Source organism: Diorhabda sublineata, chromosome 9 (genome assembly GCF_026230105.1).
Source record: "Diorhabda sublineata isolate icDioSubl1.1 chromosome 9, icDioSubl1.1, whole genome shotgun sequence".
In the NCBI taxonomy this organism is placed as follows: Eukaryota; Metazoa; Arthropoda; class Insecta; order Coleoptera; family Chrysomelidae; genus Diorhabda; species Diorhabda sublineata.
Window position 1 is genome coordinate 2,684,310 of NC_079482.1, and position 1,153,433 is coordinate 3,837,742.

A 1,153,433-nucleotide genomic window follows, 5' to 3' on the forward strand; every position below is an offset into this window, starting at 1 on the left:
TTGTACACCACCCATATCTAAAACTTTAGGAAATACTGTGAAAACTTAAAATTTCACACTTTTTTGATAATAATAGTCCATATTGGTTTTTTATTTTGTTTAATTTTGAAATAATTCGCTTTACAAAAGCTTCAATAACCATTTGAAACAAATCTATTGTCTGTACAACGATTAGTAGTTTGTTTTAGGCGGGCAATATATGATTGAATAACAAATCGTTTACTTTTGTATCAATTAAAATCAATATTTATTATTATAGTTATCAAAATCTTTAGATAAATAATTTATCTTTCTTTAAGAATACATAAGCTAAAAATTACATCGAATAATTGTGTTTGACGTCACCGGACATTTCGGTGGGGATGTAGTCCGCCATTTTGTACACCACCCATATCTAAAACTTTAGGAAATACTGTGAAAACTTAAAATTTCACACTTTTTTGATAATAATAGTCCATATTGGTTTTTTATTTTGTTTAATTTTGAATAATTCGCTTTACAAAAGCTTCAATAACCATTTGAAACAAATCTATTGTCTGTACAACGATTAGTAGTTTGTTTTAGGCGGGCAATATATGATTGAATAACAAATCGTTTACTTTTGTATCAATTAAAATCAATATTCATTATTATCATTATCAAAATCTTTAGATAAATAATTTATCTTTCATTAAGAATACATAACCTAAAAATTACATCGAATAATTGTGTTTGACGTCACCGGACATTTCGGTGGGGATGTAGTCCGCCATTTTGTACACCACCCATATCTAAAACTTTAGGAAATACTGTGAAAACTTAAAATTTCACACTTTTTTGATAATAATAGTCCATATTGGTTTTTTATTTTGTTTAATTTTGAAATAATTCGCTTTACAAAAGCTTCAATAACCATTTGAAACAAATCTATTGTCTGTACAACGATTAGTAGTTTGTTTTAGGCGGGCAATATATGATTGAATAACAAATCGTTTACTTTTGTATCAATTAAAATCAATATTTATTATTATAGTTATCAAAATCTTTAGATAAATAATTTATCTTTCTTTAAGAATACATAACCTAAAAATTACATCGAATAATTGTGTTTGACGTCACCGGACATTTCGGTGGGGATGTAGTCCGCCATTTTGTACACCACCCATATCTAAAACTTTAGGAAATACTGTGAAAACTTAAAATTTCACACTTTTTTGATAATAATAGTCCATATTGGTTTTTTATTTTGTTTAATTTTGAAATAATTCGCTTTACAAAAGCTTCAATAACCATTTGAAACAAATCTATTGTCTGTACAACGATTAGTAGTTTGTTTTAGGCGGGCAATATATGATTGAATAACAAATCGTTTACTTTTGTATCAATTAAAATCAATATTTATTATTATCATTATCAAAATCTTTAGATAAATAATTTATCTTTCTTTAAGAATACATAACCTAAAAATTACATCGAATAATTGTGTTTGACGTCACCGGACATTTCGGTGGGGATGTAGTCCGCCATTTTGTACACCACCCATATCTAAAACTTTAGGAAATACTGTGAAAACTTAAAATTTCACACTTTTTTGATAATAATAGTCCATATTGGTTTTTTATTTTGTTTAATTTTGAAATAATTCGCTTTACAAAAGCTTCAATAACCATTTGAAACAAATCTATTGTCTGTACAACGATTAGTAGTTTGTTTTAGGCGGGCAATATATGATTGAATAACAAATCGTTTACTTTTGTATCAATTAAAATCAATATTTATTATTATCATTATCAAAATCTTTAGATAAATAATTTATCTTTCTTTAAGAATACATAACCTAAAAATTACATCGAATAATTGTGTTTGACGTCACCGGACATTTCGGTGGGGATGTAGTCCGCCATTTTGTACACCACCCATATCTAAAACTTTAGGAAATACTGTGAAAACTTAAAATTTCACACTTTTTTGATAATAATAGTCCATATTGGTTTTTTATTTTGTTTAATTTTGAAATAATTCGCTTTACAAAAGCTTCAATAACCATTTGAAACAAATCTATTGTCTGTACAACGATTAGTAGTTTGTTTTAGGCGGGCAATATATGATTGAATAACAAATCGTTTACTTTTGTATCAATTAAAATCAATATTTATTATTATCATTATCAAAATCTTTAGATAAATAATTTATCTTTCTTTAAGAATACATAACCTAAAAATTACATCGAATAATTGTGTTTGACGTCACCGGACATTTCGGTGGGGATGTAGTCCGCCATTTTGTACACCACCCATATCTAAAACTTTAGGAAATACTGTGAAAACTTAAAATTTCACACTTTTTTGATAATAATAGTCCATATTGGTTTTTTATTTTGTTTAATTTTGAAATAATTCGCTTTACAAAAGCTTCAATAACCATTTGAAACAAATCTATTGTCTGTACAACGATTAGTAGTTTGTTTTAGGCGGGCAATATATGATTGAATAACAAATCGTTTACTTTTGTATCAATTAAAATCAATATTTATTATTATCATTATCAAAATCTTTAGATAAATAATTTATCTTTCTTTAAGAATACATAACCTAAAAATTACATCGAATAATTGTGTTTGACGTCACCGGACATTTCGGTGGGGATGTAGTCCGCCATTTTGTACACCACCCATATCTAAAACTTTAGGAAATACTGTGAAAACTTAAAATTTCACACTTTTTTGATAATAATAGTCCATATTGGTTTTTTATTTTGTTTAATTTTGAAATAATTCGCTTTACAAAAGCTTCAATAACCATTTGAAACAAATCTATTGTCTGTACAACGATTAGTAGTTTGTTTTAGGCGGGCAATATATGATTGAATAACAAATCGTTTACTTTTGTATCAATTAAAATCAATATTTATTATTATCGTTATCAAAATCTTTAGATAAATAATTTATCTTTCATTAAGAATACATAACCTAAAAATTACATCGAATAATTGTGTTTGACGTCACCGGACATTTCGGTGGGGATGTAGTCCGCCATTTTGTACACCACCCATATCTAAAACTTTAGGAAATACTGTGAAAACTTAAAATTTCACACTTTTTTGATAATAATAGTCCATATTGGTTTTTTATTTTGTTTAATTTTGAAATAATTCGCTTTACAAAAGCTTCAATAACCATTTGAAACAAATCTATTGTCTGTACAACGATTAGTAGTTTGTTTTAGGCGGGCAATATATGATTGAATAACAAATCGTTTACTTTTGTATCAATTAAAATCAATATTTATTATTATAGTTATCAAAATCTTTAGATAAATAATTTATCTTTCTTTAAGAATACATAACCTAAAAATTACATCGAATAATTGTGTTTGACGTCACCGGACATTTCGGTGGGGATGTAGTCCGCCATTTTGTACACCACCCATATCTAAAACTTTAGGAAATACTGTGAAAACTTAAAATTTCACACTTTTTTGATAATAATAGTCCATATTGGTTTTTTATTTTGTTTAATTTTGAAATAATTCGCTTTACAAAAGCTTCAATAACCATTTGAAACAAATCTATTGTCTGTACAACGATTAGTAGTTTGTTTTAGGCGGGCAATATATGATTGAATAACAAATCGTTTACTTTTGTATCAATTAAAATCAATATTTATTATTATCATTATCAAAATCTTTAGATAAATAATTTATCTTTCTTTAAGAATACATAACCTAAAAATTACATCGAATAATTGTGTTTGACGTCACCGGACATTTCGGTGGGGATGTAGTCCGCCATTTTGTACACCACCCATATCTAAAACTTTAGGAAATACTGTGAAAACTTAAAATTTCACACTTTTTTGATAATAATAGTCCATATTGGTTTTTTATTTTGTTTAATTTTGAAATAATTCGCTTTACAAAAGCTTCAATAACCATTTGAAACAAATCTATTGTCTGTACAACGATTAGTAGTTTGTTTTAGGCGGGCAATATATGATTGAATAACAAATCGTTTACTTTTGTATCAATTAAAATCAATATTTATTATTATCGTTATCAAAATCTTTAGATAAATAATTTATCTTTCATTAAGAATACATAACCTAAAAATTACATCGAATAATTGTGTTTGACGTCACCGGACATTTCGGTGGGGATGTAGTCCGCCATTTTGTACACCACCCATATCTAAAACTTTAGGAAATACTGTGAAAACTTAAAATTTCACACTTTTTTGATAATAATAGTCCATATTGGTTTTTTATTTTGTTTAATTTTGAAATAATTCGCTTTACAAAAGCTTCAATAACCATTTGAAACAAATCTATTGTCTGTACAACGATTAGTAGTTTGTTTTAGGCGGGCAATATATGATTGAATAACAAATCGTTTACTTTTGTATCAATTAAAATCAATATTTATTATTATAGTTATCAAAATCTTTAGATAAATAATTTATCTTTCTTTAAGAATACATAACCTAAAAATTACATCGAATAATTGTGTTTGACGTCACCGGACATTTCGGTGGGGATGTAGTCCGCCATTTTGTACACCACCCATATCTAAAACTTTAGGAAATACTGTGAAAACTTAAAATTTCACACTTTTTTGATAATAATAGTCCATATTGGTTTTTTATTTTGTTTAATTTTGAAATAATTCGCTTTACAAAAGCTTCAATAACCATTTGAAACAAATCTATTGTCTGTACAACGATTAGTAGTTTGTTTTAGGCGGGCAATATATGATTGAATAACAAATCGTTTACTTTTGTATCAATTAAAATCAATATTTATTATTATCATTATCAAAATCTTTAGATAAATAATTTATCTTTCTTTAAGAATACATAACCTAAAAATTACATCGAATAATTGTGTTTGACGTCACCGGACATTTCGGTGGGGATGTAGTCCGCCATTTTGTACACCACCCATATCTAAAACTTTAGGAAATACTGTGAAAACTTAAAATTTCACACTTTTTTGATAATAATAGTCCATATTGGTTTTTTATTTTGTTTAATTTTGAAATAATTCGCTTTACAAAAGCTTCAATAACCATTTGAAACAAATCTATTGTCTGTACAACGATTAGTAGTTTGTTTTAGGCGGGCAATATATGATTGAATAACAAATCGTTTACTTTTGTATCAATTAAAATCAATATTTATTATTATCGTTATCAAAATCTTTAGATAAATAATTTATCTTTCATTAAGAATACATAACCTAAAAATTACATCGAATAATTGTGTTTGACGTCACCGGACATTTCGGTGGGGATGTAGTCCGCCATTTTGTACACCACCCATATCTAAAACTTTAGGAAATACTGTGAAAACTTAAAATTTCACACTTTTTTGATAATAATAGTCCATATTGGTTTTTTATTTTGTTTAATTTTGAAATAATTCGCTTTACAAAAGCTTCAATAACCATTTGAAACAAATCTATTGTCTGTACAACGATTAGTAGTTTGTTTTAGGCGGGCAATATATGATTGAATAACAAATCGTTTACTTTTGTATCAATTAAAATCAATATTTATTATTATAGTTATCAAAATCTTTAGATAAATAATTTATCTTTCTTTAAGAATACATAACCTAAAAATTACATCGAATAATTGTGTTTGACGTCACCGGACATTTCGGTGGGGATGTAGTCCGCCATTTTGTACACCACCCATATCTAAAACTTTAGGAAATACTGTGAAAACTTAAAATTTCACACTTTTTTGATAATAATAGTCCATATTGGTTTTTTATTTTGTTTAATTTTGAAATAATTCGCTTTACAAAAGCTTCAATAACCATTTGAAACAAATCTATTGTCTGTACAACGATTAGTAGTTTGTTTTAGGCGGGCAATATATGATTGAATAACAAATCGTTTACTTTTGTATCAATTAAAATCAATATTTATTATTATCATTATCAAAATCTTTAGATAAATAATTTATCTTTCTTTAAGAATACATAACCTAAAAATTACATCGAATAATTGTGTTTGACGTCACCGGACATTTCGGTGGGGATGTAGTCCGCCATTTTGTACACCACCCATATCTAAAACTTTAGGAAATACTGTGAAAACTTAAAATTTCACACTTTTTTGATAATAATAGTCCATATTGGTTTTTTATTTTGTTTAATTTTGAAATAATTCGCTTTACAAAAGCTTCAATAACCATTTGAAACAAATCTATTGTCTGTACAACGATTAGTAGTTTGTTTTAGGCGGGCAATATATGATTGAATAACAAATCGTTTACTTTTGTATCAATTAAAATCAATATTTATTATTATCATTATCAAAATCTTTAGATAAATAATTTATCTTTCTTTAAGAATACATAACCTAAAAATTACATCGAATAATTGTGTTTGACGTCACCGGACATTTCGGTGGGGATGTAGTCCGCCATTTTGTACACCACCCGTATCTAAAACTTTAGGAAATACTGTGAAAACTTAAAATTTCACACTTTTTTGATAATAATAGTCCATATTGGTTTTTTATTTTGTTTAATTTTGAAATAATTCGCTTTACAAAAGCTTCAATAACCATTTGAAACAAATCTATTGTCTGTACAACGATTAGTAGTTTGTTTTAGGCGGGCAATATATGATTGAATAACAAATCGTTTACTTTTGTATCAATTAAAATCAATATTCATTATTATCATTATCAAAATCTTTAGATAAATAATTTATCTTTCATTAAGAATACATAACCTAAAAATTACATCGAATAATTGTGTTTAAATATGTTTGACGTCAACGGACATTTCGGTGGGGATGTAGTCCGCCATTTTGTACACCACCCATTTAACGGTTATGAAAGAAATATCGTACTTAAACGATCCAGTGACGACGTCATCATCATTGAGCATACCGAAGACTAGAATGACCCAGTAACCCCCTTTTCGTTACCATTCAAGTCAAAGTTTCGTATACTCCCTCTCTACCTCGGTGTTGCCGTTCTAAATATAGCTACAAAAGTCGACGACCCCGTAAAATTAGGCCGAAGCTCTCCCGATTTAGCCTAGCAGGATCCTGCAGGATCTGATCGATGCCGTAGAATAACAATCGCTGCTGTTGGCTCAAAATAGAAAAAGATATCCAAAATTTTTAATAAATATGCAATGTAAGTGCAATTTTATAGTTTTTCGAGTGTTTTTTTTTGAAATTGCAAACAAATCAAATAAAAATAACTGGAAAAAAGTATTTTTTTGTTATATGTTGTAAATTGTAGATTTTTGAGTCGAGACAATCTAATATTTATATAATTTTGAATGTACAGAAAAGGAGAAATATACAAAAACGGATGTAAAAATGTAAATAAAGAACTGGAAATACTCGAAGTAACATAAATATTTCATAGAAACAAACGCAACGAAATTGATGATTCGCATGAAACGTTTACTGAATAGTTGAGGTTATGAAAGGGACCGAACCTAAAATATGATAAACTGCGTTAAAAGCTCTCGATACATTCCTAAATTTATTCTTTTATTCAATCAAACCAACTAATAACTGTCCATTCATTTTTTTTTTTTTCAAAATACGACTCTGATTTTACGTCGAGTAAAAAAGTATAATAAAAATATCAATGAACTTTCGGCCTGGTGGCTGCCCTACTTCGAGCCTAGACTGACCCATTTTCCGATTCAGGCCGGTGACGTCATCGAACTGCTATTTACGTCATAATTTGAATTTATGTTCCCCTGGAGACCATTGTTTTGGACAGGATTTGATAGTTCTGAATATGAAATTAATATTTTCTAAATACTATCAATTTTGATGAAGACTCAAGATCGAAACGTCAACTTTTACACGTTTTTTGAAACTGATTTTCCATCAGAAGATACTTAAAGTCAAGACAAAACATATAAAAAGGTCTAAGAAGTAAAAATTTGGATTAATTAGACTGCTATGACATCAAACAGCATTAGTTATAAAAGGATTCTTGGAGTTATTCACGTAGGTACTTCCGTACCAACCGACAGGCCGAAAAGGCTCATTCTTCGACAAGCTCAAGGCTTGGAGTCTCTCTACAGCTTTCCTTCATTTATAGCTGCTTCACAGTTCTCTAATTCCTGTTCTTTCCAAATCGTCTTTAAACGCTTCTATCCATTTCTTCCGTGGACTCCCTCTTTTCCTTTTCAGTATTACTGTCCTTAACAAAGATCTTGCCACCCAAATATATTCGTTCTTTAATCTCTGCATCGGTTCTTCTCCGAAAATCCTCCTCAGTACATTTCTCTCCCATATTTTGTTGATTGTATAACTGTCTTATAAATGGCTAACTTTTCGGCTCTTGAGATATCTTCTGATCTCAATTTGCTTCCAAATGTTTCCTCTGGTCAAGCTTCGATTTCTCTGGTTTCTTGGTTCCTTGGTACCTTGGTTAGTCACTATCACTCCACTTTCAATTTTTTGAAATTATTTAGATCCTTTCCCATTTCCATATATGTGATTTTCTACTCTTAAAATCACACAATGTTGAAAGTTTGGTAATTATACACTTTCGCGGTCAGCTGGTTTTTTGGTTAGGTTAGGTTAGGTTAGGTTAGGTTAGATTGGCTCTAGAAAATCGAAAAATGGATGGATTTTAATGATCTTGGTTTCAAAATGTTCCATTTTATGGCGGATTTATAAAAAAAATTAGTAGAAATAGCTGGAATGAAAATTTCTCAAAGTTTTACTGTTTTAAATCGTAAAAAAAACGGTTTTGCAAAATAATCGTTTACAAAAAATTATGGTAATTATACACTTTCGCGGTCACCTGGTTTTTTGTTTAGGTTAGGTTGGCTCCAGAAAATCGAAAAATGGATGGATTTTAATAATCTTGGTCTCAAAATGTTCCATTTTACGGCGGATTTATAAAAAAAATACGAAAATTAAAGAAAATAAATATTTTTTACAGTTTCATGACTTTAAATGCAAAAAAAAATGACTTTCTACATATAATCCTTCGTAACTGTTTCTGACGTCGTGGAATCAAGTTCGTATATTTTTTTTCTCGCAATTTACATAAAAAAATGAATATTTTGATAAAAAAAGTTTTTCTACTATTTAAGGTTTAAAACTATTAAAAACCGCAAATCCAGCCACTACCCCCCGGGTTTTTCATAAATTCTTCGTAAAATGGAACATTTTGAGACCAAAATTATAAAATTTATCTATTTCTCGATTTTTAATGATCCAAAAACTATTAACATTGAAGAATATAGTACGAAACTATTCACGAAAATTGATTGTTTTTCATCGATTTCATATTAAGCTATAAAAACTGAAAAAATCATTCTTTTTTAATTTTTTTATTTTTAAATTGTTTATTAATTTATGTAGAATACAAAAAAAATATAAGAACTTTATCTGATAATGAGATAATTTTTTGTAAAGGATTATTTTGCAAAACCGTTTTTTTTTACGATTTAAAACAGTAAAACTATGAGAAATTTTCATTCCAGCTATTTCTACTAATTTTTTTTATAAATCCGCCGTAAAATGGAACATTTTAAGACCAAGATCATTAAAATCCATCCATTTTTTGATTTTCTAGAGCCAAAAAACCAGGTGACCGTGAAAGTGTATAATTACCGAAAGTTTTTCCAACAATGTCGGCAGCTATTATTATCGAAAATATAAAATAACCAAAATTTTTGTGTTTTCTGTGTCTAGGTGGAGACATCAGTTTTAAATTAAAAAAATCATCATATCAGTAAATCTCTCGATGAATCATTGTAAACAGTAAACAAAGATAATTAGTTGTATGGGATATGGAAGTGTAAACAGCTTTATTTACTTTCCGCGGAGTTTGAATAATTTGAAAAAAACATCGTTAAAATGAGATCTAGTAATTAGTAATAATAAAACTACTCTTTTTATACTACAAACAGATCTCGGCGACAAATAAAACACAGAGACAGATAGAGGTCAGTTCATTTCATTTGTTCTAAACGACGCTGTCATATTTTGAACGCATTACTGTCAATAATATCTCGATTATAGTTTGTTTACTACCACCACTACACCAACACTCGCAACTACACTATGTGATGCGCGTTCTGTTGAATCCACTTTCTTATTGTCGATTCTTGATGAGTTCTTAGCTTCATGTTTTTTGTGGTGAAGGAATTTAGGAGGTTAATTAAATTGTGTTGATTTACAGTAGCTAATCTAATTACGAGGCTTGTTCATAAAATTTTCACAATGAAAAACATCGTTAAAATGAGATCTAGTAATTAGTAATAATAAAACTACTGTTTTTATACTACAAACAGATCTCGGCGACAAATAACGCACAGAGACAGATAGAGGTCAGTTCATTTCATTTGTTCTAAACGACGCTGTCATATTTTGAACGCATTACTGTCAATAATATCTCGATTGTAGTTTGTTTACTACCACCACTACACCAACACTCGCAACTACACTATGTGATGCGCGTTCTGTTGAATCCACTTTCTTATTGTCGATTCTTGATGAGTTCTTAGCTTCATGTTTTTTGTGGTGAAGGAATTTAGGAGGTTAATTAAATTGTGTTGATTTACAGTAGCTAATCTAATTACGAGGCTTGTTCATAAAATTTTCACAATGAAAAACATCGTTAAAATGAGATCTAGTAATTAGTAATAATAAAACTACTGTTTTTATACTACAAACAGATCTCCGTGACAAATAACGCACAGAGACAGATAGAGGTCAGTTCATTTCATTTGTTCTAAACGACGCTGTCATATTTTGAACGCATTACTGTCAATAATATCTCGATTGTATTTTGTTTACTACCACCACTACACCAACACTCGCAACTACACTATGTGATGCGCGTTCTGTTGAATCCACTTTCTTATTGTCGATTCTTGATGAGTTCTTAGCTTCATGTTTTTTGTGGTGAAGGAATTTAGGAGGTTAATTAAATTGTGTTGATTTACAGTAGCTAATCTAATTACGAGGCTTGTTCACAAAATTTTCGAATTTTCACAATGAAAAACATGTTTTTTGGTATTGAATAATACACGTTTGGAAAGCTGAGACTTCTATCTGTTTTTCGAATTAATCGCCGTTTAGATGAATGCGTTTTTGCATCTTCTTTATGCCTGAATCGTAGAATCACTAGATCACAACCTACAAACCGCGTGCTGACGTGTTATTTGCTTGTTTCGATAACGACTTATTCATCTTCAGAGCCTGAAGGTAAAAAATCGCCAACGCTTCCAGTAATTCCAATTTGAATCATCTCTTGTTCAATATAAAGGATTTTCATGTTTTTTTTTCCATTTTCAGACACTAAATATTCCAAATTATTAGAATTTGAGATGCCTTTGAAGTATCCTACAGCTTTCCCACATATACAATTTCCCTCACAAAAAGATGATTCCAATATCGAAACTAATTATCTTTCTTCGGGTTCAATGAACTTTCGTTTGAATTCTGAGAATCCCAAACGACATGGTAATTTATGAAATAATTTATCCCATCTCAGCAATACGCTTTGAAGTTGTTAAAACGCCCGAAACGTTAATTAATCGCCGCTTAATCTTTGTTTAGGTAAAGGATGACGATTTCCTGTTAAATAAAATTATATCTATCAAAGTTTGTTGAACTCGAGTCTTTTAAAAACGTTGATGGATGACAGGTATCTGTTACATCCCCGAGTCGAGAATGGGGTGAAACCGCCTCCTCTTCTCAATTTTCAGGATATATTACGATACCAGTGCATAAATCATCTTTTCAGAGAGCTGTCGCCAAAAATTTCGCAACGTAAAACAAGTACACTTCATAAATTAACAGTTACACAATAACACCCCGTAATAGATGTCTATACTGAGTTTAATTTTTTATAATAAACTACATTCTTTGTTTTAAAGTAAAACTTCTACATTTTCGATTCTATCTGCCCTCGATATCCGCATTTCAAAGACTTCCGGTTTTTTTCATTATTGCTTTGTTTCCATTTTATAAAATGCGCTGCGTCAATTTCAATTTATCTCTTCAGTGTTGCCGCTTCTCGAATAAATCCAAATCCCTAGATATTTTTGTAATTTTTCAATTACATGTATCGAATTTGTAACTGTGCATACTGATTTTGCATCACTCTATGTTTTATATGTATTTCATCTGTTAGCTCTTCCTCTATATTCATCTTGACTAGGTATCTGTGATCTATTTGTTTTTCTTTCAGTACCTGTACCAATTCTTCATGTGGGACTCTGTCAAAAACCTTCTCGTAATCAATAAAACGGATGTTAACCAATCTGATGGGATAGTATCTGTGTTATAAATAGTATTTGTAATTGGTCTTCCTCAAACAGCTTAAGTATGTCCAGGTGCCTTGTTATTCTTCATATTTTTGAGTGCTGGTTTGATTTCTTCTATTGTTGTATCTAATCCACTTTCCAAATTCTTTTCAAAAAGTTGTTGTATATATTATATCAATCTTTCTAATTTCCTTTTATTCTCTATGATTATTTTCCCATCTTTATCTACTAATAAGCCGAAATTTTCATATTTTCGTTCTAATTCTTCCATCTCTTCACATAAATGATGTTTTTTCTTCCATCAGTGATAGTATTTCTTAAATCATTCATTCTATTTTCTTTTCTCCTTTTTTTTTGCAATATTTAATAGTGTTTTATAATTTTATAATTAAAATGTCGTTTATTTGTATAGTGTTTACGTGTTTCAAAATATCAAAGTTTGGAAATAACGTTTAAAGCCTATAAATGACCGTAATTTCAAATTTGCCGCCGAAGGTAAGATCAAAATGGCGGCTTACGTCATTAATTCGCTAGCGCGTGTTCCATATCTCTGTGGTCACACTCCGTACATAAACATTATCTATGATAGTTGTCGATGGTTTACTTCAGTTTTCAGATAAAAATTAGAAATTGATTGCTTTGTTATATCAATTATATAAACTTCAAGATGCATAATGTTTATTATTAATTTAAAGACTGGTATTATACATTTATATTCCTTTATGTGTATTTTCTTCATTAAAAATGTGGCTGCAGTTGTATACTGTCAATTTTTTGTGCTCTAAAAATAACATTCAAGTTTTTGTATTTATTAAAATAGACAACAAATGCCTGTATTTATTAAAGTGACACCCTATATATCTGTTTTTGCTGTTCAACCTTCTCAAGATGTTTCAATGTAGGCAATATTTTGTATTTAATTATTTACACTCCACATACTATCACTTCGTTTGGTTGATAATACACATTTTAACCTACAATTCATGATAATTTTGACAGGTATTGTTAATTCTACCTACGCTACACAGAAGTCGATGATATACCACTCCGACTATAAAGTTTATCTATGAAATTAGAGTACTTTTTCCACAGACCTAAGTATTGGTATGTTCTGTGACTTATTCTGTGATAAAACAAACAAAAAAAAGAAGAAGAACTAATCAGGAATTAGAAGAATCAGTTCATACATTATTTTAAAAAAATATTTCAATAAAAAGAATTCAATCGTAAATGTTATAATTTAAGAAAACAGAAATGATATTACTGATTTTATAGCGCTTTAATTCGTTTCTGAATCAAAAATTGCATGGTATTTTATCGTAGATTGAAAACTAGAAATAAATTGTTAACGTGACATTTCAATCACGTGCTTGAATTCACTTGTTCATAGTACAGGAAATTTCTTTAGTAACATTTAAGAAACTCGTATCAACGTCCGTATCAATTATTTTTTTAAACACTAGTCTAGCTACGATTTAATAAATAATATAACCACAAATTACGTTAGAACTGAGTTTTTATTAAATATTTCAATAAGACACAACAAAAATACTTATTTGTCACATTCATCAACTGATCAAATTTAACTGTACTATAAGAAATTAACGACAAACCTCGGAACTCTGCATTCCATCGCCTACCACAGAATATTAAATAGTGAACAATGAAGTCACGTTGTTTGATCTGTGATTGCGTAAGGATATTTTGGGTTTTCTAAACAGGTATTCTTGGAAATAATTTGTCACATTGGTAGTTATCGATTCTTGGAAAAGTTGGAAATTTAATCAACACAAATAGAAATACGTTATCATTTTGTGCGTGGTTTATGATTTTTGGTGAGAACCCCACGTATTGGCGGAACGTATTATATTCATTACATCAAAGAAAACGAATTAATCATTTTTTAAACGCAGTAAATATAAAAAAATCTCATCGGATTTTTGTGATTATTATCATATTTATTACCATTCTACGATGCAGACGATCTAAGTACCAAATTATACCATTCTCTCAGATCATCTAAAATATATTGACGAAGGATTATGTTGTTTGTTGGAAAATTTTGTTATTACGGTGATATTTTCGTATTGTCGCGCGCCGTGACCAGGGATAACTTTTATCCAAAATAAATCGGATAATAAAATGTAAACAGACATTTTCTAAAGCTCTATAAGAAGAGTAAACACGTCAATTATAATATATATGCCTAAATTTGATGTTATTGTACTGTAACGAAGCGATTGACTAGAAATTTCTGTTTAATTAGAACATGAATATGAATAGACGAAATTATGGCTTTTTGCCACCAACGGTGACGTAGAAAACACAATTCTAGGAAATTTTTGAGACAGTCATTATATTAAGTTGAGGGAAAAGACGTTAATTCTAATAAAATAATGTGTTTTTTTATACAACACAATACAATCACTGTAGCGAAAGCATCTTCTAGTTATGCAATCATCTATACTTCGGCATGTTTAAAGTATTGCCTAACTTTGCATTAAAAATATTTGTTATCTACTATTATTTTAGTATTAGATATACTTATGAGAGTTAGTAGTCAAAGATCATTAAACATTAGTGAGTCGAGGTAAACCTATTAAGAACTGATATAAAACTTTTTGAATCTACATTTAATTTAAACCCTACAAAATTTTCCTCGCAAGCTGTATTTATTCTTCAGAGTTAATATGAAAATATCTGATTTTTATGTGATTCTAGTACGTAAATATATCTCAAAATAATATTAAGTACACTATTTGTTCTTTAAAATCTAATAATAAATGACAAATATGTACAATAGAAATTTCAAAATAACATAGAAGTCAATTAAGCTTTCTGATCTGGAATATTTCATTCAACTCTTACATTGTGGACTCTTTTGGAATACAAATCATAGATATAAGTGATTGTTAGTTATTGCCGAAAAGAAACAAATCAAATTCAGTACTTTTTTATTAATAATGGTCATGCAGATTTCCAACACCTGTCAATTGTCAATAAAATCTAAGGTTTGTTCTTAGTAACTGCACTGGCAGAACTAGTTCAGGAAGTGTACACTAAAGCGTTCTTTGTAGCAGAACCAGCGCTAGTGTCACTGTTCTTTGTAGCAGAGCAAGGGAACTAGTTCACCCAGTTCACTGTACTGCTTGCATTAGGTCTTGAGTCGGTTCAGTCAGTGCAGTTCACGATAGTGCAATAAATGTAATCTGGAAACGGTGGCTTTACATTTTTTTCCATTTTTGTTAATATTACAAGGCCTGATTCACATCAAATAACTTCAAATACAACAAATACAACAATCAACAAATGCTCTATAATAATAAATAATTCTATACACTCATCAACTGGCCTGCACTAGTCCAGCTCAGTACAATTCCAGTGCAGCTACCAAGAACAAACCTCTAAGTACACTGACTAGAAGGTTACAGTTTCATTGATACCAATTGTATAAATATTTTTTCATTGTGTTTCTAAATCGTGATTTGAAACGTCGGCCATTTTATCGTTATGGACAAACAAAGATTTTATTTCATTGATGTATAGAGAATTGATTGTTTCAAGCGTTTTTTTATTGAAATAAATACGTTTGACCAAAAGAATGAGAATAAACCATAATTTTAAGGTAAATCACGCAATATTTGCTCCCCTAAACAATATGGCGGTTGCTTATGACGTCATCTATTCTAATATAGAAATCAAGAGAAAATTCTATAACTTTTCATATTTTTGTTTCTAAATCGTGATTTTAGGTCTGTTCTGATTGAAAATTAGTTCGTCTAGTTAATTGTTCAATTGAAGGTTCTTCTATCCATTGTAGCATGGCCTTTACCTCTATGATTTTACAGTTATATAATACTATAGGGATTCATTTAATGTTCTTGAACGAAAAGAAAGCAAGAAGAAGTCAGAAGTGATAAAAGTTCACACTTTTGATAAAAACAAAATGAAATCTAATCAATAGTGAGACAAAGACAGAAAGTAACATTTTTGTTGAGATTCATTGTTCACTATTGTACCCAGTCTAGTTAATTGTTCAATTGGAGGTTATCTTCAGTCCTTTGGAACATGGTCTTTACCTATATGATTATACAGTTATAGTTCTGGAGTACCCTCAAATCTTTGAAACCACCCTAAAGGATCTAGAAGAATAATGTAGAGGCTATGATTAGTTAGAAAAGCAAGAAGAAGTCAGAAGTGATAAAAGTTCAAACTTTTGATAAAAACAAAATGAAATCTAATCATTAGTGAGACAGAGACACAGAAAGTAACATTTTTGTTGAGACTCGTTGTTCAATATTGTACCCAGTCTAGTTAATTGTTCAATTGGAGGTTATCTTCAGTCCTTTGGAACATGGTCTTTACCTATATGATTATACAGTTATAGTTCTGGAGTACCCTCAAATCTTTGAAACCACCCTAAAGGATCTAGAAGAATAATGTAGAGGCTATGATTAGTTAGAAAAGCAAGAAGAAGTCAGAAGTGATAAAAGTTCAAACTTTTGATAAAAACAAAATGAAATCTAATCATTAGTGAGACAGAGACACAGAAAGTAACATTTTTGTTGAGACTCGTTGTTCAATATTGTACCCAGTTTAGTTAATTGTTCAATAGGAGGTTATCTTCTGTTCCTTGTCACATGGTCTTCACCTATACGATTATACAGTTATAGTTCTGGAGTACCCTAAAATTTTTTAAATCACCCTAACGGATTTAGAAGAATAATGTAGAGGCTATGATTAGTTAGAAAAGCAAGAAGAAGTCAGAAGTGATAAAAGTTCAAACTTTTAATAAAAACAAAATGAAATCTAATCATTAGTGAGACAGAGACACAGAAAGTAACATTTTTGTTGAGATTCATTGTTCACTATTGTACCCAGTCTAGTTAATTGTTCAATTGGAGGTTATCTTCAGTCCTTTGGAACATGGTCTTCACCTATACGATTATACAGTTATAGTTCTGGAGTACCCTAAAATTTTTGAAATCACCCTAACGGATTTAGAAGAATAATGTAGAGGCTATGATTAGTTAGAAAAGCAAGAAGAAGTCAGAAGTGATAAAAGTTCAAACTTTTGATAAAAACAAAATGAAATCTAATCATTAGTGAGACAGAGACACAGAAAGTAACATTTTTGTTGAGACTCGTTGTTCAATATTGTACCCAGTCTAGTTAATTGTTCAATTGGAGGTTATCTTCAGTCCTTTGGAACATGGTCTTTACCTATATGATTATACAGTTATAGTTCTGGAGTACCCTCAAATCTTTGAAACCACCCTAAAGGATCTAGAAGAATAATGTAGAGGCTATAATTAGTTAGAAAAGCAAGAAGAAGTCAGAAGTGATAAAAGTTCAAACTTTTGATAAAAACAAAATGAAATCTAATCATTAGTGAGACAGAGACACAGAAAGTAACATTTTTGTTGAGACTCGATGTTCAATATTGTACCCAGTTTAGTTAATTGTTCAATAGGAGGTTATCTTCTGTTCCTTGTCACATGGTCTTCACCTATACGATTATACAGTTATAGTTCTGGAGTACCCTAAAATTTTTTAAATCACCCTAACGGATTTAGAAGAATAATGTAGAGGCTATGATTAGTTAGAAAAGCAAGAAGAAGTCAGAAGTGATAAAAGTTCAAACTTTTAATAAAAACAAAATGAAATCTAATCATTAGTGAGACAGAGACACAGAAAGTAACATTTTTGTTGAGACTCGTTGTTCACTATTGTACCCAGTCTAGTTAATTGTTCAATTGGAGGTTATCTTCAGTCCTTTGGAACATGGTCTTCACCTATACGATTATACAGTTATAGTTCTGGAGTACCCTAAAATTTTTGAAATCACCCTAACGGATTTAGAAGAATAATGTAGAGGCTATGATTAGTTAGAAAAGCAAGAAGAAGTCAGAAGTGATAAAAGTTCAAACTTTTGATAAAAACAAAATGAAATCTAATCATTAGTGAGACAGAGACACAGAAAGTAACATTTTTGTTGAGATTCATTGTTCACTATTGTACCCAGTCTAGTTAATTGTTCAATTGGAGGTTATCTTCAGTCCTTTGGAACATGGTCTTCACCTATACGATTATACAGTTATAGTTCTGGAGTACCCTAAAATTTTTGAAATCACCCTAACGGATTTAGAAGAATAATGTAGAGGCTATGATTAGTTAGAAAAGCAAGAAGAAGTCAGAAGTGATAAAAGTTCAAACTTTTGATAAAAACAAAATGAAATCTAATCATTAGTGAGATAGAGACACAAAAAGTAACATTTTTGTTGAGACTCGTTGTTCACTATTGTACCCAGTCTAGTTAATTGTTCAATTGGAGGTTATCTTCAGTCCTTTGGAACATGGTCTTCACCTATACGATTATACAGTTATAGAATACTCTGAAGTTCCAAACAATTATCGTAGTATGTAGAATACCGTGGAACGTCCCTGAATGTGACATTTCAGTGCTTCACATTTTCTCTTTTCCTCCCAAACGATTTTCAAGAAATATCTCACAACCCCCCAAAATAAAATCACACACAGCAAACACTAAATTTATTAAAATTGCAAGAAAGGCACAATAAAAGATAAAATTTTCGATACAATATTATTTATTTCTAATTATAAAACTCAAAAAGTAGGACAGAATCCGATGGTAACGTTCCCGTTGATACCCATATCGTTGGATAAATCCCACGGTTCGTTATTGATTTCAATATTTTTGATGCATCCTATATACGGTGTTCTAGAATGTATACCTCGAACTTTCTTTATCAACCGATGTCCGCCGAGGAAGAGGGCGCTACCTGTATCTGTCGATAAAGCGTGCGGACCGATCCTCGGATCCGAATACAGATTATCCACCGATAAAGTAACAACATTCTTCGATTTAACGGCTAAAAAATAAAAAAATACAAACTTAACTTGTTCAAATAAATTACGTATTAATAATCACCTTGGATGTTGTGCCATTTTCCATCGCACAAATGGAACGTGTTGTTATTAGGAGGTATGAATACGGCGGTAATGGGCCCTTTTCCATTTTCCACGTGCAACCTCACCGTACCGTTCAACAATTCCAATACGTAATAATCTTTTTTACCGTGCGCCGCTATCAACACGCCGCTCTCCACCCTCGGTTTAATATCCAATTTGATATTAAACATTTGACCGACTTTAAATTTATCTTTCAGTTTAACGTAAGTCTCCATTCCGCCGCCGAAGTAAGTTCCCACTTCGACGTTATCGGTACAAGGAATTAATCCGTATCCGGCAGAAATATCCAACGGTTTGTTATTCATCGATATACTTCTGATACAACCGAAAAACGTCGCCGTCGTATTCAAATCGATCTGAGCGGAATTGTACAATTCGGGAGCTATACCGCCGATAAAGAACGGTAAACGCAAATTCAACATTAACGATTTACTACCGGCGGTGCTACCGGAAACCGTTTCCTCTTGATCTATAACCAATTTTCCGCTAGCTCCTTCCCGTTCGAATTCGACTAAATGCCATTTATCGTCGTTGTAAGTTCTATCGGATTTTAGTACGGCCGGTTCGCCGTCGGCTTTAAACACAAACATAACTTGACCTCCGGATAAATATACGGCGGCGTAATGTTTATGTTCTTGACTGGGCGCACGCGCGTCTATATCGGAAACGTAAAACATTACGCCCTCAGTTTCCCTAGTCCGAAATTCGAATCGAAAATCGAAAGCTTTCCTGTATTTTCCTCTGGCTACGTTAAATTCTAATCGACTACCGTTATGCGTTCCGAATCTATAACCGACGATTTTTATATCTTCCCGTTGAGGATTCGGCGATAAAGCGCATTGATCGGTACGAGGAGGCGGTACCGTAGTAGGCGGTAACGTTCCAATACGTCTAGTAGTTGTAGGTTCTTGTTCGATAACAGGCGGTTCGGCTTCGATTATAGGACCCTCGGTTTGAGGCGGATTTATCGGTCTGAAATCGTTACCGCCGTCTCCGCGTACGGTGACGTATTCTTCGTTTACGTTCACCGTTGTTATTTTCGATATTTCCGTCGTATAATAATCGTTAGTTTCTATAGGTTTCAATTCGGGTAACGGATGATTTATATCTTCGGGTTCGTCTAAAACGCATTTATCCAATATCTCCGTATGTCTATCGGTGGTGTTGGCGAAATTTTTAACTTTACCGTTTACCGTTAAATCGGCTATACAACCGTAAAACGCTCTATTAGACGCAACGGCGTTCGATTGAGGACGGATTTTATTCGGTAAACCCCCAACGTAAAGACTGGATATTAAAGCGTGTATAAAAGGCGGCGGCGCGTCGGTCACTTCGCTTTCTTCGTCGTCTATATCCATTCTTAAATAGGCGTTTTTATGTATTACCGAAACTACGTGCCATTTACTATCGTTGAAAGCTCCTTTTGAGGTTAGTTTGATTTTTTGATCGACCAATATTAAATAACCGTCTTTTAACGATAGAGAAATACTATTTTCTTGCGTTTGATCCGAAACGTAGAATATTAGACCGTCTTTATCGCTCGTTTTAAATTTAAGACTCATATTAAATTCGTTGGTTAAAGATAATTGATCCCAACCGACGTAATGATCGTTATCTTTACCGAACGAAACCATCGATGACCATTTATCCGGACAACCGGGTTCGACGTTGAAAGCTTTTATATTATTCCTCAAATCTATAGATTCCGCGTTTATCGTCACGTTAACGATACATCCGTCGAATCTAATTTCCGTCACTTCCGGATAATTATGTCTATTCGGATATCCGCCGAACGAAATTGTATCTATATATTCCAAGGTAGTACCGGTGATGTCTTTGGTCCGATCGATGACGTCCTCGGTATCGACGATTAATTTCCCTTTAGGACCGTCCCTTATCGCGGTTATTTTATGCCAATTACCGTCGTTGTATTTATTACTGGTTACCCATTTTTTAGTTTCGCCTCCTAAATTGTATTGAAACAATATTTTACCGTTTTGGATTTGAATCGATATGAAAGTTTTTTCTTTTCCGGCTAAAAATAATAATCCTGTAGGTGTGTACGTTTTGAAATTCAATTGGATCGTGGATTTCGTTCTGATTCGTAACGATCTCGATTCTAATATGGCGTAACCGTTACCGTTGAATCTATAACCGTTGCTCGGTGCTAGATTCACTAATTTGTTTCGTTCTACGGCTCCGTGATTGTTTTCGTAACCGTAATTGAAGTTCCACAGGGATACGGGGGTGTTACCGATGACCAAATCTTCCATTTCTCCATCGAACGATCGCGAATCTAAACCTTCGGGTACTTGGTAATTGTTCGGTATACTTCCGACGAATATTCTCGAATGTTTATCGTCCAAATTGAATACGGTGTAAGGGCCGGATAGGGATTTTTCGTTTGTCGTTACAACTTCGCTGCCGTTTTGTAGTTCTTCTCGAATAGAAAGCTTGGCGTTGAATCCGACCCTAAAAAAATAAAATTCACTATTACAATAAAAACTAACCTAAATTTAATGTCTAATTTTTCTCATCATACTTTTTTTATAGAAAATTTATAATTCAAAATAATTAATGCTAATTCAGACGATCAATAAAATTCAATTAATTCGAGAGTGATCAAAATGTTTAATTTCTAGGTTATGTCTCGTTTATTGCATGTCACAATACGTAATTTTGAATAGAAAAAAATGGACAAACAATTTTTTCTAATTCATATTTAAAAGCTGAGCTTGTTCCGTTTCTTTTGACATCTCGATAATGTTCAATAGTATAAGGTCTTTTATTAGAAACACTAAAATATTTACTATAAACACGAACATAAACGTCACAAAAATCACTTTGAAACCAAAAGCAACATTAATAAAGTAAATTTGGAAACAGAATTATGAAATTAAATCAACTTCTTTTTATTAAATTTCAGTTATAACCTTATATTAAATAACACGAGAGATAACCCAATCAACTGTATATTGCATCCTAAAGGCGGATTTTAGAATCAGCTGTTTAAAAATAATCAGTTGACCGACCATAGATTAACTGATAATCATTGAGGCCTGTAGTAATTCAGCTAACGACCAATATTGGTTAAGACCATTATTATAATAACGACAAGAAGAAGTATAACACTATTAATAATTGGAGCTCAAGTTTATTTATTTATAACCATTTAGTTTTCTTTATTTTTTAGGTAATTCCAAAAATTTTTCTAAATAAAATTACGAGTCCAATAAGACAATTTGAGAATCAGAATTTTATAAATAAGAGAATTATTTCATTTAAATTGTTATTATACATTTTGAATTTACTTCTAAGAAGATTGGTCAGTAGTTCAAATGAACCAAGCAGGAAAAATTTCATAAACGTAATAACTTTTGAAATATTTTTTTTGTTGAAATAAATTTAAAAAGAAAAAATAAATACCTTTCAATTATATATTGGTACCAATTGTTGTCGGCTACGTATTTTTGATTAATAATTTGTTCATTTCCATTGCCAATGTTAAAGTTTAGTACTGGATAACCATTTTGAATTATAAGTGCCATGTAATCTTCCTAAAAATAAGAGATAATTGATTTTTTCTCATGTCTTCTCTAAAGCATTGTCTTAGGATATTCTGGTAATACCCATTGCCATATCAACCATCTCATGTGAATACTTCAGTGAAATAAATAGATCTGCATTCTCTTGGTTACTGAAGAATATGATTCCATTTCAATCCAACTTAATACTTACTTATAAATATATTCCCAGTAGCTTTCATCTAGATCCATTGATTGCTAGATATTCTTGTTGTTGTTGAAATCCCAGAAAACTTAGTTTCTTTCAAAGCACTGCTTTGCAATGATTTTTTTCATTGTGTAGAAAAAAAGTGGAACTCGAATATTTTTTAAAATGTATACAATTCCATTTTTATTGTAGAAATTATACTTTCATTCCACCAATTCAACAAAATAGTTCAAATGATATTATAATTAAAATAATATTTTTACTCTACTTACTGTTTTTTGTTTGGGTATATTTGTCGCATTGGGATTTCCAATGTAAAATATAAGTCCTTGACTTTCTTGAGTCTTGAAATACCCAGAAAATTTGGAAGAAGTACTCAAAGCCTCAAGATTCTTAGGATTCCTTAGTTCCAATGTGGTATTAGTGAAAAATTTAACCCCTACTTTAATTCTATTAGCAATATCTCGTGCTAGATCGATCTGTTGAGTCAATTTTTTAACATTAGCCCTTATGGCATCGGATTTTTGTTTGTAAGTAGTCTGTAGTACCGGTAATTCATCAAGACTCTTCAAAACAGGTGGGAATTTCTCATTAACTGCATTTATTTGTCTTTCAGTTTGTTCCAAATTTCTATGCATATCATCTACTTCTTTTGGCAATAACTGAGCTTGTTCTGTTTCTTTTGGCAACTATAAAAATAAAAATAAATAAGTTATAAGATATTTAAATAAACAAATAAACTTACATCATTATAATTGCTTGACACAATCCCTTTAACTTCTCGAACAGACCACAAAGCATCTTCGGCATTTTTTGCAGCTACTTTATAGCCCTCCTCCAGATCCTGCACCTGCAGATTTTCCAATATATTCTGAATCTCTTTCAACATTTGACCAGCATCGTTTAACAGCTCCTCCACAGGCACATACTTCTCAGTGGCATTTTTCAGTTTTGGTTCTAATTGATCATTGGTAAACTGCTTTAATTCATAAGAATCATCTAAAGCTCTGTCAGAGTTAGTTTCTGCATCATTGGTACGTTCCTGTACGTTATTAAGAATTTCAGCTGCATGATTGGTATCATTTTTAGCGCTGTCCGCTGCTTCTTTGGCGCTTCTAACAGCTGCTACTATATCTTTATAAGCTCTAGCCGCTTTGACGGCATCTTGAGATCCAAATTGAGATTCTGACAAAATGTGTTCCAGCTGTTGAACTCTTTCAGATAAAGTAGAGGCATGTTCTTGTACTTGAGGTTTTAGAGCTTCTATAGTTTCCAGTTCTAATTTGTTATTGTCTAAGTTTGTACCGAAATCGTTATTCAAAGATTCTAAAGCATCGGGAGCGTCTAATAAATCTTTCAAATTTTTAACAGATACTTCAAGTAAATTGGATGCATTGGCTAAGAATTTATCGGAATCGTCTAAATTTACTTTAGATTGAGTTAATTTATCTTCAATATCATCTAATTTATTTTTCAATCTATCTTTCCTAGAATAGGATAAAATTCAAACAAATTAGTTCAATATTATTGTAATAAATCTTTTTGAAATATTAAATTGATCATTTATAGACCTACCCTCGTATACAAAAAATATAGATGTTCCTATTTATATGTAAATTTTCAACTATTCAGCTAAACGGAAACTGTATTCTAAAAATATAACAGTTTACGATAACTAACATCTGTTTAGCTGATAAAGCATTTTGGAAACTAACGACCTTAAATTATCTACGGAACATGTGTTTTATTTTTTTATTTAGATAATCATGGTTCATAAGCCACACCAGTGTCGGATATACTTGTGCATAAAAGGCCACGTGGAAAAGAAACGTTCGGTAAAATAAGAAGAATTAACGTCAAAGTCATTTACTTGTCATTAACTTTTGTAAATAAATAGGTTAAGTGATTGTTTCAACAGTACTAATGTTGCCCACTAAAGGGTATTTTCAGGATATTGAATGTCCTTATTATAATAGTTCGTGCGGTAGACCATACTGTCACTTTAGACATCGAAAAAAACAATCCGAACATGTCGAAGAAGTTGTTGCCGCATCGGAAAATGAAACAATTCCTGTGGTACCTACATATAAACCAACTCCAAAAAGTCAACTGGCAAACATTCAGAATATTAGAAGTCACATACCGATTAGTTACGTACCGGATCTAGCATTTAGATCAGACAAAAAATATAGGCCTACAACTAAAACAGAAAATCCAACTTATAAACCTACACCTTTGAGTATTCTTTCTAGTGTTAATAGGAATCAGTCCCTGCAAGATGGTAACAAGGAACATATAGAAGTTATAAACGAGATTAAACAAAATATAGCTAATGTCGAATATGACCCTACAGTATCATTTCAACCTGCTCAAGATATAAACTTTGAAGATTTATCTAGTGAATTTGATTTAATAGATGAGATAATTAATTGTACTGGCAAAACTTCCAATGTAAATAATACTAACAAACAAAAAGGATCAGTTAGTCAAAAGTCCACTAATGACTACAGAAAAGATGATTCTGAAAAAACTAAGACTGATAAAAGCAGTAATTCCACAACAGATGTTTCAAAGAAGAAAGTAGATGATTCATTCACAATTGAACATAATGAAAATGATAGAAAAAGTACATTCAAGGAAAATGTGATTAATAAAGAATCTAGTCATCATCAAAAAAATAAAGAAGGTAAAAGTCCGAGTCACGAAACAAATCAAAAAGATAAACATAAATTGAAAAACAAAGAGAAAGACTCTGGAAAAACAAATAAGGACACAAAAGAACATAAGGATAAAGATGCTTTAGAAACATCAAAGAAATCTAAAACAGAATCAACAGATGTGAAACATAAAAGCAAGGAAAAGGAAAAAAGTAGATCAGAAAGTAAATCGAAAGAAGAAAAATCACATTCTAGCAATAAGCAAGATGAAAAAGATCACCATAAGGCTAAGACAAAAGGGAGTAGTGAAAAAAACAGTCGAAATAAAAGTAAAGATAGCAGCAAAAAAGGAAAAACTGCTCCTAAAGAAAGAAGCAGGAGTAGAAGTGCAGAACACAAAAAGAATAAAGCAACAAATGATGACTCGAGGAGTAGTAGTAAAGAGCACAAAAAGAATAAATCTGCAAGTAAAGAAAGAAGTAGAAGCAGAAGTAAAGAACGCAAAAAGAATAAATCTGCAAGTAAAGAAAGAAGTAGAAGCAGAAGTAAAGAACCCAAAAAGAAAAAAGAAAAGGCGGCTAGCAAAGAAAGAAGTCGTAGTAGAAGTAAGGAGGGGAAACATAAGAAAGATAAGAAGAGAAGTAAAGATAAAAGTCCTAGTGTAAGCAAGGAACAAAAAAATAAGAGGGAAAGTGATAAGAAGTTAAAAAATAGTGGTAAAGGTGAAAAAGAAAAATCCAAGCATAGTAAGTCTGGTGAAAATAGTAAATCTAGCAATAACACAAAGTTAGATGATTTTAATTTGTTTGAAAATAATACTCTTGACTTTGACTCAGATATTGAACTCAATGAGGATGAAACAATGCTAGAATGTTACAGGATATTCAATGAATATAAACCTGAAGAAGTGAAACCACATCCTCAAGTTTCCCAAGAAGCAACACCTGCAATAAATGTGGAGAACGAATATCATGGCAAAAAACGAATAGCACATTCAAATGTTGATATTTTATTCAATGTACCAAAACATACACCAGTCAAACCAAATATTGTACAAACACCTGGTCAGATATTAGCCAATAGATACAAATTGGCTAAACAAATGCAAGCAAATAGAGAGCAAGAGTTGCTCATAAATGAAGTTCAACAAACAACAGTGGTGAAGAGACCTGCACCTTCCCTTCTAGAAGCAGCTAGGGAGAGGAAGAGAATGAGGGAAATGGAAAAGCCAAAAAGTACAAACTTAGTAGATGATATACTAAAAGGTACAAAAACAATTACCTACACACCAACACAAAAGTTGATGTCTAAAAAAATTACTCCTGTCCACAATGTTCTGGCAATAACTAAAGCAAAAGCAATGATACCGAAAATAAATCCAACAAAATCTATTAAAACGATTGCACAGACTCAAAAAAGTGGCAGAGTAGCTCATGTACCTGATGTGTCATTGAGTGATATTCCTGATGTTTTCAATGCAGATAAATCAAAACTTCCCATCAATGTTAGAACTCGATTTTTAACAATGATTGCAGACGAATGTGTTAAAATGTATATATCAAAAGAAGAAGCTTATTCGCGAGCACTAAAAGAAGAATTTAGTTGTTACGAAAAGTGTAAAGTATTAACATCATATAGAAACTCTGCAATGTTAGCAGTTAATAGGTTAAGGAAAGAAATTCAAGAAAGAAATAAAAACGGATTAGGTCTTATCGGTATCGGTGAGGATGAAGAAGGAAACACAGAAGAAAGTAAAGTGAAACAGTTTTATAACCAAATTAAAAAGTGGGTTTTAACTGAAGAAGAATTGGATATACATGGATATCCGAGGCAGACCAATGAATTTGGTGTTGCTATTATTAAAAATTTCAAGAGTACATTTCCATCTAACCTAGATGAAAATCAAAGGATATGTTCAAGATGTAACAAGATATATCAGGTATTTAATTCATGTTTATCCTTTGCGGTATATTTATTTAACTAAACTTATAATAATTGTAGAGTTATAAAGTTATGACTGTTATTTATTTCGTTGTAAAGTAAGTAAGGACTATGTAATTTATTTTAGATAATAAATATCACCAAATGAATTGAAAAATTTTATTTGAATTCCAATGGTATAAGAAAAATTTCATGAATCAAACCATGATTATAAAAAATATTTATTGCTTCTAATGAATTATAAAGTTTGATTTATTTCTTTAGGTTGATGATGATGGTTGGCCACTTTTTGATGAAGAATGCTGTTATCATCCTTTAAAAAAACGTACAATACGGGGTGAACAAACTTACCTTTGCTGTAGAACAAGTGACGAAATGGGTTGTGCCACATCAGATACCCACGTCTTCGATGGCTACACTTCAGCTAAATTAGAAGGATTTCAAACAACCATGGATTCTGACATTGAAGGAGATCCAAGAAGTCACAGTGTTTATGCGTTAGATTGCGAAATGTGCTATACCACAAAAGGTTTAGAATTGACTAGAGTGACAATAGTGGACATTGAATGTAAAACTGTTTATGAATCTCTAGTGAAACCCCTCAATCCAATCATAGATTATAATACCAGATTTTCCGGTATAACCAAAGAACAAATGGACAAAACTAGTACCAGTATTCTTCAAGTTCAAGCCAATATATTGCACTTGTGTAACTCTATGACTATTTTAGTAGGACACAGTTTGGAATCTGATATGAAAGCTTTGAAAATTGTACACGGCATGATCGTCGATACTTCGGTGTTGTTTCCACATAAAATGGGACTGCCTCATAAGAGAGCTTTAAGAGTTCTAGCTAGTGAGTATCTTCGCAAGATTATACAGAATGATATAAGTGGCCATGACAGTGCCGAGGATGCTGTGACTTGTATGGAACTATTGAAGTGGAAATTAAAATCAGACGCGAAAATTAAACATTCTTAGTTGTATTGCGAGTGTTTGTTAAAATTGATTTCGGCAAAACTTCTTTTCTCATTTAAAAGGTCTAATATATAAATTGAAATTAAAGGAACCTGAATGTTATTTCGATTGTGTTTCCTTCAATTAATGGATCAAATCTAGTAGTTGAATAACTATCGTTAATAAAATAATTTTATTTTCTGAATTTTGATTTCATTTTTCCAATTTATGTGTACGAGGGTATCGTTTTAATTTTCATAATGTGTTAAATGGTTTTAACTATTAGATTTGTGCAATTTTCAATCATTTTGAGAATTTTATAGTGTTTCTTTTTCATTCGGTTCTTTATTCGATTATTGTCTTCTTAGTCCTTTCTATTTCGATTGCTCTAAATGTTAAAAATGGTCTGTACATCAATTGAAATTTTTTTCAATTTATCTAAATCATTATAACTCTAATTATTTCATGTTTCGCTGTCTCTCTGCTTGAAATATTCTTTTAATTTTTCTATTCATCTGTATATTTGAATAAAAAAGGAGTGAAAAACAGATTTTTATCTAGAAAACAATTAGAAGATCTGTTTTAATACCAGTATTTCCTTTTCTAGGCATGTTTCGAATCTCATAGCTGTTTCCTATTTTTTGGTTTTGTTTTCCAGTCTTGAATTCCTCTCTCTGCGTACCATATTTCTCTTGGACCATTATTTGTTCTTTCTCAGCCATAATTTTCCTTTCTTTTTACCCCCTGAGTAATTTCCTTTCTCATATATATCTAATTTCTCTTCCTCTGTTTTGTTAAGATCCCACATAACTCACTATTGGTCTTATTATTGTTTTATAGAGATGTTTTTCTGGAGATTTTTTAGAACTTATTTAATTTAGTGTTATCCTTGCTTCTATGTTTCCTCAATCGTTACCGTAGTCCTTGATGTTTCTATGAAGACCTGGCAAAATTCCTTCAGCTCATTCTGTGGTTTCGAAAGGATTTCTACTATGCCAGTAGTTATGATGTTCTGCTTAAACCGATAAACTGTGTTAAATCAGTGGTGGCTTGAGTTGTGCTACAATATGTGTACATAGGTTGTGTGCAGTATTGCGGAAAGTTTTATTTCGATTTTCTATATATTGAGACACATGGATCATTGCCAAATAGACATACCTTCCACTGGTGATCTTATCAACCTATACTTTTGCTCTTCGATGTATTAGGTCCTGTTGCAGGCATTCTAAAAACCCTCTGTTACCATCACAATAATTGTGCACAACCTTTAGGGGGTAATATTATGGTTTTGGTTAACTTCGGGGGGAGTTTTGAAGTTTTAATTTTAAAATAAACAGTTTGATGTGTTTTAGTACATTCTAATATTAACACAGAAGGTGGAAATATCACGTGAAAATAAAATTAAAATAAAAAAACCAGTACTTAGTTCTTTTATTAAAAGTTTTAAGACGATTTTTTGTTGGGGAGTGTATGTGTTGTATTATTCTGTCATCTATCATTTTTTTTGCTATCTACATCTTATTTTGTATTTATAAATGTTTTTACAAACAAAATCGAATTCCAAGGTTATTGAATAAAATTACTATCAACCTAATATACTGGATGTCCCATTAGACAAAACGCAGAAAGACCTTTTAATAGAAAACGATACTTTTGTCGAAGATCCTTCTCTTCTTATTGTAAATATAAGATTTAATTTATTTTTTTTTATTAATATTCTTTTTTTCAGTGATAAATATTAATTTTATAAATTTTTATTCATTTATAATTAGTACATTGAAAATTTTTTCATGTTCAATTTTGAGTTTAATTTGTTAATTAAGATAATAAATACATTGACTAGCAAATATTGTAAAATGCCTCAATGTATAGTGATGTTTATGAAGAGTTACTATGTTTTTAATAAAAATGTGTAAAACTTGTGTATTTTCCAAAATTTTAAACATTCTTACCTTCATTAGAATTTGATTTACACTATCACACAAAAGCAATTATTTTAATATTCTTTAAATTCATCCTGTATGGAACTATTGAACCTTTTTATGGTGTTATTTAGAACAAATCCATACGATGTATCCCCCCACAAGATAAATTCTAATGAGACTTATCACAATTATAACATATGTACACAAACCCTGGTCTTAAATGGGGAGATTTACTTTGAAACGTTCTGGAATTTTTTAAAGCGACAATTTTTTAAAAGTTTCATTTTTTTATCACTTATTTAAGTACAATCCATTTTTTTCTTTCCAATTTTGTCTGAGAAAATTGGGGGGTTTAATTCTATTCATTTTAATTTTGTCACTAGGTGTGAAGAAATGACACTCCAAAAGTTAAATTTCAATACTTGATGCTTTCAAATGAAATTATCTTCTTTTTTTGTTCCAAAAGGTCCTGCATCTAAACATGGAGCAGAAAATCGTTCAGATAAGGATAATTATATGTGAAATAGTCCTTTATAAAAAATTTTGTCAATATGAGTGAAGAAATGACACTCCGGAAGTTGTTTTAAACATTTGATGCTTCCAAATGAAATTGTCTCCTTTACTTTTATTCTAAAAGGTCCTTCAGCTAAACATGAAGTAGAAAATCATTCAGATAAGGATAATTATATGTAAAATAGTCCTTTATGAGAAATTTTGTCAATCTGAATTAAGAAATGACACTCCGTAAGTTGGTTTTAAATATTTGATGCTTCCAAATGAAATTGTCTCCTTTACTTTTATTCTAAAAGGTCCTTTAGCTAAATACGGTGTAGAAAATCATTCAAATAAGGATAATTATATGTGAAATAGTCCTTTAGAAAAAATTTTGTCAATATGAGTGAAGAAATGAGATTCCTGAAGTTGGTTTTAAATATTTGATGCTTCCAAATGAAATTGTCTCCTTTACTTTTATCCTAAAAGGTCCTTTAGCTAAACATGAAGTAGAAAATCATTCAGATAAGGATAATTATATGTAAAATAGTCCTTTATGAGAAATTTTGTCAATCTGAATTAAGAAATGACACTCCGGAAGTTGGTTTTAAATATTTGATGCTTCCAAATGAAATTGTCTCCTTTACTTTTATTCTAAAAGGTCCTTCAGCTAAACATGAAGTAGAAAATCATTCAGATAAGGATAATTATATGTAAAATAGTCCTTTATGAGAAATTTTGTCAATCTGAATTAAGAAATGACACTCCGGAAGTTGGTTTTAAATATTTGATGCTTCCAAATGAAATTGTCTCCTTTACTTTTATTCTAAAAGGTCCTTTAGCTAAATACGGTGTAGAAAATCATTCAAATAAGGATAATTATATGTGAAATAGTCCTTTAGAAAAAATTTTGTCAATATGAGTGAAGAAATGAGATTCCTGAAGTTGGTTTTAAATATTTGATGCTTCCAAATGAAATTGTCTCCTTTACTTTTATCCTAAAAGGTCCTTTAACTAAACATGAAGTAGAAAATCATTCAGATAAGGATAATTATATGTAAAATAGTCCTTTATGAGAAATTTTGTCAATCTGAATTAAGAAATGACACTCCGGAAGTTGGTTTTAAATATTTGATGCTTCCAAATGAAATTGTCTCCTTTACTTTTATTCTAAAAGGTCCTTTAGCTAAATACGGTGTAGAAAATCATTCAAATAAGGATAATTATATGTGAAATAGTCCTTTAGAAAAAATTTTGTCAATATGAGTGAAGAAATGAGATTCCTGAAGTTGGTTTTAAATATTTGATGCTTCCAAATGAAATTGTCTCCTTTACTTTTATCCTAAAAGGTCCTTTAGCTAAACATGAAGTAGAAAATCATTCAGATAAGGATAATTATATGTAAAATAGTCCTTTATGAGAAATTTTGTCAATCTGAATTAAGAAATGACACTCCGGAAGTTGGTTTTAAATATTTGATGCTTCCAAATGAAATTGTCTCCTTTACTTTTATTCTAAAAGGTCCTTCAGCTAAACATGAAGTAGAAAATCATTCAGATAAGGATAATTATATGTAAAATAGTCCTTTATGAGAAATTTTGTCAATATAACACTTCAAAACACGGATTTTAATATTTGATACTCTTGAGGGAAATTGCATGTTAAATATTTATCCTTGAAGGTCATTTGGAGATACATATAAGTATATTTATATATTTAATAGTCCTTTATGACAAATTTTGTCAATATAGGTTAAAAAACGACCCTCAAATATAAACGGATACACATTCTAACCTAACCTAACATTCTGTATTATTTTTTTTTTGTTATAAATGTTTTTGGGCAAATTTTTCTTTATACTTTTTGAAATAATTTGATATTATGAATTATGATAAATCAGAATATTCAAACATTATTATGTTTTTTGTCCCCACTTTAATCTCAATAATAATATCGGTTCAATTTATTTTACTTACCCTATCTTACCAATAATGTCTTCAGCTTCTTTAGCCATGTTAAGTGAGAATTGTGTGTGATTATACAAATTATCCAGTTTTTTATTGAAATTCTTCAAGTTATCTTCGACTTCGTCGACTTGTTCCTTCAAATTTTCAACTGGAATTTTAAATTCGGTGACGTTTTTTAACAGATCAACAACTTTTTTCAACGAATTGTTAGCGATCGCATTAGGCTGGGTTAAATTATAAGTTTTCATGATATCTAAGATCGCTTCGCCTTCTTTAAGTGCCTTATCAACTTCGTTTCCTGGAAATAAAATAAAAACCTTAGCGTTGGGAACAAAAGCAGTTATGAACCAAATGACTAAAAATGCTCTGTTATAGCATTCTATATATTTTCTAAATTTTACATTTTTTGATATTTATGATTAAAGGAAATATTCACAACAATACTGATTCGAATTAAATTGAAATTTCATGAAATTTTTATTAATTAAAAATATTGTAAGTAAATAACGTCAGTTGGTTCATAATAGCTGTTGATTTTTTTCAATAAAATATATAAAAAAAATAATTTCACCTGCTTGTTCATGTAATTCGGTGAATATTTTATCTATATCCTCGGCGGTTTTAATAGCTTCTTCTTCAACTAATGATATTTCATCGAGCAATTCTTCTATTTTATTTTTTATAGTTTCGGATTTATTTTTATATTCTTCGCTATTTTCTAACGAATAATTAGACTGGAAAAAAAACAGTTAAACAATAAAAATCGATATTTCTAATCAATTAATACAATTTACCTTTCTATTTAAAGCCTTTGCGTCCTGTTCCAAACGTTCCACTTCTTCTAATGGATTATTCAAGCTAGTATCACTTGGATTAATCTCGTCCAATTTCGGTTTTAGATTTTCCAATTGTTCACGCATATTTTCCAATCTTCTTCTAGTAAAATATCCCGATTGGGTCGTCTGAAAAAACGATAATAAAAAAAATATATAATCGAGGATCATTTATATCATTAAACTTACATCAAAATCATTTATAATTGGATCTATAAGTTCGGCTAATAAATCCGTGTCGTTTAAGAGAGCATGGTGACAAGTATCGCATCTGTGGCAACCGAAGTTAGGCTCGAAAGCCCATCTGTGCGGACACTGATCGCATTTCTCGCCGATGACTCCTTCGAGACATTCGCATTGTCCCGTAAGGGCGTTACAACCGAGTCCTAATGAATATTCACTTTTACATCCGCAAGCTGGAAACAAAAATGAAATTAATCGAAAAGTATTACGGAATATTTGTACGCTTACATATGCATCCTTCGGAAGTGTAATTCCAAAATCCCGCGGCGCATCTATCGCAAGTCCTTCCAGTAACTCCCGGTTTACATTTACATTGTCCCGTTAGATCTTCGCATTGATTACTTTCCGATGCTTCGCCGCACTTGCACGGCTGGCAACCTCGACCGCTTTGGAAACCGTAATGTTCAAATTCGCATCTGTCGCATTTTTCGCCGATCACGTTGGATTTGCACACACATTTCCCCGTATAACTGTCGCACAGATCGGTTCCTTGATCGTCGCATATACAAGCTACGAAATGACAATTAAGACAAAAATAAAAGACACCGTAATATTCGCAACTCACGTTGACAGTCTTTTAAACCGACGGCATCTCCAAAGAAAGTCGGCGCACATTGAGCGCATTGTTCTCCGTAGGTGTTATTGAGACATTTCAAGCAGGCTCCCGTTACGGTATCGCAGGAAGATGGATCTCTCGGATTTATATTCCCGGAACATTGACAAGGTTTGCAATAATCGCCTAAAAACGATTTTTAATCATATACCAATTCGAACATAAGGATGACCTGTATCTCAAAAATTCTTCGGTTTGAGACAGTGTAATTGTGTGAAAACAGTGTGTTCAGAATGAATATCACCGACGGTTCCAAAAATTGAACTACTGAAAACGGAAGGAAAAGATTTTTGGACCTGTTGGCGAAAACGGTACACGGAGGATCCGGAGTAATGCCGAGCGGAGCCGGATTTGGTGGCGTTTATCCGGGGAGCGCTTCTGAAGTTGCTGGGACACGTGGAGAGGATACCTTCTGATCGATACCCGCGCAGAGTTACTGGAGGACGGCGACTGGGAGGAAGTCCGCGCCTTCTGCGCTTGGATGACGTCGAGGCGGACCTGATCCAGCTAGAGGTTCGACGTTGGAGGCACCATGCTCAGGACAGGAAGGATTATTGAGAAGACCACCAGTCATGGGTCAATAAAAATCTTCTACAAGCTCGAAATGTATTTCTTCGGTACAGAGACGGTTCAAAGTTAGCGCAAGAATCTAAATGGAGCATTAATGGACCAAAATGCAAGCTCTCCACCATCATATAGTTGCTGAAAGTTATTGAAAGCACGTCCAAACTAATGTGGAAATGCAAACAAACTCTAAAAGCATCCACGAAAAACGAAGTAACTCCAATGTGGCTACCAGGGTATACCAGGTAATGAGGAAGCAGACACAGTATTGCCAAAAGAGAAGCAATGACTCCCCACCTAGTACCAGAGCCGTACTGTGACCTCGTGAGATGTGAGATCTTACTGGAGGCACCCTCGAGGACTAAGACAATTAGAAAGTTTCTCAAAAAGCCCGAAGAACTTCACGAGATGACTAGAAACGAGATCAAACTGGTGGCCGATCTTCTGATGGGTCACTGGCCCGTGAAACAACATTTAAGACCATAGAGCATCTACTCTAAGAATGTCCTGCTCGTTTCACCAAGAGGTTTGAGTACCTTGAAGAAACAGCACTAAAAACTTGGGAATTGGGGCAGAAAAACCCCCAAAAACTAGTCTCCTTTGGAAGCAAAGCAAAAGACACAGATTCTTGCACAAAATATCTTCTAGGTATAAGTGTAGGAGCCAAAACAATCCACAAATAAAATAATGGCTCCATAACGCTGCCTTGTAGTACCCCAGATTTAATCGAGAGGCGCACAGTCTAGGCCTAAGACAATTAGAAAGCTTCTTAAGAAGCCTGCAGAACTTCTCGAGACGACTAGAAACGAGATCAAACTGGTGGCCGATCTTCTGATAGGTCACTGGCCCGTGAAACAACATTTAAGACCATAGAGCATCTACTCTAAGAATGTCCTGCTCGTTTCACCAAGAGGTTTGAGTACCTTGAAGAAACAGCACTAAAAACTTGGGAATTGGGGCAGAAAAACCCCCAAAAACTAGTATCCTTTGGAAGCAAAGCAAAAGACACAGATTCTTGCACAAAATATCTTCTAGGTATAAGTGTAGGAGCCAAAACAATCCACAAATAAAATAATGGCTCCATAACGCTGCCTTGTAGTACCCCAGATTTAATCGAGAGGCGCACAGTCTAGGCCTAAGACAATTAGAAAGCTTCTTAAAAAGCCCGAAGAACTTCTCGAGACGACTAGAAACGAGATCAAACTGGTGGTCGATCTTCTAATGGGTCACTGGCCCGTGAAACAACATTTAAGACCATAGAGCATCTACTCTAAGAATGTCCTGCTCGTTTCACCAAGAGGTTTGAGTACCTTGAAGAAACAGCACTAAAAACTTGGGAATTGGGGCAGAAAAACCCCCAAAAACTAGTCTCCTTTGGAAGCAAAGCAAAAGACACAGATTCTTGCACAAAATATCTTCTAGGTATAAGTGTAGGAGCCAAAACAATCCACAAATAAAATAATGGCTCCATAACGCTGCCTTGTAGTACCCCAGATTTAATCGAGAGGCGCACAGTCTAGGCCTAAGACAATTAGAAAGCTTCTTAAGAAGCCTGCAGAACTTCTCGAGACGACTAGAAACGAGATCAAACTGGTGGCCGATCTTCTGATAGGTCACTGGCCCGTGAAACAACATTTAAGACCATAGAGCATCTACTCTAAGAATGTCCTGCTCGTTTCACCAAGAGGTTTGAGTACCTTGAAGAAACAGCACTAAAAACTTGGGAATTGGGGCAGAAAAACCCCCAAAAACTAGTATCCTTTGGAAGCAAAGCAAAAGACACAGATTCTTGCACAAAATATCTTCTAGGTATAAGTGTAGGAGCCAAAACAATCCACAAATAAAATAATGGCTCCATAACGCTGCCTTGTAGTACCCCAGATTTAATCGAGAGGCGCACAGTCTAGGCCTAAGACAATTAGAAAGCTTCTTAAAAAGCCCGAAGAACTTCTCGAGACGACTAGAAACGAGATCAAACTGGTGGTCGATCTTCTAATGGGTCACTGGCCCGTGAAACAACATTTAAGACCATAGAGCATCTACTCTAAGAATGTCCTGCTCGTTTCACCAAGAGGTTTGAGTACCTTGAAGAAACAGCACTAAAAACTTGGGAATTGGGGCAGAAAAACCCCCAAAAACTAGTCTCCTTTGGAAGCAAAGCAAAAGACACAGATTCTTGCACAAAATATCTTCTAGGTATAAGTGTAGGAGCCAAAACAATCCACAAATAAAATAATGGCTCCATAACGCTGCCTTGTAGTACCCCAGATTTAATCGAGAGGCGCACAGTCTAGGCCTAAGACAATTAGAAAGCTTCTTAAGAAGCCTGCAGAACTTCTCGAGACGACTAGAAACGAGATCAAACTGGTGGCCGATCTTCTGATAGGTCACTGGCCCGTGAAACAACATTTAAGACCATAGAGCATCTACTCTAAGAATGTCCTGCTCGTTTCACCAAGAGGTTTGAGTACCTTGAAGAAACAGCACTAAAAACTTGGGAATTGGGGCAGAAAAACCCCCAAAAACTAGTATCCTTTGGAAGCAAAGCAAAAGACACAGATTCTTGCACAAAATATCTTCTAGGTATAAGTGTAGGAGCCAAAACAATCCACAAATAAAATAATGGCTCCATAACGCTGCCTTGTAGTACCCCAGATTTAATCGAGAGGCGCACAGTCTAGGCCTAAGACAATTAGAAAGCTTCTTAAAAAGCCCGAAGAACTTCTCGAGACGACTAGAAACGAGATCAAACTGGTGGTCGATCTTCTAATGGGTCACTGGCCCGTGAAACAACATTTAAGACCATAGAGCATCTACTCTAAGAATGTCCTGCTCGTTTCACCAAGAGGTTTGAGTACCTTGAAGAAACAGCACTAAAAACTTGGGAATTGGGGCAGAAAAACCCCCAAAAACTAGTCTCCTTTGGAAGCAGATCAAATAATGTTTCCAGAACGCTACCCTGCGGTACCCCAGACTTGATCGAGAATATGTCTGAAGCTTCTCCATTGTTCTGGCTCTGAACTGTCTGATTGTTAAGTAAGACTCGAATTGATTGATTAATATTGACATTATATGTCAATATTAATGATTACCTGGTTGATCCGGTCTTCCGAAATAGCCAGGTGCGCAGAAATGACATCTAGCTCCAATATAACCTTCCCGACATTGACAACTTATCTTTTCACCATCAGAACTTAGATCGCAAGCCGTTGCAAAACTAAAACAATGATAAATTCGTAGATTGGTTCAAAAACAAAATTTCTATCGTTATTTACTTGTTGCTGGTGATCGGTAGCGGGCAAGCACAAATCAAACAATCATTCGGAGTTCCAGCTAATGCGTTTCCGTGATATCCAGTTTCGCACAGTTCGCAATGATCTCCTTTAGTATTATGCATACAATTCTACAACAAAAATCAATATTAGTTAATCCATTTGTGATAAAAAAATAACATTTAATCGAGTATGGCCGAAGATCTAGCAATCGGCTTAAACGCGCCGCCAAATTTTTATTCAAAAACAGTAGTACTATGGTCCAGATCGTCGTTGACGGTAGTACGTTACATTATGGGCGCATTCCACTAACCACTCATGACAATCACGACCACGATCTTTCCCGTTCCAGTCTGCTACCTGATCTATTTACCGATTATGCAGATAAGTTTTTCCAACTTCGCATCCTGGTTTTTTAAATTTTAGGTTGGCAACCCTAACCTTAACAAAACACGAGCAAATATAATTACGCACAGATCGTTGTCACAAACGTCAATGGAAGAACGTTTTTTTGGCTTATTTCTTTCTCTATTCAATACATGGACGATTGTATATAGGCATCCTTCATAGTGTTACCAACAGTAGACTATTTATTGAATGCATAATAAAGTGACAAATGACTTATTAGTTAGTTCGGATTTAAACCAACTAGGGTGAAAAAACTGTAAACATTTATTCGACGATTAAAAGTTCCTACTAAAGTTATATGGTAAATAATTATTTGGCACTTTATTAGAACGCGAAGAAACCGGAATTTATTCCATCGAAGAGAAAAAACAATGTACAACAGTTTCGCCTTCATATAATCACCATTTTTTTATATCGTAAAATTTTTTGTGTTCCCTTACCGCCGCTATTAACTTTTCTTCTGTCATTTGTTCGTGAAAAAATTGAGAAAAGACTTGCTAGTCACCCACACGCGTGGCACAGCGAATTGTATCTGAACTACAGCGAGACGCGTCTGGGAGTTCGCGCGTGTCGTGTCAGGTCGCACTGCGTCGTCAATTTGCGTCATGTAGATTACAAAACTACGTGCTGTCCTGTGTCAGCTGGCACGTGCCCCAATTTTCTCTTATAATTTTATTCCTCATTTTGTCGTATCTCGATTTATTCTCAATTTTTTTCTAGAAATCTCATTTCTAAGTCTCTGATCCGTATGTCAATATGCGTGTGGCTACTATTTCATATAATTCTTCTTTTATATGTTTTGGTATCTCTCTTTTTAGCTATAAACTTTGTTTTCAATTACGTTGTAACAATCTTCCATCTTGCTCTAGTGTCATATCAAGTTATTTGAAGCTTTCGACTTGCTGTATATGCTCGATAAAAAAAGAAGAAGAAAAAATATGAAATACCTAACCATAATTAATAGTTTCACATTGATTTTCCTAATCTCATCGTTTTTCCCCATTCCTCTGATCAAACAACACATTCTATGGAGTATATATGCTTGTGAATTTTTTTTTCTTCGAAATTTATCAAAAATTGTAAACAATGCGTCAATTTTCTTCATGAAATGGCGGATAATGTGTTTAAAATACCGAAGGACGTAGATAGAATAAAAATTAATTATGATTCTTTAAATAAAACTATGATCAACAGTCCCCCCAGGCTTGTAAAGTGTTTAGTTTCAAAAAAAAATATTAATTTTATGTAAAATTCTTACCAGACATATACCGGTGTTGACGTCGCATTCTTCGGCGTGTCCGTGACATTCGCACGGCGCGCAATATCCTCCGTGGGGTCCTGAAAGGATCCTATAATATCCTGGTGCGCATTCTTCGCAAGATAAACCTTGATAATTGGGCGGACAATGACATTGTTCGACAGAGAAAGCGACGGGGGAATTTTCGTAGTAATCATCCGATAAGTAAGCTTCGTCAAGCAAAACGTTACTCAACCTGAAATTAATTTTGTATATTCAAAATTGAATTCGGCAATCCAAGAAAAACAGCTGATATTTACGTCAAAATGGCGACCGTGGGGTGAACAATTGATTTTCTCGTATGTGTCAGAGTTAGTTTTTCTTCGATTTTCCGGTGGTGAGAGTTGTTTTACATTGTTTTTTTATTACACTGTAGTCAAATGACTCTATAGATTTGTTTCAGTGGAACTAATACAGAAGAAACAGAGTATTTTTGCAGTTTGTGGCAACTACGCCATGTGCATCGTATTTAAAAATACACAATACAATTTCAGGATATTTTTCACCCTTTAAACGTATTCCTCAACAAACCAATATTCCTTCGACCCCATGTTTTCAATATACTTGCAGTCTAATAAATTCACAAACCACAAAAACTGACGGCAAAACCATTTGTTTACACCACGGCGGCCATTTTTAAATGGGCTTCAACTAATTTTGACAATTGGTTAGATTGTTCAATTGAGGTTGTAAATATTTAAAAAAGAAGAAATACGTCGTTGGATAAAATTTTTTAATGAAAAACAGTTAAAACAGCAAAAACAGTACTAATCGAAACGCTAAGAAATCAAATGACTAACAAAAATGTACTCAAAAGTTTAATAATAACATAATTAACCTTTTTTTTAAATAAATATAACCAGGTCTTATCAAGGTAGAGGCCAAAAAGTTGAACGATAAAAAAAGAAGAAAAATGTAAGATACCTAACCATAATTAATAGTTACACATTCGACGTTACTTAACTTATTCAAGTAGTGCTTCAGTGCGTTAAATCTCTTATTTAAAGTGAGTATTAGAAATTTTTTCAATTTTAAACAGCATCTGTTTGTTAATATGATTGAATATATACATTACCTTGTTGAAACCGTTGCTGTCCAATAAGTAGCTCTAAGATATATTCCTCTCAAGTCCCTCAATACTTCCATAAGGTGTTCCCTTCGTGCTGGTTCTCCTTCTATCTCGAAATTGCTTTCGATCAATTGTAATGAGGTTAAAAATTCTGTCTGAGCTGGGGGTTGTTCAAAGTTACTGTACGTCAAGTAAATGTCTCTTCCGAGTAGAATAATATCCGGAGCACTAACGGCAGTACCTAGAAAATGAAAAAATTCTGTATTTGAGATGAAATTTTACAAAAAACTACTCACCATTTTTGCCTATCTCGTAATAAATGGTGTAATTCAAAAAACCACCATAAGATACCAATTTTTTTCCTAGATAATCATCTGGGGCAGAGAAATAGGCAATAGATGTGTTCACATAGGAAAAATCTATGGCTACTTCATTGCTGTTCTCGTCTAAATTTTCCAAGTCTATGTTGAGAGATGTCACAATTAAATTTTCTTTGAGATCCAATGATACTACTTCCCAATCTCTCATTATATTCAAGGCTACTTTTAATAGTCTGGAACTTGTACATCTGAAAAAAATGTAGTTGCTTCTTGTTACTTCATTGAATTTTTATTGGAAAATTATATATAGATATTAATTTATACAAAGGAAAAACCCTTGATAGGATTAGTGAAAAAAATAAAAGTTTTTCGTGATGGTTTGTCTTGATTTAATCAAGATATTTTGATGAAAACCAAAATAAGTCAAAACATCAAATTTTTACAAGCTGGTTTTCTTAAAAAAGAAACTTAAAATCAAGAAAAATCATCACGGAAAACACAAAAAGGTCTAAGAAGTAAAAAAGGTTTATACAAACAATATTCAAATGCAAAATAAAGAATATATAGAATGATTCATATGAAAAAACTGTAACATATACGAGGTGTGATAAAAAAATTGGGTGAATTAATTTTTACTGCCTCAAATAGTTATGCTGCATTCATTTCAACCATTTATGTCTCAAATTCTCATGTAATAAGAGACGTTTAATCCAGTGAGATTGTATTAATAGGAGTTGTCTTGAACAGAAGTCTACAAAACGTTAAATTATGGTGACGATGTATGAACCAAGTGATTTGGGTAATTTACGAGTGGAAATAAATCAATTAAGGATAAGAAACAGTCAGGATGTACTTCGACCTCGAAAATAGATAAAAATGTGCAGAAAATGGACAACTAGTAAAGAGCTTTAGAAATTTTGATCTAATAGATCTATTCAGAATATTTTATAGATGATTTGAGTTTCAACTTTCAACATCAACATCGTTTTCTTCGATTGTGAGGCATAGATAAGTCAACAATGTGTACTAGAACATTTGTGGAACGATGTGCAATGAAATCAACCTGAAACATGGTCTTCTTCGTACTGATATGTGTCGTACAATAAGTCGATGTTAATTTACGAGTTTTTGGTCTTTAAAAGTCTTCTTAATTGTCAGATTTAGCAATAATAGACTTCCGGAAAAGAGAATGTGCTAATAGAGAAACGTTTTGAGACCATTATTGACTTTGAGAAAACCACGGCAGAGCTATCACCATAGAAGCCTCCAGAAATGCTTCCAGGCATGGATTCAACACCTTTGGAAAAGGGGGAAAAGAAGAGATGGGCGCTTAAGCATATAGCCATGGAAGGGCTCCTCGAAATCGCAGAGAAACCCATTATTTTTAAAGGATTTTGAACATTAACAAGCATATACAAGGTGATCCGTTTGAAATAATTGTTGTGGGTAATGTAATTTCACGAAAAACTTATACAGGGTGGTTCGTTTGAAATAACAAAGTGTATATCTATAATATTTAGTATATAATGTTTAAATACCTGGTGGTTTTACCGAAACAGAAACATTCCGTACATCCGTCTTCGTTGGAAGCTTCCAAATTGAAGGAACCTTCTCTGCAAAATTCACAATGAGGACCGACGACGTTTTTTTTACAAAAACATTCGGCGGTCGTATTGTCGCATATATCTGCGATGGTACCATCGACATTACATTCACAGGATTCGCAATACGGGAAGGAATGAGTGCCCGGTTTACATTTGTCGCAAGTTCGACCGAAAATATTTTCTTTACACCTGAGGAATACCAAAAAAAAAAAATAATTGAGTTGTTATTTATATTTTATTTGATAATACTTACGGGCAACTTCCGTTCACAACGTCACATTGTAGATTGTTACCGATAACTCCGAGGTAATCGCATTTGCATTCCTCGCAACCGATGCTACTGTGAAAACCGTATGTGAGAGGCTCGCATTGGTCACAGTTTTCGCCGATAACGTGGGGCGGACAAACACATTCTCCTGTAGTCGGTTCGCAATAGGCGGTCGATGGACAATTGCAAGGTTTGCAATCTGGGAATCCGTAATGACCCGTTTTACAAGCTTCGCATTTTCTACCGATGATATTTTCCTTACATTGACATTGCCCGCCGAATTTTTCGCATTCGAAACTCAAAGAACCCACGTAATCACATTGGCAGGGGAGAGCGCCCGTATTGTGACCTGCCGTTATGGAAAATACGGAATCTCTGCAGAATCCTGAAATATGCCCGGGAAAAATTTTTCAGATACATGTAATAACTTTAAAACAGAAGAAACCGCAAATAGGTACCGAATAAATTCAGTCATTTGTTATTTATTGGTTCTAATAATTTTTTATGATAAAATAAATCGGCTGCGAGATTTGTTTTTGTTAAAATTGTGTGTTTGATGACATCTCATTCGTTTTTGTTTGATCCTTTTCTTATGTAGTATTTTTTTTTCTTCCCTGGTACCAGGTACTTCTTGAACCTCAACTACAGTTTTGCTCTGAACCCATCTAAAAGGGTTTTTCTCGTAGGCAATGCATGTTAAATGTGCAGAATCAAAAGAAAGAGTAAAAAATCTGCACAAAAAATTATTTTTTCCGAGTTTTCTCCATTTAAACACCATCTTTGTCTAAGAATTATGGACTTGTGTGACCTAGTTATGTCCTGAATAATTAAATTCACAATTAATGCAGAAACTCATTTTTTTTGCAGCTTTTTTACTTTTCTAAAACAGGATTTAACCTTGTATAGGAAATCAAACCAAATCCTTCCTGTATAGGTGGACAACTGCTGTCACCAATGCCTAATAAGGGTGAGAAACGTGTCTGTAAGAATAACTGGAGCAACTCCACTGGAGATAGCTGAACGAACTCTCTACTGACTCCTTTTTTGGGGGAAACTCTCCCAGTGCAATTTATTCAATAACAATCGATACGTTTGTTGATGAATTTTTTATTGGTTAGAATTCCAACGTTAACAATTACTAACAATTATCAAACTCTTATGAAATTTGCTGGATCAGTTGTTCAAATAATCTTGTAGTTATAGGGCGTTTTATCTTCCGTGTTTATCACAATTTTAAAGTTGGAGGAACATCCAATTTCTCAACAACATACACAGCAGAAAATTTCTTAATGTGGCACTTAATTTTCCGCTTATTGTTTTTTCTGTCTGCTCATATTGCTCTGTTAACTTTGATGACATGTTAAGTGTCATGTAAACTTGACCAAATGTGAATATTGCGGAACCAATATCCGTCAATGTATTATTAATAAGATACAATCTGTTAAAAGTGCATTTTTCAACTGTATTTTGAAATTTTCGTTACCTTTCAATCTTTTTATAACATAATCTCGTCAAATTTTAATAACCCAATGATTCGTAAACTTTTATTGTACCATATTATTAAAACACCTTGTATACTTTCGATTTGAAATTTTTTATCTGCAATTTTTTATATTTTTTTCCACTTGTTTTGCAAAAAAATATTTTTTTGCAGTGTAATTTTCTTTGAATAATGTATTTGTAACAGTTTTTCATTTTTCTTTGAATATCATTCACTTTTTAATAGAAGTTTTTGTCAACAATATAATTTTAATAATAATTTCATCTGCTTTTCGTTCATTGTATAAAATTTAATTTGAATTTAACACAATATGAATAGAAAAACATTGTTGTTCTGTAATTATTAGCAACTACCACAAATTTATTTTTCAACATGCCTTTGGTTTAATATAATGCAACAAAATCGACATTATTGATGTATTTTGAAGAGACTGTAATCCATAAAAAATTTAATAACAATTTTTACCTCACAAACTTAAAATTTTTATTAAATTATTTTTAATAATGATCATCTCAATATACGGGACAGTCTGTACACATTTTTATTCTGTAATTATTAGCAACTACCACAAATTTATTTTTCATCACGACTTTCATTTAATATAATGCAACAAAATAGACATTATTGATGTATTTTGAAGAGACTGTAATCTTTAAAAAATTAAATATCAATCTTTATCTCACAAACTAAAAAAGTTTTATTAAATTAGTTTGAATAATGAACATCTTAATGTACGGGACACTCTGTATACTATACATAAACGTGAATCTGACATTTCGATTTAGTACTACACTAAATGGCCTCAGTATTACTGAGTATTACAGGTTTTACTCTTCACCAATGTTACTATTTATTCTAATAGAAAACGTTTCTTCTTCTCTTTTAAATTCCGAGCGCTTTTCTCAATTTAACCTAATTTGTTGTGAGTCATATAGTTGAAATATTATTGATGATTACTAAACATTTATATATTTAGTAATTGAAAACTCACCCTTAACGGACGTATCAATGTTGAAGTGATTATTTCCACATTGTGATATAAATTCCCCAGTTCGATCAACAGTTTCCGGTTCAAGATTTTGTTCGTTATATAGATCCGCAGGAACAACGAGCAAATAGTCCAAGTAGACCTCTTTATCGTTTTGTTGCTGGAAATTTGAAAAAAAAATGTTAGGTGAGTGTTGTATAATTATCAAAATTCATATTCACCTTCAAAGTAATCATGAAGTTTTCGGTTATGTTGAATATTTTCTTTCCGTCTAATTTATTTACGACAGCTCTGCATCCAGATTGAGAGGGGCAGTGTTCGATACTTACTTTGGCTTCGTAAAAAGCGCCATTTTGTATTATCACATCCAAATCGAACGCTGAAAGATTAATGAGAATTGTAAAGCCGTCGATTTCGATAAATGAAGGAAATTAAATATATATGTAGTGATTAAAAATTAATACGAAACCCACAATTTTGTCTAAAATTAGAAAAAAATTTCATTTATTGATAGAGTTGATATTAAAAGTAGAGAGAGCTCGTTCAAATGAGACCCGAACAGCTGATAGAGAGAGAAAAAACATCGAGTTCTATGAGTGGAAAATGTTCCGACTAAGTGAAATAGATAGTGTGTTATTCTTTTTCTCTTCCGAGTGCTTCAGTCAGTTTTGCGCATCTCTTTTTCCCACTATTGATATTTTAGGAAATTCTCAAGCATGTGCAGTATAGATAAAGTGTCCCGAAGGAGAGAGAAAATATTCTTTCCCATACCAATTGTCCATATAAAAGTATTACATGTTATATGGGTATCCTGTTTTCTCTCTACTATATTCTGATTGGATCGCCATGACGTTGAAGTTTCGAGTGGTGGAAACAAGCTTCGATTTTAATGGCGAGTAAAAAGAGATAGAGTATGGTAAACAGATGCTATTTCTATCTCGTTCACTAGTGAAATTTCACTCTATCTTCAATATTAACTCTATGATACAAACGAAGATAATGACATAGAGAAAATATTAAAGTTAGAGATAGTGATATATAAGTGAAATTTCTTTAGTGAACGAGAGAGAAAGAGCATCGGTTTACCACTGTCTATCACCCTCTACTCGCCAATAAATTCAAAATTGTTTTGCCATCTCAACTACTTGAAACTGCGACGTCATTTCGATCCAATTGGATGAGTAGAGAGCAGTTCGGGCACACTTGAATAAATTCCCATATCTCGCTCTCTCATTTTATTTTGTCTATGAATAATGGATGTAAAAATTTATATTTCAAGCCACGCAACTCATAAAAAAGAAGAAGACCTTGAAATAAGAATTTTTGCTTCAATTTTCTCCGTTTGTTTATACTCAAATGAAATAAAAATATAGTGATTAATCATAAAAAAAATTAGTGTAAATGAGAGAAATGTAGTGATTTGATAAAAATAGTGTACACAATGTGTTTATATATAAATTAAACCCATCATTAAAAGGAATTCGTATGTAATATACACTAACCTGGAGAATGGGGTTGATAGTAGTGTACGATAAAAGAATGATCACCGGGAAAAGGCACTTTTCCTCTAATATCAATAGACTTATCAGATGGATTCAACCATACGTATGAATTGTTGTACAGTTCCTTTATGGGAGGTTTGTTTTTGCCAATTTCTCCCATTATTTCTTGATCGAACGGAATTTTCTTGGTTTCCGGAGGATTGGGAAAAGTTGTCGGTATACATTCGCCGTTTTTCCTGATACACACCGGTTTCGGTGTTATAAAATCGAGAGACCAATCTTCGTAAGGTATTGCGATCACAGAATGGATACCTACGTTCGCATCAACGCCCTATAATTTCGAGCAGGACATTTATGGAATCATTTATATACAATCATCAGAATAATTAGTTATTTCAGTTTATTATGTCACTCGTGGATCAATTTAGTGCCAAAAATTTCATCTAGAGACTTATTAATGTTAAAAAAATAATTAAATAAAATTTGGTATTACAACAAGTGACAAAATTGTTTGTACTAGGTTAATAGTTCGTTCACAAAATAGACAACTTACCGTAATATTTATGGAAATATAATTTTCGTTAACGTTATAAATTGCAACTCCTCGATTTTCGTTTGTTATGACTTGTCGACACATAGTGGTATAGGGACAGGAATAAAGTATAACTCGACCTGTTTCTTTGCCTTCTTTCGATTGTTTCGTAACTTCAATTTCGTGCGTTCGAAGATCATCTAAAGGCGTTAGATAATCTATAACCAAAACATAATCTCCTGCTTTATGCACTGAAATGTTGAGTAATATTTGTGGTTGAACCGGATTCAACATGGGAACTTTGTTACTGATTTTTTTCAATTCGTACAAATGCTGAAATGAAATTTTTGGGTATAAATGAAGTTATCGATTTTTTTTTTTGGCGACTTACTGTCGTGTTTTTGAACCACTCCACTAGGGGTCGCCGATTCGGACCGACACCACCAACGCCCCAAGATTTGTCGTAGGAAGTAACGTTTGGATACGCATGGTGACGACATAAATCTTGCTCGCCTATCGTGCAGGCTTTTTCAACTTTTTGGTTCAAAATTGTTGCTAAATAGAAATCTTCCGGTAAAAGTACGAAATAATCCTAAAAAAAGATGGAAATTTATTGGTAATATTCCAAAAATGTGACAATTTTAATGAAAGATAGTTTCGAAGCTTTTTTCAATTAATACTCACCAAGAAAACAGTTTGATTTATATTTATAATAACTGTCCATCGTCCTGGGTTCATTACAAATGGTTTTGCAATATTTCCAGTATCGCCGGAAACTGTTACAAAAGCTGGTTGCGAACTATTTCTAAATTGAACCGGTATATACTGTTCAATATCGCTTGGATTTTCCGGAACTATTCTTATACCACCGATAACTGTGTAAGGATTGGGGTTAACGAATCTGAACACCATTCGGTATAAAGATGGTTTTATAATGTTGATTTCTTGTACTACCTAAAATTGTTTTTCTCATTTGTTGTATTACTCAATAAGTCGTGTGACTGATACACAGATGGCGCTGACATTGACATATCTATATGACGTTTACGAAGTACCAACTTTCGAAATACTATGCGTCAAATTTTATGACATTTCGATTAGTCGGAAAAAAGTGACAGTCATTTAAGTGAAGCTGCCCACTAAGTACCTACCACGCTAAGTAAAATTCAATTTTCAACTTTGATAAGTAGATTATTGATTCCACTAACCTCACTTTGTAGTAAATTCGTAAAAACTGCGTACCCCTTCCAAGAATAATTGGCAAATACATTCTCGTTATGTTCGTATCTAACTTTACTGTTTTCTGGTGTCCGTCCGTCTTCAACTTCGTACTGGTACTGATACAAAGTGGGAAAATAGTGAGCTTGCAGCGGTTCTTTACAAGTACGTCCTTCTACGCGCGGTTGGCATTGACATTGACCACTCAGTTTGTTACAGAAATTATTAACGGATCCGCCGACGTCGCAACCGCAATCTAACAATAATTTATTGAATATATTTTATTGAAAAAAATTTTTTTATACGTACCGGTACATCCGAATAAATTATCTTTGTTTAAACCATAAGTACCGTCGGCACATATCGAACAAGATCTTGATATTACAGACGGTTTACAAACGCACTGACCATCGTCTCCATCGCAAACTCCGATACCTCCAAGAACTCCGCTCGTGTTACATTTACAGTCCTCGCAACCGTTCGGATTGTTGAGATTCAAATTCCAAAATAGAGGTTTGCATTTATCACAAATTCTTCCTTCCACTCGTTCTTTACATTGGCAGAGTTCGCCTTCTGGCACTGAACCGCATCCGGCGAAACCTTCGACCACTCCAGCGGGATGACAGTTGCAATCTAATATCGAAATAAAAATTTTATTCTATTGCGGTTTTTTGAGTTTGGGAAATCAAAAAATCGTCCAATTTTTAATAACTTGTTTTTATGAATGAAAAAATTAGAGAAATATCTCACTTGGAGATTCCATGAGCAAAAGAGCCATGAGCCCCAAAGGAAAAAGTCGCAAGGTGTTAAATCACAAGATCTCTGTGGCCTCTTCGAGAGATAACACGATCCGGAAATTTTTCCCGTAAAAGATCGAGATGGTTTCGTTGCTTGTGTGGCACGTAGCGCCGTCTTGTTGAAAGTAAACGTTGTCCAAATCAATACCATCCAATTCCGGCCATAAAAAATCATTAATCATCTCTCGATAGCGCAATCCATTCACCGTAACTGTTGCTCCAGCCTCATTTTCGAAAAAGTAAAGTCCAATGAACCGCCAGACCATAAACCGCACCAAACAGTCACGCGTTGAGGATGGAAAGAATTTTCAACAATAACTCTCGGGTTTTCCGAGCCCCAGATTCGACAATTTTGTTTATTGACGTAACCACCAAGGTGGAAATGGGCCCAAGGACCCAATCAGCAAAGACACGAAGTTGTCTATGATCGGCCGGCTTGAGTTCTTGTGTTAACTGAACTTTATAGGCCTTAAGACCCAAGTCTTTATGCAAAATACGGTGTAATGACGTTTGTGGAATGGCTAATTCCAAAGAACGACGAGGAACGGACAAACCTGGGTTTTCTTCAACACTTTGGGCTTCACCAGCGATATTCTCAGTTGTTCTTGAGCGACGTGCACGGGTTTTTTTTTTCTTCACATCACTAACTTGTCCCAACAGCTCAAATATTTCCACCAATTTGTGTATTGCGGTCCGAGAAGGTGCTTCACGTCGACCCAAAAATGTTTTAGTTTTACGAACCGTCTCTGCCAAACTTTCACCGTTTTTATAGTGAATTTTAGTAATTTCAATGCGTTGTCGAACGCATTTTCATTAATGGCGTAGTTTCTACTTGTCAAATGTCAAAAAATGACAGCTTCAAAAGTGACATTTACCGAAATAGCGGGTTGTTCAAAATATATGAAATAGGAGGGAAAGCAGAAGAAAGGGCAAACCAATTAAAAACCAACAAATACAATTATGAAACAGGCAGGATAAAGGAAAGGATACAAAAAGTCTATTAAGCCTACGGAATAAACAAAAACCTATCAATGAGCCTGTACAAGCAAAAATTAAAAAAAAAAAGATTAAGTAATATTTTATTTTGATATTCATGATGAAGGTGATTTATCGATTAATATAATTACGCAAATTGTCAGTGTCAAATCATATTTTGATAAAGGAAGCGTTTTCGTAGTGGGATTGTGGCAAAATTAAACCCCAAAGTGTACTAATACTAACGTATTCATTATATGGGAGCGAAAGTCGCTAATTTTCATTGTTTAGATTATGTATGACATCACATTGTTATAAGTTAGATTAGATTAGATTGAATTTCATGGGTTATTTATACTTAATGAGTTTTTGATGGCGTTGAATCACTTTTATAGAATTTAAATCAGTTTTCTTATTAATCCATTGATCATTTTGGAAAAAATATGTTGTTTCTAAAAATAGACATTTCCTGTATTTTTTTTTCTCAGTTGTCAAAAATTTTGACAGATTCATAATTCATATTAAGTCCTTCATAGTTGCTAATGAACCTCTGTCAGGATACAATTTGCTATCGCTTCTGTGAGAGCGGTGAGTGACCTCTTCGACTCACCAATGTCCTTCTTGAAACAAGGAATTTCGTATACTCTGTCGGGCAATTTATTGGTTGGTGTTTTATCTTTTAGTCAAAATAGATTCAATATTAAGGATTTGACTGTGCGCTGTATTAATATTGTGTTGCTTAAAGATTCCAGAAAGTTTTGGGAGGAACCGATTTTATATAGAAATGTCGAAGTCAGTGTCAAATGTGTTATACAGAATTGCTTTCAAAACATATAAATAAAAAATTTTGTGAAATATTTCAACTTTTTTCGACGTTTTCGTTTAACTTGCCGCTAAATTCACTCCAACGCGGGTGCGCCTCCCCTTGAGGTCCTCAGCCTTTCGAAATTTCTCCTTTTTTTTTTTGAAAATTCTTTTGCTACGTCACCTAAGTTTGGTGAAATGATCGTTTAGTCTTATTTCCATTTCAGGGTTTATTACATTTGATATTATTTTATGGTTACAGGGTGTTTTAAAATTTTATTATTTTAAATTATTCCCTCTTAAATATAAGAAAATGTCAATTTCAAGGTTTTAAACTTTCCATCACATGAAAAATGAACATTTTTGTACAGAAAAAAATATATAAAAACTTCAATTGATTACTCGTAAGAAATTCATCGAGCCCCCGAACTAAAAATGAGTTTCACTTTTGTATTTCTGTAATTTTTTAAAAATTGGATAATTTTCCAAGCCAAAAAATGTCGAAACAATATTTTTATGTTTAACTTTTATTAAAAATAATTTTTTTTGAAATACCTTCGCATGCCGGGTAATTGTAATATCCCTCTTTGCACAAATCGCAATGTTGACCGTCGAAATTGGGTTTGCATTCGCATTTGCCGTTTTGATCACAGGAAATGCCGATCGAACCAGCGCCATCGCAATCGCAAGCTGAAACGATGAAAAAAAAAACATAAAAATATTTCTGATACGAAATATGTTTAGAAATGATCTTACGGTTGCAATCCGGGTAATTGAAGTACCCAGGACTACATTGATTGCAAGTTTTCCCGGCGTAATTCGATAGACAGGAACATTTTCCCGATGTGCTGCAACTCGAACCGTGAGATCCTTTTTTGCTACAATCGCACGGTTTACAATCCGGATACCCGTAGTACCCCAAAAGGCAAGTATCGCATCGAGCTCCCCCGTACCCAGGTTTACATATACAACTACCGTTGGTTTTATTACAAATTTCAGGTTCCGTACCGCTGCTGTCACAATCGCAATCTATAAATCAAAAAAAAATTAATTATCAAATCGAATTTTCACTTAATATGAATACTGGAATGGTACAGGGTTTGTTCAATAATGTTTTTTCGATGTTTAATTTTTATACTCACAGGTACAATCGTTGTCTTTATAGAAATAACCGTTTCTGCAATGCTCGCACTTGACACCATCGTATTTATTTTTACAAGTACATGCTCCAGTTTCTTGGTCGCAGGAATTCGATTCAGAACCCTGAGGATTACACTGACATTCTGAAAATGACGTTAACAAATTCAAAATGAAAAATATTGTACACCAACACTCAAAACACTTCCTCGAGCGCGTTTCGTTTACCAAATTATCATCTTCAGAGACTAAACCTTGTTTCGGTTTGTTTTTTTTTTCTACAAAAGTTACTTTTGACAACCACAAGATGTCACGGTTAATTACAAATGGTTGTCCTGCATACAGCCATTTATTCTGATAAATAATAATCATTTTACAAGTAATAATTGCAATTATGGTTTAATTGCATGAGTACAAGGTGTCTCAAAAAAAAGTTCACATTTGAAAAAACACTTACACTTACACTTACTATAATTTATTTAAATTCATCGGTTACAAACATCCACCCCATTCGCCAAACTTTAGACTCTTCTATCATAATAGGATAGGACCGGCTCCACGGTCCATGTCATGAACGAGTTCGTAACAATATATTACTTGAAAATAATATCGTCCAAATGTAAACAGTCGCGCTCACGGTATTCGTTTAATCGAGCACTAAAACTGTCTTTGCGGCATATGAAACGTGCCTTGGTGAAACGGAGAACTAAGTTAAGAAAGGGATTCAACAACGCAAAGAATACTGGTAATTGAGCGAACTATAAAACAGCCTTAGCAAACTATGGTGAGGAACTGAGGAAAGAAGGACTTGGATGAATTATCCCCAGCACAACGTGGTGGACTACTTCAGAAACCAAACGGAGAACGCAGCAACAATGAGCAGGAACCTTTCAAGGACTCACTTTCCCGGTTCCTAAAAATGCTGGGAACCAAAGAACGTACCGGATAAAAGGACCAATGGTCCTAACAAGAGGAGTTGGATTCTGAAACGAAAAAACTTTTCGATAAACATTATCAAATGGACGATTGAGACCTTCGATCCTTACAAATCACCTGGCAAACAGCATGCTACAGAAGTAATGAAGAAACATCTCCGGGAGCATTTTGAAGGTTCCTCCTCTCCTTTTTTCCTTTTTCTTAAAAACTATGGAAAAAGCCTTAGAACGATACTTCAGAAGTACGGATCTCGCAAAAAGTCACTTAACACCAAATACATTTGCTTATCAAAAAACCATAAGCGCTACAAGTTGGAATTTCCGGAACCGTTGCTATAAGTTATCCTTCAGTCTCTGAAGACGATAACTTTGTTATCGAAACACACACCAGACAGTGTAATTTTGAGTGTTGGTGTAATGGTGGTATAAACAGTCTTCAGTCTCGTCGAAACGCGCTTCAGACAGTGTAATTTTGAGTGTTGGTATAATGGTAGTATAAACAGACTCAGTCTCGTCGAATCGCGCGTCAAACAGTGTAATTTTGAGTGTTGGTGTAATGGTGGTATAAACAGTCTTCAGTCTCGTCGAAACGCGCTTCAGACAGTGTAATTTTGAGTGTTGGTATAATGGTAGTATAAACAGACTCAGTCTCGTCGAATCGCGCGTCAAACAGTGTAATTTTGAGTGTTGGTGTAATGGTGGTATAAACAGTCTTCAGTCTCCTCGAATCGCGCGTCAGACAGTGTAATTTTGAGTGTTGGTGTAATGGTTTTATAAACAGTCTTCAGTCTCGTCGAATCGCGCGTCAAACAGTGTAATTTTGAGTGTTGGTGTAATGGTGGTATAAACAGTCTTCAGTCTCGTCGAATCGCGCGTCAGACAGTGTAATTTTGAGTGTTGGTGTAATGGTGGTATAAACAGTCTTCAGTCTCGTCGAATCGCGCGTCAGACAGTGTAATTTTGAGTGTTGGTATAATGGTAGTATAAACAGTCTCAGTCTCGTCGAATCGCGCGTCAGACAGTGTAATTTTGAGTGTTGGTGTAATGGTGGTATAAACAGTCTTCAGTCTCGTCGAATCGCGCGTCAGACAGTGTAATTTTGAGTGTTGGTATAATGGTTTTATAAACAGTCTTCAGTCTCGTCGAATCGCGCGTCAGACAGTGTAATTTTGAGTGTTGGTATAATGGTAGTATAAACAGTCTCAGTCTCGTCGAATCGCGCGTCAGACAGTGTAATTTTGAGTGTTGGTGTAATGGTGGTATAAACAGTCTTCAGTCTCGTCGAATCGCGCGTCAGACAGTGTAATTTTGAGTGTTGGTATAATGGTTTTATAAACAGTCTTCAGTCTCGTCGAATCGCGCGTCAAACAGTGTAATTTTGAGTGTTGGTGTAATGGTGGTATAAACAGTCTTCAGTCTCGTCGAATCGCGCGTCAAACAGTGTAATTTTGAGTGTTGGTGTAATGGTGGTATAAACAGTCTTCAGTCTCGTCGAAACGCGCTTCAGACAGTGTAATTTTGAGTGTTGGTGTAATGGTGGTATAAACAGTCTCGTCGAATCGCGCGTCAGACAGTGTAATTTTGAGTGTTGGTATAATGGTAGTATAAACAGACTCAGTCTCGTCGAATCGCGCGTCAAACAGTGTAATTTTGAGTGTTGGTGTAATGGTGGTATAAACAGTCTTCAGTCTCCTCGAATCGCGCGTCAGACAGTGTAATTTTGAGTGTTGGTGTAATGGTTTTATAAACAGTCTTCAGTCTCGTCGAATCGCGCGTCAGACAGTGTAATTTTGAGTGTTGGTATAATGGTAGTATAAACAGTCTCAGTCTCGTCGAATCGCGCGTCAGACAGTGTAATTTTGAGTGTTGGTGTAATGGTGGTATAAACAGTCTTCAGTCTCGTCGAATCGCGCGTCAGACAGTGTAATTTTGAGTGTTGGTATAATGGTTTTATAAACAGTCTTCAGTCTCGTCGAATCGCGCGTCAAACAGTGTAATTTTGAGTGTTGGTGTAATGGTGGTATAAACAGTCTTCAGTCTCGTCGAATCGCGCGTCAAACAGTGTAATTTTGAGTGTTGGTGTAATGGTGGTATAAACAGTCTTCAGTCTCGTCGAAACGCGCTTCAGACAGTGTAATTTTGAGTGTTGGTGTAATGGTGGTATAAACAGTCTCGTCGAATCGCGCGTCAGACAGTGTAATTTTGAGTGTTGGTATAATGGTAGTATAAACAGACTCAGTCTCGTCGAATCGCGCGTCAAACAGTGTAATTTTGAGTGTTGGTGTAATGGTGGTATAAACAGTCTTCAGTCTCCTCGAATCGCGCGTCAGACAGTGTAATTTTGAGTGTTGGTGTAATGGTTTTATAAACAGTCTTCAGTCTCGTCGAATCGCGCGTCAAACAGTGTAATTTTGAGTGTTGGTGTAATGGTGGTATAAACAGTCTTCAGTCTCGTCGAATCGCGCGTCAGACAGTGTAATTTTGAGTGTTGGTGTAATGGTGGTATAAACAGTCTTCAGTCTCGTCGAATCGCGCGTCAGACAGTGTAATTTTGAGTGTTGGTATAATGGTAGTATAAACAGTCTCAGTCTCGTCGAATCGCGCGTCAGACAGTGTAATTTTGAGTGTTGGTGTAATGGTGGTATAAACAGTCTTCAGTCTCGTCGAATCGCGCGTCAGACAGTGTAATTTTGAGTGTTGGTATAATGGTTTTATAAACAGTCTTCAGTCTCGTCGAATCGCGCGTCAAACAGTGTAATTTTGAGTGTTGGTGTAATAGTGGTATAAACAGTCTTCAGTCTCGTCGAATCGCGCGTCAAACAGTGTAATTTTGAGTGTTGGTGTAATGGTGGTATAAACAGTATTCAGTCTCGTCGAAACGCGCGTCAGACAGTGTATTTTGAGTGTTGGTGTAATGGTGGTATAAACAGTCTTCAGTCTCGTCGAAACGCGCGTCAGACAGTGTATTTTGAGTGTTGGTGTAATGGTGGTATAAAGTCTTCGGTCTCGTCGAAACGCGCGTCATACAGTGTATTTTGAGTGTTGGTGTAATGGTGGTATAAACAGTCTTCAGTCTCGTCGAATCGCGCGTCAGACAGTGTAATTTTGAGTGTTGGTATAATGGTAGTATAAACAGTCTCAGTCTCGTCGAATCGCGCGTCAGACAGTGTAATTTTGAGTGTTGGTGTAATGGTGGTATAAACAGTATTCAGTCTCGTCGAAACGCGCGTCAGACATTGTATTTTGAGTGTTGGTGTAATGGTGGTATAAACAGTCTTCAGTCTCGTCGAAACGCGCGTCAGACAGTGTATTTTGAGTGTTGGTGTAATGGTGGTATAAAGTCTTCGGTCTCGTCGAAACGCGCGTCAGACAGTGTATTTTGAGTGTTGATGTAATGGTGGTATAAACAGTCTTCAGTCTCGTCGAAACGCGCGTCAGACAGTGTATTTTGAGTGTTGGTGTAATGGTGGTATAAAGTCTTCGGTCTCGTCGAAACGCGCGTCAAACAGTGTAATTTTGAGTGTTGGTGTAATGGTGGTATAAACAGTCTTCAGTCTCGTCGAAACGCGCGTCGGACGGTGTATTTTGAGTGTTGGTGTAATGGTGGTATAAACAGTCTTCAGTCTCGACGAAACGCGCTTCAGACAGTGTAATTTTGAGTGTTGATGTAATGGTGGTATAAACAGTCTTCGGTCTCGTCGAAACGCGCGTCAGACAGTGTATTTTGAGTGTTGGTGTAATGGTGGTATAAACAGTCTTCGGTCTCGTCGAAACGCGCGTCAGACAGTGTATTTTGAGTGTTGGTGTAATGGTGGTATAAACAGTCTTCAGTCTCGTCGAAACGCGCGTCAGACAGTGTATTTTGAGTGTTGGTGTAATGGTGGTATAAACAGTCTTCGGTCTCGTCGAAACGCGCGTCAGACAGTGTATTTTGAGTGTTGGTGTAATGGTGGTATAAACAGTCTTCGGTCTCGTCGAAACGCGCGTCAGACAGTGTATTTTGAGTGTTGGTGTAATGGTGGTATAAACAGTCTTCGGTCTCGTCGAAACGCGCGTCAGACAGTGTATTTTGAGTGTTGGTGTAATGGTGGTATAAACAGTCTTCAGTCTCGTCGAAACGCGCGTCGGACGGTGTATTTTGAGTGTTGGTGTAGTGGTAGTGTAAACAGTGTGTTCAATTCAATAGTTGAAGACACAGAAAAATCTTTTGACAGCAAAGATATTTCTCTGACAGTCTTCATCGATACAGAAGGATAGAGAAGGAGCCCCGCGCCTTTCCGAATAGCTGCGTTCACGCAATAAGCAATACGAAAGTGAACTTCCTTTCGAGACACTTTGTAATTGGGAAAGAATTAGCGATATTTATCTGTTTACCTGTACATTGAGGGAAATTGAAGTATCCAGAAGCACATTCTTTACAAAACGACCCGCCGAAATTATGTTTGCAAGTACATTCTCCTCGTAATGGAGCACATTGTAATTCCAAGGTTCCGTTGAGGTAACAATCGCAAGGTCTACAATTTGGGTAACCGTAATAACCGAAACTGCAACTGTCGCAGTTCGGTGGGACGTATTCCTTTCTACATTCGCATCGGCCAGATCCTTCTGCACAATTACCGGTAGAATAGAAAACGTCACATTGACAACCTGAAATATTCAAAAATACATATATCAAATCAAAAAACGGGAAATTTTTATCGGCGGTAGATATGATTTTAAAAGTTGGTAGTTTTCTAATAATACTTCTTTGAACAGTTGGTAACTTTACCACTTGATTTTTGAAAAATTGTTCATAGACCTCGTAATAGCAATTGAATTTTGATTTAGGTGAACAAAAATATTTATAAAAGAAAATTAGACGCATCAATATCGAGTAAAACACCGAAAGTTGGTAGAACTACCAAAAAGTAAATAAATTGGTAACACTGTTACAAGCTATGAATTAAAATAACGTTATTGACGTGATAAATACTTCCTGGATAATTGACAAGTGTCAAATATTGACCGATTATTATTTGATTCAATTATAGGTTATAAAATTGAATTTGGGGGTTATGTTTTTGACGTCACCGTACATTCTAATTGTTCTTATTATTTCACACAATAAAGTTAACAACTAAATTTATTAATCCTCGTATATTCCTGTCTAAATTTATTTCAAAAATTTCGAAATAAAACACTTTGACACCTTTGGAGATATTTTTTTATAGAAAACAAAACGTGATGAACATAACCTAGAAATGTTTTGATTTATGCTTTAGTGGATTCAATAAAAAATAAAAAATTTTTTTATATTCAGTGCAAGCTGTAAAATGTCTGAACCTTGCTGGTGTTAGTGCTGGGCACTCACTGATGACGTGGTTTGTAGTTTTATCCTCCTCCGTACACTGAAGTATCGTTCGTGATGCTCATGGTGTGGAGATGGCGTCTTAGATGTCTGTTGATTCGTAAGAGAGACCAGAAGGTCCATCTATGTATGTCTTCGTTAGTCCCATGCCAGGTGTGTCTATCTATCTCCGCCGAGCTCGCCTTGCAAGCAGGTAGTTCTCGGTTTTGAGCCAATTGGTCCCAATCTGGCGAGAGGGTCCCCTTCGTCGTTGCCCGGGCACCCAAACGAGCTGGATCTTGCAGCCATCACATATGGGACATATTCTTTTCTTAACCATCACTCACCAGTTCTTGTAGAACTTTTTTTCACCCTAGCAATAGCTAAAACATCCTCTTTCGATCGTTATGGCTTGTATTACAGCTCTATTATCTGAGCAAATAGAGATTACTGTGTTTTTATATTCAGTTATCATCAAATAACAAAAATAAATTCGAAATTTACTATTTGTTGACACAAGGCGGACGACAGATGACATATAGAATCATAGAAACACTTGACAGATAGCATATGACATGCAGAACAAGTGACACCACAAAATATAATATTATTGACAATTGACATTTCAATTAACAAGCGCAATGCCGACGTCTAAAACTGTTAATATTTATTTTGTTTGAAATATAAATATTTCGCATGAACTATGATTGAATTTACAATGATTCCCGTGAATTTATGGTTATGTTTTTGATTAAATGACACAGATGACACACACAATATATGACAAGTGACAGTTGACATTCGACTTAAAACTGCGACTGTTGATACCTCCATTACCCTAATGTAAAAATCCCGCGGGCGAACGCACATTTAGAGCGCTGTAGCATTACAAAATGGAGGCTTGGTAAAAACTTTTTCAAAAAATGAATAATAAATTAAGAATACTGTGTTGTAATGGCAATTTCGAGTTAAACTTGACTCATTTCGTCATTAGATCATGAATTTCCGCCTCGATTCGCTAATAGCTCGCTTCGAACCTTCGAACCATCAATTTCAAGGACTAAATAGACGCGTTTTAGATGAAACGTACCCACTGATAGCTTCTCAAAGTTCCGTCCCGCTAATTTCGACAGAACAAATATCAATTTCGCAAATGGCGGCTTAAGAATACGTGTTGATCCCATAGAGTTAAGATTAAAGATAGACGAAGCAACTTGTTATTTCCAATCCAATCGGAATATAGAGTAAAGAAAGATAGTGATTGGTATACCAATGTTCTTTCTCTCTCTATCAGCAGTTTGGTCCCAGTTTAACAATCTCCAATACCTAGCTCTTTCTTTCTCTTTCTATCTATATTTAATATCAACTCTATGGTTGATCTGAAACGTGTAGTTTCTTCTAGTGGTCTGTAGATGGCGCTCTGTGCATAAATTATCAAACGAGAACAATTAATTTTTCAGATTAATATTTAAAAACGTTTAACTGCGAATAAAAGTCAGATTAGCACATTTATATTATACGAGGTTTATACGAAAAGTTGAAATTCAGGCATACTCACGTTGACAAACGTCAGTTTCATTCCAATGTTTGTTGTAAGGTCTGAAAAATGTCGGTTTGCATTTATTACAATTTATTCCTTCGGTATTATCTCTACAGTTTTTGCAAACACCGCCGCCATCGTATTTTTCGTGTATATCGAGAGATAGATGCTTTTTATCTACCTCTTTGTCGTATTCGCATTCATCGCTATGACCGTAACAATTACAAGCTACAAAATATTGTCGATATATGGTTAAATTGTTATAAAACGCTATGTACGAGGCATTAACTTACGTTCACAACGGAAAAATGCGTCGTGTTTGGATTGTCTCCAAGCTTTTTGTTCGAAACCTGGACAACAAACGTCACATTTGGCACCGCAAGTATTATGCTTGCAGTTACATAGCAGTACTCTACTGTCTCGAGAATCGGGAATGTCGCAAGCGTCCGCGTGTCCGTTACACATACAACGACCTCCTATACTTATTTCTTTGATGGAATAGAAATACTAAAAAATAACATCAGTCATGAAATAAACTAATCAAAGTTACTTAGGTCTTGATAGACGCTTCCGAAGTAGATAACTTTTTTTATACAACCAAGTTTTTGCTTCAAAAGACACTAAAGATTCTTTGAGGCACATGTAAAAAGCAAACACAAGAATGTTAACTCGAGTAGTTCGAGTGGAGATGTCTGTCGTGTTTCGATAGCTGATTCCACAGGTTTGCACTTCTCCAAAGTCAGCAGTCGAATTCGATGTTCATGAGCCACGTCTGCCTGTCGATTAGATCGTACAAGTACTGCTCTAGATGGGATTATTTTGGACAGATCGGAAGAGCAACAGACATGGTCAGTTTCTATGTTCCAAACTATCCAAATTTCTGGTCAACTCTGGATGGCCTATAAGACGAATTGCTCTCTTTTGTGTTGAGTCTAGCACCCTTGGAGTATACTTGGGAGCCGAGCTCCAAAAGTGCTAGCAATACCCCAAAGATGGACGAATCTGGGCTTTGTAGAGGATTGTGATGCTGCCTTAGTTAACAAGCGAATTTGCGGTAATTGTGATATTTTATATCCAGACGGGACCAAATCCTGAAATGCAGTTTGTAAAAATACCAGCCAGGGTCTTTGTTGCATTAAACGTAATCATCCAACCCGTTCCAGAATGTTTTCAAGATCGATATAGATGGTGGTGATCTGTGTGCTATTATCAAGATATATATCAGGTTTGCAGTTTTGTCGAATAGATCGTTGATGTATAACGTTGACCTCGAAACCTTTCTGAGGTGTTTCCATCGATAACAACCTAAATGAGTCGGTCTTTGGGGAAGCTACTAAGCCAGTCAATAAGCGAAGACGACAAACCGAACGTTTCTAAATTTATTTGGGCACCAAACTCTGTCAAACATCTTAGATATGTCAGGGCGATTGCTCCGGATTCTTCATATATTTCTATAGCTTCAGTCCATACATTGGTAACATGGATAAGAGATCCCCGATGATCATGTTCATTAAATCGGGCGGTAGTTGTTGGGAACCGTCTTTTTCCCTATTTTTTTTGGTTTGGTTAACTTCAGCAAGCTTCCTTTTCCCAAGAGTTTGCATAGCATACTTGTTAGTTCAACTGCGCATTTCTCCAATGCGATTTCTAGTATTCCATTGCGACGAACAGCTTTTACAAAAGTTAATAAGAAGTTCCTAACCCGAGAAGTCCCCCTAAACCTTAGATTGAGGGTGATAAAATGTTATATTTGACCAATTTTTTGGTGTGGTGTGGAGACGTGGTCCCTGGAAGTGAGATCCTTAAACAGAATATCCTTAAATAGCAATGGAAATGTGGCTGTTGCGCAGACTTCTACGGATCCCACGGACCGAGCGGGTATGGAGAGAAAACTGATCGCGATAATTGAACAACGAAAACTATCTTATTCGGGACACATCCTTCGAGGACAGAGATATTCAACTCTAAAGCTCATACTGACGGGAAAGATCGACGGAAGGAGAGGACGTGCAGAAAAGGGGTGTCTTCAGATAATAGATTGGAAGTTTTAAACAAGAGAACACCTACACGCTCCAAAATGTGTGGTAATCGAAGAAGTATTCCATCGCTACCAGTGGCTTTATTGATGTCCAAGCCTTTGAGAAGTTTTGTCACACCTCTGTATCGAATTTACTGGAATCGGTGAACCAATTCCGGCAGAATCAAGAGTTGGATTTGAAGCAAACTCGCGGATCGACAAATCCGCCTTCTTATTTGCGGTCATCATCTCCAGCCAACGGTGGAATGTTTGACCTTGGCCGACGGCTTTTATTACAGACCAGAATGACCTTGACCCATTCGCGCAAAGGAGAAGTATCTATAGTATGCTTGCAGGTATTTCTTCTCTTTAAAACACTACAGATTATTTGAGGTACATCAATTCTATGACGTATCAATCATTTGTCATCCATGAACGAATTTTAATTTTTCTTTTCCTGCCGTCAGATCTATGGGTCGATTATCGTGAGTAAGTAGATAATGTTGAGCTTCCAGTTTTCTCAAAGATCGCGTCTGTAACAGGTTGGTTCCATTCACAAGCGGCACGATACAAGCGTCTCAAACCTGGTGGTGGTTATATTGAAAACTAACCGAAACGATGATAGCAAAACAAAAACAGTCACAAACTAAGATTAAATAACGATGATGGCGATCTGCGATGGTACTCACCCTTCTTGTAACCGTAGGATCTTGTCGAGCTACTGACATTAGATGTCCAAGTAAATTTTTCGTTCGGAGGAATCTCAATCTGACATTGGTCGCTCTTGTCCATTCTTGTAGTACGGACGAATTGAAATAATGATTTGCCGATGGTCTTTTATTCAACAGAGAAATCGGAATCTGAAATTATGTGATATTTTTTTTGTGTTTGAAATAATTATTGTAATTACAAACCTCCCCGCCTTCCAGTGGTACGATTTTCGAATATTCCGTTGTGCAAATTACGGAATTATCTTTGACGATCGGTTGTAAACTTTCTCTACCAAAAAAAGTTTCACAATCGTATGCCGAATCTGAAAAATATTGCCAAGGGGTGTAGGTTTTTCCGTAATCAGCAGATTTTTCTAAAATCCATAATCCTGGTCGAGGAGAATTCGCCATTTTTATATAAACATAAGCCACGTGAAATTCCTGTAAAAAAGGTTCGATTTCACGTTGTAATCGCACAGTCAATCCACAGAGAAAATATGTGAAAAACCAATAAATTTTTCATATTGTGTCCTACATTCTAACTTCTATTTTTAAATAAATTTTTCCGCTTTTTCAAATTGCAAATATTTATTGCTGAAAGCCCTTTGCGACGCCAATGGAACTATCTAGTGACCAGACGGAAGTTCACATTCTTGTAATTCAATAATTTATCCGGAGATGATAAAAAAGTGGTCCGTTTGATTATAAACGGAAACTGACGCCTACAACGATGTGAATCTTTATCCGTTAACTGTCGTGATAAGCACCAAAATATATTTAAATAATAATAGGGGTAACGCCTAACCTATAAAAACCCGTTTTTCAATTTAATTGCAGCAAATTCAGTTATAAAACTTTAAATAGTATACCCGAACTTTTTACTATCTAAATTCTATAATTTTACTCCACACTGTATAATAAACATCGTTAAAAAGCATAAAGTGATTTTCAATATTTTTTAATGGAATATTTCCTCCACATCAAATTTCTTATAACAAAGCTTATTTCTATAAAATTTAATCATTTCATTAAACTTTTCTGTAATACCTCTCAATAAATAATAATCAAAGATTTTATAACCTCCATTTTTTGTCAATACAATATCAGTAAATATTTCCATACATTCTATATTAACAAGCGCATCGGAAAATAACCTTAAAGGAGAGTACATTTAAAAACAATTTCCAATATGCTGTGAATTAGATGGAACATAAAATTTCCTATAAGATAGAATAGGTGCGTTCGAGATTCTACTTTCTGTACTCGCCACATCTCATTCGCTTTTATCTAGTTTTGTGATCATCGTTGTATGTCAGCAATTAATTCTTTTTAGGTTATATTATGCTAACAAAATTCGAATTGGATTGTGTCGGTTATTTTGTTTTAGGATCTTATTATTATAAGTGTAAATTGAAATAAAATCATCCTTTAAGTGAATCTTGTTATAGTGAAAGTAGAATATACGTTTGAAGTTTGAAATATAAAAAGGATTTTATTAAGGAATATCATATTTACGCAAAGGTATCTATAGCATTCAAATTATAAGTAACAATAACTTTTTACGTTTCTTAGAGATTTTTTTCGATTTAAAGTTCTTATTTGTGAAATAAAATTTATATTAAATGTACTTAAACATTTTTTCTTGTTGGATTTTAGTTGCAATAAAGATTAATATATTTTTAATACGATTTTTATTTATGCTTTTTAATTTAAACAATACTATGTATATTCTGTGGAATATCAACAGAAATAACGAGAGAAAACAGATAAAAGCATAGGCGTAGTTTCATTTTATAAATTTGAGTGACAGGGAAATCTATAATCAAAACATTTTTGAGAATTTCCTGAATTTAAATATAGTGTTATATCCACATCAAAAACACAAAGAAAACAAAACAAAAAAGTACACATTGCCTTCCTCGATCTATGAAAAGCTTTTGGCACTGTAAAACAAACTTGAATACAAAAGTTTCATAGTAAATAATGGACCGAGAGCTAATTTTACAACTTAGAGTAAAATTGGATATTAAACTATGGTTTAAACTCTAGCTTAAACCAATAGTAAACAAGAGTGATATTTGTTTTAGAATAATAATAAAGGACATTCTGCAATTGCAATTTGTGTAACAATGAAGCTGTGCTTTTGGTTAACATTTCATTCATTTTACCAAAACCCTTTATATTAATTATGTTGGAATCTTCCGTTTCACGTTAAACTGAAGTTTAAACTACCCCCTGATCGCCGGTAACGTTTAAACCGAAGTTTGTCGCTGTATCAGTGGTTTAAAGTGACGTTTGAGGTTAGGTTACCTCGTTTTACAGTCTATATACATATTTGCAACTTCTACATCTCTAATTTCTTGTTCTTTATGCAAATAAAGTTTCTGATTTCATTATAAACTTCAATATAATAAAAAAAAAATATTTTTCCTCCCCAAACTAAGACTTTTTTCAAAAAAAAAACGGATGTTTCTTGCTTATAAAAGCATTTTAGAAATATTCGTAGATAACCAAAGTGGAATTAAAAGAAAATGAATAGGGTAAGTATAAAATTCGTATTATCTATCAACCAGTGTAATGTGCTGACGCCAACTCTGTTCTCACATAAAATTCAGATAAAGAACAGTTTACTTTAGAACACATGGTCGCCAGATCTTCTTCGAGATGTAATTTTGAGAAATAGAACAATATCTTCAGTTTCGGTTAAAGACCTTTGAAATTATCAAAAGGTCAATACATATTGATTATTGTAGAATAGATAATTATTCTTTGAACTCGATTTGATAGTTTTAAATATTTATATATATATAAAAATTGCGTGATTCGAATATAGTAGGTTTAAAAGAAATACCTGTCCTAAATCGATGGTTAAATTAACCTCATTGTATTTCATTCCTCTGGAAAGTGGCGGGCTCTGCCACCAATTCTCTCTACCATCGACTGCGAATTCTGCAGGATGTTTTTTATCCGATCTAGCAGGGTCACAGACATCGCAGTACTGAAATAAATAAATAAAAAATGTTTTGTCGGTTTTATTGAAATAAATCATTTTTCGATGACTAGGTGTAAATATAAAGAAAAGTTCGACATACTATATGAAGTTATTAATAGCACAAAGTAACATAATCTTTTATTAGAAAATAAAATTGTCGGATTATTACTACGCCTAGTTGTAAAACGAATTTTACTATAAAGCAATAAACTCCAAACTACTGTGTTATTATTTATTTGCGAAAGTATTTTTGCTGAATGTTTGTAATTCCCGGAAATACTATGTATCGAATTTCAAAAACGGTTTAAAATGATTATCTAAACATTGGAAAATGAAATGTTAGGTTAGAATGTAAATGTGAAATGAGAATGAGAAAACTCCTTATTTGACATTTCAACGGATCTGTTTGTAATTAAAAAAGTGGACCAAAAAAGTAATTTAGTAAAGAAAAATGCATTGAATTATCTCTTGAACATTAAAAAGTAACATAAATACTGAAAATATAGCTATGAAAAATTAGGGTTTAATCGCCATTTTGGGATACGTCTTACTTAAATTTGACATTTGAAACGTTGCCAGATTTATAATTTTATAGAATTTGAGTTATTTCTTTTTCCGTGAAAATAAGCAAAATCATGCTGTCACGTGGTACTAAGACTTAAGTAATCAGTTTATATACAGAGTGTAATAAAAAAGTACGCAGTAAATAAAAACAAAATGGAAATATGAAATACTATGTTTTAGATAAAATTTATTTGGAGATATCAAATAATATGAAGTAATACTCATAGATACATACAGGGTGTGATAAGAAAGTTATAAATTGAACCACGTATGTGGTTAAAAATAATACGATAACTTACGTAAATGCAAATGTACACACAGAAAAAGTGACAGTCTATGGAAAGTCGAAAGATATGATTGGAATCGATAATATGAAATTAAATTAGTGTCAACAAGCTGAAGAATTAAACAAAAAAAACTTTCTGCTTTTTATATAATGAATCATCTTTACAGTCTTAAAAAAATATTTCTGGAAGCATCTATTTTTTGATTTACGAAAGTATTCAGAAATTTTGAAATTATTTTAGAATTACAGAATTTCAATTTGAATAATTGTATTGTTTAGATGGTCCCAATAAAATAACTAAAAGACGCTGTTTACATTTTGGCTCTACATCAATTTCGGAGTTCTGAAATCACCAAACGTGTGGGAGAACTCATAAAATTGTACTTGATGATCTAGAGCTAGTTTTTGGTGTCAAATGCTTACGTTTGGATGCTTTTATCGACATTCACAAAGTCCACAATATTTAATAGATGAAATTCTAAAATAATGTCACTGGGTACTAACCAGACATAGTATAAACGCAATTAATTATAGAATTAGGAGCCTCTGAAATCACCAAACGTGTAGGAGGACTCATAAAATTGCACTTGATGATCTAGAGCCAGTTTTTGGTATCAAATGCTTACGTTTGGATGCTTTTATCGACTTTCACAAAGTTCAAAGTATTTAATTGATGAAATTCTAAAAAAATGTCACTGGGTACTAACCAGACACAGTATAAACGCCATTAATTGTACAAATTGAAGCCTCTGAAATCAACAAACGTGCGGGAGGACTCATAAAATTGCACTTGATGATCTAGAGCTAGTTTTTGGTATCAAATGGTTACGTTTGGATGCTTTTATCGACTTTCACAAAGTCCACAGTATTTAATAGATGAAATTCTAAAATAATGTCACTGGGTACTAACCATACATAGTATAAACGCGATCAATTATAGAATTAGGAGCCTTTGAAATCACCAAACGTGTAGGAGGACTCATAAAATTGCACTTGAGGATCTAGAGCCAGTTTTTGGTATCAAATGCTTATGTTTGGATGCTTTTATCGACATTCACAAAGTCCACAGTATTTAATAGATGAAATTCTAAAATAATGTCACTGGGTACTAACCAGACACAGTATAAACGCCATTAATTGTACAAATTGAAGCCTCTGAAATCAACAAACGTGTGGGAGAACTCATAAAATTGTACTTGATGATCTAGAGCTAGTTTTTGGTGTCAAATGCTTACGTTTGGATGCTTTTATCGACATTCACAAAGTCCACAATATTTAATAGATGAAATTCTAAAATAATGTCACTGGGTACTAACCAGACATAGTATAAACGCAATTAATTATAGAATTAGGAGCCTCTGAAATCACCAAACGTGTAGGAGGACTCATAAAATTGCACTTGATGATCTAGAGCCAGTTTTTGGTATCAAATGCTTACGTTTGGATGCTTTTATCGACTTTCACAAAGTTCAAAGTATTTAATTGATGAAATTCTAAAAAAATGTCACTGGGTACTAACCAGACACAGTATAAACGCCATTAATTGTACAAATTGAAGCCTCTGAAATCAACAAACGTGCGGGAGGACTCATAAAATTGCACTTGATGATCTAGAGCTAGTTTTTGGTATCAAATGGTTACGTTTGGATGCTTTTATCGACTTTCACAAAGTCCACAGTATTTAATAGATGAAATTCTAAAATAATGTCACTGGGTACTAACCATACATAGTATAAACGCGATCAATTATAGAATTAGGAGCCTTTGAAATCACCAAACGTGTAGGAGGACTCATAAAATTGCACTTGAGGATCTAGAGCCAGTTTTTGGTATCAAATGCTTATGTTTGGATGCTTTTATCGACATTCACAAAGTCCACAGTATTTAATAGATGAAATTCTAAAATAATGTCACTGGGTACTAACCAGACACAGTATAAACGCCATTAATTGTACAAATTGAAGCCTCTGAAATCAACAAACGTGCGGGAGGACTCATAAAATTGCACTTGATGATCTAGAGCTAGTTTTTGGTGTCAAATGCTTACGTTTGGAAACTTTTTTGACTTTCACAAAGAACTTTCAGACGTCTAAATGCTTTCACCATCACGATGGTATGAAGAGGAGGCGGCAAATACCCTTATACATTCATACATACATAATACTAAAATATAAACTATAAATCCGACCCTGTCTTAAGTATTTTAAATATTTTTTTTTTCAGTTTTTAGTTCGTATAAAAATAAAAATCACATTGAATATTTTGTTTATTATTATACTTATTAAATTCCAATATGAGTAATAGACATTTTCACAAAATTCTAACCCAACATAATCATTTTTCACGAATTAAACAAAAAAGTAGAAAAAACGTTATTTGGAACATAAAAATGTGTACGAATGAATAAAATTTCTAATGAAAACACTTGTTACACATTTTTCCTACAAATATTGTCATATATTTTACGTCTTAAATCTGTTAAGTGATAATAATTTCTTTAAAGAAAAACCTACCTGCCCCTGTATAACATTCGCGGTGAGATCATTCTCGGAATTCGCACCAATCAGTTTACAATATAACTCCGGTCCTTGAATACCCTCGCCGCAAGTAGCCGTTGCAGTAATATGTTTACCTTCGGCTAAATTAAAATAGGGCGGCGTTAGCGATTCACCCCGTATACCGGTAAACAATGAAAATAAGAAAAACGTTGGGAAAGCGACGATGCTTCCCAAGGAAGTTGTTCTTAACATGGTTACGCGACTACTGATCACTGAATGAATCTTGTTGTTGGTAGCATGAAATTAGGAATAAAAGATGGTCGGGAATGGTCCTAATCGCTGCCGGCGTGGTTTGAATTATGTAGCGTCTGCAGATTAGTAAAACTGATGCAGGGCCGTCTTCATATCTATATAAAATATATTCACATTATCAAATATTTTAGTTTCTGTCATAAAAACATTTGTATAATAAACATTTTTTAGTATATACGTGAAGCTATCATTCATATTGTAGTTTTAATTGATAATTGAGAGTGAAATTAGTTTAATCAAAATATCTGGCAACAACGTGGAAGGTTAGAAATTTATATGACTATAAGAATGCTGGTTAAAATAATTATAATATTATTTATTTAATAAATCATAAATATTATATACAAATGAATTCATATAATAATTGTGACGTCATATAGGCGTTTTTAAAAGTTATTACTCCAAACAAAAGTCGAATGTATATCCTATTAAATTCTTTTAAAGTTGTGTGCATTAGATTATTAGTCAAAATAAATTTTTTTGAAAGCGTCTGGTTATTGAAGGACTTCTCGGAAATTATGGTTGACATATGTAAACATATGGTAAACAGTGTTGCCACAATTTAAAAGCTGAATGTAAAAATTGAACTAGAAAATGTACTAGATTGTACCAACTTCAAACAAATTTAAATTAAATTTTTTTTTTCCAAAAATGTTATAGACTGTGTCAATTATTATTTTAAGGATAAAAAATTTATATAAAGTTTACAGATAAAATTAGCAATGCAGTACAAAAATCTCACGATCTAAATATAAATCAACTTGGCTCTGTTTTCTAATTATTGCTACAATCTAGTACAATTTCTAGTTTATTTTATTAAACGAAAATATAAAATAACTTTATATTTGCGAACGCAGGGAAAATGTATTAGAAAAAAGGAAAAATGTACTAGCGTATAAAATACACTAAAATTATACAATTGTACTAGCTCTGGCAACACTGTAGGTAAATATAATCAGCTGACGGGTTGCTTCATTTGTCTATGGTTTTGGGAACATTGAAAATTTATTCCACTTAAATGGCTGTATATCATTAATTCTTATTAACAGCATCATAAATAGATTCTTGAGGCTCACGGTTTTTGTATCATTTAGATTTTAGTATGAAAATAGCTCATTAATATTGATTGATTGATTGATCAATAATATTTGATTAAACATCGAGAATCTACTACAATACAATGAAATTATTATCATGGAAGAATTAACGTACAAAAAAATAATAAAAATCAAAAGTTCTCGTACATCATGTTTTAAATTTGATATTTGAACGCGACGTTCGGAAACTATTATCTCTAAATTTCGTTCTGTGTTTGGATCATCAATCAGCTGATAGGTGATCTACCTGATCACGGGTTATAATGTCCGGAAAGTCCTAATATTGATATTTATGAATCAAGAAATTCGAGCTTCTACCTTGGGATTCTCGAAGCTTCTTCATATTATCGGTTTTTGAGTTAATGTATTAAAAAATTGTTAAGAGTTCGACGAATCTCTCATTTGATTTGACTCTTACAACATAGAGTACTACTCTATGATCTAACACAAATTTAGTTCTGCCACTTTCCAATCGTGGCGCTAGTCATATTGTCATTACTGTCAATTGTCAGATAAATAATCATCTGTTTAATTTTCCCAAACGTTTTCGTGGTGTGTGTTCTTGATTGGGAAGAATTTTATAAAATTCGATGCCAAACATCAAATTATCGCTTAAGTGAGAATCATTTTCGGGCAAGTGATTTTACAAATTTCAATAGAAAACATTTAAAATATGTTCTGAAACTTCTGTTGTCTTTTTGATGTAAGCTGGAGACTTGATATTGGATAGATACAAAATATAAGAATCTAGAAGTAGGTAAAAAGAGAAAAAAACATTTTTTATGGTTTTATTTATAAACATATTTATTAAACCTTCCCATACATTCATTAAATTTTATATCTTCTTAACTACATGTTAGTTTAAAGAGCAGATGTCGGCATTCACAGTTAATTACTATATTGGTTTCATCAGAATTTAATCATTTATGTACATATCAATAAATAAAGAGATCTAAAATGGACGTTTTATTTTCCCTTCTCGAAAAATATCTACTGGAAATTTTCACTTTTTTCATATTTAAAACTATAAGTATTTAATCAACATTTAAAAAATGGTAAAAAGTACAAATACAACATTTCTTTACAAACATCAAAACTATAACAAAAAATATCGTTGAATTAAAGGCATAAATACAGAAATTATTAATTCAAATCAATAGACTACAGTTGCCAGAAGTTATTTGCATCGTTTACCCCCAACCAGTTCAGAGACAAGTTGCTAGTGCATGACATTTACGGTTCTTTCATCTTTAAATAATCAACCTCACTCATTTCTTAGCTCATATGAGAAAGTATATATAAACAACCTATGTTTGATATAATAAAAATTATGTTTAAAGTAAAAACAGTGGAATTATAACTTGCCGATATTTATATGGATGCAATAGGTACTAGAGCAATTGGAATGTCCTTGAATATGACTCAAAGTACAGTGAGCTAATATTGATTTTTCCAATAGGCCCAGGCATAAAGGCGCAAACTCCCAGGAGACGCACAGCTAAGAGTAGAATATTATTTTAAAAAAATAGAGTTCATGTCTATGGGCCTTAAATTTAAAGCTAGGTTTTGTGCAGTTTGCCTGTAACTTGGTTGAACCGGTTCACAAGCTAAATGGCCGACGACAGATAATAATAAAGATACAGCCAAAAAGAACCAACGAACCTTTCCTTTTCTTTAGCTATGCTTTGTTGAAAGAATAATTTGCTGGGTGGATACTTTCTTTCAGTCCCACGTACTTAAGTTCACTATTTAATACATTAAGTTGCTAAGAGTGTTTTAAACATCATTTTTTTAAGCCGAGAACAAAGAAAATTCCTCAAAAAATGATATAACTGCACCCTGGAGTGGTGTACGAACAACTATAATATAAAACTGATATAAGGTTTTTAGAAAAGTAACTTTAACCAGACTAAGGGGTGGAAAAAATTATTGGGCGTAGGAGCGCCAAAATGCTAAATCTGGCCCTGATTAAATATGCAATTTTTTAAGAGTTTAAGAAACTTAAAGCCCACTGAGCTAATATTGAGTTGTTTCCAATACCATACAGTTGAACCCTGTATAATGAAAATTTGTTTTAAAGTGAAAATGTTTCAGGAACTTAAAACCCAGCGAGCTAATATTGAGAGAAATTTTCAATATCATACAGTTAAGCCCTGTATAATAAATATTAGTTCCGAAGTGACAATCTTATAAATATTAAAATTATGCCAAAGGTTAGGTTAGTTTTTCAAAATTTACTATATTAATTGGAACCTCGTTGGATATGCAGAGTTCTTTGAGAATTTTAACAACTCAAAGCCAAATGAGCAGATAGGGAAACATAATAAATGTTTATTTTAAAATTAAAATCATATAAACAGTAAAATCACAATAATAGCTGTGTCTTAGAACTGACAATATTTATATCTTCTACAAAAACAAATCACTGAAAATCAGAGAGTCTAGTATTTTTATAAGTACACTTCTTGTCTTTTTGCTGGTTTTTATGATTAGTAAATAGTATAAAGAGTAATAAAATTATATACAATATGTCTTGGTTCTAAATTGTCTTGATTTAGAAACATAAACATACATGAAAGGTCTAAGAAATTGAAGAAATTTAAAAGATTTGTACTGAAAATTTACTTGAAAATAAAATTTTGTAAAAAATATGGGTAACTAGTATATGGCACATTACCTATATTTATTTTTTTTTATTCCTGTTTATGATGTTTGTACCAATAGGCAGCTAACATCACAGAGCTACTCAAAAATGTATTAATGGTAAAATTTAAAAGTAATGTAAGATCCATGGATTCAATGCAAATTGTAAACACCCTAGCTGAAAAGAATAATAAACAATATTACTTATATTAAATAAAACTACTAGGTACTCACTAAAATTGGTAAAAGCTGAAATGAACCATGTAACAACACTCACTGATTCGGAATTTTTCATTTTTAAGATCTCATAGAGTTGTACAACTTTTGAAGAAGCTCCAATTGGAGTACAGAGAGGCTAAAAATAATTAAAATCACACTGAAAATTCTATACAAAATAATTAAAATCCCTTACAACTAGAAAGGATAAAAGTCCTAAAGGTACAATTCCTAGTAACAATGCAGCTGCTATCAACAAATAAATTATAGAGCCTATAATACTGGTTAAATTAATTATTTGTTTATAATGTAATACACATATGATAAGTATTATTTCTTGGAATAGGATTATAGGATATTCCAAATAGTTCAATAATGCATATCCACTCCTAAAATTATAGGACATCATAATAGTATAACTGAAACAAAAATAAATAATGTTATAAAGTTTATAATTAATTTATAATTATCGATTTACCTTGTAAGCTCCATTAACAAACCCATGATACTGATGCCTTTGGCACTCTTTACTTTCAATACTGTTAAAATTTGAGGGATTTTTAATATAAAGCATATTGAAATTGTAATTATACTTAAAAAATTCGAAAATGCTTGTAAATATGAGTTGTCAACGTGTAAGGACATTATTACTTAATTAAACAATATTTTTGGAAACTGTTTTGAATCCTGACAATTATCTAACCTTGAATTATCTGACATTCCATTTGATTGACAATCTGGTAATTTAACAAGCAACAATCATACTATTTTTCGGGTTTAATCATAACATTATATGGAGTAATTTTCTGCTTTTGATACAAAATTCTGATTAAAACAAATATTTATAACTAATAGAAGTAAAAAAGTCACTAGTCATAATGATCATATCACTAACCGCGCTTGGGATAGTTTACTAAAAACAACCTTTGATAGGTTCATTCGTAAAAAAATGACTTATAAGTTTTGTCAGCTGTTTAACTTAGCCGCCATCTTTCAGTTGCCGTTGTCGAAGGATAGTAAATGTCATTCATTAAAATTTGCTTCTAATAGAAAGCCAGTTTAATCATCGCCATCCTTGGATAAAATATTTTATACAAGATGACGACTGGAATGCCCGAGCTGGGCTCCAAAATTAGCCTAATATCGAAGGCAGATATTCGTTATGAAGGACGTTTATTTACAGTTGATCCTCAAGAATGTACAATAGCTTTGGCGTCCGGTAAGTTTGATAGAAATTACGTATACATTTTTAGTTATCTATTTATGAATAATTCATACGTTGAGATAATTTAAAAAATATCATTAATTGTTTAATATAAGTAGGAGCTTCATAAAACTTTTTATAAAAAAAATTTAATAAAGAGATATAGGTTTAATGAATATAAATTTAGCTATATGCATTTATGCTAATTTCGTTTTATGAATATGATGCACTATTGAGAAAACTAAATTTTAATCTACAAATTTATTCAAAATATGCTATAATTATCTCTGTATTTGTATTGTCAGTTAAATTTTTTGTTTGCGTTGTTTTTTCTTTACGTCTGATATCTGTTTTTTAATTGTCCAGCAATTTTTTGTATAATCAGAAAAATGAACTTTTTGATTAATCGGTTTTTTGAAAAATACAAAATTTGAATACCTTTGAACATTTTAAATTAGTTAATAATTTAAATTTCATTTTATAAAAATCAAAATTGCTAATGTTTTGAACTGGCATAATAAAAAGTTTTTAATAAAAACGATCCGTTTTTAGTAAGTTAATGAAACAGTATAATGTTCTTCTATATTTTTTTTTATATAAATGTATTGTGAAGTCTACATATTCTAGTAGATTTATAAAATTATTTATTAATTATTTACCCAGTGAATTTGGGGAAAATAAAAGTTATTTCAGGATTTTTCAAGATATTTATTTTAATTATCAAAATTAACATTTTAAATATAGATTTTTTTAATTATAACAAAAAGTATGAACCTATATGTATTTTAATAGTTAAAAAAAATATAATTTCTATTGGTATAACAAAAAGTTTCTTTTATTATAATTAAATAGTTGAATACTTGCAACTATTTTTTGTTTCTAGTTCGTTCTTTTGGTACAGAAGACAGAGAAACTCAATACCCTGTACCAGCACAAAACCAAGTGTATGACTACATCCTTTTCCGTGGTACAGATATAAAAGACATTCGTGTAATAAACAATGTCAGTCACCCACAGCCTCTTAATGATCCAGCTATCATGCAACTCTCTGTTCCTCCTACATTGGGTGGCCAGACATTTCAAAGTCATCCAGTTTTGGGTCCCATGGGACCTCAAATGGGACAGTTTGGTGGAGCTTATGGTGGTATGGGTGCAATAGGAACAATAGGTACTGGAGCAATTGGAACTTCACTGGGTATGCAGAGTTCTTCGAGAAGTTTGAGCAACTCGAAGCCAAGTGAGTTAATATTGGGTTCAAGTTCTCAATCCAATACAGTGAAACCTCCCGCTCATTCTCCTACCGGTATTGAACCAATCCAAACAAACAGCCATGGTAAAATGTTTTAATCAATTCATTTTTATTTGCTTTTTGCTTGCTTTGCTTAGTTTAGCTTCTAGAATAGAATCAGCTCCAAGGTTTGGTTAGATATAAAATATTGAATGAGTTCATTTAATAATTCTCATAACTTTCCATTATTTGAATAAAAGTATAGTTAGTTGTACCATGTAGACATTATCCTTTACTTATACCTTATTAAAAAAACAAAAGATGTTTTTTATTAATTGCCTTCATTAAGGAAATAACAATTTACCTTTTGGCACTACAGCTCCATGTGAGTCTTTGCCTCTTTGAAAATTTGCTTCCAAATTGGTGTGTTCTTCACCAACATTCCCCATCCTCTCACATTCATTGTAAATGAACTTGATCAGTTCATCTGAGACAGGGTATGCCTTTTTTTCTACTACTGTATATTTTGGCATTCATGATTCTTTTAGGCATCTGTTTGTCTTGTATTTATTTAACATAGTGGAATCATCTCAACATCTGGGCTTTAATAAATTGGATGTTTTCATTACCTAGTATTTCATCAATGTCTCTTATTATTTCAGGTTCTTCAGTCTGTTTCATTCGTTGTAATTCCTCCATATATGTTTCTGATAATTTTTCTCTCAAATATTCGTTTTTTTTTGTAATCACCCAACATTCACCATCATAAGTTATGATTCTATTAGATTCGTGTAGATTTTCTTTTTGTTAGTAGTTTCTTTTAAGGAGTTTCAGGTTCACAAAATAGGCTCTTTTACAAGTTTTTACTCTTTCATTTAGGTCAGTGCTCGGTTTGCCTTGGTTGTTTATATTTTCTCCAAAATATTTTAAATTCATTAATAACTAGACCAAGCTCTTTAAATTTTCTTTCTACGTATTTTAAAAGTTCTATCAATCTTTATTTCTGGCTGTTATTGTGATATCATCTACGTATGCACATATTTTGGTTGATTTATAAATTATAGTATCACTCTGATATATTTGGTTGATTCCTCTGTTGAGTAGTAATATAAAAAGTATACTTTGAAGATCATCTTAAAATAATTAACAATTTACTAATTTAGTTATCCTACATCCAACTAACTCACCTGCAAGTAGGATACATTCTTTAATCACAAACATAAACTATATTTTAGAATTTACAGTAATCCCTTATATAACATGGTAGATTGGTTCCGTGTTGTAGGAGTTTTTAGGACCCCATATAATTCATTGCGGATATATTATCCATGTTTAATTGCTTGTTGGAAGAAACTGTTCCAATTCCTTCAGAATCTAAAGGAATTTTTAATTTTCCATCATATAGAGTTTAGATGATTGAAAATGTTTTGGGCTTTTGTTTTTATAAAACAACCATTTATAGGAATATTATTTTGATTGCAATCTTTTATGAAACCAGGCCACCCTGGTTGACATGATTCCAGCCCTAGTGATCTGAAACAAAAAAATTTGTAAAGATGTCGCCATCGCATTGACCTTAGCCAAAAAAAAATTACAAAATGGCGTCAACATGAAATATCATTTTTTGTCTCCTTTTTTTGTTTTTCGATTTTTTAAAAAATACTTCCAATTGAATTTTTTTTTAAATGCAAGGCAGGCGTGATAGAGCTATATATAAAAAATATTTCCATTAAATCTAAATTTCAAAGGAATTGATCGGATAGACAAAGACATATTCTTAAGAGTCTAAACTTTGAAAATATGCCAAAAAAATAGATTTTTTCAAATTTCTATTCCAGAATACCCCCTTAAGGTCTGCAACGATCTATACATTACAACACTCCTAATTTGACTTTCATTCATCATCAAATAGTTCGTATTTACTCATGTGTTAACTCATTTAGCTTTCGATCCTTTGCTATTACTCTTGATTTTTTACCATTATTTAGCTGATCCAAAATATCAATTTCTTGTTGTAGAGAAATAAATTTCCTTATTAACTTCGGTTTTGTTTACTTTACACTCGTCGTGGTTTAAAACTAAATATTTTATACCTTTTAAACAACCCAAATTATACAACTACCATCTCTTTGTAATAATATCATAATGTTGCATGAATTTCATACTAATAATGTAGTTAGGTTAGGTTAGCATTGCTTTTTGCTTTAATCCGACATAGATCTTTTCTATAAGGCTCAGTGTTCAGCTTCTGTTCTAGATCTAATTGGTGGATCAAGAAGTACAACACCGGCTAGTTTGAGCTCTAGAAAATCACCGACCATCGATCAGGGTGTTCAAGCTGGTGGATCCAGTCATAATGAGAAGAAAGTCGTGAAACCAATCCAACCTCCAAATCAGAAAAACCAAAGGAGATCAAATGAAAATAGAGATACTAGGGGTGATAGAGGTGACCACCAGGTAGGTTAAAAATAATTAGTATGATTCTTGAAATATTTTACAGGGATATATATTTCAGCAACAATCTCGGCCGTCTGGAGGAAGACCTCAACAGTACAATGCCCAGCATAATTACCAACATCAACAATCTTATTCGAATCAGGGATACCAACAAAATCAGAATCACAGAGGCAATTGGGTGAATAATAGAGGTCCAATGAGAATGAGAGGTAGAACCAGGGGTACTGGATACAGAAATAATCCATCTGGTAATGCTACAAGACCTAGGAATACCTTGAAATTTGAGAATGATTATGATTTTGAACAAGCAAATACGGAATTTGAAGAATTAAGAAGTCAACTAGGAAAGGTAATTTGTAATTAATGATCTTTGGTTAATATTGGTAATTAATTTTGCTCTAAACAGGTAAAAATAGATGAAGCCGGAAGCGTTAGTGCGAAAAGCAGCGACGTTAACGGAGATGTGGACAAAAAAGACGATTCTGGAAATGAAACAGGCGCTGGAGAAGCCGAACAAGATGAAGAACATGAAGTTTATTATGACAAGAGTAAGTCTTTCTTTGACAAAATATCTTGCGAAGCTGTCGAAAGAGCCAAAGGCAAATCGCAAAGGACCGATTGGCGAGTTGAGCGCAAATTAAATTCTGAAACATTCGGAGTAGCAGCTGCAAGAAGAGGAAGGTGAGTTTATATATTTTCATCCAAAGCGGCAATTCTTGTCTTAATGTGTAGTGACAGTAAAAATTTCCTAATATATTTTATAGTTACAGGGGTCGTGGTGGATTTAGAGGAATGGGTTACCGAGGTGGTTACCGCCCTAATTACCGACAACAATCTCAACAGAATAATCAACAACGCCGCGCAGCCGGGCCAAGTAATGAGAACGTACAATCATCACAACAAATCTCACAACAACAACAAGGTAATCGATCAGATCAAATTGAAAAACCACAACCACAGGAGAATATTCATAATGATACAGATTCTGTCAAAAAGATCGTTATGCAGGCTATCGATTTGCCTCCGGAGTGTTCACAGGCTCAGGCTAAAAGTAGTGACAGTATCGGGAATGTACCCGAACCTGCCATGGCAGGTATATTATTAATAATTTCTAGATTAATGTGGGTTTTTTTTTATCCCAAACTTGATGTAAAACAACATATTTACTATGTTATTATGTAAATATGTGTCATCTTATTAGAAAATGCCTTCATACTTAATCAAATAAAGCAAAAAGTTGCATAATATTAAATCCAAAGTGGTGGTAGAGAGAGTGGAATTTTTCAAACTCAAACTAAACTTTTTGAAAAACAAAAGTATAAGAGAAATTGAACATTTATCACAGTCACTCGAAAATAACAGTTAATTGAATTGTTTTACATTAGTTTGGTTTCTGTTACTTTCAGTCCTTGCTTAATTTACTGAACTCCCCTGTTATTGACTCAAATCTGACTTGGAGTGCTCAGATCATTTCTGGGTAAAGGAAAATGATTCTATATGAGGTTCTGATGGACTGGATTACTCCAAAAAAGTCTATCAGCAATTTAATCCTGCCAAATCCAGAGAGAATTTGAATCAAAGCAAAAATAAGCTACACATCTCCAATGGCTTACTTAGAGAGCAGAGGTCGTTTCAGAAAGCAGAAACTGTTGATTCTGTAAGAGGATGGAGGAAACTTCCACAACCATTTCATTTCAGAATGCTTTGGAGAATACCTGTAGGAACAAGAGGTCTAATCCCCTTTAAACTCAGAGATTCTATTAAATAGCTTGTTATCTATAATTCCATACTACTGGTCAAAGAGCCTCTCTGATATTAAGTCAGCTTTTTCTGCAAGTATCTGTCGTCATTAAGCAAAATAACTATACAAGTAGGTACTGAAAATAATATAAGAAGTATAGGCCTGGCACAAAAAGCTTTTAAATCATTGTATAAAAAGGTCTCTCTAGAATAGAAAGATGTTCTGGGAAATTCAAATGTTTAATCAACAGATGCCTGCGAGTTTTTGGCTAAATAGAATAAGTAGTGAACACCTTTGAAACATAATGAAAGAAGAGAAAGTAGACAAAACGATTATAAAGAGAAAATTGAGATAGAAAGGTCATAAATTACGGAAACCAAACTTTAAATATAACCAAAAAAGAGTTTAATTATCATACAACAGGCAGACCTATATGAGCATGGAGAAGAGCCATCAAGAAAGAACTATAACAGATATAGCTATAACTTTATAAGTCGTGTGACCAACTTAACCTTCTAGGAACGTCCAAAAACACAATAGTCATCTGGGAAGGTTATGGCTTCAGTATTTTGGGATGTGAAAGGAATATTGTTCATTGACTATCTCCAAAAGGGAGAAACAATCAATAGCGAATACTACTTAGAATTTTTGGATCATTTAAATGCATAAATCAAGGGAAAAGGGCCGCATATGTCGGAGAAAAAACCACTGTTTCACCAAGACAATGCACCGATTCACAAGTCGATGGCAGTGATGATTAAATCTAACAAATTGCTTCCTCATCCACATTATCGTCCAGATCTAGCCCCTACTGACTTCAAAAAATGTTCGCTGGTAAGAAATTCAGCTCAAATGAAGTAGCAATTGCTGAAACTAAATCCTATTTCGAGGCACAAGACAAATCCTTCTACAAGCACGGCTTCAAGAACTTCGATAAACGTTGGTATGATTGTATTGCTCTTGAAGGACATTACATTGATGAATGAAATCGATTTTTTATTAAAAAAATGTGTTTTTCTTAGTCACATGACTTATTGAGTGATGTGTTAAGATGGAAAGAAGCTACAGAAATAGCCAAAACCAGAAGAAATTGGAGAATCCTTGTCAACAAAATTGGACAAAACCTACTTAATGACACTTGAGTAGTGACCACATCGTTGAAACATCAACATGTTACTTTTGCTGCACTGGGAGCTACATGATGATGATAATGATGTGTTGCATCGTTATTCTATTCATTATATTTTCTCTTTATATTTTTATGTTCTTTTTACTTCCATTTCATTGTATCTTTCAGGAGTCTGTGTTTCTATTGGTATATCCTTATGCTTCTCCAAGTATTTATTATTTCTTCCTCATTTTCATGTTTTAATTCTTTTTTATATTCCACTTTACCTTTAGTTCATTTATTATCAAACGAAATAGGGCTGCCATCTACCAAAATATTAATTTTGTTAATTAGGACTGAAAGTAACTTCTCTAATTGGGTAATTTTAAAGCGTTTTTGAAATATTATTTTTTTTTTAATACAAAAGGATAGACCTGCTTTTACAAAGCAATATTATTAAAAATGGACAGATTTGTTTCTTTTTAATATAAAAATGTTTCATTTTTAATATTGAATGCATGTTGAGTATTGTCCTTGGGTACTAATGTTGGGCTGTTGATATTTCTCATTTAATTAAAATTTTTCAACTGTTTTATCTTGCGGAAATAATGACAAATATAATGTCATTGTTATTATTGTCCTTCTAGTATGTAATTTCGAATGTTGTTGAGGACTCAAAATAAAACTGTTCCAAGAGTTTTTTAAAATGCCAACGTTTGTGTTATAATGTACCATATATTTTTAGCCTTGATAAAGATCAAAGAAAAAGTCGAAACGTTTGCATTTTAATAAACTCTTGGACAGTTTTATTTTGAGTCCTCAACCTGTGACACCATTCACACAGATATAATATTAACGGCTCATCATAATTATTCTCAGAATCTGTGGTATGTTTTTCAAATTTTATTTCTTATATTGAATTATCCAGTTCTTAAAATCTAGTTAATTTTTTCATTATTGTTAAATTTAATACTTTGAGTTGTAATTTGTTGGAAATGATTCTTTTCAAATACATACGGATTCAAAAATTCATCTTAATGGTGATCATTATAGATCTATGTTACATTGAATCTTTGCAATTATTCCAAGTTTCTAAATACTTTAAAACAAAAAATCTAAAATAGTTCCTAATCATTGATTTTGGTGGATGACTATTAGTAACAACTATCCACCATAAACTAGAATTGTCTGAATTATTAATCGTTTTATGTACATTCCAAATTGAAGAAATCGGCAATCATTTACCCCTATCCACTTACGGCATCGGAAATATCTCATCAAGATTTAAACAACCGGAATTTTACCCTGTAATTCCTGTTATATTTCCCATAGTAAATGCTCAAAAAGAATTTTATTCTAAATAATTTTCAGGAGAACCAAAGAAAACAATCCAAATGTTAGTAGTCATAAAATTATGTTTCAAACTAAACTCTTTGAGTATCGCTGCTGTGGGTTAAAGTAAAATTTTTCTTTGGTTGAAAAATTAATTTTAAGAATTGGATGGGGGTGAAAGTACTTTTAATCATTTCCATTTCATGTTTCAATTTCTCTAAGTTTTTATTTATTTTTCAGTGAAATAGAAGATCTGACAAGGCACACCTGACACTAGATTGAAAAAAAGTACACAATAAAAGTGTTTTAGTTATAAACAAAATACAACAATCTGTGATGGAGTGAGTTTGTAATATTAGAGAATGTTTTTGTTAGAATTACAAGTATTACCATGTTTTATTCTACAAAATTATCTCTCGGCTAAATTTTGTTAAGGTTGCGGGCACAGCCCTCCCGCATTATTTGTGTTTCCAACAAAAACTAGCTAAATGGAGAACTTTAGTCCTGGTGTCAGTATTATGATCTATAATTTTTGTCACGTTATAACTAAAACATATTTATATCAAAAGAATGGCTAAATAAGATGCGTTTTGATGTTGGCTCTAACAGTTATCGTGATTGAAATTAGGGATAGTTGTGAAAGAAAGAAAAATTAGGAGGAAACAAAAATTAATGGCACCAATTAAACCCTACCATATTTTGTGATGATTTTGGTCCATTTTATTTTTTTTTTCTTAAATTGTGAAAGAATTAAATATATATACTTATTATTGACACTATATTTACTTTTCACAGAAGGTCTCAAAAAATCTGTAGTTTGATTTAAGAAAATCCTGTAAAATTATACCCAAATCGAACATACTTTTTGGGATATTCTGTTTATTGCCAAAAAAAACTATGGTGAAGTGTGATTTTTTTAAAAAGCCTGAAATTATATATGCCGAAGGAATATCTTAAGTCTTGTATCTTTTTGCATTAGTTCAAATGTACTAATCATTATACATTATTCTGATTTATGACATTACAATCCATTTAAACCTGAAGATACATTTGAACTACTTGATAATTGTTTTAAATTCATTACAGACTTAAGATTCATTTTAGCATTTAGGCTGTTTAAAAATATTAATGACTCGTAGGATACTTCCATTTCTATTATATTTTTCTTTTTTTTTTTTAAAAAACTTAGGAAATTATATACTAATGAAGAGTTCGTGGTTTACATTAATGATTTTTTGTACTAATTTTGGGCCCTTTCCAATATAAATATTAACTGACTTTTAACGTTATTAATTATTCAAAAACAATGTGGTTGAGTACAAATTTATTCTAATTTCAGATCCTTTTTCAGCACCGACGTTCCTTAATAGTTCATATTTATTTAAAACACTATCATTTAAATACTTTTTTATAATCTTGTAGTCTGTTCCTTTGTCATAACATAACTTTCTGTTACTTTAGATCCATTAAATATGTTCGGTTCAAGAGTTGTTTCAAAATTCAATTTTTTATATCGTTAAATGAAACAAAAATTTCTAAATGCACTAATTTTCGCTGATATCAACCCATTAGTTTGTTCTGCATATTGTAGTGGTTGGTGCTAGATTGAATTTGACAGAAACTTAGCGAAATTAATAAAATTAAAGATTTCTTATATATTTTATATCGCTCTAAAAATGTAATAGAAATTACTTTTTTTGTACTCTAAGCTTTATATTGATTTAATATTTGTGTGAATAAAGTTTTAGTTTACGAAAATTTGAATATGTGGAAGTATATGGGGAAAAGGCATCCGGGTAATAGATTTTTGATTTTGAAAATTTTGATGTTTTTTCGCATAAATTTTTTTTTTTAATTATCGTGATCTGTTTGGGATAAATGTATTTCAAGTGTGGCCTTTTACCCTCTTTTAGAAATGTTATCTTATTTTGATAATTTGTTATATATAACCTGATAATTATTAGTATGGACTTTTGTTTTATTAAGGTCATTTTGAAATAAAAATATCTGGAATAAATATTTGTTTCAATTCAATCAAATCAAATTTCCGGAGTGATATCGACCATCAACATTGATATTTCGAGATTGAGATGCATCTTTTGAGATTTTAAATGTGGCTCAATGTCTTACTTTGTCAAAAAAATTTACACGATATCTTTTAATTATTGCATAGTTTATAGCATCAATTAGTAAATCATCAAAAAAAAAACAAGTTTTATCCATAAAAAAAGTTACCTTCAAAAGTGATACAATCAGTCCATAGTTCTTCCAATCTTTGTGAGATTTTTATGAATCCATTTTTCACTGGCTTCTAAATAAGCTTCTGTTCCAACTTTTCTTTGGCATTTTTCAATGTCTTAAAACAAGTGGTCTACAAGAGCCAGATCTGGACTTTTCTTGGGCATTTTTTAATGTCAAGTGGTCTACAAATGCCAGATCTGGAGAATATGATTGTGGAAGCAATCGTGGCCTCTGTCTAGGAGTGAACCAATGTATCACACAAGTAAAAGACTCAGTGAATAGTGAATTTCCAAAGACTTTAACCTTTTGATGAATTACGATATGATTCCTAACCAGCCGTGGAAGATACTACAGTGGTTTGGTTCGAATGGAGACCACATGATGAAATCCCGCAGCTGTTCTTTCATGAAGCCGATATCTGGTTGTCTCATTCGACTTACGGTCAGCTGCAGATTCAGTCGTCCCTGCGTAGCTAACACCTTTTGGAGCAAACTGTTAACAGGCTTTACTTGGACCTACAAGTTGAAGGAAGTCTTGGGTGGACGATTGGAGGTCGATGCAACCTTAGGCACCAGCGCCATCAAACTGTACCATCTCAGCAGACTTGGACTTTCTTTTCGTCGCGGCGTTTGAGCGCCAGGTCTTGTCAAAAGCACCGACCAGAGCCTCGAAATCAGCGGAAACCATGATCATCCCTGTTTGCTCAGATTCACCGGAAGGAAGATTTTGGAATTTTACAGACATTGTTCGCGACATTTGATTAAGGCTGAGGTATCATTCATCCCTACAGCTTCCTTTATGGGTCAATTCGTTGTTTTTCTTTAATTGTAACGAAATTCTACAATCAATTGGAAATTTGAAAACCAGTTTTCTGGTGTAACCATCTCTAGGAAGTGTTGGTCGTTCAGAATCATTGATGCTAGTTTCACCATTTGGATGATTTCCCTGGAAAATACTCACACACAATACGAAGTTTTATAAAAGGATGTATTGTTCTTTCAGCATTAAATTTTATTGGGCAGAATATGGTCAAAATTTGAATAAAGAACCTCTAGGGTAGAAAGTGATTTATGGAAATCTAGTTTCAAAAAATTATTACATAAAAATACAAAACCAAGGATTGAAAATAAAAATTTAATTCCAAATCATCAGTTTCACTCCAAGAGAGCCACTAAACTAATGACCAGATTCATGGGTTTAGAACTGTAATATAAAAATCATTAGAAGGACGAAAATATGTTTCCTTGATGTATCAAAGGCATTTGATGAGGTGTGACATGAAGGAGTACACTGCAAATTCAGTAAACTTCCTTTCAAACGCTTTTCAGAACTATTGAATCCCTATATACATGCAACAATACCGCAAGGCAGTGGTTTGGGGCACTTTATAAACACCAGTTATGGTGATCAGTCAGAACAGTGACTTACTGATCGATTGGTCAACTTTTATACCAACTAGGTACGTATTGGGTTCAAAAAAAAATGTTACGTTAAATATAAAATTTTTATTATCACCCTTCAATACAGTCTATCATAAAAACATTAAATTCATTGATCAAAATATTATTCCAACAACTAAAACGTCCATTAAACCTAATCAATGATATTGTGAACATTTTTTTAAGCTAACATGTGATATTAGACGAAAAAAAGGAGAAAAATTTTGAAATTGTAAATATATGTTTATAGTAATAGCAAAAACAGTACATTGAAAAATTTCCATCGGTAGTGTCAACCCCATATAGCCTATCCGAGATCATAGTTGGTGTATAAATTATCATATATGGTCGTCCCAGGAATTTTCAGGTCTGTTGTAGGATTCGTTTGAGGATTTTTGGATAGGAAAGTATATTATTAATAATTATTTATAATAATAATCAACATATGATGCAATAACACAAATCGCCAGTATTTTAAATTTTTTTATCTATGGCAAACGCCAAGTACTTGACATTATTGCCTTTAAAAATTTTTTTTACTATACATGAAGTAAGTTTTAGTTGCAGGAAAAATATTAAAATTTGTTTCCGAAACGCCAAAACTCAAAAATAATATTTCAATTAAGATACAAAAAAATGGCCAATAGAAATAGTTGACAATATAAACAGGATGAATGATTTCATCACAAGAAAAATATTTTTGATAAATACCAATTCTAATTACGAGGTGTGATAAAAAATTCTCATACATTCAGTTTAAACCCGTTTTGGTAAATCACTAAGTTACATCATATTTGCAGTACCTGTCCAGCAATTTACAAAAAAATGTCAAAACAAGCTCGCTAAATATTTAAATCTTCCTATAGGTATGATCCTAGTATAAAAATAACCGATGAATTATCTTGCTGTAGAAAGGCCTGCCCATCATATCTATTGTCATTACTTTTTTTATTGTAAAGGGTTGTACCAAGGGAACCAACAACTTTCTTCTTCTTCATTGAAACACTTTCTGCTTTTAATTTGAGATTTTTTGGTCACTAGAAGTCTTTTTGTTTCATCCGCAAAACTCACCAGATTTATCACCAAGTGATTGATGGTTTCTCGAAAGTAAAAACTTCTTTTCTGACATGCCATGAAATCCCATCTGTAAGAAACTTTCCAGAAATGTTTTCCGTCATGGATTCATAATTGAGACAAATGTTAGTTAGCTAAAGACAGTACTTTGAGGAGATTAATTTCAATTTTATTTTACTTGATATAAAAATTTATTTATAACGTAGTGGAAAGGTTTTCCACAAAAAGTGATTTTAATAAAATTTGAAGTGGGTTGTAAGTATCATTGGACACATGTTATGAGAAAATTTCAATAAAATCCTAATACAGGATACATAATCATTACGAATTTTTTTTAAATCAATATAATTCACTGTATTTTCGATCACACCTCGTATATATCATCATACACCATGTTTATATTATAAAAATAATCAAATTGATACGATTTTAGCTCAAAAATGTAAAGGTAATTCTCATGAAATCTTGAAACTCCTCTCCCAGCAGTTTTTAGATCAAACCTAACCTAACTTTTTTCGAAAGAACATCAAGGCTAAAAATGTTGGGATTGTACGGGCATTTGTGAGGAATATCTAGATCAGAACATTGTCTATTGTATTCCCATAACCCAAGCTACCAATCTTGGTATAACTTGTTTTACCAGTACTCGATAAATGGAATATATTTGCGTGGTGAAAAAGGCACCTTATATAACTATGGAAACACATACTCTTTAGCTCTTTCCTAGATAGACTATGTATAAACAGAAATAGTCCATAATAAGCAGTTCTAATTCTTTTGTCCATACTTTTCAAATTGATAAACTACATAAGAAACAGTAAGGTTGGTGCCGTGATTGCTTAATTCCCAGCAAAAGCTCGACCGTATCGAACATTCAAACGTGATCTAAGTGTATTATTCCATTGTTATGTAGCAATAGGGGAAAGTAGAGTACACTATTATACCACAGAAACAAAAATACAGTCCATGCAATGGACTGGGTTTTTTTGGTAAATAAGGTCACGTGGTGTTGAGATTTCAGACAAATGAAGAAGTTGTAGTAGACAGATTATTTTATTAACGGTTTGACAAAGTTGGAGAATTGCTGGACTTTCAAAATTTCTCTGGATTTAGTATCATATGTTAATGAATACTTGTCTAATGTTAACTCGACATTTGTCCAATGTAAAATAATCATTCCTTCACAGCATTACCAACAGTCGATAGGTAGGTATATTTTTGAAGACTTTGGTAATACTGGCATTAGTTTTTGACAGTTGGTAGTACAGTTACTTGTTCGGAATGGCGAATTGGCTTCAAGTTTGTTGGAGTAATTGTTGTAAAATGATTTAAAAATCACATTTTATTCAATCATTCCATCATAGTGAAAAATAAAAAAGGTTTTTATAATATTTTGATGGTGTAGTAAAGGATGTTTTTAGAGGGTTATATTGGAAGATTTTTTTAGGTTATGATTTATTTTGTCGTTTGAAGAAGAGTATTCTTTCAGTTCAAACTGCAATATTAGTTTTACTCATAATTTGTGATAACATAACATAACCTAGTCGAATTTTAAATATAATTAAGAAAATAAATAATACGATTTCATAAAAAATAAATATAATCATCATTCCCTCACATTTAAATCGTCAAAACTTATTTATTCTGGGGAGTACGATACTTTTCACTTCTAGTAATATAAATAATACAATTTCATGAGAATTACCTGTAAAAAAACTTACTTTTACTTTTTATAAGTTTGAATAGCTGTCTGGATGAATATAGTTTTTAAAATTTTCAAAAAAAAAAATATATTAAACTTAAAAAATTCAATTTTTATCACATTAATGCATCTCAGAAGTTAACGTTTCACAAGATTTGAATAAATTAAACATTTGATCACTTTTTAATAATGAAAATCATATTTACATTCATTTTCAAATATTCAGTGACTTTAGTGTACATGAAATTTTGTATATTCATACAAAATGTAGTACTTTCCATTCTTTTCTGCCCTCTTCGTCGATCTAGGTTGCAGAATTGACAATCTTCTACGAGTTCCTATCAAGTATCGAAACAAAAGAAAAAGAAAAGAACAAAATTCTAAACTTTCACGATATTAAAGATTTCTGTTTAGTTCCATGGCACAAATCCTGGCTGGCTCCTTCTAGGTATACTACAACGACTTCAAGTGGGTGTAATCAGGTGATTTAAGAATTACCCCAATTTTTATGGGACTTCATGGAGGTTTTACAAAATATTGCTGTTGGTGAGACAATCGTATAGTGAATGTGAATCGAATCAAGTCGAATTTCAACAGGAATCTCAAAATGTTGACTATGTGATCCTTGTAGACACAAAAAATATCCTTTTACATTAAGCTCAATGAAGATTATGAATCAAAAGGATGCAGGATTCAAAAACCAAGTGACAGCAATTTTAGTAGGACTTTGATAAGGTTTTACGAAATAATAATATAGGTGAGACAATCCTGCAGTGAACGTGAAGCAAATTAAGTTGAATTTCAACATGAATCTCAGTACGTTAACTAATTTCTCCTTGTAGACCGAAAAATATCCTTTTGCCATCGTTTTATGATGAAGTGTTCAAATACCCAAGTCCTGCTACAGTTAAATTACTATAGCTCGTAAATGAATGAGTTTATAACTTTAATAATACAATATCTGTCTGTCAGTCTCTCATTTTAATACCTTTAGTTAAATTATGAGAAAAATTTATATATAAACAACTGGCCAACCGATGAGGATATTAAAGATGTGGACTAGAAAAATTATTAACATCATCAATTTATTAATAATATTCAGATAAAGAAAGTATGTACTTTAAACTTCTAAAACACTGTGTATATTACAGTTTTATCACATTAGTCATTATTTTTTTAATAATATATATACCAAAATGTCCTTATAGCACTTTTTCTGTTTCGCGCTGGTTCAAAAGCACTAAATTTCCAGATAGCCATTCAATATAACTAAATAAATGTTTGAACTACTTTCAAGTAATAATCACATCAACAACATATTAATAAAAAAAAAACAAATAATTATATCTTGTTTTCTATTAGATTCTTCACATACAACCTTTTCCGCTACTTTAATGTGATTCTTCAGATCAGTTAGATTCAGTTTATAATAGATAAACTGATTTTTTGTGACTGAACGTGAACAATAGGAAGATTAAATAGATGGTAAAACCCTTTAAAGACCTTTTTTAACTTTATTGCGAAACATAAAAACTGAAGAGGAACTAAAAATGGGGTAGTGGGCTTATATGACAAGTTTGGAGAAGGTGTTCAAAACAGAACTGATAAACTGATTTTTTGTGACTGAACGTGAACAATAGGAAGATTAAATAAATGGTAAAACCCTTTAAAGACCTTTTTTCACTTTATCGCGAAACATAAAAACTGAAGAGGAACTAAAAATGGGGTAGTGGGCTTATATGACAAGATTGGTGAAGGTGTTTAAAAAAAACTTATAAGAAAACCCAAAAGAAATAACAGTGGATTGAACAAAACTGAGAAAAGTATATTTAACAATGAAATAGTAAATATTTGAAAGAAAAAATTATTAATAATTGTACCAAAATGAAAATTTCATCACTCCATAACTTATGATTTATAACAGTGAGAAAAAAACTGCAGATTTTAAAGAAAAACTTACAGGGGATATTAAGTAAACCATTGGATATAACAAATGGAAAAAAATGAGATAGTGGAAAATAAAAATGGTCAGATTAAACAGATAATGTAGGACCCAGTAGTTCATTTGTCACATTAGCAAATTTTAAAGGAGACCAAACACCACATTGGATTACACTATTAAAGGATATTTGTACCTTGTAAATTGCTGGAATTACAAAATTTTTGAAGATTTATATCCAAAATACCAAAGGACCACAACATGTGATTAACGAGGAGGTGCAAGATAATGTTCACTTTTTAAATGAACAAAAACCAAATCAGACATTTTTTGAAGATTAACAAAATTTTTATTTCGATACATCTAATCAATCCGATCCAATGGTTTTCATATAGATGACTCCAAAATGTCTTCAAAGCAAAGAACTACGACACCAGGAAAATGGGGAAATTCAATGTACAATGCAAGTAATTTTTCATTCGTCAGGTTGGGAGTAAAATGTGGAGACCTGATCCCACATTGGGATTGGGTTCTGATGTAACAAGTCACAGTTTAATTAAATTTCTGTTGATTTCAGTTTCTTGTTCTGTTGTCGGTGTGACCAATACAAAATATGCCAAATAAATATGAAATTTTTCAAAAATATGCACATCAAACGATTACCAACAAAAATATTCACATAAATATTATAGTATATAATCGAGCTTATCCTAAATCAATTTATTCAAGTGTACGGGAATATGTCAAATTGACAACTTACAGCAAGGGTAAAACTTATTGTAAGTTCTCAAGTCATATACAGAGTATTTGTTTAAATTTACCTTAATTGCTACAATAATTTGATTTTTTTTAATTGTAAGTATAAAGATATTAAGCTTGGAAACTTCCTAATATACAGAGTGAACAAAATTGACACGTTTTTGGGAAAACAACAATCAACTATTGATTGAAAAGTGTTAGAATTTGAGAGAAAGTTGTGAAAAAATATAATTTTGGCAATTAAAATGTGAAATTATGGAAAATATCAAGTTTTTTTAGATTATTTGTCACATCTAAACCATATTTGTTATAAATAATCATCCCATTGACAAAAATTGATCCGGTATCCAGATTTTCCATCGAACGTATTACTTCGGATACCCTGTTTTACATACTGATTAAGAATCAAGTATTTTTGTTGGAAAAATAAATGAATATTTGAGAAAATATTAAATGGGATGGGGGAAAAGAAGATGTTAAGCTTGGAAATTTTAAAATATACAGAGTGAACCATTTAACACGTTTTTGAAAAAACAACAAACTATTGATTGAAAAATGTTAGAATTTGGTATAAAATTATATAAAATATAATTTTTGCAAATTAAAATGGGGAATTATGGAAATATCAACTTCTTTTAGATTCTTTGTCACATCTAAAGCATTTTTGTTATAAATAATCATCCTATTGACCAAAATTGATCTGGTATCCAGACTTTCCATCGAACGTATTAATTTGGAGACCCTGTATCACGTACAGATTGAGAACCAAGTATTTTATGAGAATTTTTTGCACAATTAAATGAATACTTGAGAAATTATTAAATATGATAAAGGAAAACAAATAAAATTACATTTATCTCGAAGGTAGAACCATAAGGTACATAACCTAAAATAAACCAGAGGAAAATTTTATTACTTTTCTAGTTAAAATTGAAATTTCACTAGTTTTGGAGGTAAACAAGAATTTTAGCACTAAAATAAAATTGAGAAGGTAAGTTTATTTCGAACCAGCAATATTTTGGATTCTATAATTGTATAAACAGCGCGCGTTCATCGAAATTTAGCAACTATAACTTGGATTGCGTCTTACAATTTTTCTATCCTATTATATATTATGTAACATCACGGTTTTTTTACAAAACGCCATTTTTTCTTATAAATCACCTTCAATTTTTAAGACATATTCAAGGAATGTTTCATATAATCATCGGTGAAAGGTTACAAGTAATTTAAAGTTGCGGTATATATATATATATATATATATATATATATATATATATATATATATATATATAAGTTATAATTTTTGGTAAAATATACGGTGAAAGATAAAAAAATTCTGCTTTTGTAAGCTTATGTACTAAAAACTATATAATACACCTCAATTTAATAAGAATATCTGGATCCTTTTATATAATACATATATTACACTTTGGCTTTAAATTACTACCAACACACTAAACGGAATCCAGATATTTATATATATATAAATAAATGAAACTGTGAAGTTTTTATCTGCCTTACAAGAAAAGAAATTGAGATTTTATAATTCCGGAAAGTCCTCATTCATTATCAATTACTTTTGTCGATACCTGGTCCATAGATTGCAGGATCATGTCCTGTTTAAAGGACCAAATAATGTAATAGTTTGTTCGTTATTAATATATCACCAACTGTTCCAAAAATTTCAACTTAACCACCCCTCACCAACATTAAAAAGCATTTGGAAGATGGAGGAAATTAAGAGAAACCAACAAAAAAAAATATTCTAAAAACTTTAGTAAATTTCTTTAATTTCTCATATTTTTTGATATGTTTATGTTTCTAAGGTCTCTTCTGTTTCCAAAATTGGTGTTTTTAATAATTTTTGAAACAGAAGAGACCTAAAATCAAAAATATTTAGAAACATAAAAATCTAGTACAGATACCGAGTGAACAAATCGATTCAATGTGATTTTTTCTGTAAGGCAGATAAATAAATAAGTATGTTACTTAACAAATAATTCACATAGGTCCTTCTATGATACTAACTTTCATAGAAAGATAATAAACGGCGCGTATAAGTAAAATTAATGTTGTAAAGAATAAACAGACATATGCCACATAGATACCGCTATGGGTTATCGCCATATAAGCAGTACCCACCGTTACTCCTATGGATATGATCAATAATATAACGAAGAGACCGAGGAATATATTAGATCTTCCTCTTGCATAATCCGGTCCAACCGAAGATATCTTCCGACAATGGGGACAGCGAGCCAAGGCATTGTTCAAAGTGTTGAACTAAGTTATAGAAAATAATTAGTAAAAAAATAATGTAATGTCTAATATCAGTTATTTCTAATAGTCCGGTCGAACTAGATCAAAACGAATTAAAAAAAACAAGTTCAATTGGTGAAGTTTTCCTCCAACTTCAGTTGCTATCCTACAAACTGGGGTTGGAGGTGGTCAATAATATATTAAAACCCCTTCAAATTTTACTCATACTAAACACAATTTATTGCGACTGCAAAAAGGGAAGCATTGCTAAATGTGGTTGAAAAAAAGTCGGACTGTTTTGTTTTCTGGCACGTACACCGGTCGTACTCTAATATTGAATCACCGACAGAGGAGGATCTGTTTGATTTTGAATGTTCGAATCATACCAAGAATAAAGAGAGTTCTGAACAAGAATTAATTAAACAACATCCATTGAAAGGTGGAGCACCTCTAGAAAGTGTTCTTGAACCATGTACTGTATAAAACAGATCAACCATGAAGTACTGAAACTACCATAAGTACATTTGCATATTAGATTGTCATACTAGCGATTCGTTAATATCCAGCTACAACAAGGGCGTATAATTGTGAGTGTTGGTGTAAATCCAACCAAATCAATTCAAAATATTTCAAAAATAACTGATGCATCATGGTATGTAGCAATTCAAACACTACGTACTGAACTCAAGAAGCTATCCTGTACCAAAGTATGAAACACCCCTTGAAAAAGACGTTCATCCCTTTTTATGACCCCTAAACATAAGAAGACTGGAAAGGAAATCGCCAGATGACCTAAGACACGGTTGAAATAGATTTTTCCCTTACAATGTCAGGTATTTTAAACTAACTAACACACACAAACACACGTGGGTGTCCCTCTAAGCATCCAACACCAGGTAAATCCACGGATGGACATTCCACCGCCAGTCTTTTCGGCATGTCCTCGTCCTTATTCGCGTCGCAGTTTCTTCCTTGAGTTCTATGGGAGATTCTAGATCTTTTTGTTAAAAGAGAGATACACTCTTGTCTTCTACTAATTAACTGCGCTACATAATGTCCTTATATACCTAACACGAAAGAATTCTCTAGATTTAGAACGAAAAGAAAAGAAGCAAATAGATTTTCTTAGAAATTATTCGAAAGAATCAATATAAATAAACCGCCTGCTATAGAAAAATTGTTTACACATCAAACGAATCGACCTTCAGCAAATTTTGAAATTCCATTTTAGTTGGACAGGGCCGGCATACGGTCCCATTTCGCGAATTTGTTCATAACAATAATAATTAATAAAAAGATTTTTACTTACCAAAAAAGTATCGTGACAATGGCCACAAGTAACCCTACACATGCCTGGCATGGTAGGAACCGGTGGCGTAACAGGACTTGGAGCTAAATTAATAATCCTTTTACAATTCGGTCTTGGACAAGCGATCCTTTGAGATGAACTTTTGCATATAAGTAGACAATTGCAAGGACAACGGACGTATTTTTTACCAGGAGGCGCATTTCTTATAGGCTTAAAGAAAGAAACAAGCTAACTCACCAAACTTTTCAACAATTTTTTATTCAACTTACTGTCGCTTCATTACATTGGGAACATTTAACGACGTGTTGATCTCTTTTACCGGAAATATCTATCATAGCTTGGCAAACTCGACATGTAACCATCGGGACACCACCACCACCTTCAGATGGCTGATAAAAGGGAGGTGGTAGTTCGTCAGGTCCAATAGGTGAAACTGTAGTTTGTACAGTTTGGTATATATCTGAAAGTAAATTATATCTATATTTACTACTACAGTTTCAGTATCATGGATATCGAAAAACGGATAGTAGTGAATGGTGAATCTGCAAAAGCCTAATATGAAACTACCCATCTCATAATGTGTACACTGTATCGATCGACACGTTCGAATTTCGTCCTTTGCCAGTGCATGTGGACGTGTGAACCGTTAATCATCTCATAGTTTAGTAAATGATATTAATAATTTTAAAATTAAAACAATAAGTGATGAAGAACCGGCCCGTATCTATTTTTTTCTTCCTTTCCCTGCTAAATTGGCTTTGTAAATGTTTATCATATCTTTTATTTTGATAGTTCGAATCACTGAATGAATAGCGAGTTGTTGAAAAACCACTATTTGACCAAAACAATGCACCGATGCACGAGTCAATGGTAACGATGGTTAAATTGAACAAATTGCTTCCTCATCCACGGTATAGTCCAGATCTGAGCCACAGTGACTGCTGGCTATTCGCCGATCTCAAAAAAATGCTTGCCGGTAAGAAATTCAGCTCAAATGAAGAAGGAATTGTTGAAACTAAAGCCTATTTTGAGGCAAAAGTCAAATCCTTCATCAAGCACAGCATCGAGAAGTTAGAGAAGTGTCGGAATGATTGTAGTGCTCTTGAAGGTGAACTTCATAATAGTAAAAAAAAATTCTTTTTCTTTTTTGGGTCTTTGGGTTCAGAATCATAAAATTATGTAGCCTGTTATAATATCATTATATGTCTCCTCTATTGACATTTTTTCACAAAAGTTAGTGGTAGAAATCCATAGATAACTTCAGGAACAGTCAGAAACATATATAAATTATGATGACACTTTGATTACTAATAGTATGTTGAATCATCAATGAATTATGAGATATCAATACATGATTATAGACTTTTTTATAAAAACACACAAAAAATATATTTATTATTGAACAAAAATACAAATATTACAATTCAAAGGCCAAATAAAAAGTTAATTTCAAATATAAATGATTTTTATTAAAATCTATCTAATGACTATCATCTTTTGCCTAAGCGTGAAGTTTCTAGGGATGTAACTACATACATCTATTAACTATTAATTTATTTTTATACCAGGAACAAGTGTGTTAATAATTTAAGGCTAATAATAACTACATTGAGAAACATAATTTATCAAAACTTGTGTCCTCATTATAAAGTAAAAACAATTTAATCTCGACATAATTACTACGAAATTTATCAATCTGTAACGAAAATTTAACAAAATTATAATGCAATATTTTGTTTATAATGAAATTATTTTGTTTTCCTATCGAAACAACACAATTCTTCTTTATTTAATATCAAATGTTGAATTAATAAGATAATAAAGTTTAATGAATGACACAAACATTTATGTATATAGCAAACAAGTTATATCTATAGTTGTATGAAGTATTTTATTAAACTTTATACATTTACGAGAATCTAGTCTATCCTAACGTACATGATTTGTTTGGTTTAATCAACAATATTCAAATTTATTGTAACTAAAAGAGAAAATTTATTGATTGAAACTAGTTTGCTAATCAGTTTCTCAAAATGAATACTTTAGATGTTGAAGGCTTTTTCTATTTAAAAAAATATGTTTATATTAAAAAAATTTTTTAATTTGGACAAATTTATAAAATTAAATGTACATATGTTTCATTTATTAATTCTATTTGATGACCTTGTCATTGAAATTATGTATAGAAAACCATCCAGTGTAATTTAGAAAACGAATAATTAGTGTTGATTTTGATTTCTTTTATACCATGTTCATATCTAGCGAGTTAATCAAAACTAAATTATCAATTTATATAATAAACAAATTATATTTACTTCCTACGCTTATGAGAACAAAGACAGTATTAAAATTTGTATAATTCAATTAGGAACATTCAGTATTACTCATGAAATATTATCAGTTTGCATATAAATGTTCCAACTTACCCGATGAATCCTCATTGTAGGTGGTGATAGTAGTACTTCCATTATCAAGAAGGGGTTGTTTTTCTCCATCATTATTGTCTCCCATTTTATTCAACCAACAAATACCTTTCAAATGGTATTTAAATCCTCTTGTTTTATTATATGAATACTAGGAAGGGTAAAGAAATGTTAATCACCCAACTTAAAACAAAATTTGTTATGGATTTGTTCTTCAATGTTTTCCTCTTTCATCGGGAGTGTAGCTTTGTCATTAAGTGTCAAATAGATCAACTGACATGTGTCAACTAGAATACGAGTATATCTGTACAGTGATGCCAGATCTTACGATTTATCGTAACATCTCACGTTTTCATAATCGATTCCACGATATTCGTCCTTATTCTCACGATTTTTTGACTTTTGAAAATAGAAATTTTATATCTATAATATTCTAATATAACACAACTACACAACCGAAATATGTATGTCATCTACATTTGATGGTGTAAACTATTGATGATCATCGGAAATTGAGCTTTTTACCGCATTTTGGCGCTGATGCCGAAAAAGTGTTTTTGCAAGTAAAATTTAACAAAGCCCGGCTGATATATCGTTTTAAAACCACAATGTTCTTTTTAAACCTAAAGCTTAGATTCAAATAATTGCTACAAATTCTCTGTGTCTACAGATTTAACAAATAAATTGAATTTTGAAGTAATGTATCCTTAAAGAAGTGATTCAATTTTGAACTGATAAATTTATTTTATGAGATCTCTTTTTTAAATTATTTATATTTATATTCCCCTATTAAGTATTTGTAATTTTATTTTGTTTTAGAGTTTTAGTTAATATTACTTAGTAAATAAATAAAATATTAGTTATTTGTATTTTTTACTGTTATAATGAATCCAGGAGCTTTACGATTTTAGCCTCTAACCATCTGGCATCCCTGATCACTATATAATCCCCGAATACCACCGAAACACATACGATTATGAAAATAAATTGATTATTTTGGATAAACCTATGTGGAAGTGTTTGTTTATTTTCTCATATTAAACTTAATCTATGCAACCTATTAATGATAGTAATTCATTTAAATAATCAGTTTAATAGCTTCTATGTTCACTTTAATATAATTTTGCTTTTCGCGTTAACAACAGTAAAATCGTGATTTCTTATCGAGTTGAAGTAGTTACAATATGATGAAGCCTGTTAAAAGTTTCTTAGACATTCCAACCTTAAAAAGTTGGCCTTTGCTCGATCATACTTATTTATTTTTACCAGGCGGTAAGAACGTTTTTATTTATCTCAGGAAAACAGTTTACATTTTTATTTTAAGGAAAATACAAATCCGAGCGGTTAACAGAAGCTGTAAAAGACATTAGTAGTAAATTAGGTCCTATATTTCGTCTAAAATTAGGTGGTACTGACATGGTCATAACAACAAACGCCGATGATACTGAAACCCTTTTTCGAAATGAGGGTATCCGACCAGTAAGACCATCTTTTCCCGCTCTTTATCACTACAGACAAAAATGCTTTCACAGCGTAGGTGTAGTACCTGCCGTAGGTGAAGAATGGTACAAGTTTAGAACCGGTGTAAATCCGCTATTAAAAAATAGTATTACAGATTTTTATATAAAGGAGCATGAAGACGTGGCGAAAAATTTTGTCAGATACATTCACAACGAAATCGGGGATGATAATATGTTGAGGGATGTTGTCGAACATGTTTTAAAATTTGCTATAGAAGGTGCAATTTTTATGTTATTATACAAGTTCGTGAATTATTAAATAATTTTTAGCCATTTCTGTTGTTTGTCCTGGTTATCGACTGAGTTGTACTTCAGAGACTACTAGTGAACAAACTGAAAAAATTAAAAATGCTAGTAAGGATTTCATGGAAGGAATTTATAAGACCATGATAGGTCCTAGTTTATGGAAGTGGTTTGAAACTCCTGCTTATAAACAATTGAGATCTTCGCACGAACTTATTTATAGGTAAGTGTTTAAATTTTTATTAATTTATTTATCAGTAAAGCTTGTTTTATGCAGCCAAAATTAGAAATTAAGTTAACAAATTAAATTATTAGTTGAAATGGTACTAAGTTTAAATTAAACTAAGAGTTCATCATCTTTTAGCTTCTTAGTTTAATTCATTAATTTTGTGAGGTTATGAGCACAGAATACCTTAGGTATTGGTGGTATTGTTTTGTTTACAACTTCCTTGTTCCTTGGTTATGAAAATATTAATGTTATTGCGTCGATTTTCGCCGTGATGTTTTAATTTTAAAACTGCTATAAAAAAGAAACGTCTGAAAACCAGCAATGTCCTTTAGAAAATAGAACATTAAGGTCAGGAGCTTTCAACATTTGTATGACAAAAAGGACCCATACGGGGAATTTCTATTGGTTTACCAGTAACTTATAATTATCCTTAATTTACTGCATAAACTAAAAAATTACCACCAAGAAAGTTCAATTTAATGCCAATTTTAATTTAGGCTGCATAAACTAAGGTTAATACTTTGCCAAGTATAATTTTATAAATTTCGAAATTTATTTTTTTTTTCGTTTGAATAAATAAAATTTTGTTTTTATTAGCATTTCATATAAGAAGTACTCCTTATTAAATAGTTATCATCATAGATTTCTTTCTATAGTTATATATTTATTAAATTGCAATTACACTTTCATATATACTCATTTTTTACTCAAATTGATCATAATTTTTGAAAAATTGAACTAAATTTGCTAGGAAATGTATTTTGTTTCTTTTTATTCAAATCTATTGAATGGAATAAAGTGAAATGTTACAGTTTTTTTATTTGTTACTAAAATTTTTGTTAAAACTGTTAGTCGAGTCTTACATTGTTCACAGTACCCTGAAGATTTTCTTGAATGATTTAAAAAAGGTATATATCAACAACCCAGATCATTTGAAAGAGACACAGCCTTACATGTATACACTTTTCCATAACAAACATCTTTCTTCCGAAGATTGTAATATGTTAGCAATCGAGGTTTTTTTAGGTAGGTAAAGCAACTTGTTTTTTAAATAACATTCAATCTCTTATATCACCATTTACCCCTTCTTTAACTAACACAATTAGAGCATAATATGGGGATCGTAAGATATTCAATTAAAATATTTTGATAAAGACAATGTAGGTGGAAACGTAAATTTTTTAACCGTGTTTTAAAACCATTTTTCTATCAAAAGAGACCTAAAATCAATACAAATCATCATGAAATTATATAAAAAGATCTAAGGAGTAAAAAGTTGAAGAAAAATATTTATCAGTTGATTATTGTAGGAAATAAAGAGCTTATTTAAAAATCTAGTGGAGAATAGAAGTTGTTTTGCAAAAATCTCAATTTACACACATCTATTAAATAAATTGAAAGTATATTTATCCATTAAGCTCTTAGGGCGAAGACACGAAAAAGTTTTTCATTTTTTTCATATATTTTTTTCTGTAAAAAATTTATTTCATTGATTAAGGGATAAAATACCACTTCTTGGATCCTAAGTGCCAAGAGGGCTTGTAGATCTGCGCCCAGGGCATGAAATTTGTTTCAAAGGATAAAATATTTATTTTAGGAGGAATTGATACTACTGCTACAGTTACTGCACTTACACTTTTTTATCTAGCTCGAGATAAAGAGGTACAAGAAACAGCCAGAAAGTCAATTTGTAGAAATGAATATCTTAAAGCATGTATTAAGGAAACACTGCGTTTATCACCAACAGCTGGGGCTAATGGCAGAATTACAGCTAAGGATACTGTAATAGGAGGTTATTTAGTCCCGAAAAATGTATGTAATTTATTACATCCTTTGAATCAGTATCTAAAACTGTAAACAATATTATTTTTTGAGTATTCAATTGGATCTGACTAATTTTTAATTAAAACACTACATTTTAGAATGATTTTTTGTAAAAAACTAGTAATTATATTTTATTCTAGATTCTGGTATCTGCGTTTAGTTCTGTAACATCTTGTAGTGACCAATATTTTGAGAAAGCTAACGAATACAATCCGGATAGATGGTTGAGGTCCTCAAATCGATCATTCCATAAGTTCGCGTCTCTACCTTTTGGTTATGGTCCCAGGATGTGTCCCGGTAAAAAAATAGCTGAAAATGAGATTGCAGTGCTACTAAAAGAAGTGAGTTTTTCAAATATCCTTTTATTCCATTAGACCGAAGAAGTTACTAGTGAGAGCAAATTACAGATTTCGATTGTTGTTTAATCAACTATTTTGGTATTAATTTTGAAATTTTAGATACTGAATAATTTTACTTTGGATGTAGAAGACAAAAGTGATATAAGGATGGTATATCGAATGAATAGGATTCCTGATAGACCAATTGATATAAAGTTTTTGAAAAGAGAAAGATGAAAAACTTGGAGATTTTTTGATATAATAAGGACAAGACTCGAAGATCTTTAAAGATTTATAGTTAATATGGCAACAACGGTATGAAAATTAGGAAAAATTATGTTCATAAACGAAAGGAGTAAGTAGAAATCGCTAAATATTTATTACCTCATTGTACAACAATACATAATGTCTTAATTTACAATTTTTATATACAAATTCTTTAAATGTTTCACTAGCTTACAATATTTATATAAATTTTGTACAATAAAATTTGATTTTTAAAGCTTACAAGACGTTTTTTATTTATTCATCATATTTAATGATACACTTTTCCTTACTATTGTCATCTTAGAAGCGAAAACTTAAAAATTACCAATAAAATGTTTCTTCTAATACCCTTAATCGTAACATAAAAAAAAATATAAAGTGTTGTTACATAAAGTGCTAGAAATAACGTTGCAGGAATGTTTTTCTTTTCGATAAATAACGTGACACTAAATACTAGACAATGTCAATAGCATTTTTATTGTTTTCAACGAAATTTTGGGTTTTAGAAAGGTACAATTATTTTTTGAATTAGAGGGTACAAAAGAATTTAATTTTTAAAGAAGCATCGAACTGAAATTTGAAAAAAACTATCAGATATTTATTAATTTTGATGAATATTTACCTACCAAAGCATTGAGACCCCATTTCATGTCATCATAAGTGAGAATAATAGACTCCGGATTCTTGGATATCAATTCACAGAAAGGAAGTAAAAACGTCAATTATTATCCTGGAGCGTTTTTTATTGCATATAAAAGTGTATTAATAAGTTGGATCAATCTCAATAGAACCTTGGGGACTTTTGATAAACATTTAACCCATTATAGGGCACCTAATGAGATTAGATCTAGCAGAATTTAACAAGTGGGTAGGAGGATAAAACTAAGGTTTAAATAGTTGCATTAAATCATGACAAAAACCTTTTAGAGTTAAAAACTAATCTTCGTAAAGCCAGTATAGATATTGGAGTTCATTAGAATCCTAGAACTCGAGGGTAAGATAGAAAAATAGTTCTGATATAGGGTATAATAAACCTTAACAGTGCAAAATTGTCAAAAATAAGCAGGGTGACGATATGGAAGATGTGTAAATGGATTTTTTGCTACTACTGATCATTAAAAGGATTTAGAAAATTTAGCTGGAAAAAGTTATTAGGTGGTAAGATCAGTTTTATGTTTCTACGATGAATAATATGGTGAAAATCATAAAGAATGGTGCAATGGGTCATAAAAAACTGCATAAAGTATTAACAGACAAAGATGAATAAATTTATTTGATTTTTTGTGAATATTTTGAGAAAGTATTAACAAAAAAGGAGTTTGGTAAAAAAATTCTCAAAGAAGAGGAAAGTTTTAAGAAAAAGTTACCATATTCTATTTATATTATTTTATGATTATAATGTTTTAAAATTTGTCAATTAAATAAAATTTTTAAAAATATTTTGCAAAAATTGATGACCGGACACCTATTTTCAGGGTTAAATTAAAATTATTAACAATAGAGCTACAATTTTGGTAAAGGTGACTTTTTTATTGAAAATCCTTCCCCTTTGTAATCACCCTCCCTTTAATATCCTTTTTTTTTTCAATAGATTTTTAAATATTTACAAAAAATTAAGAACTTTTTCATCTTTATTTGTAACTTTTCTATGTTTACATCATTCTGGGATAAGTAACTTTCATATTTTCAACTGGAATATCCAAAAAAATTAAATACAACCCCCCAATTTCCTAATAATTAACCATTATTTTACATCCAACAATTAATTTGTAATAAAAAACTGAATCTAGTAAATTGTGTCACGTCCTTCATATTAATTTTGATAAATACAAATGCTAATGTCAAATATAAAAATTGCATTTTTTTTATCAGATTTATATAAAATTTGAAAACAATAAATAAATTACAATAAAGAAACAATATCCATTTATATTAAAACAATATATGTTATATTTGAGGAGTTAGCTTGAGATCGGTGCATTAAAATATATACGGTGTCACTCAAAACAAAACTTCCCATCCATATCGTCCTTTCCAGTAATAATAAAATTAATTTTATTTAAAGTTGATTACATTTCAGGGTAGTTCAATAATAACTAAATCTATATATCAGTTACTAAATCCACGAATATAAACAAGTAAATAAAGGGGGGACTTTAAAAGTTGCATATCGGTTACTAAATCCACGAATATGAATAAGTATATAAAGGGGGGACTTTACAAGTTTCGATTTTTCATTATTTACTGAAAAGAAGATATTGAAGGTGGGAAAATTTCAACCCAACCATGATTAAGAAAGACACCAAAGAGTAGATAGATTTAAAAAAATTATATTTATACGAATACTTTTTTGCTACCCCCTCAACTAATTCAATTAACCAAAAAGATTAATTTCAAATATGTCACATTATTTTAAATGTAACAGTGTATATATAATATTAGTAGCTTTAAACTTACAATTTGATACGATAAAGAGATTCTTAAATTAAGAAATTAGTTATAACCAACAAATATTAAAAAAAAAAAAATCACAGAACTTTAAAAATCGGTGCAGCTCGATATACACTTAATGTTCTAATTTTTGTTGTACAGGATTAACATCCAATGAAATTAAAAAAAAACTATCACAGTTTGGATTAGTTGGAATTTCTGGAACCATTGATGATATTCGTATTATCAATTTATCAACTCTTACTGCCTGTTTCATGTACTGGATATAAATTGGAGATATAAGAAACGCTTTAACACGTTAACTGCCAACTATGCCGAATAACTTCCCTGAAGAGATTTTTTTTTACATAAATCTACTAGGAAATAATTTGTAAACCTTGGCAGTCAACGTGTTAAAAAACCCCAAATAGGTAATAGCTGAAAATAATTTTAGCTTCTTGGTCTGGTATACAGAAAATTCAGTGGGACTAGCAATAAAATGCGTTCATTTTCAGTAACGAATATTGAGAAGTGATGTAGGTGTAGTAGTAGTAGATCGGAAAGCATATTTTTTAACACACCTAGTATATAAATGAACCGTTTTAATTACTGATAGTTTTATATCATGTAGAATTTTTTTTTAAAGGATAAATTATAGTTTCAAAAATTTTAAACGATTAGGTACTAAAAAGTTTTGATACAATCGATTCTATGCATTTTGTTTTTGATATATTTTTTTTTGATTCTATAAAAGAATTAATTTGGTCGATATAATTAATTTCTAGAGAGCGGTATATAAATATAGACTATATATATATATATATATATATATATATATATATATATATATATATATATATATATATATATATGTAATTTTTATAATTTTCACATTTTTTTTTTTAAATGATATGTCACATTCTTATTAAAACATATATAGCAAAAATACCGGGTGTAACATTATGTTTTTTTTAATAATTTTGGTTACGAATGGTATCAATTTAAAAAAAATGTTAATAAAATGTTAAAGGATCGATTTTTAACATGAATTAATCCTGTAATCCTGCAAATTAGAATCATTAATTAGATAAAATTCAATACTTGATTTATTACGGTGAAAAATAATATTTTATAATCAGAATCAAAGTAAATATTCAATAAAAATAATTTATCTACTGAAAGGGATGCCCAAGAGAGTTCCCAATAAAATTTTACACCCATTAAAAATACATGATCTGTTTGAGAGTTTAAAAAATCCAAAATTGATTTTATGAAAGACAGCAACAGCAGAAAGTTATTCACACCTCACAAAAAATGTTAAACGAAGCTTGACTTTTGTGAAATTAATTTTGAAAAATGGAAAAATTCTCTTTACAGGATGATTCAAATCAAATAGATGGATAAATATCATTTTTTTGAATAAGCAGAAAGTTTGTATCCTTTCCCTTTCTCCCCATACAAAACAATAAAAGCAACATCAGAGATGCTCCAAACAAGTTAAATAAAAAATAAAGTTAACTTCCAATGGGTTCCGGGACATACTGGAATGGAAGGAAATGAAAAAATAGCAGACAGACTTGTAGTAGGAGAATGGATAAATCCTTTATTGTATCTGAAACCTTTTGTTAAATCGGATACAGGACAATAGAGATAGCCTTAGAAGTGAAGGTAGATAATAAATGGGTTCCGGGACATACTGGAATGGAAGGAAATGAAAAAATAGCAGACATACTTGTAGTAGGGGGACGGATAAACACTTTTTCATTGTATCTGTATCTAGAAACATCTCCCAGTGTTGTATCTAGCAAAGGGGTACAATAAATCCTGAATGTTGCAGTCTACAAGACACATATACATATTGAGGAGGCTCTAAATTCTCATTTTCTGATTGAAAATAATTATTTTTATAATAGAAACTTTTTTTTTAAAAAAAAAGACGAATCCTTTTAACCCAATTTAACCCATTATTTGCATTAGTTGGATGGAGGAGAAAATTTAATACCAAAAATCTAGGAAATAAGGGAAAACAACGATATACCCAGAGACTACAATATGGGACTGATGATTCCAATTTTGGAAAAGAAAGACCCTAAACCGTGCGACAGTTATAGACCAATAACACTCCCTAAACGCAACTTATTAAATTCAGAGCAGCTCAAAGAGATAGACTAGTTGGATATATTGAAGAAAAACTCGGAGACTACGGAAAACGGAGAGAAATTGAAAAAGTACAGGGCCGTAATAGGGATGCATCTCGAATATTTTTACAGGAACCTGAAGGAGCCCAAATTTTAGATAAATTGACAAATCACCTCTCTCGAACAACCTTGGTTCTATAAATAAATCATTTTGAAATAAAATGGCACAAATGAATATGTTTGTACCAAAATATAATTCGAAATGGATTACTTTGATTCTTCAAATATTCCAACTCCGAATACCAAAGTCCGTCATCTAAATATATACACAGATTAATGTATCCTATATACACTCACTCACACACACACACACACATACGCATCTTTGGTAGATCTAATAACCTAAAACGGGATCTATAACCAAGGCGGTCTATTCATAGAATCGTAGGGTTGTCTCATACTCAATGCAGGATGATAACCGGGCGGATACGCCCCAGGAGGCGGTAACAACCCTTGATTCAACACACCCGCCTGCAGGTAATGCTGATACAAAGGCGAACTGGTATCCATCAGTTGAGCCTGCGCGTTAGGTAAGAACGGTCCCGCTATAGGATAAGTAGATCGGGCCTGCGGCGCTCCCAAAAACGGATAACTTTGTGGATTCGAATTCTGATGCGCCGGTCGAGTTTGTTTGTCCGCGTTTTCTGGCGTCGATCGATGATGAGCCGCCGCCGCGGCCGCCATGTAGTAATTCGGCGCCGATCGGAACTCTTCGAGGAAATTCGGATAGGCGTCTTTGTCGGCGTATAAACCGGAACCGATACCCAAACCCGTCGGGGTAGGACCGAAGTTGAAAGCACTGCCCGGCACTACACTGGACGTTTTCAAAGATATTGCACTGGGTTCGAGAGACGCGTTCCCCTTCAAACCGGCGTATGATTGGAAGCCCTGATTGGTGGAGGTTTGTTGATGCGATTCAGATGAACTGGTTGCCACTGAAAAAAATACATAGTTTGAACTAGATATTTAAACGTTTCTATATTGGTGATTTTGGATCTGGTAAGGAAATTTTTGCTTCATAAATTTCTTTGAAAACAAATTTATGTGAGTGTCAACAAATTTGGATACAAAAAGAAACTAAAAAAAGGAAAATTAGAAGAAAAAAAAAAATAAAAACATTGGCAGAAGTTTTCACAAATATAAAAACAGAATTAATGAGCATAAAGCAACAATATTTGGAAATCATTTGGAAAAATCTTTCAACCGCATGAAGATCAAGATTAGACCTGGTAGAACATCCACAGATTGATCGAGAAATGCAGTTTACCGAAACAAAAAAAAATATCAACCCGAAAAAAGCTTTTAACTTAATTACTGAAGAAATTTTGAAACAACTACCCAAAAAAGAAATCTATGCTGTTTTTAAGGTGAAGTATGCACCCAGCCTTTGGAAAATTGCGAAAGTTATGATGAAAAGTCAGGAAAATTACCACCATCTTACAAACCGATCTCATTTTGTCGAAACTACGCTTTTCCTCCCAAAACAATTTTCAGATATCCACAATTCATACAAATCGGAAAGATATTTTAGAATCAAACAAGAAGAAGCCTATTCCGATCTCAAATTAAGGATGGAGTGCCACAAGGAAGTGTTCTAGGACCTGAACACATTCCAGATTTAGAAAAAATACCATAGACACCTTCGACATTCTATCAAGAGAGAAGAATAATGAAGAAGCAACCAACAAGCTTCCAAAGTATGTCCACAGTATCTATGACTGAACGAAGACATGGAAAATTAAATTGATCAATTCATATTGACTCCACAAGCAAAAGGATAGATCACGTTCCAACTTGAACAAATAATAACCTGTTTCTATAGTCTATAGATGGAAAGTAAAAGACTTGGAGGAAACTCCATTTTGAACATAGTACATTCTTAATAGGGACCTGGAAACGAACAATGTTGACCAAACCTTCAAGTAATGAAGAAAGACTCCATCATCATGTCAATATAGAGGCTATTCAGCTCTTTAACAATATTGGAATAAAATTAATTTATCGAAGAAAAATAGTAAACCAAAACCTTGATCAGTACGTGATCAGCACGTGAACATCCCGGGCAAAACACGGCGCGGTTTAGTTATTGGTCCAAATAAGTAGGGGCCACGTGGGAGGGGCGTTATAAAAGCCGTTAAATCAGGTGAAGTACAGGAACGGCATCTTATTATCGTACTGCAGTGAGATTGTTTATATTTGTCTGTTATATAACTTGTTTGACACGGAAACACATGATGAAGTTGTTGACTTTTACTCCGGCTAAGAAGAGAACTTCATTTTAACGCTAGAGGAAAACAAATGATTGTAAATATTTTCAAAAAATGTAATGCGAGAAAATGATGACAATACCGTTGATGAAGTTATTTCTAAAACGGCAAAATTTTCGGGAGTAATATAATTAAACACAGTAATTAATTAAAAATATAAAACTATTGAATAATTACTATCGATACGTGGAAAAAGTGTATTCGATATATCCAGGAAAAGGTTGGAACCAAAATGCGGAATATAGACATTGTCATTGATGTGAAAGTTGAGCCCCCAAGTGGTTCGCAGTTGGAAATGAGGATGGCACTAGGTAGTGTTCACTGTTCATTGTTAAGACCCAAATATCAACGCTCTTTGACGTCGTCTTCTGTTTGGGTCTCCAGCTCGAACGAAAGTTTGTTATACCACCCCGATGAGACGTAATACTGACTAAAAGGTCAATTTACTTCACGCTCTTCAGAGGAGTTACAATTCAATATTAGTCGAGGCATTAGCCAGGAAAGTAGTTGTTTTCTCCTTTGAAGAACTGCAGAATAAATTTTCGAAATATCAAATTTCGAAATCATTTCAAAGGTGGATAGTAGAAATCATTTTTTTTGATAATGTGACCCACAACTCATTTACCATCGAAATTTGCATTATCAGAGACTACTGATTCGCAGTTACTGCGCCAAATAGCATCCTTTGGGAAATGTTTAACTACACGAACCAAATATCAACGCTCTTTGACGTTGTCTTCTGTTTGGGTCTCCAGCTGGAACGAAAGTTTGTTATACCGCCCCGATGAGACGTAATAACGTCGAAACTAACCGTGGTTACAAACCTCTCCTTGGAATTGCGAGCCAATGGGGATGTTAATATCGACTAAAAGGTCACGCTCTTCAGAGGAGTTACAATTCAATATTAGTCGAGGCATTAGCCAGGAAAGTAGTTGTTTTCTCCTTTGAAGAACTGCAGAATAAATTTTCGAAATATCAAATTTCGAAATCATTTCAAAGGTGGATAGTAGAAATCATTTATTTTGATATAAGTGACCCACAACTCAATTACCATCGAAATTTGCATTATCAGAGACTACTGGTTCGCAGTTATTGCGCGAAATAGCGTCCTATGGGAAATGTTTAACTACACGAACCAAATATCAACGCTCTTTGACGTTGTCTTCTGTTTGGGTCTCCAGCTCGAACGAAAGTTTGTTATACCACCCCGATGAGACGTAATAACGTCGAAACTAATCAGTGGTTACAAACCTTTTCTTTCAAATTGTGAGCCATTGGGGATGTTAATATCGACTAAAAGGTCAATTTACGTCACGCTCTTCAGAGGAGTTGCAATTCAATATTAGTCGAGGCATTAGCCAGGAAAGTAGTTGTTTTCTCCTTTGAAGAATTGCAGAATAAATTTTCGAAATATCAAATTTCGAAATCATTTCAAAGGTGGATAGTAGAAATCATTTTTTTTTTGATAATGTGACCCACAACTCATTTACCATCGAAATTTGCATTATCAGAGACTACTGGTTCGCAGTTACTGCGCCAAATAGCATCCTTTGGGAAATGTTTAACTACACGAACCAAATATCAACGCTCTTTGACGTTGTCTTCTGTTTGGGTCTCCAGCTGGAACGAAAGTTTTGTTATACCGCCCCGATGAGACGTAATAACGTCGAAACTAATCAGTGGTTACAAACCTCTCCTTGGAATTGCGAGCCAATGGGGATGTTAATATCGACTAAAAGGTCACGCTCTTCAGAGGAGTTACAATTCAATATTAGTCGAGGCATTAGCCAGGAAAGTAGTTGTTTTCTCCTTTGAAGAACTGCAGAATAAATTTTCGAAATATCAAATTTCGAAATCATTTCAAAGGTGGGTAGTAGAAATCATTTTTTTTTGATAATGTGACCCACAACTCATTTACCATCGAAATTTGCATTATCAGAGACTACTGGTTCGCAGTTACTGCGCCAAATAGCATCCTTTGGGAAATGTTTAACTACACGAACCAAATATCAACGCTCTTTGACGTTGTCTTCTGTTTGGGTCTCCAGCTGGAACGAAAGTTTTGTTATACCGCCCCGATGAGACGTAATAACGTCGAAACTAATCAGTGGTTACAAACCTCTCCTTGGAATTGCGAGCCAATGGGGATGTTAATATCGACTAAAAGGTCACGCTCTTCAGAGGAGTTACAATTCAATATTAGTCGAGGCATTAGCCAGGAAAGTAGTTGTTTTCTCCTTTGAAGAACTGCAGAATAAATTTTCGAAATATCAAATTTCGAAATCATTTCAAAGGTGGATAGTAGAAATCATTTATTTTGATATATGTGACCCACAACTCATTTACCATCGAAATTTGCATTATCAGAGACTACTGGTTCGCAGTTACTGCGCCAAATAGCATCCTTTGGGAAATGTTTAACTACACGAACCAAATATCAACGCTCTTTGACGTTGTCTTCTGTTTGGGTCTCCAACTGGAACGAAAGTTTGTTATACCACCCCGATGAGACGTAATAACGTCGAAACTATTCATAGTTTACAAACTTCTCCTTCAAATTGTGAGCCATTGGGTATGTTAATATTGATAAAAAGCTCTTGAGAGGAGATTTAATTCTGTACTTACCATTTTTGCTGGTTTTTCTTTTCTTCGATTTTTTCTCTTGTATTTGCATCTGTTGTTGGCTATTCTTCATTTCGCTCTGCATAACTCCCGAATTCTGCAAATCAGTCATCTGTCTATTATATAAAGAGGACGTCGTTGCTTGTAAATTCTGGTTATAAGACTGAATAGCCGCCATATTCGCTTGACTGAATATCGGTAAAGCGGACGCGTTATTTGATATGGGTTTATTCAAGATATGGGACGTGCCTAATGGTTTGTCGCTATAGAACGACGATGTGTTTTGTAAACCTACCATCATCCTATCGTCATTACTGAATCTATCGACAATATGGGATAGATTAGCCATAGTTCTACCGACGTCTACTGAAGATGTGTTATAGTTGGAGCGAGACATGCTGGCACTGGATACAGCTTGCATTTGGGACAGTCTATCGTTGATTGTTTCGGCCCTGGAATTAGACTGATCGGAAGTGTCATAGTTGTTACGAGACTGTTGCACATTGGCGGCATCTACAGCTAAAAAATTGACTGTTATTGTACATCAAAGAAATATATTCCAGTAAAAATTAATAGTAAGCGAAAAAATATGTTTGAAATTGACTTGAAAGATACTTTTTGTGGTTATATTATGACCATTTAAAAATGAACGCCGTGGGACAAACAACTGCTTTTGAAGTGAGTTTATGTGGATAATAGACTTTAACGCCTCGAAACCTCGAAAATAAGCAAATTTATTCGTTAATAAATAGACGTTGACGTTTGTTTACACTTCAAAAACTTTTGGAGGTTATATTCTGAAACAACCTATTGATAAATCTAGCGAATTGTCGAAATTGGCTGATGATCATTTAAAAATGACCGCCGTGGGGCAAATAAGCTTTTGAGGTAAGTTTCTAATTGGTTTGTGAGGTTATTTGTTGGATTTTAGACCTTGACGCCCGAAAACCTCGAAAATAAACAAAATTGTATACGGTTAAAATCTGCGTTGACGTTTGTTTACACTGGAAAAATTTTTTGAGGTTATATTCTGAAATAGCCTATCGAATTATCAAAATCAACTGATGCCCATTGAAAAATGACCGCCGTGGGGTAAACCAATCGCTTTACCGTCAGTTTATGTAAAGTTTGTGATGTAATTTGTTGGATTTCAAACCTCAAAACCTCGAAAATAAGCAAAATTGTAGGGTTATAAATATGTGTTAACGTTTGTTTAAACTGCAAAACTTTTTGAGGTTATATTCTGAAACGGCCTATCGAATTATCAAAATCCATTGATGCCCATTGAAAAATGACCGCCGTGGGGTAAACCAATCGCTCTACCGTCAGTTTATGTAAAGTTTGTGATGTAATTTGTTGGATTTCAAACCTCAAAACCTCGAAAATAAGCAAAATTGTAGAGTTATAAATATGTGTTAACAGCCTATGTAACAATCTAACGATTTGTCAAAATGACCTAATGCTGATTTAAAAATGACCGCTGTAGGACAAACAACTGCTTTTGACGTTAGTTTATGTGTGGTTCGTGAGGTTTTGTTGGATTTTAGACTTTATTATTATCAGTTTTATTGCAAAAGGACTTCTTAAAGAATTACTTCTTAAATAAGTGCGAAATTTCTTCCCAGAACGATTTTTTTCGACCATGCATTGCAAGTAACCGTGGAAAATGAATAAGATTCTTACTAAAGCTCGTTTCGTCTAATGGAAAGGCGTTAACTCCACATAAGTTTGTCCTTGTATATTTCACTTTGCAACAATTAGTTCTACTGAAACAGATCTTTGTAGTAGTATATACGAAGTCATCTTAACATTATTGTTTACCCCACAGCCGCCATTTTGACCTAGATCAACTGTTTACTTAGATAATAACAAGATCGAATAAATTGTTTAATTGGTTAAGTTAAGTCTTCTTTCCCTTGTAACTCAACCTATATAATAAAGCAGTTATTGAATATTATGGTTAGATGTAGGTTCTCAAATAATTAATAAACATTTTCAATGAATTGTAATTTTGTTTCTACGGGGGAAGTAAAATGATGATTTGGTAAATCGTCGTCTTACCTTTGTAACCAATTTGTTGTAACGCCAAATTCGGGTTCCCGTACCTCATGGATACCTCATTGGCGTTGACGCCGGAAGTGGTCATAGGAGAAGACGTTCGTTTTTGGGACAAAGTCGACGGTATGGAAGTAGTAGGAAAATTGAGTTGTTGTAATCTAGTATTGACATCCGGTCCTGTATATCCCATATTAGTATATTTCGACATATCGATTTTGTTCTGTTGCCCCACGTCTCTACTCGGTATATTCAATTGATAATTCGTTTCGGAATTATAATTGAAACTCGACGACGACGTTTGCGAAGAGATTTTGTTATTGAAAAATTCTTCGGCGGTCGGTATATTCAAACTTTTTGGATCCGGTATATTTTGGTGCACGTACCCTTTAGTAGTAACTTCGATTTTTTCTTTCGTCTGATGATTTTCCAAATTTTTCTTCATTTCTATTTGTTGCGTCAACCTCGGATCGATTTCGAATTTTTGATTACTTATTTGGGGTATTTCGCTTTCGTTGTACGCCCTCTTCTTCACTGGAAACACGGTTTTTTGTTCGTCTTGATTCGGATAATTTTCTACGTCGGGCGAATTCGCCGAAAGCGCGCTGGGGGGTCGTTGAGTACGAGCGCCGGGCGAATGTTGTTGGTGAATACCGGGCGAATGTTGCGGATGAACCACGGGGGATTGTTGGGGGTGTACGTTAGGGGAATGCTGGGGTAAGATAGTCGGCGAATGAGGGGAGTAAACCGGCGAATGTACCCCCGGTGATCTATCCGCATTCATATTCGGCGATTGATGGGGATGTGGGGAAGATTGATTGCTGGCCGGCGAATTGGCGGTGTAATTTTGAGATTTGTTATTATCGTAATAAGAATAATTACCTTCGGCGTTGTAGGGTGGCGTGGGGTTTGTACTGGAATAATTTGGTACGTGTGTGTAATAAGGGGAATTTGCGTACGAATAATACGTATTTTCAGTGGTATTCGGCGTATAAACGTGCTCGGAATAATGAGGATAAGGCGATTGAGAATTTTCTTTAGGACTACACGATTTATCCGGGCTGCTCTTATTCGATACAGTATCCTGATAAAATCCTACTCTGATCTGTCCGTTTATAGTGGAATAAGCGGTTTTCGGGGATATATCGGGACGAGGAGACGCCATTATTGGCGAAGCTCCCGATGGGGATCTGTGTAACGGTGAAGGATACGGTGCCGGGTAGGCTCCTCTTTCATCCATTCCGACTCGAGGAGAATCCATATCCTGACTAAAACTCGATCGTTCCGATATACTACTTCCGGTACTGATTCTTCTTTGTCTTGTTATTGGTTGGACGTGAACGTCCGTGTTCGGGGATGCTAGAGGCGCGATTATTTTCTTCGAATCGATTTTATCTTCTTTTTCTTCGGTTTTGGATTCGTTCTTTTTAGGCGCCGGTTGTATTTTCGGCGCACCGAAAGCTTTGAACCAAGCGCTAAGATTTGGGGTTGCGCCACCGCCTCCACCGTCGTCTGTATTGGAAGGTATATCGTGAGGTTTAATCGCTGGATCTTCTTCAGATTTTTTATCGATTATATTATCGGTATCTGTTTTTACGTCTTTATCGATGGGGTTTTCTTCTTTTTGCGCTTCCTCCGTCGGTTCTTCTTCTTTTTTTTGATCGTCGACGAATTTGTGTTTACCGAAACTGTCTAATACTGTTCCTAAGCTGAGTTTAGGCGCGTTTGTATTCGTTTTGACTATCAAGGAATTTTTGGTGTCTTTTAATTTAGAAAGGGGACCGAGAGGAAATATTTCGTCGGTTTTATTGGTACTTTGTACGTTGGTAATGAGGTTACCTTTACTTTTACCCGGTTGCAAACGATCGATGGTTCTTTGTATTTCTCTTCTTTTGAAAAATTTCGAAGGATCTCGGAACGGTTTCTTTTTAACGTCCTTGTTTACTTCTTTCTTTACTGTTAGGGTCGGCTTTTCTTTTTTATCGGGGATTTGATCTAATTTGGCCGTTATGGGATCTATTTCGTCTAAACCGGTGTATGTTGGGGAATTGCTCGCCGAACTGAATTCGGCAAATTTCGGCGTATCGTCCAACCATTTATTTATATCTTTTAGAGTTTGTTCGGTGGCTATACTTAGAGCGTCCATGTTAGAAGAAGGCGGTTTATTAAAAACGTTAGAACTACTTGTTGAGACGGACCGTTTTCTTTTTAAACCGTCAGAATGTATGCTGTCCGCGGTATTGTTACCTTCTTCGAATTCAAAATCGAATTCTTTGAATGATTTAGGCGGTTTCTCTTTGATTTTATTTTTTAATTTATCTTCCTTTTCGATTTTTTTAAATTTATCTTTGTTCTCTTTCGGATGATCCAGTTCGAATTCGAATTCGTTTTTTAATTTGATCTCGCTTTTCGCTTTCAATTTTTCTATGGTTTCTCTCAATTTGTTATGTTTGTCTTTCGGTTTAGGAGAAAGTGAAATGGAATCTTCTTTGATTTTCTTATCAAAATGGTAATCTAAGCCTTCCGGAACTTGGAATAGTTCGTTAAAATGAGACCGCTTACCTAAAAACGAAATAAAATAAATTGTAATAAATTTACAAATTTTCTTATTACCCCAAAACGATGTTTCAAGATACTTTTTTGATATTCAAAATAATTTATACTCAATTGAGAATATGGAAATTAATAGTATGAATAAAAAACTAAAAAATTATCATCAAACAAGAATTTTGGTGACAACTGTATAATAAAATATCAAAAAGAGGTTCATAATTAACAGAATTCATTTACCAGACCAAATAATTTAATTTAGTAGAGGAATACACGGATGTTTATGTGGATTTTCAAAAGGCTTTCGACTCATATGAAAGAAAAAAATAAGGAGAAACTAAAAATATGAAAATGAAAATTCAAGAAAAGCCACAAGAAGAAATAATGACTAGATGGAGACTAGACGATACAAATGTAACAAAGTACAACATAATTATGAAGAACTAGTGTAGGCAATTGGTAAATTAGAAGATGTAGCAAAACATTATCAGGAAGAAAATATTAAATATATGGAATTGGGAGAAAAAAACCAAGAAAAACAATTCCCCGGATATTTAAAATTGCAACGACATATTGCTGTGAACAGAAATGACCTAATACCAAAAATTACCAAAATAGGCAACTTTAGCGTTGAACAAATGTGAATAATAAATGAAATAGGGAGACAGCTTGGAGCCTTTTGTGGTGCACATAATATATTATGACTTTTTAAGTCCATAATGTATATCTTGATTCCCCCAAATTTTGGATTACGTCATTTTTCTTCTCAGTACTTGATAACTTTAAACAAACTTCATTGAACTATTTTAAAATAATGTTACGAACTCGTCCAGTGACGTATACCGTGAAGCCGGTCCTGTTCTTTTATATTAATAGAATCGAAAGTTTGGCGGATGCCAATATTTTCAGAATTATCATTAATAGTTTTTATATGGCGAAAATTTTGTATGAATAGGCACTTGTTTATCAGTCAGTAAATAATCTGATGTCATCTCGAACACATCGGGATAGATAAGTAAACAGTGTGTTTGAATAGATTGATATGAAAAGAGGAGGGAAAGAAAATCGCCGAGAAAAAGCGGCAAAGTGGAAAGTAGATCAAAGAGAACGAAAACTAGGATAAGAAAACATTAGACGGTAACTTAAAAACCCAAATACTCAATTGGGATATACAGATGATAAAAATATCAATAAACAAAGATCTTTAAATAACCAGTGATCACAAAAGAGAAGAGAAAGAAATAAAAATAGTAAAAAGAAGCATTATCGGGATCAAATTTGAAGACAGAAATGTTTAATCCTTTATAGCATCCGCCATAACCTCAAAGATTAAACGGTTCAATGATATCTTGGAATTTAAAATAAATGATTTGATTCATGAATACGGGGATTTTATCCCATTAATCATAGCTATAATTTTATTGTTCAATCAGCAATTTATATTTAAATACGTTTAATATTGTCCAGAGAATGTTGCTACGCTGGTATAGCCCCACGAAAAAAAAAAGCGTCCGCTATTGCGAAACTAAGAGTTTAGAATTTTCTTGATTCAATTCACCAGTGGCTTAAGTATACTGTTGACTCACCTTCCTGCATTGAGTTTTCTATATCAGAAAGAGCGTCTTGGTAAATTTTCTTTGTTGCAGTCTTTGGTAAATATTCAAACCTACTGTCCGGGCTAGAAGGAGGCGGGCTGTCACTACGTGGAGGGCTTAAACTTGGACTCCTACTAACCACATTTGTTTTCACCTTTTTCTTTTTATCTTTTTTACTGGATTTTTTCAATTTGTTTTTCATCGCTTTTTTAGAAATTGATTTTTCTTTCTTGGTTATATCAGTCTTACTTTTCTTATCGTGCACCTAAAATAGGAGATATTTCAAAATATATTCAATGGAATTCATAGAATTTACTAACCTTTATTTTTTTAGAATCTTCCTTATCTTTTTTTATTTTCGGATATTCTTTATCCTTATTCTTTATCTTCAATTCTTCATTTTCCTCCTTGATTTTACAATCATCTTTTTCTTTCTTCAATTTTGTATCTTCTTTATCTTTCTTGATCTTGGAAGTTTTGTTGGGCTTTTCAGGTATTTCTTCAACGGGTTCTATTTTTCTGTGTTTCGCTAATCTCGTATTAACTTCTCGATAAGGTGAATCATAAGAACGGCTTCTTAAACTTGTTAAAGAATCCTCAGAATCTGATCTCACTCTTTTTCTGTCAGTTTGTGCAACCAACATGGGTTTCCTTCGAGACGCCGAAGTTTGTTCTACTTCCATTTTTTTATTTTTGATCTTTTTGTCTTCATTGGAAAATTCAATGGCGATTTCATCATCTGATGAAGATATTTGATCCAAGTATTTTTCAGTTGCCTTTTCAAAGACGTGAAGAAGATTATCAACCATTTCAGTATATTCTACAAAACATAAAAAATTAGTTATTACATATAGTTTGATATAGATTTTTATTTACCGTTTTCAGCTCCATTATACAGTTTGCAATTATCCACTATTAATTGAAAATCTCCACGGAATTTATCGAATGACTTGTAATATCCTGATTCCAATCTTTCTTCCATCCTTTGTAGATCCATTGGTTTTCTTATAATTGAATAATAGTTGGGAGCATATTCTTCTTCTACGGGGTCAGTGAAAGGCCACGCATCTTCATGATTTTTTACAAAATCCAAAATTTTGTGCATTCCTGTTTGTAAATCTTCATCTGTTTGACGATATCTGAAAGAATTTATTCAAAAGTAGTTGGTAAAAATATCAAACTAGAATGGAAAATTACAAAAAAAAAAGTTGTTGATATTCAACATCAAACAGTTTCTGAGGCATTGTAGAATAGATCAGATGCTTAGAGAAATTATTAATTACAGAGAATATACTGAGAAAAATTAAATTTCTGGATATACAACAATTTTAACCACATGTGATGCCCCATTACAAAATATCATTTTTATCAGCTATCTCTCAAAGTACTATTAAAAAAAGAGTTTCATAGAGAGAAGTTTTATTTTAAAAAAGCTCTAAAAGATCATGTAATACTGAACACACTGTTTACACTACTCCTATACTACACTATATACTATACAGTATGAATATCACCAACAATTCTAGAAATTCTAACTTAGATCATGTAATAGTTCATTAATATGCTTGAGTTTGTTAGTTTTAAATGTTTTGGGAAATAGATAATCAAATTAATTAGACATGACAAGTTGATGTACTTACATTTGGGACGTTTTCAATTTTTTCTTGCTTGTATTTCTCACAGGTTGGATGAGAATTTGTCCTGTAGCTGCTGAAAGGGAGTTGTTAGTTTGACGGCCCACGGTTGTCGGTTTTGAAGGATGAATTTTTGTTTCTTCCTCGTTCTGTTTGTCACGTTTCTTGTTAGATTTTACATCTTTAACGGATGTTTCTTCTTCTGAAAGAAAAAAAAACAAACATTTCAAAACAAAATAATTAATAAAATAAGAATCTAACCTTTCACTATATTTTTTTCTCTATTTTTAGACTTCTTACTCCTAGTGCCAGCCATTTCGTCACCGGACTCTCTTAAATTTTCATTCTCACACCTTTCTTCCTTCAACTTATTCCTCCTTTCATAAGCTTCTTGTCTCCTATTCTCCAATTCTTTCTTTTTCTTTTTTTCCTCTTCCTCTTGCAGCTTTTGTTCAATCTTCAATTGATCTTCTCGTTGAGTTTCTTTTTCTAGAACCCCTTTTTCAGTTTCAATCTCCTAAAATAAAAAAAAGTACTGGCTAATTGGAAGGAACTCCACTATGTCTCTACATAATAAGCTTATAATTTATAAGATTCAAAACCAAAGCACTGAGGTACATAGTAGATGCCCCTTGGTACATTTGCAATAACTTAATAACATAAGAACCTGGAAATGGACAATGTTGACCAGACCATCAAGAAATTAGCTAAAAGTCATGAAGAAACACTCCATCATCATGTCAATGTCGAAGCTATTCAGCTTTAGGTTCTTTTTTGTCACACACTTCTCAAAACGACGAAAATTTTTGTTTATTCAAACAATTAGGAAATTCTGGTACAACCAAACAAAAAACCAAAAAAAAAAAAATTTCTAAAAGGGTTGATTCTAATTTTATGCTTGGCAGTGTATTTAAACAAAGTGAAACATGACTATCATCAAAGTAACTTGATTGAATCATATTTATTTATCACAAAATGTAATTTTCTGATGTTCACGTCTCTTCGACTCGGTGAGTTTTTGTTCACCCTCTACCCAGCAGTACACTGTCCTTAAAGTAAAACACTAAACTGGCAATCCACTTATCATAAATAAACAGAATAAATTCTCATCAATATAAATATTAAGTGATAATTACCAATTTCTTTAGCCTGCTGGAAGATCTTCTTGGTAAATTTTCTAATAACCTCTTCCTTGCAAGGTTCTCTTTCTCTTTGAACAACCTTGGTAACTCGGGCAGAAAATTTTCATTTAACGTATGATGCAGTTGCCTTTCCGCTTTATTAGCAGACTTCTTCAATTTTTTTGTCAGTTGAAACCAGTCTTCTTCTGTAAAACAAATAACCTGCCAAATGGCTTTTTTCTTATTATTTTTAGTTGTATAGTCCTCTCTATACAATCTAGTTCCATAAAAATACCAATATGCAGAATCATTACTGTCAAAACCTAAAGGTTCAACTCTAAGACTGTCGGCTTCCAAATTTTTCAATTGATCTAACACATCGTCGGCATCTAAACGAAAATCACACAGGGCATGTAGGATATCAACTTTAGTTCTAAGAGGTAATAACTGAAAGTCAATATCTGTGTTGAATGGGTTATAACGATCGTGTTCCTGGCATTTTTGTCGAAACAGTCGTCTTAAAAACATCTGATAATTAAATGTAGAGATTTCATTGTTGGGTAGACAACCACTTAGCAGCCTTACTATCAAATCTTGAAGCCAAGAAGATTCCTCTGTTCCGTCTGTAAGAAGAGCTTCTTCTAAATCCTTAAATAGAAATATTTACGTAAGCTAATATAATCAAAACATAAAACAATCGATTACAATTATTTAAACTTATTTTTTCTAATAGAAGACAATAATAATACAATTATGGCTTCACCTAATTATAGAAATTATCAATTATACTAGTTAGTATACTCTAACAAGAAAGTTTTTTTATAAAAAGAATTTTATTTTCAAATTATAATATTCAAATTTGAATAAAGTTAGCACTCACCTCAATATCAAAATCTAAAAGATTAAAAGCAGTACGAAATAGCGAACAAAAGTGAGCGATGCTTGGTACCTCCCACCATGATTGTATATCTTGAAAAGAAAAATAGAAATCCCAATAATTACAAACTAATCACATTTTATAAACAAATATCAATTAAGTAGTTTATAAACACACCTAGGATACTAATGAAAGTTGGAAACATAACCTATTCGTAGATCAGTACGTATAAGTACATAAGATAATACTATAAACATTAAGAATTTCATCAAAATAAATAGCCTGCCCACAGTTACTCAAAGATTTATATAAAATACACATTTAAATTATTTGTATATTCTTGAGTTGTCAAAAATGCCATTTGCAACAAGCTCTTGTAAGAGTAGCTTTGTTTGGAATTTCGTTCTCTATCAATCGCTTTTCTGCAATCTGAAAGTGTAAATGTCTTGATAAAGATGGATATATACTCTTTACAACTATAACGAGTGAAATATACTAAACAGTCAGATATCTTTTTTAGGAGAGTACATTCGTTTGATCTGATTGATCATATACTTTACGCTTGCGCCTTCAAGTACATCCAACCATAAGCGTATCAATTAAATACTATAATTTTTCGATGATATTAAAATTTAAAGTTTGAATAGTAATTGTTGTATATCAAAATAATTTTTTACTAAATAATTCTTCATATTGTTGATGTACTAGTAGGAAATATTTTTTAATATAAATTCAACGTTGAATTCATTTTATTTTGCACGACTATGGATAGTTCCTTTTTCGGTGTTTTGAATCACGTACATTCAGATGCTCCATCTATGTAATTATCCATTCAACTGACAGTAGAGAACTTTCAAGAACGAAAAATATTTAAGCTTTTCTACGATAGGTGAAGCAACAGTACTAAGTTCAAGAATTATTCCTTGTAATCTCTTTTATACATTTTTAATATTCTTTTGTTCACTTCCTTATCAATAAAAAATTAAAATACGTACGTCCATTAAAAATAGGTGATTTAATTTAAAAAAATAAGTTGTCATAATTGAAACTTGAAGGCACGATAAAGTCTTTAATAGTTTATTCAGCTGAAGCTGGGCGCGAAGTTTGAATTTATGATACACTTCGCTATAACGAAAACGTAGGTAGTATATAGGTAATTGTCGAGGCACTAAAGAAAAACTACGACATTAATATTCTTCCGTTTTCATTTAAAATAACTTCTCGTTTTTTTCGCCCTATTTTTCTTTGACTTTAATATATATCCACCAAACCGTAAAAGTTGCTTCGGCATCGACAAGTACTCTGTAAATATAATGTCTTTGGCTATGAAATTCATAGCTAAGCGTGGCTGGATTCGGGATGGAAAAGACAAATTTATTCCGGATTTTCGCATTCTCCGGTGTACTTGCGAGAATATCATTTCTGATATTAAAGAGAAACGTTTTCGTTGTTTTGGATTTTTGCCAGGTAATTCGAGTTTAAGTAAAAATTTCCTGCTGTTTATATCAAACGAAGCACTTTTTGCAGACTAAGAAATGAAAAAAAAAACATTTAAAAATGTAATATTAGAATTTGCTTTTTAAGGTATAAGTTATAACTTATAAATATATATAAATGAAATAGGTCACAGAATACACTTAACTTAACCTAACTTCTTGTCGGTTTCTTCTTACCGGTTTACACTGGTGGGAAATATATACGTTGTTAACATCTTGTTGAGTTCAAGAGTTTTTCTATCTTGGAAACTTTGTTTATATAAAATTAAACGGTTAACTCGATGTCTGAAACTATATAGAAAACCGTAGAAATATATCTGTGAAAAGATGGGGTATAGTTTATATAATATTTCGTCTAACTTTAACTAAACAACCAATATTATACTTAATTTATGAATATTGATGAGGTACTATTAACGTAAAGCTATATTTATTCAAAATTTGAATCTAATTGATATTCTATAATTAATATAAGTATTAATTTGAATATTCATTATTACGTTTCACTGTATATTTAAAATTTAATAATTATACCTCTCGGCTGAACTAATCATTCGACTTATTCCGATCGTCGATTCGTTGATTTACGTATAAATCCGAAAGAATTTATAAGGGACCTTGAAATGAGCCTGTCATGATTACAGGGGGATTTCCAAAAGTAATTATTTCAACATTTTTAATTTTGTAACAACAAAAGGTAGGGTCAAAGCGAAAGTCAAGTTTATGAATCGGTCATTATAGTAAAATGTTTTATACACACTTCGACTATTTGAATAGTCCTCCTAGTTTCCTTTTTGTTTGACACGAAACTTAATAGATAAATTAATGGTAGTCTGTGTTCTTGTTTCGTAACATCGTCAGTGTCTGGGCGACATCAAATGTATTCTATGGTGCTATTTAACAATTTGCCGATTACTGACAGTTACACACAGATTTGCTTTTAGTAGTGTTACATTATTTATAAAAGATTCACAGTGAATGTCAATCTGTCAGCGCCATTTCGAAATCTGAATTAATAATTGGGTATAGAAAGTGTGAATATGCGGCAAAAACTGTCGCTTTAATATTTTAAAAGCTTCTATTACGGTCGAACGTTATACATTTCTTTTTGAAGGGTTGCGCGAAATTTGCGCCAGACGACCCATATTTTATACAAAACAAGGTCAAGTTTTACCGATACGATTATTCTTATAGTAGTGTTTCATGTCTAGAATGAATATATATATGGATTACAAAGGGTTTATAGAGAAAATAAAAGTAGTTATAATTATCAAATACATTTTATACAAAACATCTTGTATTGTAGAATTATCGAAAGACTTAAATAAATAGTATTTCGCAGTGGCGGCTCGTTGGTAAAAAAATTATCTATAAAATCTATAGAACTGACAGAAATACTAAACACATATAATTTATAGTGAAGATAACTTAATAAGGATTGTTTTGGATTATTTAACTATATCGAGAGTGTGGAACGTTAATAAGTCATCAAATATATTTAATTCGATATGTATCTAAACAACGTAAAGTTATAAATACGTCGTAGTAATATCCCATCTCTACCTTGGTTGATGTAGATGTTTGTGGCTACTTTTCTAAGCGTTACGAACGCGACGCTGTTTATGTTTTACAAGAGCATTGTACGGGATAATGGATTTTGAATTATAAATGAAGTTTATTGCGGAAAGCCCAATAAATATTATACTGGTAACAAGTTGTCGTGTTCGTAGCGTGTCTGTGAGTGCAAAGTATATAAGAATGTGATTATTCACCAAAAGTACAACTTGTAATTACGAAGACCGTTTTTTTTTCAACCCCCAATTGGCTATAAATACAAAATAAGTTTTTCAATACCCTTTTGAAAGAAAGTTGCCGCCAATGAATTCAAGTAGACCACAAATCAGACCTTGAAACTTCTGGAAATTCCATAGACAAAGCAGTAATGGTGAAATTACGGTTTTCTTTGACCAACTCGTTGAACTAGGTCATCTGAAACGACAGATTTGTGTCCTTGGCCCCCTCAACACGCATATCATTACCATAACCATCTTTAAACTTTCGACATCATGATTCATGAAGTTTTTCCCATACACACGACTCATTCTTCGATGGGTTTCTGCAGCACTACGGCTTCAGCATATAGAAAAAGAATCATACATCGCAATTCACACTTTGCTGTAGCATCAATAATGGCGGACATGTTTACGTGGCTGTAGCACAACGCCGACTGTCAACAATGGCGGAGTGTGTGGTGCGAGAGCTTCGTAGTCGCTTACAGCGCATGCCCGCTTTCTTCTGCCCTCGTAGCATCTGCACGGAGCGACCGGAGGTTGAAAAAAGTCCTTCACGCAGTGACTTTCCAAAGTTTGCCTACACTTTGCTTACGATGATGACGAGACAGATATAAATAGTATCAAAAATTAGAGTTTCCTTTATGGGACTGTCCGATGGCTTTCTTAAGCCGGTACTACACGATGCGTCCAATGTTTGCGTCAAAATTAACGCTCCAACGTACGTCTAAATTACTCCAATCAAAAAAACCGACTTTCCATGGTCAACGTTTCAATACCAACGTTAGGAGTGAAACATATCAGCGTCCAGCGTTGGAAACATCGTGTGGTACCGGCTTTACATGACTGACTTAACATAACCTAAGAAATTTTTTTGAGCTTCTTCACCCACGTTTGACTTATTTAAAAGAGTTATGAATTACGATCGAGGAGGCTCTAAAGATTTAAGAGAAAACTACATTCAGTAGTTTTTTTTTAATCTATTATTGAGAATAAAATGAAAATTTCTCTTGTAAACGTGGTTATTGATATTAAAGTTCAATAAAAATGTGTGATTTCCTTTATTTTCAAAAATAACTAATTTTCAAGGAAGATTTTTATGATTTTTGAAGTGTACTCAACAGAGATTGGATAAGGGTCTGTGTAAACGTAGTCTCACTCGTCAATAATAATTATTTTGAAATAATATCGAGAAACTTGAGTTCAGATTCCACCAAATACTAATAACTAATTTCTGATGCACATTTCGACTCCAATTGCGTTTTTAGAGCGGCTTATCTAAACGTAGAAATTGTTAATTATTTTCAAAATTGTTAATAATATATGTAAACGTAGTCACTGATACGAGGTTCGTTCAAATATGAACCGGATTTTTGCTATAAAAATTCTTCCGTTTCGCCTTTTTCGGATTAACTCCCAGTTCGTTATTTTCCACTCATGTAAACGTAGAAATTGTTGATAATTTTCAAAATTGTTAATAATATATGTGAACGTAGTCACTGATACGAGGTTCGTTCAAATATGAACCGGACTTTTGCTATAAAAATTCTTCCGTTCCGACTTTTTCGGATTAACTCCCAGTTCGTTATTTTCCACTCATGTAAACGTAGAAATTGTTAATTATTTTCAAAATTGTTGATAATATATGTAAACGTAGTCACTGATACGAGGTTCGTTCAAATATGCACCGGATTTTTGCTATAAAAATTCTTCCGTTCCGCCTTTTTCGGATTAACTCCCAGTTCGTTATTTTCCACTCATGTAAACGTAGAAATTGTTGATAATTTTCAAAATTGTTAATAATATATGTGAACGTAGTCACTGATACGAGGTTCGTTCAAATATGAACCGGATTTTTGCTATAAAAATTCTTCCGTTTCGCCTTTTTCGGATTAACTCCCAGTTCGTTATTTTCCACTCATGTAAACGTAGAAATTGTTAATTATTTTCAAAATTGTTAATAATATATGTAAACGTAGTCACTGATACGAGGTTCGTTCAAATATGAACCGGATTTTTGCTATAAAAATTCTTCCGTTCCGACTTTTTCGGATTAACTCCCAGTTCGTTATTTTCCACTCATGTAAACGTAGAAATTGTTGATAATTTTCAAAATTGTTAATAATATATGTGAACGTAGTCACTGATACGAGGTTCGTTCAAATATGAACCGGATTTTTGCTATAAAAATTCTTCCGTTTCGCCTTTTTCGGATTAACTCCCAGTTCGTTATTTTCCACTCATGTAAACGTAGAAATTGTTAATTATTTTCAAAATTGTTAATAATATATGTAAACGTAGTCACTGATACGAGGTTCGTTCAAATATGAACCGGATTTTTGCTATAAAAATTCTTCCGTTCCGACTTTTTCGGATTAACTCCCAGTTCGTTATTTTCCACTCATGTAAACGTAGAAATTGTTAATTATTTTCAAAATTGTTGATAATATATGTAAACGTAGTCACTGATACGAGGTTCGTTCAAATATGAACCGGATTTTTGCTATAAAAATTCTTCCGTTCCGCCTTTTTCGGATTAACTCCTAGTTCGTTATTTTCCACTCATGTAAACGTAGAAATTGTTAATTATTTTCAAAATTGTTAATAATATATGTAAACGTAGTCACTGATACGAGGTTCGTTCAAATATGCACCGGATTTTTGCTATAAAAATTCTTCCGTTCCGCCTTTTTCGGATTAACTCCTAGTTCGTTATTTTCCACTCATGTAAACGTAGAAATTGTTAATTATTTTCAAAATTGTTAATAATATATGTAAACGTAGTCACTGATACGAGGTTCGTTCAAATATGCACCGGATTTTTGCTATAAAAATTCTTCCGTTTCGCCTTTTTCGGATTAACTCCCAGTTCGTTATTTTCCACTCATGTAAACGTAGAAATTGTTGATAATTTTCAAAATTGTTAATAATATATGTAAACGTAGTCACTGATACGAGGTTCGTTCAAATATGAATCGGACTTTTGCTATAAAAATTCTTATTATTAATTTCTAGAGCTGAAATTTTTTACAGTTTTTCCAGACAGTCTCCGTTTAAATTTTCGGAATTCTTCGGAATATAGTGGATTCCTCAAGTTTCGTATGCGGTGAATAATCCTACTCCTGTTCTGATTACCATCAATTCTCGGCCATTTTCAGAAAGCGAAACACCATTCATTCACTTGATTCTTGGAGAGACACCATCCGAACCAAAATAATACTCTGTGGTTAAAAATCAATGTTGTTTTATGAATCTAACCTCAAAAAAAGATAAGCATGTAAAATTCCTTTACTAAATGTTACTTGGTAGGTAGGCTTGAGAGGAATTTTTGATGGATGTCTTGTACTGTCGTCAACTCCATGCGACAGAAATCCTGAACTGTCAAAGTTGAATTCTTGATAACTTCAGCAAAAGCTTGTTTCACAATAGGTTGCACGGGTGGGTTACTGAAAAGAACGACATTTTGATTTAGTAGCAGGACATCAATTCTGTTACTCGGAACAAGCGAATGGAAATCGGGATTATCCCGGGAAATCCACTACAGTTGGCAACCGTGCTTGTACTGCTTATGTTATTTCTTCTTTTTTCCTTTTATGTCATCTTATGTTGTTTATATATTCTCTCATTTCATTATTTTCTGTGTAAACCCATCAATTTTTTATCAATCTTCAAAAAATTATTTAAAAAAAACTAATTTTAAAACAGAAGAGGTCTAAGAAATAAGAAATTAAAGGAACCCACCATTATATTGATAGCTTCCGCCATGTGTCTGTTGTCATATGTCATTTGTCACAAATAAATTTTACATATACATTTTATGATCTATCTAATGAAATAATTATGACTAACTCCGACAACACGGTAGAGATCGTTATACAGATAATCAGGAACACTATTGTCCCCGAATTTCAGAAATAAACTTATAACGTTTCGTTTTGTCGAGTTCTATTGATCATAGAATTATCCACATTAAGTATAATCCGTTACTCCAAGAATTCCTTTCGCGAATGTAATTGACTTAAATGGGCTTAGCACAATGTGGCACTACGAAATTAGAATAATCATAATTGGAAAATACAGGCTTTTAACGTCAACTTCAGAAATTGGTCGAGTTGCAACATACTGTTAAATATTGTTTCGTTTATATTCATGAATAGAAATCTTAGGCTGACACATAGATGGCGCTAATTTTGACAGCCGTCGTACTATTAGTTTGTGGGTTGTAGCATTTTAAATTCAACAAGTTTTATTAGAAAATTTCAAAGAGTGATTACCCATCAAATATTTTGTTTACTGAAAGATAATACAAATGTTTTAACATCGAAAGCTTTAATCACAACATAACCTTCAAAGTGCCATAATTTCAATTAGAATAGTCTTTGAAAACCTTATAAAAACATAAATCGCACTAAACTACCAATTACCTCCACTCACAACAACAAAATGGCGTTTGAAAGGCGACATGTGGCGACTACGTTTCAGTATTTACTTACTTTCTACGTCACAACCGCAGTAACCAATAGAAACATGTTCTCTATCTCAGAAACGATTCATCGTATGAAAAAATTTTTAATACAAAAGTTGTAGAGAATTTAATGCTCTACAATATTAAAAATCAATATAAATAGCGTAAAACCCATAGGAAACGAGTTATTTGCAAAAAATGTGCAAGAAAACAATTTTTTTGACTTTTGACCCCCCTCTATCTCAGAAACGATTCACCGTATGGAAAAATTTTTAATACAAAAGTTGTATAAAATTTAATGCCCTACAATATTGATGATAGACACAAATAGCGTATAACCCATAGGAAACGAGTTATTTGCAAAAAATGTGCAAAAAATCAATTTTTTTGACTTTTCACTCCCCTCTATCTCAGAAACGATTCACCGTATGAAAAAATTTTTAATACAAAAGTTGTAGAGAATTTAATGCTGTACAATATTGAGAATAAATAAAAATAGCGTAAAACCCATAGGAAACGAGTTATTTGCAAAAGATGTGCAGGAAAACAATTTTTTTGACTTTTGACCCCCTCTATCTCAGAAACGATTCACCGTATGAAAAAAATTTTGAATGCAAAAGTTGTAGAGAAAATAATGCTCTACAATATTGATGATAGACACAAAAAGCGTATAACCCATAGGAAACGAGTTATTTGCAAAAGATGTGCAAGAAAACAATTTTTTTGACTTTTGACCCCCCTCTATCTCAGAAACGATTCACCGTATGAAAAAATTTTTAATACAAAAGTTGTAGAGAATTTCATGCCCTACAATATTGATAATATATACAAATAGCGTATAACCCATAGGAAACGAGTTATTTGCAAAAGATGTGCAGGAAAACAATTTTTTTGACTTTTGACCCCCTCTATCTCAGAAACGATTCACCGTATGAAAAAAATTTTGAATGCAAAAGTTGTAGAGAAAATAATGCTCTACAATATTGATGATAGACACAAAAAGCGTATAACCCATAGGAAACGAGTTATTTGCAAAAGATGTGCAAGAAAACAATTTTTTTGACTTTTGACCCCCCTCTATCTCAGAAACGATTCACCGTATGAAAAAATTTTTAATACAAAAGTTGTAGAGAATTTTATGCCCTACAATATTGATAATATATACAAATAGCGTATAACCCATAGGAAACGAGTTATTTGCAAAAAATGTGCAAGAAAACAATTTTTTTGACTTTTGACCACCTCTATCTCAGAAACGATTCACCGTATGAAAAAATTTTAAATACAAAAGTTGTGAAAAATTTAATGCCCTACAATATTGATAATAGACACAAAAAGCGTATAACCCATAGGAAACGAGTTATTTGCAAAAGATGTGCAAGAAAACAATTTTTTTGACTTTTGACCCCCCTCTATCTCAGAAACGATTCACCGTATGAAAAAATTTTTAATACAAAAGTTGTAGAGAATTTCATGCCCTACAATATTGATAATATATACAAATAGCGTATAACCCATAGGAAACGAGTTATTTGCAAAAAATGTGCAAAAAATCAATTTTTTTGACTTTTGAGCCCCAATTTTTAAATTTGCTGACATCGAATTATATGTGAGTTTTGAGAGGAGTTTTGATATGTCAAATGAACAAGTTTGAACGACTTTATAATTGGGATATATTGGGAACCACCTTAAATGACTGGTCTACAACGAAAATGAGAAAATGTAAAAAGTAGCTATCATAGATAGAGTTTGTATTAATTAAAAAACGTAGCTCCATTCTCTTTATTCATACTAATGAAACTAGTCGTTTATTTTTTAAATATTGACTTCTGGTTTCGCTTTTAACTTAAATATTGAAACTAGGAATATACCATTTTGTTTTTAGAGGAAGTAATATAATGTTGACAGAGTGTCTGAACATAGCCGTTCTCCATGTTTCCCAATTATCCAATCGTCCATCTAAAAGCGTCGTTATCCTTTCCAGGACGAGCACTTCGCACACTTGGTCGATCAGAGTGGATTCCCTCGTTCAGTTTGAATATCCGCACCTCTCTCTTCATCCCCCGTTGCGCCCTACGTCACAGCGTAAAGACGGGAAGGTCAGGTTCTCCGCGATTATTTAATTTTTATACTTTAAAACGAGTATCGGTTTTTGTGTACAGTTATGTAAACAACAATCCAATATAGTGTGCTATCTGGTAAGTGTTTATTTCAAGTAGTACGTGCCATATGAAAAGATTTATCCTCTAAATGTATACACAATCGTAGTAGTCATATGTCGGAGAGCGGACTCGAACGAGAATCACATTCGGATTCATCGATCCGAATTTCCCAAAAGAAAAATCTCTTTTTATAATTACTTGAAAATATTTTTGGACATTTTAATGAATATTACGTGTGAGGTTGGTGCGTTTAATCAATTTTTCGTTGTGAAAAACTTTTTTTTTTTGGTTATCTTTGAGGTTATAATCTACACGAAGTGCATTATCGATGTTTTTGTTGGAGAGAGTGGAAAGAGAGAGGGGCGGTCTAAGTGTGGAATAGATTGTAGGCCATCTGATACAAAATCAATTTTATTTTAGATTGGTACGCGAATTACAAGGTGTAAAGACAAATCGTTGGTTTAGAAAGTTTTTCCAATTATTTCTATTGTTTAAACCCAAGTTATTAGTTTATGATTGTTTGAAATAAACCAAATTGGGAACTCTTGTTGGGGACGTAGAAAGAAAATTGCAATTTCAATATTGATTTTTTTCTTTTCCATCATCATTCATTGTTATTCATTAATTTAGGCAAAACAGATACAACAAATAAATTCAGAAAATTAAAAATAGAAATGAAACTGTCAACTGTCAATATTGAAGTCTACTCCAGAGCGTTCCGAAAGTGTTTTGCAGTACGGAACTGTCAATGTCACTACACGGAACACTCAAAACGCAACTTTGCGATAGCGTCGTCTAAAAAAATAGTTTAGAATACTTGTTTTTGGAAATACTACCAATTATGTCTAGCATCAAATAAAAACCAGAAGAATTAAAAACCGAAATGAAATTAATGTACACGGAGTACACTGGTCGTTGTAGTGTATAAACATTGTACTCTGTCTACTAATCAACGATGTGTCAAAGTAAGCACTCCAAATGAACAGATTCTACCGGAAACGAAAGGAAATTCTCTGAGTCATTTAGTTCTAGAATCGTATTTATACGAAAGAAGATATTTTCGAAAGTTTATTAAATAGACTAATGATATGCATATGTTGAAAAGCTTCTAAACTAAATTTCAAACAATTAATGAAATAAGTTGAATAATTAGTGACCGTAATGCACATAATTAGGTCATCCATGAATAATTTGCTTGTACTAAAAGCGGCTTGTCCTTCGAAATGGTTCGACAATACCGAACTAGATATTCAGACAGGTAAGAAGCAACACGTCCAACACAATCAATTTTCAAACGTGATTTTATTATTATTATTATTACAAGAAGAATTTATAATTATAATATCTCTTTACTCACCATTAAATATAGTTAACATGGTTGTCAAATTACTGAAAAAGTGACTATTCTCAAATTGATTTGTACTTTGGAAATTTCAACTAATCAATTGATAAATCTACTAATTAATCAACGAATGGATGAATAAATCAACGAATCGATTAACGCATCGATCAATGAATCAATCAAAGCATAAACAAATCAATCAACGAATCAATCAATGATTCAATCAACGGATCGATCAACGAATCGATCAACGAATTAATCAACGAATCAATCAACTAATCAATGAAAGAATCAATCAACGAATCGATCAACGAATCAATAAACGAATCAATCAACGAAACAATCAATGAACGAATTAATCAACGAATCAATCAACGAATCAATGAAAGAATCAATCAACGAATCGATCAACGAATCAATCAATGAACGAATTAATCAACGATTCAATCAACTAATCAATGAAGGAATCAATCAACGAATCGATCAACGAATTAATCAACGAATCAATCAACTAATCAATCAACTAATCAATCAATGAACGAATTAATCAACGAATCAATCAACAAATCAATGAAGGAATCAATCAACGAATCAATCAACGAATCAATAAACGAATCAATCAACTAATCAATCAATGAACGAATTAATCAACGAATCAACCAACGAATCAATGAAGGAATCAATCAACGAATCGATCAACGAATCAATCAACGAATCAATAAACGAATCAATCAACGAATCAATCAATGAACGAATTAATCAACGAATCAATCAACGAATCAATGAAAGAATCAATCAACGAATCGATCAACGAATCAATCAATGAACGAATTAATCAACGATTCAATCAACTAATCAATGGAGGAATCAATCAACGAATCGATCAACGAATTAATCAACGAATCAATCAACTAATCAATCAATGAACGAATTAATCAACGAATCAATCAACAAATCAATGAAGGAATCAATCAACGAATCAATCAACGAATCAATAAACGAATCAATCAACTAATCAATCAATGAACGAATTAATCAACGAATCAACCAACGAATCAATGAAGGAATCAATCAACGAATCGATCAACGAATCATTCAACGAATTAATCAACGAATTAATCAACGAATCAATCAACGAATCAATCAACGAATCAATCAACGAATCGATCAACGAAAAAATTAACGAATCAATCAACGAATTAATCAACGAATCAATTAACGAATCGATCAACGAATCGATCAACGAATCGATCAACGAATCGATCAACGAATTAATCAATGAACGAATCAATCAACGAATTAATCAACGAATCAATCAACAAATCAATCAAGAAATCAATCAACGAATTAATCAATGAATCAATCAACACATAGATGAATGGATCAGTGAATCGATCAACGCATAAACGAATTAATCAGTAATCAAAGATTTACAGCAGGTAGGTCATTTTTAGATCACAGTATGTGAAGAAATAACGTTTGCGAAAAACAAGAATCAAAGTTCGATGATCAATTCGTCTATGCGTTTGGCGATTCATTGATTGATTCGTTAAATAATTTGTCTATGCGGGAATTGATCATTTATTTGTCTATTGACCGATTGATTGAGCTGTTAAGCGATTCTGTGTTTCAATAGTTTATACGTTGATTGATTCGTTGATAAAATCGTCTATGTGTTGATCAATTCGATTATGTGTTAGTAAATTAACGTTTCTATGCGTGATTTGATTCGTTAATTAATTTGTCTATGCGTTAATTGATGCCTTGATTAATTTATTTATGCGTTGATTGACTCGTTGATAGATTCGTCTAAACGTTAATTGATCTGTTAATTAATTTGTCTATTCGTTTATTAATGCGTTGATTAATTATTCTATGCGCTGATTAATGCATCTATGCGTTGATCAATTTAGTTATGCGTTGATTGATTCCTTGATCGATACGTTGATTGATTAGTCTATGCGTTGATTGATTCGTTGATCAATTCGTTTATGCGTTAATAAACTAATTTGTCTATGCGTGAATTGATTCGTTAATTATTTTGTCAACGCGTTGATTAATTTATTTAAGCATTGATTGACTCGTTGATAGATTCGTCTAAAGGTTAATTGATCCGATAAATAATTTGTCCATTCGTTCATTAATTCTTCTATGCGCTGAATGATTCGTCTATGCATTGTTTAATTTATCTATGCGTTGATTGTTTCGATCATCGATACGTTAATTTATTGATTCGTTGATAATTTCGTCTGTGCGTTAATTGATTCTTTGATCAATTCGTTCGTGATTTGGTTAATTCATTGATCAATAAATCGATAAATATATAGACGAATCAATCAATGAACAAATTAAGGTATAAATCAACGAATCATTAAATGCATAGACGAATCGAGTCAATCAACAATTCAACTGATTTATCAACGAATCGCATAACGAAAAAAAGATTTTCTTATGTAGTTTTTATGCTTTTCTGCCTTTTGGAATCTACCTTTTGATATGGAGCTTTAGCACAAGATTAAGTTGATCTGATATACTGATTTGACATTTGACATTTGACAATGACAGCGTTATTTGTGTGTCAGTCACACGACGTATTGAGTGATGTAAACTTTCGATGAACGTCGTGTTTGTGGTGTCGAGTCGAGCTTTCTAATTTCAAATCTTTTTTGTAATTAATGTCGATAATATTTGACTATTGGATTTGCAGATTATTATAAAATACTTTACAGATTTAAGGATATAGATAGAGAAGCCTTGCGATAACGCCTTGTCATTAGTATCATTTTCTTATAAAACTTCTTCTTATATTAAATTAGTTCGCTGAACTCTTAATAATCTGGTTTTAATTCAGTTTCAAGCTTAATTCACCTTTAATAAGAGATAATTGAACGTTTTTTTTTCTAAGAGTTCAGCTTAAATTAATTAGAAAGAAAGAAAATTGTTTTTCTACAGACAAATAGTTAAAAGTAATAATTTTCAAAAATATTTCCTTCACCTTCTTTGTTCTTTATTATTCACAAAATCAGATAACGTTCATTTTCTATTTTTAAAAATATTTTCACTGAATTATGTTTTAGTTTTGGTGATTAACTTTCTCACTTTTTTGGGTATCCCCTACTTGAAGTTGCTTTTCATCGCATCCAATTCAAGCTACTCGATTCAGGGGTTCAAAAACATGTTCTGAGGTATAGAAAAGCCTTGTTGAATATGAAAAAATACAAATCTTCAAAAAAATTGAGCAATTTTTATTGAGAAACAACACACTAAAAGGTTTTGTGGGCCGTGTTTACTTTCCAAATCGTGGATTCTTTGTAAAAACTATATCACCGTTATTTTCGATTTTTTATTACGGATCAAGATGAAAAGTTTGCACTACAGAGTTTTTCAGGTAGTAGATAAACGCAATGACAAAAAAAAACGATTGCCATCACTTTTCCAGTCGATTAAACCACACACAACCGCAATCCACTGTCTTGAGAGTCAATAAGACCTGGAAAACATCCGGGATTGGTCCAAACGCACCACCCAACGCGTTGCTAGCTCATACAAGCATATTTTTTTAGTTCTTCCACTACCATTTGGTTATCGCATTGTCAAAATAGTTTACGAATTTTTCTGTATCCATCCTCAAATAATTTTTGTATGTTTTCTCGTCTAATTCTGAAGCTAAACTCACATTTTCCTTTGTTCTATGCATCAGTCTAATTTACTGGACCATATTCAATCACAAATAATTGCGTTACGTTCCTTGGAAATTATTCAAAAGAAACAATGTAAATAAACCGGCTGCTATGAAAAATTGTGTACAGACAAACATCAAAGGAAGCGCGATGATTGTCCAGGTATTTTGATCGTACAAGTTGCCGCCTTTGCCGAATTTTAGAATTTCCTTTGTTCCTCTGTATGTTTGTTCCAGAATTTTCGTCTCTATCTCACTCATCTTTCTATATCCTGTAATCCACTTTGCTGTTTGATATCTTCATTCCGTAGAGTTTTTCCTTGGTAAAATCCTCATCGTCCGCAGTGTTCCACTGATATCTTGGAGCCCCAGTAAACGCTAAATGGGACCAGGCATCAGAAATTCGATCAAGGATAGAAAAACGTCTAGCTGCGCTTAACAACATGAAAAAACTATATACCAGCAAAGATGTTTCTTCATAACTAATGTCGAGACCAAGCTGGTGCTAAGAATTTCTTATTTAGTTCTATAGTGTAGAGGCTTGGACCACAACCGAGACTGGAATCTTTCAAAAGATAAATATACAGACATATTTTGAAAGTGTCGTGGATGAAGCAGCCAACATGAAAGTTATGCAGAGACTAGGAGAAGAGAAAGAAGTCGTCTTAACAGTAACAAAACAGAGACCGGACCAAGATATGATAAATACCGTCTTCTGCAGTTAATTATTCAAGGCAAAGTGGTTAGTAAGAAGGAACCAGGGACAAGATAAGAATAATCTTGTTAATAGCCAATTTCGCAACTGATAAGGCAATCAATGTTGAAGAAGAAGATGTACTGATAGGTCTTACAGTTCTTTTATTAGTTATTGCTGCCTAACTTTATCGGAAGTATACATTACCTAGGAGGAAATTCGTAAATTACCTGTCATACCTTGGCCAAAAGTATGTACTTTCGCCCCTAATAACAGTCGATCAAAAACAAGAACGTGTCGATGATTCAGAGCTGTATTTGGCCGTGTTTACACGTAACCATCCAGAACATGGATCCATCACTTCCGGAATCAAAACGATCATTATCTGAGTGGACTGCAGACGTTGAACCACGTCCAAAGACATAACAGTCGTGTGGGAAGGTTATGGCTTCAGTATTTCGGGATGCGCATGGAATATCGTTCTCCAAAAAGGGAGAAACAATCAATAGCAATTGTAAAATTGTTGGATCGTTTGAAGGCGAAAATCAAGGAAAAAACTATTGGTTTCACCATGCACAATGCACCGATTCACAAATCGATGGTAACGATGATTAAATCGAACGAATTGGTTTCTCATCCACGGTATAGTCCAGATCTGACTCCCAGTGATTACTAGTTCAAAAAAATACTCGCCGTTCAGAAATTCGACTCAAATGAATAAACAATTGCTGAAACTGAAGCCTATTTTGGGACAAAAAGACAAATCCTTCTTCAAGTGCAGTATCAAGAAGTTAGAGAAGTTAGAGGGTACATACATCGATTTTTGGTAGCAAAAAATGTTTTTTTCTTAGTAAGTCACACGATTCATTGAGTGATGTACATATGAATCTGAGTATATCCAGTGGAACTATATAAAAATAAAAATGACGATTTTCTGCAGCTGGTGCTGCAGCAGCAATTGTTGGATACGGTGTTTACAATAGCTTATGATCATGATCAGATCATACTGATACAGTGAATAGTTGAAAAAATGAACAATTTAAGAATAAAATCAGTTTGAATCAAATTTAAATGCCGACAAGTGCATTAGGTAAATTGAGATCAGCGTAGTAGCATAATGTTGGTTCAAACTACATTTGTAATTGATTTAAGTAAATCATACCGAGTGTACACGTACCGGATCTTTAGATAATAGGATTATGTGTACTGTAGTTGATTAAAGCCCGGTATCCCACCTCCTGTTGAAAATCACCTCACAAGGGAGAAAATGGAATATTAAATATCAATTTGAATTAATTAAGAATGATTTGACTGCCTATGTGTTAATTGAATGTATAGTTGTGAAGTAAATACGGAAATTAGGGAGATTAGATAGTTGAAAATTCATATTTCCATACAATAATCTAAAACACATCTCCGGAGAGATAAAAAATTGTCCATTTCAATTTTTTTTCCAAGATGTTAAGCCCTGATTGTCGAAGTACCAAGTATGTCTCGTAATTTCTCTCCAAAAATTTTTTTTTATAACTTTTCCAATTTTTGATTTATCATTAGCTTTTCCACGTCTTTTCCTTCCATAACCTCAAAATAATTGAAATAGCAACGACAAATCCATGCTTTCCTCTATCAAGGAAGATTGAAGCTTCAACTGAATCAGATTATTCATACTTTTATTTGGATGGTGGATGAATAAATGAAGATTCTTCAATGGCTTAACGTACCAAACCACTTTTTGAGGTTATAATAGACTCGGGTTCGCTAGGTTTTAAGATTTATACCTCCATGGGTGGAATACCTTGTATTGGAAATAATGGTGACCAAATTCGGAGCGCATTCACCAGGTATTGAATGTTTTTTAATAAAAAAAAAGAATGGATCATATTTATCTTCTTTTTTCCAATATTTTTTGCATTAGAGACGACTATGAAGTCTCTTCTTCTTCTTTTTTTGGTACTATGCCTGTTCCCAAGCGAGGACTATCTCCCAAACAATTTTGTTGGAGAGGTTTCTATCTGTCGCCGTATCTGTTAGCCCGTTGGCTACACACTCTTGTCTTCTTGGTGTTTTTGAGGTTATAATAGACTCAGGTTCGCTAGGTTATAAGATTTATACCTCCATGGGTGGAATACCTTGTATTGGAAATAATGGTGACCAAATTCGGAGCGCATTCACCAGTTATTGAATGTTTTTGGAATAAGAGAAATCATGAATCATATTTAGTTTCTTTTTTTAAACATTTTTCGCATTAGAGACGACTATGAAGTCTCTTCTTCTTCTTTTTTTTGTGCCATGCCTGTTCCCAAGCGTGGACTATCTCCCAAACAATTTTGTTGAAGAGGTTTCTATCTGTCGCCGTATCTGTTAGCCCGTTGGCTACACACTCTTGTCTTCTTGGTGTTTTTAAGGTTATAATAGACTCGGGTTCGCTAGGTTATGAGATTTATATCTCCATGGGTGGAATACCTTGTATTGGAATAATGGTGACCAAATTCGGAGCGCATTCACCAGGTATTGAATGTTTTTTAATAAAAAAAAAGAATGGATCATATTTATCTTCTTTTTTCCAATATTTTTTGCATTAGAGACGACTATGAAGTCTCTTCTTCTTCTTTTTTTTGTGCCATGCCTGTTCCCAAGCGTGGACTATCTCCCAAACAATTTTGTTGAAGAGGTTTCTATCTGTCGCCGTATCTGTTAGCCCGTTGGCTACACACTCTTGTCTTCTTGGTGTTTTTAAGGTTATAATAGACTCGGGTTCGCTAGGTTATGAGATTTATATCTCCATGGGTGGAATACCTTGTATTGGAATAATGGTGACCAAATTCGGAGCGCATTCACCAGGTATTGAATGTTTTTTAATAAAAAAAAAGAATGGATCATATTTATCTTCTTTTTTCCAATATTTTTTGCATTAGAGACGACTATGAAGTCTCTTCTTCTTCTTTTTTTTGTGCCATGCCTGTTCCCAAGCGTGGACTATCTCCCAAACAATTTTGTTGGAGAGGTTTCTATCTGTCGCCGTATCTGTTAGCCCGTTGGCTACACACTCTTGTCTTCTTGGTGTTTTTGAGGTTATAATAGACTCAGGTTCGCTAGGTTATAAGATTTATACCTCCATGGGTGGAATACCTTGTATTGGAAATAATGGTGACCAAATTCGGAGCGCATTCACCAGTTATTGAATGTTTTTGGAATAAGAGAAATCATGAATCATATTTAGTTTCTTTTTTTAAACATTTTTTGCATTAGAGACGACTATAAAGTCTCTTCTTCTTCTTTTTTGGTACTATGCCTGTTCCCAAGCGAGGACTATCTCCCAAACAATTTTGTTGGAGAGGTTTCTATCTGTCGCCGTATCTGTTAGCCCGTTGGCTACACACTCTTGTCTTCTTGGAGTTTTTGAGGTTATAATAGACTCAGGTTCGTTAGGTTATAAGATTCATACCTCCATGGGTGGAATACCTTGTATTGGAAATAATGGTGACCAAATTCGGAGCGCATTCACCAGTTATTGAATGTTTTTGGAATAAGAGAAATCATGAATCATATTTAGTTTCTTTTTTTAAACATTTTTTGCATTAGAGACGACTATGAAGTCTCTTCTTCTTCTTTTTTTGGTGCCATGCCTGTTCCCAAGCGTGGACTATCTCCCAAACAATTTTGTTGAAGAGGTTTCTATCTGTCGCCGTATCTGTTAGCCCGTTGGCTACACACTCTTGTCTTCTTGGTGTTTTTGAGGTTATAATAGACTCGGGTTCGCTAGGTTACAAGATTCATACCTCCATGGGTGGAATACCTTGTATTGGAAATAATGGTAACCCTATTTGAAGCGCATTCACCAGATATTGAATGTTTTTGGAATAAGAGAAATCATGAATCATATTTAGTTACTTTTTTTAAACATTTTTCGCATTAGAGACGACTATGAAGTCTCTTCTTCTTCTTTTTTTGGTGCCATGCCTGTTCCCAAGCGTGGACTATCTCCCAAACAATTTTGTTGAAGAGGTTTCTATCTGTCGCCGTATCTGTTAGCCCGTTGGCTACACACTCTTGTCTTCTTGGTGTTTTTAAGGTTATAATAGACTCGGGTTCGCTAGGTTATGACATTTATATCTCCATGGGTGGAATACCTTGTATTGGAATAATGGTGACCAAATTCGGAGCGCATTCACCAGTTATTGAATGTTTTTGGAATAAGAGAAATCATGAATCATATTTAGTTTCTTTTTTTAAACATTTTTTGCATTAGAGACGACTATGAAGTCTCTTCTTCTTCTTTTTTTGGTGCCATGCCTGTTCCCAAGCGAGGACTATCTCCCAAACAATTTTGTTGGAGAGGTTTCTATCTGTCGCCGTATCTGTTAGCCCGTTGGCTACACACTCTTGTCTTCTTGGTGTTTTTGAGGTTATAATAGACTCGGGTTCGCTAGGTTAGAAGATTCATACCTCCATGGGTGGAATACCTTGTATTGGAAATAATGGTAACCCTATTTGAAGCGCATTCACCAGATATTGAATGTTTTTGGAATAAGAGAAATCATGAATCATATTTAGTTACTTTTTTTAAACATTTTTCGCATTAGAGACGACTATGAAGTCTCTTCTTCTTCTTTTTTTGGTGCCATGCCTGTTCCCAAGCGTGGACTATCTCCCAAACAATTTTGTTGAAGAGGTTTCTATCTGTCGCCGTATCTGTTAGCCCGTTGGCTACACACTCTTGTCTTCTTGGTGTTTTTGAGGTTATAATAGACTCGGGTTCGCTAGGTTACAAGATTCATACCTCCATGGGTGGAATACCTTGTATTGGAAATAATGGTAACCCTATTTGAAGCGCATTCACCAGTTATTGAATGTTTTTGGAATAAGAGAAATCATGAATCATATTTAGTTTCTTTTTTTAAACATTTTTTGCATTAGAGACGACTATGAAGTCTCTTCTTCTTCTTTTTTTTGTGCCATGCCTGTTCCCAAGCGTGGACTATCTCCCAAACAATTTTGTTGGAGAGGTTTCTATCTGTCGCCGTATCTGTTAGCCCGTTGGCTACACACTCTTGTCTTCTTGGTGTTTTTGAGGTTATAATAGACTCAGGTTCGCTAGGTTATAAGATTTATACCTCCATGGGTGGAATACCTTGTATTGGAAATAATGGTGACCAAATTCGGAGCGCATTCACCAGTTATTGAATGTTTTTGGAATAAGAGAAATCATGAATCATATTTAGTTTCTTTTTTTAAACATTTTTTGCATTAGAGACGACTATAAAGTCTCTTCTTCTTCTTTTTTTGGTACTATGCCTGTTCCCAAGCGAGGACTATCTCCCAAACAATTTTGTTGGAGAGGTTTCTATCTGTCGCCGTATCTGTTAGCCCGTTGGCTACACACTCTTGTCTTCTTGGTGTTTTTGAGGTTATAATAGACTCGGGTTCGCTAGGTTACAAGATTCATACCTCCATGGGTGGAATACCTTGTATTGGAAATAATGGTAACCCTATTTGAAGCGCATTCACCAGATATTGAATGTTTTTGGAATAAGAGAAATCATGAATCATATTTAGTTACTTTTTTTAAACATTTTTCGCATTAGAGACGACTATGAAGTCTCTTCTTCTTCTTTTTTTGGTGCCATGCCTGTTCCCAAGCGTGGACTATCTCCCAAACAATTTTGTTGAAGAGGTTTCTATCTGTCGCCGTATCTGTTAGCCCGTTGGCTACACACTCTTGTCTTCTTGGTGTTTTTGAGGTTATAATAGACTCAGGTTCGCTAGGTTATAAGATTTATACCTCCATGGGTGGAATACCTTGTATTGGAAATAATGGTGACCAAATTCGGAGCGCATTCACCAGTTATTGAATGTTTTTGGAATAAGAGAAATCATGAATCATATTTAGTTACTTTTTTTAAACATTTTTCGCATTAGAGACGACTATGAAGTCTCTTCTTCTTCTTTTTTTGGTGCCATGCCTGTTCCCAAGCGTGGACTATCTCCCAAACAATTTTGTTGGAGAGGTTTCTATCTGTCGCCGTATCTGTTAGCCCGTTGGCTATACACTCTTGTCTTCTTGGTGTTTTTGAGGTTATATTAGACTCGGGTTCGATAGGTTATAAGATTCATACCTCCATGGGTGGAATACCTTGTATTGGAAATAATGGTAACCCTATTTGAAGCGCATTCACCAGATATTGAATGTTTTTGGAATAAGAGAAATCATGAATCATATTTAGTTACTTTTTTTAAACATTTTTTGCATTAGAGACGACTATAAAGTCTCTTCTTCTTCTTTTTTTGGTACTATGCCTGTTCCCAAGCGAGGACTATCTCCCAAACAATTTTGTTGGAGAGGTTTCTATCTGTCGCCGTATCTGTTAGCCCGTTGGCTACACACTCTTGTCTTCTTGGTGTTTTTGAGGTTATAATAGACTCAGGTTCGCTAGGTTACAAGATTCATACCTCCATGGGTGGAATACCTTGTATTGGAAATAATGGTAACCCTATTTGAAGCGCATTCACCAGATATTGAATGTTTTTGGAATAAGAGAAATCATGAATCATATTTAGTTACTTTTTTTAAACATTTTTCGCATTAGAGACGACTATGAAGTCTCTTCTTCTTCTTTTTTTGGTGCCATGCCTGTTCCCAAGCGTGGACTATCTCCCAAACAATTTTGTTGGAGAGGTTTCTATCTGTCGCCGTATCTGTTAGCCCGTTGGCTACACACTCTTGTCTTCTTGGTGTTTTTGAGGTTATAATAGACTCAGGTTCGCTAGGTTATAAGATTTATACCTCCATGGGTGGAATACCTTGTATTGGAAATAATGGTGACCAAATTCGGAGCGCATTCACCAGTTATTGAATGTTTTTGGAATAAGAGAAATCATGAATCATATTTAGTTTCTTTTTTTAAACATTTTTTGCATTAGAGACGACTATGAAGTCTCTTCTTCTTCTTTTTTTGGTACTATGCCTGTTCCCAAGCGAGGACTATCTCCCAAACAATTTTGTTGGAGAGGTTTCTATCTGTCGCCGTATCTGTTAGCCCGTTGGCTACACACTCTTGTCTTCTTGGTGTTTTTGAGGTTATAATAGACTCAGGTTCGCTAGGTTATAAGATTTATACCTCCATGGGTGGAATACCTTGTATTGGAAATAATGGTGACCAAATTCGGAGCGCATTCACCAGGTATTGAATGTTTTTTAATAAAAAAAAAAGAATGGATCATATTTATCTTCTTTTTTCCAATATTTTTTGCATTAGAGACGACTATGAAGTCTCTTCTTCTTCTTTTTTTGGTACTATGCCTGTTCCCAAGCGAGGACTATCTCCCAAACAATTTTGTTGGAGAGGTTTCTATCTGTCGCCGTATCTGTTAGCCCGTTGGCTACACACTCTTGTCTTCTTGGTGTTTTTGAGGTTATAATAGACTCAGGTTCGCTAGGTTATAAGATTCATACCTCCATGGGTGGAATACCTTGTATTGGAAATAATGGTGACCAAATTCGGAGCGCATTCACCAGTTATTGAATGTTTTTGGAATAAGAGAAATCATGAATCATATTTAGTTACTTTTTTTAAACATTTTTCGCATTAGAGACGACTATGAAGTCTCTTCTTCTTCTTTTTTTGGTGCTATGCCTGTTCCCAAGCGAGGACTATCTCCCAAACAATTTTGTTGGAGAGGTTTCTATCTGTCGCCGTATCTGTTAGCCCGTTGGCTACACACTCTTGTCTTCTTGGTGTTTTTGAGGTTATAATAGACTCGGGTTCGCTAGGTTACAAGATTCATACCTCCATGGGTGGAATACCTTGTATTGGAAATAATGGTAACCCTATTTGAAGCGCATTCACCAGATATTGAATGTTTTTGGAATAAGAGAAATCATGAATCATATTTAGTTACTTTTTTTAAACATTTTTCGCATTAGAGACGACTATGAAGTCTCTTCTTCTTCTTTTTTTGGTGCCATGCCTGTTCCCAAGCGTGGACTATCTCCCAAACAATTTTGTTGAAGAGGTTTCTATCTGTCGCCGTATCTGTTAGCCCGTTGGCTACACACTCTTGTCTTCTTGGTGTTTTTGAGGTTATAATAGACTCAGGTTCGCTAGGTTATAAGATTCATACCTCCATGGGTGGAATACCTTGTATTGGAAATAATGGTGACCAAATTCGGAGCGCATTCACCAGTTATTGGATGTTTTTGGAATAAGAGAAATCATGAATCATATTTAGTTTCTTTTTTTAAACATTTTTTGCATTAGAGACGACTATGAAGTCTCTTCTTCTTCTTTTTTTGGTGCCATGCCTGTTCCCAAGCGTGGACTATCTCCCAAACAATTTTGTTGGAGAGGTTTCTATCTGTCGCCGTATCTGTTAGCCCGTTGGCTACACACTCTTGTCTTCTTGGTGTTTTTGAGGTTATAATAGACTCAGGTTCGCTAGGTTATAAGATTCATACCTCCATGGGTGGAATACCTTGTATTGGAAATAATGGTGACCAAATTCGGAGCGCATTCACCAGTTATTGGATGTTTTTGGAATAAGAGAAATCATGAATCATATTTAGTTTCTTTTTTTAAACATTTTTTGCATTAGAGACGACTATGAAGTCTCTTCTTCTTCTTTTTTTGGTTCCATGCCTGTTCCCAAGCGTGGACTATCTCCCAAACAATTTTGTTGAAGAGGTTTCTATCTGTCGCCGTATCTGTTAGCCCGTTGGCTACACACTCTTGTCTTCTTGGTGTTTTTGAGGTTATATTAGACTCGGGTTCGATAGGTTATAAGATTCATACCTCCATGGGTGGAATACCTTGTATTGGAAATAATGGTAACCCTATTTGAAGCGCATTCACCAGATATTGAATGTTTTTGGAATAAGAGAAATCATGAATCATATTTAGTTTCTTTTTTTAAACATTTTTTGCATTAGAGACGACTATGAAGTCTCTTCTTCTTCTTTTTTTGGTGCCATGCCTGTTCCCAAGCGTGGACTATCTCCCAAACAATTTTGTTGAAGAGGTTTCTATCTGTCACCGTATCTGTTAGCCCGTTGGCTACACACTCTTGTCTTCTTGGTGTTTTTGAGGTTATAATAGACTCGGGTTCGCTAGGTTATGAGATTCATACCTCCATGGGTGGAATACCTTGTATTGGAAATAATGGTGACCAAATTCGGAGCGCATTCACCAGTTATTGGATGTTTTTGGAATAAGAGAAATCATGAATCATATTTAGTTTCTTTTTTTAAACATTTTTTGCATTAGAGACAACTATTTCGTTGAATTGGTCTCTATCTGTAGCTACTCGAAATAGTTGTCTAACTCTTTCCAATATTTCGTACCCACGGTAGCTTTTGCAACCTGTCCATCCTCTGTCCTCCCTTTACAGTTTTCTTCGATCCTGAGCTGTCTGATTACATTTACGTTACTAGTATGTGCAGTCCACGAGGTTCAATCCTCCATTTTATCTCTTCGTTTCACGTTTTGTCATTTTTAGCCAGTCTCTACGTTACGGTGCAGACAGTATTAATTTTCTCTCTCGTTCGAGACACTTTATCTATACTGCGCATGCTCCAAGCGCGCAAAAGATGCGCAGAACTGAACTGAAGCGCTCGGAGGAGAGAGAGAACGATATACTATTTGTTTCACTTAGTCGGAACAACTTAGTTGCGTGATATGTTACAATGGATTATTTTGGGTTGGAGGTATTTAAAAATGCAGTGATGCCAGCTCTTATTTCGTGGTATTCTATGATTGTACTTTATTACATATATTTCTTTTCGTTTTTTTCTGTTTCCCGTGATAGAAATATTTAAGAGAATACATCTGAATTGAATAACTTGACGAATGGAAAATGACTAAATGTTTAATGTTGATTTTAACAAATGTAACGATTTTTTTGGAAATTTTATTATCTAAATAAACGTAAATATGACGATAAAAACGATATACCGGATAAAATAAATATCAAAACCACTGCAAATATGATAACGAACAAAATTGTTATAGCAATAAATTATTTTATCATCGAACGTATTATTGTGATTTTTATATTCATTTATTAACTTTTATATTGATAACTGTATTTTTGCCTAGCTATCGAACATTAATTTTCATTTTTAATTATGTAAACATATTGTTTTTCTATTGAAATCAACAACAATCAACTTCTTTTGCCGACAAGAGGCATGTAAAACCAGTAGCGTACTTCTTCATCTTTCATCGAGGTTAGAGAAATTGTACGGCGGGTTATATTCTTCTTCTTTTTTTCTGTATTTTGTCTTTAACTTATATAAATATGCAGTTATCAAAAATTCTGACTGTAGTCGAAGAAAAAACGAATCCGATATCAAATTGTTCAGTCGAAATTTATAAATTTTATCATTTGAAAGTATTTTACATATTTGCATAGATGAAAGATTTATGATCAGGAACTTACAAAATAAAAGAAGATCGAGTATGAAATGTACAGAAGAAATTAAGTTGGCAGCGGAAAATCGAGACATAAAACAGAAGAAACAGGAGTGACTCAAGCTCAATGGTTAACAATCCGTAACTATAACAAGGACAACCTGTACAATCTAAAGATAGCAGAAATGATTTTTTCAATCAATTTTCCAACAAAAAGATATTCTTTGTTCCGATAAAATTTATGATTTAGTAGATATGTAGATTTTTAAATCGTTGTACATATCAAAAAATCCGTTCGCCATAAAGAGACATTCTGAAGAAAATTATCATAAATTGTAATTATTTGTTGAAAATACTTACAGGAGACATTGAAACACAATCGAACATTCCATTTCTAATTGAACTGCATACTTTCGAACATCGTTTTATTCACGTAAGGAAATAATAGGATTGGAGAAATTTTTTTTACGCGTCACAGCATTATTTCCATGTCATCTACTCACTTCCGAACTATTTACATCAAGTCCCAGAACGCGTCTTATCAATCAATCGAGTTGAAAGGAGGCGTTTGTAACTACTGACTAGTTTCGACGTTATTACGTCTCATCAGAGTGGTTTAACAACCCGCGTTCGGGCTTGAGACCCTAATTGAAGACAATATCAATGAGCGTCGCTATTTAGTTCATGCAGCGAACGTCAGCTGGCGCCATCCTCATTTCTAACTACGAACCACTTCTTTTTCTTACGACGCCGTTTCCCTACGGATATTGGCGATTTAAATGGCTATTGTCGCACGAGAAACCGCAGCTCTAAAATTTCTGTCTGTCTGCGCAAGTCTTTCAGCCATGAATTTTGTCTACGGCCGACCGACCGTTTTCCTTCGATCTTCCCTTCTATTATCAGGCGGGGAATCTCTTGTACAACTTTCTCTCCTTGATTGTCATGAGAAGTTACCCGTTTGCCGTAGGACCTCTATGTTTGTCTTATGTTCCTTCCAAGATATCCGCAGCATTCGCCTGTAGCATCAATTTTCTTCTCTGTGGCCGCATCCATGGTCCGCATGGTCGAATCCGTACGGAAAATATGTAACAGTGAAGCATTCTGGTCAGGAGTTCCAGGCTGAGGTTGCGGTTTGCCAGAAGTGTCCAAATGTTGTTCAGAGTTTTCCGCGCTTGCTCAATTCTCTGATTTCGAGTTTTGGCTCGCGTTGCCGGTTGACGAGCATAGCCAGGTATCTTGGAGGGGAAACTTGCGAACCACTGGTCAGGTAGAAATCTAGCGTAGGCTCCGATAATATAGACTCCGATGGTAACTAGGTGTGTGAAGTGTATCTAAATAAAATATTCCTACTATTCCCTCCTGAAATAATTTCTAAATCTGTTCAGAGGAGATGGAATTCAATACTCGTCGAGGTATCAGCCAGGAAAGTAGTTGTTTTCTCCTTTGAGGAATACATTTTCGAAATATGAAATTTCGAAATTATTTCAGAGGTGGATGGAACGTGGCAATAAAACACCAAAGGCTTCGAAACAATTTATATTTATTATTAATATATATATTTATTTATTAACCTTGAAATTACCCTTAGATAGATTATCCCACCTCGTCTCAGTCAATTCGAAATGAAATCTTATTAAAAGCGGAGCACGCAAATAAGTAATCTTTCATGGATTAACCCAAACGCAAACACATAATTTATAGAAATCCGTCGAAAACTTTGGATTTATTTTTTCTCATTACAGAAGGATCCAATTCTTTTCAAACGTCCGTTCCTATTAATTATAACCGAGGATAAATGACATGATAATTAATATCCTCGATACAAACACCCAAAAAAAATACTTTAAAGAGGGTGTTATTTAATTGGGGAGCAAAGTATTTGTATTTTTATGAGCGATTAAATGAAATAGCTAGTTAACAAGCTACTTTAACGCAAGTTCGACCATATATTGATCTGAATTGATTCCGAAAAAAGTTTATACTGTAGGTGGTACATGTTTCAATTACCTCTATTATATATTAAGAATTGTTAACTCTGTAGCTATATTAGAACCTGAGATATAGATCTTTGAATGTAGAAAAATTGCTGAAAACCTACAAAAATCCATAACTCCACGTTGAATGTCCGCGCCTAGCTCCTCTCCAACTCAACCGATTTAAGTGTTCAAAAACACAAAAGAAAGAAGGTGTTTCAGCGAGTGTTCTTAAACTAAAACGAACTCTGTAGTTATATTAGAACCTGAGATATAGATCTTTGAATGTAGAAAAATTGCTGAAAACCTACAAAAATCCATAACTCCACGTTGAATGTCCGCGCCTAGTTCCTTGCCAACTCAACCGATTTAAGTGTTCAAAAACTCAAAAGAAAGAAGGTGTTTCAGCGAGTGTTCTTGAATCAGAACGAACTCTGTAGCTATATTAGAACCTGAGGTATCGATCTTTGAATGTAGAAAAATTGCCAAAAACCTACAAAAATCCATAACTCCACATTGAATGTCCGCGCCTAGCTCCTCTCCAACTCAACCGATTTAAGTGTTCAAAAACACAAAAGAAAGAAGGTGTTTCAGCGAGTGTTCTTAAACTAAAACGAACTCTGTAGCTATATTAGAACCTGAGATATAGATCTTTGAATGTAGAAAAATTGCTGAAAACCTACAAAAATCCATAACTCCACATTGAATGTCCGCGCCTAGCTCCTCTCCAATTCAACCGATTTAAATGGGCAACAACTCAAAAGAAAGAAGGTGTTTCAGCGAGTGTTCTTAAACTAAAACGAACTCTGTAGCTATATTAGAACCTGAGATATAGATCTTTGAATGTAGAAAAATTGCTGAAAACCTACAAAAATCCATAACTTCACGTTGAATGTCCGCGCCTAGCTCCTCTCCAATTCAACCGATTTAAGTGTTCAAAACACAAAAGAAAGAAGGTGTTTCAGCGAGTGTTCTTAAACTAAAACGAACTCTGTAGCTATATTAGAACCTGAGATATAGATCTTTGAATGTAGAAAAATTGCTGAAAACCTACAAAAATCCATAACTTCACGTTGAATGTCCGCGCCTAGCTCCTCTCCAATTCAACCGATTTAAGTGTTCAAAAACACAAAAGAAAGAAGGTGTATCAGCGAGTGTTCTTAAACTAAAACGAACTCTGTAGTTATATTAGAACCTGAGATATAGATCTTTGAATGTAGAAAAATTGCTGAAAACCTACAAAAATCCATAACTCCACGTTGAATGTCCGCGCCTAGTTCCTTGCCAACTCAACCGATTTAAGTGTTCAAAAACTCAAAAGAAAGAAGGTGTTTCAGTGAGTGTTCTTAAGCTAAAACGAACTCTGTAGCTATATTAGAACCTGAGATATAGATCTTTGAATGTAGAAAAATTGCCAAAAACCTACAAAAATCCATAACTCCACGTTGAATGTCCGCGCCTAGCTCCTCTCCAACTTAACCGATTTAAGTGTTCAAAAACACAAAAGAAAGAAGGTGTTTCAGCGAGTGTTCTTAAACTAAAACGAACTCTGTAGTTATATTAGAACCTGAGATATAGATCTTTGAATGTAGAAAAATTGCTGAAAACCTACAAAAATCCATAACTCCACATTGAATGTCCGCGCCTAGTTCCTTGCCAACTCAACCGATTTAAGTGTTCAAAAACTCAAAAGAAAGAAGGTGTTTCAGCGAGTGTTCTTGAATCAGAACGAACTCTGTAGCTATATTAGAACCTGAGGTATCGATCTTTGAATGTAGAAAAATTGCCAAAAACCTACAAAAATCCATAACTCCACATTGAATGTCCGCGCCTAGCTCCTCTCCAACTCAACCGATTTAAGTGTTCAAAAACACAAAAGAAAGAAGGTGTTTCAGCGAGTGTTCTTAAACTAAAACGAACTCTGTAGCTATATTAGAACCTGAGATATAGATCTTTGAATGTAGAAAAATTGCTGAAAACCTACAAAAATCCATAACTTCACGTTGAATGTCCGCGCCTAGCTCCTCTCCAATTCAACCGATTTAAGTGTTCAAAAACACAAAAGAAAGAAGGTGTTTCAGCGAGTGTTCTTAAACTAAAACGAACTCTGTAGCTATATTAGAACCTGAGATATAGATCTTTGAATGTAGAAAAATTGCTGAAAACCTACAAAAATCCATAACTTCACGTTGAATGTCCGCGCCTAGCTCCTCTCCAATTCAACCGATTTAAATGGGCAAAAACTCAAAAGAAAGAAGGTGTTTCAGCAAGTGTTCTTAAACTAAAACGAACTCTGTAGCTATATTAGAACCTGAGATATAGATCTTTGAATGTAGAAAAATTGCCAAAAACCTACAAAAATCCATAACTCCACGTTGAATGTCCGCGCCTAGCTCCTCTCCAACTCAACCGATTTAAGTGTTCAAAAACACAAAAGAAAGAAGGTGTTTCAGCGAGTGTTCTTAAACTAAAACGAACTCTGTAGTTATATTAGAACCTGAGATATAGATCTTTGAATGTAGAAAAATTGCTGAAAACCTACAAAAATCCATAACTCCACGTTGAATGTCCGCGCCTAGTTCCTTGCCAACTCAACCGATTTAAGTGTTCAAAAACTCAAAAGAAAGAAGGTGTTTCAGCAACTGTTCTTAAATCAAAACGAACTCTGTAGCTATATTAGAACCTGAGATATAGATCTTTGAATGTAGAAAAATTGCTGAAAACCTACAAAAATCCATAACTCCACGTTGAATGTCCGCGCCTAGTTCCTTGCCAACTCAACCGATTTAAGTGTTCAAAAACTCAAAAGAAAGAAGGTGTTTCAGCAAGTGTTCTTAAACTAAAACGAACTCTGTAGCTATATTAGAACCTGAGATATAGATCTTTGAATGTAGAAAAATTGCCAAAAACCTACAAAAATCCATAACTCCACGTTGAATGTCCGCGCCTAGCTCCTCTCCAACTCAACCGATTTAAGTGTTCAAAAACACAAAAGAAAGAAGGTGTTTCAGCGAGTGTTCTTAAACTAAAACGAACTCTGTAGCTATATTAGAACCTGAGATATAGATCTTTGAATGTAGAAAAATTGCTGAAAACCTACAAAAATCCATAACTTCACGTTGAATGTCCGCGCCTAGCTCCTCTCCAATTCAACCGATTTAAATGGGCAAAAACTCAAAAGAAAGAAGGTGTTTCAGCAAGTGTTCTTAAACTAAAATGAACTCTGTAGCTATATTAGAACCTGAGATATAGATCTTTGAATGTAGAAAAATTGCCAAAAACCTACAAAAATCCATAACTTCACGTTGAATGTCCGCGCCTAGCTCCTCTCCAATTCAACCGATTTAAATGGGCAAAAACTCAAAAGAAAGAAGGTGTTTCAGCAAGTGTTCTTAAACTAAAACGAACTATGTAGCTATATTAGAACCTGAGATATAGATCTTTGAATGTAGAAAAATTGCCAAAAACCTACAAAAATCCATAACTCCACGTTGAATGTCCGCGCCTAGCTCCTCTCCAACTCAACCGATTTAAGTGTTCAAAAACACAAAAGAAAGAAGGTGTTTCAGCAAGTGTTCTTAAACTAAAACGAACTCTGTAGCTATATTAGAACCTGAGATATAGATCTTTGAATGTAGAAAAATTGCCAAAAACCTACAAAAATCCATAACTCCACGTTGAATGTCCGCGCCTAGCTCCTCTCCAACTCAACCGATTTAAGTGTTCAAAAACACAAAAGAAAGAAGGTGTTTCAGCGAGTGTTCTTAAACTAAAACGAACTCTGTAGCTATATTAGAACCTGAGATATAGATCTTTGAATGTAGAAAAATTGCTGAAAACCTACAAAAATCCATAACTTCACGTTGAATGTCCGCGCCTAGTTCCTTGCCAACTCAACCGATTTAAGTGTTCAAAAACTCAAAAGAAAGAAGGTGTTTCAGCAACTGTTCTTAAATCAAAACGAACTCTGTAGCTATATTAGAACCTGAGATATAGATCTTTGAATGTAGAAAAATTGCTGAAAACCTACAAAAATCCATAACTCCACGTTGAATGTCCGCGCCTAGTTCCTTGCCAACTCAACCGATTTAAGTGTTCAAAAACTCAAAAGAAAGAAGGTGTTTCAGCAAGTGTTCTTAAACTAAAACGAACTCTGTAGTTATATTAGAACCTGAGATATAGATCTTTGAATGTAGAAAAATTGCTGAAAACCTACAAAAATCCATAACTCCACGTTGAATGTCCGCGCCTAGTTCCTTGCCAACTCAACCGATTTAAGTGTTCAAAAACTCAAAAGAAAGAAGGTGTTTCAGCAACTGTTCTTAAATCAAAACGAACTCTGTAGCTATATTAGAACCTGAGATATAGATCTTTGAATGTAGAAAAATTGCTGAAAACCTACAAAAATCCATAACTCCACGTTGAATGTCCGCGCCTAGTTCCTTGCCAACTCAACCGATTTAAGTGTTCAAAAACTCAAAAGAAAGAAGGTGTTTCAGCAAGTGTTCTTAAACTAAAACGAACTCTGTAGCTATATTAGAACCTGAGATATAGATCTTTGAATGTAGAAAAATTGCCAAAAACCTACAAAAATCCATAACTCCACGTTGAATGTCCGCGCCTAGCTCCTCTCCAACTCAACCGATTTAAGTGTTCAAAAACACAAAAGAAAGAAGGTGTTTCAGCGAGTGTTCTTAAACTAAAACGAACTCTGTAGCTATATTAGAACCTGAGATATAGATCTTTGAATGTAGAAAAATTGCTGAAAACCTACAAAAATCCATAACTTCACGTTGAATGTCCGCGCCTAGCTCCTCTCCAATTCAACCGATTTAAATGGGCAAAAACTCAAAAGAAAGAAGGTGTTTCAGCAAGTGTTCTTAAACTAAAATGAACTCTGTAGCTATATTAGAACCTGAGATATAGATCTTTGAATGTAGAAAAATTGCCAAAAACCTACAAAAATCCATAACTTCACGTTGAATGTCCGCGCCTAGCTCCTCTCCAATTCAACCGATTTAAATGGGCAAAAACTCAAAAGAAAGAAGGTGTTTCAGCAAGTGTTCTTAAACTAAAACGAACTATGTAGCTATATTAGAACCTGAGATATAGATCTTTGAATGTAGAAAAATTGCCAAAAACCTACAAAAATCCATAACTCCACGTTGAATGTCCGCGCCTAGCTCCTCTCCAACTCAACCGATTTAAGTGTTCAAAAACACAAAAGAAAGAAGGTGTTTCAGCAAGTGTTCTTAAACTAAAACGAACTCTGTAGCTATATTAGAACCTGAGATATAGATCTTTGAATGTAGAAAAATTGCCAAAAACCTACAAAAATCCATAACTCCACGTTGAATGTCCGCGCCTAGCTCCTCTCCAACTCAACCGATTTAAGTGTTCAAAAACACAAAAGAAAGAAGGTGTTTCAGCGAGTGTTCTTAAACTAAAACGAACTCTGTAGCTATATTAGAACCTGAGATATAGATCTTTGAATGTAGAAAAATTGCTGAAAACCTACAAAAATCCATAACTTCACGTTGAATGTCCGCGCCTAGTTCCTTGCCAACTCAACCGATTTAAGTGTTCAAAAACTCAAAAGAAAGAAGGTGTTTCAGCAACTGTTCTTAAATCAAAACGAACTCTGTAGCTATATTAGAACCTGAGATATAGATCTTTGAATGTAGAAAAATTGCTGAAAACCTACAAAAATCCATAACTCCACGTTGAATGTCCGCGCCTAGTTCCTTGCCAACTCAACCGATTTAAGTGTTCAAAAACTCAAAAGAAAGAAGGTGTTTCAGCAAGTGTTCTTAAACTAAAACGAACTCTGTAGCTATATTAGAACCTGAGATATAGATCTTTGAATGTAGAAAAATTGCCAAAAACCTACAAAAATCCATAACTCCACGTTGAATGTCCGCGCCTAGCTCCTCTCCAACTCAACCGATTTAAGTGTTCAAAAACACAAAAGAAAGAAGGTGTTTCAGCGAGTGTTCTTAAACTAAAACGAACTCTGTAGCTATATTAGAACCTGAGATATAGATCTTTGAATGTAGAAAAATTGCTGAAAACCTACAAAAATCCATAACTTCACGTTGAATGTCCGCGCCTAGCTCCTCTCCAATTCAACCGATTTAAATGGGCAAAAACTCAAAAGAAAGAAGGTGTTTCAGCAAGTGTTCTTAAACTAAAATGAACTCTGTAGCTATATTAGAACCTGAGATATAGATCTTTGAATGTAGAAAAATTGCCAAAAACCTACAAAAATCCATAACTTCACGTTGAATGTCCGCGCCTAGCTCCTCTCCAATTCAACCGATTTAAATGGGCAAAAACTCAAAAGAAAGAAGGTGTTTCAGCAAGTGTTCTTAAACTAAAACGAACTATGTAGCTATATTAGAACCTGAGATATAGATCTTTGAATGTAGAAAAATTGCCAAAAACCTACAAAAATCCATAACTCCACGTTGAATGTCCGCGCCTAGCTCCTCTCCAACTCAACCGATTTAAGTGTTCAAAAACACAAAAGAAAGAAGGTGTTTCAGCGAGTGTTCTTAAATCAAAACGAACTCTGTAGCTATATTAGAACCTGAGATATAGATCTTTGAATGTAGAAAAATTGCCAAAAACCTACAAAAATCCATAACTCCACGTTGAATGTCCGCGCCTAGCTCCTCTCCAACTCAACCGATTTAAGTGTTCAAAAACACAAAAGAAAGAAGGTGTTTCAGCGAGTGTTCTTAAACTAAAACGAACTCTGTAGCTATATTAGAACCTGAGATATAGATCTTTGAATGTAGAAAAATTGCTGAAAACCTACAAAAATCCATAACTTCACGTTGAATGTCCGCGCCTAGCTCCTCTCCAATTCAACCGATTTAAGTGTTCAAAAACACAAAAGAAAGAAGGTGTTTCAGCGAGTGTTCTTAAACTAAAACGAACTCTGTAGCTATATTAGAACCTGAGATATAGATCTTTGAATGTAGAAAAATTGCTGAAAACCTACAAAAATCCATAACTTCACGTTGAATGTCCGCGCCTAGCTCCTCTCCAATTCAACCGATTTAAATGGGCAAAAACTCAAAAGAAAGAAGGTGTTTCAGCAAGTGTTCTTAAACTAAAACGAACTCTGTAGCTATATTAGAACCTGAGATATAGATCTTTGAATGTAGAAAAATTGCCAAAAACCTACAAAAATCCATAACTCCACGTTGAATGTCCGCGCCTAGCTCCTCTCCAACTCAACCGATTTAAGTGTTCAAAAACACAAAAGAAAGAAGGTGTTTCAGCGAGTGTTCTTAAACTAAAACGAACTCTGTAGTTATATTAGAACCTGAGATATAGATCTTTGAATGTAGAAAAATTGCTGAAAACCTACAAAAATCCATAACTCCACGTTGAATGTCCGCGCCTAGTTCCTTGCCAACTCAACCGATTTAAGTGTTCAAAAACTCAAAAGAAAGAAGGTGTTTCAGCGAGTGTTCTTGAATCAGAACGAACTCTGTAGCTATATTAGAACCTGAGGTATCGATCTTTGAATGTAGAAAAATTGCCAAAAACCTACAAAAATCCATAACTCCACGTTGAATGTCCGCGCCTAGCTCCTCTCCAACTCAACCGATTTAAGTGTTCAAAAACACAAAAGAAAGAAGGTGTTTCAGCGAGTGTTCTTAAACTAAAACGAACTCTGTAGCTATATTAGAACCTGAGATATAGATCTTTGAATGTAGAAAAATTGCTGAAAACCTACAAAAATCCATAACTTCACGTTGAATGTCCGCGCCTAGCTCCTCTCCAATTCAACCGATTTAAATGGGCAAAAACTCAAAAGAAAGAAGGTGTTTCAGCAAGTGTTCTTAAACTAAAACGAACTCTGTAGCTATATTAGAACCTGAGGTATCGATCTTTGAATGTAGAAAAATTGTCAAAAACCTACAAAATCCATAACTCCACATTGAATGTCCGCGCCTAGCTCCTCTCCAATTCAACCGATTTAAATGGGCAACAACTCAAAAGAAAGAAGGTATTTCAGCGAGTGTTCATAAACCAAAACGAAGTCTCTATCTTGAATAGAACCTGAGATATTGAGGATAGAACGTGTGTATGTGAAAAACTCCCATAAGTAATGTACAGGGGGAAATCGTATTTGAGTATAACTTGAGAATGGTGAAAATTAGATGAAATCCGTTGCTTGATGGCTGATCTGTGCATCAATACCTTTTATTGAAAAAAAAATTGAGCAAATCGGTTGGGTAGAACGCCTGAACGGACTCGGAATGGAAATCATTAATTTTTTTAATATATATGATAATAATAACTGAAATAAAACATTGTAAGAGATAAATGAATGATTCTTTTTTGGAAATTCTGTACTTTTGCACTCAAGTTCGGTTCTACTCCTTTAATATCTGTCATAACTACATCCTTTGGTTAACATCTTCTTGTTGTACCTTATGACTTGAATTATCTTTTTTGCAAAAATATGTCCTAGAATTCTTTTAGTACACCCCAACCATCTTACTCTTTGGGTTTTTATGTATATGGTTATTGATGGGTATCTATACAAATAGTTCAGTGCTTCATGGGTTTTTTTCCTTCAAAAATTCTCCTCTACCTTTTCTTTCCCCATACAACCAGTTTTGTTTCGTCAGCCTTTGTTAAAATCATCGCCCCACGCGTTCAATTTTGATTGACCAATAATACCATCTGAAAGGTCAGTATCTGCAATAAAATTTGAAGAATCATTCCGAATTAAAAAAAAACTAAATGTATTAGAATAACCCCAATTATATGTGGTAATGAAACAACAATAAAATTGATCAAAACAATTGGAATTATCCAAATAAAATAACAAGACAGTTGATCTTTTAAATTTAGAAAAAACTATTACCAGAAGAGTTGATGCTAATTCAAAAACAGTAACCAGAAAGACATAGGAATTGAACTAATGAACAACTGTTGGGTGTTGAGATTCGTTCATCTTTAGAGCTCTATTTTCAATTAAGAGGCGATCGAGACATGACCAGAAACTTGGACAACTTAGCCCGTAGAAGAAAGGTCGTTGACCTGATTTCGTTTTACCGATACCACCACGACAGATGCTCTACGGAGCCGTCTAAAAGAATTCCACCTAGAGCAGTATTCGCAACACCTACTCAGCAGGTAGACTAGGCCCATGAAAACCGAATCAATTTGTTATCGGGACTTGTTTTGGAAAAGTGGTACCAAAACACATATTTCTCGATGTAAATGTAAATAACAATTTTCCACGTGGTGGTGCGTTAAAGTTTCTTGCAGCAAAGCCCTAGCGATCGAAGTGCGAGCACACTGAACACTGAACGAGTACGAACAAGTATTTTCTTTGATGTACCGCATTCCTCTCGATCTCTTTTGAACAAACGTACGCTCGTACTCATCAGAAGATTATTGACGTACAATGCTCGCGCGCTCTTGTTCGCTCGTGCTCGCTTTTATGGTGGATACGCACCTTTAGACGACCGATTATCGGCGAATGCTTCTCGATCGTGCACAGGTGGATTTTCTTATTTTTTTCTTCAACGAGGTGCCGAAATTTCTGAATTGTAGTTGAAAAAACCTTAAAACATGATAAAAATTTTTTTAACGTTGACCAACTGACTTTTTATACCACCACGACAGATGTTCTACGGAGCTGTCTAAAAGAATTCCACCTAGATCGAATCAATTTGTTATCGGGACTTGTTTTTTTGGAAAAGTGGTATCAAAACACATATTTCTCGATGTAAATAACAATTTTCCACTTGGTGGTTCGTTTAAGTTTTTTGCAGCAAAGCGCGAGCGATCGAAGTGCGAGCACTTTCGAAGATTGAAATCCCATTCACACTGAACGAGTACGAACAAGTATTTTCTTTGATGTACCGCCTTCCTCTCGATCTTTTTTGAACAAACGTTCGCTCGTACTCATCAGAAGATTATTGACGTAGAATGCTCGCTCGCTCTTGTTCGCTCGTGCTCGCTTTTATGGTGGATACGCACCTTTAGACGACCGATTATCGGCGAATGCTTCTCGATCGTGCACAGGTGGATTTTCTTATTTTTTTCTTCAACGAGGTGCCGAAATTTCTGAATTGAAGTTGAAAAAACCTTAAAACATGATAAAAAATTTTCTAACGTTGACCAACTGACTTAATTGGGTTGCTAAGATAGCGGAGATATTTTTTTCAACATTTTGGCTTTAGTTAATTTTGGCTCTGACGAATAAGACTTTTATTTTAATTATTATGAAGGTGATTCTGTTTGTGTTAATTTTGGTGTATTGTAGATGATAATCTGCATGTAAAGAAGGTCCGGTATGTAGGGCCGTCCTAAGCGTGAGCGCGAGTTCATCTAGTCCTCGATGCGCGATGCCGTGTTTCGTTCGACATTCTTGTCCAGGCCCACTGGATTTTGTAGTCAGTAGTAGCCGCGCTACAGCACGTTGAACGAGCACGCACCGCCTCAGCGGGCTATGTAGGACACGTGTGATCGTTTCGCTATATTTGGCAATTCTCATAGTAAAAACAAAACGGTTAGCGGGAAAAAAGTGTTGAGTTTTATATTTTTCCTTTCGGTTGGGATTGTGCTGTGATTTATTTTGTGCGTCTTGAAGTGGGAAAGCATCAAGTGGTTTTCAAGTGATTTCATTTCGCTTTTTTTTTATTTTTTTTGTGATATGGAAATTTGTTCGGATGATTGCGGAATTCGGAATTCATTTGGTATAATTTTCGATTCGTGAGTCTTATTTTTTTCTATATAATTTAACGTAATCAAAAATTGTTTCAAATCCTACAAAAAAATCCGTCTGTGTGATTATATTCGAGTGGTGATTAATCGTATTAAATTAGGATGGGTCTTTTCTATAACAAAATTTCTTTCGCCCACCCCTTTACGAGATATCACCCTTAAAAAAGTGGTGACTAAAATTGAGTTTTATTTTCTGATATTTCACTAATGCTAGAAACTTGAAATTTTGGTATTTTTTCAATATTCCAAATATATTATAAGGGGGTGAAATTGGCAACCCTTACTTTATTTTGTATCGAAACTTTTGATCAAGATAAAGTTCGATAAAATAAAATTATAACTTGAAATACTTGATTTATTTAAAAATATTTTTTATTCCATATTTTTTTCCTAAAATCAATAGATGCAGGGCAAAAAAATAAAAACCATATTGTAACGTTTTCCGTATTTATTTACAGTGTTCTTTACGTTCTTAATTTATTTACACACTATATAATTCACTTAATTTATAATAATTTATTTATATATATAAAAATTATTTTTACAAATTTAATCTTTTCACTGCGTTTACACAAATCATTTATATACCTAAACAAAATTCTATAAATAGACTTTCCTAGAAAATTTTTGTAAGAAATACTGTAAATAAACCGTTCGCTATAATAAAAAGACTCCACGTGAATTCGTCCAATTTTTAAAATTCGATAGTGTGACAAGGCTGGCCTAGGGAACCATTTTGCGACCTTGTAAAACAATAAATAAATATAATAAGATTAATAATAAATGCTGGACATTACCACCTCTAGCCAAAATAAAAAAAATAAGTAAAAACTCAATTCTAGTCGCCACCGTTGAAGGGTGATATCTCAGAAAGGGGTTGTCTGAGGAAATATAGATTACTTTCACTAATTTAATCTTTTCACTTCGACTATTCATTTAAAACTAACCAATTTCGTTTACACAAATCATTTATATACCTAAACAAAATTCTATAAAGCTCTTGAACAAAAATAAGCAAAAAAAAAATAATAAATAGACTTTCTTTGAAATTTTTTGTAAGAAGTACTGTAAATAAACCGTCCGCCATAATAAAAAGCTGTAAAATGAAACATCTAAAGCGCTTCCGCCATTTATAAAAAATTGGACATTACCACCTCTAGCCAGAATAGAAAAATAGGTAAAAACTCAATTCTAGTCGCCACCGTTGAAGGGTGATATTTCAGTAAGGGGTTGTCTGAAGGAATGTAGATTACTTTCACTAATTTAATCTTTTCACTTCGACTATTCATTTAAAACTAACCAATTTCGTTTACACAAATCATTTATATACCTAAACAAAATTCTATAAAGCTCTTGAACAAAAATAAGCAAAAAAAAAATAATAAATAGACTTTCTTTGGAATTATTTGTGAGAAATACTGTAAATAAACCGTCCGCCATAATAAAAAGCTGTAAAATGAAACATCAAATGCGCTTCCGCCATTTATAAAAAATTGGACATTACCACCTCTAGCCAGAATAGAAAAATAGGTAAAAACTCAATTCTAGTCGCCACCGTTGAAGGGTGATATTTCAGTAAGGGGTTGTCTGAAGGAATGTAGATTACTTTTACTATTTTAATCTTTTCGCTTCGACTATTCATTTAAAACTAACCAATTTCGTTTACACAAATCATTTATATACCTAAACAAAATTCTATAAAGCTCTTGAACAAAAATAAGCAAAAAAAAAATAATAAATAGACTTTCTTTGAAATTTTTTGTAAGAAGTACTGTAAATAAACCGTCCGCCATAATAAAAAGCTGTAAAATGAAACATCTAAAGCGCTTCCGCCATTTATAAAAAATTGGACATTACCACCTCTAGCCAGAATAGAAAAATAGGTAAAAACTCAATTCTAGTCGCCACCGTTGAAGGGTGATATTTCAGTAAGGGGTTGTCTGAAGGAATGTAGATTACTTTTACTATTTTAATCTTTTCGCTTCGACTATTCATTTAAAACTAACCAATTTCGTTTACACAAATCATTTATATACCTAAACAAAATTCTATAAAGCTCTTGAACAAAAATAAGCAAAAAAAAAATAATAAATAGACTTTCTTTGAAATTTTTTGTAAGAAGTACTGTAAATAAACCGTCCGCCATAATAAAAAGCTGTAAAATGAAACATCTAAAGCGCTTCCGCCATTTATAAAAAATTGGACATTACCACCTCTAGCCAGAATAGAAAAATAGGTAAAAACTCAATTCTAGTCGCCACCGTTGAAGGGTGATATTTCAGTAAGGGGTTGTCTGAAGGAATGTAGATTACTTTTACTATTTTAATCTTTTCACCTCGACTATTCATTTAAAACTAACCAATTTCGTTTACACAAATCATTTATATACCTAAACAAAATTCTATAAAGCTCTTGAACAAAAATAAGCAAAAAAAATAATAATAAATAGACTTTCTTTGGAATTATTTGTAAGAAATATTGTAAATAAACCGTCCTCTATAATAAAAATCTGTAAAATGAAACATCCAAGGCGCTTCCGCCATTTATAAAAAATTGGACATTACCACCTCTAGCCAGAATAGAAAAATAGGTAAAAACTCAATTCTAGTCGCCACCGTTGAAGGGTGATATTTCAGTAAGGGGTTGTCTGAAGGAATGTAGATTACTTTTACTATTTTAATCTTTTCACCTCGACTATTCATTTAAAACTAACCAATTTCGTTTACACAAATCATTTATATACCTAAACAAAATTCTATAAAGCTCTTGAACAAAAATAAGCAAAAAAAATAATAATAAATAGACTTTCTTTGGAATTATTTGTAAGAAATATTGTAAATAAACCGTCCTCTATAATAAAAATCTGTAAAATGAAACATCCAAGGCGCTTCCGCCATTTATAAAAAATTGGACATTACCACCTCTAGCCAGAATAGAAAAATAGGTAAAAACTTAATTCTAGTCGCCACCGTTGAAGGGTGATATCTCAGAAAGGGGTTGTCTGAGGAAATATAGATTACTTTTACTATTTTAATCTTTTCACTTCGACTATTCATTTAAAACTAACCAATTTCGTTTACACAAATCATTTATATCCCTAAACAAAATTCTATAAAGCTCTTGAACAAAAATAAGCAAAAAAAATAATAATAAATAGACTTTCTTTGGAATTATTTGTAAGAAATATTGTAAATAAACCGTCCGCCATAATAAAAAGCTGTAAAATGAAACATCCAAGGCGCTTCCGCCATTTATAAAAAATTGGATATTACCACCTCTAACCAAAATAAAAAAATAGGTAAAAACTTAATTCTAGTCGCCACCGTTGAAGGGTGATATCTCAGAAAGGGGTTGTCTGAGGAAATATAGATTACTTTCACTATTTTAATCTTTTCACTTCGACTATTCATTTAAAACTAACCAATTGCGTTTACACAAATCATTTATATACCTAAACAAAATTCTATAAAGCTCTTGAACAAAAATAAGCAAACAAAATAATAATAAATAGACTTTCTTTGGAATTATTTGTGAGAAATACTGTAAATAAACCGTCCGCCATAATAAAAAGCTGTAAAATGAAACATCAAATGCGCTTCCGCCATTTATAAAAAATTGGACATTACCACCTCTAGCCAGAATAGAAAAATAGGTAAAAACTCAATTCTAGTCGCCACCGTTTTAGGGTGATATCCCGGAAAGGGGTTGTCTATGGAAATTTAAGGTTAAAGGAAAGCGAGTCATCTTAATAAATTTAGAAACACCCTGTATAATAAATAAATAGATGAAATGAAATGAATATCTCAATTTTCAATGTCTGCTGATGAGCTCTATCAAATATAAACTGTACAAGATGGAAAACTAAACTTTTAGCGTTTCCATTTCAATTGCTAGAGATATAATTTATCTGTCATTTTATTATTACTTTTGTTTTCAATTTTCTCCGATGTTATGCTATTTAATTGTTATTCCAATTCGATTTCGTACAACTTCAGTCTACTAACTATGTTATAAGCTTGGTTCAAATTAATGGAGAGCTGTATATTGTATTCAAAACTAACATATTGTAGAGAAACCAGATGTGTGATACCACTCGCCAAAATTTCGCGATATGGCAACGCCGATATGGATGTGTCAAATCTGATATTGTCATCATAAAGTTTGACATTTTTCATGGTGCCAAATCGGTTGTTGTGCCAGAAAACATCGATGCCGTACGTCAACTGATATCTCAAGAACTTGTTGTGACATATCGTTAGATTTTGGCATACTTGGACGTTAGTTCTCTCGTTGTTAGGCTCCACATGTTTCAGTAGTTTCTTTAAACTTTGTACCATCTTCTTCTATCCACAGACCAATCATCTAAAATCAATCCCAATTCAAAAATCCACAAATTTTTCATTGCAAACGGTATTTTTTATGTGCTTGATTTTATAATTTCATTAATATCGTCATCAGTATTAAAATCTTCAATCAGTTGACTTCAAATTAATTGATTTCATCGGATTTCTACAGCGACATCTTCAGAATTTTCCAATGATTAAGGATACGAATTTGAAGTTGGCAAAGAAAACTTCTTAAAACTATTTTTATCAAATCACAAATCCATGTCAATTTTATAATATCGATAAAATGATTTAATTCCAAAGGAAACTCCATCGATAAAACAGACAAATTCAATAAAATTGGGATTGAAGGCTTTCGTTTGTTGTAATGTTCCACAAAAATCCATGGAAAAAACAATTTGAAAATCACGTATGGCGGTTCTGGGACTCAGCATCCACATCAACATCGAGTAGTAATACAATGCCTTAAGGCAGCTTGACATAATGCAATACAACGTGCAAGAAATTGCATGCAAGTCTCTGTAAACAAATTCCTAACCTCAAATTTTATCTAATATTTTGTACTTAGTTTAGCAATGCTAAGTTTTACTAAACTGATCCGTTAAGCCGAAGTAACTAGATTTCAGCTTGCATGCAATAAAAATGGCCTTAAACCGATAATTTGAAGAGCTTGTATGAAACAATCAGATTGACTTCATCCACAGATAACCTCACAAATCGATATTGGAGGATCAAAAACACACTTCCACTTGCAGAAACCTTCAAACCAATGAATTCAATACCAACAGAACGTTATCGATATATAATATTCCTTATCGAGCTATATTTGGAGTCCACCAAGTCATAATCCTGTTGAAATACATACTAGCACAATTTGTCAAGCTGGGTCACCAAGCTGTACCAGCGATGATAGTTTTTGTGGTGAAAATTGTTTACCGAGCATTCTCAAATATTTTTCTGTTTTCTATCTATCCCTGAGACCTTTTTTTGGAACACCCTGCATATTATTACAACGATAAATTTTGTATTAACAATTTTTTTGTCTATCCATATTTATCATTTCCTTTGTAAGTTAGACACATATTCAATTTGAGCTTTTCCAATCGCGAAATTATCAATAATAAACAAATTTATAATATAATAGTTTCATCTATTATATAATGTTTATAATTGGGACTACGTAATTACCAGAAAAACAATGATCAATACAAGTAATTATGTTGATGTCATATTCAATTGATAAATTGACGTGTCCTATTGCTCAAACGCGAATTAAACAATTTATTGGTAATAAATTTGATGATAATCAAGTCACGGTTTACATGACATTGAATATACGTTAGTCATAATGATTTTTTTTTTTATATAATTGCCATCATCATCGACATCATTTCTTTCAAATTATGGTTAATGCTAATCCCTAATTTTATATTTCCAATTATTTAAATCTTCTTCAATTGAATCGTTTTCTCGTTGTTCAGATCAGATCTGGAACTTTCATCAACTATGAAACATCGACAATTTTCAACATTCAGTCTTTAATAAAATCACCATCAGTGACAAGTTTTGATTTTTTCGCGATTTCCTTCTGTATTGGCTTTAGTACAACATCGATTGTTGACCTTGAAGTTTAGATTTCAAAGATGACATTGTACCAATTCTTATTTTTTTAATGTATCAATCAAATTTTGACTTATGATTCGTATCATAGTGTTTCTTCAAATTACAAACAGCAACTGTTCGATTACAAATCAAAACACAGTGATTCACCTTTCCATTCTATGAAAAAATATGCAATTTCCCATTCAGAATCACTATTAACTTTATTATACCAAAATTTTGGAACTCGATACAACAATTATGGATACGACACAAACAAATGCACAATACTTTAACAATCATTGCTTCGCAGTACGATTAAACTCATTCTCCAACCGTATCGCTTCGATTACTCGACTCAACTGACTCACGTCGCGATATTTCCGCTTGCTGCTAAGAGGTGGCGATACTGTCTTTTTCTCTCGCTTGTCTAGTCCTTGAGTTGAGAGTACGACGAGTGTTTGAAACATTCGTAGAGGAATCGAATGAAGTTTAAAAGCTCTAAAAAACATGATTCTTTTTTTTGTTACACATTGCGATCACGGGCCTTATTGATACGGCCCGCGGGCTACTTCCGGCCCTTGACTTGACAGCCCTATACATTAATATCTTTTATGTTCCTTATAATGTTTTCGCTTTAAAGTTTTTCAAATAATTTTGCAAATTATGGTGAATAGGCAATTTAAATGAAAAAATCATGATTTTCAAATATTTATTCGTGCTTAATCGTTTCGATTTTTGATCTATTTTTATGGAAAATACTTTGATAAAGACCAAAATAGTTCGAAATGTCAATTTTTGTCTTTGATTTTGAGTTGATTTTCTATCAAGAAATCTAAAATCAAGATGAATCAAAGACAAAAACATAATTGTCAAAAAATAAGGAATTTTTTTATATTTATACATAGAACTATTAATTTTTTTTTTGACAACTCAAATATTCAAAAAATTCGATTTATCCTATATCAAAATATCTGTTTTGAATCGCTTTTCCGATTGGTAGGAATTCTTCAATTTATTTTCAAATTATCTACGGATATACAAAAAAGGCACAAGCAGCATAGTTTTTGATTTTAACTATATGTTGTCTTTCGGTATAAATAGGAGGAAAATGATGAAATTTTCGAAAAGTGAATTTATATAAATTTGTACCAAAGCATTTTACATCCCAATGGCAGTTCAAGTGTTTCAGATTTGATTGTAGAGGCTGCGATTTCAAGTTATTTTTGGTCCATATGTTGAAAATACCGAAGGATATGTCCAATTAGAGTATCTAACGTTTTTCGTATTTATTTACACTTTTTTCATTCGTGGGATGAATTGAAAACACAGTTTCTTACGTTCTTAATTCATTTACGCACTATAAAATACACTTAACTTATATTAATTTACTTATAAATATCACTTGAATAATTTCTTCGATTATTTCCACTAATTCGCTTTTTTCGCTACGATTATTCCTTAGAAATAAAAGAGATAAATCAATAGACTTTCTAAGAAATTGTATAGAAGAAATACTGTAAAAAAACCGCTCGCTATAATCAAAAGTTCATCAAAGACGCTTCCGCTATTTATGAAAAATGTGAAAGACGCTGCGCGAATTCGCCGAATTTTAAAATTCCATTGTAGCTGGACAGGGCTGGCCTAAGGACCCATTTCGTAGGCTAGTTCGTAACAGTACGTTGACTTTTTTCTTAAATTAATCTCTAGCTTTAATGTAATATAATTTTTTATAAAATATAAATGTTCTTTGATACAAAATTCCTTAATTATCCTTTATTTAAATCATTATTTTAGTAAAAATAGAAATGCAATTGGTCCTCTCAAAATTGTAAGTGAAAATAAGAAAATACGGGGATTTTTGTTTTGAGATATGGCAGCACTGATATGAATAAGTCAAATCTGACATTGACGTCAAAAAGTTTGACATTTTTAATGGCGAACGTACTCAGAACGTGCTGTAATACTAGTGCTATTTGAGTTGTTTGAAACTTGAAACATTCATCTTGATGATGATGATGATGATTTTATAGAACGGTGCTTCAATAGACATCTATGAGACATGCGACGAATCATGGCACAAAATGGCACACGAAGCACTTCGAAACACACGTTTTTTCGGAATAACTGGACAGAAACGTTTTCGAATAGTCAAAACATCGAATTGATGAGTTATCCCTTGTTGTTGTTGTTCTTTCTGATCAAAAATAGGAATGGAAAAAAATACTTCGGCAGAACTTGAAAAGCAAGCCTCGTACAACAGTAATATCAAGGAATTTTTTATCATGTTTACAAAAAAACTAATTTTCTATGAAAAAAATCTGTTTTTCACCTTCAGTAGTCTTTGAAAATAACAGCGGAAATTGGGAGAATACTTTCTTGTTCTACATTTCTCTTGTACCAATCAGTCTCTAAAAGATATTTCTGTTGCTGTTTTTCAGTTTTATTAAAAGAGGTTTTTCCCCTGGCAAAAACCAATTTCGTTACAAATTTCACTCCTCAAGCAAAACAATTTCAGTGAAAGTACACGGTTTATTTATAAAAATAAAGGAAGAGAAAAATAAAAACAAGAATTGATTTTTTGTGTTTCCGTGGAGATCGATGAAAAAACTCAAAAATTTAAATATACCCATTCCAGTTTGTCAGTCTGCAGCTACAGCTCCTTTAGTAAGATAAAGTTTGCATTGTCTGTCTTGTGATACGGGTATAGTTGAACTCAAAAACGATGTAAAACTCCACGAAAGCTCATGAAATATTAAAATATGTCTATGATAATAATGCCATAACTAGAAGTACTGTTTATAAGTTTAAATAAAAAATAAATTAGTGTTTAGTGGTTGAGAGCAATAAAGAGTATTGGTAGTTGTTGAATGGGGATATCTAGAATGAGAAAACCACACCATATGACGTTTTAGGACTCGTTTTTCAAATTCCTTGAATATTTTAACGTGAAATATACCGCAGACACTTTTCCAATTCTAAAAAGCAACTTTTTCTCTATCAAGAATGAATATTTGGTGTGTCGTGACCGTATTGCTAATTAAACGTATCCTCTTCGTTTAGTGAGCTTCTTGGTGTTTCAAATTTGGTATCAATATCGAGCTTGGTATCAAACATGCAATCATCAGTGTTTTAAGGGTCCTGAATGATTATCAAAAAGCTGTACGAGATGTAATTATGGAATGGAGAGAGAAAGACGAATGGAACCAGATTGCTTGGGAAAAAGGCCAGATTTTTTCAGATTTGGCAGATTTTCAACTGAAAAATTTCTTACAAAGATTGTAGATCTTCAACATAACGTACTACTGCGGTCTTTTGGATCAAATTAGGCTTCAATATCGATGCAATAGGGATTGTACCAGCCGCTACTACTACGCAGCAGCTGTGATGCTGCAGAAACTGGTAGAAATGACGACGATGATGATCATCCTTTTTAATACCCCACAGCAGTACTATTAGATCTTGTCGGGGTAGAAAGGCATCCAAAAGTTATACTTACCTAACCAATTGGGGCTCGAAATCCTCGAAGAACCTTGATCTCCAGGATAACTGTCGATGTCTGCAGCTTTTCGGCTTTTCCTGGTATGCAAGTTTGACTCCTTGATCCTCCGACTAGGCGTAAATCTCAGCGTTAGTACGGATGCGCGATTGGTCTTGAATTGTGTCATAGATTAGCCTAAATACTTTCCTCTCCCACGAATTGAGTCCTAGTGCGTCTCTAGTAGTTATTGCTCTGGTTTTAGAAGCATTCTTGACAATTAGCCTTAGTACTGTACAGTAGATCCACTCTTTTGTACGCCTATTGAAAAGGCGGGATATCGGCATCTTCTAGGCACTATAATTCACCTTGTTTCCAGTTTTCACTCTCTCCTGTATCTCCAGTGCAGTCTCGAAGTTGTCAACAGCTCGAAGATGTAGTTATCTACCGTAAACGCTGTCGTGTTTGCGCAACATGAACATGTACTTCGTTTTAGCTTCGTTCACACTGAGCTAGATTGAATTCTTCATTGAATGTCGGGAAGTCCTCACTGAACTCCATTTTCCTTTTGCTTAATTGGTCAATATCATCTCCGTAGGTCACTTTTGCCTTAATCGGTTAAGTGGGGCTCTCTCCAGGTTGATTTGCAGCCTCTCAAATGTTGTACCGACTACCTTCAGCTTGCAGTCATGACCACGTCTACCTAACCTAACCTAACCCAAGCTTGCTGGTAGTCTATGAAGAGTTGATACACTTTTATGTGTATTCGTAGCAGGTATACAGCGAATGGTGAATATGTAGTATGTGAGCTTTCCCTTGCTTGAAACCACATTGTTGGTGTCCAATCTCTCGCTCTGCGTACACCTCCAACCTTCTAGACAGTACCCTGGCAATTACTACTTACTTTGTAGGTTACTGTTACTCGCTAAATGGGTCCTTACGCCGACCATGTCCAGCTACAATGGAATTTTAGATTTCGGCGAATTCGCGCGGCGCCTTTCTTCTGTTTTTTATAAACGGCGGTTTATAGAATATCTATATTATAGAAGGCGGTATATTCACAGTATTTCTTTTCGATAATTTCTACGAAATTGTATTTAATCATTTATTTCTTTCTGTTTTAGATCTTTGTAGGATTGTATTTGTGGTATATAAATAATTTTATGTTTACTTTTAAATAAATAGTCGTAGTGAAAAGAATTGATTAATAAAAGTAATAGTAAAAATTACGCAGAAACTGTTATCTGTAAGTAAATTATTATAAGTTAAGTGTATTGTATAGTGTGTGAATAAATTAAAAATGTAAAGGACACTGTTTATTCATTCATTTCACGAATAGATAGAGTGTAAATAAATAAGAAAAACGTTACATTATCTACGTTCAATGAGGAAATGCCTCTACAGTTCAATATAGTTTCGAAACCTTTTTATACATAGAGCAGATGAGTGCTGTGTTCCATTCTTCTGGCATGGTCTTCTCTGTCCACTTTTTCTTGATGAGTCCGTGGATCTTTGCCTTAAGTTGTTCGTTTCCTCACTCAAGAAGCTCTGCCAATAAGAGATCTTCACTTGGGGACTTGTGGTTATTCATTGTTTTGATGGTGTCCTCTTCTTCTTTCCTGTTGGATATTGGATGTTCTGGTTGAGCGGATTTTCGACATACTCGGATCAACGTTTTGCTACTTTCCCCAAAGCTATGAGATTATTAATAAGCATTAATTTAAACTACGTATGTCGGATTCCGTGTTTTTGTTTTTGCAAAAAAATCAAGTAAAACGTATTGTATCTATCTTATGTTTTTCCTGATTTAGATCACCTCCTCGTAGCATTTCCAGTTACAAAACTAATAGGAATGTTGAGAATAGAAATGAACATTTATGACGCTGAAGTAATTATGGAAAAAATCGTTAAAAATCGCCTTTTTAAATAGAGTTCGACGTGCTAAAAACAGACTTGCGTGTCTGTAAACCGTAAAAGAACCCCACGTCAATTGTAGCAGGGCTAACTTCAAGCGCGATCTTCCTACGAATATTGTTTTAGCATGTGGTTGTTTTATTGGCGAAAAAATGAGAATGCGGACTGTGTATCCGTAGAACATAAAGTTTTTCTGTCATCGAAAGCGGTAATTATAGAACACGAAGTTTTAACTTTGTTAAAAGGCTCTAATACTTTTAACTACATAAACTTGGAGCAACTAACATCGGATATTCATGATTCATACACGTTACAATTTTAATTTAAATATTGTTATACTAACGAGCACTTTACTGTACCTTTGTTTAACGACAAACAACTTGAAACAACAATCACTAAATAACTGCATTATAAACACATGGTGAAAACCAGAGTCATGGAACGAGAGATTCTGAGGAGAAGCAGGTTATGAATCGTAAATATTTATGTGCGGTTCGAATGGCGTATTTGATATCGTTCAATCACTTCAATATTACAATCATCCGTTCGCTTTGTGTAATCTAGAATGGATCTGAACTGTTCGTTCGTAATATTTAGTTCATTATTTGATTGAGTATCTTTTTGTAAAACTGTCATTAACAATGACATTTGCGTTGTAGTGCAATAGTTAATATTATTTACATTATTCATTTAAACTTCATTAATTGAATTAAACAAAAGCAAATGAATGTTTTGTAGTTTGTTTTTTCATGAAAACAAATACATACTGCATAATATTTATGACAATTAACATAACCTAACTGTTTAATATTTTATCAATATACAATTTTTATAAGTGGAAGCTGTTCAGACTAAGGAACACATAATGATAGCGCTGTCTCTATCCTCCGAGGTTCCAGCTCGGTTCTGCACATTATCAAGCATGCGCAGTATAGATAAAGTGTCTCGAACGACAGAGAAAATGAATACTGTCTGCACCGTAACGTAGAGACGTTTTTTCCCATAAGAACTGTACATATAGAAGTATTACATATTTGATTTTATCAGTATATAAATAATTTTAAAGTCATGTAGTTCCACCGCCATTTTTTTGACCTAATTGGCATGCAGGACCAGAGAACATACTCTAAGCAAACTTAGTTGTTATTCGATGGAAACAACATGGCGGATTTTAGATGTTAGTGCCCTCGATGACAGGTGACAGAACTAATCCATTTTCGCGGTTCATTTAAATTTATAACAAAGAATATCTACTATATATTAATTTCTATACAATCCTGATTTCACAATTTCCCGAATTCATGATGAAAAAAGACCTAAAAACTGGGATACAACAAATGCAAGTTTAGTTGTTATTCGATGGAAACAACATGGCGGATTTTAGATGCTAGTGCCCTCGATGACAGGTGACAGAACTAATCCATTTTCGCGGTTCATTTAAATTTATAACAAAGAATATCTACTATATATTAAGTTATTCATTTCCATCCAGACCTGATTTCACAATTTCCCGAATTCATGATGAAAAAAGACCTAAAAACTGGGATACAACAAATGCAAGTTTAGTTGTTATTCGATGGAAACAACATGGCGGATTTTAGATGCTAGTGCCCTCGATGACAGGTGACAGAACTAATCCATTTTCGCGGTTCATTTAAATTTATAACAAAGAATATCTACTGTATTTCAAGTTATTCATTTCCATCCAGACCTGATTTCACAATTTCCCGAATTCATGATGAAAAAAGACCTAAAAACTGGGATACAACAAATGCAAGTTTAGTTGTTATTCGATGGAAACAAAATGGCGAATTTTAGATGCTAGTCCCCTCGATGACAGGTGACAGAACTAATCCATTTTCGCGGTTCATTTAAATTTATAACAAAGAATATCTACTATATATTAAGTTATTCATTTCCATCCAGACCTGATTTCACAATTTCCCGAATTCATGATGAAAAAAGACCTAAAAACTGGGATACAACAAATGCAAGTTTAGTTGTTATTCGATGGAAACAACATGGCGGATTTTAGATGCTAGTGCCCTCGATGACAGGTGACAGAACTAATCCATTTTCGCGGCTCATTTAAATTTATAACAAAGACTATCTACTGTATTTCAAGTTATTCATTTCCATCCAGACCTGATTTCCCAATGTCCCGAATTCATGATGAAAAAAGACCTAAAAACTGGGATACAACAAATGCAAGTTTAGTTGTTATTCGATGGAAACAAAATGGCGAATTTTAGATGCTAGTGCCCTCGATGACAGGTGACAGAACTAATCCATTTTCGCGGCTCATTTAAATTTATAACAAAGACTATCTACTGTATTTCAAGTTATTCATTTCCATCCAGACCTGATTTCCCAATGTCCCGAATTCATGATGAAAAAAGACCTAAAAACTGGGATACAACAAATGCAAGTTTCGTTGTTATTCGATGGAAACAAAATGGCGAATTTTAGATGCTAGTGCCCTCGATGACAGGTGACAGAACTAATCCATTTTCGCGGCTCATTTAAATTTATAACAAAGACTATCTACTGTATTTCAAGTTATTCATTTCCATCCAGACCTGATTTCCCAATGTCCCGAATTCATGATGAAAAAAGACCTAAAAACTGGGATACAACAAATGCAAGTTTAGTTGTTATTCGATGGAAACAAAATGGCGAATTTTAGATGCTAGTGCCCTCGATGACAGGTGACAGAACTAATCCATTTTCGCGGCTCATTTAAATTTATAACAAAGACTATCTACTGTATTTCAAGTTATTCATTTCCATCCAGACCTGATTTCCCAATTTCCCGAATTCATGATGAAAAAAGACCTAAAAACTGGGATACAACAAATGCAAGTTTCGTTGTTATTCGATGGAAACAAAATGGCGAATTTTAGATGCTAGTGCCCTCGATGACAGGTGGCAGAACTAATCCATTTTCGCGGCTCATTTAAATTTATAACAAAGACTATCTACTGTATTTCAAGTTATTCATTTCCATCCAGACCTGATTTCACAATTTCCCGAATTCATGATGAAAAAAGACCTAAAAACTGGGATACAACAAATGCAAGTTTAGTTGTTATTCGATGGAAACAACATGGCGGATTTTAGATGCTAGTGCCCTCGATGACAGGTGACAGAACTAATCCATTTTCGCGGCTCATTTAAATTTATAACAAAGACTATCTACTGTATTTCAAGTTATTCATTTCCATCCAGACCTGATTTCCCAATTTCCCGAATTCATGATGAAAAAAGACCTAAAAACTGGGATACAACAAATGCAAGTTTCGTTGTTATTCGATGGAAACAAAATGGCGAATTTTAGATGCTAGTGCCCTCGATGACAGGTGGCAGAACTAATCCATTTTCGCGGCTCATTTAAATTTATAACAAAGACTATCTACTGTATTTCAAGTTATTCATTTCCATCCAGACCTGATTTCACAATTTCCCGAATTCATGATGAAAAAAGACCTAAAAACTGGGATACAACAAATGCAAGTTTAGTTGTTATTCGATGGAAACAAAATGGCGAATTTTAGATGCTAGTCCCCTCGATGACAGGTGACAGAACTAATCCATTTTCGCGGTTCATTTAAATTTATAACAAAGAATATCTACTATATATTAAGTTATTCATTTCCATCCAGACCTGATTTCACAATTTCCCGAATTCATGATGAAAAAAGACCTAAAAACTGGGATACAACAAATGCAAGTTTAGTTGTTATTCGATGGAAACAACATGGCGGATTTTAGATGCTAGTGCCCTCGATGACAGGTGACAGAACTAATCCATTTTCGCGGCTCATTTAAATTTATAACAAAGACTATCTACTGTATTTCAAGTTATTCATTTCCATCCAGACCTGATTTCCCAATGTCCCGAATTCATGATGAAAAAAGACCTAAAAACTGGGATACAACAAATGCAAGTTTAGTTGTTATTCGATGGAAACAAAATGGCGAATTTTAGATGCTAGTGCCCTCGATGACAGGTGACAGAACTAATCCATTTTCGCGGCTCATTTAAATTTATAACAAAGACTATCTACTGTATTTCAAGTTATTCATTTCCATCCAGACCTGATTTCCCAATGTCCCGAATTCATGATGAAAAAAGACCTAAAAACTGGGATACAACAAATGCAAGTTTCGTTGTTATTCGATGGAAACAAAATGGCGAATTTTAGATGCTAGTGCCCTCGATGACAGGTGACAGAACTAATCCATTTTCGCGGCTCATTTAAATTTATAACAAAGACTATCTACTGTATTTCAAGTTATTCATTTCCATCCAGACCTGATTTCCCAATGTCCCGAATTCATGATGAAAAAAGACCTAAAAACTGGGATACAACAAATGCAAGTTTAGTTGTTATTCGATGGAAACAAAATGGCGAATTTTAGATGCTAGTGCCCTCGATGACAGGTGACAGAACTAATCCATTTTCGCGGCTCATTTAAATTTATAACAAAGACTATCTACTGTATTTCAAGTTATTCATTTCCATCCAGACCTGATTTCCCAATTTCCCGAATTCATGATGAAAAAAGACCTAAAAACTGGGATACAACAAATGCAAGTTTCGTTGTTATTCGATGGAAACAAAATGGCGAATTTTAGATGCTAGTGCCCTCGATGACAGGTGGCAGAACTAATCCATTTTCGCGGCTCATTTAAATTTATAACAAAGACTATCTACTGTATTTCAAGTTATTCATTTCCATCCAGACCTGATTTCACAATTTCCCGAATTCATGATGAAAAAAGACCTAAAAACTGGGATACAACAAATGCAAGTTTAGTTGTTATTCGATGGAAACAACATGGCGGATTTTAGATGCTAGTGCCCTCGATGACAGGTGACAGAACTAATCCATTTTCGCGGCTCATTTAAATTTATAACAAAGACTATCTACTGTATTTCAAGTTATTCATTTCCATCCAGACCTGATTTCCCAATTTCCCGAATTCATGATGAAAAAAGACCTAAAAACTGGGATACAACAAATGCAAGTTTCGTTGTTATTCGATGGAAACAAAATGGCGAATTTTAGATGCTAGTGCCCTCGATGACAGGTGGCAGAACTAATCCATTTTCGCGGCTCATTTAAATTTATAACAAAGACTATCTACTGTATTTCAAGTTATTCATTTCCATCCAGACCTGATTTCACAATTTCCCGAATTCATGATGAAAAAAGACCTAAAAACTGGGATACAACAAATGCAAGTTTAGTTGTTATTCGATGGAAACAACATGGCGGATTTTAGATGCTAGTGCCCTCGATGACAGGTGACAGAACTAATCCATTTTCGCGGCTCATTTAAATTTATAACAAAGACTATCTACTGTATTTCAAGTTATTCATTTCCATCCAGACCTGATTTCCCAATGTCCCGAATTCATGATGAAAAAAGACCTAAAAACTGGGATACAACAAATGCAAGTTTAGTTGTTATTTGATGGAAACAACATGGCGGATTTTAGATGCTAGTGCCCTCGATGACAGGTGACAGAACTAATCCATTTTCGCGGCTCATTTAAATTTATAACAAAGACTATCTACTGTATTTCAAGTTATTCATTTCCATCCAGACCTGATTTCCCAATGTCCCGAATTCATGATGAAAAAAGACCTAAAAACTGGGATACAACAAATGCAAGTTTAGTTGTTATTCGATGGAAACAACATGGCGGATTTTAGATGCTAGTGCCCTCGATGACAGGTGACAGAACTAATCCATTTTCGCGGCTCATTTAAATTTATAACAAAGACTATCTACTGTATTTCAAGTTATTCATTTCCATCCAGACCTGATTTCCCAATGTCCCGAATTCATGATGAAAAAAGACCTAAAAACTGGGATACAACAAATGCAAGTTTCGTTGTTATTCGATGGAAACAAAATGGCGAATTTTAGATGCTAGTGCCCTCGATGACAGGTGACAGAACTAATCCATTTTCGCGGCTCATTTAAATTTATAACAAAGACTATCTACTGTATTTCAAGTTATTCATTTCCATCCAGACCTGATTTCCCAATTTCCCGAATTCATGATGAAAAAAGACCTAAAAACTGGGATACAACAAATGCAAGTTTCGTTGTTATTCGATGGAAACAAAATGGCGAATTTTAGATGCTAGTGCCCTCGATGACAGGTGACAGAACTAATCCATTTTCGCGGTTCGTTTAAATTTACAACAAAGACTATCTACTGTATTTCAAGTTATTCATTTCTATACAATCCTGATTTCACAATTTCCCGAATTCATGATGAAAAAAGACCTAAAAACTGGGATACAACAAATGCAAGTTTAGTTGTTATTCGATGGAAACAACATGGCGGATTTTAGATGCTAGTGCCCTCGATGACAGGTGACAGAACTAATCCATTTTCGCGGCTCATTTAAATTTATAACAAAGACTATCTACTGTATTTCAAGTTATTCATTTCCATCCAGTCGTGGTTTCACAATTGGGACACGTTTATTTGTAAAATAATTTTTACGTACATTTTCAATTAAACCAAGGAAAATTGGTAGATATGATCAGTTTTAGAATGAAAACAGATTTTTATAGCGAACAAATTGACAAGAGTGATATGTAAATAAAAAATAACCAGGAATTAAACAGTAAAATGATATTATTTTGGGATTTAGTGAAAAAAATATTCTATATAAAGTTTCGAAAATTCATAAACAATAAACGTGTCTCAAAATGAAAACAATTCAAAACAAGGAAATGAACAAATTACATATGATACAGCCTTTTAAACAAAATTGAAGATAAACATTTTGAAAAACAAAAATAAATATTCTCTTTGTAAACATAAACTTTCGTATATAGAAAGATCAGAAGTTTTATCCTCTATAGTCGACTTTTTTCCTGTACCTTGTATACGAATATTTCTTAACTGTGAATAAATGAATTCTTTCGTAAGATTATTTATTATTTCTTCAATACACTCAATTTCTTCAATATCTTTGACTACTTTTTGTTATTTTTCAAACTGTTTTCCAATTTTGACATTTTGGCTAATTTGACTATCAACTTGATGTTCTTCAACATAAAAGCAACAATAACAGCGCGCCACTGGTTTAATTTTTCCAAAGTTTGTTTTTGTCAAAATATTACTTTATTAAGGAGAATATTGGTCACCAAATTTGAAAAAAAATTCGAATGCGTTCTTGATTCATGGCAGATTCTTTTTTTAAAATTTTGAACACCTTATATCTCAGCAACTAGGCTCCGTAAGGGTTCGTATTCCTATATCAAAATGAATCATTTATTGAGATCTCTCTGTGGTAAAACATTGTCGGTCGAATATTGAAACACCCTGTATATTTACAGCATGAATGTTCTGTGTTTAATAACAGTTTTCTTTTTTTAATTTGTAAAATCACTTTCTAGAAAATGATTTTCACATAACCGATAATTTGGTGTTGGGTATTGAATTTTACAAAATTTTCTCCATCTAGAGCAGCCATCAGGAAAGCATTTGGGAATTAGAGAAAAATGTTTATTTATCTTTTCTTCAAGTCCATCTTGAAATATTCAATGGAAAATCACAGAAAAAATACTTGGCTGTTGATTTTTCAGTTGTTTCCAATAAGATCTTTCGTCTTCTCGGGCTATGCCCTCTACCTGGCTCTAAAATCAATTTTCATCAATAAAAAATTATAAGCTGACTGTTCATTCAAAAAATCATAATCATAAATTACGTTTCGGATAAAATCACCTACGTGTACATCAAAATCTGAAGAAAATGTGGCGGGAATTCAGAAATTGATGACAAATGACATATTGACATTGACAGTAATGACATATTTTACATTTCCATGCAAATCGATAAAACCAAATACATATTTGCCAGTGTTTTAGGCGAAAAAATGATATAAAAATAAGCATTTTAGAAATCAAATGATTGAAAATACTTTTTTCTCGGTGTATGACAAACGAATTCAATAGAAAAAAGTTTCTCCGATCAACTTGCGTGTTGATAGCTGTCATATGTCTTGCGCACCTTTCAGAACGTGACCGACATGAAAGGAATTTGGAACATGAAAGCATTCTTTCAATTTCCTGTCTCGTTCGTTTTTCCGTTTCATTTCTACCTTTACGATCAGCTATACTTACATTTATTATGCATTATAATATAAATTAGTATATAAACTACTGAAAATTAATATATGTGTACAAAATAACGTTTATTTTCCATGATTTTCGACGTATTTTTCCATTATACCGAAGCAGTATTTGATCTTGTTAAAAAAAGCCTGCTCAAAAATTAGATTTTATTCAATTCAAGGAATAAAAAACTATTTTAACTCATTTTTCAACATAATCCCCAATAAATCAACTACAAAACTTTCGCGAAATCGAATTATATCCGATTTACCCTTGTCTTCTATAACCGAAAGAAAATTTTAAAAGTTAGCAAAAAAAAAAGACTTTCCGATACAGTCTGTGAAGAGTTTCGTTGCGACAGGATCATCGAATTGAGTTCAATCTGATTCGATTTGAATCTGAAACGGGAGATTAATTGAATTATACTTCTACCGTGCTCTAAAAGAATTTGTTATTAATTTTTGATTCCGATGGGTTGTAGTAATTACACACTCAAATGAAAAAAAAAAAAACGTTTATTTGAGAGAAAAATAACATCTTGTGTACTCCATCTATTATTCTATGTATCAATACTGTTTCGAGTGTTTAATATCATGAAAATGAGTCGTATGACAACACCAAATGTCAAACTTCACTATGTCAATGTCAGATTTGACATATTCATATCAGTGTTGCCATATCTTAAAACATAAGTAGCAACCGGTGATCTATACCAAGGTTACTAGACAAACAATGGTTTAATAAATATTTTTAGACGACGCCACCTGAAAGTTATTCGTTCTGTATTTATTTACATACCGAAAGTTGCGTTTTGAGTGTGCCGTGTAGTGAAAGTGACAGTTTTGTACTGCAAAACACTTCCGGGACGTTCTGGAGTAGACAATTTTATGTGACTCCATCCACTTCAATGTTGACAGTTGACAGTTTCACTTCGATGATTTCGCATAACCTTAAATTTTTAATTTTCTGAAATTATTTGTTTTATTCGAAGTTTTGTCTAAATTAAATAAAATTTGGAAAAGAAAATACAGCAATGAAGATTTACTCGAATCCACGCCACCTGATTTCACCGAAGAAAGCAATGCGGACGTTCTTAATTCGTTGCGGGATAAATCTTGTACAAGTTACTTTTTGAAGTGGTGTCACCAAAAAAAAGGGAAAAAACCCAACGTAGTGCTCGCTTATTTTTTGAAAAAGTTTTGAAAAGTTCTACTGTATGGTCTACATTCTTGATGATTAAAAGTACTCTTGCAATAAAACAAGATGTTCACATCAACAAATATCCAAAATCAATTTCCTGACACAAAACAAAGGGTACACTGCAAACAAATCAAAAACTCTAACCAGAGAAAATATAATAGAATTCTTGTTACATTCTTATGCGTCGTTTAAAAAATGTTGTGTACACCTCGCTTTGCTCGTCTCGCAATTTTCAGTCTCGTCCAACAAAGTAGCACTTTCAGTCCTTTGAATACAAATAACTATTATTCTGAAATTAAATTGGACCAATACTGAACAGAGGAAAACCCATGGGTTACGTTAAACTCTTTAGGTTTTTGGTTATTGTATCAAAAATCAAAATCATTATTCAAGTTATTTTGAAAGCAGGATTTTTCTACACTCTACATCTAATCAAGGCAACCTGTTGTTCAAGCAAAGACAAATATTCTAACAAACGATTTACTGATATCGGTATCGATTTTTTGCGATCGATTCTCGAGAATATCGAGAATCGATCGCAGAAAATCGATACCGATACGAATGTCCAAGAATCGATCGTATCGAGAATCGATTCATCCCTACTTTTTTCTATTAATAATTGACTTCTTGATCTCTATTTTGTTGAATCATTTATATAAACGTCTCGGGAGGCTTATTAGTTTATTTTTTAAGTAAAAAGCACACTCGAGTATTTTGAGTTTTCCCTTCTGTTTGGATATGCCTGTGGGTATAGATCTTGAACTTCTGTAGGTTGTTGTGTTCATGAAAGACGTGCCTTGGTAGCTGTCCAAGTGTCTGGGCGACTCTAGATCGCCTCTAAGTCAAATTGCATTCTTTTGTATTGAGCGAGCATCATTAGGGTAGGCCGAGCTCTAATTTTGCGAGCTAAAGATGGACGAATCTTGTAGAGAATTACAAGATGTGTACAGCTCTTTGGTTTTGAAGAGGACTCCAAGTTTTTCTAAACCTTCCTCAGCTAATTGGGCCGGACAGGATGAAATCCTGAGCAGAAGTATCATATTTTTTGGTAAAAACAGCTGCCTGGGTCTTTGTTATTGCTTGGAGGAGCTCAATTCCTTCAATCTTTGTTATTGCTTGGAGGAGCTCAATTCCTCCAATCTACTCATTTAGGTCTAAAGAATCTTTACCAGCAACAATTAAAAATAGAGATTATGAGTTTTCAGAACTTGAAACTTCCTCAAAGAAAACAGTCATTAGGGTAGTTTGAGTTTGACTTAAGTACTTTTTAATAAGAATTTATCAATAAGAACAATTCCAAGTTTATTACAAAATGGATATTTCCTGTATATCGAGGCGAGTCGTAAAATAGCACTAAGGCCTTAATAACACGAAGCAGTAACCAGTTTGATGGATATATATGCTGAAACCTTGTTGGAATCAAAGTTTCTAAGTCTGTTATCAAAGTTCGTACCTGATAATTCGCCAAACTTTACTTTTACATCACTTCATTTTACATTATTTCCGATGTATGTTCATTATCGTATCCGCTTGAAATTAATTCCGTTATTCGGACTCGAATAAAAATTATTTTATAGTGAGATTCCATCACTAAAAGGTAAAATTTACTACTCGAAACATTTTTAGAACATACAATGCAACTACGAGTTTCCCTTGGAAATTAATCATTCACTTCTTGAATGAATAAGTAATTTTTATTTTCCACAGTTTCAAAATAGCTCTCTCCAGTTCGGTATTTGATAATTCAAAAAGGGCATTCAACTACAATAATTATTTTCGCTAAGCTTCAAGTCGAATCTAGGATTTGAAACGGTTATTCAGAATTTTACCTCCGTAATTTTTATTTTGCGTTTGTCACTTGGAGGAATTGAAATGCACCGACGAGACGACGAAGTGTTAAAAGTTTTTTTAAGAACTTGAGAACATTCATAAAATATTGGATGTAAAAGAGACAAGAAGAATTTGCAAAACCTGTGGGCTGTTACTTACAAAGACTGTTACAAAGACTGTACAAAGACCGTACAAAGACCGTACAAAGACTGTACAAAGACCATACAAAGACTGTACAAAGACCATACAAAGACTGTACAAAGACTGTACAAAGACTGTACAAAGACAGTACAAAGACTGTACAAAGACCGTACAAAGACTGTACAAAGACCATACAAAGACTGTACAAAGACTGTACAAAGACCGTACAAAGACTGTACAAAGACCGTACAAAGACTGTACAAAGACTGTACAAAGACTGTACAAAGACTGTACAAAGACTGTTACAAAGACTGTACAATGTTTAGACTGTTCAAAAACGTTTGCGATTGGTTTCACTGATTTTTTTTGGCAAACAAATGCTGATGTACCATTCAGAATAGACCGTTCTAAGTTGTAATAAAATTGGGACGACATGTTCAGTTATTCTGAAGCAACAGCTTCGAAATGCTTCGTGCGCGATTTTATTGGTTTTTGGTTCTTTTTCAAAGGACTTACACAGTCGATTGTTGTTTAATTTCTCATTCTCATGCGAATATCCATGATTCTTCACCTGTTACGATCTTATACACGTCTTTTGAAGCACCGCGATTGAATCAACATGAACAGCCAAAAGTTCATGCAACATCCAATGTATTTATCGATATTTTCTGGTACAAATTTCGATTTTGGATGATCCTGTAGCTAAATGTGACCACGATTAACCACGTATCTATTAACAACTCAAATATCTCAAAACTTAAGTGGCAACCTTGGTATTAAATTTGGTTTTAAACCATTTGATGAGATCAATTCTGAACTAACACAAAAAATTATATCGTCCACATTAATTGATAAATCAATCTTTTTGTCGATATTAACATCCCCATTGGCTCGCAATTGCAAGGAGAGGGTGTAACTACTGACCAGTTTTAACGTTATTACGTCTCATCAGAGCAGTTTACTTAACGAAGGTGTTTGGCGATGCTATCGTGCAGGGTCTTAGGCACGACGCGAGTTGCTGTCCTGGTGGGAGGACTGAATTGACTCTTCTTTCAACCACCACGATGTCAGATCAGTCTTCTAAAATGTCATTTGTTGTTATTGTATTAGCTAACACACTACAAGCAGATGTTATATGCTGAATGGTCTCTTATGTTTGTTGGAACTTTCTGCATTCGTGTTAATAACTTGATCTTCGATAGCCATAACGAAGCGTTCGGTCTCTGGAAAGAGATTGCCGCTGGTAAGCCATCTGTTTGAAGCTTCCTTGTCAACATGCGGTTGGTTGAGATCACCACGAGATTGAGAGGTGAATAATCCTTATCTTCTTTGGATATAATCCGGTGTAGAGCTGAGAGCTCCAATTTAGTATGAAAGAATTCACGTAGTTTTATTACCTGTCGAAAGTGCAGGTTAAGAAGGTCAATCAAGCCTCTTCCATCCTCTTTTCGGGGTTATGTTGTTCTAATAGTGGATGACTTCGAGTGGTGGTTGCTCTGAATACCCTCTAGGTCTGTTTTCGTCCACTTTATGATTCCAAAAGAGTACGTTAAAACAGGTGTGTTGTTGCTGCCTGCACTTAATTCTGATTCCATGAATAACTTCATTCTTTTGGTGTATTGATCCTGGTAGCTTTTGCCTGCTTGTGGTCCAGCAACTTAGTCTGCTGAAATCCTACGTATTTGTAGGTTTCTACGTTTTCAATCGCCTGTACGATATCCTTGTTAGGAAGCTGGACATTTGCGTTCATGCTAATGCCTTTCTCGGTATGTAGAGTCTTGTACTTGGACAGTTCAAACATCTTGTGAAGGTGAAGGTGATTGATGTGACGTTTATTTGCTGCGTATAGTTTGATATCGTCGATATAAAGAAGATGAGTGATGGTATAGTTGGTTAAGGGATTCATTGCAAGGCAGAACCACAACGGACTCCCCTACGAATGGGTATTTCGTCAGTACCGAGAGAGTTTGGACCGATTTGAGGATGTAGGTTCGTCCGCCATCTCTTCATCGTTGTTGAAAGGAAGCTTACAATAGTTGGGTGAACTTTGTAAATCTGCAAGACTTCCACAAGCCAGGAATGAGGTACACTATCCACGAAAACAGTGTGTATATTCCGGTGATCTCTCTGTGCTTGTCGCAGTATTACAGAGTCTTTGATAAGTTGTTGTTTGTACCCTCGGTGGTCTCTTCTACAACCTTTCTGTTCATCTGCTAAGATGTTATTTTCTTCGACGTGTCTATAAATTCTGTTAGTGATACAAGCTGTAAGTATCTTATATAAAGTGGGTAGGCACGTGCTGAATGGGGTCATCCGTCTGGGAGCTCTTTGGAAGTAAATGAGTGGAACCCAGTACTGAAAACGTTGGAATATCTTCCGGATTCTGTAGGAGATGAAAAAATTGCTTTGCTAATTCCCCTAATTTGTTATACCAGAAGTTTTAGGTATTATCAACGCTCGGTGCTTTCTAGTTGTTGGTATTTTGGATTACGTCAGTGATTTCTTTCAGTTTCTTTCTTTGCTGTATCGGCTACTGGCAATTTCTTTGTCATTTTTTCCTACTGCTGTTGCTTATAACTCGACAAATCCTTGTTGTTTTGAAGAAATATTCCGGGTTTTCTCCCTCAATTCCGTTCTATGATTTCTGAGATTGAATCCTCAGTTGTAATAAAGCTTCCAATTTTGTCTGTTTATCTTGTTTTTTATGAAAAGTACAGCTTTACCTGTTGAACTTAATTGTGAGAACTTCAGTTGCATCCTGAAAGGATTAAAGTTTACTTTCATCACTATTAAATTCATTCGGTAGCAATTTGCTAGTAGAGTTAAGAAATTTGTTCATTCGTTATCCAGATTAGGTAACACCCCTCCGATTTCGTTAAAATTTTAGTATGTTGTAAAGAAAATTACGATGAACAAGAATATTTATAAATATAGGGCGCGGAAATCATCCGTTCAGATGCTTTTTTGCGTTTAAATAATCAAATAATGATTTTTCAGTGATTGTAATATTTAAATTAATCGTTGAAACCTAACCTAACCTAATCTAACCTAACCTAACCTAACCTAATCTAACCTAACCTAACCTACATACTTCTCTACAAAATGAAATCCAATCACAAGCAGGGGTTGCTGTTATCGCTTATTTTATTTATTGTCGACCACCTCATCTAGAAAAAATCATGGAAGAGTTTTCGATAACAGCTTGTGATTGGATTTGATTTTGTAGAGAAGTATGTAGGTTAGGTTAGGTTAGATTAGGTTAGGTTAGGTTTCAACGATTAATTTAAATATTACAATCACTGAAAAATCATTATTTGATTGTTTAAACGCAAAAAAGTACCTTAAGGGATGATTTCCGCGCTCTATATTTATATATATTCTTGTTCATCGTAATTTTCTTTACAACTTACTAAAAATTTTAACGAAATCGGAGGGGTGTAACCTAATCTAGATAATTATCCTAATTTTTATTCAAATGAATGTGGATATTTCCATATATGACAATAATATAACAACTCGTGTATATGTCGTAGGTCAATAGACAAGTTGGGATTTTAGCTAATATTCCAGGATAATAGTCAGTCGACTGAATATTATCCCGGAATATTAGCTAAATGCCGGACAAAGGATTATTCGTCGAAAAATGACCAAGCGTTTGTCTATTCTCATGGGACTTTAGCTAAAATTCGGATAACAGATTTTTGGGTTTACAGAAGAATATAAAAAAAAAAAAATAAGATGAAAGAAATCTCATATCCATCAATCATTTATTGCAATACGTCGAGGCTTGGTTAGTTTAGGTTAGGTTTATTGCAACACGTGGAGGCTTGGTTAGGTTAGATTAGGTTTATTGCAACACGTGGAGGCTTGGTTAGGTCAGGTTTGGTTAGGTTACGTTTATTGCAACACGTGGAGGCTTGGTTAGGTCAGGTTTGGTTAGGTTAGATTTATTGCAACACGTAGAGGCTTGGTTAGTTTAGGTTAGGTTTATTGCAACACGTGGAGGCTTGGTTAGGTCAGGTTTGGTTAGGTTAGGTTTATTGCAACACGTGGAGGCTTGGTTAGGTTAGGTTAGGTTTATTGCAACACGTGGAGGCTTGGTTAGGTCAGGTTTCGTTAGGTTAGGTTTATTGCAACATGTGGAGGCTTGGTGATATTGTGATTTACATTTTATTTGTAAAACAAGAACACCGGTTTGTTATAGATTGATTATTTGCGAGACTGACTGCATAAAAGATGTTTTCCGTAATGATATTAATTTTTTTTATCGACATCCGAATCTTAGCTAATCTATTGTCCGACATTTAGCTAATACTCCGGGAGAATAGGCATACGTGGCCGACTATTATCCTGGGATATTAGATAAAATCCCAACTTGTCTATCGACCTACGACATATACATTTGAAACGAATTACATTAAATATCTTATTATGTACAGCAACTTTCTTTGGTTATACACCGAAATCTGGACCATATTGAGCTCTTGAACATAATATCTTGTAACATGAACATTACCATGATTCCGTTTTTGAAAAATTCTTTCAATTGCACACATTAAAAAAAATATTAGCAGCGGAAATGCACGTAGTCGTTCAGTACGTAATTAGCTCATCCTACGATTCATATATTCCCACACAAATATAGCGACGTTATTTTTAGGTTAAATGCATAATTCGCAGTTATATTTAAAGTAGAGACTAAATTCGAATCTATCAGACCTTGAGATTAAATGTTTATGTGTCGGGTCAGGTCAGGCGCGTCCCCTCATACTTTCTAGTCGTTTGCAAAAAATATTTTGATATCGAAAAACTGTTGCAACGTATTTTCGAAAGTCAATCGTATCTATCATAAGCGATTTAATCAAAATGGTTGATGTGTTCCGTTGAAATTTTATGGTAGAATCACCACAAATCTAGCAAAACGTGTCAGGAGAATTAGGTTAGCTTAGGTTTACTGCAACACTTGGATGCTTGGTTAGGTTAGGTTAGGTTTATTGCAACACGTGGAGGCTTGGTTAGGTTAGATTAAGTTAGGTTAGGTTTATTGCAACACGTGGAGGCTTGGTTAGGTTAGGTTAGGTTTATTGCAACACGTGGAGGCTTGGTTAGGTTAGGTTAGGTTTATTGCAACACGTGGAGGCTTGGTTAGGTTAGGTTAGGTTTATTGCAACACGTGGAGGCTTGGTTAGGTTAGATTAAGTTAGGTTAGGTTTATTGCAACACGTGGAGGCTTGGTTAGGTTAGATTAAGTTAGGTTAGGTTTATTGCAACACGTGGAGGCTTGGTTAGGTTAGATTAAGTTAGATTAGGTTTATTGCAACACGTGGAGGCTTGGTTAGGTTAGGTTAGGTTTATTGCAACACGTGGAGGCTTGGTTAGGTTAGGTTAGGTTTATTGCAACACGTGGAGGCTTGGTTATGTTAGGTTAGGTTAGTTAGGTCAGGTTAGGTTAGGTTTATTGCAACACGTGGAAGAATCAAAACATATCTTTGGCAGATATTTGAAGTGAAAATAATTCTGTATATTCTTCTATATATTCTGATTAAATACGATCGTTTTTCCGGACAAATTTCCAGTGCAAATTTCCGCATCACTTTCTACTTCTAATTCGTTTTCCTTCAGGAGGTACATAATAATGATCTGGAACTTTTTTTTCCAACGTAGTGAAAATGCTTTTATGGCGGTCCTTTTTATAGGACGACCGACATATAAAAAACGGAGTTTCATGTCGATTCCATTGATATAGTCGAAATAGAATCCTACCTAACTGTGAACGTCATGGTTTTGCATTAAATACACTGAGAAAACTAGTAGTCCAGTCAATAATCATTTTCTGGGGTACGTGTGGTACGGCTCAATTTGAGCCAATATTCAAACTACAAAATAGAGCTTCTAGATATTTACTCGGACTAAACAGCAACTATCACTGCAGGGAATTCTTTAAAATATTCTGACTCTTCCTTCCTTATTCATCTTTGAATTCGTTTGTCTAATTCGTAAGAACGAGTTTCTAATTTCAGAAAGATCCTAGCAAGGCTTAGGAACTCCACGTTCAGAATTAGTTAAGGGCTCAATAATTTACAATGCAAAAAAATGCACAATCACTTGTAAATTATATTCTAATAATTGATTATTTCCGGATATGTTGCATACTGGTTTAGTTTTTGCTATGGACTTATATACTAATTATTACCTATTAAGAGTGACTATAATTTTGTTACTAATTGCTGTTTTCTGCTGTTTATTGAAATTTTATTTTATTTGTATCTTTATTTAGTTTATTTTTATATCTGTTTTCCCTCTCTGTCTCTCCCAATTTTCAGGCAAAAAAAAACTTGTTTTCGGACGGTTTTTCGCGAATAACTGGAGAAGCACGCGTTTAATCGGAAAATATTTCTGGAGGAAGATTAAAGCTTGTGAAAAAACAAATAAAAATTAGAATTTATGATATCTGCAGATCCAATACAAACGGAATTATTGCTTGTTAAAAGTGTATTGGTATTTTCAAACGCCAAAACGGAAAGTTTCTACGTACAATAACTAATAATCAACGAATTTTTCGGGAAAACTCATGAAACCTTTTTTAAAACACTTTAAAATAACTTTTTTTTCATATTTTGCAAAAGTTCTCAGCATCAAAATTAAGCGAGCTTTGAAGAGAGTCGATTTCTAGTTTTTCAGTGGAAAACGTTTTAAAAAATTTCACAATTTGACTGAATTAAAATATTTATATAATATAAATTCCGTAATTCATCAAAAAATCGCTTTTTTTTTTCAAAATAACTCAAAAACTATTAATGATACGTAAAATTTTGCGGAGTACAAAATTGTTGGTTTTTCTTTTCGAAAGATTTTAGTTTGAAGTGCGTTTGTAAAATTTCACAATTTGACTGAATTAAAATATTTATATAATATAAATTCCGTAATTCATCAAAAAATCGCTTTTTTTTCAAAATAACTCAAAAACTATTAATGATACGTAAAATTTTGCGGAGTACAAAATTGTAGGTTTTTTTTTCGAAAGATTTTAGTTTGAAGTGCGTTTGTAAAATTTCACAATTTGACTGAATTAAAATATTTATATAATATAAATTCCGTAATTCATCAAAAAATCGCTTTTTTTTTCAAAATAACTCAAAAACTATTAATGATACGTAAAATTTTGCGGAGTACAAAATTTTAGGTTTTTTTTTCGAAAGGTTTAGTTTGAAGTGCGTTTGTAAAATTTCACAATTTGACTGAATTAAAATATTTATATAATATAAATTCCGTAATTCATCAAAAAATCGCTTTTTTTTTCAAAATAACTCAAAAACTATTAATGATACGTAAAATTTTGCGGAGTACAAAATTGTAGGTTTTTCTTTTCGAAAGATTTTAGTTTAAAGTGCGTTTGTAAAATTTCACAATTTGACTGAATTAAAATATTTATATAATATAAATTCCGTAATTCATCAAAAAATCGCTTTTTTTTTCAAAATAACTCAAAAACTATTAATGATACGTAAAATTTTGCGGAGTACAAAATTTTAGGTTTTTTTTTCGAAAGATTTTAGTTTGAAGTGCGTTTGTAAAATTTCACAATTTGACTGAATTAAAATATTTATATAATATAAATTCCGTAATTCATCAAAAAATCGCTTTTTTTTTCAAAATAACTCAAAAACTATTAATGATACGTAAAATTTTGCGGAGTACAAAATTGTAGGTTTTTCTTTTCGAAAGATTTTAGTTTAAAGTGCGTTTGTAAAATTTCACAATTTGACTGAATTAAAATATTTATATAATATAAATTCCGTAATTCATCAAAAAATCGCTTTTTTTTTCAAAATAACTCAAAAACTATTAATGATACGTAAAATTTTGCGGAGTACAAAATTGTTGGTTTTTCTTTTCGAAAGATTTTAGTTTGAAGTGCGTTTGTAAAATTTCACAATTTGACTGAATTAAAATATTTATATAATATAAATTCCGTAATTCATCAAAAAATCGCTTTTTTTTTCAAAATAACTCAAAAACTATTAATGATACGTAAAATTTTGCGGAGTACAAAATTGTAGGTTTTTCTTTTCGAAAGATTTTAGTTTAAAGTGCGTTTGTAAAATTTCACAATTTGACTGAATTAAAATATTTATATAATATAAATTCCGTAATTCATCAAAAAATCGCTTTTTTCTTCAAAATAACTCAAAAACTATTAATGATACGTAAAATTTTGCGGAGTACAAAATTGTAGGTTCTTTTTTTCGAAAGATTTTAGTTTAAAGTGCGTTTGTAAAATTTCACAATTTGACTGAATTAAAATATTTATATAATATAAATTCCGTAATTCATCAAAAAATCGCTTTTTTTTTCAAAATAACTCAAAAACTATTAATGATACGTAAAATTTTATGGAGTACAAAATTGTAGGTTCTTTTTTTCGAAAGATTTTAGTTTAAAGTGCGTTTGTAAAATTTCACAATTTGACTGAATTAAAATATTTATATAATATAAATTCTGTAATTCATCAAAAAATCGCTTTTTTTTTCAAAATAACTCAAAAACTATTAATGATACGTAAAATTTTGCGGAGTACAAAATTGTAGGTTCTTTTTTTCGAAAGATTTTAGTTTAAAGTGCGTTTGTAAAATTTCACAATTTGACTGAATTAAAATATTTATATAATATAAATTCTGTAATTCATCAAAAAATCGCTTTTTTTTTCAAAATAACTCAAAAACTATTAATGATACGTAAAATTTTGCGGAGTACAAAATTGTAGGTTCTTTTTTTCGAAAGATTTTAGTTTAAAGTGCGTTTGTAAAATTTCACAATTTGACTGAATTAAAATATTTATATAATATAAATTCTGTAATTCATCAAAAAATCGCTTTTTTTTTCAAAATAACTCAAAAACTATTAATGATACGTAAAATTTTGCGGAGTACAAAATTGTAGGTTCTTTTTTTCGAAAGATTTTAGTTTAAAGTGCGTTTGTAAAATTTCACAATTTGACTGAATTAAAATATTTATATAATATAAATTCCGTAATTCATCAAAAAATCGCTTTTTTCTTCAAAATAACTCAAAAACTATTAATGATACGTAAAATTTTATGGAGTACAAAATTGTAGGTTCTTTTTTTCGAAAGATTTTAGTTTAAAGTGCGTTTGTAAAATTTCACAATTTGACTGAATTAAAATATTTATATAATATAAATTCCGTAATTCATCAAAAAATCGCTTTTTTCTTCAAAATAACTCAAAAACTATTAATGATACGTAAAATTTTGCGGAGTACAAAATTGTAGGTTTTTTTTTCGAAAGATTTTAGTTTAAAGTGCGTTTGTAAAATTTCACAATTTGACTGAATTAAAATATTTATATAATATAAATTCCGTAATTCATCAAAAAATCGCTTTTTTTTTCAAAATAACTCAAAAACTATTAATGATACGTAAAATTTTATGGAGTTCAAAATTGTAGGTTCTTTTTTTCGAAAGATTTTAGTTTAAAGTGCGTTTGTAAAATTTCACAATTTGACTGAATTAAAATATTTATATAATATAAATTCCGTAATTCATCAAAAAATCGCTTTTTTTTTTCAAAATAACTCAAAAACTATTAATGATACGTAAAATTTTGCGGAATACAAAATTGTAGGTTCTTTTTTTCGAAAGATTTTAGTTTAAAGTGCGTTTGTAAAATTTCACAATTTGACTGAATTAAAATATTTATATAATATAAATTCCGTAATTCATCAAAAAATCGCTTTTTTTTTTCAAAATAACTCAAAAACTATTAATGATACGTAAAATTTTGCGGAATACAAAATTGTAGGTTCTTTTTTTCGAAAGATTTTAGTTTAAAGTGCGTTTGTAAAATTTCACAATTTGACTGAATTAAAATATTTATATAATATAAATTCCGTAATTCATCAAAAAATCGCTTTTTTTTTCAAAATAACTCAAAAACTATTAATGATACGTAAAATTTTGCGGAATACAAAATTGTAGGTTCTTTTTTTCGAAAGATTTTAGTTTAAAGTGCGTTTGTAAAATTTCACAATTTGACTGAATTATATTTATATAATATTTATATAATATAAATTCCGTAATTCATCAAAAAATCGCTTTTTTCTTCAAAATAACTCAAAAACTATTAATGATACGTAAAATTTTGTGGAGTACAAAATTGTAGGTTTTTCTTTTCGAAAGATTTTTGCGTTTTATTCGTTTTCGTAGATTGAAAATTGAGTGACATATGGCCGTTTAAAATGCGTTTGTGCAGAGTACCTTTTTGAGCCTTTTTAGCATGTACATTTTTAAAAATAAGATGCGAAAAAACTTTCATTTAGATTAGCTTATAGCTTCAAAAAACTTAAGAAATACTAAGGACTCGATTGCTTGAAAACTAAGCGAGTTATGGGGAAAAAAACCAAAAGCACCGTTTTTTAGAAATTTGAACATTCATATTAGCATATTGATGAATAATAATAATGACAAAATCTTAAAGTATCTAGAGCCTAAATCTAAATGTTTTCCGGGATACTTATTAATAATTTTTCAATGATAACTGTTTAATAAATCAGAAATTGTTTATCGACGTTAAATTCAAAGTATTTACGCATAATTACACGCTCGGAACTAGTATTTTATGAATTTTTTCAAATGGGGGTAGTTTTCACACCTAATAAATAAAAACCAACCCCATAAAAACACTTAACTTCAAAGGGGAAGTTAAATAGAACTCAAATCCCAATTTTATGCAAATCGATACTTTTTAATCAGTTTAGTAACTGCTTAATAATACGTTCATTATCATTTTTTTTATATCTGTTATAAGGGGTGGTTATTAAGGGACGAAATTCGTGAATAAATCATGAATTATATATAAAAATTGTCAATTGACATTCATTTGAATGATATAAATATGATTTCAGTTAATTACATGTTCAAAACTAAATTGTTTTCGAATAGGGGTGGTTTTTACCCTTTAAAAAAACCAATTTTCAGTATAGGGTAAATATATTTGGGTGAGCAATACAAGTTTTCATACGAATTTACCGTCATTGACTGGACAATAATGAAATAACAAAAAAAAAACAATGAAATCCCGACTTGTTTTATTTATTATATTGTTTATTATAATATTTATTTAAATCAGTTATATCAATATTAACAATTGCACTGTTTGATGTACGTTTCTATAACAAAGTCATCATCTTCAGAGACCGAAGATACACTATACACTAAGTTTATTTTAATGCTTTTGATTTTTATTATTTAAATTGCCAGTCATTCTACAGAGTGTTTTATCGATAAATATTAAGTATAAATATGAATATTTCAACCGGAACACGTACGAAATCCTTTTTGCCCTTTTCGAAGTCCTTGTCAAGAAACCGTTCGTCTTAAAGAAACATTCTGAAGAAAATAATCATAAAATGTAACTATTTATTTAGGAGGTATCAAATAACAATCAAAAATTTCTAATTGAACTGCATACTGTCGAAATTCCTTTATTCGCATAAGGAAAACACAACTACAAAACGCTTTCAAAGTCCACGGAAGATATTTGAATGTTTACTGTTGAAACTGCTTTCACACGAGACGGTTTTGACGGCAGATGAAAATCCTCACGGTACAATTCAAACAAAGACATCGATTTTGAGTTTACGTCTTTTTCTTAGAGCCAAAATTTTTTAGTGCATTAAACAAAGACAAGTCACAGGTTTGGTCATTATTTAGGGACAGTTTTTCTTTCCAATAATAAATGGAGAGGTGCTAGATTTAGAATTCACTTCTTGAGTAGCTATAGCCTCGGCTGCACATATGCAAGCAAATTTTGTACCTTTGAGAGATTATTTCTCATAGTATTTAAACTAGTTCTAGTACCCCAAATCAAACCACAACTATTGCCCTATTTATGATTCCAATTTCTTCTTTTATATTTGCTACAATCATATCCTTGGTTTTCGTTCATTTCCGATCTGTTTTCCGTCAATATTTGGTTCCAGTTAGTTAAATTTTAGTGTAGATCTTCGTGATTTTCTGTTTTGATCATTATATCATCTGCAGGTTTAACATCTATTAGTTCGCTTCAGCTGTAGCTATCCAATATAGAGTTGCTTAGTTACTTCTAATAAAATCATTCTTCAAAGCTATAAATAGTGATGGAAAATTACCTTTTTGCACTTCTTCTTATACTATAAACGTTTCTGATTCTTTGTGTACAGGCATTTAGTGATTTTCGTTGATTTGCTGTTAACATTTCCCGCGTTTGCAGGTTCTTCCATATTTTCCATGGTGGAACTTGATCCGTAGCTTTTATAATGGTTTGTGTTCATGTTTATTCCTCTTGAGTAACTGGAGGAAGTTAGATTGTTACGACATTAGTTCTTTTAAATATTTCTTCCACAGACAAAGTAGCAGTCGATGTGATTGTATGATCTAAAAATGAGTGTACGTGAAATATAATTTTCAATTACCAATAATATATTGCTAACACTATTTACGTACGTTCCGGCATCAATAATCTTCAAATATTAATCCTGACGGTATGCTGCGAGTTAATCTTCATCCATCAGGATAAATCCATGTAATGTCATAGTATATTCGTTGTGATATTACCGTTGCAGTCAATTACAACCGACAAACCAAAAGACCTGTCGGATCAAATTAACGAACAAAACATAAACCGGACTGTGGGAATTAAGATAATTTGCTGGAACGTGCATTTATACAGAATGTCTTTGTTGTATAAATACTCAAAATACCGTTAGTTTCAAACATTGTTGTAATACTAACTTTCTCGTATATAATTTTCACAAATTTTCGAAATTAACCTAACGAACTTCGTTTCGTATTAGAAGCAATTAATAAGCGGATTTTGGATTCAATTATTTTATATTTAATCAAATTATTAGCGTTTTCGTAGTAAAATTCAACACCAAAGTGTACTAACTTTAATATATTTCCAAGCTTTCGGACACGAACAACAATTCTAATCTTCGGGGTCTCAACGTTTCTAAAACTAAAGTTTTATCATATAAAAATAAATAGCAGCTTTTTTATTAATTAAAACCACCATTGGGTGGGATTGTGGTGGACAATTTCTTGAAATGCGAGTCACTTTATCTAAAAAATATCTTCAAACTACAAAATAGAGCTGACTCTTCCTTCCTTATTCATCTTATCCACTTAGGAACGCGTAACTCGACCTTTACCTACCTAATCTACGTTCCGAATTAGTTAAGGGCTCAATATTTTACAACGCAATAAAAATGCACAATCATTTGCCAATTGAAATCAAATCTATAACATCTTTTCCGCAATTTTGTCATTCATTCAGGTTTCCTTTTGTAAATTGACATTTTATTTCATTTGTATCTTCATTTAGTTATTTTTATGTTTGTTTTTTATTGTTTTCTTTTCATATAAAATTTACTACTACAAAATAGTGCTGTTAGATATTTACCCATTGCAGAGACTTCTTTAAAAGATTAAAAATTCTGGCTCTTCCTTCCTTATTCATCTTATCCACTCAGGAACGCGTAACTCGACCTTTACCTACCTACTCTACGTTCCGAATTAGTTAAGGGCTCAATATTTTACAACGCAATAAAAATGCACAATCATTTGCCAATTGAAATCAAATCTATAACATCTTTTCCGCAATTTTGTCATTCATTCAGGTTTCCTTTTGTAAATTGACATTTTATTTCATTTGTATCTTCATTTAGTTATTTTTAAGTTTGTTTTTTATTGTTTTCTTTTCATATAAAATTTACTACTACAAAATAGTGCTGTTAGATATTTACCCACTGCAGAGACTTCTTTAAAAGATTAAAAATTCTGGCTCTTCCTTCCTTATTCATCTTATCCACTTAGGAACGCGTAACTCGACCTTTACCTACCTACTCCACGTTCCGAATTAGTTAAGGGCTCAATATTTTACAACGCAATAAAAATGCACAATCATTTGCCAATTGAAATCAAATCTATAACATCTTTTCCGCAATTTTGTCATTCATTCAGGTTTCCTTTTGTAAATTGACATTTTATTTCATTTGTATCTTCATTTAGTTATTTTTATGTTTGTTTTTTATTGTTTTCTTTTCATATAAAATTTACTACTACAAAATAGTGCTGTTAGATATTTACCCATTGCAGAGACTTCTTTAAAAGATTAAAAATTCTGGCTCTTCCTTCCTTATTCATCTTATCCACTTAGGAACGCGTAACTCGACCTTTACCTACCTACTCCACGTTCCGAATTAGTTAAGGGCTCATTATTTTACAACGCAATAAAAATGCACAATCATTTGCCAATTGAAATCAAATCTATAACATCTTTTCCGCAATTTTGTCATTCATTCAGGTTTCCTTTTGTAAATTGACATTTTATTTCATTTGTATCTTCATTTAGTTATTTTTATGTTTGTTTTTTATTGTTTTCTTTTCATATAAAATTTACTACTACAAAATAGTGCTGTTAGATATTTACCCATTGCAGAGACTTCTTTAAAAGATTAAAAATTCTGGCTCTTCCTTCCTTATTCATCTTATCCACTTAGGAACGCGTAACTCGACCTTTACCTACCTACTCCACGTTCCGAATTAGTTAAGGGCTCATTATTTTACAACGCAATAAAAATGCACAATCATTTGCCAATTGAAATCAAATCTATAACATCTTTTTCCGCAATTTTGGCATACATTTAGATTTTCTTTTGTAAATTGACATTTTATTTCATTTGTATCTTCATTTAGTTATTTTTAAGTTTGTTTTTTATTGTTTTCTTTTCATATAAAATTTACTACTACAAAATAGTGCTGTTAGATATTTACCCACTGCAGAGACTTCTTTAAAAGATTAAAAATTCTGGCTCTTCCTTCCTTATTCATCTTATCCACTTAGGAACGCGTAACTCGACCTTTACCTACCTACTCCATGTTCCGAATTAGTTAAGGGCTCAATATTTTACAACGCAATAAAAATGCACAATCATTTGCCAATTGAAATCAAATCTATAACATCTTTTCCGCAATTTTGTCATTCATTCAGGTTTCCTTTTGTAAATTGACATTTTATTTCATTTGTACCTTCATTTAGTTATTTTTATGTTTGTTTTTTATTGTTTTCTTTTCATATAAAATTTACTACTACAAAATAGTGCTGTTAGATATTTATCCACTGCAGAGACTTCTTTAAAAGATTAAAAATTCTGGCTCTTCCTTCCTTATTCATCTTATCCACTTAGGAACGCGTAACTCGACCTTTACCTACCTACTCCACGTTCCGAATTAGTTAAGGGCTCAATATTTTACAACGCAATAAAAATGCACAATCATTTGCCAATTGAAATCAAATCTATAACATCTTTTCCGCAATTTTGTCATTCATTCAGGTTTCCTTTTGTAAATTGACATTTTATTTCATTTGTATCTTCATTTAGTTATTTTTAAGTTTGTTTTTTATTGTTTTCTTTTCATATAAAGTTTACTAATGAGATACCCGATTGCATTCAAAATAATATAAAAAATTTGAACCAGTTTTTGATACGTACGTTTTTCTTAAATCCAAATTTTCATATCAGTTTTAATTTAATTTGAATAAGTGTTGAATCAAAATGTGAATCGACATAAACCAACGATATGAAGAATTTTCAACCAACAACTTCCGGCCGAAGCCACTTAATCATCTCCAGCTGTGATTCTACGAATGTGTATATCATCTGCCGATATGGAAAACCTTCTAAAAGGGTTTGATTATTTCTATATATCAATGTAAATATGTGTTTGTTCTTCCTGTAGGTTATTTATGAAGATGTTGGCACCTGGTGTTTTTGCCACTATCATGGTGCTGGTTGTTACGGGTCAAGTTTTCTCCAACGGTAAGTTTTTCGATTTTATTCTATTCGGAGTAATCGTTCAATAAAACAAACAAGTAATGTGTTAAGCAAACTAATTATAAAGAAATTGAAAAATATTTTCCTGGTTTATAATGTGCCTTATCATTAAGAAATCCTACAGCGTTATAACCTTAAATTCTTCAACAGAAAACTCTTCCTCAGGAAGTGGTATTCGACCTCGGTTAAAGTATATAATTAACTGGTACACAGTTAATTATATACATCAACAATAAAATTAATAAAAAAATCTCATTAATTAGATTAAAAATAAAAATTTAACGATCTAAAACTATCCCCGGACATTGCGTATCCAGAAGACCACAACGAATAAAAGCAGTTGTGAATTAAAAACAACTCAGACTCATTTATATAATAAAGATAAGGTTGGGGCTTGGAAATCCTAGATGGTTGCAGCCCTCAACTGATTTCCCAATTGCTGGAGTTGAGTTGAATTCGTTTGTTGTGGTGTACCGATTGAGTCCTTTGAGTGTGGTTGAAACACCAACCTGGCAGCTGTAGTTCTGCGGGAAACAAATAAAATTAGGGAGGTAACTGGAACAGAGATGGAAATTACTGTAGAAGGAACGAGTAGATAGAATAGATTTGAACAAAAGGAGCTCTAACATATAAGTAAAATCATTTTATTCTGTGAACACAATGAAAAAACAAGGAATATAAAGGATAAAATTTACCTTGATCCGAAATGCTGATAGATGGAGGAAAAATTCGATTCAATTCTTCAAAAACTGTGCCACAATATGTGAACAAAGAAATATTGTTATCGTCAATTCGAAAAAACCTAGAATTACGACTATAGTATCATTTAGAAGGGTCCAAATGTAACAAAGTTTCTGTATCTTCCAGGTCGTTACACATAACAAAGAAACCACCGTTTTTATTATCAAAAAATAACCTCATTTCAAGTCTATCCACTTAGTTTACCGATGCTTACACTTTTTGGCCTTTCCAACAAATAACTGCCGTTTTTTTCCTTAAAACAGGCATTTACGTTTGCAATAACATCCTCTTCTGATGAGAATCTCTTCACTGTAAGTGAAATGTTAGAATAAGGAAACAGGTAAAAGTCGCTGAGGGCCAGATCCAGACCAATCCGAAGTGTAATTTTAGCTAAGAGCTTAACTGAAGTGTGAGATGTTTTAGTCTGATGATAAACGTCCTGTTATTGTTTTACCTTTATGAACGTAGAAGACGAACACAACCCCATGAAATACCCAAAAAACAATCGCCATCGCGTGGTGTTGTATCCATATTTCATATAGATGCACAAAATCCGAATCATTTTGCTTAAACAACGTCAATAAGCGTTTTTGGACATGGAATACCACCAATCGTATTGAATAAATGCATAACTGAACTAGCAACTTCGCTATATACAATAGGCAGAAAAAAAAAGTTAGACCAGTTCGAACATGGGGAAGACTTATCGAGAAATAACTACAGCATATAAACTAAGATGTAAAGACTAGAAAAATAGCCAAAAGCAAAGAAACTGTTAACAAAATTAGACACAACTTACAAAACGACGAACATATCTGGACTATCACTATCTAAGTATCATTTTAGTTTGGAGAAGAGGGTGATAATCGCTGGAGGTTAAGTCTGGACTGTACAGTCCACCCAAATATCTTCTGCGTTTGACGAGGAACGACTACTCCCTCTGTCAGTCGTTTGTATGAAATCGATGGGGCGAGATTTCTTCCCATTCTAAAACACAATCGCCATAACCTTTCCAGCCCACTAAGGGTGAACCTGGCCAGATAATTACTTTGTTTCGGGGATGTAATGAAATGTTGTGACGATAGATAGAGTCCAGCAAACGTGCTGCTCCTTGTATCCCTCAGCCTTGTATCCAACATATAAACTAAGATGTAAAGACTAGAAAAATAGTCAAAAACAAAGAAACTGTTAACAAAATTAGACACAACTTACAAAACGACGAACATATCTGGACTATCAGTATCTAAGTGTCATTTTAGCTTGGAGAAGAGGGTGATAATCGCTGGAGGTTAAGTCTGGACTGTACAGTCCACCCAAATATCTTCTGCGTTTGACGAGGAACGACTATTCCCTCTGTCAGTCGTTTCTATGTAATCGATGGGACGAGATTTCTTCCCATTCCAAAACACAATCGCCATAACCTTTCCAGCCCACTAAGGGTGAACCTGGCCAGATAATTACTTTGTTTCGGGGATGTAATGAAATGTTGTGACGATAGATAGAGTCCAGCAAACGTGCTGCTCCTTGTATCCCTCAGCCTTGTATCCAACATATAAACTAAGATGTAAAGACTAGAAAAATAGTCAAAAACAAAGAAACTGTTGACAAAATTAGACACAACTTACAAAACGACGAACATATCTGGACTATCAGTATCTAAGTGTCATTTTAGCTTGGAGAAGAGGGTGATAATCGCTGGAGGTTAAGTCTGGACTGTACAGTCCACCCAAATATCTTCTGCGTTTGACGAGGAACGACTATTCCCTCTGTCAGTCGTTTCTATGTAATCGATGGGACGAGATTTCTTCCCATTCCAAAACACAATCGCCATAACCTTTCCAGCCCACTAAGGGTGAACCTGGCCAGATAATTACTTTGTTTCGGGGATGTAATGAAATGTTGTGACGATAGATAGAGTCCAGCAAACGTGCTGCTCCTTGTATCCCTCAGCCTTGTATCCAACATATAAACTAAGATGTAAAGACTAGAAAAATAGTCAAAAACAAAGAAACTGTTGACAAAATTAGACACAACTTACAAAACGACGAACATATCTGGACTATCACTATCTAAGTGTCATTTTGGTTTGGAGAAGAGGGTGATAATCGCTGGAGCTTAAGTCTGGACTGTACAGTCCACCCAAATATCTTCTGCGTTTGACGAGGAACGACTACTCCCTCTGTCAGTCGTTTGTATGAAATCGATGGGGCGAGATTTCTTCCCATTCCAAAACACAATCGCCATAACCTTTCCAGCCCACTAAGGGTGAACCTGGCGAGATAATTACTTTGTTTCGGGGATGTAATGAAATGTTGTGACGATAGATAGAGTCCAGCAAACGTGCTGCTCCTTGTATCCCTCAGCCTTGTATCCAACATATAAACTAAGATGTAAAGACTAGAAAAATAGTCAAAAACAAAGAAACTGTTAACAAAATTAGACACAACTTACAAAACGACGAACATATCTGGACTATCACTATCTAAGTGTCATTTTGGTTTGGAGAAGAGGGTGATAATCGCTGGAGGTTAAGTCTGGACTGTACAGTCCACCCAAATATCTTCTGCGTTTGACGAGGAACGACTACTCCCTCTGTCAGTCGTTTGTATGAAATCGATGGGGCGAGATTTCTTCCCATTCCAAAACACAATCGCCATAACCTTTCCAGCCCACTAAGGGTGAACCTGGCGAGATAATTACTTTGTTTCGGGGATGTAATGAAATGTTGTGACGATAGATAGAGTCCAGCAAACGTGCTGCTCCTTGTATCCCTCAGCCTTGTATCCAACATATAAACTAAGATGTAAAGACTAGAAAAATAGTCAAAAACAAAGAAACTGTTGACAAAATTAGACACAACTTACAAAACGACGAACATATTGAGGAACCGTGTAACCTCTTCCTGGACTATCACTATCTAAGTGTCATTTTAGTGAAGGGTGAACCTGGCGAGATGATTGCTTTGTTTCGGGGATGTAATGAAATGTTGTGACGATAGATAGAGCCAAGCAAACGTGCTGCTCCTTGTAACCCTCAGTCAGGGGGACCTAATGAGTATAAACAACAAGTTCGCGCCAAACCGACGGTTTTCCACTCTGATCTTCATCGTGAACTTCCATGCAACTCTCAGTAGAGTACCATAAACCATGGGACCGGAGCTGTGATGGATGCCAAAGCGTCTGTCTGAACCAGTGTTGTCGGATTTAACTTGGCACCTTTCCTCGAGGTTGTAGCTCATCGAGAACCTAATTTTTTCTGTACAACCCTCGTATTTTTAATACGAAAAAAAGGTGCACGCAACGCCGTGTTTCCCATGGAATATTTTTCAATACATGTCAATTTTTTTATATTAGGTCGACGTCGTATGGAGTTACATCATCGAAAGACGTTAATACGATCACAGACTGGGGGAATAATTATTTTTTTTTATCCGTCAACAGTGTCAAAAGCACGTGATACAGCTCGGCGTCGAAGTCATGACACCTTTCAGTTTCGTGCATGATGCGGAAGTCAATACATCAAACTGTTAATCTATTTTCAACGATCGGGAAATCAAAAGACTTGCCTATTGACCATATTTCATGGTTGATGTATATTTAAAGAAAGGATTTTAGCAAGATTAGTTTCTTAATATGCATTACGGGCTCCATCTTTGAATAATAGATGAAAATAGATTCGATTATTAAGAGTTTAAGCAGAATGTAATTAGTAAAAAAAATTCGTTTGCGTGTTTTATTTTGTTTTTAGGCGGTTACATCTTTGGAAATCGAACACGTATGGTCGATTACGCCATATATAATTATTTTATGTTAAATAAATAAGAGATTCCATCTAAATGGATATCAAACAGGTACACAAGTTGATCAGATATATATTTTGCAGCTAGAAAACTTTTTTATTATTGTGTGTTAAGTCACGCGATATTTCAGGAAATAATTTTTAACTTGACATTACATCGTAGAAGTGCAAAATATTTCGAAATTATGCACGGGAGTTTTTATTTCAAGCGTATTGTTACAGTTACTCGTTTAATTAGTTTTTCAATTTTTAAAAATATGAGAAAATTGAATAGTTAATCTTCAAATTAAATGTTGTTCTACGAGGGTTGCCAATTAAGTTTTGAGGTAGACAAATAAAAACAAATATCCATAATTCCATATGTATGTATATATATATAGATTTGGGGTCTCAATACATTGCGAATCAAAGGATCCATTCCTTTTAAACGTCCAGAATTTGGGATGGCTTCAATTGCCCGAGATCTTCGTCTTCTATTTTACTACTTCCAGGTGTAATGGAAGAGAGAATTTGGTTAGAGGTTTCGTCCTCTGTGTAACAAAACCTGCACGCCGCATTATCTGCTAGATCTAGCGTCTTCAGGTGTTTATTGAGGCGACAGTGCTCCGATAGAACTCCTGTTAGTATTTGTAGATTGTTCTTACTTCATCAGATCTATAATGGTCATAGTTTTCCAGAAAAGTCTTTGCTTGTGTCAGCCCCTGTAGTTTGTCCCAATAGTTTTGGTCCTAATAATTAGATATTCGCCATAGACATCAATACACGCTTCAACCGCTTCTTCAGGTGTTGAAAAGCGTTGATAACACAATTTATTTTTGGTCTGCGGGATTAAGAAGAACAAAAACGGATCAATTCGATGTTTTGACCGTTTAAAAACATTTTTGTTTGATCTGATGTTTGAGAGCAGGCATTGTCGTGGTGGAGAATGATTCGTCTTCTGCGATTGGCTCCACTGATTTTTTAGAACACTTCTGGCAAACAAATGCTGGTGTATTATCCAGAATTGACAGTTCTATGTCGCTCTAAAAGGAAAAATAGGCGACCATTTGCTTTTCTTGGATTTGGCTGGTCTTGATTGACCCATACAGTCGATTGTTATTTAGTTTCGGGTCGTCACGTCTTTTGAAGTACCACGATTTTATTTCTTCGGCATTTCTTTGCACCAATCGACACGATTGTCAAATTATGCAGTATCCAATGCGAACAAATCACTTTGACAGCCAAATGTTCATGCAATTTCGAATGTATACGAATGAAACTTACGCCCAAGTATCTCACAATTACATAACGGTTTTGCAACATTAGTTTACGTCGAGTTTGTTCCGTCGTTTGGTAGATGAGGTACGAGTGTGGAATAGTTTACTTCTATAGATCTCATGGTGATTATTTGGAATTGAATCCACCTCAAACTTACTCCAAAAATTTTTTCGCGCATATAGGTTTGTTTTATAGTGCTACGAAAGTATTTTAAGGGTGGTGGAGACACATATTTTCCATCATAACACTCATTATCTTTTGCATATTGAATATCAATAATTATCCAATCATATCGGAATACGCGGTCATTTAGAGCAATAGCACATGATGTTAAGTTAGGTTAGGTTAGGTTAGGTTAAGTTGGGTTAAGTTAGGTTATTTCATTTCATCAAGATCTATTTGTATGTGAAAAGTCATGATGATTCACGCATACGCAGAAGATTTTCCGTGTAAAAAGTATGCAAATGCATTATTTTCACGAAAAATCAATAGATAAGATGAAAATTTGTGTGCAGTGCAGCAAAAAATTTATAGAGTTAGCAAAATCTGCGTTTTCTGGTATCCCCCACTAAAGTTCTGCATTTTTTTCATCTTCTTTTACCAATTACGTTGCAATCATTGCAACATCAAAGTTACAAATTTTTTCAAACTCAAAAGAGCACAATTTTCAAAAATTTTGTCAGTACTATAAACTCAACTGTCGCTTTCCGGATCGGTAGCGCCTCCGTGGCTGTTTATTTTGGTTCTGTAATACCAATTACCCGATCTAAAGACACATACGGTTATCAAAAGAAATTGAGTGGAAATTAAGTTTCAACAGCTCTAGAAAAAAAGTCTGTCTAGAGATTTTTGTAATTTTTTGTTTGGCACAAGTATGATACGCCGCCCCACAACAATCATCATGAAACTCTGTACGTGATAAAACAAGAAATCGATTTATTATATCTATTTGCTAGATAGATCTAATCGAGATCAATCTGTGTGTGAAAAGTCATGATGTTAGGTTAGGTTAGTTGAGGTTAGGTTAGGTTAGATTAAGTTAGGTTAATCGTAGATCTCGAGGAGATCTATCGAACAAAGTTATCCATGGTTCGATATCTGGTGGTCTTCCTGACATAATGGCGACTTCCGGTATCTCCGGAAGTAAATGTTTCCGCTTTAAATAGTTATCATAAATTGATTATTGACTATTATCAATAGTCTTGTGATTTGCGAAATTCTGTATAAACCCTGTAGTTTTTGCGACTGCACGATTTTTTTGGGCCTTGCAGTGGCTTTTTAGCGATCTGAAATTGCTTATTCAAATTCACGAAATTACTTTTCCTCCTAACAAACATTGAAAATATTTCCTAGTCCTAGACAAAATTCCAATATTTATGATTCTGCATATATTTCATAATACGTGTCATATTTTCCGGTCCAGGATTTACATATTCCTATTTTTATTGCAACAAAATGCAAAACTAATAAAATTTGTGTTTGTATGAAGCACTCTGTCTGCTTGTTTTCCAATATGGGATATAAAAAACAACAAACTAACGCGAGGTTATTGATTCTAATGAAAAAATATTGATCGCTTGTTGAAGTGCAAATGTGCAGTAAGATCATCGAAATTGAAATTATTCACCAACATATCTGAAAGGTCATCGACCTCCTACCCATTGTTTACGTCATATTTGAGTTGATTTATGTTACTTCAGTGTTAATTCTGCGTAAAAATTAATTTATAATGGGTTAGTAGCTAATACAAATTTTTTTGTATAGAAATATCGTCCAGTGTCAATAGATCAATATCAAAACGAACAAAAATTTCATTCATTGATAATATAAAAGGGGAAAAAATATAAATTGAGGTTATATTTCCATAAAGGAGCTACGTTACTTTCATATTACGAGGTCCGGCTATTAAATAACGAGGGTGGTTACGAAAAAAGGTTTTATTATGAAAATTATTCTACATTCGAATACTCCCCTCCCCTAGCCACACATCTTTCCAAACGTTTTTCAAAAAAAGTGCTGTAAAAATATGTAGAGTATAAAATTCTCTATAAAAAAGTGCCCCAGGTAATTGTTCCTAACCTCAAAATGGGTTTATATACTCAAAAATATTTTGATTTACGAATAATTCGAAAATTACGAAGAATTCCAAAAAAGTGCTGTAACAAAAAATGTAGAGTACAAAATTCTGTACAGAAAAGTGTCCCAAATATTTGTTCCTAACCTCAAAATTTTTACCTCAAAATGGGTTTATACACTCAAAAATGTTTTAAATCGCGATTAACTCGAAAACTATGAGAAATTCGAAAAAACTGCCCGAATAAAAAATGTAGACCACAAAATTTTCTATAAAAAACTATCCCAGGTATTTGTTCCTAGCCTCAAAATTTTTACCTCAAAATGGGTTTATACACTCAAAAATGTTTTAAATCGCAGATAACTCGAAAACTATGAGAAATTCGAAAAAACTGCCTCAACAAAAAATGTAGAGCAGAAAATTTTCTATAAAAAACTATTCCAGGTATTTGTTCCTAGCCTCAAAATTTTTACCTCAAAATGGGTTTATACACTCAAAAATGTTTTAAATCGCGAATAAATCGAAAACTATGAGAAATTCGAAAAAACTGCCTCAACAAAAAATGTAGAGCAGAAAATTTTCTATAAAAAACTATTCTAGGTATTTGTTCCTAGCCTCAAAATTTTTAACTCAAAATGGGTTTATACACTCAAAAATGTTTTAAATCGCGAATAACTCGAAAACTATGAGAAATTCGAAAAAACTGCCCGAATAAAAAATGTAGACCACAAAATTTTCTATAAAAAACTATCCCAGGTATTTGTTTCTAACCTCAAAATTTTCACCTCAAAATGGGTTTATACACTCAAAAATGTTTTAAATCGTGAATAACTCAAAAACTATGAGAAATTCGAAAAAACTGCCTGAACAAAAAATGTAGAGCAGAAAATTTTCTATAAAAAACTATTCTAGGTATTTGTTCCTAGCCTCAAAATTTTTACCTCAAAATGGGTTCATACACTCAAAAATGTTTCAAATCGCGATTAACTCGAAAACTATGAGAAATTCGAAAAAACTGCCCGAATAAAAAATGTAGACCACAAAATTTTCTATAAAAAACTAGCCCAGGTATTTGTTCCTAGCCTCAAAATTTTTACCTCAAAATGGGTTTATACACTCAAAAATGTTTTAAATCGCGATTAACTCGAAAACTATGAGAAATTCGAAAAAACTGCCCGAATAAAAAATGTAGACCACAAAATTTTCTATAAAAAACTATCCCAGGTATTTGTTCCTAGCCTCAAAATTTTTACCTCAAAATGGGTTTATACACTCAAAAATGTTTTAAATCGTGAATAACTCAAAAACTATGAGAAATTCGAAAAAACTGCCTGAACAAAAAATGTAGAGCAGAAAATTTTCTATAAAAAACTATTCTAGGTATTTGTTCCTAGCCACAAAATTTTTACCTCAAAATGGGTTTATACACTCAAAAATGTTTTAAATCGCGAATAACTCGAAAACTATGAGAAATTCGAAAAAACTGCCCGAATAAAAAATGTAGACCACAAAATTTTCTATAAAAAACTATTCCAGGTATTTGTTACTAACCTCAAAATGGGTTTATACACTCAAAAATATTTTCAATCGTGAATAATTTGAAAACTACAAGGAATTCGAAAAAAGTGCTGTAACAAAAATGTAGAATACAAAATTCTGTACAAAAAAGTGTCCCAGATATTTGTTCCTAACCTCAAAATGGGTTTATTTACTCAAAAATATTTTGAATCGTGAATAATTCGAAAACTACGAGGAATTCGAAAAAAGTGCTGAAACAAAAAAATGTACAGCACAAAATTTTCTACAGATTAGTCTTGACTAACTTTTTCCTGGCCTCGAAATTTTCACTATAAAATGGGTTCATGTACTCAAAATCATATTGAATTGTGGATAATTCGATAATTATGATGATTTCGACAAAATCTGTCGGGACAAAAAATGTAGAATACAAAATTTTGTACATTTTTTGTTCGAACCAAATTTTTTCGAAATCTCCTTAGTTTTCGAGTTATTTGTGTTTTAAATTTTTTTTTAATTAAGTTAAAAAATTTCAAAAACCCATTCCCGTAATTTTGTTGCCAGGTTTATTCAGTAACCGAAAACCTCTGAGAATCTCGAAAATCAGAAGCGCCCAATTTAATTTCAGGTTCAACCCTATTTTACCTGTACTATTTATAACAATTATATACGAAACAATATCAAACAAATTCTTTTAAATATTTCACTCAAAATATTTTTAATGCTATTTTTTTTGGAAAAATCTAATTGATTATAACCAATTGAGTAATTGAGAAGTAAACTCAAAACAGGCGTAGAAAATTCAATAAAGTTTGCAAATTAACACATTATTTTTGAAGATTGTTTTATTGAACGATTGAACCAGCACATGCGAGAGCAATTCAGTTGTTCAATATACCCAGGATGTTACGAATATCACGGAGTTACTTTTAATTGAAAAGGATCAATATGGTAACTTTAATTCTTTGTTACAGTTATAGAAAATATTGGTATTCATGCCACATTTTGTGCTATAGAAAAGTTTATTGTGATTGTTTTTTCAAGGTACAATGTTGTTTTCGTGTTTCAACACATAAAAATATTATTTTGAGATTCTGTTTATGAATTATTCGTCGTAATTAAAAATATCAACGTACATATCAACCTTTATTTATAATTTTTTCAATACAAGTATTAATGCAATTCTATTATCAGTGCTTGAAGCTCTGATTTAATTTGCTCTAATTGCAATATTATGTCCAGCTTTGGGATCTATAATTCTCTTTTTGAAAAATTTTATTTTAAATAATTTCGATCGAAATGGAATTTTATATGTACTCAATATCGACAGCAAATAATTTTTTGATCAAAATGGAACTTAATATGACCAATGAATAAACAGTTTTTGTCAAAATAAAACTTGAAAAAATCAACTTTTGACTTACTTGATTAAACTATCTTTATTTGACTTTACTATGGTAAAAACCAATTTTGACTAGCTTTAAACCAACTAAAACTATGGATAACTGACTTTTGACCAAATAGAAATTGAGAAAATCAATTTTTGATTTGATTGAACTATCTTCATCTGAATTTACCATAGTGAAGTAAATTTTTGAATAGCTACTTCCCAAATGAAACAAAGGATAACCTAGAATCAATTTTTGACTTGATTGAACTATCATTATTTGACTTTACAATGGTGAAATCAATTTTTGACTAGTTTTGTACTAAATGAAACAATAGATAACCAATTTTTGACGATATACAATTTGGGAGAATCAATTTTGGACTTGATTGAACTATTTTCATCAATCTTTAACATAATCGAGTAAATTTTTGACTAGCTTCTTACCAAATGAAACAAAGTATGACCAATTTTTGACCAAATAGAAATTGAGAAAATCAATTTTTGTTTTGGTTGAACTATCTTCATCTGAATTTACCATAGTGAAGTAAATTTTTGAATAGCTACTTACCAAATGAAACAAACGATAACCTAGAATCAATTTTTGACTTGATTGAACTATCTTTATTTGACTTTACTATGGTGAATTCAATTTTTGACTAGCTTTATACTAAATGAAACAATAGATAACCAATTTTTGACGATATACAATTTGGGAGAATCAATTTTGGACTTGATTGAACTATTTTCATCAATCTTTAACATAATCGAGTAAATTTTTGACTAGCTTCTTACCAAATGAAACAAAGGATGACCAATTTTTGACCAAATAGAAATTGAGAAAATCAATTTTTGTTTTGGTTGAACTCTCTTCATCTGAATTTACCATAGTGAAGTAAATTTTTGAATAGCTACTTACCAAATGAAACAAACGATAACCTAGAATCAATTTTTGACTTGATTGAACTATCTTTATTTGACTTTACTATGGTGAATTCAATTTTTGACTAGCTTTATACTAAATGAAACAATAGATAACCAATTTTTGACGATATACAATTTGGGAGAATCAATTTTTGACTTGATTGAACTATCTTCATCTGAATTTATCATAGTGAAGTAAATTTTTGAATAGCTTCTTACCAAATGAAACAAAGGATGACCAATTTTTGAGCAAATAGAACTTAAGAAAATCAATTTTTGACTTGATTGAACTATCCTTATTTGACTTTACTATGGTAAAACCCATTTTTGACTAGCTTTAAACCAACTAAAACTATGGATAACTGACTTTTGACCAAATAGAACTTGAGAAAATCAATTTTTGATTTGATTGAACTATCTTCATCTGAATTTACCATAATGAAGTATATTTTTGAATAGCCACTTACCAAATGAAACAATGGATAACCTAGAACCAATTTTTGACTTGATTGAACTATCTTATTTGACTTTACAATGGTGAAATCAATTTTTGACTAGCTTTATACTAAATGAAACAATAGATAACCAATTTTTGACGATATACAATTTGAGAGAATCAATTTTGGACTTGATTGAACTATCTTCATCAATCTTTAACATAATCGAGTAAATTTTTGACTAGCTTCTTACCAAATGAAACAAAGTATGACCAATTTTTGAGCAAATAGAAATTGAGAAAATCAATTTTTGTTTTGGTTGAACTATCTTCATCTGAATTTACCATAGTGAAGTAAATTTTTGAATAGCTACTTACCAAATGAAACAAACGATAACCTAGAATCAATTTTTGACTTGATTGAACTATCTTTATTTGACTTTACTATGGTGAATTCAATTTTTGACTAGCTTTATACTAAATGAAACAATAGATAACCAATTTTTGACGATATACAATTTGGGAGAATTAATTTTGGACTTGATTGAACTATTTTCATCAATCTTTAACATAATCGAGTAAATTTTTGACTAGCTTCTTACCAAATGAAACAAAGGATGACCAATTTTTGACCAAATAGAAATTGAGAAAATCAATTTTTGTTTTGGTTGAACTATCTTCATCTGAATTTACCATAGTGAAGTAAATTTTTGAATAGCTACTTACCAAATGAAACAAACGATAACCTAGAATCAATTTTTGACTTGATTGAACTATCTTTATTTGACTTTACTATGGTGAATTCAATTTTTGACTAGCTTTATACTAAATGAAACAATAGATAACCAATTTTTGACGATATACAATTTGAGAGAATCAATTTTGGACTTGATTGAACTATCTTCATCAATCTTTAACATAATCGAGTAAATTTTTGACTAGCTTCTTACCAAATGAAACAAAGTATGACCAATTTTTGAGCAAATAGAAATTGAGAAAATCAATTTTTGTTTTGGTTGAACTATCTTCATCTGAATTTACCATAGTGAAGTAAATTTTTGAATAGCTACTTACCAAATGAAACAAACGATAACCTAGAATCAATTTTTGACTTGATTGAACTATCTTTATTTGACTTTACTATGGTGAATTCAATTTTTGACTAGCTTTATACTAAATGAAACAATAGATAACCAATTTTTGACGATATACAATTTGGGAGAATTAATTTTGGACTTGATTGAACTATTTTCATCAATCTTTAACATAATCGAGTAAATTTTTGACTAGCTTCTTACCAAATGAAACAAAGGATGACCAATTTTTGACCAAATAGAAATTGAGAAAATCAATTTTTGTTTTGGTTGAACTATCTTCATCTGAATTTACCATAGTGAAGTAAATTTTTGAATAGCTACTTACCAAATGAAACAAACGATAACCTAGAATCAATTTTTGACTTGATTGAACTATCTTTATTTGACTTTACTATGGTGAATTCAATTTTTGACTAGCTTTATACTAAATGAAACAATAGATAACCAATTTTTGACGATATACAATTTGGGAGAATCAATTTTGGACTTGATTGAACTATTTTCATCAATCTTTAACATAATCGAGTAAATTTTTGACTAGCTTCTTACCAAATGAAACAAAGGATGACCAATTTTTGACCAAATGGAACTTCAGAAAATCAATTTTTGACTTGATTGAATTATCTTCTTCCAACTTCACGAAGGCAAAGTCATTTTGACGAAGTGAAACTATGAAAAACCAACTGGAATTAAAACCAAATAGAATCTGTTACCAAAAAAAAATTGATGAATATTTTCAACTTCTGCAAAATTTGCTTAAAGAATTCAACAATCGTTTTGAAGACTTCACAAAATGAATAAAATGGAATTTCCTATTTTCAACCATCCATTCAATTTCGAAGCTTCACATCCACCAGTTCATTTGCAAATGGACTTGATACAGCTTCAATTGGACTGTATTTTGTAAGAAAAATTTATTGAGATTAACGATCTTACATATTTCAAGAGTTTGGGTAATTACCGGAATTACCCAATCAATTCTTAAAATAACTACAACGAATATGATACCTGAGCTTGTCAAAAACAAGAGAAGTCAGGTATCTGGATCCCTCGAGCTCAACATAATTACCTACCATCTTTTACAACTTTGATATGGCTTTTAACAACCGTAGATTATATATTTATATTATTTAATAAATAAAAAATAATAATTATTAAGTTTATTCTGTTTTTTATTTTCTATCTATTCAAAGTTTGATATATGGCCCTCAGCAAAATTAAGTTTGACACCTCTCGAAGCTGTTTATAAATCGATTCGCATCGAATTAAATCGATGAAAATCGAAGAATAAACAATATTAAATCCAATATACTTTACGGGATTACGTGAATTTTACGTTTCTTGAAGGATAAATAATAAATCTGCCCTCAGTTTTTTCATGTAAAAGCATGTACAAGACAACCACATACGCTTAATATCCACTTTTGGCATCTCATCACAGCCCGACTGATTACTTAACGCGAACAGCGTTCATCCACCTGAAATGGCGTCGTGTTATCAAATATGAAAGTTGCGTCTACTCATATATACACTTTATTCCAGACTTCGCATTTTCGTATTAACAGTAAAAAGTTTGATGGCTCCAGCAGGTGCGTGTTAGACAGCTATCGATTGACAAAAAAACATGTTGCCTTAACTAGTCACGCTACACGCCACACTGTTTCTTATTTTGTACGTTAGTCCGTTGGAACTAAAATTACACGGATTCGATTAATCCAGAAGTTGAGTACTTGCGTTTCCATGTATCAGTACTGCGATCATCGATAAATATATCAAAACTGCCGCCATATTGTACTGGAGAGGAAATTCAAACGTAGTAACCATAGATAAAGTTTACGTACTATCATTTTCACCGCAAATAAGTTTTCATTTGAATTGAGAATTGTTTTAAATGGTACGACGCATATTGTGATTTATAACAACTAACCAAATAACTTTTTACGATAATTACGAAAAGTTATAATCGATATTTGACATTATCACTAGTGTAAATTTCGGGAAACTAGTATTATAATCATAGACATACAAATTCGTGACTACTGATTATATATTAAATTTCTATAATGAAAAGTTTCGACAATTTTTGAAAGAAACAACAGATAAGGCCAAAATACAGCGGTGGAAGAAGAAATCTTTCTGTCATCTCATTCTAATATTGAACTTTTACTGAAAGCGCAGTCTATAATTATAATGTTCTTCTTCTTTTTTTATGGTTGGGAAGGCCTCAGATACCGAGGCTATTCGGCTTGTTTTTTGGCTTTATTTACACTACAGAATAGTTAATACGATGTCTGGCTATTAAATAACGAGGTTATGGTTACGAATAAGGATTTTATTATAAAAATTATTCTACATTCTATATACAAGCAATGCTGAAAGGCTTCTTTGGTGAGCTCCTTTAGGAACTCTGCCGTGTTTTGCTTTTCTAACCTTTCAAGGAAATCTGTGCAGACCCGTTGACGAAAGAGCTTTTGGTCAGGAGTCAGACTTTTGGGCACTTTTGTCTTGTGTAATTCCTAGTGTACAATTTTTCTTTATCAGCGTTTACAGCCTTCGTAATCATCCGGATGCTCATTCGACGATCTACACACACAATTTGGTTGATTTTGGTCACTGTTTCTGCAGTTGAAACAGTCACAGGGCGACCTGGACGCTGGTCATCTTCAATGCTCTCTAAAGCGCTTACACTACTCAAAAACACGACCACGAGATAGAGAATTGTCCCCATAAGCCTCTTGCACCAATTTATAGCACTCAGTCGGTGTTTTTTCCAATTTAACGAGAAATTTGAGACGTTTGCATTGAGAATGAACCTCAAGTTCTATTCATATTCTTCAGAGAGCAGTGGAGAGAGTAAATTTTAGAGTTATTCAAGGAATAGTTATAAAAATGTGGGATTGGTCTTGCTTGTCACCACAGGAGCATGTTAATTTTATGCTAGAAAGTCAATGCAGCACAATGGCTTTTAACTTATTCTTGAGATGAGCCCAGTAAAAAAAATCTGATGATTCTTCCTAGGTTAACGAGATCGTTTGCTCTGGCAATCCCTTTAATATGAGAGTGTCCTGGGATCCAGTCGATTCAAATGTCTTTTCCTTGCTGATACAACTCATAAATCAAGTCCCCAATTTCGAGAATAACGGGATTGGAGGACGAATAGAAGAATGTTTTAGATATAGAATTAATTGTGCTCTGGGAATCAGAGAATATTACACCGTTGGAGATGTTGGAATTTGAGATTTTTTGTGAAGCAATCATAACATTCTATAATGTTAAATTCTGACAGATGACTGTTGAATTCTGACAGATGACTGTTGAATTATGACAGATGACTGTTGACATTCTGTTCGCCTATTTTGTACGATAATCAAATAACTTTTTATTTAACACCATATTGTGTCTGACACATTTTGTGAAATTATTTCTATATTATTGGGAAAGTTAGAGAAAAGTTTTGGTCAATAAGTTTGAATCGCTCAAACTGAAGGAGCCTATGTCTTTGTATCTAATAAGGTTGGGTTCTCTGTCTCTATATTTACAAAAAAACTTTTCATGTTATGCTGGAGTCTTAAAACTATGCTCAATTCACTCAGAAATAATTTTACAAAGTTGAAACACAAAAAATAGTCGCAAAATATCTCTCGATAATAAACAAAATTGAACAGATATGACGTTTGCTTATACTACAAGAATTTTTTGAGGTTACGTTTTGAAATAACGAACGAATTATTGTAGTATCGCCGCTATATTGTGGGTAGGGTCAATTGAACACTTGTTGTATCTAAATCACGTGGTTGCATACCAAATTCGTAGTTTCATCAAAATGTGTTGGCAGCTCAACGATGATGACGAAGCAAGACACTTTTATAATCTTTAAAGGTTTATTGGAGTTGAAGTAGAGTTAGTTTTGTCAAAAATATAACCTTTAAATCAATGGAAATCAGATTGTATCTTAATTTATGTCAAATATTCATACTAAACTGGTTTTCATCGATCCCTTATAGTGTCTACAGTTGAATTGATATCACTCGCCCCGTTATTAATAAGATTTTGGTATTTTGAACAAAAAGTATGTCATTTTCAATATAAAGCACCCAATGGGCATTTTATCACATCACAATCTAGTTAAAATAGACCAATGAGTACTTTTGTTTTACGTAAATTAAAACTAAACGATATTAAGTAAGTTTTGACTAGTAAGGTAACATGTAAAAATACACTATGCTCTGTTGTTAACTCGAATGGTTTGGTATTTTTGAGCTTTCTTTTTATTCTTGTGATATCTAGCAGACGAATTTCTTCTGGAACCGTTCGTGATATTCATACTGAATACACCGTGTACACTACACCAACACTCAAGATTGCACTGTCTGACGCGAGTTTTGATAACCAAGAGACTGAAAGTGAGCTAAAATTTAATGAATTGACTTACCTGTCTTACACTAAATTTTCCCATCAATAAACCTTCTCCCGCGAAAATTATTTCCAGCGTTTACTCCTTATTAAACTATAGAGTGGGCTGAAAGGAATTAGCCATTCGCCCCTATTTGAGCTACTCTTTTATTTAGCAATTTAAATGCTTTCAAATGCATCAATTATTGGATACATTTTTTAACAATTTTACATTTTCCGGTCCGTCTATATTTCAAATGAGGTGTGTGCTCTTTAAACCGGACAACAACGGATCTCTTAGTCTGCCCAATATAATGTGCGTCACAGCTAATTTCATATATATCATTCTTTTCCAAAATTTTGTTTTCTAGTTGTGGAGTATCACGTTTTTTGTATGAGAGGTACAGGTCTGGACTCAATACACTTCCAAATGCCCCACCAGGTTTAATTGGTTCCGGTTCTGAATATGTTTAATTTGTTTTTCGTTCTAAAATAACTATCAGAGATGTGTGAGTGTTAAATTTGAAAGTACTATATCGGTAACTAGTTTATAGTTTATACGATCGTGCTATAAATTGTCAAATACTTATACCACAAACAAAAAAATATAATAAAATGATATAATATACTTTGGACATACTGTATATATAAATTCGTGGTACATATATGATTTAAATTAATAAAATCAACGAAATATATAATTTTGACGAAATATAAAAATGATTATATTGATTTTGTGTTATTATTGATCAAAATAATTCGTATGTGGCATGTAGAGAATTGAATTTATTCCTGTTAACGTTAACTATACACGCCAAAAACGTTAATTAGGCCAAAAGAAGACTTCTAACGAATAAGGTAATAGTGAATATTCTCACCTTATGTATTATTAAATGGAAAAAATTGTCGGCATATTTTGGAATAAATTACCTTCCATGCCAAATACCTATTTCGGCAAATTGTTTTCATCACGCGAGTTGCTCTAATCAAGCTCGAAACGTCTAGCGAATTTTTTATAAATTAAAAGTAATCCTGATAATTTTTTCATTCAAAAACGACATTATTTGTATTGGGTGTTCAAATGTTTCCCGACCCAATTCGTTCAACGTTTCCATTATAAGCCGACTGATGTTGTCTTGTAGTTAAATCGCTCTACGGATTGGAATTTTCATCTGTCATCTGTCTCTTGTCATTTCCAAGAAACACGATACACAACACCTTTCTTCTCCAGTCCATAGTCGCCATTTTGCTCAATACTACCTACGCTGTTGCCCAATTTGGTGACAGTACTGCGTCGGTCTCTAGTTCTCTAAGTTTTTCTACAGCTCTGACGTTCGCATCGGTTGTTCTAGGGCACAAATCATATGGAAATTCACGGCCTCTTCGGAAAGCGGAAAACCATTCATACAAATACATTAACAAACGAGATTACGCGGTTTTCTTTGCTTCATAACATACCAGTTTAACATCCAGAGCAGCGACGCAAGTTTTATCCAAAAATTGCGGTTTATGTTTGAGCCACCCTCGTATATGAGTCGCCAGCGCTGCCAACAGACGAAAACAAAAATCACTACTTCAATATTAGTCTAATAGGCGCTCCACTAGTTGTTTTTATTGGTTTTAAATGGAACTAAATCACTTACGATAACCAATAGAAAATAAATGAATATTATTGATTAAATTCTAATACCGAATAATAATAGAAACTGTGATTAACACAAAAAAGCTTTTACTAAAACTAGAATTGTAAATTACCCGATTGATTCAGCCTAATGTATTTTTTGTTTCGTGTAACAGATGGCGCTACATTATGCGCCTTCTAACACAATTTGTTGTTAATTATAGTTAAATTATTCGATTTAATTAACAATATTATCTTTTTTAATGAAATTATAAGCTTTTTAATGAATTTTTGTACTCCTATTCATTAATATAATGATTATTTTCAGCAAGAAATAATGTAATTGATAAAAGTTTCATAAAATAACTTTTCTTTGTATTTGGACTCTTTCTTGAGGTGTAACCAATGTGATTTTTTGTTCCTCGGCTGTCTGTCTTCCTCCAAGAAGATTTTCTGTGGCTAATTCTCATGTTGGAATATTCCTTTTTAGCCACTTGCAAGGAGGGTTGCTTTTTGTATACTATTTTTTGCCCTACCTTCCTTTTCATTTCTAATTACTGGGCTTTGGGCGGTTGGCCTTTTTAGTGCTCCTCAGAACAAATATTCTTTATTATTGTCAAATCTTTTATCTTCGTTTTCAACTGCTGAGTGAATCTTTTGGAAGTAGAATTTCTAGTTTTAAACGTTTTCGGAATAGGAGATCTAAGTCAGAGCTTTTGGCTAGAAAAAACTGACATTTCAAGTAAAATATAGAGTCTGGCAAAAAAGAACGTCCAAAATTCATTAGTAGCTCGTGTCAAAATTACATTTGCCAGAAATTTCCATTCCACGTGGTGTATGGTTACATTGAAGGATAATGCTGTAAGTTTTATGTCGAGTTTGATGATTAATGCTGTTAAAAACTTACTCCAATCGGAAAAACAGGCTGAAAATGAACATCTTCTGGATCACCGGGTATATAATTACACAATAAATAACAATTTAGGGTCAAGCTCAATGTGTATAAACTATATGCGTTACGCTTTGTTTAATTATACTAACTAGCTTTTATACGCGGCTTCGCTCGCATCGAATCCATTAAATAAGTATCAGAAATCATTATAATAGAGGAGAACGAACTCTGTAGCTATATCAGAACCTGAGATATAGATCTTTGAATGTAGAAAAATTCTCAAAAACCTACAAAAATCCATAACTCCACATTGAATGTCCGCGCATAGCTCCTCTCCAACTAAAGCGAATTAAGTGTTCAAAAACTCAAAAGAAAGAAGATGTTTCAGCGAGTGTTCTTAAACCAAAACGAACTCTGTAGCTATATTAAAACCTGAGATATAGATCTTTGAATGTAGAAAAATTGCCAAAAACCTACAAAAATCCATAATTTCACATTGAATGTCCGCGCCTAGCTCCTCTCCAACTCAACCGATTTAAGTGTTCAGGAACTCAAAAGAAAGAAGGTGTTTTAGCGAGTGCTCTTAAACCAAAACGAACTCTGTAGCTATATTAGAACCTGAGATATAGATCTTTGACTGTAGAAAAATTGCCAAAAACCTACAAAAATCCATAACTCCACATTGAATGTCCGCGCCTAGCTCCTCTCCAACTCAACCGATTTAAGTGTTCAAAAACTAAAAAAAAGAAGGTATTTCAGCGAGTGTTCTTAAACCAAAACGAACTCTGTAGCTATATTAAAACCTGAGATATAGATCTTTGAATGTAGAAAAATTCTCAAAAACCTACAAAAATCCATAACTCCACATTGAATGTCCGCGCATAGCTCCTCTCCAACTAAAGCGAATTAAGTGTTCAAAAACTCAAAAGAAAGAAGATGTTTCAGCGAGTGTTCTTAAACCAAAACGAACTCTGTAGCTATATTAAAACCTGAGATATAGATCTTTGAATGTAGAAAAATTGCCAAAAACCTACAAAAATCCATAATTTCACATTGAATGTCCGCGCCTAGCTCCTCTCCAACTCAACCGATTTAAGTGTTCAAAAACTAAAAAGAAAGAAGGTGTTTCAGCGAGTGTTCTTAAACCAAAACGAACTCTGTAGCTATATTAGAACATGAGATATAGATCTTTGACTGTAGAAAAATTGCCAAAAACCTACAAAAATCCATAACTCCACATTGAATGTCCGCGCCTAGCTCCTCTCCAACTCAACCGATTTAAGTGTTCAAGAACTAAAAAGAAAGAAGGTATTTCAGCGAGTGTTCTTAAACCAAAACGAACTCTGTAGCTATATTAAAACCTGAGATATAGATCTTTGAATGTAGAAAAATTGCCAAAAACCTACAAAAATCCATAATTTCACATTGAATGTCCACGCCTAGCTCCTCTCCAACTCAACCGATTTAAGTGTTCAAAAACTAAAAAGAAAGAAGGTGTTTCAGCGAGTGTTCTTAAACCAAAACGAACTCTGTAGCTATATTAAAACCTGAGATATAGATCTTTGAATGTAGAAAAATTGCCAAAAACCTACAAAAATCCATAATTTCACATTGAATGTCCGCGCCTAGCTCCTCTCCAACTCAACCGATTTAAGTGTTCAAGAACTAAAAAGAAAGAAGGTATTTCAGCGAGTGTTCTTAAACCAAAACGAACTCTGTAGCTATATTAGAACATGAGATATAGATCTTTGACTGTAGAAAAATTGCCAAAAACCTACAAAAATCCATAACTCCACATTGAATGTCCGCGCCTAGCTCCTCTCCAACTCAACCGATTTGATTGTTCAAAAACTCAAAAGAAAGAAGATGTTTCAGCGAGTGTTCTTAAACCAAAACGAACTCTGTAGCTATATCAGAACTTGAGATATAGATCTTTCACTGTAGAAAAATTGCCAAAAACCTACAAAAATCCATAACTCCACATTGAATGTCCGCGCCTAGCTCCTCTCCAACTCAACCGATTTGATTGTTCAAAAACTCAAAAGAAAGAAGATGTTTCAGCGAGTGTTCTTAAACCAAAACGAACTCTGTAGCTATATCAGAACTTGAGATATAGATCTTTCACTGTAGAAAAATTGCCAAAAACCTACAAAAATCCATAACTCCACATTGAATGTCCGCGCCTAGCTCCTCTCCAACTCAACCGATTTAAGTGTTCAGAAACTCAAAAGAAAGAAGGTATTTCAGCGAGTGTTCTTAAACCAAAACGAACTCTGTAGCTATATTAGAACCTGAGATATAGATCTTTGACTGTAGAAAAATTGCCAAAAACCTACAAAAATCCATAACTCCACATTGAATGTCCGCGCATAGCTCCTCTCCAACTAAACCGAATTAAGTGTTCAAAAACTCAAAAGAAAGAAGATATTTTAGCGAGTGTTCTTAAACTAAAACGAACTCTGTAGCTATATTAGAACCTGAGATATAGATCTTTGAATGTAGAAAAATTGTCAAAAACCTACAAAAATCCATAACTCCACATTGAATGTCCGCGCATAGCTCCTCTCCAACTAAACCGAATTAAGTGTTCAAAAACTCAAAAGAAAGAAGATATTTTAGCGAGTGTTCTTAAACTAAAACGATTTCTGTAGCTATATTAGAACCTGAGATATAGATCTTTGAATGTAGAAAAATTGTCAAAAACCTACAAAAATCCATAACTCCACATTGAATGTCCGCGCATAGCTCCTCTCCAACTAAACCGAATTAAGTGTTCAAAAACTCAAAAGAAAGAAGGTGTTTCGGCGAGTGTTCTTGAACCAAAACGAATTCTGTAGCTATATTAGAACCTGAGATATAGATCTTTGAATGTAGAAAAATTGTCAAAAACCTACAAAAATCCATAACTCCACATTGAATGTCCGCGCCTAGCTCCTCTCCAACTCAACCGATTTGATTGTTCAAAAACTCAAAAGAAAGAAGATGTTTCAGCGAGTGTTCTTAAACCAAAACGAACTCTGTAGCTATATCAGAACTTGAGATATAGATCTTTCACTGTAGAAAAATTGCCAAAAACCTACAAAAATCCATAACTCCACATTGAATGTCCGCGCCTAGCTCCTCTCCAACTCAACCGATTTAAGTGTTCAGAAACTCAAAAGAAAGAAGGTATTTCAGCGAGTGTTCTTAAACCAAAACGAACTCTGTAGCTATATTAGAACCTGAGATATAGATCTTTGACTGTAGAAAAATTGCCAAAAACCTACAAAAATCCATAACTCCACATTGAATGTCCGCGCATAGCTCCTCTCCAACTAAACCGAATTAAGTGTTCAAAAACTCAAAAGAAAGAAGATATTTTAGCGAGTGTTCTTAAACTAAAACGAACTCTGTAGCTATATTAGAACCTGAGATATAGATCTTTGAATGTAGAAAAATTGTCAAAAACCTACAAAAATCCATAACTCCACATTGAATGTCCGCGCATAGCTCCTCTCCAACTAAACCGAATTAAGTGTTCAAAAACTCAAAAGAAAGAAGATATTTTAGCGAGTGTTCTTAAACTAAAACGATTTCTGTAGCTATATTAGAACCTGAGATATAGATCTTTGAATGTAGAAAAATTGTCAAAAACCTACAAAAATCCATAACTCCACATTGAATGTCCGCGCATAGCTCCTCTCCAACTAAACCGAATTAAGTGTTCAAAAACTCAAAAGAAAGAATATATTTTAGTGAGTGTTCTTAAACCAAAACGAAGTCTCTATCTTGAATATAACCTGAGATATTGAGGATAGAACTTGTGTATGTGAAAAACTCCCATAAGTAATGTACAGAAGGGAATCGCATTTGAGTATAACTTGAGCTAGAGCTGAGAGCTGGGACAGCTTTTTTCGGAAAAAAATTTTTGCTAAACTTTTAGAAGAATTGTTATAATTTGGACAGATTTCGTGAAAATTTAGAAGATACGAACCAAGAGCAGGTAAAGAGTATGCATCAGGACTTGGGCGTCAAAAAAGAGTCAAAGCATCAGAGAAGAACAGTAAAACGAAGTTTTTTCGAAATAAAATGATAATTAATAGTTTCTTTCTGTTTTATACCGACTTATAACCAAACTAAATTCAAATTCGTCTTAAATGTCACTGCTACAACTCTATTGAAAAATCCTATTTCAGTACTTCTCTTTTTGCTCCCGCTTCATCCAATTCGCATCTTAGGTTGGTTTATTAAATTTCGTGTCAGATTTCTTCATTCTGAAGTATAAAAATAAAGTCATTGATCATATATGATCCTTTTTGTCCTGTGGATACGAGATATTTGTTTTATTCCATAAATTTATCACGCAATAAATCGTTTCATAACTTCATGTCAAACAAAACATAAGTTTTAAGTCCTTAATATTGTGTATTCGATATTTTAATAATAGATAAAAAACATGAAATGACACAGGTGCTAAAGTTGATGATGGCTTACGAATTCTGATCCTCTAACTGATTATGTTCCTTAAAACATTTTCGATAATAAAATAATACAAAAGAATTGGTTCTATTGAATATTTTGTTTTCGGAAAAATTTCGAGTTCTTTGGGTTGATTTTTTTTAATAAACACACCTTCACATTATTTTATGAACTACCCTTAGGGAACGTGAGAAATTAAACCCCTTAATGCTTTATCAAAGGCATTGGAAAGTATTTGAAGATTGTTTCATTAAAATTTTATACTTTAAAACTTTGAAACGAAATAAATTAGATTATAATTATTTTTAAAAATCTAGGCATACAAGGGTTGTTGCTTTTTTTGTTTTGTAACGAAAACATTTATATTCGAATATTGTTTTCCAAAATATTCTCCATTAAGATCAATACATCAATCATCAACCGCTTCTTCGGGTGTAGAAAAACGAACCCGCAATTCATTTTTGAACTTTTGATAAGAAGAAATCATTTGGTGTCAAACGAAGATTGTTCAAAAACGTTTTCTGTTTGAACTGATGTGTGAGGGAATGATTCGTCTTCTGAGAATCAGTTTCACTGATTTTTTTCGAACATTTCTTACAAACAAATGCTTGTGTATCGTTTAGAAAGTCTATTTCGAAAAAAACAAGCAACAATTTTTGCGTGCGCGGACAATTCTTGTTGGATTTGGCTGGCCTTGAAGAACCCATACAGTCGAAGAAGTTCCTCCTGTAGCGAAGTTTGACCGCTAAGTCGAAGAGAGTTGATCGACAAAAAACAGTTGGTTTAATCCACGTGAAGAGTCATACAAAACGAAAAAGTTTGTGACTAAACTCCAGTTTTTGACCTAGATAAATGTTTCAAATATCTGCAAACGACACGTTCTGAGTACGTACTCCATTAAAAATGTCAAACTTTATTAGAGAAATGTCAAATTTGACATATTTACATCGGTTTTGCTGTATTTGAAAATTTAAGTAGCCACCCTCGTATAAATTCCTACTTTTCTTCTAAGGCCCTCCGCACACGGGTCGACTCATTTGCAATTCGAGTTGTCAACGGGAGTCGCACGCAACCTTGTCACAGTGGGAGTCCTCACAGGTGCCAACTGCCAGTCGTCAACTCAAATCCAGTTGGCAACGTGAATCGCATGAGTTGCAGCAACGCTAACTCCCGGTTGCCTGCAATCTCAGTCGCGTAGTTGCGTACCGTACACCACAGGTGCGCAGGACATTTAAATTGAGTTTTATTTCTTTTGTTGAAGACGTGGAGAAGCATGAATTCTTCAAAGCTTTTTTTGTCATCCTATAGAATGCTACAAACTTTGTATCTGTTTGTTTAAGTTCTTCGGCAGCAACAAACAGCCTGCATCTTAGGTTTTTTTATAATTTCACTCGTCCGAGCTCTGTTACCGACTGAAACCGACTATCAGCCTAGAGTTGCGGATGAAGTTGCTTACATGGTCCTCCTATGTGTGGACTCCAGGTCGCACAACTCCGATTGCGTATTGCGCAGTAAAGTTGCAAACTCAAATTGCAAATGAATCGACCCGTGTGCGGATGGCCTAAGAGTTTTAGTCAGCAGTTTCTCAGTAATACCAGGAAAATAGTGAACATCATACAGTGATGAGAAAGAGACGGATATTGAATTAAATACAATAATTTTTATGAAATAGTTCATTTGAAAGAGTAAATAGAAGGTGAAGGTGTGGCAGTTTCATATCTTTAGAAAAAAATAATAAGAATGTTAGTATTTTTGATATAGAAAACTGAATCAAAAGATTAATACGAGGGGCGACTATTGAATAACAAGATTGGTGATATAAAATATTTTATTTTCTTTAATTACTTTCAATATATAACCCTATTCTATCCCTACATCTCTCTATAAGAATCTTCCATTGTTCTAAACAGTACAGAAAGTCGTTTTTTGTGAATTCCTTGAGCACTCCTGTCATTTTTACCTTCTCAGCTCCAACAGACTCTAATCTAGTTTCTTTTAATCCAGATTTTACATTAGGAAAGATGTAGAAGTCGCTCGGTACAAAATCTGGCGAATAAGGTGGGTAGTTCCACACTGGAATGTTGTACTTGGTTAAGAAACTCTTGACGGACACTTCCTTTAGATCCCTGTTTGCTGCATTTTTGTTTCATATCCCACGGAAATGGGATGAAAAGTATCCTTCTCCTGATTCTAGAACCAGGTTCTTTTAAACGGACTTATTTTAGTACCATCAACAAATGACAGTGGGTAATGGATTCTATTTTGAGATCATTCATTAATGATCCTTTTAGCATTAATGGGTTGAATTTTGAACAATTATTGCTTGAACGGAGTATTTCCAACCTAAATGATCGAAACAACGCTCCAACAGAATCAAATCTAGTTCCTTTTGATCCAGATTTGACATTAGGAGACACGTAGAAGTCACACGGTGCAAGATCCGGCGAATAAGGTGGGCAGTTCCACACTGGAATGTTGTACTTGGTTAAAAACATCTTGACGGACACTTCCTTTAGATCTCTGTTTGCTGCATTGCATTATACCACGTTCCACTTTCCATGGAAATGGGATAAAACGTATCCAAGTCTTTCTCCAGGTTCTAGAACCACGATCTTCTGAACTGACTTACTTTTAGTACCATCGACAAATGACAGTGGGTGATGGATTCTATTTTGAGATCAGTAATGATCCTTTTAGCATTAATGGGTTGAATTTTGAACAATTATTGCTTGAACGGAGTATTTCCAACCTAAATGATCGAAACAACGCTCCAACAGAATCAAATCTAGTTCCTTTTGATCCAGATTTGACATTAGGAGACACGTAGAAGTCACACGGTGCAAGATCCGGCGAATAAGGTGGGCAGTTCCACACTGGAATGTTGTACTTGGTTAAAAACATCTTGACGGACACTTCCTTTAGATCTCTGTTTGCTGCATTGCATTATACCACGTTCCACTTTCCATGGAAATGGGATAAAACGTATCCAAGTCTTTCTCCAGGTTCTAGAACCACGATCTTCTGAACTGACTTACTTTTAGTACCATCGACAAATGACAGTGGGTGATGGATTCTATTTTGAGATCAGTAATGATCCTTTTAGCATTAATGGGTTGAATTTTGAACAATTATTGCTTGAACGGAGTATTTCCAACCTAAATGATCGAAACAACGCTCCAACAGAATCAAATCTAGTTCCTTTTGATCCAGATTTGACATTAGGAGACACGTAGAAGTCACACGGTGCAAGATCCGGCGAATAAGGTGGGCAGTTCCACACTGGAATGATGTACTTGGTTAAAAACATCTTGACGGACACTTCCTTTAGATCTCTGTTTGCTGCATTGCATTATACCACGTTCCACTTTCCATGGAAATGGGATAAAACGTATCCAAGTCTTTCTCCAGGTTCTAGAACCACGATCTTCTGAACTGACTTACTTTTAGTACCATCGACAAATGACAGTGGGTGATGGATTCTATTTTGAGATCAGTAATGATCCTTTTAGCATTAATGGGTTGAATTTTGAACAATTATTGCTTGAACGGAGTATTTCCAACCTAAATGATCGAAACAACGCTCCAACAGAATCAAATCTAGTTCCTTTTGATCCAGATTTGACATTAGGAGACACGTAGAAGTCACACGGTGCAAGATCCGGCGAATAAGGTGGGCAGTTCCACACTGGAATGTTGTACTTGGTTAAAAACATCTTGACGGACACTTCCTTTAGATCTCTGTTTGCTGCATTGCATTATACCACGTTCCACGTTCCATGGAAATGGGATAAAACGTATCCAAGTCTTTCTCCAGGTTCTAGAACCACGATCTTCTGAACTGACTTACTTTTAGTACCATCGACAAATGACAGTGGGTGATGGATTCTATTTTGAGATCATTAATGATCCTTTTAGCATTAATGGGTTGAACAATTATTGCTTGAACGGTGTATTTCATTGATATAGAAAATTGAATCAAGAGATTAATACGAGTGGTGGATATTAAATAACAAAATTGGTGATTTCCATTGTTCAAAACAGTACAGAAAGTCGTTTTTTGTCGGTTCCTTGAGTGCGCCTGTCAGTTTTACCTTCACAGGTCCAACAGACTCAAATCTAGTTACTTTTAATCGAGATTTGACATTAGGAGACACGTAGAAGTCACACGGTGCAAGATCCGGCGAATAAGGTGGGCAGTTCCACACTGGAATGTTGTACTTGGTTAAAAACATCTTGACGGACACTTCCTTTAGATCTCTGTTTGCTGCATTGCATTATACCACGTTCCACGTCCCATGGAAATGGGATAAAATGTATCAAAGTCTTTCTCCAGGTTCTAGAACCACGATCTTCTGAACTGACTTACTTTTAGTACCATCGACAAATGACAGTGGGTGATGGATTCTATTTTGAGATCATTAATGATCCTTTTAGCATTAATGGGTTGAACAATTATTGCTTGAACGGTGTATTTTTATTCAAAATTATCAAAACAAAGTGAAATAAAACTTTTAAATTCGTTTTAGGTTATTTAAATTGTAGATTTTCATATTAACATCTACTACACCGCCATAATTGTTCAAAAAAACACATTGTTTCCAAAAGACACAATTTTGAAGTTCTTTGAATTGAATTGAATAAAATTCGTCGCGACTTTATAGATTGAATCGATTTGAACAGATAAATTGCGAACAAATGCGATGTTAAGAATATGTGCTTTTGCTATAAAATAATAAATAAAAAAAAATTCATAACACCAAGACCGTGCGCTAATTACCGCATGCTGCAGCAGCTCCAAACTATAAAAATTACAAATCTCACGAGCTTTTCGTTATGATTTCATGTTATATAATTTTACTTTGAAATTAAATTTTACTTTGCCACTGTTCTCATGAGCACTATGGTTAAGAACACGATGAAGTTTCCTCTTTTAATATGTTGGATAATTCAATAAAGCCCAAAATTTTGAGCGAGCAACTTTGATGGATCCATTATAAGTGAATAATTTACATAGGAATGTTTGTGTAAGTACAAATATACACTTGATATCATGTGGGACAGGACAGTAATTAGTTTTATAGTATTTTCTATGTGGAATGCTGTAAATACTGATATAGAGTTATTAAAAAAAATATATCCCCTTTGATCTATGTGAGGATAGTGCTGGAAACATTCCAAGTGATTCTAATAATTCAAGGATGGAGTGAAAAAATGTAAATGTGAACTTTTACATGAACCTTTTCACCAAAAAAATGGAAGAGAACTTTTCCATTAATGAAAATTGGAAAGCTTGTATTAATTAACCATGTAGGGATGTCGTGGATTAATAAAACTACAGTTTCATTCAAAATTTCCTGGACTATAAACAATTTGTTAACGTAGGTAATATCAATATAGACATTTAATTACACATTTGAATATTATGAATATGAGTTTGACGATATAAATAATTCTAAACTACTATCTGAAGGCCAGGAGTGACTCAAGCCCAATGGTTAACAATCCGCAACTTTTACAACGACCTGTACAATCCAAAACGAATTTTTTAATCGATTTTCTAACTAAAAAAGTTACTTTCAATTTGACTCGATTAAAATTATGGCTTAGGAGATATTTTTAGATCGTTCTACATGCCAAAGAAACCGTCCTGATTATTTTCCAAAATCAATTCCAGATTATAAAAAACTTTACATAAAATATTGATTGATCCTCGTATAATTGTCTTCAGCCAATTGCATCTAATATACTTACAAAAGGAATAAATGCAAATTTAGTTAGTTAGCCGACAACTTATCAAATGAAAACAAAAAAAAACTATAATAAATGTTCGAATTGTGCACTTTGCACTTGTGCACACAATGAGTTGAAAATTGTAATTGATAAGGACGATGAATTAAACACCGACGAGAATGGAATAGGACCAGTTCTTAAATCAATTTCCATTCAATGTATCCATATTTTGAGGTATTTCTTGAACATTCTAGTTGATTAAAGTTAAACGCCACTCAGTTCAGAGATATCCCGATATAAACATTGAAAGGGTTGCATTTTATCTATAAAAGTAAATTCTAGAAAGTTTCCCGTTACAAAATATTCCCAAAAGGGAAGGTACTAGTGTTTATACACGTTTTATGAGGAAGTGAATAACCTTGGTAGTTCTAGCAAACCATAATCTACAGATATTAATCCCATAATAAACTTATGGGACATTATCAAGGGAATAAAAACAACTAATTTCACAATAAATAGACTCAAAATAGAAAAAAAAATGTGACTTGTTATGATAAACTCTTATTATCATGTTATTGTACCTGTTAATATTTTTTAAATTTCTCAATTACATTTTTTTTCTTTTTTAATAACTTATGAAATATTTCCTAATATAATTTATTGTTATTATAACTTAAAATGTTGTTATGAACCCATATTTCACAAAATATCTCTCATAATTCATCAACTCATTTAATTTTATATACGAGGGTTGCTGATAAAGTTTATAAATGTGGCAACACAGATGTGAAGATGTCAAATCCGATATTACCATTACCATAAATCGTGTGATGAATTTCTATGATTTTCGACGTGGATTAAACCATCTCGAGCCATTATATTTCGCCGGTATGCCGGACCCGGTCAATTCTGAATGATACACCAGGATTTGTTTGCCACAAGTGTTCGTAAAAATCACTGGAACCAATCGCAGAAGACGAATCATTCTCCACCACGACACGTCAAAGTCAAAACATCGAATTGATGGGTTTGACTGGACTGGAACCCTTCTTAGTCCCCCAGATCAAAAAGAAATTATGAGATCAACGTTTTTCAACACCCGAATTGGAAAACAATGAAATCATATCCAATTTTAAATATTTGTTTTAATTTGTCTCAAAATTTGAGTAGCGAAAAACTTTATTTACACCAACGTTGCTAATAAAACTTTTTGAAATTCGAGGTTAATCTCAGATTGAACGTTTCGAATAAACGTATTTAAATTTCCTCTTGTTTCTATCAAACTTTAATCGGTGGGTGGGTTTCTGGTTTACTTTAACAGTCCTTTTTTCTAAGTACGATCCTGAACGCGTGTAATTTCCTTTACCTGAGTAAACTATGCTAAGAAGAGGTAAAATTCGTTAGGTACACTAACTTAGTTAATACCCAGTTCTAGTATGCCTCTAAGAAAATGCGGTGATGATAAATTACAAAGGATGATTGAATTTAAAACGGAAAATTATTTTTTAAAAAAATGAAACGTTTCATGTACATACGTAGTGAAAAACTATGACTCTACCAATCAGATCTATGATGAAATCTCTTCGTTATTTGCTAGAAGAATCAAGGTGAACAATGCATCAAAAATCACTACAGCAAAAACGGGATATACAGTGTGAGCCAAGTCAGGTATAATCCTATTTTCCAATAAATCTAAATACGCCTAAAATGGAAAAAAGGATCAATTATTTTGTCGCCTATTATTCCAGTTCATACATTCAGTTTTTCGGGATATTGGGTGTGGGATTCACGCATCGAACGAGGATTGTTACGTGACCAGTATCTACAATCATTTCGATTTACGTTTCCATTATTTGGATCGTTTTGATTGTAACATTTTTCCTCCATTAGGTCCACAAACTCTTCTCGTCTATCAAAATCGTTATCTGACAACTCTTGAACCAACGTTACTTTGTATGGATTAAATTTATTATCAAATGAAATTTTCATTATGGATTTTTGCGAAATATTAAGTTCCCTGGATATTTGTCTAGTATTCAAATGTGAATCGTCTTCCAACGGGACACAAATATCTAGAGATTTTTTTGAATCATGGTGCAGAAAAACTGCATCAACTGTAAGTCAGGGCGCAGAAAAACAGCATCAACTGTAAATCTGGTGCAGAAAAACTGCATCAACTGTAAATCAGGGCGCAGAAAAACTGCATCAACTGTAATTCATGGGGCAGAAAAACTGCATTAACTGTTAATCTGGTGCAGAAAAACTGCATCAACTGTAAATCATGGTGCAGAAAAACTGCATCAACTGTAAATCCGGGCGCAGAAAAACTGCATTAACTGTAAATCTGGTGCAGAAAAACTGCATTAACTGTAAATCAGGGCGCAGAAAAACTGCGTCAACTGTAAATCAGGGCGCAGAAAAACTGCATCAACTGTAAATCATGGTGCAGAAAAACTGCATCAACTGTAAATTCAGGGCGCAGAAAAACTGCATCAACTGTAAATCAGGGCTCAGAAAAACTGCATGAACTGTAAATCAGGGTGCAGAAAAACTGCATCAACTGTAAATCATGGTGCAGAAAAACTGCATCAACTGTAAATTCAGGGCGCAGAAAAACTGCATCAACTGTAAATCATGGTGCAGAAAAACTGCATCAACTGTAAATCAGGGCTCAGAAAAACTGCATGAACTGTAAATCAGGGTGCAGAAAAACTGCATCAACTGTAAATCATGGTGCAGAAAAACTGCATCAACTGTAAATTCAGGGCGCAGAAAAACTGCATTAACTGTAAATCATGGGGCAGAAAAACTGTATCAACTGTAAGTCAGGGCGCAGAAAAACTGCATCAACTGTAAATCAGGGCGCAGAAAAACTGCATCAACTGTAAATCAGGGCGCAGAAAAACTGCGTCAACTGTAAATCAGAACGCAGAAAAACTGCATTAACTGTAAATCTGGTGCAGAAAAACTGCATCAACTGTAAATCAGGGCGCAGAAAAACTGCATCAACTGTAAATCAGGGCGCAGAAAAACTGCATCAACTGTAAATCGGGGCGCAGAAAAACTGCGTCAACTGTAAATCAGAACGCAGAAAAACTGCATTAACTGTAAATCTGGTGCAGAAAAACTGCATCAAATGTAAATCAGGGCGCAGAAAAACTGCGTCAACTGTAAATCTGGTGCAGAAAAACTGCATCAACTGTAAATCAGGGCGCAGAAAAACTGCATTAACTGTAAATCAGGGCGCAGAAAAACTGCATCAACTGTAAATCCGGGCGCAGAAAAACTGCATTAACTGCAAATCTGGTGCAGAAAAACTGCGTCAACTGTAAATCAGAACGCAGAAAAACTGCATCAACTGTAAATCAGGGCGCAGAAAAACTGCGTCAACTGTAAATCAGAACGCAGAAAAACTGCATTAACTGTAAATCTGGTGCAGAAAAACTGCATCAAATGTAAATCAGGGCGCAGAAAAACTGCGTCAACTGTAAATCTGGTGCAGAAAAACTGCATCAACTGTAAATCAGGGCGCAGAAAAACTGCATTAACTGTAAATCAGGGCGCAGAAAAACTGCATCAACTGTAAATCCGGGCGCAGAAAAACTGCATTAACTGTAAATCTGGTGCAGAAAAACTGCGTCAACTGTAAATCAGAACGCAGAAAAACTGCATCAACTGTAGATAAATCGTTTACTGAACCAGTTTCGTTAAAGTTTGTTATTAATTTACTGACTTAAAGATTATTAGAAAAGACGAATTTTATAACAAAAGAGACCTAAAATAAAGAATATAGGAAGAATAAACAAAATGAAAAATTGGAAAATAGTGAATGCCATTATGTTACAATGTTGGCAATCAAAAAGATCCTTCCGATTCATATCTACAATCCGTTCATCCCGTATTATAGAAAGTTTTTTGTACGATGTAGCCAAAGAATTATCAAGTGGCGATGCTGTAGATAATACTGATGATGCAGCAACTAGAACTATTGGTAAATTCAGAGAATATGATTATTGAAATTGATTATTAAATGCCAAAAAGGAGAGAATGTTTTTTGAAATATAACTTGGACTATTCTACTATCCGCCTAACATAATTAATAATAAAAAATGTTATTTATTGTAAATCTGTTTATTGTTTAATACTAGACGTATTTCAAATTTCCAGTCTCTAATTACAAACATTATTTTGAATAAACTTCGATATAATAAAGTCGGAAATTGTATAGAACCTTAATTTTCCGTTGGTGATTATTCAAACCATCAGTAATGGTGAGGTGGCATCGCAACGGATTTTCAATTTGACAGCTTATTTTCTCTTAAATGAACGCTACCTTATCGCTTTAGTCTATGAGCTAACCAGAATGAATACAAAATTTATTTCAGTTAATTCAGCGAGCAACAAAATTGTTCCGGTAAAGATAAGGATTTCAGGAAAAGCATTTTCAGGTTTGGTGAGTTTCATCCCTCTTCCTTTTATATGGAGTCTGCTGGATCCATCTTGCCGGGAAGTTGTTAAAGGAAATGTCTTAGTTAGATTTATGTCTTGGCACTATATGCTGAAGATAAATTGAGAATAGTACACTGAAAAATGTTGGTACATTATTCTTACTGTTTATGATAAATATTGGGGATAATCGCGAAATTTTAGATAAAGATATTTCAGCTAAACTTTAGATTATGGACCGTCGATTTTTCATGACAAACACTCCTTAAGGTTACGAGTCAATATACGAGGTTTTAAATTGCAGGGATGATCATCCAGTGTACCAAGGTTTGAAAACCTTGATAAAAACCACGTTTCTAATCGATCTTTCATGAAAAACCCAAATACTTCCAAACAGGATTGAAAATAAAATAAAGCTTATAAAAAAACACAGAGATTGCTTTTCTTAAATTTGATTTAAACATAATACAAACCGAATTATGATTTATTGAAGGTTGAATATTTTTATCGAACGAAAATTTTTCAAAATTCAACGTCGAGTAATAGAAAAACGGTCAACTTTTTGATATAATTGTATTTAACCTTTTTCACAAAGTACTTTCAAAAAGTTTTAAAATGAGAGTTGGTGGAACTTTTTAGCATTAAAACTAAGAAAGTTATGATTGAAATAAAATTGATTTATATTTTTTGAATAAAATGATGATGATTTATTTTATTCACGTACTAATAATGATTTCTGAAAGTTTGAACGATTTAAAATGTAGAATTTCGAAAAAAATTACGTGTAAAGTCGGAAAATTCTAAAAAATTTCTCCTTTTTTCAAAATTTCTGAAAAACTATAGGATATACATAAAAATTGACGGGAAACAAAACGTCAGTATTTTTTTTAACAAATATTTTGCTTTCCACAAATTTTTTGTAACTTCTAAAACAACTGACAAATCGTACCCTAACTTATAACTGATACCATATTCAAACCCTTTGTACGTTGCCCTTTGAAAAATACAGGACTTAAGAGAATTCAAACGTTTATAAGCTAACAGTTTATAAAATTTTTTATAAATTTTAGGTTTTTAGCATCTAATTTTTTGAAAATTAACGGACATATGGCCAAGAAACTTAATAAACTTTTTTCAAATTTTGGAGTTTGTAGTTTTTGGAGTATAAATGAAAGTGTGTATCGGAAATGTGAATAATTTTTGCATTTTCTCGTCATAAGGGATGATTTATAGGGGTTGAGGATTTTAAATACATATTATTCCAGTTAAGAGAGATAAAAAATGCCAATTTGAAAGACCTAACCTAACTTAACCTAACTAAAAAATTGTATTTGTGCGTCTATGAATATTTTTTAAAACTTTTTTCCCAAAATAAGGGATGATTTATAAGGATTGAACATTTGGGCTTCAAAATATTTGAGTTGAACACAAACAAAAAGAGTCAATTAAATATAAATAAGTTACTTCAAAGCTATTTAATTTTTTTACTTTTATATTAACCGGGGGTGCTTTATAAGGGATGAAATAAATCAAGAACGGTAGAAAAATCATGAATACTATATTACAACTTTTATTTAACCCTTAAAACAATTTTTCTACTCATTAAATGCTTTTATTTATAATTTTATTGATTTTTTGCAATAAGGGGTAGTTTTCACCCCTAATAGTGATTAGCACATAACGGCATAAAGTAGATTTTGAAGATAAGGGTAAGTCAAGCTTAATTCCAAATTTTCATGCATATCGATGTGAGTTCATGGAAATCAGAGGTAATACTTCATTTCTGCATGGGAACCTGGACTTTTGAGAAATTATTTTTCAAAAATGTGTTTTTAGCTTTATGTGAAACTGAACGTAACTCGTTTAACACGTCAGCTTGTGTCCAATGTTGCCATTAATCATTTAGGGGATGGATTATGTTATTTTTTGATCCGTTACGTTATTTTCTCAATAATACTTTCAGAGGCCATGTTTCGATTTAGTTTCAAATTTTTATTTTACAAATTTGACTAACTGGTTTTTTGTTTTGAACTGGTTTATCTGTCACCATATAAGTGGAGACCATTCTGTTGGTAAGTTAGGTTAGGTCAGGTTGGACATGCGTAGATTAAACATGGCTGCTAGGTTAGGTTGTTTGTAAGGTAGGTTAGATCAGGGCTCCGCAACTAACCCCACCTTCCTTCAGAGGGATTATTTCGATTAGAAATAAATGTATTCGGTGACACTGCTATTCAAAGGTATCTTTTGGCTTGTTTCCCTTTTAGGATACGCAAATTCTACTCTTTCGAATGCGATGTTTACCGAGTTTGTATACAAATCAGTATAGCCGTTACTTATTCGGGTGGGAGCTGCTTGTTTATTGTTTTGACTCAAAAATTGAGCAACGGATTTTTATCTATATTAAAACTACAACTCCAACTTATAATTTATTGGAAAAAGTTTATGGCAATGGAAGTTAGCCGTGTCCACGTGTTTCTGACTGGCTTAGGCGTTTTCAAGATGGCCGAGATGGAAAAAGAAATCTTAATTTTTCATCAAGACAATGCTCCAGTTCATTCTGCATTATATGTTAAGTACAACATCCACCTTATTCGTCGGATCTCGCACCGTGCGACTTCCATCTTTTTCCTAGGGTCAAATCTGTGTTAAAAGAAACATATTTTGAGTTTTTGAAGTTGTGAGAGAAAAAACTGATAGAAAAAAGTCTTCATGCGATGTTTCCAACAATGCAAAATTGGTACGAAGGATAGAGGTGACCAAAATAGAAGTCTCGTTATTTAATAACTACACCTCGTAATTTAATCCCAGTTTAAGGTTCGTGCTGCAAATATTATTTATAAATAATTCATATGATAGTTTATAAAGTGTAAATTACGAATTAGTTTTATTAGTTTTCATATTATATACCAGGCATGTAATAAAAGTCAATTTTTACTTTAAGCGAGTTACGTTAAACAAAGTTCAATTTAACTTTCCGAAGACGTGTTTTATTTGGAACGCTTTCATCTTGTGTATTAATATTCAGTGGTTCAAACGAGCTTTAAGTTGTATATAGTGCTTAGAAAATTCCAATCTCTATCGGGTACAGGCATAATAAAAAATATTTAAAAGTAATTTTCGCGTTTTCTTGAATCATATCCGGCTTCATATTTAGTTTTTGCTCTGTTTTTTCGAAGAAGACGGAAAACTTAAAAAGATAATTATATAAATAACTATTTAATTTAATTTTAAAAGAAAGATTTTCAGTACATTAATTGCGGCGTAGGTAAAAATTGATGCCATAATTGTTAATGTAGTTATTTGAATAATAGTGTCAAAGATCGTTTTTTATTCATATTTCTCTGTGGATTTAGTTCCATGATATACACTTTACGTCAAAAGTCAAAAATAATAATAAATTGACACACGAAGGCACTGAAGTTAGCCTCTACTGGGTAACTGAAGATGATGAAAGTATTTGATTGCAAAAATTTAGATGAGAGAAGAAGAGACAGTTATAATGCATCTGTCAATTCTTCTGTGATTCAAAATAATATACAAGGCGTTCATAGAAGTAGTTGACACATTAAAACGCATTCTGACAGAACTACAATTAAGAACAAGTCTGAAATACGAAGAAAACGAAGAAGTCAAAACTATATCAGTGGAAAATTAGACAAACTGTAATCTGTGGCAGTGGAACGCGGTTTCCTAATAAAGCAGGGGATATTTGAGAAAGTGAAATACCAAGGGGAAAATATATAAAAAATTATTGTTGAGAACTCAATTTATTTGTAGAACTAGAACTTATAAATATCGTAAATCCAAAACATATCGAAGAGATTACTTCAAATTCCGTTTTATTTCAAATGTTGTTACTACAATTTTATTATTTAGAATTATTTTCAAAATTAACAATATCTCATTCCAAAAAAAGTGAAAAAGACTTGAAAATTTTGTAATAAATCCATTATCTATGGTGATATGTAAACTTAATGTATCTAAATACAGGATAAAACAAAAATATGAATCTATTTTTAGTAATTCAACGTTTATAATACCAAGGAACTTGTTGAACGTTTCTTTATAAGATGGTGGATAAGATATGATCGAGACACACGGTGTAGATGGCGCGCCTGTATGTTTAGAAGGTCGCGACTCGATTATGTGTTAGCTGGATCCCTGGATGAACATGAGTGAACGTGAAGTTCCGATCGTATTTGCGCAACCTATTGTCATTCGTTTTTTGTTGTGGGAAGGCATTAAAAACACAGAAATTCTTCGGCGTTTCCAAAATCCAATTGATAATGAGTACTTGAGCAGGTCTGATGTGCCTAAACGGGAAAAGATTGCCACGAAACCGTCTAGAATGAGCAAGGTCGTCGACCGTGAACCAGCCTTACACCAGAAAAGTTTGATCGCGTAAAACACCTTCGTGGAGTTTATCACCGATTGCTGACGCAATACGAGGTGAAGGGGGGCGGTTTTTCAACGCGAATCTTCACTATAGAAGAAACACGGATACACTATTACACTCCCAAAAGTAAGGTAGAGGAAGAAGGAAGAAGAGGTGCGAGTCAAAGTGAAGACAACCAAATCCGCTTTGTAATTATGTGTACTGCATTCTAGGACCGATAGGAAGCGCTGTACGTTAACTTCCTATTCACACAATGATCTATGAATGCTCTAAATTCCTGAAAACTGCTTATTGTTCTAATTTGTGCACTTACGCTTGATACAATATCAGAATGGGGATGGGAGATTTCATAATATCCCTATCACATTTGCAAACTGGGAAAAAGTACTCGGAGGTCAAACAGTTGATGAAAATACTTCTTGTGAATGCTTTCTAGTTAATCCATTATAGTAAATAGGTGATAAAATTGAGAAAAAAGAAGCCCAATGAGCTTCGCGCGCGCCAAAACCTCTATACTCCTAGAATTACAAGGTCAAGGCGACTAGCTGCTCAGTTAGCTCAAAACCAGCAGTGAGTTTGTTACTGTCAACGGTGTTAATGATGGTAAGCATGATATTTTTATTTTCTATTCTAATCATTCCATATTTTGTTTTGTTCGAGCTTTTAATTTCATCGGTGGGATTCCAAGGAGTAGGCAGATTGAGGCCTCGGAATCAGCCAAAAAAGGAGTGATTCGTTGCGTGAAGTAGGCAGATTGAGACCACTAAATCGGATCACTTCTTACCAATGAAGGAATAACCGCTCTATCCCCACCCTTCTCCTTATAATAGCTCCAAAGTAGGAGCCGAAGCGCGGTTCAACCCGTGAACGTAGTCCTGTAAAGTCCTAGATCTATCAGTGGTTTCTTATTGAGAATGTGGCAATGAAACACCAAAGTGGACAAACTTTAATATATTTTCCGAGTTTTCGAATACTTAGGGAAATTATTGAGATTTGTGGTGGCTTCAAGTTGTATAAATTGTAGAATTCTTGTAAAACTCAAATACAACTTGAAACCACCACAAATCTCAAATGAAAAATTCTAATATCTAAAATATACGAATTTTTAATGATAATAATCATTTTCACTTGGAAAAAACAACAAAGCAATCAAAAATAGATGGTAAATAATGAGAATGATAACTTCTAAAGTACTATTTTGATCAACTTAGTTCATGATTAAATAATTTGATCAAATTGAAATGATTTAATTGATAAACAAGTCCATCTAAAATTGATACATTCCTTCACTAGTTACTGCATTAATTACAAAAAAAACTCTCATCAGCTAACGACTAATTAGAAATATGTTATTAATATCAACCTATCATAAATTTGGTATGCAATTTGTTGATTAAGGCATATGTTTATTTTCGTATAATCACGATACTGCGATTAGCGATTCGATTTTTAATTAACTAGATTTATTCCACACACTGTATGTAGCTGCGGTTTAGACATCTGATACTATTAACATTGCTTATCATAGAAAATCATTTAAATTAGTAATGATAATTGTAGTTCGAGTGTAATTGTACCAGAAACGTTTTACTTAATGTGCTATCGTTGCGAGTATTGGCGTTAAGTCCAGATGACGTTAACTGAACGCAGGTGTACAGCGATTATTGACACTCGTTACGAAATAATAAACGTTTTGGTGGAAGTTACTTTGATGTTAGAGCACTAATTTACACCGTTTTTATGCTCAAACTAAAAATTGTTCAAACTTTGTCATTTAGTTTACGATATTATTGGCTATAACAAATTTTTATGCATTTTTTATAGTTTTTTTTCGGTTATTGTTTCTTATTATTGACAGACAGTAATCCCTCAACATATGTTCAACACAAATTACCTTTTATAATAACAACTTTTTCATTAACAGTAACGAAACTTTCGAAATAAACATCTTCTATAACTTTACTTTCAATTTTCGGTGTGAAAATTTTGGAAATATTGTTCGTTTAGAGCCTGCATAAAGTTAAAAACTTATTCATTCATATTTGTTCCAAAAATTTTGCAATAAGTTAGCCACAACATCTTATCATTCAGTATTTTCCAAAAATTCTACGACTACCTTTTTTAATGACAACTTTTTCATTAACAGTAACGAAACTTTCGAAATAAACATCTTCTACAACTTTACTTTCAATTTTCGGTGTGAAATTTTTGGAAATATTGTTCGTTTAGAGCCTGCATAAAGTTAAAAACTTATTCATTCATATTTGTTCCAAAAATTTTGCAATAAGTTAGCCACAACATCTTATCATTCAGTATTTTCCAAAAATTCTACGACTACCTTTTTTAATGACAACTTTTTCATTAACAGTAACGAAACTTTCGAAATAAACATCTTCTACAACTTTACTTTCAATTTTCGGTGTGAAATTTTTGGAAATATTGTTCGTTTAGAGCCTGCATAAAGTTAAAAACTTATTCATTCATATTTGTTCCAAAAATTTTGCAATAAGTTAGCCACAACATCTTATCATTCAGTATTTTCCAAAAATTCTACGACTACCTTTTTTAATGACAACTTTTTCATTAACAGTAACGAAACTTTCGAAATAAACATCTTCTACAACTTTACTTTCAATTTTCGGTGTGAAATTTTTGGAAATATTGTTCGTTTAGAGCCTGCATAAAGTTAAAAACTTATTCATTCATATTTGTTCCAAAAATTTTGCAATAAGTTAGCCACAACATCTTATCATTCAGTATTTTCCAAAAATTCTACGACTACCTTTTTTAATGACAACTTTTTCATTAACAGTAACGAAACTTTCGAAATAAACATCTTCTACAACTTTACTTTCAATTTTCGGTGTGAAATTTTTGGAAATATTGTTCGTTTAGAGCCTGCATAAAGTTAAAAACTTATTCATTCATATTTGTTCCAAAAATTTTGCAATAAGTTAGCCACAACATCTTATCATTCAGTATTTTCCAAAAATTCTACGACTACCTTTTTTAATGACAACTTTTTCATTAACAGTAACGAAACTTTCGAAATAAACATCTTCTACAACTTTACTTTCAATTTTCGGTGTGAAATTTTTGGAAATATTGTTCGTTTAGAGCCTGCATAAAGTTAAAAACTTATTCATTCATATTTGTTCCAAAAATTTTGCAATAAGTTAGCCACAACATCTTATCATTCAGTATTTTCCAAAAATTCTACGACTACCTTTTTTAATGACAACTTTTTCATTAACAGTAACGAAACTTTCGAAATAAACATCTTCTATAACTTTACTTTCAATTTTCGGTGTGAAATTTTTGGAAATATTGTTCGTTTAGAGCCTGCATAAAGTTAAAAACTTATTCATTCATATTTTTTCCAAAAATTTTGCAATAAGTTAGCCACAACATCTTATCATTCAGTATTTTCCAAAAATTCTACGACTACCTTTTTTAATGACAACTTTTTCATTAACAGTAACGAAACTTTCGAAATAAACATCTTCTACAACTTTACTTTCAATTTTCGGTGTGAAATTTTTGGAAATATTGTTCGTTTAGAGCCTGCATAAAGTTAAAAACTTATTCATTCATATTTGTTCCAAAAATTTTGCAATAAGTTAGCCACAACATCTTATCATTCAGTATTTTCCAAAAATTCTACGACTACCTTTTTTAATGACAACTTTTTCATTAACAGTAACGAAACTTTCGAAATAAACATCTTCTACAACTTTACTTTCAATTTTCGGTGTGAAATTTTTGGAAATATTGTTCGTTTAGAGCCTGCATAAAGTTAAAAACTTATTCATTCATATTTGTTCCAAAAATTTTGCAATAAGTTAGCCACAACATCTTATCATTCAGTATTTTCCAAAAATTCTACGACTACCTTTTTTAATGACAACTTTTTCATTAACAGTAACGAAACTTTCGAAATAAACATCTTCTATAACTTTACTTTCAATTTTCGGTGTGAAATTTTTGGAAATATTGTTCGTTTAGAGCCTGCATAAAGTTAAAAACTTATTCATTCATATTTGTTCCAAAAATTTTGCAATAAGTTAGCCACAACATCTTATCATTCAGTATTTTCCAAAAATTCTACGACTACCTTTTTTAATGACAACTTTTTCATTAACAGTAACGAAACTTTCGAAATAAACATCTTCTATAACTTTACTTTCAATTTTCGGTGTGAAATTTTTGGAAATATTGTTCGTTTAGAGCCTGCATAAAGTTAAAAACTTATTCATTCATATTTGTTCCAAAAATTTTGCAATAAGTTAGCCACAACATCTTATCATTCAGTATTTTCCAAAAATTCTACGACTACCTTTTTTAATGACAACTTTTTCATTAACAGTAACGAAACTTTCGAAATAAACATCTTCTATAACTTTACTTTCAATTTTCGGTGTGAAATTTTTGGAAATATTGTTCGTTTAGAGCCTGCATAAAGTTAAAAACTTATTCATTCATATTTGTTCCAAAAATTTTGCAATAAGTTAGCCACAACATCTTATCATTCAGTATTTTCCAAAAATTCTACGACTACCTTTTTTAATGACAACTTTTTCATTAACAGTAACGAAACTTTCGAAATAAACATCTTCTACAACTTTACTTTCAATTTTCGGTGTGAAATTCTTGAAAATATTGTTCGTTTACAGTCTGCATAAAGTTAAAGACTTATTCATTCTTATTTGTTAAAAAAATTTTGCAATAAGTTAGCCACAACATCTTATCATTCAGTATTTTCCAAAAATTCTACGACTACCTTTTTTAATGACAACTTTTTCATTAACAGTAACGAAACTTTCGAAATAAACATCTTCTACAACTTTACTTTCAATTTTCGGTGTGAAAATTTTGGAAATATTGTTCGTTTAGAGCCTGCATAAAGTTAAAAACTTATTCATTCATATTTGTTCCAAAAATTTTGCAATAAGTTAGCCACAACATCTTATCATTCAGTATTTTCCAAAAATTCTACGACTACCTTTTTTAATGACAACTTTTTCATTAACAGTAACGAAACTTTCGAAATAAACATCTTCTACAACTTTACTTTCAATTTTCGGTGTGAAATTTTTGGAAATATTGTTCGTTTAGAGCCTGCATAAAGTTAAAGACTTATTCATTCTTATTTGTTAAAAAAATTTTGCAATAAGTTAGCCACAACATCTTATCATTCAGTATTTTCCAAAAATTCTACGACTACCTTTTTTAATGACAACTTTTTCATTAACAGTAACGAAACTTTCGAAATAAACATCTTCTACAACTTTACTTTCAATTTTCGGTGTGAAATTTTTGGAAATATTGTTCGTATACAGTCTGCATAAAGTTAAAGACTTATTCATTCATATTTGTTCCAAAAATTCTGCAATAAGTTAGCCACAACATCTTATCATTCAGTATTTTCCAAAAATTCTACGACTACCTTTTTTAATGACAACTTTTTCATTAACAGTAACGAAACTTTCGAAATAAACATCTTCTACAACTTTACTTTCAATTTTCGGTGTGAAATTCTTGAAAATATTGTTCGTATACAGTCTGCATAAAGTTAAAGACTTATTCATTCTTATTTGTTAAAAAAATTTTGCAATAAGTTAGCCACAACATCTTATCATTCAGTATTTTCCAAAAATTCTACGACTACCTTTTTTAATGACAACTTTTTCATTAACAGTAACGAAACTTTCGAAATAAACATCTTCTATAACTTTACTTTCAATTTTCGGTGTGAAATTTTTGGAAATATTGTTCGTTTAGAGCCTGCATAAAGTTAAAAACTTATTCATTCATATTTGTTCCAAAAATTTTGCAATAAGTTAGCCACAACATCTTATCATTCAGTATTTTCCAAAAATTCTACGACTACCTTTTTTAATGACAACTTTTTCATTAACAGTAACGAAACTTTCGAAATAAACATCTTCTATAACTTTACTTTCAATTTTCGGTGTGAAATTTTTGGAAATATTGTTCGTTTAGAGCCTGCATAAAGTTAAAAACTTATTCATTCATATTTGTTCCAAAAATTTTGCAATAAGTTAGCCACAACATCTTATCATTCAGTATTTTCCAAAAATTCTACGACTACCTTTTTTAATGACAACTTTTTCATTAACAGTAACGAAACTTTCGAAATAAACATCTTCTATAACTTTACTTTCAATTTTCGGTGTGAAATTTTTGGAAATATTGTTCGTTTAGAGCCTGCATAAAGTTAAAAACTTATTCATTCATATTTGTTCCAAAAATTTTGCAATAAGTTAGCCACAACATCTTATCATTCAGTATTTTCCAAAAATTCTACGACTACCTTTTTTAATGACAACTTTTTCATTAACAGTAACGAAACTTTCGAAATAAACATCTTCTATAACTTTACTTTCAATTTTCGGTGTGAAATTTTTGGAAATATTGTTCGTTTAGAGCCTGCATAAAGTAAAAACTTATTCATTCATATTTGTTCCAAAAATTTTGCAATAAGTTAGCCACAACATCTTATCATTCAGTATTTTCCAAAAATTCTACGACTACCTTTTTTAATGACAACTTTTTCATTAACAGTAACGAAACTTTCGAAATAAACATCTTCTACAACTTTACTTTCAATTTTCGGTGTGAAATTTTTGGAAATATTGTTCGTTTAGAGCCTGCATAAAGTTAAAAACTTATTCATTCATATTTGTTCCAAAAATTTTGCAATAAGTTAGCCACAACATCTTATCATTCAGTATTTTCCAAAAATTCTACGACTACCTTTTTTAATGACAACTTTTTCATTAACAGTAACGAAACTTTCGAAATAAACATCTTCTATAACTTTACTTTCAATTTTCGGTGTGAAATTTTTGGAAATATTGTTCGTTTAGAGCCTGCATAAAGTTAAAAACTTATTCATTCATATTTGTTCCAAAAATTTTGCAATAAGTTAGCCACAACATCTTATCATTCAGTATTTTCCAAAAATTCTACGACTACCTTTTTTAATGACAACTTTTTCATTAACAGTAACGAAACTTTCGAAATAAACATCTTCTACAACTTTACTTTCAATTTTCGGTGTGAAATTTTTGGAAATATTGTTCGTTTAGAGCCTGCATAAAGTTAAAAACTTATTCATTCATATTTGTTCCAAAAATTTTGCAATAAGTTAGCCACAACATCTTATCATTCAGTATTTTCCAAAAATTCTACGACTACCTTTTTTAATGACAACTTTTTCATTAACAGTAACGAAACTTTCGAAATAAACATCTTCTACAACTTTACTTTCAATTTTCGGTGTGAAATTCTTGAAAATATTGTTCGTATACAGTCTGCATAAAGTTAAAGACTTATTCATTCTTATTTGTTAAAAAAATTTTGCAATAAGTTAGCCACAACATCTTATCATTCAGTATTTTCCAAAAATTCTACGACTACCTTTTTTAATGACAACTTTTTCATTAACAGTAACGAAACTTTCGAAATAAACATCTTCTATAACTTTACTTTCAATTTTCGGTGTGAAATTTTTGGAAATATTGTTCGTTTAGAGCCTGCATAAAGTTAAAAACTTATTCATTCATATTTGTTCCAAAAATTTTGCAATAAGTTAGCCACAACATCTTATCATTCAGTATTTTCCAAAAATTCTACGACTACCTTTTTTAATGACAACTTTTTCATTAACAGTAACGAAACTTTCGAAATAAACATCTTCTATAACTTTACTTTCAATTTTCGGTGTGAAATTTTTGGAAATATTGTTCGTTTAGAGCCTGCATAAAGTTAAAAACTTATTCATTCATATTTGTTCCAAAAATTTTGCAATAAGTTAGCCACAACATCTTATCATTCAGTATTTTCCAAAAATTCTACGACTACCTTTTTTAATGACAACTTTTTCATTAACAGTAACGAAACTTTCGAAATAAACATCTTCTATAACTTTACTTTCAATTTTCGGTGTGAAATTTTTGGAAATATTGTTCGTTTAGAGCCTGCATAAAGTTAAAAACTTATTCATTCATATTTGTTCCAAAAATTTTGCAATAAGTTAGCCACAACATCTTATCATTCAGTATTTTCCAAAAATTCTACGACTACCTTTTTTAATGACAACTTTTTCATTAACAGTAACGAAACTTTCGAAATAAACATCTTCTATAACTTTACTTTCAATTTTCGGTGTGAAATTTTTGGAAATATTGTTCGTTTAGAGCCTGCATAAAGTAAAAACTTATTCATTCATATTTGTTCCAAAAATTTTGCAATAAGTTAGCCACAACATCTTATCATTCAGTATTTTCCAAAAATTCTACGACTACCTTTTTTAATGACAACTTTTTCATTAACAGTAACGAAACTTTCGAAATAAACATCTTCTACAACTTTACTTTCAATTTTCGGTGTGAAATTTTTGGAAATATTGTTCGTTTAGAGCCTGCATAAAGTTAAAAACTTATTCATTCATATTTGTTCCAAAAATTTTGCAATAAGTTAGCCACAACATCTTATCATTCAGTATTTTCCAAAAATTCTACGACTACCTTTTTTAATGACAACTTTTTCATTAACAGTAACGAAACTTTCGAAATAAACATCTTCTATAACTTTACTTTCAATTTTCGGTGTGAAATTTTTGGAAATATTGTTCGTTTAGAGCCTGCATAAAGTTAAAAACTTATTCATTCATATTTGTTCCAAAAATTTTGCAATAAGTTAGCCACAACATCTTATCATTCAGTATTTTCCAAAAATTCTACGACTACCTTTTTTAATGACAACTTTTTCATTAACAGTAACGAAACTTTCGAAATAAACATCTTCTATAACTTTACTTTCAATTTTCGGTGTGAAATTTTTGGAAATATTGTTCGTTTAGAGCCTGCATAAAGTAAAAACTTATTCATTCATATTTGTTCCAAAAATTTTGCAATAAGTTAGCCACAACATCTTATCATTCAGTATTTTCCAAAAATTCTACGACTACCTTTTTTAATGACAACTTTTTCATTAACAGTAACGAAACTTTCGAAATAAACATCTTCTACAACTTTACTTTCAATTTTCGGTGTGAAATTTTTGGAAATATTGTTCGTTTAGAGCCTGCATAAAGTTAAAAACTTATTCATTCATATTTGTTCCAAAAATTTTGCAATAAGTTAGCCACAACATCTTATCATTCAGTATTTTCCAAAAATTCTACGACTACCTTTTTTAATGACAACTTTTTCATTAACAGTAACGAAACTTTCGAAATAAACATCTTCTACAACTTTACTTTCAATTTTCGGTGTGAAATTTTTGGAAATATTGTTCGTTTAGAGCCTGCATAAAGTTAAAAACTTATTCATTCATATTTGTTCCAAAAATTTTGCAATAAGTTAGCCACAACATCTTATCATTCAGTATTTTCCAAAAATCTTCGAAATAAGCATCTTCTATAACAAATAAGGACTGTTTTCAACAAGATAAGATACGCTGAAGACTTGTTATATTATAAAATTTTATCCTTATAGTTAACCTTCTCATTCGAATATAAATCTCATCGATTATCGATTTTTAGTTCATCTCTTGTCTACAACATGCCTCAAATACGCCATTGCAATTTATAAATGAAAATATGAAAGAGAATTATTTTGAAAGGACTCGACAAGTAAACACAAATCGTTCACTAACTTTATGTTCTCGTTTAATTTATTTTCTTTTTCTTTCATATCGTCTTCTTTCAGGTTATGATCTGATCTATCGGAATCCAAAGAATTTCGCTTTATTAAAGGTGTTCTCGTTTGATTATCGATCTCATTCAATTAAAATTCGAAATATCATCATTTATTTGCTTCGAAATGGAGATACAAATCGTAAAATATGAATTTACCGTATTGTATACTATGAAATGTATTCATAGTTTGTGCTCGAAAATTTTGTTATCTCAATGTTCATTATTACTGTTTTAAAATGTTCAGGTTGTTTGTCCGATATATATTCTTGAAGGAAATCGCAATTCACTCTCTATCAATCATATTCTTATTGTTTATTTTTTATTGTTCACGCCCACCTGCTTAGGATAGTTATTTTATAAAAAAAGCAGAAAAAAACAAACCAAGTACCAGAGGTTCCCAATATAATCGGAAATAAGAAATCAGTGGTTAGACGAAGAGCAATTACCCAATCACCTTCGCCCTTCGACAACCTTACCAACTAAACTTTTTGGTTCGATATAAGTTTCGACGAGATGTAGGTATATAAGCAGCGAAGTCATTATACGAACTAAAAACACGCTTTCTTAGCACAAAAGATACTAGTACGAGATGTTATTTTTTAGTTTTATGTCCTTTGAAAGCGTGTTTTTTAGTTTTAATTTTTTTTTAAACCATATTTATAACGGATAAATATCTAGGTTCAGTTTACATTTACGAAAGTTACAGAGAAGAAAGTTGAGGAGCTCCTATCAATCCAGTATTTAATCCGGATCTTGTACCATTGGATTTCTATTCAAATCCGTGGCGAAATTGTCGTGTGGGAAATTTTTACGTCTAAGATCAAAGAATAGTTTTACCAAGGTCTCAAAGAGCTTGCTGAATGCTTGATTAAAACCATAGATTATGAAGGTTTTCGTTTCGTATGGGTATTTGATTAATGAAGTGAACTTTGGAAGTTTATTAACAAGCTACGTCACAATATAAACTACACAAACGAGTTTGTTAGTCACTACTTTAGTCAAAGTCTTTTTCTCCAAGACAAATATGATATAATAAAGGGAAGTTTTTTGTTTGTTGTACATCCGCATGCTATAAAATGTGTTTTATCAAAAGAGACATTCCGACGAAAGTCTTGAAGGTCATATTCCATTAGATATTTCACAAGAAAAAAAACAGTCAAAAAGATTATTTCCGTTTTATAAACTCGGAAACATAAAGGTCCTTTTACGTAACCCGATGACATCGCTATCGTTTTTTTTTAAAAATCAACTGGAAATAACAAATGATTGTATATGTGTTAAAATGTCAACGGATTTCGCGACAGAATTGGATTCGAGCGCATTATTTATATCATTTAGAATGTGTGTTACATTCCACAACAAGAACATAAAAACAAATGATAGTTGTCGCCGTTTTCTTCAAAGTTAGGTTAGGAAACAGCAAAAGTCTTTCGCATGCGCAAACATATTTCCCAACTTGGCATATTAAGGTGGGAAACTTTGCAGACAATCCTCGTATAGTTAATAAAATCCTTATATTCCATTTCGAAATTGAACAATTCCAAATTATCTTTATATTAACGGTGAATGTTTGCGATAGTTCGTTAATTAAATAAATTTGCACAACTTCTATTCGGTATTTCAATTTGTTCCATTAACATTATGATAATTAAATGTTTTAACGGTGTTTCGCGTAAATCAGTTCCTTCTACGAAATGTCTGATCATGAATCTCGACAAAAAGCTCACCCGACCCTGTCTTCAACGTATCACAGTCACGTGAAAGGAATGTAAGCTATTCATTTCATGCACCGTCGATTCGCAATGCGCCCTCTGTTGCGAGAATTTTCCATTCACCCCAAAGGCGGGAAACTCGGACTTTGCATTCGGGGCCGTTGTTAGGCCAGTCGAGACTTTTGCACCATTATAGAAAACGTTTCCTTTGACAAAACCGGAAACTTTTAATACGAAGTTGAAATAAACTTTTTACATACAACTTTATCCCCTTCAAAATACATTACAAGTAACAAATTTGAAACCAGTGGTGCTTCCACTGTTCGAAACATTGTTTGAACTCATCTTTAGAGATGGCTGCAAGCTCCTGTCTCGTTCTTTTCTTGATGTCTTCAAATCGTCGTCCTGTAATGCTTCTTTTCATGCGTGGAAACAAAAAAAAAGTCGCACGGAGCCAGGTCAGGCGAGTAAGGTGTGTGTGGCAGCGGAACCATGTTATTTTTAACCGAAAACTGGCTAACAGTGAGTTTGCCGATTCGTTGTCATGGTGGAAGAACCAGTCCCAGAGTCCCAAATCGGGTTTTTTTTTGACGAACACTGTTGCGGAATCTTCTTAACACTTCCAAATAAAAGGTTTGATTGATTGACCTGGGGTAACAAACTCTTTCACATCGAAGAAACAAATCAACATTGTTTCGATATTTGACTTGAGTTGGCGACATTTGTTTGAACGGGGTGACGATGGCGTTTTCCACTGGCTTGATTGTTTTCTCTTAATCTGGGTCATAACCATAGCACCACGATTCATCACCAGTAATTACCTTTGAAAGAAAATCTGGATCAGTTCCAAGCTGTTCTTTCAGTTCACGCAATGTCTCCACTCGACGTTCTTTTTGATTGTCAGTCGGAGCCCGAGGAACAGATTTGACAGCAACGCGTTTCATTCCTATATCTTCTGTTAAAATTCGCTGAACCGAGCTCCAAGATATTCCACTGGTTTTAGACAGTTGATCAATTGTCTGTGCACACAAATTCTTTCAACATTTTCATTGATTCGGGCAGTTGATGAACGTCCAGAACGAGGTTTGTCATCGATGGACATGTCGCCATTGTTAAATCGAGAAAACTACTCAAACACTTGAGTTTTCTCCATGGTATTGTTGCAATTTTAGTAATTGAATGAACTGATATAAATAAAATTGAATTCAGAAGCATTTTGGTCGTTTCGTCAATTAGAGATGCGCTAAAAATCATGATTAACAAAATATATGACACAATAGAGGCGCCAGAAGTTTGGTAATTAGAAATAATTACACCAATAAACAGAAACACAAGCAACTGCAAGAGTTTTAGAAGGATCATATTACTAAGTACAGTTATCAAGATATGAGCAGGAAACAGACTGAAAGACGAGCTGAAAAAAACTGAATAAGCAATGAAAGAAGACAAATGAGTTTTATGGATCTCAAAAAAGCATCATGGAAAAACCTAGGATACAAAGGAGTCTTAGAAAAACTGAAAATAACGTCAGAGCTAGACATAAGATCAAATATCAAGAAAGATATTTACTTAGCCCTTTATTATTCACTATGATGATAGAAGAAGCAATAAAAAGAACAGAAAGACAAAAGAACCTGTAGACGATACAGTAATTATTGATGAAGACGAATGAAGAAGATGAAAAGAGAAATATATAAAAAGTGATTATCGTTTAATCAAAGAAACAATAAAGCAAATTACAGATTACAGAAACAGACTTAAATCTGACACGATAAAGTAATAAATAACGATAATACGATTAATACAGAAAATATAACAAGCAGAAATTTACCAAACCAAGAAAAGAATACCCAGGAGCAGCTAGACAGAAATAATGAAGATCGTTAGAGAACTCAACTCAATAACTCAACTCCAACAAGATTTGTAAATAAAATTGATCAAGATTGAGCTAAGCTTGATCACTTTTCCATACGAATAGAGGCTCTAATGATATTTCTATAACAAGTTATGAATAAAGAAGAGTCAGACATGGATACGCGTTTTTTATGTCTATTCTTGATTGCATCAGTCACTTTACAAGCTAGAGTAGTAGACAGATAGAATGGATTCAATGCTAGTGACTGTCCTATTTCCTCAACGTACTTTGTACGTCTTTGAGTTCATACCAGTCTCAACAAGTTTCACGCAAAGTTACAACTTGCTGCTTCGATGACCACACTAGAAAACATTAACAGAAAAAATTGCAGCACACATTGGCAGTTCTAAGGATCCAACATGCACAGCGCAGTGCGAAATCAGTGTCGAGTAGAATGTTGTGAAATATTTTTAGTGTTTCCGCGAGGACCAAGAAAGTGTAGCCTGATCTAGTGAAACTATGGACTTTTATTATGATCAGACATTCTAAAGAGTTTCCGTGGAGTAAAAATGGAAAGAAGAGTCCGAAGAGGTCACGAGAAATATAAAAAAAGTGATGCTACAATTATTTTTGGTACTGCGAGTCGATACAGGACGCAGCACTTTCCAAGACTGCTTTGCGGGAATTTGGTTGTCCCCTTGGTTATATTTTCGTTGTTTTGGGAAGTTACTTCCTGTCCCCGTTCAATGAAAAATATATAAATCAAAAAGTTGAAATAAATAGCGAAAAATCCAGAATACATATCAGTGGATCAGTTAACTTAAAGGATCATGGCCTACATGTGAAAGCCCTAAAATCCCACGTGGCAAACAACTTCGAGTCTCGCATTCAAACCTCTTTTATCGGAGTAACATCACGTGGATTTTCTTGCGATATTTATTACCCGGGGAAAGGAACTTCCATGCAAGACAAAAAAAAATAGAAATACTTTTAGGGCGATAGTGATAAAGCTACCTTTAGTCTTTCAGACCCGATTTTATCAGTCTATTTAACATGGAAAATATCGGCTTTTGAATGTTTGGCGCGTACCTCGAAATCCCTACGAGAAAGCGTAACTCTTGTTAATTGGTTTTAGTTGAACGCGACTCTTTTTGTTTGAGAAACAAGTAAATCAATTGCTTCTTAAGTAGATAAAAGATTTTATTGGACTTTTATTTCAGTCGAATTAACAAATACGTGGAAAGTTTAATGGAAATCGTGGCTCTACAATATCAAAATTTAAAGTACAAGAACGTTACTATCTAGTATCTAGTATGTTCAATAGACACAATAGAATGTAAGGATAACCTCAATTCCTTTGTTATTTCTATCCGCCTCTTATGTGTCACATATAATGGAAACTTTTTGCTCTAGTAGGAATCCAATCAATTAATTTGATTGGAGACAATTGATCACTACAACATTACACTGAAAACTGATTTCATTTCATTTCAAAATATTGTTTATAGTAAAAAATTTGTATGGAAAGCATTCATGGACTTGAACATGAAAGAAACTACGGTCAAAATCATGTTGAAGCTATTACAAGAAAAATATATAGAAAGGAAACCGTTTGAACCAATTGAATCATTCAAAAATGTAGTTTGGCGATGTGGGGAAGCTGCTGCTTGCTAAACTGATTTTTTAATGTATCGAATCACACAACAAAAGTTCTGTTACATATCGAGTTGAATATAAGACTAAGACTTGCCAAGCTGGTTCAAGAATGTGTACTGAAAGTTTATTTTTGATAGAAAGGAACCACCACAACGTTTTTTGTGTCAAATCTTCATCAGTTATAGAAACGAACACGTCTGGATCTTTCTTCAACTTTTCTAATTATTTTTTTGTTATTCTTTCAACTGGATCTAAGATTTCAAAGACTGATGACAATTGTCTAGGTTAAGAGAGGTTTATGTCCAGCAGGCTGCTGAATGATGATGATAATGATGATGATGATGATAAACATATGTTTTTTCAAAATAAATAGACAGAAATGTTTCACGATGTAAATTATTGACAATATCAATGATGACTAATGTTATTTGTGCAACAATTTAGTGGAGAATTATATATTGGAGAAGGGGGTGAGTTTTTAAGGGTAAAAAACGGTTTATCTCGATTTCTGGCAAAATTACAACTCCTATGGAAAAAAATCAATAGCAAAGTTGTAGGTAATAAGAAGATCTACAACTTTTGTATTCACACTTTTTCCAGATAACCTCAAAATTTATGTGAAAAATCGAGTTTTTCGTTTTTAATTTTTATCTTTTACAAAAAACATTCTTTTTCACGAAATTTTGTGAGAAGTTACCTTTAGAGGTCCCATATACTATCTAATTTATTAAATTTGGAAAATTCATTTTTTCCATGTTATTTTGACGTAAGATCGAAAAATCACCCTAATTTTCGAACGAGAATTCTCCCGTCAAAATATCAACTTTTTTAAAAAAGTCGGCGAGATTCTCATTAGTTGAAATTCCTACTTCTTGATGGTGTAAAAAATATTACCATCACCTTGTTAATTTCCCTCAGAAAAGGTGAAAATAAGACGAAAAAATTTTTTTTTACAATTTTTAGATATTTATCAAAATTCTATCTAATCATATCTATCAATATAACATGGAGTTTTTTATTTTTCGTGTAATTAGAGCGGAAAAATTGATTGTACACCTAAAAATTGTACGTAATGATTGAAAAAATTTTGGATGCTAGTTTTTTCGTCTTATTGCCTATTCTGAGAAAATTTACCATGGCGATTGTAATATTTTTTTACACCATCAAGAAGTAGAGATTTCAACGAATAAAAATCTCATCAACTTTTTCAAAAAAGCTGATATTTTGAAGGAAGAATCTTCGTTCAAAAGTTTGGGTGCATTTTCGATATTAATATGTCAAAATAACGTGAGAAAATAATGTTTTTTGTAGAAGATAAAAATTAAAAACGAAAAACTCGATTTTTCTAATTTTTCACATAAATTTTGAGGTTATGTAAAAAAAGTGTGGATACAAAAGTTGTAGATCTTCTTATTACCTACAACTTTGCTATTCAACTTTTTTCCATAAGACTTGTAGTTTTGCCAGAAACCGTTTTTTACCCTTAAAAACTCACCCTCTTCACTTTCCCGACCTCAGATCTCTAGTAAATTATTTCTCCTCCAATTTTTTTCATTATATTATCCTCCTTTTTTAATACGTTTAATTCTACTATATTTTTTTTGTTTTTTATTATTTTGAAAGGCTTTTACCTTGGTCTATAACATCAAGTTACTCATGCGGGTATATTCAAAAGACAGATTCCACTGGACCAATAATTATTGTAGGATAATATCCAGTTATTAACGAAGTACTTTCGACTTTCAATTCTCTACTCTGTACATTGTAATAATAAATTCAAAATGAATAAAATGATCCACCTCACCCGGTATTAAGTAAAATGAAGAAACATTAATAATTATAAAGCGACTGTTCAGTTTTAGTGAACAATTTATAAGCTGTAATTATATAATAAATAATTCTTCGACTGTCTGAAACGAAATACCTCGAATTTAACAATTTTGGAAAGTGTCTTGGAACTGACCCGAAGACAAAGTCTTTTAATTAAAATAGAACGTCGAAATGATTTGTCATTCAGCAGATTTACAAAAGGGTGATATTAGAAGGTTCTATATACATACTTTCTGCTATCTATTGATTTTTTTCCTATTTATCAATATTATTCGATAAATTATAGTCTATTCTTAGGAATGAGAGAGTATTAAATTATTAAAACATTACGTATGTTACGAATATTGAGTCATACTGGTATAGTCCAGTCATTATAGTAAGTTCACCTCGGAATTCGAGATACCCAGCTGTAAGTCTGTAAATACTTGTAAATTGACACCCTAAAAGTTGTCTCAAAATCTACATATGGTAGGGTGTGAGCAACTATTAAATTTCAAGGTCAAAGGTCACAAAAATCGGTTTTTTGCTCTTTTTTTGGAAATATCTCATTTCCTATGGGTTTTTTGCTATTTGTATATCTCATCAATATTGTAGAATAGAAAATTCTCTACAAATTATGATTGAAAAAATTTTTTATACGGCGAACCGTTTTCGAGATAGAGGGCGGAGAGCGCGCGGTCACAGGACCACTTCAGGTCAACCGGTACCTCCGGTCGAAAACGTGCCATATATAGTTGATTACCTATCGATAAATCAATGATTATAAATATTTGTCAATTTTTATTAACTATTATATTTTATTTTATCATTTTTTTCCTAACTTTTTATTCAGTATTAATTGTTAATGAAAATATAGGAATTATATTTGAATTTTAACCTAATTAATATTAATAACTTCTTACACGATGAAAAAAAAAACAAATGAATTATGAATTAATCTTTTTATCAAAGAAATGGATTAAAGGGTACAAAAAATACAATTTATAATTTTAATCATCTTCTTCCTCTTCATCGTCGTCTTCCGGCTGCTGGGAAATTTCAAAATCGTCATCATTATCGTCTTCAACGACATTTTTCTCAATCTCTTCCATGATTTCGGGGTCAAAGGCTCCATCTTCGTTAATGTCGCTCTGATATGGTAGAGCATCCAGACAAGCTTGCTCATTACATTGGCCACAAGCTAAAGACTATTTCAAGCCCGCTTTTCTGCATCCGCATCGCGAACCACAACCACTCTTGCAGCTACAGAAAATTGTATTTAGCAAATCTTCTGAAGCAGGTGGTAAAATTGTCATGATGGGATCCAGAAAATCGTTTCGCATTGCCCAACCCCATACCTGGGGTTCCAAATCATGTCCACTCTCTAATAATCTCTGAACCGAACAATTTTCTTCCTCAAATGCTGCAGCTAATTCATCCAAATTTGCCAGTTTCTCAAAGCAACTTTTGAAAATGATTTTTTTCCCTTTTTAAAAAGTTGTGTCACAGCCATTTAATGCGTGCAGAAATAAAATATGAATGAGGATAATTATCAAAACTTATAGTCGAGTATATATAATAGTTAATAAAAATTGACAAATATTTATAATCCTTGATTTATCGATAGGTCAGCAACTATATATGGCGCGTTTTCGACCGGAGACACCGGTTGACCTGAAGTGCTCCAGTGACCGCGCGCTCTCCGCCCTCTATCTCGAAAACGGTTCGCCGTATAAAAAATTTTTTTAAACAAAATTTGTAGAGAATTTTGTATTCTACAATATTGATGAGAAATACAAATAGCAAAAAACCCATAGGAAATGAGATATTTCCAAAAAAAGCGCAAAAAACCGATTTTTGTGACCTTTGACCTTGAAATTTAATAGTTGCTTACACCCTACCATATGTAGATTTTGAGAAAATTTTTGGGATGTCAATTTACAAGTATTTACAGACTTACAGATGGGTATCTCGAATTCCGAGATTCTTACCTAATTTAAGCTTAAATGACTGGACTAGTAAGCGTTGCATATACTTTAAAAAAATTACAAAAAACTAATTTTATTGTGAAAAAAACGTCGGGCTTTTCAATGTACCAGAAATATGGAACAAAGCGCCCCACGCTTTTTCTAACAATAATTGTTTTAAGCTGATCTATATAAAATAATTACATCAATAAGTTTGGTGTGATTTGAAAGCGTTGTTTTTAGTTTTTCAAACTTAATTTTGCACTTTTTAGTTTTCCAAGGTAGTAGGACCTCGTATAATGTCTTCGCTGCTTATATACTCTCATCTCGTCGAAACTTGCATCGAGCTGTAACGATGCAGTTGGTAAGGTTGGGCTTAATTTCCAACACGAAGATCGGAGGTTCGAATCTTCTGTCGAACGAAATTTTCATTAAATAAGCAACTTGCTATTAGTCCAAACAAACTGATATACAGGTGAAGCCAATATAAACGTGTTAAAAATCACAGGTGTTAAAAATCGAATCGAAATCGCAAATCGAGCCACAAAAAGTGGCTCGATCATATCATTAGTAATATTTCCCACATTTTTTATCGTATGATTCAGGGTGTTTCCCAAAAATAACTGTTCAGCATCACTCATTCGGACAAAATTATTTTTGTGATAATTTTCCTTTTATCCTTTTAACTGTGCGTTCAGTTCGCTATTCTGAGAAAGAAGATCTTCCATTTGTTCAAACCATTCTTTAAAATCATCAGCATCCACATCAACACCATCACGAGCAGGGCCGGATTAAGATTTATAAGGCCCGGGGCTAACATAATGACGGGGCCCCTTTAAGGAATTCGAAAACCCGGAAAAATTCACAGAATAATATCAATACGTTAGATTTGTGGTATCAACACATCAAAAAGTACAAAATGATTTCCAAATGATGGGGGCCCGGGGCTGTAGAGCCCCCCCCAAGCCACTAACTTAATTCGATTACGAGTAGATTCAAAACTATATAATCCACGTCCTATTATAAACCTGGGCCCTTTTTCTGTCGATGGATTTAAAACAGTAGATGAATTATTCGAAAAAGATTGTCTTCGGCTTGTAACAGTTTTATCTGGTCAAAATTTTTTTGGTGTATGTCATTTTTAACTGTGTTTTCGGTCGGAAATTCTAAGAAGAATGTATGTACTTTCCTTTGAAGTCATAAAAAGATAGTTTGTATATTGTGGAGACTATTAATATTGATCGATCACCAAGATTATTTCGCAAGCTTGACCTAACCTCAAAATGAGGATGATTTTTCGTTTTTGACGCTTATTAGCAAGGTGTCAAAAATCAAATCAAGCACAATCATCTACGGGCTTTCTCTTTGGTACTAATATTGAATTATTTTGCTTAGTAAATTCCCTAGTTTGTTTTTCCAAGGAAATTTCCACCAGTGTAGATTGATTTTTCCCGTAAATACTATAACATAGAGTGATATTGAACCCTTAAAACGTTATATAGGAATAATTCAAGTTCCAGAACATCATTTTTAATTACATTATCCTTGTCGGCTAGTATAATTTGAGAAACATCAAATTCATTAAATTATTTATCATCCTTTTCAGACCCTAAAATTTAGAGGTACGCTGTAAATACGGTCTTTTCTGAATAATTCATAATAATTAAGACTATTTAAATATTCATGTACTACGAAATATATATTTTCGTTTAGTTAAATTTAATAAACACCTGAAGTAATATGGAGTAAGCTGTTGGTTTCAGATATTATGGTAAATGTCGAAATTATTAAATTTTCTGTGTAATATAATCTCCGTCAAATATGGCAGTTTTTCAAAATGCTGTTTACTATTCTAACCTAACGTTTTTCGTATTTATTCACACTCTTTCTAGTTGCGAAGTGTCTCTTACGTTCTTAGTTTATTTACACATTGTACAATACACTTAACTTATAATAATTTACTTATAAATTTCACCTGAAACAATTCTTTCCACTACGACTATTTGTTTAAAACTAACTAAACTGCTTTTACAAAAATCATTTATGTACTTAGATAAATCCTATAAAATTATAGAACAAAAAGAAATAAATAAATAGACTTTCCTAGAAATTATTTAGAAGAAGTACTGTAAATACACCGCCTGATACTAAAAAAATTACGTACAAATAAACATCAAACGAGTTCCGCCATTTAGAAAAAACGTGGAAGACGCCTTCACTTGAACCAATTTCTGAGATAACTTTTACTAATCAATTCTTTTCACTACGACTATTTGTTTAAAACTAACTAAACTGCTTTTACAAAAATCATTTATGTACTTAGATAAATCCTATAAAGTTATAGAACAAAAAGAAATAAATAAATAGACTTTCCTAGAAATTATTTAGAAGAAGTACTGTAAATACACCGCCTGATACTAAAAAAATTACGTACAAATAAACATCAAACGAGTTCCGCCATTTAGAAAAAACGTGGAAGACGCCTTCACTTGAACCAATTTCTGAAATAACTTTTACTAATTGATTCTTTTCACTACGACTATTTGTTTAAAACTAACTAAACTGCTTTTACAAAAATCATTTATGTACTTAGATAAATCCTATAAAGTTATAGAACAAAAAGAAATAAATAAATAGACTTTCCTAGAAATTATTTAGAAGAAGTACTGTAAATACACCGCCTGATACTAAAAAAATTACGTACAAATAAACATCAAACGAGTTCCGCCATTTAGAAAAAACGTGGAAGACGCCTTCACTTGAACCAATTTCTGAAATAACTTTTACTAATCAATTCTTTTCACTACGACTATTTGTTTAAAACTAACTAAACTGCTTTTACAAAAATCATTTATGTACTTAGATAAATCCTATAAAGTTATAGAACAAAAAGAAATAAATAAATAGACTTTCCTAGAAATTATTTAGAAGAAGTACTGTAAATACACCGCCTGATACTAAAAAAATTACGTACAAATAAACATCAAACGAGTTCCGCCATTTAGAAAAAACGTGGAAGACGCCTTCACTTGAACCAATTTCTGAAATAACTTTTACTAATTGATTCTTTTCACTACGACTATTTGTTTAAAACTAACTAAACTGCTTTTACAAAAATCATTTATGTACTTAGATAAATCCTATAAAGTTATAGAACAAAAAGAAATAAATAAATAGACTTTCCTAGAAATTATTTAGAAGAAGTACTGTAAATACACCGCCTGATACTAAAAAAATTACGTACAAATAAACATCAAACGAGTTCCGCCATTTAGAAAAAACGTGGAAGACGCCTTCACTTGAACCAATTTCTGAAATAACTTTTACTAATCAATTCTTTTCACTACGACTATTTGTTTAAAACTAACTAAACTGCTTTTACAAAAATCATTTATGTACTTAGATAAATCCTATAAAGTTATAGAACAAAAAGAAATAAATAAATAGACTTTCCTAGAAATTATTTAGAAGAAGTACTGTAAATACACCGCCTGATACTAAAAAAATTACGTACAAATAAACATCAAACGAGTTCCGCCATTTAGAAAAAACGTGGAAGACGCCTTCACTTGAACCAATTTCTGAGATAACTTTTACTAATCAATTCTTTTCACTACGACTATTTGTTTAAAACTAACTAAACTGCTTTTACAAAAATCATTTATGTACTTAGATAAATCCTATAAAGTTATAGAACAAAAAGAAATAAATAAATAGACTTTCCTAGAAATTATTTAGAAGAAGTACTGTAAATACACCGCCTGATACTAAAAAAATTACGTACAAATAAACATCAAACGAGTTCCGCCATTTAGAAAAAACGTGGAAGACGCCTTCACTTGAAACAATTTCTGAGATAACTTTTACTAATTAATTCTTTTCACTACGACTATTTGTTTAAAACTAACTAAACTGCTTTTACAAAAATCATTTATGTACTTAGATAAATCCTATAAAGTTATAGACCAAAAAGAAATAAATAAATAGACTTTCCTAGAAATTATTTAGAAGAAGTACTGTAAATACACCGCCTGATACTAAAAAAATTACGTACAAATAAACATCAAACGAGTTCCGCCATTTAGAAAAAACGTGGAAGACGCCTTCACTTGAACCAATTTCTGAAATAACTTTTACTAATCAATTCTTTTCACTACGACTATTTGTTTAAAACTAACTAAACTGCTTTTACAAAAATCATTTATGTACTTAGATAAATCCTATAAAGTTATAGAACAAAAAGAAATAAATAAATAGACTTTCCTAGAAATTATTTAGAAGAAGTACTGTAAATACACCGCCTGATACTAAAAAAATTACGTACAAATAAACATCAAACGAGTTCCGCCATTTAGAAAAAACGTGGAAGACGCCTTCACTTGAACCAATTTCTGAGATAACTTTTACTAATCAATTCTTTTCACTACGACTATTTGTTTAAAACTAACTAAACTGCTTTTACAAAAATCATTTATGTACTTAGATAAATCCTATAAAGTTATAGAACAAAAAGAAATAAATAAATAGACTTTCCTAGAAATTATTTAGAAGAAGTACTGTAAATACACCGCCTGATACTAAAAAAATTACGTACAAATAAACATCAAACGAGTTCCGCCATTTAGAAAAAACGTGGAAGACGCCTTCACTTGAACCAATTTCTGAAATAACTTTTACTAATCAATTCTTTTCACTACGACTATTTGTTTAAAACTAACTAAACTGCTTTTACAAAAATCATTTATGTACTTAGATAAATCCTATAAAGTTATAGAACAAAAAGAAATAAATAAATAGACTTTCCTAGAAATTATTTAGAAGAAGTACTGTAAATACACCGCCTGATACTAAAAAAATTACGTACAAATAAACATCAAACGAGTTCCGCCATTTAGAAAAAACGTGGAAGACGCCTTCACTTGAAACAATTTCTGAAATAACTTTTACTAATTAATTCTTTTCACTACGACTATTTGTTTAAAACTAACTAAACTGCTTTTACAAAAATCATTTATGTACTTAGATAAATCCTATAAAGTTATAGAACAAAAAAAAATAAATAAATAGACTTTCCTAGAAATTATTTAGAAGAAGTACTGTAAATACACCGCCTGATACTAAAAAAATTACGTACAAATAAACATCAAACGAGTTCCGCCATTTAGAAAAAACGTGGAAGACGCCTTCACTTGAACCAATTTCTGAAATAACTTTTACTAATCAATTCTTTTCACTACGACTATTTGTTTAAAACTAACTAAACTGCTTTTACAAAAATCATTTATGTACTTAGATAAATCCTATAAAGTTATAGAACAAAAAGAAATAAATAAATAGACTTTCCTAGAAATTATTTAGAAGAAGTACTGTAAATACACCGCCTGATACTAAAAAAATTACGTACAAATAAACATCAAACGAGTTCCGCCATTTAGAAAAAACGTGGAAGACGCCTTCACTTGAACCAATTTCTGAAATAACTTTTACTAATCAATTCTTTTCACTACGACTATTTGTTTAAAACTAACTAAACTGCTTTTACAAAAATCATTTATGTACTTAGATAAATCCTATAAAGTTATAGAACAAAAAGAAATAAATAAATAGACTTTCCTAGAAATTATTTAGAAGAAGTACTGTAAATACACCGCCTGATACTAAAAAAATTACGTACAAATAAACATCAAACGAGTTCCGCCATTTAGAAAAAACGTGGAAGACGCCTTCACTTGAACCAATTTCTGAGATAACTTTTACTAATCAATTCTTTTCACTACGACTATTTGTTTAAAACTAACTAAACTGCTTTTACAAAAATCATTTATGTACTTAGATAAATCCTATAAAGTTATAGAACAAAAAGAAATAAATAAATAGACTTTCCTAGAAATTATTTAGAAGAAGTACTGTAAATACACCGCCTGATACTAAAAAAATTACGTACAAATAAACATCAAACGAGTTCCGCCATTTAGAAAAAACGTGGAAGACGCCTTCACTTGAACCAATTTCTGAGATAACTTTTACTAATTAATTCTTTTCACTACGACTATTTGTTTAAAACTAACTAAACTGCTTTTACAAAAATCATTTATGTACTTAGATAAATCCTATAAAGTTATAGACCAAAAAGAAATAAATAAATAGACTTTCCTAGAAATTATTTAGAAGAAGTACTGTAAATACACCGCCTGATACTAAAAAAATTACGTACAAATAAACATCAAACGAGTTCCGCCATTTAGAAAAAACGTGGAAGACGCCTTCACTTGAACCAATTTCTGAAATAACTTTTACTAATCAATTCTTTTCACTACGACTATTTGTTTAAAACTAACTAAACTGCTTTTACAAAAATCATTTATGTACTTAGATAAATCCTATAAAGTTATAGAACAAAAAGAAATAAATAAATAGACTTTCCTAGAAATTATTTAGAAGAAGTACTGTAAATACACCGCCTGATACTAAAAAAATTACGTACAAATAAACATCAAACGAGTTCCGCCATTTAGAAAAAACGTGGAAGACGCCTTCACTTGAAACAATTTCTGAAATAACTTTTACTAATTAATTCTTTTCACTACGACTATTTGTTTAAAACTAACTAAACTGCTTTTACAAAAATCATTTATGTACTTAGATAAATCCTATAAAGTTATAGAACAAAAAAAAATAAATAAATAGACTTTCCTAGAAATTATTTAGAAGAAGTACTGTAAATACACCGCCTGATACTAAAAAAATTACGTACAAATAAACATCAAACGAGTTCCGCCATTTAGAAAAAACGTGGAAGACGCCTTCACTTGAACCAATTTCTGAAATAACTTTTACTAATCAATTCTTTTCACTACGACTATTTGTTTAAAACTAACTAAACTGCTTTTACAAAAATCATTTATGTACTTAGATAAATCCTATAAAGTTATAGAACAAAAAGAAATAAATAAATAGACTTTCCTAGAAATTATTTAGAAGAAGTACTGTAAATACACCGCCTGATACTAAAAAAATTACGTACAAATAAACATCAAACGAGTTCCGCCATTTAGAAAAAACGTGGAAGACGCCTTCACTTGAACCAATTTCTGAAATAACTTTTACTAATCAATTCTTTTCACTACGACTATTTGTTTAAAACTAACTAAACTGCTTTTACAAAAATCATTTATGTACTTAGATAAATCCTATAAAGTTATAGAACAAAAAGAAATAAATAAATAGACTTTCCTAGAAATTATTTAGAAGAAGTACTGTAAATACACCGCCTGATACTAAAAAAATTACGTACAAATAAACATCAAACGAGTTCCGCCATTTAGAAAAAACGTGGAAGACGCCTTCACTTGAACCAATTTCTGAGATAACTTTTACTAATCAATTCTTTTCACTACGACTATTTGTTTAAAACTAACTAAACTGCTTTTACAAAAATCATTTATGTACTTAGATAAATCCTATAAAGTTATAGAACAAAAAGAAATAAATAAATAGACTTTCCTAGAAATTATTTAGAAGAAGTACTGTAAATACACCGCCTGATACTAAAAAAATTACGTACAAATAAACATCAAACGAGTTCCGCCATTTAGAAAAAACGTGGAAGACGCCTTCACTTGAACCAATTTCTGAGATAACTTTTACTAATTAATTCTTTTCACTACGACTATTTGTTTAAAACTAACTAAACTGCTTTTACAAAAATCATTTATGTACTTAGATAAATCCTATAAAGTTATAGACCAAAAAGAAATAAATAAATAGACTTTCCTAGAAATTATTTAGAAGAAGTACTGTAAATACACCGCCTGATACTAAAAAAATTACGTACAAATAAACATCAAACGAGTTCCGCCATTTAGAAAAAACGTGGAAGACGCCTTCACTTGAACCAATTTCTGAAATAACTTTTACTAATCAATTCTTTTCACTACGACTATTTGTTTAAAACTAACTAAACTGCTTTTACAAAAATCATTTATGTACTTAGATAAATCCTATAAAGTTATAGAACAAAAAGAAATAAATAAATAGACTTTCCTAGAAATTATTTAGAAGAAGTACTGTAAATACACCGCATAATACTAAAAAAATTACGTACAAATAAACATCAAACGAGTTCCGCCATTTAGAAAAAACGTGGAAGACGCCACCCGAAAAGCGACGCGTGAATTCAACGAATTTTAAAAATCCCATACTAGCTGGCTCATATACAGGTTTATGATAAAGTTGTATAATATTGTGAACCGTTTCCGGGACGGTCTTATCAATAATTGGTTGTAACAAGAACCGTGCATAGCCGGAGATTGCGCAAAAACATCTATAAAAGCTTCTACAAACTGTTCTGGAAACGATCCAGATTAGCAGGTTGGAACCGACCTTTTCTTTTAATATAGAATAATGGTGGATTGAATCCTCCACTCTCCACTTAGGAACGTGGAGCACGACCTTTACCTACCTACTCTACGTTCAGAATTAGTTAAGGGCTCAATACTTTACAATGCAAAAAAATGCACAATCACTTGCCAATTGAAATCAAATCCATATAATCTTTTCTCGAATTCCGCAATAATTTGAGGGTATATTCACTGGAAAGCGCCTTCCACCCTGTAAACGACTTCTATTCTAATAATAATATTTAATTACGGTTATATATAAAACGACAAATTTGTGAATATTGTTTCCAATAGTAAACTAGGTTTTAAATTATTTGATGGAGCTTGTTTTTTGCATTATAAAAAAATAATTCAAATATCAATTTTCGTAATAACTTTTGAATCAACTCAAAAGTCTATTGAACCAAAATTACTTCTTACAAGGGGTGTTTAATTTATACGCCGCACACTATTTGATACAAGTCAAGATGGTGATGGACCTGATTTGGAGTATTTTCCATCTAGACGAATCAATTCATGTCTAATTCGTTTCGTGAAGTCTTTTAAATTGCCTGGTAGGTTAAAGTAGCCCCGATTTTCTAAATACACCCGCAAAAAATCAAGGGGGGTAAGATTATGTAACCTAGGTGTGAATGCTACATTAAAATATGTACAATGGAAACTCGATTAACCGGACTAATTGTTGTCGTTAGTGATCCGGATAATCGAAAGTCCGGATATTCGAAAGTACGGATAATCGAAAGTACGGATAATCGAAAGTACGGATAATCGAAAGTACGGATAATCGAAAGTCCGAATAATCGAAACTCCGGATAATACGAAAGTCCGGATAATCGAAAATCCGGATAATCGAAAGTCCGGATAATCGAAAGTACGGATAATCGAAAGTCCGGATAATCAAAAGTCCGGAAAATCGAAAGTACGGATAATCGAATGTATGCAGAAAAGCGGGTTTTGTGAAATAAAATAAGTTTAATGATAGTAATATCTATTAACAAATAATGATATTATTAAACGAATATAATAATAATTTGATAAGAAGTTTAATTTGGCTCAAAATATTTGGTAACAGGTATTTGAACTAAACTATTTTTTCTCTTCATTGCTGCAGCATGGCAGCTGTAGTAATTTCACAGTATCAGTTTCTGTTTGTTTTTCAAACCATTTGAGGGATGTTTCCATAACCTGAAGTGCTTCATGCTGAGATCATTTTCCACGTCTAGATTTTCTTGATCGACACTGTCACAAGTGATCCACTCTTTGATGTCTTATATTTTATAATTTGACTCAATATTACTTAATTATTCAAATGGTCGCAGTTGATAGTCCGGATAATCGCGAATCCGTATAACTGAGGACCGGATAATCGAGTTTCTACTGTATTAAGTGCGACTTGAACCTGGGACCTTCCGCATTTGAGCCTTAAACTCTATCCACTAGGCCACGGAGACTTTAATTATAATTTTCTTTACGTGCTGCTGCAAGTAAAACTTCACTTAATGGACTAGTGCGTTAAATAATGTGTGTCAAATAGTGTGCGGCGTATAATTTAAACATACCCTGTAAGAACTATTTTTAGACCAATAGACTGTTGAGTTGATTCATTGATTGTTATTACGAAAATTGATATTTAATTTATTAATTTTATAATGCAAAAAACAATCTCCATCAAATAATCTGAAACCTAGTTTTTCCTACTGGAAACAATATTCACAAATTTGTCGTTTTATATATATCCGTAATTAAATATTATTATTAGAATAGAAGTCGTTTACAGGGTAGAAGGCGCTTTCCGGTAAATATCAGTTTATTGGTTTGGTTTCAATTGGCAAGTGATTGTGCATTTTTTTGCATTGTAAAGTATTGAGCCCGTAACTAATTCTGAACGTAAAGTAGATAGGTTAAGGTCGCGCTCTACGTTCCTAAGTGGAGAGTGGAGGATTCAATCCACCCTTGTTCTATATTACAAGAAAAGGTCGGTTCCAACCTGCTAATCTGGATCGTTTCCAGAACAGTTTGTAGAAGCTTTTATAGATGTTTTTGCGCAATCTCCGGCTATGCATTGAATTGAATTTTAAAAATTCTTTGAATTCTTTAACATTTTTTATGATAGGCGGAACTCGTTTGATGTTTATTTGTATATAATTGTTCCAGAAGCAGGCGGTGTATTTACAGTATTTCTTCTAAATAATTTCCAGAAGATTTTATTTATTTGTTTTATAATTTCATAGAATTTATTTAGGTATATAAATGAGGTATGTGAACGCATTTTCGCATAATCGAGTTTCTACTGTATTAAGCGCGATTTGAACCTGGGACCTTCCGCATGTGAACCTTGTACTTTAGCCACTATACTACGGAGACCTTAATAATACGTTTTTTATGCACTACTGCTTTAAGTATGTTTCTTGTGCCTAAAGTTTGAGGTACTCGAAAGTGTGTCTAAAGTACGTAATTTATACACGGTAGTAGAAAAAAGTCTTTTCGTAAATAAAATGTGAATTTATGTAACATATTAGTTCCCATTGTTTATCTCTCTACTGTAAATATGATATAATGAATATTCATTATACCGCTAAGGGCGGTTGGTGTTGGTTCTATATAATTATAACGATACTACTAGAACTACCAACGATGGTAATGCTAGTGGCGTAGTATGGAAGGTGTTCGTATACGTGGTCCGCATCCAGAAGCCCTCAAATGTAAATTTAATCAATATCAGTAATCAAATACCTCCTATTTATAGGTGCATATTGTAGGCCAGTATACGCTCGGCATACCCCCACTAACTCGCCTTCATCGTACGGTTTTTATATGAGCACGCAATCACGAAATATTCATATTAATGCAAGAGATTTTAATTGGGTTTCCAGGGTATTTTAAAAAGAAATATATTTTGTGACAGTCAAAATAAAAACTTATAACGTTATAGTTTGAATATTTTTATTCAGGAAAGAAAATTACATACAAGATCTTGTTAAAAGTATTCCAAACCAATTTTGGAACTGTAAATCTTCACATACGAGGATAAATGGAGAAGGACGCGAAGATAAGTAAGAGTAGAGGGGAAAAAATCAGTATATGAATATACAATGTGTCTGAGAAAGTTTATATTGTTGTTTTTCGCCATTTTTCTTTTGAAATCTAACATAAAAATGACTGATGAATAAACATTGACCTTATGCTGAAATAATGTCGAAATAATGACCTTTAACCGAAGAATATACTACCAAGGAAGTAAAAACTGTATTTAGGTAATGGTCTCACTGTTTGAATTCCAAATTATTTACAAAAAAAAAACATTTATTCACATGTTTTAAGACAAAAACGATCGCATTTGTTTAAGAAAATAATTTCCCAGAAGAATCGGCCAAATTGCATTAGAATCTATTGCCCAATCAGTCATATCCACCAAATCAGCTTCCTACGATTACTTTATGTTTCACATTCCAAAAAACAAACACGGTGTGAAGCAATTCCACACAAATAGATACGAAATGACAAGGAAAAACTCATATTTTTCTATCCATAGATTCCTATTGATTTTGATTAAGCCAGGCGCTTACTAAACCAACTGTTGTGAACCAAGAAGGACAATTTAATAGCTGTAGATCAAATTAAGGAGGTCCTATCTTTTTCTTCTTCTTCTTCCGCGCAATTTCCTAGGTTGCGCATTCCAACAATCTTTTCTGATCGAAGAGAAACGTGGTTTCGGCCCCGTTCCTCAAATTTTCTTATAAGGTCCAGATCTATCATTCCATCTGACAGATCTGATCTGTCACGGACAAAAATCGTCATTACCCACTATCATAAACATCTAGTCGTACTTTGGACAGCCAGATCTGACGTGTAGGATGGCTATTAAGTCAGTTAATAATAAAATCTGTCGAATTTTGACAGGTCTGGATGGCAGATCAGATATTATGCTTAGAATCCTGACGGACAAAGCTAAACTGCAGTGATGTCAAAATCTTGAAGATAGAGAAGAAAAAACAGTGTCATTACTGGGGTTGGGTATAATAGAAACACTTGAAATGGATGAAAAAATGAGCACAAGAAAGCAATTGACACATATCCTTACTTAAAGATCTTCGCGAAGATGAAAGAGAGTATTTCATGAATTACTTACAGTTCAATCACGTTAGTTATTATTTATTTTGGCCCCGCCATACTAATATCTGCATCTGTAATGAAAACAACACCAAGCACGCTAAGAAACACGTGGTTACTCACTAACGGCACTAAAAAGTACAGAACCCAAATCAACAACATCCTGTAGAGAGGACAGATCTAGAGGAAATACCTCAGTATTTGAAAGAACTGATCGGTGCGAGACCAGATTATTTGAAAATCCCTTTCGTGAATGCCTAGCCACCCACAGTTCATTGTCGTGAAGACATTGGTTTTTTATCTCAAGACGTTTTAACCAAATTTATGGCATTCCCACTGCCACAGCTTGCAATTGGGTTATTCGATCAACTACATCCTGAAGAGAGGACAGATCTAGAGGAAATACCTCAGTATTTGAAGGAACTGATCGGTGCGAGACCAGATTATTTGAAAATCCCTTCCGTGAATGCCTAGCCATCCACAGTTCATTGTCGTGAAGACCTTGGTTTTTTATCTTAAGACGTTTTAACCAAATTTATGGCATTCCCACTGCCACAGCTTGCAATTGGGTTATTCGATCAACTACATCCTGAAGAGAGGACAGATCTAGAGGAAATACCTCAGTATTTGAAGGAACTGATCGGTGCGAGACCAGATTATTTGAAAATCCCTTCCGTGAATGCCTAGCCACCCACAGTTCATTGTCGTGAAGACATTGGTTTTTTATCTCAAGACGTTTTAACCAAATTTATGGCATTCCCACTGCCACATCTTGCAATTGGGTTATTCGATCAACTACATCCTGAAGAGAGGACAGATCTAGAGGAAATACCTCAGTATTTGAAGGAACTGATCGGCGCGAGACCAGGTTGTTTGAATATCCCTTTCGTGAATGCCTAGCCACCCACAGTTCATTGTCGTGAAGACATTGGTTTTTTATCTCAAGACGTTTTAACCAAATTTATGGCATTCCCACTGCCACAGCTTGCAATTGGGTTATTCGATCAACTACATCCTGAAGAGAGGACAGATCTAGAGGAAATACCTCAGTATTTGAAGGAACTGATCGGTGCGAGACCAGATTATTTGAAAATCCCTTCCGTGAATGCCTAGCCACCCACAGTTCATTGTCGTGAAGACATTGGTTTTTTATCTTAAGACGTTGTAACCAAATTTATGGTATTCCCACTGCCCCAGCTTGCAATTGGGTTATTCAATTAACCACATCCTGATGCGAGGACAGATCTAGAGGAAATACCTCAGTATTTGAAGGAACTGATCGGCGCGAGACCAGGTTGTTTGAAAATCCCTTTCGTGAATGCCTAGCCACCCACAGTTCATTGTCGTGAAGACCTTGGTTTTTTATCTTAAGACGTTGTAACCAAATTTATGGTATTTTGGTTTGAGTTGGTTTGGTTTGATTGCTTTCAAAAGGTTCGAAGGCCTGGAGTCATAATTTGTTTTCCAGTTTATTGTTGTCGCCGAAATTTTGAGGTAGAGTTTATGTATATCCAAAGTATTCGTCCGAAGTAGCATGGTTGAGGTTATGTAACACTAAAATTTTGGAACAGTTTTTTATTATAAATCGAAAAAGGCAAATGCGAGCTGCATAAAATTTATCGAGTTTTCTTAGTATCATTAGACTATCATTGGAAGGTTTTGAAATATTCAAACAATTCACGTTTTGTGTATACGATTTAGGCAGACGTTCTACCAAAAAATAATAAGTTAAAACTGAGACTCAGGAGTAAGTTTTAGCGAAATATGATATTGGCATTCAATAGGAATGAATGAATACGAAACAAACCTAAAGAATGAAGCAAAATTGGAATAATGAATGATAAACGGTAGACAAAAACAAGAGACAAAATGGATACCGACTAAATTGTTTTTGTGTTTGGACGTTAAACGATGATTTTTATGTATATGTCGAGAATGAAATTACCTTGTTTTTGTCGTACTAACTAGATTGAGCTACATTATTTTCCACCGTAGACCCAACTAGTTCACTAGGTTTTAAGAGAACCGCAGTAAACCTTTGACGAGTGCTTTTTGTATAATTTAAGACGTATTTACGTAACCCAAGTTCGAACCAAACCATCTGGACTATTATTTACAGCATGATGTAAAGTCATATCGCGTCGTTTGCTTTCGATGTTGCCTCTAAACATAAATCGTTAGAGCGTAAGATAACTTGTTTCTATTTCATTAAGAACTATTTATTATGCTAGGGGTATATAGACAACGTGATCCTTAATAATATCGGGAAGGTTTTAATTTGAGAATATAGAATAGGAGCTGGGAATACGAAGGGGCTAACTACATATTTGAAATATAAATCGTCGTGTTTCTTCTGATTTAAAATTAGTTTCTTTCAAACGTTTCGAATACTTTCAGTCTTAATGAAATTTTGATTAAGTCTTAGAAATAAGAAATTTTTTATACTACGCCATCTGAAAGTTGTTCGTTCTGTATTCATTTTTTGAATGTTCCATGTAGTGACATTGACAGTTCCGTACTGCAAAACACTTTCGGGACGCTCTGGAGTAGATAATTTTATGTGACTCTAGCCACTTCAATGTTCACAGTTGACAGTTTCACTTCGATGATTTTATCGATTTTTTAGACGACGCTGAAAGTTGTTCGTTCTGTATTCATTTTTTAAATGTTCCATGTAGTGACATTGACAGTTCCGTACTGCAAAACACTTTCGGGACGTTCTGGAGTACACAACTTTATGTGACTCTAGCCACTTCAATGTTGACAGTTGACAGTTTCACTTCGATGATTTTATCGATTTTTTAGACGACGCTGAAAGTTGTTCGTTCTGTATTCATTTTTTGAATGTTCCATGTAGTGACTTTGACAGTTCCGTACTGCAAAACACTTTCGGGACGCTCTGGAGTAGACAATTTTATGTGACTCTAGCCACTTCAATGTTGACAGCTGACAGTTTCACTTCGATGATTTTATCGATTTTTTAGACGACGCTGAAAGTTGTTCGTTCTGTATTCATTTTTTGAATGTTCCATGTAGTGACATTGACAGTTCCGTACTGCAAAACACTTTCGGGACGCTCTGGAGTAGACTATTTTATGTGACTCTAGCCACTTCAATGTTGACAGTTGACAGTTTCACTTCGATGATTTCGCATAACCTCAAAGCAATAACAAACAAGGTTGAAATTACTAATACAGAATACTTCCACCACAAATACGAATCAATCCAATAAATATTATTAATTGTTCTGGATAAATAATTGATAAATTAATATTGACATTGCAAATATCATTAAGTACATTATATTATTCAATATAATTCTCTATTATTTATTTTCTTTTCTCGGTGTAATTGAAAAAGCTTTGGATCTTATGCGTCGTCTAAAAAATGTTGTGTATACCGCGGCTGAAATACTACTTTGTTAGTAGTAACACTTTCAGTCTTTGGCATACAAATAACGATTAAAGCATTGTCCTGATTAACTTGAAAACAGCAAGTAAATATTTTGTGTTTTACCAATTTGCCGGTTTGTTTTTAATAGATGAGAGAGTAATAAAATGATTAAACAATATATCATATCACTTCTTTTAGTAGTTTTTCAAATATTGTCATATAATTTTATATTATTTACAGCCCCCACAAATATCTACTCAATTTTGGAAGAATAATGTTTTTCAGAAAACTTCTTCTTTTATCTGTTCCTATACCATTACAATTGGGTTTAGTTCGTGATTATATTGTGGACATTTAATCGTAACTTTATGAAGAAAACAGAAATGATACAGTTCTTTTCCGCAGAACCGGAATGGAACTCAATATTCTTTCAATTTAGCCAATTCTGTAAATTTTTCTTTAACTACTTGGTCGTGGGCTTTTTTCTTGTTGGCGGTTCCAACCAGTAGATAAATTATTTGAAAAAGATCGCCTTCGATACTAAAATGTCATTTCTGCAATGTTTTTTTCGAGCGAAAATGTATTTTTCACTGTTTTTCTTATAATGAGAAAAATTGTTACAATTTGTAGAACTAAAAAACAAACATTAAAATAACTAAATAATGAAACACATAAAATAAATTCAATATAGAGAAGAAAACCACAATAAGTAATAAAATTATAGGTAATAGGTAATAATTAGTGTATAAATCCATAGCATACCCGGAAATAATAATTATAATTAGAATAGAAGGCACTTTCCAGTAACTACGCCCTCAAATTATTACGGAATGCGTGAAGAGATAATATCGATTTGATTTTAATTGGCAAGTGATTGTGCATTTTTTTGGATTGTAAAATATTGAGCTCTTAAGTAATTTTGAGCGTGGAGTAGATAGGTATAGGTCGTGCTCGTAGTACTGCCATTTTTTAATTAAAATATTATGATTAACACAATCAAAAGCCTTAGAAAGCTCACAAAAAGTTGTTGCAGTGCAGTGATAGCTGTTTTGGCTCGAGTAAACATTATTAAGGAGGGAGAATAAAGTATACTTGGTGTATTTATTACTTAAAAACCCAAGTTGATTGGTAGTGAGTGTTTTATATTTAAACAAAAATGATAAAAGCCTCTTTTCGACCAATCATTCTATGATCTTCGATAACGTGGGAAGGAGTGCGATTGGGCGGTAATTCCTTTATTTGATTTTCATCTCCTCCTTTATTTTATTAATTTAGAATAGTGAATAACGGATTCGTTGAAGTTTTATTATCTCAAAACGTGGTCCAATAAATAAACGACTTATTTAGAATTAACTTTTCTTAACTTAACACTGATTTGAACCAAATGCGAATCAACCGACAACATACAGTGCTTTTGACCAATCCAAACCTTTTTTTATTGTTCTCAACAGCTTATTATTATAAAAAAACAAATAAAAACCTAGTTATGTTTATAAAAATCTTAGAAACTATATAGAAAATGACTGTACCAAGTTTTAGATTAGTAAGTTTGTTTTAGTACTCTCTCGTCCATAAAAACAGACTATAGAACAATAGTTCGAAAGAAAACTCACTATTATTGTATTTGGAAGGATAATCTTCAATATTTTCCAATAAATTCTCATTAGTCTTTATTTTGAGGCAATAGAGATGACTCTATGTTTAATTGTCACAAGAACCTTCACGTTTATATCCTTAAATTGTACATATAGACCCTAAAATGTCCTCGATGTTCTGTGATATCAACATTTGTTCAGACTGTTCTCTCGTTGACTTCTGCTTGTCCTTCATCTATAGTGACCCTTCGAATTAGCATATGAAAACAAACTGGACACGGTTTCATCTACAATTCAAATAGTTTCTTAATTAATTCCGTTGAAGGGAATGTTTCAATTTTTCCCCGTTGAACTGAGTATTTTCTGGAACGTTATTTTGTTTTTACTAGCTCTATATTTCGGTATATTATTATTGAAAGCAAATTTAGTGAGTAACTTCAAATTTCCGGCTCGCATTATTGCCGGATATATTAGAAATCATAATCGTAGCTATCCATCCAATAAATGGATATTGGATTTTGCTTGTGTGGGAAAGCTTCTGCAAATTAAATTTAGGTATCTATTTATGAATTATTTCAGAAACTACATGAATTTTAAGGCATTGTTTCTACAAAAAAACTGGTCCAACAAAGAAAACACGAAAATTTTGGACAAAATAAAAAATAATCGTAAATAAATTAAAGAATATTAGTGCAAATTGTGCAGTGGCAATGTTATAAATTTGTTTTTGGGTTTACCAGGTGGGTTTTTTCAAATATTCTTCGTTCCTTCGTCTGTGGAACATCAGGGCCGAAGATCATCATTGTGTAAGACAAGAATTGTTGCAAAATTAATGTTGCGAGTTGCATATGCGATTGAAGTGTTTTGCACTATCCCTTAACATGAAACTATTATTTTTAGTAGAACTGGAGACGATTATTAGCAACAGGCAATATAGAAATGATAGTAGATACGAGGATGATCCCAGAAGTACCTGTCCCAACAAAGAAAACATAAAACATTTGGAAAAAATATATTTTTCAACGTAATCTCCTTTCAGCTCCATACACTTTACACAGCGATGTTCAATTAGTTCGATGCCCTAAGAATCGTCAAAATCTTTGACCATCGAACCATTTTTTCAAGTCTAGGAACAGAAAATAATCCGAGAGAGCTAAATCTAGCGAATGGGGTGGATAAGTTAGCAATTCAAGTTTAGTTTATTAAATTTGGCCATTGCAATAACGAATTTGTGAGTTGATGCGTTTTCTAGATGAAAAAACACTTTCTTTTCATCTAAACGCGGCCACTTTAACAGTTTTTCCTTTTTCAAGATAGTCATTGGAAATTATTCCACGCGTATCCCAAAAAACCTTACCTGCAGATGGAACGGTCATTGCCTTGTTTGGAACCAGATCCTCCCTTTTCGGTTCGTTGTTTTGATTCTTCTTTTGTATCAGATGTGAAGTGATGGATCCACGTTTCATTCATGTTTAAAACGAAGGATCAGTTTAACCCAGTTCAGCTTTTATATTGGTTTGGATAAGGCTTTTTTTCCATGTTTACAATTTCACCGAAGACGTTCATTATTGATGGCTGCCAAACAAATACTAAACAACGTCGTATCTTCAAATTTTATAGATTGTGCACCCTTTGAAACAGTGGTATTTTTCAAGCACCTACCCCAATCTCTAGATCAGGCCGGGTACTTATATAGTATGAGTATATAAAATAATCAAATAATGATGTCTGTCACTCAAAAGAATGATTTTTGCAGCACCAGAGCAGCGGTAGTAAAATTAAGTAAATAATATTGGTGGGTAAGACCGAGAAAAAAGAAAAACATACTAGGGTGGAATCATATGAGTTACAGAATATAAAAGGGAAAAAATAGAATGTTTTTAGCATACGGAACGGCCGAGGATGAGGAAACTAAATGAAGATATCGAATTTTGTATGCGAAAACAAGAAATAATAAACTTATACAAAAGATGAACTTATAATTACAAATACACAATTCCAATACAATCCAATAATAAAACTAATTCATTCATAAATATAAAAGACGAATTAAAATAAAAAATTACAAACAAAGTTAATATAATGGAAAGATGAAGATGATATTTTGATAAAAAGAGATGCAAATGAAGTGGAAAACGAAGATACTGGAGGGTAAATAAAAGTAGCAGAAACTCAAACAACGAAAGATGAAAGTACAAACAAAATACAGATACTGAAAGACAGCGAACTGTGAATACTAAAGAGAAGAATAAACAGGATACAGAAGAGAGAGAAAAGTGCCAGATAATTGGATATAATTATACACAATACACAAGAAAGAAGACAAAATAAATGGTGAGAATAACACTAATGAGTACAGATTAAGAGACGAACGAATTGAAGATGACTTTAATGAAATAAAAAATGTTTTTTATAATGCAGCAATATTTATCAAGACTGAAATTATTCGACGAATGATTGATGAAAAAGTTTTATTTAATGATGCAAAATAGGTTCTGTTAGCAGAACAATCAAATACTGATAGGAATCAGAAAGAATCTAACGAGGAAATAATAGCGGAGCAATTCTAGAAAGTGACGTTTCTACGTCGATTCGTAACACAAAACGTTTTGCTTTCCACACGATTCTTAGAAAAAAAATTTAACCTAGAAAAATCCATTCCGTTTTCCTCATAATTGATTTCAGTATGTAGAAACTTTATTTTAAGGAATAATTATTGGAATTGATAAGTGAACATGAAGATTAGAGGACGAAAGATAAAATTAGGATTTACAAATCCACGGTACCACTTCACTGGTTCCTTGGATTACCATAAACTGAATATTGTTAGTCTCTTCTGACAACAACTACAATTTATACAAGATACAAACAAGAAGTGCAATGGACAAACAATTTTTATTTATTTTACATTTTTTCATAATTTACAATGACATTTGTTTTTATAAAAGACCGTGTCTAAAATCAAATGATGATGTTTATCCATAAAAGACAGTCTTTAAAAACAAATTACGGTCTTTCCTTCGGAAAAACAACTTACAAAGACAAATTCCGGTCCAAACACAAATGTTGATGGTGATTATTCATGAAAGACAGTCTCTAAAGGTAAATGACAGTTTGTTTTTATAAAAGGCAGTCTCTGGAAACAAATTACGGTTTTTTCTTCGTAAAAACAGTCTCCGAAGACAAATGACAGTTTTTTCATGAAAGACAATCTCTAAAGTCAAATGACCACTTGTTTTTATAAAAGAGTGTGTCTAAAATCAAGTGATGGTGTTTTTTCATGAAAAAGAATCTCTAAAGACAGTTTATAACAACAAATTACAGTTCCAGCCTCCAAAGTCGAGGGATGGTGTTTTTTTATGTACCTCTAAACGCAAATGACGGTTTTTTCATAAAAGACAGTTTCTAAAGAAAAATTAAGGTTTTTTTCCATGAAAGAGCCAATAAAGTTAAATGGCGATTTTTTTTTATAAGATCAAATGATATTTCTCTTCGTAAAAAAAGCCTCCAAAGACAAATGACGCCTTTTTCATGAAAGAAAATCTCCAAAGACAAATGACGATGGTGTTTTTTTATAAAAGACAGACAAATGACGTTTTTCGTTTTATGGATTTTTTCACAAAAGTCAGTCTTTTAAGACAAATGACAATTTGTTTTTATAAAAGACAGTATTCAAAGTCAAATGATGGCGCCCCCTACAGGTTTGTATTTATAAAAGAGAATCTCTAAAGACAAATGACAGTGTTTTCATGAAAGACAATCTCTAAAGATATATGACGATTAGCATTTATAAAAGACTGTGTCTAAAATCAAATGATGGTGATTATTCATTAAAGACAGTCTCTAAAGGTAAATGACAGTTTGTTTTTATAAAAGGCAGTCTCTGGAAACAAATTACGGTTTTTTCTTCGTAAAAACAGTCCCCGAAGACAAATGACAGTTTTTTCATGAAAGACAATCTCTAAAGTCAAATGACCACTTGTTTTTATAAAAGAGTGTGTCTAAAATCAAGTGATGGTGTTTTTTCATGAAAAAGAATCTCTAAAGACAGTTTATAACAACAAATTACAGTTCCAGCCTCCAAAGTCGAGGGATGGTGTTTTTTTATGTACCTCTAAACGCAAATGACGGTTTTTTCATAAAAGACAGTTTCTAAAGAAAAATTAAGGTTTTTTTCCTTGAAAGAGCCAATAAAGTTAAATGGCGATTTTTTTTTTATAAGATCAAATGATATTTCTCTTCGTAAAAAAAGCCTCCAAAGACAAATGACGCCTTTTTCATGAAAGAAAATCTCCAAAAACAAATGACGATGGTGTTTTTTTATAAAAGACAGACAAATGACGTTTTTCGTTTTATGGATTTTTTCACAAAAGTCAGTCTTTTAAGACAAATGACAATTTGTTTTTATAAAAGACAGTATTCAAAGTCAAATGATGGCGCCCCCTACAGGTTTGTATTTATAAAAGAGAATCTCTAAAGACAAATGACAGTGTTTTCATGAAAGACAATCTCTAAAGATATATGACGATTTGCATTTATAAAAGACTGTGTCTAAAATCAAATGATGGTGATTATTCATTAAAGACAGTCTCTAAAGGTAAATGACAGTTTGTTTTTATAAAAGGCAGTCTCTGGAAACAAATTACGGTTTTTTCTTCGTAAAAACAGTCCCCGAAGACAAATGACAGTTTTTTCATGAAAGACAATCTCTAAAGTCAAATGACCACTTGTTTTTATAAAAGACAGACGGTTTTTTCTTTGTAAAAACAGCCTCCAAAGACAAATGACAGCTTTTTCAAGAAAGATAATCTCCAAAGACAAAAGACGATGGTGATTAGTCATGAAAGACAGTCTCCAAAGGTAAATGACAGTTTGTTTTTATAAAAGGCAGTCTCTGGAAACAAATTACGGTTTTTTCTTCGTAAAAACAGTCTCCGAAGACAACTGACAGTTTTTTCATGAAAGACAATCTCTAAAGACCAATGACGATATGTTTTCATAAAAGACAGACGGTTTTTTCTTTGTAAAAACAGCCTCCAAAGACAAATGACAGCTTTTTCAAAAAAGATAATCTCCAAAGACAAATGACGATGGTGATTAGTCATGAAAGACAGTCTCCAAAGGTAAATGACAGTTTGTTTTTATAAAAGGCAGTCTCTGGAAACAAATTACGGTTTTTTCTTCGTAAAAACAGTCTCCGAAGACAACTGACAGTTTTTTCATGAAAGACAATCTCTAAAGACCAATGACGATGGTGATTAGTCATGAAAGACAGTCTCCAAAGGTAAATGACAGTTTGTTTTTATAAAAGGCAGTCTCTGGAAACAAATTACGGTTTTTTCTTCGTAAAAACAGTCTCCGAAGACAACTGACAGCTTTTTCAAGAAAGATAATCTCCAAAGACAAATGACGATGGTGATTAGTCATGAAAGACAGTCTCCAAAGGTAAATGACAGTTTGTTTTTATAAAAGGCAGTCTCTGGAAACAAATTACGGTTTTTTCTTCGTAAAAACAGTCTCCGAAAACAAATGACAGTTTTTTCATGAAAGACAATCTCTAAAGACCAATGACGATATGTTTTCATAAAAGACAGACGGTTTTTTCTTTGTAAAAACAGCCTCCAAAGACAAATGACAGCTTTTTCAAGAAAGATAATCTCCAAAGACAAATGACGATGGTGATTAGTCATGAAAGACAGTCTCCAAAGGTAAATGACAGTTTGTTTTTATAAAAGGCAGTCTCTGGAAACAAATTACGGTTTTTTCTTCGTAAAAACAGTCTCCGAAGACAACTGACAGCTTTTTCAAGAAAGATAATCTCCAAAGACAAATGACGATGGTGATTAGTCATGAAAGACAGTCTCCAAAGGTAAATGACAGTTTGTTTTTATAAAAGGCAGTCTCTGGAAACAAATTACGGTTTTTTCTTCGTAAAAACAGTCTCCGAAAACAAATGACAGTTTTTTCATGAAAGACAATCTCTAAAGACCAATGACGATATGTTTTCATAAAAGACAGACGGTTTTTTCTTTGTAAAAACAGCCTCCAAAGACAAATGACAGCTTTTTCAAGAAAGATAATCTCCAAAGACAAATGACGATGGTGATTAGTCATGAAAGACAGTCTCCAAAGGTAAATGACAGTTTGTTTTTATAAAAGGCAGTCTCTGGAAACAAATTACGGTTTTTTCTTCGTAAAAACAGTCTCCGAAGACAACTGACAGCTTTTTCAAGAAAGATAATCTCCAAAGACAAATGACGATGGTGATTAGTCATGAAAGACAGTCTCCAAAGGTAAATGACAGTTTGTTTTTATAAAAGGCAGTCTCTGGAAACAAATTACGGTTTTTTCTTCGTAAAAACAGTCTCCGAAAACAAATGACAGTTTTTTCATGAAAGACAATCTCTAAAGACCAATGACGATATGTTTTCATAAAAGACAGACGGTTTTTTCTTTGTAAAAACAGCCTCCAAAGACAAATGACAGCTTTTTCAAGAAAGATAATCTCCAAAGACAAATGACGATGGTGTTTATTCATGAAACGCAGTCTCTAAAGTAAATGACAGTTTGTTTTTACAAAAGGCAGTCTCTGGAAACAAATGACGGTTTTTTCTTCGTAAAAACAGTCCCCGAAGACAAATGACAGTTTTTTCATGAAAGACAATCTCTAAAGTCAAATGACCACTTGTTTTTATAAAAGAGTGTGTCTAAAATCAAATGATGGTGTTTTTTCATGAAAAAGAATCTCTAAAGACAAATGACGATGGTGTTTTTTTATAAAAGACAGACAAATGTCGTTTTTCGTTTTATGGATTTTTTCACAAAAGTCAGTCTTTTAAGACAAATGACGATTTGTTTTTATAAAAGACAGTATTCAAAGTCAAATGATGGCGCCCCCTACAGGTTTGTATTTATAAAAGAGAATCTCTAAAGACAAATGACAGTGTTTTCATGAAAGACAATCTCTAAAGATATATGACGATTAGCATTTATAAAAGACTGTGTCTAAAATCAAATGATGGTGATTATTCATTAAAGACAGTCTCTAAAGGTAAATGACAGTTTGTTTTTATAAAAGGCAGTCTCTGGAAACAAATTACGGTTTTTTCTTCGTAAAAACAGTCCCCGAAGACAAATGACAGTTTTTTCATGGAAGACAATCTCTAAAGTCAAATGACCACTTGTTTTTATAAAAGACAGACGGTTTTTTCTTTGTAAAAACAGCCTCCAAAGACAAATGACAGCTTTTTCAAGAAAGATAATCTCCAAAGACAAAAGACGATGGTGATTAGTCATGAAAGACAGTCTCCAAAGGTAAATGACAGTTTATTTTTATAAAAGGCAGTCTCTGGAAACAAATTACGGTTTTTTCTTCGTAAAAACAGTCTCCGAAGACAACTGACAGTTTTTTCATGAAAGACAATCTCTAAAGACCAATGACGATATGTTTTCATAAAAGACAGACGGTTTTTTCTTTGTAAAAACAGCCTCCAAAGACAAATGACAGCTTTTTCAAGAAAGATAATCTCCAAAGACAAATGACGATGGTGTTTATTCATGAAACGCAGTCTCTAAAGTAAATGACAGTTTGTTTTTACAAAAGGCAGTCTCTGGAAACAAATGACGGTTTTTTCTTCGTAAAAACAGTCCCCGAAGACAAATGACAGTTTTTTCATGAAAGACAATCTCTAAAGTCAAATGACCACTTGTTTTTATAAAAGAGTGTGTCCAAAATCAAATGATGGTGTTTTTTCATGAAAAAGAATCTCTAAAGACAAATGACGATGGTGTTTTTTTATAAAAGACAGACAAATGTCGTTTTTCGTTTTACGGATTTTTTCACAAAAGTCAGTCTTTTAAGACAAATGACGATTTGTTTTTATAAAAGACAGTGTTCAAAGTCAAATGATGCCGCCCCCTACAGGTTTGTATTTATAAAAGAGAATCTCTAAAGACAAATGACAGTGTTTTCATGAAAGACAATCTCTAAAGATAAATGACGATTAGCATTTATAAAAGACTGTGTCTAAAATCAAATGATGGTGATTATTCATTAAAGACAGTCTCTAAAGGTAAATGACAGTTTGTTTTTATAAAAGGCAGTCTCTGGAAACAAATTACGGTTTTTTCTTCGTAAAAACAGTCTCCGAAGACAAATGACAGTTTTTTCATGAAAGACAATCTCTAAAGTCAAATGACCACTTGTTTTTATAAAAGACAGACGGTTTTTTCTTTGTAAAAACAGCCTCCAAAGACAAATGACAGCTTTTTCAAGAAAGATAATCTCCAAAGACAAAAGACGATGGTGATTAGTCATGAAAGACAGTCTCCAAAGGTAAATGACAGTTTGTTTTTATAAAAGGCAGTCTCTGGAAACAAATTACGGTTTTTTCTTCGTAAAAACAGTCTCCGAAGACAACTGACAGTTTTTTCATGAAAGACAATCTCTAAAGACCAATGACGATATGTTTTCATAAAAGACAGACGGTTTTTTCTTCATAAAAACAGCTTCTAAAGACAAATAACGTCTTTTCCATGAAAGAAAATCTCCAAAGACAAATTTCGATGGTGTTTATTCATGAAACGCAGTCTCTAAAGTAAATGACAGTTTGTTTTTACAAAAGGCACTCTCTGGAAACAAATGACGGTTTTTTCTTCGTAAAAACAGTCCCCGAAGACAAATGACAGTTTTTTCATGAAAGACAATCTCTAAAGTCAAATGACCACTTGTTTTTATAAAAGAGTGTGTCTAAAATCAAATGATGGTGTTTTTTCATGAAAAAGAATCTCTAAAGACAAATGACGATGGTGTTTTTTTATAAAAGACAGACAAATGTCGTTTTTCGTTTTATGGATTTTTTCACAAAAGTCAGTCTTTTAAGACAAATGACGATTTGTTTTTATAAAAGACAGTGTTCAAAGTCAAATGATGCCGCCCCCTACAGGTTTGTATTTATAAAAGAGAATCTCTAAAGACAAATGACAGTGTTTTCATGAAAGACAATCTCTAAAGATAAATGACGATTAGCATTTATAAAAGACTGTATCTAAAATCAAATGATGGTGATTATTCATTAAAGACAGTCTCTAAAGGTAAATGACAGTTTGTTTTTATAAAAGGCAGTCTTTGGAAACAAATTACGGTTTTTTCTTCGTAAAAACAGTCTCCGAAGACAACTGACAGTTTTTTCATGAAAGACAATCTCTAAAGACCAATGACGATATGTTTTCATAAAAGACAGACGGTCTTTCCTTCGGAAAAACAGCTTACAAAGACAAATGATAGTTTTTCCATGAAAGACAATCTCTAAAGTCAAATGACCACTTGTTTCTATAAAAGAGTGTGTCTAAAATCAAGTGATGGTGCTGTTTCATGAAAGAGAATCTCTAAAGACAGTCTATAACAACAAATTACGGTTCCAGCCTCCAAAGTCGAAAAATGACGGTTTTTTCATAAAAGAGAGTTTCTAAAGAAAAATGAAAGTTTTTTTCCATGAAAGAGCCAATAAAGTCAAATGGCGGTTTTTTGTTATAAAGTCAAATGATATTTTTTCTTAGTAAAAACAGTCTCTAAAGGTAAATGACGATCTGTTTTTATAAAAGACAGTGACAGTGACTACTGAAAAATTACGTCGTTTTTTTTCATATAGCCAACCTCTAAAGACTAAGACGATTTATAAAAGACAGCCTCTGAAAACAAACCTTCATTTGTTTTTGCAAAAGATAATCGCTAAAGACAAATGACAGTTTTTTTTGTCAAATGACTCTTAAGACTCGCACGATCTTTGCTTACAATACTGTATTGATTCTTAGATAAGATTCGTCGATAAAATTGTACGAGTTAATTTCATTCTTAAAACATTTCCGCTAATCAATCATTATACTAATTAGGATACTAACAAAAATTAGAACTATCACTTCAATCCATTATTTGTCGGATTGCTTGTATTATCATTATTTAATACCTCCAGAGCATAGTAGAAACTACTGCCAAGTAACGGAGTCCGGAAACATATAGAACAATAGTTGGAGGCAATTACCACGTTTTATAGTTTCCAATATATTAAGCTATGAACGGCGCGGCGCCGTTAACTAGCGTGCGACTGTGTACCCATCACAATAATTTTCTGAAACATGTAATCCAAGCACTAGAAAGGTAAAATTCGGATATTTCTAAATATTCTCCTGTCCCTTCAATTCCATGTTAAATACATAAATAATTCAGAACTTGACCACTTCCGAACCTCGATGTTCCAATAAAATATTTCTGATACACAATAAATACCCTTAAACGTACGAAAAAAAATCAAATAATTTTCTTTTACAGCCACCTTCGATACACTTTATCCGTATATAAAGGACGCCATTTTAGCTCCCTTTTCCCATAAAGACAAATTTTCCATATCATGAATGGACATTTTGAAATAAAAATATTCCTGCGGGAAAAAAAAACCTTCACGCAAGCTAGAGATTTATCACGGATGGGGATTTTCGGTGTTGAAATTAGGTTTTTGATAAATATTTGCATTTTTTTTTCTGGAATTGTTATTGTATTAGGTTATACCAGGCAAAATTAATTTCCCTGGAATTTCATTCCGAATCAACATTCAAATTAACAAACATATATTATATATATATATCTGGAAATGTATGAGGAAATGTGAAATAATGAGGTTATGTTGATAAATTGGTATACTTAATAATTTTCTGTGGTGGTATTGATTTTAAACGCAAATTATTCTCGTTTCTACATTGTATCAAAATGGCTGTGCAAATCTAAAGCTTCTTATTGAATGTCCAAACTGGAATTAGAATTTTCGCAATGATTTGCTTTATTAATTTCTTTCTTAATCTGCCAACTGGTCCTAAAAGTTTCTTCCATTGAGCTAAGAGAAGCTGGGAAGAATTATTAGTATGCTCACTGGATATTTTCCAGTGAATTATCATCCGAAGAATAGGTGTCCATTGACAAAGGTCATTGCTATCTGGTAAACAGCCCAGAGTACACCATAGACAAATACGTTAGCGAAGTTGATTCACGGCCATGACGCTCTGGCTCTTCTAATCTAAGTAGAATGAAAAATTTTGGATCTATATTTTGTGTCATAAATTGGAATAGTAGGTAATATCACTTACCTCGGAAAATACTTTTAATGAAACTGAATTTTAGCCAACTTATAATTCGGGGATTGAAAATTTCACAATTCTATGGACGAAGCGACACAACGGCTTGACCGATTCTTATGAAATTTTGTGTGCACATCGAGTAGGTCTGAGAAACGAACAACATCTATTTTTGGTGGTTTTAGACATTATATCTTGTTTCAGTGCCCCGAAAACCTGAAAATAAGTTTTGTTTTGGACGTAAGCTACGACGAAGGAAATCTGCAGAGATTTTTTAAGACGTTTTCTTGAATGGGCCACTCTATATATATTATATGAATGGGTAAAGTGAAGGCGCCCAAATCGACGTTACGATTTTTTTTCTTTCTTAGAAACTTAACACCAACTTAATTATTTTCTTTTAGTAGAACAAACCCCAAACTTTTAACCAACGCGTCTTGACGTTTTTATCAAATTGTTACTTTATCCAACTGAAAGCCTTTTATGTCAGAACGGTTGCCGTCTGATCCCTTTACTGTGACAAATCTCCAATGCCGAAAGATTTTTCTCACAAGAAATATATTTTTTGAAAGTATTATATTTAATAGGATGCAGCGTACGATACGACTTAATTATAATATACTGATGTAAATTTATTTTCGATGTAATAAATTGTATTTAAATTACAAAATAAAATAAGAAAAAATTGTATCGAAAACAAAACTAATCATAAATTTCTTTCTGTCATACTTAAGTTTTGAGATAAACAAATAAAAACCACGCGGTGGTTCGCTTAATCACCAAAAGCCGAAGGGACACAAAATAGTTGGTTCAATCTACGTCGAAAGTCATCGCACAACGATTCAATTTCATATTTCGACCAAGACGAATGTTTTAAGTATCTGTAAACAACTCAAATGGCACAACACTTTATGAATACGTTCACATGTCAAATGTCAAACTCAAATGTCAAACTGACTTTGCTGGCTAGTAAACATAACCTTAAAAGTGCAAGTATATAAATAAATTTGAACAGTAATCAACAATTTTGAAATAAATACACGGCGTTGGTGACTGAGACCTCTGAATTTAAGTAGAATTATTTACAGTTACTTATTAGGGAACGTTTACAAGGTAAGGCTCTTTTGGGGGTGAGTGGAGTTAAACATTCCTTATGAAACTGTTGTGACTGTCAGGTCCACTCCACGGGCTTGTGGAAAATCACCAGCAGAGCTTAACCTTGGATGCCAACTGGATGTACTTAGTCCAATCAATCACAAGCCAAACGTCGATCATGGTCTCCAGAGCTGGGGAAATCGCGTGTTGTCGAGGTACCACTCTGAAGAAGCTTGTAAGACTTCACAACATCGTTCAGCTCGACGATCAACAAGTGGAAATAAAGCGCCAAACAGTTGATAGAAAATCTCTTACATAATGTTATTTATAACAAATATCCGATAAGACCACTCGAAAAAACGAAGCCCAAGGGGATAAAAAATAAGTTTTTAGAGTAAAATATGAGAAAATTATACGTTAAAATAAGTATATATTGCTGTTTAGAACACTGAAGTTTGAATCCATACTGCATAATCCATCAAGTTTGAATATTTGTTAATATTTGTCTATGGTTATAATGTAGCAGTTCTAGTTGATCGAACCACCCGGTATATCTAGTTATCATGCGATTGTCCCCTCCAGTGGAGGTATTGGTATCATTGTATTTTGTTAATGATGCAATTTGTATTGAATTATCTAAAAACGTATCTGTCAAACATAAACTGGAACAACGATTAGAGGGATCCATAAAAAATCCTTGCTATTTAATACTGAGTTTGAATTTACTGGTGGCTATCAGAATGGTATTATAGACAGGACCGAACTGGACAGAAAAAAGTTTATGTCTTGTATGTCATTTTTATAACTTTGGATTGATGTTTGAGCCCACGACAAGTACAAATTTCATAAAATCTTTAGTCTCTGATCAAGGATGAAAACCAGGTAGATCAATGTTTCAAATTTGAAAGCTGGTTTTCATGTCTTTTGATCCACTAGATTTGTTTCCGGTTACTTTCGCTGTTTCTAGCTATTTGCAAAGTAAAACCATTAACAATGCTTTAGATTTTAACTCCAGCAAGTTATGGACAAAAGGAATAACGCTAATCTAAAAAACGTAATCAAGTGCAGTTACAAGCTACACGAAAATGACATTGATGTCGATTTGACGCTCTATGTTGACTTTAAATGGGGTCACGTGGTGTATTTTCAACTGAAGCGCCATCTTCAATAAATGCAGCGTCCAGTTTCAAAACGCGGGAAAAATATTCTGTCAACTGTCATTAAATATTAATGAACCTTATTAAATTGAAAATCAGTGAAAACAAGACATGTTCGGAGCTTAAAAATATGATATGTGGGTTTATAAAAGTAATTCGACAAGCTGGTTTCTGCTTGTCGATTTAGGAAGAAAAACAATGCTTTGTTTTGACGATGCATTAAGTTGACACTTGAAATTGTACCACATAACCTATTTGACGTTCTAGTGTCAAATGTCAATATGAAATTCCGCCTATACCAATAATTTTGACATAAATCATTAATACTTTACATCATATGTTTTGTAGCGTGCATTTTTTTATTCAAATAAATACTAACGTCAACAAAAGTCTAAAAACGCAATATTTTATCGTATAAACTTGCTAAATTGTGCAAAAATCGCGTTCTGAGAGAGAGATTTCCCCGTTTTTGGGAGTATTCCATACCCCCAGACCTCACAGTTGATAACCCACCCCGTCACAGGTTTCAGCTGAGGGCCCTAAATATTTAAATAGATAGGATTAAGAAGCCTCGAGGACAAGTTTAGTTAGTTTTGATTTAAAAATAAGAAAATGAATAATTTGCGGATAGCGATTTATCAATTTATTATTCAAGAGCGTTGGGAGAAGTTAAAAATCTCGTACGGGTCGGTGAAAAGTATTTGAACATTCGATTCGCAAATAAAATGTGTGAGTGTCAAATTTCTTTCGAGACTTTTGACTGATGAACAAAAAGAAAATCGTGTTCCAATTTCATGCAAATCGTCTCTACGTAAATCCGATTTCATTTTCCGACATCGAGTAGTTTTCAAAGCGTTTCTTCATCAACATTCAGATATATTCAGAAAAAATTTAGCGTGGACTACTGAAAAATGAAAACCTCTTACGAAAATAATAAATTTCTCTATGGAATGGAATACAAACTACTTTATCATTCAGTTCCAGCTTCTAAGCAGATTTTTATCATTTAATAAAAAAAATTAAGGTCACAAAACAAGCTCGGTGAAATAATTTTGAAATTGTTAACGTCTAGCGGGCCTAATTAAATGTTATCTACATTTTTTTCTACTACTCTAAAGCCTTATAATTACGTTTCTCTATTATAAAGTTTATGATAGCGAGATTAATGGTGCTTGTTTGAAACTAAGTTTGCTCATTTCGAAAGTAGATACATAGACGGAGACATCCGTTTGCAAAAAATCGTCGAGATTACATAGATCTGCAAGTAAAAAAACTGCATAAGATTTTTATATATTTTCTTGTAGATTTTGATGTCGTTAAACCGAAAAAAAATATTCAAAAAATTCCATCTCATCAATTTTTTCTATAATACTGAATTTCATATTTGGAATTCGTGCAAAATTCTTGTTTAGTAAAAATTTTGGTCAAATTTGATTGATATCAAAATTTCTCACCCTAATTTTAATAGTATATGTACCTGGGTATGAAGAAAAAAATGATGGATGCAATTAGTTGATTTAATGAAACGGGGGGATACGGAATTTCTGGTGTTGTCTAAAGAGGTTAGGTTTGATTGAACAGTACGATTAAACATGTTTCAGCGTGTTGCTGAAGAAATATTGGCGATTTAGTGAAGAAGGTTGGTGATCAAGACAAAGCATGGACTCCTCATGAGGTGTGTGGAAGATATGGAGAAGATCTACATTTCGTTTTGGCATTTTTATAATATGAAAAATCACACAACCAACTGCTATTTCTGTTCCATAGAGGTGCAATGATTTAATAGGAAAAATAAGAAAATATGTCACCCTAACCTTAATTCAACTATTCGTCCAGTGTCCCGTAGCTCTAAAATACCAGTTCTGCACCTATATCCTAATTTAAATGACATCCTGAACGATGCAGATGACTCAGAAACGTTTGTTTTCAAGAACGGATCTAGTTCAGATTTTTCAGTTGACCAGATTGAGCTCAATGACCAAGTGAGTGACTTGGGGTTTCAAAAGATGCAACCAAATTCCTTGGTTTAAGGCAAAATAAAGACTTGTTATCCTCTGGTATCTTGGTACAGATATCTGGAAAGAGAATTGACTCAGTATTTCACTAACTATCACTAGCTATGATTCTTGAGAAAAGTAAACATCATGGTTTGTAGGAATTTTAAATTGCTAAGAATGTCTTTGGATCAATAGACAGATTATACGAAATCTGCTTATTTCCTTTGTTTGTGGGATGGTAGAGCTAGTGAGCTGCACTGGACAATAACAATCGATTGGCCAGCACGACTCAGTTCAGTTCCTGACGAGAAAAACTTTATCAATTTGTTCAGTTTGTGAAATCATTGGGAAAAAATGGAGATATATGTTACAGGTTCCCAATATTGTTTGAAGCGAAGTTATAAAAATGAGTTATGAGTGGCTCCGTCTTAAGAAAACTTTTGTCTGATCCCTTTTCTCCTAAATGAATGGGAGAAATCGTAAAAGAAGAATGGGACTCGTTCAAAAATGTGGTGCAGAAGTTTTTGGGGCAATAGCAAAGATCCTGAATACAAAACAGCGTATAAAGCTTATGTACTACCCACTTTTGAGTAAAATTAATAGTTTTAATCTACAAATTTGAATGCTAAAAGTAAATCAATTGATGGTCGTTATATAGTTTCGGTTGCAAGAGATTTTCATTGTCGTAGTTGATGTATTGATATAAATCCAAGAGAATTTATCAAGAAAAGCATTATCGTAATTTTGTTTCTCATGAAAAAGGTTTCAATAGTACTCTATTTTCTTGTTTGTAACACAAATTGTATCAAAATCTTCAAATTGTTGCTACTTAGGTGATGTTAAGATTTATCTTTGTACCTTACCTTTTTGTAGATCTTGTTACTGAAAGGCATTCCGCCATTTTCTTAACAACTCTCACGGGGGAACGGTGCATTTTATCCTCTTGTTCAGTAACAACGGTTTACATTAACGTATCGCATTTTCTACGCTCTTCTATTCTCTATATTCCACACGTACTTGAAAAGAGCGATACTGATGGCTTAAAATAATGACGAACTTATCTCAAGTTTTCACGGAGTTTCAAGGGGTAGTAAATGACAATATAAGAATGTAGAGTCGTTTTTCTTCCATCCGATACTTTTAGTGTAATGAAAAATTTTATGAAGGTACCTTTTATACATGTATTAAGTTCTATTTCTACTTTAACTCACGTTGACTTGAAAACTGTTATTTATCATTATTCTAGAGGCGTATGCATATGGAAAATCTAAGTGAACTATTAGCGTCTAAAGTTGAAGTCACATAAATTCTTATCTGAAATGAAATATATGAGCTTTTGATCAAATTATACGGAATTCAAAAGCTGCTTTTCTGTTATAATTCAAGGTAATCATCAGAAAATGTTGAATAAGTAGTTTTGGGTGTTTAAATGATGATAAATCACACTCATATGAGGTAAAATTGATCACAAAGTTGTCAAATGACATATTTGTATCGAAGTTTCTGATTTTGATCAAATTATACGGAATTCAAAAGGTGCTTTTCTGTTATATTTCAAGGTAATCATCAGAAAATGTTGAATAAGTAGTTTTGGGTGTTTAAATGATGATAAATCACACTCATATGAGGTAAACTTGAACCCACAGTTGTCAAATGACATATTTGTATCGAAGTTTCTGATTTTGATCAAATTATACGGAATTCAAAAGGTGCTTTTCTGTTATAATTCAAGGTAATCATCAGAAAATGTTAAATAAGAAGTTTTGAGTTCTTAAATGATGATAAATCACACTCATATGAGGTAAAATTGATCACAAAGTTGTCAAATGACATATTTGTATCGAAGTTTCTGATTTTGATCAAATTATACGGAATTCAAAAGGTGCTTTTCTGTTATATTTCAAGGTAATCATCAGAAAATGTTGAATAAGTAGTTTTGGGTGTTTAAATGATGATAAATCACACTTATATGAGGTAAACTTGAACCCACAGTTGTCAAATGACATATTTGTATCGAAGTTTCTGATTTTGATCAAATTATACGGAATTCAAAAGGTGCTTTTCTGTTATAATTCAAGGTAATCATCAGAAAATGTTGAATAAGTAGTTTTGGGTGTTTAAATGATGATAAATCACACTTATATGAGGTAAACTTGAACCCACAGTTGTCAAATGACATATTTGTATCGAAGTTTCTGATTTTGATCAAATTATACGGAATTCAAAAGGTGCTTTTCTGTTATAATTCAAGGTAATCATCAGAAAATGTTAAATAAGAAGTTTTGAGTTCTTAAATGATGATAAATCACACTCATATGAGGTAAAATTGATCACAAAGTTGTCAAATGACATATTTGTATCAAAGTTTCTGATTTTGATCAAATTATACGGAATTCAAAAGGTGCTTTTCTGTTATATTTCAAGGTAATCATCAGAAAATGTTGAATAAGTAGTTTTGGGTGTTTAAATGATGATAAATCACACTTATATGAGGTAAACTTGAACCCACAGTTGTCAAATGACATATTTGTATCGAAGTTTCTGATTTTGATCAAATTATACGGAATTCAAAAGGTGCTTTTCTGTTATAATTCAAGGTAATCATCAGAAAATGTTAAATAAGAAGTTTTGAGTTCTTAAATGATGATAAATCACACTCATATGAGGTAAAATTGATCACAAAGTTGTCAAATGACATATTTGTATCGAAGTTTCTGATTTTGATCAAATTATACGAAATTCAAAAGGTGCTTTTCTGTTATAATTCAAGGTAATCATCAGAAAATGTTAAATAAGAAGTTTTGAGTTCTTAAATGATGATAAATCACACTCATATGAGGTAAAATTGATCACAAAGTTGTCAAATGACATATTTGTATCAAAGTTTCTGATTTTGATCAAATTATACGGAATTCAAAAGGTGCTTTTCTGTTATATTTCAAGGTAATCATCAGAAAATGTTGAATAAGTAGTTTTGGGTGTTTAAATGATGATAAATCACACTTATATGAGGTAAACTTGAACCCACAGTTGTCAAATGACATATTTGTATCGAAGTTTCTGATTTTGATCAAATTATACGGAATTCAAAAGGTGCTTTTCTGTTATAATTCAAGGTAATCATCAGAAAATGTTAAATAAGAAGTTTTGAGTTCTTAAATGATGATAAATCACACTCATATGAGGTAAAATTGATCACAAAGTTGTCAAATGACATATTTGTATTGAAGTTTCTGATTTTGATCAAATTATACGGAATTCAAAAGGTGCTTTTCTGTTATAATTCAAGGTAATTATCAGAAAATGTTAAATAAGAAGTTTTGAGTTCTTAGATGATGATAAATCACACTCATATGAGGTAAAATTGATCACAAAGTTGTCAAATGACATATTTGTATCGAAGTTTCTGATTTTGATCAAATTATACGGAATTCAAAAGCTGCTTTTCTGTTATAATTCAAGGTAATCATCAGAAAATGTTGAATAAGTAGTTTTGGGTGTTTAAATGATGATAAATCACACTCATATGAGGTAAAATTGATCACAAAGTTGTCAAATGACATATTTGTATCGAAGTTTCTGATTTTGATCAAATTATACGGAATTCAAAAGGTGCTTTTCTGTTATATTTCAAGGTAATCATCAGAAAATGTTGAATAAGTAGTTTTGGGTGTTTAAATGATGATAAATCACACTTATATGAGGTAAACTTGAACCCACAGTTGTCAAATGACATATTTGTATCGAAGTTTCTGATTTTGATCAAATTATACGGAATTCAAAAGGTGCTTTTCTGTTATAATTCAAGGTAATCATCAGAAAATGTTGAATAAGAAGTTTTGAGTTCTTAAATGATGATAAATCACACTCATATGAGGTAAAATTGATCACAAAGTTGTCAAATGACATATTTGTATCGAAGTTTCTGATTTTGATCAAATTATACGGAATTCAAAAGGTGCTTTTCTGTTATAATTCAAGGTAATTATCAGAAAATGTTAAATAAGAAGTTTTGAGTTCTTAGATGATGATAAATCACACTCATATGAGGTAAAATTGATCACAAAGTTGTCAAATGACATATTTGTATCGAAGTTTCTGATTTTGATCAAATTATACGGAATTCAAAAGGTGCTTTTCTGTTATATTTCAAGGTAATCATCAGAAAATGTTGAATAAGTAGTTTTGGGTGTTTAAATGATGATAAATCACACTCATATGAGGTAAAATTGATCACAAAGTTATCAAATGACATATTTGTATCGAAGTTTCTGATTTTGATCAAATTATACGAAATTCAAAAGGTGCTTTTCTGTTATATTTCAAGGTAATCATCAGAAAATGTTGAATAAGTAGTTTTGGGTGTTTAAATGATGATAAATCACACTCATATGAGGTAAAATTGATCACAAAGTTGTCAAATGACATATTTGTATCGAAGTTTCTGATTTTGATCAAATTATACGGAATTCAAAAGGTGCTTTTCTGTTATATTTCAAGGTAATCATCAGAAAATGTTGAATAAGTAGTTTTGGGTGTTTAAATGATGATAAATCACACTCATATGAGGTAAACTTGAACCCACAGTTGTCAAATGACATATTTGTATCGAAGTTTCTGATTTTGATCAAATTATACGGAATTCAAAAGGTGCTTTTCTGTTATATTTCAAGGTAATCATCAGAAAATGTTGAATAAGTAGTTTTGGGTGTTTAAATGATGATAAATCACACTTATATGAGGTAAACTTGAACCCACAGTTGTCAAATGACATATTTGTATCGAAGTTTCTGATTTTGATCAAATTATACGGAATTCAAAAGGTGCTTTTCTGTTATAATTCAAAGTAATCATCAGAAAATGTTAAATAAGAAGTTTTGAGTTCTTAAATGATGATAAATCACACTCATATGAGGTAAAATTGATCACAAAGTTGTCAAATGACATATTTGTATCGAAGTTTCTGATTTTGATCAAATTATACGGAATTCAAAAGGTGCTTTTCTGTTATAATTCAAGGTAATTATCAGAAAATGTTAAATAAGAAGTTTTGAGTTCTTAGATGATGATAAATCACACTCATATGAGGTAAAATTGATCACAAAGTTGTCAAATGACATATTTGTATCGAAGTTTCTGATTTTGATCAAATTATACGGAATTCAAAAGGTGCTTTTCTGTTATATTTCAAGGTAATCATCAGAAAATGTTAAATAAGAAGTTTTGAGTTCTTAAATGATGATAAATCACACTCATATGAGGTAAAATTGATCACAAAGTTGTCAAATGACATATTTGTATCGAAGTTTCTGATTTTGATCAAATTATACGAAATTCAAAAGGTGCTTTTCTGTTATATTTCAAGGTAATCATCAGAAAATGTTAAATAAGAAGTTTTGAGTTCTTAAATGATGATAAATCACACTCATATGAGGTAAAATTGATCACAAAGTTGTCAAATGACATATTTGTATCGAAGTTTCTGATTTTGATCAAATTATACGAAATTCAAAAGGTGCTTTTCTGTTATATTTCAAGGTAATCATCAGAAAATGTTGAATAAGTAGTTTTGGGTGTTTAAATGATGATAAATCACACTCATATGAGGTAAAATTGATCACAAAGTTGTCAAATGACATATTTGTATCGAAGTTTCTGATTTTGATCAAATTATACGGAATTCAAAAGGTGCTTTTCTGTTATATTTCAAGGTAATCATCAGAAAATGTTGAATAAGTAGTTTTGGGTGTTTAAATGATGATAAATCACACTTATATGAGGTAAACTTGAACCCACAGTTGTCAAATGACATATTTGTATCGAAGTTTCTGATTTTGATCAAATTATACGGAATTCAAAAGGTGCTTTTCTGTTATAATTCAAGGTAATCATCAGAAAATGTTAAATAAGAAGTTTTGAGTTCTTAAATGATGATAAATCACACTCATATGAGGTAAAATTGATCACAAAGTTGTCAAATGACATATTTGTATCGAAGTTTCTGATTTTGATCAAATTATACGGAATTCAAAAGGTGCTTTTCTGTTATAATTCAAGGTAATTATCAGAAAATGTTAAATAAGAAGTTTTGAGTTCTTAGATGATGATAAATCACACTCATATGAGGTAAAATTGATCACAAAGTTGTCAAATGACATATTTGTATCGAAGTTTCTGATTTTGATCAAATTATACGGAATTCAAAAGGTGCTTTTCTGTTATATTTCAAGGTAATCATCAGAAAATGTTAAATAAGAAGTTTTGAGTTCTTAAATGATGATAAATCACACTCATATGAGGTAAAATTGATCACAAAGTTGTCAAATGACATATTTGTATCGAAGTTTCTGATTTTGATCAAATTATACGGAATTCAAAAGGTGCTTTTCTGTTATATTTCAAGGTAATCATCAGAAAATGTTGAATAAGTAGTTTTGGGTGTTTAAATGATGATAAATCACACTCATATGAGGTAAAATTGATCACAAAGTTGTCAAATGACATATTTGTATCGAAGTTTCTGATTTTGATCAAATTATACGAAATTCAAAAGGTGCTTTTCTGTTATATTTCAAGGTAATCATCAGAAAATGTTGAATAAGTAGTTTTGGGTGTTTAAATGATGATAAATCACACTCATATGAGGTAAAATTGATCACAAAGTTGTCAAATGACATATTTGTATCGAAGTTTCTGATTTTGATCAAATTATACGGAATTCAAAAGGTGCTTTTCTGTTATATTTCAAGGTAATCATCAGAAAATGTTGAATAAGTAGTTTTGGGTGTTTAAATGATGATAAATCACACTCATATGAGGTAAAATTGATCACAAAGTTGTCAAATGACATATTTGTATCGAAGTTTCTGATTTTGATCAAATTATACGGAATTCAAAAGCCGCTTTTCTGTTATAATTCAAGATAATCATCAGAAAATGTTAAATAAGAAGTTTTAAGCTCTTAAATGATGATAAATCACACTCATATGAGGTAAAATTGATCACAAAGTTGTCAAATGACATATTTGTATCGAAGTTTCTGATTTTCAATGTAGTTTACATACATCCAATAGTTGCCGTGATACACCACAAACAGAAAAAAAAACGATCGATTCTGATATCTATATATTTTAAAAAACATAGACAATAATATAGTATTTTATTCATCGATGTAATCCCTTTTGCTGTTAATATTCTCGTGGACAATTTTGGCTCTGTCTCTATAATAATTTCGACAAGTAATCGTCGTCTATTGAGGTCCAATCGTTTTTCAGGATATTCCAAAGATGGGAAGTGGAACTAGGACACTACTTTCTGATTTCTCTGTCCAATTTGTCCCACAATAACTCAATTGGGTGGATATATAGGTTCTGACGTGTTTCAAGAAACTTTCCAAAGCGATTAAATATCGGCGTCCATTATTTTTTGTTACTCACTGTGTATACTTCGATTTTCGTAGAATATTCCGTTTTCTTTTGTCATATTTTGATTGATCTCTGTCATAATATCGAGATAATGCTGATATAAAGCGAAACCCTCTTGGGGATCCATTGTTATATTTTCATTTTCAAAAAAAAAAAAAATGAAAATCATCAGCTGCGACAAATGAAACAATACCCTACAATACCTCATGCTAAAAGCATTCCGAAGTCGGCAATAAAAGAATAATCCATTTCAAATATTCCAATTTCCCATTGATTCAAAACGAATAATTTGTTTTCTATACAATACAAAAAATCTTAATCGTTTACTTCTATTCATTATTTCAATAGATTATGGAAAATAATGGAAATGAATATAACGACAAACAAGAAAAATTTGTATTAAGTAAAACGGTGGAATTCCAATGGAAAACTATCACAAAAATGAAAAAAACCTTTTTATATTACAATATATATATAATCCCAGAAGTAATTGGCCCAGAAAGTACACAATCTATACAGAAAATGTTGTAAGTTTGAAGACGTTGTTTAGTATTTGTTTGGCAGCCATCAATAATGAACGTCTTCGGTGAATTTGTAAACCTGGAAAAAATTGTGCCGCGTTTTCTCACAATGGAACAAAAACAGCGTCATGAAGATGTTGCCATCGAGTTTCTGGCACTGTTTCACAGACGCAAAACCGAATTTTTGCACCTGAAACAGAAGAGAACCGGCTCCAAAGAAGCCAAAAACCGTTTCGTCTGCAGGCAAGAATGGGGCGTCTGTTTTTGGGGATGCACATGGGATAATTTTCATGTCTCCAATAATACTAATCTGTCATATTCTATCTCTAGATTACATCGCTCAAGAGTTACTTTTATTGTTACCATTCCTCCTAGGATAGAATCTACAAACTCTTTTATTTGTAGAGCGAAACTTCCTACTAAACTATAAACCCACTCGTTTCAACTCAACTCACACCATTTGCTTTGATTTTAGTAACTATTCCCTTCATATTATCGTTGTTGAGTTGCATCGATCCCTTCAGATTAGAAAACTACATATAAAAGTACTTGATCACAAATCTAACAAATGGAGTTGATGCAAAAAGTGAAATTAATAGAATAGAAATTAGAATCGAAGAAAGATATAAACAAGAAAGAACGGTTCGATGAGGTGGGTAAAGCTTTCTGGTCTTGAAAAGGGCTCCACGTTTTTGATCAGCCACGTGGCTATGCCTTCCAACCTCAACACCCAATAAGCGAATTTGCTGTGATGCAGACAGGACCAAATCCTGAGCTGCAGTGCCAAACTTTGTAAAATTTGTAAAAATAACTGCCCGGGGTGTTTGCTGCATTACACTCAATCAAATTGCTACCATCCTACCCCAGAACATGACTCGGTATTGATGGTGGTGGTATGTAACGGATCTGGGTGTTAGACGATCTTACATGAAGCGTAAGATTTGATTGATGATACCAGTCGTCGACGATATAGAGTTTGGGCTCGCAGTTTTGTCTAATGCAAAAAGATGCATCCCTGAGGAGCACCAGCGTTGACTTCAAATCCTTCTCAGGCGTGTCTATCGATTGGGACCTGGATGTACGTGTCTTTAAGAAAGCTACTAAACCAATCGATAATTGAGGACGACAAATCGTAAGATCTTAATTTATTTAGAAGGTTACCATGTCAAATCCTGTTTGATATGTCCAGTGCGATTGCTCTGGGTTGCAGTGATATGAGAAAACTTCTTCCATGCAAGGCTAGAATTGTGGCGGATTACAGGAGAAGGGGAAGGTGTCAAAAAAAAGACTTGACGAACCAAACAGCTTCTTGGAGGATGTAATAGATTTTGTTCTGTAATATTCTCTATGTTTTCGGCCATTTGGTTGATAAATGGTTCCACCAGGTTACAGATAAAGAGTAGGAACGTCGATCAATGACTTCACTAGGAAATTTTCCGGGAGATCTTTCAAAACCGTCGCTAGCAACCGAAGCGGAGGATAAAGAATCTTTCTAAGAGAAAAGGGCCCATTTAGTGGCGATCCACGGGTTTAAAAGAGTGTAATGAGCAATGGAATTGTTCGAGTCAACAATCGCGATTGGAGGTTATTGAAACGGCTCGGATTTGGGGTTATGTCAATATGTCAATGTTAATGGTGTTTCTGGGACTGAAACAGTTTGTGAATTGGCAATACCTGAGTATCAACTGCTCGTAGGACGGTGCAGATTTCATTAGATGAATCATTCAAACGAAAATAAAGTAACTTTGTATCTTTGTATAAAGTAACAATATGAATGAAAGTTTTTAGTTTCTATTTCCGCTTCTTATTGTCGTATAAATCGTCAAATTCTACAGTCTGTATAATGAAACTAGTGGATACAAATATATTCGTTTTTACACCAGATAAAATTATTAGATTCACTTTATACTTCCCATCAACTTGTATATGTCCTTTAATATCAAGGGATTTTGTATCCATTAAATCGAAATATTCAATGCATGGAAAATCCTGTCCTCGGGGAAATTATTTCGCTCTTCAAACTACGTATGAATGACAGTAAACGCTTAAAATTATATAAAATAGATTTATTACTGTTGTACGTTTCGTTGGTTGACTATGCGAAATACGCATATTTAATTGTTTCGCTTAATTGTCAGCAAAAGTTTAGATGAAGGGGCTTCGAATGTATTAAAAAGCGAATTGACATTTTTCGTATGACTCAGGAAGAAATTAACCGAATTTGTTTTAATAATCAAACTTCATCTGAAAGTGATTTGAAGACGGAATGAATTGAATTTTCAACATGAATATTGATTCAATTAGTCTTCAAGATAATCGTCGTTTTTCAAAAATCGCTTTACTACTTGAAGTAGACTCCTCGAGACCTTGGTGGAACAAAATTTTTTGGACTTAGATACAAAATATTCCTACCCTCAACATCTTCTCCTCGCGCAAGAATCTGGATTCGAATAAGTAGTGATCTAATGGTGCAAGGTCCGAACTAAACGCTGGATGAAGTAAAAGTTCAATACCGAATTTCCTTTAGCATTGTTTTGTTGTAAAAGAACCCGTTTCTTGTAAACTAAACATAATATATTATTTTTTTAGACACAGAGGATGTTTTAAAAGTAGCTAAGCAAATAAAACGCACTATGTTTGTTTTTAGTTTTGAATTTTATATCGAAAATTAGATCAATAATGTATATAATTGGTTTTGCTGTTCTTTAGATATTCCGGTTTCTAGAATAAAAGATAAATACTTCACATATCATATTCATATGAATCAATATTTACTTTTTCACCAATCTGTACCAATGAGTAAGTTTTTAGACCTTCCATGGTGCCGCAAAGGAGAAAAACTTCCTTAAATTTGTTTTATTCATTCTACTTTCCACAACTATATCTAGGAAATAGTTGGAGTTTCATTTTATGAAACTGAAAAAACGCTTTTTGTTCAATCACCAAAATTTTAGAGGATAAAAGAGTTTGACGGGACTCGAGTCGCCTTTTTTATCACTTGAATTGACAAAAACTTGAAAACAGCGTTTTGGGATTTCTTGAAGCACATTCTTCTCAATATTATACCAAAGATGTAGCTGCAGTTAAATGACGCATCCTCATTTAGTTGATTCAGCTATTAAAAATTATCTAAATGGAAAAATTCCAAATAGATAGATAGGAATATCACCAGTTCTGGCTTTGATCCAATCCTTTTAATCAGGACACGTGGAAATTATTCTGTATAGTACACCACCAATTACTGTCGATGTATATGGAGACAGAAAATGGTATTCACATCGAGCAACTATTGTAATTTATTTTTGATTCAACTGTTATAGTATTTAATTTTCCTATAGTGCTAAGTTTCTAATTGTTTTTCCACCAATAGACACGATATTTTCAAATTAAACTTTATCCAACGCTAGCAGCCAGATGTTCGTACAATATTGAATGTATGCCAGTGAAATTAATGCCCAAATATGCCTCGAACTGATAGTATGTCACATAAGGATCTTGCTAAATCAGTTTAGAGACAGCATCGATGTTTTCTGGCTCAACAGCTCATTATGGTTGACCTCCACGATATTCATCCTGTAGCGAAGTGCTCTAGATAATGCTTCATCACCAAAAGTCTAAGCGAGTCGATCGGCAGAATGCTGTTGGTTTAATCCACATCGAATGTCATAAAAAATCATCGCACCAAAATGTTCTGAATACGTTCACACAGAAAGCTTAGCAACCTTCGTATGTACGTCTCTAAATATAAATCTAAAATGTGGAGGAGATCATGGTTTGCCTAATTTGCCTGGTTGATTATTCTTTTGGTTTCTGTGTCTTCGTTCCCATCCTTGGTAAACTCTATATCCAAGTTTGCGAAATATGTAACTCTTTTTAGATCATCATCTCCTATTGAATAATTCTGGATTATCCTTGCCTCTATAGACCATTACCCTGCTTAAAACCCTGGAATACTAAATCTTCGTCGGTTCGACTAACTGTGCCGATCAATTTATGGTATAACCTTTGTGGGTAAGGTTAGGAAATTCAGGCTATAGCAGTGCTTTCCCCAGCTCAGTGCCCTTTGAACCAAGTAGGTGCAAGGACCGTTGAACTTACATCGTCTATTCGACAGATTGACTTGAAACTCAGGAAGCTGCTAAACTAATCGAGGAAATTGAAATCGAAGAGGAAAATAAAGAAGATTCTGGAAAGAAGAGAAAGCGAAAGCTTCCAAGAACATCACTTGATGAAGATAAGAGCTGCTCGGAAGTACAAAAGAGAGGTTCAAGTAAATATATCCTTCAAACAGGTCTTGAACAATTAGAGAGTAAAAATTGAAAGAAATGGAAGACGTCTTGAGATCTGGAGTATTGATGTTGTCCACATAAGACAAGGCCCTACACCTCAAACTGGAAACAGTGACGACATCCTTGGAGAGTCTCAAACTATTTTTACGGATTCATTTATGGAAGTAGTTTCACCAATATATAGATATTAATTCAGGAGAATTAAATTCATCAAATACTGCCATAATTTTTAGAAAAATAAGCGGAAAGGAAAGCCATTCACAAGGATTGATTACATGTGTGAATTGTCGGACAAACTGACTGATGCTTGGTTGAGAAAAAGAAGGGATCTACCTGGACAACACCAAAGTGTCAAGGATAGGATTGACGCAGCAATTGGGCCTACAACTTCAGTTCCTCGGGTAGCACCTGCAGCAGAAATACATGAGAAAAAACGACGCATATGCTCTAAAAGCGACTACAAACTCCGAAGAATGAGAAAAACGTCTTGTAGGAGTTGTTCCTTAGCAATATGCGGCGAAAGTCGAGTGATATTGTGTAAAAATGATATATAATACTTTTACATAATTTTTGTGTTCTCTAAGCCATTTTTATTCGAATTTTTTATGTAACAGTCTGTGTTAGCAATTATTCACATCTTTACTTTTGTAATATTCGGCACAAAATGTGCATACTTTTAATATCACATCAATAAAAATGGTTAAAGGGTAATTATTTGTTCTTCTTGTTTCCTTTACAATTTTCTTAATTGATTTTTGGATACTGTCAGTCACAATGACGAAGGTTTAGTAATAAGGTACCTAAATTGAGATTTAGCACTCCAGGGTAGGTCTCTGATTACCACAAATTCAATTTAATTATCACATTTGTAAACTTTTTCTAAATTAACAAATGTTTTCTTATATTGGGAGTCTTATTTGAAAAATCGTATATTTGATTGGTTTCCAAAACTCATAGTCCACTGATCACAGCGTCTGACTTTCGAAAATTAGTTATGTCGCTGATTTTCTGAAAGTTAACATCAAAATTTTGGCCGGTAAGCAGTTAGAGTTATTTTGCAAATAACTCGAAATATATGCCAAATTTCGGAAAAAGTGAATGGATCAAAAATGTAGTTCAAGAAATTTTCTACAAAAAAGATTCCCTGTTCTCTTCTTATACATTTTTATTGGTTGCGATACAACTTTTTGTTTTTTCAAGAAAGGAAAGAAAGGTGTCTTTAAGTTGTTTGAACAAAAATTTAAAGTTGAATCTAATCTCGGAGCAGCGTTTCGAAGATTTGACACTACAGAAGAGTGTATAGCTGAAAATTCGTACTGTCTCTGACCTCGATTTGTGTTTTTTAAAGGCTGTTGTTAAGAGAAATGTGGTCAATCTAGGTTCTCTTCCTCTAACCTCACATGCAGCCAAATTGCATTGCTTAAGAGTGTATTTCCAGGTTCGACAATGGCTCTCCAATACCAGGTTGGATCCAGTGAAGTGGGGATAGGAGTTTCGTGATATTTTGTCACCAAAAGCAATGAAGCAACCACCAGCGTCCTCAGAGATCTTAAAAATGATTTTGTGTAGCTGCCAAAAAGGTTGTAGTAAGTTGTGTACTTGCTGGAAAGCTGGACTGCTATGGAAAATTCATGCACGAATTTGATTCCTGCTGACTTCGCGGAAGAAGAATTTCTTGACGGAGATACCAGTCCTGCAGGAGAAGACAGTGAAGACATTCTGTGGAGCACGGAATTCCTCTTGGAAGAAATGCTCGAGAGTGATGATGATGAAATCGATTAGATTGCAATTGATTTCTTATATTCGATTTTTAATATTTTCTCTATTTTTGATAAATGCTTAAATAAAGTTCTCACAAGAATAGCGTTTTCGAGAATTGAGTTTAGAGTACTTACAACAATCAAGAGTTTTTTGTAGGTTAGGAAAAATCATATTTGAGCTTCTTCGAATCCAGTAAATTCGCTTTTTGTAAGAGTAATTTTGAGATTAGGAAAAAATCGCGAAGAACGTTTTTTATAGGAAATTTTTTGAACTACATTTTGAATCTTGTCACTTTTTTCGAAATTTGGCATAGATTTCGAGTTATTTGCAAAATTCTTTTGATGTTAACTTTTACTGTCCAGAAAATCGGCGACATAACTAATTTTCGTGGATTTTGGTTCTAATTGGACTGTACTCACTGGACTATCATGTATGTTCAAAAGTTTATTTTTATCGTTTGTTCAGTAGACACCGAATAAATAAAGATGACTCAAACTAAATTTTACAAAATTATACGCCATATGAACCCAAAATTATTCCACACACGCACATTTCTACCCAAAACCTATAAGAAACACAAAAAGATGATGGAAAAGTTTGTTTTTGGTCTAGTTTGACTATTATTATTCGAGAAATTTCCATTTCTGGATCCGGTAAGAAAAAAATACTATACACAAAATCAATAAGTCATTTCGAAATATTGAAATTTAGTCCCGAAAACTGTGTCATTTTATTTATGGAGCTTATCCATTATCTCTGAAATGAATTCATCAATCAAATGACAGAAAATACCAAAGGGTTGATTGAATAATATCCGAGCAATTAGTAAAATTCGATTTAACTAGTATTTAATACCGAAATATATCAGAAATAATCGAAAATAATCAAGAAAAGTACGCACTTAAAGGCTTTTAGAAGTTTCCTTAGCAAAGCAACTTTAATTGATACTAAAAAATTACAGCACGAGTCGTTTCGACGAGAAGTTTCGACTCAACAAATAACAAAAGCAATCTCGCAATCCACAAAAAATACTTGAGCGTCAATATTGAGACAATTTATGGAGTTTCGACAAGCACGAATATTAAAAAGAGGAATGGAGAAGATTATAAAGGATATGCAGTTAAATCAATTTGTGATTCAACTGCGAAGATGATTCAAAAAAATATTTCAATGAATACAATATTAATTTTGATCCTTTCGCCTTCTTATGAATTAGGGCAGCAGGAGCTGCAAACTGTGAAATTTACCATTTTAAAGAAGAAAAAAAATCAAGATGGAACTTCAACAAAAAGATTAGAACAAAATATTTTCAAAGACGACACAGGGTGGGTCGAGAAAATTGGCAGCTAATGGATAACAAAAAATGAAATGGATGAAGGTATTTGCCCCATTGCATTGTTAAAACTACTGTTACAAAAAATAAATGAAAACATAACATCTGAACGACTTTTTAAACCCCTAATTCCTTTTGGAAAAATTCTAAAGGCTGGCACAAAAATGTTTTAATACGATTTCTACTTGGATGAAAAGTTTTTGCAACTAAAATTGGACTCGACATTACAAATAATAAAATTACCAATCATTCGAACCATGTTAAGGCCCCCATACACACGACAATCTTAATAAAAAGCAATGAAGCAACCACCAGCGTCCTCAGAGATCTTAAAAATGATTTTATGTAGCTGCCAAAAAGGTTGTGTACTTGCTAGAAGACCGGACTGCTATGCAAAATTCATGCACGAATTTGATTCCTGCTGACTTGGCGGAAGAAGAATTTCTTGACGGAGATACCAGTCCTGCAGGAGAAGACACTGAGGAGCACGGAATTCCTCTCGGAAGAAATGCTCGAGAGTGTTGATGATGAAATCGATTAGATTGCAATTGATTTCTTATATTCGATTTTCAATATTTTGATAAATGTTTAAATAAAGTTCTCACAAGAATAGCGTTTTCGAGGATTGAGTGTAGAGTACTTACAACAATCAAGATTTTAGAGTTTTTTGTAGGTTAGGAAAAATCATATTTGTTAACCGACGTTCTTCATCTCCTACATGATTTTACCCGCAAATCTGCTAGTGTATGTGGTATTCATTCAAATCCGTCATGAAAAAACATAGTCGTTCTACAAAATGGCCGATACAAGATTGTGGAATAAAGATTTCACTATTGAATTTTTGAAGTTATATAAATCGTTGCCAAAGTTATGGAAATTAAAATCTTCAGACTATTCCTGTAACAAGATATCGTAATGTTGCTTTCTGTTGGTAATCTTGTTTTTTTATCAAAGTTGTGACACTGCTTAACAATTCTAGATAAGTATCTTCATCCGTTCTTAAATAATTACACCAGTCACTTATTTCAAGTTTGAACTCTTTTGATAGATTAACAATGGAAAATCCGTTTCTTTTTAATAACCAATCTCTTGCCCATTTCGAACCAACGCCACTGCAATTATGTCCTTGCGGTTCATCGTGAAACACACAATTGTAGACGTTCTTTTCCGACAGTGTATGTGTGTTTAAAAGCGGAAATTCTGCACATACAATTTTAACTGTTCGGTTAAGATTGTCTTAGTGCATGAGTATCTAGGGTCTCTTCCTCTAACCTCAGATGCAGCCAAATTGCTTTGCTTAAGAGTGTATTTCCAGGTTCAACAATGGGTCTCCAATACCAGCTTGGATCCAGTAAAGTGGTGATGGCAGTTTCGAGATATTTTGTCGCCGAAAGCAATGAAGCAACCACCAGCGTCCTTAGAGATCTTAAAAATGATTTTATGTAACTGCCAAAAAAGTTGTAGTAAGTTGTGTACTTGCTAGAAGGCTGGACTACTATGCGGGTCGTGTTTACAAAATTCATGTACGAATTTGATTCCTGCTGACTTGGGGGAAGAAGAATTTCTTGACGGAGATACCAGTCCTGCAGGAGAAGACAGTGAAGACACTCTGAGGAGCACGGAATTCCTCTTGGAAGAAATGCTCGAGAGTGATGATGATGAAATCGATTAGATTGCAATTGTATAAATATAGATAATTATTGTTGTTGTACATTTATCTTAGGAAAAAACACTCGAGCTTCTCTTTAAAGGATAAATTTCTTTCAAACTTAAAATTTTGCTCGAAAAACTAACCCTTGACAAAATCACTCGACTCGGTCAGTTTTTCTTGTAAAATAACTGATTGGCAAGATTATTTCGTTAAAATCCGATAAAAAAAATTCTTGTCTTTTCACTGTTCGATGATTTTCTGACTTAAATATTGTAATAATACAAATTATTTCCAAAAAAATACTAGATTCCAGCTTGAGGTTCTATACATAAACCTTGTATAATAAACTAACTATTTTTTTCTACGTACGTTATAATATTCACGCTTTTTTTCATTCATTTGCATTCATAAAGAATGTAATTTCTGAATCGGTCAAGAAGCGTGAAAAAAAGTACCGTAGCGTTTAATTTTTTCACGCTTTTGCAGTAAAAGAAGTGCCGTAACGTGTAATTTTTTAAAGCAACTCGTTTCTCCGATAAATATCATGTCTCAATAAATTAGTGTAGTATTATAATTAGTGATGGGGAGTGATAGTGAAGAAATTTTGAACTGCACCCCAGAAGATGTTGAATCAGCAGCTGCAGCGACTGATTTAAAGGAATAGAATTTTTTTATTTAGTGGTGCACTAAAAAAGGTAAAAACAACTTTACAGAAAAAGTGTTACTAGCTTACTTTGAAACTGAATCCAAAATGTAGAAGTTTTTAACACTTTAGTCGACTTATTCAAAACTGAAAGGCATCCTAATGGTAAATAACGACGTAAATACTTGAAACTCATTGTATATTTTAAAAATAAATCATTTTCTCGTGAAGAAATTAATAAGTTTCTGTTGCAAGCTCCAGACGATCATTATCTCATACAAAAGGTATGACAGTAAAAAATTTTAATGTAAGCTTGGATATTATTTCATATTTCAGGTTGCTTTCAGCTTTTTTGCTTTTTTTTTGGTCGCTCCAGACAACCGACAATTAAAAAAAATTCAGTTTTTTAAAGTTTCTACAAAAACCGTTAATTTTAGATCCAATGGTAAAGAGAAAAATGGGGGTTGCTATTTGAAAAAATTAAGTTTTCCAAGTTTTCAGATAGCGAAATTCGGCACCATTTTCTGAACACCCTATATAAATTTTTGTCAAGGTTTTAACAGATTTTGAAAGCTGTAAGTGTTATTTGTCCAAATCCCAAAAATCTTAAACGTGACTCACTTAAATCTAGAAATATAATTATTTTAGTGGAGGGCTGCATGTGTCCGAAAATTTCGAAAATGTAAAATAAATAAAAATTGGTGGACTTTAGGCATACTATGCCTTACATAAAGTTTTTGCATAGATTTCAAAAATTAAATAAAAACCATAACATTCCGTTTAAAATAACGAAGTTTGGGTCCACTTCTGGTGTAACCGGAAATTTGAGAAAACTGAAATTACTTTAAATAAAACCAGCATTTCGGAAAAGCCCTGCAAGCTAATTTTCAGAACACTAGTCGCAGTCCTGTACTAATACAACTATAGACGATGTTATTTCTTTGAACTCGTTAAATGTTGACAATTCAAGAACCAATAGTGATGTAACTTCTTCTTTACTTCAAATTAATAATGCCCACAGTTGTATTTTTAATATTACTATTACAAAATAAAAATTGATAAAAGTTTTGTCGATTTTTTTCGAGTTTACGGACGTAGAAAAATTTTTGTATGAAACTCGTGAGTGAACTAACTTTTTTTCACTTGTAGGAATTGATCGAAGCAACCTACTCGTGAAAAAAACTATTACTTTACCAACTTGTTGCATAAATAACTATTATAAGCGTTTCCTTAAATGTCGTTGGTATATTAGTTTAGTGGTTAATACTTTTTATAGTAATTCGACGAAAAAAATATATACTTTGACCAACTATATCTCAAATATCGGTGGTCAAAGTGCCATTACCATTTTTCAACTCATCAAATTGTTTTTTTTTTTTCGAATCTGATCGATTTATTAAAAATAACCCCCCTTGGCCGCAATGAGTTTCCTAATTTAGTCCTGATTTGTCCTCCATTTGGACGAAGCTTTCTATAATATTTTATTGAAATTTATTTTGTTAGAGCAGAGGCTCCCAAAGTTTTTTTTCCAGTACAAACATGGCATGAATAATTTACCTATTTGGAATCGCATTAAATTATATTTTTAATATCTCTCGTAATTAATTGTCAATATATTGTTATATAACATATTAAATAAGATTGTTACAGCACACAATTCTGGATTTTAAACTTGTCCCGCAGATTTTTCAGTTTGCTGACAAAGTTTACCTTGTTCTTACAGAGGTCAAAAAAAAAAATTGTGTGTGTCAGCTCCGACGCACGACTGAGTTTACTCCTTAAGTTCGATAGTCTAACCAGACGCCAAAAAAAGAGTTTATTTAACTCAAAAAAGATTGGTTGATTGCCAGAATATTTTGGGCTTCCTTCATTAATTTTTTTTTAATCTGTAAGCTCGCTGTCTCTCGGCTGGAATTTTTGGAGATTTAGATTTTTTCCTAGTCAAAAAATAAAAAAAAAACATTAGAAAATTTATAAATGCATAATTAAAAAAAATTTAACCAACTTTAAGAAAATTGATAAAAAAAGGTTTTTATAAACATTTTTTTAAAATTATTATAATTAATTTTTTATTTAAAATATAATATTATCTTGATAATTAACAAAAATGGTTATAAAAAGATAATTATGTCACCAAATCTATTAAGTAGAATAATAAATAGTACATGAAAATTATTTAAATAAGCTAAAAAATAACTTTTCGAAAGATAATTATATAAAAACATTATTATAATGAAAAAATATTGTCGATTTTTCTGATAATATTATCGAATTATTGACTACAGTTGTTGATATTTAAAAATTATTTATAAAATAAATCATAATAACGTGGAAGAATTTATAGACATCGACAAAAAAATTAATTTTTGGTTAGGTTAGAAATTTTCTATTTTATGTGGATGCGCTCGATAATTCATATTGGGTTGATTATCTAATTTTATGTGTTGTTTTCAAATATATATTTATATGAACTACATCGATAATTATTAAAATATTTAATAAATACAAATTGCACATGCTCATACATATAATACATGAATTATAACGTACCTTGCAACCACGTGTTTGTTAGATGTTCCGGCAATATTACTACACCTTTTTCTGCCATCATAGGATGCGCACCAAAAACGTAACGAGGTCATTCATCGATAGATTTTACTCCTCACATTTTTCTCATACCGGGCCCCTTATATATGCAAATCGATTCTTAAGGAGTAAACTCCAATAATATTTACTTCCAAAATCAATTGGATGTGATTAAGCAGAAAACGTTCAACCTACAAATGATAAATTTTGATAATTTGAACTTAAAGTTTATTGATGTGTCCTTAAAACTTAAAATAATTAAATGTCACATTGATTTTCTTATGTAGCTGCAGCTGTTATGGTATAATAACATGATAATTTACTTTAAATGCCAAAAATTTTGGAATAATTTACAAATTTGTTTTAGAGAAAAATGTTAAGTAAGTAAACATTTTTGAAAAAGATAGTTATGTGGGTTGGCACGTTTCAGGTAAATAAAACATTTATAAAATATTTTTTTGTACTAAACAAAAATCCAAGAAATTTGAAACATCCATCTAAATACATTATTATTTGGCCGCTACAGTCAGTGTCATCATTCTTCGTGAGATCCGATAAAGGAGATTTCTATAACAGTGAGAAATGTTTATTTAAACTTCAAACAATCTGATGAAAATAAGTAAACAATAAACAACTATAAAAACGAAATGAAGTTAATTGATTTACCTCAAAACTTGTGCCCATCTCCTCGGCTGCATTTCGGCATACATCAATTCACTAACTACTTGACACATTATTAAAAAATTTGCGACAACTTCTATTATGCTGATCTCTACCTGACTTACATCCTAATGTGCAAACATCAAATTTATTTAAGAGGTTTGGATTCTTTCCGAAAAATTAATGATTATAAAAGTTACGCGTAAAATTGTAAGGAAGAAAACCCTCTCAACGTAAAAAATAACAGTAGAATTTTTCACGTAATTTATTTAGTAAAATGAATCCAACCCACTAAAGATGTTTCAACAATTTATTGTGGTAGAAAATCAAAACCAAATTTGTTCTGATAGAATACACCCAAACCAATTGTGAACATGAAAATCTCATTTTGTAATTATATAGGTTAGAATTTCACAGAATATCGTTACAGAAACATTTGATTCGACTTGGACGATTCCTGCAATTTATTAAAACGACATTTTCAAAGTTTGTTAAAGCAAAAACTCATTTTTTATAATTTGTGGGTTGCTTAACAACGTCCAATTGCATAAAACAGTTATGCTAGGAGCTATCAATATTTCATAAATAATGTTTACTCCCCGTATAAAATTCTAACAAACCGTCAGTCCACCTGGACTCATCATCTCCACTGTTTACCAATAAAAACATCGAATCGTAAACATAAGTAGTAGTCACGAAAGAAGTTGCTGTGGATCATGTAAAGAAAAACTTGAAAAAGTTGTCAAATTCACTAAAGATTTTATATGTATGACAATTTATAAAACGGAATAAACTGGTGGCAATAACCGAATCGTCAAGGATAGTTCGATGGTGGCAAGATCAGATAAGAGACTACCGAAGTTCCAATAGACGAATGGGGTACAAAAAGGGATCAGTTCACGTCTGGTACCCCGTTTAAACCAAACTTCCTCACAGGCAGGTACATTTTACTCGTCCACGAGGTATAATAATGATTTTTTTCCAAGTAGTACTACAATTAAGTACATTTATCTAAATAACGTCATACTATGCCGTTCAATTTATGATGATTCAATTGCCTTTTAACGAATACTTTCTCACATAAAATGTAAAAATAATAAATTTATAAAATGAGGTATCTACGCCTATGGTAGAGCAAACAAAATTGTCGGCGGGGGTTTTTATACAAGTTTTTATAATCTGCAATTGATATTGATACAAATTTGAAGCAAACGAATCCCTTTTTTAAAAAAAATTCAACCTGCAAAAAATTATACAGAAATTAACAAAGTTCTATTTCAATGGGAGGGATGAGCTTGTTTGCCTCTTATAAGTTTATTGCATGTGGGAGTAAATCTTGATAGAGTCACTGAAATTTCTCTTTCAATGTTGAGCTTTGCTCTATACTTGGATTTCATCACTGCAACAGCAGAAAAACCACACTCGCAACGGTAAGAACTGGCAAACGAAATAACAGCAAGCAAAGCCTTTTTCGTTTTCAGTACCACTCGTAAACTCAAACAGGGATTGTTGGGAAGTACGTTGAAATGTCAAAAACCCACGAAAATTAGCCAAATTTTATATTATAACCGAGCAGGATCGGCTTCGCGGTTCATGTCGTGGTCGAGTTCGTAACAATACTAAATAGGTTATAGTCAATTATAGTTTCTGGGTATTCTCATTACTCAATACTGGAATTATAACAGTGTAAAATTATATAAATACTAAATGAATTATATATCAAATATTAAAATTGATTTGAGTATTAGATACGGTGAGGTATATTTACACGGCGATTTAATATAATTCAGGAGCCCAATGTATGAATTTAGAAGCTTCCAATGTACATATTTAAACAGAAATATGAATGATGAATTTAGTTGGGTAAATATTCATTTCATTACAAGAAATTTCTCCATAAGGTAAATAACTCAGGTAGTATAAAATCCCAGTTTACAATATCGGAACATTCGTTCAAGTTATATTTGATAGAATTTGAATAAACTGATTAATTGATCAAACCAACAATTTTCCAAGTTCTTTTGGATTCGTTTTCTAAATCTAAATGTACCGTCACTTTATTTGAAATCTGTAAATTCTTTTCAAATTCACGGGTGGATTTTTCGCTAATTGGGTGGTACCAATGGGGTTCTTTGCCAGATTGTTAGGATAGTTACCAAGTTTCTTTCACACATTTAAATTGTATGTCTTGAGCAATTAAATTATTAGTCTTAAACCAAGAAGCGTTCACAATACTAATAAAAACTTTGTACTGAAACATCTCTAGAATATCGATGTTGAAGTTGGACGTTACGCCCCAGAGTACAGTCATTTAATTCCAGGTTATATACCATCAGACACTGATATTTCTGGTACCAGAACACCTCAAAACATCCAAATAGTTTGCATTTTTCCACAAGTGAAAACCAATTGATTATGGAACTTTCCAGATCATTCGGGAAATTTCTAGAATGTTCTCGAATATTTGAAATCGATTTTAATAAATTGCACTCATTTTGGGAACATTCCATATCATTTTAGAAAGTTTTAGAACTTTTTAGATCATTCTAAATCGATTATGATAGTTGAACACATTTTAGAACTGTTTTTTGTAACTATTCACTCTTGATTCCAATTGATCGACTGGAAACACGATTGAACTGATGAACAGTCATTGTATTTCGGTTTATATATCATCAGACACCGAAATTTCCAGTACCAAGACACTCTAGAATATTGAGATGTACATCGATTCGATTTGGTTGTTTTAGATCGATAATAACAATTCGGGAAATTTCTAGAATGTTCTCGAATATTTGAAATCGATTTTAATAAATTGCACTCATTTTGGGAACTTTCCATATCATTTTAGAAAGTTTTAGAACTTTTTAGATCATTCTAAATCGATTATGATAGTTGAACGCATTTTAGAACTGTTTTTTGTAACTATTCACTCTTGATTCCAATTGATCGACTGGAAACACGATTGAACTGATGAACAGTCATTGTATTTCGGTTTGTATATCATTAGATACCGAAATTTCCAGTACCAAAACACTCTAAAATATTTAGATGTACATCGATTCGATTTGGTTGTTTTAGATCGATAATAACAATTCGGGAAATTTCTAGAATGTTCTCGAATATTTGAAATCGATTTTAATAAATTGCACTCATTTTGGGAACTTTCCATATCATTTTAGAAAGTTTTAGAACTTTTTAGATCATTCTAAATCGATTATGATAGTTGAACACATTTTAGAACTGTTTTTTGTAACTATTCACTCTTGATTCCAATTGATCGATTGGAAACACGATTAAACTGATGAACAGTCATTGTATTTCGGTTTATATATCATCAGACACCGAAATTTCCAGTACCAAGACACTCTAGAATATTGAGATGTACATCGATTCGATTTGGTTGTTTTAGATCGATAATAACAATTCGGGAAATTTCTAGAATGTTCTCGAATATTTGAAATCGATTTTAATAAATTGCACTCATTTTGGGAACTTTCCATATCATTTTAGAAAGTTTTAGAACTTTTTAGATCATTCTAAATCGATTATGATAGTTGAACACATTTTAGAACTGTTTTTTGTAACTATTCACTCTTGATTCCAATTGATCGATTGGAAACACGATTGAACTGATGAACAGTCATTGAATTTCGGTTTATATATCATCAGATACCGAAATTTCCAGTACCAAAACACTCTAGAATATTTAGATGTACATCGATTCGATTTGGTTGTTTTAGATCGATAATAACAATTCGGGAAATTTCTAGAATGTTCTCGAATATTTGAAATCGATTTTAATAAATTGCACTCATTTTGGGAACTTTCCATATCATTTTAGAAAGTTTTAGAACTTTTTAGATCATTCTAAATCGATTATGATAGTTGAACACATTTTAGAACTGGTTTTTGTAACTATTCACTCTTGATTCCAATTGATCGACTGGAAACACGATTGAACTGATGAACAGTCATTGAATTTCGGTTTATATATCATCACATACCGAAATTTCCAGTACCAAAACACTCTAGAATATTTAGATGTACATCGATTCGATTTGGTTGTTTTAGATCGATAATAACAATTCGGGAAATTTCTAGAATGTTCTCGAATATTTGAAATCGATTTTAATAAATTGCACTCATTTTGGGAACTTTCCATATCATTTTAGAAAGTTTTAGAACTTTTTAGATCATTCTAAATCGATTATGATAGTTGAACACATTTTAGAACTGGTTTTTGTAACTATTCACTCTTGATTCCAATTGATCGACTGGAAACACGATTGAACTGATGAACAGTCATTGAATTTCGGTTTATATATCATCAGATACCGAAATTTCCAGTACCAAAACACTCTAGAATATTTAGATGTACATCGATTCGATTTGGTTGTTTTAGATCGATAATAACAATTCGGGAAATTTCTAGAATGTTCTCGAATATTTGAAATCGATTTTAATAAATTGCACTCATTTTGGGAACTTTCCATATCATTTTAGAAAGTTTTAGAACTTTTTAGATCATTCTAAATCGATTATGATAGTTGAACACATTTTAGAACTGGTTTTTGTAACTATTCACTCTTGATTCCAATTGATCGATTGGAAACACGATTGAACTGATGAACAGTCATTGAATTTCGGTTTATATATCATCAGATACCGAAATTTCCAGTACCAAAACACTCTAGAATATTTAGATGTACATCGATTCGATTTGGTTGTTTTAGATCGATAATAACAATTCGGGAAATTTCTAGAATGTTCTCGAATATTTGAAATCGATTTTAATAAATTGCACTCATTTTGGGAACTTTCCATATCATTTTAGAAAGTTTTAGAACTTTTTAGATCATTCTAAATCGATTATGATAGTTGAACACATTTTAGAACTGGTTTTTGTAACTATTCACTCTTGATTCCAATTGATCGACTGGAAACACGATTGAACTGATGAACAGTCATTGAATTTCGGTTTATATATCATCACATACCGAAATTTCCAGTACCAAAACACTCTAGAATATTTAGATGTACATCGATTCGATTTGGTTGTTTTAGATCGATAATAACAATTCGGGAAATTTCTAGAATGTTCTCGAATATTTGAAATCGATTTTAATAAATTGCACTCATTTTGGGAACTTTCCATATCATTTTAGAAAGTTTTAGAACTTTTTAGATCATTCTAAATCGATTATGATAGTTGAACACATTTTAGAACTGGTTTTTGTAACTATTCACTCTTGATTCCAATTGATCGACTGGAAACACGATTGAACTGATGAACAGTCATTGAATTTCGGTTTATATATCATCAGATACCGAAATTTCCAGTACCAAAACACTCTAGAATATTTAGATGTACATCGATTCGATTTGGTTGTTTTAGATCGATAATAACAATTCGGGAAATTTCTAGAATGTTCTCGAATATTTGAAATCGATTTTAATAAATTGCACTCATTTTGGGAACTTTCCATATCATTTTAGAAAGTTTTAGAACTTTTTAGATCATTCTAAATCGATTATGATAGTTGAACACATTTTGGAACTGTTTTTTGTAACTATTCACTCTTGATTCCAATTGATCGATTGGAAACACGATTGAACTGATGAACAGTCATTGAATTTCGGTTTATATATCATCAGATACCGAAATTTCCAGTACCAAAACACTCTAGAATATTTAGATGTACATCGATTCGATTTGGTTGTTTCAGATCGATAATAACAATTCGGGAAATTTCTAGAATGTTCTCGAATATTTGAAATCGATTTTAATAAATTGCACTCATTTTGGGAACTTTCCATATCATTTTAGAAAGTTTTAGAACTTTTTAGATCATTCTAAATCGATTATGATAGTTGAACACATTTTAGAACTGTTTTTTGTAACTATTCACTCTTGATTCCAATTGATCGATTGGAAACACGATTGAACTGATGAACAGTCATTGAATTTCGGTTTATATATCATCAGATACCGAAATTTCCAGTACCAAAACACTCTAGAATATTTAGATGTACATCGATTCGATTTGGTTGTTTTAGATCGATAATAACAATTCGGGAAATTTCTAGAATGTTCTCGAATATTTGAAATCGATTTTAATAAATTGCACTCATTTTGGGAACTTTCCATATCATTTTAGAAAGTTTTAGAACTTTTTAGATCATTCTAAATCGATTATGATAGTTGAACACATTTTAGAACTGGTTTTTGTAACTATTCACTCTTGATTCCAATTGATCGATTGGAAACACGATTGAACTGATGAACAGTCATTGTATTTCGGTTTGTATATCATCACATACCGAAATTTCCAGTACCAAAACACTCTAAAATATTTAGATGTACATCGATTCGATTTGGTTGTTTCAGATCGATAATAACAATTCGGGAAATTTCTAGAATGTTCTCGTATATTTGAAATCGATTTTAATAAATTGCACTCATTTTGGGAACTTTCCATATCATTTTAGAAAGTTTTAGAACTTTTTAGATCATTCTAAATCGATTATGATAGTTGAACACATTTTGGAACTGTTTTTTGTAACTATTCACTCTTGATTCCAATTGATCGATTGGAAACACGATTGAACTGATGAACAGTCATTGAATTTCGGTTTATATATCATCAGATACCGAAATTTCCAGTACCAAAACACTCTAAAATATTTAGATGTACATCGATTCGATTTGGTTGTTTCAGATCGATAATAACAATTCGGGAAATTTCTAGAATGTTCTCGAATATTTGAAATCGATTTTAATAAATTGCACTCATTTTGGGAACTTTCCATATCATTTTAGAAAGTTTTAGAACTTTTTAGATCATTCTAAATCGATTATGATAGTTGAACACATTTTAGAACTGTTTTTTGTAACTATTCACTCTTGATTCCAATTGATCGACTGGAAACACGATTGAACTGATGAACAGTCATTGTATTTTGGTTTATATATCATCACATACCGAAATTTCCAGTACCAAAACACTCTAAAATATTTAGATGTACATCGATTCGATTTGGTTGTTTCAGATCGATAATAACAATTCGGGAAATTTCTAGAATGTTCTCGAATATTTGAAATCGATTTTAATAAATTGCACTCATTTTGGGAACTTTCCATATCATTTTAGAAAGTTTTAGAACTTTTTACATCATTCTAAATCGATTATAATAGCTGAACGCATTTTGGAACTGTTTTTTGTAACTATTCACTCTTGATTCCAATTGATCGACTGGAAACACGATTGAACTGATGAACAGTCATTGTATTTCGGTTTATATATCATCACATACCGAAATTTCCAGTACCAAAACACTCTAAAATATTTAGATGTACATCGATTCGATTTGGTTGTTTTAGATCGATAATAACAATTCGGGAAATTTCTAGAATGTTCTCGAATATTTGAAATCGATTTTAATAAATTGCACTCATTTTGGGAACTTTCCATATCATTTTAGAAAGTTTTAGAACTTTTTACATCATTCTAAATCGATTATAATAGCTGAACGCATTTTGGAACTGTTTTTTGTAACTATTCACTCTTGATTCCAATTGATCGATTGGAAACACGATTGAACTGATGAACAGTCATTGTATTTCGGTTTATATATCATTAGATACCGAAATTTCCAGTACCAAAACACTCTAAAATATTTAGATGTACATCGATTCGATTTGGTTGTTTCAGATCGATAATAACAATTCGGGAAATTTCTAGAATGTTCTCGAATATTTGAAATCGATTTTAATAAATTGCACTCATTTTGGGAACTTTCCATATCATTTTAGAAAGTTTTAGAACTTTTTAGATCATTCTAAATCGATTATGATAGTTGAACACATTTTGGAACTGTTTTTTGTAACTATTCACTCTTGATTCCAATTGATCGATTGGAAACACGATTGAACTGATGAACAGTCATTGTATTTCGGTTTATATATCATCACATACCGAAATTTCCAGTACCAAAAAACTCTAAAATATTTAGATGTACATCGATTCGATTTGGTTGTTTTAGATCGATAATAACAATTCGGGAAATTTCTAGAATGTTCTCGAATATTTGAAATCGATTTTAATAAATTGCACTCATTTTGGGAACTTTCCATATCATTTTAGAAAGTTTTAGAACTTTTTAGATCATTCTAAATCGATTATGATAGTTGAACACATTTTGGAACTGTTTTTTGTAACTATTCACTCTTGATTCCAATTGATCGATTGGAAACACGATTGAACTGATGAACAGTCATTGTATTTCGGTTTATATATCATTAGATACCGAAATTTCCAGTACCAAAACACTCTAAAATATTTAGATGTACATCGATTCGATTTGGTTGTTTCAGATCGATAATAACAATTCGGGAAATTTCTAGAATGTTCTCGAATATTTGAAATCGATTTTAATAAATTGCACTCATTTTGGGAACTTTCCATATCATTTTAGAAAGTTTTAGAACTTTTTAGATCATTCTAAATCGATTATGATAGTTGAACACATTTTGGAACTGTTTTTTGTAACTATTCACTCTTGATTCCAATTGATCGATTGGAAACACGATTGAACTGATGAACAGTCATTGTATTTCGGTTTATATATCATCACATTTCGAAATTTCCAGTACCAAAAAACTCTAAAATATTTAGATGTACATCGATTCGATTTGGTTGTTTTAGATCGATAATAACAATTCGGGAAATTTCTAGAATGTTCTCGAATATTTGAAATCGATTTTAATAAATTGCACTCATTTTGGGAACTTTTCATATCATTTTAGAAAGTTTTAGAACTTTTTAGATCATTCTAAATCGATTATGATAGTTGAACACATTTTAGAACTGTTTTTTGTAACTATTCACTCTTGATTCCAATTGATCGATTGGAAACACGATTGAACTGATGAACAGTCATTGTATTTCGGTTTATATATCATCACATACCGAAATTTCCAGTACCAAAACACTCTAAAATATTTAGATGTACATCGATTCGATTTGGTTGTTTTAGATCGATAATAACAATTCGGGAAATTTCTAGAATGTTCTCGTATATTTGAAATCGATTTTAATAAATTGCACTCATTTTGGGAACTTTCCATATCATTTTAGAAAGTTTTAGAACTTTTTAGATCATTCTAAATCGATTATGATAGTTGAACACATTTTAGAACTGTTTTTTGTAACTATTCACTCTTGATTCCAATTCATCGATTGGAAACACGATTGAACTGATGAACAGTCATTGTATTTTGGTTTATATATCATCACATACCGAAATTTCCAGTACCAAAACACTCTAAAATATTTAGATGTACATCGATTCGATTTGGTTGTTTCAGATCGATAATAACAATTCGGGAAATTTCTAGAATGTTCTCGAATATTTGAAATCGATTTTAATAAATTGCACTCATTTTGGGAACTTTCCATATCATTTTAGAAAGTTTTAGAACTTTTTAGATCATTCTAAATCGATTATGATAGTTGAACACATTTTGGAACTGTTTTTTGTAACTATTCACTCTTGATTCCAATTGATCGATTGGAAACACGATTGAACTGATGAACAGTCATTGTATTTCGGTTTATATATCATTAGATACCGAAATTTCCAGTACCAAAACACTCTAAAATATTTAGATGTACATCGATTCGATTTGGTTGTTTTAGATCGATAATAACAATTCGGGAAATTTCTAGAATGTTCTCGAATATTTGAAATCGATTTTAATAAATTGCACTCATTTTGGGAACTTTCCATATCATTTTAGAAAGTTTTAGAACTTTTTAGATCATTCTAAATCGATTATGATAGTTGAACACATTTTGGAACTGTTTTTTGTAACTATTCACTCTTGATTCCAATTGATCGATTGGAAACACGATTGAACTGATGAACAGTCATTGTATTTCGGTTTATATATCATCACATACCGAAATTTCCAGTACCAAAAAACTCTAAAATATTTAGATGTACATCGATTCGATTTGGTTGTTTTAGATCGATAATAACAATTCGGGAAATTTCTAGAATGTTCTCGAATATTTGAAATCGATTTTAATAAATTGCACTCATTTTGGGAACTTTCCATATCATTTTAGAAAGTTTTAGAACTTTTTAGATCATTCTAAATCGATTATGATAGTTGAACACATTTTAGAACTGTTTTTTGTAACTATTCACTCTTGATTCCAATTGATCGATTGGAAACACGATTGAACTGATGAACAGTCATTGTATTTTGGTTTATATATCATCACATACCGAAATTTCCAGTACCAAAACACTCTAAAATATTTAGATGTACATCGATTCGATTTGGTTGTTTCAGATCGATAATAACAATTCGGGAAATTTCTAGAATGTTCTCGAATATTTGAAATCGATTTTAATAAATTGCACTCATTTTGGGAACTTTCCATATCATTTTAGAAAGTTTTAGAACTTTTTACATCATTCTAAATCGATTATAATAGCTGAACGCATTTTGGAACTGTTTTTTGTAACTATTCACTCTTGATTCCAATTGATCGACTGGAAACACGATTGAACTGATGAACAGTCATTGTATTTCGGTTTATATATCATCACATACCGAAATTTCCAGTACCAAAACACTCTAAAATATTTAGATGTACATCGATTCGATTTGGTTGTTTTAGATCGATAATAACAATTCGGGAAATTTCTAGAATGTTCTCGAATATTTGAAATCGATTTTAATAAATTGCACTCATTTTGGGAACTTTCCATATCATTTTAGAAAGTTTTAGAACTTTTTACATCATTCTAAATCGATTATAATAGCTGAACGCATTTTGGAACTGTTTTTTGTAACTATTCACTCTTGATTCCAATTGATCGATTGGAAACACGATTGAACTGATGAACAGTCATTGTATTTCGGTTTATATATCATTAGATACCGAAATTTCCAGTACCAAAACACTCTAAAATATTTAGATGTACATCGATTCGATTTGGTTGTTTCAGATCGATAATAACAATTCGGGAAATTTCTAGAATGTTCTCGAATATTTGAAATCGATTTTAATAAATTGCACTCATTTTGGGAACTTTCCATATCATTTTAGAAAGTTTTAGAACTTTTTAGATCATTCTAAATCGATTATGATAGTTGAACACATTTTGGAACTGTTTTTTGTAACTATTCACTCTTGATTCCAATTGATCGATTGGAAACACGATTGAACTGATGAACAGTCATTGTATTTCGGTTTATATATCATCACATACCGAAATTTCCAGTACCAAAAAACTCTAAAATATTTAGATGTACATCGATTCGATTTGGTTGTTTTAGATCGATAATAACAATTCGGGAAATTTCTAGAATGTTCTCGAATATTTGAAATCGATTTTAATAAATTGCACTCATTTTGGGAACTTTCCATATCATTTTAGAAAGTTTTAGAACTTTTTAGATCATTCTAAATCGATTATGATAGTTGAACACATTTTGGAACTGTTTTTTGTAACTATTCACTCTTGATTCCAATTGATCGATTGGAAACACGATTGAACTGATGAACAGTCATTGTATTTCGGTTTATATATCATTAGATACCGAAATTTCCAGTACCAAAACACTCTAAAATATTTAGATGTACATCGATTCGATTTGGTTGTTTCAGATCGATAATAACAATTCGGGAAATTTCTAGAATGTTCTCGAATATTTGAAATCGATTTTAATAAATTGCACTCATTTTGGGAACTTTCCATATCATTTTAGAAAGTTTTAGAACTTTTTAGATCATTCTAAATCGATTATGATAGTTGAACACATTTTGGAACTGTTTTTTGTAACTATTCACTCTTGATTCCAATTGATCGATTGGAAACACGATTGAACTGATGAACAGTCATTGTATTTCGGTTTATATATCATCACATTTCGAAATTTCCAGTACCAAAAAACTCTAAAATATTTAGATGTACATCGATTCGATTTGGTTGTTTTAGATCGATAATAACAATTCGGGAAATTTCTAGAATGTTCTCGAATATTTGAAATCGATTTTAATAAATTGCACTCATTTTGGGAACTTTTCATATCATTTTAGAAAGTTTTAGAACTTTTTAGATCATTCTAAATCGATTATGATAGTTGAACACATTTTAGAACTGTTTTTTGTAACTATTCACTCTTGATTCCAATTGATCGATTGGAAACACGATTGAACTGATGAACAGTCATTGTATTTCGGTTTATATATCATCACATACCGAAATTTCCAGTACCAAAACACTCTAAAATATTTAGATGTACATCGATTCGATTTGGTTGTTTTAGATCGATAATAACAATTCGGGAAATTTCTAGAATGTTCTCGTATATTTGAAATCGATTTTAATAAATTGCACTCATTTTGGGAACTTTCCATATCATTTTAGAAAGTTTTAGAACTTTTTAGATCATTCTAAATCGATTATGATAGTTGAACACATTTTAGAACTGTTTTTTGTAACTATTCACTCTTGATTCCAATTCATCGATTGGAAACACGATTGAACTGATGAACAGTCATTGTATTTTGGTTTATATATCATCACATACCGAAATTTCCAGTACCAAAACACTCTAAAATATTTAGATGTACATCGATTCGATTTGGTTGTTTCAGATCGATAATAACAATTCGGGAAATTTCTAGAATGTTCTCGAATATTTGAAATCGATTTTAATAAATTGCACTCATTTTGGGAACTTTCCATATCATTTTAGAAAGTTTTAGAACTTTTTAGATCATTCTAAATCGATTATGATAGTTGAACACATTTTGGAACTGTTTTTTGTAACTATTCACTCTTGATTCCAATTGATCGATTGGAAACACGATTGAACTGATGAACAGTCATTGTATTTCGGTTTATATATCATTAGATACCGAAATTTCCAGTACCAAAACACTCTAAAATATTTAGATGTACATCGATTCGATTTGGTTGTTTTAGATCGATAATAACAATTCGGGAAATTTCTAGAATGTTCTCGAATATTTGAAATCGATTTTAATAAATTGCACTCATTTTGGGAACTTTCCATATCATTTTAGAAAGTTTTAGAACTTTTTAGATCATTCTAAATCGATTATAATAGCTGAATGCATTTTGGAACTGTTTTTTGTAACTATTCACTCTTGATTCCAATTGATCGATTGGAAACACGATTGAACTGATGAACAGTCATTGTATTTCGGTTTATATATCATTAGATACCGAAATTTCCAGTACCAAAACACTCTAAAATATTTAGATGTACATCGATTCGATTTGGTTGTTTTAGATCGATAATAACAATTCGGGAAATTTCTAGAATGTTCTCGAATATTTGAAATCGATTTTAATAAATTGCACTCATTTTGGGAACTTTCCATATCATTTTAGAAAGTTTTAGAACTTTTTAGATCATTCTAAATCGATTATAATAGCTGAATGCATTTTGGAACTGTTTTTTGTAACTATTCACTCTTGATTCCAATTGATCGATTGGAAACACGATTGAACTGATGAACAGTCATTGTATTTCGGTTTATATATCATTAGATACCGAAATTTCCAGTACCAAAACACTCTAAAATATTTAGATGTACATCGATTCGATTTGGTTGTTTTAGATCGATAATAACAATTCGGGAAATTTCTAGAATGTTCTCGAATATTTGAAATCGATTTTAATAAATTGCACTCATTTTGGGAACTTTCCATATCATTTTAGAAAGTTTTAGAACTTTTTAGATCATTCTAAATCGATTATAATAGCTGAATGCATTTTGGAACTGTTTTTTGTAACTATTCACTCTTGATTCCAATTGATCGATTGGAAACACGATTGAACTGATGAACAGTCATTGTATTTCGGTTTATATATCATCAGACACCGAAATTTCCAGTACCAAGACACTCTAGAATATTGAGATGTACATCGATTCGATTTGGTTGTTTTAGATCGATAATAACAATTCGAGAAATTTCTAGAATGTTCTCGTATATTTGAAATCGATTTTAATAAATTGCACTCATTTTGGGAACTTTTCATATCATTTTAGAAAGTTTTAGAACTTTTTAGATCATTCTAAATCGATTATAATAGCTGAATGCATTTTGGAACTGTTTTTTGTAACTATTCACTCTTGATTCCAATTGATCGATTGGAAACACGATTGAACTGATGAACAGTCATTGTATTTCGGTTTATATATCATCAGACACCGAAATTTCCAGTACCAAGACACTCTAGAATATTGAGATGTACATCGATTCGATTTGGTTGTTTTAGATCGATAATAACAATTCGGGAAATTTCTAGAATGTTCTCGAATATTTGAAATCGATTTTAATAAATTGCACTCATTTTGGGAACTTTCCATATCATTTTAGAAAGTTTTAGAACTTTTTAGATCATTCTAAATCGATTATGATAGTTGAACGCATTTTGGAACTGTATTTTGTAACTATTCACTCTTGATTCCAATTGATCGATTGGAAACACGATTGAACTGATGAACAGTCATTGTATTTCGGTTTATATATCATTAGATACCGAAATTTCCAGTACCAAAAAACTCTAAAATATTTAGATGTACATCGATTCGATTTGGTTGTTTCAGATCGATAATAACAATTCGGGAAATTTCTAGAATGTTCTCGAATATTTGAAATCGATTTTAATAAATTGCACTCATTTTGGGAACTTTCCATATCATTTTAGAAAGTTTTAGAACTTTTTAGATCATTCTAAATCGATTATAATAGCTGAATGCATTTTGGAACTGTTTTTTGTAACTATTCACTCTTGATTCCAATTGATCGATTGGAAACACGATTGAACTGATGAACAGTCATTGTATTTCGGTTTATATATCATTAGATACCGAAATTTCCAGTACCAAAACACTCTAAAATATTTAGATGTACATCGATTCGATTTGGTTGTTTTAGATCGATAATAACAATTCGGGAAATTTCTAGAATGTTCTCGAATATTTGAAATCGATTTTAATAAATTGCACTCATTTTGGGAACTTTCCATATCATTTTAGAAAGTTTCTTACTGTGACTTGGACACCAAGGGGTATTTACCAAGTTGATTGGGGTTGGTGGTGATAGAGAAAACCGTGTCTCTAGCTAAGTCTGCTATCTGTATACGTATCTCTAAGTATTTGACGTGTTTTTGTTTTTCTCGATTCATTTCTTTCTTGTCAATCTACTTAATAATAACTTTCAAATGTTATAAATTTTCTTGTAATCAGATTATTGAAATTATTAGAATATTTCCATTGAAAACAATATGAGTTTCCACGAAAAATAATATTTATTTTCTTTGTCACAAATTGCGTGACAATTAGCTGTTAAAAATTTTTTTAGCTGCTCGTAATAAGGCAATTTGAACAGTAGTCGTCATTAAGTGGAATAAACTGGTTTTTCTAAACAGGGACGGACCAAATTAACACAAAATATGTACTATTAGTTCACTATTTAAGCTAAAATATATATAATAATAAATATTCAGATAGATCCAACTTTATTTCGAATTAAATCTTAATATTATCAGTCTGCTTTCTTATTATCGCCTGCTGAAGAATGTACCTTCAGTTTATCGTTGATTGTGGGATGTTTTTATTGTAGAAAAAAGAAAATTGAACGAAAAATTCTTTCATCAAGTGTGAAAAACATTTGAGGTGTTTAGATATGTCAAAATTCAAACGAAAATTATGTAACAATCAACGAATTATTTATTATTTCTGTAATTTTGTATTTCTTAGATCTTTTGATATATTAATGCATCTGAATGTTTTTGATTTCAGGTCTCTTTTGTTTTAAAATTAGTTTTTTTAATAATTTTTGAATGAAAGGTGAATTTTAAAATAGAAGAGGGCTAAAATGAATAACATTTAGATGCATTACTTATTATTCTACTGCTAGAGTAGATTATTTATTAATAAAAAATATTATTATCAACTTTCCCATTTTGTATTTTGTATGAAGTTTATTACAAACATTCACATCAACCGGACGATGTTAATCCTGATTTATGTGTTCCCCCTTAACTTGGTAAGTTTGTTTGATGGGGAAAAATGAAATTTCCTCTCAGCACATAAATTTCTTGCGATCCGTCCCTGGAGGAAGTAAGTCTCTCCCCTATCGCCATGAGAAGTTCGAAACTATGACCTCCTCTCATACCGGTAATTATGGCGGAAGATAGGATCTTAGTTTTGATAAAACTGCCATGATTTAGCGCATAAACTTCTCTTAATGATATATTTAATAAGTGTCGGCAGAGAGTGAAATTGCTGCCAAAAATTATGCTAAACTCTATGTAGATCAGGAGGAAATTTGTCAAAAGATAAGAAGTTTTAACACCACACGCTTGTTGTTTTTCCATGCCTTCTTGTCTCTGGTTCCATATCTTTAATTTTAAAAGTTACTTTTTACGAACATTCCTCGTTTCGTGTTTCTCGCTTCTTCTCTATAAAGGTCACGAGGTAAACACATCTCGTAGTATCTCAAACCTGATAAGAAATTTACATTTACTTACCACGGTTTTTACTATATTGAAATTAACAAAATTACCCAAAAAAAAAAACAAAATTCAAATAACTATGAGATAAGAAAATCGTAGTCAAATCAATTATTCACCGAAATGGAAATATAATTATTGCTAACACTCTAGAAAAACTGGATTAAACTGGATTAGAAATGGATATAAGATGGTTTCATCGACAAAATGGACGACGAAAGAATAGAAATGATTACGCGAGATGAACTCCTATTAATTCTTGGTACAGAATAACAGAAAAGAAAAAAGGTAATGAACTATTCAATAAAAGCGAGTACAGAACTAAAAAAAATGAGTAGAATAAAATGATTTTTGAAAGGGAAACAAATACAGTGGAGATGAAAAAAGTAGAAGTACAGCAAAAGATGATAATTTTGAGGAAACGATTAATGACAGAAGGATAATCATTCGAGGAGTTTGAAATGAATAATAGGGTGACTTTAGCTTCGAAATAACAAGACTAAGAAAGAAAACCAGTAATTACAGATGAGGAGGAAAGTATAAGACAAATAAATATGGACGAAGTGCAACTAACTTAAATGGAAAAGATTACGGTGACATGGATAAATAAATAGGAAAGAAAAGTTACAGAGGATAGGAAAGATCACAGAATGGAGACCGAACAAGAACAGAATAGAGATGGGAAGAAATTGTAGATGGATAGCGATGCAATGTGGGCCGGCATCACATGAAATACTTGGTCAAAATAATTCCTAAACTATAGTCCATAGATAGATTAACTGTTTGATATACCACGAGTCGATGCAACAACTTATATTGATTCAAAAAAGCAATTGGAACTAGGAATATATCAATTTTGAGTATTTTGTTAATTAATAAAATGTTTCGTCGCTTTATGAACTTTTTTTATTTAAAATAATGTAGAAAAAATTTTTTAAGTGCAAAATTCGGCAACAGACTTCCATTAACTTATGAATTACCTCATATAATCCAATAACTCGTGAAAAAAAACCTAAAATTTTGTTCTCTACATAATTTACCTCAATATTAAGAGTTTTTGAGTTATTTTGGAGTCAAGGCGATTTTTCGCTGATTTGCGAAAATTATTGGTAATTGTACACTTTCACGGTCACCTGGTTTTTTGGCTCTAGAAAATCGAAAAATGGATGGATTTCAATGATCTTGGTCTCAAAATGTTCGATTTTACGGCGGATTTATAAAAAAAATACGGAAATTGAAAAAAAAAATAAATATTTTTTACAGTTTCATGACTTTAAATGCAATAAAAATGACTTTCTACATATAATCCTTCGTAACTGTTTCTGACGTCGTGGAATCAAGTTCGTATATTTTTTTTCACAACTTACATAAAAAAATGAATATTTTGAAAAAAAAAGTTTTTCTACTATTTAAGGTTTGAAACTATTAAAAACCGCAAATTCAGCCACTACCCCCGTGTTTTTCATAAATTCGTCGTAAAATGGAACATTTTGAGACCAAGATCATTAAAATCCATCCATTTTTCGATTTTCTAGGGCCAACCTAACCTAACCTAACCTAACCTAACCTAACCTAACCAATTAACCAGCTGACCGTAAAAGTTTATAATTTCCAAATTATTTTCTCATTTCAAACTTGATTTTTCTCAAAATTGAGTATTTTGAACTGAATAGAGTGAATAGCGAATTTTTGATGAATTTTTCAAATAGAAAAATACATATTTACACTTTTTTTCTTCATTACTCGCTTGGTTTTTGCGAAGGACTTGATGAATTTTCTCCAAAAATGCATTAATTTTTGGTTATTATACATAGAAACCTTCCTATTTTGGCAATTGAAAATACCAACCAACTTTCAACAAGCAATAATTCCATTCATATTGAGTCCGTATGAATCATGAGCACACAAAGTTTTTGTTCCCTTATAAGCTATAATTATGGATGTTTTCCGAGTTATTCGCGAAAAACCGTCTGAAATCGAGATTTTTTTTATTTAAATAACGAATAAATCGAAATGTAATTACCTCTAGAAAGAACCCAAATCCAAATTTTCGCAAAAACCCGTACGGTAAAATGACTAACAATAATCTTTATAATGAACTTTTTAATTCACGACATACAAAATTTATTTTTCTCCGATTTGTTCAAGAGAAAATTTCTTTTGGACTAGTTAAATTGTCACTTCCACATTCAGTAATTCCGATACCTTTCAACTCGATGTGCAGTTTGGTTTATAAAGTTTTTTAACAGATAAGAAACTTCACCGGTGTGCATTTTCGTAGAATTTACTCAACTTTGTCAAAACTTGTTCAAGTACAAATGCATCTATCAAACTCAGAGATACGCTGAAATATTGACTTCATTCCTTAAGAATATTTCTGAACGTTTGATCAAATACTGTGCAGTGTTGTTGACACAAAGTTTCAAACATATTCGCAAACAGACCTTTCCTTATCAAAAAAAGTTATATGGAAGCAATTAGTATTATAAGAGAAGTTATTTTACGTGTACCGAAATTTTCGGCGCATTTTTTACAAAAAAACCAGCGATGTCTCCTGAAGGGAAGCTTAGGTGTGCCGAAACCAAAGAAACTTTGGGCATTATCAAGATAGAATCAAATAAATCACCCAAAACGTAATTCTATTAGTTGAATGACCTCAAGTGACATGAATTGACGTTAATCGATATCAATCGACGTCTATAAACATCATAAGTCATCGATTAGTCAATATCAACTCTCCGAGAAGAAACCCCTAGTTTTCCGCGGGAGTATCATCTCAAGAATCCGCTCGAAGCGCTGAACTACATTAGCCTTCTTGAATAACCTCAACCAAGTGTCCTCTGGAAACTACAAATACAGCTTACAATCCATTCTAAATGCAACACATAGTATTTAAATAAGACCTATATCGAAATTTTTAAGTGTTTCAAACATTAGAATAGAGTCTACAGTGTTCAAAAATGAACCATAAGTAGATAGAAAGTTACTAAAAAATATGCCGAATAGCCCTGGTAATTGAGGCCTTTCCAGCCTCGAAAAGAAGAAGAATCATAGACATCAAATAACAATAGACGTAAATTGGCTTGAATTGACGTCTAACGGTTGTTCTGTTCTAAGAAAAAATTTCCAATATGGGATATTGAAACCATGTACTCACACAAAATAAACTAATTATGTAAATTTGGGATACTACGATCCTGTATACCTTTGACTTAGCATGTACACACTAAAATCAAACACAATATACACCTACGTATTTAGAGATATTGAACCGAGGACACGGTCTATTAGTGCGTGATTGAGCGTAGGTTGATACACTATGAAATACTCAATATATATACCGGAAGTACGAAACGACACTTTTGGAAAGTAATAATGAAAGTTATAATGAAGTCCTTCGGCACCTATGGATCTAGTTCACTAATTTCATCATGTTTACTCGTAGTTCCTTATCATTATTTTTCATTGAAAGCATTAAATAGCATCGTCCTTTGGGTTACTATAACTAGAAGCTTTTAAGCATGAAATTTCACTAATTAAATGTTAACATTAATCAGAGAAATATTTTTGACAATAATTATCGTTGGACTTTATTCCTACTAAATTGAAAATAAATTTGTTCAAATGAACTTACTCATGTATGACAATTACAAATTTTATTAATATCCAATTCCCTGGATATAATTTGTACAAATATATGTAAATATACGAGGTGTTGGTATTAAATAACGGGACTGGTAACTGTAGGTTCCTTCAGGACGCGCGCCGCTTCAACAGACTCAAATCTTTTTACTTTTGAGGGAGTCCTCTAGTTTCACGCTGTTTTTTTACTTATCCATTCTTTATTAATATTTAAATAAGCTTCCAAAATTTTTGATATTTGTAATAGAACAAAAGTTGATATCGTGGTCAACGTTTCGAAAAATGGTGTTTCCAGAAAAACGCGTTTCAAAGTTTCGATATTCGAAAATGTCTTTCAACAGTCTCGTTCCTCTTTACTTGTGCCCTTTTTTACACATTTTGTAACATGTTTACACTTTTTCCACCCGGGAAACTCGGGGATCCAATTCAGATTTGACTTTAAAGAAGAAGTAGAATTTACACCGTCCAAGATCCGGCGATAAAGGTGGATTGTCTAGCAATAAAAAGATTTTTGATCTATCAAAACTTCTTCCGTGTATTAGGCTGTTTTATCTTCTATATCCTTGCCTCCTGTCCTGCTTCAAGGATGTCCCGCTCCACCTTCTCATGGGTCGGCCCAATGGGGATGTATCGGTCATTATGGGTCTTCTAGATTTGGCTTCTATTCTTCATGGTTTCGTTCAAACATGCTGCTATATTTTTAAGGCTTTGATTGTTTGCCCTCTTACTACGTCTCCAAATCCTGAAATCTCGATTCCTAGGTATTCGAATTTCATTACTTGGTGAATTATCTGGTAGTCCACGACTAGCTTACATCTTATCGAAGTTCTGGATGTGGTCACTTTATTTTGGACGCAGATATTATCATATTGAAAGATTTAGCTGTGCAGTTGAACACATGTAAAAGTCTTTGAAGATCATCCTCATTTTTTTGCGACTAGAACAGCACCATCTATCAAAACCTTGTTTAAAATCTGTTACTAGTATATCTGGATCAATATCATGTTCGTAGCATCTTTCCGTACTATAAATAATCGAAATTATCTTAATTATTTGATTGATTGTAGTAGTCAGGATTTTGTGAGTAGTGTCCAATGAAGTTAGTCTTCTATAACTGGCGCAGTCGGCTTTATCTCCAATCTTAAGTAACAGACAAGCGCCTCCTATCCTAAAAGAACATCAGGGATGCACCTTGGTACATCCAAAACAGTAGTCTCCACATGGATCTGTACATAAACAGTATTATCAAACTGTAGAGTGTGTAGTACACAATTGTTGGGGTAATTTAGCTCCTCGGCCTTGAAGATTCAAAAAGATTGAACCTTTCGAGAGGGTGACGTGAATTTATTGAAAGCGTAGTGTTTAGATGTATGTTAATTAGTGTAGAAAATATATGAGAATTGTGAGGATGCAGTTAAGTAAAACCTTGTCTAGTTACAAAGTAGCAATTCAAGTGAGATGTTAATTGCTGATTGACACAATGCCGCGCGGGTATGTACATGATTTTTATATTTTTTCCTTAAGTCGTGCATTGTATATAATTGCGTGGAAGAAAAATACCAAATTTCGTACAAATTTTGTATAAAACATTTTTCTTATCGCTATAACTAACAAAATTAACACGAAAGTTGAATAATGTTCAATAATTCATTTTGTCGTTGCATCATTTAAAGTCATTTTGATCAACACGGTATCTGCGAACGTTAAAAATGATGTTTTTCCACGAATTGATTCGTTATATCTTTCACCGAAGACTTTTTATTCGAGTTCCGATTATAATGTGGTACAATTTTTCTTCTTCCCAATACTTTTAGTGTAATGAAAAATTTTATGGCGTCATAGTATATTGCCATCGCTATTTCTATATGGAAGTTTACCGCTTACTAAATCCCTTTTCATATCAAAAGGTGCGATAAAACTGAATTTAGGGAGTTGATTGCTTTTAAACCATTTATGGCCGACTTAAAATTTGAATTAGTGACAAAATTACTTTCTATCATTTGTAAATGAGAGATGAATTGATTTGTCCATTTCACACTTCAATTTGACTTTGGTTAATTTAGGTTAGGTTAAGTTGGCATTTGGCAATTTATCGGACTTAAGATGTCTATGATGTCTCCAAATTGTTAAATAAACTGTTGGTTGTATATCTGGATCAATATCATGTTCGTTCGTGAAATTATCTAAATTATTTGATTGATTATAGCAGTCACGATTGTGTAAATAGTGTCCAATAAAGTTAGTCTTCTATAACTGGCGCAGTCGGCTTTATCTCCTATTTTAAGTAACTGGTATATTCAAAACAGTAGTCTCTGTCGATTGGTATTCACATGCAGCAGCGGCTTCATAGAATCCGTAGCGTGACTGTTAATCATTCAGAAAATTATAGAAACTTCTTCAAGGAACATTAGGTCAATTGAATAATTTACTGTTACTTGCCAGATGAACAGAAATAAGCCAATCCAATGCTTCTAGGATACTTCACAAATACCATCTGCAAAATACCTCTAGGAACCTAACTTGCCGTTTTTCAGGTAGAGATGCTAACAATAACCAATTGTCCTAAGGAGTGTTTGGTTAGAAACTTCACTAAAAAGCACATATAGATATCCAAGCGTCCTTGAAGGTCCTGAAAGCTATTGAGTGTAGACAGAATAAACCTGATGCGGTTTCCAGGTCACCAAGTGTATACCAGGAAATGAGAAGGTATACTACCTTGCCAAAAAGGGGCGACCGCTCCATACCTTAGATCAGAACTCTATTGTGGCTTTACGATACGCCACATTAATGAGGATCTGAAGGAAAAGCTGAAAAATCAGATGGAGAAACATTCCAGTCCTAAGACAATCCAAAAATTTATAACCATATCAGCTAAGAAGTCTTGATGACCACAAACGACATGAAACTGTTTATCGGTCTTCTGAAAGGTCACTGCTCCGTCAAATACTACTTTAAGATCATGGCCATGGCAGAGAATGACAACTGTTGATTTTTCTTGCTCATTTCGCTGAAAGACTTAAGTGTCTTGAAGAAGTAGTACTAACACCTAGATAAGTGGGACACAAGAATCCCAAAAAAATAGCTTCATTTGGGAGGAGTCCATGTATTTTGGAGATATAGGATGGAGGATTATAGGTGTAGGTGCAGAATGGCTGGAAAGCCCAAACGACAAAACAATCTACAAGCTACCGATGTAATTGTTAAAAGGAGCTAGTGACACAGAAGTCAAATGTATGGTCAAACGGAAGTAACTGCATAATATCCAGAGCAATTTGTCCAAGGACCAAGGAAGGGAGAAAAAAGATTTAAGAAACGCTCAATCCAGAAGACCATTGAAGGGATCAGTTGACATTGTTCTGCTGGCACAAGACTTAAGGAATGGCTAGTGACAACGAACAACTATTGCGAAAAGTGTAAATGGGAAGAAGAGACTGAATCAGTTACACATAATTCTAAGATAAGCTTCCCAAAATATTTGCGAAAATTCATTTTTCTCGAAGACGCAACAGTTAATTTTGTATTAAATGAAAAAATCGAAAGTTTAGTTTGAAAAAAGTTACCAAAAATGTAAGTAATATTCTATAAATATATTCTTAAGGATCTCACGGATTTCAACCGATAAATTTATTAATAAATGTTCATTTATTCATAATGAATTTCAAAGAACCCTGTATAGTATTGCGGTTTACTACAGATTATTCTGCGATTGTCATTTTGAACTACTGGAACAAATTAGATAGTGGTAAAAACTTAACTAATTGAACTGAGGATGAGTTGTTCGAAACATTGAAACTGTCAAAATAAAAACTTGAATTTCTCCATTTCCATCGTATTTTAGTTGTACATTTGGTCATTAGGCGTGATCCTGTTCTGTTTTGTGGACATGAAGTGCGATGAAAAAGTATCAATTCATTTTTTTAACGTAATTCATTATAGCTACAATATTTGATCAGATTAATATCTTATGGAAACTACACATCACTCAATAAGTCGTGTAACTTACTAAGAAAACATATATTTTCCCAAAAATCGATTTTATTCATCAATTCCAACGATTCTCTAACTTCTCGATGTCGTGCTTCAGTTTCAGAAACTGCTTTTTCATTTGAGCTGAATTTCTTACCGGCCAGCATTTTTTTTTATGATCAGCGAATAGCCAGTAGTCACCGTGGCTCAGAACTGGACTATACAGTGGATAATTAAGCAATTCGAAGTGTAATTTGTGCAATTTAACCATCGTTGCCATCGAATTGTGAACCGGTGCATTGTCTTGGTGAAACAGTGGTTTTTTCTTCGACATATGACGCCGATTTTCCTTGATTTTTGAATTCAAATGATCAAACTACAATATTACATGCGCGTCCCAAAATACTGATGCCTCAATCTTCCCAGCTCACAATCGTGTCTTTAGACATTTCGGACGTGGTTCACCGGTTGCAGTACACTCAGATCATGATTAACAGTGACAGTTCACTACCTCCTCATATCGTTATGGCCTCGACTATCTCACGTAAGTCCAAATTATGACTAGATACAACCAATTTTTCGACTTTTTCAATGTTTTCTAGACGACCAGGACGTTCACCATCATTGGTGTCCGTACGACCACATTTAAATTCAGCAAATGGTTCTTTTCGATGGAGCAGAGTCCGGATAAGACTTTTGAAGCCATTGCTGATCTTGTTCAGTATTTTTTTTATCAAAAAACAATGTTAAATTAACACACGGAATTGTTTTGAATCCATAGTTACAAAAATAACGAAACTTAAATGACTGTCACTTTTTTCAGACTAATCGAAATGTCATAAAATTTGACGCATAGTCTTTTGAAAGTTGCTCCAAATTATGACTAGATAGAACCGATTTTTCGACTTTTTCAATGTTTTCTAGACGACCAGGACGTTCACCATCATTGGTGTCCGTACGACCACATTTAAATTCAGCGAATGGTTCTTTTCGATGGAGCAGAGTCCGGATAAGACTTTTGGAGCAATTGCTGATCTTGTACAGTATTTTTTTTATCAAAAAACAATGTTAAATTAACACACGGAATTGTTTTGAATCCATAGTTACAAAAATAACGAAACTTAAACGACTGTCACTTTTTTCAGACTAATCGAAATGTCATAAAATTTGACACATAGTCTTTTGAAAGTTGCTCCAAATTATGACTAGATAGAACCGATTTTTCGACTTTTTCAATGTTTTCTAGACGACCAGGACGTTCACCATCATTGGTGCCCGTACGACCACATTTAAATTCAGCAAATGGTTCTTTTCGATGGAGCAGAGTCGGGATAAGACTTTTGAAGCCATTGCTGATCTTGTACAGTATTTTTTCCACCAAAAAACAATGTTAAATTAACACACGGAATTGTTTTGAATCCATAGTTACAAAAATAACGAAACTTAAATGACTGTCACTTTTTTCAGACTAATCGAAATGTCATAAAATTTGACACAAAGCTTCATAAACGTCATATGGATTTGACAATGGCAGCGCCATCTGCGTGTCAGTCACACGAGTTATTGAGTGATGTAATCACGATGTAAGTTCTAAAACGGCAATTGGTTATTTCCTTTTCATCTGAGTTGAATAAAAATCACTTTCACCTTTTCAAAATTCAATTAAACACTTTATTCAAGACAAATAAATTTGTAATATTTTTTTCTCTATTCAAAAGTCACGGTTGATCCACACTTTGATTTTTTCACGATCAAATACATCACGAAAAATTTCCCGATATCGCACCTTCGCCCTCGCTTTGATCCAAAGTGAATTAAATTGAAAGGGATTTCTTGTCATGTGTCAGAATGAGAAAGCCCCTCTGCTATCAAATAATATTCCATTTTTTTCATTCTATTGATATTTTTTCAATGCCATTAATAACAGGGCATGTCATGCAAAGGCTTCCATCACTCAAATTCAGTCTCTCGTTATTATTTACACTTTTTAATCAGTTATTAAGAATTAAATACGGATCGCGCATCCTTGGAAACGAGAAATAGTCAGTAAGTGTCAAATCTGGGCTTTAAAGAGGCATTACTCTAAATTTCCTACATCAATCGTACCTTATGGAGTCTGACATTATCAATCACCTTAATTTAAGAAGCTCCAGGTGAATAATCAGCACCAAGATTGGTGTTTTTGATTAGGAAATGATGTGGAGGTGTGATGGATGAAGTTTTGATCATTTCTTCATACAAATTCGCTTCGTTAAACAGCTTGGTTATTGTCTAACTACTTCTTAACCATAAAATTTAATAACGACCCGAATTTCGGAGGAAGACTAATTTTTTAGGCATCTTGCCAAATGTATAAATTGAAGGTGGGATTTGTATATGTACAATATGTCGTCGTACGATGCCGACTATCGAAATTTACTTTCTAAACGTGATAAATTTGAAAATCTGTGTAATAAAAGTAAAAATGGAACGGTTGACTTTCGAATACGGACATGTGAATAATGATTGCGACGTCGGAATGAAATGAATATACGTTCCGAATGGGAGACATGTTGAGTTTAAAATATAGAACCGTCGTGAAATTCTAATGTATTTTAGAAGTAATTACGGATATACAATTCCGACGTGAAACGTTTATTTCCTGAAAGGAATATTCGCTCGGGGAAGTTTCGTTTCCAGATTGTATTATTTTTATTTTCGAACATTTTTTCATCTACGAAAGAGATGCAATTAGAAGGGAAGGCAACTAGTCTGACTAGGTTTGTTTTACCATCAATTTCAACTAGTATAACTGAAAACTTTGTGTATAAAGACGAGCGATCGAGTTCGAGCATCTGTAAGAATCATCGTGATATTCATACACCACTACAACTCGGTTTTGTATACAGGTTTGGAAACCAAGCATAATTTCTATATAGGATGTCCCACGACGAGTTAAAACTGTTTATGGCAAAATACTTATAGTAAAATCATGGAAATTTCTACGTTTGGGTTTTCGGATACGATCTTTTTAACTAAACATTCAAATAAAACACCCTTTATATCAATACATTTTTGAAATCCACGTAAAATTTTGGTATACTTTTGTCTAAAAACTTTTTTCGAAAAATGTATACTCTCTGAGTTAGTAATTTTTTGTTTTGATTGATGATTATGTAAATTTGATTTTAATACATGGTGAATGTGATAATTTTGTTGACTAATGACTGTCATTCATTACAAAGCCTACTAAAAGTATACTTAAAAAAATAAAACTTGTTGAAAAAATACAATAATTTAAAACCTCAAATATCTCGAAAACGACTTAAAGATGCTATGGGATTAGTAAACACAATTTGATTCGATTATTTTTACAAACTTTCACAATATGAAGAAAAATACTTTTTTTCTTAGTGCTTGTATAAATAAAATTTAGTCCACACCTGCATCTCTAACAATTTACAGAAAACATTCAATATCTGGAGAACAGTGAGGTTTAGGTATAGGCATATACATGAATTTGCCTTATTTTTTACCCCTGAATGGGTTAAAATAGAAAAAACCGGGTGGTTCTATTTAAAAAAATTGAGAAATTTGATATTTATGAAGTTAAACTTTGAACACTTTTTATACGCACCCTGTATAGAATAAAAAAGTTTTCAATATAGATTCAAATACTTCAGACCTTGCTTAAATAGACCGAATAGAAACCGTTTTCATATCTTCAAGGGTATCCTCGTAAAAAAATAATTTATAAGGATCTGCAACTGTCAAATTTCTTATAAAAAAATCAATTAATCAAAAAATATGGATTTTTTCGAAAAAAGTATACTAAAATTTTACGTTTACTTCAAAAATGGATTAATATACAGGGTGTTTTATCTAAAATAACAAAATTACAGTCGATTTCCGGTATAAACGTATCCGAAAACTCCAACGTTACAATTTTTAGGATTTTACTACAAGTATTTTGCCATATACAGATAGTTTTCGTGGGACGAATAGTCGTTCCAGTCATAACTTTTGGCGGAATTGTTTATATCGCTATTTTTGATAACTATAAACTGATAAAAACTACATACTTCTTAAGGATCAATTTTTTAAGAAGAGAATAAACATTACCCCGTGTTGATATGACCTCCTATCTCAAAAATAATTAATTAGAAAACATGTTATTAGTTATAACATATATACAATTCCACCAAAAGTTATTAAACAAGAAAAAAAGTTTAATTTGACTGGACTAAATTGGTAAATGAAGAGTGTAGACGTATTTTGCTTTATACAGATAGTTTTAACTCGTCCTGTATAGCGCACAGTGGGCGGAAACGCCAAAAAGCTAGCCAAAATTCGAAACATAGTTCTAGTTTAGAACCTTTATGTCCTGCAATGTTTAGTAGGCTACTCTAGCAATAATAATAAAACAGTTTCGGGAAGTCTCCGGCCTTCCAAACTTTCTAAATGTAATCGTCTTAAGTAGCGTTACGGACAACTTCAGTGCTATACCAAGCCACCTGTATTGAAATGGGTTAAGAGGTTAGCAGATTTATGAAGATATGTTTAATACCCTTGGTGATCAATGTCCTTCGTATGCGACCGTGAAAAATTGGACTGCAAGTTTCAAAAGAGGTAAATTTTCGGGATGGCCAGTTTCTGTGTCTATCCCCGAAAATATCGATGCAGTTCATGACATGATTTGGTCAGATCGTTGAATTGGGCTAAAACGGATATCTGAAGCTCTGAATATTTTAGAAGAACGCGTTCATCATATAGTTCACGTCAATTTGGACATGAGAAAACTTGCTGCAAAATGGATTCCCAAATGTTTGAATGTTGACCAAAAATGCGCAAGGGTAGAAAACGATTTAGACTTCTTAAACCAAATTGTTACTATGGATGAGACTTGGGTACATTTCTAGGATCCAGAAACGAAGAAACAATCGATGGAAAGGCGATTCTCTGGTTCTCAAAGACCTCGTGTCCAAAAATCTGCTGGAAAAGTTCTTGCTTCAGTTTTTTGGGATTGCCAAGGAGTAATCATGATTGGATAAGGGTAGAACAATAACTGGAGATTACTATTCGACATTACTGACCACTCTACCAACTCTACACCAACTGAAAAAAAGTTTAAAAGGTCGTAAATTTTCTTCAAACGAGGAGGTAATAATAGCTGTGGAAGTCTGGTTTGCAGAGCAAGAAGAAAATTTTTTTTAAAGGTCTAGGGACGTTGCAGGTTCTCTGTAATAAGTGTATCCAATTAAGAGGAGAATATGTTGAGTAATAATAGTCACACGTGAACTGCTCTGGAGTTCCTTAGTGATTATTTGTATAGAGGTTTCCTCCTCTGTGCCACAAAATCTGCACGTCGCATTATCTTCTAGGTCTAGCGTCTCCAGGTGTTTTGTTTGTTGAGGCGACAGCGTTCCAAACAATTAGTATTCGTAGATTTTTCTTAAGGTTGATATATTCATCAGATCTACTCTGGTTATACTTTCCAAAAGGGTCTTTGCCTGTTTCAGCCCTGTACCATGAAGGGCTTGTCTGCCCCCGTTTCAGCGAGCTTATCAGCTTCGCTCCGGTGTATCCCGGAATCCCAAACGAGTTTGGATTTCATGAACCTAGAACTGTAATAATCGAATATGTTGAGTAATAAAATGTTTTGACTTCGAAATTTTGTTTGGTTCTCTAGTAAGCTAAGAATTTTTCAATATATCCTCGTAATTTGCTCAAGTCGCGGAAATAATATTTCCAAATTTAGAACGAACGCATGGGAGACTGCATCTGGGAATGGGATACTTCTATGGCTCCGAGATCATTGCTTCGGCATTGGACAAACGTCTGAGAAAAGCGCGAATCGTGTTATAAATTCATTAAAAAATTTTCAGCGATTTTTCACTAAAAAGTAGTCGCAAATTATTTATTTAGAATAAGTTCTCGAAGACAGGTAAAATATGTCCCACGATGCGCCAAAATTGATTACGATCGGTAGAGATACAAACAGTGAATTTATTAACATAATCCGGAAAAAAACTATATTTTAATAAGTACTATTCCATTCGTTCCTTAGTATACTTTTTATATCCTATTTTCAAAGCTAATAATAAATTTCGTTATTGTCGCCATTTTTGATTAATTCGAAATCAGCGTCTCCGTAAACCTCCGACTCCCGATTTTCAAAAAGATTATGCGATTTTGACCAACTTTTCGGTATTTTCGTCCACTGTATTTGGAATAGTCACACGTGAACTGCTCTGGAGAATTTCTATAGAGGTTACCTCCTCTGTGCAACAAAATCTGCACGTCGCATTATCTTCTAGGTCTAGCGTCTCCAGGTGTTTTGTTTGTTGAGGCGACCGCGTCCCAAACAATTAGTATTCGTAGATTTTTCTTAAGGTTGATATATTCATCAGATCTACTCTGGTTATACTTTCCATAATGGTCTTTGCCCGTTTCAGCGAGCTTATCAGCTTCGCTCCGGTGTATCCCGGAATCCAAAACGAGTTTGGATTTCATGAACCTAGAGCTGTAATAACTGCTGGACTATCAGACAGGATGATGATTTCCTGTTTGCAATAATTCCTCTCTTAATTGAACTGAATACATTTTTGCATAGGTTTCTATTTGAAAAATGCTTCGTGCGCCACCTAGGCTTTCAGAATATTTGGTTCTGGATCCGTACTGTTTTTGATCCATCCGTATACCATTTCATGACATTTCTATAAACTTTTTGTATGGTGTTTTGATCCCAGTTGCATTTAGAGTTTATAATTGAGGTTAAGTTTTTCTCGAAGCTAGACTTATTGGTCATACTCGACTGAAACATGGTTAGCCATGGTGTCCACTTTATGTCGCGAAACGTCATCGATTTAGTATAAAGTAGAATGTGGAAGATAATTTAAATTCATGGAGTCAAGTGAATGAAGTGATTCAGTTCCTGAAAGTGAAAACAGCCCAAGCAAGAAATGAACAGATTTTGGATCTTATCAAGTTCAATTTTTCATCAGGATAGGATTAACTATTTCCAGACCACAAACTTTCAAAGCTTGTAATTTGTTAATGGTGATGGCGGAAATTGAAGTGATTGTGCTCAGGTGAGCTGAAAAGTCAGCTCTTGGTCCTTGTAGTATAATTCACGCGCGTACTTCTCACAGAAAGTGAATGTTGAACTTTCGTGGCTGCATGAAATCACCTCCTTTCGACCGACTATGAAAAAACGAAAAGTCCTGCGCGGAAAAGTTTTTTATGTTTATAATTAATAGATCTTATTCATCCCTTTCTCTCGATTTACATATTCTGAAGATTACGTTGATCAAATAATAAAATTGAGTTGTTAGAACAGCAAAACGTTGTTGCACTCTATTCAAATTTATAGAGTCTGTTTTCTTCTTTTTATGAAAGAAGTCGGGAAACTCCTCAATGTAAGCATGAAGTTTACATATCCATTTAATCAAAGACCGGAGCGTTCGTCTTACAGTAATTTTCTTAAAAAAAGAAATAACAATTCTCCAGGCATGTCCCTAGTAACAATGGCGGGTTTCTAAAAATAAATTTCTCCAGAACGAAACACGACACCTCAGTTGATTTAGACGTTCGGAAATATCCATTTCCATTTCACCCTTTCCGAGTCCGGGAGTGATTTTTTTGTTGTTTTGAGCATAAATATTTAAGGGTTACCCGACAGATAAAGTTCAACAGTGACCCGGTCTCCGTACGCTTTGTTCTTTTAAGAGATAAATATCAGATAGGACGGAAGTAAATAGCCTTTGGTCTTGAATTTTTCGGTATTAGAATTCCTTGACAGATTTTATTTAAGTCATAGTTTGATAAGATGAAAATGTCCGTCATAATTAGAAGTATAACAAAATGTAGATCCTTTCGGAATTTCGTCATTAAATTTTTTTTGGATAAAATATGACTAAAAGTGAATGTACTAAGTTGGAATTTCTTCAACCGATTACACTGTATGACACCACGTTTCGATAACCAAGTTATCGTCTTCAGAAACTAAAAGTAAACGACTTGTTTTATACTAAATTTTCTCACCAATAAACCTTCTCCCGCGAAAATTAATTCCAGCGGCAAAAAAACTCCTTGGCGGGAATATTCACATTCATTCTTTGACTAGTAAACTAAAGAGTGGGCTGTTTGTCATCTAGCAATTACAATGCATCCGACAATTTATTATTGAATACATTTTTTAACAATTTTACATTATTAATATTTATGTTATGATCGGCAATAACTGATTTTCCGGTCAGTTCATATTTCAAACGAGCTGTGTGCTCTTTAAACCGGACAATAACGGATCTCTTAGTCTGCCCAATATACTTTTCATAACAATAACCACGGCTAACATCATATATAACACTATTTTCCAAATTTGGTATTTTATCCTTGGGATTGTCTAAAAATTGTTGGATTTATAAACCAATTTAAAACCCACTCTGCTAAATATTCCTACCAAATATTTTGAATAAAGAAGATTGAAAGGTATCAGAGCAAATTTTTCTTGTTTTTCACTTTGGGTTTGGTAAAAACTGGTTCCACACTTGGATTTTATAGAGGAAATTCATAAGAATGTCGGGCACTAAATAAGATATTTCAAAGAAGAGTTTTTATTTGGAAAATTGGAATATGAAATGGATCAGGTTCTACAGATGATTATAGACGCAATTATTGATCCCAAACTATTTGTTTTAACTATTATCAAGCTTTATTACTTCTACAGATGCTAGATGATCTCTGTAGCTTAATCTGTTCATTATAAATACTTGATTGCTGATAAGGTTCGATGATAGGTCCAAGGTAGTTGTTCACTCATCCATTTCACCAATAACGATATTAACAATGAATCGTGGACCCACAAAATACACGAAGAGCCGCTGACTATTTAGGTTAACCAAATAATAATCCCTCTGTTGACATATGGATCATAAACTTTGATGTTTATGAAGGATATGGAGCAAAAAAATTCCTAAAATAATTTTGAGGAGAATATATGTAAATAGGATAATGATAGAAGGATACGTCGTAATTTAGATCTTACTACATCGTGCATATGTAGTACATAAAACGTTATGTCGAAGATACGAGGTCTGGCTATTAAATAACAAGACTACATGCCTAGAGGGCGCCCTAGACGGATGCGGTAATCTAGATCTAAACTAGATATCTTGTCCATGCACGTACCAAAACACGTTTTCGTCTCTATTATAGTATTTGTGCAGTAGCGTTTCGAAACAAACGTGTTTTTCTCTTGTACTGAAAACCATGTGTGTCCAAAAACAGGATCAACGTTTTAATCTCAAATTTCTCGTTATAAATTAAAGAAAAAAACTCCCATTGAGTGCTATAAATTATTGCAAGAGGTCTACGGGGACAATTCTCTATCTCGTGAGCGTATTTTTGAGTGGTGTAAGCGCTTTGGTGATGGCCTAAAGAGCACTGAAGATGACCAGCGCCCAGGCTACCCTGTGACTGTTTCAGCCCCGGAAACAATGACCAAAACCAACCAAATTGTGCCTGCAGATCGTCGATGAGTATCCGGATGATTGCCAAAGCTGTAAACGCCGATAAAGAAACGGTTAAAAAAATTTTACACGAAAAATTACACAAGACAAAACTTGGTGCCAAAAAATCTGATTCTTGATCAAAAGCTCTTGAGTCAACGGGTCTACTCAGATTTCCTTGAAAGGTTAGTAAGATTAGGAATAGATCTGCTTTGAAACTGACCCGATTTGAGTCGGGATTTGAGCGGTAAACCAGAGCTCCTGAAGGCTTTTACCAAAGAAGACTTCCAGCACTGCTTAGATCAATGGAAAAACGTATAAAAAGGTGTGTGGCGAGAAAAGGGAAGTATATTGAAGGGGAGCATTCGAATCTAGAATGATTTTCATACTAAAACCATTTTCCGTAACCAGTCTCGTTATTTAATAGCCAGATCTCGTAAAACATGACAGATAAGCTACCAGAATGAAAGAAATTCCAATCAGCTCTAGTATATACTTAAAAAAATAGTATTTCTTCAGTTTTAATATGGTTTACTTTATTTATCTGTGGTTTATGATGTCTATGATAGATCTGTCAAATATGTCACAAATGTCACTGTCATCAGTGTCAATATTGATTGATTAGAATAAGGTGATAGAGGTTAATCAATTTATGACAAATGCACTACATAAGTGATATAAATAAACTGTTTGATATTACATAACTAAATCTCGCCTAAAAAACAAAAAAACGACATTTAATGTTTATTTCTTCAGCTCTTTTTTGAATAAGCAATATTTCTTGACGTACATTAATTAACCTCTTTCATATTATTCTAATCAATCAAAATTGACATTAGTGACAGTGACATTTGTGACATCTATGACAGATCTATCGTAGACATCATAACCTACAGATAAATAAAACTAAATAAATACTATTTCTTCACATATATTTCAGATAAATTATAAAGTTATGTGAATTATATGAAAAAATACCTAAAATTTCGTAAAAACAACTCGATAATGGACCCAAGCTCTTGATTTTCGGAAAATTATGTGGAAATAGTGACATCTTATATATGAATTATATTATTTGTTGTCCGAAGCGATTTAAACTCACAAAGATCCAATGGAGATCCGACATATTTTGGTAATCTTGAAGTCCGACTACAAGTCAATAATTTTGAAACTGAAACAGTTTTTGGCATTTCAATTCAGTCCATAATACGAGACGTTGCTAAAGTAATATCAGTTGCATTGAAATCTGTTTTATGTAAACGATAAATAAATTTGAAGCCAACAATAATATTTGTACTCTTCTGAATAGCGCGAATAAAATTTTATTGGACTATTCCTGGTTGAAATGTGATATTATTCAGACGAATTTCAATAATGATATCAGATCTATTGAGTCTCTGAATGTACATTTCCAGCTCCTAACATGTTTGTAAAAAGGACTGGTGTTCGAATACAATAATTTCTATGTTGATAGAGGTATTGTTGAATAAATAAAACTTTTTGAGGTTATTTTGTATATCTTCGTGTTGTTTTCTGTCTTTCTGTTTAGTGACTAAATTAAATTAGCGCTTCGACGGTTAAATTCGATATAAACTGCTACAAAATGTTAGTTAAGTTAAGATATTTTGTAAAAAACCATTAGCTTGTAAGAATCAATGTTAAAATATTCAAAAAATATCAAATAGACTCTATATATCTGATCTAGTATCATTAAGATATTGTACTTTAGTTCCAGTTACTTGTTAAGTATATTATTCAGATTTCTGGAGTATATAGTCTCGTAAACAAGCAATTTGGAATGTTGATGGTGAATGAGTTCTATAGTACAGGTAAATTGGGATTAAATCCGGAATTAAATTGAGCGTTTCTGATTTTCTAGATTCTCAGAGTTTTTCGGTTACTGAATTAGCTTCTTAACAAAATCACGGACACAGGTTTTTGAAATATTTAAACGCGGAAAGCTCGGTAAATAAGAGGAATTCGAAAAAAACTGCTTGAACAAATAATGTAGAGCACAAAATTTTCTACAAAAAAGGTCTTAAGTAATTTTTTAGGTGGAGTTACTATTTTTGAGTAAATTACATTCTAAACGCACATGGAAACTGCTCTAACTTTTGGAAAACTACTTTGTTTTTAAAAAATCAAAATGAATTAATTTTCTCCTCGGGTTAGCATACTTTTCGACGTAGGAAATTTTCGAAAATCTTGCAGGGATGGACTTGCAGTTTCAATGGATAAATTTCATAACTCGCCATATAAATAAGAAAATCCAATGAGAAATTTATCGTTAGTGTATCAATATTTTCACGTGAATAACACACTTGAACTATTTCTTGGTTTCAAATGACTAACTTTTAAAAAACATGATCATATACACTATCTTCGTTCTCGATTGATTATTATTTCAATATTCAAAGACTTCTTAATAGTTTTTTTTTTTCACAAAAATGTACTCATTTTGTGCTCAACAATTTTGACTTTTTAGAATTCTACGTAGTTTTTGAGTTATTCGCGATTCTAAATATTTTTGTGCGTTCAAACCCATTTGATAATGGAAATTTTGAGGTTGGGTAAAAATTTAACCTTTTCTGTACAGAATATTGTGCTCCACATTTTTTGTCCCGGCAGATTTTGTCGAAATCATCTTAGCTATCGAGTTATCCGCAATTCAAAATGTTTTTGAGTACAAGAACCCATTTTACAGTGAAAATTTTGAGGTTAGGAAAAAATGTTTGAAGACCAATCTGTAGATAGTTTTGTGTTGTACATTTTTTGATCTAACACGTTTTTTCAAATTCTACGTAGTTTTTGAGCTATTCGCGATTCAAAATATTTTTGAGCTTTCAAACTCATTTTATAATAGAAATTTTGAGATTAAGACAAAATTCCTGGAGACCAATCTATAGAGAATTTTGTGCTGTATAATTTTTATTCCAACACTTTTTTTTTTAATTCTACGTAGTTTTTGAGCTATTCGCGATTCAAAATATTTTTGAGCTTTCAAACTCATTTTATAATAGAAATTTTGAAGTTAGGAAAAAATTCCTGGAAACCAATCTGTAGAGATTTTGTGCTGTATAATTTTTATTCCAACACTTTTTTTTTAAATTCTACGTAGTTTTTGAGCTATTCGCGATTCAAAATATTTTTGAGCTTTCAAACTCATTTTATAATAGAAATTTTGAGATTAAGACAAAATTCCTGGAGACCAATCTATAGAGAATTTTGTGCTGTATAATTTTTATTCCAACACTTTTTTTTCAAATTCTACGTAGTTTTTGAGCTATTCGCGATTCAAAATATTTTTGAGCTTTCAAACTCATTTTATAATAGAAATTTTGAGATTAAGACAAAATTCCTGGAGACCAATCTATAGAGAATTTTGTGCTGTATAATTTTTATTCCAACACTTTTTTTTCAAATTCTACGTAGTTTTTGAGCTATTCGCGATTCAAAATATTTTTGAGCTTTCAAACTCATTTTATAATAGAAATTTTGAGATTAAGACAAAATTCCTGGAAACCAATCTATAGAGATTTTGTGCTGTATAATTTTTAAACCAACACTTTTTTTCAAATTCTACGTAGTTTTTGAGCTATTCGCGATTCAAAATATTTTTGAGCTTTCAAACTCATTTTATAATAGAAATTTTGAAGTTAGGAAAAAATTCCTGGAAGCCAATCTGTAGAGAATTTTGTGCTGTATATTTTTTAAACCAACACTTTTTTTCAAATTCTACGTAGTTTTTGAGCTATTCGCGATTCAAAATATTTTTGAGCTTTCAAACTCATTTTATAATAGAAATTTTGAGATTAAGACAAAATTCCTGGAGACCAATCTATAGAGAATTTTGTGCTGTATAATTTTTATTCCAACACTTTTTTTTCAAATTCTACGTAGTTTTTGAGCTATTCGCGATTCAAAATATTTTTGAGCTTTCAAACTCATTTTATAATAGAAATTTTGAGATTAAGACAAAATTCCTGGAGACCAATCTATAGAGATTTTGTGCTGTATAATGTTTACTCCAACACTTTTTTTTTTAAATTCTACGTAGTTTTTGAGCTATTCGCGATTCAAAATATTTTTGAGCTTTCAAACTCATTTTATAATAGAAATTTTGAGATTAAGACAAAATTCCTGGAGACCAATCTATAGAGATTTTGTGCTGTATAATTTTTATTCCAACACTTTTTTTTTAAATTCTACGTAGTTTTTGAGCTATTCGCGATTCAAAATATTTTTGAGCTTTCAAACTCATTTTATAATAGAAATTTTGAGATTAAGACAAAATTCCTGGAGACCAATCTATAGAGAATTTTGTGCTGTATAATTTTTATTCCAACACTTTTTTTTTAAATTCTACGTAGTTTTTGAGCTATTCGCGATTCAAAATATTTTTGAGCTTTCAAACTCATTTTATAATAGAAATTTTGAGATTAAGACAAAATTCCTGGAGACCAATCTATAGAGAATTTTGTGCTGTATAATTTTTATTCCAACACTTTTTTTTTAAATTCTACGTAGTTTTTGAGCTATTCGCGATTCAAAATATTTTTGAGCTTTCAAACTCATTTTATAATAGAAATTTTGAGATTAAGACAAAATTCCTGGAGACCAATCTATAGAGAAGTTTTGCTCTGTATAATTTTTATTCCAACACTTTTTTTTCAAATTCTACGTAGTTTTTGAGCTATTCGCGATTCAAAATATTTTTGAGCTTTCAAACTCATTTTATAATAGAAATTTTGAGATTAAGACAAAATTCCTGGAGACCAATCTATAGAGAATTTTGTGCTGTATAATTTTTATTCCAACATTTTTTTTTCAAATTCTACGTAGTTTTTGAGCTATTCGCGATTCAAAATATTTTTGAGCTTTCAAACTCATTTTATAATAGAAATTTTGAGATTAAGACAAAATTCCTGGAGACCAATCTATAGAGATTTTGTGCTGTATAATTTTTATTCCAACACTTTTTTTTCAAATTCTACGTAGTTTTTGAGCTATTCGCGATTCAAAATATTTTTGAGCTTTCAAACTCATTTTATAATAGAAATTTTGAAGTTAGGAAAAAATTCCTGGAGACCAATCTATAGAGAATTTTGTGCTGTATAATTTTTATTCCAACACTTTTTTTTTTAAATTCTACTTAGTTTTTGAGCTATTCGCGATTCAAAATATTTTTGAGCTTTCAAACTCATTTTATAATAGAAATTTTGAGATTAAGACAAAATTCCTGGAGACCAATCTATAGAGAATTTTGTGCTGTATAATTTTTATTCCAACACTTTTTTTTCAAATTCTACGTAGTTTTTGAGCTATTCGCGATTCAAAATATTTTTGAGCTTTCAAACTCATTTTATAATAGAAATTTTGAGATTAAGACAAAATTCCTGGAGACCAATCTATAGAGAATTTTGTGCTGTATAATTTTTATTCCAACATTTTTTTTTCAAATTCTACGTAGTTTTTGAGCTATTCGCGATTCAAAATATTTTTGAGCTTTCAAACTCATTTTATAATAGAAATTTTGAGATTAAGACAAAATTCCTGGAGACCAATCTATAGAGAATTTTGTGCTGTATAATTTTTATTCCAACACTTTTTTTTCAAATTCTACGTAGTTTTTGAGCTATTCGCGATTCAAAATATTTTTGAGCTTTCAAACTCATTTTATAATAGAAATTTTGAGATTAAGACAAAATTCCTGGAGACCAATCTATAGAGAATTTTGTGCTGTATAATTTTTATTCCAACACTTTTTTTTCAAATTCTACGTAGTTTTTGAGCTATTCGCGATTCAAAATATTTTTGAGCTTTCAAACTCATTTTATAATAGAAATTTTGAGATTAAGACAAAATTCCTGGAGACCAATCTATAGAGAATTTTGTGCTGTATAATTTTTATTCCAACATTTTTTTTTCAAATTCTACGTAGTTTTTGAGCTATTCGCGATTCAAAATATTTTTGAGCTTTCAAACTCATTTTATAATAGAAATTTTGAGATTAAGACAAAATTCCTGGAGACCAATCTATAGAGAATTTTGTGCTGTATAATTTTTATTCCAACACTTTTTTTTCAAATTCTACGTAGTTTTTGAGCTATTCGCGATTCAAAATATTTTTGAGCTTTCAAACTCATTTTATAATAGAAATTTTGAGATTAAGACAAAATTCCTGGAGACCAATCTATAGAGAATTTTGTGCTGTATAATTTTTATTCCAACACTTTTTTTTCAAATTCTACGTAGTTTTTGAGCTATTCGCGATTCAAAATATTTTTGAGCTTTCAAACTCATTTTATAATAGAAATTTTGAAGTTAGGAAAAAATTCCTGGAAGCCAATCTGTAGAGAATTTTGTGCTGTATATTTTTTAAACCAACACTTTTTTTCAAATTCTACGTAGTTTTTGAGCTATTCGCGATTCAAAATATTTTTGAGCTTTCAAACTCATTTTATAATAGAAATTTTGAGATTAAGACAAAATTCCTGGAGACCAATCTATAGAGAATTTTGTGCTGTATAATTTTTATTCCAACACTTTTTTTCAAATTCTACGTAGTTTTTGAGCTATTCGCGATTCAAAATATTTTTGAGCTTTCAAACTCATTTTATAATAGAAATTTTGAAATTAAGACAAAATTCCTGGAGACCAATCTATAGAGATTTTGTGCTGTATAATGTTTACTCCAACACTTTTTTTTTTAAATTCTACGTAGTTTTTGAGCTATTCGCGATTCAAAATATTTTTGAGCTTTCAAACTCATTTTATAATAGAAATTTTGAGATTAAGACAAAATTCCTGGAGACCAATCTATAGAGATTTTGTGCTGTATAATTTTTAAACCAACACTTTTTTTCAAATTCTACGTAGTTTTTGAGCTATTCGCGATTCAAAATATTTTTGAGCTTTCAAACTCATTTTATAATAGAAATTTTGAAGTTAGGAAAAAATTCCTGGAAGCCAATCTGTAGAGAATTTTGTGCTGTATATTTTTTAAACCAACACTTTTTTTCAAATTCTACGTAGTTTTTGAGCTATTCGCGATTCAAAATATTTTTGAGCTTTCAAACTCATTTTATAATAGAAATTTTGAGATTAAGACAAAATTCCTGGAGACCAATCTATAGAGAATTTTGTGCTGTATAATTTTTATTCCAACACTTTTTTTCAAATTCTACGTAGTTTTTGAGCTATTCGCGATTCAAAATATTTTTGAGCTTTCAAACTCATTTTATAATAGAAATTTTGAAATTAAGACAAAATTCCTGGAGACCAATCTATAGAGATTTTGTGCTGTATAATGTTTACTCCAACACTTTTTTTTTTAAATTCTACGTAGTTTTTGAGCTATTCGCGATTCAAAATATTTTTGAGCTTTCAAACTCATTTTATAATAGAAATTTTGAGATTAAGACAAAATTCCTGGAGACCAATCTATAGAGATTTTGTGCTGTATAATTTTTATTCCAACACTTTTTTTTTAAATTCTACGTAGTTTTTGAGCTATTCGCGATTCAAAATATTTTTGAGCTTTCAAACTCATTTTATAATAGAAATTTTGAGATTAAGACAAAATTCCTGGAGACCAATCTATAGAGAATTTTGTGCTGTATAATTTTTATTCCAACACTTTTTTTTTAAATTCTACGTAGTTTTTGAGCTATTCGCGATTCAAAATATTTTTGAGCTTTCAAACTCATTTTATTATAGAAATTTTGAGATTAAGACAAAATTCCTGGAGACCAATCTATAGAGAATTTTGTGCTGTATAATTTTTATTCCAACACTTTTTTTTTAAATTCTACGTAGTTTTTGAGCTATTCGCGATTCAAAATATTTTTGAGCTTTCAAACTCATTTTATAATAGAAATTTTGAGATTAAGACAAAATTCCTGGAGACCAATCTATAGAGAAGTTTTGCTCTGTATAATTTTTATTCCAACACTTTTTTTTCAAATTCTACGTAGTTTTTGAGCTATTCGCGATTCAAAATATTTTTGAGCTTTCAAACTCATTTTATAATAGAAATTTTGAGATTAAGACAAAATTCCTGGAGACCAATCTATAGAGATTTTGTGCTGTATAATTTTTAAACCAACACTTTTTTTCAAATTCTACGTAGTTTTTGAGCTATTCGCGATTCAAAATATTTTTGAGCTTTCAAACTCATTTTATAATAGAAATTTTGAAGTTAGGAAAAAATTCCTGGAGACCAATCTATAGAGAATTTTGTGCTGTATAATTTTTATTCCAACACTTTTTTTTTTAAATTCTACTTAGTTTTTGAGCTATTCGCGATTCAAAATATTTTTGAGCTTTCAAACTCATTTTATAATAGAAATTTTGAGATTAAGACAAAATTCCTGGAGACCAATCTATAGAGAATTTTGTGCTGTATAATTTTTATTCCAACACTTTTTTTTCAAATTCTACGTAGTTTTTGAGCTATTCGCGATTCAAAATATTTTTGAGCTTTCAAACTCATTTTATAATAGAAATTTTGAGATTAAGACAAAATTCCTGGAGACCAATCTATAGAGAATTTTGTGCTGTATAATTTTTATTCCAACATTTTTTTTTCAAATTCTACGTAGTTTTTGAGCTATTCGCGATTCAAAATATTTTTGAGCTTTCAAACTCATTTTATAATAGAAATTTTGAGATTAAGACAAAATTCCTGGAGACCAATCTATAGAGAATTTTGTGCTGTATAATTTTTATTCCAACACTTTTTTTTCAAATTCTACGTAGTTTTTGAGCTATTCGCGATTCAAAATATTTTTGAGCTTTCAAACTCATTTTATAATAGAAATTTTGAGATTAAGACAAAATTCCTGGAGACCAATCTATAGAGAATTTTGTGCTGTATAATTTTTATTCCAACACTTTTTTTCAAATTCTACGTAGTTTTTGAGCTATTCGCGATTCAAAATATTTTTGAGCTTTCAAACTCATTTTATAATAGAAATTTTGAGATTAAGACAAAATTCCTGGAGACCAATCTATAGAGAATTTTGTGCTGTATAATTTTTATTCCAACACTTTTTTTCAAATTCTACGTAGTTTTTGAGCTATTCGCGATTCAAAATATTTTTGAGCTTTCAAACTCATTTTATAATAGAAATTTTGAAATTAAGACAAAATTCCTGGAGACCAATCTATAGAGAATTTTGTGCTGTATAATTTTTATTCCAACACTTTTTTTTCAAATTCTACGTAGTTTTTGAGCTATTCGCGATTCAAAATATTTTTGAGCTTTCAAACTCATTTTATAATAGAAATTTTGAGATTAAGACAAAATTCCTGGAGACCAATCTATAGAGAATTTTGTGCTGTATAATTTTTATTCCAACACTTTTTTTCAAATTCTACGTAGTTTTTGAGCTATTCGCGATTCAAAATATTTTTGAGCTTTCAAACTCATTTTATAATAGAAATTTTGAAATTAAGACAAAATTCCTGGAGACCAATCTATAGAGAATTTTGTGCTGTATAATTTTTATTCCAACACTTTTTTTTCAAATTCTACGTAGTTTTTGAGCTATTCGCGATTCAAAATATTTTTGAGCTTTCAAACTCATTTTATAATAGAAATTTTGAGATTAAGACAAAATTCCTGGAGACCAATCTATAGAGAATTTTGTGCTGTATAATTTTTATTCCAACACTTTTTTTTCAAATTCTACGTAGTTTTTGAGCTATTCGCGATTCAAAATATTTTTGAGCTTTCAAACTCATTTTATAATAGAAATTTTGAAATTAAGACAAAATTCCTGGAGACCAATCTATAGAGAATTTTGTGCTGTATAATTTTTATTCCAACACTTTTTTTTCAAATTCTACGTAGTTTTTGAGCTATTCGCGATTCAAAATATTTTTGAGCTTTCAAACTCATTTTATAATAGAAATTTTGAAATTAAGACAAAATTCCTGGAGACCAATCTATAGAGAATTTTGTGCTGTATAATTTTTATTCCAACACTTTTTTTTCAAATTCTACGTAGTTTTTGAGCTATTCGCGATTCAAAATATTTTTGAGCTTTCAAACTCATTTTATAATAGAAATTTTGAAATTAAGACAAAATTCCTGGAGACCAATCTATAGAGAATTTTGTGCTGTATAATTTTTATTCCAACACTTTTTTTTCAAATTCTACGTAGTTTTTGAGCTATTCGCGATTCAAAATATTTTTGAGCTTTCAAACTCATTTTATAATAGAAATTTTGAAATTAAGACAAAATTCCTGGAGACCAATCTATAGAGAATTTTGTGCTGTATAATTTTTATTCCAACACTTTTTTTTCAAATTCTACGTAGTTTTTGAGCTATTCGCGATTCAAAATATTTTTGAGCTTTCAAACTCATTTTATAATAGAAATTTTGAAATTAAGACAAAATTCCTGGAGACCAATCTATAGAGAATTTTGTGCTGTATAATTTTTATTCCAACACTTTTTTTTCAAATTCTACGTAGTTTTTGAGCTATTCGCGATTCAAAATATTTTTGAGCTTTCAAACTCATTTTATAATAGAAATTTTGAAATTAAGACAAAATTCCTGGAGACCAATCTATAGAGAATTTTGTGCTGTATAATTTTTATTCCAACACTTTTTTTTCAAATTCTACGTAGTTTTTGAGCTATTCGCGATTCAAAATATTTTTGAGCTTTCAAACTCATTTTATAATAGAAATTTTGAAATTAAGACAAAATTCCTGGAGACCAATCTATAGAGAATTTTGTGCTGTATAATTTTTATTCCAACACTTTTTTTTCAAATTCTACGTAGTTTTTGAGCTATTCGCGATTCAAAATATTTTTGAGCTTTCAAACTCATTTTATAATAGAAATTTTGAGATTAAGACAAAATTCCTGGAGACCAATCTATAGAGAATTTTGTGCTGTATAATTTTTATTCCAACACTTTTTTTTCAAATTCTACGTAGTTTTTGAGCTATTCGCGATTCAAAATATTTTTGAGCTTTCAAACTCATTTTATAATAGAAATTTTGAGATTAAGACAAAATTCCTGGAGACCAATCTATAGAGATTTTGTGCTGTATAATTTTTAAACCAACACTTTTTTTCAAATTCTACGTAGTTTTTGAGCTATTCGCGATTCAAAATATTTTTGAGCTTTCAAACTCATTTTATAATAGAAATTTTGAGATTAAGACAAAATTCCTGGAGACCAATCTATAGAGATTTTGTGCTGTATAATTTTTAAACCAACACTTTTTTTCAAATTCTACGTAGTTTTTGAGCTATTCGCGATTCAAAATATTTTTGAGCTTTCAAACTCATTTTATAATAGAAATTTTGAAGTTAGGAAAAAATTCCTGGAGACCAATCTATAGAGAATTTTGTGCTGTATAATTTTTATTCCAACACTTTTTTTTTTAAATTCTACTTAGTTTTTGAGCTATTCGCGATTCAAAATATTTTTGAGCTTTCAAACTCATTTTATAATAGAAATTTTGAGATTAAGACAAAATTCCTGGAGACCAATCTATAGAGAATTTTGTGCTGTATAATTTTTATTCCAACACTTTTTTTTCAAATTCTACGTAGTTTTTGAGCTATTCGCGATTCAAAATATTTTTGAGCTTTCAAACTCATTTTATAATAGAAATTTTGAGATTAAGACAAAATTCCTGGAGACCAATCTATAGAGAATTTTGTGCTGTATAATTTTTATTCCAACATTTTTTTTTCAAATTCTACGTAGTTTTTGAGCTATTCGCGATTCAAAATATTTTTGAGCTTTCAAACTCATTTTATAATAGAAATTTTGAGATTAAGACAAAATTCCTGGAGACCAATCTATAGAGAATTTTGTGCTGTATAATTTTTATTCCAACACTTTTTTTCAAATTCTACGTAGTTTTTGAGCTATTCGCGATTCAAAATATTTTTGAGCTTTCAAACTCATTTTATAATAGAAATTTTGAAATTAAGACAAAATTCCTGGAGACCAATCTATAGAGATTTTGTGCTGTATAATGTTTACTCCAACACTTTTTTTTTTAAATTCTACGTAGTTTTTGAGCTATTCGCGATTCAAAATATTTTTGAGCTTTCAAACTCATTTTATAATAGAAATTTTGAGATTAAGACAAAATTCCTGGAGACCAATCTATAGAGATTTTGTGCTGTATAATTTTTAAACCAACACTTTTTTTCAAATTCTACGTAGTTTTTGAGCTATTCGCGATTCAAAATATTTTTGAGCTTTCAAACTCATTTTATAATAGAAATTTTGAAGTTAGGAAAAAATTCCTGGAAGCCAATCTGTAGAGAATTTTGTGCTGTATATTTTTTAAACCAACACTTTTTTTCAAATTCTACGTAGTTTTTGAGCTATTCGCGATTCAAAATATTTTTGAGCTTTCAAACTCATTTTATAATAGAAATTTTGAGATTAAGACAAAATTCCTGGAGACCAATCTATAGAGAATTTTGTGCTGTATAATTTTTATTCCAACACTTTTTTTCAAATTCTACGTAGTTTTTGAGCTATTCGCGATTCAAAATATTTTTGAGCTTTCAAACTCATTTTATAATAGAAATTTTGAAATTAAGACAAAATTCCTGGAGACCAATCTATAGAGATTTTGTGCTGTATAATGTTTACTCCAACACTTTTTTTTTTAAATTCTACGTAGTTTTTGAGCTATTCGCGATTCAAAATATTTTTGAGCTTTCAAACTCATTTTATAATAGAAATTTTGAGATTAAGACAAAATTCCTGGAGACCAATCTATAGAGATTTTGTGCTGTATAATTTTTATTCCAACACTTTTTTTTTAAATTCTACGTAGTTTTTGAGCTATTCGCGATTCAAAATATTTTTGAGCTTTCAAACTCATTTTATAATAGAAATTTTGAGATTAAGACAAAATTCCTGGAGACCAATCTATAGAGAATTTTGTGCTGTATAATTTTTATTCCAACACTTTTTTTTTAAATTCTACGTAGTTTTTGAGCTATTCGCGATTCAAAATATTTTTGAGCTTTCAAACTCATTTTATTATAGAAATTTTGAGATTAAGACAAAATTCCTGGAGACCAATCTATAGAGAATTTTGTGCTGTATAATTTTTATTCCAACACTTTTTTTTTAAATTCTACGTAGTTTTTGAGCTATTCGCGATTCAAAATATTTTTGAGCTTTCAAACTCATTTTATAATAGAAATTTTGAGATTAAGACAAAATTCCTGGAGACCAATCTATAGAGAAGTTTTGCTCTGTATAATTTTTATTCCAACACTTTTTTTTCAAATTCTACGTAGTTTTTGAGCTATTCGCGATTCAAAATATTTTTGAGCTTTCAAACTCATTTTATAATAGAAATTTTGAGATTAAGACAAAATTCCTGGAGACCAATCTATAGAGATTTTGTGCTGTATAATTTTTAAACCAACACTTTTTTTCAAATTCTACGTAGTTTTTGAGCTATTCGCGATTCAAAATATTTTTGAGCTTTCAAACTCATTTTATAATAGAAATTTTGAAGTTAGGAAAAAATTCCTGGAGACCAATCTATAGAGAATTTTGTGCTGTATAATTTTTATTCCAACACTTTTTTTTTTAAATTCTACTTAGTTTTTGAGCTATTCGCGATTCAAAATATTTTTGAGCTTTCAAACTCATTTTATAATAGAAATTTTGAGATTAAGACAAAATTCCTGGAGACCAATCTATAGAGAATTTTGTGCTGTATAATTTTTATTCCAACACTTTTTTTTCAAATTCTACGTAGTTTTTGAGCTATTCGCGATTCAAAATATTTTTGAGCTTTCAAACTCATTTTATAATAGAAATTTTGAGATTAAGACAAAATTCCTGGAGACCAATCTATAGAGAATTTTGTGCTGTATAATTTTTATTCCAACATTTTTTTTTCAAATTCTACGTAGTTTTTGAGCTATTCGCGATTCAAAATATTTTTGAGCTTTCAAACTCATTTTATAATAGAAATTTTGAGATTAAGACAAAATTCCTGGAGACCAATCTATAGAGAATTTTGTGCTGTATAATTTTTATTCCAACACTTTTTTTTCAAATTCTACGTAGTTTTTGAGCTATTCGCGATTCAAAATATTTTTGAGCTTTCAAACTCATTTTATAATAGAAATTTTGAGATTAAGACAAAATTCCTGGAGACCAATCTATAGAGAATTTTGTGCTGTATAATTTTTATTCCAACACTTTTTTTCAAATTCTACGTAGTTTTTGAGCTATTCGCGATTCAAAATATTTTTGAGCTTTCAAACTCATTTTATAATAGAAATTTTGAGATTAAGACAAAATTCCTGGAGACCAATCTATAGAGAATTTTGTGCTGTATAATTTTTATTCCAACACTTTTTTTCAAATTCTACGTAGTTTTTGAGCTATTCGCGATTCAAAATATTTTTGAGCTTTCAAACTCATTTTATAATAGAAATTTTGAAATTAAGACAAAATTCCTGGAGACCAATCTATAGAGAATTTTGTGCTGTATAATTTTTATTCCAACACTTTTTTTTCAAATTCTACGTAGTTTTTGAGCTATTCGCGATTCAAAATATTTTTGAGCTTTCAAACTCATTTTATAATAGAAATTTTGAGATTAAGACAAAATTCCTGGAGACCAATCTATAGAGAATTTTGTGCTGTATAATTTTTATTCCAACACTTTTTTTCAAATTCTACGTAGTTTTTGAGCTATTCGCGATTCAAAATATTTTTGAGCTTTCAAACTCATTTTATAATAGAAATTTTGAAATTAAGACAAAATTCCTGGAGACCAATCTATAGAGAATTTTGTGCTGTATAATTTTTATTCCAACACTTTTTTTTCAAATTCTACGTAGTTTTTGAGCTATTCGCGATTCAAAATATTTTTGAGCTTTCAAACTCATTTTATAATAGAAATTTTGAGATTAAGACAAAATTCCTGGAGACCAATCTATAGAGAATTTTGTGCTGTATAATTTTTATTCCAACACTTTTTTTTCAAATTCTACGTAGTTTTTGAGCTATTCGCGATTCAAAATATTTTTGAGCTTTCAAACTCATTTTATAATAGAAATTTTGAAATTAAGACAAAATTCCTGGAGACCAATCTATAGAGAATTTTGTGCTGTATAATTTTTATTCCAACACTTTTTTTTCAAATTCTACGTAGTTTTTGAGCTATTCGCGATTCAAAATATTTTTGAGCTTTCAAACTCATTTTATAATAGAAATTTTGAAATTAAGACAAAATTCCTGGAGACCAATCTATAGAGAATTTTGTGCTGTATAATTTTTATTCCAACACTTTTTTTTCAAATTCTACGTAGTTTTTGAGCTATTCGCGATTCAAAATATTTTTGAGCTTTCAAACTCATTTTATAATAGAAATTTTGAAATTAAGACAAAATTCCTGGAGACCAATCTATAGAGAATTTTGTGCTGTATAATTTTTATTCCAACACTTTTTTTTCAAATTCTACGTAGTTTTTGAGCTATTCGCGATTCAAAATATTTTTGAGCTTTCAAACTCATTTTATAATAGAAATTTTGAAATTAAGACAAAATTCCTGGAGACCAATCTATAGAGAATTTTGTGCTGTATAATTTTTATTCCAACACTTTTTTTTCAAATTCTACGTAGTTTTTGAGCTATTCGCGATTCAAAATATTTTTGAGCTTTCAAACTCATTTTATAATAGAAATTTTGAAATTAAGACAAAATTCCTGGAGACCAATCTATAGAGAATTTTGTGCTGTATAATTTTTATTCCAACACTTTTTTTTCAAATTCTACGTAGTTTTTGAGCTATTCGCGATTCAAAATATTTTTGAGCTTTCAAACTCATTTTATAATAGAAATTTTGAAATTAAGACAAAATTCCTGGAGACCAATCTATAGAGAATTTTGTGCTGTATAATTTTTATTCCAACACTTTTTTTTCAAATTCTACGTAGTTTTTGAGCTATTCGCGATTCAAAATATTTTTGAGCTTTCAAACTCATTTTATAATAGAAATTTTGAAATTAAGACAAAATTCCTGGAGACCAATCTATAGAGAATTTTGTGCTGTATAATTTTTATTCCAACACTTTTTTTTCAAATTCTACGTAGTTTTTGAGCTATTCGCGATTCAAAATATTTTTGAGCTTTCAAACTCATTTTATAATAGAAATTTTGAGATTAAGACAAAATTCCTGGAGACCAATCTATAGAGAATTTTGTGCTGTATAATTTTTATTCCAACACTTTTTTTTCAAATTCTACGTAGTTTTTGAGCTATTCGCGATTCAAAATATTTTTGAGCTTTCAAACTCATTTTATAATAGAAATTTTGAGATTAAGACAAAATTCCTGGAGACCAATCTATAGAGATTTTGTGCTGTATAATTTTTAAACCAACACTTTTTTTCAAATTCTACGTAGTTTTTGAGCTATTCGCGATTCAAAATATTTTTGAGCTTTCAAACTCATTTTATAATAGAAATTTTGAGATTAAGACAAAATTCCTGGAGACCAATCTATAGAGAATTTTGTGCTGTATAATTTTTATTCCAACACTTTTTTTTCAAATTCTACGTAGTTTTTGAGCTATTCGCGATTCAAAATATTTTTGAGCTTTCAAACTCATTTTATAATAGAAATTTTGAGATTAAGACAAAATTCCTGGAGACCAATCTATAGAGATTTTGTGCTGTATAATGTTTACTCCAACACTTTTTTTTTTAAATTCTACGTAGTTTTTGAGCTATTCGCGATTCAAAATATTTTTGAGCTTTCAAACTCATTTTATAATAGAAATTTTGAGATTAAGACAAAATTCCTGGAGACCAATCTATAGAGAATTTTGTGCTGTATAATTTTTATTCCAACACTTTTTTTTCAAATTCTACGTAGTTTTTGAGCTATTCGCGATTCAAAATATTTTTGAGCTTTCAAACTCATTTTATAATAGAAATTTTGAGATTAAGACAAAATTCCTGGAGACCAATCTATAGAGAATTTTGTGCTGTATAATTTTTATTCCAACACTTTTTTTTCAAATTCTACGTAGTTTTTGAGCTATTCGCGATTCAAAATATTTTTGAGCTTTCAAACTCATTTTATAATAGAAATTTTGAGATTAAGACAAAATTCCTGGAGACCAATCTATAGAGAATTTTGTGCTGTATAATTTTTATTCCAACACTTTTTTTTCAAATTCTACGTAGTTTTTGAGCTATTCGCGATTCAAAATATTTTTGAGCTTTCAAACTCATTTTATAATAGAAATTTTGAAATTAAGACAAAATTCCTGGAGACCAATCTATAGAGAATTTTGTGCTGTATAATTTTTATTCCAACACTTTTTTTTCAAATTCTACGTAGTTTTTGAGCTATTCGCGATTCAAAATATTTTTGAGCTTTCAAACTCATTTTATAATACAAATTTTGAGATTAAGACAAAATTCCTGGAGACCAATCTATAGAGAATTTTGTGCTGTATAATTTTTATTCCAACACTTTTTTTTCAAATTCTACGTAGTTTTTGAGCTATTCGCGATTCAAAATATTTTTGAGCTTTCAAACTCATTTTATAATACAAATTTTGAGATTAAGACAAAATTCCTGGAGACCAATCTATAGAGAATTTTGTGCTGTATAATTTTTATTCCAACACTTTTTTTTCAAATTCTACGTAGTTTTTGAGCTATTCGCGATTCAAAATATTTTTGAGCTTTCAAACTCATTTTATAATAGAAATTTTGAAATTAAGACAAAATTCCTGGAGACCAATCTATAGAGAATTTTGTGCTGTATAATTTTTATTCCAACACTTTTTTTTCAAATTCTACGTAGTTTTTGAGCTATTCGCGATTCAAAATATTTTTGAGCTTTCAAACTCATTTTATAATAGAAATTTTGAAATTAAGACAAAATTCCTGGAGACCAATCTATAGAGAATTTTGTGCTGTATAATTTTTATTCCAACACTTTTTTTTCAAATTCTACGTAGTTTTTGAGCTATTCGCGATTCAAAATATTTTTGAGCTTTCAAACTCATTTTATAATAGAAATTTTGAAATTAAGACAAAATTCCTGGAGACCAATCTATAGAGAATTTTGTGCTGTATAATTTTTATTCCAACACTTTTTTTTCAAATTCTACGTAGTTTTTGAGCTATTCGCGATTCAAAATATTTTTGAGCTTTCAAACTCATTTTATAATAGAAATTTTGAGATTAAGACAAAATTCCTGGAGACCAATCTATAGAGAATTTTGTGCTGTATAATTTTTATTCCAACACTTTTTTTTTCAAATTCTACGTAGTTTTTGAGCTATTCGCGATTCAAAATATTTTTGAGCTTTCAAACTCATTTTATAATAGAAATTTTGAGATTAAGACAAAATTCCTGGAGACCAATCTATAGAGAATTTTGTGCTGTATAATTTTTATTCCAATACTTTTTTTTAAATTCCACGTAGTTTTTGAGCTATTCGCAATTCAAAATATTTTTGAGTCTATAGTTTCAAGTCTAAAAATTTCACAAATCCGTGCTAATAATTTTGTTAAGACTTACTAGACTTATTCAGTATCCGAAAACCTCCCAGAATCTACAAAATCAAAACCGCCCAAATTGATTTAAAGCTTTAGCTCAAAATCGCCAAATTTGCTTGTACTACTTAGTGTATGATAATAACAATGAATAAAATTCAATCTATTCTATAATAATTTTATATCATTTTCGTTTGAAAAACAAATTAAAACAGTAGATTGTTTGTTCTTTCTTGACCATTAATGACAGCAATCAATATTGTATGAGGACGCGATTCTTTGAAAGAAATTGGATCAAATTTAAAAGATATTGAAGGAACTTTAGTGCCATTCTATATTTAAAGTTGTTGAAACATTTTTATACGTATAAACAAATAAATAAAACTTAAAACTTCAACATAAGTCATAGACAAGCTTTGGTTAAAGCTGCCACCAATTCACGAAGTATCTGTATAAAAATGAGAGTGTGTATTGATGTTTCATCAACATCGCATGACATGAGGTATAAAATTTTACATTACCTACTCATACTTCTTGATGGGTGGTAATTAAAAATGTATGCACATAAAAAAGTATGTAAAAACTTCTAATGGAATGAGTTATTTCCGTGCCTATTTCCATAGACGAAAGGCTAGTCAATTTCGTATTCAGTAGACTTCCATTAAATATTTTAATTTTTAATCAAACATGCTACTTGATGTTTTTTCGTATTTTCAATAACATTGTCATCTGAAACTACGGATATTATCGAGAAATAATTTTCCAGAACTCACTCTATCTCTGAACGAATGAAGATAAATTAAAGCAGATTGGAAACTGAATATTGAGGGTTGTAAGATTATTTATTAGTAATTATAGATTATTTCTATGTTGAATATCAATCATAAATTTAAAAATATACTATAATTATTGTTTAAAGTGAGTTTCATCAACTTTTTGACAGTAGAATATCTCGTTATATTTTTACAAATTTTTCTATGGAAATATCTCACATTCTGTAACCGTTGTGTTATTTTGAAAAATTGAGGAGGATATGAAGGAGCATTATCCTGTTAGAACATTATTTTTGAATAACTGATTAATTATCTTGTACTGAAACACGTCAGTAATGTCAAAAAATAGTAATTCATTTATATCCAAAGTTTTTCCTTTTTCGAAATGCTATAAAGTTCCAAAACGTGGCTATGTTTACATCATTTTCGAGCTTATGATCTGATTTTTGTGATAAATAAGACCAAATAACTTTAAATCCGTTCATTTCGTGAATAAATTATAAATACTTTCATATCCCGACTTTGATTTTTCGAGTTGTGATTATGTATTGCGTAAGGCACATTTTCAATCTCGCTTTCACCGCTGCTTTCCATTATTTTTTGCAATAATCGCAACCAAAACTTTTAAATTGGTAAGTTGGTATGTCTTTACTATAGTAATGATGCATTCTTCTAATGCCCATCTAGATTTTCATAATACTTGATGCATACAGTGAAAACAATGTATTTCACTTCCCGACCCTCCCGACTAGGTCGAAAAAGCTGAGTTTCTCAAAGAAAAGTAGATACTTTCCGGCCGGTTGCTCAAAAAGGATATTTTAATAAAAGGACAGTTAAATATCAAGGAAATCAGGTAGGAAATAGAATACTAAATACTATACCATGAGTTACTAAACTATTTTTCTCTTTCAAGTTAGTTAAAACCATAAAATTAAACTTTTACATTGTCTCTACGAATGATTCGAAATATTTGGCATGATATAGTTTAGACACACATAGCTACGGCTTCTGTCTGACTCACCAATCTACTATTTTCCCCAACATACGACTAGAAATCGGTTTTTGATCCAGCCATGATCATCTACGATGTCATTTCCACACTGAAAGGCATCTAGAATGATCTGCAAGTCCTTGGAGGAAAATATCTTGTGTATTTCTTCACTATTCCTCTCTTTAAAGTTAGTTAAAACCATAAAATTGAACTTTTACATTGTCTCTACGAATGATTCGAAATATTTGGCATGATATAGCTTAGACACACATAGCTACGGCTTCTGTCTGACTCACCAATCTACTATTTTCCCCAAAATACGACTAAAATCGGTTTTTGATCAAGCCATGATCATCTAAGATGTCATTTCCACACTAAAAGGCATCTAGAATGATCTGCAAGTCCTTGGAGGAAAATATCTTGTGTATTTCTTCACTATTCCTCTCTTTAAAGTTAGTTAAAACCATAAAATTGAACTTTTACATTGTCTCTACGAATGATTCGAAATATTTGGCATGATATAGCTTAGACACACATAGCTACGGCTTCTGTCTGACTCACCAATCTACTATTTTCCCCAAAATACGACTAAAATCGGTTTTTGATCAAGCCATGATCATCTAAGATGTCATTTCCACACTGAAAGGCATCTAGAATGATCTGCAAGTCCTTGGAGGAAAATATCTTGTGTATTTCTTCACTATTCCCCTCTTTAAAGTTAGTTATAACCATAAAATTAAACTTTTACATTGTCTCTACGAATGATTCGAAATATTTGGCATGATATAGCTTAGACACACATAGCTACGGCTTCTGTCTGACTTACCAATCTACTATTTTCCCCAAAATACGACTAAAATCGGTTTTTGATCAAGCCATGATCATCTAAGATGTCATTTCCACACTGAAAGGCATCTAGAATGATCTGCAAGTCCTTGGAGGAAAATATCTTGTGTATTTCTTCACTATTCCTCTCTTTAAAGTTAGTTAAAACCATAAAATTGAACTTTTACATTGTCTCTACGAATGATTCGAAATATTTGGCATGATATAGCTTAGACACACATAGCTACGGCTTCTGTCTGACTCACCAATCTACTATTTTCCCCAAAATACGACTAAAATCGGTTTTTGATCAAGCCATGATCATCTAAGATGTCATTTCCACACTGAAAGGCATCTAGAATGATCTGCAAGTCCTTGGAGGAAAATATCTTGTGTATTTCTTCACTATTCCTCTCTTTAAAGTTAGTTAAAACCATAAAATTGAACTTTTACATTGTCTCTACGAATGATTTGAAATATTTAGCATGATATAGTTTAGATACACATAGCTGGGGCTTCTGTCTGACTCACCAATCTACTATTTTCCCCAAAATACGACTAAAATCGGTTTTTGATCCAGCCATGATCATCTAAGATGTCATTTCCACACTGAAAGGCATCTAGAATGATCTGCAAGTCCTTGGAGGAAAATATCTTGTGTATTTCTTCACTATTCCTCTCTTTAAAGTTAGTTAAAACCATAAAATTGAACTTTTACATTGTCTCTACGAATGATTCGAAATATTTGGCATGATATAGCTTAGACACACATAGCTACGGCTTCTGTCTGACTCACCAATCTACTATTTTCCCCAAAATACGACTAAAATCGGTTTTTGATCAAGCCATGATCATCTAAGATGTCATTTCCACACTGAAAGGCATCTAGAATGATCTGCAAGTCCTTGGAGGAAAATATCTTGTGTATTTCTTCACTATTCCTCTCTTTAAAGTTAGTTAAAACCATAAAATTGAACTTTTACATTGTCTCTACGAATGATTTGAAATATTTAGCATGATATAGTTTAGATACACATAGCTGGGGCTTCTGTCTGACTCACCAATCTACTATTTTCCCCAAAATACGACTAAAATCGGTTTTTGATCCAGCCATGATCATCTAAGATGTCATTTCCACACTGAAAGGCATCTAGAATGATCTGCAAGTCCTTGGAGGAAAATATCTTGTGTATTTCTTCACTATTCCTCTCTTTAAAGTTAGTTAAAACCATAAAATTGAACTTTTACATTGTCTCTACGAATGATTCGAAATATTTGGCATGATATAGCTTAGACACACATAGCTACGGCTTCTGTCTGACTCACCAATCTACTATTTTCCCCAAAATACGACTAAAATCGGTTTTTGATCAAGCCATGATCATCTAAGATGTCATTTCCACACTGAAAGGCATCTAGAATGATCTGCAAGTCCTTGGAGGAAAATATCTTGTGTATTTCTTCACTATTCCTCTCTTTAAAGTTAGTTAAAACCATAAAATTGAACTTTTACATTGTCTCTACGAATGATTCGAAATATTTGGCATGATATAGCTTAGACACACATAGCTACGGCTTCTGTCTGACTCACCAATCTACTATTTTCCCCAAAATACGACTAAAATCGGTTTTTGATCAAGCCATGATCATCTAAGATGTCATTTCCACACTGAAAGGCATCTAGAATGATCTGCAAGTCCTTGGAGGAAAATATCTTGTGTATTTCTTCACTATTCCCCTCTTTAAAGTTAGTTATAACCATAAAATTAAACTTTTACATTGTCTCTACGAATGATTCGAAATATTTGGCATGATATAGCTTAGACACACATAGCTACGGCTTCTGTCTGACTTACCAATCTACTATTTTCCCCAAAATACGACTAAAATCGGTTTTTGATCAAGCCATGATCATCTAAGATGTCATTTCCACACTGAAAGGCATCTAGAATGATCTGCAAGTCCTTGGAGGAAAATATCTTGTGTATTTCTTCACTATTCCTCTCTTTAAAGTTAGTTAAAACCATAAAATTGAACTTTTACATTGTCTCTACGAATGATTCGAAATATTTGGCATGATATAGCTTAGACACACATAGCTACGGCTTCTGTCTGACTTACCAATCTACTATTTTCCCCAAAATACGACTAAAATCGGTTTTTGATCAAGCCATGATCATCTAAGATGTCATTTCCACACTGAAAGGCATCTAGAATGATCTGCAAGTCCTTGGAGGAAAATATCTTGTGTATTTCTTCACTATTCCTCTCTTTAAAGTTAGTTAAAACCATAAAATTAAACTTTTACATTGTCTCTACGAATGATTTGAAATATTTGGCATGATATAGCTTAGACACACATAGCTGGGGCTTCTGTCTGACTCACCAATCTACTATTTTCCCCAAAATACGACTAAAATCGGTTTTTGATCAAGCCATGATCATCTAAGATGTCATTTCCACACTGAAAGGCATCTAGAATGATCTGCAAGTCCTTGGAGGAAAATATCTTGTGTATTTCTTCACTATTCCTCTCTTTAAAGTTAGTTAAAACCATAAAATTAAACTTTTACATTGTCTCTACGAATGATTCGAAATATTTGGCATGATATAGCTTAGACACACATAGCTACGGCTTCTGTCTGACTCACCAATCTACTATTTTCCCCAAAATACGACTAAAATCGGTTTTTGATCAAGCCATGATCATCTAAGATGTCATTTCCACACTGAAAGGCATCTAGAATGATCTGCAAGTCCTTGGAGGAAAATATCTTGTGTATTTCTTCACTATTCCCCTCTTTAAAGTTAGTTATAACCATAAAATTAAACTTTTACATTGTCTCTACGAATGATTCGAAATATTTGGCATGATATAGCTTAGACACACATAGCTACGGCTTCTGTCTGACTTACCAATCTACTATTTTCCCCAAAATACGACTAAAATCGGTTTTTGATCAAGCCATGATCATCTAAGATGTCATTTCCACACTGAAAGGCATCTAGAATGATCTGCAAGTCCTTGGAGGAAAATATCTTGTGTATTTCTTCACTATTCCTCTCTTTAAAGTTAGTTAAAACCATAAAATTGAACTTTTACATTGTCTCTACGAATGATTCGAAATATTTGGCATGATATAGCTTAGACACACATAGCTGGGGCTTCTGTCTGACTCACCAATCTACTATTTTCCCCAAAATACGACTAAAATCGGTTTTTGATCAAGCCATGATCATCTAAGATGTCATTTCCACACTGAAAGGCATCTAGAATGATCTGCAAGTCCTTGGAGGAAAATATCTTGTGTATTTCTTCACTATTCCTCTCTTTAAAGTTAGTTAAAACCATAAAATTGAACTTTTACATTGTCTCTACGAATGATTCGAAATATTTGGCATGATATAGCTTAGACACACATAGCTACGGCTTCTGTCTGACTTACCAATCTACTATTTTCCCCAAAATACGACTAAAATCGGTTTTTGATCAAGCCATGATCATCTAAGATGTCATTTCCACACTGAAAGGCATCTAGAATGATCTGCAAGTCCTTGGAGGAAAATATCTTGTGTATTTCTTCACTATTCCTCTCTTTAAAGTTAGTTAAAACCATAAAATTAAACTTTTACATTGTCTCTACGAATGATTTGAAATATTTGGCATGATATAGCTTAGACACACATAGCTGGGGCTTCTGTCTGACTCACCAATCTACTATTTTCCCCAAAATACGACTAAAATCGGTTTTTGATCCAGCCATGATCATCTAAGATGTCATTTCCACACTGAAAGGCATCTAGAATGATCTGCAAGTCCTTGGAGGAAAATATCTTGTGTATTTCTTCACTATTCCTCTCTTTAAAGTTAGTTAAAACCATAAAATTAAACTTTTACATTGTCTCTACGAATGATTCGAAATATTTGGCATGATATAGCTTAGACACACATAGCTGGGGCTTCTGTCTGACTTACCAATCTACTATTTTCCCCAAAATACGACTAAAATCGGTTTTTGATCCAGCCATGATCATCTAAGATGTCATTTCCACACTGAAAGGCATCTAGAATGATCTGCAAGTCCTTGGAGGAAAATATCTTGTGTATTTCTTCACTATTCCTCTCTTTAAAGTTAGTTAAAACCATAAAATTAAACTTTTACATTGTCTCTACGAATGATTTGAAATATTTGGCATGATATAGCTTAGACACACATAGCTGGGGCTTCTGTCTGACTCACCAATCTACTATTTTCCCCAACATACGACTAGAAATCGGTTTTTGATCAATCCATGATCATCTAAATTGTCATTTCCACACTGAAGGCATCTAGAATGATCTGCAAGTACTTGGAGGAAAAATGAACACCAGAAAACATCATTCATAGATGCTAAACATTCCGCGTGCAAGATTTAAACACATGGTAAGCCTTTCAGTTCACCTAGTGACGATATAAGGTTCAAATCTTGGTGACTAAATGGATTTTCCAAAGACATTAGTTGGTTTTTATTAGATCACGACAAATCTTAAAGAAGGCAATGGTTTATGCCTGCTCCCGGATTTAACTATGATTTATCAGGGATAGTATGGCAGTGAAAGTCTTGTCATACTTTTCCAATTGCGTCCACAAAAACGTCATTCATAAGTTTAGTAGCATTAGTCTTTTTTTCAAGATATATTTAATTCATCAGATTCATTGATCTGGCTAAAATTTTATCATCCATTATTATACTAAAAGTTTCCTTATATCGCTACCCCTTTCTGCCTGGCTGCCAATCGAATATTTTGTTTAAGTAAACGCTAAATACGATTAGCGATTTTTGAACTTTCCATCATCTAAGACACCATCTTTAGGCATTGCGGACGATCTAGAATGTTGCTGGTACTTGGAAAAGGAAGAACGAGCAGACAAAATCGTCGATGAGGGTCCAGTACATATCGAAAAACCTCACAGTTTAACTAGTAACGTCAAAAGCCTCAAACCTAGGTGACTAGATGGCTTTTCCATGGATATTCGATAGTTTTTAGAGGCCTAAACGGTGACTACTGCCTTCGATTAACGTTGCGTCAAATTAAAAAACGACAAATATATGAAATAAACAGTTTTCAGATTGATTACATTCGTTTAAAGAAATATCGTCAACAATTCTGATCGATCAAAGTTTCTTTCCCCCAGTGTGAATATTTTCTTCACTTGTCTATCATCGAAATACCGATAAATATATCATTTATGTTACTGAAGAGTATCATATTTCAATACACAAACTTTCTGTATTTGGAAAACCCTTCGAAAGATAAATTGTTTTTCGGGAGTAATTTATTATTTTTCCTTTACTCCTCAATTTCCCACATCGTGTAATTTGTGAAGAGGATTTCGGGAAAATTCAAAGGTGCATTACTTGCTGTATATTTCTCCAATCAATTATGCTAGATAATTGTGATGGTTTCATGTTAATTGATTAATATCTTGCTTAATAATTTTACCGTGAATTGTGAAGGGTATAGAATTTCTAATTATATTAGAAAGGGAGTTTATTATTTATTCCTTGTCAGGAAGTATTTTCAGAAATACTTTAGTGCAATTTTTAGTACCTTTCTCTTGGTTTTTTTTATTAGTTATGAGTTGTAATTTTATTATTGTCCTGAAATAGACTTTTATGGAATTGAATTACGAGCAATTTATTATATTTCCAATAAGGTCATTATACAATTAGTTTAAAAGGATGGTATGTTCATTGGGAAGTCATTACTTAATCATAAAACACTCCATTTAACAAAAATTATTTATTTACTCCAATGACCATTTTTTACTTCTCTATATGGACTCTAACGTACGTAACTAGAGTTTTCGGAAAATAATCGTTGCCTTCAATTTAATTTAATAACTTAGAATTTAGGTGCCATAGAAAACACAACAATTTTCACATGTCATTTCAATTTTTGTCAATTTTTTACTTAGTTGTGGCGTACAAGTTAGATATATGAGAAAGTATTTGAAGTTTAGTTGGATAGTTGTCAAAAACTGTCATTTTTGTCGATTATGTGCACCAACGCGTCTGTAAAATAAATATTATCTTATATATTAAAAAAATTGATGATTTCCATTCCGTTCCAGTCCGTTTAGGCGTTCTACCCAACCGATTTGCTTAATTTTTTTTTCCATTGAAAGGTATTGATGCACAGATCAGCCGTCAACCATCGGATTTCATCTAATTTTCACCATTCTCAAGTTATACTCAAATGCGATTTCCCCCTGTACATTACTCATGGGAGTTTTTCACATACACACGTCCTATCCTCAATATCTCAGGTTCTATTCAAGATAGAGACTTCGTTTTGGTTTAAAAACACTCACTGAAATACCCTCTTTCTTTTGAGTTTTTGAACAATTAAATCGGTTGAGTTGGAGAGGAGCTAGGCGCGGACATTCAATGTGGAGTTATGGATCTTTGTAGGTTTTTGGCAATTTTTCTACATTCAAAGATCTATATCTCAGGTTATATTCAAGATAGAGACTTCGTTTTTGTTTAAGAACACTCGATGAAACACCTTCTTTCTTTTGAGTTTTTGAACACTTAAATCGGTTGAGTTGGAGAGGAGCTAGGCGCGGACATTCAATGTGGAGTTATGGATTTTTGTAGGTTTTTGGCAATTTTTCTACATTCAAAGATCTATATCTCAGGTTCTAATATAGCTACAGAGTTCGTTTTAGTTTAAAAACACTTTCTAAAATACCCTCTTTCTTTTGAGTTTTTGAACACTTAAATCGGTTGAATTGGAGAGGAGTTAGGCGCGGAAATTCAATGTGGAGTTATGGATCTTTGTAGGTTTTTGGCAATTTTTCTACATTCAAAAATCTATATCTCAGGTTCTAATATAGCTACAGAGTTCGTTTTAGTTTAAGAACACTCACTGAAACACTTTCTTTCTTTTGAGTTTTTCAACACTTGAATAGGTTGAGTTGGAGAGGAGCTAGGCGCGGACATTCAATGTGGAGTTATGGATTTTTGTAGGTTTCTGGCAATTTTTCTACATTCAAAGATCTATATCTCAGGTTCTAATATAGCTACAGAGTTCTTTCTAATTTAAGAACACTTGCTAAAACACCTTCTTTCTTTTGAGTTTTTGAACACTTAAATCGGTTGAGTTGGAGAGGAGTTAGGCGTGGACATTCAATGTGGAGTTATGGATCTTTGTAGGTTTTTGGCAATTTTTCTACATTCAAAAATCTATATCTCAGGTTCTAGTATAGCTACAGAGTTCGTTTTAGTTTAAAAACACTTTCTAAAATACCCTCTTTCTTTTGAGTTTTTGAACACTTAAATCGGTTGAGTTGGAGAGGAGCTAGGCGCGGACATTCAATGTGGAGTTATGGATTTTTGTAGGTTTTTGGCAATTTTTCTACATTCAAAGATCTATATCTCAGGTTCTAATATAGCTACAGAGTTCTTTCTGATTTAAGAACACTTGCTAAAACACCTTCTTTCTTTTGAGTTTTTGAACACTTAAATCGGTTGAGTTGGAGAGGAGTTAGGCGCGGACATTCAATGTGGAGTTATGGATCTTTGTAGGTTTTTGGCAATTTTTCTACATTCAAAGATCTATATCTCAGGTTCTAATATAGCTACAGAGTTCGTTTTAGTTTAAAAACACTTTCTAAAATACCCTCTTTCTTTTGAGTTTTTGAACACTTAAATCGGTTGAATTGGAGAGGAGTTAGGCGCGGAAATTCAATGTGGAGTTATGGATTTTTGTAGGTTTTTGGCAATTTTTCTACATTCAAAGATCTATATCTCAGGTTCTAATATAGCTACAGAGTTCGTTTTAGTTTACGAACACTCACTGAAGTACCTTCTTTTTTTTGAGTTTTTCAACACTTAAATCGGTTGAGTTGGAGAGGAGCTAGGCGCGGACATTCAATGTGGAGTTATGGATTTTTGTAGGTTTTTGGCAATTTTTCTACATTCAAGATATATATCTCAGGCTCTAATATAATCACAGAGTTCGTTCTTTTCTATTATAATGATTTCTGATACTTATTTAATGGATTCGATGCGAGCAAAGCCGCGGATAAAAGCTAGTTGATCATAAAAAGTTAAAGATCATTCTTTCATCAAAACTTATCAACAAAATCCACTTTACAGTGAAACCTGTTTAAGATAATTCCAAAAATACCACCCCTCATCGAATGTAAGGAAATTCAACTATTAGTATAATTTTTCCAACAAAGAAAATTGAAATTTTAATAAAAAAAATAAAATTGCTGATAAAATGTGACTATTTACTTGTGAAAAGTTATCGTATTAATTGACATTGCCGGAGGTTCTCGAATGGACGACATTTATAATTTAGAAGTAGACAATGTACAAGATACTGGTTCTCAGTCAGTGGTTTGTATTAATCACACAAAAACACATTTTCGACGTGTCTAAAAATTTGAAAAAACACCTTTCACTAAAAGCACTTTTGGTAGACAGGGAAAATTCGTAGGTCAAAGAGCTGGAATACACACTGTTGGCGGGGCACCTTAAAAAATTATATATTGCTTCAGAAAGATGATGTTGGCCAATTCTGGGGCCGATATCAATGTTTTAAAACGACATGATGGATGGAAGATTCATCAGTGGTTGCAAACTATGTGGAAGAATCCGTCTAGAGCAAAAAGAAAATGATACAATGGGGGTAAAACTTTTGTACAATTGTTAAACCAAAACCACACATCTTCCAGCTTTATTGAAAATGAAGAAGTACATCCAGTAATTCCTACAATGAATATTTCTGGTAAAAGTAGTTGCACCATTACTGTTAATACTCAAAAATATAATAAAAGTTTAGTTATCGATGTTAATTGATTCTTTATTTCCAATTATTTCAAACGAGATTGGGTACTGCGCGCAAATGTATTTCATCAGCATTTCCTGGAAATAAACTAGTTCTGAACAAGTAACATAAACTTGTCTGCATAGAAATTGGTCCACAGTAACTTTTATCATTAAAAGAAATATGCTGTTTGAAGGACAATTTAATATGCCTTAATTTGTGTATTAATTTATGTTTTATTTTATAATCATAGAATATAAAAATTATTATACAGAAATTTGCACATTTTTCGTCATTTATAACTTCAATAATATTCAAGTGTGTCAGTTTAATGCATAATATACCACAAAAAATGCTTTGATCGAAAAATGGACTCAACAAAATTGAGAAATCGTAACTTTAATGCTGTTAAAGTGCAACGACAGCTTCGTGAGGTACGAGGAGTGTCCATCAGTCAGTGGACAGTAAGAAAAAAGTCCAGCCCATCAGCAAGCACGACTGTGTTTTGCACATGATCATCTGAATTAGACGTTAGAACAATGGGGATCCGTTCTGTGTAATACAAAAACCAACCACCCAAAAATGTTAAGGCAGATTATTTCTTTTTGCAGTATAGAAATGGAGAATGCAAAACCAAATTTGTAGGTATCAATACCTTTTCAAAAATTCCCTCGCTTATAGCAACATATTTGAATTTACCTAATCAACAAAACTGGACATACATTTCGACGCTCTTCGGCGTCTCTATTAATGGATTTCGGTGGTGATATAATTCAACCAAACAAGCACGGCGGGTGGAAATCCAACACAGTTGCGGAGGGTTGCGTAGACGACTCAATAAAATACAAAATGAAGTGAAAAATTCAGTGGGAACAACTAGTTCGACTTGAAGCAACATTATACACGATGTTATTTCTTTGAACTCGTTAAATGGTGGCAATTCAAGTTCCAATAGTAATGTAACTTCTTCTTTATTCCAAATTAATAATGCCCATAGTTGTATTTTTAATATTACTTTGACGAAATAAAAATTGATAAAAGTTTTGTCGAATTTTCTTAAGTCTACGGAAGTAGAAACAATTTTGTACGAAACTCGTGAGTAAACTAACTTTTTTCACTCGTAGGAATTGGTCAAACCGTCCTACTCGTCCCGATGGAAGTTTTTTGTTCTTCTTTTTTGTATTCCACTAAAAAAAGGCCAAATTTCCACAAGGTAATTTCACTTTATTCACCTGAGCTGGAATTTTCTATATCTAAAACATATATAGTTAATTTTTCGGTCAATTTATGACATATTATAACATTTTCGGTTTTTAAGGAAAACTATTCTTTAAATTTTAATATAATCGAAGTAGATGGCAACCGTTTCAACGGAGTTTCAATAAAAAACAAAGGAAAATTCCTTCAAAGAGGAAACTGCGATATATTTTAACCAAATAAAACAAAAAAATTCACCTTCCAGTTCTTGGTAACGTCAGTAAATATTTTTCTCTTGAATATATCTCAATATTTACCTCTCTTTCACCTGAAAATATGTCATTATTTCCCATATTTCGTAGATTTATTCCGGCAAACTCTCTAAATGCAGCTTCCGGAAGTTTGAGAATATATTCCTCCCCAATGAATTGAGAAGTGTAATTTGTAGTTAGAGGCTCGAAGCGGATAAAGAAATAGGGAAAAAAAGCGAGACCTTGAAAACTAAAATATCTCGGATCGAATAAATAGAAAGGAAGTATAGACAGATAGATAAATCTTTATTTCGATGAAAATTCATACGTTTTAGAAAATTATTCACCTAGCTGTATACAAGTCGGCAGGAAAGTTTAGAAAGAAAATCGCGAATAGGTAAACGGATGAAAATATTGTTTAGTACTAATATTATATCTAATAATCCTCCCTCATTGAGTTGCCAGGAGTAAAATCTGTCTTGGTGATGTTTTCTAATAATGATCCAATGATCACCGCGGGTACGTTCGCAGCGGTTGATTCGTTGGACCCAATTTTCCATGACTCGGCCACACATTTCGGTCGAAAGGGCGCTGTTATTTCACTTTGGGCTCTTTAAACGTCGTACGATTATTGGCATAGATCAACCACTTGACGTAGCCCCAAATAAAAAAATCTAGAGGCGTTAAATCGCACGAACGAGGTGGCCAATCATTTCTTGACATAACACGCTCATCAAACTTGTGGATTTTCACCCGCCCGACACCGCATATTTTGTTGATTGACAAACCCATTGAGCCAGAAATGACCTTCGTCACTGAAGATGGTCCATCGGCTCCAATTCTTGAGTGATCCTGATCTTGTATGGGTGTAAAGTAAGATCCTCGCGCAAAATTCGCCTTAAAGTTGTCTTGGCGATGCCCAACTCTTGAGAACGTCGTGGAATTGACTGATTTGTATCATTTGCTACGGAAGTTTCAACGGCAGCAACACACACAATGAAAATCGGAATTAACACAATGATGAATAGGTTATGTTTACTAAATAAACTGACAGTGACAGTTCGATGTTTAAGTGAAAAGGTGCGTTCACAAACTAAATTCAAAATTGTCAGGTTCCTATTGGAAAACCCTGTCAAAGAACTTGGTACATATGTGATGAATTCGTGTCGCAGTAATACAGAATATACTCTAGAAAATACAAAGACAACTTGTTAATCTTTGTTCTCAATATTACTTATGACTTATTAGCCATTTGACAATATTTAGAGTCCTTAACAGATTACATAATAACCTCAAAATAATAAAACATATCCTTCTGAAAAGAATTTAGACCCTAAATAATTGGGTGCTTTGCAGCTTTTCCAAAAACCTGTCGTGTATGGTATTGGTGTATATTTTCAATGGATAAAGTTGAAGCTGTTTTGGATTAGCATTGATATCTGTGATAATACTTTTAGAAGAAAATTGACGTGCTTTCTGAAAATGTAATGAAGCATAATTATCATTTCTTTTTTTATTTTCTAGCACATCGTTCTGGACGTGGTAAGTTCTTCAATTGAGAAGTACCTCTAAATATATCATTGTTAATCGTAAGTACCAAAATTTTTGATATTGCCTCTCATTACCTTTTGGTGTTTGTCACTATTTAACAAGAAGAAAATTCATTCAACGAATTCAATCGAAATATTTACAATAGAGATGAAAATGATGTTCATATTTATTCCAAAAACTTCTCAACATCCAGAATAGTATCTATCTTCAACATAAAACTCTCTCAAAGTTGCACTTTCAGAATAAGTACTAATGTTTGGGTTCTTATAAGCTGGATAACCGTCTTATCTTCAGTAGAAACATTGACCATTGAACCCTTCCAATACTTTAAATGCTGCATTGGGATTTGGGATTTTAGTACAGTAGCTCGTAAACAAGCCGAAACTTGTCTGCTGTTGCTTTTTGCTGTTTGTTTTTTTCTTTTCTATAAAATACTGTCAGTCTAGTAAATAGTAGACACGTTTTAGAACGGATAAACCATTATCAGACAAAGATATTGTGGATACCTTTGATTTTGAAAAAGAATTAGACCCATTTCAAGACAGACACGATAGGGATTTAGGTATGGATGCGACCTAAAGGTGTGCTGTTATGCTGTAGATCCCAGTTTTTACAGCTGATCCATCGACCCTTAACCTTTCAAAAAGTCTACAATAGCGATATAAATGAAAATTATAATCAATCCTCGAAGGACGATGGCTCTTCAATTGAAGTTGACTCAAATTATAGATGATGAGTTCACTTCTGTGGATGGGGAATCCAACGAAGTTCCGACTAGTAATTTAGGAATTACGTTTAACTGAAAATTTTCAGTTTAATGTTTTGGGATCAAAATTTTACATATTAAGAAGTTTTGTTTGCACCAAATTTGAAAAAACTTCATTTTCAAGAATTTTTTTTGTAATACATCAAGTTTTCTTAGATGTGTATAGTATGTTTCACCCAAGCCCATGATGCTATATTGGATTCTAGATTTTACAATGGTTTTGATGTTACTTTTGTCCAGGATAATGGACTAAGTTGGAATTTCTGGAAACGTTGGCGATATTCGTACTGAACACACTGTTTACACTACCACTACACTAACACTCTCAATTACACTGTCTGATGCGCGTTTCGATAACCAAGTTATCGTCCTCAGAGACTGAAGGTCTTGGTCCTTGAAATAAGGCAATTCGCGTGCAATATTCTCAACATGACATCAATTATCATAGTTGGTATCCCATTTTTCATAATATATGATTCTAGGTTTAATCTAGAAATGTATAATTTCCGGTGGTCACTAATTTATTCTTTAAACAGCATTCATCAGATTCTCAAACATAATAATGTAATGTTAGCTTCGCCGTTTTGATTTTCTAACATTCTATTTGTTTTATTCAATATATTTGTAGAGTTTGACTCCAGGTTGAAGAAGAATTTGCCTTTTGCAATAGATATTCACATATCCTTCATTTCTCGGGAACTTCTTAGGACTCGATCAAGAAATATCTTGAAAAGGCTTGAGATCAATCTATATTCTTGTCGTCCTTTTGTTGTAAGGAACTGGATTTCTTATTTCGAGTTTCTTCTAGAGTTTCGAGTTTTATTCTTCAGTTGACAATTTATGAGAATATTATTTGTTTTACAGCCCTCTCTCTGAATTATAAGCACCCCCTCGAAAATTTTAAATGAGAAAGGGGGTCGTGTGGCACCTTTGGGCATGCGCAAGCAATCAACACCATAAATTTCTTTGTGAGGCGTAACAACTTCGTCTTTTTCAGGTGCTAACTCCATTAAATAAAGATTAGCGACAATTTCGGTATACTTATTTCGGTCTTGGGTGGTGCTAATTAAAGATGATGTGTTCATACCAAACCAATCGCGTATATCTGTGACCAGGTCCACGTTTTCCTTCGATTTTTCCTTCGATTATTGATTTCAGTATATCATACTTGTTTTTATCGTATATGTGGCACAGATAAGCGGCCTTTCTTCTCTTTATTGTTGTTAGTAACTTTCCCATACGTCTAAGCTCTTTATCGTTAGGTAAATATTGAGTCCATGATATTTTTAGTAGTCTACGGAAGAAGCACGTTTCGAAATGGTGGTTCATGGTACCCACTTTCTATTCCATAAAAGAGAATTGAGTGCACGTACAATCTAAAGTATCTTGAGCTTAAGTTCAAGGTTGCGTTACATAATAGGTTTTCCACAATTAGGAATATTGCTTTAGCTTGTTCTATACGTGATTTTACTTCGAAGTCAAAGTCTATATTTGTCGTTATGCATCTAACAAGGTATTTAAATTTCTCAACTTTCTCTATTGCGGTGTCATAGATGTTTATGTTCAAATGGGGGGTTTGAAAGTCTTGTTATAGCCATTACTTTGGTTTTTGTTACATTAATTTTCATGCCTAGTTGATCTCCAACTTCTACAACTTTGTTGATTAAGCGTTGAACAGCTTCTGGATTGTCTGTATTGATTTGTCATCTGCATAACGTATTTTGTTTAATGTCCTGCCTATAATTTTTATTCCATCCTCATCATCGTCGATTGCTTTATTAAATATGTGCGCAAAGTACTTATTAAACAGTACTGGCGACAAAACACAATCTTGTCGTACCTTCTTTTCAATACACACCGGTTCTAATGTCGTTTATCCATATCTAACCGTTGCTTCTTGATTCCAATGAAGATTTCTAATAAACTCGATATCTTGTTTGTCTAACCCTTTTTTCTGTAGTTATGTCATAAGGGCGGTATGATTAACTCGATCGAAGGCTCTCTCGTAGTCTATGAAACTGGCATATACATTTTTCTTCGCGTTTCGACATTTCTGGAAGAGTATTAATAAGCTGGTTGGTGCTTCTCTTGTTCCTAGATCTTCGATAAATCCAATTTGGGTATAGCTTTGATCGGCTTTACATTTATGGTATATTCTGGCTTGTATAATTTTAAGTAGGATCTTAAGCACTTGGCTTAACAAGCTTATCCTTCTGAACATTTCTTGGCTCCTAATTTATTAGTAATTGGAGAAGAGCAACAAATTTTCTTCTTCTATTAGTCTCATAATTTCTATGCGGATTTAGTTGCTTTCACTTTTTTACTCAAATTAAGTACGTTGATTATCTCTGATTCTAGGATGTTTGTAGCCTCTTCGTTTCTAGAGCTAATAGGTAATACAAATGTGACCAGTATCACGTGACGGAACTAACATAAATTATTTATTTATATTATAAAAAATGAAGCAACTCTATCCATCAGGAAAACGCGGAAATTCTTAGTTTCCAACTTTATATATTTCAAGTATACTATATTATTATAAGATGAATATTTATTAGTAATATTTATATCGAATTGTATTGTTTAGAACGGAAAATATTATACGAAATTGTTTTTGAAGGAACGACATTAAACTTTTCTCATATCGAAACGAGAACTTGGAGTATTTCTGTGAAAATACATATGAAATAGTGCGGACATTGAAATGCAATTGAATTTTCTGCACAAACTCCGACATTGGTCTCATTTAAAAACCAATATCAAACAATGTATATCCTAGCGATTTTTCCATCATGAAATATATTCACTTCATATATCACAAAAAAAACCTGTTCTTTTTGCGAAATTCGATTTCTGGCGACAAACACCATCCGGAGGGAAACAAAAAATAAAGAAAATGGAAGTCGGGAGATGCAAATATCCATGAGTTATTTATATAAGGATACACGAAAATAAAATACACCGAATATTTTGTAAAATACATGTTCAATATTTTAAAAAACAAACAACAGCTTTTGTTTGATTAATATATAAAATTATATTAATAAAGCGCATTTTTTGAAAAATTATTATTGAATGGTTAAAATAATCATAAACGCACCGAACTAAATACGAGGGTTTTTGAGAGCCTCTAGGGTAGATCTAAGTCAAAAAATGAAGATTTTTTAAAAACATTGTATTAATAATTACTTTCGATAAAACGGAAACTTTAAGACGGATACTTTTCAAATTTAATTCCTGCTGAATATACTGTTCAAACCATTTCCATAACCAAGTTATCGTCTTCAGAGACTGAAGAACCTTAAAATTTCCAGAGAACAAAGAAAAGAAAGCTGTTGAGTCCCATAAAGAAATATGTCAAATTTAAGGTGCTGATTGCTTGCACGTGTCAGAATTGATATAAAATTTTCCGTTCTGGAGATTTTTCCCTCAAAGATCAGCAACGTTCTGGTCGGCCTAATGAAGTTGATGATGACTAAAGGAGCCACACGACCCCCTTTTTTATTTAAAATTTTCAAGGGGGTGCTTATAACTCAGAGAGATTGTTGGAGAGGGATAATAATTTCTAACAGTAAATTGTTAATTCAAGACCGCATTGCGATAAGCCAAGTGCTTAAGATCCTACTTAAAATTATACAAGCCAGAATATACCATAAATGTAAAGCCGATCAAAACTATACCCAAATTGGATTTATCGAAGATCTAGGAACAAGAGAAGCACCAACCAGCTTATTAATACTCTTCCAGAAATGTCGAGACGTGAAGAAAAATGTATATGCCTGTTTCATAGACTACGAGAGAGCCTTCGATCGAGTTAATCATACCGCCCTTATGACATAACTACAGAAAAAAGGGTTAGACAAACAAGACATCGAGTTTATTAGAAATCTTCATTGAAATCAAGAAGCAACGGTTAGATATGGATAAACGACATTAGAACCGGTGTGTATTGAAAAGAAGGTACGACAAGATTGTGTTTTGTCGCCAGTACTGTTTAATAAGTACTTTGCGCACATATTTAATAAAGCAATCGACGATGATGAGGATGGAATAAAAATTATAGGCAGGACATTAAACAAAATACGTTATGCAGATGACAAATCAATACAGACAATCCAGAAGCTGTTCAACGCTTAATCAACAAAGTTGTAGAAGTTGGAGATCAACTAGGCATGAAAATTAATGTAACAAAAACCAAAGTAATGGCTATAACAAGACTTTCAAACCCCCCATTTGAACATAAACATCTATGACACCGCAATAGAGAAAGTTGAGAAATTTAAATACCTTGTTAGATGCATAACGACAAATATAGACTTTGACTTCGAAGTAAAATCACGTATAGAACAAGCTTAAACAATATTCCTAAATGTGAAGAACCTATTATGTACCGCAACCTTGAACTTAAGCTCAAGATACTTTAAATTGTACGTGCACTCAATTCTCTTTTATGGAGTAGAAAGTGGGTACCATGAACCACCATTTCGAAACGTGCTTCTTCCGTAGACTACTAAAAATATCATGGACTCCATATTTACCTAACGATAAAGTGCTTAGACGTATGGGAAAGTTACTATCAACAATAAAGAGAAGAAAGGCCGCTTATCTGTGCCACATATACGATAAAAACAAGTATGATATAGTGAAATCAATAATAGAAGGAAAAATCGAAGGAAAACGTGGACCTGGTCACAGATATACGCGATTGGTTTGGTATGAACACATCATCTTTAATTCGCACCACCCAAGACCGAAATAAGTATACCGAAATTGTCGCTAATCTTTATTTAATGGAGTTAGCACCTGAAAAAGAAGAAGTTGTTACGCCTCACAAAGAAATTTATTCTGTTGATTGCTTGCACATGACCAAAGGTGCCACACGATCCCCTTTCTCATTTAAAATTTTCGAGGGGGTGCTTATAATGCAGAAAGAGGGCTGTAAAACAAATAATATTTTCGTAAATTGTCAAGAATAAAGCATTGTATATTTATCACAAATATAGGAAAAACAATTTAGATTAAGCAGACGTCTTCCTCTTGACGAATCCATATCTAAAACGTTGGATTATTTTGTAGAAAACAAGAAAAACTAAGTAAAAACAGTAAATTCGGGGAGAAAACTCATTTTTGCTTTATTTCAAGGACCAATAAATTCTGGTATTCATAGTTGTGAAAGAAGAAGCATCTGAGAATTAGGAAACGATGATAATTAACGATTGATACAAACAGAACAAGTTGATAAGCTGTGTAGAAGCTGGAATGAGGCGAAGCAGCGGACAACAACAAAATTTTATAGAAGAGAGTGTCCAGAGTTAACAAACTTGTTATAATGGATATGGGCTGGAGAAAAAATTCGGACAGATCGTAAACTAGGTATAATTTCACCCTTTTCTAAAAAAAGGTTATCAAACAAAGCGCAAAAACTATAAAAGCATAACATTGTAGCGTAAAAGCGTAAAAGCTCATGAGAATATCCAAGGATATACAAACAGCTAGAGGAAACGAGAAGCATCTTGAAGAAATACATAGAAACACGCATTTAAGTAATGAGGAAAAACTGAAAACAAATAAAAACGTATACCTCGTTTTTATTATTCAGAAGATGTGGAAAACAAGTAACGGATTCCACAAGGGGGTTGATGGATGAGTGAGATTCCCGAACCTACCAAATAAACCATCATCCTCTGTCATCTCCACCCAACAATGAACTATGGTGATATTATTTCTGGTTGGCGGATCTGTCCGTGAATGTTTCTTCGTTTTCTATGATATCATCATACCAGGCAGTCGTCTACATTTGCCCAAGAATTCTTCCTGTGTAGGTAGCAAATATTTGCATCATATGCAGCATCACATATCAAATGTTAGGCTGCCAACAGTTTTCTTCACTACTCTATTCAGTAGGTACACACAGGTGTCTGTACTTTCTTTATTTTGTCAAAATACTGTCCCGTCAAAAACTGGGTAATGTAGTTCACATCTCCGAACAGTCGAAGATCCTGTATTAAATCTTCTGTCCACCATTTTGTCACGTATGCATATTTCTAGCAAATTCAATAGTTGCCGTATTCTGTCGTCCTATATCTGAGCTGCTTCTCAGTATAACCTCTTACGCTTAAAAGCCTGGAGGTCACACTCGCTACCACTAGGTCAGTCTGCTCCAAGGATGCCTTTCTCTTGGCCGCCTTTCGAGGCGTCTCCCTTATATGGTGCCAGAAAGATATCTCAGTATGTAAGATCATCCTCAAATGTTCATATTCGCATCTGGACTCGATTTTATCTGTCCAAATTTCAATTGATAGTCTCGTCTGCATTCGTTTCTTTGTAGCAAACATCAAATCAGTTTTTCCATAGCAAGAACAAGTCCGTTGATCTGTCATCCATTCCCCTACTCGCCTCATTGTCTGGTTCAATTTTAGCTGTGCTTATTCTGAAGATTGTTCGGTAGTCACAACTATAATCATCGACTTAAGAAACGATAAGATCTCCAAGAGGCAACTCCAGTCTAAGCACATAAATATATAGACTATTCCATAGATTGATCTTTGAGCGACCCCAACGGTGATTTTTCTTATCACCTGTCTTTCAGTGGTCGTAGATTATCGGACAATTCTCCACCAATTGGGTCAAATAGTCTGGCGACACTAAATGGTGTCGTCTGAAGAAACCAAATATGGAAAAGTTTATGATAAAGATGATTTGGAGTCAAATTGAGAAACAATATTAAATGTATATGCGAAACAACGAGGACCAGTTGAGGAAATCGAATGAATAAATACTAAATCTAACCGCATTTTCGACGATATTGTGGTTTTAATATTTTTGCGAATATTTACTGAAATATCCAATGAAATACCTCAGCGTGAAGATTTAATTAAAATGTTAATTTTGACGTGCTATATTTTGCGGTCTACCACCGTGATGGCGACGAAAGACAAGTAACGTCCTCTATATTTCGTGCTGAAAATCATACTATAAAAACTGATATTAATATCTAGGAAGCGGCGGCGACCTGCCGAGTTGTTGTAAGGGAGAACAAGCATTATTACGTGAGAGGGTGTGTTAGCGTTTGATTTATGTTCGTCAGTATATTGTGCCCACTGTGTAGTGATCATAACCCGTCTGCTTTATTCACTCTTTGTTCTTTGTTTCAAGTATCCTTCGTAGATACTTCTGTTTAGGTTACACAACGAAAATTTTCGATATTAAACCTCTTATTTGTATTTTATTTTATATTTATAATTCGATATGATTCTTCAAGTGTAGAAAAAAGGTTGACTTCGCAAATTATTTTTTATCTGCGAGAATAAGATGAAATCATTGGATGCCGAACAAGGATTGTGCGAAGGATGTTTTGACTGTTCAAAGAAGTGTTTTAATGGCAACCATGTAAAACGCATGTAAACGCGACTTAAACGTTTTTAAGGTTAGTTCACATGACAAATAATGAACGCGCGCCAATTTGTAACCTAGAAAATGGACGTTTAAAAGGAATATATAAATAAAACTTATCAGTTTATGAAAACAAATGGAAAATACAAAAAGATAATAATAATAAATATAGATACTTGTTATTTGAGTTTTCAAAATAAGTTACTAACTAATATATTTGAAGATACTTCAAATCTAATATGGTTCAGCGTATTTCAACATCTCTTCTACCTATTTGGCGCAAATATCCTGAAATTTTATCCTTAAGGCCACTTCATGATGCAATATAACGTGTAATCTAATGAAAGTTGCGCTGATCAAAAGCTTGCGCAGATGAAGTTCAGTCGATTGTTTCATGCAAGATCTTGACATTATCGGGTTAGTCTTAGATCAGCTGACTTGAGTAAAACTAATCATTTCGACCTCGTGGTAAATTTAACCTTATTTCGATTTGGTTTTTGCTCATATTTGTTAAGAATATAGAGATAACTAGTTTTGCGAGAGTCAGCTAATCTAATACTGACATTTGATTGGTTGTTTTACCAAAAGAAACTAGATTTCTCCCTAGAATTGCAGCTTGCCTGCAAAAAAATGGCACAATACCGATTATGTCGCAATTGCGAGATTTTGATGAAGCAACTGAATCGAATATTGTTTTTGTATGCTTTGCACGTTGTGTTGCTTCATGTCAAGCGGCCTTAATGTCAACAAACGGGAAATATTCGTCTAGATTTTGATGTTGCAAGAAATGCCATGCAACTTCTTGCACGTTGCATTGCATCATGTCAAGCGGCCTTTACGCCACTTTCTCAGCTTGCAATATCAGATTACGCATAGCATCGATGTTTTCTGGCCTTGGAAGACCTTCAAGAAGCGAAACACGGTAGCTTTAGATGGTACTTTGTCACCAAAAGTCGAAACGACTTAATCGTACACTGCTGTTGGTTTATAATCCAGTGATCACAGCTCCTGACCCACGAAAATTAGTTATGTCGCTGATTTTATGAATTTAGGTGGTTCTCAGGGTGCTTTATCGATAGAGTGAAAGTTAACATCAAAATTTTGACCACTAAGCGTTATATTTTTGTTTAAATTTCCAAAATTCCGAATTTTGCAAATAACTAGAAATCTATGCCAAATTTCGGAGAAAGTGAGACAATGAAAAATGTAGTGTAAGAAATTTTCTACAAAAAAGGTTCCTTGTAATTTTTCTCTAAGAGCTGTCATTTCTTTGTAAAATGCGCTCAAACTTCGGGGTCGCATCTTACTAAAAAGTTTTCGCGCCACGTAGATTCTGAGGGAAATAACGTCCTCGGCTGAAAACTGCATCTCAAAAAAATTCAGACTTGTTAAATTTTCGTGGCGAACAACACGAACGGGATTTTTTTTTCTGGTTGCCTGGGTAAACTTAAGACACATGTAAACAACTCAAATAACACGTTCTGAATACGTTCACCATTAAAAATGTCAAACTTCATAACGGCAATGTCAGATTTGACTTATTGACATCAGTGTTGCCATATTTAAAAAGTAGCAGCCCTCGTGAGATTATTTCATAATTGATATAAATCATGCAACCGTCATATAGAGAGTTATCTGGCAATGTTGCACTCAAAAAAGTCCTGAAATATATTGATAGTGTATACCGAATTTGATTTACAAAAGCCACAATCAATGTCGACGAAACTATCCCGAAATCTCTGAAAAAATAAATTAAAACAAAGTTTGTAGAATTGAAAATAAGTTTTGGGCTATTCATGAATTTTTTAAACACAATTTCACATACATTTTTAATAGTGTAGAATCAAATTTATATACGTTCGTTTCCTGATTCACTACGGGCGTTGCAGAATCTCCTGAAATTAATTTGTTCACGCCTTCCATTCTTTCTGGCAGAGGGCGGTCTAGTATATCGGCCCAGGGGGTTCGACGTTATCAAATATGTTTCCCGTTGACCAACCGTTTTTATTTCTGTTGTATTTTCATAAGTGAATTGGATAATACAAAAGAAAAAGAACTACAACGAAAATGATATCAAACATCGTATATAAAGAGAAAATGAGGTCAAAAAGTATACTTGATATTTGTTGTTTTGCCAACTAATTGACTTATATCATCATATAATTAATTAGGATCTGAACCAGTACAAATCTTTTAGTATATTTGGCAACTATGAAAAAATTTTCTCATTATGTTTTGTGTTGTTCTATCTACCGTCAACATGCGTCGAAGATCTAAGGAAATGTTCAAAGAAGCTGATGATGTCCCTATAAAAAGTCTATCTAATTATTTCCACTCCTATAGTGTTGATATCATTGATTATAACGTTAAAAAATCATTTCGTTCACCATCAGACCATTAAAGTCTAGATTTGTTGCTGTAGAGTTTGCTCCAATAAGGAAATTGTTACAAATGTTGATAATATATCAAGAACTGATCCAGTTTTAGCACTAAAATGAGAGGAAGACAAGTTTTTTCCATATAACTATAGCAATTACCAGACGACATCACTATGTCAATTATTCTGTTTTCTATTCTAAGAATTTGCATTGTTGGAGCTCCCGTTGTCATGATTTGGGTCATCTTGATGGAAGTAAACGTCAATCTGGTTATTTCTACTTCTATAGTGTTGATATTATTGATTATGAGCTTAAAAAATCATTCCGTTCACCATCAGACCATTAAAGTCTAGATTTGTTGGTGTAGAGTTTGCTCCAATAAGGAAATTGTTACAAATGTTGATAATATATTAAGAACTGATCCAGTTTTAGCACTAAAATGAGAGGAAGACAAGCTTTTTCCATTTTTAAGAAGTGAAAAACTTGTTTCGACGAAAATAATTTATATATTTATTATAAATAGTGAATAGTGAATAGTGTAAGTGTGTAAATAGATTAAGTGAATCTATTAAAAGCATAATTGATAACCCAATTTAGTGCCTTTCATAGTTTTTGTTTGTAGTATATCTGTACTTTTCAGAACTTGTGGACTGCTGGATGAATTCTCTCCAGAATCCGTATTTTTTAACATATTCCTTTCTCTATGCATCAAGATTTATTTTTCTTCTGAAAGTTTTTATCATATAGTAGCAATTTGAGATGGTCATCGGAGTTATAACAGGACTTGTAAACTTGTGGATATGAATGTGTGATTTATAACTATCAAAGCCGTTCAAGATTTAAGCAGAACTTGAGAAAAATACGAAAGTTATTTCGAATCTTTGAAAAATACATTGATTTATCGATCGAGAAAAGATTGAAAATGATTATTTTTAGTTAATATTTGGATGCCTTTTCACGAACTATGAAAAACTTCTTGTCCTTTGTTTTTTGTTCAAGTTTTTTAAGTGCGACTGTCTATCTTTTGGGCAAGTTTTATGAACTACGAAATTTGTCTAGAATTATCAATTAGGGATATTACAAAACTCATTGAGGATTCTGTTTTATTGAATAGAATAGCTCTAGTCATATTGCAAACAAAAGAAATGACTTAATTTGGTATCTAAGCGATAAACGGGGAGATGGCTACTAAAAACTTAGTACATCACCAAACGCCACTTCTTAAGGTCAGCACAGGTTTTCCCGAACGAAAAAATTGGCTGAAAAACCTCATAACGGGCTCGCGTGACACTTTTTGTAACGTGGGGTTCAAACGTCAGATAAGAGGGGGGCCGGAAAACCCTCGTAAGAAGTGATCGAAAGCGCCGGAAAAATCACCTGAAAATCCTCATAACTTGTGCGCGCGAAACCTTTTGTAACGTGGGGTTTAAACCTCAAATAAGAGGTGTGCAATAGGCCGGAAAACCCTCGTAAGAAGTGATCGGAAGTGCCGGAAAAATCACCTGAAAATCCTCATAACTTGCGCGCGCGAAACCTTTTGTAACGTGGGGTTTAAACCTCAAATAAGAGGGGTGCAATAGGCCGGAAAACCCTCGTAAGAAGTGATCTAAAGTGCCGGAAAAATCACCTGAAAATCCTCATAACTTGCGCGCGCGAAACCTTTTGTAACGTGGGGTTTAAACCTCAAATAAGAGGTGTGCAATAGGCCGGAAAACCCTCGTAAGAAGTGATCTAAAGTGCCGGAAAAATCACCTGAAAATCCTCATAACTTGCGCGCGCGAAACCTTTTGTAACGTGGGGTTTAAACCTCAAATAAGAGGGGTGCAATAGGCCGGAAAACCCTCGTAAGAAGTGATCTAAAGTGCCGGAAAACTCATCTGAAAATCCTCAAAACTTGCGCGCGCGAAACCTTTTGTAACGTGGGGTTTAAACCTCAAATAAGAGGGGTGCAATAGGCCGGAAAACCCTCGTAAGAAGTGATCTAAAGTGCCGGAAAAATCACCTGAAAATCCTCATAACTTGCGCGCGCGAAACCTTTTGTAACGTGGGGTTTAAACCTCAAATAAGAGGGGTGCAATAGGCCGGAAAACCCTCGTAAGAAGTGATCTAAAGTGCCGGAAAACTCATCTGAAAATCCTCAAAACTTGCGCGCGCGAAACCTTTTGTAACGTGGGGTTTAAACCTCAAATAAGAGGGGTGCAATAGGCCGGAAAACCCTTGTAAGAAGTGATCGAAAGTGCCGGAAAACTCATCTGAAAATCCTCAAAACTTGCGCGCGCGAAACCTTTTGTAACATGGGGTTCAAACCTCAAATAAGAGGTGTGCAATAGGCTGGAAAACCCTCGTAAGAAGTGATCGAAAGTGCCGGAAAACTCATCTGAAAATCCTCAAAACTTGCGCCCCCGAAACCTTTTGTAACGTGGGGTTTAAACCTCAAATAAGAGGTGTGCAATAGGCTGGAAAACCCTTGTAAGAAGTGATCGAAAGTGCCGGAAAACTCATCTGAAAAACTTCATAACGTGCGCGTAAGAAACTTTTTTATTAGGTTTTTGGGGTCACAACTAAGAGCAGTTTCTTGGGGCACCACGAGCTGTTACTCAATATTGAGCAACTTTATCAAAAAGTATAACTATTCCCAGAAGTTTTGAGAAAAGTTTGATCAAAATCAATTGACAATTGGCGCAGTAAATGAATTAAAAAAAAATTAGAGGCCGTTTTTTTGCGATTTTCTTCGTATCCTAATGATGTTTTTTAAATTTCGGGTAGCTCAAACAGATATTTTGAATGAACACATCAAAAATAATTTTCCATTAAGCAAAACTTCTTGCGCTATAACACTGCTCTTAGTTATGACCCCAAAAACCTAATAAAAAAATTTCACGCGCGCACGTTATGAGGTTTTCCAGATGAGTTTTCCGGCACTTTCGATCACTTCTTACAAGGGTTTTCCGGCCTGCAAAACTTGTGCTATTACACCGCTCTTATTTGAGGTTTAAACCCCACGTTACCAAAGGTTTCACGCGCGTCCGTTATGAGGTTTCTAAACTGTTTTGGTTGGGGAAAACCGGCTGGCATTTTCATATCCGACCTGTGGTGACCTTAAGTAGTGAGTTTGGGGATGTACTAAGTTGGGGCCGCCAGAATCTGTTTTTTCTAGCCAGCTCTGGGACTAAAAATTAGTTCTAAAAATATTGTACACATTGAATACCTAAGCCTAAGGCTTAGAAAGACGCATTTTTGCAGAAAATCTTCATTTTTAGATGAAAACTTATCATCCTACCTCAAAAATAAGTAGACTCCTTTCTTAACGTTTTGTTTTTGTTATTTTCTATGATAATCATTTTAAGTTTGCGGATTAGAGAGCTATCAGAAAATTGATCCTCAGTTTAATGTCTATTTTAAATACATTTTTGAGATAGAAAAGAATCTGAGGTGGTTAAACACAATATTCAATACAAATTTGTGAGGATAAATTTTGGATTTCCGTACAACCAAACAATTAAACAAAAAATAAAAGAAAATAATAGGAAACAATAATATTTTTTTTCTATTAGTCCCCCACTTTGAACATTAATTTTTTGACGATTTTGGTTTCGACAGATTATTGCTCAGATGGCTTACCAGCAACAATTTTGAAAAAGAGAAACATAAAGAAATGATTTATTGTCAAAAAATTATTAAAAATAACAAAAACAAACATAAAAATAACTAAATAAATACACAAATAAAATAAAATTTCAATATACAGAAGAAAAACCACGATGAATAACAAAATTATAGGTAATATGTAATAATTAGTATTCAAATCTTATGTAAGTTCATATTAAAAATTAAACCAGTATGCAGCATGCCCGGAATTAAATATTATTATTAGAATAAAAATCGTTTAGAGAGTAAAAGACATTTTCCAGTGAATATTCCCACGAATTATTGCGGAATGCGGGAAAACATGATTTCCAATCGGCAAGTGATTGTGCATTTTTTGAATTGTAATATATTGAGCCTTCAACTTATTCGCTCAAATTGAGTAGCACCACACGTACCTCTGAAGGGAAGGGCATATCGTAGATGCAACGATGAATAAGTTCAGGTCTTTGGGAGCAATATGTAACTCCAATTTGATGGAAGAAAAAATTAAGCAGGCGTTACTTAAAATGATATAAGGATTTTCATTTCTACTTCTTCTCTTCGCACTTTACTAGTGGTATATGCATTTTTTTTATTAAATATTTTACGAACTACATATTAAATATGATATAAAAGACAGATTCCATATAATAATCCCGTTTTTCACTTAACACTGCACAGAATTAATGAATAAATAATATCACAGAAGTTTTGCATTAAAGTTATGTGTGGAAAGAGTGATAAAGATGATGAAATAAGAATAGAAAATTATATATTTTTATCTCATTAAGTAATGAAAAAGTTTTATTAGAATATCACTAGGGAGGATAACATGAAAAATGTTTTAAGGAAACTTTCGCCATACGAAAGTGACAGAGCTAAAGAAGCCATTATGTAAAATTTTATTATCACGCATTATTTTCGTGAAGAGAGTCGAAAAAATTGTTATCAACCTACACCAATAAAAAGAAACTTTTAACCAAAATTCTATAATTGCACATATATATACAAAAACATGGTGCAGGAACTGAAGATATTGTTATTGAAAGGAAAATGTATCAGCACTGAAAAAACATTTGGATTTAGTGAATAGGGACGAAAAGGATTATTTTCATTTAAAAGCAAAGAAATAAAGCGAACAGGACTACATTCATCCTTACTAATATTATAAATGTGGAAGCGTGGATGTTTGTTACGCTTTCACGCAAAAACCACTTGACGAATCATCATGAAACTTTTTACACATATTCTGGGAGGTACTAGAAGTAACATAATATACTTTTTATTGAAAAAAATATATTTTTTGTCAACGAATATCAACATTTTGTTACTTCAGCGCCATATATTGACTTGACCGTCGGTAATACATCGATAGTACATCGATAATATAGAAATATTTTGAAAATTTAATTAAATTCGTATTCTTCAACAACATAAAAGTGAAAAGAATTATGGAAATGGAAATACAGTGAATGTAATGAACTGTGTACAAGCTAAAGAAATGAAAACGATGCAACCTTCTATATTTTGGACTCTATTGAACATTTGGCAATTTGCAAATCTACTTCACAGTCTACAAAAATATTCTAGATTAATACTCAGTATTTTATCTTTTCGATTATTAGAATTCAAAACTATTTATTCATGTTACAGGAAAATATATTTTAACATTTGTTATATAGACTAGTCAATTTTATTTATTCACAATTTAAAATGGGGTTTATCCCCGTTTGTCTGTTGACATTACCAACGGTGAAGACGTTGGTGGTTATGATGTCAATAGATACCACCAACCAATACAGCGATATCTATGACATCGGGCCGTCCTTCTTGCGGTCCTACCGTTTGATGGGTGATCCTCGATTTTTGGTGAATGTTTCTTTCTGTGCTATGCCACGAAGACACTTGGCTTTCAGATCTCCTATGATGTTGTCTTTTTTCTCTTTGAGAGTACTGCTCATACGTCTTCCTCCTGAAAAGTGGTTTCAGGCATCACTTAAGCCTATATGCCTAGTGAAGACATCGAAATTTCTTCCTCCAATATCAATCCTTTGGTATTTTGATTTGTACTCACTCCTCCTCTATTCCACGAACCGATATTAATTCGATTGGGAAGGTTGTTCGTCATTTTATTTTGCCTGCATGTACTGCAGCATAGTCAATAGCTGTGGTATTTCTTGTTTCTTCTGTGCGGTTTGAGTTGATGTTTTTTGATGGCTTCTGCGTAGCTGCTTTCTGGTTGCACGGTTTTCGTACTCCTCGATGGATTTTTTCCATTAGAAATATCTTGCGCGGTTATTGGAAGATCTTTAGTATTTTATGTGAACAAACCCCTCATGTACCATCTGATTTTTTATAATAAGATTTTCAAAAATTTGTATATTGATTGTAAATGATTTGGTATGACGCATGCATTAAATGCGATGTATGGTTTTGATTACGGTTTCTTAGTATAGAACTATGGTTCCACTAAGGATGTTATGGATGTATTCAAAAAAATTTGATCAATTGTCAAATGCAACACCAAAACGTTGAGGGTTCCTGGTGGAAATGATAATGATAATCCTTTGCATTTACGTTTTCAAAGCGTGGACAAAAGTTTCTATTTAGGGACTTTTAAGTCATGGAAACGTTGTAATGGTATATCTATAGTATGGAAAGATCTTTAAGGAGGGGCGTGGTTTTTTACCTGAGTCAGTAATTCATTTCTTTTGTGAGCGTCTGATGTTATAAATATGAATTTAAAAACAGTTTGTTTGCTGGCGTATAGCAAACTATCAAATGCAGTTATTTTAACTATTTGGAATGGATTCTTTACTGGAAGTCAGTGTGAATGGAATATGTGATACAAAATCAATAAGAATAAAGTGAAAGTTCACTGAAAAATTTGATTCTCGAAGAGTCCCGAAGCTATTTTTTTTTTCAATTTGCTTGTTAAAAGATGATATATGTCAATGTTAGCTGCGAATAATTGCGAATTTGGACTTTGCACTTCTATTTGACAAGTTAAAAAACCTGTTCATATAAAATAAACACGACGTATTACATTTTGAATGATTGAACTGTTTACCACATTTCAACTCTGCATAACGACATAAAGAATTAACTTAATGAAATGTGCGATTATTAACGTTCCGCCATTTGAAAACCACCAATATTTTGTAAACTGACGACGGAATCATGATTCGCGACGCAGAAAACCCCCACATACCAAATTTCAATAAAACATTATGATTTTTCAATATTATTGACCGCAATTTTGGAATTACCATTTTGTTTTTTGAAAAACGTAATCAGCGACCTCAAAAACCCCCCTATATCGAACTTCATTAGATTTTTCAACACAGCGGACTGTCATTTTGAAAAAGCCATTTTGTTTTTCCAAAAACTCTTGGCGTATCAGTTAACAAGTCCCCGTACACCAAATTTCAATAAAAAATTACGATTTTTCAATATTATTGGCCGCCATTTTGGAACTACCATTTTTTTTTGGAAAAATGTTGACAGAGTCGTAATCAGCGATTTCAAAAACCCCCCTATATTGAACTTCATTAGATTTTTCAACACAGCGGACTGTCATTTTGAAAAAGCCATTTTGTTTTTCCAAAAACTCTTGACGTATTAGTTGACAAGTCCCCGTATACCAAATTTCAATAGAAAATTATGATTTTTCAATATTATTGATCGCCATTTTGGAACTACCATTTTGTTTTTTGAAATACAGTTGATGGAGTCGTAATCAGCGACCTCAAAAACCTTGTATATCGAACTTCATTAGATTTTTCAACACAACGGACTGTAATTTTGGAAAAGCCATTTTGTTTTTCCAAAAACTCTTGACGTATTAGTTAACAAGTCCCCGTACACCAAATTTCAATAGAAAATTATGATTTTTCAATATTATTGATCGCCATTTTGGAACTACCATTTTGTTTTTTGAAATACAGTTGATGGAGTCGTAATCAGCGACCTCAAAAACCTTGTATATCGAACTTCATTAGATTTTTCAACACAGCGGACTGTCATTTTGAAAAAGCCATTTTGTTTTTCCAAAAACTCTTGGCGTATCAGTTAACAAGTCCCCGTACACCAAATTTCAATAGAAAATTATGATTTTTCAATATTATTGACTGCAATTTTGGAATTACCATTTTGTTTTTTGAAAAACGTAATCAGCGACCTCAAAAACCCCCCTATATCGAACTTCATTAGATTTTTCAACACAGCGGACTGTCATTTTGAAAAAGCCATTTTGTTTTTCCAAAAACTCTTGGCGTATCAGTTAACAAGTCCCCGTACACCAAATTTCAATAAAAAATTACGATTTTTCAATATTATTTACCGCCATTTTGGAATTACCATTTTGTTTTTTGAAAAACGTAATCAGCGATCTCAACAACCCCCCTATATCGAACTTAGTTAGATTTTTCAACACAGCGGACTGTAATTTTGAAAAAGCCATTTTGTTTTTCCAAAAACTCTTGACGTATTAGTTGACAAGTCCCCGTATACCAAATTTCAATAGAAAATAATGATTTTTCAATATTATTTACCGCCATTTTGGAATTACCATTTTGTTTTTTGAAAAACGTAATCAGCGATCTCAACAACCCCCCTATATCGAACTTCGTTAGATTTTTCAACACAGCGGACTGTAATTTTGAAAAAGCCATTTTGTTTTTCCAAAAACTCTTGACGTATTAGTTGACAAGTCCCCGTATACCAAATTTCAATAGAAAATTATGATTTTTCAATATTATTTACCGCCATTTTGGAATTACCATTTTGTTTTTTGAAAAACGTAATCAGCGATCTCAACAACCCCCCTATATCGAACTTCGTTAGATTTTTCAACACAGCGGACTGTAATTTTGAAAAAGCCATTTTGTTTTTCCAAAAACTCTTGACGTATTAGTTGACAAGTCCCCGTATACCAAATTTCAATAGAAAATTATGATTTTTCAATATTATTTACCGCCATTTTGGAACTACCATTTTGTTATTCGAAAAACTGTTGACGGAGTCGTAATCAGCGACCTCTAAAACCCCCGTATATCGAACTTCATCAGATTTTTCAACACAGCGGACTGTAATTTTGAAAAAGCCATTTTGTTTTTCCAAAAACTCTTGGCGTATCAGTTAACAAGTCCCCGTACACCAAATCCAAATAAATTATCTCAGTTCCTTCTAATTTTGATTACTTTTTTTGCATTTGAAACCGACGATTTGATTCATTCTAGCTGATCTCAGATACAAATTCAACTGACCGATATACTCCTTTACAACTTCACGAAAATTTCTGATGAAAATAGAGATAAAACGTCAGATAATGCCAATACTAAATCCACTTCGAATAACCGATATCCATCATTTTTAATAATTAAACGTTTATTGTCATTTTGAGGATAACAAAAATAAAAATTAATTATTCATTGATAAGGATGCTTTTTATAATCCATTGATGTTTGCTAGATTAATGGAGGGAACGATGTGAACAAATATAGATCAAACGTTGTTTTCCATCAATTGGTTGAACTATGTAAATATAGCTTGAAATTAATCATTGGTAATTAGTGAAATTATTTGTGTAGGTGGTAATACAATTTTGATCACTTCCTGGAAATTTCCATTTTTATAAAAGATAATTCTCGATTTAAATTCCGGCAACGTTTTCAAAAATACGCTGTTATTGAAGAGGAATTTAATATTAGATTCTAAGGTTTTTCAAATTAGATTTATTTAATTACAATTAATTAGTGTAAGCGTATTAGTAATTTTTTGAAAATTTCCGAGAAATAATAGATTTTTTTCAAAATTGCATTCAGTATTTTACCAAGCAAGACCAAACCTCAAAAATAGAAATTGGAATTGAAAGTTTCTTATCTCTGAAAAGAGTCGTTTCAATTAAAAAGTATTTACAAGCAGTCTCGTAGAAAATCGAGGGAGAGCAGGGCATATAGGGGAGCTTAAAATATGACGATTGGAGCTGATTTACTTCTATACCAAACTGCATCGTTGAGGAGATATAAGATCTCAAAAAATCGCTCGAAATTTTGGAAAAAATTTATATATATGAGACTGTTAAGGGTTTAAAGTGATAATACAAAGCAATCGATGACTTCTAGGGGATTACTTAGAGGTGATCTTTGCCATTCCAAGGAAAATTCCAATAACCAAAGACATATTTTTCACAATGTTATTTAAAAAGTTACAAACAAAATAAGAGTTGCAATGAATCTATGAATCAAATTTGACAGTTTCCAAATCGTTGTAGGATAAACACAAACTTCCATAATTTAAAGAAATTGATCAAAATCGCCATTTTCTTATATACAGAATTATTTTCCTCTCAATAGTAGCTGATGATAATGTTTTCTGGTGATCTGGTGAGCGCGAAGACCAAACTTGAGGACAATTACTTGTCCAATACACTTATTTGTATATTGGTGAGTTAAAAAGTCATTTACATTGACACTAAAATGAGGTGGTGCTCCATAATTAACGAATTAATGCTCCAATTTCAGGCAATCGCAAATAGTCGGATAAATTTTTTGGAAAAATTCTAAACGAGCTTCCATAGATAGCTGAATCACTATTTCAATCGAGTAGTGGTCGATAGTCTTATACATTGTACCAAATTTGGTATTTTTGAGTTAAGGGGCTGCAAAGAAATTGACTTTTTCACCTATTCTAAGATGTAACTTGGTATAAAAGTTAATTATCCTCAATCGATCCCTTATACGTTTCTACCTGTGGCGATTCTAATGCGAGACATCCTGTATATGCTTGTAGGTAGGCTACTTAGCGATTTAGGGCACTAGAAAGTCACTATTGAATATTTTTTCATGACATTCTGTATTATTTATACAGTCTGTCCAATTAAACTGGAGCCATAATGGAAAACGTTTTTATTCTTAGTTTTATGAAGAAAAGTTATTCCTCATAAAAAGTTGTGCATGTTTCAAAATCTGGATATCAAAATTTGTTAGTCGTATACGAGGTATGTAAAAAATTTTTGGTCAAGAGTAAAGTACCTTCATTTTTGAGAAAATTGACAATTGTTATCAAAAAAAATTATTAAAAATTATTGTCAAATATCCAATATCCATCTGCCATGAAAAAATTATTTTTTTTGTGTTGCACTGACAGCAAACATCAAATCGCTAAATAGATTTTATAACATACAAGAAATGGCGATTCGGTCAAGTTATGAGACTCGTCGAGAAGCAGCAGCTACATTTAACAATGATTTTATTATCGAACTATCCCTAATAAACCGTCAACTTGCATGGTTTCAACAAGACGGTGCTACATTGCATACCACAGTACCTTGAATCGACTTTCAATAACAAAATAATACACAGATATTCGCACATTTTTTGGCCGGCTAGATCTCCAGACTTAACCCCTTTGGATTATTTCTTATGGGGCTACTTAAAACATAGCAAACACCTCTTCAAAATATTGATTATTTGGAAAGAACAATTACAGTGGCATGTCAGGAAATTACCACTAAATGTTTAGAAACAGATGGTGGATATGTTGAGGCTTTAGTCCGTTTTCTTATCGTCTTCCGTTCAAATATTGGACAATAACTATTTGAAGGATTTATTATATTGTTTTTAACGTTATTTACTACTTATTAGTTAACTTGTTTATGATATGTGTGCATTAATTATTTAATTGCAATGTACATTGTTGCATAACTTAATAATGAACCCAAAGGTTATCATGTCTTTCAATAAAATAGGTGATTACAAGATTTATTTATACCAAAAAATATTTTTTCATGGCAGAAGGGCAATATCTTAAAATAGTTTTCAATCGTGATCAACTTTTTTGAATAACAATTTTCGATTTTGTAAAAAATAACCTTACTCTTAGGTGAAAATCACGTTTTTTGACGAAACTCGTATATGATAGATAAAAGTTGTCATCTGATGTGTACATTTTAACTTTTAGACCATGCAAAACTTTTTATGAGGAATGACTTTTTTTCGTAAAACTAAAAATAAAAAAGTTTCCCATATGGTTCCGATACATTGTGTAATAACGATAATTATGTTTATTGTACTATTGTTCGGGGGTTGCTAATCTTATATATTAAAAAAATTTATGATTTCCATTCCGAGTCCGTTCAGGCGTTCTACCCAACCGATTTGCTTAATTTTTTCTTTCAATGAAAGGTATTGATACACAAATCATTACCAACCATCGGATTTCATCTAATTTTCACCATTCTCAAGTTATACTCAAATGCGATTTCCCCCTAGGAGTTTTTCACATACACAGGTTCTATCCTCAATATCTCAAGTTCTATTCAAGATAGAGACTTCGGTTTGGTTTAAGAACACTCGCTGGAACACCCTCTTTCTTTTGAGTTTTTGAACACTTAAATCGGTTGAGTTGGAGAGGAGCTAGGCGCGGACAATCAATGTGGAGATATGGATTTTTGTAGGTTTTTGACAATTTTTCTACATTCAAAGATCTATATCTCAGGTTCTAATATAGCTACAGAGTTCGTTTTAGTTTACGAAGACTCGCTGAAACACCTTCTTTCTTTTGAGTTTTTTAACACTCAAATCGGTTGAGTTGGAGAGGAGCTAGGCGCGGAGATTCAACGTGGAGTTATGGATTTTTGTAGGTTTTTGGGAATTTTTCTACATTCAAAGATCTATATCTCAGGTTTTAATACAGCTACAGAGTTCGTTTTAGTTTAAGAACACTCGCTGAAACACCTTCTTTCTTTTGAGTTTTTTAACACTCAAATCGGTTGAGTTGGAGAGGAGCTAGGCGCGGAGATTCAACGTGGAGTTATGGATTTTTGTAGGTTTTTGGGAATTTTTCTACATTCAAAGATCTATATCTCAGGTTCTAATATAGCTACAGAGTTCGTTTTAGTTTACGAGCACTCACTGAAGTACCTTCTTTTTTTTGAGTTTTTCAACACTTAAATCGGTTGAGTTGGAGAGGAGCTAGGCGCGGACATTCAATGTGGAGTTATGGATTTTTGTAGGTTTTTGACAATTTTTCTACATTCAAAGATCTATATCTCAGGTTCTAGTACAGCTACAAAGTTCGTTTTAGTTTACGAAGACTCACTAAAACACCTTCTTTCTTTTGAGTTTTTGAACAATCAAATCGGTTGAGTTGGAGAGGAGCTTGACGCGGACATTCAATGTGGAGTTATGGATTTTTGTAGGTTTTTGACAATTTTTCTACATTCAAAGATCTATATCTCAGGTTCTAGTACAGCTACAAAGTTCGTTTTAGTTTACGAAGACTCACTAAAACACCTTCTTTCTTTTGAGTTTTTTAACACTCAAATCGGTTGAGTTGGAGAGGAGCTAGGCGCGGAGATTCAACGTGGAGTTATGGATTTTTGTAGGTTTTTGGGAATTTTTCTACATTCAAAGATCTATATCTCAGGTTCTAATATAGCTACAGAGTTCGTTTTAGTTTACGAGCACTCACTGAAGTACCTTCTTTTTTTTGAGTTTTTCAACACTTAAATCGGTTGAGTTGGAGAGGAGCTAGGCGCGGACATTCAATGTGGAGTTATGGATTTTTGTAGGTTTTTGACAATTTTTCTACATTCAAAGATCTATATCTCAGGTTCTAGTACAGCTACAAAGTTCGTTTTAGTTTACGAAGACTCACTAAAACACCTTCTTTCTTTTGAGTTTTTGAACAATCAAATCGGTTGAGTTGGAGAGGAGCTTGACGCGGACATTCAATGTGGAGTTATGGATTTTTGTAGGTTTTTGACAATTTTTCTACATTCAAAGATCTATATCTCAGGTTCTAGTACAGCTACAAAGTTCGTTTTAGTTTAAGAACACTCGCTGAAACACCTTCTTTCTTTTGAGTTTTTTAACACTCAAATCGGTTGAGTTGGAGAGGAGCTAGGCGCGGAGATTCAACGTGGAGTTATGGATTTTTGTAGGTTTTTGGGAATTTTTCTACATTCAAAGATCTATATCTCAGGTTCTAGTACAGCTACAAAGTTCGTTTTAGTTTACGAAGACTCACTAAAACACCTTCTTTCTTTTGAGTTTTTGAACAATCAAATCGGTTGAGTTGGAGAGGAGCTTGACGCGGACATTCAATGTGGAGTTATGGATTTTTGTAGGTTTTTGACAATTTTTCTACATTCAAAGATCTATATCTCAGGTTCTAGTACAGCTACAAAGTTCGTTTTAGTTTAAGAACACTCGCTGAAACACCTTCTTTCTTTTGAGTTTTTTAACACTCAAATCGGTTGAGTTGGAGAGGAGCTAGGCGCGGAGATTCAACGTGGAGTTATGGATTTTTGTAGGTTTTTGGGAATTTTTCTACATTCAAAGATCTATATCTCAGGTTCTAGTACAGCTACAAAGTTCGTTTTAGTTTACGAAGACTCACTAAAACACCTTCTTTCTTATGAGTTTTTGAACAATCAAATCGGTTGAGTTGGAGAGGAGCTTGACGCGGACATTCAATGTGGAGTTATGGATTTTTGTAGGTTTTTGACAATTTTTCTACATTCAAAGATCTATATCTCAGGTTCTAGTACAGCTACAAAGTTCGTTTTAGTTTACGAAGACTCACTAAAACACCTTCTTTCTTTTGAGTTTTTGAACAATCAAATCGGTTGAGTTGGAGAGGAGCTTGACGCGGACATTCAATGTGGAGTTATGGATTTTTGTAGGTTTTTGACAATTTTTCTACATTCAAAGATCTATATCTCAGGTTCTAGTACAGCTACAAAGTTCGTTTTAGTTTAAGAACACTCGCTGAAACACCTTCTTTCTTTTGAGTTTTTTAACACTCAAATCGGTTGAGTTGGAGAGGAGCTAGGCGCGGAGATTCAACGTGGAGTTATGGATTTTTGTAGGTTTTTGGGAATTTTTCTACATTCAAAGATCTATATCTCAGGTTCTAGTACAGCTACAAAGTTCGTTTTAGTTTAAGAACACTCGCTGAAACACCTTCTTTCTTTTGAGTTTTTTAACACTCAAATCGGTTGAGTTGGAGAGGAGCTAGGCGCGGAGATTCAACGTGGAGTTATGGATTTTTGTAGGTTTTTGGGAATTTTTCTACATTCAAAGATCTATATCTCAGGTTCTAGTACAGCTACAAAGTTCGTTTTAGTTTACGAAGACTCACTAAAACACCTTCTTTCTTATGAGTTTTTGAACAATCAAATCGGTTGAGTTGGAGAGGAGCTTGACGCGGACATTCAATGTGGAGTTATGGATTTTTGTAGGTTTTTGACAATTTTTCTACATTCAAAGATCTATATCTCAGGTTCTAGTACAGCTACAAAGTTCGTTTTAGTTTACGAAGACTCACTAAAACACCTTCTTTCTTTTGAGTTTTTGAACAATCAAATCGGTTGAGTTGGAGAGGAGCTTGACGCGGACATTCAATGTGGAGTTATGGATTTTTGTAGGTTTTTGACAATTTTTCTACATTCAAAGATCTATATCTCAGGTTCTAATACAGCTACAGAGTTCGTTTTAGTTTAAGAACACTCACTAAAACACCTTCTTTCTTATGAGTTTTTGAACAATCAAATCGGTTGAGTTGGAGAGGAGCTTGACGCGGACATTCAATGTGGAGTTATGGATTTTTGTAGGTTTTTGACAATTTTTCTACATTCAAAGATCTATATCTCAGGTTCTAGTACAGCTACAAAGTTCGTTTTAGTTTACGAAGACTCACTAAAACACCTTCTTTCTTTTGAGTTTTTGAACAATCAAATCGGTTGAGTTGGAGAGGAGCTTGACGCGGACATTCAATGTGGAGTTATGGATTTTTGTAGGTTTTTGACAATTTTTCTACATTCAAAGATCTATATCTCAGGTTCTAGTACAGCTACAAAGTTCGTTTTAGTTTACGAAGACTCACTAAAACACCTTCTTTCTTTTGAGTTTTTGAACAATCAAATCGGTTGAGTTGGAGAGGAGCTAGACGCGGAGATTCAACGTGGAGTTATGGATTTTTGTAGGTTTTTGGGAATTTTTCTACATTCAAAGATCTATATCTCAGGTTCTAGTACAGCTACAAAGTTCGTTTTAGTTTACGAAGACTCACTAAAACACCTTCTTTCTTATGAGTTTTTGAACAATCAAATCGGTTGAGTTGGAGAGGAGCTTGACGCGGACATTCAATGTGGAGTTATGGATTTTTGTAGGTTTTTGACAATTTTTCTACATTCAAAGATCTATATCTCAGGTTCTAGTACAGCTACAAAGTTCGTTTTAGTTTACGAAGACTCACTAAAACACCTTCTTTCTTTTGAGTTTTTGAACAATCAAATCGGTTGAGTTGGAGAGGAGCTTGACGCGGACATTCAATGTGGAGTTATGGATTTTTGTAGGTTTTTGACAATTTTTCTACATTCAAAGATCTATATCTCAGGTTCTAATACAGCTACAGAGTTCGTTTTAGTTTAAGAACACTCACTAAAACACCTTCTTTCTTATGAGTTTTTGAACAATCAAATCGGTTGAGTTGGAGAGGAGCTTGACGCGGACATTCAATGTGGAGTTATGGATTTTTGTAGGTTTTTGACAATTTTTCTACATTCAAAGATCTATATCTCAGGTTCTAGTACAGCTACAAAGTTCGTTTTAGTTTACGAAGACTCACTAAAACACCTTCTTTCTTTTGAGTTTTTGAACAATCAAATCGGTTGAGTTGGAGAGGAGCTTGACGCGGACATTCAATGTGGAGTTATGGATTTTTGTAGGTTTTTGACAATTTTTCTACATTCAAAGATCTATATCTCAGGTTCTAGTACAGCTACAAAGTTCGTTTTAGTTTACGAAGACTCACTAAAACACCTTCTTTCTTTTGAGTTTTTGAACAATCAAATCGGTTGAGTTGGAGAGGAGCTTGACGCGGACATTCAATGTGGAGTTATGGATTTTTGTAGGTTTTTGACAATTTTTCTACATTCAAAGATCTATATCTCAGGTTCTAATACAGCTACAGAGTTCGTTTTAGTTTAAGAACACTCGCTGAAACACCTTCTTTCTTTTGAGTTTTTTAACACTCAAATCGGTTGAGTTGGAGAGGAGCTAGGCGCGGACATTCAATGGGGAGTTATGGATTTTTGTAGGTTTTTGACAATTTTTCTACATTCAAAGATCTATATCTCAGGTTCTAGTACAGCTACAAAGTTCGTTTTAGTTTACGAAGACTCACTAAAACACCCACTTTCTTTTGAGTTTTTGAACACTTAAATCGGTTGAGTTGGAGAGGAGCTAGGCGCGGACAATCAATGTGGAGATATGGATTTTTGTAGGTTTTTGACAATTTTTCTACATTCAAAGATCTATATCTCAGGTTCTAGTACAGCTACAAAGTTCGTTTTAGTTTACGAAGACTCACTAAAACACCTTCTTTCTTTTGAGTTTTTTAACACTCAAATCGGTTGAGTTGGAGAGGAGCTAGGCGCGGAGATTCAACGTGGAGTTATGGATTTTTGTAGGTTTTTGGGAATTTTTCTACATTCAAAGATCTATATCTCAGGTTCTAGTACAGCTACAAAGTTCGTTTTAGTTTACGAAGACTCACTAAAACACCTTCTTTCTTATGAGTTTTTGAACAATCAAATCGGTTGAGTTGGAGAGGAGCTTGACGCGGACATTCAATGTGGAGTTATGGATTTTTGTAGGTTTTTGACAATTTTTCTACATTCAAAGATCTATATCTCAGGTTCTAGTACAGCTACAAAGTTCGTTTTAGTTTACGAAGACTCACTAAAACACCTTCTTTCTTATGAGTTTTTGAACAATCAAATCGGTTGAGTTGGAGAGGAGCTTGACGCGGACATTCAATGTGGAGTTATGGATTTTTGTAGGTTTTTGACAATTTTTCTACATTCAAAGATCTATATCTCAGGTTCTAGTACAGCTACAAAGTTCGTTTTAGTTTACGAAGACTCACTAAAACACCTTCTTTCTTTTGAGTTTTTGAACAATCAAATCGGTTGAGTTGGAGAGGAGCTTGACGCGGACATTCAATGTGGAGTTATGGATTTTTGTAGGTTTTTGACAATTTTTCTACATTCAAAGATCTATATCTCAGGTTCTAGTACAGCTACAAAGTTCGTTTTAGTTTACGAAGACTCACTAAAACACCTTCTTTCTTTTGAGTTTTTGAACAATCAAATCGGTTGAGTTGGAGAGGAGCTTGACGCGGACATTCAATGTGGAGTTATGGATTTTTGTAGGTTTTTGACAATTTTTCTACATTCAAAGATCTATATCTCAGGTTCTAATACAGCTACAGAGTTCGTTTTAGTTTAAGAACACTCGCTGAAACACCTTCTTTCTTTTGAGTTTTTTAACACTCAAATCGGTTGAGTTGGAGAGGAGCTAGGCGCGGAGATTCAACGTGGAGTTATGGATTTTTGTAGGTTTTTGGCAATTTTTCTACATTCAAAGATCTATATCTCAGGTTCTAATATAGCTACAGAGTTCGTTTTAGTTTACGAGCACTCACTGAAGTACCTTCTTTTTTTTGAGTTTTTCAACACTTAAATCGGTTGAGTTGGAGAGGAGCTAGGCGCGGACATTCAATGTGGAGTTATGGATTTTTGTAGGTTTTTGACAATTTTTCTACATTCAAAGATCTATATCTCAGGTTCTAGTACAGCTACAAAGTTCGTTTTAGTTTACGAAGACTCACTAAAACACCTTCTTTCTTTTGAGTTTTTGAACAATCAAATCGGTTGAGTTGGAGAGGAGCTTGACGCGGACATTCAATGTGGAGTTATGGATTTTTGTAGGTTTTTGACAATTTTTCTACATTCAAAGATCTATATCTCAGGTTCTAATACAGCTACAGAGTTCGTTTTAGTTTAAGAACACTCGCTGAAACACCTTCTTTCTTTTGTGTTTTTTAACACTCAAATCGGTTGAGTTGGAGAGGAGCTAGGCGCGGACATTCAATGGGGAGTTATGGATTTTTGTAGGTTTTTGACAATTTTTCTACATTCAAAGATCTATATCTCAGGTTCTAGTACAGCTACAAAGTTCGTTTTAGTTTACGAAGACTCACTAAAACACCCACTTTCTTTTGAGTTTTTGAACACTTAAATCGGTTGAGTTGGAGAGGAGCTAGGCGCGGACATTCAATGTGGAGTTATGGATTTTGTAGGTTTTTGGCAATTTTTCTACATTCAAAGATCTAATATAGCTACAGAGTTTGTTCTTTCCTATTATAATGATTTCTGATACTTATCTATGGATTCGATGCGAGCGAAGCCGCTGGTAAAAGCTAGTTAAGCTTTTAAATAAACAAATAAAAACATGTGATGTGAACGCTTCTTCAGATGTAGAAAAACGTGGATCTCGCAACTTATTTTTGATCTGTGGTAATAACAAGGAATCATTGGGTGCCGAACAAAGACTGCGATCAAGATTCGATTCGGTCGTTCGAGGTCTACGTTCACCATTAAAAATGTCAAACTTTTCTGATGATAAGTTGCATTGCAACAGTGTTGAAATATCTCAAAACTTGAGTGGTAGCCTGTGGGTTTGTATAAAAATAACAAGATCTGATAAAGTGAAAAGAATTAGAGAAATTGAGAATATTCATATACAATTTCCACTCGAAATCTCTCCAGTTATTTACCACGATTTATTTTTTTATTTCGAAAGGTAGAGAGAGAACCTCAAAGGTCAAATAAATTTATATCAAACGATGTCTTAGTTTTCGAGGCACATAAATATATAGAATTTGTTTCATTATTAAGTTTCCCATTAGAGAGAGAGATAAATTTTTATAGTCGGATATCTCGTTTAGTCTCCATTTTCTAAATAAACTCAGACATACGATTAGATTTTCTCCTCGAAAAAGAAAACGGAAGAAGTTGTAGAGCAAATGGAAGTGGGTAATTGTTTACCTGGTGTCTTTGAGTACGAAATTGAAAAAAAAACGCGTCGCATCGTATTTCGTGTTGATTAACTTTTTTTTATTATTCTTGCCTGTCGGTTACACTATCATCAAAAAATTGAATGTAGAAATGACCAATAACAGTACAAACAAAAATTGAACTTTCTTCCACAAAAGCTAAAAATAATAGAGAAGAAAATGTCACTACAGTTGACACAATGGAAAAATCTTGACTATCAGTGAGTGAACTAAATATTAAGTTTCATGTGAAACTTTCAAAGAGCTCCTATACGAATGAAGGCAACAGCTACACTGATTTATCTTTAGACATGGGGGACGTCGCCATAGGCTAAACAGCTGATAGACGTTGAACTTTGACACATTCCTGCTTTTTTGTAGTAGCGCTAGTCCCGTTATTTAATAGCCACACCTCGTACATCAGCGTTTTGTAACAAGCTTGAGTTGATTTCATCTCAGCGGACTTCACAACATGTTTATACTTATCCAAATTTATCGCAGTCCAAATTCTTACGTCCTCATCCGTTGAAAATATGTTTCTAAGTTATACTTAGAGGTTAGAAACAGGAAAAAGTTTCCGGGGGCTAAATCTGGTAAATACAGTGGTTGGTCAATCAAATATTCCACTTTCTTAAAGATACTCGATAAATTAAGTCTCAAAAGATATTCTTCGTGACTATTAACGCCGATGAAATCATCTTTACCTCTATACTATCCACTGTTTTTAATTTTTTCGTATCAGTGATTTAGTTGCGGATCCAGTTTTCATCTACAGTTATGATTCCGAATCATGTTGCTTAAACCGCATGAATAAGATCTTGGAGATGTTCATTCGAATTTTGATTTGATTGAAACTAACAGACTCAAGCGTAACTGCAGACCGCGTAGCTAGTGCCATCTATTAATCGTTTCTTGTCTGTACCATAAATATATATGATTGCATGAAAATTATATGTATATTCTTTGTATAACACGGTAATCCATTTGGTGAACACATTTATAGACACCATACCTTCCTTTAAAATTCTGAGATGTCCAGTCAGGTCGCCAGGCTTTACCTTCTGTTTCTTCTATGTCTTCATTGTCCACTTCATTGCTTAACTTTCTATGAAGGTCTTCAAAAGAAGCAAGTCTAAAATGACACAGAACATATTCGTGCATCCAGTTCACCATTTTGAATTTTAAACCTCATGTTTCTCCGACCATTCAGCAGGAGTTGTATAAAGTAATTCGTGCCTTATACTAAATGCTTGAAGGTGTTGTCTCCATGTCAGTCTTTGATTAAAGGTCATCCAAAGATATTTATTATCTGATTTAAAGCCTAGTTTGACCTAGTTCATTTAGAGGGTCTTGGAACATGCTTAATCCTTTTAGTAAATGGAACTAAGCTGGTCCTCGAAGAGCTTAAGTCCAGATCTTCATTAGGACACCATCTCTAAGCGATTGGATTGGTAGTACTTTTTAGAGTAGAATCCAGTAGATTCCGTCTTTTCCTGGAGATTTGTACGGCTTCATTCTGATGTAGCAATCAATATTTTTTGGCCATCGTGTTCAAAAGGAAAGAAAATAGACTAATGGGACGATAGGATTCAGCTTCTGAACTGCTTTAGGGATAGAGTTTATTCTAACGTCCTTCCATGACACAGGATTGTAACTCTAAGTGTAGTAACACAAAAAAACATTGTAAGCTTTCTTATAAGGATTGGTAGTACTTTCTAAAGTAGAATCTAGTAGATTCCGTTTCTTCCTGGAGATTTGTACGGCTTCATTCTGATGTAGCAATCAACATTTTTTGGCCATCGTGTTCAAAAATAAAGAAGATAGACTAATGGGACGATAGGATTCAGCTTCTGAGCTGGATCTTCTTCCTGCTTTGGGGATAGAGCTTACTCTAACGTCCTTCCACGACTCAGGATTGTAACTCTAAGTGTAGTATTTAAAAAAAACATCCAGTAGATTCCGTCTTTTCCTGGAGATTTGTTCGGCTTCATTCTGATGTAGCAATCAACATTTTTTGGTCATCGTGTTCAAAAGGAAAGAAAATAGACTAATGGGACGATAGGATTCAGCTTCTGAACTGCTTTAGGGATAGAGTTTACTCTAACGTCCTTCCATGACTCAGGATTGTAACTCTAAGTGTAGTAACACAAAAAAACATTGTAAGCTTTCTTATAAGGATTGGTAGTACTTTTTAGAGTAGAATCCAGTAGATTCCGTCTTTTCCTGGAGATTTGTACGGCTTCATTCTGATGTAGCAATCAATATTTTTTGGTCATCGTGTTCAAAAGGAAAGAAGATAGACTAATGGGACGATAGGATTCAGCTTCTGAACTGGGTCTTCTTCCTGCTTTAGGGATAGAGCTTACTCTAACGTCTTTCCACGACTCAGGATTGTAACTCTAAGTGTAGTATTTAAAAAAAACATCCAGTAGATTCCGTCTTTTCCTGGAGATTTGTTCGGCTTCATTCTGATGTAGCAATCAACATTTTTTGGTCATCGTGTTCAAAAGGAAAGAAAATAGACTAATGGGACGATAGGATTCAGCTTCTGAACTGCTTTAGGGATAGAGTTTACTCTAACGTCCTTCCATGACTCAGGATTGTAACTCTAAGTGTAGTAACACAAAAAAACATTGTAAGCTTTCTTATAAGGATTGGTAGTACTTTTTAGAGTAGAATCCAGTAGATTCCGTCTTTTCCTGGAGATTTGTACGGCTTCATTCTGATGTAGCAATCAATATTTTTTGGTCATCGTGTTCAAAAGGAAAGAAGATAGACTAATGGGACGATAGGATTCAGCTTCTGAACTGGGTCTTCTTCCTGCTTTAGGGATAGAGTTTACTCTAACGTCCTTCCATGACTCAGGATTGTAACTCTAAGTGTAGTAACACAAAAAAACATTGTAAGCTTTCTTATAAGGATTGGTAGTACTTTCTAAAGTAGAATCTAGTAGATTCCGTCTTTTCCTGGAGATTTGTACGACTTGAAAGATTTTATAACCCAAACTAATACTTTGTGTTTGTGGTTTTGGAGTCAGGTTTGACTCTTCTCAAAACAAGCACATTACTTCAAATTTTTTTACGCTTCAGTAATGGTTCATTTCAATTGACCTAACCAAAAAACCCCAGGTAAATATTTCTAGCCGTGTTGGCAATAATGCAATGGTAGCATTCTTATTAATTATTTCAAAGTTCAGTAAACTGTATTGAATACCATTACAAAACATTTTATTTATTGATATAATATGCAGATGTCTTCAGGATGAATTCCAAAACACTTTCTCAGTTGAGGCTTTTATTCCAGACAAATTTTGTTATGTTGTTGTCAGAGGATCTGATTTTTCTGTTTTTAGCTTGTATTCTATTTTTTACTGGCAATCCTTCATTGTAATCCCAAGGTACCCAACTTCTCATAATCGCTCAAAGTTACAGTCGTCTGAAATTATATTTTCTCCAATTAGGTCTCTGTTTTGATCAAATTAGAAAGAAATAATAATATTTTCATGTTGTTCAGGTGGTTTCAAGCAAATTTTGAAAGACATTCGTAATCGTATTAATATATTTTGATAACAATGAATCATGTGATTCAGAAATTAAAACAGTGCGAACATCGAGGATCGCCACCATCGAAATGATATGCAATATGTATTTTTGGACGTGGATTATCTCTAAAAAGAAGTCACAGGCTCTCATCATGTCAAATAAGTTCCAGACAAGCAAATATTCTTCCAGAATAACCCTTAATCTCGGGTTTAGCATTACCACAATCGGAATAGTATATACAGTAAACGGTTTTGTGTAAAGCGGAGACTATATTGGAAAATAGATATGATATCTTTGCCTATCATCATTATAAGTGGGTTATATTTTCATATAATGTCTCGTAAAAATATTCCAAGATTAAAATTTCCTGCGTCATCATCTATTGAATAAATCTTGAGTTTGGAGTTAAAATTCCACCAGTAGCTTTTTAAAACGGCATTAGAAGACAACGAAGATGTTTAAATTCAAATTTTGCCGAACAATTCAGCTGTTTTTTCCTCTCAAGCATCATTTATAAGGAACATAAATCTACTACTATACTACAGTATAGAATTAAAAATGTTTTCGCTAGACGGTATCGTAAGAAAATCAAATTAAAAGCATAAATATTGCAGCCAGCGAGAGAATATTCATGAAAAAACTTAATTATTCTGTTTAGTATGTATACTTAATTTTTAGGGAAAATCTTAATGCAAATTATGGGGTGTATATATATATGTGAACACAGAACATACTGTTTACTGTTATCAAACAATTTTTCAATTGAAAAATATACAAGTTGTCCCCCGTAAATAACTATAATAAATTTCAGTAACAGTAGATTCAAAATTGCTTGAGCCATGTTAGTTATAGTACAGGTTAAATAGGTTTAAGGCCGAAAATAAATTAGGCGCTTTTGATTTTCTAAATTCTCAGAAGTTTTTGGCTGCTAAATAAGCCTAGCAACAATATTCCGGGCACGGATTTTCGAAATTTTGGAACTTGTCACTAAAAAAAATTTTGTAACGCGAATAACCTGATTATCAAGAAGAATTCTATAAAAACTGTTTTTGCAAAAAATAAAGAGTACAAAATTTTCTATAAAAACTACTATTTTTGAGTAAATCTCCCATTATTATAATTTATTTGTATTATGTGAACAAGTCAAAATGAAAATCAAAAGTTATATATCCCAAATGACTCATAAATGATAATTATACATATGCAGTGTTTTACAGAATTATGTGATCTAAATTTTTTGTTATAGCCACATTTTCGAATTCCTCATGGACTACGAATTATTCGGGATTCAAAATATTTTTGAGATCTTGAACGCATATTTCGGTGAAAATTTCGAGGTTAGGAAGAAAATGTCTAGGCTCCAATTTATGGGAAATTTTGTGCTCTACAGTTTTGACACCGGCACTTTTTTTCGAATTATACGTAGTTTTCGAGTTATTCGCGATTCAAAATATTTTTGAGAACTTGAACGCATATTTCGGTGAAAATTTCGAGATTAGGAAGAAAATGTCTAGGCCCCAATTTATGGGAAATTTTGTGCTCTACAGTTTTGATACCGGCACTTTTTTTCGAATTATACGTAGTTTTCGAGTTATTCGCGATTCAAAATATTTTTGATATCTTGAACGCATATTTCGGTGAAAATTTCGAGGTTAGGAAGAAAATGTCTGGGCCCCAATTTATGGGAAATTTTGTGCTCTACAGTTTTGACACCGGCACTTTTTTTCGAATTATAGTAGTTTTCGAGTTATTCGCGATTCAAAATATTTTTGAGAACTTGAACGCATATTACGGTGAAAATTTCGAGGTTAGGAAGAAAATGTCTAGGCCCCAATTTATGGGAAATTTTGTGCTCTACAGTTTTGACACCGGCACTTTTTTTCGAATTATACGTAGTTTTCGAGTTATTCGCGATTCAAAATATTTTTGAGAACTTGAACGCATATTTCGGTGAAAATTTCGAGGTTGGGAAGAAAATGTCTAGGCTCCAATTTATGGGAAATTTTGTGCTCTACAGTTTTGAAACCGGCACTTTTTTTCGAATTATACGTAGTTTTCGAGTTATTCGCGATTCAAAATATTTTTGAGAACTTGAACGCATATTTCGGTGAAAATTTCGAGGTTAGGAAGAAAATGTCTGGGCTCCAATTTATGGGAAATTTTGTGCTCTACAGTTTTGACACCGGCACATTTTTTCGAATTATACGTAGTTTTCGAGTTATTCGCGATTCAAAATATTTTTGAGAACTTGAACGCATATTTCGGTGAAAATTTCGAGGTTAGGAAGAAAATGTCTAGGCCCCAATTTATGGGAAATTTTGTGCTCTACAGTTTTGACACCGCCACTTTTTTTCGAATTATACGTAGTTTTCGAGTTATTCGCGATTCAAAATATTTTTGAGAACTTGAACGCATATTTCGGTGAAAATTTCGAGGTTAGGAAAAAATGTCTAGGCCCCAATTTATGCGAAATTTTGTGCTCTACAGTTTTGACACCAGTACTATTTTGCGAATTATACGTAGTTTTCGAACTATTCGCGATTCAAAATATTTTTGAGATCTTGAACGCATATTACGGTGAAGTGAGGAAATAATATTTAGACCCCAATTTATAGAGAACTTTTTGCTGTACAGTTTGACACCGACACTGTTTTTCGAATTTTACGTAGTTTTCGAGTTATTTGCGATTCTAAATATTTTTGAACGTTCAAACCCATTTTAAAAAGGAAATTTTGAGACTAGGAAAAAATTTAAACCTTTTTTGTACAGAATGTTGTGCTCCACATTTTGTCTCGGCAGTTTGTGTCAAAACTCTCATAATTTTCGAGTTATCCGCAATTCAAAATATTTTTGATCGTTGGAACCCAATTTTCGATGAAAATTTTGAGGTCAGGAAACTATTGTTCAGAATCAATCTGTAGAGAATTTTTTCCTGTACATTTTTTGTTTTGGCACTTTTGTAATTGTTAAATTGTTGAATTTTCCGTAGTTTTCGAGTTATTCGCGATTCAAAATATTTTTGAACGCTGGAACCAATTTTATAATGAAAATTTTGCGATTAGGAAAAAATTGTAACTTTTTTTGTATTTGCGTTTCAAAATTCCAAGTGTCTTAATTTCGAAAATCCGTGTCCGTAATTTTGTTAAGAGTTACTAGACTTATTCAGTATCCCAAAAACTCCCAGAGTCTACAAAATCAAAACCACCCAATTCAATTCAAGATTTTAGCTGAAAATCGCATAATTTGCCTGTACTATTAGTTAAAATATAAGCTGATAAAAGTAGTAGAAACATATCCATAATACAATAAACATTTTTTCTAATGATACGAGGGTTGCAACATAAGTTTTATGATATCGACATTACTATCATAAAGTTTGTCATTTTTAATGGTAAACATATCAAGAACGTGTTGTCATACGAGTGATATTTGAGTTCTTCACAGATACTTGAACATTTTGCTGGTTTTCCAGAATTCAGTCTGGGTCGCACTTCGCTACAGTTCGCCAAAAATCGGCTGTTGTGCCAGAAACCATCGAAGTTATGCGTAAATTGATATTGCAAGATCGTCATACGACATACCATGAGATTGAGGTATACCTGGGCATTAAATGATTAATTTTGCATGAATATTTGGTTGCCAAAAATAATTCTTCACTTTGGATACCGTATAAGTTAATAATCGCTCGAAGAAAGCTCGTATCCATTGGTGCAAAGAAACGCTGGGAAAATTCAGTCCAATATTTTTTTCGTCTTTCTACAGATCAGAAATACATTGCGGGGTCGAAGGTTTTCTAAACCTGAAGAAGCGGTTGATGCGTTCAAATCCAATTCAGTCGAAATTAGTTCAAACGCATGATCTTAATGGAGAATATTTTAAAAAACTAAAACTTAGCTTACCTCGTAATATTCTGATATTATTTGTTTGAAATCCCATGAAGTTTAATAGTTTTCCCGATAGAGGGTTATTTGACAATAAAGTTTTGTACTTTTACATCAAATAAGGATGCGATTTTTCTCCGGAAAAATCCACAAATTCATTTCTTATAACATCATCACCTATAGGATAGAATGATGACAAATGAGGGAGTAATTTTTTGTTAGACAATGCCTGCTTCGTTGCCGGAATATCTAGCACCCCTTAAACGGCTTTCATAAATCACAATAAGTTGTTAGTTGAGGTTTGCCATCTTCCTGGTTGTCTCTTCATTCAGCTTAGGAACGTCTAAATTATTTATAAGAGGTGCCGAGACTAATACGCCGACAGAGAAAAATTGTTCAGTTTCACGAAAATTTGATTTATCTGAGAGGAATTGCTTCGCTTTTAAGAAAATCAAAAACAAAAGACTACAGATGATATTACCTCAAATACATTTCTTATCTACCATACGGGTATTTGAGAAAGTAACAAATCAAATTTGTATCTTTGGAAGTGCTCTGTTCAAAATAAAATATTGCAGATTGGTTGAAATATTGTATAGTCTTTCGGTTAATGGCTTGTTATGCATACTGAAGGATTTCGAATTTATTCGTTTGCAAAAGTGTACGTAGTAATTTATTCCTTACAACTCGAATTTAAGAGCTACAGCTGTTTAAAAACCGGAGGGAAAGTATGCACCAAATGATGAGCTGAAAGTTAACTAGACATAAAATAAAACGAATAATTAACTTTTCATTTGTAACAACTAACAACTAAATCTGTAATGATTTTCTTTTAATAATAAACTGAAAATAAAATGAAAAAACCATCAACGTATCTTAAGCTCAACTTTGGAATTATGTAGTTTGAATCTTTCTGTACAAAGTCACTTGATAATATATAGTTTGTCCACGTAAGTTGGCGGCATATGGGAAGTTTGTAATGAAATGGACCCATACAAATATGCGCCAGGTTCTGGTTTTATTTTCGTTTGTGTCATTTGCAACAGTGAAAACGTCGATTAAACTTTCTGTTTCAATAATATTTCAATTCATATAAAAGAATTTTCTTATAAAGATAAGCTTAATTGATAATTATATACAGTGTGTCCACGTAAGTTGGCGGCATATGGGAAGTTTGTAATGAAATGGACCCATACAAATATGCGCCAGGTTCTGGTTTTATTTTCGTTTGTGTCATTTGCAACAGTGAAAACGTCGATTAAACTTTCTGTTTCAATAATATTTCAATTCATATAAAAGAATTTTCTTATAAAGATAAGCTTAATTGATAATTATATACAGTGTGTCCACGTAAGTTGGCGGCATATGGGAAGTTTGTAATGAAATGGACCCATACAAATATGCGCCAGGTTCTGGTTTTATTTTCGTTTGTGTCATTTGCAACAGTGAAAACGTCGATTAAACTTTCTGTTTCAATAATATTTCAATTCATATAAAAGAATTTTCTTATAAAGATAAGCTTAATTGATAATTATATACAGTGTGTCCACGTAAGTTGGCGGCATATGGGAAGTTTGTAATGAAATGGACCCATACAAATATGCGCCAGGTTCTGGTTTTATTTTCGTTTGTGTCATTTGCAACAGTGAAAACGTCGATTAAACTTTCTGTTTTAATAATATTTCAATTCATATAAAAGGGTTTTCTTATAAAGATAAGCTTAATTGATAATTATATACAGTGTGTCCACGTAAGTTGGCGGCATATGGGAAGTTTGTAATGAAATGGAACCATACAAATATGCGCCAGGTTCTGGTTTTATTTTCGTTTCTGTCATTTGCAACAGTGAAAACGTCGATTAAACTTTCTGTTTTAATAATATTTCAATTCATATAAAAGGGTTTTCTTATAAAGATAAGCTTAATTGATAATTATATACAGTGTGTCCACGTAAGTTGGCGGCATATGGGAAGTTTGTAATGAAATGGACCCATACAAATATGCGCCAGGTTCTGGTTTTATTTTCGTTTCTGTCATTTGCAACAGTGAAAACGTCGATTAAACTTTCTGTTTTAATAATATTTCAATTCATATAAAACAATTTTCTTATAAAGATAAGCTTAATTGATAATTATATACAGTGTGTCCACGTAAGTTGGCGGCATATGGGAAGTTTGTAAGAAATGGACCCATACAAATATGCGCCAGGTTCTGGTTTTATTTTCGTTTGTGTCATTTGCAACAGTGAAAACGTCGATTAAACTTTCTGTTTTAATAATATTTCAATTCATATAAAAGGATTTTCTTATAAAGATAAGCTTAATTGATAATTATATACGGTGTGTCCACGTAAGTTGGCGGCATATGGGAAGTTTGTAATGAAATGGACCCATACAAATATGCGCCAGGTTCTGGTTTTATTTTCGTTTGTGTCATTTGCAACAGTGAAAACGTCGATTAAACTTTCTGTTTCAATAATATTTCAATTCATATAAAACAATTTTCTTATAAAGATAAGCTTAATTGATAATTATATACGGTGTGTCCACGTAAGTTGGCGGCATATGGGAAGTTTGTAATGAAATGGACCCATACAAATATGCGCCAGGTTCTGGTTTTATTTTCGTTTGTGTCATTTGCAACAGTGAAAACGTCGATTAAACTTTCTGTTTTAATAATATTTCAATTCATATAAAACAATTTTCTTATAAAGATAAACTTAATTGATAATTATATACAGTGTGTCTACGTAAGTTGGCGGCATATGGGAAGTTTGTAAGAAATGGACCCATACAAATATGCGCCAGGTTCTGGTTTTATTTTCGTTTGTGTCATTTGCAACAGTGAAAACGTCGATTAAACTTTCTGTTTTAATAATATTTCAATTCATATAAAACAATTTTCTTATAAAGATAAGCTTAATTGATAATTATATACAGTGTGTCCACGTAAGTTGGCGGCATATGGGAAGTTTGTAATGAAATGGACCCATACAAATACGCGCCAGGTTCTGGTTTTATTTTCGTTTCTGTCATTTGCAACAGTGAAAACGTCGATTAAACTTTCTGTTTTAATAATATTTCAATTCATATAAAACAATTTTCTTATAAAGATAAACTTAATTGATAATTATATACAGTGTGTCCACGTAAGTTGGCGGCATATGGGAAGTTTGTAAGAAATGGACCCATACAAATATGCGCCAGGTTCTGGTTTTATTTTCGTTTGTGTCATTTGCAACAGTGAAAACGTCGATTAAACTTTCTGTTTTAATAATATTTCAATTCATATAAAACAATTTTCTTATAAAGATAAGCTTAATTGATAATTATATACAGTGTGTCCACGTAAGTTGGCGGCATATGGGAAGTTTGTAATGAAATGGACCCATACAAATATGCGCCAGGTTCTGGTTTTATTTTCGTTTGTGTCATTTGCAACAGTGAAAACGTCGATTAAACTTTCTGTTTTAATAATATTTCAATTCATATAAAACAATTTTCTTATAAAGATAAACTTAATTGATAATTATATACAGTGTGTCCACGTAAGTTGGCGGCATATGGGAAGTTTGTAAGAAATGGACCCATACAAATATGCGCCAGGTTCTGGTTTTATTTTCGTTTGTGTCATTTGCAACAGTGAAAACGTCGATTAAACTTTCTGTTTTAATAATATTTCAATTCATATAAAACAATTTTCTTATAAAGATAAACTTAATTGATAATTATATACAGTGTGTCCACGTAAGTTGGCGGCATATGGGAAGTTTGTAAGAAATGGACCCATACAAATATGCGCCAGGTTCTGGTTTTATTTTCGTTTGTGTCATTTGCAACAGTGAAAACGTCGATTAAACTTTCTGTTTTAATAATATTTCAATTCATATAAAAGGATTTTCTTATAAAGATAAACTTAATTGATAATTATATACAGTGTGTCCACGTAAGTTGGCGGCATATGGGAAGTTTGTAAGAAATGGACCCATACAAATATGCGCCAGGTTCTGGTTTTATTTTCGTTTGTGTCATTTGCAACAGTGAAAACGTCGATTAAACTTTCTGTTTTAATAATATTTCAATCCATATAAAACAATTTTCTTATAAAGATAAGCTTAATTGATAATTATATACAGTGTGTCCACGTAAGTTGGCGGCATATGGGAAGTTTGTAAGAAATGGACCCATACAAATATGCACCAGGTTCTGGTTTTATTTTCGTTTGTGTCATTTGCAACAGTGAAAACGTCGATTAAACTTTCTGTTTTAATAATATTTCAATTCATATAAAAGGATTTTCTTATACAGATAAACTTAATTGATAATTATATACAGTGTGTCCACGTAAGTTGGCGGCATATGGGAAGTTTGTAAGAAATGGACCCATACAAATATGCGCCAGGTTCTGGTTTTATTTTCGTTTGTGTCATTTGCAACAGTGAAAACGTCGATTAAACTTTCTGTTTTAATAATATTTCAATCCATATAAAACAATTTTCTTATAAAGATAAGCTTAATTGATAATTATATACAGTGTGTCCACGTAAGTTGGCGGCATATGGGAAGTTTGTAAGAAATGGACCCATACAAATATGCACCAGGTTCTGGTTTTATTTTCGTTTGTGTCATTTGCAACAGTGAAAACGTCGATTAAACTTTCTGTTTTAATAATATTTCAATTCATATAAAAGGATTTTCTTATACAGATAAACTTAATTGATAATTATATACAGTGTGTCCACGTAAGTTGGCGGCATATGGGAAGTTTGTAAGAAATGGACCCATACAAATATGCGCCAGGTTCTGGTTTTATTTTCGTTTGTGTCATTTGCAACAGTGAAAACGTCGATTAAACTTTCTGTTTTAATAATATTTCAATCCATATAAAACAATTTTCTTATAAAGATAAGCTTAATTGATAATTATATACGGTGTGTCCACGTAAGTTGGCGGCATATGGGAAGTTTGTAATGAAATGGACCCATACAAATATGCGCCAGGTTCTGGTTTTATTTTCGTTTGTGTCATTTGCAACAGTGAAAACGTCGATTAAACTTTCTGTTTTAATAATATTTCAATTCATATAAAAGGATTTTCTTATAAAGATAAGCTCAATTGATAATTATATACAGTGTGTCCACGTAAGTTGGCGGCATATGGGAAACTTTTTTATTATTGATTTTACGAAAAAAAGTTATTCTTTATAAAAAGTTCTGAATAGTCCAAAACATAAGATTCAATCATCGGATGTTAAATTTTTCCAGTCGTATACGAGGTTTGTCGTAAAATGTGATTTTAGCTTTCTTTTTGACAATATCGAAAATTGTTATAAAGAAAAGATGTTTAGAATTGGAAATAGCTTTCAAATATTTAATTTTCTCTTCGACTATGTTGGAAATTTAAGTTGCACATTAATGCATAATTAATCTAGGATGCACTGGCATTTTTTATAACTTAAAATAGGCTTTGCCAACTGTCTAAATTTCGAACATTCAACGTCAACAATCGTATTTCAATAAGTACCACGATATAAACACTTTTTTTAGACAGTCTAACAGAGTTTTTCATTGTTTTCAAAGATCCGTACTGTACAGTTTTATGTTTGACAAACGTATTTGTTTATGAAAAGTTAGACATGCCACCAACATTAAGTCTGGAAAAAGAAAATTGAGATTGTGCTAATTGTAGGTGATAAGTATAAAACATTTCGAAAAGCAACAAAACATTTTTAATTTCCGACATCCAGATAAAAACATTCACAATGAAACTGTTACACAAATATTTAATAAATTTAAGAATCATGAAGATGTACATAATAAATTGAGCAAAAAACATGGTAGAAAATAATGACGTTGCGTGCAACTGAACATCCTAAATATCCTTTGCGAAAAAGGACATCTTCATTGCCAATGGATATAAGGAAAACTACAGTTTCAAAGATTCTAAATAAATATAAATATCATCCTTACAAACCTCAAAAAATTCATACTTTAAGACCACGAGATAATGCTACAATTTGAATTCTGCTGTAACATACAGGGAATTTATGTCAAGGTGTATTATTTTTACAAATGAAACAACATTCTCATCAAATGGAATAGTTTCTAGTCAAAACTGTCGTTGGTTGAAAACTCGGGACCAATATTCATTCAAAACAAACTTGTGGTGCGGAATGTAAAAAAAATCAAATAATTGTACCTCTTTTTATCCGAGAAACCTTGGATTCTGATCGTTATTTGTGCTTTTTAAGCAATGAAATGAATGATTTTCTTGACAACCTTCCCTTACTTGAACATCAGCAGATATGGTTCCAGCGGGATGGTGTCCCATGTCACAGCAGATTAGATGTACGTCGATACATTGAAAATATTTTCAATGGAAGGGTTTTTCATCGTTTTCCGGAAATTCCTTGGCCTCAGCGGTCTCCAGATTTAACCTCACTCGATTTTTTCTTAAGAGGTTACTTAAAGCAAAAAGTTTACCTCCAAAAGCCATTTCAAAATGTGGACCAGAAGCGATTCGTAATATAACTTGTAATAGAACTGTTACATGAATAAACAGAAATGGAGGATATGTAGAGGCATTAGTAAAATGAAGATAATTGTTTTTAAAAGTTTATTTAGAATTGTTTAATCAAATTTATAATTAATAAATGCAATGCGTTAATGTGCAAACTTAAATTTCCAACGTAATCGCAGAGAAAATTGAATATTTGAAAGTTATTTCCAATTCTAAACATCTTTTCTTTATAACAATGTTGGATATTGTCAAAAAGAAAGCAGAAATCACATTTTTCGACAAACCTCGTATACGACTGGAAAAATTCAACATCCGATGATTGAATTTCAGGTTTTGGACTATGCAGAACTTTTTATAAAGAATAACTTTTTTTCGTAAAATTAATAATAAAAAAGTTTCCCATATGCCGCCAACTTACGTGGCCACACTGTATATAATTATCAATTAAGCTTATCTTTATAAGAAAATTGTTTTATGTGAATTGAAATATTATCGAAACAGAAAATTTAATCGACGTTTTCACTGTTGCAAATGACAGAAACGAAAATAAAACCAGAACCTGGCGCATATTTGTATGGGTCCATTTCATTACAAACTTCCCATATGCCGCCAACTTACGTGGACACACTGTATATAATTATCAATAAAGCTTATCTTTATGAGAAAATCCTTTTATATAAATTGAAATATTATTGAAACAGAAAGTTTAATCGACGTTTTCACTGTTGCAAATGACACAAACGAAAATAAAACCAGAACCTGGTGCATATTTGTATGGGTCCATTTCTTACAAACTTCCCATATGCCGCCAACTTACGTGGACACACTGTATATAATTATCAATTAAGCTTATCTTTATAAGAAAATTGTTTTATGTGAATTGAAATATTATCGAAACAGAAAATTTAATCGACGTTTTCACTGTTGCAAATGACAGAAACGAAAATAAAACCAGAACCTGGCGCATATTTGTATGGGTCCATTTCATTACAAACTTCCCATATGCCGCCAACTTACGTGGACACACTGTATATAGTTATCAATAAAGCTTATCTTTATGAGAAAATCCTTTTATATAAATTGAAATATTATTGAAACAGAAAGTTTAATCAACGTTTTCACTGTTGCAAATGACACAAACGAAAATAAAACCAGAACCTGGCGCATATTTGTATGGGTCCACTTCATTACAAACTTCCCATATGCCGCCAACTTACGTGGACACACTGTATATAATTATCAATTAAGCTTATCTTTATAAGAAAATTGTTTTATGTGAATTGAAATATTATCGAAACAGAAAATTTAATCGACATTTTCACTGTTGCAAATGACACAAACGAAAATAAAACCAGAACCTGGCGCATATTTGTATGGGTCCATTTCATTACAAACTTCCCATATGCCGCCAACTTACGTGGACACACTGTATATAATTATCAATTAAGCTTATCTTTATAAGAAAATTGTTTTATGTGAATTGAAATATTATCGAAACAGAAAATTTAATCGACGTTTTCACTGTTGCAAATGACACAAACGAAAATAAAACCAGAACCTGGCGCATATTTGTATGGGTCCATTTCATTACAAACTTCCCATATGCCGCCAACTTACGTGGACACACTGTATATAATTATCAATTAAGCTTATCTTTATAAGAAAATTGTTTTATGTGAATTGAAATATTATCGAAACAGAAAATTTAATCGACGTTTTCACTGTTGCAAATGACACAAACGAAAATAAAACCAGAACCTGGCGCATATTTGTATGGGTCCATTTCATTACAAACTTCCCATATGCCGCCAACTTACGTGGACACACTGTATATAATTATCAATTAAGCTTATCTTTATAAGAAAATTGTTTTATGTGAATTGAAATATTATCGAAACAGAAAATTTAATCGACGTTTTCACTGTTGCAAATGACAGAAACGAAAATAAAACCAGAACCTGGCGCATATTTGTATGGGTCCATTTCATTACAAACTTCCCATATGCCGCCAACTTACGTGGACACACTGTATATAATTATCAATAAAGCTTATCTTTATGAGAAAATCCTTTTATATAAATTGAAATATTATTGAAACAGAAAGTTTAATCGACGTTTTCACTGTTGCAAATGACACAAACGAAAATAAAACCAGAACCTGGTGCATATTTGTATGGGTCCATTTCTTACAAACTTCCCATATGCCGCCAACTTACGTGGACACACTGTATATAATTATCAATTAAGCTTATCTTTATAAGAAAATTGTTTTATATAAATTGAAATATTATCGAAACAGAAAATTTAATCGACGTTTTCACTGTTGCAAATGACAGAAACGAAAATAAAACCAGAACCTGGCGCATATTTGTATGGGTCCATTTCATTACAAACTTCCCATATGCCGCCAACTTACGTGGACACACTGTATATAATTATCAATAAAGCTTATCTTTATGAGAAAATCCTTTTATATAAATTGAAATATTATTGAAACAGAAAGTTTAATCGACGTTTTCACTGTTGCAAATGACACAAACGAAAATAAAACCAGAACCTGGCGCATATTTGTATGGGTCCATTTCTAGCAAACTTGACACTGGATCCAGTCAAAAATAATCATCAGCGTTGTCTTCTTCACTTAACTGGAAACATTTCTTATAAACTTTCTGTTTTTTTACTATTTTCTTTATCGGCTTTATAACTTTTTTAGCAGTTTTATTCTGTTCTAATGCATTCTTTTCCAGGGTGACTCTGAACAGCAGCTTCTCTTCTATATTTAATTACTTTTGGTTGGTATCTAGTGATAAAGCATCAGTCAACTCCATGGTTGGTTGAGGTAGATGCTTTAGAATTAGGTTCAGTATTGGACATTATAACTTGCTTTGGACAATCTTTTTCCATCTCAACAGTTTGTGGATCTGGACGGTCGGTGGTAAATTAAGGGCAAAACAAACACTAAAAATGTTTGTACTATACAAAAAACCGTTAATACTATCTATACTGTAAGGGTCTTTCAAGACGATCCAAATCCAACAAAAATTATGTTCAGTTATTTTCAGGAATAACTGGACATGTCGCCTACGTTTCATTAGAGCCATGTATAACAATTCTGAATGATACACCAGCATTTGGTTGCCAAAAGTATTCGAAATAATTAGCAAAACCAAAACGTTTTGCATTTGGATAAATACTCACAGCTTCTTTGAGACACGAAAATCTAGAGAATCACAAAAACAACTGTCTAATCGTTCATTTGCTGCGACTACAAGTATATTTCTGACATTTCTTGTGTGCAAATGTTTATATTTGTTTATTCCACCAAGCTCACAATTGTTCATGATCAGGAATGCTTGATTCTCTAAAATAGCTCAATAAATGTTTCGTAGTAATGGATATTCCTAATGAGGAAAACTACCAACTGTATATTATTCAATTCACGAAAAATGTTTAGTTCCTCAAAATTCGAACAAATCATCCGAAAAAACCTTAAAAATATATCGAGCTTATGATTATTTCTAATATTATAATCAATTTTTGAGTTCGCAGTCTCGAACATCATCAATTCCTGTAAATGAATTGATTCTAATTAAAAACGGCATCATCAATGTCGCTCTCTACTTTATTCTAATGACGTTCACGAATTTCAGGTCGTCGGAAAGCCGATGAAATATTCATTTGGACCCAATAATCGACGTAACTTTAAATCAATCTCACCATTTCGAATTCTGCGGAAACCGTTTTTTTTGCGGTCTGATACTCCTCCCCAAACATATCTATTCAATGCGGTGAATTTCCAATATCCACTTAATTTCCGGATTTTTAACTTCAACTGTATATATATATTCCTACCTTAATGACACAAAAATGTTCCAAGCAAATTGGAAACATTTAAAACAATTCCAGATTTATTGAGAGCAATTGTACACTAAATATTCTCTAATTTTTCTTTTTTAATTCAACTTTTACTTTACACCAATGCCTGAATTTAACATAAACTACGAAGATGAAGTTGAAATAACAGAAATCGAAAGAGATTTTCATGATCCAAATAATCAAGATTTCAAATTTCATGATTTGGTTCTAATATTGACGAAAATATCAATGAAATTAAAGAATCAAACATAATAATTACAGTTGACAGTAAAAAATTTGTATGGAAATAGGAAATAGGACGACGGAAGAATTTAGAATTGATTTTAGAGGATTGGGCCGTGAATATGAGAAGAAAGTTTAAATAAACTACAATCAAAACCATGTGGAACTCAACAAGTGGGCTGTTACAAGCTGTAAGCCCTCAACATCATAAAATCCAATGGATTGCCTAAAAAATTAAACGAGCTAGACCCGAATCCTTCTGTGGTATCATCTACAATGGAAAAAGTACTGGAAAAGAAGGTAGATAGGAGCAAAATCAATTATGGGTAGGAGGTCGCAGTATATACGAAAATCCAAATTAAGTTCCGTAGAAATAACGCAAATGATAAATTTATATAATGAAAATATCCCCGAAGGGTTGCAACAAAAATTCTAGGACATATCTGCGAAAGAAACCAGCTTAGTGAGGTAGGAAAGCTGCTGCTTGCTTCACTATTTTTTTTTTGTAATCAAACAACGCTGGTTCTGGAACAAATCGAGTTGAATGAAACCCTGTTAGCAGCAAGATTCACCAAGGGTGTACAGTCAGATTTTTGAAAACTTATTGTGGAATAGGAGCTCAAATATTAAATTCATTAGATTATTCCTAAGAAAAAACCGTCACTAGAAATCTTGGCATGATAATATGGCCATTGGAAGAAAAACGATTCAAGATTGGACAAAACCGTCTGCCGAAGCGATTGGCTTGATTACCAAGGAAAAAAAAAATTACTAATCACTACAATAGATCCACCGCGGTTAATATGTTGGTCAAAAGTGATGTACAAGACCAGGAGCTCATAAAAACAACGGGTTTCAATATCAACTCAGAAAGTCATAATCAAATTATTAAGAGCAAACTAACACGTCTGGATCTTCACTAAATTAATAGCTGTTGCTCTGTTCAAAAATATTATGATTTTCGTAAGCTTGTTGCTTGAGACCTCCGCCTACGGTGTGTTTCCAAGCAACTAGCTTTCGAAATATTAAGAGAAAGTAGGGAAAATACAAGGTTTATATGTTAAAAATTGGGGTCCACTTCTGCAGTGGATTCCTCTCCATCATAGAAGAGAAGTGAGGAAGATTAATACGGAAGATGTATGAAGCATAAATCTTTGGAAACAAGAAAGAAACTCTTAGGAGATTTTGGATTGGAGAAAGATAACAGAGAAAGTACGAGAAGGAGAAAAGCAAATAATGTTGTTGTGGACCACAAATAAATGGGAAGATACGGGTAAAAACAGATCAAAGTGAGGGGATCGAGTAAAATCAAGAAAGATCACTTGTTCCCCCAAACCGGTTCGTCTTTCCACCACAACTAAATAATTATTTAGTTCAAAAAATGCTGGCATCTAAGTACTTTCTCTTTTAACTGATTGCTTTATTTTTTTAATAACTTACGTTAGTGCCGTTTGTCAAGTGATACAGGCTCACAAAGAAATATGTGAAGTTCATGTTCCGTTCTGGAGATTTTTCCCTCAACGATCATCAACATTCTGGTCGGCCAACTGATGTTAATGATGACAAAATCAATTTATAATTGAAGAGGATCGTCATGGGTAGCGAGGAGGCTACACTTAAAATGTCTTCGGCTAGTTTGGGCATCCCACGAATTGATAGAAATTCATTTAATACAAACAATCAACATTTGCAATACGCACCTTAATCGAAATGAAGCAGACTCTTTCTTGAGAAGAATCATCACTGGTGATGGATAATGGATCCTGTACAATAACATAGTTCGAAAACGATCATGGAGTAAACACAATGAATCTGCAAAAACTACATAGAAAGCTGAAAAACATCAAAAAAAGCTCATGTTGTCAGATTGGTGGGATTATAAAGGTAATGTGTGGTTTGAGCTGCTTCCAAGAAACCAAACGATTAATTACGATGTTTACTATCAACAATCAATGAAACTGGATGAAACAATCAGAGAAAAACGGCCAGAATTGTCAAATCGTAAAGGCATTCCACCATGATAATCCTCCATACAGCCCTGATCTGGCACCATCTGATTACCATTTATTTCGAAGTTTGCGGAATTCTTTGAATGGTGAAAGTTTCAATCGCACCTGGTTCCGTTTGTTGCTGGTAAGGACTAGAAATTTTATAAGCGCGGAATCATGAAGGTGAAAAAATGGTTATTGAGCAAAATGGAAAATATATAATTGATTAAAAACTGTTCTTTGTTGGAAAAAATGTTTCATTTTATACTACAAAGCCGAAATTACTTTTTCACCAACCCATAATAACCAATAATATTATAATTTGTTCAAAATGTTCATTGGTATGATTACCTTCGAATCAAACTTTTTTTAGAGAGCCACAAAGTTGTGTTAACATAAATTTAAAGGTTTCTGCAGTAAAATAAGTGTGGGCACAACTAATAAATATTCGACAGAATGGGAAACAACAGACAAATTTTTGAACTTCTTTTTGAAAATAGGTAAATACTTACAAGGTTTTTGTTTCCTGCACAGAGAGTTTGTGGTAACTTTAATTGCTGTTTGCACATATTCAATTTTGACGGTACTCAACATGCTTAGGTACTAGAGGGCGCTAAGGTGATGATTGCACCAGGGCGCTACGTGAGCTAGATACGACTCTGACCTCTTTTTATTTTATGCTACAAAACCGAAATGAATTTAAAGCCAACTATTATTAATGTATTTCGTTATTTAAATACGGAGCAAATAAAAATTAACGCTATAAACTTTATTATGATTGAATGATTTTTTTTATAATATAACAAACGTGGTTTCTCCAGAGATGATAGTGTCCAATCGAACAATGCGGTCGTATTGGCCAGAATAACTACGGACAATTTTATTCAAGTCTATTTGAATAGCACGTGAGAGGAAAATTTCATAGTTGTAAAGAAAAATTGAGAATACGAGAAGGTTACAATGTTTATTGAGTATTCCATTCGGTTATACATGACCGAAATCGCATACATTATGTTGATATACGTGAACTAAAGCTACGAGAAAACGCTTCAAACTGTAAAACATGCTTTATATTCGAATATAAAATATTTGATTCGCAATAAGTAAAAAGTTCGTATTGTTTGTAACTCGTATTGTCACAAACGCTTTCGAACACAATTAGATTATTTCTTGTGACCCGGTTTCATCGTGTATAAATTTGTTTTGTCCGGGCGCAATGCATTAGTTGATGATGTTTGGAGTGCCATTCGCTAACGAAGAAACAATCTGTTTATCAGTAAATGATAAATGACGAATTCGATGGAAACAATATCTATTCAATTAATTTTACAAACTCACGCAACTCCCGTACATCTGTTTTTGATAACTTGAGAATACTACTTGCGATTGGCGTTTGGATAAGAGAGTCGAATCCGAAAACGGGGTCTCTAAGAAACAGGGCCGTATCTTGTACACTATTAACAAAAGATTATACTATCTGAGATTAGAATAACCTAACCTAACTTCTAGAAGCTCTACTTACATCAATGAAATGGAATTTTCGCTTCAGCAAATGATGAAAAGTTTTTCGATCATGTATGGCTGAAAATACAATCTGCAATTTGGTTTCTAAATGCAGAAAAGTTAATCTGCGAGGCTTGCGTACAAAATGGTATGATTTACAAGATGGAGGAGACAATTCAATGAACGAAAAACAACGTTTTTGGTTATTAATTCAAGCAATTAATTACGAAAACTTTTCGCAATACAAAAAACAACGAATGGGCAGTGTACTTCACCTTTTGACAGGCTACAATGGAAATTATGATGGTTTTTTCCTCGGATAATCTCATGGGATGAAAATTAGATATCTTAGAACACCCCAGAAATTGAACACACACTTGAAAATTAACCTTAAGCAAACCTAGACACCTAGAAAACTCGTGTGCATGGTTTTTTTTTGTGAAAACATTTTTCTGATTGATTCCTCAGCACGAGCCCAAACAATGAAGACACAAGTTTACTGCGAGATCATTAAGAAGAAAAACAGAGCAGGCATTGAGGATTTTTGTCAAAATGTGTTGCTTTTCCAACGACCTTCATCTCTCCTCATACTCAACGCGTTTTCTCGGTGGTCAACACTTTAACGATAATGACGAGCTGTCATGTAGTAACTGTGTTGTAACTATGTTACCACATAGTTGACAACACAGGGCGCAATCTTTTATGACTAATGCCTGCACAATTTCAAAAGCTATGTGGAAAATCACTTTAAAAGTTGTCAATTACTGCACAATTTTTAAATTGCATGAATTCATTCATATTCTACCAGTATATTCATTGTGTTTTGACCATTTTGATAGCCAAAATCCACAGTCACTTCTCAATGGCTATGAGGATGACGTCCAAAAAATAGGATAATTTTAATTTGATCTAAGTCATTGATTATTGTAAATATATTAAGTTTCAGGGTATTTGAAATATCGAATTAAAAATAGGAAATCTGTAGATCAAAATAATACTCATTTTGTCATGAAAAAGTTGTCTAAGGCAACAATGGAAAGGACTGAGCATGTCAAAAAGGTGATGAAGCATCTAAAGTAACTACAAAAGGTATTATACAGGCTTATGCCCATCATAAGCTAGGGTTTGATCCCATTTGGACTTATCATTTTGAAATGACGATGGAAGCGAGCTTCAGAACGTCACAAATATTTGGTTTTGCTCTGAAAAAGCTCAGCGAATCAAAAAGTCAATTCTATAAGGAATCATGAATAACCTGTTCTTTTGAGGTGGATTTTCACCGATAAATTTTAGCTGGTACTATCACTTTGAGGCAAAGACCAAGCAAAACAGCACACAATCAAAGCATGCGTATCGCTTTCCCTTTTAAAAAGTGTTTTGTGTTCTCAGCAGGTATTATTATATTCTATATCATCTATTATTGTCGAAATATTATTTTCTTGAAAACAATATCCATAAAAAGATATATGGAACTCAGAGTTAAGGATTAGGGACATGTGGGTTCTTGTTATTGAGAAAGTTGAGTGCCATTTGGTTGGGTTCTGAAATGCTAAGAGATATTATAATGTGCTGAAGCGGATTATCACTGCTGATAAGAACTGGTAGCATGAAAGTTTACGTATGTTCTCAAAGTGATTATTGTTTTGATACGAGCTCCTGGAGCCCGAAAAAAACAATTAACCTGACATGTACTATTAGATGCTTCGTAGTCTACTCAAGTATATTGAAAACTTCTGTATGTTTGTACGCTATAAAAACATCCCAAAGAGAACTTTCGTAATCAATACAGAACCAATTTATGTGACATTGGACTCTGATCCTCCAAAGCCTTTTCTTTAATGATCCAGAACCAAATAAATTTCTTACTAATTTTGGAGATTCTCTTTCGTTTGATTCTAATTTACGATACAAAAGCGTCATGAAATATCTGGCATTTATAATAAACAAAAGGGAATCTCCTTTTCAGTAACCACCGCATAAATAAATTTGTTTCCATACTAGACAGCTAATTAGCAAAAAATACTGCTCGGAATTAAACGTTGTGTGTCCCAAGACAATTAGTTTAATTCTCTGTATTCCTTCTTTTGCTGAGAAACCTCAAAAGGGCACAGCTGAATTTTCCTTATACGGTATCCCAACGAAATTATTTTAAGATGAGATTAAACAAATATTTTATATTCTGAAAATAATTTGAAATTAGAATTTTTTTGTGATGAATTAATGCATAGTTTGCATTTTTCGTTTGTCAGACTCCGAACTAGAGATCTTGGCATCTGTGCTGATGAGACTCACTCTTGGAAACCGTTGTTAATAGATTATGCATTTTTATTTTCGTTATTAACACTATAAGTACTAATTTGAACGTGGATTTGGTAGTCGAATCTTCTCGAGAAGTAAACTGAGATCTAAAATTGATCAAACATCGTTATAAATATTTCTAATTTGCATATTTTCAAATATTATTAATATTTTTTGATTTCAGGTAAGAATCTGCCAAACTTTGATAAAAGCTTCACGTGTTTCAAATGCTGTAAGTAAAATATGTGTACCAATTATAATGCGGACCAAAAGACTGTTGGTGCCAGCGTAGATTTATTTATTAATCAATTCCCAGTTGAAAATCCGTTATAGCTCTCAAATTTCAACAAATTTTTATTCTACATTTAGCAATTTGATATAGATTTTTTCTTATAACCACTACGTTTATAAATATACACTTAAGATTTGAAAATGTTCTTTTATATGATAATTTTGATTGAAATTCAGGAGTCCTGATGAAATTTTTCCTCTATACTCATTCACACGATCACTAAACTTCTCTGGAAACCGATGTCTTCACTGGGATAGATCTACTCAACCATAAACCGATGGACAAGTAATTGAATGCATTAAAATGTGAAAAAACATGAAAAACAAATAACACACACCACAAAAATGGTCTTCAATAGTGTGCAGAAAGCTCCTAGGGTCCATTCCAGTGAACAGAAATCCAGGAACTTGCAACATAATGGAGTCGAGGAAATGTATAGTCTCTTGAAGAAATTCAGACCAAGTGGATTGAAGAAGAAAGTATCTATCCATATAAATGTTGTTTGGAGGGGAGGGCTTAGACATCTGTACTTGTTAACGAAGCTAAACTGGTGGATATCCTTAGATTTATCAAAAATTGTAGTCCTTGTTGTGTGAAGGACACAGTTTGACCTGCGTAATCGGTCGCTCCATTTTTCTATTAACAATGATTCATTCCACAAACTCAGAAATGTCTTGACATATTTTATGTCCTGTCTATTATGAAAATAATTCAATTATAAGAATACTTCATACCAGTGAACAACATAAAACAGAACAAATCTAAATCACTCGCAACATTAAATTACACGATCTTAATTATGATTCCCTATCCTTATCCATTTCTTTTTATGTGCCGTATGGAAGTTTTGCTAAACTAACTTATAAGGTGATTCTCAAAATCTCAATAATAATTTTATTTAAAAGGCGTTAGCCCATCAATATAAAAGTTGTACTAGATTCTACTCTGGATGAGATTGCAACTTCGTTATCAACAGTGAAATATTGGGTAGCAGAGTTTGAATGAAGACCAGCATCGGAGTGGTCGACCAAATGAGTTGACCACTTCAGAAATGTTGAAGAAAATCCATGGGTACCGCTCAAAATTGAACAAAACCAGCGTCGTGAAGATGTTACCATCGAGTGTTTGCTTCACAGAAATAAAACCGTTTCATAGATAAAATTTGGGTGCATTACTGCACATCCGAAACAAAGAAACAATCAAACCAATGTACTGAAAAGGGAGAACCGGCTCCAAAGAAGGCAAATACCTTTCAATCTGCAGGCAAGGTCATGGCGTCGGATTTTTGGAATAATATGAATCATTTTCATTAACTATTGCAACAACTGAGCGAAAAAATCAAGCAAATACGGCCGTATTTGGCTAAGAAGAAAGTGTTGTTTCATCTAGATAATGCACCACCTTACATATCCGTTATTTCAGTTGCCAAAATCGATGAATGAATGAAGTTTACCACTAAATTTAAGCCCCTCTGATTATTTTCTTTTCCCAAATTTGGAAAAATGTCTCGTTGGTGAAATATTTTCTAAAAATGAAGAGGTGATGTCATTTGTGGACAAAATTATCTGCAAGTCATCTACAATTCACTATATCCAGTTTTCTCCTAACGGATAAGGCAGTTTTGAATTGATTCCTGTCCTATTTAAAGAGTTTAATGAAAAGAATAGACGATTGAGCAACTGTTCGGCCTCTGAACTGTATTGAAGGAAAACGACGACAAATTATGGGAAGAACCCAGAATAGATTAACTCGAAGAACTAGTAGAATTAGTTAAAAACCTCATTATGGGCTGGAAATGCATAAAAATATGCTGAAAAAGAAAAAAATTGGCTAGCTAATTAACCAATTGGTCAAATCGTATAAAATAAAGGATAGCACGTAGGATCTCAGCCTCTTGAGTCTATATTGGGGTTGTTTGTACTAACGAACGTAATTATAAGTGACGTGAAGTATATTTCCATGATATACTTTGACAATAGCAAAGAAACACTGGAAAAATTATGGATCTATGCATATGAACCAGAAACTCGACGTGTTTCAAGATGAGCCAAATCCAATAAAAGCTGTTCGCGCGCTAAGCACTTTTCCGATGTTTAGGAATAACTGGAGATGTTTCATTAGAGCAACTCAGCTGGGTAAAGTCTGAGTAAATTCTACACAAACTTTTGTTTTGCCAGAAGTCTTCGAAAAAATCAGGGAAACCGATCGCTGAAGACGATTCATTCTGCACCACGAGTAGCGACTTCGCACAAAGCAAAAACGTTTTTGAACAATCGAAACATCGAATTGATGGATTATACCCGCAGATCAAAAAGAAATCGCGAGGTCAACGTTTGTTTACACCTGAAGATGCGTTCAAATCACATGTTTTGGAGGTACCTCAATCGATAGAATAGCAAGATGTGAGAACTATGAATATCTAGTAACTATTTTTAGCAAAGAAATAACAGATGATATGAAAATAAAATGATGAATAAACAGAACAAGAACAACAACTGAATCACTGAATGGAATAGAGTGGAAAACTTGGATACAGTGGTAAACTAAAAGATGAAGATTGTCGAAAAAAAATAATAAGATGGAGAACAGAGGGAGATTGACATTAATATGTGTGTACTTACCCTTTTGAGATAGATATTTTATCTGAATTGATTTTATTTTAGAGGCCGATTCAAGTTTCAGTTTTGTTTCAACATGGAGCTGTGTCCGGTGAATATCCCTATCAAATAAACAGAATTTAATGTTACACGGAGAAAGCATAAACTAAATGAATGATGGGCGGCGCCGCCTCTGTCCCTGGACCCACATATCCATTAATTACAGCGCAAAACCGAGGCACAGAAGCTGGTTCTCTTGTTTCGGGAAACAATTACACAGTTTCAATCGTCTTGCTCTTATTTTCCTCCGACCTGGCGGGTAATCTTGCTCAAGCGAAATTTTATTGTTCCTATTCTTTGGGTAGTTTCCGAGAGTATGTTTTCAATTGGCCTTTTTGATTTAGGATTGAATATTTCTTCGGACGTGTTACTCTATCAAATGCGATAGAAATTAATTGAAACCATAATATTTGTATAGGTAATTTCGTCCTTTTAACCTAGAGAATGTTTGATCTACATGGTTTCACATTTGGAGTTGAAGAACGCTTTTTTCGAATGATTTTTATATGTAAATACTAAAGAGATTCAGTTTGTATGGTATTTGTTTGAAATAAACGCTTACATTAGGTCAGCGGTCGGCAAAGTGCGGCTCTAGGTATGATTCCAAGCCAAAGAGCCAAAATATGAATATTACAACAATTTAAAAACCATCGTAGTCAAATCTGCTTGTTTCGTTAACTTTATTACACCAAATGAAACTAAATTTCATACTCAATAAGAATATATTAATGAGAACACAGTCTTTGGAAAGTTTGAATAAGTGAGGTTTGTACGTTGTTGTTTTTAATGGTATGATTCCAAGTCAAGCCATCATTAAAACGACTTCTAAGTTCACTCTTAATAATTTTCATGCTTAAAGAAGGTGGATCGCATATATTTGTAGAACCAAAAAGGGAAGAACGGCAAACACGAGCTTTTTCAGCTGATCGTAAACTTCAGCGTTGAAAATTCCTTAAACCTGCTGAGAAATGCTTTTTCTCATATTTAAAATTATTATTTTAAAACGGTGTTTATCAATAAGGGAAGTATTTTCATGGGAATGCTGAAACAATGTTTTCCTTTCAAAATCTTGTGCATAATGGATAAGTTCATCTCGAATATTATTACTTCTTCTAATATCGACAAAATTAAGTTTCCGTTCCCTACTTATCTTTTAACTTGAAGGAAAAATTACACAAATATTATTGCATTTCGCAAAGATATTAATCCGGTCAATTTAGACATTCGAAGCTAAGAATCAGTTTGCTTAAAATACAATTGAACATTGAAATGTTTCCATGTATGGGAAAAATTTTATTCAGGTCAAAAAAATGAGTTTTTCGCCATTTTTAGGAGTTTTATCATGAAAATACTTCAGACAAAAATTGTAGACCATAAAATTATCTACAAAAAACGTATCAATACTTTTTTTCCTACAAGCCACTGTTTTTGAGATATAATGATTCAAAAAGTTGTAAAAGTTGTGAGTATTAGTTAGAAATTTCTGTTGACTAGCTGGAACTGTCATAAGTTCATCAAATAAATTATCAATTGACGAAGATGTTGCTAAAGTTCGACGATATTGTTCTGCAGCTTTGGTATTATAGTCATTAAATACGACAATTTTCACAACTTTTTGAATCCTTACATCTCAGAAACGGTGGCTTGTAGGATAAAAAGTATTGATACGTTTTTTGTAGACAATTTAATGGTCTACAATTTTTGTCTGAAGTATTTTCATGATAAAACTCACCGTTTTGTTGATAATCGCGAAAAACTCTTTTTTTTTGTCACATTTGAACTTGAATAAATTTTTTTTCCATACACAGAAAAGGGGAACGTTCAAATTTTATTTTCAATTGTATTTCGAACAATTTTCAGCTTGATGGGAATTTATGTAGCTTCACTCTAATTTGACCGGACTATATGTGCCAGAGTCGCATTTTAACAGCCACATGCGGCTCCTAGAGCCAACACCGATTACAATGGTTTGCAAAAAAAAATTCTCTAAATACGAAATTTGACATACTATTAAACACCACAAGTAGTTGTCTAATATATTTGTTTAACAAACAAACAATTATCATAACGTAATTAAAAATACTGGAGTCTAAGGTTTACAGTGGAAAATCTTGAATCATAGTCACAAAATGATTAAATATGGGTAATTTAATTCAATATATGGCGAGAAAAATCAAGTAATTTTGTTGTTTTTTTCCTTTTCATCGTTTCTATCGGTGAATTGACCAACAATAATCAGCAAGCATTACTGCTGGTCATTTCTCACTGTAGCGTTTCTCAATTTGCATTATATCCTGATGAAAACCTTCATCTGATAAGTCTCCAAGATTTTCAGGAGAGAAATCCAAATGCGATTCCAAAAAATGAATGACATATTGCATCCTAAAGCTTAATAAGCAGAAAGAAGCTCCCTATTTATCGGTAATTCTCAGCTTTTGTATTCCCTAGAAAATTATGACAAACTTCCACAGAAGCCACCCAAGATCTTTTTTCTGCTTTGCTCAACTTCAAACCAAAAGCTTCGACCTTCGACAAAAATTCTTTTCTCCAACTTTGCGTCACTGATTCGAGGAAATTCTGTTTTCAGATATTAAAAACCTGCATCATCTTTTTCATGGATCCCAACTTTATGGAGTGGCTGAAAAATTGTCTCACTTGGCAACAAAGATTTCTGAGATACATTTTCAAGCTCAGAAGTTTTTATTTTGTAATGTTTCTCTCTTGCGCGACTGTCCTCCTTGTAATTCAGTATGTATAGCGACGACTTTTAAATCAGCTCAAATATTCCAAATATCAACAGAAAGTTTCCATTCACTAGAATCTTCCGGAAAACTTAGTACTTGAATAAACCCTGTAGTATCATTACAATGTACCAAATTATCTTGTTTGGAAAAGTAACTCGTAAAATTTTCTTGTCTCGTACGAAAAAATGAAACTCTAGTACTTTTATCCACTGTTTTAATCTTGATTCGAGTGATTGCGACTTATATTTTGAAAGTCCAAGTCTCTAACAAGAGCATTTGAGTCACCTTGCTTAAGTAAATGAGGCTCTTAGATGGATTGGAAGATCCAGACAAAGTGTATGAAGATGAAGATGTACCAGCAGAAAGGAAACTCGATTAGGATTGTAGACCCGAAATATTTTCATTTTCCACCTTTTCATTGATTGGTGGAACTGGAGGTGAAGTGCCTTCACCGTGAAGAATTGGTCTCTTTGCATTTTCCTGATTCTGATGGTCACTCCAAATCATTGGCATTGTAAACGGCACGGATTTGTGACTTTCTTCAAGTCAACCTCTCAAAATTTTCGAGCAGCTGTCGCAACATACTTTTGGCAACCAGCTCTTATCTTACTCATCGATAAAAAATCCAAAACAAGATCTGTCATGACATTTCGCTGTGTTTTGTCTTCTTGTATCCATTTTTTCTTTTTTTCCTACTTCCAGCACCATTCTCACAACTCGTTCCTGTGGCAATTTGACGATGTGTTCTAACCATCTTGCTCTTTGTGTTATTATAGGCTTCTATTATCCCATCATTAGTACTTTGTTTGTAAATCTTTCTCCTTTTGTCATTTTGACACATCCTATTATGTTCCGAACGATTTTTTCTCTGTCATCGTCATAAAAAACTAACAATTCTTTCATTCTCTCTGATTGTTACTGCTATAAAAGGTTTTTGACCGTCAGTATAGTTCTTCTAATATCAATTGCAGATTATAAAAACTGGTTCAAAACCGGACATTAATAAACCATGTACTATTATAATGTGTTTCTCTTTAGAGCATGACTCATTCAAACAGCAATTTTTTTCTATTGTCAACCCAAACGAAATTTACTACATCGTGACTGTCAAATAAGTTTCATCTAGAAAATTATGTGTCTTGGTACTCTTTTATTCGACACAAATAATGTTGTCGCCATCGAACGATCCTTGACGATTCGGTTATTGCCATTCAGTTTCTTTTTCCTTTATTAAACATTCGAATAAATTTAAAATAACTTGCTGTGTTTGTATATCTAAATTTTTACTATTAAATTCATACCAGTCTTTATTATCACTACACTGTGCAATTTCATTGCCTTCATTCGCCCATGGTATAAATAAATCTCACCAAACGAATCCACTGCTTATCGCAGACTGGAATATTTCAAAGAAATTGTGTACATACGCCTTCCGACAGCTTCGACCAATATAAATGCATTCATGTTTACGTTTCGATGTTTTAATTGGTAAACAGTGGAGATGATTAGTCCACGTGGACTTATTTATGGAATTATTTGGATACTTAAGGTTGAGAAACCATTAAGAGTATCCAGAATTTTTTTATAAATGTTTCCCGTCCAACAGAATTCCATCTCTTCTGACAGTTAACTAATAATATCACTATTGAGTTTCAATATGTTCTTACCCACATTTATAGTCATAAGGAAACATGAAACAAGCTATTCGAGATTTAAATATTTGCTCGTTATTATATAAAATAAACACACCGGAGAATTTCTCATTTGACGTAACTTGAAGCATTAATTAATGAGGAATGAGTGCAATTAATACGGATACGTGATTTTTCACCCCCATTGTTGATTAATTCAATTATAAAACGTTTCTCTCTTGTCTCATACAATATTTCAACTGTAGACAAACATAGAGCTGCATAAAACGATACCAATAATAGCTTAACTAAATCAGCCATAGGGGATGTGTTACACCCCCATCTTATATGGACTAACAACATATAAATAGAGAGATAAATATGCCCTCAAATTATCGCGAAATGCGGGAAAAGATGATATAGTCGATTTTATTTCAATTGGCAAGTGATTGTGCATTTTTTTGCATTGTAAAATATTGAGCCGTTAAATAATAGTGGATAGCCGTGAAACGGTTTGAAATTGGAGCAGCGTGCTTACGAATTGGGCAAACGGTTTAGGTCCCTGCAGTGAGAGAGAGTGTTTAGTTCGAGTAAATATCTAACAGCTCTATTTTGTAGTTTGAAGAATGTTAGGACATATCGGAGATGTGACTCAATAAAGACATAATAAACTGTTCAGGAGATGGATAAGTTCAGTTTTTTGGAAACTGATAGGCTAGATAGATTCAACGACGTTAACGGTGGCGTTATTTAATAAAAAAGGTAGCAATGTATTTTAATATGACGAAACTTCAGTCGAGCTGGAGATAATTATAATCTTACCATGATTTAAGGATGATTAAGTCACTAGATATGGTGCCGGGAGATCAGGGTAGTTCCAAAAGAAACTAGGGTCGTCTGCGAATAGATAAAGAAACAAAATATGGCCTAGTACTGAGCCTTGAGGTATTCCACATTCCAATAAGTAATCTAAATTTCTGAAAATAGTTTTCACTTGGTGCAATATTCAATATCTTCTTCTTTCTTCCATAATAGGTTCAGCGCCTGCTCTTCCTCGATATAATTGGTCATCTTGGCTCTAGATTGTCATTTCCAGATCTTTCGTGGTTGACCTCTACTCCTTGATCCAATTGGAGATTCATCCATTGCTATTTTTACCAGTCTATCATTCGACTGACTTGTATGTGTCGCTTCTGTCTCGTTCTAATGCAGTTCCGCCAGAGAAATTTCATTTCTGTGGTCTCCATTGTTTGGTTCCTGATGCTTCTGGTCTTCCATCTGATATATAAGTCATTATAGATTTTGTTTCTGGTCTTAATCCCTTAATCGATTCTTCCAAAGCCGATCCTGGAATGTCTAATATCAAAATGGTTGATACTGCATCATGAAATAATTTAAAAAATCAAATGGTTTATATGGACATTAGAGCCAATGAAAATTTATAGTCGATTATCACAAAACACCTGTAAATTAATAAAGTTGCGCAATAAAACGGGGGGGCGAATGATCAGTTGAAAATCAGGAAAGTTTGTAAAGATCCTCTAATCGATTATACAACTTGATTGACGTTGAAACGTCTCGAGCCTCAATATCCGAGTCCTAATGACCGTTGAAAGAGAGAAACAAACATAGAAAAAGCGAGAGAAGGAACATTTTCCCCACAACTGGCCAATTTATTGTTATCCGAAGAAGGAAACAACCACTATAATCCGTGATCCATAAATAGGCCGCGATATAAAAGAGATTAGAATTCATGCGAACACAACCTTAAACCTTATTGAAATTTAAAACCAGAGAAGATGTACGGCAGATTTAATCGCGACGTGACCTAAATTTCTACGACAAGAACATAAAAAGGGAAAGGAGTTAACTGATGCCTTATGATTAATCTTACTATAATAACAAACGTAATGGAAAACACGGTCTATAACGTGAAACAAGAGAGGTTTCTGGATTGATTTATTATTTAGCCGGGAATTGGGGCTAGCAGCATACTTTTATGTAACTAATTGAAAACTTATTTTATTTGATATCAACACTTCAAAAGGTTTACGGCTTATACAGAGTATCCACAGACAGGAACAATCAATATTTCATATATATACACACTCACAATCCTAAATATAAATGCATTTCATACAAAAAAGGCTCAGTTCACGTCTGGTACCCTGTTTAAACCAAACGCCTTTACAAACAGGTACATTTTACTCGTCTAAATTGTCGGCAAGGGTTTTTATAATCTGCAATTGGTATTAGAAGAACTATAACCAATATATTTCGATCTTTTTCTTTAATTTCCAAATATAACTCATTAGATTGTCTCATTATCAATGTGACGATGAAAATATATCCCCAAAGAAACTCCATATAATGTTAAACATGGTAAACAACGCTTCGGGGTACCTGGTTCCCGGGATAGTTGATTCATACGCTTAGAGAAAAAGGCCTACAAGTTACCGGGTACCCAAGAGGGTCTATATCTACATCGTCTACTGGAAATACCGTTATAAAATTGACAAAGGGCGGTTGGCTATTCGCTATTAATCTGCCTACTCCACACAACGAATCATCCATTTTTGGTTAATTCCAATGCCTAGTTTTTCTAAATGGAGGCCAAGACAAAAATATGGAAAATAGAAGATAATGTGCTTATCATCGAGAACACCGTCGACATTAACATCATCATCAGCTGTTGAAGTGATTTGGGGATGACTTGGTGGTGAAGACAAACTTTTAAAAATGTGAGGTCACAGATAGAACGATGTTAACGAATTAGGAGTATGCTGTAGGTTTTGGTTGAACAAAATCAATCCTGTTCGTAGCGTGTGAAAAGTTATGAACGAAAGAACTAGGTTCACGAGTCGAAACGCTTTCGAATTTTGAAAATTCTCGACGTTTAGGCTCCTAGTTTGAAGCCATCAGCAAGATAAAGATGCAGGTAGTTGGAGTAGGTAGATTGAGACGAAGGAATCAGATCATTTCTAATTACAAAAAGAATAACCACCCTACCTTACTAAGTATGAATATTTTGTAGTCTCGTGGTGCGAATGTAGTCACCCATCATAATCTTATTATATTTTCCTTGATAAATTTCATCACTTTTATTGTCAACATTCACTGTTTGACTGTCCGACGTCATAATTTGCAGCTTTGTTATTGCCAAGGATCTAGTTGATCCACGCTTGCTTTTCCTGTGCTTTTAGTACCTCTTGGAACGCTCCACTGGCCATTATGTTGTTTATTGATGGATGCAAATGTCATTTCTAGTTTCTTCCTCTAACAATTTGAAGCAAATACTCTTCAAGTATTTAAGATCTTTGATTGTGCCTTCATAAATTGCTTCAAAAGTCTAAATTCTTCATAACTTTATAGTCAAAATGTTGAGAATTGATCAAATTGACAGCTGACACGACCTATCCCTATCCCACACTATTTTGTTTTATATAGAGTTAAAGTTGGTAACCATGTTTATATTAATTTTTAATTTAGTTAAGTTGGCAGGCGATAAGCACTCTTAGATATGTTCAAGTGACAGTGAAAGTATGACACAAAACTTGTGACAATAAAACGTGTGTCAATTTTTAAGTATTGAGCAACAATCTGACGATTGTTCAGCAAGAGTTTTGTGAATCAAAACAAGTATCATTCCTCAACAAAGAACCCAAACCCACTGAAAATAACAACCCAAATTTTCCAAAATGTCACAGGTAAAAAGGAAAGCACAATGTTTCAGAATTTCAAATTGAAAAATGTTAAAAACTTAGCCAAATGGCTTATGAGATGGAAACACTAATGAGAATATGTAAAATCTTCCGTCATTTTCAATGGTATGGTTTACAGACAGTTTTCTATGGTTTTTCACGTGGATTGAACCAATAGCCGTTGAAACATAATCTAGAGCCACCAAGTTTGGTTGGTTTTCCGAATTCAATCGTGCTCGCACTTCGCTACAGTATTAAGTTCAAATTTACAGAAAACATTGCTCAAAAATAGGCTGAAAAATATGGGTAATTGGTTTCCAAATCGTAGAAAATAAAAGATAACTCAACGGATCTCAGTCTTTTGATTGAACCGCGACGAATCTAGATTGGAGTTGTTGGTACTAACTTAACCTAATTATCAGAGATGAATATTTCCACGAAAGACATTGACAATCGTAAATAAACACTGAAAAATTCAAACGTGGTGCTTCTAAAAGATCGTGACAATAATGAATCTATGCATATGAGCCCGAAACTAATTTACAATCAACTGTATGGGTCCTATTAGAGTTTGCCAGAAGTGCTCAAAAAAAATCAGGGAAATTGATCGTCAATTTAAACAAAAACGTTTTTGAACAGTCAAAACTTCGAATTGATGGGTTTGATCCGCCAAAGAGTCCTTGTTTGGCACTCAATGATTTCTTCTTAGTCCCACAGGTCAAAAATAAATTGCGAGATTAACGTTTTTCTATGCCAAAAATGTCTAGACATTTGATTTGATCTATTTTTGTGCATATTTTGATTAAATAATCATGTTGGTATGAATGAATCGATGAAGATTATCAGAAAATGAACATTTTTTAACAAACTCAAAAAAAATGATTTTTTGTTTTGACCATTACCTCAAGTAGAATACTATATTTTATCTACGATAGATTCGTTTCCGTATTTGTTGTTTGAACGTTGATGATGTGCTGATTGATTGAGGTGTACACGATTATCAACATATTCCTCAGCTACAGTACAAGAACGCAAAATATTCCAATGGGGTTATATCATCTGAGCATTTACTAATTGCTGAGTAGTCGAAGGGTAGCGAAAGGTTTATTAGCAAACACGCATACATTATGAAGAATACCTTATTTTGATTGCTGCCACGTTGAACTATATTTAATAATGTTGTCAAAAATCCGGGCTACGATATACGCGAAAAAACAAAAGTGAGTTAATAAAACAGAACGACGGTCGTCCCTTTTTTCATTGCCCACTCAACTCAACTTTCTCCACATTATACGAATTTAAAAAAGTTTGCTGTAATATTTGTTCGACGAAGCCGCGTGCGGTATTAAGATTGAAATAAAGAGACCCCTTATGGACTCCGGGGACCATTAAGTGAACTTTATTTGGCATGTGGCTCGGGGTTACGGTTTAATATCTGTGGTTCAGCGAACGTCATTCATTTCAGTTAGTCGCTTATTCCCCGGAGCCTATTGCTCGCTTTATTGCGGCTTCTTTCCTTCCACATTTCATCTTAATTTATAGTTTTTCTCAGTAAATTTCTCATATAACCACCTATTTCTCACCTCCAATTCCTTTCTTAATATCTTCGAAATTAAATCATTAACATACAACAATAAATCTAGCGTCGTCGAATTTAATCTACCGAGCTTATAAGTCGTATTAAACGATCATGAAAATTGACAAGATTTCTCGTGAAAATATAATTTATTAATCTATACCAAAAAATTCTTCCACGCTACAAAGTTTTGTAAAGAATTCAACCATCTCATTAGACTGGAATTTCTTTGTTATACTTTCTTTTAATTTCGTAATGGATTTTTGTTTCACTCGTATACCACGGCGAGAGAAATTCTGCGAAAAAAGATCGATAAAAAAATATAAACGGAAAAAAGTCTGTACTATGTCCCGATTAAACGAAATCACTTTTTTTTTTAGGGTCCTCACTGCATCAACATTTTCCTCACATTAGTCACGATCTCAGGATCATTCCGAAACTAATACTAAGCTCCATTTTCTTTGGTCTTGCCGTTCAAAGATGCAAAGGTTCGTTTTCCACATTTCCCTACCTCCTAGGAACTGCTTTTGCCACTAAAGGAAACCCTCTAACCATGGCAATATCACCATAAGCCTGCTTAATCATTTCGTGAGTTTCTTTGTCCTATTTACCAGGCTTCAAACAAAATTTGATCGCTTATCGCAGTTCCGGCTTCATTATTCTCCGTGACGAGTTGTTTTGACTGGGGTTCATATCACAAGCGATCTGTTCTCTTCGACGACCAGGAGTCGATTGTTTCCTGCGTTCCTCATACCCATAGCCTCCATTCTTTCACACGTTTACTCAGGAAAAATTCAGTCTTAGCACTTTCAGACCCTGTAGATGCGATGGTTCGTCTTCCACATTTCCCTACCTCCTAGGAACTGCTTTTGCCACTAAAGGAAACCCTCTAACCATGGCAATATCACCATAAGCCTGCTTAATCATTTCGTGAGTTTCTTTGTCCTATTTACCAGGCTTCAAACAAAATTTGATCGCTTATCGCAGTTCCGGCTTCATTATTCTCCGTGACGAGTTGTTTTGACTGGGGTTCATATCACAAGCGATCTGTTCTCTTCGACGACCAGGAGTCGATTGTTTCCTGCGTTCCTGATACCCGTAGCCTCCGTTCTTTCACACGTTTACTCAGGAAAAATTCAGTCTTAGCACTTTCAGACCCTGTAGATGCGATGGTTCGTCTTCCACATTTCCCTACCTCCTAGGAACTGCTTTTGCCACTAAAAGAAACCCTCTAGCCATGGCAATATCACCATAAACCTGCTTAATCGTTTCGTGAGTTTCTTTGTCCTATTTACCAGGCTTCAAACAAAATTTGATCGCTTATCGCTGCTCCGGCTTCATTATTCTCCGTGACGAGTTGTTTCGACTGGGGTTCATAGCACAAGCGATCTGTTCTCTTCAACTACCAGGACTCGATTGTTTCCTGCGTTCCTGATACCCGTAGCCTCCGTTCTTTCACACGTTTACTCAGGAAAAATTCAGTCTTACTACTTTCAGACCCTGTAGATGCGATGGTTCGTCTTCCACATTTCCCTACCTCCTAGGAACAGCTTTTGCCACTAAAAGAAACCCTCTAGCCACGGCAATATCTCCATAAACCTGCTTAATCGTTTCGTGAGTTTCTTTGTCCTATTTACCAGGCTTCAAACAAAATTTGATCGCTTATCGCTGCTCCGGCTTCATTATTCTCCGTGACGAGTTGTTTCGACTGGGGTTCATATCACAAGCGATCTGTTCTCTTCAACGACCAGGAGCCGATTGTTTCCTGCGTTCCTGATACCCATACCTATTCTTTCACACGTTTACTCAGGAAAAATTGGGTATTAGTTTTCTAGTTAATATTGAATATTAATATTGAAATAGTAAATTTTTTTGAAAACCTAGATATATCCTCAACATCTTATACAACAATTTCGAATATATTTTTAGTATGTCTTCCCTGAAGCTTTTTTTATGAAAAATGGCTAAAAATGTCGGTTTTTGCATATTACTCATAATTGGGTCAAATGTACTTCCATAAAACTTGAATAAATATACTTTTTTTTTGTTATTTTCTCGTGTCTTGTTACAAATTAATGAATATTGCTTTTGTATATTTTTCATTCCATAAAATACTTATTCGTGATATGAAAATATTAAACACATTCCGGTAGAATTTGAAGCTGATTTTTTTCAGGAGAACAGACAATCATTACTCCTGATATCTCTTCTTTCTGTTATCCTGATACAAATCAGATTATTAGTGACACATCCGGACCCTCTGATTGAAACTACAAGCTTTGTTTAATGACAATAAGATTCGGTTTTAAGATAACAAAAGGTTGGGAATTGGTTGCTTCTCACATTTTCAGCACACTTCCTCACATTCGGGTGATATTGCGTGATCATCCTGCAAAAACGCGATCTTGAGAAGGCCCTAAGAAAAAATCACATAACCTTGCGGGCCACTCAACTATTCCTCGTCTGCCTATCCATTTTCCAAAATAAACGTAAATCTTCGAGCATTTCCAGATAACTTTGACTAATCACGTGACCCAGGTAGGTTCAATTCTTCTTTAATGAGGACGTGAGGATTCTTGTCGTAATTGGGTCGAATGTACTTCCATAAATATACTTCTCTATTTTTTATTTCTTCATGAATATTATTTTGTATATTTTTCATTCGATAAAACGGGTATTTTTAATAAGAAAATGTTGAACGACATTCTGGTAAAATTTGAAGCTATCAACAGATGGTAATTTTCTTCAGGAGAACAGAAGGTTATTGCTCCTGATATCTCTTTTCTGTTATCCTGATACAAAATAAGGTTATTACAGACACATCCTAACTTTCTAGTTAAAATTATAAGTTTTCTCTGATGTGAATCAGATTCTGTGTTCCAGTCATTTTACCCCTGATAAACCCCAAATATTTATAAAGTACAAACGGTTCAATTACTGTGAATTCCCAATAAATTTCTCTTGGCATTAGGTTGACAAATACACAATATATTTGTATATTAAGTATAGAGTTTTTATACTTTGTAAAACGTTTAAATAAAACTTGACTGTATTGGATAATATTAAATTTAATTAAACATCGGAGAATCCTGGATATTCTGTAATAAAATTCCCGATAAATCTGTTTCATTTTCAATTTATAACGGCCGATCTCAGAGAATTCAACCATTGTCTAATACATTTAAACAAGTAGCTCGAAGCTGGCCATGAACAACCATGAATATTGGAAGGGACAGTCATATAATCCAATTAAAATTGGTCACAGGGGAACCATGTATGACTGTTATCTACCTAAGCTACAAACCACTCATAATTTACATATTTAATATAGGATAAACTGGCTGAGGCAATATTGTATTCCCTAGGCTTGACTCGAATTTTAGAATACTATAAGCATATTTAACAGCTCAAATCCTCGATGGTATATTTGGATGTATTTCTCGTTGTCTGCCGATGGAATCCGTTCCAATTTCGATAGGCCAGGTACGTCTGCACAAATGTTTATCTCAATTTCTATCAGTGGGGATAATGAAGAACCGAGTGGGCAACTAAGAACGGCCGTCGAACTTAGATGAGAAACGGATTTATATTACACCTTCTGGGGAAAAAATAATAACCATAGTGGCCCTGAAAATGGGTTTCAATTGAGGCCCATCGTATATCAACGAAGAGCTTCAAATTCTTCTTCAATTGCAGCTCAAATCTCTGGAAGGCTGCGTGGTTCTTTTGGCTAAAACCCGGTCCTTGAGAAGGTCTCACAGGAAAAAATCACAGAGTATCAGGTCGTATGACCATTCAGGCCATTCAACGAGTCCTCGTCTGCCCATCCGTTCTCCAGAATGACAGTGCGGTAGTAGCTCCAACCTGTATGAAATGACAGATGTTGTTAGCGAGTGTTGGATTGTTCCCCATTTGTCCGCGTAAAAACTTCCAGATAAGTTTGACCCGTGATGTGATCCAGGCAGGTTCGATTCTTCTTTAAATGACGACGTGAGGATTCTGGTCGTTTCAGTACACGCAGTTATGCCGCAGTTTGAAGGTTGCTTCGTACCACCACAAAATGAAATGCTGCAACTGCGGATCATTCTGACTGCATCTTAGTTACCACTTGTAAAAAAGCAACGCCAGCGCCACCTTTTCCATATTTTGGGTAGTTATTACAGATACAGATCGTCCAGAATGCGGCGCATCGTCAACAGAGCCCGTTTTTATGAATTTCTGGTACGTCTTCCATACAGTTGATCGATTTGGTAGCGGCGAGTTCGGAAATTGTTGTCGGAAAACATAGTTTCGTAACCCGCAGATACGATGTAGCAAAAAACTCTTCTTGAAACGTGAATTTGTATCGGTTATTCATTCTAGAAACTCGTCTACTCGACGAGCACGTGTTATCACGACACAGTGAAAACTATCCGGAGCTTCGTTTGAATTTTTATCGACAGAGTTGCCAGATTTATGAGCGTTGTCGGACTTATACCTATTTTTCCAGAGCGCAGCGTCACTTGACTTATACAGAGCTCTAAATAGATATTACAGTGTACTTGATATAAAGAATAATATTGGATATACAAAGAACAAACAGAAATATGTCATAAACATTTTTTTTCATCTATTCCTTTCATATTTTGTCACGTTATTGCCTGGTCTAATATAATAAGAGCGTTCTTCATCGTCTACCGTTAAATTTCGAGAAATTTCATATTCACCGCTCGAATGCTACGTTGAAAAGCAATAAAAATCAATTTGTATGGGGAATGTTCTCCTATTTGGACTTCGTGTTGTGATTTATACACAACCCAAGGTACGAGTTGCTGAAAACAAACATTTTTTTTGTTCGGCTTGAAAAACTCTTTATATTAATGTATCATACTTTTTCTGCGTAAATATAGTCATTTATATTTTGTTCTAGAATTTTCTTTTTCACGGTTTTAGGACTGGAGGGTCGGGGGAAATAATAACCGCAGAGAAAAGTAAATACTAGTGCAATTAGTAGAGAACGGTTTCAACGTACAAAGTGGCGGAACGGCTCTCACAAATGGTTCAAAGCAATATAAACTATCTTGTAGAAAAATTACCCTTCACATGAAAAAAAATAGTATGATTGAAGGAAACCAACAACATCACTATGACACTAAAATCTGTCTGGCAGGTCACACGGAAGATGCCTTCTAAGCCTTCACTGGGAGGTCTCATTAGAAGTTGAGCCAATGTCGAGGTCGCAACCAATAGCGCTGTTGAGTACATACCAAGGAAATTGTTTGAAAATCTTTCTATAATTGAGTTGGATACCATAACTCTAAATGGATTTTAGTATGACTTCGTATATTAACAGCTTGTTGTCGATTGTTAGTTGGGATTTTCGACATATTAACCAATACAATTTGCTGAGTTTTAGACCTAATTGCTTTCTCTGGATTAGTATGTGTGTGCTCTAAGTTAGTCGTCAGTCCTGATGAATTCTAAGGTATTTTGTACTCTTTAACAGGTTCCTCTCCGTTGGGTGTATGTAACCTGCATAGATTTTTTTATTTACTTTTGTTCTCCAGGTTTTTAGTCACAAGGAAATGACGTTCAAGTTTGTATGCAATATATGAGAGGCCATAGCTGGGTCCTGGTGGAACTGGTGACATAATTGGATGTAGAGTGGTGATGTAATCTTGGATTTTTTGACTTGAAAGTGTCTGTTCTGCAAGTAGGTTTTTTCTGATTTTATATAGTAGTCCATCGTGCCAGATCTTGTCGAATGCCCGGATGATATCTTAAAAGGCAGATAAACAGTAATCTCTATCTTTAAAAGATTGGTACACTTTTTTTGTGAGTCGATGAACTTGTTCTATGGGGAAAGTTGCTCTCTAAATCCAAACAGATGGTTAGGTATTAGTCTGCTGACTCTATTTTCCCGAACAGTTGTTTTTCAAGAAGTTTTCACATAACTGGTGATATGCTTATCGGTCTGTGAGATGTAGTGTCTTGAAGAGGTTTCCCTGGCTTAGGTATTTGTATAATTTGGGTTACCTTCCACAAAACTGGAAAATAACCTGTTCTTAATACTGCATTCTACAATTGTGTGAGAAACTTCGGCCCCTTATTTGATAGTTCCTTCAGAATTAGATCATATCATATTTTTAACATTCTACTGCTGTATTAATTTTTTGACATGTTTTGACCTGGGTTACGGTGAATTTTTCGATGAGGGGCTCTAGTTAATATGGAGATTCTAGATTAAGACTTCGGTCTCAATATAGAAGTTGTTTTCTATGGGGTTGAGACTGAAGACTTGTTCTAAGTGTTTTGCAAACACGTAAACTTTGTCTTGGCTTTTTTTGACCTTCAGGAATGCGGATAGTAGGATTTGTAAGATAGGGTCTATTTAGTTTTTTCGGGGTTTTCCATAAGCCTTAATCAGTTGAGGTTAAACTCCTGAGGTAGTTCTATTATTGTTGAGTTGGGTTCTCAGTTCCAAAGTTGCCTGATTCAGCTTAGTATCGTCAGCGAGCGGGAGCGTGCGTTCTCAAATTCTCCTTATCCTGGAAATTATCCTGGAAAGAGTTTTGCGTGTGGTTAATTTATCTTTAATTGGTGTTGTGCCATAGGTTGCTGTTTGGATCGATTGTATAAGTTATCTAACCAATGTTTTCTTCAGTTTTTAATGGAATTTGGAAATCCAGCAAGCTATCCAAATAAGCACGAAAGATATTCCAATTGGTATATATGTTGCCTGATCCTGGAGGTACTTTTTTTACTGTTATTTGTGTGCTGACTGTAATTATGACGGGAATGTGTTCAGCAGATAGTTCAGAACTAGGTTGTGCATCTACACATTCTTCTGAACTGCCCTTGTAAACTCTCAAGTCTACTAGATCAGGAAATTTATTCCAGTTTGCCAATAGGACGGTTCACCAGTTGATATGGATCTTATTTATTAGACCAATAAAAACAAATAATTACTGCATCGTGTGTGAAATATTAGCGATCTGGTTGCGATATCGCCGTTGGACCCGTTTGATTTTTTTTTTTCTAAAACAGGTTTATTCAAATTATGTTTTTCTTCAATAAGTGATATAACCCTAATATAAACGTTCGTTAATGGGCGCTTTATGCTAATAACAACCACTGTAGACCGCAAGGACTCTTAGTTATAAGATTTATCGAAGCGTTAGATTCAATTTATTTTATGAGGAATCGATAATTCGAGAAATTAGTTCGGTTCTACTGGTCTGTATGGTTTAATCCTTAAGGCCAATTATTCCAATAACGATCTTGATTAATATTTATCCTGCGGAATTGAATTTTCAGAAAATGTGTAGGTGCAATACACAGATCCGACTATATACCAAATCTGTTGAACAAATCGGTTGGTGGATAGAATTTTGATTGCCATGATAGAACACAATTTTTTCAAGACACAACGCTGTGTTAACTAGTTCAGAGTTTGGTCCTTTCAGGAAAGGAATAAATGAAATAATAGATTACAATTTTGTATGTCGATTCTACCTTAATATTAATAATGATATCCTTGAAAAAATTAACTAATAGATTTAAAGTACGTCGGTTATATATGCTTAAAAGGTGTGTGCGATTCAAAGTTAGGGAGTAGTTTCGTTTAATAAGTGACTATAACAAATTGTTTGTTTCCCTACTGTCTGCTGCATCCGAAAAGAATTTGATTGAGATCAGTACAAGAATTATCATCACCAGTACAGGCTGGTGATTGTATAATAGCTTGGAAATATGGTCGAGGTATCTCCCATGACCAGTCTTCGTTCCAAATATACTAGTATGTAGTAAACATTTCGTTTTTTAGCGATAAGTCTCTTTTATAGCACAAACTGTTGATCTAGAGTCAGATAAAAACATACCCTCACAATCCATCGTCTTAGTTCCATCAGTACGCTCCAGAAGTACCTGGTCTGACATAAGTTGATGCCAGTTGCTTGAAAAATACCACTGTATTAGAAAGTACACAATCTATACAGCAAATGTTTCAATGACCTGCAAAATTTGAACACGAGAAAGCTGTATGCAAGATGGGTGTAGAGTTTGTTCACAATGGAATAAAAACAGCGTCGTGAAGATGTTTCTATCAAAACAATGGACTGAAAGTTGAGAACCGGCTCCAAAGAAGGCGAAGACCGTTCAATCTGCTGGCAAGTTTAACGTTTGAGCGAAGAAATCAAGCAAACACGGCCGCATTTGGTAAAGAAGAAAGTGTTTCATCAAAACTTTGCTCCAACTTACACATCCGTTATTGTAATGACCAAAATCAATGAATTAAAGCTTAAATTGCACCCTATTCGCCAAATTAAGCCCCCTTGATTATTTTTTGCTCTCAAAAATGTCTCGGTGGTCAAAGATTTGCCAAAAATGAATGGCTATTTTGAGAGGCTTGACTTTTCTCATTATAAAAACGGTATCTCTGTGAAAAGTATATTTTTTTCGAAAATTTTTGAGTTTCCTTTGTTGAGCCAGGTACTCTGGGACCATCATCGTATATATTATTGTCTTGTCAGCAAACTCTGTAAGAATGGATTTCAACAAGATTGAATTAATGCGACTAGATTCGTATAATTGGGGATTATTAGTTCGTAGACTTTACGTATAGCTTGATAAGGAGGTGTTATACATCGATAAAGTTCTGTACAAGCTTATCTGCGTTATTTGTTCTTGCGCCTGATGAATAAAAAACATCGTCTATCATGAGTTGCTCCACTGAAGAGTGTGAACCAAAATATCTACCTGTAAAATAGTCATTAATCTTTTTTGTTTTATATTTATCATTCTTATAAAAAAGTGAACTCAATAAAATCCAAAATCTGCTCATTTATTTCTTTTAAAGCGGAACCAAGTTCGCCGAGCTAGTTACTATATATCGGATTTCCATACACAAAATGGTGGTGTGTTGCTTAAATTTTGTCCTCTTCTTTTTATCGAGTGCAGTTATTTCCATTTCTCTCCATGCTGTGTCCTTTTTTTAGAGTATAGAACCAATTACCTTGCTCCATGTTACTTTAGGTCTTCTTCATATTTTGTTTTCACCATACTCTCTCCTCGATTCTTCCTTTCTTTGAGGATGACCTCATTCACTGCGTTTTCTCATTGAAAAGCATGAGGTTCCACAACAAACTCGTATTAACAATCAAAATATTCATATAGTAAGTGCTACATAGTCTAATAACTGCAATGTCCTGATGAGGTTCACATACATTAATGTAACCTCAATCTTTGGAGTTTCTAGGGTTTCATGTTGTTTAGTAATTCTCTTTTGGATAACTTCTTATACTGTGGTGATTTGATACATACTACGGAGAAGTTGTTGACATTCAGGCGTCAGTCGGCGTTGTACTATAGCTACGTAAACATTGATTGATGCTCCCGCCAAGTATGATTCAGCTGAAGGCGAAAGTGCTGCAGAAATTCACCAGAGAATGATTCGTGTGTATGGGGAAAACTTCATGAGTGATGGTGTGAATGGTGTTGAACGTTAAAAATGGCCGAGGACGCAAATCTGATGACCTGGTTCAACGAGAAAATCGCAGATTCATCTTTATTGCTTTGTCTACGGAATTTTCAGAAGTTTCAAGGTATGTTTTGTACTATACATGAATTGATTGGCGGCAAATTTCTTTGAAAAGGATATTGAAAAACTTGTTTTTTATTTATAGCCTATTGGGAGGTTGAAAAAAAAATCGGTCCTCGTCTATTTTACAATATTAGTTTCCTTTGTACCAAGTTTTGCAATTCTGTCATCATTTTTAATGGTATTATTTAGTTTTATGTTGGAAAATCAAATTGGAAATCAAACAATCATTCTTACTAAACGCTATTTACGGTTATGTGTATGTAATTATTCAGTAATACAATTTGGGCAATCCTGTATTACATACAAACGTTTCTAAACACGCAGAGACATAAATATTATTTTTATTTTTAGAAACGGAACTCACAATTCACTCCCTACATTTAAAACATTCCATTAGCTTGATGATGTTGTTAATATTCAAGAAAAATATCAGTTTCTGGATGTGTGTACGTCAAAAGATGCAAATAATCTATTTAATTGCCCAATAATTTATGTATAAGGAATTTAAAGTTATTCACAAAGTTGTTGTGGAAACATTCGTGTACTTAAATTATTCATAAATACGGCAGAGAAATTACACTTTACCATCGACATTATGGGAGTATATATACGATGGTAATGTAAAATTCTCCGTACCATACCCATATACAATGATTATCACTAAAACACCATGCCGTTATCATGTGAAAATGAGAGGGCATTGACACAATAATGTTAATTTGCATCAGGGGGATGCCTCTGGGTACGTTACGTCTAGTAGCTTACAACAAATTCTCAATGAACATAATATTCCATTACACTAATCATAATCATAATTAACGTTAGTAGTCACCGCTAACAACGTATTTATGTTCATTTTGCATTGGAAACAATCACGGCAACGTAGGATCTTTTGTGTTTTCGTAACCAATTACAATTGCAATTCTATTTCAACCAAGTAACTTTCAAACTATTCCGGTTTAGAAATAAACAAAGAAAAAACCAAATACATGAAGATGGCAAGACAAAACGAAAGAGAAATAGATCACATAAGGACACAGAAATAGGTATTTCAAACTGTATCTTGGTTCAATTATCTAGGACACACTTTTAAAGAAAGAATATGGAGGATACAAAAAGGATATCAAACATTTGGACAAAATTAGAAGTTATTCTAAAACAAAATAAAAATATATAAAACATTAATAACACCAGTAATTGGGTATGACGTGGAAACAGCTATAGTTTATTTCAGAAATGTATAGAGTAATAAAACCTCATTAGATATGCAAAGGGACCACCCAAAGAATATTTAAGTCACTTTCATAGTTTGGCATTGATTTCATTGTAACATTCTTTCTTTTCATCAAATGCAGGTAGTTGGTACCACCCGGGTTGGGGTCAATATATGGGTTTAACCTATTGTTATCCATTCATAAACACTGAAAATAGTGTGCCAAAGGCAGGATACTCGTGAAAAGAATTTTATTTTAACAGAATAAAACTAATAGAAGGTTAAACGGTACCTGTTAAACCCAAAACGTAACTGTATAATCTACTATTTAAGTAATCCCTACACAATATTTCGATATTGACACTTCTGGCCAGAAAACATACTTTTCCTAATTATCTTACGCAATTACTTGTAATTTTAATATTACAAACGAAACTATTTCATGACCGACACCGAAATTGAGCCGAACTGGACGGAATTCACCATTTTATTGCTCTATATCCTTCTGAATTAGACTATAAAAAGGAAGAAGAAACTACTGTGAACTATACTGAAATATTACAGGAGATTGAAAGGGAGAATTGAAGAGCAATAAAGAAATTAAAAGATGACTGAGTTGGGCAGGACATATCTTCAGAAGAAAACCTACAGAAATAGGGAGAAGGATAACACCTCTATGTCCAAGAGGCAGAGGCAGACCAATAAATACATAAAGAAACAAAATGTCATAAAAAGAAGTTACTAGAATCCTAGAAGTGATAGACTGGAAAGCAAAATGCAAAATTGAAAGGAATAAGGAAAGCTGGGAAACAGAAATATGATCAACAAAAAGAACAAGGGGAGTAATTCACCCCAACAAAGCGTTATAATCAGCATAAAGATGATCAATTCTTTATTCCATATATTTACTAGCTTCTCCGGTATTTTCTATGAATATTAAATCATCTGCATTTAGTAACGAATTTTTCAGAACTAGTTTCAGATATTTGTAGGTGTAGTCTGGAAATATTCTAGTTAATAGCTGCAGCTTTAACAGAGATAGTTTATATTTATAATAAATTTAGTTTGAAAAAACTAAAAAACACGCTTTTAAAACAAATCAAACAAGAAAATTCAAAATAATTCTCAAAATAAGCTTGTAACAATAATCAACATATTGCAAAAAAGCGCCCCACGCATCACAATTAGTATTTTGAACTTATTTTGAACTTTCCGTTTAATTTGTTTTAAAAGCGTGTTTTTTAGTTTTTTCAAACCATATTTATTATAAATAAAGAGAATCTCTATTAAATCTGTAGCTATTGATTAGATTATTTCGTTATTCTATTCAGATCTTGATGTAAAAGCCCTACAGCTACAAATATCTGAAACCAGTTTTAAAAAATTCGTTACTAAATGCAGATGATGTAATATTTATAGAAAATACTAGAAATAAGCTACTAAATATATGGAGTAAAGAAATCAGCATCATCATTAAGCCGATTATAACGCTTTATGCGCTTACAAATACTAATGATAGTCGGACGGAGCCAAATCTGGTGAATAAGGGGGGTGTTCTAGTAATTCAAACCCTAAATCACGAATTTTTTGCATAGCAACATTAGATTTGTGTGCAGGGGCGTTGTCCTGCAAAAACAAAACATCTTTGGATAGTTTTCCGCGTCTTGTCTCTTCAATTTTTTCCCGTAGAAGGGTCAGTAATGTCGAATAGTAATCTCCAGTTTTTGTTTTACCCTTATCCAAAAAATCAATCATGATTAGTCCATGGCAATCCCAAAAAACTGAAGCAAGAACTTTTCCAGTAGATTTTTGGACACGAAACTTCTTAGGTCTTGGAGAACCAGAGTGTCGCAATTCCCTCGATTGTTGCTTTGTTTCTGGATCCTAGAAATGTACCCAAGTCTCATCCATAGTAACAATTCGGTTCAAGAAGTCTACATCGTTTTCAAATCGAGCACAGACGAACGCGATGTTTCTACCTTTGCGCTTTTTTGGTCAACATTTGGTGGACATCGTTTTTCTTTTAATTTATTGCGTGAATCTGGTTTACTTTTTTGACGTCAAACTTTACACTTACACTTCTAATAAGTTATTGTTCGTTGCTGTGGTAACTCAATATTTTCTTTATACATAGAACTGGTCTAGGCTAACTAGATATCAATACATCATCATATTTATTTAATTGATACCACCCTTGCATAATGGCTTAGCTGCTTATATATCTACATCTCTCCGAAACTTAAATCGAGCCATAACTGTGCAGTTGGTAAGGTTGTTAAAGCGCTTAATTCACAGCACGGAGATCGGAGGTTCGAAACCCTGGATGAACTAAGGAGACTCACAACAAGCTCACAAACTAATAAACCCTAATATAACCATGTTTAAGAAGAATTTGCTTTTGAAAATGATCTGGTATTTATGAATATGGTGGAGTAGTAATAATCCTAACTTCCTATAGTTTTTCACAATTCTGTTTGTACCATATTAAGAGATTAGGTAAATTGAAAGCATTAAATAATTTCTTTTTAAGTTATATGAGCTAATATTAAATGAAACAAGCTTTATTAGATAGGAAATTCCATGAGATTGATGTTTAAATATGTTTTCGAACGTAGGTCATAATAGAATAGACGAAAGTTTACCTTTAACTTGATATTTTAATCATTTACTAACGAAAATGAAATCACAAACTAATCTGAACAAAAAGAAAATATCAGATGATGAGAGAAATGCTTTATTATAAAAACTTTGTATACAAAAGTCCATGTCGTTTACAGAGTAGAAGGCGCTTTACAGTGAATATACGGGAATATACGTGAATGCGGGAAAAGATGATATCGTCGATTTTATTCCAATTGGCAAGTGATTGTGCATAGTTTTGCGTTGTAAAATATTGAGCCCTACAAGCTGACTTCTGTTTGTAAGGTATGAGTTAAACCATACGAGAAATGTTTCCCTGAAACCTTAGTACTGCAATTTATCATTTAAAATATCATGATTAACACAATCGATGTTAAATAGATTGTGAATTGAATGATTGTCGTCAATTTAAAGTTGTTAATAAAATACCTCGTATTTGATGAATGATTAAGGATCTATACATATTTGATAGATGTAAAAAATAAGAAATTCCAGTTCCAATTTCATTTTTTCTGACGTTTATCCCTACTTGACATAAAGACTAATTTAATTGGCACGTACAATATACTTTACGGTAAACAGAAATGAGATTCTTGAAATTTTCTAAATACTCAATTCTCAAAAACCAAAATTAGGTCCAATCAAGCAGAAATGGAGTCTAAAAATGGAAATTTGAATCGAGAATTGTTCATCTTTTACACAAGTCGTTTTACGTGCAACAAGAGTTATTTTTTTTTTCTAGTTGATTAGTCCCCATCTATTAGTTTCGAAGTTAATTTTTGTTGAACGCTCTAATGATAATATTCCGAGCTAGTTGATGGTCTCATAAATAAGGAAAATCTTAATTGGGAGAATTGCGTGTTTTAATTTCCGGCATCATCAAATGATTCCAAACGTCCTCGTTTCATTGGGCATAGGTTGTGTTTAGTTGAAGAGAAATAGCAATTTCGGCCAAATGGAACAAAATACCTTACAATTTGCATCAAAGAGAAAATGATTTCTACACAGTGCTTTATATTCCTAGATATTACACTGAAAAGTGTGTATTCTAAGCAATTTATCGTGGCATCAATGCTTTCAAGGCATTTTTACATGTGAATTTTAATTGTGGCACAAAGTTTCGTGAAACCAAGCCCATAAAACTGTAAAAAGTAACAAGGACGCAGCTAATAAGCAAACGTCGACTTATTGGTAGAGATTTGACGCTTGAAGATAGTTGAAGGTCTTCCACCCGCATGGTTAGAAGACTTCTTTGAACCTTTTACCACCATTCACACATTAACAAATCGAAACGTCGAGTAGAGGTATCTAAGAATCTTGTTGCTCTATTGAAAAACGATTTTTTTAGGCGCGGCATCAATGCTTTCAATTTTTACATGTGAATTTTAATTGTGGCACAAAGTTTTGTGAAACCAAGCCCATAAAACTGTAAAAAGTAACAAGGACGCAGCTAATAAGCAAACGTCGACTTATTGGTAGAGATTTGACGCTTGAAGATAGTTGAAGGTCTTCCACCCGCATGGTTAGAAGACTTCTTTGAACCTTCTACCACCATTCACACATTAACAAATCGAAACGTCGAGTAGAGGTATTTAAAAATCTTCTTGCTCTATTGAAAAACGATTTTTTCAAATACATCGCTACTTTCAGTGTCAAATATATTTATCTAAAGAACCCGAACATAACTGTCGCAAAGAAAGTTCGATTCGAGCGGAAAATCTTCTTGGTGTCTGGTGGATTTATGAGCTGATCTGAATCTATTAGGTTTTAGGATAGAAAAGTTCAGTTAATCGAAAGGGAATTTCCTCACAATACGCCAATAAGATTGAAGAACTTGTTGGTATTGAACTTTTATTACATCCAGCTTTTATTACGGATTTTGCATCGTCAGATAACTATTTATTCACATCTACTTGAGACGCTTAGTTTCTTATAAAGTTCTCTATTTATATTTTAATAACTTTTAGTTTCTTCTGTTATTCTGGTCCAATTTATGCTAAAGTTAATCTAGCTTTTCAACTAATCAATTCTTCATTGTCTTTTCTCTGTTTGTCTAACCACATTATCCTTGGTTGTTCCATTTTTTAATTCTTTAATTAAATCTTCGGTGGATGAAGTTCTTGGTGAACCAATTCGTTATTTCCCGACCAGTTGATCTCTTCTACAGCTTTTTCTACATTATTGTTAATTGCTGTTCTTCGTATGAAAAAATTTTGACAATAATTGCATACAAAGAACTGAAAATCTTTGTATGATTGGAATAAAATTTGATTATCCGTCAGTTTCTAAAGAAAAGGTTCGTTGTTTATTTACAGATATAAAATATAGTTTATATATCGAAGAAAAAACTAATAAAAAGTCTTAATATAATGATAATAAAAAATAAAAATTCAGTGTAATATGTATATAAATACTTTATAAAATGACCTTTATAATAAAAGTGAAATATCACTTTCTCAGTGTATAATCAAGTATCAAGTAAAAGGAAATTCCCGAACAAGGTTTCATTCTACACAAGTACCGAAGAATTCAAAATATTGCTTCTCCTTTGCTTTGATATTGAGGTTGAGGAATTCTTTATTTCCAATGAAAACGTATCAAATGCGCATTGGAGCAAAAAAGCTATTGGTATTAAATTACCTCTGATTATTTCTGTTATATTTAGATTATAAAAAAAAGACCCAATATAAATTTGATTAAAGATAAGGATAATTGAATTTTTGATCTGTCTGAAGATGATACTCCATAATTAAAAATCAACACTGCTTTGAATAAAGTTTTCTCCTTTATATCTTCTTTCTCCTATTTGCAACAAAAAAAACAACCACGTCACGCCTCCCTTAGGACAGTAGACGGTAATTGGACTAAGACTAATAGCGAGAAAGTAGCACTGTTTGGCAAGCATTTGGAGACAGTCTTTCAACCGTTTCCAATGGATACCAATAAAAACATGGATGCTGAAGTTATTGAATTTTCACAATCCTCTTATCAGCTAGAACTTCCGATTGAAAAATTTACCATAGAGTAAGTAACAAACGCTATCGCTTAAAGCCGCTGGATAAGATCTAATAACAGCTGGAATATTTGCAAAAATTGAGTACCAAAGCCATAAAATACTTAAGTACTAAGTAGACCTATAAGTGTGCTACCTGTAATCATCATTGTCCAAAGGAATATAATACCAAAGCATCAATTTGGTTAGGTTAGGACACGAACAAGTTAACAGTGTAACTAAAAAAATTAACGAAGATTTTGAAAACATAAAATATTGTTCTGCAGTGTTTTTAGACATAAATCAGGCCTTTGACATCCTTCATTCCTACCTGCATGATCGCTTTTTCTTTGTTAACTACCATGATGAACAAACACCACTTTACAAAATAAACGCCGGAGTTCCTCATAGCAGTGTCTTGGAATCGCTGCTTTACCTCATCTTCACGGCAGATCTACCAACAAACAATGATGTGTTAGCAGCTACATTTGCAGATGACATCGCTTAAAAGCTAGTTGATAAGATTTGGAAATTAGTTAGCTTGGCATCTACTTCATCCCAAAAATATAATATTTTAAGAAAAATGGGATTTCTTACGTCAGTATTTTGAGTTTCTAGAAATGAACTTGAAATTGACCGCGAAAAAGGCCAAGACTGTAATGGCGTCTTAAAGGATGTCACACCTCGCGAAACAGCTGTGTGTTTTTCAATAAATAATGAATTCCTTGTATCATAAATACTGTATAGTACCTCAATGTGAAAGTAAAACGATAAAAACGCTAGATAAATTAGGTTTGTCAATTACTAGTGTCTTTGTCGTCAAAACGTACTCTTTCTAAGAGAAAGTGAAATCCTTTGCGTGACATAGTTCTATACCAGAGCTGTCAGTGGCCCAAAAATCTTCAGTATTGATTCTGCTAAGCTGGAATTTCTGGAATCATTGATGATATTCATACTGAACACACTGTTTACACCACCACTACACCAGCACTCACAATTACACTGTCTGAAGCACGTTTCGATAACCATCGTTGTCGTCTTCAGAGACTGCAGGTAAACTAAAGCCTAATAAAAAAATATATATGGAATAAAACTATTTCCAGTACAACAACGAATTCTACAAGCAAGACGGAGGAACAGCAATGGGAAACTACCTATCGCCGTTCATGGCTGAACTGTTCATGAGTCATTTTGAAAAGTAAATCAGTCAAGAGTTTCAGTATTTTCCCAGGGTATGGAACAGGTATGTGGATGATATTTACGCCATAGTCGATACGAAGAAGGCAAACGTAGACTCAAAATATCCACCTATGAAATGGAAAATAATGGACAGTTACCATTTTTAGATATTTTAGTAATTAGGAATAGTGATAGGCTAGAATTTGATGTATACAACATAACATGGCAAGTCTCCATTTCCTGGTAAATCGGTTAATCCACTTTCCACTGACCATCGAGAGATACAATTAGGAAAAGTCCTTCATTGAGGATGTAGCTGTACTCAAAGGTTATGAAAAAAGAATTGTAAATAGGTTTAAGAAATCTCTATGTGAAACCATTTTTTCCGAACACAAAATGGAAAACAAGAAAAATTTGCTCCGAGAGAATTGGAAGGAATATTTAGCAGAGTGGGTTTAAAATTGGTTTATAAATCCAACAACACTTTAAACAATTGTTGGGCAATCCTAAGGATAAACTACCAAATTTGGAAAAGAGTGGTATACATGGAATAAGTTGTGGTTATTGTGATGGAAAGTATATTGGGCAGACTAGGATATTGTTCGCTCGGTTATTGTCCGGTTTAAAGAGCACACAGCTCATTTGAAATATGGACGCTGCCAGTTATGATCATGACATAAATATTGTCTTCAATAATAAATTATTGAATGCATTTGGGAGCTTTTGATGTAGGAATAGCTCAAATAAGGACAAAGGGCCAATTCCTTACAGCCCACTCTTTAGTTTAGTAGTCAAAGAATGAACATGAATATTCCCGCCAAGGAGTTTTTTCCCGCAGGAATTAATTTTCGCGGGAGAAGGTTCATTGGTGGGAAAATTTCAGTATAAAACAAGTAAGTCAAGTCTCTGAAGACGATAACTTGGTCATCGAAACGCGCGTAATTGTGAGTGTAGGTGTAGTGGTGGTGTAAACAGCGTATTCACTATTTCCATGAAATCATGTCATGTACAAAATATCCTATAAAAGCTTTCATTACCTCCAAATTTGTATTTTTAAAATCTCTTTTTCTACTAAACGTTCCTCTTTTGCTACAAATATACTTATAAATGTGATTGACAATATAAAATAGCATCTTATTAATGAAAAACACACTCGAACATGTCAAAGCGGATTGTGCAAGTTTCCCCGTGCCTTAAACGCCAGGTAAATAACTAACAATGTTACGTGAACGTGTCCTTACATTCTAAACAATACAAACTTAGCGTCACATTCTAAATCATCTTGATTTTCTTCTTCATCGCCTTTCGAACCTTCTCTGTTCGTATTTTCTTCGCCTTCACTGCTATCCTCTGATCATTCCTGATCAGATTCCAATGCAAAATCTCTGCATCTCTTCCATCAAAAGGATTATACTTCTTTCTGTCCTCCAAAGAAAAAATGCACAGTTTTGAAACAGAAGCGTTCGCGTAGCGTCTCGGTTTTCAAATTGTAGTTCGTATCTTTTTAACGTTTGTACATGAACTGCGTCCAATCGCTCTGAATATTCCCACAAAGTGGAAGAAGTCGCTGTTGATTTGCTTTCAACAGGTACCAGGAAAAAGAGGTTCCCTGGCGTTTCTTCTTTCAAACATGTCAATTTGTATTGTATTGTTACATAATTTACTCATTGCACTTGAAAAAATTTTCCTTCTCCTTTCTAACCACCACCTTTTAATATTTTTGATACTTTATTTATTTCTTTTTTTAAAACTGGATTATCTAAATTAGAATTTATAGTTTTTGTGCTATAACTAATGAACGAATCCAATTTCAACTGCATAACGTGAAATCATTTGCATTTTTCAAAATAAAATGAAAACCATTTGAGTTATTTCAAAAATTTTATTATCGCGGTGAAGTATATTCAAAACATTTATGAATGAAAGTCGACTTGGCTAATATGGTCACCTCGGGCACGTTTCTAGCGGTTGATTCGTTCGATCCAATTTTCCATGACTGGGCCACACATTTCGACCGAAACGGCTGCTATTTCGCGTTTAATGTTGGCTTTGAGCTCTTCCAACGTCGTTGGCTTATTAACATAGACCAATGACTTGATGTAGCCCCAAAGAAAAAAATCTAGAGGCGTTAAATCGCGCGAACGAGGCGGCCAATCGACTGGTCCATTTCTTGAGATAATATGCTTGGCAAATTTTTCGATAAATCGATTGTAACGAGTGCTTGTGGTGGCTTGTGGCGTCGTCTTGTTGGCGCGACAACGATCACCGTTCACAGTAACGTGGCGATCACTATCATCGACGAAAAAATATGGCCCAATGACCAATCGATCATCTTGGCTCATCTTTTCCAGAGCCGGATTTCTTTAGTAAATCAGTCCACTGAATAAATTGAATTCAAAATTGTCAAGTTCCTATTGGAAAACCCATTAGTTGATACAATCATTAAAATAATATTTCTAACGATCTTCATTGGAATATTTCATTCACTGGGAATTATATACGATTTCTTTTATCCGTTTCCATCATTTTGAAAGAGGAAAGTATCACTCATACATATTTTTTTCTTTTTTCGAATGTAAATGAACTTTTTTTATTATGTACGCCATCAAAACATCGCAAAACGACAAAACCGAATCCAGACTTATCGTCATTAACAAATTTAGCAGAAAGCCAAAAAAAAATGACTTTTAATTGCATAGAAATGCATAGAGGGAGAGCATGAAAAGCACACATCAAATAACCTATATGAACAAAGGTAAACCTCATCATGCGCTCATTAATTTCGTTAAAATGGAAAAAGCGAGAAAATATTTCTTTTGATATTTCATACTGATTGAATAAAACACATATTCAGTTTTATGCTGGTAAATAACCTGTGGAAAGGCTCTTTTATTTTGGATAATTTCCTAATTCAATTAAATCGGTTGTGAAATGTTTGTACGATTCACCTGACGCGGGAAATGTTTCGGTCACAGATATATTGACATTTTGTCATCTTCTATAGCTGTCAATGTTTTCTTAGTAACGCATATACGGGGTGTAACAAAAAAAAGCGATCCCGTCTCTAGGATAGATAGGAAACTGAAAAATATCTGAAGTAAACAATTTTCGTAACGCCGTTCGCAATCAAAATAAAGAGCGTTGAAGAAAAAACCATCCAATGAATTAGTTTTTATGTCTGACTCGCATAGAGGGCGCTAGTTACACGGTTCGTAGCAAGTAATATCAAACATAATTTTTTCAACATTAGATTTTGCTAATTATTTAGATTACGTTACACCCCTTCGATTTTGTTAATATTTTGGTATGTTATAGAGAAAATTATGCTGGAAAATTTGATAACGATGACATCATGTATCATAAAATTTGCAGAGAATTTAGTCTAGTTTGCTTATATACGACTATCGTTAGTAAATCTATCAATATATGTTTTTTTTATTCGTTTTTGACCCTGAAAAAGATAAAATTCTATGAATTCTGTGTATTGTTGTTTATTGATTGATATTCTATGAATATTCTTAGTTAAAATCAGTGGTTAGGTTAGGTTAGGTTAGGTTAGGTTACGTTAAGTTAGGTTAGAATAGGTTAGGTTGTCTTCCCGGCGCACGCAACTCCCAGGCATGCAGAAACAAGGAGGGTGGTTTAGTGGGTGAGAGTCCCACACAAACTCACAGCCAAAAAAAAAAGTTAGGTTAGGTTATCTAAACTTTTTTTCTTGTTCTGGAACTTCAAAGGTGAAAAACTATGTAAAGGGATGATTTCCGCGCCCTAAATATATATAACAAATTTTTTAGCTAATATAGGTAATTACCCAAAATTTCAAATGAACTCAAACATCACCTAGATCTACACCAAGAAGGTACTTTTGATAAAACATGATAGTGCGTATCGTTTTCGGATTATTTTGATTTGAAAATTATGACAAAAGTTTGAGTCCCAGAACCGCAATACATGATGTGTGTGAAACGCCCCATTTTTTTAAATATATACATTTTATAGATCGAAAAAAAAATTCCAATTCACAATAATAATAATAATTGATAACTTTATCAATAAGTTATACCAGCATCGGTTATTTCTTCATAATTTTCAAATCAAAATATTCCGAAAACAGTACACAATATCGAATTTTATCAAAAGTACTTCTTAGATGTAAAATTGAATGATGTTTAATACGTTGAGCTCCAACCAAAATTGATAAACTTTAGGAAAAATTTATTTGGAATAAAAAGTGCAAAAAAATTGATGATCCCACATGATCCCACTCTGGGTCCGAGGAAAAGTTTACTACTAAAACTTTCTATTTTTTGCACTGTTTATTCGAAATAAATCTTGTCATGATATTTATCTGCTACGTTTATTTGGGGTTGAAACATTTAGAAAGATATGTGACGCATTTATACCTGAGCTCTTTCTCAAGGGTTTGTAAGACAAATTTTGGATAGTCCTCACAACAACACATTTTTCCCTTGAACCCTGGAGACGATTTCAAATATAATACGCCGAATGGTCCTTAGGACTGCTCTGTGCTAGGAGGTAAGTTCAGTTACGGGCCTATGGACCGGACTGGGGTTGAACTTGAAGAGATGGAATCGCCTTTTTTTGAAATACCTTGTATTATATAATAATTGTGGATGGATTTGTTTGTATAGTCTATTTTCATGAATGAAAGAGTAATAAAATGATGAATCCATAGGCGTATCACTATTTTTTCAAATTATACCTAGAGTAATTTCATTTGAAATGATATTTGTATAATATAATGAATATATAGGGTGTACAATTATATATTTCACCCAATTCACATAAATACATCATTTACAGATAATTTTATGATCTATAATTTTTCTTTTGGTTGTTTTGATTAAAATTTTTTCTTTATATACTATACAAGAATAACAAGGAATAGAAAAATTTTAGTTATAATTATATTTCACCGATTCTCAAATTGTTTTAACTTTATGTATCTTCACTCACTTTATTTTTGATCAAATTTGACCGGACTAGAAGACAAATGCAAAAGATCGAATTGACTTTATTTCGACTTGAATCAAAAATCTGATTCGTTAGGTTTTTTTCTGAAATAATTTCATTATAATCTCATCCAAAGTACTGCTCTGCTTTTCAGTCCAAGTTTTTCGTGAATATATTTCCAATCAATTGGGTTAAATGTTAAATTACACCCCGTACAACAAATAAAAATACGAAACCTCATATATTCGATGCATGTTACTAAACTGAACTCCATTATAATTAAATTTTGTTGTAAACTACACAGACGTTGCTGAATAGTTGACTAATTCATGTGCACGCAACATAGGAAAACCGAAATATGTACCACCCTCCGCATATTTTCCATTAGATAGGCCCTAATTGCGTTCAACGATAACATTAAATCACCTGATGTGCGCCAGAGAGTAACATCATCTGCCCACAACGTATACCTACCTACCAAAGGATGTTTTTACGTCGGAATCGCTTCTAATTGATATATTACTCTGCAGGAGGCTGTCACACACTGTTGCGGTCGCCGTTTGCAGGTGTATAGTTTCCTCCTGGACTTCATTATCATCACATATATCGTGAAATTATTATTTTTTATCAATAGTGTGGGAAGCAAACCACACCAAAAAAACCTCGCATAAATAAAAAACTCCAAGGATATTATACTTAGATAAAGGTTCCTACATTTTTCTTCTTGTCTTCTCTTCCTGAGAGTATTTGGAGTTTAAAGAAAAAGAACTCTACTTTAAAAACATGCCCATTCCTCAATGTCATCTTCTTCGTAATCAAACTGTTCCTTCCTCTCTCTAGTTCTGACTTTGTGGTAATAAATCCTGGTATGCAGTTCCAGCCTTGGTCTTTGCTGCATTAAACTCAAGTTGCTCATACCCCATTCAAGAAAGTTTTTCTGATTTTGTCAAGTAGACGCATCCCTAGGGACTTCATATGTCTCTGAAGTGTGTTCATCGATAGCGACTTGGATGTATCTGTCTTTGAAAAAGCTACTAAGCCAGTTGATGAGTGAGGTCGACAAACGGTACGATCTTAACTTATTTAGAAGGTTGTCATTCCGAACCCTGTTAAAAACCTTCGATATGTCCGGTGCGATTGCTCCGGATACCCCATATTTTTCTATAGCTTCAGTTCATACGTTGATGACATCGACCAGGAGATTTTCGAGTGATCTGCGTTCACCAAAACCTGTATTGATGATAGCTGATGGTGTTAACAGAATCAAAATATCTCAAGATTTATAGGTTAACGACTTTCTCCCTGACCGTGGCAATGGTTGGATCTAAATTGAACGGTAGTTCCAATCTCCAGCAGTATCTAAGCAGTATTTTTGCCGTTAACTGTTCTAGTGCCGTTTTTATCAAATCGTGGATTGTTTTCTGCAAAGCCCTTGAAAAAGTAAGGAATATAAGCTTGCACATATTGAGGATTCATTGGAATTGAAACAAGAAAACATAAAAAGGAAATTCCTCAGATGATTCCTTTTGGTCGATCTATAACACCAAACTTTATCTGGTCTAGGTGGATACTGTTAGATTTCTAGTTCACACGTTGCTGTTATCAGTTTGCGACTTGATGTTCCGAGTAGTGCATGTACAGACCAGAGTTTGTTCTTAAATATAGATCCTAAAATCTAGCAAAGTCAACATTTCGATCGGGGACTCTGGTTAGTTGATTGATAAGTTGAATCAAACCGTTACTGTTTGCAAAATCTTAAGCTTCCCACATTTCATCAAGAACCTTGGATGTTGTTTGTTGTTGAGTCCACTTTTGTTTCTGCTAGAACCAGAATATGAAGTTTTTTGACTACAGATGCTGGTGTACTGAATTTATATTGGTATTAAGATACCATATATACCAGAAATCTACCTTAAACACATTTTTGCCCTATGAACCCTCCAGACTAGCTTTCAACTGATTATTCCGTCCAAAAGCTAATTTAACTCCGGAAAATTTTGATCTAGAATATGCAATGAGGCTTTTTTTTTACCTTTCGGGTCATAAAGCAATTTCAGATGCCACATTTTTCCATAGCATGTAGCTGTAGCCAACAAAAACTCATAGCTGCTTATTTCTTTAGTAAGTTTTAGGATCATCTGTGTTGTCTCTAACTTCATCTGGTACGAACTACCTTCACGTTTATTTTTCCATGTAAAATTTCCCACTGAAATTACGTAAAATCTTGCCTGGCAAGGAAATATTTTCGGAAAGAATTAATATTATTTTTAAATCCGAATTTAATCCGTACATTTCACCGTTTTCAACTCGTAAATTGGACATAAAAATTGCAAACGAAATGACTACATTTTTATTTATTATCAATTTATGAATTTCAAGAACAGTATCATTTTGAACATACAAAAAAACCGGACAGAAAAAATATTATACGGCCTTAATCTCTGAATATAAAAACGTAAATCCAACTGGTCGTTTTGGAAACTTCGTTTAAAAAAAGGATTATTCTGTTTATTTTTTTCTACCCTTCGGCGGTAATATTCAATACAGGTTTTAATAACTTAACAAAGGGCAGTATTTGATGAAAATATCTGTGGACAGTTCCATTACATACATAGATATCATTTGAAAAATGTATTCTCCAAGTTTATACAACGTAATCTGCTAGAATTGAAGATTCATTAGTACGGTTTTTGATATTATTAACGACAAAAAGTATTATCAAGCAATTTGGTATGAAATACTGAAACTAACACGTATATGCGTCAATCGATGCTGTATCCCAATTTTTGGTACTTACATGTGGATTATTATGGTCAATTTTTGTACCAAAGAGTAATTAAACCTACTTGCAAATCCAAAACTTTGTACTAAAATATTTTTGAGCTTTTATTGGTCTTTTATAACCATATGCCGTGAAGAATATAGCTAAACGTAATGTTATCATTAACAACTCGTCCACGAAACGGACCGTGAAGTCGGTCCTGTTCGGTTATAACGGAAGTCTAAAATTTGGCCTAATCGGGATTCGATTTATGTTTGTTTTTATTTATGGTTAGGCAAGTTATTTATTTTAAATGTTATAGAATGTTGTATAAATGTATTTACTAATATAACTCGTGGTAATCGATGTTTAACACTTTTAAAATTTGTCATATTCAAATATAAAAGTTTTATTTTCAGATTTCGTTGACATCCTGGGTTTGAAATTTATGTATTTAAACTAAAAAAAATGTACTTCTTTACAGGCAATTACTCAGATTTTCCATACATACAATATTTAACACGTAAGTAGATCAAATTTTTTATCCACATAATATGTATACGAGGGTTGTACGAAATATTTCCGGTCTAACAAAATGATTTATTTTCCCCATAATCAGAGAGATCGTCACAACGACGCACTTGTGCATTTAAAAAAAATTAGGATGCAAAAATCGTTGAAATTTTAGTTAAAATCTACATGAATATACAGGGTGTTTCCAAATTGATGCGCGAATGATCGCTCGTATGAAATTTTGGGTCTTTGCTATAACAAAATTTCCTCAGCTTATTCCTTAGAAAGTGGTGACTTGAATTTATTTTTTTCAATAATCCTGTTACATTATACGGGGGTGTGTTTAACATCTCTCACTTTTTTTCAAAATAAAATATAATTATAACAAATATTTGTTTTTTATTTTTGAATAATGATAATAAATTGAGAAGAAAACAGTAAATATATCAAATGGAATACAGATTATATTCAATGCTTAATAGTAAGGGTGCTAATTACTCCCGTAGTTAGTCCTTTGCGATTGTACGAAAATTACAGAGCTTCAAGTTTATAGTTTTACTGAAATTTTTATGAAACATGATAAAAATTTCGTTATAAGACCCATTTTAACTTTATACTAACAATTACATCCTGAATTTTGTCGCATAAATTTAAAAGCACCCTGTATTTATCAACTTATATACGATTTTGGTTGGAAACTTTTCAGACAATTCTTATATTAGGCAAAGTCAAGCTAAAAGTAATACTTTGATTATGCACATACATCTTATAGAGATGACTATCAATTTTTATTTATTTTTTCTCTAATCCTCTAGCTGTATAAATCTATTGAGGAGTTGATTATTCGCCTCTGATTCCGAGCTTTTATCAGTTCAGTTGCAATTGTTATTTTCCCAAAATTGGTTATAATTTCTCGTATCGATCGATCTTTTTAACCATCTTGATTCAAACTATCATTGTGGCTTATAGAAAAATTGGCCTAAACCAAATTTCCACGGGAATTGAGCGGATTCTTTTCTTGAATAAAGCTAGTTTCGATTCCTCGCAATTTCACCTTTATCTGATTCAGTTCTAAGATGAGAGTTGTTGATTCACTTCTTTTCTGGTCTATTTTCTACGATCTGATTCCTAAGCAAACATTATCGATCTCGTCCCAGACGAACTTATCATTTCGTGAACGTTAGTTAGAATATTAGCTCTAAAATAACCACATAGTGAGATGCTTTCTCTTTTCTCGTTCTTTCTATAAGAATCAGTGACAGTCTCTTCGTCAGACCTCTCAATAGATCTGAGCTAGAGCGAATCATATTCAGCATCCACAACAAGACATCCTGCGGCATCGATGAATTATCAGCTAAGTTATTTTTGGGTTTAAGCACTAAGAATTATCGTGGGACTAATGAAAATCCGTCTATTAGCATTTTAAATCATAAAATCCTGACAGCTCAACAATTTGGTTTCCTACCTAATAAACGCATTAATTATGTTTTATGTTCTCAACGAAAAATATACTTCACGTAACAATAAATTTTATTTAGCTTCGGTTTTTTGTGATTTCTCTAAAGCCTTCGATTGTGTTGATCATGAAATTCTGATTAACAAACTAGAAGATTATGGCAATCGAAGTATTCAATTAAAAAGGTTTGTATCTTAGCTTGAATTTCGAAATCAATTGGTACGAGTTAATGGTAAAGTTTCAAGTAAATTTCCAGTCGGTAATGGTGTGCTTCAGGGTTCAGTTTTGGGTCCAGTTGTTCTACATTCGACCATAATCTCATAACTATTAAGTCCTGGTGTGACACAAACGGTTTCTGTTTGAGAAAACTCTCAAATTTTATCTGCACATATAGAATTGCCTTTTTGGAGGTCTTGTATTTTGCACCTCTTCGATTCTATCTTCAAATTACAAAAGTTGAATTGCGAATTCTATTTTATAAAACACCAAATTCTAGCTCTAGCTCTAACTGAGAGACCCACGCATACCTCCCCTTCTAGAAGAAGGAAGTTGGACATTTACTTGTCTGTACCTATTATTGATCTGGTGAAAAATCCCATTATCTTCAGCAAAAAAACGGCAAAAACTTTTGATAAGTTTCGAGGTTTGACAAAGGCATTTCTGGTTAGAAAAATCTTATTATTCTGTGAGTGAATTCTAGAATTTACCATAGACTCTAGAACTAGCATAATTAAATTTGTAAGATATTATACAGGGTCTTTCGAAACGTTCACATGCGAGTTATACCAGTACAAGCGACAAAAATTGATTAAAAATCACCAAACAATCACAAGTCTATAACGCATCGTAAATTAAGAATAAGGTTTAGCCAATCAAAGCTTGTGGAACGTTTAAGTTCCTCCCTTTTGGCAAGAGGGAATGGAAAGTAAATCTGAAAATATCGAACACGTGTTTAATGATTTCCCAAAGTTACAGCCAAATCGGTAACCCGAAGATGTGGCACTTTCCTTGTCAGTAGGCCAGGACGGGTAATTTTTGCTGTTGAATTGATATTTTTTGTAACACGTGGACGCAAAACTCTTCCTTTTCCATTCCCTCTTGGCTTTGATTGGCCAAACCTTATTGCTAATTTGCGATGTGTTATAGACATGTGATTGTTTGGTGATTTTTAATCGATTTTTTTTCGCTTAATTCAGTGATAAAACTCATTTTAAAAGACCTTGCCATTGGTATGTTATCTTTGTTCTCTAATTAAAGAAAAATTTCACCTTTCTAGTAGTATCCGGAGCCGAAAGTTTATAGAAAAGTTTTTGCTTCATATTCCTAAGATCAAAAATTGGTTTATATCATCTTGTTATAGATATATTAGTGTTTAAAGAACAGATTAACTTGGAGGTATTTTTATCAACAACCAATATTACATAGTTGAATTATTTCCCTTTATTTCCAAAAGATAAAATAAATTTAATCACAATACAACCCGATAGAATAACAGTTTTACCGAGGTCGTAAATAAAATAAATAAAATAGATCAATATGTTGGCATAGGTTTATTGTAAATTGAATCAAAATAGATTCCAAATTCTAGTTATTGATTCGTGTCAGTTTACAGCATCGGACTGAGACAACACGCAAAGAAAATAACACGAATTTTTAAATCTGTACACCTAGTAACTGAAAAAATAATCATTTCGAAATAGACAGAATATTTATCTATTTTTTTGTACCATACCATGATTGTTAAATAAAATAAATGACCAAAGCCAAACATTAACAAGCGTTCCAATATTTTTTTTTAACAAATTGTCACTTTTTCTTTAAAATTTTTTAAGTAGCTCAGAGTTATTATCAATTATTCTCGTGAATTCACCTTTGGAAGTAAGTTAACAGCTGAATCGTATAAAAAGTATCAATTCTCCCGACTTATTTTGGTATATACACCTAAAAACTATAAAAAGGCTGCAACAATTTCAATTAAGAAATGCATGAATGCAGATGTACCTGGGTGTTGGTAACTTGGATAAATATTGGGTATCACACATCTGCCGATGAAAAACCACGCTGAGGTGTCTTCTGTAACAAAAACAATCCCTAATTCTGAAGAACTTCCTGTGCCTTCTCCATTCTATGGTGTTGTACTTCAAGCAGGTCTGAAAACGAGAAAGTTGAAACAGAATTCACAGATCCTGTCAGTCCTCAAGTACCGCATCTGATTAACCAATTGGAGCTTGATGATCTCATATGAAACTTGAATTTGCCCAAAGGAAAAGCTGAAGTGTTAAATCGAATACTCAAACAGTTGAATCTAGTAGCTAACCACGAAAAGATTTAATGATTTATTCTGAAAAAGCAACGAATTAACATTTTGGGCGAAATTCAACATTTTGTTGTTAGGGAAGATATAGAACGAACAAAATAAAAAAACTTGTCACTAATAGCGGGATTGATGATTGCTTGAAGTCTTAGCTTCTTGGTGCTAGGGTGTGTCTGCGGATCAGTCGTTCCAACTCGTCCCAGACATATTCTATGCGATTCATGTCTGGACTGCGGGCTGGCCAGTCAAACCTCTTAATTTCTACCTCATCCAGATACTTCCTGACAATCCTAGCTATATGTGGTCTCACATTATCTTGCATAAAAATGGCCCGTTTCCCCATAGTCATTACGAAAGGTATAGCAGGTCCATAATGTACCTGTGAGAGGCTAGGGAGCCGATTTCTATGAATACCAACTCTGTATGAGCTTGTGCAGTGATTCCCGCCCAAACCATAACTGACCCACCGCCAAATGGAAGACGCTCGTCAATGCAAACTTCAGCATATCTTTCACCAGGTCTTCTCCACACTCGTCGACGTCCATCCGACCCAGTGCGACTCATCTTAGAACAATACCCAGATCCAGTCATCATCACTCCAACGAATGTGATCTCTGGTAAATGTTAATCTTGCAGTCCGATGCTGGCGTTGCAACGGGAGACTTGTAGCCATTATTCTAAATGACAAACCAGCAGCATGAAGTCTTTTTCTAACGGTCCATTCACTAACGTTGACATTTCTCAATTCTTCCAACTGATTTCGCAGTGAAACCGCAGTGGATGACCTATTCCGCAAACTTGTGGACACCAAAAAACGGTCATCCAGTTGAGTGGTAACTCTTTTTCGCCCAGACCCTGGTCTTCTAGTGATCAGGCCAGTCTCCAGAAAGCGCTGGTACATCCTTTGCACACCATAAAGACTAGCACCAACAATTCTTGCAGTTTCACGTTGCCCCCGACCATCTTGTAACAGCGCAACAATTCTTGCCACAACAATCGGATCTAAAGGCATTATGGGCCTGTTAAACAGGCAAGAGAAATGTTAATGTTCAATTAGTGTAAAGGCACATTTTGGCCACATAATCGCAGCTAATGACAGCTGTCAAGTGTGGGAAAAAATTTGCTTTAACGCCTACTAATCCTTATCAATATTGACGCTAAAATTATTCGTAATTTCTGAAGTGATCTCAATTTTTTGCTTGCCAGTGTATTATCAAATTTTTGAAACAACAACAAGCTCCTTCGCGTGAGGCTGAAACTATGGAAGGTTGATCTTCTGAATATTCTGACCTCATCAAAGGAATGCTCAATGTTTATAATTATACGTAAATTGGAATATGATATGTCTTTGAAAATACACTGTTGACATTCCCACCTAAATTTTTCCGGAAAACATGGACGCTTTAAGTGACAAGCATGGAAAACGCTTTTATCAAGATATCCCCACAATTGAAAAGCGCTACCCAGGGGAATTGGAACCAGCAATGCTTGCAGACTTCAACTACAAATCACATAATCTTATGCAAGCCACAAATAAGCACCGTCTGAAACAGAAATAGCCAAAAAGTTCTATTGTGAATTTACGTTATACGAATTTTTAGTGAACTAACTTCTTGATGGTCCTTTTTTAGCTTTCAACAATAAACTTTTAGGTTCGATTTTCCCCAATACAGTTTTTGGTGAAATGACCTGATAAAAACTGTCCCTGTACTTATGACGCCCAAATTCTCTGGAAAAAAAATCCAGATGTGATTCTAAGAATTGAATCTTGCGACCCAATTTTTAATTATTCCTTTCATAACTAATTTGGTATGAATCTAGTTCATCAAAGTTCCACAGATTCCTTTTATTTTAACAGCATGGTCCAAAGGTACCGGAAGTAATGAAAATTCTTCCTAGTTCTTCCAATATCAATTGCAGAAAACAATTTATACGAAGAACAATCGATATTTTATAAATACGCGCGGCATTCATACCAAATCAAGAAATGAAAAATGTTTACTCTCCATATAAAATTCTAATAAACCGTCAGTCCACGTGGACTCATCATCTGCATTGTTTACCAATGAAAACATCGAAAAGTAAACACGAATGCATTTCTATTGGCCGAAGCAGTCGGTAGGCGTATATACACAATTACTTTGAAATATTCCTGCGATAAGCAGTGGCGTGGCTTGGTGAGATTTATTTATTTATTCATAAATTTCTTTAAATAAGTAGAAATGAGGCGTTCTTAAGGCCATGGGTGAATGAAGTCAAAGAAATTCCACAGTGTAGTGAGAATAGAGACAGGTATGAATTTAATAATAAAGATTTAGGTACTCAAACACATAAAATTATTTCAAATATATTCGAATGCTTAAGAAAGGAAAATATTCAGCAATCTGTTAATGCAATCATAATAAAAATCGATGAATCAACTGGAGTAAATAAATTTTTCATTTATCGAGTACTTACGAAAGGGATTACTATGAATCATTGATAGAACAAGAAAAACTGAAATCAGTTGTCAAATCTACTCAAGGTTTTGTACGTCGGACAATTTATAGTTTTTATAACGAGGAGGAATAAACGTCAAGAATATTTCGATGGCGGCAAGATTATTTGCGTCATATAAAAAACTACCAAAGTTCTATTAGACGAACGGGGTACAAAAAAGACCCAGTCACGTCTGGTACCCCGTTTAAACCAAACTTCCTTACAGGCAGGTACATTTTAATCGTCTATTCACGTTTTATAATTTAATATTCAGGTGTAGCAAGTTACGGTTAATAAATTAATAAAATGAGGTATCTACGCCTATGTTAGATCAAACAAAATTGTCCGGTTTCGAACCAGTTTTTATAATCTGCAATTGATATTGGAAAAACTATCTAGAAGCTTGAGTATTTCTGAAGGGATTGCGTCTCCATTATTCTATTTATACACAATAAGTCTCCATCCCTCAAGTATAATATATGACTTGAAGATTTCATCACAGTTTAGAAAATGACTATGTTTTTAATAAATTCAAGTAGCGAATTGAGTGGTTTAGGTCTTAGTCTTCGAATTCAATTTTCGAATGAACAATATTTTATCGATAAACATACTCAATCCGTCTCTGGTGGAAAAAGCTTAATAAATTGAGCAAAACAAATGATTTAAAACTATTACACGATATCAAATGAATGTTTTGAATGCAACACTAAAACATAAACGAGACTGATACTGAAAATCGCTAGTTTCGACACTGTGATAACGGTTTTATATCATAAAAGTATTTTTGTTTATTTAAACGAGAAATCTCGCCCTAATCATCATTTTTTTGTTTTGTTTTTCACATATTGTTGTAAATGAAAAAAGGTATACCACTTTTGCGAATTTGTTTTTAAACATGTACACAATATACATCTCTAATCATCAAGCAGGATTTCAAATACATGCTTTAGTTTTTATTTCACTAACTGGTCTGTTTTTTTTCCTCAACTACATCATATTATTTAGTAAGCTTAACTGTTTCAACTTCCTCCTGGTTGTGGTGTCCTGGTGAGTCGATGAAGTTTGTTTCCTTTCAATTCTTGTCAACGTAGTAGTTAGTCAATGAATGATAATTGGGATGTCCCAGTGCCATTCTCTAGGATTAAATTTCTGCTGTTTTTCCTTCGGATACAACATTGAAATTTTTGTTTTCGGATTCAGTAGCGTTGTAGCTTTTTTGGTGTCAAAGACTGTGATGTTTAGGATGTGCTTCTTGAATTTCAATGGTAAATACTCACCCAATCAGTTTTGCTTCAACTACTTCTTCAGGTTTAATACTTTGTCGTAATTGATGTAGATTCCGGAATCATGCTCTATCCCACGTTTGATCATTTCATTTATTATTTTTCTGATGATTGTCTCAATCTCATTGGCTCACCTAGACGTTAAATTCATTGTCTTTCCTTTGTTATTTCCTGGTAAACATGAGCTAAGACATATTTCCAGGGAAATCGGGACCTGAAAACTAATTTAAAAACTTCTCTATTATGGCAACGCGATATGCTATGAGGAGGATCCACATATAGTCGAAACAAATGCTTTTATTCATTCACAAAAATATTCACAAAATTTCACAGTTTTTCAAAGTAATTCGAAACATTTTTCCACCTACGTGGAAGCTTTTGGATATCGGGGTGTCCTTGAGTAACTTGGGACAGCTATATGCACCTATTCTTGTTAAATTTTTGACCTCCAAGATCTTCTTTAAGATGTTTGAATATGCAGTGGTCGTAGGATTATAAATCCAGACAGTAGGGGGTATTTTTTGGTATATTTGATTCTTTAATTCAATAAATACCAAATCGTGAAGGTGAACGTCAAAATCGGAGATCTGTTGTTCAGTAAAATGTTGAACTGATTGGTTGTCTTCAATCGGATGACTCCAAATTATCTGATTTCATTAAAACGTTTATTTCTTATGGACAAATACCCTGGATATTTGATTTTGTTCAGCATAATTAATTGAAGGACATCGTAGTCTTCGGGAAGTGGCATTAGAAACGCGAAATATTCCAATCTTTGGATCCTAATTTATTGTTTTAGTTACTTCGGGTTATTTAAGCGAACGACGGTAAACTTTGCCATTACAGGTCCCATCAACCAAACTTGAGCGGAACAAACACCTGTTAGGAGCTTGAGATTCTCTAGTGAGTTACCAACTCACTCTGTTAAGTATAGTTGAAGAGAAAATATGTTGTATATTGGTTACAATATGGGGCTTACGTAAGTGATACATTCTCATTCAAAAGAACGTCTCTTCCTTTATAATCGTCTTGTTCGTACAAGGTTTGATGAAAAAACACGGTGAATTATTTTAATCAACCTCCTCCAGGTGGATATATCGTCTAGATTCGATAATTCCATTATAAATGGTTTAAATATTAAAAATAAAAGAACGTCATTTTAAATTCAATGAATAGCATGAATACCAAAGGTCAAATGCATTTCGTGTACTTTTGACAAGAGTTAATTACCAAAAACTGTCATATCTACGTCATGTCGAAACAGCTATAGCCTTATAGGGCCGCAGGGCGTAGGTATGAAACAAATTACCTGGTTGAGGAACATTCTGGAATGGTTGGGCATATATAGCAACTAACAATTGTTTAGAACGGCTGAAAACAGGGATCTACGTCAAAATGGCGGACGTGGGTTGAACAATCCATTTTTTAGACGACGCCATCTGAAAGTTGTTCGTTCTGTATTCATTTACATACTGAAAGTTGCGTTTTGAGTGTTCCATGTAGTGACGTTGACAGTTCCGTACTGCAAAACACTTTCGGGACGCTCTGGAGTAGAAAACTTTAACAGTTGACAGTTGACAGTTTCACTTCGATGATTTTGCATAGCTTTAAATTTTTAATTTTCTGAAATTATTTGTTTAATTTGAAGTTTTGTCCAAATTAATGAATAATACTGATGATGAAAAAGAAAAAAATAATATTGACATTACAAATATCATTAAGTACATTACATTGTTCAAATTGAAAGAGTTTTGGATCTTATGCGTCGTCTAAAAAATGTTGTGTATACCGCGGCATACAAATAACTCTTCTCGTGTACCCTTGTTAGCTTTTCTTGTTTTTTTCGGTAATGACAATTGTTTTGATTTCGTTTTATGGTGTTAAGTGGACACCATAGATACTGTTTACATTTTCAGTGAAACTAATACAGCAGATGCTGTTAAATTTTTCGCAGTTTTTTTAGTCAGTCTGCAAGTAATCTTTCAAGGACGCCACGTCTTTGGGAGCAAATTCTTCTTCTTTTCACAAGAAAAACCTTGAGTAAAATGCATTTGTTTACCCCACGGCAGCTATTTTGAAATAAACATCAGCTGATTTTGACAATTCGTTAGATGGCTCTGTAATAGTTTTATCATTGAAGCTTTATATACAAAGAACTTATTTGAAATATGCACATATATACAGGGTGATTGATTAGTGTGATAAAGTTCACTGCTTCCTTGGTTGTTTGAAATATCAATTTAAAAGTTTATCCTCAGTATACACTTTTTAAAATTATTAACAATATCACAATCGTGAGATATTTTGATTTTTATGAGTAATTATATATTATTATAATTGATTAATTAATTAATATTGATTTTAAATGCTTCTAGTTGAGAAAAATTTGTCGTGTTTACATTCCTAGTTCTCCCCTGATTTTCTATGAAACTTTAAATTTTCCTATTTTGCAATAACAAATTTATTGGCCATGAAAACTCTACAGACGTCACCGATAAATCTCTATTTTAATCTTCTTTTCTTTGGAACTCTTCAAAATTGTAACAAATTCTAGCGGGGGAACATATATAGGGCTGATTAATGTTTGTAAAGTTGCGTCAATCGCATACCCTGGACCCGTTAATGTGTCTCAAGGCACCAATAATCGAGAAAAGGACAATTGGTCATCCTCGAACGACTAAACTTATACGAGCGTCCATAGTTCTATTTCAGTAACCAGCGAAATCGTTAACAATAACTAAAAATCAATGAAAATTTGAAGAATCTATTCTTAAAAAATGATAAAACCCGATCAACAATAAATCCAATTTCACTTCATAAATTGTCTCGTGACGAAGAAGTTAAATAGAAGTAGGAAAACTTTCCAGATATACACACACAACGTTTTTCATTGTTGGGGGTCTCTCCAAAATAATGAAATGCTCAACAATTGAAGTGAACCGCAACAAAGTTTGTCCTAAAAATATTCCTTTATAACTTTGATAATCTCCGGTGTTCTGAAGTTGGGTGGAAATTCTCGTTTTCATGAAAAATAGTGAACTATAAACAGTGAAATTCGAAACTTCGGTAATAATATGACGGTAAGGGAATAAAATTGTTTTATTGTACCTCTCGAAGTACTGTAAAATGTGAATATATTAATATTTTACGATGCTTAAACTCCTTTCGAAAAAAATTATATGAGACAATACAACATAATGAAAATGAGGCATGTCCACTCTAAACAAACTACAGATATAGACATTTTCAAAGTGTTTTTTCCCACATCGTAATTTTGGAACTTGGAAAACCCTCTCATTTTAAAAAAAAAAAACTATAATCACCTTTTGGTGTTATCACTTTTCAACCAGAGACCAATTTTCTACACTAGTAATACTTTTGACATTAAAATCGATGAAGATTATACCAATATCAATACCAATTGGATAAGAAGAAGCTATAGTAGAAACGACAGAGGTCTCTAATCACGTGACTCAATCTACCAATTATATTTTCAACGTACTATCTTCTTTTATCAATAGAAATCCGGCATCATAACCAAAATCGACTGTCTTCTACGCAATACTAACTACAAGACATACGTAATACGTGGATAGTCCCAGAAGTACCTAGCCTGACAAAGAGATGGCGGTAGTTACTTGAAAAGTACCACTCTATCAGAAAGTACACAATCTATACATCATATGGTTGAAATTTGAAGACTCCACGTTGTCTAGTATTTGTTTGGATGCTATGGAAAAAATTTGTCATCGTTACACAATACTTTTATTTGAAAGGCGTCAGCCCAAGCGACATAAAAGCTGGACTAGATTTTACTCTTGGTGAAACTGTTCTTTCATTATTAACAGTAAAATATTGGGTGGCAGAGCTTAGGCTTAGGCCGTACGATCTGCGTCGCATCCCCAAATGAGGTGACGGCTCCAGAAATGTTAAAGAAAATTCAGAAAGCGGTACTGGATGATCACCGACTGAAAGTGCGCGAGCTAAAACATAGTAAGCATTTCAAAAAGTGTGGTACATCGTATCGAAAATTTGGAGAAAGCTGCGGGTAAGTTGGGTGCCACGTTTGTTCACAATGTAACAAAAACACCATAGTCAAGATCGAGTATTTGGCAATTTTTCACAAAACTAAAGTCAAAAATCAACCCACCAACCATAGATGGAATGTGGGAAATCAAAACAATGGACTGAAACGGCTCCAAAGAAGGCAAAGTTTGTTACATCTATAGGCAAGGTCATGGTGTCGATTTTTTGGGATGCGCGTTGGATAATTTCCATTGACTGGGGAAAAAAAGGAAAAAACTATCAAGTGAGTATTATTCGAACTGATTGCAACTTTTGAGGGAAGTAATCAAGAAAAAATGGCCGCATTTGGTAGGTAGTATCAAGACATTGCACCAGCTCACACATCCGTTATTGCAATGACCAAAATTGAAGTTTGAATAGCTACCCCATTCGCCAGATGTAGCTCCCTTCGATTATTTTCTATTCCCCGACATGAAAAAACGGTTCAGTGGTCAACTATTTTCCAAAATAAAAAGATGATGTCGCTAGTTAATGACTATTTTGAGGATTTTTGTATTTTCTGTGTTTGGCCTGGTACTTCTGGAACCGTCCGCGTAGTTTCTTAAAATAAAAACGATTCAATCATTAAAACATTTATAACTGACCGTACTAAAAGTTAAGTTTGACGTGAGCTTTGTTCACTGTATTGTTTTAACGATTTGTTACATTGAACGTGTATTCATTTTTAAAATCAGTCCTTTTTAGAGGTATATCAACTTTTTTTTATACAATTTTTAGATGTAGAATTTTCAAAATTGCGTCAAACAAGTGTCTGATTATACTTGTACCAGTATATAAACCAATAGTTTTTATCAGAAAATGGTTGAAAATAAGATCAATGTTTGAGCACAGAAGTCTTTATAAATTTGATTTGGAGACAAAAAAAAACAAAGGCGGACCTTTACAACCTCTTCCATCGATTCATTCAGGAAATGGTAACTGCGTTGAAAATATTTGTTTCCATAAAAAAAAAGGATTTATAGAAAATACTAGTTGAGGTTTCCTCCAAACCATCATCATTAGATTACCATGGTGATTGCGCCACAGTTAATTAATAAGAATCAACCTTCTACTTCGTCAAAAAAAAATAGAATGATCACTTGTTCATAAACCAACAATGTTGGGTTCAAAAAACCTCTTTTGTCTTTAAGAAAGGTGTACCTTCTGGAGAGAATCCCAGCCACCTCTCCTTCATGCGTTCTTTCATTAATTTTTTTCATTAATTTTTCAGTCCGTACTTATTGAAGCAACTTTTTATCTAGTTTCGAAATAATTTAAGAAGAATTGTGTCGAATCCCGTCGACGGTGACTTAAAACCAAAAAATTGTTCAATAAATTCTTAATAATATTGTTTCGAACTTAAAATCGAAAGAAATGTTTGATCCCAACTTGGAAGTTATCGAATTCCCTATAATATTTTTGCTATCCTCTCTAAATCTCTTCAAATTTATTTTCTTTCTGGATAAGTGTTTAGATAACGGATTTCCATTCGGAGAATAAAATTACACTAAAAACCAAGCGAAAAATGATATTATTGTAATTTATCTTGCGCCCTCAAAACGTTTAAATATCCCGAAGAAGATTCAAATTTCCTTGCAAAGCCTATAAGCACCTTCTTTTATTTTAAAATAAAATTTCCTCGAACGCTAGTATTTTTTACAAATTAGCAAAATATGTGACTAGAAAATGAGTTTACTCACTAGGAAGAAAACGAATTTCTAAGCGGCCGATGTATCGGGACGATTTCCCGATTTGTCATCGAGCATCAATAAGTCATCAAAATGTTTCTTCTTTTATAACTCGAGTTCTAATTAAGGTAAATTGTTCTTTTTAGTTCAAGACGACTAAGTAAATCAAACCCTTTCATTTGAGATATAATATGAGGGAATTGGTTAAGAATTAGCGCGAAAATACAACTTTACATTCTGAGAAACTTGACGAAGTACCATTCGGCGGGAAAATAATTATCTTAGGAGACTTCTGGCAAGTGCTGCGAGTTGTAAATCATGCATTTAGAGCTACTACAGTAAAAACATTGATTTCAAACATTTTCAAAGCTTCCAAACTCGCAAAAAACATGAAGACTAGCGCAGATGATTGAACTTCCTGCTGGAAATTCGCAATGGTCAAAATTCTCCTAATGATGATGATTATTTAGTGGACTTACCTTCTTATGGTGAATATTTATCATTGCCTCTTCTTCATACCATTCGAGATGTGCAATTCTGGCACCAAACACTAATTTGAATACATCAATAACAGAAGATGGAAGCGAATCCACTAATGAATTTTGGACAGCCTTCAGATGACTGGTTTACCGTGATTCTTTTGAGGAATTTAAATTCAATGGAAGGATTATCGAATGGCACGAGATTAATTGTCAGAGTAGTTTGGTAAGAGACTGATACAAATGTTCCATGTTGATTAAAGCGAATATTTCCTATTAAATTGGTATTCTGCGTTACCATAACGAAGGCGTAAAGACAAATCATTGACCGAGTTGGTGTAAACTTACCTGAACCAGTCTTCATGGTCAGTTGTATGTAGGATAAATCATTCAGCAATGTCATTGTACAGATTAAACCTATGGGTCGACGCACAGTCACAGTTCGGTACCATTTTTATAATAATAATCGTCAAGCTTCTCAAAACAGCCATTAATTGCAGATATATTTTATTTTTGAAAAATTTTGGCCATTGCAATGACGGATGTGTGAGCTGGTGTATTGTATTGATGAAACAACACTTTGTTTAGTCAAATGCGATGGTTTTTGATTGATTTTTTCGCTCAAATGCTACAATAAATTCGCACAAAACTCGCCATTGATAGTTTTCCTTTTTTCAAGATGGAAATTATCCAAAAAATCGACACCATGACTTTACCTGCAGATGGAACGGACTTTGCCTTCAGTTCATTGTTTTGATTATTCTTTAGTATCGAATGTAAAGTGATGGATCCACGTTTCATCCATGGTTATAAAATAGCTCAAAAATTTACTTCATTTCTGTAAAATATTTATATTAAACAACGTGGTGTCTTCAAACTTGAAACATATATTGTATAGATTGTGTACTTTCTAGTACAGTTGTATTTTCAAAGCAACTACTGCGATCTTTAGGAAAATTCAATAACAATGAAATTTTAATTATTTGTTTTACTGAAAAAATTTTATGAATGAAATATATCTTAGTATTACAAGACCAGAAATTCCCTTTATCTAGAGATCTTTTGTTAAAAATTTTCCCATTAAAATAAACGTCCACTATAAACTTTATGCAGCTGCTTTGTTCATTTTTCCTTGATTAGGGGTTTTAATTATGTAGAAATTTCCTTAATGAGAAGTAATGAGAGAATACCAACATGGTTTCTCGATGCTTCTGAAACTTAAGTGCAGTGTAAATCTTATATTTCAGTATCAACTGTTTCTTACATTTTTCTAGTTAGATTTAGGAGTGCTTTTAAACTCCCAACATTCAGCAGAAGAAAGTAATCTAACTTTCTCTAGAAAATATTTCCCTTTGTTCTTATAAAACAACGCAATAATTATATAAGAATCTACAAATAATATTTCACAAGAAGTAATATTGGGTTATAAACGAAAATTTTGAAGGGCAGTTTGTTTTATCTAGATAACTCAATTATTATTATAAAACACTGTTTAAATGTACTAAAATGTAAATAACTATGAATATATATGAAATACAAGAATGGTTCTAGTACCTGGTCTGGCCAAGACACAGCGATAGCTGCTTAAGAAGTCCATACGACCTACAAAGACCAGCATCGTGGTCGACCAAATAAGGAGATAGCTCCAGAAGAAAATCCACAAATCTGTACTACATAATCGTTGACTGGAAGTGCGCGAGCTAGCAGACATTTCAAAAAGTACGGTACATCGCATATTAACCAAAAATTTGAACATGGGAAAACTGTGCGCAAGATATGTGTCGAATTTGTTCACAATGGAACAAAAACAGCGTCGTGAGGATGTTACCATCGAGTGTTTGTTTCACAGAAATATTTTTGCGACTTTCAAAACCATAGATGGACTGAAAAGTGAGAACCGGGTTCAAAGAAGGCAAAAACCTTTCCATCTGCAGACATAATTTCTATTGACTATCTCGAAAAGGAAAAACTAACTTATCGTAACGTTTGAGCGAAGAAATCAGGCAAAACGGTTTAGAAGAAAGTGTGACATCTGTTATTACAACGACCAAAATTAATGATTTAAAGTTTCAATTGTCACCCCATGCACCCCATCCGCAACATTCAGTCCCGTTAGATTATTTTCTGTTTCTAGACTTGAAAAAATGGTTCGAGAAGATGGTCAAAGATTTTCCAACAATGAAGAGGTGTTCTCGGGGCAGTTAATGGCTATATTGAGAAGCTTGACGATTCTTATTAAATAAAAGATATCGAACTAATAGAACATCGCTGGAAGAAGTGTATTTTTTTCCATATTAATATGTTTTCATTGTTGGATCTGGTACTTCTGGAACCATCCTCGTAGAAGCTCGAAATGTTCACCGCGAATGTCTTGAAGACTGTCTTTTAACTTTATTTAAATCAAAAGTTTCATTCTGGACACAATGCCTTTCACTTAGAAAGAAATCTAATAATGTAAGATCAGGTTATTATATCGATCCTGGCCTCTCTATCTACTAGGGAAATATCGTGTTCAGACCCTGCCGAAAATTACGTTGAGGGTTTCCTGGATCAAATTGCCCTTTTCTTCCAACAATTCCTGCTCAGCTATTAACTTTTTCGAAAGTATTGAGTGAGGATGAAGATGGCCAGAAAAGCAGCAGTTGATAGAAGTTTCGCCATAAGTTATTTATCGATACAATTTCCAGAAGTTTCAAGATTCAACCTGTAGTTTATTGTTACTGAACTATTGCGCCGAACGGGTGCAGGTTTGGAGTTTCTGACTGTCACAGTACTGATTGAGAACATTTTTTGAGATCCATTGTGCCACGTGATGGAACAAAGAAACGAAACGAAACGACAATCACAACAATGGATGAAAACAAATCATCCAACGAGACTCACAAAATTCAAACGTTCGTTTAACTTTCATGATATTATGGGACCAAAAAGGTGTGTTGCTTGTGGTGTTTATGTAGTGCAGAACAATAGAAGAGGCTCTGAAATACCTCTGATTCACGACAAAGTTCGTGTAACCCAACAACTCCTTCAGCAATTCTAAATGGACTTGTTTTCGATCACCACCATACAGTCCCAACCTAGCACCGAAGGATTTTTATCTTTGCTCTGAACTGAAGCCGTAGCTTAGAGGGCGGCGTTTCCAAACTGACGTGGAGCTCAAAGAAACTAATTTCCAATCATTGGCGGTAACATTTTATGAAGAACTCATTGCGTAATACACTAATCTGGATATAACTTTTTACTAACTAAATTACCAATATAAATCAGAAAATAATAATATTTATCTGGTATATCGAGTTCAAAAATTCCTAATATGAGTGTAGCATCAATTTAATCCTCTTTATTTAAATCAGTACGGTATTTACATTCTCTGTTAGGTATTATTAATATGCCGTTGTGCATATTTCATCACATAATTACAATTTCATACCTGTTTATTTTTATTTATGTGAATGGGGTTCGTGAATATCTAACAATAATTCAAACTCCGTCTTTAAAAAAATTGATATGTTTGTAACGGTGCTATGCAACACTTGGTATAGTTTAAGATATTTTCAAAATATTAACCTCAAATATATCGACTGTTTCGTTTACATTTTTTTTTTTTGAAATCTCTTGAAAAAACATTGTCTGGACCCCGTAGAATATACGAGGGTGAGTCAAATATGAAGAGGAATTTTCAAATGTCGGAATAAGATGATACACTGTCTGTTATGAAGACTTTTTGGTCTATTTATAACCATGAGCGAGAAATATCTAGCAGAATCTGTTCTGCAATGCATTTTTATCGTTTTTCATTTTGCGAAAGGACTGAAGAATTGCGAATTCGCGTAGGTACTAATGAGCAAATAATTTTGAGCAGAAATTCACATGCTGATTGGTTTGCACGCATCTACACAATTATTTATTTGGTGAATTGAAAGAGGCGACATACGATTCGGCGATATAGAGCAGAGATTCCCAAAGTGGTCGATATTGACCCCTTGTTATTGACTTACCTCGTCGAAAAAGGCTTCAGTGTGGTTACAAACAAAACAAAGGTCGTTTGAAAATCAACGAACGTGGCGATTTAAGGCTGCAACTCACCAATATTGAAACGAATTTAGCTAGATTTGTAGAAAGTCACCAGATTCATCCATCGCACTGAATTTTTCATTTTTTTTATCTGTTGTTGTCAAAAAATAATAATTATTAATTACACTTTATATTTACTAAGTTTTATTGTATTTATTGTGATAATTGTAAAGTAATTACGGGGGTCTGAGATATCAGCTCAGTTAGGAAAAGGGTTCTCTTGCCTAAAATAGTTTGGGAATCTCTGATATAGAGGATGTAGATTGCTTTGGGCGCAAAAGGTTACATTACAAGCCGAGAGGTTTTCACTGAGAAGGTATCCGAAAGCTTTCGGAGAGGTGGCAAAGTGTGAAGGCTATTTAGAAAAAGGAATCAGCTTCGAAACTTAATAATATGAAATTTCATGACAAATTTGAATCATATTTGAACCACCCTTGTAACATAATTGAATCGTTGTTTGCATTTAAGATTAAACACGTCTTATTCCATCATATCATGTCGCAATGTTTAAAAAAATTACAAATTACCGTGTATATTTGTAAACAATTCTTTAAATTAGTAATTCGAAGTACATAAATTTCTCACCCTGTATATTAAGTAAGTATATATAAACGATATAATACCTGTTTCTATCAATTCTTCAGTAATATCAACTATTTATATCCGCCTCTTTTTCACCATAATTTCTATTTCTTTAGATGAACTTTTATAATCAAATTTTCACTAACTTTTAATCAATCTATTGATTCAAAATTTCGCATACTTTTTAATTCCTGATGGCAATACATGAATCAATACCAAAATTGGTGAAATATCTAGTGATATGGCGTGAAATAATTAACTTAAATTTTATATGAAACGGAACGTTGATACGAACCGTGTAACTAGCGCCCTCTATGAGACTCAGACACAAAAACAAATCCATTGGATGTATCAGCTTCCAAAACATAATCGTATAAAATTTCAATGCAATGTTGCCAGTAGTTACGGCAAAATCGTTAGAAATGGGTTTTTTTCTTCAACGTCCCTTATCTTGGATACGGAGCAAACATTGAGTCAAATGTGTTTCAAAGTAAAATAGCTTGGATAACCTAATGGTTCGCAAACACGGCTTACAATACTATAGTTGCCAGAATCTCTTTAAGAATGTGAATAAAAAAGTCTTTTTATACAACACAAAAGACAATAATTGAATCACATTCAAAAATGGAATTTTTGGCGTAAATCTTGGTGCTATTGATCTTAAAGAATGATTCAAATTGTTTAGTAGATACTTTGGATTTCCAAAATATCTTTTTGAATTACTGGCGTCTAGGTTGAAGCAAGGAAAGTCGTGAGGGTGTACTCCCAACCAATTGATGATCAAATACCATCTTTTATCTGGAGACTTTGCTTGTACTTTTCAAAAAGGAGTCTTGAAGCGTTTTTTTTTACATAATGGCACTTGAAGGAAGACTATGCAAAATCTAGAGGATTTACTGTGTGTTTTACTACCAATTTGAACTTACGAAATAATTTTTTAAGGAATTGCACAAAGAAGGAAATTGTTTTAAATATTTATTTAGAATATTCTTCTTCAGAATAATCTGTAGTGCCACAGATTAAGAGTTTGTTGGATCAAGTTGTACAGGAAATAGTAAAGATCAAAAATATATTGGAATGTGATGAAAACGTTTGATTGATGTCAAAGTTAAAAAAGTGTATTATGATAATTATCTCAATAATCCGCCAATGACTAAAGTTAAAATTTATTGTGATACATAATAAACTAGTTGAATCAGAATAAATCATTCTTGAGTTATAAATATTCAAAAAATTGTAAAGAACTGAGATTATAGAGTTAATATAATAAGAGGGTACTCCAACACTAACAATTACACTGTCTGACGCGCGTTTCGATAACCTAGTTATCGTCTTCAGAGACGTTAAACTTACCTTCAGTACATAACCTAACTTGGTTATCGAAACGCGCGTCAGACAGTGTAATGGTGAGTGTAGCGATGGTGTAAACAGTGTGAATATCACCAACGGTTCCAGAAATTCCAACTTAGTTGTACAAATGAGGTGTAACTGCTGATAGAGAATGAAAGAACATCCGTATACCTCATTTTTTTTATTTCATTCGTGAAAGTTTGCATCATTGTAAAATAATTGTGGATAATATGTGAAAAATAATTGATAATGAAAGAAAATAGTGATAAGATGAAGTATGGACGTTTAGTGTAAATTTAAATTGATCAAATTAAAAAGATTTCTATTATATGTCGAATGATCTTCTTACAAATGAAACTAGTTTTTACCCGCGGCTTCGATCGCATCGAATCCATTAAATAAGTATCAGAAATCATTATAATAGAAAAGAACGAACTCTGTAGCTATATTAGAACCTGAGATATAGATCTTTGAACGTAGAAAAATTGCCAAAAACCTACAAAAATCCATAACTCCACGTTGAATCTCCGCGCCTAGCTCCTCTCCAACCCAACCGATTTGAGTGTTCAAAAACTCAAAAGGAAGAAGGTGTTTCAGTGAGTGTTATTAAGCCAAAAAGAACTCTGTAGCTATATTAGAACCTAAGATATATATCTTTGAATGTAGAAAAATTGCCAAAAACCTACAAAAATCCATAACTCCATATTGAATGTCCGCTCCTAGCTCCTCTCCAACCCAATCGATTTGAGTGTTCAAAAACTCAAAAGGAAGAAGGTGTTTCAGTGAGTGTTCTTAAGTCAAAACGAACTCTGTAGCTATATTAGAACCTGAGATATAGATCTTTGAATGTAGAAAAATTGCCAAAAACCTACAAAAATCCATAACTCCACGTTGAATCTCCGCGCCTAGCTCCTCTCCAACCCAACCGATTTGAGTGTTCAAAAACTCAAAAGGAAGAAGGTGTTTCAGTGAGTGTTCTTAAGCCAAAACGAACTCTGTAGCTATATTAGAACCTGAGATATAGATCTTTGAATGTAGAAAAATTGCCAAAAACCTACAAAAATCCATAACTCCACGTTGAATCTCCGCGCCTAGCTCCTCTCCAACCCAACCGATTTGAGTGTTCAAAAACTCAAAAGGAAGAAGGTGTTTCAGTGAGTGTTCTTAAGCCAAAACGAACTCTGTAGCTATATTAGAACCTAAGATATATATCTTTGAATGTAGAAAAATTGCCAAAAACCTACAAAAATCCATAACTCCATATTGAATGTCCGCTCCTAGCTCCTCTCCAACCCAATCGATTTGAGTGTTCAAAAACTCAAAAGGAAGAAGGTGTTTCAGTGAGTGTTCTTAAGCTAAAACGAACTCTGTAGCTATATTAGAACCTGAGATATAGATCTTTGAATGTAGAAAAATTGCCAAAAACCTACAAAAATCCATAACTCCACGTTGAATCTCCGCGCCTAGCTCCTCTCCAACCCAACCGATTTGAGTGTTCAAAAACTCAAAAGGAAGAAGGTGTTTCAGTGAGTGTTCTCAAGCCAAAACGAACTCTGTAGCTATATTAGAACCTAAGATATAGATCTTTGAACGTAGAAAAATTGCCAAAAACCTACAAAAATCCATAAATCCACATTGAATGTCCGCTCCTAGCTCCTCTCCAACCCAACCGATTTGAGTGTTCAAAAACTCAAAAGAAAGAAGGTGTTTCAGCGAGTGTTCTTAAGCCAAAACGAACTCTGTAGCTATATTAGAACCTGAGATATAGATCTTTGAATGTAGAAAAATTGCCAAAAACCTACAAAAATCCATAACTCCACGTTGAATCTCCGCTCCTAGCTCCTCTCCAACCCAATCGATTTGAGTGTTCAAAAACTCAAAAGGAAGAAGGTGTTTCAGTGAGTGTTCTTAAGTCAAAACGAACTCTGTAGCTATATTAGAACCTGAGATATAGATCTTTGAATGTAGAAAAATTGCCAAAAACCTACAAAAATCCATAACTCCACGTTGAATCTCCGCGCCTAGCTCCTCTCCAACCCAACCGATTTGAGTGTTCAAAAACTCAAAAGGAAGAAGGTGTTTCAGTGAGTGTTCTTAAGCCAAAACGAACTCTGTAGCTATATTAGAACCTGAGATATAGATCTTTGAATGTAGAAAAATTGCCAAAAACCTACAAAAATCCATAACTCCACGTTGAATCTCCGCGCCTAGCTCCTCTCCAACCCAACCGATTTGAGTGTTCAAAAACTCAAAAGGAAGAAGGTGTTTCAGTGAGTGTTCTTAAGCCAAAACGAACTCTGTAGCTATATTAGAACCTAAGATATATATCTTTGAATGTAGAAAAATTGCCAAAAACCTACAAAAATCCATAACTCCATATTGAATGTCCGCTCCTAGCTCCTCTCCAACCCAATCGATTTGAGTGTTCAAAAACTCAAAAGGAAGAAGGTGTTTCAGTGAGTGTTCTTAAGCTAAAACGAACTCTGTAGCTATATTAGAACCTGAGATATAGATCTTTGAATGTAGAAAAATTGCCAAAAACCTACAAAAATCCATAACTCCACGTTGAATCTCCGCGCCTAGCTCCTCTCCAACCCAACCGATTTGAGTGTTCAAAAACTCAAAAGGAAGAAGGTGTTTCAGTGAGTGTTCTCAAGCCAAAACGAACTCTGTAGCTATATTAGAACCTAAGATATAGATCTTTGAACGTAGAAAAATTGCCAAAAACCTACAAAAATCCATAAATCCACATTGAATGTCCGCTCCTAGCTCCTCTCCAACCCAACCGATTTGAGTGTTCAAAAACTCAAAAGAAAGAAGGTGTTTCAGCGAGTGTTCTTAAGCCAAAACGAACTCTGTAGCTATATTAGAACCTGAGATATAGATCTTTGAATGTAGAAAAATTGCCAAAAACCTACAAAAATCCATAACTCCACGTTGAATCTCCGCTCCTAGCTCCTCTCCAACCCAATCGATTTGAGTGTTCAAAAACTCAAAAGGAAGAAGGTGTTTCAGTGAGTGTTCTTAAGCTAAAACGAACTCTGTAGCTATATTAGAACCTAAGATATAGATCTTTGAACGTAGAAAAATTGCCAAAAACCTACAAAAATCCATAACTCCATATTGAATGTCCGCTCCTAGCTCCTCTCCAACCCAATCGATTTGAGTGTTCAAAAACTCAAAAGGAAGAAGGTGTTTCAGTGAGTGTTCTTAAGCTAAAACGAACTCTGTAGCTATATTAGAACCTAAGATATAGATCTTTGAACGTAGAAAAATTGCCAAAAACCTACAAAAATCCATAAATCCACATTGAATGTCCGCTCCTAGCTCCTCTCCAACCCAACCGATTTGAGTGTTCAAAAACTCAAAAGAAAGAAGGTGTTTCAGCGAGTGTTTTAAGCCAAAACGAACTCTGTAGCTATATTAGAACCTGAGATATAGATCTTTGAATGTAGAAAAATTGCCAAAAACCTACAAAAATCCATAACTTCACATTGAATGTCCGCTCCTAGCTCCTCTCCAACTCAACCGATTTGAGTGTTCAAAAACTAAAAAGAAAGAAAGTGTTTTAGCGAGTGTTCTTAAGCTGAAACGAACTCTGTAGCTAAATTAGAACCTAAGATATATATCTTTGAATGTAGAAAAATTGCCAAAAACCTACAAAAATCCATAACTCCATATTGAATGTCCGCTCCTAGCTCCTCTCCAACCCAATCGATTTGAGTGTTCAAAAACTCAAAAGGAAGAAGGTGTTTCAGTGAGTGTTCTTAAGCTAAAACGAACTCTGTAGCTATATTAGAACCTGAGATATAGATCTTTGAATGTAGAAAAATTGCCAAAAACCTACAAAAATCCATAACTCCACGTTGAATCTCCGCGCCTAGCTCCTCTCCAACTCAACCGATTTGAGTGTTCAAAAACTAAAAAGAAAGAAAGTGTTTCAGCGAGTGTTCTTAAGCTGAAACGAACTCTGTAGCTAAATTAGAACCTAAGATATATATCTTTGAATGTAGAAAAATTGCCAAAAACCTACAAAAATCCATAACTCCATATTGAATGTCCGCTCCTAGCTCCTCTCCAACCCAATCGATTTGAGTGTTTAAAAACTCAAAAGGAAGAAGGTGTTTCAGTGAGTGTTCTTAAATCAAAACAAACTCCGTAGCTATATTAGAACCTGAGATATAGATGTTTGAATGTAGAAAAATTGCCAAAAACCTACAAAAATCCATAACTCCACGTTGAATCTCCGCGCCTAGCTCCTCTCCAACTCAACCGATTTGAGTGTTCAAAAACTAAAAAGAAAGAAAGTGTTTCAGCGAGTGTTCTTAAGCTGAAACGAACTCTGTAGCTAAATTAGAACCTAAGATATATATCTTTGAATGTAGAAAAATTGCCAAAAACCTACAAAAATCCATAACTCCAAGTTGAATCTCCGCGCCTAGCTCCTCTCCAACCCAACCGATTTGAGTGTTTAAAAACTCAAAAGGAAGAAGGTGTTTCAGTGAGTGTTCTTAAGTCAAAACGAACTCTGTAGCTATATTAGAACCTGAGATATAGATGTTTGAATGTAGAAAAATTGCCAAAAACCTACAAAAATCCATAATTCCACGTTGAATCTCCGCGCCTAGCTCCTCTCCAACCCAACCGATTCGAGTGTTCAAAAACTCAAAAGGAAGAAGGTGTTTCAGTGAGTGTTCTTAAGCCAAAACGAACTCTGTAGCTATATTAGAACCTGAGATATAGATCTTTGAATGTAGAAAAATTGCCAAAAACCTACAAAAATCCATAACTCCAAGTTGAATCTCCGCGCCTAGCTCCTCTCCAACCCAACCAATTTGAGTGTTTAAAAACTCAAAAGAAAGAAGGTGTTTCAGCGAGTGTTCTTAAGCCAAAAGAAACTTCGTAGCTATATTAGAACTTGAGTTATAGATCTTTGAATGTAGAAAAATTGCCAAAAACCTACAAAAATCCATAACTCCACGTTGAATCTCCGCGCCTAGCTCCTCTCCAACCCAACCGATTTGAGTGTTCAAAAACTCAAACGGAAGAAGGTGTTTCAGTGAGTGTTCATAAGCCAAAACGAACTCTGTAGCTATATTAGAACCTAAGATATATATCTTTGAATGTAGAAAAATTGCCAAAAACCTACAAAAATCCATAACTCCATATTGAATGTCCGCTCCTAGCTCCTCTCCAACCCAATCGATTTGAGTGTTCAAAAACTCAAAAGAAAGAAGGTGTTTCAGCGAGTGTTCTTAAGCCAAAACGAACTCTGTAGCTATATTAGAACCTGAGATATAGATCTTTGAATGTAGAAAAATTGCCAAAAACCTACAAAAATCCATAACTTCACATTGAATGTCCGCTCCTAGCTCCTCTCCAACCCAACCGATTTGAGTGTTTAAAAACTCAAAAGGAAGAAGGTGTTTCAGTGAGTGTTCTTAAGTCAAAACGAACTCTGTAGCTATATTAGAACCTGAGATATAGATGTTTGAATGTAGAAAAATTGCCAAAAACCTACAAAAATCCATAATTCCACGTTGAATCTCCGCGCCTAGCTCCTCTCCAACCCAACCGATTCGAGTGTTCAAAAACTCAAAAGAAAGAAGGTGTTTCAGCGAGTGTTCTTAAGCCAAAACGAACTCTGTAGCTATATTAGAACCTGAGATATAGATCTTTGAATGTAGAAAAATTGCCAAAAACCTACAAAAATCCATAACTTCACATTGAATGTCCGCTCCTAGCTCCTCTCCAACTCAACCGATTTGAGTGTTCAAAAACTAAAAAGAAAGAAAGTGTTTCAGCGAGTGTTCTTAAGCTGAAACGAACTCTGTAGCTAAATTAGAACCTAAGATATATATCTTTGAATGTAGAAAAATTGCCAAAAACCTACAAAAATCCATAACTCCACGTTGAATCTCCGCGCCTAGCTCCTCTCCAACCCAACCGATTTGAGTGTTCAAAAACTCAAAAGGAAGAAGGTGTTTCAGTGAGTGTTCTCAAGCCAAAACGAACTCTGTAGCTATATTAGAACCTAAGATATAGATCTTTGAACGTAGAAAAATTGCCAAAAACCTACAAAAATCCATAAATCCACATTGAATGTCCGCTCCTAGCTCCTCTCCAACCCAACCGATTTGAGTGTTCAAAAACTCAAAAGAAAGAAGGTGTTTCAGCGAGTGTTTTAAGCCAAAACGAACTCTGTAGCTATATTAGAACCTGAGATATAGATCTTTGAATGTAGAAAAATTGCCAAAAACCTACAAAAATCCATAACTTCACATTGAATGTCCGCTCCTAGCTCCTCTCCAACTCAACCGATTTGAGTGTTCAAAAACTAAAAAGAAAGAAAGTGTTTTAGCGAGTGTTCTTAAGCTGAAACGAACTCTGTAGCTAAATTAGAACCTAAGATATATATCTTTGAATGTAGAAAAATTGCCAAAAACCTACAAAAATCCATAACTCCATATTGAATGTCCGCTCCTAGCTCCTCTCCAACCCAATCGATTTGAGTGTTCAAAAACTCAAAAGGAAGAAGGTGTTTCAGTGAGTGTTCTTAAGCTAAAACGAACTCTGTAGCTATATTAGAACCTGAGATATAGATCTTTGAATGTAGAAAAATTGCCAAAAACCTACAAAAATCCATAACTCCACGTTGAATCTCCGCGCCTAGCTCCTCTCCAACTCAACCGATTTGAGTGTTCAAAAACTAAAAAGAAAGAAAGTGTTTCAGCGAGTGTTCTTAAGCTGAAACGAACTCTGTAGCTAAATTAGAACCTAAGATATATATCTTTGAATGTAGAAAAATTGCCAAAAACCTACAAAAATCCATAACTCCATATTGAATGTCCGCTCCTAGCTCCTCTCCAACCCAATCGATTTGAGTGTTTAAAAACTCAAAAGGAAGAAGGTGTTTCAGTGAGTGTTCTTAAATCAAAACAAACTCCGTAGCTATATTAGAACCTGAGATATAGATGTTTGAATGTAGAAAAATTGCCAAAAACCTACAAAAATCCATAACTCCACGTTGAATCTCCGCGCCTAGCTCCTCTCCAACCCAACCAATTTGAGTGTTTAAAAACTAAAAAGAAAGAAAGTGTTTCAGCGAGTGTTCTTAAGCTGAAACGAACTCTGTAGCTAAATTAGAACCTAAGATATATATCTTTGAATGTAGAAAAATTTCCAAAAACCTACAAAAATCCATAACTCCATATTGAATGTCCGCTCCTAGCTCCTCTCCAACCCAATCGATTTGAGTGTTTAAAAACTCAAAAGGAAGAAAGTGTTTCAGTGAGTGTTCTTAAATCAAAACAAACTCCGTAGCTATATTAGAACCTAAGATATAGATCTTTGAACGTAGAAAAATTGCCAAAAACCTACAAAAATCCATAAATCCACATTGAATGTCCGCTCCTAGCTCCTCTCCAACCCAACCGATTTGAGTGTTCAAAAACTCAAAAGAAAGAAGGTGTTTCAGCGAGTGTTTTAAGCCAAAACGAACTCTGTAGCTAAATTAGAACCTAAGATATATATCTTTGAATGTAGAAAAATTGCCAAAAACCTACAAAAATCCATAACTCCAAGTTGAATCTCCGCGCCTAGCTCCTCTCCAACCCAACCGATTTGAGTGTTTAAAAACTCAAAAGGAAGAAGGTGTTTCAGTGAGTGTTCTTAAGTCAAAACGAACTCTGTAGCTATATTAGAACCTGAGATATAGATGTTTGAATGTAGAAAAATTGCCAAAAACCTACAAAAATCCATAACTCCACGTTGAATCTCCGCGCCTAGCTCCTCTCCAACCCAACCGATTTGAGTGTTCAAAAACTCAAAAGGAAGAAGGTGTTTTAGCAAGTGTTCTTAAATCAGAAAGAACTCTGTAGCTATATTAGAACCTGAGATATAGATCTTTGAATGTAGAAAAATTGCCAAAAACCTACAAAAATCCATAACTCCAAGTTGAATCTCCGCGCCTAGCTCCTCTCCAACCCAACCAATTTGAGTGTTTAAAAACTCAAAAGAAAGAAGGTGTTTCAGCGAGTGTTCTTAAGCCAAAAGAAACTTCGTAGCTATATTAGAACTTGAGTTATAGATCTTTGAATCGCATTTGAGTATAACTTGAGAATGGTGAAAATTAGATGAAATCTGTTGGTTGATGGCTGATCTGTGTATAAATGCCTTTCATTGAAAAAAAAAATTAACCAAATCGGTTGGGTAGAACGCCTGAACGGACCCGGAATGGAAATCATCAATTTTTTTAATATATAATATTTGAAACTCCGATGGCACGTCTCTGGTTAAAATGAGCAAACATGTTTCTGTGTGTACGTCCGTCTATAAAACATAATACTTTCTAAAACGTTTTTTTAGCTTTTATGTCTAGCAGAAAAAGAAAATGAGTAAACACAACAAAGCACTAATAGATGGCAGAAAATACTGTAAAATAGTCGTTGATGGCTCTTTCTAGGTGACGCTACTCCTTTTCCGTTGGTCGAGGAAAAGAAAATAAGTTTTGTAATAGCGAAAGCTTCGTATATAAAGTAGAAAGAAAAGGGGTTTACATTTTTAAATAAGTAATACGAACATCTAAACTTTGACATTGTCAACTTAATTCTCTCTTACAAGCATTTAGCATAAAAGCTGCTTAAAAATGTATATTAAAAAGCAAAAAGATTGAATGGATTGTATACAACAAACTTTGTGAATTATATTATACCTTTTTGATTTATACTAATTTATGCTGATTTATTTGAATATGTATCAGAGTCAGAAGCTGAAATAATATTTTCGCTGGCCGTAGTGAGTGAATTATGTAAATTTATTAATTAGATCTTCATATTACTTACCTCGAGGTATATTTTTCTTTCCAAGAGCTACACAATAAGCGATAGAATCAATTTCATAGTACTGTTGCATATTCAACAATTAGTAATCAATGCTTCTACATGTTCTGATCAAATTTTACCCGAACAAGTTGCAATTAAACTGCCCGCGTAAAACATTTTCCTTTGCAACATACCATTCGGCTTGTTACGTTTTTTTTTTCCTTAGTTTGTTCACGTCTTGTGACACAGTAGTCACTTCGGATTTATTTGTTATAAAATTCGAGTTTTTGAAAGAATTAATTTGTTATTGATCTCCCACTTTATTCGAGAAATTCAATGAAACCTCGGAATGTATTCTAAATCGTCCTCTACTATATATCTATACTTCAAATCAAAATAAATTTGTTGTGATTTTATTCTTTATATTCGCTGGTGAGTTTCTGTTTACTTTTTTTATTATTGTACTCACAAATATTTATATGGATTCCTTTTAACCAAATTTTGTATGACACTTTTCTATTGATTTGCGGAACAGAACGAATAGAACAGATTCATGATTATATTTGAAAAAATATAAATTGCGGCTGGAAGTTTCTACCACTAAGAACCCAACCACCAGAATATATAAAGAAATATAAGAAAAAACAATAGAAATATAACAAGGTACGGAATTTCTTCCCCTACAACAAGTGAAGACAAATTTTTAAATGTTTGTGTCATGTAAGAAGTAAATCCACATTTTTGAAGTAGAAAAATCACGAATTCTAGATTTTAGAAAGCATACATTAAACGGGATTACAGCAGATGGTAAAAATGTTGTCCATTCAACAACAACAATCTGGAATATCTAATCCTATCTTTTAATTTCTGAAAATTGGGAAGTTTTGTTTTTTAAACGATGTTTTTTAAGTGACCCCACCGGAAATAGTCTAAAGGATTCATGTCCGGTGATCGTAGGGGCCATTCGATAAAACCACGCCTTCCAATCCAAGTTTTATTTAATGCAATTGAAAATACTTACTTGGATCTGGAAATATCCGAGACAACTCAGTTAAAATACTATTTTCCAATAAATCTAAATACGCCGGAACATTTAAGTTACCCTCAATGAAAAAAGGACCAATTATTTTGTCGCCCATACATTCTTGTTTTCGGAATATTGGGTGTGGGATTCACGAATCCAACGAGGATTGTTACGTGACCAGTATCTACAATTATATCGATTTACGTTTCTATTAATACAAAAAGTGGCAAAACATAATAGTGCTTGAAAAATTAGAATCGATTTTCTCATCATTAGATCTGCAAACTCTTCTTGTTTTATAAAATCGTCATCTGACAACTCTTGAACCTGACAATTTTTACTTTATATGGATGGAATTTATTATTATGTGAAATCTTCATTACGGATGTTTGCGAAACTAGTATTCAAGTGTGAATCGTCCTCTAACAGGACACAAACATTTAAAGAATTGTTTACAGTAGATGCAGTTTTTCTGCGCCCTGATTTAGATAAATCTTTTACTGAACCAGAAAAGTCAAAACTTCGAATTTCATCTTCCAAAAGTTATTTAAAAAACTAATTTTAAAACAAAAGAGACATAAAATCAAGAACATCAAGATGCATTTATATATCAAAAGGTCTAAAAAAATAAGAAATTAAAAATATTTACTAACAGTAGATCTTGTTATGGGATTTCGGTTAGGATATAAATTATTAAAAACATTACAAGTTTCTTGTTGACTTCTACGCGTCAGCGTATCTTAATATCAGTAAAATATCAATTCGTTGTTTTTCAGATAAAAAATCAATTTTGAATTTCAATAAATTTCAACAATAATAATTTATTGAAACGTCAAATTTGTTATTGCATCATTCATAGCCACTTAAATGTATTTTTTTAACGAAATTATGGCATTTAGGTATAGAGAACATGGGATGAAAACTAATGTGTATTTCCTAAGGATTTCGGAAAGCGAAAAACATACAGGGTGGTCTATTTGAAATAACAAAGTTCATTATATTTCCTGAAAAAGGAAAGATCTGACAACAATGTGAATACCCTTGTACACAAAAGTTTATAAAAATCGTATAAGCAGTTTTCGAGATAATTGAAGCGTTCCATACATAAAAGTCATTCAGTATATCTTTAACGTATATAAATAATCTATTGATTTGATGTTGTTGTTGATTCTGTCCAATAGAGAACAAATTTCCGTGAATGTTTCAAATGTTCTGGAATTTTCTTGCCTTAGGCACCCTTAGAAATCCAGTTTAGTTTGGAACGAATCTCATATTCAATAATTTTATGAAATTCCTTACTAATCTTTAATTCAGTTTGTAATCCCTTTTAGTATGTGTACACTGAGTAATTATCTTCTTTATCCTTATTATTCATTTTCCAAATTGGTATTTTTTTATATTTGTATGGAATTTGAATGCCATATGTCAATTAGTGTTTTGGAATGTCTACTTAATCGCGAACTCAATTAGTGGCACAAAGGTCGTCAAATTCAACTCCTTTAGCAATTTCTATGGAACATTTCCAAACACCCACCATACATTTCAACACCTAGCACCAAGTGATTTACATTTTTTTCCTCTACTGAAGCAGTAGATTGAAGGTCGGCGCTCCCAAACTTACGTAGATCTCAAAAAAACCATCACAACTAACCTCCAACCATCTTGCTCACAGATAACCCAAATGTCTTAATAATCATTATGATTAAATATACAAATAAACTATATTGTACATTTTTTTTTTGTATATTCACCCGTCTTTTGTCCACAGCCCATTGGAAATTGTGTGTGGACGTAATATTTGGTCGACCGAAATGTTGTGTAACAGGACTTGCTCTTTGCAACGTTCTAATCTGATTTGGAAGTTTGAAACATATGATAACCTTTTTACTAAGTCTCTCTATCATTTGCAAATCCTGCTGGATTTCAAATTAAAACCAAATGCACGGGAGAGTTAAACTTCACCATGGAAAACTTTTGCTCGTAACTCATAATTCTGCATTAAAGGGATTACCAGTTCTGAATAATGTGTTTCATTATATTGAACGTGGAAAATAGTTAACCCTCTGTATATAGAATTCGTTTCGATTGCACCTAGTTGTTTGTAGATGTTTCAATAGAACAAAAAACATTTTCAGAAACCACACTCTCTAAAAATAACCGTCGTTAAAAGTTAAACTTATCAACAAAGTTTTAATAACATCACCAACATTTTCTTATCTGTATACAGTTAATATTAACATTGTAATTAAAACAGTTAATTATGCAGACATGTATTGTTGACACTCGTAGATCGCACTAGTTCAGAGTATTGATTATCGCTATTTGAAGATGTTGCAGGTTCTAATCCAACAGGATAGTTGAGGACCTCCATCCTCCAGGTAATAGAATTATTAAAGAAAGAATATATGGAGGAGAATCTGTTTAGATCCCACCAGAAGGGACTGAATAAGACATTGACGTCGTCGAATCTGTGAAATTCTTAGGGCTTGTTGTAGATAATTCTTCGAAATGAGAGTTAACTAAAAAATCAAGCGCTTCATGTTTTGCGCTAAGCTCGGTTTCCAAAGAACTGACTTATCCACAACCTTATCAACAGTTTATTATGCCCTTATTGAGTCGCATCTCCGATTTGTCCTACCCTGAGCGCTCAATACTTTACAATGCAAAAATGCACAATCATTTACTAATTGAAATCAATTATTGTATTTGTGTCTTTATCCAGCGATTTGTATGTTTGTTTCTCAGTTTTTTACAAGCTTTTTATCAACAAATTGTAAATGAGTTTTTGATAATAAAGCATTTCTCTGTCTCAATTGGATAGAGATATGAAAAAATCGTGTTATTCGAATGAATATGACTTAACTTTTTATTATCTATTTCACTTATAACTTCGATGAGTGTCTTGAATGAAATGTTAATACTGTTGAACCGTTTTACGGGTGCAATTAAATAAAACTGAGTAATGACAATAACAATAAATCTTTAGATATTAACTATCTTTTATTTCTCACGTTTACGACCACTTCCGAGGATGAAACATAAAATTATTTCATCAGTATCATAAGCTTAAACGAGAATGTTCCTTTTACGACACAGTTAGTCTATAGACGGTTATAATTTTTAATAAAGGAACACATGGTTTCTGTTATAGAACAACTGCTCTCATCTATCCCATTAAAAGTATTATCGGTAAGATTATAGTCTTATTCTACGAGGATGGTGCCAAAGACCTGGAGATCGTCGTAGTTGCTTCAAAAATACCTAGCAGGCAATTCAAAAAGTGCTGTACAACGCGTGTTATCTGGAAATTTGGACATGAGGAAGTTGTGTGCAAGAAACAGCGTCGTGAAAATGTTTCACAGAAATAAAAAAACAATCAAAACAATGGACTGAAAAGTAAAGACCGTTACATATGCAGGCAATGTCGGTTTTTTGGAATGCGCTTTGGATAATTTCCATCGACTATCTTCAAAAAGAAAAACCATCAACAGTAGGAGTTATTGGAACTTTTTAGTGGAAAAATCAAGAAAAAACTGCCATATTTGGCTAAGAAAAAGTGTTTTGTCATCAAGACAATGCACTAGCTCCCACATCCGTTTTTGCCATGGCAAAAATTAATGAATCAAAGTTTGAATTAGTCCCCTTGAATAATTTTATGTTCCCAGACTTGAAAAATGGCTCAGTTGTCAAATATTTTCCAACAATTCAAGTATCGAAGTATCGAACTTATTAAACATCGCTGGGAAAAGTGTGTGGAGCTACATTTTTTTCCAAAATTTTTGTTTTTATTCTGTTGGGCCAGATACTTCTGGTACTAACCCCGTAAGACATTCCGCATACGCAATTTATAATTTACACTTTCGAATTCGCAAACGAATCAGTTTTTTCGAGTGTAATCAATCGTCCTATTGTTTTTGCATAATTTTTTTAGTAGATCGCGACTGACGAAGAGTTTCTACTTTCGCTTTCTTATCTTTATCATCTCGAAGAGAAAAAAATCTACTTATATAAAATTTCAGTCGTCAGAGCATTTTTTTGAATATCAAACAAAAAATCTGGAAGATAAATTTCGAATTAAATGAGCATTCGTAAAATTTGGCCCCAAACAGTCGAGGGCTGATTGCAAAATCAACTCACGCATACAACAGAGTATATTAAATGTGATTTTTTGATGTACGAGAAGCGGCTAATAAATAACGAAACTGGTATTATCATATTACGCATATTTATTTATTATCACCTTCAATATATACCCCTCAAACGGTGCAGTCTTTTTCTATCAGTTTCTTTAACACCTTCAACAGATTTGACGTAAGCAACGAAATAGAAGTCGCACGGCGTAAGATCTGTCAAATATGGTGGATGATCTAGCACTGAGATAATGTGCTTGGCTAGAAATCATTTGAGAAACAGTGCGAAATAAAAATAAAAAATTTTGCATATTTAAAATTCTCTAAAAAATAGACGCACGCATTTTTTGTCGTTTCCTTTAGATTTAGAAATAGCACGAACAACTTTTTGGATTCTTTCATCCGTTTTTGACGTGGATGGGCGACCCGAAAGTAAATTATCTTCAACATCTTCTCGACCACGTGGATGCGACAAACATTTATTGTCATACACTTGTTTCATTAAATTATAATTTTCGATTGTAACTTTTACGAGTTTCAAATGAAATTTGATATATTTTCATGGGAGATCCACAAAACAGCCGCTATACAAAGAAAGCCGCGGCTACACTGATTTGTAGATTGTTAAAGACTTTAAACACAATATTTCTTGTAGAATTGGTGAATCAGTTGAAGGAAAATGTGTAACTGCTTTAGAAAAACATAGAGGCTTCGAAATTCTCGAAATTTTGAATAGAAAGTTTGAAATTGATGTAGGTATAGAATTTTCAGATTTAAGTCAGTTTAGATATGCTCTAGTTACTTTTAGAGACGATGGAATTCGAATTAAAAAAATATATTGAAGAATATAGAATGCCAGATATTAGAGAAACTGAAAAAATGATGGAAAAGAGCAGCAAGATAAAAGAAGATCAAGGAAAATATGGTTTGCGGGGGTGATGGAAAATCTAAGAGAGAGAGGAATTGAGGATTGGAGAACGAAAGCAAAAATTTGGATCACTTCCATGCTGTAGGTCTGTAGCGCCTTCATATATTTCCCTTTTGAAGATACCTACAGTTTTATAGATAGATAGAAATATAACTAAGTATTTTTCAATGGAAAAAAAATTAGGACTATCAAATTAATTCCAAATTAGCGAATTCCTCTGTGTTATATGTTTCACTTACACAACGTATGCTCTCGCTACTTTCTGATCTACCTAACTCAATTTGTAGGTGTGATATTTCATGTATCGCCGAATTTCTCTGTGCTTTTATTAGATTTTCGAAAATGGAATAACCAAATGGAGTTATTGTTGAGAGGAAATAGGATGTGGATTTTTTTAATGCCACGCATACGTGAGAAGGTCGGCAAATTTTTTTACGGGCATGTAAACGTGATTGAGAGTTGTGAGTAAATTAAAAAATTCCAAAAAGAATTCCGGCGTATTCCATATATGGATTTTCATCAATAGAAAACTATTAATTTATCTCTAATGAAACGCTTTTACTACGATTTAATATTAAGGGTGTAGAAACAAAAAATACGAAACAGTCTGTTTTAATTTAATTATTTCAAATGTTTGTTTTTACATATTGCAAATATTTGAATCGAAAAACCTGTCTTAACACGCCGACAGATATCTTCAACCTTTTCACTGTTACTATTAATTTATCGATAATTTCTTCAATCCATTAGAATGCTATTATGGGCCCCATTTAGTCAGTTGCAGCAGAAAAATGTTGGAAATCTTGCCACTGACTTTAAGGTTGGTCCGCAAGCACGGAACTTTTGTCTAGACCTTCTAAAGTAGGTCAAAGCCGGAAAACCTACACTGGCCCGACAACAAGAGGGCGTCGTAGTGAGAAGGTTAATTGTTTGTTTCACTTTCCCAAATTATATTTTGCAGTGAGAAATTCTTACTATACCTTTTCAGCCGCGTCACAATCATGTCCCACGGCAGACTACAACTCATTCCAAACTGACTCCCGTTGAAGACCTTCAAAGTAAGTGAAGTAATAGAGTGGGAAAATTGGATTCCAATGAGCTGAAAGAGAATCTAAGCATTTCCAAAGAAGTTGAGGTGCCTTTGATATGATCAGGGAATGTTCTTTCTTCTATGCTTCATCAACAACTATAAAGCCCAAATAACAAGGCAGCAATGGGCAAGACAGCAGAGGGCAAATGCAGAGATTGTTCATCCACTATGATCATTGGTATACTCCGACTGATAGCTTTAAAAAGAAAAATGAACAACAGCCGCGTCACAATCATTGAATACCTTCCAAGGAAGTGAAGTGATAGAGTGGAAAATTGGATCATGTAAGAGATAAAACTTGGATTCCAATGAGCTGAGTAGTTTGAGAGAATTTAAGATGCCCATTTATATGATCAAGGCATCTTCTTTCTTATATGTTTTATCAACAACTATTAAGACAAAATAACAAGACATGTATGAGTAAATGCAGAGATTGTACTTCCATGATGATCATTGGCACGCTCGTGGTCAATAAATTTAAATTAATATTGCTATTGTTAAACTTCTTTTCAATCATTATAATCATAATCTTCAAAACTTGCATTCTAAACAATAATATTCCTTTTTGCAAAAAAGCTAGTGGCGTGTATTTCCTCTGGATACAATTGTTGCATTACCACGCATTAAACGAAAATCGTCACCAACAAATGGCCCAAACGGACGCGATTTTCGAGAATGTCATTTATGAATATTGCTGCGTTAAGGGCGGGTCTAGGATGAGACACTAATTCTGTGCGGGCATCAAAACAAATTCATCTTCAAAACATGATAGACCCTCCTCGGAACGACTCCCTGGGAATGATACAAGACTGCTCAAGTCTTTCTCCTCGTCGTCTTCGAATTTGATTACGTTCATCTAGACCTCTTAGACTGATTCTTGTCTCATATTCCAATATAAATGTTGCCTTGCAAATCTTAGTCCAACAACACGATGCTGCCTGGTTAGTAAAGGTGGCTGGAGATCTCTTCTGTGTAAAAGGTGTCGTCTTATTGATCTATCAGAGATATTTACATTTCGACTTATCGACATTTGTCATTGACTGATTTCTTGATGACTTTAATTGCAAAAAATAGTCATCTCGAGGAGTTAAAACTGAAGGACGTCCTTGTCCAGGCCTTATAGAATGTGAACCAATCTCTCGAAATCTTTCTGTACACCAAACAGATTTGATTCTTGTCCCATTAGTAAATCACCAATTTTCTAAATTCCAATCTAAATGTTGCCTTGCAAATCTTAGTCCAACAACACAATGCATGCTTAGCAAAGGTGCCTGGAGATCTCTCTGAGATTTCTACATTTTGGACTTTTCATAAAAGGCTGTTGAGCTCGACACTTGTCATTGACCGATTTCATAATGACTTTAATTGCAAAAATCGGTCATCTCGAGGAGTTAAAACTGAAGGACGTCCTTGTCCAGGCCTTATAGAATGTGAACCAATCTCTCGAAATCTTTCTGTACACCAAACAGATTTGATTCTTGTCCCATTAGTAAATCACCAATTTTCTAAATTCCAATCTAAATGTTGCCTTGCAAATCTTAGTCCAACAACACAATGCATGCTTAGCAAAGGTGCCTGGAGATCTCTCTGAGATTTCTACATTTTGGACTTTTCATAAAAGGCTGTTGAGCTCGACACTTGTCATTGACCGATTTCATAATGACTTTAATTGCAAAAATCGGTCATCTCGAGGAGTTAAAACTGAAGGACGTCCTTGTCCAGGCCTTATAGAATGTGAACCAATCTCTCGAAATCTTTCTGTACACCAAACAGATTTGATTCTTGTCCCATTAGTAAATCACCAATTTTCTAAATTCCAATCTAAATGTTGCCTTGCAAATCTTAGTCCAACAACACAATGCATGCTTAGCAAAGGTGCCTGGAGATCTCTCTGAGATTTCTACATTTTGGACTTTTCGTAAAAGGCTGTTGAGCTCGACACTTGTCATTGACCGATTTCATAATGACTTTAATTGCAAAAATCGGTCATCTCGAGGAGTTAAAACTGAAGGACGTCCTTCTCCAGGCCTTATAGAATGTGAACCAATCTCTCGAAATCTTTCTGTACACCAAACAGATTTGATTCTTGTCCCATTAGTAAATCACCAATTTTCTAAATTCCAATCTAAATGTTGCCTTGCAAATCTTAGTCCAACAACACAATGCATGCTTAGCAAAGGTGCCTGGAGATCTCTCTGAGATTTCTACATTTTGGACTTTTCGTAAAAGGCTGTTGAGCTCGACAATTGTCATTGACTGATTTCTTAATGACTTTAATTGCAAAAATCGGTCATCTCGAGGAGTTAAAACTGAAGGACGTCCTTGTCCAGGCCTTATAGAATGTGAACCAATCTCTCGAAATCTTTCTGTACACCAAACAGATTTGATTCTTGTCCCATTAGTAAATCACCAATTTTCTAAATTCCAATCTAAATGTTGCCTTGCAAATCTTAGTCCAACAACACAATGCATGCTTAGCAAAGGTGCCTGGAGATCTCTCTGAGATTTCTACATTTTGGACTTTTCGTAAAAGGCTGTTGAGCTCGACACTTGTCATTGACCGATTTCATAATGACTTTAATTGCAAAAATCGGTCATCTCGAGGAGTTAAAACTGAAGGACGTCCTTCTCCAGGCCTTATAGAATGTGAACCAATCTCTCGAAATCTTTCTGTACACCAAACAGATTTGATTCTTGTCCCATTAGTAAATCACCAATTTTCTAAATTCCAATCTAAATGTTGCCTTGCAAATCTTAGTCCAACAACACAATGCATGCTTAGCAAAGGTGCCTGGAGATCTCTCTGAGATTTCTACATTTTGGACTTTTCGTAAAAGGCTGTTGAGCTCGACAATTGTCATTGACTGATTTCTTAATGACTTTAATTGCAAAAATCGGTCATCTCGAGGAGTTAAAACTGAAGGACGTCCTTGTCCAGGCCTTATAGAATGTGAACCAATCTCTCGAAATCTTTCTGTACACCAAACAGATTTGATTCTTGTCCCATTAGTAAATCACCAATTTTCTAAATTCCAATCTAAATGTTGCCTTGCAAATCTTAGTCCAACAACTCAATGCATGCTTAGCAAAGGTGCCTGGAGATCTCTCTGAGATTTCTACATTTTGGACTTTTCATAAAAGGCTGTTGAGCTCGACACTTGTCATTGACCGATTTCTTAATGACTTTAATTGCAAAAATCGGTCATCTCGAGGAGTTAAAACTGAAGGACGTCCTTGTCCAGGCCTTATAGAATGTGAACCAATCTCTCGAAATCTTTCTGTACACCAAACAGATTTGATTCTTGTCCCATTAGTAAATCACCAATTTTCTAAATTCCAATCTAAATGTTGCCTTGCAAATCTTAGTCCAACAACACAATGCATGCTTAGCAAAGGTGCCTGGAGATCTCTCTGAGATTTCTACATTTTGGACTTTTCATAAAAGGCTGTTGAGCTCGACACTTGTCATTGACCGATTTCTTAATGACTTTAATTGCAAAAAATAGTCATCTCGAGGAGTTAAAACTGAAGGACGTCCTTGTCCAGGCCTTATAGAATGTGAACCAATCTCTCGAAATCTTTCTGTACACCAAACAGATTTGATTCTTGTCCCATTAGTAAATCACCAATTTTCTAAATTCCAATCTAAATGTTGCCTTGCAAATCTTAGTCCAACAACACAATGCATGCTTAGCAAAGGTGCCTGGAGATCTCTCTGAGATTTCTACATTTTGGACTTTTCATAAAAGGCTGTTGAGCTCGACACTTGTCATTGACCGATTTCTTAATGACTTTAATTGCAAAAAATAGTCATCTCGAGGAGTTAAAACTGAAGGACGTCCTTGTCCAGGCCTTATAGAATGTGAACCAATCTCTCGAAATCTTTCTGTACACCAAACAGATTTGATTCTTGTCCCATTTGTAAATCACCAATTTTCTAAATTCCAATCTAAATGTTGCCTTGCAAATCTTAGTCCAACAACACAATGCATGCTTAGCAAAGGTGCCTGGAGATCTCTCTGAGATTTCTACATTTTGGACTTTTCGTAAAAGGCTGTTGAGCTCGACACTAGTCACTGACCGATTTCTTAATGACTTTAATTGCAAAAAACGGTCATCTCGTGGAGTTAAAACTTGTCCAGGCCTCCTACAATGTGAACCGGTCTCTCGAAATCTTTGCATCAATCTGCCAATGGTTGTGTGGTGTACGCCATACAGATTTGCCACTTCACGATAACTTTGTGCCTGTCCAATCAACTATTCACTCAACTGTTGCGACTTTATTGCTTGATTGATTTGAATTACTGCTGTCCACAACAATAGAATGAAAAAAACAGTAAAATATGCATAAAATTGAAATTTTAAAAAACCACAAAAACAGTTGCTGTTAAGAAATTTTGCTACATTTTAACCTAATAACTCCGCTTTCAGTCAAAGGTTGATTACAAATGAAGCAGAATTGCGATATTTAAAAAAAAAACAATCAGTACGAAGGAATGCTTACGACTAACAGTATTTTGTTGAGTATGATACCAATTTTGAACTCTATGGGAACTTTTGTAACCTTCGAAGTTTTATTTGACTGCACTAATAGAGCAACGCATCATATTATATAAAATATTTTCTTTTATTATAAATATCATTAATAACTTCATTAATTTCTGTAGAACTTGTATCAAGTCATAATAAGATTGAGGTAATTGGAAACCTATCTCTTAAAAAATTATAAAAATCAGTGATAATGACACGTAATAATGAAGCCGAGTATCAACAATCTGGGTATATGACGTTTTATTTTGAAAAAACTATAGACTCGATTCAATTTCCAGATAAGTATCCGGACTTTTCCTACATCCATTATCTAACACGTGAGTATATATTGTTTGGATAAATTAGGAAAAATCATTTCAATTCGTAGCTTTCCCATCCCCAAAAAAAAAACAGTTAAAACGAAACATCTCTTACTGACTTTTACGATACAAACAAGTTTTATTGGGAAATTTGAGAGGAAATAAAAAGATCGAAGTTGTTACTCGAAACTCAAACAAATTAACGGAAGTGCATTTTGTACCGTTCGACATTTTAATTCTTGAGGCTTCCACTTTACTATGTTTCACTACATCGATATCATCGAATTTGTATCGGGTATATCATGAAAATTTTATACTTTCAACTTAATAAAATCGATTTAGTGTTCAATGTGAGTCGATAGAGAGGGTGTTTCAAAACTTGATGCTATAAAGGAGTGAGTGGATGATGTGAAAATAGTAACATTTTATCATACCACCTCTCGTTTCCGAATTATAGGGATTCAAAGCTGCGAAATCGGAACTACTCTATACGTTCGAAAATTATGAAGTTTTTATTGATGATTACGTATGTCCAGAGGCCAGAGGCGGCTCATGTCCAATGGATAACAATCCGGAACTTTTACAGGGTAACCTGTACAATTTAAATATAGCAAAATGAACTTCTCCTTTTTCTTCGAATGCCGTCTTCTCATTGAAGCTTGGCGACAACGTTTTTAAATGCGTCTCTATCCCTCGCAACATGAAACAATTCTTCGATGCCTAAATTTGTCCATTCTCTTTGTTCTGTTTTGTCAACAGCTTTCTTTTGCGACCAATGCGTCTTAGTACTTAGTCGTCGGTGATTCTATTAGTCCAGGACATTTTCAGGTTGCGTCTATAGAGCCAAATTTCAAATTCCTCAAAGTTTTTCGATTATTTGAGCTTTGAAAGTCCAAGTTTCCACTCCGTTCAGCATTACTGACCACACATAACATTCCATGTATCTTATCTTGACGTGGAGGTTTAGATTCCTGTTTAATAATTGTCAACGGCTTTCTTTTGCAACCAATGCGTCTTAGTACTTCGTCGTTGGTGATTATGTCAGTCCAGGGTATCTTCAGGATGCGTCTATAGAGCCACATCTCAAATTCCTCAAGTTTTTTGATCATTTGAGCTTTCGAGGTCCAAGTTTCCACTCCGTTCAGCAGTACTGACCACACATAACATTCCATGTATCTTATCTTGACGTGAAGGTTTAGATTTCTGTTTAATAATTGTCAACAGCTTTCTTTTGCAACCAATGCGTCTTAGTACTTCGTCGTTGGTGATTATGTCAGTCCAAGGTATCTTCAGGATGCGTCTATAGAGCCACATCTCAAGTTTTTTGATCATTTGAGCTTTGAAGGTCCAAGTTTCCACTCCGTTCAGCAGTACTGACCACACATAACATTCCATGTATCTTATCTTGACGTGGAGGTTTAGATTTCTGTTTAATAATTGTCAACAGCTTTCTTTTGCAACCAATGCGTCTTAGTACTTCGTCGTTGGTGATTCTATTAGTCCAGGGTATCTTCAGGATGCGTCTATAGAGCCACATCTCAAATTCCTCAAGTTTTTTGATCATTTGAGCTTTCGAGGTCCAAGTTTCCACTCCGTTCAGCAGTACTGACCACACATAACATTCCTTGAATCTTATCTTAACGTGGAGGTTTAGATTCCTGTTTAATAATTGTCAACGGCTTTCTTTTGCAACCAATACGTCTTAGTACTTCGTCGTTGGTGATTATGTCAGTCCAAGGTATCTTCAGGATGCGTCTATAGAGCCACATCTCAAGTTTTTTGATCATTTGAGCTTTCAAGGTCCAAGTTTCCACTCCGTTCAGCAGTACTGACCACACATAACATTCCATGTATCTTATCTTGACGTGAAGGTTTAGATTTCTGTTTAATAATTGTCAACAGCTTTCTTTTGCAACCAATGCGTCTTAGTACTTCGTCGTTGGTGATTATGTCAGTCCAAGGTATCTTCAGGATGCGTCTATAGAGCCACATCTCAAGTTTTTTGATCATTTGAGCTTTGAAGGTCCAAGTTTCCACTCCGTTCAGCAGTACTGACCACACATAACATTCCTTGAATCTTATCTTAACGTGGAGGTTTAGATTCCTGTTTAATAATTGTCAACGGCTTTCTTTTGCAACCAATGCGTCTTAGTACTTCGTCGTTGGTGATTATGTCAGTCCAAGGTATCTTCAGGATGCGTCTATAGAGCCACATGTCAAGTTTTTTGATCATTTGAGCTTTGAAGGTCCAAGTTTCCACTCCGTTCAGCAGTACTGACCACACATAACATTCCATGTATCTTATCTTGACGTGAAGGTTTAGATTTCTGTTTAATAATTGTCAACGGCTTTCTTTTGCAACCAATGCGTCTTAGTACTTCGTCGTTGGTGATTCTATTAGTCCAGGGTATCTTCAGGATGCGTCTATAGAGCCACATCTCAAATTCCTCAAGTTTTTTGATCATTTGAGCTTTCGAGGTCCAAGTTTTCACTCCGTTCAGCAGTACTGACCACACATAACATTCCATGTATCTTATCTTGACGTGAAGGTTTAGATTTCTGTTTAATAATTGTCAACGGCTTTCTTTTGCAACCAATGCGTCTTAGTACTTCGTCGTTGGTGATTCTATTAGTCCAGGGTATCTTCAGGATGCGTCTATAGAGCCACATCTCAAATTCCTCAAGTTTTTTGATCATTTGAACTTTCGAGGTCCAAGTTTCCACTCCGTTCAGCAGTACTGACCACACATAACATTCCATGTATCTTATCTTGACGTGAAGGTTTAGATTTCTGTTTAATAATTGTCAACGGCTTTCTTTTGCAACCAATGCGTCTTAGTACTTCGTCGTTGGTGATTCTATTAGTCCAGGGTATCTTCAGGATGCGTCTATAGAGCCACATCTCAAATTCCTCAAGTTTTTTGATCATTTGAGCTTTCGAGGTCCAAGTTTCCACTCCGTTCAGCAGTACTGACCACACATAACATTCCATGTATCTTATCTTGACGTGGAGGTTTAGATTTCTGTTTAATAATTGTCAACGGCTTTCTTTTGCAACCAATGCGTCTTAGTACTTCGTCGTTGGTGATTATGTCAGTCCAAGGTATCTTCAGGATGCGTCTATAGAGCCACATCTCAGGTTTTTTGATCATTTGAGCTTTCAAGGTCCAAGTTTCCACTCCGTTCAGCAGTACTGACCACACATAACATTCCATGAATCTTATCTTGACGTGGAGGTTTAGATTTCTGTTTAATAATTGTCAACAGCTTTCTTTTGCAACCAATGCGTCTTAGTACTTCGTCGTTGGTGATTCTATTAGTCCAGGGTATCTTCAGGATGCGTCTATAGAGCCACATCTCAAATTCCTCAAGTTTTATGATCATTTGAGCTTTCGAGGTCCAAGTTTCCACTCCGTTCAGCAGTACTGACCACACATAACATTCCTTGAATCTTATCTTAACGTGGAGGTTTAGATTCCTGTTTAATAATTGTCAACGGCTTTCTTTTGCAACCAATGCGTCTTAGTACTTCGTCGTTGGTGATTATGTCAGTCCAAGGTATCTTCAGGATGCGTCTATAGAGCCACATCTCAAGTTTTTTGATCATTTGAGCTTTGAAGGTCCAAGTTTCCACTCCGTTCAGCAGTACTGACCACACATAACATTCCTTGAATCTTATCTTAACGTGGAGGTTTAGATTCCTGTTTAATAATTGTCAACGGCTTTCTTTTGCAACCAATGCGTCTTAGTACTTCGTCGTTGGTGATTATGTCAGTCCAAGGTATCTTCAGGATGCGTCTATAGAGCCACATGTCAAGTTTTTTGATCATTTGAGCTTTGAAGGTCCAAGTTTCCACTCCGTTCAGCAGTACTGACGATATATAACATTCCTTGAGTTCTATTCTGACGTGAAGGCTTAGATTTCGGTTTGCAAACATTGTCAAATGCCTTTCGAGCCATTTCAATACTGGATCCATTTGAACGTTTATGACTGAAACAAGATACTTGTAGTTTTGCACCCATTCTATAATAAATAATACAAATACAAATTATACAATCGATTTTTTAAAAAAAAGACACTCTTTGTTTGGCTAGATAAAATTTATGATTTAGTAGATAGATTGCCAAGAAAAGTTTTGCTATAAAGAGACATTCTGATGAAAATTATCATAAATTGTAATTATTTATTGAAAATACTTTCTCACATTTGGAATTTGGAAGATCGAAATATCTAGAATAGTCATTTACAACTGGAAGTTTGAATAAAAGTACGGACTGAACCGCATTGAAATTTTGACAATTTTCGACGTTTAGGCTCCCACTTTTAAGACATTACGAAGAGAGGGGTGGATATAGGGTGGTTATTCGTTCATTGTTAAAAAATGATCCGATTCCGTGGTACCAATCTGGAATTTCACCGAGGAAATAGAAAGCGGAAAAAAATAGGGTGAATGAAACAAAAATAAAATTAATATACTTGTCACTGAAAAAATTATGGACACTATTACTATGACTGCTGCTTTTGCACTAACAGCTAGTTGACGTCTCGATCTACTTTGGTCTTTATGAATATATCTTTGTGAAAATGAAATCTCTCTCATTCTAAAACGATTCCTACTCTATAACATGAAGGTCCCAGTAAAACCTGGTCTGGCCTATAGATGGCGTTATTTGCTTGAAAAAACCCGCTGTATCAGAAAGTACACAATCTAAACAGTATATGTTTCAAGTTTTAAGACGCCACGTTGTGCAGTATTTATTTGGCAGCCATCAATAATGAACGTTTTCATTGAATTTGTAAACATTGAAAAAAATGGTTATCGTTATGTGATACAACACTTTTATTTGAAAAGCGTTAGTCCAACCAATATAAAAAATGAACTAGATTCTATTCTGAGTAGAACTGCTCTTTCATTTTAACACCGAAACATTGGTTAGTAGAGTTTAAACCAGGCCGTACGACCTGCGAGGACCAGCATCGCAGTGATCGACCAAATGAGGTGACGACTCCAGGAATGTTGAAGAAAATCCACAAAGCGGTACTGGATGATCGTAGACTGAAAGTGGGCTAGCTAGAAGACGTAGTAGGCATTTCAAAAAGTGCTGTACATCCATATTATCTGAAAATTTGAACATGAGAAAACTGTGCGCAAAATGGGTGCCCCGTTTTCTCATAATGAAACGAAAACCGCGTGGTGAAGATGTTTCAATCGAGTATTTGGCAATGTTTCACAGAAATAAAGCCGATTTTTGCGATGTTTGATAACCATAGATCAAACGTGGATCCATCACCTAACACCCGAAACGAAAGAGCAATCAAAACAATGGACTAAAAAGGGAGAACCGTCTCCAAAGAAGGTAAAGACAGTTCCATCTACAGGCGTCGGGTTTTTTGGGTTGAGCATGGGATAATTTCCATTCTCTACCATGAAAAAGGAAAAACTATCAACGGCGAGTATCATGCAACGTTTTAGCAAAGAAATCGAGCGAAAACAGCTCGACAATTCTAATTATAAAGAAGTATCGAACTTATTGAATATCGCTGGGAAAAATTATACTTCCAAAATTTTTGTGTTTTATTTATTGGGCCAGGTACTGACAAATATTTGTTTTTGTTACAGATCCTCCTGAAATAAAAGTCAAACCTAGAAATTTACAAGTTCGTGCTGGCGGTATAGCGGCCTTTTACTGTGCCGCACAAGGCGATCCTACCCCTGTAATTCAATGGAAAAAGAATGGAAAGAAGGTGTCAAGTAAGTACATAATGACTCAAGTCAACCAATTTCAGGACCTAAATTTCAATACACAGAAAATCCCGACTTTTATATTAATAGTTTTAATATTTCGTATCCATATTGAAATATGTTACTTACGAATATTTCCAGTTTGTATAAAAATATAATTGAATCGAACAAATAGTGAAAAATCCTTCCATACCTTCCCTTTAATATTCGAAGGGAATATCAGCTTGCGAAGTCGGTTAAATGAGAGAAAACGGATTCTTGGATGCAGCTCGATTTTCTGTAGCCGTCGAACAATTTAGTTGTTTGTAAATGGATTTTTTTCTACGTAATCGGACTCGTTGGGCGCCGGAATTAGTATACCCATGACATATAAAAGCGCCCAAACATACGACATTCTGTTTTAATTCGTTCGGATCACAATTAGCACTTTCCGGTTTGTTTTTGTTAGATTTCATTAAATATATGTCCTGGGAAAAATATAAACTCAACTTATAAAGTGGAAGGATATTTACTAGATTCTTAAGAAGCCTAACAGATGGCGTTTTATCTGTTTGATAATTTACGGTCACAGATTTTGTAAGCGAACCATGTTTGACTTGTGAATGAATATAAACTCGATGTTTATTTTCTATTCTCAGAGGTATTTAATGTTTATTACAGTTCTTCCAATATCAATTGCAGATTATTAAAACCCCTGCCGACAATTTTGTTTGATCTACCATAGGCGTAGATACCTCATTTTACAAATTTATTATTTTAATAAATATTTCTTTATCTAAAGGGGTTAAATATGCAAAAATAAGGAGATTTATACTCGGAAGAGTGGTGGAATGTTATGACAAAGCTGTTCGTTAAAATTTTGCTGACAATTTTTACTATTGTCGAAATTTACTACATCGTGATTGTCAAATCATGTTTCATCTATTAGAACTTCGGTAGTCTTTAATCTTTTACGCAATAATCGAACTATACTTGACGATTCGGTTATTACCATCCGTTTAATCTGTTTCTTGTGTTTAAAACCACATGTTGACAAAACTATGTCCCTAAACTAGTATAATTGTATTCTGTTATTAGCGTTTTCTCCATCTGCTTGTAGCAGCGATATCCCCTCGGAGGTAGCATGGATTTTTATCTCAATGTCAAAGAAATATTTTGATAAAGACCAAAACAGGTCGAAACGTCTTCAAAAAAAGTCTAAGAAATAAAAAATTAAAGAAATCTATCTATTCATCTACATATATAATGTTCTTCGTTAGAAGCTGATTATATTTTAACGATATTTGTTTATTCAAAAACTCATTCTACAGGTAAAAAATGCGCTGTAGTCTCTAGCGCTGAAAATGCGTTTTTAATCGTTTGAATTGATCAACAAAAAATATGGACTTGAGAAGAAGTTTATCGATCCAAAGACAATTTGAGCTTCTAAGCAAGTTAAATGGACGGTTTTGGGGGGAATCTCGAGAATAGTATATACTAACTGATGCGCAAACTATGCGCGATTTGGGTGGCGCACTTTTTTATTTTAAACCAAAAGCGCATACAAATCAACGTTTCTCGGACCTAATTAACGTGGTTTAAGCAAAACGAGTCAGACTCAGTGCTCTAGAAAATAGCCGGGGACACACTTTTAGACAGAAAAAAAAGTGGAAACGTGAGAAATACGTGCAAGGTATAAAATGTAATTGAGTGGGTACTAAAACGCCAACAAGCAGAAGAAGTAAGAGATTGTGTAACAATCTGGATCCAGGAGGCTGGAACTGAAGAAGAAACAGGTTTTAAACCTACCATACAAGAAGAAAGAAGAAGAAGAAGAGTCAGATTCATAACTGTAGATAAAACCAGTGGTTTGCGAAGGGTGAAACTGCTCAGAAAAGGACAAAAACGGTTTCTTCATCAATCAGGTAAAGTGCTAACGACTATCTTCAAGAAGGTAAGGAATTAACGGTAGGATTTAAAGCAATAGAAGAAATTGCAAAAAAGCTATGGTATATGAAGAAAAAGTAGAGTTAAAAACTGGACTAAGTGTACAGACTTGGACTATAAATAAAATTTATTATGGAAACAAATGTCTTGTTTCTTTGTTAGTTCTAAAACTAACCAAACAAATCTCGTAATATTTAAGAGAGGTAGTAGCTTTGGAATTTGAAATTTTTTCGAGCGTGACATTCATTTAAACTACCAGTACACCGACAGTCATAAATACACAATCTGACGCGCGTATTTTACGTTCTTCACGTTCTAATAAAGTGCCAAATAATTATTAACCACATAACTTTAGTAGGAATTTTTAATTGTCGAATAAATGTTTACAGTTTCCTCACCCCAGTTGGTTTAAATCCGAACTAACCAATAAGTCATTTGTCACTTTATTATGCATTCAATAAATAGTCTACAGTTGGTAACACTTTGAAAGATGCCTATATAGCAATCGTCCATGTATTGAATAGAGAAAGAAATAAGCCAAAAAAACGTTCTTCTATTAGAGGTTCATTATGATTTTTGTTTTTGACAACGATCCGTGCACATTATATTTGCGCGTGTTTTTGTTAAGGTTTATGACGAACGGAATTCTGTATTTCCTTCATCAAACAAATCTTCTAAATCTTCAAAAGCATCCATATTAAATATTTAATTATTTGTATGACGAATATTTCCAAAAATGAACTAATCAAATATTGGTAAAACATTAAACAAACAAACCAATTTTGATGTATAATATTTTAGGTTAAGTTTCTACTAAACTCTTTACTTGATACTTGTGACTGTCTAGTAACTTATTTGGCCAATAACTCGATTTATTCGGAGGTTTAGTTAATTTTTTGGTTTTTGGGTAAATAATAGTTAGTAGGGACTTCATTAGGAAGGGTAGCTTAGCTCGAATCCCTTACTATTCATGAATTTCATGTGGGAGATGCATCGATATAAGTTAAAAATGTGCTGGACATTCGCGATTGCGAAAGAGTTGATATGAGTCAGGTCACATTTGCCGAAGATGTTATACTAATATCAAAGAACGAAAAAGATTTATTGAGGTGTAGAACACAGAAGTAACAGACGTGGGATTGAAAATAATCAAAAACAAAACAAAAGTAATTGTGATAGGAGTAGAACAGACCAAGATAAATATGAGAATCGATACTTAACAAGTTAGACTCCACTAATATTTAGAAACAATAATAGATGATAATGTGATACACACTAAATTCATATAAAATAACAAACTAAGAATATTCAAAAAATATACAGATCAATTTTAACATTTTACAAAAAAGTAAAATCCTAACGACAAATTTAGAATCTTCACGAGGAAGTGACAAAAAAAGATGAAATAAAAAATATAGATACAAGACCAGAACATACAATCTACATTAGACTATACAGGGTGTCCTACAACGAGTTAAAACTATCTGTATATGGCAAAATACTTATAGTAAAATCATGAAAATTTCTACGTTTAGGTTTTCGGATCGGTTCTACCGGAAATCGACTGTAATTTTGTTATTTTAAATAGAACACTCTATATATTAATACATTTTTGAAATATACGTGAAATTTTAGTACGATTTTGTCTAAAAACTTTTTTCGAAAAATGCATACTGTTTGAGTAATTGATTTTTTTGTAAAAAATTTTGATCGTTGCAGGCCCTTATAAATTATTTTTTCAAGATGATACCATTAAAGATATGAAAATGATTTCTGGTCTATTGCTTTAAGCAAGGTTAGACGTATTTGATTCTATGCTGAAAATTTTTTAATTTTATACGGGGTGTGTATAAAAAGTGTTCAAAGTTTTACTTCATAAATATCAAATTTCTTTATTTTTTTAAATAGAACCACCCGGTTTTTTCTATATTTTAATGCATTCGTTATTAAATTGAGAACAAAGGATTTTCTAAGGTATCGACAATTAACTAATGACAGTTAAATAAGTGTCATTTATCACAAAGCCTACTAAAGTATGCATAAAAATTAAAAGTTGTTAAAAAATACAATAATAATTTATAACCTCAAATATCTCGGAAACGACTAAATGTTGAAATGGGATTATTAAATACAATTTGATTTGATCTATTTTACAGACCGTGACAAGATAAAGAAAAATACTTTTTTATTTCTTAGTGCTTGTATCGACGGGTCAAAATAAAATTTAGACCACACCTACATCTCTAAAAATTTACAGAAAACGTTGAATATCTAGATAATAGTTAGGTTTAGATATAGGAAAGTTTACATGAATTTGTCTCGTTTTTTACCCCTGATTGCATTAAAATAGAAAAAACCGGGTGGTTCTATTGAAAAAAATAAGGAAATTTGATATTTATGAAGTTGAACTTTGAACACTTTTTATACACACCCTGTATGAAATGAAAAACTTTTTAACATAGATTCAAGCACGTCTAGCCTTACTTAAAGCAATAGAACAGAAACCATTTTCGTATCTTTAACGGTATCATCGTGAAAAAATAATTTGTAAGGGCCTGCAACGGTCAAAATTTTTTACAAAAAAATTAATTACTCAAAAAGTGTGCATTTTTCGAAAAAAGTTTTCAGACAAAATTATACTAAAATTTCGCGTTTATTTCAAAAATGTATTAATATACAGGGTGTTCTATTTAAAATAACAAAATTACAGTCGACTTCCGGGTCTAGCTAATTCGTCGTGGGACACCCTGTATAAAGGAAAGACAATTACAATGGTGGGGACACTCTGATTATTGAAGAACGACCTGTAGAGAGAATATGGAAGGTGAAAATTTAAAAAAAGAGAGAGAAACACGCCAAGAAAATGGTGGGATCAGAAAGAAGCTAAGGACTTAGCTCAGAATAGAACTGAACGGAGGAATTGTTAACAAATAACTTATACCTAAGTCTTCTGGTGACAAAGCTCTTACAAATTCTTCAAATTTATGGTCATTTTATTCAAAGAATTCTTTGAGATCTCGGTGTACGGTCCTGTTTTGAATAAGTTGTGAACTCTCGAAACAGAAACTTTTTGTGCTCGCCCAAACAACAAAACTTTTGATTATCCGGAAATATTTGAACTCGATATACTGAATAGATGATTTATATTCCAGTACGTGATTAATTCACGCATGTTGGCTTATTTTTGTCAAACGAACAACAAATCTCGTTCGTGATAATTAACCAACAAAATAGGCCAGTTGATGCGAATGTTATAAAGCGTCCGGAAATAACTGGAAACCAACTTGACGTGGCACGTACTTGAGATTAATATATCGCTATTGAAAATATTTGTTCAATTAATTAATTATACAAAATACACATATCTGTAATACGTAATATGAGTTTAAAATGTCAATATGAACAAATAAATAGGTGATGCTATGCGTACGTCTCAGTTTCCAACAGTAAGCGCAAAACGGGGCCTACCAGCACGTGCTTTATCACCAACCGATATCCGTTCTCTTATAAATTTGCTTTATTAACAAAATACAGTCGCTCATGAAAAATTTTCATCATCAAATACGAGCTGCAGCTGATTAAGACTTCATAGGCCAGGAACTGGCAGTAAAAAACATTAAAAAAGTGGACGTTTATTAATCAACTTCGATTTTTATGAAAATTTTGATTGATTTACTTCCTTATATAAAATCTACATTGTGTCGAAGAGCGCTTTTTATTTTTTAGGAGTAAAAACTACCCCTTATAGTAAAAAATTCAAAAATATTCGATATTAGCATGTATTTTAGTAAAATACAGTTTAAATGAATTATTCGTGAATCTGTTGATATTCTCAAGCAAGTTTATGATCAATCGGACTCATGCAACCCCTCCAAAGACCATCCTCTAAGGGTAGTAATATTGAAAACTTTTTTAAAGACACTTATTATAATCTCGATTTTCATGAAAATTTGAATTCAAGCTCTACTTACCCTCTTCTACGAAATCCTCCCCGTGCCAAATCAGGCTTTTTATATTTCGAGGGGTTTAAACTACCCCTTTTTGTAAAAAAAACTCAAAATCTTAGATTTGATGCAGGTTTCGAGTGAAATGAAGTTTAAATGTAAATTCATAAATCTGTTCTCAGCAAGTTTATGATCAATCAAATTAATACAACCCCTGCAAATCATCCCTTAATCATATGAAAAGTTGAAAAATAATCTCAGCTATTCTTTAACAATTAAAAATTATTAAAAAGTGTATTTATATTGAGAATATTTCGTCGGTATTTTAAAAATTTGAACTCTTACGAAACCCAAATTGCAAATTTTTTTACAGAAATAATAATCAATCATAGATGGAAATATTTTTGGAATCAATAAAATTTTTTATTTAGAAAATCATTATATTCCAACATCACTAATATCTTCTTTCTCCTATTCTCCAAAATTCGCGCTCAGAAATTTTGAAAAAAAAGCAGTTTTTTGATAATAACTCACTGAATTTTCAACCTATTCACTTTTTAAAAGAGAATTTTGAAGGGTATTCCAAGTACTTCAACGTCATATCAATTAAAACTTTTTTGGAAAGAAAAACCCCACAATCAATATTTGAAACATTTTCTCATAACTTTAATAGTTTTTGAATTATTTGAGAAAAATTTTTTTTCAAGATTACAGAAATGCAATGTTCAACTGAATCAATTATTTTTTCTAAAATAAGCAATTAAAACCGGTCAAATCACATGGATCATATCAATAGTACATAAATAAAGTAAATTGCAAGTGGGTTACGATAAATTTCAATCAGGGTAGTAATGGCGAGGGTATAATTATTACACTTTTAGAAAAAAGCAGAAAGAAGAAACCTTATTTTTGTTATAAATCAGTCAACTCTTATGCAAAAGATTTTTGACTCTACTCATTTTGAAGGTTTTTCTAAGTGCTTTGAAAAAGATCTCTTGAGTTTTTTCCAAAAATTTTATCAATTCCAAGTTTTTTGAGGTTAAAGGTTTTCAGGGGTTCCCCGAAAATATCCATCCTTCAACGAGCACTAACTCAGTTAATATTGAATCCACAGATGTTTTTAAAAAACGAATCTTTGTTTTTTTATTATCTACATTCTTGTTTGTAATGATTGTGCTGATAAAATTAAAACTTTCTAAGTTATTGATGAAAAACAGTGAAAAATATCTGTTTTTCAATGAAAAATAAGCAGTTTCAACCGTTAATGAATTTCCATCTCCAAGAAGGGGGGATTTTCACTCCCAGAGCCTACTACCTTCATACCAATTTCCAAGAAAATCGACTTTGATTGTCAAAATTCCACGGGATATAGGCTGGCATCTGGCCTATTATTGTTCACTCAAATCTGCCTTTGAATCATAGTAGATTATATATACAATATTTTTCAAATTATTGTCTGAACATTCCTTTAACGACTTGAGTTGAAGCGCTCGACGTCATCTACGAAGACAAGTTCCGCCATTTCAATCTGAATCATTTTAGCTCCATCCACAATCGTTAAAACAGTTGACAGACAACTGGAGACAATCTAATAAAGACTCAGACCCACGAAAAAGCACTCAAGGAGAAGCCAACCACCAGAAGATCATCAAATCAACTTCCAAGGAGATTGGCCGAATTATGAACTTCGACATCTCAAGATCGAGACTGAAGAAATTGCAGAATGATGACATGTTCCGCCATTTCAATCTGAATCATTTTAGCTCCATCCACAATCGTTAAAACAGTTGACAGACAACTGAAGACAATCTAATAAAGACTCAGACCCACGAAAAACCACTCAAGGAGAAGCCAACCACCAGAAGATCATCAAATCAACTTCCAAGGAGATTGGCCGAATCATGAACTCCGACATCTCAAGATCGAGACTGAAGAAATTGGAAAATGATGACAAGTTCCGCCATTTCAATCTGAATCATTTTAGCTCCATCCACAATCGTTAAAACAGTTGACAGACAACTGGAGACAATCTAATAAAGACTCAGACCCACGAAAAAGCACTCAAGGAGAAGCCAACCACCAGAAGATCATCAAATCAACTTCCAAGGAGATTGGCCGAATTATGAACTTCGACATCTCAAGATCGAGACTGAAGAAATTGGAGAAGGATGACAAGTTCCCCCATTTCAATCTGAATCATTTTAGCTCCATCCACAATCGTTAAAACAGTTGACAGACAACTGGAGACAATCTAATAAAGACTCAGATCCACGAAAAAGCACTCAAGGAGAAGCCAACCACCAGAAGATCATCAAATCAACTTCCAAGGAGATTGGCCGAATTATGAACTTCGACATCTCAAGATCGAGACTAAAGAAATTGGAGAATGATGACAAGTTCCGCCATTTCAATCTGAATCATTTCAGCTCCATCCACAATCGTTAAAACAGTTGACAGACAACTGAAGACAATCTAATAAATACTCAGACCCACGAAAAAGCACTCAAGGAGAAGCCAACCACCAGAAGATCATCAAATCAACTTCCAAGGAGATTGGCCGAATCATGAACTTCGACATCTCAAGATCGAGACTGAAGAAATTGGAGAATGATGACAAGTTCCGCCATTTCAATCTGAATCATTTTAGCTCCATCCACAATCATTAAAACAGTTGACAGACAACTGGAGACAATCTAATAAATACTCAGACCCACGATAAAGCATTCAAGGAGAAGCCAATCACCAGAAGATCATCAAATCAACTTCCAAGGAGATTGGCCGAATCATGAACATCGACATCTCAAGATCGAGACTGAAGAAATTGGAGAATGATGACAAGTTCCGCCATTTCAATCTGAATCATTTTAGCTCCATCCACAATCATTAAAACAGTTGACAGACAACTGGAGACAATCTAATAAATACTCAGACCCACGATAAAGCATTCAAGGAGAAGCCAATCACCAGAAGATCATCAAATCAACTTCCAAGGAGATTGGCCGAATCATGAACTTCGACATCTCAAGATCGAGACTGAAGAAATTGGAGAATGATGACAAGTTCCGCCATTTCAATCTGAATCATTTTAGCTCCATCCACAATCGTTAAAACAGTTGACAGACAACTGGAGACAATCCAAAACGAATGTTCTTCAGATTCAAAAAAATGGCAGAATAGTTCAAAATAATGTCAAAGTCAAAGTCTATGACAATAAGTAAAGACCCAGTGCGCTGCAAATTGGCGATAAACGATAAAATAATAGAACTAACAGAGACAGAATGGACGAGGATCAGATGGCGGAAAAGCATTGAAGGAGAAGTCAATCACCAGAAGATCATCAAATCAACTTTCAAGGAGATTGGCCGAATTATGAACTTCGACATCTCAAGATCGAGACTGAAGAAATTGGAAAATGATGACAAGTTCCGCCATTTCAATCTGAATCATTTTAGCTCCATTCCCAATCGTTAAAACAGTTGACAGACAACTGAAGACAATCTAATAAAGACTCAGACCCACGAAAAAGCACTCAAGGAGAAGCCAACCACCAGAAGATCATCAAATCAACTTCCAAGGAGATTGGCCGAATCATGAACTTCGACATCTCAAGATCGAGACTGAAGAAATTGGAAAATGATGACAAGTTCCGCCATTTCAATCTGAATCATTTTAGCTCCATCCACAATCGTTAAAACAGTTGACAGACAATTGAAGACAATCTAATAAAGACTCGGACCCACGATAAAGCATTCAAGGAGAAGCCAACAACCAGAAGATCATCAAACAGACTTCCAAGGAGATTGGCCGAATTATGAACTCCGACATCCCAAGATCGAGACTGAAGAAATTGGAGAATGATGACAAGTTCCGCCATTTCAATCTGAATCATTTTAGCTCCATCCACAATCGTTAAAACAGTTGACAGACAACTGGAGACAATCTAATAAATACTCAGACCCACGAAAAAGCATTCAAGGAGAAGCCAACAACCAGAAGATCATCAAATCAACTTCCAAGGAGATTGGCCGAATCAAGAACTTCGACATCTCAAGATCGAGACTGAAGAAATTGGAAAATGATGACAAGTTCCGCCATTTCAATCTGAATCATTTTAGCTCCATCCACAATCGTTAAAACAGTTGAGAGACAATTGAAGACAATCTAATAAAGACTCAGACCCACGATAAAGCACTCAAGGAGAAGCCAACCACCAGAAGATCATCAAATCAACTTCCAAGGAGATTGGCCGAATCATGAACTTCGACATCCCAAGATCGAGACTGAAGAAATTGGAGAATGATGACAAGTTCCGCCATTTCAATCTGAATCATTTTAGCTCCATCCACAATCATTAAAACAGTTGACAGACAACTGGAGACAATCTAATAAATACTCAGACCCACGAAAAAGCATTCAAGGAGAAGCCAACAACCAGAAGATCATCAAATCAACTTCCAAGGAGATTGGCCGAATCAAGAACTTCGACATCTCAAGATCGAGACTGAAGAAATTGGAAAATGATGACAAGTTCCGCCATTTCAATCTGAATCATTTTAGCTCCATCCACAATCGTTAAAACAGTTGACAGACAACTGAAGACAATCTAATAAAGACTCAGACCCACGAAAAAGCACTCAAGGAGAAGCCAACCACCAGAAGATCATCAAATCAACTTCCAAGGAGATTGGCCGAATTATGAACTTCGGTATCTCAAGATCGAGACTGAAGAAATTGGAGAATGATGACAAGTTCCCCCATTTCAATCTGAATCATTTTAGCTCCATCCACAATCGTTAAAACAGTTGACAGACAACTGGAGACAATCTAATAAAGACTCAGACCCATGAAAAAGCATTTAAGGAGAAGCCAATCACCAGAAGATCATCAAATCAACTTCCAAGGAGATTGGCCGAATCATGAACTTCGACATCTCAAGATCGAGACTGAAGAAATTGGAGAATGATGACAAGTTCCGCCATTTCAATCTGAATCATTTTAGCTCCATCCACAATCATTAAAACAGTTGACAGACAACTGGAGACAATCTAATAAATACTCAGACCCACGATAAAGCATTCAAGGAGAAGCCAATCACCAGAAGATCATCAAATCAACTTCCAAGGAGATTGGCCGAATCATGAACATCGACATCTCAAGATCGAGACTGAAGAAATTGGAGAATGATGACAAGTTCCGCCATTTCAATCTGAATCATTTTAGCTCCATCCACAATCATTAAAACAGTTGACAGACAACTGGAGACAATCTAATAAATACTCAGACCCACGATAAAGCATTCAAGGAGAAGCCAATCACCAGAAGATCATCAAATCAACTTCCAAGGAGATTGGCCGAATCATGAACTTCGACATCTCAAGATCGAGACTGAAGAAATTGGAGAATGATGACAAGTTCCGCCATTTCAATCTGAATCATTTTAGCTCCATCCACAATCGTTAAAACAGTTGACAGACAACTGGAGACAATCCAAAACGAATGTTCTTCAGATTCAAAAAAATGGCAGAATAGTTCAAAATAATGTCAAAGTCAAAGTCTATGACAATAAGTAAAGACCCAGTGCGCTGCAAATTGGCGATAAACGATAAAATAATAGAACTAACAGAGACAGAATGGACGAGGATCAGATGGCGGAAAAGCATTGAAGGAGAAGCCAATCACCAGAAGATCATCAAATCAACTTTCAAGGAGATTGGCCGAATTATGAACTTCGACATCTCAAGATCGAGACTGAAGAAATTGGAGAATGATGACAAGTTCCGCCATTTCAATCTGAATCATTTTAGCTCCATCCACAATCGTTAAAACAGTTGACAGACAACTGGAGACAATCCAAAACGAATGTTCTTCAGATTCAAAAAAATGGCAGAATAGTTCAAAATAATGTCAAAGTCAAAGTCTATGACAATAAGTAAAGACCCAGTGCGCTGCAAATTGGCGATAAACGATAAAATAATAGAACTAACAGAGACAGAATGGACGAGGATCAGATGGCGGAAAAGCATTGAAGGAGAAGCCAATCACCAGAAGATCATCAAATCAACTTTCAAGGAGATTGGCCGAATTATGAACTTCGACATCTCAAGATCGAGACTGAAGAAATTGGAGAATGATGACAAGTTCCGCCATTTCAATCTGAATCATTTTAGCTCCATTCCCAATCGTTAAAACAGTTGACAGACAACTGAAGACAATCTAATAAAGACTCAGACCCACGAAAAAGCACTCAAGGAGAAGCCAACCACCAGAAGATCATCAAATCAACTTCCAAGGAGATTGGCCGAATCATGAACTTCGACATCTCAAGATCGAGACTGAAGAAATTGGAAAATGATGACAAGTTCCGCCATTTCAATCTGAATCATTTTAGCTCCATCCACAATCGTTAAAACAGTTGACAGACAATTGAAGACAATCTAATAAAGACTCGGACCCACGATAAAGCATTCAAGGAGAAGCCAACAACCAGAAGATCATCAAACAGACTTCCAAGGAGATTGGCCGAATTATGAACTCCGACATCCCAAGATCGAGACTGAAGAAATTGGAGAATGATGACAAGTTCCGCCATTTCAATCTGAATCATTTTAGCTCCATCCACAATCGTTAAAACAGTTGACAGACAACTGGAGACAATCTAATAAATACTCAGACCCACGAAAAAGCATTCAAGGAGAAGCCAACAACCAGAAGATCATCAAATCAACTTCCAAGGAGATTGGCCGAATCAAGAACTTCGACATCTCAAGATCGAGACTGAAGAAATTGGAAAATGATGACAAGTTCCGCCATTTCAATCTGAATCATTTTAGCTCCATCCACAATCGTTAAAACAGTTGAGAGACAATTGAAGACAATCTAATAAAGACTCAGACCCACGATAAAGCATTCAAGGAGAAGCCAACCACCAGAAGATCATCAAATCAACTTTCAAGGAGATTGGCCGAATCATGAACTTCGACATCCCAAGATCGAGACTGAAAAAATTGGAGAATGATGACAAGTTCCGCCATTTCAATCTGAATCATTTTAGCTCCATCCACAATCATTAAAACAGTTGACAGACAACTGGAGACAATCTAATAAATACTCAGACCCACGATAAAGCATTCAAGGAGAAGCCAACAACCAGAAGATCATCAAACAGACTTCCAAGGAGATTGGCCGAATTATGAACTCCGACATCCCAAGATCGAGACTGAAGAAATTGGAGAATGATGACAAGTTCCGCCATTTCAATCTGAATCATTTTAGCTCCATCCACAATCGTTAAAACAGTTGACAGACAACTGGAGACAATCTAATAAATACTCAGACCCACGATAAAGCATTCAAGGAGAAGCCAACAACCAGAAGATCATCAAACAGACTTCCAAGGAGATTGGCCGAATTATGAACTCCGACATCCCAAGATCGAGACTGAAGAAATTGGAGAATGATGACAAGTTCCGCCATTTCAATCTGAATCATTTTAGCTCCATCCACAATCGTTAAAACAGTTGACAGACAACTGGAGACAATCTAATAAATACTCAGACCCACGAAAAAGCATTCAAGGAGAAGCCAACAACCAGAAGATCATCAAATCAACTTCCAAGGAGATTGGCCGAATCAAGAACTTCGACATCTCAAGATCGAGACTGAAGAAATTGGAAAATGATGACAAGTTCCGCCATTTCAATCTGAATCATTTTAGCTCCATCCACAATCGTTAAAACAGTTGAGAGACAATTGAAGACAATCTAATAAAGACTCAGACCCACGATAAAGCATTCAAGGAGAAGCCAACCACCAGAAGATCATCAAATCAACTTTCAAGGAGATTGGCCGAATCATGAACTTCGACATCCCAAGATCGAGACTGAAAAAATTGGAGAATGATGACAAGTTCCGCCATTTCAATCTGAATCATTTTAGCTCCATCCACAATCATTAAAACAGTTGACAGACAACTGGAGACAATCTAATAAATACTCAGACCCACGATAAAGCATTCAAGGAGAAGCCAACAACCAGAAGATCATCAAACAGACTTCCAAGGAGATTGGCCGAATTATGAACTCCGACATCCCAAGATCGAGACTGAAGAAATTGGAGAATGATGACAAGTTCCGCCATTTCAATCTGAATCATTTTAGCTCCATCCACAATCATTAAAACAGTTGACAGACAACTGGAGACAATCTAATAAATACTCAGACCCACGATAAAGCATTCAAGGAGAAGCCAACAACCAGAAGATCATCAAACAGACTTCCAAGGAGATTGGCCGAATTATGAACTCCGACATCCCAAGATCGAGACTGAAGAAATTGGAGAATGATGACAAGTTCCGCCATTTCAATCTGAATCATTTTAGCTCCATCCACAATCATTAAAACAGTTGACAGACAACTGGAGACAATCTAATAAATACTCAGACCCACGATAAAGCATTCAAGGAGAAGCCAACAACCAGAAGATCATCAAACAGACTTCCAAGGAGATTGGCCGAATTATGAACTCCGACATCCCAAGATCGAGACTGAAGAAATTGGAGAATGATGACAAGTTCCGCCATTTCAATCTGAATCATTTTAGCTCCATCCACAATCGTTAAAACAGTTGACAGACAACTGGAGACAATCTAATAAAGACTCAGACCCATGAAAAAGCATTTAAGGAGAAGCCAACCACCAGAAGATCATCAAATCAACTTCCAAAGAGATTGGCCGAATTATGAACTTCGACATCTCAAGATCGAGACTGAAGAAATTGGAGAATGATGACAAGTTCCGCCATTTCAATCTGAATCATTTTAACTCCATCCACAATCGTTAAAACAGTTGACAGACAACTGGAGACAATCTAATAAAGACTCAGACCCACGAAAAAGCACTCAAGGAGAAGCCAACCACCAGAAGATCATCAAATCAACTTCCAAGGAGATTGGCCGAATTATGAACTTCGACATCTCAAGATCGAGACTGAAGAAATTGGAGAAGGATGACAAGTTCCCCCATTTCAATCTGAATCATTTTAGCTCCATCCACAATCGTTAAAACAGTTGACAGACAACTGGAGACAATCTAATAAAGACTCAGACCCATGAAAAAGCATTTAAGGAGAAGCCAACCACCAGAAGATCATCAAATCAACTTTCAAGGAGATTGGCCGAATCATGAACTTCGACATCTCAAGATCGAGACTGAAGAAATTGGAGAATGATGACAAGTTCCGCCATTTCAATCTGAATCATTTTAGCTCCATCCACAATCGTTAAAACAGTTGAGAGACAATTGAAGACAATCTAATAAAGACTCAGACCCACGATAAAGCATTCAAGGAGAAGCCAACCACCAGAAGATCATCAAATCAACTTTCAAGGAGATTGGCCGAATCATGAACTTCGACATCTCAAGATCGAGACTGAAGAAATTGGAGAAGGATGACAAGTTCCCCCATTTCAATCTGAATCATTTTAGCTCCATCCACAATCGTTAAAACAGTTGAGAGACAATTGAAGACAATCTAATAAAGACTCAGACCCACGATAAAGCATTCAAGGAGAAGCCAACCACCAGAAGATCATCAAATCAACTTTCAAGGAGATTGGCCGAATCATGAACTTCGACATCTCAAGATCGAGACTGAAGAAATTGGAGAATGATGACAAGTTCCGCCATTTCAATCTGAATCATTTTAGCTCCATCCACAATCGTTAAAACAGTTGACAGGCAATTGAAGACAATCTAATAAAGACTCGGACCCACGAAAAAGCATTCAAGGAGAAGCCAACAACCAGAAGATCATCAAATCAACTTCCAAAGAGATTGGCCGAATTATGAACTTCGACATCTCAAGATCGAGACTGAAGAAATTGGAGAATGATGACAAGTTCCGCCATTTCAATCTGAATCATTTTAGCTCCATCCACAATCGTTAAAACAGTTGACAGACAACTGAAGACAATCTAATAAAGACTCAGACCCACGAAAAAGCACTCAAGGAGAAGCCAACCACCAGAAGATCATCAAATCAACTTCCAAGGAGATTGGCCGAATTATGAACTTCGACATCTCAAGATCGAGACTGAAGAAATTGGAGAAGGATGACAAGTTCCCCCATTTCAATCTGAATCATTTTAGCTCCATCCACAATCGTTAAAACAGTTGACAGACAACTGGAGACAATCTAATAAAGACTCAGACCCATGAAAAAGCATTTAAGGAGAAGCCAACCACCAGAAGATCATCAAATCAACTTCCAAAGAGATTGGCCGAATTATGAACTTCGACATCTCAAGATCGAGACTGAAGAAATTGGAGAATGATGACAAGTTCCGCCATTTCAATCTGAATCATTTTAACTCCATCCACAATCGTTAAAACAGTTGACAGACAACTGGAGACAATCTAATAAAGACTCAGACCCACGAAAAAGCACTCAAGGAGAAGCCAACCACCAGAAGATCATCAAATCAACTTCCAAGGAGATTGGCCGAATTATGAACTTCGACATCTCAAGATCGAGACTGAAGAAATTGGAGAAGGATGACAAGTTCCCCCATTTCAATCTGAATCATTTTAGCTCCATCCACAATCGTTAAAACAGTTGAGAGACAATTGAAGACAATCTAATAAAGACTCAGACCCACGATAAAGCATTCAAGGAGAAGCCAACCACCAGAAGATCATCAAATCAACTTTCAAGGAGATTGGCCGAATCATGAACTTCGACATCTCAAGATCGAGACTGAAGAAATTGGAGAATGATGACAAGTTCCGCCATTTCAATCTGAATCATTTTAGCTCCATCCACAATCGTTAAAACAGTTGAGAGACAATTGAAGACAATCTAATAAAGACTCAGACCCACGATAAAGCATTCAAGGAGAAGCCAACCACCAGAAGATCATCAAATCAACTTTCAAGGAGATTGGCCGAATCATGAACTTCGACATCTCAAGATCGAGACTGAAGAAATTGGAGAAGGATGACAAGTTCCCCCATTTCAATCTGAATCATTTTAGCTCCATCCACAATCGTTAAAACAGTTGAGAGACAATTGAAGACAATCTAATAAAGACTCAGACCCACGATAAAGCATTCAAGGAGAAGCCAACCACCAGAAGATCATCAAATCAACTTTCAAGGAGATTGGCCGAATCATGAACTTCGACATCTCAAGATCGAGACTGAAGAAATTGGAGAATGATGACAAGTTCCGCCATTTCAATCTGAATCATTTTAGCTCCATCCACAATCGTTAAAACAGTTGACAGGCAATTGAAGACAATCTAATAAAGACTCGGACCCACGAAAAAGCATTCAAGGAGAAGCCAACAACCAGAAGATCATCAAATCAACTTCCAAAGAGATTGGCCGAATTATGAACTTCGACATCTCAAGATCGAGACTGAAGAAATTGGAGAATGATGACAAGTTCCGCCATTTCAATCTGAATCATTTTAGCTCCATCCACAATCGTTAAAACAGTTGACAGACAACTGGAAACAATCTAATAAATACTCAGACCCACGATAAAGCATTATAAGTGGTAGGAGGAGATTTTTGAGAGAAAACTAAATAGGCACACCTTGAATACACAATTTATTTTCCAATTTTAATTACCGAAATATTGGAAAAATGAATTGTTCTCATCAGGATATCAAAACATATCGATTTGTATATCAAACAACGTATTGCGGGAAGTATTCAATACAACAACATGTTCATAATCCACCGAGCTCCCGACCCTCTTCCCTTCTTTCTCTTCCACGCCCTCATGAGCTTACACTTCAAAAATGTTTTAACATATAGTGTAGTAAAGTACCTTATAAATATAAATGCTTTATGCTCTCCGGGGAGTTGATGCATCACTTTACCTGACATTCATAAACGAGAGTTATGGTCATATAAGCTGACTACAGGAATTGTATTTCGTGACGTTTATTGGTTGGACGACATATCAAGGTCCCGTATACTTTTGACAGTTGCCGAGATGTGTATTCATTGAAATAATTCAGTAGATTTTAGAATGCGAGAAATGTGAGAAAACGAAAATAAAAATTTTTATTGTAGAGAAATCGTATTAACCACTCAATAACAATTGAATAATGAGCGAATCAAGTTGATAAATTTTTATTTCCCTCCAAAAAAACTTGGAAACAATGGTTTTATCTTCAATTGAATAGCTTGTGATCGCCTTCCGTCAAATTACAATTCACCGTAAGGAACGTTGAACTTTATCGTGTTTATGTACATTTTGATAGCTAGACTTCATCCGACTCATTTTGAGCCAATAAGACCTGGAAAATTCGAATGTACTCCCCTTAAATTATAATCTATAGTCCGATCAATATAGACACCAGACAAAAAGCAAAGTACTGGTGGAGAGCTGGGGTTTACCATTACAAATGGTAAGTGTGCTACAAAAGTTATTCTGATTCATAGGTCAGAGTTTTTTGGATTTTTCTCGAAAACGGTATGTTTTATAAAAAAACTCTCAGACCAAAGCTGTAGATCTTAAAATTGTCTACAAAAATGGTTTCGATGATTTTTTTTCTAGGAATTACCATTCCTGAGGTATCGGGATTATAAGAGTCACATTATACTCATACTCATAGTTTTTTGACCGTGGTTTTCTCTGTAGGCCTACTCCACTAACTATTATGACAAAATTCTTCTTTAGATTCATACTTCAACAGTCATATCTTCTTCTTCGATTACTTCTTCTTCCTTTTCCTTTTGCTGGCTGTTCATAAATCATTCAAATGTGACTGAGTCATTGGTCTACACTCTATCAACTGGCTATTTGAGCAAGACTGTCCTTGGTAATTGGTACACGCTGGAGAACACAGCAAAATTTGGCACTACAACCTTTTGGCAATAGCAAAAAAAGTGTTGAGGATCTTTTTTTGGAACAGGTGACGGTAAAGTTTCAATCAGTTCCAGAGTATTATCTATCAATTTCCAGTCCCAATCTTCTGGGTTCAGTTGATTGCCTTTGAACTTGATATTATACTCGATACAAGTATTGAATGATGTCGATGGTGGAGGAAGACAAAATGTTTTGAAACTCCAACAATAAGAAAGCGAATTCCTTCTGTAATTATTGTTTGAGATGTGGAATCAATTTCTGTAAACATTTCGGCGCAGATATTTCTTATTTCTATTCGCTTTTGAGCCTTACAAGATCTCAGAAAATAAATAATTTCATCTATTGTAGTCCTTGCTGTAAGTAGTACTAATAAATCAACATCTTCACCAACTACAGTTGTTGTGTTTGTTGTATTAAATTCTTCTGTTGCTGTTCCAATTATCTGCGTTATTTTTATCACTTAACATGCGGACCACGTGGTAGAGAGGATTCAATTAGGGATTATCTTTTGAATAAATGTTTTCAGAATAGTATAATATATATAAAAGAGGCACAAATAAGTACTTATACTGGTCTAAAGTGCCTGATACGTTTATACGTGACTCTTAAAATCGCGATATCTTAGTAATAGTGACACTTAAGAAAAAAAATCATGGTTACCATTTTTGTAGAGAATCTTAAGTTCTACAGCTTTGGTTTGAGGATTTTTTCGATAAAACTCACCGTTTCCGTCGAAAATCCAAAAAACCTCTTTGACATTTGAATAATTACGAAATAAAATAAGATGGAACCCAAATCATGGTAGTAACTGTTTATTCAACCTTTCCTTCCCCAAATGAATAGTAATTAACAATCAATTTTTTGGAAATAATGATTTTGTCTTCAAGTAAATGGCTTGAACGTCTGTTTGTAGTAACTTTCCGTCAAATTATCGTGTTTATTGTCATCTGAACTGAAGATTTTAATAGCAACGCGATTAATTTTGCGCCGATAAGGTTTATTCGAATTTTTCAAAATGAACAAACGTGGAAATCAACGCTTATTTTCCAAGCGTATTTTTGATATGCGATTAACCTCTTCTGTACCTTTGAGCTTAATCCAGGTAATCGTCCAGTACCAATTCATGAAATGAGGTTGAACTTCGTTCTTTGTTGTATAATTCTTGATGAATATCAACACCCAAATATAAAGGATTTGAATCAACGACGTTTAAGAATCAAAATGCATTTTCTTGATACGAAATTTTCGATTTTTCTATAAGAATTTAAAACATTTAGAGATCTTACTTTCTCTTTTTTACTATCAAGAGCTTTTTTAATGAATTTTCATTTTTAAAATCGCGTGAATATTATTAAATATAAAAAAGCGAGAAAATGGAAATTTTTCATAGTGTAGATTATCCAGTATTGTGACAATATATGTATCCACTGTCTGATTTTGATGAGGACTTTCAGACCGCATAAACATCCCCTGATTACATTTTGATAAGGGTCGCGACAGTTTTCGTGTGTACGTATATATGTATAAAGTAAAATTATTTCGCTAAAAGTATTCAAGAATCCTTTAATACCACATCAGCGGTCACCATTAGGAAAATAAATACTTTTGTTATTTAAATTTCATTTCCGGTCCAGTGTTTTCTCATTTATCTCGCCCGCCCTATTTCTTTTAATGTGTGAAGTTAATGACATATAAAACTTTTTTAATCTATTAAATTAAATAGATACAGTGAAACATTCGAGTGGGATATAATTGAAACAAACCCATGATTGTAGTGTCTTTACATATTTTCATGCAGCTTTCATCATTTTTTTTTGACATAAAAAAAGCACACGAGGGAAAACCGGTTTACATTCGAGTGGTTCGAGATCTTGAACTTCTGTAAGTTGTAGTGTTCGGAAAGGACGTGCCTTGGTAGCCGATTCCGCAGGCTTCAAAGAAAGGACTCCCTGTAAATTGACGTTCTAAGCGTTTGTAAGCGAACTCGATGATTCCAGGACACGTCTGCTTGAAGAGCAGGTCTTGCAAAAACTGCTTTAGGTTCGAGATCTTGAACTTCTGTAAGTTGTAGTGTTCGGAAAGGACGTGCCTTGGTAGCCGATTCCGCAGGCTGCAAAGAAAGGACTCCCTGTAAATTGACGTTCTAAGCGTCTGTAAGAGAACTCGGTGATTCCAGGTCACGTCTGCTTGAAGAGCAGGTCTTGCAAAAACTGCTTTAGGTTCGAGATCTTGAACTTCTGTAAGTTGTAGTGTTCGGAAAGGACGTGCCTTGGTAGCCGATTCCGTAGGCTCCAAAGAAAGGACTTCCTATAAATTGATGTTCTAAACGTCTGTAGGCGAACTCGATGATTCCAGGTCACGTCTGCTTGAAGAGCAGGTCTTGCAAAAGCTGCTTTAGGTTCGAGATCTTGAACTTCTGTCAGTTGTAGTGTTCGGAAAGGACGTGCCTTGGTAGCCGATTCCGCAGGCTTCAAAGAAAGGACTTCCTATAAATTGACGTTCTAAGCGTCTGTAAGCGAACTCGATGATTCCAGGTCACGTCTGCTTGAAGAGCAGGTCTTGCAAAAACTGCTTTAGGTTCGAGATCTTGAACTTCTGTAAGTTGTAGTGTTCGGAAAGGACGTGCCTTTGTAGCCGATTCCGTAGGCTCCAAAGAAAGGACTTCCTATAAATTGATGTTCTAAACGTCTGTAAGCGAACTCGATGATTCCAGGTCACGTCTGCTTGAAGAGCAGGTCTTGCAAAAACTGCTTTAGGTTCGAGATCTTGAACTTCTGTAAGTTGTAGTGTTCGGAAAGGACGTGCCTTGGTAGCCGATTCCGCAGGCTCCAAAGAAAGGACTTCCTTTAAATTGATGTTCTAAACGTCTGTAAGCGAACTCGATGATTCCAGGTCACGTCTGCTTGAAGAGCAGGTCTTGCAAAAACTGCTTTAGGTTCGAGATCTTGAACTTCTGTAAGTTGTAGTGTTCGGAAAGGACGTGCCTTGGTAGCCGATTCCGCAGGCTCCAAAGAAAGGACTTCCTATAAATTGATGTTCTAAGCGTCTGTAAGCGAACTCGATGATTCCAGGTCACGTCTGCTTGAAGAGCAGGTCTTGCAAAAACTGCTTTAGGTTCGAGATCTTGAACTTCTGTAAGTTGTAGTGTTCGGAAAGGACGTGCCTTTGTAGCCGATTCCGTAGGCTCCAAAGAAAGGACTTCCTATAAATTGATGTTCTAAACGTCTGTAAGCGAACTCGGTGATTCCAGGTCACGTCTGCTTGAAGAGCAGGTCTTGCAAAAACTGCTTTAGGTTCGAGATCTTGAACTTCTGTAAGTTGTAGTGTTCGGAAAGGACGTGCCTTGGTAGCCGATTCCGCAGGCTTCAAAGAAAGGACTCCCTGTAAATTGACGTTCTAAGCGTTTGTAAGCGAACTCGATGATTCCAGGACACGTCTGCTTGAAGAGCAGGTCTTGCAAAAACTGCTTTAGGTTCGAGATCTTGAACTTCTGTAAGTTGTAGTGTTCGGAAAGGACGTGCCTTGGTAGCCGATTCCGCAGGCTGCAAAGAAAGGACTCCCTGTAAATTGACGTTCTAAGCGTCTGTAAGAGAACTCGGTGATTCCAGGTCACGTCTGCTTGAAGAGCAGGTCTTGCAAAAACTGCTTTAGGTTCGAGATCTTGAACTTCTGTAAGTTGTAGTGTTCGGAAAGGACGTGCCTTGGTAGCCGATTCCGTAGGCTCCAAAGAAAGGACTTCCTATAAATTGATGTTCTAAACGTCTGTAGGCGAACTCGATGATTCCAGGTCACGTCTGCTTGAAGAGCAGGTCTTGCAAAAGCTGCTTTAGGTTCGAGATCTTGAACTTCTGTCAGTTGTAGTGTTCGGAAAGGACGTGCCTTGGTAGCCGATTCCGCAGGCTTCAAAGAAAGGACTTCCTATAAATTGACGTTCTAAGCGTCTGTAAGCGAACTCGATGATTCCAGGTCACGTCTGCTTGAAGAGCAGGTCTTGCAAAAACTGCTTTAGGTTCGAGATCTTGAACTTCTGTAAGTTGTAGTGTTCGGAAAGGACGTGCCTTTGTAGCCGATTCCGTAGGCTCCAAAGAAAGGACTTCCTATAAATTGATGTTCTAAACGTCTGTAAGCGAACTCGATGATTCCAGGTCACGTCTGCTTGAAGAGCAGGTCTTGCAAAAACTGCTTTAGGTTCGAGATCTTGAACTTCTGTAAGTTGTAGTGTTCGGAAAGGACGTGCCTTGGTAGCCGATTCCGCAGGCTCCAAAGAAAGGACTTCCTTTAAATTGATGTTCTAAACGTCTGTAAGCGAACTCGATGATTCCAGGTCACGTCTGCTTGAAGAGCAGGTCTTGCAAAAACTGCTTTAGGTTCGAGATCTTGAACTTCTGTAAGTTGTAGTGTTCGGAAAGGACGTGCCTTGGTAGCCGATTCCGCAGGCTCCAAAGAAAGGACTTCCTATAAATTGATGTTCTAAGCGTCTGTAAGCGAACTCGATGATTCCAGGTCACGTCTGCTTGAAGAGCAGGTCTTGCAAAAACTGCTTTAAGTTCGAGATCTTGAACTTCTGTAAGTTGTAGTGTTCGGAAAGGACGTGCCTTTGTAGCCGATTCCGTAGGCTCCAAAGAAAGGACTTCCTATAAATTGATGTTCTAAACGTCTGTAAGCGAACTCGGTGATTCCAGGTCACGTCTGCTTGAAGAGCAGGTCTTGCAAAAACTGCTTTAGGTTCGAGATCTTGAACTTCTGTAAGTTGTAGTGTTCGGAAAGGACGTGCCTTGGTAGCCGATTCCGCAGGCTCCAAAGAAAGGACTTCCTATAAATTGATGTTCTAAGCGTCTGTAAGCGAACTCGATGATTCCAGGTCACGTCTGCTTGAAGAGCAGGTCTTGCAAAAACTGCTTTAGGTTCGAGATCTTGAACTTCTGTAAGTTGTAGTGTTCGGAAAGGACGTGCCTTTGTAGCCGATTCCGTAGGCTCCAAAGAAAGGACTTCCTATAAATTGATGTTCTAAACGTCTGTAAGCGAACTCGGTGATTCCAGGTCACGTCTGCTTGAAGAGCAGGTCTTGCAAAAACTGCTTTAGGTTCGAGATCTTGAACTTCTGTAAGTTGTAGTGTTCGGAAAGGACGTGCCTTGGTAGCCGATTCCGCAGGCTTCAAAGAAAGGACTCCCTGTAAATTGACGTTCTAATCGTCTGTAAGCGAACTCGGTGATTCCAGGTCACGTCTGCTTGAAGAGCAGGTTTTGCAAAAACTGCTTTAGGTTCGAGATCTTGAACTTCTGTGAGTTGTAGTGTTCGGAAAGGACGTGCCTTGGTAGCCGATTCTGCAGGCTCCAAAGAAAGTACTTCCTATAAATTGATGTTCTAAACGTCTGTAAGCGAACTCGATGATTCCAGGTCACGTCTGCTTGAAGAGCAGGTCTTGCAAAAACTGCTTTAGGTTCGAGATCTTGAACTTCTGTGAGTTGTAGTGTTCGGAAAGGACGTGCCTTGGTAGCCGATTCCGCAGGCTCCAAAGAAAGGACTCCCTATAAATTGATGTTCTAAGCGTCTGTAAGCGAACTCGATGATTCCAGGTCACGTCTGCTTGAAGAGCAGGTCTTGCAAAAGCTGCTTTAAGTTCGAGATCTTGAACTTCTGTAAGTTGTAGTGTTCGGAAAGGACGTGCCTTTGTAGCCGATTCCGCAGGCTCCAAAGAAAGGACTCCCTATAAATTGATGTTCTAAACGTCTGTAAGCGAACTCGATGATTCCAGGTCACGTCTGTTTGAAGAGCAGGTCTTGCAAAAACTGCTTTAGGTTCGAGATCTTGAACTTCTGTAAGTTGTAGTGTTCGGAAAGGACATGCCTTGGTAGCCGATTCCGTAGGCTCCAAAGAAAGGACTTCCTATAAATTGATGTTCTAAGCGTCTGTAAGCGAACAATTGCTTTAGGTGGGATTGTGTTAAAGAGCTCGAAAGAGTATCTACCGTGGTAGTATCGGTATAACAAAGTCTGATCGGTGACCTTTCCTCTGTGCTTTAAGCTGTTCATGGTCAACTGTAGATAGCCTATAAGTCGCTCTCTTCTGTATTCAGTCGAGCATCTTCAGGGTATGCTTGGAAGTCGAGCTCTAAATGTGCGAGCAATACTCCAAAGATGGATGAATCTGAGCTTTGTTGAAGACTAGAAACAGTTGCGGGGTATACAGCGTCTTAAGTTTTTGTGAAGCTTCCTAAGCTAACTCGACCCACAACATTCAACAAGAAAATATTTTCTTGTTATTCAATAAAAGACAATTGTGGTGATAAGATTTTTCGATTGTGATTTGTCTTTGACATCAAAATAGATTTAATTTTTGGCAATAACCTCTTCATTGGTGAATTTTGAGCGCAATTCAAATAATTTTGACATCGTTTTTATCATCTTAATAAAACAGAACTTCCTTCTTATTCAAATGGGACCATTTATCGGCAATTTAGTCCTAAAACGTTCCATTGACAATACTGCTCAGAATAATCATTTCGGTTCGTCTAAACATAGCTAACCAATTCCGAACAGTTGATTTTTATAGGCTAGCTATGAAAAACGGAATAGAAATGTCAAAAAGTGGAAGAAAACTGAGGCAAATGTCAATACTGACACGTGACTATGAAACACGGAATAGAAATGACAAAAAATCATAAAAAAACTAATAGAAATGTTAAAAAGTGGGATAAAATTGACAGAAATGTCAAGACTGACACATGACTATGAAAAACGGAATAGAAATGTCAAAAAGTGGGAATAAAACTGACAGAAATGTCAAGACTGACACGTGAATATGAAAAACGGAATAGAAATGTCAAAAAGTGGGAATAAAACTGACAGAAATTCTAGACTGACACGTGAATATGAAAAACGGATTAGAAATGTCAAAAATGGAAAAAACTTGACGGAAATGTCTATACTGACACGTGACTATGAAATACGGAATAGAAATGACAAAAAAATCTTGAAAAAATTAATATAAATGACAAAAAAATCGAAAAAACTAATAGAAATGTCAAAAAGTGAAAAAAACTGACGTAAATATCAATACTGGAGTAGTTTTTTGACAGAAATGGATGCTTTATAAACACAACGGTCTTGCAATCTAACAAAAGTTGTTTTATTCAAAATCATAATATCCACTGTTTACCAATGAAAACATCGGATCGTAAACATAAATGCATTTCTATTGGCCGAAGCCGTATATACACAATTTCTTCGATAACTATACACAGTCTGCGATAAGCAGTGGCTTCGTTTAGTGAGATTTATTCAATTCATACATTCTGTAGACCATGGACGAATGAAAAAAATAAAATTGCGCACTGTAATGGGAATAAAGAAAAGTATGAATTTAATAGTAAAGATTTAGATATACAAACACAGCAAGTTATTTTAAATATATTCGAATGTTTAATAAAGGAGAATATTCAACAATCTTATAATGTAATCATACTAAGAATCGCCGAATTAACTAGAGTAAATAAATTTTCATTTATCGAGTAGTCACGAAAGGGGTTGCGGTGAACCATTCACAGAACAAATAAAGAAAAACTGAAAATCAGTTTGATACTACTCAAGATTTCATATGTAAGACAATTTATAGTTTTTATAAAGAGAAAAGGCTAGCAGATTATCCAGAATACAATTATACCTAGAAACATTGCGTCAAATTTCGCAATAATCGAATCGTCAAGAATAATCCGATGGCGACAAGATTATTTGCGGCAGATAAAAGACTACCGAAGTTTTACTAGACAAATGGATCAGTTCACGTCTGGTATCCTGTTTAAACCAAACGCCCTTACGAGCAGGCACATTTTACTCGTCTATTTAAGTTTTATGATTCAATATTCAGTTGTAGCGAGTTAAGGAGGTATAATAATGATTTTTTTGCAAGTTCCAAGTAGGACTACAATTAAGTGCGAGTTTTCGATTATATTACTTTAATTTTCAATGTATTTATCAGTAAATACATAATTTATTACGTAGTTTCTATCATTCTATCCGTCCTTCCTTGATTTGAAGCAACTTCTGAATCATTTTAACAATCATTTTATTACACCCTTAACCTCATTGCATTTTACGTACTCCTGATAAACCAATTTCAATTTATTTATATTCGACAGAAAAAACCGTTAGCCGGAGTGGACTGCTGGTTATAATATAATCCATGAATACCGGAAAATTTGAAACAATAGAGAAATACAGTTTCCGTAATTTGATCATTTCGTTTCAATTTTTCACTCTATCAAAGCCAATTAACGTATAAAAGTCAAATAGAAGCCATATTAAAATTCTGTGCATATAGTCGATATTAATATTCTTCGTTTTATTGTATTCGTATTGTCAACAAGCCTGGATATAATTGCACTATATTTTATGAGAGAATAAAGCTCAGGTCAATTTTATTTTGAGGTAATTCCATTTAGTTTCACATCGTAATCTCATTTTAATATATTTTTAACTTTTCAACGAGAGAAGTAGTCGTGTCAACTTGATTCCTACTTTATGTCGATCTTTTATCTTTACTCCTGTCCATTTCATTCTGAAGTAAATATAGTAAAACCTAGTATAGTCAAAGATATTTAAGAAACAAAATGGAAAATAGCAAAAGGAGAACATGTACAAACTTTCATAGGTCACTATTCCAATGTTATAATAGTCATTGAAATTCTAATGAGTTGTTTATAAATGTTAGAAGTATGCACAAAAGAAATCAAGACTTTACTGGGACACACAGTATTGGAAATACGTGCCACCAAACTTGTGGCAATATTGTTGGAAAACATATGATGTTCAAAAAATCATTCGCACCAAAATAATGAGAACATTGAGCTGAAATTTTGGGAAAGATGTTGGATGTATGTAAGAAAAAAATCAAAATTGTTGGGTCACACAGTATTGGAAATACGTGGCATTAAATTTGTTGCAATATTGATGGAAAACATATGGCGTTCAAAAAATCATTCTCACCAAAATAATGAGAACATTGAGCTGAAATTTTGGGAAAGATGTTAATGAATGTTGGATGTATGTAGAAAAAAATCAAAACTTTGTTGGGTCACACAGTATTGGAAATACGTGCCATCAAACTTGTCAATATTGTTGGAAAACATATGATGTTCAAAAATCATTCGCACCAAAATAATGAAACCATTGAGCTGAAATTTTGGTAAAGATGTTAATGAATGTTGGATGTATGTAAGAAAAAAATCAAGACTTTATTTGGACACGCAGTATTGGAAATACGTGCCACCAAACTTGTTGCAATATTGTTGGAAAACATATGATGTTCAAAAATCATTCGCACCAAAATAATGAAACCATTGAGCTGAAATTTTGGTAAAGATGTTAATGAATGTTGGATGTATGTAAGAAAAAAATCAAGACTTTATTTGGACACGCAGTATTGGAAATACGTGCCACCAAACTTGTTGCAATATTGTTGGAAAACATATGATGTTCAAAAATCATTCGCACCAAAATAATGAAACCATTGAGCTAAAATTTTGGGAAAGATGTTAATGAATGTTGGATGTATGTAGGAAAAAAATCAAAACTTTGTTGGGTCACACAGTATTGGGAATACGTGGCATCAAACTTGTTGCAATATTGTTGGAAAACATATGATGTTCAAATTAATGAATGTTGAATGTATGTAGGAAAAAAATCAAAACTTTTTTGGGTCGCACAGTATTGGAAATACGTGCCACCAAACTTGTTGCAATATTGTTGGAAAACATATGATGTTCAAAAATCATTCGCACCAAAATAATGAAACCATTGAGCTAAAATTTTGGGAAAGATGTTAATGAATGTTGGATGTATGTAGGAAAAAAAATCAAAATTGTTGGGTCACACAGTATTGGAAATACGTGGCATTAAATTTGTTGCAATATTGATGGAAAACATATGATGTTCAAAAATCATTCGCACCAAAATAATGAAACCATTGAACTGAAATTTTAGAAAGATGTCAATGAATGTTGGATGTATGTAGGAAAAAAATCAAAACTTTGTTGGGTCGCACAGTATTGGAAATACGTGCCACCAAACTTGTTGCAATATTGTTGGAAAACATATGATATTCAAAAATCATTCGCACCAAAATAATGAGAACATTGAGCTGAAATTTTGGGAAAGATGTTAATGAATGTTGGATGTATGTAGGAAAAAAATCAAAATTGTTGGGTCACACAGTATTGGAAATACGTGGCATTAAATTTGTTGCAATATTGATGGAAAACATATGGCGTTCAAAAAATCATTCTCACCAAAATAATGAGAACATTGAGCTGAAATTTTGGGAAAGATGTTAATGAATGTTGGATGTATGTAGGAAAAAAAATCAAAATTGTTGGGTCACACAGTATTGGAAATACGTGGCATTAAATTTGTTGCAATATTGATGGAAAATATATGGCGTTCAAAAAATCATTCGCACCAAAATAATGAGAACATTGAGCTGAAATTTTAGAAAGATGTCAATGAATGTTGGATGTATGTAGAAAAAAAATCAAAACTTTGTTGGGTCACACAGTATTGGAAATACGTGGCATCAAACTTGTTGCAATATTGTTGGAAAACATATGATGTTCAAAAAATCATTCGCACCAAAATAATGAGAACATTGAGCTGAAATTTTGGTAAAGATGTTAATGAATGTTGGATGTATGTAGGAAAAAAATCAAAATTGTTGGGTCACACAGTATTGGAAATACGTGGCATTAAATTTGTTGCAATATTGATGGAAAACATATGGCGTTCAAAAAATCATTCTCACCAAAATAATGAGAACATTGAGCTGAAATTTTGGGAAAGATGTCAATGAATGTTGGATGTATGTAGAAAAAAAATCAAAACTTTGTTGGGTCACACAGTATTGGAAATATGTGGCATCAAACTTGTTGCAATATTGTTGGAAAACATATGATGTTCAAAAAATCATTCGCACCAAAATAATGAGAACATTGAGCTGAAATTTTGGGAAAGATGTTAATGAATGTTGGATGTATGTAGGAAAAAAAATCAAAATTGTTGGGTCACACAGTATTGGAAATACACAGGCATTAAATTTGTTGCAATATTGATGGAAAACATATGGCGTTCAAAAAATCATTCGCACCAAAATGATGAGGACATTGAGCTGAAATTTTGGGAAAGATGTTAATGAATGTTAGATGTATGTAGAAAATAATCTAGTACAATTTACCTGATGTTGTAAAGTTATATTTCCAGCATTTCGCTTCACATATTCATTCCTAGCTCATTCTAAGTGTCGCGACGTTGTATGATTCCATCGCAAGAATTTTTTTACTGATATTTATTCCGCAATGGCTAATGCTTCTAATCCTCCTTCCATCTGTCTATTCTCTAACGATCTATCCATTCGTTAGCTTTGTATATGTACTTGTTGACGAAACTTGTTTAAAGTTTTGAGTACTATTATTAACTCTTCATTTCAGGTTCCCAGACTAGATATCAAGTAAAAGAATTCCCCGACGGTGCTTCTTTGCTTCGTATAGAACCAGTTAAAGCCGGTAGAGACGACGCTAACTATGAATGTGTTGCTGAAAATGGTGTGGGAGATGCTGTTAGCGCAGAAGCCACGCTAATCGTCTTCGAAAGTAAGTTTGACAATATAAATATTTTTTGTGTCAAATTCTTTGATGCAGCTCCGATTTTCCTGAAAATTTGGAATTAAGCTCATTTCACCCTCCACATCAAGATTTACATGGACGCAAGGTGTGCAAATTATTTTTAAGGGGTGAAAACCGCCCCTTATCGAAACATACCAATATTATAGTTTTTCGTACTTTTTTCCAATTCAAATGTTTTTCGTTTATGCAGCATAAATATCTTAACATATTATACAGTAGAAAATTTATATATTTTGAAGTATCAACCCTTAAAAATCTTTAAAAACTACCCTTCTGATGAAAATAATGTAGGAAAAAATCTTTTAACGATTTAAAACATTGCAATTTCATTTTTATTGTGAAAAATTCATAGCATTTTAATAAACTTCAATTAGTAATTAATTTTCACTATTCAGCTTGTAAAAACTACCCCTTTGCAGAAAATGAAATAAAAATAAATCTATTAGACTATTAACTATTAGATTCTGCATTCTTTTTGGTATTAAAGTTTCTTGTCTCTATTTGGAGTAATTTTTAATTGTCTATACCCTGTCAACCCTTAAGAACTACCCCTTTACCAAAAATACAATGAAAAAGTAGTGTTTAATGACATTCAATGACATTTTTCATGAATGAAAATTCATTTTCTGCCGTAAAAAAAAATATTTTTATTAAAAAAAATTTTTACAATTGATAAAAAAAAATTAAAACAAATATAAATATTATATAGATATATATACATAGTAGATTAAAAGTATATCATCTCTTGGTACTCTCAAATGTACCTACAGGTAATTTAGAATCAACAGAAAAAATTCGTGCGTAAAAATTTGGAACTTTTTATATCCTATAATTCACCAAAAAAATTTCAATATCTTATTTTTTATGTAACTCTGTTCATTTTGAAGCTATCACATCCTCCAAAAAACCATTTTAAAGGTAATTTTCAGTACTACAAGCTTATGTATTTTAGAAGGGCTTGAAACCTTCCACATTTTATAAATAAAGGGTCAAAGGGCTGTGGATAAGCAATCCTCGCACTATAGTGACAGATTAATTTGATTATAACTCCGTCAATTTTTATGCTACAAAAACAATAAAAAAATCAAAATAATCGTCATAAAAAATGCTTTAATTTGATTGTTTATTCGTTTTTGTAGATCTTACAGTTGTGGAGAAAAAATGAGTAAAACAATTTTTTTTATTAAAAAAAAAAGTATTATTTAGTGCTAATTATTTTCAAAATTATGCATTTCTAGTCAGCCAAACTTTCAGATGTCGTTTATAACATTTAAATAAAGTATTTGGTACAAGGAATAAATTTAATTTTGATTTTCAATAAAATGGCTTTAGTTTTAGTGCCAATTTTTTAGCTTTAACTATTTTACATCATATTTTACTGAAATTTCAGTCGAAATGACTTTTATCATTTGTCATTTGAAAGATCTTTTTAAGCTCTTTAAAAAATATTTGATGACTTTTTGTTGAAAAATGTACCCTTTTCCAATTATTCCAGATTAAATGCTCAATTACGTAAAACAAAAATTATTCAAATATCTATTTATATATTTATGCTTTAGGTAGATTATTAAAATCTTAATATATAGCTTAGTTTCTTTATTTTTTTATAAGCTTCATTTTTGTTCATTACACTTTTTTCGATAAACTGCCTAACAAAGTTACAAAACCATTGAAAAATGGGGTTTTTTTGAATAAAAATCATACTTTTCAATTGCGAATAACTCAAAAACTATTGCTCTGTCGAAAAAATTTCATACGACATTTTTTACTTTGAATTTGCCGATCTTTCGATTTCTGGAGTTATATTGGGGGCTTTAGGAAATTCGGAGGGGAAATATTTGAATACCTGGCCGAATTCAAAATATTGTACTTCAATAAAATTTTCAAAGCATTAAATAACTGATCTAGAGGTAGACTGATAATAAAGAACCCGAAGAAGATGAAAAAGAAGAACAAAATAATAACAGATGATAAGGAAATAACGCAACAGTATAAGAAATCTGGGTAATGGTACTAAGAATGTTCAATGAAGGTAGGACACGTGGAAACAACAGAAATATTGGATGGAAGAGGATGAATAAAGTACCAAGTACTAATGGAATGATTTTATTCATGAAAAGAAAAAAATAGGAGGAGCTCAACCCTACATAGGACCCAAGGTATCCTTGTTGAACAATATCGAACAATTCCCTACTTCGTAATCGTTAATATTAGACCTAGTTCATGAAAAATCTATCGATTAGTGTCTTTCACCACTTACAAAACAGTTTAATTTCCAAAAAAATATATAATTATCGTTTTAAGTAAGTAAAAACTGAGAATTCTTGATTAAATAACCAAAATAATGAGTTTCGTGATATTGTTTTTAATAATATAAAGAATAAAAGTTGGAAGAACTTAATTATCTTCTAAATTAACTTTTGTATGAATTCGTCATCTAAAATATTTCATCAGTGCCCCGAAAATTCAAATTAAGTACGTGTCTCGCAGAAATCATTTATAACCAAAATTTACCATGAATTCCCGTTCACAAGTGGGAAAGAAGCAGGTAGAAATGTCTTTTTATTTAATTACGAGCTTTTCTTCTCTCCGCATCCGGTTCCTTTCCAATTGAATTCTCATTTTTCTATAATACTTCCCTGCAAATATTATTTCGAATCTAATTTATGGGAGCTCTACGTCTACGTATAAAAAAATTATCGTTTTCGGGAATGGTGAGCACCACACGATGAGGTTCCTACTTCTTAATAAGTATGAGTACATGGAAAATTATTTACATATTTATTTTTATTCTTAGTACTATAATAAACTAATTATTAACAATGGAAACCAGTGGAACGGGAAATGGAAGAATAAAACAGATAAAGTAACCCTCGAAACAAAACTTGGAGGCTAATGATTGAGTATTGAATGATTTTTCTAACAAAACTCAATTCAACTACATTCTAAGTATATTTGTGGCGGTATGTGGCTTATAATTAGGTATTGAATGATTGGATCTTGAAGTTTCCATCTCCAGCTCCAGATTTCCATTAATTTTTACCTAGGTGCCTTATAAAAATGTGTCCAATTCTCAAAAATGTCATGAAACAGCTTAAGAGAAACTGGTCTTTTTGGAAAGATGGCAGTGAAGACGTCAAAGGGGTTACAGTGGGTTGAAGAAGAGTCAAAGTTTGAGGTTTTTGGGTCTAAAATAAGAATGAACCACGGTGGAAGCAAGGTGATGGTATGGGAATGTTTTGAACGAAACGCTAGTTGAGATTTTGAATTTTGAAGAAGGAAATGTTCTTGCCAAGTATTCCTCGAATATGTGGAGTATTTGAAAAATTTCAATAGAACGAAAGTACTGGAAGAAATTATTTTACAGTCACAGTCGTTCAACCTCAACTCGATTGAATGGTTGTGGACAACAAATTGGACAGGGAAGTCAGAAAGCAACGTTCCCAATTATTACAGAGAATGCCAAAATTTTGCACAGAAATAATTGAAGCAAATCAAGAATTTAAATATGTAGATAACATGATGATGATGAAGAATGTGTCAATTATTTTTTTCCCACTAATCTCAAGATGTGAAAAAATAAGAAACGAGAGAATCAGGGAGATCATGAAAGTGCAGCATACGATTACAGAAGACATTAGGGTGAATCAGTTGGTACAGACATGTGCAAAGAATGCCTGAAGACCGCATGCCCAAACAAATTTTAAATTGGACACCACGAGGAAGAAAAAAGAGAGGAAGACGAAGATTAAGTTGGAGGGAGGCCATCGAGAAGGATATTCGAGAAAAATAATTGGAAGAAGATGTTTAGGGAGATCGAAAAAGAAGGAAACTGGAAGTTTGTTTGGTTTGAATCTTATAAGGAAACGTACGTTGACATTTGCCTCGGTAAGTACATTATTGTTGGCACTTATTTTAGCACTGTAACTTCAACTTTAGTTTTTTTGTTCCATCTCCGATCGAGGCACAAGGTCTCTTCAGATTCTAGAATGGGATCTGTAAAATTGGGCTTTGCTCTGAAATCCTTGGAGGATTTCAATGTTGGAGTTACTTGCAGTACCCCAGAGTTGAATCCCATACGTCCATTCGTTTTAAAACTACCTTATAGAGAACCAGCTCATTTCCGATGTTTGAACAATGCATTTTTTCGAATTTGATACCCAGTTCTGTTAAGATATTCTCTCACCAAGTTAATCTCCTATCTAGATACATACCCAGATATTTTATATCATTTTCTAGTTTTAATGTTGTTTGTTGTGGGCTAACTAATTTTAGTTAACTAATTTACGTTAGAGAATTTGGATGCGTTGCAAGAATTCTTAAATACTAAGCTGTAGAAATAAATAGGATCATCATACCATGCAATAAATGAAACGAAATGTCATTAAATAGTATACATTCAGATCTAAAGCACCAGAAAGAACTGGAGCCTTCAAGCTCCAACATCATAAACTCCAAACTTGTTTAATGGATTCTGGGATAATATTGATGATGATAATCTCGTTAAAGTGAATACAGAAGAGCCCTGAACCCTTCTGTATCAGTTACAGTGGAAGAAGTATTGGAAAAGAAGGTAGATAGGAGTAAATCTAATTATTGAGACAACCTTCAGGGGCTGAGACAGACAAATACTCTACTAGGAAACTGTAACTAGAGAAGATCCTTATCCTATCCTCAACTCCAGGGGGAGTATGAAATAGAAGACGAAGATCTCTGCTACAACAATCCCAGATTCTGGACTTTTTAAAAGGAGTGGGATTAACAAATCAGCTTTAAACATTGAGTTTCTCAGTAGGGGGGGTCACAACAGATCATTTGCGTCGCAATATATATGATACTATTTCTGTTTTCCTGGTGGTAGGTGGATCAGAAATATGAATTAGATAGAGTATGGTACTTCAGAGTTGTTTGGGTGTAATTCCGTATGTTTATCTCGATTATTTGCTCCAAAACAGTTAAATAATTAGAAATTCAAATTAATACGAGAACATAAACATTTTCTTATTCTTGTTTTTGTTTACATAACCTCTAAAATGGATTATAGAGCCATATTCAGTTCAATAATTACAGAAGGTAATTAGTTATTTAATTCTCGCAATAAATTCTTCGTTAGGACTAATAACTGAACAACTCGAACAAGTAAACATGATATTACATACTTTCTTAGGAATATTGCGCGTCAGAAACTCAATTAAATCTCAAGAACATGAATAATTTAAGATATTGCTCATTGTTCTGTAGATAATATTCTGGATAATAGAGCAAATGCCTACGCTAGTATATTGGAGCGTGGCATAAATCGAGTAGGTCGGGCATTGTTTTAGAGGAAACCCGAAGGATTCGAGATGTAAGGAATAACGTTAATAAAGGAAACAAAAACAATTAGCTTTACTAAAAATAAATATCCGATGTTATTAGACTACCTCCTCAATTGACCTCTTGTCTCACTCGGATGAATTTCAGGGTGGAATCGGGGTAAAAAATAAAACCTTTCTAGATAATGCTGGATGAAGATGGGATATTTATTAGTAAGAAAAAATGTGTTTGAGGAAAAAACATCAGTTATTCGTGTATATATTTTATGAGATGGAATTTATGTAGGGAGAAGCACTTTCGACAAGATGAATTGGAAAGGTGTTTATATGTCATGTCGTATTTAGCGCCACGCCATGAAAAATGGCGTATATTTGAAAGAAAAAAAAGTTAAAGTGGTTCTTCAGAACGGAAAGTTATTTGAAATCGTATATTGAATACGGAATTTATGATAATTCTCAAGTGTCACTTCCGGATACTCAATATTTCTCGGTTAAATATAAAAAGGTATCAAAATATCGTTCGAAACATTTTCCTCGCTAATAGAAGACAATATCAAACGACACTAACATCTAGTTCCAAATCAGCTCCTACCAAAACGTTTTTCTCTTCAGAGAAAGTATCTGGCCGTGTACTATAAGGAATAAGCCACTTACTCAAGCTGTTGCTACTCGAGATCTTTCCTAACCTCGATCAATAGGATTTCTCCATCTTCCCTCTTTGTTCTTCTTCTTTTATTCTATCGTGATCCAGCTATTCTCTTGGCCTTGGATAACTGATTAATCCATCGTCGTTAGTTATTAATTGGAGTAGATCATCAGATTTTAAAATCTTCTTCATGAATCCTGCTGTTCAATGCTTACTCAGGCTTTTACTCGACTTATAGCTTCTGTTGGTGTAGATGCTCATAGCATTATGGATGGCCCTGATGTGGTAGACCTTTCTTTTCAGTTCCAGCTTGGATCGCCTACTACGTCTTCAGCTGGTGAGATCTTTCCTAACCTCGATCCCTTCTTTTATTCTATCGTGATCCAGCTATTCTCTTGGCCTTGGATAACTGATTAATCCATCGTCGTCAGTTATTAATTGGGGTAGATCATCAGATTTTAAAATCTTCTTCCTTGATCGTCTTTTTGTCCAGATCTACTGGATCCTGCTGTTCCAAAAGGGGTTCTTGAAGCTTCTTTTGGTGTAGACGCTGACAGCATTATGGAAATAAGGACCTTTCTTTTCAGTTCCAGCTTGGATCGCCTACTACGTCTTCAGCTAGTCGTCCTCTGGTCCACTATGTAGTAGATGTTGTCCTTGAATGTCAGTTTTTGGTTCAGCAGGACTCACAGGTGTTTGGCATACAAGACTTTGTATAGCATCCAAGTATTCTTATTAATAGTAATCTTCTTTGGTCTACCAATCTTGAAGGCATTTTTAGTTGACTTCAAGAACTGCATTAAATAAATGAACTACCTTATCCTCTTCTTTTTATCATAATAACCTTTCATATATCTCAATATCTCAGTGTCTAATTACAATAAACTACTTATCGACAATGAAATATGATTGCTATGACCAAAAAACTCATAAAGGGTTATCAGTTCAGAAAATATAACTCAAAAAATATCGCATAAAACTAATTCGTAATAATTGTGATGCCGTTTACATAGGACAAACATCTCAATATTTACAAAATAGATTAAAAAATCATTAGTACACAATTATAATCGTTGAAATAGCAAAGTACACATATTTAATGATAAAAATTCGAAAATCGTAGGTAATAATTTTTCGAAATGGTTTTTATACAAGCGAAGAGGGAATGTATAAGCGATTTAAATGAGATTCTAATTCGTATTTTATCAATTTCAATGTAAATTTAAATTTATCACAAATAATCTTTGCAGTTATAGAAATCAAATTTCATTGGAATGAAATCGTTAGTACACAAACTTTATTTTGTTCAAAAATATAAAATAGAGTGATTTTTTTGAATTATTTCATACATTTCAAGTTGTTTGAACTGATACCGAATCACTACTATGGATCAGATCATTTCACAACTATATCCTTTGGAATATTTTCATATATATATAAAATATGATATCAAAAGAATTTCCCTTTGACAATTTTTTTTATGAAAAAAATGTCTCGCGTCTACAAGGAAGTCCCGACTAAAGTTTCCGACCGAATATTTTCTTATTGTAATACGGAATCGCATATCTAAAAGATCCTAGCGCAGCTAATCTCATTGTATACCTTTTATGAAATTTCTTCACGTTCTTCCTTCCCCTTATATTATATTACCCTCGTAATCTGTGTATTCATACTTTTTTATTTTTCTCGTAAACATCCTCCTGTTCGCTTATGAAATAATTATTGGAAACATTATTTATTTTTTACTACGGTTTTCTCAAACTTTATAAACCCCGAATTTGATTATTTTTCTAGACAGCACAATTTGATACATATATCGTTTTTTATTAATGGTGCGGCATCAATATTACCGATAATTTTCAATTGATATGTGTTTTTTGTATTTGCAAGAATGTGTTTTCTTATTTTCGCTACAAAACCTAATACTGCAAATGCTGACGATGCAGTCAATGGCTAGAAACTCTGTCAATCATGATTAGAGTCAAGTCAAGAGTAATCAATGATCTGCTATATGAGTTATTACTCAATTTAATCAACTATTTATCGCTGGTATCTTTATTTATAAATGGTGATACCTCTCATAAGCTATCATACTGTTAAAAGAAAAACAGATTCCATCCAGCTTAAATAGTTAGGTGTGGATCATAATTTGTAGATGGCGCCACGCATTCTAGTTATATGTCATTTGTCATAAGGACTTCCCTATGTGTGAAACGTCAAACATGGCGGCGGTTCGTTCAATTTTCATGTCATTTTTGTCAATTTTTCTCATTAAAAGTTGAATAATACTTCGTGTTTTTGTTATAATAACCTCAGATACGTCAATTCACCATTGGACATGCGTTTACTATCAATTCCTCCACCTGGCAACGTTAAAATGAGATTACTAAGATTCAATGAATCTTCTAATTTCATCCAACCGTTATATTTACGTACCATTTTCTTGTTTTCACAACAAATTTACCATATTTACTATTAGGAATGAGTTTATTCCTGACCAATCAATTCCTCATTTAACAATCTTGTCTTCTGACCCGTGTGAACCAGTTCTGCCTGAAGCTGATGAGAAGAAACAAAGAATAAACCGTCAAGTAGTTGTTTACGTTTATATTTTTTGGTGTCACGGGATTATTTAGCCTGTAGGTCATTGAATGGATTGAAATAGTATAATAATTCATCAATAATTTGGTAACTTTTAATAGTTTTGATAGTACAATCTTTATAGTCCTCATCATCTTGCTAAGTCTTTCAACTAACCAGTCAGTTTTGAAACATAAATGTTTTCATTCCATTTTCGATACAAATGAACACAAATTGTCTCGAATTACATTTGCTTTTATTGAAGAGTATTTTCCATTATGTCAAGGTTGAATTCGTCATCAAATTTCTACGAAAAACAAAAAAAAAAACAGAAAAATTCTAGTTAATATAGGATCCTACCTTCAAAACAACAGTAAATAATAATTTCTGACAATAAAATGGAAATGAATTATTCCAAATAATGACCTAAAGGCTTTTGTTGACTTTTTGGTTTGTTGTAACTCAATACTATCACATTAATGGTTAGAATATGACGCCTTGGCCACAATAAAAATCCATTTAGACCTTTCCGGAACAATTAAGAATAGCGATACAATTTTTTTCACTTTTATTTTGGAAACTCTAGCTTATAAGGGAAATATGCGTCGAAATTATTTATACACACAATTTATCTCATATACTTCATTCATACACTAAATATTCACTTACACTTACAGGATAAACTATTCACTAAACACTTAACATTTAATTTATTTAAATACATTTGTCGATGTTATTCCATGGTTGCTAGAGTCTCGTTTCATATATAACAATCACATTCTAGAATCTTCGATCCATGGGAATTACATTATAACGTAAACAATAATATTTTAGGACGAGACCGGGTTCACGGTTCAAATCTTCTTCTACAAACCCATACATCGATTTACAAATATGTTTTATATAAGTTTCTGTCTGTTAGTAGGTAAAAGTTGTGTCTTCTTAACCTATAAAAATAAATCGTCTTTTTTTACAAACTTTCAACATCGGACATTTCACAGAAATGTCCTTTAAAGACGCCAATAAAATCTCCCATCTATCGGAAAAGTTCAGAACACAGTCCTAATCATATTAAATTATTTTTACTGCTTCATTGCTACAATCTGATAGAGGTTTTATGGAACTTTATCGTCAGTCTGGTCAAGTTTTATACAAAAAGGTTTATAAGGAAATTGAGGTTACGATTTCAGTGGATTCAAATTGTTGTTTGCAACAAAGTGATTTCAAAATTTGTTCACCAACAAATTCTTTAAAATCAGAATATTTTCCAGCGATTCCGAGTGATCATTGGGCGATAATCTTTATTTAAACACGTAGAATTCCCTCCCGAACCTAGCAAAAATAGATTTATTTGCTTACTAACGAATATTTCCCCTTATTATGCCACTTATAATCCTAAACAATACACGGAAATATAATGAAAATACGTTACACGAAAAGGTGTCTGTTAATTGAAAAGCACGTCAAGTAGTCGACAAGCATCAACTCGGCTGTGGAAAAACCAAGCAGGACGCTTCGTTAATTTTCAAAAGGGATTCTTGGCTTTTGTTTTTTTGCATCCCCCTTTCGAGGGTCAAGTGAGGGGTGCCAACAAAGCTAATGAAAATAAAAGGAAAGCAGAGGCATTTCCCTGGAATTAATATTAACCTCACCGTGTTAGCTGTCGGTTATCACCTGGTTCGTGAATTTCTCACTAGTTATTTTTGTATAAAAAAAAAGTTCTAAGGCGAATTTAGTTTCAAATTATCAGTTTTTATAATCACTGAAAATATTTTGCTATTTTAGTTTCAATAATTTCCGACGAAAAAATTCGATTATGTAATAATTATGTAGAGAAATAGATCTAGCAAAAATTTGATTCGAAAAAAATATTTTTCAAAAAAATAAATGCGTATTGAATACTGTAGATATGATAAAAAAAAAAATCTAACCCATCAACGAGGGTTGTACCTAAAACAAGGTTCCCAATGAGCTACAGTTTCAAAGAAAGGTGATAAGCTAAGTCCATCAATAGTGACGTTCGTAACGGTTCTCCCAGTCTCTAGTTGGCCACCTGTGAGTATTTTTCGAAAAGATTAATACGTATTAGATACTGTAGATATGATAGAAACAAAAAAATTTAACCCATCTACGAGGGTTGTACCTAAAACAAGGTTCCCAATGAGCTACAGTTTCAAAGAAAGGTGATAAGCTAAGTCCATCAATAGTGACGTTCGTAACGGTTCTCCCAGTCTCTAGCTGGCCCCCTCTGGGTATTTTTCGACAAGATTAATACGTATTGGATACTGTAGATATGATAGAAACAAAAAATTCAACCCATCTACGAGGGCTATACCTAAAAATAAGGTTCCCAATGAGCTACAGTTTCAAAGAAAGGTGATAAGCTAAGTCCATCAATAGTGACGTTCGTAACGGTTCTCCCAGTCTCTAGCTGGCCCCCTCTGGGTATTTTTCGACAAGATTAATACGTATTGGATACTGTAGATATGATAGAAACGAAAAATTTAACCCATCTACGAAGGCTATACCTAAAATAAGGTTCCCAATGAGCTACAGTTTCAAAGAAAGGTGATAAGCTAAGTCCATCAATAGTGACGTTCGTAAAGGTTCTCCCAGTCTCTAGCTGGCCCCCTCTGGGTATTTTTCGACAAGATTAATACGTATTGGATACTGTAGATATGATAGAAACAAAAAATTCAACCCATCTACGAGGGCTATACCTAAAAATAAGGTTCCCAATGAGCTACAGTTTCAAAGAAAGGTGATAAGCTAAGTCCATCAATAGTGACGTTCGTAACGGTTCTCCCAGTCTCTAGCTGGCCCCCTTTGGGTATTTTTCGACAAGATTAATACGTATTGGATACTGTAGATATGATAGAAACAAAAAATTCAACCCATCTACGAGGGCTATACCTAAAAATAAGGTTCCCAATGAGCTACAGTTTCAAAGAAAGGTGATAAGCTAAGTCCATCAATAGTGACGTTCGTAACGGTTCTCCCAGTCTCTAGCTGGCCCCCTTTGGGTATTTTTCGACAAGATTAATACGTATTGGATACTGTAGATATGATAGAAACAAAAAATTCAACCCATCTACGAGGGCTATACCTAAAAATAAGGTTCCCAATGAGCTACAGTTTCAAAGAAAGGTGATAAGCTAAGTCCATCAATAGTGACGTTCGTAACGGTTCTCCCAGTCTCTAGCTGGCCCCCTCTGGGTATTTTTCGACAAGATTAATACGTATTGGATACTGTAGATATGATAGAAACAAAAAATTCAACCCATCTACGAGGGCTATACCTAAAAATAAGGTTCCCAATGAGCTACAGTTTCAAAGAAAGGTGATAAGCTAAGTCCATCAATAGTGACGTTCGTAACGGTTCTCCCAGTCTCTAGCTGGCCCCCTCTGGGTATTTTTCGACAAGATTAATACGTATTGGATACTGTAGATATGATAGAAACGAAAAATTTAACCCATCTACGAGGGCTATACCTAAAATAAGGTTCCCAATGAGCTACAGTTTCAAAGAAAGGTGATAAGCTAAGTCCATCAATAGTGACGTTCGTAAAGGTTCTCCCAGTCTCTAGCTGGCCCCCTCTGGGTATTTTTCGACAAGATTAATACGTATTGGATACTGTAGATATGATAGAAACAAAAAATTCAACCCATCTACGAGGGCTATACCTAAAAATAAGGTTCCCAATGAGCTACAGTTTCAAAGAAAGGTGATAAGCTAAGTCCATCAATAGTGACGTTCGTAACGGTTCTCCCAGTCTCTAGCTGGCCCCCTTTGGGTATTTTTCGACAAGATTAATACGTATTGGATACTGTAGATATGATAGAAACAAAAAATTCAACCCATCTACGAGGGCTATACCTAAAAATAAGGTTCCCAATGAGCTACAGTTTCAAAGAAAGGTGATAAGCTAAGTCCATCAATAGTGACGTTCGTAACGGTTCTCCCAGTCTCTAGTTGGCCACCTGTGAGTATTTTTCGAAAAGATTAATACGTATTAGATACTGTAGATATGATAGAAACAAAAAAATTTAACCCATCTACGAGGGTTGTACCTAAAACAAGGTTCCCAATGAGCTACAGTTTCAAAGAAAGGTGATAAGCTAAGTCCATCAATAGTGACGTTCGTAACGGTTCTCCCAGTCTCTAGCTGGCCCCCTCTGGGTATTTTTCGACAAGATTAATACGTATTGGATACTGTAGATATGATAGAAACAAAAAATTCAACCCATCTACGAGGGCTATACCTAAAAATAAGGTTCCCAATGAGCTACAGTTTCAAAGAAAGGTGATAAGCTAAGTCCATCAATAGTGACGTTCGTAACGGTTCTCCCAGTCTCTAGCTGGCCCCCTCTGGGTATTTTTCGACAAGATTAATACGTATTGGATACTGTAGATATGATAGAAACGAAAAATTTAACCCATCTACGAAGGCTATACCTAAAATAAGGTTCCCAATGAGCTACAGTTTCAAAGAAAGGTGATAAGCTAAGTCCATCAATAGTGACGTTCGTAAAGGTTCTCCCAGTCTCTAGCTGGCCCCCTCTGGGTATTTTTCGACAAGATTAATACGTATTGGATACTGTAGATATGATAGAAACAAAAAATTCAACCCATCTACGAGGGCTATACCTAAAAATAAGGTTCCCAATGAGCTACAGTTTCAAAGAAAGGTGATAAGCTAAGTCCATCAATAGTGACGTTCGTAACGGTTCTCCCAGTCTCTAGCTGGCCCCCTTTGGGTATTTTTCGACAAGATTAATACGTATTGGATACTGTAGATATGATAGAAACAAAAAATTCAACCCATCTACGAGGGCTATACCTAAAAATAAGGTTCCCAATGAGCTACAGTTTCAAAGAAAGGTGATAAGCTAAGTCCATCAATAGTGACGTTCGTAACGGTTCTCCCAGTCTCTAGCTGGCCCCCTTTGGGTATTTTTCGACAAGATTAATACGTATTGGATACTGTAGATATGATAGAAACAAAAAATTCAACCCATCTACGAGGGCTATACCTAAAAATAAGGTTCCCAATGAGCTACAGTTTCAAAGAAAGGTGATAAGCTAAGTCCATCAATAGTGACGTTCGTAACGGTTCTCCCAGTCTCTAGCTGGCCCCCTCTGGGTATTTTTCGACAAGATTAATACGTATTGGATACTGTAGATATGATAGAAACGAAAAATTTAACCCATCTACGAGGGCTATACCTAAAATAAGGTTCCCAATGAGCTACAGTTTCAAAGAAAGGTGATAAGCTAAGTCCATCAATAGTGACGTTCGTAAAGGTTCTCCCAGTCTCTAGCTGGCCCCCTCTGGGTATTTTTCGACAAGATTAATACGTATTGGATACTGTAGATATGATAGAAACAAAAAATTTAACCCATCTACGAGGGCTATACCTAAAATAAGGTTCCCAATGAGCTACAGTTTCAAAGAAAGGTGATAAGCTAAGTCCATCAATAGTGACGTTCGTAAAGGTTCTCCCAGTCTCTAGCTGGCCCCCTCTGGGTATTTTTCGACAAGATTAATACGTATTAGATACTTTAGATATGAAAGAAACAAAAATATATAAAAAAATTTACGTATTTCATCAATTATTCATAAATTTTACAATATTCCTAGCAGAAATATGAATGTGATTCCCAACAAACAAGATTCCCAATGTAACACATCTTCGAAGGAAGGTGATAGGCTAAATACAACAACAGTGACAACCCTAATTCGGTTTCTGTCGCAACGAAATTATGTTGTATTGCGAAAACCTTCATGTCCGCTTAGCACATCCGTAAATGTCACAGGTATATTGCCGAGGGTCGCACGGGTATGTCCTCATCCCCTAGACATACCCACCAGCGATTATCACCTCTTCCAGCAGCTAAAAGAAAAGAAGATGACAAACGATTCCAGAGCAACGGTGAATCCGAGCAGAGATCACACGCTTCTTTAACGAATTAGCGAAAAAATGTTTCCACTTAGCAATACAAAAACAGTGTAAGCTTTTTTCTATAATAGGTCTATCACCCGGCTCTCATTTAATATCTTCCTCACACTCTAGGTCGTCACTCCAACTCTTTCGTGGTCGATCTCAACCATCATCTCTCATTCGACTTCAATGTTGGTTCCATTGGTTTTTACGCTGTGATATCCATTCATTAATGTCTTCATTGAAGGTTTAATTGTTATTTTCTAAATTGATGTTTTTGTTTTTTGACTTTCTTTCGCCATACAACGTTCTAAAGACATCCACGAGCTCGTTGTACTCTTACTTCGTCTTCTACGGCTCCATAGCTGTTTATATTAATACCAACGGGTTCTAATTTGTATCTAATGGACTCTTTTAAGATTGTCATTCAATTGGTTTGTTTTGCCTACAGTCACATGTGTGATTCAACGTATTTAATATCTGCTTGTGGTGGTTTTGCCGGTCCCAAGCCTAGAAAAAAGACGATCTCTCGTGGGCTAGGCTAGCACTTTATCCCCTAGAGAACAGTTCAGATGACGGATAGAATATCTTGGATATATAAATAATTCAATTATATATTGGGGACTTCTATAAACGTCTTCTCAACCTTCGCTAGTTGGATGGTACTACTTGGTTCTTTGCCAGATTATTAAGATGGTTGCCATATTTTTGGGATAGATTGGATATTTTTACCTGCAACCTTTGCATTTTGATGTCCTGAGCACTCACATTGTTAGGTACATACCAAGGAGTGTTTACTAGGAAGAACATTGAGCTGAAACCTTAGAATTTCGATGTTGGAGTTTTTGTCACAGTTTTTACTGAGTCTCAATTCTAAGTCTGCGATCCAGATGTATCCCTTAGAATATGGCGCTTTTTTGTTTAGATAATAAATGACTATTGAATGTGACAATTGCACTTGGATGTATTTTAGAGAGAGATCATTACGTTCACCACAACCCTCGTATATTTTTATTAATTCTTCTCCGAATTTCATGATAATTTGAACAGTTTTCAATGATTTCAATATTTGTTAATTAAGCTTCAGCTGTATATACCTACAATGTAAGAGAATTAAAAAATACAGAAACTTTTTGTTTTTTTGTTTTGTTTCTTCCGCATATTTCTTTCTCGGGTGTTCATTCAAATAACATTGTTCCGTCAGGAGTCCTCTATGAACGCGTAGGCTGTTTATAATACGTAGGTTGATGTATTGATCAAACCTTTGCTTATTACATATTACGCCAGAAATAGTCTCAAAGGTCTAATACAGTCTCCTCTTCGAGATTTTCTATTTCCTTCAGTTCTACATTTGGATGATTATCTCCTGGGAAACGGTCAAGGAAATAAAGTCGTTGCCTCTATTTTTAAATATATGCTGGAATAAATAAATAATCAAAAAATTTATTATATCGTGAATCTGTTCTTATTATCCAGTATTGTTTGGTATAACAAAAAATTAGTTTTTCAAATAACTGCTACATGAAAAAGTTATGGCTTCAATACTATTGAATACCATGGAAGACCATAGACGTATTTTTGAATTATTAAGTAGTGAGTGAGTAGTAAGAAGTTGAAAAACTAAACTGTGGTTTTAACCTTGAATCACGAACATGTTTATCATTTCTAGAAGGTATTTATTTGATGTGAAGTAGACCTATCAATCACGATGATTAGAAGATGCTGTTGACATAATATTTAGAGCTGAAGTTGAAGCTGAAGTTATTGCACGATACCCAAGCGAATTGGCCATAGATCAATGAAGATAAAACAAAAAGAGTGATGAGGTTGAGAAAGGAGTCAATTATTACAAAGAAGATAACGAAAAATATCAAAAAATATCGAAACAGGCCAAATTCTCGGGACAAAGTAGACTTCTCAGAAGAAATAGCAGAACTAGACATAGACAAATGCTTGAAAATAAACTATAAAAGCGAAATAAAGGATATTTCCCACAATTTTTGTTATTTATTTCATTATGGTAGCTGATTTCATTTAAACCAATAGACACAATGAAGAATTGCAACAGTTTGACCAGATTTTATCACTTCAAAATGAACTATACTCCAACAAACACGCATAAGCACCCCTTTGGGGTCTACCGATGACTAAAAGATGCTGTTGAAGTAACATAATTCATTTATGGAGCCCTAGGTCTTCCGACAAAATGTTAATGATGATTTTATAGTATTCAAGAATTCGTGGAATGATTTGCAAATTCAAGTTTCCAAAGACTTCTTTATTAAGAGTCAAAATCATGAAAAACAGCAGATAATTCCACACTCCAATTGTGTGCTTTTGGAGAAGATAGATAAAAATGGAAAAATTTGGAAGTTGTAGCAATCATTTTTGATGTCTAAAGCTTCAGATGGGTATACTTGGCAAATATTGGCTAGCGGCTTCAAAAACTTCTTTTGTGGATGTAATTGCATCAAATGGATCAGTTATAAGTATTATAATATAAAGCTTTCTCCGTTGTTAAGAATTTTATTTACAAAACAAGATGAATTAGAACGAATTTCACCAAATGAATCAAACTATTAGCACGTGACAACTAATAAAGATTCGCGATGATTAGAAGATGCTGTTGACATAATATTTAGAGCTAAACATGAGATTTTATGATCAAAAAGAAGTTACTGCACGATATCCAAGCGAATTGGATAAAGATCGATGGAGATAAAACAAAAAGAGTGATGAGATTGAGAAAGGAGTCAATTATTGCAAAGAGGATGTCGAAAAATAGAACATCTGTTCAATATCAACAAAAAATAGGCCTAATTCTCGGGACAAGGTAGACTTCTCCGAAGAAATAGCAAAACTAGACATAGACAAGGAAGAAAAATTCCATTTTGATTTGGGAATGCTTGAAAATAAACTATAAAAGCGAAATAAAGGATATTTCCCGAAATTTTTGTTGTTTATCTCATTATGGTAGCTGATTTCAATTGAACCAATAGACACAATGAAGATTTGCAACAGTTTGACCAGATTTCATCACTTGAAAATGAACTATACTCCAACAGACACGCGTAAGCCCCCCTTTGGGGTCTACTGTATCATGATTCATTTATGAAAATGAAAATGAAACAAACATGAACATGAAACAAACTATTAACACGTGACAGCTAATAAAGATTCACTTGTAAGCGCTTCAAAACAGGGCAAAGAGTCTGAATAAAGTGACATAAAAAATAAATTTTATCACAATTAAATCGATAATTGTTCAAAATATAATATATATAAGGCATAAAAATTTTTAAAAATATGAAGGTCAACCAAAAAAAATCTTTTGAAGGGGTGAGTTATCTAACTATATAGATATGGGCATAATTTCCAGAAAAAGGGCATTTTTTTAACTATATTTTTTGTTTTGTAATGGACTGGAGTCATTAACATATTCCCATCTACGTTAACGCGATTTTTCGTGAGTTTCAACTGTCGTCATAATTTGCGGTAGCTGCAAAGGGATTAACTAAATCTGGAAAAACTTTGAATTTACAAACTATTTAAATAGTGAAATGTAAAAGTGCCGCGGCTTTTAAACATTTTGACGTTGAATGCCTGTTGAAACCGAGAAGTTATGAGGCCATTGAGGCATTAATATAGTTCATTTGCAACCGCAGCAACTTTGGAACAAAATATTAATTTTATTATTTACGACTTTTGAATAATTAAATCATTATTTAATAGCATTGAATAATGAAGTACTTTCCAAGTTATAAATAGGGTAGTTAATAATTGAGTTTCATCGAAGTCGTAAAGAAAGTAATTTATTGTATAACTTGGTTAAAATTTCAATTTAATATTATTTAAATTTCATTAATAAAGCATATTTCATAAGATAAGTGAATATTTTTATCTAATAGTCCAAGAGCCAGGTGAAAATTTGGTTAATTATTTCTTCACGATCGATAATTGGTTAAACGATTATTGTACCATAAAATTTCGTGAACGTCAGCTGCGGAGAGGATGATAATGATGATGAAAAACCATCAGAAAGTGATGACAGCGATTCTGACAATGATACGAAGATTGAAAGTGAGTCTAGTCGAAGCGAGAACGGAACTGATCAAATTTTTAGCGTTAGAGGCTACCGCCGCTTATCCATCCCGCCGAGCTGGATACTGGACTATAATATTGTTACACGGAAACCATGAATCGAATATAAATCCAAAAAAAAGCCTTTAAAATAATAGAATCGAAAGTGGTAATGGGAAATAATGAGATTGCTACTTCTGATGGTTGAAAGATGCTACTGGCGCAAGAATTAGAGCTGAACAAGAGGTTATAAAGTCAAACAGAAGTTATTGCACGATATCCAAAACGACTTGGTCAAGGATCAACGGAAATAGAAGGTGGTAGGATCGTTGTACTGTTGGCAGAAGGCCCCTGGGAATGGGTACTTACAACGGTTAGGGAAAACGTCACATTCTTGGGTCAAGGTAGATTCCATCGAAGAAATAACATAACTAGACGTAGACAAAGTGAAAAACTCTATTTTGTACTGGAAATACTTGATAATAAACTATAAAAATGAAATGTAGAAAGGTGTGATTAACTAGTTAACACGCATAAGCCCCTTTTTGGGGTCCAAACCCGATTTGCAAGGACTTCAATCCTTCTCCATTTTCATTTCCAATAAACAAGCGAACAAAGACGATTCTGGATAGCGCCGTTGAAGTAACACGTTGGTTGATTTTCCAACTAAGTAAAGGCTTCCATTAGAGAACCATTTTCAGCATTACAAACTTCGACTGCACTTGGATAAACTTCTCCAATGTTTTTAGTAGCAATCGTTGCCTAATTGTCTCAATCTTAAAATGTTTAATATGGAAATCAAATACATCATTTTCCTGTCTCCCAATAGATGTAGTTGTTGTGAACACTTATGTATAATTTATGAATATTTTTCTTCCCCCAATCGACAGAAGAATTGAGTTATTATTTTCGGTATATTCAATATTTCCAATTACCTAATTGGAAATGTTTGTTAGCGTCGATGAAAGTTTGTTGGCGAAATTTGGAGTAATAAATTGATGAGGGATATGGCGGTACAACAGTTGTTTGAAACAATATCGGGAAAAAAATCGGCCGCACCGGCACCAGAGGATATTAAACGAACATCGAATTATTGAAAAGTTGTAATATGTGTCATTTATTATCAATTTTAAACGATGTATTTATATGAATTGTGAAAATATTTTTCCCATTCGTAAACTACGCACGGGTGTTTGTAATAAATAAAAATATAATCACATGACTAATTCGAATTATAATCCGCTTTTTTTCGGAAAAAAGATATAGTACGAAGACCGGTTTTGATATTTTTGCATCTCATCAGAATTTTTCAAGAATTGATTCTTTTTCGTAAGAAATGGAGCACAAGTTAATTTAATTTGAACGAAGTTTTATCTTATTTCATATCTAATGAATTCCTTTACGAACTGCATGTCTTAAATAGAAGAGAGATCGGAAATGAACAGATTTTAAACTAAGTTTTTTTGGACAAGACTTCAGTATACCACGGCGAAGAACGTGATACTGTTCAATTTTCATGTTGGCTTGTATTTATCCAACAGTTTGCAATTGTATGAAGAAAGGTATAGTACGATGACCGGTTTTGATATTTTTGCTTCTCATCAGGTCCTTTCAACAGCTTTCGTCGGTAATTAAAACTGAAAAAACTACGAGCCATGCGTTGCTAATTAATTCAAGCAAACAAACACACTCTGGCGCTGTCTTTACACCATAATTTGTTATACGTGATGTATCAAATTTATTTTATAAAATCTCCAGAATAATTTTGAAAAGAAGGATTTTTCTTGAAATGGAGCTCAAGTTAATTTAATTTGAACGAAGTTTCATCTTCTTTCATATCTAATGAATTCCTTTACGAACTGCATGTCTTAAATAAGAGAGAGATCGAAAATTGACAAATTTTAAAGTATGTTTTCTTGGCAATTCTTCAGAATACCTCTCAAATTTGATTTTCATGAAATTTCATATATACAAGGTGACAAATAGGAAGCTACCTAAAGTATAAAGCTGTGCGCACAAAGATTTTGGGATGATAGGCCTCGATTTCAGACCGATTTGATGTGGAAAATGGTTTTTTCTTAGTAACGATGCAAAGCTACCAGCTTAACCTACCCTAACTTAACCTAATCTATCCCAACTTTTTTTTCGTTTGAGGTGGGATCTAACAAACGTGAGGTTCTTTACTGTCTTCACAGTCTCGTCCAGTTTACCATAATGTTCAAGTTCCTGAGTCCGTCAAGCATGGTCCTATTCAGACTCTCCTCGAGGCTGCACGAGACAGAGCGTGCCCCCTTCCCTCTCCACTACTCTCCTCGTTGTCGCACCGCTTCTTGTAGATTTTTCAAACGCTAAAGAACGTGGCGAGGAATCAACACATTCTCGCTTTGCTGTCTTTTCTTTCAAGGAATTAATAGGGATTCAGAAAAATCCTGATCAGTGAATGACTTGACGCAGTCGTTTGACTCACGTCCATTTTGTAGTGGACGCGGCGGCCATCTTAATAAATGCAAGGAGTAGATGACAAGCATTTCTGTTGTGTTCTCTTGCTTTTGAGGGCTTCTAGGAGGCGACTCTCAAGAGTCTGGAGTAAGCATATTATATACGAGGAGTTTAATCTGATATTTAACCCTAAAGGACACTGAACTGCCCCACGGAGATCCAGAAAGTCTTATACCAGAAAATATAATCCAATATATAATTCTGCGTGTAATTATAATATTTTTTTAGTTTTGTGCTGAAAACTAGCGCTGGAAAGACTCGTACTGAAGTAACTAATTATAAACTTTTATTCAAGATTAGAGCAAATTAAGAAAATAACAAATTTGTGTTATCAAATTTTCAATTATTTGCTTCGACATGTTTAACTGCCAGCTAAAAATTATAATAACTACATTAAAAGATGGCAACAGCGCGACTTGAACCTGGGACCTCCCGCATGTGAGACTCATATTCTAGCCACGGGGACCTTAATAATACGTTTTCTTACTTTTGCTTAAAGTATATCGCTAGTACGTACAATTTTACGCACTCGAAAGGTTTATTAGTTTTGTGTTTGACGTTATGAAGTGTTTTATTGCAACGAGACTGTATTTGAGATTTTAGACACCAAACAATTGGAAAAATTGATGAAAAAATACGCGAAATATATTAAGATGGTTAATTCATATGATAAATCACTTTATTCTCCTGACAATTAAAGCTATAACTATAATTTTTACAAATAAATTCACGGACTTGTGTCAGAACGGATAGAAAAAATGGCCTAATCATTTATTCGGGATTACCCATAATTCTTTTCGAGATAATACATTACCAGGATAATGTAAATCAACCAGTCATTCTATACATTTTGAAATATATTGTTAGAATTTATATAAAACTTCGTTATTTTTGTTTTAATTCGTTTATGACGTTGGAGGATTTTTTTATACAATCTCAAGCAAATTCTAAACGAAAAATATCTTTCGGTTCAGTACTTTTCAGTAAGCTCTGATTAACCTTCTAAAATTGGTATAATATTGAAGAATCCCGGCTCAAGAATTATTTTTGAAACGACTGTCTGCGGAAACTGCGGTTTTTCGTTCTGAGTAGTTGGCGGCTATGTTTGTGACGTTAAATGCTGTCATCTTGACTTTTATTCTATTTCATGTATTCCAGTTCGCTTGTATTCTGAATTAAATCTTGTCGATGTGAATTTGTTATGATCAAAACATGAAAATCATAGCAGGTGCCAATTAACTAGACCTAGACGTTATTCTAGAATTGCCTGTGTTGAGCTTAGCTTCAAACGCTAAGTTCAAGTTCTTCCAGCTCTAAAATGGACTTCGTGAAAAGTATCAAATCATTGAAAGGTTCAGAAGATTGGACGACGTGGAAGAATCGTGTTGAGTATGACGGTGATGGACGCTATCGAATTTATGTTCCTGAAAACAGAGATGTCGTCGTCTGTTGTTATTTTCAGTATGTTTGGATTCTTTGTTGAGAAATGATGAAGTCCAAAGTTGACAAAACGTTCAGTTCATTGAACAGAGTTTCAAAAATAAAGTTTAGTTTGATACCTTTTCAATCGTTCGACAATACTTGTTTTGATTAACAAAACTCTTGCTAAAGAATCATCGGATTGTTGCTCAATACTAAACAATTCTTGAGATTACAAATTGGAGTACGTTTGCCCATATCTAATGAGAAAGCTGGTGATTGTGATGACAAACCAGTCTGGCCTCTTAAGGAAAATGGAGCTCATGAAAGTGAAAAGGATAACGATAACGAGTATGACACTTTGGTCACCAAATCAGATGAATCCATTGATGATGAGTCAAGTGACGACTCACTGACGCCGAAAACTCGCTCTGAGTTCGTCGCTTCGGGAAAGGAAAGGCTCTCCATGGCTGAAAGACTTCCCATTTCGCTGAAATTCTTCTTACAAAAGATGATTCGAAGATTTTCAATGACGGTATCCAGTCAGAAGATAGTAATGAATGGAAAATCGCAATTGATACTGAAAACAAAAACGTATACAAAAACGATGAATAGGAATTGACCGAACTTCCTCCAAAAAAGAAAGGAATCAATAATAAGTGGTTCTATCGTGTAATTTTTACGGTATCGTGGTTATAAAAAGTTGTCCACAACGATCTGGTATTGACTATACAAACACCTTCAGCTCAGTTGCTCGACTCATTGTTATTAACAGCAGGATGTTAGTAACATTAGTTAGTCAAGAACGTGTTTGCGTCTACATCTAGTAAAATAGAGGAGAGAGCAAGACGGGAGACCGAAAATGGGGTAGATAAGCTCTTAATCTTGTAAATGCTACATCCTATTGGAAAACGACAGTTTTTGTGCCAAATATTCACAATTTCCTTATAAAGTAGTTTCATTAACTGCATTTTCATACGTTCTCAAATCTCTAAGCCGAATCCTGACTTAAAACCTCATTTAATACCTTAGAAGTGAGACAAGATGGGGATGTTTCGATAGGACATACTCCATCTCAAGCCTTTGTTTCCCTAATATAGTTAAGTTAGGTCTACCTATGAAAAATGGTTCAGACGTACAAAAAGAAGACTAATTGGACCCTGATTGGACGACAGAAGCAATTAGTAAAATGGGCTATAGAAGAGAAGCAGTCACAATAAAGTGAAGCCTTGCAGGACTCTTCAAACTATGATAAGAGCTAGCAAGAAAACTGAAGTGACAAAAATTGGTTAAAAACGGTTCAACAGTTCAACCTCGTATCAATACTACAAGAAAGAAAGAAATTAACTTGGTAATGCAGCTTCAGAAACCTGTCTTGTCATACTTTCATGAAACAACTACAATGAAGTCTTCATCAAGCTTATGGTGTGATTATTCCATGCAGAAGTCATAAAGGAGAACATACATATAATATCCTAACTTTCGACCATTTTTAAGCAGAAGAAATGACTAAAATTTATTGTTTTTGACAAGGAAGATATAAATATATTCTTGTTTGATGCTCCCGATGAGTTTGCAGTGACTAGAAATGACGATGAGTTTGTTATTTCATAATCCAGCTTCTTAATGAGATATTAGAATGGAAAGTCGGGAAAAACAGGATTCTTCTAATGTAAAATTGGTCAATTTGAGAGAATTCTGGACACTCCCACTATTAGCTGATACTGGAGTTAATGTCTTAGCTCACAAGTGACATGGCGAGTGGAAATCTTTAACCATTGCGAAAAGTTATGTAGCGGAGAGTAATAACAATAAAAAGGAAGTTGCAATTGGAATTTTATACATCAAGACGAAGCCATAAGTCTTTTGCGGTATTGGTTAAAACCTTTCGTCGAAGGGAATCAATAACTTTTTGGTAATTGTTACTTAAGTCCTTCGAAATAGTGTCAATATCTGTAGTGAGGAGAAAACCTTAATTTTTGTATATGAAAGAGTTGCCAGCATTCTTGAAACTTTTTAATCGAAGTTATGAAAAGCGTCTAAAGTTATTTCCAAGTACAAGAGATAATTTCATTATACGTGCAACTCCTCCGTTAAATTGATATGGTCAAGTATAACAAAACTCAATCAACGTCCACTTAACTTACCGCCATTTTTCTCATATGACTTCATCAGCCGCTCTTCTTTAGTTAGGTACCTAGAAAAGTTTCAGCTTTCTAGAGAGCATTTGTGAACAATAGACCATAATTCACACACCTAAGTGGTTTCATCTTACGAAACTGAACTTGACGTTACACAGCGTTGGCTATTTGAGATAATTTTAGACTTGAGGAAGAAAATATCTTAATCATGTTATCCAACGAAACGTAAATCGTTTCTAAATCGACTCGCCGTTTTTAAAAAATTCAGTTATACGAGGTCTGGCTATTAAATAACGAGACTGGTTACGAAAAAAAAGGGTTTTATTATAAAAATTATTCTACATTCGAATGCTCCGCTTCAATACACTTTCCTCTTCTCGCCACACACCTTTCCATACGTTTTTTCCATTGATCGAAGCAGTGCTGGATGTCTTTTTTGCTTTACCGCTTCCATCGACTCAAATCGGATCCCTTTAAAAGCAAATCTTTTTCTAACTTCTCAAGGAAATCTGGGCAGACTCGTTGACGCAAAAGTTTTTGGTCAAGAGTCAGATTTTTTGTTTTAACAAAAACTATTATAACTTGCGAACACAGAGCTCTCAATAACTTGACCTAGCGCCCTTGATAGGGATCATGGCGCCCAAAGAGAGGTCCACAAATATACCGTAGAACCGTGAACAGCTGTTCAACCAGAAAGTCATTAAAAATAATTAATAAGGTAAATTGTGAGACATGATTAGTCAAAAACGTGTAATTCCAGACGATTAAAAGACACGTCCCGTTAGAAACATGTCACAATACATCATATTTTGTATGTATAGATATATAAATTGGATTTATCTAATTTCAAGGAAAACTGACCAGACCCATTGACGAAAGAGTTTTTGGTCAAGAGTCAGATTTTTTGTTTTAACAAAAACTATTATAACTTGCGAACACAGAGCTCTCAGTAACTTGACCTAGCGCCCTTGATAGGGATCATGGCGCCCAAAGAGAGGTCCACAAATATACCGTAGAACCGTGAACAGCTGTTCAACCAGAAAGTCATTAAAAATAATTAATAAGGTAAATTGTGAGACATGATTAGTCAAAAACGTGTAATTCCAGACGATTAAAAGACACGTCCCGTTAGAAACATGTCACAATACATCATATTTTGTATGTATAGATATATAAATTGGATTTTTCTAATTTCAAGGAAATCTGGGCAGACCCATTGACGAAAGAGTTTTTGGTCAAGAGTCAGATTTTTTGGTCTAACGAAAACTGTTATAACTTGCGAACACAGAGCTCTCAGTAACTTGACCTAGCGCCCTTGATAGGGATCATGGCGCCCAAAGAGAGGTCCACAAATATACCGTAGAACCGTGAACAGCTGTTCAACCAGAAAGTCATTAAAAATAATTAATAAGGTAAATTGTGAGACATGATTAGTCAAAAACGTGTAATTCCAGACGATTAAAAGACACGTCCCGTTAGAAACATGTCACAATACATCATATTTTGTATGTATAGATATATAAATTGGATTTATCTAATTTCAAGGAAAACTGACCAGACCCATTGACGAAAGAGTTTTTGGTCAAGAGTCAGATTTTTTGGTCTAACGAAAACTGTTATAACTTGCGAACACAGAGCTCTCAGTAACTTGACCTAGCGCCCTTGATAGGGATCATGGCGCCCAAAGAGAGGTCCCCAAATATACCGTAGAACCGTGAACAGCTGTTCAACCAGAAAATCATTAAAAATAATTAATAAGGTAAATTGTGAGACATGATTAGTCAAAAACGTGTAATTCCAGACGATTAAAAGACACGTCCCGTTAGAAACATGTCACGATACATCATATTTTGTATGTATAGATATATAAATTGGATTTATCTAATTCCAAGGAAATCTGGGCAGACCCATTGACGAAACAGTTTTTGATCAAGATTCAGATTTTTTGCCACCAACTTTTGTCATATGTAATTCCTCTAAAACTAATTCGACGTTTTCCAGGCACAATTTGGTTGATTTTGGTCACTGTTTTCGGAGGTGAAACAGTCACGGGGCGACCTGGACATACCATACAGTGAATTTGCCATACAATAAGACATTTTTCATATATACAAACCAGTAAAACCTATGGAATAAGAGCAGCGATAAATAAGAAAGAAGAAAAACAATTTATAATATGTACAATCCGATGTTATGGATCTCTTAGTAAGATAGCTCCTATGAGACGAGTTGAGCTTTAGGGATTCTACAATTTACCCAAAAATAAACACGAAACTAGAGTTTTATTGATAAAATGCCAAATTATTTTTGAATATGGGAAAAAACTAGTAACCAATAGATTTTTACTCGCATCAGATCGTATCCAACACACCAAAACTTCAGAGAGCTCTCCTCTGTACAGCCTCGTCATCCAATTTTTTTTAATAACACAAAAGACGTACAAAAACGAGAAAATTTGATATATGCACATCTGAATAAGGTTGCGAATTGTATTTTGTAGATTCAACAGAAATACAACAACAATTGACTGATCAAGAAGATGGGAAACTTAACGCTTAACGCTTTTCAAAATCTTGAAATCATTCAATGTACTTGTTGCTTAGAATAGGGATGCCAACTACGAATACAGGGATATTTCATTCGAGGGAGATTTAACCCTGGGAAAATCATTGGGAAAATGAAGATGATCTGAGTCTCGTTACGAACACTTGAGTAAATCGTTTTCAAATATAAAGTGAAGTAGAATGTTTGTACATTTGTAATATCGTTACTTGGAAACTTAGTCATAATGAATCGCTTCAAGGTAAAACAACGCACGTTATATATAAATAATTTCCTAGTGCACTGAATTCTACGTAAATTCAATTAGTTGATGGTTGAAAACTCTGGTATTTGAGCGCTTTGGTATCCCCCTTTCACTCAAATAGGCATTTCGATTTACAAAATTGTGTTGTTACTTAGGTCGGCCTTATCCAGCTACAACGGAATTTTAAAATTAGGCGAATTCGCGCGGCGCCTTTCACATTTCTTATAAAAACCGATTTTTATTTGGATATAATTTTTTGAAGCCGGCCTTTTATTTATAGTATTTCTTCTAAATACTTTGTAGGTATATAATTCGACCATATTTTCACACTTAAACCTACTCAAAAGAGATAAACATTGAAGGAAATATTAGTTAGTTAAATAAACTTCAGTTAAAACATCATTATTTTACAAAAAACATTTTACAAATGGATTTAAAGTAAGTTACAGCTGATGGAGCACAAGATTTTCATTTCGTAAAATGAATTTCCTGTTGCTTGCCCCGCTATCGTTTTCTAGAGCTGTGGTTTAGAATCGTTTTGTTAGAGGAATTCTTTGGTTGTTCCAACATTCGTCTGTCTCTACTTCTCCTTTTGACTAGTTCCCTAATTTCGACTCGTTTATACATTTTGAAACATGAGGTATTTACTGATGTTTCTAACAAATACGTCTGCTATTCTCGTAATTTAATCATTAAGATAATTACTCGAAACAAATATTTTATAAATTTTTAAAATAATAATCCGTGTATAGAAAAAAAAACAGTATTTATTTTTGTTCTATTTCCAGCTAGTTAACAAATTTTTTTCATTATTTAGCGTGTAGAAATTATTTAGTTATAATGATCATTACGGAAGAAACTTTGAGCTTCGAATTTCATATGGAAAATTATTCGAAAAATGGTTCACATGATAGATAACTGAAAATCGAGTTGTAAAAGTTCATTAAATTGATTAAAGCTGTTGTTTATTAAATATAGATTCCTTATAAAAATTATTTTGGACTTTTCGACTCTATTTTGGTGTGGAATTACATTAAGTACACTTCTGTTTACTGAAAAAGCTTTTGCTGATGTAAATCAGAGCTAGTACCTAATGTCACTGTCATTGTCAGTGACAGATACGTCAATAATCAATTTGAGTCCAGCCAAATTAGAAGAAGACTGATCTATCAGCATACTGCAACTCATTTAGGTCTTAATGCGGATCCGTAGCCGGAATAAAGAACCGAACGGAACCTTGCGTCGGAAGTTTGGGTCTACAGGAAAGAAAATTTCAAACGTTGCACAAGATCTTGCGTTGATTAACTTTCCACGATCCCGTTCTACGGCATACGATAGACGAATTAAAGCTCCGGATTTGAGATACTGCGCAAGTGCTACGAAAGCATTGCTTTCAAATGCAAGCAATCCAGAGTTGAGTTTGGACTTTGTGTATCGTAATCACGAAATTCAAGATATGAAAAGCAGTCCAGTAAATTTTCAGTAGGCGTTTTAATAAGTATCAAAGGACCTGGAGTTTGCTGGAGAATTTGCTGGTCTAGTTTGAACCAATACGATTTGTTTTAATGTAGATCTTTTTGGCAATAAAGAAGACCTCATCGTTTTACCTTCTTTGTTCCATTGACCCAGAGAACACAGCTCTTGGACCATATCAAGTGTTGAGAAGAAAAAAAAATACTTCGCTGTAACTAACCAATGGGGTTGAATGATAAGGATTTACCAGAGTCAGAAGGACTAAGAAGGCTTAATAATTATGATATAAGGGATTTTTTTTGTAAATATTCGCCTAATAACTTAATATTGATAAACATGGCAACGAATGTCAAGTAAATTTATACTATTTATAACCAATAGAAGTGTGGGTTGCGTTTTCCACTCATCAGAAACTTTTTTCCTCTTTATTGGGATTGAGTATCGAATATCATAACGATCTAGACTATGTTTAAATTGATATAATAACTACCACACCACTGTTTCGTGAGTTTATTTTTTTCTCTTCATCTCCCTCAGGAATTCAAATTTAATTAAATTTGAATTTTAAGTAAAAGTCAATATAAGACTTCCATTAAGAGCAGTTTTAGGTTACGCTTCATTTCTCCACTTCATTTTCCCTCTAAGAGCCCGACCGTATTGGCCCTTGTTGTTATGACAGGGAAATAAAGCTCTGATTTATTTACCAAAACATAGAAAATCAAAATTCAACGTGCCACCTGTCGGAGGATGACGATAAACCAATGACAGTATCAGAAGTTAAATTTTTATGCAGTACCCATGCAAACATGACGCGTTCTAGACGTTTATAAACGTCAAAAACATAACCTTACTTTTCTAGTGTGGTTGCACATGGTAATTTAATAATGTATAATCTACAATCAAAACGTACAGATTTTCTTATTAAATGTTTCAAGTGTCTCTTTAATAAGTTCAAAACTACTATTCATTCGTGTATGTTTACAAAATTTGTATATAATTAAAAATCGTACATGATCGCTCAAATATCTCGGTTACCTTTGAATACGAATTGACGCACTTTTAAGGTTATGTTTACTAGCGAACCAAAGTCGTGTTCGCATTCATTCTGCGCAGCTTTAAATTCAAAGTGTATTTTTGAAATTCATGAATAGAAAATAGATAAGTCAAGTCGTTTTTATTTTTTTAATAATAAAATAGGCGCGTTCGCCAAACTCTAGCATAGATTAACATGATTGGACAGTACCAGCTTCACGGTTTATATGACTGGCTGCTTTGTTTCCAATAATGTGTTAATAATACAAGTATTTCCAATGTATTTGTTGTTGTTTTTTCAATATAAATTTTAAATACCGATCAAAACAAAAGATACAGTTTTAGTTGAGAAAAAAGTGGGTTTTAACAAGAACTGCTATAACTTGCGAACACCGAGCTCTCAGTAACTTAACCTAGCGCACTTAGGGATCATGGCGCCCAAGGAGAGGTTCCCAAATATACCGTAAAACCGTGAACAGTTGTTCAACCAGAAGGTCATTAAAAATAATTAATAATGTTAACTGTGAGACATGATTAGTCAAAAACGTGTAATTCCAGACGATTAAAAGACACGTCCCGTTAGAAACACGATGTTAATTAATAACAAACCTTATAACTATAACATTCTATTAAATAATGTCACGATACATCATATTTTGTATGTATAGATATATAAATTTGATTATTCACAAAGATTGACATGCTTTGATTTGTACGTTGGAATTTTTGGAACCGTTAGTGATATTCATACTGTTTATACTAGATACCATCAAAATTACACTGCCTAAGGTTAAAACATAATGTAAACAGTAAGACAGTACCGACAGTACCAGCTTCACGGTTTATACGAGTGGCTGCTTTTAAGCTTTGTTTCTAATAATGTGTTAACAATACAAGTATTTCCAATGTATTAAACTCCATTCTATTTGTTGTTTTTTCAATATAAATTTTAAATACCGATCAAAACAAAAGATACAGTTTTAGTTGAGAAAAAAGTGGGTTTTAACAAGAACTGCTATAACTTGCGAACACCGAGCTCTCAGTAACTTAACCTAGCGCACTTAGGGATCATGGCGCCCAAGGAGAGGTTCCCAAATATACCGTAAAACCGTGAACAGTTGTTCAACCAGAAGGTCATTAAAAATAATTAATAATGTTAACTGTGAGACATGATTAGTCAAAAACGTGTAATTCCAGACGATTAAAAGACACGTCCCGTTAGAAACACGATGTTAATTAATAACAAACCTTATAACTATAACATTCTATTAAATAATGTCACGATACATCATATTTTGTATGTATAGATATATAAATTTGATTATTCACAAAGATTGAAATGCTTTGATTTGTACGTTGGAATTTTTGGAACCGTTAGTGATATTCATACTGTTTATACTAGATACCATCAAAATTACACTGCCTAAGGTTAAAACATAATGTAAACAGTAAGACAGTACCGACAGTACCAGCTTCACGGTTTATACGAGTGGCTGCTTTTAAGCTTTGTTTCTAATAATGTGTTAACAATACAAGTATTTCCAATGTATTAAACTCCATTCTATTTGTTGTTTTTTCAATATAAATTTTAAATACCGATCAAAACAAAAGATACAGTTTTAGTTGAGAAAAAAGTGGGTTCTAACAAGAACTGCTATAACTTGCGAACACCGAGCTCTCAGTAACTTAACCTAGCGCACTTAGGGATCATGGCGCCCAAGGAGAGGTTCCCAAATATACCGTAAAACCGTGAACAGTTGTTCAACCAGAAGGTCATTAAAAATAATTAATAATGTTAACTGTGAGACATGATTAGTCAAAAACGTGTAATTCCAGACGATTAAAAGACGCGTCCCGTTAGAAACACGATGTTAATTAATAACAAACCTTATAACTATAACATTCTATTAAATAATGTCACGATACATCATATTTTGTATGTATAGATATATAAATTTGATTATTCACAAAGATTGACATGCTTTGATTTGTACGTTGGAATTTTTGGAACCGTTACTGATATTCATACTGTTTATACTAGATACCATCAAAATTACACTGCCTAAGGTCAAAACATGATGTAAACAGTAAGACAGTACCGACAGTACCAGCTTCACGGTTTATACGAGTGGCTGCTTTTAAGCTTTGTTTCTAATAATGTGTTAACAATACAAGTATTTCCAATATATTAAACTCCATTCTATTTGTTGTTTTTTCAATATAAATTTTAAATACCGATCAAAACAAAAGATACAGTTTTAGTTGAGAAAAAAGTGGGTTCTAACAAGAACTGCTATAACTTGCGAACACCGAGCTCTCAGTAACTTAACCTAGCGCACTTAGGGATCATGGCGCCCAAGGAGAGGTTCCCAAATATACCGTAAAACCGTGAACAGTTGTTCAACCAGAAGGTCATTAAAAATAATTAATAATGTTAACTGTGAGACATGATTAGTCAAAAACGTGTAATTCCAGACGATTAAAAGACACGTCCCGTTAGAAACACGATGTTAATTAATAACAAACCTTATAACTATAACATTCTATTAAATAATGTCACGATACATCATATTTTGTATGTATAGATATATAAATTTGATTATTCACAAAGATTGACATGCTTTGATTTGTACGTTGGAATTTTTGGAACCGTTACTGATATTCATACTGTTTATACTAGATACCATCAAAATTACACTGCCTAAGGTCAAAACATAATGTAAACAGTAAGACAGTACCGACAGTACCAGCTTCACGGTTTATACGAGTGGCTGCTTTTAAGCTTTGTTTCTAATAATGTGTTAACAATACAAGTATTTCCAATATATTAAACTCCATTCTATTTGTTGTTTTTTCAATATAAATTTTAAATACCGATCAAAACAAAAGATACAGTTTTAGTTGAGAAAAAAGTGGGTTCTAACAAGAACTGCTATAACTTGCGAACACCGAGCTCTCAGTAACTTAACCTAGCGCACTTAGGGATCATGGCGCCCAAGGAGAGGTTCCCAAATATACCGTAAAACCGTGAACAGTTGTTCAACCAGAAGGTCATTAAAAATAATTAATAATGTTAACTGTGAGACATGATTAGTCAAAAACGTGTAATTCCAGACGATTAAAAGACACGTCCCGTTAGAAACACGATGTTTAATTAATAACAAACCTTATAACTATAACATTCTATTAAATAATGTCACGATACATCATATTTTGTATGTATAGATATATAAATTTGATTATTCACAAAGATTGACATGCTTTGATTTGTACGTTGGAATTTTTGGAACCGTTAGTGATATTCATACTGTTTATACTAGATACCATCAAAATTACACTGCCTAAGGTCAAAACATAATGTAAACTGTAAGACAGTACCGACAGTACCAGCTTCACGGTTTATATGAGTGGCTGTCTTAAACGTTTGTTTATAATAATATTACGAATAAGACACCCACAAATAATAATATTGCAGAAATCATTATAAGCTTTTAGATGCGGTCCACAGCAAAATTTTTTGCTTCAACGTTATTATCTGACAATAAATTCAACATTAAACTTTCTAAGATTTCCCTCAATTCAAGTCAGAAATTCGATATGAAAGTGAAACCCGGTAAAATAAATATAAACGCAAACTATAAAATATATTCCAAACAACGTTTCTTCATGAACTAATTGAAATATCAATAGAAACGATTCTCGTTATTGTTAGTTGACATAAACTTTATAGTAATGATAACTTCAATATACCAAACTCGAATCGAAAAAGAATTTAATCGTATATACGGAGTAATCCTCTTTGAAAAATGAAACGTAAATACATATACATTTTCCCGTAGTTCTAAAAAGATAAACCTTCCAGCAAATAATCGGTCAGTTCTTTACAAAACGGAAAAACACAACGATCATAATACGTTCGACTTGAATAAGAACACGATCCCACTAAGGACTCTGATCGGATTATACTTTGAGAATGAGAAATAGCTTCGGTTGACCGACGATTTCCGACGTCGTATCGGTAAATAAGATTTGCGGAACAAGTAATCACGTGGTAGTCTTCAATGCGGATAAATAGGACTACAGTTGAATCCCACAATTGTAAAGAGTGACTCATATTGTACCCATAGCGATTTTATAGGCCAATCTAATCACACATTTATCTTGTAACAACGACAAAAATAATAATTAGTCAAAAATGTGTAATTCCGGTCGATTAAAAGACACGTCCTGTTAAAAACGCGACGCTAATAAATAGCAAACCTTATAACTACAACATTCTATTGAATAATGTCAAGGTATATCATATTTTGTATGTTTACATTTATAAATTGGATTAATCTAGTGGTTTTTTATTGTTTTACCAAATTTAACACAGCGCAATGTTCAACTAACTAATTCCCAGACATTATATTAGAGTTAGTACATTTTGGTGTTTAATTTTGCCACAATCCCACTACGAAAACGCTAATAACCTAGCTGTCAAAGACTTCGTTCCAATTTATATATATACACACAGACATGTAAGCACACGTGTACTCAGTCAACGACGTATTTACGAATTGGATACGATTAGTTTTTATCTAATATGTAATCTGAAAATATACCAGTGATTTCGAAGGTATGGTTTTATTACGTTCTCAGGGATTGGAGATCCCTCACCTTCAATCAACACATGGCGACCCTGCCACAACACGCGGTATGTTATAGTGACAAAGTTTGTTATTGACTTGAATTACACGTTTTTGATTAATCGTGTCTTACAATTAAATTTTTAACAACTGTATAGAAGCCACAAAACGCAATGCCGTGCTATACGCCAAGAATGCCAAATGTCAAATAAACGATAGGGAAACTCTGGGCTCCCCTGGACAGGATCGCATACGTCCAAAAGCTTCTATGTTTGCATACCTACGAAATCAGAAAACAGACTGAGAAAATTCCGCTCGACCAAACAAAAGAAGAGGCTTTTCATTCATTCATTCATTTTAATAGATGTACCTGACAATTCGATCTTCTTAGCAGGGGGATGTCACGTGAGGGCATGGAAAATCAATGGTTAGACAAAGGACAGTTACCACAACCCGTCGCAAAGAGAGGTCGATTCGAGCTGAAAGCCTTTTTATATGTCTAATGAAATTATGAAGGTTTAGTGTACTTCGAAATTATTCCAGATACTAGAGCAACCAATTCCAAGATATATAGTGGACAGCTGACGGGAATTTATGAAGAAATTGCCAGGTTTAATCAACCAAAATTTGTACGGAATAAATCTAAGAACTTGGTGGTACTTCTATCTTGAATCCAAAGGAGAATTTGGAAATGCAGATCGACAATTTTCTTGCATCTTAGCTGACGTCTCAAAGATCTTGCTGAACGTCATGTTTATATAAAATTATTTCACGAGGAATTGAAACATTAGAAACGTTTAATTTTCTTATTTTCCTTTCGTGTCATAAATATAACTCAAATTGAGATATGTTCTAGACGAATCAAAGAAAATATAATTAGTGACTACTCCATTTACTAATTCACCAATTTTGTTGGATTAATTAGATTAATTGATTCGTGCTCCTAACCAATTCTCCTAGTCTATCACCCTTTATATTTTAGAGCTTGTTCCATTCTAATTAGAAAATAATTGCGAAATAGGCTACAGCAGTCAATTATGTAATTAAAAAGAAAGGAGTCGAGCATTTTATGCAAATTGAATAGAAAAACTTATGTTTGCAGCAAAAAACTGATTCTCTATCAATGGCGTTACAGTATTCGCAGATTTTATGAAAGCTGCTGCTTTACTGTCTGACAAACTGATATTCAGACCCACTAATCCGATTGAAACTAAAAAAAATACGTAGATCTCATTATATAGATACAAAGTTATATTCTTCGTTTTCCTGTCCTCGAAAATCTGTTTTCTTCCTTGATTTTTAGTTTGCCGTTGCACTTCACTCAAATACACTTTTCCGGATTCCCCTGGTAACTGTCTAGTAATAGGATTACTTTCAATTTGAGGTTAAAAAGTACAGTAGATAAGAAGCCTCCTGCTTCAGCCCTCTTTCTCCTTGGAAACTTTCTAATAACCTCCCTTCAGACAATACGTTCATCTCAGTTCTATTAAGAATCAGCTTCGCCATTTTTATTAATTTTCTTGGGACACCTGAAAATTCTAAAGCCTCATAACTTTTGTATCGAAAGATTGCTTATAATTTATGACTTGTGTATGTAGTTCTACATTTTCATCTTGATTATTGCTCCGTTGCTAGTTCTCCTTCGACCATCCCATCGCCCATTATTGGTTATGAATTGGTCCCAATCTGTTCCTTATTTTTGTGGCCATATCCAGGAGTTCTTGCAGCAGATCTTACCACTTTTATCATAGACAGCGTTTCTCAATCATCTTCAATGACTGTTGTACTAGTTCGTTCGATTTCCTTGCACAGCCTTCCAAGTTTGAACCAGAAGTATCTATAAGAGCTGGTTCTTTCCAGCCACTGTCATATCTCAAATGAGTCTCTATTCCTAAAATCCCATGGATCATAATTTTGAGAGCCTTACAAGTATTTTCTCTTCTCAATCATCTTCAACGACTGTTGTACAAGTTCGTTCGATTTCCTTGCACAGCCTTCCAAGTTTGAACCAGAAGTATCTACAAGAGCTGGTTCTTTCCAGCCACTGTCATATCTCAAATGAGTCTCTATTCCTAAAATCCCATGGATCATAATTTTGAGAGCCTTACAAGTATTTTCTCTTCTCAATCATCTTCAACGACTGTTGTACAAGTTCGTTCGATTTCCTTGCACAGCCTTCCAAGTTTGAACCAGAAGTATCTATAAGAGCTTGTTCTTTCCAGCCACTGTCATATCTCAAATGAGTCTCTATTCCTAAAAACCCATGAATCATAATTTTGAGAGCCTTACAAGTATTTTCTCTTCTCAATCATCTTCAACGACTGTTGTACAAGTTCGTTCGATTTCCTTGCACAGCCTTCCAAGTTTGAACCAGAAGTATCTATAAGAGCTGGTTCTTTCCAACCACTGTCATATCTCAAATGAGTCTCTATTCCTAAAAACCCATGAATCATAATTTTGAGAGCCTTACAAGTATTTTCTCTTCTCAATCATCTTCAACGACTGTTGTACAAGTTCGTTCGATTTCCTTGCACAGCCTTCCAAGTTTGAACCAGAAGTATCTATAAGAGCTGGTTCTTTCCAGCCACTGTCATATCTCAAATGAGTCTCTATTCCTAAAAACCCATGAATCATAATTTTGAGAGCCTTACAAGTATTTTCTCTTCTCAATCATCTTCAACGACTGTTGTACAAGTTCGTTCGATTTCCTTGCACAGCCTTCCAAGTTTGAACCAGAAGTATCTATAAGAGCTTGTTCTTTCCAGCCACTGTCATATCTCAAATGAGTCTCTATTCCTAAAAACCCATGAATCATAATTTTGAGAGCCTTACAAGTATTTTCTCTTCTCAATCATCTTCAACGACTGTTGTACAAGTTCGTTCGATTTCCTTGCACAGCCTTCCAAGTTTGAACCAGAAGTATCTATAAGAGCTGGTTCTTTCCAACCACTGTCATATCTCAAATGAGTCTCTATTCCTAAAAACCCATGAATCATAATTTTGAGAGCCTTACAAGTATTTTCTCTTCTCAATCATCTTCAACGACTGTTGTACAAGTTCGTTCGATTTCCTTGCACAGCCTTCCAAGTTTGAACCAGAAGTATCTATAAGAGCTGGTTCTTTCCAGCCACTGTCATATCTCAAATGAGTCTCTATTCCTAAAAACCCATGAATCATAATTTTGAGAGCCTTACAAGTATTTTCTCTTCTCAATCATCTTCAACGACTGTTGTACAAGTTCGTTCGATTTCCTTGCACAGCCTTCCAAGTTTGAACCAGAAGTATCTATAAGAGCTGGTTCTTTCCAGCCACTGTCATATCTCAAATGAGTCTCTATTCCTAAAATACCATGGATCATAATTTTGAGAGCCTTACAAGTATTTTCTCTTCTCAATCATCTTCAATGACTGTTGTACAAGTTCGTTCGATTTCCTTGCACAGCGTTCCAAGTTTGAACCAGAAGTATCTACAAGAGCTGGTTCTTTTCTACCACTGTCATATCTCAAATGAGTCTCTATTCCTAAAAACCCATGAATCATAATTTTAAGAGCCTTACAAGTATTTTCTCTTCTCAATCATCTTCAACGACTGTTGTACAAGTTCGTTCGATTTCCTTGCACAGCGTTCCAAGTTTGAACCAGAAGTATCTATAAGAGCTGGTTCTTTCCAGCCACTGTCATATCTCAAATGAGTCTCTATTCCTAAAATCCCATGGATCATAATTTTGAGAGCCTTACAAGTATTTTCTCTTCTCAATCATCTTCAACGACTGTTGTACAAGTTCGTTCGATTTCCTTGCACAGCCTTCCAAGTTTGAACCAGAAGTATCTATAAGAGCTGGTTCTTTCCAGCCACTGTCATATCTCAAATGAGTTTCTATTCCTAAAAATCCATGAATCATAATTTTAAGAGCCTTACAAGTATTTTCTCTTCTCAATCATCTTCAACGACTGTTGTACAAGTTCGTTCGATTTCCTTGCACAGCCTTCCAAGTTTGAACCAGAAGTATCTACAAGAGCTGGTTCTTTCCAGCCACTGTCATATCTCAAATGAGTCTCTATTCCTAAAATCCCATGGATCATAATTTTGAGAGCCTTACAAGTATTTTCTCTTCTCAATCATCTTCAACGACTGTTGTACAAGTTCGTTCGATTTCCTTGCACAGCCTTCCAAGTTTGAACCAGAAGTATCTATAAGAGCTGGTTCTTTCCAGCCACTGTCATATCTCAAATGAGTCTCTATTCCTAAAATCCCATGGATCATAATTTTGAGAGCCTTACAAATATTTTCTCTCCTCAATCATCTTCAACAACTGTTGTACAAGTTCGTTCGATTTCCTTGAACAGCCTTCCAAGTTTGAACCAGAAGTATCTACAAGAGCTGGTTCTTTCCAACCACTGTCATATCTCAGATGAGTCTCTATTCCTAAAATCCCATGGATCATAAGTTTGAGAGCCTTACAAGTATTTTCTCTTCTCAATCATCTTCAACGACTGTTGTACAAGTTCGTTCGATTTCCTTGCACAGCGTTCCAAGTTTGAACCAGAAGTATCTACAAGAGCTGGTTCTTTCCAGCCACTGTCATATCTCAAATGAGTCTCTATTCCTAAAATCCCATGGATCATAATTTTGAGAGCCTTACAAGTATTTTCTCTTCTCAATCATCTTCAACGACTGTTGTACAAGTTCGTTCGATTTCCTTGCACAGCCTTCCAAGTTTGAACCAGAAGTATCTATAAGAGCTTGTTCTTTCCAGCCACTGTCATATCTCAAATGAGTCTCTATTCCTAAAATCCCATGGATCATAATTTTTAGAGCCTTACAAGTATTTTCTCTTCTCAATCATCTTCAACGACTGTTGTACAAGTTCGTTCGATTTCCTTGCACAGCCTTCCAAGTTTGAACCAGAAGTATCTATAAGAGCTGGTTCTTTCCAGCCACTGTCATATCTCAAATGAGTCTCTATTCCTAAAATCCCATGGATCATAATTTTAAGAGCCTTACAAGTATTTTCTCTTCTCAATCATCTTCAACGACTGTTGTACAAGTTCGTTCGATTTCCTTGCACAGCCTTCCAAGTTTGAACCAGAAGTATCTACAAGAGCTGGTTCTTTCCAGCCACTGTCATATCTCAAATGAGTCTCTATTCCTAAAATCCCATGGATCATAATTTTGAGAGCCTTACAAGTATTTTCTCTTCTCAATCATCTTCAACGACTGTTGTACAAGTTCGTTCGATTTCCTTGCACAGCCTTCCAAGTTTGAACCAGAAGTATCTATAAGAGCTGGTTCTTTCCAGCCACTGTCATATCTCAAATGAGTCTCTATTCCTAAAATCCCATGGATCATAATTTTGAGAGCCTTACAAATATTTTCTCTCCTCAATCATCTTCAACAACTGTTGTACAAGTTCGTTCGATTTCCTTGAACAGCCTTCCAAGTTTGAACCAGAAGTATCTACAAGAGCTGGTTCTTTCCAACCACTGTCATATCTCAAATGAGTCTCTATTCCTAAAATCCCATGGATCATAATTTTGAGAGCCTTACAAGTATTTTCTCTTCTCAATCATCTTCAACGACTGTTGTACAAGTTCGTTCGATTTCCTTGCACAGCGTTCCAAGTTTGAACCAGAAGTATCTACAAGAGCTGGTTCTTTCCAGCCACTGTCATATCTCAAATGAGTCTCTATTCCTAAAATCCCATGGATCATAATTTTGAGAGCCTTACAAGTATTTTCTCTTCTCAATCATCTTCAACGACTGTTGTACAAGTTCGTTCGATTTCCTTGCACAGCCTTCCAAGTTTGAACCAGAAGTATCTATAAGAGCTTGTTCTTTCCAGCCACTGTCATATCTCAAATGAGTCTCTATTCCTAAAATCCCATGGATCATAATTTTTAGAGCCTTACAAGTATTTTCTCTTCTCAATCATCTTCAACGACTGTTGTACAAGTTCGTTCGATTTCCTTGCACAGCCTTCCAAGTTTGAACCAGAAGTATCTATAAGAGCTGGTTCTTTCCAGCCACTGTCATATCTCAAATGAGTCTCTATTCCTAAAATCCCATGGATCATAATTTTGAGAGCCTTACAAATATTTTCTCTCCTCAATCATCTTCAACAACTGTTGTACAAGTTCGTTCGATTTCCTTGAACAGCCTTCCAAGTTTGAACCAGAAGTATCTACAAGAGCTGGTTCTTTCCAGCCACTGTCATATCTCAAATGAGTCTCTATTCCTAAAATACCATGGATCATAATTTTGAGAGCCTTACAAGTATTTTCTCTTCTCAATCATCTTCAACGACTGTTGTACAAGTTCGTTCGATTTCCTTGCACAGCGTTCCAAGTTTGAACCAGAAGTATCTACAAGAGCTGGTTCTTTCCAGCCACTGTCATATCTCAAATGAGTCTCTATTCCTAAAATCCCATGGATCATAATTTTGAGAGCCTTACAAATATTTTCTCTCCTCAATCATCTTCAACAACTGTTGTACAAGTTCGTTCGATTTCCTTGAACAGCCTTCCAAGTTTGAACCAGAAGTATCTACAAGAGCTGGTTCTTTCCAACCACTGTCATATCTCAAATGAGTCTCTATTCCTAAAATACCATGGATCATAATTTTGAGAGCCTTACAAGTATTTTCTCTTCTCAATCATCTTCAACGACTGTTGTACAAGTTCGTTCGATTTCCTTGCACAGCGTTCCAAGTTTGAACCAGAAGTATCTACAAGAGCTGGTTCTTTCCAGCCACTGTCATATCTCAAATGAGTCTCTATTCCTAAAATCCCATGGATCATAATTTTGAGAGCCTTACAAGTATTTTCTCTTCTCAATCATCTTCAACGACTGTTGTACAAGTTCGTTCGATTTCCTTGCACAGCGTTCCAAGTTTGAACCAGAAGTATCTACAAGAGCTGGTTCTTTCCAGCCACTGTCATATCTCAAATGAGTCTCTATTCCTAAAATCCCATGGATCATAATTTTGAGAGCCTTACAAATATTTTCTCTCCTCAATCATCTTCAACAACTGTTGTACAAGTTCGTTCGATTTCCTTGAACAGCCTTCCAAGTTTGAACCAGAAGTATCTATAAGAGCTGGTTCTTTCCAGCCACTGTCATATCTCAAATGAGTCTCTATTCCTAAAAACCCATGAATCATAATTTTAAGAGCCTTACAAGTATTTTCTCTTCTCAATCATCTTCAACGACTGTTGTACAAGTTCGTTCGATTTCCTTGCACAGCGTTCCAAGTTTGAACCAGAAGTATCTACAAGAGCTGGTTCTTTCCAGCCACTGTCATATCTCAAATGAGTCTCTATTCCTAAAAACCCATGGACCATAATTTTGAGAACCTTGCAAGTATTTTCTCCTTCTTCCATAACTAAGTTAAAATCTTATCCCAGTTGGCAAATTTGGAGATGAACAAAGATGCGTTTGTGGAAAATTTGTTGTTGAGTATTCCAAACATCGCCCTTCTAAATTTGATATGTAGAGGTGGAAGATAGACATCCGTTAGATATATCAGTGTCTAGGAAACGATTTTATACTTAAAAAAGATCAGATTTTTAGCAGGCAACTTTGCTTGGAAGGATTATTTGATTTTAAGAAGAAGTCGCACTTTCACAAGATTTTGCTGTTTATCTAGCTGATAAAAGCATTAAGAAAATCAATTTGAAGGATTTAAAACATCTATGGAACAAAGTACTAGAACCTTAAAGGTGTGTTCCAGAACAATAATACAATTAGATATAATTGTTATTTCAAGTGAACTTCTTTGTAGATTATGGTTGATTTCACCCTAAATAACTCTTGAAATTCCTGAACAAAAACAAAGTTGAGCCCAAATTTACGCTCATTATTCCAAAATTCCTATAAGATGTTCTTTTCCGGGTTCAAGTTGTTTTCAAAATAGATTTTACTAATGAGAAGCGAAAATAAATTTCCATTAAACGATCCTCTGCTACTCGACTTACAATTTATAACAGAGCAACTGAAGTCTTAGTCGGAAAATGAAGCTTAATTGATCTCTAAACTTTTTGATAAATTTCGTTTCAAAATATTTCGCCGATAAGAAAAAATGTATACGTGGCGGCATCATATTTTTGGAATTCTTCTCGATATATTAATATAATTCTTCTTCTTCCTAAGAATCACGTTTTTTCCAATAAAATGAACAATTTCAATTGGACAATTAAAAAAAACAACTAACAATAATTATATCAATAACGTAACGGTTTCCATGTGCTTTCTATCCTTTTATTTAACTAGATCTCGATCGAGATTGGACTGGAATAATTAGTTAACATTGTTCTCTACAACGAAACTGCTAAAGGAATACCACAAGGAGGATAGATACACGCCCAGAAGATAGAGGAATGAAAACAATAACGTATACTAACGATGTCGCTGTATGAATTTCGATTAAAATCCCACCAATAGCGATACGAAAAAGGCATTAATATAAAATTGATCTTCACTATTTGAATTAACTTTTTAAAGCAAAAAATTCACAATAATAACTTTTTGATTTTAAAACTCGAAAATTGAATATATTTGTTATCATTACTCGCTGGTTTGTAGTTTTTTCTTTCTCTTTTTGCTACACCTCCGTTTCTGTCGTCTGTTTTTCCTCTCCATTCTGTTATTTTCATTTCAGTTACCTCTTCTATCTATTTATTTTTCTGTATGCCTCTTCTTCTTCTATTAGTGCTTTCTCCAGCTCTTTCATCTCATCATCCATATTCGTCAACAGCACTCCTAGATCTTTTTGAAAATTATATTTCTCGTTTTCTCTTCTGGAAGGTATGGTTTTTCCCAGATTTTTCCATTGCCGTTGCATTTTCATACACCATCTTGGTAGATGGTTAGATCTTCCTGATTTGGTGGATGAACAAGAGTGGTTTATGGTCTGACCAAAACTTTGTAGGTGGATATATGACCTATTGTCGGATACGCCGCAGTAACTATATGTCTTACAAAACAAGACATTGTCAGGATATTCCAAAGAAAAGAATATTAATGCCAAAGAAATAAGCTGAAACTGATTGGAAGAAGAAATATATGCGGTTGATACATCAATGCTTTCTTCGAGCACCTGTACTGCTCTCTCTTTCATATTTTGTTCAATTCCTTCCTTCTAGGTCCTTGAGGGTCTTCCTCGTCTCCTTCTAGTCTGCGGTTGATACATCAATGCCTTTTTCGGGCACATGTTCTACTCTGTCTTTCATATTTTGTTCAATTCCTTCCTTCTAGGTCCTTGAGGGTCTTCCTCGTCTCCTTCTAGTCTGCGGTTGATACATCAATGCCTTTTTCGGGCACATGTTCTACTCTGTCTTTCATATTTTGTTCAATTCCTTCCTTCTAGGTCCTTGAAGGTCTTCCTCGTCTCCTTCTAGTCTGCGGTTGATACATCAATGCCTTTTTCGGGCATCTATTCAGCTCTGTCTTTCATATTTTGTTCAATTCCTTCCTTCTAGGTCCTTGAGGGTCTTCCCCGTCTCCTTCTAGTCTGCGGTTGATACATCAATGCCTTTTTAGGGCACATGTTCCACTCTGTCTTTCATATTTTGTTCAATTCCTTCCTTCTAGGTCCTTGAGGGTCTTCCTCGTCTCCTTCTAGTCTGCGGTTGATACATCAATGCCTTTTTCGGGCACATGTTCTACTCTGTCTTTCATATTTTGTTCAATTCCTTCCTTCTAGGTCCTTGAGGGTCTTCCTCGTCTCCTTCTAGTCTGCGGTTGATACATTAATGCCTTTTTCGGACACATGTTCTGCTCTGTCTTTCATATTTTGTTCAATTCCTTCCTTCTAGGTCCTTGAAGGTCTTCCTCGTTTCCTTCTAGTCTGCGGTTGATACATCAATGCCTTTTTCGGGCATCTATTCAGCTCTGTCTTTCATATTTTGTTCAATTCCTTCCTTCTAGGTCCTTGAGGGTCTTCCTCGTCTCCTTCTAGTCTGCGGTTGATACATCAATGCCTTTTTCGGGCACATGTTCTACTCTGTCTTTCATATTTTGTTCAATTCCTTCCTTCTAGGTCCTTGAAGGTCTTCCTCGTTTCCTTCTAGTCTGCGGTTGATACATCAATGCCTTTTTCGGGCACATGTTCTACTCTGTCTTTCATATTTTGTTCAATTCCTTCCTTCTAGGTCCTTGAAGGTCTTCCTCGTTTCCTTCTAGTCTGCGGTTGATACATCAATGCCTTTTTCGGGCACATGTTCTACTCTGTCTTTCATATTTTGTTCAATTCCTTCCTTCTAGGTCCTTGAGGGTCTTCCTCGTCTCCTTCTAGTCTGCGGTTGATACATCAATGCCTTTTTCGGACACATGTTCTGCTCTGTCTTTCATATTTTGTTCAATTCCTTCCTTCTAGGTCCTTGAGGGTCTTCCTCGTCTCCTTCTAGTCTGCGGTTGATACATCAATGCCTTTTTCGGGCACATGTTCTACTCTGTCTTTCATATTTTGTTCAATTCCTTCCTTCTAGGTCCTTGAAGGTCTTCCTCGTCTCCTTCTAGTCTGCGGTTGATACATCAATGCCTTTTTCGGGCACATGTTCTACTCTGTCTTTCATATTTTGTTCAATTCCTTCCTTCTAGGTCCTTGAGGGTCTTCCTCGTCTCCTTCTAGTCTGCGGTTGATACATCAATGCCTTTTTCGGACACATGTTCTGCTCTGTCTTTCATATTTTGTTCAATTCCTTCCTTCTAGGTCCTTGAGGGTCTTCCTCGTCTCCTTCTAGTCTGCGGTTGATACATCAATGCTTTTTTCGGGCACCTGCTCTACTCTGTCTTTCATATTTTGTTCAATTCCTTCTTTCTAAGTCCTTGAGGGTCTTCCTCGTCTCCTTCTAGTCTGTGGTTGATACATCAATGCCTTTTTCGGGCACCTGCTCTACTCTGTCTTTCATATTTTGTTCAATTCCTTCTTTCTAAGTCCTTGAGGGTCTTCCTCGTCTCCTTCTAGTCTGTGGTTGATACATCAATGCCTTTTTCGGGCACCTGTTCTGCTCTGTCTTTCATATTTTGTTCAATTCCTTCCTTCTAGGTCCTTGAGGGTCTTCCTCGTCTCCTTCTAATCTGCGGTTGATACATCATTGCCTTTTTCGGGCACATGTTCTGCTCTGTCTTTCATATTTTGTTCAATTCTTTCCTTCTAGGTCCTTGAAGGTCTTCCTCGTTTCCTTCTAGTCTGCGGTTGATACATCAATGCCTTTTTCGGGCATCTATTCAGCTCTGTCTTTCATATTTTGTTCAATTCCTTCCTTCTAGGTCCTTGAGGGTCTTCCTCGTCTCCTTCTAGTCTGCGGTTGATACATCAATGCCTTTTTCGGACACATGTTCTGCTCTGTCTTTCATATTTTGTTCAATTCCTTCCTTCTAGGTCCTTGAGGGTCTTCCTCGTCTCCTTCTAGTCTGCGGTTGATACATCAATGCTTTTTTCGGGCACCTGCTCTACTCTGTCTTTCATATTTTGTTCAATTCCTTCTTTCTAAGTCCTTGAGGGTCTTCCTCGTCTCCTTCTAGTCTGTGGTTGATACATCAATGCCTTTTTCGGGCACCTGTTCTGCTCTGTCTTTCATATTTTGTTCAATTCCTTCCTTCTAGGAATAGCCTGTCCCAGAAATTATTTAGAAGAAATACTGTAGATAAACCGTCTGCTACTAAATAAATTATATACAAATGAACATCGAACGAGTTATACCATTTATAAAAAATGTGAAAGATGCCGTTTAAAAAACGCCGCGCGAATTCGCCGAATTTTTAAAATTTCGTAGTAAAGCTGAACAGGGCCGGTCTGGGGAACTATTTTAAGAACAAAACGTTAAAATAGCTTCCACTATGACTTCGTATATTGTTATTTTTTGGTTTGGGTTAATGATGAGTTCAGAATTTGTTTCGTTTGTTTTGTTTTCTTATATCTTCTTTGAATTGTCTACATCGTCTAACCCTATTTTCAGTTCGGGGTCTCGTTGTATGCTTCCTACCGGCAGATATTCCGTTTTTGAAATATCGATATCTAAATTCCATTTTGCATATTCGTTATCCAACTTTCGCAGCATATAATCTGCATCGTCCTCGTCGCCAACTATAATAACTTAGTCTTAGCGAAAAGTAGAATTGTTGGAAGAACAAATAAAAGACATAATGGGAATAGAGAGGAATTGAAAAAAGTAGAAAATTTAGAGACCAATGAACCAAGAGGACGGTCAAAAGTAGAATGGTGAGATTAAGTAAGAGAAGACATTAAATTATTGTATAATCAAAACTTTAAATACAAGAGAATAAACCAGGAAAACAAATTAATCTAAGAAAAAGACTAATTCACCAAAATAAAAGAATAGCTTAGACTCCTGCGAGTCCTTTAGAGATATCTCGTCATTTTCCTTTTGGATACCGATTTTCTTATTGATGTAAAATATTTAATTTTGTCCCCGTCTTCTTGGTGTTTAATCTTGAGTCTATACGAGTAGGTTTTGTAGAGTTTTTAACGTTTCAACATATAGAGGGTGACAAATTTTACTCAACTTGTTTAGTCCTTTTCCTTTTTATTTGAACGTTTCGCAAATTGATGATATAAAAAAATATCTGGAGAGAATGAAAGTTAAAAATTGAAAAAAGTTGAATTGAATCTGTTTGAGGAATTTTTTAAAATGTTTTGGTTTTTGACTATTCATTCTATCTTCTAATTACTAAGATGTTTGTCCTATATAAACAGCATCATAATTATTAAAAGAAACTTCATTAATAATTATAATTCGACAAGCTGAATAATTGATAAATAAATGAATAGGAGAAGATAAAGTTATCTTAGTGGAATTTAACAACGTAATGGTGATTGAGTTTTACGTACTCTCGGTTGAATGCGGCTTCGTGCAGTGTGGCCGGTGTATTGAAGCGGAAAGAAACCGCTGATTTTTCATCTATTTTCCCGATTTTACAATTCCGATACCCATTTATTCAATAGGTAAATAACCAACACTGATTCGATAACTTTTTTCGACACATAGATTTTTATATTATATTGCTTTTTATGGTCGGCCGATTCCTTTCATTATAAAATGTAGTAGAAAAGCAATTCGGGTCTTGATTTATTACGAAACGATATTTGAAATTTTCTAACGGTTACGAAGAACAAAAAAAAAACGTTATTAGTTTTTGTCCGGACTTGAGAAACAGATTCTATTGAATTTTATTGGAAACTTAATTTGACTATTGTATTAATACGAGGGCTGCTACTCAAGTTTTAAGATAAACAAATAAGTACAAATATTTTTAAATGGATATTCCGATGGAGGTACTTCGAAAACATGTGATTTTAAGGCATCAACCGTTTCTTCGGGTCTAGAAAAACTTTGACCTCGCAATTTATTTTTGGTCTGCAGAAATAAGAAGAAATCATCGGGGTCCAAACAAGAAGTGTACGGCGAATGACCTTTCAATTCGATGTTTTGACTGTTTAAAAACGTTTTTGTTTGAACTGATGTGTGACATCTCGCATTGTCGTGGTGGAGAATGATTAGACTTCTGCGATTGGTTCTCCTGATATTTTCTAAACTTCTGGTAAAAAAATGTTGATGTTCTATTCATAATTGACCGTTCTACCTTGCTCTAATGGAACCGTGGATATATGCCAAAAAACAAGCGACCAATTCGAAACTTTTGTTGGATTTGCCTCGTCTTGAAAGACTCATACAGTCGGATTGTTGTTTAGTTTCGAATTCATACGCATAGATACATGATTCGTTGCCTGTCACGACCTTATAGACGTTGACAATCTATATATTATATGAAAGAATTAATGTTCGTTGGACTCGAAAACGGTTGGACCGATTTGGCTAATTTTGGTCTTGAATCATTTGTGGAAGTCCAGAGAGGGTTTGAAAAGTGAATAAATATAAAAATGCTCGGAATTAAATAAAAAATGTTTTTCCTTTATGTTTTGTCACAAATTAAATTTGTGAACGCGGCAATAATAGTTGACATTTGACAACCAACTAATCGATACATCCTCTAAGTCAAGATTTATTGTTGATCTTTTGTGATGGTATTTTTGGAACAAGATAAAACTGCAAATGTGTTCACGAAGCAGTTGTTGGACATTGAATAGTGGACACCTCGACCAGATTCATCACATCACCCACAGATTTTCGTCACATAACAGGCTTATTCAGCATGTTTTAACGGAGAGCGCAACAGTTCCATATGTCGAGGATCTCAATGCGACCATTCTTCTGAGACAGTTGGTTTGCTTCAAATCACTCTACGCCGTTATAAAAGAGAATGACGTAGTCAACCATCTCAATTTAAATTCCCTGGAATTACCTGGATAATCACCTCACAATTTTCAGTTAAATGTTGAAAGATTTACCATTCGATTTCGAACGTTCACAATTTTCAGTACGCCTCGCCGTTACAATGACCATAAATAAATCGCAAGGCCAGTCGTTGGAATCAACTCGGAGTTTCCTTGTTTCTCGCATGGACAATTATATGTTTTTGTTGACAAATACTTCATCAGAAAGCTTCAAATCGAATAACGACTGTAATATATAGAATTATGGTACTATAGCTTCACTACCTTGTTTCATATTCTATGCATCAAGCATGAATGAATGAAAAAAGTGATAACGTGAATCAGAATTGTGTTAATGGAAATCATTTTTCAATATTCATATGTTTCGTACCGAAATTATTAATGAAAATCAGAAATCGAGTCGTAAAAACATCTCTTAAGCGACAAACTAAGAATTCGTTTTAAAGAGCTAATACATATTTCCAACTGCCTTCATCATCACGTACACTTATCTTTTCTAACACCACTATACGTTGCTTGTAATCGTTGAAATCCAATTATTACCAGCGCTATGTATTGTAAGCTCTTCCCGCTTTATGCATCTTGGCTTTTAGTTCGGCGAACGTAACTTTTTGGAGTTAATTGCAGCATACCGCTCTTTTATCAAAGCTGGAAAACTGACAAATATTTCTTTTACATGGCTGTAAATCATTAGCCGACAAATTTTTCCAGAGATTTCGCGAAAGTTGCCATGCCACACAGTAATTACTGGAAATTGTAAATACAAACAGGATCGGATCCGACAAAAGTGATACAAAATTTACAAATTTATATCAAATTTCCAAACAAGCTTCACATCATTTTTCTTTGACAACTTCTCAATTCGTTCGATACCACCTCCTTAAGTGACCCAAGAGCTTCTTGTCAACTCTATTTGTATCCTAGACACATCTGCGTATGAATCGAACTTTCTCGGAATAATTTAGAGGCTCCTTTCTGGTTCCTTATGACAGAGAAGATGATTTACAGCATTAGAGATATATATAACACCCTAAGATTAGAAGATCTTTGAAATATCTGTTCTTATTGTAGCAATACTCCTCTAGTTTCCAGAATCTTTATAAATACAACCTAATCGCAGGTTTTGTCGATGGATTTTCTGCATACAAATCGGGGGATTCGCGTTGCCAAAAGCGGAAACGTTTCAACTGGAATGATTTTGATTTGTAGTAGTATTAATTCTCAAAAATTTTTCTAGCACCGCGAAACTCAATTTGAAAAACTCTGTGTAAAGCTTATTGAGACTTGTGACGGACGCGTGCATCAAGATTTTCGTGGACGTTATATAAATATACAACTATTGAATGTAAAAATCAACTAAAGAAGCCATGATACTTCGGAAGCTCTTGACTGAATGTAGTTGTGTATAATAAGACAAATAAAACTCAGTTTGCAAATCTTGTGCTGTGAACTGTGTGAACTGTGAACTGAATCTCATAAATCTTAGAGGAATTTGGAACTAGTGGCGATAATCCGAGTTTGCTCTTAATAAAACTCAGTAAATTTCGCCGAAACAACAACGTTTTGTCGAGAAACACTTCGGAAGTAGATAAAATTACATAAAAACTACACAGCCGAGGAATAGCTCGCAAATTTAGCCAGAAAATACATTTAAGAACAGCCTTTCAAGGAAAAAAGTATAATTTTATAGGTCGAAATATTTCAAATTTATAAATCAGCCTTCCTTGAAGTACCCAGACCATAAACGATCCAATTACGTCTTCTACAGTCTTCACGCATATTTGTTAAAATGATCATTCAACGGAGCAAATTTTTTCTTCGAGAAAATCATTATCTGCATTTATTTTTGGAAATTCGAATACATTCCAGTGAATAATTACATCTTTGGATTGGCCATTTCATGGCTATTGAATAGATTGAATTTGACACCGTTAAATACGTTTTTATGAATCGTCCAGAAGAATATACTTCGATAATAATACGGGGATCGTTACTCAAGTTTTGAGAGACAAATAAAAACAAATATTCATAATTGTACATCGCTTTATAGTTTTTCAAAAAATTCTCAACGCAACTTTCACATGTTTTGACTATTTAAAAACGTTTTGGCGAATGATTCGTCTTCTGCGATTGATTTCCCTGATGATTCCGAGCACTTCTGGCAAACTAATGTCTAATTATTTCGAAAAAACCAGCGACCATTTGCTTCAAAATGCTTTATGCGCAAATAATTATTGGATTAGTGTCGATCAATGTTTAGTTTTTTCGGCATTTCTTTGCACAAACCGACTCGAGCGATTTTCAAATTAAACACTCCAGCGGGAGCAAATATTTTTGACAACCAATTGTTTATGCAATAATGAATGTATGTGAGTGGAATCAAAGGTCTAAGTATGATTCAACTCGAGGTATGTCACGTGACGATCTTGCTTATAAGTTTACGCACTGCATCGAGGTTTATCGGCACAACAGCCGATTTTGGACGACCTGCACGAAATTCATCCTGTAGCGAAGTACGACTACGATTGTATTCGGTAAATAGGCGAAAGACCATGGTTTGAGATGGTTCTTCATCACAAACAGTCGAAATATATTGAACAACACACTATTATTAGTTTTATGATTTAATAGAAATTGATAAAAAAATCTTAGTCCGTCTCTGTATCTAGTTGTTTAGCTGCAATGCCGTTTTCACTTGACATATTCTTTAATGACTTGATGTAATGAAATTTGTCGTAGTCGAGAAATTTGAAATAACGTTATATAATATATCGGAAAATTTGTTTTAATATCCTGGAAAATATGCCTGATAAATACGAGTATAACCGAACGGCTTAGCGATTTTTAGCGATCTTAATTAAGTTCATAACAAGTGAAACTTCAAAAAAAAAAAGATGTAGGTACGTTTAAATAATTAATCCGAATAAATACCGAGGCCAGAACAACAATTAGATAAATAATCATGATGACGCCTCAAACTTCTATCGATATAATGATTTCCATTAACTTCAACAAATATTTCACTTGATTATATAATTTTTTGGTATGTATTTCCAATATTTCGCTCTTTTATGACTTGATTCAAATGTACAGAGGGACTCAAACAACGTTTTTATGTGCTAATCAAATTGCAAGTACCACCCTGTACCAAGAAATTGTATTGAAATTACCATCGAATCATTATTTGTGGATCTAGTCGAAGATACTACTGATGAATAGAAAGATAACATAGACGACTCTCACTAGAATGAAGATCATATTTTTTATATCTTATAGAAAGTAATTTTTAACGAAACACTTTTTATAATAACAATCGTCAAGCTTCTAAAAAAAGTCATTAACTGCCGACATTTATAGAAAATCCTCGACCAACGAGGTAATTTTTTGAAATACGGGAATAGAAAAGAACCCGAGTGGTCTAAATCCGGCGAATAAGGTAGCATTTCCTCGGTCAAACGTTGCAAAAAGTTCTTCGTTGATGCTTCTTCTTTTTTCAAGACAGTCAATGAAAATTAGACCACGCGTATCCCAAAGAAAGTCAAGATCATGACCTTGACTGCAGATGGAATGGTTTTTGCCTTCTATAGAGCTGGTTCTGCCTTTTCAGTCCGGAGTTTCGGATGTGAAGTGATCGTTTGATCCATGATTATGAAACGGTGCAAAAATTCTGTCAAACACTCGATGGAAACGCAAACGTGGCAACCATCTTGCGCACTACTTTCTCATGTCCAAATTTTCGATTGATATGCGATGTACAGCTCTTTTTGAAATACCTACTATGTATTTTAGCTCAGCCGACGGTCATCCAGTATCACTTATTGGATTGGATTGAGATGCTGGTCTACGCAGGTCGTACGGCCTCGATTAAACTCTGCTATTCAATATTTTACTATTGATAACAAAGAAGCAGACTCACCCAGAGTAGAACCAGTGTTCATATTGGTTGGACTAAGGCCTTCAAACTTGAGACATATGCTGTATATAGATACAGGGGAATTTTTAAAGCAACTACCGCCATCTCTAGTCTTGTTTTATAGCAACTACCGCCATCTCTAGGTCAAACAAGGTACTTCTGGGACTATAAACTTGTTTTATAATTATTAGTGCCTTCTTTGTTGAAAATACATTTGTAGTATTCTGTAGTATTAATTATATAATTGCAGTTATAACAATTGAAGAAGTTTCCACTGAGTAAGACCCTCTGTTTCCAGAAATTTATAGTAATTTAGAATAAAATTAATCATTTATCGTGATAATGATCAGATCACAATGATAAGGAAACCAGATTTAGTAAAAAAAGAAACGGATTTTTTTATTTTCTTATCAAACATGCTGTTTTAAGCTATTTTTTATTTCAACTGGAGGGTTTGTTTTCTTCATTATTTCTAGAAAAAAATATTAGCAAACACTTCGGGACATTTCTACCGGCAAATACCATAAAAAATTTTTTTTTTTCCTCATCTCTTTCGGTTGTTTGTACAAAACTGAATATAGTTTACTTAAAAGCTTATCGCGCCACATTTTATTTCGACGTCTGAGGACGACATTAAACAGCATCTCGTACGAATCAGGTGTTAAGCTCGAGAAAAGGTAAAGCTGAGACGTAATCCGTTCAAATGGCTTTTAGAAACGAAATTTTTTTCTCGAATCCACCGCTCGAGATCCCGAATATTGAGGATAAATATATAGCAGACCAAATGAATTTTTAATGTGTTTGCCATCTACGTTTATTACTTTATACACTTCGAAATATTGGATGTACCAATCACCAAAGTGTAGGTTTGAGAAAAGACGCGAACGTGCGCGGCGGGCCGTAAATTCAACATGCATATACATATATCCGGTAAAAGTAGTAAAATGTACTGTTATCTATATTTGTACCGTTTATACGGATATTCAGGCTTAATTTATTACGACACTTGTTGCCTTTCTACCATAGTATATCATATAAATTTCCTTTATACATTTTATATGAAACGACGAATCCTAGTATGGATATGAATAAACTCAATTTTGGCATCAATTTGTAAAAGTCGATGTAGATTCAAGCATTTTATTGTAAGTAATCTTATTTAATCAATGAACCGAGATACAACGAGCAACAAAAGAAGATATGACGGAGCAAGAAACGAGAAGAAACACATGGAGGAAAAAGTGGAAGCATTAGAAGAAAAAGAACTGAAAAATATTCACCAGGAGGCGAGAAAAGCATTCATAGTAGACCAGCAGTTAAGTTTCAAAAGGTGGGCTCCAAATTGAAGGATTTGCAGACTTTTGAGACGTTTCGGCGAGAAAAATGAGAAACAAACAAAGACCTATCCATAACCAAGAAGTTAATGAACATCAAGCGTGCTTTAGGAGCTCGATGGACCAAATTTTTACCTCAAAAACAATATAGAGCAATATCAAAACCAAAATCTAGACTACGTCTGCTGTAAATAGATTATAAACAAGCTTAGGATACAATAGAGAGGACAAAGCTTTAGAATTCTTAGGTTCTTCAAGAAAACTAAGAAGAAAGAGACAAATGGAAGCGAAGCGAATGAAAAGAAGAAGACGCACATTGAGAAGGGAAGAGGATAGATGAGGTAGTATAGATTAAAAAGGAATGGAAACAACTAAGAAGAAGAAATAACATGGGAGGTACGGTGTAGAGAGTAGAGGAGGAAGATCAAAACAGAGCTCAATCAGTTTGATTTTACTCAATTTTGAAATATATATCTTGTAAATTTTTTCATTGTTCAAAATCTAACATTTATATGCATGTTTTATGTTTTTAAATCATTTTTCAGCCCTTCTAGTAATCACCCCTTAATCTTAATTCATTATTTGTATCTCTGTAAACCTGTTTGTAAAATTTCAACCCTCATTGAAAAAATTGGTTCCAAGAAACTTCAAGAAACTTCAATCATTTAACCCTTAACTATAGTGCTGAAAAATGTTTACGTTTGTATAGTCGTGGGTCCATGTATTTTAAAATGGCCACAAAATCAAATTTTACATATTTTTTAAGGTTATTTTGAATAAAACTAATATTTTGTTTTACAAGGAATCTATATTTATCAAAATCAACAGTAGGAACTTTAATTTCTTACTTTAATGGCACCTACAAAATCAGTCGTTTTTTCTTACCATCAGAATAAGCTGGCTTACAAAAATCTAAATAAAAACAAAATAAAATAAGTTTCACAGTTTGTCTTTCTTTCTCCTTACTAAATAAAGTATCTTTTTTCATAAAACAAACAAAAAAATATTCAAACTTTTTTTTTTGGAAGGAAACTAATAAGAAAGAACACAAAATATATATTTTGCAACGTTTATACGCATGATTTATAATTTTAATTATTTTTTTTATGCATCTTAAATATAAAATCATTATTTGTATCTCTGAAAACATGTTTATGAAGTTTCAACCCTTAAAAACCACCCCCATGAAGGTGAATCATTGAAAAAATTGAGTCCAAGAAACTTCAATCATTTGAATAATAGATTACTGAATTGAAATCTGATTTACTGGATATTAGAATAGCTATTTTTTTATTAGGAAATTATCCACATACATACTACAAAGCCTCACCATGTTTTCAAGCAGATGTTCAAAATTCCTTTCACTTTTTCTGTCTCTAGAATACATACAAACACACACCCTTCTGTTAGCATGTACCTATCGACAAGTCTACTTTATATAACAAATTTTGCTTTGGTCCCCCTATCCCTCTATCGATTCCCGGGGCTATTTTAAATAAAATAATTTCCACCCCGGGATAGTACACCAGAGTAATAGCGCAAATTGACACTATATCTTTCTTATTTCCACTAACTACTCATAAATTTTCATGGAAATAGATATGTAGGAAATCGGGGGTAAAACCATCAGCTAAAAAATGAAATGAATGAAGGGAAAATTCTGTTCTTTTGTTAGGTGGAAAACTTTCGGACAACCATCGTATACTGAGAAACAAAATTGTGTCATTTTTTCTTGCTGGGGCACTGAGGATGCTGACTATTTATAGCTAACCCATTAACTATTTTCCTTTCAGTTCAAGTCAAGATATTCTAGCTGCCACAAATTTTCCATTTCATCTGCCACCAGGTATAATCTTTCCGACATATGAGACTCCTTTAAATATTTTTAGATTGTATTTACTTGATGAAGAAATATTTTTGCCTGTCTTGGCCCCTGAAGATTATACCAATCACTAACTCTACATACAAAGTCTAGTAATTCTACTCCAGAATGTTCCAAAACCCATTGGAGGGTGAATATCAACACTTAGATGAAGAATAAGATTTATCCTGACTTTTTAGACATCTAATGTAACACGCGAAGTAATATACTCACTCAAAAACATCATCAAGAAATTGAAATGTCTTAATTTACATGAGAAATAATGAAAATTCCAATGCAAATTGGAACGCTTTCCTCCATATTCTTCTAGAAACAATAAACTCATCTAATTTTAAAGTCCGTGTTGACGAAGAACTCCACCCTTCTGTCAAATTAAATATATAGGATTATTTTCAACCATAATTCAAATATTTCGCTAATGCAAATTTGGTAAGGGTGCGAAATATATCTTCAACGTTTCACTTTATCGCCCAGAATATCAAAGTTTCGGATACTTCCATTATAAAAGCGTAACTTTTTCATTCCATTGCCGTAGACTTTTTATTAATTCATATATCTGAGACAATGCAGGTTTCAGAAACTTATAATGAGATATTCCCACTTTGAACTGAGAAAAATCTAGTTTCTTAAGGATTATTATTAGGTTAGTAGCCCTTTAAAACACCCAAAATAGTTTTTCGCTCCAAATTTAGTCGTCAAACCTCGATATTGATATTACAGATAATAAAATATTCCGGAATGGCTTGCGGTGAGTTGGGAATCATACCAAAACGTTTTGGTTTTAGTACATTTGTTAAGAAAGAGTCACGTTGTACTGAGTAGAACCGAAAATGCTATTCCTCGTTTCCTTTGTGTTGAATTGGTGCCAAGTCCATGACCAAAATTGGTTTTCGTTATCTAAAAAGCATGCTTAACACCTTTTATTGCGTGTGCAATGGAAACAAGAACCAAAACACTAACAACGAAAACTATAATGAAGTCGACTGAAATGAAAACTCTAAACACTGAGAACAATCAAGGGAATTAGCCTTGGAGATTGAATCAGAAATCAGGGTATTGAAGAAGAATAAAGAATATCTGGATATCGAAAGAATGTCAGGAAACAGATTGGGAGAATTTGTCCAAGACAAAATATATAGAGACCTCTAGGCACATAACCAAAAAGAGGACATGAGAGCTGGAGCTCAGCGTCTCAAGAGGAGCTCAGGAGAAGGCTAAATATTGAGAACTGAACATGACAGATCCATTTTAAAGCAGAAGAAGCAAATAACATTTCCAATAAGTAACCAGATATTATGAATTTCTACATAAGGGCCTTCAGTCACCTGATTACTCGAAACCACATTTCTAGATTTTGAAAACGATACAAAAATTAATCAATATCATTAAGTGTAACTATCAAGCATTTAAACTGTGGAATTTCTTAAATGTAACTCGAATGAAAGCAGAAGATGTGGATAAGTTCATACTCTTATGTTTTGTGACAAGTTGTAACACGTTGCAGCTTATCGGCTGCTATAGTCGCTTCAGTAATATGAACGAACTTTTGAATTTATGGCTACGATACTGAGACAAAAAGACAAAGTTCTAAATATAAAGAAAGTGTCTCAATTCGTCAATAAATGTCGAATTTCACTAGAGAGTATTGGAACTTTTGCGAAACGGTCTCAAAATGGGGTTTTCTTCATCAAAACACACAACAAACATTCAATATACAAAGTATACAGTTCAATATTGTAAATATTTTAGATTAACGTAGAATTGTTGATTATTTTCGCTATTGATTGAGTTTCTTTCTTAAATTTGATACGATGGACTTCTGAATATCTGCAAATGAATCCTTTAAAGGATAATACGTAAAAGAATCTGAAGTAGATACTCACAAGAAAAGGGCGACGATTAAATTCTTTTAATCAAAATCGCTGGTTACATGAAACTTCGAATGTTACCCATCCACACTATCAATTCGAAAACATTTAAAATACAATTGAAAATAAAATTTGAATGTTCCCCATCATTTCCGTGTATGGAAAAAAAATTTATTCAAGGTCAAAGTTCAAAAAAGTGAGTTTTTCGTAATTTTCAGTAAAGCGGTGAGTTTTATCATAAAAATACCTTATACAAAAATTGTAGATCATAAAATTATCTACAAGAAACGTATTAATACTTTTTTTTCCTACAAGCCACTGTTTCTGAGATATAATGATTCAAAAATATATTTTCGGCAGTAAACTTTTCTTACAACAATCAAACGAACCGAGACTTGTTTTGAGTATTTGTAAGAAATTTCTGTTGACTTGTGGAAACTGTCAAATATTATCAATTGACGAATATGTTGGTATGCAGGTTTGGTAATTCTCATACAATCCTTATAACCATTAAATACGATAATAAATCTGAAACATTTTTAACTTTTACAACTTTTTTAATCGTTATATCTCAGAAACGGTGGCTCGTAGGAAAAAAAGTATTGATACATTTTTTGTAGATAATTTGATGTTCTACAATTTTTGTCTTCAGTATTTTTATGATAAAACTCACCGTTTTGCTAAAAATTGCGAAAAATTCACTTTTTTCACCTTTGACCTTGAATAAAATTGTTTTTCCATATGGGCAGCTTCATATGCTGTTAATACCTTATTCTAATTTAACAATTCTTTTGTTTAAATCGTGAATAAACTTTTAAAAACAACTAATTTCATATCTGTTCTAGAACACAAAAGTTATTTTCGCCTTAGTACTCATTAACTGTTTTTTTTTACGAAAATAAAAAATATTCTACAAAAAAAAACGTTTTAACATCAAATCTGACTTAAAATGCCACGACAACAAAACAAAATGGAAGCCAATTGAAACGAATATTTCTAGAAATGAATTCGACAATAGCCAGATGCAATAATTTTTTGTTTCCTCTATGAATGATTTTCATTTTTTAAATTTTCAAATTAAGTTTCGTAAGTTTTTCGCAATTTTCAGCAAAACGGTGAGTTTTATCATAAAAATACTTCAGTCGAAAATAGTAGATCATAAAATTATCTACAAGAAACGTATTAATACTTTTTTTTCCTACAAGCCACTGTTTCTGAGATATAATGATTCAAAAATATATTTTCGGCAGTAAACTTTTCTTACAACAATCAAACGAACCGAGACTTGTTTTGAGTATTTGTAAGAAATTTCTGTTGACTTGTGGAAACTGTCAAATATTATCAATTGACGAATATGTTGGTATGCAGGTTTGGTAATTCTCATACAATCATTATAGCCATTAAATACGATAATAAATCTGAAACATTTTTAACTTTTACAACTTTTTTAATCGTTATATCTCAGAAACGGTGGCTCGTAGGAAAAAAAGTATTGATACATTTTTTGTAGATAATTTGATGTTCTACAATTTTTGTCTCCAGTATTTTTATGATAAAACTCATCGTTTTGCTAAAAATTGCGAAAAACTCACTTTTTTCACCTTTGACCTTGAATAAAATTGTTTTTCCATATGGGCAGCTTCATATGCTGTTAATACCTTATTCTAATTTAACAATTCTTTTGTTTAAATCGTGAATAAACTTTTAAAAACAACTAATTTCATATCTGTTCTAGAACACAAAAGTTATTTTCGCCTTAGTACTCATTAACTGTTTTTTTTTACGAAAATAAAAAATATTCTACAAAAAAAAACGTTTTAACATCAAATCTGACTTAAAATGCCACGACAACAAAACAAAATGGAAGCCAATTGAAACGAATATTTCTAGAAATGAATTCGACAATAGCCAGATGCAATAATTTTTTGTTTCCTCTATGAATAATTTTCATTTTTTAAATTTTCAAATTAAGTTTCGTAAGTTTTTCGCAATTTTCAGCAAAACGGTGAGTTTTATCATAAAAATACTTCAGTCGAAAATAGTAGATCATAAAATTATCTACAAGAAACGTATTAATACTTTTTTTTCCTACAAGCCACTGTTTCTGAGATATAATGATTCAAAAATATATTTTCGGCAGTAAACTTTTCTTACAACAATCAAACGAACCGAGACTTGTTTTGAGTATTTGTAAGAAATTTCTGTTGACTTGTGGAAACTGTCAAATATTATCAATTGACGAATATGTTGGTATGCAGGTTTGGTAATTCTCATACAATCATTATAGCCATTAAATACGATAATAAATCTGAAACATTTTTAACTTTTACAACTTTTTTAATCGTTATATCTCAGAAACGGTGGCTCGTAGGAAAAAAAGTATTGATACATTTTTTGTAGATAATTTGATGTTCTACAATTTTTGTCTCCAGTATTTTTATGATAAAACTCATCGTTTTGCTAAAAATTGCGAAAAACTCACTTTTTTCACCTTTGACCTTGAATAAAATTGTTTTTCCATATGGGCAGCTTCATATGCTGTTAATACCTTATTCTAATTTAACAATTCTTTTGTTTAAATCGTGAATAAACTTTTAAAAACAACTAATTTCATATCTGTTCTAGAACACAAAAGTTATTTTCGCCTTAGTACTCATTAACTGTTTTTTTTTACGAAAATAAAAAATATTCTACAAAAAAAAACGTTTTAACATCAAATCTGACTTAAAATGCCACGACAACAAAACAAAATGGAAGCCAATTGAAACGAATATTTCTAGAAATGAATTCGACAATAGCCAGATGCAATAATTTTTTGTTTCCTCTATGAATAATTTTCATTTTTTAAATTTTCAAATTAAGTTTCGTAAGTTTTTCGCAATTTTCAGCAAAACGGTGAGTTTTATCATAAAAATACTTCAGTCGAAAATAGTAGATCATAAAATTATCTACAAGAAACGTATTAATACTTTTTTTTCCTACAAGCCACTGTTTCTGAGATATAATGATTCAAAAATATATTTTCGGCAGTAAACTTTTCTTACAACAATCAAACGAACCGAGACTTGTTTTGAGTATTTGTAAGAAATTTCTGTTGACTTGTGGAAACTGTCAAATATTATCAATTGACGAATATGTTGGTATGCAGGTTTGGTAATTCTCATACAATCATTATAGCCATTAAATACGATAATAAATCTGAAACATTTTTAACTTTTACAACTTTTTGAATCGCTATATCTCAGAAACGGTGGCTCGTAGGAAAAACAGTATTGATACGTTTTTTGTAGATAATTTGATGTTCTACAATTTTTGTCTCCAATATTTTTATGATAAAACTCACTATTTTGCTAAAAATTGCGAAAAACTCACTTTTTTCACCTTTGACCTTGAATAAAATTGTTTTTCCATATGGGCAGCTTCATATGCTGTTAATACCTTATTCTAATTTAACAATTATTTTGTTTAAATCGTGAATAAACTTTTAAAAACAACTAATTTCATATCTGTTCTAGAACACAAAAGTTATTTTCGCCTTAGTACTCATTAACTGTTTTTTTTTTCGAAAATAAAAAATATTCTACAAAAAAAACGTTTTAACATCAAATCTGACTTAAAATGCCACGACAACAAAACAAAATGGAAGCCAATTGAAACGAATATTTCTAGAAATGAATTCGACAATAGCCAGATGCAATAATTTTTTGTTTCCTCTATGAATAATTTTCATTTTTTAAATTTTCAAATTAAGTTTCTTAAGTTTTTCGCAATTTTCAGCAAAACGGTGAGTTTTATCATAAAAATACTTCAGTCGAAAATAGTAGATCATAAAATTATCTACAAGAAACGTATTAATACTTTTTTTTCCTACAAGCCACTGTTTCTGAGATATAATGATTCAAAAATATATTTTCGGCAGTAAACTTTTCTTACAACAATCAAACGAACCGAGACTTGTTTTGAGTATTTGTAAGAAAGTTGACTTGTGGGAGCAGTCATAAATTATCAATTGACGAATATGTTGGTATGCAGGTTTGGTAATTCTCATGCAATTATGCATGCATTAAATACGACAATAAATCTGAAACATTTTTAACGTTTACAACTTTTTGAATCGCTATATCTCAGAAACGGTGGCTCGTAGGAAAAACAGTATTGACACGTTTTTTGTAGATAATTTGATGATCTACAATTTTTGTCCCCAGTATTTTTATGATAAAACTCACTATTTTGCTAAAAATTGCGAAAAACTCACTTTTTTCACCTTTGAGCTTGAATAAAATTGTTTTTGCATATGGACAGCTTCATATGCTGTTAATACCTTATTCTAATTTAACAATTCTTTTGTTTAAATCGTGAATAAACTTTTAAAAACAACTAATTTCATATCTGTTCTAGAACACAAAAGTTATTTTCGCCTTAGTACTGATTAACTGTTTTTTTTTTCGTAAATAAAAAATATTCTACAAAAAAAAACGTTTTAACATCAAATCTGACTTAAAATGCCACGACAACAAAACAAAATGGAAGCCAATTGAAACGAATATTTCTAGAAATGAATTCGACAATAGCCAGATGCAATAATTTTTTGTTTCCTCTATGAATAATTTTCATTTTTTAAATTTTCAAATTAAGTTTCGTAAGTTTTTCGCAATTTTCAGCAAAACGGTGAGTTTTATCATAAAAATACTTCAGTCGAAAATAGTAGATCATAAAATTATCTACAAGAAACGTATTAATACTTTTTTTTCCTACAAGCCACTGTTTCTGAGATATAATGATTCAAAAATATATTTTCGGCAGTAAACTTTTCTTACAACAATCAAACGAACCGAGACTTGTTTTGAGTATTTGTAAGAAAGTTGACTTGTGGGAGCAGTCATAAATTATCAATTGACGAATATGTTGGTATGCAGGTTTGGTAATTCTCATGCAATTATGCATGCATTAAATACGACAATAAATCTGAAACATTTTTAACGTTTACAACTTTTTGAATCGCTATATCTCAGAAACGGTGGCTCGTAGGAAAAACAGTATTGATACGTTTTTTGTAGATAATTTGATGTTCTACAATTTTTGTCTCCAATATTTTTATGATAAAACTCACTATTTTGCTAAAAATTGCGAAAAACTCACTTTTTTCACCTTTGACCTTGAATAAAATTGTTTTTCCATATGGGCAGCTTCATATGCTGTTAATACCTTATTCTAATTTAACAATTATTTTGTTTAAATCGTGAATAAACTTTTAAAAACAACTAATTTCATATCTATTCTAGAACACAAAAGTTATTTTCGCCTTAGTACTCATTAACTGTTTTTTTTTTCGAAAATAAAAAATATTCTACAAAAAAAACGTTTTAACATCAAATCTGACTTAAAATGCCACGATAACAAAACAAAATGGAAGCCAATTGAAACGAATATTTCTAGAAATGAATTCGACAATAGCCAGATGCAATAATTTTTTGTTCTTCCTTCGGTTTTTTTTCTTTTAAATGACTTCTGAGTGAGTTAATTCAACTAATAATTTTATCATATTGTAGTAGAGTCATGCTCTATCATGAAAATACAGGGCCGGATTAAGATGTATAAGGCCCGGGGCTAAAATAATAACGGGGCCCCCTTAAGGAATTCGAAAGCCCGGAAAAATTCACAAAATATTATCAATGCGTTAGATTTGTGGTATCAACACATCAAAAAATACAGAATTATTTCCAAATTATGTGGCCCGGGGCTATAGCCCCCCCAAGCCCCTAGCTTAATCCGGCCCTGTGAAAATATGAATAAACATTTTAATCAATTCACAGAAGAAATAGATCCTGCACATCAAGGGACGTCATATCACCTAAATTATGTTAAATACTTGGTTTCTGGTGCCTTCTTATTTTGTCTTCGGGCACGTTAGTGTTTAAATCAGGATAAAATCTTAAAGTCGTACAATTCCACTTTGGGGTACGTTAGTAGGAAACGGCATATAAATTACTCTTTCTGTAAATTATTGCGAAAGATGCGGTTTATCTTAGACACGTGTTCGGTGACAGCAACAATTGTTCTATTATGTTTTAGGAATTGGAGGGTCTCGTCGTACAATTAAACGTGTCTACTAACTTATTTATCTATTATGAAAATCGGTTAATATAGATTGAATTATAAAGATAATCGGCTGTACAATACTAACCGCTTTTCTTTAAAATGAAGTTTCTTACATGTGTTGGCTACATCTTCATTTTTTACTGTTCAAGGTTTTACTCCACCATCCTCGGACTCCCATTTCCATTGACTTTTTGGTCTTCCTCTAGACCGGACTCCAAAGGGTTTCCATACTGTTTATTTTTTCAATTTTACTATCATTTTCATTCGTTTTATGTGTCCTAACCATCTTAATCAATACGATTTTATAAATCTGGTGATAGCTTTTTTTAAAAAAAGATGATCCCGTCTCTAGGATAGATAGAAAAAATATTTTAGTTTTAGTTTGAGAAGCTGGTACATCCGATGAATTTGTTTTTATGTCTGACTCCCTTAGAGGGCGCTAGTTACACGGTTCCTACCAAAAAGTATTGAACATATATTAAACTTAAACATCATTTGATTTCACACCAAAAATTTGATAAAACTCGATACTATGTACCGATTTCGGAATATTTTGATTTGAAAATTATAAAGTAATAACCGATGCTGGTAAAAAGTGTTGATAAAGAAAAGATTTCCATGGTGCTAAATCCGGAGAATTCGTTGTCTGAATCATGACTCTCACTTCGAGTTTGGTAAAAAAAGATTTGACGTATGAAGCTGAATTAATTGATTAATGCAATATTATCAAAATAGAAAATACGGGAAATTTCAAGACAGAAGTTTGACTAAAAATGATTGAGAATTTGATTAGAAAATTCTCAATATAAACCGACCAAATACAAGTAAGTTGAATAGAGTTTTGTACTAAAAAGAGATATAATTATAAAAAAAGAAAAATAAAGAATGTTACGCATAGAATATAACTGACTGTTCGATTTCCAAAAACTCAAATATTTGAATAAACAGACACTAATAATAAAATCCACGTACAAAAAGAATGACAGTATTCCAACGGAATACAGAGAGTCTGGATCGACTTATTTTCGTGTATGTGAATCATTTTGCATTATTTTCCCATCGCGTATCTTAATATTCACATCTGAGAATGAAAACTTCAACATATGGTTAAACCGAACAAAACTCTGAAGTTTCAAGTGAACTTTTCCAGTTGAGTCCACCTCGAAAATATTCGTGTAAGATCGTAGGTGTTGAATTGACAAACTTTGGAATGTGTTTTGGACAATTTTAAACAGGATAAGTTTTGAATTTTTCGATAAGTTTTAAATAATTGATACTTCGTTGTGAATTAAATGACCTCAACACCATGGCATACAACTATATAACATCTTTCTTCAGACGAAATGATTTATTCTTCTTAATAATCATAATGGAAATGTAAAAATGGACGCCAATTAGGTTCGTTTCCTGCTAAAAGATGGACAAGGATGGTCGTTTATATAATAAGAATCGTCAAGCTTTCCAAAATAGTCATTAATTACAGATATCACCTCTTCATTGTTGGAAAATCTTTGACCTCCGAGTTGTTTTTTCAAGTATAGGGACAGAAAACAATCCGAGGAGGCTAAATGTGGCGAATAGAGTGAATTAGGTAGCAATTTAAACATTAGTTCGTTCATTTTGGCCATAGAAATAAGGGATGTTTGAAATGTTGCAATGTCCTGATGAAACAACACTTTCTTCTTAACCAAATACTGACGTTTTTGCTTGATTTATTCGCTCAAATGCTACAATAACTTTGCGTAATAGTTTATAGATAGTATATGAAAATTTTCTCATGCACAACCCATAAAACCGACACCATGACTTGCCTGCAGATTGTTGAACAGTGTTTGCCTTCTTCGGAGCCGATTCTTCCTTTTCAGTCCATTGTTTTAATTCTTCTTTCGTTTCGGGTGTAAAGTGATGAACCAAGTTTTATCTATGGTTATGAAGTGACGCTCTACTTCTGTAAAACATGGCTAAACACTCTATGGAAACATCTTTACGACGCTGTATTTGTTCCATTGCGAGCACCCATCTTGCGCCCAGCTTTCTCATGTCCAAATTTTCAGTTGATGTTCGATGTATCGCACTTTTTGAAACGCCTACTAAGTCTACTAGCTCCAGCACTTTCAGTCGACTATCATCCAGGACCAATTTGTGGATTTTCTTCAGCATTTCTGGAGTCGTCACCTCAATTGGTCAACCACTGAGATATTGGTCTTTGCAAGTCCTACGGCCTTGTTTAAACTCTGCTACCCAATATTTTACTGTTGATAACGAATAAGCAGTCTCGCCCAAAGTAGAATCTAGTTCTGTTTTTATATCGGTTGGGCTAATGCCTTTCAAATAGAAGTTACAAATTAACTGGAAATGTTCGCTATTGATGACTGTCAAACAAATACTAGACAACGTGGAGTCTTCAAATTTCAACCATATGATGTATAGATTGTGTACTTTCTAATACAGTTGTATTTAGATCAGCTCCTTCTGGAACCATTCTCGTATTGTGTCCACTTTGCTATTCTTTTCTCCAATCCTATAGTCTTCAATAAATTTAGAATGTATCTAGGTATTCAGGTGTCTAAATCTTGGTTTATGTAAAGCTATACATTTTGAAAGTTTGTCTTTTATTTCGAAAATATTTATTCATATAATCATCTTTTTTAGTAATCCTCAATCATCTTTTTTTTTTCACTAGACAAGTTTTCTTCATATGCGGATGAAAAGTCTTCTAAAAGTTAAATTTGAAAAAAGAATCATGATGTAATTACTAAAATCAATAGCTCAAATAACACTGATAACTTATCACCCAGTATAGTCCATGAAATTTAGGCAGTTATTGGACAATAAATCTCAATCGGCTTCATCAACATGAACCGAATATCCAATAATTAGAGATTCACCTCAATCTTACGGTCAACTCGATATAATAGAAAGTCCTAATTGATTTTATAAATGGATAACTTTATATTCGTCCCTCATCGACCGTCGTGTCCTTAATGTCTTGTTGTTTTGTCATTTTAAACCTAAACCAACATGAAATAACTTTTGCTTCGACGCTAGATGGAGTTTGTAGTCCTCTACGTGAACTTCCATAATTTTGACCGACCCATTATCCCAAGATTTACCACCTATACAGATGTTCTTCCAGATTAAAACGAATATTTATTGTACGGAGATTGATATCTAATATGAAATAAAATAAATTTTGACTAAATATATTTCAAAATATTGTCGAAAAACCAAAACGAAGAGGGAGATGTTTTATTATCAAAAACTTGTTACAATTTGTATACAAAACCTTGTAATAAAACAAAACCACAATGAATAACAAAATTATAGGTAATGGTTCAGTATTTACGTCCATAGCAAAAACTAAACCAGTTTCAAGTATGCATAGAAGTCGTTTATAAAGTAGAAGACACTTTCCAGTAAATATGTCCTCAAATTATTGCGAAAAGATGATATCGATTTGATTTCAATTGGCAAATGATTGTGCAGTTTTTGCATTGTAAAATAATGAGCCCTTAACTAATTCTGAACGTGGATGACATTTCAAGGAATTATCCACAACAAACACTAAGAATTTTACTGATTCAAGGTGGTGTTATTCAATAAAAAAGGCTGCAATTTATTTTTATGTGATAAAACTACTACTAGAGAAGATTACCATGAATTAGGGCCTAGTATTGAGCCTTGGAGCACTCCACATTCTATTGGCTTGGAAGAGGACATCGTTGTATCAACCCTATCAAGTCTAAAGAAGACTCAACTACACAATAAAATGGTGTCGTTCAGTTGGACTGAATGTCAACTTTCTATTTATCCAGAAAATAAATTCAAGTAGGTTAGTCAAAAAATGATTTGATCAAAGAATAAAAGGGAATACGTCTATTTTTGGACAATAAAGTGTTCTTAAATCGAGACTTGAACTTTCCAGTCACAATACAGACATATCCTGAGGAAAAAACAATCGAACGAGAAAGAAAAACTTTCGTTTGACGCGACTATAAATGTTCACTTGAGCAAAACTCAACTTTCAAATTTCTAAAAATCTTTTCCAGCTTTAGGGCATTATGATACATGGCCCGGCTGTAAAAAATATGAAAGCCGTGCTGAAATGTAAATGCCGAAAGAATAGAATGAAAGATGGTATTTTGAAATGTAACACGCTGCGCGAACGTCAGATGTAAGTAGCAGATATGAAATAGTGCCTTTGCGCCCTCACTTATGAATGTAAAGTAAAACACTTCCAACGATATATCTCAGAGATATATAATATAAGTAACTTTTTAAATGATATTATGCAGGGTTCATTCACTTACCTTTTCGAGAATAATAAAAGAAATTCTTTGACAGATGAATGTTGCGAATTTATATTCCGGTTCGCCAAAAGAATTCTTATCGGAAAATGTTGGTTCAGTTCTAAACGTGCGGTTCTAATCAAGAAGACCGAATATCAATATCTAAATTGTTGGGAATCACATTAGATCGCGGTATGAATTGGGGAAAGCATATGGACTAACTATGCTCAAAAATTCATCATCAGACCTTCTTGCAATGTGACAATTCCGCTCCTCAATTGGCAGTAATTACGTTATGCCAACGATTTACTTTGCTTTGATCCTCTAGCATATGGTATCTCTCTATGGGGCAACTCTACCAAGGTCTTTGCGTGCTATTCACAATGCGATGTACTTTACCGCGAACTCTTCACGGGATACGGGATCCTTTCATTGCCTTGCATGTATATTGTATTTGAAAAACTTCTGTGAATTCATAGTTATACTACCAGGGTTGCGGGTAGACTCATTGTACCATTTTCTAGGTTTTATCCAATGTTAGAAAGGTCATTGTACAGTTAACCACTTAGGAAGGCATAGCACGATCTTTATCCACCTACACACGTTCAGAGTCAGTTAAAGGCTCAATAGTGTGCAATACGAAAAAATGCGTAATCATTCGCCAATTGAAACCGAATCTACAACATCGTTTCTCGCAATTTGAAGTCATAGTTACTAGAAAGTGCCTTCTAGGCTGTAACCGACTCGTTTTTAATAATAATATTCAATTTTGAACACTGTATACAATAATTTAATTTTAATATTAATTTTAAATACAAATTTTCACATATTTTGGGTTTGATAAAAGTTTTCACGACTAAACATTAGAATTTATTTATATTCATATTATTCATATATAAAATACATTAATCACTGATTTCGCCCCATTTTCACTTTAATATTAGCTCCAGGTTCTCGTGAGTCGCCTCCTAGTGTCTTGGAGAGTGCAGACACCAGGAGTGTAATCCACACTCTCGATTTATTGTATGTACCTACCAATATTATAATGTAATAAAAAAAGATGGAAAAAGATAGTGGATACCTTCAAAATACCACAAAAGAACGATGTTTATATCCATATTTAATTATTCAATTATCCGATCCAACGCGTTTTATCATTGTGGTAAAAATTTTTTGGATGCCAAATTTGATATGATTTCAAAAAAAGTAACTGTACCACCCTGTAGCTATAGCTTTATAACAGTTTCTAGCTAGATTTCAAGCGACAAGCGAATAAACTTTTGTTGTATAAAAGTATAAAAAGTCCTCGTCAAGATTTGATAATATCTGAGGTGATTGGTGATATGAAGTTAAGATGGGTGCTTTTTATAACAAAATTTCTTCTCCCCGTCCCTTTCCGAGCTATCGCCCTTATAAGGAGGTGACTAAAATTGAGTTTTCTTCCTTAAATAATAAAAATTTGAAATTCTGTAATTTTTGCGCACTTACAAAGGGTATTTGTTCAATATACGGGGTTAAGAAATTGATCTGTTTCAACTGTTGATACGGTAAATATTATTTTTTGTACGTACTGTATATCATTAACACGTATAAATTTTTCGTGTGGAATTTCATTAATACTAATACCTTAAATGTAAAGTGCATTCCTGAAGCGATTTCCACAACAGCAGAATCACATTTGAGTGTAATTTCCTAGATAGCACCCCCTATTTACAGTAGAATAAATAACCTCCCTGTTCTACCCAAAATTAGTTCTTATTCGCGAATAAGGAAAAGAGAAATGAAGGAATACAACGCCAAATCTTGATTACGGAGTTATTTGAATAGTTTCGTCTCAGTTAAAAATTCGTTGTAATTGAAATTGTATTTACAGAAAATATCTCGACGTTGATTTATCTATTTGTCTATTAACTATGGCGATGCAGAGAGGTCTCGAATCTAAATTTGAGCCACCCAATCAAAAAAAGTGTGTTTTTTCAAAATTTATAGAATTTTTATGTTTAGTGCGACGCATTTGGCACATTCTTATTTAAATTGAAAGCGATATTTCTTCTCCTTTTTGAGTGTGTTATTTCCCCAGTTGCTGGTCGACCTGCAGGTCGACGGTTACTGCCTCTAGTTATACCTGGTTTCCTTCTGAAGACGGACGTCGGCTGAACTCTTATTGAAGCACCAGCTCGATTGCGTAGGCCAAAGATACTACCGCACGTACTTGAAAATGTATCCCAACTATTTTTTGTTTATCCCGCCTTTTTAAATATCTGTTCAAAAGTACTTTGTACCAAACTTAGTATGTTGTCCTCGTAGTGCATCTAGGAAATGCTCAAACTCATTATCATTACCATTTTTGATTTCTGGGATTGACAGCATCAAAATTTTCATAATTTAAACCTATTTTGATTGATTGATGTTACTTACTTAGAAAACAGCGTTTTCCTGAAATACTTATAAGGTTCCAATTTGATTTTGGAAGACACACACACGCGATGTATTATTGACCATGCGCGAACCAAGAAACTTCAAATTGAATCAGCGAACTTCCATCGACTGGCCTTGCGATTTATTTATGGTCATCGCAACAGCCAGACATAGCGGAAATTGTAAGCGTTTAAAATCGAATGGTAAATCCGTTGGAATCATCGATATACAGAGACACATGGGACATCATCTCCTTTGTATTTTCTCTTTATTAGTATTGCCTCGATGACGTTATTCATTATCTTTTTCACAGCCAGTCGAGGTTGATTAATGTCACGCAGCATGATGATAACTGATCCTACTTTTAACTGAAAATTGTGAGGGGGTAATCCAGGCAATTTCAATGAATTTAAAAACTGCGTGGGATAATTGATAGTGGATACGTGATGTTGGTTCATAACGGTGTCGACTAATTTTTAAAAAAAAACCAACTGTACCAAAAGAAAATTCTGAATGGTCGCATTTAGATCTTTGTCTAAGATATCGATCGACATAGAGGATGGATCGACATATTAATTGGTTGTCAAATGTCAAATATTAAAGATGCATTGTCTGTCATCAGCATAGTACAGAAACTTTGCCCATTTTTCAGTGCCCTACTTTACAACTTCTTGAACTTTTCGTACTTCAGTGTTTCTTTCAAATATTTTCGATTTTTCATGGTGCATTCTGACGTAATTTTTGTTATTGCTATACAGACTTCTAACGCTTTTAACTGAGTTTTGATTTATGTCACGGGTCTTCTCTATTTATTATATCAAAGACTTTCTCTAGGTCGATGGAACACGGGTGCTTTCTATTGCTTCCCACGCTGCTTGTCTCAATATGAATATCGTTTTTTGTGTCCCGTTATTAGATCAGAATCCAAACTGAGTCTCTTCCAGTGTTGTTCCCAGTTTCTCCCAGTCTTTGGGAGCTTTTACGGTTTGAAGATACCTCACACCACTTTCCGGTAGTGCTTTTATCATTTTATTTGTCATATTATTGTATCCTGATGTCTTCAATTTCACCATTCAGAAGCTCGATAAAATTTTCTCGCCAGCTTTCCATAACTTTGTCTTCTTCCGTGATTATTATGCCTCTTTTGTCTTTTATATTCCTCGGGGTTTCAACTCCCCTATGATTTCCTTTTCTATCTTAGCAATTTTCTTGCTTTCTAGCTCGTGTTTGATTTGGATTTCCTTGTCTTTCTTAGCCATATTTTCTTTGCACTGTGATAGTAAAAAGGTTAAAAAGTATTCAAAACAAATTGATAACAAATAAAAATTCATTTTTTGGTTAATTTGTATGCATCCATGATGCAATAAATTGTAATATTATATAAATGCCCCTTTTTGTACGATAATTCTGGACTTCAAACTTTTCTTATTATTATTCCCAGTACAACTATTCAAAATAGAAATTATGAGCAATGCACAAATCAACTTGGTATGCTGTAGAATGTCTATAGAACTACATTTATTGTTTTTTCAAAAAGTTTCCAACAGCTTCTGGAAAGTCGACACGAAAGCAGAGAATTTCCAAAACTAATCTCAGTGTATCGTTCAACCATGACTTGAATTTTATTATGTTTTAAAACTTAGTTGACTGTGTATATCTTTACGTTATATGTAATTCAATTTATTCCGTGGTCATAATTTTCAAGATATCTTATTATTTCTAAAATACTCATGGAATGAATATTAAATTGGAATTAAATTAAAAACTTTAATATACTGAAAGATCTATTTATTTAAGTATGCAACACAAATTACAATCTGTCAAATATGTCTCTTATTTTGTACTGAGTAACAAATATTAACATTAATTTCCATAGTTCACTATGGATTCAAATAAACTTACTAATCTAATCTTGTTATTTGATTCAGTTTATTCCGTTTTTAAAGATATCTCATTATATCTTATTTTTAAAATGAGTGATAAATTGATATCAAACTTAAATGTACTGAAAATGTATTTATATAGATATGCAACACAAATTACAATCTGTCAAATGTTTCATTTGAAAATGATTCTTTCTACTTTTTACTGTGTAACAAATATTGACATCAATTTCCGTAGTTCACTATGGATTCAAATAAACTTACTAATCTAATCTTGATATTTGATTCAGTTTATTCCGTTTTTAAAGATATCTCGTTATATCTTATTTTTAAAATGAGTGATAAATTGATATCAAACTTAAATATAATGAAAATGTATTTATATAGATATGCAACACAAATTACAATCTGTCAAATGTTTCATTTGAAAATGATTCTTTCTACTTTTTACTGTGTAACAAATATTAACATCAATTTCCGTAGTTCACTATGGATTCAAATAAACTTACTAATCTAATCTTGTTATTTGATTCAGTTTATTCCGTTTTTAAAGATATCTCATTATATCTTATTTTTAAAATGAGTGATAAATTGATATCAAACTTAAATATAATGAAAATGTATTTATATAGATATGCAACACAAATTACAATCTGTCAAATTTTTCATTTGAACATTCTTTCTACTTTTTACTGTGTAACATATATTTTCATCGATTTCCATAATTCACTAATAAATTTGAATAAACTTATTTACCCAACCGTGATATGGTCCTGTAAAATATTTTGCATATACATTTTTCATTTTATTCCAGAATAAAGTAATAATTTACATGTTCTATTTGACCGTTAATTGCATTTTAATAAATATATATGGACGTATAATAATGGGTTTTTAGAAATGTGAATTCCCATATTTCAGAAACTATTTATTTTCTACTTATTTTTCATACAAAAAACCATTAATTTCACTAAATTACAAGGTTCAGAAATGCATAATAAATGGAAAAAATATGACCTATTGCATCAAAACGACATCTATGATATACTAGTTGAATTATTTCGTTACTCGGGATTTTTACGCGTCCTGGAAAGCCTGTGATTCGAAGAAAGTTTAAAAAACCCTAAAAAAGTCCTGGAATTTAGTTCTCCATATCATATTAACGATTTTTGTCCTGATGTATCAAACAGAATTGAAAAGTTTGTTTCTCAAATTATTGAATTTAAAGTAATAAACTTGTAATTTCCATTGAGTTGTATATGTTTTGTAAATCATGATTTTATCCTGGAAATATCATGGAATCGTCATAGAACTTTCGTTTAAAACCTTAAGAACCCTTATATTTTAGTTAAAAATGTCTCGGAATCGCTAGGTGTAATTAAGAGAATGTTATGTTAGCTCAGTCTCATTGTTCTCATTCTGATTTATTTCTGTGCGAATGTAGCTTGCGGAAAATAATCAGCAGATAGTTTTGGTCTCAACTAATACCAAAGTAATTATTTATGTTCATGAATATGCAAAACACTACGTACAGCAAGGTTTTATTTTCAATTTCAAGAAACAATTTATATCCGACGTCTTCTGGTGCAGAACAGAGTATATGTGTATAAGGTTAATACTAAGTGCTTTGATAGGACTCTATTCTTAACAGGTAATTGCTCTTAAAAGCTAAGCAGCACTTTCAAATTAAGGGAGTAACACGTTAAAAAAATGACAGGGACGGCTTCAACATCCTCAACGATATTATATTATAAATCTAGTAAGAAAATTTAGTTAACGAAGAAACAATACATTTATTTTCATTCTCATTTTCCAAATAATAGTCTTTTTCCTCAAAATAGGCGTTAGCGTATGCGATTTATCGATATCTCTCTCCTGCAAGTGAAGTTTTGAGGTTAGGAAACAAGAAAAAGCCGCTGGGAACAAGATACGGTATATAAAATGTGTGGCAAACCAATTCGAAGTGCAATTTATTAATTTTATCCATGACGGCTCCTAACACGGTCGTTTTTTACAATTTCTTTCCATGCAAAACTGCTTTGCTATTTTTCAAGCAGTTTCTCTTTGAAATCCACTCTTGATTGTGTCATATGTAATCTATCCGCGTGTTTATTGTCGCGTTTGTTCAATTTAAACCAAAATAAACATTTCCCAGGTTTATTAAGTAATATAAATGGAATTTTACTTGATTCATATCTGTAGATGTTCTCTGGATCCAACACTATAGCTCTGAAATCAAAAAACACTAGTTTTAGGCACTGGATTCCAAAGAGCGAACCAGGAAACAAATGTCTTGTTCAGAACGGAAACTTTGCCACAACCCTCTATTAAAATCAATACGTTTGAACCAATTGTTTATTTCGACTGAGTTATCTCAGTTGATTTCGCGATTAATAAACGGTTTTGTTCGAACTAATCTTCGATTGGTTTCTTTGATTTTTTCGATCACTTGTAGCAAATAATTGTTGGTGTACCGTTCAGAATTGACCGCTCTACGTTGCTCTATGCAATTTTGAACTTATGCGAGTGAAACTAATATCCAAATCCAATCTCACGGTGTGTCACATCACATGACAATGTTGCTGGCACTGCAGCGTGAAGTGAGAGCACGATTGAATTCGGAAACACGGTAGCTCCAGATGGCGCTACATCATCGAAAAATCGAAGCCAGTTGACCAAGAAGAATGTTTCAAAATGTCATACTTCATTATGTCAATGTCAGATTTGACGTTTACACATTTCAATATCTCAAAACTTAAGTAACAGCCCTCGTATAAATATCAATGTATCTTGTGTATCTCTTCCTGAAACGGTCCTGTAGGTTTTAATTGTCATATTTCCACCATCTTATGAAAGCTTTCTCAAAATTTTACAGCAGAGTTTTTGAGGGTTTTTAAGAGTCCAAGCAGGAATACGTTGTAATAAAAGCAGACTACGAAGGGACGGATAAAATGAAGCTATGAAAGTCAACCAACTAAGTTTGTATGTTTAAATTTGAAAAGACGCATTTTTAATTGAAAGATGTCTTTTAAAGCGTTAGTTTCGTAATAACAGTAATAGCTTGTCCGAGTCGAACTCTCAACTTGCCAGTTATTCGCCAAGAGATCTTAAGTAAATAGAAAAGTGGAATTGAACAAGTTTATAGTACATTTTACAAAATAGAAAATGGGTGTTTTTATTCGATCTAATCGCAATCACTTGATGGTATTTATTTACAACGTACAGTCTATAGAAAGCAACAAACTGAAAACAAATCGAATCGCAAAGTTTTCTGAATTTATCACAAAAAAAACTTTCACTCCACCGCTCCCGAAGTCACGGTACACCCAGCATTGTTCTCTGAGAAGTAAAAATTGAATTTATTAAGCCTGGTTTTTTATAATTATAATGTACAATACGATGCTGCGGTCAGTCAAGTCTCTACATAGAATGGATAACACAGTGTCAGTTAAGAAAATTTGGGAAAGTAAAATGACAAGAAAAAGATGAAAAAAGACTACAAGACACATTAAACAACATGATAGGAAGATTCTTAAAACAAAAAGGAAGATCATGGGTCAAAGGTATCTAACATAGGCACAGGACAACAAACAAAGATTTCCAACCTATTTGCAGATGAAAGAACTAAATTAGAAAATAACCTGGAAGATGATTTGTTTGAGCTGTCAATTACAACATAGCTCAATATATAAGAAAACGGTTGGGCCAGATCTAGTGCCTGCTCAAATTATTAGAGGCTTTTCAACCAAATTCACAACACTGGAAACTTTTCTTCTCTTCCTACTGCTGCAGACTTAACAACAAACTTTCAAAGACTCAGAAAATCCTTTGCAGTGTTAGACAGGGATTTGCCCTATCCCTTCAAGAAGCTCTCGAGGGTCAAAAATTAGGCATAAAAGTAAATGCCACATAAATATACGATATAAATTTGACACATTCCTAATAGCAGACAACATGGATAAGCCCCAAAGGCTCCTAGAAATGGCTGGAATACACAATCGGCTAATGGGAATCATTACCAAATAAACAAAGTTTAACTATCTTGGAACTTGGTTATGTGATGACTAGACGTAGAGATCAAGTAGAGGATAAAAAAACCAAGGAGCTCATTCGTGAAATTCATAAACGTACTTACGAACTTCGACTTTGGCCTCAGAATAAGATTCACAAAATGCTACATATGGTCGGTGCTATTATACAGTATGAAAAGCTCGACTCTGAAAGTTAACTCCATGAACAGATTGGGGGGATTCAAGATATGAATATACTAGAAAATTCTGAGAAGAATAGGAAGATAAAGTAAGGAGCGAGAGGTAAAATTTGCTCAAGTCTAGATATGAGGAAAGATTTAGAAGAGAAGTGGATTTGGTTAGAAAGAGGATGTCGTGGCTCCACACTATAAAAAAAAGTTGGACAGGGATAAGAACGAAAGAAGAATTGATTTATAACACCAGAAATAGGATCTTTATTCTGTTTCTGTCAACGAATGGCTTCTATGATGAATGAAAGAATGGAATGAGCACATAAGTCGTATGGGTAACAACAGAATGGTCAAGATAGCGCGCGATAAATCCCCATTGGGCCGAAGGAGTACCCAGAAAAAGGTGGAGCGACAATCTTGAAGCAGGATAGGAGGCAAGGATGTCGAAGGTAAAACAGGCGACTACGCCTAACACATGAAAGAAGTAGAAGAAGAATAAGACTTGCTTGTTAACACAATCATTTATAATAAACGTGACTTCTTCTCCAAAAAGTGCTTTGTCTCACCAACTCTGATAGGTTTTCCAATAAGAGGTGTTATTTTGAACAGCCCGCTATTTCGGTAAATGTCACTTTTGAAGTTGTCATTTTTTGACATTTGACAAGTAGAAACTACGCCATTAATGAAAATGGAACGCTACAACGCATTGAAATTATTAAAATTCACTATAAAAATGATGAAAGTTTGGCAGAGACGATTCGTAAAACTAAAACATTTTTGGGTCGACGTGAAGCACCTTCTCGGACCGCAATACACAAATTGGTGGAAATATTTGAGCTGTTGGGACAAGTTACTGATGTGAAGAATAAAACCTGTGCACGTCGCTCAATAATAACGGAGAATATTGCTGCTGTAGCACAAAGTGTTGAAGAAAACCCAGGTTTGTCCATTCCTCGTAGTTCTTTGGAATTAGCCATTCCACAAACGTCATTACACCGTATTTTGCATAAAGACTTGGGTCTTAAGGCCTATAAAGTTCAGTTAGCACAAGAACTCAAGCCGGCCGATCATCAACAACGTCGTGTCTTTGCTAATTGGGTCCTTGAAATGCATGAAAATCATCTTAACTGATGAGGCACATTTCCACCTTGGTGGTTACGTCAATAAACAAAATTGTCGAATCTGGGGCTCGGAAAACCCAAGAGTTATTATTGAAAATCCTCTCAATCCTCAACGCGTGACTGTTTGGTGCGGTTTATGGTCTGGTGGTGTCATTGGACCTTACTTTTTCGAAAATGAGGCTGGAGCAACAATTACGGTGAATGGATTGCGCTATCGAGAGATGATGATTTTTTATGACCGGAATTGGATGGTATTGATTTGGACAACGTTTACTTTCAACAAGACGGCGCTACGTGCCACACAAGCAACGAAACCATCGATCTTTTACGGGAAAAATTTCCGGACCGTGTTATCCGAGGTGATCACAATTGGCCACCGAGATCTTGGGATTTAAAACCTTGCGACTTTTTCCTTTGGGGCCAACAAAGAAAGATAAGGTCTACGCCAACAGTCCAGCATCGATTCAAGACCTCAAAGATGTAATTCGTGAGGCTATCGAGGACATAGGGCAGCCGCTTTGCAATTTGGTTACGGAAATTTTCATGAAAAGGATATGGTCCTGTAAGCGCAGTCGTGGCGACCATTTAGCTGATGTTGTGTTCCATTATCAACTATATACCTTCCTCTTTATAATGAAATAAGCATCCGGTCATTTATCTCAAAAAATGACATTTTTCTTGGAATATCAAAATAACACCTCTTATGGGAAAACCCGCTGTAACTTTTCTACAATATTTTAACACATATTCATATATATATATATATATATAAAGCAAAAATGATCTGGATTGTTTGAACAATCTCTCTTTGAATACTCATCATATTACTTGGTAATTTCAATACGTTAAAACACGGTTATCGATTGACATATTCGCTTAAATAACGAAATGAAAAACCAAGTATAAATCTTCCAATATCAATTGCAGATTATAAAAACCCTTGCCGACAATTTTGTTCGATCTACCTCGCGTAAATACCTCATTTTATAAATTTCTTATTTTTTTAAATATTCATATCTCATACGTTAAAAGGCAATCGAATAAAAGGCATTATAAGCCGTTATTTAGATGGATACACTTAATTACAATCCTATCGGTAACTTAGAAAAAAATCCTTATCGTACCTCGTTAACTTGCTACAACTGAATATTAAATTATAAAACGTAAATAGACGAGTAAAATGTACCTGCATGTAAGGAAGTTTGGTTTAAACTGGGTACCAGACTTGAACTGAGTCCTTTTTGTACCCCATTCGTTTTTTTTTCTAGAAAACAAAATTTCAAAGCAAAAACCATAAAGGAAAATGAATTATTTGCAGATAAAACAACAGGAAAAAAAACATTATAACTATACATTCTATTGAGAATTGTAGCCGCTCAAAATTGAGCACTTTTGACCTTGTATTTTTATGGGTGGTCAACCCACATTTTACCCTATTAAATTATCACATATTTTTGCAGCTTTGATATTGTTCTCCATTTTTCTCCGTCTAAATAATAATGGTAGTCAGAATCGTCTGAACTAGAGTCATCATTTTATTGAATTTTGAAGGGTTGTAACCAGGGTGATACCACATACTCTAGTCAACACAGTTTTTCCAAAGCTCTTGGCGGTCTACTGCTAAAACTTTCTTTAAAAGTTCTACAACCTCTTTACTCAATTCTGGAGACTGATTACATTTTCGTAATTCTGATTTTACGTCTGCCCATATCAACTCTATCTAAGAAGAGTATGACCATCATTCGATGTTTTCATTGGTAAACAGTGGAGATGACGAGTCCACGTGGACTGACGATTTATTAGATGTTTACCGAATTTTATACGGGGAGTAAACATTATTTTTCGTTTCTTAATTTGGTATGAGGATCCTGCTTATTTATGAAATTTTAATTAATCCTCGCCATAACTGACTTTTGAAATTGATATTGAATGAACTTTAACTCGAAAAATATTGAGCCAGCGGTGCTTCCACTGTTTGAAACATTGTTCGAACTCATCTTTAGAGATGACTGCAAGCTCCTGTCTCGTTCTTTTCTGGATGTCTTCAAATCGCCATCCGTTCATGGCCCTTTTCATGCGCTGGAATAAGAAAAGTCGCACGGAGCCAGGTCAGGCGAGTGAGGTGCAGCAGGAACTGGCTAACAATGATGGCTGAGTGTGCAGGTGCGTTGTCATAGTGGTAGAACCAGTCACCTGTTTGATGAACCGAGCTCCAAGCACAAGCTCTCGAATTCTTTCAGCATTTTCATCGATTCGGGCAGTTGATGAACGTCCAAAGCGAGGTTTGTCATCAATCGACATGTGGCCATTTTTAAATCCCCATAGCATCAGTTTTGGCAGCGTTTTTACTGATAGGGAAAACAAAATTTCACAGCGGCACATTGTTCACTTAGTCATCATAAAAAAACGAAGCAGCAGTGAAACAGCACTAGCAAAAATGGTCACTAGAGACGAACAGAACGTGGTAGATCAACGGCCCGCGCGGCACTGAACTAGCGACGAGTTGCGCTAGGCAGGCAAAATTATCAACCACAATAATTGCGGTATTAGACAAATTGTGGTTAATCCTTTAAAAAATAAACAGTACTTCCAGAAGATTCTGTGCCGCTAAAGAAAAAATGAAATTGTACAAAATTTTCCACTTAGTCGTGTACTTAAAATTTCCCCTACGTTGTCATCATCTGAAACGCTTAACGGAATATTCTTATAGCAAGCATGGAATTTATCAACATGTAAAGTTCCAAAAACAACGAACTCATCTTAAATTCAAACACTGCCGTGAAGATAACAACAATAGCTCTCGCATTTTCTCGCATACATTTACATCGACAACGTGCGTACGGGAATCCTAGAACGCGAAAAGAAAAACCAATTAGAGCGAACATTAGAGTATATGAATGTTAATAGGGAAATACACTTTTACGAGGACGTATTTTTACTTCGGAGGATTTTATCACAAAAGGATGTGTTCAAGTAATAACAATAACGTTACGGTAATGTATGTAACATTATGGGTTAGCTGTAGCTTCAACACGATAGGTTTAATACTTTTATTGAAACGATCGACTTTTCCATTGGTGGAACAATCACGATTTACCTAAATATGCATCCCACAAAAATTATCGCTTCACTGCTATTTTGGGATATTTTTAATACTCAATTTTAGTTTTTTGGGACAATCTGTATATGTATCAACTTAATATATATTTCTGGTTTCTTATCATGGGCAAAAAAATATCAAAATTTTTTTTTTTGGAAGCAAAAATGCTCGATTAAAATCGTTTCTGTCTTGGAGAATGCATTGAGATCGAGATCTAAGCAAATAATGGATGAGCCTCAACGTTTAACAAGACATGTGACGAATGAAGAAGCCGCTAGAAGATACGTCGCCGGGGTAATTGGAGTTCAACAAACCACCATGTCCAGAGTTGTTATTCGCTACCAAGAAACACGGCAGCTAACCAGAAGACCCGGACAAGGCCGCGGAAGGGTAAAACAGTTCGAAATAGGCTGAGAGAAGCAGAGAGTGTCAGCTAGAGGTACCACGTCTTACCAGAGAACATCGAGCAGCAAGATTGGAATGTTCAAAATTGGTCCAATATTTTATTGAATCAAGATTTTGTCTGTATTCATCAGTTAGGCGTGTACCAGTATATAGGCGACGTGGTGAACGCCACGATCAGGTTAATTTTTGTCAAAATTAAAGCTTTGGTGGTGACTCTATCATGGTTTGGAAAGAAATTTCTTTCGAGGGGCGCACGGAGTTAGTACCAGCAAATGATGGAAGACTAAATGCTGATAGGTACATAACCAATATCCTAGAGCCCCATGTAGTGCCCTATATGCCTCATATCGGCGACAACCCTGTGCTAATGCACGATAATGCTCGGAAGTACTTAGAAGAGGTCGAGATACCCACCCTGAATTGGCCTGCACGTAGCAAGGGTCGCACGGAGTTAGTACCAGTAAATGATGGAAGACTAAATGCTGATAGGTACATAACCAATATCCTAGAACCCCATGTAGTGCCCTATATGCCTCATATCGGCGACAACCCTGTGCTAATGCACGATAATGCTCGGCAGTACTTGGAAGAGGTCGAGATACCCACCCTGAATTGGCCTGCACGTAGCAAGGGTCGCACGGAGTTAGTACCAGTAAATGATGGAAGACTAAATGCTGATAGGTACATAACCAATATCCTAGAACCCCATGTAGTGCCCTATATGCCTCATATCGGCGACAACCCTGTGCTAATGCACGATAATGCTCGGCAGTACTTGGAAGAGGTCGAGATACCCACCCTGAATTGGCCTGCACGTAGCAAGGGTCGCACGGAGTTAGTACCAGTAAATGATGGAAGACTAAATGCTGATAGGTACATAACCAATATCCTAGAACCCCATGTAGTGCCCTATATGCCTCATATCGGCGACAACCCTGTGCTAATGCACGATAATGCTCGGCAGTACTTAGAAGAGGTCGAGATACCCACCCTGAATTGGCCTGCACGTAGCAAGGGTCGCACGGAGTTAGTACCAGTAAATGATGGAAGACTAAATGCTGATAGGTACATAACCAATATCCTAGAGCCCCATGTAGTGCCCTATATGCCTCATATCGGCGACAACCCTGTGCTAATGCACGATAATGCTCGGCAGTACTTGGAAGAGGTCGAGATACCCACCCTGAATTGGCCTGCACGTAGCAAGGGTCGCACGGAGTTAGTACCAGTAAATGATGGAAGACTAAATGCTAACAGGTACATAACCAATATCCTAGAACCCCATGTAGTGCCCTATATGCCTTATATCGGTGACAACTCTGTGCTAATTCGCGATAATGCTCGGCAGTACTTGGAAGAGGTCGAGATACCCACCCTGAATTGGCCTGCACGTAGCAAGGGTCGCACGGAGTTAGTACCAGTAAATGATGGAAGACTAAATGCTGATAGGTACATAACCAATATCCTAGAGCCCCATGTAGTGCCCTATATGCCTCATATCGGCGACAACCCTGTGCTAATGCACGATAATGCTCGGAAGTACTTAGAAGAGGTCGAGATACCCACCCTGAATTGGCCTGCACGTAGCAAGGGTCGCACGGAGTTAGTACCAGTGAATGATGGAAGACTAAATGCTGATAGGTACATAACCAATATCCTAGAGCCCCATGTAGTGCCCTATATGCCTCATATCGGCGACAACCCTGTGCTAATGCACGATAATGCTCGGAAGTACTTAGAAGAGGTCGAGATACCCACCCTGAATTGGCCTGCACGTAGCAAGGGTCGCACGGAGTTAGTACCAGTAAATGATGGAAGACTAAATGCTAATAGGTACATAACCAATATCCTAGAACCCCATGTAGTGCCCTATATGCCTCATAACGGCGACAACCCTGTGCTAATGCACGATAATGCTCGGAAGTACTTAGAAGAGGTCGAGATACCCACCCTGAATTGGCCTGCACGTAGCAAGGGTCGCACGGAGTTAGTACCAGTAAATGATGGAAGACTAAATGCTGATAGGTACATAACCAATATCCTAGAGCCCCATGTAGTGCCCTATATGCCTCATATCGGCGACAACCCTGTGCTAATGCACGATAATGCTCGGAAGTACTTAGAAGAGGTCGAGATACCCACCCTGAATTGGCCTGCACGTAGCAAGGGTCGCACGGAGTTAGTACCAGTGAATGATGGAAGACTAAATGCTGATAGGTACATAACCAATATCCTAGAGCCCCATGTAGTGCCCTATATGCCTCATATCGGCGACAACCCTGTGCTAATGCACGATAATGCTCGGAAGTACTTAGAAGAGGTCGAGATACCCACCCTGAATTGGCCTGCACGTAGCAAGGGTCGCACGGAGTTAGTACCAGCAAATGATGGAAGACTAAATGCTGATAGGTACATAACCAATATCCTAGAGCCCCATGTAGTGCCCTATATGCCTCATATCGGCGACAACCCTGTGCTAATGCACGATAATGCTCGGCAGTACTTGGAAGACGTCGAGATACCCACCCTGAATTGGCCTGCACGTAGTCCTGACCTTAACCCAATAGAGAATGTCTGGGACGATCTAGGATGGCAAATTCAGCACTTTTGGGAAAAGATGCCGCAAGGATACGTCCAGAACCTGTTTAGAAGCCTTCCAAGACGAATGGAAGCTGTAATTAGAGCGAGGGGTGGCCAGCACCGTTCATTTTTTTGTATAGATGTTCTGTACAATTTTCTATGTTTTGGTAAATCAAACTTTTTGTCCTCTGTAGATTAAACTGATATAAAATAAATGTTGCAAAAGGCGTATCTATTGGTGTTTTAATTCGCAATAATAATAAAATTCGAAAAACAGTTAACACATTTAAAATATTTAAAAAATAATGAGTGATGCGATGATTTTTGTGGGGTGTTTATAAGTATATGAAATAGAATTACCACATCACTCACTAAGTCGTATTAATAACTGAGAAAAACATTTTTTTTTGTACCGAAAATCGTTCTTATTCATCATTGTAATCTCCTTCGAGAACAATTCATTCCGACGCTTCTCTAACTTCTCGATGCCGTGTTTGTCGCAGGTGTAATTTGTCTTCGGGCTAACCAACGACGGTTGACCATATTCGTTTTATTAAAACATCAAAACTACTTTGAAATAAACTATTTATTAAATAATAAAATAAGTAGTTAGACTTTCGACAACCTTACTCGAACGAACGCCAGAATATTAAAGACATACGTCTGTTTACAGACTGCTCTTAAATACTGAAAAATCATTTTATGTGAAAGTACATAATTATTCATAATTATGGTCCAAGGGACACCAGATATCAATCATCTATGATGTGGGTCCCTATTAAGATCGTGTACCATGAATTTTAATAGATACAATAAACCTTGAGACGGAAATTTGATAATCCTAGAGGATACGTTGATGGAGGGTGAAAATAAGGAACGTTATTGTATTTGTAACAGATTTAAAACGTCAATTCTGTCAAAACAGAAGGATTTGTCTTTAGTCTCAAAGTAGGCTTCAGTTTCAACAATTGCTTCTTAATATAAGTTGATCTTTTTACCGAAGAGCATTTTTCGAGATCCGAAAATACTGAGTAGTCACTGGGGGAGAGATCTGGACTATACTGTGGATGAGGAAGCGTAATTGTTTCAATTTAACCATCGTTGCCATCGACTTGTGGATCGGTGCGTTGTCTTTGGATATTTGTTGATGCGAACATCTTGTTTTATTGCACGAGTACTTTTAATCGTCGAGAATGTCGACCATAAAGTAGAACTTTATAGATTTTTCTGAAAAATTAGCGATCACTACGTATTCCGTTGGGTTTTTTGCCTTTTTTTGATTTCAGAAAATTAAAAATTTGAGGTTATGCAAAATGATCGAAGTGAAACTGTCAACTGTCAACATTGAAGTGGCTAAAGTCACTCCAGAGCGTCCCGAAAGTGTTTTGCAGTCACTTTCACTACATGAAACACACAAAACGCAACTTTCGGTATGTAAATGAATACAGAATGAACAACTTTCAGATGGCGTCGTCTAAAAAAGGATTTTTAATACATGCCTCACGTATTTCTTTAAAGTTATGCTATTTTTTACTACAGCACATATACTAAAGACGTGAGTGTATTCTTTTTCTTGAACAATGTCAATAGTACCCATAAAGCTAAATGTTTATCGGAAATTTCCAGTCTGAGACAGTCACGTCTTCATTTTTTTTGTATCTCCCAGCTTTAGATTCTTTTGAGACACGTTATATGAGTTGGTTCTGGGTAAGGAAAATTTTCGAAAGTGTCGAGAAAAATTTGTATTCAGGTAGAATATTGTGAGCCAACATATTGGACGAGTGTATGCTTTAAAATTTATCATTCTAAAATATATCCTTGAAATAGATACATACAGGGTGGTTTTGACTACAAATTATATCCAGAAAAAAACAGGGAGAGCTACAATGATGATGATATCCAAACATTTGTTCAAATTTCCAAAAAAAAACAATTTTAATCTATATTAAGCAATCACAGTGCTTAACAGACATTTAGAATTATTCCGGTTTATATGGATATTTCCGTAACTTTTTCTCGGTTTCTTTATATATTTTACTACGTCAAAAATAACACCGATTTACAATATTTTTGCGCACATATTTATTATTATTTCTATATATTTTGTACCTATAAATAATAATTAACCAAAAATACCTTTGAATTTGTTTTTTATTAGTACAAAATCGATGGAAGTAAATAGTAAATCCACTAAGACATGATTTATCAAAACAAATAATTTTAAAATGGAGTTAAGGTTTTTGAAAATGTATTTTTTACTTTTTCTGTTATGTTCGGTAGAAGTCTTCAGATAAATTCTACATCACATGATAGAAAAATTCATGATCACGTCACTGATTAGCCCTTCGTACTTTTCAGCTGTATTATTTCCAAGAAAAACATGAAGTACTGCATTAAAACTGATCCAGTCTTTTTTCTATTTATGACTAGAAAAATATCATAACTCATAATTTTTTTAATTGAGTGCCATCAAAGATTCCAGCTTCAATTTTCGCCTCTGAGAGCTTAGGGAAAAAACTTTTCAAACCTTTTATAGTTTTGAAATCGACAATTACTTCCCATTCAACATTGTAGTGAGCGTTATCATTTCCACTATCCCACAGGCATAGATAACAGGAGTGTTTATTATTACCAAATTTCGCATTCCAGTTACAGTTACAAATACACCATTTTCAAACCACCATAACTTTCCTTAAATCCCATATATTTAATTGCAGTTAATAGCATTTTTAATTTTCTTTGAAATGTACGGAATGTGCTAATGGAAATTTGTTCCCATTGTGTACTAGAACAGCTTTTAGACTTTCAGTTGAACTGCCGATAAGAAGACACCATTCAGATGTATAACATGCAATTCCGAGTTCTTCAAAAAGACCTTTCACATCATGGCAAAAACAAAGGCCATTTCCTTACTGGAGTAACAAGAAAATTCTTCATAACGGATATTCGAACATCAGATTTAATTAAATTCCGTTGTTTTAACCGAGATGCTACTAGTTGACGAGGTATGGCATTTTTGGTTCAGATTCAAAAACAAATTCAGAGTATAAGGATACAGATTTTCTCCTGTATGAGGTGTTGGAGTTGGAACAGATGTGAATCGAAGATCAGGATGTATTCTTTGAATTTTCGCCTCTGAGTCGATTCACAATACAAAAATAACAATCAGCGTAATGATTGATCACTGGGTTCCCTCCAAATTCTCGGTACTGAAAATTTCATTGATCTTTTCTGACCTCAGTACCAACCTAGAATAAAACGTAACGTAAGGTAAACCTAGTTAATGTGGATCTCATTTTTAGGTCTTAATTTTTGACTGGGAGACTAAAGTAAGCTTGATATGTCTTGCAAAGTTTTGAATTTGTACTTGAATCATACTTTTTCTCTCTCTTTTCAATAAAATGGCGGCATATATAACAAAACGAGTCAGCATCTCGTTTACAACTTCTTGTGGCCGTGCTGCATAGATTGATACAGTGAAAAATGATATGAAAGACGTTATTTATCTGTAATATTCAAACACCAACTGTTGTACACAACGAGCGATGCAAGAAACGCTGCCCACTCGCTTTTTTACTTCTCTTTCTACACCAAGAGAAAAGCGCGCGAAAATCGACATTGAGTCGAAGTTCTTGAAGAGCAAATACAGATTTAATTGTCAAAGTGCCCTCGTATATTAATATATAAGTGAATAAGTATCGTTAATTAGATTGGAGTGTCTTCGAACAAATCGTTTTTTGAGATACAGGCATACAAAGTTTCACTTAATTAAATTTTTTCCTAATTTTTCGTTTAATGGTAATTTTTCTGTGTGAAACCCGGATTGAATGGATTGGTCTGACAATTTGACACAAGACGAAGTAAGGTGTAAGAAACAAAAGTTTATAATGTCTACGACTCAACCGCAGGATGTGGTGCCACTCCTTCTCGGAGTTGTAAATTATAATATGTAAAACAACTACAAAAATCGATATAAGAAGAATAAATCTTGAACAGAAAATGTACCGTGAAGTTTTTTCGATAAATCAGAAGTTTCCCAGCTAGAAATAATCAAATATGCTAGTGGTTTTGTGAAAAAATGGGTTAAATTTTGAAAAATTATCAAAAAATAACCTAGAAACCACACGTTTTATCATAAAAAAATTATAGAACTAATTAGGAAATTGCTGAAATACAAATAGTAGCTTTTCGTTGTTTTTTGTCAACTATAGTTTATTTTTTATGAATAAGAGAGTAATAAAATGATAAAACATTCGTAATCCTTCGGCATATCACTTTTCTTAGAAAGTTAAAATATTTTTTCAGGTTATACAGCGATTAATTCCGTTTAAATTAACATTTGTATAAAAATTGTAGCATTTTCTCTTATATTCTTAATTTATTCACACACTATATGTATAATAAACAATTTCACTAATCCGTTCTTTTCACTACGACTATTTATTTACAACTAACTAAACTGCGCTACATAAACTTATTTATATACCACGAATAGAATTCTACAAAGTTCTAGAACGAAAAGAAATAAATAGAGTTTCCTATTATTTACAAGAAATACTGTAAATAAACCGCCGGCTCTGATAAAAAGTTCTAAAAGGAAACATCAAAGGCGCGATCGCCAAAAATGTGAAAGACGCCGCGTGAAATCGCCGAATTTTCAAAATTCTATAGTAGCTGGACATGGCTGGCATAGGGAACTTGTTTGTAACAATATACACTTAAGTTTTCACCCAATTAAACTGCTTACAACTTCCTAACAACTGAAGATAAAGTGTAAGTATTTAAACTTTGATTTTTGATAAACCTTACGTTCATAAAGATTAATTCTAATATGAAAACTCATCAGTATAAATCTTCTTTCAAATCCAAATCAAAATCGGACACCGAAGATGAACTGTCTTCCTTTCAAATGATTTTCTATTTAAATTCGTTTTCTTGGAGCTTTACGTGACATTTTAACTAGCCACATTTATCTTCGTTACAGGGCTTTTGACCAGTCCAAACCTCTTTGTATTGTTCTGTACAGCTTATGGTTATAAAAAACCATTAAAAGCCCAAAAACTTGTATTAATTAAGGGCTCTATGGATTCTCTACAGCAAACATATTGATCTAGCAGCCTTCATTGACATAGAGTGTCCTTTTGAGAACTTCCTAAATACCTTATAGTTGAAAAAAATCTAGAACGCTAGATAAAGCTGCTATTTGAATTAGTAATTAATAACCCCCAATCAAGGGTTGATAAAGGTCTTCTGGAAAAATAGAAATTTCAACATATTTAACACGAAGTGGTGGTGGATTTTTAATTTCTTCTGTTTGATTATCAGAAAATTATGCCCCGAACGAAAGTTGATAATGAACAATGAAAAAAATCCAATACAATCATTACATTAGTTGATATTTATTCATATGATAGAATCCTGAAATCCTTTTGAATGGTCTATAATAAATAAAAAGAAGAAATGGAACGAAATATTTATTCGAATGTTATAATCGAATTTCAAAAACTCATTACATTTCCTTCCGAAGTTTCTAAACTGAATTATAAAATCGTTTTTAAATTTGCAAAAACAAGCGAAATAAAACTAGAATACGGAACTGTACTAATTCATTTTTCAAAAGAAATTTTAAAATGATAATTTTCAAAAGTTCCGTAAACAAAAATTTTATACTTGGTAACAAAAGTAACCCAACGTCCCAGAAGGACCTGGTCTGACCTAGAGATGGCAGCATATATTTCAAATTTGAAGACGGTCATCTTTGCGTGATATTTGAAAGGCATTAGTCCAACCAATCTAAGAGACTTGCTTCTTAGTTATCAACAGTAAAATATTGGATAACAGGGTTTAAACGAGGCTGTAGGACTTGCAAAGACCAGCATCGAATAGTTGACCAAATGAAGTGACAATTCTAGAAATGCTGGAGAAAATCCTCAAAGCTGTAATGGATGATCAAAAAAATGCGGTACATCGCTTATTGAATGAAAATTTGGACATGAAAAAGCCGTGTGGAAGATGGGTGCCACGATGGAACAAATACAGCGCGCCGTGAAGATGTTTCCATCGAGTGTTTGGCAATCAAAGAAATGAAGCCGAATTTTTGCCCCTTTTCATAACCATGGATGAAACGTGGGTCCATCACTTCACACCCGAAACGAAAGAACAATCAAAACAATGGATTAAAAAGAGAGAACCAGCTTCAAAGAAGGCAAACACCCTTCCATCTGTAGGTAAAGTGAAGGCATCGGTTTTTTTCGGATGCGCGATAATTTTCATTGATTGTCTGGACAAAAAAATCAGCGGTGAGTATTATGCCAACTTTTTGCAACGTTTGAACAAAGGAATTAAACCAAAACGGCCGCATTTGGCTAAGAAGAAACTCTTTCACAAGACAATGCACCAGCTCTCTTATTGCAACGGCCAAAATTAATGAATTAAAGTTTGATTTGCTAAGTCAAGCACCCTATTCGCCAGATTTAGTCCCCGTGATCAAAGATTTTCCAACAATGAAGAGTTGATGGTTATTTTGAGGAGATTGATGACGATTCTTATTATAAAAATGGTATCGAACATATTGAACATCGCTGAGAAAAGTGTATGGAACTAAAAGGATATTACGCTGAAAAATGAATATTTAACAAAATTTCTGTGTTTCCTTTGTTGGGTCAGGTACTTCTGGGACCATCCGCGTAGTTATGCTGCTATAGATATAGTGTCAGAAAATTCGTTTTCGGGTTAAATTCATTAAAGTTTGGACAAATAACATGAAGAGCATTAGAAAGTGCATTTGGTAATTAAAAAAAAAAGTAATTGTTATAATTTTTCAAAAAACTAGCCGTAGCAATCATATTCCATACCTCGCATTGTTCTGTAGCCAGTACGTGGATTGTCTGAAAAATTTTATTCGCTTCAAATCAATATACTTTTTAACCCTTCTGAATGAAAGTCTTTTCCCTCAAAATAGGAGTTTACGTAAGCGATAACGTCTTCGTCTGATCACCAATTCTGTCTTGCAAGTGAAATTTCAAGGTTAGGAAACATGAACTAGTAGCTGGGAATCATATCTGATGATTACGGTGGGTGGTAAATCAATTCGTGAGAAATTTTGTCATTCTATGATAGTATTTTTATAAAATAACTTGATTTCACAAATTTCATTACTATTTTTTCAACTATCCACATTTCAATACATACAGGGTGTTTCTGAACTAGACAAAATTCAGGAGATGATTACTCGTATGAAATTAAGATAGGTCTTTCCTATAACAAAAATTTCCTTAGGCCACCCTTAAAAGGTGGTAACTTTTACATTTCTATCACTATTAAATCATTCTTGAATATCGATTGTATCAAAATTTGAGCCCAAAATTTGATTCGTTAGGGTAGTGTGTTTTGATTCAAGATAAAAATATTAATTAATTGAATTTAATCCTGAATCTGAATAGAAATTAAATGTCCCGTCTAAATAATCAAATATATAACTAATCTTTGTTCAAAAAATTCATTTATTCAGCTTATAACCTCCAACTTTTGAGTATAAAGGGAAAGATTTGCTTCGATTTTTACTAAATAACTGCTTAAACGTTTTAGAATCATCTATTATGTTATAGGTTAATCTAGAGGTCTCAAAACTACTGAAAAATCATCTAATACAACCAGAAATAATGCTCAATGATACAGAGAAAGATTCTAAACACTCCTGGAATGATTTAAAGTGTTGTAAATCGTTTCAGAGTCATCTATAATGTTCTAGATTAGTCTAGAAGTCCCAAAAGTACTGAAAACTCATCTAATACAAACAGAAATAATGCTCAATGATACAGAGAAAGATTCTAAACCGTCCTGGAATGATTTAAAGTGTTTTAAAACGTTTCAGAGTCATCTATAATGTTCTAGATTAGTCTAGAAGTCTCAAAAGTACTGAAAAATCATCTAATACAACCAGAAATAATGCTCAATGATACAGAGAAAGATTCTAAACCGTCCTGGAATGATTTAAAGTGTTTTAAAACGTTTCAGAGTCATCTATAATGTTCTAGATTAGTCTAGAAGTCTCAAAAGTACTGAAAAATCATCTAATACAACCAGAAATAATGCTCAATGATACAGAGAAAGATTCTAAACACTCCTGGAATGATTTAAAGTGTTGTAAAACGTTTCAGAGTCATCTATAATGTTCTAGATTAGTCTAGAAGTCTCAAAAGTACTGAAAAATCATCTAATACAACCAGAAATAATGCTCAATGATACAGAGAAAGATTCTAAACACTCCTGGAATGATTTAAAGTGTTGTAAAACGTTTCAGAGTCATCTATAATGTTCTAGATTAGTCTAGATGTCTCAAAAGTACTGAAAAATCATCTAATACAACCAGAAATAATGCTCAATGATACAGAGAAAGATTCTAAACCGTCCTGGAATAATTTAAAGTGTTTTAAAACGTTTCAGAGTCATATATAATGTTCTTGATTAGTTCAAGAAGTCTCAAAAGTACTGAAAAATCATCTAATACAACCAGAAATAATGCTCAATGATACAGAGAAAGATTCTAAACCGTCCTGGAATAATTTAAAGTGTTTTAAAACGTTTCAGAGTCATATATAATGTTCTAGATTAGTTCAAGAAGTCTCAAAAGTACTGAAAAATCATCTAATACAACCAGAAATAATGCTCAATGATACAGAGAAAGATTCTAAACACTCCTGGAATGATTTAAAGTGTTGTAAAACGTTTCAGAGTCATCTATAATGTTCTAGATTAGTCTAGATGTCTCAAAAGAACTGAAAAATCATCTAATACAACCAGAAATAATGCTCAATGATACAGAGAAAGATTCTAAACCGTCCTGGAATAATTTAAAGTGTTTTAAAACGTTTCAGAGTCATATATAATGTTCTAGATTAGTTCAAGAAGTCTCAAAAGTACTGAAAAATCATCTAATACAACCAGAAATAATGCTCAATGATACAGAGAAAGATTCTAAACACTCCTGGAATGATTTAAAGTGTTGTAAAACGTTTCAGAGTCATCTATAATGTTCTAGATTAGTCTAGAAGTCTCAAAAGTACTGAAAAATCATCTAATACAACCAGAAATAATGCTCAATGATACAGAGAAAGATTCTAAACACTCCTGGAATGATTTAAAGTGTTGTAAAACGTTTCAGAGTCATCTATAATGTTCTAGATTAGTCTAGAAGTCTCAAAAGTACTGAAAAATCATCTAATACAACCAGAAATAATGCTCAATGATACATAGAAAGATTCTAAACACTCCTGGAATGATTTAAAGTGTTGTAAAACGTTTCAGAGTCATCTATAATGTTCTAGATTAGTCTAGATGTCTCAAAAGTACTGAAAAATCATCTAATACAACCAGAAATAATGCTCAATGATACAGAGAAAGATTCTAAACCGTCCTGGAATAATTTAAAGTGTTTTAAAACGTTTCAGAGTCATATATAATGTTCTTGATTAGTTCAAGAAGTCTCAAAAGTACTGAAAAATCATCTAATACAACCAGAAATAATGCTCAATGATACAGAGAAAGATTCTAAACCGTCCTGGAATGATTTAAAGTGTTTTAAAACGTTTCAGAGTCATCTATAATGTTCTAGATTAGTCTAGAAGTCTCAAAAGTACTGAAAAATCATCTAATACAACCAGAAATAATGCTCAATGATACAGAGAAAGATTCTAAACACTCCTGGAATGATTTAAAGTGTTGTAAAACGTTTCAGAGTCATCTATAATGTTCTAGATTAGTCTAGAAGTCTCAAAAGTACTGAAAAATCATCTAATACAACCAGAAATAATGCTCAATGATACAGAGAAAGATTCTAAACACTCCTGGAATGATTTAAAGTGTTGTAAAACGTTTCAGAGTCATCTATAATGTTCTAGATTAGTCTAGATGTCTCAAAAGTACTGAAAAATCATCTAATACAACCAGAAATAATGCTCAATGATACAGAGAAAGATTCTAAACCGTCCTGGAATAATTTAAAGTGTTTTAAAACGTTTCAGAGTCATATATAATGTTCTTGATTAGTTCAAGAAGTCTCAAAAGTACTGAAAAATCATCTAATACAACCAGAAATAATGCTCAATGATACAGAGAAAGATTCTAAACCGTCCTGGAATAATTTAAAGTGTTTTAAAACGTTTCAGAGTCATATATAATGTTCTAGATTAGTTCAAGAAGTCTCAAAAGTACTGAAAAATCATCTAATACAACCAGAAATAATGCTCAATGATACAGAGAAAGATTCTAAACACTCCTGGAATGATTTAAAGTGTTGTAAAACGTTTCAGAGTCATCTATAATGTTCTAGATTAGTCTAGATGTCTCAAAAGAACTGAAAAATCATCTAATACAACCAGAAATAATGCTCAATGATACAGAGAAAGATTCTAAACCGTCCTGGAATAATTTAAAGTGTTTTAAAACGTTTCAGAGTCATATATAATGTTCTAGATTAGTTCAAGAAGTCTCAAAAGTACTGAAAAATCATCTAATACAACCAGAAATAATGCTCAATGATACAGAGAAAGATTCTAAACACTCCTGGAATGATTTAAAGTGTTGTAAAACGTTTCAGAGTCATCTATAATGTTCTAGATTAGTCTAGAAGTCTCAAAAGTACTGAAAAATCATCTAATACAACCAGAAATAATGCTCAATGATACAGAGAAAGATTCTAAACACTCCTGGAATGATTTAAAGTGTTGTAAAACGTTTCAGAGTCATCTATAATGTTCTAGATTAGTCTAGATGTCTCAAAAGTACTGAAAAATCATCTAATACAACCAGAAATAATGCTCAATGATACAGAGAAAGATTCTAAACCGTCCTGGAATAATTTAAAGTGTTTTAAAACGTTTCAGAGTCATATATAATGTTCTTGATTAGTCTAGATGTCTCAAAAGTACTGAAAAATCATCTAATACAACCAGAAATAATGCTCAATGATACAGAGAAAGATTCTAAACCGTCCTGGAATAATTTAAAGTGTTTTAAAACGTTTCAGAGTCATATATAATGTTCTTGATTAGTTCAAGAAGTCTCAAAAGTACTGAAAAATCATCTAATACAACCAGAAATAATGCTCAATGATACAGAGAAAGATTCTAAACACTCCTGGAATGATTTAAAGTGTTGTAAAACGTTTCAGAGTCATCTATAATGTTCTAGATTAGTCTAGATGTCTCAAAAGTACTGAAAAATCATCTAATACAACCAGAAATAATGCTCAATGATACAGAGAAAGATTCTAAACCGTCCTGGAATAATTTAAAGTGTTTTAAAACGTTTCAGAGTCATATATAATGTTCTTGATTAGTCTAGATGTCTCAAAAGTACTGAAAAATCATCTAATACAACCAGAAATAATGCTCAATGATACAGAGAAAGATTCTAAACCGTCCTGGAATAATTTAAAGTGTTTTAAAACGTTTCAGAGTCATATATAATGTTCTTGATTAGTTCAAGAAGTCTCAAAAGTACTGAAAAATCATCTAATACAACCAGAAATAATGCTCAATGATACAGAGAAAGATTCTAAACACTACTAGAATGATTTAAAGTGTTTTAAAACGTTTCAGAGTCATCTATAATGTTCTAGATTAATCTAGAACTCTCAAAAGTACTGAAAAATCATCTAATACGTCCAAAAATAATGCTCAATGAAACTCTTGAAACGGAATTAAAAACAAATCGAGAGAAGATGCCGTTAATAGTGGAGGATGTCCACCGGCACGCTGGGCTTATCGATATGAAGAAGGTGGTTTCCGGTTAGATGACAGCTGCTAAGAACCGTGCACAGTGACAAAAGTTTAGGCAGGATCATATCCAGCAGTGGACGCGACTGGCTGTTTGATAATTATAATGATGAAAAATTTAATGCATCTAAATGTTTTTGATTTTATGGCTCTTCTGTTTTGAATAATTCTCAATAATTTTTGAATTGAATAATTCAATTGATTGCTATCACATATTTTCGAAAAATTACAACTTTTTATTCTAATATCAATCGATTAAACGATTATGCAAATTGTCAGTGTCAATATCATATTTTGATAAAGACTCAAACAGGTTGAAATGTCAATTTTTACATGTAATTTTTTATCAAAAGAGACCTGAAATCGAGACGATTTATCAAAAAAGACTTTTCGTCCTTTTCAGTCTACTCTCTACGTCGTCGATGTTGTTGTGCAGCTTAATTTGCTCGATGTGTGTTTTAAGAGCCGTTTTCGTGACTCTTAAATGGGAAATACAGAAGAACGAATATCAAAAGTAAAAGAGAAGCTAATTGAAATGATGAAAGGAGAAATACTTATTAAGTGAATACCTTCGACAACAAGTATTTATATTAGAGATTCCTCTTAAAAAAATTATTCAGCCACTGGGTTCTCTGAAAAGGCAGTAATCTAACTTCCATTGAATATCCCAGAAAAAAATTGAATATCTAATTTAATAAGAGAAAGACTGTTAATATTTAATGGAAAGATAATTAGAAGGGCAAAGAAATTAAAACAGAAATGAGACAGCGAAACTCAACCTTAATTAGATAAATATTCATTTTGCAAAGTAAAATATTTGAGGCTCAAACTTTATATGTAACAAATTTTCTGGATTGTGGAATAGGCAACTAATTTATAATTAAGTTGATTATCATTATTTCTAATGTGAACTTTCTGAAGAGACTTGTGATATCTGTTATTTATAAATTGAGGCGTTATTATTTTTTAATCAGCTTATAGAAATTATTGCTGAAAAAATCATTCATTAAGAAATTTTATTATTAGTTCAGTGAACAACGAGAAAGCAGAGTATATCCTCTGTTTTCACTCTAGTGGTGATTTTTGTTAAAACTAACGGTGAAAATCTATGAAAAAAGAGCTTTCTAGGCACAAATTATTCTATGAAGTTTTTTCGAAACATCAATACTTTTTGACTTATTCGTAATTGCAATTTTGAATTTTTGTTGCATAGAAAGCGTATTTTAGTTTTCACAAATAACTCCAAATCTTTGGATTTTATCGAAAAAACTGTGAGGCTTTTAAAATATTAAAAAGAATCTTTTTTTTTTTTGTTTATAGACCTAATACAAACCAAGTTATGATTCATTAAAGATGGAATCGAAGATTTTGAATAATTCAAAATTGAATGAGTGGATAACGGTCAATTTTACGAAAAAAATGTATTGAATCTTTTTTGAAAAACTTTGAAAAACCATTCAAAAGAGTATTTGTAATACATAAAATAAAGGAGTTATGACTAAAATAGAAAACAACTCGCTAGCAAACTCTATGTACTTCGATTAACTAGAGAATTTGAATCAATTAAATTTAATTAAGAAATAATGAAAAAATTCGAAGGCGGTATTTCAAACAATCATCGACTGTATGTGTCTTTCAAGTTGGGCCAAATCCAACAAAAGTTATTCATGCACGAAGCACTTCCACACCAAATAATCGCATGTTTTTTTGAAAAAACTGGACATGTAGCCGCCGTTCCATTAGAGCAGTTAATTCTAAATGATACACCAGCATTTGTTTGCCAAAAGTATTCTAAAAAATCAAGGAAACGATAGTCCTATATGACCTGTGCCTACCTATACTCAGAATTGATTTACGTTAGGAAATTTTTGGAATACGTAACAGCTTCCAAACTGCGTGAACTTTAATTGGAGGGTTGCTACATAAGTTTCGAGATATGGCAAAAATGATGTGGATATGTCAAATTTGTTATTGCCGTCATAAAGTTTGACATTTTTAATGGTGAACGTATTTAAAACATATTATCATGCAGCATTTGTTTGCCAGAAGTAAATAAATCAGGGAAACCAATCGCAGAGGACTAATCATTCTCCAGGACGACAAATTGAGCTCTAACACATAAAAAAAAACGTTTTTGAATAGTCTAAATATCGAAATGATGAGTCATCCGCCGTACAGTTTGTTGTTTGACACCTGATTGTTTTATTCTTATTCCCGCAGAAAATAAATTGCGGGGTAAACGGATTTCTACACCTGAAGAAGCGGTTGATGCGTTCAAAACTTATGTAGAATAATTCATCGTTACATTTGTACAAAAAAAAACAAATTAAATATCAAATAACTCTTCTCATAATGCCTATTCAAGTTTTTTCTTTTATTTTTTTAGATTATCCTTAATTTTTCTTATTGTTCGTATCAAACATTACCGTTGACAGCGTCTCCATTATCTTTGACGGTGAAATACGTTGCATAACCCTAATTTCTTCGAAACAATACGACTAGCAAAAACATGAATTATCAATTGTTTGTAGCACCCTAGAATCGTTGACTCTTCCACGATTTTCTTAAAGTACACAATACAATAGAAAATTGCTTATGGAACCGCACTCAATCCTTAAACAAATGATTACAGTGGTAGAGATCCTCCAACAATCTGAAATTAATTGATTTATAAATATAAAAACAACACTTTTGAAAAAAATTGGCTGTTTTGATGTTAATTTAAACCCCTCGAACGAGGGTTGTTAAACCACTCTTATGAGACGTAATAACGTCGAAACTATTCATTAGTTACAAACCTCTCATTGCAACTGCGAGCCATCGGGGATAATAACATCGATAAAAAGATCGATTGATATAACATTCTTTACAGGAGATGTAATTAAATATTCTTCGAGGTATTAGCCAGGAAAGTAGTTGTGTTCTCCTTTGAAAAAATATATTTTCAAAATATTTCAAAAGTGAATGGTAGGAATCGTTTATTTCCATAGACGTCCGTCTCGGGGGTGTTTACAGTCTTTTGACGACTAGCTTCTTCTTTGACCAAGTACTATACCACTCAATCTCTTTATACTCGCTCGGGAGCATCTTCATTTAGTTCTTGTCGTTACTTTCCCTGCGTGGATACCCATTTTGGACTGGGCATCGAATTTCCTCTGTACTAGCTGTTTTCTAATCGTTGTATATATGACTGGGATATTATTGGAGATGGCCTTTTCCCCAGTTTGTCTGTTTCTTCTCTTCTTCTTTCCTCATTTTTTCTAATTCTTTTTGTCTTTGTTTATTCGCGGTGTTTTCTTCTTTAGAGATCTCCCTCTTAGCTTTTTTCCTTTGTTGTTCAATTCGGTATATTCTCCTTCCATGGGGCCGTCATCCATATATTCTAATACATCAAAATGTAAGAAATATCTGGAAACGTCTGATTGTTAATGGAAAATTATATCAAATCGGTTTATTTCAAAGCCTTTATTCGATATTTTCAATAATCCCAACCCCAATGTCGAAAATTTTGTTCGTGACTCTGCATTTCATCGTTCTGCCTCCAAACTTCTCCAAAAGGAGGCTGTTTTTCTTTCTACTTTCCCCTTCGAATTACGTTAGACTTGTGCTGAAATGGGCTATTGCCCATCGATTGCTTTTGCTCGCTAAATCTGCAGTTGACGTGGTATTTTACGCGACAGTTAACTTTCAGAAGACCCACCATCTTTTGGATTGTCTTAGGTCAAAGTGCTTCGCCATCTATTCAGTTAGGTGTTAATGTAACATCTCACGATGCGACAGTAAGGTTCTGGTTCAAAATATGCCCTTTTTCTGTTGCTCCATAACCTGGTATTCCCTGGTGTGCAGTTGCCACATTAGTATTACTTTTTTATTGTCAACTAGTGCTTTTGGAGTTTGTTGACACTCTCAAGCTAGCTTGAAAGTACACTTAATGTCCAATACATTTTCTTACACTAGCTTCGAACTATGTAGACCAGAAGGCTTCGCGTCTGATATCTTCTCTTTTATCTTCTAAGTATTATGTTAAAGCGAATTTCTTTCTTCCTCTCGTATTTTAATTAACGCAATTCTTTCATGAGAAGGTACTTTACTTCATAAACAATGAGAGGGTGTACCTGGGTACCTGAAAAGGACAAAGTCCACTTTTTCTGAGCTCAACACACGCGTTTACTCGATCAAATTACTTAAAAGGCAGTCCCTGTACAAACATTAAGATAAAATGTCTATCGTACGCCATTGTTCAAAAAAGACTCTGTCTGCCGACATTCCTGCAAGGTCTGCTAGTCACCATTTCTGTTAGTGTCATGTTGATGAACTATTATATTATCACAATAGCTTATCAGCTGCTATTGTGTTAATGTCTTTGTTCTCCGAGTTAAACTCCGTATTTCTTCTATGGTTTTCTGGTTGATACATAACAATTATTTATCAAGCTTAAATATTAAACGCGATTTATAGGCCGTGTCGTGATTTGAATAAATTTCTAATAAATTTGATAACACGGCGACCGATCATGCACCGGCACAGTTAGGGCCTTTTCACAAAAAGATTCCCTTAGCTTTCCTGCAGACTTTGGGGGTTTATTAATCACTGAGGCAGAAAGTAACTTTCGCAGTGGGAGGGCTTCAAAATGCGGTTTTGAATTTTGTGAATTTTTCGCCTCGTTTGACGGCCTGATTTAATAAAATTATATTTATAAGTGATTTGGATTGAAATACGTCAATGAAAATATACGGACTGAAGGGAATTCAGTCAATATTATGCAAATTTTATGTTAAATTCATAATTGGCGTTATTGTTTTTCAAAATATTTTCCATTAAGATCCATAGATTTTTCCATGCGTTTGAACCAATTGTCGAAGCATTTTTACCATTCCATTCTAGTACTTTCTTAGCCTACCATACACTTTTGGAATATTTTGAAAATATATTTTTTCAAAGGAGAAAACAACTACTTTCCTGGCTAATACCTCGACGACTATTGAATTACATCTCCTCTGAAGAACGTGATTGCATAGCCAAAAAAAGGGCATATTTTGGACCAGAACCTTACTGTGGCATCGTGAGATGTTACGATGAAATGCAGAGTCACGAACAAAATTTTCGACATTGGGGTTGGGATTATTGAAAATATCGAATAAAGGCTTTGAAATAAACCGATTTGATATAATTTTCCATTAACAATCAGACGTTTCCAGATATTTCTTACATTTTGATGTATTAGAATATATGGATGACGGCCCCATGGAAGGAGAATATACCGAATTGAACAACAAAGGAAAAAAGCTAAGAGGGAGATCTCTAAAGAAGAAAACACCGCGAATAAACAAAGACAAAAAGAATTAGAAAAAATGAGGAAAGAAGAAGAGAAGAAACAGACAAACTGGGGAAAAGGCCATCTCCAATAATATCCCAGTCATATATACAACGATTAGAAAACAGCTAGTACAGAGGAAATTCGATGCCCAGTCCAAAATGGGTATCCACGCAGGGAAAGTAACGACAAGAACTAAATGAAGATGCTCCCGAGCGAGTATAAAGAGATTGAGTGGTATAGTACTTGGTCAAAGAAGAAGCTAGTCGTCAAAAGAGTGTAAACACCCCCGAGACCGACGTCTAAATCAAGCTGAGGAACAACTGACGAGCAGTACACAAAAAACGGAGATAACACCCAAAAATATATGGAAATAAACGATTCCTACCATTCACTTTGGAAATATTTTGAAAATATATTTTTTCAAAGGAGAACACAACTACTTTCCTGGCTAATACCTCGAAGAATATTTAATTACATCTCCTGTAAAGAATGTGATATCAATCGACCTTTTTGTCGATGTTATTATCCCCGATGGCTCGCAGTTGCAATGAGAGGTTTGTAACTAATGAATAGTTTCGACGTTATTACGTCTCATAAGAGTGGTTTAACAACCCTCGTTCGAGGGGTTTAAATTAACATCAAAACAGCCAATTTTTTTCAAAAGTGTTGATTTATATTTATAAATCAATTAATTTCAGATTGTTGGAGGATCTCTACCACTGTAATCATTTGTTTAAGGATTGAGTGCGGTTCCATAAGCAATTTTCTATTGTATTGTGTACTTTAAGAAAATCGTGGAAGAGTCAACGATTCTAGGGTGCTACAAACAATTGATAATTCATGTTTTTGCTAGTCGTATTGTTTCGAAGAAATTAGGGTTATGCAACGTATTTCACCGTCAAAGATAATGGAGACGCTGTCAACGGTGATGTTTGATACGAACAATAAGAAAAATTAAGGATAATCTAAAAAAATAAAAGAAAAAACTTGAATAGGCATTATGAGAAGAGTTATTTGATATTTAATTTGTTTTTTTTTGTACAAAGTGACGATGAATTCTACTATCAAGTTTTGAACGCATCAACCGCTTCTTCAGGTGTAGAAATCCGTTTACCCCGCAATTTATTTTCTGCGGGAATAAGAATAAAACAATCAGGTGTCAAACAACAAACTGTACGGCGGATGACTCATCATTTCGATATTTTGACTATTCAAAAACGTTTTTTTTTATGTGTTAGAGCTCAATTTGTCGTCCTGGAGAATGATTAGTCCTCTGCGATTGGTTTCCCTGATTTATTTACTTCTGGCAAACAAATGCTGCATGATAATATGTTTTAAATACGTTCACCATTAAAAATGTCAAACTTTATGACGGCAATAACAAATTTGACATATCCACATCATTTTTGCCATATCTCGAAACTTATGTAGCAACCCTCCAATTAAAGTTCACGCAGTTTGGAAGCTGTTACGTATTCCAAAAATTTCCTAACGTAAATCAATTCTGAGTATAGGTAGGCACAGGTCGTATAGGACTATCGTTTCCTTGATTTTTTAGAATACTTTTGGCAAACAAATGCTGGTGTATCATTTAGAATTAACTGCTCTAATGGAACGGCGGCTACATGTCCAGTTTTTTCAAAAAAACATGCGATTATTTGGTGTGGAAGTGCTTCGTGCATGAATAACTTTTGTTGGATTTGGCTCGTCTTGAAAGACCCATACAGTCGATGATTGTTTGAAATACCGCCTTCGAATTTTTTCATTATTTCTTAATTAAATTTAATTGATTCAAATTCTCTAGTTAATCGAAGTACATAGAGTTTGCTAGCGAGTTGTTTTCTATTTTAGTCATAACTCCTTTATTTTATGTATTACAAATACTCTTTTGAATGGTTTTTCAAAGTTTTTCAAAAAAGATTCAATACATTTTTTTCGTAAAATTGACCGTTATCCACTCATTCAATTTTGAATTATTCAAAATCTTCGATTCCATCTTTAATGAATCATAACTTGGTTTGTATTAGGTCTATAAACAAAAAAAAAAGGTTCTTTCTAATATTTCAAAAGCTATATTAATCTGCGGGAATAAGAATAAACAATCAGCTGTTAAACAACAAACTGTACGGCGGTTGACCCGGTTAAAAAACGTTTTTGTTTGAACTGAAGTATGAGAGTTCGCAATATCGCGATGAAGAATGATTCGTCTTGGTTTCCCTGAAATTAACACTTTGGTACCATTCAAAATTAACAGTTTTACGTTACTCTAGTGAAACGGTGACAATCTGGTGAAAAAACAAGCGACCATTTGCTTCGAATTGCTTCGTGCGCGAACACCTTTTGTTGGATTTGACAAATCTTTGATTGTTCTTTAATTTTGATTTATTTGCTCTAATCGACACGTGCTTCTTTTGGGCGATTGTTAAATTACTCGGTATCCAACAAGAACAAATCTTTTTATTGACGAATTGCTCGTAAAACTATCCCGTACTCCTGAAAACGTTCAGTTCGAAAGAACCCATTGATTATTATGCAAAAACTACCCCATTATAATCAAAAAATATACTATTTACTCTGATTTTCATAACCTGAACAGTTAAGACCAATTGTCTTCACCGTCCGTGCCTGAATCATCCTTAATTCACTCTAAGTACCAAATTATCGAAGACTTTCAGTATTTTTTCTTGGTGTTTGTCAACGATGATTTAATCATATTCAATTTGTTAGAATTTGTTGCATGAAGCTTGTCTATAGAATAAGATTTTCACAATGAGAAATATGTTCAATAGCATTGAATGATACATGTTTGGAAAACTTAGACTTTCCTCTCTTTTACGACGTAATCGCCGATCGGATCAATGCACCATTGCATGCGGCTTACTAAAACCTCTTCTTTCTGCTCTTCGTCGGTTGGGAAATGCGTCGCTTCCAAAGGTTTCTTTAATTCGGCACTCACCTCGCACAAACCAAAACCGCCTCTCAAACATCAGAGATCATCTCTTAGCATTGATTTTTTCATACACCTGACTTTATACAAGAATTATTTCATCTAGGATTAGTTCTATTGCGCCAACTATATTGGACAAACTAAGAGGTATATAAATATCAGGTTTAAAGAGCAACTAACTCAAAGCTTCTTCCATATATTTTTCTCCACACAATTGGGAATAATATCTATGGAGGGAAAAGTTTTTTGAGCATAAAAAACTATTCATAGAGGGTTCTTAACATCCGTAGTACCTTATGTACCTTATTTGATGCGCGACCCTCGTATTTAGGAAAAATATTGCCACCTTCAACTACATTTCGTTCAATTCTTTCCCTTGTATCCAACAAAAATTAACCAATGTCCATCTAGTACATTGATTAATTCTCCAATGTACAAGATATACAAGAAAGACTTTGTGAATCAATTTTTTTAATCAAAACAAAAAACAGGACAAATTTGCTTTGATACTTTCCAATCCTGTATGTAAATGAGGATTATTTCATGTAAAAAGATTAAAAAATGTCTTTTTTAAATATGTACTGGTGGACAAACTAGGAAGTGTATTAATATCAGATTTAAAGAGCACTTAAGTCATTTGAGATATGAACAACAACTTTATATTGTTCAAAAAATGTATCAAACAATAAATTTTTCTACTGGTAAGAACATTCAGTATAAATAGTTGAGTTGTAAGTTTTATTTCACCTTCAGTCTCTGAAGGTGGTTGTCGAAACGAGCTTCATACAGTTTTTTGTGAATATTCCAATAAAAATCGGAAGCAAAAAGCGGAAAATGGAAAGAAGTTCCCTCGTAGGAGAGTAATTGTTATTAAAAAATAACTTTTCCTCATTCTCTACCTCAAAACGGATATTTTTAATTAGGATCTCTTCTAATTAAGATCATATTTGGACCATAAAAGAATAAAACCCACCAATAATGAGTATAGTTGTCATTGTACAATCAATTGTGAAGTATTTTCATTGTTTCGGAATCCATTATTCAGCGTCTAAATAAACATTTCGTCCTCTAAATGTATTTTGAAAAGGTTAATTACGCTCGGCTTTCTCTGTTAACTGGAAAAAATTACTAAAATAGCTCGACTATAAGCAGAAAGTCTAATGAGAACAACTGCAGGGAAAAAGATTTTTTTTTATTTTTGGTTTATTCTACAACATTGATAACTATTAAATGTCTGTTGGAAATAGTAACTACTGTTTGTCGTTTCAACATTAATTAGAAAATAGTCACGGAAAAATTCATTTCTTGACGTGTAATGAACGATATTTTTTATTATACTTATCTGGTAACAATGTAAAAAATTTATTTTCACTAGGATATTGATAATTGATCGAAAAAATTTTATTATTAACAGATTTTGAAAGTTTGATCCTTGGAAACGGACCAAAGCCGTAGCTGAAGGTTTTTTGTCTGTAAAAAACAAACTTGAGTACGTAGTTACAAAATTTTGGGGCCCTTATCAATGTTCTATAGAAAATTTCTTGCTAGTTATAGAATAAATACCAAGTAAAAACAATTTATTGAATATTTTCTTATATATACTGTCTTTTACTTATTAAATTTACCTAAACAAACACTAGACTCAACAAACTTATATTATTTATCCATATTTTTCGATTACTTTCTATTTTATTCTGTTTACTACGACTATATATTATAAACTAACTAACTCCGCTAAACAAATTCGATTTATATAGCGGAAACGACATTTCTAGAATTCTAGAAAGTGAACAAACAAAAACTGATAAACAACAAGACCTTTCTACAAATTAGTTGAAAAAATAATGTAAACATATATAAAAACACACCTCAAACGACTCAGCTTTCGACAAATTTTAGAGATCTATTAAACTGAACTTACTGGATGCTTGGAAATAAATAGAAGTCGTAGATGGAAGTTTGTTGCCCGTAAACAAGCTTGAGAATGTTGTTACAAAATTTTTGAGCATTTCTCAATGTTCTATAGAAAATTTCTTGTTAGTTATAGAAAAAATACCAAGTAAAAACAATTTATTTAAAGGCGCAATTAACTATTTAGAAAACTCAAGTGACATTTTGTAATATTGAATATTTGGAGCGTAAAAATCGAAATGGCAAAGTGATAAACTGAAAACAGCCCATGGGATCTGTTTTTTAGTACAATGTTGTACTGATTGGTTGTTTTCATTGATTCGGCTTCATATCTATTGACAAAAGTGATTTTAGTGTTTGGAATCTTTAACGCATTTCGTAGAGATGATTTAACATGTTTGAGCTTGGACAATTTGGAAGATAATGAGAATTTTATTGTGATATTTTCTTATACATACTGTCTTTTACTTATTAAATTTATTTAAACAAACACTAGACTCAACAAACTTATATAATTTATCCAAATTCTTCGATTACTTTCTATTTTATTCTGTTTACTACGACTATATATTATAAACTAACTAACTCTGCTAAACAAATTCGATTTATATAGCAGAAACGACATTTCTAGAATTCTAGAAAGTGAACAAACAAAAACTGATAAACAACAAGACCTTTCTACAAATTAGTTGAAAAAATAATGTAAACATATATAAAAACTCACCTCAAACGACTCCGCTTTCGCTAAATTGTAGAGTTCTATTAAACTGAACTTACTTGATGCTTGGAAATAAACAGAAGTCGTAGATGGAAGTTTGTTGCCCGTAAACAAGCTTGAGAATGTCGTTACAAAATTTTTGAGCATTTCTCAATGTTCTACAGAAAATTTCTTGTTAGTTATAGAAAAAATACCAAGTAAAAACAATTTATTTAAAGGCGCAATTAACTATTTAGAAAACTCAAGTGACATTTTGTAATATTGAATATTTGGAGCGTAAAAATCGAAATGGCAAAGTGATAAATTGAAAACAGCCCATGGGATCTGTTTTTTAGTACAATGTTGTACTGATTGGTTGTTTTCATTGATTCGGCTTCATATCTATTGACAAAAGTGATTTTAGTGTTTGGAATCTTTAACGCATTTCGTAGAGATGATTTAACATGTTTGAGCTTGGACAATTTGGAAGATAATGAGAATTTTATTGTGATATTTTCTTATACATACTGTCTTTTACTTATTAAATTTATTTAAACAAACACTAGACTCAACAAACTTATATAATTTATCCAAATTCTTCGATTACTTTCTATTTTATTCTGTTTACTACGACTATATATTATAAACTAACTAACTCCGCTAAACAAATTCGATTTATACAGCAGAAACGACATTTCTAGAATTCTAGAAAGTGAACAAACAAAAACTGATAAACAACAAAACCTTTCTAGAAATTACTTGAAAAAATAATGTAAACATATATAAAAACTCACCTCAAACGACTCCGCTTTCGCTAAATTGTAGAGTTCTATTAAACTGAACTTACTTGATGCTTGGAAATAAACAGAAGTCGTAGATGGAAGTTTGTTGCCCGTAAACAAGCTTGAGAATGTTGTTACAAAATTTTTGAGCATTTCTCAATGTTCTACAGAAAATTTCTTGTTAGTTATAGAAAAAAATACCAAGTAAAAACAGTTTATTGAATATTTGGAACGTAATAATCGAAATGGCAACGTGATAAACTGAAAACAGCCCACGGGATCTGTTTTTCAGTACAATGTTGTACTGATTGGTTGTCTTCAATCAGATGAATTCATGGAATTGCGAAATCTACGAAAAAATTGAAACTGCAAGTGATGATATTCTTTTAGTTTGCTTTGTTCAAAGCCAAGAATAAGAAATCACGTTATGGAGTTGATTCGGCTTCAGATAGAAGCTTTCTATGAACAATATACTGGCATAAGTGACAAATTCTTCGACTACTTTCTATTTTATTCTGTTTACTACGACTATCTATTATAAACTAACTAACTCCGCTAAACAAATTCGATTTATATAGCAGAAACGACATTTCTAGAATTCTATAAATTGAACAAACAAAAACTGATAAACAACAAGACCTTTCTAGAAATTAGTTGAAAAAATAATGTAAACATATATAAAAACGACTCCGCTTCCGCCAAATTTTATAGTTCTATTATAACTGGACTTGGAAACAGTGTTTTGTATCTTTGGTGTATATCGTAGGGATGATTTAACATGCTTGGGCTCAGAAAACTCAAAGAATTACATCTTGTTGGCAAGGGATAGTTTGTTATGGTTCATCTGAAACTTGGTCAAAGTTCCTCCGCCATTTATTCAATTGGCGAATTCGCCATTTTTTTAAAATTTAGTTGGATTATTTAATTTGATTTTTTGTTTGTTTCAGCTGATAAATTACCGCCGGGTTTTCCTCAGATAACTCAATCACCCGCAACGAACAAAGTCGTCGAAATAGGACACAATACAGTTTTAAAGTGCGAAGCTACCGGTAATCCCCCACCGAAAATAATTTGGTTGAAAAATATGCTCCCAATCAATATTACCGCTCCCAGGTCAAGATATTCCACGAGGGATGACATGCCAGGTAACGGTTTCCATTTCTTTCGATGAGTACAGCTCCCCGATTCAAAGAATTAGTTCTTATAATGCGTTGTTGTAATTTTGGAAGCAAGTACAACCTGTATAGATATCATGAAGCACTTATTTCATAGATATATACCTATATATACAAGCATTAAGTAGATATCAAATTGACAGGCACTGGATAATTTAATGTTGGTACCGGTTGGGCAAAACTGCAAAATTTTCCTAAATTTATCCAATTAAGTGGCATTTTATATATAAAATCTATTTCTTCAACTAATTCTGCGCTTTTTTTTCTTACAAGTTTTAGTATATCCCTTCAAATAAAACGTGGGGGAGAGTGGGAAAGTTGTTATTCAAAAATGCCAATAAGTCCGGTTCTGCTTGGCCGATTTTCATAAACTTGATGTTATTTGAAAAAGCTTTTGTCCAGCAATACAAAATATATAAATTTCAAGCAATTTAATCAGCAACGTTAATGATATTTTGATATATTTTGGATATTGTGATTTCTCTTTCAAAAGCGAACTAAATTATCATTAAAAGAGCGAAAGCCGCATTTCGATATCTTTTTTCTGTTTCGAGATATCTTAAGAAATGTAAAAATGACGGGAAATCGAAACTTCAATTGGTTATTTTTGAATGCATTTAAACAAATGTATTTTCTCAAGTTTAATTTCCTCAGAGCAAATAACATCATCTAAATCTAGGTGATCTTTGATAGATATACTAATTTAAATACGGGAAAGTTTGAATTAAAGAAAAATTCGATTACAAAAGCAAAACATCGGGAATATTACCAAGCGATGTGCAGCATATCGGAAACTTGTTTAATGGAAAAACAAATAAACAACACGCTGTTTATGAAATCAGGAAATTTCATTTTTACTTCAGTCAGTTGTCCCACAAAGTTTATAATTAACTGAAATTGAATACTTCCACTCAATCCCTTCATTCTAAAAACGTATACGTTTTTGTATAAGGTGAGAAAAAAGTGATTGAAAGGTGTGTACGTATTCGTTTCAATTTTTTTTACATCTCAAAAGCTCAATTCTGAATCTACCAATTCGCGCAACCACTCGACCACTGTCGACCAGACTAATTAGTAGAGCTGTCAAAAAATCATCAACTGTAAGAGAAGACGAAAAAAATGACAGATGACAATAAGTTTTTCAAGTACTGTCGCATGTTTGTACGAACTGTTAGACCTAATAAGAGATGACATCATTGGGGTAGTAAGAAAATTGTAGCTACTTCAATGAAAAATTAACAGAAGCGCAACCAGACATAGCAGCTAGTGGTAGTCGGGGTGGGCAACCAGAAAACAGCCAAAACGTGGTTGCGCCGCTGGATTCCTTCGTGTTATAAGTTCTATATGAACTAATGCCCAAGGTTTGACATTCGTATTAACGTTTGACATTCCTTTTTAATCAATTTCATCCATCATTTTCATCATTTATACACTTGTGAAGCTTAAGCGCCATCTTTCAGTCAGTATGTGTTTGTCAGGTGTCAGATGTCAGATGTTATGATACGGGAAGTTTGTTTGGCGATTTTGACTATGGAAAAAAATTAAACAACGAATTTGCTTTTAATGTTGTGTTTTTAATAGAATTACGACTACGGCATCCTTAAAAAATGTTTTGGAACACAAAGTATTCAGTGAAGTCGATAAACACTTGTTTCATGTCAGTTGCCAAAAACATCAAAACAATGGCGTTCAAAAATCGTCGTGTTGGTATTAGGGAGATATCAGAGGCTTTCAACATTTCTTTTGGATCGACTCGTGCTACGTAGAGATGCTTAACAACATAATTGAGGTAATAATCCTCCAAACGCCTCATTACTAATAACAAGATATAAGTTTGTGAATATTTAACCGAAGAATTCAGCGAATCACATCCGGAAAGTAAATCGAAATCGAAAACCCGTCAAAATCTATCATCAAAATTTCCATTTAATGTGTTGTGATTCACCATGAATTCACTCCACGGAGTCAAACGAGTCAAATATAGCCCTGATCTGAAACCGTCCGACAATTTTTCTGGACGGTGCCAGATTTCGTAAATCTGAAAGCCGAGTTGAGAGGTAAATATTTAACAGTGACCATCCTTCGAATATCCCTTCATTGTTTCTAAATCATTTTATGCCTTTGACAGTCGACTATCTATAGAAACGTTGATTCTATTATTGTTAATTCTAAATCTAATCAAGACTAACAAAGATTTTATTTTTATCGCTTCCGTATAAACCTCGTAAATGTAAATCTCGGGAACACGCGATATTAATAACTATTACCGATATCGTTTGTGATAATGTGATTTTTCAGAAAACAACATGATTACAGCATTAATAAATTCCGGTATCGTATCCTACGTTCAACGTGAAACGCTTAGTAACAATCATTGTTATAAATGGGTAAGAAAACCCCCATATTCCAGACACCTAACCGCACTGTTCCCCGGGGAACTACTATCTAAGCATCTAACGTTACCTGGATGGGGAATGGAGACCTTTGAATTGCCTGGACAAAGACGTTACGTGAAAGAAGAACGAGGTAGTTAGATGTGACATTATTTTCAGACAAACTGGATATGTGTGAAATGAATACTTTTGTTTTAGTGTGTGACGTGAGGAAAAATTTTATCGAGTGTCGAAATATTCAATTTAAACATATAACTTTGTTACAAATAATTTATACAAAATATGAAAAAAATCTGGCAACAGCGCTTAAACAGATTGGTGAATATTACCAACAATATATGGAGACTGACATAGAGGCGTGGCTTAAAAAACATGTCAGAAAATGGCTTACTATTAGAAATATACAACATACTTATATGTTAATAGATTAAATTAGTGAAGTGTTATTAAATATAACAGATATATTATTTTGGACAGTAAAAACCCACACCAAAAAACGTACTTTTTGATTCGATCATGTAATTAAAAGTGAAATAAACCGTGCAAAAAGTGAAGTGTTACCGCGCTTTATATTCAAACCTGTAATTTGGAAGAAAACCCTCGTGAAATTGAGGCAAAAATATCTAAAATCGGAAAAACAATTTCCATTACTTGTTCCTATAAAGCAGGGATGGGAGAAAGGGGCAGTAGCAGTATTATTCTACTTTTATCGGTGAGTTTATATTTCTAACCTCAAATATTTGTTGAAATATTTTTATGTACAGTTTTGAATCGATAGGTTTAGTTTTACGTACATAGAAATATATAAACAATGTTTCACATTATTTTCTTCACTTTGCTTCGTTATTTGTTGTCGAGTTAAATCGCAATCTCGTGATCTAATTTGGATTTGAATTACGAGGTGTATAGATGGATCCTAATATTCTATTTAGATTAAAAAAGCTCACATTAACCACGATAATTATTTATATTATATTTTGTGCACAAATACATAATTTTGAGGCTTGTTATAAAGCTTTTTATATTTAATACTTAATATATACATACATATTGCACCTCCGCTCGAATATAAACAAAATTAAGTACTTAAAAAGCTCTACAAACGAGATTGTATACATTTTTCACGTAAACATATTCTTTTGGTTGTTAGCACCAAAAATATCTCGGCAGAAATCAAATTTAATGTTTAGGTTAGTCAATTTCACTCATGCCGAGATATTGTGCATCATAACAGCTAAAAAATAAGTTTTTTGTAGAGCTTTTCGTTAACTTGATTTTTTGTTTGAAACTTTTTTCTTCAAAATCAATATGTTCGAAAAGATTCAGTACAATTGTTATAACTGAATAATCACTTGAGAAACTGTTGGAAAAGGATATTTACATTATATTTATGAGTGTTGGTTTGAATTTTATTATTAATCTTAACCGTAACTAAATTTGCCCGATACACATAATTAGTGGGATTATAAGATCACAACGTTGCCAAAGTTATAATTTATTATGAAAATTGAGAAACGTACCGATATGATAGATATTGAAATATCATAGACCAAGAACTCTACAAATATAATATTTATATTTGATATCTTAACGTTTGTATTGCTTAAAATATTTAAGGAACTAGAATATAATAATAATACCATAAACTATATAATTTAAATTATGTAAAATATCAATAACCAACAATATGTTGTTTCTTTGTATCTCATTCATACGAAACACCCTATATAGGTGCAAAATGGCGAAGATTTTCCATTCATTTGTACATTCTGTAACGGTGAAACAATAAATAGAAATATCTTAACCAAATAAAACCGGTAAACCAATTGATTACATCGATCGACGACATTCTATATACATATTTCCCATTAATCCACAACGTCCACATACGTGCACTATATTTGCGGTGAATCATAAAATGATAGCATGGCATTCGATGCCATCGTGAAAGTGATCAATAAAAATGTTTGCACAATTTTGTTATTTCAGTTTGTGTGTTCGGTCAGTTTCCAGAGAGTCCGATAACATCGAGTAAACAAGTCCAATATGTACACGTTTTACAACACTGATAACAAAGAAAGTGCCCGCATTTGGCACCATATTTTACCGAGCTACAATTTGAATTTGTATTCGTTTGAATTTTTCTTTTTTATTTATGGCGTTTTTTTTTTCTACCAAATTTGATTCGTGGTCATTTGGGATCAGTTAATACAGAATTTTCTATTTATAAATAAAAATATACTTCACCTCTTATTGCTCTAATTTTAATTGCATCAAGAACTTGTGAGAAAAAATAAATATGACAACGATGCTTTTATTAGTACAAGGTCATTCAACTGTTTAGAATCATTTTTATATTTCTATATTACAATAGATCGTGCGAATTTATTCATTATTTTCACGTTTTGATTCTCAAATAAGAAATGATAATTATAGGAAGCGCTTCCAAAGTAAAGCATATTTGTTCTCAAGGGCATCATTACTTAGATCCTTTGATGTATTTGTCTGATAGGCAACCAACATTGCAATTGCTACTAATATTTCGATTCGACCATCGATCTATTAAAAGTTATGGATCCGCCTACCACCATCGAAAACCACCTCAACCGGCGTCTGTACAACCCCGTTAAAATTCAGCAAAATAATTTTTTTTCATCGAGAATAATAAATTAACACTCGAAATTGAAAATAACAAAATTAGCTCAACTTAAATGGCTGTCACTTTATTGTAACTAATCTAAACGTCATGAAATTTTACACATAGTCTTTTGAAAGTTGGTACTGCATAAACGTCGCATGGATTTGTCAAAGGCAGCGCCATCTTTGTGTCAATCACCCGACTTATTGTTTATCCTGCAATATACTCAAGTGCATAGTCTTTGGCTTCAGGTAAACTGTTTTGTACTTGAATTGGAAGCATTCCTAGATATAATAGCGGGGCTTTTTGAAGAAAATGAGCTACTAGATAGATAAATACTAGATAGTTTCTTCCAAAGTGTTGATTTCTTTTAATGAAGTAGATGTATCTTTTAACTGGAGGCTCATTTTTTCTAAAACTGTTGGTGTTATATACTCTTCACTAGTGTATTCTTGGGTATTTACTTTTGCCTCTAATATTCCTGGATTTTTTCCTAGAATTATCATCCATATCCGGTAAATTGCTTCTAATGGACTAGTGGTCCACGACCACGAATTTGTATGATATTATATGACATCTGGACGACTTTCAAAGACATAATCATAACTTTTTGAAAAATCTTCAAGGCCTGTTTACCAAAATTGTTTAAAAAAACTCCATCTTTAGTCTGTAATTATACTATAAACGGATACATACACAAAAAATCTATTTATAAATAAATAATAGCAAATAAATGTATATTATAACACTTATATCGTTAAAATACAATGAAAATTGAATAATAGTTTCTAAAAACTGAAAAAAAAATAGTTAAATCACATCTAACCCCACTAGACACTGCCGATTCTACGTCATGACCTTGACCTTGACCGCTCGACAAGCCGAAGTTGTTTTTATTTTCATAAAGTCTCGTTTCTTCCTCTATTTTTATAACCATTTATAAACCTTGTTCCATTGATAACAATTAATAAAGTATTTTCTGCATATTCGGTGTTTTAACATATTAAAAACTTTGTACAACTATAAAACCACTACTTAATTAATCTTGAACATACAATACCCAAACTTTTGTGTCTATAACACATAAAGTCTCCGGTAAATTATTTGAAGATCTATAGATTACGTAATTAACAAATTAAATACGACTTTTTCTATTTCCTTAATATGTCTACTGAAACTTTTTTTTGAAACTCAAAAACTTATTCGAGTGGAACATCACAGAACACTACTAGTTATTTAGTTTTTTTTCGGCTGTCATTCATCTGTACAATTACAGGAAACTGTAACTCGATATCAGTTAAACTTTTCATTGAATGACCCAGTTATTAGTTGGAAACAAATTCTTCACATTTTATACCCGAACTTATATAAACGTGTGAATATCTGAAATTATTAAGTTAATTGGAATCAACATCCTTATAATACAAATTCTATTCCACAACTATAATATGATTACGAATTAGCACCTGAAGATATATATAGGCAACCAGTATTACAAAGTATGTAATTATATTTTGATTATTTCGTAATGCATTGCTTCGAAAATGTAACGTAATTTTATTCAATCAAAAAATTATTTCTCCGTTCCTTCCTCCTCGTGGAAATTACATGAACTACATATCAGGGGATATTAAAGTCATTTATCCACGTAAAAATATTTTTATTCAAACAAACCATAATAATGAAATTTTTGTATAATTATTTTTCTCTATCATTCATGTATGTTTAAATAATACGAGTTTAACTATCTGTTTGTGATAGTCTATAACATCGTTAGAATATATTATTGGATATCCCTGCATTATCTATGTTCATTTCACATAACGGATTAAACTATATGATATTTTGTGGTGCTCTATTGACCCAATCAATCTGTGAATCGGTATCGGCGATATGGATATTATTAGATGAAATAATTAATAGGTAAATGCATTTATAGGTTAAGAAAATTATTGAAATTAGATTTGTATTACTAATACGTGTATGTCGATTATTAATTATATAGAAAAATCGTATTTCAAACCGTTATTGTCACTAAAATCACAACGTTATATACCATAATTATACAGTAGGCTATTGGTTCAATTACCAAAATGTTTTATGTCGTATTTTGGTTCGCTACCGATCAATTAAGGTTCGAGATTTAAACGTCATCTATTGGAATATTCATTAATTATTATTGGAAGTTTCCATTCATATTATTTTCTAGAAAGCGGCGTGGCTCTCATGTTGTTTGGGTTTTAAGTGTTTGAAATAGCCGTTACGTGGCGCTGTTGGATAAACGTAGGTGGAGTAGATGAAAATTTTGACATAAAGCGGCGGGTGCGTTATATAGTATCACCTATGTTCCTAATAAGTTTTATTTTGTGGTCTTCATATTTATTTGAAATTAATTTTCTCATCCCTCGATCAAAATGCCGACCTGGCGGCCATAGAATGATATAACTAAGCGCCCGTCAAATGAACCACCCCCACTACCTTCGCTTCAAGACCGTATTTCAGACTGACTTATGATACGGGGGAAGTTTGAAATGTAGCTCTAGTTTATTATTTTTAAATATTAAGTTCAGTTGGTTATTTGTTTACCAATCAATATCAAGCCTTTAATAAATGGAGGAAACTTCTTCAAATAATAGTATTTTTTTTAAATGTGTTGTTTTTGAGATATTCTTTTGTAATTAAGTGGAGTTTACCCCATTTTTAGTTATAAACAATCGAAATATTGATATTTTCAATAAATTTTTTTTCGGCATATTCAAGATGGAAATGTTATCAAAGTTTAAGATTCAAAATTTCAACACTTTTTGGCCTATAAAAACTCAAAAACCATAAATTCCGTTATTTTTCTCTGTTTTTGAAAATGGTTTGTAATATCACGGAAAGTACATATTTACAAAAACAATTTAAGAAAAAACAATGAAATATTAAAAATTCTTTTTTTTCTCTAAATGGATGCGAAAATTAACATTTTCAATATATTCTTTTCAACTTTGCAAATTTTTTGACCCAGACAAAAATCTTTAAAATCAAAATTTCAATATATTTTTGGTTCGATATTCGTATAATTACGAACTCGTCAACGACATGGACCGCGAACCCGGTCCTGTTAATTAATGCTAGTAGAATCTAAAGTTTGGTGGACGCGCCGGATACAAATTTCCAAGAACGATTATAAAGCGGTAAATCTTTGAATTGCTTTTTATAGCCACAGTATGTTATGGCCGCATCTTGGCCAAACAGAACAAACAAACTTTTTTTTTGTTAGTGTAAACAGTGTTCTCGATGGTAAGTATATTACAGATTGAGGTTAACCATAAAAAGTGATTCGTTGCGTGGAGTAGGCAGATTGAGACCACGAAATCGGATCACTTCTTACCAACGAACGAATAACCACCCTATCCCCGCCCTGCTTTTGATAATGGCTCCAAATTAGAGACCGAAACGTCGAGAATTTTCAAAATTCCAACGCGGTTCAACCCGTTCTTTTGTTCACGTACTTAATTGGTCAATTGGATTATTGAATTTTGAAATCTATGAGTACATAAGTATTAGAAAGCTCGGAATATATTAGAGTTAGTACATTTTGGTGTTTAATTTTTCCACATTCTCAATATATAAAACTTGTAATACTTGACGAATAAACAAACTTGTGGTCTGAAAAAAATTTTTTTGGAATTGAGTTTTATCATGTTGAAGCTGCGTCTTGATCTTCAACGGAATTCATTGGAGGATTCAGGAAAATGATGGTTCATTTTCGATCTTATTTCCCCGCACTATATTATCTTTATAAAATTAGTATTTCCACTATTTGGTAATATTTTTCGCTATAATCGAAATTCTGAAAGTTTTTTTCAAACACGCACATTAAAAATGGAAACAATCTCGTTAAAATCACCCATTGTTACTCAGCCATTATGACACATTTCCTTTTTCCTCTCCAATTTCGCGTAGCTTCCCGTGGAGTGGCTGTTTTGTGTGTATTCCCATAGTGGACGAGTCCCCGTATCCGGCATCAGTGTTCCCCGGGGATTATTAGGTTTGTATGGGGACTATCAGCTTTCCTCTCTCGTGTCTGGCAATCATTATTATCGCGTCGGTGCCTCTATTGTACATACGATACCTTACACCGAATTTGTTAATGCGACAACTCCACCAACTTCTGTTCTTCTTAATCTTTTGCTACATTCGACAAATCCGGAATACAGTCGCGGAAAATAGACGTTATCAACAACGCCATAGTAACCGACTATTCTGCTTTAGAATATTAATCTCAGAGGTAAGGACGTTTATCCGAAAATGTACCGAGAACACGTGAAATTTGTTTCTACTTGATATCAACAATGTTCGCAAAGTTTGAAATTTCTCAAAGAGAGTGTTAATTTCATTCAGTTCGGTTGATGCGTGGTGACATATCTTATTGAAGTTTGACAAATGACGTTTGACAGTTGAATAACCGTACGCACACTAGAATACTTTAATGGAAGCCAATAGAATTTAAGTCTGAGATTTAAACAATCCGTCGTCTTGACGTCTATTAAGGCTTCTCTGGAAACTGTACGTCTTTCGGATTCGCAGAAGATCTAACTAGTAGAAACCAGATGTGCAATATCGGATGACGACGTTCCAAAATCTGCTGAATAGTTAGTAGTACGCCTCAAACTCGCGGTATGTCATATGTTTTCTGGTCCAACAGTCGATTTTGGACGACCTTCACAAAATTCATCACGTAGCGAAGTGTTACCACGACTGAATTCGGAAAACCAGCGAAACTCGGTGGCTCGAGATGTTGCTGTTACATTTTTTTAACCAAGATAAGAACTTGTGAAAAATGGGGAGGATTCCGATTAATTCCACCTAAAGCTTTGAGTTTGTCTTGTACCTTTTAACCGCCACTGGGTTATCACTTTCCAACCTCAAAAAGTGTTGTACAAATGTACAAAAAACTACGCAAAAAACAGACACAAATGTCCTTCAGCTGCAGCTGTATTAGTTTCACTGAAATTCATCTAAAAAGAAACTATGCAGTCCCATTAATACCACAAAACCAAAAAAAAACAAATCGAAACAACTCTCAGTATCGGAAAAACTAAGAAAAGCCAACAGTTAGCTCTTAAAACTTGAGTAGCAACCTTCGTATGGAAATGATCCGGGTAAATTGAGTTAAATCAACTATTTTTCCATCTCTTTCATCTTCCGTTAAATCATATACCGACTTCTCAGATACCTACCCCCTTGCATATTCTCGTGAATAAATATCTAAAGGTTGGTATCGGAGATGTGGATTTACCTACGAAGTTATGAGAGCCGAGTCACGTCACGAATCTCTATTGGCTCTTTAATAACTATTTTCCCGCTCTGGTTAATGTATCTAAAGTTGCTTTCATGAAAGTTATTTAATAAAGAACTACAAACTCCCAACTGCAAACTAGCGCTGGCAATGGAAATAGTGAAAATCATTTCCTATGTATGTGATGAATCAAGGGTTCCAAAACTATCCAATTTGTAAATTAATAAATTTATCACTTTTGAATAAGGAAACCCGAATATACAAAGCGAATATTTTGCATGTATCCTTGGTAGAGGCTGGCGAAATAGTATCTGGTGTGCCGCAGGGCTCACTAATTGACCCACTTTTGTTCCTCGTATATACTTTTGATATATCCACAGTGTCTCCCAGTTCCACATTCAAACATACACTACTTTGATCTCACAGTGCCAGATGCAGCAGGTGCAGACCTAAATAGAGATCTGTTAAGCTCAAAAAGGACGAAGAAGTTTTGCTGTTTTGTTCTCAGAGACGTAGAGAAAATTTACAATTTGCTAAGAGCTTAGGACTAATTCTAGATGTGGACTTGAGGTTTAAGGAGCTAAGATGAAACTCTTCTCAATTTTAAGATGAGGAAAAAGCTTTGGGGATCTTTAGTATTTTCTATTTTTATCTACTGTAATGTTGTTTACTATCCTTGTCTTGAAATTGCATCCAAAAATCGTGCAGACGCTACGCGGATATGTATTGTAGGCGACTGCGAAGCTCTCGCACTACACACTCCGCCATTGTTGACATTCAGGCGTCAGTCGGCGTCGTGCTATAGCCACGTAAACATGTCCGCCATTATTGATGCTCTCGTCAAGTTTGATACGTTGGGTGAAGGCCATAGTGCTGCAGGAATCTATCGGAGAATGAGTCGTGTGTATGGGGAAAACTTTATGAGTGATGGTGTCGAAATTTTAAAGATGTCCGTAATGATATGCATGATGAATCTGTCGTTTCAGATGACCTGGTTCAACGAGTTGACAGAATGGTTAAAGAAAACCTCAGATTCACCATAACTGCTTTGTCTACGGAATTTCCAGAAGTTTCGAGATCTGTTTTGTACTGAAACGTCGAAATTTCATTTTATATGTCTTCTTAAGAAACTGTTGAAACTTTCGACACAACTTTATTTGGGAAAAAAACTTGTTTCGTCGTGAAAAAAATACATAATGTACATGTGAGAAATAAAAATCTGTTAACTATGTCTTTTTTCCAAAGAACTTTATGTTTTAATAAATTTATAGTTGAGACTGTATAAAGTTATTTTGCATAGTAAGCAGCTGGAAGTGAACATCACTCAGTCTAAATGTGACTAAATTTATTTGGAAAAATCAATTTCATTCATCAATGTAGTCTCCTTCGAGAGCAATACAATCAATCCAACGCTTCTCTAACTTTGTCGTCTGCCTCAAAATAAGCTTCAGTTTCAGCAGTTGCTTCTACATTGAGGTGAATTTCTTACCGGCGACCATTTTTTGAGATCAGCGAATAGCCAGTAGTCACTGGGGGCTAGATCTGAACTTTCCGGTGGATGAAAAAGCAATTCGAATTCTCTAATTCGTTCAATTTAACCATCGTTGTCATCGACTTGTGAATCGTCTGTTTTTCCTTCATTTTTGTATTCAAAAGATCCAACAACTCTTTGTAATAATCGCTATTGATTCTTTCTCCCTTTTAGAGATGGTCATTGAACAATATTCCATGCGTATACCAAAATACTGAAGCAATAACTTTCCCAGCTGACTGTTACAACTTTGAACTTTTGGGACGTGATTCACCGGCTGCAGTCCACTCAGATGACGATGGTTTTGATTTCGGATCTGATTTATTACGTGTAAATATGGCCAAAAACTGTTTTGAATCATCAACACGTTGTTGTTTTTGATCGACTGTGAGTGAAACAATCTATCTCCTGGTTAAATGACCAATCCTGGAGTAACCACCTCAATTGGACAACCAGAACGTTCTGATTCTGGTTCTTTTCGATGGAACAGACTCCGTGTAACACTTTTGAAACAATTACTGAGCTTGTATAGCATTTGATTCGAAAATAACAAAAGTAGTTTCACCTAAATGGCTGTCACTTTTTTTGAGACTGATCGAAATGTAATGAAAGTTTACACATAGTCTTTTGAAAGTTGAAAGTAATAATATTATGTGCTACATCAATTTCGTCTACAATGTACTATCATATTTGGTTTGACGTTCATTCACTAACCTCAAAAGTTTTGCTTTCATCAATTTTCCTCGAATGCTATACTTTTCAAACACAACCAGTTTCTTCAGATTTCCTTTTTTTCTTCTAGGTTCTCAAACGATTTATCTCCCATCTCCCATAAGACGTCGGGAACAAAAACGGTTTCCCTTCCTATGTGACATACTATCAACCTTTTTCCTTTTCCTAATAGAAGATCAATTTTTATTGGTTGGAAGAGAAAAATTTACTGCTTACTTCCGTTTTGGTACATAGGCTCTTTAATTTAGTTGAGAGGTCATCTGAAAAGGCTTGCTTTGAAGACTTTATGGATTCTTCAACTCAAATTTTTGACCATGCAATAGGGTTCATAGTTCATAGTAAAATTATGGACGACCAAGGGCCATTGAGAACATAAGTCCATCGTGCCCCACTTTATGGTACCAAAGGCCGATGTTTGGCTTTGGCTTGAACCCTTTGATATCATTAGGGAAGATGTGAGGCTTGCCCAAATGTTTGAACGCGCTCGTGTGAGTGCTGGACACACAAAGATAATGTAGTTTGCAGTTTCATCCTCCTCAATGCCCTAGCGGCACTTTGGATAGTTCGTGATGTCCATGAATATGACGTCTTAGATGACAACGTGCGGTTATTATTTAGTTGAAGCAGTTGTTTGTAACGCCATCTGTGTATGCCTTCGCTTATCTCATGTCAAGTGTTTCTATTCATCTCTGCCTAGCCTGCCTTGCGAGTGGACTGTCGAAAGATGAGATAGCTACACCAAGGATGAGTCCCAGTCTGGTGAGTGAGTCCGGCTCGTAGTGGCCTTTGTTGCCCTTAGATTCAATAGGATAAATTTTAAGAAAATTTGCTTTTTTCAAGTTATATCTATTCGAAATATATATTAGAAGTTATTTATACGATAGGCTAATTTTTTTTGGGGGGGTTTAGCCTGTATGAAGTTGTCTTCTTCAGAAACAAACCGTAGTGAAATATTTTTATTTTAATAACCTCAATTCACTTCCTCATTTTAATATAAGCAGACTCTTTTCTCCGTACAGTAAGGTAAATTAAAAAAGATGCATATAAAACACTCATTTTCTCTAATGAAAGAGCATTTTCTATATTGTAACATAGAGTAGAACTTCCTCTTTTTCTTTCTCTCTGGTGCTTTACAAAAAGGAAAAAACATTTTCATTTAAACCTATAAAGAAACTTTCTGCTATTAAAACTTCTCCCATTCAACCAACTCATAATAAAAATTTGTCAATTCGACCATTTAAAACTTATTCTATGTCCTAGCATCCAGTAGATTTTATTTTTTATATTTCTATTCAAATCCATACAGTTTTACACGGACGAACATTAGAATTATCGCTAGATGACGCCGTTATAGAATCGAAACTCATTATAAATGATTTCCATCAACGGGATGGAAAATAATGAATATTTTTTTATATATAATTCTTTAAAATTGAACAATTACTTCTCATTGGTATCACCTAAATGCTAGAAATATAAGGCGAAGCTCTCGCACTACACACTCCGCCATTGTTGACATTCAGGTGTCAGTCGGCGTTGTGCTACAGCCACGTAAACATGTCCGCCATTATTAATACTCCCGCCAAGTTCGGTGAAGGCCATAGTGCTGCAGGAATCTATCAGAGAATGTGTCGTGTGTATGGGGAAAACTTTATGAGTGATGGTGTCGAAATTTTAAAGATGTCCGTAATGGTATGCATGATGAATCTGTCGTTTCAGACGACCTGGTTCAACGAGTTGACAGAATGGTTAAAGAAAACCTCAGATTCACCATTACTGCTTTGTCTATGGAATTTCCAGAAGTTTCATGGTCTGTTTTGTACTTGGTGGCAACTTTTTTTGGAGAGGGTATTGGAAAGCTTCTCCACAGATATGACAAATAATAAAATTATTGATTTATATAAACTTTTATTCTCTTTTATTTATGGACTAATTCTAGATGTGGACTTGAGGTTTAAGGAGCTAAGATAAACCTCTTCTTAATTTTAAGATGAAGAAAAAGCTTTGGGGATCTTTAGTATTTTCTATTTTTATCTACTGTAGTGTTGTTTACTATCCTTGTCTTGAAATTGCATCCAAAAATCGTGTGTAATATGTCCGAGGATCGTTTTTTTTTAACCTCCGATCGCACCGTGCAGACACTACGCGGGTAAGCGACTGCGAAGCTCTCCGCCAGTATTGACATTCAGGCGTCAGTCGGCGTTGTGCTGTAGCCACCTAATGTCCGCCATTATTGATACTCCCGCCAAGTTTGATACGTTGGGTGAAGGCCATAGTGCTGCAGGAATCTATCGGAGAATGTGTCGTGTGTATGAGGAAAACTTTATGAGTGATGGTGTCGAAATTTTAAAGATGTCCGTAATGATATGCATGATGAATCTGTCGTTTCAGACGACCTGGTTAAACGAGTTGACAGAATGGTTAAAGAAAACCTCAGATTCACCATTACTGCTTTGTCTATGGAATTTCCAGAAGTTTCATGGTCTGTTTTGTACTTGGTGGCAACTTTCTTTGAAGAGAGTATTGGAAAGCTTGTCCACAGATATGACAAATAATAAAATTATTGATTTATATAAACTTTTATTTATGGCCTATCGGAGGTTGAAAAAAATCGGCCCTCGAATATACAGTGAACTGCTTCATCTCTACATTTATAAACTGTGATTGTCCAGGAATTGTCTATACAAAAAATACCTCGATACTGTACATGATATCATTTCAAATAAATATTTCGAAAATTTATAAGTATAATAATAAAAAAAAATTAAGTTCGATTGATAAGATTATATTACAGATTTCCTTTCAATGTTTGTGTGTTGGAAACACGTTAATGCTATGAAAAAAATAGATAGCATGCTGAAAGCTTATTGATTCTTCTTCTGAATCATCCACAGACATTTTTTTCTTGAAAAAAATTTAACAAAGCTCTACAGAAGTGGTTTCAGAATATATATACCCTTCAAGATTCAAGATTACTTTATTCAATAAAAAAAATAAAAGCTCATTGATTCTCATTCTCATTGATTCTCGTCCCAATTCATCCTCAGATATTTATTTATAAAAAAAATTAGATATTACGGAATAAATTTGTACAGAGGTGGCTTCGGAATATTTGTTACCTACTTGGTGCATTTAAAACACTTTATTCAATATAAAAAAAAGAGAAGGCATGCTGAAATATTATTAATTGCACTCCTGCATTATCCTAATACATCTATTTATCCAAAAAAATTAGATCTGACGGAATGAATTTGTACAGAGGTGGTTTCAGAATGAATATGACCTTCTTAGGATATTCAGGATCACTTTAATCAATGAAAAAAAATAAAAGGCGTGCTTTAAGCTTTTGATTCCTCTCCTAAATCATCCTGAGACATTTATTTTTAAAAACAATTATTTTTCATGCAATAAATTTGTACAGAGGTGGCTTCAGGATAATTTTTACCTACTTAGAGCATTCAAAAACAATCTATTCGATAAAAAAGAGAAAAGGCATACTGAAATATTATTAATTGCACTCCTGAATCATCCTCACACATTAATTTATTCAAAAAAATTAGATCTTACGGAATAAATTTGTACAGAGGTGGCTTCAGAATAATTTTTACCTACTTAAGGCATTCAAAAACACTCTATTTGATAAAAAAAAGAAAAGGCATGTTGAAACGTTATGAATTGTTCTCCTGAATCATCCTCACACATCTATTTATCCAAAAAAATTAGATCTGACGGAAAAATTTGTCCAGAGGTGGTTTCAGAATAATTTTTACCTACTTAAGGCATTCAAAAACACTCTATTTGATAAAAAAAAGAAAAGGCATGTTGAAACGTTATGAATTGTTCTCCTGAATCATCCTCACACATCTATTTATCCAAAAAAATTAGATCTGACGGAAAAATTTGTCCAGAGGTGGTTTCAGAATAATTTTTACCTACTTAAGGCATTCAAAAACACTCTATTTGATAAAAAAAAAGAAAAGGCATGTTGAAACGTTATGAATTGTTCTCCTGAATCATCCTCACACATCTATTTATCCAAAAAAATTAGATCTGACGGAAAAATTTGTCCAGAGGTGGTTTCAGAATAATTTTTACCTACTTAAGGCATTCAAAAACACTCTATTTGATAAAAAAAAGAAAAGGCATGTTGAAACGTTATGAATTGTTCTCCTGAATCATCCTCACACATCTATTTATCCAAAAAAATTAGATCTGACGGAAAAATTTGTCCAGAGGTGGTTTCAGAATAATTTTTACCTACTTAAGGCATTCAAAAACACTCTATTTGATAAAAAAAAAGAAAAGGCATGTTGAAACGTTATGAATTGTTCTCCTGAATCATCCTCACACATCTATTTATCCAAAAAAATTAGATCTGACGGAAAAATTTGTCCAGAGGTGGTTTCAGAATAATTTTTACCTACTTAAGGCATTCAAAAACACTCTATTTGATAAAAAAAAAGAAAAGGCATGTTGAAACGTTATGAATTGTTCTCCTGAATCATCCTCACACATCTATTTATCCAAAAAAATTAGATCTGACCGAATGAATTTGTACAGAGGTGGTTTCAGAATGAATATGACCTTCTTAGGATATTCAGGATCACTTTAATCAATGAAAAAAAATAAAAGGCGTGCTTTAAGCTTTTGATTCCTCTCCTAAATCATCCTGAGACATTTATTTTTAAAAACAATTATTTTTCATGCAATCAATTTGTACAGAGGTGGCTTCAGAATAATTTTTACCTACTTAAGGCATTCAAAAACATTCTATTTGATAAAAAAAAGAAAAGGCATGTTGAAACGTTATGAATTGTTCTCCTGAATCATCCTCACACATTAATTTATTCAAAAAAATTAGATCTTACGGAATAAATTTGTACAGAGGTGGCTTCAGAATAATTTTTACCTACTAGGGACATTTGGGAACACTTTATTCAGTATAAAAAAAGAGAAGGCATGCTGAGATCTTATTAATTTTTTTCCTGAATTATCCCCAGACATTTCTGTATACAAAAAATTATACATCACGAAACCAAAACGTACAGAAGTGGATTTTTCTCCATAAGATTTCCATCATGGCACTGTAGTTAAATGTCAATAAATATTCTATTGTACTGGAATAAGTATAAGTAACGTGATTTAGATTAGGATTATATTATTATATCAGAATTACTATTAATTATAATATAATATGAACCTAACCTAACTTATATGACGCTAATAGAATTTTTTGAGATTTACAATAATTTATTTTCATTATTCGTCCTCCATACTTGATTTAAACTACTTTTTCCATGTATAAATAAAGAAACCAAGAAATAATATATGCGATTTTTTTGTAATTTTGAAAATTTACGTTTTCCCCATCCCATTTTACCGTCCAGGAAACTCTTTAGTGCAAAAAAATGTTTTCTCGATAAATTAAGATGGAGCCTAATTTCGAAATATTTACTTCAAAAAAAAATCATAAATGTGTATATTGTTTACCAATATTATCATAGAAAATATTTTTTATTCTGGTTTAGGAATTTTTCTAAAATAGATCACATACACGACATCTAGTATAGTTTTGAATCAACAGCTCCTGGACTATAATTTTCTTGAAGTTTCTTTTTGAGGTTAGGTTATTTTAAACTTGGATGCGTCAGTTTATTATACGCGTATATGGAATAATTTTATATCATTCTATAATAATTATTCAATTACCACGAAGCATTTAATTAAAAAATTATTCCATATTAAACGTTTACATTTTTTATTCTGATTTATGAATTTTTCTAAAATAGATCACGTACTCGACATCTAGTATAGTTTTGAATCAACAGCTCCTGGACTATAATTTTCTTGAAGTTTCTTTTTGAGGTTAGGTTATTTTAAACTTGGATGCGTCAGTTTATTATACGCGTATATGGAATAATTTTATATCATTCTATAATAATTATTCAATTACCACGAAGCATTTAATTAAAAAATTATTCCATATTAAACGTTAACATTTTTTATTCTGATTTATGAATTTTTCTAAAATAGATCACGTACTCGACATCTAGTATAGTTTTGAATCAACAGCTCCTGGACTATAATTTTCTTGAAGTTTCTTTTTGAGGTTAGGTTATTTTAAACTTGGATGCGTCAGTTTATTATACGCGTATATGGAATAATTTTATATCATTCTATAATAATTATTCAATTACCACGAAGCATTTAATTAAAAAATTATTCCATATTAAACGTTTACATTTTTTATTCTGATTTATGAATTTTTCTAAAATAGATCACGTACTCGACATCTAGTATAGTTTTGAATCAACAGCTCCTGGACTATAATTTTCTTGAAGTTTCTTTTTGAGGTTAGGTTATTTTAAACTTGGATGCGTCAGTTTATTATACGCGTATATGGAATAATTTTATATCATTCTATAATAATTATTCAATTACCACGAAGCATTTAATTAAAAAATTATTCCATATTAAACGTTTACATTTTTTATTCTGATTTATGAATTTTTCTAAAATAGATCACGTACACGATATCTAGTATAGTTTTGAATCAACAGCTCCTGGACTATAATTTTCTTCAAGTTTCTTTTTGAGGTTAGGTTATTTTAAACTTGGATGCGTCAGTTTATTATACGCGTATATGGAATAATTTTATATCATTCTATAATAATTATTCAATTACCACGAAGCATTTAATTAAAAAAATTATTCCATATTAAACGTTAACATTTTTTATTCTGATTTATGAATTTTTCTAAAATAGATCACGTACTCGACATCTAGTATAGTTTTGAATCAACAGCTCCTGGACTATAATTTTCTTGAAGTTTCTTTTTGAGGTTAGGTTATTTTAAACTTGGATGCGTCAGTTTATTATACGCGTATATGGAATAATTTTATATCATTCTATAATAATTATTCAATTACCACGAAGCATTTAATTAAAAAATTATTCCATATTAAACGTTTACATTTTTTATTCTGATTTATGAATTTTTCTAAAATAGATCACGTACTCGACATCTAGTATAGTTTTGAATCAACAGCTCCTGGACTATAATTTTCTTGAAGTTTCTTTTTGAGGTTAGGTTATTTTAAACTTGGATGCGTCAGTTTATTATACGCGTATATGGAATAATTTTATATCATTCTATAATAATTATTCAATTACCACGAAGCATTTAATTAAAAAATTATTCCATATTAAACGTTTACATTTTTTATTCTGATTTATGAATTTTTCTAAAATAGATCACGTACACGATATCTAGTATAGTTTTGAATCAACAGCTCCTGGACTATAATTTTCTTCAAGTTTCTTTTTGAGGTTAGGTTATTTTAAACTTGGATGCGTCAGTTTATTATACGCGTATATGGAATAATTTTATATCATTCTATAATAATTATTCAATTACCACGAAGCATTTAATTAAAAAAATTATTCCATATTAAACGTTAACATTTTTTATTCTGATTTATGAATTTTTCTAAAATAGATCACGTACACGATATCTAGTATAGTTTTGAATCAACAGCTCCTGGACTATAATTTTCTTCAAGTTTCTTTTTGAGGTTAGGTTATTTTAAACTTGGATGCGTCAGTTTATTATACGCGTATATGGAATAATTTTATATCATTCTATAATAATTATTCAATTACCACGAAGCATTTAATTAAAAAATTATTCCATATTAAACGTTAACATTTTTTATTCTGATTTATGAATTTTTCTAAAATAGATCACGTACTCGACATCTAGTATAGTTTTGAATCAACAGCTCCTGGACTATAATTTTCTTGAAGTTTCTTTTTGAGGTTAGGTTATTTTAAACTTGGATGCGTCAGTTTATTATACGCGTATATGGAATAATTTTATATCATTCTATAATAATTATTCAATTACCACGAAGCATTTAATTAAAAAATTATTCCATATTAAACGTTTACATTTTTTATTCTGATTTATGAATTTTTCTAAAATAGATCACGTACTCGACATCTAGTATAGTTTTGAATCAACAGCTCCTGGACTATAATTTTCTTGAAGTTTCTTTTTGAGGTTAGGTTATTTTAAACTTGGATGCGTCAGTTTATTATACGCGTATATGGAATAATTTTATATCATTCTATAATAATTATTCAATTACCACGAAGCATTTAATTAAAAAATTATTCCATATTAAACGTTTACATTTTTTATTCTGATTTATGAATTTTTCTAAATAAGATCACGTACACGACATCTAGTATAGTTTTGAATCAACAGCTCCTGTACTATAATTTTCTTGAAGTTTCTTTTTGAGGTTAGGTTATTTTAAACTTGGATGCGTCAGTTTATTATACGCGTATATGGAATAATTTTATATCATTCTATAATAATTATTCAATTACCACGAAGCATTTAATTAAAAAAATTATTCCATATTAAACGTTAACATTTTTTATTCTGATTTATGAATTTTTCTAAAAAAGATCACGTACACGACATCTAGTATAGTTTTGAATCAACAGCTCCTGTACTATAATTTTCTTGAAGTTTCTTTTTGAGGTTAGGTTATTTTAAACTTGGATGCGTCAGTTTATTATACGCGTATATGGAATAATTTTATATCATTCTATAATAATTATTCAATTACCACGAAGCATTTAATTAAAAAAATTATTCCATATTAAACGTTAACATTTTTTATTCTGATTTATGAATTTTTCTAAAATAGATCACGTACTCGACATCTAGTATAGTTTTGAATCAACAGCTCCTGGACTATAATTTTCTTGAAGTTTCTTTTTGAGGTTAGGTTATTTTAAACTTGGATGCGTCAGTTTATTATACGCGTATATGGAATAATTTTATATCATTCTATAATAATTATTCAATTACCACGAAGCATTTAATTAAAAAAATTATTCCATATTAAACGTTAACATTTTTTATTCTGATTTATGAATTTTTCTAAAAAAGATCACGTACACGACATCTAGTATAGTTTTGAATCAACAGCTCCTGGACTATAATTTTCTTGAAGTTTCTTTTTGAGGTTAGGTTATTTTAAACTTGGATGCGTCAGTTTATTATACGCGTATATGGAATAATTTTATATCATTCTATAATAATTATTCAATTACCACGAAGCATTTAATTAAAAAAATTATTCCATATTAAACGTTAACATTTTTTATTCTGATTTATGAATTTTTCTAAAATAGATCACGTACACGATATCTAGTATAGTTTTGAATCAACAGCTCCTGGACTATAATTTTCTTCAAGTTTCTTTTTGAGGTTAGGTTATTTTAAACTTGGATGCGTCAGTTTATTATACGCGTATATGGAATAATTTTATATCATTCTATAATAATTATTCAATTACCACGAAGCATTTAATTAAAAAAATTATTCCATATTAAACGTTAACATTTTTTATTCTGATTTATGAATTTTTCTAAATAAGATCACGTACACGACATTTAGTATAGTTTTGAATCAACAGCTCCTGTACTATAATTTTCTTGAAGTTTCTTTTTGAGGTTAGGTTATTTTAAACTTGGATGCGTCAGTTTATTATACGCGTATATGGAATAATTTTATATCATTCTATAATAATTATTCAATTACCACGAAGCATTTAATTAAAAAATTATTCCATATTAAACGTTAACATTTTTTATTCTGATTTATGAATTTTTCTAAAATAGATCACGTACTCGACATCTAGTATAGTTTTGAATCAACAGCTCCTGGACTATAATTTTCTTGAAGTTTCTTTTTGAGGTTAGGTTATTTTAAACTTGGATGCTTCAGTTTATTATACGCGTATATGGAATAATTTTATATCATTCTATAATAATTATTCAATTACCACGAAGCATTTAATTAAAAAATTATTCCATATTAAACGTTTACATTTTTTATTCTGATTTATGAATTTTTCTAAATAAGATCACGTACACGACATTTAGTATAGTTTTGAATCAACAGCTCCTGTACTATAATTTTCTTGAAGTTTCTTTTTGAGGTTAGGTTATTTTAAACTTGGATGCGTCAGTTTATTATACGCGTATATGGAATAATTTTATATCATTCTATAATAATTATTCAATTACCACGAAGCATTTAATTAAAAAATTATTCCATATTAAACGTTTACATTTTTTATTCTGATTTATGAATTTTTCTAAAAAAGATCACGTACACGACATCTAGTATAGTTTTGAATCAACAGCTCCTGTACTATAATTTTCTTGAAGTTTCTTTTTGAGGTTAGGTTATTTTAAACTTGGATGCGTCAGTTTATTATACGCGTATATGGAATAATTTTATATCATTCTATAATAATTATTCAATTACCACGAAGCATTTAATTAAAAAAATTATTCCATATTAAACGTTAACATTTTTTATTCTGATTTATGAATTTTTCTAAAATAGATCACGTACTCGACATCTAGTATAGTTTTGAATCAACAGCTCCTGGACTATAATTTTCTTGAAGTTTCTTTTTGAGGTTAGGTTATTTTAAACTTGGATGCGTCAGTTTATTATACGCGTATATGGAATAATTTTATATCATTCTATAATAATTATTCAATTACCACGAAGCATTTAATTAAAAAATTATTCCATATTAAACGTTAACATTTTTTATTCTGATTTATGAATTTTTCTAAATAAGATCACGTACACGACATCTAGTATAGTTTTGAATCAACAGCTCCTGTACTATAATTTTCTTGAAGTTTCTTTTTGAGGTTAGGTTATTTTAAACTTGGATGCGTCAGTTTATTATACGCGTATATGGAATAATTTTATATCATTCTATAATAATTATTCAATTACCACGAAGCATTTAATTAAAAAATTATTCCATATTAAACGTTAACATTTTTTATTCTGATTTATGAATTTTTCTAAATAAGATCACGTACACGACATCTAGTATAGTTTTGAATCAACAGCTCCTGTACTATAATTTTCTTGAAGTTTCTTTTTGAGGTTAGGTTATTTTAAACTTGGATGCGTCAGTTTATTATACGCGTATATGGAATAATTTTATATCATTCTATAATAATTATTCAATTACCACGAAGCATTTAATTAAAAAAATTATTCCATATTAAACGTTAACATTTTTTATTCTGATTTATGAATTTTTCTAAAATAGATCACGTACTCGACATCTAGTATAGTTTTGAATCAACAGCTCCTGGACTATAATTTTCTTGAAGTTTCTTTTTGAGGTTAGGTTATTTTAAACTTGGATGCGTCAGTTTATTATACGCGTATATGGAATAATTTTATATCATTCTATAATAATTATTCAATTACCACGAAGCATTTAATTAAAAAATTATTCCATATTAAACGTTTACATTTTTTATTCTGATTTATGAATTTTTCTAAATAAGATCACGTACACGACATCTAGTATAGTTTTGAATCAACAGCTCCTGTACTATAATTTTCTTGAAGTTTCTTTTTGAGGTTAGGTTATTTTAAACTTGGATGCGTCAGTTTATTATACGCGTATATGGAATAATTTTATATCATTCTATAATAATTATTCAATTACCACGAAGCATTTAATTAAAAAAATTATTCCATATTAAACGTTAACATTTTTTATTCTGATTTATGAATTTTTCTAAAATAGATCACGTACTCGACATCTAGTATAGTTTTGAATCAACAGCTCCTGGACTATAATTTTCTTGAAGTTTCTTTTTGAGGTTAGGTTATTTTAAACTTGGATGCGTCAGTTTATTATACGCGTATATGGAATAATTTTATATCATTCTATAATAATTATTCAATTACCACGAAGCATTTAATTAAAAAAATTATTCCATATTAAACGTTAACATTTTTTATTCTGATTTATGAATTTTTCTAAAATAGATCACGTACACGATATCTAGTATAGTTTTGAATCAACAGCTCCTGGACTATAATTTTCTTCAAGTTTCTTTTTGAGGTTAGGTTATTTTAAACTTGGATGCGTCAGTTTATTATACGCGTATATGGAATAATTTTATATCATTCTATAATAATTATTCAATTACCACGAAGCATTTAATTAAAAAATTATTCCATATTAAACGTTTACATTTTTTATTCTGATTTATGAATTTTTCTAAATAAGATCACGTACACGACATCTAGTATAGTTTTGAATCAACAGCTCCTGTACTATAATTTTCTTGAAGTTTCTTTTTGAGGTTAGGTTATTTTAAACTTGGATGCGTCAGTTTATTATACGCGTATATGGAATAATTTTATATCATTCTATAATAATTATTCAATTACCACGAAGCATTTAATTAAAAAAATTATTCCATATTAAACGTTAACATTTTTTATTCTGATTTATGAATTTTTCTAAAATAGATCACGTACTCGACATCTAGTATAGTTTTGAATCAACAGCTCCTGGACTATAATTTTCTTGAAGTTTCTTTTTGAGGTTAGGTTATTTTAAACTTGGATGCGTCAGTTTATTATACGCGTATATGGAATAATTTTATATCATTCTATAATAATTATTCAATTACCACGAAGCATTTAATTAAAAAAATTATTCCATATTAAACGTTAACATTTTTTATTCTGATTTATGAATTTTTCTAAAATAGATCACGTACACGATATCTAGTATAGTTTTGAATCAACAGCTCCTGGACTATAATTTTCTTCAAGTTTCTTTTTGAGGTTAGGTTATTTTAAACTTGGATGCGTCAGTTTATTATACGCGTATATGGAATAATTTTATATCATTCTATAATAATTATTCAATTACCACGAAGCATTTAATTAAAAAAATTATTCCATATTAAACGGTAACATTTTTTATTCTGATTTATGAATTTTTCTAAAATAGATCACGTACTCGACATCTAGTATAGTTTTGAATCAACAGCTCCTGGACTATAATTTTCTTGAAGTTTCTTTTTGAGGTTAGGTTATTTTAAACTTGGATGCGTCAGTTTATTATACGCGTATATGGAATAATTTTATATCATTCTATAATAATTATTCAATTACCACGAAGCATTTAATTAAAAAATTATTCCATATTAAACGTTAACATTTTTTATTCTGATTTATGAATTTTTCTAAAATAGATCACGTACTCGACATCTAGTATAGTTTTGAATCAACAGCTCCTGGACTATAATTTTCTTGAAGTTTCTTTTTGAGGTTAGGTTATTTTAAACTTGGATGCTTCAGTTTATTATACGCGTATATGGAATAATTTTATATCATTCTATAATAATTATTCAATTACCACGAAGCATTTAATTAAAAAATTATTCCATATTAAACGTTTACATTTTTTATTCTGATTTATGAATTTTTCTAAATAAGATCACGTACACGACATCTAGTGTAGTTTTCAATAAACAGCTCCTGGACTATAATTTTAACCCTGTGCTTGAATAATCCGAATTAAATTTTCTTGAAGTTTCTTTTTGAGGTTAGGTTATTTTAAACTTGGATGCTTCAGTTTTAGCATTTAATTAAATAAAATTATTATGTTGTATATTTTTTTTTAAAACTCAATATTTATCTACGTCACACCAATATGGCGTTCAACCAGGACCAATTGTGTATTAATAAGAATTTAATAATATTTGTACCATATTTGCGGTAGATGAATATTTATTATAATTAGTTGTATTCAAAAATTGTAATGCAAATAAATAAAATTAAAATACACATTTTCGAAAATATGTAGACATAATATTGTGGCTCCACCTATAAGTGAGTAGAAAAATTCATAAATTACGAAGACAGATTTACGCACTACATGTTTGTTGTGGAAAACTGAACATCGAATAATACCGGGGGCTGTCAAAAAGAGTAGCAAATACATTATTAATACGTATTAATATTAATAAAAAATACGAAACGGAATTTATACGAAAAACAGAACTAAGAGAAAGAAGAATTATTATTATAAAGCTCCGGATACAGTATCCGCATCGACTAATGGGATCGACTGTTTTCAACTCAATAAATTTATTGAAAAATCTCAGATACAATATATAGCAATCGTTCTCATTTTTTTTAATGCATCCCCCAATGGCAAAGCGACTAATCTCATTTATAATATACTATATATCCTTATTTTCAGGAGCACTTCAGATTCTTTCGAGCGAAGAAAAGGATCACGGAAAGTATGAATGCGTCGCCGAAAATTCGATTGGCACGGATTATTCCAAACATTCTCTGCTTTACGTTAAAGGTAAGAAATATGTTTTCGTATTTATTAGATTTGGTTCGAAACGAAATATTCTGCTATCGGTAATAGACGCCGTTGAAAATTCTTTCACATATATTGATTATATATAAATAAAAATTCCTCCAAATGTTGATTCTGCAACAAAAAATACTTCAGTGTATAATATCATTTTGAGGCCACCGATAAATTGAGTTTTAACAAATCAATACAAGGTAGCGAGGTAGCTTAGATCAGAAGAAGGACGTTTCCGTGGTATTACAAAACGCAACTAGAAGAAAAACGAAAAATTTATCAACCAAAACATCGGACTAACCGTTTATTTTTTAAAAATGGTACCTTCTTCTTCTTCAAGTACCATAATTGTTGTCGCTCCTTGAATACCACACCAGTCTCTTATATTCCGTGGCCAGGAATGTTGTTTCCTCCCTGGTCCTCTCCTTCCGTCGATCTTTCCCGTCAGTATGAGCTTGAGGGTTGAATATCTCGGACCCGAATAAGATACTTTCCGTTGTTTGGTTACCACACCAGCTCTACTCAGTACTTATTCATTCGTCATGTGCTCGGTCCAAGGGATCCGCAGAAGTCTACGCAACATCCACATTTCCATTGCTTCTATTCTGTTCAAGGACCTCAATTTCAGGGATCACCATACATAAGGATTGGTCAAATATAACATTTAATCACCCCAATATAAACTTATTAAACTTTGTAGAAACTGATTTTGCTGTCTATTCCGTGTTTGGTTCCAATTTCGTTGATAAAATTGACTATTTCTTGTAGGTCTTCTACGTTTTCGGCTAATATCGCAGTATCGTCGGTATACCTGATGTTATTTATGGGAGTTCCATTTATTTTAATACCTTTTTGATAGTTAGTTAGAGTATGCATCCCTGACGGACTCCCCTAAGTATCTGAAGGTGTTCCGTAGCTAGAGAGCCGCTAGTTCGCAGTTCCGCTGATCTGCATACAGCTTTTGTATGATCCTGATGTCTTTACTATCGATATAAACATCCTTTAGAATGTCAAACAGTAAATCATGCCGAATGGAGTCAAACGCTTCTGGTAGTCTATAAAGCAAACGAAGACATCTGTTCACCACTAACCTCTTCGCAATTGTTAATTATATTTAAAGCCTTAAGTGCGTGGATCATTAAGCTTATCAGTCTGTAGTCTTCACAAGCTTCGACACTGGGTTTTTTCGGGATAATCATAAAAGTGGATTTTCGCCAGTGTAGGGGAACACTGCTGCTAACATATATTAAGAGTTTGCACAAAATTTTAGTGTTTATCATGTCCAGAAGTTTTCCGCTCTTTAGATTTTCATTCCACTTCAGCTTCTATTATTCTTGGACTCGTCTTCTTGCTCTTTCAATAGAATCAGGTCCTGTTCAATCCCGTACATTGGTTGGTTTAAACGACTTCAATTTCCTATCGCTCTTGCATTCGCTATGACCACTAACGAATCATAAAACTAATCTTTGTGGTCAGAATATGGAAATTTCATGTTTTTCCAAGCATGTTCACAGGTCGAAAGACAAATCATGTTTCACAAAATGTTTCATTGCCGAGATGCCGCGGATTCGGTTTAAATATAAATCGAAAATGAAGAATGAGATTTTTCGATATCTCGATTCGTTTTCGTGATATCGATACTTAAAGTTATAATCAAACTTTAGTTCGCTTTATCGAACAGATGGCGCTCAAAAAAAATTAAAAAAAGTTTTTCTTATTACAAAGTTCTGTATCCAAAAGTTAAAATGCGACCATCAGATACCAATTTTTTAAAGCAGCATACGAGGTTTGTCAAAAAATTTGAATTTTGTGCGAGAGTATTTTTCACAATTCAGCAAAATGTTAGGAAGTAAAGTTGTTGAATTAGAAGTAATATTACAGCCATTTATTATGAAAATTCAGGTTTTGTATTAATTATTCTGGCGGGATAAAATTTAAATTTAATTTATACTAGCTTTTACCCGCGGCTTCGCTCGCATCGAATCCATTAAATAAGTATCAGAAATCATTATAATAGAAAAGAACGAACTCTGTAGCTATATTAGAACCTGAGATATAGATCTTTGAATGTAGAAAAATTGTCAAAAACCTACAAAATCCATAACTCCACGTTGAATGTCCCTAGCTCCTCTCCAACTCAACCGATTTAAGTGTTGAAAAACTCAAAAGAAAGAAGGTGTTTTAGCGAGTGTTCTTAAGCCAAAACGAACTCTGTAGCTATATGAGAACCTGAAATATAGATCTTTGAATGTAGAAAAATTGTCAAAAACCTACAAAATCCATAACTCCACGTTGAATGTCCGCGCCTAGCTCCTGTCCAACTCAACCGATTTGAGTGTTGAAAAACTCAAAAGAAAGAGGATGTTTCAGCGAGTGTTCTTAAACCAAAACGAACTCTGTAGCTATATTAGAACCTGAGATATAGATCTTTGAATGTAGAAAAATTGCCAAAAACCTACAAAATCCATAACTCCACATTGATGTCCGCGCCTAGCTCCTCTCCAACTCAACCGATTCAAGTGTTCAAAAACTCAAAAGAAAGAGGATGTTTCAGCGAGTGTTCTTAAACCAAAACGAACTCTGTAGCTATATTAGAACCTGAGATATAGATCTTTGAATGTAGAAAAATTGCCAAAAACCTACAAAATCCATAACTCCACATTGAATGTCCGCGCCTAGCTCCTCTCCAACTCAACCGATTCAAGTGTTCAAAAACTCAAAAGAAAGAAGATGTTTCAGCGAGTGTTCTTAAACCAAAACGAACTCTGTAGCTATATTAGAACCTGAGATATAGATCTTTGAATGTAGAAAAATTGTCAAAAACCTACAAAAATCCATAACTCCACGTTGAATGTCCGCGCCTAGCTCCTCTCCAACTCAACCGATTCAAGTGTTCAAAAACTCAAAAGAAAGAGGATGTTTCAGCGAGTGTTCTTAAACCAAAACGAACTCTGTAGCTATATTAGAACCTGAGATATAGATCTTTGAATGTAGAAAAATTGCCAAAAACCTACAAAATCCATAACTCCACATTGATGTCCGCGCCTAGCTCCTCTCCAACTCAACCGATTCAAGTGTTCAAAAACTCAAAAGAAAGAGGATGTTTCAGCGAGTGTTCTTAAACCAAAACGAACTCTGTAGCTATATTAGAACCTGAGATATAGATCTTTGAATGTAGAAAAATTGTCAAAAACCTACAAAAATCCATAACTCCACGTTGAATGTCCGCGCCTAGCTCCTCTCCAACTCAACCGATTCAAGTGTTCAAAAACTCAAAAGAAAGAAGATGTTTCAGCGAGTATTCTTAAACCAAAACGAAGTCTCTATCTTGAATAGAACCTGAGATATTGAGAATAGAACGTGTGTATGTGAAAAACTCCCATAAGTAATGTACAGGGGGAAATCGCATTTGAGTATAACTTGAGAATGGTGAAAATTAGATGAAATCCGATGGTTGATGGCTGATCTGTGCATCAATACCTTTTATTGAAAAAAAAATTGAGCAAATCGGTTGGGTAGAACGCCTGAACGGACTCGGAATGGAAATCTTCAATTTTTTTAATATATAAGATGATGCTCTGACATGAAGTATGTGACAGAAAATATCACAGTGAGTGTTTGTTTGTAAAATTATAATAAAAATGGCAAATTTACTAAATCGTGAAGAAAAAATAAAACTTGTGTTAATTGTTGGAAACAATCACAAAATCCAAATAGAGAGGACGCAAATATTTTTAATAATATACATCCGCATAGAAAAATTCGGCACAGTTGCAAAATTTTAAAATAATTTAAAGCTAGTGAAAGTATAGAAAATAAACGCCGAAAAAAACGAGTTGCGAATGAAGATACTGAATTTGAAGTGATGATTTCTGTCGTAGAAGATACAAATTAAGGAAAAGGGCCTCTGCAATCCAAATTACTTCAGTATTCGTTTTGAATTCTGCGCTCTGATCCAAGGAAAGTTGGATGAAGACCCGTTTTCTACAAGAATATTTTCCGATGAGGCAACATTTTCTCCAAACGGAACCGTCTCATCCCAAAATTATCGCTGGTGGTCTACCAGTAATCCAAACTTTGTAATAAAAACCAATATTCTTTTAAAAACAACGTATATACAAAAATTAATTAGTTGGACCTTTTTTTTCGACATTCCTTAAATGCCGCAGTGATTTTTTGCGCGACCTTCTGTTACAAAAACGTATGACAATTTGGTTCATAAATATGTTTAATGGGAAGGTGATCACAGGTATTCAGATATCTTTTGGCCTTGTAGGTCTGCTGATTTGACTCCAGTTGACTTTTTTATGGGGTTACTTAAAACAACAGGTTTATCAGCGGTTAAAATTTGATGATGTAGAAAATTATTCCAAAAATGATACGGAAAGTTTTATAAGAGTTCGACAAAAGGACAATTAAAAGTTTAGAAAGAGAAGGTGGATATTTCGAAGCTGTAGGACATTGAATTAAAATCTAATTCTGTTTGATTCTGTTTAATTTTCATAATAAACGGCTGTAACTGCATATAACTTTCAATTCAAAACAACTTTATAACATTTTTCTGTATTGTGAAAAATACTCTTGCAGACAAATTAAAATTTTTTGACAAACCTCTTATGCTGCTCAAAAAAATGTTTGCATTTTAACTTTTGGACCATGCAGAACTTAACTCATCGGGAATAACATTTTTTCATAAAACCACTAATAAAAAAGTTTTCCATATGGTTCCAACTGAAATAGACGAATACATATATACCGGTTCCAATCCTTCGAAATCAGAATAATCATCTTCATTTGATTTTGAAGATAATCCCCGTCAATTATATACGTACAGACGTGATGTTGGTTAACGCCGTATAACATTCTAACCAATATCATGACGTATACGTATCAAGTGATCTGTTTCGCTTTGGACTTATTTAGATAAATGTTTCCTGCAGCATCTAGTAGCGACCATACATAAATTTATCATTTATGCCGTTTAATAGGGGTAATTCGAATGTATGTGACTTCTGTCTAAATCCAACGTGTAGGACGAAATGGGATACGTTGTCTCTTAACCTACCGGGATAAATTGGTGTGTTCGGTCTTCTTAACTCGGAAATTTTTCATATTTCGAATCATTAATTTTAATATTCAAGTTGGAATTTCTGCAACAACGACGATAGTCATACTGAATACGCTGTTCACACCAACACTGTCTGACTCGTAGACACTAAAGGTAAACCGAGTTTACGCTCAGTCTCTGAAGACGATAACTTGGTTATCGAAACGCGCTTCAAAAAGTGTAATTATGAGTGTTGGTGTAGTGTATCTTTAGTTTCTGAACTAAACTGATAACTTGGTTATAGAAACACTCACAATATATTGTCCGACGCGCGTTTCCTTCAATCTCTGAAGACGATAACTTGGTATAGAAACACTTATAATTACACTGTCTGACGAGCGTCTCTGAAGACGATAACTTGGTTATCGAAACGCGCTTCAAAAAGTGTAATTATGAGTGTTGGTGTAGTGTATCTTTAGTTTCTGAACTAAACTGATAACTTGGTTATAGAAACACTCACAATACATTGTCCGACGCGCGTTTCCTTCAGTCTCTGAAGACGATAACTTGGTATAGAAACACTTATAATTATACTGTCTGACGAGCGTCTCTGAAGACGATAACTTGGTTATCGAAACGCGCTTCAAAAAGTGTAATTATGAGTGTTGGTGTAGTGTATCTTCAGTTTCTGAACTGAACTGATAACTTGGTTATAGAAACGCACACAATACATTGTCCGACGCGCGTTTCCTTCAGTCTCTGAAGACGATAACTTGGTATAGAAACACTTATAATTACACTGTCTGACGAGCGTCTCTGAAGACGATAACTTGGTTATCGAAACGCGCTTCAAAAAGTATAATTATGAGTGTTGGTGTAGTGTACCTTCAGTTTCTGAACTGAACTGATAACTTGGTTATAGAAACACTCACAATACATTGTCCGACGCGCGTTTCATTCAATCTCTGAAGACGATAACTTGGTATAGAAACACTTATAATTACACTGTCTGACGCGCGTCTCTGAAGACGATAACTTGGTTATCGAAACGCGCTTCAAAAAGTGTAATTATGAGTGTTGGTGTAGTGTACCTTCAGTTTCTGAACTGAACTGATAACTTGGTTATAGAAACACTCACAATACATTGTCCGACGCGCGTTTCCTTCAATCTCTGAAGACGATAACTTGGTATAGAAACACTTATAATTACACTGTCTGACGCGCGTCTCTGAAGACGATAACTTGGTTATCGAAACGCGCTTCAAAAAGTGTAATTATGAGTGTTGGTGTAGTGTATCTTTAGTTTCTGAACTAAACTGATAACTTGGTTATAGAAACATTCACAATACATTGTCCGACGCGCGTTTCATTCAATCTCTGAAGACGATAACTTGGTATAGAAACACTTATAATTACACTGTCTGACGCGCGTCTCTGAAGACGATAACTTGGTTATTGAAACGCACGTCAGACAGTGTACTTGTGAGTGTTGGTGTAGTGTACCTTCAGTCTATGAAGACGATAATTTGATATAGAAATACTTATAAATGCACTGTCTGACACGCGTCTCTGAAGACGATAACTTGGTTATGGAAACGCGCTTCAAAAAGTGTAATTATGAGTGTTGGTGTAGTGTATCTTTAGTTTCTGAACTAAACTGATAACTTGGTTATAGAAACACTCACAATACATTGTCCGACGCGCGTTTCATTCAATCTCTGAAGACGATAACTTGGTATAGAAACACTTATAATTACACTGTCTGACGCGCGTCTCTGAAGACGATAACTTGGTTATCGAAACGCGCTTCAAAAAGTGTAATTATGAGTGTTGGTGTAGTGTATCTTTAGTTTCTGAACTAAACTGATAACTTGGTTATAGAAACATTCACAATACATTGTCCGACGCGCGTTTCATTCAATCTCTGAAGACGATAACTTGGTATAGAAACACTTATAATTACACTGTCTGACGCGCGTCTCTGAAGACGATAACTTGGTTATTGAAACGCACGTCAGACAGTGTACTTGTGAGTGTTGGTGTAGTGTACCTTCAGTCTATGAAGACGATAATTTGATATAGAAATACTTATAAATGCACTGTCTGACACGCGTCTCTGAAGACGATAACTTGGTTATGGAAACGCGCTTCAAAAAGTGTAATTATGAGTGTTGGTGTAGTGTATCTTTAGTTTCTGAACTAAACTGATAACTTGGTTATAGAAACACTCACAATACATTGTCCGACGCGCGTTTCATTCAATCTCTGAAGACGATAACTTGGTATAGAAACACTTATAATTACACTGTCTGACGCGCGTCTCTGAAGACGATAACTTGGTTATTGAAACGCACGTCAGACAGTGTACTTGTGAGTGTTGGTGTAGTGTACCTTCAGTCTATGAAGACGATAATTTGATATAGAAATACTTATAAATGCACTGTCTGACACGCGTCTCTGAAGACGATAACTTGGTTATGGAAACGCGCTTCAAAAAGTATAATTATGAGTGTTGGTGTAGTGTATCTTCAGTTTCTGAACTGAACTGATAACTTGGTTATAGAAACACTCACAATACATTGTCCGACGCGCGTTTCATTCAATCTCTGAAGACGATAACTTGGTATAGAAACACTTATAATTACACTGTCTGACGCGCGTCTCTGAAGACGATAACTTGGTTATTGAAACGCACGTCAGACAGTGTACTTGTGAGTGTTGGTGTAGTGTACCTTCAGTCTATGAAGACGATAATTTGATATAGAAATACTTATAAATGCACTGTCTGACACGCGTCTCTGAAGACGATAACTTGGTTATGGAAACGCGCTTCAAAAAGTGTAATTATGAGTGTTGGTGTAGTGTATCTTCAGTTTCTGAACTGAACTGATAACTTGGTTATAGAAACACTCACAATACATTGTCCGACGCGCGTTTCATTCAATCTCTGAAGACGATAACTTGGTTATAGAAACGCACGTCAGACACTGTACTTGTGAGTGTTGTTGTAGTGTGAATATTTTGTTCAGTATTAATTTTAATATCACTTATTTGAAAGGGGTACAGTGTGTTGGGGCTAGAACATTACGTAGGTCAACATAAAACTGGTACGGATAGTACGAAGAACAACGCAGTTGTTGGCCTATGCGGATGATGTGGTGAGTAAAAAAGACGTACAGGGCTTTCGTAGAAATGGTTGAAGTATAGAACCTAAGAGTGAACGCATCTCAAAACATTTGATATTTTAAAGCAGAATACATTCACAAAACTAATTGAATTCGAGCTAGTCATCAATTACGTCTACCTAGGAAGAATTATTAAAGACAATGAGGAAGTACAGATAGAAGCAAGGTTAAATCGAGGAAGCAAACAAGCAGTAATAATAAATAAGATACTAATATCCAAGAATATCTCCCAAAAAACTATTTTATACCATATACTGTTGTTATTTTCAGTGGGTTCGGGTTCTTTGTTGAGAAATGATGAAGTCCAAAGTTGACAAAATGTTTATTGAACAGAGCTTCAAAAGGTACCTGCCAGTACAAAAATTACTATCTAACTTTTACAATTTTAATAAGAAAAATATTCAGGACTGTCGTTTGTTTACAATTCTGTAAAAGAAAATTAATTAACAAAAGTTTTGGCACGTGGCGACAAGATTTGAACACAAAAATAAAGTTTAATTTGATACCTTTTGAATCGTTCGACAATACTTGTTTTGATTAACAAAACTCTTGCTAAACAATCGTCGGATTGTTGCTCAATACTTAACAACTCTTCCAGTCGCCATTTTATTTCGCCTGCCAACTTAACTAAATTAATATAAACATGGTTACCAACTTTGACTCTATATAAAACAAAATAGTGTGGGATAGGGATAGGTCGGGTCAGCTGTCAATTTGATCAATTCTCAACAGATAGAAAGAAAAAAGACACACCAGGAAAGGAAAAACCTGTTTGGCGAACAAGAAATTAGCAAAATTATAAGATCCAGAAGACTGGAATGTCTAGGACGCTTAGAAATAATGCTGGAAACAAACAGAAAACTGCTGTTATGGATCTGGTAAAAAAATAGGTCCAAAAAGCGGAGAAAATCTGGATTTGAAAGGGAAGATATGAAATATAAATAAATAAAATGAAAAAAGTAAATTATTACCACGCTATGGACCTAGATGACCTTTGTCTAGCACGGGATTTCATTCAAATAATTCGGCTGTGATTTAAAAAAATTTTCGTACACGACCCCTCGTTTCTGAATTATAAACCTTTGAAGATTTCATATTTAAGTCTATTTTCTAAATTATACATTCGAACATTATGAATTTTGGGTGATTACACTACTATTTGAAAGCAGGGGGCGGCTCATGCCCAATAGTTAACAAACCGTAACTTTTACAGAGACAACCTGTACAATCTAAAGATATCAAAAATGAATTTTTCAATCGATTTTTTGTATAACTCGATAAAATTCGTGGTTAGAAAGACCACAAAGAGACATTCTGAAGAAAATTATCATAAGCCGGTTTCACACGAGACGGTTTTATTAATTCCCATAACCTCGAAATGATTTCCCACTCATGTTATTATATAACGAGGGGTAGTAAGAGAAATTTTTTTTGTCCCAACATTACTTTCACGTCAACGAATTTTTTAAAGTCCCGAAACACCCTGTATATATTGAGGAGCTAAATGCTGCGCCCCTGTACTACCCATATAAAACCGAATTGGACGTTTCACAGACGATTAACATAATTTTTATTATATCTTATTTCAAAGTATCTCGTATTTACTCGATGAGGAAGCTACATTGTTAATTAATTTTAGGTTAGACACCCTCGTATCCGAAACGGCCACATGTGCATAGAATAATTCATGAAACTATATCATCTTGAGATTTATGTTATCGTTTTCTGAGGTATCTTGTACTATAAACTAACTTGAGTAGATTCAATTCATAAATTAAATATTTACGGTGACAACTGTAATAGACAAAAACTCTATATATTATACAACGTGTTTGTTACCAACAATTAAATATTTCAAAGTTGTTACATGTGAAAATATATTATAAAACGAATCTCACTTTATTTAGATGATTATTAATATTTCGGTCAACATTAATACGACATCTAGGGTCGATATCATCAACTACGTTCAAGTGTGAAAGATATTTTTAACAGTTATCTGTTATATCGACTAAGTTTATAACAATTATGGAGGGTAGAGGTAAGGAACCAAGAAAAAAGATTTTTATAATCAAAGATTTGATCTAAGGTTCATATCCATGCTAATTTCGCGGGAAATTTGAAAATAATTCGAGTAATTTTAAATGCTCAAGGCTAGTTGTCCCATCAAATTGTGAATGAAAGTATGTATATGAAAGTACTATGCAAAATACTTTCATTTTGCTAACATTTCAAATTCAAATATTGTTGTTTACAAGAAAATATAAATACCTTAAATTAAAATGTTGTTTAAATAAAGTATTTTGTAAAATATTTTGGTTTCATTTACTATTTATGTGACAACCAGGTACGACCATCTAAATTTCACGATTAAATGGTTTATATAAGATATAGGTAGATGGAATACTGAAACACAGGATGATTATTATAATTTTTATTTTGTTTTTGACATTTTATAACTATATCCACAAACCAAAAATTTTTCTTCACACTTTAGCAGGCTTAGGACTGTCAACAGTGAGATGTTAGCAAGTTTAAAAAATGTTTCTGTTTGTTCATGGTACATACAATGGTATATAAAAAACTGATTTTATAACTATGGTTAATCAATGATTACCGTTGTCTTTCTTGCAGCTTTCCCTATATTTAACATATGCCATATTCATCACAACATCGTAGTCTTTATATTGTTGATCTTTGCCCTTAAAAATTTTATTAATAATACCTATGTAATGAAAGGTGCATATGTTAAAACTAATATTTACAAACATATTTACATAATCCTTATGATCTCAACAAAATATTGAGGAAACAAACGTCTGTCAAATCCTCCAAACGAAATATTTGTTTCTTTATGCCTAACGAATTGATTAACTGTGGCAATCTTTTGAAAATTTTATCAGAAAAACTTTTAAAAATATCACAGAATTTTGCTAAAGGCGCACATAAACCATTTTTTTATTTTCCCTAGAATATATTAATGAATTTGCCTTAATTAATTCGTTTGACAATATTATATTTTTGCACAAGTGGCATTTGAGACTTTTAAATAATTTCTTCGCTACTGAACCTGCCACATAAAGAGTGACAAGATCTAATCCTGTATATTTTGAGCTTCTATTGAATGGTTTATAAATTGGGACATTGACTATTGGAGGAAATATCATTTCTTTTCCTCTGCATAACTTTAAATATAAGTACTTACTAGGTAAATGTAGAGTTGGCAGTGAAAGTTTTTTAAACCTGCCATTGGGGTTTCTACAAATTGGTTCAAAATGAATACCACATATTCTATGCATGCATTAACTTGGGGTTATTTATTCTTTGCAATCAAATTCCGCAAACGTCTTCATTGTAGGAATGGAATGTCTATAAAAAAGTAAAATAAGAATAAAACCATTAAAGATATGAATTTGATTTCAATTTAAATATTTTTATGTTGATAAATAGTAAATATTACTCTCACCTTATCGCTTGCTTATTCCTGTATCCTGGTACACAGCAGGTCTTTACTCGTTTACTCATATTGAGCAAGTAAACACGACAGCACAATTCGCAACAAATAATAACTTTTAAATGCAAATAGCTAATAAACAAACAATATCAAACACCTTTGCAAAGATTTTATACACGTTTGCAAGACGGACGTTGTCCATTCAATAATCTTGGTTGTTTCTCGATGCATGATTAGAACTTAGTTTCAAAATTCAGATTGACAAACATTCAAAAATAAAACACCAAAAAGTAAGCTTTTAGATGTGAGCCAGTAATAGAGAGAAAATCGTCCTGAACTTCTATTCCAGTGCACAGGCCCTGAGAACTAGTATTACATATATGAGGAGAAACGTCTTGTATGGTGTATTGGTTGAAAAAGTATCCAGTTGTAAACAGCAAATTATAATACGAAGAATACGAATTTGTATATTAATAGTTTCTTTGAAATAGTTATGAATTAATTTGCTTCCTTTCAACACTTTTCGATATATCGAGATGGTTCTCCTAACCTCTACACTCCATATAACGATGAAAAAGAATGCTCACTTTTTTTACTTTCATTGGCTTATCATAAACATTTACTGTATGATTTGTTTTGATTACTGAGTTAAGTTTCAGTATAAAAAATTGACAATCACTTGGAATTTATTATTTGAAAAGAAAATATAAAATCGAAATTACCAACTTAACCACAGATGTCAATAAATTTTGAAATGGCTGTGATTATGACGTTCGGAATGAGAAAAAATTTCCTATTTTATTAAAAAGCTGTGTGTGTATCTAATATATTTATTTTTTAATATGCTCCTGGCAAAAGGGAAAATTAATATCTGGTCTGGGAATCGGTAATTTTGGTAAATTTATTTGTGATTCTAAGCAGTAGCGTAGCAAATATTTTTTTTTTCACTAATAGTTCTGTTTACATATATATTGTGTATGTACTATTATACCAATTCCAATATAATTCATTATTCCCATTAAAGCCATTATTACTAAATTATTTAATTCGTTTCCTATCACAGAAATAATTAATGATTCTGTCTAAAAAATAATTAGCAAAATAGATTTTTTTTCTTTTTAATAAATTCATAAAAATATTGTTTGAACATTAAATTGTAATGTTTTATTTACTTGAAGTTAAATTATCATTCTAAAAACAAAGTTTGTGAGGTGGTGTGTGTTCTTTGAAGTTGTTACTTAAAAAAAATTTAAATTAATAGTACAGGAAAATTAGGCGAATTTGAGCTAGAACTTTAAATTAAATTGGACGGTTTTGATTTTGTTGATTCTGATAGATTTTGGGGTACTGGATAAGTCTAGTAACTCTTAACAAAATTACGGGCACGGTTTTTTAAAATTTTGGGGCTTGAAACTAAAAAAAAGTTTGAAACGCGAATAACTCGAAAACCATGAAAAATTCTGAAAAAATTGCCGTAACACAAAAAGTCGAGTACAAAATTCTCTACAAAAAAGTATTCTAGGTATTTGTTCCTAACCTCAAAATTTTTACCTTAAAATGGGTTTCTATACTCAAAAATATTTTGAATCGCGAACAACTCGAAAGCTACGTGGAATTCGCAAAAAAGTAATGAAGCAAAAAATGTGCAGCACAAAATTCTCTACAGATTTGTATTCAAGCATGTTTTCCTAACCTCAAAATTTTCACCGTAAAATGCGTTTTTACACTCAAAAACATTTTGATTTACGGATAATTCGAAAACAAAGAGGATTTCGACACAAACTACCGAAACAAAAAATGTCAAGCACAACATTCTGTACAAATTTGTTCCAACTACAAAATTTTCATTATAAAATGGGTTTGAACGCTCAAAAATATTTTGAATCGCGAATAACTCGAAAAAAAAACGTAAAATTCGAAAAAAAGTGCCGGGACCAAAACTGTAGAGCACAAAGTTTTCCATAAATTGGTTCGTTCGTTCTTTTCTACTCTGGTTTACGGCGTTGAGGGAGATTTACTCAGAAATAGTGGCTCCAACGAAAAAATGACTACATACCTTTCTTGTAGAAAATTTTGTGCTCTATATTTTTTGTTAGTACAGTTTTTTCGAATTTGTCTTAGTTTTCGAGTTATTCGCGTTCCAAAATTTCGAAATCTCGTGCCCGTAATTTTGCAAACTATAGTTTACTGTTGTATAAAAGATGGTAATGTTTTCTGTTGCCAGAAGGTATTTTTTGCAAAATTTATCAACTTACGTTTTCAATATCATTCATAAATCAATAATGCAGTCATTTACATAACCTAAAAAAATAGAATATTCATTTCGTTTACTTAAGACTGTTTCCACAATATTTCCCTTCACTAATTGTGCTATAACGCTCCATATGGATGCCCCCATAGCACAACCATCAATTATCATATACATTTCATTCTCAAATTGTTTTTCCTTACACATTTTTGCCGAATTTAGTGGGTCTGTCTGTTATTCGGCTAGAAATTATGCGTACAAGAAAAGATAAATTCGTTAAAAACATCAAGCTCCGACCATATTATAAGTAATTCGGTAAAGGTGGAAGTTTATTCCCAATAAAAATAAATTAGTTTCCCTTTTTCATTCCTTACGATATCTAGTCATGTAAGAAGCTATTGATTTTAGATTTATTAACATTATACTTTCAGTTCGGCGAGTACCTCCACAATTTTCGATCCCTCCTCCAACAATGAGCGAAGTAAAATTGGGCGACGATCTAAATTTGACTTGTGTAGCGGTGGGTTCACCCATGCCTTTTGTAAAATGGCGTAAAGGGTTGACACAAGAACTTACTCCAGAAGATAAATTACCCGTAGGCAAAAACACCTTGGAATTAACCAACATCCAAGAATCCGCAAATTATACTTGCGTAGCGGCTAGCGCCTTGGGCGTAATCGAAGCTTTAGCACAAGTCAAAGTACAATGTAAGTAAATAATTATCGAAAACTTTGTTACAGATTGAATATATTGCTTCCCATCTCTAACAATCGTGATACATTTCGATTACTCGGATTAAATATGTTGCTTTTATTACAGGTATGTAATGATAGTTGCATAATACTCAAGGTTTATGTGATCGAAATAACAAATTTTCAATAATAAAAATACTTTCTGTAGTATAATTTTGTGAATAATGAATCAAAAATAATTAAAATCCTTCTAAATACTAGTAGTACTTGAAATAAAAGATAATTAATATTATTAAGTGTTATTGATGGTTGCATAACTAGTAGATATCTCGCTTGGTATTGGTAAATAAAGCAGTAACTAGTCATTTATCCCACCTTTATCTCTATTTGTTGGCAACACCCTTTTACCATTTAAAACTGTCGATTATATGTTCCGAAAATCGATTCTAAATGTTTATTTTTTGTTTAATAGTTGCAAGAACTCAACTTGTTGAGATCGTCCTTTCGTAATAAATAAATATGAGCAAAGAAAACTTATTATTAAAGTTGCTTATTATAAAATTATGTTTTTATTATCTATAAAAGAACGTTTTAATCGCGATAAAGTTTCGTTTCTCCAGTGCATAAAATTAAGTTTATGTGTAAAAAGTGTTCATGTGTATCTGAAAGAAATACCATCATGATACTTATTTTCATCTTTGCCGTATTACCATTGGGTTTCAGCCAGAGTATGTTACTTTGTTTTCTTTTTATAAGCGAAAAGTTTTCCGTTGTGTTTGTTTTAGCTTTTAAAGTTTTCTTTTTCATACGAGATAAAATCTAATCTGTCCTTTAAAAACAGATCATTGACTTGTATAGAATAAAAATAGAAAATTTCTATCTTATTATAGTGGGTTTATTATGCAATGGTTCCTTTGCAGATTAAGCATTTATTTAGACATATTTTCGTTTTAAAAAGTAATGTTGGGCTTTACCTAAATAGAAACTCACTTACAGGACCAGTTTACTATTTAACACCTACACGCATTCTTGCTATCTATAAGATATAATTAATGTCATTGTTTGAGGCTATAATTTTTAATTTATGTATTTTAGACACATTTGAAGCAGTAAATGCATAAATTAGTGACAACTTGAATATATTCTAAAAGAAATAAAACTGACTTAGCTGTTGAGTTTCATTTAAATATTATACACATTGAAGATTGAATTTCTCAAGATATTTTTTTCAATATATTTCTTTTTAACATAATAATTATGAACTTAGACATAACTTCAAGTTTTTACTTTGATATATTATTGTACCAGTTTATTGTGATTTGAAAAAATAAATTTTATTAAAAGTATTCCCTAATCTTTTCAATAGACATATATTTTTAGACCAAAAACAGTAAAAAAAATTATTTTATGTTTAAATTATCATTTTTTTAGATTCCAGACTGGAAATGAAGTTGATGTGACAAGTGTCTCATATAATTTTAACTAAACATCTAATAAAATTTACAATTCCAGTTTTAGGAAATAATTAAACACACTTTGACAAATTTCTAACATTTATGACTTTTTGAATTTACTCCATAAACTGTACAGGGTGATAAATTAGTGTAATAAAGTTATATATATGGATTTGAAAATTTGAGGGATTATAGACATCATTAGTCTTCACATTTTCAGAATATTTACAATCTCACAGGGTGTTCCAGAATGCTTGCCATATAAAAATGGCATTTTTTTAAAATGCCACATCCTATACTTTATTGCTTATTTCGAATTTTCTTGACTTGGTTATAACTTTTTGAATACCCCATAAAATGTCATTTTGATATGGTACAGCAGTCTGGAATACCGTATAAAATTGTAAATAATTTTAACAAATTAAGCCCCAAACAAAACTGATAAACTTTCCCCAGGGCCCAAATTTTTTTTTGTGTTTTTATACTTCATGTGGGGTGTGGATCCAAGAAAAAATTATGAAAAGATTTATTACAATAAAAAGTGCATAAATGGTGGTTTTTGTGTGTATTATACAAGTTTGGAGTTAGCTGAAAAGCTGCAAGAAAACCAAACCCATTTATTGGAGACATTTCGAAAAATTGGTCTACCCTTAGATATTGAAGCTGAAGAAATGATTTTACTAGCAAATAAAATGATAAAGGAATAACATTCTAAAATGGAAGGATAATGATGCAAATCTTCTATAGATTTGCCTGATCAAATGGCAAGTTACAACACTTCTTTGATAAGGACTTTGAAGGGGCATAGAAAAATTGCTACTGAGCTTTATTTGGTACAGAAATGGTAAATGCCTATATTCTTTATAAAAAAGTAAAAAAGCTACTAACCCTGTAGCTGATCAAGAGACGCCAAAACCACACAAAACAATTGCCTAATGAAGAAAGAAGGTCCAAGTCACAAGGTAAGAAGAGATTGTGTAGGGTATACTAAAAAAAACCTGAAAAAACAAAAGGACCAAGTGTAAGCTAATGATTCAAAAACCCAGAACGGTTCAACCAAACTGTAAAATACATTTTAAATCCTTGGGTCACGGAGAAGGTTTGAAATAAAATACGTCGTGTGGTCTATAGGACTGCTCTGGGCAGTGGGAAAAGTATAGTCTCGGGCCTATGGATCGCACCGGAGCTCAACGTGTCAAAATGTGAAAACAAATGATGATTATAATCCCTTAAATTGTTATCTCATACAACATGGGGGCACTGAATTAATCCATCACCCTGAATATCAAAAGCAAAAGCCCAATTTTTGTTTTTCTTTCAGCTCTTCCTGGACCACCGACAAATGTAAAAGTTTCTGAAATCACAGCTACATCTGTAAGACTTACATGGTCTTACAATGGTCCTGAAGACTTACAATATTACGTTATTCAATTTAAACCAAAATTTGCTAATCAGGCTTATAGTGAAATCAGCGGAATTATCACAATGTATTATTCTGTTAGGAATTTGAGTCCTTATACAGAATATGAAATGTTTGTCATAGCTGTGAATAATATAGGGAGGGGCCCACCCAGCGCACCTGCCGCTGTAACTACTGGAGAAACAGGTAAAATTGTTTATATTTACTGTTATAACAAACATATTGGTTAAATTTGTGTTTAAAAATATTTTTATTATATATTTCAAAGCTTTTACTAGGGATTGCAATCCTGGGTAAGAAAACTGCCTCAAAAATCTCGATAACAAAATCCTTAATCCCGGGACAAAATTTATATAAAGTGGATGTGGCACAGATCTCCAAGATTCCTTAAGAAAAGGGATTAAACAATCTACTCACAAATTTTTAACTAGCTCATAAATCGTGACTTCGTAAACTCTGATCCAGATGATTGCTTCAAAACCTGAAATATTTCCATGATTAAATCTAAATTATTAAAACGTTTGATCAGGTTGGACAACCAAAGTGAAGTTAGATGAGAATTGAAAACAGCGACATGGATCAGATATCCTTTGCAGACATTTTTAGAGCAAATATTGAACCATTTAAAGTTGCATTGGAGAAGGCATTGCAGCAATGTTCAACTTCAATACAGAGGAACGACTGACCAAGATTAATAGCAAAAAAAATAAATTGTTGGAGATATAATCTTCAAAGTGCCTTTGTATTTCTATTCAGCCAACAGGCTTGGAATCTGCGAGTTGTTTTCATTCAAGGCTTGACTTCTACTACAGTAGAACCTCTCTAATCCGTCACCTTCTGGACTAGAGGTGTAGTCGAAACGCGAAAAAGGTCGGATTAGGTTATATTAGAAATCTATTATATTTGAGATTACTTACACTACAAATAAAGTCAGTTATAGATTTTATTCCTCCATTTCTTGATCCACAAAATGTCCATAGATCAAACGCTTCCTTGGCATCAGTGTTCATAGTTAATTGTGAACGGCCAAGGGGTAGTTGAGCATATAGGCCTTCATGTAGGCCCATCGTGCCCCATCCAATACCCAAGAATATAGTGTCATTTGTTATTTGTCACACTTGAATCTAAAATACTTTGAATGTTTTACTAATTCAATTTTGATTTTATGCGCTTCTTTGGATTTGGATTATTTTAAGTAAGTATTGAGGTTATGTTTCCTTGACTTATTTTTTTATCAAAATTGCAACTGAAAACTATCATTGCATGTAATTATTTCTTGTTATTAATAAATAACAATTACATTGGCATTTTCCTTGCAGCTGTTTCTTCTTTTGGAGGTGCCAGTAAGTATATTATATTATAAATTACTTCAATATCTTTGACCTTTTGATATGTTTTTGATTCTAAATGATTTCAGGTCTTTTCTGATTTAAAATTAGTTTCTTTTACAATTTTTGAAAGAAATTTGACGTTTTATTAATATAAAAGAAATTAATTTTAAATCAGAAGAGATCCAAAATCAAAAATCATTTAGAATCATAAATATATGATTATATATTATATTGGTTGTCACAAAAACTTGATTGAAATCCCGTTTTATTTCATGCGATGTTCGACTTTGATTTGTAATTTATTTTCGTACTATTTATCTATATTTCGTTATTAAATAACAAGTTTATCGAAGAGATTTTTTCTGATCTTAACAAAATTGCGCAACACATTCTATTTATGCATTCAGTAGAACTGATTATTTCATTTAAACACTTTCAATGAATTTGTAAACACGGAAAAAATTGGTCATCGTTAGGTGATACCTAACTGGTAAAAACTGGACTAGATTCTACTCTGAGTGAGACTGATCCTTCGTTATCAACAGTAAAATATTGGACAGCAAAGTTTAAACGAGACCGTACGTCCTGCGAAGACCAGCATCGCAGAGGTCGACCAAAAATGTTGAAGAAAATCCACTAAATGATACTGGATGATTGTCGACTGAAAGTGCGCTAGCTAGCAGACATAGTAGGTATTCCAAAAAGTGCAATACATCGCATATTAACTAAAAAATTGGACATGAGAAAGCTGTGAACAAATAAAGATGTTTCCATGTAGTGTTTGGCAATTTTTCATAACCATGAATGAAATCTGGGTCCATCACTTCACACTCTAAATAAAAAAACAATCAAAACAATGAATTGAAATGGGAGACCCGGCTCCACAAAAGACAAAAACCGTTCTGTGCAAGCAAGATCATTGACTATCTTGAAAAAGGAAAAACTATCATTGACTAGTAATATGCAAACTTATTCCAACGTTTCGGTGAAGAAATCGAGCAAAAACAGCCACATTGGGCTAAGAAGAAAGTGTCGTTTGCACCAGCTCACACATCTGTGATTGCATTAGTCAAAATTGATGGATTGAAGACTGAATTGCTGAAACAGTCTGAAATATTGGATAATACAACAAATATTTTTCAAGGAGAAATATATGCAAATAAAAAATGTGCTCAACTTGGAAAAGAATCATTGCAAACAGAAGATTATAATCTCCTCCATTAGCCCAGCAGTCTTAACAGCTATATGGTCCTATGTTGAAAGCTCCAAGCTAGTTTTGGAATGCATGGACAAGTTAAAGTACGAAGAATGAGTTCTCGGACACATTGGAATGGAGGAAAATGGAAAATCAGACTCGATTCTATGAAAACAGCTACAGGGCAATAACTGAAGAACTGGATTCTGCTACATAGAGGAACGGAGGCGTATAGAATGGAAAATGGAGATCATTGGCAGCTGAAACTATTCTACGTTCTGAATTTTCTTAGAGGAATGGGAATGACAGATCAGCTGTAAACACTGAACATCCCCAGTGCCACAGAAAGAAAAGGAAACATAATAAATGCTTTGCTTCTTCGTCCGTTTATTTAAGGTCTTACCCTCTATCCTCCATTTTCTTGTGTCTCGATCTTGGGATATCGATGTCCATGATTCGCCTCATCTCCTTAAAGACCTTCCTTTTGCTCGTTTGGTGGTTGGCTTCTCCTTGTATGCTGTATGACTCCTTAAAAGGAGTATCGGCTGTTCTTGGAGAGCTTTTCTGATCCGTATTGCACAGTGAATCAATCTGTATTTTCTTTCTACTTATTTCTGCGTGATTTTTTACTTTATTAACCATATTTATCCACTCTTTCCTATTTCTCTTTCTCTTATTCCTTCCAATTCGCGCCTCCCAGTATTCGTATATTGGAACCCACCGGAATTTCGGTCTATTTTCTATTGGTTTTCACTTTTCTGCAGAAATTCGTCGTTATTTCTTTGTATATATACGAACCATCTAAGTCCCAGTGCTTTTACGTACTTTACCATTTCTTTTTCTTCCAGTTGGCTCGACATTAGTGCGATATTCATTTGCTTGTTATTTTTTTCGTTTTAGGATTCCTTTCAGTATGTTTCTTTCCATTTAATCGGCCGTTCTCTATAAGGCTCATTATTCCAGCTACATAAGTATTTTTTCCAATAATGGAAAAGTGTCTTAATTTATACAATGATTTTTCCATCAATTCTAGCATTTTACTTGTCAATTTGTGCTTATTATTGATTTTTAATCGTTTTGCGAATTCATTTTTCTCTTAATTCCAAGACTGAAGTTTTTTGTTCATCAACATTTCATATTTACTAGTAAAGAATTCCCCGTAAACTTTCAATTTCCATTATTAATGAAACTGGTGGTGTTAACAGATGCGTATAATTGTGAAATACCATAACCTCAAATTCAGAATATAACCTATCGTTAATTTACTTTCAGACGGAATATACATCGACATTAATATTCAATTTATACAACGTTTCAAGTTTCTGTTTCACGGTTAATCAATATTTTAAAATAACCCCGACTATTACACACCGTAGTTTGTGTTGAGAACTTTCGTTAAGTCTGGTCCAGTGATTCCGATGCCTTTCAAACGTTTAACTAAAATCATCGATCGTACGCCGACTGCATAATGGGTGGCCATTGTTTAATACGTTTTAATATGCACCAATTACTATTGATCAGGAAAACGTTGTAGTTTCGTTTAATCAAATTGATAATGTCAATAAACTGGAAATTTGACAGATTAAATCGTATTTCTAAAGTAAATTGGACTATTTATAACGAATAATGAAAAAATAACCCGTCATTGATGATTTATTGCTTACCATATCTTTATTCCTCTGAAAACAATTCTCTTCCTTTACCGCGATGGGTCCGTGGATCTACTCAACTAATTATTTGAATCCATTTAACATTTTCCCTTTTAATGCTAATTGATTAATTATTTTAATAATAAAATATATTTTAATCGAGAAAAAATAAGTATCAACATAAAAGTTTTTTTATCCGAAAGAAAGGGAAATGCGCACTTGTACCATCAGTGGTAAAACGAGACCGACCAGTACGTGGGGCTGTACTACAATTGTACGACCCACTGAAACCCTTCCTCGTTAAGCTAAACTTCTTCGAGGTTCCCATCCTAGACCCGCGTCAGCCTTCCACAGAATTAATGGTCTTCCTTTGGTTGGGTGATTTGGTTGGTGATTGGGTCATCGACGTTCCTTCGTCCGTAAAATCGTCCCAGTTCTCTTCATTCACGATCATAATCTGCATATGAAGAATGTGTGCTCTGCGTTATCCGTGGCTTGACGGCAAGCGAAAAAAGTGTAGGTAGGATCGAAAATGTCCAAACAGTAATTGGGTTAAGTAAGTCCACTTTCCCTTCAACTTATCTATCCAGTCTTCGACATGTGGTAAGAGGCGCGCTGTCCATGTACCTCGTTGATCCGTGCGAATCCACTTTCGAGTATAATATTAGATCTAAGTATTTCATAGTTTCTTTCGATTCGATTTCCATCGCTTGGATAGTCCACGGTCATCGAGCTCCTTTCTCCCTTCCAGTGATATCGATTCACAGATTCTTTCGATTCGATTTCCATCGCTTGGATAGTCCACGGTCATCGAGCCCCTTTCTCCCTTCCAGTGATATCGATTCACAGATTCTTTCGATTCGATTTCCATCGCTTGGATAGTCCACGGTCATCGAGCCCCTTTCTCCCTTCCAGTGATATCGATTCACAGATTCTTTCGATTCGATTTCCATCGCTTGGATAGTCCACGGTCATCGAGCCCCTTTCTCCCTTCCAGTGATATCGATTAACAGATTCTTTCGATTCGATTTCCATCGCTTGGATAGTCCACGGTCATCGAGCCCCTTTCTCCCTTCCAGTGATATCGATTCACAGATTCTTTCGATTCGATTTCCATCGCTTGGATAGTCCACGGTCATCGAGCCCCTTTCTCCCTTCCAGTGATATCGATTAACAGATTCTTTCGATTCGATTTCCATCGCTTGGATAGTCCACGGTCATCGAGCCCCTTTCTCCCTTCCAGTGATATCGATTCACAGATTCTTTCGATTCGATTTCCATCGCTTGGATAGTCCACGGTCATCGAGCCTCTTTCTCCCTTCCAGTAATATCGATTCACAGATTCTTTCGATTCGATTTCCATCGCTTGGATAGTCCACGGTCATCGAGCCCCTTTCTCCCTTCCAGTGATATCGATTCACAGATTCTTTCGATTCGATTTCCATCGCTTGGATAGTCCACGGTCATCGAGCCCCTTTCTCCCTTCCAGTGATATCGATTCACAGATTCTTTCGATTCGATTTCCATCGCTTGGATAGTCCACGGTTATCGAGCCCCTTTCTCCCTTCCAGTGATATCGATTCACAGATTCTTTCGATTCGATTTCCATCGCTTGGATAGTCCACGGTCATCGAGCCCCTTTCTCCCTTCCAGTGATATCGATTAACAGATTCTTTCGATTCGATTTCCATCGCTTGGATAGTCCACGGTCATCGAGCCCCTTTCTCCCTTCCAGGGATATCGATTAACAGATTCTTTCGATTCGATTTCCATCGCTTGGATAGTCCACGGTCATCGAGCCCCTTTCTCCCTTCCAGTGATATCGATTCACAGATTCTTTCGATTCGATTTCCATCGCTTGGATAGTCCACGGTCATCGAGCCATCTTCTCGGAGTCCCCATGACGGTGGTTAACTTATCTCGGATTTCTTCTTGGTCCCTTCCATTGATGACGTTTTACAGATTTGCCGCCTGATTCATCTTTTGCCTTTGTCTTTACTGACCTCTGAATTTTATGCGAACATTCCAAAACTGGTATTCTCCGTGTGCACAATATTTTTTTTTTTTAATTTGGAAATAAAAATTTTGGAAAAAACTCGCCGCTTTTTTTAAATTTGCCGTCTTAAGCTACAGCCTACACATTTTCCTGCATTAAGATGAAGTTTTCCTCTACGAAACTGACATAACCCTCAAAAAGTATCGGTTCGCCGTTAATCCCCTCGCTCCACCGCCAGTTTTTATAAAAACATTGAAAGCATTGAAACATCCAGGAACCTTATCTAAAAGCCACGTTTTTTTTATGCAACACTGCGCGAATTTTTCTTCAGGTCTTCCATAGACTCGTCCTCTTCAATCCCTACCATGCAAGCATAGTCTGCTTTTGTTTGAGATGACAGCTTAACCCTATTGGCCGCCCTTGGTCTTCTTGGTCTTTTGTCGGACTTGAAACACCAGTATGGGCCCGATTTTCCAACGATGTGTTGACAATGAATCGATAATTTTCTTCCACAACCGCGTCTTCGATCTAAGTTACCACTATTTTGGTAACGACGGTAATCTCTGGAAACAGAAGATTGACTCATATTGAGGAAGCGGACTTACGCCTTTTAAAAAAAAAACTCTTCGGACTTGTCCCCTTTGCAAATAAATCAAAAAATTAAAATGCTGATTTGACCAATATCCACTCGTGATATAATCGCCCGTTTAAAAAAACCGATTCAGTCATTTTACGATAAATATGTTGAGTTTTTATTGTGACCAAACAAAAAGAGAAAGATTTTTATTTTCATTTGTCGTAACAATGATTTCAGAGGTCTCGAAAGAAAGCTTGAAAATCTCCACACCTGTGTCGGTTTAATGATAGATAATAAACGACGTTCAGCCGCCTTGACAAATGTTACCACGCATTGTTTAAAAAAAAAATATGTGGCGGAATACCGTTCCGAAATTTAATCATGATTAATTATTTATCAAAAAAAAAAACAATGCTCAAACAAATCTTTAAATAACAACACCATTGTTTGTAAATTACACTTGATGCCTTAATCGAATTGAATATGAATGCGCATATATTATTACGAAAATAATCAATTCTTCTGACCCCTATTTTAGATATTAGATTTGTACGTACGTGGTGCTGGAGATCTTAGGCCTGTTTCATACGTATGCGGCTCCATACGGTTCGGTTCGTTTTCGATAAACACCGGAAACGAATTAAACCTTGTAATTTCGGGAAAAAAAAACGAATAATTAATTAGGTGCATCCTTTTCCCACTTTTCGGCAAGAATTTTGAGCATTCTATACTATTTTCCCGAAGCTCAGAGAAGACGAAAGACGGTACTACACGATGCGTCCAACGTTTGCGCTAAAATTCGCGTTCCAACGCACGGCTACGCATTGGACGTTGACCGGTACCTTATTTAAACTTACCTAAAGGAATGAAAACGTGGCAAAATGGTTGCTCATACCAAACACGTAGCATTCACGCGCAAGAGGACAATTAATGTGTCTAGTTGTACTACAAGTGTTGTCCATGGCCAACGTTGGAAGCCAAACATTCGTCGAATGACCTACTATCACATGAAGCGTACAATAAAACCAGCGTCCAACGTCGGAAGCATTGGACACATCGTGTGGTACTGGCTTTAGCTACTGTTCCCCAGACACGAGTTTGGACCCGATAAAAACCTTTCGAAACTTTTCCCGTTTCGCGGGAATATTCGTATGAAACAGGCCTTAGCCTAACAAGAAGAAAAGTCATAAATAATAAAAACTGAGATCATTTCTCAATATATTCTTCCTTTATTACCACACACTTCTCAGAACATCTGACTTAAGCTGTTATGTCAATATAAAAATACGATGCATCTTTAGAATCGAAATATCCGTACACCGCCTGTTAAATATCATCGTCGTTTTTATCCCTTAACTCGGCATTCAGTTCTGCTAACAAAAAATAGTCTGACGGGTCGAGATCAGGTCTATATGGTGTGTGTTCCATTTATGTGAAGCCACATTCGTCTACAGTAGCCTTAGATGAACTAGGGCGTAAAATCGTGAATTTACCTCGCTAAAACTTTGACCCATTGATCTATTGTGCACCACAGTAGCCTTGGAAAGGGAATCAGTGTGGATTGCAGTATTGATTTTGATTGATTTTTGATGCAACTGTCTCAGTAAGTCACAGTAACGTGCCCCGCTTTCAAGGTTGTATTTGATACCTTGAAATCAATCGAAAGGATACCCTCGAAGTCCCAAAATATTGTAGCCATTACTTCTTTGGTGCTTTTCGATACTTTCGTTTTTTTTTTTTTTGGCAATAGCTCTCCTTTTCGATGCCATATCGTCGAATCGCTTCTGGATGATCATAGTTTAATCAATTTTGCAATGCTCACAACATTCTACTCGACGCTGCTTTTACACTGTGTTGACAATTCGAGGAATTAAACTTAACCTCAAATAATGACGTCACAACTATCCTGCGTATTGACATTTGACTAAAAAAACACGAAATTTCATAGACAACATTTTTGACTCGTTCTATAGATTTATGTGAATATAGAAAAATCTTTGTTTACTTCCAGAGCCTGGGACAGCTCCTCGAAACGTTCAAGTAAGACCGTTGAGTTCTAGTACTATGGTGATACAATGGGACGAACCGGAAACTCCAAACGGTCAAGTTACGGTAAGTTTTTACATTTTTACTTGACAATTGACAATTAAATATTTCTAAAACATATTTTTGTTTTAATTGTGACATTTTAACCTTTAAAAACTTTTAATGAACGTTTCAGTTGTTGGTGATACTTTCTCATTCGTCCACAAAAAGTGTTTATTTAGTTTGTGGGGTTCATACTATATTTTTTATAACGTTTTCTTATAAAACTTGAATTTATCATCAATGCTCATCCATATACAAGAAAAAGTTTCGCTTTTTGTAGGTTATGTTTTTCATGTTACGTCATTATAAATCGTTCTAGAACACGTGACTTTGACAAGTCGGCCATTTTAGGTGGCGAACTAAATATTTATTCTCCGTTTGTTGACGCGCGTAATTTTCGTTTAGGGGAACGTTTTTCAAATCTGTTCGACATACTTTTTCTTTCCTGCGGTTCTTAAAGTGTTTGTAAAATGATTTCAGGGCTACAAAGTATATTATACTACAAACGCCCAACAACCGATGGCCCAATGGGAATCCCAAGTAGTAGATAACAATCAATTGACAACAATCAGTGAGTTAACACCTCACACTATTTATACAATCCGTGTCCAGGCGTATACGTCCGTTGGTCCTGGTCCATTGAGTGTTCCAGTTCACGTTAAAACACAACAGGGTGAGTATACAGTTAAACGCGTATCACTTTAATCGCTTATTTGCAACAAAACCCTGTATATCTGTATATTATAAACAACATTTTAAATATTTCCCAAAGTTATTGTTTCTTTATCGTTTTGACAATGTTGTGTAATGTACTAGCGCCATAAAAACATGGTAACACACCAGATGCATCAAGTTTTATGGTAGTAAAAATTTTATATTGATAAGTAAATATTTTGTCAGGCTCCTAATAATGTAAACGGGCATATTGGAGCTGAATAAACATTTTTAATTACTTGAACATTAAATTTAATGTCGAATATTAAGTAAGGAAAGCACTTTTTGATCAATTTGTTTGATATTAGATCAATTTATTGATGATGTAACGTTTTTCTACATTATTTACGCTCTTTCTATTCGAGGGGTGAATTAATAAACTTTACACAACACTTAACTAATTTATTTAGTGCAATTATCACTAACACTTAACCAATTTATATAATACACTTATCACTAACACTTAACTGATTTATATAATTTATTTAAATTCTTCGATTACTTTCTATTTCGGTCTGTTCACTATGAATATTCATTATAAACTAAACTAAACTGCACTTAAGAAGTAAAACAAATAAATAAATAGATTTTCCAAGAAATTAGTTCAAAAGAAACAATATAAACAAATATGATAAAAACTTGATAATAATATAACGCTTTATCTACTTTATTTACACTATTTTTATTTGTGGGATGAATTAATAAAATTTACACTACTCTCAACTAATTTATATAATTCACTTATCACTAACACTTAACTAATTTATTTAAATTCCTCGATTCCTTCCTATTTCGGTCTGTTCACTATGAATATTCATTATAAACTAAACTTAACTGCACTCAAGAAACAAAACAAATAAATAAATAGATTTTCCATATAAAAACAAACAATTGCCGAATTATAGAATTCCACTTAATCCAGACAGGACCGGGTTCAGGGCGGAGACGAGTTCGTAATAATAATAACCTTGAATATTTTTAAAATGTTGTTTTCACAAGCGTTCTTAATAAGTATTTTAAATCTCGATTAATACTTCCATAAAATGGAAAATGAACAAAATACTGGAAAGTTTTCTGTATTAAAATAGAATTTATTAAGAACGCATTTTATGTAACTACGAGTACTGAATATATATTTAAAATGTATCGCAACTATTTAGGTGTTCCAAGTCAACCGAGCAACTTACGTACCTCTGACATCGGTGAAAGTTCAGTAACGCTTCAATGGACGAAACCGAGTCATTCTGGTGAAAATATAGTAAGTTACGAACTGTATTGGAATGATACTTACGCCAAAGAGAAACATCATAGGCGTATACCTATTTCGGAGACTTATACATTAACCGGTCTGTATCCGAACACACTGTATTATGTGTGGTTAGCAGCTAGGTCACAGAGAGGTGAAGGGGCTACTACCCCTCCTATACCAGTTAGAACGAAGCAATACGGTAAGATTTAGGAAGTGACAATGATTCCATGAGATATTGGTCGTTAATAAGGTAACGTTAGACTGTGTTTGAATCGACTGAAGGTTTATAGTGTTTTTGTATATTTCCCAATATTTTTTAAAAATCGTTCAACTAGTTTTTTTTAGGCTACGAAAAATTATTTTTTTATTGCTCTCTATATATACCAACAGCTCTCTTTTCTGTGATTATTGTTGCTGCAATTTTTTATCTAGTATTTGTTTTTTCAGTTGTCCTTCATTCTCCTTCCTTTGGTTGGTAAAAGAACTTTGCACCAGTACTTAGAGGCATACATTGATAGGTCTTTTATTAATGCAACGAGATATTTGCTTCACTCCATTTCTTATTATATAGTTGCACCTTTTTTCAATCCGTCTACCAGTATTTTTTTATTCTCTGCCCATTCTTTTGATGGTATTTTGAAACATATAAATTTTGTTCATTATGTTAGAGCTACCGAACATAGTATGCAGATCGAAAGTTTCAAAAAAGACATGTAACATGTTCTCTTATACACCAACAACTACTTTTTCTATAGTCATTATCACTGCATTTTATTTGCTTAATAAATTCACTTTTTTTCTTTCTAGTTTTAGTAATATATTTTGTAATAGTAGTTTTTTCAGATCTTCTGCTGATGGTTATTTTCCTCATTATCCATCCTGTTGCTGATATTACAATTAGTACTCATAGGGGTTTATTAATATAAGAAGACAACCTTTATAGTGACTATATTAAATTCCGATAACAACAAAAAAGAGTACTATAAGCTTTTTGAACTTACTGAAGATGCTGCATTTGCTTCACTCCGTTTCACATTTTTAGTTGCAGCCTTTTTTATTTTTCTACTATAAGTTATTGCTTCTGTTTCAATTCTGTCACAAGTGGTATATTTACATAGAAAAACACTTTTTTGAATAGTGAGTTTTTATTTCTAAAATTCTAATTTTCCTCAACCAGACGTTCGAAAAAGATTCTAAATAAACTTTGTAGTGCTACAGATTATTTTTATGATTTCTTCATATGCCAACGACTGTCTTTTTTTTGTAGTTCTTATTGCTGCATTTTATTTCCTTAGTAAATTTAGTTTTCTTCGCTGCAGCTTTTTTAATTTTCCTATTGACATTTTTTCCTTCTGTCACCATTCCGTTAGTGGTAATTGGGAAAATATGATTTTCCTCTACTCATAGAAATAAAAATTGTTTATCAATATAGAAGGACCTTCTTTGTGGTGACTTTTTTTATTCTGAAACTCTTATCTTTAGATAAAAATTTCAAAAATGATACAAACAAGTTTTCAAACCTACGGCAAATGCTTTGGTTCATATATTCATATATAAATGCAGCTTTTTTACTTGCAGTTTTTTCTCCTGTCTTCATCCTTTTAATGATATTTTGGAAAATGAATATTCATTTTAAACCAAAAGGGAGTGGTTACAAAACTTTCTACAAATCCTTTATTAATACAGGAAGGTGACCTTTTGAATAATGGGTTTTCCAGCCTAAAACCCATATTTCCAGATCCAGATCCAGATCCAGACCTTCAAAAAAGATTCTCAACAAGCTTTGTGATGCTGAAAACCATTTTATGTGACAACGGCTATCTTTTTCGTAGTTCTTATTGCTGCATTTTATTTCCTTTCTAAATTCAGTTTTTTCTATCTAGTTTTATCAATTTTTGTAATTACAGCTTCCTTAATTCCCCTACTGGCATTTTTTTTTCTTCTGTGTCCATTCCTTTGGGGTGATTGGGAAGATACACATTTGCTTTTCCTCTACTCATAGGGATACAATGATAGATCTCTAAACTTCATACAAATTATTTAAAGGGACTCTTTATAGAGACCTTTATTGTTCTGAAATTGTATTTCTTCAGATTGGAGCTCCAAAAATGATAAAAACAAGTTTTTAAGCCTACGAAAAATGTTTTCAATCACTTTACATATGTAATTGCAACTTTTTCAATTTTTCACTATCAAATTTCTCTTCTGCTCTCATCCTGTTAATGGTAATTTGAAAAAATACCAAATCCAGAGCTCCAAAAAAGATTTGAAACAAACTTTGTGAGGTTATGCCAAAGGTTGTCTTTCTGTAGTTATTGCTGTATTTAATTTCCTTAGTAAATTCAGATTTTTTTCTCTGTTTTGCAACTTTTTCAAATTTCTTACTGGTATTTTCATTCTTCTGTGTTCATTCTTTTGGGAAGATACGAATTTGCTTTTCCTCTACATACTTCGTACATATTGTTTATCAATACAGAAGGACCCCCTTTATGGTGACTTTATTTGTTTGAAATTCTATTCTTTCATATTAGAACCTCAGAAATGATAAACACAAGCTTTTTCAGCCTTAACATATGTAATTGCAGCTTTTCCACTATTTTTACTAGCTGTTGTTTTTTCTATCTTCATCTTGTTGATGGTAATTTTAAAAAGAAAAATTTGATTTTCATTTTGAACAGAAAACTTTTTACAAATCCTTTATTAATACCGGAAGACACTTTTTCGATTAGTGAGTTTTTTATTCCCAAAGACTATTTTTTCACATCTGGGGCTTCAAAAAAATTTTTAACGATCTTTGTGAAGCTATAGATCATTTTTTTGAGTTATTATTATTACTGCATTTTATTTTCTCAATAAAACCAGTTTTTTTCCTAGTATTATATGTTTTGAAATTGCAGCTTTCCCATTTTTCTTATTTTTTCCCTGTACCTCCATTACTTTGATGGTAATTTGAACGATAAAAATTTTATTCTCATTTTAAAATTATATAGCAGGAAGACATTCTGATATATATTCAATATCCTCAAATTTACACTTTAAAATATTTTTTTTTCCAATTATTTCCCTGTTCTCAAACATATAATTAAATAACTATTTATTTAAGAAATTAAATGTCTTCTTAGTGATTCATAGTGCAAATTTATTATTGCCGAAGTAGTTTAAATAAATAATTTTCTGAATATATTACAAATATCGCCTGTTTTAAGCTGCCAGTGTATCTGGAATACAAATAGGATTAGAAATTCTTACAAAAAAAAAACTTAAAATTCAAAGAGGATTGTTGCGGAATATACAAGTGTTTTGAAACGTTCCCTAATCCGATCAGAATATCTTCAGGTGAATTGAATTGCATTAAAAATTTGCATTTTTTTATTAGAAAACTTCCTCACACTTCCTATAGAGTTTTTTTTGCATCTCGGTTGATACTATCCTGTCTAACGTTATTTTATTATAAAATCCTTTCGATATAATAAAACGTAATTGTGTGTTAGTAGTCGTTGTCATTTATTAAGAAACAATGGAAAAATGGTATACTTCTTGGTTTTTTCAAAATTTTTCTTTACTCGATTAATAATTAGGAAGTAAGTGAAAACTTAGTCTATGTAGCAGAAAAATGAAATTTATGATGGACATTGTTGATTTTTATGTTCCTATAAGTATAAATAATATTGTTATTATATTTTTTAAAACCCTTTTTTTATTCATATACTTTCCGCATGAAATATTTACCAAAAAATCCGAGATTTGACAGTTTTTAGTCCCTTGGAGGTGATACCTATCTCAACTTTAATCGTAATCCATTCCTATATTGTTCACTTTGACTTTATATCAATAAAGTAATGTTTCCGAAAGATTTCTTGATTTGACCATCCCAAGAATAGTAAATTAAAACTGTTTTCTTTTCTTCTGTTTTGAACTTTATATATAGAACATAGGATTGAATTAATCAATATACCGCTGGGTATGAGAACTAAAACAGTTTCTGTACCGGTCTATTATACCATTAAGTAGTTTCTGAAAGATTTATCAACTAGATCATCCTTAAAATAATGAATAAAAGCTACGATTTCACAAAAAAATTGATTGTTTCCTTCTGTAACAACTAAATTGAACTTTATAGAACATATGTTTGATTTAAGTCAATATACCGCTGGGTATGACAACTAAAACAGTTTCTGTACCGGTCTTTTATACCATTAAGTAGTTTCTGAAAGATTTATCGACTAGATCATCCCTAAAATAATGAATAAAAGCTACGATTTCACAAAAAAATTGATTGTTTTCTTCTGTAACAACTAAATTGAACTTTATAGAACATATGTTTGATTTAAGTCAATATACCGCTGGGTATGACAACTAAAACAGTTTCTGTACCGGTCTTTTATACCATTAAGTAGTTTCTGAAAGATTTATCGACTAGATCATCCCTAAAATAATGAATAAAAGCTACGATTTCACAAAAAAATTGATTGTTTTCTTCTGTAACAACTAAATTGAACTTTATAGAACATATGTTTGATTTAAGTCAATATACCGCTGGGTATGACAACTAAAACAGTTTCTGTACCGGTCTTTTATACCATTAAGTAGTTTCTGAAAGATTTATCGACTAGATCATCCCTAAAATAATGAATAAAAGCTACGATTTCACAAAAAAATTGATTGTTTTCTTCTGTAACAACTAAATTGAACTTTATAGAACATATGTTTGATTTAAGTCAATATACCGCTGGGTATGACAACTAAAACAGTTTCTGTACCGGTCTATTATACCATTAAGTAGTTTCTGAAAGATTTATCAACTAGATCATCCCTAAAATAATGAATAAAAGCTACGATTTCACAAAAAAATTGATTGTTTTCTTCTGTAACAACTAAATTGAACTTTATAGAACATATGTTTGATTTAAGTCAATATACCGCTGGGTATGACAACTAAAACAGTTTCTGTACCGGTCTATTATACCATTAAGTAGTTTCTGAAAGATTTATCAACTAGATCATCCCTAAAATAATGAATAAAAGCTACGATTTCACAAAAAAATTGATTGTTTTCTTCTGTAACAACTAAATTGAACTTTATAGAACATATGTTTGATTTAAGTCAATATACCGCTGGGTATGACAACTAAAACAGTTTCTGTACCGGTCTTTTATACCATTAAGTAGTTTCTGAAAGATTTATCGACTAGATCATCCCTAAAATAATGAATAAAAGCTACGATTTCACAAAAAAATTGATTGTTTTCTTCTGTAACAACTAAATTGAACTTTATAGAACATATGTTTGATTTAAGTCAATATACCGCTGGGTATGACAACTAAAACAGTTTCTGTACCGGTCTATTATACAGTTAAGTCGTTAATCAATTTTTAATATTACAAAGTTTACTTTGCTGACGTCTAATGAACTCTTGTCGTTTCGTAAAAAGATAATCCCTGTTTTAACTGCCCAATAAGTAAAAGTCAGTTTCATTAAACCGTTTCTCAAACATGCAATGAAAATTTTTATGTTATTTACACTACAAACTATAAAGACATCATCTTGATTTGAAACATAAAAATTTTCTGATTTACGGCCCCCGTAACGTTTTTATAACCTTAAAAATAACAAGATAAGTAATTGTTCATTATGTTGGACGATGTGTTTGAGTGGATAACAAAGCTGCTGATTATTTAAGGGTGGAAAGACGCTTTTGGAAATTAATTAGTTTTATCTCACGAATATTAGAAAGAAACTGTTTAACATTTGGTTGAGTTTAGTTTTCTTTTTCGAGTATTTTATTCCTTCAATAATTGGGATGTTGTTTTATCTGATCTATTTGTATCTATAGCTTGAATTGCATTAATTTTGAATACTATTGGATATATATTGTAATAGGAATATGAATATTTTCTTTTGAATATCATTTTTATGTACCAAAAAGTTATTTTTTTAAATGTATCACTCTGTTTTAGTGTAATTGTCTAAACTATTGACTTATCTCATTATTAAGGAAAAAGGTTCCAATTTTCAATTGACTCCATTTTTTTGTAAAACTTTTACAGAAACAGAAAAAAATGAGACAGATCAAAAATTACTAGAATGTTTTTGAATAACGGTTTAATTTTCTTCAACATTTGACTATTTTTTCAAAAAAATTGTACGTGTTGCTTAAAAATTCAGCTGTAACGAAAAATTTCAAAATACAACTTGATATTTTCGAAACAAAGGGACTGAGATAAAAAAAAATAACCAGAATTTGCTTGAATAACGGTTTAAACTTCCTCAAAATTTGACTATTTTTCTCAAAAATTATATGTGTTGCTTTTTTAGAACAATTTTAACTGCGTTTTGCTCTAATACTTCTCATAAATACTGACGTATTAATTGGGAGGCATTTTTCCCATTTAAATAGTGAAAACAAAACATATAGATGTGGGTATATCAAGTTATTAAATATTTTAATTCGGTATAAAATTTTTCAATTAAATTCTTTTATTTATACTGTAAGATATTCAAAAATTAACGTCATTTCCCTCCAAATATGAAATATGTCAATTATTTTCGAATGAAATTTTCACAATTTTCTTCTTTCCTTATAAATTTTGAAGAAAATTTTTATTTAATATTAAATTTTTCTCCAAAATGTTCTTTTTTATTGTAAGGTATTGGAAAATTAACAAAATTAACGTCAATTCCCTCCAAATATGAAATATGTCAACTATTCTCGAATGAAATTTTCACAATTTTCTTCTTCCTCGATAGATTTTGAAAAAAAGTTTCATTTGATAACAAAATTTCCTTTTTTATTGTAAGGTTTTGAAAAATTGAAAAAATTAACATCATTTCTAACCAAATATGAAATATGTCAATTATTCTAGAATTAAATTTCCACAACTTTCTTCTTCCTCGATAAATTTTAATCCAAATTTTCATTTGATATCAAATTTTCTTTCTTATTGTAAGGTATTCAAAAATTAACAAAATTAACGTCATTTCTAACCAAATATGAATGTTTCAACTGTTCTCGAATGAAAGTTTCACAATTTTTTTCTTCTCCGATAGATTTTGAAGAAAATTTTTATTTGATATTAAATTTACCCCCGGTTAATTATACAATGGATTCGTGAACGATATAAAAAATATTTGTTATCGAATTGAATAAGTTTTCACTTACCCCTAAGAATCTCATTACACCCTTATACGCAAAGTGGTGTAGGTATAATTTCCATACATTATTTTTTTTGTTACACAGTGTGTTCGTTGAGAATCATTCAAAACCTGAAAAAATCTCACAATAGCGACAGTTGGTGAAATTATAATTTTTTTTATTTTTTCAGTTGAAATTAGATATTCGACTAAATTTTCCTTTGTGAAAAAAAACCTGAAAATTTGGAAAATTTTCTTCTCTGAATGAAAATGTCTTTGTGCTTAAAACAAAAAGTAACTTCAACAAATTACAAATTCAGTTTTCATTAATTCTACTGAAATTAATAATTATATACAGTGTGGGATTTTTTCAAGTTATCGCGGACATACTGTACATTTTCATCACGTCATATATTTTTTTTGAAGTGTGTAAGTTTTACTAGTGAAAATAAATTTTGGAATGTGTGCGGAGTGTGAGTTTTTTGTGTATTCTGCATTTTTGCATGTCAATATTAGTTTTCAGTGGATATTAATTTTTTTAAGAGCACTGCACAAATTCTTATGGAGACGATCAATTTATAATTATTTTTTTTTTAGTAGAAATTTAAATGCTTCCGAATTAAATTATTGAAATATGTATTGATTACTCCATAATATTAAAACGGAAAAAACTATTAGACGTCACTATTTTATTTTATTATTATTAAATATATATTAAATCAATAAGCATGGTAACTTTTTCCGTTTTAATATTTATCAAGTTTGAGCACATTTATTTTAATTTTTATTCACTATTATGTAGTAGCTATACTCACAATATTTTAATATCCACTTCAAACCTGATTTAATATCAATAAATAAAACAGTAAGTCCTCAAAATCAATATATACCTATTTGGCTTGGCTTCGGAGATGTTACGGAAAAGCTTTTTGCTATTCGAACCCTAAATATCAGTTCTAATTTTTTGTTTACTGTTTCATAGTTAATAACCGAATTTTTTCTCAAAGTAGATCATTAAACATACAAAACTAGTTTCACCTTACAATAGATACACTAAATCACCGTTGGGTTCCACAAGATGTCACATAAAGTGTAGAAAATTCCTTCCAAATCCACTTTTTCGTCATATAATGCCATTTCTAATGATATTTGAAATATGTTGACTATTATAGAATCCAATTTTTACTATTTTCCTCTTTCTCCGATAAATTTTACTAAATATTTTCATTCGATATCAGACTTTTCACTTTAATTTTTTTATTTATACTGTAAGGTATTCAAAAATTAACAAAATTAACGACATTTCTAACCAAATATGTTTCAACTATTCTCGAATGAAATTTTCACCATTTTCTTCTTCCCCGATAAATTTTGATCAAAATTTCCATTTGAATCTGCATTTTGCTTAAAAATTTTCTTTTTTTATGTAAGGTATTCAAAAATTAACCAAATTAACGTCATTTCTAACTAAATATGAATGTGTCAACTATTCTCGAATGAAATTTTCACAATTTTCTTCTTTCCAGATAGATTTTGAGGAAAATTTTCATTTGATATCAAATTTTTCTCCTAAAATTTTCTTTTTCATTGTAAGGTATTGAAAAATTAACAAAATTAACGCCATTTCAAACCAAATATGAAATATGTAAACCATTCTAAAATCAAATTTTCACCATTTTCTTCTTCCCCGATAGATTTTGAGGAAAATTTTCATTTGATATTAAATTTTTCTTCAAAATTTTCTTTTTTGTGTTAAGGTATTGAAAAATTAAAAAAATTAACCAAATATGAATATGTCAACTATTCTCGAATGAAATTTTCACAATTTTTTTCTTTCCCAATAAATTTTGAAGAAAATTTTTATTTAATATTAAATTTTCCTTCAAAATTTTCTTTCTTATTGTAAGGTATTCAAAAATTAACAAAATTAATGTAATTTCTAACCAAATTTGAAATATATCAGCTATTCTAGAAACACAGTTTCACAATTTTCTTCTTTCCCGATAAAATTTGATCAAAATTTTCATTTAAAATCAAATTTTCCTTCAAAATTTTCTTTATTTATGCAATGTATTCAAAAATTAACAAAATTAACGTAATTTCTAACCAAATTTGAAATATCAGTTATTTTCTATATATTTTCTTCTTTCCCGATAAAATTTGATCAAAATTTTCATTTAAAATCAAATTTTCCTTCAAAATTTTCTTTATTTATGCAATGTATTCAAAAATTAACAAAATTAACGTAATTTCTAACCAAATTTGAAATATCAGTTATTTTCTATATATTTTCTTCTTTCCCGATAAAATTTGATCAAAATTTTCATTTAAAATCAAATTTTCCTTCAAAATTTTCTTTATTTATGCAATGTATTCAAAAATTAACAAAATTAACGTAATTTCTAACCAAATTTGAAATATCAGTTATTTTCTATATATTTTCTTCTTTCCCGATAAAATTTGATCAAAATTTTCATTTAAAATCAAATTTTCCTTCAAAATTTTCTTTATTTATGCAATGTATTCAAAAATTAACAAAATTAACGTAATTTCTAACCAAATTTGAAATATCAGTTATTTTCTATATATTTTCTTCTTTCCCGATAAAATTTGATCAAAATTTTCATTTAAAATCAAATTTTCCTTCAAAATTTTCTTTATTTATGCAATGTATTCAAAAATTAACAAAATTAACGTAATTTCTAACCAAATTTGAAATATCAGTTATTTTCTATATATTTTCTTCTTTCCCGATAAAATTTGATCAAAATTTTCATTTAAAATCAAATTTTCCTTCAAAATTTTCTTTATTTATGCAATATATTCAAAAATTAACAAAATTAACGTAATTTCTAACCACATTTGAAATATCAGTTATTTTCTATATATTTTCTTCTTTCCCGATAAAATTTGATCAAAATTTTCATTTAAAATCAAATTTTCCTTCAAAATTTTCTTTATTTATGTAAGGTATTCAAAAATTAACAAAATTAACGTAATTTCTAACCAAATTTGAAATATATCAGTTATTTTCTATATATTTTCTTCATCCTTGATAAATTTTTATCAAAATTTTCATTTGATATCAAATTTTTCTTGAAAATTTTCTTTATTAATGTAATGTATTCAAAAATTAACGAAATTAACGTCATTTCCTTGCAAATATGAAATATGTCAACTATTCTAGAATTAAATTTTCACCTCTCTCTTCTTCCTCGATGAATTTCAATCAAAATTTCCAATTTATATCAAATTTTCTTCTAAAATTTTCTTTTTTATTGTAAGGTTTTCAAAAATTAACAAAATTAACGTAATTTCTAACTAGATATCAATGTGTCTACTATTCTCGAATGAAATTTTCACAATTTTTTTCTTTCCCAATAGATTTTGAAGAAAATTTTCATTTAATATTAAATTTTCCTTCAAAATTTTCTTTCTTATTGTAAGGTTTTCAAAAATTAACAAAATTAACGTAATTTCTAACTAGATATCAATGTGTCTACTATTCTCGAATGAAATTTTCACAATTTTTTTCTTTCCCAATAGATTTTGAAGAAAATTTTCATTTAATATTAAATTTTCCTTCAAAATTTTCTTTCTTATTGTAAGGTATTCAAAAATTAACAAAATTAATGTAATTTCTAACCAAATTTGAAATATATCAGTTATTTTCTATATAGTTTCTTCATCCTTGATAAATTTTTATCAAAATTTTCATTTGATATCAAATTTTTCTTGAAAATTTTCTTTATTTATGTAATGTATTCAAAAATTAACGAAATTAACGTCATTTCCTTGCAAATATGAAATATGTCAACTACTTTAGAATTAAATTTTCACCTCTCACTTCTTCCTCGATGAATTTCAATCAAAATTTCCATTTTATATCAAATTTTCTTCTAAAATTCTCTTTTTTATTGTAAGGTTTTCAAAAATTAACAAAATTAACGTAATTTCTAACTAGATATCAATGTGTCAACTATTCTCGACTGAAATTTTCACAATTTTTTTCTTTCCCAATAAATTTTGAAGAAAATTTTCATTTAATATTAAATTTTCCTTCAAAATTTTCTTTCTTACTGTAAGGTTTTCAAAAATTAACAAAATTAACGTCATTTCCCTCCAAATATAAAATATGTCAACTATTCTAGAATAAAATTTCCACCATTTTCCTGTTTCCCAATAACTTTTAATCCATATTTTCATCTGTTATCCGTTTTTTCTTTAAATATTTCTTTTATATTGCAAAGTATTAAAAAATTTTAAAAAATCGAACTGAAAATTAATTGAATCGCGATAATTAAATTTGTTTATCCGTAACATCTCTCGTTGGCTTGAATTTAACGCTGCTCCGCCGTCCTAGTACCCGGAGCCCCGCCGACCAACGTAATTGGCGAAGCAGTAAGTCCCACGGCGATCAAAGTCACGTGGGACCCACCGCCTGCGAACCGTACCAACGGAAATATCATTTACTACAAGTTGCAGTTCGTTGAATCTGACAGGTCTGATAGCGAAGCGAACGTTATCAAATTTAATGGTACCACTTTTGTGCTTGACGAATTAAAAAGATGGACCACGTACAGGATATGGGTATTAGCTGGTACTTCTGTAGGCGACGGTCCGAGTTCGTATCCCATTACGGTGCGCACACACGAAGATGGTACGTTTATGTCAATTTAAATGGTATCGGAATTCAGTCGGGGTTGTTTAGGGGTGGTGGAGTAAAATAGTACTGTTGTGGTGAATTATTTTTTCCATATAAATAAAAAAATGAAATAATTTTAGGATATGACTTGTCTACAGAATCTTTTAAAATTAGAAAATCTACGAATTTTCCTTCAGTACTTATTATTATTAATTATTTACCGGTATACAATCGTGGTACTATTCATAACTTAATTTTAATTTTGTTGTTTATTCTAAATTGGAATTTATGGAACCGTTGGTGGAAATTTCTACTACACCATCTCTTGTAATTACATTATCTGGTCCTTCGAGCCGTGTACGATCCTATGGAAGGCTATAAGGATCAAATAATGCAAAAGGGAGAGTTGGTACAGTGGTAATAAGCAGAGTATTCAGTATTTCTTCTGTTTTTTTTTCTACTGAAAACCTCACGTAAAAGAATTAGTAAAAACGTTGAAAAATGAGTCATATGCTAAAATTACAAATTTTTTTGAGGGGGATGAGGGATATTTTTTTCAAATATACATGTCTATAAGTTAATTGATTGATATTTTCATTTCATATTTTGTAAAATTGTAATAATTTTTCTTTCATCTTCAATTAGTCATGTATATTACAGAAGTTGGCGGGGAAAATAATACAAAACAAAATTCAAGAAAAAAAAATCACAATATCGAGTGAATATTTTTAATTTTAGCTGCCATTTCACAATTACCAACTTGAAAAAAAAAACAATAGGGATAAATCTTTTCGAATGATATAGACGATTTATATTTAAAACCCCTCAGATGGTGTACTTTAGGAACACCTTTTTTAAGGGACAAGCTGTAGATTGTTTCTAAAATATTGAAAATAATTATAGGACAAAATTGTGTGTCCTTATTCGATACAATTACAGAAAATTCTAATACGTGTCAACTTTTAAACCCAAAAGTGGCTTTTTTTAATTTAATTTTGAATAAACAAGGCGATTCAAGCAAATCTAGCATATTTATAACTCTAATTAAACACCCTATATATTTATGAAAGCTCCTTAAGGATCTTATTCAAACGAACGAACTGAAACAGTTATTAATATTTTCAATAATTTTCAACCCCAATAGACTATATTGCTTATATTGTATCATTGAAATGATCTTCCAACGGTGTAAGATCTGGTAATGTAGTTGGCCACTCTTCGAACAATCCGTTTCTTCGAAAAGGCTTCGTCTTAGTAATTTTCCCTAGTAAAACAATGAGGTATGGAACCTTTCCTACCATTTTCTTTGATAAATTATAGACCAATGATTGTGTCCAACAACTGCTCACTCACTTTTGCTCTATGTAAAGGAGCGGACCTCATCTGGCCTGGCAAAGCCCAGAAATCGATTTGCGTTACAACTACATGGCCCGAAAAATGAAAATTTACTTTGTACGAAAATCATACATTTTTCAAAAATTCAGAATTTGTCATACTGTAATGCAAGACTTCCTTCATTGACTTCCGCCGGGCGTACGACAGTATCCTCAAAGACCAGCTGTATGAGGACCTGGTGGGTCAAAGAATCTGGTGTGTATGGTTAGAATGACAATGAAGAACGCCTCTGGCAGAGTGAAGGTATCGGGGTCCTCAATTTCTCACTGGAAGGTGCCTCAAGGAGCATCAGATCGAATCCCGGACGAACTATTTGCAATAGGCTCACACAGCAACTGCATTATAAAGGAGATAAAGCCGACTGCGCCAATTGTATAAACTTTTGATATTGCAAGCGATACACGACTTGATAAAAAAAGTATGGAAAACAAATATTATTCCAGTTAGTTGGAAAATAGGAATCATTTGCTGACTGCGCCAGTTATATAAGCTTTTGACGGTATACATCGTGGTAAACTGAAAGAAGCCTTGAGTAAAATGGTGCTACCCACTAAACTGATCAATATGGACATGATAACAATGCAAAAATCGTGTGTTGAATTTAAAAGGGATCATACAGTCTTTATAAATCCACTCTACGTGATATATTTTATAAATCGACCAAATTTGTCCAAATGGAGATGATATTGCGATAATAGCCAAAAATAAAAAAAGACTGATAGAACTTTTCAAAGATGTAAAATTAAAATTTAAAGAGCTAGGCCTAAATCTAAAACTGTATTCACCAAGATTTCGGTATCAGAAGAGTGGAAGATTCAATAATAGATGGTAAACGGTGTCCATACATTTAAATATCACGGAGAGGAGATAATAATCAAGCACGACCATACAAGAAAGTGGTGATAGATCTTTTTTTGCAAACCTGAGGCTGCCGAAAAATAAATTAATAATAAGAAGAACGAAGTTGAAAATGTACAAGACTCTTAACACAAATCGTAACTTATAGTAGTGAATGTTGGGTGATGACACAAAAGGACCTAGAAAGATTAAGAATATTCGAGAGGAAGATTATCAGAAGAATACATGGAGGATTTAGAATGAACGAAACACACTGAAGAATTCGAAATAATAAAGAAATCGATGAAATACTAGGCAATGAAAATATAGTTTCCTTAAATACCGGAAGTTAAAATTGTTGGGCCACACAAAATTATGGAGGACGGGCCAAAATATAAAGCAGTAAATAAAGAGGCCGACCATGTATCAGACGGACTGATGAAAATCACAAAGACGTACAAACAATAAATGTGAGATGTTGGGGAGCGTTGGCGAAGAATATTCTAGAACGTTCAAGCTCACCGTTGAGGATTGTTTTATACAATTTCTCAAATTGCCACCCATTGTGAATGTTGATTAATAAGCAAAAATAAATTTTATCTAGAGCTATTTAATTACTGGTCGTTTATTCACCAGTTTTCGGCAGAATCTCATTCTACTGTATGGATTGTCTTCTATCGGTTCTTGGACAAATGTCAATTTAAATGGATGTTTCTCTTCATAGAAACAGAGTAGTTGTATGACCTATTTTGAACGGAATACCTAGCCGGTAGTTGCTTGAAAATGCACAATCTATCCAGCATATATGCTTCAAGTTTGTTTACTATATGTGTGGCAGCCATTAATAGTGAACGTTTTCGGTGAAGCCTTAGCCCAACCAATATAAAAGCTGATCTAGATTCTACTCTAAGTGAGACTGCTCCTTCGTTATTAATAGTAAAATATTGGCTGGCAAAGTTTAAACGATACGCTACAATCTGCGAAGTTCAGCTTCGTAGTGGTCGACCAAATGAGGTGGCGACTCCAGAAATGTTGAAGAAAATCCTCAAAGCGTTACTGGAGAATCGTCGACTGGAAGTTCGAGAGCTAGCAGATATAGTAGGCATTTCAAAAAGTGCGGCATATCGCAAATTAACTGAAAATTCAGACATGAAAAGCTGTGCGCAAGATGGGTGCCAAGTGCCAGCGTCGTGAAGATGTTACCATTAAGTGTTTAGCAATGTTTTACAGAAATAAAACTGTTTTATAACCAGGGAGGAAACGTGGGTCCATCACTTCACACCCGAAACAAAAGAACAATCAAAACAATGGACTGAAAAAGTAGAACCGACTCCGAAGAAGGCAAAGGCAAGATCATGGCGTCGGTTTGTTGGGATGCGGGTAGAATAATTTTCAATGATAATCTTGAAGAAACGGGCAAAACTATCAAGGGCGGGTATAAAGCAACGTTTGAGCGAAGAAGTCGAGCGAAACTGACCGCATTCGGCTAAGAAGAAAGTGTTTCATCAAGACAATTCATCATCTCAGTTTGAATTGCTACCTCATGCACCTTATTCGCGAGATTTAGCCTCCTCGGTTTATTATCTGACTTGAAAAATGGCTTGGTGGTCAAAGATACTCCAAGAATGACGAGGTGGTATCAGCAGTTAATGGCTGTTTTGAGGAGCTTGAGAATTTTTGTTATAAAAACGACATCGAACTTATTGAACATCGCTGGGAAAAATTTTTGTGTTTTCTTTGTTGGGCCAGGAATTTCTGAAACTATCTTCGTATTCTTGACACTTTTACCATATTCTGAGACTTGATCAATTCTTTGAAAATGTCATTATTATTCGTAGCCACGGTCTTATATACAGATCTGAAAACCGGGCCCAATTTCTATACAGCGGCTTGATATTAATATTAAACCACAATTTGACACCATCTCTTGATTACAACGCCGATCTGGCGGCCATAGAATGAAGTAATTTAGTAGCCGTGAAATGAACCCACCCCGCTACTCTCGTTTCCAGATCTGTTCGTAGTTGTCGTCACTTGATATAATTCGTTGAGGAACTTACCAACATATAAAGGGTAGTTTGTTGAAATAAAAGACTATGACTTGCTTGTATCACCTCGTTTATTTTTGGATTTATTGGAGTCTCAGTGTTTTTTTTTTTGATTCTTTTAAATAAAAATAAATATAAACAATTAAATGAATTTTTTTAACAGAATCTTACTTCATTAAACTTATATTTTAATAAAAAATATTTCGCTGTCTGAATAAAGTAAAAATTTGGAAAAAATATATTTATTTTCATGATTTCTCAAGTCTAATTGATTTATTACGTTGTTAGGCCACAAAATAGTAAAAAATAAAATAAAATTATGTTAATATTGTTCTCACTGTCAATTGTCGTTTTGTTTTTTCATAAATTTTGTGTTTAATCTCAAAATTTAAAAAATTCGAGATGATTATGGAACAATTTGAAATAAAATTTTTGTTCCTAAAGTTTACAATCTTATCGTATCAAAATTGTTCCTCCTTGTATATCCTACAAACGTATTAGCTTATTCTAAACATTATTCCTTCTTCCTTTCGTCGTTTCCCATATTATTTATCTTGCAGTCGTTATTCCCTTTCTTTATTTAACCGTTTTTACTTTTTCGTACTTTTTTGGCATATCCTTAGTGGTATGTGTGACTTACGACATTTTTTTAACCATTGCAGCTCGCCAAAAGATGGATTTTTTTGATAAAACCTTTATATATTTTTGTGATTTTTTGCAGCCCTCTATACCTCAATTTTTGAGGGGGATATTTTGACTGTTTTGTATTCGAAGCACTCCAAATTGATATTTTTTTGGAGGGTTTCGATATTTTTTTTTTCTAATATTTTCTGTCTACAAAAGCGTTTGCAGGAGACTGGATAAAGGTTTTTTTTTGAAACTTTTTTATGTAACTCGGTATATTTTTAAAAAAATTGAAATAGTTGTGTCTTTTATTTATTGTTGTAAATGTTAGTTACTCACGTTCACATGTAATGATTGCTTTTTGGTTATCACTCGCACCAAGTCGCATATTTGCAATGGCACAATTTTTTTAAGTCACAATCGGCACCATTTACTTAAATTTTTGTTTTATTAGCACTGGATACTTGTAACTTAGATAACGCCTTAAGTAGATTTCCCAAACGTTTTTCCCCAATAAAACTTAAATGTCCTTTAAAAAAAAAAATGTTATTTCACCTTTTTTATTAAAATAAAAAATTGTTTTAATACACATGGATATACGTTTAAGAACTATTTGTTACAAAATTTATTTATTTAAACCATTCAACTTCCTCAAATTCTTATTTGTTCCCAAATTAAATATTTCTTTGTCCACTATGTCATCATATGTACTCCTCACATCCTTTTAGAATAAAAAGTTCCTTCCATCTCCCAATTACCTTTAATTAAACTTGCTGTGTATATTGATAGAAACGCAATATCATCGCTTTCTTATTTTCTTTCTCCTAAACCTCCCCTTACCATCATCCATTCTGCAAACATGATCTTTATGGCCTATAAAATTTTTTAAATAGCAATGGCTCTTTCTTACTCTCTGATCTTTTACCTCAAGCTCTTGCACATACCTATTCCCTCAAAGAAAGATGCATTACGGAAACCCTTTCGTACCTTTCGTCAATCATCTTTGATTCTTGCTGTCCATCTTACTTCCTTGGGTTTAGTGGAAGTCTGTGGAAATTTTTTTCTTTTCTTCCTTGTAGTGACATTCACTTCCTTTCTTTTATCTTTTGTTTTGACACTTTCTCGATTGGCGTGAGTTTTGGAAACCTTTGAAAAAAATTTTTTACTCCACTCCACATATAGATATTCTTTTATGGAACCTTATCATTGCCTTCTTCTGTTTCATGTTTCTCTTCAGTGTTTTGCTTATAACTAATTACCTCTTTTGAAAGTTTCTAACCACACATACCTATTCCAAACCTACCTTTCCTAATATCTCCTCAAAGTACGATGCCTTCCAGAAACAAAGTTTATTTTTTTCTTAATTGTATTTTCATATTTGGTTTTTCCTTTTTACTCTACTCCAGAGATAGATATTCTTTTATGGAACCTTATCATTGCCTTCTTCTGTATCTTGTTTCTCTTCAGTGTTTTGCTTATAACTGACTACCTCTGATATTTCCTCTATAACATGCTGTATATCACCTCCCCGAAAATATCCTCCCAACTATCGTCTATTTTGTGAATAGTACGATCTTCTATGCTCTGGGAAATTTCATAAAAAGTAGAGGCTCATTCTCATTCTCTAACCTTGTATCTGAACCTTCTGCAATCCAGAAAAAGGTTCATACCACACTTAATCTCTTCAAAAATCTTTGGTTCTCGCTTGCCATCCAACTTCCGTGAGTTTAGTGGAAGTATGTGGATATTTTCTTCTTTTCTTCATTGTAGTTCCATTTACTTTATTTCTTTTTTATTTTGTTTTGACACTTTTAAGTATTAGGTGTCAGTTTTTGGCAATCTTTGAAGGGACCAATTCTTAGCCGACAACCATTACCGTATACCAGAGTCAGATAATCTTTTATGGATCATTGTCCACTTTAAAACTTTCTCTATATCATGCCTGATAATGCCTCTTCGAAAAACATCTTCTTATCAACCTCTATTCTGCTAACATTATGACCTTTTATGAAATTTGTAATGTCACTGTTCTATTGTCTTCATCGAAAACTTCCTCTTCTAAAAGTTTCTGGACACACATACCTCGTGGAATGTGAGTTTTAGAAGCCTTTGACAGATACAGACGTTATTTTATAGATCAGTAGAGCCTCTAATAGACGATTCCTCTTCTTTATTTGTTATTTTCTTTTTTTCTGCAGCTAGTCGTGGTTCACTTGGAAACTTTCCATAGTTTCTACAACTTTTGACAGCTCCAACTGCTCAACAACAACAACATGTAAATCGAGATGTTTTGAATTGAAAATGGCTGATTTTAATTGTTAAATATGTTGATCCAAACGCTTTTATCGATTTTTAATCCATTATGCATCAAATTGGACCAATATTAAGATTTTATTTTTTCAATAGATTGGAATCTCTTTCTACTACTCATCTACATCATTCTCATTTCCAAAGTTTTGCTGTTTGTATGTTTCTTCTGTTGCTTGGGAGCAATTTTGTTTTATTTACATGAAAAAACTGAAATTTTTCATTCGATTTTATTATAACTTCAGTTTTCTTTTACTTATATCCTTGTGAAAGAATAATTTAAATAAATATTTAAATTTATATCTAAAGGAACTCTACTTATACAAACCATTTATAAAGCATGTTACAACCACCAAAACCTTCCTTAAAATTAACATCGGAGATTTAAGAATAATCTCGATCGTATCCTGTTGAAAATATTTTTTTTTTTGACAGGATCATTATCCTTTTCTTCCTATCCATTTTCCTAAGGCTAATCAAGCACCTCACTCACAGTAGGTGATTTGCGGCACCTTTTATATCACGTTTTAATGAGTGTACTTCTTTATAAAAAAAACGCACCTTTTTTGACTGTGGTTGTGTGATTGTGTATAAAAAAATACGTTTTTTTCAAGGTTTTCAACACATTCCAACTAATTGCGCATTTTCTATAATTACATTATTAATTATTACATATATATATATATATATGAGACGATAGATACCTACATCAATACTGTTTTCCTTTATTTCATTTATGGAAAGTCTTTCATATGTATTTGGTGTACTTTATCAAACAATAATCTACTGATAATTTTTCTTTTTCCATATTTCATACAAAATAATTTATATGAGACTTTAAAGTAGATTAAAAAAAAACTATTTTCACCTACTGGGGAATTTTGATTGATTTATTAATACATTTATTATATTATTACTGAAAAACAAACCCCCAAGTGGCAAAATGGCTTCTTGTTACACAAACCTCAAACTAGGGCTCAAATTTTTGCTAAACCATGACATTTTCATTTAAAACCAACCCACTAAAAGATAAATTTGCTTCTTTTCACCCCAATCTGAAACCAGGGTTCAATTTTTTTCCAAAACTTGACTTTTCATTTGAAACCAACCCCTATACTGGCAAATTTGCTTCTTCTCACCCAAAACTGAAACTGGGGTTCGAGTTTTTTCACAAATGTTTCCCAAAATATGACATTTCCACTTAAAACCAACCTCCTCAGTGATAAATTTGCTTTTGCTCACCCCAATCTGAAACTACGGTTCAAGTTTTTTCCAAAACTTGACTTTTCATTTGAAACCAACCCCTATACTGGCAAATTTGCTTCTCACCCAAAACTGAAACTGGGGTTCGAGTTTTTTCACAAATGTTTCCCAAAATATGACATTTTCATTTAAAACCAACCCGTTCAGTGATAAATTTGTCTCAAAACTTGACTTTTTATTTATAACCAACCCCTCTATTGGCAAATTTGTTTCTTCTTATCCCATTACTCCAAACTGAAACTGGGGCTCAGTTTTTCCATAAACTTTTCCTAAAATTTGACATTTATACTCAATACCAACCCCTTCAGCGATAAATTTGCTTTTTCTTACCCCAATCTGAAACCAGGGTTCAAGTTTTTTCATAAATTTGTCCCAAAACTTGACTTTTTATTTAAAACCAACTTTTCTACTCGCAAATTTGCTTCTTCTTACCCCAATCTGAACCAGGATGTAATTTTTTTCATAAATTTTGCCTAAAACTTGGCACTTTCACTTAAAACTAACCTTCCCGTGGCAAATCTGTTTCTATTTACCCCAATCAGAGGCGAGGGTTCAAGTTTTTCATAATTTTTTCCTAAAACTTTATGCCTTTAGGTGAAGAAATTGATTGGTAAAAGAGACAGAAGGCCCACTGTGTGAGTTTTAACATGTCCTGCGAGCAGACAAGATCCGGCTCGTTTGGGTTACCGGTCATTCGGGTAACAACGTCGAAGTGGGATCAACAAAACCGCCAATGGACCCAATGGTAACCTATCACATTTCTAAATACTCTGTCTATCTTACCAGCTAATTACTTCACTTTACAAGTGAAGATTAAACCTCAAACGTCAGATTAAACCACCCTCCGAGGTTTAAACTTGTAAAGTTGCCTCTATTGGTTGGTAAGAGAGGCAAAGAAATCATCTATTTGTACGTTAGTTTGTGTTGCGAGCAGACTGCTTAGAGGTGTGGTAGGTATACCAAAAATGAGTTCTGGGTTCATTGGCGGATTTGATGATTCCAGTTTGACGTCGTTACCTGAGTGTCCGGTCACCCAAACGAGCTAGAACTTGCAGTCATCACCGACTAGCTCTTGCAGGACTTACTTTCATTCCAGCACAAGCCTAGAGCATATGATTTTGGTCTTTATGGCTCTCTGAGTAGATAAAATGACTATGTTCTGTCCTTTGGTTGTAGTTTAAATATTCCACAGCGTTATAATTTTTAGTTTTCAATATAAGAAAGAGAAACAAGCTGAGCAGTAAATTTTAATTAAGATAATTGTCTTGGAAAACTAGAATCTATTCTAATACTCTTAAGGTTCAAAAATTTTTAGGTTAACTTAAGATGGAGGTCATTTTGCTTAGTATCTGCTCCCTCTATATTCTAATTTCGAAGTTAATTAGACACACTCGAGTTTGACGTAGACCGTTTGCGTTCAGTTGAGCGAGTTTGTTTATTATAAATGTTTATAATTGAATTTTATTTGTTGTAAAGTACATCTGAATACTTATGATACATTTTCTCTACGAATACTTATCTATGAAAATATAGATAAAAAATTATTTCTCAATTGATCCATTTATTAATCTGACATTAGAAAATTTAATCGCATTTGAATACCAATACTAACAGTAGCTCCGTAGTATAAAAATAATATCCAGCATGAAAATTGAATTATATAGTCAGATATTTTAACTATAAAATTGTACATAACATTCATTTGAAGTACCATTCATTTTTTTTTTGAAATAATAACTACGATTCTTTTATTTAAAGCTAGTATAAAATCTCATTTGATTGCTGTGTATAGCTTTATGGTTCAAAACCAATTCCTTGTTGATAATAATTATTTAATTCACTTATTAACCTCTAAATTGCATGGATATTTAAAAATTTCAGTTTCAGTTCATATTTAACTTACATTGTCTTCAGTTGAAATTTGTTTGGTACCTTTCGCACTATAATCAATTTTATATTTTATTTCAATCCCCGTGGATAATGCGGAAAACTATTCACCAACAATTTTTATAACTAAAATCACGTGATAAGCGTTTCTATATGTTTCTAAAGGGTTAAAAATAAACCCTAATCTGTACACTAATAACCTTTTGGTAGGAGATATATCTAACTCCTTCATTAAGAGTCATTTCCTGGTCCTGGTGGAACCAGACATTTTGATATGGAATATTCAATATCTAATAATTCTTGAACATTTTTCAAATTACTTCATATACTTAGAATTGTCGAGGAAATTAAGAAATGGGAATAAATACTAGAATGTGGTGAGGCTAGTGTCTACCACAATATCAAGAACAGATCATGACTTCCTCGAAAACTGGATCATAATAGAAAGGCTTGAAAATATAATACAAAAAATGAAAACGAAGTACCTTAAAAAACTTCTGGGTGTAACCAAACCTGTAAAGAAGATATAAAGAATCCACAAAACTGAAATGGTACGACCGAAGAATAAGAGACAGGTCAAGAAAGGATTTGAGGCGAGAAGACGCGAGAAAAAGCTCCGAGGAAGATCACCAGCTAAATAGGATCGCTTTACAGAATAAAATTCACGCAGACAAACGATTAAAGAAGACAATAATGGCGACCCTGGCACAAATGTTTCAAAATAATCCATGGGACAAATTAACAAGAGAATACTTCACACCTTAGGGGTAGAAATACTTGTTTATACTTAAAAACCATCCCCTATTTAGATATACCACTTCGAACCACCTTGAGAGAACGTTTGGGAGCCAAGAAGCCACGAGGAAAGCTCAGAGGAAGACCACCAACCATAAGGGATCGCTCCAAACAATAAAATTGTCGCAGACAAAGGGTTAAAGATAACAAAAGTGGCGACCATGACAATGGAGAAGAGAAAATGGTTATAACTAATGCACGAGACAAATAACCAATTGGATACTTCACACTTTAAGGATAGAAAGTCTTATTTCTATTTAGGAACCATCCCCTATTTAGATATGTCAATTCGAAACAATCTAAGATGTCAAATAGTGATGTTTGAAAACGGATCAACAATGAAGAACGTTGGGGTGTCGAAAAAAGATCAGAAAAAGCTCTGAGGAAGACCCGTTACCATATAGGATGGCTCTATAGAATAAAATTCTCGAAGACAAAGGGTTAAAGATAACAAACGTGGTGACCCTGGTAATGGAGAAGAGAAAATGGTTAAAACTAATCCATGAGACAAATTAACAATTGAATACTTCACATCATAGGGGTAGAAAGGCTTATTTCTACATAAAAACAATCCCTGATTTAGATATACCACTTTGAACCACCCTGAAAGGTCAAATAGTGAAGTTTTAGGATAGATAAAGAAAGAAGAATGTGTGGGAGTCAAGAAGACACGAGAAAAAGTTCTGAGGTAGACCACCAACTGAATAGGATCGCTCTATAGAATAAAATTCTCGAAGACAAAGGGTTAAAGATAACAAACGTGGTGACCCTGGTAATGGAGAAGACAAAATGGTTATAACTGATGTACGTGACAAATAACCAATTGGAGACTTTACGCTTTGAGGGTAGAAAGGATTATTTTTTCTTAAAAACAATCCCCTATTTAGATATACCACTTTGAACCACCCTGAGAGGTCAAATAGTGAAGTTTTAGGATGGTTGAAGAAGAAACGTTTGGGAGTAAAGAAGACACGAAAAAAAGCTCTGCTGAAGACCACTCACCATATGGTATCGCTCTATGGAATAAAATTATGCCTGACAAAGTTCAAAGAAGACAAAAGTGGTGACCCTGGCAAGGGATAAGAGAAAATACTTCGCACCTTAAGGGTAGAAATGATTATTTATACTTGAAAACTACCCCATATTTAGATATACCACTTTGAAACAGTAGGAGAGATGAAATTATTTATTGGTCCGTTATATCGCTAGATATCTACTGATAGCTTCAATGGAACATTCTAGATGCAAGTTATAATCTGTAACGTATGTTTTTATATATAAACCCCATTTAAGTTAACCGCACTATCCTCAGGTAAATCTATTATTGTAACCATCCCTTAATATAACAACTGTATCCGTTTCGCTTTTATTTTTTTTGGTCTAATACTGCTTTTGGTACAAAAATAAAAATATCCCTGTTATATTTTGAACATAAAACCAAAAAAACTCATTTGTACTAATGAGTGTACCGATTATAAAAAAAAACCCGAATCCTTTTGAAAACATTAAAATTGTCCCCGAGAAATGGTGATGATTTTGCGATATCCTATGACCGTTCAATTTTGAAATTGGTTTATTTACAAGGTGTTTTATGACGACTACTTACCTACCCTAACATATTTTTTTTTCAAGCATATACGACATTTTTCGCTATTTTTGAATCAATACATGTGTGTGAGTATATTTTTTGAAAATATTTTTGAACCTCCAAGCATTTTTGTAGCGGAGTATACAGTTTTTTGACATTTTTTTTTCCTAAACGATAATCAATCGTAACTACATTTTGCTATTTCTTCCCCTAAAATAATGCATTACATTGGTCCTACAGTTGCTCGCAGTGAGTACCGTTTTTGTGTATTTATTTTGTGGTAGTGGCACAAAATAGGCGACTTAGAAGTCATCGTACGCTTTTTTTTTTATTAGAAAATGATCTTTTACCAAATTTTTTTTCGAAAGATCGTTTTCCTTCCAAAGAGGCTGGTTTCAAAAATGATGTTTTGTGTTTATCGGTACATTAATTGTGTAAGGCTTTCGGGGCCTTCGTACATTTAGTCTACTAGGCCATTGTCTAAAATGTTTATTCGTACCTCCGTTTCGACAACTAGTACGGTTAGCATCTTCAGAAGACAGAATCAGTTGAAGCAACTTCTGAAGATGTCAACAGCACAGCTTATTCTGATTATAAAGGTTATATTTTACTTAACGCCTACAATGCCACGTCCACAACTGGTGGGGGTCCACTAACGTCGTTGTGGACGACAGTTCAAGATGGAACGTGTATCTTGAGGGCTGCAGACTTGATGAAAACTTGTAGTTTGAAATAATCCAACATAGTTGCAGTTTCGACAAAACTGATTATATCAACGTCTCGTTTAGGACTTCTGCAATGTTCATTAAATTTCAGTATTTACCAAGATCTTCAATATACTTTAGTACTTCACTTTTTTCGCCTTCAAAAAAAGTTCTCTAAGTTTCAATTCTCAAAAATGTCTTGAAACTATTCAAACACATTAAAACCTTTCAATAATTTAGCCATGTTGATAGATTGTTCTCTAAACAAAAGTATGTTGTGGAATTCATTTAGAGCTGCACCTAATTCAGCCGAAAAATTCCAGGAAATATCACCGCATGTACCGCTTTCATCATGTCCGCGTTGAACCGATTCAAATGCCCCACAAAAGTACACTGATATATAAACAATTTTTCTAACATAACTTATCTCTGGCTTCTATCTCCTCTAAAGGACCGTCGTTAGGCATTACTTCGTGGAAGGAGGATCTAGATATTCAGCTCTTCCGTCAAATGCTTCCTTTCTGTCGATTTTGTTCCTTCGTCCCTTTGTACTCTTCAACACCTCTGCTGTCCAGACAGTATCCGTTGACATCTTATTCCCACTTCTATTTCTACTGCAGCTTCCCAAGTCTAACGAAGCATGCTTGAAACGCGATAATATTAAAAATACGTGCTCAGCACATTCGTTGCTCCCTCTACATATTGGGCACTCCGGGGAGTCAGCATTATGAACATGTGAAGGTGTTTTCTGAAGCATCCGTGTTCAAAGAGCATCTAGGTGAAGTAATAATTCACCTGTACGCTGGACTGAATTCAGCGAACTTCTTCTTCATGTCACACTATGAGTTATAACATAGGGTATCGAAAGAGCGCGCAGAGTACGTTCGTGTATCTCAGATGAATAATAATATGGCGTAAATAGGAAGGTAGGTAGATTATTCAAGTGATCGATTTTACTGAGGTGTTTGTCAAGTTGTTACAACACGACTGTGATGTTTTTTAGAATGTTATCTGTACCAACGTTAGTTTGAAATTGTAAAACTAATTTATTTTCGTTACGTTATGACGAAAACCCAATGTTGGATTGAATCTACAATCATTGTAAGCGTTAAGTGGAACGTACCCGATTTCGTAGGTTACTACGAAAAGTAAAAGTTGGAAAAGAAGATTTATTACACCTCCCCTGGCCCTAATAACAGCTTCCAATCGCTTTTACATGGATGGAAAAGTTTCTTTACTCGATTTTGTTCGATGCTATCCCATTGAGAGCCATTTTGAAGTCCTGGCTGGTGCTCCAACTTTTCTCTTAAGCTCATCCTATAAATGCTCGATAGGATTTAAGTCCAAGCCAATACATAGCCGCAATTTCGATATCCGTACGGAATCTGCAGTATGTGGTCGGACTTTATCTTGTATTAGGATGAAATATCTTCCATGTATCGGTTTGCCGTTAATTTCAATAAAAACCAACACAGTTTTTGTTTCTATTGAAATGCCTGCCAAAACCATCCAAGAACTTACTTCCAAAAGCCACGTTTTTTTATGCAAACAGCGCGAATCGCTCTCAGTTCTCCAGGTCTTCTATACATTCGTCATCTTCTATCCTACCATGCAGGCATAGTTTACTTTCGTCTGAGAACAATGGAAATCGTAGACGGACTGCTCGATGAGCTGGGGTTAATTTGGGGTCAGTAGTGAGTCTTTTTGGCTCAAGGTTTGCTGACTTGGGTCTTCTTTTGACTGTCCAGCCCTTCACAGCTACTCCTCGTGTTTCTCTAAGCTCTTATTGGACTTGAACACCTGTGAGGACTCGATTTCTCAGCTGATGGCTATGAATCGATCAATTCCATCGGATGTGCACCTCTTTCTTCTGGAATCTCCATCAGTCTCTTTTGCTCACAGATTCAAATTTTTAGTTATGATGTTTGATTAACTGACAAAAAAACCAAGTTTGGTATAGACCCTTAATACTAAATGTAATTTTCCAAATATTATAAACTGAAACATCATTTTGAAACCACCTTTCGATAATTTTGTTTTTGTTAAACGGACGTCTCTGTTGAAATAAAAAACTTTACGTGATGTTAACTTGATTTCGTTTATAAAAAAGAATTTTTTACATTGTTATGTGTCTATTTTCATTGCAAAAGCAGCTGATCTTTTCGATTTTTGTTTATTACTATTTTTTTCTGTAATTTAGTAGTCTATCAGATATTTAGTTGTCCTTTTCTGGTTCTCTGAGTGAGGATAAGGTAACTATACATGACAATGTGTTGGTATTCAAATGTTCCAGGTTTTCCATTGGTTTTGTAAACTGGTTTAAACATGATAATAATAATAATAATAATAACGTGTGATGTGTTGTTGCATGTTCAAAGATACTACTCGGGAACGTATCCCTAATAAATTTTTCATATTTAACAGTGCCGGGTGATCCTCAAGACGTTAAAGTCACTCCCATAAATTCTACGACTATCAAAGTTGATTGGAAACCACCGCAAACTAGAGATAGGAATGGAATCATCTTGGGATACCACGTACACGTCCAAGAAACCAAAGAAGAGGTATTGTATATATTTAATTTTCCGTAAAATTTCATTTAGACATTTATAAATGGAATTAGGGAAAGAGTTTCTTCAACGAACCCATGAAATTCGACGTTTTTGGTGATTCTCTATTGGAATTGAACGTTACGGGTCTTCAACCGGATACCATGTACTCCATTCAAGTGGCGGCGTTGACTAGAAAAGGAGACGGCGATCGAAGCGCACCTGTAAACGTTAGAACTCCCGGAGGAGTACCAAACAGACCAGCATTAACTCTAAAGTAATTAGTTTATTATCTGTTAGTACCAAAATTATTAATTTATTTATTTCTTAGGATTATTGAAAAGGTGCCAACAGTCACTATTGATTTAGAATGGACTAGACCTTCTCAAACCTATGGAGAACTCAAAGGTTATCGTCTTAGATACGGAGTTAAGGATCAGTTTTTGAAAGATGTTCCTCTTAAAGGTATTTAATTATATTATTTATTGAGAAATTATTTTTTTCTGTACAGTTTTGTAACAATCTGTTTTTTTTTGGTCTATATATTTTAGTTTTTGATTTTTTTTTCTTTATTCTAGTAGTTGTTGGATCGTGTGGAGTTAATTCTTCATATTCATTCATTTATTCGGTAATTATTTAGAATTGGGGCAAAAATCGTTGCCAAAAAATTTTTCACGCATTTCGGGTTGTTTCTGAGGGTACAAATAGTAAATTTAAGGCGGGGGAGACATATTATTTCCATTATTTTAGACATTACATGGTACAACTTACATATGATAAATCAATGAAACCTAACCCATTCTAAATAATTACCATCTTGGTTATTTTGAGGGTTTTACTTGTGGCAAAACACCGGATTTTTGAAATTTTTAATCACATTACATTCTAACATGATTGTGACTCATTTTTGGGTTAAATTCGAAACAAAAGTCATCGCTCGTTCATCGTATTCGCCAGATTTGGTACTTTGTGGCTTTTTTCTCTTTTCCAAATTGAAAAACTCACATCTGGAATCGCGCTACGAGTCCTTTGGATCTATAAAACGTTTTTATGCGATTTTTTCTCAAAATTTTTGTTTTTTTTTGTGTAGATTAACATGAAAAAAATTATGTGAACTGATTTTTTTCTCAAAAATCCAACGTTAAAACAAAGATTTATAAACATAAGGAATACTACTTGGTTATTTTGAGGCTTCTACTTGTGGCAAAACACCGGATTTTTGAAATTTTTAATCACATTACATTCTGACATGATTATGACTCATTTTTGGGTTAAATTCGAAACAAAAGTCATCGCTCGTTCATCGTATTCGCCAGATTTGGTACTTTGTGGCTTTTTTCTCTTTTCCAAATTGAAAAACTCACATCTGGAATCGCGCTACGAGTCCTTTGGATCTATAAAACGTTTTTATGCGATTTTTTCTCAAAATTTTTGTTTTATTTGTGTAAATAAACATAAAAAAAATATGTGAACTGATTTTTTTCTCAAAAATCCAACGTTAAAACAAAGATTTATAAACATAAGGAATACTACTTGGTTATTTTGAGGCTTCTACTTGTGGCAAAACACCGGATTTTTGAAATTTTTAATCACATTACATTCTGACATGATTATGACTCATTTTTGGGTTAAATTCGAAACAAAAGTCATCGCTCGTTCATCGTATTCGCCAGATTTGGTACTTTGTGGCTTTTTTCTCTTTTCCAAATTGAAAAACTCACATCTGGAATCGCGCTACGAGTCCTTTGGATCTATAAAACGTTTTTATGCGATTTTTTCTCAAAATTTTTGTTTTATTTGTGTAAATAAACATAAAAAAAATATGTGAACTGATTTTTTTCTCAAAAATCCAACGTTAAAACAAAGATTTATAAACATAAGGAATACTACTTGGTTAATTTGAGGGTTTTACTTGTGGCAAAACACCGGATTTTTGAAATTTTTAATCACATTACATTCTGACATGATTGTGACTCATTTTTGGGTTAAATTCGAAACAAAAGTCATCGCTCGTTCATCGTATGCGCCGGATTTGGTACTTTGTGGCTTTTTTTCTCTTTTCTAAATTGAAAAACTCTCTTCTGGGATCGCGCTACGAGTCCTTTGGATCTATAAAACGTTTTGTATGTGATTTTTTCTCAAAATTTTATTTTATTTGTGTAGATAAACAAAAAAAAATATGTGAACTGATTTTTTTCTCAAAAATCCAACGTTAAAACAAAGATTTATAAACATAAGGAATACTACTTGGTTATTTTGAGGCTTCTACTTGTGGCAAAACACCGGATTTTTGAAATTTTTAATCACATTACATTCTGACATGATTGTGACTCATTTTTTTGGTTAAATTCGAAACAAAAGTCTTCGTTTGATGTTTTGCAAAAAAATTATGAACGATTTTTTTAAAAAAGTGCGTTTGTGATAACATTTAAAGTCATAAGATCATATGAAATCTTAGGGTGAGATCTTTCCTATATTTTTTATCTTTAAAAGAATCTTTCGATGTTCTATAGCGAAAATTCGAGAGTATTATAACAGTATATAAAATTATCGCTATATTTTGATTGTTGCTTAAATTTTCTAATTTTTTTATTTACATTTCAGCAACTCACACCAATTATAGAATAAACGATTTGGAACGGGGTGTCGAATACGAATTCCGAGTAGCCGGTCAAAATCACATTGGAATAGGACAAGAGGCGATCAAATACAAGAAAACCCCAGAAGGTCCACCGACCGGTCCTCCCACCAATATAACCTACCATTTCCAAACGCCAGATGTCGTTTGCATATCATGGAGCCCTCCGAGTAGAGAACATCGCAACGGACAAATTACCAAATACGACATACAATTCCACAAGAAATCAGATCACAGTAACATAATAATCAGAAACGTGTCAAATACTAAAGCCGTATTTACAAATTTAGAAGAAAATACCGAATACGTGTTCCATATTAAAGCTTATACGAGTCAAGGAGACGGACCGAATAGCGAAAAATATACGGTTCAAACCGAACGGGATATAGGAAGAGCACCGATGTCGGTAAAGGCCGTAGCGACATCGGATTCTAGCGTGGAAGTTTGGTGGGAACCGGTACCGTCAAGAAACAAAGTGATAGGATACAAAATATTTTACACGATGACGGCCGTCGAAGATTTGGACGAATGGCAGCACAAGATAGTAGGTTTAACGGAATCCGCAGATTTGGTAAACCTCGAAAAATACGCTCAATACGCCATAGCGGTGGCGGCTAGAATGAAAAACGGCCTCGGAAGACTTTCCGAAAAGGAATTAGTTAAAGTTAAACCGGAAGACGTACCTCTTAATTTACGAGCTCACGAAGTAACCACACATTCGATGACCCTATCTTGGTCACCACCGATTAGATTGAATCCGATCAAGTACAAAATTTCCTTCGATGCGATCAAAGAATTCGTCGATTCGCAGGGAATCACCCAGACGCAAAATATACCTAGAGTTGAAATTAAATTAGACGCCGACGTTCGATCGCACACCATTAACGAACTATCACCTTTCACTACTTATAACGTCAACGTTAGCGCTATACCGACCGATAATTCCTACCGACCACCTACGAAGATAACGGTAACTACGCAAATGGCGGCTCCACAACCGATGGTCAAACCAGATTTTTACGGCGTAGTAAACGGAGAAGAAATTCACGTTATATTACCCCAAGCTTCCGAAGAATACGGTCCTATCAGTCATTATTATTTAGTCGTAGTACCAGAAAACAAAATGACAATCCAAAAGAACCCCGATCAATTTTTAACCGACGAATTGATAGCTAACATTGAAAAGATACCGGAAAATTCGGATCTACCTTATATAGCAGCTAAATTTCCACAAAGGAACATACCGTATACCTATCATTTAGGTACAGGTGAAAGTAACGACGGTTACGTCAATTATAAATTGGAACACGGTAAACGTTATAGGATATTCGTAAGATCGGTGGTTGATACGCCGCAAAAACATTTGTATACCAGTAGTCCGTTTTCCGAATTTTTATCTTTGGATATGCGAGAAGTACCTCCTGGCGATCCTCCTCGAAGACCTAATCCGAATACACCCACCGATACCGACGTTAAAGTTAGTTCTCAAAAAAAAGAGGCAGAGGTAAAGTTTTCAACAATAGTATTTTCTTTTCTTTTTTTTGTACAACCCCGTTTTGAATCAATAAAATTAATCTAACTCTAACCTAACCTAACCTACCGGACTCACACAAGACCAGCCTTCTACCCCTATCATTAATCACATGCTGAAAAAACCAAAAAATAGAAATCTAGTTGTAGAAATTCTTAGTTCGAGATGTACGTGTTATAGTTAACCAACTATATACACTAATGTAGCTTCCAAGATATACCAGGAAAAAAAAGGTGCAACGACTCCATACCTTGAACCAGAATCATACTGTGACCTTTAGAGATACCACATCAATAACGAACTAAACGGATGGCTAAAGAATCAGATGGAGTCTTACTCCAGATCTAAGATAATCCAATCCACTGTTGTGATAACCAGTAAAGTTAGTTATCGGTTAGTTGGTGGTCGGTTTTCTGGCAGGTCAAATACCACCTTAAGACGAAACAGCAGAGCATCTACTCTGTGAATGTCATACTCATTTCATTAAAAGGCTCAAGTACCTAGGGAAGCGGGACACAAAACCTCCCTACTTAGGAAGGAGAGTCCATGTATTTTGGAAGCATAACAATAAGATGTAAAGTCTTCTAGGTATAGGTGCAGTAAAGCCAAAACAATCTACAACCAACTATTATAAAACTATAATACTTGTAAGTCAATTTTGTGGCGGAGCCCCCGTAATTTTTTCTTATTTATTCTAACGGTACACACAGGGGCAAAACACCAAATTATCGGACATGTTTTATCGCCAGACTGTTGAACATACGAAAAAAAGTTAAACGTAAACCCCCATTATTTTTTAACGAAGTATTCAAATTTTAATTTTGATGTACAGGATGATCCAGAAGACCCTATGATTTGACGTCATAAATTGATTCCGCACTCTATTTTCAGTAACTTTTACTAAATCACTTTTTTTGATACGAGCAACCGTACAAAACAAAACCTTTCAACTCTTTAATACTTAAATAAATAAAACTGTTTTAGTTATTGGGTGGTATATGGTTTTTATCTGGAAAAAAATTAAAGAAACCGGAAAAAAAATTACGTTGATATTATACTCAAACTGCTTCGTCCCGTAGAATTATTTGTGAGTGTAGCTTTTAGAAATAACCATATGAAGAATAATGATTCTGTCCGGGACCCTAGAGATCGTTAATAAAATTCTGACCGTATAGGTGCCGCGATTGCTTAATGCTGATCAAAAGCCTGCTTGCATTAAAAGTTAAAACGTTATGCAAGTGAAATTTTTGTCGATACATGGATGGGACTTGGGTGCACTGTTGCAGTCCAAAAACAAAAATACAATCGAACCAATGAACTAGAACCGATGAACTTATTCCCAAGAAAGCAAAAACCTGGTTCTGGCCACAATGTTTTTCGGACAAACCAAAACCCCCTTTTCCATTTTTTGTTTTTATAGCTATCCAGATACTGACTTTTATTTCTTTACTGACTTTTTTGTTTTTACAAGTCTTGTCGATTGAAAAAAAAGCGAGAAAGGAAGAATTTTTTTCCTTCTGGACAGTCTAAAGATCGTTCAAGCTTAGAGGGCTCTCAGGAAGGTGAAAACTCACAATTTACAAGATAATAATCCGTTCCTTAGACACATATGGATGTGAGACATGGACTATGACGACGACAAGTGAGCGAAGCTTGAACTGCTGCGAACGTAAGATCCTACTAAAGATTTTTGCCCCTGTATGCGAGAATTGGGGCTTGGAGGATCTGAGGGAATGCTGAGCTGAGACAGATTTGGTGGCGTTTATCTAGAGGGGTCCGTGGAGGGGATGCCTGTTGATCTATACTCTCGCAGAGCCATGTATGGAGTTCATGGAAGACGTCGACTGGGAGGAAGACCACGCCTTAGAGGGTTAGAGGACGTTGAGACGGACTTGATCCAGCTAATGGTTCGACATTGTGGGCACCATGCTCGGGACAGATTGTGACAAGGCCCAGGTTCTCAAAGGACCGTAGCGCTGTTAAAAAAATTGACGATGGACAATGATAACGGAAACTAAGAAGCAAAGCTTGACCAAAAAAAATATGGGGAAATTCGAAATTTCGGATGTTTCGCCCCACTGTACGATGGCACAATGCTTCTTACTTCATTTATTTAAGTACATACACTAGCCAAATCACTATTTATAGTATTTATACTAAAAAGAATTTCTCGATAATTCGGTTCCATAAAGTAAACAAACAAAAAGAACCTTCCCAGAAATTGCTTCTATAAAAGTTTTTTTTTGTTATTATAGGTGTTCAAAATCATCGGACCGATAATAGCAGCCCTACTTCTGTCTGTGATACTAGTGATATTATTTATATTAAGAAAAAGAAGACAACCTTGTAAAACTCCCGATCAGACGGCCGTTACAAGACCGTTAATCCAACCGGATCTGAATGCTAGTATAGCTCCTAGCGACCCAGTCGAAATGAGAAGATTAAATTTCCAAACGCCGGCTATGATATCACATCCTCCTATTCCTATATCGGAATTAGCCGTTCATATAGAAAAACTAAAAGCCAACGATAATTTGAAATTTTCTCAAGAATACGAAAGTATCGAACCCGGACAACAATTTACGTGGGATCATTCTAACATGGATGTAAATAAACCTAAAAATAGATACGCCAATGTCATTGCTTATGATCATAGTCGGGTAATTTTACCCAGCGAAGGAGGCGTTTTAGGTACGTACAACAATTTGACCAAACTTAACCTAACCTAACCTAACATTTTGACAGTTATTTTCGACGTTTTTAATTTCAGGTACCGATTACATAAACGCCAATTACTGCGACGGTTATCGAAAGCACAACGCTTACGTCGCTACCCAGGGTCCTTTACCGGAGACGTTCGCCGATTTTTGGCGGATGTGTTGGGAATTGAAATCGGCTACGGTTGTTATGATGACGAAATTAGAAGAAAGGACACGAATTAAATGCGATCAATATTGGCCGACGCGCGGTACCGAAACATACGGTAGTATGAACGTGACAGTTACGGAAGTCCACGAATTAGCCACGTACTGTATCCGAACGTTCCAGATTCACAAAGAGGGTTACAGCGAACGGAGGGAATTGAAACAATTGCAATTTACTGCTTGGCCGGATCATGGGGTGCCCGATCATCCGGCGCCTTTCTTGCAATTCTTAAGAAGAGTCAGAACTTTGAATCCGCTTGATGCCGGACCTATTATTGTACATTGTTCTGCGGGAGTAGGAAGAACAGGTGAATAACTTTCCTAAATTCCTATATAGTTTACCAGATGTGATGTAAAAAATAATTTTAGTATCTATTGAGGCAACCGGTGACAAGTTTAAACCCCTTCAAGCTTCAGTGTGTTACTAAAATATATATAGTAAGATCGTAATTAAATTACTCGGATCTTGAATAGTACATCAAAATTAAGTCACAAAAAAATACCAAAGAAGCTTATGGAATGTTATTGTGATAATATAGACACTTTAAATACTGTTTACAAGTGGTAAAAGCGATTTAAAATTGAGGGTGATTCAATTAAAGACTAGGAACTGTCCATACGTCCTTCTACCTCTCTTAAGAGGTGAAAATATGTAAAAATTGCACAAATTTGTTCCTTCAAATACACTATTTGAGATATTAAATAAGAAAATGTCCTGAAAAATTATTACTAAAAAGTTTCCTATCCGCATGATACACCAGACTTAGTACTATGCAACTTCTGGATGTTCCTGATAATAACAAATGTGCTTAAATAAAAACATTTCGATATTAACGTTAAGTAATTTGTAATCACACCTCGTACCTTGATTGTAATATAATTATTTTTGTTCTAGTGTAACTAGTTGTTATGTCTCTTTGGTGGTAAAATTAGAACGTGACCGTTCACTATTACTTTAACTGTAGTTGGAGAACCACAATATTACCTTTGAAATACTGATTAGATAGTAAAGTTCAAAATAATTTGTTTCAAACTGTTTTTAACAAAAAGAAAAAGGAAGACTGGATACTTTCTTCGCTGTATGAATAGTTCAATTTGTTACTAAAAGAAACTTTATAAGTTGAAGTATCTACTGCACCAACAAGAAGGAAAATTAAATATATCATTCAATTCACTCAACCAGAACATTGTGATTCCATCATTCAATGTTCAAGATCATTTACTAGACAAATAAAACACTTGTCATACTGAAAATGAAAAACCACAATGGTACATTTGAACTACTAATCAGATATTGACTTGTCATACTGAAAATGAAAAACCACTGTGGTACATTTGAACTACTAATCAGATAAGATATTGACTTGTCATACTGAAAATGAAAAACCACTGTGGTACATTTGAACTACTAATCAGATATTGACTTGTCATACTGAAAATGAAAAACCACAATGGTACATTTGAACTACTAATCAGATATTGACATAAAACTATTAAATTGCGAAAAAAGGAATATATGAAATACACTAAATGGAATATTTAAATACCTTCCTACTTCCTGTCATTCGTAGATGTTTAAATTTTTTTAATTTTGAGCTTAAAACTGATAAAGTATTATCGAAAAGATTACTGATTAAAATAAAATATTGTAAATTGTTATTATTAATAAATAGTTATCAATTAATCTACTACTTAACTAACATGGTGACTTTATTTTAAGGTGATTTTGGTCCTGTACTCGATGAGAATTAAATATTTCAATTTTATTAAATGACACAAACCTCATAATCAAAAATAATTTCCCTTTCATCAAAACCAACTTCTAACTAACCATGTGGACCATAGATAAATAATTTGAATGAGAAATGGACAATAAAACAATGAGGATTGTCGCGTTTGAATATATTCTCCGAAATGTCATGTCAGATTTTCAAAAGTTCGTTTGAAATGTTTTCGAAAACGCAATGGTTTGAAGGGTATAGTCATCCCTATGAATAGTTGTTTCCCAATGCTTTTAGAGCTTTGTCCTTTTGATGAAACAAAGCTTCGTATACATTTTCATTGGTAGGAAATGAATGGAAAGTTTCCAAGCGTTTTTTAACAAATTTTGACAGTTGTATTTCGAAATTTCACTTAGTTATCAATCAGTAGCTCCTACTGGTCAATATGAAAATAGTAGCCCTCAGAAACGTGAAGAAAAAGAAGTGTATTTTTCTAACTCCTTATAAATTATTAGAGTGTGATTATCTATGATTGTTGACACCCATTTTCCTTGAAAAATATGTTACCTTCCAGGTTTGAGATTGGTATATTGATTTCTGAGATCTTTAGGATCTATCCAATTATTTTTGTAAAAAAACTGAAGCCTATACTTCACTTGTATACTCTTAAAAATATCATTTTCTTAATATTTTCAAAATTCTGTTTCCTTTAAGCTTTTTTATTCACACTGTGTTGCCTTAGTTGCAAAATCAAGCAATTTTTTAATAAATAAATGCATTATATTGAATGGAACGGAACGGAAAATTGAATAAATGATATTTAGATATGACAACGATGCTTTAGTGGAGCATTATTTTCAATATTTCAATTTATTTTCTTTTGCAGGTTGTTTCATTGTAATCGATTCGATGCTTGAACGTATGCGACACGAAAAAACCGTGGATATTTACGGTCATGTGACATGTTTGCGCGCCCAACGTAATTACATGGTCCAAACGGAAGATCAATATATCTTTATCCACGATTCTTTATTGGAAGCCTACATTTGCGGTCAGACTGAAGTACCGGCGAGAAATCTTCATTCACATATCCAAAAATTGATGCAGCTCGAACCGGGAGAAAACATATCGGGGATGGAACACGAATTTAAAAAATTGAGTAACATTAAGACTGATTCATCACGTTTCGCGACTGCGAATTTGCCTTGCAATAAGCACAAAAACCGTTTGGTACATATCTTACCGTTCGAAACCACAAGGGTATGTCTTACCCCATTGAGAAATATTGAGAGTTCCGATTATATCAATGCTAGTTTCATAGACGGTTATAGATATAGGAAGGCGTATATTGCTACACAAGGACCTATGTCCGATACTACTGATGATTTGTGGAGGATGCTGTGGGAGCACAATTCTACTATTATAGTCATGCTGACGAAACTTAAGGAAATGGGAAGGGTAAATATATATATTTTTTTAAATTTATTTAATCGTAACTCATCTTACCGTACGTTGTGTGCCATATATTTCGTTCTCCATGCATTTCTATCTTCCTTTTTTGCTCTTTTATTCCTTCCTATTTTATTTCCTTTATCTTAACATTTTTTGTTCCATGTTTTTCTTGGTCTTCCTCTATAATTTTTGCTTGTTATTTTGGATTTTAACGTTTTCTTTGGTATTCTGTTTTCGGGCATTTATGGGGACTTCTTGATTTAATGTCAATGTCTAGCAGACCTCACTACTTTTCCACACAATTTCTTTTTTTATATATTTTTTGTGCTTCGTGTATGCCACTATTTCTATTTTTATGTTTTTTTTTTACTTATGCATCTTTACTACAGAATGATGCTCTCATTGTATTAAATATTTCACCCTCTTTCCTTTTTCTTCATTTATTTCCTGCTCTATTTTCTATTATTGCATCTAAATATTCATATTTTTATACTTATTCAATTTGATTTTCTTGTATTTGAATAATATGTATTTCTGTTTGTATATATTGTTTTCCATGCCTTCTATCTTCTTCCGTTTGCTCTTTTATACCTTTCTATTTTATTTACTTTATCTCAGCAGCTTTTCTACATTTTTTATTTCATATTTCACTTGGTTTTCCTCTATAATTTTTGCCCGATATTCTGGATTATCTTTAGGATACTATTTTTGTGCATTGGGCATATGTGTCCTAACCGTTTCAATCTTATCTCTGGTTTTATCTTTAGTATTTCTCTATTTGTTTCATTTCTTACTCTATTTTTTTTATCTTCTATTTTCTTTAGGAATATTATTTTTCATTGTATTTTTAGGGTCTAATTGATTTTGATTTAATGTCAATGTCTAGCAGACCTAACCATTTTTTCACAATTTCTATTTCTATGTTTTTTATGCTTCTTTTTTTCAAATGCTTTCATTGTATTAAATATTTCACTCACTTTTCCTTTTCTTTCATTTATCTACTTTTACAATTTAATTTCATATTCATTTCTGTATTTCCATGTCTTAGATGTTCTTCCGATTCTACCAGTAAAACCAAATCATCTGCGAATATCAATTCCCTCATATATGTTGGTTCCATTCTCCCTATAATAAATTTTTGTTTGCTTCTTTTAATGTTTCATCAATTATTATTGTGGAAAGTAGTGGAATTATAACAACACTTATCTTTATGACATATTCCCTCAATTCTTCGTTGTTTGCTCATACCACATTTTTATTATTCTTGTACATTGTTTTTATAATTGTTATTGTCCTCTGATCTATATTACAGTTATTAAGTATTTTGAATATTCTTATTCGATCAAAAGCTTTCTCCAAATCTATAAAACATAAATGAACTTCCATATAATCATTTTTTCATGTAATTGCAAATATAAAGTCGTTTGTTTCCACTTCCGAACACACATCGTGAGTCGTCTTAAGTGTCTACGACTTTACTACGATTTTTATTGGTTTCCTTGTTATTGTTATTTTTCTTGCTGCATTATCTCATTAATTAATTCTGTTGATTCATTTATCACTTCTTCATCCATATATTTAATCATTTTAGCAGGTATATTGTTTCTTCTTGGCGCTTTTCCTAGATTTAATTACTTCTATCACTTCTTCTTCCTTGTGTTTTCAAAAATTCAATTACTGCCTATTCCTACAATATCTTCTTCAATATATGCATTTGTAATCTCATCAAAATCATTATTACTCTATCTTCCTCGGTTATTATATTTCCTTCCTTGTCTTTTATATTCATCATATATTCCTTTTTAAATACTTCAGTGTTCCATGTAATAATTTTTTATTTTCCCTAAAGTTTTCTGTCGTTTTATGCCCGAAATTTATTCATGATTTTTCTTAGACTTCTTTTACTTTAGTTGATCTTTTTCTTACTGAATATTTTTCATAATCATCTGTATTTAAGTATTTCAAACTTTTTTATATTTCATTAACTTTCTTACCTCATCCATCCACCATTCTTTCTGGTTTATATTCTTCGTAGGTATTTTTGATTCTCCATGTCTCTTTAGCAGCTTCAAGGATACTATTTTTAAATCTCTTTCATTTTTCTTCCACTCTTTATTACAATTTTTCAAATTAAATTGAAAGAAACAAATTTTTACATAATTCTGTATAAAATGTTAGGAAAAATGTCATCAGTATTGGCCCAGTGAAAGATCTGTGAGATATCAGTGCTTCGTCGTGGATCCTATAGCCGAATATAACATGCCCCAGTACATACTGAGAGAATTCAAAGTAACTGATGCAAGAGATGGTTCATCCAGGACAATAAGACAATTCCAGTTTACCGATTGGCCGGAACAGGGAGTTCCCAAATCAGGAGAAGGATTCATCGATTTCATCGGACAGGTTCATAAAACTAAGGAACAATTCGGACAGGATGGTCCGATTACCGTTCACTGTAGGTAAGTATCTAATTATTATTTTATCAATAAAATTCTCCTGAATATTTTTTTGTTTGTTACTGTAATGATTTTTAAAAAATGGTTCCTGGGAAGATCCACAAATGGGATTAAATTTTTCAAATTGAAAGGGACTTGTGTTGTGGCGCTTTGTCATGATAAAGAAGGAAGCAGTAGATGCATTTTTCAAGTATCTTCCTATCACAAACATTCCAGTACCCCAAGACAATTTTAATGAACCTTCCTCATTCTAAATAGACTCATTCCACTGGTAAACAATCTTCAAAGTTACCACATTATCACCGTAGACTAATTTTAATATGTCGTGGGCTTCCTTTGAACTATTTTCATTTACCAACAATATGGAAATTATAATGAAAAATTTTTTGGAATTGGTGGTTAAATGATTGTAACAAACATGCTTTTTTAGTGCTGGGGTTGGTAGAACTGGTGTGTTTATAACACTGAGCATAGTTCTCGAAAGGATGCAGTATGAAGGAGTTGTAGATGTATTCCAAACAGCAAGGATATTAAGAACGCAACGACCAGCTATGGTTCAAACAGAAGTAAGTTAATCATTTAGATAATTTCAAGAAATATATCTAATTTGTATTTTTTTTTTTTTATAGGATCAATACCAGTTTTGCTACCGGGCCGCATTGGAGTATCTAGGCTCCTTCGACCACTACACCAACTAATAAATACCACTTTACCCCATATTTACTGCCAAACTGGATATTGACATGGAAAAATTTAGAAATGTATTTAAACAAGTGATTAGTGAACAAACCTTAGGAACTAGCGTGCAAATGTGTATAAATATGTGCCTAATGTATATGTGGAAAAAAGAAATGCCAGAAATTTATATTTATTTTGAACACAAGATGTCTAGCAAATTGTCTCTGTACAAAAATGCGGCTCGCATTTTTAATCTTGAGTTTGAATATACTTACATGTAATTAGGTACTTGAAAATTTGCGTAGCACATGTCCTTTCGTATCGAAGAGGATCAGCCGCATTAGGATTAATAATAATAATATAAAGGTGTTGATGATTGAAGGAAAATCAATCTAATTTATTTTTTTAATAATACTTTAATACAAATATTAATCCCTAGTTGATATATAGTAACCGATTGAAGGAAATATATATTGTGAGCTAGAAAATAGTTCAAAAACAACAGAAACAGGAGAAAATAGTACTGATAAAAAGTAAATTGAAACCGTTGAATCACTCACATGAAAAACTTTGTAAATTTTCATTATTTAATGGGTAGAATAATTTATAAACCTATTAAAATAATTGTAATATAATAACCTTAATGCTACATTTGAACTACTAACCAGATAGTGAAGTTTCGATTGAAATAATTTTTTGTTTATTATTTAAATAATACTTTTGTTATCGTTTATTCAAAGAACAGGAAGAAGTAGCTCTAAAAAAAAGGAAAATTAAAACAAAGTTCAATTTATTCAACCGAAATATTTTGTTATTGTGAATTTTCATACCACAATGTTACCTTGGAACTACTGGCTAGATAGTAAAGTTCAATATAAATTGTTTCAAACTGTTTTTAACACAAAGAAAATGGAAAAACTGGATACTTCTTTAGATGTATGATTTTTTACTAAAAGAAATTTGATAAATTGGAAAATCTTATGCACCAACAAGAAGGAAAATTGAATCTGTCATTCAATTTACTCAACCAGAACACTGTGATTTCTTTATTCAAAGTTAAGGATCATTTACGAGACACATACAACACTTGTTGTCATACTGAAGTTGAAAAACCACAATGGTACATTTGAACTACTGGCTAGTAAAGTTCAAAATCAATTGTTTGAAACTGTTTTCAACAAAAGAAAATGGAAAAACTGGATTCTTTCTTCACTCTGTGAATATTTTAATTTATCACTAAAAGAAGCTTGATAAGTTGGAATATCTACTGCACTAAGAAGAAAGAAAAATTGAATCTGTCATTCAATTCACTCAAACAGAATACTGTGATTTCATTATTCGATATTAAGGATCATTTACGAGATAAATAAAACACTTGTTGCCATACTGAAGTTGAGAAATCACAATGGTACATTTGAACTACTGGCCATATGGATAGGTTTACAGAAAACTATTAATTTGAGAAAAAAATTGATATAGGAATTGCACTAAATGGAAAATTTTAAAAAACTCCACTTCATACCAAGATTGTTGAATTTATCTGTTATATATTAATTTTTTTTATTTTGAGCTTAAAACTGATAAAGTATTATCAAAAAGATTACTGATCAAAATAAAGTATTGTAAATTGTTATAATTAATAAAGAAGAGTTATCAACTAATCATATTTATAGGCTAATTAACTAATATAGTGAATTTATTCAAAGTTAAATTCAGTCCTGTACTTGATGTAGATTTAGAAATTCAAGTTTATCATCAAATTCCAAAATTTATACTCCTTTTTCTTAATTTAAATATTTTATACAATTTTTGCAACAATCAAGTTAGAATTATCAATTTATTTAAATAAAATATTAAAACTAAATCATTTTAAACCTCTGTATTCTATCAAATGATCAAAATCGATATCGAAATGAATCTTTTTTCAAATTTTTACTTCTTAGACCTCTTTATTTATATGTCGTGATGATTTGTCGTCATTTTATGTCTCCTCTATTTTAATTTGAAAATTAAATGAGACCTAAAATCATCACGAAATGATTCTTTAGCAACATCAGATATTCAAATATCTTGGGGCCTTGATAACTGAAGATAATGAAGTGACAACAAGAGTTGTTGCGGGGAACAAATGCTTCTGGGCAGTCCAGAGAGCGCTCAAGTTTTGAGGGCTCTTACGATGGTCAAAACTCATCATTTTCAAGACAATAATCCGTTCTGTAGACACATACGGATGCGAGACATACTATATATAAAGATTTTTGGAATCGGAGGAATGCTGAGCTGATCGATACCCTCGCAGGGCCATGTATGGAGTTCCTGGAGGAGGGTGACTGAGAGGAATACCGCGCCTTCGCTGATTAGAGAACGTTGAGGCGGACATGATCTAGCTAGGGCAGGTACCATGCTCAGGACAGATTGTTGAGTAGGCCCTGGTTCTCAAAGGACTGTAGCGCCAGTTAAAGAAGTTATAAGACTGGTTACTTAGAACCAATCAACACTTTTTACGATTCACTCTGTATAACTAGTGGAGTACCAGGCTACAAATTAATTATTTTCTCTCATATATCAACAAATTATTATTTAAATTACAGTTTTTCTTTATGTTTATAGATATAATGGAATAGACTTGAATTTTTAAAAATCATCCAAATTGTTTCCTTCCATCTCAACCACCTTGTAAATCTATAAATAAATAAAACTATTATTCATCTAAGAAATATAGAAATGTTGACATCCACTTATTTTCTGTCATTTCTTGTAATAAAAACTTTTTGATTGTCACTAGTTTCCAATTTTTGATATCGTCTCTATTTCGTAACTGTTTTTTTGGTTGTTTCACTCAAAATAATTATATAGTAACAAGACATAAGGCATGTACATATATTTAGTGCATTTATCCAATTATAAAGCTATAGTTTCACTGTATATTATCAATTGATATTTAACCGATGTTTTGTTCAGTTCGGTATTCGTGGCATCAATATTTCAAAATTTTAATACTTCCATTGAATACAGATATTCAAATTATAAAACTAAATATTCCCATTAAAAACTCACTTATACTTTCCAATACTTGTTTTCTTAAGTAGTAGTATTTTTGTGTAAAACGGCAGCTGGAAAATACTCATTTTAGTCAAAATATTAACTTCTCCTTTAGTAACATATTAGAATCGATTTTTCGAAAAATAAAATCAAATTGATCATAGAAATATTTTTATTGTTTATTTAAATGTTAAAGAGAATAGAAACACTAATTTTTTTTAGTCATTTTCAAAGAAAATAAAAAAATAATTACAATGTTCTTGATCCTCGACTTATATTTTTCCTTTTATTGAAATGAACAGTTTTCATACTTTATTTTCACTGGATTTCCATGTATCTTTTGCTCATCAAATTATCTCCTACATTTCCTTTTAACATTCGTACATTTTAATTTGTAACATTTTTCGAGCACGGTTAATTAACACTGAAAACTTCATTAAATCATAATTATTACAACACTATTAACTATCGCTTTGAAAAATATATCACTTTATACCGCCCGGAAGTCTTCTCACTCGCCACATATCCCCAATATTCAACTACTGCTCTAATTTAAGCTTCCTGCCTTCTCTCTCTCTCTCTCTCTCTCTATATATATATATATATATATATATATATATATATATATATATATATATATATATATATATATATGCGACGTTCTAGGACATCTTAGAACCTTCTAGTATTAGTCTACATCAACCAGAAACGTTTTGGTCATAATTCAACGGTTTCCCAATAGATGGAGGCACCTATTTGTTTATAGTTTCCATTACATTAACTCATGATCGGCGCCGTAAAATGGTGTGCGGCTGTGTCTCCATCACAATATAGATTTACCAGATATTTTGTTTCTTTTAATACCTTTACCTATACTATTATTGAACTCAATTTACTAATTTTAGCTATTTTTACTCGTTCCATATCACTTGGTATTGATTCTAGTCGATATCTGCAAGTTTTTTTCTTGTTTTTGTATCAAATCTAAGTATTGGCAGCATCAAAATTCTTAAAGTAGTCGTGGAGTTTTTTGAATAGATAACTTCGTATTATTACATGTAAATTACTGTGTATTAATGAAGGTGTTATTAGACTTTTTTTGTTATTTGAAAATAAACTTTGAAACATGGATGTCACCATTATTATCACATTTGTTATTAAATGTTGCGATTTATTCTAGTATCTTGCACTGAATCTCATGAATTAAATCAAATTTATGTAATTTTTTTCTAATACTTGCTCATTGTGAAGTAAGAGCTAGAATATGTCACAGGAAAAATATTCTAACAAACTCGGTCCATAGAATAGAAGTTGAAGGAAATTATTCTTCACTACATAATCGTTCGGAAATATTAGTTGAAAAGACTGAAGTATTTTGTTGCGATTGGGTTATTGCAAATAAAAGAAACTAATATTTTTGAATTGATTCAGATTATTTTTAAAATAACCATTAAAATCTTAACTACTGGAAAAACTTTTGTTGATGTTTGATAATCTTCAATAATAACTATTCAATTCATATTCAACTTTTATTTTCATATTTTATGTTGAAAGAAAGCCAAAATATCGAGAAAAGCGACCGGAATGACTTCGGAACCTGGATTCTGCTAGATGTGTACAGATCCCATGATACAAATAAAAACAGAGAATGGAATCAATGGTTTTAGCAGATCTACAAGAAAATATAAACATACATTTAGTTTACTGGTATGCCTCTTTTACTGAGTGAATCTTTGTAAAAAAAAACAAAAAATGTTTTGAGACACAGATGGTAATGGATTAAAATATAATTTTCATTGGTTTCTGAGCTTCTCTCTTAAAAGGATTGTTAAGGAATATATTTATTTATATCTAACAACTCTAGTTCCTTAAATTCCTGTTTTAGCCCTTAAATAACTGGATCTCAAAAAAGAAGAAGAAATTTCAAAACCTCACAAGAATGATTGTGTCGAAATGGAACCAACCAAATAATGAATTAACTGATAAACAAATAGGAAGAGAAAACAATCAATTAATATTGAGAAAAATGTATTTAAGAAGACGAAAATTCTAGTAGAAATGATACATTACATCATGTTAAAATAGTTTAACCGATGATATCATCTTGAGTAGCTTCACAATTTTTGGGGGGAGATTCCTAGTAGATTAAAGGCAACATACATTTCAGATCTATCTACTGTGTCATAAGCCTGCTTAAAATGTATAAACATAACATAAAGGACTCATAGCTTTTCTTAAGGGTGAATAGCTGATCTGTTGTTCCTCTACCTTTCTTGAAACCTTTTTGGTATTCTTCCACTATCCATTTTTGGTATTCTTTGAGTCTGTTTCTCACAATCTTAGCTAATACTTTGTACACCACATCCAGAAGTGATATCCCTCTATAATTTTTGATATTGAACATATATCATTGTATGATTGTATCGGAATAAAACTAACCAAGTAAGGGAATAGGATAGACAAATAGGAACAGATAAAAATGTATAATATGAGGAAAAATGTCTTTAAACAGATGAAAATTGAAAGAATTAATGCAAACGAGTTGTTGTTTGGAATCTAAGAAGAAATATTTTTTAAAACTGAATAAAATAATGTACTATACATAGATGCCAAATGTGATGTAGACTTGTACGTTTGTAGACCATTTCTGGAATCATTGATGATATTCATACTGAACACACTGTTCACACCACTACACCAACAGTCACAATTACACTGTCTGACTCGCGTTTCGATAACCAAGATATCGTCTTCAGAGATTGAAGATAAACTCTTTACCTTCAGGCTCTGAAGACGACAACTTGGTTATCGAAACGCGAGTCTGACAGTGTAATTGGTAGTGTAAACAGTGTATTCATTTTTCTGCATCGTTTCATAAATTCCTACCATGTGATTAGAGTCATTCTGGTTAAATTGAAAATAATGAGGTTAAAATTTTAATGGTACCAGAAAAGCCCAATGCAGTATATTTATAATGGAACATTTTTGTCATATGCAATATTTACAGTTTACTGTATCCATTGTGATATTTTTTTTACTTTTGAATATTATTTACTCTATTATATATTTTAATGTAATTTTTAGTGTCGATTTATATTTTTTATGTGTATAAAATGATTTTGTTTGGAGTACAATTGTAGTTTTATTCGAAAACCTAATTTATTTCCAAAATTAATAATAACTTTTCGATGCCGCAGAAAGTAGTTGCTCCAGATAACGGGACAATCAGGTTTGTATGGCAAATTACTTATTTTATCTACATTGGACACGGTGAAGGTTTTTGCATTTTTACATTTTTTGATAAATGTAGAAGGGTTACATTGAAGAAAATAACAATGGGACAATTAAAAATACTGAACTAATCCAGCTGGATGCAAAACTGCATCCTGGATAGAAAAAATTCAAAATATTCAAGGTACTTAGAATCAAAAACCGCCATTTTTTGGAAGTTCAGTCTGATATTGTTTCTTATATATTTTTCCATGCTGATTTCAGTACAACTGTTATTTTGTAGCAAATCCCGCCACATCCTAGTGTATTTTGAGGTGAGAGTTGAGGTTTATTTGCAATATCCGCGAAGTCTAAAGGCAGTTTTTTTCCACAGGGTGTTGGAAATGATTGAGAAAGATTAGAAAAAGAAGGACAACACTATTTTGAAGCTACAAGAGTATGGAAAAGTTCTGGGGAAACATGGAAGCGTGTTTATTATGTTGAGAGTCACTGTCCCGGTTAAAGACTGGAAGTCTGAATCTGAAAAAGTGCAAAAAAACGAACTTGTGGCACTTCAAGTTCAATTCATCAAAAAGGATTGTGGTAAAAAAGAACAAGAAGAAAAATAACATTCTGGTTCAGGATAAAGTCTTTTATATAACTGAAACTTGTCGAGCAAAATCTGTCACGAAACCAAAGTTTAATATGTCTCACATAAACCCAAAAGTCATCAACAAGGGGGTTAGCCTTATAGCTGCAAAAATAAAGGATGTTGCGAAACTGAACTTTGGACAATGGCGGAGAAACCAATCCTAACCTAACCACGATACCGTAAAATTTTATTTGGGTTTGGAAAACCAAGAAGCAGAAGGTCTCAACAATGTAGAAGATGAAAACATTATCGTTGATGAGGAAATTGATACAGATATTGTGATCTAGTATAGCAATAAAGACTTTGTTTACTTTTTACAAAACATTAAATTTTATTTTATGATACTTTGCAATTATTTTTGTAATAATTTATGTCAAGGTTTTTTACTAAATAACTATTTTGGAGATCTCGATTATACATTTTCTCTGTTATACAGTAAAAATTATTGATTTTTTTTCAAAAAAATTCATAATTTCTTATGATTGGTCTATTTGTGACAATTTTTTGTCCTCTTTTACAAAAATTCCTTGAGATGGACTTGAATTATACATTTTCTCTGTTATACAGTAAAAATTAGTGATTTTTTTTCAAAAATTTGATAATTTCTTATGATAATCTGTTTGTGACAGTTTTTTCCACTTTTCCAAAAATTAACTAACTAACTAACTACGGCAGCTAGAGCCTCGTTTTATATAGTATCATCACATTCTAGAGTCTTCGATTCCTGGAAATCTATCATTTATCGTGAACAACCGATAAAAAAACAAGGCATAATAAAGAATATAAATAGGTTACAGAACAAATAAGCAGACTTCAGCTTCGTCTAACTTAAAGGAACATGTCCGGCTTTGCGGTCCTCATCAGTTGGCGAATTCGTAACATAATTATAATTGAAAAAACTTCTTGAAAGAACAAATTATTTTCTCAAATGTACCCTCTCAAAGGTTCATGATTGTAGATCGAATTTTTTTTACCCAGATCAAAAATGAGACTGTCGAGGTCCAAAGAATTCTCAAAAATGATTTTTTTCAAAATAAGATCGAGATATCTACTACATCTTTTATTATATGAATTGTATGTATGTCTTCGATTGATAGTTAAACAATACTGGAGGTTGAATTATTTTAAAATCTGATTTTCCCTACTTATTATCTTGCTTTTATCTTCTATAATAATTATTTGTGCACTTACCTTAGACCTTTTATATGAATATACAAATCAATTATTATTACAGCAAATAATAACACAGACAAGTACCATTTTCACTCTCTTACCTCACTTTTCTTGTTCTCTCTTTTAATTTATAATAGAGCATAAACACAGGTCAACTTTATTATTTTCAATAACAAAAAATAATTATTGGAAAATACTTAATTGTGGAACACATTTTGTTTTTTGACGTGGCCCTTTCCAGTGTTTTGAGTAAATATAAACAAATAGCGTCCATGTTGTTGTTTTCCGGTTTGGTGGCTTCTTCTTTCAATTTTAATTTGAAAATGGACTCGAGTCTCTGATACTATTCCAAGTGGTAACAAATTAATAATCCATTCGTCACAATAAAACATTTGTTTATTAATTTATTTATTATTTAGTTTGTGATTCATTATCCTTATTGATATGGCTATTATTTTACACAATTAGTTTAATCTGATAATTTTGTGATTTCTAGTTTATATAATTTTTATAATCTTGTAATTTTTCAAATCTTATTTGGCTTTAGCGATAAATTAATAAATTATGGCGCTAGTATAATTGTGTAAAATTTGCTACAATATCAGGCGTATGACGCAAGCAAAATTCCAATATTAATAATATAAATGGCGCTGTAAAGATTATGAATGAACAACTTGCACAATTGTAAATTTATAGTACAGAAGTTACATAAATTAAAGCTGTAGAAGTGCAAGGTGAACATAAACGAGGTGTTATAGGCCAGTTAATAATTAAAACCATTCGTGGTTACAAAGAATTGTAACCAATAAATAATCATAAATCATTATTTTAACGAATATTAATTTTTCTTTCATATGTTCTACTTTACATTACGACAAACATCTTACAAATAACGAAGAATTACTTTAGATAAATAGACAATTGTCGAAAATTTGTAATACTAAAATACAAATATAACAAACTTATCAAATGTGAACAACAATAAGGAGTTTTAGTTTTGGATTTTTCAACATCTTAATTGAAATTTAAATTTAGGTTTAATCAAATTATAACTACTATTAAAGTTTTATTGACATAGTAAACACAGCTTCGTTTATAAATATTTACAAATTGTGTAATAAACACAAATCAATTCTCAATTCTTTCAATAAATTTTATCGCTCAATAAATTGAACAAAAATATGGATCATCTGAGGATATTTAGTAACGCCCATGTATATATTAAACTAACAAGGCATTTAGAATAAACTTATTATTTTGACTTGTCAGAAGTCACGATAGATGGAGCTGCTTTATACAGTTTTATCGATTTAAAAAAAGCGTATAGAACTTTTACTCTGTTGATATATAATGTTTATTTTGTTACATTTGTTATTATTTTTATATATTTTCATATTCTAATATATATATATATATATATATATTTATAAAATAAACTAAATCCTCATGTCATTTTTATTCTAGAATCTTGACATGACAAGTATCACAGAAAGTATCTAATAATTTACCAATGTAGGCAACCAGCATTACCAACATTGTATTTACGTAACAATAAGAAATTATTATATTGAGTTTATAAATCTAATAATTTACCAATGTAGGCAACCAGCATTACCAATGATTGTATTTACGTAACAATAAGAAATTATTATACTGAGTTTATAAATAAATTATTGAGTATTCAACAGACTATTATTTACAAGCGTTATCTATAAACAAAGCATTTAGGTTGATTAATTTCATAATTTTATTGACGAGTAACTGGCCTAACTTCAAGTGTACAAATAACACCATCAAAACTGTGACACGAAAATGGGAACAAATACAATCTCTATGAAAGATTAAAAAATGAAATCGTGTTAAATCAATACTTTACATGTATCATATTTTCTTGTAGGCGGACAAGAGAACAGATCGTAGGAAGAACAAGAATAAAATAAACCGACTATAGAATTTGTTATTGGCACACGACATAAAGGCGCTTAAGTTGACATGAAACTGTAACTATTGTTGGTTTTCATTAAGCAATTGTGATTCATTATACCTGTATTTGGATCTTTGAGCCACATGATATTAAAATTTCACAAAATCTATAATTTCCAATAAGCATACTAAAGCCATTCTCTTAACAGTACTGCTGTGGAATGTAGGGTTAAACGTGGTTCATCTATGATTTAAACTGATTGAAATTAGGCGCGAAATTTGAAACTACGATAAACAATTAATGTTTCACGAGTAGAAAGATGATATTCGCTATTTTTGGTTAAATGTGGAATTAAATTGTCAATTATTATTATAAAACAAAATGAGAATTACACGTAGATCGCAGTAATGTATAATTTAAATCTGTATTTTGACCTCAATTTTTAATAGAATATATCGTCTATTGTGAATATTCATTATAGGAGATAAATAAAATTAATATTTCTTTATTCTGACGGAATACAAATGAAATTTTTACCTGAAAAAACAACTCGATTCCGCCTATTTCAAGATATGTAGGAAGATGTTTACATTTTTTTAAATATGGAAAGGAAAGGAATTGAATCCATTGGAGTGGGATTGGTAGTCAGTACCGTACTTAATATTTTTTCTACTTGTTCAGAACTAGTTCATTTTCAGGAAATTTGTCATTGATGCATTAAAGTTTCAATTTCCTTTTTTGGAAGAATTATTCGAATAGTTGAATTTACTCACATTCAATAGGGGGACGTTTTTTTGGAATTATATTAGACAGGTTTCACAGTAAATGAGATTTTGTTGATAAATTTCGGTGAACGATTAATAATATTTATTCTACAGACGCCATAATGTAAATAAATCGAGAAAAAATTATCGAATATTATATTATTCAACTAACATGCACCTTATACAGTTTTTAAACCGGCAACTCTATCAAATAACGAGTAAAAAGTGGTAAAATAGAATTCTCTACTGATATATACTAACCAGAACCGGCGTTAGGGTAGGGCGATCGCCCAGGGCGCCAAGCCTTCTTACCCGAAAATTCCCTAAACTCTGCGAACGATTCGTTGTATTGGCAACAATAGAATGGAGCGTATTCTGTTCGCTGTACTGCATGCAGCCAATTTTAACTTTTATACTCTATTATACTGTCCTGATAAGTTAAAAGGCACTCCAACTTTTTTCTAAATTCTTTTTTTAGCGTTTTCGAATCTGTATAAAAAAATACACCTTTTTATGACATTAGAAAGCTCTAAATCCATTAGAGTGATGAGTTATATTGAAATTTATATTGGCCCTAACTCCGGTTTGAGGTTCTTTTTAAGAAAAAAAAGGCCCTATGTAACAAACAAATACTAAAAACACCCTAAATCCACAGAGTTGTACTTGGGGCCTTTACTCTTCAAGTTAACCGTGCTACTAACTGACTGACCACAACCTAGCGGCTGAGTCATCAAACAACTCCATTGTTTCTCTATACATCTCTATACTCTGTACACACTAAGCATAGCTGCAGCAGTTCAGTTCCTATTTTATTAAGTGTGTTCAACAATCAAACTCAGGAAAAGTAAACACCAAAGACCTTGATGTTAGGGATCTTTTAGCATGGAAGGACTTCACATCAAAACCAAAACTTGAGTGTCGAGATGACGTTGTCAACTCCATACCTTATCTCACAGATGTTGTTAAAGTAACCGCTAAAAGAGGAGATACAAGTCTTTTGTATTCTACCAAATATGAAGAATCTAAATCAAAACTTTTTGCAAGCTAAATGCATTAAGAACTTTTCCATGCCTGAAAAGATTGGCAAAGTACGAGGATTCAATAGATCAAAGAAAAAAGAACTAGTTGAAAAACTGTACTCCCTTATGCCATATAATCGGCGTAGATTTTGGTTGAACATCCAAGAGTCAGAAGTGCCAGATTTGGTAAACGCTGACTCATGAACGATTGAAAAGCACGATCTTCATATATGTAAACTGATTTTATGTTAATAAAATTTATTGCATGATATTATACGGTTTTTAAACGTTGTTTTATGTAAATCTATTATTTATTTTAGGGTTTGTAAACATTATAATTATGCTCTAACTCCCATGTGGGTAGTTGGGGCTTTTTGAGACTGGGTATTACCAGCAGCAAACTTTTATATAAAAATCCCTAAATCCAGTTTTTCTTAATAAATATGAAATATCAATTAATTTAACATTAAAACAAAGTTGTGTACATTAAAACTTTTACACATCAAACCCCTTTTAAAGTATCCCAACTTTGATGCAGGTGAAGAAATTGGTTTTCCTTTTTTCCTGTAAAATTTTGTTCTTTGGAGATAGGGCTTTCTATTTTATCGAGGCAGTATAAAGGAACACATTATCCATTTGTTCTTAATAACCCACAAGAGGACACCCCCCGACACGATAACTCTGCATTTCATAAGCAAATGTAGAGTTATACATCGGGGACAGCTATAGAGAAGGCGAAGGGCCACTCGGATTAGATCTTTTCCTACCGGTTGGAGGTTGGAAAAGGTCCAGACCAAGAAGCCAAGAGTGTATAGCCAACAGGCTAATCTCTTAACAAAAAGATAAGACATCCCAGAATCTCCCATAGACCTCAGGGGAGAGAAAGGAGTCTACGCGCGAAACTGCGACGCGAAAGAGGATGAGGACCTGTCGAAATGACAGGAGGGGGTGGAATGTCCTTCTTCGCACCCACTCGTGGATTTATCCGGGGGTGGATGCCTAGAGGGACGGGCTCGTCTCACGGGAAAGTGTGTGTGTGTTCTTAATATAAATTTTTGAGAAGACAACTGGGCAGGAAGGACAGGAATCTGCAACTAGAGATAAACACGGAACTGTTTAAAATAAATCGATTTTTATTTTCTTTATTATACCGAAAATACCCATGCAAGTTAGATCTCTTAAAATTAATCGCAAATTTCCATTTCCCATTTCAATAAACAATGTTTTTTTTGGAATCTTGTAACTCACGATGGGCACGAGATTTTGGAATTGTCAAGATGTTTTCTTATAAAAAAATTAACGCTCGACAAAAATCTTTGTAACAATTTTTTTATATATTCAATCATGAAAAAGTTATTCCAGTTTAAAATGGATCCATATTAAATTTCGATACTCTTATATTATCCAGCAGCTTTGTCAATCGAAAATGAGATTGCTAAAAACTTAAAAGATCTCGAAGAGGCTATCAAAGTCAAATGGTTACTTTGATAAATACTTTGCCTTTATAGATTTGCACAGCAGTTGAAATGTGCCGTAGAAATTTCTCCCAGTGGGCTGATGGTGCTAAAATCGACACTGTATATAATACTGAGTAGAGGCTTATGGTAATAACAAAATAACTAGAAAAGACTTTAAATTTTCAATTCAATGAATCGAGTCGAACCTTTTTGGCCATCCAGTATGTTCTTGAAGTTTGAAGATTATGTTGTAGCCGCCATTCTGATGCAGTTGTCCAAATGTTCAACAGTCTGTTTCTACAGCTTTCAATTTTAATGCAACTTGAACCACAATTGGATACTTTTCTTTGGGGACTAGAGGTTACGCATTTCCAGTGGTAGAGAAGGATTTTAGTTACAGGTGATTCTGAAAATCAACAAATTCTATTTCAACGGCAGCCTGATCTTCACCAAAATGTTTTACAACACAAGCTGAAAAAATCTTCTGCATCGATCTTTACAAAAGGAGAGTTGACGAACTGTGCCACAATCAATATGCTTTTAGAATCTTGGAATCGTTGATCAAATTATTGTCTTAAGTCTGGAAGAATTGCCACGTCTTCTTGGTTATTGTTGGGGTGTTGTGGAGGATTTTGTTTGTCAACGATCTCCCACAGCTCGAGCTTTTTTGAAAATGATGTTACATCTGAAATCATTCCACCGATGTGCAAATTTAAGCCATTCAACTTTTCAGTTATATCAGTAAGAAAGAATAAATCTTGAAGCCATGTGGGATCTTCCAGTTCGGTGAGATGCTTACCATGATATTTCAAGAATTTCACCAGTGCAAGTAGCAACTCTTTGAAACGTTGCATAACTCTGCCTCTACTAAACCAACGAACTTGTGTACGAAGCAACAGATCATCATACTGGCATTATAACTCTTCAATTAGTTCTCTGAACAGTCGTTTTTGAAGTGCATGTGCTTTAATTTTATTTACTATTTTGACAACTGTTTTCATGACATTGTTCATACTTAAGAACTTTCCACACAGTGACTGCTGGTGTATGATGCAATGGTAAGACAAAAATTTCGGTATGTTACTGTCTTAACGACACAAGACAATAAATCCTTTCTTCAAGCCTACCATTGCGGGAGCTCCATCCGTAGCTAGTATTTCTTCACAGGAATGTTTTCACATTCAATGAGCCTTTTAAATGCTAAAAATATATCATTTGTATGCCCAGTAAGCGGCACAACCTTTACCAGCTCTTCTTTTGTTTCACAATCTTCAACCACCATTCTCACAAAAGTAGCCAACTGAGCTGTATCAACCATATCAACTGATTCGTTAAGTTGTAAGGAAAAATAGCTACAACGATCAAAATCAGTTTTTTGTTATCAAATAATGCATCTACAGCTTTTAATCAACCCACCATATTCGTACGGTTTCTCGGTGGCTGCTTGTTTGTGCCTAGTGTTTTAAAAAGAGTTGACTGTTGTGCATTTAGCGGAGATTTTAACTGCATCACCTTCTCTCTTCTCAGAGCTGAATTCAGCGGATAATCTTTTTCAATTCCACTATGAACTGTCTTGAAATGACGTTCAACATTGCTTTTCTTTCCAATCGAGACACTCACATTACAAAGTAAACACACAAATTCATCTTTAGCTTGCGTAAAAAAGTAATCGGTTTTCTAGTAGATAGTGATAGGTTTTTGCTTGAACTAGCCATAATAAAAACAAACAAGCAAAAAAGCATAAACGTGTGTACGTGAATTAAACACATACGGCACAGACATAACCTCACTCTGGCTATACACGTGAATATAACAGTCGGCGTAACAAAACCGTGTAACTCCGGCAATGACTAATCGGCTGCAGCGCTCCCAGACACTCAGAGCCATCGACTGTTCTATATAATTGTTACTTTGTAAATGTTTTGATAACCTCAATAAAACGGTCTAGTAAAACTGTCCTATTCAGATGATTAGTTATTTAAATAATGTTTGAGCGTGTTTGTAACTGTTTTGAGTACCACACAGCTTCCAAAAATTGTTATGTGGACGGTAATTTTTAATTAATAAAACGCCTCTTTCTAAGATAGAATATAACAACGATATCTGCCGTATATTCGGAAAGAGAAAAACTTTTGGCGTCTGAATCAAAATAATCCGGTCATACTAATACATATTTTAGCGAATTAAATAAAATTTATAGCCATAATTTTCTATATTTTCGGTCGTTTTCCATAACCATATATTTGATAAACAACTTTTGTTTAGTGGGTAGTATCCTATTTGAGATAAAACAACTTTTTTGGATTTTGCAAAGGTGTATTATAATCGCGGAATGGTTTCCATGTGGGATACGAATTATTTTCATAATTAAAGTGAGTTTTTCAATCGGATTCTACTGTATGATACTGAAAACAGTGGCAGCGCGAAGGGGTATTACGATTACGAATAATATTGATAGCCAACGCCAGTCGTTTTAATGTAAAAAAGTATATTACTAAAATCAATCTTCACTGCATATTCACCTATTTGTTTTTACCTGAGGAATTGTTGTGTCATTTTGAATTGCATTGAACTTTATGTTGGACGCAGTTAGGTTAGGTTAGTTATATTAACTATTGACTATACAGATATAAAACATATATAAAAACGTTAATATAACTAATCTAACCTAACTGTGTTCAACGTAGAGTTGACAATGTTTGTTGGTAAAATGTTAGCAGCCAACTTCATGTATGTCATATGTCAGTTGTCTTAAGTTGTCGCTGTCAAGAAGTAATAATCAAACAGACAATTCTTCATTGCAAAAATAAGCAGCAAAGATTGATTTTAGTAATATACTAACGTCTGTTTATAATTTATAATAATTATTGACTATACGGATATAAAACATATATAAAAACGTTGTCATTAAACATTTGTTCAAATAATGAATGTTGAATTATTTTTTTACCAAATGTCATTAGGGTTCTGGCTGAAACACTTTAAATAACATACTTTCAATCTATAAGTGTAAAGTCGAATATAACTTTGTAATACATTGTAATAAAATTAATTGTCATTCTTATTTTAAAATATTCTTATTGTAATCAAAATCGATCATCATAAAAATAAAAGGTGTATATCAAGAACTACTTTTCAAAAAAAAAAAAAGTATGTTCGTCCATGTAAATATACGGTAAGTAAAAAGTAATAAGTATGCAAGGCGACAAACTGGAATTTTGCTAAAAAATATTGATATTTTTCAGTTTTCCTAGATAGTATCCATCACATTTTATACACCTTTGAGATAAATTTTCCGAAAAAATGTCTCGGCTTGTCACTTGCATGAAGGATTCTACCTGCGTAACAGGAATGGATAAATGCCAAACGGGTCCGTTCCTCCTTGTTAGCTTGGTAGAATATTATTATTATTATTGATGTTAATAAATGTTCATTCAAACTGTAAAACATTTTCATGAATTTGAAATTTACTCGAAAAAAGTTCAAATTGAGCTTTGTTCTAATCTTTTTTTTGCATATTATTAAGTTTGATTTTGATATTAATTAACAATAAGATCCTTCGATTACAAGAAACTTCAGAAAATTGGATTTGAATTAGTTGGCGATTAGTTTTGTATCATTAAAATTTTGATACCAAAAATTGATATTTGTTCAGAAAATTTGGATGGACTTTTGTTCTATTTACTATATTTTTTCTAAAATTAATTCAAATTATTCTCTTTTGATATTACTAACACATTGACAACATTCCCTTACAATAAATTGGATTAATATTCATTTGTTAGTCTTGGGATTATAATGTAAAGTATTAAATAAGAGATTTAAGTATATTACCATTTTTTTATTTCAGATTGTACAAATTGTTACAATAAATAACTTTTCCTTAACATAACTATTTTTCCAGACTATCATGAAAGTATTATAGCCATTGAATGAAAATTTACATACAAAAATATTTTCACATAACTCAACATTAACCAAGAAAATAGATTTGGAAAATGTGCATTTATTAATTAGATATTGAATTTGTAATTGTATGTACATAGAAATTTGTGATACATAGAAAAGTACGTTCTTACTTTCCAAAATAAATAATTCAGATTTCAGTACTTCTTTATTATTACTCTCCATAATCTACTTTGAGGTTATAAAAAATGATATTTTAGTTAAGTAATATGATACGTATATGTAAATATTACACATTTTACTTACTCCAATGATTTACCTATCAACACAAAATATATTTACACTTAAATATTAACGCAAATTGTTTGATGGTTGAGAAAGAAATCAAGTACAAATTTTCTACCTAGGGCGTTTGACATTTGACGAGCGCTGAACGCGCAGACGACGTTACGTTCCAGAGCATGCGCAAAGCGAGTAAGGAGGAACGGACCCGTTTGACATTTATCCATTCGTGATTTAACTGGTGCGCCTTCGTATCTCTTTCTTCCACAGACGCGTGTTCACTCAAAGATTATATACTCGATAGATCTGCCACTCTGTATAAAAATTTGACGACAAAGTTCGATCCTAGTGACATCTCTCCGACTGGCTCCGTACCAAGAAAAAAGATTTTTATAATCAAAGATTTGGGGCCAAAGGTTCATATCCATGCTAATTTCGCGGGAAATTTGAAAATAACTCGAGAAATTTTAAATGCTCAAAGCTAGTTGTCGTATCAAATTGTGAATGAAACAAAAGTATTATGCAAAATACTTTCATTTTGCTAACATTTCAAATTAAAATATTGTTGTTTACAAGAAAATATAAATACCTGAAATTAAAATGCCGTTTAAATGAAGTATTTTGTAAAATATTTTGGTTTCATTTACTATTTATGTGACAACCAAGTCCCACTATTTAAATTTCACAATTAAATGGTTTATATAAGATATAGGTAGATGGAATACTGAAACACAGGATAATTATTGTAATTTTAATTTTGTTTTTGACATTTTATAACTATATCCACAAACAAAAAATTTTTCTCCACACTTTAGCAGGCTTAGGACTGTCAACAGGGAGATGTTGGCGTGTTTGAAAAAAAGGTTCTATTTGTACATGGTACATACAATGGTATATAAAAAACTGATTTTATAACCATGGTCAATTAATTACCGTTATCTTTCTTGCAGCTTTCTCTATATTTAACATATGTCATATTCAACACAACATCGTAGTCTTTATATTGTTGATCTTTGCCTTTTCAAAATTTTATTAATAATACCTATGTAATGAAAGGTGCATATGTTAAAACTAATATTTACAAACATATTTACATAATCCTTATGATCTGACTAAATATTGAGGAAACGTCTGTCAAATCCTCCAAACGTAATATTTGTTTCTTTATGCCTAACGAATTCATTAACTAGGGCAATCTTTCGAAAATTTTATCAGAAAAACTTTTAAAAATATCACAGAATTTTGCTGAAGGCTCACATAAAACATTTTTTTATGTTTCCTAGAATATATTAATGAATTTGCCTTAATTAATTCGTTTGACAATATTATATTTTTGCACAAGTGGCATTTGAGACTTTTAAATAATTTCTTCGCTACTGAACCTGCCATATAAAGAGTGACGAGATCTAATCCTATATATTTTGAGCTTCTATTGAATGGATTATAAATTGGGACATTGACTATTGGAGGAAATAGCAATTCTTTTCCTCTGCATAACATTTCACTAGGATTCATAAGAGATTTATTGTCACAGTAAATATAAGTACTTACCAGGTAAATGTAGAGTTGGCAGTGAAAGTTTTTTAAACCTGCCATTGAGGTTTCTACAAATTGGTTCAAAATGAATACCACATATTCTATGTGATGATAATACTGTATCTGCTATTATTAACTTGGGGTTATTTATTCTTTGCAATCAAATTCCGCAAACGTCTTCATTCGTAGGAATGGAATGTCTATAAAAAAGTAAAATAAGGATAAAATCATTATAGATATGAATTTGATTTCAATTTAAATATTTTTATGTTGATAAATAGTAAATATTACTCTTACCTTATCTCTTGCTCATTCGTGCATCCTGGTACATAGCAGGCCTTTACTCGTTTACTCATATTGAGTAAGGAAACACGACAGCACAATTCGCAACAAATAATAACTTTCAAATGCACGAAAATGCAAATAAGTAATAAACAAACAATAACTTTCAAATGCACGAAAATGCAAATAAGTAATAAACAAACAATAACAAACACCTTCGCAAGATGGACGTTATTCATTCAGTAATCTTAGGTTATTTCTCGATACATGATTGCAACTTAGTTTCAAAATCCAGAGTTACAAACATTCAAAAATAAAACACCAAAAAGTTAGCTTCTAGATGTGAGCCAGTAACAGAGATGGCGTTGAAAATCGTCCTGAACTTCTCTTATTCCAGTGCACATACCCTGCGTTTACTATCCGAAATATAGTAATGTACCCAAGACTCGTGTATGGTGAGTATTCGGTGTAATAAATTTCCTCGTTTGCAAACTTCCCAGCGTGTGAATTTCTGTTCAAAATTCTTGCGGCAACTGAGTCTCTCATGAGTTTTTCTACAGCGTTGACAATCTCTTTGGTATCAATCGTTCTAGGGCGCCTCGTATCTGACAAGTTTGCTACCATTTATCGGCCCTTTCGGAAATCAGTACACCATTCGTACACTTAAGTCTTGGAGAGGCACTCATTGCATCGAATTTTCGAGGAAATTCCGCGGATTTTACATTATCTTTGACCAGAAAAACGAATAATGATCAGTTGCGCAACAAACACTGGTACATCCTTTCCTCGCATGGTCATAAGTGGACTAAACAGCAAAGTTACGCAATCCCGGCTGTTCTACATGTTTCGTAACAGACCGGTGCATTTCCGACACTAAATATTTCGCGCGGTTATTCAAAATTTCCGATTTATATTTGTACCAACTTTGTATTTTTAGAAAAAAATATGCTCAAATATAACTTTTAAACGTAATAGTACCGCCTCTGATTGTATATACCGTGTAACAATTAGTTTTCAAGGTAAACACAATAGCCTTTACATAATATGCCCTCCTATGTTTCGAAAAAAGAAAGCAACATGGAAGTGCAGCTAAAACATTTATTTGCGTGGGTCGGTATTTCATTCAGTTAATATCTACCTACAATAATTACATTGTATAATTAAATGGTACATAATAATGTATTTGAATTGATTAAATAGATTTCAAAAAGTCCGAAAGCCGTTGCGCTGGCAAGGGAAAAATCGAATCGACGAAATCACTGTTTAACCTGAAAAATTTTGTGTGCGTAGCAATTTTTCACAAATTTAATGCTACAAACACTGTCTATTAAAAATCCATTTAATTCACAGTTGTTTTTGCTACATTAGACAACTTTTTCATCTCTGTAACAAACTAATCTAACTGATTATCAAATACTGTAAATCTAATGACTGTTTCGACTAAGGGAGACAGAATGATAACGCGTTCTCTATCCTCTGAGGTTCCAGCTCGGTTCTGCGCATTCTCAAGCATGCGCAGTATAGATAAAGTGTCTCGAACGAGAGAGAAAATGAATATTGTCGACACCGTAACGTAGGGACGTTTCTTCCAATACCAACTGTCTACATAGGAGTATATAAAGTTATATCAATTTTTGAACACTCTGAGTAAGATTTCTTTGCTCCGAATCTTGAAAGAAGGTTCTCAGATTTGTTTTGACTTTTGACGTTTTATAACTTATCAATGATCATTTTATTTGACAGTTGTTTGTACTTTTTTTAGTACTTTGCCGTGAAGTACGTACTTAAGACATACTAAAATCAGTAGTACGTATAAAAAATTGTTATTAAGGTCTCCCTAGAGTAGTTGTTAGAGTGCTAGGTTCACATGCGGGAAGTCTCGGGTTCAAATCACCGCTTATTTCACTTTTTATTTTTAGGTGGCATTTATGCATGCCGAAAAGAAGACATTAAAAATTTATTACCTGCACAATGTGCATCTTTAAATTAGTATTGTTACTAATTTAATTCGTCTGTTGTCTTGTTAATTTGTTCTAATCATGATTAAATATAAATTTATTTGATAAGGAATCAATAAAAGCGTTATAACTTCTTCTATCGAAAAATTAAAGTTGATTTTCATTAATAGAAAAAAAATTGTACGCAATTCGTGTGTAAAGGCCATTTTTCGACCTTGTCGAGGATATTCACATTCGTCGAAAAAAGGCTACTTTACACACTTGTTACATAAATAACTGTTTTGATTGATAGCCACCTTCGATACGAATTGGTTATTTATTACTATACAGCGAACAAGCCTTTAAATAGTCTTTTTAGACGACGCCGTCTGAAAGTTGTTCGTTCTGTATTCATTTACATACCGAAAGTTGCGTTTTGAGTGTTCCATGTAGTGACATTGACAGTACCGTATTGCAAAACACTTTCGGGACGCTCTGGAGTAGACAACTTTAACAGTTGACAGTTTCACTTCGATGATTTTGCATAACCTCAAATTTTTAATTTTCTGAAATTATTTGTTTTATCCGAAGTTTCATCTAAATTAATGAATAACAATGAACGGTAATGAAAAAGAAAACATCAGCGATGAAGAGTTATACGAATCCACGCTACCTGATGTTTAAAATTCTCTATTATTTATTTTCTTTCCTCGGTGTGATTGAAAAAGTTTTGGATACTCGATATGACAATAATTAGTTATTAACTTTGAAAACGTCAAAATTATATAAGTGGCATTACTCTCCTCAATAATGTTAATTAAATGTTTGTTTCCTGTTGGTCAGTTACCTTAATTAGAAGTACTGAGACACATTGATATTCGATTTATAGAAATGAGTTATCATAACTCATGCTGTTTGTTTTTACAGTCCAGGAAATAAAATATAAAACTTTGCCGTCATGATATTCGTTTTCAGTAGCATTGGAAACCCCTAGAATATATATTTAGCCAATTTTATAACGAATTACCACGGAACTCCTGTAGATAACGTAACTGTCCGTCACCCTGGACACCAGATACCTCGTGGACCTTTTTTGTCGCGATATTCGAGTTCAGCGGCCTCTGAGTAGTAGAATTGAACTTATTTCCTGCAATATTTCCGAGTTATAAGTTTTTAATTTTGAATCATCCGAGATGCACTTTCAAGAGGTTCTCCCGAATCGAATGCAACAATTACAACTCAGTAATTTCCAGGTTTTGCCCTTTTTGAGTTTTATTTCATTACTATTAATCGTTCAAAAGCATTAAATTCAAAGTTATAGATATTTTGACCACAGATTCGGTTTGAATTTAGAAAGTGAAGTTTTCAAAAAGTTAACGACACTGCTGCATTCAGTTTTGTAACTTGTAAATTACTATAATTGTAATTGTAATTATGGATGTGATGTGGACTAATTTTTAACCATATAATTGTTGATTCATTCATAACAAACTGCAAAATAGACTAGACTTCTAGGTATTAAGGAGATATTTCGATATACAAAATGCAATTTAGATTAAATTACATGAAAATTTTGAGGTTATGATCGAGACGGATCAGATTCGTATATTTCTTAACTTAAAATTGAAAACTGATCAATAATAAAATCTATAATATAATTAACTCAAGGTTTTACGTTATTAATATGTTACGTGGTCTGTTTTTACATCCCACAAATAACTCGTATTGCCACTTACTTCTGAATATGGGCCTTTCTACTACTCGCTTACCTATCGTGGGTTGTACTTTTGGTAAGGACGGCGCCCACCGATTTATTGACGTCACTTTTGTACCAGCCTACGGATAGATTTTGCTACCAGAAAGTGTATGGGTTTTCTCATATACAACAGAAATCGATTTCGATAGTTTATTTAGCAAAAGTTTTTCACAACTATTTGAGTTTTGAAAGAAATAGCAACCTAGGATCGTTTTAAACCAGTCGTTTATCCGTACCCCATCAAATTTCCAAAAAATTCATTCTGTAACTTTAAAAATGTTTTATTAACAACAGAACATCCATGGTCTTAATGGACGCCATGCCCACACACGCCATATTGAATCACATGCTTAAAACAGCCTATATAAATATGAAAACTTCGTAGGAATGGCAACCTAGTATTGTTTCTAACATGACATTCAATCACAAAGTCTCAATGTCTTATAATATACACTCTTCAACTCAAAAAATGTTCTGTAGACACTAAAAGTCTTAATGGACCTCATGAAAGTGTTTGTCCACAAACGCACTATTTAGGGTAGTCTATACAATTAAAAATGGCAATGTGGTATTGTTTTAACCATCCCGGTAATCCACATCCCTTATAATACTTTCAATATTCACTGTACAAATCGAAAAATGTTTTATGAATACCAAAATGTCCACAATTTCAACAGACGCCATGTTCGTTCACAAACGCCATATTAAATCACGTGGTTTGAGCCTAATTAATACGACTATCAAAATTATTTTAAAAGATATTAATTACTGACAGTAATTGGTCAAAATGTGAAACAAAATTAAATGTATAATGTTAAAATGTTGAGATAATACATTATTTGCAATTTTACATTAAAAATTCACTCTTAATTCAATTACCTGTAGCTTGTATATAGGTAATAAGTTTTATTTTAATCTCTTTATCGGTTGTACATGCTTTTCTAAATTATCGTATCTGTTATAAAATTCATCTATTTGTAATTAACAGTATTACTAGTGGGTCATTAGGTTTTCTAATGATCTATCGTTATCTTTTATTCATGAATTATCGTTTGACCTATCTATTTAATTGATTTAAAATTTATTACTAACACTATAATCAAATATTATCACTGTATTCTCCATTATGCGAAATTAAAAAAAGAAGAAGAAACTATGAATTCATCTCCCGATTTCTACTAAATTTTATTAAAAAATAATTTAATTGAAATAACATTATTTTTATTGAATTTTATTTGGATTTAAATATTTCGGAGCCGGTCCTGTTCAATTATTTACTGAGAAATATACTTCTTACTCACAACCACCTACATATTAAATTATACAACACTAAAAAACGTGCAGAACAATAAAAGATGCAACTCAATATGTTAAAGCAATCTTTTTATTCTTAATAAAAACATAACATGGTGTCAGAGAATATAACAATCTAGATACGATCTCCATAGGGTTGATATTGGAAATTTATTTTTGTTCGTAAGATGTCATAATCATAAAATTAAGTGACTCTCCTTTTTGTATCGCGTACATGAGAAAAAAAAAATAAAAGAACAAATTTTTATTAGTCTCCTGTAAATGATTTAGAGAAATAGGAAATTCACATCCCATGAAATTTTATACAGAAACAGTAAATTTTATGTTGCGACGTTGCCGAGTCTACTCAATTGAAATATAAAGTTCATTTAATTGTCCAGTTTCTACTAAACAATTTCTATAATCTATTCTCGATGAAGTGAAAAGTGATTTAAAAATTCGGTCAATTCCGAGCCAAGAAAAAGGAAAGAAAAATAGAAATACGATAGTAAACGCAACGGACCTAACCTAACCTAACCTATTTGTGAATAATATGAGAGCCCAAAAGTGAAAAATTAATCATCAATTGACGAAACATTGGATTATTTAACAACTACTTACATTTTTGAAAGTATTCCTTTTAATTTTAACTCAAAAAATCCAATCACAAAAAATGTTTTAAACTTGCAATGTTTTATTTACCACTAATTCAATGAACGAGCAAAATGGCGGATATTTCTGCTCCCACTTACCTGCGCACGAAATGACATTGCGAGGTCGCGGGAATTTCAAAAATATCGACGTCACCTATAAAATTTCATTGGCGTTTTTCGGAAGTTTGACCAAAAATTTTAGACTTATACGAGGTGTTTTAGAAAATACGAGGGCGGTTTCAAATATGATATTATTTATTATCGAATATATTTACAGAATTACAGTTTTTCTAGTTATATATTTTTGAATTCCTTGAACAACTCGAACAGCCATGTACCCAGTGCCGTATTTACAGGAGGGCCGGACGGACTATGGTCCAGATCGGAAAATTTTAGGGGCGGCAAAATTGAAAAATAAGGAAAAAGTTTATTTTGGTTATAAAGTAGAATAACCCAACAGTACTAATAGTAAACATTTCAGTTGATATGTAAGTGAACCAAAGTTGCGATTTTAGTTCCATTCCCCCATAAAATGTTTATAATATTCTGATAGAGCCAAATCTGTTTCATCAGTCCAACGCACAAGTCCCCTTCCATTCCATGGTATTGGACAGGGCGGCAAATCAGGTCTGGCACGTCGGCGGCAACATAAATCCGACACTGCATGATGTACCTCATCGTCGGTGATAAATTTTTGATCTAGAAGTAACTTATTACCTTGGTCCAAACATGTGGTGGCTTTTAATGTGATATTCTAGGATCTACCAACTCAGTTCTTATACTGGAGAAGAAAAGCACTTCGCGCTTGAATTCTTCTCTAATACCACGTCTGTTTCCATAAGGTTGATGTAGAATGCAGCATGTACGGAACTTGGAGTACGTAGAAAGTTCCGAACGGTCCTGGAATACAGTACAAATAATATTATACGCAAACCTGGTGCCCTCACTTTAATTGGCAACCCTTCCTCCTTCTTTCTCCACTCTTCAGAGGACATCTTGCTGACTTTAATGAAGATTGGCGTTAAATTGCCGTTCCCCTTCGATTCAACAGTTTGGGAACTCATCGCGCCGTTATTTTGCGATATTGGTGGTGTTCGTGGATGGTACACCCTACATTACTTATATTTATATCTAGTTCAGCCAAAATTTTTACAAAATGACTTGTTATACGAGGCGAATGTTGTCTGAGATGTGATACTAGTTCGCGGCTCATCTTTGAACGGCCATTTAACAACCAACAACCAAGAATTTCTGTGTTTTCGATGCATTCCCATATCAAAAAAATTAGTGACAATACCATAATACCAATACCATAATGTTAATAAGGGACCCAGCTAACAAATAATGAACTCGTGATATGCAAATTATCCAGGCGTGCCATCTACAGCGTTTTTCTGGATCATATTCGTAGTAAAAACTATTTTAAGTCAAACACAGGCGCATTTGAAGACATTTGTGTGGACTTAGCCTGCAGCGATTATCACCTCTTCCTCAAGCTAGGTGGTAAACACTTTAGAACCGACGATGAGGTCCGGATAGAAGTCACACGCTTCCTCAACGGATTGACGGGAGACTTCTTCGACTGAGGAATACAAAACCTGGAGTACCATCTTCGGAAATGTGTTAAATTATATATAACCATAAACATAGTTTTTTAATCGTAAAAAATATGGGAACTATAACTAAGTAAAACAATTTAACAAGACAATTGATTTAAAATAGCAGACTAATTTCTAATAAATAGTCAATTTATTTGTTATCATAGATTTCTGTTTGTTTTTTTTTGTAATTTTAAAAAAATTGCCATCAAAATTCCCGAGACACATCGTATTATTTTCGAAAACTTTTTTAGTAAATGACTTCACAGATACTTTCGCGGTCCCCTCGTTTTTTCGGCTCTAGAAAATCGAAAAATCATCCGATTTCGATGATTTTTTTTATAAATATTCGTTTTCACGGCGAATTTACGAAAATAATTGTGGGAATCAAAAAAAAATTAAAACTTATATTGGTTTCAGGGCTTTAAATGTTCATGAAAATGCACCCATTCGCCTATAATTGTTGATAACTTTTTTCCAAATAATCAAAAGAAGTTGTTATATTTTTTTCTATAATATACACAAAAAAAACGAACAAATTGGAAAAGAAATTATACAAAAATGTCGATTTATCATGTTTTTACAATTGAAAATGAAAACAATTTCTCCTAAAATTGACTTTTTCTCACATATAATCGTTTGTACCTTTTTTTTATTTAGTATGAACAAAAATATTCTTAAAATCATTTTTTATTGTAATCGAGTACAATATTAAAAATTTTCACCATTAAAAAAATTGTATCTGACTAAGGTTGACTGTTAGAGATAAAAAATGAATAAGCAAACATTTAGATTAGGTTAGGTTAGTTTTTTTTTCCAAAATGTTCGTTTTTTTTTGTGTAGAATAACAAAAAAAATATACGAACTGCGTGATGATAAATTTTCAGTATATAAGTACAGTAACTTCCAATACCCTCGGTATATCGACAAATCGACAAAAGGTAATGCATTATAATCAACACTAATCTTGAAATTAAACAAATAATAAAAACAACAAGTCTAAAATAATATATTGATCACATTTAATATCATTAAAATCTAAAATCAGACTTTCGTGAAAATTACTTTCAAATGGAATTTTATCGGTAAAAGTGCTTAAAAATAAATCACAGTGGCAACGGCGCTTTGGCAAGCGACCCTTAAAAGGCAATACGAAGTGCGCATAGTCTGCTTGTAGAAGCGCAAGCGCTTCGTACTCTCTCTCTACTCTTCTACAAAGTTTCTTTTAGTTAGACGGTGATGTCCGTCTTATGCTCAGTCAAAAAGTGCGTGAGTTGTTAGTTAAATCGTACATGTTGATAATTATTAATAAACATTAACCTTATCGTGAATAACCGTGAATAAACATGTGTGACCAAAACTCCGCTTCTACTCAGAGTATTGCGGACTACCTCGCTCAGTTATTAAAGGATAGAAAACAACTTGCAGCATTTCCCAATGTTTTTATCCACGTAGAGCGACTTCTAGACGAAGGTAAGTCGTTTAGGGCAGTCTTACGACGATATCGACTCGTTTGTCTTATAACGAATTCTATTTCCCGAATAATTATCGAGATACAAGTGATAAAACAAACATGTGATGGGTTAGTGACGTATTTGTTTGACCTGAGTTTGTTTTCTTACCGGGTTTAGATGTTGAGAGTTTTTTTTATGTAAACAATATGGGCGATAGCTTATTTTGAGGCGTGTTGTTTATTAAATCGAAAACACGCTAAATTAAATGTTAAAACTATGTATTGCTTCTGCGAATTCCTCTGTTACGGCGAAGGCGTGGCTTTATGGTCGACTGCTCGGGCATCGGTATGTAGGTAACTTGGATCTTGTCTCTCTTGTCGAAAGTCGGCCTGGAAAAATTAAATCAGACAATCTGGTGTAAAATACGTTTTATTATATTTAATTTGGCACTACTGAATAGATTTTTCTATTATATAAAAAAGGTAGAAAAACAAATCTGCGTTTGTGTATCTTTACAATTATAACTTTATTATTTATATTAGTATAATGTGTCATTTGCCATTTTTAGAATTCCTATATTAATTCAATGATGTCATTTCTTTCTTGCTTAACAAGTTGTCAAATACATTAAATAAAACAGTAACCTAATTATGAATATTCTGATTTTGCTTTATTACCGGGGTAAATCAAAATTAACTATATTTTGTTTAGGATATAACATTTAATATATTTATTTTGATGCCTGGCGAACAGCTGTTTATAAATAATTCAAATGCACTTTTTTACCTATAAAAAATAGATATGTATTATACAGGATGTCGAAAGAGTGAATTTTTTTTGTAAAATTATTTTAAGATCTTAAGATTTGAATTTTTTTTCTCAATAATGTAGATATGTCTGATTTAATATTATTTGATTTCTATATGACCACAACACTCAATTTAATCGCTTAGGATTAATTAATTTATTGCGAAATCTGCATTAACCTTTTAGTCATCTATAGCTATTTATTAAAGTTGAAATTTAAATTTAAAACAATAAACTTGACTTTATATCGAATACGACCTTTGGCTGATTACAATCAAAATTAATTACATGCTATTAATCACAACCTCGTCTTGGTTTGTCTACTTCCCAGAACACAATATGACTAAATAAATATTGGATTATATTTTTAGTTCTAACGTTACAATTTAGATTTTCTATATATGCGGTATTCAACATCAGTTTTCTTTAGTATAACAAACTAAAAATGAAATTAGCGAGCTACATAACACAACTATGAATATCAATAGAAAAATTGATATTTGGGATATCGTGGGTTCAATATGACTGACACCTTTAAATACAAAATGAAAATTCATGAGTGTTTCGTGCTTGGCTTACTTCTTAAATCTTGTAGGTGTCCATTTTATCTTATCATATAAGCTATACGGATTCAAAATTTATTTTCCGTGGTGGAATATTATGAGAAAATGTGTTAAAACTAATTTAAAAAATAGCAGTCATGGAAAGGTCGGCCATGAGTAGATAATTAAACAGAGTTTTGATAAAATCATGCATAAAACTTACAAAAAAATACAAAAACATTTCTTATAAGATAAAACTGAGAGAAATAATTAAAAACAAAATAAATTTGATTTTGAATTTATAAAAAAAACTATATAAAACTTATAGAGAGCTGCTACTTAAGTTTTAAGATATGGCAACACCGATGTGAATATGTCAAATCTGACATTGACATAGTGAAGTTTGACATTTTTAATGGTGAACTTACTAAATATACATATGAGTAATATTTGAGATTTTTACATATAATTGAAACATTAATCGTCAAAAAATAGAATTAAATCGATGATTTTTTATGACTTTCGACGTGGATTGAACCAACGACAGTGTGTCGATCAACTCGCTTCGACTTTTGATTAGGTTAGGTTAGGATTGAGCACCATCTCGATACACCGCGTTACTTAGTAAGAACAAAAGTTAATTAGGTACTTTACCTGACTAATTTAGGACGACAGAAAAAGCGCAAACAAATTAAATTGATTGTATATATCGAGGTTATCTTTTTATTTCCTTGCTTTGGGCTAGTATTAGGTAAGGCTGAGTACTTTCACCACAAGTATTTATTAATGAATAGAAACAAAGACATAAAACTATGTATGATACCTTTGTTCAACTTGAAAACGTTTATCACAATATGTGACGCGACATACACTTCCCAAATGTTATTTTGATACTGAACGATTTCGATTCTAATAAAAATGATACTAGCTTTTACCCACGGCTTCGCTCGCATCGAATCCATTAAATAAGTATGAGAAATCATTATAATAGAAAAGAACGAACTCTGTAGCTATATTGGAACCTGAGATATAGATCTTTGAATGTAGAAAAATTGCCAAAAATCTACAAAAATCCATAACTCCACGTTGAATGTCCGCGCCTAGCTCCTCTCCAACTCAACCGATTTAAGTGTTCAGAAACTCAAAAGAAAGAAGGTGTTTCAGCGAGTGTTCTTAAACCAAAACGAACTCTGTAGCTATATTAGAACCTGAGATATAGATCTTTGAATGTAGAAAAATTGCCAAAAATCCATAACTCCACGTTGAATATCCGCGCCTAGCTCCTCTCCAACTCAACCGATTTAAGTGTTCAGAAACTCAAAAGAAAGAAGGTGTTTCAGCGAGTGTTCTTAAACCAAAACGAACTCTGTAGCTATATTAGAACCTGAGATATAGATCTTTGAATGTAGAAAAATTACCAAAAATCCATAACTCCACGTTGAATGTCCGCGCCTAGCTCCTCTCCAAGTAAACCGATTCAAGTGTTCAAAAACTCAAAAGAAAGAAGGTGTTTCAATGAGTATTCTTAATCCAAAACGAACTCTGTAGCTATATTAGAACCTGAGATATAGATCTTTGAATGTAGAAAAATTACCAAAAATCCATAACTCCACGTTGAATGTCCGCGCCTAGCTCCTCTCCAAGTAAACCGATTCAAGTGTTCAAAAACTCAAAAGAAAGAAGGTGTTTCAGCGAGTATTCTTAATCCAAAACGAACTCTGTAGCTATATTAGAACCTGAGATATAGATCTTTGAATGTAGAAAAATTACCAAAAATCCATAACTCCACGTTGAATGTCCGCGCCTAGCTCCTCTCCAACTCAACCGATTTAAGTGTTCAGAAACTCAAAAGAAAGAAGGTGTTTCAGCGAGTGTTCTTAAACCAAAACGAACTCTGTAGCTATATTGGAACCTGAGATATAGATCTTTGAATGTAGAAAAATTGCCAAAAATCTACAAAAATCCATAACTCCACGTTGAATGTCCGCGCCTAGCTCCTCTCCAACTCAACCGATTTAAGTGTTCAGAAACTCAAAAGAAAGAAGGTGTTTCAGCGAGTGTTCTTAAACCAAAACGAACTCTGTAGCTATATTAGAACCTGAGATATAGATCTTTGAATGTAGAAAAATTGCCAAAAATCCATAACTCCACGTTGAATATCCGCGCCTAGCTCCTCTCCAACTCAACCGATTTAAGTGTTCAGAAACTCAAAAGAAAGAAGGTGTTTCAGCGAGTGTTCTTAAACCAAAACGAACTCTGTAGCTATATTAGAACCTGAGATATAGATCTTTGAATGTAGAAAAATTACCAAAAATCCATAACTCCACGTTGAATGTCCGCGCCTAGCTCCTCTCCAACTCAACCGATTTAAGTGTTCAGAAACTCAAAAGAAAGAAGGTGTTTCAGCGAGTGTTCTTAAACCAAAACGAACTCTGTAGCTATATTAGAACCTGAGATATAGATCTTTGAATGTAGAAAAATTGCCAAAAACCTACAAAAATCCATAACTCCACGTTGAATGTCCGCGCCTAGCTCCTCTCCAACTCAACCGATTTAAGTGTTCAAAAACTCAAAAGAAAGTGGGTGTTCCAGCGAGTGTTCTTAAATCAGAACGAAGTCTCTATCTTGAATAGAACCTGAGATATTGTGCATAGAACGTGTGTATGTGAAAAACTCCCATAAGTAATGTACAGGGGGAAATCGTATTTGAGTATAACTTGAGAATGGTGAAAATTAGATGAAATCCGATGGTTGATGGCTGATCTGTGCATCTATACCTTTCATTGAAAAAACAAAATCGGTTGGGTAGAACGCCTGTACGGACTTGAAATGGAAATCTTCAATTTAACAGAGTACTTCACTGTATTTTATAAAAAAAAAAAATTCTAGTCTCTTCACTTGTTACTGCGGATACACTTGGTTTCTCACCCTCCTTTAAATAACAACAGAGGTTTTTATATATACACCTAGCCGCTATTCTATTCGATTCCGATAAACAGGTAGAATATCACTGGTAATAAATAATCCGCAGGTATTTCGTCTATTCGACAACGTGCGACCAATGAAGAAAAGTTTTTAGGTATCTGTGAATAATTTATTGGAAACGTAGATTAGATAAACTGTGTCAATTCATTATTGGATCGAAATTTTAAATAGATAAGATTGTATTTAGTAATTCGTGAGATAGATTGAGAGAGAAATACGATTGGGTTGTGTATAATATATAATCGATTATATAAAATAACCGATAAATAGGAAATAATCAATTTTCGATTATTCGGAAATCGGAAATGAAGCTTCAAAAGAACGATTGTGATTTGATTCCCAATAAAAACAAACCAAATAATGAAGCTACACAAGATATTTGTTTTTATGTATTTATAAATTTTTTAATTGTTAAATCGATTATTATATTATTTGATTATTTTATCGATTGTACGAAAAATAGTGTGTATGCCATAGCCGCGAAACTTTTCAACGACATTTTCCGATTAATCGATACTTTTCGATTATTTGATTATTTTCGATGAATCGATTACCGACCTATAAAACGATAAGCAGAAAATGACGTCGGAATGAATAATTTCATAAAAATGGATTTACGAACAAAAACCGTGAATAAATATTCGTTTTTCTGTGCTGAAAACTCATAATTTTCTTTGATTGTAAATCTAACCAATCAATCGATCGAATCGTCTTTAACATTTCGAAATTCCAGTCTTTTGTCAAATTCATTTCCAGTGTGAAAAGCCCAAAATTTCCTCCACTATATTCACGTTGATCTTTTCCATCGGGAATTTTTGAATACCGGAAATTTTTGATAAATTGGATGTTCTGCTAACTAAAAAAAATTTTATTTGAAAGGCCGGTGGTCGACCAAATGAGGTGACGAATCCAGAAATGTTGGAGAAAATCCTCAAAGCGTTACTGGATGATCGTAGACATAGTAGGCATTTCAAAAAGTTGAATAAATACAAAGCTGTGCGTAAGATGGATGCCAACCAACCATAGATAAATTTGAGAAATCAAAACGATGGACTGAAAAGGAAGAAAAGGCTTCAAAGAAGGCAGAGACCGTCCAATCTGCATGCTAGGATATGGCTTTGGCTATTTGGGATGTGCGTGGGATAATTTTCGTTGATTTACTGCAACGTTTGTGCGAAAAAATCGAGCAAAAACGGCCGCGTTTCGCTTTAGAGTGTTGTTTCATCAAGACCAATGCTCCAGATCACACATCCGTTATTGCAAAGACCAAAATTAGTTGACTCAAGTTTGAATTGGTACTTCGTGCATCTTATTCGCCAGATTTAACTCTCTTGGATTATTTTCTGTTCCCAGATATGAAAAAATGTCGGCTATTTTGAAGAGCTTGACGATTATAAAAAATCGAATTCGAATTTTTTTTAAAATTGTCTGCTTTTTATCTGTTGAACCGGGTACTAGGTTCATGGTTTATTATATGGTTATATTGTAAGGATTTATCTTTTTCCTCGTGGAGCGGCCGATGCACCTAATATAAAGAACGGTTATAAATAAAAAAATGTAATTATTTTTCAAAATATTCTCTCTCTATTTCCACACACACTTTTCAGAACGTCAGACGTACTCCGTCTGTTAAATTTCATCGTCGCTTCCACCTCTCAACTCGGTCTTCAGTTTTGAGAAGAAAAATTAGTCGAGCGTAGCCAGATCAGGGCTATTTGGTGGGTGTTCAATTTATGTGAAGCCACATTCGAGTACAGTAGCCTTAGAAAGCGAATCTGTATGGAATGGATCATTGTCATACCTCGGTGATTCTGCAACACCTTTTTTCGATGATTTTTTGACGCAATTGCTTTAAGTTGCTTCACGATTGTTTTTGATTCCTAAAATTCAATCGAAAGGATACTTCCACTTCTTGGAATATCTTTCCAATCAGTCTTTAACCAACTACGCTACGATGATGAATTCTAATGAACTATACTGACCAATAGAAAAAGTAGTTATAAAATCCATTTCCACGATAGTAGCAGAGAATTTTACTACTTCGAATTTCTCAGTAACTCTGTAGAGGAATCAAAATTCCACCAAAGAACAAAAAAAAACAGCTGAGCCGTTCCAAATATATACATTCATTAAAAAATTTAGTTCGGTGACCAGATTTCTTCTTTGGGTAAGAATAGAATGTCTTTAATGGTTTTTCTCATTTCAATATCTAAGCAGTACATACCTTCGTCCACTGTATATAAAACTATGGTTGTCATCAACACGTGATTGAAATCAGTACTTAATTAAATTCACCCCATAGAAAAATACGCAAAGTTAAGGCTTCATTATGAACCGGGGCGACAAAAGAAGCTCTAAACATACTACACAGCTTCATAGTTCGTGGACGAAGGGACGCAGCGTCGCCAGTTTGCGAGTTATTACAAAATACGCAATTTGGGTTATAGACCGGGAGCTGGATGGAGTTGAGTGTGCAAAATGTGTGAACCGCATTCGGTGTATGGTTTTGAACTCAGAAAATCATGCAGATTATGATTATGGATGTTGCCAGGAGCCATATTGGTCAATTTAGACATCTAGTAAATAGACTGATCATTATAACGATTGTTTTAGTGAGAATATCCAATTGATTTTTATGATTAAAGATACTTACAGCTAGTCAAGTGAAAAAATTAAAAATAAAAACAATTATTATTGATAAAAAATTTTTTTAATGCAAAAAAATCAAATTTTCATATATTATAAACGAAAAAATGATAATTATCAATCTTGTTTATTCTGACAATCGTTATTTATGCATTTTCGTATAAAAATACAACAAATATGTAATTTTTTACAAGATCAAGCCATTGTTTTACACAATTGGATGCACATTTACACGGTTGAATCAACAATTCCGGCAGTGGTTGCTTGGTCATTTGTCGTGGGTACAAATTACCATCCTTCCTTTCGTAGCCTAAGAAGGTGTAATCATTTGGCTGTTCGACACTGAGGTATGGATTTCCCAAATGCTTTAGAGCTTCTCGTACAAAATCCAACGATGTAGCCTTTAAAGCATTTTCTTTTTCGAGCCAAATCTGCTAGTCGAATCGCAACCACTCAGATGTAATGTGTAATGCTGGCAAAATACCACAAATATTTTCTCTAAAGGATTGGGCAGCCAAATGACATCCTGAAATGAATTTCTTCTTATAGGAACCGTCGAACCATAAACCTAAACAGCCTAGAAGTGCAAACTTGTTCCAGAAGTAAATTCCGAGGAAGAAAACATCTGTATCAGTACTAATGATTATGATATGGCCAAGTTTGCTTTTCTCTGCGTGAAATATGTGACAAAACATCCTTGAATTCGCTTTAGTAATGCTAATTCTCGACGCCTTATTTTCTCTTCTCTAATATAAGTTGCAATACAAGCTCGATGCCAGGTACAATTGTATGGTGCAGCAAAGTCTGTATCACTTTCTATTTTCTTACTAATATCATCTTTTCTGCGATCCGCTGCTTTTGTAATACTAATAAACGTTTGTCGTTTCGGATTCTTCACTAAATCACCCGTTTTATCACAAAACAAACACGACAATTCATTTATCTTTGGCTTCTTCACATTTATCACTCGTAGTGACATTATCCGCGCTATTATTTGAATAAATAACACTAATAAAACAGTCGACCGCGAAAAAACTTGAATATTATTACTTAAATACTAAAAAATAAACCGTTATGGACTACAAATTCCTTTCTACTGACTACTCCAAGCGCTATGACTCAGCAACTTGCCGAGCAGGGTGAAAGGGATGGGGAAAAGGGAAACCTAACCCTCGAAAAGGGAAACCTAACCAGCACTGCTGCTGGCAACATGTGATTTTCTAATATTTAGGGTCTTAGGTAAAAGAATTTGAGCATAGTTGCCGGTCCTCACATTTTGCGTACTCAAATCCATCCAGCGCCTGGACTATTATGGATAAGAAATCGCTTGGATAAACCGATATAAATATTTGACATTTATAAGTATTTCCAACTGCCTATTGGGTGCGATTTACGACGCAATTACCCCAATACGACTAATATTTTCTCAGTGGGAACTGCCTTAGCACGAATATGCAAATGTTCATACTTATATCTAAAAATAATTAAAAAAAATAAATATTACACAATAAGGTCAAGAATATTTGTTATGTTGTACTAGTTCGTGATCAGGAGACTTAAGAGATAGAGCTCTTTGTGGTCATTTTATTACGGTTTTTTAAGGAATACAGCACAAAAGATGAGAAAAGAATTCCTGGGCATAAACCCATGAAAAACCGATTGAAGTTACTTTCGGGAGATCATACGAAACTTACACCACTTCAAGTTCATCACTCCGAGAATCCTAGACCAATAAAAAAATCTAAAATCAAGAGAAAACTGCCAGTGATGTGGAGATCGAATCAATTTTTTTGCATCAAGGACTGCTTTCATACCAATGTTGCTATTGGACAACCCATTAGGAGGAAAAGATGATTTGCTGATAAACTTTGTCTGGTTAACGGTGCAATTTTTACCTCCGAATACGACTTCAATGATTCGGACAATGGATCAAGAGGTTATTCCAGGTTTCAAGAAATCATACACTCGGACTATGTGTTGAAGCTTGACAATTCTCCTCAAAAATGACTTTAAAGACGTTTTGAATTCGTTATTCGTCTTATTGAAAAGGCACGGACAAATATCACTCAACGACAGTTGGTTTTTGCTTGGAGAAAGCTGTGTTCATCCCTGAGATGATCGGAGTGACACCCCTATAATTGTGGATGAAATTGCGAGGGATCTGCAATTGGGGTGAACGAGGATGATATTGAAGAACTCCTAATGAAACATCTTGAATGGAGAATACCAAAAAACTCAGCGAGATGTTTCTTTTTGAAAAAGAGGAAGCCTAATTCTGCCATTAAAGATCTTTTTGAAGAAGTAGGAAGATGTCAGAGTAACGGTTGTAAAATAGCCACCAAACCGAGATGATGTCAATAGAGTTGCTGACAATCTGTGTCCAGGAAAGCAAAGCATCAATTCTCCTGTTTAACACGCAAATCTGGGACAATCTGTGCTCAGGGTATCAAAGCATCAAATCTCCTGTTTAACACTCAAACCTGCCACAATCTGTGCCCAGGGTATCAAAGCATCAATTCTCCTTTTTAACACGCAGATCTGGGACAATATGTGCCCAGGGTATCAATGCATCAAATCTCCTGTTTAGACCCAAACCCGAGACAATCTGTGCGCAGGGTATCAAAGCATCAATTCTCCTGTTTAACACTCAAACCTGGGACAATCTGTGCCCAGGGTATCAAAGCATCAATTCTCCTGTTTAACACTCAAACCTGGGACAATCTGTGCCCAGGGTATCAAAGCATCAATTCTCCTGTTTAACACTCAAACCTGGGACAATCTGTGCCCAGGGTATCAATGCATCAAATCTCCTGTTTAGACCCAAACCCGAGACAATCTGTGCGCAGGGTATCAAAGCATCAATTCTCCTGTTTAACACTCAAACCTGGGACAATCTGTGCCCAGGGTATCAATGCATCAAATCTCCTGTTTAGACCCAAACCCGAGACAATCTGTGCGCAGGGTATCAAAGCATCGATTCTCCTGTTTAACACTCATACCTGGGACAATCTGTGCCCAGGGTATCAAAGCATCAAATCTCCTGTTTAACACGCAAATCTGGGACAATCTGTGCCCAGGGTATCAATGCATCAAATCTCCTGTTTAGACCCAAACCCGAGACAATCTGTGCGCAGGGTATCAAAGCATCAAATCTCCTGTTTAACACGCAAACCTGGGACAATCTGTGCCCAGGGTATCAATGCATCAAATCTCCTGTTTAGACCCAAACCCGAGACAATCTGTGCGCAGGGTATCAAAGCATCAATTCTCCTGTTTAACACTCATACCTGGGACAATCTGTGCCCAGGGTATCAAAGCATCAAATCTCCTGTTTAACACGCAAATCTGGGACAATCTGTGCGCAGGGTATCAAAGCATCAAATCTCCTGTTTAACACGCAAATCTGGGACAATCTGTGCGCAGGGTATCAAAGCATCAATTCTCCTGTTTAACACGCAAATCTGGGACAATCTATGCCCAGGGTATCAATGCATCAAATCTCCTGTTTAGACCCAAACCCGAGACAATCTGTGCGCAGGGTATCAAAGCATCAATTCTCCTGTTTAACACTCAAACCTGGGACAATCTGTGCCCAGGGTATCAATGCATCAAATCTCCTGTTTAGACCCAAACCCGAGACAATCTGTGCGCAGGGTATCAAAGCATCAAATCTCCTGTTTAACACGCAAATCTGGGACAATCTGTGCGCAGGGTATCAAAGCATCAAATCTCCTGTTTAACACTCAAACCTGCCACAATCTGTGCCCAGGGTATCAAAGCATCAATTCTCCTTTTTAACACGCAAATCTGGGACAATCTGTGCTCAGGGTATCAAAGCATCAAATCTCCTGTTTAACACTCAAACCTGCCACAATCTGTGCCCAGGGTATCAAAGCATCAATTCTCCTTTTTAACTCGCAGATCTGGGACAATATGTGCCCAGGGTATCAATGCATCAAATCTCCTGTTTAGACCCAAACCCGAGACAATCTGTGCGCAGGGTATCAAAGCATCAAATCTCCTGTTTAACACGCAAATCTGGGACAATCTGTGCGCAGGGTATCAAAGCATCAATTCTCCTGTTTAACACGCAAATCTGGGACAATCTATGCCCAGGGTATCAATGCATCAAATCTCCTGTTTAGACCCAAACCCGAGACAATCTGTGCCCAGGGTATCAATGCATCAAATCTCCTGTTTAGACCCAAACCCGAGACAATCTGTGCGCAGGGTATCAAAGCATCAAATCTCCTGTTTAACACGCAAATCTGGGACAATCTGTGCGCAGGGTATCAAAGCATCAAATCTCCTGTTTAACACGCAAATCTGGGACAATCTGTGCCCAGGGTATCAATGCATCAAATCTCCTGTTTAGACCCAAACCCGAGACAATCTGTGCGCAGGGTATCAAAGCATCAAATCTCCTGTTTAACACGCAAACCTGGGACAATCTGTGCCCAGGGTATCAATGCATCAAATCTCCTGTTTAGACCCAAACCCGAGACAATCTGTGCGCAGGGTATCAAAGCATCAATTCTCCTGTTTAACACTCATACCTGGGACAATCTGTGCCCAGGGTATCAAAGCATCAAATCTCCTGTTTAACACGCAAATCTGGGACAATCTGTGCGCAGGGTATCAAAGCATCAAATCTCCTGTTTAACACGCAAATCTGGGACAATCTGTGCGCAGGGTATCAAAGCATCAATTCTCCTGTTTAACACGCAAATCTGGGACAATCTATGCCCAGGGTATCAATGCATCAAATCTCCTGTTTAGACCCAAACCCGAGACAATCTGTGCGCAGGGTATCAAAGCATCAATTCTCCTGTTTAACACTCAAACCTGGGACAATCTGTGCCCAGGGTATCAATGCATCAAATCTCCTGTTTAGACCCAAACCCGAGACAATCTGTGCGCAGGGTATCAAAGCATCAAATCTCCTGTTTAACACGCAAATCTGGGACAATCTGTGCGCAGGGTATCAAAGCATCAAATCTCCTGTTTAACACGCAAATCTGGGACAATCTGTGCGCAGGGTATCAAAGCATCAAATCTCCTGTTTAACACGCAAATCTGGGACAATCTGTGCCCAGGGTATCAATGCATCAAATCTCCTGTTTAGACCCAAACCCGAGACAATCTGTGCGCAGGGTATCAAAGCATCAAATCTCCTGTTTAACACGCAAATCTGGGACAATCTGTGCGCAGGGTATCAAAGCATCAAATCTCCTGTTTAACACTCAAATCTGCCACAATCTGTGCCCAGGGTATCAAAGCATCAATTCTCCGTTTTAACACGCAAATCTGGGACAATCTGTGCTCAGGGTATCAAAGCATCAAATCTCCTGTTTAACACTCAAACCTGCCACAATCTGTGCCCAGGGTATCAAAGCATCAATTCTCCTTTTTAACACGCAGATCTGGGACAATATGTGCCCAGGGTATCAATGCATCAAATCTCCTGTTTAGACCCAAACCCGAGACAATCTGTGCGCAGGGTATCAAAGCATCAAATCTCCTGTTTAACACGCAAATCTGGGACAATCTATGCCCAGGGTATCAATGCATCAAATCTCCTGTTTAGACACAAACCCGAGACAATCTGTGCCCAGGTTATCAAAGCATCAATTCTCCTGTTTAACACGTAAACCTGGGACAGTCTGTACCCAGGGTAGCACAGCATCAATTCTACTGTTTAGACCCAAACATGGTCCCGGGGGCAGACAAGGCGGGACACGGGACAAGCGATTGGAAATCGGGACTGCTCCCGGAATTTACGAAAAAGTAAGATGCAACCTTGGTTTTTGAGCAGAAATATAACTTCTTATATTGCTGGATTTAAAAAAAAAAAGTTAATATGGTTCTCTAAATTCGAACGTGTTTGTGTTGATTTGAAATATTGAAGAAGAAAAATGTGATTTTAGTTCACAACAGAAGTGGTCTGTTTTGAATGACCTGGAGAAGGAAGACATGATTATTTTCAAAGTTTGGACACTTACGATCAGCTGAAATAGCTCGCGTTTGTTGTTCTGTCCTTTTTATGTTCACATATATATGCGAACAACATTTTTTACGCATGAATATTATCAAGAGTTGACTGAGAAGTCGTCTTTTTGATGAAAACTTGGAATCATGCCTAAAATTGAAAACAACAACATAAAAACCAGACGTACTCAAACTTTCCACAATAAATATTTGTTAAGTACTAGCTGACTTCCTACTGCCTCAATCGATAAATAAAAGACCTTTTGTATCAAGAAAACTTAAAAAAAAAACAAAAGAAATCCTTTTTTATTGAAAACAAAAAATATATAAAATGCTCGGTATGAATGAATTTTTGATATCTTTATTGATTAATTACAGAATTTTCCTGTAAATACTGGCTATTTATAAGGTTATTATTTGATATTAACAGAACACACAGTTATGATACAGTCTGTTAATCGATTTAAACCTTTCTGATAAACTATATTGGGAGATCAACTTGGGAGAATCAACTTGGGACACCCCAAGTTGATTCCAACGACTGACCCTGCGATTTATTTATGGTTATCGCAACGGCCAGACGTACCGGAAATTGTAAACACTTAAAATCGAACGGTAAATCTTTGGGAATCATCAAGACATCATATCCTTTGTATTTTCTCTTTATGATCGTTGTTTCAATGACGTGCAAATTGTGAGGTGGTAATCCAGGCAATTCCAGTGAATTTAAAAACTCCGTGGGATAGTTAACTACGTCACCTGGTTCATAACGGTATCGACTGATTTGAAGGAGACCAACTGTCCCGGAAAAAATTCCTCGACAACTTATTTGTCGCAGTCAATATTGCTCGTTCATCCAGCCAATTATGGTTATTGAACTGTTGCGCTATATCTGGGAAAACACGCTGAATACGCTCCTCTTTTGAGTGTGTGATGTGACAGATATCTGTAGGTAATGTGATGATTTCGGTCCACTGCAAAGATAGAAGGATGTACTCTTAGTCTGAGGTATCTATAGACTTAGAGGATGAATCGACGTATTAGTTAGTTGTCGAATGTCAAATATGGTTGCGTTCAGAAATTTAATTCGTTGTACAACATCAAGGAAAGACAAAATTGTTGTTTTTATTTGAGCATTTTCATATTCATTCATTCATTTAAACCTTCTCTGGACTTCCAAAACTAATTCAAGACCAAATCGGTCCAGCCGTTCAAGACTAACGAACAGTTTACTAAACAAGCATATTTGGCTACATTTTTGACTAATAAGTTCTAATAAGTTTGTCGATCACTGGTATAAAGTATTTAAAATCGACTAACTACGAATACTTAAAATTGAAGCAACTATTGTTTACTTTTTCAAATCAACAGTGTCGAATTACTTGTTTTTCAGTTAGTGACGACGATCCCGAATTTACGTGTTTGTTCTCTCGACTATATTTCTTGTATAAATGCGCTAAACTAATTACTCTTTATCTAATTATTAAATTATTTAGCAGATTTTTCATTAATATTCCATATGTTCACAAACTAAATAAATATTATATCTGTAACAGCTGGTTTTCGCTGAACTCTGGGGTATATTAAAAAAAGTAAAATATTTTTTTTCCTATTTCATTTGGATAATTAGAATAATGGTGTTTTTCACCTGAATGTTTGAAATATTAATCGCCGTAAGTTTTTTAACTCAAAATAACTAGGAAAAGAATATATATATGGCAACACTGGATTTATAAATGCCAGAATTTATGTACACTCGTGACTCACGCAATCTCAAGTCACTGACAAAAAAACTGATCACGAAATTTTTTCAAAATAATATTCCAAAAACAAACATATTGTGATCGGTAACCACCCTATTTACGTTTGTTTGCAATAGTGCTAATTAGCGGTACCTGACCCTTATCTAACTGACCCACCACTATCAGTTAGCCATCAAACGTCAACCGATACACATATAGGTTAACAATAAACAAGAATTTCACCAACAGAACAAGTGAAGAAGGTCAGAGTCAGTGAGAAGTGGCCAGTGCGTTGAATATGAGTCAGTCTGCCGTTCGCGGTTCCGGAAAAAAGGTGTACACCCGAGATGACCGATTCATTATCAGTAAATCTGACTGGACAATCAGAATTGACCCCAAATTAACACCTTTCCACCGAGCAGTCTGTCTACGATTCGCCAGAGAACATTTTAATTGCACCGACGAAGAATGGAGCCCTGTTTTCATGTCAAAAGAAAGCACAGTGTGCCTGCATGCAGAACAAGACGAATATCCAAAAGACCTGTAGAAAGATTAGCACTGCGTTCCTTTTGGATGAGGTTCCTGGATGTTCCAATGCTTTTAAAGTTAGCAAAAACCGAGTTGGTTTTTGTTGAAACTAGCAGTGGTGTATAATGGCGAAATTTTAGAGGATTATGTCGTTCCCTATGTCAATTTCATCACGATGAACTTAAGAAAAAAGTTCGGTCTAGAAATCCGACCTCAAAACGGTTCTCAATTGTATATAATCGAACAAGATCGAGTAAAGAAACTTATTGGCTTTGACTGGCGCTCATTTCTCCTTCTTCTTGCAGCCTTTAGACCACACACGACCACAAGGTTCGCGTATGCGTCAGCTCTAGCTCCAAGTTGAAGTTCAGTCCAGTCCAGCCGAAATTTTTCGAACATTCATCCTACAGTTCTACTCTGGTGTGATGCTAGTTCGCGGCCGAAGATCAGATAGTCTTCCCACATCAAAAAATTAATGACAATGACGGCTTTTGACGTTCATTTATGATTATAGAACACGCGTGAAACCTGAAAAATATGCCACACTGTTAGTAAGGGACCCAGCTAACACATAATCAAGTCGCGAATTTCAAAACTACAGACGCGCCATCTACAGCGTTTGTCTCGATAATATTTGAACCGCCCTCGTAATAAAGATGTGTTTCTGGAAACTGGAAAACTTTTTTAAATCTATTGGAAACTTATTCTTTATGCTATCATTATTTGTAATAATATTATTGTAAAGTATATTTTTCAATTAGATAAAGATACTTAAAAATCGTCTTTTTTGTTTTACTGAAATCCCGAAATCCGTCGAATTCTTCTAGAAGAGACACCATGACACTCGAAGAAAGAAGAAGAATTTGTAATTAAATATAGAATAATTAACCTCAAAACCAATAATTTGTTAATCCTCTTTCATTTGTAATCAATATTTTTGACAGATTATTATTTTATATTTTTTTTAATTTCTAACCTAAACAAATGTCTTATTCATAATTAGAGGGAGAGAAGATTTAGAGATCGGAATAGAAATTATGACATTTGACGTGAAATTTCGAAGACCTCACTCTACACCAGCGCCTCTAGTGGCAAATTCAAATTGTCATTCAATTACTGCTAATGTTTTGAACCAATTTTCGGATTGGTGCAGGAAATGGAGGGCAACTTTCAATTCCCACAAAACTCAAGCCATTGTCCTCCTACCATATTCTTTCCAACAAATCTCTCTCTCTCTCTCTCTCTCTCTCTCTCTCTCTCTCTGTGTCTCCTATATTGCTAGTCCTCGTGTCTACTAAGAGAGACAGCAACTGCATTCTTCTATTTCACGTATTCGGACTCGTTCCGTTATGCGCAAGCGCCGCGACTGTAATAGTGGGAGAAGTTCCATCCTCCGGAAGTTATACTACTGACAGTTTTTAGGTCGTGAGTTCGAATCACGTACGGTTAATTTTTTTTATTTGGTACTATTATTTAATTATATGTATGTATATAAATATAATTCTAAATAATTTGATACTATAATTATATTTACAAAATGGTTAATTGTTACGTCTAATATTCAACATCTATATAATTGCAATTGTGAGCATGCTCCATTATCGGGCATGCGCAATTCAATGTATGTATGTTTGAATCGTTGGGTGGTCATCCTTTCCCACACCTCACCGGCGCCTTTAGTTGTATAAATCCGCATTCAGTAATACAAATTTTCATAAAATTAAATGTTACATAAATACCGTTCAGGTAAAAGCTTATTTATATATCAGAAATGTCCTGAATAAACTTATAAGGTATGCGAACACTACAATTATCCTATTTTGGTGTTGTAACTAGTTTCCCAGAAATTAGAAACTATTTTATAAAGTAGTAGAATATTTTTTTGTACTATGTAGCACAAATTAATCCTGCAGCTATTCAGTTATCATAATTTTTTTAGGTTATGTTATGTAATATTCATGATTAATACATCAATTGCACATTGAAGTAAGTTAATCTCACGTAAACATTTCTGCCATAGTTGTTTTTCATTTTTTTATTTGTATATTTTGTTTTTTTTAATATATTTACATTCGGGAAACCGAATCTATTAGGTAGGCAACCCACTTTCTCATAATTATACGTTATCCTAGCGACCAATTAAATCTCTTCGTCTTTTCTGTCAACCAACCAAATCTCGACACCCCCCACCCAATCTGTCTACTCGTGATCGTGGTTGTTATGAAGATTAGACTACTCGTGACGGAAAATTATGCATCTCGGGATTCCAATTATGTAACGGAAAACAAAAATAAAATATATATTTTCAGTGTATTTCAGTAAAAAATATTTTGCATTTTAAACACATAACAAAATGTACTTTAGACAGTATTTAAAAGTGGCATTCATGTAAAATGTTGTTGAGCATTAAAACAATTAAAATTGAGTTATTAGTAAATCATTGTCCAAAAAAAAAGTATTCCCCTCGATCAGTTTTTAAAATATCTGTATTATATTTAAAATTGCGGATTCGTGGGTTGATTCAGGGCAATAGGGAAATGAAAAAACAAATTTATAACTACTATAATCATTTTTTTCGAATCTACACATAAATAGAGATATTAGGACGTGAAAATTTTATCCAGGATACCCTGTATATCAATATAAAATAAAAAAATAAATTGATAACGGAATATTTTGTAATTTCGGGTAATTCAAGGGTGGATTCAGGGCAGTAGGGAAATGAAAAAACAAATTTGCAACTACTATAAACATTTTTTTCGAATCTACATATAAATAGAGATATTAGGACGTGAAAATTTTATCCAGGATACCCTGTATATCAATATAAAATAAAAAAATAAATTGATAACGGAATATTTTGTAATTTCGGGTAATTCAAGGGTGGATTCAGGCCAGTAGGGAAATGAAAAAACAAATTTGCAACTACTATAAACATTTTTTTCGAATCTACACATAAATAGAGATATTAGGCCGTTAAAATTTTATCCAGGACACCCTGTATATCAATAGAAAATAAAAAAACAAATTGATAAAGGAATATTTTTTAATTTCCGGTTATTCAAGGGTGGATTCAGGGTAGTAGGGAAATGAAAAAACAAATTTGCAACTACTATAAACATTTTTTTCGAATCTACATATAAATAGAGATATTAGGACGTGAAAATTTGATTCAGAAACCCTGCATATCAATAGAAAATAGAAAAACTAATTTATAACGGAATATTTTGTTATTTCCGGTTATTCAAGGGTGGATTCAGGGCAGTAGGGAAATGAAAAAACAAATTTGCAACTACTATAATCATTTTTTTCGAATCTACACATAAATAGAGATATTAGGACGTGAAAATTTTATCCAGGACACCCTGTATATCAATAGAAAATAAAAAAACAAATTGATAAAGGAATATTTTTTAATTTCCGGTTATTCAAGGGTGGATTCAGGGCAGTAGGGAAATGAAAAAACAAATTTGCAACTACTATAAACATTTTTTTCGAATCTACATATAAATAGAGATATTAGGACGTGAAAATTTTATCCAGGATACCCTGTATATCAATATAAAATAAAAAAATAAATTGATAACGGAATATTTTGTAATTTCGGGTAATTCAAGGGTGGATTCAGGCCAGTAGGGAAATGAAAAAACAAATTTGCAACTACTATAAACATTTTTTTCGAATCTACATATAAATAGAGATATTAGGACGTGAAAATTTTATCCAGGATACCCTGTATATCAATATAAAATAAAAAAATAAATTGATAACGGAATATTTTGTAATTTCGGGTAATTCAAGGGTGGATTCAGGCCAGTAGGGAAATGAAAAAACAAATTTGCAACTACTATAAACATTTTTTTCGAATCTACATATAAATAGAGATATTAGGACGTGAAAATTTTATCCAGGATACCCTGTATATCAATATAAAATAAAAAAATAAATTGATAACGGAATATTTTGTAATTTCGGGTAATTCAAGGGTGGATTCAGGCCAGTAGGGAAATGAAAAAACAAATTTGCAACTACTATAAACATTTTTTTCGAATCTACATATAAATAGAGATATTAGGACGTGAAAATTTTATCCAGGACACCCTGTATATCAATAGAAAATAAAAAAACAAATTGATAAAGGAATATTTTTTAATTTCCGGTTATTCAAGGGTGGATTCAGGGTAGTAGGGAAATGAAAAAACAAATTTGCAACTACTATAAACATTTTTTTCGAATCTACATATAAATAGAGATATTAGGACGTGAAAATTTGATTCAGAAACCCTGCATATCAATAGAAAATAGAAAAACTAATTTATAACGGAATATTTTGTTATTTCCGGTTATTCAAGGGTGGATTCAGGGCAGTAGGGAAATGAAAAAACAAATTTGCAACTACTATAAACATTTTTTTCGAATCTACACATAAATAGAGATATTAGGCCGTTAAAATTTTATCCAGGACACCCTGTATATCAATAGAAAATAAAAAAACAAATTGATAAAGGAATATTTTGTAATTTCGGGTAATTCCAGGGTGGATTCAGGGCAGTAGGGAAATGAAAAAACAAATTTGCAACAACTATAAACATTTTTTTCGAATCTACACATAAATAGAGATATTAGGACGTGAAAATTTTATCCAGGATACCCTGTATATCAATAGAAAATAAAAAAATAAATTGATAAAGGAATATTTTGTAATTTCGGGTAATTCCAGGGTGGATTCAGGGCAGTAGGGAAATGAAAAAACAAATTTGCAACTACTATAAACATTTTTTTCGAATCTACATATAAATAGAGATATTAGGACGTGAAAATTTGATTCAGAACACCCTGTATATTGATAGTAAATAAACTAAAAAGATTTTAATGACTCAACGAAATATAATATAGAGTACAATGTAAATTGATATATTTTATATTATGTTTATTTTGATGTCATTGTTAGTTTTCCACCTTATCGCTTCTGTAAAATAATTATTATGTACATTCTTAGCATTTTATAAATAAGTTTAGTAAACATTTTTTAAATGTCTAAGCAAATTTTCTAATATCCGGCAAAACAGAAAAACGGATGCGGTTGTTTTATTTTTAGAATCTGACTGAAATACTAATAGTAATTCTTCATTTTCAATCATCTTCATCAAAAAAAAAAATATAGTCTAATTAAATGCAATTAGTTCTACAGACTGCATTTCAATTATAACTACGAGGGTATTCGAATAATTCAACTCTATAGCTCCCAACATTTTGTAATTTGTTCTTATATGGTTGTTAGTTGGTTCTTGGATAAAAAAGTTAATTTTTTGGGAAGAATCACTCGACTGCAACAACTTCTTGTGATTTTTCTAAGGCTTTCGTTAGTGTTGATCATAATATTGTAATAAAAAAATTGCAGTACCATGGTTTAAGTCGTACCTTACCAACAGAAGTCAGCTTGTAAGCATTGATACAATGATGCCAATAGAATGTGGAGTGCCACAAGGCTCAGTACTAAGCCCTATTTTGTTGCTACGGACTTGTGGTTTTTTTCTGTATATTGAAATTTTATTTCTATCTTTATGTTTGTTTTTTAGTTTTTACAAGGTTTCGTCTACAAATTGTAACAATTTTTGACAATAAATCATTTCTCTGTCTCTATGAAAACACCATTCGTGTTCATACGGCCAGTTTTAAAAGCAGGGATTCATTTTCAAATCATTCTATGACATAAAGCACTTCTAGGTTAGTAAATTATCTTTTTATTCAGATTTATGTGGAATTTTTCTATAAAAAAATGTTGAAAAGTCCCTCTTTCTTCCCTCATACATTTCTTACTATATATGATGGCTGATTCAAAATATTTAAATTAAGAACCGTCCCCTCGTATCTGTATGTAATCTTAGCCTTGGTAAAATCATTAAATTTTTATATTTAGGAAATGAGTCATTGCAAACATTTGTTCCTGTAAACTTATACGATTTTAGGATAGGCACTAAATCGTATGTCGTTCATTATGTCATTATAAAACGGTCTGTTTTATTTCTAATGATTTTTACAAGCATAGTTTCAGTTGGCAAATTGAATGTAATCTCCTTGAAACGTACAGAGTAAAAAATATTTGATATCTCGTCTGTATAGTATTACTTCGAAGTGTACTTCCTACATAAGCTTTTCAGAAAAAAAAAATTAATTATAAGCCGTAATCTATCACCATAACATCATTTTAGTACGAAATATATCAAAATATCTAATTTGATGTAGAGACTCAAACACATTTCTAATGGTAAGAAAAAATCATAGAAATTATATACCGATTATGATATTCACCTTTATAAATCGATTAATAAGGTTTTCTCTTTTTGTCTATCGATATTTCTCTATATCTGTCTTATCCTCTTACTCACACTGTATAAGCTAAAACCCTTCAAAACCAGATAGTGTTTTTGTCTGCAGATATTTCTTGATATTCCTCTCAATGTCTGTCTCACACTGTATAAGCTAAAAACCCTTTAAAACCAGCGTTTTTGTATGCAGATATTTCTCGATATTCCTCTCAACGTCTGACTCACACTGTATAAGCTGAAAACCCTTTAAAACCAGTGTTTTTGCATGCAGATATTTCTCGATATTCCTCTCAATGTCTGACTCACACTGTATTAACTAAAACCCTTCAAAACCAGTGTTTTTGTATGCAGATATTTCTCGATATTCCTCTCAATGTCTGACTCACACTGTATAAGCTAAAACCCTTCAAAACCAGTGTTTTTGTATGCAAATATTTCTTGATATTCCTCTCAATGTCTGACTCACACTGTATAAGCTAAAAACCCTTTAAAACCAGCGTTTTTGTATGCAGATATTTCTCGATATTCCTCTCAACGTCTGACTCACACTGTATAAGCTGAAAACCCTTTAAAACCAGTGTTTTTGCATGCAGATATTTCTCGATATTCCTCTCAATGTCTGACTCACACTGTATAAGCTGAAAACCCTTTAAAACCAGTGTTTTTGTATGCAAATATTTCTTGATATTCCTCTCAATGTCTGACTCACACTGTATTTAGCTAAAACCCTTTAAAACCAGCGTTTTTGTATGCAGATATTTCTCGATATTCCTCTCAACGTCTGACTCACACTGTATAAGCTGAAAACCCTTTAAAACCAGTGTTTTTGCATGCAGATATTTCTCGATATTCCTCTCAATGTCTGACTCACACTGTATTAACTAAAACCCTTTAAAACCAGTGTTTTTGCATGCAGATATTTCTCGATATTCCTCTCAATGTCTGACTCACACTGTATAAGCTAAAACCCTTCAAAACCAGTGTTTTTGTATGCAAATATTTCTTGATATTCCTCTCAATGTCTGACTCACACTGTATTTAGCTAAAACCCTTTAAAACCAGTGTTTTTGTCTGCAGATATTTCTCGATATTCCTCTTAATGTCTGACTCACACTGTATGAGCTAAAACCCTTCAAAACCAGTGTATTTTGTATGCAGATATTTCTTGATATTCCTCTCAACGTCTGTCTCACACTGTATAAGCTAAAAACCCTTTAAAACCAGCGTTTTTGTATGCAGATATTTCTCGATATTCCTCTCAACGTCTGACTCACACTGTATAAGCTGAAACCCTTCAAAACCAGTGTTTTTGTATGCAAATATTTCTTGATATTCCTCTCAATGTCTGACTCACACTGTATTAGCTAAAACCCTTTAAAACCAGTGTTTTTGTCTGCAGATATTTCTCGATATTCCTCTTAATGTCTGACTCACACTGTATGAGCTAAAACCCTTCAAAACCAGTGTATTTTGTATGCAGATATTTCTTGATATTCCTCTCAACGTCTGTCTCACACTGTATAAGCTAAAAACCCTTTAAAACCAGCGTTTTTGTATGCAGATATTTCTCGATATTCCTCTCAACGTCTGACTCACACTGTATTAGCTAAAACCCTTCAAAACCAGTGTTTTTGTATGCAAATATTTCTTGATATTCCTCTCAATGTCTGACTCACACTGTATAAGCTAAAACCCTTCAAAACCAGTGTTTTTGTATGCAAATATTTCTTGATATTCCTCTCAATGTCTGACTCACACTGTATTAACTAAAACCCTTTAAAACCAGTGATTTTGCATGCAGATATTTCTCGATACTCCTCTCAATGTCTGACTCACACTGTATTAGCTAAAACCCTTCAAAACCAGTGTTTTTGTATGCAAATATTTCTTGATATTCCTCTCAATGTCTGACTCACACTGTATAAGCTAAAACCCTTCAAAACCAGTGTTTTTGTATGCAAATATTTCTTGATATTCCTCTCAATGTCTGACTCACACTGTATAAGCTAAAACCCTTCAAAACCAGTGTTTTTGTATGCAAATATTTCTTGATATTCCTCTCAATGTCTGACTCACACTGTATAAGCTAAAAACCCTTTAAAACCAGCGTTTTTGTATGCAGATATTTCTCGATATTCCTCTCAACGTCTGACTCACACTGTATAAGCTGAAAACCCTTTAAAACCAGTGTTTTTGCATGCAGATATTTCTCGATATTCCTCTCAATGTCTGACTCACACTGTATTAACTAAAACCCTTTAAAACCAGTGTTTTTGCATGCAGATATTTCTCGATATTCCTCTCAATGTCTGACTCACACTGTATAAGCTAAAAACCCTTTAAAACCAGCGTTTTTGTATGCAGATATTTCTCGATATTCCTCTCAACGTCTGACTCACACTGTATAAGCTGAAAACCCTTTAAAACCAGTGTTTTTGCATGCAGATATTTCTCGATATTCCTCTCAATGTCTGACTCACACTGTATAAGCTAAAACCCTTCAAAACCAGTGTTTTTGTATGCAAATATTTCTTGATATTCCTCTCAATGTCTGACTCACACTGTATAAGCTAAAACCCTTCAAAACCAGTGTTTTTGTATGCAAATATTTCTTGATATTCCTCTCAATGTCTGACTCACACTGTATAAGCTAAAAACCCTTTAAAACCAGCGTTTTTGTATGCAGATATTTCTCGATATTCCTCTCAACGTCTGACTCACACTGTATAAGCTGAAAACCCTTTAAAACCAGTGTTTTTGCATGCAGATATTTCTCGATATTCCTCTCAATGTCTGACTCACACTGTATTAACTAAAACCCTTTAAAACCAGTGTTTTTGCATGCAGATATTTCTCGATATTCCTCTCAATGTCTGACTCACACTGTATAAGCTAAAACCCTTCAAAACCAGTGTTTTTGTATGCAAATATTTCTTGATATTCCTCTCAATGTCTGACTCACACTGTATAAGCTAAAACCCTTCAAAACCAGTGTTTTTGTATGCAAATATTTCTTGATATTCCTCTCAATGTCTGACTCACACTGTATAAGCTAAAAACCCTTTAAAACCAGCGTTTTTGTATGCAGATATTTCTCGATATTCCTCTCAACGTCTGACTCACACTGTATAAGCTGAAAACCCTTTAAAACCAGTGTTTTTGCATGCAGATATTTCTCGATATTCCTCTCAATGTCTGACTCACACTGTATTAACTAAAACCCTTTAAAACCAGTGTTTTTGCATGCAGATATTTCTCGATATTCCTCTCAATGTCTGACTCACACTGTATAAGCTAAAAACCCTTTAAAACCAGCGTTTTTGTATGCAGATATTTCTCGATATTCCTCTCAACGTCTGACTCACACTGTATAAGCTGAAAACCCTTTAAAACCAGTGTTTTTGCATGCAGATATTTCTCGATATTCCTCTCAATGTCTGACTCACACTGTATAAGCTAAAACCCTTCAAAACCAGTGTTTTTGTATGCAAATATTTCTTGATATTCCTCTCAATGTCTGACTCACACTGTATAAGCTAAAACCCTTCAAAACCAGTGTTTTTGTATGCAAATATTTCTTGATATTCCTCTCAACGTCTGACTCACACTGTATAAGCTAAAAACCCTTTAAAACCAGTGTTTTTGTCTATGATATTTCTCGATATTCCTCTCAATGTCTGACTCACACTGTATTAACTAAAACCCTTCAAAACCAGTGTTTTTGTATGCAAATATTTCTTGATATTCCTCTCAACGTCTGACTCACACTGTATAAGCTAAAAACCCTTTAAAACCAGGGTTTTTGTCTATGATATTTCTCGATATTTCTCTCAATGTCTGACTCACACTGTATAAGCTAAAACAAATTCTGTTATATTTAATGATGAGAATTATCATTACAACATTCAATGGATATTTTATCAATGTCATCGTCTACAACTCAACTGTAAATTTCAATCAAATTAATTATAGTTAAAAACCACGGATGAGGGTTACTCTAAATTAAGAATTTAGATACGCTAATAGTACCCCTATAATTTGTGCAGTAGTTTATCTTTATTGAAGTAAGTTTTAATTCATAATTGCCAACAGTAACAATTCGACTCGCTACATTAACTTTAGCAATCGATAAAATTATAAATGGATATTGTCTTGACGAATTTTTGTGTTTAAAACCACGACTTAATAGGCTATTTTTATTTACGAGAGACTAATAAAACCTCATTAATAATCCAAAACTTATTACGGTCATTTTAAATAATACAGAATAAACTAAATATTTTCTAAAATATTCTTAAATGTATCTGAGATAATAATCCGGTCAATTTACACATTCGAAGATATATAAGTTCCTGAAAATCAGTAAAATTGTTTGAAATACAATTGAAAATAAAATTTGATTGTTCCCCATCAATTCCGTGTATGGAAAAAAATTTTATTCAAGGTCAAAGGTCGAAAAATGAGTTTTTCGCAATTTTCAGCAAAACGGTGAGTTTTATCACAAAAATACCTCAGACGAAAATTGTAGACCATTAAATTGTCTACAAAAAACGTATCAATACTTTTTTCCCTAAAAGTTACTGTTTCTGAGATATAATGATTCAAAAAGTTGTAAAACCGATATTTGTTTTGAGTATTCATAAGAAATTTCTGTTGGCTGGTGGGAACTGTCATAAATGATCAATTGACGAAGATGTTGGTATGCAGCTTTGGTATTTCTCGTGCAATCACTATCACCATTAAATATGACAGTAAATCTGTAACATTACAACTTTTACAACTTTTTGAATCGTTATATCTCAGAAACGGTGGCTCGTAGGAAAAAAAGTATTAACACATTTTTTGTAGATAATTTCATAACCTACAATTTTTGTCTAATGCATTTTTATGATAAAACTCACCGTTTTAATGATAATCGCGAAAAACTCATTTTTTTGACCTTTGACCTTGAATAAAATTTTTTTTCATACACGGAATTGATGGGGAACAATCAAATTTTATTTTAAATTGTATTTTAAACAATTTTACTGATCTTCAGCTTGCTGGGAATTTATTTAGTTTCACTCTTATTTTTTGTCTAATTTGACCGGACTATAATCAAAGATTTCAGGCTTTCATTGGTGTTTTACAACCATAAGATGTACAGAAGGTTTTGACTGCTCAAAAGCCATGTTTATTAATGATTCCATAGCCGTAATATCACATCTACAGAGTGAGTTTTATGTATAGATTTTTGTGTACAGGGTTCTTGCGATAAAGCCGGTATTATGGTGCTATCTACATTGTTGTCAGATCTTCGACGAAGTTAATTGGCTATGACTACTACAATAACAAATTTGACGTTTCAATCAATTGGTATTTTGATGATATTAGGATATGGTGATAGGCGTAGAAATCAACAAGAAACGTGTACTATCTTTAATAATTTATATCCTAACCAAAATCCCATAACAGGATTTATTGTCAGTAAAGTTTAACGAAACTGGTTCAGTAAAAGATTTATCCAAATCAGGACGCAGAAAAACTGCATCAACTGTAAACAAATCCTTAGATGTTTGTGTCCTGTTAGAAGACGATAAATTCCATCCATACAAAGTAACGTTGGTTCAAGAGTTGTCAGATGATGATTTTGACAGAATTTGCGGACTTAATGATGGAAAAATGTTATAATCAAAACGATCCACGTTATTTTTGCGATGACGCCACTTTTTGTATTAATAGAAACGTAAATCGATATAATTGTAGATGCTGGTCACGTAACAATCCTCGTTGGATCCGTGAATCCCACACCGAATATCCCGAGAAACTGGAATAATAGGCGACAATATAATTGGTCCCTTTTTCATTGGGAGTAACTTGATTAGCTAATAAAAGTTAGACATTTTGTTTTATTTTAATTCCAAAAACCAAGAACGCGAAAAATTTCTCCGAAAAAACGATTTTCTGTAGTAGTAATCAGTCAAAGTTTGAGATTTTTGGGTCTAAGAGAAGAGTAAGGTTAGGTTAGGCTTGGTTAGGTTAGGCGGAGGCTAGGTGATGGTTTGAGGATGTACTTGATACGTCTCACTGCTCAGAAATTCCTAGGATTTGCCCTTTATTGTACTTACTCGACTACTATTTAATAATAAAGTTATTCTTAACAAGAAAACGTTTTGGTTAATTTTCAGTGCTACTGACCTATTATTACAATATCATTTCATGAACTGGATTTGCAGAATGTTGTCCACAAGATATGTCGATAAACGGTGGAGATGATACTACTAATATATCGATAATGTATCAAACGGTATCCAAGAGGTATTTAAATTAAATTCTTTTCATAAATACCTGCTTGTTTTTATAAAATACGAGTCAAGCGCCTAGTTGCAATCTTTGAGATAATATTGCGATAAAATTTATCGAAAAACTTTCAGTGGTTTATATGATTCGGAACTGGGTCGAATTATTTCTAAAAAAAAATGAACAGGTGTAAATTATTCGTCCTGGTAATCCCTTTACTTGCATTAAGACACTGGTTGCTACAAATGATGTGTAAATTCGTCGCCAACGTTTTTTGATTACCTATCTACCTGTAGGTAACAATATGTTTATGTGTTTATAAGTTCGAGTAAAAACAAATTGTAACTTATGTAAAAAAACAAAGTTTTGATGTTAATGCCAACAACATAACCATTTTTGGTTCTGATATAAGAACCAATTTCCCTATAAGGATTAAACGAACCGTTAATTTCTGGCTACCAATTTACATGTTGAGTTAGTAGAGCAGTTAATCTTGGTGAAGAGTTTACCACCCACCGCCCGAAAAAGATTTATTTCATTTACGTTTTGCGCTGAGATCAGTCTCCAAAGAACTGAACTTATACATCTCCTTAACGGAGTATTATGCCCTTATTGAGTCGCATTTTCGATATGCCCTTCCCTTCTTTACCTCAACGTTTCTAAAACATAATTGACGTCGTTGGAACTGTGAAATTCTTAAGGCAATTCCTCCTGATTTGCGCTGAGATCAGTCTCCAAAGAACAGAACTTATACATCTCCTTAACGGAGTATTATGCCCTTTTTTAGTCGCATTTTCGATATGCCCTTCCCTTCTTTACCTCAACGTTTCTAAAACATAATTGACGTCTTTTAATCTGTGAAATTATCAATGCAATTCCTCCTGATTTGCGCTGAGATCAGTCTCCAAAGAACTGAACTTATACATCTCCTTAACGGAGTATTATGCCCTTTTTTAGTCGCATTTTCGATATGCCCTTCCCTTCTTTACCTCAACGTTTCTAAAACATAATTGACGTCGCTGGAACTGTGAAATTCTTAAGGCAATTCCTCCTGATTTGCGCTGAGATCAGTTTCCAAAGAACTGAACTTATACATCTCCTTAACGGAGTATTATGCCCTTTTTTAGTCGCATTTTCGATATGCCCTTCCCTTCTTTACCTCAACGTTTCTAAAACATAATTGACGTCGCTGGAACTGTGAAATTCTTAAGGCAATTCCTCCTGATTTGCGCTGAGATCAGTTTCCAAAGAACTGAACTTATACATCTCCTTAACGGAGTATTATGCCCTTATTTAGTCGCATTTTCGATATGCCCTTCCCTTCTTTACCTCAACGTTTCTAAAACATAATTGACGTCGTTGGAACTGTGAAATTCTTAAGGCAATTCCTCCTGATTTGCGCTGAGACCAGTTTCCAAAGAACTGAACTTATACATCTCCTTAACGGAGTATTATGCCCTTATTGAGTCGCATTTTCGATATCCCCTTCCCTTCTTTACCTCAACGTTTCTAAAACATAATTGACGTCGTTGGAACTGTGAAATTCTCAATGCAATTCCTCCTGATTTGCGCTGAGATCAGTTCCCAAAGAACTGAACTTATACATCTCCTTAACGGAGTATTATGCCCTTATTGAGTCGCATTTTCGATATCCCCTTCCCTTCTTTACCTCAACGTTTCTAAAACATAATTGACGTCGTTGGAACTGTGAAATTCTCAATGCAATTCCTCCTGATTTGCGCTGAGATCAGTTCCCAAAGAACTGAACTTATACATCTCCTTAACGGAGTATTATGCCCTTATTTAGTCGCATTTTCGATATGCCCTTCCCTTCTTTACCTCAACGTTTCTAAAACATAATTGACGTCGTTGGAACTGTGAAATTCTCAATGCAATTCCTCCTGATTTGCTCTGAGATCAGTTTCCAAAGAACTGAACTTATACATCTCCTTAACGGAGTATTATGCCCTTATTGAGTCGCATTTTCGATATCCCCTTCCCTTCTTTACCTCAACGTTTCTAAAACATAATTGACGTCGTTGGAACTGTGAAATTCTCAATGCAATTCCTCCTGATTTGCGCTGAGATCAGTTTCCAAAGAACTGAACTTATACATCTCCTTAACGGAGTATTATGCCCTTATTTAGTCGCATTTTCGATATCCCCTTCCCTTCTTTACCTCAACGTTTCTAAAACATAATTGACGTCGTTGGAACTGTGAAATTCTCAATGCAATTCCTCCTGATTTGCGCTGAGATCAGTTCCCAAAGAACTGAACTTATACATCTCCTTAACGGAGTATTATGCCCTTATTTAGTCGCATTTTCGATATGCCCTTCCCTTCTTTACCTCAACGTTTCTAAAACATAATTGACGTCGTTGGAACTGTGAAATTCTCAATGCAATTCCTCCTGATTTGCTCTGAGATCAGTTTCCAAAGAACTGAACTTATACATCTCCTTAACGGAGTATTATGCCCTTATTGAGTCGCATTTTCGATATCCCCTTCCCTTCTTTACCTCAACGTTTCTAAAACATAATTGACGTCGTTGGAACTGTGAAATTCTCAATGCAATTCCTCCTGATTTGCGCTGAGATCAGTTCCCAAAGAACTGAACTTATACATCTCCTTAACGGAGTATTATGCCCTTATTGAGTCGCATTTTCGATATCCCCTTCCCTTCTTTACCTCAACGTTTCTAAAACATAATTGACGTCGTTGGAACTGTGAAATTCTCAATGCAATTCCTCCTGATTTGCGCTGAGATCAGTTCCCAAAGAACTGAACTTATACATCTCCTTAACGGAGTATTATGCCCTTATTGAGTCGCATTTTCGATATCCCCTTCCCTTCTTTACCTCAACGTTTCTAAAACATAATTGACGTCGTTGGAACTGTGAAATTCTCAATGCAATTCCTCCTGATTTGCTCTGAGATCAGTTTCCAAAGAACTGAACTTATACATCTCCTTAACGGAGTATTATGCCCTTATTTAGTCGCATTTTCGATATCCCCTTCCCTTCTTTACCTCAACGTTTCTAAAACATAATTGACGTCGTTGGAACTGTGAAATTCTCAATGCAATTCCTCCTGATTTGCGCTGAGATCAGTTCCCAAAGAACTGAACTTATACATCTCCTTAACGGAGTATTATGCCCTTATTTAGTCGCATTTTCGATATGCCCTTCCCTTCTTTACCTCAACGTTTCTAAAACATAATTGACGTCGTTGGAACTGTGAAATTCTCAATGCAATTCCTCCTGATTTGCGCTGAGATCAGTTCCCAAAGAACTGAACTTATACATCTCCTTAACGGAGTATTATGCCCTTATTGAGTCGCATTTTCGATATCCCCTTCCCTTCTTTACCTCAACGTTTCTAAAACATAATTGACGTCGTTGGAACTGTGAAATTCTCAATGCAATTCCTCCTGATTTGCGCTGAGATCAGTTCCCAAAGAACTGAACTTATACATCTCCTTAACGGAGTATTATGCCCTTATTGAGTCGCATTTTCGATATCCCCTTCCCTTCTTTACCTCAACGTTTCTAAAACATAATTGACGTCTTGGAACTGTGAAATTCTCAATGCAATTCCTCCTGATTTGCGCTGAGATCAGTTCCCAAAGAACTGAACTTATACATCTCCTTAACGAAGTATTATGCCCTTATTGAGTCGCATTTTCGATATCCCCTTCCCTTCTTTACCTCAACGTTTCTAAAACATAATTGACGTCGTTGGAACTGTGAAATTCTCAATGCAATTCCTCCTGATTTGCGCTGAGATCAGTTCCCAAAGAACTGAACTTATACATCTCCTTAACGGAGTATTATGCCCTTATTGAGTCGCATTTTCGATATCCCCTTCCCTTCTTTACCTCAACGTTTCTAAAACATAATTGACGTCGTTGGAACTGTGAAATTCTCAATGCAATTCCTCCTGATTTGCGCTGAGATCAGTTCCCAAAGAACTGAACTTATACATCTCCTTAACGGAGTATTATGCCCTTATTGAGTCGCATTTTCGATATGCCCTTCCCTTCTTTGCCTCAACGTTTCTAAAACATAATTGACGGCGTTGAATCTGTGAAATTCTTAAGGCAATTCCTCCTGATTTGCGCTGAGATCAGTTTCCAAAGAACTGAACTTATACATCTCCTTAACGGAGTATTATGCCCTTATTTAGTCGCATTTTCGATATCCCCTTCCCTTCTTTACCTCAACGTTTCTAAAACATAATTGACGTCGTTGGAACTGTGAAATTCTCAATGCAATTCCTCCTGATTTGCTCTGAGATCAGTTTCCAAAGAACTGAACTTATACATCTCCTTAACGGAGTATTATGCCCTTATTGAGTCGCATTTTCGATATCCCCTTCCCTTCTTTACCTCAACGTTTCTAAAACATAATTGACGTCGTTGGAACTGTGAAATTCTTAAGGCAATTCCTCCTGATTTGCGCTGAGACCAGTTTCCAAAGAATCTCTATAACAGTTTATTATACCCTTATTGAGTTGCATCTTCACTTCTGGGGCACTCAATCTTCAAACTAGAAGAGAGAGCTGATATTTACTCAGACCAAACAGCAATGCTCACTGCAGTGACTTCTTTAAAAGATGAAAAATTCTGACTCTTTCTTCCTTATACATCTTTGAATCAGTTTGCCTAATTCGTAAGCACGCTTCACCAATTTCAGAAAGTTCATTGCATGGCTATCCACTGAGGAATGATTCGAATTAGTTAAGGGCTCAATATTTTACAAGGAAAAAAATGCACAATCACTTGCCAATTAGGGCATGCTGCATACTGGTTTAATTTTTGCTATGGACTTATTTTCTAATTACCTATTATTTTGTTATACAATTTGGTTTTCTTCTTTATAGTGAAATTTTATTGTATTTGTGTATTTATTTAGTTATTTTTATGTTTGTTTTTTTTCAGTTTTTCCAATCTTTTGTCGGCAAATTGTAACAATTTTTGGACAATAAAGCATTTTTCTCTTTCTGTTCTGTGTTCAGGTATATTTTTCGACTAACCCTCGTATTAGTTTTTACAGTCGAGGTCAATTATCTTGAACAAAAAAAGTTTAATTATGAGAAACACAACTATTGCCAAGTAGAATACCAAAAGCGGTTGTAAGAACCCGCCTATAGTTATAAGAAAAAGTCTCCATTCATCTTGTGAGAAACGCAAACAACTACATTTTGTAACACACCGTTGACCAATAACTAGTCATTTTATTCAATTAAAAGTGACATCATTTTTATGACATTTCTTTTATTTTTATTTTTAACTAGGTTTTTTTTTTCTATAATAGTCCAGGAACGTAAAAACCGATAGAAATTATTTTTTATATTCGAGCAGTTTTTGAACACTACTTTGAAAAACAAAATTTTTTCTGCACGCAAGCGGCCATAAAATTAACAAAAAACCTTTTTCTGTAGAATTTTCACGGTCTAAATAGTACATTGTATCGAAATTTTCAATTCCTTCCACGTTATTGACGAATTACCAATTTTTAGAGTTTTTTCGGTGGTTTTCACCATTTTCATTCAATTTTTTTTTATTAAAGTACTCTCAAAAAACTACTTGTGTGCCAAAAATCGTTACTATTGGTTTAAATGTCAGGTTTTAGTGAAATTTCAACTACATTGCCTGGACTATAAAACCAGTAATTCCGACAGAAAGTCAAAAGAAGTTTATGCCCTGGCTAAGTTTATTTTATAATTTTAATTTGTAATCCATTTCTGTAAATGTTATTTGGCTACATTTGTATTTTTTTTTTAATTATACAGGGTGTCACACAACGAGTTAAAACTATCTGTATATGCCAAAATACTTAGAGTAAATTAATGAAAATTTCTACGTTTGTGTTTTCGGATACGATCTTTTCTACGTAATCTACGTAAAATTTTAGTATGCTTTTGTCTAGAACTTTTTTCGAAAAAAAATGCATACTTTTTGAGTTATTAATTTTTTTGTAAAAAATTTGACCATTGCAGTCCCTAATAAATTATTTTTTTACGAGGATACCCTTAAAGATATGAAGATAGTTTTTGTTCGGTCGCTTTTAGCAAGGTTAGACGTATTTCAATCTATGTTGAAAAATTTTATACAGGGTGTATATAAAAAGTGTTCAAAGTTTAACTACATAAATATCAAATTTCTTTATTTTTTTAAATAGAACCACCCAGTTTTTACTATCCAAATGTGTTTAGGGGTAAAAAATAAGGCAAATATCTGTTTTCTGTAAATTTTTAGAGATGCAGGTGCAGAATTTGCCCGTTTATGTTTGAGCTACATTTCTATAATCATCAAAATTTAAATTTAACATAAAAAATTAACTAAATTAAAAAACAACTAACTAATGCGGTTTTTTTCCGTAGCTATCATTAACTCGTATCAAGATTTTACATAACAAATTGTTTACAGTCCATATTTTATTTTTGTGGGTAGATAATGTGCGTATATACATATAAAAACACCTACAAACAGATTTAGAATCTGGGTCGCGTATTTTACAGTGTACGTTAATGTTTCTTAGGAAGTTTTAATTTGACAAACTATTATTATAGATGTTTACATCTATTTAGATCACAAAAATGTCTCATCGAGAAAGAACAAACGCTATAGATTAGTTTTTTAAAATGGTTAAAAAACTATAAACAAAATATATTTGTATAAACCATAAACCTTCAATATTCATATTTTCCTTTTAAACGTTCTTTAGAATATCAAATAAATTTGTTTTCATCATCGGAAAATGATTCGTACAGTGCCAATTTTGGTTGTTTTCTTTCCGCTACCACTACTACCACCAATTTCCAAACGATTCACTCTGGTAGGCTAAGAGGTGACTCAAAATTCGTCCCCACCGACTGCAATCTGTCTTTGAAGCAACCTAAACTATATTTAAACTCTTTGTACAGTCCCAAAACTGAAAGATCCAGTTCGTTTGGGTGCCCGGTGACTCGGAATCAAGGGCAGCGATGAATCGGCCCAGAACCATTCCTGGTGGATCTAAAAGTGAAGCTATCGCGAAGAAGGGATCGGCGGAGATGGATAGAGATACTTGGAATGAGATCAGCGAAGGTACACAATTAAATAGGTGCTAAATCCAGCTAGTGATGGGACTTTTAAGGCGCCTCATGTCTGCATCGTGGGCATCATGGACGATCCGGAGTGTAAGGAAGAGAATAAAACTACAAATTCACACGTCATTGGTTCAAGTGTATCAAAAGACGTTTTTTACGAACTCATCTGCTCCCTGGAGCCGGTATACTAGAATTCTAAAATTGTGCGAAGGCACTGCCTTTGATAAAATACCCATATGACCTTTGTTTTTCTATATTTAAGATCTATTTAATAGTTTATTTTCATAGAACTTTTGATATATAGATAAAATTAACGTTTTGACTTTTTGGTTTATTTAAATAAATAATTGTAGTTAAGTGATAAGTGAATTATTATAGTTAGTTAAGTGAAGTGTTTAGCACTTGAATAAATTAAGAACGTAAGAGACACTTTACGAATAGAAAGAGTGTAAATAAATACGAAAAATAAAATATTGGGAAATTTACTTTTCGGAATGCGCCTCGTAATTTAAACAATAAGAGTGTAGTTATTCTATTTTCTTTTTGAATACATAATATAAACATAATATTTAAGTTTCCGCACTTTCTTCATCGTTAAAAATAGAAAACACTCTTGGTTACAACAAAGATCGTATTTTATGTTATTTCCTCTAATATATTTTCGGGTACAGATTTATAAAACTCTTCGATCGTGTTGCGTTTCCTCGTGGCGTTAATATAGTTGATTATATATCGAATCTTAAAATAACTTAACGATGATAGTTACACCGGAAGCGTCATCCTTCTCCGCCATCTTGAAAATCACGATTGATTGGAGGGAATCTCATTCACTTCCTACACGCGAACGTTAACGGAAAATATCATACTCCATTAAAATTTTATAAACAACAAACTAGTTATTCCGTTTCCGATTAATACGTCGAATGTTTAGTACCAACTAAATCTGTCATTTGTATCATGAAATTCTCAAATAAATGGAACCGGATTTACCTAATTTCCTTCAGCTCATCAAACTAAATGAGCAAGTTTAAAACAGAGGAAAAATATCCGGGACTAGCTAGCAAAGTTGGAAAAGAAATAACCACCAAAGTCACAAAAGCCCTGCAGAAACTTTGCAGGGAGGAATTTGGGTTGTAACCCAAAGATCCTACGGTGGATGTACATGGCAATTATCAAGTATCAAAGGTGCAAAGACTGATTTGCTTTTGTGCAACTGGGGCCGTGAAATCTTGCCCAACAGCTGCACTAGAAGCGATTCTAAATCTCCACATAGTACTGGAGAGTGTGGCAGAGGAAACATCACTTCAGAGACTGATTTAGGAAAGAAAATTCGTTCCTAAATATGATGAAAAACTCTGGGACGTTGCATCGAAAAAGTTTAGCTTTGAGAAAAACTTAACCTCAATAATAAAATCTAAAAGCAACTGGGATCAAAACACCATACAAGAAATGAATAGAAATGCTATTAAATGGTATAGGAATGGATAAAAAACAGCAGATGGAACTGGAAGAAACCTCTATCCAGAGCACTTGGATGCGTATGAAATAGAAGACGAAGATCTCTGGCAATTGAAGCCATCCCACATTCTAGACTTTTCAAAACGAGTGGGATTGATGGATCATATGTAAACACTGGGTTCTCCCGCAAGAATTTGGGATACAACAGATTGTTTGGGCCGCATTGTATACTAATCCATACATACATACGTAAATGAATATTTAAAGCCATACCACATTCTAGACTTTTCAAAACGAGTGGGATTGATGGATCAGATGTAAACACTGGGTTCTCCGGCAAGAATTTGGGATACGACAGATTCTTTGGGTCGCATTTTATACGAATCCATACATACATACGTAAATGAATATTTAAAGCCATACCACATTCTAGATTTTTCAAAACGAGTGGGATTGATGGATCAGATGTAAACACTGGGTTCTCCGGCAAGAATTTGGGATACAACAGATTCTTTGGGTCGCATTGTATACGAATCCATACATACATACGTAAATGAATATTTAAAGCCATACCACATTCTAGATTTTTCAAAACGAGTGGGATTGATGGATCAGATGTAAACACTGGGTTCTCCGGCAAGAATTTGGGATACGACAGATTCTTTGGGTCGCATTGTATACTAATCCATACATACATACGTAAATGAATATTTAAAGCCATACCACATTCTAGACTTTTCAAAACGAGTGGGATTGATGGATCAGATGTAAACACTGGGTTCTCCGGCAAGAATTTGGGATACGACAGATTCTTTGGGTCGCATTTTATACGAATCCATACATACATACGTAAATGAATATTTAAAGCCATACCACATTCTAGATTTTTCAAAACGAGTGGGATTGATGGATCAGATGTAAACACTGGGTTCTCCGGCAAGAATTTGGGATACGACAGATTCTTTGGGTCGCATTGTATACTAATCCATACATACATACGTAAATGAATATTTAAAGCCATACCACATTCTAGACTTTTCAAAACGAGTGGGATTGATGGATCAGATGTAAACACTGGGTTCTCCGGCAAGAATTTGGGATACGACAGATTCTTTGGGTCGCATTGTATACTAATCCATACATACATACGTAAATGAATATTTAAAGCCATACCACATTCTAGATTTTTCAAAACGAGTGGGATTGATGGATCAGATGTAAACACTGGGTTCTCCGGCAAGAATTTGGGATACGACAGATTCTTTGGGTCGCATTGTATACTAATCCATACATACATACGTAAATGAATATTTAAAGCCATACCACATTCTAGACTTTTCAAAACGAGTGGGATTGATGGATCATATGTAAACACTGGGTTCTCCCGCAAGAATTTGGGATACAACAGATTGTTTGGGCCGCATTGTATACTAATCCATACATACATACGTAAATGAATATTTAAGGCCATACCACATTCTAGACTTTTCAAAACGAGTGGGATTGATGGATCATATGTAAACACTGGGTTCTCCCGCAAGAATTTGGGATACAACAGATTGTTTGGGCCGCATTGTATACGAATCCATACATACATACGTAAATGAATATTTAAAGTCATTCCACATTCTAGACTTTTCAAAACGAGTGGGATTGATGGATCATATGTAAACACTGGGTTCTCCCGCAAGAATTTGGGATACAACAGATTGTTTGGGCCGCATTGTATACGAATCCATACATACATACGTAAATGAATATTTGTGATACTTTCTTGTCGATTTTATAGTCTATTTTTATCAGTGAGAGAGTATTAAAATAATAAGCATTTGTAATCCATAGGCGTATCACTTCTTGTAGAAGACATTGAAAATAAGTTTCTTACGAATATTTTCAAAAAGTTTTTCTAAAATATTTATTTTTCCACAAGGTATATTAAGAATGTTTGTGTACTGATTATGAGGGTTTGAGAAGGGTTACGTGCAAGAAGGGAGGGGTTCCAAAAGAGCTTTAATATAACCACGTGGTTTATGGATGAAGAAAAATATCCGTACCAGTGGGGACCGTGATGTCGACCGCAGTTGACCGGTCGATGGGGAAGAAATTTAAAGGATTTCTTAGAAGAAGATTCTCGCTGACTTAATTAGATTGGAAGAAATACTCAATTTTATGAGTTTTGGAAATTAATTTCTGAGGAAACGTTCTCAAATATTTACAAATTGATTTCTTATTCGAAACGCATAATTGCGAATCTGCTTTTTCAACCATGAACGCCATAAAAACCAAATATTGGTCGCGTTTAACAGATTTAAATTCGTGTTTACGCTTTGTTTGAAGTTTTTTTTTGAAATAATAAGATAATCTACCATTTTTATAAACGTATACGATCTTTAAATTTGAAGTAAGCTACAAATCCCAAAAGTTTGGCCACACATGTTCTATACATTTAAAAAAGGTGCACCTTGTGAAAAAAAATGACAATCTTTCAATAAATCCTGTATAAAGTTGTACAAATATATTTGTTTTTCGTGCTTCAGTACTTCGAAAAACTACTTTACTTTGTATTATCAAAATGCAAATGTTTATGTAGCAAACAAAAAATTCTCAAACCGTCTCTGTATTTCGATATTAAATTTCGAGGGAATCTATAAAATTATCGGCTTGGAAAACAGTAGGCACGCACGTATAACAAAGCGGGGGCGTTTGTGAAAACATTAATACCTGTTAACAACATCAAGCTTCCGCTTCATCTGCTAGATATATTTTTATCTTATCTGGTACTCCAACAAATCTTTTTTATAATCATATCTCGAAATATAAAGTAGCAGCGAAAATATTTTATTATATTTCGAGAAGAATACGCTAATCTAATCGTAATTTAACTTAAACAGGTTAAACCATAAGTTTTTGCACGTTTGGAATTGTCATGAAACAAATTAAACCCACTCATCAACATTTGATCAAGACTGAAACGCACCATTGCATCTTACCATAAGTTAACCATATGTCAAGCTTCTCGCTATAGTTCAAGTGCTTGAGAGAGAGATGCTCTATCGTCAAAATATTTTGTATAATTTGTAGACAAAAGCTTTTAAAAAACTAACATACAAATAACTAAATAAAAACTTCAATGAATACCTAAATTATCTTTTAATTAAAATGTACATGCGAAAATTTTTATGTGATATCGATTTGATTTCCAATTGGCAAGTGATTGTGCATTTTTTTACATTGTAAAGTATTGAGCCTTTAATCCTGAACGCGGAGTATTCGTGTTAAAATTGGAGAAGCGTGCTTGTGAATTAGGCGAACGGATTCAAGGATGAATGAGGAAGGAAGAGCCAGGATTTTTAATCTTTTTAAGAAGTTCCTGCAGTGAGCATTGCTGTTTAGTCCGAGTAAATATCTAACAACTCGCTTTTGTAGTTTGAAAACTCGCTCAAATCAATTCGCACCCACGTACCCCAAAAGGGAATGGCATATCGGAGATGCGACTCAATAAGGGCATAATAAACTGTTATAAAGGTGGATTATAGTCTATTTCAGAAAGGTATAGAGTAATAAAATTGGGAATTCCGTCCAGTTCGGCTCAATTTCTCTCTCTCTCTCTCTCTCTCTCTCTCTCTCTCTCAAAAGAATTAGGAAAAGTATGTTTTTTGGCTTGAAGTGTAATATCGAAATATTGTGTAGGAATTATTTAGGTAGTAGATTATTTTCAGTGTTTGTGAAGGGATAACAATGGGTTAAACCCATATATTGACCCCAACCGGGTGGTACAACCTGCACTTGATAAAAAGAAAGAGTTTCACAATGAAATCAATGCCAAACTATGAAAGTGACTTAAATATTCGTTGGGTCACTCTGTGGTTCCTTTGCACACCTAATGAGGTTTTATTACTCTATACCTTTCTGAAATAAACTATAGTTTGGTTCTTTGGAAACCGATCTCAGCGCAAAGCAGGAGGAACTTAATTTTTTAGATAAATCGGCAAAATGTAACTGCAATTTCAAAGAATTATCTACAATTTTACAGATTCAACGATGATGGTTTTATTTAGTACAAAATGGTTATTTTTATATGATAGAACTTTGGTTTTAGAAACCTTAAGACAGAAAAAATTAGGCAGCTCCTGGACAATATTACGAATTGTGATTAATTGTGGTTAATATTAAAGATTGCCAAATGATTGAACAAAAATTTGAGTGAATTTGATTTTTATTGCATTGTGTAGGGTCAGTATTGCGCAATATTTTTGAGTCTGTGTTACGCCTTTACGAGGAGTACACGCGCGCGTGCACAATGCCGGAAAAAGAGAAAAAAGTTGAGAAAAAAGAGTTTATCGTCGAAAAAATTGCGCAGCAGTTCGTTTATTGTAGGGTCTAGTGGCCGCCTTAGGCCTAATAATCGCGCCATGATTTAAGGGTGATTAGGTCACTAGATATGAAGTGCTGAGAGATCGAGGTTGCTCCAAAAGAAACTAGTATCGTCTACAGGAAGATATATTTCACCACTGATGTCTAGATAGGCAATGGCGTTGATAGAAATAAGAAACAAAAGTACCGAGCCTTGAGGCACCCCAGATTCCATTGACACTGTTGTATCAACCCTTACAAGTTGACTTCTGTTGGTAGGGTGACTCTGAAAACGTAGTACTGCAATTTGTTTATCAAAATATTATGATTAACACAATCGAAAGCCTTAGAAAAATCAATAAAAGGTGTAGCAATTGAGGGTTGTTTAGGCTCGAGTAAAAATTATTTCTCAGCCTTACAGAGGAATCTTTCCTAAATCGGGGGCAAAGTACTAAATTCCATTTCCCTATATGAATATTGTCCTCAAAAGATCCACCCTCTTATGTCCACAATGAAAAATTTGTCGTTAATTGCTGGTTGAATCATTTTCTAAAAACAATCCTGTTTCCAGGACTATAAAACGTGTTAGGGTGAACGACCTTCGAGGAATATATGTGCCTAAATTTCTTTCTCGAAACGTGGGCTTCATTAAAACGAAATTTATTATGATAATAATCGAAAAAATGTGTCCATTATGGTTATATTTCAGTTTTAGAAATGTATATATAAAAGACTTGACGATATTTTTTTTTTATTTTCAGGTAAGAATAGAAATATCCAGCTTATCACTTTTATATTCCTCGAAATTGGTAAGAAGTGTTGAGATATTTATATTTTTTTGCCGGAAATTCCACTAAACAACTATTTACAACTATTTTGAAAATACCATCCGTCTTATGAATATGCATAAGTCAAGTTTAGATCTATTGAAACGTACTCGAATAAAAATTTTTATATTAATCTTGTTCAATAATATATTTACTTATTTGAAAAATCGTTTCTAGTAGATTAATCTCAAATTTCAAAAACGAATAGTTGAAATTTATTTTCCACGTCACACTTCACACATTTACTAAAGTCTATTATGCCTTTTAGCTCTTTAAAGAATTTGTCTTTTACTTTCTGAAATTTTCGTTTTTTATATACGAAGATGGTCCGAGAAGTACGTGGGCAGACCTATAGATGCCGTTAGTTGCTTAAAACTATCAATGTATTAGCAAACACACAATCTATACAGCATGTGTTTCAAGTTTGAAGACGCCACATTGTTTAGTATTTGTTTGTGAAAGTTTTGAGTGAATTTGTAAACATGGAAATAATTGGTTATCGTTATTCGAAAGGCGTTAGCCCCACCAATATAAAAGTTGTACTAGATTCTACTCTGGGTGAGACTTGCTTCTTAGTTATCAACAGTAAAATATTGGGTGACAGAGTTTGAACGTGGCGGTACGACCTGCGAAGACCAGCATCGCAATGGTCGACAAAATGAGTTGACCACTTCAGAAATGTTGAAGAAAATCCTTAAAGTGGTACTGGGTGATCGTCTTCTGAAAGTGCGCGAGCTAGCAGACATAGTAGGCATTCCAAAAAGTGCGTTAGATCGCATTTTAACTGAAAATTTGGACACGAGAAAACTGTGCGTAAGATGGATGCCGCGTTTGCTCGCAATGGAACCAAAACATCGTCGTGAAGATGTTTCTATCGAGTGTTTCATAACCATGAATGAAACCTGGGTCCATTACTTCACACCCGAAACAAAATAACAATCAAAACAATGGGCTAAAAAGGAAGAACCGGTTCCAAAGAAGGCGAAGACCGTTCCATCTGTAGACAAGATCATGGCGTCGGTTTTTTGGAATACGCGTGGAATAATTTTCATTGACTATCTTTAAAAAGTAAAAAACTTTCAACGGCGAATATTACGTGAACTTATTGCAACGTTTGAGCGAAGAAATCAAGCAAAAACGACCGCATTAGGCCAAAAAGAAAGTGTTTCTTCAAGACAATTCATCATCTCAGTTTGAATTGCTACCTAATGCGCCCTATTTGCCAGATTTAGCTCTCTGGGACTATTTTATGTTTCCAGACTTGAAAAAATGGCTTGTTGGTCAAAGATTTTCCAATAATGAAGAGAGATAATGGCCATTTTGAAGAGCTTGAGGATTCTTATTATAAAATAATCGAACTTATTGAACGTCGCTGGTAAAAGTTTATGGAGCTACCAAATTTTTTATGTTTTCTTTTGTCGGACCATCCAAATAAACTTTACCTAACCATCATCTTCAACGAGGAAGAGAATTATTATAGATTTTTCTGTTTGATTCCAAAATGGCAACAATTGACAGTTATCTAGATTTATCTAGACAGTTTTTATGTATTTTTAACAAAAAATTTTAATTAAATTCATAATCTTCTTAAAAATATTGAAAAAGTTCTTAAAAATTCGCAGTCACGGTCTCTGGAAACCGAGCCTAATTTGTATATAGCGGGTTGGTTTTCTTGTTGTCCGCATTCTAAGTGTTTGTAATAGCCGTGGCGCGGCGCTGCAATCTAGAGATGCTAAAGATGGACGGTTACATGTAAAACCGCGGAGTAGAGCAGAGATGAAAATTTTGACTGCATTTTTGACGACTATTATTATTAGTTTAACACAATTTGAAACCATCTCTTGACTACAACGCCGACCTGAACACGCTACCCTCGTTTCCAGACCTGTATCTCTGTACTTTGTTCGTAGTTGTTGTCACTTCGTTGAAATCGGGTTCTTGAGGAACTTACAAACATATACAGGGTAGTTTATTGAAAAAAAAGTGTATCAAACTTATTAAACGTCGCTGGGAAAAGTGTATGGATCTAAAAGGAGATTACGTTGAAAAATTTACAAAATTTATTTGTTTATATGTTTTATTTGTTGAGCCAGGTACCTTCCCTTCATTTCTCCACATTTCCATTTATTTCCCTTTACTTTATTGTTCTCTTTAGATTACTTTCTCCTTTATTTTCTATTCTTTGGTGATAAATATCTCAATATTGCGAAAAATAGCACAGTGTCAAACCTGTCAAACATACTTTTCTCACACACCACGTATAACATATCAATTTAATTCGCACAAGTTTAACGCTAAAGTTTATTTTACATATTTGCAACGTGTTTGTATTTTTAATATGTTAATTCTAAGTATATTAATGCATCTATAATTATTTGAAATTCAATGGAGTTTTATTCAGAATGCGATGTATATAAATATGTGATTAAAATTTCAATTAACGATTATCCTTCCGTTCTTCTTTTTATTTATTTTGTACTGATAAATAATAAAGGTGTTAAAAATGTGATTAACGTAGTTGAACCACCCTCTATAATGAACAAATACTCGACACATTACTACCGAATTTGTATCAAAATAATCAAAAATTTCTAATTCTAATATATTGTCACATTTAGGTCAGTTATCTTACGATGGTCAAGTCAGATATTCATATCTCAGAACTTTAGTAGCAACCCTCGTATCAAAGGACTTTTGTGTGGTTTTTATAGACCGCAATAACGATTATCAAATTTGATAATAAAAGAAATGACAGTTAAATAACTGTAATTAACTTTTTAATTAACACTTAGAATTAATAGTATCAATCATTACTCTAATAATTCAATAATTAGATAATTGCTGTTTTATATCTAGAGACGAGATACACCCATACGAATAAAAAATCGAATTTTTTATTGGATCAAATTACCCAAAACACTCCGAGTGTCGAATAACACATCATGATTCAGTCAGTATTAACAAATAAAAAAGTTTGATCAAATATATTGGGTGTCTCGTAAATAATGTCGGTTTCGAATGTCTATAAATAATTATACAGAAATAAAAATTAATATTCGAAGTACATCCCATCGTATTTCATGGTTTCAACCCAACGTGAGCCAGATTTTTCTTACCTTTGGGCAAAAAATCTCCCTTAGATTCAAAGTTTTTCCCAAACAATCTTTCAGCCGGGCAGGATTTATTTACACAATCGACGTTTCGGTTAATTCTGGGTTCTCCAATACAATATTGTCTAAATTTGCAGTACTAACTAAATCAATTGGACAGGAGGTCAAAAATAGATGTTAGGATAGCGATTTATTTTTATATGACAAAACTTCTAGTTCTAAAAACGTTGACATACAGTATAGTACCATGATTTGAGGGTGATTTGGACACTAGATATGGTCCTATGAAGTGTCGTGACATCTGGGGTGCTCCAAAAGAAATTAGTTACTAGTAGTATTGCAATTTGTTGATCAAAATTTTATGATTAACACAATCGAAAGCCTTAGAAAAATCACGGAGAGTTATTGCATTGGAAGGATGGTTGTTTAGGCACCGGAAACTTCATATAAAATCAGCAACTCCGTACTTATATCTAGAAGATATTTTGTACTCTGCGTAAAATGCTCTCAAAGAAGGCTAATGTCCATGGGTTTTTGTGTCCCGCTTCCTAAAATATTGATACTACTTTTTCAAGGCAGGTACTTAAAAGCCTTTTCTATAAGGTTCACAGAATCGCTGGCTTACTCGCAGATTCTGCAAATGTCTTCCTCAACCATGCCTATCTTCTTAAGATGGTGCTTGACGGAGTAATAACCTTTTAAAAGATCGACCACCAGTTTGTTGTCGTTTCTGGTCATTACCAGAAGCTTGTTTTGAATCTTTTGGATTGTCTTAAGCCTGGAGTGTTCCTCCAGAGAGAATCTGATTCTTTAGAGAGATGATGAAAACTGCTGAAGATCACGAAGTTGCAAAACCACAGAAATAATTAAGAAATGAAACTTTTCGTTGATGGCAGGCTAGTGAAGAATCTGCAAATGTCTTCCTCAACCATGCCTATCTTCTTAAGATGGTGCTTGAAGGAGTAACAACCTTTTAAAAGATCGACCACCAGTTTGTTGTCGTTTCTGGTCATTACCAGAAGCTTGTTTTGAATCTTTTGGATTGTCTTAAGCCGGGAGTGTTCCTCCAGAGAGAATCTGATTCTTTAGAGATACAAAGAAAACTGCTGAAGGTCACGAAGTTGCATAACCACAGAAATAATTAAGAAATGAAACTTTTCGTTGATGGCAGGCTAGTGAAGAATCTGCAAATGTCTTCCTCAACCATGCCTATCTTCTTAAGATGGTGCTTGAAGGAGTAACAACGTTTTAAAAGATCGACCACCAGTTTGTTGTCGTTTCTGGTCATTACCAGAAGCTTGTTTTGAATCTTTTGGATTGTCTTAAGCCGGGAGTGTTCCTCCAGAGAGAATCTGATTCTTTAGAGATACAAAGAAAACTGCTGAAGGTCACGAAGTTGCATAACCACAGAAATAATTAAGAAATGAAACTTTTCGTTGATGGCAGGCTAGTGAAGAATCTGCAAATGTCTTCCTCAACCATGCCTATCTTCTTAAGATGGTGCTTGACGGAGTAATAACCTTTTAAAAGATCGACCACCAGTTTGTTGTCGTTTCTGGTCATTACCAGAAGCTTGTTTTGAATCTTTTGGATTGTCTTAAGCCGGGAGTGTTCTTCCAGAGAGAATCTGATTCTTTAGAGATACAAAGAAAACTGCTGAAGGTCACGAAGTTGCATAACCACAGAAATAATTAAGAAATGAAACTTTTCGTTGATGGCAGGCTAGTGAAGAATCTGCAAATGTCTTCCTCAACCATGCCTATCTTCTTAAGATGGTGCTTGAAGGAGTAACAACCTTTTAAAAGATCGACCACCAGTTTGTTGTCGTTTCTGGTCATTACCAGAAGCTTGTTTTGAATCTTTTGGATTGTCTTAAGCCGGGAGTGTTCCTCCAGAGAGAATCTGATTCTTTAGAGATACAAAGAAAACTGCTGAGGGTCACGAAGTTGCAAAACCACAGAAATAATTAAGAAATGAAACTTTTCGTTGATGGCAGGCTAGTGAAGAATCTGCAAATGTCTTCCTCAACCATGCCTATCTTCTTAAGATGGTGCTTGAAGGAGTAACAACCTTTTAAAAGATCGACCACCAGTTTGTTGTCGTTTCTGGTCATTACCAGAAGCTTGTTTTGAATCTTTTGGATTGTCTTAAGCCTGGAGTGTTCCTCCAGAGAGAATCTGATTCTTTAGAGAGATGATGAAAACTGCTGAAGATCACGAAGTTGCAAAACCACAGAAATAATTAAGAAATGAAACTTTTCGTTGATGGCAGGCTAGTGAAGAATCTGCAAATGTCTTCCTCAACCATGCCTATCTTCTTAAGATGGTGCTTGACGGAGTAATAACCTTTTAAAAGATCGACCACCAGTTTGTTGTCGTTTCTGGTCATTACCAGAAGCTTGTTTTGAATCTTTTGGATTGTCTTAAGCCTGGAGTGTTCCTCCATAGAGAATCTGATTCTTTAGAGAGATGAAGAAAACTGCTGAAGATCACGAAGTTGCAAAACCACAGAAATAATTAAGAAATGAAACTTTTCGTTGATGGCAGGCTAGTGAAGAATCTGCAAATGTCTTCCTTAACCATGCCTATCTTCTTAAAATGGTGCTTGAAGGAGTAACAACGTTTTAAAAGATCGACCACCAGTTTGTTGTCGTTTCTGGTCATTACCAGAAGCTTGTTTTGAATCTTTTGGATTGTCTTAAGCCTGGAGTGTTCCTCCAGAGAGAATCTGATTCTTTAGAGATACAAAGAAAACTGCTGAAGGTCACGAAGTTGCATAACCACAGAAATAATTAAGAAATGAAACTTTTCGTTGATGGCAGGCTAGTGAAGAATCTGCAAATGTTTTCCTCAACCATGCCTATCTTCTTAAGATGGTGCTTGACGGAGTAATAACCTTTTAAAAGATCGACCACCAGTTTGTTGTCGTTTCTGGTCATTACCAGAAGCTTGTTTTGAATCTTTTGGATTGTCTTAAGCCTGGAGTGTTCCTCCAGAGAGAATCTGATTCTTTAGAGATACAAAGAAAACTGCTGAAGGTCACGAAGTTGCATAACCACAGAAATAATTAAGAAATGAAACTTTTCGTTGATGGCAGGCTAGTGAATTCCATTTTGAAAAGGTTGTTATAGAAATATTGATTTTTTGATCGTTTTGAGTGAAATTTGAACAATTTCCGTCCAATGATTTATTGATGGCCGCGTATTTTAGTATTCGATTTATTTTCGGCCGATATAAATCACAAAGCAACCGAATTAAACAGATTAACAATTATACCTGTTCCCGTGTTGCGAAAGCAGGTGTTTTGAAATCGTAAAGGTGATCGCTTACTCACTACTTGGCACCGAGACAAATACAAAAATAAAACAAAACTTTGACTCTCCCTCTAACGTAAACAATTTCAGTTTGATCCGTTGGAACGATAGGAACCCATGAAAAATTGCCTTCTAAAATATTTATGTCTGAACCAATACGATCGGAGCAATAAAAATGGGTAAGCGCAGGATTTTTTGATTATTAATTATTTCTGGTACATAAAAATTGCCAACTTATAAATTGTGTTAAAATTTTGAAACTGGAAAACCGATTATTTGCTATAAAATCGAAATGGCTTTCAAGAATCTGCCCTCAGGAGGAAGAGTTCTTGGAGGATGCCGAAATGCTCTTTTTGGGAGATGATTGCCCAGACAACTGCCGGGCTTACAAGATTTGTACCAAGTTCAACATTTTAATAATAATAATAATAACTTTATCAAGAATGTACTGCGTGTTATTCCGGGTACTTATGGAACTACCTTGGTAATTTAATATCAACGAATCTATGTCAAATCTAAATTCTACGAATTTAAAAACAACGAGCTAGTATTACATTCTGTTTATCCAATAAAAATTAATTAATTTTTCATTTGGTAATACAAATCTCGGCATTCAGAATTAGTTTTTTTTTCTAATGATTTCAAGTTCCGACACATTTATAGTGTATAATGGTTTTAATGAATGGAATTAGTACTAAGCGTAGGTCGAATCGTGGTACGTAGGCGTGCGAATGTAGATTGAAAGTGATCCGAAAATCAAAACTTTTTTCCCATCATAATTTAGTTTTAACCAATAGGTGTGGTCGAATAGTAAATTTAAACAAATCATTCTCTTTTAATTCATAATATTTTCTTATTTAAGTGTGACTGTAATGTTTTAAATAATTTTTCAACTAATTTATATATCAAATACACTATTCACCAACTAATACTTTATATTCATTTATAATTTTAGTCTACTACTAGTAAACTCTCCAATGATTTCGTATTTTATTGTTGGGCTCCCATTTTCAAATATTTGTTTGTTTTATCATGATTTTTTGATTCTAGACTTATTACAATTTTCTTATAACTCCCTCTGGATACTGTACATTGTCTGTTCTGAAAGTAGGAAGACTCATTTTTTTATTTAAAAATTCATTCATGAAAATATCTAGTTAAATTTTCTCAAAATAGCACTCTTCTACATCTACATACCTCTGCCAACGGGTTTTCCAGTTTTCGTACGCCTAGACCGGAATGCTGTTGAACCGCCTCTATCCAGCCGTGATGCTTTCCATTTAGCGTCGATTCCTTTTTCGGGAATAGGAAAAAGTCTGGTGGAGCCAAGAAAATCCCAGCAGATCGCTTTCCCGTTGGCCTTTTTTGCTTAATCGTGTCCAACTTCGCACGCGTTTTCCTCAAGGCCAAGTTTTCTGTAACGATTTTAAAACTAGATTCGAGGAATTCTCAATTTAGTCTCGTGGGGCCAAGAAAATGCCGGCAGATCGCTTGCCCGTTTGCCTTTTGTTTCATCGTGTCCAACTTCGCACGCGTTTTCCTCAAGGCCAAGTTTTCTGTAACGATTTTAAAACTAGATTCGAGGAATTCTCAATTTAGTCTCGTGGGGCCAAGAAAATGCCGGCAGATCGCTTGCCCGTTGGCCTTCTTGCTTAATCGTGTCGAACTTATCACGCGTTTTCCTCTAAGCCAAGTTTTCTATCACGATTTTAAAACTAGATTCGAGGAATTCTCAATTTAGTCTCGTGGGGCCAAGAAAATCCCGGCAGATCGCTTTCCCGTTGGCCTTTTTTGCTTAATCGTGTCCAACTTCGCACGCGTTTTCCTCAAGGCCAAGTTTTCTGTAACGATTTTAAAACTAGATTCGAGGAATTCTCAATTTAGTCTCGTGGGGCCAAGAAAATGCCGGCAGATCGCTTTCCCGTTGGCCTTTTTTGCTTAATCGTGTCCAACTTCGCACGCGTTTTCCTCAAGGCCAAGTTTTCTGTAACGATTTTAAAACTAGATTCGAGGAATTCTCAATTTAGTCTCGTGGGGCCAAGAAAATGCCGGCAGATCGCTTGCCCGTTGGCCTTCTTGCTTAATCGTGTCGAACTTATCACGCGTTTTCCTCTAAGCCAAGTTTTCTGTAACGATTTTAAAACTAGATTCGAGGAATTCTCAATTTAGTCTCGTGGGGCCAAGAAAATGCCGGCAGATCGCTTGCCCGTTGGCCTTTTTTGCTTAATCGTGTCCAACTTCGCACGCGTTTTCCTCTAAGCCAAGTTTTCTATCACGATTTTAAAACTAGATTCGAGGAATTCTCAATTTAGTCTCGTGGGGCCAAGAAAATCCCGGCAGATCGCTTTCCCGTTGGCCTTTTTTGCTTAATCGTGTCCAACTTCGCACGCGTTTTCCTCAAGGCCAAGTTTTCTGTAACGATTTTAAAACTAGATTCGAGGAATTCTCAATTTACTCTCGTGGGGCCAAGAAAATCCCGACAGATCGCTTGCCCGTTGGCCTTCTTGCTTAATCGTGTCGAACTTATCACGCGTTTTCCTCTAAGCCAAGTTTTCTATCACGATTTTAAAACTAGATTCGAGGAATTCTCAATTTAGTCTCGTGGGGCCAAGAAAATCCCGGCAGATCGCTTTCCCGTTGGCCTTTTTTGCTTAATCGTGTCCAACTTCGCACGCGTTTTCCTCAAGGCCAAGTTTTCTGTAACGATTTTAAAACTAGATTCGAGGAATTCTCAATTTAGTCTCGTGGGGCCAAGAAAATGCCGGCAGATCGCTTGCCCGTTGGCCTTCTTGCTTAATCGTGTCGAACTTATCACGCGTTTTCCTCTAAGCCAAGTTTTCTGTAACGATTTTAAAACTAGATTCGAGGAATTCTCAATTTAGTCTCGTGGGGCCAAGAAAATGCCGGCAGATCGCTTGCCCGTTGGCCTTTTTTGCTTAATCGTGTCCAACTTCGCACGCGTTTTCCTCTAAGCCAAGTTTTCTATCACGATTTTAAAACTAGATTCGAGGAATTCTCAATTTAGTCTCGTGGGGCCAAGAAAATCCCGGCAGATCGCTTTCCCGTTGGCCTTTTTTGCTTAATCGTGTCCAACTTCGCACGCGTTTTCCTCAAGGCCAAGTTTTCTGTAACGATTTTAAAACTAGATTCGAGGAATTCTCAATTTAGTCTCGTGGGGCCAAGAAAATGCCGGCAGATCGCTTGCCCGTTGGCCTTCTTGCTTAATCGTGTCGAACTTATCACGCGTTTTCCTCTAAGCCAAGTTTTCTATCACGATTTTAAAACTAGATTCGAGGAATTCTCAATTTAGTCTCGTGGGGCCAAGAAAATCCCGGCAGATCGCTTTCCCGTTGGCCTTTTTTGCTTAATCGTGTCCAACTTCGCACGCGTTTTCCTCAAGGCCAAGTTTTCTGTAACGATTTTAAAACTAGATTCGAGGAATTCTCAATTTAATCTCGTGGGGCCAAGAAAATGCCGGCAGATCGCTTGCCCGTTGGCCTTTTTTGCTTAATCGTGTCCAACTTCGCACGCGTTTTCCTCAAGGCCAAGATTTCTGTAACGATTTTAAAACTAGATTCGAGGAATTCACAATTTACTCTCGTGGGGCCAAGAAAATCCCGACAGATCGCTTGCCCGTTGGCCTTTTGCTTAACCGTGTCCAACTTCGCACGTATTTTCCCCAAGGCCAAGTTTTCTGTCACGATTTTAAAACTAGGTTCGAGGAATCCACAATTTAGTCGCATGGGACCAAGAAAATCCCGGCAGATCGCTTTCCCGTTGGCCTTTTTTGCTTAATCGTGTCCAACTTCGCACGCGTTTTCCTCAAGGCCAAGTTTTCTGTAACGATTTTAAAACTAGATTCGAGGAATTCTCAATTTAGTCTCGTGGGGCCAAGAAAATGCCGGCAGATCGCTTGCCCGTTGGCCTTTTTTGCTTAATCGTGTCCAACTTCGCACGCGTTTTCCTCAAGGCCAAGATTTCTGTAACGATTTTAAAACTAGATTCGAGGAATTCTCAATTTAGTCTCGTGGGGCCAAGAAAATGCCGGCAGATCGCTTTCCCGTTGGCCTTTTTTGCTTAATCGTGTCCAACTTCGCACGCGTTTTCCTCAAGGCCAAGTTTTCTGTAACGATTTTAAAACTAGATTCGAGGAATTCTCAATTTAGTCTCGTGGGGCCAAGAAAATCCCGGCAGATCGCTTTCCCGTTGTCATTTTTTGCTTAATCGTGTCCAACTTCGCACGCACTTTCCTCAAGGCCAAGTTTTCTGTAACGATTTTAAAACTAGATTCGAGGAATTCTCAATTTAGTCTCGTGGGGCCAAGAAAATGCCGGCAGATCACTTGCCCGTTGGCCTTTTTTGCTTAATCGTGTCCAACTTCGCACGCGTTTTCCTCAAGGCCAAGATTTCTGTAACGATTTTAAAACTAGATTCGAGGAATTCTCAATTTAGTCTCGTGGGGCCAAAAAAATCCCGGCAGATCGCTTTCCCGTTGGCCTTTTTTGCTTAATCGTGTCCAACTTCGCACGCGTTTTCCTCAAGGCCAAGTTTTCTGTAGCGATTTTAAAACTAGATTCGAGGAATTCTCAATTTAGTCTCGTGGGGCCAAGAAAATGCCGGCAGATCGCTTGCCCGTTGGCCTTTTTTGCTTAATCGTGTCCAACTTCGCACGCACTTTCCTCAAGGCCAAGTTTTCTGTAACGATTTTAAAACTAGATTCGAGGAATTCTCAATTTAGTCTCGTGGGGCCAAGAAAATGCCGGCAGATCGCTTGCCCGTTGGCCTTTTTTGCTTAATCGTGTCCAACTTCGCACGCGTTTTCCTCAAGGCCAAGATTTCTGTAACGATTTTAAAACTAGATTCGAGGAATTCTCAATTTAGTCTCGTGGGGCCAAAAAAATCCCGGCAGATCGCTTTCCCGTTGGCCTTTTTTGCTTAATCGTGTCCAACTTCGCACGCGTTTTCCTCAAGGCCAAGTTTTCTGTAACGATTTTAAATCTAGATTCGAGGAATTCTCAATTTAGTCTCGTGGGGCCAAAAAAATCCCGGCAGATCGCTTTCCCGTTGGCCTTTTTTGCTTAATCGTGTCCAACTTCGCACGCGTTTTCCTCAAGGCCAAGTTTTCTGTAACGATTTTAAAACTAGATTCGAGGAATTCTCAATTTAGTCTCGTGGGGCCAAGAAAATCCCGGCAGATCGCTTTCCCGTTGTCATTTTTTGCTTAATCGTGTCCAACTTCGCACGCACTTTCCTCAAGGCCAAGTTTTCTGTAACGATTTTAAAACTAGATTCGAGGAATTCTCAATTTAGTCTCGTGGGGCCAAGAAAATGCCGGCAGATCGCTTGCCCGTTGGCCTTTTTTGCTTAATCGTGTCCAACTTCGCACGCGTTTTCCTCAAGGCCAAGATTTCTGTAACGATTTTAAAACTAGATTCGAGGAATTCTCAATTTAGTCTCGTGGGGCCAAGAAAATGCCGGCAGATCGCTTGCCCGTTGGCCTTTTGCTTAACCGTGTCCAACTTCGCACGTATTTTCCCCAAGGCCAAGTTTTCTGTCACGATTTTAAAACTAGGTTCGAGGAATCCACATTTTAGTCGCATGGGGCCAAGAAAATCCCGGCAGATCGCTTTCCCGTTGGCCTTTTTTGCTTAATCGTGTCCAACTTCGCACGCGTTTTCCTCAAGGCCAAGTTTTCTGTAACGATTTTAAAACTAGATTCGAGGAATTCTCAATTTAGTCTCGTGGGGCCAAGAAAATCCCGGCAGATCGCTTTCCCGTTGGCCTTTTTTGCTTAATCGTGTCCAACTTCGCACGCGTTTTCCTCAAGGCCAAGATTTCTGTAACGATTTTAAAACTAGATTCGAGGAATTCTCAATTTAGTCTCGTGGGGCCAAGAAAATGCCGGCAGATCGCTTGCCCGTTGGCCTTTTTTGCTTAATCGTGTCCAACTTCGCACGCGTTTTCCTCAAGGCCAAGATTTCTGTAACGATTTTAAAACTAGATTCGAGGAATTCTCAATTTAGTCTCGTGGGGCCAAGAAAATGCCGGCAGATCGCTTGCCCGTTGGCCTTTTGCTTAACCGTGTCCAACTTCGCACGTATTTTCCCCAAGGCCAAGTTTTCTGTCACGATTTTAAAACTAGGTTCGAGGAATCCACATTTTAGTCGCATGGGGCCAAGAAAATGCCGGCAGATCGCTTGCCCGTTGGCCTTTTTTGCTTAATCGTGTCCAACTTCGCACGCGTTTTCCTCAAGGCCAAGATTTCTGTAACGATTTTAAAACTAGATTCGAGGAATTCTCAATTTAGTCTCGTGGGGCCAAGAAAATGCCGGCAGATCGCTTGCCCGTTGGCCTTTTTTGCTTAATCGTGTCCAACTTCGCACGCGTTTTCCTCAAGGCCAAGATTTCTGTAACGATTTTAAAACTAGATTCGAGGAATTCTCAATTTAGTCTCGTGGGGCCAAGAAAATCCCGGCAGATCGCTTTCCCGTTGGCCTTTTTTGCTTAATCGTGTCCAACTTCGCACGCGTTTTCCTCAAGGCCAAGTTTTCTGTAACGATTTTAAAACTAGATTCGAGGAATTCTCAATTTAGTCTCGTGGGGCCAAGAAAATGCCGGCAGATCGCTTGCCCGTTTGCCTTTTGTTTCATCGTGTCCAACCTCGCACACACCTTCCGCCTTACTGGTCCTAGGGCATCCAGAACGGTCGTCGTCTTCCACACCAAATCTAGCCATGTCCTTATTGATCGCCCCAGTGACAAGATGTTTCGGTTCACAGTACAATCGGTCTACTCTCTTCAACGGCATTGAGCCGATTACCGATTTTTTCCCAATAAATCTATCCTCTAATCGTGTGGGCGTAGACCACAAGTTCGCTCAGTAAAAAACCAGTCCTACTACTTTCAGAACAGATCTTGTATACTATCGTTTATGATTATATGGTTTTAAATAACATTTAGGATATCTTTCGAAAAAAAAAACAAAAGTTTGTGGTTACTTATACAGATTGTCTCTTGCAAGATAGTATATATGTACTAGAAGAAGCAAATAATACAGTGAAAGAAAAAATAACAAAGGATTGCCGTGGTGGTAACCAGAACAGGATTGAGAAATGAGAAACACATAAACGCATTCCGTTTGGTAAGCAGTTTATACAGCATTTTTTCGTACTATTTGGAGGTGCAAGGTTGATGAATTTTGGCTATCCGGTCATCATCCATAACATTTTTCACTTCGCTAACTTGCTCATTCCGTTTTTCCTCTGGTGGTTCCATATAGTAACTCACATTAGTTGTTCCAAGTAGATTGTTTCGGTTCGTAGACAACTTTCAAAATACCTATTGCTACTTTTAGTTGATATGCGTCATATTCCCAAAACTCGTCAAATAATATGAAGGTCAGATCTAACGACGAAAATTTACATGCACCCCTAGACGACGTTCCTACATACGTTTACGTTTGGAACGTTTTAGCTGTTGGAAATGTTAAAGTTGAAGTTTATAAATTGTTGATAATTATTTGGTTATAACCAGTCAATGCAACGCTTCGGTTGTTACATATTGTACGTCTTCTCCAAAGGTATATTATTGGTATATCAATTTCCTTAGAACATCCTCATTTTTGGCTACAAGGAAATTCATCGTCGGTGATTCGATTGTTCATGATTACAAATTGAAGAGGATCAAAATAAAACTTGTCTTCTTTCTTGATACTCTGCTTGCTTATATTCTTATACTCGGTTGTGCTTTGATGCTTGTCTGGCCAAATTAGTCTCCTAGATTTGACGAAAATTTTTGGATATTTTGACCAAGGCTTGAGTACTTGTCAAATCTAGAAGCAACACGTTTCTAAGTTCTAGTAAATTCACAAACAAATATTATTAAATTGATTATTTATATGATTCAACGTCAGATTTTTGAAAATTATTATGGGTTTTGATTCATATTTTAGTAGTGCTGAGTATAGACCGACAGTTTCCTGTCGGTCGTCTACTTTGATTCCGATTCCAAAATGTTTTTCGACCGTTATAAATAAATGCACAGAAAATGTGTTAACGTAAATAGATTTCAAAAATACGGGAAACTAATTTTGGCTCACTAGAATGTAATTCGAGATATTACTACATATCATGATAATAATTTATCATTAAAAACTTCGTTTATAATTCATCAGAAAATACAGTGTGTACCAAATGAATTCTACTTATGAATCCACTTTGAAAAGAGCTTCCGGATGTTCAAACACTTTCCTTCAATATATTTAGAGTCGCAGCTGTCTCAATCAGCTCTATTGTACGATTATTTGAGGTTATGTTTTGGACTTTATCGATGTTTTCGTCGATGAAGCCTCTGCTTGTATCATTCTCGGCGATTATTTTATTTAAACTTAGATACCACGAAAAAACTGGATAGAAGCATGTAGAAAGATTACTGTGCAATGGAACAAGACTGGCTGTGAAAAAGTTGATGAATTACGTTATTGAGGCAACAATCATAAAGAAAATGTCTTAATTTCGCGTATATCGCTGATTTCCACAGATTTCCCATTCGCTTTTAAACTGGCCGTTGCAATGACCATAAATAAATCGCAAGGCTTATTTCGCGCATGGACAATTATACATTGAAACCTTATATACAGATAGTATTTTAGGAAAACTGTTTGTAAGTAAGCAACATCAAGTGTAATTAATCGAAAAAAAGTATTAAAACTTCATTTATTCTTTTATTAATCGATTGAAGGCATTACGAAGTCTGCCTAGTCGGCTAGTTTAAATATAAATTCGGTTGGATGGCTTCGTTAAATTGATATTGCTAATTTGAGTTTCGTATTTTTTCTGACCTTGAAATTGATCCAAAGGCACGGCGACATCCATAAAGATTATCGTTTTTCTTTTTATTCAAATATTTATAATTATACATAAAAAACCAGACGTTAATAACTGAAATATAAATTCTTCTTAATTAATTTTATGTTCGAGTTTGAGCGATAAAAATTTGACATGGCGTCGGGATATTGCAAATATACAAATATTGGAAAAATTTTACGAAACAGGAATTTCAATGTAAATACTTAAAAAAACTTTAAGGTTATAACTTTTTTATTACCATATTCGTATATAAATGCAAAATAAGCAAAGATCTGACACAAGGAAATCCATTATTCATAACACTTTTCGACTTAGTTCGAAAAATCATACTATATTCCATATTTATCAATGAGAGAGTAATAAAATGAATAACCATTCGTATTCTATAGGCGCATCAATTATTTTCACTAATATTTACAACGATTGAAACAATCATTTCTTCAGTAATATTGTCCAACTTTAACATTTTCATCTTTAATCGTATGATTAACTGCCTTTTCCCAGTTTTCAGGCTCCACCTTATTCACAGCCTCCAAAAACAACTGTTCAATATCATTCATTCTGTAAGAATTTTTTTTTTAAACTTCTCCCTTTATATTTGCCCAATTTAGGGGGGTACCAGAACGGAAAAGACGTTTACGAGCTTATCTCTACGTTGTAGCATCCTTATCGCCATGTCTAACCGCAGCATCGAAGTATCGAAATACGGGATATGTTAAAAAGAGATGACATTACGTGTTTTCCAAGTAGGTACTTCTAATAAATTCAAGATAAGCAAAGATCTGACACAAGGAAATCCATTATTCATAACTCTTTTCGACTTAGTTCGAAAAATCATACTATATTCCATATTTATCAATGAGAGAGTAATAAAATGAATAACCATTCGTATTCTATAGGCGCATCACTTATTTTCACTAATATTTACAACGATTGGAACAATCATTTCTTCAGTAATATTGTCCAACTTTAACATTTTCATCTTTAATCGTATGACTAACTGCCTTTTCCCAGTTTTCAGGCTCCACGTTATTCATAGCCTCCAAAAACAACTGTTCAATATCATTCATTCTGTAAGAATTTTTTTTTTAAACTTCTCCCTTTATATTTGCCCAATTTAGGGGGGTACCAGAACGGAAAAGACGTTTACGAGCTTATCTCTACGTTGTAGCATCCTTATCGCCATGTCTAACCGCAGCATCGAAGTATCGAAATACGGGATATGTTAAAAAGAGATGACGTTACGTGTTTTCCAAGTAGGTACTTCTAATAAATTCAAGTTAAGCAAAGATCTGACACAAGGAAATCCATTATTCATAACTCTTTTCGACTTAGTTCGAAAAATCATACTATATTCCATATTTATCAATGAGAGAGTAATAAAATGAATAACCATTCGTATTCTATAGGCGAATCACTTATTTTCACTAATATTTACAACGATTGAAACAATCATTTCTTCAGTAATATTGTCCAACTTTAACATTTTCATCTTTAATCGTATGATTAACTGCCTTTTCCCAGTTTTCAGGCTCCACGTTATTCATAGCCTCCAAAAACAACTGTTCAATATCATTCATTCTGTAAGAATTTTTTTTTAAACTTCTCCCTTTATATTTGCCCAATTTAGGGGGGTACCAGAACGGAAAAGACGTTTACGAGCTTATCTCTACGTTGTAGCATCCTTATCGCCATGTCTAACCGCAGCATCGAAATTCCGAAATACGGGATATGTTAAAGAGAGATGACGTTACGTGTTTTCCAAGTTGACAAAATTGAAATACGGGGAGTACGTGTTTAGTTCACAATGTTATGGTGAAGATCTAATCACGCTCATTTAACGAGTTTCTACAATTTATTCAATTTCTTATTTTAAGTGAACACAAAGTTGTTTTTTCTCACAGAACCGGGATGAAACTTGGTAGTCTTTGAATTTAGCCAATTCTGTGAATCCAAACCAAGAAGAAAATAATGGGAGGAGGTTAGACACAGTATAAGTGAGGGATTGTGGAAATGAGGCAAGCAACAGAAAAAATGGAAAGTGTAAGAGATCTCGAAATAAACATACCTGGGAACTGTAATCAACAAAACCTAAATTGGATCCTAGCGCGGAGCTAAGAGCAAAAATAACCAAAGTGAAAGCTGAAATAATCCTCTACAATCATGATCTTAACCTTGAAACCTTGATGGCTCGATGTTATGTCTTTCATGTCCTCTTACACACCACAGAGGCATGGACGTGTAGAAAATCTTCTTAACGTTTGGAAGCGTTTGCGATATGTAACTTGGATCGAAGGAATTACGAACAAAACTTTAGAAATCGTCAATATTATAAAACAGAATGGAATACTTTGGTCATGTGATGCACAACCCTGTGAAATACGATCTTCTTCATTTGAATCATTAAGTCATTTCGCGTTGAAGTCAATTAAGCAAAATATAGCCAAAATGGAAGCCAACGGTCATGGCACAATCGTTTTATGTTTACAAACGATTTCAACGTTACTCCTGTGGTTCAAAGTATCAGTTTAGAGCCACGTCTCTACGTTCCAGAAATTAGTTTCTTTGTAGTGTGATTATATCTCAGGAAATGATCTAAATCAATATGGAGACTAAAAGGTGGTTCCAGCATCGTTGCATGCTCAAAAATTCCTTGTAAAGAGGAAGTTGACAAATGACAGATGTCTAAATCGTAATAATTGATTCTGTTTAGAATAAAAACACGATGTCGTTCAGTATTTACTGATGCCATAATTATAATTACAAAAGTAGAAAAATAAAAAATGAAATGGGCGCGATTTGAACCTGGGACCTTCCGCATGTGTGCTTCGTACTCGATCCATTATACTACGGAGACGTTAATAATAGTTTTTTTAACGCACTAGTGCGTAAAATAAAGTTTTACGCACTCGAAAGTATGTACTTTATTTTGGATGGATGCGATTAAACAAAAATTATTTCGACATTGTCATCATTTCTGGCTCTCGTTATTTTCAAACGTACGTTTATGATTACATCTCAGTAACATTCATTAGTCATAAAACTTCGGAAAATAGCTTTTGATGTTGATTTGGGCGTTAGCGAAGCATTAGAAGATTTGTCTCTGTAATTATTTTCGAACTGCGTTCAAAATTAATTTAGATGTAGTTCCTGATTGTTGGGGTAATTTAGGCGTCTTCAGTTATTTTGCCAGAATTTAAAATTATATTTTATTAATGTTCGTAGTATAAACATCAAAGAAAATTGGATATTTTCACAGTAAATCAAGCGTATATTTGAATATGTCTAATTTAAGTTATCCGCAGACTTCGGGAGGATCATAACAAGTCATTAAATTTGATTCACGCAAAAAAATCAAATCAAATAATGACATCCTGACATTCTACACATCAGTTATTAGAGACAAGAGCTTAGAGCGTTTGTAGACGTCCGTTTTTTTCACCGGACATAAATCATACACCACAGCGAATCCGGTAAAAAACACGGTCCGTTATACGGTGAAAAATACGGACGTCTATAAGCGCCCTAACAAAAAAGTTTTCCCTATTATGAATAGTTTCTGATCTGATTGTGTCTGTCTTCTAGATATTAACTAAATTAAACTCTTTTTGTGAATGCTGATTTTGATTGGTAGTACAAAAATTCATTCCTCGTATATAGACAGAAGATAATAGTCCAGGAGCTGACAATCTAAAAAATTCCCTCATACCGTGCATGTAATTTTTTAATGAAAATTGATAGTTCAAAACTATAGGAATCGAAAACGCGAGTTTTGCGTGGATTTGCAAAATCGGAAAAATCGATAAATGTTTCTCTTTAATAGTATGAAATGGTTTGTCTAAAGTGTATTCGATAAAAAATTTCATTCTCTTTTAGAAAAAATTTACGCAAACCCAGTAGATTCAGACAAGCCTTTTTTTAAATTGTGTCATGAGGGAGGAAACTTCCTTTTCATTACGTAACATTTTTTTATTTTGTACGTTTCAATGTATTCTTTAAGATTATCTTGGTTTGCGGGCTTAGAAACGGTCGAAAATATCCAGCAAACCAGCTTAAAATCCATTGACTCCGAACTCTCTTTCGATAAATAAAATTATAATCAATGAATATAACCTAGAATAAATATTTCTCTGTGGAACTACTATTCGTAATGATTATAATTTTTTAAAGAAATTTATGAATTAAATAAATCTCACCCGGCCACGCCACTGCGTATGGCAAACTGTATCCTGCAGGAATATTTCGAAGAAATTGTGTACATTTGCAAAATCGGAAAAATCGATAAATGTTTCTCTTTAATAGTATGAAATGGTTTGTCTAAAGTGTATTCGCTAGAAAATTTCATTCTCTTTTAGAAAAAATTTACGCAAACCCGGTAGATTCAGACAAGCCTTTTTTTAAATTGTGTCATGAGGGAGGAAACTTCGTTTTCATTACGTAACATTCTTTTATTTTGTAAGTTTCAGTGTATTCTTTAAGATTATCTTGGTTTGCGGGCTTAGAAACGGCCAAAAATATCCAGCAAACCAGCTTAAAATCCATTGACTCCGAACTCTCTTTCTATAAATAGAATTATAGTCAATTAATATAACCTAGAATAAATATTTCTCTGTGGAACTACTATTCGTAATGATTATAATTTTTTAAAGAAATTTATGAATTAAATAAATCTCACCCGGCCACGCCACTGCGTATGGCAAACTGTATCCTGCAGGAATATTTCGAAGAAATTGTGTACATTTGCAAAACAGAAAAATCGATAAATGTTTCTCTTTAATAGTATGAAATGGTTTGTCTAAAGTGTATTCGATAGAAAATTTCATTCTCTTTTAGAAAAAATTTACGCAAACCCGGTAGATTCAGACAAGCCTTTTTTTAAATTGTGTCATGAGGGAGGAAACTTCGTTTTCATTACGTAACATTCTTTTATTTTGTAAGTTTCAGTGTATTCTTTAAGATTATCTTGGTTTGCGGGCTTAGAAACGGTCGAAAATATCCAGCAAACCAGCTTAAAATCCATTGACTCCGAACTCTCTTTCTATAAATAGAATTATAGTCAATGAATATAACCTAGAATAAATATTTCTCTGTGGAACTACTATTCGTAATGATTATAATTTTTTAAAGAAATTTATGAATTAAATAAATCTCACCCAGCCACGCTACTGCGTATAGCAAACTGTATCCTGCAGGAATATTTCGAAGAAATTGTGTACAAATGCCTTCCGACAGCTTCGATCAATAGAAAGACATTTATGTTTACGATTCGATATTTTCATTGGTAAACAGTGGAGATGATGAGTCCACGTGGACTGACAATTTGTTAGATATTTACCGGGGACTAAACATTATTTTTCATTTCTTAATTTGGTATGAGTGCCGATTGTACTTCGCATAACTGTCTTCTGCAATTGATATTGGAAGAACTGTACTTCTGCAAAAACTATGGAGACTTGCGAATAAAGCACGAGTTTCAACCTTTACTTCCTTGGTTTTTCCAATTTTAAGTCTAAATTTGCGAGAATTAAAAATATTCGCATACGAGCTTCACAAAGTATAAATCACGGCATGTTGTTTAGTTTCGCAAGGTTAGTTGGGACTAAACTACAATCATAAATACCAAAGAAATAATTCACAGTAGAAAATAATAAATCAGCCGGTAATTGCAAATTTCAAGTTGTCGCACTCACAGATAAAATATGAAAATTCGCGGAAATTATTTTTGGTTTGTAAGACACCATTTTTGCTACAAATTTGCTATAAAAAATTCTGTTAATTATCGAAAAGAATATGGGTCGTGGGCTCAAGCCGTAAGTAAAAATTTTTATCATTAGAAATAGTATTTTCACAGAGAAACATTCATTCATTTACTATAATTTTATTTATCGAAAATGAGTCCGGTGTTAATGGATATTAACCCGTATAAAATTCGATAAGCATCTAACAAATCGTCAGTCCACGTGGACTCATCATCTCCACTGTTTACCAAATATCGAATCCTAAACATAAATCTATTTCTATTAGTCGAAATCGTCGGAAGGCGTATGTACACAATTTCATCGAAATATTCCTGCAGGATACAGTTTGCCATACGCAGTGGCGTGGCTGGGTGAGATTTATTTAATTCATAAATTTCTTTAAAAAATTATAATCATTACGAATGGTAGTTCCACAGAGAAATATTTATTCTAGGTTATATTCATTGACTATAATTTTATTTATCGAAAGAGAGTTCGGAGTCAATGGATTTTAAGCTGAATTGCTGGATATTTTCGGTCGTTTCTAAGCCCGCAAAACAAGATAATCTTAAAGAATACATTGAAACGTACAAAATAAAAAAAATGTTACGTAATGAAAAAGAAGTTTCCTCCCTCATGACACAATTTAAAAAAAGGCTTGTCTGAATCTACTGGGTTTGCGTAAATTTTTTCTAAAAGAGAATGAAATTTTCTATCGAATACACTTTAGACAAACCATTTCATACTATTAAAGAGAAACATTTATCGATTTTTCCGATTTTGCAAATGTACACAATTTCTTCGAAATATTCCTGCAGGATACAGTTTGCCATACGCAGTGGCGTGGCTGGGTGAGATTTATTTAATTCATAAATTTCTTTAAAAAATTATAATCATTACGAATAGTAGTTCCACAGAGAAATATTTATTCTAGGTTATATTCATTGATTATAATTTTATTTATCGAAAGAGAGTTCGGAGTCAATGGATTTTAAGCTGGTTTGCTGGATATTTTCGACCGTTTCTAAGCCCGCAAACCAAGATAATCTTAAAGAATACACTGAAACTTACAAAATAAAAGAATGTTACGTAATGAAAACGAAGTTTCCTCCCTCATGACACAATTTAAAAAAAGGCTTATCTGAATCTACCGGGTTTGCGTAAATTTTTTCTAAAAGAGAATGAAATTTTCTATCGAATACACTTTAGACAAACCATTTCATACTATTAAAGAGAAACATTTATCGATTTTTCCGATTTTGCAAATGTACACAATTTCTTCGAAATATTCCTGCAGGATACAGTTTGCCATACGCAGTGGCGTGGCTGGGTGAGATTTATTTAATTCATAAATTTCTTTAAAAAATTATAATCATTACGAATAGTAGTTCCACAGAGAAATATTTATTCTAGGTTATATTCATTGATTATAATTTTATTTATCGAAAGAGAGTTCGGAGTCAATGGATTTTAAGCTGGTTTGCTGGATATTTTCGACCGTTTCTAAGCCCGCAAACCAAGATAATCTTAAAGAATACATTGAAACGTACAAAATAAAAAAATGTTACGTAATGAAAAGGAAGTTTCCTCCCTCATGACACAATTTAAAAAAAGGCTTGTCTGAATCTACTGGGTTTGCGTAAATTTTTTCTAAAAGAGAATGAAATTTTTTATCGAATACACTTTAGACAAACCATTTCATACTATTAAAGAGAATAATTTATCGATTTTTTCGGTTTTGCAAATCGCGTTTTCGATTCCTATAGTTTTGAACTACAAATTTTTATAACTAAAAATTACATACACGATATGTGGGGATTTTTTAGATTGGCAGCTCCTGGACTATAAGACATAACCCCGAGTTTAACCGAAAGTACTGATTGTGTGTATTTTGTAACTTTCTCATAGTTTTTTTAGTCAAGATACAAATAATGAGTAAATTATAAACGACTATTAAAAGTTAATTCGCTAAGGAATAGTCGTAAGACAGAAAAAACAATGTTATAACAACAATAGAAACCAAATGTTATTTCTAATTATGATACAATTTTCAATTAGACAAGTTTACTTAATATACACACATAAGTATTATTATTACCAAGAGATATTAAGAAATAACTAGTACAAGGATTGTCAAAATTTGTTAAACGATGAGAGAATTTTGTGAAATTGTATTAACATATACGAGGGTTGCTACGTAAGTTTTGAGATAGACAAAGATCCATTCCAATTAGGTATCTCCAAAACATGTGATTTGAACCACTTCTTTAGATGAAAAATGATGCGGGATTAAGAAGAAATCATTTGGTCATAAACAAGGACTGTATGGCAAATGAACCATCAATTGAATGTTTTGGCTTTTCAACATTTTTGTTTGAACTGATGTATGAGAGTTCGCTTTGTCGTGATGGAGAATGATTCGTCTTCAGCGATTGCTTTCCCTGATTTTTTCGAACACTTTTAGCAAACAAAAGCTGGTGTACCGTTCAAAATTGACCCTTTTACTTTGCTCCAAGTTGTTTCAAAAAAACATTATTAGCTTCGCGCGTGAAGAATTTGGCTCGTCTTGAAAGACCCATCGATTGTTGTTAATTTCGGGTCCATATGTTTCGTCGTCTGTCACGATCTAATAGACGTCTTTTGGAGCCCAGTAACCAAAATTTTTGACAGCCAAATGTTCAACTTCATCACTAAAAGTCGAAGCGAGTTGATCGACAAACTGCTGTTGTTTAATCCAATTTTAGTATCTGCAAACAACCTATACGTTCACCAAAACTGTCAAATTTTAAGACGGCAATATCAAATTTGCCATTTGTCGAAACTTAAGAAGAAATCTTCGTATTTAAATTCATTACGAATTGATTGAAATCTTTTAAAATGTCTAGAATTTATTAATTACAAATGTTCGTCAAAATAAAATTGATATAGCACCAAACCAGGACTTATAAAGCATACTTATATGGACTATCGTTGGTGATGAAATCAAATTATTAAATATTTTAAGAAAGTTTAAGAAAGAACGGGAAAAAGGTTTGTGCCTTGTGAATGGTATGATGTAACTGATATTATCGGTTTGGTCCTGACATAGAAAAAAATTCTTCTGAATTCAATGCAGCAAAGACCCAGACAGAAGGCTAGCACTGCAAGCTCAGGATTTGTTCCTGTCTGGACATAAAATATCACCATCACCGCAAATGTTTTTGTTGGGTGTTGAGGCTGGAAGCAATATGTCAAGGCATAGTATTTAAGAACAAAAACCCAAATACCACGCAACATATTCTGATCCTGTATAAGACCCAGATATACAGAAGAGAGTAGTTCGACTTATAGGCGATCCAGAACTTGGACAGCTTAAAGCCTAAAAGAAAATTCGCCGCCGACCTGATTCTGTTTTACCGATACTACCACGGCAAACTCAATACTGCCTAGAGTAGTTTTTGGAAGACCTACTCGAAAGTCAGAATGAACACCAAGTTCGACTGCAGACGTCCAAAACTTCAATTCAACTAAACCAAAACTTTATAGTGTCTGACTCGCGTTTCTATAATTACGTTACCGTCTTCAGAGACCAAAGATAAATAAAGTTGTTCATAATGAACAATTATATCCAAAAGAATATTAAGAAAAAACACCGAATGCTTTTCCAATTTTGTTGAGTCAATAAATATTATATGTTTTACCCTGTAATTTCCTGAGGTTGATTGCAATTGTTTAAGATTGCAACCGTATTATCTTTATTTCAATATAATCTAAAAATAATTACAGAAAACGAGTTTGATAATGAGAGAAAAAAAAACACGATAATTATCTAAAATAATTTGATATCTTTGTAAGTACCGAAAATGAAGCAACCAAAAAAAAGTTCTCAACAAATTATGATTAATGAATCGTCTAGGATACTTTTTACTTATGTATAGACATCCGCAGGTGTATTTGGAAAGGCCAAATCAAGAGAAAACTAACTGTATCTACCAAAAAACGTTCTTTGCGGTCTATGAAGTCGTCTGCCTTTTTCTTAGCAGGCTAGTCATTCGCAATCCACTGTCTTGACGGTTTTTCCGTTTAAGGAGTGTAGTGGTGGATTCAAGTTTCATCTAACGTTATGAATCAACACAAAAAATCTGATTCGTTTTGCTTGAACCGCGTAAATAAGACCTAACCTCAATCTGCCAACAATAATTTTATTGCCAAAGAAAGTTGAAACCGATGAATTCAAGTAGAGTTCAAATTAGACCTTGAAACTTCTTGAAATTCCATCAACTCGTTGAACCAGGTCCTCTGAAACGACATATTCGCGTCCTTGGACCCTTCATCATGCACGGCCATTTTTAAACTTTCACGCACATTACCATAATTCTTGAAGTTTTCCCCATACACACGACTCATTCTCCGATGAATTTCTGCAACAATGTGTCCTTCGTCCGAATCACACTTGTCGGGAGCATCAATAATGGTGGACATATTTACATGGCTGTAGCATAACGCCGACTGACACCTAAATGTCAACGATGGCGGAGTGTGTAGTGCGAGAGCTTCGCAGTCGTCTACAGCGTACGCCCGCTTTCTTATGTCCGCGTGGTGTCTGCACGGAGCGTTCGGAGGTTGAAAAAAAAAAAAGTCCTTGTATTATGTAAATCATTAGAATATGACATAGCATTAGTTACAACGGTTTAAATTGTAAATAAGAGTATGTACAATGATTAATGACAAATGCAGACTCCATTAATTAATTAATAATGGCGGACATGTTAACGTGACTGTAGCACAACGCCGACTGACAACTGAATGTTAACGATGGCGGAGTGTGTAGTGCGAGAGCTTCGCAGTCGTCTACAGCGTACGCCCGCTTTTTTATGTCCGCGTGGCGTCTGCACGGAGCGTTCGGAGGTTGAAAAAAAAAAGTCCTTGTATTATGTAAATCATTAGAATATGACACAGCATTAGTTACAACGGTTTAAATTGTAAATAAGAGTGTGTACAATGATTAATGACAAATGCAGACTCCAATAATTAATTAATAATGGCGGACATGTTAACGTGACTGTAGCACAACGCCGACTGACAACTGAATGTTAACGATGGCGGAGTGTGTAGTGCGAGAGCTTCGCAGTCGTCTACAGCGTACGCCCGCTTTTTTATGTCCGCGTGGCGTCTGCACGGAGCGTTCGGAGGTTGAAAAAAAAAGGTCCTTGTATTATGTAAATCATTAGAATATGATACAGCATTAGTTACAACGGTTTAAATTGTAAATAAGAGTATGTACAATGATTAATGACAAATGCAGACTCCAATAATTAATTAATAATGGCGGACATGTTAACGTGACTGTAGCACAACGCCGACTGACAACTGAATGTTAACGATGGCGGAGTGTGTAGTGCGAGAGCTTCGCAGTCGTCTACAGCGTACGCCCGCTTTTTTATGTCCGCGTGGCGTCTTCACGGAGCGTTCGGAGGTTGAAAAAAAAAAGGTCCTTGTATTATGTAAATCATTAGAATATGACACAGCATTAGTTACAACGGTTTAAATTGTAAATAAGAGTGTGTACAATGATTAATGACAAATGCAGACTCCATTAATTAATTAATAATGTCGGACATGTTAACGTGACTGTAGCACAACGCCGACTGACAACTGAATGTCAACGATGGCGGAGTGTGTAGTGCGAGAGCTTCGCAGTCGTCTACAGCGTACGCCCGCTTTTTTATGTCCGCGTGGCGTCTTCACGGAGCGTTCGGAGGTTGAAAAAAAAAAGGTCCTTGTATTATGTAAATCATTAGAATATGACACAGCATTAGTTACAACGGTTTAAATTGTAAATAAGAGTGTGTACAATGATTAATGACAAATGCAGACTCCATTAATTAATTAATAATGGCGGACATGTTAACGTGACTGTAGCACAACGCCGACTGACAACTGAATGTCAACGATGGCGGAGTGTGTAGTGCGAGAGCTTCGCAGTCGTCTACAGCGTACGCCCGCTTTTTTATGTCCGCGTGGCGTCTGCACGGAGCGCTCGGAGGTTGAAAAAAAAAGGTCCTTGTATTATGTAAATCATTAGAATATGACACAGCATTAGTTACAACGGTTTAAATTGTAAATAAGAGTATGTACAATGATTAATGACAAATGCAGACTCCATTAATTAATTAATAATGGCGGACATGTTAACGTGACTGTAGCACAACGCCGACTGACAACTGAATGTCAACGATGGCGGAGTGTGTAGTGCGAGAGCTTCGCAGTCGTCTACAGCGTACGCCCGCTTTTTTATGTCCGCGTGGCGTCTGCACGGAGCGTTCGGAGGTTGAAAAAAAAAAGTCCTTGTATTATGTAAATCATTAGAATATGACACAGCATTAGTTACAACGGTTTAAATTGTAAATAAGAGTGTGTACAATGATTAATGACAAATGCAGACTCCATTAATTAATTAATAATGGCGGACATGTTAACGTGACTGTAGCACAACGCCGACTGACAACTGAATGTTAACGATTTCTTCTACCCGCGTGGCGTCTGCCTCGTATCTCTGGCAGTTACAAACAACAATAGATAAGTAATGAATTTGCTGTTGAATCCCCTTGTATAATCATAAGCGTAATTGTTTAGATTTAGTCATTATTCGTGTAAATGAAATTGTCGTTTTCCTGTCAATCAGTTTCGCGAAATTGACCACATCTCTGTTTCAGCACACCTACGTGTGCCGCGGGCGACACCGCGTCATTCATCGAAACCCTCGTGTCTCTTTATAAGGACATTTTTTTTATTGAATGACTCACAACCCAAGTAATTTGTTTAAAATAAATAATAGATTTTTTATTTTTAATTAATTTAAATGTCTATTTAAGGAGATGCATCGCTTTGTTTGTTTTACAGTAGAGAAGAAACACTGAATTACTTTTTTGTTCTGAATAAATCAGTAGATGATTGCATTAACTATGATTTAATAATAATAATAATAATAATAATTCGGTTTTAAATGATAATCACAATAATTACTGTGCAATTTCTTTACTGAATTTAATAAATCTTTGTTACTAATCGTGGAGGCGTAACCTAATACCAGGGTCGGAATAGATAACATTAAATATTGTGTAATAAACTGTTAAATTCTTATAGGATGACTAATATTTTTTATAAAAAAACAAAATATCGCAATGTTTCAAACGAGTTCTTAACGAAAGAAAAGTCGTAAATAAAAAAAACCGACACTTTTCGGAACGACTGACTGAAGCTTCCATGCCACTATAAAAATACGATCCATCTTTAGAGTCCTTCTCCTGTTCAATTTTATCTATCACCCTTTAACATGGCCTTCAGCTTTGCTGACAAAAAATTGTCGGACAGGGCTAGATCGGGGCTATATGGTGGGTATTCTATCTTTGTGAAGCCACATTTGTATATAATAACCTTGACCACATCTCGGCTGATTTTGCCGCGTCTTTTTTCGATTATATTTTTGTCGCAACCAACGTTTTTGGTGTTTTTCTCTATGACAATGCTCTAAAAATTGCTCACAACATTCTACTCGACGCAGCTTTTGCACCTACATTGCACTAATGTAGAGGTTTAAGAGCAGACTGGTCAAAGGATATTTAAGAAATTTATAAAAAATATTAAAGTAACATGTAGTACGTTCTGGTCAGCATGACAACGATTCTAAACATTCCTCGAAGCCGTGCAAAGAGTATTTGAAAGACTTGGAAAGAAAGAATGTACTCAAAGTAATGATTTGATTGTCGCAGTCATCCGACCTTAACCCAATTCAGTAGTTGTTGGAGCACCTTGGGAAACGAATGGAACCAAATAATATAAACAAAAAGAGGTTACATCAAAAATTCAAATATGTAATTAATAACTGAGGCGATTTTGGAATTCTTGTACAACATTTTTGTATGACTTATTTTGGTAATTAATATTGTCGGATCTATTAAAATATACTTTAGAAATAATCAGGTATTTTCGTATCTGTTCTGCTAAACATCAGGAAAAAATCTTTGAACATTCTAAAATATTAGTCAAAAAGCTGAATTGATATGAATCTAGTAGTCTGCTGTCATTTAGGTATTTGTCTGCAGTTAGCAAAATTGAAAAAAGTTTCGTGAAACTGTACATATTGAAAAACCATTTACAGATTCGTAAAACTTGATGTACTTGTAGAGATTGAGGAAAATCCCCATAGGACAACTGCCTTCGACAATTATGTAAGTAAATCATTTATTTTGAGGGTTTTGAATAAAGAAAAATACCACAAATACAAAATTCAGATGGTTCAGGAGTTGAATGAAGATGATCCCGATACGAGGCAAGAATTCTGTGGATAGAATGAACGCATTTTTGCAAAATAGTTTTTTCTGTTGAAGCGACGGTTCATTTAAACGGAACGGTTAACAAATAGATATTGGAACAGAGAAAATCCTCGCTCAACATCCTACAAAAGGGAACGTTTCAGCTGGTATGATTAACAACAAAATTATTTTTTTGAGGACACAGTTAATGGTGAGGTTAATCTAAATTTTTGGAGTTTACTCCTTAAGAATCGATTTGCATATATAAGGGGCCCGGTATGAGAAAAATGTGAGGAGTAAAATCTATCGATGAATGACCTCGTTACGTTTTTGGTGCGCATCCTATGATGGCAGAAAAAGGTGTAGTAATATTGCCGGAACATCTAACAAACACGTGGTTGCAAGGTACGTTATAATTCATGTATTATATGTATGAGCATGTGCAATTTGTATTTATTAAATATTTTAATAATTATCGATGTAGTTCATATAAATATATATTTGAAAACAACACATAAAATTAGATAATCAACCCAATATTATCGAGCGCATCCACATAAAATAGAAAATTTCTAACCTAACCAAAAATTAATGTTTTGTCGATGTCTATAAATTCTTCCACGTTATTATGATTTGTTTTATGAATAATTTTTAAATATCAACAACTGTAGTCAATAATTCGATAATATTATCAGAAAAATCGACGATATTTTTTCATTATAATAATGTTTTTATATAATTTTCTTTTTATTTTTTAGCTTATTTAAATAATTTTCATGTATTATTTATTATTGTATGTAAAAGATTTAGTAACATAATTATCTTTTTATAACCATTTTTGTTAATTATTAAGATAATATTATATTTTAAATAAAAAATTAATAATAATATTTTTAAAAAAATCTTTATAAAAACCTTTTTTTATCAATTTTTTATCAAGTCGGTTAAAATTTTTATTTTATATTTTTTGACTAGGAAAAAATCTAAATCTCCAAAAATTCCAGCCGAGAGACAGCGAGCTTACAGATTAAAAAAAAATTAATGAAGGAAGCCCAAAATATTATGGCAATCAACCAATCTTTTTTGAGTTAAATAAACTCTTTTTTTGGCGTCTGGTTAGACTATCGAACTTAAGGAGTAAACTCCAGTCGTGCGTCGGAGCTGACACACACAATTTTTTCTGATGAAGCGACGGAACGGTTAACAAACACATATTGGAGCAGAGAAAATCCTTTCTGAATATGTGAGGCTCACACTCAATATCCTACAAAACTGAACGTTTTGAGCTGGTATCTTTAACAACAAAATTATTTTTTTGAGGACACAGTTAATGGTGGGGTTTATTGATAAACTTCTTAGTGCCTACATTACAAAGACTTTTTCCTGATGCTATTTACTATAAACAAGACGGAGCTCCACCACATTTTGCATTATTTAAGCGAGGTTTTTCCCAATAGGTGGATTGGAAGACGTGGAACGATCGAATGGCCGGCTAGATCCCCCGATTTGACTCCTCTCGATTACTTCTTATAGGAATATTTAAAATCTAAAGTATATTTTAATATAACAGACAATATTACTGATTTAAAAGTTGGGATAACGGAAGAAATTAAACAAAATAACTCCTAAGGTCATACAAAATGTTGTACGAGAATTCCAAAATCGCCTCGGTTATTGCCAAGAAGTGATTTGTGGTCGTTTTAATCCGATTGTTAAGTGTATTGGAAAATATAGTTTATTTATTATGCGTTATTATCTTAATTCTACGTAAAATTTTGTGATAGACATTTTACATCTTACATACAACAAATTTGAAAACTTTTATAATGCTGAACAGAGGATTAAAATCTCTTTCCAACAAGGTACCACACGACCTCCTTTCTTAATCAAATTATTCGATGGCCTGCTGATAATTCAGAGGGGATGCTGGAGTGGGATAATATTTTCATACTGTAAATTGTCAATTTAAAACTAAAAATCGACTTGTACCGCATTGTAAGTTCTTCAAATATCAATATCAAAATCGATCGTATTGGTTTCAATTGGTTCTTTATCAAGCAAACTCTAAAAAGGGCAAAAACTTATGACCGGCAGTGTATGATGTTTACTCACATAGAAACGAATCCTCATTTTGAACTCGAAATGTTTTTGTTCTATTTTTATCAATGGAAAATAAGTTTTTGGAATAATGAGTCTCTAAATTGAAAGATAATTCCAAATCTTACTAAAAAGTTAATGAAAAAATTTATTATGAAAGCTGTTTAGTTGTCCGTCAGATCTTATTTATTCCATCTGCTGATGATGGAAATTATAAACAAAGCTCTATACACAACACATTTTAATTCCACGTTGAGAATTAGTTGAGGGCTCAATATTTTACAATGCAAAAAAAATGCACAATCACTTACCAATTGAAATCAAATCTTTTCCCGCATCTCGCCCGCAATAATTTGTATTTTATTTTATTTGTATCTTTATTTATTTATTTTTACGTTTGTTTTTTTCGTTTTTACATGGTTTTTTCTACAAATTGCAACAATTTTTTGATAATAAATCATTTCTCTTCTCTCTATATATATTATCTTTACTGTAGAGCTTGTATTCGAATGTCTGGATATTAACTTTATTATAATAAAAAAAATTATGTAGATATTAATTTTCTTTTCTTTTTCAGGTGAGTAACCACAACAATTGTAAGTAAACAATCGTCAAATCCGCGTTAGTTATAAGTTTGACTCCCGAAACTTCATTTCAACAAAAAAAAAATAGAATTTTTAATTTCATAAATACTGAATGAATCTTGATTTAACTGAAATTCGTTGAATGAACAAAAATAATCTTTTTGCGTTCTAATTTTCAAATTAATCTAGATTTTTCTAATTGTAACTTGTTATTATTTTTTGTATTTTAAACAATCGAAAGAATTTTATTTACGGTAATTTTACGTAGTGACATTTTCTCACATGTTGTCATCGAGTGAGGTCAATTTTTTTTCAACAACAAATTTCACATCCCGTACCGTCATTATCGTCGAATTCTTTGGCCGGTCGTCATTTTATTTATTTTTTTCTTTTCTTTTTTTTTTTGAGATACTACTAACCGACACTTGTGTATTCTTCTTTCAGTCACCGAGAAACTCGTTCATCAATCGATGACCTAATACGGGACCAAAATCGTCATCAAAAGTTGGTTAAACCTGACGCGATATTTAACAGTACCGAATAACAGGTCTGACTCGATAATCCACAATGTAAAATCATTTTATATACAGGGTGCGGCAGCATAACTTCCTTTTTTCAAAAGTTAATAAAACTTATTGTATGAATCAGAAAATTTTTATTCGTTTTTTATAATACAGGCACATACATAAAGTTTTGTTTTACTGAGTTTTGAAGATCAAATCAGTTAGGTGACGTCCCCCATTCTCCATACACTGAGTAAACCGATTTCTGGCGTTTGTCATGACTCTTGCCAGCATAGCAGGCGTTATGTTGGCAATTTCTTCCTGGATGTTCGTCTTCAAATCTTGTAGGGTCCTTGGACGGTTCACATACACACGGGATTTCAAAAAACCCCATAGGAAATAATCACAAGGGGTCAAATCGGGAGAGCGGGCTGGCCACTCCAAATCGCCCCTAATTGAGATAAGGCGCTCTGGGAAGTGTTCCCTCAAAACAGCCATCGATGTTCTTGAAGTGTGTGCCGTTGCTCCGTCTTGTTGGAACCAAGTGTCCCCTAAGTCCAACTCATCTAGCCGTGGGAAAAAAAATTCCTGTAACATGTTTACATACCGGTGCGAATTCACTGTCACTGTGACTTCATTTTCCTCAAAGAACCAGGGACCAATAATTCCACGTGAGTAAATTGCACACCACACTGTGACTTTAGGTGAATGCAAAGGCCGTTGATGCAATTGTCGAGGATTGGTATCAGCCCAGTAGCGCATGTTTTGTTTGTTTACGGATCCACACAAATGAAAATGGGCTTCATCACTAAAAAAAAACAATAGCGTCCTCAGGAACGACTTCCAGAAAAACCTCACACGCGTTCCTCCGAGAATTGAAGTCACGTTCAGAAAGTTCCTGCACAATTGCCATCTTGTATGGATGAAAATGAAGATCATCATGAAGTATTCTCCTCACAGAACGATCGGAAAGTCCAAGGGCAGACGCATGTTTGCGCGCAGAACGCCGTGGTGATCGCAACACTGAAGTTCTAACTAACTCAATGTTCTCCGGTGATCTAATGGGCCGAGGGACTCCAGTTCTTCGTCTTGTCACACTTGCAGTTTGTCTGAACGTAGTGACCCACGTAACAATTGATTTCCGGTCCGGGACTGGGGCCAAGGGGGCTAAATTAAAGCGATTCCGAAAGGCGCGCTGGGTTGCGATCACAGAACATCCGCTCGAAAAGTAAACCTCAACGGCAAACGCACGCTCCTCACTGTTCCAACGCATGATGGCGACTGAACTGTGCCGGGACAAAACTTTATAGTCCCCCCTCTCGAACGAGACCACTAGCACTCCGTTACGACATCTACCGACTAAATGGCGAACTTTTTAAAAAAGGAAGTTATGCTGCCGCACCCTGTATTTAGGGCCGGTTTCTTCACATTCTAATAATTATTTACCACGTAACTTTAGCAGGAATTTTTAATCGTCGAATAAATGTTTACAGTTTCACTACCCCAGTTGGTTTAAATCCGAACTGACTAATAAGTCATTTGTCACTTTATTATGTACTTAACAATTGGTAACTCCATGAAAGATGCCTATATAGCAATCGTCCATGTGTTGAATAAGGACAGAAATAAACGAAAAATGTTCTATTGGCGGTTTCCTACGTGATAACGATCTGTGCTTAATTCTATTGCACGTGTTTTGGCAGAGAAGAAGACGTGTTTTGGTTAGGTTAATATTGAAGTAGTAGATAGTTGAAGAAAGTTGTGTTGGTTAAAAATTATGGTTTATGTTGGAAAATAATGGATACGAAAGGGAAAACAAAACGCCAAAATAAATCGCTCTTATTTGAATTATAGGTTTGGTCAGGAGTTAGGCCTAGTTCTTTGACGATCTTCTTAAACTTATCTTTATATGGGTCGGCCGCTGCGGCAACACAAGAGAGTTTTTCGCCCTTCATACTTAGCAGACGAATTTCATAACAGGAATTTTTCAAGCCATCCACTGGCTTGAAAACCATCTTTCCCGAATATTGTACCGTAGAAGAATCTGGCCTTTTCTTTGAGAACTTGTGTATGCCTGTTCCGGTCTCGGAGGAACCAGGCGTACATGAGGAAACTTTCCAGTTTCCAACGTTTTTGCAAAAAGGTTTAAAGTGCCTTAAAGTGTCATTTTTTAAGGCAATTATATTAAAATAACGGACTGTGAACGGTTTCTTTCTCATGACATTTCGTTTCTCCGATAAACTGTCAAACTTTTATTTCTTGATAGCCGTTCAAGAAAATCCGTTTTGTGTCTAATTAAATTAGTGTAGTATTATTATTAGTGATGTAGAGTAATAGTGAAGAAAGTTTAAACAACACACCAGAAGATGTTGTTGAATCGGCAACTGTACCGACTATGAATCTTCTCCTTGAGAAATCCAGGGAACAGTATTTAAAGGAATATAATTCTTTTATGGAGTGGCGCACTAAAAAAGGTAAAAACAGCTTTACAGAAAAAGTGTTACTACCACAAAGTGGTACTGGATTATCGTCGACATCGCATATTAACTGAAAATTTTGACATGAGAAAGCTGTGCGTAAGATGGATGCCATGTTTGTTCACAATAAAACAAATCTATTGATTGTTTTGGCAAAAACCTTTTTCATCACTTCACACCCGAAACAAACGAACCATCAAAACAATGGATTTATAAGGGAGAACCGGCTCCAAATAAAGCAAAGGTCGTTCTATCTGCAAGGGAAGGTCATGGTGTCGGTTTTTTGAGATACGCGTGAGAAAATTGTCATTGACTATCTACCAACTACTAGGCGAACTTATTGCAACGTTTGAGCGAAGAAATCAAGCAAGTGTTGTTTGCACCAGCTCACACATCCGTTATTGCAATGGCTAAAATGAATTAATTAAAGATTGAATTGGTACTTCATGCGCCCAATCGCCAGATTTAGCTTCCTTGGATTATTTTTTGTTCCGAGATTTGAAAACATAGTTACTATAAACTACCAAGATGCATTTTCTTAATTTTTATCTGACGCTGAACAATGTGAGACTAAAAAAACTGTCACATACTAATTAAAGAAGAAAAATAGTAGACCAAAACAGATTATAATTTAATAAAACTATTAAATAACACAAAATTAACGTTTTGTTCTAAACCACTATGTTATTTACACCTGAATTGCTACTTCATGCGCCCAATCGCCAGATTTAGCCTCCTTGGATTATTTTTTGTTCCGAGATTTGAAAACATAGTTACTATAAATTACCAAGATGCATTTTATTAATTTTTATTTGACGCTGAACAACGTGAGACTAAAAAAACTGTCACATACTAATTAAAGAAGAAAAATAGTAGACCAAAACAGATTATAATTTAATAAAACTATTAAATAACACAAAATTAACGTTTTGTTCTAAACCACTATGTTATTTACACCTGAATTGCTACTTCATGCGCCCAATCGCCAGATTTAGCCTCCTTGGATTATTTTTTGTTCCGAGATTTGAAAACATAGTTACTATAAATTACCAAGATGCATTTTATTAATTTTTATTTGACGCTGAACAACGTGAGACTAAAAAAACTGTCACATACTAATTAAAGAAGAAAAATAGTAGACCAAAACAGATTATAATTTAATAAAACTATTAAATAACACAAAATTAACGTTTTGTTCTAAACCACTATGTTATTTACACCTGAATTGCTACTTCATGCGCCCAATCGCCAGATTTAGCCTCCTTGGATTATTTTTTGTTCCGAGATTTGAAAACATAGTTACTATAAATTACCAAGATGCATTTTATTAATTTTTATTTGACGCTGAACAACGTGAGACTAAAAAAACTGTCACATACTAATTAAAGAAGAAAAATAGTAGACCAAAACAGATTATAATTTAATAAAACTATTAAATAACACAAAATTAACGTTTTGTTCTAAACCACTATGTTATTTACACCTGAATTGCTACTTCATGCGCCCAATCGCCAGATTTAGCCTCCTTGGATTATTTTTTGTTCCGAGATTTGAAAACATAGTTACTATAAATTACCAAGATGCATTTTATTAATTTTTATTTGACGCTGAACAACGTGAGACTAAAAAAACTGTCACATACTAATTAAAGAAGAAAAATAGTAGACCAAAACAGATTATAATTTAATAAAACTATTAAATAACACAAAATTAACGTTTTGTTCTAAACCACTATGTTATTTACACCTGAATTGCTACTTCATACGCCCAATCGCCAGATTTAGCCTCCTTGGATTATTTTTTGTTCCGAGATTTGAAAACATAGTTACTATAAATTACCAAGATGCATTTTATTAATTTTTATTTGACGCTGAACAACGTGAGACTAAAAAAACTGTCACATACTAATTAAAGAAGAAAAATAGTAGACCAAAACAGATTATAATTTAATAAAACTATTAAATAACACAAAATTAACGTTTTGTTCTAAACCACTATGTTATTTACACCTGCATTGCTACTTCATGCGCCCAATCGCCAGATTTAGCCTCCTTGGATTATTTTTTGTTCCGAGATTTGAAAACATAGTTACTATAAACTACCAAGATGCATTTTCTTAATTTTTATCTGACGCTGAACAATGTGAGACTAAAAAAACTGTCACATACTAATTAAAGAAGAAAAATAGTAGACCAAAACAGATTATAATTTAATAAAACTATTAAATAACACAAAATTAACGTTTTGTTCTAAACCACTATGTTATTTACACCTGAATTGCTACTTCATACGCCCAATCGCCAGATTTAGCCTCCTTGGATTATTTTTTGTTCCGAGATTTGAAAACATAGTTACTATAAATTACCAAGATGCATTTTATTAATTTTTATTTGACGCTGAACAACGTGAGACTAAAAAAACTGTCACATACTAATTAAAGAAGAAAAATAGTAGACCAAAACAGATTATAATTTAATAAAACTATTAAATAACACAAAATTAACGTTTTGTTCTAAACCACTATGTTATTTACACCTGAATTGCTACTTCATGCGCCCAATCGCCAGATTTAGCCTCCTTGGATTATTTTTTGTTCCGAGATTTGAAAACATAGTTACTATAAATTACCAAGATGCATTTTATTAATTTTTATTTGACGCTGAACAACGTGAGACTAAAAAAACTGTCACATACTAATTAAAGAAGAAAAATAGTAGACCAAAACAGATTATAATTTAATAAAACTATTAAATAACACAAAATTAACGTTTTGTTCTAAACCACTATGTTATTTACACCTGAATTGCTACTTCATGCGCCCAATCGCCAGATTTAGCCTCCTTGGATTATTTTTTGTTCCGAGATTTGAAAACATAGTTACTATAAATTACCAAGATGCATTTTATTAATTTTTATTTGACGCTGAACAACGTGAGACTAAAAAAACTGTCACATACTAATTAAAGAAGAAAAATAGTAGACCAAAACAGATTATAATTTAATAAAACTATTAAATAACACAAAATTAACGTTTTGTTCTAAACCACTATGTTATTTACACCTGAATTGCTACTTCATACGCCCAATCGCCAGATTTAGCCTCCTTGGATTATTTTTTGTTCCGAGATTTGAAAACATAGTTACTATAAATTACCAAGATGCATTTTATTAATTTTTATTTGACGCTGAACAACGTGAGACTAAAAAAACTGTCACATACTAATTAAAGAAGAAAAATAGTAGACCAAAACAGATTATAATTTAATAAAACTATTAAATAACACAAAATTAACGTTTTGTTCTAAACCACTATGTTATTTACACCTGCATTGCTACTTCATGCGCCCAATCGCCAGATTTAGCCTCCTTGGATTATTTTTTGTTCCGAGATTTGAAAACATAGTTACTATAAACTACCAAGATGCATTTTATTAATTTTTATCTGACGCTGAACAATGTGAGACTAAAAAAACTGTCACATACTAAATAAAGAAGAAAAATAGTAGACCAAAACAGATTATAATTTAATAAAACTATTAAATAACACAAAATTAACGTTTTGTTCTAAACCACTATGTTATTTACACCTGAATTGCTACTTCATGCGCCCAATCGCCAGATTTAGCCTCCTTGGATTATTTTTTGTTCCGAGATTTGAAAACATAGTTACTATAAATTACCAAGATGCATTTTATTAATTTTTATTTGACGCTGAACAACGTGAGACTAAAAAAACTGTCACATACTAATTAAAGAAGAAAAATAGTAGACCAAAACAGATTATAATTTAATAAAACTATTAAATAACACAAAATTAACGTTTTGTTCTAAACCACTATGTTATTTACACCTGAATTGCTACTTCATGCGCCCAATCGCCAGATTTAGCCTCCTTGGATTATTTTTTGTTCCGAGATTTGAAAACATAGTTACTATAAATTACCAAGATGCATTTTATTAATTTTTATTTGACGCTGAACAACGTGAGACTAAAAAAACTGTCACATACTAATTAAAGAAGAAAAATAGTAGACCAAAACAGATTATAATTTAATAAAACTATTAAATAACACAAAATTAACGTTTTGTTCTAAACCACTATGTTATTTACACCTGCATTGCTACTTCATGCGCCCAATCGCCAGATTTAGCCTCCTTGGATTATTTTTTGTTCCGAGATTTGAAAACATAGTTACTATAAACTACCAAGATGCATTTTATTAATTTTTATCTGACGCTGAACAATGTGAGACTAAAAAAACTGTCACATACTAAATAAAGAAGAAAAATAGTAGACCAAAACAGATTATAATTTAATAAAACTATTAAATAACACAAAATTAACGTTTTGTTCTAAACCACTATGTTATTTACACCTGAATTGCTACTTCGTACGCCCAATCGCCAGATTTAGCCTCCTTGGACTATTTTTTATTCCGAGACTTGAAAACATAGTTACTATGAATTACCAAGATGCATTTTATTAATTTTTATTTGACGCTGAACAATGTGAGACTAAAAAAACTGTCACATACTAATTAAAGAAGAAAAATAGTAGACCAAAACAGATTATAATTTAATAAAACTATTAAATAACACAAAATTAACGTTTTGTTCTAAACCACTATGTTATTTACACCTGAATTGCTACTTCATGCGCCCAATCGCCAGATTTAGCCTCCTTGGATTATTTTTTGTTCCGAGATTTGAAAACATAGTTACTATAAACTACCAAGATGCATTTTATTAATTTTTATCTGACGCTGAACAATGTGAGACTAAAAAAACTGTCACATACTAATTAAAGAAGAAAAATAGTAGACCAAAACAGATTATAATTTAATAAAACTATTAAATAACACAAAATTAACGTTTTGTTCTAAACCACTATTTTATTTACACCACATTATAATCCTTATATATCGCAGGATACCAATTTAATATTTTTTTTTCTAGTCACTAACAATAACTATTCCAAGGTGAACTACATAACCTCTAAATATGTAAATATTTTTTACGATGAATCATAAGAAAACAACTAGTTAATGGCTCATCTTTATCGCCCACATTGCTGACCAAATTTCGTCTGTTGATATAGTAATAAACATAAAGATTTTTCTCTTATACGTTTTTTTTTTGTTAATGACCAACTCATTTGTCATATTCATAAATGATGATGTTCTCAAAAACTTTTATTAACTCATTATCTAACTGAATTTCTTTATCATAGTCATATGTTTGGTAAATTTCGATTTTGAGAAGCCTGTCGTCTACAGTATGATCTAAACTTGCGTACGTTTCAAATCCTTCACGAATAATCGAAACAGGGTTCACCAGATCCATCTTCCTAATTCTAACCTCAACCAGTCGCCAAAATGGAGCGATTTCATCATTTGGGTTTATCATTTATTAAATTTCACGTCTATACGTTCTGAAAGTAATAATCTTATTCATAAAAATAGTACAAACGAATAGAATATTTCAATATAGCACCCTTTCGCATCTACACACTGCTAATAAAGATTTTACCAGTCTCCAGGAACGCCTGAACTAGTAGTTCAGCTTCTGCGTCACGGCCTGTTGGAGTGCCTCTATCCAGCGGTGATCCTTTCCCTTGAGGGTCGATTTTATTATCTGGAATAGAAAAATGTATGGTGAGGTCAATAAGATCCTGGCCAATCGCTTTCCGCGGCACCAACTTCGTGCAAACTTTCCTCATGGCTAAATTTTCGAAAACTTGGGCTTGAGCCATGCTCAATTTATCAACAATCATTCTGGTACTCATCTTAGGATCATTGTTGAATAAATTTTCCAATAGCGATACATTTTAGTTGATCTAGTCGAGGGACATCCAGAGCAGTCGTCGTCTTCCACTTTTTATCAAGCTTTACACATCGCTGCTTCAGTAAACTCTCAATGATTGCCGAATTTTTCCCTCTCCTTCAGAACGGACCTTAGTTGTGTGGTGTCGGTTTAAAAACTCTGTATCTATCAACGAACTCATCTTTTACAGATAGTTGATACGCCAAAAGGTGCAAATCCATTCTGATCAGCCCATAAAACTTAGTTAATACATACTCCATCAGCAAATTTTTAATATTTTGACCAAAAATTGGCTTTCGATTAATAACTTTAATTGTTATTGATTCATTCTGAGAGTCTTTATCATTTAAAAATCGAAAAAGTGTTGACCTGTGAACGTTGAACTGTTTTGAAGTCATTTTCTTTTTTTTTAACGGTGGCAATAGCAGCGGAAGTTTCCTTCCCAATTTGGAATATTCCAACGTATGTTCATTTTCGGTATTCCAAATGGACAACTTACCTTCCTAACCTAAAATTTCAAGTCTAATTCTTAGTACAATGAACCAAGCAAATCACCTCGTAATTTTAAATACCTTCATGGATTAGTTTGAAATTTTGAGAGAGGCTCAAAAATGATGAAAATAACAAACCTGATTTGGTGCCAATGTATGCTTCTATCCCTGGGGTGAATGCCACCCTTACTCGGGGGTAGAAAGTCAAAATGTCGAAATAACACCGTGGGAATCGATAGAGAATTGAATTTTATGAAGAAAATGTGGTAAGAAGTTTTTTATTTAACTCAATAGTTTCTAAGTTATTCGCGATTAAAAATTATAGAAACAAACCACGTTTTTCAAAAATTTTTCGCGAAAAACTCGAAAATTACGCTTTTTCCGGAAAAAATTATGATTATCAAAATTGAAGCTTATAAAAAAACAAACAAGTTAGTCAGTTTAAATTAAATTTTTTAAATAATATTCAGCAACTTATGAGTCACTGAAAGTCAATTTTTTCTTTTTTGTAAATTTATGGTGAGGTTTGAGCTCAAATAACGCAAAAACGATCAATTTTTCATAAAAAATTGTAATAAACATTTTTAAAGTACTTTTTCAGACCTTTAAAACGAGCTTTTATAAAACCGTATAGCATGAAAATTAAGCGAGTTATGACGAAAATAAGTTAAGTAACTCGAATTTGAAAAAAAAATGTCGGTAAATTTGACACCATGTGCGACAAAATTAAAATTAATCGTAGGCCATGTAAAATTATCTTTATTTAAGCCCTAACAACACGTTCCAAAAGTTTGAATGGTTTGGAACACGTATATTTTGAAAAAAGTTGCATAATGTGAATTTTTTTTTCGATTTAAAAAAAACGTTTATGTAGAGGTTTGAGCTCAAATAACGCAAAAACGATCACTTTTTCATAAGAAATTGTAATAAACATTTTTAAAGTACTTTTTCAGACCTTTAAAATGAGTTTTTATAAAACCGTCTAGCATGAAAATTAAGCGAGTTATGACGAAAATAAGTTAAGTAACTCGAATTTGAAAAAAAAATGTTGGTAAATTTGACACCATGTGCGACAAAATTAAAATTAATCGTAGTCCATGTAAAATTATCTAACAACACGTTCCAAAAGTTTGAATGGTTTGGAACACGTATATTTTGAAAAAAGTTGCATAATGTGAATTTTTTTTTCGATTTTTAAAAAAAAAAACGTTATTTTTTTAAAATATCTCAAAAACTATTGGATCAACGAAAGAATTTTTTGCAACTAAACTTTAGCTTCTATTTTACTGAACATTTTGCTTTTTTTTAAACTCACGTAGCTTGAAAATTAAACGAGATATAAGCGTTTAAAGTATTGATTTCAATGTCTTTTTTACCATTTAAAATTCTCTGAAGAAAAGGGCCTAGAAGGATTGCAACTCTCATGATTTTGCAGCTTATGAAATTCCCTACAAAATGGTGTATGGATGAATGCAAAAAGCTTAAAGGGAAGCCGAGTTATTATTAAAAAACCGAATACATTTTTCTAGATATAGTGCTGGAAAATCACGAAAGTTTTGATCTTTTTGAAGTATTTATTCTTTCATTTGTATTTATATATCTGAAATAATATATATTATGAGTTGAAGATAGAAAAAAAAGTGCGTTTCTTTCGTCGTAATTCTTAGAGAAATTCAAGAGAGGAAGGGGTTTTTAAGGGTAGTTACATATAAAAAATAGAAATATTACTTACATTGTAAAAAAACAACAATTATTTCACATATTTGAACATAATTAGCCCTCTAACTGCTTCCATGTAGTAATTTGCAATTTTTTACATTGTGAGGGGTGGTTTTTGGTTGGTTGTATTATTAAAAATATTGAGGGTCAGATTTCTTATACTTGAAGAAACAAAATTCTCCTATTACGATCCAAAATAAAAAAAATTTCATGTTTTTTCCACATTTTTTAAATAATCTTTGTTATAGGGGTTGTTTTTAAGGGTAGGTGAGCTGTAAAATATCAAAATATTAAAGTCACGATACAAAAAAATCAACATTTATTATATTTGAACATAACTACAGCCCATTACCGCTTTAATTCATTAGCTTTCAATTTATTGGAGTAAGGGGTGATTTTCACCCCTTAAAAATAAAAAACCTACTTTGCGACCAAGTCAGGTTTAAAGAGGAGGGCAAGATGAACTTAATTGCTCAAGAAAGGTCTCTAAAATTGCTAGATTTCGATCGATTTTAAGCTGCAATTCCTCTTAATTCTCATAAAAATGTATAAAAGATTTAGTCGAGAAGAAATCTTAACGTGTGCTTAACGAAAATTTATAAATTTATATCTCTGGTTATTTAATATAATGTTGATAAAATTAATTGTCAAACATTGAACGACCTTAATTAAGAAGATAAGGCAAGATTTTGTATACATATATCAAGGAAGTCGTTGGAAGGAAATTTGAACAATACGAATTCAGGGCATGGTTTTATCAAGCTATTTCATAAATTTCGACATCATCAAATTATAATTTTTTATCTTATAGACAAAAAAACGTAAACGTCCATGTAACAGCAGAAAAAATTATTTTAATAGCAATAGCAACGAAGGTTCTCTCCTCAAAGAACATCAGCCAGCAGAGCAGGATGATGGAAAGGAAGTAGAAGAAAGTTTGAACAAAGAGATAAAAAGTGAAATTTGGCAAATAGAAAATAACAAAATCGGAGGAGAAAATGGTACCGCATCGGATATATTAAAAATAAGTGGGTGAGAGCTGCATGAAAGTTTTTGTTTGACCCTGATAATAAGAAACGATTCATAACCAAGAAGTCGGTGAATATCGAGGAAGCTTTAGGGAGGGACAAAGCTCAACGGACTAGATTTTTACCTTAAAAACAATACAGAGCAATAATCAAGACCACAACTTAGAACCACATCTACTGTTCATAGATTTTAAACAATCTTACGATATAATAAAGAGGACAAAGATGTAGAATTTGGAAAGGACGACAAAACTTTTAATCTACCCCCGGAAACAGGGTGCAGTTCCGCTCAGCTCTGAGATAGAGAATCAGTGCCTAACAACCCTATTTTTTGTAGACCACTAAGCTATTACAGCTTCCGACGAGGACGATGCAGATATGAATATATCAAAAACGGGAAAAAGATATAAAAAATAGAGTGTGAGAAGGGAAAAAAGCTATACAAATGCTGAACTCACTGTTTTTGTCAGAAAAAATTAACCTAAACAGAAAAATGTCAATAAACTAAGTCATATTGGAGCTCATTCTAGCGTATGAATGCGAGTGCTGTCAACTTAAGATAGAAAACGATAGAAGCTGTGAAAATGGACTAATTGAGAGGCTCGTGCAGGAATCCAGAATAGAGCTTATACGAAATGAAGATACACGACGAGCCGAGTATACACGACTTTTGAGAAAATACAGACAAAACTGCTCTGGTACGGGCAGAGCAGAACAAGTGGCCGAAGAAACCATTGATGTATCAACCGCAGAATAGAAGGAGGCGAGGAAGACCCTCAAGGACCTATAAGGAAGGAATTGAACAAAATATGAAAAACAGAGCTGAATAGGTGCCCGAAAAAGGCATTGATGTATCAACCGCAGACTAGAAGGAGACTAGGAAGGCCCTCAAGGACCTAGAAGGAAGGAATTGAACAAAATATGAAAGACAGAGTAGAACATGTGCCCGAAAAAGGCATTGATGTATCAACCGCAGACTAGAAGGAGACGAGGAAGACCCTCAAGGACCTAGAAGGAAGGAATTGAACAAAATATGAAAGACAGAGTAGAACATGTGCCCGAAAAAGGCATTGATGTATCAACCGCAGACTAGAAGGAGACTAGGAAGGCCCTCAAGGACCTATAAGGAAGGAATTGAACAAAATATGAAAGACAGAGCTGAATAGGTGCCCGAAAAAGGCATTGATGTATCAACCGCAGACTAGAAGGAGACTAGGAAGGCCCTCAAGGACCTAGAAGGAAGGAATTGAACAAAATATGAAAGACAGAGTAGAACATGTGCCCGAAAAAGGCATTGATGTATCAACCGCAGACTAGAAGGAGACTAGGAAGGCCCTCAAGGACCTATAAGGAAGGAATTGAACAAAATATGAAAGACAGAGCTGAATAGGTGCCCGAAAAAGGCATTGATGTATCAACCGCAGACTAGAAGGAGACTAGGAAGGCCCTCAAGGACCTAGAAGGAAGGAATTGAACAAAATATGAAAGACAGAGCTGAATAGATGCCCGAAAAAGGCATTGATGTATCAACCGCAGACTAGAAGGAGACGAGGAAGACCTTCAAGGACCTAGAAGGAAGGAATTGAACAAAATATGAAAGACAGAGTAGAACATGTGCCCGAAAAAGGCATTGATGTATCAACCGCAGACTAGAAGGAGACGAGGAAGACCTTCAAGGACCTAGAAGGAAGGAATTGAACAAAATATGAAAGACAGAGTAGAACATGTGCCCGAAAAAGGCATTGATGTATCAACCGCAGACTAGAAGGAGACGAGGAAGACCTTCAAGGACCTAGAAGGAAGGAATTGAACAAAATATGAAAGACAGAGTAGAACATGTGCCCGAAAAAGGCATTGATGTATCAACCGCAGACTAGAAGGAGACGAGGAAGACCTTCAAGGACCTAGAAGGAAGGAATTGAACAAAATATGAAAGACAGAGTAGAACATGTGCCCGAAAAAGGCATTGATGTATCAACCCTAGAATAGAAGGTGGCGAGGAGACCTGAAAGGAACAGTTGGATAGACAAAAATGTGTCGTACGAAATGCGGAATGCGACAAAGAAAGCTATTTAGAAGTGCTGATTACGGATACGGATGATGAGAAGAAAGAGCTACAATCTCCAAAGCAGCAAAGATTGTACATATTTAAAGATTAGGCCGAATTTAATGTACGAGGTTTGGCTATTAAATAACAAGGCCAAAAACCATGATATAGAGAATTGTCCCCATAAGTCTCTTGCAACAATTTATAGCACTCAGTCGGAGTTTTTTTCAATTTAACGAGAAATTTGAGATTGAAACGTTGTTCCTGAGTGCTATAAATTGTTGCAAGAGGCTTATGGGGACAATTCCCTAACTCGTGCGCGTGGTTTTGAGTAATGTAAGCGCTTTAGTGATGGCGGAAAGAGCACTGAAAATGACCGGCGCCCAGGTCGCTCTGTGATTGTTTCAACTGCAGAAACAGTGACCAAAATCAACCAAATTGTGTGTGCAGATCGTCGAATGAACATCCGGACGATTTTGCAAGAAGAATTACACACGACAAAAGTATTTGCCAAAAAATCCGATTTCTGACCAAAAGATCTACTTTGAAATGAACCAGATTTGAGTCGATGGAAGCGGTAAAGCAAAAAAGACATCCAGCACTGCTTAGATCAACGGAAAAAACGTATGGAAAGTTGTGTGGCGAGAAAAGGAAAGTGTATTGAAGGGGAGCATTCGAATGTGGGATAATTTTTCCAATAAAACCTTTTTCCGTAACCACTCACGTTATTAATAGCCAGACCTCGTGTAACAGTGACTTGGAGAATCGTCAGGTAGTTTTATTAACAAGCTGTACACATTTGAATATTTACTTGTTTTATTACAAAGTATCTTCTCCATTTTTCCAAAATGTCTTTTGACCGTTTTCAACCGATACCTCGGGATCGACGATTGGTTAAACTATAATCATCTTATCACATCCGTAATCTGTTGAAATTTTTAAATAACTAAGTCACTGCTTAGAATAGAAAAAAAAATACTTCTTGTAAAGGTGTGTTTGATTCGTGACAGTCAATAAAAGAAACATGTTCGTTTGTGATTATATTATATTAGCCTCGGGTGTCGGTTATACATAGATAAGTTTGTAATTTCTCTGATTTCTTATGAAAATACCTAATGACAGATTAACTTGATATAGGGAAAGTCTCGACCATTTTAAAAATCAACATAAATTTCAGTATTTCCAGAGAAAGTCGCACGGTCGGGAGATTGTAACAAAATCTGAATCGATAAGATAAAAATAAATTGAATTAATATAAAAAATAAGCAAAAAAGATTATAAAAGAAAAGTATTTATAATAATTTTAAAATCTCCCTTTGCGTTACTGTTGAAAGCATTACAGACCTTACAATTTTTCACAATTTCTCTCCATTTTTTTTTCGTTATTTTTTGCCTCATTTTATCATTAAAATAATTGAGGTTTTTTTTTTATTAGAGCTTTGGGTACACTCATCATGACCAGACCATTAAGGCGATGTTCTGCCATGGGGCTTCTTAGCCATGTTTTTACAGTCTTCTGAGGCTGCTAAAGGTTCGCTGTACTGTACAGGTCGTGCATGGTAAAGCGATCAAAATTTTTAATGCTTTTTCCGAAGAAATTTGTTTCTTTTAGAACATGAACAACTGTTAGATTAAGCCACAATTGCTGCCAAATTTCATTATTTATATTCGGTAAATCATGAAACTGAGCAGTAGATTCAGATTTTCAATTGTCATCTGCGCCGGGTGTAACTTAAATAATGCGATAGATGGCGTGGTTTCTTCAGAAAAACGTACTTCAAGGTATGATATTACTGAAGACCTCTTCCAGTATTCTGAAGAGCTTTCTGCTGGATTAATGCTTCTATGATGTTGTTTCCTAGTAATACGCGGCATTAATACTCCTCCAGTCCAACTGCAACAACAGCAGTTTTTTCGGGTTTTCTCAGTGATTTTTAATTAAACGTAAAATCCTTTTTAATTTTCCTAGGCTTTGACCACGACCAAAGCTACAGATTGGAGTACGTTGAGCCGAGTATTTGACTACCAACATAATCTCGAGAATGAAATAAATTCTGGAAGTAGCCAATGGAAGGCACTTTTCCGAGCTGCACTATTTCCTTCCTGAGATAATGTTTCTAAGGCAATGTCTGGAAATATTAGGTATCAACTTCCTCCTCAAAACCGATTCCCGAAAAAAGTTTATAGTATCGTTGGTGGTTCCCATGGGATTTCTAATTTCAGGAAATGAATTTAGATCATTGATAACTAGATTTAGTTTGTGGGACGAGCAATGAAGGTAGAGGACTTTGGTGTATTTTTCCAGACATCTATCAAAACTAAAACCAACGCATTTATTCATATTCAGATCAATTTTTGTCAAAAACGCATCTATGTATACAGATTGTTCACTAAACAGAGGACTAAAATCGACATGTTTTAGCGTTTTTTTTTTCCACGTAGTACAGAAAAACGTTTAACTTAAATTGAATTTATTCCATTTAAATGGACCGCATTGTATGGAGTTTACACACATTGTTTCAAATTTATTCGAAAGTAAATTGACGAAAACCTACTCAAGATACTAATGTGTTTAACTTGTTAAAAACTAGTCACTTAAATTTTGAAAGAATTAGTAATTTTACTTGTTTAAAACACAATGGACTAGTTTATTCGAATATTGTAAGAAAGGTGCATATTGTTGAGAAACAATGACATATATTCAGATAAATATTAGATGGGTTTACGTAAAATTTATTATCTCTCGATGTCGCGAAATAAGGAAGGAAAGAAAACCACCAGATAACTATCGATACCGGATTTAGACGGGCGGAAGAGACTAGATTTCATAATTTTTGTAAAAAAGATCGTGGCCTTGATTGTTAACGAAAATAAAATATTCCTACCGACACTTCATGTATACTTATTCCTACGACGCACGCTAGGGCAAAGAGGTCCTATACCTGGCGATATATCAGGAACTATATAAATACAGGGTGATTCAAAATTATCTCTACAACTTCAAAAATTCATAACTTCGAAAATAAACAAGATATTTGTATTCTGTCTTTTGCATGTATTACTGTAACTAATAAAGTTTTTTTTAGTACACTTCAACATGCACACCATTGGTGGCCATAAGCACTGTAATCAATTTCAGGTTACCAGGTAACATGTCGCCTGTGATTGTACTAAAAGCTTGTGTAATACGGCGTTTCAAGTCATCAATGTCATTAACCAGTGTCCTTTAAATAACCCCACAAGAAGTCGAAGGGTGTTATGTCCGGAGACCTTGGTGTCCATGTCATTGCGCCATCCCGTCCAATCCATCGGTCGGTAAAAGTTTCTTTGAGGTGTTCCCGAATTACTGTCAACCAGTTTGGTGGTGCGCCATCCTGTTGGAAGTAAACAATCGGTTGTATTTCTTCCAACTGAGGAAGAGCAAAGTTTTGAAGCAAATCCAGGAGCCATTAACTGTGGTTTATATGAAGAAAAAGGACCGATGATTTTGTTGTCCGCATTAACCTTTGGGCTATCTCGTTGAAGCTCGACTTCTTGTGTGTGTGGTTTTCAGATCCCCAAATTCGTTGTGGTGGTTTATTGTACCAGATACAAGGAACGTGGCCTCATCACTGAAACACACCTTTTTCAAGCAATCTTCATCATAATCAATACTCCACACGTTTTGGTCGATCTGTTGGTAACAGTTCTTGCAGCGACTGTACCTTATAGGCATACAGACGCAACTGTTTATGAAGAACCCTATGGTTGTAGTTTTCTGGACTTGTGCTGGGTGGTCTGGCTCCACTTTTATACAATACTGATCCGGTGCTCATGAAGTTTGTGTACCATGCACGGATGGGGGGTCTGGATGGTGGGTCTCTTTGGAATTTTGACCTGAAGTTGAATTGAATCATTTGAAAACTTGGACTATATTGGAACCCAACTAAAAGCTTACATATATTTTGGAAAATGTTGAAATAATTTATTAAAATGTTGTTACATACCTGAAGTCGAAGGTTCCATGTTGAAATACAAATAGAAACTATGAAAATTTGGCTTTAAATTCACTAAAAAAAAATTTTAAATTCAAATCTACAACAGCATCCGTAGAAAACTGACTTTAGTACAGAAACGAGTGGTAAACGCTTGGAATTAATGATAACCTGTGTTAAAATGAAGGGGATATTGGTTTTTCTAAAAACTATGAAAAGTATGTTTTCATTGCTAATTAATTTTTCGATTTATTGCCAGGTATAGGATCTTCTTTCACAATTTATAATCTTCAATATTGAATGCAAACCAATAGCCAACTTACCAATATAAAAAGGATTTGTTTGAAAGGATAATTCCAGCATAATTCTAGAGTTCCTGATACTTTTTTTCGATAGTTCTGCGGAATTAAATACAGAAAACGACCTTAAGTTAGCGTCTCATTATAGTGAAAGCGAAAAATCAAACAGGAATGATTCGTCAACGAATAGCTTTAGAGTTCTAGTTAGTTAACATCGAAAAATTCTCTAAATTCATGAATCAACCCCCATGAAATGATTTCTCCTAACAAAAATAAAGAATTAGTATTGAAAAACTACGATGGTCATAAAAGGTTTCGGTTTCATCAAACTATAGTCAATATTATGATAGTAAAAGATCCCTTAAACCGGCTACAGAAAAAAAAAACAGTCGAATTCACCAAAAAGTATCCAAATAATAATGAGACGTTACCGTACTCGAAAGAGCTCTGGATTATTCGAGAGATTTGAAAACTGATCTTCTCTGTAAAGTTCAGCAAAGTTCTAGCCTCTATTGCTGTTGAGAATATTTAGAGCAATTGGTAAGAACGAAAAATCGTTACGGCAGTGAAACACTGTCGTACTATCTGGCTTACATGAGGGTATGTTTAGGGCATGAAAACACAGATGGCGTTTTTATTAATTTAGATACGGAAGTATCACAAATATGCTGCAATTCCTTTACTACATTTATAATATTTCTTAGAGATATAAGGACGTTTTGGAACATAACTATTGATACCTAAGTTTCGCCAAATCTTGCAGTTTGTATATTAAAATGTTGTCCTTCGACAGATTCAGCAACTTCCAAAGATGTCAACCTCACGATCTGGTGACACGTCAGGTAACAATAATTAGCTTTTTAGGCTTGACGTTTCGCCAAATCGTGCGTTGGCATTTTCGAAAGTTACTAAATAATAAATATATAAAATGAGGTATCTACGCCTATGGTAGATCAAACAAAATTGTCGAAAAGGGTTTTTACAATCTGCAATTGATATTGAAACCGCTGAAATTTGTATTAATCAGTAAACAGCTCTGATCAAGATCACGAAAATTGAACGCATGAAACGTGGAAGTGAGTTTTATGAGTCAAAATTTGAAGAGAAAGAATTTTCGATTTTTATTTTTTATCACGCAAACTATAGGGTGTGCAAAAACTTTTGACATCCAAATCCAATCTAGTTTCTTTTATATGAGTATTAAAACTGACATAACTGTCAGATATACGTAAAAATTTTGACATATGACTTCTAAAACATGGCGGAAATCCGTTAGTTTATTTTATGTACAGTTTCCTAAATAAACTGTTCATAGAAAAAAATTTGACCGACTAAACTGAAACATTTGTACGCACCTAAAAACCGAAACAAAACAAAATCTGCATATCTTAATTTAGTTAAACAAATAATGCGGTATTTGGATTATGATATGGGAACTTTTCACATTTAAAATATCTTTAGATCTGTCAATTACTATTCCAAACATATAGATTCCATAGATAAACTTCACACACGTTTCTAAAAATTGAAAATGGGAAAATATTTACTTTACGTTCTAGTTAAAAATACCCACGATGTAGAGGCAACGTTTGTAGACCGATTTTCTATATGTCGAAAGTATTTTTAGAAAAAATTTATTGGAATTTTCTTGAGTGTTGATGAAACGAGCACGGAATAACGAATTTGAATGTGTAAGAGACGCGGCGCCCGACGTATTATTTTTTTCTGTTTCTTTTTTATTTCTTTTACACAGAAAAAAGCGTCGCTAATTTGATGTCTTTTCTTTACCAGCATTTATCCTCCTAACCTCAATCCGAGCTATAAACATTATTAATTATTAACGAAACTGCACGTATTTGCAATAAATTATACCGTTCTTTATACAATAGTTGTAATTATCTTATTATTTGTAGAGGTTTCGTACTATTGGCACGTACGTTGCATCTGTATCCGACTTACAGGGTGTTTTAAATAAAATTAGGTTTTACTAGCACTTCGTATTAATATTATTAAAAGCTGTACACAAAAAACTAAATAAATCATTAAGAAAACTAGAATACGTAGGACGGTCAAAAGTTCTTGACCTCTTATAGTACTCTACTAGGTCTTTTTGACCGATATACTCGGCCACTGCAATGATTTAAATTTGAAAGTACAAACAAAAAAATTATTTATATTATATTATATCTTATATATTAAAAAAATTGATGATTTCCAATCCGAGTCCTTTCAGGCGTTCTACCCAGACGATTTGCTTAATTTTTTTTTTTTTTCAGTGAAAGATATTGATGCACAGATCAGCCATCAACCATCGGATTTTATCTAATTTTTACCATTCTCAAGTTATACTCAAAAGCGATTTCCCCCTGTACATTACTTATGGGAGTTTTTCACATACACACGTTCTATCCTCAATATCTCAGGTTCTATTCAAGATAGAGATTTAGTTTTGGTTTAAGAACATTCACCGAAACACCTTCTTTCTTTTGAGTTTTTGAACACTTAAATCGGTTGAGTTGGAGAGGAGCTAGGCGCGGACATTCAATGTGGAGTTATGGATTTTTGTAGGTTTTTGGCAATTTTTCTACATTCAAAGATCTATATCTCAGGTTCTAATATAGCTACAGAGTTCGTTTTGATTTAAGAACACTCACTAAAACACCTTCTTTCTTTTTTGTTTTTGAACACACAAATCGGTTGAGTTGGAGAGGAGCTAGGCGCGGACATTCAATGTGGAGTTATGGATTTTTGTAGGTTTTTGACAATTTTTCTACATTCAAAGATCTATATCTCAGGTTCTAATATAGCTACAGAGTTCGTTTTGATTTAAGAACACTCACTAATACACCTTCTTTCTTTTTTGTTTTTGAACACACAAATCGGTTGAGTTGGAGAGGAGCTAGGCGCGGACATTCAATGTGGTGTTATGGATTTTTGTAGGTTTTTGACAATTTTTCTACATTCAAAGATCTATATCTCAGGTTCTAATATAGCTACAGAGTTCGTTTTGATTTAAGAACACTCACTAAAACACCTTCTTTCTTTTGAGTTTTTGAACACTTGAATCGGTTGAATTTGAGAGGAGCTAGGCGCGGACATTCAATGTGGAGTTATGGATTTTTGTAGGTTTTTGACAATTTTTCTACATTCAAAGATCTATATCTCAGGTTCTAATATAGCTACAGAGTTCGTTTTGATTTAAGAACACTCACTAAAACACCTTCTTTCTTTTTTGTTTTTGAACACACAAATCGGTTGAGTTGGAGAGGAGCTAGGCGCGGACATTCAATGTGGAGTTATGGATTTTTGTAGGTTTTTGACAATTTTTCTACATTCAAAGATCTATATCTCAGGTTCTAATATAGCTACAGAGTTCGTTTTGGTTTAAGAACATTCACCGAAACACCTTCTTTCTTTTGAGTTTTTGAACACTTGAATCGGTTGAATTTGAGAGGAGCTAGGCGCGGACATTCAATGTGGAGTTATGGATTTTTGTAGGTTTTTGACAATTTTTCTACATTCAAAGATCTATATCTCAGGTTCTAATATAGCTACAGAGTTCGTTTTGATTTAAGAACACTCACTAAAACACCTTCTTTCTTTTTTGTTTTTGAACACACAAATCGGTTGAGTTGGAGAGGAGCTAGGCGCGGACATTCAATGTGGAGTTATGGATTTTTGTAGGTTTTTGACAATTTTTCTACATTCAAAGATCTATATCTCAGGTTCTAATATAGCTACAGAGTTCGTTTTGATTTAAGAACACTCACTAATACACCTTCTTTCTTTTTTGTTTTTGAACACACAAATCGGTTGAGTTGGAGAGGAGCTAGGCGCGGACATTCAATGTGGTGTTATGGATTTTTGTAGGTTTTTGACAATTTTTCTACATTCAAAGATCTATATCTCAGGTTCTAATATAGCTACAGAGTTCGTTTTGATTTAAGAACACTCACTAAAACACCTTCTTTCTTTTTTGTTTTTGAACACACAAATCGGTTGAGTTGGAGAGGAGCTAGGCGCGGACATTCAATGTGGAGTTATGGATTTTTGTAGGTTTTTGACAATTTTTCTACATTCAAAGATCTATATCTCAGGTTCTAATATAGCTACAGAGTTCGTTTTGATTTAAGAACACTCACTAAAACACCTTCTTTCTTTTTTGTTTTTGAACACACAAATCGGTTGAGTTGGAGAGGAGCTAGGCGCGGACATTCAATGTGAAGTTATGGATTTTTGTAGGTTTTTGACAATTTTTCTACATTCAAAGATCTATATCTCAGGTTCTAATATAGCTACAGAGTTCGTTTTGATTTAAGAACACTCACTAAAACACCTTCTTTCTTTTTTGTTTTTGAACACACAAATCGGTTGAGTTGGAGAGGAGCTAGGCGCGGACATTCAATGTGGAGTTATGGATTTTTGTAGGTTTTTGACAATTTTTCTACATTCAAAGATCTATATCTCAGGTTCTAATATAGCTACAGAGTTCGTTTTGATTTAAGAACACTCACTAATACACCTTCTTTCTTTTTTGTTTTTGAACACACAAATCGGTTGAGTTGGAGAGGAGCTAGGCGCGGACATTCAATGTGGTGTTATGGATTTTTGTAGGTTTTTGACAATTTTTCTACATTCAAAGATCTATATCTCAGGTTCTAATATAGCTACAGAGTTCGTTTTGATTTAAGAACACTCACTAATACACCTTCTTTCTTTTTTGTTTTTGAACACACAAATCGGTTGAGTTGGAGAGGAGCTAGGCGCGGACATTCAATGTGGTGTTATGGATTTTTGTAGGTTTTTGACAATTTTTCTACATTCAAAGATCTATATCTCAGGTTCTAATATAGCTACAGAGTTCGTTTTGATTTAAGAACACTCACTAAAACACCTTCTTTCTTTTTTGTTTTTGAACACACAAATCGGTTGAGTTGGAGAGGAGCTAGGCGCGGACATTCAATGTGAAGTTATGGATTTTTGTAGGTTTTTGACAATTTTTCTACATTCAAAGATCTATATCTCAGGTTCTAATATAGCTACAGAGTTCGTTTTGATTTAAGAACACTCACTAAAACACCTTCTTTCTTTTTTGTTTTTGAACACACAAATCGGTTGAGTTGGAGAGGAGCTAGGCGCGGACATTCAATGTGGAGTTATGGATTTTTGTAGGTTTTTGACAATTTTTCTACATTCAAAGATCTATATCTCAGGTTCTAATATAGCTACAGAGTTCGTTTTGATTTAAGAACACTCACTAAAACACCTTCTTTCTTTTTTGTTTTTGAACACACAAATCGGTTGAGTTGGAGAGGAGCTAGGCGCGGACATTCAATGTGGAGTTATGGATTTTTGTAGGTTTTTGACAATTTTTCTACATTCAAAGATCTATATCTCAGGTTCTAATATAGCTACAGAGTTCGTTTTGATTTAAGAACACTCACTAATACACCTTCTTTCTTTTTTGTTTTTGAACACACAAATCGGTTGAGTTGGAGAGGAGCTAGGCGCGGACATTCAATGTGGTGTTATGGATTTTTGTAGGTTTTTGACAATTTTTCTACATTCAAAGATCTATATCTCAGGTTCTAATATAGCTACAGAGTTCGTTTTGATTTAAGAACACTCACTAATACACCTTCTTTCTTTTTTGTTTTTGAACACACAAATCGGTTGAGTTGGAGAGGAGCTAGGCGCGGACATTCAATGTGGTGTTATGGATTTTTGTAGGTTTTTGACAATTTTTCTACATTCAAAGATCTATATCTCAGGTTCTAATATAGCTACAGAGTTCGTTTTGATTTAAGAACACTCACTAAAACACCTTCTTTCTTTTTTGTTTTTGAACACACAAATCGGTTGAGTTGGAGAGGAGCTAGGCGCGGACATTCAATGTGGAGTTATGGATTTTTGTAGGTTTTTGACAATTTTTCTACATTCAAAGATCTATATCTCAGGTTCTAATATAGCTACAGAGTTCGTTTTGATTTAAGAACACTCACTAATACACCTTCTTTCTTTTTTGTTTTTGAACACACAAATCGGTTGAGTTGGAGAGGAGCTAGGCGCGGACATTCAATGTGGTGTTATGGATTTTTGTAGGTTTTTGACAATTTTTCTACATTCAAAGATCTATATCTCAGGTTCTAATATAGCTACAGAGTTCGTTTTGATTTAAGAACACTCACTAAAACACCTTCTTTCTTTTTTGTTTTTGAACACACAAATCGGTTGAGTTGGAGAGGAGCTAGGCGCGGACATTCAATGTGGTGTTATGGATTTTTGTAGGTTTTTGACAATTTTTCTACATTCAAAGATCTATATCTCAGGTTCTAATATAGCTACAGAGTTCGTTTTGATTTATGAACACTCACTAATACACCTTCTTTCTTTTTTGTTTTTGAACACACAAATCGGTTGAGTTGGAGAGGAGCTAGGCGCGGACATTCAATGTGGAGTTATGGATTTTTGTAGGTTTTTGACAATTTTTCTACATTCAAAGATCTATATCTCAGGTTCTAATATAGCTACAGAGTTCGTTTTGATTTAAGAACACTCACTAAAACACCTTCTTTCTTTTTTGTTTTTGAACACACAAATCGGTTGAGTTGGAGAGGAGCTAGGCGCGGACATTCAATGTGAAGTTATGGATTTTTGTAGGTTTTTGACAATTTTTCTACATTCAAAGATCTATATCTCAGGTTCTAATATAGCTACAGAGTTCGTTTTTATTTAAGAACACTCACTAAAACACCTTCTTTCTTTTTTGTTTTTGAACACACAAATCGGTTGAGTTGGAGAGGAGCTAGGCGCGGACATTCAATGTGGAGTTATGGATTTTTGTAGGTTTTTGACAATTTTTCTACATTCAAAGATCTATATCTCAGGTTCTAATATAGCTACAGAGTTCGTTTTGATTTAAGAACACTCACTAAAACACCTTCTTTCTTTTTTGTTTTTGAACACACAAATCGGTTGAGTTGGAGAGGAGCTAGGCGCGGACATTCAATGTGGTGTTATGGATTTTTGTAGGTTTTTGACAATTTTTCTACATTCAAAGATCTATATCTCAGGTTCTAATATAGCTACAGAGTTCGTTTTGATTTAAGAACACTCACTAAAACACCTTCTTTCTTTTTTGTTTTTGAACACACAAATCGGTTGAGTTGGAGAGGAGCTAGGCGCGGACATTCAATGTGGAGTTATGGATTTTTGTAGGTTTTTGACAATTTTTCTACATTCAAAGATCTATATCTCAGGTTCTAATATAGCTACAGAGTTCGTTTTGATTTAAGAACACTCACTAAAACACCTTCTTTCTTTTTTGTTTTTGAACACACAAATCGGTTGAGTTGGAGAGGAGCTAGGCGCGGACATTCAATGTGGTGTTATGGATTTTTGTAGGTTTTTGACAATTTTTCTACATTCAAAGATCTATATCTCAGGTTCTAATATAGCTACAGAGTTCGTTTTGATTTAAGAACACTCACTAAAACACCTTCTTTCTTTTTTGTTTTTGAACACACAAATCGGTTGAGTTGGAGAGGAGCTAGGCGCGGACATTCAATGTGGAGTTATGGATTTTTGTAGGTTTTTGACAATTTTTCTACATTCAAAGATCTATATCTCAGGTTCTAATATAGCTACAGAGTTCGTTTTGATTTAAGAACACTCACTAAAACACCTTCTTTCTTTTTTGTTTTTGAACACACAAATCGGTTGAGTTGGAGAGGAGCTAGGCGCGGACATTCAATGTGGTGTTATGGATTTTTGTAGGTTTTTGACAATTTTTCTACATTCAAAGATCTATATCTCAGGTTCTAATATAGCTACACAGTTCGTTTTGATTTAAGAACACTCACTAAAACACCTTCTTTCTTTTTTGTTTTTGAACACAGCTAGTTTATATAGTTATTTAATCATTCTCCATTAGTACTGAACACCCTATTTACACCATCGTTTCGAAAACCAAGTTATTATCTTCAGAGACTTAAGGTAAACTGTCTGACGCGCGTGTAATTTTAAGTGTTGTTGTAGTTATAATTTAAACAGTGTGTTCAATATGAATATCACCAGAAATTTCCTTTGAATTCTCCATTAGTATCAAACACATTGAGGTACGTCCGAAACATGTCATTTGAATACATCAACCGCTTCTTCAGGTGCTGAAAAACGTTAAACTCGCAATTTATTTTTGATGTGTGAGGACAGAAGGAATCATTTAGTCCCCAACAAGGACTGTAGGGCAGATGACCCATAAATTGAATGTTTTGGCTGCTCAAAAACGTTTTTGTTTGAACTGATGAGAATGATTCGTCTTCAGCGATTGGTTTACCTTATTTATGGTAAACAAATGATGGTGTACCATTCAGATTTGACCGTTCCACGTTGTTCTAATGACGACTTGTCCAGGTATTCCTATAAAACAGCCGCGGCAACTTTCGTTGTATTTGGCTCGTCTTGAAAGACCAATGCAGTCGATTAGTCTTAATTTTCGGATTTATATGCATAGATCCAATCTATAGTAAGTCAATGACGATCTTGCAATATCAGTTCAAGCACAACATCGATCTTTCGTGCCACAACAACCGATTTTTCCTTTAGCGCAACGATCCACGTTTGAAAATAATCGCAAGAAAAGGTTCGGGATTCAATTCAATTTTTTGACCAAGGTGAATGTTTGAAGTATCTGTGAACAACTCAAACAGCACTCGTTTGACAACATGTTCACTATTAAAAAAGATAGTAACGTCAAATTTGACATATTGCCATCAGTGTTGCCATATCTCGAAACGTAGTGCTGCTTCGATCAATTCTATTAAAGTTTTTAATATTCAGTAGAACTTAAACGACCACACAATCAAGTTGTTTTGAAAAATATATCAAATTATGTTTCGAGTTATAAAATTTTCGACTAAAAAAGGAAAAATTTCAACAATTAAAAAGTTATTCGTTGGGAAGGAGAATCGTTAAAAGATGACCCACGTGTGGGAGGTCTTCGACAGCGATTACTCCAGAAAACATTAAATTAATCTAAGAAATCATTCCATGTGGCCAAAAACAGAAGAAATCAAGTGTTCTAAGTGAGCAATTCAGCAGTTTTTAGAACTTTGCCTTGAGGACCAAGAAATTGTAAACTGATCAATTGTAACAAGCGTTGGTAAAGGTAGTAAATGTCGAAGAGCTGCTTCGGACATGAAAATTTAGCAATATTAATATTTATGTTATTCGATATACCAGATCTTCGCGGCCGGAAAAGTTCTAACCACCGATTTTCATTATTATTTTCTGTTTCTGTTGAGTTTACCGAATTTTAGATTAAACCCCGTACATTTATTATCGTTTATTGCAAATTTGTTTAACACAAACTCGATGTTTCTTCACATGACTTTCATCTGCTGCAGGAAACGAATCTCCGGGTAACCTGATTGTATATTATTTCTCGTCGCCATCTCGTTACGCATACCCATATGTCAACATTTCCTGCTTTTTTAAGGTAAATATTAGATGTATTCGTTTAGGAATTTTATCTATAGAGAGTTTATACCGGGAGAGAACGTGCTATTAAAAAAATGTTCGCCTCCCGCCGTTTACAGGGCTGATTTAGAGCCGTTTGGTAGCCTTGTGCTACCCAGATGGTTGTATTGTCGTAGCCGATCACACCCACTTATCTACGTGTGGGTCGTCCTCACTATTATACACTGCCCCAGAAAGTTACGCCAACTTATAGATTATTAATTATTCAAAGGAAAAAAAAAGTTGAAGGTTCTATTTTATTAATTATTAACACACTTTATTTATCTGTTAGTTTTAATCAACCTATTGGTTTAAAATTTCGCGTATTTTCTCGCTTTTGATGACAATATATGATTCAATAAAAAATATTTATCGATATCGCATTAATTGGTAAATTTTTATATGAACAGAATTTTATTCAAAGTCAAAGGTCAAAAAAATGAGTTTTTCGCGATTATCAGTAAAACGGTGAGTTTTATCATAAAAATACCTCAGACGAAAATTGTAGATCATAAAATTATCTACAAAAAACGTATCAATAGTTTTTTTCCTACAAGCCACTGCTTCTGAGATATAATGATTCAAAAATATATTTTCGGTAGTAAACTTTTCTTACAACAATCAAATGAACCGAGACTTGTTGGGAGTAATTTTTAAGAAATTTCTGTTGATTGGTAGGAACCGTCATAAATTATCAATTGACGAAGATGTTAGTATGCAGCTTTGGTATTTATCGTGCATCATCATCATTATTACCATTAATTATGACAGTAAATCTGAAACATTATAATTTTTACAACTTTTTAAATCGTTATATCTCAGAAACGGTGACCCGTAGGAAAAAAAGTATTGATTGATAAAAGTAGATAATTTTATGATCTACAATTTTCGTCTGAGGTGTTTTTATGATGAAACTCACCGTTTTGCTGATAATCGCGAAAAACTCAGTTTTTTGACCTTTAACCTTGAATATTTTTTTTTCCATACAACGAAATTATGGGTAACATTCAAATTTTATGTTCAATTGTATTTTAAGCACACTGATTTTCAGCTTGATGGGAATTTATGTAACTTCGAATCTCCAAATTGACCGGATTAGATAGAATTTTCAATTCGTCATCATCATCTTCATCAAGCCTTTCAATCCTTTGGATTATGGCTATCGCTTTTATCGTTTTAAAATCCGTGGATTACTCCTCGTTTTCTATTTTTGTTTTCTTTATACTTTTTCTTGGTTGCTTTTGTTATTATTTTCCATTCCTTTCGATTCCGGCATTTTGCCCTCTATACTAACCACTCTTATGTCCTCCTCTATTCCGTTTCTCCAATTCTTTCTTGATCTATTTCTTCTTCTTGGCCACGATGGGGTCCAATGATCATTTCAGTGGGTTTGCTTCTCATTATATGTCCAGCCCAGTTGAGTCTTTGTGCTTTTATGTATCTCACTATATTTTCCTACACCAGCTCTCTCTCTCTATTTCCTCGTTTTTCTTTGCTTCCTTTCTCCCTCTTGTGTTATGTGTGGACCTGTTATAGTTGTCATCATCTTTCTCTCGATTCTTTTAAGTTCTTCTTCTTCTTTTCTGTTTATTACTGTTGTTTCCTTCGCATACGTTATTACTGGTCTTATTAGGGTCTTGTACATTTTTATTTTGTTTTGTTCGCTTATATTTTTGTTTTTCTATAGGTATTTGTGTCTTCCCTAGGCTTGATAACCTTTTTGTATCCTTTCCTTTATCCTGTCCCTGGCTGTTTGTCCCAACGTTATTCCTGGATAGTTAAAGGTCGATACTGTTTCAAAATTGTATTCGCAAAATTTGAAGTTTTAATGATTTTGACAGAAATAACATGGAGAAATAGATATAGATAGTAGAGGCAGCCGGCAACTCGTCAACGACCAACGAAAGTAGAAAGTTTTAACCATAACCTCAAAATTTCAGCTATAATAGTGTATTTTTCGTGCGTGTATGCAAAATAAATGTTAAATTGAGACGAATATTTTAAATAAATGTTGTTTTATTGAACTAAAGTGATATATAGTGTCTAATTAAACAATAATTTTGAATACTTCGATGAAAAAGAAAGCCCTTCCCTCTAAGCTTCCACCCTCGGATAAATCCGCGAATGGATGCGAAGAAAGACATTCCACCGCCCCGGGTTAATTCGATAGGTCCTCGTTCGCGTCGCAGTTTCGCGCCTAGACCTCTCCCCTATTGGAAATTTTGAACGACTTACCTTTTTATTAAGAATTAGCCTATAGGCTATAGTCTTCTTAGCCTGGACGTCTTAAAGTGTGTTTTTGATGTCTGGCAACCTTCTTCGGTAAGAAAAGATCTAATCGCCGACGGTATTTCGCCCTCTTACGGCTGTCCCCGATGTATAACTCTTCACTCGCTTATGAAGTGCGGAGTTACCGTGTCGGAGGATGACTTCTTAAGAGTTGACTTGCGATATTTATTTGATTTTCAGTTAACACGAAGTTTTGTCCAACGTTTTGGTCACCAGTAGCTTTAATTCTGCAGGATGATGATTTGTTTGCATAATGTACACAAGAAGAATATGATGTTGATGGTTTAGATCTCTCTGAAGACAATATTTGGTCTGATTACATAAATATAACTGAAGATGCCTCCAATTCAAAAGAAAATTCGTCAGTCCAGTCACTTTTTTTCAACTTAAACTGTTTAAATATGTTGATATGGAGAAATTTGTTTATTTTTACCATTTTTTTGCCCATTTCAAACGGTTTTTTACAAAACTAACGTCAATGGAATTATTTGCTTTCTCATTCATGGTGAAACATGCAACTGTGGACATTCTTCTCCGATTAGTATGTATGTGTGTGTGTGTGTGTGTTTTATAGAGGCAATTTTGCCTGCGCAACTAACTTCAAATGTTCTGTTGAAATCGTCGAGTACTAGGACCCTAAGGGCCCTTTCACACCAAACGAATCCGAATCAATCAGAATCACTCCGAATCTAGGCAAAAATAACTTATCGCCGAATTAGAATACCAAGAAGTACCGTGGATTGGAAAAATATGCATCCACCAGGAGCTTTGGCGACAGAAAACGTTCAAGGCGACCTCGAAAAACTACAAACACCGAAGATAAACGTGTTCGAAGACTAACGGGCTCAGAGATAGCATCTCATATCAACGAATCTAAGAATCTACTTTGATTAAGAGAAGCTGGCCTATTTGGAAGGGTGGCAGTTGAGAAACTTCTTTGAAGACATCAAGATAAAAAGGCTGCAGTGTACTTAAGAACAACAAGAAGTGACAAAGAGTTTCATGGAATGATGGTTCAAACTTTGGGTTTGAATGATTGTCAAAAGTACGGATGTAAAACAAGGCAGAGGCTCTGTGATCTTTTGAGGATGTTTTTGGGTAAAAAATGAAGGGTTTTGAAGAAAAAATTTGTAACCACACCCTGATGGGCAGAAAACTTATCTTCCAGCTTGTCAACGATCCCAAGCATTCCTCGAAACTATACAAAGTGTATTTGAAAAAAATCGTCAAGGAATAATGTACTGAAAGTAATGATTTGATCGTCACAGTCAACTCTACCTCAGACAAAGCCGAAATTTTCCACCGAAAAAATAAAATCAAAAGGATTACATTGATGAATCAAAAATTTGAATACGTAGTTTTATTATTACTTTATACTTATCTCTATAATGTTCTTTAGAATGTAAATATCGAAATCGGATTATGATACGCCAATTAAATGGTGAGAAAAAATTTTGGTCGGTAATGTATATTTTACAAGTCGTTTAAAGTCGTCGATTGTAGATAAGTACTTTCATTAATAAAACAAAAGCTTGGTAACACAATATATTTTTTTCTCCCGAATCAAATGTTTACTTAATTAACATCGGCATCTATAATTATTGGTTAATATTTTATCTTTTAACATAAATTAACGTTATTTTTTGTTATCACCCTAATATAAGTAGAGAGTAGCTTCACGTGTTTGCATTAAGATAATAATTATATATATATATATATATATATATATATATATATATATATATATATATATATATATATATATATATATATATATATACACAACTTATAAACATTGATACCAAATAAAATTCTAATTAATCTGCTTCTTCGGCTTTCATCTGCGCCGGTAGTAGTTTGGTCGTACTATACACGAATAAAACCACAAATAGCATGACGTCAATGTTAGATTTAGATTGACAGGTCGTTCCTTTGAAAACCTTTGAGTTCACGTCCATTGACTCGACATCTAAGTTGGAATTTCCGGAACCTTTGTTGATATTCATACTGAACACACTGTTTTCGATACTACTACACCGAGACTCACAGTTACGCGCGTTTCGACATACAAGTTATCGTCTTCAGACGCTACTGCTACATTTGGAAACCAAAAACTTGTGGAGTATCAGTTTCACAAATTTCAAGAGCAACTTGAAGATCTAGAAATGCATGCACGTCGCCGAGCTCAAAAGAATTTTCGCGAGTTAAGATTCTCTTCCATAATGCTACAGTGAATTGAAGAAGTTGACATATAGAGGGCTGACAACCTTATGGGTAAAACAGTTGGACCAGAAGTCAATTAATTGTTTCCAAATTAATAATTACAGATAATTCGATGATTATGTGATATGCGATCATCTAAATGACGGTCTTCTCGAAGACGGAACTCCTCTAAACGTAAATTTGTTAAAACTGCCATTTCCTGGTGGATATTTTCCTTTAACTGACTGATGTCCCTCTGATTGTTCGAGTAGACTCTACGTTTAAGGTGTCCCCACAAAAAAAATCAAGTGGCGTCAAGTCAGGGCTACTTGGGGGCCAAGGGATATCACCTCTTTTGGAAATTAGTCTTGCAGGAAACGAGTCATTTCTTGATCTCGCTAGTTCTGGAGTCAAATGTGATGTTTCGTCCTCGTGAATCTTCAAAGAAGAAATGGCCAATAATTCCTTTGCTTGATATTGCTGCCCATACCGTTACTTTCGGACTATGCAGTGGTTTTGGATGTTTCATTTTTGGATTTTTTTCGGTCCAATAACGAACCCATTTAAATGAAAAAAGGATGTTGTCAAAAGTGGAAAATCGACTAATTTCTTTTCTTCAGCAAATGTCAACCTTGCTCCAAAGTCGGTATCTTTTAATCCCTGTGTTAGCTGGAGCTTATAAGGCTGCAGTTTAAGATCCAACTTCAAAATTCGATGTAAATTTCGTCGCGACAAGTTTAAAGCCGTCGATCGCTTCCGAGTAGACAAATCCGGTTCTAGACGTTCTTGGAGGACCTTTTGCTGGTGGTTTAAACGTGGAATCGGTCTCATCAAAACGCTTTACTCATATTCTAATTAAATTTCCACTCGGAACTTCATTAATGTGTTTTAATCCATGTTCTGAACGATGCAGTCCCTTTTCCGTCGAAGTGACTCATGGCTACTAAAACTCCACGAGTGCAATTATCCTGTTTTATTTCTTATTTATTTATTTTTCCAGATACGTGCTCTTAGGCCCCTTTCACACCAAACGAATCCGAATCAATCTGGATCACTCCGAATCAAGTTGAATCTGATTCGTCATCTCCACTCTTTCACACCAGCTAAATCAACCTGAATAATTCTTACCTGGAATGTTTAATTCTTCGCCAATTTTCCTCCACACAGAAGATATTTTAATTATTAAATTAATAACTCCACGTCCATCTCGTATGGTTGTTGATTCAAGACTGACCGGACGAGGAATCTGACAGGTTGAATCAAGTGCGACCTCGAATCAAACCTGATTGAACCAGATTCGTCCGGTCTGAAGGCGGGAAAAGAGTCCCTTTACATTTAAACGGAGAGCTCGAAGCCGAATCTTGGTCAATCAGATTCAACTTGATTCGGATTCGTTTGGTGTGAAAGGGCCTTTAGATCTCATGCGGATTGATGAAATCCTAATCGATTTGCATCAGACGCCACCTCAAGTCACTAGTTGAATTTTGTACTGGTCCAAATCACTCGAATTTTACGGAATCGTTTGAAAGCGCTGTAAAGTTTAGAAAAGAAACTTTAGATTTTCTTTTCATAATAATGTACATTTGATATGAAGCCAACTAATATCTTGTTAGGTGTTTTTAGTTATGACAATGGAAACTAATTCTGTTCATCAACATCAACATTGACGGGTCATGCTGTAATGTTTTTAATGTCGAAAATTATAACTAACATCAATTATTACGTTTCAAAATAATGGAATAAATGACACATTCGTGTCATATTCGAAGCTTTTATTTTATCATTGCCAAAAAAAATTAGTTTTTACGACAATGGCAATATTTTTAGATTGCACCTGACAGGATTTATGAATTAGTATGATTCAACAGTCAACAGTTTTCGCTGCTATTTTTGAAAAAAAAAATCTGTTTATAGAAAGTCATTCACTTGAATAAATGGCGGTTGGCAGTGGCGTTTCAAAAGTTTTGGTTTTTGATGATTTAGTATTATTAAAGTATCCTTGATAATAATCCAGCAGAGAATAAATCGAAACAACTAGATGAAACGCAGTTTGGCTTTAGAGATGGATTAGGAACTAGAGAAGCATTATTCGCTGATACAGTGCTACTACAGAAGTGCAGAGAATACAACAATGTCTGTTTCATTGATTTCCAGAAGGCTTTTGATAAAGTCCAACACGATAAACTTATAGAGAATTTAACAACTATCAACTTAGATACAAGCGATGTACGATTAATCAAAAATTACAATCAAACGGCAGTAGTGCGTGTTGAGGACATGGAGGCAGACGAAATCGAATTCAAAAAGGACTTCACCAAGGTTGCGTTCTTTCTCCACAACTATTTTATCTATATTCTCAGTTTGTATTACAGAAAGTGCTGGAGGAGAGACATGAGGGTGTAAACATCGGAGAAACTTAATCAACAACTTAAGATATTACTATAATGATTGAGAGTGTGGTCAGTACTGCTGAACGGAGTGGAAACTTGGACCTCGAAAGCTCAAATGATCAAAAAACTTGAGGAATTTGAAATGTGGCTCTATAGACGCATCCTGAAGATACCCTGGACTAATAGAATCACCAACGACGAAGTACTAAGACGCATTGGTTGCAAAAGAAAGCCGTTGACAATTATTAAACAGAAATCTAAACCTCCACGTCAAGATAAGATTCATGGAATGTTATGTGTGGTCAGTACTGCTGAACGGAGTGGAAACTTGGACCTTGAAAGCTCAAATGATCAAAAAACTTGAGATGTGGCTCTATAGACGCATCCTGAAGATACCTTGGACTAATAGAATCACCAACGACGAAGTACTAAGACGCATTGGTTGCAAAAGAAAGCCGTTGACAATTATTAAACAGAAATCTAAACCTCCACGTCAAGATAAGATTCATGGAATGTTATGTGTGGTCAGTAATGCTGAACGGAGTGGAAACTTGGACCTTGAAAGCTCAAATGATCAAAAAAATTGAGATGTGGCTCTATAGACGCATCCTGAAGATACCTTGGACTAATAGAATCACCAACGACGAAGTACTAAGACGCATTGGTTGCAAAAGAAAGCCGTTGACAATTATTAAACAGAAATCTAAACCTCCACGTCAAGATAAGATTCATGGAATGTTATGTGTGGTCAGTACTGCTGAACGGAGTGGAAACTTGGACCTTGAAAGCTCAAATGATCAAAAAACTTGAGATGTGGCTCTATAGACGCATCCTGAAGATACCTTGGACTAATAGAATCACCAACGACGAAGTACTAAGACGCATTGGTTGCAAAAGAAAGCCGTTGACAATTATTAAACAGAAATCTAAACCTCCACGTCAAGATAAGATTCATGGAATGTTATGTGTGGTCAGTACTGCTGAACGGAGTGGAAACTTGGACCTTGAAAGCTCAAATGATCAAAAAACTTGAGATGTGGCTCTATAGACGCATCCTGAAGATACCTTGGACTAATAGAATCACCAACGACGAAGTACTAAGACGCATTGGTTGCAAAAGAAAGCCGTTGACAATTATTAAACAGAAATCTAAACCTCCACGTCAAGATAAGATTCATGGAATGTTATGTGTGGTCAGTACTGCTGAACGGAGTGGAAACTTGGACCTTGAAAGCTCAAATGATCAAAAAACTTGAGATGTGGCTCTATAGACGCATCCTGAAGATACCCTGGACTAATAGAATCACCAACGACGAAGTACTAAGACGCATTGGTTGCAAAAGAAAGCCGTTGACAATTATTAAACAGAAATCTAAACCTCCACGTCAAGATAAGATTCATGGAATGTTATGTGTGGTCAGTACTGCTGAACGGACAGGAAACTTGGATCTTGAAAGCTCAAATGATCAAAAAACTTGAGATGTGGCTCTATAGACGCATCCTGAAGATACCTTGGACTAATAGAATCACCAACGGCGAAGTACTAAGACGCATTGGTTGCAAAAGAAAGCCGTTGACAATTATTAAACAGAAATCTAAACCTCCACGTCAAGATAAGATTCATGGAATGTTATGTGTGGTCAGTACTGCTGAACGGAGTGGAAACTTGGACCTTGAAAGCTCAAATGATCAAAAAACTTGAGATGTGGCTCTATAGACGCATCCTGAAGATACCTTGGACTAATAGAATCACCAACGACGAAGTACTAAGACGCATTGGTTGCAAAAGAAAGCCGTTGACAATTATTAAACAGAAATCTAAACCTCCACGTCAAGATAAGATTCATGGAATGTTATGTGTGGTCAGTACTGCTGAACGGAGTGGAAACTTGGACCTTGAAAGCTCAAATGATCAAAAAACTTGAGATGTGGCTCTATAGACGCATCCTGAAGATACCCTGGACTAATAGAATCACCAACGACGAAGTACTAAGACGCATTGGTTGCAAAAGAAAGCCGTTGACAATTATTAAACAGAAATCTAAACCTCCACGTCAAGATAAGATTCATGGAATGTTATGTGTGGTCAGTACTGCTGAACGGACAGGAAACTTGGATCTTGAAAGCTCAAATGATCAAAAAACTTGAGATGTGGCTCTATAGACGCATCCTGAAGATACCTTGGACTAATAGAATCACCAACGGCGAAGTACTAAGACGCATTGGTTGCAAAAGAAAGCCGTTGACAATTATTAAACAGAAATCTAAACCTCCACGTCAAGATAAGATTCATGGAATGTTATGTGTGGTCAGTACTGCTGAACGGAGTGGAAACTTGGACCTTGAAAGCTCAAATGATCAAAAAAATTGAGATGTGGCTCTATAGACGCATCCTGAAGATACCCTGGACTAATAGAATCACCAACGACGAAGTACTAAGACGCATTGGTTGCAAAAGAAAGCCGTTGACAATTATTAAACAGAAATCTAAACCTCCACGTCGAGATAAGATTCATGGAATGTTATGTGTGGTCAGTAATGGTGAATGGAGTGGAAACTTGGACCTCGAAAGCTCAAATGATCAAAAAACTTGAGATGTGGCTCTATAGACGCATCCTGAAGATACCCTGGACTAATAGAATCACCAACGACGAAGTACTAAGACGCATTGGTTGCAAAAGAAAGCCGTTGACAATTATTAAACAGAAATCTAAACCTCCACGTCAAGATAAGATTCATGGAATGTTATGTGTGGTCAGTACTGCTGAACGGACAGGAAACTTGGATCTTGAAAGCTCAAATGATCAAAAAACTTGAGATGTGGCTCTATAGACGCATCCTGAAGATACCTTGGACTAATAGAATCACCAACGACGAAGTACTAAGACGCATTGGTTGCAAAAGAAAGCCGTTGACAATTATTAAACAGAAATCTAAACCTCCACGTCAAGATAAGATTCATGGAATGTTATGTGTGGTCAGTACTGCTGAACGGAGTGGAAACTTGGACCTTGAAAGCTCAAATGATCAAAAAAATTGAGATGTGGCTCTATAGACGCATCCTGAAGATACCCTGGACTAATAGAATCACCAACGACGAAGTACTAAGACGCATTGGTTGCAAAAGAAAGCCGTTGACAATTATTAAACAGAAATCTAAACCTCCACGTCAAGATAAGATTCATGGAATGTTATGTGTGGTCAGTACTGCTGAACGGAGTGGAAACTTGGACCTTGAAAGCTCAAATGATCAAAAAACTTGAGATGTGGCTCTATAGACGCATCCTGAAGATACCCTGGACTAATAGAATCACCAACGACGAAGTACTAAGACGCATTGGTTGCAAAAGAAAGCCGTTGACAATTATTAAACAGAAATCTAAACCTCCACGTCAAGATAAGATTCATGGAATGTTATGTGTGGTCAGTAATGGTGAATGGAGTGGAAACTTGGACCTCGAAAGCTCAAATGATCAAAAAACTTGAGATGTGGCTCTATAGACGCATCCTGAAGATACCCTGGACTAATAGAATCACCAACGACGAAGTACTAAGACGCATTGGTTGCAAAAGAAAGCCGTTGACAATTATTAAACAGAAATCTAAACCTCCACGTCAAGATAAGATTCATGGAATGTTATGTGTGGTCAGTACTGCTGAACGGAGTGGAAACTTGGACCTTGAAAGCTCAAATGATCAAAAAACTTGAGATGTGGCTCTATAGACGCATCCTGAAGATACCTTGGACTAATAGAATCACCAACGACGAAGTACTAAGACGCATTGGTTGCAAAAGAAAGCCGTTGACAATTATTAAACAGAAATCTAAACCTCCACGTCAAGATAAGATTCATGGAATGTTATGTGTGGTCAGTAATGCTGAACGGAGTGGAAACTTGGACCTTGAAAGCTCAAATGATCAAAAAAATTGAGATGTGGCTCTATAGACGCATCCTGAAGATACCTTGGACTAATAGAATCACCAACGACGAAGTACTAAGACGCATTGGTTGCAAAAGAAAGCCGTTGACAATTATTAAACAGAAATCTAAACCTCCACGTCAAGATAAGATTCATGGAATGTTATGTGTGGTCAGTAATGGTGAATGGAGTGGAAACTTGGACCTCGAAAGCTCAAATGATCAAAAAACTTGAGATGTGGCTCTATAGACGCATCCTGAAGATACCTTGGACTAATAGAATCACCAACGACGAAGTACTAAGACGCATTGGTTGCAAAAGAAAGCCGTTGACAATTATTAAACAGAAATCTAAACCTCCACGTCAAGATAAGATTCATGGAATGTTATGTGTGGTCAGTACTGCTGAACGGAGTGGAAACTTGGACCTTGAAAGCTCAAATGATCAAAAAACTTGAGATGTGGCTCTATAGACGCATCCTGAAGATACCTTGGACTAATAGAATCACCAACGACGAAGTACTAAGACGCATTGGTTGCAAAAGAAAGCCGTTGACAATTATTAAACAGAAATCTAAACCTCCACGTCAAGATAAGATTCATGGAATGTTATGTGTGGTCAGTAATGCTGAACGAAGTGGAAACTTGGACCTTGAAAGCTCAAATGATCAAAAAAATTGAGATGTGGCTCTATAGACGCATCCTGAAGATACCCTGGACTAATAGCATGGATTGCAACATGAAATTATGAAGCTCTAACTTTAAACTTCTGTAGCTAAAAAGTAACTCAAATGGATTTGGTTCACTTGTATTCTGAATAACCCATTTATCCCAATATACATAAAAACAATGGTTAGAAAAAAAAAAATAAAGAAAACACCTGTTCGATAATTCCAAGTTAAATGTCAATATTGTCATACCTGTTACGGCTAAATATATTTATTGTCTAATGGATTCATTTATGTACAATTGACCTTTCAGTTTCTATTAGGTATAGAGTATGAAGCAATTCTATTAATTTTAATTTAATTCATTCGAAGTACTATTATTGAATATTTTAAATCGAAAAAATCTATGAAAATGATTGAATTTTTAAAATAAAATCAAGGTCACTTTCCCACAAACATTGTTTTATGTAACTACGTGATGTAATTGCTTCCTCGATCATCTTCAAATCCTGAAGTTCATCGAGTGGCGGTAGAAAAACTGAAAGATGCCGCCTCCGCTCGACAATATTTTTAGTTTAATCATAATTTCAGCATAAAAGAAATCCGAATAATCAGTAATAGATCTGGCACGTTTCAAACTGCTCGAGAAGCCGCTGGATTTAAGCCTCAGCGATTACTACGACTTCTGGATATACTTTACTCGTTCAGATTTAACGAATCTAGCCGGAAAAAATTAGTTTTCGTCCTTTATTCGTCCTTTAATAATTTGATTTAAGAGGATCGGCTGCTGTGCTCCTAGAACCTGTGGTGATCTTTGCGCGTCCGCAATTTATAAAAAGTGGATGAAAGGCGCCGCGTGAATTCGCCGAATTTTAAAATTTCATTGTAGCCGCACAGGGCCGGCCTATGAACCCATTTCGCGAACTTATTCGTAACATTATATCATTGAAAATATGTGAAATTATGAATAACGCGCCTTGTGATATCCGACGAGCGTGAAATCTCTGCCATATGGGTTTTAGATTATTTTAAAGTTATTTAAAATTGATTTAATAATAATAATAGGAATATTTATTTATTTTTCAATAAAAACGTACGGACTCTTTTTCAAACTGACACATATAATAAATATCTTTTAATGTATCAAGTATTGTTATGCCGCAATTTGATCTACCAATAACAAGCAAAACCGACTCGATATGCTCGAGGTATCACGTCGAGATGCATTTCCTGCACATCAAACGGCCGCTATATTTAGGTTACATCCATACTTAGAACCGGTACCATTAGAGTACTTGCGGAAAACATTTAAATAATCGTTGTATATGTTTGTGAACGTACTGTTGTTTTTTCCTATTAGATTAATAGACAAAAAAGCATTGTTGCAATGAAAACTGCATTAAAAATAATGATATCAACCTTGTTTACCTTATATTTATATAAATAACGAAACCAAGTTTTTTTATGCGTGTTATCGTGAATAATAATCAGTGATTTTGAAAAAAAAAAAAACCACAAAAACTTTGAAAAAATTGATGAAATTTATATCAGAATCGATAGAACGATCAATATAATTCAATGTTTGAAGATGATTTCATGTAAATGTTGGCCGCGGATCCGCTTTAAATAACCCATGCGCAAGGTCCAATTTTGGCGTACTCCCTTCAACATGTAGGCAGGTATTTCACGAATAATTGCTTCGATATTGGTTCCCAGTGCGTCAATCGTTCCTGGTTTATCCTTGTAGACATTAGCCTTAACATGGACCCCATGAGAAATAGTCCAAATGCGTCAAATCGCACGATCTAGGCGGCCAATTGACGGGCCCCAAACGTGAGATGTGTTCATCGAAGACGGTTCTCAATTTGGCCATTGTTCCAAGTGCCGTGTGGCATGTGGCACCGTCTTGTTGAAACTACATGTCAGGCATGTCCAATTCTTCCATTTTGGGCAAAAAAATCGTCAATCATCACACGGTAGCGCTCGCCATTCACAGTAACGTTCCGACCATCGTCGCTTTTGAAGAAGTACTGCCACCGGCCCATAATCCACATCAAACAGTGACTTTTTCGGGATGCATTGGTAGCTATTGCGATGCTTCTGGCTGGTATTCACTCCAGATGCGGAAATTTTGCTTGTTGGCGTATCCAGTCAACCAAATATAAGCTACTTCGCTGAACACAATTTTTTGCAAGCGCCCATTCACCAAATGTTAGACGTTGTGGAAGATCGTGTTACTTCAATTCTTGCACCGGCCACATCTTATCAGGTTTTACACCCAAATCTTTTCGCAAAATTTTCCACGTAATGGAGTAACAGAGTACCAATTGTAGTGAACGGCGGCGAATCGACATTTCACGGTCAACAGTAACACCGGCGGATACAGCCATAATATTTTCTTCTGTCCTCACTGTACGTTTAGTGCGTGCTAGTGGTTTAATGTCCAATAGTGTAAACTGGGTTCGAAATTTAATCACAAGCTTCCGAATAGTACCCACAGTAGGCCGACCAAACTGCCCATAAATTGGAAGAAGTGCGTGATGCACTCTTAACCGAGCATGAATTTTGATAATAAAATTCAATAATTTTCAAGCGTTGTTCGTTCTTAAGTCGATTCATAATTAAATTATAGATCAAACTGAACAAGTTTGACAATAACACAAGACACGATTCACGCGTGATCTGTCAAAAACAGTGTTGCCAAAAAGATACGAGCAAAAAAATCGCTCGCCATTCACAGTAACGTTCCGGCCATCGTCGCTTTTGAAGAAGTACGGCCAGATGATGCCACCAGCCCATAATCCACACCAAACAGTGACTTTTTCGGGATGCATTGGTAGCTATTGCAATGCTTCTGACTGATCTTCAATTCAGATGCGGTAATATTGCTTGTTGACGTATCCATTCAACCAGAAATTTTTCGATTAAAAAGTAGATCTCCCTTCAACTTTGCCAGCGCCCATTCACCAAATGTTAGACGTTGTGGGGTATCGTATGGCTACAATTTTTTCACCAGCCGTATCTTAAGGTTTTACATCCAAATCCTTTCGCAAAATTTTCCACGTAGTGGCCCAATTGCTGCGAACGTTGGCGAATCGCAAATTTCTATCTACATTACTTCTGTAAACAATTATATAGATAATTCTATATACCACTGTATACTACATACTACTATACACAAATACTATTTAACTATTTAACTTTTATGACTTAATTGCTATCTCTGTATCTTTTCTTTCATGGTTTCTGGGACGTATAGTAAAAAATTCGCGCTTTATTTAATTATACGGATTGTGTTTTATATTTTTGTTTACATACTTTCCTAAATGCACAAAAACTCCCTTTTAAATGTTTAACATTGTGAACGTAACTTTGATTTTTATTAACCTTGTCCTTTACGTAGGTTCAACTTAGTTCATATTGGTTTTTTATGACCTTCGGGGTTTTAAACCACCGCATGAATGAATGGAGGTGAACCTTTATGTTAAGCTTGTTGAGACTTTTTATGAGGGCACTGCATTTACTATATGAGGCAAAGAACTCATAGATCTTACTACGTACGTCACTGCGAAATGTCACTGCCTGAAATCAAACTAAATATTTTATTTAATGCAAATTATAATTAGTGAAATTCTTTACTTTTTTCATGGTAATTGGTATTATAAAACTCGCTTTTATATATCGAATCTACGGTCTGAATTCTTTGCTATTTTTTATGAGCAGTTCTTTTTTTATATAAATGAATTTTAATCAATTTCGTTTTTAACTGTTATCTATAATTTGATAATCACGAAAAATCAATCGATATATCGCGTCGTATCTAAATTTCTTAAAGAAAAACTTTTCAATTATTAGTCATGGGTAAAATCTAATTATGGCTGAATCTATTTCAAGTTGAAGTTAATTTGAAAATTTGTCGGATCTTTATGAGGCGGTGTCGCTTAAAAAATTTGGTAATTTAATACTTCTGTGTACGTTATGACTATTATTTAACGCATTCCTGATTTTATATTCCAGATTCTATTGGCACCATAATAATAACAAAAATAAATATGAAATTGTTGTAATAATCTATAAAATAAAGTATAAAATGTGTACACTGTGTCCCCGAATTTTGATAAACATATAAATAATTATCGATTTAAATTTTCATTTTTTACGGTCTAGAACTGCAACTTTTTCCAATAGAAATGTTTCATATTAACTACAAAAGTCATACTACAGAAAAAAAGGTTTAGAAAATTTTTTTTCGAAACTTAATTTATGTTAAAAATGCATCTTTTGTCAATCAAGGTTAAATCCGAAAAATAAAAAATGGAATTTAGAATTTTTTGTCCCCTATTAAGAATCTTTTCACTAGACAAACAGTGAGACATGCCCAAGTGTTTGAACAGTACCCGTGTTGTACTGGGCACTCTTAGAAGACGTGGTCTACAATTTCTTCCTCCTCCAAGTACCAGCGGCACTCGTGGCCATCCACGATCTCCGTACTGTGGAAACCGCGTCTTAGATCACCGTGTTTAGTTAAAAATAGAAAAGTAGAACAGTTGGTGACTTTTGTCTCATGCTAGGTGTCTCTATACATTTCCGCGAGACAGAGAGAGAAAGGGGTTGTTTTTTAGATGGGTTGAGGCAATTTTCTATGCTGGGTATAGAATTTATTGGGTTTGGCCATGATATAGGAATTACTCCTCTGCAGAGTTGTAGTTGTGGTGAATGGTAATGTGATTCATACTGCTTTTAGACTGGAAAAGAGAAGAAAAAACGTACCCCCAATAAAAAAACGGTATTGGAAATATATGTTTTTTCTAGCATCTTTTTTGTTTGTTAAATTATGGTTAGCTGGTTGGGTGGTTACAGCTTCGGCTGCATTATTCCCTATCGTCGGCCGTTTTGCTGGTGAATCGGTGAATCTCACTTTGTGGCCACTAGGTCGGCGTTGTGATCGAGGGATGGATAATGACATGCGCAATGCAGTTTAACGGTACCAAATTGTGTTTACCTAATAATAACAGTTATTATTATTTTTACAAGTAATGAAAATAAATAGTTTTATGTACGTAATTATTATGGAAGCTTAAATTTTTGCTCCTGATGTTAACGTTTTGGTATTTCGAATTTGTATGTTGTTGTCGATGTTATGCGTTTCTTGGAATTTGAGTTGAATAAAAACAAAAAATAATAGTTGTAAAAATGGATATACGTAGAGATGTTCGAACATTGGAATTTACCGATGTATAAGATTCTATAGATCTACTAGAATTGGAACTGTTCCGCCGTTCCACGTAATTTTAGAAACAGAAAATCATTTTTCTAAATAGAATGAGGAAGAATCCATAACTCGATTTTGATTAATTAAAGGAAAAGTCTTATTGATATTACACAAATATGAGAAGGTGTAAAATATGATGTAAAATATGGTAAAAATTCATTTAGTGCCCTCCCTTTGTGTTTTTCGAAATCCTTAAGAAATACTGATTATGTTTCATGTAAAACTCTATACCTAAATGCCATAATTCCGAAGTTATAACTACATTTACAGTTTCTCCTCTAAAATTTCAATAAGTATTGTACATTTAGATGGCTACGATTGAATAAACATACTTCAATACAACGAGCCATGCGATTTTTAAAACTTTGCAATACATTTTGCAAAATCCCTTACTTCTCAATTCGTCTTAACTCCGTGGTAATCCTATATTTTAATTCCTGAATATTGTTAGGTTTTGTTTTATAAACGATGCTTTTTAATTGATCCCACACGAACTAGTCTAAAGGATTCATGTCGGGTGATCGCGGGGGCCATTCGTTAAAACCACGCCTTCCAATCCATCTTCTGGTAAACACATTTTTCAGTTATTGATTCACCACACACGCATATTGAGGTGTTTGGAATATTGTTATTGACTGAACTTACCAATAATGAAGTTTTTTCTTAAACGCAATTGAAAATAATTACTTGGATTTGGAAATATCCGAGCCAACGAAGGTATAATAAATCTAAATACGCTTCAATGAATTATTTTATACATACATACAGTTTTTCGGAATATTGGGTGTGGGATTCACGCATCTAACGAGGATTGTTACGTGAACAGTATCTACAATTATATCGATTTACGTTTCTATTAATACAAAAAGTGGCCTCATCGCAAAAATAACATGGATCGTTTTAATTATAACATTTTCCATCATTACGTCTAAAAACTTTTTACGTCTATCAAAATCGTCATCTGACAAATCGTGTACCAACATTACTTTGTATGAATGGAATTTAATTATCACGGAAAATTTTCGTCCAAATGCGGATCGTCTTCTGATAGGACAAACGGTAATTATTTAGTTTGTTGTGGAGAAAATTACGCTGATTAATTTAATGTATATAGGGCGCGGAAATTATTCCTTTACATACGTTTTCGAGGCTAAAAATTTAGACAGGTTAGGTTAGGTTTGGTTAGAATAGGTTAGGTTTGGTTAGAATAAGTTAGGTTAGGTTAAGTTTGGTTAGAATAGGTTAGGTTAGGTTAAGTTTGGTTAGAATAGGTTAGGTTTGGTTAGAATAGGTTAGGTTAGAATAGGTTAGGTTAGGTTAGGTTTGGTTAGAATAGGTTAGGTTAGGTTAAGTTTGGTTAGAATAGGTTAGGTTTGGTTAGAATAGGTTAGGTTAGGTTAAGTTTGGTTAGAATAGGTTAGGTTAGGTTAAGTTTGGTTAGAATAGGTTAGGTTAGGTTAGGTTTGGTTAGAATAGGTTAGGTTAGGTTAAGTTTGGTTAGAATAGGTTAGGTTTGGTTAGAATAGGTTAGGTTAGGTTAACTTTGGTTAGAATAGGTTAGGTTAGGTTTGGTTAGAATAGGTTAGGTTTGGTTAGGTTTGGTTAGAATAGGTTAGGTTTGGTTAGAATAGGTTAGGTTTGTTTAGGTTAGGTTAGGTTTGGTTAGAATAGGTTAGGTTTGGTTAGGTTAGGTTAGGTTTGGTTAGAATAGGTTAGGTTAGGTTAACTTTGGTTAGAATAGGTTAGGTTAGGTTTGGTTAGAATAGGTTAGGTTTGGTTAGGTTTGGTTAGAATAGGTTAGGTTTGGTTAGAATAGGTTAGGTTTGGTTAGGTTAGGTTAGGTTTGGTTAGAATAGGTTAAGTTAGGTTAAGTTTGGTTAGAATAGGTTAGGTTTGGTTAGGTTAGGTTAGGTTTGGTTAGAATAGGTTAGGTTAGGTTTGGTTAGAATAGGTTAAGTTTGGTTAGAATAGGTTAGGTTAGGTTAGGTTTGGTTAGAATAGGTTAGGTTAGGTTAGGTTTGGTTAGAATAGGTTAGGTTAGGTTAGGTTTGGTTAGAATAGGTTAGGTTAGGTTAGGTTAGGCTCATACTCAAAATATTGAGCGACGAGATATTCATGATAATATATGTACCTCGTTATGGAAGAACTAAATCTCATTATCGTTAGTATTTTGGGGAATTTCTATTTAAAAGACGTTATTCATATTAAAATGGAATTAAAACATTTATTGAATAACTGTCACGAATGTATCCAATTGAAATTGATGATTATTTGTACGTGTAAATAAATGATTATTGTTAGAAATTGATTTGTGTCATTACATTAGTCGTAACTAATTATATTTGATGTTGGAGAGGATTGGGGGCGGTATGGAGGTTGTTAAAACATAGTCTTACTTTTTAACAGACCCCCCTCCTCGCCCCTAATCCCCTCCAGCATAAAGTATTTGCAAAATATCAACTAATCAAGATAGTGTACATTTTCCAGTGTTTAAACCATGAAAACTATGTGAAGGAATGTTTTCCGCGCCCAACATATATACATCTTCTTTTTCAGCATAAAAAACTCTATGATATAGTAAAATTTCAAGGAAATCGGGCGTATGCAATCTAAACTAAATAATTACCACACAAACATCTAAAGATTTGTTTTTAGTTGATGCAGTTTTTCTGCTTTGGATGAATCTTTTACTGCACAAGTTTCGTTAAAACTTTTTTACTAATTTACTGACAGTAGATGTTGTTAGGTGGGATTTCGGTTAGGATATAAATTATCAAAGACATTACACGTTAAAATAACAAAGTTCAAAAGATCTGACAACAATGTAAATAGTACCATAATACCTGTCGTATTATCAGACCCTTGTAGACAAAAATTTACGAAAATCGTACAAGCAGTTTTCGAGATAATTGAGGCGTTCTATACATAAAACTCACTCTGAAGAAACTCCAGTCTACCAGATACAAAAAATAGAACAAATCTATTAAAATTTATATGGTTATTCAAATAAAGTTCGGTGGTAGTACCAGATAAAAAAATCTACGCTACTGAACGTCAATATATCGCTTAATGTGGATCCCACTTGAAAGCATTTTATACAAATACATTTACCGCGATTCTAATGATCAACCAGGCGAGACGGCAGCTAAATTTTCCTATTAGCCTCAATTATACGCTCTAGGCGATTAAACATGACAACAATCTCAGGAGTTGCATTTATTTAATGTTTGTTCATGTCGCGAAAGTCACATTAGACGACGGCTTAGTCACATGCTCTGATATCATTGATAACAACATTCAAAAAACTAAAATCGATTGATTAATAGCTGTTACCACTAAACTAATCGTTTTTTATTCCGTTTATCATAATTACTTCCCCATCTAACACTAAAGTTCTTAAGAAAGGAGATGGTATACCAGAATTATTGAAGAATACGTTAAATAAATAATCAGATTATAGAAAATGAATAAATTATACAAAGCAACTGCATAATGTATAGACAAACTTTAAGTGCACAATCACCATTGCACCACCGATATAATAGGGTTGGAAGGAAATAATCACATTTGCACCCTGAGATTTGTTAAGAAATGGAACATTCCCGGGGCCCCCCTTTACACTTTAAAACATCGAGATCAATGTATTTTTGAACTCCTGTATCTCCAGAAGAAACTGACATGTTTTCACATTGTTAAAATTGGGGATGTTCGAGCCCCCGTTTTCGCGAAAAATATTAATGTTGCGAAAAAACTCATCGAGACTATTTTTGTAGATAATGAACTGATCTTCATTTAAACCCCTTAACTGCCATATTTCTCCAGTTATAGACTGTTTTTTGGAACTTTGGGCTATTTTCCCGGTGCTTTCCAGATGTTTTTTCTGGTAAAAAATTTGGGGGTTGTAAGTACCCACCAATATCTGCCAATTAAAAAAAATCCTTGCGGCGTTGGTATATTTTCGACCTTTATTTACTGTACTAAATAAAATTAAACGAGTTATTGAAATATAAACACTTTAGTTTCTAACAAATTTTTGAAACTTAGATAAAGTTATAGACTATAACTATTAGTTATTAGATACTATAATATATAGTTACAATTAAATAGTAAAATCTGACTGGGTAGCTAGCTCTGTATGTCTGATGCAAGATTTGAGAACGCTGGACGCAGGACGCTGCTTGAAAACTACTCAGAACGTCCCAGGACGCCACAAAAACTAGGACATGTCTTGGGAAAACAGGACGGATGGCAACACTACAATAAAACAACTTCACTTTCTTTTCATTTACCATCTATATAATCCTTTAAGTGTTTTTTCAAAACCCTCGCATTTGATTTTACGATAGACTAATAGAAAATGTTCTGCGCCAACTATTCCTAAATTTTTCGCTAAATATTCTCTTGGGAAAACAGGACGGATGGCAACACTACAATAAAACAACTTCACTTTCTTTTCATTTACGATCTATATAATCCTTTAAGTGTTTTTTCAAAACCCTCGCATTTGATTTTACGATAGACTAATAGAAAATGTTCTGCGCCAACTATTCCTAAATTTTTCGCTAAATATTCTCTTTGGAAAACAGGATGGTTGGTAACCCTACAATAAAACAACATCACTTTCTTTTCATTTACCATCTATATAATCCTTTAAGTGTTTTTTCAAAAACCTCGCATTTGATTTTACGATAGACTAATAGAAAATGTTCTGCGCCAAATATTCCTAAATTTTTCGCTAAATATTCTCTTTGGAAAACAGGATGGTTGGTAACCCTACAATAAAACAACATCACTTTCTTTTCATTTACCATCTATATAATCCTTTAAGTGTTTTTTCAAAAGCCTCGCATTTGATTTTACGATAGACTAATAGAAAATGTTCTGCGCCAACTATTCCTAAATTTTTCGCTAAATATTCTCTTTGGAAAACAGGATGGTTGGTAACCCTACAATAAAACAACATCACTTTCTTTTCATTTACCATCTATATTATCCTTTAAGTGTTTTTTCAAAACCCTCGCATTTGATTTTACGATAGACTAATAGAAAATGTTCTGCGCCAACTATTCCTAAATTTTTCGCTAAATATTCTCTTTGGAAAACAGGATGGTTGGTAACCCTACAATAAAACAACATCACTTTCTTTTCATTTACCATCTATATAATCCTTTAAGTGTTTTTTCAAAAGCCTCGCATTTGATTTTACGATAGACTAATAGAAAATGTTCTGCGCCAACTATTCCTAAATTTTTCGCTAAATATTCTCTTTGGAAAACAGGATGGTTGGTAACCCTACAATAAAACAACATCACTTTCTTTTCATTTACCATCTATATAATCCTTTAAGTGTTTTTTCAAAAGCCTCGCATTTGATTTTACGATAGACTAATAGAAAATGTTCTGCGCCAACTATTCCTAAATTTTTCGCTAAATATTCTCTTTGGAAAACAGGATGGTTGGTAACCCTACAATAAAACAACATCACTTTCTTTTCATTTACCATCTATATAATCCTTTAAGTGTTTTTTCAAAAGCCTCGCATTTGATTTTACGATAGACTAATAGAAAATGTTCTGCGCCAACTATTCCTAAATTTTTCGCTAAATATTCTCTTTGGAAAACAGGATGGTTGGTAACCCTATAATAAAACAACATCACTTTCTTTTCATTTACCATCTATATAATCCTTTAAGTGTTTTTTCAAAACCCTCGCATTTGATTTTACGATAGACTAATAGAAAATGTTCTGCGCCAACTATTCCTAAATTTTTCGCTAAATATTCTCTTTGGAAAACAGGATGGTTGGTAACCCTATAATAAAACAACATCACTTTCTTTTCATTTACCATCTATATAATCCTTTAAGTGTTTTTTCAAAACCCTCGCATTTGATTTTACGATAGACTAATAGAAAATGTTCTGCGCCAACTATTCCTAAATTTTTCGCTAAATATTCTCTTTGGAAAACAGGATGGTTGGTAACCCTACAATAAAACAACATCACTTTCTTTTCATTTACCATCTATATAATCCTTTAAGTGTTTTTTCAAAACCCTCGCATTTGATTTTACGATAGACTAATAGAAAATGTTCTGCGCCAACTATTCCTAAATTTTTCGCTAAATATTCTCTTTGGAAAACAGGATGGTTGGTAACCCTATAATAAAACAACATCACTTTCTTTTCATTTACCATCTATATAATCCTTTAAGTGTTTTTTCAAAACCCTCGCATTTGATTTTACGATAGACTAATAGAAAATGTTCTGCGCCAACTATTCCTAAATTTTTCGCTAAATATTCTCTTTGGAAAACAGGATGGTTGGTAACCCTATAATAAAACAACATCACTTTCTTTTCATTTACCATCTATATAATCCTTTAAGTGTTTTTTCAAAACCCTCGCATTTGATTTTACGATAGACTAATAGAAAATGTTCTGCGCCAACTATTCCTAAATTTTTCGCTAAATATTCTCTTTGGAAAACAGGATGGTTGGTAACCCTACAATAAAACAACATCACTTTCTTTTCATTTACCATCTATATAATCCTTTAAGTGTTTTTTCAAAAACCTCGCATTTGATTTTACGATAGACTAATAGAAAATGTTCTGCGCCAACTATTCCTAAATTTTTCGCTAAATATTCTCTTTGGAAAACAGGATGGTTGGTAACCCTACAATAAAACAACATCACTTTCTTTTCATTTACCATCTATATAATCCTTTAAGTGTTTTTTCAAAACCCTCGCATTTGATTTTACGATAGACTAATAGAAAATGTTCTGCGCCAACTATTCCTAAATTTTTCGATAAATATTCTCTTTGGAAAACAGGATGGTTGGTAACCCTACAATAAAACAACATCACTTTCTTTTCATTTACCATCTATATAATCCTTTAAGTGTTTTTTCAAAACCCTCGCATTTGATTTTACGATAGACTAATAGAAAATGTTCTGCGCCAACTATTCCTAAATTTTTCGCTAAATATTCTCTTGGGAAAACAGGACGGATGGCAACACTACAATAAAACAACATCACTTTCTTTTCATTTACCATCTATATAATCCTTTAAGTGTTTTTTCAAAACCCTCGCATTTGATTTTACGATAGACTAATAGAAAATGTTCTGCGCCAACTATTCCTAAATTTTTCGCTAAATATTCTCTTTGGAAAACAGGATGGTTGGTAACCCTACAATAAAACAACATCACTTTCTTTTCATTTACCATCTATATAATCCTTTAAGTGTTTTTTCAAAACCCTCGCATTTGATTTTACGATAGACTAATAGAAAATGTTCTGCGCCAACTATTCCTAAATTTTTCGATAAATATTCTCTTTGGAAAACAGGATGGTTGGTAACCCTACAATAAAACAACATCACTTTCTTTTCATTTACCATCTATATAATCCTTTAAGTGTTTTTTCAAAACCCTCGCATTTGATTTTACGATAGACTAATAGAAAATGTTCTGCGCCAACTATTCCTAAATTTTTCGCTAAATATTCTCTTTGGAAAACAGGATGGTTGGTAACCCTACAATAAAACAAAATCACTTTCTTTTCATTTACCATCTATATAATCCTTTAAGTGTTTTTTCAAAACCCTCGCATTTGATTTTACGATAGACTAATAGAAAATGTTCTGCGCCAACTATTCCTAAATTTTTCGCTAAATATTCTCTTTGGAAAACAGGATGGTTGGTAACCCTACAATAAAACAACATCACTTTCTTTTCATTTACCATCTATATAATCCTTTAAGTGTTTTTTCAAAACCCTCGCATTTGATTTTGCGATAGACTAATAGAAAATGTTCTGCGCCAACTATTCCTAAATTTTTCGCTAAATATTCTCTTTGGAAAACAGGATGGTTGGTAACCCTACAATAAAACAACATCACTTTCTTTTCATTTACCATCTATATAATCCTTTAAGTGTTTTTTCAAAACCCTCGCATTTGATTTTACGATAGACTAATAGAAAATGTTCTGCGCCAACTATTCCTAAATTTTTCGCTAAATATTCTCTTTGGAAAACAACATGGTTGGTAACCCTACAATAAAACAACATCACTTTCTTTTCATTTACCATCTATATAATCCTTTAAGTGTTTTTTCAAAAGCCTCGCATTTGATTTTACGATAGACTAATAGAAAATGTTCTGCGCCAACTATTCCTAAATTTTTCGCTAAATATTCTCTTTGGAAAACAGGATGGTTGGTAACCCTACAATAAAACAACATCACTTCCTTTTCATTTACCATCTATATAATCCTTTAAGTGTTTTTTCAAAACCCTCGCATTTGATTTTACGATTGACTAATAGAAAATGTTCTGCGCCAACTATTCCTAAATTTTTCGATAAATATTCTCTTTGGAAAACAGGATGGTTGGTAACCCTACAATAAAACAACATCACTTTCTTTTCATTTACCATCTATATAATCCTTTAAGTGTTTTTTCAAAACCCTCGCATTTGATTTTACGATAGACTAATAGAAAATGTTCTGCGCCAACTATTCCTAAATTTTTCGCTAAATATTCTCTTTGGAAAACAGGATGGTTGGTAACCCTACAATAAAACAACATCACTTTCTTTTCATTTACCATCTATATAATCCTTTAAGTGTTTTTTCAAAACCCTCGCATTTGATTTTACGATAGACTAATAGAAAATGTTCTGCGCCAACTATTCCTAAATTTTTCGCTAAATATTCTCTTTGGAAAACAACATGGTTGGTAACCCTACAATAAAACAACATCACTTTCTTTTCATTTACCATCTATATAATCCTTTAAGTGTTTTTTCAAAACCCTCGCATTTGATTTTACGATAGACTAATAGAAAATGTTCTGCGCCAACTATTCCTAAATTTTTCGCTAAATATTCTCTTTGGAAAACAGGATGGTTGGTAACCCTACAATAAAACAACATCACTTTCTTTTCATTTACCATCTATATAATCCTTTAAGTGTTTTTTCAAAACCCTCGCATTTGATTTTACGATAGACTAATAGAAAATGTTCTGCGCCAACTATTCCTAAATTTTTCGCTAAATATTCTCTTTGGAAAACAGGATGGTTGGTAACCCTACAATAAAACAACATCACTTTCTTTTCATTTACCATCTATATAATCCTTTAAGTGTTTTTTCAAAACCCTCGCATTTGATTTTACGATAGACTAATAGAAAATGTTCTGCGCCAACTATTCCTAAATTTTTCGCTAAATATTCTCTTTGGAAAACAGGATGGTTGGTAACCCTACAATAAAACAACATCACTTTCTTTTCATTTACCATCTATATAATCCTTTAAGTGTTTTTTCAAAACCCTCGCATTTGATTTTACGATAGACTAATAGAAAATGTTCTGCGCCAACTATTCCTAAATTTTTCGCTAAATATTCTCTTTGGAAAACAGGATGGTTGGTAACCCTACAATAAAACAACATCACTTTCTTTTCATTTACCATCTATATAATCCTTTAAGTGTTTTTTCAAAACCCTCGCATTTGATTTTACGATAGACTAATAGAAAATGTTCTGCGCCAACTATTCCTAAATTTTTCGCTAAATATTCTCTTTGGAAAACAACATGGTTGGTAACCCTACAATAAAACAACATCACTTTCTTTTCATTTACCATCTATATAATCCTTTAAGTGTTTTTTCAAAACCCTCGCATTTGATTTTACGATAGACTAATAGAAAATGTTCTGCGCCAACTATTCCTAAATTTTTCGCTAAATATTCTCTTTGGAAAACAGGATGGTTGGTAACCCTACAATAAAACAAAATCACTTTCTTTTCATTTACCATCTATATAATCCTTTAAGTGTTTTTTCAAAACCCTCGCATTTGATTTTACGATAGACTAATAGAAAATGTTCTGCGCCAACTATTCCTAAATTTTTCGATAAATATTCTCTTTGGAAAACAGGATGGTTGGTAACCCTACAATAAAACAACATCACTTTCTTTTCATTTACCATCTATATAATCCTTTAAGTGTTTTTTCAAAACCCTCGCATTTGATTTTACGATAGACTAATAGAAAATGTTCTGCGCCAACTATTCCTAAATTTTTCGATAAATATTCTCTTTGGAAAACAGGATGGTTGGTAACCCTACAATAAAACAACATCACTTTCTTTTCATTTACCATCTATATAATCCTTTAAGTGTTTTTTCAAAACCCTCGCATTTGATTTTACGATAGACTAATAGAAAATGTTCTGCGCCAACTATTCCTAAATTTTTCGCTAAATATTCTCTTTGGAAAACAGGATGGTTGGTAACCCTACAATAAAACAAAATCACTTTCTTTTCATTTACCATCTATATAATCCTTTGAGTGTTTTTTCAAAACCCTCGCATTTGATTTTACGATAGACTAATAGAAAATGTTCTGCGCCAACTATTCCTAAATTTTTCGCTAAATATTCTCTTTGGAAAACAACATGGTTGGTAACCCTACAATAAAACAACATCACTTTCTTTTCATTTACCATCTATATAATCCTTTAAGTGTTTTTTCAAAAGCCTCGCATTTGATTTTACGATAGACTAATAGAAAATGTTCTGCGCCAACTATTCCTAAATTTTTCGCTAAATATTCTCTTTGGAAAACAGGATGGTTGGTAACCCTACAATAAAACAACTTCACTTTCTTTTCATTTACCATCTATATAATCCTTTAAGTGTTTTTTCAAAAGCCTCGCATTTGATTTTACGATAGACTAATAGAAAATGTTCTGCGCCAACTATTCCTAAATTTTTCGCTAAATATTCTCTTGGGAAAACAGGACGGATGGCAACACTACAATAAAACAACTTCACTTTCTTTTCATTTACGATCTATATAATCCTTTAAGTGTTTTTTCAAAAACCTCGCATTTGATTTTACGATAGACTAATAGAAAATGTTCTGCGCCAACTATTCCTAAATTTTTCGCTAAATATTCTCTTGGGAAAACAGGACGGATGGCAACACTACAATAAAACAACTTCACTTTCTTTTCATTTACGATCTATATAATCCTTTAAGTGTTTTTTCAAAAACCTCGCATTTGATTTTACGATAGACTAATAGAAAATGTTCTGCGCCAACTATTCCTAAATTTTTCGCTAAATATTCTCTTGGGAAAACAGGACGGATGGCAACACTACAATAAAACAACTTCACTTTCTTTTCATTTACGATCTATATAATCCTTTAAGTGTTTTTTCAAAAACCTCGCATTTGATTTTACGATAGACTAATAGAAAATGTTCTGCGCCAACTATTCCTAAATTTTTCGCTAAATATTCTCTTTGGAAAACAGGATGGTTGGTAACCCTACAATAAAACAACTTCACTTTCTTTTCATTTACGATCTATATACTCCTTTAAGTGTTTTTTCAAAAGCCTCGCATTTGATTTTACGATAGACTAATAGAAAATGTTCTGCGCCAACTATTCCTAAATTTTTCGCTAAATATTCTCTTGGGAAAACAGGACGGATGGCAACACTACAATAAAACAACTTCACTTTCTTTTCATTTACGATCTATATACTCCTTTAAGTGTTTTTTCAAAAGCCTCGCATTTGATTTTACGATAGACTAATAGAAAATGTTCTGCGCCAACTATTCCTAAATTTTTCGCTAAATATTCTCTTTGGAAAACAGGATGGTTGGTAACCCTACAATAAAACAACATCACTTTCTTTTCATTTACCATCTATATAATCCTTTAAGTGTTTTTTCAAAACCCTCGCATTTGATTTTACGATAGACTAATAGAAAATGTTCTGCGCCAACTATTCCTAAATTTTTCGCTAAATATTCTCTTTGGAAAACAGGATGGTTGGTAACCCTACAATAAAACATCATCACTTTCTTTTCATTTACCATCTATATAATCCTTTAAGTGTTTTTTCAAAAGCCTCGCATTTGATTTTACGATAGACTAATAGAAAATGTTCTGCGCCAACTATTCCTAAATTTTTCGCTAAATATTCTCTTTGGAAAACAGGATGGTTGGTAACCCTACAATAAAACAACATCACTTTCTTTTCATTTACGATCTATATAATCCTTTAAGTGTTTTTTCAAAAGCCTCGCATTTGATTTTACGATAGACTAATAGAAAATGTTCTGCGCCAACTATTCCTAAATTTTTCGCTAAATATTCTCTTTGGAAAACAGGATGGTTGGTAACCCTACAATAAAACAACATCACTTTCTTTTCATTTACCATCTATATAATCCTTTAAGTGTTTTTTCAAAAGCCTCGCATTTGATTTTACGATAGACTAATAGAAAATGTTCTGCGCCAACTATTCCTAAATTTTTCGCTAAATATTCTCTTTGGAAAACAGGATGGTTGGTAACCCTACAATAAAACAACATCACTTTCTTTTCATTTACGATCTATATAATCCTTTAAGTGTTTTTTCAAAAGCCTCGCATTTGATTTTACGATAGACTAATAGAAAATGTTCTGCGCCAACTATTCCTAAATTTTTCGCTAAATATTCTCTTTGGAAAACAGGATGGTTGGTAACCCTACAATAAAACAACATCACTTTCTTTTCATTTACCATCTATATAATCCTTTAAGTGTTTTTTCAAAAGCCTCGCATTTGATTTTACGATAGACTAATAGAAAATGTTCTGCGCCAACTATTCCTAAATTTTTCGCTAAATATTCTCTTTGGAAAACAGGATGGTTGGTAACCCTACAATAAAACAACATCACTTTCTTTTCATTTACCATCTATATAATCCTTTAAGTGTTTTTTCAAAAACCTCGCATTTGATTTTACGATAGACTAATAGAAAATGTTCTGCGCCAACTATTCCTAAATTTTTCGCTAAATATTCTCTTGGGAAAACAGGACGGATGGCAACACTACAATAAAACAACTTCACTTTCTTTTCATTTACGATCTATATAATCCTTTAAGTGTTTTTTCAAAAACCTCGCATTTGATTTTACGATAGACTAATAGAAAATGTTCTGCGCCAACTATTCCTAAATTTTTCGCTAAATATTCTCTTGGGAAAACAGGACGGATGGCAACACTACAATAAAACAACTTCACTTTCTTTTCATTTACGATCTATATAATCCTTTAAGTGTTTTTTCAAAAACCTCGCATTTGATTTTACGATAGACTAATAGAAAATGTTCTGCGCCAACTATTCCTAAATTTTTCGCTAAATATTCTCTTGGGAAAACAGGACGGATGGCAACACTACAATAAAACAACTTCACTTTCTTTTCATTTACGATCTATATAATCCTTTAAGTGTTTTTTCAAAAACCTCGCATTTGATTTTACGATAGACTAATAGAAAATGTTCTGCGCCAACTATTCCTAAATTTTTCGCTAAATATTCTCTTTGGAAAACAGGATGGTTGGTAACCCTACAATAAAACAACTTCACTTTCTTTTCATTTACGATCTATATAATCCTTTAAGTGTTTTTTCAAAAGCCTCGCATTTGATTTTACGATAGACTAATAGAAAATGTTCTGCGCCAACTATTCCTAAATTTTTCGCTAAATATTCTCTTGGGAAAACAGGACGGATGGCAACACTACAATAAAACAACTTCACTTTCTTTTCATTTACGATCTATATAATCCTTTAAGTGTTTTTTCAAAAGCCTCGCATTTGATTTTACGATAGACTAATAGAAAATGTTCTGCGCCAACTATTCCTAAATTTTTCGCTAAATATTCTCTTTGGAAAACAGGATGGTTGGTAACCCTACAATAAAACAACATCACTTTCTTTTCATTTACCATCTATATAATCCTTTAAGTGTTTTTTCAAAAGCCTCGCATTTGATTTTACGATAGACTAATAGAAAATGTTCTGCGCCAACTATTCCTAAATTTTTCGCTAAATATTCTCTTGGGAAAACAGGACGGATGGCAACACTACAATAAAACAACTTCACTTTCTTTTCATTTACGATCTATATAATCCTTTAAGTGTTTTTTCAAAAGCCTCGCATTTGATTTTACGATAGACTAATAGAAAATGTTCTGCGCCAACTATTCCTAAATTTTTCGCTAAATATTCTCTTTGGAAAACAGGATGGTTGGTAACCCTACAATAAAACAACATCACTTTCTTTTCATTTACCATCTATATAATCCTTTAAGTGTTTTTTCAAAAGCCTCGCATTTGATTTTACGATAGACTAATAGAAAATGTTCTGCGCCAACTATTCCTAAATTTTTCGCTAAATATTCTCTTTGGAAAACAGGATGGTTGGTAACCCTACAATAAAACAACATCACTTTCTTTTCATTTACCATCTATATAATCCTTTAAGTGTTTTTTCAAAAGCCTCGCATTTGATTTTACGATAGACTAATAGAAAATGTTCTGCGCCAACTATTCCTAAATTTTTCGCTAAATATTCTCTTTGGAAAACAGGATGGTTGGTAACCCTACAATAAAACAACATCACTTTCTTTTCATTTACCATCTATATAATCCTTTAAGTGTTTTTTCAAAAGCCTCGCATTTGATTTTACGATAGACTAATAGAAAATGTTCTGCGCCAACTATTCCTAAATTTTTCGCTAAATATTCTCTTGGGAAAACAGGACGGATGGCAACACTACAATAAAACAACTTCACTTTCTTTTCATTTACGATCTATATAATCCTTTAAGTGTTTTTTCAAAAGCCTCGCATTTGATTTTACGATAGACTAATAGAAAATGTTCTGCGCCAACTATTCCTAAATTTTTCGCTAAATATTCTCTTTGGAAAACAGGATGGTTGGTAACCCTACAATAAAACAACATCACTTTCTTTTCATTTACCATCTATATAATCCTTTAAGTGTTTTTTCAAAAGCCTCGCATTTGATTTTACGATAGACTAATAGAAAATGTTCTGCGCCAACTATTCCTAAATTTTTCGCTAAATATTCTCTTTGGAAAACAGGATGGTTGGTAACCCTACAATAAAACAACTTCACTTTCTTTTCATTTACGATCTTTTAATTGACCCCACAGGAAATAGTCTAAAGGATTCATGTCGGGTGATCGCGGGGGCCATTCGTTAAAACCACGCCTTCCAATCCATCTTCTGGTAAACACATTTTTCAGTTATTGATTCACCACACACGCATATTGAGGTGTTTGGAATATTGTTATTGACTGAACTTACCAATAATGAAGTTTTTTCTTAAACGCAATTGAAAATAATTACTTGGATTTGGAAATATCCGAGCCAACGAAGGTATAATAAATCTAAATACGCTTCAATGAATTATTTTATACATACATACAGTTTTTCGGAATATTGGGTGTGGGATTCACGCATCTAACGAGGATTGTTACGTGAACAGTATCTACAATTATATCGATTTACGTTTCTATTAATACAAAAAGTGGCCTCATCGCAAAAATAACATGGATCTATATTATAATCCTTTAAGTGTTCTTTCAAAAGCTTCGCATTTGATTTTACGATAGACTAATAGAAAATGTTTTGCGCAAACCCTAGATTTTCATGAAATTTCTGATTTAATTTCGGATCAATACTAATATCAGATATTTTCAAATTTATATATTTATAACCTTGAAATTAATTGTTAAACGCATGTAGGCATTCAAATATGTATTTCCAAAGGTGGAAACTGATAATTAACATTTTTTTCTTCGTTAAATACTAATTCATTTTAGAGATATAATATGCAAATCTTGCGATTGATGACATTACGTAAGTTTATAATATCGTCTCCATAACAACAATATTGCAGAAACTAGCGATATATTTGGATGATAGATTTATTATATGCTGTTTTATATTTACAAATAGAAATTGATAACAAATTTTACCTTGAAAGTTTGTATTATAATTCTTATTTCAAAGACAAATACCCGACGTTACATCAGCATACGAGTTTTCGATTTGAGACATAGTCCAGTCAATAGTCTTGTTCCCATAGAATTTCGAGAAACTACAAAATTTTTTGTCAAATTTGGGTTTAGATAGAATTCAAAACCTTCTCCAAAATCTACCTTTGCCGACGAGTGCTTTTGTCCACTAAAATTAAAACAGTTATTGCGATTTAATGATAATCCAATTCCTTGGAATTCAACTCTTAATCTTTGGATAAAATTTATATGATATTGAATCCATTGGAATTTCCTACGAAATGCTTAAAAACTTTGCAACCGGTCGTTGCCAAAAAGAAAAACGACTGAGTTATAACAAAGTTATTCCACATCTGTAATTTGTACAAAAAATCCCGTTAATGTTGTATAATTTGAAAAGAAATTGCTTGAAATAACATTCAAACGAGCCTAACCTAACCTAACTTAACCTCACCTAACCTAAAAACTTTTTTATTCACAATCTTGCAATTTATACAAGTCTTGACGCACCAATGTCGTCATTGGTACTCAACTACATGGTCGACATAAAGCTTCAATTCTTTGAGTGTTTACTCCTTCCTGAGACACAAACTATCGATTATGACACAATGAGAAAACCGTGATCTATCAAGCCAATCATCTATGCGATGTTTGTACTTTTTTCAACATGTATTAGAATAAGAACTGAACAAACTTCTAATCTGAAATCTTCTTAGTCATCCTCGATGATCCACAACATTCAGTGGCCCTCAACAACTTGGTCTTTGTGGAAATTACGCCTCGTCTATCTGAACCCGGTCCTCCAATTACCACTCTGTTATCACTTGAAACAGGAATCTGATGCTTCACTAAGCTCAACTCTTCTTGAAGATCCTTGGGGCTTGCGGCGTCTAAATGTTCCCATCGATCCTCCATTTATGTTTATTACCAAACACAGACCTTCTTAAGTAATAACTTATGTTTTTGAGACCATAAGAAGGCATTTTGTTGGTCACAAATGTCTCCAACTCATATTTGTCGACTAAGTATTAATTAAGAACGATTGCCAATCAAAGCGGGATCTAGATTCGAACCCGGAATCACAGGTTACGCAGTCAAGCAACTTTATCAATTTGGTTATGTATTTGCTAGGTGATATTGAAACTCTACCAGAAAATATTTGATAAAAATTCAATTTCTTGCTTTTCTATTCTCTTCTACATGCAATATTGATTCTCTTCTATAGAACGAGACGTTTACTATTGAGTTTCTGGCGGTTTTCAATCCAGTATTCATCCTGCTCTTCGAATGTGTTCCAGAAGGTTAGCAGTACCAAAAATCGGTTCTCCAAGAAGTAAAACTGATCTTTTAAACGATGTTTTCTTAGAGCAAATAATTTTAAACAAAAATTTAACGAGATAATGTGCACACGTCGCAATTGTAACTGTTTGATGATATAAATTTCATATTGATGATTTATTAATATCGAATACCGATAATTGCGTCATTTCTTCTTGTTAATAACAATGATTACATAATTATGCGATAAACATTTCGAAAAATAAGTAAACAATTTACCTACAAGTTGTAATTTCTAAATATATATGAGTTACAGCTGTTGATACAGTCATCAGTTCACTAAGTTGGAAAATTTGTTTCAGTTAATTATCTTATTACCGACAAAAATTGTAATTTTATAGTAATTACCGAGAAATAAATAGCTTCCCAATTCGAATTCTGGTAAATCTTGAGTGAATTGAATGGAATAAAAAAAGGTAAAATTAAAGATGAAATTTTCACTTCTGAAATAGGGAAATTTCGGTTTCTAAATAACAATTTTTCGTATCAGATTGTCAACAGTTTAGTTGTGAATCGATGTGGTTATAATATTTATATCATATTATAACTTTTGCTAGTTCGAAAATGAATATTTGTACAGTAAAAGCCCGAATCATTGTCTCCAAAAAAACAAAGAATAAGGGATGGAGCTCTGATGGAAATCAATCAGCCTTCGACGTAAGATCAAGAAACCCAAAGAAAAAACAATTTTCAATTAACTGCATTATGGCATTGGCCAAAATACAAATCATGAACTGTTGACGACTGAATAAAAGTGATTTTCAACATTGAAACACCTTTATTTGTACGGGGATATCAATTAATTGTTGTTGGACGGGTGAAAGTGACACGTGTGTGACACACCCTACTGCACAGATATTTTTTCTCAACGAATACCACTGAATGTTTAATTCTCATGGAAGACATGATGAATTCTGCGAAACACATTCAAATATTCCGCCATAAGATTGTTCCATTTATGGAAATACTTGAAGCTATTGGCCTTTTACCACAATTTGAAATTGGTCCAGACTTAAGGGCGCGCTAATTTACCACAATTACATCCAATTGAAAACTTGTGGCGTATTCTTAAGAGACGTTTAAATAAGGTGGATTGTACTACAAAAAAATGATAACAAGCACGATTAAAGTGGGTTTTCACGATGATTTAGTGCCCTAAACTAAAGGAATCAATGTCAAGATGTTTCATTGAGACTTTTGACAAAGGGGGACAAACTTCATCCTAATGTCGATTTCCAATTTTCACTTTTTCTATTAAAAAATCTTTAATATCGAAGTATTTTATGATTTTAACCCAACCTTCAGTAAGCTCTTCGATACCTTGGTAAAACCACTCACTGCATTTTCAACATGTTTCGTAACTATGTAACATTGTTTAATTAATATTGTTTTGTTTCAGAAATAGCGAAAGTGAGAGCTAGTTTATTTCAAATAAATGGTGTTAAAAAGGAACCGTTAGTGCTACCAGATCCAGATGGGCCAGTAATGACACTCACAGAAAAAGTATACGTACCAGTTAAAGAACATCCAGATGTGAGTACATACCAACATACATTTTTCCTTTTATATTTATAATATTTACATTCAAACTCTCGATGTATCCCAATTTTACAATACAATTAGAAAAATATGGAAACAGGTGTTCTATGGTTGCCGCAGGAGAATATTTTTGTGTTAAAATAACATATGTCTTCTTCATCTTTATCTATCAAACAATCAGATGCCGCCTCTTTCGAAACTCTCAATATTCCTACGCCTCACCTGCGCCCCTTACGAAACTCTCAATATTCCTACGCCCCATCTGCGCCCCTGACGAATCCCTCAATATTCCTACGCCTCACCTGCGCCCCTAACGAAACTCTCAATATTCCTACGCCTCGCCTGCGCCCCTAACGAAACTCTCAATATTCCTACTCCTCATCCGCACCCCTTACGAAAATCTCAATATTCCTACGCCTCATATGCGCCACTGACGAAACTCTCAATATTCCTACGCCTCATATGCGCCCCTGACGAAACTCTCAATATTCCTACGCCTCATATGCGCCCCTGACGAATCTCTCAATATTCCTACGCCTCATATGCGCCCCTGACGAAACTCTCAATATTCCTACGCCTCACCTGCGCCCCTTACGAAACTCTCAATATTCCTACTCCTCATCCGCACCCCTTACGAAAATCTCAATATTCCTACGCCTCATATGCGCCCCTGACGAAACTCTCAATATTCCTACGCCTCATATGCGCCCCTGACGAAACTCTCAATATTCCTACGCCTCATATGCGCCCCTGACGAAACTCTCAATATTCCTACGCCTCATATGCGCCCCTGACGAAACTCTCAATATTCCTACGCCTCATATGCGCCCCTGACGAAACTCTCAATATTCCTACGCCTCATATGCGCCCCTGACGAAACTCTCAATATTCCTACGCCTCATATGCGCCCCTGACGAAACTCTCAATATTCCTACGCCTCATATGCGCCCCTGACGAAACTCTCAATATTCCTACGCCTCATATGCGCCCCTGACGAAACTCTCAATATTCCTACGCCTCATCTGCGCCCCTTACGAAACTCTCAATATTCCTACGCCTCATCTGCGCCCCTTACGAAACTCTCAATATTCCTACGCCTCATATGCGCCCCTGACGAAACTCTCAATATTCCTACGCCTCATATGCGCCCCTGACGAAACTCTCAATATTCCTACGCCTCATCTGCGCCCCTGACGAAACTCTCAATATTCCTACGCCTCATCTGCGCCCCTGACGAAACTCTCAATATTCCTACGCCTCATATGCGCCCCTGACGAAACTCTCAATATTCCTACGCCTCATCTGCGCCCCTGACGAAACTCTCAATATTCCTACGCCTCATCTGCGCCCCTGACGAAACTCTCAATATTCCTACGCCTCATCTGCGCCCCTGACGAAACTCTCAATATTCCTACGCCTCATCTGCGCCCCTGACGAAACTCTCAATATTCCTACGCCTCATATGCGCCCCTGACGAAACTCTCAATATTCCTACGCCTCATATGCGCCCCTGACGAAACTCTCAATATTCCTACGCCTCATATGCGCCCCTGACGAAACTCTCAATATTCCTACGCCTCATATGCGCCCCTGACGAAACTCTCAATATTCCTACGCCTCATATGCGCCCCTGACGAAACTCTCAATATTCCTACGCCTCATATGCGCCCCTGACGAAACTCTCAATATTCCTACGCCTCATATGCGCCCCTGACGAAACTCTCAATATTCCTACGCCTCATCTGCGCCCCTTACGAAACTCTCAATATTCCTACGCCTCATATGCGCCCCTGACGAAACTCTCAATATTCCTACGCCTCATCTGCGCCCCTGACGAAACTCTCAATATTCCTACGCCTCATCTGCGCCCCTGACGAAACTCTCAATATTCCTACGCCTCATATGCGCCCCTGACGAAACTCTCAATATTCCTACGCCTCATATGCGCCCCTGACGAAACTCTCAATATTCCTACGCCTCATATGCGCCCCTGACGAAACTCTCAATATTCCTACGCCTCATATGCGCCCCTGACGAAACTCTCAATATTCCTACGCCTCATCTGTGCCCCTGATGAAACTCTCAATATTCCTACGCCTCATCCACACAAACCATAAATTCTTATTTAAAGTGCACCGATATTTTAGCTATTTGAATATAAAAGTGAGTAAAATGAGCATTAAATTATCCCTTTCCCCTTGTAAAGAAATTAAGACAACGACGACGTGAGCAAACGCTAGTCTGCTCAGTAGGACTTTTCTACTTTCCCCCTGTATATTCAATTAGTCTATAAATTATGGTAATTAATTTTATTAAAAAGAGGGTTTTCCATTTTTAAAATATATCATTACAATAACTACGATGTTCACAACCCTATATATTAGCTAACTGATTTAATTTATTATTTAATTCATTGTTGTAGTCACTACACTTTTGAGGACCACTCTGTAAGTTGTTTTTAACGTAAATATATGCACCTATGACAACCATTCAATACCTGATAAAATCATATTTCAATATATGATTTGTGAGATATTAAGATATTTACAAACTAATCCTGTATAATAATTTATTTTATTTTTCTGAAGTGTAACGTACAATCCTTGAATAACAACGCGATTTTTGTAATAAATAAGTTAAATATTAATGTGAAACAAATCTATAAAAATTCTCTAGTTGTAACATCACTCTTAATAAATGTTTGTATACTTTTTTTTCTGGAGGTGACCTAGTATTACGGAATTACTAGTAAACGTTTTGAAAATGCACTCGGGCTATGTTGTATAATTACTGTAATTGACAACATCTGCGTATAATTGTTGTAAATTTCTTAGTATTCGCTTGCCAATACTTTCATTTGTACTTCGAATGAATAATATTAAAATTTTATACGAAGATATCATCAATATTCTAACAGTTATTTATACATAAAATAAAATCTTCCGGGTATTATTTTTCATTATAGTCTAGTCACCAGTAATTTGAGAAATATTCGAATTCAAACATTTTGATCCAATCAATTCCACAACTAATAAGATATTTGTACAAAAAAATCTGACAACAACGCGGTTATTTAGAATGCATTGACAGCTTGGGCGCGTTCTTAAAACGACGGCTTATATCACAGCGTTCACAAACGCGCCACGGGAATCGATGAGTGCACACTATGTTCATCGCACGTGATCGGGGAAACCATTACATAAACATTAATATTTATAGAAGTTAATACACCGGTATTTTGTTGTTTTAGGTTTACTCGCCGTTTTTTATTATTTATTATTATAAACGTGAAATAAACTATAGAATTTCAATACCTTCAAATTTTGACAGTGTCCAGAGTACACTCATAGAACTATATGGAATCAACCAGACCGTTTTTTATGTATAAAAATGAAATAGTAGGTTTATGTTATTGGAAAAATTTATATCTATACAGTTTTTTTCGAATACTAAATTGAAAATATATATATATATATATATATATATATATATATATATATATATATATATATATATATATATATATATATATATAGGTAATTATACCTTAAAAATATTCAAAATATCATTTATAATATAAAATAAATATTATCGGCTTATCTTCTGTCTGTCATGACAACGCAATGTTGCCATATATCTTTAATGAATTTTAGTAAAATCTTGTCCGTATATTTATTATACTAACCTCCAAAATTATGATCAAATATATAAATAAATAGTTTTTGTTTTTCATTAAACGTTCAATCAAATAATTTACCTTCAGATTATGTATTAAATGTTAATATTTAATGGTTTATTTACTTGATTTTAAAATACAAGATGGTATCAAAAAATACTTTGTTAAATATTTTTCTTAAACAGCCCTAAATGTTTAATAATACAGTCCGCCCCCACACGACTATTCTGTGCTGGGATTTTTCTTAAGAATATTACAAATAACTTATTTTTTTTTTCAGTTCAACTTTGTGGGGAGGATTTTAGGGCCAAGGGGCATGACGGCCAAGCAACTAGAACAAGAAACTGGCTGCAAAATAATGGTCCGAGGGAAGGGCTCGATGAGGGACAAAAAAAAGGTGTGTACCGATATATAACAATTCTATTGTTATATTTAATTGATATCCCCTATATTAAATTAAAACGTATCATTTTAAAGGTTAAGAAATAATAATTCATAAGATTCCATAGATAAAATAGAATATACGAGAGAAATACGGAAAATAAATCAAATTATCTGTTAGATACTTCAAATTTATTCTTAAATTTATCGCAAATAAAATAATATGTAGAGAAAAGTTTTTATAATATGTTTATATAAGAAACAATATTCAACATTTTTGATTATATCAAAAAAAAATTTTTTATAACAAAAAAAGTTCTTTATATTTCATTATAAGCGAAAAATCTGACAACAATGTGTAAAACCGCATTAATAACCGTTATTAACTAAAATTTAAAAAGACGTGAAAGCTCCTATTATAAACAATTAGAAAATAATATTTTATATTTTATTTTAATCGTTCTCAGTAATTTAACTAATAAAAAAATCGTCTTTTGGTATTGGCAAAAATCGAAATCGAATTTCCACAGCGGTTAACAACAATCTATAAGAGTGTTTGATGCTGTTTAGTTTTTTATGTGTTTTTAGTGTTTTCTTCATTTTTGTAATTTCTTAAACGTGTCTGTGCGGTTAGAACGAATAGTTGCGTTTAATAATCCATCTAAAAATGACGAAATAACCCTTTTTACCTTTATGGATTATGTTATATAATTCGCAAACCATTAACAGAAGGATTAGACTCCAAAAACATCAAAAGTTTGTGTCTGTAGGTGTCAGGTCTAACTTCCCAGCCTCATGAGATAATAATTAATCTGAAAGATTGGAAAGTCATGAATATCTACACCTCTTGGATATGTGATTATTTTTTATATAGAAAGACACTTCAAACTTTATTATTTAGACTAAAATTTCAATTAGAAAACAACGAAATTAGTTCGCATTCTATCTTTATTGTTCACCTCTATTGAAGTTTTAAATAAAACTGACAGATGTCGCTAATTTCGAAATTTTCGCGACTAGTAACGAGATTTATATAAATATACGTGTGGTGTACATCACGATTTGAGTATAATCTGATATTGTAAGTCTTTTGTTTGAGATGTCACGTTTTTTATGCTTAATGCATTGGTAGGTCAGGGACCGAAAGCTATACAATATACTTTTCTTCAAATTAATAATGAATAACAACAATACAATTGAATAATAACAATTTTCATGTTTGACGATATTAAATAACAATTAGTAACAGTTTTACAATAGAATGAGGTTGAATGCATTGTCTTGACGGTGGGTTATGTTCATTCATAAGAAAGAAGAGTCTGTGATCATAATAGGATTTTCACTCTATACAGGATGTCGTTTATTTGAAATAACGAAAGTTATTTTTGTGTGTAAAAGAATTGCAAACATAGAATTGATAACTTTCGTCTATTTTTAGAGACATTCTCACTGACTATAAATAGTATTCCAAAATTCTAATAAAAAAGAAAACAAAACTGGAAATCTTACGAAACTAGTTAATCGCTTTTGACACCTGGCCAAGACGTAATTTTATGTCATATAATGTATCCACATCTACTGAAATAAATAATTATTACCATGACGGTTTTGTACTAAATTAAATTTTCAATTTTTCACGCTACAAAGAGGATATTTTGTAAGTACCAATAATGTTAATTTTCAACTTTTTGCCAGAAAATTTCTTTTGGAGTCATCTTTGAATCGTAACAAACGAAAACTGAGTCTTTACCAGGTCTGACTATTAAATAACAAGACTGGTTACGAAAAAAAGGTTTCAATATAAAAATTATTCTACAATCGAATGATCCCCTTCAATATATCCCCTTCCCATCGCCACACACCTTTCCATACGTTTTTCCCATTGATCTAACCAGTACTGGAAGTCTTCTTTGGTGAGGACCTCTAGGAGCTCTGTTGTTTTCCCTTTCTGATCGGATCTTTTCAAGGAAATCTGAGCAGAACCGTTGACGAAAGAGCTTTTGGTCAGGAGCCAGACTTTTGAGCACTTTTGTCATGTGTAATTCCTAGTGTACAATTTTTCTAACAGTTTCTTTATCAGCGTTTACAACCTGGACCCTCAGTGCTCTCTCGGCCCTCACTAAAGCGCTCAAAAACACGCGCACAAGTTAGAGAATTGTCCTCATAGGACTCTTGCAACAATTTATAGCATTCAGTCGGAGTTTTTTTCAATTTAAAGAGAAATTTGAGATTGATACGAGAAAGAAACACGTTCGTTTCAAATCGCAACCTAATAAATTTAAAACAGATCCGAAATGATAACAAACATGAGAGAAAAAGCGACCTTATTACTGCCAGATATTTTTAATAAATTATAGGTAGGAAAAAAGATTCCTGAAGACACCAAGGAGTCCAATAATTATAGAGGAATATTCCCGTTACGTACACCTCTAAAGATTTTTTAACAAACAGAAACTGTGAGCTTAAATGAAACCAAATTTGACAGCGACTCAAAGTAGATTTCGGAAAAATAGAAACACGCACTATAAAACGAAATAATTTGTAGAAAAATGGTAAGATTCAAACCATTATACATTGCGTTCCTAAACATGGAAAAAGCTTTCGATAGAATCCCACAAACGAAAATATGGAAGAACGAGTCATGAAGAAATGTTAGCACCAAATAAACGAGAGTCACTTAATGTATCTACAAAGAAGAATCATTTGCAGAAACGTGGAATTAGAGACGTTCGCGGAACAAGAAAGAATGCGAGGATAGATTACATAGATGAATTAGTTAAACTTTATATCGAATACCGACAACTATATCTGAATGCGTTTTTGCAGATGATCCTAGCAGATAACCAGAAAGATCTACACGAAATTTTAAACCACTGGAACCCCTATATTGATAGAAAACGAAAAGAAGATGAAAATAAAGGAAAACTAAAGTTATAGTAGTGGAAAATGTGACGGAAAAAATTGAAATCAGAGTTAGGAATCGTGTTGGAAGAAACAGGAAAACAGATTAAATAATAGAATAGATAAAGTGAACTAAGTATACCATGGGTATGAAGAAAAGCAATTTATAGTTCTTTTGCTGTGAATATTGGGTATTGACAGAAAGGTATAGAGATGTAATACCACAAAAGAGTGAAAGGAGTTACTAGAAATTGTAGAGAAGGTTTTAAAGTTGAATCCATACAAAGAAGAAAGAAGAAAGTTAAAAAAAAAACGATAAAAGGAAAACCACGAGCAATATGGGGCAATACAAGAACCGAAGCGACAGAAAGGGTATTTCGACATCAATCCATAACAACCCTCAAAGTAGTTTATGTTAAAAATAAAACAGTAAAGTTCTTCTATTTAGTTAAAATTCTGAAGTAATCATAAATCCTTGTTTCAAGTTTGTTTTTTGTACTTTTCTCTACAGGAAGATCAAAATAGAGGGAAACCAAATTGGGAACACCTCTCAGATGAACTCCACGTCCTTCTTACAGTCGAAGATACAGAAAACAGAGCCCAAGTTAAATTACAAAGGGCGGTAGAAGAAGTCAGAAAACTTTTGGTACCGGTAAGTATCGTTTTATCCACTTTTTGATCATTATTTCTCGTAAACTCAAGTTAATTTTGTTACATTTAGATCGGCATTTAAGCGATTTTTCGATTAGAAAACTATTAGAATCAACTAGATGAAAACTACAAAACGCCTTCCGTTTCAAAGTTTCACACAGATTTCTAATAATAAATAAAGACAAGTGGCATACAAAATACTTATAGAAACAGTATCGAACTTAGTAAATTTCTAGTGATTTCAGCTTCTTCGGATATAATTAAATTCATATCGAGCAAATGATTTATTTCTACCATATTATTATTAGGGCACCGATGTAGTAGGTAATTATAGACAAATTACTTGGATAAGTCATCGACAGTTTAAAAAAAAAAAGGTTACCAGAAATACTTTTATGGAATTAGTACTAGAATTGCTGCTTAAGTTTTAAAGTATGGCAACACTGATGTGGATATGTCAAATCTGTCATCGCCATCATGAAGTTGGCGTTGTTAATGGTGAACGTTTTGTCATACGAGTGCCATTTGAGTTGTTGAAACGTTTATCTTGATCAAAAAATGGAATTTAGTCGCAAACATTTTCTATGATTTTTGATTAAACTAACAGCAATGTGTCAATCAACTCGCTTCGACTTTTGGGGATGAAACAACATCTCAATACACCGTGTTTACCAGAAAACATCGATGCTGATATTTGGGCAGCGACGAATCATGGATCTATGTATATGAACCCGAATCTAAACAGCAATCGCCTGTATGGGTCTTTCCAAACCACATCCAACAAAAGTTATTCACGCACGAAGCTTTTGGTCGCCGGTTTTTTCGCAATAACTGGACATGTCGCCGCCGTTCCAATGGAGCAATGTAGAAGGTTCAATTTAATCAAAAACGTTTTTGAACAGTCCAAACATCGAATTGATGGGTCATCCGCCGTACATTCCTTGTTTGGAACTCAATGATTTCTTCTTATTCCCGCAGATCAAGAATAAATTACGAAGTAAACGTTTTTCTACACCCTAAGAAGCGGTTGAAGCGTTCAAATCATTTGTTTTGGAGATACCTCAAGGGTATAGATCTTAATGTAGAATATTTTGATATATCTCAAAACTTCTTCTTATTTAATTCTCCACGTTTATTTAATATTCATTAGAAATAAAATCTTGTCCAGCCCTGACTTTATTTTTCATAAAATAATAGTCTTCTTTCTAATCAACATTCTCTTGATGTACTAAATGCTTAAGGCCATATAATGAACTTCTCACTTAAGTAACATTTTTCAAAATATTAACGGGTTATGCGGCTATTTAATTTAGTTTGCCAATAAATTATAATAAATGTCAATTAAAGTCTTGAGAGAGAGAGAAAACGAGGCCTTCAGAATACAAATTTTCTTATATATTTCTAATTTACATCGTTTCTCAAGGTTTATTAGTCAGGTAGATGCTAGTCTGTCACTTTATGTTTAATGGACAATGAACGAATTGTTTAAATAAACAATTATACGTGCTTTTTGGTATCTTGAATAAATATACTCGAAATTTCATCATGTAAAGGTACAGATCGTATTAAAGTCTTATTACAGTATTTTTCGCAATCTACTTTTGTAACCGAAACCTATATAAAATTCAATAATCAAATTCCTTATAGTTTACTAATAAATTTTAATTTTATAATATTGATTTGATTTCTATTCGGCTTGTTACGTTTTTCCCCAAACATTTTTAATACTCCTTTTTTCACGTATTGTGGTACAGTAGTCACTTCTGATTTCATTCGAGAAATTCAATAAAATCTCGGAATGTACTCGAAATCGTCCTCTACCTATCTAAAAGTGTTCAAATCAATGTGAAATTTTAGTAATTTTAGTGAATCATTCTTTATATTCCCTGGTAAGTTTTTCAAATATCTTTTTAACTTTGCTTGGCATAAATTATAGTCTAATTATACCAGCTTTAAACAGTACTGTGATGTGATGATCGAGTTGATAAAGACTTAACACGGGAAAAAAACAGTAAGAAAATTATTGATTTGCAAAATAGCAACTTTGTATGTAATATGCCTCATAACGGCTTGTTACGTTTGTCTTCAAACATTTTGAATGCTCCTTTATCCACGTATTGTGGTATAGTAGTCACCTCCCACTCCATTCACGAAATTCGATAAAATCTCGGAATGTATTCGAAATCGTCCTCTACCTATCTACCCTCAAGTGTTCAAATCAAAGCGAAATTTTAGAAAGTTTGCTTTATATTCGCTGATAAGTTTTTCAAATATCTTTTTAACTTTGCTTTTTTATTATAGTTATCTTTATTCCTATTTTCTATTTAATTGGGGAACAGAACGAGTAAGTAGAACAGATTTGAATAAAAAGGAACTATAACATATAAACAAATTGGATTTATATACAATTTTCATGTTCTTTGAAATTTTACGTTTTCAAATAGCATTCGCAAACTGTACATCGTTACCTGTGCTTTTGTAAGCTGAATGTGATACTCTATACTAAAGAAAAATGCATTTTTCTCTTGGATTTAATGATTTATTCTGAAAAAGCAACACATTAACATTTTGGCCGAAAAAACTTGACATTAATAACGTGTATTCCCTCCTCTTTCATTGATGATTGCTTGGTGTGTGTCTGTCGTCCCAACTCGTCCCAGACATGTTCTATGGGATTCATGTCTGGATTGCGAGCTGGCCAGTCAAACCGCTTAATTTCTACCTCATCCAGATACTCCCTGAGTCACCATGAAAGGCATAACACGGTCTTCTAGCACCTCCGTAATGTACCTGTGAGAGGTTAGGGAGCCATTTTCTATGTACGAGCTGGTGCAGAGATTCCCGCCAAAGCCATAACTGACCCACCGCCAAATGGAAGACGCTCGTCAATGCAAAATTCATTATATCTTTCCCCGGGTCTTCTCCACACTCGTCGACGTCCATCCTACCCAGTTGGGCAAAAACGCGACTCATCTTAGAACAATATCCAGCTGCAGTCATCATCATTCCAACGAATGTGATCTCTAGGAAATGTCAATCTTGTAATCCGATGATGGCGTTGTAACGAGAGACTTGTAGCCATTATTTTGAATGACAGACCAGCAGCATGAAGTCTTCTTCTAACGGTGCATTCACTAACGTTGACATTTCTCACTTCTTCCAACTGATTTCGCAGTGAAACCGCAGTAGCTGTCCTTGTGGATACCAAAAATCGGCCATCTTGTTGAGTGGTAACTCTTTTACACTCAGACCCTAGTCTTCTAATGATTACCACAAAGACTAGCACCAACAATTCTTGCAGTTTCACGTTGCCCCCGACCATCCTGTAACAGCGCGACAATTCTTGCCACAACAATCGGATCTAAAGGCATTATGGGCCTGTTAAATCACTACACTTTGCAATCGTTAGGTTTTACACAACAACAGTAAACTAATACATCGAATGACAGCTAATGACAGCTGTCAAGTGTCAAAAAAAATTTGCTTTAACGCCTACTAATCCTTATCAATATTGACGCTAAAATTATTCGCAATTTCTGAATTGACCTCAATTTTGGCTCGCCAATGTATTTTTCTAAATATAACCAAACAAGAATCTGTTCTATTCTATTGATAATGATCAACATTCTGGTATTGCAGACTGTGTTCCTCAAATAAGTAGAAAATACGAATTTACAAGGAAACTATTACACAAAACTTGTATAAAATAAAAGAAAACTTCGCTTTGATTTGAACACTTGAGGGTAGATAGGTAGAGGACGATTTCGAATACATTCCGAGGTTTTGTCGAATTTCGTGAATGGAGTGGGAGGTGACTACTATACCACAATACGTGAATAAAGGAGCATTCAACATGTTTGAAGACAAACGTAACAAGCCGTTATGAGGCATGTTACATACAAAGTTGCTATTTTGCAAATCAATAATTTTCTCATGGTTTCTAAACTATTTATATTTGTGTACATACATCTAAATGAGTTCTCAATTTTTTTTCACGTGTTAAGACTTATATCAACTCTATAATTTATGCCATAACAACTCGATCGGATTAAATATGTAATAATATGGTGGAAGCCGAATTATTTCGTGACCTGTTTCTTTTGCAATTTTGTCACATACTTTTTCCTTTGAAAAATTATAACTTTTTACAGTTCCTAACTATTTTTGAACATTATAACTTTCGTGGAAGTATTCGTCACGTTCGCACGAAAATTCTATTACTGGAACCTGGTATCTTATTCTTTCGACTACTATGGTATGACGCATTATCAATCACGATACAGCTATTCTTAATTAATTTTGAAACCAATCTTCGAAAACCGCCACGGTTGAATCCCGGTGATGATCCAGACCGGATCAATCCTTCTTCTGGCTCCGCATGTAGAATAGTTATCCTTTCACCATTATTAGATGAAGTTTTCGTGTCACATCTTTTTGAACCATTAACCCATCCTTTACTGAATGTATCATCATAACTTCCAGAGTATGCCACAAAGTTGTAGTGGAGCAATTAATCCCACCATCAGTTTCCTGGAACAGTCTCCGAAATACTGACGATAACTTTTTGTCTTTTTGAAAATAAACCGATGCACTTTGGTACACCATTGTCTTATCGTGGTTTTTAGGAGATATCACAATTTTTTAAACTGTTCAAAGTTCGTTAAAGCTGAAGTCTCTTTCGATGAAAATAATTTTTCGTGTGCTCGCTCTACCAATTTATAAATAAACCCTTCTAACTACCATTTTTGCTTCAACGGGCAAACTTTTTGTAATACACCATCGAACTATATAATACACACTCAAGGCTCGAAATAAACTGACACGGACAAAAGCGTTGGGACCATACATAATCCGATCCTATCAGGGTCAGGCGTACAAAAAGCGGCCCGTGGGCCGGATGCAGCAGCAAGACAATTTATTATTACAATTAGCTGTTATGAATTGTCAAATTTCTTTGTCCTAAAAGCTTTAAAATAACACTTGTAGTGTTTTTAAAAAAAAAAAATTTTGGTCAAAGAAAAAACCGCACCAGAAACATTCTCCGGCCCTAGAGACTTTTTGAAAATCTCATTATGGCCCGTGCTTAAAAGAATTTGCACAAACTGTTTGAGAGGCTACAACACAACAATGGAAAAACACTAAAATGTCTTGGGCTAGTTATGAAGCTTTATATTTGGGTACCTTACGAATTGAAAGAAAATCATTTAATACAAAGAATCAAAGTGCGATATGCACGAAATTAAACCGCCCCTTACTTGAAAGGAATCATCACTGTGGATAAAAAATGGGTTCTGTACACTAACATAGTTCGAAAATGATCCTGGAGAAAACATGATGAATCTGCAAAAACCATCAAACCTCAAAAAAAGCTCATGCTATCAGATTGGTGGGATTACAAAGATGGTGTGTTTTTTTAGCTGTTTCTAAATAACCAAACGATTAATTCTGATATTTACTGTAAACAATTAATGAAAGTCTTGGCTGGGAAGCGATGCCGCATCCCCTATACAGCCCTGATCTTACACCATCTGATTACCATTCATTTCGAAGTTTGCAGAATTCTTTCAATCGCTCCTGGTCATGAAGCTGAAAGAAAGGCGGCAAAAGGTCATTGGGCGAAATGGAAAATACATAATTGATTAAAAAACTATTCTTTGTTGAAAAAAAAGTTTATTATTTCATACTACAAAACTGAAATTACCGCCAACCGAATTAATAATATTTTTTAATTTATATTCAGCAAGCCGACGGAGAAGATGAATTGAAAAAAAGGCAATTGATGGAATTAGCTATAATAAATGGCACATACAGGGATTCCACGACGAAAGTGGCTTCGGTAGCAGGTGAGTTATACTCTACATTTGTTGGTTCAAACGTAAACATTTATTTACATTAAATACATAACTTTAAAACCATTTTCTATCTATAATTTAAATTTTCACCCCGTTTGAAAGTTATAATGTTGTAATAAATGTTGGCAGAATTTTTGATTCCAGGCTGCGAAGAAGAATGGAGGCGGTTAGCCGCATCTGCAGTCGAAACTCAACGCCTGCTATCGCCCGCCATACCCGGATTAGCTACACCTCTAAGAACTCCGGCAGCACCATTGGGAGCCCCGTTAATATTGTCGCCGAGAATGTCGGTACCGACGACAGCAGCGTCCATACTCAACGGATCCGCACCACCGGGGTCTCTTCTTTCTCCCGGTGATCCACACGGGCTCATCTACACCCCCTATGCCGATTACACAAATTATGCTGCCTTAGCTGCATCGCCACTGCTAGCGGAATATACTACAGCTGATCATACGGGTGGGTTGTTCGCCCGTTAATTTTTTTTCTTTTTAATTAATTTTTTTCTTTAATTTCTGGCGGGTAGTACTTTTTTTTTTATTAGTACTTATAATCGGTTCGGTGTGGCTGTTAAAAAAATATCCAATTCAGTTTCATTCGAGACAAATTATTCTTATAATCTAGTTTAATTTGTTTTTGGTCGAGCGAAAAAATATCTATATATATATATCTATATATATATATATATATATATATATATATATATATATATATATATATATATATATATATATACATAGTGATTCCGAAAAGTATCGGGATGGAAACAATTGTGTAAATGGGATTAATTAAAACTTTTATGTACTTGATAGTTTCTTTCGGGGGTGATTAGCTCGTTTTAAAGGTAATTAAACCATCAATGTATGATGAAAGAATGTTTTAACACGTTGACTGCCATGTGTACACACACTGATCCGTAGTTATTGGTAACTGGATGTAAAATGACATCAAATATCTAATTAGTTTCATACAATTATAGATTAAAAATATATTTTCGATTGATAATATAATTATTGATAATTTTTTTGCTTTTTGGAGATGTACTTCTTTGTTTTTTCATTATGAACGCTCACTAGTGTATAAAAGTTTTAAGTCATTTAAGAGTTTTGATGTCTCGTTGGATATTCTTCGATTTACAGAAACTTATGGTTCCATCCTGGGACTTTTGGGAAATACTATATATATATATATATATATTAATATAATTTAACATTTTAACAGCATTTTTGTCCATCGAATATATATATTATTAATAATTTTTGGGAAAACTGTGTTAATATGATTGGAATTTTGATTAAAAAAAAATTAAAATGATTTAGTACACGAAATTTTCATACAATATTTTTCTTTGTGTAAATAATTTATGATAATTCTGATCATATTAACAATATTTTTCTTTCTTGTGGAAAGGAAAGTGTATGATTTGGAATGTGTCTTATAATTTGGGCAAACATTCGAATATCAATACAGTTTTTGATCAAAATTTTGAAATATACGTTGTTGATTTACTCTTAACCGGCAAAGTTTTTAGATAGTGCTAATGTCATCAATATATACCCATATTTTTTTTTTGGTGAATGCAATTCTTACCAAATTCTCCTATAATAGTTGTCTACTTTTCTTTTAAACCGATTAATACCACAGCTACCTACCTCTTAACGTCAAAAACAGCTTGTTTGGACCCCTCAAGGATTCGTGCAATTGTTCAATTCCAGTTCCATCATCTACCACCATGTTAACAGTATTTGTTTCTTTTATAAACGAATGTCCATTCGAAACCAGATTTCTGAGGTCCTGAATAAAAATTAAAAACAAACTTTTGAAGGTTCACTATATATTTGAAATAAAGAATACCCAAGGAAATTGTTATTAACGTGAAAAGCAACTTTTTAGAACCTCACAAGGATTCGTACAATTGTTCAATTCCACTTCCATCATGTACCACCATGTTCAAAATATTTGGTAGACTTTATCATCTATTTCATAAATGAATGTCCAATCGAAACCAGATTTTTTGCTACAAGGATGCCTGAGTTCCTGAATATAAAATAAACACAAGCTTCTGAAAGTTTACAATATATTTGAGAGCAAGATGACATGAAAGTTTTTATTAAACATCAAAATCAGTTTGTTTGGACCCCACAAGGATTTATACTATTATTCAATTCCATTTCCATCATCTACCATCATGTTAAGAGTATTTGGTAGACTTTATTATTTCTTTCATAAACCAATGTCCATTTGAAATCAATTTTTTTGCTACAAGGATGTCTGAGATCCTTTATAAAAGTAAAAACAATCGTTTGAACTTTCACTACATATTCGAAAGCAAGAAAACCTGAGGAAGTTGTTATTAACAGCTTGTTTGAACCCTACAGGGGTTCGTACAATTGTTCAATTCTAGTTCCATCATCTACCACCATGTTTAGAGTATTTGGTAGGCTTTATCGTTTCTTTCATAAAAGAATGTCCATTCGGAATCAAATTTTTTTCTACAAGGATGTCTGAGGTCCTTTATAAAAAGTAAAAACAATCTTTTGAACTTTCACTACATATTCGAAAGCAAGAAGACCTGAGGAAGTTGTTATTAACGTCAAAAACAGCTTGTTTGGACCCCACAAGGATTTGTACCATTATCCAATTCCACTTCCATCATCTACCACCATTTTCAGAGTATTTGGCACACTTTATTGTTTCTTTCATAAACAATTGAACAGATTTTTTATTACAAGTCCTGTATAAAATGTAAAAGCAAGTCACTATACATTAGAAAGGAAAAAAACATTGGAAAGTTTTTCAGTTCTACAACAAAGTGATTTCCTTTTTTCCAAAATATACATTTTTACTTTATATTCGTATCTAAGGTAATAATATTGTTTTCACTACCTTTTGATGTGGTTTCTACTGTACCCCATGGAATGTATTCCAACCCTCGTGCATCAAAGGAAGTAATTATTTTACCAATTACTTGTAAATTTAATTTTTCTTTTATACCGAAACTTGTTATTAATGTTTTGAAAGAAGTAAAATTTTTTCTATGGTAAAATGCTTCCTAGTAAACAACCAAAATTTTATGAGAAAAATAACTTCAGTAGTCCTTGGTATAATATATTTTAATTTTGTCATGAAATTGGTAATATGCATTTATTTAAGAAAAATAAAAAATATTTGAAACTAATTCTCTCTTTTTTCTGCAATTTTTTTGATATCCAATATTTCAAAATTAATTAATCAATTAATTAAAACAACATACAGCCTAAAATTATAAGACAATATCGGTTTAGTTTCTTGGAATATCAGAAAAATAATTTCAATTTATTTGATTGATTTTTTTCATAAAAATAAATTTAATATATTATTATATAAAATATAATTAACTTCGTCCAGGTTTTATATAAACTTTTTAAGAATTAATCAAATATTGAAAATAATTTTCTGATGAGGAGTAGGCTTCTTGAATCTACGTTCTGATTCTTTTTTTTATTTGAATTCTTTCGAAAACAACTTCACGTACTATTTCAGACCCTTTAACGGATAGAAATAGCAACCGAAGGTAAAAAATTTTTTTTTACAATATTTTTACATTTCTGTGATACTTAACCGCTATGAAGATGAGTTTGTATGTACTTGAAAGTACATATCAATATGAAAAAAAAAGATTCTACTTTTCATTTTTTTTAATTTTGCAAGTCATAGATTTTAAATATATAAATATAATATTTTTAAATTTATACATATATTTTATTTCTGTACGTCAAACGTACGGTTGGGTCTTATAAGACAGGTGAATAAATAGAGGAATCATAGCATTTTGATATTCAATTTTCAATATCTTCAATCAAAGCCTGGGGATATTTTCTGTGTCACATACCTCATTAAATATTTCTTTGGTGTTTCAACACATCCAAAATGATGAAACTAGACTTAGAAAACAGTTTCATTTTTGTTTTAAAGTATCCATCCAAAGTTTGTTCAATTTTGCATAGTAAACCTTTATGTCGGAACCTTTTAATGGACAATTACAAAATATTTAATGGATAAGACAAGTTTTTTCATATTTTTATGTTGCTAAAACTATAATTCTTCTCTTCAATTGGATAATACATTTGTAACATTACTACACACCGACCTTATAGTCCTATAAATTAATTTCCTTCCACTCTTTTCTATATTTCGTTATCTAGTACGAACTTCCTCTTTTTTGTCTCGTTCTTCTTCTTTATCTGTCATTTTTTCTCTAGCAAACTCTCGGTTATTATTCTTTTAGGCCCATAGTTTATTATTCATTTTTATTACTCATAATTGTTCCCAATATTTTCCTTTCCTTGGTCTTATTTTATACTGATCTATCAGGAGACGGCTCATATTATATTGCTTGAAACCATTGTGAGTTTTACAGATTGAAAATAAAAAATCTATCTGGAGACATTTTCAAAGATAAGACAATCCTTTTGGACCCATAGTTTTCCTTGGTCTTATTTTGTACTGATCCTAACCAAATTTTGCTACACACAGTCTATTCAGTCCTATAGATGGTGATTTCCTTCAACTTTCCTATTTTTTCCTTGGTTCTGTTCTGTTTCTACCATTTTTTTTTTTCTAGCAATCTCTCTGTGTGCCCTGGTGACCGTAGGCTGTATTTTTCTGGATTCATAGTTTGTTATTCGTTCTTATTAATCATAATTATTTTCAATGTTTTCCTTTCCTTTGTCTTATGTGTGTCTTTCGTGTTTCTACATAGACATCAGTATCACTACGTCTAATATTTATCCTGTCCTTTTTAGTGTCCTTGTTCTGTTTATATGGGTTCTAGTATATCCGTTCTAATATAATGTGGATATCCTTATTTTAGTCCTGTTTTGGTTTCGACACTTCCTGATTTTATTTATTTTGCCTTTAACTTTGTTTTTGAACCAATACATCGCAAAATTGCTATGAGGACTTTATTTTATCTTTCACAAGTAAATAGTCAGTTGTTTTTCATTTTTTTAGTTTACAATCAGTTCCGTTATATTTACAGATATTTTATATTTTGTGTACATATTATTTTTATCAAAATAATCCATTTTTTTTCTTAAATGTGTATAGAAGAGCATTTATTATCTTACTTTTAAGATATTTATTTCAAAAGTAAGTTTTTTTTCTTAGTTATCAGATTAGGATATAGGTGTATCAACTTTTTTATTAAATATTCTAACGTAAAGGAAAACTTAAATTATTATTTTTATTCGAGGCTTTAATTGTTTTTGAGTAGCTACAAAGTAATAATTTGTAGGACTCGATAGGCATTTCAGGTTGTTTTTCAAGGCCATGGTATCACACAAAAGTTGGCAAGTCTTCTAATAATTCCCATAATATGAACAACATAGGACAGTAGGGCTTCAAAGACAAATATTTCAACTCGTGGAACCACAGAATATACAAAATCCGCAACTTTTCTGACTGATTTATCTTCGGTCTAATTTCATGTTTCATTTAAATTCTGGTATAAATTAGTCTCTCTTTATATATTTAAAACGATTCCAAAAAATGTTCTGAAACTGTCACTAGGTTTTACTTGAAATAATGGACAGCATATTTACATAACTGTACTGTATATTGCGACCAAAATGATATGTTGCGTTCCCTTTTGCATACCACTGATCTATGAATCCACAAAGTTCAAGCTCCCAGGCTGTCAGAGATCTCCATCTTCTATTTCATATGCTCCCAGGTATAATGTTCTGGAGTTTCCTAACATAATCTGCACCTAGAGTCTTCGTATGTCCATTCAGACAACAGACTTCTATTAATATTTATAGACTGTCCTTATCTAATTCATTAGATCTTCCCTAGTTGAAGTTTCCCAGGAATATCTTTGCCTCTACTGCCTCTTTCAGTATTTTCTCTATTATTCTATAACTGATACCACTGAAGGGTTTATCTGCCCTTTTTTTAGCAAGTCTGTCTTGTCCAGGTATTCCCAAAACAGTTTAGATTTTATGACATTGGATCTTTGAGCTCTAATAATTGCTTACCTATTGGACAAGGTGATAATGTCCTGTTCCTTCTTAACTTTGTGTAGATACATCTTCTATTGCTTGAAAATACTTGGTATAATGTTCAGAATGTTTGGTTCTGAACCCGTATACTGATCTTCCAGTTTTATCTGCTATTTTATAGCGATTTGTATACCATTTGATGGCAATTCTTTTCATTTCTGGTATGGTGTTTTAATATAATTTTCCTCTACAAATTTGATAATTTTTTGTATGATATTTTAATACTCTTTTTTTCTATAGATTTGATAATTGTTTGTATGGTGTTTTTATACAGATTTGATCATTTTTTGAGAAAGGTTTATCCTTGATTCCTTCTCTTCGAAAGATTGTTTCTCATAGTTTCTCTAGTTCCATACGATTGGTTTTACGATTGCCCTGTACATCACAGTAAGATATTTGGTTTGCAACTCCAATTATTCCCTAGGAAATTTCTGTACATGATCAGAACACCCAATAAAACAATTGACAGAAGATATTGACAATTGACGCTACAATGGGTACGTCAAAATTCACCATCATTGAATCACTTCGACCCCAAAATCTATGTTAAAAGAATTAGTTGTCATTTGTGAAACACAATATTATTCATCTAGTGATTTTGATGAATTTGAGATGTGAAAATTCGCAATTATAACTCACGAAATAGTCTCACTCTAAATGATGATTATCTATGGTCATACGTCACCAATATGGCGTCGAATTTGATGTATACTTGGGGTTGCCGTTTATCTGGGTTTCCCCGAATTTGTATTAGTTTAAATAAGCCACGACGAGAGACTGGTTGGGATTTATTTGTAAACTTAGTTTAATAATTTGAAAAATATAGTTGGTATGGGACGTGTAATTAAAAACGCAGTATACCATGGATGTGATTTACTGCCAGTAAATCTTGAATTTTCTTTTGTCATTCACACAGTACGATCTGAAATTTTTAAAGAATTCTGTGGAAAAATAAAAATTGCAAGAAAATAATTATTTACCTCAAAAATTAAAAGAAGTACTTTTTAGGTTTTCGGTTAAGAATTTAATTGAATTTCGTTAGGTTTGTTATCTTATTTTTGTTTTCATATTAATAATTAATATTTTATTTTAAAGATGAAAATATTCCAACTTAAACAATTTGTTACAAATTCCGATTCGTAAGGTATAATTAAAATGGTAATAGAAGGTGGTGACTAAATTTAATTTTGAGATCGTAAAATAAATAAAAATGTGATTTATGAATATGTTTAAAAAATATGTTAACATGTCCGGGTTTGGGGTTTTCGCGCGTTTGTCCTAGTTACCAAATTTTAAAGCCGGCAACGCTGTGTATATTGATATTTGTAGGTTATCCCTCCAATTTTTCCAATAGAAATGGAAGACTTACCAACTTTGGTGTGATGTAACTTCGAAGGCATTCTGAAAAAGATGAGTTGTTAGCTTTATTTTGAATTTTTTTCCATATTTTGGGAGACTGCATTGTTTAAGATGTCTAAATGAACTAAAAAGTGGTCTGTATAGGTGCGGCAGCTGCGGCTGCGAAACAACGCCGTTTGGGACAGATTAGGGAGCATCCCTATCAGAGAGCGGGTGCGCTCTCATAAAAACTGACAAGGTTAGTTGACTGTTTTACTTTTTTCTATTTGTTTTCAGATGTTCGTCCCTATGAGAACCAATTATATACAATTTACCTACTATAAATTTAGAATCTTCAGATATTTATCTAGTTTAGATTTATAAAAAGTCGGTTAAACCCCCTGGGGGATTTTTAAAACAAAACTAATATTTTAATAGACCAGGAATCGGTAACATTGAAAGTAGCGAAATCAAAACATTTTTATTTAAATAAATAGAACACAAAAATAGAAATAAATTAAGCTCGGTATGCGTCGACTCTTATGGGCGAAACAATGTAAAAAAGAATTATTAAAAAAATGAAAAAATGTTTTATCGTCATCGCGGATAATAATTTTTTTTATGTATAGAAAATTTTATTGGGTTTTAGAAAAAAATTTTTTGTGTCGGAAGGGTCTGGCATACCAATTTGAACTGTGTGACGAGGGTTAAAATTCTCTATCACGACAGAAACTTTTTTATTTTATTTATTTTTATGTAATTTTTAAAAATATCTTTTGGATGCGCGCTGAAAAACTGCAGCAAAAATCCCACTTGAAGTGCATAAACTATATTAGCGTCTACTCCAAAATGTTGATGCTCAATAAATTTATTTTGGAGTAAATGCTTTCTGTCGAATTACTGTTATTACATAATTATTATGATCAATACAATTACATCAATAATAATTATGTTTCTTGTCAAATTACTCTTTTTGATTAATGTTTTTTTACAAAACATAATATAGTTTAGTACAGAATACTGTTTTAGAGATTAATCGCAAGAGTTGGAATAGTTTCTATCATGGAGAATAGACTAGATTGAGAGCTGGACTTTGAAAGTCTCCAGCATGCGTAAAGTGGAAGCTTTTGAAATGTGGCTATTTAGATGGATCCTTAAAACAGAGAACGAGAACTATTAACCATTGTAAAGAGAAGGAAAGCTTCCAACTTTGGCCACATTTTTAGAAATCAAAACTATGCCTTGTTACAGATGATCATGGAAGGGAAGATAGAAGGCAGGCGCTGCCTGGGTAGAAAAAGATTTTCATGGTTGATAACCCTTCGGGATTGGTTCCATGTATGTGTTGCCGTAAATGTAATCCGCTTGACTGAAGACCTAGCCAACCTTCTCCATGGTTTCTATGTATATATTTATCACTTTTCTCTAGTTCAGATAAGGCATTTTAGAAGGTAGAAGCTATTCTGTCCCTTCAGTCTGCTTCACCTTCACAAAAATAATGTTGATAGTGCAAAATGCAAAAGAATTTTTCAATTCTACAAATATTCCTCCATGCTGGTAAACTCTGTCACAAAAAGTTTGTATTTATAAATTCAATTTGTCAAAATGCCATTGAATCCAATTTTTATTTTATTTGAACCAACTGAATGTGGATGGCAACTGAACCAAGAAAATAAGTTGGAACCCTTGTGGTATAAAGACCCAGCAGCACCTTCAAAAATTGAAGAAATTCTTAGTGGTCAATTAAATGAAGATGAAAGTGAAGGATCAGAAATTGAAAACCGTTGTGATATAGATGAAATTGATTTCGATGATTATTATTAATAAATATACTAATTTTAAGAACAAACTCTTGTCAATTATTTTATTGTTTCTAAAATCTAAAATAAAAATTCTCCTATTTTTACTTGAATCATATTAACACCCCCCAAAAAGCATTTACTCCAAAATAAATTTATTGAACATGTTACATTTTGGAGTAGATGCTTTTTAGGACGGTTAATATGATTCGAGTAATAAGAGGAGAATTTTTATTTCAGATAATTGAAACATTAAAATAATATTGAAATAATTGAAAAGAGTTTATTCTTGAAATTAGTATGTTTATTGATAATCATCGAAATCAATTTTCATCTATATCACAACTGTTTTCCTTATCTGTTTATTCTTCATTTAATTGGCTACTAAGATTTTTTTCAACTTTTGATGGGCCTTTATACCACAAGGGTTCCAACTTTTTTTTTAGATAGCAGTCCAGTTACCCGAATAAGAATCACGATGATAGCTTTTTGACAAGAATTCATTTAAAAAAAATTGATTCAGTTATACATGCACTATTATTAAACATTGAACATCAATTGAAATATAAAAAATATTTTCTACTCACACCTTGAATCCACAAGGCATATTCTTCTCTACAATTAAATGGTATAGGCGTTAAATGTCCTGTACCATGAGAGATGATAGTGGTTATCATTCAAATCATTTAAATTTAAACTTAAATCCGCTTATTTCAAGTTTTTCATTCGTCTGAAGTGTAGCACACTTTGACATTTTTTAAAAGATTCTCCTTTCGAGGGGAACTGAGTAATCTTCTCCTCAGTAGATGTATTGCAAATGAAACACATGAAATGACACATTTATATATATAATTGCTGCAGCACAAACTACAACATACTGAATTAATAGTCACTACGACACAATATAAAACTTCTTTCTAAAATAGAAAACGAAATAACAAAAAATTCGACACTGGAAGGTGAAGCAGAGACTGACTGAATAAGACTAAAATGGCCAAAGACAACCTTACTTATATGAAATAGAGAAAAATAATAAAAATATACGAGGTCTGGCTATTAAATAACGAGACTGGTTACGAAAAATGATTTTATCATAAAAATTATCCCACATTTGAATGCTCCCCTCCAATATATTCCTCACCCCTCGCCAAACATCTTTCCGTAAATTTTTTTCCAAGCAGTGCTGGAAGTCTTCTTTGGTGAGGACTTTTAGGAGCTCTGCCGCTTTTTGTTTTACCGCTTCCATCGACTCAAATCGGGTCACTTTCAAAGCAGATTCTATCTTCGGATGTTCGAGCACTGGAGCGCGCTTACTGGCCAAATACTGCTTCACAGATAGCGCGTTATGGGCTGGTACGTTGTCCCGGTGCAAAATCGGATCGTTTTTTACAAAATCGTTCTCGCAGCATTGCAAAAACTCACAAATAGTAAGTCTGGTTGACAGTGTGGCCATTTGGAGCCGATTTACGATACCGTTAATGTCACTAAAGCGTTCGCACCACTCAAAAACATGCGCACGAGATAGAGAATTGTCCCCATAGGCCACTTGCAACGATTTATAGCACTCGGTCGGAGTTTTTTTCAATTTAACGAGAAATTTGAGAAGGATGCGTTCCAAACCGCACCCTCTCGTTATTTAATAGCTAGACCTCGTACATAGAAACCATGGAGACTATATAGTCTATTCTCCACGATAGAAACTATTCCAACTCTTGCGATTAATCTCTAAAACAAGGTTCTGTACTAAACTATATTTTGCATTGTAAAAAAACATTAATCAAAAAGAGTAATTTGACAAGAAACATAATTATTATTGATGTAATTGTATTGATCATAATAATTATGTAATAACAGTAATTCGACAGAAAGCATTTACTCCAAAATAAATTTATTGAACATCATACATTTTGGAGTAGATGCTAATATAGTTCATGCACTTCAAGGTGGTATGCGGGATTTTTCCTGCAGTTTTTCAGCGCGCATCCAAAAGATATTTTTAAAAATTACATAAAAATAAATAAAATAAAAAAGTTTCTGTCGTGATAGAGAATTTTAACCCTCGTCACACAGTTCAAATTGGTATGCCAGACCCTTCCGACACAAAAAATTTTTTTCTAAAACCCAATAAAATTTACTGTCGAATACATTGAAAAAAAATAATATCCGAGATGACTACTACTAACTATACTTAAGTTCTATTTATTCTATACCTGTGACGGGACTTTCAGATTTACCGGCTCCCCGCCTATAACGATACTTCATATTTATTCTACGACTTTAGTTATGTGTTTAAAAATCTTTTTGTGGGTTAATATTTTAGCTGACGTTAGTTATAATTTGAAGGATATACGTGTGCTACGATGGTTATCCGCAAAATTTAGCAGTTTTTTCAATCAGTATTGGGTGTACTTTTTATGCGGGTTGTGAAAAAAAAACACTCTTCGTTCAGTCATTTTATTGTTTGAGTAGACATTCTGCTAAATTTAGTAAAAAAAAAAGGAAAGAAGGATCGGTTATACATACACAATTTTAGGTTACCATATTTATGTTTCAAGGCAAAAATACTGTTAGTTTGTATATATATATATATATATATATATATATATATATATATATTATCTCGTTAGATTTTTAAGTGAAACATAAATTTTTAGTTATTCCAGTCCGAGTAAATAGAATCTCAAAATATCTTTGACCCTCCCAGTGACTATATGTCATCAGTGAAATATATATTTTAATTTTAATTACCTTATTTTATTTTTAGAAATATTTGTAGTTTTACATAAATTATGGAAATAAAAAAAGACGTTTTAGTCAATAAATTTTTTCAAAAATAACGTAAACATATTATATGTTTTCAAATCTATCTATATACTGGGTGTGTATAAACTCACCCGCCAAACTCAAACTAAACATACTTGATGTGATTTTATGAACTTATAACCAACCCTTATCTAAAGTTTCTTCTTTTTGAGGATGTCGTGAATTATTTACCACAAATTTGGACTTTTATAGATACCAGGTTTCTCAAAATAAAGTTCATATTAAAAAAAAAACAATTTTGAGCCCCGGTGCGGTGCATTGGTCCGCAACTGAAATTTCCCCAGAACCCAGAGCTGTCCTAACGACTGCACGACGTATTTTTTTTTTCAAACTTGTTCCTTGGCCCAATGGACTATATTTAAATGTGCTTTACAGTTTGTTTGGACCGTCCTGGGCCTACCCTACACTTGGTCCCATTTGATTTTTTCCCATGAATCCCAACTCCATTGTAAAACAATTTTGCAACATAATTCGAATAATATTTGACTAAAATTTTTCATCTGTGTTACCTTTACGTTACTTTGATCCCATATAATATTTCTTCGCACATTTTGTACACTACATAAAAGCATAAATCATTGTTCAAAGGATAAAAAACCAAATTTTGTTTTTCAATACTACAAATAGGGTGATACTTCAAAGAACTATGATGAAAATATTTATTTCGAAATTGTAAAAACACAAAAAACTTTTTTGGGCTCATCGGAAAGTTTATAAAGTTTGGTTGGGGCTCAACGTGTTAAGAAAAATTAAGGAGTTTATTGAAAAAATCTCTGTTTACATTTATTTCTTAAAAAGAAAACGTCGTCCAAAAGTAACCAGCATTCATTTAATCAAACGCTAAATTTACCTATGACGTCTCGTCGGGTATTCTGCCGATTCGCGACGGATATTTTCTTTTATTTGTACCAGGAAAGTCAGTTTGCTAACGTAAACTTTCGATGTCACAAAGCCCCACAGAAAAAAGTCCATGGGCGTTAAATCGGGACTGCGCGGACGCCAACTTATACCACCCCGCTTGTAGATCAATTTGCCAAGAAAATATCACGAACTCGTGGCAGAGATTTATTTGACGTGTATTTATTTGCTCTATTCTTGTGGAACCTTGCTTTTTGATTATAACTATTGAATTTTTATCTTCAAAAACGTAAAGGACTATCATTCCTCATCGCAACCCATACAGTCTGATGTATGTGTTTTGGATTGATTGCATTCCAGTGCAATTTACTTGTTACTTACTTGTCGGTTTACGAAATCAAACCTCTGACCAGCATCTCGAGGCTTTAATTTTTGTACCAACTGAATTTTGTAACCTCAAAAATTTGTGTAATATGCGAAATAATTATAATCCTTACACGTTTGAAGCAACAACACGCTTTCGAATAGACAAGTCAGGTTCGTCACGAACAGAACGAATGACACTGTCTACTTTTTCGACCTAGAAGACCTTCTACGCCTGTTTTTGTAAAACTCACACGCAGCCCGTTTTCGAGAAACGCTTTAAAGCGACCATTTTCCCAAGAGCCGGGCTATCGATTGATTTACCTTCCGCGCCCCCCAAATAAGATGAACTTTTTTTTTGAAGCACCTGTTATTATAATGGTTTAAAAAAGAAACATTGCATAGAAAACTTTTTATCATTGCAAGTCTATACCAAAGATGTAGAGAGTGACTAACAGCATCATTTTCAATGTTCCCTGATGAGGAATTTTTGATTGAAAGTAAATTAGGTTCAATGGACTTGACACCGCGTCTAATTTTTGTTGTTTACGTTTGTCGCGAGAATTTCTGTACATCCTGTATATAATTATAAAATTTAGTCGTCGTTATTTTTGCCTTGCAATTAGACATTTTAGTTTTTAAGGTAAGATAGTACTATATGTACACGTTGTACCTCACTGAATGCCACATCACGTGATTAGCTAGTCTAAAAAAAAATTTTATACATATTTTTTTATATTTTTACATAATGTATTTATTTATTTCGACGTTAATCTTTTTTTGTATGCAATGTTCGTCCTTCTTTCCTTCGTATAATGAAGCAAAAAAAAGCGGCATTTTAAGGAAGAAAATATGTTGAATCTTAGTATTATAGGAACTCACTGAAGTTGCATTTTTTTCTCATTGCAATTTTTGTGGGATACATTTAGGTTGGAGTCTGCATTCATCGATTCTAATGAATTTACCTTGGAAAACACATCCTTTTATGAAGGTGCCATAAATATCAGATTCCATAGTTACGAAATGAAACGAAACTATTTACAAATAAAACTTACTTATTGTGTCCCCCTTTCTTGCTATGATATTGGGGATCCTCAGTGTTCAAACCTGATCTATTAATCCCACTTTTCGTAGAAAGTTCAAAATGTGCGATGGCTGTAGCCGCCAGAAATCTTCGTCTTCTATTTCTCACGCTACCAGATGTAATGCTCTCGAGTTCTGTAGTTTCGGAAGAATGTAGATGAAGGTTTCATCCTCTGCGCAACAGTATCTGCACGTTGCATTCTCCACTAAACTTATTATCACCCCTCGACAAGCCCTCTTAGAGTATTCGTCTGTTCTTGCCCAGGTTTGCCCGGAAAATAAATATAAAAGTTTAATAATAACTTCATTTTTATAATCATTCATTTATTTTCATAATTACAATATGGCTTCCTTCAAAGTACTCAACGCCCTTTCCATTTTTGGATGTTGATGGCTTCTACGTCTCCAAATTTTCGCCCCCGATACACTATTTTGCATTCGGGGACAAAAATATATCACAAGAGGGCAAATCGGGTGAATAGGCGTGTGGTCTTTCACTGTGGTTGAGCTTTACAACAAGCTACGTGTGAACGGGCCACAAGAACTCTGATTCGACTCTAAACTTTATCGTTTATCGTTTTTTTGTTCTCGGTTCTCCTTTTAGTTTCCATTTCTTGCTTTGAGATTTGCGCTTCACATCGAATTCGTAAAAACCAGGACGTTTCCTTTGTTTTTAACCAATCCCCACAACACTCAATCCTATTTTCTGCTTTCTGTTCGTCATTTCACGTTTTTGTGTCAAAATTTCGTGAACGATTGTTTTGGGGATTGACAACTCGTCAGCCATCATTTTGAGTGTCAATTTACGGTCTTTAAGAACACAAACCCCAATTCGTTTTCATTTGAACTCGATGTCGACGGATGTCCTGGACGAGAAACTCTTCGGACTTCCCGGAGCCACTTGTTCTTCATAGTTGGTTCCTTCAGATAAATGTCTCCGTAAACTTGTTCTAAATACTTGAAAATTTCACGGTAATTCTTACTTACGTTTGCAAAAAAATTAATTTTGATGCGCTCCTCATCGAATTCGTAAAACCAGGATTCGTCTCCAATGATGACTAGGTTGAGAAAGTTCCCTCTTTCGAGCAATCCTCACAGCACTCAACCATCTTTGTTTTCTGTTCTGGAGTCAAGTTTTTTCGGTACGATTTTCGTACACAATGTTTTCATTTCACGTTTTTGTGTCAAAACTTCGTGAACGATTGTTTTGGGGATTGACAACTCGTCAGTTATCTTGACCGTCGATCTGCGGTCTTTAAGAACACAAACCCGAATTCGTCTTCATCAGAACTCGATGACGATGAGTGTCCAGGACGAGAATCTCTGCGGCCTTTTTAAGTACTTGCTCACAGTTGCCTCCTCCGTAAACTTGTTCCAAAAACTCAAATATTTCACGGCAATTCTTGCCTACATTCGCAAAAAACTTGATGTTGATGCGCCGTTCCTCAATTAGAGAACTGAACATTGATGGGATTGACTACAGTAGTAGTAAAACCTGACGAAGTCTGCAATCTATAAAATAAAGATATAATTCAACGTATTTTCCGGACAAACCTCGTATTCGTTCATCCAATAGATCTGGTTAAAGCTTTCCAGAAGTATATTTGCCTGTCTCAACCCCTGTAGATTGTCCTAGTAACTGGTTTCATCCATATTTATCTTCTTTTCCAGTGTTTTGTCTATTTATCTGATACAACAAAAGAGATCTCTTCTGTTTTAGTCAGATATTTCTTTTCCCTGCGTTCCAGAGTGTTCCATGATCCTATTTGGGGTTTATAAATATGTTTGACAGATAATTTACAGGCACTAAATATTGTTAAAAATGACATTTTTTTTAATTAAGTACTTTGTCTAAAAAAAACACATCGAGTCTTAATTTTAAAACGTTTTATGTTTGACCAATATAACAATTTTAATTCGTATTTCTGCGTAATAATCCAGTGGTGAATTCATTAAAATCAGTAGAGACTCAACTTTTTTTTAAGTAGTTTTATATACCTTTCTATAGTATATTTTTTGTATGTTGTTTTGTTGACTTGCGCCATTGTGGAACAAAATATATTTATACGAAATTACAACAATGATTTTATTTCAGCGACCCCCCAATTTTTTTAATCAAACCCGACACAGATCAGGGTGACTGGCGATTTTAAAAAATAATTTTTTTATCAGTAGAACAAAACGTACTTTTCGAGAGTCATCATAGGATATTTTTATTTATTTCTACAATTTAAATATAATGAAAATTATTTCACGGCGGAGTTTGGTATTTTTTACGTCTTGTTCTATTCAAAAGTAGTAAGCGATTTTTGTACGGATGTTTTGTAATCTCAAAAAATCGCTTTTATTTTCTAAGATCGCACAACTATATTAGTTAATTTAATCTCATATTTTTTCTAGTATTAACTATTGCCATTAACACTCACAGTAATAAATCATAACTTTTTCTAATTCCACAATTTTGGCCAAGTTCACTAATTTTTTTTTTTTTCGAATGAATGAATGATGATATATAATAACGTATGATTGTGTTCCATATAGCACTATATTAAAATTGCATTAACATTTTTTTTGTACAGTACGAAATAACATTTTTTTGCCTTTTTCTCTAATATAATTGATCGAATCTTATTACCAACCAATCGAAAGTCAAAAATCTAGAATATTTAATTTTGAAAATATATGATAAGCAAATTATTGTTTCTAAGATTTTTGTCTTTTCGCAGAAACCGAATAAACCGATTAGTTAAAAAATCAGGACTCACAATTACACATCCTGGTACTTCAAGCCTTCCATGGACTCATATCCGGCTCGAAGGACCAAGAAGTGTAATTGTGAGTGTTGATGACATAGTTAATAATTTTATATTATCCGTTCAAGTTGAATTAATTTCAACATTTCTCGTTATTTTATTTTAACACTAATCGTTGTACTCATTTTATATTGTGCTACAACCCATAGCGTGATACGAGGGTTGATTAAATATAAACTGGAATTTTACCGTGAAAACTTTTATTGTTAAGTTACAGAGCTGAAATTTTTTTTTATATAGTTTCCGTCACGCGTTACACACTTTTGCCACCTCTTCGGATGCATTTTTCGTAAAAATCTCTCGGTTCGTCCATAACCATTCGCTCACGGAGGTTTCTACCGCCGCGTTGCTTTCGAATCGCAGTTCACCAAGTGCCTCTTTCAATGTAGTTGATAAATAATAGTCACGTAGCGACAAATCGGGACTATAAGGAGGCTATTCCAGTGTTTCCCAACCCCATTTTTACAACGTTTCAATATAAAGCGTTGTCTTGCAGCAATATCACACTACGGATTGAATTATTTATATCTGTAAACAGGTTTTATCATGTTTTAAGGATTTTACTATAATAATGAGCGTTCACTTCGTTTAAGTGTAGCAATCGCCTTAATTGACCATTTCTTTTTCCACTTCGTAGACGTGCGTTTACTCCAAAATATAGTGGGGTACCCAAGTCTCGTACGTGGTGAATATTCGGTGCAATAAATTTTCTATTTCCTCTTTATACCCCTACAAAAGATGCAAACTTAGTCTTGGCACCCATTTGGCCGAAAATTTGCTGTAATCGAACCGTTCATGAATAATGTGCTCAATACAACTTACGCTGATGCCCAATCTCGTTCAGTACTGCGTCGGTCTCCCAAAATTAGTTTTTTCTACAGCACTGACGTTATCACCACTACTCGGAACGCCATTCATACACTTGTGTCTTGGAGAATAATTTTCGATAAATTTCCGCGGATTTTACATTATCTTTGACCAAAAATACTTTACGCGGTAGATTCTGGTAGGTACATCTTTCTCGCTCTTAGCTATAAGCGCACTAAAAAGCGAGGTTACGCTTAGAAACAAACCAGTGCAGCCACTTTGAAGACACTAAATTTTCCAGCGTTTTTTCTAAAATTCTAGTTCATATCTGAAACACCCTCGTAATAATTTTCTTCCATTCTTTTTTATTTCTTGCTTTCGCCTTTGACTCCAGAACTCTTATTTCAGTTATTTCTTTTTTTTTTCGTGATCCTGTCAGATTTATATCATTTATTTTGTCCCTTTCTTAATGTCTCAGCTATCTTTGTGTTATTAATCTAATAATTTTGCTAATTTCTTGTACATCATGCAGGTTTTTTATTTCTTGTTTTTTGTACTTCTCCATACGTCCTCCTCTTCTTTCTAATAGTTCCACAAAACTGAAAATAGATCGTAGCAAGACCAAACTTATCACCTATCTATGCCTATAGCGTGGTAATCATGTTTTCCTATGCCTTCCAGTCATTTTTGTTTAGCATTCTTGATTCTGGCATTATTTCTAAGTGTCCCAACCATTCCAGTCTTCTGAATCTTTTAATTTTACTAATTTCTTAATCATCAAATAGATTTTATAGTTCCTGGCTTGTCCTTCTTCTCCATACGTCCTCCTCTTCTTTCTAATAGTTCTACAAAACTGAAAATAAATCGTAGCAAGACCAAACTTATCACCTATCTATGCCTATAGCGTGGTAATCATGTTTTCCTATGCCTTCCAGTCATTTTTGTTTAGCATTCTTGATTCTGGCATTATTTCTAAGTGTCCCAACCATCCCAGTCTTCTGGATCTTTTAATTTTACTAATTTCTTGTTCATCAAATAGATTTTATAGTTCCTGGCTTGTCCTTCTTCTCCATACGTCCTCCTCTTCTTTCTAATAGTTCTACAAAACTGAAAATAGATCGTAGCAAGACCAAACTTATCACCTATCTATGCCTATAGCGTGGTAATCATGTTTTCCTATGCCTTCCAGTCATTTTTGTTTAGCATTCTTGATTCTGGCATTATTTCTAAGTGTCCCAACCATTCCAGTCTTCTGGATCTTTTAATTTTGCTAATTTCTTGTTCATCAAATAGATTTTATAGTTCCTGGCTTGTCCTTCTTCTCCATACGTCCTCCTCTTCTTTCTAATAGTTCTACAAAACTGAAAATAAATCGTAGCAAGACCAAACTTATCACCTATCTATGCCTATAGCGTGGTAATCATGTTTTCCTATGCCTTCCAGTCATTTTTGTTTAGCATTCTTGATTCTGGCATTATTTCTAAGTGTCCCAACCATTCCAGTCTTCTGGATCTTTTAATTTTACTAATTTCTTGTTCATCAAATAGATTTTATAGTTCCTGGCTTGTCCTTCTTCTCCATACGTCCTCCTCTTCTTTCTAATAGTTCTACAAAACTGAAAATAAATCGTAGCAAGACCAAACTTATCACCTATCTATGCCTATAGCGTGGTAATCATGTTTTCCTATGCCTTCCAGTCATTTTTGTTTAGCATTCTTGATTCTGGCATTATTTCTAAGTGTCCCAACCATTCCAGTCTTCTGGATCTTTTAATTTTGCTAATTTCTTGTTCATCAAATACTTTTTATAGTTCTTGGCTTGTCCTTCTTCTCCATATGTCTTTCGTCCTTTCCTGAAAGAAAATCTTGGCAAGACCAACCAGTATGATATCAGCCCAGCCTACCCAATTTTTTATCTATGCTATTATTTCACTTTACCCCTAATTCATAAGCATTCATCACTATTTTGTTGTCTCCTTCTTCATTTTGAGCAAGTACTAATTCAAGAATTGAGAATGGGGAATATAAATAAAAAAAATTCAGCGCTGTAGCTTGAGATCTACTTAGACCAAACATGAACTACTTTTATTCTCCCCAGAAAAAGTGGCAAAACATCTATTAGGACTTAAGTTATTCGATTGAAATTTCTGATTCAAAAATCAATTCCAAATTCATCCATCACTTTTTTTGTTTACATTTCAATTATCAAAACAGAAAGATTGATCCTGATTTTTTTGAAACAGTTAAGATTGTTTTTAATTCTTGTAAAAATACAAAAAACCATTATCGAACTATAAAAATTTGTAAAAGATTTTTTTGGAATCATCACACAGAAGTCAAGAGAATATAGAATTGATTTTAGTCCTTTTAAATGTCCTTGTAACTATATGGAGCAAAAAAAAAATTTTTGTATCATTTCAAAAATAGGAAACCTATTTAAAAAAATAATTAGGAACCGTGTATATGAAAAACCATGAAATTAAAAAAAAAAGATTTTAATTCACTCTTTTGTACTTGAAATTTTGATCTTTTTCTAAAATAATTTATTTTCCTTCTCGTTTTTAGATTCAGTTTTCCATGTAAATTTTTTTATTGTAGAATTAGAATATTCACTAACTTTGTAACCATATAGTCAAAGGCTAAATTACCGATAAAAAAGAAGAAGTTATTTAACCTTGTTATAATATACATAAAATTGGTTTATTCGGTATACTTGATTGGTTGTTTTCACTCGAATTCTCTAGAATCTCTTGCACGCATTTTTTTTAATATAGTTTCTAATATAGAACACTTTCACACTCTGCTGCCTAGGTTATATTATATATTGTACGTTTAATATTTAGTCTAATCTCAGTGTCATTTATTTTTTTTTTACAAAATGCATGTTTTTCGTTGCAATGCATTAAAATCAATTTTCTAAATCTGCCAATGGATTTTTATAATTATAATGGGTGCAGGAATTACATGAGAACTGAACGGTTATCCACTTATTCACCATTATTCGTCACTAAAGATGAACAAACTAACCTTTTTGTTATACACGGAATTATAAAATGTACAAGGTCACTTTCGGAAGTATTTACGGCGATTTTGCTTATTCAATTTTTTAATTCAAACACGTTTTTTTTTAAAAACAACCCCAGTGCAGAGTACTTTGCATTTTTTAACGGACAGATTCACAAAACAAAAGGGTAAAAAGTAGGAATTTCTGAGCAGTAACAAAGTGAGAGCCGCTGCAAAATTTTCTAAACAAAAATTATGAATGAAAAATGAAAATTTCTTTACGTGCAGGGGAAAAATGCGTTCTGAAAAGTGCATCTATATCTTGGGGGTTTTCGAAGTGGCCGAAAACGAATATCATGACCTGCTATCCGGGATGGATAGTTTAAACGTCACCTCCTGGAGACCAGTGGAGATTCGTTATGAAATTGGTCTAACCTAACATAACTTGTCATACAAGGTCACTTTTGGAAGTATTGCGTCCATGTCCTAGGGGTTTTCGAAGTCGCTAAAACGACTATCATGAAGGCGATGACCTGCGGCGTACCTGGTGTCCATGATAGTTGGTTTATATTCGTCTCCTGGAGGTAATGAAATTGGCTAGGTTAGGTTAGGTGGCTATTCTGAGGATTTCGAAATCGCTAAACGCGATTTGTACGACGACAATCACCTGGTACTGATATCGTTTAAATAAGCTCGAAAAGAGTTTATTTATTATAAGTGAAATGTCTTTTTGCGGGAATCAATGCAACCTAAATCCCAATGTTGGCGATGGGAACTGAAAAAACTGCAGGGTCGCTTTCAAAAGTTGTGGATGCATCAATTGTATACATATTTGAAATTATTTTACCAAAGAAACCGCAAACGACGAAAATGAAAACACTAAATAATAAGGCAGTAAAAAAAATGAACATTGAATTATTGTTTCGCCATTTTTCGTAAAATGAACTAGTTATACTTGAAAACCTCAATAATGAGATCCTCGTATACTTTTTTATGTCGTGATACTTGCATCCAGCTACCTCGAAAACCCCCTGGATGTATATCTCCAAGAGACGACCTATAAACTATCCTCCTAGGCCACCAGGTACCTCGCAGATCATTGCCGTCGAGATATTCGTTTTCAGCGATGTTAAAAACCCCAGGATGTATATATATTTGAACAATTTCATAATGAATTTCCACGGAACTCCTGGAGACAACTTAGTCCTCGGTCTCGTATTAAATGCTGTATGCGGCGTCCGACTTGAGCGTAGACGTTCCGATCGACGTCTGAACGCCAGGCACGGCGTCAGAGGTTAATACATCTCATGCGCTAACGACGAAGCCTTCAGGAGACAGCTTGTACAACCCGGTCACTGGGTACCTCGCAGGTCATTGCCGTCTTTATATTCGTTTTCAGCGACCTTGAACACTTCCAGGATGTATATATTTGAACAATTGCAACGGGGCTCCAGTATACGGCGTAAGTGTCGGCCACCCTGGGCACCAGATACTTTCTGACGTAGTATTTGTGTTCAGCGACCTTGAAACCTAGAAAATTTTCCATTCCAGATGCGCTTTTCGAAACGCATTTTTCCCCTGGACAAACGCAATTTCTTATTCAAAATTTTCGTTTACAGTTTCATGAGTTTTTCCCGAATCGAATGCACTTTGTTTCAACTGAAAATTCCTAAATTTCGTACTTTATTTCCGCGACTAACAATCAAATCAAAATAAAAAATAAATCATTAGAATGGAATATGATTTGGTATGAAGAAAAAAAAATGATTTAAAGAATTTTATTAAAAATTGTTTGTTTATCCTAATTGACGTTCACTGTATTTAACTAATTAATAAGGAAGGGTTTAGTGATGTCATACAAGCATGCGCAAAATGATTTGACGTAATCTAACTTGAAATTTAATCAACGCTTCTACATTAATAACTAATAGTTTCCACAGGTTTTTTTATTTATCATTTTATGGTTATCAAATCGTTTAAATGAAAATATTAACGCTTCTAGAAGATCCTGCTTTGGTTTACTAGAAAAAAATTAAACCACAGTGTCAAATCAGTTTAATCAGGTATAATTCGAATTCGAATCAGTTTTCGTGAAATAAATATTCATAAAGTAGATTAAACGTGATATAAAAATTATTATTTATCGAAGAACTAACAGAAAATCGAAGCAGCGTTATACAATTTTATACAGGTAAGAACTATTTAATTATTCATACGGCTTTAATTTGTTTAATCGACAACAAGATAAATTCAGAACAAACTTAAAGTATAAATTGAAAAAGAAAAAATAATTCCTGCACTAATTTTCCTAATTTTATTCATTTCCACTTGAATTATTTAATTTTCGTAATGACACTGAGATAGAAATGACACTCTGCCAGAAAATTTTTTATAAAAAATTATATATTTAATTATTGTTATTTTATACAATGATTTTGGTAATTAAATAATTTAAATCACTGAATATTAATAGCGGGTAATAAGTGGCGTAACTTAATTTTATGTAATTGACTGCATTATTGAAGATTGTAACATGCTAATCAGTCTGTTTTTTTTTTATTTATTGTGGGTCAATGGTAACTGCAGTCTAGTGCTGAACTCTGGTTCATATCTTCCCTTTTTATTCCAGTTATCCAAAAGCTTCAACACTATAGTGATAATACTTTCAAAAAACGAAGTTTAAAAATTTTAATTTGGTTTTCACTTAAGATTTACCACCATTCCAGTGGCACTCGAATGGGCGAGATGGAATGAATAATAGACCGTTATTCTTATCAACTGGACAGAATTGATCACTGGAATAGTACTGTACAGTCTAGGTTTACATTATTCTAGTAATATTCCAACGTTGGACTGGAATGGGAGACCTGGAATGAATAATAGACCGTTATTCCTATCAACTGGACAGAATTGATCACTGGAATAGTACTGTACAGTCTAGATTTGCATTATTCTAGTAGCAATCCAACGTCAGACTGGAATTATACGAATTGGGCTAAAAGGACGAGCTGGAAAGAATAATAGACTGTCATTTCAGTCAACTGGATATAATTAATCACTGGAATAGTACTGTCCAGTCTAGGTATACATTATTCTAGTAGTATTTCAACGTTGGACTGGAATGGGCGAAAGGAATGAATAATAGACCATCATTCCTATCAACTGGACAGAATTGATCACTGGAATAGTACTGTCCAGTCTAGGTTTACATTATTTTGATAGTATTCCAACGTTGAACTGGAATAATGTGAATTGGGCTAAAAGGACGAGCTGGAAAGAATAATAGACTGTCTTTCCAGTCAACTAAACATAGTTGATCACTGGAATAGTACTGTACAGTCTAGGTTTACATTATTTTAGTAATATTCCAACGTTGGACTGGAATGGGAGACCTGGAATGAATAATAGACCGTTATTCCTATCAACTGGACAGAATTGATCACTGGAATAGTACTGTACAGTCTAGATTTGCATTATTTTAGTAATATTCCAACGTTGGACTGGAATGGGAGACCTGGAATGAATAATAGACCGTTATTCCTATCAACTGGACAGAATTGATCACTGGAATAGTACTGTACAGTCTAGATTTGCATTATTCTAGTAGCAATCCAACGTCAGACTGGAATAATACGAATTGGGCTAAAAGGACGAGCTGGAAAGAATAATAGACTGTCATTTCAGTCAACTGGACATAATTAATCACTGGAATAGTACTGTCCAGTCTAGGTATACATTATTCTAGTAGTATTTCAACGTTGGACTGGAATGGGCGAAAGGAATGAATAATAGACCATCATTCCTATCAACTGGACAGAATTGATCACTGGAATAGTACTGTCCAGTCTAGGTTTACATTATTTTGATAGTATTCCAACGTTGAACTGGAATAATGTGAATTGGGCTAAAAGGACGAGCTGGAAAGAATAATAGACTGTCTTTCCAGTCAACTAAACATAGTTGATCACTGGAATAGTACTGTCCAGTCTAGGTTTACATTATTTTGATAGTATTCCAACGTTGAACTGGAATAATGTGAATTGGGCTAAAAGGACGAGCTGGAAAGAATAATAGACTGTCTTTCCAGTCAACTAAACATAGTTGATCACTGGAATAGTACTGTACAGTCTAGGTTTACATTATTTTAGTAATATTCCAACGTTGGACTGGAATGGGAGACCTGGAATGAATAATAGACCGTTATTCCTATCAACTGGACAGAATTGATCACTGGAATAGTACTGTACAGTCTAGATTTGCATTATTCTAGTAGCAATCCAACGTCAGACTGGAATAATACGAATTGGGCTAAAAGGACGAGCTGGATAGAATAATAGACTGTCATTTCAGTCAACTGGACATAATTAATCACTGGAATAGTACTGTCCAGTCTAGGTATACATTATTCTAGTAGTATTTCAACGTTGGACTGGAATGGGCGACCTGGAATGAATAATAGACCATCATTCCTATCAACTGGACAGAATTGATCACTGGAATAGTACTGTCCAGTCTAGGTTTACATTATTTTGATAGTATTCCAACGTTGAACTGGAATAATGTGAATTGGGCTAAAAGGACGAGCTGGAAAGAATAATAGACTGTCTTTCCAGTCAACTAAACATAGTTGATCACTGGAATAGTACTGTACAGTCTAGGTTTACATTATTCTAGTAATATTCCAACGTTGGACTAGAATGGGAGACCTGGAATGAATAATAGACCATCATTCCTATTAACTGGACAGAATTGATCACTGGAATAGTACTGTACAGTCTAGGTTTACATTATTCTAGTAATATTCCAACGTTGGACTGGAATGGGAGACCTGGAATGAATAATAGACCGTTATTCCTATCAACTGGACAGAATTGATCACTGGAATAGTACTGTACAGTCTAGATTTGCATTATTCTAGTAGCAATCCAACGTCAGACTGGAGTAATACGAATTGGGCTAAAAGGACGACCTGGAATGAATAATAGACCATCATTCCTATCAACTGGACAGAATTGATCACTGGAATAGTACTGTCCAGTCTAGGTATACATTATTCTAGTAGTATTTCAACGTTGGACTGGAATGGGCGAAAGGAATGAATAATAGACCATCATTCCTATCAACTGGACAGAATTGATCACTGGAATAGTACTGTCCAGTCTAGGTTTACATTATTTTGATAGTATTCCAACGTTGAACTGGAATAATGTGAATTGGGCTAAAAGGACGAGCTGGAAAGAATAATAGATCGTCATTACTGATGTATTTAGGTAGATTCTTGTACTATCTTCTAGAGGAAACATTATAAGAAGTTTAATTTATATTAGTCTCCGAAAATGAACAGAAAATTTAAAAAAAATTAATAGAATTTATTCAAAAACTACAAATGTAGAACACTACGGATGTCATTGAAGTAGATGTTCACCAGTAACGTCTTGGCAACATCCTAATCTTAAATAAAACTGCTGCTTTCCAATTTATTAAGCACCTTGTGTTTGACACCCATGTGTTCGTTAGGTTTTGTGACAAGTGTCAAATTTAATAACATTTCACAAATTTGTTTAATTGTTGCCGTGTTAGAAATACAAGATACCTGATTAGATGAATAAAATATAAACAAGCACTTGTTTGAAATTATACTTTTTACTATATAAACCCTCATAAGCCCTTTTGTAGTCTTCTTCATTAAGTAGTAATGCATATTCCCAATTCGTCTCCGAATTCAGTCATATAAAAAAATTTTGTTCTATTCGTTCTCTTAAGTCAAATCAAAAAGTCTAATAGTGTAAGTTCAGTTGATTGCGCTGATCATTCTATCGATAGGCAAGTTACTGCCTGTTATTTTCGTAATCAATCATTTCTAAAACTGTTATTTCATACATTTACGTTATTCTAACAAATTTTTACAACTAAACTCTTTAAAATATTTTTTCTACAACCGTGCGTACTTTAAACACACTTACGAGAGCGTAAAACTTTAATTCAGTACTTAAGGAAACATACTTTAAGAAGTGGTACGTAAAAAACGTATTATTAAGGTCTCCGTTGTGTATTGTCTAAAGTACGAGGTTCACATGCTGGTGGTCCCAGGTTCAAGTCGTGCTGATGCAATTTTTTTAATGTTATAAAGAATTTCTATAATAATTTCATCTTAATCGTTGCAATAAACTTGAAAACTACCATTTTTGAATAGAGAATGAAGATATATTTCAAACAATATATCACAAACCTTTCCCATTTATAAATTGGGGGTTGTAATTATCATTCGAAGAGGGTTGAAGATAGGGTTCGCATTTTCACGTTCATTAATGTTAATTTAAAATTCAAATTCGACCTCTACGTTAAAATTTATCGAGTCGTTAGTGGTATTCACACTGAAATGCACTATTTGACCTAACACTACACCAACACTCACAATTACACTGTCTGCCTCGCGTTTCTTTAATTAAGTTATCATCTTCAGACACTGGAAGTGAGCAGACAATGTAATTATGAGTGTTGGTGAAGTGATAGAGTACACAGTGTGTTTCAGTAGTCCATAACCAAAATAAAATCATTTAGCTACGCCACTGATTTAACCCAACGGAAACTAAAAATACTTAAATAATGATTATTCTTGTAGAGTGTCTAATGTGTGAATAAATATATGATATAAATTGTGTTGTGGATCAGCTATTACGAAATTACTAACAAACTGTTTTTTTCTTTTTCTTTTCTTGTTAACTCGGTTGGCCGGCTACCGTAGGCTTTGTGGAGTGCTAACCCTCTCGTCACACACAAACACACCCCCTCTGCGCCAAATTCCTCGACTAACGAAAATATATCGGATGCGCCGGACCAACTTCAAAAGGGTAGCGGTATGTCTAACAAATTACATCACTAACATCGATTCACTTTTTTTTTGTCATCTTTGTATACTAAAATTAACTTAAAAAAATACAGTCGTATCAGCTAAAGCTTATTAAATATGTGAGGTTAGAGGAAATTTTTGATTGTTTGAAAATAAAGTGATTTGGCTGATATTTACTGTATTCAAATTCTTTAATTTGTAATCTAACTTTCTAGATTCTTAAATGAGTGTGTTAAGTACCTTTAAATATATAGATTAACGACGTTTTATTTTCGGCAGCAAAAGTGAGACGTCTTAAAACATAAGAAACCAGTTGCCAACTAAATGTCGCACATGTAATCCAAAACCGTCACTATACAAAAAAAAATAAATTCAAAGGAGAGACGATTAAGAAATTCAATTCGGATATTTTTAATAATTACCCACAAATTAAATATATTTTGGTAGTGTAATGGTTCAAACTACGAGATATGATAATTGAGTAAAAACAAAAATATTTTTTATTGTTTTTTTTGTGTATAGAAATAGAAATTGAGAAAATCAGAAAACTTCGATACGAACCGATAATGATGTCGTGTAGACTAGGTAACTAACTATTAATTTTCTTTAAATTTTCATCCGGAAAAAATGTTTTGTAATACACATCAATTTCCTCATTTCCAGATTGATTTATTCTTATTTCAGTTAACTTAACTGCTTCTCGTTAAGATTTTTTTGGAAATCTTCAGACTCAAGTGCTAATTTTTTCAAAAATCGCTATAGGATAGTTCGTTGACATTGTAGGGATTGTTTATAGTTCTGAACATAAATGAGGCCAGATGTCAAATATTTTGAAATCGATTACATAATGAACAGAATCATTTTCATTCTGTGTATGTCGTGTAATAGTTTTTATTTTGAAATTCGCCAAGGTATACATATACATGGAAAATATAAACAATTTCTAGATTATCATCATTGAAAGTCTCAGATATTTTATAGCGATACAGTATTTCTACTATTTTTTTACACTCACGTTTTATTTTCACTGTTAGATAGATTCTCAATTGGCATTGCATCTTTGAATAACACATAGATATTTGTATCTCCACTAACAATCAAGTGCTCGGACTTTTGCACTTAGCAACTTTTTTTAAAATGATTCGAGCATATTCTCACTATTCAAACAATCAACTTGTAAACATTTACCGTGTTGGAGGTTAAGTTGTCTTTCTCCGCAAACTTTTTTTCATTCGCTAAGTAATCTTATATCTTTTGTTTGAAACTAATATCTTTACCTCTACAATTCGTATTGTTATTTGTGCATGAAGGTACAGAACAAGAAGGCATTTTAATTTTAATAACCACTCTATATACTCAATGTAAATAAATATGAATCAGTCAGCTGATGACAGCCAATATGGCGGAAAGTGGGACTGCGCAGTAGTGGTTGTAAATTGGTCTTCGGTAAGAACACACCTTGCAGTCGTTACATCGTAGAACAAATTTAGCTTGAAAACCAAAATTCAAAAATTTTCGTAGAGTGACGTCTTAGGAGTACACGTGCAATGTTTATTTATATTCTTAATTTGTTTGTTGCGATTCAATTTTTGAAAATACAGAATTTCATTCATAAATTGCTATAAATATGATGCCCTTTCCATGATCATACAATTGCTGCCGTCTAATGTCTATTAAAATTAAATTTAAAAGCACTTAACAAAGTATTAACTGTCGAAATTAGATCCAAATTTTGAAATTTATTATGAAATAAATACTCTTAGCTTTCCGAATCTCACATACGAAATATAAATTGTAATTTTGGATTTATTTTTGGCTTCCTACACTTTGTAGGGAGGATAGCATTTATCCAATTTAATAAGTAATTTACTAATATCTTTTCTTTGTCTAAAATAATATTTTTGGTACGCACTTTTTAATAAAACTGCAATATCGAAAAATTGATTGTTAAATCAAACCCAACTTGCCACAGCGAACCTTATACAAGCTCGATACTCTTCAAAAGGAGGTGGAATTGTGAGGTTATGTGGGATTTTTAACTCCTAAAACCCCTCGTACTACTTATCAAATAATATAACGAAACCACCAGAAGGTATTACATCATACTGTTCAAACTTATGTTGGTGTATCTATTAGATCTGTCTGTTTTTGAGTTATCTTTGTCACCAAATTAGATAGAATGTTCCAGGCTTTCTTACTAACTGCCATTTTATGAAAGATGATTTCTGGTGATAGTAAATTTCCAATTTATTGCTTGGTTGCTCAGCCTTCGTTAACAGGCATAAAAGGTGTGCTCTATATTATATTATGTTGGTTTAAATCGATTAAAATATGCAGTGGAATATCCATTCCCTGTTGATAGTTGCAGCAGGTGACAATTTATCTAATATCTTGAGGCGTACAATTTGCGCTTCTAAATTTAACTTATTTAATTATTGTCTTTCTACTCTTAAGGATGTAATACGTTAAGTTTCTTTTTCATTCAGGTCTTTCCTCCAAAATTAACTCAATTTCTTTTAATATTTTCTTGAGGTAGCACCTCGTGTAGTTTCTTATTTCTATATATTTATTATTTTTTCCTCACTTTTCCTTCTCACATTTTCCAACCACCTTAGTTGATGGTATATTCAATTTCGTTTATTTTGTAACGTTTTGTACATCACCAACGTTGTCAAGAGTAAAAAACAAAAATCACTACAATAATGATGCAAAATCTTATTAAAGAGTAAATGGAAAAAGATGTTTTCATTTGTGAAAGATAGTAATAAATCACATTAAATAACATTTAATAAAATCCTTGCGTACTAGTGGTACCCATTTAATTGAAATCTCATTTTCTTGTTGTACAAAATGTATACAACAAAAATTTTCTCTAAATCATTTCGATTAACTGCAGTATACTCAAATTGTGAAAATATTTGATCATTTCATTATGTTGTGTTTACAACGCTACACAACAAACTTACAAATATTTTTTTGAGATATTTTATTATCATGATACTGTACATTTTTTAAACTTCAGTGGTCTACCCTGTAAAAGTAATTTAATGAAAATTTTCACAAACCAAATGATAATTTGTTGATAGTGACACAGAAAATTTTATTTTCAATAATAAAACTTTAAATTCATAATTCTAAACAATTTAATAGTTTAAAACATTTTCTTAAGAAGTCTGTTACCAAATAAAATAAAAGGTCCTATCCTGTTCATTTTTTTTGTTAATAGCCAAAGTATTTAAACAAATTCTGTCACAAATATCCAATCAAATACAAATAATTGATTAGTAATCAATCAATAAGTTTTTTAGCTAAATTTAGCTACGTTCATCAAGTTTTTTTTATAGTGGTAAAATTATTCCAAAGCTTTTCCAACTTTTTCATGTCATTTTTATAGACCGAATTTTAATTGGCTTCTATTTCAGAACTACTTTTCTGATTTCTTCAATATTTCTTCCCTTGAAGCAATTTTTTCAGGTCTTAAAACAACGGGTAGTCACTGGGGAACGAATCAGGAGAATACGGTGGTTGCAGTTGCAATTCAGAGTTTATTTAATTGTATTGGACCATCGTTTGTATCGACTTATGAAACGGTACATTATCTTGGGATCGTATAGTAGTCAAAAATCTGCTTCGACAATTTTTTTTCCATTGTTTGAAAAAACTCAGGTTCAGTCTAAACCAATAGACGATTAAAGATTCAATAGCTGTCATTTGGAGAATTTTTTTCTGATCAAAAGACAACTGGTGGTCGCTGGGGGACGAATCTGTAAAATATGGTGGTTGAAGTTCCAATTCAGAGTTCATTTAATTAAATTTAACTAAAGTTTGTATCGACTTATGACATGGCACATTATCTTGATCGATATGGGCTTGTATAATAGTCAAAATTTTCCTTCGACAATTTTTTTTTCGTTGTTAGAACAAAAATCAGGTTCGGTCTAAACCAACAGACGATTTAAGGTTCAATAGCTGTTATTCGGAGATTTTTTTCTGGTCTAAAGACACCTGGTAGTCGCTGTGGTTCGTATCTGGAAAATATTGTGGTTGTAGTAGCAATTCAGAGTTCATTCAATTGCATTTGACCATAATTTGTATAGACTTACGACGATATGGGGTCACATAATGGTCAAGCTTTTGACTCGAAGCAATTTTTTTTAAATTTTTCCGAAAAACCATGGTTCAATCTAAACCAACAAACGATTGGAGGTTCAATATTTGAGAGGTGTAGTTTGAAAAATACTGTTTAAAGTGAAAATTATAAAAATAAGATTTGTGGTGACCTCCATCCGTCACTTATTGTTTATTGGTATATTTGATGAGTAAAAAATCCCAATTTGAAGTGCCCTTTTGAAACTCCTGTACCATTAAAAATATTTTAATTCGTAAAATCAAATTAAATATATTTTTGATGTAAAATGGTGGTAATTTGGCGCAATATTCTGTCGTTTTTTTTTAATCGGCAATTTTAGTTTTATAGGAGCAATAAGATACGAGGGTTATGCAAAAAGTTTTGATATCTAACAAATAATCAACTTTTTTTGAATTATTTGCAGTATTGCCTCTCAAATCACCTGGGGGCATAATACTCTTGATTTTTGATTATAAATAATTGAAGTGCGTATCAAAAAATTCTTAGACTGTTCTGCGAAGTACAAACCATTTTCGAGAGTGCCAACAATATTTTTAGAAAAATTTCCTATAATAATAATCGATGAAAAGTTTGTTTTTTTCTTGAAAAAAATATTGATAGATGTCAAATTGAGACTAGAAAATTCTATTTTAGGATTTAGTTAAAAATCTGTTTGCTATATATCTTGCAGCATGAGTCAGTGTTGCTTGACATCTTGTCGCTGCTTAAAATATCGGTGGTGGAATATGTAAAACAAAAAAACTTGAAATTGATTATTTTTATTGGAACGCACAAAAAAGTGGACGCATATTCCCTGTCGAGAAAATAATCTCCCCACTTTGATCGTTGTTTTTTTTTTATATATATTTGTACTTATTAAATTTTCTTGGACAGGCAATACACATAAGAATTTTGTTTCTTTCTAAATACAAGTTAGTCCAGACGCTGGCTACATAAATTCGTCGGATATTCTTCTTCTTCTTTCAAATTAGATTAGTACAAATTCCACATCCCGCTATATATAAGACCAGAATAGTAAGAAGTACAAAATGAAAACATTTAAAAATTGAATGGAACTGGAAAAGTTCAGAATCTTCTTAAAATAACTTCCATGTACCAGTGTGTACTCTCAAAAATTCATCTCCCAAAAGCCCCTATCAAAAATCCCCACTAAAAAATTCTATTAATCACAAAATGAATAATAGGGCCCTTGCAAACTTTTTTATACCTTAATTACGTTTAGTATATCGTTCTTCATCATTAGTTAATAAAAAAAAATTAATTTAAATACCTAAATGACGCGCCAAAACGCATTTCCTGTCACATGACTGAGTGTGACGTTGTATGACGTAGAAAGTAAGTAAACAGACTTAAGTGAGGTTAGAACTAAATACAGTTTAAATGGAGTTGGTATTAAAACACCAAATAAAGTTTTCCTCGAAAGGAAAAGCGACGAAAACAATGGTTTCAAGATATAAAAGAAGGGATTATGCAAGCCTCAAAGCTGGCAGCCCAGTATATGTTTCTGAAGACCATTTCAATGTAAGTTTTATCTATTGGTATTTAAAAAATGTTAACTTATTGTTATTTTTTAATGTAGTTAGGAAAATTATATGATGTGGAAACTAACATAATACAAAAAAAAGTTCAATCGGACAAATGTGATGATAATGACGTTACTATGAGAAAGTCCAATTTGTAGTACTTCCTAATCTGCTTTTACTCCACGTATTTCAGCCAAAGTGAATAATTGATTATTAGAAAAGAACGTAGCAACCATGAATGCATCTATTTTAGGTAGATTGTTCGATCTTGCCTCGATAAATACTATTTCGGTCATCATTTCAATTAGAATAGTTTTTTAAACCCTTACAACAAGACAAATCGCACTAAACAACCAATTACCTCCACTCTTTACAACAGAATGGCGTTTGAAAGGCGACACGCGGCGACTACGTTTACTTACTTTCTACGTCACAACCGCAGTAACCAATAGAAACATGTTTTTTGTCACGTGTTATTATTAAAATTTTTAAATATGTTAAATACCCAAATTACCGACCACTGCAAGGAACCTATTACGAAACCTCAATTAGTAGAAATTGGATTTTTTTGGTTGCGAATTATACTCCAGAAAATAGCCCAAAAACACTAATTTTAGTAATGATTTTAAAATAAATCTCACTGGGAGGAAAAGCGATTTTATATTTCCGATAAGTTTGAAAATATGTTTGTTTTTCAACTTTAACGTCTCGTACTTCATAAGCTCACATGAAGACGGAGATGATAAGAAATTCAAAAACAAATAAACGAATCTGAAAGTCTGAAAAATAATACAAAAACACTTTTCCTAAAAAATATTGAATGGATAATTTAAAAATATTTTGGTATTTTATCAACTTTAACGCCCTGTACTTCATAAACTTACTTGAAGGTGAGAATGATGAAAATTAAAATTTATCAAAACATCCGGATCAACGGGACTGTTGGAAGTGTACTGTTTCGTTAATCAAAATACAGAGTGATCAATTTTAACATGTCTGTATAATATCCAAGTATATTTTACGTTGTTGTCAGTTTTATAATATTCGTAGATACCAAGAAAATTATAATCTTAGTAATATTTATTTGTTTATAGGAAGTACTGGTGGATATTTAAATTTGTACGAACATATTCACTTTGTATTTGATTATTAAATTATATCCGTCGATATTACAGGGTTTGCATCTCGACTAAAGTGGTAAGGTAGGTAATTAAGTGACTTAAAAATAGATTTAATAATTTTATTAGGCTTATTGAGAATAATTTAGAGTTAACTATTTTTTTTTTTTCAAAAAAAAATCATTTTTAAATATAAATCTTCATAGTATGGAGATTTTAAAAAGTGCCTTTTAGTTAACTGATATTTATTCTTGATAATTCTTTGAAAAAATGATCAAAATATTACCCTTTTTATATATATATATATATATATTTATATGTATGAAAATGTATGAAATTCTTTATTATTTTGTTTTATTAGATATAAGCGAAACTTGTTTGGGGGCTCAAGGTCATTTTAGCCGAATTGTTGCAATAAACAGAGTGATAAGTTTAGTTTCATTTAAAAAAAAATACAAAATGAATAGTCAAATTTTAGTTATAGTCTTTAAATACGGTGTTTTTAACCTCTTATATACCACATGGCTCATCGGAAAAAATTTTGGCAACAAACTCAACAAAGAAAATATTTACACAAATTTTTTTTTGTTATGAATAATAATTTGCAACTATGTGATAAAAAAGGACATAATATTAGTTCCAATAGATAGCAAAGATATTTTCAAAAATTTTTTATCTATAACAATTTCTAGTTTTATTTCAAAGTCAAGGTAACCAAAAAGTTGTAACCTCTATCGAAGAATTTCCAAAAATTATATCCTCCAAGTGACCAATTATATTTTCTACGTTCAAATTTTCACTTAAAGTCTCCGCTACGTACTTCTTTCTTGTTTTACATGACGGGTTTCATATTTTGGTCACTCAGTCCTCGTTAAAACATTTTTATGGGTTAAATTGATTAAATTAATGTTGGTTAAGTTAAGTTAGGTTAGAGAATCTTTCTCCTTTAGTTGTTTCCATTCATTTTCTATTTTTTATATCTCCATCTTCATTTTCTTCACCTCTTTCATTAGAAGCTTGAATTGGTACGACCCATCATTCACTTGGTGTGATATGTTTGATGTTCTACTACATCCACTCCTTCCATATATTTATTATAAGTTGTTACAATATTAGGACAACTGATGTAGATATAACTTTTTATTTTGTGTCAAATCTTTCTATTTTTAAGTTTAACACTTTTAATTGTTGCTTCATTTTCTTCACAGGAACAACGTCTCTTTTTTTGTCATCTATTGAAGTAAGACCAGGAAACCTCTTTGTTTGAACTGTAAATCAAAAACTCCTCATTTGTGTAGCCTGAACAAATAATTTTGTTGAGAAAACCACTTATCAAAAAATATCAGATAATTGTTATTGGGTGGAACAAACTTATTGATATTTAGGACTACATTTGAACTTTTTCCGGTGTAAATTTCAAAATTATGAATTAGACCAGTGGCATCACATAACACATAAATTTTATATCCCCATTTATGTTTTGTTGGGGTCGGACTATCCCATTGAAGGAGAAAATCAGTTCATCAATATATAAAACTTGTTGCATCAGTTTGGCTCTGATATTTCTCAATAAGGATTCCATCAAAGATCTTATTTTAAAAAGTCGATCCACATTATTTGGATTAGTTTTAGAATTGTCGTTCTTATGAAGATTCATTTTCATCTGTTACAATTCAGGTTATCAGCAATTTGTGCCATCTTCGTTGCTTGAACCCAATATGTACGGTATTGGGACATATGGAACCCAATACTGTCCTTTCATTTGTTCATGGTTCGTGATAAACTAAAAATGGACAAATACAAACATAAATTTAGAAATTGTCTCATCTCACATCTCCCTGGAGCTATCTTCCTCCTTTACTTCCTATTCAAATGATAATTTTACTTTCTTTTGCATCATTATTTCTTTCTTTTACATTTTCTTCGTCTCTATCATTAGGAGATTCATTTTCATTATTAAATAACTTTGATTCATTAGATTCTGGATCATAATCAGAGTCAATACATATCATCACTATCCTTAAAGCAACTATCATTGCTTGCATGAAGAGGAACAGGGTTATATTTTTCCTTCATCATTTCTTCAACTGTAAAAAAATACAAAAAATTTATGTTATACTGACAGATGTGGAACTCTTGTAATCCGTTGTATCAGAAAACACCAATTTTTAATATTTATATTTATACCACAATTTTTTAATGCTTGTATCGAATATGAGATAGTGGTATACAAGCGGTTAAACCATGTTTGTATTTTTAACTGATAATGAATTTTATAGAAATTTTTGTTTTTTTGGGTGAACAAAATTCACCAAAAAATATTATTTTAATTTGTTTATTTTTTCATATAAATTTGACTATTCTGTTCGCATCTCGAAATTAAATTTACAGTTAGATCTGATATCTAAGATCAATTTTAATATGGAAATAAGTTGGCTTCCGTCCAGGATATTTGTATTAAATAAAAAAAAGCAATAATTTTTCGTTTTAATTTTAAAAAATACTCTCGATCTGAATCAAACGAGTGCAATAAAGATATATTGAGCCATGTGCAATTTGTTAATATCTTTGGGACGTTTATTAAACAAAAAAGTAATCTCTATACTTTTATTTTGTACTTAGAATAGAAATATGAGGAATTGGAGTTTAATAGAATACTTTTAAACACACTTTCTATAAATAAAAATATAAAAAATAAACTCTAAACCGACTATGCAACAATATTTCAAAAGAATCCTTCTAATTATTTATTTATCCTGTCTTTTGCTTCAAATTCAAATCATGACTTACAGGACAGGCATAATCTGCAGTTTTCGTCCTCTGCCATGCCTATTTTCTCAAGGTGGTATTTGATAAGACCAATCATCAGTTCGATGTCGTTTCTGGTCATTACAAGAATACCTCAAATTTCTTAGATAATATGATTACGAAGCTTTTAGATTGTCTCAGGCCTGGAGTGTTTCTTCATTGAGACTCCCATCAGATTATTTAGCCATCCATTCAGTTCTCAGCATCAATTAAATTGAATTTGATAAGATCGATTATCAGTTTGATGTCGTTTCTTGTCAACACAAGATTATCTCTAACTTCTTGGACGATATGGTTATGAATCTCTTCATTAAGATTCATTCAGATTCTCTAGCCATCCATTCGGTTCTCGGCTTCTGAATTGTTGGTATAGTCAACGATACAGTTGTACTCAAGTTAGACAATTATATAGAATATTATTTCAATTAAACTCCTTTTCTTTCGAGACAGAGGTTTTTCAAAAGGCATTATTTCGTTAAAAAAAAAAGAGGTAGCTTATATTACCTATAATGAAATAAATATATAAATAGTTATTATTTTAAGGTAATTTATGTGTCATATTAATAATATTTAATGTTATTATTATATGTTGTACTTTTGAAATTAACTCTACTTTGAGTTTATTCAGAATATATTGAGATTATGGTATGTATTATTTGTGCACAAATTCAATAAATATCTAATAAGTGTTAATAATGAGTTATTTTTTTATACCCTGTTATCCTCTTATCCTAAAAGAAAGAAAACTGATCCCTCGATCGATATAAAAAATTTAGTGTCAAAAATTCAAAATGGGAAGGATTTCTTAATTACAATGGTCAATTTTTTTATATCAGAAATATTTAATGTTCTTATGAGAGTCTGCAAAAAAATTTCTGTTAATAATAAATAAAAAAAATAGTGTACTACTGAAAGGAAAATTTCTGTTCATTAATAACCATCTCTCTTCTCAATCTTTTATAATTCTGGGACAACCATTTCAAGAAATTCGCTACCATTGGATTATTTTTATCTCCGTTATTTTGCAAATAGTCGTAATATGCCATTTTGATAATTTTCAAACAGGTACTATTGTGGTAAGGAACACGAGTGACTGGATCCACATAATGAGCTGGTTTACTGAAAGAGATAAATTATAATGAATAGAAGATGGCAAATATTGAAATACTTATTTTTTTAAAAACAAAGTAGCAAAATAAATCCATTAATAATATCCTATTCTCAAAATTTAATTTGAAAAACATATGGATTTCATTGAAAATCTCAAAAATATCCAATACCATCACAAACCTGACCAAATCACTCCTTATTTTAAAGTATGCTTCCAGCTTAAAGACAGGTGAGCTTAAACTGGAAATTAAAATTTGACAACGATTCATACTGACAAAAAAACTTGATGTAATAGGTAGGAATAATGAGAATGACTTTATTTGGGTTCCTATTTATTCTAGAATCAAAGGATATGAAGTTAAGAAGTTCAAACGACTTCTATTAACCTAGAACCTCTCTGTGGTGTAGAAAAATGGTTTTCAGAAAAAAAGTAACTGGAATTATAATATAATGATTCATTCTAATAGTTAATCAGCTACCATAGCATAAAGCTCGCATGAATAACTCAAAACTGTCAATAAAACTTGATGGACTAGACAAGAATAATAAAATTCATTTATCTGGTTTCCTCATCAATCTGGGATCAAAGATTTATTAATCCTAAACCTTTTTTATGGTGTAGGAAAAAGGTTTTCAGAAGAAAAAAGAAATAGGAAAATATGAATTCTGCCTATCCGGACTTAATGATTCTAAAAAGTTTCCTAGAAGCTATGATATCACTAGATCTAGATAGTATTTGAATATTAAAGTTACACAGCCTTACTAGCCAGTTTGTTTACGAAACACTGCCACCTAAAGAAGCATCTGATAAGATTAGGTTAACCTTGAATTGACGTTTGCATATGCGAGGAAAAAAGTGTCCTCTAATATCTACATCTTGAAGGCAGTTCAGATTTGGAACCTCTGAACTGGTAGGAGAGTTGTTAATGTCAAAACTAGCTATAGTATTGAATCTAAATAACAGTACATCCATTTTTGGAACACTATAGATTAATTATTAGGAATTTAACAGAAGTTTCTCCATTCCAACCAACTATTGTCTCTGGTAGCAAAGTCAAACTCACAATCACGACTACTTGCAGTATTCAGTTACAGTATGATATCTCGAATCTGTAATTAAAAAAACTCAAAAAATTCCCTATCTACCAAACCCATTGCTTACTCCTGTGGTATTAAGCTACAGCAGCCACTGTTTGAGATCCTGATGGCGGAAATAATTTACTAGGCAGACTTACGACATATTTTGCTTGCTAATTTGTTGCTTCAAGATGGTCTAATATGGATTATTCCAGAAGTTTTGCTGCCAATCAAAACTACCCTTGCTACTGTAATATTAACCTGTGGCAGCTTTATCTCTAAAATAGAATTAGTTGCTCTTCGGCATATTTTGTTGCTATATAGTTGCTATAAAATATCTTTATCAAGTAATTCTAAAAACTACCACTTTTGTCAAACTTACACTCGTCATTTTGCAAAGCAATAATGTGAGTTCAACATGTAGGGGTGAGTTTTGGAATTTTTGAGAAAGACACCTTAAAGCAACAAAATATATAAAAATTACGGGATAGAATCACACATTTGTAATGAGCGGCTGGAGAAACAAAATCAATTATCAAGTAAAAAATTAGGAACAAATTAGGAGCAGGGTCCAAACCTGCACTTCAAAATGGCCCCCACAATTTAATATATGTATCAAATGAAGTTAGTGATGAGAAGATTAATTATACATACCCAGTCACAGCACATTTTAGTTTCTTGGGTAACAAAGGTGGCGGTTTAACATTGAAAACTTTTTTAAAAATAACATCATGCGGATCATTCAGTATTGTAATAAATGTCCTTTCACAATACTTCTGTTCCTCCATTTCGTGCTTGATATCACTAGAAATTATAGAAAATATATAATAAAAATAAAAAATAATCATACAATATTGGAAAATGTGAAATATATGATTCAATTTTCAATCGAACAACTGCATATAGGAAAAACGCAGCAATTTAAAAGTGATATTAAAATACCAAAGTCAGAAAGTTGAATTTACGAAAGTATGGATACATAAGGGCCGAGGCTTTATATCACATACACTGAAAAATCTAAATTTTTGGCCATCAAGTGTATGTACCTACCTATTTGAATCATTCATTTCAGGTTCTTCTATAATGGGCATTCTAGTAGATCTGTATTGAATCATAGGGCCTGAACAATGTTTTTTCAAAGGTCTTCTAGCCTTTTTTTCATTCTCCATTTTTTGATATCTCTCTACAAAGTTGACCCAAATTTATAACTATTTTCAATGCGAGAATTGTTTTACCTAGAGATTTCAAATTTTCTTGTTCAGTAATTTTGGCCTCCTCTAACAGTTCTGCTTGGGTAGGTACCCATTTGTCCACCGCTTGCCTTCTAACTTTCCTCCTTTGTTCTAAATCTCTTACTTTCACTCTCTGAGCTGTTTCAGCTGTTCTTGCTAAAGTGGATTTTCTCACAGACTTTCTACCTAGAATTTTAATAATAAAAACAATTTTTTAGAGTAATTGAAAAGTTCTTACCAAATGATTCATTAACTGTAGAAGAATGTCGAATTTTAGTAGATGTTGTTGGAGGTTTTGGAAGTGTAGGTTTTTCATTTTTCGGTATTGGTTCCTGAAAACAAAACCAATATTTGAGAAGTAAAAATCTTCTTTAGAAGAATATTCTTGAGAATATTTTCATCAAGGAGAATATTTTCCCTAGCATTATTTGTAATACTAATATTGCTTTTAAAATTTTATGTACCAATTTATGTCTAAAACATAAAATATCGATAGGGAATAAAACGAATTTTTTTGCAAAAATCTAATATGAAAAATAATTATTTTTTAAAAAATTTCATTGCATTGTTTGAAAAGCAATAATTAATTTTTTTCTAATTAAAGTAATAAATTACAAATTAATTGATTATCCGTAGATAAAAGTGGAAAACTGACCTTTGTGGTCAATAACATCAAATTTTTAAAACCTGAATGCCAAATTAGCATGGCTAAAATTCAAAAAAATACAAGTGACACAAGCACTGAGTGATGAGATTCAGCCGACACAGAAATGAAAGAAAACATCAATGAAAATGAACAAAGATTTTTGATTAAATTTTAATTATGGAAACATTTGGTTTGAAATAATTTATTAATATTTAAAAATTTGTTAGCTTTTTTAAAGATGTTCGAATTTATATTCCATTATTTGTTTTTCTGAATACACTGTTTAGACTACCACTACACCAACACTCACAATTACACTGTCTGATGTCTTTTTTGATAACCAAGTTATCGTCTTCAGAGACTGAGAGTTTACTGACTGATTCTTGGTGTAGTTGTAGTGTTAATAGTGAGTTCAGTATGTGACAACGTGTTAAATAAAGAAAAATCGATTTTATAATGAATCACTAATTATTTTAACCCTTTTGATTATGGTTTTCAAATATCAAGTAGTAATATTTACTCCTAAGTATTTTCAAAAGAATTTAAAAGACTAATTAGTAAACTGTTTACCTTCAGTCTCTGAAGATGATAACTTGGTTATGGAAATGCGTGGCAGATGGTATAATTGTGAGTGATGGTGTAGTTGTAGTTTAAACAGTGTGTTAAGTTTTTTAAAATAAAACTTACATAAAAAACTTTTAATCTTTAAGGGTTTTACATTTTTATTTATGAGTAAATAAAAATGAGCTAGCAAAAAGTCCTATGCCATCAAATAAAATCTTAAAAATCACAAATCATAACAAAAAAAATATTTTTAACTCACATATCTACCCAATACATTTTTATGCCTAGAAATATATCATTATTACCTTATATGCTTTGGTTACAAGTCTACGTTTCTTTTTTTGGTTTTCATCTCCCTCGGTGTCAGAAACTGGTTCATCGTTTTCATCTATACTGAAATCTGAATCAACTACATCTTCACCTTCTTCTTCGGCTCTAAATAGATGAAAAGTTTATATATTTCGTTTGCTACACGTTATACGTACTTACTCGTATTCATTATCGGATGCTGTTTCTTGAAAGCCTCCATAATTTTGTTTATAAAAATCGTCTTGGCATTCCTCTTCGTCATCTAAAAGTTTGGCCATACGATTACCGGCATTTGTTCTTCGTTCGCGTTGCATGTTGATAATTTTTATTATAAATACCTTGAATTATTGAATTTCACTGCCTCAAACAATAAGCACAAATTATTTATCAACAATTAACCACAGTAACCACACTTATTTTGTATGTCTAAATTCATGTTATGTGGGACCATAGAAATATATCATATATTACCCTAACGATTACACTACTACGTTTTCAGTGTTAGATCTAGATTTAATGTTATGCACCGCTACCCACCACATAATAAGATATGATTGAAATTTTTTTATCAGTTCAAATTTCTTTTTTTGTATATTTTCTATAAGTTTTGAGATTTATCATAGAATTATTTTTCTAAATTAATTTGTGAACTTGGGAACTCAACAAACAAACTAGCTTTTTATGATAATCTTAGATTGGGCATGCGCCAACTATTTTCTAACCACTCAAAATAGGAATCAACAAACAAGAATAAATGTCAATGACAGCTGATGAGATTTTTGTTCTTTATTTACTTTTCTGTAAATCCCGCAGCTAATAGCTTTGAACTGTATTATATACAATTTTAAGTTCAATTTCTTGTTTTTATCATATACTCGTTGTAAAGTTTTCTTGATTAAGTAAGTAATTTTGCTAAAAATAACTTGATTGTCAAAAAAATAGACAGAATATAATTTGAGAACTAAATTCATTCGTATATTTTTACAAGATGGCTTTACAATATGGTTCACCATTAGTTTTTGGAGTAATGCTGGTAGTAGCTGTAGGGACTATAGCATACTCATGGTGGAATTCGAAAAATAGACAAGAGAAATATATTAATAGTAGTTCCAAGAACTCTTTCCCGTATGGGTATGACACAATACCAGTACAGTCTAAAACCGATGAAGAAAGGTAACTAATTAATAATTATTGTTTATTCATTAATATTTTTACGTTGTATGATATATTTTGAACCCAAAATATACAAGTTTTATATACAATTAACAATGATTTTTTTAAAATATTTTTACTAAAGTCATTAATATCTACAAGATATTAAAGATCATGTACCAAATTGTTCGATATTTTAACATTAGAAAAAAATTAAATTAAAAATATATTTGGATTTATTATGCTGTTTCATTATTTTCTCTAAAAATTAAAATAAAAGCAAAAACATAACATTTGTATTATGTTTTGTACTATTTTCTGATTGTAATAATTTTTTTGATATTAGATTTCTCTGAATATTGAAAAAATTATTTAAATTAACTAATTACCTATTTTTGTTCAAAAGCATGTTTCGGTTTATATATTCAATCTACAAAATTTTCTCTGAAAAATGTTTGCAATTTTGTGTCTTTATTTTCCAAAAAATCGATGACAATTACCCGACTATTCCAGAATTAAAACCAGTAATTTAATGATCATTTTTTGTATCTATTTAAATCTAGAATAATCAATCAAAACAAATAAGTTGATATTTCAATTAGCCACTATCATAGATATTTAAAATTCATATGTTTGCTCAAATAAGTAATTTCAAATATTTCAAGTAAGTAGAAAATTTTTACGAGACAAATCAAGTAAGGTAAATAAAATTGTATATATCATAACTTATCTAAATAAACAATATTTTTCAGAAAACACAAAAGAAGAACTGTAGAACAGTGTTCCATTTGCTTGGATGGATTGAGAACCAATGTTACAACACTTCCTTGTCGCCATGCTTTTCATAAAAAATGCATAGATGTGTGGTTTCTTAACCAACAGACTTGCCCTAATTGCAGAAAAACCAGCAACACCACCATTTAACTTATCAAGTAATTTTAACATCTATTTGAATATAATATTTTTCTATTTTTATTTGTTTTTATAATGTTTAATTCAATTTTTTTCTGTCTGTGTAAATTCCCCATACAATTTTGATTTGATTAAGGAATTGTACCATGAAAATATCAATATACTTGACAAAAGATACATAATCCGGAAATTTTTTGTAAAACTATTCTAATTTTTGTATTGAATATGAATTAAGTTTGCCATGGTTTCACCTACACTTTTCATAATACCAGTATCTTTAACACTGTATTATTTAGACCATTTCTCTTCGTTTTTCATTATTATCAATTTTTTTTTTAAAATTATTTTCTTTTTGTTCTTGAACATTATATTTGTAATGATTATTCTTTATGCTCTCGAGCAATATCTACTTTATGGGGTTGATTCCTCTTAGGTGTAAAGGGAAATTCTACTTAACTCTTTCAGTACCAATTTGTTTATTTGGTTCAAATGATGTTTTCTCATGATAGGCTATTCAAATAAACAAGAACGAAACTAAAGAGGTATCAAATTATTAATTTTTTTTTCAAAGGGGGGTCTTTTGGAACCAGGGACATTTCTCACTGGGTATATTGAACAAATACATATACATATAGCGATGATACCTTCTTCTAGTGGGTCCGTTGAAAAAAAAGTCATCAACAGCAGATAAAAAAAAACTTTTCCACCACCTATTTATCTTTCTGTACACTTCAGTTATTTCATCTCTTATAATTAGACTGTAATGTGACATTTTTAGGGTCTTTCCAAGAAATTGCATACATACCAAACTGATTACACACGAGATTCGTCTCGTTTTCTTTTTATGTCTATAATTATTTTGGCACGTTTTTCTGGTAATTATTGAATTATCAACTGCTGCAAAAAGTGATTCGTTAATAAGTTTTACAGTAAAAAATCTTAGCTGACATCAGTCTCTCGAATGGTTCCTGCTAACTTTAGGACATATTTTCCTGGAATTGTACTATTCTATCGGTTATAAAGAACGATATAGAGCAGAGAGCAATGGAGCATTTGTTGATTGTTGTATTTGAGGTTATTTGATGTGATTAAGTATAAACAATAATGGAAAACGATTTAGCACTTCTTGATATTTTACATTCGTCCGATGACGAAAATGTAGTGCCACTGTTTCCAAATTACACTTATTGCACTGTCTAGACCCAGTACAAGCAGTACAGTGAACTGGGTGAACTAGTTCTCTTGCACTACTACTAAGAACAGCGACACTAGCGCTGGTTCTGCTAGAAAGAACGCTTTAGTGAACTAGTTCTGCCAGTGCAGCTACTAAGAACAAACCTAATATCACAACTGTCACTTTTCTATGAAATGAAAAGATTGACTACTGAAATGAACAAACGATACTTGCACCTCCTAGCGGCGACTGGTGAAATTTATAGTAATGTCGCTTTTCCACATAATTCTGTAACGGTTTTAGGTTGGTTTCAAGTAATTATATGGAATTTTGACTTATGTTACTTTTCTATAACGAATTTTATAAAAAAAAATTCTTGACGTGCACCAAATATTTTCTGTAAGCATTTTTTGGACTTGCCTCGACATTTTGTAAGTAGAATATACAAGTAGGGCACAGCCTGGGTCAAAAATTGGGACTGAAAGGGTTAAAGAGTGATATCCCACTCATTTTTAATTATTTGTAATAAATTAGGCTACCGGTTGGTTTTATTTTATCCGAAATATAAATATATCTTTGTTGTAACTTCTTTATTCGTACATTTATGTACTAAAATTTAGTTTCTAGATAAATTATAATTGTTTGGTTTCAAGATTGTGTGGGCAATAATTTTTTTTTTTGAAATCACTTTTTTAATAATGCTTGATGATGACATTAAGCAATAGATTTCATAGTGGAATATTTGATTGATACAAGGGGAGAAGGTCCGAATATGGGACTCAAAAGTGGAAATTTGTCATTCCGAACTAAGGTGATTGGAATTTGGGCCAGGACCAAAATATTGTGTAACAGAAGTCAAATGTTAATTTACACCTTTATTTTAAAACTTCAAAGCACAAATTAGCGATAAAAATCGCTGACGTAGGCGTCTTTTTGTGTGCCCAACTGTTACATACTGGACCCATAGTTCACCATTTGTGTCGTCCTTGAAATGACCATTGCAAAACATGCATAATGCACCTTCCTCATCTGTAATGACACCAATTTATTACATGTCATTATCCTCATCAGCTAGTACTTTCAATTCACTTATAATAAAAAACATGAGTGATAAAGAAGGTGCTGGGGCGGTTACAACTGCAATTATCATTGCCACAGTTGGTAACCTGCTGGACAAAGTCAGTCGACACGTCCACACTTGTTCGATTAAGTCGAATGGTGTCGATCGACATAGTATGGACTCAAGTTAACCCGAGTTTCTATTTCTTATTGTACACTAGGTGATTTATCAAAATTGTACAAAAAGTTGTTTGTCGAGGTATTTGGTTCTTAGAATATGTCTTGATATTTGATTGTAACAATCATTGTGTACAAGTTGGCCTTAGAGGACTAAAAAACCAAACGTATATAAATAGTGTGTAAATATATTTTATTTGCAGATATTTATCGACTCAAATTTTTAACTCTTACTATTCTGTCGGTAAGAATTTTTGACAATATGTTTTATATATATATATATATATATATACAAAATTAATTGATAACCATATAGTTAGTGTTTATTATTTCAGCTATGATGATACTAGAATAATGATGTTTGAACTCAATAAGTCTTGTGACTAACAAAGAAAAACACATTTTTTGACAAAAATCGATTCTATTCATCAATGTTATCAATCAACGCTTCTCTAACTTCTCGATGCCGTGCTCGTAGAAGGATTTGTCGTTTTTCTCGATATAGGCTTCAGTTTTACCAATTGCTTCTTCATTTGAGCTAAATTTCTTACCGGCGAGCATTTTTTTGAGATCAGCGAATAGCCAGTAATCACTGGGGGACAGATCTGGACTATACGGTGGATGCGGCATCAATTCGTTAAATTTAGCCATCGTCTTGTTAATCGGTGCCATTGTCTTGGTAAAACAGTGGTTTTGTCTTCGACATATGAAGCTGTTTTTCTTGATTTTTGAATTCGAACGATCCAACATGGACTATCTCCATTTTGGAATTGGTCGATGAACAATATTCCATGCGCATCCCAAAATTCTGAAGCCATAACCTTCCCAGCTGACTGGTGTGCCTTTGGACGCTTGGGACGTGATTCACCGGCTGCAGTCCACTCAGATGATGATCGTTTTTAGTTTATGATTCGATATTACCAATTTGTGGACTTTTTAGTTGTTTTTTTGGAGTAACCACCTCAATTGGACGACCAGAACGTTCGCGGCCATCGGTGTCTGTACGATCACGTTTAAATTAAGCGCCATCTATGTTTCAGTCACGCGACTTATTGAGTGTTGAAGGTATTCGTGTTGTTAAATAAGATTCGCTAAATTTATTTTCTTTTTTAGCTTATTAACACGTTGATTGCCAAACTAATTTTCACAATTTTATTTAATCGCACTGAATCTTTAAAAATACTTATTTATATGCAAAGTTATCACTGACAAGTATAGAAAATGTATGAGAATTATTAGAAAAAAATTTCCTTGGGGGGAGATAAATTATGTTGTACATTTCGTAGCTGGCAGTTAACGTGTTAAAATTAATAATACACTATGATTATATTTGGTTAGGAATCGTTTTCAAATAGCAGCTGTTTTATAATATTATATAGTTAGGAAGATCGTAATTTATGATTTATGTTCGAAGTGAAATTATTTCAATAAAGTACATTTTTAAATATTTTCGTTATACCGCCGTAAATCAAAAATCGTTACAATTTTGAATATTTTTATGTGAAAAACCATTGCCATTGTCGTACCGAGAGATTTTTACAATGGATTAACGGAATTATATCCAAAAAATTATCTTCTAGTGCTTTTTTTACTTCTATATTCATATATAAACTATTTGATGATACTTGTAGAGCAGTGGTCGCCAAACTTTCGAGTTAGTAAACCATCCTAGCATTTATAAACCTGTTAGTAAACTACCTGGGAATATTGGGCCAAAGAAAGTGCACAAAAAGGAATTTAAATCAGTTTATTTCTAGTATTAATCAAAATATAAAGGGAGTGTAACAAAAAAAAGTTTAAATGTTCATTACAATGAAAGGAGAGGAATCTTTTTGGCCATCAAGTATGTTCTTGAAGTTTGAAGATTATGTTGTAGCCGCCACTCTGATGCAGTTGTCCAAATGTCCATCAGTCTGTTTCTATAGCTTTCAATTTTAATGCAACTTGAACCACAATTGGATACTTTTCTTTGGGGACTAGAGGTTAGGCAGTTAGTTCCAGTGGTAGAGAAGGATTTTAGTTACAGGTGATTCTGAAAATCAACAAATTCTATTTCAACGGCAGCCTGATCTTCACCAAAATGTTTTACAACACAAGCTGAAAAAATCTTCTGCATCGATCTTTACAAAAGGAGAGTTGACGAACTGTGCCACAATCAATATGCTTTTAGAATCTTGAAATCGTTGATCAAATTATTGTCTTAAGTCTGGAAGAATTGCCACGTATTCTTGGTTATTGTTGGGGTGTTGTGGAGGATTTTGTTTGTCAACGATCTCCCACAGCTCGAGCTTTTTTGAAAATGATGTTACATCTGAAATCATTCCACCGATGTGCAAATTTAAGCCATTCAACTTTTCAGTTATATCAGTAAGAAAGAATAAATCTTGAAGCCATGTGGGATCTTCCAGTTCGGTGAGATGCTTACCATGATATTTCAAGAATTTCACCAGTGCAAGTAGCAACTCTTTGAAACGTTGCATAACTCTGCCTCTACTAAACCAACGAACTTGTGTACGAAGCAACAGATCATCATACTGGCATTATAACTCTTCAATTAGTTCTCTGAACAGTCGTTTTTGAAGTGCATGTGCTTTAATTTTATTTACTATTTTGACAACTGTTTTCATGACATTGTTCATATTTAAGAACTTTCCACACAGTGGCTGCTGGTGAATGATGCAATGGTAAGACAAAAATTTCGGTATGTTACTGTCTTAACGACACAAGACAATAAATCCTTTCTTCAAGCCTACCATTGCGGGAGCTCCATCCGTAGCTAGTGCCACCAACTTCTTCACAAGAGTGTTTTCACATTCTACGAGCCTTTTAAATGCTAAAAATATATCATTTGTGTGCCCAGTAAGCGGCACAACCTTTACCAGCTCTTTTGTTTCAAAATCTTCAACCACCATTCTTACAAAAGTAGCCAACTTCGTTAAGTTGTAAGGAAAAATAACTACAACGATCAAAATCAGTTTTAAGCTGTGAAACTAAATCAGAACTCATAGCTTCAACTCTTCGCATCACTGTATTAGCAAAAAGCTGAACAGTGTACACGTGAATTAAACACATACGGCACAGACATAACCTCACTCTGGCTACACGCGTGAATATAACAGTCGGCATAACAAAGCCGTGTAATTCCGGCAATGACTAACCGGCTGCAGCGTTTCCAGACACTCAGTGTTATCAACCCGCTGAGCATCAACGCGAGCTAACCACACTGTCGACCACTGTCTTAGAGGATAATTATTATTAAGTATTAGAGGCACTAAAATTGAAAACAAGTTTTATTTGAACAGCATAAAAATATTAACACATAACTAAATCTTCAATATTTTCACTTTTATGGTTGTTTATGACTAAACCACTGCAGATTTTTTTTTCTATTGTGTAAAAGTTGCGGTAGGGATGGAATAATGAAGGGTGAGAAGTCTCGTAAATTCTGGTATAAGGGAAAACCGAAACAAAACACCTGTAGCATTAAGTATAACATTTGCTTTAAAATGTTTTGAGCCCAAATGGCTGGCAACAGGAAATAAGACATCTGCAGCAAAACCATCATTTACTTAAAAGAATAAAAAATCTATTACAAAAAGCCGTTTAGTTCATGGAGTAATTCTTTACGCTCCAATTACCTCAGTCGATACCACATTATCCTATATCCCTAATCCCAAAAATTTATCCTGTCACAAGCCCGTTTCTGAAACTTCCATATTTTATTCTGCACCACAGAACATACCCTAAGAAGAAATTTGTCATCAGTCTGATTTCATAAGGTTTGCTCTTGGTAGCTGCACTGGAACTGGACCAGTGCAGGCCAGTTCATGAGTGTATAGAATTATTTCCATCGGATACAAAGAACGATATAGTGCATAGAGCAATGGAGCATTTGAGGTTATTTGATGTGATCAGGCCTTGTAGTATAACAATAATGGAAAACGATTTAGTACTTTTTGATATTTTACATTCGACCGATGACGAAGATGTAGTGCCACCGTTTCCAGATTACACTTATTGCATTGCATTGGCTGAACTGACTCTAGACCTAGCGCTGGTTCTGCTACAAAGAACGCTTTAGTGTACACTTCCTGAACTAGTTCTGCCAGTGCAGCTACCAAGAGCAAACCTTTTGTTTACTGAAAACGGTGTATCGAATTATGGTAAATAAAACAAGTATTGAATGTTCGCGTATAATATATATTAATATTCAATTCCAAAAAATTTACATCACTACTATGAAGTGTATTGCTATTAATTTAAAAATTAAGCAAAAAAATATATGCACGTATGTCAAAAACAAAACATCAAATTCAATTATAGTTAAACAAGATACAACTAGATTCACTCTCGAATCTGTTGAGAATGTCACAAAATGTCAACTGAAAATATACAGTATGTACAAACTAAAATTCAATAATAGTAATAATGAAACATTGAAACAGGTCCAACAGCCTCGGCATTACACCTTGTTCGTAAAACTCAAATTAACATTTTTTTCCAGTTCATATCCACATCTAACAGTTGAACAGTATAGATAGTTGGAAAATTACCCGTAAGTAAAAATCATTACAAAAAAAAATTAAAGTGTATTTTGTTGAGGTTATGCTACTCAATTTCATAAAATATTTCAACCAAATCCAAGATTTGAAGTTGATCTTTTAAAATTTGCAATAAAAAAGAGAGACATTGATTGTTCAAAATAAATATACATCTAATATGGAAGATTTTCACCAAAAGCTATATATACACTGCCTAACAGAAATTGACTAGATATTGGGGCAAAAATTATGTGGAAAAGGAAAAACTAGACACTAGAACATCACTCATTGTTCCGAAATAAGTACTTGAAGAAGCCAAGCAGCAATCTATGATTTACAAGCATAGAGGATCTATGGTCAGGACGAAATTCAAACAGGCTGTAGGTTCAGAAAGAGATGTGCACGATTCTCTGGTTATAGGAAAGGTATTTTGCCAATTCACTTGGTTGAAACAGTAAACGCTGTAGAGTGTCATTTAAAACAAGAAACCTGCTTACCGCTCCTTGACACACAGTAACTGTTTTGATGAAATTTGGCTGGGAGCCAGTGATCATCCACTCTACAGTATTGATTTGATTTTTCGCAGTAAACTATTTTTTATAGGATATTTCAGGAAAACTAGGGTAAAAAGTTATGCATTTGCTTTTGTAGTATTTTGAAACAAATATGTTTAATATGTTGGACATAGGTATCCCATTTGAAATAGTAATCAATTACCACAAATCTTAGGTCAATAAAGATCTTCAGTAAACTCGAAATGAATATTTCTGGTATACAGATGATTTGATGCTAATGTAAGAGTATTTTTGGACCAAAATCCATATCACTAAGACTCAATCAATATTTTTCAGGCAAAATTGTTAGAAATAAACTTATGTGGTCACTAGAAAGTACATTAATATTATATCTGATAACCAAGTGCCCTTGAAAGTACTGAAAATTATTAAATGCACACCCAAGCTAGCATAGGAGTGTAAACATATATAAAAACACCGGCTAACAGAAATGAAGTAACTCTGATAAAGCTATCAAACCACCAGACAATGAGGAAGCAGAAAGTGATTTTTGGACTTAACCATATTGTAGCCTCACGAGATGTCATTTGAACCACAAACATAATGGATTGCTAAAGGATCATATAGAGTCTAAGACAATTCAAAACATTCTTAACCATAAAGGTCTGAGGAACATTTCGAGATATCCAAAAACGATATTAGACTAGTGGTCAGTCTGACAAGCGGAATACAATCTTAAGATAATAGACTTGGTACAGGAGAGTTTACGAGCAATATAATTGATGCTGTATAGTATCTACTCTGCGATTGTTCTGTCCATTTCAGCAAATGACTTAAGTATCCCAAAGGAGTTGGTCTAACACATTGGGAAATTACTTTAAAAACCTCTAGAGCGATTGGAAAGCCAAAACGACTTTCCAAATAATCTACAAGTACCAAAGATGTGATTTATAATGGAAGTAGTGATCTATATGACATTGTTTCTACACTGATTGTTACATTTACTTCAAATGGAAAATGAATTGATACTGATTAAAAAGAAAATTATTCAAAATTAAAATTATTTCAGTTATTTTTCCACTTTATATGCCCAATAAAAAGGCACGTATCTGAATAATTAAAAAATTTAAAATAACTGATGTTAATATGTAATAAAATTATTGACAAGTGCGATAAAAACGAAATGTATACAGGGCATATCATGATGAACTCTATGTATATTGGAAACTATCAGTAATGCTTTTCTGAAATGCATACAAGTGTTTTCCAATTAGTTATCTTTGTATACAACTGAATCTCAATCAAAATCAGTTTCTCTAAAAATTCCCTTATACAAATATTGAGAAAAATGTTATTTTTTTATATATATAATGACTGTGAATAATTTTCTATATCTTTGAAAAAGCTCCTAGCATTTTTTTGTTTGAATATATTTTTTTAGTATGTCACTTTAGTACTAGAAAATATTCCATGGTCACTGCATTTCGATAGGAATGATTAGAATTGGAAATAAAACAGTATACAATAATATTTCAAAGATTTTCTTCGCTTTTTGCAGATTGTTTATAATAGAAGTTTCTAATAACCTTATTTTAATGTCTTATTGAAATTGGCTTCTGTTAATCAATATAAATATTATAAAACGTTGTGGAAGCACCTTTTCTTACTCTAATTTGATCAAAAAAGTTTGCCATTGTAGTTAATTTTTTTCCAACTGATCAATACTACCAACCTGTTGGATGTTTTCTTTTAGTATAAAGTGAAACAGCACCGTGGACTTGGAAGTCTCCACAGGCACAATACCGATTAACTTGCGAGTAAAAATTCCAATAAACGAATTCTGTAATTAAATTTAGGAATTGAAAAAAAATCCTATCTAACCGTAGATCGATTTTTTTTTAAATTTCGGTTAAACTTTCCACATGTCAGCACCTTCATGTATAAAGAGACAACCAAAATGATGGAGATCGATAAGAAAATAAAGCGACCGAAAAAACAGTGGAAGTATAAATCTTATGGACCAAAAGGATACACGAAGTACCCACGGATATTGTGATAAAAGTTTATAGTGTTGTGATTTAAGATGATTAATAATGCACCAACTTTAACAATTGATAAATCTTATATAATAATTCCAATTCCTAAATAAGCTTACAATCTAGTTTTAACTCACACGCGGGCCGACATATATATATATGAGATTATACTATTTTGAAATAAATTCATAATAAGCAAATACGAGACAAAAATTTTTTTACCCTCAGTCCGCATATGTTTATGTGGGTATTTATATTTCTTTTCAACTAATATATAATACATAGAAATCGAAGATTCTTTCAACAAATATAACCTAAATATCTGAGGATGTAATTTTTATTAACAAAACATGCAGTATTACCATCAAAACACAATCAATCACAACTTTTTTTTGGTGATTATAATTAAGAATTGGCACTATCGATAAATTGACACAAATTTGGAGTTTATTTAAATCAGAGCTTACATAAAACAACATTCATCTCACAAATTAGAGGTACAGAATTTTAATTTACCACCAGATGCGTTAATTTTGTATATCGATTAACTTGTATCTTCCCTTTTACATTAATAGGAAGGTTTAATAATAAATTTGGACAATTACATTGAAAGTCCTCGCTCGCTGGTGGAAATAAAAACTGTAGCCCCCATTGAAGTGAAAATGTGAGGTTATGTACAACACGACACTGTTATATTTCGATCAGAATAGCTGAGCGGATAATATCCAAAAGTTACATCTACTATTTTTATCTGAAAATATAATATTTGTATCACCAAAAAACAACGCTGTAGTTATAGATAAACCTGTACAAAAACCACAAAGAATTCATAACGGAGAGTGTGTTACAAGAAATACCAATTAAGGGATTCAAATTCGTTCAATTTATCAGCAACGCAGAACTTAGGATATATCTTTTTCCTCTCCAATGGAAATAATGAAGGTTTCCAAAATAATATGAAATAACATCATATCGTCCAATAAGGTTATTACCCATACAAGCCTTTGATAAGGTTTGGCACAAAGGGTTGTTATACATAATCAAAAATTAACTTCCAAGATAAATAAACATCCAATCAAATCAGGGATACGACAAGGATCTAACTTATACTTCTGATCTGCCAACCACTAGAAACCAGGATAATCAAATCCTAAACCTTATCGAAGAGTTTAGAAGAAAGTAAATTTCAAAACTGGATAAATTATTTGAAATTCGATCTTTTGTCTGTTCAAAGGGGACAACTACAAACTGAGTATCTAAGAAAATATTTTTACTGTTTTTTATTAGGTATATTGATTGCAAAAATTAGTCAAAATCCCACCAATACCCTTTTTATGTGTGTTTGCACCTTCTAAGTAGTTTCTAAAGAATTTAGGAGATTGCATAGTCTACTTAACCACCTTATGATGCAGTGCTGAGTCGTGGGCTTTTATCACCAAGTATTTTCATCGATTACAACCTACAGAAGTGAGATCCATTCACGAAATCGAAAGGGTTGACTCGATTCCTGATATAAAACCGATCTAAACCTACGTTTAAGAAGTGCATCACAGTTGGTTCATTTAGAATGCAAGGATCTTGTGATCCATGAGCTTATGACGAACTCCATGTAAAGTGGGAGGATACTGTTGAAAACAGTCTGAAAGATAGGGATCGAATACAACCAAGCAAGTCCTAAAATCTTGGTTAAACTTAGTTAAACCTCTACATCTCAAAGTACATGAACAAGTATTTAGAAGAAAGCAATGGTTATGTTCAAATGTCTACACGAGAAATGATAATATATACACTGGAAATAAAACATTAGAGCTTCCTTTTTTTCAACAACTACTTAACGACTTAATGTTATTAATAATATATAATTAGTTACAGTCTTTCAAATCATTTATTGCAAAAAAAGTCGACCATGTATGTTCTTAATTTTAGGTCTTTTCTGATTTAAAATGATTTCTTAAAAACATGAAAACTTGACGTTTCGACTTCTTTTAGTTTTTATCAAAATACGATATTGACACTGACAATTTGGTTATTTATATTAATCAATAGATCACCTTCATCATGAATACCAGAATAAGAATAAAATCAAAATAGAAATATCTTTTAACAATATTATTCTTTAAAAAGTTATAAAAGAAAGTAATTTTAAATCAGAAGGAGAATAAAAAAAATCCTTAGCTCAGTTTTCTAAAATAATAATGCATTTTTTTATCGTGTCGTTACGTTTTCACTCCATCATTTTTATCATCTTTCCGGAAATCAATATAAGCTCAGATTATTTATACTCATCATGACTACAAGTAAAACGAAATTTTTCAACTAACAGCTTATTTTGAGTCAATAACTTCCACAGCTGCTTACAAACAACAACAAAAAAATCTCTCTGGGTAAAATTGATTATATATTTTAGAATATAAGTTATCTTTGTTTTCGATGAACTATCTAAAAGATTTTCTTTTCTAAAATGAAAAAAATCTAGTGCAACATTTTAAATAGTTCTCAAAAAAAATAGGCGAAATATAGAGGCTATAGTTATTTTGGACGAGATTGTTTTTTTTTAATAAATATCAAAAACACATTTTTTATATAATATATATATAATTTAATTTTTTATCAACAGTATTCTTCTCAATAAAGGAAAACAATTTAGAATACTATTTTTAAACGAGTTTTACCTCCACCAGAATCAATCTGGCAAGAAATGTGAAATGTTAACTTTTTTAAAGAAACCGTTTGCTATTTAAGAAGCCATTCGATATGTCCTTAATTGAGCAATATTAATGTGCCGTTCTGGATTTTATCCACAAGATCATACTAACATCAAAAACACAAATTACTGATGACAGATGTAGATCTAATGGCTTTAGAAGCATCAATACAGAGGAAGCAAACTTGATGCACAACCCACCAGTTTATAGCTTTTAAAGTATCAGGAATTGGGCAGGAAGCAATTTTGATATCTAATACACGATATAATGGCTTTAATTTTTAATCCTCAATTAAGTAGTTATAAAAGTAATAGGAAGGATTGGAAGTAATCTTGATACATAAAAAATGGTAGACATATGAAAATATGTTATACATGATCTAATAGCTTTAAAGCATCATAAATTGAATAGGAACCAATTTTGATGTTTAATAAACAATTCAGTAACTTTGAAGACATCAGGAATTGAGATAGAAAGTAATTTTGATGCCAACAAAGGATTAACCTATGACATTTCAATTTTATACATAATCTAGTGAATTTTAAATCATCAGAAATTCTACAGGAAGCAATTTTGATGTATAATGAACAACTCAGTAGCTTTAAAGACATCAGGAATTGAGATAGGAAGTAATTTTGATGCCAAGTAAGGATTAACCGATGACATTTCAATTTTATACACTTTATGGTAAATTTACAAGCATCAGGAATTCTGTATGACACCAAATAAGGGTTAACATATGACAATTCAATTTTATACAAAATATAGTAACTTTAAAAGCATCGGGAATCAACCAGAAAGCAATTTTGAGTCTAATCTACTATTTGATAGCTTTAAAAGAATAAGGATGGATTAGAAATAATTTCGATACTAAAAACGTGGTATACGAATTAAAATATAATTTTATACACAATAGGATAGCTATGGGACACAAGGGATTAAATATCAATTAATTTTAATGTCTAATGCACACACTAATAGCTTCAAAGTCATCAGGATTTAGATAGGAAGTAATCCCGATGCCAAAAAAGTGTTAACCAATGACATTTCAATTTTATATACAATTTTGTAAATATAAAAGCATCAGAAATTTGAAAAGAAGCAATTTTGATGTCCATTATTTAATAACTTTGAATGAATCGGGAAGGATTTGGAGGAATCTTGATACCAAAAAAATGGTAAAAAAATTAAAATGTAATTTTATAGACAATTTAATAACTTTGAGGCATCAAAAATTGGAACAGGAACCAATTTTGATGCCTAATGAACAATTTACTAGCTTTAAACGTATCAGAAATCACCCAAAATAAATTAGAAGCATCAGGAATTCTACAGTAAGCAACAAATCTTAACATTTTATAGCTTTATAAGTATCAAGAACGCTTATAGGCATCATAAATTGGATAGAAACCAATTTTGATGTCTTATGAATAATTCACTAGCTTTAAAAGCATCAGAAATCACACCAGAGCAAATTAGAAGCATAAGGAATTCTACAGGAAGCAACAAATCCAACATTTTATTGTTGTATAAGTATTAGGAACGATTGGGAGTAATCTTGATAGCTAAAAAAATATAGACAAATGAAAATATTATTTTATACACAATCTAATATCTTTGAGGTATCAGAAATTAAACAGGAACCAATTTAGATGTCTAATGAACAATTCCCTAGCTTTATAAGCATTAGAAATCACACAAAACCAATTAAAAGCATCAGGATTTCTACAGTAAACAACAAACCCAACATTTTATTGCTTATAAGTATCAGGAACAATTGGGAGAGATTAACATGTCAATTTTATACACAATCTAGTAAATTTAAAAGCATCAATTATTCTATAGGAAATAATTATTCACTATCTAATAGATTTATAAGTATTTGGAAGAATTGGAAATGATCTAAATGCCAAATGACATTATAATTTTATACATAATCGAATAGCTACACAGAAAAAAATCTTGACGTCGAAGATCAATTCATAAATAACAGATGTTACTATAATTTTATCGTGGACTTACTTCCCAATTTAGTGGATTCAAAAGTATCAGGAAGGAATCCTGATATCAAAAATCAATTGACAGATGCCACTACAATTTAACAGGCATTAATCTACACAATCTAATAGCTTTTAAAGCATCGAGAATTAAAATCGATGATTTATGCCACTAAAATTTTACTGGTGACTCAATAAACAATTTAATTGTGATTCTATGATGTCTAATTATTATAAAACACTGATTTTATCGCTCTGAACGGTTTTCTTTAAAAAATATCAACATGGCATAATAAAAACACTTGTCCTATTGGCACAAAAAAATGGAATGTACCATCAAAGCATTCACAAAATCAAAACAAAATATCTAACAAAATTGTACAGTAAACTTTGTTAAATCGTCATCCATACCTTGGTTTATTTATACTTGATTATCTTTTAACAGTGAAATGATCTACTTTAGTTTTTGTTTGTTAAATCGACAAAAAAATCGTCGCAATTTTTTTTCATTTCAATTCTCAATGTATCTAAAAATACAAATAGAGATGAACATGTAGTAATTAGACTATAAAAAAATTAATTTATCACTAACCAATCAAAAATAACGAAATTTTTCTAAAAATACGAAAATAACATAAAACCAATACAATTTCAACTACTTAAGAAAACTTGTTACCTTTATCGAGGCAATTTATTTACAAACCCATTGCTCTATGCCAGAAGTCGAAAAAAAAGTTTTTAATCTTTACATCACATTGATCTTTTCCCTTATTCTTTCTCTTTCCATTCTGTTATTTTCCATACCGGGTAAAAAGAAAACACTAAGAAGCTATCATAACACACCAATCGGTAATACAAAAAGAGTTGATCAAATGTTTTCCAAACTGTCATGTATACCTACAATCACAGATACAAATAAATGAGTAAAAAATGTATACATTCTCCACCTGAAACCACCCTAAGACTTGCACACTATTCATATCACTCGGAAAAATAAATTTGCCCAAATAACATAATGTAAAAGGTCCCGAAATTGTTTTTTGGCAACGACAACTTCTTTATATGGACAAACAAACGACAGATGAGATACCAAAAAAAAATCCTTTACCTATAAATGTTGTATACAGAAAAAAATAAATAATATTAAAAACAGGAAGTACTTCCATAAATGTAATGACGTTTCTCGAGAAGAAGAAATACTTCCATTAGTCCTGCGGTTGAGAAGAAGAAATATTCAATATGTACAGTTATCTTCCCGTATAAGCATCTAGAATTTTCGACCCCTAACTTCTAACCCACTTTTTTTTTCGTTCAAAATTACATAAAAGATTATCAAGCATTTGTAGATCGGCAAGTGTTCCTATTTTTAATCAAAAATCGTGTACACGGAATATACGAAAAGAACCATCAACAAAGCGACCAGTATATTTTTCTGTTTACTCTCAATCGGCTCAAAAAAATTGTCAGATCGAACTGTGGTCGCGCAACTCCAAACAAAAACAATTGCACTAATAAGAAATTGTTTAAACGAATAAGAAAATATGATTTGTTTTATACATTTCGTGATGTCCTCTTTGAGAATGTCCGTAGAAAGGCAGTAGGGCATTTGGGGGGCCAGCGGCCACCTGCACCCAGCGTCAGTACCGGGAGTCCGTCATCTCTTGATCGTACTCCATAACTAGTCTTTTGATATGCGACAGTTTCTCGTGCAGATATTGAAACCGTCGTTTCGCTCGTTGATGGTTCATGTTCTTTTTATTTTCTTGGTATTCTCGAACTATCTGCTTTTTCACGTCCTAAAAAATACAAAGTTCTGATACAATATCAGATATGAAACCCGTACAAATATTGTAATGATGGATAGAAGAAGTATTTACAAAAATTAAAATAAAAAAAAAGAATAATTTATACATAATGCGTAATATGTAATTGAGTATCGGAATGGTTTATTACAATTCTTACTTTAAATTTTGGACTATTTTCTTCTTCCTTTTTTAGGCGTTCTTCTAACTGAGCAAACCTTCTAGAAACTTTTTCAACAATACTGTGCAAATCCCTATACTCTGTATAATCAGCATTGAAATCTGCTTTATACCGCCTTCTTTGTTCAGCGTCTCGGATTGTCACATATTCTCTGTAAAAGAATAAACCATCAATAATAGATCTATATAAAAAATGTGTGAAGTCTTCTGCGTTTAGATGCAATCTAACTTATGTTTCGAGTTTTAAAAGATTTGGGTGTACGCCGTTTTGTACAGAATGACAGAATGATGTTTGTTTACTCTAACTGTAAAACCAAATGTACAGCATTAAGTATTTTTGGTCAAATATCCAATCAAATGAGGTGCTTTAAGTGCGTATTAGATACGAAAATGGTTATTTATAGAGGCTTCTAAAATTTTTATCCAAAGCCTCCAATGAGTGCTCAAATTGATGACATTAAGGGCCGTTTCTATAGAAATTACAAAGTTTTTTGAAAATGGGTACTCAAAGCACTTATTTTCAAGTCAAAATTCAATTGGAGTCATATAAAGGAGTATATGATTATTATTTTTATAGGGGTTTTGGAGTTTTTGATCAAATTTTATCAAATGAATGCTGAACATTCTGATTTATGAGAAAAAATTTAATCAGAGACAGAACAAGGCAATACCGTGATTATTTCTATCATATTTTAGAGTTTTTGTTCAAAAGTCTTATGAAACGAGTGCTAAGAGTGATGAGTCGATAGATAAAAGTTGATACGAGACAATTTAGGGGTTGTTTCTATAGAAGTTTCTTAGATTTTGATCAAAATTCTCCAAAGAGTATTTTGAATACCTGGTTGGAAAGTGCTAAATTGAGAAAAAGGTTATATGAGGAGCCTATATAATTGTTTCTATAGGGGTTTCTTAGATTTTGATTAAAACTTCTCAAACGGATACTCAAAAGTGCTGATTTGAAAGAAAAAAACTATCGGAGTTATATCAGAGATTATTTCTATAGGGGACTCCGAGTTTTGAGTCAAGTCTCATAAGATGATGCTTATTTGATAGAAAAACAGTTGATAAGAACTATATTAGGAGCTGTTTCTATAGGAGATCCTTAGGTCCCTTTGAACTTCTCTTTGGAAAGTGCTAATTTGAGAAAAAAGTCATATGAGGAGCCTTTATAGTTACTTCTATAGGGGTTTATGAGATTTTGAATCAATGTCTCCGAACTGATCCTCAAAAGTGTTTATCGGAGTCATATTAGGGGTTATTTTTATAGGGGCCTCGGAGTTTTGGGTCTAGTCTCATCTATAGGAGCCATATTAGGGTTTGTTTCTATAAGGGTTTCTTAGATTTGGATCACAAGTCGCCAAATAGGTGTTTAAAGTGCCGATTTGAGAAAAGGATCATATCAAGGGAAGTTTGTGATGATATATAACACTCACTTTTTATAATCAGGAAATTCGTCTTCGTTTTCATTGTTAAAGTTTGCGTCTATATCGCCATTAGGCAACCCTTCCGTCTGACTATCGGGGCTAACTCTGGCTATCCTATTTTCCGTCGAAGAAGTGACGTTCGTATGATTTTTGACAGCTGTTCTTTCCGTTGGAACGTACTGAGGCCTCGTCTGATAATGCTGAGTCGGACTGATACCGTTCGTTATTCGATTCATTGTACCGTTTTGTCTTTCGTTGGTAAGTTTGTCTCGATCCCATTTATCGACTTCGACCATTTTCACGGCCGGAGATACGCTACGATTATCGACGAATGTCTTTTCTTGGCTTACATCGAAACTGAATTAAAAATATTCATTAAAATAGATAATTACCGTTATTATAATCTGAATGATAATACTTACTGACTATCACATGCTCTCTTTCCAACCTCATCATCATCGTCGTCGTCATCATCACTCGAATCACGTTTAACTTTAACATCCAGCGCCGTTAAATTATTAGAGTGTCCGTTGACAAGCCCATAGTTACCGTTTCCACCACCTGAATTTCCACTGATTCCACCACCAGAAGGAGATTCCCTACTTCGAGGATTCATATTACTGGAATCTCTAGAATCAGTCACCGGTCTCCTTTGACTGTTATTTTCCACCTGCAATATATAACATTAGAATAGACCTGAAACATCTTCTCCATAATTCAATTCAAATTTTAATATTATACTCACTGGTTGGTGGTACAATTGGTCGGGGTGATGTTTGGGTGCGTTGTGGGCGATACGTTGTCGTTTATATGAAAATCCATCGGACCCCTCGTGATATCCAGGTCGTTTGTTACCCGTCGATGTAGTAGAAATAAGGGGCGGCGATCCTGGTAGTGTGCTGGTGGGAGATTGACCGCTACCCGAGCTGCCACCATCACTACCACCACCTCCCGGTGGTGTTAAAGTTTGCGGTTTACGGCTAGAAATTTGAGAACTATAACTAACGACGATTTGTATATAAAAGGAAATGTTAGAATACTTACTTAGGAGGACGTCTTATTTCTGGAACAGAGAGCTTCTTGGCGGCGTTGAGTAACGGCCTAGAGCTACTAACGTGATTGCTGCCAAGACCGTTGGACAAATGGCCGTTGGTCGATGAATGGACTGCCGATACCGGCGATGGAGGCGCAATGGAGGGTTTAGGTTGGTAAGGTTGAGACGGTTGCTTTAGAAGGCTGTCGCGCATCGAAGGCATTTCTCTACGCACAGGGTGAACTGATGCTCTGCTTTGCTTCACCTTCACTTTACGTCCAATATCAGTTTGATTCGGCTTTATCTCTCTTGTGCTTGGAATACGAAATAATTACATATCATTTTTTTTTTCAACATATCAACCACTTATATTTCCTGTCACTTTATGATTTACTATAATATAGTAATTGATAATAAGGCTCCCAGGGGTGGATTTTTTTAAATAGTCTACAACACATATAAAAGAAACTTTTTATTGAAGATTATGAGACATGAGACAAGAAAGACCACAAAGACTTATTTTTTGGTAACATTGTCATACGTTAAGATTTTAATTTAGTCAAAATAAAGAAATTGAGTAGGAAGAAACTGATTTATCTTCCAATGTTTCGGAAAATATTTAAGATAATATATATATAAATACGATTGGAATAAATCATAAATTGAAGAAGTGAGAGTTATCATTGAAAACAAGGCAAAATGTCAGATGAGTCATTCGATATTCCGGATAAAACTCAAGATGTTATAGATCGTTGCCATTAATTTTCAAAATAATACACATTAAAACAAATTTTTCTACCATATTGCCAGGCGAAGGTTTTTGGTTACTTTATACGAGCGCTTGTTTATATTTTGTCGGCAAGACAAGTTAAAACCTGCAAGTACCTGTTGTATTCAAATAAGAATTATTTATTCGGTGTTTATGATTGTAGTTTAGTCCTGGTTGGCCTTTTAAGGCAAAATAACGTGCTGTTGTTTCTAATTTTGTGAAAATCGTATATGAATTATTGGCGTTCTCGCAAATTCAGACTTGCAAGTCTTCATAGTTTAGGCAAAAATAACGCGTGGAATACAACGTAAAAAAATGCATCCAGGGAGTTTTGGCGACGACTCACGGACCCAGATGTAGCAGCTCATATCAATGAATCTAGGAATCTGCTTTTGAGTTCTTCTACAGTGGAATTAGATCGAGACGTTGGCCTTTTTGGAGGTTAAGACGCCAAAATAACATTAAGAGGTTGCAGTGGGCTAAAGAACATGAAAATTCGTCGCATGAAAAGTGGGAGAGAGTTTTGTGGAGTAATAAGTTACAGTTTGATTTTTTTGGATCGAAGAGAAAAGTCTTTGTTCTTAGGTCAAAGGGAGAACTGACATGTAATCCTGGATGTAAAACACGACGGAGGCTCGGTGCTTGTTTGGGGATGTTACGGAGGAGAAGCGATTAGAAACCTGTTAAAAATTGAAGGGATTTCAAAGAAAGAAATCTATAAAAAATATTAAAAGTGGATGTAGTACATTCTGGCCAGCGATTGATCGGCAGAAAATTTATCTTCAAGCATGACAACGATCACAAACGTTCCTCGAAGTATTTGAAATAAATGGAACTCAACCCGATTGAGTTGTTGTGGAACAAATCGGACAGGGAGGTCAGAAAAGTCAGAAAGCGGTGTCCCACTTCCATTTTACGTCTTCGGAATATCCTGAGGTTTTACCAGGCATTTCATTGTTGATTTCTGCATGTATTGGTCCAGGGGATGCTTTTATTTCATCTATTCTTCTAGTGTAGAAAATATTTCAACCCCAAAGAACAAACTACCGTTGCCATAATGAATGAAGAGTATTAATAACAATAAATGATGACGCCAGACAAACAACACGAAATTTTGAAGGACCTTACTCTAAACCAATGCCTCAATAAGAATCAATCAATTTCAAATATTTTAAATTAGGATTTGTCTTTCAGTTATTAACCAATTACTTACCATTTATTTTTATATTTATCTTCAGCTTCAGTCATTCTATTTCTGGTAACCTCATAAACGTCATCATTAGCATGAATCCTAATTTTATACGGTATGGAACCTAGACCTTCCAAAGGGCCTCTTGGTGGTCCTACCTGTTTGATACATTCGAAGCTACCTCCTTGACCTTCCATGTCGGCCGTGCTCGACATGGAAAATCTGAAGGAAGTGCTACCCATACTATGATGTAAAGACGGAAAGGAAAGTTCCTAAAATAATAAAGATAAAATTGATAAGAATATAGAAAAAACACAAAAATATGTCTTTCTGCTTATATTCACACTTTAATCGGTCCAAGAAATTTCACATTTGAAAAAAAAAAAATAACGAGTTTATTGCGGGAGGCCAAGGAGCCGTTGACCTCACACCTCATTGATCTTCAGATAGGCCCATCGTGCCCCACTTTATGGTACCAAAGGCAGAGGTTTGGTTTTGGCTTCAACCCTTTGATGATGTCATTAGACTTAAACCGCGCTCTATGAGTGCAGGACACTCACAGATGACGTAGTCTGCGGTTTCTTCGTCCTCCATGCACCAAGGGCACTCCGGATCGTCCGTGATGCCCATGGTGTGGAGATGGCGTCTTAGATGACAACGTCCGGTTATAAACACGGTTACTAGTCAGATTTCGCGCCGATTTAGTTGAAGCAGTCATCCATCTCTTACAAATAGACCGTTGAGATACCACGAGGGTCCATCGGTGAGTTCACTGATCCCACTCTGACGAGTGAGTCCGCCTCGTCGTTGCCACCAAACGAGCTGGATCTTGCTCGCCAGTTATTTTACTTGCGCTCCAGTCTTGGCCTACCTTTCGGCCGTTTTGGCTTGTATAATAGCTCGTTTATCTGAGCAGCGTTCACACCTTGTATAACAACTTTAATGGTATTAGTATTTGGTCGTTTTTTATTATTATTAGACACCCTGTATATTTAATAAATTTATAATGATTGTCTTTGCGTCAACGACCATGTTTTTCATTATTAACAATTATACAAAACGAAAACAAATTAATAATAAATTCCCCGTTTTCATTGTGGAACTAATGGAGTAGATAAACAATTGGCAACGCTGTGTTTAAGACAGATTAACTAGATAAATAAAATCGTGACGCAGTTCAGTCAAAAACTTGATATGTTATTTTAATAATTTCTTAATAAAAGAAACAAGAGATAATAAATATTGTGGAATAGTAAACTTTACATTTGATTTCTTATTAAATTTATTCTTATTAGTTATTTTAGAGTCATATCTTCTGTTAAAATGGGACAAAGAAGAATAATATAAGACATATACAGTGTGAATCTAAATAAATTAATTCGTAAAATGAAAAAGTCGTCGATAAGAGGGATGCATTGGGATTTAAATTTATAATTTAGGTTATAAAAATGTTTTCAAATTACGTAAACTTATTTTCAAAAAAGTGGATGACAAAAATCTATCAGCTATATCAGAAAACCATCGTCTAGAATCCAAAATTTATATGAATCATGTTACGAACGTCATTAATTCAAGTAAAATACCAAAGAAACGGTATAGACGGTTCAAGATCCGCTACAGTATTTGGAGCAAACGCCTTTTTTACTTGGCTGGAAGCTTGCTGTAGATTTTCACGAAAGATTGAAAGAGACTCCATATTTTGAAGAGCTCTACTGTATCCTCATGAGATGTCACATCAACAATTAACTGAACGGATGGCTGAAGGATCAGATAGAATCTTACTGGAGAAACACTCTACGATTAAGACAATCCAAAACATTCATTACCGCACCAACTAAGAAGTCTGAGGAGCTTCGTGAGGTATTCAGAAACGACGCTAAGCAGGTGGTCAGTCTTCTACAAATTCTACGAGCAGCAGCAGCCTATTTCAGCAAGAGGTTTGGGTATATCGAAGGCTTAGTGCCTTGAGAATTAGGGTAAAAAAGAGTTTACGCGTTTTGAAGGTAAACCAATGAACCAAAATATCTTTTTAAGTATAGGTGCAGAAAATTTAGAAAGCCAAAACACTCTAGTTTCTTTCAAGACTGTATACTACACTTTCTTATTGCAAATTCTGTAAGTAAGAAGAAGAAACGCACCTACTTACAGAATATTATCATAAACCAACGTAGAAAATGCTTTAGTGGAGCTGGAGAGAGAGCCTTAGATGGCCAGCTATGATAGAGAACATGAAAGGCCTCAGATTTGCCTGATATATAATCCAATCTCATATAATTGAGAAATCAAGTTGCTAGTTAGTTACTGATGACAGAAAACCGAGTAAGTTACAAGATGAAACTCAGGACCATCTACTTAGAAAATATTATTATAAACCAACGTAGAAAATGCTTTAGTCGAGCTGAAGAGAGAGCCTTAGATGGTCAGCTATGATAGAGAACATGAAAGGCCTCAGATTTGCCTGATATATAATCCAATCTCATATAATTGAGAAATCAAGTTGCTAGTTAGTTACTGATGACAGAAAACCGAGTAAGTTACAAGATGAAACTCAGGACCATCTACTTAGAAAATATTATCACAAACCAACGTGGAAAATGCTTTAGTCGAGCCGAAGAGAGAGCCTTAGATGGCCAGCTATGATAGAGAACATGAAAGGCCTCAGATTTGCCTGATATACAATCTAATCTCATATAATTGAGAAATCAAGTTGCTAGTTAGTTACTGATGACAGAAAACCGAGTAAGTTACAAGATGAAACTCAGGACCATCTACTTAGAAAATATTATCATAAACCAACGTGGAAAATGCTTTAGTCGAGCCGAAGAGAGAGCCTTAGATGGCCAGCTATGATAGAGAACATGAAAGGCCTCAGATTTGCCTGATATATAATCCAATCTCATATAATTGAGAAATCAAGTTGCTAGTTAGTTACTGATGACAGAAAACCGAGTAAGTTACAAGATGAAACTCAGGACCATCTACTTAGAAAATATTATCATAAACCAACGTGGAAAATGCTTTAGTCGAGCCGAAGAGAGAGCCTTAGATGGCCAGCTATGATAGAGAACATGAAAGGCCTCAGATTTGCCTGATATATAATCCAATCTCATATAATTGAGAAATCAAGTTGCTAGTTAGTTACTGATGACAGAAAACCGAGTAAGTTACAAGATGAAACTCAGGACCATCTACTTAGAAAATATTATCATAAACCAACGTGGAAAATGCTTTAGTCGAGCCGAAGAGAGAGCCTTAGATGGCCAGCTATGATAGAGAACATGAAAGGCCTCAGATTTGCCTGATATATAATCCAATCTCATATAATTGAGAAATCAAGTTGCTAGTTAGTTACTGATGACAGAAAACCGAGTAAGTTACAAGATGAAACTCAGGACCATCTACTTAGAAAATATTATCATAAACCAACGTGGAAAATGCTTTAGTCGAGCCGAAGAGAGAGCCTTAGATGGCCAGCTATGATAGAGAACATGAAAGGCCTCAGATTTGCCTGATATATAATCCAATCTCATATAATTGAGAAATCAAGTTGCTAGTTAGTTACTGATGACAGAAAACCGAGTAAGTTACAAGATGAAACTCAGGACCATCTACTTAGAAAATATTATCATAAACCAACGTGGAAAATGCTTTAGTCGAGCCGAAGAGAGAGCCTTAGATGGCCAGCTATGATAGAGAACATGAAAGGCATCAGATTTGCCTAATATACAATCTAATCTCATATAATTGAGAAATCAAGTTGCTAGTTAGTTACTGATGACAGAAAACCGAGTAAGTTACAAGATAAAACTCAGGACCATCTACTTAGAAAATATTATCATAAACCAACGTGGAAAATGCTTTACTCGAGCTGAAGAGAGAGCCTTAGATGGCCAGCTATGATAGAGAACATGAAAGGCCTCAGATTTGCCTGATATATAATCCAATCTCATATAATTGAGAAATCAAGTTGCTAGTTAGTTACTGATGACAGAAAACCGAGTAAGTTACAAGATGAAACTCAGGACCATCTACTTAGAAAATATTATCATAAACCAACGTGGAAAATGCTTTAGTCGAGCTGAAGAGAGAGCCTTAGATGGCCAGCTATGATAGAGAACATGAAAGGCCTCAGATTTGCCTGATATATAATCCAATCTCATATAATTGAGAAATCAAGTTGCTAGTTAGTTACTGATGACAGAAAACCGAGTAAGTTACAAGATAAAACTCAGGACCATCTACTTAGAAAATATTATCATAAACCAACGTGGAAAATGCTTTAGTCGAGCCGAAGAGAGAGCCTTAGATGGCCAGCTATGATAGAGAACATGAAAGGCCTCAGATTTGCCTGATATATAATCCAATCTCATATAATTGAGAAATCAAGTTGCTAGTTAGTTACTGATGACAGAAAACCGAGTAAGTTACAAGATGAAACTCAGGACCATCTACTTAGAAAATATTATCACAAACCAACGTGGAAAATGCTTTAGTCGAGCCGAAGAGAGAGCCTTAGATGGCCAGCTATGATAGAGAACATGAAAGGCCTCAGATTTGCCTGATATACAATCTAATCTCATATAATTGAGAAATCAAGTTGCTAGTTAGTTACTGATGACAGAAAACCGAGTAAGTTACAAGATGAAACTCAGGACCATCTACTTAGAAAATATTATCATAAACCAACGTGGAAAATGCTTTAGTCGAGCCGAAGAGAGAGCCTTAGATGGTCAGCTATGATAGAGAACATGAAAGGCCTCAGATTTGCCTGATATATAATCCAATCTCATATAATTGAGAAATCAAGTTGCTAGTTAGTTACTGATGACAGAAAACCGAGTAAGTTACAAGATGAAACTCAGGACCATCTACTTAGAAAATATTATCACAAACCAACGTGGAAAATGCTTTAGTCGAGCCGAAGAGAGAGCCTTAGATGGCCAGCTATGATAGAGAACATGAAAGGCCTCAGATTTGCCTGATATACAATCTAATCTCATATAATTGAGAAATCAAGTTGCTAGTTAGTTACTGATGACAGAAAACCGAGTAAGTTACAAGATGAAACTCAGGACCATCTACTTAGAAAATATTATCATAAACCAACGTGGAAAATGCTTTAGTCGAGCCGAAGAGAGAGCCTTAGATGGCCAGCTATGATAGAGAACATGAAAGGCATCAGATTTGCCTAATATACAATCTAATCTCATATAATTGAGAAATCAAGTTGCTAGTTAGTTACTGATGACAGAAAACCGAGTAAGTTACAAGATAAAACTCAGGACCATCTACTTAGAAAATATTATCATAAACCAACGTGGAAAATGCTTTACTCGAGCTGAAGAGAGAGCCTTAGATGGCCAGCTATGATAGAGAACATGAAAGGCCTCAGATTTGCCTGATATATAATCCAATCTCATATAATTGAGAAATCAAGTTGCTAGTTAGTTACTGATGACAGAAAACCGAGTAAGTTACAAGATGAAACTCAGGACCATCTACTTAGAAAATATTATCATAAACCAACGTGGAAAATGCTTTAGTCGAGCTGAAGAGAGAGCCTTAGATGGCCAGCTATGATAGAGAACATGAAAGGCCTCAGATTTGCCTGATATATAATCCAATCTCATATAATTGAGAAATCAAGTTGCTAGTTAGTTACTGATGACAGAAAACCGAGTAAGTTACAAGATAAAACTCAGGACCATCTACTTAGAAAATATTATCATAAACCAACGTGGAAAATGCTTTACTCGAGCTGAAGAGAGAGCCTTAGATGGCCAGCTATGATAGAGAACATGAAAGGCCTCAGATTTGCCTGATATATAATCCAATCTCATATAATTGAGAAATCAAGTTGCTAGTTAGTTACTGATGACAGAAAACCGAGTAAGTTACAAGATGAAACTCAGGACCATCTACTTAGAAAATATTATCATAAACCAACGTGGAAAATGCTTTAGTCGAGCTGAAGAGAGAGCCTTAGATGGCCAGCTATGATAGAGAACATGAAAGGCCTCAGATTTGCCTGATATATAATCCAATCTCATATAATTGAGAAATCAAGTTGCTAGTTAGTTACTGATGACAGAAAACCGAGTAAGTTACAAGATGAAACTCAGGACCATCTACTTAGAAAATATTATCATAAACCAACGTGGAAAATGCTTTAGTCGAGCTGAAGAGAGAGCCTTAGATGGCCAGCTATGATAGAGAACATGAAAGGCCTCAGATTTGCCTGATATATAATCCAATCTCATATAATTGAGAAATCAAGTTGCTAGTTAGTTACTGATGACAGAAAACCGAGTAAGTTACAAGATGAAACTCAGGACCATCTACTTAGAAAATATTATCATAAACCAACGTGGAAAATGCTTTAGTCGAGCTGAAGAGAGAGCCTTAGATGGTCAGCTATGATAGAGAACATGAAAGGCCTCAGATTTGCCTGATATATAATCCAATCTCATATAATTGAGAAATCAAGTTGCTAGTTAGTTACTGATGACAGAAAACCGAGTAAGTTACAAGATGAAACTCAGGACCATCTACTTAGAAAATATTATCATAAACCAACGTGGAAAATGCTTTAGTCGAGCTGAAGAGAGAGCCTTAGATGGTCAGCTATGATAGAGAACATGAAAGGCCTCAGATTTGCCTGATATATAATCCAATCTCATATAATTGAGAAATCAAGTTGCTAGTTAGTTACTGATGACAGAAAACCGAGTAAGTTACAAGATGAAACTCAGGACCATCTACTTAGAAAATATTATCATAAATCAACGTGGAAAATGCTTTAGTCGAGCTGAAGAGAGAGCCTTAGATGGCCAGCTATGATAGAGAACATGAAAGGCCTCAGATTTGCCTGATATATAATCCAATCTCATATAATTGAGAAATCAAGTTGCTAGTTAGTTACTGATGACAGAAAACCGAGTAAGTTACAAGATGAAACTCAGGACCATCTACTTAGAAAATATTATCATAAACCAACGTGGAAAATGCTTTAGTGGAGCTGGAGAGAGAGCCTTAGATGGCCAGCTATGATAGAGAACATGAAAGGCCTCAGATTTGCCTGATATATAATCCAATCTCATATAATTGAGAAATCAAGTTGCTAGTTAGTTACTGATGACAGAAAACAGAGTAAGTTACAAGATGAAACTCAGGACCATCTACTTAGAAAATATTATCATAAACCAACGTGGAAAATGCTTTAGTGGAGCTGGAGAGAGAGCCTTAGATGGCCAGCTATGATAGAGAACATGAAAGGCATCAGATTTGCCTGATATACAATCTAATCTCATATAATTGAGAAATCAAGTTGCTAGTTAGTTACTGATGACAGAAAACCGAGTAAGTTACAAGATGAAACTCAGGACCATCTACTTAGAAAATATTATTATAAACCAACGTAGAAAATGCTTTAGTGGAGCTGGAGAGAGAGCCTTAGATGGCCAGCTATGATAGAGAACATGAAAGGCCTCAGATTTGCCTGATATATAATCCAATCTCATATAATTGAGAAATCAAGTTGCTAGTTAGTTACTGATGACAGAAAACCGAGTAAGTTACAAGATGAAACTCAGGACCATCTACTTAGAAAATATTATTATAAACCAACGTAGAAAATGCTTTGGTGGAGCTGGTTAGAGAGCTGTAGATAGTCAGCCATGACAGTGAACATAAAGATCTCAGATTTGTCTTATATATAATTTAATCACTTCTATTAGAATATTGACAAGTCAATTCGCTAGTTAGTATATATTCGAATACTCTTCAAGTCTTCGATTGTAGTCACTTTGTCTTCTGGGTTGTTTTTTGTTGCTGTAATATTGAATTATAAAGGAAGGTATTTAAAGTATTCAGAAATGCTCTAAATACATTTTGTTTTTACCATATAATTACATCACCTATAAAAATTTATTGAATTAACATAATTGGATGACCACTTGGCGAGAAATTTATGTTTTATAATCGTTATATCGTTATTGGAGGACTGGTTTTTTCATAGGGTCAATGTATATATTTATTATTTTATCGTGACTACTTCCAATAACTTTGTTTAAAATTAATAAAACTTCACAGACAACAAATGATTTTGTTTCATTTTTTCTTTGATTAATAATGTTGTATGGATGGTTCCAGAAATACCTGGCCCAACAAAGGAAACACGAAAAATTTTCAGCGTTATCTCGTTTTAGATCCATACACTTTTCCCAGCGAGGTTCAATGAGTTCGATACCTTTTTTATAATAAGAATCGTCAAAATCTTTAACCACGGAGTCATTTTTTCAAGTCCGAGAATAGAAAATGATCAGATGGGGTTGAATCTGGCGAATAAGGTGCAAGAAGTAGCAATTAAAACTTTATTTCATTAATTTTGACAATTGAAATAACGGATGTGTGAGCTGGTGCAAACAACACTTTCTCCTTAACCAAAGACGGTCGTTTTTGTTTGATTTTTTCGCTCAATAAGTTTGCATAATACTCGCCGTTAATAGTTTTTCTTTTTACAAGGCAGTCAATGGAAATTATCCCTTGCGCATCCCAAAAAAACCAACGCCATGACCTTGCTTGCAGTTGGAACGGTCTTCGCCTTCTTTGGAGCCGGTTCTTTCCGTTCAGTCCATTGTTTTGATTGTTTTTTCGTTTCGGGTGTGAGTGCTAGACCCACGTTCCATTTGGATTTCATTTGGTCGACCATTATTTCTGTGAAAAATTGCCTGACAGTCGATGAAAACGACGCTGCATTTGTTCCATTGCGAGCACCCATCTTGAGCACAGCTTTTTCTTGTCCAAATTCATTTTTAAAATACCTACTACGTCTTCTAGCTAGCGCAATTTCAGTCGACGATCATCCTGTGCCAATTTATGGATTTTCTTCTGGAGTCGTCACCTCTTTTGGTCGATCACTGCGAGGCTGGTCTTCTCAGATCGTACGTCCACGTGAAAACTCTTCTACCCAATATTTTAGTGTGGATTACGAGGGAGCAGTCTCACCCAGAGTAAAATCTAGTTCAGCTTTTAGATTGGTTGAGCTAATGCCTTTCAAATAAAAGTATTGTATCACATTGATGGCTGCCAATCAAATACGTGGCGTCTTCAAACTTGAAACACATGCTTTGTAGATTTGTGTACTTTCCAATCCAATTGGACAGGTAATTCAAAATCAATAAGAAATATGCGAGCAACATTCTAAAGGAACAAAATGTAGTTGAAAAATTGAGAAAATCGACATCCAAAAATATTCCGAGAAGCAAAAAATGGAACAAACATTTGAAGGTTTGGAAATCATTATCAACGACGACTCATATTTTACTTTTGAAGGGAATGAAACGGTGGATAACAAGATTTATTATTGTCATAAGGGCGAGGATGTAAATCCAGAAGTGTATTTCAAAAGACACAAAAAGTGTCGCCAATTATACCAAACAATTGGCGATAAGTTCTCGTGGTCGTTCTTCGGCGTACATTTAACCTTCTGGAAATTCAGTAGCCGCAAAAATATATGAGAAAGAGTGTGTTAGATGTAGATGAATGCAGTTCATAAAGAAGAAGCATCCTGAATGAAATTTCATGTTTTGGCCAGATACGGCAACTGCTCAAAATGCAAAGGACGTTCCTAATGTGTCCCAACCGAGGCCTATTAAACGTTTTGAAACGAAACGTATATTCTGAAGGGTCGGGAAGCAACTTTACATGAGCAATTGAAAAAGAAAATCTTGAGCAAACTCCGGCAAACACCAGATTGATCAATGAAACAAATAAAAAGAAAAATTAGGAAAGCGAGTCGACTTAATGTTGATTCAATTATATAAAATGTCTCATGAAGTGTAAATAATTAAATTCACCCCTTTAAAGGGTGGTATATCCTTTATTTTTATATTTAAATAAAAGTAGTATATTTGTATATGCATGTGATTTTCAAAATATTATTATTACAGTTAAAACGTTGTAATATTTACCCCATTTTCCCCTAGGAACTGGATCTTCGGTTTGTTATTGTAAAATTTGTTCTGAAACAAGAAAATAATTAATGTTAATTATTACCGATGCACATTGTTCTATATCTAATTAAATAACAATGTGAAAATATACGACATTTCCTTTTGTTTGTTTCTGTATTACAGGGTGTCTCATAACCACGCAACTAGTTTAGTTGGAAAAAAAAATACATTATACTTATTTTTATACGTATTTATTATGAATTAAAAGACGAGAAACAAAATTTACGTACATTTTCAAAAACTCTTTGAAGAAGTGGTCGAGGAATACAATTCTTTAATATTGTTTGCCAAATATATCAAATTTTGCGGATTATTCTCGTAGAAAAAATCCGGTGGGGTCCAAATCAGGACTCCAAGGTGGCCATTTAATATCACCTTTTCTGGGAACAACTGGTGCAATGCATCTAAAGAGTTGTTAGTGGTGTTCGATGTGGTCCCATCCTGTTGGGACCATGTCAAACATGTTCAATCACTGCATGTCTTCTGTTATCTTCTTAAAAGTAGGGCCCATTAATGCAATTCTACATAGCGACTTTAGGGCTATGCAACGGAGGTTTATGTAAGGTCTGTGGATTCTTTTCTCCCCCAAAAACGATAATTTTAGCAATTTACGTATCGATGCATATGAAAATGTGCCTCATCGCTGAAAAACATGTTGAAATTGTTCAATTTCTCTAACATTGCATTCACATGATTCAAAATAACCATTTTCATGTAGAACTTGCACAATCTGAATTTTATAGGTGTAAATCAGATCGCTCTCGATAAATTCCAGTTGAGAGTCACGCTTTTTGACGCCGAGTCGAGGCTGTCGGCTTACAGAATCTGCTACTGGCTGTTTTCAGGCGTTCTTACTGGCCTTGGACGGCCGTGATGAACGACCCCTGCGCTTTGTTTGCTTCTCACTCTCTCTTGGAATAGTTGGATCGTTTTGAGACACCCTGTATTTATTTTAATTCGTAAAAATTTGTTCTAGTAGACTACTTTTACAGATTTCGCTGGACCCGTTACTGTTACATTACTACCACATTCATAAAGCTCGAACATTTGAGGATGACATGTGATTTGCCCGTCGAGTCTCTCGTAAACCCCGGAGGCACCATTTTGGGAATATTCTTCTTCTTTTATTGCCTTTTCCGTTGAGAACGTTGGCTATTAAGAAGGTTATTCTTATATTTTTAACTGCGTTTTTAAACAGATGACACTTCATCCACCGACGTAGGTTGCGCATCCACGAATATCGTCTTCTCCACGGTCCCCTCTTACTAACCACTTTGCTTTGGACAATCAACTGCCAAAATACTCCAGTTTCCGTTGAGAAGGTTAACTGCGTTTTTAAACAGATGCCACTTCATCCACCGACGTAGGTTGCGCATCCACGAATACCGTCTTCTCCACGGTCCCCTCTTACTAACCACTTTGCTTTGGACAATCAACTGCCAAAATACTCCAGTTTCCGTTGAGAACGTTAACTGCGTTTTTAAACAGATGCCACTTCATCCACCGACGTAGGTTGCGCATCCACGAATACCGTCTTCTCCACGGTCCCCTCTTACTAACCACTTTGCTTTGGACAATCAACTGCCAAAATACTCCAGTTTCCGTTGAGAAGGTTAACTGCGTTTTTAAACAGATGCCACTTCATCCACCGACGTAGGTTGCGCATCCACGAATACCGTCTTCTCCACGGTCCCCTTTTACTAACCACTTTGCTTTGGACAATCAACTGCCAAAATACTCCAGTTTCCGTTGAGAAGGTTAACTGCGTTTTTAAACAGATGCCACTTCATCCACCGACGTAGGTTGCGCATCCACGAATACCGTCTTCTCCACGGTCCCCTCTTACTAACCACTTTGCTTTGGACAATCAACTGCCAAAATACTCCAGTTTCCGTTGAGAACGTTAACTGCGTTTTTAAACAGATGCCACTTCATCCACCGACGTAGGTTGTGCATCCACGAATACCGTCTTCTCCACGGTCCCCTCTTACTAACCACTTTGCTTTGGACAATCAACTGCCAAAATACTCCAGTTTCCGTTGAGAAGGTTAACTGCGTTTTTAAACAGATGCCACTTCATCCACCGACGTAGGTTGCGCATCCACGAATACCGTCTTCTCCACGGTCCCCTCTTACTAACCACTTTGCTTTGGACAATCAACTGCCAAAATACTCCAGTTTCCGTTGAGAAGGTTAACTGCGTTTTTAAACAGATGCCACTTCATCCACCGACGTAGGTTGCGCATCCACGAATACCGTCTTCTCCACGGTCCCCTCTTACTAACCACTTTGCTTTGGACAATCAACTGCCAAAATACTCCAGTTTCCGTTGAGAACGTTAACTGCGTTTTTAAACAGATGACACTTCATCCACCGACGTAGGTTGCGCATCCACGAATATCGTCTTCTCCACGGTCCCCTCTTACTAACCACTTTGCTTTGGACAATCAACTGCCAAAATACTCCAGTTTCCGTTGAGAAGGTTAACTGCGTTTTTAAACAGATGCCACTTCATCCACCGACGTAGGTTGCGCATCCACGAATACCGTCTTCTCCACGGTCCCCTTTTACTAACCACTTTGCTTTGGACAATCAACTGCCAAAATACTCCAGTTTCCGTTGAGAAGGTTAACTGCGTTTTTAAACAGATGCCACTTCATCCACCGACGTAGGTTGCGCATCCACGAATACCGTCTTCTCCACGGTCCCCTCTTACTAACCACTTTGCTTTGGACAATCAACTGCCAAAATACTCCAGTTTCCGTTGAGAACGTTAACTGCGTTTTTAAACAGATGCCACTTCATCCACCGACGTAGGTTGCGCATCCACGAATACCGTCTTCTCCACGGTCCCCTCTTACTAACCACTTTGCTTTGGACAATCAACTGCCAAAATACTCCAGTTTCCGTTGAGAACGTTAACTGCGTTTTTAAACAGATGCCACTTCATCCACCGACGTAGGTTGTGCATCCACGAATACCGTCTTCTCCACGGTCCCCTCTTACTAACCACTTTGCTTTGGACAATCAACTGCCAAAATACTCCAGTTTCCGTTGAGAAGGTTAACTGCGTTTTTAAACAGATGCCACTTCATCCACCGACGTAGGTTGCGCATCCACGAATACCGTCTTCTCCACGGTCCCCTTTTACTAACCACTTTGCTTTGGACAATCAACTGCCAAAATACTCCAGTTTCCGTTGAGAAGGTTAACTGCGTTTTTAAACAGATGCCACTTCATCCACCGACGTAGGTTGCGCATCCACGAATACCGTCTTCTCCACGGTCCCCTCTTACTAACCACTTTGCTTTGGACAATCAACTGCCAAAATACTCCAGTTTCCGTTGAGAACGTTAACTGCGTTTTTAAACAGATGCCACTTCATCCACCGACGTAGGTTGCGCATCCACGAATACCGTCTTCTCCACGGTCCCCTCTTACTAACCACTTTGCTTTGGACAATCAACTGCCAAAATACTCCAGTTTCCGTTGAGAAGGTTAACTGCGTTTTTAAACAGATGCCACTTCATCCACCGACGTAGGTTGCGCATCCACGAATACCGTCTTCTCCACGGTCCCCTTTTACTAACCACTTTGCTTTGGACAATCAACTGCCAAAATACTCCAGTTTCCGTTGAGAAGGTTAACTGCGTTTTTAAACAGATGCCACTTCATCCACCGACGTAGGTTGCGCATCCACGAATACCGTCTTCTCCACGGTCCCCTCTTACTAACCACTTTGCTTTGGACAATCAACTGCCAAAATACTCCAGTTTCCGTTGAGAACGTTAACTGCGTTTTTAAACAGATGCCACTTCATCCACCGACGTAGGTTGCGCATCCACGAATACCGTCTTCTCCACGGTCCCCTCTTACTAACCACTTTGCTTTGGACAATCAACTGCCAAAATACTCCAGTTTCCGTTGAGAACGTTAACTGCGTTTTTAAACAGATGCCACTTCATCCACCGACGTAGGTTGTGCATCCACGAATACCGTCTTCTCCACGGTCCCCTCTTACTAACCACTTTGCTTTGGACAATCAACTGCCAAAATACTCCAGTTTCCGTTGAGAAGGTTAACTGCGTTTTTAAACAGATGCCACTTCATCCACCGACGTAGGTTGCGCATCCACGAATACCGTCTTCTCCACGGTCCCCTCTTACTAACCACTTTGCTTTGGACAATCAACTGCCAAAATACTCCAGTTTCCGTTGAGAACGTTAACTGCGTTTTTAAACAGATGACACTTCATCCACCGACGTAGGTTGCGCATCCACGAATACCGTCTTCTCCACGGTCCCCTCTTACTAACCACTTTGCTTTGGACAATCAACTGCCAAAATACTCCAGTTTCCGTTGAGAAGGTTAACTGCGTTTTTAAACAGATGCCACTTCATCCACCGACGTAGGTTGCGCATCCACGAATACCGTCTTCTCCACGGTCCCCTCTTACTAACCACTTTGCTTTGGACAATCAACTGCCAAAATACTCCAGTTTCCGTTGAGAACGTTAACTGCGTTTTTAAACAGATGACACTTCATCCACCGACGTAGGTTGCGCATCCACGAATATCGTCTTCTCCACGGTCCCCTTTTACTAACCACTTTGCTTTGGACAATCAACTGCAGAAGACGGTATTTGTCATGTCTCAGTATATGGCCAAAATACTCCAGTTTCCGTCTCTGCATAACTTCCATGTTGGTGATTTTCAAAATACGATATATCCGCATTTCGAAAGATTCCAATCCTTTCTAAATAGCCTCGATTGTGGTCTAAGCCTCCACGCCACGGAAAAGAAAAAAAAGAAAAAATATGTGGCGCCTGACTAATCTTAATTTTAGTTCTGAATATCTTTGTTGTTGGTTTGTACGTTTGGGAATCAACGATTTATATTCAACGTTGACTCTAAATTTTACTGAATTTGTAAAGAAAAACGAACCGAGATCAGGAAAAAAATCAGTCCACTAAGTAAGATTAATATAAATATTCAAATAGAATGAAAAATGCAGAAACTAATTGAAATTCAAGAAATTATAGGGGGACTACAAAAAGTGTGACGTTTGTCGTTTATTTACACTCTTTCTATTCGTGGGGTGAATTAATAAGCACTGCCTCTTACGCTCTTAATTTATTTACGCACCTACTTAAATAATTTCTGCAATTAGTTTCGCTGCAACTATTTATCTAAAACTAACTAACTGTGTTAATACAAATCATTTTAATACTTAAATAAAGTTCTATAGTTTATTTCAGAAAGGTACAGAGTACGAAAACCTCATTAGGTGTGCAAAGGAACCACAGAGTGACCCAAAGAATATTTAAGTCACTTTCATAGTTTGGCATTGATTTCATTGTAACATTCTTTCTTTTCATCAAATGCAGGTAGTTGGTACCACCCTGGTTGGGGTCAATATATGGGTTTAGCCTATTGTTATCCATTCACAAACACTGAAAATAGTGTACCAGTAACAGAATAAAAATTAGGCATTACGTACATAGTAGTAGTTATACTTATTTTTTATTGAATATTATACAGAAATTAAATTATAAAAAATCGTTATCTGAGAAACTGTCATCTCCTCTTGACGCTATAATTAACGGGCCGACGGTACGATCGATCAAGTAGTCAAGATCCAACATTTTCTCTTCTTTTTTAATGACATGCTGGACTGCTTTTCGTCAGTTTTCTGATGTCACCTCCTTAATGGCTTGATCAAACAGTAGCTTAAGTCTTTCATTTTGAATGTCGTTTTGTGACTTGCTACAAATCCTTTCCCCATATAAGTTCTATAGGATTTAGTGGTTAACCAGTAAAAGAAGAAGTTGGAGCATTCTCCAGAATAATAACTTGCGTTATCCACAACTACTACTGAATCAGCCGGAAGATATTTTATCATTTCACCAAAATAGTCTTGAAAAACATCCGAATCCATGTCTTCGTGGTACTACTGAAAGGTTAGCAAACCTTCTTTTAAAAATCCTTCTTCCCTTCCAATATGGACGATTATTAGCCTTTTCCCTTTACCTGAAGGCACCTTAATACCTGTTGACAGGCCTTCCATGAAAGCTTGACGAGCACTGGTTACATTTTTGTCTTGCCACATTTTTGATACTGTATAACCTTCATTAATCCACGTATCATCAAGATAAAATATTTTATTCTGATCTGTTCTGTACTGTTTTATAAATATTTTCGTCGCCAGCAAACAATATCACCGCTTTCCAGGAAAAGTGCTTTATGGTTATGCCTTTCCCAGGCAAAATCCATATTTCACAAATTGGTCCATAAAAGTTTTTTAATTATCAATGGAATACTGTCATCCTGGCCAAGCTCCATTAAAATCTTATCTAGGGTGGGTTTTTCTTTTTTAAAATCAAAAAAAAAGAGTGAACTTTTCTTCGAATTACAGTTTTGGTGTCTTCATCAAGGATTTTTGCTGGTCCTCCTGGACTTTTTCTTGGCAGGTTCCACTTGGTCTACTATCCTGCTATTTCACACTCGCAATAATTTAAAAACGGCGGACTTTTCAACTCCAGTCAATCGGGAACATCAATCGACAGTTTCTTGTACAGTAAATTTCGGGTAATCGTATTTTATACAATCGCGTACATTTAAAATAATATCATTCACTGATAGTGGAGAACTTTTGGAACATCTTTTCGTTGGTTTAAAAGTCACTATTTTATTACTAATAGAAGGTTAAACGGTACCTGTTAGACGCAAAACGTAACTGTATAATATACTACCCTACACAATATTTCAAGACCTACACCTTTGGCCGACACCGAAATTGAGCCGAACTAGACGGAATTCCCCATTTTACTGTTCTATACCTTTCTGAAATAGACTATAGAACAGAAATAAACAAAAGAGATAAATAAATACTCTCCTAGGAATGATTTAGAAGAAATACCGCAAATAAACCGCCTGCTACTAAAAAAATTGTATTCAAATAAACGCCATTTTTTAAAAATGTGAAATACGCCGCGCGAATTCGCCGAACTTTTAAAATTCCGTAGTAGCAGGATACGCAACCATTTTGCGAACTTGTTTGTAATAGTGTATTAGACGAAAGTTGATTTTCTTTTGTCCCGTGTAGTTTATAAGATTTTTCTTGATGGCGTAGGTACTTTCGAAAGTTTAACAATCATTCCCTGTGAGAAGTACATGCGCGTGCACGTGTGCTTAAAGTTGAAATCTCGTCCTGCGCGAAGTCCAAGGGCCGAAAATTCAACTTTCGGCTCTTGTTATTTTATGTTATTTTACAAATTATGACCTGTAGAGTTTTTGTATGTGTGAAAATAATATTTAATGCTGTTTTGAGTGATAAATAAATTTTAAAGGAGCTGCCAAAACATGAAAATAATATTAGATGTAAAGAAAAGTCAATAAAGGAATTATTTTTTATCAAGATCTAGATACTTAAAAATATTGTCAACACTTGGTGCAATATATATACAAGTATTTTACAATTAAATTTATTGTTATCTAAAATCTACATAGATAATTATTCAAATTTCTGGATTATCCTATCTCTTATTGTTTGTTTATTTTTCTATGTTGTTTGGTAAATATCGATTCATCCATCTCTGAAGACACTAATTAGGATACAAATTTATATAATAAAGTTTCTTGTGCAGACCGTGATGTAAAGACTACAAGGTGTGCTATAGCGCACCAGCTGGTGGCGCAGAACGAGTCGAAAATGAGCCCTGGGGAAGAACACACCTCGTAGTCTTTACATCATGGTACAAACTTCAAATGCCAACGAAACTCAAGCCGTACTCGCTACGGTTCACTGCAAAAGTTACCTGTACTGATTTTTCAGCGCAGATCAACCGAACGTAGGCACAGGAACAAAAAAATGCGCAGGTCTATTCCCATAGACTTTCCGCGTCTCTCCGGTGAACCGTAACGTGTACGGCTTCCTTCAGATCCCACAAATGTAGATAGTGTCTAATATTTTCAACAAAGACCCTTGAAGATTTTATTTAAAAGACCAGTCAAAGGTCATTGTGGTTATTATTGAATGGGAAACAGAGGGAAAATATCTAAAACAAACACGGAAAGTATATAATCACTTAAGCCACAAAAGTCCTGATGGTGCGCAAAAACTTCACGAGGAGGAATTGGGGTTGTATCCCAAATACCCTAATATTGATGTACATAAGAAAGGAAGGAGCACCGAAGTCTTCTACTGGTCCGAAAACTTGCTATGGAATAGAATAAAGTTCCTCCAGAATACTAAGACCAAAAGATCTGAGATCTAGATATTGGTAAAAATACGGATCGTTTCAATTGGTTTCCTATAGGACACTGCCTCTTATGAAAGCACTTACTAAGACTAGATTCAAAAATAGCAAGGTTCATCTAATTACAGAATGTTTTGCACTATAAATCAATGCTTTGGAAACTTGTAAGGGCAAAGACATGTCTTCCTTTGAGAATTCCCAAGTACTGGGGTTCCTTTGAGGTCTAAACCTGAAGGGTAAGCTGCAGGTAGCCAAGGGAGAAAGGCAGTTCTGGTTAAGATGTACTAGAAATCTTGGTTCAAAAAACAACACTTGGAATGTTCAGAGACGAAATCATCAAAGAAAAACCGTCCCTAAATAATGACCAAATCTGGGAGACGCCTCATTATGATGCATCAAAAAAGTTTAGCTTTGAGAAAAAATGTGCGTCAATACTAAGCTTTAGAAGAATTGAATAGAACTGTCATTAAATAGTATACGGACGGATATAAAGCAGCAGACCGAACTGTAATAAGAATATACGGAATACAAAGCTTGGGGAAGACACCAAGCATTGTTCAAGTTGAAATTTATGCAAATGTGTTCAGTTCAATCTATATAGGAACTATCAACCAGGTGATCATTTGATAGCCAAGCAGCTGTTAGAGCTTCAAGCTCCAATATTATAAAATCCAACGAACTAGACAAGAAAAATATATTTAGTTACCCTACAATGAATTCTGGGACACGTCTGAGTGAAAGGAAAGCTGATAATTTTGCTAAAGCTGGGGCAGTAAGATCTTCATTGAACTTAAACACGTCTGAGTGAAAGGAAAGCTGATAATTTTGCTAAAGCTGGGGCAGTAAGATCTTCATTGAACTTAAACTCTTCTGTAGTATCAGCTACAAAGCAGTGGAAAAAGTACTGGAAAAGAAGGTAGATAGGAGCAAAACCAATTATTGAGGCAACCTACGGGGATTAAAACAGGCAAAGACTCTCCTAGGAAACTATAACAAAAGAAGATCTGCTGAATGTATCAATCTAGGTAACTACGAAACTATCAGGAGGCACTGACGCCTCAATGGACACCTGAAGACGCTAGACTTAGCAGATAATGCAGCGTGCAGATTTTGTTGCACAAAGGACGAAACTTGTATCCACACTACACCTGAGATAGAAGTTTATGGCGTTGATTACTGAAGATTTTCCCCTCAAAGATGAGCAACGTTCTGGTCGGCCTACTGAAGTTGATGATGACCAAATCAAAGTCATAATTGAAGAGGATCGTCATACAACTGTTCGAGAGGTTGAAAAACACTTGAAATGTCTTGGGCTGGTTAAGAAGCTTGATATTGGGGTACCTCACAAATTGAAAGAAATTCATTTAACACAAAGAATTAACATTTGCGATATGCATCTTAATCGAAATGAAACCATCCGTTTCTTGAAAAGAATCATCACTGGTGAGTTTGAAAATGATCTTGGCGCAAACACGACGCACCAGCACAAACCACATCGAAAACTGAAAAACAACAAAAAAGCTCATGCTGTCAGTTTGGTGGAATTAGTGTTTTTTGAGCTGCTTCCAAGGAACCAAACGATCAATTCTGATGTTTACTGACGACAATTAATGAAACTGAATGAAGCAATTAAAGAAAAACGACCAGAATTGTCAAATCGGAAAGGTTTAGTGTTCCATCATGATAATGCAAGACACATATTTGGCAACTCGTGGGAAACTACTGGAGCTTGGTTGGGAAGTGATGCCGCATCCCCCATACAGCCCTGATCTGACACCACCCGATTACCATTTATTTCGCAGTATTCTTTGAATGGTCAAACTTTTACAAATGACGATGACCTTCAATCGCACTTGGTTCAGTTTATTGCTGATGAGGACCAGAAATTTTATGAGCGCGGAATCATGAAGGTGAAAGAAAGATGGCAAAAGGTCATTGAGCAAAATGGGAAATTTATAATTGATTGAAAAACTATTCTTTGTTAAGAAAATAAATTTATGAATCCTGGTGAAACTATTGACGATGATAATCAGATATTTTGATCAAATTATTACGTTGTAGTCAGTCTTAGTTAGACAAGTGTGTATAAATTAAATCTAAACGCTCAAAGTAAGGCATAATCGAGACCAAAAAGTTAGCTTACAAACATACAGGTGAAACTAACTATAAACGTCTAATTTGGTTGGCCTAGAATCTCTTTAAAAGACAAGCCTCTAAAATTGTGGTATTATATTGATTTAAAGGCAGGTGTAGCTGGCGAATTACCTGGTACAGTTTGTCTATAGATAAATAAAACCTTCCAGTACCGATCTTTTTCTGAGAATATAAAAGTTCATTGTACATATTCCTTCTCTAAAAGATTTGTAATGTACCTACCTAAATAAATTGATGTTGTATATATATTAGTTTACCTGCTGACCTTCAGACCAACTCGAAGATCCCTGGTATTAATAACGAAAACTACATTCACTCTTATTTTAAATTTGGTTATCACTTGACAGGTCGACGTAAATAATTATTTACATATTTCAAATTGTTTTAAATACTCCGAAACAAATGTTTATAAATGTATCGACATTAAACCTATAACCAAACATTCTCTTCAACCAAATGTTTTTTTTAAATTACGAGTATGGTCCCGAAAGTACCTGGTTCAACAAAGAATACACGAAAACTTTGAAAAAATATATATTTATATGTCAAAGTCATCTCCTTTTAGCTCCATACACTTTTTTATAATAAGAATCGTCAAACTAGCCATTAACTACTCTCTTGTTGGAAAATCTTTGGCCACTTAGCCATTTTTTCAAGTCTTGGGGCTGAATCTGGCGAATAGGGTGCATGAAGTAACAATTAAAACTTTATTTCATTAATTTTGACAATTGCAATAACGGATGTGTGAGCTGGTGCAAACAACACTTTCTTCTTAACCAAAGACGGTCGTTTTTGTTTGATTTCCTCGCTCAAAAATTGAAATAAGTTCGCATAATACTCGCCGTTGGTAGTTTTGCCTTTTACAAGGCAGTCAATGGAAATTATCCCCTGCGCATCCCAAAAAAACCGACGCCATGACCTTGCTTGCAGTTGGAACGGCCTTCGCCTTCTTTGGAGCCGGTTCTACCTTTTCAGTTCATTGTTTTGATTGTTCTTTCGTTTCGGGTGTGAGTGCTAGACCCACGTTCCATTTGGATTTCATGTGGTTGACCTTTTCTGTGAAAAATTCCTGACATTCGATGAAAACATCTTCACGACGCTGTATTTGTTCCATTGTGAGAAACATCTTCACCCATCTTGAGCACAGCTTTTTCTTGTCCAAATTTTCAGTTAATATGCGCTTTTTGAAATGTCTACTATGTCTGCGACCTTTTGGTCGACCACGCTGGTCTTCATAGGTCGTACGAAGGTGCAGTCTCACCCAGAGTAGAATCTAGTTCAGCAGCACCACATAACTGATCAATTTTTACCATGTTTACAAATTCACTAAAAACGTTCACTATTGATGGCTGCCAAATAAATACTAAACAACGTGGTGTCTTCAAACTTGAAACAACTCTTTGGAACTTATAAGCAGCTTAATTGCTTGAAAAAATATTTAAACTGTTAACTAAAAGAAGTGATAATCCGAAGGATTACGAATGCCTCGTCATCTAATGAGATTTATAAGTAATAAAATATTTCTAAAACCGGACATTTCTATTATGCATTCTCTGTAATTATCATCTAAATAAACAATAATAAATAACTTTCGGTCGATGTATAAGGACCCAATAAACTAATGCCATCGATATAGAAATAAATAAATATTCGAAATTAAAAGTTTTGAAGAAAAATTGTTTTATCGCTTCCGGATCTTGAGACAGTTTATTTTATGGCTTTCTATTTGTTATTGAACAAACTTTCTTTTTCAATTCGTTAATAAACACATAAACAATCCTTTTTCTATTTAAAATTTGTGTTACGTGTATTATCTCACGATTCTCCGCAATACCCGTATACGAGGTTTAATCGAAAAATGTGGTGAATCACCCATATAGGATTTTACGATGGGACAGACTTCGTGGGAGTCTGGGATAATTAGAATGTCCCTCGCTTGGTTTGCAAGCTTGGACCCGGCCTGGTTGCCTAGATATACCCAAGACTGTTGATAAGATATTAGAATAAAACTTTATACAGTTGTTCAGAGTTCTGCCAAGCCTGGCTGACTATAGAATGACCGGGGCTAAGTTACCCAGACTTCAACCAGGCTTGGGCCATTAGCGGTTTGCCAAGGCCGGGTTTCCCTGCTTTGGCCCAAGCTAAGTCTGGAGGCTCCCACGTGGGTACTTACGCGAAACCGGTCAACTACATTATAGGACTTTTCGGAAACTATAAATCACCCATCAGTTGATTGCGGATCCTAACCCAAAACGATTTTTAGATCACAGTTTCCGAACGTCGCGTTGAATTTTCGGCGGAAATTTCAAATTTAGAACTTTTGATTTTCATCACTTTTTTGTGCCTTAGTTATTAGATGATATTTATTTAGTTATAGTCTCAGAGACTACAAGGAATAGGATTTATAAGGTGCGAGCCGTTTCAGCTTGAAAACCAGAGGAACAAACTTAGTACATCAGCAAACGGCAGTTCAGTGCACCCGAAGGAATAAATGGTCGGAAAATCGTGTCAAACCTTTTGTAACGTAAAGTTTGAACCTCTAAATTAGGTTGAAGTTTTGCACGCCGGAAAATCCTCGCAAAAAGTGATCGAAAGTGCCGGAAAATCATGTGATTCATGCGGTTTTTCCGCCCATTTTTTCGTTCGGGAAAACCGGAATTTTCATATCTTTGTTCGCGGGTCAAATTCCGAATTATTTTAGGACTGATTGCATCTGAACTGTTAAAATTGTTAGCGAGTCGATGATTTAACCCCCGTCCACCTCCGCGAATGAAAATTTTGAACGTGCGCATGCGATTAGTCTAAAAATGATTCGGAATTCGACCCGCGAACATAGCTAATGTTTAAATAATTTCACAAAATACACAGAAACTTATTACACAAGGATGTGTTTACCACACGTCGGCCATGTTTAAATGGGCATTGACAATTCGTTAGGTTTCTCAATAGATAAATTTTTGTAAACTTGACGCAAATTTTAATGTTTTTGTTCATGATATTTTCCATGATAAATTCTTACATTTTTCTTCAAATTTTTTACTTCTCAGACCTTTTTATATATTTTGTTACGAACTCGATATGGACCGTGGAACCGGACCTGTCCGGTTTTAATGGAACTCTAAAATTTGGCGCTCGCGCCGGCGCCTTTGATGTATGGTTCTTATAAAGAAGGGCAAGTTGTTTATGTGATTATTTGATTTCAAGTCTTATTTATCAAGTGAATTTTTTTTAAACGAAAGATTTTTAAACAAAATTTCAGCCTAAAATCGAGACAAAATTTTTATATTTATTACTCTTCAGTTGGTTTTCTCAGTGTAATTTCAAAATTAAAACTATTACTAATACAGTTTCGTAAGATACGACGGGCGTCATTGCAGATCATTGAATTGAATCTCCCATTGTTTTATGGGTTTTTCCAACTAGACTGTCTTTTATTATTTCGTCAATATGCAGTTTTCAGTCGAGAACAAAATTTCCATACGTGTTTGTAGATGTGAATCGATGTTTGTTTTTTTCATTATCATTCAAATTTCCAATTGGTAACGAATATGAAGATAAATCTGATCGATTACTGCATATTTTTAACGAGATAATGTAACAATTATTTACCTTAGTCAAACTTGAAAATTTTAAACCCACACACAATTATTAATAGATAACTCAACCACAAAAATATTTTTCTATATTCGAGGTTATGTGACAACGATATATCGATTGATAAACTTTTGAAAATTGTGTGTGAAAAATTTCCAACGATCGCCGTGAAATTTTTATCAAGATTTTATTCGCCTTTTGACTTTCTGGAAAGTAAAAATCCTGATTTAAAAGAAAATCAGTATATTGGAAGTTATGTAGGAAAATATTGTTCGGCACGAAATTTTTACAGTTTTCAAACGTGTGGCAGGTACAGGGCCGGATTAAGATTTATAAGGCCAGGGGCTAAAATAATGACGGGGACCCCTTAAGGAATTTGAAAACCCGGAAAAATTCACAAAATAATATCAATACGTTAGATTTGTGGTATCAACACATCAAAAAATACAGAATAATTTCCAAATTATGGGGCCCTATTGGACCTGGGGCCCGGGGCTATAGCCCCCCAAGCCCCTAGCTTAATCCGGCCCTGGGCAGGTAGAATGCCTCGATGAAGATCTTCAGACATACGTTCAACATTTGATTGCCTTCCATGATGATTTTAAAATCAGATTTGAAGATATTCTGATGGAAATAACACCATGGATCATAAATCTTGATGAATCTGAAGTGGAGAATGTGGTAGTACAAGAGGAGCTACTGGAGCTTATCACTAATAAAGAGCTAAAAGTGACATAAAAGAGGATGGCTGCAGGTAGAAATACCCAAAAACTATCCTGGACTGTGGGTGATTGTACGAAACCTTCTGATCGCGTTTCCTGCGTCATTTCTTATCAAAAAAAGTGTTTAATTTTGATTGTTACAACTGTTTAAAAATAATTCATATATTTGAATAAATAAGTACAATACAAGAAAATATACTAAATTTTTTTCTACCGCACCGATTGGGAAGTTTTCTAAATAATATTTGTGAGAATTGATTGATTCTTGTACTTCTGAGTCACTTTTTCGTTTGGCCAACTTTGTTTTTTGGATATCCACTCACAGCACAATCAAATAAGATTTCATTGAAAATTTGTTTAATTGATTTTATTATCAAATATTTAACCCTAATAAGCAATCAATTCTGACCTTTTTTTTTGAAAATTGTCAATTCGTTATTGAAACTCAGCCGAAAAGCAATTTTCCATAGATAGATCTAACCGTCACTTTTTTTCGTGGTTGGGAAATTGGTAGTCATGTAGCTGCGGATCCAGGAAAATTTTGAAAGTGGTCTATGAAACCAGGATGAGGAAAGATATCGAAGAAGAAACAGGCGTCAGGCCTAATTCTCCAAACATTTTGAATATTCCTATGTTCACGTATTGTGGCGCAGTAGTCACTTCTGATTTATTTACTCTAACATTTATTTTTAACAATTCATCTACTCTAACTGATTTTATTTTATTTATATTTGCAATTATGACGATACTGACTCTAAATTTTCAGACTTTCTTCGATAAAATTATCAGGTGCTTCGCTAACTAATCAATGGAGTGGTCCAGGCATTCTACCATAGGCAAAAATCTCATTACTATTAAGTCCTGGTCTAACGCGAACGATCTCTGTTTAAACACTGAGAAAACTTTAGTTTTATCCTATAAAACAGCTTTACCAGTTCTCAACTCAACTCAACAGTGACTTTATAAGATCCTCAAATTCTTGGTTTACATTCGATGCACTTCAATGGTCTGTACATGTAGGAAAAATGGTAAAAAAATTATACTCTGCTTGTTTTGCTATTAAATCTGTGTCTGTACAGCTCGATTCTCGTACTGCTTCAACTACTTGTTGTTCGAATCGCATCTTCAATATGGTATACATTTCTGAGATCTTGCACCTCTTTGAATCTATCTTCAAATTACAAAGAAGAGCTATTCGTTATATTTTTGGTTTGAGTAGTAGAATGCAGTGCAAATTCTATTTTAAAAAACACAAAATTCTAAGTCTCCCCGGTCCCTTCTTATTTTAGAATCTATTTGTTTGGTTCGCAAACACTTTCACAACCCAACTGAGAGATCAATTTATGCCTATCTTACTATAAGAAAGAATTTAGACATTCACTTAACTATACCCAATTTGATCTGGTAAAAAATTCCATCATCTTCGGCGTCAAGAAAAATCTGTTCTTTCTATTCGTTCCTTCTTCAGTAGTTTCCATCTGTGTTGTTCAGTTCTGCCAGATTGGAGTTTCAACCACACCCAAAGGACTCAACCGGTACACCACAAATAAACAAATTAAACTCAACTTTAACAACTGGGAATTCAGATGAGGACTGCAACAATCCGGGATTTCCATCGATATACATCCCAGTATTATCTTCAATATATAGAAACATCTGAGTTTCTTTTATTCGTTGGGCTTCTTTTGGATATGCAGTTAATGCGAATTCATTACTTTTTCAATAAATTTATTTGTTGCTGTAACTTTTTTAATTGTTCTTAGCAATAAGTATTAATTTGGATAATCGTATCCCGGGATAGTTTTAGTTTGTATAGTTTTTGTTATTAATTCAATTAATAAGTTGTTTCCAGATTTTCCATGTTTTATTCATTTATAATGTTGTTCGTTAAAAAGCTGGGCATTCAATTTAATATTAATTGTTATTTAAATACTTTATCTGAGGCCGAAGACCACTTCCTGAGGAAGAGACTCCTGCCGGGGTATTAAGATTATGGAAGAAAGAAGAAGCAAGAAATAATTAGAATTCATGTAATTACTTTGTGAAATTATTCAAAAAGCATAGTGAAATAAATATTTTAAATGGGTAAAGATTAACTAATTGTGTATAAATATGAGAATAATATATATATAGAGTACTCCACTTTAATATTGTTTTAATGGTTTGTTGAAAGCTTTATAGAACTCAAATAATTACTTTTTGAAAATATTCATCGAGTATAATATATAAAATGAATAGAAAAACAACTCTATTTACATAGAGATTAAATACTTGTGAATAAATATGACGTTATTATTATATATTTATAGTTAACTTTAATAATGTTTTAATTGCTTCACAAAATTTTTACAGAATTCACCTAATTACTTTTTGAAAATACTCAATGAACATAATGAGATAAATAGAAAAGAGAACTACAATTATTTGATTAAAATCATTATCTTTTATATTTAAGATTCTAAAGCAGTACTAATTTAAAAAGAATAGTGAAGAAATAAAATTTTTACTTTAAATATTTTTTATGGCAGCTAAATAACCTTGACCTCCTTTTTTTATTATTTGACCTGTATAAAATATAAAACGTTATTGAATGTAAAAATCGTTATATTTGATTTTTTTCTCTTCGACAAACGAATTTTTTAAAAAATTATTTATGTAATAGGGATTTTTCTGTTCAAATATTTTCAATATCCACCCTGTAGATACTAGCATATTAGCGAATGACGCAAATCGTCATTTCCTACAAATATATTTTTAATCATTAACATCATATACAAATTTCTGAGTTCGAATAAATTATATTTTATTTTGGATTAGTTTTATGTTTAATTTGAGTTGTTTATTACAATATTATCTAGTTTTTTGTTCAATAATTATGTACTTTATGTTTTGATATCTCTTTAACAATTTAATTTTTTAACAAAAACTCTCCAAATATTTTATTTCAAACCTTTTCATTATATTTTGTTTCCTTTCGCTCGATAGAAAAAAATTAACAAAAAGTCACAAAAATCATATAATATACGTTCAAAAAAAATTGCAAGTACATCCGATAAAAGACGAAATTTAAACGTATTTGACAACACTGTCTAAAATGTTTACTAATTCAATATCCAGCTGATTCTACGACATTGCCAAATTTATTATAATCTCCTTCTGTATCGAATATTTTATTATGCGTCAAAAGTGATTATATTTACAAACAACTAATTTACGGGCATTATCTATTTGAAATCTAGTCACGTATTTTTACATTTGCTAGTATAAAACAAAAAAAAAATTCATAAAGTGCACGTCTTATGGATTATTTTTCAATAATATCGATTTTCATAATCGATATAGTAAAATTCAAGCATCCTATTTCCAGATTTTGGTAGGTAAATATTTTAGCACCCACATTAAATTCTTGAATCAGTTTATGATGTCTAATTTTAGAAGTGCTTTGGATAGATTTGGCAACCCTATGTGACTATGAGCGTTTCAAAAATATGGGGAATACCTGTATATTATATATATAACAAATATGAGAATTATACTCTAAAATACGCATTTACTACAAATATTTAATTAGTTTTTTTTATAAATAAACGAAGTTCAAACTTATATTCTTGAATAAATAAAGTTACATTTTGTATTATTTTCTAAATAAAATTGTCGACAAGTAATGGCAACATATTTTTTCACGAACCTATTAGAAATGAGATTTAGATTGTTCTATTAAAATATTATAGTCAATAGAATATTATGTGAACATTCGTAATATTATTAGGTAATTTTTTCGAAAAATATTTTCCAATATGTTGACGTGGCTAGGGCAGTATCGAAGCAAAAAAATGAATTTTTCATTTTTTAAATGAACGCAGAATTTTTTACAACTTTATAGTAATTCATAGAATAATCGAATAACATAATCACTATTTTGGAAACAAAATAATAGGTTAATAAGTCATCTGAATATGGCGACTGGTCAAAAGTGGAAGTCAACAGATTGCATTACTTAGTAAAACAAGATAATATAATTTTAAAAACTTACCTGATTTTTTATATAGTCATCTATCGCACGCAAAGCAGAATCAGTCAATTTAACAAAAATTAAGTCTCTATTTTCTCCATAATTTTGTTGTGAAGATAACCCATACTGAACACCTGGACAGAGCGCCGCCATTGCTGTCCATTGGATTCCATCTCTTTCTCTCTTTAACGCTGTTGTCAATCGGTCCCCTACCCAAGGTTAATAGAAATGTACAGGGAGATTCGTGAGGCAACGATTCAACTCACAAACGTGCTTTTATTTTTATATATATCAAATGATACCAATTAAAACGAAATAATTTTTGAAACACTGAAAAAAAAAATTATTTTGTGAAATATTTCGTGATACTAATCCAATGCATATTATTTATTTCCATGATGCAATTTATTTATTTTTATGTCATGTTTAAAGTCATTGTTCATATTTCTGAGAAAATATTTTAATTAAAAGAATTAATTTATAAATTTTAATTCAACTATTACGATCACATTGGATCTCCTTGTATTTTCAGGTGGCAAAGTAGTTAAGAGTGGGGATAAACGTTTGAGTCCGGTTTTCATAAACCGAGAACTGCAACCTGTAAATAAATTCGAAATGTCAAAACAATTCAGAGATTAAAAACAGAAATGAGATACGTTAACTGCGTATATTGTCAGTGTAGCATCAGTATTATATAAAATATAATTTGTAGTTAACGACGAAATACGTTAATTTTTTGTTGAATGTCATGCAGTAATTTAGCAAAAATAAAATAAAACGCTGGCGCCTCCGTCATTGTTCCAAGAAAGCAACGTCAAGAATTACTGCACGAACTAATTGAATAGTGCTTCTAGGTAGTAGTCAGTTCTGTGGTGCAATATCGAAACTGTATAGTGGTATCTGTAGACATAGAAAAATGGAGTAAAGAGACTAATGTGGGACAGAATCTTCAAGTTAAAAAAATTAATAGAGACCTCATATTGGACTCGGTCGTGCTACATCTTCACCTACATTTTTATTCCAATAGGAAAAAAGGTTATCTAAGCTTACAATAAGAAAATTGTATATTTATCTATGGTAGTACACCGGACTGTGATGTATTCAATATTCAGAATTCATCAGTTTAACAACAAAAATAAAACCATAATCAATTTTAAAGGAAAATTTTAATATTCGCTTAAGCAATATCAACAGATGAAAAGAGTTTAAGAATTTTTAAATTAAAGCAAATGTCACAATACATACGCATCCGATCGTTGATGATTTAGAAAAAATATTTCCTACAATACATAATAGTTATGCAACACTACATATAAATGTAATGCTTAATGTGTTGTCCATAATAACAAAGGTTTTTCCATAATTGGAATATCAGTTAATCTTAGAAAATTATAGAGATATATTTATTTTCTCACAAACATTACTGTGCTTCATTATATTTTGACGATTTTTTCTTTATTACAAGTAACTCTGTGAACGCTCCTTAAGGTTTTCCAAAATTAAAGATTTTCTATTGGCAACATTGAATTGTAGTAATGCGCACGTACTTACGATAAAGCGCAGACTCTAAACGCTTTTATCGTGATCTATTCCATTCTGTTGGGCGGCTTTAACAGTTCCGAAAAGTTCGCGTAATTTACTGCACTGTTCTTTGGTAAGTTTTCCAAATCTAAAGTTTTTTCTTAATTTATGTGTCATCGGTGTTTAGAAAATATGTATTTCAATCAATGTGGGTGTTGTTTAAGTGATCTAGTTTAAATTTTGACATAAAAACTTGCAATTTCGATATTTTTTAGATTTGCCTCTTACGTAAATCTAAGTCGTCTTTGAACAACCCGGCCATTGCTAGTAGTCATTTTATCTTTATATTATTTATGAATGTGCTCAGTATACGTGTAAAAACAATAATTATTCTCTCACTAAACGCTCATTGAGCATTGATTGAGTATATTTAAGACAAATTTCATTATAAACCTTAGTAATCATTACGTAACATTTCGGGTAGGTTGAACTTTACTTATGACTTTGACAGATTGTATTCGGCTGCCATTTTCTTTACATTATAACTCTTTTTAGGCTTGTAGATAGCGATCGAAGTAAAATATAAAAATGTTTGCCTGTGCTAGACTGATTACCCCTGCCACCAGAAGTGCAGTAAGTATCTCCAAAAACGTTTTAAAACTTTTATATAAGATTCCACATCAACCATTATGTAACCCTTTGAAGTTTAATATTATCTTTTCGAGCTTTAATTCGATTGTATATTACTAAATTAAGTGAATAATCAGAAGATTAATAATTCAAAACTTATTTTATGATATAAATATAATATCTTTGGTTTATGTAATAAAAATTTTTTTTGCAATAATTTCTATGTTCGCTCGATTTATAAGAATATTTATCAAGTTCGATGTTTATAATCTTATTTCAGCTTGTTGCCAACACAAAACAGTACTTGAGGCCACTGAGCAGTGTAGTTAATCAAAGTCAAATACAAGTACAGAATGTACAACAACATAAGCAACCAACTCTCCTTCCCGCTATTCGCAGTTTCCAAACTACACCAGTAAGCAGAGATATCGATTCTGCTGCTAAGTTCATTGGTGCCGGAGCTGCCACAGTAGGAGTAGCAGGTTCAGGTTCGTAAAAAAACTGGTGGATTGTTAACGTAATTTAAATAGATCACAAACATTTTTCAAAAAATTGATAAAATGTATACCTTTCATGAGTATTGTGTTAGAATGCCAAAAATAACTTTTGAGGTTAAGATTGATTCTACATGAAGGCTGTTACATAATTTAAAAATTTTATAAATAGCCATTTTACCAAGTTTTCTTCATTTCCTTGTAAGATTCCCACACTTTTTTCATTTATCATCATCTTTGGAAAAATAGGCGAGAAAAATTATATATTATATACCGATTGAAAGATGGGATATGTTTTGAGGAAAAAATCAAGAGTTTTCATCATAAAAATAAGGAAATATTATTTAAAACTAGATATTTTGACAAACAATTTGGTCAAAACTATCCAATGGAAGAAGTAACAATAATAATAAACCGGAAAAACCTCCAACCAGTCCGAGCTCTAACATACCAATAAGCCTCCGTCCCATATTATGCAAATTCTTTAAAGGGTTATTATTGGACAACATAGATGGAGTAACTCCTGTTGAAGAACTTTTACCACACTAGCAATTTGGTTTCAGAAAGGAACTTGGCAGTGTCATAGACTCGTGAACAGAATCAAGCATAGCCTAGAAAAGGAGTGCACTGCAGTTTTCTTGGATATAAAACAAGACTTTGGTTGAGTGTGGCATGAAGAACTTCAGAACAGTGATTTCATCAATTAAAAATTCATCAGAAAATATTCGAAACCATCCAACTCTCCTGGCTTAAAAATGGAAAATACAAGTGAAGCTCTGGGATGTAACAAGCTTATGAGCACAAGTCTCCAATAACAAAAAACAAATTTAACCATCAATAATGACCTATATTCGTCAATGATGTCATCAGAACCAACACAAAACAATATAAAGACTGCTGTGGACAAAAATAGTAACCAACTGATCAACACTCTGTTTAACATCTTATTTTGGAAAGAAGATTAAACAGACAATGACCTGAAGATCTGTAAAATGAGCTCTCAGAAAATGGTTTATGAACAGAACATTCTGGTATTCCGTTTACATTCAGTTGATAACTTGGTTGGTAATATTATGAATATCACCATCAATTCCAATTTAATAACCAACTAAACCAGAATTATCAATAAATTTATTTTGTTCTGAACTTTGCTTTATCCAATATTAGTGGTTTAAAGTTCAAAGTTTCATTTTATTTTTGAATTTGAAAGGATGCCCATTATTCAAAGTACTGTAACAACTATGTATTCTTTTGAGCTATGCATGCATAATTTTCGTAATTTTTTCTCTTTTTCTTCTGGCATTTTATTTATTATATCAATCCCTTTGAACACTGATGCCTACACTTTTTCTTAATAATGTTCTTTGGTTTTGTATGAGTCCCTAAATCTACCCAGTTTTTGCCGATATTACTTTAAAATAAGATGCAAAGTAGTCCATTTAGTTAGGATATCACGAATTGCTCCAAAAATTCTAAATTATCTTGGTACATCATTTATGTAATTTTGTCTTAAGTTCTTTTGGAATGAAGCCCAGTATTTACAGCATTCCTTTACGAACCCTTTGAACATAGATAATGAAACCCAGCCTTTGAAATCACACTACAAACTAAAACTGGCAATAACTTGTTATAGTATTTGAAATATTGGTGATGTAAAATCCATTGGTATATTTTTGTATGACAAAGGACTATTACACTAATCTCTCAGGACACTCAAGTTTTTAGGTATTCTGAGTTGTGCCTAAAAGTTTTTTGAGGATACTCAATTTTTTCAACTACACTTTCTCTTAATAATGGTTTTTTATGAGACCCTAAATCGATGCAGCTCTCAACTTAGTCCTCTTTTAGTTTATTCACATAGTTCAATACATTACATTTAGTTTGGATACCACAAATTGTTCCAGAAATTCTAAATTATCTTGGTACATCGTTTAAGTAATTTTGTTTTTAGTTCTTTTGGAATGAAGCCCAGTATTTACAGCATTCCTTTGCGAACCCTTTGAACATAGGTAATGAGACCCAGCCTCTGAAATCACACACCAAACTAAAACTGGCAATAACTTATTTTAAACTTACTTTGTTGAAATATTGGTGGTATAAAATCCATTGCCATATTTTTTTGTAACAATAGATTATACTGATCCCTCAGAACACTGAAGCATTTGGTATTCTGAGCTGTGCCTAAAAATTTTTTGAGGATACTCAATTTTTTTAACTACACACAATGATGTTTTTGTGTGAGACCCTAAATTGATCCACTTAAGTCCTATTTTTGTTTAAAACACGCTAAGTTTAATACATTGCAACACCTATTGTTTCAGAAACTCGTAAATTTGTAAATATGAAAGTAATAAGTGTTTTGATTTTTATAGTTACTTAATTACATATTAGGTATACATAATTAGATAACATTTTTTGGAAAATGTTTTTGATTTCATAGTTACGGGCAGTATTAAATTGTGAAACGCTTATTGATGTATAACATTATGTTTATATAGAATCAGTTGGTTAATTTTTGCAAGTTGAGCATTTACTAACAAATTTTTGGACAATGCTTTTAGGAATTGGAATCGGTGCTGTTTTTGGTTGCTTGATAATTGGATATGCTAGAAATCCCTCCCTTAAGCAACAGCTTTTTTCCTATGCTGTCCTTGGATTTGCCCTTTCAGAAGCAATGGGTTTATTTTGCCTCATGATAGCTTTTTTAATGTTGTTCGCCCTTTAGGATTCCTAGTTTTAAGAAATAAATTAATGTTTTAAAGTGATAATTGTTCGTATTAAATTTTATGGAAAGTTGTGTATTTTTTGTATATAAAATAATTGAAGATTAATAATTGTTTTTAATTTTGTTGCACGGATTGTTTGAGTGTAAAGTATGCTTATTAACAACAAATGCTATATTTTGAAATTTACCTAGAAGTTAGTCGACAAACTAGTAATTTAAATAAATTATTCATTTTATACAAATAAAATGTATGTATATGGAAAAACATATGCTCACATATTCGACGCGAGGCGTGGGGTGGCGTGTTGTTAGTGGGTTTCGGCCTTAACTGCTTTATATACTAGTGATTTACGAAATATATATATGGTAAATTTTGAAATGCATAATTATTGCTTTATTCTGATTATTATAGTATTCGTAAGTAAGATTTGTTATTTTTTCATTACAGGAGCAGGTATTGGAACAGTATTCGGTTCCCTTATCATTGGTTACGCCAGAAACCCCAGCTTAAAACAACAACTCTTCTCATACGCCATCTTGGGTTTCGCCTTATCCGAGGCTATGGGTCTTTTCTGTCTTATGATGGCGTTCTTATTATTGTTCGCCTTCTAAGTTATTGCCATTATTTGGCAAACGTCATCTATTCCACCATTTCGTTACGTAAAAGATCAGTGTAACTCATTTCAATTAAAATTCAATAGGACATTAATTTAAAAAAGTGCGAGCTCTATATGAATACGTGATCAATTTTTTATATACGAACTCTGTTTACTATCTAGAGAATTTGGGCTTACTTTCTACAAAAGAAATTGGCATGTATTTATTTACGAGAATGTCGTGTGTTTTCTAGGAAAATGAAAGCAGTAAAGTAAATCTACCCATTGTAAATTATTAGAAATTTTATTATACATTATCCTTTAGTCCTTTTAAGCAACTTTTTTTTTTTATAAATCATCCTTATAAAACCAGAGCTGTTATCAATTATTTTTAAGGATAATAAATTGTTTGTTTTCATTTTATTTATACTTTTTACTGGGAAAAATTTAGAAAGCAATAAATAATATACTTAAACGAATGGTTTAAAATATTTTATGTTTGCAACAAGATTTTTCTAAAGTAAATTTGACAAAGTAGTTTATTTGGAAATTTTTCATTCAATATATTCACCTACTTATTTGAAATTTTGCACACCTACTTAATTGCTTATTTAGTGTGAGTTGATTCAATTACTGCATCAAGACAGTTTCTAAATTTCACTGGAAAATTTAATCGATTATCCGCAACCATCTTCTACCATAGATGTAGAGGTGACATTTCTTCTCCATCTCCCTGTTTAGCCCGTCTCCAGTTCACTCCTCTTTGTATTCCATTTCCTTCTGGGTTTACCTTGATGATTTTAAGGTCACACGGGAAACAGAAACCAACAAAAAGAAGATAAGAGGCAGAACCTTTACTTTTACTTATCCGCAATCTCTTCTACTATAGTTGTAGAGGTGATATTCATCTCCATCTGGTTCTATCGTTTTCTTCCTGTTTAGTCCTTCTCCAGTTCGCTCTTTTCTATATCCCATTCTCGTCTGTCACTTCTCTTAGTTGGTACAGGAAGAAAAGAAAAAACAAGACGGAGAATTAAAGAAGTGGAAAAATTGATAAGAACAGTTGATGTTTTAGTTTTATAAAGAGATTAGTTGACCCAGATTCAAGATTGTAGGATGGAGATGGTACTGATACATGAAGAGGAACACAAAGCGCGATAAGAAACCTGAGAGAGACAAAAAGACATAAGAAAAGAAGAATTGAAAGATCCAGGAACGATTAGTTAGGAGTAGTACAGGAAGAAAAGAAAAACAATACGGAGAATTAAAGAAGTGGAAAAATTGATAAGAACAGTTGATGTTTTAGTTTTTATAAAGAGATTAGTTGACCCAGCTTCAAGATTGTAGGATGGAGATGGTACTGATACATGAAGAGGAACACAAAGCGTGATAAGAAACTTGAGAGAAACCAAAAGACAAGAAAAGAATGAATGAAAGATCCAGGAACTATTAGTTAGGCGTAGTACAGGAAGAAAAAAAAAAACAATACGGAGAATTAAAGAAGTGGAAAAATTGATAAGAACAGTTGATGTTTTAGTTTTTATAAAGAGATTAGTTGACCCAGCTTCAAGATTGTAGGATGGAGATGGTACTGATACATGAAGAGGAACACAAAGCGTGATAAGAAACCTGAGAGAGACAAAAAGACATAAGAAAAGAAGAATTGAAAGATCCAGGAACGATTAGTTAGGAGTAGTACAGGAAGAAAAGAAAAACAATTCGAAGAATTAAATAAGTGGAAAAATTGATAAGAACAGTTGATGTTTTAGTTTTTATAAAGAGATTAGTTGACCCAGCTTCAAGATTGTAGGATGGAGATGGTACTGATACATGAAGAGGAACACAAAGCGTGATAAGAAACCTGAGAGAGACAAAAAGACATAAGAAAAGAAGAATTGAAAGATCCAGGAACGATTAGTTAGGAGTAGTACAGGAAGAAAAGAAAAACAATTCGAAGAATTAAATAAGTGGAAAAATTGATAAGAACAGTTGATGTTTTAGTTTTTATAAAGAGATTAGTTGACCCAGCTTCAAGATTGTAGGATGGAGATGGTACTGATACATGAAGAGGAACACAAAGCGTGATAAGAAACCTGAGAGAGACAAAAAGACATAAGAAAAGAAGAATTGAAAGATCCAGGAACGATTAGTTAGGAGTAGTACAGGAAGAAAAGAAAAACAATTCGAAGAATTAAATAAGTGGAAAAATTGATAAGAACAGTTGATGTTTTAGTTTTTATAAAGAGATTAGTTGACCCAGATTCAAGATTGTAGGATGGAGATGGTACTGATACATGAAGAGGAACACAAAGCGCGATAAGAAACCTGAGAGAGACAAAAAGACATAAGAAAAGAAGAATTGAAAGATCCAGGAACGATTAGTTAGGAGTAGTACAGGAAGAAAAGAAAAACAATTCGAAGAATTAAATAAGTGGAAAAATTGATAAGAACAGTTGATGTTTTAGTTTTTATAAAGAGATTAGTTGACCCAGATTCAAGATTGTAGGATGGAGATGGTACTGATACATGAAGAGGAACACAAAGCGCGATAAGAAACCTGAGAGAGACAAAAAGACATAAGAAAAGAAGAATTGAAAGATCCAGGAACGATTAGTTAGGAGTAGTACAGGAAGAAAAGAAAAACAATTCGAAGAATTAAATAAGTGGAAAAATTGATAAGAACAGTTGATGTTTTAGTTTTTATAAAGAGATTAGTTGACCCAGATTCAAGATTGTAGGATGGAGATGGTACTGATACATGAAGAGGAACACAAAGCGCGATAAGAAACCTGAGAGAGACAAAAAGACATAAGAAAAGAAGAATTGAAAGATCCAGGAACGATTAGTTAGGAGTAGTACAGGAAGAAAAGAAAAACAATTCGAAGAATTAAATAAGTGGAAAAATTGATAAGAACAGTTGATGTTTTAGTTTTTATAAAGAGATTAGTTGACCCAGATTCAAGATTGTAGGATGGAGATGGTACTGATACATGAAGAGGAACACAAAGCGCGATAAGAAACCTGAGAGAGACAAAAAGACATAAGAAAAGAAGGATTGAAAGATCCAGGAACGATTAGCTTTGTCGTTGCCCGAGTGACCGGGCACCCAAACGAGGTGGATATTGCAGCCATCACTTACCAGATTTTTACTCTTTTACACTCCAGCACTAATCTAGAGCTTACCTCTACAGCCGTTATAGCTTGTATGGCAGCTCTGCTGTCTGTGCAGATCGAAACTACTGCGTTCCTGTGGCGTCGATTATCTGTTACACGTCCGCAGCGAATACCCCGGCTTGGAAGACGGTAGCGTGTTCCCCAAGCGAAAAAGATTTGCTTATTTTGGGGTGTCCTTTACGCCGGCCAAGGCATTCCTCCTAGAACAGTCTGTGTACCAGGTGGCTCCATTATTCAGTATAGCGGGCTTGGAATTAGCATTCTACTGCTCACGATTTGTCTTATATTGATTAAAAATAGAAATGTATATGTTCTGTAGTTGTTTTTTGTTATATAGATTTTAAATTCTAATTTTGCGACCTGACAATCTATGGTAAAATCCTGATTATCCCAGTTGAAGAAAACTTGGTGCAAAGACCAGTTACGTTACGTTAATATCAAAACTTTTGGTCATTGTCTTATTATTTTTCTGAAAATAAAGCAGAATCAACCAAAAAAATTAACTAAACAATGTGACAGTGAATTTAAATTCAATATTAAAAGTTACGAAACGTTTCAAAGAGTTGTTAGTTGTCCGCATAAAATAATGGAAAAAAAATCTTCGCCAAACCTACTTTTCTATAAGTTTTGTTCGCGGGTAGTGAATTTCATCAAAGGTTTTTAAATTAACTATAAACAGTAAGATTTCATTAAGTAGGTTATTTATAAAACTGCAAAAATAGTTCCCCCAAGTTTTATTATACAGGGTGTCTCAAAACGAGCAAACTAGGCGCGGCGGTCGTTTTCTAGCGCGTTCCTTAAATTTTTAGTTGCCATTACGCCGTAAAAGGTAGAGCAACGTGCGCGCGTATCTCCAAAACAATCGATCACGAATTCAACGGTTGTATAGGTAGCATTGCAACAATTTTAGCTTGGATCCAGACTATCGGCGAAATTCATCACGGCCGTACAAGGCCAGTAAGAACGCCTGGAAACTCAGTAGCAGATTCTATAAGACGATAGCCTCGACTCGGCGTTAAAAAACGTGACTCTCAACTGGGATTTAACAAGAGCGATCTGATTTACACCTATAAAATTCAGATTGTGCAAGTTCTACATGAAAATGGTTATTTTGAATCATGTGAATGCAATGTTAGAGAAATTGAACAATTTCAACATGTTTTTCAGCGATGAGGCACATTTTCATTTGGATGGATACGTAAATTGTTAAAATTATCGTTTTTGGGAGAGAAAAGAATCCACAGACCTTACATAAACCTCCGTTGCATAGCCCAAAAGTCGCTATATAGAATTGCATTATTGGGTCCTGCTTTTAAGAAGATAACAGAGGACATGCAGTGACTGTAACTTCTGCACGCTACGTCGACATTATACGCAATTTTTTCGGACCTCAATTGCAACAATGTGAGCATTATAACCGGCAGACATGCTTTAAATAGGATGGAGCCACATCGCAGACCACTAAAACTCTGTAGCTGCTTTGCACGAGTTGTTCCCAGAAAAAGTGATATTTAGGGCTGGGCAGTTAAAAAATATAATCGATTATTTTCGATTAATCGGAAATAATCGATTGTGTGTTTGCTATAGCCGCGAAACCTCGAGATTATCTTGCCTCTGTCGCAAGCGGTCTCGGCGATAACTGTTCTTTCGGTACGTTAAAAAGGTATTTCGCAGCCTAAACATACAAATAACGATTTGAGTCTTTTACTTTGTAATAAAGCCACTTGAAAATTCTCTTTTAAATTCAATTAAACTGTACCAAAACCATTATGCATTTTTGAGAATGAAAATTCTCACAGGATGTTATTCACATCCATTAATCGATATTTTCTGATTATTTTCGATTAATCGATTATTTTGCCCACGCCTAGTGATATTAAATGGCCATCTCGAAGTCCTGACTTGACCCCACCTGATTTTTTCTTGTGGGGGTTATCTTAAGAGCGCGGTATACGAGAATAATCCACGAAATATGACTAATTTTGGAAACAATATTGAAGAAAAGATCAAGAGTATTCCTCGACCACTTCTTCAAAGAGTTTTTGAAAATGTACGCAAACTATTTGAGGATTGCCGTCATTTAATCAATGTCGTGTGTAAAATTTTGTTTCTCATCTTTTAAGTCATACCAATAAATACATATAAAAATAACTAAACTAGATGGGTCGTTATGAGAAACCCTGTATTTCTGGATAATTTATAATGAATAATAACAAGCCGGACCATTTTCTGAAAATATGGAAAAGGTTTCCGCGGGTGCATTCCACTCAGCACTCGCGACCACGATCATTCCAGATCCACTTTATCTAGAGCGTTATAATCCTCAATCCGAATGGAATTGTACTGAACACACTGTTTACGCTAACACTCACGATTACATTATATGACGCGCGTTTCGATGACCAAGTTATCGTCTTCAGAGACTGAAGGTAAACTCAGGTTATCGAAACGCGCGTCAGGTAGTGTAATCGTGTGTGGTGGTATAAACAGTGTATTCAGTATGAATATTTCCAACGATTCGTAAAAATTCCAACTCTACAAGTGGAATTGCTTCGGAAGCTTTTTGAGTGTTGATAAAAATATTAACGAATGACAAAATAAAACGAAAGCTTTAAGAGGTTATGTTTTAATTTGTAAGTTATTAAATTTTCTAGTGGAGTGCTTAACTGGTTTACGAAAAGGGTCGTCACACAGAGCACACCAAGAAGCGTTCTGTACCCTCCTCTTCAAACGTTACGTAACATTTAGATCATAATAATTTTGAACAAAGTATAATACCTTTGTTATTGAATTGAAGAGATTTTTAAATTATACGTTTTTAACTAAGCCATAAATCAAATGAGTGTAGGGACGTAAAAACACAAATCAATTGCAATTTCTGGTTCTCTGTCCACGGGTTTGCCAGCCACTGAGACTTTTTCATTACTGGTATTCGGAGAGCAGACGAAGAAGGTTCCGGAATTGTTAAAACTACTTGCATCAATTTCGTCTTCATCGAGTTAATCGGCATCCTCAGATAATGATTCATTATGGCGCACAACGCAGAGCGGCTAATTTGCCTTTCTGGCAGCAAGTCGTTGTTACCGTCCTCTACTTTCACGAGAGTTTTGGGCGATCTTGCCATGCGTTTGCACAATCTTTTGAGATACGAAATAGATACCACAGGTTGCACATATTCTCTTCTTGAGATCGGATTGTACTGATGGATAATAAAACTCGTAAGGCATTTGTTTAAACCCTTCTAGAAGTGCATGATCCTTTGTCTATTTGACACGAGCTTTCTTGAAGTTTGAAGGATTGGCGGCACGAAAGTATCCGGAAAAACAGATTTTAATGCATTCCTCGAGCGAAACAGCAACATTTGTATTATATTGCGACTACTATACCAAGTCAGATGAGTTTCTACTGGATTCTGCAAGCTATCTTCGGGTTTTCTATATTTCACTGAAACATCGTAGCTGTCAATTTTCATTTCATTCCAGACCTTGGCTAGTGACTCTTCAGCGTGCTGAAAATTGCGTTTTTCCAAGTCTTCATCAACAGTCATTCCTTTGAGATGAGAACCAAAATGTTCATGCGGAAGGATGACGCCTTACAGGCGTTTGCTGAGGGGAGCCATTCGTCGCTAAACTCGGATGTATGCACTTTGCCTAGGAGCATTATCGTTATGAACAGGTCATCCAGAATGTATTTTTTGAAGTGTTCAATGGCAAAATTCTTAACTTTCCGATAGCGCGGATTTCCGTCCAGTCCACCGTCTACAAAAATGGTTATCACTGGCTTCAGGGTGTTCGAATCTGTCATCATTAAGGGTTTTGATGCAGATACTGATAAAAGTTATTCGAAATTATAAGATACTAGTTGATGCCGGTGTATACAGACGTACCAAAGTTCGGGTCTGATCCCGAATTAGTTTATTATAGATCGCATGCGCAATTTCAAAATTGTCGTTCGCGATTCGATAACTTATCCCTCCGCCTATATATCTGCGAACGTTGCCCTTCCAGGCGTTAAGAAAAACATATACCTCAAGGGCTCAATTAGACGTTGCGGAATGGACGTGCGTCACAACTATTGCGGAAGGGAGAGAGCCAAGCAGCCCCTTAACGCATGCGTCGATGCATTCCGCATCCAGTGCGTGACCAGAAAGTACCAAACTTCACATCGTTCAGTTTGTATATTGTTTGTATATACAATTTTTTAAAAATTAATTTTGATTATTTTTCCATCCAATAGTTTTATATTCTCTTTGATTTTGTTGTTTTCCAAATAACTGAATTTATGTTTTTGACACAATTGACGTGAAGCACGTATTGGCGGAAATGGATATGTCAAAATTATTACAAAAATAAACAATCACAATAAAAACATTTCCAATATATTTGATTTGATGGTAAAATTATGGTTAGAACTTAAATTTTATAATAACTGTGATTAATTCTCATTCAAATATTACTTTGATAATTTTTTTCACTTAAAAGTTCATGACGCACATTTATCTACGCATTTAATTTAATAGTGGGCCAGATAATTGTGTAACAAGAGATGATTGGCTCTCTCCGTTCCGCGATAGTCGTGACGCGCCTCCATTCCGCAACCTCTGATTGAGCCCTAAGTTATATACACATAAACTACTTCAAATATGGCGCCAGCATATGACGTCATGCGCTGGTTAACAGTCTATGTTTGGAAATAAAAGAAACGTAAACTCAGATTGATCAAATTAATGTACGGGCGTGGGAAATATTCAGTATTTTTCAAGGAATTAAAAAAAACCTAATATTATACTAATTTATCTTCGTCCAGTAATCAAATTTTATTAAAAATCTTGATCCAAATTATTACATGCCATATCTTAGGTTAGGTTATTTAACATACCGTTAAACGGGATTTCCGTAATTAGGATAAATGATTCGCTGCACTTATATACGTTAATATGCAATAGATTGCAAAAATATGGTAAAATATCATCGAACAAGAAATAATTTCCTTAATGGATTCTAATAACTTATCGATATGCACTCGTATTTTTTATGTTGACTCATCCTGTAAGATAAAACTCCCTCTTCACTGGAGATTGTTTTTCAAACCACAAATCGCATAAATCAATTTTCTACCCCCTTCATCATCCACCATCCCTGAATGATTCAATTGTATAAAATCGAACGCGCGTATTTGCGCAGTAGCATCAATGAAAATATGCGTCCCGGAATGTGAAAATTTTCAGATTCTTGTAATGATAGTGGAGTTTCCGACCCAATTGCATTTTATCACTGCTGGAGTAGAGACTAAATAAAAAAATTGCCAATTTTAGTGCCTTAATGTGAACGTGCCAAGAATAAGAAAATGTTTTTCGATGGTGTACGAGTTTTTGTAGGAATTTTTACGACGGTTTGTGCTTTGTTTGGAGGTGAGTAGAAAAATGCACTGATGACATTCTTGGAATTCCTTCACTTCTTGTCGGTTTTTAGTATAGTATATATGTCGGTATAGTAATTATAGCATTTGTTTTAGTACGTATATTTATTGATATTTTACACAGTACGTTCATAAAGTGAAGTAACTTGCTAATATTTCGATTTATGTTAGGTTTTTCAAATAATTCAGGCGATCAAAATAAGACGATTAGAAATATACTATTTTTAAAAATGTACATACTTTATATTGAAACAACCACTTCCTACCAACTTTACAGAAATCGAAAACATTACTTCAGAAACACGCTGTATATAGTTAGTCCAAAATAAATTATGGGTAGATGTATTATTTTTCAATTTTTTATAATAAGCATAAAAAGAAAATATACAAAAAATTATAAGCAAAAATATGAGATTATACAAAATAGAGTGTATATATCAGATATATTAGAGTGTTTTTGCTCAAAATTAAGAGCCTTTGCTTTCACAAACTCATAAATTTTGTCAAAAAATAATCCATTCCAAAATTATAATACTTTTTTGATGTTACACACGACTATACCCCGTATAATGGACGTAATGTCTTTTTGGCATCTCCGTCACCCCCTAACCGTCATTTTTCTTTACTACGACGCATACACATTACCTTTCGTACCCTCTTTTATACAATCATTCAACATAATAAAAAATTATTTGATAGCTCAGATTTGGTTTTATGATATAAAAATCTCAGGTTAGAATCTGTATCCATACACTTGATAAATACGACCTATAGGATAGGTGACCCGCAATACGTATAAAAGTAGATATTATGAGATCATTAATGGATGGAAACAGCACACAAGAGATTTGACATACATGACGGATGACATATGCGATAATGACATAATAGTAGCGTTCCTTTTGCATGAAATCTCAGATAACTTTAACTCAAATTAGAGGAATTGAGATATTTACCTCCCCCTTAAGGATGCAGCACCAATTTTTTGTTTTATAGAAAATTATGACGATATATGTACTTATTTTTGGATTATTGCTTAGTGATTAACATCGTAGTTAAGATTTGCGAATAGTTTTCATTTTACTACTTTTGCATTGATTAGTGCATGTCTCAGTTTGTCATTCCATTTGACCCCCCATATCAAAGTGAGAATAGGTCAGCTGATATTCTCTGCTCAATTTGAAACAAATCAGATTTTTTGCAAAAGGAAAGCTATGAATAATGATCGGTGACAGATTATAATGACACCCAATATGGCTGTCTCTGATGACAAATGTGAACACCCCCACAACTTCTATTCTTAGCTATTCTACTAAAGAAAATTTAATGAGTTACAATATACAATAATAAAACAATCTACATATATTATGAAATTATGCTTTTCGTTGAACCAGAAGAAATTTTGAAGATTTAGTGACAGAAAATTTGTCGACAACTAGGGATACTCTAAGAAGAAATTGATAAATAATTTCGAGGATAGCCTCAAATGTATGGTTGAAATATTGAAATATATCTGGCAACGTCGCAAAGAAAAAATTACTGAATTATATTAGCTTGTTATACAATAATATTTAGAAATAAATATTAGAAAATAAGGGTATTTGTTTTTTAGGATATAAAAAAGGCGGAAAAGGAATTTATTCCCTATAATTCACTTTTTAACATTAAACAACAATCGTTTTACATCATGTATTCATTTGTCATTTGAATTACAGCAATGCGTATATAGGTCCGGCTTTGATAGTAAAATGACCATATTAGAATATTTTGTTTTGTTGGCATTTTTACAAAAAAGCAAGAAATTTAAGTATTGTAAGCGACCTACATTTTTAACCTTGGCAATAAGCCATTGAAAATCATCAATATACATGATAAATGTATCTAACCTAGTTGCTTATCAAAAACACCTATCAGAAATTTACATTTTCTGTCAATATTTGCTTCAAAAACTACTCCAAAATTACAGAATTTATCATAGTTAGGTTAGTTATAATAAAATATATACTTTTGTAATATAAATAACTATTCCTCACATTAAAAATTAATAATGGGAATGTACAACGTCATATTAGACACTATTTGACATCTACATAGAATCTTTGTAAATAAATTGAGGTTAGGTAAGTGTATTTTGAGGTTAACGTCCTTTAAAAAAACATTTAAGTTTCGAAAGCTTACGAATTAACTTAAACGATAAAAGAATTATGTTAAGCTAAATAGATTGTGTCTATTTATTCAAGCGATTAGACAAGTAACTAATGGAATTCTGTCCTTGCCGTGAAATTGAATTCTTACAAAACAGGTCCGGTCTATATAAAAAGACGCCTAGATACAAATTTTTATTATTTTAGCTGCTCGATGTTTTAAAGAAGTTAAAATTAAAGTTCCTCCAGCGGTTTTAAAAGGACACGAAGTTGTTCTACAATGTACTTACGATTTGGAAGGTGATAAGCTTTATTCTTTAAAATGGTATCATAACTCTGCAGAATTTTACAGGTAATGAACAATCTTATTATCTTACCTACTTTCAATTCTCGTTATTTAAGGGTGAAACTGTCCCTGTTGGCAGTTCAATATTTACATAGTAATTCCAGAAATTTACTTTCGTTGTATTTGCACACAAGTTATAATAAAATGTAGGTACACTTCATATCACTCCAGCTATTAAAGCTATTAAAATATTTGACAGGGAATAAAACTGCTCATAAAACTTACCATTTTATAGCTTTATACATTGGTTGAGAAATATTCAATCAAGATTACTTGTTAAATCAAATTATCGCATATTGTATGATATTATTCATAATAATAACAATTTTTTTTGGTTAACAACTGGCGACTTTCTGTTGTTTCAATTCACAAACTTTCTTGAATTTAGGTCACATTTCAAAAGCTAAAATAATTAATATTTCTGATATAATTGTTTGCAGTAATACAATGCATTTATTTCAAATAATTTTTACTGTTTCGTTTGTGACATAACAAATAATTATTTAGTAGTTTATGATTCACCACCCTGTATAATTCAGTCAGACTTATCTCTTTTTCAATTAGAAAAACCAATTCATGAGACACTGTCCATAAATGTCTGGTCTGCGTGTGGGAACGATAAGAATTTAATTGTTTCACGTGTTTTGCTGCCTTACAGTTGGGTTAAATCGAAAACTACACGTATTTTTTGTATTTGAGATTGAATTTGTTTGGCATAGTGCTATTAAAACTATTTGTAAATAGTATAATGCCGATAAATGGCTTTTTACTCTATAAAATGAGGTTAAGAACTCATATTCTCAATCTGATATTAGGTTTGACAGAATCCATCAAAAAACCGTCCTTGATACAGTGACGATTATGCGCAATAAAAATTACGTGTTCCCATATATACCCACGATTCTGTTTTGTGTTCCGACCTGGACAGTCTTGAACTATAATCTATTCCAACAAAAATGAGGATATTAACTATTACAACAATAAGTTAGGCGATTTTTAAACACAATTTAACTTATCTATTGATATTGTTAAAAACTTGTCAACTGATATGGACCGTGAAGTCGGCCCTATTTTTGATCATAATCAATGCTAAAGTTAGGCGAATGCGTCTATATTTTTCCTATTTAACTCATGGTTTTTTATGTATTGTTATTATAAGCTATTCACATTATGTCATGACTGTTTTCATAAAAACAATTTCGAAGAAGTCCTTTTTGTTTTTCTAGATATCTCAAGAATCCGAATTATCTAGAAAGCTGTTAGATATAAATAAACGATGGTTTATCAGCTGGAGACGATAAATTTTGACACGTATCATTTTGTACAACGGTTCCACCTATACTTTTATATGAGAACTGATCGTCATTCATATTGCTCTCTATTGCCAATTATCAGTTGTTGAACTATAACTAATAAATCATATAATGTTATTTTTTATTACTTACCTCACACATAAAGTCGTTGTACATATGAAATTGATACTCCTATCTATTTAGTGATAATTCATCACCTGATTCGATCGACATATAAAGACACCTACTAAAATCCTTTCGCTAACGATAGGATGCACTCATAATCTTTTTTCTATTTTTCTTTTACGTTTCATGAATCAAGCTACAGCAAGTATTTTATTCGCAATATGAGAAATTAAATGAAGACACAACAATTAAAATGGCAACAATGTTACTGAACGTACGAGGGGGCAGCACCATACACTTCAAGGGAAACGTCAGTTACGTAAAAAACGCGGGAAATCGTTTTTGATTGCATAACCTTCGCCGTTTTGCGTCTCATTACAAACTGATCCCGCTCTGGCGATGATCGATAGCTATTCGATAAAAATTCGCGGCAGTGTCGTGCCTCAGGCGAGGCAGTGGGATTAAGTACGGATACATTTATGGCAATATTCGAATAGAATAACAATTTAACTCCTTTAATTTCACCCGCTGTTGATATATTTAAAAAAATAGCTGTAAAAGGTTCATTAAATTACATTTTGCAGATATACATTAACAGGTGAGAGTTCCGTAAAGCCGTTTAAACTGAAAGGTTTTCACGTGATACCCGAAAAATCGAATGCCACTCACGTTTATCTGAAGCACGCCACTAGAGCGATGAGCGGTCAATACAGTTGTGAAGTAACTGCGGATCAACCAAGTTTTTTTACTGATATGAAAACGGCGGTATTAGAAGTATGTTTTTAATATGAAAGGGTTCGTTAGGAAATATATGAATTACATTTTTTTAGGTCGTCGATCCGCCCGTTAACGAACCCTATATAAGTAATGTGAAATCAAGATATAAAGTTGGTGATTATTTGAAGGCGATTTGTAGTGCAGATAAATCAGATCCGGCAGTAAACATGACTTGGTATTTGAATGGACGACCGGTTGAGGAGCCGTACGTTAAGAAATACAAAAAAACAGTTGAAGGAAATTACATAAGGTAAGAAAGATAATGTTTGATACCTCCAAGGTACTTTTTTTGTGATAATGTTTGTTTTCGTTACAGCTCCCATTCGACCATACAATTTGCTGTTACTGAACAACTATTCGATAGAGGGAAATTGAGGCTACGCTGTTCAACAAATATACACGATGTGTGGCATAGAAGTTGTGAGAGAACCGTAGAACTAAAAATGGAGGATGATTATGCTGCTGCTTATTTGCCTACGTCGACTACAGAGTTTTATCACGAAAAATTTTGGTTGTACGTAGCTAGAGATAATCCAGAAGCAACAGGTATTTATTAACTGTGTTTTAAAGTTTTACGATTTTGATTTATTTAGAAGGATTTAGAAGTTATTAACAATGGACCATTATTGAAGTTTAACTGCTATATTGATTTAAATATGAAAATAGATCAAAAGAGTACTGTAGAAAATCACATCAGATCTTTAATTCTGGAAGAAAACAAGTTGAAAAGTATGTATGTGAAGTGAAAAATAAATTTGAAGTATGAAAACCCAAATCTGATAGTAATTTTGGGAGAAAATTGGTTCCAAAGTGAAAAACAGATTTGAACCAAGGAAAACAAATTTTGATCTTCAATTCTGTGAAAAAATCGGTTCCAAAGGATGTATGTGAAGTGGAAAATAAATTTGAATGATGAAAAACCAAAACTGATACAAATTTTTTGAGGAAATTAGTTTGAAAGGATGTATGTAGAGTAAAAAACAGATTTGAAGTATGAAAAACAAACTTTGATAGTTAATTCTGTGAGAAAACAGATTTGAATTATGAAAAAAAGTTTGCTCTTAAATTCTGTGAGAAAAAGGGGTTCCAAATGATGTATGTGAAGTGAAAAATAAGTTTGAAGTATGAAAAACCAATTTTGATACTAATTCTGTGAGAAATTCGGTTCCAAATGATTTATGTGAAGTGGAAAAAAATTTGAATTATGAAAAACCAAAACTGATACTAATTTTGTAAGAAAATTGGTTTAAAGGGATGTATGTAGAGTAAAAAACAGATTTGAAGTTAATAAAACAAATTTTGATAGTTAATTCTGTGAGAAAATTGGTTTGAAAGGATTTATGCAGAGTGAAAAACAGATTTGAATTATGAAAAAAAGTTTGGTCTTCAATTCTATGAGAAAATGGGTTCCAAATGATGTATGTGAAGTGAAAAATAAGTTTGAAGTATGAAAAACCAATATTGATGCTAATTCTGTGGGAAATTCGGTTCCAAAAGATGTACGTAAAGTGGAAAAAAAATTTGAATTATGAAAAACCAAAACTGATACTAATTTTGTAAGAAAATTGGTTTAAAGGGATGTTTATAGATAGAGTAAAAAACAGATTTGAAGTATGAAAAACATACTTTGATCGTTAATTCTGTGAGACAATTGGTTTGAAAAGATTTATGTAGAGTGAAAAACAGACTTGAATCACTTAAACCCAAATTAGATCTTTAATTGTGTAAAAAAATTTGTTGCAAAGGATGTATGTGAAATGAAAAGAAGATTTGAAATGCTATCACTTTTTAAATCACTCAACAATTGTAGAAAAGTGATTATTCAGATATCTATACTTCATGAAAGAAAATTTATCGTTTCATGTACTGTTTTCATAACTAATTCTAACCTCCAAATTATTTGTATCAGTTAAATAGAACATTCCAGAATATTCACAGGGGTTGAGTCATGCAAAGATACTCTTGGAAAACTATAAAGAGGAATTGTCGCCTCATTGGAAGACACCTGAAGACGTTAGTTTCAGTAGATTATGCTACATAGAGAATGACATCTCATCCACATTCTTTTGAATTGTAAGGGGGCGTTTGAAATAGAAGAAGAAGATCTTGGGCAGCCAAAGCCATCCCACATTCTGATCTTTCTGTAAGGAACAGGATTAATAGCAAGCTGTGAACACTGAGCTTCCCCATTATCGCAACCAGTGTCGTTCCGTATCCTGAACATTCTGTAAGGAGTAGGATTAATAGATCGGCTGTGGACTCTGAACATCCTCATTACTGTAGCAATAGAGAAGATAATACATCCTTTTAGTAGTATCTTGAATTACTACTACTGGCACTGCGGCCCTCAAAGAACCACATTCCTCCAGTCATCACGGTCCAACGCTTGGCGTTTTCACCCCCTCACACCTAGCTATCGAAGATCCTCTTCGATATCATCCAGCCATCGTTTACCCACTTCCCGTGTTCAGCCATACGCTCCAAGTGACCTAGCCATCTGAGCCTGTCCCTCCTGACCCCCTGTCATCAGACTGGGGTCTTCATAAAGTCGGTAGAGCTCGCACACTGGTCCATATATTCAGCTTAAGATCTTCCGCTTCCAAGCGTTGAACAGCCGCTCCAATTCAGTAATCGTTGGAGATTGAAATATGCTCTATATCAGGTATTTAAACGACGAACTTATACCGGCCTACTTCGAAAGCCACCGGGTGGATTCTTCCGTTTCTTGACATAACCAAGTATTTTGTTTTAGAGCCATTCCTCCTCCAGCTGCTCAAAGCTTTCCTTCAGTTCACATCTTGTACTACATTAACATCATTTGATTCTTATGAATTCTATCTGTTTATTCCATTCTCACACTATTTTTTTTTTCTTTCAGAATGGACTGTTACCAACTCCAATAGTTCTACAAATTCGATACGATATAACAGTGCAATAATTTTTGTTACTATTATTATTTGTGTAAGGTGATGGTTTTAAATTAAACCATCGGGTATTGTGTTCTTCCGAGATTCAAAAATTTTTTAATATTGTCAAATATGGCAATTAAAATCTGGTTCGAACGTAGTGAGTCTGATTCACTGAATAAACGAGAGTACTATGAATAGAAATCCTTTTTTGAATATAGGGGTAAATCTTACATTGATTTTTTTTCAATTTATTCGATAAAATCGATTTTATGAATGATAATATGCCATAAATTGATCACTCTGCAACTCAAATATGTATGCAGGATTCAAGAAAGCCATTAAATTTATTTAATATGAAATATAATAAATTTGATATGTTGAATCGCTTCTGGGACATCCTGTACATAATCCAATGCAATATTTAAAATTAAAAACCGGACCTGAACGAGTATATTTCTTCTTAATATGAAAAAATGTTATAGTTTGCCTACCAGAGTCTTTATAAAGACAGTGACAATCATATGAATTAATTATAAACTTAATAGGGGAAAATTATGGTGGAAATTCTGGTGCATTACATCATCTTCCTGTGATTATCTTCTAAAATTCATCATCTTCCAATGACTATAATTTGAATTAATAATAAACTTAGTGGAGGGAAATTATGGTGGGGGACCTGGGGCATTAATTGAGCTATCACATAACATCATCTCCTAAAATTCATCATTTTCCGGTGATTTATTATAAATTTCCAGGGTGAAATTATGGTGGAAATTCTGGTGCATTACTGAAGTCAGTGCATTACATCATCTTCCTGTGATTATCTTCTAAAATTCATCATCTTCCAATGACTATAATTTGAATTAATGATAAAGTTAAAGGGGTGGAATTATGGTGGAAAACCTGGGGTATTAGTTGAGCTATCACACAACATCACCTTCTTGTTGTTATCTTCCAAAATTCATCATCTTCCAGTGACAATAATAGGAATTTTTTAATGATTTTACTTACCTAAAGATTTGTTGAATCCGGAAAGAACAAATCCCAAAAAAATATTTAAATAAATGTTACAAATATTGAATTGTGATAATATTTTACCGTACTGTATTCATTGAAAATGCCAAAGCTTCAGATTATATAAATAAATGTATATTTAAATAATTGTGAGATTACCAATGGAAAAAATATGTAATTTTATTTAATAAATACTGCTGGAATATATTGATTTATTACTTCAATACCTCAAACCTATACAATCCACAGTTTTTTTCCACTTAAAATTGAAAATAAACATTTTGCAAAGTAATTTTGAAGTTTTATTTATAGTCCAGTCAATTTAGACATTAGTAGTTACATAAATTCGTACCAAGCAGAAAATCAGTAAAATTATTTAAAATATAATTAAAAATGAAATTTGTAAGTTCCCAATTATTCTCGTGAATGGAAATAATTTTATTCAAGTTCAAAGGTAAAAAAAATGAGTTTTTCGCAATTTTCAGCAAAACGATGAGTTATATCATAAAAATACCTTAGACAAAAATTGTAGATCGTAAAATTATCTACAAAAAACGTAGTAACACTTTTTTTCTTACGAGCCACTGTTTCTGAGATATAATGATTCAAAAAGTTGTAATCGTTTCCGCGCCATCTATGAATTATTGCGTGTAAAAACAGTACATGATTTTGACTCTTTGCAAAAGTGATGAATAGATTTCCGATTGATGTTGAGCTTTTCATGCTTTTAAGAAAAAATTCAGTTGGGAATCGAGCACTGAGTAATTCGAGTAAGTCTACATTTTCACCAACAACAATAGTTGTATCTGTCAAATTGAATTGCTCTATTGCTCTTTCAAGAATCAATTAGCTTGTTTGACCAATATATTTTCATCAATAATCTTCTCATTACAACTCTAGAGATGTTTATATATGGCGTACTCATGCATATTATGACGATTACAACTTTGAATCATTATATCTCAGAAATAGTGGATCGTAAGAAAAAAAGTGTTGGTACGTTTTTTGTAGATAATTTTATGATCTACAATTTTTGTCTGAGGCATTTTTATGATAAAATTCACAGTTTTGCTGAAAATCGCGAAAAACCTATTTTTTACCCTTTGACTTTGAATAAAAATCTTTTCCATGCACAGGATTAATGGGGAACTAATTATATTTTAAACAATCTTACTGATTTTCATCTTGGTGGGAATTTATGTAGCTTCACTCTTATTTTTTTTTGTCTAATTTGACCGTACTATTAACCCAATCCTCTAATCGTTTTACTACGACATATAAATTTCACACTAATCTCGACTTACGCAGGCGGGTAATCAAAATATTTATATATTCGTGGTCGATACTGATAGAGGACATTTTCAACTCCTATTTTTGACAGTTGTATTTTGAAATTTGTACAATGCAATATAAAATTGATAATAAATCAAAGCAGATTATGAAAATTTTGACATTTACGGCATATTATAGAGTTTTGCAACTAACCAGACTGTTTACAATAGAAAAAAATATCTTTTATGTATTCAGTGCATGATTAAAGGCCGATTCATAAACTTAACTTGCCGTTTGTTGCTACAAAATTAAAAACATTGAAATGCATTCATAGTTGCCGTTTGACGTCGCCCTCTACCGTTGATGAATTTTACCTTTTCCCGTCGGCCGTTCATAACAATAGAAAAAAGCCAATCACGTCCGTTTGCGTATGTCACGTGATTTTGACGTATGAAGTTAAGAACATGATATTGGGGTTATTTCTCTTTTTGTTTGTTTGTTTGTGGTGGTCTTTTAGCTTTGCTTGTTTTCTCTTCATTATTTTCCATAAATACCGGATTACTGTTGAAGAATCCAGATTCTACAGTTATTTTTGTAGTAGCGGAAACCGCGATATTTCATTATGAATGATTGGCGGTCCTGCTAAAGACATTTTTAATCGTTGTCACTTTGACTTTTTATTTTTACTTCAAGTATTTTAATGTACTTGTAATTTGAATTTATTTTGTCAGTAATTACCTAAACTGACAAAGTTTGTTTAGATTAGAACATGAAAATCACATCAATTATAAACAAAAACACAAAAATATCACGAAAAACAAAAAGCAGGAAACATGTCAAAAAAACTCTCGGTCCAATCAGAGTAGAGTAGGAGAGAGATAGATAGTGTGTACCGATATATATATATATATATATATATATATATATATATATATATATATATATATATATATATATATATAATGTAATTTTTATTTTGCTATATAAACATGTCATTTTTAACTATTGTTATTTATATTAAGATTACTTGCCTGTATAATGTAACTTTGGGATTGAAATTATTATAATAAAAATGCTTCTAACCTAACAAATTCTGGGATTTTTTATTTCATAAACCCGATCCATCGTGATTCGTTTTTTATTGAAGTGTACGGTAGAAATTCGAAAAACTCAAGTTAGGTACATTTAATCCAGGATACATATAGACCGGTATGCTGACTTGTCGGCTCAAATTTGACACGCCTTGCGCATGACGTCACGCTGGAATCAGAATGTTTTCTTTGCCATTAAGGGGTTACTGTGATTTTGTGTGTGTGATATTATTTTATAAATATAATTTAAAAAAAATCTAAGAAATAAGATTTTAAAGTACATCAAACTAAAAAGCTGAAAATAATTTTTAAAATAAGCTTGAAACAATGTTAGGATATACACAAAAGTAATATAAATATTGAAATAAGCTCGACTGTACCTGTTCTAGATCGATTCCAATGTTCTCGATCTACATTTTTTTAAAATTTGATCGAAAACCAAAATATTTGGTGTAAATTTTAATTGGGTCACCCTATATATTATATACACATAATCTAAGGCTGTTGCTTTGTACATCTTCTAGAACAATTCCAATGATTTCGGTTCACGTTTTTCCAAAATTTGATCGAAAGCCAAAATATTTGATGGTGTAAATTATAATGGATCACCCGATATATTAGATAAACAAAAAAATATATAAATATTGAAATACGATCCAAGATTGTTGCTGTGTACATCTTTTAGAACGATTCCAATGTTTTCGGTTCACGTTTTTCCAAAATTTGATCGAAAGCCAAAATATTTGGCGATGTAAATTTTAATTCAGTCACCCTATATATTATATAAACAAAGAATATTGAAATCAGATTCAAAATGGTTCCATTGTTCCTCTTCCAATGTTTTTGATCAACATTTTATCAAAATTTGCTCTAAAATCCAAATATTTGGGAATGAAAATATTATTTGTGGGTCACCCGATACACTAGATAAAAAAAAATAACCTAAATGTTAAAACAAGTTCCAAGATGGTTCCACTGCACCTCGTCTAGCTCGATTCTAATGTTTTTGATTTACATTTTTCCAAAATTTGATCGGAAAACAAAATATTTGATGGTGTAAATTATAATGGGTCACCCGATATATTAGATAAACAAAAAAATATATAAATATTGAAATACGATCCAAGATTGTTGCTGTGTACATCTTTTAGAACGATTCCAATGTTTTCGGTTCACGTTTTTCCAAAATTTGATCGAAAGCCAAAATATTTGGCGATGTAAATTTTAATTCAGTCACCCTATATATTATATAAACAAAGAATATTGAAATCAGATTCAAAATGGTTCCATTGTTCCTCTTCCAATGTTTTTGATCAACATTTTATCAAAATTTGCTCTAAAATCCAAATATTTGGGAATGAAAATATTATTTGTGGGTCACCCGATACACTAGATAAAAAAAAATAACCTAAATGTTAAAACAAGTTCCAAGATGGTTCCACTGCACCTCGTCTAGCTCGATTCTAATGTTTTTGATTTACATTTTTCCAAAATTTGATCGGAAAACAAAATATTTGATGGTGTAAATTATAATGGGTCACCCGATATATTAGATAAACAAAAAAATATATAAATATTGAAATACGATCCAAGATTGTTGCTGTGTACATCTTTTAAAACGATTCCAATGTTTTCGGTTCACGTTTTTCCAAAATTTGATCGAAAGCCAAAATATTTGGTGGTGTAAATTTTAATTGAGTCACCTGTTATATTAGATAAACAAAAAATATTGAAGTCAGACACAAGATTATTCCGTTGTTCCTCTTCTAGACCAATTCCAATGTTTTTCAACTACCCCTGCGTTATTTTATTTTCAAAAATTAGTTTCCAAGATTCTATATAAATATATTTACAAATTTATATATACAACTTCTTTTTGAATTGCAATAGAATATTACAATGAATATACAATTCTTTTAAAAAATCTGACTGGTCTATTCAATTAACCCAGAAATAAAAAAAAAGAAACGATCAAGAAAACTAACAATAACAATTATATACAGACAAAAATATAAAGTTAATGATATATTTTTTCTAGGATTTAGATAAAATTTAAAAATCATAATTCACTTCCGTCTCATCTATGTCATCTCAAATTTTAGGCATTTTGAAAAATATTTAGTTCTCCCAACAAATTTAGCTTCGAAAAAAAAAATTACATGATTGATGAGTGAAAAATCAAAAAATTAATAAATGGAAAATCAACTGATTATTTTTTGAAGTCCCAGTTTAATTGTTTTGTATTTTTTTTAGTTATTATGAAAAAAGTATATAAATATTTGATGTATTTTCAATTAAAGTTGAGGATTTATATTCTAACCTCAAAGTTATAACTAATTATTGCTTTAGATTATTTTTAAAATATTTTCATTAAAATAAAGTTTTCCCGAAGAAGGGAGTTATTATCAAAAAGAGTATCCTAACCTGAAAAGAGCGTTTTTAATATTTTTTATCATATTTATTCAAAAATTGCAGCAAAATTTTCATAATTTTGAAGTTTGAGTTTTTTGTTCATCAAATAAGGTATAAACAATTTTTAATCAATTTTTGTGTAATACTTTTAGCTAGAAATAGTTTTTTACCCCCTTTTTGAATTAAAAAATTGATGTAGGGTGGAAAATTATTACAAAATTCTTCGTAGACTAAATGTGCAATTTAAAGAAAAATTTCATGTTATAATCTCAATATATGGGTTATCGAAACACTAATTCTTGTACTATTTATTTTTCAAAAATATTGTTAGTTAGAATTAAAAATTTCTGTTCTAACCTCAAATTTTCAATTCAAAAAAGGGGTAAAAAAACTATTTTTACTAAAAGTATAACAGTAAAATTGGTTATAGTACTACAAGAACTAAATAAATTTATAAAAATTGAAGGAGCTCTGGAATTTTTCATAGGAAAACAGTGTTATTTATTTTTTATCATTATTTCGATATCAACAATTTAAGAAAAGATTTAGAAATAATGATAAAAAATAAATAACACTGTTTTCCTATGAAAAATTCCAGAGCTCCTTCAATTTTTATAAATTTATTGTGTTCTTGTAGTACTATAACCAATTTTACTGTTATACTTTTAGTAAAAATAGTTTTTTTACCCCTTTTTTGAATCAAAAAATTGATGTAAGGTGACAAATTATTACAAAATTCTTCTTAAACAGACCAAATGTTCAATTGAAAGAAAAATTTCATACTATTTTTCAATGTAGGGTTATCGAAACACTAATAATTAGAATCTTGTACTATTTATTTTTCAAACATATAATTTGAAAATTTCTCTTCTAACTGTAAAGTTTCAACTAATTCAATATTGCTTCAAATTTCCCCAAAATAATTTGAAAAAAAAATTGAGTTCCTCCTAATAAGATATTAAAAAACCTGCAACATTGATATTTTGAAAATTCTTTCAAAATGTATTTAGTTTTTGTAGTACATTTCAATAGACACAATTTTTATTTTAATTTACTTTGATTTCTGTAAAACTTTTCCGACTCTACTTCTGAGTATTTTTGATTTAAAAAATCAAATAAGATAATTTTTTCTGATAGAGACAAAAAGTTAAATATCAAGGTAACCAAAAAAAAATTAAACTTATGAGATTTTTGTATTAACTTATTTACATTTATTGCTTGAATATAAAGTTTTACTTAGAAAAAAATTAACATAACCTGCAAAATTGGCTTTTTTATTAAATTCATACAAAGATTTATACTAAATAATAGAAAACTAATTGAAATTAATCTTTTGACCCATTGATATCATTTTGAAAATGATTTTTTGATTCTTCAAATAACCGTGCTTATTATAATTGAGATACTTTAATCCAAAAATTGTTTTGATATACAACAATACACTTTTCCCCATAAAAAAAAACAAAAAAAATATATTTTTTTAATTACAGTTTTGAAATATAGTTTGATTTGATCTAGTTCTTGCAACATACAATTGCAATTTTTTTGAAAAGTTGAAATTCAATTTTTTTTGCCTTTTTTGTTCAAAAAAATGATTTTATTGCTACCAGAGATAAATGTTAACATAAATTTTGAGAATAAAAAGGTAACATTAGTCTTTTTACGCCCTTGAAAAGTTGGGTGACAAAGTTGTTCTAAATGAGACAAAATGTGTAAATCGAAGAAAAATCCTGTATTTTCTCAGTACCGAACAAACAATTTTATTCCATGGAGATGGTAAACCAATAAAATATCAGAAATTTCATCAAAAAGAGCAGAAGCAATTGAAGCAAAAATAAAAATTATAATGAACCTAAACGAAGTTTGAATTCAATTTTTGTATATTTTAGATTTCGGAATGAAAAGCTAACAGTAGTTTGTCTAGCCCCCTTTTTTGAGTGTTTTTTATCTTAAAAATTGATTACAGGCTGACAGATTCTTATAAAAGAGACAAAATTTGTACATTAAAAAAAATTCCATACTTTTTCTTAATATCTGGATAATTGTACAGAATTGCTTGCGGGATTTATTTTATTTGAAAAATATATTCTGAGTTAAACCGTTTTTACAGTAAATAAACTCATATTCAAATATTGTATATCAACTTTTGCAGATATGTTCAAAAATTAACCAAAAAATAGTGTAAAATTGAAAAAATAAAGTCCCACTCAATAAAATATCAAAAAAAGTTTCAAGTTGAAGCAACAGAAGCAAAATAAAAATTATGAATAACCGCTGATTTTGGTATTATTAGTGGTTGGAATTTTCAATATTTTTTATAATATTAATAAAAAAATCAAAAAGAAATAAAACAAATTGAAATAAATCTTGACCTATGGAGGATGTTTTGAAACTGATATTTTCTATTAATCAAATTAGTCTGTTTATTATTATACTTATTATATAAGTTTTTTTATCAGCAATTTAAAAAAAAAATAGTAATAATGATTAAAAAAATCAACAATACCCTTCAAAAAGAACAAAAAAACTTTATTTTAATTACAGTTCTGAAGTCTACTTCAATTTTTCTAATTTATTTAGTTCTTGCAGTAGATTAACAATTTTTTGAAGAAGTTAGAATTCAATTTTTGTATATTTCACCTTCCGGAACCTAACAATTTATTTTATTCCAAAAATATAGTAACTTTAACTAAAATTGTAACAAAAAAGCTAAAAGTTATTCGTCTAACTACTTTTTTGAGTATTTTTGTATTAAAAATGATTATAGGTTGACAGATTCTTCTAAAACAGACAAAATTTGTTTATTAAGAAAAATTTTAAACTTTTTCTTAATATCTGGATAATTGTACAGAATTGCTTATGGGACTTATTTGATTTAAAAGATATATTGCAGCAAATAAATTTAAAATCAAATATTATGTATCAACTTTTGTAGATATTTTCAAAACTAAACATAGAAATAGTGTAAATATTAAAAAATAAAGTCCTACTCAATAAAATATCAAAAAAAGTTTAGAGGTAAAGCAACAGAAGTAGAAATAAAAATTACAATGGACATGAACAATTTTTTTGGAAAGTTTAAATTCAATTATTGTATTTTTCGGGTTTTGGAACCAAACAATTTATTTTATTCCAAAAATACTTCAACTGCAAATTCATCTAGCCCCCTTTTTGAGTGTTGTTTGTATTGAAAATTATTATAGGTTGACAGATTCTTCTAAAACAGACAAAATTTGTTAATTAAAGAAAAATTCTATATCTATTCTCAATATCCGAACAATCATTAAGCCGTTATACTTGCAAATAAAAATTTCTGGTATAACCTCAAACTTCCAAATTATTTATATTAAATTATTATGTATCAACTTTCGTATTTAGATATTTCCAAAAATAACAAAAAACCATGAAATTTCATCCAAGAAAATCATTATCAAAAAAAAAGAAAACCCTTTCACTTCTTAGATATTGAGCTGAATTAACTTATACTTTATTCTTAAACTAGAACTGAACTATTTTTGTCATTTAGATCAATTACTAATCTGCCAAAACATTATTTATATAGTGGAGTTGATTTAAATAAGGCTCATGTTTAATTATATTCGAGATTCGTTTAAAGTTGAAGCAGAAATAAAAATTGTAAAAAATAGCTGATCTTGAAATGATTAGTGGTTGGAATTTTTAATAATTTTTTATCATATTTATAAATAAATTATTGAGAAATAAAATTTTAATAAATGTTTTATTAATAAGTGAGTTTTTCAAACAAGTTTAGAAACAAATTGGAAATAATGATGAAAAAAGTCAAAAATATATGTTTTAATTATTCAAATTTATTTTTGCAGTACTTTGATGTAAAAAGTCAGTAACTTTTTGCCCTATTTTTGATTTTTTTTAACTAATAAATGAATATAGGGTAACGAATTGGCACTAAATTTTTATGAGCAATCAAATTTTTAATAAACATACTAAGGAGGAACAGACTTAGTCATTATTTTACTAAAAAAATTTCGATACATTTGATTGAACTGAATTGGAGAATTTTTTGGAAATTATTTAGAATTTGGGGCTCGGCTCCAGGCAAAAATATCGCTCCAAAAAATCTTTCCCCATCTTGAAACTATTTTGCTAGAGATGATTAAAGGTAGGGGAGACATGTTTTATGAGGTTAAATTGAAAAAACAGGACTTTTAGGTTAGGTTGCTCCAAATTTTTTTTTTTTTCGCCTGGAAACTCATTTACAAGGTAGAATTAGTTAATTAAAGGTGAGGGAAACATTTTTTATGGGGTTTCATTAGAGAAACACGATTTTTAGGTTAGGTTAGGTGGCTGCCAAAAACCATTTTGTTAAGTAGAATTGTATAATTAAAGGTAGGAAAGACATTTTTTATGGTGTTATATTGAAACAAACAGGATATTTAGGTTAAGTTGCTCTAAAAAGTTATTCCCCACCTGGAAACTATTTTGTTAGATATAATTAATAAATTAAATGGGGGAGACATTTTTTGTGGGGTTAGGTGGCTCCCAAAATGTTTTTCCCACCTGGAAACTATTTTGTTAAGTAGAATTGTATAATTGAAGGTGGGGAAGACATTTTTTATGGGGTTTCATCGAAAAAAAACAAGATTTTTAGATTAGGTTAGGTGACAACCAGAAATCTTTTCCCACCCTTGAAACCATTTCGTTAGATAGACTTGAAAATTAAAGGTGGAATCTATAATTAGATAATTAAAGGTAAAGGAGACATGTTTTATGGGGTTTCATCGACAAAAATATGATTTTTAGGTATAAGTATAGCTTAAAAGGGAGAGTGTTAAAAGGACATCAATATTTTGAATAATTACAAAATTATTTATTATTCGAATTCAAGTTATACCTAAAAATAGTGTTTTTTGCAATGAAACCCCATAAAAAGTGTCTCCCCATTTTTAAATCTGATTTAATTCTACCTAATAATATATTTTCCAGGTGGAGAACATTTTTTTGAAGAGATGTTTGCCTGGAGCCCCAATTCTAAATGATCACCAAATTTTTTTAGGATTGTTTAAAAGGGAGCTTGTTTCAATCGATGAAGAATGCGAAAAGTATTGGATCAAATTTTTAAAACAAGTATACAGTACCGGAATGTTATTGAAAGTAAATTTTATATGAAGCATTTGAATGTAGATAAAATGAAAATTGAAGTATTTAACTGTAAAAAAATTATGTCATAAGATGTAGCAAATATCTGAGGGATTCAATAATTTTCTCAAAAAAGCCTTTTCAACCAAATTTACTAAAAAAAGTTATTAAAATTCTATACTTTCAATACTCAGTATATAATAAATACAATTCAAATTCCTAAAAATTTTTGTTATTTAACAAATTTCTTGTTTCAATACTCAAAGTATCAACTTTTTCATAATTAGTCTTTCTAGTTTAAAAATGAAGTATATCAAATTGAGAACATAAAAAGGGAGTATAAATAAATTTCAAAATGACTCATGTAAAAACGAAGCGAGACGTATTTTCTGTAATCGCAACAACTTTGAAGGTACGTTTAGGGGTGTTTTTTTTTTCAAGACATCTTATTGCCTTAGGTTTTGATAGGAGGCATGGGCAGTGTTTTCTTCACTTCAGCGATCGTATCTTCTAAGAACGAGCCGCCTCTCCCACAACAGGAGGGCATAGTGAATAGATAAGCGATTTGCACGTAAATGGATTGTTTCCGTCAATCGCTATCAGACATCACTTTTTTTCTTTTCTTCGGTTGTTTTGGTTTCACAATTTCTTCCTCCTGAAAAATATTATCAATACCATTATAAAAATTTATTAAAAATATGGATTACATTATGGAAAATGCCACAATTCTAATAAACTACATTGAGAAATTTATCAGCGAAAAAATATTTCAACGTAAAGTTTCTTCATTATACATTCTGAAAATCTTCATTTTTTGGTATAATTCAATAAGAAGAAAGATGGTTCAATTAAAATTATATTTTTCCAAAAATTAATTTAAACCTATTAAAATTATGTTAATAATAATAATACAAAGAGAATGAAAATTATACATTGATTTAACAGAAATTATTCCGGAATTAAACTCTGTATAAAGCAAATATTTGGATAAGAAGCTTACAGAATGTTACAAATCCAAGAAATTGAAATGTTAGGTACCCAAGAAAGAAAAATCTCCAAAAACAAAGATATATAAATCAACAAAACCTTAGGAAGTATCTAAAAAAAAATTAAAAACAATGAAGTAGCAGAAAAAAATAATGATTTAAATAAAGGATGTGGGGAAAAGAATAAAAAATTTAGGATCAGATTTAATAGTGCTATTACTTCACATAAACAAATAGTGGTATTTTTATTATTGTAATTAGTACTTACTTCACTAGTTTCTTCTGAAGTATCTGATATTTCCCTTACAATTTGCCTTTTAACAACAGTATTTTTATTAGCAGGTTTCCTACCTCTTCCTTGCGATCTCTTGGTGGCACTAACTTCCTCTTCTTCTTCCATAAGTGCAAACAATTCACTAAATTGTTTCCTTTGGCTATCATTGCTGTTATTATGAGCGATGCTAAGCGCCCTTTGCATCGAGTCAAGTGTGTAAATTGCCATACAGTCATGTTTTTCACAGATAATCCTCAGTTTTTCCAAGTGTCCAAGAACTTGATCGGCACTAGGCACAGTAGCACTTAATGTTTTACTCGCACTAGATCTTTTCCGTTTATTAGGGGAAGTTGATGGATACCTTGTGCTTAATAAAGATGAAATTAGTTCAGCTACTTTGTCTATATACTCATCACACCAAAATTTAATAATTGTAAACACAAATAAATCACCGTTATCACAAATGTCCCTAGAAAATAAAGATTTGATGTAATCTGCATTTGGTTTTTCCATTTTTAACATAAGAGTGACTGCCGTTAATGCCTCTGCATGCAGATCATAGTCTAATTCAGTTATTAATGGTAAAACAGTGTCTATGGATATATTGTGGGCGTTTACAAGTTGCCACAGGAAGAACTGTTCTATACTTTCCCATTGCAAGCTTGCTTTCAATAGAGGTATGATGGTTTCTTGCTTAAACATCATTAGATGACCCTGAAGTACTTTCCCCACTAACGTTTGTAACTGCCGTGGATCTATTGCTGAAATTATTACCCGCAATATTTGAGCATTATTAACTGTTTGTTGTTTAAAGTCTCTATACAGGTCTGGCACTATCCACATCATCAATTTAGTATCACTGTGATGGCATGCAAATAAATCATCGAATAAACAAATATCTACTTTCTTTTCTATGCTCTGGCAAAAGTCTTTGTATACACTAATCTTGAGTGCACTAGCAACGGAATGATCTTCTTTTTTGTTTTCCTTCCAAATTTTCGCTTTGAGGTAATAAATGATAAGGTAACCAAGATTCGGTAATTCATTGTGCATTTCTGCTATAACTTTATATAGTACATCTTTGCCCAATTCATCTTTACTGAAACCATATAAAGTTTTGAATAAAGTGAATAATGGAGATTTCATACTATCCATGAGATTTTCTTCTGTCAGTACATCTGGAAATATCTCTCCCTTCACCTCATCTTTTATAGAATTGACCAAACATTTGGCTACAGCTGGTAAATTTTCATCATCTTCATCCAAGTCCATCACTTGTCCAATTAACTTTTCCATTAGATCATTTCTCTCATCAGTATCAGTTTCGTGTTGTAACTTTTGAAGTGTTTCCCCTATTGGACCTTCTATAAATACTTCTGATTTATTTTTTTCTTTTAACTTGACTTTTGATAACGGTAAATCATCTTCTTCATCTGTATCATATGCTAAAGTCGTACTTATTCTTAAGCTTGGTTCTTCCTCATCATCACTAAATGCTGGTTCACTATCCATAATATGGTTGTTGAGTAGTGACACAGATTCATTTTCCTCATATTTCACTGAATTTGGACTATTTAACATGTCTTTTGAAGATGATTCGAAAGGTATTGCCGTACAAAATTCTCTGAATGTTTCTTGTACCATACTTCTAAGATCCCTATCCAGTTTTGAGTTATCAAATAAAGGCAGCAATGAAGGTAATACTCGTTTATCTAATATTTGTCTCAGTGAAGTGAATATACCTGCCCTCACTTTATCCTCTAAAGGTGGATAGAAATTTGCTATAATTCTGCACAAAAAATCTAACAGTGTAGCAGAAACTGCTGGATGTGACCTCATAGAATGATGCATAACTAGTATAGCAGGTTCAATATTCATAATATTATCTTTTTCGCTATCAAAAAATAACCAATCATAAAAGAGTGCCAATTTTGCATTAGATACAGCTACAGTTGATGTACATGTTGTTAACAGCCATCCAATGACTGCCCACCTAGGTATGATGTCTGAACACAGTAATTCATTTGTAGGATGTATAACACCAACTATAAAACGTATTATGTCACATCGGAGGCTTTGCGATTCGGGAGTAGCTAAGTACTGCCGCTGAAACCAGTCCTGGTAGCGTTTATGGTGGCCGAATCTTACTTGGGAAGTTAAAAAGACAAGTTTTCTCTCCATTTCTGGTGTTAATCTCGACTGTAAAAATCTCCTCGAAGTTCTAGTTTGTAATAGTTGCAAAACCCCAGTAAAATTGGGGGATAAAGTCTTTGGTGACAGTAAAATATCTTTCCATAATTGTTCAAATTCTGTAAGTCTTGCTACATTTTGTAAAAGCCGAACTAAATCTCTTCCAATAACCAGACAATCCTGGAAATGTTCTCTCATAATACTTATTAAAAAGTTGACTTCTTTCTGTCTCAAATTTGTTAGATAAGGCGCATTGTGATCTTCTATTAGTCTTAAATATGTATAAACAACAGATGCTATTAAAACTGGAAATTTTTCTAACCAATTTCTATATTCTATAAAAACATCAAGAAGGGATTCAATAAGCGTAATATTTTTTGGGGATACATCACCTCCTGCTGCATGCCTCATCAAATTCCACACCAAAGTGTCCACATTGCTCACTGCATTTTTTATCATTTCCCTTAAGAGCCATATTAACTGTTGTTTTACCACATCATTAAATCGTAAATATTTGTCAAACACTAATTGCGATAAATTTGTAACTATTAGTCCAAACCCGTCACGAGTTATTAACGTTAAATCCCTATAACTTTTAGGTGCATTATGGGGTTCTGTTAAAATTGTAACCAAAAGTCCAAAAGATATTTCTTCATAACCTTTTTCTTTCAAAAGTGCCTTGTTGAGAGCCTCGTGTGCATCTTTATCACTTAATCCAGCTGTTGTACTGAGTAGAAATTGGTAACTTCTTTCGAATTTCTGAAACAAAAAAACAAAATTTAATTTTACCGCGCTAAGGTACTGTCAGCGTCAAAATACAAATAAAAGAAGTCAAGGCGAGATTCATAATGGCGGACATTTGCTCAACTAATATGGTTTTAAACGGTTTACCTCTTCTAAATCGTCTTTATTTTCAACTGAAGAAGTTAAAAATAATCTAGAAGTCCCTGTTGAAATCACTTCCATATCGTTAAAAGTATAATAACGGCCGCTACGAATTTCGCACTGTTGACAAACACAGCAGGGCCTGCATCGTTCCGTCCTCGGAAAATATTGTGTGAAAATCAAGCTCGCCTTGGTGATTTGGTCTGAAGTGTGGTGGAGTTGGTAGATCTTCACACAGTTGCCAAGTCTCATTATTTTCCGCAGTATATGATAAAATCAATAAATCGTTTACTTGGAACATGCCAATTTTGCATTAATTATTTTTTCTTTCACGATAGTTAATTATTATACCGTATTAATATATATTTAAATTTCTTATTATAAAACAACTAAACATCTAAAAAAATCTATTTGAGCTTTTATGAAAATCAAAATTATTTAATTTAAACATCAAATGGCATTTATAAACAGAATCTGGATACTCCCATAAATATTAGAGGGTGATCCAATTATATTTATAACTATTTTTGATAAAGATAAATATTCTTTACAATATTTTTTTATTTTTATTAATATATAATACAATGTATTAAAGATTTAAGTAACTAAATAGGTTTTATGTTTCACTAAATCTGAAACGAATGAAACATCTACATCACTAAGCTCATCTAATTAATGTATACATCCTTTGTAGGGTTAAGTAGGGCAATTTCGTCTAGTTCAAAACGTCTTTTTCATTTTTATCGGATCGGATTTATCTTTGTGATTATCTAATTCGGAGCAGCATTAAAATAATTTGCAATTAAAGTGGGTGATTCTAAAGATTAATGTAATTAGTTTATTCACCATATTAGGAAGATTCTAAAATACGTACAAAATGAATAGTCGAAAAATACTTTGTAGGAAAGCATAAATAGAAACCACACATACACAATACTTAGATATGAAAATTTTGTTGATAAAAGTAATGACTTATAGTAATAGTTGAATTTTAAAAGTTGTTTTGAAAAATGCGAATTACAAATTTTAAACTTTGTTAGTTTTATTATTAGAACACAAGTCAAATATGGGATTCATTGGAAAATGTAAATTACGTATTAATATATGTGAGTTCAATAGTAATAGTTATTTTTATTGATTACTAATTAATTAGACTAAATAATTTTCAGAGTCACGCCCAATACCCCACTTCACCCTAACGAATCTAGGCAGAAAGTAGGAGAAAACTGGAAAGTTTATGATGTTGCCTCGTAGTTACGCATGTTGTCAAACTGTTAAGTGCAATGAGGTACTCAGCAGGACGACATGCCGGTATCAAAAATAATTGTCTCATTTATGGCTCTCTGATAAAAACTGTAGTGATCATAATTTTACGAATGATATAATTCTGAACACGTGGAAGCAACAAATACTCTTGCTAATGTATTAAGCAAACGGATTTTCAATAATATTCAATAAAGGACTCGACGATTAGTTAATGTCAACATGAACGGAAACGCATACGAGTTATTTATATATTTGCATACACATTTTTGATAGTCCGTAGAAAAAATGGCAGGATCTAAAATTAGAATCTACATGTTGTAAGCAGATATAAATTAAATTTAGTCTAATCCTTCAATATATATTTCACATTATATATAATTATACGTGTAAACTTGTAAGATGTAATATTCTTTAGTAATATGTATTTCAATAACCTATTAGATATCCTGTGCTGTTCAATGATTCATGTTATTTGAATCAACCGCCCAACAATTTAACAACATGGAGTTCTTAATGTTTTTAAGGTTGTCAGATTTAACAATCTATCCTGTTTTTGGGGAAATTCATGACGTTTTTTATTTGATTGATATCAAATTTAGTTATTAACTGTATTACAAATATATGATATGATAATACTTATGAATGTATATGCATTATTAATTATTATCTAAAATTACTGTATTAGTTGAATGTTTCAAATAACTAGATATTGTTTATTGGAATGGTAAAATCTTCACGCATTTCCAATACTGCTTTTGTTAATGTCAAATTCCTTATCAATTGTCATTCGTCATACAGTCATCGACAGATGTCATTGTTCGAAGGCGATGGGCGATTCTTGACAAAAACGAAAAGTATTTTTTTTTATAAATTTAATAGTCTAGTAATTAGGTTTAAGATATGAAACTAATTCAAGACTGATAAACAAAATCATTCATTGAGAGAGTGGTCTGGTGATTTTTTTAATTTTTCTGTTTTTGTTGTGGTTTGAGATAATCTACGATGAGTTTCCTTTTTCAAAGAAAGCCCAAAGAAGGACCCAAAGTAGCCGTTATTGGAGCACCTACAAATGTAAATCATGATATACATGTAACTGTTAATGAACAAGGTCTTTTGACAGGTAATTAAAACTAAATACAATATTTATATTTTTAAATTCAAATATAACCATCGTAATGATCATTGTTAATAGGTCTCCCGTCGGCTTGGATGAGACAAATAGGTACCCAAATTACGAAAGATGAACAAAGAGAAAATCCACTAGTTGTCAAGCAAGTTTTGCAGTTTTATAACTTTTCAATTAAAAAGGGCAACGAAGAGAGACCTGAATTTAAGCATATAATTACAGAAAAAGATATTGTAGAAGAATCTAAATTAATTGACCTATACAGTCTTTCCAAAGATGCTCATAAAAGTAAAGATTCTTTATCAGATTCTGAAAAAAGTAGTGATGAACAAAAGTAAGTACGCATTTTAATCAAATCTTTGAATAATTACCAATAGATTGAATTTATTTCAGACCATCAACTCCAGTAAGGCCTCCCAGGAAAATAGATGTAACAAATTTAGTGCAAACCAAAAATTTGGCAAAGAACTTGGTGGATTTAACTATAGTTGATGATATTAAAAAAGAGGAAGTCGAGTATAGAGATAAATCAAGTTCAAATACTGATTTATCTAATGATGATGTCATAAGAAGACGTAGTGGAATGACGGATGATGATTATATGTTAGAAATACGTAAGATTTGTAACCCAGGAGATCCTAATCAATATTATGAACGCACTCATAAGGACCTAGGATCTGGTGCATCAGGAATCGTTTTTTCTGCCACGTGCATTAAAACTGGGGAACTAGTTGCCATAAAAGATATTGATATGACAAAACAACACAAAAAAGATTTATTACTCAGCGAGATCAAAATAATGAAAAACTTCAAGCATAAAAACCTTGTGAACTTCTTAGATGCTTTCTTGGTGAACGACGATCACTTATATGTGGTGATGGAATTGTTAGATGGTGGTCCTTTAACAGATGTTGTTACTGAGACTGTAATGAAAGAAGGGCAGATAGCTGCAGTTTGTTACGAGGTCTTACAAGCCATCAATTATTTACACGAAAGAGGCACGATTCACAGAGATATTAAATCAGATAACGTTTTGTTGGGTAAGTTGGAAAATTATGAATATTCTTTTGAATTGCAGGGATTTGGAGGTTCCTGTTTTCGTACAGACAAATCTATCCATCTATAATATGAAAATTGTCTTAAGTCTATTATAAACTTTAACAAACTCATTTTTTCGAAGAACAAGAAATTAAAAAATCTGAGAGGATTGTACATGCACCATGAGCTAAAAAAATAAATATTTTGGGTGTTTACATAAAGCCCCTTATCTATTAAATAAAAATTATAGGAGGAGAAGAAGCTACAAAAGAAGAAAAAGAAAGGAATAGACTATAGGAAACATAAGTGGTATAAAAGAAGAAATGGTAGGAGATATGGATCACAATAAACAAAGGGAGAAGGTAGTAGAGCAACTAGAGAATAACGAAGAAAAACTTTGAAATGGATATCTAAGATAGAGACAGGAAGACAAATTATAAAATATTCATGTATATTCTGCAGCTATTCAAATAGTCCCTGAACATTAGAGAAAAATTAGATAAGGAGAAGATGCAATGACAAGAATGTAGATACTTCTGGAATTATTTCAAATAAAAGAAGAAATGGCTGGAAATAATATGAAACACAATAAACAGAGTGAGAAGATAAAAGAACAACTAAAGAATACAGATGAAATAGTTGAATACCTAAGATACAGACAAAATGTACAATTGGTGCGTTCCGGAAATGTTCACAGTACCTGAAATTGGTATTTGTATCTTTACTTATCATCATTCACCCATTGGTAGGTAGGACGATTAAGGATAATGAGCTGCTCTCAAAGATATATGTACTTTCAATGACCAATTTCAGATAATAGTCAAACTTCTACTTATACCCTTATTCCATGAAATGATGTCTTCTCCAGTCAGTGATAATATTTCAAGATTTGAAAGCAACATGTAGTCGTAAAATGTGGTTTGTTTTTTTTTATAATTTTATTTTTCTCTTTAGGTATGAATGGTACTGTGAAAGTGACAGATTTCGGATTCTGTGCAAACGTAGTCGGAAACGAACAAAGAGAAACTATGGTAGGAACTCCATATTGGATGGCTCCCGAAGTAGTTACAAGACAAAAATATGGTAAAAAAGTAGATATTTGGTCTCTAGGCATTATGATTGTAGAAATGTTGGATGGAGAACCTCCTTATCTTCGAGAACCACCTCTTAGAGCTCTATATTTGATTACAGCAAACGGTAGACCAAACATCATCAGATGGTCTAGTTTATCAGAAAAATTGCAAAGTTTTATTGATTTTTGTCTCCAAGTTGACGTTGATAAACGAGCTACGGCTAAAGAGTTGTTGCAACATGAATTTTTAGATGAAAAAATGGAATTGAAGACACTTACTCCTCTAATTAGGGCTGCCAAAAAGATGCTCCACAAAACTTAAATACAAGAACCATGTCTTTAAACTGTCCCAAAGATATCCGAGATTAGTCAACAGGTGTATATATTCATTTTTTTTTCCAAAAATGTTTATACAAAAAAAATAGGTTTGTTTAATCGATTTCAATGTTTATTCTTTAAATATTTGGGTCCAAATAACTTATTTAAAATAAATATTGGTAAAATAATTGTTACGTGATGATATTTGCTATTGTTTTTTAGATAACGTATAAATATGAGGAACAGTTGACAATTTTTATATATAATTGTAACAAAAACAAACCTATATATCATTTATTACATCAACTTAATTATTTTGAGAATTCTCTCACTAAATCAAATATATCTTTATTCGTATATATAAAGGTTGATTTTATTAATAATAAATTCGAAGGTTTGCAGTTCATTTTCAATTTAATTATGAAATATTACATTTTTTGTATTGAACTTTTGGGATCTTAATATAACAGATATAAGCTTGTTCTGATTGACTAAAAGTCTTTGGTTTGTATATAAATAATTAAGAAGTATAGTGCAAAGCTATATTTTTTATGTATCATATTTTATTGACCAAATCCATTCGAAATGAAAATTTGTAGCCAAGTTTATGGAGCTGCCAGATAGAAATGGCTGTCGAGAACTGTATATGTGGGAAAAAATCAATAAGCGGTGAGATTTTGGGATAATTTTGTTGGTTACAGCACTAGTAACTTTTCTATTTACATATTCAGGTGTCAGATGAGGTCTCCAGTACTTCCTTTCTTATACTCATTTCTATTGTCTTTTGCCATCTTACCATTTCAACATTGTCTCCAGCACCGTTATGTGATTTATTCGTTTCTTTATTTTCTAAAGGTGTTTCAAGTTTTTATTCTTTTTGAGTTCTTACAATATATCTGTACTAACAGCTGTTTTTTTTTGTATCTGTATTGTCTTTATTTTGACTAATTAATTTTCCCCAGGTGTTTCACTTTCATAGCAAAATAACTTTTCGTTTATTTTCATTTTCAGTTCTGATTAGGGCTCCAGTACTTCCTTTCTTCTGTCTTTTACCATCTTACACAATTCATCTTTATCTCCAGCTCCGTTATATGATCTATTTGTTTCTTTCTGTATTTTCTAATGGTGTTTTAAATCTTTAGTTTCCTAATTTTTCTTTCTTATCACTATCATTCAGTTTCATTTCTGTTGACTTTCTCTATTTCTTGATAACTTATTTTTGCATTTTTTTATTTTAATTTATTATTAATATCACATCAATTATAACAGGCTAATAATTTTTATGTAATCCAGTTTCTATACCCAATTGTGTTCTCAGTAATAAGTTAGTTTTGGTTTTGTTATTCTTAATTACTAAAGCATCTTCTTTTTTTACTAATAAGTAATCAAGAGATAAATGGGAAGTTTAAGGCAAGTATCATTAATTAAATTCGCTGAATAATATCACACTTACCACAACCACCTTTTGGAATAGTCTTTAACTGGAACTTCTGCAGTTTTTGGTGTGACCCTTACATTCTGGTTCATGTATGTGTTTTAGTTTCTTATTGAATTACATGTTCATGTTCCTTTCAGTTAACGGAGAAAACAAATTACTGTACTGAAAGCAATAACAATAAGACACCGCAGGATGGTTTTTTAGAAAATGAATTTATACTCAAGTTAGCAGTTTATATAGTTATATTTCAGCTGGACCACCTTGTATTGTCATAAATCTAGTCTGAAACTGTAAAATCTACTTTGAGGGGTGAAATATTCAATAGTTTAAATCATAAGTTTTCTTTATAGACCACTTATAGGTTTTAGTAGACTCTACTATTTTCTCAATTTCCCCTTAAAAATTTAAATATCTGCTCTATCGGTAGATATTTACTTGCATTCCGGTCTCCCTTGGACACCTGGGGGTTTATCTAGACCACTTTATTTAGATATACTTATATATAAAATATTAAACCGAAAGGTTATGGTTAACTCTATTTTAGTTGCTTTCATTCAGGTAAAATTGTTTTGTACGCTAAACAAATAGATTATAGACGTATGGTTGGTTGCATAATTCAAAATGGTGGTGTACATCATATTTTCTAGAAGTATTTTGGCTTCTATTCCACTTAGTAATCTTTTCAATGACACAGGGATGACTTGCTTTTGTCCTACTTAGTAATCTTTTCAATGACATAGGGATGATTCTTGCTTGTGTCCTACTTAGCAATCTTTTCAATGACACAGGGATGATTCTTGCTTGTGTCCTACTTAGTAGTCCTTTCAATGACGCGGATGATTCTTACTTTTGTCCTACTTAGTAACCTTTTCAATGATACAGGGATGATTTTTGCTCCTATGTCCCTTAGTAATCTTTTCAATAACACAGGGATGATTCTTACTCCTAAATCATTTAGTAATCTTTTCAATGTCACAGGGATGACTGCACCAATGGTAATAATAACCCATCATTAGCCACTATTCTGGTATGTGGTGGAAACTTATGAATTAAAATTGCCCAGGCTAATCCATTGGAATCCATGGAAAGACATACAAGTTAACCGTTATCAGTTTAAGAATTTTCTAGCACATTGTTTATTTCCCCTTTAGATGTTAATAACCATTCCCTGAATATAATTGTAGCTGTCTGATTTGTAGGTATGTTGATATTAAGTAAAAATATGACTTTTGGTATTTTTTTCTTTACTCAATTTACTACCTAGATTATTTATTATGAACTGAAAACATAAACAGTATTGATGTAACTAAAAGTAATCAAATTTTTTGCATTTTTTTTTGTAAGCTTCTAAAACGTAGTCAATTAAATTGCTACACATTTCTTAAGACTTTTCGTAACTTGAAAAAGTATATTATTTCACATCTATTATCATCAGATAAGGTTGCTAAAAACATTGTTGATATAACTAAAGTTTTACAAATGCTTAAAATTGAATTTTTTATTTATAAACATTTTGAAGCTCAATTTAAAAATACTCCTGCTAAATGTAAATTACAGATACCGTAAATCATAATTTACTTCTATTTAAAAGTTCCCGTTAAGAAACCTAGTGCCTTTTTAAGATGCTGTTAAATCGTTCATAGTCTCGAGATCCAAAAGTGGTTTATAAATTCAATTCTGTGAATAATATTTGGGTCTTGAATTTGTTTGAATATGTAAATGACTTGTAGGGGAAAAACAATCGGTATTAAAAATGTTATATTTGATTTTAAATTAAATGATTACAATATTTTCGACCAAAAAAACTTCTTATTTAAAAAATTAATTAATTCTTCTAACTATTTAGCTGTAAACCATGCTGGAATTGAGTGCAATTTCCATTCATTCCTATCATGTGTCTGTTATTTTCTTCCTATTCTTCGATTTTCCTCTGCCATGTTAATGTCTTCCATCCAACTCCTTTTCATTCTTTCTTTTTTTGTAAATTCATTCTTAATATTTTTAGGATTCTCATTCCTGTACTTTGTATTTTGCTTTTTTGTTTCTGTGTTCTAATTGCGTTGAACAATCTTCCAATCGCTCCAGTTTCACCTTGTGTTAGTGTAATTTCGAGGTACTTAAAGCCTTTGACCACCAATAACTTATGGAGCCCTATGACCAGTATTTCCATATTTTTTTTCTTCAATATTTCCCCATAGTAAAAGAAAAGGGTTAAATATGAAAATAAAAGCCCCATTAGAAAAAAATTAACGTACCTCTTTCTACAAAGAAGTCAAGCAGGTAACTATCAGTAAACGAAGTTACCCCCTTTTCACTGGGAGTCAAATCATACTATTGTAATGTTTTCCTTATTTATTTATATGATTTTAATTAATAGACATTATCTTTTACTTTTATTTGAATAATATACACTACACTTAACTAACTTATTATAATTCACTTATCACTATCATTTAACTAACTTGAATAGTTTATTTAAATTCATCGATTACTTTCTCTTTCGGTCTGTTCACTGCACAACATAAACTCCTTATTCCACAAGTTCTAGAAAAATAGAAAAGTAAAACAAATAAACCGCTTTGCTATAAAAACTTATATAAAAACAAAGATCAAACGAATTCGCCGAATTTTAAAATTCTGTTAAATCCAAGTAGGGCGGAGATGAGTTCATAACTATTAACTAAACCTCCTGTACATTTTTTACATGAGGGGTCCCTTTTAATGTTAAAAGTCCCCTTAAAAGTATTTAATGCGTAGAAAATTCGGAATTATAATGGAATTTTAGTTGTGACTGGTCACTTTAGATTAAAAACCTAAATCGAACAGCGTAATGAGGAACTCTCATATTGTATCTGTAGTTTGTGTTTATCAGGACACCCTGTATATATAAAGTGCAATAATAAACGAATAATTATAAATTCAACAACAGTATAATCTCGTTGAAATTAAAAAATGATTCCAAACAAGGGCATTTAATAAATTTTAAGTGTGTAATGTGATTTGTAATTTTTTTACTTTTATCATGGTATAGGACCAAATAACTTTTATCTATATTTTTTGAACTACTGTACGAATATTTTGTTACACGATTTTATATATGGAATGTACGTATAAGTGACGTCCCAATGTCTGAAACAAAAAATTTTCCATTTCGATATCTTTTTATTCCAAATATTTGCTTGCAAAAATCGATTTTGGAAAAATGTTCAGACATCACGACCTCCACTGTATATTCATGTTTAATATTTTGATCATGAGTATTTTTATTGGTAAATTTTTTATATAAATAAAGGTATGATATTATTACCGTAGTTTTTATTTAATAATTTATACCATTAACACATTGACTGCCATGTGTATCAGAATTTGTGTATAAAAAATTTAAATCATGTAAAAATGGCAGTCAACGTGTTAGGATTTAAAAATTGTATAATTGAATGTCATTATTATTAATCTAGGATACACAAATGTGATCTGCGCATTCTTTCCATGACCTAGATTATTATTTAGGCGTTATAAAACACTATGGCGTGATTTAACTTTAGAAATTCGTTACTTTTAGTTCATCGAAAACGTATAATACATGATGGGTTAGGTTCCAAGTAAATATAGTTTTTTTTTCTGCTACATTTCAAACGTTCTTATATTTAGAACAATTTGTATAAGCGATCAATGGTCAGCTGTACCATCACTGCCACGCATCTCCTAGACATTGTGCGATTTTGTTATTAGAAGCCGTTGGTGAGGAAGCCCAGCGGCCGCTCTCCTGAATGGTACCTGAGCTCTTACCAGTTGTCGCGAAGAGCGAAATTATAAGAGCACTGCAAGAGCAGAGACCATGACAAATCCTCTTCCCCCGAAAGTTCTGAACAGAGACCACGGAACCCACAACCGCAAAAGCAACTGTGTTGTAAAAAAAGGAGAAGGAAAGCTTCCGAGACGGCTCAGGGCTTAAAGGCCCCGGATCCTAAAGTTGCCTCCAACCCTCTTTTAGTCAGGGCTTCCAACCCAGAAGTTTATGTAAAGCCCAGAACCCCTACATCCATCAAAGAATGAATTGGCTCCAAAGGCCTGCATTCGTAGCTACGCGAAGTCGGGGGATATGATGAAATTGATATTACTTACTGAATTAGATACAACCTGAAGCATACCTTAGATTAGTGAACATCCTCTAAACATGATTAAGTTACGGTTAGAAGTGTTAGTTCTGTTCGAGTTGTTCAGGACCCTTTTGATAATTGAAACATTGCGATTTTCTTAAAGTAGTGCTTGTGTGGTAAAATTTATCATTTCAAAGATGTGATTTTCTTGTTCTAGCCTAATCAAACTCAGACTGACACAATTTGAAGAGTTTTAATTACTTGACAAAATTAAAAAATTCAAATCACAAGAGAATTGGAATACATGAAGTAAAATAAACGTCAAGATGACAACACTTAAAAAATGTCATTAGCGGGACACCAACCTTACATAATGGAAAGTTTCCGTCTACAGTCGCCACAAAAATAACTATAGAGTTGGGATTCTTCAATATTCACTACGTAAGCTCTTAAAATCAATGGAAATTTGACAATGTCGATAACAGAGTAAGTAAAAACTGCAGTACAACTAAAATTTTTTACCACGAACCATAGAAAACGAATAGAAAAACAAACACTAATATGTCTTAGTTAAAGTTTATTTTTTTTTAATTTTGTAATATTAAAACATATTTGGATATAAAAATTCACATACCAACTAGTTAGAGTAGGTAACTGAACCCTCTAGTCAACATATTTATTAAGCGTTCGAAAATAAATATTTCTTTCTTTTCACTTATTTTATTCAATATACTTTACAAGGTATAACATCGTACATGAAACTTCCTGATAGATTACGTAAAATTAGTTTAACCAAAAAAAAAAAAATAACGAATACAAATAACACTATCTTTATCGTATAAATAACTCTTATGAAGAGTACAATTTTTTTAGCAACAAATTCTCAGTTAACGAAATCCAATGCAGTGTGACACTAACGTAAAACTACAATCCATCGATAAAAAAACGGTTTGAATACTAAGCAAATCTAAAACAGTAAACCTGCTTAAAAACATTAAAAATAAAACATGAAAATAAGAAAAACTTGTTTTTTTCTTCCTCTCCTCTACATCCGATCAAGTTTCATGTAGCGTTAAAGGATACTACAAATCGGATCATATCATTTCACTTGGATTCGGTTTTATCTGCAACAAAAACAAAATGGTATGAATTAAAATTTCTGGCACCGTTGGTAAGATTCATACTGTTAAAACACCAATACAATAACATTATTTGGTCTTTTGAGCATTCACAGGTAGCCGGTACTTATCTGACCAAAAGACAAGATAATGTAGGAAACAGTGTGTTTCAGAATTGTATTGACGTGCAGATATTCTTATTTTTTAACCGGCACTACGATTCAGGTCATTCTTAACAATCTGTCCTGAGCATGGTGCCTCCAACGTCGAACAACTATCTGGATCAGGTACCCTTAAACGTTCTACAACCAGTGAAGGCGCGGTTTTCCTCAGTCGTAGGAACTCCATACATGGCTCAGCGCGGGTTTCGATCAGAAGGCATCCTCTCCACGTGTCCAAGCCAACATTCAACATTGAGATAAATGCATTGCTGATAGAGGCGATTTCAATTTAATTCACTGTATTCACCAATAATTGGAATTCATGGATTACTTACTATAAAAAAGAATAGTTAAAGACGGCTTTTATCTCTTGTACCGTTCTCTGTTAAGTTTTTCCATGTCTATCCATTCCGGATCGTTGGGATCCTCTTCTCCTTCACCAATCGCAGATTCCGTCGATTCGCTATCGGGCGAATCGAGTTTTGGATCCTCATAGTTGTACACTTCGCGAGTTTCAAAATCCGCCGAATCCTGTGATCTGATGTTCGTTTGGAATTGATGATCTTCTGGCATGTGTTTCAACATCTTTTCGTAAGTTTCTTCGCTAATAGGAAATGTCCGTTTTTCGTAAGGAGGTACCTACAATAATTAATATTCAATATACTACAACTTTTAATGCGAAAACTTTGCAATATTTACTTCAACAATATCCGGTGTAGTAGCCCTAGAATCTTCTTTAGCTTCCCTCTCTTTACCTCCCATACTAAATCTAGATTGGGACATCGTTCGTCTTCTCATAACGGCGATGGATGGTAACTGGGGTAACTGTTGATTTTCGTCTACCCCTCCAACGGATAGAGGAGTAGCTGGAGGAGAAGTCATTGGAGAATCGTGATGATCGGGATTATGTGGTGACATAGGATCGGGCGTGTTACCGCCACTCGATTCAGCTCTACTGTCAGTTCGACGATGGTGACGCGCCCTACCGGAACCGGGCGGTAATTTAAGATAACTTAGAAAACGTCTTTTTTCTTCGTATTCGCTACGATCGTGGCGGGCTATCACAGAATCTTCGGTAAGGTCTTCCACCTAAAAATACATCCAAGTTAAATAGAATGTTCTATTAGATAAACTGATATACTTACGTCGCTATCCGGTTCGGTATCTTTCATAGCGCCATTATTTTTGGTTTCGAATTGTGTTTCATATGTGGGATCTATTATTCTCCATCTAATAAAACAAAAAAGGTCGTTAAAATTTCTTTATACGGTTTAGTTATAATAATTCAACAAACAAATCCGCGCGATATAGATCGTGAAGCCGGTCCTGTTCGGTTATAGAAACGACAGAAAGATATAGATATAGAAAGAAACGACATAGAAAAGTAACCGGTGAATTTAAATAAATGATTAAGTCTAGTGTAAGTGTTTATGAATATTACAATGAAATAATTACTTTGGAGTTAATATTTCTTTGTACTGTAATTTCTCAACTCTAGTAGCGGCCGCTACGCTGTAAGGTATGACTATGTTGTCGATATCGTAGGATTGGAAACGATTACTATTACTCCTTCTGTTGTACCCTGAGATCGAATGCATGTGTAGCAACGGCGATGAATTTGGCGAATCGGCCGAATGTGTTCCACCTTGATTGCTGTTATTACCTGAAAGTAAATATTTAACGTTATGCGGTATAGATATAAACTATGGTATTGTTATGGCATATTTATATAGTACCTATTGATTCGACTTCTTCATCCATTGCAGAATCTGTTGGATTTGTCATTGACTGGGATGATAGATCGGTCCTGAGGTGTCGTTTATGATGAACTAGAGAAGATGGTCGGCCTGGTTTACGTCCCCTTATTTTATTTCGTATTTCTAAAAAAAAAAATGAAATATATAAATAAAATTGATGGTTGTGATATGGGAGCTTCTATATCACAATTACAGGGCTTTTGGCGCACAACTTTTTCAAAAAAAGGGACTTTACGGAGGAAACTTGAAAAAAAGGGAATTTAAGGGACCTATAATAAATATCAATAATATATAAATGAGCATTTAATCCCCTACCAAGTATAAGCCGGGTAAGAAAATACCAGAATTCAAGATATTGAAGTATAACATTTTACATTTACAGTTAATTCATAAAATCTATTAAAATGCTTATGTAGAATTTAAGTTTTTCATATTTTTATGTAGATTATTCAACCTCTTGTTTGATCACAGGTTTTCTTCTTTTTTTTTTAAACAAAAGTTATTGAAATTCAGATTTGCATACCTTGATTCAATGAACAGAATAATTTTAAATGAGTAAGATAAATCTTTCAAATTATGTTATTCGAACACAAAAATATTTTGTCAGTTTTTTCTTTAATAAGATTTTTCATGAAAATGGGTGAATAAATAGTATTTCGCATCGAAATGAAGCCACTGTGATTGTGTGTCATAATTAGAAATGAAACAAATCAGGAAAAAGGAAACAAACCTATCAAGAAATTCTGTACAAAAATACTTAGTAAAAAGAAAAACTCACTCCCTGCTATGTGGACATAAAAAAAACAATTGAATGTGCCACAAAAAGGGGGAAAGTGTCCCATCGAAATATCGAAAGTTTGTATATAATTTAGAATATCATTTACCAATTACTGGAGGGCAGTAGTAGGTCTTTATTTCTGCTTCAGATTGAAACTGTAAAATATTGGTATATACAGCCCCTATTAAGGATATCGACACATTTTCTTAGGAATTGAAGTCAAGGGTAGTGTACTGACATGAACAGTAAATGACAATTGTAACCACTGACAGTTTTTTCAGAAAAAAAAAGTAGCCAAATGTGATAATTTTTACTTCCAATTATACAACTTATGTTCAATTTCATCTGGTAGTCATAAACAAAGGAAAAAAAGTGTTTTTGCACCATCGTCAAATTAAAAGTATGCGGCAATGTGGTAAATATATTTATAAATAAATCATACAATCTTTGATGCAAAATTAAAAAAAGGGTCATTTAAGAATCTAAAATAATGAAAGGGATTTTTAGGGACTTCATTAAAAGCCCTGCAATTAGTAATGGAAGATCTTATGGAAACTATCTTAAGCAAACTTGATATAAACTTCCCATTCTATTTCCAATATGTGAATGATTGCTGTACCAAAAAATCAAACTGAAAACATAAATAAAAAATTCAATTGTATATTAACTTGTGATTACTGTGACGCTATTTACATAGGGCAGACATCTCAGTAATTAGAAAATAGATTAAAAGATCATCAATATAGATTGTCAGGGTCAATATTATATTTTGATAAGACCGAAATTAATTCTATATGAAAAGAGACCTAAAATCAAGAAAAATCATCAAGAGACAGAGATTTGTTAGAAAATTGTTAGGTAGGATAAGGGAAATTTTTTCATAGGAGGAAGGTTTGTTGGAGTTGTGGGGTTGTGCTTGCTGTTCTGGCTGGAAAGGAGGAAAGCTGCGACCATTGGCCGGAAGAAAACGAAAAGAAAGCTCTAGTTAGTAAAAATGGTTCTTTTCTATTTTTTGTAAGTTTTTTTTTAATAAAAAAGTCTAAGAAGTGAAAATAATGATAAATACAAATTGTTCAATATGTTTAATACTAAGATTTACAAGATATTACAGATCTCCTCTGCTGGTTAAATGTCTCCGTTGAACTACTGCCCTAAAATGAATAGTTTGTATTATACCGGGCAGTAAAAATAAGTAAACAATGAATTATCACGGTTTGGTTTCTAAAATTTCTAACGAATGAATTAACCTTTTAACTGCTAAGTGCCAACTGTGAGTGAATTCAATTAATTGAATCTATTATAAACTTTTATAAAATCAAATTAGTTATTTACCTAAATAAATGAATTTTTCAATAATCTCAATTAGGGAAAATTAGGCACAAGATTTTTATTGTGACATGCCATCCGGCTTGTTAAGTTGATCTTCAAACATTTTGGGTATTCAGTTGAGGACTGCAATTATAGATGAGGCCCAGATGAGACCATTAATATATGGAAATCAGAATTGTTTTAAATTCATAATTGCTTTTAATCTTTCTGCTTTCTTCGATTAATTTTTTAATAAATTCATATGTTGGTGAAACTATTTTTTTATTGTTCATAGCAATAAATATTAATTTTTTCACCTTTTTTTATTCACTTTTAACGTCATTTGCAAAATAGCTGGTTGGGTCCAATTTAATATGATTTATTCACCCCATCTAAGTATTATTTATATACTTCAACTGAGGACGAATACCTCTTCTTAAGGAAGAGTCTCCAGCCAGGAATATAATATAGTAGTGTAATAAATAAATAGACTAATAAAGGCTTGAGTTTGTGAAGAAATCAATTAGAATGCATTTAAGGACCTATTTTAGTCGATTGTGGCTTGTGTCCGACTTTAGGGGTGGTCTATAAGCACGAAACATTTGTCTAGACCAGTTATTCCCAAAGTGGTCCAGGTGCACCCCCAGGGGTCTACGAGGAAGCTCTACAACAGGAATGTACTTGAATTTCCGTAGTTAAATCTAATTTTTCGATTATAATTGTTGGAGTTGGAAATATGTTGTAAACTAAAACTAGTAATAAGTATTTTAAAAATGGTTTTCGAGGATGTTTGGGAACTACTAGAGCTTCTAAAGTGGGATAAGCATGGCGGGAAATTCTTACTGGCACGACTATAGAAGGGCGTCGCAGTAAAATGTCTTATAAACCATTAGTACTACTGAAAACAACAGTTACATAGAGCAAATACTGTGTTATAACAATCATATTTTCTAGGTCAAAGCAGTATAGGCGTACAAGAGATATAATTTTCTTCTTTCATTCATTTAATTTCCAATTTCAAATTTGCATATAGAGGGAAATATATTTCAATCAATATAATCAATTCTTCTAACGCCATTATTCACAATATTAACTAGGACTCAAGATTTGGCTTCATTATTTACTTTAAAAATTGTTTTTATAATAAAATATGAAAATGAAAATTTTTAATTATAAAATATTTTACTCTATTCAAGACTTAAATTCATTTCCGCAGATTTAAACAATGTTCTAATAACTTACTTGCAGATAATGCAGACATGGTGCTGTTTTTCAATAATCGTCCGTATTTCTTTCGATGCTCCAATTTCTTGGTTCTGTGTTCAGAAGATTTAGACTCATGTCTTTCAGGTTTAGATGAAACCTTCAAGGTCTTCATTCTTGTACTTCTCTGTTGCCACTCCTGGATCTTCATTATAGCTTCTAGATGAATACTTTGGGAAGTATCTACAATAAAAATATCGTTTAAAAGATTTAGTTAAGAGCTAAGGTTTTCATTATTTGATTCCACAAAATAACATACAAAAAATTTTCGTAACGCCATCGTATTCAAGATAAAGGGTGTTAAAGAAAAAAAATATGTTTTGAAAGATGATATACCCAATGAATTTCTTTTTACGTCCGATTCTCATCATCTCAAGACACTAGTAACTCGGTTAGTACCAAGTAGTATTGAACATAATTCCCAATATTAGATTTATTAAGCAATATTTAATTTAAATATCATTTAATTTCACACCATAAAAGTACTCTTGATAAAACCCGATACTGTGTGCCGTTTTCGGAATATTTTGATTTGAAAATTATGAACTGATGCTGGTATAAAATATTGATAAAGTTATTAATTATTATTATTAATTAGTAAGCATCGTGTAAATTGAAAATTTACCATATTGATAAAACGGATATATTTTAAAAAAATTGGGACATTCTAGAGACGAGATCACCTTTTATTAAAACACCCTGTATAGTAATACTTTATAAAAAAATTGAACATTGAATATTATCTGTTTTCTTTATTACGCCAATGTCAATTTTTAACTCGCCTTGTTGAGGTCGGTAAACCCAATTTACACAATTCATATTTTTAGAAAACGGTTCAAATAATGTTCTAACTTTTTTATTTTGATTAGCAAACAGTAACAAGTACAAACATTCACATTAAATAATTGTTCAAGGAGAAAAGAAAACGATGAAATTATTTTTTCATCTTTTGAAACCTGCATTTCGGAAAAAATCTAAAAAAAATATAAAATAAAAACGAAAAAAATGGAAATCAGTCGGATTTTCATCATTAAATATTACTTCGTACAATGTTAAGATATTGTTGAGAATGTGTGTTCTAAAAAATCATTTTGAGACATCTAGGGCTAGCAAATTAGCTGTTGGATTCAATGTTTCTAAAAATTCTAAATTTTTTACAAGAATGGAAATAGATTTATTAGATAAAATGAAGGCAACATCTTTTATATATTTCAATAAAGGTTTTTCAAATTTTAATACTATTTATTTGAGTCCGATGGCTGTCTATCGACTCTTTCCAATCCTAGATTATTATGAACCATAATTGAACCTGAATTGTTTTGAACAAGAATGATTTGAACTACTAAAACTAGTCATTTTTTATTGTATATCAACAGAAAAAAAAACCATAAATTTCAATAAACATATGTGAAATGGACAGAAATGACACTAGAGAATGTGTATGTTAAATTCTAAATAATAGCAGGCACTTAAAACTTCTTCACTATAATTTACAAGCATCATTTTTCATGTATTTTTAATTAACCACAAAAAGTTTTTATTTAAAAAAAATGGTTATTATACAACAATTATACAATAAATTATTTAATCGAAAAATTTTGATACTGTTTTTTTATTTTAGACAATGTTTTTGGTTCGATATAATTATTCACGACACTCAAATCATGATAACTACTTTCACAGGTCAATGACTGATTTTGGTTTGTCATCAATGTAAATGATGCAACATTGTAAATCGCAATTTTGTTTGTTTAAAACAACGATTTTTATTTTACATCCTGGTAAAAACATTATTATCCAGATTATTAAAAAAAAAACAGTTTTTCTGTTGTTTTCTTCTTCTTAAATTTAATATTGCATACAGGAAGAGAATCAAAAATCTAATCACTTTTTCCATAAGTACATACAGGGAGAACCAACAAAAATTTATTTAAATTACTAAGTGATGTTAAGGTGTGTGTCATGGTACCTACGGTACATTCTATCGATTGATACATACAGGGACACCCTTTAATATTTTAGTTAGAATACCAATTGTTATTAAAATATCATGGTATTTATGGTACCCTCTTTTGATAGGTATATATCATGGAACTAATATTCAAGGGGATAAATATTAGACCAGTAGCATTCTTGTATTTTTTTAAAATTAATTTATGAATCACAACATTGTTATAGTATAATCGATGTTGTTATACATCCTTGTAGATAAACAAATATAATACTTTATATTGATTACATAAACAATCAAGGTTTTATTTATTTTTGTATTATCGAACTTCAAATTGTTTAAAATCTAATCAAATACATTCATATTAAATGTTCTCGTATTACGACAAATATTTTTTTAAATGAAATAGACGTGGTCTCGTATTAGTTAACGCCACTTTACAAGAAGTTCAGCTGATCGATTCATACAATGGCTACCTTGGTAGTACTGACATTTTTGATAGAAAGAAAGATTCGTTAGATAAATTTGGTTTGTTCGAGTGGGCCCTAATATAAGATTTGCTCCTCTACAGGGCTGTGTTTGCTAACTTTTCTGGAGGAGGAAAAGCGGAGGCTAGAAGAAAACTAAAGGGAGCTTGCAAGCAAAAACGATTCTTCTCGAATTGGTTTTTTTTATTTTTGAAAAAATGTTTTTGTTTATTTTAAAGCTGCGGCTGCGTTATTCCCTATTTGGCTGATGAATCGGTTCACCAGGTTGTAGGAAAACCGCAGAATACCTGCAACACCGACGATTGACATTTTTGCAAAAATGTGTATTTTTATACAATGTAACTCAATTTATATTTCTCTATGTGTTTCACTGACTTCCTTTCCTCTATGCCAAATAATAACCGATTTAGAACAATGAAAAAATTTCATCTGCAGGGGAAAAAGAGAATGTCTCAAGCTCGAATGAGGGTTGTTAAACTGCTCTGATGAGACGTAATAATGTTGAAACCAGTCAATAGTTTTAACCTCTGCTTGCAATTGCGAGCCATTGGGGATGTTCTTTCTTACCACTCAGTTATTCCTACTGTTATCAAATTTGATGTTACCTCTTCTATCAATTTATTTTTCGGCCCACTTCTTCTTCTAATTCACCCTCTTTCCATTTGTGCTCTCTTAGCATTCTGCACGCATGTCCCAATCACCTGACTCTTTGGGTTTTGACTTAACTTCAAGTTTTACCCTTTAATAGTTTATTTTTAAGCATTCTGAACCCCAAATGAAAATTAATTCAAAAATTATTATAATATTTATAAATAAAAACTGTAGAATGCAACCTTAAACTGTAGAACTGACTGTTGATTAATTCTGATAGATATTATTGATTTATTTATTTCTAAAAATCTTCAGAAATCAAGGCTATATGCAAAAATTTCATTTGTATACTCGTTTTGTAACAAATGAGAAAAAATCAAAATAAATTGTTATCTTTTTTTAAAACTCACCTTCAGGTAGCGAAAAAACAGGATGAAATCCAGGATCGAGTAGCATAACCTTCTCTGCTCTGCTTAGCGTATCTGGTGGATCTCTAGGATAAGTTGGATCCGTTCTCCCTGTACACAATGCACAAGGATTCGTCAACGGAATACATCTACAACGCATATTACTCGGCCTCGCCGCCTTTCTGGATACAGCATGTAGACCTGATATTTGAAGTAGCTTCCTTTTTTTGAATTTCACTAAAGGCCTCGTTCTGGCACATTCGTAATCCGCATTCGAAGTATCATCAGTTGGACTGTCCGCAGTTTTAGACGACAAAGAACTACCGGGTAGTTGGCCGAGGTACCCGTTTACAGTTTGCGAAGTAGGTGATGAATGGGGCGGACTGGAACCACCCAATTGGATGCCGCCCTTGTTCATACGGATCTGCTTGTGAAGATCCGTGTGTTGACGGATACGGTATTCCAAATCGGTGATTTGAGCATGTAACCACGTCCATCTGGCGGCTATCATTGCTCGATCCGTTAAATATTTCCATAAAGATCTTTTTTGTCTAAAATAGAAAGTAGTTTTTAGGGAAATATAAAATAAAACATAATATTGCAAATTTATACATGTCATAAGGGAAATTCACCACCAAAACACATAAAGGGTATATATTTCTTGGTAGAAAATCCAATATAATATTTTAGGAGAAAGTAGTGGTGGTGTTTACTGTTTAAAACTGGCGAGCAAAGTACAAACAAAGACAAGTTTGGTTTTGCTCATTTAGTCATGATTTGCATGTTCAGTATTGGTCTTGCTAGTTTAGCTAACATTACAAATTTGATCATAATATACTCTATAGAAGATTAAATAACAAAAATTATGTTATATGTTACGTATTGTTATTTTATCCATTTGATAAAGACTCTCCCTTTATCCCTACAATGCTACATATGCGAATCTTCCACTGGTTAACCCAGATTTATTTTCTTCGGTACTGTATATAAATAATTGAACCACAAATTACCCCTTTAAATATAATTTTATACATAATGCTGGCAACAATTTAAATATTGGTGTTTTCCTTCTTGATTGTGAAAACTTTAATCTTACAAGTATTATATCAAAGTCAAGGTTATTCATTCAACAAAAACTTTAATGTGTCATATTATCAACAATCTTTATTATTTTATTATTATTTAAATATTAAACGAAATTATAATAAAGCTGTTGAATTGGGGCGAAATCTCAGAATACTGGAATATGGCCTATATTACATCGATATGCAAGAAAGGAGATGAAAAGAAGTTTGTAGTGTAATTAGCGCAATGAGAAGATTGTACGACAAAGTTTTAAAAAATAGAATTAAAAAAAAATATTGAAATAGAAGAACAGAAGAGATTTCATGCATGAGGCTCATGTATTGATAATACAAATATTTTGCAGCAAATACTATAGAAACGTAAAGCCAGAAATTTAGCCAGTCACTTCGTATTTGATCATCTCGAAAAGGCCTAAGACGTGGTGCCGTTGAAAACTCTTTTTGAGATGTTGACAAAATCTGACTCCAGCAATGTTTATGTTCGAGCTATTCAGAACATATGCAGAAAGTCAAAAGGTGTAGTCTAGTTGGGAAATACCATGTCAAAACCATTTTAACATTCCAAAGGGAGCAGTTTATCACCAACAATATTTAAAATATACATTCAAGTAGCTCTAAGTAGTTGGAAAACTAAAATTGCAAGAATGGGACCAAGTTATAACAGCTGGCGACGAAGACGATGCAGATTATATGCTGAGAAAGTTGGACGAAGAATATGCAAAATGAACTTTGAACATGAATGTCAAAAACAGAATATCTGGCAGTAGGCAGCACACAAGGAGAGCCCGAACTGCAAATAAATAGTTTTACAGGATGTAGACAATTCAAATACCTAGGAAGCATAATTTTTGAAGATGGAACACAAAAGACGATATAAGAATCAGAGTGCAACAAGGAAAAAAGGCTAAACTTATCCTAATCTCATTGCCGTGGTCAGAAAAAATTTACTCAAACACAAAAATGACAATATACAAAGTCATAGTGGAACCTATTTTAACATATGGATGTGAGTGCTAGTATACGCTAATATATGTATATATATATATATTTATTTATTTATTTATTGTATATTTTCTTAATAACGTATGGTTAATTAACAGTCCCCATTTTACTACATTTTGAATACATATTTATGATTCATTACTATATATTAACCCAACAATTTAATATTTATGATAAATACAATCATATCAGGTGTTGTAATATTCATTTATTGTTATTTAATACTTTTTGTATTAATTGTTTTGTTCAAAATTTTTTTCAGTACAAATGATTATTTGTTAGCAATATTTTTCGACTTATTGTTGATTAAATATTAATTAATTTGCAAGAATTGATAAAAAGCAGTCATACTAAGGATGAGGTAGTATTTTGAAATTAATATTTCATCGCGGTAATTTTTGGTATAAAAAAAATCTGGGGTATCTAGGACCAATTCTGTATCTGCTTTACACAGCAGATCTCACTACAATAGGCCTAGTTATTCAACAATGCCATCATCACACAATCGTGTTGACACTGCCTCCAGATGTCTACAGTATCGCCTTCCACAACTAGATGAATACCTCCATTTTCTCCTTTTCATTTATTCAGCTTATGATGAACAACCGTCCATTACCCGAAAAAGACATGAGCTAAGCCTGAAGTAAACACATATGGCAGAAGAGATCACAGCTGATGTAGAGGAAAATATACTGGCCGATGGGCCGCTCATCCCAATTATCTCTCATGATCAAAGTGCTTATACACAAAATCATAAAACCAATATGGTCATATAGAATACAACTCTAGGATTAAGCACGTAACATTAAAGATTCAAAGTTCACAGACCAAAATTCTCTCTTGCTAATGCTCCCTAGTATAATTCCCAACTACATATTCCACATAGGTCACAAAGTTTTATTTAGTAATGTGATAAATTAGCAGAGTGTTATCAGAACTGGTTACCTAACCAATTAATGACCGATTGGACCTACCTCAGCAAGAAAGGAGGACACAATAGATCATTTTGGTCGCAGTGTATTTGAGACTCCAAATCTATATATACAAATACCCCATATGTTAGTGCTTGTTACATGTTAAGCAAAAGCTGCATACCCCATCTGTAGTCTATAAGTAATATATAATCTTAATATTTAGAAGTGGTATCAGTGGATACCTCATCTCTATGTCATTTATCTTATGTGATAGCAAATTCTTGAAAAAAATATTTATTGGGAATTTACGATTATTAAATAACCATCTATTGCTAAAAGAGACTCAAAATTTGTTGTTATTAAGTATTATTGAGATTTTAAACACAAATATTTTTTTATATTTATCTACTATTAAATTTTTTCCATTTTTGTAAATTCTAAGAATAATATCATTCAAGTTATAAATTTATTTAATACCATAATTCATGTTCTAAACCACAAATATCATAATAGAACTCCTATTGCTAAGTCATTATTTAACAAATAAATTTTGAAAAACACAACTTTCTATTATTTTTGTTATTTAGTTTCTTAAAAAAATAATGATTAAAAGAAAGCAAAACCAAGTAAAGTCAACTTTCTTTTCTATGACCTCTTATAAAATTGAGTAACCATAAATTATTAATCATTTAGTTATTTACATATAGGTCTATCACCTTCACACAAAAATATACATACCAATAAAAGTATGTATGAAATATACAAAATTTGATTAAAATATCTAATAATTCCCAAATTAATTCAAAATAGCAAAAAAAAATTATTTAAAAAGATTTCTAATTCATATATACACTATAATTGAGTTAAATGGTTATGATTTGAATATTCAGAAAGTAATGTGGATCCTGTTTGTAAATAAAACAATGAGTAATAACTATGCAATGAGATCCTGTCTATTCTAATATACCATATAAATAATTATTATGAGCACATAATTGACAGACTAGGGGTTGTACCAGCTGCCTTATAAGTAAGTTCTTTCACCAGGAGGTATATTAATCAGTAACCTGGTTCTTGGGAATATGATTGCTATGAAGCGATTTTCGGGAGCTCAACTGATTGGAAAATAGATCTAGAAGTTTGAAGAGACCAAAACAAAATTTAATAAATTAAAATCCGAGCATCCATGGTCTTCTAGAACGGTCGAAAACATTCTCTTCGTGACAAACCTAACTATCTATTCAGAAGCATGCTGTTGCATTTATAGATCCGCATTATTTCGCATTTTACAAAAAGATTTTGGGCTGCAGTGAATTCAGAGAGTTATGTGCAGATGATAGACGACTTCTTCGTGTCTGAACTGTAAAACTTCAATGGTTATAACCTAAGAACATGGTTTCAGCAATTTCACATATGTCCAATAGATCTCTGCTACAATTTCGTGAAATTTTTCCAGGGAAATTGATCTCAAGTAGAGGTGACATAAGGTGGTCTCTACGCAGTACTTATTTAACACCTATGGACTTTTTCCTGTGGGGTTATATCAAATCTAAATACAAACCGATTTCCCTTGCACAATTGAAAGAAAATTCCCATCAAGAAATTGCAGTCATCATGAATAACAGTGAATGCCGTAAGCGCAACGGTTTATATTTGGAGGATTTTAGTTTTAGAAAACATTTTTTTCAATAGATTCTTTACTTTTCTTAAAATTGCATTTTTAAACTTTCTTTTGATACAACTTGTAATTTTTAGTTTTTTGACATGAAATATAGCTTGTAGGCATTAAAATTTGGTGTAAAATTGGTATGTGTTAATAAATCAGTACTTAATAATAATAATTCAACTACTAATATCTATTATACAACAGAATAAAGGTATAAAGCACAGAAAATTATAAAAAATATGTACCAAGGAAAAATGAAAACTCAAAACTAAATATAATATAAATGAAAGGTTTTTGTATGTAGGTAAATTTGAAACTTCTACCAAAAACAGAGCACAATATTAAAAAAGTCTAAAATGATGGGATAAAATTTTTGCTCTTTCTATGTACAAAAGAAGTCTCTACAAATGTCTATTCCAATTGCGATAAAGACAAAAATATCATCTTTGTGTTAAGATGTAAAATCAGTTGATGATTTGTTAGTTTTATAAACATCCCAATCCTCATCCGTGAAATAAAAATGTTCTTGACTATCCCAGAAAATTCAGTACTTTCTAACTCTATTAATTCCTTATTTATTTTTATTTTTCACATTTTCTCTTTGCTCCTGCATCATAGGTTAGTATATCCGTGTTTTCAGGATAAATGTTTAAATTAGATATTAACAAATTTCCTACATATCTTTTGTTTATACAATTAAGGTTTAATTTGTTTTCAGCTCCTATGTTTACAAATTGTGACTCACACACAGATTTAGACAATCTAAGATTTAAACTTTAGAAAAACTTCGGACTTCCGGTACCAAAATTTTGGATTTTACACCATGATATACTACAGAAATGGTTCATGTAATAGAATTAATTCAAATTGATAAATGATATTAATATACAAAGAATGATAAAAAACATATTAAACATGTTCTGGCTTGTTAATTTGCTATTATAGCTGATTTAGTGGCGTTTGTAGTAGCTCTGGTGAAACTAGGAACTTGAACAACATATTAACAGTTCTTTTAAGTACCAAAGAGGTTTTAAAAATGTTAAAACATGTCTATGATGGTATTGTGTAACTTGTAGGACTATTTACAAATGAATTCACAATTCCTTTAATGACGAGAAACAGTCAGGACATCTATTGGCGTCAAAAATACATGAAAATGTGCAAAAAGTAAACAAACCACAAGTGGTTGACTATTCGAGAGCTTGATGGAGCTGTATGAGTATCTGAGAAGCATTTCATAAGATCCTGTTTCTGCAAATCCAAATTTCATTGTCAAAAAGGTAAATGCTTATCTAATTTATGAAAAGTGTTTAAGAGAAAACAATCCACATGTGATTAGCTGTTCAAAAGCTTGATGGAGTTGTATGAGTATCTGTGAAGAATTTCACAAGATGGTTTGCAAATGAGGACACTGAGTGATACATTGACTTCTGAATGATGAAGAAAAAAAGTTATGCTTCAATAGTAAAAGATCCTTTTCCTGCAAATTCAAATTTCATTGTCAAAAAGGTAAATGCTTATCTAATTTATGTAAAATGGCATAAGAGTAAACACCTATATATTATATAAATTGTTAAATAGTTAATAGTAACAATATTATGAAAATATCTTATCAATATTGTTTTATTTTAAATATATACATTAATTTACATGTTAACCATCAATTATCTTTTGATAAATGTATATATTATATAATAATATTGGTAAAATTAAATAAGTACTTACACACTAAGATACTGTTGGTGTGGATTGTTATAATTTTGCATTTCATCACAGCTTTCTCCTCCTGAGCTACTTTCAGTGGCTTCAGAATCAACTTGCTTCTGAGTTAAGCTAGTTTGAGTTTTTAACTGAGTAGCAACTTTTTGCAGCTCATTTTTTGTATTGGTAGTCCAAGGGGTGATGGTAACTACTCCAGAAGAGCTAGTCCTTGGTACAGGTATTTCAACAGAGCCCGATCCAAAATATTTTGGAGTATTTTTTTGTCTAGCAACTGCACTGGCCTGTAACACTGTAGTCATTTCTAATTTTCTCACTAATGTCTTTGCAGAACTATATGATAAGGGTTTGAGTTTATCAACTGGCAAAATGGTTTTATTGAAAACTGACACTGGCTCTTCAAGGGGTTCCTTTGGCTTTTTAAATGAATGATGAACATTTTCAAATACGCCAGCTATCTCACTACTAATATGCTGTCCCAAAAACCTTGATTGTAATTTATAAACTCGCCTCTTTATAAAATCCAATCGCCTCTCTAACTTTGTGTGTTTATTTTGTAAAAGGCTTAAAACTTCTTTAGCTTGAGATTCTTTATGTTTGTCAACGGTATCAAGTTCATCTTGTTGGTCTTCCATACTCATAGTCATTACATCGACATTTTCTAGTAACTCTTTCTCAAAAGATGATAAATTATTGGTTAAATCGGTCCCAGTAATAGGAAAAATATCATCACCTTCTGCATTCAAGTCATTAGAACTATTATTTAATTTATCACTTCCTTCTATTGATTTGATTACCTGCATTATATCTTCTACATTTGTCTCCAAATCTGAGGAAACTGAAAAATTTTGTAATAACTGTTCCATTTCTGAAGGTTTTTTATCTTTGTGGATCATTGAAATGTCTATTCCTGTTTTTTGAAGGCCCATTTTATTATCTTGGTCACCCATAGATGATGGGCTATTCATTATATTATTTGAATTGGTATCCGAGGCACTGTTAGACTTTCTGTGGAAATTATTAAATATCTTTTCTGAATTTAATACAACAGAACTCTTAATTTCATTACTGTCTAAATGAACTTTACCAACATATTCACCACCACTTTTTAAAAAAGCCTGTTTATCTTGCTCTATGAATTTGTTTTTTCTGTAACTATTTACTTGGAAAGTGGGTTCTAGACAGGACTTTGGGGGCAAATCAAAATTCTGTGTTTGAACCGTCTCGGTTAGAGCTGGAGCCATGACCTCCACATGGGGATGCCTCACCGAGGCTGTACGCAATCCCATTCATCCAGTGTTTTTAAATTCAAAATGTATCATGTCAACAACATTAAACCCACAGCTTTTTCATAGAGCTCTTGATCAATATATACGAGCTGAATTCCATGAAATATGACCAATCTTTAAATGCGAAGGAACTAGTCACCGGCTAGTTCCATAACAAAAACACTCCGTACAATTTTCACTAAAATTACTAGTTCGCTATAATGAAACACCTGGAAATTTACGCGGGCACACACGAAATATGCATTTTAAAATTTATTTCCTTTTTCGAATATAACGCATGTTTATTAAAACGGCACACTCCCACGTGACGAATACAAGCTTACGAAACGTTTTATTACGAAGCTTCCTAATAGAGAATACTCATTTAATATTGCACCACTTGAATATGTAATTACGCTAATCCGTGCACTGTATTTGATTATCACTGTTTCTTGCTTTAAACTTTTTAAATGTACGAATTGATATTTGAAACCACGGGTGGAGTTCTAAACGATAAAAATCACTTTCATATTATATTCAATGAATAACAATGGCGTCCAGGCGACATTCTTTAAAAACAGCGGAACGATGGCATACACAGAACGTAGGAAACTGAGAATGATTTTCGGTGTTGCCATGTGTTTAACCATTACGGGCATTCATATAATTTTCCTTTTTTTCATCTTGATAAAATCGGAATTATGTTTTTATTATTAATTATCAAATAAATGTACTAACTGATATATTCAATATGTCCTTGAAGTGATATAAACTAAAAATGTTTAAGCACCTTTCACAATTGTTATGGTTCCATAACTTTATGTTTCTGATATTAATTTTTGAAACTATTATAAATATATAAAGAATCTTTCACCTATTTGATATTGCAATTTTTTAGTTTAATTAGTAATTTCGTATTGCATAAAATGTTTATTATAACCATATACCCTTCTCTTTAAATGATATCACAGCATCTGTTGCCTTTCTTTCCTAACACTGCGGCATATTACTCACACTGTTGCCACATCTTATTTTTTATTATTAAAGCGAATGAAATGACAGAAACATTCTTGTTTCAAATATAGAATATATTATAAATCTTGAGTTTGTTAATAAGTACATAACAATAATTATGTTTTTTTTATCGTCGAAGTGTATAAGCAGGAACCTTTAAATGCAGAGATAATAGAGATAGTATTACAATTACAAAGAGCACTCTGGTGTACAATACCAGTGTACAAAGTTCAAGTAAAAAAAAACAAGCTAATAACTGATAGTTAACACGACAGATGATGTCATTAAAATTAGTACTGACATATATTTGAATTTTTGTTTGGATATTGTAAATATTTCTTCGACTAATAATGACCAAGACTCTTGTTACAAATAATAAAATGCAATATGGCAAAATTCTAGAAGAGTGCAAAAACGGAAATTTCGAAATAACCTTTGATTATATTACTGAAAACTTGGAAGGACAGTTGGATAGCAAAAAAGCTCTGAACATTTTAATTGCCTGTTGCAACGCCTGTGTTTATTGTAAAGAAACTATATCGGAAGATTATCTACTTAGAATATTGAAAATTCTGTCTCCGATTCTAATAAAATTAAAAGAAACTGATATTGTTAGTTACGTTCAGTCACTGTATCACTTTATCAAGTTCTTCATTCATAAGGTAATTTCTTTCTATTTCTATTTGTGGTTACTTATAGCAATTATCAATTAAAATTTTTGTTTCTTAGGGTCAGTTAGAATATGTTATAACCATAGAAGATATTGCACAACTACCAACAAAAAATTTATCAAAAAAACTAATAAATACTTATAATAACATCGCAAGATTATTACACAATGTAGTTGCAAAGTCTGTAGTAGAAGATAATATTTGTAATGAAATATTATTTAAACTTAGCAGACTTATGCTAAGGATAAGCATACAATTAGGGGATTCTTCAGAAATAGCAAATTTATCTTTGAGTTGTTTCAAACATTTTTGTATCAAGTTATCAGTTGAATACCAAATTGATTATTATAAAGAAATTCTCGATTTACTTGCACAACATCGGATAGGACTAAAAACGAAAGACATTGAAAGAATTGTAATAAATCTCACTTCTCACTTATTACATAGTATTATAAATACATATGATTTTGAAAAAGGATTGAAATTTCTAAACGAAGTAAACTCCAGATTGATAAATGTCTTAAATAGTGAAAAATGTCAACAATTTCAACAAGGACTGCAGATATGTTTGATTCTTCCTTGTCGGGCATTAAAAGATAAATTTTCAGGAATTAATAAATGTATGGAATGTATGGAAAAAATTGATCAAATGGATTTTGAGTTTAAGAAAGACTTTGTTTCAAATTTGAGTAAAATGTTACAAATTTTGAAGGAATATTACACAAATATTAACCCTAAAGAATGGGTATCATTTTCTGAAGATGTGCAATTGCTATTTTTTAAATGCATAGTAAAAGTCGATTCATTCTTGCATATTCCAGAAGTCGAAGGGGGAAATGTGTATTTTTCTAATGCTAACGTTATGTTTTCTCTGATTAAAAATGCGAATAAAAATACCAGTGGAAGTGTGAAATACCATCAGGAATGCGTTAATTTAATAAAAATATATTTAAAATTTATAAACGACAATAAGAATACTAAGAATTGGCCTAAATATTGGAACAACTTGGCAGCGGAAATTTACAACATTGGCATACATTTAGTACAACAAGATTGTAATGAAACAGCAAAATATTATTTTTGTCTCATAATCAACAATTTCATAAAATCAGAAGATAGAAAAACTACAATAGTTTTAAAATACAATATTCTAAAATCAGTTTGTGCATTATTAATACAAATATATGCCAAACATGGTGAAAAATGTTTGGGGTTCATTTCCTTGGGAACAATATTATGCCCTGAAAGTAGAGATTCCTTCATGACTAATTGGATAACAACAAAGTATAATCTTAAAGAAAAAGCTCAAACATTAAATTTGGTTACAGCTTTGGATGTTTTAGAAAAAGAAATACCGGCATTAAAATTAGATGTATCAGAAAAACAGTTTTTATTGTGTCTAGAATTGGATAATTATAAGAAAAAATGGAAGAGCAAAGTTCCTATTGTATCGGTTATAAAAGAATTAAGAAAAATATCCGACAACGATTACGTAGCGAATGTTATAGTAAACATGTTTGCTGATATAGAGTTGCCGCATAACGAAGAGTTATCTAATATAGTAGCAGATGTCTTGAATAAGCACAAAAATGATAATACGAACGTTACCTCACAAATTAATTTAGCGATATTATATTATACACATTATAGATATTGCAATAAAAAAATTATTGCTAAAAATGCTGAAGATATGGAGAATACAGCATCGGTTGTTCCTATGGAAAATGAACAGGATCTTAATGACCCCAAAGATGCCTGCGATGTAACATCTTCATACGAGAGTTTGCACGTCGAGGTTTATAGAGAAAATTTGAAAAATATCGAAAAGTCGTTATCTATTTTTACCACAACAGTGCCATTATTAAAAACTGATAAAATTGAATATTTTCCTCTTAATAAATTGTACAATATCTTAGTTAGAATATCTTCTGAATTCAAGTTATTGTGTTACAAATTGAAAGCAGTTCAAGCACTCGAAGCTGCTTTGAAAATTGCTCAACTGCAAAACGATAGCTCAAATATTATAAAAGCAATCGGGCTCATTTTAGAGCATGTAGACGAAAGTACTGAGGAATTGCTCAAAATGGCAGACGATCTCATTGAAAACGGATCTTTCTCAAAAATAGATCATATAGAAATATGTATTACATATTATATTAATAAAAGCAAACATTTATTGTACAACGATTTTGAAGAATCTTACAAGGTATTTAAAGAAGCTGAAAATTTATTAGAGCAAGTTAAAGATAAAAATTGTTCAAACACATTAAGAAGTCGACTGTTTCTTTTGAATTCTCAATTTAGTAAGCTGCCTTGTAATATTGGAATAGAAACACACAAAAAGAGTATTCTCATGAATGCGTATTTGGCCACGGAAATTATGTATGAAGAATATAGAAATAACACTGTAGGTGAGTGAATTTTTATTATATAGTAGTTAGTCTCACCTGTATAGAAAAATTGATAATTTTAAGTTCAAATTTGGATAGATGTATTGATTAGGTTGAGCCCCGATGAGGTCCATAGACCCACAACTGCACTTTCCTCACAGTCTAGAGCGGCCCTATTGACTGCACTACGTATTTTATTCCAAACCTTCTCCACAGCCCTAGGGACTGTATTTAAATATGTTTTACAGTTTGCTTGGACCGTTCTGGGTCCTTGAAACAATACTCATGATTTCAACTCCATTGTGAAACAAAACATTTTACATTCCAATTTTTTTTTGTTTTCTTAGACATAATTCAAACAATATTTGATTAAAATTTTTAATTTGAGCTACCTTCACATCACCTGTACCTATTTTTGGTGAATTTTGTTTTTAAGGGTATAAAAAAATAACAAATTATTGATACAATCACAATTGTTTATGTTTTTCACTGTACTCTACACAATCTCTTCCCACCTAGGACTTATTACATCAGGCATGGTGGTTTTAAGTTCTCTAAACCATGTAGAAATTATATTTCTTGACTGTCTCCTGATAATTTAGTGAGCAATTAATAAGCACCTCATTTTATGTCATTTTTGTACACTTTATATAAAAGCATAAATCATCGTTCAAAGGATAAGGAATTTTGTTTTTGTTTTTCCATACTACAAGTATGTGTACCTTCGAATAAATGAAATGATTTATTTCGTATGAAAAGCATAAAAAATTATGTCTTGTACGTTCATAGGACCGCACTGGGCGCTGGGGAAGATAAACTTTCACAGGGCACAAAGCGGGCCTATGGACCGCGCACAAAAACATAATTTTTTATGCTTTTCATACGAAATAAATCTTATTATGATTTCTCCTTTGATCAACACCCCATATGGAGTGTAAAAACTAAAAAAACTTTTTTAGGGCCTGGGGAAATTTCTTCAATTTTGCTTGGGGTTAAACGTATTAAAATCCAGACCTGTTATCTTAGTATTTAGATTAAGGAATAGAGGGCGCATCAGTAGTCCGAGTATGACATTGCACGTAATAAAACGAGTATTATTGCCTGCAAAACTTGTAAAGTCATTATTAAATTATACTGTGTATAACGTTCTAAACAAGAGTCTTATTAGAATACACGACAGTTGGTTTGGCGACGATACTAGATATGAACTAGGATTATGAATATTTGCAGCATCCAATCAAGGTCAAAGTTAATGTTGCGTTAGGTTAGGATTGAAACAAAAGTAAAAATAATTTGCGTGGTCTGCTCGTTATGAATCCGTCGTCAAAAAAATATCGCTTCCTTTTGTTGTTAAAAAAAAAACTTGTTTGTGCTGGGTAAAAATTGATTCATTTTTTTCTCACATCGATCATTATTTTTTCAATTAGAGGGCACCAAAAGATATAATAGTTTATTGCTGTCAGCACGTCTGATACGGGCTGCTGCGCATGCTCAGTGCACCGCCGGTTGCATATCTACACGGCTTCCCTCGCTCGCCACAATTCATTCTGTGGACTCAGTTTCGATTCCTAGCAAGTCAACTTTTTATTATTAATATTGTTTGGAAGAATAATTAGTTTGATATAATACCTATAAGGGGAAGACTACGATTTCCGTGGCGTCGCGATTTAACAGCTTAATTATGCCAAAATAAATCATAATTAAGAATGAAATTTTTTGATATTTCGCTTCGTTTTCGAGATATCGATATTTAAAGTTGTAATCAAACGTTTCAAATGAATATTTTATCACTTAAAATTCAATATGAATCTTGTAATTCAATAAACAAAAGATTATTTATTTGATTTTTATATTATTTACCCTGATACTCCAAAATTATATTGAAAAAAACAGATTTTTATAACAAAATATACCATTTTTAATAATTTTCATCACTCTGTGATGAATATAACTTAACATTCGTTATATACTTGAATAATTTGATGTTTTTCATAAAGAATTGTCGGTTGTTTTACATTATTTATAAAATAAAATAATCCGCAAGCGAAGGAAATTTTAGCTGTAAAAAATTCACGATTTTTTACAGCTAACTTTTTACACTCAAAGCGCCCTACGAGAAGGTTATGTTAGGTTAGGTTTATATATACAAATATTAAATAAAAATAAATTTTTTAAACTTCAAGTATCGATATCTCGAAAACGAGGTGAGATATCGAACAATTTTATTCTTCAATTTCGGCTTATTTTGGGTCGTTTTGCAATAAATTTTTTACAGTATTATGCTTTAGGAGGAAACATGTTTGATAAACACAATATTTTTATTACAATCAGATGTAAAGATATCTCTTGTGATTTATGTATGAAGCAACTAAATGCTAAATGAATATTTATATATTGTCATGCATAAAATAACCTCAAAATATGTAGAATCTTCTTTCTAGAATCTTTTTGTATTTGAACGTTTGTGTATTTAAAAAAAAAGTATGTAAGTAGAAATAAAATAAATCCTATTAAGTGCAATAGAGTAAATTACATGTATCATCGATATAAATAGCAGTACGTTATTTAAATAGCAGAGATTACGTAAAATTAATTCTAAAAAAACTAGTTTTGAGCAAAATATTGTATACATCAATCATAATTTTTTCACCCTAATCATAATACTGTAAAAAATTATTAGGTTGCAGCTGTTGCAGTATTAAATCAAACTAATTATTCTTCCAATCAATATTAATAATAAAAAAAAAAAAATTTGAGATTTTTATAAGTCTTCATTCGTTAAAAAAGGACAGAAATATATATTTTGATATTTTCGTCACCTACAACCACCTACCAGGACCTAACTCCCTTATTATAACCTGGAAACCAAGGGGTATTTACCACTAGGGGATAGGGTGGTTATTCGTTCATCGTGGTCTCAACCTACCTACCCCACGTAACGAATCACCCCTTTTGTTTGGTTGATTCTAACGCCTTAATCAAGAACTCTGTGGACAGTAACACACTCACTGCTGGTTTTGAACTAACTGGGGAACTAGTCGCCTGGACCTTGTAATTATGGTGAACCTATTGGCGGGAGGGGTAATTAATGTGTGGAGATCGGCTTCTCGGGAGGTATTAGAAGAAATGTTTTTGTTGGCCTAAGTCATATTGGAATGTAGTGGATGAAGAAGGTGTTTCCAAGTTGTCCGCAATCTCTGGCTATCGTCCCTTGTGTTCCCTTTGGGGACATTTCGATAGCTTCTCGAATAATCCTGAACGGAGCGGAGTGAATCGATAGTTTTGGTTCTATTGAAATTGATTGTGTGTCCGGTATGGAAACGATGTTGGGCAAGGGTGGAGGAAATATCGGAATCAGTAACAGACAAGTGCTCCTTGGCTCTGACGAAAATACGTCGATTTATCTGGCCAATATAGCAACGGGGGCAATCTGAGCAGGGGATTTCGTACATTTCATGGTGTTAATTGGAATTTTTTGTCTTTAACGGATGTGATTAAGATAGGAGAGTGTCTAATTGGGTTTGAAGATTTCGCAAATTTTGTCTATTACATCTTTGATGTAAGGAAGGGACACCCTCAGTTGATCTTTCAAACTAGTGGAGAAGAAAATTTGTTCCGAATCAATGTTTGTCTCAAAAAATTGATGATGATGGGATTGAGTGTTGAGGAAACGTTGGGTTTGCGATAGACGGAGTGAGAGAAACTCTTCCATGGGGCCGAATGACCGAAGTGTCATCAATATATGGATAGTTTCTCTAAGTGGATGCTTCTCCGACTAAGGAAGACACAATGGCAACGATTTCTTTATCCTCAGAGATTCCAGCTCGGTTCTGCGCATTCTCAAGCATGCGCAGTATAGATAAAGTGTCTCGAACGACAGAGAAAATGAATATTGTCGGCACCGTAACTAGGGACGTTATTTCCCATATCAAATGTCCATATATGAGTATTACGTTTATGTCGTAGCCAATAACTTGGTCGGAGAGGGGAGGAGGATAGTGATTTATTGTCAAAACGGTTCATGAAAATGTTTCCTTGGATTATGAAGTAGATGTTGGACAAATAATGTTTGATGAGCGCGAGGTAATCTGGGGCGATGTGGTGACTAGTGTCTCGGACATATGTAAGGTTATTTAGTTTCATGAATAAGGACAAAACGTACAGAATTGCAGTGTTGGAAAGACCTAACCTTAAAATGAATAACTTGCGCAAACTTTCAAATTCAAATAGTATTTCAAAAGTCAACTGTCAAACATGAATCAGTGTTACCAACCATTGTCACGGTGTAATTTGCTTAATGTATATTTTTAACGATTCTATAAATAGTAAATACAAGGTGAAACAGAGAAAATAGTATAAAACACTCGCAACAAAAGGCAATTCCAGGATTACTTGTATTTTAATCGTTTTATATTTTCCCAGGCTTTTATTAGTAAATTTTCCATCAGTCCTTCACGTTTACTAAATTTCAAAAGTCTGGAACTTCGTATCGTGTATAACTTAACCTAACACAAAGTTGTCGATACTTTTTAATTGACAATTTTTTTATTAGGCGATCCTTACACAGTATCCTTATTGATTGAAGCCAATAAGGAGCTGGTTAATCTGTATCATCGTTGGAAGTGTCCGAAAGAAGTACGAGTATACGCCAAAGAAATCCTACTTCTAACACAAAAATTGGTCCTACCATTACAAACCGTTTCTTATTTGACGTATCTCGCACACGCCGATCTTCTGTCGAATTATCGAGAAGATTGTCAAGTTAAAGTGAAAGATATCGGTGCCATATTAGGTTGTAGAAACAAAGAAATCGGTCAAGCTGCTAAATATGTACCACGTTCACCATCGTCGCCTTCTTTTACGGTACCATCGTTTCGAATTCCGAACCATATATCCCATGAAAATAAGTGTGATTGTTATTACTGCGTTTGTTACGAATACCAAATTTTCGCTTTGGAAAACGCCAGACTCGGTGCCTTATTTAACGTTAAAGAACGTAATACGAACCTAGCTCAAGAATTTTTTCAAAGTGCCTTGAATTTATACGATTCTTATATAGCGAAGTATTTGAAAAGTAACCAAGTCGTACCTGATTTTATGCCAACTTACGGATACATTTTGTTGAATTATAGCAGTCATTTGTGGAGGACTAATCGCAAGAGTGAAGCTGGGGACTTTAATAAAAGGTTATTGACACTTTTGGAACCGAAGAAACTACAAAACGTCGATTTATATAACGAGGCTCTGTTACAAAAATTGAGCTACACGACCGATAATATAGTACCCGCACCTGTTTGCGAACTGCAACTCGAAATGGACCAATTACAAATTTCCGACGATAAAGCAACACCGAAAACCCCGGAAAATAACAGAAGCGAAGTTTCGGTTTTAATTGAAAAACCTACTTATACGTCAGTGGAAAAAAACAAAATGAAAAAATTTCCAATATTAACCTTTTCCCCGAGCGATTTAGCCAAAGAGAACGCGAACGTGGAACCGATCATTAAAATTTATTCTCGAAGTTCTGTTAGAAAAACGAAAACTAAAACCATCTCGCAAACACCGGTACCGACTTTTCCGGAAAATTCGACCTCCGGTACCGTTACAGAAAGTGTTTTGAGAACGCGTACGAAATTGCTGACGGAAAAATTAAAGCGATCAAGTAAAAAAACCGAACCGTCTACTAGTGGAAACCAAATTAAAAAAGCGGGAGAAAAATGTAGTACTGCCAGAAAGAATTTATTAAAAGAATTATCGGCACCTGAAAGTACTACCGCAAACGGTGCTATTAGAAGATCTACTAGAACTAGAAAGTAGTTTTTTACACACTTTCCATGTGTTATTTAAATTTTTTATCTTTTGAGAATTGATCAGTGACATTCTTTTTCAAATAGGCTTTACGTTCAATGATATTTGAGCCCCGGTGCGGCCCCTAGGCCCGCAACTAAACTTACCCCACAGCCCAAATCGGTTCTATGGACCGCGCCACTTATTTTATTTCAAACTTTTCTCACGACCGTATTTAAACGAGTGTTACAGTTTAGTTTGACCATTCTGGGTCCTTCCAACATTAATCTATTTAATTTTTTTTTTCATTTTGTTAGGCTTTCATCTTTTCATATTTTTTTTTTGTTTTCAACATAATTCAAATCTTTGAACCAAGTTTTTAATTTGTGCTACCTTTACATTACCTCGATCTCATATTTTATTTCAAATAAATTTTTCCTTGGATCCACACCTCACGTGAAGTGTACAAATAGAAAAAAATTTTTAGACCCGAGGGAATGTTGATTAATTTTGGTTGGGACTCGATTTTTTCATCCCAAATTTTCTTTTTCCATACTGCAAGTAGGGTGTACCTTCGAAGAAATATGATGAAAAAATTCTTTTCGATTGAAAAGCGTGAAAAATGAGCCGATTTGAACCTTGGGGAAAGTTTTAAAGGTAAACATTTTCGGGCCCAGAAGAAAGTTGATCAATTTTGGTTTGGGCTCAACATCTCCTACATATTTTCGAATATTTTGTCTTCTATCAAATTTTCTATTTCTTCTTCATATTAGTTTTTAGTTGTTTCCTAGTTTGTCGCCTTGTAGCCTCCGATAGCAGTTGTTTTGTTTTAAATGTACCATTGAAATTTCTACTTTTTCATTCATATTTAATTTTATTTATCTTATTCAATCCTTTACCTAGTAAAAATATATAAAATCCAGCAATTAGCATTTTCTAGTTCAGGTGATTTATTCGCTTTTTGCCCTGCTTTCCATCAATACAGCTTATAAAAATCGCAGTTTTATAATTTTTTTGTTCTATTGTGTTCCTAATACATGTTATCATAGAGCTGGTGTTACTAATGTATTTGGAAGTTATGATTTCAGCTATTTTGAACCTCTTCGACTGTATAATCATTATTCATTCATATTTCCCATGCTTTGACATGTAAATTTCATCACAGAACTCTGGTTGCATTTGGAAGTTCATGTTTCAGTCATTTTGGTCTCCTTCAATTTTATAATCATTATTTAATCATATTTTCCATGCTTTGTCAGGTAAATTTCATCACAGAACTCTGGTTATGCAGTTTTTCATCTTTGTTCTGTTATGTTCCTGATGTTGGAAGTACTGGCAGAACCAAAATACTAGTCATCACATGGTTGATGCTACAATTGCATTTGGAAGTTCATGTTTCAGTCATTTTGGTCTCCTTCAATTTTATAATCATTATTTATTAATATTTCCCATGCTTTGTCAGGTAAATTTCATCACAGAACTCTGGTTATGCAGTTTTTCATCTTTGTTCTATTATGTTCCTGATGTTGGAAGTACTGACAGAACCAAAATACCAGTTATCATAGAGTTTGTCTTACTAGTGCATTTGGAAGTTATTATTTCAGCCATTTTGATGTTCTTCAACTGTATAATCATTATTCATTCATATTTCCCATGCTTTGTTAGATAAATTTCATCACAGAACTCTGGTTATGCAGTTTTTCATCTTTGTTCTGGTATGTCCCTGAAGTTGGAAGTACTGACAGAACCAAAATACTAGTTATCACATAGTTGATGTTACAATTGCATTTGGAAGTTCATGTTTCAGTCATTTTGGTCTCCTTCAATTTTATAATCATTATTTATTAATATTTCCCATGCTTTGTCAGGTAAATTTCATCACAGAACTCTGGTTATGCAGTTTTTCATCTTTGTTCTGTTATGTTCCTGATGTTGGAAGTACTGGCAGAACCAAAATACTAGTCATCACATGGTTGATGCTACAATTGCATTTGGAAGTTCATGTTTCAGTCATTTTGGTCTCCTTCAATTTTATAATCATTATTTATTAATATTTCCCATGCTTTGTCAGGTAAATTTCATCACAGAACTCTGGTTATGCAGTTTTTCATGTTTGTTCTATTATGTTCCTGATGTTGGAAGTACTGACAGAACCAAAATACCAGTTATCATAGAGTTTGTCTTACTAGTGCATTTGGAAGTTATTATTTCAGCCATTTTGATGTTCTTCAACTGTATAATCATTATTCATTCATATTTCCCATGCTTTGTTAGATAAATTTCATCACAGAACTCTGGTTATGCAGTTTTTCATCTTTGTTCTGGTATGTCCCTGAAGTTGGAAGTACTGACAGAACCAAAATACTAGTTATTACATAGTTGATGTTACAATTGCATTTGGAAGTTCATGTTTCAGTCATTTTGGTCTCCTTCAATTTTATAATCATTATTTATTAATATTTCCCATGCTTTGTCAGGTAAATTTCATCACAGAACTCTGGTTATGCAGTTTTTCATCTTTGTTCTATTATGTTCCTGATGTTGGAAGTACTGACAGAACCAAAATACCAGTTATCATAGAGTTTGTCTTACTAGTGCATTTGGAAGTTATTATTTCAGCCATTTTGATGTTCTTCAACTGTATAATCATTATTCATTCATATTTCCCATGCTTTGTCAGGTAAATTTCATCACAGAACTCTGGTTATGCAGTTTTTCATCTTTGTTCTGTTATGTTCCTGATGTTGGAAGTACTGGCAGAACCAAAATACTAGTCATCACATGGTTGATGCTACAATTGCATTTGGAAGTTCATGTTTCAGTCATTTTGGTCTCCTTCAATTTTATAATCATTATTTATTAATATTTCCCATGCTTTGTCAGGTAAATTTCATCACAGAACTCTGGTTATGCAGTTTTTCATCTTTGTTCTATTATGTTCCTGATGTTGGAAGTACTGACAGAACCAAAATACCAGTTATCATAGAGTTTGTCTTACTAGTGCATTTGGAAGTTATTATTTCAGCCATTTTGATGTTCTTCAACTGTATAATCATTATTCATTCATATTTCCCATGCTTTGTCAGGTAAATTTCATCACAGAACTCTGGTTATGCAGTTTTTCATCTTTGTTCTGTTATGTTCCTGATGTTGGAAGTACTGGCAGAACCAAAATACTAGTCATCACATGGTTGATGTTACAATTGCATTTGGAAGTTCATGTCTCAGTCATTTTGGTCTCCTTCAATTTTATAATCATTATTTAATCATATTTCCCATGCTTTGTCAGGTAAATTTCATCACAGAACTCTGGTTATGCAGTTTTTCATCTTTGTTCTGTTATGTTCCTGATGTTGGAAGTACTGGCAGAACCAAAATACTAGTCATCACATGGTTGATGCTACAATTGCATTTGGAAGTTCATGTTTCAGTCATTTTGGTCTCCTTCAATTTTATAATCATTATTTATTAATATTTCCCATGCTTTGTCAGGTAAATTTCATCACAGAACTCTGGTTATGCAGTTTTTCATCTTTGTTCTATTATGTTCCTGATGTTGGAAGTACTGACAGAACCAAAATACCAGTTATCATAGAGTTTGTCTTACTAGTGCATTTGGAAGTTATTATTTCAGCCATTTTGATGTTCTTCAACTGTATAATCATTATTCATTCATATTTCCCATGCTTTGTTAGATAAATTTCATCACAGAACTCTGGTTATGCAGTTTTTCATCTTTGTTCTGGTATGTCCCTGAAGTTGGAAGTACTGACAGAACCAAAATACTAGTTATCACATAGTTGATGTTACAATTGCATTTGGAAGTTCATGTTTCAGTCATTTTGGTCTTCTTCAATTTTATAATCATTATTTATTAATATTTCCCATGCTTTGTCAGGTAAATTTCATCACAGAACTCTGGTTATGCAGTTTTTCATCTTTGTTCTGTTATGTTCCTGATGTTGGAAGTACTGGCAGAACCAAAATACTAGTCATCACATGGTTGATGCTACAATTGCATTTGGAAGTTCATGTTTCAGTCATTTTGGTCTCCTTCAATTTTATAATCATTATTTATTAATATTTCCCATGCTTTGTCAGGTAAATTTCATCACAGAACTCTGGTTATGCAGTTTTTCATCTTTGTTCTGTTATGTTCCTGATGTTGGAAGTACTGGCAGAACCAAAATACTAGTCATCACATGGTTGATGTTACAATTGCATTTGGAAGTTCATGTCTCAGTCATTTTGGTCTCCTTCAATTTTATAATCATTATTTATTAATATTTCCCATGCTTTGTCAGGTAAATTTCATCACAGAACTCTGGTTATGCAGTTTTTCATCTTTGTTCTGTTATGTTCCTGATGTTGGAAGTACTGGCAGAACCAAAATACTAGTCATCACATGGTTGATGCTACAATTGCATTTGGAAGTTCATGTTTCAGTCATTTTGGTCTCCTTCAATTTTATAATCATTATTTATTAATATTTCCCATGCTTTGTCAGGTAAATTTCATCACAGAACTCTGGTTATGCAGTTTTTCATCTTTGTTCTATTATGTTCCTGATGTTGGAAGTACTGACAGAACCAAAATACCAGTTATCATAGAGTTTGTCTTACTAGTGCATTTGGAAGTTATTATTTCAGCTATTTTGATGTTCTTCAACTGTATAATCATTATTCATTCATATTTCCCATGCTTTGTTAGATAAATTTCATAACAGAACTCTGGTTATGCAGTTTTTCATCTTTGTTCTGGTATGTCCCTGAAGTTGGAAGTACTGACAGAACCAAAATACTAGTTATCACATAGTTGATGTTACAATTGCATTTGGAAGTTCATGTTTCAGTCATTTTGGTCTCCTTCAATTTTATAATCATTATTTATTAATATTTCCCATGCTTTGTCAGGTAAATTTCATCACAGAACTCTGGTTATGCAGTTTTTCATCTTTGTTCTATTATGTTCCTGATGTTGGAAGTACTGACAGAACCAAAATACCAGTTATCATAGAGTTTGTCTTACTAGTACATTTGGAAGTTATTATTTCAGCCATTTTGATGTTCTTCAACTGTATAATCATTATTCATTCATATTTCCCATGCTTTGTTAGATAAATTTCATCACAGAACTCTGGTTATGCAGTTTTTCATCTTTGTTCTGGTATGTCCCTGAAGTTGGAAGTACTGACAGAACCAAAATACTAGTTATCACATAGTTGATGTTACAATTGCATTTGGAAGTTCATGTTTCAGTCATTTTGGTCTCCTTCAATTTTATAATCATTATTTATTAATATTTCCCATGCTTTGTCAGGTAAATTTCATCACAGAACTCTGGTTATGCAGTTTTTCATCTTTGTTCTGTTATGTTCCTGATGTTGGAAGTACTGGCAGAACCAAAATACTAGTCATCACATGGTTGATGCTACAATTGCATTTGGAAGTTCATGTTTCAGTCATTTTGGTCTCCTTCAATTTTATAATCATTATTTATTAATATTTCCCATGCTTTGTCAGGTAAATTTCATCACAGAACTCTGGTTATGCAGTTTTTCATCTTTGTTCTATTATGTTCCTGATGTTGGAAGTACTGACAGAACCAAAATACCAGTTATCATAGAGTTTGTCTTACTAGTGCATTTGGAAGTTATTATTTCAGCCATTTTGATGTTCTTCAACTGTATAATCATTATTCATTCATATTTCCCATGCTTTGTTAGATAAATTTCATCACAGAACTCTGGTTATGCAGTTTTTCATCTTTGTTCTGTTATGTTCCTGATGTTGGAAGTACTGGCAGAACCAAAATACTAGTCATCACATGGTTGATGCTACAATTGCATTTGGAAGTTCATGTTTCAGTCATTTTGGTCTCCTTCAATTTTATAATCATTATTTATTCATATATCCCATGCTTTGTCAGGTAAATTTCATCACAGAACTCTGGTTATGCAGTTTTTCATCTTTGTTCTGTTATGTTCCTGATGTTGGAAGTACTGGCAGAACCAAAATACTAGTCATCACATGGTTGATGCTACAATTGCATTTGGAAGTTCATGTTTCAGTCATTTTGGTCTTCTTCAATTTTATAATCATTATTTATTCATATATTCCATGCTTTGTCAGGTAAATTTCATCACAGAACTCTGGTTATGCAGTTTTTCATCTTTGTTCTGTTATGTTCCTGATGTTGGAAGTACTGGCAGAACCAAAATACTAGTCATCACATGGTTGATGCTACAATTGCATTTGGAAGTTCATGTTTCAGTCATTTTGGTCTCCTTCAATTTTATAATCATTATTTATTAATATTTCCCATGCTTTGTCAGGTAAATTTCATCACAGAACTCTGGTTATGCAGTTTTTCATCTTTGTTCTATTATGTTCCTGATGTTGGAAGTACTGGCAGAACCAAAATACTAGTCATCACATGGTTGATGCTACAATTGCATTTGGAAGTTCATGTTTCAGTCATTTTGGTCTCCTTCAATTTTATAATCATTATTTATTCATATATTCCATGCTTTGTCAGGTAAATTTCATCACAGAACTCTGGTTATGCAATTTTTTATCTTTGTTCTATTATGTTCCTGATGTTGGAAGTACTGACAGAACCAAAATACCAGTGATCATAGAGTTTGTCTTACTAGTGCATTTGGAAGTTATTATTTCAGCCATTTTGATGTTCTTCAACTGTATAATCATTATTCATTCATATTTCCCATGCTTTGTTAGATAAATTTCATCACAGAACTCTGGTTATGCAGCTTTTCATCTTTGTTCTGTTATGTTCCTGATGTTGAAGTAAATTTCAATAAAGAACTCTGATTCCAAAATCTTCCACCTTGATGTTGAAGGTACTGCCATTTTGTTGGCCTTTTTCAACTGTATAATCATCTTTATTCATGGTTCACAGGCTTCACAAGGTTAATTTCCTATAAACTATAACACAGAGATCTGGATCCACAGTTTCCCATCTTTTTTTAATGGTATTGTATTCCTGACTTTGAAGGTACTGGTAGAATTAACTGACCAATTGTGATTAATGTGTTTGAAAGTTCTTGTTTTGTTTATTTTGTTAGTCTTTTTCCATCGTATAGTAAATATTTATTCCTATACTTGCACAGGTAGATTTTCATATAAATTTCAATAGAGTATTCTCTGGGTTCTACGGGATTATGTGATATGTTATGCTGATAGTTTTCATAATAAATCATAATTTTTTACCCTTTTATGTGCCATTATATTCCTAATTTCCGATGTGGAATTTCCAGTTGTTGAAAACTGGAACTTCTACTGCATTTTTCTCTTTTTTCTACTGTATATAATTATTTATTTGCGATTTCCATGCTTTGGAATTGGAGTCCGTTTTCTTACTTTCATCTCAGCATTTTCATTTTTCCTTCTGTGCTATTGGATACTTATTCAGTTTTTTCTTTCTTTGAAAGCAGTGGCAGATCTAAAAAACTATTTATTACATTTGGAACTTCTTGTTTGGTTATTTTGTTGGTTTTCTTTTGCTCTATGTTAATTGTTTATTCATGGTTTTGATGTTTTTCCAACTAAATGTATTTTGATGCTGACACCTAGTGGCGATATCATTTTCTTCATATTTCACAGAATTTTTACTTTTCTTTGTATTTTATCAGAACCTTGTTGTTTTTTTCTTTTAAAGCAGTGGTAGAAGCAAAAGACCACTTGTCGGATACTTAACATTAATTATTTCTTATACAACATATTATTTTGGCCCTTTGGTTGTTTTTTTTCTCAATTATGTAATAAAAAAGATTGAATATTCTCAGGAACCTAATAGTTTTGAGAGTCTCCTAGTCATTTTTATTAATTTTTCAACCTAACTATATGTTTTCATATTTTTCTTCCAAAATAATTCAGAATTTCTGACAATTTTCTTTGTTTTATATAAGATTTGGTGCTGGTAAACAGTTCTCTTAGCTATCAGAACCATCAATCTTCTCAAAGACAAAAATTTTTGTTTGTACGTATTCTATTTTTATTTAAAAGAATTGAAAGAAAACTACCTAATTTTAATTATATTTTTGATATTTAGAAATATTTATATTGTTCTGTGTTGTATAGATTGTATAGCTGTAAAAATTTTGAATAAATAATTTATTTAAATCGTATTTTTATTTCCTTAACCCCATTGAATTCCGAAAGATTACAAATACGATCTATTAGAAACTCCTTCAATGCATATATTTAAACATAAACGTTCTCGTTGGCATCATTCACTATCCGTTTATCCCAATGCATACGTACCAATTTTTTATAAAATTAAACATGTTTATAAAAGTTTTAAGCATTGTAATAAAAAAAAGAGTATCCAACAATTTCCATATTAGTACATAACATCCTGTAATAAATATTTCATCTATTCTTTTTTACTTCATTTCATTGGCGCCACTTGTATTAAAAATAGGTAAACGTGTATTTTCAGCGAATTTAGAGACATTTGTAATGATACGATATAATCACACAATATTCCATGTAACACTTCAATTTCGTCTTGAAAAATAGTATCATCACGAGTAATTCCAGATTAATAATTAATCATAGATTAGGAAACAAGATAAATAGATCATTGGAAATAATTTATTAAATTTGATTAATTAATATGTATGTTTGTTTATAATGATTCATATGAAAAAAGAACGTATAAACTTTTACAGGTTATAAATGACAGATATTTTACATAGTTGCCACGTCGTAATTTTTTTCCAGGTGACATGAAATAATTATATATGTTTACTACAGTTACCATTCATAGAATATAATAGCAAAATTTTTAACGGTACTTTCTTTTGAATTGTTGTAGAAATAATATATCTTAAACTGTAATTAACTAATATAATTATTCAAAAACCACAAAATGGGAAAATTTTCACACTATTGCCTGATTTTGACAGTAAATCCTACAACATTGGATATTGGTACCGATGCTGCCAACATTTAAAATGTAATTTCGCTTAAAACATGAGCAATAATTTCATTTTCACTTAGGAAATTAAGATTTTATTTAATGGCTGCAATTATTATTACTAACGTATCAAAAAAAATTTCCATACACTGCATGATAGAAAATATATATTAGATAGAAAAAAAATCAATATCTAAGTAATAGTGTTTTTCTTGACAAATTTTCTTGATTTTATCAAGTTGAATGTCTTTTACAGAACTTTTAAAGCTATTAAATTGCCATTTACTAGTTCAGATTTGACTGATTCAGATTAATTCCCTCAAGAATTTATAATTCGTTATTAAATACAATAACGCAGTATACAATCTGGATAATATTAACGACGCCACTTTTTAGTTAATACGAATATGATAAGATGTTATCAATTATTTTTTTATGTGAAATTCTTCTTCTCTATTTAGATATTTGGACTTTGCGTAACTACTATATACGAGGGCGCGTCTGAAGTTTCCAACTTTTTTCGGGTGTAGAAACATCAACTGGATGGCCAAAACGTCCGGTACCATCCGTACCACTAAAATTGGTAGTACCGAACTTAGAGCATTTTTATGATTACCTTGGCTTCAGAAAAAGTATAGGGTAATAAGTAAAAAAAAATATGTAGGTAAATAAATTAGAAGAAGAAAGAGAAAATTAATTGACAAAAATGATTAAATTGGTAACCAAGATATATGTAATGATCCTTATCTTGTTTTAGATAAGTTAAGTGTTGTTATTTTTTTACAAAACAAAAAAATTAATAGTAATACGCATTTAGGCTATTAACAAATAATATATTGATTGATTTTTTGTTGAAAAACATTGCAATGAAACGGGCATCAAATTTTCGTGTCCACTATGTCTAACGTACAACGTAAGGGCTAGAATATACATACAACTTTTAGTTGAACAACCGTTTTGTTGTGTATCATAGTTGCTCGACAAAAAAGTCAAAAAACGCAGACCATCGACTAAACAATCGATCCGCGACTGCCAGTCTTGAGTAAGAATTTGAAGCGGTGCCACGTCTTTTGTCATCATAGCGGACGACACGGAGAAGTTCATTAATAGCGTAGAAAAAAGGCCAACAATCTGAGCTAGGGAGGAAGATTGTATGGAAGTCGTATCTGGATGGTTGGAACTAGACTAGAATTTGAAATAAAAATTTAATAAATTGGGAATGATCGAGATCTCAGCGACTACTAATGCGTACTCTACACGTAGAGCGACCTACAGGGCCGTATTAAGCTAGTGGCTTGGGGGGCTATAACCCTAGACTCCAGGTCCAAAAGGGCCCCCATTTGGAAAACATTGTGTACTTTTTGATGTGTTGATACCACAAAGCTAACGTATTGATATTATTTTTTCAATTTTTCCGGGTTTCCGAATTTCTTATAAGGGGGTCCCGTCATTATTTTAGTCCGGCCTTGGCGACGGCATTAACCCTTTGACTGGCACATCATTCTGTAGCCTGTTACACGGAACATCAGTCATAATAGTGACCGTTATGTCTGAAAAGACGATTTATTATTAGTTGTTTTCTTTTTCTGGGAAATTCAATCTTTGTCAATCAATGTTTCCTCTTCAGCAACTACTTGGGGGTTAATTTAGGACAAAACTAGAGCGTCAAAACGAATTTATATTTCAAATAAGAAAAACAATAGACTTTAGATCAAACTTTAATAGTCTTGTTATATCCTATAAAACTTGAACAATAAATATTGTCGCACGAACAAATCACTTCATTCGACAAAAAGAACCTTTCTTACAAAAGTAGGCGTCTAGTAGTTATAGTTCTTCCAATATTAATTGCAGAAGACAGTTATGCAAGGAACGATCAATATTTCATAAATACTCACGGCGCTCATACCAAATTAAGAAATGAAAAATAACGTTCACTCCCCGTATAAAATTCTAACAAACCGTCAGTCCACGTGGACTCATCATCTCCACTGTTTACCAATCAAAACATCGAATCGTAAACATAAATGCATTTCTAGTGGCCGAAGCTGCCGGAAGGCAGTCTGCGATAAGCAGTGGCGTGGCTAGGTGAGATTTATTTAATTCTTAATTTCTTAAAATAAATAGAAATATGGCGTCTCTTACACCATGGGCGAATGAACACAATAAAATTGCACAGTGTAGTTAGAATAAAGACAGGTATGCATTTAATAATAAAAATTTAGATACACAAACACAGCAAGTTATTTTAAATTTATTCGAATCTTTAAAAATGGAAAATATTCAACAATCTGATAGTGCAATCATAATAAGAATTGTTGAATTAACTGGAGTAAATCAATTTATCGAGTAATCACGAAAGGGGTTGCTGTAGATCATTCACAGAACCGAAAAACGTGTAAAGAAAAACTGAAATCAGTTGACAAAGCTACTCAAGATTTAATATGTATGACAATTTATAGTTTATATAAGGTTGGAGATTATTCAGAATACAATTATACCAGTTTAGAAACGTTGCATCATCAGCATGTGGTTTTAAACACAAAAAACTAAATAAACGGATGGCAAAAACTGATTCGTCAAAGATAGTTCGATGGCGACAAGATTATTTTAGTCAGGCAAAAGACTACCGAAGCTCTAGTAGACGAATGGGGTACAAAAAGGGCCCAGTTCACGCCTGGTACCCTGCTTAAACCAAACGTCCTTCCAAGCAGGTACATTTTACTCGTCTATTTACATTTTATAATTTAATATTCAGTTGTAGCAAGTTAACGAGGTATAATAATGATTTTTTTTCCAAATGGGACTGAAATAAGTCCATCTGACTAAATAACTGCGTATAAAGCCAATTTATAATGATTCGATCTACGCCTATGGTAGATCTAACAAATTTGTCGGTAAGTGGCTTTAATACAAGTTTTTATAATCTGCAATTGATAGTGCAAGGATGTAGCCAGGATTTAGTTTGGGGGGGGGGAGTTTGGTTTTAAGTAGATAAAACAACAAAAAAATACTAACATGAAATTTAATATCTATATATTCATCGGAAAAATTACGACATACGTAGGTATTTATAAAGTTATTAACTTTAAATGAAACAGTTAAATTAATTTCGTTCCTCTGCGCCAAATCTAAAACCATTAATGAAGAAGTCTTCGGCCTTTTTGTTTTAAATATATCCACTACTTTATTGAGAGTTAAACCATTAAGTCTATTTTCACTTCTAGTGTTTCGTAAATAGTTTTTCAGTCTTCTTAGGCTCGAGAAATACCTTTCTGGGGTTGCAGTGGATACAGGAATGGTAGCCACGATTTGTAGTCACGTGTAAATATTAGGATAAGCATCCGTCATTATGACCTGCATCTGCATTATATATCGGTCATAATGACCCACTTGGTTTCCAAGAAAAATTATTCACCGTACCTAACCTAACCAACTGCAGCTGTCACAGAAGGCTAGTTCGTTGGTACCGACACTAGCGCCCTGAGCAGTGATTAAAGTAAACCATATCAGTCAAAATGACGGATGTTCCGGTCAGAAGATTATTGCCCAAAAATTATTTTGTTCCGAAGAACTCCCTCTTAATATGAGTCACATGATATTGTCAACTAAACCAACTGTTCATTTTTTACCTTCCCCATTTTGACATTAAAAGATTGTGCAAAAGCTGAAATTTTTTTTTCTCAGAAAATTCTGAATTTTCTTTCAATATTAGTTGCCGCTGGTCACTAATGGGTTAATTTCGAAGTAGTTATTTAATCGGGATTAGAATTTGCCCATCAACTAAAGATTTTAATATTTGAGGTTATCTACTATATATTTTTGATTAAAAAATTAATCCAATTTAAACAATTTTCAATATGATTTTTCGATTTTTCATTCGAGTTAAACTTCCCAGATAAATTTTTATACTTTTTTTAGTGTAGAATTTTAAAAAATTGATTAAAACTTTATTTTTTTTTAATCAACAAACCACTTTATATGTTTATCACTTACCCTGTATACGCATATTCATCTGTTCCTTGAAATTCCAAGGTATTTATTTATTTTGAGGATTACTAAGTCATTTTTATTATTGAGAATTCCACAATGTAATTGATCAACGAGATATTGTTTGGGATTAAATTCTGTTAACAAAGATTAAGTTGTCAAACTTAAGGTTAGCTTTATAATAATGAAGAAATCCAAATTGTTCTTATATTTTCGTTTACCATATTAAAATAGTCAGATGAACATTTTTATTGCTAATCAATAAAAATTTATTGTTTTTAAATCAACAGATATTTCATATAGTCGATGATCATCAGTACAGTGAGTTAGACAAGTTTATTTTTCTTTTTTTCCAACTAGTTCTTTGGCCTTCACCTTGACAACACTTGAGTAGAATTAGGTCAAATTTCTTTTTTATTTAAAAGCATTATTGCAAAAGGTGAAGCTTTATATAGTATTTTTTGAAATAATTTGAAAAATAACACGTGTACAATGATTATATATCGATTAATGGCGTGTATAGTTACAATATATAATATACAAAATTAATATGTTTATTTATATTTACTACTTATATCAGTTTTATATATTTTTAAATTTTAGATTACACTATGATAAAATTTTTACACCTACTAGTGATTCTAATATATCTAACAAGCGTCCACCTTCAAGAAGTTACTTATAGGTTACCTTCTACGGTGATTCCTTCTCATTATGAATTAAGTTTAGCTTTCAGTCGTACCGTATTTTCTGGAACTAAGACTACTTTTACTGGAAGTGCTGAAATTCATTGTACAGTTACTGAAACTGTTTCTCAAATAAAATTACATTCGAATCCCGATTATATTCAGATTACAGATATTACTTTTAAAAAAGGACCTGCTGTTAATAATTATATTATTGATAATATAACTGAAATTTTAACAATTTCAACTATTAGTGGTAAGTAATTTAAATATATCCAAAACTAAATTCAAGTTTTAATTCCTCAGCCCTCCCCTTTCCGAGATATAACCCTTAAAATAAGGTGTCGAAAATTGTAACTTAAAATCCTTTTTCTATTTGAAAATATATTTTACTCTTAAATTTTTTTTTAGTCATAATCTTTTAAGCGTAATATCTCGGAATTTAGAAGCACCCTGTATATTTTAGATCTAACACCAAATGTAGAATACGTTTTAACTATCACTTATGAGGCACATATAAATACAAATGATTTGGTTGGAGTATTCAGGTCAAGTTACATAGATGGCGGTGATACTAAATATATATTTGCTGCTCAATTACAACCTACTTATGCCAGAAGAGTTTTTCCTTGCTTTGACGAACCTACTTTTAAAGCGACGTTCACCATCACTTTTACCCTCGTATCCAACGTAGCCGCTTTTTGGAATACAGAACTAGAAAGCTCCACGGCTATAACGTAAGTCGAACCATCGAACTAAGTCTTAAGTTAGTTATTGAAAATAAAGTGATTCGACAAACTCATCCATTGTTAAGTTTAATATTTAATATTCCAAATTAATATAAAAGAAAGAGCGATATTTTCATAAGAATTCAATTTTTTTCATTTCTCAGAAATGTGAAATATATATTGCCGCATAATACTTAAATCAGACAGTACACCATGATCATTCGTATTAAGCATCCTACAAACATTGTACTATTTTGATTTTTTACAATATTTAGAGGATTTCAATCACACTTTTAATAATTTATTTTTTTTACACAATAATTGTGTTCAATAGGATCTGATGTTACTTTTTTAACATATTTTTTTTCAAATTTAGGACCAGTATTATTCAGTATACTTATAGAAAAACTCCGATAATGTCAACGTACATGTTAGCTTTCGTTATTTCTGAATTAAGTTGTGACGAAGCGCTTACTGTGAGTGAAGTAGAAAATACAGTGTGTTCTAGACCTGCTACATCTTTATTACGAACTTTTGCAGTTGAAATTGCACCTGAATTGCTTGATAGAATGAATCAGTACACTCAAATTAATTATAGTGAGGTTATGAATAAATTACATTATGTAGCTTTACCAAACTCGGCGTATGAATCTATGGATTATTGGGGATTATCTACATACAGGTGAGAAAATATTTTTATTACTTTAACATGGTATAATAGTTTTGATTAAATCGTATTATATGTTATTTAAAGATCGATCTGAATATAAACAAAACGAGAATTATACAAGGGGGCTTACAAAAGTAGTATTTTCGTTCTGAAGTTTATAATTAATTTTATGGCTTTTTTACACTATTGTAGAGAACAATATTTATTATACGATAATTCAGAATCGACGAACGTTGTTAAACAAAAAGTTGCTATTGCGATTGCTCGGGAAATCGTTCAACAATGGTTTGGAAATCTGGTAAATTTCGATTGGTGGTCACAGATTTATTTGAATAAAGGTTTCGCTGATTACCTGAAATATTCGATTTTAAATTCGGTGAGATTTCAAACCGAAAATTATTTTTTTTTACTGATTTGTTCGAAATAATGTAGGTGGTTCCTGATTGGCAGCTGCAGAATCAATACGTTGTTGATAACGTTCAAATCGCTTTAAGAGCCGAAGAAAACTATTCACCAACAATGATTACGAATGTTTCAACAACAATGGATATATTATTGTCGTTGGATGATGTAACAATCAAAAAAGGTAATCGATAAACAAAAAAAAGTATCAAAAATCTGTAGTTTTCAAAGCTTTTTCATGAATCAGCTGTATTTATGATTAATACTGCCCTCCACAAACCTTATACATTAGTATGAACAGTAAAAAGGACAAAATAATAATGATATTTACCCCCCAGTACAAATTCTAATGATCCAAAGAGGGTGATAACCCTTAGATCTTCCACCATATCTTATTTATTTTGATTAAAATACTCCATGCACTAATATGAATAATTTCGTAGGATAAAGAGGACAAAGCCGTTTGAGCTTGTACAGTATTTGGAGTATTTTGTCCGTATAACGCTCAAATAAAGATCTTCACCGCCACATACGAATTCTAATGATCCAAAATATTGATAATCCACAGATTTTCCAAAATTTAACTTCTTTCGGATAAACTATCCCATTGACACCCGTATTTTTCATTAATACTGCCCGCCATAAATCTCATGCAACAATATGAACAATTTCGTAGGATAAAGAGGACAAAGCCGTTTGAGCTTGTACAGTATTTGGAGTATTTTGTCCGTATAACGCTCAAATAATGATCTTCACCGCCACATACGAATTCTAATGATCCAAAATATTGATAATCCACAGATTTTCCAAAATTTAACTTCTTTCGGATAAACTATCCCATTGACACCCGTATTTTTCATTAATACTGCCCGCCATAAATCTCATGCAACAATATGAACAATTTCGTAGGATAAAGAGGACAAAGCCGTTTGAGCTTGTACAGTATTTGGAGTATTTTGTCCGTATAACGCTCAAATAATGATCTTCACCGCCACATACGAATTCTAATGATCCAAAATATTGATAATCCACATATTTTCCAAAATTTAACTTCTTTCGGATAAACTATCTCATTGACACCCGCATTTTTCATTAATACTGCCCGCCATAAATCTCATGCACTAATATGAATAATTTCGTAGGATAAAGAGGACAAAGCCGTTTGAGCTTGTACAGTATTTGGAGTATTTTGTCCGTATAACGCTAAAATAATGATATTCACCGCCACATACGAATTCTAATGATCCAAAATAATGATAATCCACATATTTTCCAAAATTTAACTTCTTTCGGATAAACTATCTCATTGACACCCGCATTTTTCATTAATACTGCCCGCCATAAATCTCATGCACTAATATGAATAATTTCGTAGGATAAAGAGGACAAAGCCGTTTGAGCTTGTACAGTATTTGGAGTATTTTGTCCGTATAACGCTAAAATAATGATATTCACCGCCACATACGAATTCTAATGATCCAAAATATTGATAATCCACTTATTTTCCAAAATTTAACTTCTTTTGGAACAACTATTCCATTAACACCCGTATATTTTATTCCCACTCCCCATAAACCTCATAAAACTATATTAGAATAAAGAGAACAAAGCTGTTTGAGCTAGTACAATAGTTTGTGTCAAAGTATTTATCTATTTTGAGAAATATTAATACAGTTTAAATAATATTGTTAACAAAACAATTATTTTTTATATTAATTGTTTCAACATTTAATAGCTGGTAGTATCTTTCGTATGGTGGAGGCCATTATGGGCGCGGAAAATTTTAAAAATGGGATCAACCGATATTTAAACACTTAGTAAGTACCGAGCATTATTTTTATTTAAATTATGCGGAATCTCAACAAAATCAACAACAACTCAGTACAACAATACAATAACAAATTCACGAAAGAATTAAAACGTTTGGATTATTAGAAACGCAAACCGCAGTGACTACTACTACTTTGCCGTGTGCGTAAATATTTTCATTATATTTTTGCAAATGTAGCATTATCAATTAGTAGCAAATGCATATTACTACTATCTACATTATTTCAATTACTTTTTGTTGTCATTCTCTAAAACAAAATGAAATATTTGTTCACAATTTGTATACAAATATTCCCGTTACATAAATTCTTAGACATTATTAATCTGACTGTACATAGAAGGAGGTTATATTGGCAATTTTTAACGTTAATTGATACTTCGGACTATCCATCTTTTTCTAACCTACGGCATTATATGTGTGATAAGTGAGAAACAACACCTGAAACGACTACGAGAGAGATAATCACACTATTGCTAGATTTACTTAACGCGCTGGTTCCTTCCCGTTACATAATACGGAGTTCATTGATATTTTATGTTCTAAATTTATCATAAATAAGAAGTTACTCATCATAAAATTAAAAATGACGAACGTGAAGATTTCTTAAAATGAAATCTATTGGAAGGTGATGAAATTAATATTTGTGAATATAATTTACAGTTATCTTTTTTCAATATCATGAGGTTATAATAAGGCATCTTTGTCGTAGATCGAAATGTCAATGTTTACTTATTTTTTGAAAATAATTTTCTATCAAAAGAGATCTTAAATCAAGATGATTTATCAAAAAAAACCTAAAAAAGGTCTAAGAAAAAAATTATAATATAGTTTAAAAAAAAGTATATGCATTTTTAGTGCATATGGGACATCTACATGGGATAAACTATGGGCTAGCTTAGAAACTAATTTAGATAATACAGTTTCAAATATACCTTCCGGTGTAACATTGAGTGCGGTTATGGAAAATTGGATCAACGAATCAGGATTTCCCTTAATAACTGTCACTGTTAATGGAACTAAAGTAACTGTTACTCAAGTAAGACTTTATTGTATTTTTCCGTGTATTGCAATTGTTATAAATTGTTCATTGTTTAACGTAATTAGTGTGGAAAAAAATATTTTTATATGTTGCAATGAAAAAATTGGAAATGTATTGTTTTTTTATGTTACGTCGAAATAGAGATGGTTGCGTCCGGTACACAGACTTCAGATCAGGCAATGGCGTACATAATGTTTAGGAGGGGATATCGCAATACTGAGAAAATTTTTTTGTAAAATGTGAATAGTTTTTACATAACCACTCTAAAAAAAACAAAAAAAAATATTTTCTTAGTGTAACGATTTGATCTAATAATCTCAGTGTAATTTGTCGTACGACACGTCAGATGACGTAACCCATTTAATCAATGTTTTTCAGAGCAAAATGTCGCTTCTGTGTGTGTTTTTTCTGGGGACTAAAGTCAAAAAATTGTGCTTCCAATTTATATCTTTACACCTAAACCTTGAAATTTCTTATTAGAAATCAATTTTTTTTCTTTCGTTTGATTTAGAAAAAACTTTCCAATGAAAATACTACAACTACAGAATGGTTCGTTCCCATAAACTACGTAACTTCTTTAGATACGCTTTCCGACCATTCTAAAAATCCACAATATTGGTTGAAACCAAATGACGTACTTACATTTGAAATACCGAAAGGTATCGATTGGATTCTAATAAACTATCACCAAACTGGTTAGTAACTATATTTGTATATTTTTTGCAACAGATAAAATATTTTGTAATTGTTTCTATAAACAGTTATATTTATAAAATAATGTTTTGGTGCCCATCTCTCTTTTTAAATTCATGAGAATTAGAAATACAGGTCGGTATAACAGGAAACGTTCATCGAAATACAAATATGGCGTTTTGACTTATCACTAAAACCGATAGATGGCGGAATGTAAAAATAAATTGAATTATTGAAACTTAAATTTTAAATTAAATTTCAGAATCATATTTCATTGAAATTTTTTTCAAATATATATTATTTCGTTTCTAAATTGAGCTATTAACAAGCAAACGCACCATCTGTTGACGAAATTTTGTTTCAATAATCTTTCTAGGGTTTTTAAAGTGGAAATGTGAAAACAAATTATCGATTTCAGGTTATTATAGGGTGAACTACGATATAAAAACTTGGAAATCGATAAAAAGGGCTTTAAAAAGTCCTGAATTTGGTGGAATAGACGAAATCAGTAGAGCACAACTAGTTGACGATCTATTCAGTCTCGCTAGACACGAAATCCTTAATTATACAATAGTTTTCGAATTGTTAGAATTTTTATCAGATGACACGTCATATTTTACTTGGACAGCTGCTTTTAACGGCTTCGAAAAATTATTGAACATCATTAAATCAAAGTCGTTAGCTGATGATATCAAGGTAGGTAGCTGTAGTATCAATGAATACTCCAGCACCATCTATCGTAATTATTAGCAACATACTTCACGCTTTACAGATAACTGTTTTTATGTTGAGATGTTCTTTTTCAGAACAATATCTTAAGTCTAATGTCAAATTTATACCAATCTACACCTTTTGACTCTTTAGAAGAAGACGATCATCTTTTCACGTTAAAGCGAGAGTTAAGTCTAAAATTGGCTTGTCAGTTGGGGCATTTGGAATGTATAGGAATGTCGCGTGCTCTATTTTTAGCTTACAAACTCTATTCAACTGAGTCGGTATATACAAATAATTATTGTAATAAATAATTATTAGTAATAATATTTTAGACCTCCAAAAGAATTAAAAAGTATCGTTTATTGTACTGCTCTACAACAAAGCGAGAAGGAAGATGACTGGCTTTTATTATGGAACGATTATATTAAATCAGATTCGGATTCGGAAAGAACTGTTTTATTAAGAGCTTTGGCATGTACTACAAATTCCACTCTTCTAAATAAGTAAGTGAAATAAAAATAAATTCTGGATTTCCGGAACGTGTTTTTTAGTATTTGGCTTGTTTGAAGACATTCGGAACAAGATTCTGAACATTTTACTTGTTGGCACACAGCCAAAACGTGTTTTTGAATATTTAACACATTGTAACACACCCAAATATTGTTTTATAATTATTTGACATGTTGGTACACATCCAGAACGTGTTTTTCATTATTTGGCTTGTTTGAAGACATCCAGAACTAGATTTTGAACATTTTACTTTTTCGAAAACAGCCAAAACGTGTTTTTTAATATTTAACTCATTGTAACACATCCAAATATTGTTTTATAACTATTTGATTTGTTGAAACACATCCAGAATAAGATTTTGAACATTTTACTTGTTGGCACACAGCCAAAACGAGTTTTTTAATACTTAACTCATTGTAACACACCCAAATATTGTTTTATAATTATTTGACATGTTGAAACACATCCAGAATAAGATTTTGAACATTTTGCTTGTTGGCACACATCCAAAACGTATTTTTTAATATTTAACTCATTGTAACACATCCAAATATTGTTTTATAATTATTTAACATGTTGAAACACATCCAGAATACGATTTTTTTAGTATTTTGCTTGTTTGAAGACATCCAGAACTAGATTTTGAACATTTTGCTTGTTGGCACACATCCAAAACGTGTTTTTTAATACTTAACTCATTGTAACACATCCAAATATTGTTTTATAATTATTTGACATGTTGAAACACATCCAGAATAAGATTTTGAACATTTTACTTGTTAGCACACATCCAAAACGTATTTTTTAATATTTAACTCATTGTAACACATCCAAATATTGTTTTATAATTATTTAACATGTTGAAACACATCCAGAATACGATTTTGAACATTTTACTTGTTGGCACACATCCAAAACGTGTTTTTTAATATTTAACTCATTGTAACACATCCAAATATTGTTTTATAATTATTTGACATGTTGAAACACATCCAGAACAAGATTTTGAACATTTTACTTGTTGGCACACAGCCAAAACGTGTTTTTGAATATTTAACTCATTGTAACACATCCAAATATTGTTTTATAATTATTTGACATGTTGGAGCACATCCAGAACGTTTTTTTTAGTATTTTGCTTGTTTGAAGACATCCAGAACTAGATTTTGAACATTTTGCTTGTTGGCACACATCCAAAACGTGTTTTTTAATATTTAACTCATTGTAACACATCCACATATTGTTTTATAATTATTTGACTTGTTGAAACACATCCAGAATAAGATTTTGAACATTTTACTTGTTGGCACACAGCCAAAACGTGTTTTTGAATATTTAACTCATTGTAACACATCCAAATATTGTTTTATAATTATTTGACTTGTTGAAACACATCCAGAATAAGATTTTGAACATTTTACTTGTTGGCACACAGCCAAAACGTGTTTTTGAATATTTAACTCATTGTAACACATCCAAATATTGTTTTATAATTATTTGACATGTTGGAGCACATCCAGAACGTTTTTTTTAGTATTTTGCTTGTTTGAAGGCATCCAGAACTAGATTTTGAACATTTTACTTGTTGGCACACAGCCAAAACGTGTTTTTTAATATTTAACTTAATGTAACACATCCAAATATTGTTTTATAATTATTTGACTTGTTGGAGCACATCCGGAACGTGTTTTTTAGTATTTGGCTTGTTTGAAGACATTCGGAACAAGATTCTGAACATTTTACTTGTTGGCACACACCCAAAACGTGTTTTTGAATATTTAACACATTGTAACACACCCAAATATTGCTTTATAATTATTTGACATGTTAATAAACATCCAGAACGTGTTTTTTAGTATTTGGCTTGTTTGAAGACATTTAGAACAAGATTTTGAACATTTTACTTCTTCGCACACAGCCAAAACGTGTTTTTTAATATTTAATTTGATGTAACACATCCAAATATTGTTTTATAATTATTTGACTTGTTGAAACACATCCAGAACAAGATTTTGAATATTTTACTTGTTGGTACACAGCCCAAATGTATTTTCGAATATTTAACTTGGGTGGGATTATGAACCCGGCCTTAAGGTAGAAATAAAATAGAAATTGAAATATTTATATCAAATTTTAGATTACTGCAACAAACTTTGATGAAAAGTGCTGAGATTAGGGCGGAAGACAGATTCTTAGTTTTCGAAAGTGTTGCTTCAAATCCTGTAGGTACTGCCGAAGCAATTGATTTCTTTGTCAATAATTATCAAGATATTTCTGAGAAGTGAGTAATAGATTTTGGAAAAATTTGTCAGCTGAAGTTATAAGTCCATAAATTTCGTAGCTTTTCTATAATAATAACGCTTGGTATTTTGAAATTATAATATAATAAGTACCATCTAGCGGTAACAGCACGGAGCAACTATTTCTCAATAACAAAATCCAAGAACTCTGTTGATTTCTGCAAAATAATAATTCAAATTAAAGCAATTTAATTTCAGGTCTATTTCATAAGAAATCAGTGAAATAGACTTGGAATAACGATGAATTATTATTAAAATATATAAAAAGGAGTCTAAGAAGTAAAAAGAAAATCATAGAATATGTTTGGGTATTCAGTACTAGATGGCGGAGTACATACAATTAAGCTACCTGAATATGCTAAACTGTCAAATTTTTCTGAAATTTTATTTATTATCAATATTTTAAATTTCTTTATGCGCGATGCTGATTGAGGTCTAAAAATTTGATAAAAAATATAAAATTTGAATCTTAAAAGTACAATATTTGAGTTAATTCGGTTTTCGCAGCGCCACCTGTTAAAGTATCGGTAATTTATCGAATGTTCAAGTGTTGTATTGAGATTCCTTTTTTATCGATATATCTGACCTACACTGTACAAAATTGATGTAAACATTGTTTTTTTTCCATTATATATGTTATTAGGTACAAAGGTCAAAACATTATCTCAAATATTTTGAAAACTCTTGCTGGTATGGTCAAAAATGATATGGAGCTAGAAAAGGTATGTTCGTGTTTTAGAAATTACATTTTTGGTTATGGTTATTGCGTTTTTAGCTTAAAAATTTGGTCACTGGTGATATATTCCCGACAACATTGGTAAAAGTTGTTCAAGGAATATTAACAAATATTGAGAGAAGTTTTTCGAGAGTAACGTCATTTCAAGAAAGTTTAATTGAGTATTTTTATCCGACGAAATCCGCAGCGGTCAAAATTAATTATAATCATGTCATTTTCATGATAATATCAATACTGTCTTTATTCGTATAATTTCCTTTGTTGTATAAAAAATAATAAAGTATTTTTAATTATACCAAAGTTGTTTTCTTTCTTCAAACTATACCTGTCAGTTATTATTTTACAAATGTACATAAAATTTTTTGGAATATTTCTCATATGCCATCTAGTGGCGATAGCAGGTGTGAAGATTCCAGTTGTATTGACGTTTCCTTTCTCCTTTTACCACATTAGAGGAAATGCTTCTCGTACTTCTTCCTCGTTACAATAGATGGCAGAGTATATGAATAACTAATGAATTCTTAGTTTTACTAAAAATTTATCCGCTTTATTTTGATTTGTTATTAATAAATTCAAATGAAAATTATTTCTGTAATATTATGGAAATATTTCAATACTTTATCAATAATTTGATGTCTTAGTTACAAAAATTTACTGAACCATATCGTTCTTTTTGATTTCAACTCCCATAGGAGAGCTATGCTTAAGAAAAAACTATTTACTTTAGTTTTGAGGTCTTTTGAGTTATCTTGATAGTATGTAATTTCGAGTTAGTGTGGAGAGAAAATTTATACAAATCAATTGAAAATAATATTTTCTTGAAAAATAGTCCCTACACGCCATCTAGTGGGATAGCTGGTGAGAAAATTTCTGTTATATTGACGTTTCCTTTCTTCAGATTTTACCACATGAAAGGAAATGCATTTGGTGGTTTTTCCTCCTTATTATAGATGGCTGAATGTGTGATTCACCATAATGAATTCCTTGTCATTAGTAAAATATTTTTTTATTCTAATTTGTTGTTAATAATTTCAACGAAAAGTAATTCTATTATATTATAGAAACATTTCAATACACTATTGCTCTCCCAATTAAAAATAATTACTGATTTTTATAATTATTTTTGATTTCAATTTATATTTGAGACCTATAATTAAGAAAAAACTATTCAACTTAGTTTCGAGTTGGAAATTTACTGAAAATTATCTTGAAAGTATAACACACAGTTATTTCAAGTTTTTAAACTCAGTATTGTCAGAAAGTTTAGAAAAATCAATTTGAAAATAACATTTTCTCAAAAGCTAATCCTTATGTGCCATCTAGTGGTGCTAATGGGTAACTTATAAATGTGTGTAAATGTCTGTTATGTTGACGTTTCCTTTCTTTAGTTATTACCATAATTTTACTTCTTAGTAATAGATGGCAAAGTATATGAATAAACAATGAAAATTAACTTAATATTATTAGAACGTTTATATATAGATATTTTTTGATTTGTTATAAATAATCCAATAAATTATGATTTTAACATTTTAATACTCTTACTGATTTATATCGGTGTTTTTGATGTGAATTCACATTGGAAAGTAATTTAAAAAAAAACTGTTCATTTTAGTTATGAGTTGGAATTTTTAAAAAATTTCCTTTGTTTAATAAACTTTATCGAAATAAATATTAATCAAAGTGTCAAAAGTACGTAAAAATAGTATTTCACATTTAAAGTTGTATGTGTTAATAAAAAATAAAAAGTATGCAATATCTATAAATTATTATTGAAGTTTTCTGTGCCATCTTGTGGTGACAGTAAGTAGAAGTGTAGAATTATTTCGGATCGATAAAATAGTTTCCTTCAATTTGCTGTCCAATAATAGATTTTAAAGTTTTTGAGCAGTATAGTTGTTATAAGTCGGTTCACGGGTTATTTTATTAAAACAACATATATTTCATTGATAATAATAGTGAATTGGACTTTTTCACATAATAAACATTTAATGGTGACAGTACTTTGTGTTTGGTTGTCAAAATTAAGTTTCTTCGTTCCGATTTACAATAATAGATGGCAGATTATTTGAATTTAAATGAATTCAAGCCATCCCAATTCCAAATACTTATTCTGGATATTATTTAAACTTTATCGAAATAAATATTCATCAAAGTATCAAAAGTACGTAAAAATAGTATTTCACATTTAAAGTTGACCATTATTGTTGTATGTGTTAATAAAAAATAAAAAGTATGCAATATCTATAAATTATTATTGAAGTTTTCTGTGCCATCTTGTGGTGACAGTAAGTAGAAGTCTTGGATAAATGATATAATATTTCGGATCGATAAAATAGTTTCCTTCAATTTGCTGTCCAATAATAAATGACATAAATGCAAAGACATGATTATAAAATGGATTCAGTAGTTTTTGAGCAGTATAGTTGTTATAAGTCGTTTCACGGGTTGTTTTATTAAAACAACACATATTTCATTGATAATAATAGTGAATTGGACTTTTTCACATAATAAACATTTAATGGTGACAGTACTTTGTGTTTGGTTGTCAAAATTAAGTTTCTTCGTTCCGATTTACAATAATAGATGGCAGATTATTTGAATTTAAATGAATTCAAGCCATCCCAATTCCAAATACTTATTCTGGATATTATTTAAACGTTTTCTTGCCTATAAATTGTATGTTAAATCCATTTTTTTCGACGTATTAATAAATTTTTCATGAATACTTGTTTACAGTTAACATATACAAATCTGTGTCGGTTTTATAAGCAAGATAAATATTATTTGATTTTATAATGATAATATTATTGAATTGAGTTACCTTCTAAAAATGTTGGAACCTAAAAAATAAAAAAAATTATACAGCGTGTATTATTGAGATTTGAAACAAGTTATTTATTGGCGTTAATTAATTATTTATCTATATTAATTAATTTAATATGTTTTCAAATGGTTGTAATTAAAATTTCCCAAGAATAATATTCATCAATGACAATGTAATACCAACTTAAAATTCCTAAAATAGTTATGAAATACCATCTTGTAATATTAGAAGGCCATGGCCATATTTCTTAGTTGCCATTTTGCTTTTTAACAGGCATAGAGACATTTTCATGTTTCGTTTCATAAAAATAATAAAACTAACAGCTATTTCATATAAAAAATGTTAAAATTATTCAATGTTGTCGATAACAGTGTATTAAAATTCACCACTCTGTAATCGAAAAAGTCACGATCTCAATGTAGATCGTTGAAATGAAGGTTTTATTCAAACGTTTAAAGAAATAGTGACATTTTTCTCATCAGTAACAAACAATCACACGACGAAACGTGTTTATCTTACGTTACATTTTATATATAGGGCGTCCCAAAAAGAAAAACTACCGTTTTCTCTAGTGTGTGAAAATAAAAATTGAAAATTAGTGTTAGTGATTTTAATTGGATAAATAATAATTTAATTGGATATAATTTGACGATATTTTTATGTAAGTCGAAAAATATATTTGAAAATATTTTTGATAAGTCCTACAACAACTTCTATTCGGTTCAGAATAAATCCAGAAGGTGGTAGCAATGAATATTTTATAACATATATATATATTTTAATTCACTTAGATATAGAAGAAGATATATTGATAACACTAGTTTCTTTTTCAACCTCCGAAGCTCTCGCACTACCCATTCCGTCAATCAGGCGTCAGTCGGCGTTGTGCTACCGCTACGTAAACATGTTTTCCATTATTGACGCTTCTGCCAAGTGCGAATTGTGTTTTCTACATCGGAGAATAAGTCGTGTGCATGGGGAAAACTTCATGAGTCATGATGTTGTGCGTGAATGGTGTCGAAAGCTTAAAGATGGCCGTACTGATGATGAAGGGGTTCAAAGACGCAAATCTGTCGTTTCAGATGACCTGGTTCAACGAGTTGACAGAATGGTTAAAGAAAATTGCAGATTCACCATTTCCAAAAGTTTCTAGGATCTGTTTTGTACAGGAGGGTATTGAAAAGCTTGTCCAGAGATATGGCAATAAAATTATTGTTTTATATGAACTTTTTATCTTTTATTTATAGTCTATCGGAGGCTTATGATGAGCTTAATGTACTGAATCTAGATCTGTTCGCTATATCTTTTTCCAATTCTGTTTTTTATATTTATCTGTATGATTAGTGAGTCTCTCTAACTTTGGTTTATTCAATACGTATCATATTTTTTCACACAAAAACTATTAGGTTTGATAGGAAGCTTCTGAAGTTCTTGCTGGTATTCCGTGGAGGTTACTTCGATATAAAGTTGTAAAGTGGCGTGACTTGTGATGAATTTACCATAAAATCTAATCGGAATACATTCACTTGTCTAGTTAAAAACGCTTACTTCCTAAAATATGTTATATAAATATTTCAAGAATTTAAAAGTTTAACCCTAATAAAACCATACCGTTTTCAACGTTGAGGGTTTGAATAGGGCCATCAAAATTATTTTCACTTTTCTACAAAGGGATTTAGGAAAAAAAATCAGTACCTCGAAGCAGTAATACTGAACTTCTGGTGAGATACCCTAGCAGCAAGTTAGTTAATTACATCCAATTCGATTTAAATGACTTCGTTCGGAATTTGGGACTCTGAAAATAAAAGTTTCAACGTTTCGAGTCCATATTAAACAAGAAGACTTTATGAGTTACTTCAATGAACAAGATGCTTTGGTATTTTGTAATGATGTTGAATGACTCCTACAAAAACTGGGTTTTTATAAAAACTCATAGGAATATTGAATTTTTAGTCTGTTATTCCACAATGGCAATCAATATCCGGTAATTATACACTTTCGCGGTCACCTGGTTTTTTGGCTCTAGAAAATCGAAAAATGGATGGATTTTAATGATCTTGGTCTCAAAATGTTCCATTTTACGGCGGATTTATAAAAAAAAATACGAAAATTAAAAAAAATAAATATTTTTCACAGCTTCATGACTTTAAATGCAAAAAAATGACTTTCTACATATAATCCTTCGTAACTGTTTCTGACGTCGTGGAATCAAGTTCGTATATTTTTTTTCGCAATTTACATAAAAAAATGAATATTTTGAAAAAAAAATTTCAAAAAAGTTAATTTTTTTGAATAATTGTGAGTTGGGGGATTTTGTTAATAATAAATTGAAATATATTGACAATGAGTTGCAACAATTGTGAATTGAATACATTTGAAGCACTTACAATATTCAGTGATACAAAACAATCCAACCTAACCTAACCTAACCTAACCTAACCTAACCTAACCTAACCTAACCTAGCCTAACCTAACCTAACCTAACCAAAATTATAAAATTTATCTATTTTTCAATTTTTAATGGTCCAAAAACTATTAACATTGAAGAATATAGTACGAAACGATTCACGAAAATTGATTGTTTTTCATCGATTTCATTTTAAGCTATAAGAACTGAAAAAATCATTCTTTTTGGATTTTTTTTTTAAATTGTTTATTAATTTATGTAGAATACAAAAAAAATATAAGAACTTTATCTGATAATGAGATAATTTTTTGTAAAGGATTATTTTGCAAAATCGTTTTGTTTTTAAGATTTAAAACAGTAAAAATATGAGAAATTTTCATTCCAGCTATTTCTACTAATTTTTTTTATAAATCCGCCGTAAAATGGAACATTTTGAGACCAAGATCATTAAAATCCATCCATTTTTCGATTTTCTAGAGCCAAAAAACCAGGTGACCGTGAAAGTGTATAATTACCATAATTTTTTGTAAAGGTTTATTTTGCAAAACCGTTTTTTTTACGATTTAAAACAGTAAAACTATGAGAAATTTTCATTCCATTTATTTCTACTAATTTTTTTTATAAATCCGCCGTAAAACGGAACATTTTGAGACCAAGATCATTAAAATCCATCCATTTTTCGATTTTCTAGAGCCAACCTAACCTAACCAAAAAACCAGTTGACCGCGAAAGTGTATAATTACCATAATTTTTTGTAAAGGATTATTTTGCAAAACCGTTTTTTTTACGATTTAAAACAGTAAAACTATGAGAAATTTTCATTCCAGCTATTTCTACTAATTTTTTTTATAAATCCGCCGTAAAACGGAACATTTTGAGACCAAGATCATTAAAATCCATCCATTTTTCGATTTTCTAGAGCCAAAAATCCAGGTGACCGTGAAAGTGTATAATTACCCAATATCCTTGTGCCCCCTTTCGTACATGAAATAAATTTGATATAAAATTATTGCGATATGAAAACATCAAATTGGAGTGCAAGGAAGACATAATAAATTTAGTTTTTTCATTTATGAAATTAAAAACTGGTCAAGAAGAGCTAATTTGACTCCTGTAGTTAACCATGTGATTCAAAAATGGAGACAAAGGATGGAGAAAGCTTTAAATAACTCAAAACAAAGTTTCCTCGACTCAGCGACGCGAAATTGGAAGGTGGTATCTGTGTAAGTCTCTGAAGCTGAAAGAAGACCAACAAGAAAACTACAAATCTACAAGGAAATCATCTAAGAATTCCTGTCACCTGTCACCTGTCACATATTTCCTTTAAAAAACATTTTGTAGATTCTCACTTAGATCGTTTCTTTTGAAAATTCCCTCACAAAAAATAATAATAAAACCAAGGAGCGCAAAAAACACTGTCTTTGTGGATTTGTGTAATAGGTCAGAGGTCATCTTCATATCATTCATAATCGATTCCAAAATATATGTGCCTCAATATATATTATTTTTCTTTTTGTTCTATGACTTTTTGACAGTTTTTCTTATAATTTTTGATAACAATTGCAATCTAAATTGCTGAATATAATAAGAATTAATGTTTGTATTGTGTTTATTGTTATTTGTGCCTAAATAAGATCGATCTAATTCAATTCGTATAAAAGGAAGAATGTATATTGCCTAGTCAACACTAAAAGCTATTTTTTCAACAACCCAATGTTGGAAATAATTTCTTTTTAACTTAATTAGGATACTTCGCATTGTTTTCTTCAGTGGTAACCGCTTTTATAACCTCAAATTATCCAAAATTCTGTCTGCTCGCCTTCCTGAAAATTTGAGTGGCAAGATTTTAATTAACTTAATTGATAAGTTAATATCTGACATTATCGGTACGGTTCAGTTAGGTTATGTTAGGTTAGGATTCTCCATGATGTCAAGACTACAAGGTGTGTTCTTCCCGTTCTGCGCATCTCTCAAGAGCCAATGAGAATTGGCGCGTCGTTTTGGGAGCGAATTCTCATTGGCTGCTTCCCAGCTGGTGAGCAATAGCACACCTTGTAGTCTTCACATCATGGTCCATTTGTCCATTATAATTTCCACATTTTAACAGGTTCATTGTGGGCATGGTGAGGGTCAATGATATTTGAAACTATGGAGAATCCACGATTGCCTTCAGTGAGATTATTGCTCTGTCCACGATTCTGGAAACTAGATTTGATAGACAGCATTTAGAGACTGCTACGGATTTCGCATATTTATCAAGAACATTTTAAAACTTGTGGAATTCCAAATTTCTCTTAATATGTATCATAAGTATCCGCTTTCCTCCATAGTTTTATTAATTTTATGAAATATTGTCTCAATTCAAGATTCCTACGTAAAATAACTCTCACCCTGTATATATTTATGAAAATACATCAAGATTGTCGTTCTCAAGGTATTTCCAATAATTCCTTTTGTAGTATTTACTAAGAAACTTACACAAGACAATGAGTCAGTTTGAACAAATAAGGCTTTAAGATCGATTTATTTTTTTTTATTTTGCAAGTACAATAATTGCGTGATTGGTTCCCAGTATATTAAAGGACGTATAATATATTATCATGTATATATTCGCATTCATATACGAAGATAGACCAATAAATTCGTAAATTTTTTAATCAAACCAAAGCTTTGACTCAGACTTAGATTAGTAAACAAGAAATAATCGACAAGGCGTAAATTTGGAGAATAGGGCGGATAAGAAAGCGATTCGTAAGCTAACTCATGATTCTTGTCATGGAAATTGCATTATCCTCAAGCTAAAGAATCGATACAACAAGTTGGTACCATTTTACTTATTTGGAGTTGGTTGCTGTGGGTTATATCTATCGAGTTTATGTTCACCGTGGCTTACAAATCAATTTTGGCCGATTCATACCAAGAATTATACTGTTTTTGGTCGACGTTTGGTCTTGGTGTATTGTGGTGGAACCATCTAGGGTTAATAATCGTCTATAGGGCGGTTGAACAACGGAACCATTAAAAATAAAGCTACTTCGAATTGGTTACGATGTAGAAACCTTATCTGGTCGCGCACAATCTGTTATTTTCCAGGATCACTTTTGGTCAAGAGAAAAAAGGATAGCTCAGTTCCAAAACTCGAACAAATAGCTATGACATAACTTCTTCTTCTTTGCTCGAGTGAAAAACCACTACGTAACGTTGCTCGCCGCCATTTTACTGTACACTACACTCAAATACACAAGCAACATCACACAACACAGCTATGGTTGTCACGGTTACACATAGAGGCAGCACTTATATCAGAGCTTGCGCGTTGATGTAAATAATCAATTAATTACAATTACAACAGTAAGTGGAATATTAAGTTAGCATATAGTAAAATAAAATAAAGTTTTCTTAAAAAAATATCGAATTCGATACTCAAAAATTAATATCGAATATCGATATTTCAAGATTAAAAAATATCGATTAATTTTTGAAAAAATATCGATAGTTTGATATATCCGATATTTTGTGCCATTCCCTAAATCATTTTAAGTTAAATCTCGTGGCTATAATACTTAATAAACAGGCAGCTCAACTTAATAAAAAAGAAGATAAAAGAAAACAGAAGAAATAGAAGATCGATAAAGAAGGTTCCTTCTTTATAAAAATTAATTAACGTTGTCAGATTTTGAAAACAGTATAACGATTGAGGAAATTTGAAATTCGATATTTCAATAATTCATCAAGATTGAAATTAGTTTTGAGAAGTATTATTTTTTACCTCAACGTTCTGTTTAATATTACTTATTACTTTTATTAGTTGTCGAGACACTCAATGGGAACAATCAAAATGAAACATCCGTCTTAGTTTACTCTATATTAATTCAAAAGGAATATTAACTTTGGGTCCTGTTGGCGATAGCAGCTTTCCTTCTGCTAGAATTCCTGTCTTAAATATTAATGTTTCCTTTGTGCGCGCAATACAATAGATGGTACATACAATTACGGTTTCTAAAGCTTTTGTCGTAAGTATGAGGTTTCCAAAGGCTGCAATACTCTGGCACAAAAGAAGTAATTTGATTAAAGATTTATATATCATGAGTGTTTTTTAAAAATTTTAGGCTTTCTTCTCGATAGTTGTTTTTGTGAAACTTGTTTTCAAAATTAATTAATGTCCTTTCTTTATTTATTCCCACATTTCTTTTTGTCTGCATTCTTTTCTTCCAAAACTTTTTGCTTTCCTATTTTTTTGTTCCTAATTCACTTGCACTATGTTTCCCTATCGATATTTATCTTTCTTACTCACTTTCATTCTTTACATCGATATATTTTCTGGATCCATCGAGATATAACTAGAGCTTTTCATTTCCTATTATTTTTCCAATAATTCAATCAAATTTCAATTAATTCTTTTTTATTTTATATTTATTCTTCCTTTATAAATATCTTTCTGTCTTTTTTTCTCCTTAATTTTCAATTAATACTTTTTTATTGTATATTTACTGCCTTTCTTTCCTAATTAACATCCTCCTTTCTTTTTTATCCTTATTTTTTATCTACCTTCTTTTCTATAAATTAATATTTTTCAATTATTTCTTGCCTTCTTCTTTCTTCGTTTTTAACTTGCTTTTAACCTATCTTTATCTTTATTTTCTTTCTTAATTCACTTAATTTTTAATTAATTCTTTTTTATTGTATATTTATTACCTTTCTTTCCTAATTAACATCCTCCTTTCTTTTTTATCCTTATTTTTTATCTACCTTCTTTTCTTTGCATTAATCTTTTTCAATTATTTCTTGCCTTTTTCTTTATTCGTTTTTAACTTGCTTTTAAACTATCTTTATCTTTATTTTCATTCTTAATTCACTTAATTTTTAATTAATTCTTTTTTATTGTATATTTATTACCTTTCTTTCCTAATTAACATCCTCCTTTCTTTTTTATCCTTATTTTTTATCTACCTTCTTTTCTATGCATTAATATTTTTCAATTATTTCTTGCCTTTTTCTTTATTCGTTTTTAACTTGCTTTTAAACTATCTTTATCTTTATTTTCATTCTTAATTCACTTAATTTTTAATTAATTCTTTCTTATTGTATATTTATTACCTTTCTTTCCTAATTAACATCCTCCTTTCTTTTTTATCCTTATTTTTTATCTACCTTCTTTTCTTTGCATTAATCTTTTTCAATTATTTCTTGCCTTCTTCTTTTTTTGTTTTTAACTTGCTTTTAACCGATCTTTATCTTTATTTTCTTTCTTAATTCCCTTAATTTTTAATTAATTCTTTATTATTGTATATTTACTGCCTTTCTTTCCTAATTAACATCCTCCTTTCTTTTTTATCCTTATTTTTTATCTACCTTCTTTTCTATAAATTAATATTTTTCAATTATTTCTTGCCTTCTTCTTTCTTCGTTTTTAACTTGCTTTTAACCTATCTTTATCTTTATTTTCTTTCTTAATTCACTTAATTTTTAATTAATTCTTTTTTATTGTATATTTATTACCTTTCTTTCCTAATTAACATCCTCCTTTCTTTTTTATCCTTATTTTTTATCTACCTTCTTTTCTTTGCATTAATCTTTTTCAATTATTTCTTGCCTTTTTCTTTATTCGTTTTTAACTTGCTTTTAAACTATCTTTATCTTTATTTTCATTCTTAATTCACTTAATTTTTAATTAATTCTTTTTTATTGTATATTTATTACCTTTCTTTCCTAATTAACATCCTCCTTTCTTTTTTATCCTTATTTTTTATCTACCTTCTTTTCTATGCATTAATATTTTTCAATTATTTCTTGCCTTTTTCTTTATTCGTTTTTAACTTGCTTTTAAACTATCTTTATCTTTATTTTCATTCTTAATTCACTTAATTTTTAATTAATTCTTTCTTATTGTATATTTATTACCTTTCTTTCCTAATTAACATCCTCCTTTCTTTTTTATCCTTATTTTTTATCTACCTTCTTTTCTTTGCATTAATCTTTTTCAATTATTTCTTGCCTTCTTCTTTTTTGTTTTTAACTTGCTTTTAACCGATCTTTATCTTTATTTTCTTTCTTAATTCCCTTAATTTTTAATTAATTCTTTATTATTGTATATTTACTGCCTTTCTTTCCTAATTAACATCCTCCTTTCTTTTTTATCCTTATTTTTTATCTACCTTCTTTTCTTTGCATTAATCTTTTTCAATTATTTCTTGCCTTTTTCTTTATTCGTTTTTAACTTGCTTTTAAACTATCTTTATCTTTATTTTCTTTCTTAATTCACTTAATTTTTAATTAATTCTTTTTATTGTATATTTACTGCCTTTCTTTCCTAATCAAAATCCTCCTTTCTTTTTTATCCTTATTTTTTTGTCTACTTTCTTTTCTATGCATTAATATTTTTCAATTATTTCTTGCCTTTTTCTTTATTCGTTTTTAACTTGCTTTTAAACTATATTTATCTTTATTTTCATTCTTAATTCACTTAATTTTTAATTAATTCTTTTTTATTGTATATTTATTACCTTTCTTTCCTAATTAACATCCTCCTTTCTTTTTTATCCTTATTTTTTATCTACCTTCTTTTCTTTGCATTAATCTTTTTCAATTATTTCTTGCCTTCTTCTTTCTTCGTTTTTAACTTGCTTTTAACCTATCTTTATCTTTATTTTCTTTCTTAATTCCCTTAATTTTTAATTAATTCTTTTTATTGTATATTTATTACCTTTCTTTCCTAATTAACATCCTCCTTTCTTTTTTATCCTTATTTTTTATCTACCTTCTTTTCTTTGCATTAATCTTTTTCAATTATTTCTTGCCTTCTTCTTTCTTCGTTTTTAACTTGCTTTTAACCTATCTTTATCTTTATTTTCTTTCTTAATTCCCTTAATTTTTAATTAATTCTTTATTATTGTATATTTACTGCCTTTCTTGCCTAATTAACATCCTCCTTTCTTTTTTATCCTTATTTTTTTGTCTACTTTCTTTTCTATGCATTAATATTTTTCAATTATTTCTTGCCTTTTTCTTTATTCGTTTTTAACTTGCTTTTAAACTATATTTATCTTTATTTTCATTCTTAATTCACTTAATTTTTAATTAATTCTTTTTTATTGTATATTTATTACCTTTCTTTCCTAATTAACATCCTCCTTTCTTTTTTATCCTTATTTTTTATCTATCTTCTTTTCTATGCATTAATCTTTTTCAATTATTTCTTGCCTTCTTCTTTCTTCGTTTTTAACTTGCTTTTAACCTATCTTTATCTTTATTTTCTTTCTTAATTCACTTAATTTTTAATTAATTCTTTTTATTGTATATTTACTGCCTTTCTTTCCTAATCAAAATCCTCCTTTCTTTTTTATCCTTATTTTTTATCTATCTTCTTTTCTTTGCATTAATCTTTTTCAATTATTTCTTGCCTTCTTCTTTCTTTGCTTTTAACCTATCTTTATCTTTATTTTCTTTCTTAATTCCCTTAATTTTTAATTAATTCTTTATTATTGTATATTTACTGCCTTTCTTGCCTAATTAACATCCTCCTTTCTTTTTTATCCTTATTTTTTTGTCTACTTTCTTTTCTATGCATTAATATTTTTCAATTATTTCTTGCCTTTTTCTTTATTCGTTTTTAACTTGCTTTTAAACTATATTTATCTTTATTTTCATTCTTAATTCACTTAATTTTTAATTAATTCTTTTTTATTGTATATTTATTACCTTTCTTTCCTAATTAACATCCTCCTTTCTTTTTTATCCTTATTTTTTATCTATCTTCTTTTCTATGCATTAATCTTTTTCAATTATTTCTTGCCTTCTTCTTTCTTCGTTTTTAACTTGCTTTTAACCTATCTTTATCTTTATTTTCTTTCTTAATTCACTTAATTTTTAATTAATTCTTTTTATTGTATATTTACTGCCTTTCTTTCCTAATCAAAATCCTCCTTTCTTTTTTATCCTTATTTTTTATCTATCTTCTTTTCTTTGCATTAATCTTTTTCAATTATTTCTTGCCTTCTTCTTTCTTTGCTTTTAACCGATCTTTATCTTTATTTTCTTTCTTAATTCCCTTAATTTTTAATTAATTCTTTTTTATAGTATATTTATTGCCTTTCTTTCCTAATTAACATCCTCTTTTCTTTTTTATCCTTATTTTTTTATCTACTTTCTTTTCTATGCATTAATATTTTTCAATTATTTCTTGCCTTTCCTTTATTCGTTTTTAACTTGCTTTTAAACTATCTTTATCTTTATTTTCTTTCTTAATTCCCTTAATTTTTAATTAATTCTCTTTATTGTATATTTATTGCCTTTCTTTCCCAATCAAAATCCTCCTTTCTTTTTTATCCTTATTTTTTTGTCTACCTTCTTTTCTATGCATTAATATTTTTCAATTATTTCTTGCCTTTTTCTTTATTCGTTTTTAAATTGCTTTTAAACTATCTTTATCTTTATTTTCTTTCTTAATTCCCTTAATTTTTAATTAATTCTTTTTATTGTATATTTACTGCCTTTCTTTCCTAATCAAAATCCTCCTTTCTTTTTTATCCTTATTTTTTTATCTACTTTTTTTTCTTTGCATTAATATTTTTCAATTATTTCTTGCCTTCTTCTATCTTTGATTGAATAGATTTATCTTCCTCTTTTTCTTTACTTTTTCCTAGCTTTAATTTCCAAATCTTCTTCTTCTTGGGCCTGCGTTTGCATCAATGGTTGCCTAGCTTTTTTCTTCGTACTCCGTATACTTCTTTTTGTCTATTTGTGCTTATCTTTTTCTCTTTGTATCTACTTTATCGCCTAATTTTTCTATTCATATGTATCCATTTTTATTTGTTATTAGTCTTGGTTACTTTTACAGATAATTTTTTGTTTTCTTTCATTTTTCTAGCTATATCATCAAGCTTTAGAATTCCCCTTTTTCTTTTTTTGTCTTATGAACATCGCTTGAAATTAAAGTGTACACGACCATTTTCAATTTCCTTTTCCACTCTGATATTTGCCTTATGTTCGGTTAAAAGCTCGGCGCAAATTCTACGTCCAATAAAGATTTAGAGTCGTTGTATCTTATTGCTCATATCCGAGACTGTTAATTCTATACTCAGTATTTACTGAATATTTAACGAGCAAAACAATTAGCAATGTCAATATTATATGTAAGAACGCCATCTATGAGACAGTCGAGGAATGTCGATAGAAGGAAACAATTGATTTAATAAAAATTAACTAGAACATCTATTCTTAACCGATGTTTGCCCTACATAAACCTTTGTATCAATAACGCATTCTTTAATTGAATCATTTCTCTTCTGTTACAAAGTAATTAAATTATATACAAGACGTCGTCTCATACACACAAACAAAGATCTAACAAAAGGACCGGGCTCCAACAAAAGACGCCGCCAAGAATTAATTTACATGGTAAAACAGCTTCAGACGTAACAGGCTTCCTTCTTGTATTCATTGGATTTTCCACAGATTTTGGTAAAAGACAAAAGGCGAGTTTTACAGGATTAATAATCTTTGCGGTTTTTGGAATTTAATTTTAAATGAATTGGATATTAATATACGGGACGTTATAGAAGATTGTTGGTATTGGAATGTTGATATTTATGAAAATACGTTTATATTATCTAGTTATAGTGAGAAAAGTAGATTTTCCCTTACTGTTAGATCCGTAGGATTTAAACTCACTCAAATTTTCGCTAATCAAAATACTATACATGATTCAGCGAGTACGAAACGTGCTGGCAAAACTGATTCTACGATTCATGACGGAACAATTGAGCATCAGCAAGGACAAAGTTTTCATCAGAGTTAGATTTGGGTAAAAGAAAGTTCTGTTGAAAGCTGCTGAAGATTTAATTATTTTGAGTGATCGGAATTCATTATTTTTGCCAAACCATCGTCATAGAGAATGATTGAGTCACTTTCCTGATTGGTATCAACTTTATTTGTTTACCCGCATGGAAAAGCTCTTAAAAGGAGCAGACATATCAGTCATACAAAGACGCATGACTATGGATTTCGGAATCTGCATTATCTGATAGTTTCTAGAAGCTCTATAAACGTTGTAAAAAGTATGTTGTTGACAATGGCGATTACTCTACATTGAGCAAGTGAAAATACAAACTTTATCACCTACATATTTGAAAACTGACTTACCATTAGGTGAAGTAATGCCTCATCCATGTTTCTTTGATACTAAGGTGAACTATTATTGGAAATTTCGCACACAGTTACTTAGTATGGTACACGAAGTCTTAACCACATATAGTAAAGCGAAAATTTTCGTGCACGCGTCAGTGACAAGTCTCAACGAGATTTACAGAAAGTTTCAACTTGCTGTATCGACATATAACATATATTAGAGCTCTAATGACCACTCAAGTTGTTTTTAAAAATGTCTCACATTGATTTTCGCGTTTATAATAAAGTTTTTAACTAAGAAAAGATGTAGCAAAGCTTCTTAAAAGTATGGATATCAATAAAGCCACTGGCCTCGATGGAATACCACGTCTGAAATCAATCGTATTGAAGAAATGCACTGCTGAACTATGCAAACTCTTTTCTCTAGCATATATATTCCTGACGATCGGAAACTAGCTAGGGTTTAACCTATACCAAAACAGTTACAAAGTCACCAACGTATGGACTGAGATTATAGAGAAATATGGGGAATCTAGAGCAATCGCACTGGACATATCGAAAGCTTTTGACAAGGTATGGCATGCCAACCTTCTTAATAAATTAAGATCGTACAGTCGACTGGCTTGGTAGCTTTATCAAAGACCCATACATCCAGGTCGATATATGGATACACCTCAGAAAGATTTGAGATCAATGCTGGGATGCATCTTGTCATCTCTTCTCTTTATCCTGTACATCAACGATCTAATTGACCAAACTTCAAACCTGATTTATAGCTTCGACGATATCACACTGATATCGTCGTTCAACTCAGTCTCTCCAATAAACTTGGCTAACACCCAAATCCGTAGTCAGTAACAAATGATTACTATCAATACCGATCTTTAAAACATTCTAGAATAGAATGGAAGCAAGACTGGCACTGCAGCTCAGGATTTAGTCCTATTTGGAGGCAGCTTCACAAAAACTTGAAGCTCTCTTTAAGATCAAAAAGCTAGATCGTACAGTTTGTCGTCCCCTCGAATGGACTGGCTTGGTAGCTTTATCAAAGACCGATACATCCAGGTCGCTGTATGGATACACCTCAGAAAGATTTGAGATCAATGCTGGTCTAACCTAGGGATGCATCTTGTCATCTCTTCTCTTTATCCTGTACATCAACGATCTAATTGACGAAACTTCAAACCTGATTTATAGCTTCGACGATATCACACTGATATCGTCGTTCAACTCAGTCTCTCCAATAAACTTGGCTAACACCCAAATCCGTAGTCAGTAACAAATGATTACTATCAATACCGATCTTTAAAACATTCTAGAATAGAATGGAAGCCATCTGATTGGATGCTGTTTTTACAAAGAAGACTGGCACTGCAGCTCAGGATTTAGTCCTGTTTGGAGGCAGCTAGACCAAAAAGCTATATACTCCGCAATCCTCTATAATCTCTGAAAATAAAAGAAAATACAGCTCAAATCGGCATTTTCAAAACAAGGGTAGTAAGAATCCTACATGAGCATTTAAATATGGAGGCAGCCGGTGCAACTGGGTGCCTCTAATTCTCAGCGCAGTGGAGTAGAATGTTGTCAGCGATTTTTAGAGCTTTGTCGTGCGGACCAAGAAAGTGTAATCCTATGAATACCGGGCGATGAAACTATGATCTTTTACTATGATTCGACATCCAAAAGAGATTTAAAACAAAGCAAACAAAGCAAAGGTCACGTGAAGCACCACAAGCACCGTAAAATCAGCCCAAGTGTGCGTTTGTTTCATAACAATGCTCAAGTGCACGATGCATCGCTTTCCAAAGCTACTGTACACGAAAGTGACTTCGCAGAGATGGAACACCCACTGTATAGCCCTGATCTGGCCACAACCGACTTTTTGTTAGGGATAAAAGATGAAATTAAACGATGTACGAACATTTTGAAAGATGCATCATGTTTTTATAGTGGCACGGAGTTGTGAAAATTGTAAGAAAAAAAAGGGAGGATATATTGGAAAATAATCATGGTTTTTGTTATTTTGCGAAGCACTTATATTGCTTTTCTTTTTAAGTACCTCGTATTTAACATATTTGTTTGTAAGTAGACGTCAAGGATGCGAATGATTCGATTTCGGAAGATATGAAACAAATTGAGTGTTTTCATACCAATGAACTGGAGGTAATTTTTCAAAGAGTTGTTTCCAACGAGCTTTTTTCACATTTTATAAGCTAAAACGGGTTTTCCCATTTTTCCAACAGAATGGAATTATAAAACAAAGCACGCTTTGAAGAGTAAGCAATAATTTTTTGTGTAAATTTTGGGCTTAGACGGATTTTGATTATCATATATTTCACTGCTTACATATAGCGAATTTCAAAACGTCATATTTTCGTTAATTTTGAAAAAAAAGCTATTTGCGTAATGCTTTAGGCATATTTGTTCCTATGTTTTCGCAGATTCTCCTCATTACAAATTATTTTTTGGACCCCAATGCATTTGATGACTTAACCTCACTTTTTACATGGAGAATTGTGAACGTAAATTCATTATTTTAACAAGGAGCCGTTTTTTTTTTTAATTTGGATTGAGACGAAGTGAAATCTTTGCGGTTGCTCTTAAATACCTACTCTGTAGCTGACATTTCAATAGTCCTTCATTAATTAAAAACAATGGCTGAAGGTTCAAGTATTCAAAATTTTCAGTCAACTTTTCTAACAATTTCAAAGCTATAGAGACACAAAAGGAATCATATATCAAGTGAAGTACTTTCGTGAGACCAAAAACTTGAATTTCGTTTTAACTAAGTATATTTATATAACAAAATTCACAATTTAGACGATGTTACACTACTAGAAACTAACAAAAATACGAAAAATTGGGCCAAAAAGATATCGGTTAGTGAATTGGCTAGAGTCTAGCCAATTCACTAATTTCAGAGATTCCCAAAGTGGTCGATATTGACCCCTTGTGGTCGATATCGGTTTCCAAGAGGTCGACATAAGCGAAAACTGTTTTTGGGGGTCGACGACGTCTAAAAATCGGCCCGTATTATCTAACCCGAGTTCTTATTTAAAATTTTTTAGATACTCGTTTGAGAATGGCTAATATTTTAGTAGGAAGTATCATTCTTGTACTTTTAAAAAACTTATCAATCGATAAGCGCGCACACGTTCGTAGAAGATGAATATAATGTGTTCAAGCCAATAAATCTTTCAGGCATGTTTTGACTTGCACTGTTTTAGACGCATATACGCAATTTAACCCGAACGAGATTATGATAAAGTTGAAGTCCAAAAATGCTCCGGATATTTGACTATAGGACACGCTTGGACATGCGTTTCCAATTTCGTCGGAGCTTGAATGATAATACTGTAGGTTTCTCGGGCAAAAAAAGTCGTACAGAGCTTCTAAAAAATCGAATCGAAAGGTCAATATACGTAATGTATGCTCTTTTCCAAAAAAAAAAAAAAAATTCAGCCTCGCTGTGCTCCACACTGAAATCGCAAAAATCTTTCGAACTTCTATCTTTTTTTCATTTAACGTGCAAAAAATCATATGATTACCGTCCGCACAGACGAGGAGCTTAAGGAGAAGTTCAACCAAGGTTATCAGAAATTCTGGTTGCAACGCAACATTAAAACACAGTATTCTGCATTGTGGAATATTGCTGAAAAATACTTTATCGCTTTTCCAACAACTTACCTCGTCGAAAAAGGCTTCAGTGTGATTACAAACAAAACAAAGGTCGTTTGAAAATCAACGAACGTGGCGATTTAAGGCTGCAACTCACAAATATTGAACCGAAATTAGCTAGATTGGTAGAAAGTCACCAGATTCATCCATCGCACTGAATTTTTCACTCTGCGATTTAAATGTTTTTTCGAACAACAATTCCTACTCAAGTATTCTTACGTAACTTGTATTAATAATTATTAATTACACTTGATATTTATTGCATTTATTTTGATAAATTTTAATAAATAAATGTTAAGTTCACTTAAACCAACCGCAAAGTTTCTAAATTAGTAAGTATTTTGTATCAATAGAAAAAAAAATAGAGATACAAGTTTTTAATTAATTGTAAAGTAATTACGGGGGTCTGAGATATCAATTCAGTTAGGAAAAGGGGTCTCTTGCCTAGGTGAATTGGCCATGCAAAAATATGGACGCAGATTACAGTCCAATCATTTCGACCAAACGGCGCCTACGACTGATTACAAAAGAGACTCAAAGCCCGCTATGTCAAATAATGGAGCCGTCCGGTACACAGACGACTCCAGGAGGAATCGCTTGGCCAAAACAGGCTTCAAATCCGAGTTATTCAGTGTGATGGACGCGCTATACTCAACAGACGTAGCAGGAGCGCAGGAATCTCAATCTGTTCAGATAGCAAGCCATAACGGCCAAAAAGTTGTGCTCTAGGCTAGTGCTGGATTGATATCAAAGGGTCCAAGTCGAAGCACCCGATCGGCTTCTTTGATAATGTCAACGACGGCCTACGTGTTCAACGGCCCTTTGATCGCCCACAATGTATTAAGGAACTATGATTTAAGAGAAATTTCAATTAGATTTTGCTTCTTATCAGTTTTTGTCTGCTACAGATCGAGAATAGACAGCTTTCAAATTAATATTGAATGTAGAAGTTCGTGTGAACAGAAATTTAATTTCAACAATAGACGGAATGTTTAGAATAACTGCCATACAGGTTGGAGTGACATCAAAGGGTTCAACTCGAAACATATTAATCATTAATCAGTCAACTGGGTCCCGTGTCCTTGTCGAGTAACAAGGATATGATAGAAGACCAGTACAGGTAACTACACATGCAGATAATAGATTATTCAGACTGGAAACTTTACTAAGAAGACATGGAAGGGCAAGACAGGAATGGCTGGGCCGAAGCAGGCTTCTAAGCCGAGTTATTCGCTGTGATGGACGCGCTATACTCAACAGACGCCACAGGAGCGCAGTAATCTCAATCTGTTCATATAGCAAAGTTGCCATACAAGCCATAATGCCCAAAACGGTGTGTTGTGGGCTAGTACTGTATTGATATCAAAGGATTCAAGCCGAAGCGCATTAATCATCAATCAGTACAGGTAACTACACATGCAGATAATAGATTATTCAGACTGGAAACTTTACCAAGAAGACATGGAAGGGCAAGACAGGAATGGCTGGGCCGAAGCAGGCTTCTAAGCCGAGTTATTCGCTGTGATGGACGCGCTATACTCAACAGACGCCACAGGAGCGCAGTAATCTCAATCTGTTCAGATAGCAAAGCTGCCATACAAGCCATAACGGCCAAAACGGTGTGTTGTGGGCTAGTACTGTATTGATATCAAAGGATTCAAGCCGAAGCGCATTAATCATCAATCAGTACAGGTAACTACACATGCAGATAATAGATTATTCAGACTGGAAACTTTACTAAGAAGACATGGAAGGGCAAGACAGGAATGGCTGGGCCGAAGCAGGCTTCTAAGCCGAGTTATTCGCTGTGATGGACGCGCTATACTCAACAGACGCCACAGGAGCGCAGTAATCTCAATCTGTTCATATAGCAAAGTTGCCATACAAGCCATAATGCCCAAAACGGTGTGTTGTGGGCTAGTACTGTATTGATATCAAAGGATTCAAGCCGAAGCGCATTAATCATCAATCAGTACAGGTAACTACACATGCAGATAATAGATTATTCAGACTGGAAACTTTACCAAGAAGACATGGAAGGGCAAGACAGGAATGGCTGGGCCGAAGCAGGCTTCTAAGCCGAGTTATTCGCTGTGATGGACGCGCTATACTCAACAGACGCCACAGGAGCGCAGTAATCTCAATCTGTTCAGATAGCAAAGCTGCCATACAAGCCATAACGGCCAAAACGGTGTGTTGTGGGCTAGTACTGTATTGATATCAAAGGATTCAAGCCGAAGCGCATTAATCATCAATCAGTACAGGTAACTACACATGCAGATAATAGATTATTCAGACTGGAAACTTTACTAAGAAGACATGGAAGGGCAAGACAGGAATGGCTGGGCCGAAGCAGGCTTCTAAGCCGAGTTATTCGCTGTGATGGACGCGCTATACTCAACAGACGCCACAGGAGCGCAGTAATCTCAATCTGTTCAGATAGCAAAGTTGCCATACAAGCCATAATGCCCAAAACGGTGTGTTGTGGGCTAGTACTGTATTGATATCAAAGGATTCAAGCCGAAGCGCATTAATCATCAATCAGTACCGGTAACTACACATGCAGATAATAGATTATTCAGACTGGAAACTTTACCAAGAAGACATGGAAGGGCAAGACAGGAATGGCTGGGCCGAAGCAGGCTTCTAAGCCGAGTTATTCGCTGTGATGGACGCGCTATACTCAACAGACGCCACAGGAGCGCAGTAATCTCAATCTGTTCAGATAGCAAAGTTGCCATACAAGCCATAATGCCCAAAACGGTGTGTTGTGGGCTAGTACTGTATTGATATCAAAGGATTCAAGCCGAAGCGCATTAATCATCAATCAGTACAGGTAACTACACATGCAGATAATAGATTATTCAGACTGGAAACTTTACTAAGAAGACATGGAAGGGCAAGACAGGAATGGCTGGGCCGAAGCAGGCTTCTAAGCCGAGTTATTCGCTGTGATGGACGCGCTATACTCAACAGATGCCACAGGAGCGCAGTAATCTCAATCTGTTCAGATAGCAAAGTTGCCATACAAGCCATAATGCCCAAAACGGTGTGTTGTGGGCTAGTACTGTATTGATATCAAAGGATTCAAGCCGAAGCGCATTAATCATCAATCAGTACAGGTAACTACACATGCAGATAATAGATTATTCAGACTGGAAACTTTACTAAGAAGACATGGAAGGGCAATACAGGAATGGCTGGGCCGAAGCAGGCTTCAAAGCCGAGTTATTCGCTGTGATGGACGCGCTATACTCAACAGACGCCACAGGAGCGCAGTAATCTCAATCTGTTCAGATAGCAAAGTTGCCATACAAGCCATAATGCCCAAAACGGTGTGTTGTGGGCTAGTACTGTATTGATATCAAAGGATTCAAGCCGAAGCGCATTAATCATCAATCAGTACAGGTAACTACACATGCAGATAATAGATTATTCAGACTGGAAACTTTACTAAGAAGACATGGAAGGGCAAGACAGGAATGGCTGGGCCGAAGCAGGCTTCTAAGCCGAGTTATTCGCTGTGATGGACGCGCTATACTCAACAGATGCCACAGGAGCGCAGTAATCTCAATCTGTTCAGATAGCAAAGTTGCCATACAAGCCATAATGCCCAAAACGGTGTGTTGTGGGCTAGTACTGTATTGATATCAAAGGATTCAAGCCGAAGCGCATTAATCATCAATCAGTACAGGTAACTACACATGCAGATAATAGATTATTCAGACTGGAAACTTTACTAAGAAGACATGGAAGGGCAAGACAGGAATGGCTGGGCCGAAGCAGGCTTCTAAGCCGAGTTATTCGCTGTGATGGACGCGCTATACTCAACAGACGCCACAGGAGCGCAGTAATCTCAATCTGTTCAGATAGCAAAGTTGCCATACAAGCCATAATGCCCAAAACGGTGTGTTGTGGGCTAGTACTGTATTGATATCAAAGGATTCAAGCCGAAGCGCATTAATCATCAATCAGTACAGGTAACTACACATGCAGATAATAGATTATTCAGACTGGAAACTTTACTAAGAAGACATGGAAGGGCAAGACAGGAATGGCTGGGCCGAAGCAGGCTTCTAAGCCGAGTTATTCGCTGTGATGGACGCGCTATACTCAACAGATGCCACAGGAGCGCAGTAATCTCAATCTGTTCAGATAGCAAAGTTGCCATACAAGCCATAATGCCCAAAACGGTGTGTTGTGGGCTAGTACTGTATTGATATCAAAGGATTCAAGCCGAAGCGCATTAATCATCAATCAGTACAGGTAACTACACATGCAGATAATAGATTATTCAGACTGGAAACTTTACTAAGAAGACATGGAAGGGCAAGACAGGAATGGCTGGGCCGAAGCAGGCTTCTAAGCCGAGTTATTCGCTGTGATGGACGCGCTATACTCAACAGATGCCACAGGAGCGCAGTAATCTCAATCTGTTCAGATAGCAAAGTTGCCATACAAGCCATAATGCCCAAAACGGTGTGTTGTGGGCTAGTACTGTATTGATATCAAAGGATTCAAGCCGAAGCGCATTAATCATCAATCAGTACAGGTAACTACACATGCAGATAATAGATTATTCAGACTGGAAACTTTACTAAGAAGACATGGAAGGGCAAGACAGGAATGGCTGGGCCGAAGCAGGCTTCTAAGCCGAGTTATTCGCTGTGATGGACGCGCTATACTCAACAGACGCCACAGGAGCGCAGTAATCTCAATCTGTTCAGATAGCAAAGTTGCCATACAAGCCATAATGCCCAAAACGGTGTGTTGTGGGCTAGTACTGTATTGATATCAAAGGATTCAAGCCGAAGCGCATTAATCATCAATCAGTACAGGTAACTACACATGCAGATAATAGATTATTCAGACTGGAAACTTTACCAAGAAGACATGGAAGGGCAAGACAGGAATGGCTGGGCCGAAGCAGGCTTCTAAGCCGAGTTATTCGCTGTGATGGACGCGCTATACTCAACAGACGCCACAGGAGCGCAGTAATCTCAATCTGTTCAGATAGCAAAGTTGCCATACAAGCCATAATGCCCAAAACGGTGTGTTGTGGGCTAGTACTGTATTGATATCAAAGGATTCAAGCCGAAGCGCATTAATCATCAATCAGTACAGGTAACTACACATGCAGATAATAGATTATTCAGACTGGAAACTTTACTAAGAAGACATGGAAGGGCAAGACAGGAATGGCTGGGCCGAAGCAGGCTTCTAAGCCGAGTTATTCGCTGTGATGGACGCGCTATACTCAACAGATGCCACAGGAGCGCAGTAATCTCAATCTGTTCAGATAGCAAAGTTGCCATACAAGCCATAATGCCCAAAACGGTGTGTTGTGGGCTAGTACTGTATTCATATCAAAGGATTCAAGCCGAAGCGCATTAATCATCAATCAGTACAGGTAACTACACATGCAGATAATAGATTATTCAGACTGGAAACTTTACTAAGAAGACATGGAAGGGCAAGACAGGAATGGCTGGACCGAAGCAGGCTTCTAAGCCGAGTTATTCGCTGTGATGGACGCGCTATACTCAACAGACGCCACAGGAGCGCAGTAATCTCAATCTGTTCAGATAGCAAAGTTGCCATACAAGCCATAATGCCCAAAACGGTGTGTTGTGGGCTAGTGCTGAATTCATATCAAAGGATTCAAGCCGAAGCGCATTAATCATCAATCAGTACAGGTATTAGATTATTCAGACTGGAAGCTTTACGAAGAAGACATGTAAGGGCAAGACAGCTTCAACTAAAGTTAGGTGAAGCTAGAAATATTAGAGTAACTTCTCGAACCGCGAGAAATGTTTTAAGGAATGCTGCAAATTTTCTCTTTTATATAGCTTGGTGAAGTTTCTCAAATAATTCCCAAACTGACTAAATAACAATCATTCGTCTCGAAGTTAATCTTCATCCTACGGTCCTAGATCTCTAATTTCGATATTTATAAAATGCCTCGGTCAAAACGTTAACACATGAAACGTAAAATTCTTTGGAGAGTGACATTACTAAATTATTCAAAATTATTTAAAAGAGAAAAAATGATTGGATTGTGTTAAAGAAAAAAATCTACATTAGATATATATATACATATATATATATATATATATATATATATATATATATATATATATATATATATATATATATATATATATATATATATATATGTTATCCTAAATAAGCATTTTACTGGTATATTGTATGATCTTAGTCAAGGTTAACAAGGTTACATCTAATCTCTCAGTCACAATCGAGTTTTTCACCTACACGGTGGCGCCAACTGAAAAAGCTTTGATTGAAGCAACTGTCGATATGACAAATAATTTAGGTGAAGAATTTGTTTATTAGTAAAATTTATACATATTTATACGACAAAGACGAAGCAATTTAGAATTAATAAAATTAACTGTAAAAAGACATAAAACGTACATAGAAATGGAACAGAAAGTGAAATTATGGAAAGCGCAGAAAGATACGATATAAATGCTAAAAATTAAGTACCGCAAATTAAGCAAAGCCATGGATAGATAGAAATGGAGAGAAGAAATACATCAAAATGCTCGTTCTAAGCTAATTATACAATATTCAAGTTGATATACGAGGGTTGTTGGAAAGTTTCCTACTTAATAAAGGACATTTTCTTCGCAGTCTTTTTCCAGTAGAGCTATAACCTTTTTAACTCTACCAAATACTATTTTTTCCTTAAAATATAATTGCTGGGGGCTAGGTCTGGTTAAAGTAGTGGGTGGTCGACCAATTGGAAGTGCAATTCTATCTGAGAAAGTACGTTGTTTTGATGGAGGAGCATTTTCTCTATCTCTATTTTGAAAATTGCAATTTCTATCTTTACCTTATCAAAAAGTGATGTTATTAGTTTACCTCAATCCAAAAATTTCTCAACTTTGTCTTTTTTGGAGCAGGTGCGACGTTTGCAATCCAGTGTTTTGACTATTCTTTCATTTCAGGAGTGTGATCTAGGTTTCATCTACATTTTGCTCAAATTGCATCAAGGAACGAATAATACTCATTCAAATGCACTGTTGCTCCTAAGTGAACAAATATTCGGTTTTTTGATATGCCGATAGCCTCTTCTATCTTTCTAATCTTAATACAACATTCGTTCAATACTGTTTGGTGAACTTTTTCGATGATATCGCTGATTGTAGTAGTTTTCGTCGTCAGTCAAGCTATGGTCATTTATAGCAAAAATATTACGGTCGTAAATGATGGTACAGAGTCTCCGTACAATGTCTAAATCCTCTTTTATTTATGTGAGGGTAACATAAATAAAAAATTCAGAAAAATCTTTACAACAACTCAATTATACGATTGTCGAACAGAAATTGAGCGTAAATATATGTCCAAACTTAACTCACATTAATAAGTGTTGACATCTTCAAGTGGAAAACTTTCCACACAACACTTGTAGGCGATTGGAAAAAAATCATTAGGATGTTAATATTATTTTGTTTCCTATATTCAATCCTAACCTTCAACAGTTGCTTCTTAATACGAGGACCACTCTATATATTATGAGATGCCACCAAACTGGAGGAATTCTATTTTGAAATGTTTTCCGATGTATTATAGTGAGTATATTGAGTAGAGATCCAATTTATATCGTTTTTTTAGATTCAAAAGACAACTCGCCTGATGGCATTTCGATGATATGTAGATTTACCCACTAAAAACCGCGCCTTGGTTTTCAACAGTGGAACGCAACCATTTGAAGGTATCACTTCATCATACTACTTGGATTTATCTTTATTTTACTCTTTTTGATTGGTTGCTCTACGTTCCTCCTGCCATGTAAAAAAGGTCTGCTCTGCGGTATCTTCTATTTTATAACGGTAAAGACAAATTGTAGTTCAAAAACAGTGAAAATAAGCAATGAAACATCCATGTCCTGTATGTATCTGTGTCAGATGATAATTTATACATCCGTGTTTTCTATTGAGCCAAATTTTCATATTAGAAATTAATATTTTTGTCTAGTGTCCTTTGAATGTCGTGGATACTGTCCTATCGTCTTTGGTTACATTATCTTCACCATAGGTCAAGATCATTCCCTTACCAATAGTCAGCTGTAGATTCTAATTGCTAGTATTTGATAGCTTTCCACAGATATATCTTCCTTCTTTACTATGGTTACATTATCTTCACTATAGGTCAATATCTTTCCCTTACCAGTAGTCAGCTGTTGATTCTAATTGCTAGTCTTTGATAGCTTTCCACAGATATATTTTCCTTCTTTGCTTTGGTTACATTATCTTCACTATAGGTCAAGATCTTTCCCTTACCAGTAGTCAGCTGTTGATTCTAATTGCTAGTTTTTGATAGCTTTCCACAGATATATCTCCCTTCTTTGCTTTTGTTACATTATCTTCACCATAGGTCAAGATCTTTCCCTTACCAGTAGTCAGCTGTTGATTCTAATTGCTAGTCTTTGATAGCTTTCCACAGATATATCTTCCTTCTTTACTATGGTTACATTATCTTCACTATAGGTCAATATCTTTCCCTTACCAGTAGTCAGCTGTTGATTCTAATTGCTAGTCTTTGATAGCTTTCCACAGATATATCTTCCTTCTTTGCTTTGGTTACATTATCTTCACTATAGGTCAAGATCTTTTCCTTACCAGTAGTCAGCTGTTGATTCTAATTGCTAGTCTTTGATAGCTTTCCACAGATATATCTTCCTTCTTTGCTTTGGTTACATTATCTTCACTATAGGTCAAGATCTTTTCCTTACCAGTAGTCAGCTGTTGATTCTAATTGCTAGTCTTTGATAGCTTTCCATAGATGTATCTTCCTTCTTTGCTTTGGTTACATTATCTTCACTATAGGTCAATATCTTTCCCTTACCAGTTGTCAGCTGTTGATTCTAATTGCTAGTCTTTGATAGCTTTCCACAGATATATCTTCCTTCTTTGCTTTGGTTACATTATCTTCACTATAGGTCAAGATCTTTTCCTTACCAGTAGTCAGCTGTTGATTCTAATTGCTAGTCTTTGATAGCTTTCCATAGATGTATCTTCCTTCTTTGCTTTGGTTACATTATCTTCACTATAGGTCAAGATCTTTTCCTTACCAGTAGTCAGCTGTTGATTCTAATTGCTAGTCTTTGATAGCTTTCCATAGATGTATCTTCCTTCTTTGCTTTGGTTACATTATCTTCACTATAGGTCAATATCTTTCCCTTACCAGTTGTCAGCTGTTGATTCTAATTGCTAGTCTTTGATAGCTTTCCACAGATATATCTTCCTTCTTTGCTTTGGTTACATTATCTTCACTATAGGTCAAGATCTTTTCCTTACCAGTAGTCAGCTGTTGATTCTAATTGCTAGTCTTTGATAGCTTTCCATAGATGTATCTTCCTTCTTTGCTTTGGTTACATTATCTTCACTATAGGTCAAGATCTTTTCCTTACCAGTAGTCAGCTGTTGATTCTAATTGCTAGTCTTTGATAGCTTTCCATAGATGTATCTTCCTTCTTTGCTTTGGTTACATTATCTTCACCATAGGTCAAGATCTTTTCCTTACCAGTTGTCAGCTGTTGATTCTAATTGCTAGTCTTTGATAGCTTTCCACAGATATATCTTCCTTCTTTGCTTTGGTTACATTATCTTCACTATAGGTCAAGATCTTTTCCTTACCAGTAGTCAGCTGTTGATTCTAATTGCTAGTCTTTGATAGCTTTCCATAGATGTATCTTCCTTCTTTGCTTTGGTTACATTATCTTCACTATAGGTCAAGATCGTTTCCTTACCAGTAGTCAGCTGTTGATTCTAATTGCTAGTCTTTGATAGCTTTCCATAGATGTATCTTCCTTCTTTGCTTTGGTTACATTATCTTCACTATAGGTCAAGATCTTTTCCTTACCAGTAGTCAGCTGTTGATTCTAATTGCTAGTCTTTGATAGCTTTCCACAGATATATCTTCCTTCTTTGCTTTGGTTACATTATCTTCACCATAGGTCAAGATCTTTTCCTTACCAGTAGTCAGCTGTTGATTCTAATTGCTAGTCTTTGATAGCTTTCCACAGATATATCTTCCTTCTTTGCTTTGGTTACATTATCTTCACCATAGGTCAAGATCTTTTCCTTACCAGTAGTCAGCTGTTGATTCTAATTGCTAGTCTTTGATAGCTTTCCATAGATGTATCTTCCTTCTTTGCTTTGGTTACATTATCTTCACTATAGGTCAAGATCTTTTCCTTACCAGTAGTCAGCTGTTGATTCTAATTGCTAGTCTTTGATAGCTTTCCATAGATGTATCTTCCTTCTTTGCTTTGGTTACATTATCTTCACTATAGGTCAAGATCTTTTCCTTACCAGTAGTCAGCTGTTGATTCTAATTGCTAGTCTTTGATAGCTTTCCACAGATATATCTTCCTTCTTTGCTTTGGTTACATTATCTTCACCATAGGTCAAGATCTTTTCCTTACCAGTAGTCAGCTGTTGATTCTAATTGCTAGTCTTTGATAGCTTTCCATAGATGTATCTTCCTTCTTTGCTTTGGTTACATTATCTTCACTATAGGTCAAGATCTTTTCCTTACCAGTAGTCAGCTGTTGATTCTAATTGCTAGTCTTTGATAGCTTTCCACAGATATATCTTCCTTCTTTGCTTTGGTTACATTATCTTCACCATAGGTCAATATCTTTCCCTTACCAGTAGTCAGCTGTAGATTCTAATTGCTAGTTTTATTATGCGTTTTCGCTTTACAGGAGTAGGACAAAGGCCTTCGCAGATACTTCGACTTTTTGCAGGTGTTCAAATATGTCTTTTTATCAAAATTTCCTGTTCTAAACAGACTCCAAGGTACCTTATTTATGTTTACCTGCCTATTTACTCTGTGGTCGGCTACGAGTGTAACTTTGGTCCTTGTTTCTGGGACTTCTAGATTTATTTCCTTCATACACTCGATAATATATTGTTTGTTTATAGACACCATTTAATTATAAATAAAACGTCGCTGTGTTCCAGGTTTTGGAAATGTAGCTATTCAAAGGATGAAATGATTAGTTATCGTTAACGTTTTTGACGATTAAAATTCCAAAATTTAACTGTGTAAATTCTCTACAGATCACTTGAATTATAGAATGTCTTCATTTTTTTCATCTCTTAGTAAGGGCGTTGTCATTTCAATGAACCCTATCGAAATTCGGGAAGAAAACTGTTTCTCAAATCCGAACCGGATTGCGGGAGTTAACTTTATAGCTTTCAGAAATTTGATTGATCCCATGAGCGTCCTTCAAAACGAACTTCCCTTGCAACTCAACAGGAATATCTTGAATTGCTTTGTTCTTTTATAAAAAAAAAATGTTTTCATATTTCAGCTGGAATGATTCCGAAAATTGGATGGATACTGTGATGTTTATTATTATTCTTATTTATATTTATTTAACTCAATATTTTATAATTTATCTTACCCAGAGGGCAATAAAGAACGGCCGGTGGACTTATATCACGAACGGATTATATTACAGCATTAGGAAAAAAGAATTATAACTAAAGTGGCCTCGAGAAACACAAAATATTTTGATAAAGACTGGAAGTAATCGAAACGTCAAAAGGTCGAAAAGAACGGCCTTGTAAATTTCAAAATAAAAGATAGAACACCAATGAATAAATTGTATATCAAATCCCTTGTTTAAATTATGACAATAAGTACATTGGTCAGTCGAAGAAATCACTCATCAATATGAATTATGAATCTGTGAACTGTGAAAAATTACCAGAAACCTCTATGATCAATGCATTAATTAAAAGAACTGATTTGAATAATCTTAGTATAATCTACGAATATAGTTTAGATTTTGAACAAAACAAATTCTATAAAAGAGATTCAACACCATCGACAACGAACTAACCTCCCCTAACCTATAAAATTCAAATTCAATCATAATAGAATCAATAAATATTCAGGTACATCCTTAACGACATGGCCTATAAACATTTAATGTCATTCTTAAACTACTCAGTCAATATTCAACATCATTCACAAAAACCTAACCTTATCTAACCTATAAAATTCAAATTAAGTCATAATAGAATCAATAAATATTCAGATACATTCTTAACGACATGGCCTATAAACATTTAATGTCATTCGTAAACTACTCAGTCAATATTCAACATCATTCACAAAAACCTAACCTTATCTAACCTATAAAATTCAAATTAAGTCATAATAGAATCAATAAATATTCAGATACATTCTTAACGACATGGCCTATAAACATTTAATGTCATTCTCAAACTACTCAGTCCATATTCAACATCATTCACAAAAACCTAACCTTATCTAACCTATAAAATTCAAATTAAGTCATAATAGAATCAATAAATATTCAGATACATCCTT

The 1,153,433-nt window shown here is 33.1% G+C and overlaps 19 protein-coding genes across 35 annotated transcripts; 11 read left to right on the forward strand and 8 right to left on the reverse strand.

Moving 5' to 3' along the window:
• Positions 1-18,791: 18,791 nt before the first annotated feature.
• LOC130448622 (laminin subunit alpha) lies at positions 18,792-70,051 on the reverse strand. The gene is made up of 36 exons (XM_056786056.1): positions 69,744-70,051; positions 66,240-66,386; positions 63,593-63,829; positions 63,368-63,538; positions 60,955-61,168; positions 60,680-60,889; positions 58,170-58,442; positions 52,866-53,006; positions 52,480-52,752; positions 52,279-52,413; positions 49,457-49,780; positions 49,138-49,403; positions 48,614-48,883; positions 48,321-48,521; positions 47,951-48,262; positions 47,398-47,728; positions 46,117-46,274; positions 45,899-46,055; positions 43,392-43,791; positions 43,073-43,327; positions 41,511-41,782; positions 41,221-41,455; positions 40,107-40,341; positions 38,444-38,571; positions 38,261-38,385; positions 34,557-34,730; positions 34,220-34,501; positions 33,938-34,164; positions 33,710-33,877; positions 33,487-33,649; positions 32,925-33,213; positions 23,722-24,463; positions 23,249-23,665; positions 22,671-22,801; positions 19,204-21,716; positions 18,792-19,144 (listed from the first exon to the last, which is right to left on the reverse strand). The coding sequence occupies exons 1-36, from the start codon at positions 69,978-69,980 to the stop codon at positions 18,879-18,881; spliced, it is 11,079 nt and encodes a 3,692-aa protein (XP_056642034.1). The 5' UTR covers positions 69,981-70,051; the 3' UTR covers positions 18,792-18,878.
• Positions 24,699-30,467, forward strand: LOC130448623 (RNA exonuclease 1 homolog). Its single transcript, XM_056786057.1, has 2 exons — positions 24,699-27,572; positions 27,839-30,467. The coding sequence occupies exons 1-2, from the start codon at positions 24,900-24,902 to the stop codon at positions 28,553-28,555; spliced, it is 3,390 nt and encodes a 1,129-aa protein (XP_056642035.1). The 5' UTR covers positions 24,699-24,899; the 3' UTR covers positions 28,556-30,467.
• Positions 41,051-85,083, forward strand: LOC130448624 (protein LSM14 homolog B-A). Of its 8 annotated transcripts, none has more exons than XM_056786060.1 (8): positions 41,051-41,151; positions 74,994-75,215; positions 76,084-76,437; positions 78,674-78,885; positions 78,944-79,234; positions 79,292-79,566; positions 79,650-79,978; positions 83,307-85,083. In XM_056786060.1, exons 2-8 carry the CDS (start codon positions 75,095-75,097, stop codon positions 83,312-83,314), a joined length of 1,590 nt encoding a protein of 529 aa, XP_056642038.1. In that variant the 5' UTR covers positions 41,051-41,151; positions 74,994-75,094; the 3' UTR covers positions 83,315-85,083. The 8 variants fall into 8 exon arrangements, with proteins under 8 accessions (XP_056642038.1, XP_056642037.1, XP_056642039.1 ...); XM_056786061.1 differs by lacking the exon at positions 41,051-41,151 and adding an exon at positions 45,970-46,081; XM_056786059.1 differs by lacking the exon at positions 83,307-85,083 and having other exon boundaries at positions 41,085-41,151; positions 79,650-81,239.
• On the reverse strand, positions 71,669-74,998 carry LOC130448626 (solute carrier family 66 member 3). The gene is made up of 4 exons (XM_056786066.1): positions 74,475-74,998; positions 74,193-74,415; positions 74,015-74,135; positions 71,669-73,958 (listed from the first exon to the last, which is right to left on the reverse strand). Exons 1-4 carry the CDS (start codon positions 74,639-74,641, stop codon positions 73,831-73,833), a joined length of 639 nt encoding a protein of 212 aa, XP_056642044.1. The 5' UTR covers positions 74,642-74,998; the 3' UTR covers positions 71,669-73,830.
• Positions 85,084-86,801: 1,718 nt separating the features above from the next.
• On the reverse strand, positions 86,802-98,485 carry LOC130448863 (type I phosphatidylinositol 4,5-bisphosphate 4-phosphatase-B). The gene is made up of 4 exons (XM_056786413.1): positions 98,218-98,485; positions 96,061-96,251; positions 95,792-96,001; positions 86,802-94,506 (listed from the first exon to the last, which is right to left on the reverse strand). The coding sequence occupies exons 1-4, from the start codon at positions 98,300-98,302 to the stop codon at positions 94,225-94,227; spliced, it is 768 nt and encodes a 255-aa protein (XP_056642391.1). The 5' UTR covers positions 98,303-98,485; the 3' UTR covers positions 86,802-94,224.
• A 697-nt stretch (positions 98,486-99,182) lies between these two features.
• Positions 99,183-102,875, forward strand: LOC130448612 (cytochrome P450 CYP12A2-like). The gene is made up of 7 exons (XM_056786043.1): positions 99,183-99,486; positions 99,539-99,952; positions 100,005-100,200; positions 101,081-101,232; positions 101,804-102,018; positions 102,171-102,371; positions 102,489-102,875. The coding sequence occupies exons 1-7, from the start codon at positions 99,399-99,401 to the stop codon at positions 102,603-102,605; spliced, it is 1,383 nt and encodes a 460-aa protein (XP_056642021.1). The 5' UTR covers positions 99,183-99,398; the 3' UTR covers positions 102,606-102,875.
• A 3,137-nt stretch (positions 102,876-106,012) lies between these two features.
• Positions 106,013-122,407, reverse strand: LOC130448611 (uncharacterized). Its single transcript, XM_056786042.1, has 11 exons — positions 122,162-122,407; positions 121,988-122,076; positions 121,123-121,755; positions 120,248-120,503; positions 119,993-120,188; positions 119,229-119,491; positions 118,673-119,172; positions 118,344-118,617; positions 114,214-116,769; positions 112,156-112,671; positions 106,013-108,198 (listed from the first exon to the last, which is right to left on the reverse strand). The coding sequence occupies exons 1-11, from the start codon at positions 122,187-122,189 to the stop codon at positions 107,618-107,620; spliced, it is 5,892 nt and encodes a 1,963-aa protein (XP_056642020.1). The 5' UTR covers positions 122,190-122,407; the 3' UTR covers positions 106,013-107,617.
• An 11,854-nt stretch (positions 122,408-134,261) lies between these two features.
• LOC130448984 (uncharacterized) lies at positions 134,262-134,597 on the forward strand. Its single transcript, XM_056786617.1, has one exon. It carries the CDS (start codon positions 134,262-134,264, stop codon positions 134,595-134,597), a length of 336 nt encoding a protein of 111 aa, XP_056642595.1.
• A 25,932-nt stretch (positions 134,598-160,529) lies between these two features.
• On the forward strand, positions 160,530-757,754 carry LOC130448602 (tyrosine-protein phosphatase Lar). 5 transcript variants are annotated; one of them, XM_056786026.1, is made up of 24 exons: positions 160,530-160,740; positions 199,209-199,288; positions 469,887-469,925; positions 516,150-516,281; positions 546,499-546,660; positions 655,041-655,238; positions 681,986-682,096; positions 696,471-696,746; positions 699,507-699,791; positions 700,925-700,948; positions 708,365-708,465; positions 708,922-709,114; positions 710,316-710,603; positions 721,900-722,196; positions 738,054-738,193; positions 738,253-738,455; positions 738,510-738,643; positions 740,783-742,320; positions 744,603-745,038; positions 745,118-745,579; positions 747,879-748,450; positions 750,623-750,903; positions 751,331-751,466; positions 751,530-757,754. In XM_056786026.1, the coding sequence occupies exons 1-24, from the start codon at positions 160,682-160,684 to the stop codon at positions 751,596-751,598; spliced, it is 6,216 nt and encodes a 2,071-aa protein (XP_056642004.1). In that variant the 5' UTR covers positions 160,530-160,681; the 3' UTR covers positions 751,599-757,754. The 5 variants fall into 5 exon arrangements, with proteins under 5 accessions (XP_056642004.1, XP_056642006.1, XP_056642007.1 ...); XM_056786028.1 differs by lacking the exon at positions 700,925-700,948; XM_056786029.1 differs by lacking the exons at positions 160,530-160,740; positions 199,209-199,288; positions 469,887-469,925; ... (1 more) ...; positions 546,499-546,660; positions 655,041-655,238 and adding an exon at positions 657,782-658,373.
• Positions 757,755-779,231: 21,477 nt separating this feature from the next.
• On the forward strand, positions 779,232-968,024 carry LOC130449076 (protein held out wings). Of its 4 annotated transcripts, none has more exons than XM_056786736.1 (8): positions 779,251-779,535; positions 916,355-916,488; positions 920,451-920,567; positions 923,964-924,104; positions 929,844-929,946; positions 930,100-930,414; positions 937,500-937,593; positions 957,628-968,024. In XM_056786736.1, exons 1-7 carry the CDS (start codon positions 779,409-779,411, stop codon positions 937,580-937,582), a joined length of 1,020 nt encoding a protein of 339 aa, XP_056642714.1. In that variant the 5' UTR covers positions 779,251-779,408; the 3' UTR covers positions 937,583-937,593; positions 957,628-968,024. The 4 variants fall into 4 exon arrangements, with proteins under 4 accessions (XP_056642715.1, XP_056642716.1, XP_056642714.1 ...); XM_056786735.1 differs by having other exon boundaries at positions 779,254-779,535; positions 930,085-930,414; XM_056786737.1 differs by lacking the exons at positions 937,500-937,593; positions 957,628-968,024 and adding an exon at positions 937,632-939,098 and having other exon boundaries at positions 779,232-779,535; positions 930,085-930,414.
• On the reverse strand, positions 967,802-972,752 carry LOC130449075 (vacuolar protein sorting-associated protein 72 homolog). The gene is made up of 7 exons (XM_056786734.1): positions 972,450-972,752; positions 972,266-972,395; positions 970,989-971,082; positions 970,754-970,936; positions 970,569-970,701; positions 970,173-970,322; positions 967,802-968,450 (listed from the first exon to the last, which is right to left on the reverse strand). Exons 1-7 carry the CDS (start codon positions 972,581-972,583, stop codon positions 968,237-968,239), a joined length of 1,038 nt encoding a protein of 345 aa, XP_056642712.1. The 5' UTR covers positions 972,584-972,752; the 3' UTR covers positions 967,802-968,236.
• An 8,176-nt stretch (positions 972,753-980,928) lies between these two features.
• LOC130448636 (RNA polymerase II elongation factor Ell) lies at positions 980,929-1,023,867 on the reverse strand. Of its 2 annotated transcripts, none has more exons than XM_056786078.1 (9): positions 1,023,708-1,023,867; positions 1,004,906-1,004,956; positions 994,959-995,206; positions 992,988-993,290; positions 992,689-992,923; positions 992,366-992,613; positions 991,953-992,300; positions 990,500-990,671; positions 980,929-990,333 (listed from the first exon to the last, which is right to left on the reverse strand). In XM_056786078.1, the coding sequence occupies exons 1-9, from the start codon at positions 1,023,837-1,023,839 to the stop codon at positions 990,175-990,177; spliced, it is 1,896 nt and encodes a 631-aa protein (XP_056642056.1). In that variant the 5' UTR covers positions 1,023,840-1,023,867; the 3' UTR covers positions 980,929-990,174. The 2 variants fall into 2 exon arrangements, with proteins under 2 accessions (XP_056642056.1, XP_056642055.1); XM_056786077.1 differs by having other exon boundaries at positions 992,689-992,938; positions 1,023,708-1,023,864.
• A 1,331-nt stretch (positions 1,023,868-1,025,198) lies between these two features.
• On the forward strand, positions 1,025,199-1,030,127 carry LOC130449121 (ATP synthase lipid-binding protein, mitochondrial). Its single transcript, XM_056786807.1, has 4 exons — positions 1,025,199-1,025,340; positions 1,025,763-1,025,840; positions 1,026,118-1,026,325; positions 1,029,505-1,030,127. The coding sequence occupies exons 2-4, from the start codon at positions 1,025,796-1,025,798 to the stop codon at positions 1,029,666-1,029,668; spliced, it is 417 nt and encodes a 138-aa protein (XP_056642785.1). The 5' UTR covers positions 1,025,199-1,025,340; positions 1,025,763-1,025,795; the 3' UTR covers positions 1,029,669-1,030,127.
• A 7,426-nt stretch (positions 1,030,128-1,037,553) lies between these two features.
• Positions 1,037,554-1,047,057, forward strand: LOC130449123 (uncharacterized). Its single transcript, XM_056786808.1, has 6 exons — positions 1,037,554-1,038,236; positions 1,040,596-1,040,740; positions 1,042,737-1,042,926; positions 1,042,983-1,043,179; positions 1,043,246-1,043,475; positions 1,045,808-1,047,057. The coding sequence occupies exons 1-6, from the start codon at positions 1,038,173-1,038,175 to the stop codon at positions 1,045,897-1,045,899; spliced, it is 918 nt and encodes a 305-aa protein (XP_056642786.1). The 5' UTR covers positions 1,037,554-1,038,172; the 3' UTR covers positions 1,045,900-1,047,057.
• A 10,105-nt stretch (positions 1,047,058-1,057,162) lies between these two features.
• On the reverse strand, positions 1,057,163-1,061,286 carry LOC130449124 (integrator complex subunit 3 homolog). The gene is made up of 3 exons (XM_056786809.1): positions 1,061,087-1,061,286; positions 1,058,000-1,060,954; positions 1,057,163-1,057,400 (listed from the first exon to the last, which is right to left on the reverse strand). Exons 1-3 carry the CDS (start codon positions 1,061,159-1,061,161, stop codon positions 1,057,335-1,057,337), a joined length of 3,096 nt encoding a protein of 1,031 aa, XP_056642787.1. The 5' UTR covers positions 1,061,162-1,061,286; the 3' UTR covers positions 1,057,163-1,057,334.
• Positions 1,061,287-1,063,124: 1,838 nt separating this feature from the next.
• Positions 1,063,125-1,070,642, forward strand: LOC130449126 (serine/threonine-protein kinase PAK 3). The gene is made up of 4 exons (XM_056786812.1): positions 1,063,125-1,063,466; positions 1,063,539-1,063,806; positions 1,063,866-1,064,512; positions 1,065,465-1,070,642. The coding sequence occupies exons 1-4, from the start codon at positions 1,063,349-1,063,351 to the stop codon at positions 1,065,902-1,065,904; spliced, it is 1,473 nt and encodes a 490-aa protein (XP_056642790.1). The 5' UTR covers positions 1,063,125-1,063,348; the 3' UTR covers positions 1,065,905-1,070,642.
• On the reverse strand, positions 1,069,373-1,089,528 carry LOC130449125 (KAT8 regulatory NSL complex subunit 1). Its single transcript, XM_056786810.1, has 9 exons — positions 1,087,653-1,089,528; positions 1,081,264-1,081,811; positions 1,077,803-1,078,006; positions 1,074,454-1,074,597; positions 1,074,173-1,074,380; positions 1,073,863-1,073,947; positions 1,073,417-1,073,806; positions 1,073,053-1,073,356; positions 1,069,373-1,072,562 (listed from the first exon to the last, which is right to left on the reverse strand). Exons 1-8 carry the CDS (start codon positions 1,088,933-1,088,935, stop codon positions 1,073,081-1,073,083), a joined length of 3,138 nt encoding a protein of 1,045 aa, XP_056642788.1. The 5' UTR covers positions 1,088,936-1,089,528; the 3' UTR covers positions 1,069,373-1,072,562; positions 1,073,053-1,073,080.
• Positions 1,089,529-1,090,174: 646 nt separating this feature from the next.
• Positions 1,090,175-1,099,706, forward strand: LOC130449127 (uncharacterized). Its single transcript, XM_056786813.1, has 3 exons — positions 1,090,175-1,090,590; positions 1,090,658-1,093,010; positions 1,097,542-1,099,706. The coding sequence occupies exons 1-3, from the start codon at positions 1,090,279-1,090,281 to the stop codon at positions 1,098,804-1,098,806; spliced, it is 3,930 nt and encodes a 1,309-aa protein (XP_056642791.1). The 5' UTR covers positions 1,090,175-1,090,278; the 3' UTR covers positions 1,098,807-1,099,706.
• A 12,197-nt stretch (positions 1,099,707-1,111,903) lies between these two features.
• LOC130449128 (aminopeptidase N-like) lies at positions 1,111,904-1,122,313 on the forward strand. 2 transcript variants are annotated; one of them, XM_056786814.1, is made up of 15 exons: positions 1,111,904-1,112,030; positions 1,112,313-1,112,651; positions 1,112,862-1,113,132; positions 1,113,500-1,113,805; positions 1,113,986-1,114,169; positions 1,114,226-1,114,379; positions 1,115,931-1,116,012; positions 1,116,882-1,117,062; positions 1,117,577-1,117,760; positions 1,118,177-1,118,454; positions 1,118,565-1,118,749; positions 1,118,805-1,118,975; positions 1,121,120-1,121,263; positions 1,121,926-1,122,004; positions 1,122,058-1,122,313. In XM_056786814.1, the coding sequence occupies exons 2-15, from the start codon at positions 1,112,321-1,112,323 to the stop codon at positions 1,122,268-1,122,270; spliced, it is 2,763 nt and encodes a 920-aa protein (XP_056642792.1). In that variant the 5' UTR covers positions 1,111,904-1,112,030; positions 1,112,313-1,112,320; the 3' UTR covers positions 1,122,271-1,122,313. The 2 variants fall into 2 exon arrangements, with proteins under 2 accessions (XP_056642792.1, XP_056642793.1); XM_056786815.1 differs by having other exon boundaries at positions 1,112,007-1,112,148.
• Positions 1,122,314-1,153,433: the final 31,120 nt, after the last annotated feature.

Excerpts from the sequence above, each read along its gene's own strand:
- LOC130449075 (XM_056786734.1), bottom strand. The coding sequence starts at position 972,583 with ATGCAACGCGAACGAAGAACAAATGCCGGTAATCGTATGGCCAAACTT. Across the intron at positions 970,702-970,753 it reads AGAAAATTTGAAATCTCTAG|AGAGATATCAAAAAATGGAG; the intron begins GTAAAACAATTC and ends TCAACTTTGTAG. Across the intron at positions 970,323-970,568 it reads GAAATGAATGATTCAAATAG|TGATATCAAGCACGAAATGG; the intron begins GTAGGTACATAC and ends TATAATTTCTAG.
- LOC130449127 (XM_056786813.1), top strand. The coding sequence starts at position 1,090,279 with ATGACCAAGACTCTTGTTACAAATAATAAAATGCAATATGGCAAAATT. Across the intron at positions 1,090,591-1,090,657 it reads TCAAGTTCTTCATTCATAAG|GGTCAGTTAGAATATGTTAT; the intron begins GTAATTTCTTTC and ends TTTGTTTCTTAG. Across the intron at positions 1,093,011-1,097,541 it reads ATATAGAAATAACACTGTAG|GCGATCCTTACACAGTATCC; the intron begins GTGAGTGAATTT and ends TTTTTTTATTAG.
- LOC130448622 (XM_056786056.1), bottom strand. The coding sequence starts at position 69,980 with ATGTTAAGAACAACTTCCTTGGGAAGCATCGTCGCTTTCCCAACGTTT. Across the intron at positions 48,884-49,137 it reads CGAATTTACTACAAAGTGAG|GTAGTACAAGAAATCAACAT; the intron begins GTTAGTGGAATC and ends AAACAATTTTAG. Across the intron at positions 34,502-34,556 it reads CGGTTTAAAAGACTGTCAAC|CTTGTATATGCGACGATCAA; the intron begins GTGAGTTGCGAA and ends GTCATTTCGTAG.
- LOC130448602 (XM_056786026.1), top strand. The coding sequence starts at position 160,682 with ATGGAAATTTGTTCGGATGATTGCGGAATTCGGAATTCATTTGGTATA. Across the intron at positions 199,289-469,886 it reads GGGTCAAGTTTTCTCCAACG|GCAATTACTCAGATTTTCCA; the intron begins GTAAGTTTTTCG and ends ACTTCTTTACAG. Across the intron at positions 738,456-738,509 it reads AGACCAGCATTAACTCTAAA|GATTATTGAAAAGGTGCCAA; the intron begins GTAATTAGTTTA and ends TTTATTTCTTAG.
- LOC130448863 (XM_056786413.1), bottom strand. The coding sequence starts at position 98,302 with ATGGGAGACAATAATGATGGAGAAAAACAACCCCTTCTTGATAATGGA. Across the intron at positions 96,252-98,217 it reads CTACAATGAGGATTCATCGG|ATATATACCAAACTGTACAA; the intron begins GTAAGTTGGAAC and ends ATTTACTTTCAG. Across the intron at positions 96,002-96,060 it reads CCCAATGTAATGAAGCGACA|CCTATAAGAAATGCGCCTCC; the intron begins GTAAGTTGAATA and ends TCTTTCTTTAAG.
- LOC130448626 (XM_056786066.1), bottom strand. The coding sequence starts at position 74,641 with ATGTCCTTACACGTTGACAACTCATATTTACAAGCATTTTCGAATTTT. Across the intron at positions 74,136-74,192 it reads GACTTTTATCCTTTCTAGTT|CCTCTCTGTACTCCAATTGG; the intron begins GTAAGGGATTTT and ends AATTATTTTTAG. Across the intron at positions 73,959-74,014 it reads TTCAGCTTTTACCAATTTTA|CTAGGGTGTTTACAATTTGC; the intron begins GTGAGTACCTAG and ends TATTCTTTTCAG.
- LOC130448612 (XM_056786043.1), top strand. The coding sequence starts at position 99,399 with ATGATGAAGCCTGTTAAAAGTTTCTTAGACATTCCAACCTTAAAAAGT. Across the intron at positions 100,201-101,080 it reads TCGCACGAACTTATTTATAG|TACCCTGAAGATTTTCTTGA; the intron begins GTAAGTGTTTAA and ends CATTGTTCACAG. Across the intron at positions 102,019-102,170 it reads GTTATTTAGTCCCGAAAAAT|ATTCTGGTATCTGCGTTTAG; the intron begins GTATGTAATTTA and ends ATTTTATTCTAG.
- LOC130448984 (XM_056786617.1), top strand. The coding sequence starts at position 134,262 with ATGAACGAATTAATCAACGAATCAACCAACGAATCAATGAAGGAATCA.
- LOC130449128 (XM_056786814.1), top strand. The coding sequence starts at position 1,112,321 with ATGATAAAATTTTTACACCTACTAGTGATTCTAATATATCTAACAAGC. Across the intron at positions 1,114,380-1,115,930 it reads TGATGTAACAATCAAAAAAG|CTGGTAGTATCTTTCGTATG; the intron begins GTAATCGATAAA and ends AACATTTAATAG. Across the intron at positions 1,118,750-1,118,804 it reads TACAAACTCTATTCAACTGA|ACCTCCAAAAGAATTAAAAA; the intron begins GTCGGTATATAC and ends ATAATATTTTAG.
- LOC130448623 (XM_056786057.1), top strand. The coding sequence starts at position 24,900 with ATGTTGCCCACTAAAGGGTATTTTCAGGATATTGAATGTCCTTATTAT. Across the intron at positions 27,573-27,838 it reads GATGTAACAAGATATATCAG|GTTGATGATGATGGTTGGCC; the intron begins GTATTTAATTCA and ends TTATTTCTTTAG.
- LOC130449123 (XM_056786808.1), top strand. The coding sequence starts at position 1,038,173 with ATGTTTTTCGATGGTGTACGAGTTTTTGTAGGAATTTTTACGACGGTT. Across the intron at positions 1,038,237-1,040,595 it reads GGTTTGTGCTTTGTTTGGAG|CTGCTCGATGTTTTAAAGAA; the intron begins GTGAGTAGAAAA and ends TTATTATTTTAG. Across the intron at positions 1,040,741-1,042,736 it reads AACTCTGCAGAATTTTACAG|ATATACATTAACAGGTGAGA; the intron begins GTAATGAACAAT and ends TACATTTTGCAG.
- LOC130448611 (XM_056786042.1), bottom strand. The coding sequence starts at position 122,189 with ATGTTTCCAACTTTCATTAGTATCCTAG. Across the intron at positions 121,756-121,987 it reads TTTTAGATTTTGATATTGAG|GATTTAGAAGAAGCTCTTCT; the intron begins GTGAGTGCTAAC and ends TTTCTATTTAAG. Across the intron at positions 118,618-118,672 it reads AAGATTCTAAAAAAATAAAG|GTGCACGATAAGAAAAGTAA; the intron begins GTTAGTAAATTC and ends CTCCTATTTTAG.
- LOC130449126 (XM_056786812.1), top strand. The coding sequence starts at position 1,063,349 with ATGAGTTTCCTTTTTCAAAGAAAGCCCAAAGAAGGACCCAAAGTAGCC. Across the intron at positions 1,063,807-1,063,865 it reads AAAAGTAGTGATGAACAAAA|ACCATCAACTCCAGTAAGGC; the intron begins GTAAGTACGCAT and ends AATTTATTTCAG. Across the intron at positions 1,064,513-1,065,464 it reads ATCAGATAACGTTTTGTTGG|GTATGAATGGTACTGTGAAA; the intron begins GTAAGTTGGAAA and ends TTTTCTCTTTAG.
- LOC130448636 (XM_056786077.1), bottom strand. The coding sequence starts at position 1,023,839 with ATGGCGGCGCTCTGTCCAGGTGTTCAGTATGGGTTATCTTCACAACAA. Across the intron at positions 993,291-994,958 it reads GATAAATATAAAAATAAATG|CACAAGAGAGATAAAGCCGA; the intron begins GTAAGTAATTGG and ends TCGTATTCCAAG. Across the intron at positions 992,614-992,688 it reads ACCAATTGTACCACCAACCA|GTGGAAAATAACAGTCAAAG; the intron begins GTGAGTATAATA and ends TATATATTGCAG.
- LOC130449076 (XM_056786735.1), top strand. The coding sequence starts at position 779,409 with ATGTGTGACCAAAACTCCGCTTCTACTCAGAGTATTGCGGACTACCTC. Across the intron at positions 779,536-916,354 it reads AGAGCGACTTCTAGACGAAG|AAATAGCGAAAGTGAGAGCT; the intron begins GTAAGTCGTTTA and ends GTTTTGTTTCAG. Across the intron at positions 920,568-923,963 it reads CGATGAGGGACAAAAAAAAG|GAAGATCAAAATAGAGGGAA; the intron begins GTGTGTACCGAT and ends TTTTCTCTACAG.
- LOC130449125 (XM_056786810.1), bottom strand. The coding sequence starts at position 1,088,935 with ATGGGATTGCGTACAGCCTCGGTGAGGCATCCCCATGTGGAGGTCATG. Across the intron at positions 1,081,812-1,087,652 it reads CACCAACAGTATCTTAGTGT|ACAAAAAAGATCTTTATGGA; the intron begins GTAAGTACTTAT and ends TTTCTATTTTAG. Across the intron at positions 1,073,948-1,074,172 it reads AAAGAAATATTAACTCCAAA|ATGGAGAATAATAGATCCCA; the intron begins GTAATTATTTCA and ends TTGTTTTATTAG.
- LOC130449121 (XM_056786807.1), top strand. The coding sequence starts at position 1,025,796 with ATGTTTGCCTGTGCTAGACTGATTACCCCTGCCACCAGAAGTGCA. Across the intron at positions 1,025,841-1,026,117 it reads CCCCTGCCACCAGAAGTGCA|CTTGTTGCCAACACAAAACA; the intron begins GTAAGTATCTCC and ends ATCTTATTTCAG. Across the intron at positions 1,026,326-1,029,504 it reads AGTAGGAGTAGCAGGTTCAG|GAGCAGGTATTGGAACAGTA; the intron begins GTTCGTAAAAAA and ends TTTTCATTACAG.
- LOC130448624 (XM_056786058.1), top strand. The coding sequence starts at position 75,095 with ATGACGACTGGAATGCCCGAGCTGGGCTCCAAAATTAGCCTAATATCG. Across the intron at positions 78,886-78,943 it reads GTGATAGAGGTGACCACCAG|CAACAATCTCGGCCGTCTGG; the intron begins GTAGGTTAAAAA and ends TATATATTTCAG. Across the intron at positions 79,567-79,649 it reads GCAGCTGCAAGAAGAGGAAG|TTACAGGGGTCGTGGTGGAT; the intron begins GTGAGTTTATAT and ends TATATTTTATAG.
- LOC130449124 (XM_056786809.1), bottom strand. The coding sequence starts at position 1,061,161 with ATGGAAGTGATTTCAACAGGGACTTCTAGATTATTTTTAACTTCTTCA. Across the intron at positions 1,060,955-1,061,086 it reads ATAAAGACGATTTAGAAGAG|AAATTCGAAAGAAGTTACCA; the intron begins GTAAACCGTTTA and ends TTTTTGTTTCAG. Across the intron at positions 1,057,401-1,057,999 it reads CTTCAGAAGAAACTAGTGAA|GAGGAAGAAATTGTGAAACC; the intron begins GTAAGTACTAAT and ends AATATTTTTCAG.